The sequence below is a fragment of the Loxodonta africana genome, chromosome 7 (assembly GCF_030014295.1).
Source record: "Loxodonta africana isolate mLoxAfr1 chromosome 7, mLoxAfr1.hap2, whole genome shotgun sequence".
NCBI lineage: Eukaryota > Metazoa > Chordata > Mammalia > Proboscidea > Elephantidae > Loxodonta > Loxodonta africana.
Genome location: NC_087348.1, coordinates 99,678,716 through 100,832,148, shown reverse-complemented (window position 1 = coordinate 100,832,148; position 1,153,433 = coordinate 99,678,716).

The following is a 1,153,433-nucleotide window of genomic DNA, read 5'->3' as shown; positions in this document are numbered from 1 at the left end:
AGAGTCCCAAAAAAGCATCGTTGGGATAAAAGGTATGGAGAACTATACAGCTGGTCTTACCACTGGTGGAATGCCTGCATAAAGGCTTTGGTAGTTAACACTCCTGCCAATGGTAAATTGAAATGTTTGATTCCCTACAATCTTGAGTATTTAAAATGGTGCCAATTTAGTAATTAACCTGCATTTCTTTGATGGTTAGCAATATCAACATTCTCATTTGGTTCTTGGTCATTTTTATTCCTGTAAAAATTTTATTTTGTGAGATTATTTTTCTATAACCTGTGTTCATTTTTCTTTAAAGTTTTACTTGTCTTTATGTTGATTTGTATGAACTTTTACACATTGATGTTGTCAAAATTTGTTCGTAGTATGTATTTTAAATATTTTTTCTGAGTTTATAGTTTGCCTATTTTAGGAAGTTCTAGCTTGTGATGTTCAAAAGTCTAAAAATTTGTATGTGGTTAGTACTATCTGTTGTTAACATCGTGATTTCTTCTTTTGTTTCTAATGCTTTAATGTTCTTTTCAAAGTAAGATCAGGTACATTGTAAAGCATGTTTTTAGAAATTTTAAATGATTTCTTATTTTACATTGCCTTTTTTTTTTTTGTGGTAAGTATATATATAACAAAACATATGCCCAACATTTTTTATGTAAACAATTCAGTAACATTAATTACATTTATCATGTTGTGTAACCATCACCGCTGTCTGTTTCCAGATTTTTCCATCACTCTTAACAGAAGCTCAGTGTCCCCTAAGCAATGACTGCCACCTCTGGTAACTACTAATAAGCTTTGGTCTGTGTACATTTGCCTATTCTAGATATTTTATATAAGTGGGGTCATGTAGTATTTGTGACCAACATTTCACTGAGAATATTTTCAAAGTTCATCCACGTTGTATCATTTATCAAGACTTCGTTTCTCTTCATGGCAGAGTAATATTCCATTGTACATACGTATCACATTTTGTTTATCCATTTATCCGCTGCGGGATGTTTAGGTTGTTGCTACCTTTTAGTATTGTGAATAGTTCTGCAGTGAACATTTATGTACAAATATCTGTTTGTGTTCTTGCTTTAAATTCTTTTCAGTATATACCTAGGAGTGGAATTGCTGGATCATTTGGTAGTTCTATGTTTAACGTTTCGAAGAACCTCAAAACTGTTTTCCATAGTAATTGTACCATTTTACAATTCCACCAGTGATGGATGAGGGATCCAGTGTTTCCACATCTTCACCAACACTTGTTTTCTGTTTTTTTTTTTTAATCATAGCCTATAGTGTCACTATGAGTCGGAATCAACCCGACGACACTGGGTTTTCTGGGAGCCGTCTTAGTGGGTAAAGTGATTTCTCATTGTGGCTTTGATTTGTATTTCCCTAAGTGACTGGTGAAAGTTGCCTTGGTGGTGCAATGGTTAAGCGCTCAGCTTTTTCTGTTAGCTAAGGAAATTGGACCCTAAGGAGTTAAGAGATGTATCCATGGTCATATAGCTAGTCTCAGTGCGCTTAACCTTTCGTGGAGGTGACACTGTATGTGAAGTTCACAGCCAGAGTTTTGATGTCTGGCAGTGCTGATAAAGGAGAGCCTTGTTTTATGCCAAGGAAGATAAGTAAACCCATATGTAGTTCCATGCAAAAGAGCAAATAGAAGTGTAACTGATGAAGGTGTTAACTGTTTTTCATTTTTTTCTGTCAATACAGACATTTTGAAATTAAATTATAACAAGAACTGTCTAGAGGCACATTTTCCCCTGGAACAGCCATATGTCTCTTTCAAATTAAAATGGTGATAATTTTCATTCATTTCTATATTCACTGATTCAGCAAATCTTTTTTGTTAAATCCTACAATTTTCTAGATATCTGCAGCCTTCCAGTTTTGGGTATTATTTATTCCCAGGAAATGATCTGACATATAGAAAAAAATTTATGCACAATGGTATGAATTATATTGTTATTTATAACAGAAAAATAAGAAACTACTGAAATTATCTAATAGAAAAATGGTAAAAAAAGAAGGCATTTTTATGCCTAAATATTACATAGGTAGTTAAAACAGATAATATTTAGCTACCTGAGAAGTACCTAAGATAGAGTGTTAAGTGAACAAAGTAACATGTAAAATTACAGAAGCAGAAACAGTAGGACTCGACTGTGCCAGAAGCCTTTTGTGATCCACCAGACTAGATCAGATCCCCTGTTCTAAGCTCTCAAACTACTCCACGTTTTTCCTTTGTTATACTTAGCACGTTTGTAATTGTTCAGTGTCTACCTTCTCCACCAGAATGCAGATCCTCTGCAGAAGTTGTCTGTCTTACCTCTGTACCCCCAGCACCTAGTATTGTTTCTAGTGCAAGTAGGCAATCTGAAATATTACTTCAGTGAGTTAAGAAATTAACTCAGTTAAGAAGGAAAATATGCAACTATGTGATGTTGGTGTTGTAGCAGATGATCAAGTATGAAGGCTTTTGGGCACAAAAACCAAAAACCCACTACCGTCAAGGCGATTCCAACTCATAGCGACCCTGTAGGACAGTGTAGAACTGCCCCATAGAGTTTCCAAGGAGCACCTGGTGGGTTCAAACTGTCAACCTATTGTTTAGCAGCCTTAGCACTTAACCACTATGCCACAAGGGTTTCCACTTTTGGGGAGACATTCTAAATTTATTATCTGGTGCTATTGCTGTCACCTCTGTCTTTTTAAGTCTTATTCCCTTTTCTGTAAAATAGAGATGATTATAATACCACATAGGATTGTGGTGAGGATTATATGAGGTAATGCACATAAAGCACACTGCTGGGTACAGAGAAAGTGTTCAGTAAGAGATGGCTGTTATGATCACTATTATTATTTTTGTATCTTCTTAACATTCCACAAATGGAATGTGTTATATATATTATTAGAAAAATAAAATAGAAGAAAAAAAAAACTAAAATTGTTTATTTTGTTTAGTTGTCCTGGCTAGGAATTTAAAATATGCTGATTGAATGTTCACTGAAATGTCGCCTACCTTTTGAAAGTATTGTGAGACATTTTACTCTTTCATGAATCCCTGCTTTTTAATGTTTGTAAGGCACTGAAAACGCGTTTGCAAAACCCGTAGACAGCAAGATTGCTCTTAAGTCAAAGGCTTTGAGCATAGAAAAATATAGTTTGTTGACTTCTCCACTCACGTTGCTGTTAGGTGCTGTTGAGTTGGTTCTGACTCCTAGTGACCCTATATGCAACAGAATGAAACACCACCCTCTCCTGCACCACCCTTACAATCATTGCTATGTTTAAGCCCATTGTTGCAGCCACTGTGTCAGTCCATCTTGTTGAGGGTCTTCCTCTTTTTTGCTGACCCTCTATCGTACCAAGCATGATGTCCTTCTCCAGAGACTGGCCCTTCCTGATAACATGTCCAAAGTACATGAGATGAAGTCTCACCATCTTCACTTCCAAAGAGCTCTCTGGCTGTATTTCTTCCAAGACAGAATTGTTTGTTCTTCTGGCAGTCCGTGGTATGTTCAGTATTCTTCACCAACACCATAATTCAAAGGCATCAATTCTTCTTCGTTCTTCCTAATTCATTGTTCAGCTTTTGCATGCATATAAGGTGACTGAAAATATCATGGCTTGGATCAGGTGCACCTTAGTCCTCAAAGTGACACCTTTGCTTTTCAACACTTCAAAGAGGTTTTTGCAACAGATTAGACCAATGCAATACATCATTTGATTTCTTAACTGATGCTTCCATGAGCATTGATTATGGATCCAGGGAAAATGAGATCCTTGACAACTTCAATCTTTCCTCCATTTATCATGAAGTCGCTTACTGGTCCAGTTGCGAGGATTTTTATTTTCTTTATGTTAAGGCACAATCCATACTGAAGACTGTAGTGTTTGATGTCCATCAGTAAGTGCTTCAAGTCATCTTCACTTTCAGCAGGCAAGGTTGTGTCATCTGCGTATTGAAAGCCGTTAATGAGTCTTCCACCAATCCTGATGCCCAGTTCTTATTCATATAGTTCAGCTTCTCGAATTATTTGCTCCACATGCAGATTGAATAAGTATGGTGAAAGGATACAACCCTGACACACACCTTTCCTGATTTTAAACCATGTAGTATTCTCTTGTTCTGTTTGAACGACTGCCCCTTGTTCTATGTACAGGTTCAACGTAAGCACAATGAACTGTTCTGAAATTCCCATTCTTCACCATGTTATCCAAAATTTTTACAGAAAATGAATAAATTGGCATTTATCTTCTTGAGGAATCTGTATTGGTAGAGCTTTTCTTTGAATTAAAGTGCCTAGGAAAATAATCTAAGGGATTCTAATTAGACAAATGCCAGAATACCCATCTGTAGGAGCTTCGTCACCCTTATTGATTATTATTATGTGTGCATGGCTAGAAGCTCATATTGGTCAATGTACACAGTAAAAAGAAATTCCATATTCAACTCTATCATTGCCTCTAGTATTAACATTTCTGGCAAACCTCAAATCCTTAAGATACAAGTTAAACGTCATCCTCACCGAGAAGCCTTTCATGACCTCCATGTATAGTTAAATTGGCTTTGTTTTGAAGTTTACTATGTTTATTGTATTTACCTGTTTTCGTTAAAAGTACCTCTAAGGAAAAGTATCTTATTATTTTTTGTACCATCTGTGCTTGGCAAAGTGCCTAATGTGTCATGTGTTCAGGAAGAATCTCACAGAGGCACTTTTGATCAAGCAAGATTCACAATCAGAAATAAAGACAAAGAGAATATATTAGTCTGTTTAAAACTTTATCATTCAGTGGACAATTGGGTCTGATCCTGCGTTTGCACTTGAAAAGTATTGATCAACACTGATGATTTCATTTCTTAATTAATCAATCAATTACCAAAGTTAGTTTGCCACCTCTTTGTAGTCAGGAATCATGTCTTAGTCACCTTTGAATCTCCTGTGTCTAGGACTGTGCTTTAATTATGAAAGTCCTTCAATTTGGTAGGTGCCTTCTGAAAAATTCTTGGAAAACATTTTCCTGATAAATTGCTTCCTGATTTTTTATTCTCAAACTTCATAGAATGTAAGCATGTCTCATTGCAATGTCTCTCAGGTGATATTAGTAGGTAACGGTGGAATCATTGAAAGTTTTTAAGCCTTTTTTAATTCCACACGAAGTGTTCCATTGCTTTTCTGTTGTTGCAGTGTGATCTATACCTGTCTCATGAAGTGCACATTGACTCATAATGCTCACTGTCCAACCTTGTAATAATCAATTGTCACTGCAATCAAACGCACAGAAAAAATGGAATCTGAGATACATCTTTGTCTGAAGCCTCATGATGTGAAAATGACCATGAATGATTTTTTTCAGAACCAGTTTAACTATAAAATCTTCTTGAAGTATATAATCAAAGAATTAAAAAGACTTTTATGAAAGAATAAGGTACTAGAGGTTGATATTTGTCTTATTCCTTTCAATTTGCTCAGTAATTAGTTGAGAAATGTCTCATAATATTTGGTAGATGGAGGAAACAAAAGTGTTATCTATATCTTTTGTTATAAAAATGGATAAGCTACCCAGCCTGAAGAGAGGACATGAAATGATGATTTCAAGCAGAAAAAGAAATAATCTCCCATCCCTGGTGAGATGGCACTAAGAGTATATGACCTACTTACGAGATGGGCAGTTCATGCTACTTCTCAGTTTGAGGTTTCAGCATCCGTTTTGAAGAACTCTGGAGGAATTCCTGAATTTCATTTGTCAAGTTTGAGTGGAATCGAAGCCAACTCAAATTAGAATATTAAATAAGGGATTGGGGAAGTTTTTTGGGAAAGAGAGATCAGATAGCTGAAGTAATAACTTCCCTCTGTTTTAGTTGCCTTAGGAACTGCTAAGTTTATTTGGAAAAGGAAAAATAGAGTCACAGAATTCCATGGCTAGAAAAAATTAAAAAATCATTCAGTTTAGTTTTCTACCTCACGCTTAAATTTGATTACTTGAAACAACTTTTCTTTTTATTTAATTCTTAACTTGTATATGACTTCTGTATAAAAACCTGTTGTCATCGAATTGATTCCGACTCACAGCTACCCTGTAGGACAGAGTAGAACTGCCCCATAGAGTTTCCAAGGAGTGGCTAGTGGACTCGAACCACTGACCTTTCAGTTAGTACGCAAGTCTTAACCACTGTGCCACCACGGTTCCAACTTCTATATAGTAGGCACTTAATAAATATGGATTGAATGAATAAACATATTAATCTTTTCAGTAAGATTCCCGCCAAGTGGTTTCCCAGCCCCTTCTTTTATACGTCTGGTGATGGGGATCGTACTGCATTTAACAGTTCTGTTTCAAAGCTTTTCTTCTATTAAGGCATGTATCACTGTGGTACAGAATATGCATTTTGGATTCCAGCAATCCTGGGTTGGTATCTACTCTTCATGAGTCATAAATCATTTAACAAATTATTCAACTTCTTTAACCCTCCATTTTCTTACCTGCAGAATGGAACCTACAACTTGCATTGTTTTCCAGTTGTTGTGAAGTTGACTCTGACTCATTGCTAGTAACTGTTAAGGGGGCAAGGAGGATAAACCCAAAACTTAACACTTGCTCATTGCTAGCCACTTCCATGGCAATTACTCTCTGATCCTAACAACACAGAGCTAGGCCAGACTTCATCCCTGGCCACCTGGGGCCAGATCATTGGGTATTGGATACAGGCCAGGAGTCTGTACAAATCTCTGTACTTCAGACCAGCTGGTCCCTCTCTTTGCTCTCTGTGTCTCTCTGTTTCTCTGTCTCTCTTACCTCTTGCAGTTAAGTCACAAGCCAGAACGACTCTATACTTCTTCATCAACTGCCAGTGCAGTGTTTCTCTGTCACCCAGCAACCCAGAGCTGGGTCCTGCTGGCTAATTGACCCTTGTGGGTTAGTGAATTCTCTATAATGGCTCACAAGATTCATGGAGACTATTACCTATACAAGAGCCCTTGTGGTGCAGTAGTTAAGAGCTTGGCTGCTACTGAGAGGCTGGTGGTTTGAACCCACCAGCCACTCTGCAGGGACAGTTCTACTCTGTCCTATAGGGTTGCTATAAGTTGGAATCAACTAGATGGCAATGGGCTTTTTTTTCTTTCATTATTACCTTACGGTTACCCATTTATTGTAACCAGAAATGATATAAGTGAATAAACACATCAGGAAAGGTCTGGGAGAGGTCCTGGCACAGGACCTCCACTGCCCCCAGGGCTGTGCCTTGCTTTCCCCTGCATAGATTTTTCCACCACCCCAGGAAGCCTCAAAGGAGGAAGCTCCAAGGTCCAGGATCCCTTATAAGCCATTGGGACCTCAATGCATGACTAGAGCCTCAAAACATATGCATGAATCAGTGAATACCTATGACTAATCCCACCATGCCCCTTCCCTTCCTGAGGCCTGTTCCCACGGTAGGGCCTGTGTAGCCCCCTGTTCATTTATACATGCTTAAGTATTGCTGACTCTTTTGTAAAATGAAAGCCCCTTGATTGCTGATAAATTCTAAGAGCTATTTTCAGAAACTAGACACAAAAGGCCAAATTGACTTCTTTGTTCCACACATGGTGACCCCCATATGTGTCAGAGTAGAGCTGTACTCCACAGGATCTTCAGTTTTTTTGAAAGTGGTTGCTAGACCTTTCTTCTAGGGGTATCTCAGTGGATTCGAACCTCCAAGTTTTCAGTTAGCCACTGAGCTCCTTAGGTGTTTGCACTACTCAGGCACTGCACTTGCATTTAGTTGGAATTAAATGAAATGATTCACAAAAAGTACTTAACACAGTATCTGATAGACAATAAATAAATGCTTAGTAAATTTTAGCATATTATTATGGTTAATTACATTATAATCTCCCTGTACGGTTTTTCACTGGTCCTGGATCTCTTCTATGGAGCCATACAGAACAAATCTAATTCATCTTCCACTAAGTAGCCTTTCAAATACTTGAAGATGATTATCATATTATTTGAGTAGGTAAAGGTGAAAAGAATAACAGATTATTCTTAAAAAGTGAATGTTACACCATGGAGGGGTGTGATGTTCTAACATTATATTTCCCCCCTTAATATTTTCACAATCACTATAAACCAAAAACACGCACTGCTGTCAACTTGATTCCAACGCATAGCAACCCTATATGACAGAGTAGAACTGCCCCACAGGTTTTCCTAGGCTGTAGTCTTTATGGAAGCAGACTGCCACATCTTTCTTCCACAGAGTGGCTGGTAGATTTGAACTGCCGATGTTTTGGTTAACAGCTGAGTGTTTGACCACTATGCCACCAGCACTATGATATGCATATGTTTATTGAAGTACCCTAAATGTATGTTAATTTCTTTCTGTGTATTCATCATGAAAACAGCGATTTGATTCTCAAGTAGAAGTAAAACTTTATAGCAAAGTATTCTAGGTTGGTCAATTTGCCTGAAATTTGAATTAATCCTTTCCCATCACTGTTAGACCATTTCTTAATGACAAGAGTTGCTTGTATTCACATTTCCCCATCTAGACTATGTAATCCTTGTTCTTCGGACTGAAGAATTTCAGGCTTTTCTGTAGTAAAACACAGCAGTTTTCAGACCTACAAAAGCTTTTTACTCAGGCAGGTTTATGGGTCTATAACTACTCTGTAACATATGACGTTGGGCAAGTTACTTGACATTTTGGAACTTCACTTTTCCCATTGATGAAATGGGGAGATCTGTCACATTGGATTTGTGAAATGACATTTTTTAACTATTATATGCTAGTTATTGTGCTATGCACTTTATATTCATCATTCTGAATTCTGATAACTATTTTGAAGGTAGGAACTATTTTCTCCATATGTGTAATGAGCATAGTACTCAAAAATGTTATTTCTCATCCTCCTTCCCTCGTTCCAAAATTTAACAGGAATTTTTCAATTTCATGATGAAGAAAGAGGCAGTGTGATAAGGTGATTACAAACAGTAAAATGATCATCTATAAGAGAGTAGGAGAATATGTGGTGGCAAACACGAATGAATGATTATAAAGCAGTCAAAATAAATGGAGTATGGTGACATGCAAAAGTATAGGTGAATATTAACAAATATAACATTAAGTTAAAGAGATAAGTGCCAAAATATTATAAGCTGATTACCTTTTCATAAAGTTGAGAACAATTAAATGAAAATATTTTCATGGGAATGCATATAGATGCAATAAACTATAACAAAAAGGAAAGCAAGAGGATATTGAAACACAATTAGGTATGGGTTATTGTCCTGGTCCTAACTTTTGAGTGTTGGCTTCATGGATTCCTATTATATTATTAATAACTAACTAACTAAATAAGTAGGCTGTCCATGGAGCAATGGTAAGAGTATGTCGTGAATGTAGGATTATTATTTGTCCAATTTTGTTGACCTGAGGTTCAAAAAGAGAGAAGAAAATCCCAGGCCATTTGGCTCCAGAGTCAATGTTCTCAACTTACATGCTACATTATTACAATTACTATTATTACTACAATAATATAAAGTGAAACAGATTGTTGTAGGTTGTTTGAATATAAGCTATGTGTCAAGTATTTTTCTGAGTTCTGGGAATACAGACGTGAACAAAGACAGACAATGCCCCTTCTCTCACTGAGCTTACATTTTTGAAATTGCATGTGACCCAATGCTGCCTGGTCACTGAGACAAAACAGAAAATCTAATGAGGGGTTTCTGGGAAAGATGTTCATACTTGTGTTTTGATGAGATGCTGGAAAATGCAGTAGCAGCTTTCAGGCGTAAGAGGAGCTACCTTGAGGGTAAAGCTGACACATTGAAGGTGAAAAGAACATGAGTCCTTAATAATACTGACTAACTGAATTAATCAGCCCTGGAGCCACCTTATTTAAGATTTGCATTAATGGTTCCATGATATGATGTATTTTTCTTATTGTTTAAGGCATTTTGAGTTGGGTTTTGTATTTTTTTTTTTTGAACATTTTATTGTTGTTTAGGTGAAAGTTTACAGAGCAAATTAGTTTTCCTCTGAACAATTTATACACAACTTCACGACATTTATTGTAAACCCCTGAGTGTGTCAGCACTCTCCCCGCTTCCTCCCTGGGTTCTCTGTGTCCACTTACCCAGCTTTCCTGCGCCTACTGTCTTTCTGAACTTTGCTTTTGGGCTAATGCTCGCCTTTACCTTAGGTCTTGTTTAGTTGACTGTTCTGAAATGTACGTTCCTCACTGGTGTTATTGTTCGCTTCATAGGCTTGTCTATTATATGGGTATAATATGATCTCAGGGAGTGATTTCAGTTCCAAGTTTGAAGGGTGTTTAAGGGCCTTAGTCTGAGGGATTCCACCAGTCACTATGAGATCAGTAGGTGTGGTTTTATTTATGAGTTTGAATTTTCTTCTACATTTCTCTCTCACTCTGTCCATGTCTTACTATTGTGGTCTTCGTCAGAGCAGTTGTAGTGGTAGCTAGGCACCATCTAGTTTTTCTGTTTTCAGGCTAGTGAAAGTCATGGTTCATATGGTCCATTAGTCCTTTGGACTAATTGTTTCCTTGAGTCTTTGATTTTCTTCACTCTTCTTTGCTCTGGATGATAAGAGACCAATTGTTGTACCTTAGATGAGCACTCATAAACTTTTAAGACTGCAATCACTACTCACCAAGGTGGGATGTAGAACATTGTCTACATGGATTATGATATGCCAATTGACCTAGATGTCCTCTGAGACTATACCCTCAAGTCCAGTATATCAGTCCGAGGAAGTGTATAGTTATGCCTGAGAAGTTTTTATGACTGTGTCACCTGTGCACGCTATTGCATACATGGGTATACTTGCAGCAAAGAATTTTAACTGAAAAAAGAATTTGGTACCAGGAGTAGGGTATTGCAAGGAACAGACCCTAAAATTTTGGAATCATTAGAGATGGCTAGAGAATCATGAGACTCCCCAATGTCTGTAAATATTCCCTTGAAAGGATTTTGTAAGTTCCTCCTGAGCAATAATGGAGATTTGTAGTATAAAAGGATGTGGTAAAGCATAAAGTTAAACTTATTGGATGCAGAAATATCCTGCCTTGCATGGATAGTATAACTGGCAACTGAAGAACCCAGTTGGAGAATCTGTGGTGAGACAGACTCTAACTGTTCCTATTCTGTGTATCTACCTCCCTTTAGCTATATTTTTGGATCCTTAGCTAAACAAATAGGGAAGTATGTGTGCATGTGTGTGTGTGTGTGTGTGTGTGTTCATGTCATCATGTCTTTATTTTCTACCAATCCCTGGCCCACCTGTCTTGTACTTGGTACCATGAAAATACAAAAATGAAAAAGACACAATCTCTGCTTTTGGAGAAGGATCCACAAGTAGCTAATACAGAGCTGTAATAGGCTGGATGTCTCACAACTGGTACATGCAAAATGCAGTGGTGATTCTGAGTCCTGAGAAATCCCATCTGACTTGAAAGAAAAGGCTTGAGATTCCATTCCATTTTCTTTCTTAGTTAAATCACTTAGGCATGCTCTCTACACCTGTATAATTTTTTCTTCAAAGGCAACTCATAGGAATTAAAAGATCATGGGTTATAAGTCAAGATAGCTCAAATTCTGATTTTTATGAGCTGTGCTAGAAATTCATCGTAATAGTTGAATGAACTTTGGAAATTCATTTTGCCTTACAGAAGCCTCAGTGTTCTCATATGTAAAATGAGAATATTAAACATATTTCAAAGAATAGATATAAAAATTAAATGCTTGGGACAAAGTAAGTTAGGCAACTCCTCTCCTATCTTTACAATTTATTTTTCCTTTTTCCTTCTCTTCTTATACTTAGTCTTCCATACTTTCCTGCTTCTTTGGCCTCTGAGGCATTTGAGGCTACACTTGTCATATTGTTACTGGTTTTGTAATCAGTGTATCCTAACCTTTCATATTTCCCACTTGACTTTTTGTTTTCTAATTGTAAGCACTTCTGATGCATCCATTCACTTTCAGCTTTTCCCTCTGGTCCTGACATTTCTTTATTGATTGAGGACATTCCAACTCTGCTAGTCATCCCCTCAGGTTTAATATGCAGAGTAGGTCATCACCTCATTCACTGAATACATTCTGCGTCCTACTCATATTTGCTTCTGTCTGTGTTGGATTGGATTTATGCAGACTTTTTCCTGCATATTAACAAAAAAAAATTGTATTTGTTGGAAATAGATGGTATATTATTCATTTTAATACATATACATATACACACTTCGTGTTTTCTACTACAGTAATATATGTGTTAGAAAAAGGGGCCTGCATATCTATTATCGATCCCTATTGGAAGGTGGTTAAGGGCATGGGCTCAAGTCTGGCTCTAATACCTATTCACTGTGAAATTGTATACAGATTTCTTATACTGTCTATAAAATATTGATAATAATAGCATCTTCTTCAAATGGTGATGGGGAAGGTTAAATGAGTCAGTTTAACAGCCTGGCAGAGTAGAAGCTTGAATATTAGCTATTATTACTTATTTATGATGCATGGGGATGTCTCCCTTTTTTTTTTAACTGTAAAAAGGGGAGCTTCCACTACTTTAGTAACCACTATGTGACAGACCGCCACTTGTCTGTCACTTTGTCGTAGTGTGGTAGCTTGCAAGTTGCTGTGATGCTGGAAACTGTGCCCCCAATACTTTAAATAGCAGCAGGGTCACCCATGGTGGACAGGTTTTAACAGATCTTCCAGACTAAGACAGACAAGGAAGAAGGACATAGTAATCTACTTCTAAAAAAAATTAGTGAACACCTTATGAATAGCAGTGGAACATTGATATAGTGCCAGAAGATAAGCCCCTCAGGCTGGAAGGTGCTCAAAATATGACTGGGGGAAGAGCTGCCTCCTCAAAGTAGAGTTTATCTTAATGAAGTGGATGGAGTAAAGCCTTCGGAACCTCCATTTGCTGATGTGGCATGACTCAAGATGTGAAGAAACAGCTGCAAATATCCATTAATAATAAGGATGTGGAATGTACAAAATATGAATATAGCAAGTTGGAAGTCATTAAAAATGAAGTGGAATGCCTGAGGATTGATATCTGAGGCATTAGTTAGCTGAAATGGGTTGCTGTTGGCCATTTTGAATCCGACAATCATATGGTCTGCTATGCTGGGAATGAAGAGGAATGGCATCACATTTGTTGTCAAAAAGAACATTTCAAGAGCTATCCTAAAATATAACACTGCCAGTGATAGGATAATATCCATACACTTACAAGGAAGACAAGTTAATACAACAATTATTTAAATTTACACACCAACCACTAATGCCAAAGATAAAGAAGTTGAAGATTTCTACCAACTTCTGCAGTCTGGAACTGATCGAATATGCAGTCAAGATGCATTGATAATTACTGGTGATTGGCATATGAAAGTTGGATAAAGAGAAGAATCAATAGTTGGAAACTATGCCTTGGTGATAGAAATGCCAGAGATCACATGATAGAATTTTGCAAGACCAACAACTTCTTCATTGCAAATACCTTTTTTTCAACACCATAAGCAACAACTCTACACATGGACCTCACTGGATGGAATACAGAGGAATCAAATTGACTACATTTGTGGAAAGAGACAATGGAAAAGCTCAATATTATCAGTTAGAATGAGGCCAGAGGCCAACTGTGGAACAGACCATCAATTGTGCATATGCAAGTTCAAGTTGAAGCTGAAAAAAATTAAAACAAGTCCATGAGAGCCAAAGTATGACCTTGAGTATATGCCACCTGAATTTAGAGATCATCTCAAGAATAGATTTGACACATTGAACACTAATGACCGAAGACGAGATGAGTTGTGGAATGACATCAAGATATCATACACGAAGAAAGCAAAATGGCATTAAAAAGACAGGAAAGAAAAGACCAAAATGGATGCCAGAAGAGAGTCTGAAGCATGCCCTTGAACGTAGAGTAGCTAAAGCAAATAGAAGAAATGATGAAGTAAAAAGGCTGAACAGAAGATTTCAAAGGGTGTTTGGAGAAGAGAAAGTAAAGTATTTCAGTGAAATGTGCAAAGACTTGGAGTTAGAAAACCAAAAAAGTGCAAGCGCAGCATTTCTCAAGCTAAAAGAGCTGAAGAAAAAGTCAAGCCTCGAGTTGCCGTATGGGTGAAATATTGAATGACTCAGGAAGTGTCAAAAGAAGATGGAAGGAATACACAGAGTCACTGGCCAAAAACAGTCAATATTCAGCCATTTCAGGAGGTAGCATATGATCAAGAACCAATGGTACTGAAGGAAGAAGTCCAAGCTGCACTGACTGCATTGGAAAAAACAAGGATCCAGGAATTGATGGAATACCAATTGAGATATTTCAACAAACAGATGCAATGCTGGAGGCAGTTCTTCATCTATGCCAAGAAATTTGGAAGACAGCTATCTGGCTAATCAACTGGCAGAGACCCACATTTGTGCCTATTCCAAAGAAAAGTGATCTAACCAAATGTGGAAATTATTGAACAATGTCATTAATATCACACACAAGTAAAATTGTACTGAAGATAATTCCGAAATGGTTGCAGCAGTGCCTGGACAGGGAACTGCCAAAGATTCAAAGTGTATTCAGAAGCGGATGTGGAACAGGGAATATGATTGCTGATGTCAGATAGATCTTGGCTGAAAGCAGAGAATATCAAAGATGTTTGTTGTTATTGTGTGCCCTCGAGTCATTTCTGACTCATATCAACCTTATAGGAACAGAGTAGAACTGCCCTATAGGATTTCCAAGGAGTGGCTGGTGGATTCAAACTGCTGACCTTTTGGTTACCAGCTCAGCTTTTAACCACTTCACCGCCAGGGCTCCAGAAAGATGTTTACCTGTATTTAATTCACTAAGCAAAGGCATTTGACTGTGGATCATTACAAATTATGGATAACATTACAAAGAATTCGTATTTCAGAAGACTCAACTGTGCACATGCGGAACCTATATGTAGACCAAGACGCAGTCATTCAAACAGAATAAGAGGATATTGCACAGTTTAAAATCAGGAAAGGCGTGCATCAGCGTTGTATCCTTTGACCATACTTATTCAGTCTGTGTGCTGAGCAAATAATCAGAGAAGCTGGACTATATGGAGAAGAACATGGCATCAGGATTGCAGGAAAACTCATTAACAACCTGTGATGTGCAGATGATATAACCTTGCTTACCGAAAGTGAAGAGGCCTTGAAACGCTTACTGATGAAGATCAAAGACTACAGTCTTCAGTATGGATTACACTTCAACATAAAGAAAACAAAATCCTCACAACTGGGCCAATAAGCAACATCATGGTAAATGGAGAAAAGATTGAAGTTGTAAAGGATTTCGTACCCATGGAAGCAGCAATCAAGAAATCAAATGATGTATTCCGTTGGGCAAATCTGCTGCAAATGACCCCTTTAAGTGTTAAAAAAGCAAAGATGTCACTTTGAGGACTAAGGTGCACCTGACTCAAGCCATGGTATTTTCAGTCACCTCATATGCATGCAAAAGCTGGACAATGAATAAAGAAGACCCATGAAGAATTGATGCCTTTGAATTATGGTGATGGCAAAGAATATTGAATATACCATGAACTGCCAGAAGAACGAATAAATCTGTCTTGGAAGAAGTACAGCCAGAACGCTCCTTAGAAGCAAGAATGAAGAGACTCGGTCCCAGGTACTTTGGACATGTTATCAGAAGAGACCAGTCCCTGGAGAAGGACATCATGCTTGGTAAAGTCGAGGGTCAGTGAAAAGAGGAAGACCCTTGATGAAAAGGATTGACACAGTGGGTGCAACCATAGGCTCAAACATGGCAAGTATTGTGAGGATGGCACAAAACTGGGCAGTGTTTCATCCTGTTGTTCATGGGGTCTCTGTGAGTTAGAACTGTGTCAATAGCACCTAACAACAACATGTGACAGACCCTGAATAGTATTAGTAATAGCCACCATTGCTCATCCTCTGCTGTGTACCGGGGCTGTGCTGTGTGCATTACCTGAATGATCTCATGTGAGCTGAAGAAAAGTCATAGTTGTCTGGTTATATATGGCTTAATGCCTAAGGTCTTCTCAGAAATTTAGAGTCCACCATTACCATTGTGGGTAGTCTTTTCCCATCGAAAATGTGCGTTTATATAGTCATCTGTCTACCCCTATGCTGTCTCTCCCCAACCCATACTGTCAGATTTCCCCTCCTTCCTAAACTGTATTCTCTCCAGTAGAACCTCTTTTATGGCCTTTAACTATCCAGGGAACATTTCCTCCATCATTTATCCTGTATTAAACCTGATGTCCCTCCATAAATGTATTTTCTTTGGAATTTCTCTAGTAGACTTGTGCATAGATTGATACCCTAAGGGGTCTGGAGGTGACCCCAGCATTCATCCAGCTTAACGGAGCTACTTTCTGACTGTTGCTACTCTGCTTTGTGGAAAAACTGTCCCTGTTCTCTTCAGGTAGAGCTATGTAAAGAGTGTTAGGGGAACAGGAGATGGGGGTGATTTGTTGTTGTTGTTAGTTGCCGTTGAGTTTGTTCCAACTTACTTAGAGTGTCAGTGGTGTCACTAGGGTTGGTGTCATCCAGTGCAGTAATTCCTGGTGTCCCTTGCCCCATGGACATCCTCCTGTACCATGCCATACAGAATCCTTGATAATTTTTTTATAGTAATGTTACTTTTAAATTGTAATGCGTGTATATGACTCCTCCTTTTCCTTTAATTGCTACTTCTACTCTCAACAAAGTTATTGATATAGATTCACAAATACTAAATACCACAATACTGTAGCTAAAATACCAAAAGATTTGACAAAATCAGTGACTCTAAAAACACCAGCAGCAATGAAACAACGGCATGTGCTTGTAGCACATGCAGGCAAAACCACGTGATTCAAAGTGTCATTGTAACTGAGCAATAATGACAGCTTTGACCATAGCACATTAGAAGGCTAAAAAAGTAAATTAGCATAGAGTTTTGGTCTTGTAGGTATATTGATACTTTAGTTGGGCTTATGAAAAATGTTTTTGTTGTGATTACTAATGACGGATATTTTTAGAGTCATTTTGGTGTCACCCCCTCTGACAGTGTCACCCAGTGCAGTCTGCACCCCCTGTTCCCCTGTTGACACCACTGTAGAGGGTGATAATCTTTGACTAAAGGAAGTGGTGGCTCAGTGGCAGAATTCTCACCTTCCATGAAGGATACCTGAGTTTGAATCCTGGCCAGTATACCTCATTCGTAGTCACCACCCATCTTTTGTGGAAGCTTGTGTGTTGCTGTGATACTGAGCAGGTTTCAATGGAGCTCTCACTATGACAGACTTAGGAAGAAGGTTTGGTGGTCTACTTCTGTAAATAAGCCAGTGAAACCCTATGGATCACAATAGTTTGATCCTGTTGTACCTAGATCACCATGAGTCAGAGGCTGTCTTAGCAGCAGCTAACAACAGTTTTTGGCTGTGGACTCAGACATACCTGGAGGGAAATCCTAGTAATATTTTCTACTAGCTGTGTGACCTTGGGCAACTTACCCTTTCTAAACTTCAAATTCATCATCTATAAAATTGGGATAAAATTAATACCTACTTCATAGGGTTGTTGTAAGGAACAAATGTGGTAATTTACTTATAATACTGGAGAGTGTGCCAGCATGTAAGAAGGTTTTTGTCAGTTGCAATTATTATTTTTATTACTGTTTTACTACCAACACTATCATTTATTGAGTACCTGACATAGATGAGACCTAGTGTAAAGTGCTTTATATATGTTGGTTCATGTCTCTTCATTTAAATGTGGCAGATTATAATTTTTAACTTTTTTTTCAGTTTTCTTTTGTAGAAACATGAGGAAATATCTAGAGGGGCATGTGGGAACAAAGGAAAATTAAAAAAAATATATGAGATAACAGATTTAATGATGATGTAAATAATGAGAGAGAGAGTTCTTAAGAGCAAAACCTGTGACGCCTTCTGCCTGAGTTCAAGTGTCAGCCTTTATGACTTATCAGCAAGTGTGTGAGAAACAAGCCTGGAAACAAGGTTTGAAAATAACTGAGACAGAGACCCTTCATTAAACAATGAGCAGTTTTGCCTGCATCTTTGGTTTTCAAACAGGCAGCTCTCTGAGCCTCTGTTTCTTCATCTGTAAAATGAGAACAACAAAAGGGCTTGCCCCAATGGGTTGGACTGAGGATTAAGTGAAGTGCTGTATGTGAAGCAGTTACAGTAGTAGCTAGTACCTAGGGAGTCCTATGCTGGGAGTTGGTCTTATTGTTAATTCTTTTCCTTGCTTCCTACTTACGAGGAGCTCTGGTGGTACAGTGGATAAAGAGCTCTGCTGCTCAGCTGCTAACTGAAAGACCGGTGGTTCGAACCTACAAGCCGCTCCAAGGGAAGAAGATGTGTCAGTGTGCTTCCATAAAGATTTACAGCCTTGGAAACCCTATGGAGCAATTTTACTCTGTCCTACAGGGTCATTATGAGTTGGAATTGACTTGACAGCCATGGGTTTGGCTGTGGTTGGTTTTTCCTACTTACAATTTTCACAAGGGTACGGAAAGTTATATGAAGTGTTAATAAAAAGTTTAACACCCTACACCTTTCCTCCACTCTGTTTAGAGGCAATTTAAGGAATAAGTTAAACCAGCTGCCTAGTATCTATCCATCACTGCACAGACTTAACATGGATCGAGGAACTTTTCAGTAAAGAGCTCCCTGGGGCTGCTAGGGCTGCTGAGGAGGAGGGTCTTGTTTACTGGGTTCAGCTACTGAAAAGTAAGGAAACTGACAGCGGAGATACTGCTGTAGTGAGGAGTAAGTGAATCAATGCTGGTGAAACAGTTACAGTAGTAACCAGTATGCAGTACGTCCTACATGAAGAGTAGCTCTCCTTTTGAATGAGAGATGTCTTGCTTACTTCTGTGCCCAGAAAACGTGGACCAAGTTAGCCATGCTGATGAGGAATGATTGGTGCTTGTGGTGGGGGGTTTCTGTCCTTTAGTGGCTGGGGGCAGGCCTTTGTGAAATAAGAGAGTATTATTTCTTTTATGCTTCCTCTTCTCCTGCACGTATTAAGCACGTAAGTGATATTCATTCATATTTACATCTTGGAGCCATATCTTTGAATCAGATATAGAAGAGGGAAAGACAGGAATTCTAGACAAGTTAGGAAGCTGTAGAGTAAGAGAGATGGTGAGAGCCTGAGTTAAGGTGCTGGCAGGGGGCTGGAAATCAGGGCATAGCTGAGAGGGGATAGGATACAAGTGAACAGAGGTGCTTTTCTGGTGGAGGGATTTCTTTCCAAAATGGTAGTAGCTGTCAGTTCTGTGGTGACACAGGGAAGACCTCTGGTGAATCTGAGAAATTGTGATGAGTCACAGATGGGCAGGGAATGAGAAATCCTGTCCATCCAGGGAGAGGAAACACCAACGTCAAGAAATATCCACACAGGCTGCAAGCCTGAGTAGGGGCTGTGAGACAGAAGATTTCTTACTCATTCAGAGTTCACCCCAACCTACTCAAATCCTCCTCACAAGAACAGGAAGAATAATAACTTTGGAGTGAGATAGACATGGATTGAAATCTTAGTTCTACCACTGTTTTTCTGTGGGCTTACTAATAATCTCTTTCAGCCTCAATTTACTTAGGTACAAAATAGGTATAAAACAATTTTCCTCACAGAGTTATTGAAATGATTAAATAATATAATGCATATAAATTACCTGTCAGAGTGGTAGGCCTGCAGTAAGGGGATCTCAAAAACATTTATTTTCTCCTTTGTGTGATTTCCAGCAAGCAGGAAGGCAAAGAGTAGGGAAGTCAGATGAGCATCTGAGAGACTTCCTGATCCTGCCAGGCCATGGCAGTAGAAGTAAGAGCTCTTAACTAGAAGGAGAAGGTCTGAGTTCATCTTGGCCTGCCCCTATTTTGGCCTCCTCACTTTAAGTTTATGCGTGGCAGCCACACTGATCTTGAATATTGGAATGACAAGAGAGTCGGAATCTGGAGTAGTTTCTGAGGCAAAGTTTAGGCAGCAGTGGTGGCATTTTATCCTATTCCTGGGGTCATGGGACATTCCAGGGACTCTTAAATGACTAGCCATAGAGCATAGAGATAGTATAGGAAAGGAAAAACAAAAAAGAACACTGCCCCATACAAAGAGGCTTTTCCATATGGAATTTAGTCTAATAAAGCTTAACTGAGCAAGCATATGCTAGGTGCCAGGAATACAAAGGACAGCAATACAGTTTCTATCCTAGAGAGAAGTTTGTAGTTCAAAAGAGTTTTCTTAGGCTTCGGTATCTTAGCCCCTTGACTCTACTTTCCACTTGCCTTTTAAAAAAATTTTATTGTGCTTTAGGTGAATGTTTACAGCACCGGTTAATTTCTCATTCAAAAATTTATACACATATTGTTTTGTGACATTGGTTGCAATCTCCATGATGTGACAACATGCTCCTCCTTTCTACCCTGGGTCCCTGTGTCCATTCGTCCAGCTCGTGTCCCTTCCTGCTTTCTCAGCTTGCTTTTGGACAGGAGTTGCCTGTTTGGTCTCGTATATTTGATTGAACTAAGAAGCACGTTCCTTGTGTGGAAATTGGCTGAAGAGTAAAAAGCACTCTGACTGAAGATACTGGAGTTTCAGGCTGCTGACCACATGTCACTATAACAAAAGCAGAGGGAAAATGAGTTTTCTAGTACTCAATTTCTTAGACTTACACTAGATTTTCAAGATACATCTTCTCTGAACAAATGATAACACCTCTTGCTCATTCTAGAGGCCCCTTTCTGGACTTTAGAGTCCCAGCTTAGGGACATGTCAGCTGTTTCTGCCCATTCCTCTGTGAGCTTTACTTACTCTTGTGATGATAAAAATGCCAGGATGGATACATTTCAAGGAAATGAACAGTTTAAAATGTTGCCTGTTTAAAAATTAAAATTAATTTGCCCTGTGAGTCGTGAGTCTCATTTTAATAGTGTTGTGAATAATTCAGGACCCGCAGAGTTTGTTCCGAGCTTGTGCTGCAACTTTTGACTGTCTTGCTTGGGAAGCAGCCCATGCAGAAATGCTTAGCATCTATAGAATGAATTCTCCTGAGGTACACACAGCATGGAGTCTTAGGGATATGGTTATGGAAGATGCTGCTTTGAAGATTTTAGAGAACTGACTGGAAGGTGCATGTAGTATGACCCCAAATGTAGGTTCATCTGAGAGAGACAGCTGGACCAAGGTGTGGATGAGGGATGAGTTATTTATGGATCACACCTCTTTGCTTAAGCCTTCTGATGTTCCACTGGGATCCACTAGAAAGAATCTAAACTATTTAAGACAAAGCACAAGGCCCCTCTTTTTTTTTTTTTTTGGCTCCTGGCTACTTTTGAATCTTCAACTTATCTTCTGCTTCTTTGTGATGTGGGCCTTGGGTTTTAGCCATACTAAACAATTTGCTGTTTCAGAGGCAGCATGAGAATTTGCACCTCCAAGATTTTCTCATACTGTTTTTTTCGCTTGGAATGCATTCCTTCTCATCCTTATCCTTCTATAGGACCTTCTTCCCTTTTCCTTCATGCATCAGCCTAATTGTCTTTGGGAAACCTTCCCTGAAACTCTTAGATTGTCTTGTTCATGTACGCAATGCGCTGTGCTTTCCTCTCATGGTGCTTATTCTACTATACAGCCATTGTCTACTTACAAGTCTGTTTCTGCTATTGCAGTGAGAGCTACTTGAGGTCAGAAGCTATTTTCTTCATCTGAGTCAAAATAGGCCCTTTTCAAATAACTGTTGAATTGATTTGAGAGAAGATTGTCCTACCATCCAAAGCCTAAAATCTCTGCCCTTCCCCAAGGAGTAGCAAAGTCTCTGAAATTCCATCATTAGAGTTGCTGTGTTTTGGTTAAGCATTGCTGTTTCTCTCAATATGTCCCTGGTAGGTGTAGAGCGCACCATAGAATGTCAGACCTGGAAGGGACGCTGAAGACTCCCCAGATTCTCTGTATATTTTATAAGTGAGGAAATTGATATCCAGAGAGGAAAAATGACTCACCCAGTATCACATATCTTACTAATGGTAAATCTAGGATTAGAACCTGGGAACTGTAACTACAAATTTATGATCCTTTAACTACATGGGGCTCAAATTCACCCACATTAGTACTTAAGAGCCCCAGGAGTCTATGGTAAGGTTGATGGTTGAAAAGAGGAAAACACTCCAGGAAGGAAAAGGTGGAGAACTCCAACACAAACCACACAGGTCAATAATGTGGAAAGAGCCTGTGGGGCTAGACCCAGCTACTGGCTGTGTAGCTTCTGGAGAGTTGCTTTCTCTCTTTGAATTCACTTGTGAATGAAATTTTTTTTTCTCTATAAAGTAGAAACAATGCTGGCATTTCAGGATTATTTTAAAGACAAAAAAAGGATGTAAGAAGTGCTCTACAAAGAGAAAATGATCAGTATATGGTGTTCATTCCTTTCCCTGCTTCACAGCTTTGTTAAGGCCGACCCTACGTTAAGTCTTGAGAGTTTGGGGAAGTAATATGCAGAAGTTAAGGTACTCTTAAGAAAAGTGGTTACCAAAACTGAGAAGGTGCTGAATTTCTTTGGAGTTGAGGAGCAATGAGCCATTCAGGGAGTTCCAGTACAGGAGAACTCCAAGGAATCCTCATGACTTCTGCTGAAAGGGCACCATGGACAGCTCTGTAGTCAACCAATAGGAGCCTTTTATACTCAAATTCTTCAGGAAGGTCCAGTGCACAATGACTTGAGAAAGGGAGTCTTCTGAAAGCCCTTCCTCTCCTCCCCATGCATCAGCCAGCCCACCCAGTCAGCTAGAGAAGACCTTTATCCTCTGGGCCCAAGATCTCTTTGTACTCTTGTCTCCCACCTACATTCCTCTCATCTGCCCTATACTCTGGAAATTAAACTCCTCATTTTCTGATTGTACCAAATTATATCACACTCTTTCATAACTCCTTGCGTTTTTCATACTCTATTCCCCTTGCCTGCAATTCCTTGCCCCTATTCTCAACCTGAACAACTGTCGTTTATCTGTAAAGACTACTTAATATGTTATTCCCTAGTGAGGTCTTCCTTTGGTTGGGAGTCCCAGGGTTTTGGGTTTCATTCTGTGTCCCACAACACAGTGCTTATGTCCCTGTCTATACCCTTATATGCGGTATTATAATTTGTCAACTTATATCACTTTAGACTTAGAGCTACCAGAAGGCAGGGAAAGTGTCTTACTGTTTTTTGTATTCCCAGTACCTAGCTATTTCCTGGTCATGAGTAGGTACTCAATAATTGTTTGATTAATAATTGAAAATTGCATCCAAGAAAAATTATCACATGATTGGTCTGGATAAAGAATATTTATTTATTTTAATTGTGAATATAAAGAGAAAATCTGTTCATTTGGTTCTTAGTGTTTTTCCTTAACTTAATAATCTTATTCTCCTCCTCTTTATTCATATACCTGCCTACTCTTAGAGAGTTGAAACTAATCTCTTGGACAATGTTAAAGGCATTTAGAATGCCCCCTTTGCCCTTGTCCCTCCAGATAATGAGGCTGATGTTCTAGCTACTGCTGGTTCACAGTATATTTCTGCAGAAACCCCCATTAGGAACAAAGGGTACGCTTTCACTGAGTTACTAAGGCAGTATCCTAAGAAGGAGCCACAGTCCATATGGGTTGTGTCTTTCTTATATATCAAAGTTTTTTAACGGTCCTTGACAAAATCTTCTCAGAAAACCTCAATTTAGAAATACAAAGCTAGCAACACAGATCCATGGAATAATTTATTAACTTTTTTTTTTTCTTTAACAAAACCGTGATCCTAATATAAGCATTTCTTTCTTGGGAGACCTTTCCATTTTAATCAGTTTTTTTTTTTTTTTCCTAGAGAACTTGCCTTAAAAGTTGTTTCCAATTTGTGATGCAGATGGAATGAAAACAAATGGGAAAGAAAAGAGCTGCCACATCAAGGACGAATTGGTTCTCCAGACAGTTGCTCATTTCTTCTTGAATCATTGAAGGGAAGACGTTTTAGCTGTCATTCCTATTTAGGAAACAGTCCTGTGATTCTGAAACCTCTTTAACCCTAGCCACACTCTGAAATATGAAGCTTCTTTTTGGGTACTGCTGAAAGACTTTGGAAAATATAAGAGTTGCATTTTTTTTTTTTTGTCAATTAGCAACTTATGTATTTTTAAAACAAAACTTGCATCAACTATAAGGGCCAGTAAATGGTACATGGCTGCTAAAAACAAAACAACCAACCAAACACCTATGCCACCTTAGACTGCATTAATTTTGGTGGTACCCAAAGTAAAGAAGGTGGTGGTTCTTCTCAACTCATTTTAAATTAACCACAGCTTGAATTATTGCTGTGAACCTGGGAGCTATGATTTTAAGAAGGACGTAGAGTATTCTTGAAGGAGTATGTTCAGAGATAAAAGACCAGCGTACTGGGAGAACTCTGAAGGTGGCCATCTGGAAATGTTTGAAGAAACTGGTATACTAAAAAACAGTCTTACTCTCTTTGCTGCTTTTGACAGAAGCTTTATTTATAGAAGCATCAATTCACCAAAGTTCCAAAAGGTACTTGAGGGTTGGGGGGGGTTCCATTCATATCCATCCTAGTTGCCTTGCAACTCATTGTCTTCCTTATCCCAAAGATCTACAGATCCTTCTGAATTCACCAACCTCCCTATTGAGAAAGATTCTCTGCACTCCCTTTACATCCAGTTTGTTCATTTAACTCCATTCAGATCAGCAAATGTTTACAGAACACATTTTACAGGATTCTGTGTGTAGGAATCTTCAGATAACCTGGGAGGTGATACAGGGGATTCAAGGAACAGGATGCATAGAGGTTTAAATTTTAGTTCTGCTACTTGTAGCTGTGTGATTTTGGATATAATTCAATCTCTCTGAATCTGTTTCCTTATCTGTAAAATGGACAAAATGATACATCTTAATGGGGTTGTGGATAGGATTAAGTAATACAATATGTGGGAATGTGATTAGTTTGATAAACAGCTAGTTTCTTTTCTTACTTGAGCTATTTCCTAAGAACACTTATCAGATGACTGAAAAAAACTTTGATCCCTCCCCATTTCCTTCTCTTAAAAATACCCCCTAAAAACAAAGCAAAGCAAAAAACAAAAAAAAACAAAACCTTTCAGCAAGAAGAAAAGCAGCATAAAGATGTTCTCTATAATATTACAGAGAAATAAATTAGTTTATATTTACTACAGTTGTTTATAAAACAGTCTTATCTACTATGGCTAATAAAAATAGCTGCCATTTATTAGGATCTACCTACTTTGTTACTAATTCTCATAGCAACCATGCAAGTTAGGTCTAGTAAGTTACTTTGACTGTTTTACAGAAGAAGAAGGGACTTAGAGAGTTCGAGTGATTTGCCCCAGGACATGCACCAGTGCGTGGCAGAGCCAGGATTTAGAATCAGGTCAGCATGGCTGTAAAAGCTGTGTTCTTTCTGCAGTAAGACAGGTTTTCGGGTCCTAGGGGACAGAAATTTTATCTCAAGCTTACTTGCAATTCCATTACTTAGCAGAGTGCCAGCATGAAGTTGGTGTTCAATAACAGTTTATTTAATTGGATTCAATGGAACTAAATGATTAATTTATCACTATCCTTTGCTTTTCTGTTTATAATTCTAGCTGTCTACATCTTGACTTCATTAATAACTACAAAGGCTCATTTCCCAGGACTTACCTAAAATCAGGTCATCCATCTGTTAAAAAATATTTTTCTAACTTTTCAAAGTGATTACATGAATTTTATAAAAACTTTCAATTAAATTCACAAGCTGTATTGAAAAGGACTTTTATGTTCTCAAGTTTAAAAATAACCGAGGCAATGCCAATACAGAGTCATGGTGAGAAAATATCAATTGAGACATAAAGTATAATAATACTGATGCTCTTTTTAAGTATCAAGAGTTTTGGAAATAGTTTATTAGAATTTTCTGAAATCTTGTTTCTTTTCATGGGGCTCTGGTGGTGCAACGGTTAAGTGCTCAGCTGCTAATTGAAAGGTTGGTGGTTCAAACCCACCAATGTCTCTATAAGAGAATGACTTGGCGATTTGCTTCCATAAAGATTGTAGCCTAGTAGTTATTTAGTGCTGCCGTAACAGAAATAGCACAAGTGGATGGCTGTAATAAACAGAAATTTATTCTCTCACCATTTAGGAAGCCAAAAGTCCAAATTTAGGGTGCCAGCTCAAGGGGGAGGCCTTCTCTCTCTTTTGGCTCTGGGGCAAGGCCCTTGTCTTCTTTCAACATCTGTGGTCCCAGCTTTCCTTGAAAACCTCCATGGGTCTTGGTGTCCATCTTCCCCTAGGTCTAGGAGGTTCTCAGCACAGGGACGCTGGGTCCAAAGGATGCACTTCGCTACTAGCACTTTCTTGGTGATGGTGGGTCCCTCTCTCTCTGATTGATTCTCTCTCCTTTTATCTCTTGCAAGATAAAAGGTGATGCAGGCCGTATCCCAGGAAAACTCCCCTTACATCGATCCAGGGCTATGGCTTGAGTAAGAGTGTTTCATCTTACCCTAATTCTCTTTAACATAACCTACTGTGTGATCTAAAATCAGGAAAGGTGTGGATCAGGGTTGTACCCTTTCAAAAATACTTATTCGATCTGTATACTGAACAAATAAACAGAGAAGCTAGACTATATGAAGAAGAACATGGCATCAGGATTGGTGGAAGGCTCATTACCATCCTGTAATATGCAGATAATACAACCTTGCTTGCTGAAGGTGAAGAGGAGTTGCAGCACTTACAGATGAAAATCAGACTATAGCCTTCAGTATGGATTGCACCTCAACATAAAGAAAACAAAAATCCTCATAACTGGACCAATAAGCAACATCGTGATAAATGGAGAAAAAATTGATGTTATCAAGGATTTCATTTTACTTGGATCCACAGTCCACATTCATGGAATTAGCAGTCAAGAAATCAAATGACATATTTCGTTGGGTAAATCTGAAGAAAAAGACCTCTATAAAGTGTTGAAAAGCAAAGATGTCACTCTGAGGACTAAGGTGCGCTTGACCCAAACCATTATATTTTCAGTTGCCTCATATGCATGCGAAAGCTGGACTATGAATAAGGAAGACTGAAAAGGAATTGATGTCTTCGAATTATGGTGTTGGTGAACAATATTGAATAAGGCCAGGAACTGCCAGAAGAATGAAAAAATCTGTCTTGGAAGAAATACAGCCAGAGTGCTGCTTGGAAGAGAGGACAGTGAGACTTCGTCTCACATACTTTGTAAGTGTTGTCAGGAGTGACCAGTCCCTGGAGAGGGACATCATTCTTGGTAAGGTAGAGTGCCAGCAAAAAAGAGGAAGACCCTCCACGCGTTGGATTGACTCAGTGGCTACAACAATGGACTCAAATATAGCAATGATTGTGAGGATGGTACAGAACCAGGCAGTGCTTAGTTCTGTTGTACGTAGGGTCGCTGTGGGTCAGAACCAAGTTGATGATACCTGATAACAACAATCTTGCCTAATTAACAACGGGTGGAGGTTAGGACTTACAACACATAGGATAATTACTTCAAATCACAAAATGGAGGACAACTACGCAATAGTGGGAATCATGGCCTAGCCGAGCTGGCACATATTTTTTGTGGACACTATTCAATTCATGACCCCTAGGGAACCTGATTGGGCAGTTCTGCTCTGTCACATGGGGTGGCTAGGAGTTGAAAATTGATTCAATGACATAAAACAATTATTTTCAGAGAGATTAATATTTAGGGAAGGCTTATATACAAAGGCAATTTTAATATTTTCTATACTGAAGTACCTCTGGTTACTAAATAGAAGATATCACCATATATACATTCCTTCTATCTAAAAATTGAAGGTCATCTTTGGGAGGCAGATAGGCACAGAGGAAAATTCACAGATTTTTACATCAAGTAGGCCTAGATTTGAATTCTCACTCTTTCTAAACCTCTTACCTGGACTCTATGCATCAGTGTGTGCCTGTTCAATCCCTTTCATACATCACCATAAGAGTGATTCTTCTACACCTCAAATCTAATAACCTTCCCCATATCTATTAGTTAAGCTTAGAGTTCATAGACTGGCATTTGCTGTCTTCCACAATTTGATTTTAACCTTTGGTTTGACAGAGTGGACAAAAGGATGGCTCTAGCATCATCACATATGGTTTGGAGTCCTTGAGTTGAGTTTGAGCAACTAACTTAACCCCATTAAGTTTCAGCTTCCTCATCTGTAAGATAGGAATAGTAATGGTGTCCATTTCATAGACCTGTTTTGAAGAAAAGATACTGCATATGTCCTTGGGTCACAATTTTATTCTCATTATTACTCAAAGAAAATATGATTTTATCTTTTATGACTGATTTAACCTTCTTCAGAAGCCCCATCCCATTGGGAACATGAGAAGAAGGGTGAGTAGGGGACTCAAAATTTCCAGTTTGTGATATCTCAGTTCTCTCTAGTTTAGGTAATAGCTTTCATCTCCTTAGAAAATGCTCCTCTTTTAAATCCTTCCTCCACCCTACTCTTTTCCAAGATCTCCTCTAAATGTGTGAGACTGGGGCTGATGCCACCTTCTCGCACCAGGGCAGAAGGGACCTGGCTCCCCACGTGCAGGTCCTCTTACTGCCCTCTGGTTCTTCTCATCTCCGTGGCAACGTTCTTTTTTTTGGTTGGCTGTTGGCACAGAGGCTGAAGTTTGTGGCTGGTGAAATCATCATCTATTCTCTGGCCTCCAACAGGGTCTGGTGGTTCTCCTACCCCCTTGCTGACTCAGCACCTCTTCTCTGGTGCTGGGGATGTTCTTGGTTAACTCTGTCAAATCAGCCCTTTCTGTAGCCCTCATATATAGGATCACTTTGCTGTGGTCACAATATACTCTGTGGGCCAAGGAGGAACTTCTGAATTCCTTGCAACATGGAAGCTGAGAGAGCTTTGAAAACACTAATTCAGGTTCTTCCTCCACCTAAATGAACTATGTGACTGTTTCTACCACATGTTGCTGAGGTAGCACTTTTTATGTTGCCTCTCACTGATGTCCCAAAGTTCCACACAGAGAACAGCACAACTCATCTTTTATCTCCTGCCCCTAAGATTGTGGATTTTGACACATTATCTGCATACTTCTCCTTCCTTTCCCTTCTATTCCCATTTTCCTCTTATACTAGAAGGAGCCAATTTTTTTTCCCTTCTTTTAGACTGAAGAAGCCCCCTTAGGGGTTTTGTCTTTCTCTTTTCTTGATGGCACAGTGGTTATATGCAAGGCTGCTAACTGAAAAGTTGGCAGTTCAAACCCATCTTGTGATTCCACAGGAGAAAGACCAGGCCATCTGCTTCTGTATAGATTACAGCCTAGAAAACCGTATGGGGCGGTTCTACTTTGTCACATCAGGTCCCTATAAGTCAAAGTCACCTTGACAGCACCTAATAACAAAAACAGATATAAGTGCAATGGATGTTTTCTCTACACATGGAAGAAACTGTAATGTGAGTTGTTCTGGCTTAGTTCTTGATATGGGAGATGTGGGGCAACCAAGAACTAGGAATTGTAGCCTGGCATACAATTCGATGCATAGTAAGTGCTCAGTAAATTTTGGTGGCTGTTAGCTTTTCTCCAGCCTTAACGTTTCAATGCACTTCACTTTCCTTTTTTGCAGACTCAATACAGTTAGTATTTTCTAGGTAAATCTGGATTTAATTTCATTTTACACTTTCAATAAAAACGATTTATTAAACAAACCATAAAAATAAATTTAATTTTTATACTCCTCTTTTTTGGGTTTTTGGGTAAGGGTATGAAACAAATTTATAAACCAGGAAAAGCAATTTATTAGACAATGATAATATTAAAAATACCTAACCTTTTTTCAGAATTTACATGTTCTAGAAGTTTTATATTATCTTATTTAACCCTTACCATGACCCTTTGGGGAAGGTATTATTACCATTTCTATTTTGGATATAACTTGGAGAGATTTGCTTTCTCAAGGTCACAGGGATAGGAAATGATAGAACCAGAATTGGAATCTAGATTTTCTTATGGCAGTGTCCATGCTGTTGACCATTATGCTTTTTAAGTTCTCATATATTCTGACTTTGTGTTCAGAAAATATGCTCGTCCTGTAATCTCTGTAGTCCCTTCATCTTCCCCTACCCTGCTTACTCAAAGATCTACCATAGTCTACTACTTCCTATCCTTGAAAGGTTCCTTATGTTCCATCATAAACATGGCTTTAATTTGCAAATCTATTTGAACTGCAGTTCTCTCTGTCTTCATCACCACCCTACATATAGCTCAATGTCATTTTCCTTTAGATTCCCACATCCTCTCAAGTTGGAATATTTGCACTCATACCCGATTTGTATGTACCTCTGTCAGAACAAACAAGCCAGACTGACCTCCATAACGGTTGTCTGTACATGTGGTCATCTCTCTAAATTGAATGAGAGTCTCTAGAGTGTAAGGGTAGCTTCTTCCTTCTCGCCACGTCCAACAACTTTTGTTGAAATGAATGGAATAAAAGACAAGACTTTTCTTAATGTGAATCGCATTAACCTCTGAGTGAAAAGAGGGATCCTGAGCCCCCGTAGGCATGTCTGGCTAAACCAGCCAAAACTCTGTCATTGTGAGTGCAGTCAGTTAAAAAAAGATAGCAACATGATTGCAAAAAGTCCCTGTCACTTGGAGGCTGACAGGAGCTAATAGATGATGTATTTCATGTTAGGGCTCAATGGAAGATTCATCCATTCATTCTGTAACTGTTTATGAGATCTTTTGTATACCAGTCACAGTTTTAGATGGTAAGCATAGAATGATAAATTGACAAACAAGGTCCCCTGACTTGCTGAGGCAAGATAGACCATAAACAAGAACAATGTCTTTTGATGGTAACTGCTGTTCATACAGATTGGGAAGACTGTGGAAAACAGGTTTCAGAAGGGGGATAGAATCAGAATTTCTATTTTAGTCACATTTAGTTTAGAATGCTTGTTAGACATCTAGTTGGAAATGTCAAGTAGGCAACTGAGGAGATATCAAGTGGTCAGATGAATGTTCAAGTTGGGAGTTCTAGGGAGATATCAGAGGCAGAGATATGGATTTGGGGTCATCTTCATATAATTAGGATTAAAACTATGGTCCTGGGGGAGAAAATGGAGAGAGATAGAAAAGAACAGGGGTTTTATGACAGAGCGTGAGCTTCTGAGATAGATGGCCCAGTTCTAAGTTACATTGAGTAATACTCATTTTTTTTTTATTATCGTCTATTTTTTTTTTTTATTGTTAGTAAAATGCTGCTTAAATATCTCCCCACCCCAGATCGGCTGGGGCATTAAATGGGTAGCAGTGCCCTGTGAGGCCAGCATGGGATGGCATCTGGCGTTAAAGAGAGATTGAGAAGATATGAGTGATTTGGCAGATTGATAGGAGAGGCATTTTCCAGCTTTCCCTACCCTTTTGGAAATTCGGAATTTCAAAGGACCTGAATATTATTTTATTAAAAGAGATCTAAGATTTCTTTTTAGCTACAATCAGAATGGATCATGTCACTTCCCCCACTGAATATATTTCAATGGTTTCCCATTGCCTTCATGTTAAAGCTCGAACTCCTCACCTTAGTTTACAGGCCTTCTAAATCTAATCCTGCCACCCCTTTCAGCCTTACTTATGCCACTCTCCTTCTCACACTTTATAGTCCAGCTATACTGGGCTGTTTCTCTCTTCCTTAAATATACTAACTATGTCTGGGACTGCTCACATTCTGCCCCTGTATCTGGAATGCTCTCCCTATTTCCCTCTTCTCTTGGCTGATTCCACTCATTCTTCAGGTTTCAGCTTAAATGACCATTTCTGCTTAATTGAGGAGGCCTTCTCTGACTTCCTGGGTGAGGTCAGGTCAACTGCTAAGTACTGTAAGGTACCCTTTAAGCCCCTATGAAAACAGTTTATTGCTCCTTGTTTGTTTAATATCTGCCTTCCCACTATGTTGTAAGATCGAGGAAGATAGGGTCTGCCTCTGATTTGTGCCCAGGACCTACCACAGCTCCTGAAAATAGGAAATACTCAATGTACATTTTGAGTGAATAAACCAGTCTTATCAGGGATTACTTGTTCTGACTGATGATATTGAGCTTTTCCATCGTCTCTTTCCACAGATGTAGTCGATTTGATTCTTGTATTCCATCTGGCGAGGTCCAGGTATAGTTGCTGTTTATGTTGGTGAAAAAAGGTATTTGCAATGAAGAAGTTGTTGGTCTTACAAAATTCTATCTTTCCATCTCCAGCATTGTTTCTATCACCAAGGCTATATTTTCCAACTTTCGCATTCCAATCACCAGTAATTATCAATGCATCCTGATTGAATGTTTGATCAATTTCAGACTGCAGAAGCTGATAAAAATCTTCAATTTCTTCATCTTTGGCCTTAGTGGTTGGTGCGTAAATTTGAATAATAGTCATATTAATTGGTCTGTCTTTTAGGCATATGGATATTATCCTGTCACTGACAATGTTGTACTTCAGGACAGATCTTGAAATGTTCTTTTTGACAATGAATGCAACACCATTCCTCTTCAAGTTGTCATTCCTGGCATAGTAGACCTTAGGATTATCTGATTCAAAATGGCCAATACCAGTCCATTTCAGCTCACTAAGGCCTAGGATATCAATGTTTATGCATCCTGTTTCATTTTTGACGATTTCGAATTTTCCTAGGTTCATACTTCATACTGGAAACCCTGGGGGCATAGTGGTTAAGTGCTATGGCTGCTAACCAAAAGGTTGGCAGTTCGAATCCACCAGGCGCTCCTTGGAAACTCTATGGGGTAGTTTACTCTGTCCTATAGGGTCGCTATGAGTCGGAATTGACTCGACGGCGGTGAGTTTGGTTTTTGGGTTTATACTTCACACATTCCAGATTCTGATTATTAATGGATGTTTGCAGCTCTTTCTTCTCATTTTGAGTCATGCCACATCACCAGATGAAGGTCTTGAAAGCTTTACTTCATCCACGTCATTAAGGTCGACTCTACTATGAGGAGGTGGCTTTTCCCCAGTCGTCTTTTGAGTGCATTCCATCCTGGGGGGCCCATCTTCTGGCGCTATATCAGATCGTGTTCCATGCTAGTCATAAAGTTTTCACTGGTTAATTCTTTTCAGAAGTATACTGCTGGGTCCTTCTTCCTAGTCTGTCTTAGTCTGGAAGCTCAGCTGAAACCTGTCCTCCATGGGTGACCCTGATGGTATCTGAATACCGGTGGCATAGCTTCCAGCATCACAGCAACATGCAAGCCCCCACAGTACAACAAACTGACAAACATGTGAGTGGCTGTGGAAAGAGACTACATCTATGGAAAAAGACAATGGAAAAGCTCAATGTCATCAGTCAGAACAAGGCCAGGGGCCGACGTGGAACACTCCATCAATTGCTCATGTGTAAGTTCAAGTTGAACCTGAAGAAAATCAGAGCAAGTCCATGAGAGCCAAAGAATGACCTTGAGTATATCCCACCTGAATTTAGAGACCATCTCAAGAACAGATTTGACACATTGAACACTAATGACCAAAGACCAGATGAGTTGTGGAATGACATCAAGGATATCATCCATGAAGAAAGCAAGAGGTCATTAAAAAGACAAGAAAAAAAGAAAAGACCGAGATGGATGTCAGAGGAGACTCTGAAACTTGCTCTTGAATGTCGAGCAGCTAAAGCAAAAGGAAGAAATGATGACATAAAAGAACTGAACAGAAGATTTCAAAGGGCAGCTCGAGAAGACAAAGTAAAGTATTATACTGGCATGTGCAAGAGCTGGAGATAGAAAACCAAAAGGGAAGAGCAAGCAGGACATTTCTCAAGGTGAAAGAACTGAAGAAAAAATTCAAGCCTTGAGTTGCAATAGTGAAGAATTCTATGGGGAAAATATTAAACAATGCAGGAAGCAGCAAAAGAAGATGGAAGGAATACACAGAGTCATTATACCAAAAGGAATGAGTCAACGTTCAACCATTTCAAGAGGCGGCATATGATCAGGAACCGATGGTACTGAAAGAAGAAGTCCAAGCTGCGCTGAAGGCAATGGTTAAAAACAAGGCTGCAGGAATTGACAGAATATCAATTGAGATGTTTCAACCAACAGATGCAGCACTGGAAATGCTCAGTCGTCTATGCCAAGAAGTTTTGGAAGACAGCTACCTGGCCAACTGACTGGAAGAGATCCATTTTTATGCCTTTTTCTGAGAAAGGTGATCCAGTTGAATGCGGCAGTTATTGAACAATATCATTAATACCCCATACAAGCAAAATTTTGCTGAAGAGCATTCAAAAGCGGCTGCAGCAGTATATCAACAGGGAACTGCCAGAAATTCAGGCTGCATTGAGGAGGACATGGAACCAGGCATGTCATTGCTGACGTCAAATGGATCCTGGCTGAAAGCAGAGAATACCAGAAGGATGTTTATCTGTGTTTTATTGATTATGCAAAGGCATTCAACTGTGTGGATCATAACAAATTATGGATAACATCGTGAAGAATGGGAATTCCAGAACACTTAATTGTGCTCGTGAGGAACCTGTACATAGATCAAGAGGCAGTTGTTCAGACAGAACAAGGGGATACTGAGTAGTTTAAAGTCAGAAAAGGTGTGCATCAGGGTTGTATCGTTTCACAATAACTATTCAATCTGTATGCTGAGCAAATAATCTGAGAAGCTGGACTATATGAGGAAGAATGGAGCATCAGGATTAAAGGAAGACTCATTAACAACCTGTGTTATGCAGATGACCCAGCCTTGCTTGCTGAAAGTGAAGAGAACTTGAAGCACTTACTAATGAAGATCAAAGACCACAGCCTTCAGTATGGATTGCACCTCAACATAAAGAAAACGAAAATCCTCACAACTGGACCAATGAGCAACATCATGATGAACGGAGAAAAGATTGAAGTTGTCAAGGATTTCATTTTACTTGGATCCACAATCAACAGCCATGGAAGCAGCAGCCAAGAAATCAAAGATGCATTGCATTGGGTAAATCTGCTGCAAAGGACCTCTTTGAAGTGTTGAAAAGCAAAGATGTCACTTTGAAGACTAAGGTGTGCCTGACCCAAGCCATGGTATTTTTTTTTTTTTATTAACTTTTATTAAGCTTCAAGTGAACGTTTACAAATCCAATCAGTCTGTCACATATAAGTTTACATACATCTTACTCCGTACTCCCACCTGCTCTTCCCCTATTGAGTCAGCCCTTTCAGTCTCTCCTTTCGTGACAATTTTGCCAGCTTCCCTCTCTCTCTATCCTCCCATCCCCCCTCCAGACAAGAGCTGCCAACACACTCTCAAGTGTCCATCTGATATAATTAGCTCACTCTTCATCAGCATCTCTCTCCCACCCGCTGACCAGTCCCTTTCATGTCTGATGAGTTGTCTTCGGGGATGGCTCCAGTCCTGTGCCGACAGAAGGTCTGGGGAGCATGGCCGCCGGGATTCCTCTAGTCTCAGTCAGACCATTAAGTATGGTCTTTTTATGAGAATTTGGGGTCTGCATCCCACTGCTCTCCTGCTGCCTCAGGGGTTCTCTGTTGTGCTCCCTGTCAGGGCAGTCATCGATTGTGGCCGGGCACCAACTAGTTCTTCTGGTCTCAGGATGATGTAGGTCTCTGGTTCATGTGGCCCTTTCTGTCTCTTGGGCTCCTAGTTGTCGTGTGACCTTGGTGTTCTTCATTTTCCTTTGCTCCAGGTGGGTTGAGACCAATTGATGCATCTTAGATGGCCGCTTGTTAGCATTTAAGACCCCAGACGCCACATTTCAAAGTGGGATGCAGAATGTTTTCATAATAGAATTATTTTGCCAATTGACTTAGAAGTCCCCTCAAATCAAGCCATGGTATTTTTAATCACATCCTATTCATGTGAAAGCTGGACAATGAATAAGGAAGGCTGAAGAAGAATTGACGCCTTTGAATTGTGGTGTTGACAAAGAATATTGAATATACATATCATGGACTGTGAAAAGAAGGAACAATTCTGTCTTGGAAGAAGTATAACTAGAATGCTCCTTAGAAGCAGGGATGGCAAGACTCACTGCGTCTTACATACTTTGGACATGTTGTCAGGAGGGATCAGTTCCTGGAGAAGGACATCATGCTTGATAAAGTACGGGTCAGTGGAAAAGAGGAAGACCCTCAATGAGATGGATTGACACAGTGTCTACAAAAATGGGGTAAAGCATAACAACAATTATGAGGATGGTGCAGGATGGGGCAGTGTTTCATTCCGTGGTACATAGGGTCGCTATGAGTTGGAACTGACTTGATGGCACCTGACAACAACAACAACAATCAGGCACTCTCCTGGGTACCAGGATATGCCTCCTTCACTGGCTCAGGCTCCAAAGGTTAGATCCTAAACACAGGACAGCCAATACTATCTATTGGACAGATGCAGAAACAGATGTGGGAAAGTTAACTAATGTGTGCAAAGTTGTGTGGTTGGTGAAGATTCACTGGGTAGTACCGCTTAGGCTGGGGAATAATTTTGAAAGAGCATAGTTCCCATTCTGGAGGTCTGAGGCCACTCAGTCCATTCCCAGGAGCTTCTCAGGAGGCCTTCAGGGTCTGAGTGCAACTGACAGACAGCTATAAGCCAAACTGCAGCAATTTCAGGAAAGGACTTCTCAAATTTTCTGTAATTTCCCAGACCCCATGTCTTTGCCCATTCTGTTCCTTCTCCCTGAAATGCCTCCCCTCTCTTCTCAGACCTTTCTTCTCTCCATGCTTCTACCACCCTGCCCTTACTCCCCTCATCACGCCATCTTTACCGTGCAGTGTTATATTTGTCACCTGCAGGCCTTGCCCCACTACCAGGCTGTGATCTTGAAAGCAGTGTTACATCTTACTTGTTTTGCCTTCCTTTGCATCCAGCTCACTGCTTGGAACACCATGAGCCCTCACTGGCCTAGCAATTGACAACATGAAGACACAGTCTTGACCTTAGGGAGTTACAGTCAATTGAGCTCAAGGTTCTTTTAAAGTGAAAAAGACACACTAACAATTAATTAAAGCGCAATGCAATAAATGCTGCAATAGAAATGTACCAATAGTGCCCTTGTTGTGAAAGGTATTAGGTGTATGAATTCTGGAATTTGCTTGGGTTCCAAACCTACTTTTATCACTAGTTACTCTGTGATTTTAGGGAATTGAACAATATTGCCAAATTTTATTTTCCTCATTTTTAAAATAAGAATAAAAATATACTTCATAGTGTTGTTGAGAAGATTAAATGAGGTTAGCGTATGTGATGTACTTAGTACTGGAGCGTAGCTGAAGCTTGGTAAGCATTCTGTAAATTTTAGTAATGGTGATGATGATTAGAGAGTTAAGCTCCAAAAGGCTGCAGTGGAGAAATGATGTGTTTTGGTAAAACTTCACAAGGTAGCTGATGCTTGAGTTCATTCTCTCTGGATGATTTGAAATTTTTCAGGTGAGGAAGATATGGTTGAAAAGGGTGTGAGAAGTTCTGGGCAGAGGAAACTGCAAGTACAGAGACATTGAAATATGAAAGAGCTTGGTAGTTTTGCAAGTGTTAAGTAGTATTTTGATGTGGCTAGGATATAAATTGCCTATGAGGTAGAGGCAAGAGAAAAGTCTGAAGAGATAATCATGGATAAAAGTGATTAATACTTTATTTGGTAAGTAATAGGGAGTTTTCAAAGGGCTTTCATCTGGGGAGTATCATGGTCAGATATTTGTTTTAGGAAAAAAACATCCTGGGGCTGTGAAGTGATGAAGGACTGCATTCAGGCAATGGCAGCTCTGGTGGGACAGGAGGGATGAGCTGGGACTGGCAAGATTATGGACTGATGGAATACAGGGTCAAAGGAGAGAGGATAGCTCCCAGGCTACTGATTTCAGTAACCTGAATTTCAGAGACAGATTCTAACAGACCTCATGCATTTTGCAGAGGCTTTAAAAGCCTCTAGGACATGCTGTCAGGAGCATTTGCATTCTGGGATGAAATGGTACATATAGAATTGAGTTTTGCATTGAATTGCCCAGATAGCTTTGACTCAGGGTCTGCAAAGTCCGTAATTGTTTTTCTGCTGTGATGCTTGGTGGGGAAAAAAATCACCCAAGAAGCACCATTGCAAACCAAGAAACATCTCAAAGTACTTCAGCCCTTCAAAACTAAAAAGAGACAAGGCAGAGCAATCATTGAAATGTCATTTTATTCTGTATTTACACCCACACAGTGCATTTACACACACACACACAGACCAACATAGACAGACACACACGCACGCACACACACACACATTTTAGCAAAAGGGTTAGTATTTCAACAGAGTCTGTCACGTTAGTAATGGATCCCTCCTATTTATACAGTATGATTTTCCCTGTTGATTTCCACAACTAGTGTGTGAGGGAGGCAGACGGATGTCACTATTTTGCAGATAAGGAGATTGACCTTCGGAGAGGTTAAAAGATTTGTCTAGTGTGATAGAGCTGGTAAGTAATTGAGCTGACTCATTCACCAAGTTCTGTCTGTTTAATGGAGTCGTCCTTGAAGTCCTTGTCTAGCACTATTTACTATTGCATTGATTGAGTAGTTCCTTAGAGTCTCTTATTCACCATGTTGTTCGAAGATATGCTTCTTGTTTTATATATATATAATATATTTGTATATATTTGCATGTATTAGAAGCTATTTCTTTATTGATATTCTATTCATAGATAAATATATGGATGTATCTATACATGTTTGAAAGTTTTATAGAGTAGTATTTGTAATAGCTCTTTTGATTGTAAGTGACAAACACTGAACTTAAATTTAAGAAAATGTAATGTTTCATGTAACTGCAAAGTCTAAGGTAGTTGGTGATCACTTGAGCCTTGGCTAGAGGCTGCATCTGGAGCTTCCATCAATTCTCTCTACTTCCCACTTTCCTTTATCTTTGTTTTGTGTTGCCTTCATTTCCAGGCAAACACTTTCCCTGTGGTTGTAAAAATGGTTCCTGGAGGCTCCCTTTATATGGTCCTTAGTGTTTACAATCTCACCAGTAAAGAAGCCCTCTCTCCTAGCATCCACATCAATCTTATCTAAAACTTGGATTGGTTCTGCTTGGGTCATGTGCCCACCTGTGAACCTTAAACAGGGTACTCTGGTCTGACATCCAGGGTTAGATGCCCAATGGTCTGGTGATAGAAGTGCCTCCTCTTATTCCCCCACCCCCATCCCTCACAAAGACTGTATGGAAAGGGAGATCATTGTTCCTCAAAGAAAAATTGGATGCTGTTATCAAGAGCAGAATAAGGAATTCTGAGCAAGAAAAACACATATATATTAAGTTGTACTCAGGAACTTTGTAGATAAAAAACAAACAAATGAACAAATAAACAAAAAAACAAACCCAATGCCAATTCAAGACATCTCTGAGGGGCCATTCTAGCTCCAGAGTTCCCCACAGTTCAGCCGAGGCTGTATCTAGCTTTTCTGGATCACATAATCTTAGATGAATTTACCAATGTCATGTGACCTGCCATTCATGGAAAATACCAAAACCAAACCGGTTGCCGCCAAGTCAATTCCAACTCATAGTGACCCTACAGGACAGAGTAGAACTGCCCCATAGGGTTTTCAAGGAGTGGCTGATGGATTTGAACTGCCGACCTTTTGCTTAGTAGCTGTAGTTCTTAACCAGACTTAATGATGGGAAAGACAATGGAGGGCTACCCTCTCAGCTCTTCTGCTCTTTATTAGTAACTTTCAGAAACTGCCTTTGCAAGACTGAGTTTCCTCAACTGTCAAATGAGGATAATGCTTTCTGCCTTACCTACTGCACATGGCTACTGTGAGGATCAAAGGGAGTCTGCAGGTGCTTTGGAAATGGTCATGGCTCCACACACATAAGGCATCCCCTCAAGGTGCTGTGACTTCCTTCAGCACAAGTCTTGTTCCTCTCTACATCCTTCCTGGCACCGCATGTGTATTCAGGAAATGGTTGCAGTGAAGTGCTGGCATTTCAACAGCATACATGTGGAGAAACAATACTTAACCTGAAGGAAAATATTTCTAATTGTGAAGTTACAAATATTTGAGAGGGGAGATATTTGGTGGCAGAGATGCCTTCAAGTACCCCTGATGTGACACTACCTACACATTCTTCTCTTCTGTTCCAGAAAGCATTATAGTGAAGAGTGAGAGATTTGGAGTCAGAGGATCGAGTTGTGTGTGCTTGTTGGTCGCTGACCTTGGACAGGTGACAACCTGAGCATCACCTTTCCTATCTGTTACATATCAAAGTACAATGAAAGTAATACGTCCTGCTCTATCTTTCCCCTAAAGTGGCAGTCAGAAACAACTGAGATTGTGGGTTGAAAGGCCTTCATATGAAGACAGATCTGAGTTCTAACTCTCCTTGGTTTACTTATGTAGACTGTACACTATTAGTACCCTGCCCAGGTCCCCTCAGATGGAGCCTTTCTATAATTTCTGTGTGTCCTTTCCCTGGCTTTGGCCTACGTTTGCCTCTAGTAGTTTGTACCTGTGACTCTTTTTCAGCAGATTGCTACTTTTCTAAATGCCAGTATGTTTACACCGCTTAGAGATCCTTAACCGATCACTAGGTATGACAGCCCAGTGCCCTGGTCTCAGGTGGAGTGACTGTGATGAAATCTACCCTCCAGAGCTCCTTTGTAGGATCAGTACATTGCCTGGAGTCCCACTTTTGCTTGGCTTCTTAGTCTTCCCTTTCCTGTTTTCCCCACTCAATTAAGTGCTGGTTTCTTCTGGGAGTGCCTCCTTAGTAAATTATGTGCACATGAATCCTCGTCTCAAGGGCTACTTCTGGGGAGCCTGATTTAAGGCAATTTACTGATGTCACTGCTAATCAAAAGGTCGGCAGTTCAAATCCACCACCTGCTCCTTGGAAGCCTTAGGGGGCAGTTCTACTCCATCCTGTAGTGTTGCTATGAGTCAGAATTGACGGCAGTAGGTGTGGTGTTTTTTTTTCTTTTTTTTCGGTAACCTTAAGTAAAAAAAACCTTGGTGATGCAATGGTTAAAGCAACTGACTGTTAACTGAAAGGTCGGTGGTTCAAAACCAGTGGCTGTACTGGAGAAGGATGTGGCAGTTGGCTTCCGTAGAGATCTACAGCCTCGGAAACCCTGTGGGGTTGCTAGGAGTCAGAATCGACTTGACAGCAGTGGGTTTGGGAACCTTAAGTAAAATGCCTTACTCATTTTTCTGAAAAGAGACATGATAACATCTACTCACAAAGTTATTGGATCAGAGTAGTTATTCAATAAATGGTAATAATTATTTCTGTGTACATTGTGAGGCCTTTGTAGGTGATAAGCATCGGGTAACTTTTTATTTTATGATATATCAGGGTAAACTCAATTGGTCAGTTCAATCTGGTGTTGAAGTCTAGCTCTTTGTCCAACTGAATAGCTCTCCAGAATCCATCTTCCCTTGTCTGTTATAGGATTCTGTTGCCTGCCTCTGCCCCGCCCCTGGGGTGTGCCTCTAAGCTGTTTCTGGCAGGCTCTTTGCTTGAGCAAGGGAGAGCCACTTTGAGTCATTTGTGGAAATAGCCTTTGCTTCAGTGAGCAGAGCTCTCCCTTCCCTTGTTCCCAGATTAAATGCTGGCTGCGGCTTCCCAAGTGAGCGCTGACCATGATCATTTATTGCTGTGGATGAACTGTGGCAGGACAGCTGGGAATTGCCAGGCAGTGAAGGCCCCCATGTACACAAAGCACTTAGACCCTTCGGTTCCAATTTGCTGCTGACTCGTAGGGAAATTGTAACGAGAACGTGAATGACTAGTTGAACACAGAGGGGGTCCCAGACGGAAGGGCTGGTGAAAGCCTTGTCTGATCAAAGCTGTGCACTGCTCTGTTGAAGGTGGGAAGGTTAGAGTATTTGCCCTGTTCGTTCAGCTCTGTGCTTTGGCTGCCAAATACCCATGCTTGCTTGGGGCTATGACAAGCCAGTTTTTGTATCTCTGTGTAGGAAGTGACAGCTGTCAGGAAATATAAGGTGAAAAGAAAAGAGCTGAGGATTTCCTTCAAGGAAGTAAGCAAGGCTTGAAAGCTATGTATGTGGTATGATTAAAAAAAAAAAAAGTATAGAAAGCATTAAGGCAGGAAGTAGTCTAAGAGATCATTTAATAGGATTCATCACTTTATAGACCAGGAAACTGGTGCCCAGAGAGGAAAAGGTGTTGTCCCAAAGTTGTATAGTTAGTTAGTGGCAGGGAAAGGTTTAGAATGCAAATCTAGATAAACAGGCAAATAATTTTGTATTACACCTGTGGTGAAATGAGTTCCTTTATGTGGCCTTTTGCCTTGGTTCTTTGGAAAAACAGCTTTAGATATTTTACCCCTAAGCCCTGAGGAGTTAACTTTGCCTTAGTTTTCGGCCCCAGAGGGTTTGTTACTTTTGCTCAAGTTGATTGACATTTCCTGGGTAAGTTGTAAATAACTTGATGATTTGATACTTTTGTCTGCCTCTGGGCTGCAGCCTGACTTGTGATTGGTCAATTTTACACATCTTGCAGGGATTAGTCAATGTATTATGCAAATGAAGTGACTATAACTTTGGGAGGATTGATCTGTTTACTATGCAAATGAAGTGACTGTAGCCTACCCAGGGGATTGGTCAGTTCATAGCCCTGCTGGAAAGGCCTTACATTGAAATTGACAAGGAGTTTGCTTATATAAGCATCCAACCCCACAGAGGTTTCAGAAAGGCAAGGGAAGTAGAGGCAAGAAGAGAGAAGAAACAGAGAGAAAGGAGGTGAGGAACCTCCTGAAAGAGCTGTAATATAGGTCAAGGGCTGTAACACTGAAGACAGTGAGAGGCTGGAAAAGTCCCTGTGGCAGAGCAGATGGTGACAGGCCCAGAAGGGTCCTGCAGCAAAGTTGGTGGTGATGGCAGAAACTTGTTGCTAGAAATGCAGCTAAGAGAGCTGAATAAAGCTGCTACACTGGTTATGAGCTGGGTCAGTTAGCAGTGGGGAGGGTGATGGCAGAGAGGCCAATGGCAGAGAATCTGCGTAGCTAAGAGTGGACATGCGTGGCCAAGAGGAGGCCTGTGCTGAGAGGAGGCCTACCCTGAGGGGGCTGAGAGGGGGCATGCACAGCAGAGAGACAGGCTTGCTTGCTTGTTTGCATGGCCAAGAGATGCTGAGAGAGCTGTCCTGCACTGAAGAAGCGAAGGATGTGCTCTTTACTTGGGGGAATCTTTCCAGACTTTGCCTGAGTGCTTCTTGATCCTAATCCTGTTATAGCCTGTTGATCCTGATCCCGAACTGTACTCTGTTACTTCTTTAATAAACCAAGTAACTGTGAGAATGGTCTGTGAGTTCTGTGTGGCCAGTGCAATGAATTATTGAACCTGGCAGAAAAGTAGAGGGTGCCACGGGTGGGGGTGGGAAGGCGGCTGGTGTCGGAAATGGTGAAGAATTAGGAGAGTGGACGTATGAGCTGATCTTGATTCTCAGTTTCCTCCCTGAAATTAGACAGGTTCCGACACTACCACTGCTAGTACCACAGTATAACACCCTTATAGTTACCTTGCTCATTTTACCCCTCCTTCTGCTGTTATTTGTTTAAGTAATAGTTTACTTATTCAGTGTATATAATTTGAGCCCCCACTGTGTACCAGCCTCACATAGACAAACTTCTGTGATCCTTACAATAATGCTGTGAGTGGACATTATTGCCCTTGATGACGTTAGGAGAGGTTGTACCACCTGCCCAGGGCCACGTGAGTAGTAAGTGGCCCAAAACCCTGTCTCTGTGATTAGAGAATCTCTGCACTTTGAGGATATTGTGCTACCTCTGGGGTTGGCTTCTGGGGTCTCCCACGATTATAAATAAGAATTTAGGAGAAAGGAGAGGAACTCACTTTCAAGCTGGAGAAAACTAGAAAAAAGTGGTTGGGAAAAGATGGCTGCAGGTGGACCTTGGGTTCTCTGTCAACCAAGAGGAATAAGTCAGTGGACTCCTTTAGGGCTGAAGGATGATGGCATAAATGTATGACCTTTGGGCAATATCCTTTGTGTCTGATTTGAAGTACATTTAAGGAACTTCAAAAAAAGGTTGCCTGTAGTTTCTGCAAGAGAAGAGACGGACTGAGTGACGAATGTGAAAACATGTGATACATTGGCTGGTATTGTTACAGGTTGTGAGACCATGGGACTTTTGAGTTTGAAATGAGAAAATAAAATCAGTTTAATCTCTTCTAACTAAAAAGCTTGTTGTCCCGTCCAAGTGAAAGTTGGCAAATCTTACATTCAGAATGCAAATTTTATTTCTAGAATGGATTATATATGACGACAGGTAAAATGCTTTTCTCCACGTGACCACTATTAAAGCGTAGTATGCTTAAACAGAGCTGTGCCTCATGAAGTCCCTGGATGAGGTCTAAACAGACAATATGTAGAATGAAATATTTGCAAATGTCTGGGAAACATGGATCCTTGATAAAGAAAACTGCCCTGAGGATGAAGAAGAAAGTGAATACAAGTAGTCAGGAGAAAGAGGAAAGTGGCTTTTACACTTTTTTTTTATAGTTATGATAAAAAGCTTTTTATTTACATCAGATTATATGTTTCATTTTGAAATATTAGAATCGAAAACTTAAAAAAAAAAAACCATACTGCCTGCACATTATCCTATCCTGTTTACCATTGTAGCATGCATATTTTCAGTGTTTTCTTCTAAGCTTGTCCTCTTGTATAATTGTAAGTATATGTACAGTTTCATATGCTAATGTTTCCAATGGAAATAATCCCAATAATTTTCTGGGTTATTTATATATAGAAGGTAATTTTTAGTGGTTCCCTGTAACTGGTGTATTGATCAATCATAATTAATAACCTTTCCCCTACTGGTGAACAGTTAGTGTGTTGCTGTGAATGTTTTGTCAAAACTTCAGCATTTGTTTTACACTGGTCATTTCTCTTTTAATCATGTAATATATTTAATTACATTATTGAATTTTCTGGTTCTAAGCCATCCTTGCACTCCTGAGATATACTCAACTTTGTTTTGATATATTCTGAATTTCCTTTGTTACAGTAATATCTGGGTTTTTATCTCAATGTTCATAAATACGATAGGTTGAAGCAGACACTCCAGAGCAGCCTGCTTTCCTCAAAAGCCCATGATTCTATTGTTAGACAGACTTGGCTGTGGATCTTCCACTTCCTAGTTATCCGTCCTTAAAAAAATTACTCAGTCTTTCTTTTTACTTTTATTTGATTGTGTATTTTGAAAACAGCACTCAAAGGATTATGATAACTAACTCTAAGTACTCAATTCTGAAAGGCAATTTGGATGTTATAGCGCTGCATGGGTCCAAGGTATTATAAATTCAGGTAGCTACATACCATATTTAAGATTCTCACATTTTTCTCTACTACTCCATGTATTTAAATGGCCAACCTTTCAAAGTTGGTAGAATGAGACCCATGTGGGTTATGGCAAATGTATGAGGAAGTATAAGCAAACTGTTACTAGTATGGTGCAATCTGGTGGATCCTAAAACCTGATCTGCTGATTCTACTGGCTGAATACAAAAAAAGTGACCAACCCTGCCACCCAGGTAAAACCCATGCTCCCAGGTGATTCTCGTGTGCATCCTCAGATTGGGAAAACACAAGTATAGTGAAAAAAGAATGATAGACTTTTTGATCTCACTGGTTTTCAAAGTCCCATTATTTATTTGTTTATCTCAGGAAAATCCTCTAACTCTCTGGACTTAAGTTTTATCATTTGTAATGAGGGATTAATAACTCTATTATAGGATTACAAAGTATCTTTCATGTAGGTTGTGGTGGTTGTTGTTAGGTACTGCCCAGTCGATTCCAACTCATAGTGACCCAATATAACAGAGTAGAACTGCCTCAAAGGGAAGTACTCAATAAATGCCAGCCATTATTATTATAGTATTCCCTTGACATTGAGATACTTCCCCCACATAGTAATGTTTCTGAAGTTGAGATACGTCTCAAAATTAACAAATTAATCAAAACAAATTAAACAATCCTCCCAGTTGCAAATCAGAAGAGTTCGTTTACTGGACTGTTACATTGCCTGCAGATGTGTGAACTTGTCCATGCATGGAAGATATTTAATCACTTGATTATTAACTCAGTCATTTATATCAATATCTTTACAAGGAGGTTGAATTTTAGCTTAAAATTTGATTCCTAATTACATTTTAAGTGACTTCAAAAATACTGTGTTATGATACAGCATTAAAATGAAAAAAGTTATGTTTCCAGAAAAATGACTGACACAGGCCAGGCAATGCAATGAAAGGGAATAGAAACTGCCAACTTTCTCAGAATAGATCATAAATATTTTAAAGCAGGAAGTTGGGGTAACCTGTTCATGTGTTTGAAGGACTATCATTTAGGTGCCAAACAGCTCTCTTTCAAAAGTTGTTGGCTAATTTTCAAGAGAAGCTGCCCAACTTTCAGGATATGTCCTTTAGTTAAGAAAAAGAATAAGGCTGTGAGGGCTAGCAGATGAAATGCCAATATAATTTCATATGCCTGAAAATGATACTGTTAATTCTAAAGGTATGAAAAGGTCACTATTATTATGCAAAATACAAAACTTAGACTCCAAACTTGATTAAAACCCAAAACCCATTAAAAAAAAAAAAAAAACAAAACCCAGTGCCGTTGGCCCATAAGGCCACTGAAAAAGAAAGTATGGATAAATATAAATTATTGTAAATCTAAAAAGGTGGGAAATTATGTCCATTTAACTTGGTATTCCACCTCCCCCTGCCCCCCGCCCATAAAAAAGACAAAAAGTTGTAATAAAATGGTGTGGTTTACAATTTTTGAGAACCTAGGAACTATGGTATGAGAGTATAATTGTCTGATTACCTGGTTACTGTTGTCACTGTACCAGGACTCTAATTGTAGCAATTTGTGGTATTGTACTTCATTATAAGTCTGGGTTTTGTCCGCATAGGAAGACTGGGTATTTCTTTGCTGCTTTACTGAGATAACAGATGCATCGTGACTTACTCATGCTACCAAACACTGCACATTCATACGAGCTTTTTAGTCCTTTTGAGTTTTTATAGAGTTGCAGAGATGTAAGTGATATTAACATACAGCTTAAATAGCAATAAATGTATTGTTTAAGGTCTTCCCTGTTCTGAAATGTTAGTCACACACACAGTATTGTTGCTGTTGTTAGGTGCCATTGAGTTGTTTCTGACTCATAGTGGCCCTATGTTCAACAGAGTGAAGCGCTACCTCATCCTGCACCATCCTCACAGCTATTGCTATGTTTGAGCCTTTTGCTGCATCCACTGTGTCAATCCATCTTCTTGAAGGTCCTCCTTCTTTTCACTGACACTCTACTTTACCAAGCATGATTTCCTTCTCCAGGTCCCCCCTGATAACATGTCCAAAGTATGTGAGATGAAGTCTCTCCATCCTTGCTTCCAAAGAGCACTCTGGCTGTATTTCTTCCAAGACAGATTTGTTTGTTCTTCTGGCAGTCCATGGTATATTCAATATTCTTCATCAACACCATACTTCAAAGACATCAGTTCTTCAGTCTTCCTTATTCATTGTCCAGCTTTTGCATGCATGTGAGGTGATTGAAAATACCATGGTTTGAGTCAAGTTCACCCTCTCCTCAAAGTGACATCCTTACTTTTCAACACTTTAAAGTGTTGCAGCAGATTTGCCCAGCGCAATGCGTTGTCTGATTTCTTGACTGCTGCTTCCGTGGGTGCTGATTGTTTATCCAAGTAAAATGAAATCCTTAACAACTTTAGTTTTTCTCCATTTATCATGATGTTGCTTATTGTTGCATAGTGGTAATCCTATTCAGAAACAACAGGCAGCTTAAAGAGTTCTAGTGATCAGTTCCAACTTTAAAAATCCCTAAGAGTTTTCTACCTGAAATTTAAGAAGAGTCCAAGGAATCTGGCATAAATAGCTACTCCCTGTTGTATTCCAGGGCATGGAAACATTAGTTGTGAACAGTAAGAGTTTTTTTTTTATCTGTTTGCTTGTTTTAATTTTCTGATTTGTCAATGGTCCAATCAGAGTGACTGGATAAAGATGTTGGGTCCACTCAATTGAGAGCTGTCTTCTTAATGACCTCTGCTTTAAGATATTTATTCTACTGATTTGTCTGAAAATTCTTTGGGTTTTCTGTATAGGCAATCGTATCAAGTGCAAATTATCATAGTTTTGTTTCTTTCATTCCAACGTTTATACATTTTCTTTTTCCTGTTTCATTATTCTGGCTAGTAATGCAAATGCAGTGTTAAAGAAAAACAGTGATAATAAGCATCCTTATTAGGTCCCTGATTTTAAAGGAGATATGTTTAACATTTTACCATTGAGTATGATGTTTGCTACATTTCTTTTTTTTTTTTTAATTTTTTTGAAATATTCTTTATCAGTTTAAAGAAGTTTTCTTCAATTCCTAATTTAGTCAAGAAGCAATATTGAATTTAATTAAAATTCTTGTCTGTATATATTTATTTATTTTATTGTACTTAAGATGAATGTTTATAGAACAAATTAGTTTCTCATTAAACAGTACACATATTGTTTTATGACATTGGTAACAACCCTACAACATGTCCACCCTCTCCCTTCTCAACTTTGGGCTCCCTATTACCAGCTTTCCAGATCCTTCCTGGCTCCTAGTCCTTGCTTCTGGGCTGGTGTGCCCCTTTAGTCTCATTTTGTTTTATGGGCCTGTCCAATCTTTGGCTGAAGGATGAACCTCAGAAGTGACTTCATTACTTAGCTGAAAAGGTGTTGGGGGCCATACTCTCAGGGTTTCTCCAGTCTCTGTCAAGACAGCAGGTCTGGTCTTTCTTTTTAGTTAGAATTTTGTTCTACATTTTTCTCCATCTCTCTTTGGGACCCTGTATTGTGACCCCTGTTACATCAGTCTGTGATAATAGCTGGGCACCATCTAGTAGTGCTGGACTCAATTTGGTGGAGGACGTGGTAGATGTGGTCCATTACTCCTTTGGACTAATCTTTCCCTTGTATCTTTAGTTTTCTTCATTCTTCTTTGCTCCTGAAGGGGTGAGACCAGTGGAGTATCCTAGATGGCTGCTGACAGGCTTTTAAGACCCCAGACACTACTCACCAAAGTAGAATGTAGAACATTTTCTTTATGAAGTCTGTTATGCCACTTGAGCTAGATGTTCCCTGAGAACATGGTCCCCACAGCCCTCAGCCAAGCAGTTTGGTCCCTCAGGAAGTTTGGATGTGTCTATAGAGTTTCCACGACCATGCCTTGTACAAGTTGTGCTGGCTTCCCCAGTATTGTGCACTATCTTACCCTTCAAAGTTACGACTTATCTATTGTCTATTTAGTGTTTTTCCGTCTCACCCATCTCCTCCCTTGTAACCATTGAACAGTGTTTTTTTTTTTAAATAATTTTTATTGTGCTTTAAGTGAAAGTTTACAAATCAAGCCAGTCTGTCACATATAAGCTTATATACACCTTACTACATACTCCCATTTACTCTCCCCCTAATGAGTCAGCCTGCTCCCTCCTTCCAGTCTCTCCTTTCATGACCATTTTGACAGTTTCTAACCCTCTCTACCCTCCCATCTCCCCTCCAGACGGGAGATGCCAATACAGTCTCAAGTGTCCACCTGATACAAGTAGCTCACTCTTCATCAGCATCTCTCTCTAACCCATTGTCTAGTCCCTTTCATGTCTGATGAGTAGTCTTTGGGAATGGTTCCTGTCCTGGGCCAACAGAAGGTTTGGGGACCATGACTGCCGGCATTCTTCTAGTCTCAGTCAGACCATTAAGTCTGGTCTTTTTATGAGAATTTGGGGTCTGCATCCCACTGTTCTCCTGCTGCCTCAGGGGTTCTCTGTTGTGCTCCCTGTCAGGGCAGTCATCGGTTGTGGCTGGGCACCATCTAGTTCTTCTGGTCTCAGGATGACGTAAGTGTCTAGTTCATGTGGCCCTTTCTGTCTCTTGGGCTCATAGTTATCCTGTGACCTTGGTGTTCTTCATTCTCCTTTGATCCAGGTGGGTTGAGACCAATTGATGCATCTTAGATGGCCGCTTGTTAGCATTTAAGACCCCAGACACCACTCTTCAAAGTGGAAAGCAGAATGTTTTCATAATAGAATATGTTATGCCAATTGACTTAGAAGTCCCCTTAAGCCATAGTCCCCAAACCCCCGCCCTGGCTCCGCTGACCTTCGAAGCATTCAGTTCATCCAGGAAACTTCTTTGCTTTTGGTCCAGTCCAGTTGAGCAGACCTTCCGTGCATTGAGTATTGTCCTTCCCTTCACCTAAAGTAGTTCTTATCTACTAACTAATCAGTAAACAACCCTCTCCCACCCTCCTCCCCTCCCCCCTCTCATAACCACAAAAGAATGTGTTCTTCTCAGTTTATAATATTTCTCAAGAACTTATAATAGTGGTCTTATACAGCATTTGTCCTTTTGCATCTGACTAATTTCACTCAGCATAATGCCTTCCAGGTTCCTCCATGTTATGAAATGTTTCACAGATTCGTCATTGTTCTTTATCGATGCATGGTATTCCATTGTGTAAATATACCACAATTTATTTAACCATTCATCTGTTGATGGACACCTTGGTTGCTTCCAGCTTTTTGCTATTGTAAACAGGGCTGCAATAAACATGGGTGTGCATATATCCGTTAGTGTAAAGGCTCTTATTTCTCTAGGGTATACTCCGAAGAGTGGGATTTCTGGGTTGTATGGTAGTTCTATTTCTAACTTTTTAAGAAAATGCCAGACAGATTTCCAAAGTGGTTGTACCATTTGACATTCCCAACAGCAGTGTATAAGAGTTCCAATCTCTCCGCAGCCTCTCCAACATTTATTATTTTGTGTTTTTGGATTCATGCCAGCCTTGTTGGCGTGAGATGGAATCTCATCATAGTTTTAATTTGCATTTCTCTAATGGCTAATGATCGAGAGCATTTTCTCATGTGTCTGTTAGCTGCCTGTATATCTTCTTTAGTGAAGTGCGTGTTCATATCCTTTGCCCACTTTTTGATTGGATCATTTGTCTTTTTGTGGTTGAGTTTTAACAGAATCATATAGATTTTAGAGATCCGGCGCTGGTCAGAGATGTCATAGCTGAAAATTCTTTCCCAATCTGTAGGTGGTCTTTTTACTCTTTTGGTGAAGTCTTTAGATGAGCATAGGTGTTTGATTTTTAGGAGCTCCCAGTTATCTGGTTTCTCTTTGTCATTTTTGGTAATGTTTTGTATTCTGTTTATGCCTTATATTAGGGCTCCTAAGGTTGTCCCTATTTTTTCTTCCATGATCTTTATCGTTTTAGTCTTTATGTTTAGGTCTTTGATCCACTTGGAGTTAGGTTTTGTTCAGGGTGTTAGGTATGGGTCCTGTTTCATTTTTTTGCAAATGGATATCCAATTATGCCAGCACCATTTGTTAAAAAGACTATCTTTTCCCCAATGAACTGACACTGGGCCTTTGTCAAATATCAGCTGCTCATATGTGGATGGATTTATATCTGGGTTCTCAATTCTGTTCCATTGGTCTATATGTGCCTGTTGTTGTACCAGTACCAGGCTGTTTTGACTACTGTGGCTATATAATATGTTCTAAAATCAGGTAGAGTGAGGCCTTCCACTTTCTTCTTCTTTTTCAGTAATGCTTTACTTATCTGGGGCCTCTTTCCCTTCCATATGAAGTTGGTGATTTGTTTCTCCATCACATTAAAAAATGTGATAGGAATTTGGATCGGAAGTGCATTGTATGTATAGATGGCTTTTGGTAGAATAGACATTTTTACTATGTTAAGTCTTCCTATCCATGAGCAAGGTATGTTTTTCCACTTACGTAGGTCCCTTTTAGTTTCTTCCACTAGTACTTTGTAGTTTTCTTTGTATAGGTCTTTTACATCTTTGGTAAGATTTATTCCTAAGTATTTTATCTTGTTGGGGGCTACTGTGAATGGTATTGATTTGGTGATTTCCTCTTCGATGTTCTTTTTGTTGATGTGGAGGAATCCAAGTGATTTTTGTATGTTTATCTTATAACCTGAGACTCTGCCGAACTCTTCAATTAGTTTAGTAGTTTTCTGGAGGATTCCTTAGGGTTTTCTGTGTATAAGATCATGTCATCTGCAAATACAGATAATTTTACTTCTTCCTTGCCAATCCGGATGCCCTTTATTTCTTTGTCTAGCTTAATTGCTCTGTCTAGGACCTTTAGCACAATGTTGAATAAGAGTGGTGATAAAGGACATCCTTGTCTGGTTCCCATTCTCAAGGGAAATGCTTTCAGGCTCTCTCCATTTAGAATTATGTTGGCTGTTGGCTTTGTATAAATGCCCTGTGTTATGGTGAGGAATTTTCCTTCAATTCCTATTTTGCTGAGAGTTTTTATCATGAATGGGTGTTGGACTTTGTCAAATGCCTTTTCTGCATCAATTGATAAGATCATGTGGTTTTTGTCTTTTGTTTTATTTATATGGTGGATTATATTAATGGTTTTTCTAATATTAAACCAACCTTGCATAAAAAAAAAATTGCATACCTGGTATAAATCCCTCTTGGTCGTGGTGTATTATTTTTTTGATATGTTGTTGAATTCTATTGGCTAGAATTTTGTTGAGGATTTTTGCATCTATGTTCATGAGGGATATAGGTCTGTAATTTTCTTTTTTTGTGGTGTCTTTACCTGGTTTTGATATCAGGGATACGGTGGCTTCATAGAATGAGTTAGGTAGTATTCCATCAATTTCTATGGTTTGAAATACCTTTAGTAGTAGTGGTGTTAACCCTTCCCTGAAAGTTTGGTAGAACTCTGCAGTGAAGCCGCTCCAGGCCAGGTTTTTTTTTTGTTGGGAGTTTTTGATTACTTTTTCAATCTCTTTTTTTGGCTATGGGTCTATTTAGCTGTTCTACTTCTGATTGTGTTAGTTTAGGTAGGTAGTGTTTTTTCTAGGAATTCATTTCTTCTAGGTTTGCAAATTTGTTAGAGTACAATTTTTCGTAATAATCTGATATGATTCTTTTAATTTCCGTTGGGTCTGCTGTGATATGGCTCATCTCATTTCTTATTCGGGTTATTTGTTTCCTTTCCTGTATTTCTTTAGTCAGTCTGGCCAATGGTTTATCAATTTTGTTAATTTTTTCAAAGAACCAGCTTTTGGCTTTGTTAATTCTTTCAATTGTTTTTCTGTTCTCTTATTCATTTAGTTCAGCTCTAATTTTTATTACTTGTTTTCTTCTGGTGCCTGTTGGATTCTTTTGTTGCTCGCTTTCTATTTGTTCAAGTTGTAGGGACAGTTCTCTGATTTTGGCTCTTTCTTCTTTATGTATGTGTGCATTTATCAATATAAATTGACCTCTGAGCACTGCTTTTGCTGTGTCCCAGAGGTTTTGATATGAAGTGTTTTCATTCTCGTTGCATTCTATGAATTTCTTTATTCCCTCCTTAATGTCTTTTATAACCCAGTCTTTTTTGAACAGGGTATTGTTTTTTTTTCTTATTGTTCAGTTTCCAAGTATTTGATTTCTTTTCCCTGATTTTTCTCTTATTGATTTCTACTTTTATGGCCTTGTGGTGTGAGAAGATGCTTTGTAATATTTCGATGTTTTGGATTCTTTAAAGGTTTGTTTTACGATCTAATATGTGATCTATTCTAGAGAATGTTCCATGTGAGCTAGAAAAAAAAGTGTACTTTGTACCTGTTGGGCGGAGTGTTTTGTATAGGTCTATGAGGTCAAGTTGGTTGATTGTAGCAATTAGGTCTTCTGTGTCTCTATTGAGCTTCTTAGTGGAAGTCCTATCCTTCTCTGAAAGTGGTGTGTTGAAGTCTCCTACTATAATTGTGGAGGTGTCTATCTTACTTTTCAGTTCTGTTGAAGTTTGTTTTATGTATCTTGCAGCCCTGTCATTGGTTGCATAAATATTTAATATGGTTATATCTTCCTGGTCAATTGTCCCTTTAATCATTATGTAGTGTCCTTCTTTATCCTTTGTGGTAGATTTAACTTTGAAGTCTATTTTGTCAGAAATTAAGTTGCTACTCCTGCACTGTTTTGATTGTTGTTTGCTTGATATATTTTTTTCCATCCTTTGAGTTATAGTTTGTTTGTGTTTCTAAGTCTAAGGTGTGTCTGTTGTAGGCAGCATATGGACAGATCGTGTTTCTTTATCCAGTCTGAGACTCTCTGTCTCTTTATTGGTGCATTTAGTCCATTTACATTCAGTGTAATTATAGATAAGTATTTTTTTTTATGTGTTTAGTGCTGTCATTTTGATGCCTTTTTGTGTGTGTTGTTGAGAATTTCATTTTTCCATTTACTTTTTTGTGCTGAGACTTTTTTCTTTGTAAATTGTGTGTTCCTCATTTTCAAAGCAGTCAAATTTGTTTGCTGAGTTGTTATGTTTTTCTTGGTTTTTATTTTGAGTTACGAAATTGTTAGACCTCTTTGTGGTTACCTTAATATTTACCCCTATTTTTCTAAGTAAAAACCTAACTTGTATCGTCCTGTATCGCCTTGATTTCCTCTCCATATGGCAGTTCTATGCCTCCTGTATTTAGTCCCTCTTTTTGATTATTTTGATCTTTTACATAATGACTTCAATAATTCCCTGTTTTGAGCATTTTTTCCTTTTTAAAATTAATCTTAATTTGTTTTTGTGATTTCCTTATTTGAGTTGATATCAGGATGTTCTGTGACCTTGTGTTGTGTTATTGCTTTTCTGATGTTATTGATTTTCTGACCAAACAATTTCCTTTAGTATTTCTTGTAGCTTTGGTTTGGTTTTTGCAAATTCTCTAAGCTTGTGCTTATCTGTAAATGTTTTTATTTCACCTTCGTATTTGAGAGAGAGTTTTGCTGGATAAGTGATCCTTGGCTGGCAGTTTTTCTCCTTCAGCGCTCTATATATGTCATCCCATTGCCTTCTTGACTGCATGGTTTCTGGTGAGTAGTCTGAACTTATTGATTCTCCTTTGTAGAAACCTTTCTTTCATTCCTGGCTGCTTTTAAAATTTTCTCTTTATCTTTGGTTTTGGCAAGTTTGATGATAATATGTCTTGGTGATTTTCTTTTTGGATCAATCTTATATGGGGTTCGATGAGCATCTTGGATAGATATCCTTTTATCTTTCATGATGTCAGGGATGTTTTCTGCCAACAGATCTTCAAGTCTTCTCTTTATTTTCTGTTATCCCTCCTTGTTCTGGAACTCCAATCACACGCAAGTTATTCTTCTTGATAGAATCCCACATGATTCTTAGGGTTTGTTCATTTTTTTAAATTCTTATATCTGATTTTTCGTCAACTATATTGGTGTCAATTGCCTTATCCTCCAGCTCCCCCACTCTGCATTCCAGTTGCTCAATTCTGCTCCTCTGACATCCTATTGAGTTAATTCTGTAATTTTACAGTTAATCTTTTGGATTTCTGAATGCTGTCTCTCTGTGAATTCTTGCAGCTTATTAATTTTTCCACTATGTTCTTGAATACTCTTTTTGATTTCTTCAACTGCTTTATCAGTGTGTTCCTTGACTTTTTGTGTAGATTGCCTCATTTCATTTTTGAGATCATCCCTGATGTCTTGAAGCATTCTGTAAATTAGTTTTTTATGTTCTGCATCTAGCAATTCCAGGATTGTATCTTCATTTGGGAAAGATTTTGATTCTTTAATTTGGGGAGTTGTAGAAGCAATCATGATCTGCTTCTTTATGTGGTTTGATATCGACTGCTGTCTCCGAGCCATCTATAAAATATGGTAATGATTTATTTTATATTTGCACACTGAGTCTTGTTTTGTTTCTTTCAATATACATAGATGGGCTACTGTATTGCTCTGTCTTGATTGTTGTAGCCTTTGAATCACTTATGTCCTTTTACCAGCTTGTTTGGGCCGTTACCAGAAATATAAGCCTAAGAGTCCATTCACTATTCTTGAGTAGAATCTGATTTTGGGTCACCAAGTGTGTGGTGTAGACTGTCACCTATTCGCTTAGGGGAGTAGTGGTGATAGTTGTGTGCACCAGATTCTAGTAGCAGCTGGGGGTCACATTCCAATGGGGGCAGGATGCTATCAGGCTTCCCCCAAGTGCCAGTGAGGTAGGTGTGTCTCAATTCATTTAGCTTTTTGGTGGGTGGGCTCTGCAGCTGTACCTTAGGGACCCAATGCATGTAGCTCTACAGATTCGTAGATGTCACTATCCTCAGACCCATATGGTGGGAGGTTAGGTGGTTTGGGTGGAGCTTCAGCCCTCAGTTCCCCGTTGTGGGTCAGTGAGGGCTCTGTTTAATAGATAGAGATATCAGACCTGGGAAACTTGTCTTTCCAGTAATCCGCTAAAACGATTACAGTCAGATCACTATCAGAATTGCCTTTGCATTATAATAGCCACCTTGTTCCATGTAGGGATGAAAGCCCAAGAGTGTGGCTCTCATATGCTTGGCTGGAGCTGGTTCTGTATTTTTAGCCCAATTTCGGGAAGTCAGGGAAGCATTTTTCGTCCCTGGGTTTTTTGTAGCTGCTTCTCTCAGGCCAGGAGAATGGGTCAGGAAAAGGCAAAACAAACAAAGAAAGAAAAACCGCAGAGCACTTCATTGTCTGGCCCAGGAAATTCCAATGTTAATGAAGCTGCCTGGGAAGGGGAGGGGAGGAATCAGATAGATAGGAGAGAGTAGCACCCAGGAATATAGACAGAGTTACTTATCTTGCTTGGCGAGAACTGTTTTATCTGAGATTCCCGAGGGGCGTGTAGCCTGTGTGCTTTGGCTGGGTCGAGATTGCCCACGAGTGTCAGGCCTGTCCTGTGCATGTGCTGTCTCAGAAGCCATGGTCAGTTCCTCTGCTCCCAGTCCAAAGCCCAGAGCCAAGGTTCCCTGTCTGGGATGCCACACTTCAGGCTCCAAAACCAGTCGCTGCCTCCTGGTGACTTCTCCTCCTGTCAGGCTTCACTGCGCTGCCTGCTTGCACTGGCTGGGCTTCCCCCGAGGTCACTTCTGGGGGCTAGGGCTGCGTCCCATGGTTGCACCGTTTCAGGATGCCGTGCTCAGCTCACCTGCACTCAGTCCAAAGCCCGGCGCCAAGGTTTTCTGACTGGGACGCTGGCTCCAGGCTCCGAAAACAGTCACTGCTTCCCCGTGGTTGCTCATTCTCTCGTTAGCCGCGTCAATGTGCAGCCTGCTTTCGCTGGCTGAGTCTCTCTGGAGGTTACCCCAGGGAGCTAGGGGTCAGGGCTGTGTCTCGTGCCTGCCCTGCCTCAGGAAGCCACTATCAGCCCCGCCATTCGGCACCAGGGAACCACAAGGGCTCAAGGTTGTGGAGCGGGTCGCGGGTTCCAGAAGCAGTTGCTGGTTCAGGGCACAGCTTTTCGCTCACCTGTCACTCAAGTCAACTCTTTAAATCTGTTTTTGATGGTCAGGGTTCGTAGATTGTCAAGTATGTGATTGATTCACTTTTTTTTCTGAGTCTTTGTTGCAAGAGGGATCCACAGTAGCATTACCTAGTCAGCCATCTTGGCCCCGCCTCCCAGTGTTTCTTTTTGTGTATAAACCTTTTCATGAGCTTTTACGGTAGTGCTCTCATACAATATTTGTCCTTTTGTGATTGCCTTATTTTACTCAGCATAATGTCCTCCAGATTCATTCATGTTATACGATGCTTCACAGATTCATTGTTGTTCTTCATCATTGCGTAATACTCCATTGTGTGTATGTACCACAGTTTGTTTATCCATTCATCTGTTGATAGGCATTTAGGTTGTTTCCATCTTTTTGCTATTGTGAACAATGCTGCAGTGATTATGAGTGTGCATATATCTATTCGTATGATGCCTCTTATTTCTCTAGGATGTATTCCTGGAGTGGGATTGCTGGATCTTATGGTATTTCTATTTCCAGCTTTCTAAGGAAGCGCCATATCATTTTTCAAAATGGTTATATCATTTTGTATTCCCACCAGCAGTGTATAAGAATTCTGATCTCCCTGCAGCCTCTCCAACATTTATTTCCTGTTTTATTGATTCATGCCAGTAATTCCGGGGTGAGATGGTATCTCATTGTGGTTTTGATTTGCATTTCTCTAATGGCTTGTGATCGCGAGCATTTCCTTTTGTGTCTGTTGGCCGCTTGAATGTCTTCTTTGGTGAAGTATCTGTTCCTTTCCTTTGCCATTTTTTAATTGGATTATTTGTCTTTTTTTTTTTTTTTTTTGCAGAGGTGTTGGCTTTTCTTGTAAATTTTAGAAATTAGACCTTTGTCTGATTTGTAATAGCCAAAATTTTTTTCCCACTCTGTAGGTTCCCTTTTCACTCTTTTGGCGAAGTGTTTGGATGAGCATAAGTACTTAATTTTTAGAAGATCCCATTTATCTAGTTTATCTTCTGGAGTTTCTGTGTTGTTTGTTGTAGTTTGTATCCTTTTAATGCCGTGTATTAGGGCCTCTAGCATTGATCCTATTTTTTCTTCTATGAACTTCATACTTTTTGGCTTTATATTTAGGTCTTTGATCCATTTTGAATTAGTTTTTGTATATGGTGTGAGGTATGAGTCCTGTTTCATTTTTTTACAGATGGGCATCAAGTTTTGCGAGCACCATTTGTTAAAAAGACTGTCTTTTCCCTGTTTGATGTATTTTGGGCCCTTGTCGAAGATCAGGTGGCCATAGGTGGATGGATTTACATCTGGGTTCTCAATTCTGTTCTCTTGGTCAATGTATCTGTCCTTGTACGAGTACCAGGCTGTTATGTCTACTGTAGCTGTACAGTAGGTTCTGAGGTCAGGTAGCACGAGTCCTCCTACTTTATTCTTCTTCTTCAATAGTGCTTTACTTATCTGAGGTTTCTTCCCTTTCCATATAAAGTTTATGATAAGTTTTTCTATCTCTTTAAAGGATGTTGTTGGTATTTGGGTCAGTATTGCATTGTATTTATAAATTGCTTTGGGTAGAACTGTCATTTTCACAATTTTGAGTCTACGTATCCATGAGCATGGTATGTTTTTCCAATTACTTAGATCTCTTGGTTTCTTGCAGTGGTATTTTGTAGTTTTCTTTGTATAAGTCCTTTACATCCCTGGTTAGATTTATTCCTAAGTATTTTATTTTTTTTAGGGGCTATATTAATGGTATTGTTTTTCTGATTTCCTTTTCATCATTCTGTTTATTAATGTATAGAAATCCAACTGATTTTTGTATGTTTATCTTGTATCCTGTTACTCTGCTGAATCTTTCTATTAGTTCCCATAGTTTTCTTGTGGAGTCTTTTGGGTTTTCTATGTATAGAATCATATCATCCAGAAATAGGGACAGTTTAACTTCTTCATTACCAATTTGGTTGCCCTTTATTTCTTTTTCTTGCCTTATTCCTCTAGCTAGAACTTCCAGCACAGTGTTAAGTAGAACTGGTGATAAAGGGCATCCTTATCTTGTTCCTGTTCTCAAGGGTAATGTTTTCAGCCTCTCTCCATTAAGAATGATGTTGGCCATTGGCTTTATATAGGTGCCCTTTATTATGTTGAGAAATTTCTCCTCTACACCTATGTTACTGAGAATTTCTATCAGGAATGGGTGTTGGACTTTGTCGAATGTCTTTTCTGTGTTGATTGAGATGATCATGTGATTCTTTTTTATCCTTTTATTTATGTATGGATTATGTTGATTGATTTTCTAATGTTGAACCATCTTTGCATATCTGATATGAATCCTACTCAGTCATAGTATATTATTATTATTATTTTTAATGATGCTGAATGCTGTTGGCTAGAATTTTGTTGAGAATTTTTACATCTATAGTCATGAGAGATGTTGGTCTGTAATTTTCTTTTTTTTGTGGTATCTTTTCCTGGTTTGGGTATCAGGCTTATGCTGGCTTCATAGGATGAATTTGGAAGTATCCCTTACTTTTCTGTGTTGTGAAATAGTTTGAGCAGTACTGGCATAAGCTCTTCTTGGAATGTTTGGTAGAATTTTCCAATGAAGCCATCTGGGCAAGGGCTTTTTTTCTGTTAGGAGTTTTTTTTTTTTTTTTTTTTTTAACCTTTTCAATCCCTTCCCTTGTTATGGGTCTGTTCAGATTTTCAACATCATTTTGTGTTACTTGGGTAGGTAGTGTGTTTCTAGAAATTTGTCCATTTCCTCTAGGTTTTCAAGTTTGTTGGAGTATAGTTTTTCATAATACTCTGTTATGGTCCTTTTTATTTCAGTTGGGTCTGTTGTAATGTCCTCCATTTCATTTCTTATTTGGGTTATTTGTGTCCTTTTTCTTTTGTCAGTTTGACCAGTGGTTTTTCAATTTTGTTGATCCTTTCAAAGAATCAACTTTTGGTTTTTTTGATTCTTTCTATTGTTTTTCTATTCCCTGTTTCATTTATTTCTGCTCTCATCTTTATTATTGCCTTTTTTCTGGTGGCTGTAGGCTTCTTTTGCTGTTTTCTTTCTATTTGTTCAAGTTGTGTAGCTAATGTTTTGATTTTTTCCCTTCTTTTTTGGTGTGTGCATCTATTGCTATAAATTGAGCTCTGAGCATTGCCTTTGATGTGTCCCAAAGGTTTTGATATGACGAGTTTTCATTCTCATTTGATTCTAGGACTTTTTTTGATTCTATCTCTGATTTCTTCTGTTACCCAGAGGTTTTTAAGCAGGATGTAATTCATTTTTTTTCCTTATTCTTCCTGTTGTTAATTTCTACTTTGATGGCATTGTGGTCAGGGAAGATACTTTGTATTATCTTAATGTTTTGTATTTTGTTGAGGGTTACTCTGTGGCCTAGGATGTGGTCTGTTCTAGGAGAACGTTCCATGTGCGTTGGAAAAGAATGTATACTTTGCAGCTGTTGGATGGAGTGTTCTATGTATGTCTATGAGATCAAGTTGGCTGATTGTGCTCTTTAGCTCTTCTGTAGCTTTACTGAGTTTCTTTCTAGGTGTTCTGTCCTTTACCGAGAGTGGTGTGTTGAAGTCACCTACTGTTATTGTGGAACTACCAGTTTCTCTTTTCAGTGTTCTTAGAGTTTGTTTTATGTATTTTGGAGCCCTGTCATTGGGTGCATAGATGTTTATTATGGTTAAGTCTTCATGATGTATCATCCCTTTAGTCATTATACAGTGCCCTTCTTTGTCTTTTATGGTGGATTTTGTTTTAAAGTCTATTTTATCTGAGTTTAATATTGCCACTCCCTCTCTTTTTTGGTAGTTATTTGCTTGACATATTTTCTTACCATCCTTTGATTTTTAATGAATTTATATCTTTGTTTCTAAGGTGTGTCTCTTGTAGACAGCATATTGATGGATCCTGTTTTTTAATCCATTCTGTCACTCTGTGTCTCTTCATGGGTGCATTTAGGCCATTTACATTCGGTGTGATTATTTTCTGTATATATTTAGAGGAACATATGATTTTTCTCCTGGAATATTTTAATTTGATGAATTACATTAAGAGATTTTTGCATTCCTAAAACAAAGTGAACTAAGTTATGTTGTTTCTATTTACCTTTTTATAAATTGATGTATTTGGTTTGCTGATATTTTGTTCAGAGTATTTAGCCTATAACTTTTTTTTTTTGTGCTATCATTGACTGAGGAAACCCTGGTGGTGTAGTGGATAAGTGCTACGGTTGCTAACCAAAGGGTTGGCAGTTCGAATCCACCAGGCACTCCTTGGAAACTCTATGCGACAGTTCTACTCTGTCCTATAGGGTCGCTATGAGCCAGAATCAACTTGATGGCACTGGGTTAGGTTTCGGTTTTGGATCATTGACTGTTTTTGTTATTAAGGCTATAATAGTCTCTTAAAATGAGTTGAGGAGTGTTTCTTCATCTATGTTCTGAAAGAATTTTTGTATATTTAGAATTATTTCTTTAAATATTTGGTATTAAGTCACCCGGAACCATTATTTTCTTTGGGGGAGATTTTTAATTACTCATTCAATTCCTTAGGTTGAGCATAGGACCATTCAGAGACTACCTACATTTCTTCTTGACTAAAGTTTTGATAATTAATTTTTTTTAGTAATTTGTGTATTTTCCTGTTTTCAAATTTATTTGCATATATTTGTTCTAATATTATCTTTTTAATCTCTGATGCCTCTGTGGGCTTCGTAGGTGTATTTTTTAAAAATACACTTTTGTATTTTCCTTGTGTCTTAGTTATCTACTGCTGCTATAACAAAAACATCACAAGTGGATGGCTTTAAGAAACAGAGATTTATTCCCACAGTCTAGTAGTCTAGCAGTCCAAATTCAGGGCTCCAGTTCCAAGCGCAGTCTTTCTCTCTCTCTTGGTCTGGGGGGAAGGTCTTTGTAATCAATCTTCCCCTTGTCCAGGAGCTTCTTAGGCACAGGAACCCTGGATCCAAAGGATATGCTCTGCAGCCAGTGCTGCTTTCTTGGTAGTATGAGGTCCCCATGTCTCTCTGCTTGCTTCTCAATTTTATATCTCAAAAATATATAAAAAAGAGATTGACTTAAGACATAACTTAATTTTATCAATTAAATTCTGCCTCATTAATATAACTGCCTCTAATCCTGCCACCTTAACATCATAGAGGCAGGATTTACAACACATAGGAAAATCACATCAGGTGACAAAATGGTGGACAGTCACACAATATTGGGAATCACGGCCTAGCCAAGTTTATACAATTTTGGGGGGACACAATTCAATCCATGACACCTTGTTTCAGAAAAATTGTGCTGAAAGTAGAGTTCCTGTTTCTCCTCTTATTAACGTCTTACATTGCATGGTACATTTGTTATAGTTGATGAGCCAATATTGATACATTATTTTTAACTGAAATCCATAGTTTATATGAGGGTTCATTCTTTGTGTTGTACAGTCCTATAGGTTTTGACAAATGCATAATGTTATTTGTCCACCATTAGAGTATCATATAGCAGAGTTTCAGAGCCCTAAAAATGCCATGTGCTCCATTTACTCATCTCTTCCCTACTCTCCCTGAACCCTGGCAACCACTGATCTTTTTAAGGCCTTTGTATTTTTTTTTTTTCCAGAATGTCATATAACGGGAATCATACAGTATGTAGCTTTTTCAGACTGGATTTTTTTTCACTTTGCATTATGCATTTAAGGCTCCTTCACATCTTTTCCTAGCTTGATAACTCATCTCTTAATATTGCTAGTATCAGTTCCTTAGGTGAGTATAGGACCATTCAGAGGCTACATTTCTTCTTGACTAAGTTTTGATAATTAATGTATTTTTAGTAATTTGTATATTTTCCCAAGTTTTCAAATTTATTGGCATAAATATGTTCTAATATTATCTTTTGAATCTCATTGTTTGAATGTACTGCAGTTTATCCATTCATCTACCGAAGAATATCTTGGTTGCTTCCAATATTTGGAAATTATGAATAAAACAACTGTAAACATTCTTGTGCAGGTGTTTATGTGGACATGTTGTTAAAGTCATGTGGGTAAGACCTAGGAGTGACATTATTGGATACTATGGTAGGCCTATGTTTAACTTTGTAATATACTGCCAGACTATCTTCCAAAGTTGCTACAACAGTTTGCATTCCCACCAGCAATAAATGAGAGTTCCTGTTGCTTCACATCCACATCAGCTTTTGCTGTTGTCAGTGTTTTGGCTTTTAGCTATTCAGATAGGTATACAATGGAACCTCATTGTTGTTTTAATTTGTAGTTCTCTAATGACATCTGGTATTGACCATATTTTCATATGCTTCTTTGACATCTGTATATCTTCTTTGGTGAGTATTCTTTTTTATTATTCCTAATGTTTTCTGTGTGCTGTTTCCTCTGTTTTGTCTTGGGTTGCCAATTTGATTAGTCTTTTCCAGAACAAAATTTGATTTTTTTAAATTTATTTTATTGTTGTTTTTAAGAATATATACAGCAGAACGTACACAGATTCAATAGTTTCTACATGTACAATTCAGTGGCATCAATTACACACTTCAAGCTGTGCAACCATCCTCACCCTCCTTTTCCGAATTGTTCCTCCCCCGTTAATACAAACGCACTGCCCACTAAATCTCCTATCTAATCTTTCAAGTTGCTGTTGTCAATTTGATTCCATGTAAAAAACCAAACCGATTGCCATTCTGACTCCTAGGGACCCTGTAGGACAGAGCAGAACTGCCCCCTAGGGTTTCCCAGGCTGAAATCTTTATGGAAGCAGATTGCCACATCTTTCTCCCACGATCTTGGCTGGTGGATTCAAGCTGTGGTCTTTTCAGTTAGCAGCCGACTGCTTCAACCACCAGGGCGCCCTCTGATTCCATGTAGGTAGTTCTTAAAGGAGCACAATGCTCAAGGCCGTCTTTCTTTACTAATTAAGCTAAACCATTGTTTGGTTTAAAGACTTCAGGGGATATTTTTTTTTTCTTTTTTTTTTAATTAATTTTTATTAAGCTTCGAGTGAACATTTACCATTCCAATCAGTCTGTCACATGTAAGTTTACATACATCTTACTCCCTTCTCCCACTTGCTCTCCCCCTATTGAGTCAGCCCTTTCAGTCTCTCGTTTCGTGCCAATTTTGCTGTCTTCCCTCTTTCTCTATCTTCCCATCCCCCCTCCAGTCAAGAGTTGCCAACACACTCTCCAGTGTCCACCTGATTTAATTAGCTCACTCTTCATCAGCATCTCTCTCCCCCCCGCTGACCAGTCCTTTTCATGTCTGATGAGTTGTCTTTGGGGATGGTTCCTGTCCTGTGCCATCAAAAGGTCTGGGGAGCACTGCCTCCGGGATTCCTCTAGTCGCAGTCATACCATTAAGTATGGTCTTTTTATGAGAATTTGGGGTCTGTATCCCATTGGTCTCCTGCTCCCTCAGGAGTTGTCTGTTGTGCTCCCTGACAGGGCAGACATCGATTGTGGCCGGGCACCAACTAGTTCTTCTGGTCTCAGGATAATGTAGGTCTCTGGTTCATGTGGCCCTTTCTGTCTCTTGGGTTCTTAGTTGTCGTGTGACCTTGGTGTTCTTCCTTTGCCTTTGCTCCAGGTGGGTTGAGACCAATTGATGTATCTTAGATGGCCACTTGTTGGCATTTAGGACCCCAGACGCCACATTTCAAAGTGGGATGCAGAATGTTTTCATAATAGAATTGTTTTGCCCATTGACTTAGAAGTCCCCTCAAACCATGTTCCCCAGACCCCAGCCCCTGCGCCGCTGACCTTTGAAGCTTTCGTTTTATCCCGGAAACCTCTTTGCTTTTAGTCCAGTCCAATTAGACTGACCTTCCTTGTATTGAGTGTTGTCTTTCCCTTCACCCAAAGCAGTTCTTATTTACTGATTGATCAATAAAAAACCCTCTTCCTCCCTCCCTCCCTCCCCCCTTCGTAACCGCAAAAGTATGTGTTCTCCGTATTTTCTATTTCTCAAGATCTTATAATAGTGGTCTTATACAATATTTGTCCTTTTGCCTCTGACTAATTTCGCTCAGCATAATGCCTTCCAGGTTCCTCCATGTTATGAAATGTTTCAGAGATTCGTCACTGTTCTTTATCGATGCGTAGTATTCCATTGTGTGAATATACCACAATTTATTTACCCATTCATCCGTTGACGGACATCTTGGTTGCTTCGAGCTTTTTGCTATTGTAGACAGAGCTGCAATAAACATGGGTGTGCATATATCTGTTTGTGTGAAGGCTCTTGTATCTCTAGGGTATATTCCGAGGAGTGGGATTTCTGCGTTGTATGGTAGTTCTATTTCTAATTGTTTAAGATAACGCCAGATGGATTTATATCTGGGTTCTCAATTCTGTTCCATTGGTCTATGTGCCTGTTGTTGTACCAGTACCAGGCTGTTTTGACTACTGTAGCTGTATAATAGGTTCTGAAATCAGGCAGAGTGAGGCCTCCCACTTTCTTCTTCTTTTTCAGTAATGCTTTACTTATCCGGGGGTTCTTTCCCTTCCATATGAAATTAGTGATTTGTTTCTCTACCCCCTTAAAATATGACATTGGAATTTGGATTGGAAGTGCGTTATATGTATAGATGGCTTTTGGTAGAATAGACATTTTTACTATGTTAAGTCTTCCTATCCATGAGCAGGGTATGTTTTTCCACTTAAGTATGTCCTTTTGAATTTCTTGTAGCAGAGTTTTATAGTTTTCTTTGTATAGGTCTTTTACATCCTTGATAAGATTTATTCCTAAGTATTTTATCTTCTTGGGGGTACTGTGAATGGTATTGATTTGGTTATTTCCTCTTCGGTGTTCTTTTTGTTGATGTAGAGGAATCCAAGTGATTTTTGTATGTTTATTTTATAACCTGAGACTCTTCCAAACTCTTCTATTAGTTTCAGTAGTTTTCTGGAGGATTCCTTAGGGTTTTCCATGTATATGATCATGTTATCTGCAAATAGTGATAGCTTTACTTCCTCCTTGCCAATCCGGATACTCTTTATTTCTTTGTCTAGCCTAATTGCCCTGGCTAGGACTTCAAGCACAATGTTGAATAAGAGCGGTGATAAAGGGCGTCCTTGTCTGGTTCCCGTTCTCAAGGGAAATGCTTTCAGGTTCTCTCCATTTAGAGTGATATTGGCTGTTGGCTTTGCATGGATGCCCTTTATTATGTTGAGGAATTTTCCTTCAATTCCTATTTTGGTAAGAGTTTTTATCATAAATCGGTGTTGAACTTTGTCAAATGCCTTTTCTGCATCTATTGATAAGATCATGTGTTTTTATCTTTTGTTTTATTTATGTAATGGATTACATTAATGGTTTTTCTGATATTAAACCAGCCTTGCATACCTGGTATAAATCCCACTTGATCAGGGTGAATTATTTTTTTGATGTGTTGTTGGATTCTATTGGCTAGAATTTTGTTGAGGATTTTTGCATCTATGTTCATGAGGGATATAGGTCTATAATTTTCTTTTTTTGTAATGTCTTTACCTGGTTTTGGTATCAGGGAGATGGTAGCTTCATAGAATGAGTTGGGTAGTATTCCGTCTTTTTCTGTGCTTTGAAATACCTTCAGTAGTAGTGGTGTTAACTCTTCTCTGAAAGTTTGGTAGAACTCTGCAGTGAAGCCGTCTGGGCCAGGGCTTTTTTTTGTTGGAAGTTTTTTGATTACTGTTTCAATCTCTTTTTTTATGGGTCTATTTAGTTGTTCTACTTCTGAATGTGTTAGTTTAGGTAGGTAGTATTTTTCCAAGAATTTATCCATTTCTTCTAGGTTTTCAAATTTGTTAGAGTACAATTTTTCGTAGTAATCTGAAATGATTCTTTTAATTTCTTTTGGCTCTGTTGTGATGTGGTCCTTCTCGTTTCTTATTCGGGTTATTTGTTTCCTTTCCTGTTTTTCTGTAGTCAGTCTAGCCAATGGTTTATCAATTTTGTTAATTTTTTCAAAGAACCAGCTTTTGGCTTTGTTAATTCTTTCAATTGTTTTTCTGTTCTCTAATTCATTTAGTTCAGCTCTAATTTTTATTATTTGTTTTCTTCTGGTGCCTGATGGGTTCTTTTGTTGCTCACTTTCTATTTGCTCAAGTTGTCGGGACATTTCTCTGATCTTGGCTCTTTCTTCTTTATGTATGTGTGCATTTATTGATATAAATTGGCCTCTGAGCACTGCTTTTGCTGTGTCCCAGAGGTTTTGATAGGAAGTATTTTCATTCTCGTTGCTTTCTAAGAATTTCCTTATTCCCTCCTTGATGTCTTCTATAACCCAGTCTTTTTTCAGGAGGGTATTGTTCATTTTCCAAGTATTTGATTTCTTTTCCCTAGTTTTTCTGTTATTATTTCTAGCTTCATTGCCTTGTGGTGTGAGAAGATGCTTTGTAATATTTCGATGTTTTGGATTCTGCAAAGATTTGTTTTATGACCTAATATGTGGTCTATTCTAGAGAATGTTCCATGTGCACTAGAAAAAAAAGTATACTTTGCAGCAGTTGGGTGGAGAGTTCTGTATAAGTCAATGAGGTCAAGTTGGTTGATTGTTGTAAGTAGGTCTTCCATGTCTCTATTGAGCTTCTTACTGGATGTCCTGTCCTTCTCCGAAAGTGGTGTGTTGAAGTCTCCTACTGTAAATGTGGAGGTGTCTATCTCACTTTTCAATTCTGTTAAAATTTGATTTATGTATCTTGCAGCCCTGTCATTGGATGCATAAATATTTAATATGGTTATTTCTTCCTGATCAATTGTCCATTTTATCATTATATAGTGTCCTTCTTTATCCTTTGTGGTGTATTTAAGTCTAAAGACTATTTTGTCAGAAATTAATATTGCTACTCCTCTTCTTTTTTGGTTATTATTTGCTTGATATATTTTTTTCCATCCTTTGAGTTTTAGTTTGTTTGTGTCTCTAAGTCTAAGGTGTGTCTCTTGTAGGCGACATATAGATGGATCGTGTTTCTTTATCCAGTCCGTGACTCTCTGTCTCTTTATTGGTGCATTTAGTCCATTTACATTCAGCGTAATTATAGATAAATAAGTTTTTAGTGCTGTCATTTTGATGCCTTTTCATGTGAGCTGTTGGCCATTTCATTTTTCCACATACTTTTTTTGTGCTGAGACGTTTTTCTTAGTAGATTGTGAGACCCTCATTTTCATAATGTTTAACTTTATGTTAGTTGAGTCATTACGTTTTTCTTGGCTTTTTTCTTGAGTTATGGAATTGATATTCCTTTTGTGGTTACCTTATTATTTACCCCTATTTTTCTAAGTAAAAACCTAACTTGTATCGTTCTATATTGCCTTGTATCACTCTCCATCTGGCAGTTCAATGCCTCCTATATTTAGTCCCTCTTTTTGATTATTGTGATTGTTTATCTATTGATTTCCATGATTCCCTGTTATGTGTATTATTTTGTTTATTTAATTATTTTTTAGAATTAATCTTAATTTGTTTGTTTTTGTGCTTTCCCTATTTGAGTTGCCTTGATATCAGGACGTTCTGTTTTGTGACCTTGTATTGTGCTGGTACCTGATATTATTGGTCATCAGGCCGAACAATCTCCTTTAGCATTTCGCAGTCTTGGTTTAGTTTTTGCAAATTCTCTAAACTTGTGTTTATCTGTAAATATCTTAATTTCTCCTTCATATTTCAGAGAGAGTTTTGCTGGATATATGATCCTTGGTTGGCAGTTTTTCTCCTTCAGTGCTCTGTATACGTCGTCCCATTCCCTTCTTGCCTGCATGGTTTCTGCTGAGTAGTCTGAACTTATTCTTATTGATTCTCCCTTGAAGGAGACCTTTCTTTTCTGCCTGGCTGCTTTTAAAATTTTCTGTTTCTCTTTGTTTTTGACAAGTTTGATGATAATATGTCTTGGTGTTTTTCTTTTTGGATCAATCTTAAATGGGGTTCGATGAGCATCTGGATAGATACCCTTTCGTCTTTCATGATGTCAGGGAAGTTTTGTGTCAGGAGTTCTTCAACTATTTTCTCTGTGTTTTCTGTCCCCCCTCCCTGTTCTGGGACTCCAATCTCTCGGAAGTTATCCTTCTTGATAGAGTCCCACATGATTCTTAGGGTTTCTTCATTTTTTTAAATTCTTTTATCTGATTTTTTTTCAGCTATGTTGGTGTTGATTCCCTTGTCCTCCAGAAGTCCCAGTCTACATTCTAATTGCTCGAGTCTGCTCCTCTGACTTTCTATTGCGTTGTCAAATTCTGTAATTTTATTGTTAATCTTTTGGATTTCTACATGCTGTCTCTCTATGGATTCTTGCAACTTATTAATTTTTCCACTATGTTCTTGAATAATCTTTTCGAGTTCTTCAACAGTTTTATCAGTGTGTTCCTTGGCTTTTTCTGCAGTTAGCCTAATTTCATTTGTGATGTCTTTAAGCATTCTGTAAATTAGTTTTTTATATTCTGTGTCTGATAATTCCAGGATTGTATCTTCATTTGGGAAAGATTTTGATTCTTTTGTTTGGGGGGTTGGAGAAGCTGTCATGGTCTGTTTTTTTATGTGGTTTAATATGGACTGCTGTCTCCGAGGCATCACTGGGAAACTAGTTTTTCCAGGTAATCAGCTAAAAAAAAACGCAGTCGGGTCCCTATCTGAATTCTCCCTCTGGCTCAGGGTATTCGGATGTTAATGGAGCCGCCTGGGGAGGGTGGGGGAGGGATCAGAGAGCTAGGAGTGTAGCACCTCAGAATATAGAGCTGATTCCCGTGTTCACGCTCCGCCCGTGTCCGCCAAAATCCTGGCGGAACGGCTCCCCAGCTGGGATGCTGCTCTCCCCGGTCCAAGACCAGTCACTTCCTCTCGGGGACTTGTCCCTCCAGCGCGCCGCTCCGCTCGCACGAACTGGGTGGGTGTCGCCCTCACGAACAGCTGGGCCCGCCCCCGGGGTCTATTCAGGGGAACGCACTCACGCCCCGCCGGCGCTCGCCAAGATCCCAGTGGGACGGCTCCCCGGCTGGGACGCTGCCCTCCCCGCTCCAAGACCTGTCACTTCGTCCCGGGAACTTCTCCCTCCGATGCGCCGCACCACTCATGCGAACTGGGTGGGCATTGCCCTCACGAACAGCTGGGCTAACCCCCGGGGTCTATTCAGGGGAACGCGCTCACGCCCCACCCGCGCCCGCCAGCATCCCAGTGGGACAGCTCCCCGGCTGGGACGCTGCTCTCCCCGCTCCGAGACCAGTCACTTCCGGGTACTTCTCCCTCTGGTGCGCTGCCCCGCTTGCGTGAACCAGGTGGGCGTTGCCCACACGAACGGCTGGGCCTGCCCCCGGGGTCGCTTTAGGGAAATATAGCTGATCCCCACGGTCACGCCACACGCGCTTCCTGCCAAACTCCCGGCGGGACGGCTCCCCGGCTGGGACGCTGCTCTCCCCGCTCCAAGATCAGTCACTGCCTCCTGGGTGCTTCTCCCACCAGCTGCGCCGCTACGCCACCCGTGCCAACCGGCTAGGCTCTCTCCCGGGATGAGTTCGGGGGGTAGGGCTGGGCCCCTTGTCTGTGCCATCTGCCCCCCTGGGCTCTGCCCCAGATCGGGCTCCGAAGGTCACCTGCCTGGTACGCTGGCTCCTGGTTCTGAAAACGATCGCTGTCTTCCCGTATTTGTTCGTTCTCCGTCTCTAAGTCTGTGTTTGTTGTTCAGAGTTCGTAGATTGTTATGTATGTGATCGATTCACTTGTTTTTCCGAGTCTTTGTTGCAAGAGGGATCCGCGGTAGCGTCCACCTAGTCCGCCATCTTGGCCCCGCCTCACCAAATTTGATTTTATTGAAATTATTTAGTTTGTTTTTGTTTTAGATTTTATATATTTTTTCTCTTATCTCTCTATATTTCCTTTTGAATACATTTTTTTTTCTTTTGTTATTTTTCTAACTTCTTACATTGGATACATCTTTGTTAATTTTTCAGCTTTCCATCTTTTTCTAATATAAGCATTTATGGCTATAAAATTCCCTAGAAGTATCACTTTAGCTACAGCCCAGAAGTTTGCTGTGATTTTTGTTGTTGTTTTTATTGTTTTGTTCTAAGTATTTTCTAATTCCTGGTAGGCTTCCTTTGCACTTGAATTGTTTAGAAGAGTGTTTTAAATTTTTCAAATGTATTTTTTTCTTTTTTACTTATTTTTTGTTATTGATTTCTGAATTTTTTGAGTTTTGTTCAGAGAATATTGTCCCTATTATATTGAATTTTTAAAATTTCTTGAGTCTTGCTTTATAGTTCAGTACACGGTCAACTTTTGCAAATATTCTGTAATGTTTGAAAAGTATGTATGTTCTTCTCTGTGGGAACAGGAGCCCGTATAGATTCTATCATGTTCATTATATTGTTAAAATAGTCTTTATTCTTCCTGATATTTTTGTCTGTTTGATTTATCAGTTACTGAGAGATATGTTTAACATTTCTCACTATGAAGATATTAGATTACTCAATATGAATGTACTAGATTACACAATTTTTCCTTATAACTCTATCAACTTGATTTATATGTTTTGAAGCTCTATAATCTGCTGCGTACAAGTTGTTGGTGTGAACTGCTATCAAGTTGGCCCCTGAGTCATGGCAACCCCCTGCACAACGGAATGAAATGCTGCCTGGTGCGACATATAGGGTTTTCATCAGCTGATTTTTCAGAAGTAGATCACCAGCGCTAAAACATTTTCAGCATCATAGCATCATAGCAATATGCAGGTCCCCACTGACAGATGGGTGGTGGTTGTGCATGAGGTGCATTGGCTAGGAAGTGAACTTGGGTTTCCCACATGGAAGGCAAGAATTCTAGCACTGAGCCACCGGTGTTCTCCATACAGGTTATAACTGTTATATATTCTTGGTGAACTCACCCTGCTATCATTATGCATTGACCTTTTCTATCCCTAATAATATTTTTTCTCTTAAAGTCCATTTTATTTCCTAATGTTGATAGTTATCCAAGATTTCTTTTGTATGTTTTTTCCCCTGGTATATAGTTTTTTATTGACTTTAATTTCTTTTATATAATTTATCATTGTATATTTTTATTTTAGATGTTTGATTTGATTTTTTTATTTGTTATTCTGTGCTAATGGTCCCTTTTTCTTAGTTTTACTTTTAGTACCTAATTTTATATGTAATAAATGTTGCTTTTGATATTTATCTGATAACGTCAATATTTAGAATTTGATTTCACTATTTTTTGCTGGACTCAGATCTGTCTGATAGCTCATCCCCAGCTTGTAATTCCCATGGTGGTTGTCACTCAGTGGCCTTCTGTGGTCCTCTGTCATTTTCAAAATTGTGTTCATTTGTTGAAGCCCAAATCAAATTTTCCCCCTTTGTAAGGTCTTTCCAGTTCCAAGTAACTAGAAGTAATCAACCCCTTTTTTATGGTTTTCCTGTATTTTATTATTTCTATTTGGCCCTTAATTCCACTTCCCTGTTTACATATAGTCTCCCACATAGTTTTTGAGATATCAGCAGGGATGATAGCTTATTCACGTTAATACTCACAATACCAATCTGGTTCCTAGCATTTATAGAGAGACAGAACTAAGAAAAACACTAGAGCCAGCCAAGGTTTGAAACTAGCCCTTACAACCTGTATGACCTCAATCTAATCTTGTAGATTGAGTCCTGCCTCATTAACATAACTGCCTCTTATCCTACCTCATTAACATCATAGAGGCAGGATTTACAGCACATAGGAAAATCATATCAGATGACAAATGGTAGACAATCACACAATACTGGGATTCGTGGCCTAGACAAGTTACCACACATTGTCAGGGGACACAATTAAATCCATAGCATTCCACCCTTTGGCACCCAAAAATTCATGTCCTTGCCACATGTAAAACACATTCACCCCATCATATCTTAGTAAAAGTGTTGAATCAACTCCAAGTCCAAAATCCAAAAATTCCTCTTCATCTGTGAAATCTAGAATACAGTTTTATCTACTTCCAAAGTACAATGGTGGAACAGGCACAAGTTAGACATTTCCATTACAAATGGGACAAACTGGAGGGAAAGAAGGGATAACAGGCACCAAGCTAGCCAGCAGAACACATTATATTAGCCCTCAAGGCTGGAAAATAATCCTCTGTTCTCTGAGACCATTTAGACAATGGCCCTGCCCTCCAGACTCTAGGTATTGGCCGCATTCTCCAAATTCTAAGTGGAGGCCCCTTGGCCCTGGGCTTCAGCTCTGCCTTCCAGGCCCAGTGAAATGGCAACTCTGCTCCCTTGAATTTGGCTGGCCCCATTCTCCTAGTCCCTCTGAGTTAAGACGCCACTCTTTGAGACCCCAGAGGTCATGGCCCTACCCTTTAAGACTGAGGCAGCTCTGCTTCCTGTGTTCCTTGTCTCTTTAGGTTCTGCTTCCTGGTTCTTTGGCCTCTTGGCTTCTCAGGCCTCGAGCCTGAGTCTGCCCTGCTGGGACAAGTGTTCCAAAGCTCTTTAGCTCCACCAATAATGCCTGGAGGCACCACACTCCACCAGTAAACTTTGGCTGGAAGGCATTCAGCTCTCTTGTTCCATGGGTTGGCAAGCCTGGCTCCACCAATAAGTGCCTGGAGGCACCCCACTCTGCCAGGAAGCGTCCTGTGCAAAGGCACTCAGCTCTTTTGCTCCATGGCTGGGCTCCAGTACTGTTTTGCGCTGGTCTTCTGGTTCTGCTGCTTTTTCTTGTTTATGTGCCCTCTCCAGTGTAACAACTCTCCTTATTTCCTTCTGAGTCATCACCAGGATTGTCTTTCATGTCCATAATTCCACCAACAGTCTCTTCAAGGCAATGTTGGTTTTTACTGTTAGGCACTTTAAAACTCTTCCAGCCTGTATCCATTCACAGTTTCAAAACTGCTTCCACATTTTATGTATCTCTTAGAGCAACACCCCACTCCTCTGGTACCAAATTCTGTCTTAGTTATCTAGTGCTGCCATAACAGAAATACCACAAGTGGATGGCTTTAGTAAACAGACATTTGTTCTCTCACAGCCTAGTAGGCTAGAAGTCCAAATTCAGGGTGCCAGCTCCAGGGAAAGACATTCTCAGTCGGCTTTGGTGAAAGGTCCTTGTCATTAGTTTTCCCCTGGTCTAGGAGCTTTTCAGTGCAGGGACCCTGAGTCCAAGGGACGTGTGCTCCTGACTTTCCTTTCTTGGTGGTAATGAAGTCCCCACATCTCTCTGCTTGCATCTTTCTTTTATATCTCAGGAGAAATTGACTAAAGATACAATCTAATCCTATAGATTGATTCCTGTGTAATTAACCTAACTACCTCTAATCCTGCCTTATTAACATCATAGAGGCAGGATTTACAACATACAGGAAAATCCTATCAGATGACAAAATGGTGGACAGTCGCACAATACTGGGAATCATGGCCTAGCCAAGTTGACACGTATTTGGGAGACAATTCAATCCATAACATAGGTGTTATCGTTGGCTCACTTCTCATGATTATTAAAACAGCATTAAATGAAATATATGTGAACTGATCTAGTAGAGGAATCTTTGTTTTTAGAGGCAATTCTGGTTTATTATTTAGAAATGATGTTAAAGTTATGCAGAGTTTTCCTTTGCTACAAATAAATGCAGCTGATCCCAGCTTGTGCTTGTCAAAGAAACATCAGCTTCAGGCAATTGTCAAGTATTCTTTGCAAGGTGCTGTCTGAGGTGCTGCTGGAGTTAATAACTCTGCTGCTTCTCTCTGGATAATGGTCCTTTCATCACATTAGTTTTGCTGAGAGAGACACAGGAGGCCTGGTTGGTGATTCTATCTGGAGCTTTGTTGCACTGGGACGTGGAGAACTTGTCACAAGGCACCAGTTAGCTCTAAGCACACTGCCACATTCTCAGTGAAGGCCAAGGAGTTCTTGATCCACCCAGGAATCTGATTTTTGACCAGAGTCCTAACCGAATATTAGATATGGATCTATTTACTGAATGTTAGATATGGAAACAGTGTGTCCAAAATATTTATTACCTGTTGCCAAGCCCATTGCCGTCGAGTCGATTCCAACTCATAGTGACCCTTTGTTTATGTTAAAAGGCATGATTAATTAGATCAACACTTGTTTGAGGAAACACTTTGTCATGGATTGAATTGGGTCCCCTCAAAATATGTGTCACCTTGGTTAGGCCTTGATTCCCCGTATTGTGTGGTTGTCTTCCATTTTGTGATTGTAATTTCACGTTAAAGAGGATTAGGGTGGGATTGCAACACACTTACCCAAGTCACATCCCTGATCCAATGTAAAGGGTGTTTCCCTGGGGTGTGGCCTGAACCACCTTTTATCTCTCAAGAGGTAAAAAGGGAAGGGAAATGAGCAGAGAGGGGGTGACCTCTTACCACCAAGGAAGCAGTGCCAGGAGCAGAGTGCATCCTTCGGACCTAGGGTTCCTGCATGGAGAAGCTCCTAGTCTGGGGGAATGTTGATGAGAAGGCCGACAGAGGGAGAAAGCCTTCCCCTGGAGGTGATGTCCTGACTTTGGACTTTGAGCCTACTTTACTGTGAGAAAGTAAACTTCTCTTTGTTAACGCCATCCACTTGTGGTATTTCCGTTATAGCAGCACTACATGACTAAGACACACGTATTCCAAATTTGGGGGTGAGGTTTACAGAAAACATAATACCACATTCCCTTCCTTAGAGCCTTCAATATTTCCCCATGTGCAACCAAATAAAGTTGGAATTCCTAAGACCCTCATTTAAATCCCTACATGAACTCATGATACCCTACCTTACCAAAATCTTCTTTGGGGAAGAGAGAAGGAAGGAGAACCCAGAGTCTGCCCTGGGGATTTCTAAGAAGGTTTGATATATTAAGGCTTGTTTATCTTAATTTAAACATGGATGATTAATTGAATGGTGAAGAAATAATGAGTTTTAGCTTAAATATTATTTGTTGTGCTTAATCAATTTGAATAAGTAATTAAAGTTTAAGTCTTATTGATTAAGCTTTATTTATATTTGAGTGTGAATGGGCTTAAGTCAGACCCCTTGTGACAGGAGACGTAATAGTTTCCAGGAAGAGCACAGTAGCAGGAAGAGGTGAAGAGGCATTCAAGCTGGGGAGTTTCTTGGGATAGGGGCCAGAGGTAAAAGATAAAGTCTTGGTTTTCGGGTCCATTAGTTAATCTTTTAGTACTTTTGTTGCTTAAAAAACAAACAAACAGAACCAAACCAATTGTTGTCAAGTTGCTTCTGACTTATGGAGACCTCATATGTTATAAAATAGAACTGCTCTATTGGATTTTCTTGGCTGTAATCATCACAGAAGCAGATTTCCAGACCTTTCTTCCATGGTGCCATTGGGTGGATTCGAACCACTAACCTTTAGGTTAGTAGGCAAGCACAAACTGTGCCACCTAGGGACCTTCTGTTGTCTAAGGATACAATATATAATACTTCTCAAGAGTCCTAGACTTGTCATACAAAGCTGAGTTTTAATTCCCCCTTCAATACTTGCTAGCTGTGTGAATTCAGAAAAAATACTGGCTTTGAAACTTCAGTTACCTTAACTCTACAATGGGTATTAAAATAGTATTGCTGTCAAAGAGTTGTTATGAGGATTTAACTACAATCATGCTATAAAGGTCATACTTAGCAAAGTTCCTGGAGCCTAATAAGGGATAAATGACAACCATTATAATATATTTATTATATAATGATAAATGATAATCATTACAATATGTTTTTATTTTTATATTTGTTCTGCATTCAGCCTTTATGTTCTTGGAGAATTTTGTTGAGAATGGTCTGGATTTTCTGTCGTCCTCCAGGTGGAACTCTTATCCTGGGAAATGGTTTCATGCAGACTGAAAAAAAAAAAAAAAGGATACGCGAACAGAAGCTTCAGCAAGAGAATTTGTTTTGGTCAATGAGTGGTTAGAAGAATCCCAGTCCTAATTACCCAAATGTGTACAAGGACCCTCCAGTGTACTCAAGTGCTCCTCCACGTTTCGCATAATTTGGAGTTCCAGTCTGTTATGCCGCCTGCATCGTAATAAGAATGGAGACAGTGGGTATAGTTAATAGTCTCTTTCTTTAGGTTTCTGCACTTGATTATGACTAGATGAAACTTTAAACCTCTGGACTTTCCTTGTGGGCTTAGCACTTAATAATGCAAACAAATTCTGACTTGCACAAGTATATCAGGGATAGGGCTGGGGAGCAAGATGGGGTAGGGAAAATATAGGGACTTTCTTCCTTTTGCCAGCTCTGTGATCCTGATCAAGTGACTTGACCCCTCTGAGTCTGTTTTCTCATCTGTAAAGTGAGGATAACAATGATGTAAGGATTAAATACATAAAGGACTAGCACAGTGCTTGGCACATAGTAACCAGTTGCTGTCAAGTCATTTTCGATCCATGGCCACCCCATGTGTGTCCGAGTAGAACTGTGCTCCATACGGTTTTCAGTGGGTGATGTTTCAGAAGCAGATCGCCAGGACTTCCTTCCAGAATGCCTCTGGGTGGACTTGAATAGCCAACCTTTAGTTAGCAGCTGATCCCATTAACCTTGGCACCATCCAGGAACTCCATGGCAGTGCTGGAAAAATGTTATTTTTCCTTAGTTTCCTATTTTCTTATAGGACATTCATCCCAACAATTTTGCATAAAATCCTTAAGTTATGCATAAAATCGAAACTTTCTAACCTTGGACACATCTGGTGCTGGAAGTTGTCAAGTCTGAATTACCTCCTTCTACTAGTTTTAGACTGTCCTCTCACTTTTTGCTGCCTGTGCAGATGTGTAAAAATCCAACTGTTCCTGCATACTCAATGGACTAATTTGCAAAAGTTTGAAGGAAGAGCATAAATATTAAATGCAGGAGAAGTAGAGTGAGGGAATCATCACAAATTTCTTGGCAGTTTGGTTTTAGGTAATGAACCTACTGCTGGCAAGAAAAACAAAGTTTTGACTTGAACCCTCCCCCCACCTTTTTTTGAAGGAGTGGGGGATGAAGGGAAGGAGGTAGAAAGCCAAGCCCTTCTTCTCACCTTGTGATGCCATTTTAAGGTGTTACATCTTCCTGACTTACCACCTTGATAGCCTATGAACCATATTTTCACTGAAATCATCAAAGCCACTCATTTAATCATTCAATCATGCATATATTCATTCTGTGAACCTTTACTAATGGTCTGCTAATGATTCAGCTGGAGTCCCTGCATGGCGCAAATGATTAACAGGTTTGTCTGCTAACTGAAAGGCTCAAGGTTCGAGCCCACCCACAGGTACCTTGGAAGAAAGGCCTGGTGATCTACTTCAGAAAAATCAATGTTGAAAACGCTGTGGAATGCAGTGCTACTCTGACACACATGGGATTTCCGTTATTTGGAATCAACTCCATAGCAACGGTTTTTGTGTCCCAGCCACTGTGTTAGACTTGGAATACATTGTATGATCAAGGGAATGTTAGACCATGTGATTCAGATTGGTTATTGTTTGGTGAATTGAAGAAGCTGGTGAAAGTACCATTAAAATAAAGTATACAATATCAAACTTTTTACTTCAATTTTGTATAGACAAAAGCATATTTAATCATCAGTCTCTTAATGTAGGGTCACTTTTTTTTTTTATTACTAGTCTGCTGATAGAGTTCTTGGTCATCTTACTTGAATAAACCCCACCCACTCACATTGCTTACAATTTCCAGATTATATATTCTTTAAAGTAGAGCGAAAACTTAAGTACTTGCCAAGCGAACCTAATGCAAATTAAAATAAATCTTTTTACAATACCCACCTGTCTTAGTCATCTAGTGCTGCTATAATAGAAATACCACAAGTGGATGGCTTTAACAAAGAGAAATTTATTTTCTCACAGCCTAGTAGGCTAGATGTCTGAATTCAGGGCATTAGCTCCAGGGGAAGACTTTCTCTCTCCATTGGCTCTGGAGGAAGGTCCTTGTCATCAGCCTTCCCCTGGACTAGGAGCTTCTCCACGCAGAAACCCCAGGCCCAAAGAATGTGCTCTGCTCCTGGCACTGGTTTCTTGGTATGAGGTCCCCTGCTCTCTGGTATTTCACTTTCCCTTTATCTCTTATAAGATAAGAGGTGGTACAGGCCATGCCCCAGGGAAACTCCTTTTGCATTGGATCAGGGCTGTGACCTGACCTGATGACCTGAGCAAAGCGTGCTGTTATATCCCACCCTAATCCTCTTTAACCACAGGCAGCGATTATGATTTATAACACATAGGAAAATCACAAAATGGAGTCCTGGGAATCATGGCTTAACCAAGTTGACACATATTTTGGGGGGACACAATTCAATCCATGACGTTACCCCCCCAATCTTTTGAAACCTTTTTTTCTTGTTGTTAATTTAACAGTATTTTAAAAGTGATTCATCTTTACTGAGTCTTTTCAGAGCATTCAGTTTAGTTTTATTAGGATTATAGCTCTTGTTTTGCACCCATATTTAATGGATTTATATCATAGTTAATTAAATGGCATGATTACAATAACAAGTATAAGAAGCAGAGGTTTAGGAATAAAGACCACTGACTCTTGGCAAAGTCACAACCTGGTTGTTGGGAACAAGAAATGTGTGGCCATATTTAGAGCAGCCTACCCGTCCTGAGCTGTAGTGAGCGTCAGCCAGCAGGATATAGAGATGAATGGGGATCGTGCTTAAGCCGGAGAGATGATTAAGTTGAGCTTGGCTACGAGAGCTGGTATTACATAAAGAGGGTGTGAGATAGTTAAACAGGCAGTTTTGATGTAGTGTGTGTGCTAGGCTAGTTGAGACATGCACTGGTTTCCATGGGATACAAGAAGGGCAGCTGACCCAGCCTGGGGTACCAGGGAAGGATCCAGCACAGCATCTCACACAGAATGGGCACTCCTTATCTGCCAATTAATGAAATATATGTTAATCTACTTCATTGAAATCTGGGGCTTAACCTTGATTCAGAGAGAGAATCTAATTCATCTTTCTTTTTTTTTTTTTTTAAGGTTTATAGAAAATTCAAGGCATTTTCTCATCTGTAATTTAGATTATTATGTGATGGTTAATAATTCTGTTTGTAAGATTATGAAAGTATAGCCCGTACAAAGTTGAATTTGAAATAGTTACATGGTTAGGAGTGGGGCGGTGTTGCATAATGTTAGAAAAGAAATATCAGATGATCTCTGCCTATAAAAGGCTCTGTTTTTAGATCAGATGCTAAAGAAGAAGTAGCTTTACTACACAATTCATCCCATCAGATACAACAGCAGAAAGGAATTTGCACAATGGAACAGAACTTAGGCATTAATAAAAATAGGTACCACTTTTAAAGGGCTTATTATGTGCCAAAATTATATTAAATGCTTTACATATATTATCTCATTTAACCTGTACAATAGCCCTACTAGATAGCTACTATTATTATGCTTATCTTAGAGATGATGCAATTGAGACTTAGAGAAGTTAAATAACTTGGGACACCTTGGACACAAATCCTTGACTGTCGTCCATCCCTGTTCTTTCCAATCCATTACACAGCTTCACATAGCAAAGAAACTGGCAAAGACACAGCACAGGGATGCTCTTCTTGTTAGATCAAAAAGCATCATTTTGCAGAGAGAGCTGGGATAAAGGTGGGACAATCTTTGCTAGCAGTGCTAAGGATGAAAATTTTAAGCTAATTTGGGGTGATTCTGGTATAGACCCGTCTTCTATAAAAGGAAGATCAGGAAGGAATGAGTGGAGACATCTGGAGTAACCTGGTGATGCCAGAACCCGATGTATTGTCTTTCTGATGTCTATATGTGTATCTGTATCTAAATCGATCTGTCTATATATACCTCAGTGAGATGGAGTGACACAATTGCCACTTTCGGTAGACTCAAGCATACCAACAATCACAAAGACGGTTGTGGGTGTCATTTTGTTCTGTCGTACATAAGGTTTCCCTGAGTTGGAGCCGACTCCACAGCGACTAACAAAACAAATGAACAAAAAAACAGACAATAAACACCTGCACACTCTTTCCCCAGTAAATCAAACCTGACTAGCTCCCTCCTTCTCTCTCTTTTTTTTTGTTTCAAAATGTCATGAACTGAAGGACTGAGAGATGCCTGGGCTGGGCGGGCCCTACCATGTTCAGTTCACCAAGCTTTCATGGACCATCTACTGTATGCTAGGTCTTGGGGCAGTAGAGATAAAAGTTCTTATCTTTCTAATTGAAGAGACAGTTCCTTAAATAGATCCTTTCAATATATTCTCCTAAGCAAAATAATTTTGTTCTCTGGGGGATGATTGAGGTACCCACTAAGCCTGTTCACTGAATGTTGCCTAAAAAAATACTTCTTTTCACTCAACGAATTACACATTTCAAAAGCCCCACACTGGGGCTGTTCAGATATGGTTGTCCAGCCGATGTGGGACAGGAAATCGCTGGACTCGTCCCTTTGCAGAGATGACATCTGGGTAACTGCCCACAGCAGCATTTCGCAGGCGAGATTCTTCCTGCTGCTATATCGCCCTTGAGTCCTCTGACATCATGATCATTCGTAAGACAATGTTACTTTGCTTTTCATCATTTAGTAAGTTATGCAAATTGCCTCAAATTGCCATAAAGTGCAAAATGGTGCTCCCAAACATTAAAAAAAGGGGCCTCTGGTTTGGCCAAATCCCCACCACCCCCCCTTTCTTGACTGAATAAAGCAGAAATCCATCCAGATTACAGCAAAGAGAGTTGGCTTTGTTGAATTGCTAGTCTTTAATGCTGCAAGTGAATGAGTTAAGGGTATGTTGCCAAGGAATAAAACAGTGGAACATCACTATTAGAGGTGTGAATTTCAGGCATGAAATGCAATTGTTTTCCTGATTTTCACCTGATGCTCACCAAAGCTACTCCGAGACCAGCCCTTGTCCTCCATGGGTATTAAAACAGCCAGCAAGAGGTTGCTTTTTGTTAGTATGTTATCCATAAGTACTTATTGAGTGGCGACACTACCAAATACAGGATTAAAAACCAGGGAAAGCCAGACTTCACATCCAGCTTCTATGACACAAACGTTATTTTGGGATGGTGTCCTGAGTTTTTCCCAGTTTTCTGGGGAATGTTCTGAGCATTCTATCCCGACTCTCAAAATGAATTCTATATTAACTTGGTTGCATTGGAAAATAAATACAAAGCCTTCTATGATACTAAAGCATCCTGTTACAAAGACATGGTTTAGGTATAGTATTTTGTTTTTCTGATTACTCTGAAATTTCTGAAATGAGCAGTCCTGTATAATAAGTGCCATCTCTGGTGCAGTAATCAATTTTCTGTTTCATGTAACAAGCACTCTCTGGAATGGAAATGCCTGAGAAAAGAGATGTTTTGGAAAGGGATCTGTTGTGCTGACTGCCTGCCAAGCCTGAAGCCTGCTGTGGATGGAAGCAGCCCTAGGGGGTTCCCAAGCATAGGTAGAATTCTTCTTTTGAGGCTGTGATCATAACTGATTGAATGAGGTGTGGGTATCTGAACTGAGGCTGGCCAGCAGCCTTTGAGGTAGCCTGGTATAAAAGCTATTCCCAACTTCAGTAATGGTGATTATCTTTGTCAGCATTTAACTGCACTATGAAGCTCTTTTGCATTGGGGAAGTTGAATATGAGCTGTAGAGTCCGCAGTTGGCAGTGGAGGCAGAGAGCACAAAGAGGATGTCATCAGACACGTATATCCCCAAAACCCCAGTGCCGTCGAATCGATTCCTACTCATAGCGACCCTATAGGACAGAGTAGAACTGCCCCATAGAGTTTCCGAGGAGCGCCTGGTGGATTCGAACTGCCGACCCTTTGGTTAGCAGCCGTAGCACTTAACCACTACGCCACCAGGGTTTCATGAAACAGTAGAAGTCATGAAGCAGTAGGAGCCATGACTAAGTAGAAACTGTGTGTAAACAGAAACCTTGAGAAATCCAGGAGGGGAACATAACAGTGGTAATTATAACAGTAGGAGCAGAAGTGGATAAGAAGAAGGTCGATGCCTTAGTTTCTTAGTGCTGTTATAACAGGAACACCACAGGTGGGTGGCTTTAGTGAACAGAAATTTATATTCTCACAGTTTAAGAGGCTAGAAGGCCAAATTCAGGGTGGAGACTTTCTTTCAGCTCTGGGGAAAGGTTCTTGTGTCCTATCAGCTTCTGTTCCTTGGTTCCTTGGCCATCTTCATGTGGAGTGGCATCTATCTTCCCCCATCTGTGCTTCTTAGCTTCGGTGCCTAAGACATACCCTTTACTGATATTGCCTCATTAACATAACAAAGAAGACCCTATTCCCAAATGGGATTACATCCACAGGTACAGGGGTTAGGATTTACAATGCATATTTTGGGGAGACACAATTCAAACTGTAACAATTGAGTCACTGATGACAGAGTGCTAGAGTCAGTGGAACTGGTTGCTGAAGAGTGACAGGAAAACTTTGCTGCTAGGGCTCTGCTCTGTTGACTATTGAATGATCTTCCAGTGTTTTAGCAATAGTCTTATCTACTATTCAGATTCTCGTTTTCCATGTTTCTGTTTACAGATAAGGACAGAGTAGAACTGCCCCATAGGTTTCCAAGGAGCAGCTGGTAGATTTGAACTGCTGAGCTAGCTCTTAACCAGTTCATCACCAGGGCTCCATAAAGGAACCTATCAAACATAAAAAGGCTGCCTGAACCATAATGGAGTGACGATTCTTGGTTCTGTTTTATTCCACCAACCTTTCATTCTTATCCTTCTTTTCTCATTCCTGAAAAACCATCTGTATTCCCAAATAATCTGCTAAAATGATTAAAAACAACAGCAGCAATCACAATCATACAGATGTCATTTTTTAGTGGGGGAAATGGGAAGGGAGCTGGCACCGATGACTTCTTGTGTTCTGCTACTCACTAGTATTTGTAGATGGACAGTAGTGGACCAGGCACTTTACCTACCTTGTAAATCTTATAAGAGCCTTCAAAAGTAGTTATTGCAAAACTCATACATTAAGGAAACTGAGGTTTAGAGAGGACGGCAAATTGACTGATACACGCTACTATTACCAGTAAACTAGTTGCCATTGATTCCAACTCATGGCAACCCCATGTGTGTGAGAGTCAGCTGTTTCCCGGGGTTTTCAGTGAATGATATTTTTGAAGTAGACTGCCAGGCCTTTTCTTCTGAGGCACCTCTGGGTGGATTCAAATTTCTAATCTTTAGGTTAGCAGCCAAGCACCTCAACCTTTTGTACCATCCACGGACTCCCACTCTACTATTAGGAATATGTAAATATTTCCCATGTCAGCCTGGCTCCAAAGTAGGTGCTCTTCCCACTTCACTGCCTCAGTCTAGAGCAGGCTTCCTACAATGTTTGGCATCCCCACCACATTCACATGCCAAAGGACAGAAAGAAAAGTAGCTACTACGAGGGCCACCGAGATTGACTCCAAGTTGGGGGCCAGCAGCAAGGCCTGCCATTTCTGATAGATGACTGCCATTCCATCTTATGCAGACATGGTTATCCTGCACAGGCTGCATTTATTAAGTTGCACAACTCAGTCAGGTGTTTTATTACTGGTATCAATTTAATTTATATGTAAAAACACAATCAGTTTCCTTTGCTTTGCGAGAAGCTTGGCAGAAAAAAAGTGACAGATGGCAGGTAGAATGTTCCCCAGTTGTGGTGTGGATCATGGAAAATTGGACAGTTGGTCTGTATTGGTATTTCCAGAAGAAATCATGGGGAAGAGGGAGCTACACGCTGAAGCCTCATCCATCCTGTGCTTCAGAATAGGCTGTCTCAGGTGGAGTGGGGATCTTCGGGACTGACTGATGACAAAATGTGCCAGCTCATTAACCAGGGATTGACAGGGCTCCAAATGACAGAGGACGCATTCAGGTGGGGCTGTTGAATTACTGAAAGCTACATACTGAGTTCCACTGAGTTCCATTTAGAGGTCATAAGCCTTCCTCTCCCTGGTCATAGAGTGCTAGAACCTGGCAATCTGGAGTATAGTTCTAATGATGAGACAGTAACGTTCCTCCCACCTGGGGGGTAATCCCTATCTGAGAAGGCGATGGAGGGCTAGAATACACAGAGTACATGCTCAGGACCAGGCTCTGTTCTAGGTGGTAAACTGTTGCTGGTTTTAAGACTAAGTGGCAGTTGAGAAACCACGTGAAAGAGAAACAATGCGATTAATCTGATCTTGATTCTCTGGGGTAAACCAGCCTTCAGAAAATCCAGCGACTCAGGTTTCAATTAAAGATATGTATTCTCAAACCCTTACAACGCCCAGTAGGGTTAGCGGTGGGGGATTTACACTTGAAAAAGAGGAAGACCCTCAATGAAATGAATTGACACCATGGTTGCAACAGTAGGCTCCAACATAACAACAACTGTGAGGATGCCACAGGCAGTGTTTTGTTTTGTTGTTGGGGTCACTATGAGTGGGAGCTCACTTGTAGGCACGTAACAACAACATGGGCATCTGGGAAGAAAGAAGTAAGTAGAGTCGTTGCCTTGAAGGAATTCACAGTAGTGGCGAGATAGACAACCTTGTGAGTATAATAGAGTATGATGAGTGCTATAATAGAGCCTCTAAAGAGTTTTCCCCTGGAGCATCCCTTGCAGGCTGATACCCCTATTGTCCTCTCATCATCCCATCCTCTCTTTGTCCTACTATAGGCTGGAGAGCTAACTTGCCAGACCTCTACACAGGCTCTTTGCCCATTCTCTTTTCCCAGCTAGTTGATTTAACTGGCCTGTGTTAACTGTAGTATCCTACCAAGGGACTCCCAAGGAAATGTAAACTTAAATTTTACCTTCTCCTTCAAAAATAAAGCCAAGGTGTTAAACGTCTCTGATATTGAATAGATAGGACCAGAAATCTCTGCTTTTGACTCTTTTGTTCTATGGATTGAGGAAGAGTAAAATTGTGCAGATTTTTTATGATGTTTTTGTGAAAGCCTTTCTATTTGAGTTTGGTTTAGACTGTGACCTCTTGTAATTCCCATGGAGAGAGTGTGTGTGTGTGTAATGCAATTAATAAAATCTTCTATAGTCTACCTGCCATATAGTAAGTTGTTCCTGAAATCCGTTGCCACGAGTCGATTCTGACTCATAGTGACCATACAGGACAGAGTAGAACTGCCCATAGGGTTTCCAAGGCTGTAATCTTTATGGAAACAGACTGCCACATCTTTAACAGAGAGGCTGGTGGGTTCAAACCGCTGTCCTTTCAGTTAGCAGCTGAGCACTTACCCACTGCACCACTAGTCTCCTTTAAGTAACTCCAGGACCCCAAATGGCCACGAACCCAAGCGTAGAGGCACAGGTAAGGGTCAGGATGGGGTTTGTTACCAGTAACAGGTTCTTTAAGTGTTGGAGAACCACTAGGTTTATAATCCAGGAGTAAGATGATTACACTTGTCTTTGAAATGGTCACCCAGGTGGCAGTGTGGGTGAGGCTCTGAGGTGGAAGAGACTGATCTGGGAACTGGGAGAAAGGAGACATCAAAACAACTTCCTGTACTTCTAATTTTGCCTGGACAAGTCCACTCAGCTGTGCGTTTGGGAAAAAAGAATGAAGAGAGAAAGTGGGTGAATCTTTGAGTTTCCTCTGAGATATGAACGAATGTATGCTATTTCTTAAATGCCATGGATTGAGTACTCTTTGCTGAGACCAGAAAATGCTTCTTGCAGCCTATTTCCTCAAGAAAAAATGGTGTGAAAAAAAAGAAAGAAAGCTTTTTAGCTCTTTAGTCTGTAAAATGAACTAATTCCCAACAGGCCTTCCTGTTAGTGCCAACTACCAGAACAGGGCTTTAGTATATAAGAGACAGTGAGGACAAGGAAAAATATTAGTTACCCTAAACTGGCCCATTTCTCTCCCCTGAATTTTTAAAATAGAAATACTGTATGGTTCCATATGATAGGACTTCAGTGCAGAGTGTTATTATATATAGTCTCTTTTTTGGATACAATTGAATTTCTTATTTGTTTCACTTTCATCCCCAAATTATTGATGATGTATAAATGTGAGGCCAGAGTGCTAATGTCAGCAAACAGGATTTAACAGAAAGATGTTTAAAAGCATGAGTTCAAGTAATAGCATCTTACTAGCATTTATTCTCCAACATTAAAAATATATATATATTCACAAGAGGGCCAGCTGCATAAGTAAAAATGTAGGGGCCCTGACCAGGGCAGAGTAGTCAGTTAATATTCTCTTCCTGTAAGCCCCCTGCCTGAACCCACTGTGAGGGCAACCTCCAAGGGATTGCAACCTCAGTGCAGGGACATGCCTGGTGCCGGGATTGGGGTGGACAAGAGGCTGTGCTGCTAATTGCCCTTCAAACTCGCTGTGGTGATGCTAACCTGGAGCAGGGATGGCAGCTGCCTTGCCCCACTCTCCAGCTCCATAGGGTGTGCTCCTTCCCCTGAGCCTCCCTCCACCTGCACCATAGGGTGTTCTCCTTACTCTGACCCTCCCCTCACCTGTAGGGAGTGGAGGGGCCAGCAGAACTGGGCTCTGAGACCTGGTTGATGCCTGGGTAGAGGGCGGGGGCTGTCATGGGGCTGGAGTATGAGGAAGGAGGAGGGCAGGACCTGGAGTGGGGTGGTGGTGTGAGGTTGTTGGAGGAGGACTGAGAACCTGCTAGGGAGGTGGGGAGGTGGCAAGAAGTAGGAGCTTGTGTGATCTGAGGCTTTAATTCCTCCCCCACCCCAGTGCTTCACTGCCCCATCAGACTTCAATTACAAAACACAAATTCAAAGATAAAGTTATTAAGAATTTCAAGCTGTGACTACCAGCATTAAACTCAAGTGCAGGGGCCTGTTTGAGTGTGGGGCCCTGTGCTACTGCACAGGTCACAAGCCCGTGAAGCTGTCCCTGTTTAAGAAACTAGACATCAAAGCTGATGACGGGCTAGCAGTGCAAAGCTCTCAGCGAAGAAAATCTGATGCGGTATAACAAAGGTCGGGAGACTTGGTTATAGCGCCGGCCAGTCAGAGGCATGTAATAATCTCTGGCAAGTTACTTCTCTTCTCTGAGGTGCAGCTTAGCTGCATCTCTAAAATGGGAACACTGAGACGAAGAACCTAACTATGTCTAGGTGTGGGTGTTCAAGGTCACGTAGGTGAACAGTGGCAGGGGAAATTCACACTTAGTCTGTACACTCTAGAATCCATGCAGTCTGCCTATATGATTTTGTCTTCTGAGATAACAACAGTATTGGTGGTTCTTAACCCTTTAGTGTGTTACAACTTTCAGACAAACTAGTGAAATCTATAAATCTACCACCAAGAAAACACACACACACATGCACACACATACTAAAGCCATTTTGCATAAAATGAAAGACATTTCGCAGGGGGTTTACAGAGCCCCAGAGGCCCATCTGGGCACTAGGTTGAGCACCCTGAAGACGTGAAGATGCCTCTCACTTTGCCTGACCAGTGGCAGACTTTGAATCAGTGTTTACTGAGCTTATGTTGGCTGCATCACAGAGTGCTGCATTATTGTTCTTACTAATTTTATAACTGTTTTGGCCAAAGCATTCTTTTCTGGCTCTTGGTTTTTGCTGCCCATATTTTATGATAGAAACACATTTTCTTCACTGTACTTATCCTCTGTGGGGAGATCTCCCTGCCTTATGGACACTTTGTTAGGAACAAGCCATCCTTTTTGAAGAAAAACAAGAGCAGTCTCTTGAAATGAATCCCTTTAAAGGACATCTGGTGTGACATTAAGCCTCATCCTTTCTGGCCCAGAGAACCACAGTCACAGAAGGCCAGGCATGTACTGGGAGTAGTCACACGCTCACCGCTGCACACAGCACAGGGCCCGATAGATGGTGTCGGTTGCTCAAAGATGAAGTATTGAGGGGAAAGGCCTGTGCATTTTAGGCTTGACAATGTATTATTTATGAGGGGAAATTAACTTTGAAATCTTCTTAGTTTGCCCCAAGCAATCTATGCAGTAAACATGATTTTCTCAGTACAAGGTAACAAATAGTTTTTTTTTTTTTAACAAATTAGATGAATTCTGATGTCTGCTTTCTGGTACTTCAGAGCTATGTGTATTTGACTTGTTTTTTTTTTTTTTTTTAAGATTTAAAATGCCTCTGCTTTACAGAGAAGAATGTCCAAGTGGCCCTGTGAGGTCTTGGGGAAGAAAATTAATAAAAAGTGGGAAACCTGATGAAATGCAGCCTTTCAGCAGGCCAATTTTGTATTGTTGCTTAAAAGGTAGCCCAAATCTCTCCACAGTGCCTTGTACGGGACTCAGATCCAGTGTAGTGGAAAGAGCATTCTGCTGTGGAATCAGGCAGATCTAAACCTTAATTCTTTTGTCACTTGGAAGTTGTGTGATTCTGGGTCAGCTGCTTAAATTCCCAGAAAATCAATTTCTTCATCTGTAAAATGGGTTTGTGATATCTGTTTTGTAGGATTGTTGTATAGAGTAAATGAGGTAAGCCATATTAAAGTACTTGGTACAAGGTGAACACCCAATAAATACCAGATCTGTTCTGTTTAACATGTTGCTGGACTGAAGATACAACAGATGGCCTATGTTTATGGAACTGTAAGAGAGTTTTCAAGTGAGAATATATTTGAAATGAATGTTTGGCTATTATTAGAGAAAACAAGGATGAGTAGAGAAGTAATTATTTTTATAAAGCAATTAAAGTTTTATGAAAGTACAGGTGAATATGGGAGACAAATGCCATATGAGTCATGGTAGCTCTGGGCTGTGCATCTTGTTGACACGTAATATCATAAGTAAATCCAAAACTGGGAATGAATTTTGTTAGAATAACAACTAAAATTTGCATCATGGTAGAGCAGTCATCAGGACCATGTCCGATCTCGGTTCCAAAGCCTCTTAATTGTGTGCCTTTGAGTAAGTCACACATAACCTCTCTGAACCTCCATGTCCTCATATGTGAAATGTAGATTATATGATTATTTACCTATTTCACAAAATTAGGATTGTCTTGAGGGTTAAATGAGCGTAGTGTATGATAGTAGCTTAGGCCAGCATTAAGCACACATCAAGCAGTTTCTGTGGCTGTTGGTATCATTACTGTTACATGTCAGTGTGTTGTAGTGGCTGAGTGAAAGAATCTGGAGCCAGAAAACCTAGGATTTGGTTCTTGTTTTGTCACTTATTGACAGTGTAAGGTTGGCTAAGTCATTGTCTTGGTTTTCTCCTTGATCAAATGCTAATCATAATAGTAATAATCCCTGCACCAGCTACTTTGGAGAATTTTTCTGAGCATTGGATACAGGCTAACATAGTTATAATTAAGAGATGTGGATGGAGGGGCTGAAAATCTTACTAGGAAGAGCCAAGCCCAAGAAAGCCTGAAGTTAGCATCTAGAGAAGAGAAACAACGGTGGAGGAAGAAGACAGTAATGAGCTAAGGATAACAGGATGGCATCCAGAGGGGAAAGGGACTGCAGTTATTCCCTGTTTATTTCACAAGGAGAATATGAGGGAAGAGCAGCAGATTGCATGTACACAGCTGAGGCCAAGTCACAGACAGTAAGCGGCAGACCCAGGGGAGGAGGGATATGTTGTTAGTGGAAGCTGCCTAAGCAAAGGCTCCAGGAAAATGACCCAAGGAGCTGCCTTTCTCCTCAACCCATTGACTGAAATGAAGGGCAAACTACAGTTGGAGGTCTAAGCAGCATGGGGAATTTTAGGGTCTGTGTGACGGCAGTGGGTTTTTGGGTTGTGTGACACTACCAATATGATTGTTGTATATATGATTTCTGAACTTTAGTTAGATTTCTTTCGAGGTAAATTTGTTGTCATAAGGGATCTCCAATATATTAGGTATTCCCGGGAGGGGCTGAGGGGGTGATGGTGACAACAAAGGTCATGAGGCAGCAATTAATGTTACGAAGCACTGGCCCAGCCATAAGATACCAAAGTGTTAGGTGAACTGTATTGTGACATACAAGTGCTTGTTTTCAGCCTAACTGTAATGGCTATGTCTTGAGTTTTAGCATGGTAAAGTGGACAGAACATGATTTTGGAATCAGATGTCTTTGGGTCTGAATCTTGCCTCAGACACTTACTGGGTAGTGGGCATAAGCTGGGACAGAATCAAACTTTGGTTGATGGAGCAGAGAACAAGCAAGAAGGAAAAGAAGGTAGTTGGAGAGAAGGGCACCAACTTCAGGTTCAAGCAAGTGTCAGCATCAAGGAGATCAAACAGGAAGTAATGAGGGTTTCTCAGGCAAGGGGATGTCGAAAGCAGTGGGAATCCAGGAACAGTCAATGTTCAGAGACTTGCACAGAGAGGCAGGCAGTAAGACTCTGGTGGGTCTGTTAGGTAGCAACTCTCAGCTGCCTTTTCTGAGGTATATTGGGCAGGGCTCCAGTGCTTGATGTAACTAGAAAGAGCAGAGGAGGGTCCTAGTTCTATTCATTTACTCAGGAAGTATTTACTGAGCATCACCCATTTCCCAAGTACTGTTCTAGGTGTTGGAGATGTCGTTGTTGTTAGGTACCATCAAGTTAGTTCTGACTCACAGCGACCCTATGTACAACAGAAAGAAATACTACCCAGTCCTGCACAATCCTCACAGGTGGTGGGGGTACAGAAATTTAAAACTGCAAAAGCCTCTGTTCTCAGGGAACTTACATACTAGAGGAGAGAGACAAAAAGGAATGAATATATAACTGAAGTAAATCAGGTTCCTGAGAAAGAGATTCTGGCATGGGCATTTGCCTACAGGTGGTATTTTGAGGAATACTTTTGAGAACAACCCTTGTAAGGGAGTGAGGGAAGCAGGATTGGGCAGAGGGAGAAGTTGTGCTGAGATGCAGTTGCGATAGAGGCCTTGGTCAGTTCTACCTGGTGCTCTGGTGCTGGGATGGCCCTTTGGGAAGTCATGTTGAGGCCTTTGTACTCTGCATCATCCAGTCATTGATGTGGAAGGCGAAGACATAACCCTTGGCTGAGGCAGCTCATTTGAGTGGGGAGAGATTCCTGTGAAGGGAATCAATAGTGAGCCCTCAGCAGCCAATACTCCTAGCAGCTGGGAGGATGAGTGCCTGGGACTGGAAGGGAGGGGGTACCTGGGTAGCCCACCACAGCATCCACTGCAGTCTGCTGCTTGCACCCCTCAAGGCCACTTGCTTTGTATGATACCAGCCAACCAACCATTTGCTGTTCAGTTGGCTCTGAGTCGTGGCAACCGCATGTGTATCAGAGTAGAACTGTGTTCCATAGGGTTTTCAATGCTGATCTTTTGGAAGTAGATTGCTAGGCTTTTCTTCTGAGGCATCTTTGGGTGAACTCAAACTGCCAACCTTTTGGTTGGCAGCCAGGGGCTTTACCATTTACACCACCCAGAGGCTCATTTGTGTAAGTTCACCCACATTAGAACAACCTTTCCAAGATGCTGGTTGTCTCTTTCCTGCAGAAAATGTGCAACGTTTTATATTTAACAATGAACTCTCCTTGTCAACCTGTGCTTTCAATCACTGGCTTGCTCATATGTTTTCCTTTTCAGGTTCTGAGCATTTTGAAGGGCTGCTTTCCTTTTTCTGTTTGTGTCTGAATCTGTGGGGCTTGCAGAGCATAACATGTATCCATCACAGACTTGGCACTCAGTGAAATGTTTGCAGTGATTAAAAGAAATAACTATAGGAAGTGAATGAGCCACTTCTGCAGATATCTTGGTCATATGCCTAAACTTTGAACCAAAACTATTGATATTAAGAAAAGAAAGTGAAGGGGAAATAGGCTTTGCAAGCTGAACATGGCCACCCTCACGCTTTCCACTAGTTCACTGCTGTTTGCTAAGTCATTCTTATGTAATTCTTGCTGAGGCAGCCATATATAAGTCTAGAGGCACCCCTGGCACATAGCCACTATTGTTCATTACGACTATAAAACCTCTGCCCCTACCACTGCAGGGCTCAGAGATCTGCTTGGTCCTGCTGCTGCCCAGGACCTGTCTCGTATGTAAGTCTCCCTAATAAACTCTTTTGCTGCCACCCTGGAGTTGCTTGTCTCTTTCTCTGATCTCTTGGCACCTTCCATTTTAGGACATAAAATAAATCTGTAAAAATCAAGCACATTCCTACTTATATTCTATTAATATAAAGTTTGGAAAGTACAGAATAAAAGGTTTATCCTGAAACAGACCAATACCTTCAACTCACTATTACCTAAGACTTCCATACTTCCACTTTATATTTTTTCCTAAGACACAATATTTTTTTGTTTGTTTGTTTTTCCTTAGAACAAATTCTGTAGCCTCAGTGGGAAAAGCGAAAGAAGACATGGATAAAATGAGAGCTATGCGCTGTTCCTAGATGGCAATAGGAATTATTGTAAATATGTGGTATTCTTTAGTTCATATTTATATCTTGTAAATATTAGAACCTTTGCAGGATATTTCATAAACTTTGAAAATTTTGTAATATAGATCCTAATATAAGCATGGGCAAGAGAAACAAAAGTTTTTTTTGAAGGTAATAATGATGTCACTGCTATATGTTATATTAAAACATTTTAGAAATGGCAATTATCAAAACTAAGATCATAGTTTTCTAGGGTTAAAAATTGATAAAATCAGAAATAGATTTTTAAATTAGTATATTTAAAAAATGCTTCTGAAAGAGGAACTGAATACATCTAGGGCTTCAGGATTTATGATAGGTATTGTAATAATGAGAAAAGAAATAATTATTGAATGTACTATTAGGCATAGTACCAGTACAAAAGATATTAACTTGAATTCGTATCTCATCCTATACCACTATGCCACCAGGGTTTCCTCTTATCCCATAGACTAAGATAATTTGCAGAGGGGTCAAAGAGTTAAATATTTCTTTTAGAGTCTGCAAAAGTCTAGAAAGACAAGGAATAGCATATTTATTTCAGCTTTAGAAGGGAAATACATTTTTGGAACCCAAGATATAATAGAAGAAATATTTTAAATAAACTAAAAGATAGAAAATTGATTGAATATATGGTAATCATAACTGATAAAAGAAATAATTACTAATGGAGTACATAGAAGCAACTAACTTTTACGTAATGCTTAACAGCTTACGAAGTGTCTACATACTTCATTAGGTCTTCTTAAACCATCCTTCTCAAAATGTGGTCCTTAGACCAGTAGTGCCAGCCTCACCTGAAGCTTACTAAAAATATCAAATTCCAATCCCATCCTCAGATCTACTCAATCAGAATCTCAGGTATAGCAAGATACCCAGGTGATTCACATGTACTTTAAGTTTGGAAAAAAACTGAGGCTTAAAAAGGTTTAGAATTTGTAAAATGTCGTAGTCAGAAAAGGGTGAAATTTGACTTTTAGGTCTTCTGATTCCCTTTCATTCATTTTTTTTGGCTTTAATAAACAGAAATTTATTCTCTCACAGTTTATGAGTGCCAGCTCCAGGGGAAGGCTTTCTTTCTCTGTCGGCTCGGGGCGGGGGAGGGGGGGAAGGGGACGGGGAAGGTCCTTGTCATCAATCATCCCTGGCTGAGGAGCTTCTCAGCGCTTGTACCCTGGGTCCAAAGGATGCACTCTTCTCCTGGCTCTTGTTTCTTGGTGGTATGAGGTCCCTATGTCTCTCTGCTCACTTCTCTCTTTTATATCTCCAAAGAGATTTACTTAAGGCAAAACCTAATCTTGTAGATTGAGTCCTGCCTCATTAACATCATAGAAGTAGGATTTACAACACACAGGAAAATCACATCAGATGACAAAATGATGGATAATCACACAATACTGGAAATCATGGCCTAGCCAAGTTGACACACATTTTGGGAAGACACAGTTCAATCCATGACACACCCATATTGTCAAGTAGAGATGAAGTTTGCTCACAGACTGGTTTGTTCAATTATAGAAGGAGGTATAATAGTCAAAAACTCTCCATGGCACCAAAGTATCCCGTGTTCTGCATTAAAATAATTGATGTGCGCTTTCCTAGATGGGTCAAGAATGACCTCGAATGCAATCTAGCCAGAAGCTTTTTGCTCATAGATTTATATATGATTTGCAGAGAGGCAAGCAAGGAGTAAATACTGACCAAATTTTCTTTATTTTCTTGAGGGAGTAGAGAACAGTGTTTTTTTTTTTTTTTGGTCTGTATTAATTAATTAATTATTTAATAATTTTTATTGAGCTTTAAGTGAACGTTTACAAATCAAGTCAGTCTGTCACATATAAGCTTATATACACCTTACTCCATACTCCCACTTACTCTCCCCCTAATGAGCCAGCCCGCTCCCTCCTTCCAGTCTCTCCTTTCGTGACAATTTTGACAGTTTCTAACCCTCTCTACCCTACTATCTCCCCTCCAGACAGGAGATGCCAGCATAGTCTCAAGTGTCCGTCTGATACAAGTAGCTCACTCTTCGTCAGCATCTCTCTCCAACCCATTGTCCAGTCCCTTCCATGTCTGATGAGTTGTCTTCGGGAATGGTTCCTGTCCTGGGCCAACAGAAGGTTTGGGGACTATGACCACCGGGATTCCTCTAGTCTCAGTCAGACCATTAAGTCTGGTCTTTTTATGAGAATTTGGGGTCTGCATCCCACTGTTCTCTTGCTGCCTCAGGGGTTCTCTGCTGTGCTCCCTGTCAGGGCAGTCATCGGTTGTAGCCGGGCACCATCTAGTTCTTCTGGTCTCAGGATGATGTAAGTCTCTGGTTCATGTGGCCCTTTCTGTCTCTTGGGTTCTTAGTTATTGTGTGACCTTGGTGTTCTTCATTCTCCTTTGATCCAGGTGGGTTGAGACCAATTGATGCCTCTTAGATGGCCGCTTGTTAGCATTTAAGACCCCAGATGCCACATTTCAAAGTGGGATGCAGAATGTTTTCATAATAGAATTATTTTTCCAATTGACTTAGAAGTCCCCTTAAGCCATAGTCCCCAAACCCCCGCCCTTGCTCCGCTGACCTTTGAAGCATTCAGTTTATCCGGGAAACTTTTTTGCTTTTGGTCCAGTCCAGCTGAGCTGACCTTCCGTGTATTGAGTATTGTCCTTCCCTTCACCTAAAGTAGTTCTTATCTACTAACTAATCAGTAAATAACCCTCTCCCACTCTCCCTCCCTCCCCCGCTCATAACCACAAAAGTATGTGTTCTTCTCAGTTTATACTGTTTCTCAAGAACTTATAATAGTGGTCTTATACAATATTTGTCCTTTTGCCTCTGACTAATTTCACTCAGCATAATGCCTTCCAGGTTCCTCTATGTTATGAAATGTTTCACAGATTCGTCACTGTTCTTTATCAATGCGTAGTATTCCATTGTGTGAATATACCACAATTTATTTAACCATCCATCCACTGATGGACACCTTGGTTGCTTCCAGCTTTTTGCTATTGTAAACAGAGCTGCAATAAACCTGGGTGTGCATATATCTGTTTGTGTGAAGGCTCTTATTTCTCTAGGGTATATTCTGAGGAGTGGGATTTCTGGGTTGTATGGTAGTTCTATTTCTAACTTTTTAAGAAAATGCCAGATAGATTTCCAAAGTGGTTGTACCATTTGACATTCCCAACAGCAGTGTATAAGAGTTCCAATCTCTCTGCAGCCTCTCCAACATTTATTATTTTGTGTTTTTTGGATTAATGCCAGCCTTGTTGGAGCGAGATGGAATCTCATCGTAGTTTTAATTTGCATTTTTCTAATGGCTAATGATTGAGAGCATTTTCTCACGTATCTGTTAGGTGCCTGTATATCTTCTTTAGTGAAGTGCGTGTTCATATCCTTTGCCCACTTTTTGATTGGGTTGTTTGTCTTTTTGTGGTTGAGTTTTAACAGATTCACATAGATTTTAGAGATCAGGCGCTGGTCTGAGATGTCATAGCTGAAAATTCTTTCCCAATCTGTAGGTGGTCTTTTTACTCTTTTGGTGAAGTCTTTAGATGAGCATAGGTGTTTGATTTTTAGGAGCTCCCAGTTATCTGGTTTTTCTTCGTCATTTTTGGTAATGTTTTGTATTCTGTTTATGCCTTGTATTAGGGCTCCTAATGTTGTCCCTATTTTTTCTTCCATGATCTTTATCGTTTTAGTCTTTATCTTTAGGTCTTTGATCCACTTGGAGTTAGTTTTTGTGCATGGTGTGAGGTATGGGTCCTGTTTCATTTTTTTGCACATGGATATCCAGTTATGCCAGCACCATTTGTTAAAAAGACTATCTTTTCCCCAATGAACTGACACTGGGCCTTTGTCAAATATCAGCTGCTCATATGTGGATGGATTTATATCTGGGTTCTCAATTCTGTTCCATTGGTCTATGTGCCTGTTGTTGTACCAGTACCAGGGTGTTTTGACTACTGTGGCTGTATAATATGTTCTAAAATCAGGTAGAGTGAGGCCTTCCACTTTCTTTTTCTTTTTCAGTAATGCTTTACTTATCTGGGGCTTCTTCCCCTTCCATATGAAGTTGGTGATTTGTTTCTCCATCACTTTAAAAAATGTGATAGGAATTTGGATCGGAAGTGCATTGTATGTATAGATGGCTTTTGGTAGAATAGACATTTTTACTATGTTAAGTCTTCCTATCCATGAGCAAGGTATGTTTTTCCACTTATGTAGGTCCTTTTTAGTTTCTTGCACTAGTACTTTGTAGTTTTCTTTGTATAGGTCTTTTACATCTTTGGTAAGATTTATTCCTAAGTATTTTATCTTGTTGGGGGCAACTGTGAATGGTATTGATTTGGTGATTTCCTCTTTGATGTTCTTTTTGTTAATGTAGAGGAATCCAAGTGATTTTTGTATGTTTATCTTATGACCTGAGACTCTGCCAAACTCTTCTATTAGTTTAGTAGTTTTCTGGAGGATTTCTTAGGGTTTTCTGTGTATAAGATCATGTCATCTGCAAGTAGAGATAATTTTACTTCCTCCTTGCCAATCTGGATGCCCTTTATTTCTTTGTCTAGCCTAATTGCTCTGGCTAGGACCTCTAGCACAATGTTGAATAAGAGCGGTGATAAAGGGCATCCTTGTCTGGTTCCCGTTCTCAAGGGAAATGCTTTCAGGCTCTCTCCATTTAGAATTATGTTGGCTGTTGGCTTGTATAGATGCCCTTAATTATGTTGAGGAATTTTCCTTCAATTCCTATTTTGCTGAGAGTTTTTATCATAAATTGGTGTTGGACTTTGTCAAATGCCTTTTCTGCATCTATTGATAAGATCATGTGGTTTTTGTCTTTTGTTTTATTTATATGGTGGATTACACTAATGGTTTTTCTAATATTAAACCAACCTTGCATTCCTGGTATAAATCCCACTTGGTCATGGTGGATTATTTTTTTGATATGTTGTTGAATTCTATTGGCTAGAATTTTGTTGAGGATTTTTGCATCTATGTTCATGAGGAATATAGGTCTGTAATTTTCTTTTTTTGTAATGTCTTTACCTGGTTTTGGTATCAGGGAGATGGTGGCTTCATAAAATGAGTTAGGTAGTATTCCGTCATTTTCTATGCTTTGAAATACCTTTAGTAGTAGTGGTGTTAACTCTTCTCTGAAAGTTTGGTAGAACTCTGCAGTATAGCCATCCGGGCCAGGGCTTTTTTTGGTTGGGAGTTTTTTGATTACCGTTTCAATCTCTTTTTTTGTTATGGGTCTATTTAGTTGTTCTACTTCTGATTGTGTTAGTTTAGGTAGGTAGTGTTTTTCTAGGAATTCGTCCATTTCTTCTAGGTTTTCAAATTTGTTAGAGTATAATTTTTTGTAATAATCTGATATGATTCTTTTAATTTCAGTTGGGTCTGTTGTGATGTGGCCCATCTCGTTTCTTATTCAGGTTATTTGTTTCCTTTCCTGTTTTTCTGTAGTCAGTCTAGCCAATGGTTTATCAATTTTGTTAATTTTTTCAAAGAACCGGCTTTTGGCTTTGTTAATTTTTCAATTGTTTTTCTGTTCTCTAATTCATTTAGTTCAGCTCTAATTTTTATTATTTGTTTTCTTCTGGTGCCTGATGGATTCTTTTGTTGCTCACTTTCTATTTGTTCAAGTTGTAGGGACAGTTCTCTGCTTTTGGCTCTGTCTTCTTTTTGTATGTGTGCATTTATTGATATAAATTGACCTCTGAGCACTGCTTTTTCTGTGTCCCAGAGGTTTTGATAGGAAGTGTTTTCATTCTCGTTGCATTCTATGAATTTCTTTATTCCCTCCTGAGTGTCTTCTATAACCCATTCTTTTTTGAGCAGGGTATTGTTTAGTTTCCAAGTATTTGGTTTCTTTTCCCTAATTTTTCGTTATTGATGTCTACTTTTATGGCCTTGTGGTCTGAGAAGATGCTTTGTAATATTTCGATGTTTTGGATTCTGCCAAGTTTTGTTTTATGACCTAATATGTGGTCTATTCTAGAGAATGTTCCATGTGCGCTAGAAAAAAAAGTATACTTTGCAGCAGTTGGGTGGAGTGTTCTGTATAGGTCTATGAGGTCAAGTTGGTTGATTGTAGCAATTAGGTCTTCCGTGTCTCTATTGAGTCATTCATTTTTTAATTCAAACATATTGGTTGAATTCCTATTTGCCAGCACTGACCACGGCTAGGGTATAGCAGTGCCGGGAACACCTGATTTTCACAGGCTTTTTTCTGAGCTACGTATTCATGGTCTTCCCTCAGCACTAAGACACTTCATCTTACAAAGTAGGAGGAAATACACACATGGGAAAAATTCATTCTCTTACTGTCAATAAATAAATGTGAGTTAAAATATCCTTAAAGTATAAATCTCAATATCAAACAAGAAATAGGGAAATAAGTATACCTTTTCTAAGGACAAAAAATAGTTTCTACCTGTCAAAAGCACAAGATAGTTATACATGAAAAGAGGTATAAAACTGTTTAAGTGTTTTGACTTCCTTATCCCACCTTTGGAAAAATGCTCCGAGGAAATAATGTCAGTGGGAAAAATAACTGGGTATAAAGTTGTCACAACTATGTTTTTTCTCACAACAATATCAAAAGCAAAGTAATTGAGATATCCAATGTCATTAATAAATCAACCACATGTTATCATGCAGCTACCTGGGCAATAAGAAAGCTTAAAACCCGTGGGAATAGCTTCCTTCCCATTTGTTAGAGAAGATGCTGATACTCAGCAGCTTGGGCTCCTGCATGATCCGGTCTCCACCTTCCTTCCAGATGTGTCTCCCATAACTCTCCTGTAACACCACCTCTTCTCCTTCTACCAGGCTAGGTTCCACTATTCTTCCTAAAGGTTCGCAGCCACTTCTTTATTCTGTACTTTTGCTCTTATGGTTCTCTCTTCCTCTTACTCTATAACACAGTCTAAAATTCCTTCATGATCTGACCTGCCTACATCTCAGTCTTTCTCTTGTAAATTTGGTTCAAGTTGTCCTGAACTCTCTGCAGTAACTTGAATTCAATGCATAGTACCACATCACAGTTCTGAATGTGGGCTTTACCTTTTGCCTGAGATTCTCCTTTCCCTTCTCTGGCGGTGAACTCTTCCTCAACCTTGGGGACTCACTTAGAAATTTCCCTTTTTATTCAAGCATTATCTACTCACTATCCTCTTTTTTTGTGTGTATGTTTCCATGATACATATGTTTCTTTTCAGTTTTTATATTGTATTTTAATTTTTTCTCTATTTTACTTCTACCAAATTTGAGCTGAATGAGGATAAGATTTTCTTTTTTAATCTTTTTTCCTTTCTAGGATCTAACCAATGTTTGGCACATAGCATTAATGTTCATTTAAGGAAATAAAGCACAGCTGAATCTGTACCTACTGAATCCCTGGACTGAATGCCACCCTCTCCTTAAAGTCTTCCCAGTGGTTGGATGTGAACTTTCTCATCTGTGAATCCTCCTGGCACTTGTCACATTTTGTTCTTGCTTAGAAGTTATTTACTCATCTTTGTTCTCTGTGTGTCCCAGAGTCTAGCACATAGTAGGTGCTCATTGTCTTAGAGTCAGTGAATAAATGAACTTTGCTAAATATCTTGTGGAAATCTGCTGCCCTGACAGTTTCAACAAATGGCCAAAGCTGTGGCTCTCCTCAACTGATGCTTAGTTTAAAATGCAAGAGAGATTGGGAAAATAGATGCTGCCTTATCTCCAGCTTGAGAAATTCAGTGAAAGTAATTTTCTTGCAAATAGAATGAAAATTTTGACATTACCAAGTGCTTGCCTATGGGTTTACTTTATCTAAAGCATGCCGCTGTAGCATGAAGATGTTTCTAAACTATTAATTAAATAATTAGATATTCATTGAGTACTTTTCATTTACCAGGAACTTTTCTCAGTCTTGGGAATAGTAAAAAGACAGATGTGGTTACCATTCTAGTATAGAGAGAAGAAAATAAAGAAATAAATGAATAAATAATTTCAGATACTGCTGAGTGCTATGAAGACAATGACAAATTCCCGAGAGAGTGACTTGTGCCTGGGGGGAGGATGGTCATTGAGGACGTGACATTCAAACTGAGACACAAATTACAAAAAAGATTCAGACACAAGGAGATGTGGATCTGATGGTTTTATTTTGGGAAATGTTAAGAACATGTTTTTTTAATTTAAATATGTTACTAGTGTGTAAATTCATGTTGATATATTTACCTACAATCCTATGCTTCCTATAACATTTGAAAATGAGAGAGAAAGGGAAAGAGAGAGAAAGAAAGAGAGAGAGGAGAGAGAAGCAGAGGGGGTGGAGGGAGAGAGATCATTTTTTTTGTGGAGGGCAGAACTGATAGAAGAGTAATACCCTATATTTATGGTGTGGTTACTCATTAAACAACTGTTAAACTGGGTGCTTTAGAGGAAACAGAGATGGAACAAATACGGCTTCAGCCCTTTGCAAAAAGTGGGAGAATAAGATGAAGGATGGAAACTGCTACCTTTGCCTATAGAATTCAATCTGAACCTCTTGCATGGCATATAGGACCTTTATGATTTAGTCTCTCCCTTCCTGGGCAGCCTCATCTAGTATAAGTCCATTTTTACCACTTAATGTTGCAGTATTACTGAAACACTTTCAGTTTTCTACAGGGCTATTCCCTGGCTTGCCTGCCTGTTAAACTTCTACCCATATATCTAGTCTCAGTCAAATTTTGCTTTCCCTGGAGGCATCCCCTGATTTCTCTGAGGCCAGAGCAGGTATCTCTGCTCCTTTGCCCTGACTGTACTTTGTATACCCTTCCCTTCCACTGCTTTATAATAGGAAGCTTTTAGTCTCTCTCCTCTGAAAGCTGAGACTGTTTTATTCACCCTTGTATGTCCAGAAACTGGCATTCAATAAATCCTTGGTGACATTGAGTGGCAGATGCCCTCCATAGAAGGCAACCTATGACAAATATCATTGAGAGTTCTGGGAAAGAGCAATGACACACTGCAAAAGCAGGAAAGTGAAAGAAGCCTCCCTGGGCTCTTGAGAGCAAGTTCCTGACTTTAGGAAATCTGAAATTTCTCCTTCTGAACTGTGCCAGACAGACCCTAGGCATGAACTCCAAGGGTCCCTTCTCAATTTCTGACATCTTTTTCTTGTTTATAAGCAATATAAACAAGATAGCAGTGCCCTCTTGTGGGTCATGGTCTTGGAGGACTTACTGAGATAACTTGAAGGTAGGGTCTTGAAGGAGGAAGAAGAATCCGTTGCTTTCATCTTTGGCTCGGGTGCCTCCTCCATTTCTATCCTGAGATACAATTTTTCCCCACGATCTCCACGCTCCCAGCGCTCTAGTCTTCTTCATCTGTATGTGTATTTCCATGACGCAACTCCAAAACTGCTCATCTCAAAGGCTAGTTTCTTGTTTGAGCTGCTTGAAGTGGACTTTTCCCAATCAATGACTTTTCCTCACCAGCCTTCATGCGTGTCCTTCTGGAAATGGCTTGCTCCTTTCAAGAAGATATGAAGCCCATTCATTAATTCACTACAATCAACTCACCAAGAAGTTGGTAAACCTCATTTAATCCCTTTCAGTAATTTTTAGTTAGGTTCTAACAACTGTCTGGATAGTGTACAAGCCTTCCTATGATTTGCTTTCTGTTTTTCTAGTCTTGCCTCTTGCCCTTCCCCTTCACACATCATACTCAAGTCATATTGAAGTATAGTACCTCGGTGTATCTAAAGTGCTATTCTTACCCTGTGTGATACCCTATGCCTGAAAAGCCCTTTCTCCCATTGTCTGCCTGGAAAACACTACTCATCCTTGAGGGCTCAGTTCACTTGTTCTGTGAAGGCTCATTTGGACTCCCCTGGCAGTGTGAAATGCTTCCTTCTCTGTGATCCTATAACATCTTACAGGTAATTGTGTACAGCATTTATCACATTGTCATAATGGCCTATTTACACATCTGGATTCACCATTGTGCCTCCTACCTCCCACCACCATATTTGGAATGTGAACACTAAAGGCAGGACTCAGCTTCTTTGTGTTCTTGGGTCTTGCTACAGGGCTTGTTAACAAGCTGCATTCGTAATTCGTGTTTGCTGAACAACTGAATGAAATGCTGTGAAAAGTTACAAAATCCTAAAACCCCACTGAGTACAATGTTGGAGCTTGTATTCCAGTTTCCAGTCTCGTTGTTGTTGTTAGGTTCCATCGAGTTGGTTCCAACTCATAATGACCCTGTGTACAATATAATGAAACACAGCTCGGTCCTGAGCTATTCTCACAATCATTGCTATGTTTGAGCCCATTGTTGCAGCCACTGCACTGTGTCAATCCATTTTTTCAGTGTCTACCTCTACCAAGCATGATGTCCTTCTCCAGGGCCTGGTCTCTCCTGATAACACGTCCAAAGTATATGAAACAAAGTCTCACCATCCTTGCTTCTGGCTGTACAGATTTGTTCATTCTGGCAGTCTGTGATTTATTCAGCATTCTTCGCCAACACCATAATAATTCTAAGGCATCAATTCTTTGTTCTTCCTTATTCATTGTCCAGCTTTCGCGTGCATATGAGGCAATTGAAAATACCATGGCTTAGGCACACCTGAGTCCTCGAAGTGACATCTTTGCCTTTCCAGTCTTAAGAAAAAAAAAAAAAACCCATTGCTGTTGAGTTGATTCTGACTAATAGCAACCCTATACGACAGAGTAGAACTGCCCTGTAGGGTTTCCAAGGAACACCTGGTAGATTCGAACTGCTGAACTTTTGTTAGCAGCAGTAGCACTTAACCGCTACGTGACACATAGTCGCCAATCTCATTTCTCCTACTGTGCTTTTTCTTGTATTTTTTCCTTCAACAGATATCTATTGAGCACCTACTATGTGCAGGCAAAGTATGGGTGGTCTGTCCCAGGTAAAACTGAAGGAGGATTGTTCTTTTAACCAGTTGGTCAGTGGGGCCCTTACCAAGCAGGAACTGGCTCTTAAAGGAGAGAGGTTTAGGAAAGGCTTTAAAATAAAAACAGTATAAATTTTTTAAACCATTCAGATTGTACCTAAGGACATTTCCAGAATTGTGTAATTCCTTCTGTACTCTGTAGCCTGATAAATCAGGTCCACTTTTGAGCAAACCTCACATTCTCTTGACCATATTTCTATGACCTATGGGGCTACTGATTCTAATGGGGCATAACCTATGAAAGCAGGAGAAAATGCCCGGAGAAACAGCAAAAGGCAAGAGGTCTTTGTCGAAATGCTCATCACTCGCTTCCTTTCTAGGGAGGTAGAGAGATGGACTCCCTATAAAAAGGGAATAGGAGGCTAGTTACACTGCTTCTGTCACTGAGCCCCGATGATCTGATTTGGTTCACAGATAGACTGTCTAGAACCAGTGTAGATATAAATATTTGGGCCAAAAAGGTGTTTTCACGTTTTAGCTCAAAGTTGTTAAAAGCTACTTTATTTAAACATCAAAAAAGTAATCTTCCTCTCTCTTTTTATTTCTTGTCATTAAAAACAAATATGTCAAATTAGAGTGGCTTTCAGGGGACAGTTGGCTTGTTTTTATTGAAAATGACTTAACACGGTTAGCTTAGGCAGTGTGTCAATCTCATTGATGGGCATCTTGTACAGGTAAGAGGTGGCTGCAGAGTCGTGGACAGACTTTACTGCCTGTAGACGGGAGACCTGGGTTTGAATTTCAGCTTCCTACATCTTTGTTACTTTATAACCCTCTGTGTCTCAGATTCCCCGTCCCTATGAAAGGAGGATAATGATACTTATCTTTTAGTCTTATAACATTTTTAAATGAAAGGATGTAGGCTGGTAGTTAATAGTGTCAAGATGCTATTTGCCTCAGATTCTGAATGCCCTGATCAGTTTCATGAGGACAAGCAAGTGAATGGTTGTTGGTGGTGGTGTTTTTAATCATTCGCTGGAGTTTGATTCCAAATCCCGATACATTTTCCTGGTAAGCCGAGCTGAATGGAGTGGAGCCTGGAGAGGTCCTTTTGTTTCAGCTGCGGCAGGTCTAAAGTTTATTCTAAAAGCAAGCAAAGTAGCTTCTAATCCCCTTTCCTCTAAACTCATAGATTAATCCTTTTGACTTGGCTATTTCAATTTTGGATAAATTTAAGAAAGGTTGCACCAAGGAAAAGAAGGAGGAAATGATGTCTTCTCTATGATCTAGAGCAAAACCAGCATAGTAATAAATTAAGATTTTTGAACATTTGCTTTGTATCAGACTCTGTGAAGCATAATCTCATTTAATATTAAAACAATTCTGTAAGGTAGTTATTATCGTATCCATTTTATCATTGAGCAGTGAGTCTTGGACAGGTGAGATGACAAGGTCTCCTAGCTGTCTGTCCAAGCTCTTACACCTAACACATGGCAGAGCCTGGATTTGAACTAAGTCACTGAAACCCAGTGCATAGCCAGTCTGTCCACTCCCTGAAACTGTATAGAAAGGATCTCCCTGTATTTACTCACCACTTTTGTATTTCCATATGTTTGCCCTAGGGAAAAAACATTTTCAACTCTTTTAAAATCAAAAGATGATATAAAAATGCCTGACATCATCTTTCAGAGCTCTTAAACCTACTCAGCTATATTAGTAAAATGACAGGGAACCTTTTTATCCAATAGACGAAAATATCACCATGAGAGCATTGGAGCAGAAGGAAGCCTCCTTGTCACCACAGAAATGACAGGTATTGTATTGCAGGTATTATATTGCAGGTATATGAGCAATAACATGGTTGCCTCACCATGTAATTATCATTGTTTCTGTTGGTGTTATCATAAGCAGAAATTATCACTAACATAAAAGATTTGGTTGTAACTTGGAAAATACCTTGCTACTTTGGTTTTATTATTTGGGGTGTTTTTGGATGGTATTATGTCACAAATAGTCCCCTGCCAATTGTTCCTTCTCCTGAGGGGTTCCCAAGGGAGATGTATACACAGGGGACAACAGCAGACTGGGAAGCAAAGTACCACTTTGTCACTAGTTACACAAATACCTGATTGCTTGCTATAAACCTTTGGTAAAGGTTCAGTAGGTGGTGAGACCCTCATCACCCTTTGGCTGGCCGCATGGAGGACACAGAGTAGAAGGAGCAAGTTGGGCATGTGAATGGTGCAGACCATAGCTAAACATAGCTACCCTACTGAAAATATGGAGGAGGTAAGAGAGAGAACCAGAACCAACTCCACCACCCCAGGTGCTGGACTCTGCCTGTGTTTCTTTATCACACAAATACAAGACACAGCACAGTGTGTGGCAGCTTTATCACACAGATAAAAGAAACAGCCCAGTGCGTGGCGGCTGCTCTGTTAACCTAAAGTGATCTTTGATGATTTGGTCACATCGACCAATCATATTAGCAACTCTACCAAAGGTGAGGAAACTGTAAGGAATATTGCTGTCACAGATTGAATTATGTCCCCCCAAAAATGTGTGTATCAATTTGGCTGGGCCATGATTTCCAGCATTGTGTGATTGTCTCCCATTTTGTGATTGTAGTTTTATGTTAAAAAGATTAGAGTGAGATTGTAACATCACCCTTACCCAGGTCACATCCCTGATCCAATGTAAAGCGAGTTTCCCTGGGGTGTGGCCTATACCACCTTTTATCTTTCAAGAGATAAAAAGGAAAGGGAAGTAAGCAGAGAGTTGGGGACCTCATACCACCAAGAAAGCAGCACTAGAAGCAGAGTGCATCATTGGGCCCAGGGTCACTGGGCCTGAGAAGCTCCTTGACCAGGGAAAGATTGAGGACAAGGACCTTCTTCCAGAGCCCACAGAGAGAGAAAGTCTTCCCTTGGAGCTGATGCCTTGAATTTGGATTTGTAGCCTACTGGACTGTGAGACAATAAACTTCTCTTTGTTAAAGCCATCCACTTGTGGTATTTCTGTTATAGCAACACTAGATGACTAAGAATTTGGTACCAAAAGAGTAGGGTGCTACTCTAACAGATACCTAAAATGTGGAAGCGGTTTTGAACCTGAATGGATAGAGTTGTGACAGTGGCAGAGGACCAGCACAGCAGAGAACCAGCAGCAGCGGAGAACCAGTAGCAGAAGAACCAGGAGACCAGCACGAGGCAGCACTGGAGACAACCCACGGAGCGAGAAAGCTGAGTACCTGTGTGCGGGAGGCTTCCTGGCGGAGTGGGGGTGCCTCCAGGCACTTATCGGTGGGCCACAGAGCTTTGCAATACTTGCCCCAGCAGGGCAGATGCAGGTGTGAAGCCCGAGGAGCCGAGAGGCCAAGAAACCAGGAAGCAGAACTGAAGAGACAAAGAACAAAAGAAGCAGAGCTGCCTCAGTCTCGAAAGGTATGGCCATGACCTCAGGGCTTTCGAACGGTGGAGCCATGGCCTCTGGTGTTTCTAAGGGTGAAGTTGCTACTCAGATGGAAGACGAGAATTGTGCTCCTAAAGCTACGGGAGCAGAGTTGCTGTTCCAGTGGGCCTGGAAGGTAGAGTTGAAGCCCAGGGCCCAGGGGCCTCCCCACAGAATCTGGAGAGTGTGGCCAATACCTGGAGGCTGGAGGGCAGGGTCGCTGTGTAAATTGTCTCAGAGAACAGAGGATTATTTTCAGAGCTTTGAGGGCTAATGTGTTCTGCTGACTTGCTTGGTGCCTGTTATCCCTCCTTTTCCCCCAGTTTGTCCCATTTGTAATGGAAATGTGTAGCTTGTGCCTGTTCTGCCATTGCACCTTTGGAAGCAAATAACTTGTGTTCTAGATTTCAAAGATGAAGAGGAATTTTTGGATTTTGGACTTAGAGTAAAGACTCCTGCTATGATATGGTGGAAATGAATATGTTTTGCAGGTTGTAAGGATGTGATTTTGGGGTGGCCAAAGGATGGAATGGCATGGATTGAATTATGTCCCCCCAAAAATGTGTGTATCAATTTGACTAGGCCATGATTTCCAGCATTGTGTGGTTGTCCTCCATTTTGTGATTGTAATTTTATGTCAAAAGAATTAGGGCGGGACTGTAACACCATCCTTACCTAGGCCACCTCCCTGATCCAATGTAAAGGGACTTTCCCTGGGGTGTCACCTATACCACCTTTTATCTCACAAGAGATGAAAATGAAAGGGAAGTAAGCAGAGAGTTGGGGACCTTAATACCACCAAGAAAGCAGCACCAGGAGCAGAGCATATCCTTTGGACCCTGGGTCCCTGCGCCTGAGAAGCTACTTGAACAGGGGAAGATTGAGGACAAGTACCTCTTCCAGAGACCACAGAGAGAGAAAGCCTTCCCCTGGAGCTGATGCCTTGAATTTGGACTTGTAGCCGATTGGACTGTGAGACAATAAACTTCTTTTTGTTAAAGCCATCCACTTCTGGTATTTTTGTTATAACAGCACTAGATGACAGCATACAGGTGTCTGACTGGGGAGGGAAAGTTGCCTCCTCTATAGTTTTCAGATGGAAGGCTGCCAATATACTGACTCCTTTCATGGTTTCTTCTGAGAAAATACAGGACCCTAGAGTAAGGCCATCTGGGCTCAGTCCCTATCGCCACCACTTTTTTGTGTGTCCTTGGGCAAAATACCTAAGCTCTCCATGCCTCAGTTTTTCCATCTATATTAGTAGGGAAAGCTGGGATGTGGTTGCAATGAACAAGCCCCAAATTGCTTAGCCCCTGCACTTGAGAATCCTGCTTCTCTTTTATGAAATAACTGGAGAAAATATGGGAACTTATAGTAGAGCAAGCCAGAAATAGGTTTGAAAGTAGGAAAACCTCATTTGCACAACATTAAAAGGCAGTAACAAGTACCCTATCACTGGAGATGGTCAAAAAGGGGTGGAGCGGGGGGGACTGATGGGCTGTGGAGAGGAGTCAAGCATATACTAAGTGAGCAGCGCTTACAGTCTCTATGGAGGTGAATGAGAGACCAGCATGAAGGACAGAAAGGCATCCTAGCATGTGAGGCTTAGCTCTTCCCCACCCCTATTTTTCCAGAGCAGCTCCACTCTGTCGGTATTGAACTGTTGAACCTCCAGATACAATTCATTAGGGACAAGCAATCTGATGCTGCAAACAATGTATAATTCACTTAGATGCAGGATTGTGGTATGTGAATAGGAAATAAACAGATCTGCTTTGAATCTTAACTCTGTCTCTTAATACCTCAATGGCTTTGGATAAATTACTTTATGTCTCTAAATTTCAAAGGGCAGGGTGCATTTAGTCCTGCCCTAAATATGAGTACTACTAGATGCAGCACTGTACTCTTTAACCTATTCAAAACTTCCGTTTTTTTTTGTAAACCACCACTGTATTTTTTGTCAACATTAGCAGTTGTCTTCTTTGGGAGTCCATTTTTTCCCCCATAAAGAAGTAGAACTGGTGTTACTTCACACAACTTACTCATTAACATCATTGATTGAGGATCATCCTTCTCTGCCTGAGATGGGGACACTGGGTGAAACCAGGATACTCAAGAACGAAGGGATGTTTTCCCACCTACCAGGACCTTAGTACATATGGCTAAATCCGTGCCTCAACAAAATTAAGAGTAACTAATTTTTTTTTTTTATGCCATTAGGCTTGCTTGTGAAAAGTTGAGATTATAAATTTTCAATCTAAAAATGATAAAATATGCTGTATTATTCAAAATTAAGTGAGTAATGACTAAGAACTTGGGTTTTTGGAGTAAGTCAGACCTGGTTTGAATCCTTGGCCCAGCCATTTTAGCAGTTGTGTGACCTTGGTCAAATTTCTTAAACTTTCCTAACCTTAGATTTCTCATTTGTAAAATGGGAATAATAACATGATCTACTGCTTAGTGTGATTATAAGAATTACTGAGAGTATATGTAAAAAAAATGTAAAACACTTAGAGCTTCTAGAACATAGTTTGCATTTAATAAATTTTTTTATTGTTATCATTTTTTTTTATTGTTATCATTGGGAGCCCTGGTGGCACAGTGGTTAAGTGCTCTGCAACTAATCAAAAGGTTGGTGGTTTGAACCCATCAGCTACTCCAAGGGAGAAAGAGGTGGCAGTTCTACGGGGCAGTTCTATACTGTCCTGTAGGGTTGCTGGGGGTTGGAATTCACTTGACGGCAACAGGTTTGGTTTTTTTGGTTTTTATTATTATTATCTCATTATACTCATATTTTCTGGGTGCCAGCAGTGGCTAACAAAGATTGATAGGAATGGTCCATCTCTGATGCAGGCAATAAAGGTGTGCATTGTCTATAAGAACGTACAAACAATAGTAAAGCTGACTAAAAGTTGTCTGCTTATTATCACCGTGGACCATCAACTCTAATCAATGTCAGTGATAACATAATCCTATTCTCCAACGGAGACAAGTTCCATTCTCTTGTTTCCCTTGATGCCCATGGGGTATAGATGTCTTCTTTGGTTAACCTCCAGGTTCTATGCATTAGGCATATGGAGATTTTTCTCTTCTTTGTCATTGATCTGGAGAGATGGCTATAACACTGGGATGTAAATCTGCCATTTTTCATTTTCCCCTTTTTTACCCGACTAAATTTTTTATGTTTCATATCAAGAAGTTATATAGCCTCCACCAAAAATGGGAGATACTTCTTCCGTTTCTCAAAGACCAAGAAATTCTTCCACTGGCTTTTAGTTTCCTAAGTTTTTTTTAAAAAAAGAAATTCCTGACTGATACCACAGGAGTCATTGTTTTTATTTTTTATTGTGCTTTAAGTGAAAGTTTATAAATCAAGTCTGTTTCTTATGCACACATTGTTATGTGACCCTAGCTGCTCTCCCTACAATGTGACAGCACACTCCTTCTCTCCACCCTGTAGTTCCTGTGTCCATTCAACCGGCTCCTGTCCCCTCTGCCATCTCATCTCACCTCGACAGGAGATGCCCACATAGTCTCATGTATCTACTTCAGCTAAGAAGCACACTCCTCACCAATATCGTTTTATGTTTTATAGTTTGGTCTAATCTTTGTCTGAAGAGTTGGCTTTGGAAATGGTTTTAGCTTTGGGCTAACAGAGGGCCCAGCGACCATGACCTCTGGGGTCCTTCCAGTCTTAGGCAGACCATTAAGTCTGGTCTTTTTATGAGAATTTGAGGTCTGCGTCCCACTTTTCTTCTCCTCCATCAGGAATCCTCTGTTGTGTTCCCTGTCAGGGCAGTCATTAGTGGTAGCCAGGCACCATCTAGTTCTTCCTGTCTCAGGCTGATGGAGTCTTTGGCTTATGTGGCCCTTTATGTCTCTTGGGCTCATATTTTCCTTGTGTCTTTGTTGTTCTTCATTCTCCTTTGCTCCAAGTGGGTTGAGACCAATTGATGCATCTTAGATGCACAGGAGTCATTCTTGACTCTTCTGTTTTCCTCTCATGCTTGACTTCTCTCTTTCTTTAGAAAGATCTGTTAACTCTGTATCTCTATCCCAATTATAAAGTATTCCCTTCTCTCCTTTTTCACTGCTACTAGCCTCCTCCTTCTAGAATATCCTAACTGGTCTCCCCTGTACACTCTTACTTTCCTATAGTCCATTTTCCAAATAGCAACCAGAACGATTCATTTAAAATTTAAGTTGAATTATATCACTCTTCTGCTCAGAACCTTTCCATTGGGTTTATATATCTTCTAGAATAAAATGTGAACTTCTTATGATGGTTTTCAAGTCCATGCATAATCTGGCCTTTGCCAGATCATCTCTGGCCTTGATCCCCTAACACTCTTTGCTCATTTTACTCCGACCACCCAGGCCTTCTTGCTGTTCCTTGAACATGTCACACTTGTTTCTGCTGCAAGGACTTTTGATTTAGTTCTTCCTTCCCTTTTAATGCTGTATACCTAGACCTCTGCATGGCTTACTTCCACACTTTATTCACTCTTTTAGCATTTCTATTGCTTAGAAAGGACTTTGTTGACCACCCTGTCCAAAATGGCAACCCCTCTGCAGAAAGTACTGATGGGCCTCACTCACATCTTCTCAGCCCACAGTGGAAGTCTGCTGAAGTTTTGGTGAACAATTTCTTGTGCATGCAGGCAGCTTGCTACCTCAAACATCTGTGTCTCTTGGTAAGAAGGTTATTTTGGGCCACAAGAGTTTGCTTGGCCTGTGCGTAGGGTGGGTTGGAAGTGCCAGATAGTTAAGACCTCAAGGAGCAACCTTAACCAATTAGAGACAAGATTTTGCGTATACAACTCCAGCCTTCTCAGCATTCAGAACGGTTCCATGGTATGTACTCCGTAGTCTTGCTGAGGATCTATAGTGGGATTTTTCTCCAGTTGCCCACAGTGGTAACCCACTCACCAGGGAACTCTACATTAAGTTTTCATCCTTTCTTGTCTCTCTTCCCCACTCTCTCATCTTGCTTCCTGGGAACACCTACCAAATAAATTACCCAAAACCTTGTCTCAGGGTCTCCTTTTGGTGGAATCCAAGCTGAATACTGTGACTAATCATTTTTTATTCCTTATTTTTTTCTTCTTGTTATGCTTGTATTTATATGCTTCATGGGGACAATGATAATCTTATCCACTGCTGTATCTTCTGTTCCTTGCAAAGTACCTGGCTTATGGTATATTTTTTTACTCTTCTTTAAATCATTATTGAATTAATGAATGAAGAATAGGGACAAAATAATCTCATTATTCACGCCCTTCCTTTGAATAATTTCCTCCAAACTTAGGAAAAGGCAATAAAAATTGATAGCATAATCTGATTCCAGTCTTTCCAATTTAGTGACTGTCTTCATGGGCATGTGGTTTTTTTATTTACCATTATTTTAGCTGAACTTTTTTTTTTTTTTGAATGTGTACTATATGTCAAACATATATTAGGTTATTTATAAATTACTGAAACTTCTCTGTCAGGTAGGTTTTATTATCCATAGTCTAAAAATGTGGAAATGAAGGCTTGTCCAACATAACACAATTTGTATGTGGGCGAGCTAGGGCTTAAACCCTGGCGTGTATGACTTGAATGCCCACACTTTTCTTTGTATATCCTATAGTGTAGGCAAGTAATACTATTATAAATTGTAACTTTTAGTTTTGTGTTAAGCCAGTTCTGAAGTTAAAATTGCCCAAAAGGAAGAGAGATGATACATGTCACGTTCCAGAAGCTTTCTATAAAGAAAATAACTGTTACAATAAAGGACAATTCTATGAACTCGTATTTCAGAGATGCAGGTAAAACCTAATGAACTTTCATGCCTGGGTTAATCCTCTGTTTCTTTGACAGGAAGGTGAAAAGAAAGGAAAATAACTGCTAAGCTAAGAATGTTGTAACAGATTCTAATGTACTAATGGTTCTAGTTAGAATCTTATATCATGATAGTGTCAAATATATCTAGTTAATACATTTGTGATGGCAGAATAATTGGGAATTACTTTTGGAATCAAGGCAAAGTGCTCCAGATTTTACTCTAAAGTGAAATTTGCTTCAAGCAAATAACTTTAAATCTTAGGAATAACAGGAAATTGCTCTCTTTCTCTTTCTAGTTAAAATAGGGTTTTATTTTAATCTGGATTTATAGGATAAAAATGATACATTTGAATGAGCAGTACTCATTCTTTACTTATTGAATAATCCTCAAAAGGAAAGCAAGACAAGTTGAAAGTGATTTTTTAAAATTTCCATATTAATCATTTTAAGTTAATAGAAGACAAAATTGTCTTAGGAATCCTGAGCTAACAAGTATTTTGATAAACAAAAGAAATTCAATGTCCTTTTTGTTGCCCTTGTCTAGGAGATTAGTTTAGAATTGTTGAAAGGGACATTGGACCAGAAGTCAGAGATTCATGATTGGCTTTGGCTGGCCACTAATGAGAACTATACTCTTGCACAAGTCTCTAAAAACATTTGTGTCTGGATTTCTTGCCCTAAGATTGAACTAGATACTTTTTATCGGCTCTTCCATTTTTAACATTCTGTGACTTCATGACTGTGTAAAATGAATGTATTAGATTGATTGTTGATTTTAGTGGTGCCACATAACCCCTTGGTGATGAGTTGATTCCAACTCATAGTGACCCTATAGGACAGGGTAGAATTGCCCCATAGGGTTTCCAAGGAGCAGCTGGTGGATTCGAACAGCCAACCTTTGGTTATCAGCCGAGCTCTTAACTACTATGCCACCAGGGCTCCTAAGGAAAGTTAGCACCCTGAAAATACTTTTAAGTGACATGAGAGGTAGCTATGATCTAATAGAACAAGGTAAGAAATTAAAATCAGAAGATATAGTTTTAATTTAGCCTCTGCCGCTGTAACTTTGTGTGAAAAGAACATGGGCTTTGGTTTTGGAAAGAACAGGTTCAAATCCCAGCTCTGCCACTTACTGGCTGTATGACCTTGATGAATTAATTTCTTATCCTCAGTTACTCATCTCTAGAATAGAGATGACAATGCATATCCTACCTTATACTGAAGGATTATTATATGAATATTGTAAGATGACATTTTTGAAAGCACTTTGTGGAAGTGAAAATTACTATATTGATGTAAGGTATTGGTATTGATTAAAGGGAGTAAAGTAGAGGAATAATAAAGCCTTCTCAGATGCTTTTGAGAAGTGATTTAAGACCAAGAACCAATATGAACCTTGCCAAGATTGTCATTTCTCTCATATTGGCGAATGCAAGTTTCTCCTAATCACAAAAAGATTGACTTGCTATTTCAGAGGATTCAAAAGAAAAAGAAAAATCTTCAGAATGTTTGAAAAAATATGCAGATAGAAAAAAGACAGTCATAAAAAACTTAAAAAATTTATTGAGCAACTATAATGTGTTATGCATTGTGTCAGACTCTTTCCAGATTTTGTCTTATTTTATTTTTAAAATAAGCCTATGAAGTCAATTTTATTATGTCCATAACATAGATTAAGGATCAAAGCTTAGAGAAGTTGAATAACTTGACCAAAATCATATGGCTGGTAAAACAATCCTGAATTTAACCCACGTTTTCAGAGATCAAAACTCTTGCTCTTCCTGCTACACTATGCTCCCACTACGTGAGGAGGAAAAAAATTATTTTCATAATAACTTTGAGTTCCAACCATGTGGCAGGCATTTAATTAGGCAGTTACATGATCCCTTTGAATGTCCACAAAAACTCTTTTGATGAAAGCTTTATACTCATTTTAAAGAAAGATAGTTTTTCTTTAGACCGTTTACTTTCTAGAATGATGGCAACACATCAGTAAATTACTTTAAAATACCAATAAACAAAGCAAATTGAAAACAAGCAACAAAACGAATTCAGAGTAATAGAGGGAAAATTAATTTCCTATCACGATATGCACACACACTTAAATATATACATATGGGTTGTGTTGTACATGCTGCATTTATATGTTAGTTTTGAGAATGAATGACACTGTTTTCAGCCAGAGAAAATTAAAGGTTTAGAATTAATATATAGAGAGATGAGGATTAATTCAGACTGGTTAAAAGACAGCTGACTTTTGGAATATCAGGCTCTACAAAAACCATTTCAAGTCATTGGCCATCTGTAGAACTAAAATGAACTATAGAGAAAACAGTTATAAAAAATATATGTTCCATGTTATTAGATTTAGGTAATTATGTGTCCAGCATCATGTTAAACACTTTTATACGTATTATTTTGTCTAATCTACAAAATAGCCCTGGAATGCATGCTTTATAATTTCCATTTTACCAATAAGGAAACTGAGCCTCTGAGTCTACCGTAGCTGCTGCGACCCCCTCCCTACTACTGTGAAAGTAACCCTCGGTAGATGTCATTTCTCTTTTCCACGGAAGGGAAGTAAACAATAATCTCTTGAACTTCAAGTCATTAAGGACTTTTGCACCTGGTAATAATTTTTATATCTATCCCAATCCCTACTGTCATTCTGAACAACTTCACATTCAAGATGGTGATAGCCAACTTGTGTGTTAACAATTGTGCTATGTTAAGGCCTCCTTAACTTGATACTCCATCTTCCCTGCTTCCTCCCTTATTGCTCATGAGAGGTAGCACTCCCTTTAAAAAGAGAGGGTTGTAAAAGCTACAATAGAGAACATTTCCAAGTGTGGTAGAAGGGTAGCAGTAACAAGATCAGGGGAAGATTCCTTAAAGAGACAACCCATTGAAGCAATTACATCATTCTTTCATGTAAGTGGAAACCCTGGTGGCGTGGTGGTAAGTGCTACAGCTGTTAACCAAGAGGTGGGCAGTTCGAATCCGCCAGGTGCTCCTTGGAAGCTCAACGGTGCAGTTCTACTCTGTCCTATAGGGTCGCTATGAGTCAGAATTGACTCGATGGCAGTGGGTTTGCTTTTTTTTTTTTATCATGTAAGTAAGTATTTGCCTCTGAGACTACCTTTCCTCCTATACTGTGAGCTCTTCAAAGGTAGGGACCCAAGGATGTGTGTTCCTTACCACCACAGATTCCTTTAAGGAGCACATAAACAGTGCCTCAGCAACTAATTCTTGCAGCTGAAGACTATAGCCTCATCAGGCCTCTGACATCACTGTGCTTATTTTGAAGCTTCATATCAGTAATTTCTAGGGTTAATTTCATCCTGTCATTGTAGACATCTTAATGAAAGTCTTCAGGCTACTTTTTAAAATACTGCCATTCTCATTCTGTTCAGTGTTTCTCTCTTCTTGTTGTACCTCCCCATCCTTACCGTGGGACCTTTACTCTCAGACTTTTATGGAACTCTCATTTCACTCTTGGTCTTGGCTGAAATCTGGGTCTTTTGTATGGATACTGTTTTCTTGCACAACCCCATTAGGCAGAGACTGTTTGTTCTCTTACATGGTATGCCTGAAAGGTCCTGGAGGGTCTGTCAAAGTTGTTTTCTATCCCTTGTCACATACAAACCATTGCTTTTCCTTCCCACCTTTTATGAAATGTGTCTGCATATGGAGCTTACGATGTTTGTTTATAAGGTGTGGAGCTCTGATTGGCTCCCATCTCCCGAACTTCTGGTTACTTCTTGAATTCATCAAGGATCTGTGCTCCTGGCCATAATTTTCACCTCTCTCTTAACTCCTTTTGTCCTAGATAACTTCCAAATTAAATGGATGTTCAATCTTAACCCCAAATCTTCCTGACCTAATGGATTTCAGCTTTCTTCTTCACTCCACCTATCTCACCCACAAAGTCATGTAGTAGTCCTCACAGTAACTGCTTCAGTCTTTGAAATGCTAAACTAATAACCGTATCTTATTCCTCCAGCTCCTCACTCCCCTTTGAAGTGTGGAGTTTTCTTTCTTTTTCTCCCATGACTTTAGATCTTTGTTATTCACCTTAGGCCAATTGTACATCTCTCTGGCTACTGCCTCTTTTCAACATCGTTGATGCCTTTGTTTCTTTTACATTTCTGTGGAAACTACCCTGAATATATCATAAGCACTTAAACACACACTTTCCAAACTCACCTTATATTCTTTGCCACCAAACTTGGTCCTTCTGTGTTTATTATTTTGGTGAGTTTGTGTCACCCAAGCTAGAAACTTTGGTGAGATCATTCTTGACTCTTTCTTTTCATAACTCTCATATCCAATAAGCATTTAAGACATGTCATTAATTCTTCATCGCTCTTTCATTCCTCCCATTCTCACCATTCCCTCATTTTTGTCTTCGTGCAGATTCTGACCTTCTTTTCCTTGTCTATAAAATTGTACTTTTAATTTTCTTCTGTGGAAGCCTTGCTTCCTCTTTCAAGTTCTTGTCTTCCTTGAGCTCTCTGGGGTATTTGAAGCCATTGACTACTCCCTTCCTAGTTTTGCAACACTTTCTTCTCTTGGTGTAATGGATTAAATTGTGTCCCCCCAAAATATGTGTCAGTTTGGTTAGGCCATATGTGGTTGTCCTCCGTTTTGTGATTTTCCTGTGTGTTATAAGTCATAATCTCTGCCTGTGGTTAAAAGGATTAGGGTGAGATGTAAAACCCTTGCTCAGGCCACATCCCTGATCCAATGTAAAGGGATTATCCCTGGGGTGTGGCCTGCACCACCTTTTATCTCTCAAGAGATAAAAGGAAAGGGAAGCAAGCAGAGGGTTGGGGACCTCATACCACCAAGAAAGCAGCACCAGAGGTAGAGCGTATCCTTTGGGCCCTGGAGTCCCTGTGCCTGAGAAGCTCCTCAACCGGGGGAAGATTGAGGACAAGGACCTTCCTCCAGAGCTGACAGAGAGAGAAAGGCTCCCGCTTGTGCAGACTCCCTGAATTTGGACTTTTAGCCTACTTTACTGTGAGGAAATAAATTTCTCTTTGTTAAAGCCATCCACTTGTGGTATTTCTGTTATAGCAGCACTAGATGACTAAGACGCTTGGCTTTTAAGACATCATTCTCTCTTGGTTTCCTTTTAGCTATATGACCTTTCCTCTTCATCCTCCTTCCTGGGCTCTTTTCCTCTTTCCGAATGAACCCTTTTGCAATATCTTAAATGTTGGTACTTAGCAATCTGTCCTCAGCCCTTTATCCTTTATCCTCTCTGGGTAATGTTATCCATTCATGTTATCATTCCCAAATATGATCGGTTTTCACTCTATATCTCCAGGCTGGATCTTTCTTCTGAGATCCCATCTCATTTATTTGGCTGCCTCCTTACTTCCCTTATCCATATGGGTGTCATATAGACTCTGAAACCCATCATCAGAGAGCGCTTGATGTCCTTTATGTTTCCTCTCTATCTGTGTCTCTTATTGCCATCCTCAAAACAGTGGCACAGAAAACCTTCTTTCTTTTACCTTTCTCATGTAGCCTGGCCCCAAGCCCTACTACCTTGATATCTCACAGGTACATCCTCACTTGTCCATCTTTGCTATTATTGCCATAGTTCTGGTTCCTGATATGACTTCTCCTCAGTCTTACCATATCTGCTTCCCTTTGTCCACTAAACTACAGTTCCAGAGCACTATTTGAAGTTCCCAGGATAAAAGAGGCTATAATGCCCTTTTACGCATTCACAGACACCTACAGTACTTTGTCCAGTTAATAATATTATTCTCTTCCCAGTATTCAATTTAAGTGTCACTTATTTTCTGAAGTCTGTTTGAACCTCTGCATAAAACTGACTGTCCACTCCTTCTAACATGACAGTGGAGGCAAATGAAACTCATAATTTATAATACTCATTTGTTTGTAGGCCAGCTTCTTCTGTTGGACCAGAAGCTCTCAGAGGGATAGCCATGACTTATTCATCTCTGTGCCCCTGCCTAGGACAATATGTGGAATGTGGTAGCAGCTCAATAAATGCTTGATAATCTTTTCAAACAAATGGAATAGATGCTGTCTTTGAATATTAGATTTTAAAATTCACTTAATACAACAAGGCTCACTAAAACTGCATTTAACACGTGTTTACGTTTTCATCCAAGTCTCCGTAGTTTTTAAGAAAATCCCATCTTGTGAATAAATAAAACCCACTTTAAAATATTATAGCTTCATGATCTATGAGCAGATTCCTTTAAGCCCAGGTGTGTTCTTTGGTAAATGCATAGTTTTACATATATTAGTTCATTCTTCCTAATACTAGGAGAAAGTTGGGAAGAAATCTGTGTGTGATGTGTTATAATTTGTTCTCAAGTAAGTATAGCTTCTATAACTACTCTACCAGGAGGAAGTTTTATGTAAATTTATAAGACTAGGTTAGAGAAAAAACAGTTTCTCTCAATATTTCTACACTCTGGCCAGATGGCGGTTACTCCAGTGTTGGAAAGCACAGTGGATTTGAGTTATAAGACAGGAGTTTGGGTTCTTGGGATGCTTTTTACTGGTTTTGTTAGCTTGTGAAAGCCACTGACATATTCTGAGTCTCAGTTCCTTTATTTTGTTATTTTACAGGGACATTGGCAGAGTCAGATGACATCATGTATTATGAAGATGCATCGTGTCCCACAAACTGTGGGGCAAAGCTCAGTGGAAAAGTAGCATGAGTGTATAGAGCATGTGTGGGGGGGCCCAATTGACAAGTTTAAAATTGTGGTTTTGTCACTCTTACGTGACTTTGAGCACATTATTTCACTTTGAACATTAGTGTTCTCTTCTGTAAAATGAGAATAATAACATCTACCTTCTACCATTGTGGAGAAGATTAAAGGTGGCAGTGCATTTAAGGCACTTGGCATGTAGTTATTGCTCTCTAACTGGTGGCTAGTACAGGTGAGAGCAGCATTCGGTTTTTGAAATCCTCAATTCTCTATACATGTCTTTTATCCTGTAGACTGATCATCAACTAATCAAGGCTGTAAGTTTACACAAGCAGACTGTCACATCCTATTTAATAAAAGGAAACTATAACAATTATTACTATCAGGTGAGAGTTTCAGGCATGGTAAATTCATTGTGTGTGTTTGTTTTTGAGGCATCTGGATGTAACAGGCACTTTATAAACGTTTTCTTATTTAAACCCTTTGGTGACCCTATTATTTTCTACTTTGTTTTTTTTTTTTTTGATAGCATGTGTTTTCACTGATGGAAGTATGTTGAGTCCTGGGGTGTGTTTAAATTTTTGGTTGGTAATACGGATTATGAGAAATGTTATCTGGGACTACATGGTTACCAGTGACTTTTTGCAATTTCAAGCCTGCTGATTGATGGGTGACCATCTATCCCCATAAACCTTGGTGGCACACCTTCCATTAGGTTACATGGGGAAACCTCTGGTTTTCCAAATATGACACAAAAAAACCAAAACCGAACCTACGAGAACTCCCAAACTATCACACAGGAAGCCATAAATAATTGCTTACTAGGCTTATCTAGGGGTACAAAAGCCAAAAGAGACAACTTTTTTACTCAATTACACTTCCTAGCTGTGTGGCTCCTTGCTTGCCAGCCTCAAACTCCAGATATTTTGCTTCTACTAACATTTCTTTTGCCTTTCACTGTTACACAAGTCCTCACTAAACGGCAGCAAATACTTTCAGTGGGAAAAGTATACTCCCAAAGAACTCCAGAGACATAAAAAGTGGTTGGGATACTGCATGTTCACGGGTCACCAAAGAGTTAAACTTCATGTCAGTTATGTAAGACTAAACTGATTATCCTCTCTATTTATAGGTGATGAAACTTGGTCACAGAAAAGATAAGCTTCTACTACAGGTTAGTAAAAGGCAGGATCAAGAATGAATTGAGGGTTTCTGATAAAAAGCCCAGTGTTTTTTCTGCTACTCAGAAGTGACAATGTCTAGGAGGCTGAATTGGCATGAATTAGTGATTTGGTGGGATATGGAATGAGAGAAAAGGAGGAGTCCAGGAAGTCACCTGAGTTTCTCTGTGACTGGGAGGATGATGGCCTTGGTCCTTGAGAATAGGACCAGGTTTGTTGGGAAGATGATGACCATACAGGACATTATCCCAGGCTATATGCCTGGCCTTTCTATCATGAGCCTAGCCACTGTCAGGGTTCTAGTTATTGTCCTCATCACCTCATGCCTAGACTAGTGCAGCAGCCTCTGACTGGTGTCTGAACTCTAATCTTCCTGAAAACAGCTCTGACATTCTTGAATGTCTTCTTTCTGCTTAAAATCTTTGTCTGTCTCCAAGGTGAGTATTGTTGTTAGTTGCTGATAAGTCACCCCCAACTTATGGTGACCTTGTGTATAACGGAATGAAATGTTGCCTGGTCCTGATTATTTGTATGTTTGAGTCCCTTCTTGAGAGTATTGTATAGTGCCTTCCAACTGAGGTGGCTTATGTTCAGTATTATATTGGACAATGATCTGTTGTGATCCATAGGGTTTTCATTGGCTGATTCTGGGAAGTAGATCACCAGGCCTATCTTCCTAGTTTGCCTTAGTCTGGAATCTCCACTGAAACCTGTCCACCATGGGTGACCCTGCTGGTATTTGAAATACCTCTGGCATAGCTTCCAGCATCATAGCACAAGTGAACACAGTACAATAAGCTGACAGGTATTGGGAGGTGGGTGTAGGGGACTGAATTTTGAGGCCTTCCACAGCTCATCCCAGCTGATGTTTTGAGGCTGATTTTCCACCACTCCCTCTAAGCAGTACCCTAACTGGCTGTAGTCAGAGGACCAGACATAAACAGGAGACAACTTGAGAAAAAGATGTGTGGTGTTTTTGCAAAAAAAAAAAAGTTAGAGAAAGAAAAGAACTGTTCTTATTCGAGAAACTAAAAAAGACATAATGGGTAAGGCAGGAGCTATTTTGGATTTTGAGGGAAAAACAAGAAAATGGTAGATGATGAGGAGGGAGATGTACAGTATGGAAGTGGGGGAGGGAAATGGTGGGGAAGAAACTGACTGACAAGGGTGGAGGATAAGCCTGAGTAAAGTTTTGGGGGTCTCAAAAAAGAGCAAGTGTTTTCTTTGTGATCCAGTAGCAGGACTTTAAATGTGAACACTTACTGAATATTTCATATTCTGTGTCTATAATATCATTTCTGGAAAAATCAACATGAATATCAAAACACTTTGAGTTACTGAAATATCTTTATGATAAAACCTTACATTTGCACAGTATTTTATAGGTTACTGAGCCCTTTCATGTATAACTAAATTCTCACAGCTCTGTGAGGACATTGAGGCCCAGTGAGAAGCAGTGCTTTGCCAAGTCAGGACTCAAACACAGGTCTGTGGATCCCAGTTCCAGAGCTTTTCCCACTACAGCCTAAAAGCCTCTTTTAACATCTTTTTAGGTCCGTTATTGTCATTACGTGCCATTGAGTCAATTCCAACTCATAGTACAATAGAATAAAACACTGCCTGATCCTACACCATCCTCACAATCGTTGCTATGCTTGAACGCATTGTTGCAGCCACTGTATCAGTCCATCTTGTTGAGGGTCTTCCTCTTTTTTGATGACCCTGTGCTTTCCCCAGCATGATGTCCTTCTCCAGGGACTGGTCTCTCCTGATAATATGTCCAACATATTTGAGACAGAGTCTTTCCATCCTTGCTTCTAAGGAGCATTCTGGCTAGACTTCTTCCAAGACAGATTTGTTCTTTATTCTGGCAGTCTAAGCAGTCATATAAGGTCTAAGCGGTCATATATTCTTGTCGAGTAGATCACACCATAGGGTGGCTTATATGGATTGTAATTAATTTCTTAAGGATTTTTGCTAAGCATCTGTTTATTGATTTCTGTCCTCCAGCTAAGAAGAAGCCAAAAAGGAGAAAACAAACAGACAAAATGTCCCAAACTGCAGCTGTAAAGGCTCACAGATAAGGGCATACAGCTGAAAACAACTAGAGCGGTCTCTTTACTAAGCTTTTCCTGGCAGGTTGGAGTGGGATGAAGTGACTTAGTTGCACCCTGGATCCCAGTGTTTGAAAACAGCTTCAAATCTTATAAATGCAGCATTTGTTCTGGAAGGATTCAACTCCTGAATCCTCTGGTCTTTCAATCCTCTTTGAAGTGTAAGATTCTGTTTCATGATGATTGTGTTAGAACATATATTTTCAGCACTTTAACAAGAAGTCAGCGCTATGTTTTGAAACATAGTGCCAGGAGGCAAAAACTTGTGCCAAATAATTGCGATTTGACTTGTACAACAACGTGAGCATGTTTTGGGGGATAATTTTGAAAGGCAGTTATCTATGGAAAACATGTTCTTCTCAAACAATGGAGATTTGCGTGGAAAACCTAAGACTTTGTGGATTGCCAGGAGTAATGTATTAGCCATGGTGCAGACTGTTCCTTAGGGTTCTTTCTGGACACACAGAGCACACCTGAAATCTCCAGCAGTAGAAAACATATCTGTGTATCTGTGTGGAAGTTATCAACATCTGAGGAGACTGAAAAACAAAACAAAATGAAAAAGTCAGAGCTGTGGCTGTAAACTGACAACAACAATACCTCAGCTTTTATTGAATAATTGCTATGTAACTGGAATTCTTGAGTGATACAAGTGGTTAATCTCATTGCAGCCAACTGACAGGTTGGAGGTTTGAGTCCACCCAGATGCACCGTGGAAGAAAGGCATAGTGATATACTTCCAAAAAATCAGCTATTGAAAACCCTGTGGAATCCAGTTCTGCTGTGATACACATGAGGTCACCATGAGTTGGAATCATCTCTATGGCAATTTTTTTTTAGCTATATAACTACCATGATTACTACAGTAAATACTATTGTTAGGCATAGCACACTGCACATCACCTCTCAGAACCCCCATTTCTGTTCATTATCACTTGTTCAAACAATTTTTATGCGATTGTAAGCTATAGAAGTGAGGGCCGTGGGTCTCTTGTTCTGTTTATATTCCCAGTGCCTAGCATGGTATCTGACAAGTAGCAGGCACTCAATATTAATGAATGGATGAATGAAGAACTTGGGATTTAAAGATCAACAGTGGATGGATACTTAAAGAGGCAAAAAAGAGTATACATACCTGGTATTTTAAAAAACATCTTTATTGATATATAATTCACATACTATATAATTCATTAATTTAAAGTGTATATAGTTCACTGGCTTTTAGTATATTTACAGAGTTATGCCTCCATCTCCACAATCTAAGTTTAGAACATTTTCAAAAAGAAAAAAAACCTTATGCCTATTAGCATACTCTTGGAGCTGTGAATTGTCTTAAAGTAATTCTTCAGTATATGACATGAGTGAGTAGTCTGATAAGAAGAACCCAAAGCAGGAATTTTATTTAGGTTGCAGTCAGTTGAGAAGTTGTTGTTGGTCAAATGGTAGGGGAGCGACATTCCAGAAGCAGGGGTAGAAAGGTCCTAAAGGGAGCCAATCAGTGGGCTCAGGGAAGTCAGTTGCTGTTGAGAAGAATATGAACCTACTAGGCCAGAGTTTGGGAGTTGAGACAGAGTTAACAAGAGCAAAAGTTGAGCATAGGAGACACTAAAAATGAGTTCTGATCTTCAAATGAAGGCACTTTGCTCTGTTCTTTGGAGGTCAGTGGCCCCTGACTCTCAGAAGTTGATCTAAGCAGGCAGTCAGAGGACAGTGCATCTTGAATGTTTAGGAGCATTTGAATTAATGAAAAATTCCAGAGAAAAGTTAATAAAGAGAAATGTTAATTTCATTCATCCGGAAAATATTTATCACCTTCTGTAAACCAGGTATTATTCCCTGCGCTGAGAATATATCACTGAACAAAACATGAAAAACAAAAGTCTATGTCCTCAAAAAACTTAAATTCTAGAGGCAAATACAGAAAAAAACCAGACAAATAATCGAAACATACATAGCATGTTAGATAATAATGATGGTTAAAGGAGAAAATTAAAGCAGGAAAAAGGAAACGGGCGTTTTAGAGGCACAGCAGAGAGGAGGTAATTTATATGGTGACCAACAGAGGCCTCACTGAGATGATGTTTGAGTGAAGGCCTGAGTAGGGGAGAGCGTGAGCTCTGTGGGCATAGGGGGAAGAGGATACCATGCCGAGGTGAAAAGGTCTTGAATGGGGAGGTATCTAATGTGTTCAGGTAACAGCAAGAAGGCTGGAGTGACCAGAATAGACTAAGGAGGAGAGCTATAGGAGATAATGTTAGGGAAGTAAAAGGCAAGGACTGGGCAGGGCCTTCTAGAGCCTTGTAGTCAACCTTAGAACCTTGACTTTCATTCTGGGTGAGGTGGAGAGCCACTGGAGGTTTTTAATTTATTTTTTAAACCAGTTTTATTGAGAACTAAGGAACCCTGGTGGCCTAGCGGTTAAGCATTCAGCGGCTAACAGAAAGGCTGGCAGTTTGAACCCACCGGCTGTTCCGCAGGAGAAGGATGTGGCAGTCTGCTTCTGAAAGATTACAGCCTTGGAAGCCCTACGGGGCCGCTCTATTCTGTCATATAGAGTTGCTGTGAGCTAGAATTGACCTGGAAGGAATGGATTTGGGTTGCGTTATTGAGAAATACTTTGCATACAATAAAATTTACCCATTTTAAATGTACATTTCAGTAAGTTTTCTTATTCTCCTAGCTGACTTTCTTGTCCTCTAAGTCTCTCTGAAGAGGTAGATGTGAATTTCCAGTCCCACTGTCCTCCAGAAAATGCCTCTCATTTGTTCCGTTTGTAAGTATTTAAACTTCTAATGACTGGAAGGTGACAAAAAGGGAGTGATCAAGGCCTTGGTCTTTCAAGCTGCTAAAAAATTGCAAAAATATCAAGTTACTAGACTAACTAGACTAATGACAGTTATTTCTAATCTTTAAAATGGCACTGGAGTTAGGTTGACTTTCTCTTAGGCCCCTTTCCTTTCTGCATTTTTGAATAGCTCCATATGACCTCACACTTCATTTGATCACTTCTCTGTTTCCAAGGATAGAGCTCATTAACTGTCTCCTCCCTTGGTAATGGATACCCTATGTCTTAGGCTAGGTTCTCTGGAGAAGTAAAGCCAATGGAGTGTATGTATGCACACACACACACACACACACACACAGGTGCGCAGACACACATACACACACACATATATATATATATATACGCATAGAGATTTATATTAATGAAATGGCTCCTGTGGTTGTAGAGGCTGGCAAGTCCCAAGTCCATGTGAAAGACATCAGTCTGAAGCTTCTCCTGACTAAAGTAGCTGCAGGGGCTGATGAGCCCAAGATTAGCACATCAGACCACAGGCCGCTGGCTCACAGGCTGTGAAGGCTGCAAAGATTGGCAGGTGGATGGTAGGTTGCTGGCTCACAGGCTGTGGAGGCTGATGAATCCCAAGACTGGCAGGTGATAGGACAGGCTGCTGTCTCAAGTCCTGAGAACTGGAGTTCAGATGATGATGAGCCAAATGCAAGATCCTGAGCAAACAAACTTTGCCAGATCATCCATGTATATATATATGTATATGTATGTGTACTTGATGCAGGCCACACCACAAGGAAACTCCCTTTTGAACTGATTGGCTGCTCACTTCAGATCAGAAAATGGAGGATGACTACATCATTACCTAACTACCAAATTACATCATTACATAAATGCCAGACTACATCATAACTGCCAAACCACTGAGAATCATGGCCCAGCTAAGCTGACATGCAACCTTAACCATCGCACTCTCCCACCTCCATTCAGAGCTTCCTTTGTCTGTGTGCCATCAAATTAGGCAATCTGCTATTTAATTTATCTCAAACTTCTATTTTCTGGCTAAGATCCATCCACAGCTTAGACATTTTTATTGCTTTCATTACTCCTGCTGGTTGGCTTTCTTTTAAAAGTCAATTTATGTAAAGAACCAGTTTTTATTACTTCAAGGAAGTTATTATTTATATGAGGATGTGTAAAAGCACTAAGGCTCTTACTGGAAAGAAATGGGCAAAGGACAGATAATTTTACTGATGGAGATGATGAAATAATGTCTGTACAAATACTGCTGATAGAAAATTTGGTATAATTTTTTTCTGAAAGGCAATTGGCCTATTTCTATGTTATATCTATAAATGTAACTGTATCTATATCAGGAACCCTGGTGGCATAGTGGTTAAGTGTTATGCCTGCTAACCAAAAGGCTGGCAGTTCGAATCCATCAGGCGCTCCTTGGAGAAACTCTATGGGACAGTTCTACTCTGTCCTGTAGGGCCGCTATGAGTCAGAATCGACTCGATGGCAGTGGGTTTTGTTTGTTTTTATATCTATGTCAACTATATTTATACACCTATATCTGTACCTATCTATATATCTATATTGATAAAAAGATATCTAGTCTTAAAATTTAATTTCTTTGACCTAGACCTTCTCTTAGAGGGTATCTCTATTTCTCCTATATTATTCTATGTGACAATCATCCCTGAACCAGGTACCATATGACCAGTGTATATTCTGGCTGTTCAGGGCCTTTCACTTTGCTATACCTCACTTAATGGTAACTAAGTAATCTGGCCCCATCACCTTCCAATTGTGTGATCTTTGGAAATTCATTTAACCTCTCTAAGCCTTAGAATTTCATCTGTAAAATAATGCTTGTTCTGAGATAAATAAAGCAAAGGATATAAAGCATTTAGCATAGTACATGGGCTATTTTAATCATTTAATACATATATACAATCGTTTTTATTAATGTTAGTATTATTTTGGTGAATTTAGAATAGTAAACACTGGGAAAGAGTTTACATGTGCAACAGAGGCCTTTGGTTAAATACATTTTGGGCTATTGATATGAAAATATACTTGAGATTAAATTTTGGTGAAAAAAAGGGAGATTATGACTTCTGCTTCCATTAATGGTAGAATGGTTAATTTGGACCAACCCTATGATTCAAGACACCTAGAAAATATAGATAAAATGTAAAAATAAATCTTCTTTATAGGAGAGCTAACAAGACAATGGAAAACTGGAAGTCAGAAACTGCAGAGGACTGAAGCCCAGAAGCTTGGGCTTATCATTGCTGACCACTTCTTCCTGAGGAGTTTGCCGATTCCAGGAAGCTGCTGAGAACAAGAGAAACCAACCGCTTTTTGTGGACTTGCAGGTACCATCCTCTTATTTCTGGGCAGTAGTTATAGAGCAGTGGCAGGAACACCAAGTTTGGCCTTAGAAAATGGAGACTAAGAGCCCAACTCTCTTACTCACAGGTACCACTTTGTATTTTTGCTTCCTCATATTCAAAATCAGAATAATAAGATGTTTAATGCACAGTGTTGGAATCTTTTAAATGAGTCAATTTTGTGAAAATTCCTGGTCTGGTGCCTGATATATTGAAATAATTCATTTTTTTCTTTTCTCGACTTAAAATATTATAAGCAACATAGGAAAAAATATAAGTTAATAGAATCAAAATTATACCCAAAGATTGAATAAGGGTCATCAGAAAAGTTTATCCACATTGACTTTTCCAGCATAAAGATAATATATTAATTAGCATTACAATTCATAAATTAAGGATGCACGGTATAATTTGCATAAAAAAGAAAAAAATTTTTGCATAATTAATTTGCATAGCCACAAAAAAATTGAAGCATGCTCATTTGTAAAGGGGTAATAAAATACAAGATTACTAATCCAACAGAATAAGGAAAGAGAGATAAATGGGAATATTCAATCAGCAGGACAAATATAAATGACTTAGCAATATTGTAGCCTTAAATCCAAAAACCAAACCCAGTGCCGTCAAGTCGATTCCAACTCATAACGACCTTATAGGACAGAGTAGAACTGCCCCATAGAGTTTCATTCGAACTGCCGACCCTTTGGTTAGCAGCCGTAGCACTTAAGTACTACGCCGCCAGGGTTTCCATTGTAGCCTTAGACCCCACATATATCAGTAATATAGTTTCAATATAAATTGCCAAAGTGTTCCAGTTAAAAGAGATGGATTTTCAAACTGGATTAAAAAATAGACTCACTATATTCAACTCTAGGAGTAACACAAGGAGGCAAAATTTTGAAAGTGAAATGATGGAAAAATGGGTACTGTCCCAAACACTAAGTGAAGGAGATTTTTGTAGCTACATTAATATCAAAGAGGACTTTAAGGGAAAAATTATAAGAGACAAACAGGGATATTTTATAATGTGAAAAGCTTCAATTCAATATAACAATTATAAATTTGTATGCACTGAATGAAATAACCTCAGAATATATAGAGTAAAATCCATCAAACCAAAAGGAGAAATAAACAATTCCATAATCATATGGGCATATTTTCAAATTCTGTCTGTAATTTATAGAGCACATAGACAAAGGTCAATAAAGATAGGGAAGATTTGAACAATACCTTAATAAATATGATCTAATTGACATACATAACACCCTACAGACCATAGGTATATATTTTTTCAAGTATGTATAGAACTTGAACAAATAGACCTTGTGGTGTAAAAACAATTTTTAACATATTATCAAATATTGAGATTATGTGGAATATAGTCCGTCTTCAGAGTTGACAAAAGCTAGAAATCAGTAACAATATGGTATGTGTGGAAATCAAGAAGTATTTCTCTAAATAATCCATGGCCAAGGAAGAAGCCACAATGGAAAGAAAAATATTTTGAACTGAATGACAATAAAAATATGAAATATTAGAAATTATAGACTATAGCTAAAACAGTGAGTTGAGGGAAATTAATGACTTTAAATGCATATATTAGAAAAGAAGGAGGCTTAAAATTAATGATCAAAATACCCATTTAAGTTAGTAGGCAAATACATTCCATTCTTACCAATGTATACTGAACAGAAATTTGTGCACATGTTTGTCAAAAGACCCATCCAGGAATATTCTTTCTAAAAGCCAAAAACTGGTAGTGGCGCATGTCCCTCAACATTAGAACAGTGAAATAAATTGTGATATATTTTTCCAGCAATGTACTGTACAGCAGTGAGAATAAGCAGACTCCTTCTACACACGACAATATGGATGAGTTTCATATATATATATATATATATAAAATATAGGGTCACTTATTTTTTTATGAGTCGGAATCAACTGGAGGGCACTGGGTATATATTATATATATATATAATGTGGAGTAAAAGACGTGGAACACAAAGGAGTTCATGCTATATGATCACATTTATATAAATTCAAAATAACACAAAAGCAGTCTCTGGTTTTAGAACTCCACTGGGAGATAGTGGCTATGCGACCGCATTCGCCCTGATAAATGCACAGAACTGAACACATACGCTTGTATATTTCTCTATAATTCAGTTAAAGTTTTACTAGGAATAATGATGGGATGGAAATAAAGCCATGCTTAGAGTGAAATTTATAGCTTTAAATATCTTTTTAAGGCAAGGCTGAAAAATCTATGAAATAGGTATTCATTCCAAAAAGTAGAAAAATAATAAATTATTATTAACTTAAAGACTGATTTTTACACAGAAACTTATATGTGAATATTCATAGTAGCTTTATTCATAATAGCCACAAACTGGAAATTACTCAAATGTCCTTTAATGGGTGAATGATTAAACAAATCATGGAATACTACTCAGCAATAAAAAACAAAACTATTGATACATGCAACAATTTGGATAAACCTCAAAGAAATTATTCTTAGTGGAAAAGCCAATCTCAAAAGGATACATGAGGAATTATTTATGTAACATTCATGAAATAATATAATTACAGAAATGGAGAACAGACTAGTGATTTTCAGGAATTAAAGATGATGGAGGAAGGTGGCTATAAAGGAGTGATATGAAGGAGTCTTGTTGAGATGGTACAGTTGAGTATTTGGATCATGGTGGTGGTTACAAAAGGATATATATGTGATAAATTTGCATAGAGTTATATATACATACATACACAAATGAGTGCAGTTATAGAAGTGCCTGGAATATAGTAAAAGCTTAAAAAATGCTTGTTATTACCATTATAGTTATTATTATCTGTAAGTTAACATGATGCCTATCTCATAGGGTTGTTTTCAAGATTCAGTTGAAGCAATTTACATGAAGCAATTAGCAGAGGTTTCTTTCCCTTTGACTTGAGGTGGGGTGGGGGAGCATCTATCAAGAAAGTCTTTCTGGAAATGGTAGCAGTCAAGCTGGGACAGGAAGGATTGAGAAGGTTTCAATAATCAGAGGTTGTGCATGACCTTTATGTAGAGGAACATTCATTCATTCATCTTACAGCTATTTATTGAGCACCTGCTATATTCCAGGATACTGTCATAGCTAAATGAGTGGAATCTGGAGGTAGGACTTCTGTGTTTGAATCCTTGCTCTGCCATTTACAGGCTGTGTGAACTTGGGGGAGGCTACTTAAGCTTTCAGTGCCTCTCATCAATTAACATTAGATTTCATAAATTAAGGATGCTTGTTAAATTTCTAGAGTAACCACTGAAAGAACTGAAATCTACAAAACAGTTTCCTTATCTGTAAAATGGCTCAACAAAGGTACCTGTGTCATAAAGGTGTGAGGATTAAACTGGTTCATACGATAAACAGTTAGACCAGAGACGGGCTCATTGTGAGTATTCAGTACGTGTTAGTTGTTGTTGTTATTTTGGTAGTTGTTCTGGTCCCTGGCAAAGAAGACATATGGGGAGATAGATACATGATGTAAAAATTTAATAATGGATCCTTAAATCTAAGCTGAGTAAAGAGTTCAGTGAGGATATGCGAATGAAAACTAATGGTAAAAAATATGGACTAGAAGTGTTGATGATGACAAAGAGTTATTGGAGCTGGAGTGCCAAGTAGAGACTTGGAAAATGAGGAGGCAGTCATCAGTGGTGAGACATTTGAAGTCAAGAGTTTAGAGTCGGTAGTGTTTTTGGTGGTAAGTCAATTGAATGACCATGGGAGAGGGTAGCTGAGGTAGAGAAGGGAAGGAGATCTTTGAAGAAAAATTTGAGAATAGAGCCCAAGGAATTGGATGAGTCATGGACATAGATAACAAAGATATATTTATTAGAAAAATATCTATTTATTGGGTATGTGAATAAAAAAATCAAGCAAAAGTTCAAAAAGTTGGGAGAGTATTTAGGGATCTGTGAGTAATCTAGTTTGTGTTTGCTTAGATATCTGATGGGGAATTGGTTTGAAGTGTTGAATTAAGGGCCTATTAAGAATATAAGCTCCATAAGGGCAGGGATATTTGTGAGGTTTTGTTCACTGACATGTCCTGAGTATACAGAACAGTATCTGGCACGTGGTAGGTATTCAGTAAATATTTATTGAATAAATGGATAGGTATCGTGAAGGGTCTTGGCCTCAAGAAGAGGAGGAGGAACTGGATCCTGCAGGCAGGATCAGCTTAGAGGAGTTTCTGAGCAAAGGACTTGAATAACCCAAGTGATGCTTTAGGGGGATTAACTCTGCAGTGGTGGGTGCAGAAGAGACAGATAAGGGCTCAAATGAGAGAAGAAGCAGAGGGGAAGAAGAGGACTGAATGTCAGAGAGAGGAAGGAGAAACGCACATATAGAGATTTTAAATTGTGACTAATATGCATATCATGGGGGCCCTGGTAGTGCCGTGGTTAAGAGCAAAAGGTTGGCAGTTTGAATCTACCAGCCACTTCTTGGAAACCCAATGGGGCAGTTCTACTCTACCCTGTATGGTCGCTATGAGTCAGAATTGACTTGATGACAACAGGTTTGGTTTTTGGACTATGCATATCAGATTGGAAGAGATTATCTAAAATGCAAATATTTCTTTTAACATTTGACATTCACAAGTCCTTTACTTACAGCCTGCTTCTTCCATCAGTACCTTCTACAGTTGATTAAATACAGGACAGAAAACGGAATACATCAGCTTGACATTTTTTGGAGTCAAGGCTCTTGTCAGAGGACAAGTGTTGCCATTTATTATTAAAACACTCCTGCCTACACCTCCTATCAGTAAAATAACTTTTTTTTTTTCCCCAGCCCATTGGGAGTTTACTTTGTCCTTCATAACACAATCTGCGAATTAGCAGTCATCCCATAATTTATCTCTCTGATGCTCTGCTCATTTTATTTATAATCCAGAGGCAATTAAAGTCACTTTTATATAACATTGTTCTGATGACAGATGTGCGGCTGCCACTCCGACACTTGACGGGTGGCATAAATCATTTGATGATCAAAGTGTCTGTTGACTTGCTAGTCTCTAGTTACTAGTTACAGCAGATGCCACCCCAGACAGAATGACAGGGATATTATTTACAGGAGCCTCATTTTAGCTAACCACTGTATTCGACTCCAGCTCTGGAATCTGACCGCTCAGGTAGTTTGTGACAGCTTGGAAATTTTTCATGTGGCTTTCATAAGCCACCAAAGGTCATTCCATCCCTTATTCTCACCTCAGTAGGTTTTTGGTAGCTCCATAGAAGGGCATGCAATGCTTCTCAAAATCTGGACCCAATTGGTCACTCTGGCCTTAACAACAGCCATGCATCTCTTATCCTCCCCACCCCACCTGCAACCAGATTTTACAATCTGTACTCGTACTTGCTCTTCCCTGAATATGATGATCTTTCTTGGCCATGTCTTTGAGTATGGAGTTCCATAATCTTGGAATGATTTTCTCCCTGCATTGTCCACCTTTGCATAATCCTACTTATCTTTGAACACTCAGTTTGGTGAGTCTTGCCTCTGTGAAACATTTACCATCTCACTCCCCGCACAATTAAGTTTCTCCAGCCTCTGTGCTTCCAAAACAATGTAATTTATTTTTTTCAGGTTTATAGAGTTGATTAAATCATTTTCATTAGTTTGTGAGGTTATAATCACCATTGGGAGGTCCCTGGGTGGCTCAAATGGTTTATGCTCGACTACTAACCTAAGGGTTGTCAGTTCGAACCCATCCAAACACGTCATGGAAGAAAGATCTGGTGACCTGCTTCTATCAGAGATTACCTCTGAGAAAACCCAATGGAGTAGTACTCCTCTATAACACATGGGGTCGCCATGAGTTGGAATTGACTCAACAGCAACAAATTTGTTCTTAATTTTTGTTTTTTGAAATCGTCATTGGTCTTTGCAAGACCTCTCTTTTTTTTAATTTTACTTTATTACTACATTCACTATCCCAGCTCTTTGCTTCTAATCTCTATTGAACTTGGACAACTACTCTAATGAATTTAATTTTTACCCTTAGTTACGCATATGTTTGTGAAAATTACATAGTGTCATTTTGTTTATGTTTTAAATTCACCAAATGTGGAAATTATCAAACAATAGCATTAATATCACATGCAAGTACAATTTTGCTGAAGATCACTCAAAAGTGGTTGGAGCAGTACATTGACAGGGAACTGCCAGAAATTCAATCTGGATTCAGAAGTGGATATGGAACAAGGGATATCATTGCTGATGTCAGATGGATCCTGGCTGAAAGCAGAGAATACCAGAAAGATGTTTACCTGTGTTTTATTGGCTATGCAAAGGCATTCAACTGTGTGGATCATAACAAATTATGGAAAATACTGTGAAGAACGGGAATTCCAGAACACTTAATTGTGCTCATGAGGAGCCTGTACCAAGAGGCAGTCATTTGAACAGAACAAGGTGACACTTCATGGTTTAAAGTCAGGAACGGTGTGCGTCAGGGTTGTATCCTTTCACCATACATATTCAATCTGTATGCTTAGCAAATATCCAAGAAGCTGGACTATATGAAGAAGAACGGGGCATGGGGACTGAAGGAAGACTCATTAACAACCTGTGTTATGCAGATGACACAACCTTGCTTGCTGAAAGTAAAGAGGACTTGAAGCACTTACTGATGAAGATTAAAGACTACAGCCTTCTGTATGGATTACACCTCAACATAAGGAGAACAGAAATTCTCACAACTGGACCAATTAGCAACATCATGATAAATGGAGAAAAAATTGAAGGATTTTCATTTTACTTGGATCCACAATCAACATCCATGGAAGCAACAGTTAAGAAATCAAACGAAATATTGCACTCAGCAAATCTGCACCGAAAGACCTCTTTACAGTGTGAAAAAGCAAAGATGTTACTTTGAGGACTCATGTGTGCCTGACCAAAGCCATGGTATTTTCAATTGCCAGCAAAAACTGGACAATTTGAATCATGGTGTTGGTGAAGAATATTGAACATAACCAAAAGAACAAATAAGCCTGTCTTGAAAGAAGTGCAGCCAGAATGCTCCGTAGAAGTAAGAATGGCAAAACTTTGTCTCACTTACTTTGAACACATTATCAGAAGGACCAGTCCCTGGAGACAGATATTATGCTTAGTAAAGTAGAGGGTCAGTGAAAAAGAGGAATACCCTCAACGAGATGGATTGACACAGTGGCTACAACAATGGACTCATAGCAATGATTGAGAGGATGGCACAGGACCATTCTGTTATACATGAGTTTGTTATGAGTCAGAACTGCCTTGATGGCACCTAACGACAACAGTAACAACATACACACACACAAAATCACACACACCCATACACCTCTGTCTATATGTTACTGTTGTCGTTAGGTGCCGTTGAGTCAATTTTTGACTAATAACGACCCAGTGTGACAGAGCAGGACTGCCCCATAGGTTTTTCTAGGCTGTAATAAAAAAAAAAAAAATTTTTTTTTTTTCAGTCTTTACAGGGAAACCCTGGTGGCTTAGTGGCTAAGAGCTACAGCTGCTAACCAAGAGGTTGGCTGTTCGAATCCACTAGACACTCCTTGGAAACTCTATGGGGCAGTTCTCCTCTATCCTATAGGGTCACTACAAGTCTGAATTGACCCGAGGGCAACGGGATGGGTTTTGATTTAATCTTTATGGGAGCTAGGTCTTTTCTCCCATGGAATCACTGGGTGAGTTCAAACCACCAGTCTTCCTGTTAGCAGCCAAGCACTTAACTGTTGTGCCATCAGGCTCCCTTCTCTCTATATACATGTATTTTTTTTTCTACAGGTTAGTTGTTGAGAGGGGAAAATGAATAATATGTCAATAATAGAAGTAATTGTTGCCACCCCTGACCTATAATAAACACTCAACAAAAGTGTTATGCTCTTTGCTCCAGCAATTCCACTTCTAGGAATTTATCCTACAGAGGCAAATAATTTTTTAAAATGTGTTAAAAAATATATATGGTAGCATTTTCATAAGAAAATAAGACCAAATTGTCCAATAATAAGGAAATACTGGTTAAATAAACCATACTGAATCTATACAATGTAAAAAAAGTTAGCTACCTTAAAGTATATTACTTCTTTGTTAAATTATAGCTGATGTTGCTCTTCAGAACTCTGATGCCAATTTAATACTTCTTTTGTGGATTATATGTTTTATCTCTTTGGAATCTCTTTTTTTAATATTTTAAAATGTATATTTATTTCTTTTTTCTTGGTGCTCTTTGGGAGAGTTACTCATCCTGAAATTATTCTCACTAATTTATTCTTTGTATTCATTTTTCTATTCAACCAGTATGTCAAACTCCTTATCTTGACTATTATAGTTTTCATGTTCAGTATCTCCAGTTGGCTCATCTTCATAACTCTTGTTCTAGCCCATTTTCCTCAATATCTTCCCTTAAGAATGTTTATTATGATTATTTTGAATTATTATCTTGACTGGTTCATTTGTACTGCTTCAATAATGTGAATTATTCAGCTTGTTCCATTTCTTTTATAGTGTTTGGAGTATGTAGATTTTTCATGATCTCCTTTTTTGAGTGCATATTCTTCTGGTGATGTCAACTAGTTTGATAGGTAATGTCTTTCTACAAAGAGGAATGAAATCTCATGACACTTTGCTCTTTGGTTTTAGACTGTCATTTCTCTTGCCCTTAATCCCCTAAACACAGACACACACACGTACACTCTTGCAGCTACCCACAGACACACAGACACATACTCTCCAGGACCCTAAGCACTTTGTCTCCCCAGGAATTTTTTTTTACAGATTTGAGGTTAGTATCTGTGATCCAACAACTTCCTGCTCATTTCTGTGACATCTCTAATTCAGGGTTCAGAAAGGGAGCAAACAGCCCATGTGATTTCATCAACTTATGAGCTAATCAACAGAATGCCTCCAAACACATATCTGTCTCTTTTTTTCATTATGAATCTTGAAGGCCAGATACTATATCTTATTCCATTGAGTTTCCGTATATGAACACATAATACAGGCTCATCGAATGAAGGAATAAAAATAACATCTCCCTCCCCACAAAAAAGACTCCCATCTTTAGGAATTGCAAAAAAAATGTAACATTTGTAAAAGTCAAAACAACCTTGATTAATTGTAATATGTCGGAAAGGAGGATTTGAGGAATGCCAGGAGTAATTTCAATCCTGGTTCTTTGGAATTCTAAAATAAATTATTTTTCTTTTGGTGAAATTGGTATAACTGACTCTTGTATCATTAAATATTTTTAAGAGTTTAGGAAAAGGATTATGAGGAATTTTTTTCTGGTTATCTATAGCTACTCATAAATGAAACCTCAAATAAAAATTTGTTTTAGACTCCGCAGCCAATTTGCTTTAATTATCTGTGATTATACCTTCATGACTGCTTTTGCCTCTCCCTCTACTCTGTTCTTCCATCTATAGAAGTGGCTCATAAGTGGGAGTGATTTTGCCTCATACCTCCCCAGGGAATATTTGGCAGTGTCTGGAGACATTTTTGATCATCATGATTAGAGGGAGGTGCTACTGGCATCTATTGGGTAGAGGCCAGGGATACTACTATACATCCCGAAATCACAGAACAAAGAATTGTCTGGTCCAAAATGTGGATAGGTCCACTGTTTATAAACCCTTGTCTAATTCTGATCGTCTGGCTCATTCCTGACCCTGAGCTCTCCATGTGCAGTTGACTATGGCACTGGGCACAGGAAAATGAAATTCAAGTATCCATGATTACCCAAATCTATGTAGGCTCTGACTTGGCATAGTGTGAGTTCAGAATGTGAGGGATACCTGCAATTCACCGTCTCCCATGGACACACACAAACGCACAGACACATGCACACCCAGGTGGCAGTTGGTGTTGCTAGGATATCAACTTGGGCTGGTAGGATGCCAAAGCCAGAGTTTTCTATAGTGATTCCCCACCTTTGACCTTTGCTCTCTCTAGGATGTGGTTTATTTTCTACAACCAGCTTTCCTTGCTCCTTCTCAATGGGTAACTCTTCAAATATGCTCCCTCCTTGGGTCCCCCCTGATGCCGACATTCTGGGGCTCATTTTCTCAAATGTCTCTGCTGTAATATTGCTGCATAAATCCCAAATATCACCTTATCAGAAGACCTTTCCAGGTTAAAATAGTGTCCCTCCTGTCACTTTTATTTTCTTATTCTGTTTTATTCTTCTTCATAGCGAATTATCACCACCTGGCATGTATTTGCTTATTATATGTTTCTTTTTTTAAGGTCAAATTTACTGAGATATAGTTTATTTTATAACTTTCTTTCTCCTTCCACCTCCATAAAACTAAGGAAGGACATTATGCGCCATACCAGAAAGCTGGGCTTCATCTTGTGGAAAGTGGGAACCCTAAAATATTTTGAGCAGCTCTGCATATGAAAATGATAATACTAGTGACATTGCGAAGGTTGGCTTCGATGGTCAGAAAGTGGTGATCATGGCCATCATGGCAGAATTTAAAAATTAATTCTGAGACTAATCTGTTGCCTCCGACTGAGACCATCTATTCTTTGAGACCGTCCTTTTTCCTTGTCAGGTAATATAGTTTAAAGCCCAATTTCTTGTAAAAACTGCTTTTCAATTTCTAAAAATTATAGTCAGCAACCCTGTGGTCAGGCATCTGATCAATCATTTGACACACTTCCTATCCATCTCATGCATTGTCATCAGAATAGATCTAGCTTTGACTCACTTCAGGGAAATTCTCTCAGAGTTTGTACCAGAAACCCATAACTCACAATGTCATTTAGAGCTTAGTCTTAACCATCTATCAAGAGCTTCTCAATTAATTTTGCTGAGGCTAAAAGTCATTTATAATTACAGCCCTGTTATCTGAATATGTCTTCCTTATCTTTTACTACCCCGTGCTTCATACTTGGCTCAACTACAGTGGGTACCATTATTTTATTGGTAAGCCTTGGTCCTGTAGCTCCTAGCTCAAAGTGATTAACTACTGCTCTTCTTCAATAGATAGAGGACATGACTAGCTTTTAGATTTCTCAGATAGAGCTTCTATTACATGCATTTTTTTCCTTCTAATGTCTCAGGAACAGCTCCTCCAGTATAGTTTGGAATGATGAGATTTTAAGTGCCACGAAATCCAATAATGATAGTTCTCTTTTCTGGCTAATAATCAACAGGTCTTAGCAGTCTAAAAGCATTGAGAATGGTCTTTATCAATCTTAATGGTTATTTGCAAGTCATAGTGATAAGGAGGAGAGATCTATAGCTATTATAGTTCTGTAATTCATACTGTTATTAAGGAGCTTGGGTTTGGAACTTAACTCCTTGAGAAGATTATGGAATGACCTTTGGTGATTTGTTTAAATTTCTTGAGCCTCAGTTTTTTTCAATTTCAAAATAGTAGCAATCTGTATTTTGTTGTGTTGCTTTGAGGATTAAAACAGACAATGTATGTAAAATACCTAGTATATTTTCTGAACTGTAATAATGTGAACAGTAAATTCTTCCATTTAATTCAACAAGCATGTATCATATACTTTTAAAGTGTCAATGTCTATGCTAATTGTTGATGATATAAAGATAAATAATATATAGACCCAGATTTCAAGGAGATTGTTGCCCAGTGCGGGAAACAGCATGTAAACAGAAATATGCCATTCTCTGTGACAGGTATAAAAATAGAGATGGGACACCACATATGGTGGGACCCAGAGGAATTGGTGGTTAGTTTTGTCTGTGGAAGAAGTCTTTCTAAAATAGATGGTTAGGGATCTGAGCCTTCACTGGTATGTAGGAAATCACCAGCTGGAGAAGGGTCTGGGGGATGGATGTGGGCTTGAGAGGCAGTTGGAGAGAAGGAAAGTCCAAGCAAAGGCATGGCATTTGTGAAATGTATTCCTCGTTTTTCTTCCATTCTTCCCGGGACTTCGTAATAAAACTCTCCCACTAAAATCTAAAGCTCAGCTATGCCCGTTTGCAACTCTTGACAAGAAAAAATAAGTAAATATAAAGACTAAGGATTTTGATCAATTGTATCCAAGGTCGAAAGAGGAGAATGAGTCCTCTCCTCATTCATCCAAAACATCAGTTATAATTACTGACATCGTGCTAAAGAGTTTACAAAATACTTGTTCAGTTATTTAATTTAATTGTCTCAAAATTCTTATGAGGTAGGGATTATTCATCTCATTTTACTACAAATAAGGAAAACAAAGTTATATGACCTGCCCAAGATCTCAGAGGAAGTAAACTGCAGGATTTGGACTTTACAAGTCTTTTCGAGTCCAAGCCCAGTGCCCTATCTCCGATCACCAGTTTTCCTTTTTAAACAAAGTGATAAAAACTAGCTTGTATTTGGCAAAAAAATATTTGTGGGAAAATCCTAATTGTTTTTTCTTGGTATGCTTGGAAGGCCATGTAAGAGGAAGCATGCTTAAAACAGGAGAAATCAGCTTAGAAACAAGGAATAAGAATAGTATAAATAGGGTTACCATATAATTTATCAGCCAAACATGGCTACTTTTGAGAATAAAGGAACTGAGACTACATGAGTAAACAGGCACTGTCTTGGGCCCACTGAGACAATATGGTCATCATGAGTATACACAATTCAGTAACTTATTTATTCATTCAACAATTTTCCAGTACCTACTGTGTAAGACTCTGGAGCAGTGTTGAGATACAGGTAACTTTAAGGAGCTTAACAAACAACATGAGGAGATGAACTGATGAAAAATAACAATAGAGTAATAGCTGTTAGTTATTAAATATGTGTATGTTCCAGGCACTCTGTTAGAAGCTGGACATATACTATCCAATTTTATGCTAAATAATTCATAAAAGTATTAATGGTATTGTTCCCATTTTAAAGATGATGAAAGTGAGGTTAAATCACCCATCCAGTTCTGAATTTTATTCGTGTTCAAAATCACATCATACTCCTGCTTAAAGTTTCAGAATAATTTGGCCACTCGAAGCCACAATTCTAGGAACATAGCCTCCAGAATCGTATTCTTGGGCTCCTTCCTCCAGCATGAATCTCTATCTAGTTCAAGTCACTGTGTCAAGTAGGACTCAATTATTTGGGACAGAAAATGTTAATTAACTTGGATTATGTAATAAGGAATTTATTGACTTGCGTAATATAAAAATCCAAAGGAAGAGTTTGAGTGTCTGTGTTCAATGCACAAAATGTGCCACCACGACTCGTTTTATTTCCACCCTCTTAACTCTGTCTTCCTCTATGGTGGCTCCATTTTCAGAGAGGGTCTCCCCTCACAACAAATTTTCAAATCCAGGTGTAGAATAAAAGAGTGAATACCTTTTCTCCGTCACTCAAGTGAAATCCACAGGATCAGCTCTGATTGGTCCATGATTGGTTTGGCTCCATTCACACTCAATGACTGGGTTGAGGGTAGTAGAGTAGACCCTGTGATCCATCCTGGACCCTGGAGTTGGAGTTTCCATCTGAATCACATGTTCTAATAATGGAGAATGGGATCACCAATATAAGTCAGGGTGAATGGATTGTTGATGATCAAAAAGTAACCAACAATTATGTTCTCTCTGAGTATGAAGGGCTTTAAATGAAATGGGCCATGATAACCTTCAAGCCTCTAGAATCCAAAGATTGATGAACAAAAGACCAGAAATCCTTTCTTCCTGAAAGAATGGGACCCAAGAAAGTGTGGGGCAAGTGCCAATTTACAATGGGATTCCATTCACCCACTTCTTTTTTCACCTCTCCAGTCTCCTTGAGATACTCAGTCATTCTAAAAACATCTTTTATGGCTTGAAGACTACTTCCTATTCCTTTCAAGATTGATTTTTTCAATTTCCAGTACTGGTGAGGGTGTATCAAGCTTTAAAATAGGGTTGAAGCTACTCATTTCTTTTTATGGATAATTAATTCAGTCTTACAAAAGAGGATTTATGCAAAGTAAGGAATCTAATTCTCGGTGTGAATAATTTTCTTCAATGGACCAAGATCAATTTTTTTCTCTTTTGACTTATGGTTTTGAAAACAGTCCAATAAAGAATTAAACTCTGTAGTGTGTGATGACAAAGAATAACCAGAAATTTTAGTGGCATACAGCTTTCTGTGATATTTACTCTGTTTCTGCAGACGTTTGAGACTCTATCAATTATATTATTAAGCACCTCAGGAAATGTATGGGCCTCAATTTTTTCTAAACCCAAAAAAACCAAACCCAGTGCCATTGAGTCGATTCCAACTCATAGCGACCCTATAGGACAGAGTAGAACTGCCCCGTAGAGTTTCCAAGGAGTGCCTGGTGGATTCAAACTGCTGACCCTCTGGTTAGCAGCTGTAGCACTTAACCTTTATGCCACCAGAGTTTCCCAGTGTTTTCTAGGACCATGGAAAATGGTCAAGCTCATTAAACTTATGTATCACAAAAGACATGCTAAGTCCCCAAGTGATGGAACATCAGATTTAGAAAGGACTTCGTATTCCTGCTCTGTATGCTTTTGATAAGTATCATACACAATGTAGGGGTCATATTCATCAATCATTCAGGGGGAATCCAATGTTGAGCTAAATTAACCAGACAAGTACCATTAAGTTTCTAGAGGTTTCCTAGTTTAGAGTTAGGTTTCAGGTTGCAGGATCTAGAGACAATCTAAAAAATCTAGAGATATAAAAAAAGTGAGACAAGTCCTAGGATGTCCACAGAATTCTTTGAGAATATTAGGGCTATGCATGTCTTATTGTATCTGGGAAGATGTGTGTGCCTGAGGCAATATGGGTCAGAAGAAACTTAAAAGAAGATGTTACATTTGAGATCACATGAAGGAAGAATGGAGTTCAAAAGTTGAGTACTCATAACAGGGCCCAGCATAGCCATGCTGAAGAAGGTTAAGTAGAAGGAGAGAGAAAGTGATCAACCAAAGCCAAAATGAAGAAGGAGGGGCACTGCTGAAAATTCATGCCAAAAGGGGCATGAGAAGAATCAAGATGTCAACAGCTGAATAATGATAGGAATAAGTCAGAAATGGGGTGGAATAAAATAACATACAAAATTCCTGACATTAACAACTATTTGCCCTATGAGCTGTTTAAATAATGTTCCACTTTTCAGATGATTCCTTATTTTCAGTTTAACCGCTTTTCACCCTCAAATTCACTCCAATCATAAGCACAGCAGTATTTATTAATGTGAACTGCTCCTATGTACATGGATCCCTTCTCCAATCTAGAACTACACTTTTCAAATTCCTTGAGCTCATCAGTCGCTATTCCTGGTAAGGACTACCCACTGCCTTCCAGCCCAACCTTATGAGCAGTCTGCTCCTTTCATATCAAGGTAGAGAAGGAATGAAGAATGACTTCTTATATCCTAAATATAATCCTGAATATGACAGTGATTTAGTGAAAAAATTACCTTCTGTGGTGGTTAAGATTGTGTGTCACCTTGTCTGGACCATGATTCTCACTGTTTTGACATTTGTATAATGGGATCACTTCCCTGTTGAGATTCATCACCCCCATGATGGGATCTGCTGTGAATAGACAATCAGTTGAGAGAGAGTTTCCTTGGACATGCGGCCTGATCTGAGTATAAGCAGACATTCTGGCAAGGCTTGTGGGCTTTTGCTCATTCTGGATCCTGCAGCTGGCTCCTGTTTGTCTGATCTCTGGTTCTTAGGAATTGAGCTAGCAGCTTACCTGAGGTTTTGCCTGCTGATCTTGGGATTCTTTGATCTTCACAGCCTGTGAGCAAGAGCCCTGCTCTCCAGCCTGCCAGTCCTGGTTTGCCAGCCCCTGTAGCTACGTGGATCACGAGAAGCCTCTATCCTGGCCCACTGACTTGAGATGTTCCAGCCTCTACAACTATGTGAGCTGTTTCCATGAAATAACTCTCTCTCTCTGTATATATATATTTATACGCTTTAATGGTTTTGCTTCTCTAGAGAACCCAGCCTAAGATACCTTCAAATGATGGTGAAAAAAATTATCTTCCGGTGCATTTTTATCCGCTTTGCCTTATCCTTCTCCCCAGATATGTCAAAGGCTTCTACATTAGGAGATTCTTCTAGGAAAGGAAAATCATCATCAAGCTTATCCAATTCTGATAATGAGTGCATAACCTGAAGCATCTGACACTTTACCACCTTACAGTGTGACTTCTCACTGAACTTCATTAACAACTACACACTCTCAAAGCTTCCCTTTCTCTATTGGCAAGTACCTCTTAAACCTTAATCACATTATCTTTTATGTTGAAAGTACACTTATTGAGTTTAAAATTGTTTACTTACATAAATTTGTTTTCATTGTTTGCATATTTTATACTTGTAAAAATTGTTTGAATATCTTCACCTGAGATGAAATACATGGAATATTTTTTCAGTTAAAATTACTGAGAGTTTTCTCTTTCGTTTAGTAACTTTCTGCTTAGTGGCAGAGTTTTAAGGAATGAAATAAAGTCAACAAGCAAGGAATATTTTACAGGTATCTGTGTTCTGGAACTGAACTCCAAAACGGAGTTATTTGGGCAGTCCATTAGCCACTTGGGTATGTTTTTGATAACTAAGTCTTACTTCCTGTTTTACTTCACTATATTTGTCTTAAAAAAGCCTCATCCATAGACTTTCCCCTCTTTATGTCTGAGCTATTATTAAGAATACAAAATGTTATTGTGCAATAAGTCTCATGAAAAATGAATTTATCCTGTGGTTTTACCACAGAAGTATAATCCCGCATCATTAATTTACCATTACCAGTTTACCCAATAGTCTCCACAAACAACACAGATGATGTTAGATGTAGTTCAACAGATGAACAGGATTTCCAGAGTTCTCCAGGTGGACAGTGGCTTCAGGAAGAAGCACTAGTGAAGAGATAAGTGAATTTGACAAAATAATTTAAAAAAGACTTTTTTGTTTAAATTAAAGAGACTTGAAGTATTGCCTTGGCCTCTTGGTCAGCTGTACGTCAGTAAAAAAAACCCAGAAATGTCATTAGTTACTTGCAAATTGATAGAAGTAAAATCCTTCCTTCTAGTCTGATAGACAAATGATATTCATTTTTATGTATGAGTAATTTTTTTTTTAAAGACATATATGAGTCCCTGGTACAAATGATGAACACTTTCAGCTGCTAACTGAAAGGCGGAAGGTTTGAGTCCGCCAAGAGGCACCTTGGAAGAAAACATGGTGATCTATCTCTGAAATATCAGCCATTGAAAACCCTAGGAGCACAGTTTTACTCTGACACACATGGGGCTGCCATGAGTTGGAGTAGACTCAATGGCAACTGTTTAGAGACATCAGTATCCTTCAACTGGCATGGTTTTGCAGTTACTGACAACTCTAAAGAAAACCCTGGTGACATAGTGGTTAAGTGCTACAGCTGCTAACCAAAAGATTGGCAGTTTGAACTCACCAGGCGCTCCTTGGAATCTCTATGGGGCAGTTCTACTCTGTCCTATAGGGTCACTAGGAGTCGAAATTGACTCGACGGCAACGGTTTGGGTTTTGGAAGCCCTGGTGACATAATGGCTAAGAGCTATGGCTGCTAATCAAAAGGTTGGCAGTTCAAATCCACCAGGCACTTCTTGGAAACCCAATGGGGCAGTTCTACTCTGTCCTGTAGGGTCGCTGTGAGTTGAAATTGACTCAAAGGCAATGGGTTTGTTTTTGGTTGGGGACAACGCTAAAGCAGTAGTCTGCTAAGAATTCTGGCTGCCATGTTAGGCTTGCTAACTTGTCAGATTTAACTGATCATCTACACCTGCACAGACAGTTGGAACTCCTAAAACTTTAAAGAAGAAAACTTTTTTGTCTTAGGTTGTGATATTTTGGTCAATTGTTGTATTTGCCATTTTGATTTTTTCTTAGTGTTAGATTCTTTTCCAATTACTAAGTAAGGGTAAGTTTGCTAGGTGTATCATGCGGTCTTAAGTAAAATCTTTTGAGATTTGCTGGTTTGAACTCATACGTTTAACTCATGTATATTTTATCTTTGCAAAGTATAGTATAAGGCAAAGTACCATGAGATTGTTTTTTCCTACTTTCCACACATCCCGCCTGCATGCTTTTGGGGGTGTTATTATTTAGTTAGTTTTCTTTTATATTTTTGGGAAGTGGGGTGAAGGAGAAAAGAAAAGTGTATATTATGAAAAGGAAAAATTCAGGACTTTTCTGCAAAACCTTGCCATTTTTATTCTTGCTACGGCCTTCAAAGGAGCCCCTGGGTGGTGCAGATGGTTAAGTGCTTGACCACTAGTTGAAAAGTTGGTGGTTCAGAGGCATTTTGGAAGATAGTCTGCTTCCAGAAGGTCAGAGCCTTGAAAACCATATGGAGCAGTTCTACTCTGCACTTATGGGGTCACCATGAGTTGGAATTGACTTGATGGCAACTAAACAATAATGAAGATCTTCAAATATTTAGAAATTTGGAAAAAACTTCAAATGTTGAGTACCAGTTTAGGGTCAATGCTATGATTCTGAATGCTGTTTCATTTTAAATTTATCAATACAAAAAGAAGGAAACAATTGACTTTATTATTTTATTTTTGTTTCTCTATTTATAGAACTGGTCCATTCCAAACCATCCCTTGACTTCTTTCTCCTGATTCTAAAAAGGAAATTTTTTATTGAAAAGCTTAAATCATATTACTTGAAGCAAGCATATTTATATTAAATAATTTTCATTTATGGTATTAGTAGAATGGTGTACTTGCTTTTTCAAATGAGGCCTTGATTTTGATAACAGCATTTCAAGCTTTTCCACGGAAATTTCCCCAATGGCAGAGTATAGTGAAGCTCTTCCCTATTCTTTGCCTTCTGTGATGGGTAAGGTTGTGTGTCAACTTGGCTGAGCCATAATTTTCAGTGGTTTGGCAGTTATGTAATGATGTTGTCAACCCCCATGATGTGATCTGATGTGATCAGCCAATCAGTTGTAAGGGGAGTTTCCTCAGGGGTGTAGCTTGTATCCAGTATATATTTGGATGTTCTGGCAAAACTCACTTTCTCCCTCTGGATCCTGCATCCAGGTTGTCATCCCCTGACCTCAGTTCTTGGGATGTTAGCCAGCAGGCCTGCCACCTGACCTGCAGATCTTGAGATTTGCCAGCTTCTGCAGTCCTATGAGCCAGCAGCCTTCCGTCTGACTGCTGCTTCTGAGATTAATCAGCTTCTGTATCCCCACGGGCCAACACTCTGTCATCTGACCTGCTGATTTTGGGTTTGTCAGCCCCTGCAAGCACATGAACCAGGAGAATCCTACAGCCTGATACCTGACCCATGGATTTCGGACTTGCCAGCTTCTACAGCCACATGAGCCATTTCCTTGAGATAAATCTCTCTCTATATGTATTTATATATACAATTCTCTGATTTTTCTTCTCTAGAGAACGCAGCCTAAGACAACTTCAATCCTCTCTACCTTTTTTGGGGGGGAGTCGGGGAGAGGGGTGATACAATGTGATCTCATGAGAGCATGCCTTTATTTTGAAGTCCTTTGTTTATCTCATGAAAACTTTGAATTCTACTGAATGATATACATGTTTTAATATTAACATGAATTTCTTATTATTACAATCCTGTTTATCCTGTGGATTTTAATTCTTTTTGCACATTCATGTGGATTTTTATAGGTAGCCATAACCCACTTTGAGAAGCTGGTGTGGGAAAGACAGCCCAAAGAGAATAGATAGAGAGCTTCTCTCTCTATTCAGTTCTAACAATCTGGGTCAATGTTTGCCAATTTTTTTGTGTTGTATGCTTTCTTTGCAGTCTTTTGGGGCTGTATATTTAATCAATATGCATAGAAGTTTATGAACATTTCATAGAGCTTGGAACATGTTTCTGCAATTGTAAATGATTTTGATGGTTTATAGTCTTTATATATTTGTTTTTATGATATATTGCTGGAACATGCTTAAGATTATGTTAAATCCTAAAAAATGATATGATTCCTGTCCTTGAGAAGCTCACAGCAATGGGGAGATATAAATATAAATTAATTGTTTCAAAGTAATAAGAAATGTGTTCTTATAGAGAAATGCAAAGGGAACCTTTGGGGCACAGTGGAGGCGTGCTCAGCCAAACCTGATGTGCTTAGGAAGGCATTTTATGAATTAAACTGAAGTGTTTCTCCTCACCTTTTTATTTGAAAGTATTTACTCTGTCTCCCTCACTACAGCACAATCTCCATGAGGTATAGCGCCTGGCACAAAGTTAGAATTCAATAAAACTTGTCGAATAGGTCTCAAAGACAGTTTGTTTCACCAACTGAATTTATTGAAAATAGCTATAGTTTTCCATTTTTATTGTGTACCTATGTAACAAGGCATGCATTAAAATCAGTGTAATTTACTCCATAACTAGACAAAGATTCTGGTCAGTGTGAAATAATCAATATCACTGCAGAGTATCAATGTCTTGGGTTAAAGCTATTCTGTGCCTATCCTGGTGGGAGTCCAGATGGCTAAGGGATCTGTGAAGGCAGGAAAGAGGGTGAGTGTGGCTTACCTACAGTTGAAAGTGTGGAAGACCAGAAGTTAACTAACAATATATTTAGGACAGATCACTGAGGGACAGAGCTGCAGTGTCCAAAAGGGCCACTGAGGCAAGGAGGGCCTGAGCTGAGGAGACCGTAACACTAGAAATGCCCTTTCTTAAGACCCTTTGATTCTATTATTGGAAAGAAAACTAAAAGACACTTTTAGTATTTCTCTTTATAGTCTAGAACACTGCACAGAAGAAATATCCAGAGATAAGTCTTGAAGTGATATATAGAGGTAGAGGTTTGGTAAACGGGTGAGAAAGGGCAAGTAAAGGAGGCATCATGAATCAGCATGGTGTATTCTGAGACTAGAAGAGATTGGGCATTGACTGGAGGAGTGTAAAATGCATGGGCTATTAGATTCTAGAGAAGGAATGTAGAGGCAGAAATGACTTAGACTTGTACATAAAGTATGATTGTCCTTCAAGTGGCTTTTTTTTTTACCGGAACTTGTAATTGTTTCTGGACAGCTTCCTAGGTAGTAAATAAATACTATATTATCTCTCTACCAGGAAACTAAAGTTATATTTTTGCCTTTGTAATCACCACACTGTCACCTTTTGATGAATTAGACAGCAGTTAACTCTAATTCTACAGAACTTAAGAATTTTAACCACAAACAGTAGTTTGTTTTGTAATATTAATATTGAATCGCTTTCTGATTATAGAAATAAAGCATGATTTGGACACAAACACCCCAAAAAATAAAGAGAAAAATAATCCTATATTCCCACCATCTAGAAATAATCACTTTTTATCATTTTTTCCTGGTCATGATTTTTTTTTCATGAGTGTGGTACACATTTATTAAAAAATTGTCCTCCTGACAAACCCATTTTTTAAAACTTACTGAATGTACTTCTTCTGTGAAATCTCTGATCTCTCAAGGAAAAATTGATCTATTTCCCTGTTATGATATACCTGTGCCATATATTCACATTGATTATTGTGTTTATCAATATGTACTCTAGCTATTTTTTTTCTCTGTCTCACTAAATTGTGCTTTTTCCAAGGCAAAGGCCTTGACTTATTTGTGTTCCCCCATCCTTGCTCATGGTGGTACTTAGTAATTGCTCATGAATAAATAAATAGTCATCAGTTATAAATCACAGTATATAATCTCAGGGAGGTCAGGGAAATGGAATTGCATGATTTTCATTCACCCACTCAGAAAACATTTAAGATTATTAGATAATATTGAAGTCAAATGAAATTAATTTTTATTGCCTAGAACAAACTCTGGAAACTTAAGATAATCTTCTAGGAGTGTGGAAAATTGATATAAAAGATACTTTCAGATGCTGACTTTTACAAATGCAAGAAGTCAAGATGGCTTTATATTTTAAATGCCTAACCCTGGTGGTGTAGTGGCTAAGTGCTACAGCTGTTAACCAAGAGGTTGGCAGTTTGAATCCACTAGGTGCTCCTTGGAAACTCTACGGGGTAGTTGTACTCAGTCCTGTAGGGTCACTATAGGGTCACTGTGAGTCGGAATTGACTTAATGGCAGTGGTTTGGAAACACTGGTGGCATAGTAGTTAAGTGCTACGGCTGCTAACCAAAGGGTCGGCCGTTCAAATCTGCCAGGTGCTCCTTGGAAACTCTATGGGGCAGTTCTACTCTATCCTATAGAGTTGCTATGAGTCGGAATCGACTCCACGGCACTGGGTTTGGTTTTTTGGTTTTTAATGCTTTTAGGCTTGGACTGTATGTTTTGTTTTTTATTAATTTTTAATTGTTTTTGCTGTTGTTCCATTGTTTTGACTTCTCATATTCTATAAGAAGGTCATAGCTATAGTTGGTTATAGATATAGTTGTAAATATAGCTATATCTGAATAGCTCACTGTACTCAAGAAAAGAAAGAATATTTGAATAAATAATTATGCTTCTTTATTTAGATGTAGAAAAACCCATGAAATTAAAAATTGGATCTTAGTGGAACAGAAGACAATGGAACTAGGGAAGTCATAGCAAATTTTTTTTTCAGTGCAACTCTTTTAAGAAGAGTTGAAATAAAATATGTGTAACAAAATGTTTACATTGTAAACATCTAATTCAGTGACATGAATTATATTCACCATGCTGTGCTACCATAACTGCTAACCATTTCCAGATATTTTCGTCACCCTTAACATAAGCTCAGTGCCTCCTAAGTAATGACTCTCTTTTTCCTGTCCCTCTCTTCCTTGGTAATCACTAATAAATAAACTTTGGTCTCTATGCATTTGCTTATTCTAGATATTTTATATATGTGTGATCATACAGGAAACCCTGGTGGTGTAGTTAAGTGCTATAGCTACTAACCAAAGGGTCAGCAGTTCTAACCCACCAGGCGCTCCTTGGAAACTCTATGGGGCAGTTCTACCCTGTCCTATAGGGCCGCTATGAGTCGGAATCAACTGGATGGCACTGGGTTTGGTTTTGGTTTTGGTGATCATACATTATTTGCCCTTTTGCATCCAACTTATTTCACTCACTGTAATGTTTTCAGGGTTCATCTATGCTGTAGCATGTATCAGAATTTCATTGCTCTTTATGGGTGAATACTCTTCCGTCATATGTATATACCACATTTTTAAATCTATTCATCTGTTGATGGACTCTGGGTAGTTTCCACTTTTTGGCTATTGTGAATAATACTGCAGTGAACACTGGTGCACGAGTATCTGTTTGAGTCCCTGCTTTCAAGTCTCTTAGCTATACACCTAACAGTGGAATTGCTGGGTCATATGGTGAATTGCTGTGTTTAACTTTTAAGGAAAAGCCATAGCAATTATTTAGTATACCTTGTTTACTTTAAAAGATGAAAATAAAACCCAGAAACACTACGTGACCTTCGCAAAGTCACACTAATTTTTAGTGTTAGAGCTAGGTCTAAGATACTAGTGCCAGAAAACTATACACCTGACTATCTCATTATCTGACATTTCACATTTATAACAATAGTGAAAAATCTACTCTCCAGTCATTTTGCACATTAACGACATACGTCTGGCATTAACAAACACTGAGGTGCAAGACGAGAGTAATGCTGGCTGTGATGGTTGTGTGTCAACTTGGCTGGGCCATTATTCTCAATGGTTTGGCAGTTACATAATGATGTGATTTGGCAGTTAAGTAATGATATAGTCATCCTCCATTTTGTGATCTGATGTGGTCATTTTCTATTTTTATATAACGCTGATTTTCACATAAAGACCTGGTCTTTGGAATGTAACCATGCTGATAAGGGAGCAGTAGGTATATATCTTATGAACACAATAAGTAAATGGCCCAGCTGATGGGTGGCCAAATAATAAGGTTGGTTCTCTTAGTCCAGATATTTCTCTAGCTACCTATGTGCCCATTTATAGCTATACTGTCCTTTTCTATCCTCTTCTATATCATACTGTCTTAATTTGAAATATCTTACCATCTATCTTCCCAACTATATATTTAAATTACATTGATTGAGCTATTAGTAATTTACAGGGATTTTTTTTTTTAACATGTATTATCTCATTGAGAAAAGTACTGTTGCCTCTATTTACAGTTGAGAGTATTTAGGCTTTGAGAGGATAAGTAATTTGTCAGTTCTCTTTAAACTAGCAAGTGGTAGAGCCATTTGACTCCAAAACTCATGATTTTCATGACTCCTGTATCTAGCAGTTATTCTTACCTAAGGCAGCTCAAGATATTAGCACCTATTTCCCTCACCTCCTTCAGGTCTTTACTCAAATATTACCTCCAAAGTTAGGCCTTCCTTTAGGAGCCTGTTTGCAGTTGAACTACCCTCCCCATCCACTTTCCTGATTCAGTTTGTCTCTAGCATCTGTCATTTTATGTAATTTATTCATTTAGTTTGTTATCTGCTCCATCTCACAGAATGTAAACTCTATGTAACAAAGAAAATTTTTCTGCTTCATTTTTTGCTATCCCTTGCACTTAGAATAATGCCTAGCACATATATGTATTCAATAAATTTTTGTTTAATTATGATGAGCCAAATTTACACAGTACTTAGGTAAAAATGAGGTTCCACTGGGGGATATCAGGCAGCAAGACAAAGTTTACCTTCTGGCAACCAGAGGCAAATCTTGAGGTCTGGTGGTAGTTGAGTGGGTAAAGAATCTGAATGGGAGCAATAATAATGGGAGCTCAGGACCCAGATTTATTGCCATGGGCATAACTAGTATTTTTGGCTTGCCTTTGTTGGTTCTTAGGGGGATGACGGTTAGATGGATAAACCTCTCTTTCAGGATTCAGGCAACATGGTAGAATGGCAAAGCTTAGTTGATAGCTAAAGTGTTGGCTTGGGAGCATCCAACCCTTACCCAATAAGAGCCCCAGGAATGGGTGCGAGGGTTCTAATGGACACTATTCATGTTCTTGAGGGAGGCTATATTAATCAGATGGTTCTGGAGAACTCTGCCTACCTGCCTAGAGGAAAAGTACTTCAGGGTTAATGAAATATCCCTATGGTCTGTATGCTCAGTGGTTAGGGTAGAATTGCTGAATGAAGCGTGAGCGAACTAGAACCAATCTTGCAGATTCTGGTGGCTGGTTTGTGGCTTGTTGATGTTAGGGTCCTGGAATGAATTATTCTTCTGCATCAGAGCTGATGTAGAAGCTGGTAGGCCAAATGATGACAGCCTGAGCAGTAGGGTTGCCAGTTGTGCGGCTGATTACACATTTGATATTCCAGTGACAAGTTCATTAAAGGCGTTATTCCAGTTGACAGAACAGCATTCGCATAGAGCTGCCAGATTTGATGCTGTAAAGGAAACACACCACTCTGGAAACAAATTACACTTTGTTTTAACTGAATGATATATTAATCTTTTCCGCCATTGAAGCAGAGGAGAGAACGAGCAGTGAATGTTAACGCAGCATTGTATGAATACCCATTTACAGTTCCTACTTGTTCGACATTCAGGGGCATGGAGTTCTGAAACTGTTTGGAAAGTTTAACTTGCTGCAATATTTAAAACAACTTTTCTTTTATGATCCGTTTTAGTTATAAGAACTTGAAAAACTTGCAAAGTCAAGATTCATTTGGTCGCTGAGTGTCCCAGCATTCCAATTTTTAAAAGAATCCCCAGGAAAAGTTATCCTTGGTGCTGGTTTCTTTCTGAAGAATTTGAGAATAATAAGACACCTGCAGCTGAAGAGCAGTTAGGGCTCCAAATGGGGCAGGCGGGGACTGAAACTAGCACAGGATTTCTGGTCACGCAGACCTGAGCTCTTACACTTCCCAGCTGCGTGACATGAGGTGAGTTGTGTGACATTGTAGCCTTATTTCCATCATCTGTAGAATGAGGACACTTAACTTCGTTTTGCAGAGATATTATGAGGATAAATGAGCTATTGTATATAATGGCATCTAGAACTGTGTACACAATAGGTTGATTTTGTTTTTCTCATTCCCTCTTGTAGGAAAAGAGAGACAAATTCCCAAGACTAATCACGCTGTTTCTGGATCCTCATCCCCAGGATTGGAGCTGGTGAAGTTGTTTTAAAAGAACAAAAGTGTTCTGAAGAAGAAACGAAGTTGATGGCCCTGTCTCTGGCTCCTTTATCCAGCTAGCTTTCAGGCCCCCAGAATAAAGCAATTTTAAAAATTATTGTTTTCATTTACTTTCCTGCAGATGGGGTTTAAAAGAAGCTCTGTAACACTTTAGAACATAGAAGGTAAATGATTTTATGCCGATTTTACTCTCAATGCTTCTCCTCTCACTTTATACCTTTATTTTCTTGTATTACTTGCATGTATGTTTGCATCTTCTACCAAAGATGAAACTCCTTTTTGATGGGATACCTCTGTATTACAGCCCTAATGCCTAGCCCAGAGCTTGGCAATTAGTAGGAGCTTATTAAATGGTGGTTATAAGTAAATAAACAGGAAGGAAACCTCAGGGTGGAGGGGGCAGAAATCCTTCCCGCTTTTCCTCCAGGATGTTGGAAGTGGTAGGAGGAATGGTATTAGTGAGCATGTAGCAAAAGCATCATCACCAGTTGCGTTTATTAAGCACCATATTTCTGTGTGCCAGGCACTGTGCCAAGAAATTTTATTTATTATCTCAATTACCACAGTGGCCTTATTAAATAAATTCTCTTAGTCCATAGATAAAGAAACAAGGATCAGAGAGGTCCCATAAATCTCTTCAAATTCCACAGCTAGCGAGTGGCAGAGCCTAGTACTCAAATGGACTCTGCTGTGTCCAGCTTCAAAGCCCATGTTACTTTTATTTTTTTAATTTTATTTATTTTGTTGTTGAGAATATACACAGCAAAGCAAACACCAATTCAACAGTTTCTACGTGTACCATGTAGTGACACTGATTATATTTTTTGAGTTGTATGACCATTGTCACCCTCCTTTTCTGAGTTGTTCCTCCTCCATTAACGTAAACTCACTGCCCCCTATCTAATCTAAGTCTCCTATCTAATCTTTCAAGTTGCTGTTGTTGATTTGAGCCCATATAGATCTTAAAAGAGCATAATGCTCAAGGCAGACATTTTTTACTCGTTAAGGTAAAATGTTTTTTTTGTCTTAAAAAACTTCAGGGGATATATTTGGTAAGCCCATGTTCTTGACCCCTGCGCTTGAGGTCTTGTGACCTGCAGAACATATTTGTTATGCTGTCCAAGTCCCCACACAGACCATTAGAGCAGCCTGCTGATCGTACAGAACTGGGCTTATTAACTTTCTATGCAAAGGAGAGCACCATGTTGACAGAGCCTAGTGGTGTTTCTGAAAAGGGAGGTTTTGAAGAGACTTAGAGGGTTTTAAGCAGCTGGGGTCAATCAGAGGGTGACTTAAAGTTTAAGTTAATAAGTATGTTCTGGGTGGAGATTGGTTATAGTTTGTAAACCAGATGAGTTGCTGGAAGACTTAGATGCCTCACTTTGGGAACGCGTGAGTCTTTGAGGATTTACTGTCAAAACAGTTTGTGGTCTCATCATGGAATACTTTTGGTCTGAATGAATTCGTATTAAAATAATTTGAGTTTAAGTAGTTTGTGTTGTGCATAATGGCTTGGTGTGCAAGTCATGGTGGAGTTTGTTTTTCAAATTGTGGTTCCTGTTTGATTCCTCACTCTTTGCCAGAGTCACTTTCTCATGCCTCACCTTGATGCTGTGTATAGTGATCAGTAGCCAAGTGACTATCTTTCAGGGTTACTGTAATAATTAATGGAGATAATGAAAGTATGGTTCTTGACACAGGGCCTGATACATACTAAGTGCTGATTAAAGAGTAGCACTTAGTAATAGTGGTAGTAATAGTGTGATAGGTAGTTAATACAGGTAGTCCCTGGGTTAAGAACGTCCAATTTACGGACAATTTGTACTTGCCCTTTAATGTTATGTAAGTTTGTCCTCATTTTGAAACAATTGAACCAATCCCTACTGGCAATAAATTCTTCATCACAATCACCTTCAGTTGCTGCATGTGAAGCTTTTAAATCATTGAAAAGGCTTCAAGCCTTTTCTTGCACTAAAATAAAGCTAAATAAGAACCATAAGCACTGTTCCAACTTACCTACAAATTTGACTTAAAGACACAGTAACAGATCTCACTTGTAACCTGGGGACTGCCTGTGGTGGTGAGTGTATACGTAGAGTAATAATAATGGTGACAGTTGTAGCAGCAGCTATTTTTTTCAGTTCTTTGCATCCAACCAGTCCAATTACCACTGCCCTGGTATAGGAACTCATCATCTATTACTTAGATCATAAGTCCTCCTCCCCTATCCAACCTGAACTACACTGACAGAATGACCTAAGTCTAAGTCTGAACCAGTCACTTTTCAACTTAAAACTCCCCAGTGGCTCTTCCTTCTCAGGATAATCTAGGTTCCCTAACATTCTGCTTGTTGTGCGCTGTCTAGCCGATTCTGACTCATAGCGCCCCTATAGGGTTTCCCGGGCTGTCATTTTTATGGGAGCAGAACGCCAGGTCTTTTCTCCCATGGAGTGGCTAGTGGGTTCGAACAACTGACCTTTTTCGTTAGCAGCCAAGCTCTTTAGTAACTTGCATGCTCCATGTTGTATTATTTCCCTTAAAATTTTAGTTTTTACACACATGAAGTCTTACATAAAAGCATAAAAGGTATGTCATTCATATTTTCAATTTCTAGTTTGTCTTACTTTTTTCCTTTTTCTTGCCTCCTCCCCTCTTCCTACCTTACCCTTTCTCCACTCCAATTCCTTTTATTGCTGTAATAACATCATAATAAATTAGGAAGTATCTTTTTGAATTTTTCTATGCTCATATAACACTATGTAAACATGTGTATAAATAATTACATATTTACATACAAGTGCTTGCTTATGCATGTAACCGGATGTAGCCAATCTTCAATATTGTCTTCCGCCAGGCTTAAAATCTTTGAAACATAGTAGGGGAGAAATTTGGCAAAAATACCAATGTTCCGCCAAGTCTCTTCTTCTCCCTGACTTACTGAACTGAAGAGCCCAGAAGCTGTGAGAGCTTGGTGTTTTTAATTTGAAAGTCCCATTGTCATTTCTGTCACCTTCGACTAGGGTGTTACAAAGTGGTCATTGGCAAATTACTGACTCTAGATTAACAATTTACTCTTAATTAAAAAGCGTGATGAAATACTCCCTGGGAAATGAACTCATCCAAATGGGAGATAATTTAAGCTTGTCCACTCAGGACATTTTCTATTTTTCCTTCACTCAGTACATAAAAATTTTATTTAGTGCTGTGATATAAATTGAACTTGACAGGAGCAAAAAAATTTTCTTTCATTCAAACTGTAAAAATTATTATGTTGTCTGAGTTAACATTGTGTTTTCCCTTCAGAAAAATAATGAGTACCACTTTCCTTAGAGTGATTGTCTGGCAGCAAAGGAGAATGAGGCAGAATTACTCCCTGCTGGGGTTTTAGAATGGAAAGGCAACATGGCATCATTTAATATACACAGGACTATAAGTCAGAAGGTCAGAGTTCAACCCCAGTTCTGTCACTTAACAAATGGGTGACCTTGGGCAAATGTGTAAAAAATGTAATGTCTCTGCCCTTTATCTCTGGTTATTCTAAGGATCAAATGAAGTAATGGGTATGAAGGGGTTGAATGATTGTAAGTACAATGAAAACACATGGGATTGTCAATATTAATGCCTCCTGCTGCTGATTCATTGTAAAAAATGATTTCTTTCCTGTGAGTCTGAAGTGAACATTGTCACCAGGCAGAATGTTATTAGAATGGAAATGGAAAGCTTCCCTTCTTCACTCTATAGACCTCAAAATAAAATGACACTGAAGCCCAGAGAGGTGAAGCGAACTGCCCAAAGTCACACAGCTAGTAGCAGAACCAGGACTGGATACTCCATTTTCTGTCCAGTATTCTTTCCAAAACACCCTGCATCTGACTTTATTAAAGAAATAATAGTACTCCAGCTTCATATGAGCAGTTAGAAAAGGAGAAGTGGGAAGGGATGGGAAGTTTGTTTCACTCGCCCCATTCCCATTTATCGCTGGAGATTTACTTTTATATAATGTTTGAGGGTGATGTAAAGGAGACCTTAGATTGAATTAAAATGAAATACCAAATTCTCAGGCAGAGTATTTTGACAGCAAGCTACCCTTACATCCTAGACTGTATCCATAACTGTGTTACTGACTGCGTGAACAGTAACAACAACAGACCAATAGCTGCACAACGTATTAGACAATATTTTCCAAATGGCATTTCAGGGAACTGGAATTAGTGCCCAGGGGACAAAAGGTTCCTGCTCAGATACTTTACTGCATTGATGTACCTACCTCCCCTTGGAAATTCATGATGCAAATCCATGTATTAAAATTTCTAAGCAACCCTATAAGGGGAAAAAAATAATTGTTTAATTTTGTTTAAAAGTTAAACTGACAAAGTTTTTTTTTTGTGTAGAGAAGACTTTGCCCCCCTTAAAATATCTAATATCATCACTTGACTAGTTCTACTTCTTCCCCAGTACAGTCAGAGGTATGCTAGATCGTCTCATATTCAGAAAGTGTGCTTTGGACCATTTTAAGGTTTATCACTGGGTTCTCTTAGAGAAGCAAAATCAGTGAAGCATCTCTTTCTCTCTATCTCTACATATATACGTATACGTATATATATATATATATATATACTGGCACTGGGTTTTTTTTTTTTTTTTTACTATACACAGAAAGAGAGGGAAAGGTATATATCAAGGAAATGGCTCACATGGTTGTGGAGTTTGAAGAGTCACAAATCTATGCGTGAGGCTGGAGGCTTCTCCTGACTCATGTAGCTGCAGGGGCTGGTGAACCTAAGATCCAGACTGTAGAGGCTGACGAACCCCAAGATAGGCAGGTAAGCTGCTAGCTCAAGTCCCAAGAACCAGAGGTCAGATGAACAGGAGCCAGCTGTGGCATCCAGAACAAGAAATAGCCCACAAGCCTTGCCAGAATATCTGCTTATATTCAGATGCAGGCCACATGCCCAAGGAAACTCCCTTTCAGCTGATTGGCTACTCACAGCAGAACCCATCATGGGGGTGATGACATATCGAATCTCAACAAGGAAGTGATTATACAACTGCCAAAACGCTGAGAATCATGACCCAGCCAAGCTGATACACAACCTTAACCATCACAGTCCACCCCATGTCAACTTGGCACCTGTACACATCTCTTTAAACCGTACATAACCTCTAAATAAAGACAATTCTAAAGCCATGCTTGTGCCTAACATGATACAACTAACACCTGTACAACCAAAATTGCACTAGCCCAGTTTCCATCTTATATCTTACATGTAGAGAAAACAAAAACATTTGATGCACACATACAAAGCAGAAATACTCATAACAATTACAATCCTCATTTCTGCAAGTAGTTACATTGTTTAAACTGGTATTTAGAACTACCACCACCCATTTGCCCTCAGCAAGCACCTCCGCTGGTCATGGCTCTTTGCCTGGTGGAGTGACCCAAACCTTCAGTCCTGAAGGGTCTGGGCCATTACATTAGTAATCATGTCAGAATTGGGTTGCTGTCATTTTTCGTGGACCTTAATCATAGGGCATGGTAGTATGCTCTAAGGGATCCCTTGTATTCAACACATACTCTTCTTTACCTCCATTATGTAATATCAATCTGATTTCCTCTTGGTAATCAAAGTCAATCACACCAGCCAATATGGTAACTTCCTTCTTTGCCTGTTGATCCAGAGGCATAAATAGCCCAATGTGGCCAGGTGGCATTGGTTCCCTCTGGAACCAAGACCTCTAGACCCACAGAGCATAGGGTTGCGAGGACAGGAAGCAAAAATTTTACGAGTGGGTCACTAGGAGTAATAGTGAATGGTGCCACTCTCATCTCTACCCCTTGATTCCTGGACCCATGAATCCTGGCTATAGGAAAACACATCATATTTTAGATGCTGGTTTAAAGCATGTACAGCCTCCTGGAGAACATTTCCCCAACCCTGCAAGGTAATGCCACCTAGCTGGCACTGTTACTGTGTCTCTAAAGGCTATTCCATACTTCTATTAAACCAGCTGCTTCAGGATGATGAGGAACATGGTAAGACCAGTAAATTCCATGAGCATGGGCCCATTGCCACGCTTCATTTGCTGTGAAGTGAGTCCTTTGATCCAAAGCAATGCTGTGTGAAATACCACGACAATGGATAAGGCATTCCTCAAATCCTCAGTTAGTAGTTATGGCAGAAGCATTGCATGCAGGGAAGGCAAATCTGTATCCAGAGTAAGTGTCTATTCCAGTAAGAACAAAATGCTGCCCTTTCCATGATGGAAACAGTCCAGTGTAATCAACCTGCCACCAGGTTGCTGGCCGATCACCTCAAGGACTGGTGCCATATTGGGGACTGTGTTGTCCTCTGCTGCTGGCAGATTGGGCACTCAGCAGTGGCTGTGGCCAAGTTGTCCTGAGTGAGTGGAAGTCCTTGTTGCTGATCCCATGCATAACCTCCATCCATGTCACCGTGGCCACTTTGTTCATGAGCCCATTGGGCAATGATAGGAGTGGCCGGGGAAAGAGGATGACTGGTTTCCACAGAATGTGTCACCCTATCTACTTGATTGTTAAAATCCTCCTCTGCTGAGGCCACCCTTTGGTGAGCATTCACATGAGACACAAATATCTTCACTTTTTTGGCCCAATCAGAGAGGCCTATCCTCATACCTCTTCCCCATATCTCCTTGTCTCCAATTTTCTAGTCATGTTCCTTCTAAGTCCCTGACCATCCAGCCAAACCATTGGTCACAGCCCATGAATCAGTACAAAATCACACATCTGGCAATTTCTCCTTCCAAGCAAAGTGAACAACCAGGCATATTGCTCGAAGTTCTGCCCATTGGGAGTATTTCCCTTCACCACCATCCTTCAGGGAGGTCTCAGAAAGGGGTTGCAGTGCTGCCGCTGTCCACTTTTGAGTGGTGCCTGCATATTGTGCAGAGCCATCCATAAACTGGGCACGAGGCTTCTCTTCCTCAGTCAACTGATCATAAGGAACTCCCCATGAGGCCATAGATGCAGACTGGGAGATAGACAGTAATGTGACAGGGGTGGAGACTGTGGACGTTTGGGCCACTTTCTCATGCAGTTTACTTGTGCCTTCAGATCCTGCTCAGGCCCAATCTCATATATACCACTTCCATTTAATGATGGAGTGCTGCTGTAAATGCCTGACTTCACGGCTCTGTGGGTTAGACAACATCCAGTTCATGATGCACAATTCAGGCTGCATGGTGAGTTGGTGGCCTGAGGTTAAGTGCTCAGTTTCTACTAAGGCCCAGTAACAAGACAAAAGCTGTTTTTCAAAAGGAGAGCAGTTATCTGCAGAGGATGACAGGGCTTTGCTCCAAAATCCTAAGGGTCTGCATTGTGATTCACCAATAGGGGCCTACCAAAGACTCCAAATTGCACCACTGTCCGCCACTGACACTTCAAGCACCATCGGATGAGCCGGATCATATGGCCCCAGTGGCAGTGCTTGCACTGCAGCCTGAACCTGTTGCAGAGCCTTCTCTTGTTCTGGGCCCCACTCAGCACTAGCAGCTTTTCAAGTCACTTGATAAATAGGCCGGAGTAGCACACCCAAGTTAGGAATATGTTGCCTCCAAAATCCAAAGAGGTCTACTAGGCATTGTGCCTCCTTCGTAGTTGTGAGAGGGGCCACGTGCAATAACTTATCCTTTAGAAGGAATATCTCGACATGGTCCACATCACTGGCTCCCTAGAAATTTCACTGAGATGGAAGGTGCCTGAATTTTTATGGGATTGATTTCCCACCCTCTAGCACGCAAATGTTTTACCAGTAAGTCCAGAGTCATTGACACTTCTTCCTTACTAGGTCCAATCAGCATAATGTTATCAATGTAATGGACCAGTGTGGTGTCTTGTGGAAGGGAAAGGCGATCAAGTTCCCTGTGAACTAAATTATGACATAGGCCTGGAGAATTGATATAGCCCTACGATAGGACACTGAAGGTGTATTTTTGGCCTTGCTAGCTGAAAGAAAACTGCTTCTGGTGGTCCTTCAAAACAGTTATGGAGAAAAAGGCATTAGCCAGATCAATAGCTGCATACCAGGTAACAGGAGATGTATTAATTTGCTCAAGCAATGAGAGCACATCTGAAGCAGCAGCTGTAATTGGAGTCACCACCTGGATGAGTTTTCTATAATCCACTGTCATTCTCCAAGATCCATCTGTTTTTTCACACAGGCCCAACAGGTAAGTTGAGTGGGGATGTGGTGGGAATCACAAGTCCTTGATGGTGGCAATAGTCTCTGCATTCCCTCCAAGAATGCAGTATTGCTTTTGGTTTACTATTTTCCTAGGTAGGAGCAGTTCTAATAGCTTCCACTTGGCTTCTCCTACCATAATAGGTCTTATTCCACTTGTCATGAATCCAATATGGGGGTTTTGCCAGTGGCTGCATATATCTATTCCAATTGTGTATTTTGGAACTGGGGGAATCACTACATGATGGGTTCAGGGATCCACTGTACCTAATGTGGGTAGGACTTCAGCTAAGACTCCATTAATAACCTGACCTCCATATGCTCCCACTCTGACTGGTAGGCCACAGTGATGTTTCAGGTCTCCTGAAATTAGTGTTAGTTCAGAGCCAGTATCCCCAAAAAGTCGGATTATTTCCTTTTCCCCAATGAGCAGTCACTGTTGTAAAGGCTGTAGATCCCTTTGGGGAAGGCTGGGGGAAAGATTAACAGTATAAATTTTTGACAGTGTAGTGAGGCCCTTCCTAAAGGGGATGCTGCCTCCCCTTCATTCAAGGGGTTGTGGAAATTGAGGGGCTGTGACTCTGTATTCTGGCAATTCGAGTTAGACTGTTGTTTACTTGACCCAGAATTCTTCTGCTTGTACAGATCAAGTAAATATTTAGTAGGTTTCCTAACTGTTTTACTCCCAAGGACACCATGACTAAGTAGCCAACCCCGTAAGTCCATATAAGTAAGACTGTTCTGATTACTGCTTTGACTCCACTGTCCATTTTGATAACCACACCTACCTTATCTTTGTCGATTGAGTGCCACCACTTGGCCCCTACTACCACAGGGTCTAGTCAACCCCATTGTAGTTAGGTGTCTTAATTCAGTTATGACAGTTCCCACTGTTGAATCTGACTTACATAAAATAGCAATCACAGCAATATTCAAGGATGCTTGTGTTCCCTTCACAAATTGATTCCTCATTGTTGGGTAAAATTTGTATCCTCTGGGCATCCCATGTGTGGGTCTGTGGGTCTAACCTGATAAATACACTCTCACATGCCAATGTCCCTAAGCCTTTTCATACCTTCTTCAACAGTATACCGAGGCAGATCTGGTAGTTCAGCTTGATTTAGTGTAGGCCATCGCATAATCCATGCTTCAGCAACCCAACCAAATGAACTATTAGATCCTTTCCTAACCTCTAAGCTGAAACATTGAATGAAGAATCTGTGCTTAGTGGGCCCATATCAATAAACTCAGACTGATCCATTTTTATGTTCTTTGCACCCTTATCCCACACCTTTAATAGCCATTCCCACACTTATTCTGCAGGTTTCTATTCGTACATATTAGAAAAGCCAAGCAGTTCTTTTGGGGTCACATTTTGTTTACCTCTTGGGGCTCGCTCAGACTCAAGTCTAGTTATAGGTCTAGAAACAAAAACGGGTGGTGGGGATGTGTTTTGAGAGCATTCAGCAATCTCTCATAAGGCATCTGCCTCAGGTGATGCCCCAGGCAATGACTCAGACAAAAGCTTTTCAGAGGCAGCTGGGTTTACCTCATCAGATGGGTGCGAAGGGGCTAATGGTTTGACTGGGGAGGGTGGCTTTGCAGACAAAGATGGTGTAATCTCTTCAGATAGAGTGAGAAGGCTAGTTGTGTTGGCAGGGGTGACTTATTGTCCCCAGCTTTCTGTTTATTTGCCCATGTGTCCCCAGCCCAAGCTTCAGGATCCCATTTCTTCCCAATCAATGCCCTCACTTTAACTTCAGATACTACTTGAGGTTGGGAATTGAGTTGGCGTTATAATTCAACGAATCTTACGATAAAACTCTGGGTTTGGTTTTTGGCAATATCAGCTCTGTTACTACAAGGAATAAAGCTTTCTCTCAAGGCACAAGTGAAGACTTTTAGGTCATTTATGTGATGCTTGAACTTTGAAGACCTGAGCTCATCTCTTTCTTTCACCACTTTTTCTAGTGAAAGTAGGACCAACCAACCAGCTTCCTTATACTTCTCATTATGACAGAATTGTAAAAAGATATCAAAAATGCAATCACCCAGAGCCTCAACTCTTACCAATACCTGATCTCTTGGTGGTGTTTTTTTTTTTTTTTAATAATTTTTATTGTGCTTTAAGTGAAAGTGTACAAATCAAGTCAGTCTCTCACACAAAAACTTATATATACCTTGCTACATATTCCCAGTTACTCTCCCCCTAATGAGACAGCCTGCTCCCTCCCTCCACTCTCTCTTTTCATGTCCATTTTGCCAGCTTCTACCCCCTCCACCCTCTCATCTCTCCTCCAGGCAGGAGATGCCAACACAATCTCAAGTGTCCACCTGATCTGAGAAGCTCACTCCTTACCAGCATCCCTCTCCAACCCATTGTCCAGTCCAATCCATGTCTGAAGAGTTGGCTTCGGGAATGTTTCCTGTCCTGGGCCAACAGAAGGTCTGGGGGCCATGACCACTGGGTTCCTTCTAGTCTCAGTCAGACCATTAAGTCTGGTCTTTTTATGAGAATTTGGGGTCTGCATCCCAGTGCTCTCCTGCTCCCTCAGGGGTTCTCTGTTGTGTTCCCTGTCAGGGCAGTCATAGGTTATAGCTGGGCACCATCTAGTTCTTCTGATCTCAGGCTGATGTAGTCTCTGGTACATGTGGCCCTTTCTGTCTCTTGGGCTTGTAATTACCTTATGTCCTTAGTGTTCTTCATTCTCCTTTGATCCAGGTAGGTTGAGACCAATTGATGCATCTTAGATGGCTGCTTGCTAGCGTTTAAGACCCCAGGTGCTACGCTTCAAAGTGGGATGCGGAATGTTTTCTTAATAGATTTTATTATGCCAATTGAATTAGATGTCCCCTGAAACCATGGCCCCCAGATCCCTGCCCCTGCTACGCTGGCCTTCGAAGCATTCAGTTTATTCAGGAAACTTCTTGCTTTTGGTTTAGTCCAATTGTGCTGACCTACCCTGTATTGGGCATTGTCTCTCCCTTCACCTAAAGTAGTTCTTATCTACTATCTAATTAGTCAATACCCCTCTCCCACCCTCCCTCCCTCCCCCTTCTCGTAACCACAAAAGAATGTTTTCTTCTCAGTTTAAACTATTTCTCAAGTTCTTATAATAGTGGTCTTATACAATATTTGTCCTTTTGCAACTGACTCTTTTCACTCAGCATAATGCCTTCCAGGTTCCTCCATGTTATGAAATGTTTCACAGATTCCTCACTGTTCTTTATCCGTGCATAGTATTCCATTGTGTGAATATACCATAATTTATTTATCCATTCCTCTGTTGATGGACTCCTTGGTTGCTTCCATCTTTTTGCTATTGTAAACAGTGCTGCAGTGAACATGGGTGTGCGTATATCTGTTTGTGTGAAGGCTCTTATTTCTCTAGGATATATTCCAAGGAGTGGGATTGCTGGATTGTATGGTAGTTCTATTTCTAGCTTTTTAAGGAAGCACCAGATCAATTTCCAAAGTGGTTGTACCATTTTACATTCTCACTAAGCAGTGTATAAGTGTTCCAATATCCCCACAACCTCTCCAACATTTATTATTTTGTGTTTTTTGGATTAATGCCAGCCTTGTTGGAGTGAGGTGAAATCTCATTCTAGTTTTGATTTACATTGCTTTAATGGCTAATGATCATGAGCATTTCCTCATGTATCTGTTAGCTACTTGAATGTCTTCTTTAGTGAAGTGTCTGTTCATATCTTTTGCCCATTTTTTAATTGGGTTATTTGTGTTTTTGTAGTTGAGTTTTTGCAGTATCATGTAGATTTTAGAGATCAGGAGCTGATCGGAAATGTCCTAGCTAGAAATTTTTTCCCAGTCTGTAAGTAGTCTTTTTACTCTTTTGGTGAAGTCTTTGGATGAGCATAGGTGTTTGATTTTTAGAAGCTCCCAGTTATCTAGTTTTTCTTCGGCATTCTTAATAACATTTTGTATACAGTTTATGCCATGTATTAGGGCTCCTAATGTTGTCTCTATTTTTTCTTCCATGATCTTTATCATTTTAGATTTTATATTTAGGTCTTTGATCCATTTTGAGTTAGTTTTTGTGCATGGAGTGAGGTGTGGGTCTTGTTTCATTTTTTTGCAGATGGATATCCAGTTTTGCCAACACCATTTGTTAACAAGACTGTCTTTTCCACATTTGACTGTTTTGGGGCCTTTGTGAAATATCAACTGCTCGTATATGGATGGATTTATATCTGCATTCTCAATTGTGTTCCATTGGTCCATGTGTCTGTTGTACCAGTATCACTGTGGTGGCATAATAGGTTCTAAAATCAGGTAGAGTGAGGCCTCCCACTTTCTTCTTCTTTTTCAGTAATGCTTTACTTATCCGGGGCCTCTTTCCATTCCATATGAAGTTGGTGATTTGTTTCTCCATCTCATTAAAGAATGTCCTTGGGATTTGGATCAGAATTGCATTGAATGTATAGATCACTTTTGGTAGAATAGACATTTTTTTTTTTTACTAACTTTTATTGAGCTTCAAGTGAACGTTTACAAATCAAGTCAGTCTGTCACATATAAGTTTATATACATCTTACTCCTTACTCCCACTTGCTCTCCCCCTCATGAGTCAGCCCTTCCATTCTCTCCTTTCGTGACAATTTTGCCAGCTTCCAACTCTCTCTATCCTCCCATCCCCCCTCCAGACAGGAGATGCCAACACAGTCTCAAGTGTCCACCTGATATAATTAGCTCACTCTTCTTCAGCATCTCTCTCCTACCCACTGTCCAGTCCCTTTCATGTCTGATGAGTTGTCTTCGGGAATGGTTCCTGTCCTGTGCCAACAGAAGGTTTGGGGACCATGACTGCCGGGATTCCTCTAGTCACAGTCAGACCATTAAGTATGGTCTTTTTATGAGAATTTGGGGTCTGCATCCCACTGATCTCCTGCTCCCTCAGGGGTTCTCTATTGTGCTCCCTGTGAGGGCAGTCATCAATTGTGGCCGGGCACCAACTAGTTCTTCTGGTCTCAGGATAATGTAGGTCTCTGGTTCATGTGGCCCTTTCTGTCTCTTGGGCTCTTAGTTGTCGTGTGACCTTGGTGTTTTCATTCTCCTTTGCTCCAGGTGGGTTGAGACCAATTGATGCATCTTAGATGGCCACTTGTTAGCATTTAAGACCCCAGATGCCACATTTCAAAGTGGGATGAAGAATGTTTTCATAACAGAATTATTTTGCCAATTGACTTAGAAGTCCCCTTAAAGCATGGTTCCCAAACCCCCACCCTTGCTCCGCTGACGTTTGAAGCATTCATTTTATCCCGGAAACTTCTTTGCTTTTGGTCCAGTCCAACTGGGCTGACCTTCCATGTATTGAGTGTTGTCCTTCCCTTCACCTAAAGCAGTTCTTATTTACTAATTAATCAATAAAAAACCCTCTCCCTCCCTCCCTCCCTCCCCCCTTTGTAACCACAAAAGTATGTGTTCTTCTCCGTTTTTTCTATTTCTCAAGATCTTATAATAGAGGTCTTATACAATATTTGTCCTTTTGCCTCTGACTCATTTCGCTCAGCATAATGCCTTCCAGGTTCCTCCATGTTATGAAATGTTTCACAGATTCGTCACTGTTTTTTATCGATGCGTAGTATTCCATTGTGTGAATATACCACAATTTATTTACCCATTCATCCGTTGATGGACACCTTGGTTGCTTCCAGCTTTTTGCTATTGTAAACAGTGCTGCAATAAACATGGGTGTGCATATATCTGTTTGTGTGAAGGCTCTTATTTCTCTAGGGTATATTCCGAGGAGTGGGATTTCTGGGTTGTATGGTAGTTCTATTTCTAACTGTTTAAGATAACACCAGATAGACTTCCAAAGTGGTTGTACCATTTTACATTCCCACCAGCAGTGTATAAGAGTTCCAATCTCTCTGCAGCCTCTCCAACATTTATTATTTTCTGTTTTCTGGATTAATGCCAGACTTGTTGGAGTGAGATGGAATCTCATCATAGTTTTAATTTGCATTTCTCTAGTGGCTAATGATCGAGAACATTTTCTCATATGTCTGTTAGCTGCCTGAATATCTTCTTTAGTGAAGTGTGTGTTCATTTCCTTTGCCCACTTCTTGATTGGGTTGTTTGTCTTTTTGTGGTTGAGTTTTGACAGAATCATGTAGATTTTAGAGATCAGGCTGTGGTCTGAGATGTCATAGCTGAAAATTCTTTCCCAGTCTGTAGGTGGTCTTTTTACTCTTTTGGTGAAGTCTTTAGATGAGCTTAGGTGTTTGATTTTTAGGAGCACCCAGTTATCTGGTTTCTCTTCGTCATTTTTGGTAATGTTTTGTATTCTGTTTATGCCTTGTATTCGGGCTCCTAGGGTTGTCCCTATTTTTTCTTCCATGATCTTTATCGTTTTAGTCTTTGATCCACTTGGAGTTAGTTTTTGTGCTTGGTGTGAGGTATGGGTCCTGTTTCATTTTTTTTTGCAAATGGATATCCAGTTATGCCAGCACCATTTGTTAAAAAGACTATCTTTTCCCCAATGAACTGACACTGGTCCTTTGTCAAATATCAGCTGCTCATATGTGGTTGGATTTATATCTGGGTTCTCAATTCTGTTCCACTGGTCTATGTGCCTGTTGTTGTACCAGTACCAGGCTGTTTTGACTACTGTGGCTGTATAATAGGTTCTGAAATCAGGTAGAGTGAGGCCTCCCACTTTCTTCTTCTTTTTCAGTAATGTTTTGCTTATCCGGGGGTTCTTTCCCTTCCATATGAAGTTGGTGGTTTGTTTCTCTATCACCTTAAAAAATGACATTGGAATTTGGATTGGAAGTGCATTGTATGTATAGATGGCTTTTGGTAGAATAGACATTTTTACTATGTTAAGTCTTCCTATCCATGAGCAAGGTATGTTTTTCCACTTAAGTATGTCCTTTTTAATTTCTTGTAGTAGAGCTTTGTAGTTTTCTTTGTATAGATCTTTTACATCCTTGGTAAGATTTATTCCTAAGTATTTTATCTTCTTGGGGGCTACTGTGAATGGTATTGATTTGGTTATTTCCTCTTCGATGTTCTTTTTGTTGATGTAGAGGAATCCAAGTGATTTTTGTATGTTTATCTTATAACCTGAGACTCTGCCGAACTCTTCTATTAGTTTCAGTAGTCTTCTGGAGGATTCCTTTGGGTTTTCTGCGTATAAGATCATGTCATCTGCAAATAGAGATAATTTTACTTCCTCCTTGCCAATCCGGATGCCCTTTATTTCTTTGTCTAGCCTAATTGCCCTGGCTAGGACTTCTAGCACAATGTTGAATAAGAGCGGTGATAAAGGGCATCCTTGTCTGGTTCCCATTCTCAAGGGAAATGCTTTCAGGCTCTCTCCATTTAGAATGAGGTTGGCTGTTGGCTTTGTTATAGATGCCCTTTATGATGTTAAGGAATTTTCCTTCAATTCCTATTTTGGTGAGAGTTTTTATCATAAATGGGTGTTGGACTTTGTAAAATGCCTTTTCTGCATCAATTGATAAGATCATGTGGTTTTTGTCTTTTGTTTTATTTATGTGATGGATTACATTCATGGTTTTTCTGACATTAAACCAGCGTTGCATACCTGGTATAAATCCCACTTGATCGTGGTGAATTGTTTTTTTGATATGTTGTTGAATTCTATTGGCTAGAATTTTGTTGAGGATTTTTGCATCTATGTTCATGAGGGATATAGGTCTGTAATTTTCTTTTTTTGTGATGTCTTTACCTGGTTTTGGTATCAGGGAGATGGTGGCTTCCTAGAATGAGTTGGGTAGTATTCCATCCTTTTCTATGCTTTGAAATACCTTCAGTAGTAGTGGTGTTAACTCTTCTCTGACAGTTTGGTAGAGCTCTGCAGTGAAGCCGTCCGGGCCAGGGCTTTTTTTGGGGGGGAGTTTTTTGATTACCGTTTCAATCTCTTTTTTTTGTTATGGGTCTATTTAGTTGTTCTACTTCTGAATGTGTTAGTTTAGGTAGGTAGTGTTTTTCCAAGAATTCATCCATTTCTTCTAGGTTTGCAAATTTGTTAGAGTACAATTTTTCATAATAATCTGATATGATTCTTTTAATTTCAGTTGGGTCTGTTGCGATATGGCCGATCTCATTTCTTATTCAGGTTGTTTCCTTTCCTTATTTCTTTAGTCAGTCTAGCCAATGGTTTATCAATTTTGTTAATTTTTTCAAAGAACCAGCTTTTGGCTTTGTTAATTCTTTCAATTGTTTTTCTGTTCTCTAATTCATTTAGTTCAGCTCTAATTTTTATTGTTTGTTTTCTTCTGGTGCCTGATGGATTCTTTTGTTGCTCACTTTCTATTTGTTCAAGTTGTAGGGACAGTTCTCTGATTTGGGCTCTTTCTTCTTTTTGTATGTGTGCATTTATCGATATAAATTGACCTCTGAGCACTGCTTTTGCTGTGTCCCAGAGGTTTTGATAGGAAGTGTTTTCATTCTCGTTGCATTCTGTGAATTTCCTTATTCCCTCCTTGATGTCTTCTATAACCCAGTCTTTTTTCAGGAGGGTATTGTTCATTTTCCAAGTATTTGATTTCTTTCCCCTAGTTTTTCTGTTATTGATTTCTACTTTTATTGCCTTGTGGTCTGAGAAGATGCTTTGTAATATTTCGATGTTTTGGACTCTGCAAAGGTTTGTTTTATGACCTAATATGTGGTCTATTCTAGAGAATGTTCCATGTGTGCTAGAAAAAAAAGTATACTTTGCAGCAGTTGGGTGGAGAGTTCTGTATAAGTCAATGAGGTCAAGTTGGTTGATTGTTGTAATTAGGTCTTCTGTGTCTGTATTGAGCTTCTTACTGTATGTACTGTCCTTCTCCGAAAGTGGTGTGTTGAAGTCTCCTACTATAATTGTGGAGGTGTCTATGTCACTTTTCAGTTCTGTTAAAATTTGGTTTATGTATCTTGCAGCCCTGTCATTGGGTGCATAAATATTTAATATGGTTATGTCTTCCTGATCAATTGTCCCTTTTATCATTATATAGTGTCCTTCTTTATCCTTTGCGGTGGCTTTAAGTCTAAAGTCTATTTTGTCAGAAATTAATATTGCTACTCCTCTTCTTTTTTGCTTGTTGTTTGCTTGATATATTTTTTTCCATCCTTTGAGTTTTAGTTTGTTTGTGTCTCTAAGTCTAAGGTGTGTCTCTTGTAGGAAGCATATAGAGGGATCGTGTTTCTTTATCCAGTCCGAGACTCTCTGTCTCTTTATTGGTGCATTTAGTCCATTTACATTCAGCGTAATTATAGATAGATAAGTGTTTAGTGTTGTCATTTTGATGCCTTTTTATGTGTGTTGTTGACAATTTCATTTTTCCACTTACTTTTTTGTGCTGAGATGTTTTTCTTAGTAAATTTGAGATCCTCATTTTCGTAGTGTTTGACTTTATGTTTGTTGAGTCGTTAAACGTTTTTCTTGGCTTTTATCTTGAGTTCTGGAGTTGTTATACCTCTTTGTGGTTACCTTAATATTTACCCCTATTTTTCTAAGTAAAAACCTAACTTGTAATGTTCTATATCGCCTTGTATCACTCTCCATATGGCAGTTCTATGCCACCTGTATTTAGTCCCTCTTTTTGATTATTGTGATCTTTTACATTTTGACTTCAGTGATTCCGTGTTATGAGCTTTTTTTTTTTTTAATTAATCTTAATTTGTTTTTGTGATTTCCCTATTTGAGTTGATATCAGGATGTTCTGTTTTGTGACCTTGTGTTGTGCTGGTATCTGATATTATTGGTTTTCTGCCCAAACAATATCCTTTAGTATTTCTTGTAGCTTTGGTTTGGTTTTTGCAAATTCTCTAAACTTGTGTTTATCTGTAAATATCTTAATTTCGCCTTCATATTTCAGAGAGAGTTTTGCTGGATATATGATCCTTGGCTGGCAGTTTTTCTCCTTCAGTGCTCTGTATATGTCATCCCATTGCCTTCTTGCCTGCATGGTTTCTGCTGAGTACTCTGAACTTATTCTTATTGATTCTCCCTTGAAGGAAACCTTTTTTTCTCCCTGGCTGCTTTTAAAATTTTGTCTTTATCTTTGGTTTTGGCAAGTTTGATGATAATATGTCTTGGTGTTTTTCTTTTTGGATCATTCTTAAATGGGGTTCGATGAGCATCTTGGATAGATATCCTTTCGTCTTTCATGATGTCAAGGAAGTTTTCTGTCAGGAGATCTTCAACTATTTTCTCTGTGTTTTCTGTCCTCCCTCCCTGTTCTGGGACTCCAATCACACGGAAGTTATCCTTCTTGATAGAGTCTCACATGATTCTTAGGGTTTCTTCATTTTTTTAATTCTTTTATCTGATTTTTTTTCAGCTATGTTGGTGTTGATTCCCTGGTCCTCCAGATGTCCCAGTCTGCATTCTAATTGCTCGAGTCTGCTCCTCTGACTTCCTATTGCATTGTCTAATTCTGTAATTTTATTGTTAATTTTTTGAATTTCTACATGCTGTCTCTCTATGGATTCTTGCAACTTATTAATTTTTCCACTATGTTCTTGAATAATCTTTTTGAGGTCTTTAACTGTTTTATCAGTGTGTTCCTATGTCTTGAAGCATTCTGTAAATTAGTTTTTATATTCTGTATCTGATAATTCCAGGATTGTGTCTTCATTTGGGAAAGATTTTGATTCTTTTATTTGGGGGGTTGTAGAAGTTGTCGTGGTCTTCTTCTTTATGTGGTTTGATATGGATTGTTGTCTCCGAGCCATCACTGGGAAACTTGTTTTTCTAGAAATTCCACTAAAAAAAAAAATGCAGTCAGATCACTATCAGAACTGCCTTTGGATTATAACCGCCACCTTGTTCCCTGTAAGGATGAGTCCGAGATTTGGATCATATATGCTTGGCTGTAGCTGGTTCTGTGTTTTTAATCCAATTAGGGATGGATTTTTGGTCCCCGGGTTTTTTGTGGTTCCTTCTCTCAGGCCAGAAGAGTGGGTTAGGAAAAGAGCAAAAGAAAACAAAAAGGGGGGGGGGAAGCAAAGCTGCCGTGGAGCCGGAGCCATTCTCCCTCTGGCTCAGGAAATTCCAATGTTAATGAAGCCGACTGGGGAGGGTGGGGGAGCGATCAGAGAGATAGGAGAGTAGCACCTCGGAATATAGCCAGAGTTGCTTGTCTTGCTTGGAATGACTATTATATCTGAGATTCCCAAGGGGCGTGTCGCCTATGTGTTTTGGCTGTGTGGAGATTTCCGCCGGGGGTCTGGCCTGCTGAAGCCTCAATCAGATCCTCCGCTGCCAATCCAAAGCCGAGCGTCAAGGTTCTCCTGCTGGGACACTGTGCTCCTGGCTCCAAAATTAGTCGCTGCCCCCCGGGGGTTTCTCGTCCCGCCAGCAGCGTCACCGCCCTGCCCCCGCAGACTGGCTGGGCCCCCTCCCGGGGTTAGTTCAGGGGAGTAGGGCTGCGCCCCGTGCTTGCACCATGACAGCGCCCAGTCAAATGGTCGGCGCCAAGGTTCCCCGGCTGGGATGCTGCCCTCCCGGCTCCAAAATCAGTCGCTGTCTCCCGGGGACGTCTCGTTCTGCCAGCCGCGTCGCCGTGCCGCCCCCGCGGACTGGCCGGGCCCCCTCCCAGGGTTAGTTTAGGGTAGTAGGGCTGCGCCCCGTGCTTGTGCCGTGACAGCGCCCAGTCAAATGGCCGGCGCCAAGGTTCCCCGGCTGGGACGCAGCACTCCCGGCTCCAAAACCAGTCACTGCCTCCTGGGGAGTTCTCCCACCGGCCGCGTTGCCACGCCGCCCTCGTGGACTGGCTGGGCCCCCTCCCAGGTTCAGTTCAGGGGGATAGGGCTGTGCCTCTTGTTTGTGCCATCACAAGGTTTATGAGTTCAGCTCCCCTGGGCCCAGATGCCCGGCGCCGAGGTTACCTGACTGGGACACTGGCTCCAGGCTCCAAAAACAGTTGCTGCTTCCCCGTATTTGTTCTTTTTCCGTCTCTAAATCTGTGTTTGTTGTTCAGGGTTCGTAGATTGTTATCTATGTGATCGATTCACTTGTTTTTCCGAGTCTTTGTTGCAAGAGGGATCCAAGGTAGCGTCTACCTAGTCCGCCATCTTGGCCCCGCCCTCTGAATAGACATTTTTATAATGTTAAGTCTTCCTGTCCATGAGCAAGGTATGTTTTTCCACTTATGTAGGTCTCTTTTGGTTTCTTTCAGAAGTGTATTGTAGTTTTCTTTGTATAAGTCTTTTGCATCTCTGGTAAGATTTGTTCATAAGTATTTTATCTTCTTGGGGGCTACTGTAAATGGTATTGATTTGGTGGTTTTCTCTTCGATGTTCTTTTTTGTTGATGTAGAGGAATCCAAGTGATTTTTGTATGTGTATCTTGTATCCTGATACTCTGCTGATCTCTTCTATTAGTTTAAGTAGTTTTCTTGAGGATTCCTTAGGGTTTTCCATGTATAATATATGTCACCTGCAAGGAGAGATAATTTTATTTCTTCCTTGCCAGTCTGGATGCCCTTTATTTCTTTGTCTAGCCTAATTGCTCTGCTAGGACCTCCAGCACAATGTTGAATAAGAGTGGTGATAAAGGGCTTCCTTGTCCGGTTCCTGTTTTCACGGGAAATGCTTTCAGACTGTGTGCATTTAGAATGATGTTGGCTGTTGGCTTTGTATAAATGCCCTTTATTATGTTGAGAAATTTTCCTTCTATTCCTATTTTGCTGAGAGTTTTCTTTATCATGAATGGGTGTTGAACTTTGTCAAATGCCTTTTCTACATAAATTGGTAAAATCATGTGATTCTTGTCTTTTGTTTTATTTATGTGGTGGATTACATTAATTGTTTTTCCAATGTTGAACCATCCCTGCATACCTGGTATGAATCCCACTTGGGTCATGGTGAATTATTTTTTGATATGTTGTTGAATTCTATTGGCTGGAATTTTGTAGAGGATTTTTGCATCTAAGTTCGTGAGGGATATAGGCGTGTAATTTTCTTTTCTTGTGGTGTCTTTACCTGGTTTTGGTATCAGGGATATGGCGGCTCCATAGAATGAGTTTGGGAGTATTCTGTTATTTTCTATGCTCTGAAATACCTTTAGTAGTAGTGGTGTTAACTCTTCTCTGAAAGTTTGGTACAACTCTGCAGTGAAGCCATCTGGACCAGGGCTTTTTTTTTGTTGGGAGTTTTTTGATTACCTTTTCAATCTCTTTTGCTTTGGGTCTGTTTAGTTGTTCCACCTCTGTTTGTGTTAGTTTAAATAGGTAGTGTGTTTCTAGGAATTCATCCATTTCTTCTAGTTTTTCAAATTTGTTAGGGTACAATTTTTCATAGTAATCTGTTATGGTTCTTTTAATTTCTTATTCAGGTTATTTGCTTCCTCTCCTGCTTTTCTTTTGTCAGTTTGGCCGATGGTTTATCCATTTTGTTGATTTTTTTAAAGAACCAGCTTTTGGTCTTGTTAATTCTTTCAATTGTTTTTCTGTTTTTTATTTCATTTAGTTCAGCTCTAATTTTTATTATTTGTTTTCTTCTAGTGCCTGAGGGTTTCTTTTGTTGCTCTCTCTATTTGTTCAAGTTGTAGGGGTAATTCTTTGATTTTGGCCCTTTCTTCTTTTTGGATGTGTGCATTTACTGGTATAAATTGACCTCAGAGCACTGCTTTCACTGTGTCCCAAAGGTTCTGGTAGGAAGTGTTTTCATTCTCATTGGATTCTCTGAATTTCTTTTTTCCATCCTTAATGTCTTTTATAATCCAGAGTTTTTTTGAGCAGGGTATCGTTCAGTTTCCAAGTGTTTGATTTCTTTTCCCTCCTTTTTCTGTTATTGATTTCCACTTTTATGGCCTTATACTCAGAGAAGATGGCTTGTAATATTTCATTCAATGTTTTGGATTCTGCTAAGGCTTGCTTTATGACCTAATATGTGGTCTGTTCTAGAGAATGTTCCTGTGCTCTAGAAAAGAAAATATACTTGGTTGCTGTTGGGTGGAGTGTTCTGTGTATGTCTATGAGGTCAAGTTGTTTGACTGTGGCATTTATATCTTCCATGTCTTTATTGAGCTTCCTGTCCTTCACCGAAAGTGGTGTGTTGAAGTCTCCTACTATTATTGTGGAGCTGTCTGTCTCATTTTTCAATGCTGATAGAGTTTGTTTTATGTGTCTTGCAGCCCTGTCATTGGATGCATAACTATTTAATATGGTTACATCTTCTTGGTATATTGTCCCTCTAATTTAATCATTATATAGTGTCCTTCCTTATCCTTTATGATGGATTTAACTTTAAAGTCTATTTTGTCAGAAATTAATATTGCTACTCCTGCTCTTTTTTGATGGTTTGGTTATTATATATTTTTCCATCCTTTGAGTTTTAGTTTGTTTGTGTCTGTAAGTCTAAGGTGTGTCTCTTGTAGGCAGCATATAGACGGATCTTGTTTTTTAATCCATTCTGCCACTGTATGTCTCTTTATTGGTGCATTTAGTCCATTTACATTCAGCGTAATTATGGATAGGTATGAATTTAGTGCTATCATTTTGATGTCTTTTTTTGTGTGTTGTTGACAGTTTCTTTTTCCCACTTAATTTTATGTGCTGAGTAGGTTGTCTTTATATTTTGTCCTTTCCTCATATTCAATGTTGTTGATTTTGTTTCTGCTGAGTCTCTATTTTTTTCTTGCATTTTATTTTGATGAGTAGGATAGTTTGTCTCTTTTGTGGTTCCCTTACTATTTACCTCTATTTTTCTAAATTTAAACCTAACATTTATTTCTTTGTATCGTCATATCTTCATCTCCATATGGAAGATCTATGATTACATTTCTTAGTCCCTCTTTATTGTTTTAATGTTGTCTTCTTTTGTATAATTACATTGCTGTTACCCTGTTTTGAGCTTTTTTTTTTTTTTTTTTAAATTATTTTGCTTTGTTTTCTTGATTTTCATGTCTGGGTTGACTTCTGATTGCTCTGCCCAGTGTTCTAGTCTTGGGTTGATACCTGATATTATTGATTTTCTAAACAAAGAACTCCCTTTAGTGTTTCTTGTAGTTTTGGCTTGGTTTTTATGAATTCCCTAAACTTGTGTTTATGTGGAAATGTCCTAATTTCACCTTCACATCTAAGAGACAGTTTTGCTGGATATATGATTCTTGGTTGGCAATTTTTTTCCTTCAATTTTTTAAGTATGTCATCTCATTGCCTTCTTGCCTGCATGGTTTCTCCCGAGTAGTCTGAGCTTACTCTTATTGGCTTTCCTTTGTAAGTGACTTTTCGTTTATCCCTAGCTGCTCTTAAAATTCTCTCTTTATCTTTGGTTTTCTCAAGTTTGATTATAATATGTCTTGGTGACTTTCTTTTAACATCTACCTTATATGGTGTTCAATTAGCATCTTGGATAGATATCTTCTCATCTTTCATTATATCAGGGAAGTTTTCTGCCAACAAATCTTCAACAATTCTCTCTGTATTTTCTGTTATCCCTCCCTGTTCTGGTACTCCAATCACTCGTAGGTTATTTCTCTTGATAGAGTCCCACATGATTCTTAAGGTTTCTTCATTTTTTTAGAATTCTTTTATCGGATTTTTCTTCAAATATATTAGTGCCAAGTGATTTAAGTTCAGAAATGCTGGCTTTTATTTGCTCAGTTCTGCTCCTCTTTCTATTGAATTGTCTACTTCTGTAATTTTATTGTTAATCTTCTGAATTTCTGATTGCTGTCTGTCTGTGGATTTTTCCACCTTATTAAACTTTTCATTATGTTCCTGAATAATGTTTCTAATTTATTCCATTGCTTTATCTGTGTGTTCCTTGGCTTGTTCTGCATATTGCCTGATTTCCTTCCTGATGTCTTGAAGGGTTCTGTATATTAATCTTTTGTATTCTGGCTCTGGTAATTCCAGGAATGGACTTTCATCTAGAAGATCCCTGGATTCTTTGTTTTGAGAGCTTGTTGATGTGGTCGTGGTCTGTTTCTTTATGTGACTTGATATTGACTGTTGTCTCTTAGCCATCTATAAGTTATTAGTTTATGGTTGCTACTGTGTCGTAGCTTCTTGCTTTGTTTTGTTTTGATATACCCAAATGAGTTGCTTGAGTGAGCTAGCTTGATAACTTTTGCCTTTGGAGTTCTGACGTTCTGTCCCCAGATGGCTAGAGCTGTTTTCAGGTATATCAGTCCAGGAGTCCATTCACTTTTCTTGTATGAATTCAGCTCTGGTTTCCAGGTAGCTGATCATCAAGTGTGTGGTATAGGTTCTGCGTTACAGTCTTAGAGGGGCAGGGGTGATTGGTGTATATACCGGTATCTGATGCAGCAGGGGGTCACGCTCTAAATAAGGCAGCGGGCTGACAACCGATCCCCGAGTGTCTCTGAGGAAAGAGTGTCCCTGTTCCCTAGAGTGTGCTGGTGGATGTGTTCTGCAGATGGACCATGGGCACCCAAATTTTTGGTTGTAAGTTTTGGGAGGTATCAGTTATCCTTGGACCCCTGTCATGGGTGGCCGGGTGACCCGAGTGGAGCTCCCAGTCCTTAGGTCCCTGATGTGGGTAGGTGAGGACCTCGTTGAATAGGCAAAGCAATTTCAAACATCAAACACCCACCTCTCCAGCACACAGCTGGAACGGTTGGAGTCTGGGAACAAGGGCCTATTCTCCTGAAATAGGCCCACACAGGTCCATGTAGAAGGGAAAGCTGCTCAAAGTCCATGGACCATTTATGCCTGGACAGGACCTGCTTCTGTCCTGAGCTCCCCCGGTTAGTGGAGTTGGCAAATTTTGTTTTCCCCCAATTCCAAATTTTTTCCTTCTCCAAGGCTGGGAAAATGGCTCTAGGTGTTCAATAGGGCCTATCTCAGGCCCAGGGAATTCAGCCACTGAAGCCAGCTTGGGGGTTGGGGGGGCATGGTAAAGTATACGCAAGTACTTAGCTTTTGCAGAGAGCGCCATTCTCAGGTTGCGGAGGTAATAGTAGGCTGTGTGGCTGGCTGCTTCTCCCTGAGGAAACTGCAGCTGAATGCTAGTACCAGCCCACTGCAGCCGCGGCTCCAGGAATGGTGCCTGAGGGCTCCCCATGATTCAGGCCCGGTAACTTCTCTCCACTTCTGAGCGGTCTCTTTCTCTCACTGCCCCTCAGGTCATTTTCTAAACTTGCCTTTGAAGCTCAGGGCTCCCAGCTTGTCACAAATATACTCTTTTCACTTTTTTTTTCAGGCCTTTGCTGTAAAGAGGGCTCGCTGGAAGTGTCTGTCTATTCTGCCATCTTGGCTCCGCCTCCTCTTTGCCTCTGGTGGTGATTTTTTGTGTATTTCTATTGCCAGCTCATACCATGGATTAGCAGTGCCCTCTTTACTACTGGAAGCAGATCCACCAACATCTTTAAGAGTGTAAGACTTGAGAATTAATTTAGAAAGGTAATCCTTATAATTTTGTTCCTCTAGAACCATTCCTGGTACCAAATATCTTAGACTGGGTCCTCTAGAGAGAGAAAAGCAGTGGAGTGTGTGTGTGTGTGTGTGTGTAGATAAAGAAGAGAGAGATAGATCAAGGAAATGGCCTACATGGTTGTAGGAGCTGGAAACTTCTAAATCCATGGGTTGGGCTGGAGGCTTGTCCCGACTCTCGTAGCTCTGCAGGGGCTGGTGAACTCAAAATCCAGACCATGGAGGCTGACAAATTCCATGATTAACATGTAAGCTGCTAGCTCAAGCCCCAAGAACCAGAGGTCAGATGAACAGGAGCAAGCTGCAGAATCCAGAGTAAGAAAATGCTAGTGAGTCTTGCCAGAAAGTCCACCTATATTGGATGCATGCTACACCCCCAAGGAAATTCCCCTTGAACCGATTGGCCACTCACAGCAGATCCCGTCATAGAAGTGATCACATTATGTCATATCTCATTATGGCTGTGATTATATCAGGCTACCTACCTACGTCATTACTGCCAAACCATGTCATAACTGCCAAACTGCTGAGAATCATGGCCCAGCTAAGTTGACACACAACCTTAATGATCACAATCGATTTATAGTCTTAAGAACCTTAAGCAGAAAAACAATGTCTTTCAACATGAAATATCCCATAGTTTCATAATATTATCTCTTTTAGCCCTACGTCTTCCTCCAAAACAAGTCCAGTGTGATGGGATAATATTGAGAAGTATGGACAAATATGACTTTTTTCTTTCCCAATGCTTCCAGTGTGTCTCAAATGGAGTTATCCCAGTTGAAACAGAGAACTTGAAAAGCTAAGGCCTTGGGATAAAAAAGGATTCAGAAGGATAAATTTTGAATCATTACTGCATTCTTCTTTGTCCCCACACTATCCCCAAGCAAGGAAATATATTTGGGCAAAGGAGAAGAAAACTAGCACCTAAGAAGAGCAGATATTCATTAGATGCCAGTGGCTATCTCTTTAAAGGGGTTCTGAACACTGCTGTCCCTTCCACCCTCCCTTCACCTTGTATAGCCCAGGTTAGCGCAGACATGGGCTGATAAGATTTGCTGAGCCTGAGAGAGTTCTCAATCAGGACAAGGGGAAGAGTTCAATGCCAGGGTGAACTTTATGACCATTGACCATAATCCATGCAAAAGTTGCAGTAAGGTTTTCTATGACTGCAATTTTCTAAATTAAAAAAAAGAAAATGTGGCACTAAAGTCCTTTGGAGATGTACAAAAACCTCTGCCAGTTTATTGTATGAGACTGAGCTAAGTTGTATAAATATGACAATAAAAAATCAAAACCAGAACATTGTATAATCCAATTTTTTAATTCTTGTTTTTTTTCTTTTGTGAAACACAGTCTATATTGTGAAAGTTACATAAATCTAAATAAGTTAAAAATTTTATGAGGGACCTTTAAAAATATTTAAAATAATTGAAATATTTGGCATATTTGTTGATTATTCTGAATTCTGTCTTATTTTTGTCACTTTTTAAACTTTTTAGACAGATTTTGGAAAGTTATCATTTGCAACACCATGGGTACTAGATATTGTGATTCTTAATGCCTCTAAAATGTTGGAAATCAGTATTAAAAATGACTAACAAAGCAGTGAATAGTGACAATATATACAGTATAACATTAAAAAAAATAATAAATAAAATATGTTAGGATAATGGACTTCATAAAAAAGAACCTAGAGGAGGACTTTAGATTAAACCTCAAAATACAAAGACAATTGTTATTCTTTATTAAGTGTATAGCAACATTATTTGAGATAATAGTGTTTATATCACCTTCTGTTTCTCTGGGAGGGATGATATTTAAATTCTCTGTCTTCAGAAGTTTGTATTGTGCTCAGGTGATGCTGAGTCTCTTCACTTTTGAGATAGGCTGGGAGTAAAGAAGGAAGTAAAAGGAAAAGTTTTCACACCTATAAGTTAAGCACATTTCATTTTATAATCCTTTATAGCTGTGTTGTTCGATATACAGCCACTAACCACAAATGACTAAGTTTAAATTTGAAAAGATTAAAGTGAAATAAAATAGTTTACTTCCTCAGTTGTGCTAACCACGCTTCATATGCTTAATAGTCACATGTGGTGCCGTGTTGGATAATTTAGTTCTGTAGCATAGAACTTTTGCCTCATCACAGAAAGTTTTTTGGATAGCATTACTCTATAGGATAAAACATGCATGTTAGTGGACAAAACTGGTGGTTTTTAAAAGGATAAAATGACTTTTACATGCTCTTATTTTGGAGTGAAGTAAAATGAAACAGGGATCAATCTGAAACATCAACATAAACTCATGAGCTCCCCCTCCCTTTTTAAAGAAACTCTCCTTTGTCCCTAAGAGATTTCAACAGCCTCCCCTCTTCCAGCTGCCTGCCAGTAATTGTGTGGAGTAATTTAATGTCCTGCTCTGGTCCCTGGATTTTGGCCAGTAATACCATTATCTACTAAAAAGCACTGTATATCTTTGGAGAGGAATTAATTTCACATCTCAGAACAGAAAATGTCAAAATGAGCCCGAATGATCTTGTTTTGGAAAAAAAAAAAAAATCAGACTGAAAAGAGGACTCCTAGTGGCTAAATAATGATAATTTGAAAATAAAAAATAGTGATTATATTGTTAAATTAAATCACTTGAATTACCTGTAAGTTCATAACAAAAAAAGAAAAGGGAAAGGCAACACAGATGGGCTAGAGATTATAACAGGAGGAAGGGTTTCCAATATTGTACATAAAAATGCTACATATGAATCAACCTAATTCTGTGACTCCTGCATTGGAATTTAGATAATGATTAGATTATCAGTCACAAAGGACAGACAATGAGAAATGAGAAGAGTGGTGACCAGAACATAAGGATATAGAAACTTTCGAGGTAGGCTTTTTGTTAAAGGGAGGTTAAAATTTTAGAAGGACATACAAAAGCTAGAATATTGAGTGTGCGGTATTGATCAAAGGAGCAATCCAGTAGAAAATCTATTTTATAATGGTGTGGGGGCAGCTATCAGTGCTAGTCAGCAGAAAGAAAATGAATTGTCAGTAAATCTGGACAAAAGGGGGTGTACATGTTAGTAATACCTTGTGGAGAAAGATACCAAACAGGGATACCTATTGGCAGAGCAGTAGACTCAGTGAAAGAAGGGACCAAGACTACACACAGCTGAATCAAGTAACTTTATTCTTTATTAAGTGCATTTTCTGCAAAATAAAAAATGTGCAAGTACCACTCCTTCTAGTGGCAGACTGCATCTCAGACTTCTCTCTCTGCCTCTCCCTACTGGCCAGCAGTGTGAAGACATTACATAGCATTAAGTGTCTGAGAAGCAAGAGCCAATAATACGTGCAGTAGACAGTAGAGACTCAAAGGAGGGAATATTTAATTCTTGTGGTGTACTCTGTAGAGTTTAGACAAGTCACATACAGTTGGTGATGCTTCAGTTTCGGGCCCTAAAAGAAGGAGTAGGTATTCTAATAATGGGGGTGGAGGGAGAGAAGGGAGAACTTTTCAAGGAGAAAGCACAGTGTGTGCAAAGACACGAAGGCAAGAAAGAAATGCAGAGTGCAGCTGAGGAACTGCATCTATTCCGAAAGCCTAGAGTATAGGATGCCAAGCAGATTGAGATAAGGTACTTTTCATATTAAGGCAGACCTTAAATGCTGGTGCAAAGTAGCTGGTACTTACAAGACAAGGAGCCCACTGAGGAAAAGTGAGTAGATTTAACTGGGTCTGAATATTTACATATGCAAACCATGTTTTAACCTCAAGTCATAAAATTCCAAATTCATTCTCTGTACTTTTCATCACAAACAGATGAAAGAACAATATTCATTTCAGGTTTAAAAAACCTTGAGGGTACACAAGGAGGTGTGTTTAAATTTTAAAGGAATCAATATGAGCGCTCCTATTGATATAGACAATTCAAATTAAGCTCCAGCTAAAACAAATGCGATCAATTTTACATCACAGGCTGACTTTACAGAACATCCCCTCCTGTCTTTCAGTAATGCAGGACCTACCAGGGCCTCCCACTCAGCACTTGACTACACGATCGAGCCAGACTCTGACTGCCCCAAATGTATGTATCAAATCATCATTGCTTTGCTTTGTTTGTAGGGCTTTCTGCGTCATTGTATTTATTAGAACTTGTTCCATAGTGAGAGGTGACCCAGAATCACCAAGCTTATGCACTGAAAACTTGCTTGCCACAACCCATGTTGTCTGTACCTGGGTCTTCCATCCTTATGACCTCAGGAACTCAAGCTGATCACCTCTTCTGTTGAATGCTGTCTTCTTTTTGCTGCCATCTTGAAGAAAATCATTCGGCTGGGGGAGAAAAATCTGCAGATTAAATTATATAGGAAAATATATTGATAGATTTTATAGCCCATTCACTTTAGTTCTTCTTTAAGGCTCAGGGAAACCCAATGGGATAGGTATTATTATTACCATCTTGCAGGTAAGGAAACCAAGGCTCAGGAAGTGACAGTCTGTCAAACCCTAAAGCACGTTATCTTTTCACCACACCGGGCTGCTAATAGGCAATTTTCACATGTTACATATAGGGAAGTTATCACACCTCTGGAGATATTGCTGAGCTCTTGGAGTTATCATCCCTGGCCAAGAATTTCTCAGTTTCTCTTCAAGAGTCCCCATAGACATTAATGTCGTACTGTTTTCCCCTTTTATTCCTGAGAGTAGTATCATGACCTCATTTTAAAGGAAGAAAATAGAGGTATGGAGAGGTTTAGTAACTCACCCAGAGTCATGGACAAGCTGCTGGGAAATGCACCCATTTGTTCTAACCAATGCCAATTAATAGTTCAGGCATTTTTTTTTTTTTTTAATACTAACCTTTTTAATTTCCAAGGACGGGTTACAGACAAGAGCAGCTTGCACAGTTAGGTGTCAGGCCATGAGCTTTTATTGACATCGTGATCATGGCACAAATGGTTAAGCACTCAGCTACTCACTGGAACATTGGTGGTTCAAATCTACCCAGAGGTGTCTCTGAAGACAGGCCTGGTGATCTCTCTCTGAAAGATCACAGCCATTAAAAACCCTGTGGAGCACAGTTCTGCTCTGAAACACATTGGTTCTCTATGGGATGGAATCAAGTCTAAGCAACTGCTTATTTATTTATTTTTCTGGTTGATCTACTAAGAGATGGAAAATAACCAAAATTGTGTTTTGATGAGGAAATTTCAACTGAATACTCCTCAGCTCCAGAGAAATCTGGGGTCTAGAGGAATTTTCTTCTCAACGGAACTTGACTGTATCTGTAAAATGTGAATCAAGGAGAAAGGAAAGGTAGATAAATGTCAATTTATTACTAGATATCCTTCATGCTCACCTTTAGTGGGCAGGTTTGCTGTGCCAGGCAGACACTGCACTGGATACTTTATATATGTCAGTTCTAATTTTCACAGCAACCCAAAGAGTAAGTACTCTTAGCCATTAATTTTTTTATATTGAGAAAACTGAGGGTCAGTGAGACTGAAATCACACGGCTAGTTAGTGACATAGCCAGAATCCAAAACCCCAATGTACTTATTCCATGCATTACCTAATTTGCCTTTCAATGCTTTTACCATGTACTGTCATATTGTAGGAGCCCTGGTGGCACAATGGTTAAGAGCTGAGCTACCAACCAAAAGGTCAGCAGTTCAAAACCACCAGCCGTTCCCTGGAAACCCTGTGGGGCAGATATACTCTGTCCTGTAGGGTTGCTATGAGTCGGAATCGACTCAATGGCAATGGGTTTTAGTCGTATTGTAAAAACACACGTGGGGGTCATTCTGTGAGTTTCTTGAGTAAAAAATCTGCACTTGATTTATTATATTATATACTGGCTCGTATATAATATAATAAAAAGAGCCTAAGTCTCGGAATCAGACAGACCTGGGTTAAAATCTTAAGTACTGCATTTGATTGCTATGTGACCTTGAGTAAATTGCTTAAGCTCTATAAGCCTCATATTCCTGATCTATGAAAGGAGAATAACAAACCAGGTTTATGTTGTTGTAAGAATTGAAAAAAATGAACACAGAGACAAAAATATTATAAACTAATAAATAAATATTGATCAGTGGTACATAAAAAAGATAATACATTATTATCAACTAGGATTTATTTCAGGTATGTAATATTGGCTTAACATTTCAAAAACAAATTAATGTTATTTACCATGTTTATACAAAGGACAAAAGCCTTGTATTATCTTAATAGATACAGAAAAAAAGCATTTGACAAAATTCAACACCAGTACATGATAAAAATATTTATCCACTATTTCTAGTAATCCCTAGTTTCTACTTTTCATATTGCTTACCTAGTCTTTTAATCAATGACATTCAATGGTTTACTGCAAAGACTGAATGCAGTTAAAAGTGAGGTGAGTCATGGCCTAGACTTGAGTTTTGAAAATCTATTGTAGGAAAATAGACAGTTTTTGTTGGTTTTTAATTTTTTTTTTCTTTCTTTTGTTTGTTTCTTTTCTTCTTTCTTTGTTTGAGTCAGGTTTTGTTGATAGAGGGAGAAAAAAAGTCTCATTTTTTTCTGTTTAAGTTTATATATGAAAAACCAAGCTTGAGATTCTGGAGCACAGAGGGTTTGTTTGTTTGTTTGGTACCCCTCCGCCCCGCAACCAAAAACAGAAAAAAAAAAAAAAAAAATCATGGATTAAGCAGAGAAAAGATTTGACAAAGCCAAGTTGCTGTCACACAGGAAAGAGAAAAATGTTCTAGTGTGTGGAAGAGGATCCAGGGTGGAGTAAAGAGACAAAGGGAGAATTAAGGGGATTTGCCTTAATTTGTCTTAATTCCCCAATCCTTTACCAGTTTCAAAATCCTGGGAAGGGATTGGGGAAGGCGGGTAAAAATTCTCAAATAAGTTTGCAAGGAATCTAAACCACTGGGGCTGGTAACATTCTGTCATAGATATAATCTTGGAGAGACTGAAAGCCATTCAGGGAAGTCTTGTGTTTAGCACAGTGATGGCTCCAAAATGGTACAGAAGGGTTTGAGCAGCAATGGCTGAGAGAACTGCATCTACGTGTTAACCTGATAACAAACTAGCAGGATCCCATACCATGCAGCAAGGTGTAAGAAAAGTAGCTGAGACTTCCTTTACCTCCCAACAGGTGGTACGGAGAAGCTGGGATCCTAAAACAGGCCTGAGAATGGGATAAAGAGGCTGTAAAATACAAAGGGTTTATTCTGATTTGCTGTTCACAATGGGGTCAGCTTACTAAGGTAGACTCTGCCATGTGAGGGAAACCTGGGGTTGCCCAGCTATGCTGATGCTGGAACTCACAGACTCTCGAAAGAATTCACTGAAATGTGTTCCCTTCTCTTTTATTGTTTGTAGGTCTGCTCTCTGACACTGACTTCCTGTTGTAGCCTTTCCAATACATGAGAATATATTTAATATATTTCTTGGGTTTTCTTCAATCACTGTCTTTTGAACTTGTTCCCAGGTGTTGTTTTCTACATATAAATATATATTTTTCATTGTGACTCAATATTTTGTCTATACGTGGAGATAAAAGTTCGTATGTGATCATCACACATCACAGTGAGACTGTCATCTCTTTTATTTGGATACTACACTTCTATCACTGTAGAGTAAGATTGAATTAGGTGTTTTAATGTCACAATATCGACTCATATTGAGCTTACTCTCAGCTAAATGTTCAGGTCTTTTATACATAAATGGAAATTACTTAATATCTTAATCATCATGTACTTGTATATTTGATTTTTAGAGGCTCAGAGGATTATTAACATTTATCTTCATTAAATTTCATCATGGTAAATTGGCTTGTCTTACAAGGCTGTTGAGTTGTTTGATTCCATTGTCCTCGGTAGCATCCTCTTAATTTGATAATCTTGTCTTCTGGTTTTCATTCAGTGGTTGATTACAAAAACAATCTGACCAACAAATAACCAAAGAGACATATTTGTAATATAAATATATTAATTAGCAGTCTAAATATGGCCATTTATTTATTCATCCTCTCATATTATTATGTAGGCTCTTTTATTGTGTTAACATTTTAGGGTGAGAGCCATAATGAATACCTCAGTAGAATATCAGTTAAAAGTATTTGCTGCCTCTCAATTGTATGGCACCTTGAAAATATGGATTGTTTCTGATAGAATTTTATTTTCTCTAATTAACACACGAACTACAGTTCTTTAGTACTTTTTTAAAAAAATATAAGTAGCTACTAATTTATTTTATTTTTTTTATGCAAGTCTATCTTTGTGTCCAAAGATTCTCTTTGCTCTATCACTATTTCTGTCTTGAAAAATTAGAATATCTAGTATGTATATATCAAGTAAAAGCCCAATACATATTTTTTTAATAATGTGGTATTTTAGAAAAGAAGGCTTACACTAAATCATAGAAGTATTTAGAATCATAATTTTCAACAGTGCTTTTATTACTTACTTTTGTAAAACTTTAAAAAATTATTTCAGGCACAGTAACATATACCCACATTCACACCCACATGCAATAACAAAATTGTCCTTTCTTCAATGATAGTTCGTCTTTACCAGTGTTTATCCAGAATGGCTAGTTATAGTCAGGTGGAACATTTGGAAGCTTTAGGGTTAGTTCGGTGAAGGCACAGCCCATAAGAAGTGACATTTTTCAAGGTTCTTTTCTGTAAAATGCTTTACTCTTTCTCAAACTTGCTGCTGTATGAGAATGTGGGATGTCCAAACTTCACTTCGTATCTCAATTCATTTTTTTTTTAATCATTTTCTTCCAGACAATGTTTAGTAAAATAGAAGACTTGTGACTTTTAAGTCCCAGATATTTGGATTCAAATCCCAGTTTTAAATTTACTAGCTGATTGTCCTTGGGCAAGTTATTTATCCTTTCTGAGCTATTTCAGTCATTTCTAATAATAATACAGATTTTAGGGCTTTTGTGAGGTTAAAGTGAAATAATGTATGCAAAATAGCCAACAGAATCCAGGGAAGATTTCCTTTTTGTACTTCTTCCAAGACAGATTTGTGCATTCTTTTGGTAGTCCATAGTGTATTCGATATTCTTCTCCAACACCACAATTCAAAGGCATCAATTCTTCTTTGGTTTTCCTTATTCTTTGTCCAGCTTTTGCGTGCATATGAGGCGATTGAAAACATCACGGGTTGGCTCAGGCACACTTTAGACTTCAAGGTAACATCTTTACTTTTTAACACTTGAAAGAGGACTTTTGCAGCAGATATGCCCAATGCATTGTGTCTTTTGATTTCTTGATTGCTGCTTCCATGGATGTTGATTGTGGATCCAAGTAAAATGAAATCCTTGGCAACTTCAATCTTTTCTCCGTTTATCATGATATTACTTATTAGTCCAGTTGTGCGAGTTTTTGGTTTCTTAGTTTTTTGTTTTGTTTTGTTTGTTGAGGGGTAAACCATAGTGAAGGCTGTGGTCTTTGATCTTCATCAGTAAGTGCTTCAAGTCCTCTTCACTTTCAGCAAGCAAGGTTGTGTCATGTGCATGTCACAGGTTGTTAATGAGTCTTCCTCTAGTCCTGATGCCCTGTTCTTCTTCATATGGTCCAGCGTCTCAGATTATTTGCTCAGCATACAGTTTGAATAACTATCATGAAAGGACACAACCCTGACACACACCTTTCCTTACTTTAAACCGCAAAGTATTCCCTTCTCCTTTTCAAACGACTGCCTCTTGATCTATGTAAAGATTCCTCACGAGCACAATTAAGTGTTCTGTAATTTCCATTCTTTGCAATGTTATCCATAATTTGTCATGATCCATGCAGTCGAATGCCTTTGTATAGTCAGTGAAACACAGGTAAACATCTTTCTGATATTCTCTGCTTTCAGCCAGAAGCCATCTGACATCAGCAATGATATCCGTGGTTCCACAGCGTCATTTGAATCCAGCTTGAACTTCTGGCAGTTTCCTGATGATATACTGCAGTTGCTTTTCAATCATCAGCAAAATTTTACTTGCATGTGATATTAATGATTTCGTTCCATAATTTCTACATTTGGTTGGATCACCTTTCTTGGGAATAGGCATAAATATGAATCTCTTTAATTCGGTTGGCCAGGTAGCTGTCTTCCAAATTTCTTGGCATAGACAAGTGAGCACTTCCAGTGCTGCATCCATTTGTTGAAACATCTCAGTTAATATTCCGTCAATTCCTGGTGCCTTGTTTTTTGCCAGAGCCTTCAGTACAGCTTGTACTTCTTCCTTTAGTACCGTTGGTTACTGATCATATGCTACCTTCTGAAATGGTTTAATGTCAACGAATTTTTTTTTGGTATAGTGATTCTGTGTATTACTTCCATCCTCTTTTGAAACTTCTTGAGTAGTTTAATATTTTCCCTGTAGAATCTTTCAGTATTGCAGTTCAAGGCTTGAATTTTTTCTTCAGTTCTTTCAGCTTGAGAAATGCTGAATGTGTTCTTCCCTTTTGGTTTTCTATCTCCAGGTCTTTGCACATGTCATTGTAATACTTTACGTTATCTTCTTAAGCTACCCTTTGAAATCTTCTGTTCAGCTCTTTTACTTCATCATTTCTTCCTTTTGTTTTAGCTACTTGACATTCAAGAGCAAGTTTCAGAGTCTCTTCTGACATCCATTTTGGTCTTTTCTTTCTTTCCTGTCTTTTTAGTGATCTCTTTTCTAATTAGTCATCAGTATAAGTTCAATTGTAGATTTATTGATATTAATCACACTTCATAATTGCCATTGTGGTTTACTAACAGTAATAATAAATTTCTTTATATAAATTGATATCACCGTAATGGCTGGGCTCTGAAGAGATCACATAGATTGATGTTTACCAACCATGTTCAAAAGAAAGTTTGTACTCTCTCTTCAGTTGTTACGATGGGGCCCAAGGTGCTTAGTTCATCAGTCTTGCTATTTCTACAAAGGACTGAGAGCTTTGGAGATGTGGTTTTGTTAAAATTATTTTTTTCCCCTGCTATCTGTATTTTTTTTTTTCTGTATTAATCTGGCAACCTTTCCTATTTCATACCCTCTTGTATAAGCTTTCTCTTTCCTTATTAACTTATTATCGTAATTATTTTCTAACTCACTGTTAAAGTTATTATCATGGTTACAATTTTTATGTATCCATAAAAACTCCCATCATCATAATTTTATAATGAGTATAAAATATGATAATTAAGTTGATATTCAATATTTGTGGAAATAAAATTCATTTTGCAAATATCATAACTTATCACATCAAAAATGACACTTATTAATTGCTTGCTCACAGAATGACATTCAGTCCACAATAGTAGTTACAACTGGTAGTAAGTGGTAGTTTCAGAGGTAGATCACAAATGAGTGGTGGAGGGCTGCGAATACCAGGCTGAAGAGATAGTATTTGTTTTTCATACAATAGCTTTTCTGTCGAAAGCTTTGAAGCATTCTGTGACGTGTGTAAAGATCCTTCAGGAAGATCAGTCCTTCTCTAGGTACTAGGTAGGAGTTCCTGTTGTTGTTGTTAGGTGCCGTCGAGTCAGTTCCAACTCATAGCAACCCTACGCACAACAGAATGAAACACTGCCCGGTCCTGCACCATCCTTACAATCGTTGTTATTCTTGAGCCCACTGTTGCAGCCACTGTGTCAATCCACCTCGTTGAGGGTCTTCCTCTTTTCCGCTGACCCTGTACTCTACCAAGCTTGATGTCCTTCTCCAGAGACTGATCCTTCCTGACAACATGCCCAAAGTATGTAAGATGCAGTCTCACCATCCTTGCTTCAAAGGAGCATTCTGGCTGTACTTCTTCCAAGACAGATTTATTCATTCTTCTGGCAGTCCATGGTGTATTCAATATTCTTCGTCAACACCACAATTCAAAGGCATCAACTCTTCTTTGGTCTTCCTTATTCATTGTCCAGCTTTCACATGCATATGATGTGATTGAAAATACCAGGGCTTGGGTCAGGCACACCTTAGTCTTCAAGGTGACATCTTTGCTCTTCAACACTTTAAAGGGGTCTTTTGCAGCAGATTTACCCAATACAATGTGTCTTTTGATTTCTTGACTGCTGCTTCCATGGCCGTTGATTGTGGATACAAGTTAAATGAAATCCTTGACAACTTCAATCTTTTCTCCGTTCATCATGGTGTTGCTCATTGCTCCAGTTGTGAGGATGTTTGTTTTCTTTATGTTGAGGTGCAGTCCATACTGAAGGCTGTGGTCTTTGATCTGCATCAGTAAGTGCTTCAAGTCCTCTTTACTTTCAGCAAGCAAGGTTGTGTCATGTGCATATCAGGGGTTGTTAATGAGTCTTCCTCTAGTCCTGATGCCCTGTTCTTCTTCATATAGCCCAGCTTTTCAGATTATTTGCTCAGCATACAGATTGAAAAAGTATGGTGAAAGAATACAATCCTGACGCACAACTTTCCTGATTTTAACCAATCAGTATCTCCTTGTTCTGTCCGAACAACTGCCTCTTGATCTGTGTAAAGATTCCTCATGAGCACAATTAAGTGTTCTGGAATTCCCATTCTTCGCAATGTTATCCATCATTTGTTATGATCCACGCAGTCGAATGCCTTTGCATAGTCAATAAAACACAGGTAAACATCCTTCTGGTATTCTCTGCTTTCAGCCAGGGTCCATCTGACATCAGCAATGATATCCCTGGTTCCAAGTCCTCTTCTGAAACTGGTCTGAATTTCTGGCAGTTCCCTGTCGATATACTGCTGCAGCTATTTTTGAATGATCTTCAGCAAAATTTTGCTTGTGTGTGATATTAATGATATTGTTCTGTAATTTCCACATTCAGCTGGATCACCTTTCTTGGGAATAGGCATAAATATGGATCTCTTCCAGTAGGTTGGCCAGGAAGCTGTCTTCCATATTTCTTGGCATAGATGAGTGAGCACCTCCAGCGCTGCATCCGTTTGTTGAAATATCTCAGTTGATATTCCATCAATTCCTGGGGCCTTGTTTTTTGCCAATGCCTTCAGAGCAGCTTGGACTTCTTCCTTCAGTACCATCGGTTCCTGATCATATGCTACCTCTTGAAATTGTTGAACATCGACTAATTCTTTTTGGTATAATGACTCTGTGTATTCCTTCCATTTTCTTTTGATGCTTCCTGTGTCGTTTAATATTTTCCCCACAGAATCCTTCACTATTGCAACTCGAGGCTTGAATTTTTTCTTCAGTTCTTTCAGCCTGAGATACGCTGAGCGTGTTGTTCCCTTTTGGTTTTCCATTTCCAGCTCTTTGCACATGTCATTATAATACTTTACTTTGTCTTCTTGAGCTGCCCTTTGAAATCTTCTGTTCAGTTATTTTACTTCATCAATTCTTCCTTTTGCTTTAGCTGCTTGACATTTGAGAGCAAGTTTCAGAGTCCCCTCTGACATCCATCTCGGTCTTATCTTTCTTTCTTGTCTTTTCAATGACTCTTGCTTTCTTCATGTATGATGTCCTTGATGTCATTCCACAACTCGTCTGGTCTTCGGTCACCAGTGTTCAATGTGTCAAATCTATTCTTAAGATGGTCTCTAAATTCAGGTGGGATATACTCAAGGTCATATTTTGGCTCTTGTGGACTTGCTCTGATTTTCTTCATTTTCAGCTTGAACTTGCATATGAGCAATTGAAGGTCTGTTCCACAGTCAGCCCTGGCCTTGTTCTGACTCATGATATTAAGCTTTTCCATCATTTCTTTCCACAGATGTAGTCAATTTGATTTCTGTGTGCTCCATCTGGCGAGGTCCATGTATATAAAAAAAAAAATAGTTGCCGTTTATGTTGGTGAAAGAAGGTATTTGCAATGAAGAAGTCATTGGTCTTGCAAAATTCTATCATTCGATCTCCGGCATTGTTTCCATCACCAAGGCCATATTTTCCAACTACTGATACTTCTTCTTTGTTTCCAATTCTCCTATTAAAATCACCAGTAATTATCAACGCATCCCGATTGCATGTTCGATCAATTTCAGACTGTAGCAGCTGATAAAAATCTTCTATTTCTTCATCTTTGGCCCTAGTGGTTGGTGCATATATTTGAATAATAGTCATACTAACTGGTCTTCCTTGAAGGCGTATGGATATTATCTTATCACTGACAGCATTGTACTTCAGGATAGATCTTGAAATGTTCTTTTTGACGATGAATGCAACACCGTTCCTCTTCAAGTTGTCATTCCCAGCATAGTAGACTATATGATTCCCCATTCAAAATGGCCAATACCAGTCCATTTCAGTTCACTAATGCCTAGGATATCGATGTTTATGTGTTCCATTTAATTTTTGATGATTTCTAATTTTCCTAGATTTATACTTCGTACATTCCAGGTTCTGATTATTAATGAATGTTTGCAGCTATCTCTTCTCATTTTGAGTCATACCACATCAGCAAATGAAGGTCCTGAAAGCTTTACTCCATCCACGTCATTAAGGTCGACTCTACTTTGAGGAGGCAGCTCTTCCCCAGTCATCTTTTGAGTGCCTTCCAACCTGGGGGGCTCATCTTCCAGCACTATATCAGACAATGTTCTGCTGCTATTCATAAGGTTTTCACTGGGTAATGCTTTTCAGAAGTAGACTGCCGGGTCCTTCTTCCTAGTCTGTCTTAGTCTGGAAGCTCAGCTGAAACCTGTTCTCCATGGGTGACCCTGCTGGTATCTGAATACTGGTGGCAAAGCTTCCAGCATCACAGCAATACACAAGCCCTCACAGTACAACAAACTGACAGACATGTGGGGGAGTTCCTGGGTGGGACGAATGGTTAAATCTGAAAAGTTTTGGAAGGTGCCTTGGAAGAAAGCCCTGATGATCTGCTTTGGAGTGTAGTTCTACACTCCACTGCTATGGAGTGTAGCTCTTCTCTGCAAAACGTGGGTTGCCATGAGTTGGAAGTGACTCCATGGAAACATTTTCGTTTTGTTTCATTTTGTTTTAGGGACTAGGTACAGACTGGAGGGCAGCTAGGTGGACAATCTTGTCTAAGTGGTAGCAAATGATATGGAAAGAAACTCATAAATGTGAATGATGTTACAAAAGGGATTTCATTCATGCGTTTATTAGTTTAGTTTTTGGAAAACAATTAGAGATTCCCTATCATCAGCCCTGTGCTACGATTGACAATGAAGATCCACTGATGAATAAGATCTGTTCTTTGCCTTGTTTTAATTGAATGAGGTAGAGACAATATGATCTAAGTGTCTTAACAGAGGTTAAAACTGGGTTCTGTAATGGAAACAGATTAGGGAGGAGGAACTGAAGCCTGCAGTGATTTTCATCTAAACCAAACCCATTGCTGTTCAGCTGATTTTGACTCATAGGACTCTATAGCAACCCTATAGGATGGAGTGAAACTACCCCGTATGATTGCCAAGGTTGTAATCTTTATTAAAGGAGCCCAGGTGGCACAATGGTTAAGTGGAAAGATCAGCAGTTCGAACCTACCAGTCACTCTGCAGAAGAAAGATGGGGCAGTTTACTCTTTTAAAGATTTACATTTGGCTACCACAATTACGAGAAAATTTTAGAAAATACTCCTTTTATGCAGTTCATGCCTTTTAATTTGAAATGAAAACAAAAGTATCCAGCAGATACCATTTTTAAGAGTACTCTCCTGATGTGCAGTACACAACCATTTCTTGCTATGTTAATGTTGCTGTAGATATGTGTGTGGTATTATTTCATTTTTATTGTAATATCTAGAAGAATGCATAGCACACTCAAGGAATGTCTTTTGAAATGTCGTCGTCGAATCAGTGCAACAATTTGCCCATTGTCATTCTTTATTTTTCTTCTGCCCACACAGTGAATGAGGATACATTTAAAAGAAACTTTTATGACTTAAAAATCTATCAGGAGCTCCACTGCCTCATTTAATTCCGTCCACCTTGGCCAAGGCTCAGGCCTTGGAAAACAAACCAGGCCTTTTTATATTTCCTCATATTTAGTCCATGTATCCCAGTTGCACTATATTGGTCCCTGACCAGCATTCATGTGACAGCTTCCCATAAGAATGTTAAACAGGCAACGATGATACTCTATAATTACAGTGCCGAAATGATTGGAAATAAATTGGCACTCCAATTATAGATGCATGAAAGAGGCACCAGTATATCACAGTCAGTCCATTAATTTCTAAAGTGGTTCAGGCCATCTCACTATTTCAGTGACATTCCTTATTCACGGCTGCAATGAATCACTCTGAATTGTGGTGCTCCAAAATTAACAAGCTGAAGGACAATTTTTTTTCTTTCTCTTTTTACCTAAAATATCCGAGGTTATTTTCTCCTAAAGGGGTAGGGGGAAGGCAGCCAGGGAGTCGGGGGCATACTATTATATTCTATAATTCTGTGTATAGAATCTGGAACAATAGAGTTTTGATAGGCTTTATTTTTATTCATTTTATTGGAAAGAATATGATTTTTTTCCCTTGACATACTTGAACTTAAGCTATGTATTTTTCGAAATCTGTCAAAATTAAATTAGGAATGTAGCACTCCTCAGTGTTTAATTTTTGGTCTTTGTATGCCTGTTTATTTGCTTTAGACTGAAAATATCACCCTTCACATAAAAGCAACCTAAGAAATATCTTAGATGTTTGCAAAATATATCTCTGTAATGGTCCTATCTTGCTGTCTTTTAAAGGTTGAATTTATCATACACATGCTTTTAGGAGTTTCTCTAGACATTTGATTGACTATTGGCCACGAGTTTCACTAAAAGATGACGTTCATTTGATTCTGATAACTAATCCCTCAATACAATTATTTCAGGTTGCAGCTGTAAAAATCTAGGGACATGCTCAACCCAGCTATTAAAATGAGTAAATCCTTAATTGACCAGCAGACACCAAGCTCTTCTACTGCATGCTGTGTCCCTTGAGGACAGGAGCTATTACTTATTCATACTTGTGCAGATACTTGGCATATAAAAGGTGTTGAATAAATATTTATTGAGTGAATATTCTTGATTGTGGCCAAAATGTAAATTAAGTACCCATAAATCTAAGACACATGTAAAGGAGGTAGAGAAATATTTTGGAGAAAAGGTGGCATGACAATTAACTTCTGAATGGATATTTTATTTTCTATAATTAAATTTTAATTATGTAAGCAACACATGAAAGTGTTCTTATAAAAATAAAATGCTTCAGGTAAGGATAAAGTTGGCCAGCATTATTTATATAAAAGATAATTTTTCATGATGATGCAGCTTATTGTAGAGCTGTTTTATATTAAAAAAAATCTTCTAAAGGTATATATTCTTTTTTGTTAACAATTTTATGGAAATTTTCAAACATATATATATGTAAAGAAAATATATTGTGAGTCTCCATATATCTTTTACTCATCTTCAATGGTTATTAATACGCAATCAACATAGTTTCATTTATATTCCCACTCACTTTCTGCTCTCCATCATTGGATTATTTTGAAGTACTACCCAACTTTATATCATTTCATATCTCTATGTGATAAGGAATTTTAAAGCATAACCACAATACTATCATTACAGAATAACAATTCCTGAAATTCATTATATATAGCCAGTGTTCATATTTCTCAATCATAGATACATATTTTTTAATTGATTTATTTGAGCCAGTGTTTAAAAAAGTCCGCACCTGCAAAACATCTGCTCTGATTGGTGCTTATGCCCTAAATCCTCCTTCCCTCCCTCCCGAAAAAGATGTTTGTGATCATTAAAGATTCATTCCATTTAAAAGTATTATGCACTATGGACTGTATATGCCATACTTCACAGCCCAAGACCAGGTTTCTGACTGGGAAATTCTCTTGGCAATTTTAATGAATTTTAATTGTAGCTGAAGCAATCGTGCAAAGGAAAAACAAAAAGTGCCCATGTTATATTTTGGCTATATATATCGTTTCTCAAAATAAACCACGCCTTTCTGAAGGTGGTATAGATATTAGACAGGGAGAAGTGAAGTTGAGTCCTAGTTGAATGCCTAAGTAGTTGCTTGATCTTATGTATCCTGATAGTTAACCTTTTTGAGCCCTGCACTCATAGTTTATATCTTACTTAATCCTCATTAAAATCCTGTGAGATAGGACCGTTATCCTAATTTTGTAGATGAGAAAACTGAAATTTAGAGATGTTCAGGAGCTTGCTTAGGGACACGGTCATGAGTTATGAACCCAGGTCACTAACATCGTTCATCTCATTCCAATATCCATTTTCTGAGCTTAAGATGTCAAGAGAGGGCCTGTGTTGGAATCACTGATCTCTAAGAGCCCTTATATTTAGCTTCACACAAGTCTGAATTATTTATTTATCTCTGTTTAATGCCCAGATGAGTGTGATGCATATGGTAGGTGTTATGGAGTTTCTGCCATCTAGGACATCAGAGTCCATAGTATTTTAAAGGGACCCTTTTTGTCTCGGATTTGATGAAAACATAGTTGTGAAAAGTTTCCAGTTTCTTTGGTCCAGGAAAATAGGTAAGAGGCAAGTTTAGTGGAGTAAATGGGAGTATCTTATTTTGGATGAAGGAAGTAAACAGGAACTAAGGGAAATCTTAGGAAAGTCTTGAAAAGAAAAGGGTATATCCAAGATCAAAGAAGAAATCAAAAGCATTTTAGAATTTTGGCTGAAAAGGGAATAAGGGGAAGGTTGGTTGCAGATGTGTAGGCAGAAATGAGTATGGTTTTTGTGGGTGAAATGGGAGGGGTGGTGATATGTATTTATTTCAGGGGAGGGTGGTTTGGAAAGTTTAGAGGGAAATAGCATAAACATAAATTATCAGGCTTTATCTATTTTTATCTCGGAGTCAGCCAAGGTCTTGAGTTCCTGGAAGAGATGATGCCTGGGTTAGGAAAGGATGAGCAGGAAATAATGGGTTGGGAATTAATAGGAGAACTTAGGAAACAACATGAAGAATATCACGGATAAAGAAGCAGCGTGGTAGGGTGAAAAGGAATACTAATTAGAGATATTTAGAGTGACAGTGGGAGAACATGTGATTAATACTAACTTGTGGGTTTGTGGGTAGTACATTCTAGCTAGTGTGGCTGGAACAATGGTAGTGCTCTTAACTGAAATGGAGAATGTAGGAGGAGGAGCTTTCCAGGAAAAAAATAGATATTTTGGTGTTCAGCCTGTTGAGATATTTGTGGGATGTCCAGGAGAGATAATGAGCAGATAGTAGGGTAAATATATCAGAGCTTGGGAAGAGACCTGAGCTTGTGTTATGAACTAGGACCTAGGGGACCATATTTGTGGTAGTTAGAACTACTAAAACTCAAATCTCAAAACTAGTAAGATAGTTCATGTAACCTAAGTAGAGTGAGAGGAATGATTAGGTTACTCTCATCGAAGTAGATTATATTAAGAATAGGGGATGACAGTCTTGTTTTGTTCTGTCATGTAGCCCATATATTATATCAAGCATAGTGTAAGTTTCTCGTCACGTATAGAGGAAGACATGTGAAGGAAATAGATAAAGGGCATTTATAGCCAGTGTGTTCAGAGCAGAGTGACTAGGACAGTGAGAAAGCACTAAGCTAAACCATATGAGAAATAAACTTTTGCTCTTCAGTGTAGACAAAAGAAAATTCCTCAGGGATATAATCGCTACCTTCAAGTACTTGAAGGGCTATCACAAGGAAAAGAGACTTTATACCTTTGTGTGTCTCCCCTGGGAGCATGACTAGAAATGTAGTTAGATTTTTAACTCAATTAAAGGAAGCGTTTTCTGAACATTTGTACTTTCTGAAATTGGAATGGGTTCCCTTTGGGAGGGGATGGGTTCTCTGTTCCTGGTTGCTTGAGAGTAAACTAACAGGGATGTAGCAGAGGGAATTGAAACTTCAGGTAAGGGGTGAAGGGCTAGAGGATCTCCTAAGTCTAATGGAATTTTGTGATTCTTTGTCAGGGAATGCCCTTTGCTTAATAAATTTTGTACTCTAACAACAACAACAAAAAATACAATGTCTTCTTTCACTCTGCTATTTAATTTTTTAAAAAAGTTTTGTTTGAACTTGATTCAGTTTAAAACTCCTGCTTCTGAATAGGAGTTTTGGGTGGCACAAACAGTTAAGTGCTTAACTCTTGAAAGGTTGCCTCTTCGAACTCACCCAGAGATGCCTCAGAAGACAGGTCTGGGTATCTGCTTCCGAAAAGTCACAGCCTCAAAAACTCTACAGAGCAATTCTATTCCACATACATAGTCACCATAGGTCAGTTGCAATAGCAAGTGCTGAATAATATTGCTCTTCTCTGACTGAATATTGGCCATCTTTTCTTCCTACCTTCTTTGTCTTTTGACTATAACAATTCTCTCAACAACATTAAAAAGACATTGGGAATTAAAAATCCTCTTTGCTAGTAGCTACAAGATCTAGTGGTAAAATGACAGACACAGTTCAGTTCATAGATGAGCAAAATACAATTCTAATGACTCTGTGAAGTTTGTATCTCAATAAAGTATTTTAACAGGTATATTGAATGAAAGCACTGTGGTGCAGTAGTTAAAGCGCTTGGCTGCTAACCAAAAGGCCGGTGGTTCAAACCTACCAGCTGCTGCATGGGAGAAAGATGTTGCAGTCTGCTTCTGTAGATTTATAGCCTTGGAAACCCTATGCGGCAGTTCTACTCTGTCCTATAGGGTCGCTCTGAGTTGGAACTGACTTGAGGGCATTGGGTTATATGGAATAAGCTAGTGTGAGAGGGTACAAGTATGAAATGACATTCCTCTTTCTTACACTGCCCTTTTGGTCCTTTTATCTTGCCGCCTTCTTTCCCATCCCTGGATAAAGCCTTGGGTAGATCCTGTTGCTTTTCCAGTTACCTTTAGACCCTAAGAAACTCATAATCACATATTCCAAAGCCTCATTTAATCAAAGCTCCTATTCCCTTACTCTGTCTTGAATCAGGCCTATGGTGATACAAGAAGCCTGCAATGGGGCAAAGAGCTTGTGGTTTTTTCTCTATTTCTATTTCATAAACTTGTCGTTCTGCTCCCCTTCCACCCCAACCATTAGACTGATCTGGCTTCTCCAGAGTTGGAGGGGATTAGGAAGGGAAGAGATAAGGGCAGAAGGATTTACCTGATTTATATAATTACAAAATTGCATTAGTGATGGTAACAGTCTGGGTGCAGTCAGCAGATAGAATCTACATAGTTTATTTAAAAAATTATTAAATATGATGACAGAGTAACTATGATATGAGAAAACTATATGGCACCCTAGGGCTGAGGAAAAGTACCAAAGAGAGACAGATTTGGAAGGGGCTGAGCGTGTCTCCTAGGAGAAGGAGTGGTTCAGCCCACTGGATAGCAGGAAGGTTTGTTGGTTTGGCCACACTGAAGCTGGTCTGGAGTTGCTGGCAAGCAGTAGGGAACCCTCCGCAGTGCAGGCAGGGGAGGAGACGATCAGCAACTGCAGTGTGGATGAACTGTAGGAATATCAGGGCCAGTGAGGACAGGAAAGTCCAGTGGCTGGTGAGGGCAAGAGACCGTCGGAGCACGTGAACTACATGGGGGCTCTGGTTTTCCATGTGAAAGGGTTCTCCCCAGGCTGAGCTATAAAGTCAGAGAGGGACTGTGTTCTGGGCCAGTGACTGGGGCAGTGCTTACCAGATGCCCTCACCCCTCCATCTTCTACTCCTGGTCCACAGTGGAAAATGCACACAGCCTCTTCTTCCTGCCCTGTCCCGCCAGTACCCTGTACTGAGAAAAAAAGCTCAACATCATGCTCACTTTAAAGGAGAAATGCTTAAAGGGAAGATTTCATTGTTTATCGCGGAGCATATATTGAAGGGTGCATTTGAACCTAAGAGGCAATAGACAACTCTCATGGTGACCTTGAGAAGTGGAAGATTGCATATATTGATTTTTTTTTTTCCTCATGATGCTCTTTTGTGTGTTCTTTGGGGACTCGCATCTGCTGTCTCCTGCCTCTTCATGATGGTTGTTTATGACTGTCCTGCCAGCCCTGTGACTTTCAGCAATTTACCTCTCTGTGATATTTCTCTCCTCCAACTTCAGTGGGGAAACCCAAGCCTGGCTCTCATTCAACTCATGGAAAACCAACACTTTTGCCCCACTTTCAGGGGGATTGTAGAGTCTCTCAATGAAGCCCTCTTTTACCCACAGCCTCTGACTTTCAGACATCCAGGCCTGAGTCAGGTAACAATCCCTAGGTCTCTCAAATTCCTAAAACAGTCAAGCCCCCTGTCATGAAGCCCTCTCAATTGGGAGAAGTACCCTCATTTCATTCCTCATGGGGGCCTCCTACACAGCCCACTGACAACTCTTTTCAAACATTTCCTTATTACCATTCTCTTCAAACTTTCCATGATGTGGCTTGGAGGAGGAGGTGGAACTCATTTCATAATCTCATGGCATATCCTACATGCGGAGTTTGCCACTTTCTTATGGGCTGTTGCAGGTCCTTTGTACTCTTTGTTTGTTTTTTCTTTCTACCTTTGGGACCTCAGGCAATAATGGGATGAAGGAAACGTATTTTAACAGCTTGAGATAAAGACATCATTTCCATATGCTCTCATTGTAATTGTTCCCAACTTCATATCTCTTTTGTATATAGTTCAAATTTTTTTCTTCTCACAAATATCTATAGGCCTAGATAGGGCCCATTGCCTTATCAACTCAAGTACCTTAACATTTTATTTTTAGGAATGCCTCTACTTTGTCTTTTTTATCTATGATACCACCAGCTCAGTTTTTTTCCCATAATTTCCCCTGAAGAAATTAATCACCACCCTTTTGATTCTCTCCAGGGAGTGATAACCACAGAAACATCAGAAACCATGATCATTGACAATGCAGGGTATTTTCTACCAGCCAGCTGGGGCAAAATTATCCCAGCTACCATGGAAAATGCACAAAGTACAGGTTACTTTCTAGGTCTCTGGAACATTTTTTTTTTGTAAACTTTCCTCATGTATTTAGTGTGCGGATGAATGGCTGGTGTTGGCAAGCTGATTTTACAGTCTCATAACATGTCTTGCAGCCTTACTGTAGGGTGTAGGTTGCTTGACATTCTTAATTTTTTCCTACCATACAAGTGACTGGAACAATTCTCAAGTGTTTTCATAGTGGTCAAATAATGAGTACTGATTTGGAAATTTTTAATAACAAAATTTTTGTATAATATTCACGAAGCGCCGGATGACCATATTGCTAAGTGGGCTGCAGTACATTTGAACACCAAAGAAGAACCTTCTGGCCACCACGGAGAGAAGTATTTACATTTTATGTTCAGCACATGGCTGGCCAGTTGATGGCACTGGAACTGTCATGCCATCTGCCCTTGATTCAAAGACCTATTTGGAGGCTTATGTTGCGGATCCTGAACCACCCACACAGTAGGGGCCTTGCTAGGTTTGCCAGGTTTGTGCCAGAGATTTTATTACAACTTCTACATTGGGGATTAAGAAATGTTGATCATTGCAAGCAGGAAAAACCAAAGGTTTTATTGAATTCATAATTTAAAATTTGACTTTTTGTTTTACCTCCCCATTTAATGCACTGTTCACCTAGAACAACATATTCTATTTCTCTGAAAAAATATGGTATTCTTCAGCCACAATTTAATAGGGGAGAGGGGGAAAACTTTTGTGTGTGTGTGCGTGTGTTTTAGATAAAAGTTTACAACTTAATTTCTCATACAAAAATTTATACACTTTTTTTTGGTGACATTAGTTGGAATCCCCACAATGTGAGAGCACACTCCCCTTTCTACCCCGCGTTCCCTGTGTCCATTCAACCAGTTCCTTTTCCTTCCTGCCTTCTTATCCTGCCTCAGGACAAGGGCCGCCCATTTGGTCTCGTGTATTTGAATGAACTAAGAAGCACATTCCTCATGTGTATTAGTTTGTCTTTTATAATCCTGTCTAATCTTTTTCCGAAGAGTGGGCTTCAGGAATGGTTTCAGTTCTGAGTTAACAGGCGTCCAGGGGCCATAGTTTTGTAGATTCTTCTAGTCTTTGTCAGACCATTAAGTCTGGTCTTTTTATATGAATTTGAATTCTGCTCCACAATTTTCTCTAGCTCTGTCTGGGTCTTTCAGTTGTGTTCCCTGTCAGGGCAGTCATTGGTGGTAGCCAGGCCCCATTTAGTTCTTCTGGTCTCAGGCTGGTGAAGTCTCTGGGTTAAGTGGACTTTTAGTCTCATGGGCTAATATTTTCCTGTGTCTTTGGTTTTCTTCATTCTCCTTTGCTCCAAGTGGGATGGGACCAATTGATGCATCTTAGATGGGTGCTTAAAAGCTTTTAAGACCCCAGATGGCACTCACCAAAGTGGGATGCAGAACATTTTCTTAGTAAGCTTTGTTATACCAATTGACCTGGATGTTCCCCAAAACTATGGTCCCCAGGCCCCAGCCCTAGCTACTCTGTCCCTCAAAGTGTTTGGATGTCTCCAGGAAACTTCTTAGCTTTTGCTTTGGTCCAGTTCTGCTGACGTGGGGGGAAACTTTTTATATTCTTCTTTCCTGTGAACTCTGGGGAGCCAAAAAATAGTATGAGGACCCAGAAATGGGATGTAAATATAGGAACACCTAAGTAGAAGGCTATTGTACTTCATAACATAGCTGTTGTTGTTGTTACTGTGTACTGACGAGTCAATTCTGATTCACAGCAACCCTATAGAACACAGTAGAACTGCCCCATAAGGTTTCCAAGGAGCAGCTGGTGGATTCAAACTCCTGATCTTTTGGTTAGCACCCGAGCTCTTAACCACTGTGCAACCAGGGTTCCTTAATTTAGCTATAGGCTTATTATAAATCAGAGATAAATATCCAATGTATCTTTTCCTCATAAAATGCATGTGGGGAAGCCTCCAGACTCTCAGAAGGGAGAACATTAGCTTGGTAAATTCACCATTGCCTGCAATCTAGCCTGCATTTTCATTAATTCTGAGTTCTTGTATATTTTGCTTCCTCTCATTGAACAAGTCTAGAATTTCTCTGTGCTTTCTTTTCTAACTGTAAAACTTTTCTTTATCTTTTAATACCCAGCTCTGACAGCGCCTCTTATATGCCTACCCCTGTGCCCCAGTCAGAGGTTGGTAATCCATCTTTTCTTCTCTGAAAAAGCTCTTTTTATTCTTCTGTTTTAAAAAACTAGTATGTTCACCAATAATCAATCTATTTATCCATCATATCTGTCTATCTGTCTATCTATCTATCGTCTATAATCTTATGCCATCTCTTTCTTACTCACTAAAATGTGAGCTCATCTAAGGTAGGATCTTAGTAGATCAAATAACTGAATAATGAAAGACTATGAGGACTTTTGAGCAATGAAGTCAGCTCTGAACACTGTGCGTATGTTGAAAGGAAGTTATAAGTTGTTTGGTTTCTTTTTCCTTTAGCTTTTGTGGTTTTACTAACCAAACAGTTGGTTCTGGCTACTGTCAAGCTCTCTGAAGCAGGGACAGGAGATTTCAAAGCAGTGCTGTGTACACAGAGCACAGATACTCCTCATTATTTTTTTAGCCCAAGTCCCTTTTTTTCAAGACCGCAGACTTTTGCCAAGTTAAGAGGAAGCCAACAAAACAGGAGGCAAGGAACGGGTGCACTCTGTAGTAGCTTCCCTGATTCATATGGTCAAGCAAAAACAAATTTCTTGAGTATGTACCGTTTACCGGGAACTGGCATAAAGTCTGCATGAATGAATCATGTGAAGGCACTTTGCCATCTATGGGGAATGGTGATGGGGTGGAGTGGGGAGGACTGAGGCAGTGCAGCTTGTTTATAGTGGATTACTAAGGAGAGATTTTAGATTGATTTGGATATCTCTGGGGGCAGAAGTTGAAGTACAGGTAGTGCCTGACTTATGATCGGTTTCCATTCTGACAACTGTCGTATGTCGGTTCTGAAGTAAGTTTAATACCTCATCTGCGAGTGAGCATCTGAGAATGATAACATCAGAAAATTACATACTGCAATGCTGTATGTAGCACATATCACTAACTATAAGATACACCAAAAATAGTCATAAGTGTGATTTGTTTTAATTCAAATACGTTGTAAGTCAGAAGATACCTATAAAATAAGTCTCCATTCCTTCGACCACTGCCTTAATTCAGATCCTCTTTCTCTCTGCAAAAGATTCTTATCTTTCTGTCCCCACACTTACCTCCCTTATATTATGTCTATCTTGCCCACAGCAGCAAAGATTATATTTTTGATCATACTACAACCCTAATAAAGACCTTCAGTGACTCCCCATTGACCTCCTTAATGTGGCTTACAAAGATTTCTACCGTTTGGTCTTTTCCAACCTCTTCAGTCTCATCTCTGCTACTTACTGCCTTGTATATTAAATTATAATTTTATGTCTATCTCCATTTCATTATAAATACCTTGAATGCGGAGACTGTATCTCATTAATCTTTTTATTTTTGGATCTAGCATAATGTCTTGCATATAACAGATCCAAACCAAAAACCAAACCTGTTGCCATCGAGTCGATGGCAACTCATAGTTATCCTATAGGACAGAGTAGAACTTCCACATAGGGTTTCCAATGAGCAACCAGTGGATTCAAACTCCCGACCTTTTTTTTTTAGCAGAATAAACAAGCACACATTTATTATCTCACAATTTCTGTGGTTCAGGAGTCCAGGTGAGTCACTCCTCTCTGGCCACCTCACTGCCACCTGCTCAGCCACCTCAGCCGTGGGCACACCACTGTCTCTGTGAGCATCCATTCTTCTATCACCTTCTTGTCCTTCTGGTACCACATGTGCTGCTCCTTCTCTTTTTTCCTTGCAGTAGCTTCTTTTCACTTGCTAGGTTTCTCAATCTGTGCTTTTTATACTGTTAATTTTCATATATGAGATATTCGGTCATCTAAGTAAATATATTACCTTTTTCCCCTGCTGAATTGTATGGTGGGTTTTTTTTTTTCTTTCTTTTGTGTTTGTTATTTTTTGGGGGGTTTAATTCAATCTGTAGTTACCCTGAATGTATAAATTGATGAAGGTTTTCTTCAGAAGGTTTCATTTGTTTCTGCTGGGAGCTGGTGGGCACTTTTGATTTAGAACCATATTAGTCCTTTTTGAGGATCTGAGCTTAAAGTGGAGGAACCAGCTTCATCTTCTCCAACTTCAGATGGGCTCAAGACTTAGCCCAGTACTGGTGTCGGCATTTACCACCGGGTAACCTGGCTTCCATATTCACTTCAAAATCTTGTTTCAGGTCTCTGCTTAGCTCTGTTGTTATTCTTTCTTTTTTTCTTCATTTCTTCTTTCCTTCCATTCTTCCTTCTCTCCTTTTTTCCCCTTCACTTCCGTATGTGTTTGTCAATTTAATATAAAAGATTTTTATTGTAATATATCCAGAATCTAGTTATATCGTCACAGGAGGGTCCTTCTAGACTGCCATACTGCAAGAAATGTAAGTCCAGAGTCTAATCCCTAACATTGTGAACGTCACCGCACCTCATCTCAGTGGGTCTCAGTCCGTTTTCCCTGTGCAAAATGAAGACGCTAATAAGGCCATCTCTAGATGATGCTGAGGATTGTTGAGGTAGTGTTTGTGAACTCACTTTGCAACTATCGGTTACACAGCAGTTAGCAGGTAGAAGATATTCAATTATTTCTTGTTGAATGAGCGTCAAGGTTTTACCTCCTGTGTAACTAGAGAGAAAAACTGAAGCATGATTAGCGGTTTTCCTCACTAAAGCTGGAGAGTATCTTGGCAGTGGTGTCCCCCTCCCTGTGAAGACATGCTGGGAGCAAACCTGAATTAAAAGGGAAATGTGGAGAGAATGTTACTTGTGTATGGAATTCTACTGGGGATGCTTTAGAAGGGTAGATGGAAGAGTATGTAGAAACATCTTGACAGGATAAAATGCAAGCAAGATGGCTAGTGAACTTGAGAACAGCTGTGAAAGGAATGAACACAGATCAGTAATAATCAGAAAACTGCCAGAAGAAAATACTGAAATAGGCATATATTGTTTTTCATCTCAAGCCTTTATTGTCTGAGAAGCAGCTGTATGTGGCACGCACAGTCTACTTGGCCTTATTCTTTCCTCATTAATAAGTCACCAACCTTGTATTCTTAGAAGCCGTTTGTATAATTTCATTTTCACCAACATTTAACACCAACACTGTTGGACCCTTTTACACACATTATTTTCATTAATCCTAGAAGCAACACACCAAGATGAGCATTTTTTTCAATCCTCCCTTTTCTAGTTAAAAGAAAAGGGAGGTACTGTCTTATAATTCTTTGCTTTGCAAGACAAGGCTCAGCATCTTTCCAGAAGCGTTATTTGCTTAGATTGTTTCCCCTTGAATCACCACTCTGATTTCTCAGCAACAATCATGGCATTCATTAAGCAGGTTCCACTTTTTCTATGCCTGGGTTCTCTGATAAGTTTTTGTGCCTTGCATGTATCAGGAGGCATTGGGCAGGTCTTTAGCATTTGGAGTTTAATTACTGGCCTGGTTGCTTTCATAGCCTTTCTCTTTGGTTGACAGATGTTTTTAAGACTCGGCTTTTTACTATACCTTCTTTATTCTCTTTGCACTAATAAATCAATGCCAACACAAGAGAACTTTAATCTTAGTGAGGAAACATAAGGGAACTAAGAAGTTGTGTTAGCATATAGAATGTTTGCCACAAAGCCTGTGGATTTCAAAGCTCTGAGTTTTGTAGCAGTAACTTGTGATTCAGCATCAGTAGGGTAAAAATAAAGACATTGTCGCAAGTAGCTCACATTTTACTGAACTTCTCTCCTTTATCCTTGCAGAAAGGATATTGTGGAACATGGTGAACAGCACACTGAAAAGCATCCCTCCAGAAAACACAGCATGAGTTCATAAGGCTACTTTTTACTATGTCCTTTGGGGGGTTGATGACAAAGCATAAAAATATACCACACTTCAGTGAAAGTGTTCTAAAGGGGCAGATATGATGCAGTCCAAGTATGGATTTCATTGAGGCATTTAAATTAAAATGCAGCCATTTTAAGTATACATTTTGATGAGTTCTGACAAATTCGTATGTTCATCACTGCAAGCAAGATATAGTACGTTTCTGTCACCCCCTCCCCCCGCAAATTTCTGTGCCTCATCCTGGTGAAACCCCCTCCTCCCCTCTGAACCACCCCTGAGCTGCTTTCTGTCACTGAAGATTTAGATTTGTCTTTTTATGGATCTGTCTGTTCTGTGTAAATGGAATTATAAGTACGTACTCTTTTGTATCTGGCTTCTTTTGGTCAGCATAATGTTTTTGAGACCCCTCCATATAGTTGTTGCCTTTATCTCTAGTTCATTCTTTTTTCTTCGCTGAATAGTATTTCATTGTGTAAATAGGCCATGTTTTAAAGGCCAACAGAAGTTTCTTTACCCAGAATGTTGATGATATGATCAGTTTTGGCTTAGTATTTTTTTTTAGAGTTTAAATACATTAATTCCCCAAAGAAAATGTTTTCATTATACAATATATTTATATGCTAAATTAGCAAGATGTTAAAATGATACTTTTTGGTCATTTTTGGCTGACACTTTAAGAAAATAAGTGAAATAGGTAGCAAATACTTCCACATTCCTAGGTGAAGTGCAAATCTACCTCAGTGGAACTTAAAAAGAAGATGAGAACAGTTTTTTCAACTTTTAGTTCACCTCTCAACTCTCTTATTCAAAAGAGATTGGAGAGATCAAGAGTGGTTAGAAGCTGTTGTGGTTATCACTGTTGATGCCTGGGAGGTCTAAAAGTGAAATGGTTTGGCTGGAGCTGCCTGTCTGAAAGCAGAGAGAACGTGTTAAACTGAATTTTAGAAGTACCTGTGCTGTGCCCCCACCAATGATAAATCAAAGTTAGTTTCCTGAGAAAAAAAGGTGTGTGCATGTCTTGTGTCTGCAGGGCAGAGAGAAGGAAGGGGTGCCTGTGGCATCATAATGGAGTTGCCCGGAGGTGTGATGGAGCACCAACAAGCAATAGGAGAGAATATATGCGGAAATTTATATGGAAGTTCCCACATACAACCAGGAATTAAAAGGGGAATGTGTTATCCATGTTAAGGGGCTATAGGGAGAGACTACAGCAATCATTTGAACGGCTTCTCCAAAGAATCTACAAAAACATTCTGTGAGAGAAAGAGTCCCCTTAAATATCTGTTAAGTCCAGAGAGCCCACGCTTAAACACATGACATGACAATAAACTAAGATCTTTTCTCCTCCCAAACCTCTTTTCTCTCCCTGTCTTCAACCCTGGAAATACCACAAACAGGCTAGAAAATAGGCGAAGAAGGATAAAAGAACCGAAGAAGTGGAAAACAAACCTAACATATACCTCTGAAGCAGGTCTAAGCTGGAGAGGGCAGAAATTTCAACTCTGAGCGAAGTCTGAATTTTGTTATTATATCGGGCTGCACATAAAATTACTATATGATGACTATTTTGTGATATACAGACTACATCCAAGGAGCAGTTATGAAATAGTTCCACAATTCTCCAGAAGTATTAGCTCACCTTATGATACATATAGGCTGGCAGAGAGTATTTGAAATGGCAACAGGTATTTCTAGGTAGGCAGCTGGGATTCTTAGTCTGAGGTGGTGGAAAAACTGTAGTTTTACATTGTTTATTTGACTTGAAGCAGAACCTCAAACAGCGGTTGGCTTCAGACAATGAAAAGAATAAAGTGGCAAGAGGTAGATGAGCTATCAAGGCCCTAATCAAGTTCAGGAACTTTATTTTAGTACCTAATCAAAGGAGCTATGGCGGCCAATGTTTAAGCACTTGGCTGCTAACTTAGAGGTCAGGAGTTCAAACCCACCAGTGGCTTCATAGGAGAGAAGATGTGGGGATCTACTCTTGTAAAGATTATAGCCTAGGAAACCCTATGGGCAGTTCTACTCTGTCCTATATGGTCACTATGAGTTTGAATCGACTTGACGGCACACATCAACAATGAAGTACCTAATCCTAGAGAAGTCAGAAGAAAACTGAGGCCACGTGGGCATGCAGAGGTCAGCAGTTTGAATCCACCAGGCATTCCTTGGAAACTCTATTCGGCAGTTCTACTCTGTCCTTTAGGGTCACTATGAGTTGGAACCGGCTTTACCGCAACTTTTTTTTTTTTTGGTTAATCTTTGGGTGAAGTGTGAACCTCAGGAGTGACTCAGTTACTGAGCTATAAGGGTGTCTGGGGGCCGTACTCCTGGGGTTTCTCCAGTCTCTGTCAGACCAGTAAAGTCTTTTTTTTTTGTAAGTTAGAATTTTATTCTACATTTTTCTCTAGCTCTATCTGGGACCCTCTACTGTGATCCCTGTCAGGGCAGTTAGTGGTGGTAGACGGGCACCATCTAGTTGTGCTGGACTCAGTCTGGTAGAGGCTGTGGTAGCTATCACCCATTAGTTCTTTAAACTGATCTTTCCCTTGTGTCTTTGATTTTCTTCTTTTTCTCTTGCACCAGACAGGGTGAGACCCGTGCAGTATCTTAGATGGAGGCTCACAAGCTTTTAAGACCCCAGATGCTACTCACCAGAGTAGAAGGTAGAACATTTTCTTTATAAATTATATTATGCCTATTGAGCTCAATGTTCCCTGAGATTATGGTACCCACAGCCCTCAGCCCAGTAATTCGGTCCCTCAGGGAGTCTGGATGTGTCTATGGAGCTTCCATGATCTTGCCTTGGACAAGTTGTGTTCGCTTCCCCAATATTGTGAACTGTCTTACCCTTCACCAAAGTTACCACTTATCTATTGTCTATTTAGTGTTTTTTCCTCCCACCTCTCCCCTCCCTCAGAACCATCAAAGGTTATTTCTTTTTTGTATGTAAATCTTTTCATGAGTTTTTATTGTAATGGTCTCATATAATATTTGTCCTTTTGTGATTGACTTAAAATATTATATACTTACTGTCTATTTTTAGTATCCCAGTAGAATTAAACTCCATGTAAGCAGGATCTTTGTTTTGTTCACTGCTTTATTCCCAGCACCTATCTCAATACCTGGCACATGGTAGATGCTCAATAAATATTTGTAGATGAATGAATATTTACAGATATGTTCACTGTCAGCTAAGATTGACTCAGGGAGGGGCATAGTCTGATTATTGGGGACATTAGTGCCTGTACTTGGGAAGAACTGCAAAAAAGCAGGGAATGACATTGATTTTCAGGCTCAGTTTTTATAGATTGTCTTCAAAAATTGAACAATTCAAAATGATTATCCAAATAACCATTTTATCACTCCAGCAGAAGTGATCATCCCGACAGAAGGCTAGTAAAAATGAAGTACTCTTGGTTGATTTAAAAAAGGTAGTGGTTTCACAGGAATTGCTCTAGTTTTTCCACCTATATATTTATTTTTCCATTTTATTTATTCTGCCTATTTTTTTTGTCAGCTTTCTATTTTGGTACAGCTAGATTTGACTCTAGAAAACTGAACAGGGATGGATGGATGGAGGTATGGAGAAAGATTCTGTCACAGCATCATAAAATGCTCTCTACAAGTCAGAGCTTTCTAGAGATAGCTAGCCTTCCTAAACGGGTGGTATATTCACTGTCAGTGTTAATGCTGAAGTTGGAGGAACACTTTGTGGGAATGTTGCAGATGGAGGCACAACCACAGGATTTTTTATTTTAGATGGCCTGAAGACTAACTGATCCCCTTATTGGACGTTTTAGAGGGAGGGGAACACAAAAGATGCCAAAATTAATATAGCTATTAATTTTTTTATTAATAGGCAGTAGAAGGCCAGTGAAAAAGAGGAAGACCCTTGACAAGATGGACTGACACAGTGGCTGCAACAATGGGCTCAAGCATAACAATTGTGAGGATGGTGCAGGACAAGACAGTGTTTAGTTCTGTTGTACACAGGGTTGCTATGAGTTGGAACTAACTCAACAGTACTTAACAGCAGCATTAATAGGCAGAATAGTCATAGCCATCTATCTTGGTTATCTAGTGCTGCTATAACAGAAATACCACAAGTGGATGGCTTCAACAAACAGAATTTTATTCTCTGACATGATTTTACTCCCATAGTAGACCACAAACTAATCAAGGACAGTGACTGCATATGATAAAAAAAAAAAAAAGATAGCTCTGGACAATGATGATGATTATGATACTAATACTGATTGTCCCAGTGGCCACAAGGTTTATCTCTAAGTAGTTAAGAGCAATCAGATGTTCGTTCAAATCTCAGCTCCACCACTTACCAGCTATATGAGAAACTTTGAGTTACTTAATTTCCGTGAGCCTTAAATTCCTTATTTATAAAAAGGGGGTAAAAAATGGTACTTATTCCAATTTACCCTACAGAGTTTTATTGAGGATTAGTTGTAGCAAAATATGTAAGGCATTTAGCATAGAGCCTCACTCATAGCAAGTACTCAATATATATCAGCATAGACAATATTGCAATATGAATGATATTAACTAATTAAATATAACAATAATTATTGTGTGTTGCCATTATTGTCATTATAGGGAGCAGATATGAAGGGTGTGGGTCTGTTGGACTGTGCTGCAGATGGGCCCTTCTATCTGACCTGTGAAACTGCACTAGCCGCAATAGGCTATGTCTCAGACCCTCCTTAAACTTGCCAGGCAACTTACAGGATAGCACAAGACAAGAATAGCCCTAGTATAATAAACTGGGAGTTATGCAAAGCTTTCCGGGGTGGCTTTGTGTCCTCATTATTGGGGAAGAAAATGTATTCAGCATCATCCAGGCCCTTTTGTGTCTGCATTTCCATATTGATTAAACCTCACCATTCCTGGCTCTTTGAAATTGCTCTCTCATGCCTCATCTCCTGTTTGCCTTGCCATCTGTTTAATGTGTCCCTTGCTGGCTTGATGATCTAGGCTTCATTTTCTTATGCAGGCATTTTCCACAATCAATTAAGTAAAAATAAAAATGATAAATTGGCATGTATTAAGTGCATACTCTATTTCTGATACTTTGCATGTTATCTAATTCACAGGCACTATATCAAATGGGTGCTATAGCTATTTTACCTGACAAATGGAGAAACATGCCCATGAACAAAAAACTCCCTAGGGGTAGAACATGGATTTGAACTCCCAGTCCACTGCCCATTCCCTGAGCATAATCTTCCTAGTGCTTATAGGTAAACCATGTGTTAGGTAATGTGGCGGAAGCTGAGCCAAGCAAGGTAAGGCTCCTTCCCAGAAGGAGCTTACAGTTTAGATCAGGATTCAAAAAGGCACAGGCCTGTAGCATCCTGGTTGATAATGGCAATGAATGCAGCTGCCCGTGTTGATGTGATGGGAAGCAGCACGAACTGAAGAATGCATGACAATTTTATAGAGGATGGTTACTACTCAGGTCTTTGTATTCATGGTGGAAGGTGTAACCACTGTTGACAAATCTTCCGAATATTTAAAAGAAACAAGAAATCTGGATTTTTATGTGTTATATATATATTTTAAATATTTCTTTTTTAAAAAAGGTAACGCTGGTGGAATAGCGGTTAAGTGCTACGGCTGCTAACCAAAGTGTCAGCAATTCGAATCTGCCAGGCGCTCCTTGGAAACCCTATGGGGCAATTCTACTCTGTCCTTATAGGGTCGCTATGAGTCAGAATCCACTGGACGGGAGGGGGTTTTGGTTTGGTTATTTAAAAAATATTTATTGTGTTTTTGGCGAAAGTATACACAGCTAATTAGGTTCCCATTTAACAATTTCTATACACATTGTTCAGTGACACTGATTATATTTTTCAAACTGCATCAACATTCTAGAGAGTGATTTCCCCTCTCTCCCCCACCCATCTCTGGTACCACCAAAGAACATTATTATTTTCATTCTGATCATTCCATTTCCATTAATCTATGTTCCCCCCACCCCAGCCTTCTCATCTTTGCTTTAGGGTAAATGTTGACTATTTGGTCTCATAGATGATCTTTTTAAAATTATTATTTAAAGGAGCACAATACTCATGGTTGATATTGTTTATTTTATGAGCCAATCTGTTAATTAGTTGAAAGGTAACTCCAGGAGTGTTTTCAGTTTAAAGTTTAAAGGGTATCTCAGGGCTATAGTCTTGGGAGCTCCTCTAGTCTCTACTGGTCCAGTAATTCTAGACTTTTATTTTTTTTAAATAATTTTTATTGTGCTTTAAGTGAAAGTTTACAAATCAAGTCAGTCTGTCAGATATAAGCTTAAATACACCTTACTACATACTCCCATTTACTCTCCCCCCAACGAGTCAGCCCGCTCCCTCCCTGCAGTCTCTCCTTTCGTGACCATTTTGCCAGCTTCTAACCCTCTCTACCCTCCCATCTCCCCTCCAGACAGGAGATGCCAACACAGTCTCAAGTGTCCACCTGATACAAGTAGCCCACTCTTCATCAGCATCTCTCTCCAACCCATTGTCTAGTCCCTTTCATGTCTGATGAGTAGTCTTTGGGAATGGTTCCTGTCCTGGGCCAACAGAAGGTTTGGGGACCATGACTGCCGGGATTCTTCTAGTCTCAGTCAGACCATTAAGTTTGGTCTTTTTATGAGAATTTGGGGTCTGCATCCCACTGTTCTCCTGCTGCCTCAGGGGTTCTCTGTTGTGCTCCCTGTCAGGGCAGTCATCAGTTGTGGCCGGGCACCATCTAGTTCTTCTGGTCTCAGGATGATGTAAGTTTGTAGTTCATGTGGCCCTTTCTGTCTCGGGCTCATAGTTATCGTGTGACCTTGGTGTTCTTCATTCTCCTTTGATCCAGGTGGGTTGAGACCAGTTGATGCATCTTAGGTGGCAGCTTGTTAGCATTTAAGACCCCAGACGCCACATTTCAAAGTGGGATGCAGAATGTTTTCATAATAGAATTTATTATGCCAATTAACTTAGAAGTCCCCTTAAGCCATAGTCCCCAAACCCCCGCCCTGGCTCCGCTGACCTTTGAAGCATTCCGTTCATCCAGGAAACTTCTTTGCTTTTGGTCCAGTCCAATTGAGCTGACCTTCCCTGTATTGAGTATTGTCCTTCCCTTCACCTAAAGTAGTTCTTATCTACTAACTAATCAGTAAATAACCCTCTCCCACCCTCCCTCCCTCCCCCTCTCATAACTACAAAAGACTGTGTTCTCAGTTTAAACTATTTCTCAAGAACTTAAAATAGTGGTCTTATACAGTATTTGTCCTTTTGCCTCTGACTAATTTCACTCAACATAATGTCTTCCAGGTTCCTCCATGTTATGAAATGTTTCACAGATTCGTCACTGTTCTTTATCGGTGTGTAGTATTCCATTGTGTGAATATACCATAATTTATTTAACCATTCATTTGTTGATGGACACCTTGGTTGCTTCCAGCGTTTTGCTATTGTAAACAGTGCTGCAATAAACATGGGAGTACATATATCTGTTTGTGTGAAGGCTCTTATTTCTCTAGGGTATATTCCGAGGAGTGGGATTTCTGGGTTGTGTGGTAGTTCTATTTCTAACTTTCTGAGAAAACGCCAGATAGATTTCCAAACTGGTTGTACCATTTTATATTCCCACCAGCAGTGTATAAGAGTTCCAATCTCTCTGCAGCCTCTCCAACATTTATTATTTTGTGTTTTTTGGATTAATGCCAGCCTTGTTGAAGTGAGATGGAATCTCATCGTAGTTTTAATTTGCGTTTCTCTAATGGCTAATGATCGAGAGCATTTTCTCATGTATCTGTTAGCTGCCTGAATATCTTCTTTAGTGAAATGTGTGTTCATATCCTTTGCCCACTTCTTGATTGGGTTGTTTGTCTTTTTGTGGTTGAGTTTTAACAGAATCATATAGATTTTAGAGATCAGGCTCTGGTCTGAGATGTCATAGCTGAAAAATTTTTCCCAATCTGTAGGTGGTCTTTTTACTCTTTTGGTGAAGTCTTTAGATGAACATAGGTGTTTGATTTTTAGGAGCTCCCAGTTATCTGATTTCTCTTTGTCATTTTTAGTAATGTTTTGTATTCTGTTTATGCCTTGTATTAGAGCTCCTAATGTTGTCCCTATTTTTCCTTCCATGATCTTTATCGTTTTAGTCTTTATGTTTAGGTCTTTGATCCACTTGGAGTTAGTTTTTGTGCATGGTGTGAGGTATGGGTCCTGTTTCATTTTTTTGCAAATGGATATCCAGTTATGCCAGCACCATTTGTTAAAAAGACTATCTTTTCCCCAATTAACTGACACTGGGCCTTTGTCAAATATCAGCTGCTCATATGTGAATGGATTTATATCTGGGTTCTCAATTCTGTTCCATTGGTCTATGTGCCTGTTGTTGTACCAGTACCAGGCTGTTTTGACTACTGTGGCTGTATAACATGTTCTGAAATCAGATAGAGTGAGGCCTTCCACTTTCTTCTTCTTTTTCAGTAATGCTTTACTTATCTGGGGCTTCTTTCCCTTCCATATGAAGTTGGTGATTTGTTTCTCCATCACTTTAATAAATGTCATTGGAATTTGGCTCGGAAGTGCATTGTATGTATAGATGGTGTTTGGTAGAATAGACATTTTTACTATGTTGAGTCTTCCTATCCACGAGCAAGGTATGTTTTTCCACTTATGTAGGTCCTTTTTAGTTTCTTGCAGTAGTACTTTGTAGTTTTCTTTGTATAGGTCTTTTACATCTTTGGTAAGATTTATTCCTAAGTATTTTTTCTTCTTGGGGGCTACTGTGAATGGTATTGATTTGGTGATTTCTTCTTCGATGTTCTTTTTGTTGATGTAGAGGAATCCAAGTGATTTTTGTATGTTTATCTTGTAACCTGAGACTCTGCCGAACTCTTCTATTAGTTTCAGGAGTTTCCTGGAGGATTCCTTAGGGTTTTCTGTGTATAAGATCATGTCACCTGCAAATAGAGATAATTTTACTTCTTCCTTGCCAATCCGAATGCCCTTTATTTCTTTGTCTAGTCTAATTGCTCTGGCTAGGACCTCTAGCACAATGTTGAATAAGAGCGGTGATAAAGGGCATCCTAGTCTGGTTCCTGTTCTTAAGGGAAATGCTTTCAGGCTCTCTCCATTTAGAATGATGTTGGCTGTTGGCTTTGTTATAAAAGATGCCCTTTATGATGTTAAGAAATTTTCCTTCAATTCCTATTTTGCTGAGAGTTTTTATCATGAATGGGTGTTGGACTTTGTCAAATGCCTTTTCTGCATCAGTTGATAAGATCATGTGGTTTTTGTCTTTTGTTTTATTTATATGGTGGATTACATTAATGGTTTTTCTAATATTAAACCAACGTTGCATACACACGGTTGTGGTGGATTATTTTTTTGATATGTTGTTGAATTTAATTGGCTAGAATTTTGTTGAAGATTTTTGCATCTATGTGAATATGAGGAATATAAGTCTGTAATTTTCTTTTTTTGTCGTGTCTTTACCTGGCTTTGGTATCACGGATATGGTGGCTTCCTAGAATGAGTTAGGTAGTAGTCCATCATTTTCTATGCTTTAAAATACCTTTAGTAGTAGTGGTGTTAACTCTTCTCTGAAAGTTTGGTAGAACTCTGCAGTGAAGCTCTCCGGGCCAGGGCTTTTTTTTGTTGGGAGTTTTTTGACTACCTTTTCAATCTCTTTTTTTGTTGTGGGTCTATTTAGTTGTTCTACTTCTGATTGTGTGTTTTTCTAGGAGTTCATCCATTTCTTCTAGGTTTGCAAATTTGTTAGAGTACAATTTTTCATAATAATCTGATATGATTCTTTTAATTTCAGTTGGGTCTGTTGCGATATGGCCGATCTCATTTCTTATTCAGGTTGTTTCCTTTCCTTATTTCTTTAGTCAGTCTAGCCAATGGTTTATCAATTTTGTTAATTTTTTTCAGAGAACCAGCTTTTGGCTCTGTTAATTCTTTCAATTGTTTTTCTGTTCTCTAATTCATTTAGTTCAGCTCTAATTTTTATTATTTGTTTTCTTCTGGTGCCTGATGGATTCTTTTGTTGCTTGCTTTCTATTTGTTCAAGTTGTAGGGACAGTTCTCTGATTTTGGGTCTTTCTTCTTTATGTATGTGTGCGTTTATCGATATAAATTGACCTCTGAGCACTGCTTTTGCTGTGTCCCAGAGGTTTTGATAGGAAGTGTTTTCATTCTCGTTGCATTCTATGAATTTCTTTATTCCCTCCTTAATGTCTTCTATAACCCATTCTTTTTTGAGAAGGGTATTGTTCAGTTTCCACGTATTTGATGTCTTTTCCCTGATATTTCTCTTATTGATTTCTACTTTTATGGCCTTGTGGTCTGAGAAGATGCTTTGTAATATTTCGATGTTTTGGATTCTGCAAAGGTTTGTTTTATGACCTAATATGTGATCTATTCTAGAGAATGTTCCATGTGCACTAGAAAAAAAGGTATACTTTGGAGTGTTCTGTGTAGGTCTATGAGGTCAATTTGGTTGATTGTAGCATAGCAATTAGGTCTTCCGTGTCTCTATTGAGCTTCTTACTGGAAGTCCTATCCTTTTCCGAAAGTGGTGTGTTGAAGTCTCCTACTATAATTGTGGAGGTGTCTATCTTACTTTTCAGTTCTGTTGAAGTTTGTTTTATGTATCTTGCAGCCCTGTCATTGGTTGCATAAATATTTAATATGGTTATATCTTCCTGGTCAATTGTCCCTTTAATCATTATGTAGTGTCCTTCTTTATCCTTTGTGGTAGATTTAACTTTGAAGTCTATTTTATCAGAAATTAACATTGCTACTCCTGGTCTTTTTTGATTGTTGTTTGCTTGATATATTTTTTCCATCCTTTGAGTTTTAGTTTGTTTGTGTCTCTAAGTCTAAGGCATGTCTCTTGTAGGCAGCATATAGACGGATTGTGTTTCTTTATCCAGTCTGAGACTCTCTGTCTCTTTATTGGTGCATTTAGTCCATTTACGTTCAGTATAATTATAGATAACTATGTGTTTAGCACTGTCGTTTTGATGCCTTTTTGTGTGTGTTGTTGACAATTTCATTTTTCCACATAGTTTTTTGTGCTGAGATGTTTTTCTTTGTAAATTGAGTGCTCCTCCTTTTCATAGTAGTTGACTTTATGTTTGCTGAGTCGTTATGTTTTTCTTGGTTTTTATTTTGAGTTATGGAATTGTTAGACCTCTTTGTGATTACCTTAATATTTACCCCTACTTTTCTAAGTAAAAACCTACCTTGTATTGTCCTATATCACCTTGTTTTCCTCACCATATGGCTGTTCTATGCCTCCTGTATTTAGTCCCTCTTTTTGAGTATTGTGATCTTTTACATAATGACTTCAATGATTCCCTGTTTTGAGCATTGTTTTCTTTTTAAAATTAATCTTAATTTGTTTTTGTGATTTCCTTATTTGAGTTGATATCAGGATGTTCTGTTCTGTGACCTTGTGTTGTGTTGTTATCTGTTGTTATTGATTTTCTGACCAAACAATTTCCTTTAGTATTTCTTGTAGCTTTGGTTTGGTTTTTGCAAATTCTCTAAGCTTGTGTTTATCTGTAAATGTTTTTATTTCACCTTCATATTTGAGAGTTTTGCTGGATAAATGATCCTTGGCTGGCAGTTTTTCTCCTTCAGTGCTCTATATATGTCATCCCATTGCCTTCTTGACTGCATGGTTTCTGCTGACTAGTCTGAACTTATTGATTCTCCTTTGTAGGAGACCTTTCTTTTATTCCTGGCTGCTTTTAAAATTTTCTCTTTATCTTTGGTTTTGGCAAGTTTGATGATAATATGTCTTGGTGATTTTCTTTTTGGATCAGTCTTATATGGGGTTCGATGAGCATCCTGGATAGATATCCTTTTGTCTTTCATGATGTCAGGGAAGTTTTCTGCCAACAGATCTTCAACTGTTCTCTCTGTATTTTCTGTTATCCCTCCTTGTTCTGGAACTCCAATCACACGCAAGTTATGCTTCTTGATAGAGTCCCACATGATTCTTAGGGTTTGTTCATTTTTTTAAATTCTTTTATCTGATTTTTCTTCAACTATATTGGTGTCAATTGCCTTATCCTCCAGCTCCTCCCCCTGCGTTCCAATTGCTCGATTCGGCTCCTCTGACTTCCTATTGAGTTGTCTAATTCTGTAATTTTACTGTTAGTCTTTTGGATTTCTGAATGCTGTCTCTCTATGGATTCTTGCAGCTTATTAATTTTTCCCCTATGTTCTTGAATAATCTTTTTGATTTCTTCAACTGCTTTATCAGTGTGTTCCTTGGCTTTTTCTGTAGATTGCCTTATTTCATTTTTGAGGTCATCCCTGATGTCTTGAAGCATTCTGTAAATTAGTTTTTTATATTCTGCATCTGGCAATTCCAGAATTGTATCTTCATTTGGGAAAAATTTTGATTCTTTAATTTGGGGAGTTGTAGAAGCAATCATAGTCTGCTTCTTTATGTGGTTTGATATCGACTGCTGTCTCTGAGCCATCTATAAGATATTGTAATGATTTATTTTATATTTGCTCACTGAGTCTTATCTCGTTTTGTTTTCTTTGAATATACGTAGATGGGCTACTAGATTACGCTGTCTTGATTGTTGTAACCTTTGAATCACTTATGTCCTCTTACCAGCTTGTTTGGGCCGTTACTGGAAATATAAGCCTAGGAGTCTATTCACTATTCTTGAGTAGAATCTGATTTTGGGTCACCAAGTGTTTGGGGTAGACTGTTACCTATTCGCTTAGAGGAGTAGTGGTGATAGTTGTGGGCACCAGATTCTAGTACCAGCAGGGGTCACATTCCAGGGGGGCAGGATGCTGACAGGCTTCCCCCAAGGGCCAGTGAGGTAGGTGTGTCTCTATTCCTAAAGTACTTTGGTGGGTGGGTTCTGCAGCTGTACCTTAGGCACCCAATGCATGTCTCTGTACAGACTGGTAGATGTCACTATCCTCAGACCCCTACGGCAGAAGGTTAGGTGGTTTGGGTGGAGCTTCAGCCCTCAGTTTCCCGTTGTGGGTCAGTGATGGCTGTTTTCTAGGTAGGGATATCAGACCAGGGAAACTTGTCTTTCCAGTAATCTGCTAAAACAATTACAGTCAGACCTTTGCATTATAATAGCCACCTTGCTCCCTGTAGGGATGAAAGCCCAAGAGTGTGGATCTCATATGCTTGGCTGGAGCTGGTTCTGTATTTTTCGTCCAATTTTGGGAAGTCAGGGAAAGATTCTTGGTCCCTGGGTTTTTTGTAGCTGCTTCTCTCAGGCCAGGAGAATGGGTTAGGAAAAGACAAAACAAACAAACAAACAAAAACCGCAGAGCACTTCACTCTCTGGCCCAGGAAATTCCAATGTTAATGAAGCTGCCTGGGAAGAGGAGGGGAGAGATCAGATAGATAGGGACAGTAGCACCCAGGAATATAGACAAAGTTACTTATCTTGCTTGGTGAGGACTGTTTTATCTGAGATTCCCGAGGGGCATGTGCGTTGGCTGGGTCGAGATTGCCCCCGAGGGTCAGGCCTGCGTCCTGTGCATGTGCTGTCTCAGAAGCCAAGGTCAGTTCCTCTGCTCCCAGTCCAAAGCCCAGCGCCAAGGTTCCCCAGCTGGGATGCTGCAGTCCAGGCTCCAAAACCAGTCACCGCCTCTCGGTGACTTCTCCTCCTGTCAGCTGCGTCACTGCGCTGCCTGCGTGCACTGGCTGGGCTTCTCCCGAGGTCACTTCAGGGGGCTAGGGCAGCGTCCCTTGTTTGTGCCCTCTCAGGATGCCATGCTCAGCTCCCGTGTGCCCAGCCCAAAGCCCAGCGCCAAGGTTTTCTGACTGGGATGCTGGCTCCAGGCTCTGAAAAGAGTCGCTGCTTCCCCGTAGTTGCTCGTTCATTCTCTCATTAGCTGTATCAGTGTGCAGCCTGCTTGCACTGGCTGGGTCTCTATGGAGGTTACCCCAGGGGGTTAGGGGTTAGGGCTGTGTCCGTACCTGCCCCACCTCAGCAAGCCGCTATTAGCCCCGCCACTTGGCACCAGGGAACTGCGAGGGCTCAAGGCTGTGGAGCAGGTCGCGGGTTCCAGAAGCGGTTGCTGGCTCAGGGCACAGCTTTTCGCTCACCTGTCACTGAGGTCAACTCTTTAGATCTGTGTTTGATGGTCAGGGTTCATAGATTGTCATGTATGTGATCGATTCATTTGTTTTTCTGAGTCTTTGTTGCAAGAGGGTTCTGAGGTAGTGTCTACCTGGTCAGCCATCTTGGCCCTGCCTCTAGACTTTTTTAAGAAATTGATTTTTGTTCTATATTTTTCTCCCATTCTATCAGGGACCATCTATTGTGTCCCTGACTACCAAAGGTTGGTAGTCACAGTTGGGCACCATATAGTTCTTCTTTTCTCTAGATGAGGCCGTGGTTCGTGTAGGCATTTAGTCCTGTAGACTAGTTTCTTCTTTGAGTCTTTGGTTTCCTTCTTTCTCTATTGCTTTAGATGAGCAGGGGCCAATAGTGGTATCTTAGATGGCCACTTGCAACCTTTAAGACCTCAGATGCTACTTACCACGCTAGGATGAAGAATATAAACTTTATGGACTATGATGTGCCACTTGACCAAGTTGTCCCATGAGACTACGGTCCTAAGCCTTCAAATCCAGTAAACCAATCTTTTGAGGTGTTTAGTTATGTCTGTAAAGTATCTGTGACTGTGTCTTATTATATATATGAATGATGAACTTTATTATATATATGAATGAATGTGCAGCACACACAAATATGTATATGCCTATAGATACACCTATATGTGCATGCATATATATACACACATATACTTTCCTGAGAACATATATGCATACATATCTACCTATGTGACCATTCATGCATTTTTGGTTGTTATAGTTGTTATTGCAAAATTGTGTATGTTATAGCATTTACCAATAATATCTCTTATTCTTGCGTACTTCTTTGTGTCATTATGACCCTTGGTCAAGTTGTGCACACTTTACCCACATTTGGTATTGACTTTCCCATCACCAAAAATAACAAGTGCTCTAGGCCAAGGCAAGGTGGTCCTTGGCTGTAGCTATATTAGCATAAGTGCGCAAAGGTGACTGTTATGCTTGAAGAGTTCTAATGTGACCCTTGCTCATATGGATGTTGTCATCCGTAACTGTGAGATTTGGGGCCAAATATCTGCACTTGTCTCTATGCCTTGGAGGCTGTGGCTAAATTCTATGCTGACTATCCTGACTATGCAGATTTTATTTTACATAGTTTAGATAGGTAAACCCTGTTTGATTTACTCAAGTTGCTTTGTATCAGATATTTCTGCCAATTCTTACCCATTATTGGCATTTACCAATTGAGTGGTTGTGTAGGTTCAATAAAGGACAACTCTTAGCTTGCTGCAATCTGCAGGCCACAAACCGGAGACCTCTGGTTTAGGTCCTGAAACAAGATGTTCTCATTAGGCGTATGAGCTGATGATTCAGAGATCCGCAAAGGATCAGAAGACATAAAAATGGCCTTAGGAGTTCCATGGGAAAATTATCTCTGTGTGTCTTAGGGGTGCAACATGGGCTGGGCTTCAAAAGGTAGAAGAATTATGATGGGTAGAACAGAGAGGAACTTATCAACTATGGAGGGAACACAGTGAAAGAGGTTTAAAGGTAGAAACTGATTAACAAAATATGCTCCTGGAACCAAAAGGAAAGCAGTCTGAAAGCACCAAAGTTTCAGAGAAAGGATTACTGGATAATAAGAGTCAAGAACTTTAGATTATACCCAGTAGGGGTGGGAAAGACATTGATAATTTTATAAAAAATCTTTGACTCTATGAATAGATCTGTTCCAGAAATATACATATAATACATAGACATATATACTTATATATGTGTATATATACCAGAAAACCAAACCCACTGCTGTCGAGTCGATTCTGACTCATAGCAACCTTAAAGAACAGAGCAGAACTACTTCATAGGGTTTCTAAGACCGTACATCTTTACAGAAGCAGAGTGACACATGTTTCTCCCATGGAGGGGCTGGTGAGTTCAAACCGCTGACTTTTCCTTAGCAGCCAAGCACTTCAACCACTGTACCAGCAGGGCTCCATATATATATATATATATCTTTTTCCCCACCAGGCCCTAGGTATACTTATGAAATTATTAGGAGACAGTCAACTTAAGACACTGATAAAAGCACAACAGATTAACCCCAAAGAACATAAAAAAAATGAGTAATTTTTTTAAAAAGTAGAGGTAAATATAATAATAAAAAAAGATAAAGAGGATTAGGAAAGCCAAAAATTGGTTCTTTGAAAAAGTTGTGAAAATAGACAAACCCGTGACAAAATTCATCATGAAAAATAAACAAATTCTCAAATTAACAATGAGATACCATAATCTAAGAGTGACAACCCCACATGCTGGCAGATGTGGAACACCAGGTGCTGTCATCCACTACTGGAGGGAATGCAGAATGGTGCAGCCACTTTAAAAGACAGTCTGGCAGTTTCTTAGAAAGCTAGACATAATCTTACCATGTTGTTGTGAGTCCAGCCCTAGAGTGGATTCTGACTCATAGCGACCCTATATGACACAGTAGAACTACCCTACAGAGTTTCTAGGCTGTCATCTTTACAGGAGCAGATCACTAGCTCTTTTCTCCCAGGGTGGTTGGTTTAAACCTCTGACCTTTCAGTAAGGAGCTGAACTCAGTCAATGCACTATCAGTCTCCTTAGTCTTACCGTACATCCAGCAATCGCGTTCCTGGGTATTTACACAAATCAGTTGAAAATGTATGTCCACGTAGACTTGTGCACAAATGTTTATAGCAGCTTTATTTGTAGTTGCTAAAAATTGGAAGCAACCAGGATGTCCTTCAATGTTGTTAGGTGCAGTTGAGTAGCTTCTGACTCGTAGTGACCCTACGTACAACTGAATGAAACAATGCGTGGTTCTGTGCCATCTTTACGATCATTGTTATGTTTGAGCCCTTTGTTGCAGCCACTGTGTCCATCCGTCTCCTTAAGGGTCTTCCTCTTTTTCACTGACCCTCTACTTTACCAAGCATGATGTCCTTCTCCAGGGACTGTTCCCTTCCGATAACATGTCTAAAGTTTGTGAGATGAAGACTTGACATCCTCACTTCCAAGGAGCACTCTGGCTGTATTTCTTCCAAAACATTCTTGTTCTTTCTTCTGGCAGTCCACGGTATATTCAATATTCTTTGCCAACACCATAATTCCAAGAATTCAGTATTCTTTGCCAACACCTTATTTATTGTCCAGCTTTGGCATGCATACGTGATTGCTGAAAATATCATGGCTTGGGTCAGGCGTACCTTAGTAGCCAATTAATGAATGTATAAACAAACTGTGGTATATCCATACAATAGACTATTATTCAGTGATTATATATATATATATATACACACACATATGAGCTATCAAGCTACAAAAAACACGCGGAGGCACTCTCAATGCATAGTCCTAAGTGAAAGAAGCCAGTCAGAAAAAGCTACATACTGTATGATTCTGACTATGTATCATTCTGAAAAGGCAAAATTACAGAGAGAGTAAAAAGATCAGTGATTGCCAGGCTTTCAGGGGGAGGGAAAAAGGCATAAATAAATGGAGCACAGAGCATTTTTAGGGCAGTGAAACTATCCTGCATGATTCTGTAATGGTGGACACGTTACATTATGCATTTGTCAAAACCCACAGGACTGTACAATACAAAGAGTTAATTATGACTTTAGCTGATAAAATTATATCAGTATTGGCTCTTCAGTTGTTACAAATGCAGCACACAAATGCAAGATGTTAACAAGAGAAACAGTGTGCAGTGGCGGGGGGGAAGGTGCATATGAGAACTCTGTACTTTCTGCACGATTTTTCTGTAAATTAAAACTGCTCTGTAAAAATAAAGCCTATTAAGAAAAAATATACCATGGGATTGCTTGGTCATAGGGCATGGGCATGTTCAGTTTTAGTAGATCTTAATCCATAGTTATTTCTAATTTACACGCACACATCAGTAGTGCATACACATTTTATTTACTCAAGAACCTCATCTTCTCTAACAGTTTATCAACAAAGTCAGTGTTATTTACTAGAATTAGCAAAGGTTTTGGAGGCAGAGACCTGAGTTAGATATAGGGCTTCCAAGGTGCGGCTGGTGGATTCTGACTGCTAACCTTTTGATTAGCAGCCGAGGTCTTAAGCACTGCACCGCAAGTGCTCCGATATTGGTTCTCGAACTTACAAATTCTGTGATTTATTTGTCTTTTTACCTGTCTCAACCTGTGTTTTTTTTTTTTTTTAATTTGGAAAAAATAGAATAATAAAAACTAGGTTAAACTAGAAAATTGTTAGAATTAAATGAGGTATGCATGTAAAAGTATACTATAGTTTGGTATCACATTCTGTTTGTTTAATGAAGAGGAGTTTTTGTTTTATTATGATAATATCTGTGTTTTAGTCCTAATTCTAGATTAATATCCTCCTTTAACTCAGAGCTGTATCTTATTCATCTTTTTATTCTATAGACATTAAGCTGAATGCCTTAATAAATATTTACTGAATGAATGGATGAATGCTATTTTTCAACACATACAAAGAAGCTTCATAGAATTGGTACTATTTTGATATGCATGCCAATATGATAGGCAGTTTAGTTTTATCCTACATTAATCCAATTGCCAGGAACCATGAGAAATTGCCATTTTTCTAGATCAAAAATGGTTTTAAAATCAGCAATTTCACATGGCTCTGAGGCAGGCAGCCTCCGAGCCCAACCCTTCTAAGAAACACCTGCTCTGGCAGGTGGAATAAGCTGCACAGTCTTCTGAAATTGTCCTTGACGAGATAACCGCAGAACCGGCTATAGGTAGCCTCAACCTGCCTCTGGGTGGAGACTTAACATTCTAATGAAAGAAAGTCAACCTCTTCTTCCATCCTTGTCTAAAGAAAATGCATAGTGACTCCCAAGCTCTGAGGGCCTGTGTGAAGGTCAATCCTGAATATTCATGATGAATTTACTTTTCCGTGTGCCTGCTCTCTGTAAAAACCCACTTCCCCAAGCTGCAGTCTTGGAGGCAATAGCCCCAGTTGCTTCTATCCTCCTACAATGAAATAAAGGCATCTTTCTGACTTCCTACCTCGGCCTCTCGTTTACTGGCTGTAACAAGTCATGCCAAGCAAAACCTGGGGTTTTCACCCAACAACGTTTCAACCAGATGTCCTCGACTATTTGTCTCTAACACTTTTAATTTTATAACAGTTTTGGATTTACAGAAAAATTTTGAATATAGTACAGAGAGTTCCTGTATACCCCACATCCAGTCTCTACTATTATTAACATGCTTTACTCAGATTTGGTTTATATTAAGTCTTATTTTCTTGTTCTTTAGGTAACCACTGCTTAGAGGTTTCCTTGAACTTTAAAAAACATTACAACTGTTACACCAGTTTGCCTTTAGCCATAGATGAACTAATTTTTCTGGTACTATAGTCTGCTAGTAGCGTAGTGTTGAATCATTGGTGTAGAATCAGATAGAACTGGGCTTCAGTCTTGGCTCAGACACTAGCAAGTTGTGCACTGACCTTAGGAAATTTAGTTCACCTTTATGAGTTTCAGTTTACTTATCTCAAAGTAGAAGGGTTAAGCTGGAAATATTATTCCTGAAACTGCTCCCAGTTATAAATTATTTAAAACTAACATGAGACATTGATTATTGGACACATTCTTTTTGAGTTTATTATTAATCAGACACTGTACAAGGTACTAGTGATACAAAGATGAATAAGAAAAAAAATTGATGTGAGACCAAGTATGTAACAGAATGGTATAATTAAATGAGACTAGAAGAGAGTCAGAATTCTGTTTTGACAACTTCTTTTCTGAATGGCCTTGGAAAAAGGCACATAATCTCTAAATTTTGCTTTCCTAATCCATAAAGTAAGAATAATAATACCTATTTTATCTATGCCAGAGAATTATAATGATTATCAAAGGAGGTAATACTCATAAAATATCTAAAAGAGGAGTTTCCAGATTTGGGATATCACAGGTTAAAAAAACATAAAAAGTTAAAAATTTAGGAAATTACATGGGATTAATGGTTTCTTTCTTTTTCTTTTAAAATACTTTCAATTTTATAACAGTTTCAGATTTACAGAAAAATTATGAATATAGTGCAGAGATTTCCTATATAGCCCACATCCAGGCTCTCCTGTTATTAACATGCTTTATTCAGATTTCCTTAGTTTGTAAGTCATGGCCTTTTTTGTTCCTGGATTCCTTCCAGGATACCACACTAAATTTAGTACTTCTACCTCCTGAGGCTCCCCTTGGCTATGACAGTTTCTGAGACTTTTCTTGATTTAAATGACTTGACAGTTTGAAGGAGTACTGGTAATTGTAGAATGCCCCTCAAATGAAATTTGCCTGATGTTTTCTTCACAACTCACAGATGAGACAATTTTGCTTGTTGAAAGTGAAGAGAACTTGAAGCACTTACTGATGAAGATCAAAGACTACAGCCTTCAATATGGCTTACACCTGAACCTGAAGAAAATAAAAATCCTCACAACTGGACCAATAAACAACATCATGATAAATGAAGAAGAGCAGAGGCAGGTAGTGAGAGTAACAGGCACCCAGGAGCAATTTCTAAGTTGTACCCTCCCACTTCAATTTCAAGATGAGTAGATGTTGATAGCTGAGACACATCAGCAGAAATGCCTTCACTCCTCTTGTCCAGCCAGCTGCCTTAGTCAGGTGCCTCTCAAATTTGTGGTGTCTTGCAATGTCATTCTGTGCTTCATCTGGCACTCCCCCTTGGACTTGCACCCAGGAGAAAGTGCTCCCCTCTTTCCCCGCTCACTATACCTCTGAAGAAGAGACTGAAATTTTCAATGATTTCATTCTACTTAGATCAACAACCAATGCCCACGGAAGCAGCAGTCAAGAAGTTAAATGATGTATTATATTGGGCAACGCTGCTGCAAAAGCTCTCTTTAAAGTAGCAAAGATGCTACTTTGACGACTAAGGCGGGCCAGACCCAAGCCCTGGTCTTTTCAATTGCTTCATATACATATAAAAGCTGAACAATGAAAAGGAAGATGAAGAACTGATGCATTTGAACTGTGGTATTGGCAAAGAATATTGAATATACCGTAGACTGCCATAAGAATGAACAAATCATTCCTAGAAGAAGTACAACTCAAATGCTCCTTAGAAGCAAAGATGGTGAAACTTCGGCTTGCTTACTTTGGACATGTCGTTAGGAAAGACCAATCGCTAGAAAAGGAAGTCATGGTTGGTAAAGTAAAGAGCCAGCAAAAACAAAGAAAACCCCCGATGAGATGGATTGAGACAATAGCTGAAACGATAGATTCAAACATACCAACGATCATGAAGCTATAGCATCAGAACAGGCATCATCTTGTTCTGTTATACATAATGTTGCCATGAGCTGGAGAAAACTTCACGGCAACTAGCAGCAACAAAAGGGTTTTTGGGAGGAAGACCACAGAGGTAAAGTGTCATTTTCACCCCATCATGTCAAGGGTACATCCTATTAATATGATTTTTCATTGTTGATGTTAACCTTGATTTCCTGACTGAGATAGTGTTGACAAGTTTCTCCACTGTAAAGTTACTCCCCCCGCCCCCTTTTCCTACTGTACTTTTCAGAAAGAAGCCACTATGCACAGCCCACAGTTAAGGAGTGGAGTTATGATTTATCTCCTTGAGGCCAGAGTATTTACCTAAATTATTTGAAATTCTCTTATAGAAGAGATTTGCCTCTTTTCTCCCATTAATTTATTCAGTCATTTATATCACTGTGGCCTCATGGATATTTATTGTGTAATTTGGATTACAATCCAATACTATTTCATTTATTTTGTTGCTCACATTGTTCTCTCTTTGACCACTGCTAGCTCTTTCAGTTGACTCCTGTGTCTGTTTGACACAGTCATATAATTGTGGAGGGTTTGTTTTTTTCTGAACACTTCCTTACTTCCTGGTACTATAAGATGCTCTAAGCTCATCTTATATTTTCCCTACCCCAGTTCTAGAATCAGAAATTTCTCCAAGGATTCCTGGTTCCTCTTATTGTAGAATAGTGTTAGAAACCAAGATCCGGGTGTTAGCTGTGCTTGCTGTTACTGGATTGTCATTGCTTCTAGTCCCTACTGGATTGTCATTGCTTCTAGTCCCTCTCAACTGACATAGCAAGGAAATATATATGTACATACTAATCCATCTATATTCACATACCTATAAATATTTCTATATGGAACCTTGTATATCTATACGAAGCTAAAAATGAGTTCATACTGATGTATCCAACTCTAATCTATTACCATGTAGCTCATAACATTATTTTAGCTTGCTTATCTGTGAACTTCTCCAGATGTAAGAAACCTGGCTCCCATTATCTGCCATCCATTTATTTAACTGTTCAGTTCAGCATACATGCATAGCAGTATCAGAATTGTTAACCCATACCTCCATGAGCAACAACTTTATCAACTAGAGTACAGGTTTTATGTATAGTTATTTTGCCTTTAATGTTACGGACTCCATTCATTTCCAAAGTTACTCAGATAAGCACATTTTTGCCCTACCCCTTTCAGTGAGGTTGTTTCATATATTTGTAATACAGTTAGATTGTCTTGTTGCATTCTCCATTCTATCCTAGAATCCTCTGACCTTAAATGATTTTTTAAATTTTGCATACATTAAGGTTCACTCTTAATATTACCTGTAAAGTTTAATGGGTTTTGAAAAAAGCTTAGTGTTAGTTACCTACCATTAGAGTATCATACAAAATATTTTCATTGACCTAAAAACTCCCCTACGCTTCACCTATTAATACCTCCCTCAGCTCCTCCTGAGCCCCTGGCAAGCACTTACTGATTTAGTAACTCTATAGTTTTGCCTTTTTGAGACAGTTATATAAATGGAATTTTCCAGTATGTAGCCTTTTCAGGTTGACATCTTCTACATAGCAATATGCATTTACGATTCATCCATGTCTTTTCATGGCTTGACAACTCATTTCTTTTTATTGATGAATAATATTCAGTTATATACATGTACCATAGTTTATCCTTTGACCCATTGAAAGACACCTGCTTGCTTCCATTTTTTGGCTATTATGAATAAAAAACAAGAGGTACAATAAAAAAAAATGTGCAGGTTTTTGTGTGGATTTAAGTTCTTTTTGAGAAAATACTATACAGCATGATTATGGATCATATGGTAAGACTATAGGGTCACTATGAGTTGGAATTGACTCGACGGTACTGGGTTTGTTTGTTTGTTTTTTGGCTAGGGTTGCTATGAGTGGAAACCAACTCCACCTAGCAACAACAACAACGACATAGACATTTAACATCTTTTCATATGCTTCTTTGCTATCTGTATATTTTCTTTGGTGAGGTGTCCAGATTTTTTGCTCATTTTTTTATTTGGTTGTTTTATTATTTTCCAATTTTAAGAGTTCTTTGTATATTTTGGAAACAAGTTCTTTATCAGATATGTGTTTTGCAAAAATTTTCTCCCAATCTGTGGCTTATCTTGTCATTCTCTTACCAGTGTCTTTCACAGAGTATAAGTTTTTAATTTCAGTAAAGTCTATGTTGACAATATTTTCTTTCATGGATCATGCTTTAGGTATTGTATCTAAAATGTCATTGCCAAACCCAAGGTCACACTCATTTTCCAGAAATTGTATAGTATTATATTTTACACTTAGACGTATTATTTCCAGTTAATTTTTTGAAAGGTGGATGGTCTGTGTCTAGATTATTTTTTTAATATGAATGTCCAGTTGTTTTAGCACCATTTGTCAAAAAGACTATCCTTTCTTCAATGAATTGTGTTTCTTTTGTCAAAGATGGTGTGTGTGTGTATGTATATCTGTATGTGTGTGTACCCATTTCTGGATGCTCTGTCCTGTTCCCACTGATGTATTTGTCTATTCTTTTACCTGTGACCTTATTGAATAGATGGGCTTACACTTGGAGGCAAGAAATCTAGAAAAATGTAGCTTACATTTTTGTGATGTTTAAGGCACACAGTAACCCTGCAGTTATCAAGTGATCAGATTCTTCTCAATATTACCAAAATCTATGGAAATATCCCTAGACACCAATGGTAGTTATACCTTTGGTTATTATTATTAGTAGTAGTATCGCTTGCTTTTTCATAATGATTACTGTGCATCAGAGTCCTGAGAATAGTTCCTTTATCCTGATAAAAAGAGAGATACTATATACTTTTTGGAGACCTGATCTGAAAACCTGGGAACAGGTGCAGGATCTTTTATCTTAAGGTGCCATGGACTATGAGCAATTGCTGAACTGAAAAGATGTCCTGAGAGATTCAACAGAATTGAGAAATTCTAGTATATTTCATTATTTTGTTTAGTTCTTAAAATAAGAGCTACTAGTTATGAAGTAAGCTTTGGCAATTGTTCCAAAGTAACACTTTTGTTAATAGATTCCTGTAGATTTTTAGTTAGCGATTCACATTTTGATTTGCACTTCAAGGCTATATGCTTGTGCTTGGTCCCCTAGGATCCTGCACATCTGAGTTTTGATGTGACAGCTGCATTCTAGCTGTGCATTCGTCTCCCTGACAGCTGATGGAAAAGAGAGAAACCCAAAGCTGGAGCCCATTTAGCTCTGATTCTTGAGTTTGAGACTGAACAGTCTCTTCTCTGCTTTCATCCAGTCAGTTCAGATCTGAAAACTCCACACCAGAGGAAAGAGGGAAGGGTAAATGACCATAGCATATTAGAATTGCTTTAGTCTTGAGATAAGTCAATTATTAGTGATAATTTAAAAAAGCAATTATTGAGAACTTACATACTTTATGATTAAATGATATTATTTGACAATTTATTGGGCTTTTTCCTGACTCATCTTTTAGATTCACTCTTAAATATCTAGTTTTTCATTTCCTTACTTTGCTAGAGGACTAACTTAACAGCTTGGTAAACAAGTAGCCATCAATTTAGAGTCATCATCGGTCATCAATAAATTAAGTAAGGGACAATATAATTTGGCTGGGGACAGATTATAGCCTAACTACTTTTTCAGTGCAAAATTTGAAGTTTTATGTTATTCTTCCATTGAATCACAGAAGTATTTTATTCCGACTGATTTACTGTACAGGTGAGAAAACTAAGGCTGAGAGAGAGGTTAAATGACCCCTTCAAGATCAAATGGCTAAAAGCAGAATAGTCAATAGAATCTTTGTTTAAACCTCAGTAAGCTACTATTTGTACTGCATTTGGAAACCCTGGTGGTGTAGTGGTTAAGTGCTACAGCTGCTAACCAAGAGGTTGGCAGTTCGAATCCACCAGGCGCTCCTTGGAAACTCGATGGGGCAGTCCTACTCTGTCCTATAGGGTCGCTATGAGTCGGAATCAACTCAACGGCAGTGGGTTTGGTTTTTCTTGGGGGGTTTTGGTACTGCATTTGTCTTCTGTACATGCATCCTATTAGAAATTCTGAGGACAGTTTTTTATTAACTCATATATGTTGATGGACAACAGGGTTACCAAATATAAAAGGAATAGTAGGCTTGGAGTGCCTATGACCATTAAGGTAGAATCATAAATATATTAGCAAGTAGGACATTCACCCCAGAATAAGTGAAGAGCTTTTCACCATCTCACTTTTCTGCCCATTCTGTGGTTTTTTTCAGACTGTGGCATGATTTACCAGATGATGCTTATACTCACTGTCCAAGATGAGGAAAAGTAAACAAGTAATCGGTTATTGTTTAACTGAATAGAAATGTAACACAGCTGAAAGGCCTCCAAAGAAATACTGTCAATATTTTCATATAAAACATATTGTGGCAAACACACAGCTGGGCTGAAATGTGGCTAAATCTACTCAGCGGCTTTGAAAACTCTACCACAATAATTAACATGCTAACAAATGGGAGAACACATTGATTTCAAGGAAAATTATCTGATTAATTGTTTTTAACTGTGATTTTATTCCTTCTACCTGTAAATGCCCTATTTGTTGTTAATTTTTGTGTTTCCAGTTGTTAGGAAACACATTATAAACAGTGAAAACTGGTGCTAACTTCTGTTGTCCACATGGAGTCTGCACTATTTGGAGATAGCAAACCATGATAATTTGTTGTTAGGTGCTGTTGAATGGGTCCCAACTGATAGTGACCCTATGTACAAAAGAATAAAACACTGCCCAGGCCCGCACCATCCTCATAATTGTTCTTATGCTTGAGCCCATTGTTGCAGCCACTGTATCAATCCATCTCTTTCGGGGTCTTCTTTTTTGATAACCATCTACTTTGCCAAGCGTGATGTCCTTCTCCAGTGACTGGTCCCTCTTGATAACATGTTCAAAGTATGTGAGATGAAGTCTCAGCGTCCTTGCTTCCAAGGAGCATTCCGACTGTACTTCTTCCTACACAGATTTGTTCATTCTTTTGGCAGTCCATGGCATATTCAATATCCTTTCCCAACACCATAATTCAAAGGTATCAATTTTTCTGGTCTTCTTATTCATTGTCCATGCATATGAGGTGACTGAAAACATCATGGCTTGGGTCAGGAGCACCTTTGTCCTTAAGGTGACACCTTTGTTTTTTAACGCCTTAAAGAGGCCTTTTGCAGCAGATTTGCTAATTCAATGCGTTGTTTGATTTCATGGCTGCTGCTTCCATTGGTGTTGATTGATCCAAGTAAAATGAAACCCTTGACAACTTCAGCATTTTCTGTGTTTATCACGATGTTGCTTATTGGTTGGTCCAGTTGTGAGGATTTGTGTTTTCTTTATGTTGAGGTATAATACAGACTGAAGGTGGTAGGCTTTGATCTTCATCAGTGCTACAAGTTCTCTTCACCTTCAGCAAGCAAGGTTGTGCTATCTACATATCTCAGAATGAGTCTTCCTCCAATTCTGATGCCCCATTCTTCTTCTTATAGTCCAGCTTCTCAGGTTATTTGCTCAGCATACAGATTGAACAGGTATGGTGAAATGATACAACTCTGATGCACACCTTTCTTGACTTTAAACCACACAATATCCCCTTGCTCTGTTGGAATGACTGTCTCTTTGTGTACAGGTTCCTCATGAGCACAATTAAGTGTTCCGGAATTCCCATTCTTTGAAATGTTATCCATAATTTGTTTTGATCCACACTGCCTAATGTCTTTGCATAGTCAATAAAACACAGGTATATGTCTTTCTGGTATTCTCTGCTTTCAGCCAAGATCTATCAGACATCAGCAATAATATCCATTTTCCATGTCCTCTTCTGAATCTGGCTTGAGCTTCTGGCAGTTATCTGTCAATGTATTGCTGCAACCATTTTTGAATGATGTTCAGCAAAATTTTACTTGTGTGTCATATTAATGATATTGTCCGATAATTTCCTCATTCTGTCAGATCATCTGTCTTTGGAACGGGTACAAATGTGGATCTCTGCCAGTCGGTTGGCCAGGCAGCTGTCTTCCAAATTTCTTGGCATAGATGAGTGAGCACCTACATCACTGCATCCGTTTGTTGAAACATCTCAATTGGTATTCCTTCAATTCCTGGAGCCTTGTTTTTCACCAATGCCTTCGCTGTGGGCTGGACCTCCTCCTTCAGTACCATTGGTTCTTGATGATATGCTACTTGCTGAAATGGTTGAACGTCAACCAATTCTTTTTGGTACAGTGATTCTGTGTATTCCTTCCATTTTCTTTTGATGCTTCCTGTGTCATTCAATATTTTGCCTGTAGAATCTTTCAATACTGCAACTTGAGGCTTGAATTTTTTCTTCAGTTATTTCAGCTTGAGAAATGCCACACTTGTTCTTCCCTTTTGGTTTTCTAGCTCGAGGTCTTTGCACATTTCATTGTAATACTTTACTTTGTCTTTTCAAGCTGCACTTTGATATCTTCTGTTTAGCTATTTTACTTCGCCATTTTTTCCTTTCACTTTAGCTACTCTACACTCAAGGGCAAGTTTCTAAGTCTCTTCTGACATCCATCATGATCTTTTTTACCTTTACCATCTTTTTAGTGGTTCTTTGCTTTCTTCAGATATGATGTCCTTGATGTCATCCCACAACTCATCTAATCTTCAGTTAAGTTATTAGTGTTCAATGTGTCAAATCTCTTTTTGAGATGGTCTCTAAATTCATGTGGGATAGATTCAAAGTCATACTTTGGCTCTTGTGGACTTATTCTAATTTTGTTCAACTTCAACTTCCATATGAGTAATTGATGATCTGTTCTGCAGTGGGCCCCTGGCCTTGTTCTGACTGATGATATCAAGCTTTTCCATCTTCTCTTTCCACAGATATAGTTGATTTGACTCCTGTGTATTCCATCTGGTGAGGTCCACATGTAAAGTCACTGTTCATGTTGTTGCAAGAAGGAGTTTACAATGAAGAAACCATTGGTATTGCAAAATTCTATCATGAGATCTCTGGTGTTGTTTCTATTACCAAGGCCATATTTTCCAACTACCAATCCTTCTTTGTTTTCAACTTTTGCATTCCAATCACCAGTGATTATTAATGCATCTTGATTGCATGTTTGATCAATGTCAGATGGCAGAAGGTAGTAAAAATCTTCAATGCATTCATCTTAGTTCTTTGTAGTTGGTGCATAAATTTGAATAATAGTCATATTAACTGGTCTTCCTTGTAGACTTATGGATATCCTCCTATCACTGACAGCATTGTACTTCAGGACAGATCTTGAAATGTTGTTTTTTGACACCATTCCTCTTTGATTTGTCATTCCCTTCATAGTAGACCATATGATTGTGTGATTCAAAATGGCCAATACCAGTCCATTTCAGTTCATTAATGCCTAGGATTCAATATTTATGTGTTCCATTTAGTTTTTGATGATTTCCAATTTTCATAGATTCATACTTCATACATTCCATGTTCCTATTATTAATGGATATTTTCAGCTGTTTCTTCTCATTTTGAGTCATTCCACATCAGCAAACAGTGGTCCCGAGAGCTTGACTCCATTCATGTCTTTAAGATTGACTCTACTTTGAGGAGGCAGCTCTTTCCCTGTTGTATTCTGAGTACCTTCCAACCTGAGGGGCTCATTCCAGCACTATACCAGACAATGTTCTACTGCTATTCATAAAGTTTTTACTGGCTAATTTTTTCAGAAATAGACCCCTAGGTCCTTCTTCCTAGTCTTTCTTAGTCTGGAAGCTCAGCTGAAGCCTGTCTACCATAGGTGACTATGATGGTTAAGACCATGTGTCAACTAGGCTGGGCCATGATTCTCAGTGTTTATATGTGATCACTCCCATGATGGGATCTGCTGTGAGTATACAATCAGTTCGAAGGGAGTTTCCTTTGAGGTATGGCCTACATCCGAATATAAGCAGACATTCTGGCTTTTTTCTCACTCTGAATCCTGCGGGTGCCTCCTGCTCATCTGACCTGCTGATCTCGGGGTTCATAGATCTTCACAGCTAGTGAGCAGAGCCCTGATCTCTGATCTGCCAATCTTGGGTTCACCAGCTCCTGCAGCTACATGAATCAGGAGAAGCCTTGTGGTCTTGCCTACCAGTCCTGTGAGCAAGAGCCCTGCTTTCCAACCTACTGATCTTGGGTTCGCAAGCTGCTGTAGCTATATGAATTGGGAGAAGCCTCTATCCCAATCCATGGACTTGGGACATTCCAGCCTCTACAATCACTTGAGCTGTTTCTTTGATATAAATCCTTCACTATATATATTTATACGCTTTCCTGGTTTTGCTTCTCAAGAGAACACAGCCTGAGACAGTGACCCTGCTGGTATTTGAAATACTGGTGGCATAACTTCCAGCATCACAGCAACACGCGAGCCACCACAGTATGACAAACTGATAGATGTGTGAAGACTATGATAATAGTATCAAAAATAATTATATGAACAACAGTGATTATGTTGTTTATATTTTGGTAACATAAAATATTTATAACTAGCTTTGATCAAGTGACTTCCATATTCAAGCAATTTTTTTCTTGCAATATATTAATTTGATCTTGCCAAGTCAGTACTGTTATTTTTATTTTAGATGATCGTACTAATTCAGAAAAATTAAGTCATTTGTTTAAGGTACATACATAACTTGTATGTAAGGGAAAGATGTAGGTTTTGAACACAGGTATGTGTGACTCGAAAGTCAATGTTCTTTTAATACGTTACTGTAGTTTAGCCTCAAAATAATCCTGAGTGGTAATTGGGTCAGGTATTATTACTTTCATATCATCTATACCTGTATCTATGTCTATGTCTTTGATACACTGTATTTTTATGCAAATAATGCATGCCTTCTACATTTGGTTGCCAACTGTCTCCTCCCCTGACAAAGTATTTTCATAAGAGCTGCTATACCAATTTTTTTTTTACATGTTGCTGTAAAAAAATATTACCATAGCATTCTTACAAAAATAGCTCAGGAGAGGAGTGTGTGGTTGGCAAACAAATGTAGAAGGCATGTGTTATTTGTATAAAAATACACTGTGTGTGTATACGTGTATATATATATATGTGTATATAGTCTCCAATGATCCCTGCCTCCTGTTATTCGTGCTCTTATATAATCCCCTCCGATTGAGGGTGGGCTTGACCTGTGACTCGCTTCTAACAAATACAATATGGTAAAACTGATAGGATGTCACCTCTGAGATTAGGTTAAAATAAAATTGTGGTTTCCATCTTGTGCTCTCGCTCATTCATTCTGAAGGAAGCCTGCTGTCATACTGTCCAATGGAGATACTTTTGTGACAAAACTGATGTCTCTAGCCAACAGACATAGAGGACTTGAGATTAGCCAACACACATGTGACTGAGATTGGGAGTGGATCTTTCCATAGTCAGGCCTTGAAATTACTCCAGTCCTGGCCAACAACTTGATGGCAGCCTTATAAAAAACTCAAGTCAGCGGCACTCATCTAAGCTACACACCTGTCTCTGAACCACATGAACAATGAGATAGTGAATTTTTATTGTTTTAAGCTTCTAAATTTTTGGTACTATGTTATGCTGTGAGTTGCCATCAAGTCGACTCAGACTCATGGTAACCCCATGTGCGCAGTGTAGAACTACTCCATAGGGTTTTCAAGGCTGTGAACTTTCAGAAGAAGATCTCCAGGCCTGTCTTCTGAGGCATCTCTGCATGAGTTCAAACTGCCAACTTTTGCCTAGTAGTTGAACACTTAATCATTTGCACCACTCAGGGACTAACGTGTTGGATAGCCGTAGGTAATATGAGCCTTAATTGTCTTGCCTCTAAATTAGATACGTGTCTGAGATGCATTCTTCTTTCCTCACACTGAATTTTTAATAAGGGTTTGTTGTCAGATATAGAGATGTTATGGAGAGATAGAGGATAAATAGTGTCTTGCCCTATTGGGTTTTAACCAGAATTATTAAGTCTAGGATATTTAATAGATACTCAGTGAGCACTCTTTAGAGCATGGAAATAAGACCCAGCCAGAAGTAGTGAGAAAGTGCCTGAGAAAGCTAGTAAACAAGTTTTTAAACACCTGCTGACTTTTATTTCTGCTTCTTTTAAAGCAATCTGTATGATTCAATATATAATCAGAAATTGAAATCAACTCCTTATTAAAATTCAGCTTTTTTCCATGTACTTTGAAAAGTCTCCATAAATTAATTAGGGAATGCTCAGTTAGATTCTTTTTACAACCAAATGATTGCCCAAGGGGTGAGCATGCCATTTGAGACTCTAGCTTGTCTCAGGCATACATCGAACCCATTACTATGAAAAGAATTTATTAAAAATATATATACATAATTCTTGAGTCCAATATTGGCAATCAGCTGGTAAGGTTCATATGCACAAAACTGTAGCAGCAGCTCTAAGCAATGGAACTGCTGGATATGAAAAATAAAACTGGATTTGGGAGATCCCATTCTAATTGAATCTAAGTGAAAATACGCAAAGTTTTAAAATGACGCCACTTCCAGATTCTCTCTGGTTTCTTTACAGTGGAACAAACCTACCTTTAAATTTCTTCTGTGATACAACCTGCGAGAAAGACAACAGCTAAAGAGTAAATGGCCCCAAGATTTTTGAGCAAACCCAAAGAACTCTGTGAAATACCATTTCCTTTCCATTGGGATAAGTGGTCCAGTGATCATTAATGATATCCTGAAAGCTCAAGACTTTTGACAGAATCACAGGTATAAGGTCACCAAAATTAATGTCTTGGCACATTGGTATGTCAAAGTTATTGTGAAGTATATCACAGATACATTTGTTCTCTATTACAGTTAAATACTAACATCTGCACTTAATTTTAAAATTAGTTGCTGTTGAATGGAATGGCCATGTGTGTCAGAGTAGAACTGGGTTCCATAGGCTTTATAACAGGTGATTTTTCAGAAGTAGATCAGCAGGGCTTTCTTCTGGGATGCCTCTGGGTAGACTTGTTTCCTTATGAAGACAATGAAACTAGGAGCAATAACAGTTAATTACTTTAGATTAAAACATACTGCCATTGAGGCAATGCTGACTCATAGCCATCCTGTAGGACAAAGTAGCGTTTCCAAGGCTGTAATCTTTACTGAAGCAGACTGCTGTATTTTTTTCCACAGAGCGGCTGGTGGTTCGAACTGCTGGCCTGAAGGTAGCAGCTAGGCGCTTAACCACTGTGCCACCAGAGCTCCATTTCTTTAGATTAGATGATCAGTAAAGCGTCTTTTTTTAAAAAATTTATTTATTCTGCTTTAGGTGTAAGTTTACAAATCAAGTCAGTCTCAAATACATAAAGTTATACATACCTTGGTGTGTACTCCCAGCTGCGCTCCCCCTAATGAGACAGCACATTCCTCCTCTCCACCCTGCATTCCCCGTGTTCATTCAACCAGCTCCCGTCCCCCTCTTCCTTCTTATCTCGCCACCAGACAGGAGTTGCCCACATAGTCTCATGTGTCTACTTGAGCCACGAAGTTTACTCCTCAACAGCGTCATTGTCTATATTATAGTCCAGGCCAATCCCTGTCTGTAGAGTTTGGTTTCGGGAATGGTTCCAGTCTCGGGCTATAAATGGTCTGGGGACCATGACTGTCAGAGTCCCTCTGGTCTCAGACCATTAAGCCTGGTGTTTTTACGAGAATTTGGGATCTGCATCCCACTGTTCTCTTGCTCCATCAGGGATTCTCTGTTGTGTTTCCTGTCAGGGCAGTGATCAGTAGTAGCTGGGCACCATCTAGTTCTTCTGGCCTCAGGCTGATGAAGTCTCTGGTTTAGGTGGCCTTTTCTGTCTCTTGAGCTCATATTTACTTTGTGTCTTTAGTGTTCTTCATTCTCCTTTGTTCCAAGTGGGTTGAGACCAATATATGCATCTTAAATGGCTGCTTGCTTTCGTTTAAGACCCCAGACACCTCTCACCAAAGTGGGATGCAGAATGTTTTCTTAATGCATTTTGTTATGCCACTTGACCTATATGTCCCTGAAATCATGGTTCCCAGACCCCCATCTCTGCTACTTTGGCCTTGGAAGTGTTTGGTTGTATTCAGGAAACTTCTTTGCTTTTGGTTTAGTCCAGTTGTACTGACTATCCCTGTTATGTGTTGCCCTTCCCTTCACCTAAAAAAATTTGTCAACTATCTAGTTAGTGAATATCCCTCTCCCTCCCTCCCCACCCTCATAACCATCAAAGAATATTTCCTTCTGTGTTTAAACTGTATCTAGCATTCTTATAATAGTGGTCTCATACAATATTTGCCCTTTTGCAACTGACTGATTTCACTCAGCATAATCCCTTCCAGATTCCTCCATGTTATGAAATGTTTCACAGATTCATCGTTATTCTTAATCATTGCATAGTATTCCATTGTGTGAATATACCATAAATTTTTTATCCATTCATCTGTTGATGGGCACCTTGGTTGCTTCCATCTTTTTGCTATTGTAAACAGTGCTGCAATGAACATGGGTGTGCATATATTTGTTCGTGTGAAGGCTCTTATTTCTTTAGGGTATATTCCAAGGAGTGGAATTGCTGGGTCATATGGTAGTTCTCTTTCTAGCTTTTTAAGGAAGCGATAAATCAATTTCCAAAGTGGTTGTACCATTTTACATTCCCATCAGCAGTGTGTAAGTGTTCCAGTCTCTCCACAACCTCTCCAACATTTATTATTTTGTGTTTTTGTATCAATGCCAGCCTTGTTGGGGTCAGATGGAATCTCACTGTAGTTTTGATTTTCATTTATCTAATGGCTAATGATGGTGAGCATTTCCTCATGTACCTGTTAGCAGGCTGAATGTCTTCTTTGGTGAAGTGTCTGTTCATATCCTTTGCCCATTTTTTAATTGGGTTATTTGTCTTTTTATTGTTCAGTTTTTGCAGTATCATGTAGATTTTAGAGCTCAGACACTGACTGGAAATGTCATAGCTAAAAACTTTTTCCCAGTCTGTAGGTAATCGTTTTATTCTTTTGGTGAAGTCTTTGGATGAGCATAGGTATTTGACTTTTAAGCTCCCAGTTATCTAATTTCTCTTCTGGTTTTTGTACATTGCTAGTAATGTCTTATATACTGTTTAGGCCATGTATTCAGGCTCCTAGCATTGTCTGTATTTTTTCTTCTATGATATTTATCATTTCAGATTTTATATTTAGGTCTTTGATACATTTGAGTTGGTTTTTGTGCATGATGTGAGGTATGGGTCTTGTTTCATTTTTTTGCAGATGGATATCCAGAGTAAAGCTTCTTTGAGGAGAGGACATTTCAGATGAGACTTAAATGATATGAAGAAGTCAGACTTGCCAAAAATTGGGATGGAGAATCCTGGCAAACAGAATAGCAAGTTTTAAGCCCCTACGGTGGGAACTGGTCATGTTATTGGATGTTAATGGTGTGCAGAAGTGGGGTACCTAGTACAGCTTTCAGGGTAGGGAAGTTTGGGAAGACTTCTTAGAAGATATTATACTTTATTTGAATGTTAAATGATGAATATACTTCATTAGGTAAAGAAGGAAGTGAGGGCGTTCTGAATAAAGGAAGCAGCATAATGAAGTACTAGAGGCCTGAGGCTAGGTGTTATATGGAAGAAACTTGAAAAAAAAATCACCATTTTACTTTGAATTTTACAGAAAGTAGCACTATTTTCCTTGCTCTGAAGCTGGAATGTCCCAGGCATCTATGCTGTCATCCAAGGTAGAATATGAATTGTGGACAAGAGGGGAGCAAAGCTGTGTATAGCTGGGAAAACAGTGCTGAGTGAAAGGTGAGCAAAAAGAACTGAAGCAGGGAGAAGAGCCGAATAAAGAGACCAGAATAGGCCTGATCCAGTGGTTCAGAATTGAGGCTTTCTTGTGGTGCCTGTCCTGAGTGCATGGGACAGGGTTCGTGGCTGTTAAAGCTCCCAAAGACTAGACAGGACACTAGTTTTGTATCTTGTCTGAAGTCAAATTACCTCTCCAGGAATATTAGATTTTTGCATGGGACTTCCTTTTATGACAAGTAAACTCAGATGAAGGAAGGACACTTTTTTCTTGTTCTTGAACTCTTCAAAAGGAAACAAGGACGTGATTTAGAAATCATAACAAGGACAGTAGATCTGACATCAATTAATGTATCATGTGTTATGAAATTCTCCTGGTAGATAAACACCAAGATGTGTCATAGAATGATCTTGGATAATAAGATACAGGTAATGACAGGAACATAAGTCTTTCCAGATGCAAAAGATATTAAGCAGGAATCACGAGAGAATAGTAGCATGCTTAAGGTCTTTCTCTGTCTCTCTCTCTCTTAGTTACTGTTAGGAGACTATGTTGCTAAATTTCATATAGTTGAACAAGTTGTATTTTGAAGGAATAAAGGATAATTTCAGTACCAACTATATGATAGGCATGTAGACATTTGCATACATTGGATACAATCATTCCTGTGGAACTAGCTATGTCCTGATGGGAAAAGGGACATCCAGAAAGACTGAGTGCCTAGTCTAAGGTACAGAGCTGGCATACAAATATGAATCTCACTAACTCAAGTCGCATACTCTTTCCATCACACTACACTGCCCTTTGGAATTATACATCTTGATTAAAATAAATTCAGAGGGATATTAGAAAAACGCACACTGAGAGTTGGAAAAGAGAATACAGGTTTATAGAGGTGGCCTGGGAAGTCAGTACAACCACATTCTGATCCTGGTCTGCCATCAACTCAGTTGTCACGGCCAGTGGTCTCCCTTTGTGGACCTCATTTTAAATGAGGACTTAGGGCAGAAAAATTGCCAGGACTTCTTCCACCTGAGAGAGTCCAAACTTTGATAGCAAGTTTGCTAGGTTGGTTAATAAAAAAAAAGTTAAATTTTCCATGGCCATGTGAGATTCGTCCCATGTATGCAAGGCTTGTGCAACATTAAAAAATCAATTAATGTAATCAGTCACATCAATAGACTAAAGAAGAAAAACCACATTATCCTATCAATTGATGCAAGAAAGGCATTTGACAAAATCCTACACACATTCATGATAAAAACTCTCAGCAAACTAGGAATAGAAGGGAACTTTCTCAACTTGATAAAGAACATCTACAAAAAAACCTATAGTGAACTTCTTACTTAATGGTGAGAAACGAGATGCATTCCTCCTAAGATCAGGAACAACGAAAGGGTGTCCCTTCTCACCACTCCTAGTCTACATCATACTTGAAGTCCTATCTAATGCAGTAAGGCAAGGGGAAAAAAAAAGGTATACAGATTCAGAAAGAAGAAATAAACTCTGTTTTTCACAGATGACATGATTGTCTATGTAGAAAGTCCCAAAAAATCAGCAAAAATACTTCTGGAACTAATAATTGATTTAGCAAGGGTGCAGGATACAAGATTAATATACAAGAGTCAATTTCTTTTTTTATATAGCAGAAATAAACAAATGGAATTTGAAATTAAAAACAACACTATTTACATTAGCACCAAAAATAAATAAATAAAACTCTTAGGTACAAATCTAACAAAAATGTGAAAAATCTATATATGAGATAAACTATAAAATTCTGATTAAGAAATCAAAGAAAATCTAAATAATTTGAATAAATGGGAGATATATTCTATGTTAGTAGATAAGAAGACTCAATATTGATGAGTCAGGTCTTCCCAATTTGATGTATAGATTCACTGCTTTCCCATTCAAAGTCCCAGCAGAATCACTTGATTTTGTAGATATTGAAAAACTAATTCTAAAGTATATATGGAAAGACAAAAGACTCATAATAACCAACTTAACTGATCTTTGACAAAGGAGCAAAGACAACTCATTGGAGAAAGGATAGTCTTTTCAACAAATGGGGCTGGAACAACTGGACATCTACATGCAAAAATGTATGTCTGTAAAATTCATAAGTTGGACTTTATTAAAATTTATAACTTCTGCTCTGTGAAAGACACTGTCAAGAGAATAACAAGACAAGTCAAAGACTGAAAGAAAATCTTCGCAAAACAATTATCTGATAAAGTACTTGTATCCAAAATATACAAAGAATTCTTAAAATGCAATAATAAGAAAACAACCCGATTAGAAAATGGACCAACGATCTAAACAGATACCTTACCAAAGAAGATCTATAGGTGGCAAACCAGCATATGAAAAGATAATAAACATCACATGTCATTAGGAAATTGTAAATTAAAACAATGAGATACTACATCTATTAAAAAAAAAGGCTAAAATCCATGAACTGACAACCCCAAATGCTAGTTAGGATGTAGAGCCATAGGATCTCATATTTATTGCTGGTGAGGATGCAACACAGTAGAACCCACACTTTGGAAGACCGTTTGGCAGTTTCTTACAAAACTAAATATGCTCTTACCATATTATCTGGCAATCTTGCTCCTTGGTGTTTATCCAAATGAGTTGAAAACTTATGTTTACACAAAAACCTACACACAAATGTTTATAGCAGCTTTATTCATAATTGCCAAAACTTAAAAACAAAAAACCCAAACCCATTGCCATCAAGTTGATTCTGACTCTTAGCGACCCTATAGGACACAGTAGAACTGTCCTATAGAGTTTCCAAGGAGTGCCTGGTGGATTTGAACTGCTGACCTTTAGGTTAGCAGCCATAGCACTTAACCACTACACCACCAGGGTTTCCTGCCAAAACATAGGGGCTACCAAAATATCATTCAGTAGGTCAATGGCTAAACAAATTTGGTACATCCATACAATGGAATATTATTCAATTATAAAAAGAAATGAGCTATCATACCATGAAAAGACATGGATAAATCTTAAATGCATATTATTAAGTGAAAAAATCAATCTGAAAAGGCTATATGCATATTCTAATGAAAAGGCAGAGCTATGGAGACAATAAAAAGATGAGTGATTGCCAGGGGTTCCAGGGGGAGGGTGGCAGGAGAAGTATGAAGAGTTGGAGCACAGAACATTTTTAGGACGGTGATGCTATTCTGTATAATACTGTAATGGTGGATACATGACGTTATGGATTTAGCAAAACCTGTAAATGTGTACAACACAGAGTGGACACCAGTGTAAACTATGGACTTTAGTTAATAATGTATCAATGTTGGTTCATCAGTTGTTAACAAATGTGCCACACTAATGGAAGATGTTAATAATAGGGAAAGTTGTGTATAGGTGGAGCAGGAGAGAGGGGATATATAGGGACTTGCTTTACCTTCCGCTCAATTCTTCGGTAAAACAAAAACCTCTGCCACAACATAAAATCTATTAATTAAAAAAAAAAAGTTAAATTATGCTGTGTGAGAAGTTGTCTTTTAGCTTTTCCACCTTAAAGCCCTTGTCTTCATTTAGATACCAAATTTGTGATGTACCATGATTCTATTCTGTTAGGACTAGATGATCAGAGCTACCCATTGTCTGTACCTTTGCAGCTCTGCTTTAATTTAATTTTGTTTTAATTTTCTGTAGGACTTTGAGCAAGCTATTTAACCTCTCTATGCCTCAGTTTCTTCAACCTTCATTGTGGATAGAAGAAAACCTACCTCATAGAGTTTTTGTTAATGTATGTACATTACTTATATCAAAGACTGGCAAATCAAAAGAGCTCAATAAATATTTATTTTATTATGGGCATTATTATGATTGTTACTCTAACAATAACCCAAACTATTAACCATAGTCTCTTTCCTCCCACATTAAAACTTGCCTATCCTGTGCACTTAAGTCAAATAGCCCTTGTTCTTTATTAGACAATTGATGATAAAAACATTAGAAAATGATGCAATATTACCATACTGCTCCTCTGGGGAAACTTATTCACATTTTGGTAGGATTGTCTAGCGCCGGACACAAATAACTCATTGGAAGGGGACACTGTATGAACAGAGATACAGAGAGGGGGGCTATGAGTTAAAGTTCTAATGCAATGAGGGTACATTTGATTTTTTTTTCTTCCCTTTTCAGCATAAACATAGCTCTTTGAGTCTGGGGAGTAGAAAGTTTCCCTTACTGGCCCAGGTACAGGTTTCCATTTAGTAGCCCTAGGGTGTTTTGGCAGGTTGCTCCCTCTAACTCCTTCCTTCCATAAAATAGAGGCAGGAACTATTTCTGACAGGATGCGGAGCAACTCCGTTGTTTTCTGTCTCAGGTCGTGTATTTGTTTGGACAAATACAGTGGTCCTTTATTTATTTTAAAACTCTGCCTGGAAGGTACAACATGGTAGGTTCATTCTCTGGTCTATGAGCCCAGCATGATCATCTCTGCCTCCCTGGAGCAAAGCCATGAGGAGGCCTGAACACTTGTGATAAGGAGGAAGCACCCACAAGGGAAGTCCTACATAATGCTTGCCAAGGTAACCAGGTGCAAAATGACTCTGAGGTTATCCTACAGAAAGGTAGCCTGGAATGACAGCTTCTGCATTTTGGAGTCTATTCAAAATTACTTGTGTACTAGGCTGAGTGAATCTTTGAATCTATATTCAAAGCCTAAAGCAGGTGTCGATATGTTGTCAGGAGTAGATCTGTGCTTGGAGATAGGTGTAGGGAATGAAGTTTTATTTGTTTCATCCCATTCATTTTGGCAACTTTATAGAGATTCTTTCACCATGCTAGGACCCACTGGATTGTTCTTAAAAGGAATGACCTGTTAGATGTCATATTTCAGCAAGTTTAGGGATCACTGGAGTCTCTGGGTGGTAAAAACGGTTAAGTGCTCAACTACTAGCTGAAAGGTTGGTGATTCGAATCCATCCTGAGGTGCCTTGGGAGACAGTCCTGGAGATTTGCTTCTGAAAGGTCACAGCCTTGAAAACTCTGTGGCACAGTTATACTTTACACACAGAAGGTCACCATGAGTTGAAATCAACTCTATAGCAACTAACAAGTAACAAGAAGAATCATTAGAATGTGAGGAAATGCAGGCTGTGAATGCTGTAGACCTGTTCCTCTCAGAGTTTAGATGAACTGGGCAATGAATAGTTTGGCAGGTGCCCAGAGTGTTTAAGGGACAAGGGAGTATTATTTCTTGTTGGAATTGATTTAAACATCTTTGTAAACAGAAAGAAAGAACCCAGTACAAAGGGGAGAATAAAGATGCAGAGATAGAAACCAACGAAGAGATATTCTGGAGGGAGGGGAATAAAATTAATGGTACCTCATTCTCTAAGACAGGACAAAAGGAGGTGACTATGGTGAGGGATGTAGACATTGAAACTATGTAAATATGTTACATAATTAGAACAAAATTAAAAGAAAAAAAAATAGAATCCCTAAAAATCAAAAACTGAAAAATTGAACTTAACTATATATTAAATTAGTTTTTTTTTATATATATTAAATTAGTTACATAACCATATGTAGAAAGATAATTTTAAATAATTTAAAAATTTATATTTTGACATATGCTGTGAATATTACTAAGAAATCTTAAACTGCTTTTTGTAGTTTTATTATTGGTAAAAAACAGTGAGTGGTAAGTGAATTCATATCTTAACAACCAGACTTTCCAGCATAAGATTAAAAAAACATAAAATCAGATAATTAAAATCTTTCATTTTACATTTGCATTGGAAATGTCAGCATGAATTTATTTTTTTTTCCTCTTAACAATTCTTATCTCTTAGTTTTGTCTGTTAGAAGTACTTAGAAGCAATAGAAAACTCAGTACCAGTGGTCACTTTTAATGCCTAGTTGTGGTCTCTAAAATACAATTTCCCATGCAAAGAAACCAGGAACTAAGTTTTGGTTCTGGGGTAGGAAATGTACACAATGAGCCTGGATTATTTTATTGTTCCAGAAAGCAATGAGGTCTCAGAAAATCCTAGGGATATTTTAAAAAGTTCTAGGATCCATTTAAAAATCTCCCACTAGCTAAGGATAGGATAATTTGAACATCAAAGAGAATAATGACTGCAATAGATTGAAACACATCAAATTACAAAAATGCATGAGTCCATGGAAAATCTTACAAAACAAAAGGAGAAAAAAATGTATTTGGTCATATTTGGAGGTTATTTTGGTACCAACTTATTAGTCTGAAATTCAGTAAAAAATAAATTAAACTAATCAGCCATTTGTCCTGTATACCTTCATGAATGTTACTTCAGGGTAATAAAATAGTGAGAATGGAATGTTTTATTTGTAGAACAATCGTAGCTAATAAATGCAGAAAGAATGAGGAATTCAGAAAATTGCCATTTGAAATTTCCAATGGGGATAAAATAGTTCTATGCAAAGATTATTAACGAATCTTAAAACCAGTAGGTAATGGAAACTTTGTGATGGGTGGATCATACTGACAACATCTGAATTTAATAATCAGTCTTAACACCTCCAAACTAGAAGTAGGACAACCAAACAAAATGTGTTTTCTAATGTAAAGTTTTCAAGGAAAAAGTTCAAGAATGCCATGGGAAAACAACCTAATCAAGAATATGGGACAGATGACCTATTTATTTAAAAAAAATAAATGGCAGCACAAATATAGATTTTAGTAGGAATCCAGAGTGGAGACTTCTGAATGGTAGAAGGCTAAGAGTTTAAGAAAACATAGGCGCATATATGATGATAGTTGAAATAAATCCTTATGGGGCCCAGGATCTGCAGCAGTAAGGGGAAATGGAGGAGACCAATAGGTAGACAAAAGAGGGGTCAATAGATGGAAAGTCTGTATGAGTTTAAAGTGTAAGGGGAGGGGAAAATGAGATGAGAGAGATAGATGCCTAAGAAGTCATACTTTGGGTAGAAGATCGAATCAGGAGACTTCTAAAATGGAATAGATCAGGAGATGATATTTATTGTGGATAGCTCTGAATTAGGTTGAAGTTCAAAGGAGGTGAAGGCATTGGAGTGGGGGAGGCTTAATAGTAAGTAAGTAACACTTGAGGTTTTCATGAGCCCTCTACATTAATGTTGAAATTTCCAAGGAGGAAAACAGGAACTGGGATAAAATGGAAAACTGTACAACATAATCTAGAGACTTCAATGAATAAATGAGAGTTCTTTTTTTTTTTTTAGTTGTGCTTAAGTGAAAATTTACAAATCAATCAGTCTCTCATACAAAACCTTGCTATATACTCCTAGTTGCTCTCTCCTTAATGAGACAGCACATTCCTTCTCTCCACCCTGTGTTTCTGTGTCCATTCAGCCAGCTTCTGTCCCCTTCCGCCATCACATCTTCTCAGCAGACAGGAGCTGCCCAGATAGTCTCATGTGTCTACTTGATCCAAGAAGCCCACTCCTCACCAGTATCATTTTCTGTCTTGTAGTCCGGTCCAATCCCTGTCTGAAGAGTTGGCTTCAAGAATGGTTCCTGTCTTGGGCTAGCAGATGGTCTGGGACCATGACCTCTGGGGTCCCTCTAGTCTCAGTCAGGCCATTAAGCCTCGTCTTTTTACTAGAATTTGGGGCCTGCAGCCCACTGCTCTTCTTCTCCTTCAGGGTAAAGGAGGGTTCTTAAAGGGTTGAATTTGATAGTGGTGAGTAAAGAAAGAAATGGGCTACATGAGTTTCAAAGGATGATGAGTTTTGACTGAGAGGTGGAATAACAATGATCTGGAAATGGCAATGGGAAATGAGAGTGACAATCTTATGCAGAGTCTATGGTGTGTTTGGTAAGAAGCGATTGAGTAGTTTCCTTTGGGGAAGGAAAAGACATAGTTCTTAGGTGAGAACTGGCTTTCAGTTAAGGGTGAGCTAGGTAGAAAGCCTGGGCAAAAAATGAACGAACTCAGAGCAGATTTTTTTTTTTTTTTTCCAACAGTGGAGAGTAGTTTTCAGAGAAATCAGTGAAAAATGTTGGGAAGGAGTCATCAACAAGAGACATGCAGAGTAGGAGGTTACTGAGTGAATTCGAAGGTTAAGAGACATTTATGGGTTGCCACAGAGGATGTACATGTCTACATATAGGGAGAAATCAAAGGTGATTTGAGATGATGATGAGGTTAAACTCATCTGCCACCTGAGTAACTTACTCTAACATACCGGGTGACCATACGTGTGATTCAAATTAATGAGTTGGGCAAAATTAAAAATTACTAATGGGTCATCACAGTTGCTTTGGATTAGTTTTAAAACTCTACTGTTAATTTTGAATAATAAGGGTTATGGTTTTTTTTTTTTGACTGAATCATGCTAATATATGCTAATGTATATGCAAATATAATACATAATAAGTGCCCTTGGAATTTTAAATTCCCCAGAGATTCAGAGTAGATCTTGTTTGCCTGGTTAGTTTGAGTTTTTTTTTTTTTAAATTCCACTTTGTTGCAGAAAGTGTTTCAAGCAATTTTAAGATATTCACAGATTAATAAAATTTGAAAGTGAAAATGAACCTTAAAAGTCATATTGTCTAATGACCTCATGCCTCCTAGCAGTACTGTTCTTATAAAAATAGTTCACATACATTGCAGACTCATAGTAACTCAGTAAACTTTGTAGGAAAGTATTTTTACAGGTGGGGAAACTGAAAATCAGAGGATAAGTGCTGACCCCATGACACATTTTCCCTATAAAAAGGGATTCGTGGATGGAAAAGAAAAATCTTTTCTTGAGCAATATATAGAACAGCTAATGAGGTTAATTGGCTATAAACCCTGCCGTTTGGCTTAACACACAAGCAGCAGTGATGACGGAATGAGCACAGGATTTAGGGTCAGGAGATTTAGTTCTAAGTCCCATACCAGCCTTTTTGACTTTGGGAAATATATTTAACCTCTCCGATCCTTACATGCCTCCTATGTTGAATGGGAATAATAATACTTGCTTTAAGAAATTGGTATCAAATCAGTTGCTGTATGTTAAGGTTCTCATAAATGGCAATACATGATTGGAATGCTTGATATTGTTGCTGCGGTGGCTGTTGTCATTATCGTTAGTTATATCATGAGCACATAGTTTCCAAACAGTGATCCTTTCAATTCCCCAGTGGCCATTCCTGCGTGACTAAGGGACCAGGAGGCACACAGCTTAACTTTGGAAGAGTTGTCTGGAAGGAATGCAAAATGAGTTCCAGAAAGCCAGTTGGAATTTAATAACGCATGAAAAATACACCAAGGGGAGGAAGAAACCAATTAGGAAGCAATTAGGGAGATTGCAATTACAATGCATCTTAATAAGGTCCAAAAAAATATTAGACTACAAGTAGAAGACAGAGTAGTTACTTTTTGGAAGAACAGAGAAGAGGAAATCAAGAGAGACTTCAAAGGCAAATACTATGGAAACAAAGGAATGGAAAGGAAAAAAATAAAACTGTATCCCACTGTCTTCTCTGCATGTCTGAATTCCAAGCATCCTTCAAGAACCTTTCTCATGACACTCCTTTAAGCACTTATGTCCAGCACTGTTAGGAGATTCTTGGACTTTCTTCATAATATTTCAAAAGCTAACCACAGATAATTCCCAAAACAGGAAGTACAAATGGTTAGTGAATTCTTGAAAAATGACCAACCATGTTAGAAATCAAAGAAATGCAAATTAAAACAATGAAATATCCCATTTAACCTTGAAAATTAGAAAAAAATATTAATCATGATTTGCCTGCTCATTTTTTTTTTTTTTTCTGACCACATCTGCATTTGGCATTTCTGCCTCATCTAGGGCAGCTATTTGAGGAGAAGTGCTTCTTTGGTACAGGACTGTTAAATAAGTGTGGCTTAGAGAAAGGAGCTCTGGAGAAGTCAGTAGATTGACCAAATTAAAGCCTCCATTCAAAAATGGAGTCATAAGAATTCAGATTTAGAGTCAAGTACTATTTATTAATTATTACTGGTGTCAAGTTGGCACTTTAACATATATTACACAGTTAATACAATAAACTCTGCCTTTTTTTTTTTTTTTTGGTCATCTTTCCATTTGCACAGAGGGAAGAAAGTAGATTGAGGGATTAGGTGTTTTCCAAACTCAGAGTTTTAGTGAGAATCATGCAATTTCATGTGTGTGAAAGAACTCTGAAAACTGATGAAGCACTATTGTTATCCTTATAGGAAGAGAAACCTATTTTGAGCAATTTTAAATGCTAATGGTTGCAAAGAAAATAAGTGAATGGTGGGTACACCTAACATTTATTAATAGGGAAAAATAATGAGACATCTTGAATTTTATTTCAAAGGTCCATATTCCTTTTACATTTAAAAATGGCATTATTCGTCAAAGCAAAAAAAAATGTGGTCAGGATATTTAAAATCTGCTTTAAACAAGCTACATAATTTTTTATTAGACTTGGTTTGCATTGTTTGAAATATTGATATGATTTTCTCAAAAACTTCTTTAAAATCTTTAAAAGTATCCAGACCCAGAGAGATCTGGTCAATTGTTGATCTGGCTGCCCAAAGACATAGTATCTGTTCTAAAAGGGTTGGTGCCTTCTTACAGCTATTGTAGTTAGGTGTATACATTGTAGTACCTTCTTTGAATTTTTGCTAATTATGAAAATGGTTCCAAAAATATATTTTTCATGTCTGACTGTTTCATGTATTTGATTCTTATTCCCATAGTGGATTTATATATTACCTGGAGCAGATGCTACGTTTTATTCTATGTATGTGTCCTGAGCATCACTTGATGGAGTGCTAGTCATATTGCAGATCCCTCTCTCAGTGCATGGGGAATCAGGAATAATAAAACACAATAGGGTTGGAGGCAACTGGGAGGTAACATCTCACCTGCTTATGCCCTGTTTTAGCAGCTTGCCTCTTCACATGTGTAAGTCCACTTGGCCTCTATCTGCAAAGCTCCAGCTAGGATCTGGGCACAATCCTGTCTTTGGGCACAGAGAAGTTTGGGTGAGTTCTATCACATTCTAACGTCTGGTGACTCAGGACTAACTACCCTCTTGTTTTGGTACTAGTTCTGACTTTCTGCAAAACAAAAACAAACAAAAAACCCAAACCTGTTGCAGTTGAGTTGATTCTGATTTCGCTGTAATCTTTATGGAAGTAGGTTGTCAGGCCTTGGTTTCGCAGTACTGCAGGGGTGGGTTCAAACCACCAATCTTTTAATTAGTAGTTGACTGCGAATCATTTGTGCCTCCCAAGGGCCTTTCCTATGTTTATAGCCTTCCATTACTCCATTCTTTCCATATCAAGTATCTTCTCTCTTGAGGCAGTGCTATAGATTGGCAAGAGCATTTTGCTCTGGATCATGGAGACCCAGGTTTGAATCCTTACTCCATCATTTCCTGTTATGTGATCATAGATAATCACTTTGTAAAACTGAGCTATCTAATCTGTAAAATGGATCACTTATACCCAAGACAAAAAGCTATAATGCATATAAAATGAGATAAAGGACTTAACTTGTGCCTAGCATTAAAACAGAAACCCTGGTGGCATAGTGTTTAAGAGCTATGCCTGCTAACCAAAAGGTTGGCATTTCAAATCCACCAGGAGCTCCTTGGAAACACCATGGGGCAGTTCTACTCTGTTCTTTAGGGTTGCTATGAGTTGGAATCGACTTGACACCAACGGTTTTTTTTTTTTTAGCATTAAAAACCTTTTTTAAAATTATAATGAATATGTAATTTGTGCCTAACATTTTTTAGTTCAAAAGATATTAATTCCTTTGAATTTTCTCTTCCTCTTCTTTACCCCACTCAGAAGCCAGAGGCTTCTTTTTTTTTATTAACTTTTATTAAGCTTCAAGAAGTGAACGTTTACAAATCCAATCAGTCTGTGCCATATAAGTTTACATACATCTTTCTCCGTACTCCCACTTGCTCTTCCCCTATTGAGTCAGCCCTTTCAGTCTCTCCTTTTGTGACAATTTTGCCAGCTTCCCTCTCTCTCTATCCTCCCATCCCCGCCTCCAGACAAGAGTTGCCAACACACTCTCAAGGGTCCACCTGATATAATTAGCTCACTCTTCATCAGCATCTCTCTCCCACCCACTGACCAGTCCCTTTCATGTCTGATGAGTTGTCTTTGGGGATGGTTCCTGTCCTGTGCCGACAGAAGGTCTGGGGAGGATGGCCGCCGGGATTCCTCTAGTCTCAGTCAGACCATTAAGTATGGTCTTTTTATGAGAATTTGGGGTCTGCATCCCACTGATCTCCTGCTCCCTCAGGGGTCCTCTGCTGTGGTCCCTGTCAGGGCAGTCATCGATTGTGGCCGGGCACCATATAGTTCTTCTGGTCTCAGGATGATGTAGGTCTCTGGTTCATGTGGCCCTTTCTGTCTCTTGGGCTCTTAGGTGTTGTGTGACCTTGGTGTTTTCATTCTCCTTTGCTCCAGGTGGGTTGAGACCAATTGATAAATCTTAGATGGCCGCTTGTTAGCATTTAAGACCCCAGACGCCACATTTCAAAGTGGGATGCAGAATGTTTTCATAATAGAATTATTTTGCCAATTGACTTAGAAGTCCCCTCAAACCATGTTCCCCAGATCCCCGCCCCTGCTCCGCTGACCTTTGAAGCATTCATTTTATCCCAGAAACTTCTTTGCTTTTGGTCCAGTCCAATTGAGCTGACCTTCCATGTATTGAGTGTTGTCTTTCCCTTCACCCAAAGCAGTTCTTATCTACTGATTAATCAATAAAAAACCCTCTCCCTCCCTCCCTCCCTCCCTCCCCCCTTCGTAACCACAAAAGTATGTGTTCTTCTCAGTTTTTACTATTTCTCAAGATCTTATAATAGTGGTCTTATACAATATTTGTCCTTTTGCCTCTGACTAATTTTGCTGAGCATAATGCCTTCCAGGTTCCTCCATGTTATGAAATGTTTCACAGATTCGTCACTGTTCTTTATCGATGCGTAGTATTCCATTGTGTGAATATACCACAATTTATTTACCCATTCATCCGTTGATGGACACCTTGGTTGCTTCCAGCTTTTTGCTATTGTAAACAGAGCTGCAATAACCATGGGTGTGCATATATCTGTTTGTGTGAAGGCTCTTGTTTCTCTAGGGTATATTCCGAGGAGTGGGATTTCTGGATTGTATGGTAGTTCCATTTCTGTTTAAGATAACGCCAGATAGATTTCCAAAGTGGTTGTACCATTTTACATTCCCACCAGCAGTTCCAATCTCTCTGCAGCCTCTCCAACATTTATTATTTTGTGTTTTTTGGATTAATGCCAGCCTTGTTGGTGTGAGATGGAATCTCATCGTAGTTTTAATTTGCATTTCTCTAATGGCTAATGATCGGGAGCATTTTCTCATGTATCTGTTGGCTGCCTGAATATCTTCTTTAGTGAAATGTGTGTTCATATCCTTTGCCCACTTCTTGATTGGGTTGTTAGTCTTTTTGTGGTTGAGTTTTGACAGAATCATGTAGATTTTAGAGATCATGCGCTGGTCTGAGATGTCATAGCTGAAAATTCTTTCCCAGTCTGTAGGTGGTCTTTTTACTCTTTTGGTGAAGTCTTTAGATGAGCATAGGTGTTTGATTTTTAGGAGCTCCCAGTTATCGGGTTTCTCTTCATCATTTTTGGTAATGTTTTGTATTCTGTTTATGCCTTGTATTAGGGCTCCTAGGGTTGTCCCTATTTTTTCTTCCATGATCTTTATCGTTTTAGTCTTTATGTTTAGGTCTTTGATCCACTTGGAGTTAGTTTTTGTGCATGGTGTGAGGTATGGGTCCTGTTTCATTTTTTTGCAAATGGATATCCAGTTATGCCAGCACCATTTGTTAAAAAGACTATCTTTTCCCCAATTAACTGACACTGGGCCTTTGTCAAATATCAGCTGCTCATATGTGGATGGATTTATATCTGGATTCTCAATTCTGTTCCACTGGTCTATGTGCCTGTTGTTGTACCAGTACCAGGCTGTTTTGACTACTGTGGCTGTATAATAGGTTCTGAAATCAGGTAGAGTGAGGCCTCCCACTTTCTTCTTCTTTTTCAGTAATGCTTTGCTTATCCGGGGCTTCTTTCCCTTCCATATGAAATTGGTGATTTGTTTCTCTATCCCCTTAAAATATGACATTGGAATTTGGATCGGAAGTGCATTGTATGTATAGATGGCTTTTGGTAGAATAGACATTTTTACTATGTTAAGTCTTCCTATCCATGAGCAAGGTATGTTTTCCCACTTAAGTATGTCCTTTTGAATTTCTTGTAGTAGAGCTTTGTAGTTTTCTTTGCATAGGTCTTTTACATCCTTGGTAAGATTTATTCCTAGGTATTTTGTCTTCTTGGGGGTACTGTGAATGGTATTGATTTGGTTATTTCCTCTTCGGTGTTCTTTTTGTTGATGTAGAGGAATCCAAGTGATTTTTGTATGTTTATTTTATAACCTGAGACTCTGCCAAACTCTTCTATTAGTTTCAGTAGTTTTCTGGAGGATTCCTTAGGGTTTTCTGTGTATAAGATCATGTCATCTGCAAATAGTGATAACTTTACTTCCTCCTTGCCAATCCGGATACCCTTTATTTCTTTGTCTAGCCTAATTGCCCTGGCTAGGACTTCAAGTACGATGTTGAATAAGAGCGGTGATAAAGGGCATCCTTGTCTGGTTCCCGTTCTCAAGGGAAATGCTTTCAGGTTCTCTCCATTTAGAGTGATATTGGCTGTTGGCTTTGCATAGATGCCCTTTATTATGTTGAGGAATTTTTCTTCAATTCCTATTTTGGTAAGAGTTTTTATCATAAATGGGTGGTGGACTTTGTCAAATGCCTTTTCTGCATCAATTGATAAGATCATGTGGTTTTTATCTTTTGTTTTATTTATGTGATGGATTACATTAATGGTTTTTCTGATATTAAACCAGCTTTAAAAAAAAAAAAAAAGCCTTGCATACCTGGTATAAATCCCACTTGATCATGGTGAATTATTTTTTTGATGTGTTGTTGGATTCTATTGGCTAGAATTTTGTTGAGGATTTTGACATCTATGTTCATGAGGGATATAGGTCTATAATTTTCTTTTTTTGTAATGTCTTTACCTGGTTTTGGTATCAGGGAGATGGTGGCTTCAGAGAATGAGTTGGGTAGTATTCCGTCATTTTCTATGCTTTGAAATACCTTCAGTAGTAGTGGTGTTAACTCTTCTCTGAAAGTTTGGTAGAACTCTGCAGTGAAGCCGTCCGGGCCAGGGCTTTTTTTTGTTGGAAGTTTTTTGATTACCGTTTCAATCTCTTTTTTTGTTATGGGTCTATTTAGTTGTTCTACTTCTGAATGTGTTAGTTTAGGTAGGTAGTGTTTTTCCAAGAATTCATCGATTTCTTCTAGGTTTTCAAATTTGTAAGAGTACAATTTTTCGTAGTAATCTGAAATGATTCTTTGAATTTCATTTGGTTCTGTTGTGATGTGGTCCTTCTCGTTTCTTATTCCGGTTATTTTGTTTCCTTTCCTGTATTTCTTTAGTCAGTCTAGCCAATGGTTTATCAATTTTGTTAATTTTTTCAAAGAACCAGCTTTTGGCTTTGCTAATTCTTTCAATTGTTTTTCTGTTCTCTAATTCATTTAGTTCAGCTCTAATTTTTATTATTTGTTTTCTTCTGGTGCCTGATGGATTCTTTTGTTGCTCACTTTCTATTTGTTCAAGTTGTAGGGACAGTTCTCTGCTTTTGACTCTTTCTTCTTTTTGTATGTGTGCATTTATTGATATAAATTGGCCTCTGAGCACTGCTTTTGTTGTGTCCCAGAGGTTTTGATAGGAAGTATTTTCATTCTCGTTGCATTCTATGAATTTCCTTATTCCCTCCTTGATGTCTTCTATAACCCAGTCTTTTTTCAGGAGGGTATTGTTCATTTTCCAAGTATTTGATTTCTTTTCCCTAGTTTTTCTGTTATTGATGTCTAGTTTTATTGCCTTGTGGTCTGAGAAGATGCTTTGTAATATTTCGATGTTTTGGACTCTGCAAAGGTTTGTTTTATGACCTAATATGTGGTCTATTCTAGAGAATGTTCCATGTGAGCTAGAAAAAAAAGTATACTTTGCAGCAGTTGGGTGGAGAGTTCTGTATAAGTCAATGAGGTCAAATTGGTTGATTGTTGTAATTAGGTCTTCCGTGTCTCTATTGAGCTTCTTACTGGATGTCTTGTCCTTCTCCGAAAGTGGTGTGTTGAAGTCTCCTACTATAAATGTGGAAGTGTCTATCTCACTTTTCAATTCTGTTAAAATTTGATTTATGTGTCTTGCAGCCCTGTCATTGGGTGCATAAATATTTAATATGGTTATGTCTTCCTGATCAATTGTCCCTTTTATCATTATATAGTGTCCTTCTTTATCCTTTGTGGTGGATTTAAGTCTAAAGTCTATTTTGTCAGAAATTAATATTGCTACTCCTCTTCTTTTTTGCTTATTGTTTGCTTGATGTATTTTTTTCCATCCTTTGAGTTTTAGTTTGTTTGTGTCTCTAAGTCTAAGGTGTGTCTCTTGTAGGCAACATATAGATTGATCGTGTTTCTTTATCCAGTCTGTGACTCTCTGTCTCTTTATTGGTGCATTTAGGCCATTTACATTCAGCGTAGTTATAGATAAATAAGTTTTTAGTGCTGTCATTTTGATGCCTTTTCATGTGTGTTGTTGGCAATTTCATTTTTCCACATACTTTTTTGTGCTGAGGCGTTTTTCTTAGTAGCTTGTGAGATCCTCATTTTCATAGTGTTTGACTTTATGTTAGTTGAGTCGTTACGTTTTTCTTGGCTTTTATCTTGAGTTATGGAGGTGTTATACCTTTTTGTGGTTACCTTATTATTTACCCCTATTTTTCTAATTAAAGACCTAACTTGTATCGTTCTATATCGCCTTGTATCATTTTCCATCTGGCAGTTCAATGCCTCCTGTATTTAGTCCCTCTTTTTGATTATTGTGATCTTTTACCTATTGACTTCCATGATTCCCTGTTATGTGTATTATTATTATTTTTAATTAATCTTAATTTGTTTGTTTTTGTGATTTCCCTATTTGAGTTGATATCAGGACATTCTGTTTTGTGACCTTGTTATTGTGCTGGTATCCGATATTATTGGTTTTCTGACCAAACAATATCCTTTAGTATTTCTTGTAGCTTTGCTTTGGTTTTTGCAAATTCTCTAAACTTGTGTTTATCTGTAAATATCTTAATTTCGCCTTCATATTTCAGAGAGAGTTTTGCTGGATATATGATCCTTGGCTGGCAGTTTTTCTCCTTCAGTGCTCTGTATATGTCGTCCCATTCCCTTCTTGCCTGTGTGTTTCTGCTGAGTAGTCTGAACTTATTCTTATTGATTCTCCCTTGAAGGAAACCTTTCTTTTCTCCCTGGCTGCTTTTAAAATTTTCTGTTTATCTTTGGTTTTGGCAAGTTTGATGATAATATGTCTTGGTGTTTTTCTTTTTGGATCAATCTTAAATGGGGTTCGATGAGCATCTTGGATAGATATCCTTTCGTCTTTCATGATGTCAGGGAAGTTTTGTGTCAGGAGTTCTTCAACTATTTTCTCTGTGTTTTCTGTCCCCCCTCCCTGTTCTGGGACTCCAATCACCCGCAAGTTATCCTTCTTGATAGAGTCCCACATGATTCTTAGGGTTTCTTCATTTTTTTAAATTCTTTTATCTGATTTTTTTTCAGCTATGTTGGTGTTGATTCCCTGGTCCTCCAGATGTCCCAGTCCGCATTCTAATTGCTCGAGTCTGCTCCTCTGACTTCCTATTGCATTGTCTAATTCTGTAATTTTATTGTTAATCTTTTGGATTTCTACATGCTGTCTCTCTATGGATTCTTGCAACTTATTAATTTTTCCACTATGTTCTTGAATAATCTTTTTGAGTTCTTCAACAGTTTTATCGGTGTGTTCCTTGGCTTTTTCTGCAGTTTGCCTTATTTTGTTTGTGATGTCTTGAAGCATTCTGTAAATTAGTTTTTTATATTCTGTATCTGATAATTCCAGGATTGTATCTTCATTTGGGAAAGATTTTGATTCTTTTGTTTGGGGGGTTGGAGAAGCTGTCATGGTCTGCTTCTTTATGTGGTTTGATATGGACTGCTCTCTCTGAGCCATCACTGGGAAACTAGTTTTTCCAGAAAATCCGCTAAAAAAAGTGCAGTCCGATCCCTCTCAGAGTTCTCCCTCTGGCTCAGGCAATTCAGATGTTAATGAAGCTGCCTGGGGAGGGTGGGGGAGGGATCAGAGAGATAGGAGAGTAGCACCTCAGAATATAGCCAGAGTTGCTTGTCTTGCTTGGAATGACTATTATATCTGAGATTTCCACGGGGCAGGTCGCCTATGTGTGCTTGCTGTGGGGAGATTGCCCCTGGGGGGTCTGGCCCACTGGAGTCACGGTCAGATCCTCCGCTGCCAGCCCCACGTCCAGCGTCAAGTTTCCCCTACTGGGATGGTGCACTCCTGACTCCAAAATCAGTCACTGCCTCCCGGGGACTCCCCGTCCCGCCAGCCGTGTTGCTGCGCTGCCTCCGCGAATCGGCTGGGCTCCCCCTCGGGGTCAGCTCAGGCGAGCGGAGCAGCTCCCCGCGCCTGCGCCGTGACCGCGCATCCCGGCTGGGACGCCGCTCTCCCCGCGCCAAGACCCTTCACTGTCTCCCGGGGACTTCTCCCACCGGCTGCGTCGCCGCGCCGCCCTCGAGAACCAGCTGGGCCTCTCCTGGGGTCAGTTCAGGGGGGTGGAGCTGCTCCCCGCATTTATGCCGTGCCCGCGCCCTGCCAAAATCCTGGCGGGACGGTTCCCAGCTGGGACGCTGCTCTCCCCACTCCAAGAGCAGTCACTGCCTCCCGGGGACTTCTCCCACTGGCTGCGCCACCACGCCGCCTGCGCGAACGGGCTGGGCCGCCTCCTGGAATGAGTTCGGGGGCCAGGGCTGGGCCCCTTGTTTGTGCCGTCTGCCCCCCTGGGCTCTGCCCCAAATCGGGCGCCGAAGGTCACCTGACTGGTACGCTGGCTCCAGGCTCTGAAAACAATCGCTGCCTCCCCGTATTTGTTCGTTCTCCGTCTCTAAATCTGTGTTTGTTGTTCAGGGTTCGTAGATTGTTATGTATGTGATTGATTCACTTGTTTTTCCGAGTCTTTGTTGCAAGAGGGATCCGCGGTAGCGTCCACCTAGTCCGCCATCTTGGCCCGGCCTCCAGAGCCTTTTTGTAATCTTCAAGTTTCTACCTAAATCTTGCTATGTGCTTATAGACTTCCATGATGTCAAGCTTGCTTCTACTGCTAGCCTTTTTTTGTATTTCATTTTAGGTAGTTACTATTTTCATATATAATGTAATCCTGGAAACATGTATAAAAGTCACAGATTAAAAAAAAAAAATCCATAGATTTAAATATTATAATAGCCCCATTTCAAGATATCATATATATATATTCCCAAAATTAGGAGATATGCATTTAATTTTCCTGGTAAGTATAATATAATGTATGTGTAATAATTTAAGTGTCCACGGGTGGCACAAAAAATTCAACTACTAACTGAAAGGTTGGCAGTTTGAACCCACACAGAGGCCTTTGGAAGAAAGGTGTGTCAATCTCCTTCTGAAAGTAACAGCCTTGAAAACCCTATGAGCACAGTTCTACTCTTCAACTGATGGGGTCAACATGAGTTGGAATTGACTTGAGGACAACTGGTTTTGATATGTAATTATTTAAAATATAGCATAAATATAAAACAAACACAACTGTTTCAAAACCATTTCTTTCTCAAATTCTGTTTTTTTCAGATTATTTGAAAAGGCAATGAAAGGCAGAGATCTTTCACACTGGAAGCAATGACTTGATGTTTATCATTTTGCAAGAGATTTTCAATTTTGAAAAATCTTGTAAAGGTATAAGATGGGCCACCAGCCTTCTTCTCTTCATAACGAAATCTGTTCTGAGATGCAGAGTCAAGATGGCAGACTAGTCAGATGCACTAAGCCATCCTGCTGCAACAAAGACCCCAAAAACAAAGTAAAATAGATATGGACATCAATCCTGGAACCCTGAATCTTAAGTGAAGGGATAAAGTATTACATCCAAAGTCACTGAGGAAAAGAAACTGATAGAAAATGGGGAAGAAACAGAAATACAAAGTGAAAGTTCCTGGCCGAATGGCATGACTCAGCATGGTCATCTTAGAAAAAAGCCAACAACTCTGCACCCAGAAAGGCACCTCCATGAAATTCCCAATAGGAGACAGAGGTATGGCGTAGACACACCCAGGGCTAAGTAAGGCCATGATTGCTGGCTGCAACTCAAGGAGAAGCCCAGACCTTCTCATCTAGTAACCACAGAAGCACGCTTCTACAACCCCTATCCCTCAGTTGAACAGTGGCTATAACAGCCCCATCCCAACAACCCCAACTGCTGGGAACCATAGTACCAACCCACCCAATTGCCCTCCTCCATCTATCCCCCTCTGCCCCAGCCTTCACCCTCCCCTCCTACCTCTTTCCATTGCCCTGCCAACTGCAGCCCCGAGGGGACCCAGCCCAGACCCCAGGCCCGTCCTCGCTGGCTCCGGACACCCCCACCACCAGCTGTGGCCCCAAGGGGACTCAAGCCCTTCCCTGCCAGTTACAAACCCACCTACCATCTGCCATGGTCCAAGAGGATCTGGCCCAAACCCCAGGACCATCGCTGCCAGCTCTGGGCCCCTCCTGCCACCCGCCATGCCCCAAGGGGCCCTGGCCCGGACCCAGGCCATTCTCTGCTGGCTCCAGACCACCCTGCCATCTGTCAAGGCCCTGAGGGGACCTGGCCCAAACCCCAGGACCATCCCCACTGGCTCTGGACCTCACCTGCCACCTGCCGTCCCCCCAAGAGGCCCTGACCCAGACCCAGGCTCTTCCCTGCCAGCTCCAACACCCCCCTCCCTGCCATACTCCAGGCCCCTCTGTGCTGGTTCTGGACCACTCCTGCTGTCTGTTGCAACCCCAAGGGGACCCGGCCTGGACCCCAGGGGCTTCCCTGCCCTGCTGCACAATAGCTGAGAGACCAGTCCTGCACACCCGGACAAGGTGGTGGGAACTATTGTGCCCACAGATGAGTGAGCAACAAAGTATGCCATCTCACTAGCCCAGATATAAGCAAAGAAAACAAAAAAAGCAGGATGAAACAGACAAACTTAAATCAGTATATAAAGAAAATAATACCTGAATGTCTCAGAGACAGCAGACAATATCTAAACATATAAATAAAAACAAGACAAGATGGCTCCCGTAAGTGACCAGAATAAAGCATTAGTAGACCTTCTGGAAGAAGAAAAGGCACTGAAACTACCTGATAGGGAATTCAGAAGTCTAATATTCAGGGATCTCAGAGAGATTAGCAAAGAGATCAAGGAAAATGCAGACAAAATCATGGGAAACACAAACAAAGCCAACCAAAACAGCCAAAATTAAGGAAAACAAAGTAATAAAAGAATTCAGGAAAATAACACAAGAACAAGATGTTAAAATAAATAATTAGAAATCATACAAAAACAGCAATTAAAAATCCAAAGATAAACAACAAAATTTCAGAAATGGACAACTCAATAGGAGGTTTTAGGAGTAAATTGAAACAATGGAAGACAAAATCAGTGAAATTGATGACAAATCCATGGATGCCAATTTTTTTGAGGAAAAATCAGAGAAAAGAATCAAGAAGAATTAAGAAAACCTAAGAACTATGTGGGATACAGTCAAGAGCAAAAATTTGCATTTGATCAGAGTTCCAGAACAGGGATAGAAAATGGAAAACACAAAGAGGATCATTGAAGTTTTGCTTACAGAAAATTTCCCTAACATCATGAAAGAAGAAAAGCTGACCATCCAAGAAGGTCAGTGAACCCTATATAGGATAGATGCCAAAATAAAGTTACCAAGATGTATCATAATCACACTCACCAAAACCAAAGACAAAGAAAGAACCCTGAGAGCAGTTCAAGAAAAACAAAAAGTCACATACACAGGGGAAACAATAAGACTAAGCTCTGATTACCCAGCAGAAACCACGAAGGCAAGAAAGCCATGGGATGATATACATAAAACCTTGAATAAAGAAAAAAAATGCCAACCAAAAATGATATATCCTGAAAAACTCTCCTCAAATATGATGGTCAAATTTTTGTAAAAACCAAACCAAACTTACCACAATTATTAAAGGGAGTCCTTCACTTAGAGAACCAACAACATCAGACAACAACCTGAATCTAGGACACAGGTCAGTATCTATCAAATACTGACTTAAGTAATGAACTCTCAAGGATAAAACAAAACTAAAATATTTAAAACAGGAAATTAGTGACATCAATCTGTAAATGATGACAGCGTCAGAACAATAAAAGGGGGAATACATGGTGTAGGTATAGAACTTTAAATGGAAAGGAAGTCAAGATGATATCAAGTAATGAAAGACTGGTTCAAACTTAGGAAGATAAGGATAAATTTCAAGGTAACCACAAAGAAAGTTAACAAACCTACTCATCAAATAAAGAAGAAAAACAAAGTCTCAGTAAACACAAAATCTGAAATAACAAAAGAAGTGAAAAGAAATAGTTTCACTTCCTTTCCTATTCAGTTGCCCTTTATTTTTTTTTCTTGCCTTATTGCTCTAGCTAGGACTTCCAGCACAATGTTAAGTAGGAGTGGTGAAAAAAGGGAGTCTTATCTTGTTCTTGGTCTCAGAGGAAATGCTTTAAGCCTTTCTCCATTAAGAATGATGCTGGCTCTTGGTTTTGCATAGATGCTCATTATTATGTTGAGGAATTTCCTTCTATTCCTATTTTATTGAGAGTTTTTGTCAGGAATGGATGGTGGACTTTATCAAATGCCTTTTCTGAATTGATTGAGATGATCATGTGATTCTTTTGTTCTATTTATGAGGTGGATTATGCTGATAGATTTTCTATTGTTGAACCATCCTTGTGTACCTGGTATGAATCCCACTTGGTTATGGTGTATTTTTTTTTTATATGGTGCTGAATTCTATTGGATAGAATTTTGTTGAGAATTTGTTAATTTATATTCACAAGCAATATTGGCCTGTAATATTCTTTTTTTTTTTTTTTTGTGGTGTCTTTGCCTGGTTTTGATATCAGGGTTATGCTGGCTTCATAGAATGAATTTAGAAGTGTTCCTTCCTTTTCTATGCTCTGAAAATAGTGTGAATAGTACTGGCGTGAGCTCTTCTCTGAATGTTTGGTAGAAGTCTTCATTGAAGCCATCTGAGCCAGGTTTTTTTTGGGGGGGGTGGGTTTCTACCATTTTCTCTTCAAATTCTTCTCTTGACATGGAAAGATACCATTCTTCTTCAATTTGTCATTCCTGGCATAGTAGACCATATGATTTTCTGATTCAGAATGGCCAATACCAATCCATCCCAGCTCACTAATACCTAGGATATCAATTTTCATGCATCCCATTTAATTTTTGATAACTTCCAATTTTCCTAGATTCATACTTCATACATTCCACATTCTGATTATTAATGGATGTTTGCAGCTGTTTTTACATTTTTTATTTTGAGTCATGCCACATCAGCAAATGAAGGTCCCCAAAACTTTACTCCATCCATGTCATTAAGGTCACCTCTACTTGGAGAAGGCAGCTCTTCCCCAGTCACCTTTTGAGTGCCTTCCAACCTGAGGAGCTCATCTTCTAGCACTATGTCACACAACATTCCACTGCTATTCATAAGATTTTCACTGGCTAATTTTTTCATAAGTAGACCACCAAGTTCTTCTTCCTAGTCTATCTTAGCCTGAAGTTCCACTGAAACCTGTCCATCATGGATGACCCTGCTAGATTTGAAATTTCAGTGGTATAGCTTCCAGCATCACAGCAGTACGCAAGCTACCACAGCACGACAAACTGACAGACATGTGATAGTTAAATCCTGTACTCACTCTTATTAAGTAACCTTCGGCAAATAATTTAAACTGAGCGAAAACCTATTTCTAATTAATAAAAAGAGGGCAATAATACCCACCTCACAGGTTATTAAAACAATTTAAAGAGAAAATGTCTGTAAAGCAAAATATTAATAGCTAGGTCTGTTGAATGATAACTATGTGCCCAACACTTTTATAAATGCTCCCTTATTTCTCACTACAAACTTTTAGGTGGTTATTATTGTTATTCTCATTTTGTAGACAACTAAATTGAAGCCCAGAACTTAAGAAAACTTGCTTCAATTCACACAGGTAGTAAACGGCAAACTTGGGTTATGTGTTCAGGCAATCTGGCTCAAGAATCTGCTTAATCACTCCTCTGCTGCAGGTTTTTTAACAGTGGCACTGTTGACATTTTGTGCTAAATAATTATTGTCATGGGGATCTGGTTTGTGCATTGTATGAAGTTTAGCAACATCCTTTGCCCCTACCCTCTAGATGCCAGCAGCACCCCCTTGAATTGTGACAACTAAAAACGTTTCAGATGTTGCCTCATAACTCCTGAAAGACAAAATTGCTCGCAGTTGAGAACCACTGCTGTACTGTATATTTCCTCATATGGAAGTATAACGCATAACTCTCCACAGACAGAAATTAGCATTAGTAAGAAAGTGCTTTTAAGAAATCCTATTTATCTGGTTTCCTAGTCTGGACTCCAGAACCCCAGCCAAGATTTATTTTCATGTATCTTCGTATTAAAATACCTTACAGGTTTATTAAGCAGGGTGCTAAAAAGATAAAGCTTTTTGAGAATTATTGAACCCATGATGAAAAATAAGTTTATTTTACTATACGGACTTATGTACACTGGACAATAATAATTAAATGAAATAAAATTGTATTTGTGGTAATAACATTAGTAGAATTTGCCAGACTTTGTACAAAATACTTTTCATGTTAACTATTATCTGAGTTTTATAGATGATGAAACTGAGGTCCAGAAAGGTAAAGCATCTTTTCAAGGCTAACTAGCTTGTAAGTATGGGGGAGCTGAAGTTTGAAATTTAAGTCTATGCTTTTTCACTTCTTTGATAACTGGTTCTGTTTAGTTATGGATTTCTCAGTTATAATCCTGGTTCTGGGCTTTAGGGAGTTAAGAGGGGAAGAGTTTAAATCTCTTTTGGTAATAGTAATTACTTTCTGCTTGTATTATACACAGAAAATAGAGCCCTCACTTCACATGGCCATTTTTCTGTTTTTACCATTAAACATTACTTGGCAGCTGCACCTTGATGCATTATCTGATTTCTTTATGCTCAATATCATGTCCAGTGTATTAGATCTAGGAAAAAAGGAAAATGGTGTTGCACAGGAATTCATACTGGCTTCCTCTGAACACTCGTAGCACACATGTAATTCCCTAGCAGCTTTAAGAAAAAACAAGAAACGACAAAACAAAACACACCGCTGTTGTACTTGTCAGGGTTCTTACCTACAGATGACTAACCCACTGAATCTAATAGTAAAAAATATTAAATAGCTTACAGAAACAGGCCAGAGAAATAAGCAGCCAGGAACACTGTAGTCAAGCACAACACACTAAGGAAAAGCATCCAACTACAAAATGGGGCTATTCTTTAAAAAAACACCACCGGCACCACTGCCTGTCCCTAAACACCTATAATACAGGGAATTGGATTCTAGGACTCAACTCCAGCCACCACAAATTTACTGGATACTTTTACCATTATCTTGCCTAAACAGGCTGTATCCATGACCACCAGCAAATAATAATTCTTTCACTTTGGTCATTTTTGCATCCAAATCATGGTGTCTCTTTGTTAGAAACTAAATCATCTGCTACAATGGAATCCAAGTAATATAGTTTATACCTTTCACATCTCCACAGTACAAGAAAGAAAGCTAGGAGGTTGAAATGAGCGCAGAAAGAGCCAATTTACAGAACTTGTTACAATTTTTATATTGAATTATAGAAACAGAAATATGACATCCTTTTCCAAGTACAAAACTCTTGAAGGAATAGTCCATAGAATTTTAATTCTTATAAGCTGAATAACACTGAGTCCATCGCCTTACACAAAACAACGGTCAAATGTTTGTTACGTTAAATGTCCAAGGTAACTTTAGGACGCTTTATAGGAAACTATTACTTATTGAGCAATTACTACGTGCACCCTCTTGGTGCAGTAGTTAAGCACTCAGCTGCTAACAGAAAGGTTGGTAGTTTGAACACACCAGCTGGTCAGCGGGAGGAAGATATGGCAGTCTACTTCCATAAAGATTATAGTTTTGGAAACCCTACGCGGCAGTTCTATTGTGTCCTAAAGGGTCACTGTGTGTTGGAATTGACTCCGTGCAACTGGTATGAGTTTAGAAATTTTACACAATTTTATTTTCCCTTACTACCATGTTGTTGTTAGGTGCCCTTGAGTCAATTCTGACTCAGAGCAACCCTATGTACAACAGAGTGAAACACTGCCCAGTCCTGTGCCATCCTCACGATCCTTGTTATGCTTGAGCCCATTGTGGCAGTCACTGTGTTAATCCAACTCGTTGAGGGTCTTCTTTTTTGCTGACCCTCTACTTTACCAAGCCTGATGTCCTTCTCCAGGGACTAATCCCTCCTGATAACATGTTCAAAGTATGGGAGACCTAGTCTTGCCATCTTTGCTTCTAAGGAGCATTCTGGTTGTACTTCTTCCAAGATAGATTTGTTTGTTCTTTTGGCAGTCCATGGTACATTCAATATTCTTTGCTAAACCACATTTCAAAGGCGTCAATTCCTCAGTCTTCCTTATTCATGGTCCAACTTTCGCATGCATATGAGGCAATTGAAAACACCATGGCTTGGGTCAGGCGCACCTTAGTCTTCAAAGTGACATCATTGCTTTTTAACACTTTAAAGAGGTCTTTTGCAGCAGATTTTCCTAATGCAATGAGTATTTTGGTTTCTTGGCTGCTGCTTCCATTGATATTGATGGTTGATTCAAGTAAAAAGAAATTCTTGACCACTTCAATCTTTTCTCTGTTTATCTTGATGTTGCTCACTGGTCCAGTTGTGAGGATTTTTGTTTTCTTTATGCTGAGGTGTAATCCATACTGAAGGCTGTGGTCTTTGATCTTCATCAGTAAGTGCTTCAAGTCCTCCTCACTTTCAGCAAGCAAAGTTGTGTCATCTGCATAATGCAGGTTGGTAATGAGTTCTCGTCCAATCCTGATGATGCATTCTTCTTCATATAGTTCAGCTTCTCGGATTATTTGCTCAGAATACAGACTGAAGGTACGGCGAAATGATACAACCCTGATGCACACCTTTCCTGACTTTAAACCACACAGTATCCCCTGTCTGGTTCGAACGACTGCCTACTGATCTATGTACAGATTCCTCACGAGCACAACTAAGTATTCTGGAATCCCCATTCCTGGCAGTGTTATCCATAATTTGTTATGATTCACACAGTTGAATGCCTTTGCATAGTCAATAAAATACAGATAAACATCTTTCTGGTATTCACTGCTTTCAGCCAAGATCCACCTGACATCACTAATGATATCCCTTGTTCCATGTCCTCTTCTGAATCCAGCTTGAATTTCTATAATCAATAAGACACAGGTAAACATCTTTCTGGTATTCTCTGCTTTAAGCCAGGATCCATCTGACATCAGCAGTGACATGCCTGGTTCCAACTCCTCTTCCGAATCCAGCTTGAGTTTCTAGCAGTTCTCTGTTGATGTACTGCTGCAGCCGCTTTTGAATGATACTCAGCAAAATTTTACTTGTGTGTCATATTAATGATATTGTTCGATAATTTCTGCATTTGGTTGGATAACCTTTCTTGTAAATAGGCATAAATATGGATGTCTTCCCATCGGTTGGCCAGCTAGCTGTCTTCCAAATTTCTTGGCATAGATAAGTGAGCGCTTCAGCACTGCATCCATTTGTTGAAACATCTCCACTGGTATTCCATCAATTCCTGGAGCCTTGTTTTTCACCAATGTCTGCAGTGCAGCTTGGACTTCTTCCCTCAGTCCCATCAGTTTCTGATCATATGCTACCTCCTGAAATGGTTGAATGTGTGTTGCTGTGATGCTGAAAGCTATGCCATCGGTGTTCAAACACCAGCAGGGTCACCCACGGTGGAAAGGTTTTAGCTGAGCTTCAGGACTAAGACTAGGAAGAAGGACCTGGCGGTCTACTTCTGAAAAGAATCAGCCAGCAAAAACCTTATGAATAGCAGTGGAACATTGATGTAGTGCCAGAAGATGAGCCTCTCCGGTTGGAAGGCATTCAAAATACGATGACTGGGGAAGAACTGCCTCCTCAAAGTAGAGTCAACGTTAATGATGTGGATGGAGTCAAGCTTTTGGGATCTTCATTTGCTGATGTGGCATGACTTAAAATGAGAAGAAACAACTGCAAACATCCATTAATAATCTGAACATGGAATGTATGAAGTATGAATCGAGGAAAATGGGAAACTGTCAAAAATGAAATGGAAGGCTTAAACATCAATATCCGAGGTATTAGTGAGCTGAAATGGACTGTATTAGCTATTTTGAGTCAGACCGTCATATGGTCTACTATGCCAGGAATGACAATTTGAAGAGGAATGGCATTGCATTCATCGTCAAAAAGAACATTTCAAGATCTATCCTGAGTGTAATGCTGTCAGTGACAGGATAATATCCATATGCCTACAAGGGAAGCCCAGTTCATACAAGTATTATTCAGCTTTATGCACCAACCACTAAGGCCGAAGATGAAGAAATTGAAGATTTTTACCAACTTCTGCAGTCTGAAATTGATGGAACACGCAATCAGGATGCATTGATAATTACTGGTCATTGGAATGTGAAAGTTGGAAAATATGGCCTTGGTGATAGAAATGATGCCAGAAATTGCATGGTAGAATTTTGCAAGAACAATGGCTTCTTCATTGCAAATACCTTTTTTAGCCAACATAAACAGCAACTTTACACGTGGACCTTGCCAGATGGAATACAAAGGAATCAAAATGACTACATCTGTCAAAAGAGAAGATGGAAAAAGACAATATCATCAGTCAAAACAAGGCCAGCGCCCGACTGAAGAACAGACCACCAATTGCTCATATGCGAGTTCAAGTTGAAGCTGAAGAAAATTAGAGGAAGTCCACAAGAGCCAAAGTAACATCTTGAGTATATCTCACCTGAATTTAGAGACCATGTCAAGAATAGATTTGACATGTTGAACACTAATGACCAAAGACCAAAGGATTTGTGGAATGACATCAAGAACATCATACACAAAGAAAGTAAGAGGTCATTAAAGAGACAGGAAAGAAAGAAAAGACCAAAATGGATGTCAGAAGAGGCTCAGAAACTTACTCTTGAACGTTGAGTAGCTAAAGCAAAAGAAAGAAATGATGAAGTAAAAAAAGAGTTGAACAGAAGATTTCAAAGGGGGGCTTAAGAAGACAAAGTATTGTAAAGACATGTGCAAAGACCTGGAGATAGAAAACCAAAAGGTAAGAATATGCTCGGCATTTGCCAAGGTGAGAGAACAGAAGAAAAAATTCAAGCCTCGAGTTGCAATACTGAAAGATTCTATGGGGAAAGTATTAAACGATGCAGGAAGCATCAAAAGAAGATGGAAGAAATATAGAGTCACTATTTTTATACCAAAAAGAACTGGTTGACTTACACCATATGAAGTAGGTATCTTCACATTATAGATTAGAAAGCTGGAGGTCAGTAGTTTTTAAAAAAATTTGCATTAGAATCCACAGCCAGTAAATGAGAGAACTAGGATTTAATTCTCCCTAGGGTCCTGGCTGCATAGCAGTTAAGAGCTTGAAGCCGACAACTTACAGGTTCTCGCCCCACAGACTAGCGAACAGTTGTCAGCCAGATGCGGGGTTGGAAGAACAGAAAGGTATATTCACAGTTTGCAAACTGGGAGGCAGGCAAGGTCTCATGACCTAAAGCTGCCAGCTCCGTGAACTATGGCAGATTTGCTCCTTATATAGGGAGTGACATACATATTCATGAACAGTGAGGGGAGGCTCTTCAGTCCTGCAATGCGTGCACAGTCCTCATAATTTTTGTGAATGAGTTTTTGCATGCGGCTCTAAAAATACTGCACAGCCCTAAAAAAATGACGACGGCTCACTACTCCCACCCCAGGAAGGTAATATAGTGGGTACATTCAGAGTTGGTGCACCTGCGCCTTGGCCTCCTGACACAAGAGAGCAAACCTGGTGAATCAACCAATCATGGTGTGGTGTTGTGACAGTTGCAACAAAAATGTAACAAGAATAGATGTCTCTGAAAAACAACTATTATGAGATGGCCAATAACTCTCTGCCCTTTCAAGCTCAGCTGCTAACCATAAGGTCAGCAGTTCAAATCCACGAGCCACAACTTGGAAATCCTAAGGGGCAGTTCTACTCTGTCCTGTTGGGTCACTATGAGTCGGAATCGGCTCGATGGCACCAGCTTTGGTTTTTTTGTTTTCGTTATAGACTCATGCTTTTTCACTGAATTGACCTACTTAAGCTTTAGAGGATATATTTTATATATTTGCTTAAGTAAGGTACATAGTTACTACCTTAGTTGGTTCCTTTTGTCTACTTTTTAACACTCAGTTCAGTTTCAGTATTCTAATGTTTGGGTTGTGAACGCATAGCAAATGCAAGTGAGCTGTAAGGAGGCCTTTTCATATTTCCCCCTGGATTTCCGAAAGGAGATAATGCTCTTGAAAACAACGCTGTCTAGGGAAAAAACAAAACAAAAATATGCTTCACTGTTGAACGTCTCCCAGAGGCACTGATAAAACTATTCAAATGAGATCCGTCCTAAGGATTAGTTTTTGGAAATGTAAAGGGAAATCTCGTAAATTACTTGCTAATGCCTCACAAATAACCATTATTTACTTATGTATTTACACAGAGATTCTTCCTCTTGTTGTGATATCTCTATTCACAATGCATTCTCTGGATAAACTTTCGAAAAATCCCTGTGCCTGGGTAATATTTAGTCCCCTGTTTAAAAAAAGGAGGATCATTACACCAATTGCCTTACTAATAAGAGTTAAAAGTTGACTGTATCCTCAGTAGAGAAATTCATGAATGCAACACCTCACAGACCTTAAGTCCCTGCAATTCCTGTAAGAAGATGAGATTATTTTGATGAGAGATGTGGAACAAATGAGTAAAAAGTCAGAAGAAAAAGCTTTGTAAAAGATTAAGAGAAAGAAATAAAAAACTCAAAAAACTAAAGACCATAGAGGGACAGGAAGCAGAAAGAAATTTTGTTGCTTTAGAAAACCCCCGTGTCGAGAGATATCAGAACCAAGATGGCAGAGTAAGAAATGCTACTTTCCAGTCCCCGCACAGGAAAAGTAAACAAAAAAAAAAAGCAGATAACAACAGTATTAGCTTTGTGGAAACACTGGTGAACAATTGGGACTTGGCATCTGGGGGGAGGCTTGCAGAATGGTAGGAAGACAGATTTTTTTTTTTTCCTGATAATGGCTTGAGTATCCCCCTCCCCTTTTAGTCAGCTAGAGGCAGCTCCTGGGGTTCCAGCTTGGGATTTCAGCCCCTGGTTCTCCAGTGAGCATAGTGCACTTTGTTAACGAAGTATGGTTTTTGCCTCTTTGAATCAGTCAAACAAACCTTTGGATAAGGGCAAAAGCAAAGTGCTTGTTTTGTCTACCTTGGAGGTCACTCAGGGCAGAGGAGCTGCAGGTATCCCCTGAAGGGCTATAGGGGAAACTGAGTCTCTGGCTTTTGACCTTTATCTTTTGGTGGTGTTAATGTTGAATTTTACCTGAACACTGTGATAATGAAAAATTGCCGTGGTTAAAGAAATCTGCCCTTTGTTTTCAGGAAACTGGGTTACTGCGAATAACCACTCTTCCCACGTGACACAAGACTCACAGATACTTCCTGGTTTATCTGTGACAAGGCCAGACACAGATCTTCCAAATTCCCATTCCTTGCCTCAAAAGTGAGGAACTGAATTGCCTGTCCCCATCAATCACCAGAAACAAAGTGTTTTTTAACCGAACTTTGATTAAGCTTTTCTTCTTCTCTAGAGTCCCTGAACTTTGGCGCATCCTCAGCCTGAACCAACGTTGTTGTATACCACGGAGTCGACTCAGACTCGTAGTAACCCTATATGACAGAGTAAAACTGCCCTATAGGATTTCCTAGGCAGAAATCTTTATGGGAGCGGATTACTAGGTCTCTTCTCACCGTGGAGCTACTGGGTGAGATCGAACTGCCAACCTTTGCGTTAGCAGCTGAGTGCTTAGCCATTGCACCACCATGGCTTCTTTAAGGCAACATACTACCCCTCTTTCTGGACCCCTCCTGGAGAGTAGGGTGGCCTCAGCATAAAACATTCTGATTTACAGATGATGTCACCATTTCATTACCTTCTCCCACACCTGGGTTTTTTTCTAGGCTTGTTTCCTTTCAGTCTCTATTAAAAATAAATAAAAAACAAAACAACAACGAAAAAATGCTTTTTCCCAAACTGTTTAAGTGATATGCAGATTTGATGATAGGACTGGTCTCTATTGTAATAGTCTCCCTTCCATAGTATTGCATTTGTCTCTTTGCCTTTCCCCCTTTTCTTTTTGAACACAGCCTCTCCCTATCAAAATCTGGCTTTCTTTTTTATTTGACAGTACAGACTGTTATATTGTAATTTGTTGATATCTAAACAGTCAAGAGACAAGATTGCACTGAAAACTGGGAGCATGGTTAGTCCAGGACAAATTTTTGAAGTGCTCTGTAGCAGTGGGTTTGTGGGTATATTGTTTTTAGGGTTTTCCTACTATTTTTCTTCACTTCTCTACTTGTCTCATGCCTTCTGCCATCTTTATCTCCCACCAAAACCTGTCTTTACCTATAATCCCCCTTCCCATATTACAAAATTGCTTTTATTTTTCCTAAGTCTCTGGTAATAAAGGACTCACTCCTCTGGGGATTTTTCAGCTAGAGTTTGGGAGGGAACTAATCTGACTAAGGCAACCAGTAGTGCACTCTCCATAAAAGACTTCATCGTTAAACTAATTCTCTTAGGGTTATTTCCCTTTTCAAAGTGGGCTTGTTAACTCATAGAGTTCTGATGGCACAGTTGTTAAAGGGCTCATCTCTAGCTGAAACATTGGTGGTTGGAACCCACCAGCTGCTCCATGGGGGAAACATGTGGCAGTCTGTTTCCATAAAGATTTATAGCCTTGGAAGCCCTATGGGACAGTTCTGCTCTGTCCCATAGGGTCACTATGAATTGGAATTGATTTGAAGTTAATGGGTGGCATAGTGGTTAAGTGCTACGCCTGCTGACTGACAGGCTGGCAGTTCAGATCCACCAGGTGCTCCTTGGAAACTCTATGGGGCAGTTCTACTCTGTCCTATAGGGTTGCTATTAGTCAGAATCGACGGCAATGGGTTTGGCTTTTTTTTTTTTGGTGAAGTCAATGAGTTTTTTTTTTTTTTTTGGTTTTTAAATGGACCCTGATTTGGTAGAGTTTCATATCTAAGAAAGAAGTAGGCCAAACTAATTAGGCAATCTGGGGAAGAGGTTTTAGGGGAGTGGGTTTTTCTCCACCTCTCATACTTCATCATATGAATGTAGTGCTGAGCAGATCTGCAGCGAACGTTTTGGAAAAAAAAATAAAATCACAAAAAACAAATTTTTGAAAAATTTGACCTGGAATATTTTAGGGTGCACTACAGAAAAACAACATAGTTTAAGCTACATGTGCTATAGAAACAGCTTGAATTCAGAGCAATAGAACACCAACATCTAAGAATTCTTTATAACTATTATCACCTTGTGATTATTCAACATAAACAACTCTTTGATGGACTGCAGCACACCCATTGCCGTGGAGTTGATTACAACTCATACGACCCTATAAGCACGTAAGGTGAGGGGTGGTGGGGGGAGAAGCAAGTAGGGATGTGACCTGGGTTCTGCTTGAGGCAGGGCACCAATGAGCAGTTTCTATTGGTCATCACAGTTTCCAGAGCCAGCTGTGAGAGAGAAACTTAACACTAACTGCCCTAGGTGCTATTTTTATATATAGGCCCCTAACTATAGGACAAAGTAGAGCTACCCCATAGGGTTTCTAAGGCTGTAATCTTTATGACAGCGCATCTTTCTCCTGCCAACAGTGGGTGGGTTTGAACCACCCACCTTTCTGTTAGCAGAGTAGCAGCTGCCAAAGAAGATAAAGCCCCAGATTGAAACATTCTCCTTAGCTATACTTGGATATGTTTGTACTAATTCTTAGTGTAGAAGAATTGGAAGTTAATATGAGGAGTGTACTATGTATTTTTTGCAGTTTTACCTAAATGTGCCGTATCATAAAGTATACATATTATCAGTTATCCCATATTATGGGTTCAATCATTCTACCTAATCCTTAAAAAATTCAACTAATATTTCAAATTCAAGTGTCCAGTACTTCATTATTGTGTAATGATTGTCCCCACAGTATAAAGATAATATTTAATTTTTTAAAGATACCCTCTGTGTGATATACTTGTATAAAAATTTTGCAACTTTCACCCAAAGCACCCCAATTAGATTTTATAAGAGCAGATTAGAAATTTGAGATAATTTGTGTAATAGAGACTTTTCTATGTATTTATCATTCCTAAAAGGTGAGTGAGAGGTCCTCCAAGAATACCACTCAGAGAAATTGGGAGTAGCCCCAAAAGCCTCTCACTACATAGCTTGAGTCTAACATGTAGAACTCTGTAGATCCTCTCTGAGGAGCATCACTGGGAAGAGTTTTTGGGAGAGCTTACTTTGTGCTCTCTGGACTAGGGTGTACACTTGAATACCAAAAGAATTCACATACATAGAGAATTCTGTAGGTGGGAGACTATTGGGAACCCATAATGGTAGAACAGTATTGAGTCAGTTTGTACCCCTACTCTTTGGTGTAGCAAGGAGGGGGATATTTTCCATGGGTCAAGTGAACACAATGGAAAAAAGCTAATCAGGAGTCATCCTATCAAAGAGCTCTTCTGGAAAATGCGTGCCTGCATCATAGGTCCTCACAGAGCTGGCAAAGAACTCAAACAAGTGACTATGAGAGAATCATGATTAGAACACCTTCCACATAGAGGCATTGATGGCCAGCCAGTGTTAGACAGTGGGGCAGGTTAAGGAGAGAAGAAACAAAAAACCTTACCCCTCTATTTCTGCCATGACACTGAGACAGCCAGAAATAAGAATGAGAAAGAATGAATGAACAGACCACACCCCGTTTCCCGAACCTGGGGTCATGACAAAATGTTGGAGGGGAGAAGCTTTGAGTTACCAGGAAATTCAATTTAGAATTAGGTTGTATGGGATTTTTTAAATGGTGAAGTTAGTCTTAAGTGCTAAAATAGAACTGTTTTTATGACTGCTAATGATAGAAATGGAGCCCTGGTGGCACAGTGGTTAAGAACTCGACTGCTAACCAAAAGGTTGGCAGTTCGAGCCCACCATGCACTTCTTGGCTTCTTGGAAACTCCATGAGGCAGTTCTGCTCTGTCCTATAGGGCCGCTATAGTGTTGCTGTGAGTTGGAATTGACTCAATGGCAACATGTTTTTTTATGATGGGAAAGCAAGGGAAACCACCCTTGGTATCATCATGGAGCAGGGAAGGAAGACCCAACAAACCATGTTTTAAAGCGGTGGTACCAAAAAAAAAAAAAAAAAAAACCAACTAAACCCATTGCCGCTGAGTTGATTACAACACATAGCAACCCTGTAGGACACAGTAGAACTGCCCCATAGAGTTTCCAAGAAGTGCCTGCTAGATTTGAACTGCTGACCTTTTGGTTAGCAACCGTAGCTCTTAACCACTACGCCACCAGGGTTTCCAAAGCAGTGGTAGGGGAAAAAATAAACCCATTGAGTTCACACTGTCCAAAAAAATTAGTTATACAAAAATTGAAGGATATGTTTGTAGACTGGATGCACAAAAATGATCCCAATGGTCACATTTTTGGTATCAAGAGTAGACAAGTCAGATGAGCCGCAGCAATCTACACTTCAGAATGGGGCCCATAAAACACTTTTTTTTTTTGAGTGTGACAAATGTTACATATCATAGATATCCGTATCCCATATAACTTTTTGATCCAAGTAACATAGGCAGAAAGCTCTGCCTGAAAAGATTGTTGAATGAGTGAAAGATGAGCTCTTTAATTAAGGGAGTATAGGATTTTGACTTTCTGGTAGGACAGTGCTTAGAGAAATAAGAACTCTAAAAATGGAGTAAAAATTATAGCAATAGGCTCTAACTTATGATCTTTTAGTCTGTTCTAAAGCATGCTTATTATTATGCCTCTTCTGCATAAAACTATTTTCCTTTTATAGTCTGTTAGTGAAGTGAAGAGCAAGTATGTTGACAGATAATATCTTTGCCTTTGATTAGTTCAGTATGCTCTGACCTCCTGTATTTCAAAAGTCCATTAATTTTCTTGATTAAACTCTATGTCCTTTATTGATAAACTGAAATATTGTAAATATTTTATAGGATTGGATTTTATTCAATTCAAATTCAACAGCCATTTTAGCTTACTTTTGTAATAGTTACTGCACTTGGCATTTTCACCATGTTATCTTCTTTAGTCACAGTATCATTCTAAATATTTTTATTTTACTTCAGTAAGGAAATTGAAGTCAAATTATACGACTTTCCAAAAGTATCCCAACTGGAAAGCATTAGAACAGCACAGGAAGTATATATGTGTTTATGGTATTATTGTCAAGCAATAAAAGGAGATGCCCACTGAGCATATACCAGACTTTCTGAAGCAGTTTTTTACTGGGGAACACTCATGGAGACAGAGCAGTAGAAAATGCAGGTCCCATGTTTCCCATTACATTCTAGACAGTGTGCAGATGTCAAATTGCAGGAGTGGGACCCTGATCCTTGGCTATGGAGCTTTGAAGCTGCATTATTAGGGGACTCCTTGCCCCTCCCCTGGTACAAACAGAGACTTAGATACAAAATGAATATGATGCTGTGGAACCTTGGCTCCAGCCTTATGCTGTCATCTTGGTGTTCATGTTTGGGAAAGCACTAGCGCTTCACCTGGTATGATGAGGGGTGCATTTCATGATCAAGTCTTCTTGTTGACCAAGACTGATTACTTTGGGCACTTGGCCATGGCAGTTTCCATTCAACTTTGCAGGAGAGAAACTCCTTTTCTAGGAAACAGGTTTTCAAGTGATTAATCTTAGACAAGTTAACCCTTAATTTTCAATTGTTATTCTTGATACTTCATACATAAAAAATATATATATTTTTTTATTTTATATATATTCAATTTTATCTACTCAATTTTTACTAAAAATGTTTTTTAGCAAGAAAATATTAGAGCTGGATTTGAAACTGGGTCTACTGACTCCAAGCTCAGTAAGCTTTTTATTGCATTACAGCGGCTTAAGAGAATCAATAGAAAAGAAATACTCTTTGAAGTTTGTACATTTTTTTTTCTGCAGGAAATGTGGAGCTAAGGAACATTTTTGAGGAGAGGAGAGGTATGATATTGGTTATCCTTAAGGACACACATTGACAGCATTGTGGGGGATGAATTGGAAAAGAAAAAAAAAAAACGATGTGAGAAATTGAAGTAAATGTAATTGTCCAGTTGCTACACAAGGAGTTTTAAATAAATTATTGGAAGTAAGAAAGAAAAACAAGGGACAGTTGCCAGAGGCTGTAGTGAGAGTACTTAGTGACTGGCTAATAGTGAGGAGGGAGGAACACCAGAGATTCTTGCTATCTGACTCTGACATTTCCAGCTTTGCTTCTTAGGAAATTGGGAGTGCCACTGGCAGAAATAGGTGACTCAAAAGGAGAAGCAGTTTTGATAAGATGTTAACTGATGTCAGACTGGAGCCATGGAAAATGTATGGCAAATCATGACTGATTTATAAAAAAGCAGTTCCATGACTGTGTTGGGAGCTGGAGTTAGATTGCAAGAAATTATGTAGGAAAGGTTGATTAAGAAGTAGAGATAAGCAGTAAGTACAGACTGCTCTTTACAGGATTTTGGCAATAAGAAAGAGATGAGAAATATGAAGGAATAGTGGTCTTCAGAGATTTTTTTTTTTTAATTGTTTTTGTTTTTAGGATAGAAAAAAACCAAAAATGTTTTTGTCGGTTGCTATGGATTGAACAGTGTCCCCCAAAAATATGTGTTGTAAATCCTAACCTCTCTGCCGGTTGTTATAATCCCATTTGGGAATGGGATGTCTTTGTTATGTTAACGAGGCAAGATTAGTGTAGGGTGTCTCTTTGAGTCAACCTCTTTTGAGATATAAAAGAGAATAAGCAAGCAAGTGGAGCAGAGATCGGGTAAGATACATGGAGATCTCCAAGGAACCAGGAAGCAGAAGCTGAAGAGACAAGGACCTTCCTCCAGAGCTGACAGAGAAAGCCTTCCCCCAGAGCCAGTGCTCTAAATTTGGACTTCTAACCTCCTAAACTGTGAGAAAATAAATTTCTGTTTGTTAAAGCCATCCACTTGTGGTACTTCTGTTATTGCAGCACTAGATAACTTAGACATCAGTCAAGCAAGGAAGGATCAAGTAGAGAGGGAGAAGCTTAAATTGTTAGAGAGTAGTTTATATATCATTTGAACAGAACTAGGGAATACTGTGTGGTTTAAAATCAAGAAAGGTGTGCGTCAGGACTGTATCCTTTCACCATATTTATTCAATCTGCATGCTGAGCAAATGGTCAGAGAAGCTGGACTATATGAAGAAGAACGCAGCATCAGGATTGGAGGAGGACTCATTAACAACATGTGAGATATAGATGACACAGCTTTGCTTGCTGAAAGTGAAGAGGACTTAAACCACTTACTGATGAAGATCAGAGACTACAGGCTTCATCATGGATACCTCAACATAAAGAAAACAAAAATCCTCACACTGGACCGATAAGCAGCATCATGGTAAACAAAGAAAATCCTGAAGTTGCAGAAGATGTCATTTTACTTGGATTCACAATCAATACCCACCGATGCAGCAGTCAAGAAATCAAACAACATATTGCATTGGGCAGATCTGCTGCAAAAGACCTCTTTGAAGTGTCGAAAAGCAAAGATGGCGCTTTTGGGACTAAGGTGTGCATGATACAAGCCATGATGTTTTCGGTCTCCTCATATGCGTGCGAAAGCTGGACGATGAATAAGGAAGACTGAAGAACTGATGCATTTGAATTATGGTGTTGGCAAAGAATATTGAATATACCATGGACTGCCAGAAGAATGAACAAGTCTGTCTTGGAAGAAGTACAGCCAGAGTGCTCCTTGGAAGTGAGAGTGGTGAGATTTCGTCTCTTCTGCTTTGGACATGTTATCAAAAGGGTCTAGTCCCTGAAGAAGGGCATTATGTTTAATAAGGTAGAGGGTCAATGAAAAAGAGGAATACCCTCGATGAGATGGATTGACATAGTGGCTGTAACAGTGGGCTCAAACAGCAATGTTTGTGAGGATGGTACAGTACTAGGCAGTGTTTCCTTCTGTTGTACAGTGTTTTGTTCAGTTGTTAATTGCCTATAGAGCATAATCTTGACTGCAAGAATTCTGGGAGGGAATGAGGGAAGAAGGCATGAGTATCAAAATCACTAGTACCCTGGTTACTATATAGTACCTAAATCTTAACTGTGTTTTCTTCCAGTTTCAGGGTCTTCTGTTTTGTCATTTTCGGAAAAACCCCAGGTGTTTTGTTGGGATGGGAATAGATAGTTGTCCAGTTGTGCAGAGTGAAGGAAGGGACCTGGTGTTGAGTTTCTTTTCTTTTTTTTTTAACTGTGCTCCAGGTTTTCTTTTCTTTTTTCCATTTTTAGGAGTGACGATAAAGGGCATCCTGGACTTGTTCCTGTTCTCGAGGGGAGTGTTTTCAGCCTCTCTTTGTTAAGAATGACATTGGCTGTTGGTTTTGTATAGATGCCCTTTATTATGTTGAAAAATTTCCTTTCTATACCTATATTGGAAACCCTGGTGGCATAGTGGTTAAGTGCTACGGCTGCTAACCAAAGGGTCGGCAGTTTGAATCCGCCAGGCGCCCCTTGGAAACTCTATGGGGCAGTTTCGCTCTGTCCTATAGGGTCGCTATGAGTCGGAATTGACTCAATGGCACTGGATATGGTTTGGTTTGGTTTATACCTATATTGAGTTTTTTTAATCATGAATGGGTGTTGGACTTTGTCAAATGCCTTTTCTGTGTTGATTGAGATGAGAATGTGATTCTTTTATTCATGTGGTGGATTACGTTGATTGATTTTCTAATGTTGAACCATCGTTGCATACCTGGTATGAATCCTACTTGGTGTATTTTTTTTTTTTTTTATATGACACTGAATTCTATTGGCTAGAATTTTTTGAGAATTTTTGCATCTATATTCATGAGACATAACTGGTCTGCAATTTTCTTTTTTTGTGGTTTCTTTGCCTGGTTTTGGTATCAGGGTTATGGCTGGCTTCATAAAATGAATTCAGAAGTATCCCTTCCTTTTCTGTGTTCTGAAATAGTTTGAGTAGTACTGGCATAAGCTCAGAATGTTTGGTAGAATTCTCCAGTGAAACCATCTGGGCTGGGCCTTCTTTTTCTCTTGGGAGTTTTTTTTTTTTTATTACCTCTTCAATCTCTTCTCTTGTTATGGGTCTGTTCAGATTTTCAACATCATTTTGTGTTAGTTTGGGTAGGTCGTGTTTTTCTAGAAATTTGTTTCCTCTAGATTTTCAAATTTGTTGGAGTATAGTTTTCACAGTACTCTGTTATGATCCTTTTAATTTCAATTGGGTCTGTTGTAATGGCCCCCATTTCATTTCTTATTTGGGTTATTTGCATCCTTTCCTGTTTTTCTTTTGTCAATTTGGCCAATGGTTTGTCAATTTTGTGGATCCTTTCAAAGAACCAACTTTTTTTAATTGTACTTTAGATGAAGGTTTACAGAACAAACTAGCTTCTCATTAAACCATCAGTATACATACTGTTTCGTGACATTGATTACCAACCCCATGACATTGTCAACACTCTCCCTTCTTGACTTTGGGTTCCCAGTCACCAGTTTTCCTGTCCCCTCCTGCCTTCTAGTTCTTGCTCCTGGGCTGGTGTGCCCCTTTAGACTTGTTTCTTTTTATGGGCCTGTCTAAATCTTTGGCTGAAGGGTGAACCTCGGGAGTGACTTCATTACTAAGCTAAAAGGGTGTCCAGGGGCCATGTTCTTGGGGTTTCTCCAGTCTCTGTTAGTCCAGTACGTCTGGTCATTTTTTGTGAGTCAGAATTTTGTTCTACATTTTTCTCCAGCTCTGTCCAGGACCCTCTGTTGTGATCTCTGTCAGAACAGTCAGTGGTGGTAGCAAGGCACCATCTAGTTGTGCTGGACTCAGTCTGGTGGAGGCGGTGGTAGTTGTGGTCCATTAGTCCTTTGGACTAATCTTTCCTGTGTGTCTTTGGTTTTCTTCATTCTCCCTTGCTCCCAACGGGTTAAGACCAGTGTAGTATCTTAGATGGCTGCTCACAAGCTTTTAAGACCCTAGATGACAGTCACCAAAGGAGAATGTAGAACATTTTCTTTATAAACTATGTTACGCCACTTGAGCTATATGTTCCCTGAGACCGTGGTCCCCACGGCCCTCAGCCCAGTAACTTGGTCCCTTAGGGAGTTTGGATGTGTCTATGGAACTTCCACGACCTTGCCTTGGACAAGTTGTGGTGGCTTCTCCAGTACTGTGTACTGTCTTACCCTTCACCAAAGTTACCACTTTTTTTATTATTTATTTAGTTTTTCCCTCCCTCCTCCTTCCTTTCCTTGTAATCATCAAAGATTGTTTCTTTTTGTGTGTAAACCTTGCATGAGTTTTTATAGTAGTGATCTCATACAGTATTTGTCCTTTTGTGACTGACGTATTTTGGGGTTACACTGCTTGAATAAACGTATTTTTGAACAACTGTGTTGATTTTAGCCTGATTTTACCTGCACTTCAAGCGATAATACAACTACCAATTTCTAAACCTTCTGGGAGTCCTGTGAGGAAAACTGGGTTGTTTCTAAGTAGCCTACTTTCAATTTAGGACACAGATTTCTCAGCTTTGCTAAGTCAGTACTACCTGGTTCATTTGCTTTACAGATTCCAAAATTTTATTATTCTCGTGGCCTCTCACATATTATTTATCCTCATGGGTTTATGCCTTTAAAAACATTAATTACTCCCATTTTAGTGGGATTTTAGGAGCGAGCAGACACTAATGCATGTGTTCAACCTTTAGTCTTTAACTAGAAGCAACTTGATTCTTGAAGTATCAGAAATTTTCGTTCTTCTTTGCATTTTTGCTTTTTAATTAGTTAATAAATTAGTCTGCCCAAGGCAAGAGAAGACCTCCTTCATGCTTCAGAAAAACGTGTGCAAGCCCTACAGAAGGACCCTGTCTGTTCATCCCTTTGGGGAATTATTTGTGTATCTCTATGCAACTAATGCAATTAACACGTATTGCTTCTTGACTTTATGAGAGGTAATGCGCTTAGCACTTTTACATATTTGTTGCTCAAAAATAACCATATGCATTATTTCAGAGGTACAAACACTGAAGCTCTGATAGGTGAAGTTACTTTTCCCAAATTGCAAAGCTAGTGAGTAGTGAGCTAAAATGCAAACTTGATCTCCCTGATTCCAGCTCTTTCCACACAGCTTCTTTTCCCACTTTCCGCTTTTTATGTAAGAGCTGTTGACAAGAGTGGTACTTCTGCTGTTCCTAAAGGAACACACTTTCTATCTCTATACAAGTCAAGTAAAGAGCAGTGAGAGAGAGGAATATCTAGTTCTTTTTTCTTTTTTATTGTTGTTGTGGTTATCTGGTACACACTCACAACAGAAATTTCTCTCTTTTTTACTTTAAGAGTATACTTTCAACCTTACAGAATAATTACAGGAAAAGTACAAAGAAGTTGCAATTATTCTTTTCCCCAAATCTCAAGTATTTACATTTGCCTTATTATTCTTATTTGCTCTCTTTCTGTATACACACACACACACACACATTCACACCCACATGCAGCTATAATACATATTGTTTTCTGAATCATTCAAGAGCAAATTGGGGAGACAAAATGCCTCTTTATCTCTAAATACTTCAGCATGTATTTCCTAAGTACAGTACAAAGCCATGATGTAAGTATCAAATTAAAGAAACTTTAACAGTGATATAACACTATTATCTTATCCACAGTCCCAATTCACATTCCATTAATTGTTCCAATAACATCCTTTTTGGTTGTTTTCTCCCAGCACAAGATGTAGTCCTGGGTTGTGAATTCTGCTTAATTATCCTGTCTCCTTTATTGCGAAATCATTCCACAACTTTTTTGTCTTTCCTGACCATGACATTTTGAAGAGCACAGGCCAATTATTTTGTTCACAGTCTGCCTTTATGAGCTATTTTCTCAGGTTTACGTTCAAGTTATACATTTTTTGGTAGGAAGACCACTGAAATGATGCTGTGTCAGTTCTGGTCCTTCATTTCAAGAAGCAGATGTTGTCAGTGTATCCCAATAATGGTGTTGTAAACTTGAATCAGTTGGTTAAAGTAATAGCTATCATATTCTTTACTATAAAGGTGGCATTTTTCCCTTTGGAATTAAAAATGTAATTTGTGAGGAAATACTTTGAGATGATATAAATAATCTATTCCTCATTAAACTTTCTCCTACTAACTTTAGTACACTGTTGATTTTCAAACATCATTATTTCTTCTACATTTAGTGTTTTCACTCTTACAGTAAAGAAGAGGTTTTCTTTATTTATTTCAGCATGGACTGATAATTTCTATTTTATTCAACATCCTTGAAGTTTTCTGCCATTATTTCTTTAACAGAGTTATTACTTCGTAAAACACTTAGACCAGTGTCTACACAGATGAAGCACAATGAATGTTTGTCATTAGGTAGTATCATTTTAAGTGCATGTTTATTTTTGCCATTTTGTGATGGACATCGCAAGCTAGCCTTCAGGAAATTTGAGGCCACAGCAAGAACACTCTGAAAGAAAACTCTGAAGATATAAACACAACCATATTCTAGTGGTATCCTCAAGCTCTGTGTTTAGAGACAATCTGACTTGTTTTTACTCTTGGATCACTGATTTGCTATCTCTTTGAAATTAGGAAATACACTTAACTTCTCTAAAAGTCACTTGCAAAACTGATGGGACTGGCTTATAGAACTTCTAGGGTTATTACGAATTGTAATCTATGCTTTTATCTCATTTTTAAAGTCTATTGGGTTAAATGATAAAAAATGTTAAAAATATATAATTGGTAAAGTAGAATATAACATCCGAGAAGATTTCTACCCAACATAGCTATCCCATATTCTTTATCTTTGATGCATATTTTTTTTTTTTGCAAAATTCTGAACAGGCTTTGATGTACACTCTACTTTGATACGGTTTCATTGTCATGTATTATTTATTATGCACTTGTTTGGTACTACATGCTGAGTGGAAAGTAAAGGTGAATAAAATGCCTACTTAATTATATCGAAATAATGATGCAAACAAAACAAGAAGGTATGAAAATGCAGCTCTGAAATTTTTTATGATGAAGTTTTTGTGTTTTGTTTCTTGTTTTACTAGTTCATTCATTATGTATTTCAAGGAAACATTTTGTTCTCATTTTGACAGAAATGGGTGACTATAATTATTCAACTATTCTAATATTATAATGTTTTAAATTGTTAAGTGCTGAACAGTTTATAATACTGTTCACATTCATTATTACATTTAATGTCTGTCACAATCCAATGAGTTAGGGTGGAAGAGCCTTAGAATAGCGCTTTATACCTAGTTACATTCAATAAATATTTGCTCTTAGCTATTCTTACGTGATCTTTACTGTTCTTTCAAACCTGAAATTCAAGGATATAATGACCCTAGTGTGGCTCTATCATTAACTTTGTGGCACAGAGCAAGTTGGTTAAGCTTTCTGGTCTCAGCTGTCTCTTCTCTAGCTTAGATGGAGACCAGTAAATGTTAAGATCTCATCGACCTCTGACATGCTATGAAGTGAACCCTACTTCCTTAGGAATTACAACCACTAATTCTCTACTTTGATTGAAATTTTTGGGTTGTATGAATTTATAGATTGATCATTATATATGGATAGATTCTGAAATTTTATCTACTTTCACTGTGTTTGTTTACAGTAGATGGCCAATAAGAATATTTTATAATAGCGGATGAATTGATGATTGGGGCAGACCCAGTGTTTTCTGGAATGGCTCTTGTCAGTCCATCTGGGAAAACTGGGGTTGAAGTGGGATCGATACACACCATAGCATTTGACACTCGGAAATGAGGAATGCTGATGCAGTTCAAGCCACATGGTGAATTTAGTTCTGTAAGAATCTCTGAGTTGCTGAAGTGTTCATATGTGTCCTTTTTGCCTTGAATTGAGGAAGTGACAAGAGAGGTGGCTTTGGATTTTGAGCACAAAAATCCATGTAGAAAGTGGATTTTTTTACTAACATGTACCGATGATCTCAGTGTCCCAGAGATATGGGACAAGGGACCCTCAGGCCTGTATTGAGTGTTTGGCTATCTTTTGCACAGCCTCAGGATAGCTGTGGGCGCTTGATTCCACACCACTTCCACCTAGATGGAAATTTGTCTCAATCTATAACTTTCTCTGGACTCCAATTCTCTGACCTGGGTAGATAGTTCTTACATAGCTGTGAACAGACTTCTGCTTAACTCAGTTTTTATTATAATTGCCCAATTACTTGTTTTTCTCCCCTGTTAGAAATTAAGACCATGAGGATAGGTACTATATCTGTCTTATTTGTTGCTGTATTCCTGTCACCTATCAGAATACCTGGCGATACCTGAGTCACTCAGTAGGCAGTTGTTGGTTAAGTGTAAAGGAAGAACATATAATAACCCTAGTGAAGGGTCAAAGAGGTTCCAGAATTGAAGAAAGTTTTTATTTATCTATTTATGCATGGGGAGGTAGAGGTTTAGAGTGGCAATAGTGCCCAGTGAAGAAGAAAGGACTGTCACTGTCTCTGTTGGCGAAGGCAATAACACCTTTTCATTACAAATACCCAGAGCACACAGAATTAGATTACTGGACTTAAATTCCATGTTTTTAAGGATTTATAAAAGGAAAACCAACTAGACACAGAGCTAAACCAGCAGAATATTAGAGGATTTAAATGGTAGTTGAGAAAATGTTGGAGGAGGATTATGGAAGAGGGAACAGAGGTGGTACTGGTTGGGGATTAGGTCAGATATGCTGAGGACAGTTAGTATGAGTTTAGCTGACACAGCAGACACAACACGAACCAAAGACAAGGACAGGGGAGGAAGGCAGGGGCTTAGAGATACTGCTGTGCAAATCTCCGGGCAGCTACTGACAAGGAGATCAAGACATGTTTTTACTGATAAACAAGACCACTGCAGAGGTCAGAACTTTGATCATGAGAAATTTTAATTACTTAGGTATTGATCCAAATACCTAGAAACCAACTTCGGAAGACGGGGTCTGAGAATAGGGCTGGGTTTCTTAGATTCATACTGGCGGACCTGACTGCTCTTCCTAGGCTGTGGTCAGTTGCTGTTCTAATCCCATCCTAGGAAAAAAGCCAGCTATGATAATGGAATTGGACTTTGGGGAATGGCAGTGACCGTAATATTATTAGACTTTAAATGCTAGGTGGAAGAAACATTAAAGGAAGTTGATTTTGAAGGAATGTGCAGAACGCCCTAAGGACCTTCAATGGAAATTTTATAATATAAAGGGCAGAGGGGAAGACTATTTAAAGATGAATTGTAGTGCTTCTTCAAAATCATTAAAGAAAATTAAGCCTCTTTAATGGTCCCAGACCAGTAATACAGTCTCAGAGCCATGGCTGTCCCAGTTTATCAGATGTCTCCCTGGCTTTTGAGAGATGCTTTTTATGACTTGGTAACACATGTATGGTTGGGTAAATGGGTCTTTATTTGGGTTTTGATCTGAGTGGGTAGTGCCAGGTTAACAAAAGTACCCTAATTTAGGGCCTTGAAATCTTTCATCTGAAGTTTGCAATGCCTCTGCTCTCTTCTCTCAACTTCATATTCCTCTCCAGTAAATCCTCTACAAAGACACCAGAATGCTATTTCTCAAAGGCAAGTTTGATAGTGTCACTCCTTTGTTTCACTCTTTGGGTGAGTTCTTATTACCTTGTGTCGTGGATTAAATTGTGTGCCCCAAAAATATGTGTATCAATTTGGCTAGGCCATGATTCCCAGTTTTGTGTGATTGTCCACCATTTTGTCATCTGATTTGATCTTCCCATGTGTTGTAAATCCTATCTCTATGATTTTGACGAGATGGGATTCGTGGCAGTTATGATAAAGAGACACGACTCAATCTATAAGATTGGCTTGTGTCTTGAGCCAATCTCTCTTTTTTCTAATTCTGGCTCACCAGATTGACTCTCTGTATAGTATTGCCTAGGGTCACTCACTTAGCTGATCAGGCTGCTGGCAGAGCTAGTCTGGACTAGAAGGTCTAAGAAGGCTTCACTCACTTGTCTGGCACATTGGTGCTCTTTCACATGGCCTATGTATATGATTAGCTTGGGTTTCTTCACAGCATGGTGGTCTCAAAGTAGTTGGGCTTCTTACATGGTGACTGGATTCCAAGAACAATGAAACAGAAGCTGCCAGTGCATGTGATATCTAGGCTCAGACGTATAAGAATGTCACTTCTGCCTTATTTTATTGGTGAGCCAATCTCTTTTGAGATATAAAAGAGAGTAGTGATCACAGATACATGGGGACCTCATACCACTAAGAAACATGAGCTAGGAGAATAGTGTGTTCTTTGAACTGGGGTCCCTGCACTGAGAAGCTCCTTGGCCAGGGAAGATTGATGACAAGGACCTTCCCCCAGAGCTGACCGAGAGAAATAGCCTTCTCCTGGAGCTAGAACCCTGAATTTAGACTTCTAGCCTCCTAGACAGTGAAAGAATAAATTTCTCTTTGCTAAAGCCATTCACTTGTGATATTTCTGTTATAGCAGCACTAGATAACTTAAGACACCTTGAATGGAAAAGACAATTGTCTAGAATTTAGTCTTCACTTACTTCTCCAACCAATGTTTGACACCCTTATAGAAGCCCTGCATTCTAGTCACATCCAAATTCTCCAAACTTTAAAAAAATAAATTTTAATTTTGGAATAATTTTAGATTTATAGAAAAGTTGCAAAGATGGAATAGAGAGTTTACATATATACTCCTCATCCATTTTCCCCTACACTTAACATCTTACATTACTGTGGTATATTTGTCAAAATCAAGAAACCAATATTAATACATTACCATTAGCTAAAATCCAATCTTCATTTGGATTTCACTAGTTTCTCCACTAATGTCCTTTTTCTACTCCAGGATTCAAACCAGGATACCACACTGCATTTGGTCATTATGTCATCTCAGTTTCCTGTGGTATGGGACAGTTTCTCAGATTTTCCTTGCTTTTCCTGGCCTTGAGAGTTTTGAGGAATACTGATCAGGTTATTTTGTAGAATGTCCATCAATGTGGGTTTGTCTGATATTTTTCTCATGGTTAGATTAGGGTTATTAGTTTCTGTGAAAAATACCATAAAAGTGAAATGCCCTTCCCATCATTGCAGGAAGGACATACGATGAACTTGACTTATTACTGGTGACGTTCACCTTGACCACTTGGTTAAGGTAGTGTTTACTATGTTTCTCCACTGTAAAGTTACTAGTCTTCACTTTCCATACTCTGTTCTTTGAAAGCAAGTCACTAATTCACCCAAGCTCAGGGTTGGTGTGATGGTTAATGTGTTAACTTGGTAAGGCTATAATTTTCAGTGGTTTGGCAGACACTTTGTAATCATCGTCCATTTTGTTATCTGATGTGTGCAGCCAATCAGTTGAAAGGGGACTTTCATTGGGGGTGGAGCCTGCACCCAATACGTAAATGGATGGTCTAGCAAAACTTGCTTTCTCTCTTTATCCTGCATGCTTCTTGTCGCCTGACCTCTTGGGACGTAAGTCAGCAGAAGTGTTCAGCCTGCTACCTGACCTGCAGATTTTGAGTTTGTCAGTGCCTGCAACCACATGAGCGAGAAGCAGCGCTGAGCCTGCCATCTGGCCTGCAGATTCAGGGTTTTTCGGCCCCTGCAACTATGTGAGCCAGTGAAAGCCTTCAGCCTGCCACCTGACCCATGGATATGAGACTTAACAGTCCCCAAAATTGTGCGAGCCATTTCCTTAAAGTAAATCTTTCTATGTATATTTATATATACTCTTTACTGGTTTTGCTCCTCTAGGGAACCCAGTGAGTCCTGGTGGCACAGTGAATAGAGCTTGGCTACTAACCAAAAGGTCAGCAGTTTGAGTCCACCAGCCACTCCCCGGAAACCCTATGGGGTCAGTTCTACTCTGTCACATAGGGTTGCTATGAGTTGGAATCAACCTGACAGCATTGGGTTTTTGCTTTAGAGAACCCAGACTAAGACAGTTGAGGAAGATTAAGCTCCATCTTGTGGAGGGGCGAATATCTGCATATATTATTTGGAATTTTTCTATAAGGAAAATTTGTTCCTTTTATCTAGCTGTATCTACCTATCATGTATTTATATCAGAATGGTTTTATGGCTATTCATTTTATACTTTGGATTATAATTCAACAATATGTCATTTATGTTGTTACTTAACTTCTTCCAGCTTTGACCTTGGGAGCTTGGAATAGTTGGTCTGAGATTAGAAAGGGTTCTTTTGCTACCAGTAATGATACCAGGGCTTTGAACTCATTCTTCATGGTTTAGTCATGGCTGAGGAAGCGAAACCAGAACACACCTGAATTTTCAAAATTTCGGTGAACTAGAGCGATAACTCTAATGGGAAAAATTACAGGTTGAAGCCCTACTAGAAACCTAATCTCCCTCTTAGAAAACGTGGGCCAGCATACAGGTTACATAGCAACCAAATCTCTTTACCTTGTTGGATTTTGAGCAGAGTCAGCAACAGTGGTTCCCCGCTCAAAGATGGTGGCCAACGGCACCGCTTTGAATATGTGTTGCTCTCCACTGTCATGCCAGTAATTCAGACTCATGCATCAGCCTTCTGAAAGGGCTCACTACCCCTCTTCTGAATCTCCAATTCTAGGGCTTTGACCTGTAATTCTTCCTATTCTAGTTATCATTCTGGATCACCGAAATTGCAAAAATTTTAAAATTTGGGTATGTTCCAGTTTGACTTCTTTGGTATGACTGAACCAGTTCCAAGCCCTGAATGAAGCCAACTCAGGCTTGCTGAAGGCAAAAAAGGGAAATTTATTATAATGACATAGGACATCTCTTAGGACTTTTGAGCTAGAGTATAGCTGAGTCTCAGGAAGGAATAGAATAGATACTTGGAAGGTAGTTAGCCTCCCCACTATTCTTTTATGCTTTTCTCTGTGTCTGTTTGGTTATATTTTCTCCTTCTTCAACCACAGATCACATGGTGGGACATAGCTACTGTCTCAGAGCTACACAATTCATGTACCAAACGTTCAGCCACACAAGGAGAATGATATGACTTTTCTATTGTCCCAAATAAAAATTATTTTGAGAACAAATTGTATTTGCTTAGCTTAGTTTACATGCGCATTCCTTGCATAAGAAGTTATGGCCAGGTTGTGGTGTGGATCATGGCATACAAACTTGGCTCCAAGTGTCCACACCTGTGTCTACATCATGGATTAGGGGGACATTTCCCAGAGAAGGGTGGATTATTTTGAGTTTGCCAGACACCCATGAAGGAATCTACTGTAGACTTCTGTGGCTTCAAGAATGTTCCTGCCTCTATTTGAAATGCCTCTATCCTTGGTCTGCCCAGAAAGCTCTAGCTCAAACATTACTTCTTGTAGTCCATCATCTCTGCCTACCCACTTCTCTTATTAGTTATATTCTCTGATTGCTGAAATAACTTTATTGATTATAAATATACTTTAGTATTCATGCTCCAGAATGTATTTACATATTTGTATTTATTTCAATATCCTTAGACTCTCGAGCAAGTTTTCTTTTGTTATTCATATTAACATCTCTAAGACATAATATCCATCTGACATAAGCAATGATACCCCTTGTAGATTCATACTTCGTACACTACACATTCCGATTATTAACGGATGTTCGCAGCTGTTTTTTCTCATTTTGAGTCATGCTACATCAGCATATGAAGGTCCTGAAAGCTTGACTCTATCCACATCATTAAAGTCGACTCACTTTGAGGAGGCAGCTTTTCCCCAGTCATATTCTGAATGCCTTCCAGCTTTCCGGCACTGTATCAGACAATGATCTGCTGCTTTTTATAAGGTTTTCACTGGCTACTTTTTTCAGAAGTAGACTGCCAGGCCCTTCTTCCTAGTTTGCCTTAGTCTGGAAGCTCAGCTGAAACTTGTCCACCAAGGATGGCCCTGCTGGTATTTGAAATACCGGTGGCAAATCTCCCATTATCACAGCAACACTCAAGACACTACAGTATGGCAGATGCCTTTGAATTATGGTGTTGGCAAGGAATATTGAATATACCATGGACTGCTAGAAGACCGAACAAATCCATCTTGGAAGAAGTACAACCAGAATGCTCATTAGAAGCAAGGATGGTGAGGCCTGTGTCACATACTTTGGACATGTTATCAGGAGGAACCAGTCCCTAGAAGAGGATATCATGCTTGGTAAAGTAGAGGGTCAGCAGAAAAGAGGAATACCTCAAAAAGATGGATTAGCACAGTGGCTGCAACTATGCATTCAACCATAACAACGATTGTGAGGGTGGTGCAGGACCTGGTAATGTTTTGCTCTTGTACATAGGGTTGCAGTGAGTTGAAACTGACTCAATGGCATCTAACAATAGCAACAAGACATAATATAGTCCCTACCACATTTGATGCATTGAACATTAATGACCAAAGACCAGAGGAGCTGTGGAATTACATCAACGACATCATACATGAAGAAAGCAAGAGGTCATTAAAAAGACAGGAAAGAAAGAAAAGACCAAAATAGATGTCAGAAGAGACTCTGAAACTTTCTTTTGAACCTCGAGTAGCTAAAGTGAAAGAGGTTATGAAGTAAAAGAGCAGAACTGAAGATTTCAAAGGGCAACTCAAGAAGACAAAGTATTAAAACGACATGCGAAAAGACCTGAAGGTAGAAAACCAAAAGGGAAGAACACGCTCGGCATTTCTCAAGCTCAGAGAGCTGAAGAAAAAATTCAAGCCTCGAGTTGCAATATTGAAGGATTCTGTGGGGAAAATATTAAACAACACAGGAAGCATCAAAAGAAGATGGAAGGAATACACAGAGTCACTATACCAAAAAGAATTGGTCAACGTTCGGGCATTTTGGAAGGTAGCATATGATAAGGAAATGATGGTACTAAAGGAAGAAGTCCAAGCTGCACCGAAGGCACTTGAAAAACAGTGCTCCAGGAATCGACAGAATACCAGTTGAAATGTTTCAACAAACAGATGCAGCACTGGAAGTGCTCACTCATCTATGCCTAGAAATTTAGAAAACAGCTACCTGGCCAACTACTGGAAAAGATCCATATTTATGTCTATTCTCAAGAAAGGTGATCCAACCAAGTGTGGAAGTTATTGAACAATATCATTAATATCACATGCAAGTAAAATTTTGCTGAAAATCATTCAAAAGCGGCTGCAGCAGTATATCGACAGAGAAGTGCCAGAAATTCAAGCCAGATTCAGAAGTGGATGTGGAAGGAGGGATATCACTGCTGGTGTCAGATGGATCCTGGCTGAAAGCAGAGAGTACCAGAAAGATGTTTACCTTTGTTTTATTGACTATGCAAAGGCATTCAACTGTGGGGATTATAACAAATTATGAATAGCATTGCGAAGAATGGGAATTCCAGAACACGTAATTGTGCCCATGAGGAGCCTGTACATAGGTCAAGATGCAGTCTTTCAAGGAGAACGAGGATGCTGCGTGGTTTAAAGTCAGGAATGGTGTGTGTCAGGGCTGTATCCTTTCACCATACCTATACCATACCTATAGCACATTACAGATTCAATAAACAGTTTCTGAATGAACAAGCAAGTATTAGTAGGCTATGTAGTAGATTATGGTAGGGATGGAGGTACTGAAATTAAAATGTAAAATTAATGAACTTTAGTTAAAAACATATCAATACTTGCTGATAAAACAATTCAAAAGATAATTTTCTCTCAGCCATTTCCCACAAAGAAGCCTTAGAATGAATATAGGATACTTAGAAGAAAAGCACAGCTCTTCAGTAATGGGAAGAATTGGGAGGATTCAAAGGCAAATAAGATGAACAAATTTTTAAGAGATAAGTGAAAGTGAAAGAAAAAAACCACGCAGTATTAATTTGCAGAGCTTAATTCAATCAGCAAGAAAGGATTTCTCAAATGTATTTGTAGGAGACAGGCAGGGAAAGAGAAAATTGGTTCACCGAAAAATGAGAATGGGGAATTAGAGACATAGGCTAAGCAAAAGGAAATTCGTTCAACAGCTGCATTTTGCTTTGATCTTTACAGATCTAAGGGAAAATAAGGAATCACTTAAAATAGAAACCAAGCCACAGCTGAGGATGGGTGGATAACTACGAAGAGAAGGGCAGCTGGAGGAAATACAACTTCAATCTGTACTTCCCCTGTCTAGGCTTGCTGAATTCATAACGGAAGCCCTGATCTCAGACATTCTTATTTGGTCTTGTGTTATTCTGGACTTCCCAGTCACCTAACAATAATTCCATGCATTTTAGACACACCACTTGGAATTCTCAACCTGAATTGTTTTACCTAGGACTGGTATATTGTCCTGGAAGGAGCACAGACTAAGGGGTCAGAGCAATTGGTATTCTAGCTTTGGGCTGGAGATATGAATTTGGATTTCAACAGCATGATTTAAAATTTTGACAGTAGACGAGAATAACAAATAAAAGCTTGTGCAGTACAAAACAGTAATAGACCAAGAGACAGGTAGAAGAGGAGTCAGAAGAAATCCAAATAAGGAGATAAAGAAAGGTCTATGAGATAAGAGGAAACCCTGCTGGTGTAATGGTTAAGTGCTACGGCTGGTAACCAAAGGGTCGGCAGTTCGAATCTGCCAGGTGCTCCTTGGAAGCTCTAAGGGGCAGTTCTACTCTGTCCTATAGGGTTGCTATGAGTTGGAATTGACTCGACGGTGCTGGGTTTGGTTTGGTTTTGGATGAGATAAGAGGGAATTAAGGAGTTTGGTGTCACAGAAACAGAGGGAAGAGAGGGTTTCAAGTAGGAGAGTGGTCAGTGGAGTCAGATGCTGCAGAGATTCTGAAAGGGTCCTTTGTATTGGGCATTTATATTATTTTGGATTATCTTCCCAAGAGATTATTGCTTTTGCCTTGATTTTTGTTTTCTTTATCTGTATATGTAAAGATACGCTAATTTTTCTAAGGCCCAAATGGTAATACTTTTGGCATGTAGTTGCTCTAGTAACATTGTCTTGTATTTCTAAATCTTGTAAAATAATATTTTTAGTACTTTAATTTCCCCTGATATTACTACCGGCCAGTCCTCAAGAAAATACACTGGTGGTGTGCTAGGTTATAATTCTGTTCCCAATCTCTGCTCCAGAAAGCATGATCCGAGCAGTTTTATTCTTTAGGAAGATACCTTTTGTACTTGGAAGGCAACTTGAAGAGGAATGATCCTGAGTTTTAAAAAATGAGTTTTAGAGAGAGAGAAACCTGTTATTTCATTTCTGCATACTCCTAAAAATAAGTGTTTTAATCTATCTGTGGCTTATTTTTACCATCTGCATTGTTGTTAGGTGCAGCCCAGTCAGTTCCAACTCATAGTGACCCTGTGTACAGCAGAACGAAACACTGCCCGGTCTTGCACCATCCTCACAATCATTGTTATGCTTGAGCCCATTGTTGCGGCCACTGTGTAGATCCATCTCCTTGAGGGTATTCCTCTTTTTTGCTATCCATGTACTTTACCAAACATGACGTCCTTCTCCAGAGATTGGTCCCTCCTAATAACATGTCCAAGGTATGTGAGATGAAATCTCACCATTCTTACTTCTAAGGAGCCTTCTGGCTATACTTCTTCCAAGACTGATTTATTCATTCTTCTGACAGTCCACAGTATATTCAGTATTCTCCATCAACACCATAATTCAAAGGCATCAGTTCTTCATTCATCTTTATTCATTGACCAGTTTTCGCATGCACATGTAGGCAATTGAAACCACCATGGCTTGAGTGAGGCACACCTTAGTCCTTAAAGTGATATCTTTGCTTTTTAACACCATAAAGAGGTCTTTTGCAGCAGATTTGCCCAGTGCAGTAGGTCATTTGATTTCCTGACTGCTGCTTCTGTGGGTGTTGATTGTGGATCCAAGAAACATGGAATTCTTGACTTCAATCTTTTCTCTGTTTATCATGATGTTGCTTATACTGATCCAGTTGTGAGGATTTTTGTTTTCTTTATGTTGAGGTGTAGTACATAATAAAGGCTGTAGGCTTCGATCTCTGTCAGTAAGTACTTATCATCCTCTTCACTTTCAGCGAGCAAGTTTGTATCATCTGCATAACACAGATTGTTAACTAGCCTTCCTGCAATCCTGATGTCTCTTTCCTCTTGTAGTCCAGCTTGTCGGATTACTTCCTCAGCATACAGATTGAATAAGTATGGCGAAAGGATACAACCCTGAAGCACATCTTTCCTGATTTTAAACTACGCAGTATCCCCTTGTTCTATTCGAACGACTTCCTCTTGGTCTATGTACAGGTTCCTCATGAGCACAATCAAGTGTTCCAAAATTCCCATTCTTCAGTCTTATCCATAATTTATTGTGATCCACACAGTTAAATGCCTTTGCACAGTCCTTGTAGGTGTATAGATATTATCCTACCACTGACAGCTTTGTACTTTAGGATAGATCTTCAAATGTTCTTTTTGATGATGAATGCAACACCGTTCCTCTTCAACTTGTCATTCCTGGGATAGCAGACCATGTGATTGTCTGACTGAACCTATAACAGTCCATTTCAGCTCACTAATGCCTAGGATATTGATCTTCAAATGTTGTTTCATTTTTGTCTATTTCCAATTTTCTAGATTCATACTTTGTACATTCCACGTTCCTATTATTAACAGATATTTACAGCTGTTTCTTCATTTTGAGTTATGCCACATCAGCAAATGAAGGTCCAAAATGGTTGACTCTATCTACATCATTAAGGTTGACTCTCCTTTAGGAGGAAGCTCTTCCCTAGTCATATTTTAAGTTCCTTCCAACCTGAGGGGCTCATCTTCTGGCACAATATCAGACAGTCTTCCGCTGTTATTCATGTTTTCATTAAGTAATTTTTTTCAGAAGTAGACTGCCAGGTCCTTCTTCCTAGTCTGTCTTAGTCTGGAAGCTCAGCTGAAACCTGTTCACCAAGGGTGATCCTGATAGTATTTGAAACACCGGTGACATGCAAGCCCCCATTGTACGACAAACTGACAGATGTGTTGAGTTCTCATGAGTCTAATCATGCCTGTATCATACAGTTGCTCTGACGATATATGTGAAGGTAAATGCATACCTGAAAATATTAGTTCCTTTGTAGCAGTCTATGGCTATATTTAATTATGTTTAGTTCATATTAGATTACCTGTTGAATACATTAATTTTTTCTAGGTTAAAAGGTAAAGTTCAGCTTTGTCCCTCTAGAAGAAGTCAATGGCTTCCCATATTTCTTATGTTATCACAGAACAGTCCATGTACTGAAACATTTGTCTTCTTCTTCTTCTGTGTGGGGTCTCTAGGGGAATAACATAGAATTTTGTCTTTTCAATTACTTTTCCCTGGACACCTAGGTCCCCCCCCCACCAAAAAAAATTTAAGCAGTCTCTTTTCCATGGTTTGTCTATGTTATCATTGAACACCAGAGATTTCAATGTCTCTGAACTGTCATTTTTCCAAGATTCAGGAGAAGCAGTGGGTGGAGGGGATTGTTCAGCTAAATACATTTATTTGATTGCTGCTTTGCTTTCACTGTCAGTCATGTCTGGCATTAGCTGTGGGAGCCAACTTGCTGATTATCTGCTTCAAGACAACAAACTTTCAAAGAGACATGTGTCGGGCAGAATCTTGAACATATTAATACATACCTGAGTCTTGATCACTGACTCTATATACCCGAATGTTGGCCGCAGAAAGTGAATTTTTTCATTTATTTTACAACCTCAGATTTTGTGCCCTGGTACCTGTAGGACTGCATGTTCTTTATACCAGTATACATTACAGAGAGAAAGTCTTCTCTTCCCTCTCCCCATCTAGAAAGCTTGATTAGACGCGTCCTTTGTGCCCCCTTGTCCCTTGTGCTCACTCTGTCACATCACTTATTCATTCTGTTGCAATCATGTTTCCATTACTGCCCCCTCTACTAGTTGCATCAGCGTTAAGGGCAGATGTTACCATTTTAATCTATCTATGTCCTAACATTTGCTACAATACCTGTCACAGGGTAGAGACGCAGTAACTATAAGTTGAATGAGTAAGTCAATGGAAATTTCCATTATCTGACTTCTGATCATCTTGTGATCTTTACTTCTGATTTTACACATTCTCATTTTTTGACTCAGAGATCCTTGCTCTAACAGTTCAACAGTGGCCTTGGATTTTCTCTGTTTTCAACATATTTTGGAAATACATATAATTTTCTTATCACTCTCAAACCATTTTAGGATATTTGTGTACTAGAAATATTAGTAACTTGGCCCAGTTTCAAAAAGAATCCATTTGGGACTTCTGAAGATTGCAAATCCAAATCAAGTATTGCCTCTTTCCCCTGTAAAACTTTTCCTGACTCCCCAGAAAGCATCAGACCCCTAGAACTTAATTTACTCTCTCCTATAAGATTCATTTTGTCATGGTGTAATTCATCCATTTATAAGACAGGCTCAGACTTGCAGTTTCAATCCACTCAGAGGCACCTCAGAAGACAGGCCTGGCGATCTGCTTCCAAAAGGTGACAGCCTTCAAAACTCTATGGAGCAGTTCTACTCTGCACACATGGGGTTGCCATGAATCAGAATGAACTCAAAGACAACTAACAGCACAAACAACTCAAAAGCCCCTATAATTACCACCACCTCCAATCCCATTCCAATCCCAACACAAACACATGTACTTCACTATGTGATCTTTAAATAATATCCTTTGTTTCAGCTGTAACTTTATTTTCAGACATGTTCTCTAACTACCTGCACCCTTCACCCCTACCTCTCATTTCATATTGCTGTATTTCTCATATTGTATTTAAATGTATCACTTTATTTTCCTCAACAACCTATGATTTTGTTAAGATCAAAACTGTGCTTTGTTTATCTTTGTGTCTCCCATGCCAAGTCTAAGCCTGGACATAGTAGATGATCAATAAAAACAAATTTTCAATACATGTCCCATATTGTCATCCATCTGATCGTGTATCTAGTCATTCATTGACCAAGAAGTGAATCCTTCAGCCAATGTTGCGTACTGATCCTCTTCTCACATTTTTTACCTATAGCTTCATTAAGTAAGCTGTTTGCTAGGAAGAATGCTGTTATCATTTTGGATTAGGGTTCAGCCTGTGTTCTGTAATGGTAGGAACACAATAGTTGCATGTTACATGGCTGCTATTGATTGGATTTCAAGGGAAAAGTTCATTGATCCTAGCATTTTCTGGGGAGGAAGAGCTTCTTCGTGAACTGGTCTATCAGTGGGCAGATGAGTTGACTCCCAGCAGTGTTAATAAAGGAGATTTAGTTCGAACAAATGTTAAGTAGAAAAAGTGAAATTGCACAATGCCATGTAGACTGTATCTTCTACGTCAATGATTTTTCTGGTGACAGCCTCACTTGAGGGACCCCTGAGAAGCATGAGAAGTCACCTGTACTATGGTAAAGTTATAAAGGTGAGTGGTGTTTTCTATTTTCTGGTTACCTGTTTTCTTATAATTAAGCTTCCCACCAAATAACCTAAACTAAGTTACCATTGGCTTCAGTTGCCTATTGATTAATGTTCAGAAGTGACAGGGAGAATATTAGGTAGTTTTTCAAAACTGGGAACCTATCTAGTAATGTTGATAGTACAGTACGAAGTGAATACACCTTTCAGAGTATTCTTCTCCATGACACATTTCCTAAGTGCATAACTTACCTTGAGCTTTCCCCTTTCCTTTCTCCCATTTTCCATCACTTTGTTACTTTCTTCTACCTAATATTTTTGTTTTTCTAGTATATGTAAGAAGGAGCCTTGGTGGTGCAGTGGTTAAGCACTTGGGTGCTAGCCAAATTGGTGGTTCAAGCCCGTCACCTGCTTTGAGGGAGAAAGATATGGCAGTCTGCTTTCTTAAAGACTATAGCCTTGGAAACTGTATAGGGCAGTTCTCCTATGTCCTGTTGGTTCACTAGGAGTCAGAATCCACTCAACAGCTGTGGGTTTGTTTTTTTTTGGGGGGGGGGTTGTATGTATAAAACCCTTCTCTCAATAATAGAGGTAAAGCAATTAAAACAAAAATCCTATCTTCAAAAGTTTTATTGATGATTCACGTAAGTACACAACACAGTTCAAGACGTTTTGATAGAGATTTGTAGAAAATATTATTTGAGGATAAAAAATAAATGACTTCCTCTACCTGGGAAAGAAAGAGATAGGACAAACAAAAAACAAAATAAAATCTAACAAACATACAACCCGAAAACAAAAACCAAACCCTTCGCAGTTGAGTTGATACAAAGTCATAGTGACCCTAAAGGCAGAGTAGAACTGCCCCATGGGGTTTCTAAGGAGCAGCTAGTGGATTTGAACTGCTGACCTTTTGGTTAGCAGCCAAGCTCATAACCGCTGCACCACCAGGGCTCCTAACAACAACAACAAAAAGAAAACCAAGGAATCACATTTCTATAGAGGGAATTAGGAAAATCCTCACAGAGAGAGTAGGTTTTGAGAAAAATAGTCTTGATCTGTATTGTCCAATATGATGACCACTAACCATATATGGCTATTTAAATTAAGTAAAATTAAAAATTCAGTTTTTCATTACACTAGCCACATTCCAAGTGCTTAATAGGCATATGCTGCTAGTGGCTACCATATTAGTACAGATATAAAACATTTCTATCATCAGAAAAAAAATTCTATCAAATAGCACTGGTCTAAATTTTAATAACTGTGTTACAGGCACAGTGCACATATTGAGGGAATGACACATAATTCATATTGCTCGTGAGAAGAAAAATAACACAACATTTTATAATAATTAAATTAATAGCTGTCATTGATACCCCTACTGTGTTTCCTATAGTTGATATTTTATACTCACCAAAAACCCAAACCAAATCTGTTTCCGTCGAGTCAATTCCGACTCATAGTGACCCTATGGGACAGAGTAGAACTGCTCCATATGGTTTCCAAGGAGGCTTGCGGATTCAAATGGCTGACCTTTTGGTTAGCAGCTGAGCTCTTAACCACTGTGCCAGCAGGGCTCCTTTATACTCACAGGTATTAGTATTTCGACTTATAAGGTGGAGGCTGAAGCTTAGAGGGGAAACGTACCTTTTCTCAAGTCTCTTAGCTAGTGAATGGGTTGGAGCAGAAGATTGGGTTCAAAGCAGGGCTTCAAACTCTTCCTTTAGGTTTGACCCCCTGCTGAGAATTTGCCTTTCTACCCCAGATGTAAGGAATAATGATAACTTTTTAACGAGATCCCCAGGTTAGTCTTAGGGATAACATAAGAATCACTGGGAGATCTTGTTAAGATGTAGATTCTGATTCAGTATATCTGGGGTGGAAAGACAAATTCTCAGCAGGGGGTTGAACCAAAATGAACCAGTTTGAAGCTCTGGTTCAAGGTAAAGTTTAAGGAATTTGGGTTGTATATGTTAGACAGTGGGGAACAAGTGGATGTTCTAAGCAAGAAAGTGATATGATAGATGCTGCACTTGAGGAAAATTATTTTTGTAGTGGTGGATAGGTGGATGGCATGGTCAGTGCAGTTGTTTTCAACAGATGTCTGAGATCAGCCCCCAGAATATGTTACGGTTCACTGAGTTCTCTGAAAACCTTGGCCTGGGAATATCTTCCTTTCTCTACACTATAGCAAAAGAAAAGCTAGGGGATGGATACATCAGGAAAATATTGTAGGTTATCACATGGGTAGTAGTATTTTTACGGGGCAGGCAATTCATGTCTTAGGAAACGTACTCATTCAGATATTTATAGCTTAAAAAATTATATATGTGTATATATTTATAATTGCACAAACATAGAGGCAGAGACAGAGAGACAAAGACTTTTATACAATCATTAAATGTTGAAAAGGAGAAGTTTTATTTTAATGTACAAATTCAGTAGAATACCAGCATTCTTGGTTTTCATTCATTAATTCATTCAACAAATATTTAGTGAAGGCCTACTGCTCTAGGCACTAGAGATGCAATGGTAATTTAATTTATGATTTATAGAAGAAACAGCAAAGAAATCATACAGTCACAATACCTGATACATGCTATGGTAGTGATTTGTTTCATTGCTGAGGCACAAAGCTGAATTCTGGGCTGTGAATTACTAACTTAGTGAATGATGTTAGTCTATCACACCTCAATGCAGCTGGGTTGTTCTGCCTTTCTCCTCAAATACTTATAAATTCTCCTAAGGTTATAAACATGTTTTATTTATGAAATACTGCTGACAAGGGAGAGATAAAACTTTAGCAGATTTTGAAAACTGTAGTTAAAATTTGAAGCTATGCCAGGGATCTCATTACTTTCAACATAAATACAATTTTAGTAATGGAGAGAGCCTGAAAAATCATCTATTTATGAATTTAGGAGTTTACAAAGGTTCCAGAGTATAAACATATGATCCTCAGGATAGTGTCAAAGGTCTTCTATAAGAAAAGCAGTTATTTTAAGCCTCTTGTTTTGGTCTTCTAAATCCAAAGTGCACATGAAATGATAGTCGAAACACCGTAATGACAGATAATGAATTTTACCCTATAAGCTTGTCTAAGCACTGTCAGCCTAAATATACCACATGGTCATTTCTCCTGTGGGTCTTGCCAGCTATTTGGGTATTTACCCAAAAAATGGATGTAGATGCCTTTTGGTCTTAGTTCCTAAGTTTTGGAGGGTTTTTTAAAATGACAAAGCAATAATAAATTGAAACACAATTTTTATTGCAAATAACGGCTCCTGCTCCTTTTCTGCTGTTTATTATACATTATACAGACTGTTGATGGGGCCAGTACATATCACTGGAGCAACACTTCCACAGGTAACAAGTATAAAAAAAAAAAAAAAAGTATAAGCTCTGGAAAAACACTTTTAAAAAAATATGAAGTAATTGGAGAGCAGAGCCGTACCAGGGGAGTGTATACACTTGGAAGAAGGAGACAGCATTAAGTGAATGTTACATTTTTATGGCTTTTACCCTAAGAACATGCTCCATCCTGTGTCATGTAAGGCAGCTAAAACCTACAGTCTTACTGGCTTCAATAATCGGAGGACATAGTCCAGAAAAAATGCAACCACTAGAAAGTGAGAGGGAGGGGAATGTTGGAAAGAAGAATCAGGGAAAGTCAGAATTTGGTGTATAAACTCTGTCCAAATCTCAGGTTGGGCTCTGAACCTGGTATTTGTGGGGCAGACTCCAGGAATCCTAGTTAGGGCTAAGAGAAGAACTGCTTACCACAAAGGAGACGTAGTTTGCAGTTTGAGTCCAGCCAGACTATATGACTATAAAACACACGTACATGCACACAGACAAACAAATAACAACACTCTCGGGAGAAATAGAACAGAGCCAAACTTCTCTACAACTTATCATTCATAATTCTGGAAATCAACTTTACATAACTTGACATATTCAAAAAGCAGATCTATTTTGAAGAGAAAAGGCAATCACTAGAACCAGATATTGGATATTAACAGAAAAGGGTTTTAAACCAGCTGTTCTAACTGTGCTGAAAGATGTAAAAAGAAAATATGCTTGTAATGAATGAAAACTAGAAAATTCCAACAGAGGAAACTTATGAAAACAGAAGCAAGGAGGACAACTGAAAAAATACAGTACCTGAAATAAAAATTCACTGGATAGGATTAACAGAAGAATGGAGGTGACAAAAAATTCAGTGAATGTGAAGGTATGGTAATAAAAAATATTCAGTATGAAGAACAGACAGAAAATATTGAAAAGCTAGTGAACTAAGCATTCGGAACATGTAGGGCATGGCTAACTTACATGCAAATAGGAATTCCAGACAGGAAAGAGAGAATGGGGCAGAAAAAAAAAATTGAAGAAATAATAGCTGATAATTCTCCATATTTGGAGAAAAGCATACATTTACAGATCCGTGAATCTCAGTGAACTACAATCAGGATAAATACAAAAAAGAGCAATGGTTTGTCACATCATATATAAACTGATGAGAACGATGGCTGACTTCTTATCGGAAACAATGGAGTCCAGAAGAGTGGAAAACTATCTTTAAAATTTTTAAAGAAAGAAGCTAATAAAAGCCAACCCATTATTCTGATAATATTCTTCAAGAATGCAACAAAATAAACACATTTGCAGATAAAATGAAACTAAGAAAATTTGTAGTCAACAGGCCAACACTAAAAAATTTGTTAAATGAATTTCTTAAGATTGGAGGAAAAATTACGTTAGAGATGGAGATACCTGTCTTTAGGAAGGAGTGTAAAGCATCAGAAATAGAATATATGTAGATAAATATAAAGAACTTTTTTCCTCTTATTTTCTTTAAAATATATGTAATTGTGTAGCAAAACTGATAATATTGTGTTGTGAGTTTACAAAATATGTAGATGTGATATATGAAAGCTATAAAATAAAGGATAAAAAGGTTGTAAATAAAAGTATATGTTAGAAGTTTTCTACATTTCATGTAAAATGGCACAATGTTAGCCTTAAGTGGGCTGTAAAAAGTTAAAGATGTAGAGTTTAATTCCTAAAACAACCATCATAAAATAATGCAAAGAGATATAGCTAAAAGGCTAACAAATTAAAATGAAATTCTAAATAATATTCAAATAATCCAAAGTAAGGCAGGAAAAGTGTAACAGAGGAACAACAACAATAAAAAACAGAGGGAATAAATAGAAAACCATAAGTACCATAAGTTCAACCATATAAAAAATTACATTAAAGGGTAATGGACTTAACACTCCAGTAGAATGATGGAGGTTGTCAAAATGGATAAAAAAGCAAGACCTAACTATATGTTGTCAACAAGAATGCATTTTAATCATAAAGATACTGACAGGCTGAAAGTAAATGGGAGGAAAAGAACATGCCTTGGAAACAGTACACTTAAGCAGGCTAGAGGGGGTATACTAATATCAGATACAGTAGATTCTTTTTGAAAAAGTGAATTATCAGAGATCAAGGGAGGTATAACGATAAGCAACATCATGATGAATGGAAAAAAGATTGAAAGTGTCAAGGATTTCATTTTACTTGATCTACAATCAACACCCATGAAAGCATCAGTCAAGAAATCAAGAGATGCATTGGATTGGGCAAATCTGCTGCAAAAGACTTCTTTAAAGTGTTGAAAAGCAAAGACGTCACCTTGAAGACTAAGGTGCACCGGACCCAAGCTATGGTGTTTTCAGTAACCTCCTATGCATGTGAAAGCTTGACAATAAGACCGAAGAAGAATTGACATCTTTGAATTGTGGTGCTGGAGAAGAATATTGAATATACCATGACTGCCAAAAGAACAAACAAATCTGTCTTGTAAGAAGTACAACCAGAATGCTCTTTAGAAGCAAGGATGGTGAGATTACGTCTCACATACTTTGGATATGTTGTCAGGAGAGATCAGTCCGTGGAGGAGGACATTATGCTTGGCAAAGTAGAGGGTCAGTGAAAAAGAGGAAGACCCTCAATAAGATGGACTGACACAGTGGCTGCAACAATGGGCTTAAACACAACAACAATGGTGAGGATGGTGCAGAACTGGGCAGTGTTTCATTCTGTTGTACATAGGGCCACTATAGGTCAGAACCGGCTCAACGGCACCTAACCACAACAAGAACATAACGGTAAGAGAGAATTTATCAGGAAGATAGAAAAATTGTCAAAGTATATGTATCTAACATCAGAGCTTTGAAATAAATGAAACAAAAACAGGACAGAATTAAAAGGAAAATTAGACAATTTCACCATCTTTGCTGGAATGATTAACACTCCACCCTCAGCACTTGATAGAATGATTATATGAAAATAATCAGTGGTCCAAACACTAAGATAGACCTTATGATGGATCATAAAATAAGTTTCAATGCATTTATAGACATTAAGAACATACAGATAGCATAAAATAATCAAATCACCATCAATAGCAATAACATGCTTGAATACTGCCACATTCAACACATGGTTATAAATACTTCATGCATTAAAGAAGAAATCACAAGGTAAATTAGAAAATATTTTGAATTGAATGATAAAAAAAAGAACAGTTCAAGATCTGTGGTATGCAGCTAATGTAGGCTTTAGAGAATTTTTTAAACCTTAAATACTTATATCAGAAATTTGGAGACAAATTTATAGTTTTGAAGGCTTATATGAGAATAAAAATGGTCTAAAATCAATGACCTAAGGTTCTACCTTAAGAAGCTAGGAAACCAAAGAGCAAAGGAAATTGTAAGTAAGTATAAAGCAAGAAAAAATAAAGATAAGAGCAAAATTCAATGAAATACAAAACAGGCAAGCAATAGATAAAATTAACAAAGTTGAATCTTATGCATTTTGGCTTTCATAGTTAGAATCTACGCATATAATCCTGCTGATGCTGGAATCTGGAAAGAGTAGATTTCCAAGCTCTGTGTACAAGCAAGAGTTTAGAAGGGAAGAAGTGTTTGAGTCACAACCTGGTACCAACTGCAGAAGAACAGGGCCTGTGTTTGTCTTGATCCTAATAATTTCTCTAGCCTCTACTGCAGTGTTAGGCATGTAGAAGTAACTCGCTACTTTATGAATGGGTTGATAATAATAATAGAGTTGTTTTCCCCAAATACTCCTATTGGGTATGTCATCGTGGGTGAAAGGAGCAGGGCAAAAGCCATGGGCCTGTGAAGCAACCATTGTGTGTGTGTGTATGTGTGTAACCTTAATTAATTGTGGGTTTCAAACTTTGGTCTTTTGTTCTTTCCTAATGTTCTTCACCTCAACAGCGGTTGATCTAATTTAACACAGGATGTGACATTTCTATTATTATGTTATTACCAAGGCATGTTACGTGGAAAGATATTCTGGGAAATAGACTCTCCATAGGTAATTAAAATTACATGAGTCTTAGATGTCCAAGTTGCTAATTATAAAAAAAGAATATAATTTGATTAAAATGTATTACTTTATAATAGAAAAATATAGACTGTCGTGAGTTTCAGAGAGTCAAATCTTCCTAGTTTTTAAGATGATGTATATCCACGGAGCAGCCATTTGGAACAACTTTCATTATCATTTTTTCTTTTTGCTAAAGATACTCACCACAAGATAAAAGGTTTTCATCTTCATCACGGAAAGACTTCAGTTGTGATAGGACCTGTTATGTTGTATGAGTTGAGGACATTGAGAAAAAGCACACGTTTAGTGATGTGATTTCAGGCTTCTTTTTTTAAACTGAACTTTCTATTTTGAGATCATTGTAGATTCACATGCAGCTGTCAGAATTAATACAGAGAATTCCTCTGTACTCTTTCCCCATTTTCCCCTGATGGTAACATCTTGCGAAACTATAGTATAATATCACAACCAAGGTGTTGGCATTGATACAATCAAGAAACATACTCATCTCTCACATTGTTCTTTTTACACCCACAACCACTGGCAGGCACTACTGTTTTTCATTTCTATAATTCTATCATTTCAAGAATATTATTTATATAAGTGGAATCATGTAATATGTAACCTTTTAGGATTGGCTTTCTTCACTCGGCATAATTCTCTGGAGATTCTTCCAGGTTGTTGAGTGTATCAATACACCCACTCCTCCTTATCGCCATGGTTAGGTTCCAAAGACTGGGTTGTTAATGCGAAAATCTGCATTAAGCGAAATACTCTAAATTTGCTGCCCCAGCCTCCCCTTCTCCCAGGCTCCAGCCCTCCCAGCTGGGACACTGGAGCCCCTCTGTACCTGCAGTGATCACAGACTTGCCCTCATTCAGTTTGCTGGAACCTGAATCCAGGCTTTGGGCTGCTGGCCGGGCATCCTCTGCTGCCAGGAGTCTCCTGCCGCCGAGCGTCCCAGCTGCAGTTCCGTGGTGCACTCTGTGCGGGAAAGGGGGAGCAGAGTGGGCTGGGTGGTGAGTGGCGGCCTCCGCTAAGGGGCGGCTCTGCAAAGGCGAGCGCTCCTGCACTCTGTTCGCAGGGCCTGGGGTCTGCATGCGGGGTGAGCACAGGGCGGCCAGTGATAATTTGGGAGAGAGCGGGAGGAGGGAGGGGAGGTGCAAGCTGATAGTAGCCAGAGCATTTTGAGCTCCCTGCGGATTCCAGGCTGGGGTTAAATACCCCAGGGGCAGTGCCATTCCTCCTTCCATGTGCCCTGGAGGAACTGTGTAGGGCAAAAGTGTGAAGGTCGAGGGGTCTTCAATGTGCAAAATGGTCCGATAGCAGATTTTTTGATACTGTTAAGTGAGAAATGTCGGATAAGGAGGTATTCGGTAAGTGAGGGGTACGTGTAGTCTGGTTCTGTTTATCGTTGAGTAGTGTTCCATGGCCCAATGCAACGCGTCTTTTAATTTCCTGACTGCTGCTTCCACGGCTGTTGATTGTGGATCCAAGTAAAATGAAAACCTTGACAACTTCATTGGGCAAACCTGCTGCAAAGGACCTCTTTAAAGTGTTGAAGAGCAAAGATGTCACCTAAGGTGCGCCGGACCCAAGCCATGGTATTTTCAATAGCATCATATGCATGTGAAAGCTGGACAATAAATAAAGAAGTCTGAAGAATTGATGCCTTTGAATTGTGGTGTTGGTGAAGAATATTGAATATACCACTGACTACCGAAAGGACAAACAAATCTGTCTTGGAAGAAGTACAGCCAGAATGCTCCTTAGAGGCAAGGATGGCCAGACTGTGTCTTACATACTTTGGACACGTTGTCAGGAGGGACCAGTCCCTGGAGAAGGACATCATGCTTGGCAGAGTACAGGGTCAGCGGAAAAGAGGAAGACCCTCAAAGAGGTGGATTGACACAGTGGCTGCAACAATGAGCTCCGGCATAACAACGACTGTAAGGATGGTGCAGGACGGGGCAGTGTTTCGTTCTGTTGTGCATAGGGCTACTATGAGTCGGAACCGACTCCACGGCACCTAATGACAACAACAACAGCAGTATTCCATGGTGTTGATAAAACAAAGTTTAGCCATTCACCTGTTGCAGGCAGGACATCTCAGTTTTTTCAAGTTTTTGGCTATTAGGAATAAAGCTGCCATAAACATTCAGGTACAGGTTTCTGTGTGAGCATAAATCTTAATTTCTCTTGAATGAGTGTCCTGAGTTGTTGCTGGAATACAGCAGAGAGGTAGGTTGGGAAAGGTTATTGTTTATGTTGCATAAATGGAAGAGAAACTATGTTTATCAGCCTACCTAATACTTGAATTTGTATGTCTGAAAACAAGTCAATAGACAGACTTTTCTTGGAAATCTAGCTTTACCTAGAATTTTCCAAGATAATCTCCTTTGTATGCCTCATCACAGGAAAGTAGATCAGTCACTAAAGGTTTGCTTACATCTCCCAATACCCGGAAAAGAGAAGCAAGGTATAAATCCTGTTTCTTGAATGTCTGTGGTAGGCAGAATTATGTTCCCCCCCAAAGATGTCCACATCTTGAACCCCAGAACCTATAAATACATTACCTTATATGGGAAGAGGGAAATTAAGGTTGCTTACCAGCTAGCCTTGAGATAAAGGGGTATCCTGGATTGTCTGGGTGGGCTCAGTATAATTCCAGAGGTCTTTTAAAGTGGAAAAGGGAGGCAGAAGAGAATGTCGGAGTCAAGGAGAGATTTATGCTGCTGGTCTTAAGAACAGAGAAAGGGGCCACTATTAGCCAAGGAACATAGGTGCACTTTGTTGTTGTTGTTAGGTGCCGTCAAGTCGGTTCCGACTCATAGCAACCCTATGCACAACAAAACGAAACACTGCCTGGTCCGGTGCCATTATTACAAACGTTGTTATGCTTGAGCTCATTGTTGCACCCACTGTGTCAATCCACCTTGTTGAGGATCTTCCTCTTTTCCATTGACCCTGTACTCTATCAAGCATGATGTCCTTCTCCAGGGACTGATCCCTCCTGACAACACGTCCAAAGTATGTAAGATGCAGTCTCACCACCCTTGCCTCTAAGGAGCATTCTGGCCTCACTTCTTGCAAAACAGATTTGTTTGTTCTTTCGGCAGACCATGGTATATTCAATATTCTTCGCCAATACCACAATTCAAAGGCGTCAGCTCTTCTTCGGTCTTCCTTATTCATTGTCCAGCTTTCACATGCATATGATGTGATTGAAAATACTATGGCTTGGGTCAGGCGCACCTTAGTATTCAGGGCGACATCTTTGCTCTTCAACACCTTGAAGAGGTCCTTTGCAGCAGATTTGCCCAATGCAATGCGTCTTTTGATTTCTTGACTGCTGCCTCCATGGCTGTTGATTGTGGATCCAAGTAAAATGAAAACCTTGAAAACTTCAATCTTTTCTCCGTTTATCGTGATGTTGCTCATTGGTCCAGTTGTGAGGATTTTTGTTTTCTTTATGTCGAGGTGTAATCTGTACTGAAAGCGGGGGTCTTTGATCTTCATTAGTAAGTGCTTCAAGTCCTCTTCACTTTCAGCAAGCAAGGTTGTGTCATCTGCATAACGCAGGTTGTTAATGAGTCTTCCTCCAGTCCTGATGCCCTGTTCTTCTTCATATCGTTCAGCTTCTCAGATTATTTGTTCAGCATACAGATTAAATAGGTATGGTGAAAGAATACAACCCTGACGCACACCTTTCCTGACTTTAAGCCAATCAGTATCGCCTTGTTCTGTCCGAACAACTGCCACTTGAGCTATGTAAAGGTTCCTCATGAGCACAATTCAGTGTTGTGGAACTCCCATTCTTCCAATGTTATCCATAGTTTGTTATGATTCACACAGTCGAGTGCCTTTGCATAGTCAATAAAACACAGGTAAACATCCTTCTGGTATTCTCTGCTTTCAGCCAGGATCCCTCTGACATCAGCAATGATATCCCTGGTTCCATGTCCTCTTCTGAAACCAGCCTGAATTTCTGCCAGTTCCCTGTCAATATACTGCTGCAGCCATTTTTGAGTGATCTTCAGCAAAATTTTGCTTGCGTGTGATATTAATGATATTGTTCTATAATTTCCACATTCGGTTGGATCGCCTTTCTTGGGAATAGGCATAAATATGGATCTCTTTCAGTCAGTTGGCCAGGAAGCTTTCTTCCATATTTCTTGGCATAGATGATTGAGCACCTCCAGTACTCCATCTGTTTGTTGAAACATCTCAACTGATATTCCCTCAATTCCTGGAGCCTTGTTTTCTGCCAATGCCTTCAGAGCAGCTTGGACTTCTTCCTTCAGTACCCTTAGTTCCTGATCATATGCCATCTTTTGAAATGGTTAAATATCGATGAATTCTTTTTGGTATAATGACTGTGCATTCCTTCCATCTTCTTTTGATGCTTCCTGCATTGTTTAATATTTTCCCCATGGAATCCTTCACTATTGCAACTTGAGGCTTGAATTTTTTCTTCAGTTCTTTCAGCTTGAGAAATGCCGAGTGTGTTCTTCCCTTTTGATTTTCCATCCCCAGCTCTTTGCACATGTCATTATAATACTTTACTTTGTCTTCTCGAGAGGCCCTTGGAAATTTTCTGTTCAGTTCTTTTACTTCATCCATTTTCCTTTTGCTTTAGCTGCTCCATGCTCAAGAGCAAGTTTCAGAGTCTCCTCTGACATCCATCTTTGTCTTTTCTTTCTTTCCTGTCTTTTCAATGACCTCTTGCTTTCTTCATGGATGATGTACTTGATGTCATTCCGCAACTCGTCTGGTCTTCGGTCACTGGTGTTCAATGCATCAAATCTATTCTTGAGATGGTCTTTAAATTCAGGTGGGATATACTCAAGGTCATATTTTGGCTCTTGTGGACTTGCTCTGATTTTCTTCAGTTTCAGCTTGAACTTGCATATGAGCAATTGATGGTCTGTTCCACAGTTGGCCCCTGGCCTTGTTCTGACTGATGATACTGAGCTTTTCCATGGTCTCTTTCCACAGATGTAGTCACATTGATTTCTGTGTGTTCCGTCTGGCGAGGTCCATGTGTATAGTCACCGTTTATGTTGGCGAAAGAAGGTATTTGCAATGAAGAAGTCGTTGCTCTTGCAAAATTCTATCATTCGATCTCCAGCATTGTTTTTGTCACCAAGGCCATATTTTCTAGCTACTGATCCTTCTTCTTTGTTTCCAACTTTCGCATTCCAATCACCAGTAATTATCAATGCATCTTGATTGCACGTTCGATCAATTTCAGACTGCAGCAGCTGATAAAAATGTTCTATTTCTTCATCTTTGGCCCTAATGGTTGGTGCATAAATTTGAATAATAGTCGTATTAACTGGTCTTCCTTGTAGGCATATGGATATTATCCTGTCACTGACAGCATTGTACTTCAGGATAGATCTTGAAACGTTCTTTTTGACAATGAATGCAACACCATTCCTTTTCAAGTTGTCATTCCCAGCATAGTAGGCTATATGATTGTCCAATTCAAAATGGCCAACACCAGTCCATTTCAGTTCACTAATGCCTAGGATATTGATGTTTATGTGTTCCATTTCATTTTTGATGATTTCCAATTTCCCTAGATTCATACTTCGTCCATTCCAGGTTCTGATCATTAATGGATGTTTGCAGCTCTTTTTTCTCATTTTGAGTCATGCCACATCAGCAAACGAAGGTCCTGAAAGCTTTACTCCATCCATGTCATTAAGGTCGACTCTCCTTTGAGGAGGCAGCTCTTCCCCAGTCATCTCTTGAGTGCTTTCCAAGCTGGGGGGCTCATCTTCCAGCACTATATCAGACAATGTTCTGCTCCTATTCATAAGGTTTTCACCGGCTAATGCTTTTCAGAAGTAGACTGCTGGGTTCTTCTTCCTCATCTGTCTTAGTCTGGAAGCTCAGCTGAAACTTGCCCTCCTTGGGTGACCCTGCTGGTATCTGAATACCGATGGCATAGCTTCCAGCATCACAGCAACACACAAGCCCCCACAGTACGACAAACTGACAGACATGTGGGGGAGGTGGACTTTAGAATTTAGAAAAAGTAAGGGAACAGATCCTTCCCTCAGGCCTCCAGAAAGAATGGAGCCATGCTTTCACTTTGATTTTAGTCCAGGGAGTTGCATTTTGGAGTTTTTACTGCCAGAGCTATGACATAATAAAGGTGTGTGTGTGTGTGTGTTTTTTAATAATATTTATTGTGCTTTAAGTGAAAGTTTACAAATCAAGTAAGTCTCTCACACAAAAACCCGTATACACCTTGCCACGCACTCCCAGTTACTCTCCCCTCTAATGAGACAGCCCGCTCTCTCCCTCCACTCTCTCTTTTTGTGTCCATTTCGTCAACTTCTAACCCCTTCCACCCTCTCATCTCCCCTCCAGGCAGGAAATGCCAACGTAGTCTCAAGTGTCCACCTGATCCAAGAAGCTCACTCCTCACCAGCATTGTCCAGTCCAATCCATGTCTGAAGAGTTGGCTTCGGGAATGGTTCCTGTCCTGGGCCAACAGAAGGTCTGGGGGCCATGACCACCAGGGTCCTTCTAGTCTCAGTCAAACCATTAAGTCTGGTCTTATGAGAATTTGGGGTCTGCATGCCCAGTGCTCTCCTGCTCCCTCAGGGGTTCTTTGTTGTGTTCCCTATCAGGGCAGTCATCGGTTGTAGCTGGGCACCATCTAGTTCTTCTGGTCTCAGGATGATGTAGTCTCTGGGTCATGTGGCCTTTTCTGTCTCTTCGGCTCGTAACTGCCTTGTGTCCTTGGTGTTCTTCATTCTCCTTTGATCCAGATGGGTTGAGACCAATTGATGCATCTTAGGTGGCTGCTTGCTAGCATTTAAGACCCCAGACGCCACTCTTCAAAGTGGGATACAGAATGTTTTCTTAATAGATTTTATTATACCAATTGACTTAGATTTCCCCTGAAACCATGGTCCCCAGACCCCTGCCCCTGCTACGCTGGCCTTCAGAGCATTCAGTTTATTCAGGAAACTTCTTTGCTTTTGGTTTAGTCCAATTGTCCTGACCTCCTTGTATTGTGTGCTGTCTTTCCCTTCATCTAAAGTGGTTCTTATCTACTATGTACTTAGTGAGCGCCCCCTCCCCCCCTCCCTCCCTCTCTCCCCCCTCTCGTAACCACAAAAGAGTGTTTTCTTCTCAGTTTAAACTATTTCTCAAGTTCTTATAATAGTGGTCTTATACAATATTTATCCTTTTGCAACTGACTCATATCACTCAACATAATGCCTTCCAGGTTAAGGTGTGTTGTTTTAAGACACTAAATTTGTAGTAATTTTTTATAGTAGCATTAGGAAACTAATTCGGTGCTGGATTATTATTTAATTACTAATAAATTGATGTAAAATTTGTTAAATAAATAAAATTTATATAGTTTTTTTTTTTTTTTATTTCCACAGATTCCCAGAGTGGTGTATCTATCAATGGCCTTTATCTCTTTTGTTTACACCTGGATCTCCAGTTCCTAGTACTGTGCATTGCTTATGGTAGGTGCTCAAAACATATATGCTGTTGGAAACCCTGGTGGCATAGTGGTTAAGTGCTACGGCTGCTAACCAAAGGGTTGGCAGTTTGAATCCACCGGGCGCTCCTTGGAAACTCTATGTGGCAGTTCTACTCTGTCCGATAGGGTCACTATGAGTCAGAATTGACTCAATGGTCCTGGGTTTGGTTTTTTTTTTTGTTTGTTTGAGTCCATGGGCACATGAATATCTTCCTCTCATTTAAAGTTAATTCAACATGTATTTATTGAATATTTATTGTATGCCAGCCCCTGCAGTTTTCTGGGTGCTGGAGTTTGAATGCTGAATTAAGGCACAGAGCATTGTAATAAGTGAGAGAGATGGAAATAACTCTAATACAGGGGGGTGAGCAATATGAATTGATCTTTGAAAAACTTCACTGGGGACATAAAAAAGGGGATGCTATTTTTTCTGCCCTGAGGAGAAAAGTTGTGCAAAACTTCTTAGCAAAAGTGACATGTGAGGTGAATCCTGAAGGATAATTATACGATTTTCATGCAGTTGCAGGGATTTTCTAGGTCGAAGGAATAGAATTTTGCAAAGATGTAGAATTGCGTGGCATCTTCAGGAAAGGGCTAGTTGTTTAATGTGGGCGTGTGGATATGGTGTGTGTGAGGCGGAAAGATGTTAGAAAAGTGCTTTGTAATTAAACTGGAATGCCAAACTACAAAATTTGAATTTTATCCTGAAGACAATATAAAGTTAGTAATTACATTATTAGGTATTAAATACATGGCCAGATCATTAATTTAGAAGGACAATAATGGCCAGCTCATGGAGATAAGAGTCAAGTGGTGGCCAGAAGGCAGTTAGGAGGCTGTCAGAGTAATCAGGACTCAATGTGGTAACGGCTGAAGTACAGTAGTAGTGAGATTGGCACAGCCTTTTGGCAATATATGGGATCACTGAACTGATGGCTGATTGGTTTGGGTAGGGGGATGTGGAAATGGCAGAAATATTCTGAGTTGGAGTGACTGGGTGGGTATTTGTGCTGTGATATATCCGGGAGGAAAATAATTTAAAAGGTCAATGATAATTGATATTGGAGAGACTGAGTTTGATAGCAAGACATGCAGATTAAAATATGGAATAAGAAGCTGAATTCCAGGAAAGAGATTAAATCTAGGAATTTTGATAATTGAAGTCTCAGAAGTTATTATATTATAGGCTTCTGATTTCATGGCAGTTTGTAGAGAGTGAATAGCCTTTTGCAATTAGGTAGACATAAATCTGGGTTCCAGATCTAGCACTCATTATTAGAATGAACTTAGGCAAGGCACATCCATTTTCTTATTTGTGAAATAAGGACAATAATACCTATCTCAAATAATTTGGAGAATTAAAGTGTATAATGTACTTAAAATACCTGAAGCACATTAAATACTCTGAAATATTTATTCCCTTCTTTTACCCAAAATTTTTTATTCTGCCTATCTCTTTCATTTAATGTCAAAGTTTTGATAGTGGGATTCATATTTTATTAATCTTTGTATAAACCACATTGTAGGTACTCAACAAATGTTATTTAATTTTAATTGATTATTTAAAATATTTTCAGTTGAGAAGTTCATATTCATGAAAAAATATTTAAGAATGCCCAACTGTAAAAATATAAGTTAAAGTTTCATTGCCTTCAACATTGCCTGTTGTAAGTTACAACTGTCAACATTTTGTTGTGAAATCTTTTCAAATTTTTTCTCTGCATGTGTAAATATAGATGATAGATCCTTGGTTTTGTGTAATGGCGTCATACTAATATCTTGTCTTGCAATTTGCCTTAGTTAATAATAAATGCATGGTAGCTTTTGTGTCAGTATATGTCCTTTTTAATCACTGAATATATTTCATGGTATGACTATACCACCATTTATTTAACCACTCCCCTACTGATGGACATTTACGTTGTTTCTAACTTTTTGTTAATACAATGTTGCAATGTATATCTTAAACTAATGTCATACATTTTTGATAGTATTTATGTAGAATATTTTTGTATTTATATTTATTTAGACATGGGATTATTTGGTTATAGAATAACCATTCAGGGACATTCATTTTAATACACAATAATCACATTTCAAAATAGTGATATAAATGCATACTTCTCAACTGTGTAAAACACTGCCCAGTTATTTCCATTCTTGTCAACACTTTAAAAATTAGTTAAAGTGATGAGCAAAAATGTATTCAAATATAATTTTAATTTTTAAGTTATTATTGAGGTTGGGTCTCTTTTCCTGTTTATTGTCAATTTGTATTTGTCTTTTTTATTTGTGAGTTGCTGGTTCTAATTTTTTGTCTATTCTTTTGTGTTTTCTTGTTTATTATTTTTTAAAACAATTATAAGGTGCAGAGAAAGAATAAATGTTTCCTTAAATGAATAGGCTTGAACTGTACATCACATAAAGGAGTAACCTAATTTATGACCCATCATATCAAAGACATGAGGAACTCCATTAATAGTGACATGTATGGTGGCCATTTGTCATTGCACAGAAAATAATCATGTTGAGTAAATGATACGCTTTTGAATGCTGAACTCTTCTTTCAGCAAAATATTAAGAAAAAAAGGAAGAGGAACAAATGTTATTAAGCAATTATTGGGCAATATATCATATTTAGCATACATTTTATCTCATTAAATCTTCTTAGTAATCTCATTATTCACAGTATTTTACAGATATATTAACAGAAATATAGGGAGGTTAATTAACTTTCTCAAATTTACACATTTTTAGTGCTAGCTTTGAACCGAAGTTCAAGGCAATGCCAAAGCCGGTATTCTTTTCACCATGACACAGTGCCTCCTGCTTTTTAAGTTAAAAAACAAAAATTATAATGACTTCCAGCAACAGTCTCCTTGTACACATACGGTATTTTGGGACTTGTTTTAGCAACAGTTTGGTTTTTGGCAAACATGAGGTCACGTGTTATCCCAGGGCAGCATATGGCTGCCCAGTCAGTGTTGCCTATAAGCAGCGTTGGAGCTCCAAAGAGGAAAAGAAGAATTGCAGCAACGGTGAGTTTCTAGTGGGGCCTTGCAGAATGAAAAGGATTTGGATATATGGAAAGGGAAAACAGGGCCCTCTAGGAGGGAGAATTGGTTTAAGGAAATATAAAAATGGATCTTAGGTTATCATGGTTCCAGGCATGGACAATATTGCATTGCTGCTGGTTTTGAAGTTTATTGCTTTCTGGTATCCCCTCAGATATATGAAAGATGTTAAGAGCTTAAGCATATAGTGCTGGACTTCATGTAGTTCTCAGAAGAAGTTTCCAGATGACAATATTAAATGTTACAAGTAGAGGGAACATTGCAAGTACAGTAAATAACATTTCATGCAGTATCTAAAAGGATGAAGAGATGCAAAAGTTTGTCTTACTGTTTTTAAATATCATATACCTACACGAGAAACAAAATCAAGTTTTTTTTTACACGAGAAACAAAATTAAGTTTTTAGCAGAAAAACTAATAGAAAAAATAAATTACGCTTAAGCAGGTTGAGGACAAACAACCAAGGTTGCTTCCTGTAGTTATTAGAGATGTAAATAGAGAAAAGACTATTTTTATAGAGATAAGGAAATGGCATTCGTGTTTCTGGATGTAGGGTCATCAAAATCTATTTAGTTTTTATGGCTAGATAAAGTTTCTAACCTTATGGAAGACTTCAAAGACAGATAAGCCGGTAGATAAAACACCTTAACAGAATTTAATTAAAGCTGTAATGAACATTGGTTTTGTGTTATCTAGATGAATTTCTAGTCTCTTGCAATTTGTGTGAGATTGGTAGATTTCAGTACGGTTAACTTCCTATATTTGACTGTGAGATACTTGCTGATGATGTGTCCAAAGAACAAAGGGCACATTCAGTTCCATTTAGGGGTGAAGGCTTTTACCTTCTTTGAGAACAACCATAGTGGTAGGAAATGAATAAAAGAGATAAGGTTGATAGAGTTATAAAGACCGAAATCATAAAACAGTACTATCTTGAAAATAACTATTATTTTTTGAGTGCTTATTACGTACCAGGTAAATTAATTTGATGTTAGGGCAACATCTGCAAAGAAAAGTTCGGAAGAAGGTATAGGAATAAAGATGAGGCAGGTCATTAGTGGCACCTGCACTGGGGAATTGCAATGATCAGAGAAGGTAACTGATATTTGATGAATATCTAGAATATGCCACTCACTCTACCAAGTGTTTTCACATGGATATTCTAATTTATTCTTTGAAATAATTGTCAAGTATTTCTTTTTTAGTTACACTTTCTTTGCAGATGAGAAAACTCAAGCTCCAGGAGGAAAAGTGACTTTGTGAAGTCATCGTGAACAAGTATTAGTGGCAGGATTGAACCCACGATTGACTGACCCCTTAGTTCATGTTGTTAATTAATATACCATATTTCTATTTTAACTAACATGGTTTCTTATATATACTGCATACATATGTCTTTTGAGTGAATCAATGACACAAGGGATGTTTCGAAGTGTTTTCCTTCTAGGAGTTCACCAGTGGGAGGAAGAGGCATATATTAGGCTGTGGTAATTACAGTGATAGACTATAGTTCAATGGCTGATGGAGTGTTGTGGCAATTGCAAGTCTATTTGACAGAAAAGCCCTTTTTGTTCCCAGAAAAAAAGGAATGTCTCATTTTACTGCAGACATTATTAATTCCATTTTTCAGCTTAGAAAACTGAGAGTTGGAGAGGCGAAGTAATTTGGCCAAGTAAGTTGGGTATGTGGAATTGAAACACAGTTTTGACTAGCTTATACGAAATACAACATTTACCCAACTCTATTTCACTTCATAATAGATATCTCCACCTAATATATTTTTAACTTTATAATACTTTGTTATAAAGCTTCGTTCATTCCCATAGCCTTTATCAACACCTGACATATTGTCCTTGTGTTTATGTTCTATTACCTTTCCCATCCAAGTCATACCGTCTGTCACTTCCTGTCAGTAGAGTTTAAGCTCAGAAGAGCAGATACTTTTTATTCACTCTTGAATCCTCAGCAACTAGAACAGTCTCTGGCACGTAGTAGTACTTAAATGAATATTTTTTGAATGAATGACACCAAAGTCTTATGTTCTTTTAATTCCTTTATACTGCCCCCAGAGATCTTTTCCAAACCCAAATGACATGTGCATTCCTAACATGCCTGTTTGGTTAAAATCCAAAGCGTATAGCTTATTTTTCCAAAAGTAGCTTTCAGAGAAAAGAAGGCACAATTAATAACTGCTGATAATATTGGAAATGTAATGCTAGTTATAGTCACAAATGTTAGTAACAATGTTTACAGTTTATATAATGCAGCTATTAGAATTTCAGAACCAAGAATTAAAAAAGGAGTAAGAATGTTTTGATTTAATAACACAATTCTATTTTAGTTATTTAAAATTTTCACTATGCTGTGAGCCCCTAGGAACAAATCTTTAAATCCATTGTTCCAGATATTTATTGATATGTAATGAATCAACCGAAAATTTAGTGCCTTAAAACAACTTATTATCTATCACAGTTCTGTGGATTGACTGGGCAGTTATCTCTTGAGGCCTCTCATCATAGTGCAGTCTAATGTTGGCTAGGGCTATAGTGACCTGAAGTTTCAAGTAGGCTTAATGTCCAGTATAGTTCATGCACATGGCAAGCAGTTAATTCTGGATATTGACTGGGAGCTTAGTTGTGGCTCTCAACCAGAGAACCTATATATGGCCTCTCCACATGGCACTGGGTTGGGTTTACATGGTTTGCACTTTTCTTAGCATGGAAGCTGAGTTCTGAGAGGGATCATCCCAAAAATGAACATTGTAAGAGACCCAGGTGCTAGCTGCAAGATTTTTTAAGCCTAGACTCAGAACTATTTGAATGTTATTTCCACTATTCTAATGATAAAACAAGTTACTAGGGGCCATCTTAGAGTTAGGGGGAGTTTGACTCCATCTCTTGATATGAGGAGCAACATGCATGTATAAGGAGGGAAGGTACAAGGGCCTATTTACCGCAGTTCATTGTCTGGTTACCATAACTGACATCCCTTCTAAGTAAAAAAAAAAAAATGTACTCACTTCCCTTCCAAGGGCTTTAAAGTCCCATCTCATTTGACATGGGTGAGCAATTCAGGATCTCATCATCTAAATCGAGTCCGGATGTAGATGAGCTGCCTTGGATGAAATCCTAAGGTTCAGCTTCTTAAGTGCAATTCTTCTCAACCTAATGACCTGTGAACTAAAGGAACAAGTTAGTTGCCCTTCACACAGTCAGCATACAATGGTGAGTCTGCTGTAAAATAACCACAGCACAAACTCTCCTTTGTAAAAGGGGAAAACTGAAGGTATATGGCAGTCAGTGATCCATAACAAGTCTGACATATAACCAAGTATATGTCGTCATTGCTCTTTAAGACCCAGTCTTGCTCCTTAGTTAGTGGCTATAGTGGCTCTTGGCTGTTCCTTCAGTGCTCTTGGCTCTGTACTCATTTCCATAAGAAATTATCTGTGTTTATAGTGGAATACTACCACCATCTGTCAGCTTGTTGAGATATAGTGGCTTGCATGTTGCTGTGCCACTAGTATTTCAAATACAAGTAGGGTACCCCATGGTAGACAAGTTTCAGAATAACTACCAGATAGAGACAGACTAGGAAGAGAGGCTCAGTGATCTACTTCCAAAAACTAAACAATAAAAACCTGATGGCTCACAACAGAACATTATTCAACTTGCTTGGTTTGGACATGTCATCAGCAGGGATCAATGACTGGAAGAGGACATCATGTTTGGTAAAGTAGAAGGCAGTGAGGGTGAGACAGACCCTTGGTAAGATGGATTGGCACAATAGCCACAACGATGGATTCAAACATGCCTGCAATCATGAGGATGATGCAGGATTAGGCAATGCTTGTTCTGTTATACATAAGGTCATCGTAAGTCAGAGTTGACTCAATGACAGCTATCTATCTCTATCTTACGGTGAAATAAATAGCTTTCTCAACTCATTTCCTGTGTTAGAAGTTGAGGTCCAGAAGCTGCTTTTAATTTTGAACCATTCAATATAAGATCTTACAATCCCTTTAAAACTTTTTGAGTTTATTATATATCAAGCTATGAATCTTCTCCAATACAAAAAATCCACACCTGTGTTTTTTTTTCCAGCACAGGCCCTTGTACCCCCTGACTACCTGTAAGGGTACTATAATATAACAATTTTAAGATTCCTCATATACTTGTCGGCTAGCAGAGAGTGTCTAAAAAGAGTGCCTTTAAGGTTATTAGAAGTCCTGTGCTCTAGCTTATAGCCATGCCTTTACGATTTTTACATGATTATTTTCTTTTGTATAACAGAGAGGGTCTTTAAAAGACCACTTTAATTATTTTTAAAGTCTCTAAATGGGGTCTTGTACATGCACCCTTAATCTAAACTTAAACCTGAACGCATGTTTCTTTGGAAGTGCCATGGTTCTCTGCTCTGAGACTATTTCTTACTTTAGAATCTTTTGCCATTTGGAAAGACTTTGAATGAAAAACTTTCTCACTCCCTGAATCCACAAGTTCTGGCTCCATTATATTTTCTCTAAATTCTGCTTGGACAGTGAATAATTTCTTTTTTTAACTAATTTCACTGTCTATTTTTATACAGAGATATTGGAAAGCACTTGGCACTTTGAACATTCTTTAGCCATATCGTCTAGTATATTTCGTACACTTCTTATTTTCACTGTTACCATAGGCATCAATTTTTCTGAAGTTTCTGCTACTACGTAGTATAGGTTACCTTCTTTGTAGTTTCTTTCCAGTTTCAAACAACAAAGTCCTCACTGTCTTTCACATTCTTGTAACAGTCTCCTAAGGTTCTTTCAGCTTCTGCTTGCTGAAAGGCACCAAGCTCTGTGCCATGTATTTTAGGTTTTTGTTACAAAAGAAGATGAAAGGAATGCACAGAGTCACTGTACCAAAAAGAATTGGTCTACATTCAACCATTTCAGGAGGTAGCATATGATCAAAAACAAATAGTGTTGAACGAAAAAGTCCAGGCTGCACTGAAGGCATTGGCGAAAAACAAGGCTTCAGGAACTGACAGAATACCAATTGAGATATTTTAACAAACAGATACAACGCTGGAAGTGCTTACTCGTCTATGCCAAGAAATTTGGAAGACAGTTACCTGGACGAAAGATTGGAAGAGATCTGTATTTGTGCCCATTCCAAAGAAAGGTAATCCAACAGAATGCAGAAATTATCAAACAGTATCATTAATATCACACACAAGTAAAATTTTGCTGAAGATAATTCAGAAATAGTTGCAGCAGTACATCAACAGGGAACTGCCAGAAATTCAAGCTGGATTCAGAAGAGGATATGGAACCAGGGATATTATTGCTGATGTCAGATGGATCTTGACTGAAAGCAGAAAGAGGTTTATTTGTGTTTTAATGACTATGCAAAAGCATTTGACTATGTAGATCATAAGAAATTATGGATAACATTGTGAAGAATAGGAATTTGAGAACACTTAATCGTGCTCATGAGGAACCTGTACATAGACTAAGAGGCAGTTGTTCGAATAGAGCAAGGGAATACTGCATGGGTTAAAGTCAAGTAAAGTGTGTGTCAGGGTTGTATCCCTTCACTATACCTGTTCAGTCTGTAGGCTAAGCAAATAATCCGAGAAGCTGGATTGCATGAAGAACAAGTCATCAGGATTATAGGAAGATTTATTAACAACCTGAGATATGAAGATGATACAACTTTGCTTGCTGAAAGTGAAGAGGACTATAAGCACTTACTGATGTGGGTCAAAGACCACAGCCTCCAGTATGGATTATACCTCAACACAAAGAAAACAAAAATCCTCATAACTGGACCAGTAAGCCACATCATGATAAACAGAAAAGATTGAATTTGTCAAGGATTTCATTTTACTTGGATCCACAATCAACACACATAGAAGCAGCAGTCAAGAAACAAAAGACATTGTATTGGGTAAATCTTCTGGAAAAGACCTCTTGACAGTGTTAAAAAGCAAAGATGTCACTTTGAGGACTAAGGCACTCCTGACCTAAGCCATGGTATTTTCAGTTGCCTCTTGTGCATGTGAAAGCTGGACAATGAATAAGGAAGACTGAAGAAGAATTGATACATTTGATTTATGGTGTTGGTGAAGAATATTGAATATACTATGAACTGCCAGAAGAATGAAAATTCTGTCTTGGAAGAAGTACAGCCAGAATGCTCATCAGAAGTGAGGATGGTGAGACTCTGTCTCATGTACTTTGGACACATTATCAGAAAGGTATCATCCCTAGAGAAGGACATCAATCTTCTATAAAGTAGAGGGTCAGTGAAAAAGAGGAAGACCCTCAATAAGATGGTTTGACATATTGGCTGCAACAATTGACTCAAACATAACAATGATTGTGGATGGTGTGAACCAGGCAGTGTTTTGTTCTGTTCTACATGGGGTGGCTATGAATCAGAACTGACTTGACGGTACCTAACAACAACACCAGGTACAACAACAACAACACCTCACTTCTAGACTTAAACTTCCTAGCTTAAAAAGAAATTATTATTATCTCTTCTACTTCTGTAACTTGACTGAACGTAGCAGACAGTTTTGTTGGGGGTTATTTTATGCTGTTGTAGTCTATCGCCAAGTGGTGCTTCTGTTTTCCACATTGACTGGGCTGCACATCCAAGATGACTCAATCTCATGACTGGTGGTTGATGCTGACTCTTAGCTGGAGCTTCAGCTGAGGCATATTCGCATGCCTCTAACTTTGTAGGGTGTAATTTCTTCCTCAAATGCCATTTATCTCTGTTATGCCTGTAAAAAATCTATTCCTTAAAGGTTATGTCTTAAACTTTCATTCAAGAACTCTCCGGTCAGGTTGCTTTCACCATCTTGGGCTCATCATCAGCTAAAATAAGGTGTTTATCTTTCTGTTAGAATTATCATTCTACGACCTTGTGGGTCTTGCATAGTGGTTAAGCATTTGACTGCTAACCAGTTCTACTCTGTCCTGTAGGGTTGCTATGAGTTGGAATTGATTTGATGGCATTGGGCTTTTTTTTTTTTTAATACCCCAGTAAACTGTGATCTCAAGTACAGAAACCAAAACTGTGTATTTCTTTTTTTTTTTTTTCCTTCAGACACTAGCATATTGCCTACATTAAAAAAAACCAAAAAACAAAAAAACTGCCATCGAGTTGATTCTTACTAATAGTGACCCTATAGGACAGAGGAGAACTGCTCCATAGGATTTCTAAAGAATGGCTGGTAGATTTGAACTGCCTATCTTTTGGTTAGCAGCTGAGCTCTTAACCACTGTACTTCCAGGGCTGCATAAATGCATAAATGCCGATGAATTAATGCTATCAGGTCAACCTGCCACTATTTTAAATGGTAAAGAACTTACTTGTACAGCCATTATCTTAGTCATCCAAGCAAAATAACTCTGAATAAATTCAGAAGATAAGTCAAAAAACCACAAAATTGTCTCATAAGAACAGGATGGAACTTTATAAGTCTCTTTATGTTTTGCTGTTTCTATTTAGAGAGGTATTGACAATAATGCCATTTACTTGCTTGCGTAAGCCTGTAAAGGCTTAAGAATGACTGTAAATGCACATGCTTTTTATCAGAGAGATGCAGCTGTATGAACAAGATAAAGCAGTTCAGTAGAATTTGCTGTGTTCAGAATCTAATGGAAGTTGTGAGAATTTTTATATACATCTAAACATTTTAAAGGTAATAGTGTTTTTCTGTTTCCAAAAAATATTTACTTAAATATACACACATATAACAATGGATTTACCCTTCCTTCAGTCATTTAGCACAAAAATATTTACTGGGCATCTACTTATGCAGTAGATTCTGAGGATAACAAATTATTTTAGAGAACACACACTCTGATGACAGGAGTGATTAGTGACCAACCATGTAAGCAAATAGTGTTAAAGAAGGAGATAAATACAATGGTGGTTGTAGCTGCAGTATAAGGCACCAATACTACAAATGATGCATGATTCTTTTTAAATATTTTAGGGCATTCTTCAGAGAGGATCAAACAGTTGAGCTGTGTCTTGAAAAAATCAAGTTACTAGAAAGAATGAGATTGGAAGGCAAAAAGAGCATTCCAGGCAGAGCGGACAGCATGAAGAGGGTCTTGGACTCACAGACAACTTCGTTATGATGTCACGTCTTTAACTTGGGAAGCCATAGAAAGTTTGGGGTGAGAGGAGTGCTATGATCAGAAGGTGATTTAGAAAGAAAAATAGAACTATAGTGTGGGAAAAAGACTGCAGGGAGGAGAAACTGGAACAAAGAAAACCAATCAGGATGTTATTGCAATTATTTTAGGCCGGTGGGAAAGGGGGATACGAATCCAGGCCAGGACTGTGGGAACAATGAGGTCAGATTAGGTGACAGAGATATAGCCAAGTGCAGTCTATGGAATTTGTTACCAGATTTCATGGTGACATATGAGGGAAAGGAAGAGAGAGCAAAATTTATGTAAAGGCTATGAATCTTGGTGATTAGGGAGATAGTATTGGTATTAAGGTAGATTCAACAGAAAGAGCAGGGTGGAAGTAAAGATAAGTTCCCTTTAGATACCAAAACCAAAACCAAACCCAATGCCGTCAAGTTGATTCTGACTCACAGTGACCATATAGGACAGAGTAGAACTGCCCCATAGAGTTTCCAAGGAGCGCCTGGTGGATTTGAACTGCAGACCTTTTGGTTAGCAGCTCAGGGTTCCCCCTTTAGATAATACATTTGAATAGACATCAGTAGCCATGATTCTACTACTGCCAGAGATGTTTCACAGCTTCGCTGAGAGGCCAAGGCTTCCCTTCCTCCTGTATCCAAGCAGCAAACATCTTTAGAAAGTGGTCCGTGAATTTTATGGAAACCCAGATGCTATGCCAGTAGGAGCATATTGCAATGGGAATTCACGTTTTAACTTTAATTGACACACAATGGCAGCAAATAACATAATCTGCATTCTGGAGGCAAAGCCAAGTCAGTGCTGATTTGGAGAGAATAGTTTGGTATCTCTATTCGGACAAAAAGAGTCTTTGCCCAAACAAAAGAGCTGCAGGCAATCTTTAGTGACTAATGATGTCTTCTTTCAGATTCTGAGCAGAGTTTGTTTGTTCATTGTTTGTTTCTTTTCTGATTTTTGGCATGTGATGTGGCATCACAGCCTCCATTCAGGATTCAAAGCAAAGTTAATTGAGTAGGCAATTTACATTCGGATTCACAAATAAAAAACAGACCAAAAAAAAAAAAAAAACCCAAACAAAAACAATGCTATACGTGCACCAGGATTTGAGGAAAACGTTTTTTCCTGAACTGGAATGAGCCAGCATTGCTTTCTCTTATATTGCTCTATTTAAAAAACAAGTGAACAAAAACCAAAGCTACTATGACGTCTCCCCAAAATATAACGATATATATGCATTATATGTTGAGACTGATAACGACCAGTATATATACGTGGCTGTGTGCGTGTGTGTGTATGTGTGTATGTGTGTGTGTGTATGTATCCTATCCACATGGGACATTTGGAAAGGCTGCCTTTCCAAGTGGTCCACAGCTGGAGTCTCTGGTACATCTCCTTGCAGATCCAGCTCATCTTGCTCTCGAGCTGATACTGACCAGTGAACAAAGTAGCTCAGCAACTTTAGGCCCTTTATATGGTAGAATAGGCAATTAGTAATATTGCCCAGATTTTCAATATCATGATTTTGAAGGGTTAAGATTAAGGCAATGAGGAAACTTTTGGTCTTCCTAAACCTGCTGAGTTCCCTCTTCACCCACAGTTTGCAATTTGCCTTCTGCGGTTGTTTCTCTGCCTAGGATTCCTGAGGAGTGTTTCCTGCCTTCCAGCACGTGCATGTCTGTAGCTGTGGAAACCAGAGCCAAGCCCCTACAGCTGCCTCTGCTTTACCTCCAGAATCAACTCTGGCTTTCTCCCCACTATCTGCTTTGAACTTCCTGTCATTTTGCTTTGGTTCTACTCTGCTACTGTTTGCCTGCCCTGATTGGAATGATAACTCAATTTCAGTCATCCTTGTAAGTGGTGATTATCTCTAGAGTCTTTCATTGCCACCGGGGTCAGTTCCCCGCCCTGGATGCTACCTCGCTATGTCTGTTGAGCCCCTTTCTTTAATTTCCAGGAAGGAGGAACAGCCATATAGGATCCCTCCCCTGAGCCCAGTAGTCTTGGATCTTTGCTTTCCTCTTGAGGTCTCCCTCTCAGGACCTTGAACTCTGCTTTAAGAGCCCTTCCCCTTCCTCTCCTGCTCTAGCCCATGTTAGAATTTCTGATACCTTAGAGAAAAAACAGTGTTACCCACTTGGCTTATATCATCAGTCCTGATTTTCTTTCTGTAGCCACTAAATTAGATGTTATGGAAAGAGCATGGGCTTCGGAGTAAAAAAATCTGGGTTAAAATGCTAGCATTCTATTGCATTTTCTATTATGTATAATATTTGGGAAGATTATCTTCTCTGAGCCTTCTCTTCCTCATCTATTAAATGGAGTGACCATATTTCCAGACTAAACCAGCAGGTAAGTTACTTTTCCTGAATAATGTCCTTTTCTAAATAAATTAATTGAGTTTTTAGTTGTTGGGTACCATATTGTTATTAGCTGCCGTTGAGTTGGCCCTTGACTCATGGCTACCCCATGCAAGGAAGGAAAAACTGTCTGGTCCTGTGCCATCCACATGATTTGTTAGGTTTTCATTGGAAAATAGTCATAGTCCCCAGTTATATATGAATCTCCTCTTCAAACTAAAGTAATTGAATCATAGAACCTCAGAATTGGAAAGATCTGTTAACAGCATTGAGACCCAACACCCATTCAGTGTACAAATAGATCATAACTGCAACATCGCTAGCAGGTGTCAATCAGCCACCATTTAAACACTCCCATCCTCAGGGAATTGCTGCTTTACAAGTTAGCCTGTTTCATTGCTGAGTAAGTTTGACAATTTTGAAAGTTTTTCATATTGAGTCAAAATATGTCTCCTGACTGTATGTTCTCTTACTTTTATTTATATCACATTTATTAGTTTATTTTAAAAATTCCTTTCCAATAAGCCTACCCCTTCTTTTTGTTCATCCTGCATGCAGTATGCAGACCTGGATTGTAAGTACAGCTTCCTCCAGAAATCATTCTTGATTGCCTGTTGAAATTGCTATTTTTATTTATCACTTTAGTAACTATGTGAACCATTCTCAGGGGTGTGGGAAAAAAAAAAAAAAAAAACACTACAAACCATGTTTTAAACATTCAAGATCCAATCCCATATGTTATACTCTGAAGGGGTTAGATTGATGGACAGGACATGGGGAATTACTGTTTCTTAAGTGAATCCCCCAACGAGTAGACTTGTGGTTAACAAATTAGCTTCTCTGATGATTCCTGATGGGACCTGGTAAGCTTGTTTTGCTGCAACTATGAGAGCTGAGGGATTTTTTAGGTGGTCATTGAACTTGTCAATCAAAATCTAGTACAAATGGATGATCTTTATAGAGATGCAAGGAAAGTGGACAACATTAATAGAATCCTAGAACTCTAGAGCATTACATTAAGCAGCAATTATTTGGATCCAGTGGAGCCTTGGTGGTGCAGTGGTTAAGAGCTATGGCTGCTAACCAAAAGGTCAATAGTTCAAATCCACCAGCTACTCCCCGAAAATCCTATGTGACAGCTCTGCTCTGTCCTGTAGGGTCTCTATGAGCCAGAATTTGCTTGACTGCAAAGGGTTTTTTTTTTGGATCCAAGTTTAATTTGTATACACTAAACTTTACAAATGAATCTTAATCTCTGCCCTTAAAGACATCCCCTGTCAGGAAGTTCAATCTCATATATGCAGGCATATTCACTGTTGAATAACTTTGATTATTCTAAAGTTTTTCTTATTTGAAATGTATGATGGCTTTTCTACTTTCTATCCTTCATATTTAATTCTTTATACTAAGTAATTGTTTCATGCATGCATAAATACTTTTTTTTTTTTTTTAATAAATGTGTTTATTGAGTACCTATTCTGGAAACCCTGGGAGCTACTTGGAAACCGTATGGGGCAGTCGTACTCTATCCTGTAGGGTTGCTATGAGTCGGAATCAACTCAACGACAATGGGTTTTTTTTTTTTTTTTGGTTATTCTGTGACAAAGGGAGCCCTTTTGGCGCAGTGGTTGAAGCAGTTGGCTGCTAACAAGAAGGCCGGTGGTTCGAACCCACCACCTTCTCCATGGGAGAAAGATGTGGTAATTTGCTTCCATAGATTTACAGCCTTACTGCTATGAGGCAGTTCTACTCTGTCCTGTAGGGCTGCTGTGAGTCGGAATCGACTTGACAGAAGTAGTTTTTGTATTCTGTGTCAAGCCCTGTGCCAGGCCCCAAGGTATAATAATTAAAAAAATAGTACTGGTTAGTGTTATAATGAAACTTAGAAGATGTTGGGTGAAATCAATAGCAATTTTAAAATATGTGCTGTGAGATAAAAATACAAAAGGTTTTATAAGAGCATATAATAGAATAAACTGACCGTTTCTGGTAGTGGTAGTGGCGGTGGTGGTGAACAACACAACTTCCCTGAGTAAGTGATATTTAAACTGAGATCTGAAGAATAAGTTGTCAACTAAGCAAAGAGGCATTGGTGGTTCAGTGGTAGAATTCTTGCCTTCCATGAGGGAGACCCAGATTCAATTCCCATCATTGCACTTCATGTGCAGCCACCACCCATCTCTCAATGGGAACATATGTGCTGCTATGATGCTGAACAGAGATTCCAGACTAAGACAGACTAGGAAGAAAGGCCTGGTAATCTACTTCTTATGGATCACAATGGTCTGATCTGCAACTGATCATGGAGATGGTCTAGGACCAAGCAGCAGTTTGTTCTGTTGTGTATGGCATCACCATGAGTTGGGGCTGACTTGATGGCACCTGACAACAACTAAGCAAGATTTGGGAGTAGGAACAATGAAAAGCCATCTTGGTCATGGAATGACTGTGAAAAGACTTTGAATTGGATCAGACATAAGCAAGATTAGGACAAAGATACTCACCCTTCCCCCTGACACTTCACTGCTGCTCTCTCTTAAGTCTGCTGAGTCTACATATTTCTGTGTCCTTCCATTCCTCACATGACATGGGTTACATACCTGTCATCCCTCTTCTTCATCCTCTTTGTGTGTCTTTGTTTCTTTTACATGTTAACAAGATGCATCATAGAGGTATGTAGATGTGTCGGTAGAAAAGTCTATAATGCCTCTGGGTCTCAAGCTGAGGGTGGGATAAATGTCAACTAAAGTCCTTTGCAACAGATCGGGGTAGCCAAAATTTACTGGAGTGACCCCAGAAAACCTGCTGAACTGGCAAGGGAGGTACTATTCTCTGAACTTCTCTACTTCTTCTTCATATATCAAAAATACTTTAAAAGGTAGGAAAGAAGCAAAGCCAATGGACTTAAAATCAGCCTTCAACTAACTTTGGCCAATATAAGTAGCATTTTGATGTAGGACAAAGAGAGACAGAATAAAAGAGCTCTTTCATCTATGTCTAAAAGCTCCACATTATAACAGTGTCCTTTTTGTATTTCACCTCCTTTCTCTCACCCTGAAGTTCCTTGGGGCCTGTTCCTCTTCGTAAGTAGTACTCACCCTAGACTGGAAAATGTCACCATTGGCAATGAATTACCCAGGTAGATAAGGTGCCAGGCAGCTCCCAAAGAGCCCTGGGGGCTTCAGCCTAGCAGATAAAGGAAATATCCAAAGGGAAGAGGGTTTATCCAGTAAACAAATTTGAGTGGCATTAAGTATTTCACGTAGTGGTTAGCTCCGTAAAGGCAGTATATCAAATGCATAATGGCGTAGTATCCATTTGAGCTTTACTGTAAGTCCCACAAGCCCCGAGCAGGTTGCATAGCATTAAATTGTAAGTGACAAGTTCTGATAGACCTGTCAGGTTGAGAAGGTTTACTTTAAAGCAAACAGAAGATGCTGTGGATTCTTTTATTAATAAGGTAATGCTCAGTTGGAGAGGAGAGGAAGGGCAGTATGATATAGTTAAAGGTATGGCTTTGAAATCAAACTGGCCTGGATTTGAATGATTGGCTCTGTTACTTATCACTACATAATCTTGAGTAAGTTATTTCACCTCTCCCAGTTTCAGTTCAGTAATGACTAAAATGGCAACAACCTATAGTTCAGATTTGTTTTAAGTCAGCTTCCTTAGGAAACAGACTCTGGGATGGAGATGTACATTCAGGCCATTTATTGGGGAGTATTCTTGTGAGCAGAAGTGGAGAGAAACAAGTGGATTGGGCTGAGGCAAAAGTTAAATATTCTCCTTCTTTTCCTTTAACCATTTGCAGTGATAGCCATTTTCACATTTATAGTTCAATGCTTTTTGTCACCTGAAAAGTGACTATTAAACACTGTCATAGGCTGCATTTCCAGGAAACAGAATCTGAGATGAAACTTTGAATGCAAGTGGTTTACTGGGGAGTGGTCTCAGGTATACTACCTGTAAAGATGTGAAGGAAGCAGAACTGGGAAGAGCAAGAGGTTGATCTTCAATGCAGTTGCAACGGAAACCTTAATCCCATGGAGAGTTCTGACAAGGTTAGAACTTCAAAGGTGTCTCGTGGTGAAATAAGGAGCTTTGTTCAATAGCATCAAACAGTCATGAGATGTGAGCTGCCTTGAGGATGAAACTTTGGGCAAGGTACCTCCCTGGGGCAAGTGCAGTTTCCAGGGAGGGTCTCAGCTATAAGCCATAATCAGACAACACACATGACATTTATAATCAATGCCTTGCACCACATGGTTTCGCTTGCTCATAAAGTAAGTTCACACCACTTGGGAACAGCTTTTCCTGGATTCTGTTTGGCCTTTTCTTGGGAAAATTTACTAGAAGAAGGTTGGTAGAGTGAAATATAGCCCCTTCTACTGCAGATATACTCCAGGCCACAACTGATCATTTTCTTCCTTTATTATCATTCTAGATTCCCCTGCCCCTCAGCCAGCGTCTCTGTGAGTGAGGTCTTCCAGACTTTTATCCCTGAGGCGTTTGAACTCCTTCTTACCATATCTTACTCAGAACATGGCTTCTAAACTTACTTATTTACCATCGAAATTGGTCAGCGAAGTATGAAGAGACACCAGCTGATTACTTGATGTCAACTTATTATTTTCTGCCCACATTGTGTAAGAGCAGCCTTATCTCCTTCTGAGCGTCAGTGTCAGTTACCCCTGCCAGGATGATGATTGCTTTCCTTGTCACCTGGCCTCTTCACACAACGAGTCCATAGTGAGTGGGTGGTAGTTGTAGATAAAGTTTAATGAGTCTCTTGGTCTGTTCCCTGTTGGAAGCATTTGATTCTGGAAATCAGGATCTATAGATCCACAGCTCTTGGAGATGCAGGGACATTCAATACACATTTCCCAAATGAGTTATTTACATAACAAGTGGGGTCTCTTCTGATTCTCATCCTTTGGTTCTTGTTAGGTGCTCTTGAGTCTGTTCTGACTCATAGTTGCCTTGAGTACAACAGAACAAAACTCTGCCCTGTCCTGTGCCATTCTCATAGACTTTGTTTGAAACCATTGTTGCAGCCACTGTGTCAGTCCATCACATTGAGGGTCTGCCTCTTTTTCACTGAACCTCTACCTTACCAAGCATAATGTTCTTCTGCAGTGACTGGCCTCTACTGATAATATGTCCAAAGTATGTGAGATGAAGGGTTCCCATCTTTGCTTCCAAGGAGCACTTTGGCTGTATTTTCTCCAAGACAAACTTGTTCATTCTTCTGGCAGTCCATGGTATATTCAGTATTCTTCACCAGCACCCTAATTCAGAGGCATCAATTCTTCTTTGGTCTTCCTTATTCATTGTCTAGCTTTCACATGCATAAGGGGTGATTAAAAATGCCATGGCTTGGGTTAAAGGTGCACTCTAATCCTCAAAATGACATCTTTGCTTTTCAGCAGGTTAAAGAAATCTTTTGCAGAAGATTTGCCCAATGCAATATGTCATTTGATTTCTTGACTGCAGCTTCCGTGGACATTGATTGTGGATCCAATAAAATGAAATCCTTGACAACTTCAATCTTTTCTCCATTTATCTTGATGTTGCTTCTTGATCCAGTTGTGAGGAATTTTGTTTTCTTTATGTTGAGGTGTAATTCATACTAAAGGCTGTAGTCTTTAATCTTCATCAGTAAGTGCTTTAATTCTTCTTCGCTTTCCTAGTTTTGGTCCCTAGACATATTATCTAGTAGGGATGCAGCATTATATAGTAAGTATTGATTTAGGGTATATTCTGCATCATAAGGGACAGATTCCCTTTAATTCAAAGACATAGCTTCAATTGTGCCTTCAAAACCCTGCTATATTGCTTGATTACTCTGAAGATTCAGAGATGCATGGCGTAGAAAAGAACCAGCGGACTCATTGAAGCCCGATGGAGTCTACCACTGTGCCTCTTTTGATGTAAAGTGGGTTACTTAGTATGATGAGGGGTTATGTAGGATCTCATTGTTGGTGGATCAGTTATAATATGAGCCCTCAGATACAGGTGCTGGCTGAAACACTGTAGTAAAGAAAGGCAAACTCTTATCTCTAGTATGTGCAGATTCCAGTCATAGTGAATTTCTACTTAGACCAGTGTGGAAGGAGTTTAATGAAATTCACTTGCCACTAAGTAATGGGTGGGTCTTCTTGAGGAGTATTGTTATGCTGGGGGCCCAGAATTGGTCTCTGTTACTGGAATGTTAGATACGGGGCAATGTTGTTAGCAAGATCAACTTTGGTAAATGAGACCCTCCAGTTGTGGGTCCATGGATTGCCTTTATCCCTGCCACTATGCCTACTCTGTTTGTAACCCCACTAGTCTGACAATGGGGTGGTCAGTAATAGAGACTGATGTCAACTGGCCATGCATGTTGTCATATTGAATAGACATAAAAAAGCTAGTGGATTTGATGATATACCAATAGAAAGTATTCATTCTGAAGAAAGAAGAGAATAAAGATCGAAAAAAAAAACCTCAATGTTGTCTATTGTACACATAACTGAAGTTGTAGAAGAGACAAGAGAATGAGACAAAAAAAAAAAAATATTTGAAGAAATAAGGTGAAAATTTACCAAATGTGAAAAGCATAGAAAAGTGCAAGTAGTACAAATCAAAACAAATCTCACCTAAACACATCATTATCAAACTGCTGAGGAACAAACATAAAGAGAAAATCTTGAGAGTAGCCGGAGAACAGTGTGTCATTATGTATGGGAAATAGTGATTGAAAGGATGCTGACTCTCAATCAGAAACAATGGAGGCCAGAAGAAAATGGATGGCATCTTTAAAGTGCTGAGAGAAAACAAAGTATACACAAACAATTCTATTTTTAGTAAAAATATCCTTTACAAATGAGGATGACATAAAGACATTTTTTAGATTTAAAAAAAAGAAAAATAGACTTTGCCCCTAACAGATTTTCACTGCAAGACATGGTAAAGAAAAATTTTCAGGGTGAAGGGCAATGACACCATATGGGATCTTCTATTTACTGTAATTTACAAAGAAATATATGGCTAAATAAAAAAAAAATCATTTTTTTCTTAATTATTTAAAAGGTATATCATTGTTTAAAGCAAAAATTGTTGCAAGTAGATTTTATATACATACATATGTGTATACATACATATGTGTGTGGGTGTCTACCTGTGTATCAGTGTATACTCACAATAGCACATAAAATCGGGTAAATGGAACTACAGTGTTGCAGTGTTCTTACATTAGATGTGGGGTGGAGCAACATTAAGTAGATTATGATAGTTAATGATACATGTATAGCTAAGAAACCAAAAGAGAAACTAAAATGATTAAAACATATTGACAAAAAGAAAGTCTAGAAATGAGAAACATATGAAAAACAATAGATAGGACAAATATAAAACAAATACATTAAATCATATCAACAATTACTGTAAACATACAAATCAGGGTTGGCAGACTATGGTTGTGGGCCAAATCTGGACTACTACCTGTTTTTGTATGGCCCTCAAGCTAACAATAGATTTTAGACTGAGGAAAGATTAAAAAGAATAATATTTTATGACACAGGAAAATTTTATGAGATTCAAATTTCAGTATCCATAACAAAAGTTTTACTGGAACACAGCCATGTTCATTCATTACATATTGTCTATGACTGCTTTCATATTACAAAGGCAGAGTTGAGTAGTTGTGGCCTACAGAGTCTAAAATATTGACTATCTGGCTGTTTATAGCAAAAGTTTGCTAGTCCTTGGACTAAATCAAATTAAAGGAGAAAGATTGTCAGATTGGATTAAGAAGAAAAATCAATCATGTGCTATCTACAAAAGATACATATCAAATAAAGAAAACAGGCTGAAATCAAAAGGATAGAAAAATATACAGAAAGTAAACACAAGAAAGCTTGAGTAGCTATAATCAAACACCGTAGATTTGAAGACAAGGAGTACTTTAAAGAGTGGCATTTCAAAATATTGTTTTGATTTTTTTTTATTTCAAAATAATAAGTGAAGTTTTTTTATTCAGTCAGAGAGACTTAGTTTAATAAATTTATGTGATTCTAATAACTGTTTTAAAATTAAACCCACTGCCTTCGTGTCAATTCCTACTCATAAATTACATGGATCAAAAACTGACAGAAATGAAAGGTAAAAAAAAGAAAGGTAGAGATAGACAAATCCACCCTCATAGTTGTGTTATGAATAATTGATAAAACAACTAGTCAACTATACAGTAAGGCTATAGTAAGGATATCAAATAAATTGACCTAGTTGATATTTATAGAACACTACATTCAAAGACATCAGAACACATATTCTTTCCGAGTTCACATGAAACCTTCTCAAAATGGGTCATAAAAAGGACTGTAAAAAGTTGTAATAAATGTAAAGTTATTGAAAGCATACAGAGTGCATTCCTTGAACAAAAATTAATTTAGTTATGTATCAGTAATAATCAGATACCTATAAAAGCTCCATATATTTAAAATTAGAAACAAACTTATAAATAACTCATGGGTTAAATGAAAAAAAAAATCACGGGGGTAGTAGAAGTTATTTTGATGTGAATAATAAGAAAAATGTAAAAGCAGGCTTCCATGATCTTTATGATCCTAATATTTATATGGAAATGCAAAAACAAACAATAACAAAACAAAAAAGCTCAACAACTCTGAATAGCCAAAATAACCATGAAAAAGACTAAGAAAGATGAAAAATTTGTATTATCTAAATTCGAGACAGTGTAAAGCAACAGTAACCAAGAGAGTATCATACTGGCATAAGGACAGATATTTAGATTAGTGGGATAGATTTGAGTGTATAGAATGTACTCACACTTGTATGTTCAACTGGTATCTGACAAAGGCATCAAAACAACTGAATGAGAGAAAGAAAACTCATTTTAAAAATGGTGCAGGAACAACTGGATATCTGTATGAGGAAACATGAACTTTAACCTCTCCCACATACCATATACAAAAATTAAGCCTAAATGCTAAAACTATCAGGCTTTTGAGAAAAACATGATAAGTTGTAATCGTGGTTATTGGGTTCTTTAACCTAGTTAAAGATTTCTTAGAAATGAGAGAAGACCCAATAACCATAAAAGAAGAAATTTATAAATTTGGCTTCATCAGAATTAAAAATTTCTGCTCATGATGTGAACCATTAAAAATGAGTAGAGAAGCCACAGACAATCAACAGCCATGGAAGCAGCAGTCAAGAAATCAAAAGACGCATTGCATTGGGTAAATCTGCTGAAAAGGACCTCTTTAAAGTGTTGAAAAGCAAAGATGTCACCTTGAAGACTAAGTGCGCCAGACCCGAACCATGGTATTTTCAATCGTATCATATGCATGTGAAAGCTGAACAATGAATAAGGAAGACCGAAGAAGAATTGATGCCTTTGAACTGTGGTGTTGGTGAAGAATATTGAATATGCCATGGACTGCCAAAAGAATGAACAAATCTTTCTTGGAAGAAGTACAGCCAGAATGCTCCTTGGAAACAAAGATGGTGAGACTGCATCTTACATACTTTGGACCTGTCAGGAGGGATCAGTTCCTGCAGAAGGACGTCGTGCTTGGCAAAGTACAGGGTCAGCGGAAAAGAGGAGGACCCTCAACGAAGTGGACTGACTCAATGGCTGAAATAGTGAGCTCAAGCATAGCAACAATTGTAAGGATGGTGCAGGACCGGGCAATGTTTAGTTATGTTGTGCATAGGGGTCTTTATGAGTTGGAACTGACTTGACCACACCTAACAACAACAACAAGCCAGAGACTACAACATATTCACAAAACATAGGTATGATAAAGGTCTTATATTCAGACTATGTAAAGAATTAGTACTACTGAGTAATGAAGTAACAAAAATCTAAAAAATGAGAATATGCCTTGAGCCAACACATTATAACTTTACAACAGATGATATATAAATGGCCTATGTTGTTGTATACCATCCATTTGATTCTGACTCATAGTCTCATTCCAACCCATAAACCTGTTGCTGTTGAGTTGATTCCAACTCATAGTGACCTTATGGGACAGAGTAGAATTGCCCCATAAGGTCTCTACGGGTGTCAACTTTGTGGAAGCAGACTGCCATCTTTCTCCAGTGAAGTGGCTGAGCACTTAACTACTGCACCACAAAGGCTCCTTATTCCCACTCAAAACTACTCTATATGAGAGTACAACTGCCCCATAGTTTTCCTAGGCTGAAATCTTTGTGGGAGCAGATGGTCTTTATGGGAACCATTGCACTACCAGCCCTCCTTAAATGGCTGGCCTTCCCACACCAGGAGTCAGACCATGGCCTCCTGGGTGAAAACCAGGAATCCTAACCTCTAGACCATGTGTTCCCCACATGTCTGTCAGTTTGTCATACTGTGGTGGCTTGATAAAGTAAAAGAGTTAAACAGAAGATTTCAAAGGGTGGCTAGAGAAGACAAAGTATTACAATGACATTGCAAAGACCTGGAGATTGAAAACCAAAAGGGAAGAACACTCTGCATTTGTCAAGCTGAAAGAGCTGAATAAGAAAATTCAAGCCTTGAGTTGCAATATTGTAGGATTCTATGGGGAAAATATTAAATGACTCAGGAAGCATCAAAAGAAGAGGGAAGGAATACACAGAGTCACTATACCAGCAAGAATTGGCTGACGATCAACCATTTCAGGAGGTATCATAGGAGCAGGAACCAATGGTACTGAAGGAAGAAGTACAAGCTGCACTAAAGGCATCGGTGATAAACAAGGCTTCAGGAATTGATGGAATACCAGTTGAGATATTTCAACAAACAGATGTAGCACTGGAAATACTCATTCATCTATGCCAAGAAATTTGGAAGACAGCTACCTGGTCAATCGACTGGAAGAAATCTATATTTATGCCTATTCCCAAGAAAAGTGATCCCGCAGAATGCTGAAATTATTGAACAAGATCATTAATATCACATGCAAGTAAAATTCTGCTGAAGATCATTCCAAAGTGGCTGCAGCAGTATATTGACAGGGAACTGCCAGAAATTCAAGCTGAATTCAGAAGAGGACATGGAACCAGGGATATCATTGCTGATGTCACATGGATCCTGGCTAAAAGCAGGGAATACCAGAAGGATGTTTATCTGTGTCTTATTGACTATGCAAAGGCATTCGACTGTGTGGATCATAACAACTGTGGATAACATTGTGAAGAATGGGAATTCCAGAACACTTAATTGTGCTCATCAGCAACCTGTACATAGATCAAGAGGCAGTCATTCAAACAGAATGGGGGTACTGCATGGTTTAAAGTCAGGAAAGGTGTGCGTCAGGATTGTATCCCTTCACCATACCTATTCAGTCTGTATGCTGAGCAAATAATTTGAGAAGCTGGACTGTGTGAAGAAGGATGGGGCATCAGGATTGGGGGAAGACTCATTGGCAACCGTGTTATGCAGATGATACAACCTTGCTTGGTGAAAGTGAAGAGGACTTGAAGCACTTACTGATGAAGATCAAAGACTGCGGCCTTGAGTATGGATTACACCTCAACATAAAGAAAACAAAAATCCTCATAGCTGGACCAATAAGCGACATCATGATAAACAGAAGATTGAAGTTGTCAAGAATTTCATTTTACTTGGATCCACAATCAACAGCCATGGAAGCAGCAGTCAAGAAATCAAGAGATGCATTGGATTGGGCAAACCTGCTGCAAAAGACCTCTTTAAAGTGTTGAAAAGCAAAGGTGTCACCTTGAAGACTAAGGTGCACCTGACCGAAGCCATGGTGTTTTCAATTACCTCCTATGCATGTGAAAGCTGGATGGTGAATAAAGAAGACAGAAGAAGAATTGATGCCTTTGAATTGTGGTGTTGGAGAAGAATACTAAATATACCATGGACTGCCAAAACAGTGAACAAATCTATCTTGGAAGAAATACAACCAGAATGCTCCATACAAGCATCTCACATACTTCGGACATGTTGTCAGCAGGGATCAGTCCCTGAAGAAGGACATAATGCTTGGTAAAGTAGAGGGTCAGCGAAAAAGAGGAAGACCCTCAATGAGATGGATTGACACAGTGGCTGCAACAATGGGCTAAAGCATAACAGTGACTGTGAGGATGGCACGGGACCAGGCAGTGATTTGTTTTGTTGTACATAGGGTCACTATGAGTCAGAATTGACTCCATGGCACCTTACAACAACAGACCATGTGAGAAAATGACCAATAATCTTATAAAAATGCTCAGCATCATTAGTCATCAGAGCAATGAAAATTAAAATGCAGTTGGAATACTTCACATTCACATGAATGGCCAAAATTAAAAAAAGAAAAAATAAACACACACACACACAAACCCTGTTGCTGTGGATTGAATCGTGTGCCCCCCAAATATGTGTTATAAATCCTAACCTCTATGCCCGTGGTTAGAATCCCATTTGGGAATGGGTTGTCTTTTTATGTTAATGAGACTGGATTGGTGTAGGGTATATCTTAAGTCAATGTCTTTTGAGATATAAAAGAGATTAAACAAGGGAAAGAGGCAGAGATGGGGTAAGACAGGTGCCAAACCATATGAAGTTCACCAAGCAGCAGAAGCTCAAAAGAGATAAGGACCTTCCTTTACATCTGACAGAGAAGGAAAGACTTCCACTAGATCCAGAACCCTGAATTAGGATTTCTAGCATCCTACACTGTGAGAAAATAAATTTTTTGTTTGTTAAACCACCTACTGGTGGTATTTCTGTTATAACAGCACTAGATAACTAAGAAACCTGTCAACACTAAATATTGTTCTAATTTTGAAACAATTGAAGCTTTCATACACTGATTGCTCATGGGAATGTAAAATGTACAAACACTATGGAAAAGGTTTGGCTATCTTTTTTAGGAAGCTTAACATACAGATGATCCCCAAGATTTCCATTCTTTGGCATAGACATCCTGTGAATCCGACCCCCCCCCCACTACTTCACTTGGTCAGGATTTGTGAATATAATGGAATAGTCAATCCTTGATTAGATTAGATTAGATATGACTCTAAACTAGTAGACTAGAGTGAAATTTCCCTGCTGGCTTTGAAGAAGTAAGCTGCCATGTTGGAAAAGGGCCTCATGTCTAGATTCCTCATGTGTAAGAGCTGAGTGCAACCCTTGGTCGACAACCACTTAGAATATTGGGAAGTTTAGTCCTAAAATTGCAAGGAATTGAGTTCTTTTAACAAGGAGAATAAGCTTGGAAGATTACCCCAAGTTCCAGATGAGCATGCAGCCCTGGCCAGCACCTTGATTTCAGCCTAGTGAGACCCCAGGCAGAGAACCTAGGTGTGTTGTGCCAGACTTCTGACCTACAGAAGCAGTGAGATATTAAATGTATGCTGTTTTAATCTGCTAGATTTGTGGTAGTTTGTTACACAGCAATAGAAAACTAATACATGCTTGTTAGCCATCATCCCCCTTTTACTGAGTTTTACTCAATAATTTTTACCCTAAGATCCTTTAAACTCTATTATTTTCACCTTGATCTCTCCAACAATGTGATACTCAAATTGTAAAAACTCTGGTATGTCTGTAGAGGAGGAGATAGTGAAGTATCCCAGCATGCTGTGATCAAACCCAATCTCCCTAGAGTCCAATTTCAGTGTTCACAGTGTCCTTGTCCCCAGCCTGTATACCTCATGTGCACATTGAAATTGGTTCCTGTCCTCAGCAAGACTTTATAAGTAATTCCTCTGAACTCTTACCTCCAATAAATACATGTTGTTCTAGATTATGTTTTCCTGGTGCTATTAACTCATTTTTTCCCCTAATGTTGAAGGTAATTTTCTTATTACTAGCACAGACATATATAATGAAATGGATTAAATAGTTCTTGACTTAAAGTAGTTCCAGCATAGAATTAGGTGTTCTTTCTTTTATAATCTCATTTATTTCTTACATCAACCTATAGAATAAGGAATGAATATTCCATTTTGGGGTTTAGAAAGTTTTCCTTAAACATATTGTTAGTAAGCAAAAGAACAAAAAAGAAGGGGAAGTAAAGGGAGAATAATACGGGGATGGGAAGTGGAAAGGAAATTGCTAACACTGAGAAATTTTCCCAGATTCCTCTTATATAAAATTGGAATAAAGCCACCTACCACAAAGAGTGGCATCTACCCCAGTGCTTAGTCCATGATAATGAATCAGTAAATGATATGGCTTCTTCTTCTTATCATTATTAGTATTATAATTTGACACATTTCACACAAGAAAAACATTACAAAGCTTTACCACTGTTAGGATATAATCTTTCAAAGCTGCTTGCATAGTGTATTTATTACTTAATTTTGTAGTTAAGATTAAATGCAGATATAACAGACACAAAATAGTTATTAGGGTTAGAACTAATGTGGAATATCTACCATTCCAGGCTCAGAATTATTTAAAAATGACAAATAAGTTGGGATGCTTGTGGCTACCAGCAACCAAAGATTCTGGCTGTACCTGGCTCAAAGAGCAAATAAGTTTGTCCCACATAGTGATAAAAGCAGGGTAATATTGAGGGACACCATGTCAGGACTCTGTTTCTTTTTTCTTCATATGCTGAGGTAGGTGACAAGTTGGCTTCAGCAGTTCTGGTCATCAAATTTGGAACAATTTTCTAGAGGAAAGAAGAGACTGTTTTTGCCTGGGTCTCTCTTCTAGGAAATAGGAAGCCTTTCCCAGAAATTCCACAGAAGGTATGGATCATTCACCCACTTCTAAAGCAATCACTAGGAAAGGCAATGATTTTGCCATGACTGAAAAAAAACTAATACTCTGAATTCTATGGACTTTGGGAAGTTACTCACTTCAAAAGCCATAGTCTCTGTCATCTCTGAAGCCACATTCAAGAGGGAGAAATAAACTCATAACCAGATGGAAATACGACATGGTAAGTGAAAATATAAGTGCCCAAAGTAATAAGGGATGTGCATACAGGTGGGTCTTTGGATTAAAGCATCTTTTTTTCTCCCAGTTTCCCTTCCAAGTTCAGTCTTCTTCTCATGCTTTGAGGCAGAGTAGGCGCCCAATAATATCTAGTTAATTCTGAGCAAACCTATTTATTTTATGAAAATTTACTCTTAAAAGGGTAGAATGCACTCATCTGTGAAAGAATAATGGGGTAAATAGAAGATGAAAAGAAATCACAACCTCCTAGTTAGTCCCTGCCTCAAAGTTAATTTACACAAGTGGAAAAAATAGCAGTGGAGTGGGTTGGGGAAAGCTTTATTATCAGAAGTGACTTGTAATTTGAATGGCTGCACCTAATTTTAGTTTCTTCACCCCTATTTTTCACCCCTATAAGTACCATCCGCATAAAACAGAGGAGCTTATAATAACTACTACACATTTTTGCTGGAGCGATCTAAGACACAACACACATGCAGATACTTTAAAATACAAAAGTAACAAGAATCATTACTGAAAACTATGCTCTTTTCTTTTTTATTTGACTTTGTTAAGTCAGCACTGTATTCCTCAGAATAATCACGTCAGTGAATTTTATCCTGAACATTTGTGTAAATAAAAGGTATAAGTTGCCATATACAGTTAAATGAATAATTTCTTTTATAAGGATCAGCACAAAGCTGATTCCTGTGAGGCGTAGGTTAAAGATGTCCCAAATGTCCACCCTTTCCAAACTGCTGTCCCACTCCATCATCTCTAACATCAACTACTGCCTCTGCCCTCAGTACTCTCCCTCCTGTCTCTGGGTTCCCTAATTACCTGTAAAGTATCATGAAACTCATAGACTGTTTAAAGAAAATGGCTCACACAGCTGTGGAGGCTGGCAAGTCCCAAATTCATGTGTCAGGCCTGGGGCTTTCTCTGGCCCTCAGTCTCTGCCCAAAGGCACTCAGGTTTCTCACTCCAAGAGCTGGGAAGCCCTCTGTGCCATCTCCTGCAGGTCTCTCCTTCCTTGTGGTAATGGGCTCTTCTCCTTCCTACCTCTCGGGTGCCTTACTTCAAGCCCAGTGGGATGGCAAAGCTGACCAATCCCATTGGTAGACCATAATTACCTATCACACAGTCCCGGAAAACACCTGGGTGGGAGTAAGAAGACCATGGCTAGATAGGCCACACAAAAAGCAATCCATTACACCACACCAATTAAAGGGATAATATTCTTTTTGATTGCATAGTCCTAGCACTTTTTGCTCCAAATTACATCTATTTTGTTTTTATTTATCTTATCTGATAATCTATAGGAATTAATACATTCTGGAATTATCTTGAATATTCAGAAATTTGGCCATTTTTAGTTGATAAATGCCTCAAGTGAAAGCGAATTGCATCTTACTTTCTTTTGGTGCAATTTATATGGGAAGAAGATTTCCCAGGGCTTACAAGGACAGACCAAACTGACTAATTTTAAGTAGGCTAATCTAGTCAGTAGTAATGAAACAAAATTAGTTTTTTAATTATTGTTTTTGTTAAGAAGGATACATTTGAATTTCTTGCCCTTTCTATGTATTTTCTTTTTTTATCTTAACGTTTATAACTATTTTTTTAAAACACATTCATTGTTCTCAGTGAACTCAATGTACAACTATTATGTGCCTTGCTCCAGTGTAAATTCTAAGGCCTTGTCAGATCCCCTATTCCTGTTTCCACATGTCCCTGTTACTTTTTTTTTTCCACTAACTTATGTCATTGAGGTTTCCAGCATGCCCAAGAGCTAGGATGAGTGGCAACATGTTTAGATCAATGAAATGGGGAAGTAAGCAGAAGTCTGAATATGCATTATTTGTTCCTTTGGGTGAAACCATCTTTTTCTAAAGCCCTATTTTTTTATTTTTATTGCACTTTAAGTGAAAGTTTACAAATCAAGTCAGTCTCTCATACAAAAATATAAATACACCTTGCTATATACTCTTAATTGCTCTCCCCCTAATGGGACAGCATGCTCCTTCCCTCCACTCTCTCTTTTCATGTCCATTCCGCCAGCTTCTGACCCCCTCTGCCCTCTCATCTCCCCTCCAGACAGGAGATGCCAACATAGTCTCACGTGTCTACTTGGTCCAAAAAGCTCATTCTTAACCAGTATCATTTTCTATCCCATTGCCCAGTCTAATCCATGTCTGAAGAGTTGGTTTTGGGAATGGTCCCTGTCTTGGGCTAACAGGAGGGCTGGGGACCATGACCACTGGGGTCCTTCTAGTCACAGTCAGACCATTAAGGCTGGCCTTTTCAAGAATTTGGGGTCTGCATCCCACTGCTCTCCTCCTCCCTCAGGGGTTCTCTGTTGTGTTCCCTGTCAGGGCAGTCATTGGTTGTAGCTGGGCACCATCTAGTTCTTCTGGTCTCAGGCTGATGTAGTCTCTGGTTTATGTGGCCCTTTCTGTCTCTTGAGCTCATAATTACCATGTGTCTTTGGTGTTCTTCATTCTCCTTTGCTCCAGGTGGGTTGAGACCAATTGATGCATCTTAGATGGCCACTTGCTAGCATTTAAGACCCCAGACACCACTCTCCAAGGTGGGATGCAGAATGTTTTCTTAATAGATTTTATTACGCCAATTGATTTAGATGTCTCCTGAAACCATGGTCCCAAACCCCTGCCCTTGCTACGCTGGCCTTTGAAGTGTTCAGTTTATTCAGGAAACTTCTTTCTAAAGCCCTATGTTTTAAGATCCCTTAGTGCAAATGGTTAAGTATTCAGCTGCTCATCAAAAGGTTGACAGTTTGGAATCAACTTGATGGCAATGAGTTTTTTTTTTTTTTTTTTTGGTTTTCACTCCTTCTAAGCAGGACCTGGAAGACAGTCCTGGCAATCTGCTTCTGAAAGGTCACAGCCTTGAAAAACCTATGGAGCAGTTCTACTTTTCAATATAAAGTCTCCATGAGCTGGAATCAACTTGACAGTAACTAACAAAAACAGCAACAATCATTCAAGATAGCCCCCATACTTCCTGTCCCCTCTACCCCAAAGTACCTGGAAAACCTTCTTCCAGAACCATGATCGTTAGCTAAGTTGTTTTCTGACAGCTTGAAGGCTTGTCACAGTCCTTCTCTGCCACTCAAACTGAAAGGTACCTGTCCAACAACTAAATCTTTTGGTTTTGTTTTGCTCTGTTTTCCACTTTTATTGATTTTGCCTTTCATTGGAATTTTTTTAAGCGTCTACTTTTACCAAGTGTGTACTCAAAGTGAGGATCTAGAGATAAATATTAGGGCATCTGTGTCCAAGGAGCACATGATCTATCAGGGGTGACAGATACGAAACACATAACTGAAGTACCAGGTGATACATTTAGTGGTAAAAACATCTGTAGGAATAATTAGGTAAAAATAATGAGATACTTTCATTAGCCGAAGATATAATAGTGAGAGATAACTAGATTTTTTTTTTTCATAGAGTACAGAGGGTCTGTCATAGAGCCCGGATCTTCTAGTTTTATTCTTCTAGTTTCTGCACGGGTAGAAGTAGAAATTCCAGTGGCCTCTGTAGCCAAAATGGGGATATCATGGGGCAGGTACAAGAAATAGGGGAATTGTGGATATTTGGACTCATAAATGGATATTTGGAAAGTTGAAGAAATAGAGCAAGAGAACTGCTAAGGATTTGTAGCATCTTCCATGTTTGTCTTATTTTCAGAAGAGCTCCCTCTTCTGAAGAAAGGTCTTCTCAGTCAACCTTGCCTAATTAGGTATCATAGCCTACTATCTACGATTGTTCTCTATTCTCTGAACTTACTCTACTTTTCTTTTCTTCATAGCCCTAATAAATTTTAAGAAGTATTGTTGAGTTGTGAGTAGATCCCCTTTTATGTTCTTCAAGAGGTGGGGGTAAATATGTCAACTGCTTTGACAAATTTTTGGCCTCTGCATTCACTTTAAGTGGGCCATGACACTGAAACTAGGCTAAGATAAGTCATAGCTCATATTCAGTTTATTAATAGCCATTCTGTGGAAATATGAGTGATTTTCTGTTTGGGAAGTTAGGAAAGATGTCCAAAAAACAGATAGTATCTGATCTGGGTAAATACAAGTTTTATAGGGGTTTAAAAAGAGGCGGGGGCATATAAAGTGAAGGACGAAGAAGGTCAAGGCACAGAGATATGATTAAGCATGAAGTGCTCAGTACCCACAACTAGTTTTAATGGCCAAAGCATGAAATTTAAGGTAATGGATTTGAGGTGATTGTGTGTGTGTATGTGTGTGTGTATGTGTATGTGTGTGTTCAAGCATGCCCATGCATATGTGTGGATGGTGAGTAGTTTATTTAATCTCTTGCTGAACATTGGTTTATTTTGAACCTTTTGCCATTATAAACTACACTGTGATCTGTAAGATCATATATATTATTTAGAAGGGAGGATGAGGGGGTCTTTGGGGGTGCTGGTAAAGTTATATTTCCTAAGGTGGATAGTAATTACATGGCTGTGTTTCATTTATGATAATTCACTCATGATTTTGTGATAATTCAATCATGATTTGATACTTTCCTATACGTAAGTTATACTTCAGTTAAAAAGTTTACAACGTGAACATAAATATGTACATATCAACACTGTATATTGTACTAGGATATAGTATATTTAAAAATATATAGTCAACTAGTTAGTGTGTATCCATTGAAGGAAAGGGAATGTTTATGACAATCTGAGATAGGAAAGAAACAAACAATTCGAGGGCCATACTGAGAGCAGTGGTGATAATATTCCATAAGTTTGGAACATGATTAACTCTATTCTCTGTATTTGAGGTCAAACTAAACAAGCAGGGGATAATCTAACCATGAAAATCAAGAAATGTGTGACTACACTTCCAGGAATAATGTTCCTACATTTTTATAGTATCAATTTTTTTGCCTAAATGTAGAGCTTAAATTTAGTTGGGGTGGGTGAAGTGACAAAAATATTCGTTTGGATTAGGATAATGGTGTACCACAGCTTCACTTCAAGTCATATCATCCAGGAAGCAAGCGTATGTTTCTCAAAAATTTTCTCAGTGAATATATCCTAGAGAAATAGGAGCCTTTACATGAAAAGATATATGCACACCCATGTTCATTGCAGCACTGTTTACAACAGCAAAAAGATAGAAGCAACCAAAGTGCCCATCAACGGATGAATGGATAAATGAAATATGGTATATTCACACAATGGAATACTACACATCGATAAAGAACAGTGATGAACCTGTGAAACATTTCATAACATGGAGGAATCTGGAAGGCATTATGCTAAGTGAAATTAGTCAGTTGCAAAAGGACAAATATTGTATAAGACCACTATTTTAAGGACTCAAGAAATGGTTTAAACAAAGAAGAAAATATTCTTTGATGGTTATAAGAGGGGGGAGGGAGGGAGGGTGGGAGAGGGGTATTCACTAATTAGATAGTAGATAAGAACTAGTTTAGGTGATGGGAAAGACAACACACAATACAGCTGGGGTCAGCACAATTGGACTAAACCAAAAGCAAAGAAGTTTCCTGAATAAACTGAATGCTTCGAAGGCCAGCATAGCAGGGGCAGGGGTCTGGGGACCATGGTTTCAGGGGACATCTAAGTCAATTGGCATAATAAAATCTATTAAGAAAACATTCTGCATCCCACTTTGGAGAGTGGTGTCTGGGATCTTAAATGCTAGCAAGTGGCCATCTAAGATGCATCAATTGGTCTCAACCCACCTGGAGCAAAGGAGAATGAAGAACACCAAAGACACATGGTAATTACAAGCCCAAGAGACAGAAATGGCCACATAAACCAGAGACCACATCAGCCTGACACCAGAAGAACTAGATGGTGCCTGGCTACAACCAATGACTGCCCTGACAGGGAACACAACAGAGAACCCCAGAAGAGCAGTGGGATGCAGACCCCAAAGTCTTGTAAAAGACCAGCCTTAATGGTCTGACTGAGACTAGAAGGACCCTGGTGGTCATGGCCCCCAGACCTTCTGTTGGCCCAAGACAGGAACCATTCCCAAAGCCAACTCTTCAGACATGGATTGGACTGGGCAATGGGTTGGAGAGAGATACTGGTGAGGAGTGAGCTTCTTGGATCAGGTGGGCACTTGAGACTATGTTGGCATCTCCTCCCCGGAGGAGAGATGAGAGGGTAGAGGGGGTTAGAAGCTGTCAAAATGGACATGAAAAGACAGAGTGGAGGGAGGGTGTGGGCTGTCTCATTAGGGGGAGAGCAATGGGGAGTATGTAGCTAGGTGTATGAATGAACAAATCTGTCTTAGAAGAAGTACAACCAGTATGCTCCTTAGAAGCAAGGATGGTGAGACTGCGTCTTACATACTTTGGACATGTTGTCAGTAGGAATCAGTCCCTGGAGAAGGACATCATGCTTGGCAGAGTACAGGGTCAGCGGAAAAGAGGAAGACCCTCAACAAGGTGGATTGACACGGTGGCTGCAACAATGAGCTCAAGCATAGCAAAGATTGTAAGGATGGCACAGGACTGGGCAATGTTTCATTCTGTTGTGCGTGGGGTCACTATGAGTCAGAACTGACTCGATGGCACCTAACAACAATGACAGCAAGGTGTATGTAAGTTTTTGTGTGAGAGACTGACTTGATTTATAAACTTTCACTTAAAGCACAATAAAAAAAAAAAAAACTTCTAAAAGTGTTCTTATTTACTTGACACCTAATATGTACACTGCTCATTTACGTGGAATATTTTCTGATAGCGATTGCAAGTGCAGGTAAATTCATCATATACATGGTTCCAGTTTCAGACTGACTTATTTTGTTACCCTAGAGAAGGTAGTTGTCATCTGTCTTTTCTCAGTTTTTTTACCTATAAAATGACTGGTGGTATTGGGGGGTTAGGTCAATATTTTCTAACATTTCTGCCATTCTTTCACCCCCATATTTTGAAAAATTGTTTCCATAAGTTTAAATTTATTAATTAGTAATTATTTAAATCTGTATCAACCATAGCGTAAGATTTTATATGTTACCATTCTAATTTGATATAAATTTAGCCAAAATAATCTTGATTTTTTTTTTAACCTTATGAATCTTAACTAAGGTAAATGTATGATTTCCTTAAGATTTTGTTTGAAAAATTGAAAGTAATACTGATAGTAACTAAAATATCGTAAGAAATATGGGAATTGCAGACTGGAAACCATTGAACTAAATCATATCTAAACTGTCTTCCAATTTTAAGAATTTATGAATCTTTGTTTCTGTACCAGAAGTGATAATTTGCAGAGTGTAAGATTTTTGGTTGAAGAGAACTCATAGCCTTATACATCATGTTTACTTTTCATAGTCATTACAGGCAGTCCACAGGTTTCCAATGTCTCATTACTGATAACTTCTACTTGCCCTTTAATGATATGCAAATTTACCCTCACTTTGAAACAATTGAACTAACCACTACTCTCAACAAATTCTTCATCACAATCACCTTCATTAGATTCACGTGCAACTTTTAAATCATTGAAAAAGTCCTCAGCCTCTTCTTGCGCTGAAGTAAGGCTAAATAAGAACCGTATGCACCTGTTCTGACTTACCCAAAAATTGGACCTAGAGACACTGTTAAACTGTTGTGGTCCAGTTGATTCCAACTCATAGTGACCCTATAAGACAGAGTAGAACTGCTCCATAGGGTTCTAGGAGCTGGTGGATTTGAACTGCTGACCTTTTGGTTAGCAGCCAAGCCCTTAACCACTGTGCCACCGGGGCTCCAAAGACACCATTAGACCAATGTTTGTAACCTAGGAAGTGCCTGTATACAAAAACAAGACAAAGGTTTTCATGTGGATAGATTGATGATAGATATTTAGACAGATATAGATACAGTTATAGATATACACACTTTTAATATTTTCAATTCTAGGGATGAATGCAAATCAAAATCTAATAAAGCAGGAGAATAATTTTGCTGCTGTTGCATTTTCCAGAGTGAAAAGTGCACAATTATACAGCCAAACGCAATGCGTGTTTAGCAATTTAGAAACACATTTAAGTAAGAAGGCAAAAAGAAATTAGTGACTTGGCTGGCTTTCAATATAGCCAAGGAAATAGGCCAATATCTGTAAGGTTAAATTTTGGTTTAACTAGATTATGTTGAAAAAGTTGTCATTCAGTCAATTACTTGATGTAGGTAGATGCAATTTTCAGCTGCATTACAGGATCCCTGGTGGCATTTCTGATCTAATCTACAGTAGAATGAACTTTAACAACTTGCTGAATAATCAAACATTATAGATTAAACCTAGAGAAGGACATCATGCTTGGTAAAAAGGAAGGTCAGAGAAAAAGAGGAAGACCTTCAATGAGATGTATTGACACAGTGGCTGCAACAATGGGCCCAAACATAGCAACGATTGTGAGGATGGCACAGGACCAGGCAGTGTTTTATTCTATCATACATAGGGTCGCTATGAGTTGGAACCTACTCAATGGCACCTAACAATAACAACAACAAAATAGATTAAGCAGACGGGACACCGGAAGTACTCACTCATCTATACCAAGAAATTTAGAATACAGCTACTTTGCCAACCTACTGGAAGAGATCCATATTTGTGCCCCTTCCAAAGAAAGCTGATCCAACAGAATGCAGAAATTATCGAAGAGTATTATTAATATCACATCCAAGGAAAAGTTTGCTAAAGATAATTCAAAAAGGGTTGCAGCAGTGCATCAACAGGGAACTGCTAGAAATTCATGCTGGATTCAGAAGAGGACTTGGAATGAGGTATATCATTGCTGGTGTGAGATGGATCTTGGTTGAAAGCAGAGAATACTAGAAAGATATTTACCTGTGTTTTATTGACTGTGTGGATCATAACAAATTATGGATAACATTGCAAAGAATGGGAATTCCATAACATTTAATTGTGCTCATGAGGAACCTGTAGATAGACCAAGAGGCAGTCGTGTGAACAGAATAAGGTGATACTGTGTGGTTTAAATTCAGAAAAGGTGTGAGTCAGGGTTGTGTCCTTTCATCATACTTATCCAGTCTGTATGCTGAGCAAATAATCCAAGAAGCTGGACTATATGAAGAAGAATGGGGCATCAGGATTGGAGGAAGACTCATTAACAACCTGTGTTATGAAGACGACACAACTTTGCTTGCTGAAAGTGAAGATGACTTGAGCCCTTACTGATGAAGATCAAAGACTACGGCCTCCAGTAAGGATTACACCTCAACATATAGGAAACAAAAATCCTCATAACTGGACCAATAAGGAACATCATGATAAACGATGAAAAGACTGAAGTGTCAAGGATTTTATTTTACTTGGATCCACAGTCATTGCCCATAGAAGTCACAGTCAAGAAATCAAACGATGTATTGCATTGGGCAAATCTGCTGCAAAAGACCTCTTTCAAGTTATAAAAAGCAAAGATATCACTTTTAACACTAAGGTGCACCTGACCCAAGCCATGGTATCTTCAATTACCTCACATGCATGTGAAAGCTGGACAATGAATAAGGAAGACCAAAGAAGAATTGATGCCTGTGAATTATGGTGTTGTGGAGAATATTGAATATACCGTGGACTGCCAGAAGAATGAACAAATCTGTCTTGGAAGAAGTACAGCTAGAATGCTCTTTAGAAGCGAGGACGGTGAGACTTTGTCTCACTTTCTTTGGGCATATTATCAGGAGGGATCTGGCCCTGGAGAAGGACATCATGCTTGGTAAAGTAGAAGGTCAGCAAAAAAGGGGAAGACCCTCAATGAGACGGATTGACACAGTGACTGTAATAATGGGCTCAAACATAGCAAAGATTTTGAGGATGGCACAGGACCTGGCAGTGTTTTGTTCTGTTGTACACAGAACAATGCTATGTGTATGCTATGGTCAGAACCAACTTGACAGAGGCTAGCAACAACATAGATTAAAAAAAAAAAAAAAAGATCTTGCCTTTTTTTCTCAGGCATATATTTCTGCAATGACTTAGAAAGTGTACTTTGTACCCAAATGAGCCATAGAGTTTAAAATAGGCCTTCAGGAAAATGTAATATATAGAAAAAGACCAGGATCAGCTGGATTTGGGTGCCAGTGCCATGGTTAGCACCCACCAACTATTTGACCTTGGGAAAATCACCACTCTCTCTGAACTCGTATTCTTCAGACATAAAATGGAAAGGGTAATAGAGTAGAAGCTCTTCTCAGGAATTCCACTTAACTAACTCATCTGTTTAACCTTCTCCTTCCATCTCCTCTGTAAAACATACTGACTGATACCCAAGACACTCAAAAGTCTTGGAGATGGTTGACTGGTTTCTAGAATATGCATACCTTTTTTTTTTTTTTCCTGCAACAAGAATTTTTTACTTTTCCCTAAAACTATTTGTGAAGTTGTATTTGGCATTATAATTATATGAATTAACTAAGCTTAAATACATTGGTAAAATATAAGCATGCAAATATAAAGTTTCGAGTACTTTGGAAAAGTTATATAGACCACACACACAAATGATAAAATTTTACATGTTAGATAATAGTAAATTATTGGAAATGTCGTAATTATCTAGGATTTGGCACGCAGATGGCTTCACAAGTGTTTTTAATTATCATTACACTTTAAAGAAACAAAAGCTGAAAGTTAACAAAGATCTATTTTGGGCATGGTTCATGTAAAAATTAACACCAGAATCCAATCAGCAGGCCAGACACAAAGATAAGACCTTAATCTTTAAAAAGTGTTTATTAAATGTATTAATTTAAAATAAAATATTAAAGGAAATTCTGGATATGTTGGTGGAATGAAGTCATCAGTAAACCATGTTGCAGGTAATAATTATATCTGGACAAAAAAAAAAAGCTATTTAAAGGCATTGGAACATGAAAAAGCAATTGGAACCTGGAAAATAGTTTACCCTTGAAAAGCTTCAACTAAAAGCTTCAACTACCATGGCTAAAAATTATGACTGTGATTTTTTCGACTGAAATTGTTACCCAGTCTTCTGGTGATGGCAGTAGAAAGACACAGTCCTTTCAGCTCAAGGCAGCAAGGTCAGAGATCAGGGATGGATGACATCCTGGAAGCAGGCAAACTATAGAAAAAGAAGAGAATCAAAATTTTTGAACAAACTTTGCTTAAATCTCTAGATGTCTACGTTACTACACAAGTGAGAGGGAAACCCCAGTGGACCAAGTATAAAAACAGGCAGAGATCAGAGAGGGCTCTAAACCTTGAAAAATAGAGGTGTGTCAGTGGAGACTTTTGAGTTTTTTTCTTCTTAAATGACTCTGAGGGATCCAGATGTTGAATTAAAAGACAAAGACTTCAAGACATCGATTACAAATATGTTTAAATAATCACTGGAATATATGTTCAAAGAATTAAAGAAAAACGCATAAAACCAAAACCAAACCCGTTGCCATCAAGTTGATTCCAACCCATAGCGACCCTACAGGACAAAGTAGAACTGCCCCATAGAGTTTCCAAGGAGCACCTGGTGGATTTGAACTGCCGACCTTTTGGTTAGCAGCTGTAGCACTTAACCACTACACCACCAGGGTTTCTGAAAAATGCATAAGCAGGTAGGAATCTCAAAAGGTAAATTTCTTTTTTTTACTAAAAAAAAAAAAAGAAATTCTAGAGCTGAGAAGTACAAAAACTAAAATTTGAAAAGCAGTCCAGGTGGCTTGAAACATATCAAAGATGGGAGAAGAAAGACTCAATGATTTTGAAGATAAGTCAATTCAAATTAAGAAGCCTGAAGAAAAGAGAGAAAAGAAAATTGATGAAGAGTGAACATAGTTTCAGAGACTGTAAGGCAATTAATATTGGTCCAAAATTTATGTCATTGGAGTTCCAAAAGGAGAAAATAGAGAGAAGGGATGTAAAAATATTTGTAGACACAATGAGTGAAAAATCCCCAAATTTGTTGAAAAGCATTTCTTAATGACTCAATAAGATTAAAAAACTCAAAGCAAGATTCATACTAAAAATTATACCTAAGAACCTCATATTTAAACAGATGCACTCAAAGATAGAGAAAAATTCTTGACATAAACCTGAAACAAAAGATATATTACATCAGAGGAACAACGATATGATTGATGATTTGTCATTAGAAACACAGGAGTCCAAATGGTGTCAGGATGACATATTCAGAGTGCTGAAAAAGAAAAGCACATGTCACCCAACAATTCTCTATCCAGTGCAACCGTTTTTCAAAATGAAGATGAAATAAAAACATATTCAGATCATCGAAAAAGGAGAGAATTTGTCACAGCAAACCTGCACAACAAGGCACAGAGAAGAAAGTTTTTCAGCCTGAAAGAAAATGCTACCAGATAACGACTCAAATCTTTTGTAAGTGGAGGGCGCTAGAAATAGCAAATGTTTGGGAAAATATAGAAGTCTCTCTCCCTTTCTGTATAAAAACAAAACAAAAAATCCAATTACCTGCTATCTGCATTGGACACAATTTTAATATGAAGACATATGGGTTCAAAGTAAAAAGAAAAATATACACTAAACATTGTAAACACAAGAAAGCTAACTGAGGCTATCGGGGATTTGACATTTTTAGAACATTTCATCATCAACTGCAGAACACACATTGCCTTCAAATGTACAAGGAACATTCACAGATATGCTGAGCCAAAAAAACCAAGTCGCAATGACTTTATATTCTCTACAACAGAAATGAATTAAAAGTCACCAATGTGACATCAAGAAAAGTCCAAAATATTGGAAAATTTAACAAATAACTTTTAAACAGAGGAGAAACCACAATAGGTATTTTAAAATATTTTGGATGAATGATAATGAAAATACAACATACCAAAATTTGTGGATTCAGGTAAAGTAGTGCTAAGAGGCAGAGGTGGATTATCTAGTAGGCAAGATAAGGACAGTGCTTATCTTACTTGCCAGATCCTCTGTAGCGAACAATTTCACATTTTTCACCACATCAGAGATTCTGCTTCTAAGTATGGCTGGCACCTCTCTCTCTCTCTCTCACCCCTACAGCGCCTTCCTACAGAATCAGAGACTCTTCAAATTTACAATCCTTGACAGGGGTGAATTACCCAATAAGCAAGGTAAGGAGAGGTTTTCTTGTGTTTACTTACTACTCTGTATCTGTAGTGAAATTGTTCGCTACAGATGATCCGGGAAGCAAGGTAAGCACTGTGCTACCTTGCTTATTGGATAATCTGCCCCTGCCAGGAGGGAAACTTACAGCTATAAATGCTTATGTTAGAAGAAAAAAAAGGTAAAAAATGACTGATCTATGTTTCTACCTTAAGAAGATAGAAAATGAATAGCAAATATATCCAAAAGAAGTAGAAGGAAGGAAATAATAAAGATAAAAACGGAAATAATAAAGATAATAACAGAAATAAGTGAAATAGAAAATGGGCAGGCAGTAAAGGTAATCACTGAAACTATAAGCTGCTTCTTTGTAAAAGTCAATAAAGTAATAAACCTACGTCAGACAAGTCAGCACCACCCCTCTGTCAGTTTGCTGTATTGTGGTGGCTTTGGTGTTGCTATCGTGCCAGAAGATATACTTCCATTATTTCAAATACCAGCAGGGTCACCTGTTGTATACGGGCTTCAGATGAGTTTCCAGACTAAGACAGACTAGAAAGAACGCCTTGGTGATATACTTTAAGTAATTAGCCAATAAAAACCCTACGGATCACAACAGAATATTGTCCAACACGTTATATCAGACAGGCTGGAAAGCACTCAAAATACGACTGAGGAAGAGCTGCCTTCCTGAATTAGAGTTTACCTTCACAATGTAGATGGAGTAAAGCCTTCAGGACCTTCATTTGCTGATGTGGCATGATTCAAAATGAGAAGTAATAAATGCAAAAATCCATTAAATTCGAAAGGTAGAAAGTAAATTGTCATGTTTGGTAAAGTAGAGGATTAGTAAAAATGAGGGAGATCCTTGATGAGATGGATTGACACAATAGCCACAGCGTGGATTTAAACATACCATGAAGATGATATAGGAACAGACGATGAGTTAGAGCCAACTTGAGGGCAACTAACAGCAACAAGCCATACTAATCAAATTAAAAAAAAAAAAAAGAAGAGAGAAGAAACAAATTAATACCAGGAATGAAAGAGGGGCACCCTTCAGATATTAAAAAGATAATGAAAGAATACAAAGAAACAACTTTATGACATTACATTTGTCAATTTAAATGAAATAGATGAATTGCTTGAATTATATATATTATAAATGGCATTGATTTTAATTTCAACATCTAAATGTTTATTTCTACTGTATATATGCATGTATATAATAGATATAAGTGATACTTTTATATTGATCTGTATCTTATAACCTTATGAAAATCATTTATTAATTCTGTAGTTTTTTTCTTTTGGTAGAGCTTGAGATAGTCAAGGCTTTCTTAGTAAGGTCACAAAAAGCATGCATTACAAAAAGAAAGAAATGATAAATATTTGATAAAAGTTAAAATATTCTGTTCATTACATACTGTTAAAATAATGAAAAAGAAGTCACAGGCAGGAAGAAAAATTTTTCTAGAATATATGAAAGATTTGTCTCTAGAATATATGAAGAATACTTATATCTCAATAATAAGAAGACAATTCAATTTTCACAGCATTTGTTTTTTTAGTTTGGAGGTTTAGGGCTGTGGTTTTGAGGGGCATCCCAACCAATTGTCCTAGTTTTGTTTCTCAGTACTTCTGATCTATATCCTAGTTCATTGCATAGTGGTTGGAGTCTTAGAAGCTAGCAAGAGGCTATTCAAGATAAAATAATTGGTTTCCATTTACCTGAAGCAACAGAGCAAGAAGGAGAATCAGGAACTGGAGAAGGAAATAGAATTCGTGTCCAGTTGCCTCTGTGAATAACTGCCTCCTTTGCCATGAGACCAGAAGAATTGGATTACTGAATGTTTTGATCAAAGATGTTATAGAATAATCCTGATTAAAAGGGATATGGTTCAGGACAGACTTTCAAATTCCCATGTAATCCATACTTTCTGGAACCATGGAGTCTGGATGCACCCCTGAGACTATTGTCCTGAGATAATCTTTAAACTTTATACCTTAGACCAAAACTACCCCCTGATCCCTTCTTTGAACCAAAAAATAGCTGATCTTAATTATTAATCAGTAGAGTATGTCTGCTTTGAGCATTGTCCTCTTTTAAAGAATTGTCTATATGAAATCAAATTGACAATGACAACTCAAAACACTGAATGGGAAGCTTCGGGGGGCAGTGGATTTAAGATAATGGTGGTGGAATAATTTGGAAAAGGATAGCAAGAATGATAGCACAGCTTGAAGAATGTAATCAATGTTACTGAATTTTAAATATAGAAATTGTTGAAATGGTATATCATTGGCTGTGTATAGTTTCACCAAAATTAAAAAAAAAATTAAAAACGGCAATGTGCAGTGGGGAGGAGGTAAATGATAACTCTATACTTCCTGCACTATTTTTCTATAAACCTCAAACTGCTCTTTAAAAAATAAAGTCTTTTAAAAATTAGGCAAAAGATTTAAACAGACATATCACAAAAGAAGACATACAGAGGACCAACAATCACATAAAAAGCTGGTCAACATTTTTAGTCATCAGGAAAATGCAAATTAAAACCACAAATACACTACCAGTACATATCCATTAAAATGGTTAAAATTAAAAAGTCAGAAAATCACAAGCCTAGGATAGGGAGAAATTGAAATGTTCATGTATTGCTGATGGGAATGTAAAATGAAACAACTGTTTTGGAAAGCAGTTTGATAGTTTCTTAAAAATTAAACATATAGCTAACATACTCCTATGAGCTTTGTTGGGAGCAGAATTTGCTCCCTATTCTCTTCGGAGTTGAGGGTACCCAGCACAGGTTCTTCTCCTAGTGGATCACAGGTTCCAAGAAAAACAGCAGAAACGTGCTATTCCTTGAAGTCTTGGCCACTGAACATTTCACCCTCATTTCATTGGTCTAAGTAAATCCTGTGTTCAAGTGCAACATCAATAGATTGAGGAAATGCATGCTATATTTTGTATGAGTGGTATTTCAGAGTCACGTGATAAACAATATAGATTTTAATTCTGATACAGGGATGGAGTGAAAAATATCTATCTCAGGAGACATATTATATTATGACATTAGGAACTACTGTTGTTGTTAGGTGCTTGTCAAGTCGATTCTGACTCATAGTGACACTGTGTACAACAGAATGAAACATTGCCTGGTCCTGTGCCATCCTCACAATCATTGCTATATTTGAGCCCATTGTTGCAGCCACTGTGTCAATCCATCTCATTGAGGGTCTTCCTTTTTTTCACTGACCGTATACTTTACCAAGCATGATGTCCTTCTCCAGGGACAGATTGCTCCTGATAACATGTCCAAAGCATGTGAGATGAAGTCTCCCCATCCTTGCTTCCAAGGAACACTCTGGCTGTACTTCTTCTGAGACAGATTTGTTCATTCTTCTGACAGTCGTCGTTATATTTGATATTCTTCACCAACACCATAATTCAAAGGCATCGATTCTTCTTCAGTCTTCCTTATTCATTGTCCAGCTCTCCGTGACTATGAGGCCATTGAAAATATCATGGCTTGGGTCAGGCACATCTTAGTCCTCAACATGACATCTTTGCTTTTTAACACTTTAAAGAGGTCTTTTTGCAGCAGATTTGCCCAATGCAATGCATTTTTTGATTTCTTGACTGCTGCCTCCATGGGAGTTGATTGTGCATTCAAGTAAAATGAAATTCTTGACAACTTCAGACTTTTCTCTATTTATCATGGTGTTGTTTATTGGTCTAGTATTAGTATCACTAATTAGTTATTTAGTATTTTTCCTGCAATCACAGAGATTTGAAGAAACAGCACAAAAGATGGGACAATTTCGAAGAACAAGGGCAAAAGAAAAAGGAAAAAAAAAAAAGATTTGGATTAGACCACATAAAGGGACTCTGAGTGCTTACTCAGGGGCATTTAATGCTTAATTGAGCATTTTATAAGGGCAAGAGAAGAAGACATGTTTGCCAACTAGATTTAAAGCAATTTCAATGTCTTGAAATAAAGGGACTTTATGGCAGTGTCAGAACTAAAGCTCAGATCTTCCTTTTCCCCAGTTTCCCTGGAAAATTTACTAACATTTGCAAATACTTTATGGTTTGTGACGAGCCCTGGTAGTGCAGTGAGTAAGAGCTCACCAAAAGGTCGGCAGCTCAAATCTACCAGCTACTCCTTGGAAACCCTATGGGGCAGTTCTGCTCTATCCTATAGGGTCGCTATGAGTCGGAATCCACTTGATGGCAATGGGTTTCGGAGGGTTATGGTTTATGAAATGTTTTTATGTACTTTAACCTTATCCGTCAAGGACCTTACAAATTAGGAATTATTAGTGAAACTGTTTTGTAGATGAGTAAACTGAAGATCAGAGACGTGAAGTGGTTTGTCCAAGTTCACATACCCAGAAAAAGATCAAGGCTACTAGTCAAACCTGTATCTTCTGACCCTAGACACAGAGCTTCTGTATTACATCATAGTTATAAATCCACACTTGAACTCACAGAAAGAGTTCAATAAATATTTCCATAATTGAATTTGTAAGTATTAGTAAATACTGTTTTGGTTTATGGAGAAATAAAAATTTCATGTCTGAATGAATTGTTTCCTTTCAAATCCCACTCTTGAATATGCAGAAAAAAACTTTACTTTCTTCCAATTTTACTAATGCATGATCAGGAAATAGCAATAATTCCTCAGATTTGAAGTTGTTAGCATGCTACAAAAAAAAAAAAAAAACAGTCTGTTGTCATACAGAGTGACCCTAAGGCAGGTAGCATCATTATCCCCATTTTATGAGAAGAAAGAGAGGCTGAAGGCGTAAAAGAATTTGCCCAAAGTCACAATGATAATATCAGTGGCTAAACTGAAACTTAGACCAGGTCTGTGCTCTGTATTTTTTTACCTAATTCCATTCATTTGTTTGTTACTATTCAGGATATAGCCTCATATTTGGAATTTTTTTTGCAACTCTAGAGAGATGATTACAATAATCTGAATGTCTTCATTTAAATTTTCTTATATTCTTGTCAAAATATGCCCATGCTTTCTGGCAGTTCTTAATGTTTTAAAGCTGCTGAGTTCCCATGGGATCTGCTGAAAGCATTTAATTAAGAGATAACTGTTCCAGCATATGTTAATTTTTTACTTTCTTAGGTATTCATTAGTGTAAATCCTGTGTTGAATGCTTTTTCCCCCTTGGTTGGAAGTGGTGTATCGTTTTATTTTTGCTATTCCACAGGAAGTATCATCTTAGGTTTATGACTTAAAATTCTATCTGGAGCCACACTCAGGATATGGTGCCACACATAGGACAAGGAAAACAAAACAAACAAAAAAAACCCGTTGCTGTTGAGCCGCTTCTCTATCCTAGGGTCCTTATAGGACAGAACAGAACTGCCCCGTAGAGTTTCCAAGGAGTGCCTGGTGCATTCGGACTGCCGACCTTTTGGTTAGCAGCTGTAGCTCTTAACCGCTAGGCCACCAGGGTTTCCGGGACAAGGAAAGGGAATCCTTAATTTCTCAAATGCCCTCTTTTTTGCTGCTTGCAATAAGAGTACCATTCCATTTCCCTAATTCTGAATTTCCCAAGACATGTTCCAAATAACACACAAAAAAAAGAAGAAGTTTCATAGAAAACTATGTTGGAATACACTGAATACAGTTCCTCCTTTTTGTTTCTAATGTACGTATTGAAGATTGAGGAAAAACTCTATGAAGAAATTGGTTAGCTTCTGTTATCCAGAATTTGTTGTTGTTGGTTGCCGTCAAGTTGATTCTGACTCATGGCGACCCCATGTGTGCAGAGTATAACTGCTCCAGAGGGTTTTCAAGACTGGCCTTTCAGAAGCAGATCACCAAGCCTGTCTTCAAAGGATCCTCGATGGGTTCAAACTGCCAACCTTTTGGCTAGTAATTGAGCACTTAACTGTTTTCACCACCCAGGGATTACTATCCAGGATTTAAAGGTGTGTAAAGTAAGATGCGATTTTAAAATTGCCTCATATTAGTAAAGAAAAAAATAGCAGTATGGATGAGAATTTCGTGACAGAACAGAGAATCATTTTGTACTGTATTTTAACTTGAATAACACACTCCTTCTATGTTTATTTGCCAACCTCATCCTCCCTTGTGAGTTTTTTTTCGTAAGCATGCTATACTATTTTTTTTTACAGCAACACGTTAAAAAAAAAGTGTCATACCAGTGCTTATGAAAGTACCTCATGGGGGGAGGGCTCGACTGGAAAACAAACATAGAAGGCAGATGCTATTTGTGTAAAATACTGTATACCTTATGACCAATAATTTTGTTTATAGGAATTGGGTCTGAGAATATTATTAGAGATACAGTCAGACCTTTATTTAATGACTTTATTCGTAATCGAGTTGAAGAAAACGTTAAGTTTCCAGCAATACAGAACTACTACATAAATTAAAGATAAACAGACAATCATTAAAGGCATGAAGAAACTTATTAAAAGTAGAGACCCTGAAGCTTTGCAGTCTTGTTTCTAATCCCAGATTTTTCGTTTATGAGCTTGTGATGCTATGAAAGTTACTTAATCTCTGTGAGCTTCAGATTCCTAATCTGAAAAATAGGGATACTAATAGTTCCTAACTCTTGGGGCTGTTATGAGAATTAAATGAGTTGCACTATTTGGAAAGCACTTACACTAATTCCTTGCTCATAGTAAATACTATGTTCTTGTCTGATAAATTAAAGAGAATAATAAAAATTAATTCATCTTGTGTAAAAATAGTTTACACTCTGGAATAGAGAGATGGATAAATCAACAACAACAGCAACGTCATCAACAACAAAAATATAGTATGATAAATCTTTAATCCTAATGTTCATACAAGTTGGAACCCAAAGTACTGACAACTGTGTAATTAAAGTATATTATTCTGGAAACACTGAAATTTTATGCTTTTACTCGCAGAAAAAGTTTTTTTTTTTTTAGTGGTTCAGCCCACTCTGAGGAAGGAGCTGATTCAGCATCTCTTGAGCAGTTGATGCAGACGAGGTCATGACACAAGTTCTTTGTCATCCTCTACATGACCCAGTGTATAAGAACGGGAAGACAATTCGTTTTTCATAGTTCCTTCCTGTACTCTTCGCATGTGCTGGTTTCTTTAATGCTTTATTTCAGGCTATTTCCAGCTTTTCTGTAAGATCGATATTTCAAACTAACAATAGATTTCTGGATGTGTGTACAAGTTTGCGTGTGTATGTGTGTGTGTGAGTGCACGCACATGTGCGTGTGTGGTGTGATACTGTGCTCCATTTTTAACTATTATACTGCTGATATTACAGAAGAATAGGAGAGACAGGTCTACAGCACGCTAAAGACAGCAGGTGATCAATAGGAAAGCAAATCCTATTAGTTTACAAAAGATAAAACTACATGAAAGGCAGAAAAAAAGAAGGTAGAAGAAAAGAAAAATATGCCCAAATGATTTGCCCCGAGGCGCCCTGTAGCTAAATAAGAATCTTCAGAATTTGCTGAATGTTTTCCTTTTTCTCTGGAAAAGAAAAGTAGAAAAAAACCCATTCCAGATACAAATAGATGTTCCTGGGCTAAACGCATCTTCTTAGACTTCACCTCAGCAAAATAACATCTTTCCATTAAACTACCTTTGTGTCCACCCATCCCATATGGAGTGTGAAAACTATCATGGTAGCCAGGCGAGTGAACAAGAAGTAATCTTAACGTTGGGAACCCTGTGAATCTGTCAGATTAACTTCTTGGGGAAAAAGTGAAGAAGAAGAGGAGAAAGGTTGAGGAATAGAAAATTTTGGAGCTATCAGAAAAGAATAGTAAGCTTAGGGGTTCAATCCAGGTTTCTGATTGTGGCCAAGCCCCTAGCCCGCACTGAAGAGGGAGGTGAGGCATTCAGCAGTTTCAGGTGTTGACTAGTGACGTCATCACCAATCCCACTTTCCATTCACCCTCTACTCCGCTATATCTGCCTCCATGTGTGATACACCTTCACATGATTTCTCAGGTGCTTCTCTTACCTGGAATACCTTTTCCACTTAGTTTCTGGCCCTAACATGCAGCTATCCATCCACTGCCTATTCTAACAGTTCACTCGATCTTTCTTGTGGCAGGGGAAGGACTTGAACCCTCTGTTGGACCCTGTTATAGATTGAATGGTGTCCTTGCAAAATGTGTGTTAACTGGGCTAGGCCATAATTCCCAGTACTGTGTGATTGTCTACCATTTTGTCTTCTGATGTGATTTTGCTATGTGTTGTAAACCCTACCTCTATGATGTTAATGAGGCAGGATTAGAGGTAGCTATGTTAATAAAATATATTTTATGTTAATGAGGCAGGACTCAATCTACGAAATTATGTTGTATCTTGAGTCAGTCTCTTTTGAGACATAAAAGAGAGAAGCCAGCAGAGAGATAGAGGGACCTCATTACCACCAAGCAAGAAGAGCCAGGAGCGTGCACGTCCTTTGGATCTGAGGTCCCTGTGCTGAGAAGCTCCTAGATCGAGGAAGATTGATGACAAGGGCCTTCTCCAAGAGTGGACAGTGAGAGAAAGCCTTCCCCTGGAGCTGGCACCCTGAATTTGGACTTCTGGCCTCCTAGACTATGAGAGAATAAATTTATGTTTGTTAAAGCCATCCACTTGTGGTATTTCTGTTACAATGGCCCGAGATGACTAAGACAGACTCCAAAGCCTATACCCTTAATCACTGGGTTGTATGATCAACATGTGCTGGGAATAAGTGCTGGAGATACTGAGCTCAAAAAGGCCAGCTCCTGCTGGGAGTGTCTTTGAGCCCAGTGGGCCAGATAATATAACCGATGATTTTGACACAGTGGAATAAAGGTCGTGGTGGGAGGAGGAGTGGTTCAGAGTACAGGAAGGAAGGGGATCTTGGTAGGCTTTTGAACATAAACTTGAGAACTGGATGGAGAAAGCCAGAAAGTGGTGTCCAAGGAGCAGCTGGTGGCTTCGAACTGCCAAGCTTTTGGTTAGCAGCCGAATGCTTAACTACTATACCACCAGGGCTCCAGTATCCTTACAGTGTCTGTTAAAATCAGCATTTCTGAGAGATGTTGAGTTGAAGAGAATCAGCCACTAGACAGTGTGATGTGTGGTATGTTGAGGGTTTGTACATCATACTGAAGCAACACAGAGATAGAACATCTATATCAGCCTGATGGTGCTGGTGTGGAGTTTAGGATGACTTTGAAGAGTGGGTCACTCAGCCTGTGCACTAAAGTACAGATGGAAGTTAGCAAGGAAAAGAAAGGAGAGAGGATATTCCAGACATAGGAAACAGCTTGCTTGAAGGCAAAAAGTCATGGAACAGTAAAAGGAAACAGAAAATAGGTTTTTTAAAAGGTTAAAGGAAAGACATGGTAGAGGTTGAGAAGAAGTCTAAATTACAAACGTCTTATATGCTGAACTAAGACATTTATGAGAAGTCCTGAAAGCTATTAGAAAACTTTGAAGAATTTTAAACAGGAAATAAAGATGATCAAATTTGGGTTCTGAGACAATTGCTCTGGCAGAAGTTTAGAGGGTGGGTTGAAAGGAAAGGGTGGCTACATTTTAGGGACAAGAAGAACAATTAGAAGGCGACCTTGGTAATGTAGAAGAGAAGTTGATAAGGACCTGAACTAAATAAAAAAAATTGGTAGTAAACATAGAGAGGAGTGGGAAGATTTTTTTGAAGAGGAGGCAAAGTTGACTGTCATATTTCTTGTTTGGGTGACTAAGCAGTATCAATCATTGAGGTAGAAAATTCAAGAATAGAAGCTGGCTTTTGTCATAATTATCTCAATACTGGACATGACCAGTTTGGATAGTCTGTAGAAAATTTAGATTGAAATGTTCGAAGAGCCACAGAAATTTAGAGTTCAGTTGGGATATAGGCTAAGGGTGTACATCTCAATAAATATTGATAGCCTAATCCCTCTATATTTCATTCTAATGTGGTTGGTGTAGTTTTACTTTTCTGAACGGTTCTAATTATGCCATTAACTCATTAGAGGGTTCTTAATGCCTCATTCTATACTTAATGTGGAGCCCTGGTGGTGCAGTGATTAAGAGCTTGGCTGCTAACCAAAAGTTTGGTGGTTCAGCTCCACTAGCTGCTCACTGGAAACTCTAAGGGGTAGTTGTACTCTGTCCTGTAGGGTCACTATGAGTCAGGATCGACTCGAGGGCAATGGGTTTGGTTTGGTTTTGGTTTTACCCGAGGTTTACGAGCTATAAACACAATACAACAGAACAACCTCAAGTAAACATTTTAAATTCATGAGTACTTATGATAAAAAAGTAAGGAGAAATTCATCTTTTACAGTACTTCCAATACTCAAAGATCAAACAAATTTCTCCTTTTAATTCATTTTATGCTTTCTGACACTTTCCTTTTTCTTTACTAGAGTCCTATCTGCTTGACCAAAACTCCGATTACAGCCAAGGACACATTTAGATCCCTAAAGAGATTGCTGTTATCACACAAAGCTATTCTCAGTTCTGCAAGATGCAAGAAGCTGCTTTCTCAGCCTCTGCAGATGCCTTAGATAAAAAGCCTCTCTTCCTTACAGTGTATCAAGCTGTATAGGTGATAACATAAAGCTGCTTCACATACTTTATATCATTTGACAAATTTCTGAAGCAGGAATTATTGTCACTCCTTTTTTTTTTTTTTTTTTTAAATAACTTCTCTAAGACAAGCACTGTGCTAGGCACTAGGGAAATGGAGATAGCACTTACTGTTCAGTAGTAAGTCTACAGGGGATGAAAGTAGAGGCACTTACAAAACCCTGTCAGGATAAAAAAGAAGGACCACCCTGAAGGGCATTAGATTAGGAGTGACAGGTATCTTCTGGAAGAGACCTTAAGAAGACTTCCTGAGATACAGTTTTTACTATGCTAATGGAGTTAATGTGTATATCTAACCTTGTTTGAAATCTAGACATGGCTGATTTAAAAACTAACCTAAAAGACAAGACAAAACAAAAACTAATATTTTCCTTCAACCTATAATTTGTGTAAGTATAAAATACCAACTATATTACCTACAAATGGGAAAACCTAGTTAGAAACATTCTACTAGAATTAATGTTTATATCTGAAGTGTTTTCTCTTTTCTCACATAGTTGTAAAAAATCACAAGGCCCCTAGAGGTCGCCAGTAGGCTAACTTGATAGTAGACTTCTTTCGTGGTTAGATTATTTTTGTTTAGAACTAGCCATTCTGATGGACTGTCAGGGACACTAAAATTGGTGGGAACATGAAGAAATCCCCCTTGACCCTCCTCCAGCATTTTAGCCACCATGGACAGTTATGACCCACTTCAGTACTATGCTGCTTCTGATGGATCAGCAACAACCTAATTTCATAGCTAGAATGATTTTAGAGACTTTAGAGAAATCCTTACCAATTTCTTATCTTAAATACTTACTGAGAGTCATCTATGCAGCAGGTACTATGACTCTTGAGGGAATTTTAGTCTAGTAAATTTATTCATTTTTCCATAGGAGAAACTGAAGCCCAGATGTGATTTCACCCAAGTCACTCAGATGGTTAATTACAGAGCTGAGATTAGAGCCAACATATTCTAATGTCCTCTCTGCTCAGTTTTCTTTTCTCTAGTACAGAGATTCCGACCCTGAGTTCAGTGCAATTCAGTTTCATAAACCTTTATACCAAGAGCCTAATCTCATCAGCCATATGCTTGATGGATGAACTTGAAATGAATTATGGTCCCTGACCTAGGTGCGACATGAGCATACACCTAAATAATTATAAAGAGATTTAGTACTAAGATAGAGGTACTTACCTTCTGGGATACATAGGATACTATGGGAGCATAGAAGGGTACCTGACCAAACACTTTGGTGGGTAGTCAGAGATATTTTCTTGGATGAAGTGATTCTTGAGATGACTGAAAAATGAGCAGAATTTACTCAGGCAAAGAAGGTAGGGAAATCTAGGGGGAAGGTGGAAGAAAGGAAAGCCATATTATGCATGCTGGAACAGTAACAGTAAGAATGTGCCTTTAAGCAAGAAGTTCTTTCAATTTTTTTTCTTTTTCTTTGGCTCTTGGACTTCTATTAAAAAATTCCAGAAGGCACAGCCTCAAATGCCTTTTGGGACTACACATGTAACTTAAATTGCAACCAATACTAATTGTGGTGAAGCCGGAGGATATCTACCCTTTATAAAGGGAGCAGTTGCTACTCAGTTTATGCCATTCGATGGCAAGTGGACCCAGTCTTGTCATATTTCTCAGTTTTTCAAGAGACGTCAGAATCTAGAATTTTACATAAAATCTGAATTTTAGCTGTTGCTAACTATATATTTCAACCTTCGGATGCTGTGCAGGCCAACACTGAATACCAAATCTAGAACATCATTAGACCTCAAATTTGACTCAGAGCTGGATTACCCAATAGGCAAGGTATGCACGGGCTTACTTGTGCGTATTTACTAATCTGTAGTGAACAGTTTCACCTGGTCATATACATCTACAAGATATCTTCAGTATGCATGGCTGTAGTAAAGCAGTCACTGGGCCAGGAGTCAGGAGACTTGTATTTTTTCTCTAAGTGACAATGTTACATTAAGCAAGTACCTTCCCAGTTTCCTCAATGGGAAGTCATGAGACGTTTAAGTGTGCAACTGTATTAACTAGTTAAGACATTTTAATACTTATGTTTATGAGTTTTTGAGCTTACGGAAGCTCGTAATTTGCTTTCAGATGTAATGTTTTGTACCTTCTTCCCTTCCCTCGGCTTTCTACTGTCCAGCTCTCAAATTGCCCCATTGGGTGCTTCTGCCTCTGAGCCCAGCCTGTGGTGAAGCAAGAGAACATTGAAGAACACTAAAGACTGGGATAACTGTTGCACCCTGTACCCCTTTCCCTGCTCTTATTACGCCTTCACTAATTACTCAGTGTTTGGCTTTTGGACAAGTCAATGTGGCTTAGTTCAGAAAAGGAGATGGTAATACCACACCGATTTGAATATACAGTCTTAGATTACAGGCCTGGTGGAGGTCTCTTGCACAGTGGAGATCCAATGAACTTCACCAACCTTTTGTCTCCTGAGACCCTATTTGTGTGCCCCTTCTTTGCACCTTCCCTCCTGGTGAAACTGAGGCGCTGTCCTTATAAGGCCTATAATTTCACTCAGACTCTGCTTCCTTTCCTTCCCACTTTCTCAGAAACCTTAATGTTCTGTTCTTTTGTATTCCTTTTACATCAACCATCCCTTCTTTGCAGAATCTTGCCTACCCATATTTAAATATAGCCAAGTCTCTCCCATTATTACAAACAACTATTTTTTAAGAAGTGTAAAACTCCTCTAGATCCAAAACTCCAAGTAGCTACTCCCCTTTATAGGCTACATCCATCCTTTCTGTTTACCATTTCCTCTCCAACCTCACCCTCTGCATCCCCTTTAAAATGGTTTTTATGCCCACCACTCCATATAAAAATGGCCAGTGTTCTTGCATGTGTTCCATATTCATCTCATTTAATCTTTTGCAAAATTTTAACACGATTTACCGCATCTTACTTCTTTAAATTCTCTTCCCATGTCTTCTAAAACCCTACACTCCCCTCATGTTCTTGTGTGTGTGTGATTTTCTTTTTCTAAATTCTTGGTGAATGGAACTTCCAGAATGACTGAGTGAGGAACTCATGGACCCTCTTGCCATCAAAACATTCATTTAACTGGCTTAACATTATTAAAAAAAAATTGTTTTTAAAGTATCTGGAAATTGACCAAAGGACATACATCGAATGGAGAAACATCAATTCAACGAAATCTACTAAAACTTGGTAAGAACAGTGAGAGTCTGTAACATTTGAACCACAGTGGGTTCCTATCCCTGACCCCGTCTCTGTGTTATGACAGCAGTACTCCAGTTGGTCATGACCAAGAAAATGAGTGCTGTCTCTACCCCCAGCTGCCAGTCTAGGGCTATGGTTTTATCCACAGAGAGGGAAGCTGGCTGTGTATCTCATCCTCCTCCCCATCTGTAGCTTGAAGATTCTCCACTCTGGGTAGGCGTGGCAGAAGCACTGGGGTTTTCTTCCCTCACCCAGTTCCCACTCATAGGTGAGGCTGTGGCCTAGGAGCAAAAGGGATCCACTCTGTCTCTTTTACCAGTTTATTTTCTTTTACCTTCCTTTAAATATATATATATTTATATCTCTATGTGCTATTTCAGAGGAGCCTTGGTGGCGCAGTGGTTAAGCACTTGACTGGTAACCGAAAGGTCAGTGGTTCGAACCCACCAGCTGCTCTGTGGGAGAAAGATGTGGCAGTCTGCTTCCTTAAAGATTTACAGCCTCGGAAACCCTATGTGGCAGATCTACTCTGTTCTGTAGGGTGGCTAGGAGTCAGAATTGACTCGACGGCAGTGGGTTTTGGTTTTGGTGCTATTTCATACCTACCTACCACTGTACTGTCTTCTGTCCAGATTTCTCAAAAAAGCCTTTCTTGACCCAGGATTCTAAGGTAGGCCACCCTGATAGTCACTCTCAGAGACTATTGGGAAGTCCTTAATGATATTATTATGATTGTAATTAAATGAATAATTATGTAACTATTTATGTGATGTCTCTCCCATCTGGTAGAATGAACCGTATTAAGAGCAGGGATTGAGTTGACCTTGCTCTTTCCTATATATCTAGCATCCAGCATGGGGCCTGGAATACAGTGTATTAAAATGAGTGCTTTTATTGGAATGAGTTAATAAACAAATAGGGACATGACACCAGGAGCCTGTAGGAAATTTACTACTTTTGGAAGAGCTGGGATTAAAGACAGGTGTATCAGCTCCTGGTCCAGTGCTTTGACCTGTGTGTGAGTCCTTATCAATACTTTGTATTTATGTCTCAACTAACAAGTAAGACTTTTGGGCAAGTGCTCTGGATTAGATACTGTCCAAATTGTTGCAGATAATTTTGACTTAAATATTTTCCAAAACACTTCCACCTTTGTGTAAAATTTTCTTCTTTTTTTATACTTATCCTTGCGGCTTTATCCCTACAAAAGGAAAAATGTTCATTATATTGACATAAAAACCTGCTGAGGATTGGGTATTTATGTGATTTAAATATATATAAATACAGTCATATACATATGAAAAAAAAAAAAAAACCCAGAGTAGAACTGCCCCATAGGTTTCCAAGAAGTGGCTGATGGATTCGAACTGCTGACCTTTTGGTTAGCAGCCATAGCTCCTTACCACTGTGCCACCAGGGCTCCTAATATACATATATATACACACATATATATGAGTGTGTTTGTGTGTGTGCATGTGCACATGTGTGTATGTGTATATTTTTTTATTAACTTTTATTGAGCTTTAAGTAAACGTTTACAAATCAAGTCAAACTGTCACATATAAGTTTATATACACCTCACTCCGTACTCCCACTTGCTCTCCCCTTAATGAGTCAGCCCTTCCAGTCTCTCTTGACAATTTTGCCAGCTTCCAACTCTCTCTATCCTCCCATCCCCCCTCCAGACAGGAGATGCCAACACAGTCTCAAGTGTCCACCTGATACAAATAGCTCACTCTTCATCAGCATCTCTCTCCTACCCACTGTCCAGTCCCTTTCATGTCTGATGAGTTGTCTTTGGGAATGGTTCCTGTCCTGTGCCAACAGAAGGTTTGGGGACCATGACCGCTGGGATTCCTCTAGTCTCAGTCAGACCATTAAGTATGGTGTTTTTGTGAGAATTTGGGGTCTGCATCCCACTGATCTCTTGCTCCCTCAGGGGTTCTCTGTTGTGCTCCCTGTCAGGGCAGTCATCGGTTGTGGCCAGGCACCAACTAGTTCTCCTGGTCTCAGGACGATGTAGGTGTCTGGTTCATGTGGCCCTTTCTGTCTCTTGGGCTCTTAGTTATCGTGTGACCTTGGTGTTCTTCATTCTCCTTTGATCCAGGTGGGTTGAGACCAATTGATGCATCTTAGATGGCCGCTTGTTAGCATTTATGACCCCAGATGCCACATTTCAAAGTGGGATGCAGAATGTTTTCATAATAGAATTATTTTGCCAATTGACTTAGAAGTCCCCTTAAACCATGTTGTCGTGTGTCATGAAGTTGTTTCTGACTCATAGTGACCCTATAAGACAGAGCAGAGTTGCCCCATAGGGTTTCCTAGGCTGTAATCTTTATGAAAGCAGATTGCTAGCTCTTTTCTTCTGTAGAGCCACTGGGTGGGTTTGAACCATGGACCTTTCAGTTAGCAGCTAAGCTCTTTAACCATTGCACCACCAGGGCTCCTGTATGTGTATATATATACACATATACATACACATATATATTAGATTGTTGGTAGTAAATGCCCATAGAACTCTACCGATAGATAATATATCATGTACAAATTAGTGTATGAATTAATGTTGTGTGGCTAGAGATAGAAAAAGGCACATATAGATGCCAGATAAGTAAAGCATTACTGAAGAAAAACCAAGTAGGAGGCCTCACACTACCTGATCTTAGAACCTACTATACAGCAATGGTAATCAAAACAGCCTGGTATCTGTATAATGACAGACACTAGACAAATGGAACAGAATTGAGAACCCAGACATAAATCCAACCACCTATGGATGGCTGATCTTTGACAAAGGGCCAAAGTCCATTAAATGGAGAAGGGATAGTCTCTTTAACAAATGGTGCTGGTAAAACTGGATGCCTATATGTACAAAAATGAAAGAGAACTCACACCTCACACCATACACAAAAACTAACTCAAAATGTATGAAAGATCTAAATATAAAACCTAAAACTATGAAGAGCATGGAAGAGAAAATAGGGACAATGCTAGGCCCCCTAATGCATGGCATAAATAGAATAGGAAACAGCTAAAAATGCACAAACAGCAGAAAACGAACTAGATAAATGAGACTCCTAAAAATTAAACACATAATGCTCATCAAAAGACCTCTCTAAAAGAGTAACAAAGAACCTACAGTCTGGGAATAAAAATGTTTTTTGGCTGAAATTTATAGAAAACTTCAACATCTCAACAACAAAAAGAAAAATAGTCCAACTAAAAATGGTCAAAGGATATGAGCAGTTGCTTCACCAAAGAAGACATTCAGGTGGCTAACAAACATGAAGAAATGTTTGTGATCATTAGCCATTAGAGAGATGCGAATCAAAACTACAGTGAGAGACCATCTCACCCCAACAATAATGGCATTAATCCAAAAAAAAAAAAAAAATGTAAAAATGTGTGTGAGGTTGCGGGTAAATTGGAACTCTTATACACTGCTAGTGGGAATGTAAAATAGTATAACCACTGTGGAGAATGGTATGGAACTTCCTTAAAAATCTAGAAATAGAAATATCATAGGATCCAGAAATCCCACTTCTAGGTATATACCCTAAAGAAATAAGAGCAATGACAAGAATAGACATATGCATATCCGTGTTCATTGCAGCACTATTCACAACAGCAAAAAGATGGAAACGACCTAAGTGCCCAACAGTGGATGAATGAATAAACAAACTGTGGCACATACACACAATGACAAAGAATAATGGTGAATTCACAAAACACCTTACAACATGATTGAATTTGGAGGTCAGTATGCTGAGTGAAATAAGTCAAACACAAAAGGACGAATATTGGTTGAGACCACTATTATAAAAATACAAGATTTGTACATAGAAAAGAAGTTCTTTGATAGTTGCCAGTGATGCGAGGGTCATAGACTGAATTATGTCCCCCCCCCAAAATGTGTGTATTAACTTGGTTAGGCCATGATTCCCAGTATTCTGTGGTTGTCCTCCATTTTGTGATTGTAATTTTATGTTGAGAGGATTAGGGGTTGGATTGTAATACCTTACCAGCTCGCATCCCTGATCCAACGTAAAGGGAATTTCTTTGGGGTGTGGACTGCACCACCTTTTATTTCCCATCAGATAAAAGGAAAGGGAAGCAAGCAGAGAGCTGGGGACCTCATACCACCAAGAAAGCTGTGCCGGGAGCGGAGCACGTCCTTTGAACCTGAGTTTCCTGCGCTGAAATGCTCCCAGACCAAGGGAAGACTAATGAAAAGGACCTTTCTCCGGAGCCAACAGAGAGAGAAAGCCTTCCCCTGAAGGTGATGCCCTGAATCTGGACTTGTAACCTACCAGACTGTGAGAGAATAAATTTCTCTTTGTTAAAACCACCCGCTTGTGGTATTTCTGTTATAGCAGCACTAGGTGACGAGGATGGAGGGGGAGGGGGAGCGGAGAGAAAATTACTAACCAAATAGAAGACACATGTTAATATTGGTGAAGGGAAAGGTAATACATAAAATGAGGGAAATCAGCACAACATGACCAAGGCAAGGGAAGATACCCAGAGAAACACAAGAATAAAGGGCAACAATGGTAATTACTATAACATAGACAATCCTGCAACAATGAATGGGTACATAGGCAGATAGGAATGCTAAAGAGGTGTGGGAAGGTGTAAGGGAGCCCTGCAGATATAGGTTTGATTGTGGATATTTCTACATACATAATTGTAGGTGCTGCATATATATTAATATAGACAATAGAGCGTACAAGGGACACAGTCATGAAACTTTTTAGACACAACCAAACACCTTGAAGGACAAAGTTCTAGGCTCGGTGGAGAAGGATTATGGACTTGGGGGAATCTACGTCAGTTGATACAATATAGTTCTGAAAGACAATTTACTGCCTCCTACTTTGATGGTTTTTTACTTTGGTGAGTAGCATCTGAGGTCTTGGAAGCTTGTGAATGGCCATCTGCGATACAACTGTTGGTGGTCTCTTCCCGACTGGAGCAAAGGAGAGTGAAGAAAAGCAGATTGAAGAGAGCAATTAGTTCCAAGGACTAATGGACCACATGAACCACAGCCTACATGACACTGGGACCAGAAAAAAACTATATGATGCCCAGCCACCACTACCAACTGCTCTCACTGGGATTACAACAGAGGGTCCCGAACAGAAAAGGAGGAAAATGTAGAACAAATAATCAAATTCACAAAAAAGACAGACTTATTGGCCTGACAGACTAGAGCAATCCCGCGGTCTATGGCCCAAAGATACCCTTCTGACCAGGAACTGAAAGCATTCCTGGAGACCACCTCTCAGCCAAATAGGCCCATAAAAGAAACAATAACATCTGAGAAGAATGTGTTCCTTAGAACGATCAATTATACGAGATCAAAAGAACAACATTTGCTCAAAAGCAAAGTTGAGAAGGCAGGAAGAGCTAGAAAATCTGGACAAAATGAAACGGGGAAGCCCGGGTGAAAATGGGGAGAGTGCTGACACATTGTGGTGAATGCAATGAATATCATGGAACACTTTATGCACAAGCTATCAACTGGGAAACTAATTTGCTCTGTAAACTTCCACCTAAAGAGCAATGAAAACAAATAAAAGGACCATATTTTATTACATAATAAAATATTCTTAATTGTTGGAGTAGAACAGTTCCATTACTTTTGGAAAGAACACCAGCCTTTTCATTAATCAAAAACTGTTTTCAGTCCCAGTAATACTGAAAATAAAGAATAGCATTCCATAAAGGATGGAAGAAAGTGAATTAAAGTGTAACAAGTATGGTTTTGAATAAAAAGTGGGACATAATTAAGGAGCAGGTTTATAGCAAAGCTTATACACATTTGGCTTTTCGAAGTCAGTTGTTTATATTAAGAGCTTTCAAGTGTTAACTTGCAATTTTATTTTAATTCAGAAGCGAGGACTTCTATAAAATTACTAAAACAAATTTCATTCAAAAAAGGCAGACTCATTCTCCCCTTCATGTTTTAATTAAAGACAATTTTGAGGTTGGGTGTAAGTCTTACTTTAGACATAAAATCAGAGATAATTGCTTACGGGAATACTTCTGAGTTAACATGTTGATCTTTTTAATCATAGTTTATGTATATTACCCTGAAAAGCTGACAGGAAGCTTGAGGAATACAATTGAGTGACTATCGTTGAGGGACATTGGTACATTGGAGAAAGTAGATGAAAGAGTCTAGTTGTTTCCGACTCATAGTGACCCTGTGTACAACAGAACGAAACACTGCAGGGCCCCCCGCCATCCTCACAGTTGTTGTTATGCTTGAGTTCAGTTGTGCCACTGTGTCAGTCCATCTCATTGAAGGTCTTCCTCTTTTTCGATGACCTTCCGCTTTACCAAGCATGATGTCCTTCTCCAGGGACTGGTCCCTTCTGATAACAAAGAATGTGAGATGAAGTTTCGCCATCCTTGCTTCTAATGAGCCTTCTGGCTGTACTTCTTCCAGGACAGATTTGCTCCTTCTTCTGGAAGTTCATGGTATGTGCAATATTCTTCGCCAACATCATAATTTAAAGGCATTAATTCTTCAGTCGTCCTTATTCATTGTCCAGCTTTCACACGCTTCTGAGGTGATTGAAAACATTATGGCTTGGGTCAGGAGTACCTTAGTCTTTAAAGTTACATCCATTCTTTTTAACACTTTAAAGAGGCCTTTTGCAAGCAGATTTGCCCAATGCAAATTTCTTACTGCTGCTTCCATGGGCGTTGATTTTGAATCCAAGTAAAATGACATTCTCTACAACTTCAATCTTCATTTATCATGATGTTGCTTATTGGTTTGGTTGTGAGGATTTTTGTTTTCTTTATATTGAGGTATAATCTACACTGAAGGCTGTGGTCTTTGATCTATCAGTAAGTACAACCAGCTGATAGACACACGGTGGATATATATGATAACATAGTTGATATGATGAGAGTTAATATTTGTAAGGAATGGTTATTAAAAATAACATTTCTTTCCCATGGAACTTTATAGTTATGATGCACTTTCAAAAATATTGTTACTCTTCTGTTCAAGTGACACAAGGGGTGAACTCTTGGGGTTGTTTTGTTGTGTCACCCAGATTTCTTTTTGGGGGGCATACGTACTCATTTCCCCCTACTGCAGGAAGTGTGTTGGCTGAGTCTGTCTTGAGGAATTGCTCTTTGCCGAATAAAGCAGCTTTGCCCAATGTCACACCTTTCTCCCCAAGAGCAGTCCACATCCAATGCCAGGTTGACATGGGGAGTTGTAAAGTCCTAGTCACTTTTGTTCAGTGCTGGAGAACTCCACAGGGTCCTGCCAGGTCTGTAGCTCTTTATGGAATCAACTGAAACTTTCATTGCAACTATGATAGTTGAACTCCTTGTTGTGTCCAATCCTACTTTCTTCACATCCATGCACAGGTGTTGATTGCAAAGATTCATTCCAGTAAACACTCAACTTTCTAATTTGCCTCTCAGTTTCTGTTTCCTAAAGAACCTGCCATGAGACCTTACTTATTTTTCAGTGTAGATTGATAATTATAGCAAATATATGTAACTACAGTGTAGAATCCATGAGGGAAGAACCAGTAGCTGTTTGACTCATCAACATCTTTCCAGGAGTGGTTGTTAAACAAATACTTATTGAATGAATACACGAATAAACAAATACAAGAATAAAAGAGTGAAACCCCGTAGTCTGGTACCTGGAACATAGTAAGAGGTCAGTATATGATAATAGTTGTAATTATTATTGTACGTTATTACTATTATTAGCATAAAAAAATCTGATTTATGCCAATTTTTAGCAAATGAATATTTTGATAGAAAGTGAGCCTAATTAGTTAATTGCTAAACAGATAGTGAATTCTAACATGGGTCAAAAACTATTTTAGACTCTGAGAATACAAAGATAAACAAGACTCAATCTTTGACATCAAGGCTGTTGCAATTTAATGAGGGATCTCAGAAAAAGAATTAGTTGAAGAAGAGTTCATTAGCATGGATAACAATTGATACAATATTAAAAGAAAAGTTAAGATTAAAGTAGTTTAAAACATGTTTTCAACTATGGAAAAATGTGTAGCAAGAGGATTAGAGATACACCAAAATGTAATAGTAATTGCTTATGAAGTGTACAATTCACCTCCCATTGCATTCTCAGAATTCTTGAAAGTTTTACATTGAGTGTTTTTACTTTTACAATAAAAAAACCTGTAGTCTTTTAATAAATTTGTGTGTGTATATATATATATATATATATATATATATATATATAGTCCAGACTTTTATCTGGATTATATTTAAATTACATTCATGGGGTGGTTTGCCTTTTGTTTAGTGACTTGTCTAATTACTGATTTTATGCAGACATCTTTGAAGAAATCATTTTAAAATATTCTTTCATTTTCCATCCTTTATGAGATACCAGAAAAGTGCATTATCTGTCTTTATCTGTTTGTCATTATGAAATCTATAATAATGTTGTTAAATTACAAAAGGTTAATATTTTTGCATTTAAAATTAGAGAATATTTGAAAGATAGTTCCAAATTTATAGTCTGCAAAAGTTTCCTTAACACACAGTTAATTTAAGGTTCATCGAACAGCTCTGATATTTTGAATACAGATAGATTTATTAAAATGCATGGACTATAATTTAATGGCTGGTTGGTTGGCACTGTTCCTAGTTCTTCATTATTGAACTTTAAGAATGTGTTTTAATGAACAATTATCATTTTGTATTCAGAAGGCATATTGTTGAACAAATACCTAGAAAATGTTTTATTATTTAGATCAGGTAGATTTTTCTATTTTACTCTTGGTTGAAACTGATGTATTTGTCTTTTAAAATCTAGCTTTGTGAGTAGAGTTTATGTATTTCTGAACTTGTTTCCACAGCTTCAAATATATCAAGGACTACAAGTATATTTTTAGGATCAGTCGTGGATCTGTAGGTTTAATTTGGTGACTTTTTTTTTTCTATTTCCTTTTTATGTTCATTTTTCTTTGGTTAATAAACTCACTATATCATGATAATCGGGGTCAAAATAATTTAAATGCATACAATGTGAGGTCACATTATTTCAAGGTTAATGAAATGACCAGGCTGGGTCTGTGCTGCTGTTATCACAAATACACAAATTAAAGCTGCCTGCACAAATAGCCAATTCTTGAGACAGGGTGAGGTAGGTAGCTAGAGCTTTATTATATATTTATACATAGGAGACAGAGGGGAATAACCTCCTCCTAAATCTGCCTCTTCAAACTGAAGGCCAGCTGGGGGTTTTATAGGGAGGAGGGACATGGGTTTTAGGAACTTGTGGAATGTCATTTCTCCTTCTGTGTGGTTTTGGTGGGTGGCCACATCTCAAACATGTTGACATTTTCCTGTCATTATCCTATCAGCCCAGGGGGTGACTGGCACCATCCTGGTTCCTGCTTTCAAGACGGGTACATTGTTTTTCCAAGGTCCTAGGGGAACCATTGGTTAATTTTTAACTTTTACAGGAACTAAACTACAAAATCAGCAGAATCATACTTAGAGATGGAGACAGGCTAGGGAAGGAAAAATGGCACAGGTTGTGTTCAAGATATGGTTGAGCAGCCTGTTCCATTGCTACTACCCCAGGAGTTTGGTGGTCTTTCTTCTAGTAATTCAAATTCACTCAGTGTTGCTAGAGTTTGGTGCAGCCTGGTGACAGTGGTCCACTTAAGCCTGAGTATTGATTGGAAAGATTCTTGGTCTTGTGGTTGCAGAAATTTCCAGAACAGAGGCAGCAAGATTGAGAAATGTCACAGATAGTTGGCAGCTTGATCTAGGGAGCTTGCAGTAAAAGAAAATTGGGATATGAAGACCCACTTCCCTGTCCTGCCTTGTCCTCCAACCTATTTTCTCCATTCCTACCTCAAAGATTAATATTGTTGTTGGTATTCTGTGCTATCTCGTCAATTCCAATTCATAGTGACCCCATGTGATAGATTAGAAATACCCCATAGGGTTTTCTAGCCTGTAATCTTTACGGGAGCAGATCGCCAGGTCTTTCACTCACTGAGCAACTGGGTGGGTTTGAACTGCTAACCATCCAATTAGCAGCTGAATGCTTAACTCTTGCACCACCAGGACTCCTCTAAGATTAATGTTGTTGCTGTTGTGTTGGCTCTGACTCATGGTGACCCTGCATACAACAGACCAAAGCACTCCCTGGTCCTGCACCATCCTCACAATTTTTGCTATGATGGAGCTCATCGTTGCAGCCATGGTGCCAGTCCATCTTGTTGAAGGTCTTCCTATCTTTCACTGACGCTGTACAGGATTAATTTTAGCCCACCACTATTTAAGAATAGGGCCTGGGAGAGGAACCAGATTATCAGTTGTGTTATTTGCAGCTATACAATTTGCAGGGCTGAGGGCAAAATGAAAGTGCAGGGACCGTTATTCAAAATTAAGAAATTTTGAGGCAAAGCCAAGATGGCGGAATAGACAGACGCTTCGGGTGAGCCCTCTTTACAACAATGACCCGAAAAAACAAGTGAAACGAGTATATTTGTGACAAGCTGGGAGCCCTGAGCATCAAAGGCAAGCTTAGACAATAAACTGAGGGGTAGGGGGAGAAAGAGACCCTTCAGAAGTGGAGAGGAGTTACTGGACCTGAATCACAGGGAACCCTCAGGCACCATTCCCAGAGTGGTGGCAGCGGCGGCGGCAGGCTGGTACTAGCATTCGGCCACAGTTTCCTCAGGGAGAAGCAGCCAGCCGCACAGCCTACTCACACCTCTGGAACATGAGAAGAACGGCGCTCTCGGCAAAAGATAAGTACTTGTGTATATTTTACTGCGCCACCCCCCCACCCCCAAACCGGCTTCAGCAGCAGAATCCCTGGACCTGAGATAGACCCTGGTGAGCACCTACAGCCATTCCACTGGCCTTGGGGAAGGAAAAAATTTGCAACTGGGGGGAAAGATAGTTTGCTAGCTCCATCAACTGAGGGAGCTCAGGACAGAAGTGGCTCCTGTCCAGGCATAAACCGTCCGTGGACCTTGAGCATCTTTCCCTTCTGCATGGACATGTGTGGCCCTATTTCAGAAGACTAGGGCGTTGTTGGCAAACTCTAACCATTTCAGCTGTGCGGTGGAAAGGTGGGTGTTTGATATTTGGCATTGCTTTGCCTATTAAACAAGGTCCTCACCTACCCACATCAGGGACCTAAGGACTGGTAGCTCCACTCAGGTCACCCCACCACCCGTGACAAGGGTCCAAAGAGAACTGGTACCTCCCAGTCTTTACAAACAAAAACTTCAGGTGCCCATGGTCCCTCTGCAGAACCCACCCACGAGGACAATCTAGGGAACAGAGATGCGTTTTCCTCAGAGACACTTGGGGGCTGGTTCTCAGCCACTGGCCTTGTTCAGAGCATGACCCCCTGCTGCAATCAGATACAGGTATATACGCCAATCACCCCTGCCCCTCTAAGACTGTAGGACAGACTCTGTACCACACACTTGATGATCAGCTACCTGGAAACCTGAGCTGAATTCATACAAGAAAACTGAATGGACTTCTATACTGATATACCTGATTACATCTGTAGCCAGCTGGGGACAGGATACTAGAGTTCCAAAGGTGAAAATAACCAAGGTACCTCACTCAAGCAACCCATAGGGGTATACCAAAACAAAACAAAGCAAGCAGCTACTACACAGTAAGCAAGCATAAACTAATACAATAACTTATAGATGGCTTGGAGACAACAGTCAATATCAAGTCATATAAAGAAACAGACCATGATCACCTCAACAGGCTCTCAAAACAAAGAATCCAGGGATCTTCTAGATGAAAGTTCATTCCTGGAATTACCAGATGCAGAATACAAAAGTTGAGTATACAGAGCCCTTCAAGACATTAGGAAGGAAATGAGGCAATATGCAGAACAAGCCAAGGAACACACAGATAAAGCAACTGAAGGAATTAGAAAGATTATTCAGGAACATAATGAAAAGTTTAATAAGCTGGAAAAATCCATAGACAGACGGCAATCAGAAATTCAGAAGATTAACAATAAAATTACAGAAGCAGACAACTCAGTAGAAAGTCAGAGGAGCAGAGTTGAGCAAGTAGAAGCTAGAATTTCTGAACTCAAAGATAAATCACTCGGCAATAATATATTTGAAGAAAGATCAAAGAATTAAAAAAAAATGAAGAAACCTTAAGAATCATGTGGGACTCTATCAAGAGAAATAACCTACGAGTGATTGGAGTACCAGAACAGGGAGGGATAACAGAAAATACAGAGAAAATTGTTGAAGATTTGTAGGCAGAAAACTTCCCTGATATTGTGAAAGATGAGAAGATATCTATCCAAGATGCTCATCGAACTCCACATAAGGTAGATCTGAAAAGAAAGTCACCAAGACATATTATAATCAAACTTGCCAAAACTAAAGATAAAGAGAGAATTATAAGAGCAGCAAGGGATAAACGAAAACTCACCTACAAAGGAGAGCCAATAAGAATAAGCTCGGACTACTTGGCAGAAACCATGCAGGCAAGAAGGCAATGGGATGACATATTTAAAAAATTGAAGGAAAAAATTCCTGCCAAGAATCATATATCCAGCAAAACTGTCTCTTAAATATGAAGATGAAATTAAAACATTTCCAGATAAACAGAAGTTTAGGGAATTCGTAAAAACCAAACCAAAACTACAAGAAATACTAAAGGGAGTTCTTTGTTAGAAAATCAATAATATCAAGTGTCAACCCAAGACTAGAACAATACGCAGAGCAACCAGAAGTCAACCCAGAAAAGGAAATCCAAAAAAACAAAGCAAGATTATAAAAAAAAAAAAAAAAATGCCCAAAATAGGGTAACAGCAACGTTATTATATAAAAGAAGACAATACTAAAATAATAAAGAGGGATGAAGAAATGTGATCATACACCTTCCATATGGAGAGGAAGATACGGCGATACAAAGAAATAAAAGTTAGTTTTAAATTTAGAAAAATAGGGGTAAGTAATAAGGTAACCACAAAGGAGACAAACTATCCTACTCATCAAAATAAAATACAAGGGAAAAATACAGACTCAGCAAAAACAAAATCAACAACAACAAATATGAGGAAAGGACAATATACAAAGAAAATCTACTCAGCACATAAAATGAAGTGGGAAAAAGAAACTGTCAACACACAAAAAAAGACATCAAAATGATAGCACTAAATTCATACCTACCCTTAATTACCCTGAATGTAAATGGACTAAATGCACCAATAAAGAGAGAGTGGCAGAATGGATTAAAAAACAAGATCCGTCTATATGCTGCTTACAAGAGACACACCTTAGACATAGAGACACAAACAAACTAAAGCTCAAAGGATGGAAAAAAAAATATATCAAGCAAACAACAATCAAAAAAGAGCAGGAGTGGCAATATTAATTTCTGACAAAATAGACATTAAAGTTAAATCCATCATAAGGGACAAGGAAGGACACTATATAATGACTAAAGGAACAATATACCAAGAAGATATAACCATATTAAATATTTATGTACCCAATGACAGGGCTGTAAGATACATAAAACAAACTCTATCAGCACTGAAAAGTGAGATAGACAGATCCACAATAATAGTAGGAGACTTCAACACACCACTTTCGGTGAAGGACAGGATATCCAGAAAGAAGCTCAATAAAGACATGGAAGATCTGAATGCCACAATCAACAACTTGACCTCGTAGACATATACAGAACACTCCACCCAACAGCAACCAAATACACTTTCTTTTCTAGTGCACATGGAACATTCTCTAGAATAGACCACATATTGTGTCATAAAGCAAGCCTTAGCAGAATCCAAAACACTGAAATATTACGAAGCATCTTCTCTGACCATAAGGCCATAAAAGTGGAAATCAATAACAGCAAAAGCAGTGAAAAGAAATCAAACACTTGGAAACTGAACAATACCCTGCTCAAAAAAGACTGGATTATAGAAGACATTAAGGATGGAATAAAGAAATTCATAGACTCCAATGAGAATGAAAACACTTCCTATCAGAACCTTTGGGACACAGCAAAAGCGGTACTCAGAGGTCACTTTATAACAATAAATGCACACATCCAAAAAGAAGAAAGGGCCAAAATCAAAGAATTATCCCAGAACTTGAACAAATAGAAACTCACAGACACCAGAAGAAAACAAATAATAAAAATTAGAGCTGAAGTAAATGAAATAGAAAACAGAAAAACAATTCAAAGGATTAACAAGACCAAAAGCTGCTTTTTTTTTAAAAAATCAAGAAAATTGATAAACCACTGGCCAAACTGACAAAAGAAAAACAGGAGAGGAAGCAAATTACCCTCAAAAAGAAATTAAAATCAAAAAGAAATTAGAGGGGCAATATTACAACAGACCCAACTGAAATTAAAAGAATCATATCAGATTACCATGAAAAACTATACTCAAACAAATTTGAAAACCTAGAAGAAATGGATGAATTCCTAGAAACACACTACCTACCTAAACTAACACAAACAGAGGTGTTGTTGTTGTTGTTAGGTGCCGTTGAGTCGGTTCCAACTCATAGTGACCCTATGCACAACAGAATGAAACACTGCGCGATCCTGAGCCATCCTTAAAACCGTTGTTATGCTTGAGCTTATTGTTGCATCTACTGTATCAGTCCACCTTGTTGAGGGTCTTCCTCTTTTCTGCTGACCCTGTACTCTGTCAAGCATGATGTCCTTCTCCAGGGACTGATCCCTCCTGACAACATGTCTGAAGTATGTAAGACACAGTTTCGCCATCCTTGCCTCTAAGGAGCATTCTGGCCACACTTCTTCCAAGACAGATTTGTTCATTCTTTTGGCAGTCCATAGTATATTCAATATTCTTCACCAAAACTATAGTTCAAAGGTGTCAACTCTTCTTCGGTCTTCCTTAGTCATCTTCCAGCTTTCATATGCATATGATGTGATTGAAAATACCATGGCTTGGGTCAGGCACACCTTAGTCTTCAAGGTGACATCTTTGCTCTTCAGCACTTTGAAGAGGTCCTCTGCAGTAGATTTGCCCAATGCCATGCGTCTTTTGATTTCCTGACTGCTGCTTCCATGGCTGATGACTGTGGATCCGACAAACAGAGGTAGAACAGCTAATTAGACCCATAACAAAAGAAGAGATTGAAACGGTAATCAAAAAACTCCCAACAAAAAAAAGCCCTGGCCCGGACAGCTTTACTGCAGAGTTCTACCAAACTTTCAGAGAAGAGTTAACACCACTACTACTAAAGGTATTTCAAAGCATAGAAAATGATGGAATACTACTTAACTCATTCTATGAAGCCACCATATCCCTGAAACCAAAACCAGGTAAAGACACCACAAGAAAAGAAAATTATAGACCTATATCCCTCATGAATGTAGAAGCAAAAATCCTCAACAAAATTCTAGCCAATAGAATTCAACAACATATTAAAAAAAAAATAATTCACCATGACCAAGTGAGATTCATACCAGCTATGCAGGGATGGTTCAACATTAGAAAAACAATTAATGGAATCCACCACATAAATAAAACAAAAGACAAGAATCACATGAATTTATCAATTGATGCAGAAAAGGCATTTGACAAAGTTCAACAATCATTCATGATAAAAACTCTCAGCAAAATAGGAATAGAAGGAAAATCCCTCAACATAATAAACAGCATTTATACAAAGCCAACAGCCAACATCACCCTAAATGGAGAGAGCCTGAAAGCATCCCCATTGAGATCGGGAACCAGACAAGGATGCCCTTTATCACCACTCTTATTCAATGTTTTGCTGGAAGTCCTAGCCAGAGCAATTAGTCTAGATAAAGAAATAAAGGGCATCCAGATTGGCAAGCAAGAAGTCAAAGTGCTTCTATTTGCAGATGACATGATCTTACACAGAGAAAACCCTAAGAAATCCTCCAGAAAACTACTGAAACTAATAGAAGAGTTCCGTAGAGTATCAGGATACACGATAAACATACAAAAATCAGTTGGATTCCTCTACACCAACAAAAAGAACATCGAAGAGGGAATCACCAAATCAACGCCATTTACAGTAGCCCCCAAGAAGATAAAATACTTAGGAAAAAATCTTACCAGAGATGTAAAAGACTTATACAAAGAAAAATACAGTATACTTCTGCAAGAAACCAAAAGAGACTTACATAAGTGGAAAAACATACCTTGCTCATGGATAGGAAGACTTAACATTATAAAAATGGTCTATTCTACCAAAAGTGATCTATATATTTCATGCAATTCCGATCGAAATCCCAATGACATTCTTTAATGAGATGGAGAAACAAATCACCAATTTCATACGGAAGGGAAAGAGGCCCTGGATAAATAAGGCATTACTGAAAAAGAAGAAAAAATGGGAGGCCTTGCTTTGCCTGATTTTAGAACCTATTATACCTCCACAGTAGTCAAAACAGCCTGGTGCTGGTACAACAACAGATACATGGACCAATGGAACAGAATTGAGAATCCAGACATAAATCCATCCACATATGAGCAGTTGATATTTGACAAAGGCCCCAAAACAGTTAAATGGGGAAAAGACAGTCTTTTTAACAAATGGTGCTGGCATAACTGGATATCCAGCTGTAAAAAAATGAAACAAATCCCATACCTCACTCCATGCACAAAAATTAACTCAGAATGGCTCAAAGACGTAAATATAAAATCTAAAACGATAAAGATCATGGAAGAAAAAATAGGGACAACGTTAGGAGCCCAAATACATGGCATAAACAGTATACAAAACATTATAAAGAATGTAGAAGACAAACTAGATAACTGGGAGCTCCTAAAAATCAAACACCTATGCTCATCCAAAGACCACCAAAAGAGTAAAAAGACTCCCTACAGACTGGGAAAAATTTTTAGCTATGACATTTCTGATCAGTGCCTGATCTCTAAAATCTACATGATACTGCAAAAACTGAACTGCAAAAACACAAATAACCCAATTAATAAATGGGCAAAAGATATGAATAGACACTTCACTAAAGAAGACATTCAGGTAGCTAACAGATATATGAGGAAATGTTCATGATCTTTAGCCATTAGAGAAATGCAGATGAAAACTGCAGTGAGATTTCATCTCACTCCAACAAGGCTGGCATCAATCCAAAAAACACACAATAATAAATGTTGGAGAGGCTGTGGAGAGATTGGAACACTTATACACTGCTGGTGGGAATGTAAAATGGAACAACCACTTTGGAAATCGATTTGGTGCTTCCTTAAAAAGCTAGAAATAGAACTACCATACAACCCAGAAATCCCACTCCTTGGAATATATCCTAGAGAAATAAGAGCCTTTACATGAACAGATATATGCACACCCATGTTTATTGGAGCACTGTTTACAATAGCAAAAAGATGGAAGCAGCCAAGGTGCCCATCAACGGATGAATGGATAAATAAATTATGGTATATTCACACAATGGAATACTATGCATCGATACAGAACAGTGAGGAATCTGTGAAACATTTCATAAAATGAGGAACCTGGAAGGCATTATGCTGAGTGAAATGAGTCAGTTGCAAAAGGACGAATATTGTATAAGACCACTATTATAAGAACTTGAGAAATAGTTTAAACTGAGAAGAAAACATTCTTTTGTGGTTACGAGATGGGGGAGAGAGGGTGGGAGAGGGGCATTCACTAATTAGATAGTAGATAAGAACTATTTTATGTGAAGGGAAAGACAGCACACAATGCAGGGGAGGTCAGCACAATTGGACTAAACTAAAAGCAAAGAAGTTTCCTGAATAAACTGAATGCTTCAAAGGCCAGTGTAGCAGGGGCAGGGGTCTGGGGACCATGGTTTCAGGGGACATCTAAGTCAATTGGCATAATAAAATCTATTAAGAAAATATTCTGCATCCCACTTTGAAGAGTGATGTCTGAGGTCTTAAACGCTAGCAAGCAGCCATCTAAGATGCATCAATTGGTCTCAACCCACCTGGATCAAAGGAGAATGAAGAACACCAAGGACACAAGGCGACTATGAGCCCAAGAGACAGAAAGGGCCACATGACCCAGAGACTACATCAGCCTGAGACCAGAAGAACTAGATGGTGCCCGGCTACAACCGATGACTGCCCTGACAGGGAACACAACAGAGAACCCCTGAGGGAGCAGGAGAGCAGTGGGATGCAGACCCCAAATTCTCATAAGACCACACTTAATGGTCTGAGACTGGAAGAACCCCATTGGCCATGGCCCCCAGACCTTCTGTTGGCACAGGACAGGAACCATTCCCGAAGCCAACTCTTCAGACATGGATTGGACTGGACAATGGGTTGGAGAGGGATGCTGGTGAGGAGTGAGCTTCTTGGATCAGGTGGACACTTGAGACTATGCTGGCATCTCTTGCCCATAGGGGAGATGAGAGGGTGGAGGGGGTTAGAAGCTGGTGAAATGGACGCAAAAAGAGAGAGTGGAGGGAGAGAGCAGGCTGTCTCATTAGGAGGAGAGTAATTGGGAGTGTGTAGCAAGGTATATATGGCTTTTTGTGTGAGAGACTGACTTGATTTGTAAACTTTCACTTAAAGCACAATAAAAAGTATTAAAAAAAATTAAGAAATTTCAAGGCAAAGAAAGCAAAGCATTAAGCCAAGCTTGACGAGACCCTTCTATGCATGCCCATGACCCTTTACGTCTGAACAAATCAGCTGGAAGGATAGTGAGTTCAGCATGAGTAGCTTGGATCTACAAAGATGTACAGCCTGGGGCTGGGAGGAGTCTAGTCTTCCATGAAGGATATGCCCTACATAGAGGAAAGTAAACAAATTTGGGGTTCTGTTGTGAAGGAAAAAGGGACAATACTTGTTTTATAGTCAGTCATGATTTGTCACCCAGGATGTTGTGATGACTATGGAGGTATATTTTCTTGTCCCACAGGGTTTCCAAGGAGTGGCTGGTAGATTCGAAATGCTGACTTTTTTGGTTAGCAGCCTGAACTCTTAACCACTACACTACCGGGGCTCCAATAGCTAATAAGTGGTGAAAAAGAGTAGGTATAGGTGTGCTCATTGTGCACTATATATGTGGATTGCATAATTACACCTATTGAGGTTGATAAAAACCATCACCGAGATGACACACATGGGTGTAATCAAAGTCTTTTCCTGAGATTGATCAAAAAGACCACTTCATAGACTGTATGAGCAGGTGTGGTGCAATGGGTTTTTTTTTTATATGGCCTTTCTGAATCTGGGTTTATAATCCTCCAAAAATGATTAGTTGGGCTGCAATCTTGCAATGCATCCTCTGCTTTGGAGACCTTTCCAGACCTTGCTCACATATCTTTTCTCTGAGTTGCATCCTGAGTGTCCTGACTTTTACCCTGAGTTGCATCCCGGATTGTATTATGTTATTTCTGTCTTGTTACCCTAATAAACCAGGTAACCATGAATGTAGTCTGTGAGTTCTTGTGAATTCTGTGTGACTGTTGCAGCGAATTATCGAACCCAGAAGAGAAATAGAGAGTGAAATCAAGGAGAAGTGGAAAGGTAGAGGTATATTTGACTTCAGTCAGTCTCTTAGGAGCCAGACTTATGCTGCTTCTGGTTGATATTGTGCCTATAGCAGGAGAACATTCCAAAGCAGAATTATGTGCTGCTAGTGGACTTTCATTTCTATGGACTTTGAGTTTAATTTTCACAAAATTAAAGTTTTTCTCAAATGTGTAGTTGTATAGGTAAGGAGAAAAAGAAATGAAGGAAATATCACTTACTGAATGTCTACTATCTCCCGGATCCTTCATATAGGGTCGTTATGAGCTGGAATCAACTCTATGGCAATGGGTGTGGTTTTTTGGGTTTTCTATTCCATTAAATCCATACAAAAATCTCATGAAGTAGACTTCATTACTTTCATTTTGTGGATTTGTAAAGAAGTTAAGCACCTTTTCCAAGGATTTTTTTTTTTTTTTTTTTAGTAAAAGACAGAGCTGGAACTTGAACTCAGGTCTGTCTGACTATGCACTATGGAAAGTGTGAGTTTTAAGTTCCAGACTCATCTTTAGAAATACTTCATCTGGGATTATGACAAACTATAATTGGTATATTTTTGTGTAAGGATGGTTTAGCTTTTGAAAATAACTCATCAGCTTGAAAATAAATGAGTTTATTTTGTGCTATAAGTATGGGCAAACTGAAATTGAAAGAAACCCATAAACACATCCATAAAATTGTTTCAGGGAAGATTTAGCAGGAAAGATTTCAGAAACACATAAGCAATAGTAGGCTTAATTATGGCAGGTATAGTAAAAATTGACATTTATCTTCAGGATGAAAATACTTAAAAGGAAGTTAAGTGAGCTGTTGTAGCATTAGGGTAAAAAAAGAGAGCTAAGGGATAGGATGAGGAAATGAAAACAGAGCCAAGCATCAGGGAAATGTTCTACTATGTTTTTCTTTAAGATTAAATCTTTCCCAAACATGACTTTTATAAGACATTTAGTCTATAATAGAGTGACAGATGTATAGAAGAATTATGACTAAGAGAGAAAGCACTCAAGAGTATTGGTTTTCTAAGTTTGTTAGGCAATCATAGAGAAGTAGTTTGGGTTGTGAATTTTGAGTCAAGTTGCTTGGAACAAAAATGGAAAGCTGCCTACATATCCCGTCAGGGGACTAGCACCTACCTCTTTATTTATGCCATCAAATATAATTACACTAAAGCTGAGACTCAATCTCTCTGTGCTGACTTCTTTACATGTCCTTGCCCCTTAACACTGTAGCAGTTAGGTAATGATCTCACCCTGTTCTCAGAGGTAAGAGGGATGAAAGCTCAGGGTGACAGGCAGGGAGAGGATCTGGGGGAGGCTCAGGAAGGAACACCTGCCTCTGTACTCCAAATAAACTTTACCCCCATTTTATAGATGAAACTGAGGCTCTGTGAGTTAGCTACTTTGTTCAAGATCACACAGCTAGTAAGTGGGGGAGTCGTTTTAGTCAAAATAGAACTTAGACTCTCGGAAAGGCTGATATACAGTCCAAATAAGAACAAATATATGTTTGAGTTTTCTTTTTTGGGGGTAGGGAAGAATATATTTAACCTTATACTGTCTTCTATTTTTGCATTCAATATTTCCAACCGTGGAAGAGTATCATCATCCTAGGAAGTTATTTGGAGATATGTGGAAGCATCTTTGGTGTTCTAATGAAGTGGTTGGGTTGTGCTTCTGACATTTAATGCTTGGAGATCAGGAATGTTAAGACATCTACAATGCTTAAGACAATTCCACACACCTAAATATCATCTATCCCAAAATGCAAATAGTTGTCTTATGGATGAACCCTATAGACCCTTCACAACCTTGGACAATTTACTTAATATCTTTATGCCCAAGTTTGTTTATCAAAATGTGTGTAATACTACTACCTACTTATTGAAGTAATAGTAAAAATTAATTAAATTAATATGTGTGAAGGACTTAGAACAGCTACAGGTTAAGGACTGAATAGGTGTATGTGTGAAACAGCCTCCCTCACCTCCAGTGAAATCTTACAGGTACCTCTAGTAATAAAGCAGATAGAAGTGCAGTTGTTCTTTAAAGTGAAAGTGGAGCCCTACCCACTTGGTCTTTCTCTTCTCTCCGTTTTCTTCCTAAATACCCACACTTTGGCACCTAAGGAACTTAGGGCTTTAGATTGATGTCCTCATTTTTATCAGAGAGATAACTGTGGTCAGTATGTTTAAACACCTTATCCAATATCACACAATAACTCTAGTCAGATGAGTATAACCCAGACTAGAACACAGGTCTATTGATGTTGGTTCAGTAATCTTATTTTTTTTCTTTAAGCTTTCTCTGAGTATGTGATACAGACAGAAAAGTGCATAGTACTTACACATACAAGCTTCATAAGTCACTGAAAACAGACATGGAATGAGATCCCATGTCAAAAATTAAAACATTGTCAGTAACCCAGAGGTCCCCAGCATGCCCATTCCTGGACAAAAGCCCCTCCCTCCCCACCAGAGGTAAACAATACCTTGTTTTGTAATATAACTATTTCTTTGTTACCTTTATATTTCTACTTAAGTATTAAATTTAGTTCAGCCTGTTTTTTAATGTTATATAAAGTGAATAATAAAATCTGTGGTTATTTTATTTTTATATTTGTAAATTCAGTCTGTGTTTTTTATTGCAGATATAGCTCTTTCATTTGCAATTTACATAGGATCCCTTTGATGAATATATTACAATTTAGTTATCCATTGTACTCTGGATGGACGTTTGAGCTGTTTCCTGTTTTGGATCTCACCAACAACACTTCCCTGCACTTTCTTGTGTGGGTACCCTAGTACATATATATACTTCTTATATGTTGTTATTTGTTGTTAGGTGCCGTCGAGTCAGTTCTGACTCGTAGTGACCCTATGCACAACAGAATGAAACACTGCGCGATCCTGAGCCATCCTTACAATCATTGTTATGCTTGAGCTCGTTGTTGCAGCCACTGTGTCAATCCACATCATTGAGGTTCTTTCTCTTTTCTGCTGATTCTGTACTCTGCCAAGCATGTTGTCCTTCTCCAGGGACTGATCCCTCCTGACAACATGTCCAAAGTATGTAAGACGCAATCTTACCATCCTTGCCTCTAAGGAGCATTCTGGTTGTACTTCTAAGACAGATTTGTTCGTTCTTCCAGCGGTCCATGGTATATTCAATATTCTTTGCCAAAACCACAATTCAAAGGCATCAATTCTTCTTCAGTCTTCCTTATTCATTGACCAGCTTTCACATGCATATGATGCGCTTGAAAATACCATGGCTTGGGTCAGACACACCTTAGTCTTCAAGGTGACATCTTTGCTCTTCAACACTTTAAAGAGGTCCTTTGGAGCAGATTTACGCAATTCAATGCATCTTTTGATTTCTTGACTGCTGCTTCCGTGGCTGTTGATTGTGGATCCAAGTAAAAGGAAATCTTCCACAACTTCAATCTTTTCTCCATTTATCCTGATGTTGCTCATTGGTCCAGTTGTGACGATTTTTGTCTTCTTTATGTTGAGGTGCAATCTGTGCTGAAGGCTGTGGTCTTCGATCTTCATTAGTAAGTGCTTCAAGTCCTCTTCACTTTCAGCAAGCAAGGTTGTGTCATCTGCGTAACGCAGGTTGTTAATGAGTCTTCCTCCAATCCTGATGCCCCGTTCTTCTTTATACAGTCCAGCTTCTTGGATTATTTGCTCAGCATACAGATTGAATAGGCATGGTGAAAGAATGCAACCCTGACACACCTTTCCTGTCTTTAAACCAATCAGTATCCCCTTGTTCTGTCTGAACAACTACCTCTTGATCTATGTAAAGGTTCCTCATGAGCACAATTAAGTGTTCTGGAATTCCCATTCTTCGCAATGTTATCCATAGTTTATGATCCACACAGTCAAATGCCTTTGCATAGTCAATAAAACACAGGTAAACATCCTTCTGGTATTCTCTGCTTTCAGCCAGGATCCATCCATCTGACATCAGCAATGATATCCCTGGTTCCGTGTACTCTTCTGAAACTGGCCTGAATTTCTGGCAGTTCCCTGTCAATATACTGCTGCAGCCATTTTTGAATGATCTTCAGCAAAATTTTGCTTGCGTGTGACATTAATGGTATTGTTCTATAATTTCCACATTTGGTTAGATCACCTCTCTTGGGAATAGGCATAAATATGGATCTGTTCCAGTCAGTTGGCCAGGAAGCTGTCTTCCATATTTCTTGGCATAGACGAGTGAGCACTTCCAGCGCTGCATCTGTTTGTTGAAACATCTCAATTGGTATTCAATTGATTTCCATTTCAAGAGGTGGCATATGATCAGGAACCAATGGTACTGAAGGAAGAAGTCCAAGCTGCTCTGAAGGCACTGGCAAAAAACAAGGCTCTAGGAATTGATTGAATATCAATTGAGATGTTTCAACAACTCCTTATATACAGTAGTATAAAACAAGAAGTGTAACTGCTGGATAAATAAGTCCATCTTTAAATTTACCAGAAAATAATAAAATATTTTCCAAAGTAGTTATACCAGTATACACTCTGCCGGTAGCCTATTGGAACCCTGGTAGTGCAGTGGTTAAGAGCTTTGCTGCTGACCAAAAGGTTGGCAGTCTGAATCCACCATCTGCTCCTTGGAAATCCTATGGAGCAGTTCTACTCTGCCCTATGGGGTTGCCATGAGTCAGAATCAACTGGGCTGCAACTTTTTTTTTTTTTTTCTGTTTTAGCAGACTGTTAGAGTGTCTGTAAAACTCAGCCTGAGATGAAAGCCCTGTCTCAAGTCATTTCTGAGCAAGCATCTTGTCCTGGGAATACGTGTTGAATGCAGTTTGAATGCCCTAATTTCCCAAAGAACTCTTCCTGGCTTCTCATTCTAGTCCTTAGGCATCTATGCCTCAGTTATATTCTTTAGCACCAGATAGCTACAGGCCGTTATCATTTTCGGACATTGCCTACTGCTTGTCTACCCAGCATCAGGTATGGAAAAGCCTAAGACAAGTGCCTTGCTTCAGTTCTTCAGGTATCCCCCAAACAGGTTGGAATAGACATGCACAATAATTTGTGAATAGAGTCTGCTCTCCTTCCTCGAAACCAGAGACAAGAATTCCTCTCTGGTACTGTGAGCAGCTGCAGCTTTAAGATGACAGCCAAGCTAGGGGAAGGGGTGGGGCCTGTGCACATAGAAAGCCAAAGCTTTCTTAATGTTTTGACATTCCTTTTCTTTGCTCACATTTCATTTTGTTGCCAGCCATTTGACTGGTTTCCAGAGTTCTGATGAAGCTGATTCTTAATGTTTTTGCTGGATTTATTTATTTATTTTTTTGTGGGGGAGGGCATTTTAGGTTTGTGTGTATGTGTGTTTCTTTGGGGGGATGGGAGTATGGAACTGCTCTCCCACAGTCTTACTCCAGAGCTCTGTCACCAGGATTTTTTGATGGCTACTTCATCTCATGAGCATCTGATATTCAGACTACTTGGTTGACTTTTCTTTTCCTCTGCCCATCCCACCTTTCACTCTTTCTCTTCTCTTGCTCTTTGCCACTGTTGTTGTTAGGCGCCGTCAAGTCGGTTCTGACTCATAGCAACCCGACGTACCACAGAACGAAACACTGCCTGGTCCTGCGCCATCCTTAAAATCATTGTTATTCTTAAGCCCATTGTTGCAGCCTCTGTATCAATCCATCTCTTTGAGAGTCTTCCTCTTTTCTGCTGACTCTGTACTTTACCAAGCATGAGGTCCTTCTCCAGGGACCGATCCCTCCTGATAACACGTCCAAAGTATGGAAGATGCAGTCTTGCCATCTTTGCTTCTAAGCAGCATTCTGGTTGTACTTCTTCCAAGACAGATTTGTTCATTCTTTTGGCAGTCAACAGTATATTCAATATTCTTCACCAACACCACAATTCAAAGATGTCAGTTTTTCTTCAGTCTTGTTTATTCATTGTCTGGCTTTCACATGTGTATGATGTGACTGAAAATACCATGGCTTGGGTCAGGCGTACCTTCGTCTTCAAAGTGACATCTTTGCTTTTCAACACTTTAAAGAGGTCCTTTGCAGCAGATTTGTCCAGTGCAATGCATCGTTTGCTTCCACGGGTGATGACTCTGGATCCAAGTAAAACAAAATCTTTGACAACTTCAAATGATGCAGTAAAAGAACTGAACAGAAGATTTCAAAGGGCAGCTCCAGAAGACAAAGTGAAGTATTATAATGACATGTGCAAAGACCTGGAGATAGAAAACCAAAAGGGAAGAACATGTTTGGCATTTTTCAAGCTGAAAGAACTGAAGAAAAAAATTCAAGCCTTGAGTTGCAATAGTGAAGGATTCTATGGGGGAAAATATTAAAGGATGCAGGAAGCATCAAAAGAAGGTGGAAGGAATACACAGAGTCATTATGCCAAAAAGAATTAGTCGATGTTCAGCCATGTCAGGAGGTAGCATATGATCAGGAACCGATGGTACTGAAGGAAGTCCAAGCTGCGCTGAAGGCATTGGCAAAAAACAAGGCTCCAGGAATTGATGGAATATCAATTGAAATGTTTCAACAGATGCAGTGCTGGAGGTGCTCACTCGTCTATGCCAAGAAATTTGGAAGACAGCTACCTGGCCAACTGACTGGAAGAGATCCATATTTATGCTATTCCCAAGAAAGGTGATCCAACCAAATGTGGAAATTACAGAACCATATTATTAATATCACATGCAGGCAAAATTTTGCTGAAGATCATTCAAATGCAGCTGCAGCAGTATATCAACAGGGACCTGCCAGAAATTCAGGCTGGTTTCAGAAGAGGACGTGGAACCAGGGATATCATTGCTGATGTCAGATGGATCCTGGCTGAAAGCAGAGAATACCAGAAGCATGTTTACCTGTGTTTTATTGACTATGCAAAGGCATTTGACTGTGTGGATCCTAACAAATTATGGATGACATTGCGAAGAGTGGGAATTCCAGAACACTTAATTGTGCTCATGAGGAACCTTTACATAGATCAAGAGGTAGTTGTTCAGACAGAACAAGGGGATACTGATTGGTTTAAAGTCAGGAAAGGTGTGCATCAGGGTTGTATCCTTTCAGCATACCTATTCAATCTGTATGCTGAGCAAATAATCCGAGAAGCTGAACTATATGAAGAAGAATGGGGCATCAGGATTGGAGGAAGACTCATTAACAACCTGTGATACGCAGATGACACAACCTTGCTTGCTGAAAGTGAAGAGGACTTGAAGTACTTACTAATGAATATCAAAGACCCCAGCTTTCAGTACAGATTACACCTCGACATAAAGAAAACAAAAATCCTCACAACTGGACCAATAAGCTAAATCATGATAAACTTTGCCACTGGTACCCACAATTCTTCTCCTCTGTGTGCAGAGCTATTCAATTCTGTCAGATTCCACTCTGAAATTCAGTCCAGATCCAATGTTATATACAGTGTATCATGGGTATCATAGAGTAGCACAGGCTTTTCTGTTGGATTGATCCTACCTACTGTAACTACTATATCGTTGTAGTTATAAATTAGTTACTTCATACATTAATAATTTATTCAAGGAAAAAAAAAAACGATTATGTCCTGGGGCTTATTGTTAAAGTAGTACTTTACCCTGATTGTCTTAACGTTTCTGTATACCTGCCACTCTCTAATAGTAAACATCGAAGGACTCTGAGGCACTCCACTGTTCTGCTATGTCTTCTGAGACACAATTGAGTTCAATAGGGGTTTAGTCCAAAATATGCATATTATATATAAGAATTTGAAGATATGTATGTATTTCTCACTGTTGACATGGTTAGGCTCCAAAGACCAGGTCACTATACGAAAATCAGTGTTATGTGAAAAGGGAGGATGACCACATTAGTTCACAAAATGGAGGTGACTACATCATTACGTAACTGCTAAATTATACCATTACATAGCTGCCAAATTACATCATTATGTAACTACCAAATTACATCATTACATAACTGCCAAACTACTGAGAATCATGACCCAGCCAAGTTGACACATAAACTTAGCCATCATAGCCAGCATTACTCTCACCTCACACTTTGGCATTTGTTACTGTCAGGTTTACGTAGTCAACATGCAAAACAGACAGTAGATTTTTAATTATGTTCTTAAATGTGAAATGTCAGATAATGAGATAGTTTATAAGTGAGGAGTAAACCAAAAGAAAACCAAATCCATTGCTGTTAGGTCAATTCTGATTCATAGTGATCCTATACAGAGCAGACCTGCCACACAGGGTTTCCAAGGAGTGGCTGGTGGACTCGAACTACTGACCTTTTGGTTAGCAGCAGAGCTGTTAACCACTGACCCACCAGGGCTCCAAAGTGGGTGTATATATATTTTCCTTTCCTGTAATATATGTGTATAAAGTATAAGGACACCTGTGTATGTGGTTTATACTAGAGCTCATGCAGCATATATGGATTTGTATCTTGCTTTGTCTTTCACCTAAGAGTTTACCTTTTCCTATAGCTTTTTCCTATGTCATGAAATACTCTTTGAAAACATGTCAGGGCTGCAGCATATCTCTGACATAGATATACCACATTTTACTTTAATCATTCTTCTATTTTAGGAAAATTTAAATTATTTTTCCGTTTCTTCTCTAACATGAATAACTGTGCAATAAATACTTGGTACGTAAATCTTTGTCTTATTTTTGTCTGTTTTATTAGTATGGAATAATTTTTAGGCGGTGTATTATAAGCTAATTGTTAAATGAACTTATTGAAGGATCTAAATACATGTTCCAGAATATTTCTCTCATAGGTGTAAAGATTTCTACTCTCTCCAAAATTTAGCGATAATGCAGTTTTATGCCACCCTTGGCAACATTAATTTTTTTTATTGCTAATTGAATAGATTAAAACAAACATCATTTTTTGAACTTACTTTGACTACAAATGAATTATTTTGTTACGTTTTGTGCTGGTAAAATAATTTGTAACTTTGAGTTTCACAATAAATGCTATTAGTAAGGGGAAATGGATGGATCATGGAATATGATCTCTATGTTCCATGCATAAAGACTTAAACGGCAAAGGAATCTTGGAGGGGACATCATTATGGACTTCAGTGCCTGAGTGGTGACTGAGGGAATTAAAAGAGCTACTGAATTTGAAGGCCAAATTTTCTTCCACAAGACTATGCTGTCTTAAAAAACTAACAGAGGAAACAAATACCAGCTTTAGGATATGATGAGAATTCATGTGAATAGATTTATAGAATTTTCTACATGTAAATGGGTACAATTACCAGTAAGAATGGTTTTTAAAAAGAGTCCCAGGAAAGGATGTATTTGAGGATGCCTAAGTATGGAGCCCTGGTTGTGCAGTGGTTAAGTTCTTGGCTGCTAACTGAAAGGATTAGGGTTCGAACCTACCAGTTGCTCCATGGGAGAAAGATGTGGCATTGTCTGCTCCCGTACAGATTTACAGCCTTGGAAACCCTGCGGGGCAGTTCTATTCTGTCCCATAGGTTCACCATGAGTCAGAATTGACTCAACAGCAATGCGTTTTTTCATTTAAGCATGGGGATGAAGTTGCCCACCCTTCAGTTCTTGAACTGAAGGTGATCCAGGAGACCTGGCTACGTTTCCCTGAAGACCTATCATTACCTAAGGGTTAGTTGTCATATCCGAGTATGTCCTCCAGAGTATGAGGCTGCAGGCAGCTATGGTTTTATGGTATGTAAGCTCTGCTTCTGGTTATTTTTCTTAAACTTTCCTCCCTAACTTTTCATGTTTTATTATAATTTTTCCACGGGTCAATGGATGGGAAGAAAATTGGGTTAAAAAAGAAAAAAAATAGATTTAAACCATAGCTCTGTCATTTTCTTATTATGGACGATTAGACCAATTCTCATCCTTGCTCTAAGCCTTGGTTTCCACATATTAATATGTGAATAATGATACTCTCCTTGTCTTTCTTATAGGATTGCTTTGATGATGAAAAGCATTTTGAAATAGATGACAGATGAAAAAGCATTTAGAAATTTGAAAGTGCTCAAGAAGCTTGACAGACATGATATTTTGTTTTTTCAGTTGATAAAAAAACTCCCTGGGTAAGAGGCAATTTACTCTGCTGTAACAATTAAGATACAACTTAATAGAAACAATTGTACCGTTACTGATTGTGAAGGAATAGCAGGGAAGACTATAAGCCATTTCCTAAGGAAAAAGGCACACGGTAGCAATCCTCTTTGAGCTCACAGAGCTTGTTCGGTTGTTTTTAAATGCCAAGTTTTAAATCCCTCGGGCGTGGGGGCAGCAATGATCAGCAGCACTGACCTATCACTTTGACACGGCGACAGCCCAAAAGGCATTATCACAAGGATGGATAATATTTTAAAATAATCATGTCACCATTAATCTGGTGCTGAGAATTCTCTCTGCCTGGGACAAAGGCTATGTGGCAGCTGGAATTCAGAGCCGAGTCAGGGCATCCAGCAGGTTTTTCTGACACACCACGTGTATTTAGAACAGCATGGCCCTCTTTGATAACAGATGACACAAAGGCATCCTTTCTCCAGGGAGAGGCTGGGAGATGGAGAGCAATACCGAAAAGAAAAAAGGCGATCCCTCCAAAGATAGCTCAGGCGAGCTTAACCTTGCCTCCATTTCTTTTAGCAAAAATGAGAATGTTTATCTTCCATATGCTCCGTCACCAGAGGCTTGCTGTTGTTTCATTGGGCAAAATCCATCTTGTACAGTTTAAATCCTTGGATATGGGGCTGTGGGAATTCTGGAGCAACGATGGTATTTTAGAACTTTAGTTTGAATCAAAAAAAAGCATACGTAAAAATGGTTTTCACTTGCTCTACGGAATCCTTTGTGACCAAACATTTGAGAGCACCCAGCTAAAAACATGTAGATAATATTCTTTTATAACCCTCTTGCCTTTTGGTTAAAAAGTCATCTATATCATCAAATAATCTTTTTCTGCTTTCCAATCTTTGCATTTGAACTATTGCTCCAATTCCCTCCTGCTCCTCCTGAGTCTTCTTAAGGCTAAAGATGATTCGGATTTCCTACACCATAAGAATACTTCCTTTGATCTTATTTCGCTGGTAAGCATGGCAGTAAATTTATTTAACATCCCTAAGACTTAGTTTCCTCATCTGTAGAGGCTCATGATAATAGCTACATCGAAGGGTTGTGAGAGTTAAATTAAACATGCCATATAAAATTGTAAGTAGAGTGCCTTTCACATTTAAGAACTATCGTTCAGTGGTGTTGAGTGGGTTCTGGCTCATAGGCACACTGTGTACAGCAGAACAAAACATTGCCTGGTCCTGCGCCATCATCACAGTCATTGCTATGTTTGAGCTTATTGTTGCAGCCACTGTGTCAGTCCATCTCCTTGAGGTCTTCCTCTTTTTGCTAACCCTCCATTTTAGCATGCATGATGTCCTTCTCCAGGGACTGGTCCCTCCTGACTACATGTCCAAAGTATGTGAGATGAAGTCTCGCCATCCTCGCTTCTAAGGAGCATTGGCTATGCTTCTTCCAAGACAGATTTGTTTGTTCTTCTGGCAGTTCATGATATATTCAATATTCTCTACCAACAATGTGATTCAAAAGCATCTATTTTCCTTAGTTTACCACAGCATTTCTTCATTAAAATGTAAGTTTCTTGAGAGCAAGGAAGGACCTTGCTCGTTTTGTTCAGTTACCCTCACATTGCCTAGTATAGTAACTGACATGTAGTAGGTACTCAGTGAATATTTTCTTGAATGAATGAAAGAAAAAAAAAATGGTTGCACTATCTCCACACCATTTTCTTTCTTTTTTTTAAATTGTAGTTTAGATAAAAGCTTACAGAGCAAATAAGTTTCTCATTAAACAATTAATACACATAAATTGTTTTGTGACACTGGTTGCCAACCCCATGACATGTCAACACCCTCCCCTTCTCGACCTTGAGTTCCCCTTTACCAGCTTTCCTATCTCCTCCTGCCTCTTTTCCTTGCTGGTGTGCCCATTAAGTCTTGTTTTGTTTTATGGGCCTGTCTGATCTTTGGCTGAAGGGTAAACTTCAGGAGTGACTTCATTACTGAGCTATATAAGGATGTCTGAAGGCCATACTCTAGGTGTTTCTCCAGTCTCTGTCAGACCAGTAAGTCTGCTCTTTTTTTTGTTAGTTAGAATTTTGTTTTGTATATTTTCCAGCTCTGTCCGGGACACTCTACTGTGATCTCTGTCAGAGCAGTCTCTGATTGTAGCTGGGCACCATCTAGCTGTGCTGGACTCAGTCTGGTGGAGTCTGTGGTAATTGTCCATGAGTCTTTTGGACTAATCTTTCCCTTGTGTCTTTGACTTTCTTCTTTCTCCCTTGCTCCAGAAATCTCTACAACATTTTCTTCCCTAGAAAGGGAGTGTGCCTAACATGGTGTTTAAGACCCAGCCTGCCTTGAATCTGTTTTGCCACTTACTAGTTCTAAGGTCTTAGGCAAAATTAAAACAAGTCCATGAGAGCCAAAGTACAATCTTGAGTATATCCCAGCTGAATTTAGAGACCATCTCAGGAATAGATTTGACACGTTGGACACTAATGATTGAAGACCAGATAAGTTATGGGATGACATCAAGGACATTATACATGATGAAAGCAAAAGACCATTAAAAAGACAGGAAAGAAAGAAAAGATCAAAATGAAAGTCAGAAGAGAGTAGCTAAAGTGAAAGGAAGAAATGATGAAGTAAAAAGAGCTGAACAGAAAATTTCAAAGGTCAGCTTGAGAAGGCAAAGTATTGTAATGAAATGTGCAAAGATCTGGAGTTAGAAAACCAAAAGGGAAGAACATGCTCGGCAAGCTCAAAGAACCGAAGGACAACTTTAAGCCTTGATTTGTAATATTGAAGGATTCTATGGGCAAAATATCGAACGACACAGGAAGCATCAAAAGAAGATGGAAGAATACACAGAGTCACTATACCAAAAATAATTGGTTGACATAGCATATAATGAAGAATCAATGTATGGAAGGAAGAAGTCCTAGCTGTCCTGAAGGCACTGATGAAAAACAAGGCTCTAGGAACTGACGGAATATGAACTAACATGTTTGAACAAATGGATGCAATGCTGCAAGTGCTCACTTGTCTATGCCAAGAAATTTGTAAGATAGCTACCTGGTCAACTGACTGGAAGGGACACATGTTTGTGCCCATTCCAAAGAAAGGTGATCTAATGGAATGTAGAAATTATCGAATAGAATCCTCAATATCATGCACAAGTAAAATTTTGCTGAAGGTAATTCAAAAATGGTTGTAGCATTGTATCAACAAGGAGCTGCCAGAAATTCAAGCTAGATTCAGAAGAGGACGTGGAATGAAGGATATCATTGCTGATGTCTGATGGATCTTGACTGAAAGCAGAGAATACCACAAAGGTGTTTACCTGTGTTTTATTGAATATGCAAAGACATTCAACTGTGTGGATCATAACCAATTACGGATAATATTGTGAAGAATTAGAATTCTAGAATACTTAATTGTGCTCATGAGGAAACTGTACATAGAACGAGAGGCAGTCGTTCAAACAGAACAAGGGGATACTGTGTAGTTTAAAGTCAGGAAAGGTATGTGTTGGGGTTGTATTCTTTCACCACACCTATTCAATCAGTATGCTGAGCAAATAATCAAAGAAGCTGGACCATATGAAGAAGAACAGAGCATCAGGATTGGAGGAAGACTTATTAACAACCTGCGTTATGCAGATGACACAACCTTGCTTGGTGAAAGTGAAGAGGACTTGAAGCACTTACTGATGAAGATCAAAGACCACAGCCTTCAGTGTGGATTACACCTCAACGTAAAGACAACTAGAATCCTCACAACTGGACCAATAAGCAACCTGATGCTAAATGGAGAAATGATTGAAGTTGTCAAGGATTTCATTTTACTTAGATGCACAATCAACAGCCATGGAAGCAGCAGTCAAGAAATCAAAGGACACATTGCCTTGGGCAAATCTGTAGCAAAAGACCTCTTTAAAGTTTCAAAAAGCAAATATATCACTTTAAGGACTAAGGTGTGCCTGACCCAAGCCGTGGTATTTCCAACTGCCTCTTATGCATGCAAAAGCTCTACAATGTATAAGGAAGACTGAAGAAGAATTGATGTTTTTGAATAGTGGCATTGGCAAAGAATACTGAATATACTGTGGACTGCCAGAAGAAAGAACAAATCTGTCTTGGAAGCCAGAAGGCTCCTTAGAAGGGACGATAGTGAGACTTCACCTTATGTACTGTGGATGTATTATCATGAGGAACCAGTCCCTGGAGAAGGTCATCATGCTTGGTAAAATAGAGGGTCAGTGGAAAAGAGGAAGATGGATTGACACAGTAGCTGCAACAGTGGCTCAAACATAGCAACGTTTGTGAGGATGACGTAGGACCGTCCAGTGTTTCGTACTGTTGTGCATAGGGTGGCTATGAGTTGAAACTGAGTAGAAGGCTAGTAACAACAACAACAAATGCTTATGGAATTAAACTGGATTTTCTAAATTTTTTGATGTGCAAGATCTTTAATTAAGATCCTGTGGAATAACAGATCAGCTGAAGAATATACTGAATAAAATTAATATTATGGTGATTCATCAGTTTTCATGAGTGAGAAACTGCATCAGATGCCTAAAACTTAAGATTCATAAATGAAGTACAAGGATTTCATGCAATGAAAGGGGAGGGGGTGTGGATTAGATGATCCTGAATGTTCTCTGAGAGCTTATATGTTAGTAGTAGATATAAGACATACAGAAAAAACAAAACAAAAAAACCACCAAACCTGTTGCCATCGAGCCGATTCTGACTCATAGTGACGCTTTAGAACAGAGTAGAACTGCGCTGTAGGCTTTCCCAGGAGTTGCTGGTGGATTTGAACTGCCAAAGTTTTGGTTAGCAGCCATAGATATAGTCATATACAAATAGTAAAATCAAAACTTAGTACTTAGTACTGTATAGATAAGAGTAAATAAGATAAAAGAGAAAAGGACAATATGCTGTGGGAGTTGAGAAGGGAATTTATTTGGAGGTAAATTGAGGCATAGTGTGCCATGTGCTTGTGAAGGGAATTTCAGACACTGAATCTACAAGGCCAACCTGGTGCCTCGGCGCATCAGACAGGGCAATGCTTCAGATTTGTCGACAGAAGAACATCTCCAGGCCTATTGAAATCGCAGTTGAGAGCTGCTGGCCAGCATCACAGTGTCAGCGTTTGATAAACCAAAATCAGGACTGTGAGTCTGACAAGTCCTAATTTTCTCCTGGAAACACTGGGATGGGAAAATTTAAGACAAGGCAGTTCCCCACATTATGCTTATAATTCACAGGGTGCTTTCTCTTCCCTCTTTCATCTTTATTTATACTTTTTCAACATTAAACTCAGTAATAATATTAGACGCGGTTCTCAATAAAAGTTCCCTGAATAATAAGTGAGCATATGTTATCATCAAGGTTTTTATTATGATAGGAATTTAAGAGTGTACATATTTTCTTTATTCACCCCTGAAATATTTATTGAACACTCACACTAAGTTTTGTATCTTGGAAGTTAAAGACTTGGAAGTCACCCTAGATTTTTTCCCTTTCTTTTCTCTTCCTAATACCCAAAATGTAAAAAAGTCAGGTCAGTTCTACTCCATGATATACCTGTGCTTCCTCTGCATCATTACCATAATAATATACTTATTGTTTATGTATTCATGCACCTATTAGCTTATGTACAGATGAGTGCAATAATGCCCTGATCATCTTCCCACTTTGACTATCACTCTACCTACTAAGCCACCCACCATATAACTGTCAGAGTGATCTTTATCACATGTAAATCTAATCATGTCATTCTCCTGTATACAATGTCTCTTTAAATCTCTCTTCCTTTGTCAGTGTGTCCCAGATTCTTACCCTTCTCTGTACTTTGTTGTCATTTCCATTCCTTAGAGCACAAACAAAGATCATGTCTTTATCATTCTCATTCTCAAATCCCTCACTTTTTGATTCATTATTCTCTGTTTTTGTGCAGATGGAATTAGGCCCAATTCCTTGGGCTGCAGTAATAGTACTTTGCATCTCCCCTTTCTGTGAATTTGCTTTGGCTTGGCCACATGCTGTAGCTGTCATAACAGCAGCAGAGACTTGACTATGATTGGGCTGCCATTGGCTTGCCTCTGCACTCTGTGATCTGCCCTGAACAGAGCTTCCCTCATGGGGACTATTATAAATGTGATAACATCTATATATTTCCCTTAGGTTCTTTCTTACTCCTATAGTACAAAAAGTATATGGTTTAATTCATTCAAGAAGTCTTTGTTGAGCATGCGCCAAGTACTATGTGCAGCACTGGGAATACAATCTTGAGTACACAGATTCAGTCCAGTCCATTGGTGCTTACACACTAGCTCTTGATTGCAGACTCTGATCTCTGCCAGAAATAGTATAGTGAATACCTGATGATTTTTACAATTGGTTCAAGAAACAGGAGTGCTTTCACATGTTCTTGGTATTCTCTATTTATAGACCTAGGGTTTCAGAGATGACAGGTATATCCCATAAAATAAGTAAGGATACCAGGGGCACACTTTGTCTCCTTAGGCTGGAGTTATCACCCTATTTGGATCTGACCTTTTAAACTATAGTGTCTGTGTTGGTCATAGTCTTTGTCCTTGCTTTCCATAACCCAACTTGAACCCTTTCTCCATACTTCATGACCTGGTCCCAATCATCCAAGCTCCTGGTCTCTTAGTTAAAAATTCATACGTGATACTTGGGAGAAGCCCAGACCTTATGCTCTCCCTTTTTCCTTTGGTTTACTTTTGCCTGACAATTCAGTATCTCAAGGTTAACCTGACTTCTTTGGGCAAATAGTCCCTGCAACTCCATATGTGAATCTGCGTGTATCCTTGGCTGTGGTGCCCCTGCTTTGTTTAACCCTGGACCCATGTGTGGGCTCAAAACATTCACCATGCTACACAGACTTTTCCACCACTTCAGTGCTGTGGGCAATGCAATATATTTGAAATATGGAGGACAAGCATTTTACCCTTTTCACTGCCCTTTCTGTTATTAATAATCACCATGACTTTTCAAAGTCTTACCCTTCTCCCTCTACCCGCCTTTCCCTGGAAGTGTCCTGTCTCCTGTCTAATTAATGACCATAGTTTACAGACAGTGCAGCTGTCTACACATACGGTTCATTACCCTTAAGACAGAAAACGATGTAAGAGTTGAAGGTTTCTTTCTCAGGGTTCTTTGGGCAGCTATGAAGGATGAAGTCATTAATGTGACTTTTAACTAAAACAGAGCCTTGCAGCATTGCATCATTTTGTTGAGCTTCTAGTACACATACCGGAGATGTTATAGCTTTTAAATCAGGGTTTATTAGCTTTTGTTTATAGCCAAATTCGCTTGACATCAGAAAGAACTGAAAAATAATAATAAAACATTTTACATCGTATCTGAGTTTTCTAAGTGTCTCACATTTGGTGAGAGCTCCCAACAATAAAATGAACTAATTAAAAAGGAGGACTCAGTATTTTTCTAAAAAGAAGATAGGCTGATCGTTAGAGCACCTGGTGTGTTTTCAAGAAGGAAAACATTTATGAGCCTAAAGAGGAATTACTTGGGTGCTTCATGGAGTTGCCTTATTCATTCATGTGATACATATTTCTTGATACCGTGTCCCAGATACTCTGATATGTGCCAGGTTACTAGTGAACAAGAACTACTCCTTGCCTTCTAAGAAATTAGGGGATTGCTTTATTCTTTGGATACTTATAAGATTGCTTTTCCAGCTTCTTTGTCTAACTTTCACCATCTCGCAGGAGTCTTTGTTGATTGTGACTACTAATAATAGCCTCAAAGAGTTCCGAAAAAGATGCTCTTATCATCTGAGTTCCCAGTCCCTCGAGGTGACTCGTAGTTATTGACATGTGACTTTCTACTGATTTGTTTTATAGTCATGGCCTGGGCCAGAGCTGTCAAGTCAGATGGTACCATGAACCTCCTACCCATATACCAGGGAGGGCAGAGCTAAGCATAGCCTCTGTGCCTATGGTTACTCTGGGAAATAGATGGTGAATAAAAGTCATATCGTCCTTCACTGTCTTGGTACTTCCGTCTCAGTTTCTTTGCCCTCCAGAAATTGTTTACTGAAGGTCTATTCTGAACCTCCCAACTTGACTAGGACTTCAATACCTGATGAGCTTTTGCTCATGACCTGTGAGATCAGATCCTGTTTCTATCCCTGAAAAGGCCTTCTCTGCTTTTTCATTTCTTTCATTTATTATTTTTTTCTATGCGCATCCTTTAAATCAATGGTTCATAATGTGGGTTCTGTGATCCTTAAAGGGTCTATGAATGTACTTCATGAAATCCATAGTTCCTTGATATTGTATCCACAAGTGATTTTTTTGTGTGTAAGTATAGCTTTCTAGGACAGTGTTTAGGGATTGCAAAAGATTCTCAAAGTGACCCCAAAATATACTATAATAACAAATCTGAACTTCTACTCTTTTTATTCTACTATTAACAGAAATAGGGTTGTTGTATAGCTTTTTGACAGTTGCTCTCTTTTCTCCCACACAGTACAATAAATATGAAGCCCTATGTACCCATTGTTTTCGAGTCAGTTCCAACTCATAGCAACTCTACAGGACAGAGTAGAACTGTCCCTTTTGGTTTCCAAGGCTGTAATCTTTATGGAAGCAGATTGCCATGTCTTCCTCCTGTAGAGCGGCTGGAGGGTTTGAACCACCATCCTTTTGGTTGGTAGCTGAGCGCTTAACCAGTGTGCCTCCAGGGCTCCTTCCACAAATTATATCACCTTTTATATGCTACCTAAATCACCTTATTTTGTATGTATTCTGTCACTGCTACTGCCTTCCTTAAAATACTTATTTTAAAACTCTTAGTGTATTAACTGTGTTGTCTCTATTTTTATACCCTCCAAAATATCTTTAGAGAGAGCTTTCTCAAATGCTTATATAATCATGCCATTTCTTTATTAAAATGCTTTAGCTCCTCTATTGCCTACAGGATGGGATGAAATAAAAATTCCATTAGCATGCTCTACAGTGCGTCCCTGATCTGGTTCCTACTGGTCTCCACAGGATCATCTTGTGATTACCCCCCATGTCTATTGGTGGCTCCAATGCTTTAATGCCTCCTGTACCTGTGTACTACAGTGCCCCCCCCACACTGAGGGTGGGGCTCCCTTCTTCACTCCCTGACGCTGTGTCCAACCATGTGACATGCTTTGGCTAAAGGGATATTAGCAGATGTGACACAAGCTACAAGTATCTTGAAAGCTGCTTGAATGATTGGCCTGGTTTGCTCTTGTATTTGTGCCATCACCATAAGAAGAACATGGCTGGGCTATCCTGCTGGTCCCAGGAGGAGGACGAACAAGTTGGGCAGAGCTGCCCCACCTGAGTTGCTCCAGCCAAGCTCTGCCTAGAGCAGAGCCCCCAAATGATCTGCAAATACATGAGCATATCCAGAGTCCCACAGCTTATTTTTGTGTACCTCTGAGTCTTGTATTTTGTTACACAGCAAAAGCAAACTAGTACATTTTCCGTAAAGCTGTCTACACTCTGGCCTTATTCAACTGCTCAGTGCTACCCAAAACCATAAATCTCCCATTCTCTGCTCTTGTGATTGTTTATTTTGATTCTCTTCCCCCCTGTTGTCTGCCTGTTGAATTATTAAATATAATTTGATACACAAACTGAGCATTTCTTCCTCAGTGAAACTATCTGTGAATCTGCCAAGAAGGTTTCCCTTTTCTCTTGTTAGGCATGTCTTATTTTTCACATACTAACCTGCATTTTCACCCTGTCATATGTCTGTTTTCCCCTAAAGTCCTGAGCATCCTGAGGAGAGGACGGTTTACTTTTCATCTGTGGTAAAGATCGGGGAAGCCTTCATAGAGGAAGATGCACTAAAGTTGAAGATACAAGAAAGAAGATGAACAGGTAGGCAGATCGTAGATCAGAAAAGCCTTGGTAACCAGGGGGCTGATGTAATCAGGAATGTTTGTGAATAATAGCCACATTTTTCCTTGACATTTCTTTTGCTTCTCAGGTGTAATGGAGCCTGGTGTTCAGTACAGTAAGTACAACTATCCCCAAAACAGGGTCCCAACGTGCCCTCAAAGCAAGCACTATGCTTTTTTTCCCTTTGGGCAGAAAAAAACACGTACTACATGGTCAGCACCTGCTTTGCTCTGGGCATTCTGTCCAGCTGTCCAGTCTGTGAGAGATGGTGACATTTGCAGCCATTATAAGGCAATTGTCCTGGCTGACTGCCAGAGTGGGGCTCAGGTCCAAGTGGCAACCATCTGGCAAGACATCTGCTCAGGCACTGGGAAGGCCTTGGATGCTACAAGATGCCCATAGAGAGGACATTGTACTCTGCCCTTTGAGGAGGTGTGCACACTGCATTTCCACCCATGCAGGAGATACATAGTATGAATAAGCCTGAGAAGGGCTATTCTGTTGTGACAGTGACCCTTCATTACCTTCAGTTTTGAAACCCCTGGTAATATGTTCAGAATGTACTAGGTGAGAACCTGGCCTTTGGAGCCAGACAGAACTGATTCACACCTGGCTGCATCACTTTACTATATGATCCTTGGGGCAAGGTGCTTACTGTCTCCATGGCTAGCACTTCTTTGCCCTCAGTAAACATCAGTTATTTTTATTATTAGACAGCACCTTGGGGTTTGTCCTGTGCTCTGGCGCTCTGAGGCTGTCAAGGTTCTCCATGTAGTGTCCTTCAATGACACATTCAGAATACTTGTGTTTCCATAAATTTATGAGGCTTTCTGACATACCTGAGCCTTTGCACATGCTGTTCCTTGTGCTGATACACTTTCTCTCTCTTTATCAAGCTAATTCCCGGTCTGGAAGCCTTCCATGATTACCTCCATGCTATGTATTATCATATCTGTTTTTATTCACTTCTAATCTAACATTTATTATGCCATCTTGTGCCTATCAACTTACATGTCTTTTCTTTTGATTGCCAGCTCCTGAGGGTGGAGATGTATCTTTTTTTAATTGATATTTTATTGTGTTTTGGGTGAAAACTTACATAGTAAGTTAGGTTCCCATTTGACACTTTCCACACAAATTGTTTAGTGATGTTGTTGTTAGCTGCCGTTGAGTCAGTTCCAACTCCTAGTGACCCTGTGTGCAATAGAACGAAACACTGCCCAGTTCTGCACCATCTTCACAATCCTTGTTATGCTTGAGCCCATTGTTGCAGCCACTGTGTCAGTTCATTTTGTTGAGGGTCTTTGTCTTTTTCGCTGACTCTCTACCAAGCATGATGTTCTTCTCCAGGGACTGATCCTTCCTGACAACATGTCCAAAGTATGTAAGACATAATGATATTGGTTACAGTTTTTACAATGTGTCAGCATTCTCTTTAGCTGTGTTCTGGTTGTTCCATTTCCACTACTTTAGTTTTCCTGTCCTGTATCTTCTCATCATTGCTTTAGAGTAAATGTTAACCGTTTGTGCTCACACAGATGGTTTTTAAGTAGAGCACCAATTGTACAGGTAATATCTTTTATTTTGTGTGCCACTCTGCTATTTCACTAAAAGGTGATCTCAGGGGATAGATTTGGCTCAAGGATTAGAGTGTCTTAGGGTAGTAGTCTCAGGGAGTCTTCCTTTCTCTATTGATCCAGTTAGTCTGGGTTTTTTTGTTCTTTTTTTTTTTTTAAGAATTTGAGTTTTGTTCTACATTTTTCTTGCATTCTATCTGGAGCCTTCTATTGTGACCTCAGTCAGAATGGTCAGTGGTTGTAGGCGGGCACCATCTAGTTCTTCTGGTCTCAGAGTAGACAAGGTCATGGTTTGTATAGGCTATCAGCCTTGTAGACTTGTTTATTTTCTGTGATTTTGTTTACATTTTTAAACTTTTTCTCCTAGTGAGTAGAGACCAATCATTTTATCTTAGATGGCTGCTTGTGAGCTTTTAAGACCCCAAATATTACTCACTTCACTAGGCTGCAGAACATGAATTTTGTGAACAAAGTTATGCCAGTTGACTGAGTTCTCCTCTGAGACTATGGCCCTAAACTTTCAATCCCAGACAACCAATTTTGGAAGGTACCTGAGGAGTATCTGTATTTGTGTCTTCAATGAATATGTGTCCCTACACATATATGTTTGTATTTACATGTACATATAGATACTTCTACCTGTTCCCACATATGTATACTCCTGTGCCTATATGCCTATATCCATCCATATGTGATCACTCTTTTTTGGTCTTTGTTGTAGTTGTTTCCTTCTTATATATGGTATCCTTTTCTCTTGAGTGCTTAGGTGTGGCTGTGCTCACTACAAACACAGTTGGTGCCACTTTTTCCATCACCAAAAATAACAAGTATCTATGATCTAAAGCATTTTTTTTTTAATGATCTAAAGCATGCATCCCCTTCCCTCCTTCCTCTCCCTGGTAAACACTAATGAACGTTGGTCCCTTTATACATGTCTGTTTTTGTCTTCTTATTAAAAAAGGCCCCCAAGTGTCTGTCAGTTTGTTGTACTGTGGGGGCTTGCATGTTGCTATGATGCTGGAAGCTATGCCATTGGTATTCAGATACCAGCAGAGTCACCCATGGAGGACAGGTTTCAGCTGAGCTTCCAGACTAAGACAGATTAGGAAGAAGGACCTGGCAGTCTACTTCTGAAAAGCATCAGCCAGTGAAAACCTTATGAATAGCAGCAGAACATTGTCTGATAATAATGGTGAAAGATGTGCCCCCGAGGTTAGAAGGCACTCAAAAGATGACTGGGGAAGAGCTGCCTCCTCCAAGTAGAGTTGACTTTAATGACGTGGATGGAGTAAAGATTTCAGGACCTTTATTCACTGATGTGGCATGACTCAAAATGAGAAGGAACAGCTGCAAACATCCATTAATAATCAGAACCTGGAATGTACGAAGTATGAATCTAGGAAAATTGGAAATTGTCAAAAATGAAATGGAATGCATAAACATCAATATCCTAGGCATTAGTGAGCTGGAATGAACTGGTATTGGCCATTTTGAATTGAACAATCATATGGTCTACTATGCTGGGAATGACAACTTGAAGAGGAACAGTGTTGCATTCATCATCAAAAAGAACGTTTCGAGGTCTGTCCTGAAGTACAATGCTGTCAGTGATAGGATAATATCCACATGCGTACAAGGAAGACCAGTTAATACGACTATTATTCAAATTTACCCACCAACCACTAGGGACAAAGATGAAGAAATAGAAGATTTTAATCAGCTCCTGCAGTCTGAAATTGATCAAACATTCAATCAAGATGCGTTGATAATTATTGGCAATTGGAACACAAAAGTTGGAAACAAAGAAGAAGGATCAGCAGTTGGAAAATATGGCCTTGGTGATAGAAACAATGCCAGAGATCGAATGATAGAATTTTGCAAGACCAGCGACTTCTTCATTGCAAATACCTTCTTTCACCAACACAAACGGCGACTATACACATGGACCTCACCAGGTGGAACACACAGAAATTAAATTGACTGCATCTGTGGAAAGAGACAATGGAAAAGCTCAATATCATCAGTCAGAGCAAGGCCAGGGGCTGACTGTGGAACAGACCATCAATTGCTCATATGCAAGTTCAAGCTGAAACTGAAGAAAATCAGAGCAAGTCCACAAGAGCCAAAATATGACCTTGAGTATATCCCACCTGAATTTAGAGATCATCTGAAGAATAGATTTGATGCATTGAACACTACCGAAGACCAGACGAGTTGTGGAATGACATCAAGGACGTCATCCATGAAGAAAGCAAGAGGCCATTAGAAAGGCAGGAAAGAAAGAAAAGACCAAGATGGATGTCAGAGGAGACTCAGAAACTTGCTTTCAAACGTCAAGCAGCTAAAGCAAAAGGAAGAATTGATGAAGTAAAAGAACTGAACAGAAGTTTCAAAGGACATCTTGAGAAGACAAAGTAAAGTATCATAATGACATGTGCAAAGACCTGGAGTTGGAAAACCGAAAGGGAAGAACACGCTCAGCGTTTCTGAAGCTGAAAGAACTGAAGAAAAAATTCAAGCCTCGAGTTGTAATAGTGAAGGATTCTATGGCGAAAATATTAAACGATGCAGGAAGCATCAAAAGAAGATGGAAGGAATACACACAGTCATTAAACCAAAAATAATTAGTTGATGTTCAACCATTTCAAGAGGTGGCATATAATCAGGAACCAATGGTGCTGAAGGAAGAAGTCCAAGCTGCTCTGAAGGCATCGGTGAAAAACAAGGCTCCAGGAATTGATGGATTATCAATTGAGATGTTTCAACAAACAGATGCAGTGCTGGAGGTGCTCACTCGTCTATGCCAAGAAATATGGAAGACAGCTTCCTGGCCAACTGAATGGAAGAGATCCATATTTATGCCTATTCCCAAGAAAGGTGATCCAACTGAATGTGGAAATTATAGAACAATACCATTAATATCACATGCAAGCAAAATTTTGCTGAAGATCATTCAAAAATGGCTGCAGCAGTATATTGACAGGGAACTGCCAGAAACTCAGGCCAGTTTCAGAAGAGGATGTGGAAACAGGGATATCATTGCTGATGTCAGATGGATCCTGGCTGAAAGCAGAGAATACCAGAAGGATGTTTACCTGTGTTTTATTGACTACGCAAAGGCATTCGACTGTGTGGATCATAACAAATTATGGATAACATTGCGAAGAATGGGAATTCCAGAACACTTAATTGTGCTTATGAAGAGCCTTTACATAGATGGAGAGGCAGTTGTTCGGACAGAACAAGGGGGTACTGATTTGTTTAAAGACAGGAAAGGTGTGTGTCCGGGTTGTATTCTTTCACCACACCTATTCAATCTGTAATGCTGAGCAAATAATCCAAGAAGCTGGACTGTATGCAGAAGAACGGGGCATCAGGATTGGAGGAAGACTCATTAACAAGCTGCGTTATGCAGATGACACAACCTTGCTTGCTGAAAGTGAAAAGGACTTGAAACACTTACTAATGAAGATCAAAGACCACAGCCTTCAGTATAGATTGCACCTCAACATAAAAAAAAAAAAAAAAATCCATAAAGAAAACAAAAATCCTCACAAATGGACCAACGAGCAGCATCATTATAAATAGAGAAAAGATTGAAGTTGTCAAGGATTTCATTTTACTTGGATCCACAATCAACAGCCATGGAAGGAACAGTCAAGAAATTAAAAGACACATTGCATTGGGTAAATCTGCTGCGAAAGACCTCTTTAAAGTGTTTAAGATGCCACCTTGAAGCCTAAGGTGCGCCTGACCCATGCCATGGTATTTTCAATTGCATCATATGCATGTGAAAGTTGGATAATGAATAAGGAAGACTGAAGAAGAACTGACGCCTTTGAATTGTGCGGTGTTGGCGAAAAATATTGAATATATCATGGACTGCCAAAAGAACGAACAAATCTGTCTTACAAGAAGTACAACCAGAAAGCTCCTTAGAAGCAAGGATGCCGAGACTGCATCTTACATACTTTGGACATCATGTCAGGAGGAATCAGTCCTTGGAGCAGGACATCATGCTTGGCAGAGTACAGGTCAGTGGAAAAGAGGAAGACCCTCAGTGAGGTGGATTGACAGAGTGGCTGCAACAATGAGCTCAAGCATAATAACGATTGTGAGGATAGCTCAGGACCAGGCAGTGTTTCGTTCTGTTGTGCATGGGGTCGCTATGAGTCAGAACCGACTCAACAGCACCTAACAACAACATAAAAAAGGGAACATACAATATTGTCCTTATGTGCTTATTTCACTTAGCATCATGCCCTCCAGGTTCATATATGTTATAATTTGTTTTGCAAACTCATCATTGTTCTTTATGGTTGGGTAGTATTCCGTTGTATGTATATACCACATTTTGCTTATCCATTCATCCATTGTTGGACACTTCAGTTGCTTCCATATTTTTGGTATTGTAAATAAAGTTACAGTGAACAAGGGGTACATTTGTACTTGTCACTACTTTTAGGTCTCTAGGGTGTTTATCAGGAGTGGGATTGCTGGATCGTAGGGTAGTTCTATTTCTAGTTTTCTGATGAAGTGCCTTAACTTTTTGCATAGTATTTGTACTGTTTTACATTCCCACCAGCAGTGGATAAGGATTCCAATCTCCCCATATCCTCACCAACATTTGCTGTTTTTTGTTTTTTAATCAGTCCCATTTAGCTGGGGTGAGATGGTAGTTTTGATTTGCATGTTTATAATGGGTAATGATTGTGAACATCTTTTCATATGTTTGTTGGCTGCTTGAATGTCCAGAGATGTATCTTTTATTTATATTCCCAGTGTCTAAAACAGTGCCTGGCACATCACATGTACTTAGTGACTTTTTATTGAATCATGAATGACCATGAATCCATGTATAATTTTTAAAAATAAGACAAAATGGGATATAGTATGTGTTGATTATTAAGCTCCCCTGGCTAAAGAAATAGCTTGAGTAGAATAATAATAAATAAAATGTACAAAGAGCGCTCAAGACTATCTGAGGAGAGATGTGTAGAGTGGCTAAAGTGAGAAGAAAGTCTTAGTAAATAAGGTGGGGAAGATAGATTTACCCCGGTCATTGATGACATAAAGCTGTGAGTTAGGATATCAAATCTCTGAAGCCAGAGATGGAGACAAAAGGGAATGGACAGCCAAACCAGAGGTGCAAAATTAATTTCATCTCATATGCTAATTCTGATAAACTAGTAAAGTTTACCTAGAATTCTGTGTTAAAAAGGACTTTCTGGCAATATCCTTCTTACCTCAACAGGAAAGAATGTCCATACCTTTATCAATGACTACCATGGGAACAAAAGGAAGGAGTGGAGTTTTGTATTTGTCATCCCTGAATTATGCTATAAACTCCATCAGGGCTGGTACCATGCCTTATTTATGTATCTATCCCCAGTGGTTAGCATAGAACCTGAGATACAGAAGATGCTTTAAAAACCCTTTTTGTTATGGATGGATGGATGGATGGATGGATGGATGGATGGATGGATGGATGGATGGATGGATGGATGGGTGAGGTGTTTATGCATGTTACCTCTATTCATCTCATTTAATTAATCTTTAAAAAACCTAATGGAGTGTTTTATTGCCTTCTTGAAAATTATCTATTTGTTCTTGTTTCAAATGCAGATTGTAGTCCACAAGACAGGGAATTCAAAGTCCAATCCTAATGAGGGAGATTGGAACAATCACATGTTACTTTCTCATCCAAATCCTCTCCAGTCTGTAATTATGTACAGCCAAAGCAACCATCTGGAAAAAACTGAATTCAGGGAGTTGGCATTATTGGTCCAGTATAGACATTTGTTTGGCTGAATTCAACCATGTTTAAAATGATTTTAGTTAAGTGGAATTGTGTATACATGCTATCACTGGATTTAGGAATAAAAATGAAGCCATTTGGCCCTTGGATATTCAGTATTTTTTGGCTGTAGCTAAGGCCAACAAGCTTCTTAGGCAGACAAGTTACTGCTTAGTTTGTGTAATTTGAAGAACTCCACGGGACTTACCTGTCAAGAATTAAGTCTCTCCTTATGCTCACATCAGACCTGAAGTTCATATATTTTAGTGAATTCTTGATTTAATGTTATATCTCTGGGATATTTTTGTAGAAAGATAATCTTATCAACTGGAATGAATTGTACCTTAGCCAATACAATTAAAATAGTAATAAAAATTTACACATTTGTTCATTTAACACATATTTCTTTAAATCTAATATAGAACACTGTTGTACTGATAACTGTTTGGAGTAGATCAGTGAACAAAACAAATGCAGGTTCCTGCCCAAGGACATGACAGTTTTGTAAGGAGGCACAGAAACTGATGAATGAAATAATAAATATTCAGAATGCAAAGTATTTTGGAAGACAATAAATGTTTTGAAAAAATAGAACTGATTTTGGAAGACAATAAATGCTTTGAAAAAATAGAACTGATTAGGATACACGTTTTCATACTTTATAGTCCAGAAGATCATAGCTGTTGAAAACCCAATGGAGCACTGTTCTCTGAAACACGTGGGGTCACCATGCGTCTGAATTGACTCTATGGCAACTGTCTTAGCTAGGCTGGACTTCACATACACAATATTATTTGATCCTTCCATATACCTTGAGGTAGGCAGACAACATATTTTCTATTCTATAGATGAAGAAATTGAAGTAAAAGGGTAATATGGGGCCAAGGCCCTCCCTGGTCCTAAGTTCTCCCTCATACCTGGAGCTACTTGAAACCATAGGTTGGTTTAGAATTAAATCAGTACATAGGGCCAGTTCTGAATTTAGAAAGAGATATTTAAATAGATCCAAGAAAACATTCTTGCAGTGACTATCATATCGGCCTTGTCTTAATCTGGCTCACATTTGTGTACTAGTTCTAATTAGATATTTCTTGCTCTTTAGCCTAGTTCTGGTCCCTGGTTTTTAGATTAGCTCTAGAGCCCGACTCTTGTTTTTGTGTCTGAGTCTCTGCTAGATGAACTTGATAACTGGAGCTTTGCAATATGCTGCCTAGATAGCACCTTGGGTCCCCGATTGTAAAGCTTAAAGTCTTCTCCCTGAACCCCAACCCACTAATTTGAGTCTTGATCCCTAATGACGAAAACAGTTTCAACAGACATCTTTGGTTGTGGAGCAACGAATGATTTGAAACACGATGGGAAGCTTTGCCCTGGGCTCAGTGGTAGTTAGGGTCAGAGTGGGAGAAGTACCCTAAACAAAGGAGCCAGACAAGAACTGAGAACCTGGGTGTAAATCCATAAAGGACTGAAACAAGAGCAGGTAAATAAATGATACTAAATAAATGAATAGGAGACAAGTTTAGAGAAATGACAAAAATTAGTCAGCGAACCAAAAATTTTTATTAATAATAAGTGATAATGCTAATAATAAATTCTGCTATTTTGTATGCCTTTTATTTGTTAGGCACTCACTATAATATATGTTTCACATATATAATATTATTCAATCTTTCCAAGAACCATTTGAGGTAAGCAGTCTCCTGTTTTTCCAAAGCTCGAATTGGTCTCAGAGAAGTTAAATGCTTTAACGAAAGTTTCAGAGGTAATAAAAGGAAGAGTTGGACTCTTCATTCAAGCTACACTTTCAGTGCTTTAAATACACTATATGAAGATATGCAGCATAATGAAAAAAATGGACTCATATAGATGTTATTTTAGTAGAGCACTGATCTAATGGATAATGTACTTTATTTTGTGTGTCACTCTGCTTTTCTGTTAAAAAGTGATCTCGGAGGGTAGATTTGGTTCAAAATTTGAAGAACATCTCAGGGAATTAGTCTTAGGGAGTAGTGCAGTTAATCTGGCCACTTTTATGAATTTCGGGTTTGCTCTGCATATTGCTCCCATTCTAACAAGGATAATCTATTGTGGCCCCAGTCAGATTGGTTGGTGTTGGTAGCTGGGCACCACCTAATTCTTCCAGTCTTCGGGCAGTTAAGGTCATGCCTTGTGTAGGTTATCAGCCTTGTAGACTTCTTTCTACTCTATGATTTTGGTTTCATTCTTACTCTTTTGCTCCTGACAAGTAGAGAACAGTAGTGTGTTTTAGATGGTCACTCGCAAGCTTTTAAGACCCCAAATGCTACTCCCTTCACTAGAATGCAGAACATGAAATTTTTGAACTATATTATGCCTGTTGACTGAGTTGTCCCATGAGACTAAGGTCTGAAGCCTTTAAACCTAGAAAAACCAATCTGAAAAGGTGTTTGGTTATGTCTGAGAGGTATCTGTAATTGTGTCTTCTATGACATATGTTTCATACGTTTATTGGCTGCTTGAATGTCTTTGTTGGTGAGGGTTCTGTTCATGTCCTTTGCTCATTTTCTAATTGAGTTGTTTGTCTTTTTGTTGTTGAGTTGTTGAAGTTTTCTATAAATTTTGGAGATTAGACCCTTATCTGATATGTCATTTCTCAAGGTTTTTTTCCTAGTCTGTAGTTGTCATTTTACTCTTTTGATGAGTGTAAGTTTTTAATTTTAATGAGATTCGTTTATTTATTTTGTCATCTTCTATTTATGTATTTGTTGTTATGTTTATTATCCTACTTTTACAAAAAGATTAGGTCCCATAGTTTTTCCCTATTTTTTTTCTAAGAACTCTATGATTTTAACACTTAATTCTTTGATCAATTTTGAGTTAATTTTTGTGTATGGTGTGAAGTGAGTCCTGCTTCATTCTTCTGCATGTGAATATCCAGTTTTGCCAGCATGATTTATTAGAGACTGTTTTTCCCCTATTGAACTAACTTTGACTCCTTATCAAAGATCAGTTGTCCATAAATAGCCAGGTTTAATTTTGAGTTCTTAATTCTATTTTACTGGTCTATGTGTCTGTTGTTGAACCAGTACCAGGCTGTTTTGATCACAGTGGCTATATAGTATGTTTTTTGTTTTTTTTTTAAATAATTTTTATTGATCTTTAAGTGAACATTTACAAATCAAGTCAGTCTGTCACATATAAGCCTATATACACTTTACTCCATACTCCCACTTACTCTCCCCCTAATGAGTCAGCCCTTCCAGTCTCTCCTTTCATGGCAATTTTGCCAGTTCTAACCCTCTTTACCCTCCTATCTCCCCTCCAGACAGGAGATGCCAACACAGTCTCAAGTGTCCACCTCATACAAGTAGCTCACTCTTCATCAGCATCTCTCTCCAACCCATTGTCCAGTCCCTTCCATGTCTGATGAGTTGTTTTCGGGAATGGTTCCTGTCCTGGACCAACAGAAGGTTTGGGGACCATGACTGCCGGGATTCCTCTAGTCTCAGTCAGACCATTAAGTCTGGTCTTTTTATGAGAATTTGGGGTCTGCATCCCACTGATCTCTTGCTCCCTCAGGGGTTCTCTGTTGTGCTCCCTGTCAGGGCAGTCATCGGTTGTGGCCGAGCACCATCTAGTTCCTCTGGTCTCAGGATGATGTAAGTCTCTGGTTCATGTGGCTATTTCTGTTTCTTGGGCTTATAATTATCCTGTGACCTTGGTGTTCATTATTCTCCTTTGATCCAGGTGGGTTGAGACCAACTGATGCATCTTAGACGGCCGCTTGTTAGCATTTAAGACCCCAGATGCCACATTTCAAAGTGGGATGCAGAACGTTTTCATAATAGAATTATTTTGCCAATTGACTTAGAAGTCCCCTTAAGCCATAGTCCCCAAACCCCCGCTCTTGCTCCACTGACCTTTGAAGCATTCAGTTTATCCCAGAAACTTCTTTGCTTTTGGTCCAGTCCAGTTGAGCTGACCTTCCGTGTATTGAGTATTGTCCTTCTCTTTACATAAAGTAGTTCTTATCTACTAACTAATCAGTAAATAACCCTCTCCCACCCTCCCGCCCTCCCCACCTCATAACCACAAAAGTATGTGTTCTTCTCAGTATATACTATTTCTCAAGATCTTATAATAGTGGTCTTATACAATATTTGTCCTTTTGCCCCTGACTAATTTCACTCAGCATAATGCCTTCCAGGTTCCTCCACGTTATGAAATGTTTCACAGATTCCTCACTGTTCTTTATCGATGCATAGTATTCCATTGCGTGAATATATCACAATTTATTTACCCATTCATCCGTTGATGGACACCTTGGTTGCTTCCAGCTTTTTGCTATTGTAAACAGAGCTGCAATAAATGTGGGAGTGCATATATCTGTTCGTGTGAAGGCTCTTATTTCTCTAGGGTATATTCCGAGGAGTGGGATTTCTGGGTTGTATGGTAGTTCTATTTCTAACTTTCTAAGAAAACACCAGATAGATTTCCAAAGTGGTTGTACCATTTGACATTCCCACCAGCAGTGTATAAGAGTTCGAATCTCTCCACAGCCTCTCCAACATTTATTATTTTGTGTTTTTTGGATTAATGCCAGCCTTGTTGGAGCGAGATGGAATCTCATTGTAGTTTTAATTTGCATTTCTCTAATGGCTAATGATCGGGAGCATTTTCTCATGTATCTGTTAGCTGCCTGTATATCTTCTTTCGTGAAGTGCGTGTTCATATCCTTTGCCCACTTCTTGATTGGGTTGTTTGTCTTTTTGTGGTTGAGTTTTAACAGAATCATATAGATTTTAGAGATCAGGAGCTGGTCGGAGATGTCATAGCTGAAAATTCTTTCCCAATCTGTAGGTGGTCTTTTTACTCTTTTGGTGAAGTCTTTAGATGAGCATAGGTGTTTGATTTTTAGGAGCTCCCAGTTATCTGGTTTCTCTTCGTCACTTTTAGTAATGTTTTGTATTCTGTTTATGCCTTGTATTAGGGCTCCTAACGGTGTCCCTATTTTTTCTTCCATGATCTTTATCGTTTTAGTCTTTATGTTTAGGTCTTTGATCCACTTGGAGTTAGTTTTTGTGCATCGTGTGAGGTATGGGTCCTGTTTCATTTTTTTGCAAATGGATATCCAGTTATGCCAGCATCTTTTCTTAAAGAGACTATCTTTTCCCCAATGAACTGACACTGGGCCTTTGTCAAATATCAGCTGCTCATATGTGGACGGATTTATATCTGGGTTCTCAATTCTGTTCCATTGGTCTGTGTCTGTTGTTGTACCAGTACCAGGCTGTTTTGACTACTGTGGCTGTATAATATGTTCTAAAATCAGGTAGAGTGAGGCCTCCCACTTTCTTCTTCTTTTTCAGTAATGCTTTACTTATCCGAGGCTTCTTTCCCTTCCATATGAAGTTTGTGATTTGTTTCTCCAACACATTAAAAAATGTCATTGGAATTTGGATCGGAAGTGCATTGTATGTATAGATGGCTTTTGGTAGAACAGACATTTTTACTATGTTAAGTCTTCCTATACATGAGCAAGGTATGTTTTTCCACTTAAGTAGGTCCCTTTTAGTTTCTTGCAGTAGTACTTTGTAGTTTTCTTTGTACAGGTCTTTTACATCTTTGGTAAGATTTATCCCTAAGTATTTTATCTTCTTCGGGGCTACTGTAAATGGTATTGATTTGGTGATTTCCTTTTTGATGTTCTTTTTGTTGATGTAGAGGAATCGCGGTGATTTTTGTATGTTTATCTTGTAACCTGAGACTCTGCTGAACTCTTCTATTAGTTTCAGTAGTTTTCTGGAGGATTCCTTAGGGTTTTCTGTGTATAAGATCATGTCATCTGCAAATAGAGATAATTTCACTTTCTCCTTGCCAATCCGTATGCCCTTTATTTCTTTGTCTAGCCTAATTGCTCTGGCTAGGACCTCTAGCACAATGTTGAATAAGAGCGGTGATAAAGGGCATCCTTGTCTGGTTCCCGTTCTCAAGGGAAATGCTTTCAGGCTCTCTCCATTTTTTTTTTTTTTTTTTTTAGCCTAATTGCTCTGGCTAGGACCTCTAGCACAATGTTGAATAAGAGCGGTGATAAAGGGCATCCTTGTCTGGTTCCCGTTCTCAAGGGAAATGCTTTCAGGCTCTCTCCATTTAGAGTGATGTTGGCTGTTGGCTTTGTATAGATGCCCTTTATTGTGTTGAGGAATTTTCCTTCAATTCCTATTTTGCTGAGAGTTTTTATCATAAATGAGTGTTGGACTTTGTCAAATGCCTTTTCTGCAACAATTGATAAGATCATGTGGTATTTGTCTTTTGTTTTATTTATATGGTGGATTACAGTAATGGTTTTTCTAATATTAAACCAGCCTCGCATACCTGGTATAAATCCCACTTGGTCATGGTGGATTATTTTTTTGATATGTTGTTGAATTCTATTGGCTAGAATTTTGTTGAGGATTTTTGCATCTATGTTCATGAGGAATATAGGTCTGTAATTTTCTTTTTTTGTGATGTCTTTACCTGGTTTTGGTATCAGGGATATGGTGGCTTCATAAAATGAGTTGGGTAGTATTCCGTCATTTTCTATGCTTTGAAGTACCTTTAGTAGTAGTGGTGTTAACTCTTCTCTGAAAGTTTGATGGAACTCTGCAATAAAGCCATCCGGGCCATGTTTTTTTTTTTTTTGTTGTTGGGAGTTTTTTGATTACCATTTCAATCTCTTTTTTTGTTATGGGTCTATTTAGTTGTTCTACTTCTGATTGTGTTAGTTTAGGTAGGTAGTGTTTTTCTAGGAATTCATCCATTTCTTCTAGGTTTTCAAATTTGTTAGAGTACAATTTTTTGTAATCTGATATGATTCTTTTAATTTCAGTTGGGTTTGTTGTGATATGGCCCATCTCGTTTCTTATTCGGGTTATTTGTTTCCTTTCCTGTATTTCTTTAGTCAGTCTGGCCAATGGTTTATCAATTTTGTTAATTTTTTCAAAGAACCAGCTTTGGCTTTGTTAATTCTTTCAGTTGTTTTTCTGTTCTCTAATTCATTTAGTTCAGCTCTCATTTTTATTATATGTTTTCTTCTGGTGCCTGATGGATTCTTTTGTTGCTCGCTTTCTATTTGTTCAAGTTGTAGGGACAGTTCTCTGATTTTGGCTCTTTCTTCTTTTTGTATGTGTGCATTTATTGATATAAATTGACCTCTGAGCACTGCTTTTGCTGTGTCCCAGAGGTTTTGATAGGAAGTGTTTTCATTCTCATTGCATTCTATGAATTTCTTTATTCCCTCCTTAATGTCTTCTATAACCCAGTCTTTTTTGAGCAGGGTATTGTTCAGTTTCCAAGTATTTGATTTCTTTTCCCTGATTTTTCTGTTATTGACTTCCACTTTTATGGCTTTATGGTCTGAGAAGATGCTTTGTAATATTTCGATGTTTTGGATTCTGCCAAGGTTTGTTTTATGACCTAATATGTGGTCTATTCTAGAGAATGTTCCATGCGTGCTAGAAAAAAAAGTATATTTTGCAGCTGTTGGGTGGAGTGTTCTGTATAATTCTATGAGGTCAAGTTGGTTGATTGTAGCAATTAGGTGTTCCGTGTCTCTATTGAGCTTCTTACTGGATGTCCTGTCCTTCTCCGAAAGTGGCGTGTTGAAGTCTCCTACTATAATTGTGGAGGTGTCTATCTCACTTTTCAGTTCTGTTAAAATTTGTTTTATGTATCTTGCAGCCCTGTCATTGGGTGCATAAATATTTAATATGGTTATATCTTCCTGGTCAATTGTCCCTTTAATCATTATATAGTGTCTTTCTTCATCTTTTGTGGTGGATTTAACTTTAAAGTCTATTTTGTCAGAAATTAATATTGCTACTCCTGCTCTGTTTTGCTTATTGTTTGCTTGATATATTTTTTTCCATCCTTTGAGTTTTAGTTTGTTTGTGTCTCTAAGTCTACGGTGTGTCTCTTGTAGGCAGCATATAGACGGATCTTGTTTCTTTATCCGGTCTGAGGCTCTCTGTCTCTTTATTGGTGTGTTTAGTCCATTTACATTCAGTGTAATTATAGATAAGTATGTGTTTAGTGCTGTCATTTTTGATGCCTTTTTATGCGTGTTGTTGACAATTTCATTTTTCCATTTACTTTTTTGTGCTGAGACGGTTTTCTTTGTAAATTGTGTGTTCCTCATTTTCATAGTTTTTGACTTTATGTATGCTGAGTCGTTACTTTTTCTTGGTTTTTATTTTGAGTTATGGAGTTGTTATACCTCTTTGTGGTTACCTTAATATTTACCCCTATTTTTCTAAGTAAAAACCTAACTTGTATTGTTCTATATTGCCTTGTATCTCTCTCCATATGGCAGTTCTATGCCACCTGTATTTAGTCCCTCTTTTTGATTATTGTGATCTTTTACATGTTGACTTCAATGATTCCCTGTTTTGAGCGTTTTTTTTTTTCCTTTTTAAAATTAATCTTAATTTGTTTTTGTGATTTCTCTATTTGAGTTGATATCAGGATGTTCTGTTCTGTGACCTTGTGTTGTGCTGGTATCTGATGTTATTGGTTTTCTGACCAATTTCCGTTAGTATCTCTGGTAGCTTTGGTTTGGTTTTTGCAAATTCTCTAGGCTTGTATTTATCTGTAAATGTTTTAATTTCGCCTTCATATTTTAGAGAGAGTTTTGCTGGTTATATGATCCTTGGCTGGCAGTTTTTCTCCTTCAGTGCTCTATATATGTCATCCCATTGCCTTCTTGACTGCATGGTTTCTGCTGAGTAGTCTGAACTTATTCTTATTGATTCTCCTTTGTAGGAGACCTTTCTTTTATCCCTGGCTGCTTTTAAAATTTTCTCTTCATCTTTGGTTTTGGCAAGTTTGATGATAATATGTCTTGGTGATTTTCTTTTTGGATCAATCTTAAATGAGGCTCGATGAGCATCTTGGATAGATATCCTTTCGTCTTTCATGATGTCAGGGAAGTTTTCTGCCAACAGATCTTCAACTATTCTCTCTGTGTTTTCTGATATCCCTCCCTGTTCTGGGACTCCAATCACACGCAAATTATTCTTCTTGATAGAGTCCCACATGATTCTTAGGGTTTCTTCATTTTTTTAAATTCTTTTATCTGATTTTTTTTCGGATATATTGGTGTCAATTCCCTTGTCCTCCAGATTTCCCGCTCTGCATTCCAACTGCTCGAGTCTGCTCTTCTGACTTGCTATTGCGTTGTCTAATTCTATAATTTTATTATTAATCTTTTGGATTTCTGAATGCTGTCTATCTATGGATTCTTGCAACTTATTAATTTTTCCACTATGTTCTTGAATAATCTTTTTGAGTTCTTCAACTTCTTTATCAGTGTGTTCCTTGGCTTTTTCTGTAGATTGCCTTATTTCATTTCTGAGGTCATCCCTGATGTCTTGAAGCATTCTGTATATTAGTTTTTTATATTCTGTATCTGGGAATTCCAGGATTGTATCTTCATTTGGGAAAGATTTTGATTCTTTAATTTGGGGAGTTGTAGAAGCAATCATGGTCTGCTTCTTTATGTGGTTTGATATCGACTACTGTCTCCGAGCCATCTCTAAGATATTGTAGTTATTTATTCTATATTTGCTCACTGAGTCTTATCTTGTTTTGTTTTCTTTCAATATACATAGATGGGCTACTAGATTGTACTGTCTTGATTGTTGTAGCCCTTGAATCACTTATGTCCTATTACCAGCTGGTTTGGGCTGTTACCAGATATATAAGCCTAAGAGTCCATTCACTGTTCTTAAGTAGAATCTGATTTTGTGTCACCAAGTGTGTGGTGCAGACTGTTACCTATCCACCTAGAGAAGTAGTGGTGATAGTTGTGTGCACCAGATTCTAGTAGCAGCAGGGTTTCACGCTCCGGCGAGGAGGGGCAGGATGCTGACAGGCTTCCCCCAAGTGCCAGTGAGGTAGGTGTGTCTCTATTCCTAAAACACCTTGGTGGGTGGGCTCTGCAGCTCTACATTAGGCCCCCAATGCAAGTACCTCTACAGATTGGTAGGTGTCACCCTCCTTAGACCCCTGAGGCTGGAGGCTAGGTGGTCTGGGGGGAGCTTCAGCCCTCAGTTCCCTATTGTGGATCAGTGAGGGCTCTGTTGAATATGCAGAGGTATCAGACCTGGGAAACTTGTCTTTCCAGTAATCCGCTAAAACAGTTATAGTCAGATCCCTATCAGAATTGCCTTTGCATTATAATAGCCACCTTGTTCCCTGTAGGGATGTAAGCCCAAGACTGTGGATCACATATGCTTGGCTGGATCTGGTTCTGTGTTTTTAGTCCAATTAGGAAAGGATTTTTGGTCCCTGGTTTTTTTGTAGCTGCTTCTCAAAGGCCAGGAGAGTGGGATAGGAAAAGACCAAAAGAAAAGAAAGAAAAACCGCAGGGCAGTTCGCTGTCTGGCTCAGGAAATTCCAATGTTAATGAAGCCGCCTGGGAAGGGGAGGGGAGGGTTCAGATAAATAGGAGAGAGTAGCACCCCAGAATATAGCCAAAGTTACTTATCTTGCTTGGGATGACTGTTTTATCTGAGATTCCTGAGAGGCGCGTCCACTGTGTGCGCTGGCTGGGTAGAGATTGCCCCCGAGGGTCAAGCTGTGTCCCACGCTTGTGCTGTCTCAGAAGCCGCGGTTAGTTCCTCCACTCCCAGTCCAAAGCCCCGCGCCAAGGCTCCCCGGCTGGGATGCCGCACTCCCAGCTCCAAAACCAGTCGCTGCCTCCCAGTGACTTCTCCTTCTGTCAGCCCCGTTGCCGCACTGCCTGTGTGCACTGGCTGGGCTTCCCCGAGGTCAGTTCAGGGGGCTAGGGCTGTGCCCCGTGTTTGCTCCGTCTCAGGATGCCGTGCTCCGCTCCCCTGCGCCCAGTCCAAAGCCCAGCGCCAAGGTTTCCTGACAGGGACGCTGGCTTCAGGCTCTGAAAACAGTCGCTGCTTCCCTGTGGTTGTTCGTTCTCAGTCTCTGTCACTCAGATCAAGTCTTTAGATCTGTGTTTGATGGTCAGGGTTCGTAGATTGTCATATATGTGATCGATTCACTTGTTTTTCTGAGTCTTTGTTGCAAAAGGGATCCGAGGTAGCTTCTACCTAGTCAGCCATCTTGGCCCCGCCTCCTATATAGTATGTTTTGTTATCGGGAATGTGAGGCTTCCTGTCTTGCTCTTTCTCTTCTATATTGCTTTGGCTATTCAGGGTCTCTTTCCTTACCACAAGAAGTTGGTTATTAGTTTTCCATTTCAGTAAAGAATGTTGTTGGGGTTTGTATTGAGATTGCATTGTATCTGTAGATAACATTAGGTAGAATTGACCTTTTTACTATATTAAGTCATCCAATCCATGAGCATGGGATTGTCTTTCCATTTTTTTAGATTCTTAGTCTCTTGTAGTAGTGTATCATAATTTTCATTGTATAAGTCTTTTATGTCCTTGATTAGGTTAATTCTTAGGTATTTTATTGTTTTGCAGGCTATTATAAATGTTATTGTTTTCTTGATTTCTTTTTTGGAATCCAACTGATTTTTGTGTTGATCTTGTTCTGTGCCAAGTTGCTGAATTCTTCTATTAGCTCCAGCAGTTTTTTTTTCTTTTTGTGGAATCTTTAGGGTCATTTATGTATAGGAACATGTCACCTAAAACAGAGATAGCTTTACTTCTTCTTTTCCAATTTTTATACCTTTTTTTGCTCTTTCTTGCCTTATTGCTCTGTCTAGGATTTCCAGTACAGTATCAAACAAGAGTGATGAGAATGGGCATTCTTGTCTCGTTCCTGTTCTCAAAGGGAAGACTCTTAGTTTTTCTCCAGTGAGTATAATGTTGGCTGTTTGTTTTGCATAGGTGATCTTGATTATGCTGAGAAATTTTCCTTCTATTTCTATTTTGCTGAGGGTTTTAATCATGAAAGGATGTTGAATTTTATCAAATGAATTTCCTGAATCAATTGATATGATCATATAGTTCTTTTCCTTTGTTTTATTTATGTGGTGGATTACACTGATCGTTTTTCTAATGTTGAACCACCCTTGTAATCCTGGTATTAATTCCACTTGATCATGGTGTATGATTTTTTTCATATGTTGCTGAATTCTGTTGGTTAGAATTTTGTTGAAAATTTTTGTATCTACATCATGAGGGATAAGGGTCTGTAATTTTCTTTTTTTTTTTTTATGTTTTTGCCTGGCTTAAGGTGCCCTTATGGCACAGTGATTAAGTGCTTGGCTGCTAGCCAAAAGATTGGTGGTTTCAACCCACCAGCTGTTCTGTGGGAAAGATGTGACAGTCTGCGGTCTACAAAGATTTAAAGCCTTGGAAACCCAGGGCAGTTATACTCTGTCCTATAATGTTGCTATGAGTCAGAATTGACTTGAGGGCAATGAGTTTTTTTTGGGTTTTGGGTTCTGCCTAGTTTAGGTATCAGGGTTATCCTGGCTTCATAGAAAGAGTTCTTTAGTATTCCTCCCTCTTCTATATTTTTGAAGAGATTAAATAGAATTGGTGTCGGTTCTTCTCTGAATGTTTGGTAGAATTGGTGTCAGTTCTTCCCTGAATGTTTGGTAGAATTCCCCAGTGTAGCTATCTGTTCCTGGTTTTTATTTATTTTTTTGGTAATGTCTGTTATGGATTGAATTATGTCCCCCCAAAATGTGTGTCAACTATAGTTAGGCCATGATTCCCAGTACTGTGTGGCTGGTCACCATTTTTTGTTCTGGTATGATTATCCTATGTGTTGTAGATCCTAATCTCTGCCAACTTCTTTATTATTTCCTTTTTTTCTGGTAGCTTTCAGCTGATTTTGCTTGTCCTTTTGTATTTGTTCAAGTTGTCAGTTTAAATTATTGATTTTGGATCTTCTTTTTTGACAGAGGCATTTATTGCTAGGAATTTCCCTCTAAGTATTGCTTTTGCTGTGTCACACAGGTTGTGCTATGCTGTGTTTTTGTTTGAGTCTAAGAATTTTTTAAATTTCACTTTTGGTTTCATCTATGACTCAGTAGTTTCGTAGTAGTGTATTATTTAGTTTCCACGTATTCATCTTTTTCCTTATATTTCCTCTTGTTTATTTCTAGCCTCATACTGATATGGTCCGGGAAGATGCTTTGTATGTTTTCAGTCTTTTAAAACTTGTTGACACTTGTTTTGTGTCCTAGCATATGGTCTCTTATGGAAAATGATCCATAAGTACTGGAAAGGAATTTGTGTTGTTCTGTTGGTGGGTGGAGTTTTCTGTATATGTGTGTTAGGTCAAATTGGATTATGGTTTTGTTAAATTCTTAATGTCCGTATTGATTTTTTTTTCCAACGTTCTATGTAGACTTGGAAGTGGTGTGTTGAAGTCCCCTACTGTTATTGTGGCGTTGTCTACTTCTTCTTTCATATTAGTCAGTATTCTTTTCTTGTATTTTGGAGCACTTCTATTTTTTTTTTTTTGAGTATATATTTGTAATTGTTATGTCTTCTTGCTTGATTAACCTTTTTATTATTATGTAATGTCCTTCTTTATCTCTTGTAGTAGATTTTGATTTAAATTCTATTTATAGATAGACTTAACAGATAAAATACAACATTAACATATTAATTCTATTCCTCCCCCATTTCTATGGGTGTGTTTTCATTAACATCATTGTATGTCCTTTATCCAGTAGGTTTTCTTTATATGTTTTCTTAGAATCTTGATGTCATATTATTTGTGGAATTATATTATTGAGTTTATTTCCTGAAAATGTCATATACTTGGTCCTTATGATTGCTCATGTTGGTGCATTTTTTTTGAAATCCCTGTCTCTTTATTTCCTCCTTGTATAGATTTGAGTTTTTTGGTTTTTTTTTTTATGTTCTTGCCTTTCCATTTGGATAACTCCCTTGAGTAATACTTGTAAAGGTGGTCTGATGGTGGCAAATTCCCAGAGCTGCTGTTTATCTGGGAATGTCTTGATTTCCCCACATTTTATAATGACAACTTTGCTGGGTAAAAAATTTTCGGTTGACATTTGTTTTCATTGAATATTTTATATCTGTCACTCCATTGTCTTCTGGCCTGTGGAGTTTCTGGCGAGAAATCTGCCATGTTCTTATGAAAAACCCTTGATATGTTATATTGCATTTTTCTCTTACTATCTTCAGAATTCTCTCCTTATCTTTGGTTTTCAGGAATTTTATTAGCATATGGCACTAAGTTGATTTTTTGGTATTTCTTCTAATTGGGGTTTATGTAACTTCCTGTATTTACAAGCTTGGTTCTCTGTCCAGATCTTGGAAATGCTCTTTGATAATCTCTTGGAAAATTCTTTCTGTGCCTTTATTGTTGTCATGGTACTCTGGAATTCCAATAATTCTAGTGTTAGATTTCTTAATTGAATCCCATGTTTCCATTTGGCATTCTTCACTTTTCTTTGTTCTTTTCTCTTCTTTTTCTTGAGACTTGATAAGTTCAGTTATTCTGTCTTCTGGTTCACTTAGCCTATTGTCTATCTGTTTAACTCTGTTGTTGGTGCTTCTTTTGCTTCTTCTAATTTAGTTGCTTTATTCTTCAGTTCCAGTAGTAGATCTCTGTTTTTTTTTTTTTATTTTATTTGATGTTTCCAGTTTCCTAGTTCAGTGTCTTATTTTGTTCTTCTATTTATTTCCTGATCTCTGTTTTTTTTTTTGTTTTGTTTTCTTTGCTTTTTGCTTTCTTTAGACATATTTATCACCATTGTCTGAAAAGTTTCTATTTTGTTACATTAACCTGGTCTTCATAGGAGAAATTCCTTCTTCATGTTTTCCTTTTGATTGGTCCTTCTCTTGCAATATTGTCTGTTTTACTATTTTTTGTTGAACTTGGTCCATTTTGGTATACTTTTTAAAATTGGTTTAATTTCTCTTTTCTGATTTTTGTGGGAGAATTTTCTGGTTATACTTGATTTAGCTTCATTGTATTCTCCTAAGAACCACTAGAGGGCACTCTTATCCTTAGGTCCCGCTCCCCCCCCCCCCCCCCCAGTGCTGATTGAGTAGTTTTGGTTGCTTGCCTTCTGGAGTTCAGTACGCATGCACAGGGGATTTTAGCTTGTCGCAGCTGCTGCCTTAAATGGCGGTGTTTGGGTTTCCTGTGGCAAAGGTGGGGAAAGCGCTATGTCTTTCTCTCATGAATGCCCCTGCACAGGCACTCCCATAGTGTACTGTTGTGGGCAGGAAGTTAGCCATTTCCCTCTGTGTTGCGTATCTGGAGTATCCCCCTCATTCTGATGCCGTTTCAGCTTGTCCCACTCCTAGTGCCTGTCATCTGGGGTTTCAGTGAGATTTAGCAGCCCTGTCTTGCAGCATCATGATCTCTCTTCACCCCTTCCCATGTGTGTGGCCCATGAACTCTCACGGCCAGTTTTCATAGATTTTGAAATTGGTCTACACCTTCCTCAGCTTAGCTCTCATTCTGTGTTCTTTGTTTGGGGTTTTGCCCAAACTCATCCCAAAATGAATGCAGTGAATGAGTGTTCCACATGCCAGTGGGTAGGTTCTCCCAGCTTCTGTGCTGTCTCCTGCTCTTCCTCTGCCCTGTTTCTTGACTCACCTCGACTCTCCAACACCTCAGCTGCCATCTGGAGTTCTGAGATCTCAGTCTGTGTTTGTTTTTATTCATTGTCCAGTGGTTTAGTTGCTGGGGGATAAATGGGAGTGACATCATACTTTGCCATGTTGCCCTGCCCTTATAAGTAGGGATTTATTAGTACTATTATATTTTACATCCAAATACCTACCCCAAATGAGTGGGCAAGTGCAGTTCCAGGTCTCTGGAAATCACTACCTGCCCTTCTTGATATAGTTCACCTTGATGTCTTCTGTGCATTGCCATGCCTCAAAACATGACCAAGGAGTAAGAATATTTTTCAGCTTATAGTCCATTTTTTGCTTGGTTGAAGCCTGATCTAGAAATCTGAGTCTCACCCTCCCAACTCTTCACTCCAGCAGACTTTGTTAGTTCTTTTCTGGTTCTCCTAGAGCAGTTTTTTTTTTTTTTCTTCCAAACTGCAGATATGAAATAATTTTACTGTGTAGGAACAAGCTTTTTTTTTTTTTTAATACAATAGATTAGAATAGAGTAACATAGACCGTAATAGACAGAAAAGACTAAAATAGAAGCAATAGAATACTTAAGAATGTATCACATGTAAGAAAAGAGTTGTGTTACTAAATTTAAAATTGTATAATTTCACTTATATACTTGGTTGTGTGTGTGTGTGTATGAGAGAGAGACAGAGAAAGAAACAAGACTGGATTACCAGGTAAAAAGTATTTCTTATGTGGGTTATGATAAAAAATTTTGGCAGTCATTATCCTATACCATCCTATGCTTTCTCAGTCACAGCATTTACTACCATATTAGATAAATCTAATCTATTTACAATTCTGTCTTCTCTACCAGGCTATAAATTTCTTAGAGTATGCGGTACTACTGGTGGAGGGCAAATCTGTATAGATTATGGCAGTGACAGGCCATGGGATGCTGGGAGCATTAGGAGAGAAAGAGGAATATTTCTTTTTTAGGAGTCTTCTCTGTTCTGTATGTATTATGTGTTTGAATATAATATCACAGGTAATCTTCATGAAAATACTTTGAGGCAATAATTTTTATTATTTTTTTATCTTAAGAAATTGAGGCTCAGACATGACAAGAAAATTGTCCAAGTTCCAGTAAACAGAAAGTAAGGAAGCCAGTATCTAACCCAACTTTTAATTTTTCAAGACCTATGCTCTCGATACTGTACCATTTATCTTCTCAGTAGAGTAGTGATGTATAGAATGGTCAGGGTGGTTATTAAGAGTGAGACATAGTCTAAAGTCAGAAATGGCTTCTAGAGGTTTTAGAGTTATATTGCGGCTTCACACTAAATAGTTTTGTACCTTGGGCACATTTCCTCATTAATAATAATAATAATAGTAATAATAATAATAATAATAATAATAATAAAACTTAACTTTAAGGGGTTGTGGTTAAGTTTATATGAAATTATGCATAAAACTAACTTAGGCCAGTGTCTGGTATGTGTTACATACTTAAGATGTTTTTGTAATTATTATTCATATTGTGTTTACCAAGCTGGAACTAGCCAAGACTTTAGCCTAACCACTGTTTCTCACTGTAATCTAGGACAAATGAGTTGTTGGATTAACGGCTCTAAAATTAATTATGTACAATTCATTAACAGTTTTGGCTAGCTACCAAAGGCTTGCAATGCATTTGTATTCATGATGATATTTATCTTCCTATTCATTAAGGGGTGTTTTGAAACTGATGAGCTTAGTTTGTTTCCAATTGTTTCTCTTTTCTGTTTTGATGTCTTTGCAGGTAGAACATTCCTTCCACAATTACTTTTGGTATTTGCTAAAAAGAAATAGAGTGACCTCTAGATATTGACCATGAGGCTTTAGTTCTCTACTTGTGGTTCTTATATTCAACTTGCTGTGAGAACTGAAGCAAGTCACTTCCTCTTTGTGTGGTAGAGATGTTAGAAAAATGATGCAATTCTGGTTCTATCTCCTGCCAGCTGTGTGAACATGAACAAATCACTTAAATTCCTAGAGTAAAAAAATTAGATGACCGAAATGCATCTCACAGAGTTATGAGGTTAAAAAGATTGATACTTAAAAAATATAATTTTCCTTCCCTACCCCCTGACCTTTGAGCCTATTCTTTGTCTGAAAACTAAGGGAATTAAACTCGAACAATAGCTGTTTATTTACTTATTTATTTGTTAAGGACTCTTTTTCTCAATTGTGGTACACCAGTGTATAAAATAAACAAAATAAAGCTTCTCTGATAGAACTTGAGAAAGGCGTCTACTTAGCTTGCCTGCTTACCGCCACCTCCCCCTTCTTTCGCATTATGTTTATGGCCTCTTAGCTAGCAGGTGCCTTTTCAGAGCAATGGTGTTACATGGAACACAATTTGTAGACCACTAATAAATCTATAGATTATCTATCTACATATCTATCTTGTATCTACATCTCTGTCTACATATTTATATTTCAACTATTAGATTCACTGTGTCATTTCTTTACAATTAAATGAGTGTTGTACTCTAGCAGGATTTAGGAACATCATAAAATAAATACACATTTGTGTTTTGGGGTAAGAATTGGAGGAATCTATTCATTTTATTATGGTAGTCACAATGGGTAGAGGTTTACCATAGGTTGTGCAGAAGAAATATGGTAGAAAGTTTTACTAATATAGTAAAGGTCTTTATTGCTCTAAAGACTCAAAAACTCAAATGGATTTTCCTTCATTTTTAGGCCATTGAATACCATGTTGGTTAATATGTTAGTTATCTATTGCCACAATAATGCTGTGTAAGAAAACACAACCAAGCTCAATGTCCTAGAACAATGAATACTTTTTAAGGTCATGTCTGTAGGTCAACGATTTAGACTGGGCAGATTTATGTATGTGGTAGGTGACTGGATAATGGCTTTAGATGTTGGGAAAGGCTAGCCAAATTTGTGTCTAATCCTCCAGCAGGCTAACCTAGGCATGTTATGGCAAGCCCAATCACACAAGCACTACTTAAGCCTAAAACTCATTGGCCAAACCAAGTCATATGGCTCGTCAGAATGGGAGAGCTCTACAAGATTCCATGGGAAAGATGTGGCTGTAGTGAGAGGAAACATTGGAGCCATAAATGTAATAAATATACCATAAGTATATATAGATGCCCAAATTGGTTCACTGACCTTCAATGGCATTTGTTGAAGATGGTGGAATAAGGACACCTGCATATCAAATCCTGGCTCTGCCACTTCTAATCTGGATATTTAACTTCTCTATACCTCAGTTATTATTATAGTAAAAGGAAGATAATAACAATATCTTCCTCATAGGGTTATTGTCAAGATTAAATGAGTTAATGTTGCTAAAAAGCTTAGTGCAATGCCTGGCATTTAGTAAGCACTATACAAATATTGCAGGCCCCTGGGTGTCACAAATAATTAATACACTTAGCTGCTAACTGAAAGTTTAGAGATTTGAGCCTCCTCAGAGACACCTTGGAAGAAAAGCCTGGCAATACCTCCAAAAATCAGCCATTGAAAATCCTATGGAGAACAGTTCTACTCTGACACACATGGAGTCACCATGAGTCAGAATTGAATCAAAGACAACTGTTTTTATTTTTGTTTGTTCATATGAGTGTTACCTTTTCCTAGATATTATTATTTCTATTAATATTTTCATTATTATCAGTCCCAGAATTATGAATACCTATCTATATATAAGAAAACCTACTCTGATACCATCAGCAGATGGGGGCTGTTTAAGTGGGATAATGGAAAGAGTAGGGTTTTGGAATCAGACACACTTAGATTCAAACCCCTTCTTGCCATTAGCCATTGATCATTTTGATTTGAACAAGTTATTTTTCCCATTTGAGAGTCCCACCAGCAAACTCTGGGCTTATTGCCTATTTGTTTATCCTTTGTGTGTGTGTGTGCGCATGGGCACACCCACAATATCTGTTTAGTTTTTTTTTTTTGCTCATTTTTGTTTGTTTTCTTTATATTATTGAGTTGTAAGGATTCTCTATAAATTCTAGATAAGAGTCTATTACCTCATATAGAGCTTACATATATTTTATCCTAATCTTTGGAGTGTCTTTTCATTTCCTTAATGTCATCTTTTGATAAAAATAAAAAAAATTAAAGCAGCTCAAATTATAAGTATTTTTCATTTTAATGTTAGGGTTTTTTGTGTCCTAAAAATTTTGTCCTAACTTATAAATTAATTTACAAGCAGTAAATTGCACTCATCTTCATTTTAATGAGTTCTGACAAATTTTTAAATCTGTGTAACCACCAGTATGTGCGTGGTGGAAATGAGCTCTCTCAGGAGCTCTCCTAGAATAACCAATTAACAGCTAGCACCAAAGGCCAGATAAATAAGTCAGACCATCTTAGAACATCCAGTCACATTAAACATACAAGGTGATTTCAACTGCATGAAGGACTCAAAGTGAGACTAATGTAAAAACTGAATCATGTTTTAAGCCACTAACTTTTAGGATGATTAACCAAGTAATACTGGTATGACCAGGAATGTTCAGAGCAAATGAGGGCATGTGGTCAATGTAGTTATTTTACATCCCCTTTCTTTGGGAAGACACCACTCTTTTCACATAAAGTTGTATTCCTCATTACATCAATTTAATAAGCCATGTCTTGGGAAGATTATGAACCTGTGTTGTGTGTGTTTGCGTACGTGAGTTTTGAGGTCGGGGGACAGTAATCATGAAGTAACTTAATAGGTATAGAAGGAAAATAAAAGGAGGTATCTGGCTATGAAAGATCCAGTACACAGGGCAGTGTTACTCTAATAAATCATCCTTCTCTCAGAGCAAAAAAAAAAAACCCAAACACTAAACAAAATAAAGCAGTCACTAGTGACTCTCCTAGGTCTCTGTCCTCAGCAAAGTATTGGAGACACAGTGTCAGTTTCAAGCTCTTTTACTTTCCCTTTTTAGGTTACAACTCTTCACTCATTCTGGCTCTAGACAGGGTATAATACATTTGATTACCTTTTTTTTTTTTTTTGGCATACAAAAAGACAGCCTTGATCCAGGCCAATCTTCCTCAAATAACACCCAGATATTCTTGATTAGAGTCTTGGGTGTTCCCTTACTCCCTAGGTCCTCACTTAGAAATAATCTCTTGTTTCTTTCCCCAAGAGGGCTAATCACATTCACAGGGTATGTATTTTTCTAACTGAACTCTCAGAAGGCATCCTTCTGAGGCATTTCTTTCTCAATGCCTGATTTTCTCACTGCCATCCTGGGCTCAGGAAGGAGGTGAGGCAAGAGAAAAGGAGAGGAAGCTAAACTGGTTGAAGCCTACTTGTATGCCACTGAAGAGGATTTTATAGGCTAGTCCAGTCATAGAAGTTGAATTTGGTGAGGTACTGGGAGAAGGAACGCACTGATATTAATAGGCTATCGTTAGTTTCTGAGAGGATGTTACAGGGGATTGGGCATTAAAAAAAAAAAAAAAAATTACTTTTATAATTTAGAATTATAGTGAAGTTTTTTATGGAAGGGAAGACATGTACCTCAGTTATTTGATAGAACTTAGTTTCTTTCCTTTAACATTAAGGGCATAATCAAAATAATACAATGATAGAAACCTTAAGAGTACACACACACACACCGCCTTTCTCCAGAGATGGGTCAAATTTAAGAACAAAAACTTTCAATGTATATAGTGCTAAAACTGAAGCCTTGGTTGACTCAAGAAAAGATTAAATGTTTTTGAGTATAAAAAGTATGCTCTTATCTTACAATTCGACCTCTCTTTCAATTTTCTTTTTAGAGTGCTTTCCCAAGTAATTGGTATTATTAAAAAAAAAAAACAAAAAAAAAACTTCCATTTGGGTGGCCTCCTTTTCTTAGACGGTCTATAATCACGGCCTAAACAATGAATTTGTTTTTCTCACTCTCTCCAGTTGAGTGATAAGACGCAAAGGGCAAAAAATATCATCCTTTAGGGTAAAACAGCCAACAACTCTGCCTCATTTTAGTATTAGTTTTAGGACAGGGTATAAACTGTATCTTTGTATCTAATTAATGGAGACTGGTGGCACAGTGGCTAACAGCTACAGCTGCTAACCAAAAGTTGGCAGTTCAAATCCACCAGGGACTCCTTGGAAACCCTATGGGGCAGTTCTACTCTGTCCTATAGGGTTGCTGTGATTCAGAATCCACTCAGTGGCAATTTTTTTTTTTTTTACGCTTGTGTTTCAGGCTGTAATCTAAGCAGATATTAAAGAGCATACAATACAAAAGCCATCTGACTGGAGTGTCCTCTGTATCCAGTGGTACACATTTAGTGATCTGATAATCCTGTTTCTTTTCACTCTTAAAGCTATGACCTAAATTTGATCCAGGAAATATTTCAGCTCTATGTCTGTCTTCTGTTGCTATTGGATTCATACTAGCTTATACAACTAGGTCTGTTTAAGGCTGCCAACTTGATTTTGGAACTTGAATCTCCAGGTTAGACTGTTATGAATATGTAGTTGGAATTAATTTTTAGTACTTGTTATACTATTAATGATGGATTGAGAATTATGAAAAGAAGTTGAAACTGAAAGATATGTTTCTTCTGCAAAATTCAGTGTGGTCTGAGACAAGAGAGTCCTGCCCTTCTGCCTTACCACTGGTGAACAACGTTATGCTTGGTCAGGAAGTCACAACTCTTGTAAAACTTTATTAGTGTTCAAGATCATTAACAGGATGCAGAAGGGAAAAAGAAGTAAATATAAAAGTGTCAGATTCAGACAGTCAGAGACAAGTTCATTGAGCTGTAAATTAAATCAAATGTCACAAAATATGCAGATTGTAAAAATGTCCATTCTCTGCAAAGCTGTTAAACTTTAAAAGGTCTTTTCAATTAAAATGACTCAGATGAGCATTGTGTCATGTTGCTGTGGAAAGGGCTTGGAGAGCAGTAAGAAGGCAGTGGATATGGAACAATGATGATAAAACTTAAAAAAAGAAAATAAACATTTATAAAAGGATGAATGCATTGGCAACAAATACTTGTCTAACCCTGTCAACCACCAGCTGTAGCTCCCATTCCTTGTCCCCTTGTTAAATTCCTGCAAAAACCAAAAAACCAAAGCTGCTGCTATCGAGTCAATTCCAACTCATAGTGACCCTATAGGGCAGAGTAGAACTGCCCCATAGAGTTTCCAAGGAGTGCCTGGTGGATTTGAACTCCCGACCTTTTGGTTAGCACTTAACCACTGCGCCACCAGGGTTTCCTAAATTCCTGCAAGCACTACTAAATTTGGGGGTTTTTAATTTATTTTCACTTTTGCCCTATCTAATTTTGCCATCCTCTTTGGGTCATCTTTTTTATTTTTTAAATTTTATTGAGTTTTAGGTGAAAGTTTACAGTGCATATTAGTTTCTCTTTCAAAAATTTATACACAAATTGTTTTGTGACATTGGTTGCAATCCCTGCAATGTGTCAGCACGCTCCCCCTTTCTCTTTCCATTCCAAGTTCCCTGTGTCCATTCCTCAAGTTTTCCTGTCCCTTCCTGCCTTCTCGCCTTTGGTTTTGGGTGAGTGTTGCCTATTTGGTCTCGTATACTCGATTGAACTAAGAAACACGTTCCTCACATGGGCTATTGTTTGGACTTCAGGAGCAGTGTCAATTCTGAGTTAACAGGGTGTCCAGGGGGCCACAGTCTCAGGAATTCCTCCAGTCTCTGTCAGACCAGTAAGTCTGGTCTTTTTTTTTTAATTTGAACTTTATTCTACATTTTTCTCCTGCTCTGTCTGGGACCTTCTATTGTGATCCCTGCCGGAGTGATCAGTGGAGGTAACCAGGCAATGTCTAGTTTTGGGGGGCTCAGACTGGTGGAGGCTGTGGTTCATGTGGTCCGTTAGTCCTTTGGACTAATATTTTCCTGTGTCTTTGGTTATCCTTTGGGTCATATTGATCCCTGATTTTGACCTCAGTTTGGAGTCCTGAATAAACGCATCATTATATCCATATTTAAAATCTCAGGTAGAACTCTCCTGGCTGAGACTGAGTTTTGGGTCCATGCTCTAATTGTCATGAAATTTGGGTCCACGTTTGTTTTATGTCTGTCATCCTTCTTGAACCAGTAGCTAACTGAGGTATTTTCTTTTCATGGTGAAAGATAAGAACACAAGAAGGCCAAGCTAAGCTCTGCAGCCACATTTCAAACTGCTTCCCACATCATGACTGCCAGCATCTCATTGCCCAAAGAAGTAATATGGCCAAAACCAAAGTCAAGAGGTAGAGAGGTATATTCTACCTGCAAGAAGGAGACCATGTGGCTTGCTGTCAGCTCTGGTGTGAGACTTTTCATAGTGGTAGGTGACCTACGGATGGTGGTGGGTACATAGAATTTTACAGAAAGATGTGTTGCCTCTGAAGATGGAAGATATATCTTTGAGCAATACAGTTGTGTTAATAGGAGTACCCAAGTGGAGATGGTCTTTGGAGCTGTTCAAATCTGGCCCCTAGCATAATCCCCTGGTATAGGCAATAGAAGAACTGCTTCCCCATTTTGAATGTTACCAGCTTCTGAGAAATACGAATTATTGAGTTAGGGTGAAATGCAAAAGGAAAAATGTGAAAAGATGTGAAGTTTCAGGGACTGTAATATAGGTAGGTTTTGAAGAGCTTACATTGAAGGCACAGAAATTAGTAAGTCTCGATATAACTATTGATTTGCTTTAACGTGGATGATGCAGGGTTACAAAATGCTGAAAAATCGTATGCCAACTTTTTGGTTGTTTAGCAGAGAGGAGAAAAATAATTCTAACTTTTTAAAAATCAGAATAGTTTCAATGTAATCCTAAATTAATATTATTATTTACTCGTACTATGAGTTGCTTCAGCCCTCTAGGGCCTCGGTACAATAAGATAGTATAACAGGGGGACTCCATGTTGATGAAGGAATTTCCAGAGGTGAGAAAGGGTTGCCCAAGGCACTTGTATCAGCCTCATGAAATGCAGAATTCTTGTGACTGATTGAAGTAAATGCTTTACTTGGGAATAAACCAGTCCTTTCAGTGAGTTGGTTAATTACTGCCCCTGATAGGTTGGCAAGCAGTTTTTGGCCATTCCTCCAGTGTAGATTTTGTGCAGTAATATATCCCATCCACACAAAACCAAGCTGGTGGCCATCAAGTTGATCCTGACTCATAGTGACCCTATAGGACAGAGTAGAACTGCCCTATAAGGTTTCCAAGGAGTGGCTGATGGATTCGAATTGCTGACCTTTTTGTTAACAGCCATAGCACTTAACCATTGTGCCACCAGGGATCCAAGGGGGATGGTTTCCAGTACACACTGTCTACAACCTTCCCCATGAGGATGGGCCTGAGAGCTGACTTGAAACACTTTTGTTTATCTCATTAATTTCCCAGATCCAGACAAGGGGAGCAGAGCTTGAAAGGAGAGCTAATCTACTTACTAAGATACATACTAAGACATTTTTCTTCCATGAAGGTACCTTGTGCTGTGTAAAAGTGAAGCAGAACTGAAAAAAATTTCTGAATCTTCACCACCTGCACTGTGACTTTTCATGAGCATTCTAGAAAAATTACTTTGCCAGAAATAGAAAATTTAAGGGAGATTTCAGAAATGTTAATTAATGTCATTATATAGTATTTAAATATTCCTTATCTATCACATGGAGCCCTGGTGGCACAGTGGTTAAGAGTTCAGCCCCTTGGTGGCAGCAATGTAAAAAATCATTGTCCTTGTCATGTGAAACTCATAGCTGAAGAAGATAAGGCAAAGACAGAAAGACAGTGTTTCTGGGCTCTCTACCAGCTCTTAATGGAAAAGGTAGCTGAGGTGTGAACTCCTTGGTGGAACTGCCACTCAATTGCATTTAAGTGATACCAAAGTTCTGAAGGACTTTGGAGAAATTTGAGTTTTTTTTTTTTTCAGGTAATGGACCTTGAGGAGTCCACGTTAAAATTATTTCTTGTAAAGAAACAGAAAGGGCCACATGAACTAGAGACTACATCATCCTGAGACCAGAAGAACTAGATGGTGCCTGGCCACAACTGATGACTGCCCTGACAGGGAGCACAAAAGAGAGCCCCTGAGGGAGCAGGAGAACAGTGGGATGCAGACCCCAAATTCTTATAAAAAGACCAGACTTAATGGTCTGACTAAGACTAGAAGAATCCCGGTGGTCATGGTCCCCAAACCCTCTGTTGGCCCAGGACAGGAACCATTCCCGAAGCGAACTCTTCAGACATGGATTGGACTGGACAATGGGTTGGAGAGAGATGCTGATGAGGAGTGAGCTACTTACATCAGGTGGACGCTTGAGATTATGTTGTCATCTCCTGTCTGGAGGGGAGATGGGAGGGTAGAGGGGCTTAGAAACTGGCAAAATTGTCACAAAAGGATAGACTGGAAGGAGGGAGAAGGCTCACTCATTAGGGGGAGAGTAAATGGGAGTATGTAGTAAGGTGTATAATAAGTTTATATGTGAGAGACTGACTTGATTTGTAACCTTTCACTTAAAGCAAAATAAAAATTATTTTAAAAAAAAGGAAAAATAATTGTTTCTTGTTAGGTGCTGGTTTATTGTCGCTTCTTTGAGTTCAGTGGGGACATGTATTCTAAATATGGAGTAAGCACAGGTCCAGAAAAGACCTCATCTCCTGGTTCTGTCCTGCCTGTTTATACCCTCATAAGGTTGATGCTACTATTCCCATTTTACAAGTAAGGAAATTGGGAGTCATAGAGGTGAAGGCAGTTTTTGAAGGTCATACTGCTCGTTGGTGGGAAGCCCAGATTACCGATCTACATCTGTCTGGCTTTATCCTATGACCCAGGTCCAACTGTGGCCTTATATTTGAGAGTCTATTGATTCTCAGGATATTTGCCTTCAACAAAATGTCCAGTGATTTGTAGTCATTAAAACATCCTTTTACCACAACCCCCAGGAAAGTATCCATCGTTTAAGTAGCACATTGTCAACTTTAAATACACAGATAATTGAGGTGCTGCTCTCACAAGGCAAACAAAAGAGCAAAGCAGAGTTAGGTGATATTTTGATGCCCTTCAGGGGAAAGCCATTAAATAATATTGAGGAGTGTCCCAGTCATCCATCCATGGAGGGTAAATTGTACCAAGCATATTTAGCCTCAAAAATGTCTCCTCAGCCTATCTTCTTGGTCAACAACTAAATTGTGTTTTTGCCATTTGACCCAAGCCTCCCTGTCACTTTCTTACCTTAGCAGCAAATTGTCTATAGCCTGATTTTAAATCTCCAAATCAAATCTTCACTTTATCGCTAGCTCAGGAGATTAAAAAGTGAACCTCCAGGCACTAGTTAATAAGTAATTGTTTATTTAGCCATCATGTCAAGAGTGAAGTTCACAATCAATTCTACAGAGGTTGACTTTACAAATGCACTTAAATACTGCTTTCCATTCTCCAAGTGAAGAACTGCTCAGTTATTTCCTGAATTTGATTAAGGTTACCGTAATAATTGTCTACTTTCTTTAATTAAATCGAATCTCTATTTAAGAATTTGTCTTTCTAACAGACATTGTTTATCACATTTTCCTTTTACTTAAACTAAGAAATTGCTAATATTTATTTAATACATAGTTTGTGCTAGGCATTATATTAATTTTTTTGTGTGTATGAATTATCTTGATGAATGCTTCCAACATCCCTATTGTGGAAATTTATTTCCTTTTGCAGATGAGGAAATTAAAGTTTTAAAAGGCTTAGAAAAATTTTCAGGTGTATACTGTTATGTAACAGATAAAGGACTCAAGACCCAGGTCTGTGCAATTAAAAAGCGCTTGTTCTTAATCAATGCACCTGGCACTACTTAGGCAACAATATGTGTATTTCCTGATAAGCTTTTATATTTATGGTATCTTTAATACAGCCTAACATTTTTTTTTTTGTGCTTAGACACTGGGATAGATAGTGCAGTTATAAAGATTGTAAATTATTGCCCTACCCTTAGGGGCATGATCTAGTTATAGAAGGGAGGGCTATATGAATACTTTTTTAAAGAAAAAAAATGTGATAAATGTTACTATAAATATCAACAAGTTGCTTTGGAATATGGGGGTGAGAGAGAGAAACGCCAATGGACTTCTTAGCAGAGTTGCTCTTAGAAGCTTACTGGAGGAGGTAGAATTTGTGGTCACTGCTACGTTAGTGGTTTAATTCTGTTTATAGCTGAGTGTGTAGGTCTCACAATTGATCAACCAGGCAAGACAACTACTTTTTGTGAGAAACTTTTACCCCTTCATTTCACTGGTTGAGCAACTTGTTATCCCAGAGTCAAATACAGAATACATGTAATTTTTACATTTCCAGGTGTGTGGCCCAGAAAAACATGGACTAGATATTGGCAATGATTTCAAGGACCATATAGTCCATGTGCAAATCACTCGAATATATAAACCAAAGAAAAACAGTCATCATGGATTCCGATTCATGGCGACCCCATATGTGTCAGGGTAGAATTGTGCTCCATAAGGCTTTCAGTTGCTGATTTTTTTTTGAAGTACATCACCAGGCTGTTCTTTTGAGAAACCTCTGGGTGGACTCAAACCTTGCCCTTTGGTTAGCAGCTGAGTATATTAACCATTTGCATCATACAGGGACTCCTAATTTATAGGTCCAGAGTACTATGCTCGTTTATGCTTGTATCAGATGGTGTCATATGATTCCTGGCTGAAAGCAGAGAATACGAGAAGGATGTTTACCTGTATTTTGTTGACTATGCGAAGGCATTTGGCTGTGTGGGTCATAACAAATTATGGATAACATTGCCAAGAATGGGAATTCCAGAACACTTAATTGTGCTCGTGAGGAACCTGTACATAGATCAAGAGGCAGTTTTTCGCACAGAACAAGAGATACTGCGTGGTTTAAAGTCAGAAAAGGTGTGCATCGGGGTTGTATCCTTTCACAATGCTTATTCAATCTGTATGCTGAGTAAATACTATGAGAAGCTGGAGTATATAAAGAAAAATGAGGCTTCAAGATTGGAGGAAGGCTTATTAACAATCTGTGTTAGGCAGATGACACAACCTTGCTCGCTGAAAGTGAAGAGGACTTGGAGCATTTACTGATGATGATCAAAGACCTTTGGTATGGAATACACCTCAATATAAAGAAAATAGAAATCCTCTGAACTGGACCAATAAGCAACATCATGATAAATGGAGAAAAGATTGAAGTTGTGAAGAATTCATTTTACTTGGATCCACAATCAACACCGATGGAAGCAGCAGTGAAGAAATCAAAAGATGCATTGCATTGGGCAAATCTGCTGCAAAGGACCTCTTTAAATGTTAAAAAGCAAAGATATTACTTTAAGGACTAAGGTGTGCCTGAATCAAGCCATGGTGTTTTCAGTCACCTCATATGCATGTGAAAGCTGGACAATGAGTAAGGAAGACCAAAAAAGAATTGGTGCCTTTGAATTGTGGTACTGGAGAAGAATATGGAATATACCATGGACTGCCAAAAAAAAAAAAACAAATTTGGCTTGGAAGAATGGTCCCTAGAAGCAAGGAAGGTGAAAGTACGTCTCACATACTTTGGACATGTTATCAGGAGGGACCAGCCCTTGGAGAAGGACATCATGCTTGGTAAAGTAGAGCGCCAGGGAAAAAGAGGAAGACTTTGATGAAATGGATTGATGTAGTGGCTACAACAGTGTGCTCAAGCATAACAATGATTGTGAGGATGGCACAGGACTAGGCAATGTCTGTTGTACATAGAGTGGCTATGGGTCGGAACTGACTCAACAGCACCTAACAGCAACACGTTTGTATTCACACATCCCTTCCCTTCCTTTCCTTGGGCCAAAGTATTTTATAACCCCACATTTGCTGAGTCAGAAAAGTTTCTGCATATGCCACAAGCTATGTCTGGAGCTAACTGTCCGCATACATCCCAGGTCCTGATATAATCTGGACTTGCCCTTTCTCATAGCAAGTGTCATGGATTGAATTGTGTCCCCAAAAACTATGTATCAATTTGGCTGGGCCATGATTCCCAGTATTATGTGGTTGTTCTCCATTTTGTGATAGTAATTTTATATTAAAAAAGTTTAGGGTGGAATTGTAACACCCTTAATAAGGTCACATCACTGATCCAAAGTAAAGGGAGTTTCCCTGGGGTGTGACCCACACCACCTTTTATTTTATAAGAGATAAAAGAAAAAGGAAGCAAGCAGAGAGGGGGAACCTCATACCACCAAGACAGCAGTTCTGGGAGCAGAATGCGTCCTTTGGACTTGAGGTCCCTGCAAGGAGAAGCTCCTAGTCTGGGGGAAGACTGAGGAGAAGGCAGAGAGAGAGAGAGGAAGCCTTCCCCTGGAGCTGATGCCCTGAGTTTGGACTTCTAAATGAATTTTTCTTTGTTAAAGCCATCCCCTTGTGGTAATTAGTTATAGCAGTACTAGATGACTAAGACAGCAGGTTTCCCCACGATAGCCACTGATGCATACCTTGTCTTGTCTGCTGATCTAAACAGCTTATCAAAGATTTTACGAGATGGGAAAGACTGATTTGTCTATTCAAAGAGGAAATGATATATGAATTGAGTCTTATAAGATGCATGACTTGTTTGCTTATTTGTTTTTACAAAAGTATTTATTTCAATAATGAAATTCTGAAATGCTTCAGATGGGAGAAAAATCTGGTTCCACCAGGTTCAGATTGTTTCTCACACTTCCAGTATAATGCACTGCTGTTTCATTTTGTTCAACAGCAGTCGGCAAGAGTACTTATCCTGACTTTGCAAGGCTTTTTGGCATTATCTCTGGTTCAGCCATCAGGTGTTTTATGTCTTGGTTTCTGTCTTGGATTTTGACCCAAGGTTTACTTGTTCGGCATTTACAAAAACAGGGGATCTTAATGGTGGAAATTTATATGACAAAAAAGAACAGTGCAATTTCTTCTAATGGTTCTTAATTTCAGTTTCCACATGATTAACTTTGTATTTTCAAAATTCAATCCAGAGACGTAAAGAAGTTTATTGAGCAACTTCAGTATTCCGGGAAGCGTAATGATAAATGAGTAACAGAAGGGTTTTTAAATATAGTATCGAGACAGCTGGTTTGCTTGTTGGAAAAAAACAACAATAGCAACAAGAAATAACTAAAACAAGTTCCAAGCTATTTAAAGAGCTACATGTAAACAACAAATAAGTAACCATCAAATAGCTTAAAGAAAATAAAAGGGAATTATTTATTAAACCTCTGGAGGTCAAGGACTTTCTAATTTTTAAAGACACCAGAAGGACTCTCAAAGGAAAAAAATCAATACAGTCGACTAATAAAAATTAAATGCTGCTGTATATCAACAAAGATATACTGTATATCAAGTGTAAAACTCAAATTAAAAGAGAAATAATTATAGTAATAATAAAAAGACCTCATGTTATGCTGACTGTAATAGGCCAACCTCATAAGCTCATATACTGTGTGATTTCACTTGTATGAAGTCCTCAAAATGACAAAAGTATAGAGCTGGAGAACAGATTACTGGTTGGCAGGAGTTAGGAGTAGGGGGTGAGTGTGACTGTAGAGGTTTAATACCCAGGAGATCTTTCTGGTGATATGCCAGTTTTGTAGCTTGATTACTATGGTGGTAACGTAAATCTACACATGTGATGAAATGGCATAGAACTGAATGTATACATTGTAACAAAGTAAGTGTCCTGGTTTTGATACTGTACTATGTAGTTAAATAAGATGCAACCTTTGAGGGGAACTGGGTAAGGGCTACACAGAATCTCTATGTCCTATTTTTGCAACTTCCTGTGAGTCTGCAATTATTTCAGAATTAAAAAGTTAGAAAACGGTAGAGATTTAAAAATATAATATTTTTAGTAAAGTTGTGGTAAAAGGAGAACATTTAAAATACTGCTGGGAAGAAATATTAATTAGTACCAACTTTTTTGGCAATACAAATGAGGATCTTTAATGAATAAACTTGTTGCTGTCGAGTCAATTCTGACTCATAGTGACCCCATAGGATGGATTATAACTGCTCTATAGGGTTTCCAAGGAGCAGCCCGTGGATTCAAACTGCCAGCCTTTTGGTTAGCAGCTGAACTCTTAACCACTGTGCCACCAGGGCTCCACTTAAATGAATAAAACATAAAAATTAAGAATACAGCTTTTTGTCTGGGGTCTTCAACGCTAGCAAGTGGCCCTCCAAGATGCATCAGTTGGTCTCAACCCACCTGGAGCAAAGGAGAATGAAGAACACCAAAGACATATGGTAAACATGAGTCCAAGACACAGAAAGGGCCACATAAACCAGAGCCTACATCAGCCTGAGATTGGAAGAACTAGAGTGTGCCCAGCTACCACTGATGACTGCCCTAACAGGGAACACAACAGAGAACCCCTGAGGGAGCAAGAGAACAGTGGGATGCAGATCTCAAATTTTCGTAAAAAGACCAGGCTTAATGGTCTGACTGAGACTAGATGGACTCCAGAGGTCATGGTCCATGGATCCTTTGTTAGCCCAAGAATGGAACCATTCCAAAGACAACTCTTTAGACAGGGATTGGATTGGATTATAAGACAGATAATGAGGAGTGAGCTTCTTGGCTTAAGTAGACACATGAGACTCTGTGGGCAACTCCTATTTGAAGGCGAGATGAGAAGAGAAAGGGGGACAGGAGCTGGTTGAATGGACACGGGGAATACAGGGAGGAGAGGAGGAATGTGCTGTCTCATTAGGGGGAGAGCAGCTAGGAGTACATACCAGGGTGTGTATAAGATTTTGTATGAGAGACTGACTTCACTTGTAAACTTTCACTTAAAGCACAATAAATAAATAAATTAATTTAAAAAAAACACAGCTTTTTAATCAAACATATCTGTTGCTTTATAGCTGTTTGAACTTATCTAATTTCTGTAAACTCTCACAACCTGAGTTTCCTTATCAATAAAAATGGGAGTAGTAATTACTACCTATTAAAAATGAAACGTTGTATGGGTATCTGTCAAGATAATAATTATAATAATTATTATTTGATCTAGATGAGATGCTGTTTAAAAGTGTCCAGTCTATTATATCTATTGGAGTTGATATCCAATCATCCTGGACCTTGTGGTGTTTGTTCTAGAGTGTTCCTTTTCAGTTATGTAGCTGTAATTGAGTTAAACCCCAAATATTTGAGGAAATAGACACTTTTTTTTTTTTTGAGAAATTGTGCATTTTCTTTATTCCATGACAAAAGGCTGAATAAACCTTTGAGGAAGAGAGTAAACAGGATCCGACCCCTCCGTTTTTGGTATTTAATAGTACTAACTGGTAAGCTGAGTTAGTACTGTCTCAGGTCAGCTGGAAGGAAGTTAAGGGGTAGAAATTCACAAAAAGGGAAAGGAATGTTTGGATGTCAGTTTAGGTATGTTCATCCCTGTCTAAAGAGTCTGAAAATAGAGTTATCTCCTGTCACAGCTTATGGCTTATGAGAGAATATCTTCTGATCCAGCTACTCTGGCCCAGTGGCCATGGCTATGTGAGGACACAGAAACTAATGAGCACATTGTGAAGCCAGGCATACCCTGAACATCATAGCAGAGAATAGCACTGGAGGAAGAAATCACGTATGTCTCTCGTAAAATCAGAAAAAAAAGACAATTTCTAGACTGGCAATGATAGGAATGCTCAAATCACCACTAGAGTGGACAAGGATTGCACGACATAGGTGGGGGCAACCTAATTTTGGAACTATTAGCAGAGAAGGGATTCTTTCTGAGGATTAATTGAAGTTTTTTATTTTTTTCTCTCTGAGGAACACAGAAAACCAGGATTGACCTATTATGCTGACTGAGCTCCCAGAATTTTTAAACTTAGTACAAGAGAAGGATTCATGGGAAAATATACAAGATACTGTTTGGATGGTAATATGGGGTACTCAAAGTCATAACAATTTAGACATTTGTTCCTTCTTTCCTTTTAAAAATAGGGTAATAAACCTTTATACTAAATGGTGTTTAACTTTAGCTTAAATTATAATGGTGAAGAACTGCAAATAACCAAAGCATCTAATGATGAAGCAGAATAGTCTTCATTCCAGGAGTTAGAGATGGCAGCTCTGTCTGTTTCTTCAGTACCATATCCATGGCAGCTGGAATGCTACCTGTTATATAGAAGGTCCATGGTATACATTACCAAGTGAGTGAGTGAATGAGTACATGATTAAAGGAATCATTTACTCCAGGGAATCCTGAGCAGTTTTTAAAAATGATTGTGTTAACGATGGTATGGAAAATTTGTGTATGATAATGTTGAGTGAAAACCCAGAATACAGAATACCATCTGCAGCAATGGTTCTTAAACTTCAGTGTTTATCACGTTACCTGGAGGGCTCCTTAAAGCACATATTGCTGGGCCTCAACACACGTTTCTGATTCCATAGGTCTGGGATGGAGCCTGGTAATTTGAATTCCTAGCAAGTTCCCAAGTTATGCTCATGTTGCTGGTCCTAGGACTACATTTTGAGAACTGCTTATGTATAGGATGATGACAAGTATGTAAAACATGCAAATACATGTGTAAAATGTGCAAATAAAAAAATATGTCTAGAAAAAGTGCTGAATGTAATTCTCTACAGTGTTAACAGTGATTGTCTTTGAAAGGCAAGATTGAGATTTACAGTTCTCTTATTTATTTATTTTTTATACCTTTCTAAATTTTCTTTGTAGCTATCTATTACTTTAAAAGAAACCCTAGTGGTGTAGTGGGTAAGTGCTGTGGCCGCTAACCGAAAGGTCAGCAGTTCAAATCTACCAGGCGTTCTTTGGAAACTCTGTGAGGTGGTTCTACTCTGTCCTATAGGGTTGCTATGAGTCGGGATCAACTTGACAGTAATGGGTTTAATGAGTTATTACTTTAAATAGGAAAAAAAATCCATGTAGTTTAAATGTAAAACCAAAATCAAAATTTGGCGGATAAGCAATCAAGGAAGATACTAATTGTTTCTAGGGGGAAAGCAATGAAATATGCGGTAAAGGAAGGGACTGAATTAAGTGACTAGTATGTGCTTACCTCTAGTACTGTTTACATTTACTCTTCTAGAATTCTTTAATACTAACTTGAGCTTCCAGACTAAGACAAAACTAGGGAGAAAGGCCTGGTGATTTACTTCTGCTAATTAGCCAATGAAAACCCGTGGATCACAACAGAAGATTGTCCAATATCGTGCTAGAAGATGAGCTCCCTAGGTTTGAAGGCACTGAAAATACGCAGAGGCTACAACAATGGACTCAAGCGTACCAACAATCATGAAGATGGTACAGGATTGGGCAACTCTCATCCTATTGTACGTAGGGTCGCCATGAGTCAGAGCTGACTTGACAGCAACTAACAACAACTCGATCCTTCATCTGACAACCAGTCATTGTCTTCTAGAAACTTTTCTTTGCTTTTTTAAAGTAAGCCCTACAGATGCTGATGACAGCTCAGCCATCACTTGATTTGGCTATTCTCTTCGGTCTTGTTGGTTAGGTTTTACCAGAAACCATGACTCAAGTTGCTGCTTTGTTTGCTATGACATTAGGCTGAATAAGAAAGTATTAGGCCTCCATGTTCGGCTTAGTTGAGTTCAAGTCACTGCCAATCGTTGGATATTCTCTTTTTGACTGTCTGGATCCACTTTGACCCTTCTCCATCATTCTCTGTCCCAGGAGGTGTATCATTCTGCACTGCATCAAAGAGCTCCTTTGTGTTCTAGCTTCCAGTTAGTTTGATTAATGGGAAGGAGCACTGGAAGATGGGAGGGGAGTGAAGTTGGTGTATTTTATTCCCCTGGCTTCTTTTCTTGTGGGCCATGGGTTGGCTGTGATAATTTTCCTCCACTGAAGGCCTTAGTAGTTCTCCTTAGATTGTTCTCCCTTCCAGCTGTATTTCTTTCTACAGGTTCTGGCGTCTGCTCCCTCCATTTGCCCTCTCAAACACAGAGATACTAATTACTCCCTTCACTGCTAGGTGGAAAATGCTTTCACGTTCCTTGTTTATTTCCCTTAATGTTGCCCATACCTTTATACCTAATCCTAAAATTATCCCTTTTGAGTAGGGTATCTGTCTCCTACTGGGACGTTTGCTGACATACCCCTTTTGATTCTGATTTCCATGTCTATGTGGACATGCCTTCATCTCACAGGCCATAAGAGACAGAAGTTCTCCATGGCTTACTATGGGATAGAAAGAGCACAGGATTTAGAGCAAACCATATTGGTTCAATCTGAGGTTTGCCATTTCTTAGCTAAATGGAATAGCAAAGTCACTTAAAAGACTCAATGTGTGTGTGTTTGTGTTTAATTTCCTCAAAAATGGTAATAATCATTTCTCACTTATTGAGTTGTTGAAAGGCTTAAGAAAACATGTGTCAAGTATCTAGCATATCACTTGGCATATATATATATATATGTGCGTGTGTGTGTGTATATATATATATATACACACACACACACAAACACATATATATATTCCACAAATTGTATTTTCCCTTTCCCTCTGTATGCTGGAAAAAGCCACGTCAATAAAAGAGGAAAGTGCTTTTATTCTCTCACTCTATCTCTGCATATATTTCAAGCATTTTCTGATGCAGCTTCAGTCCCCAAACAATTTTTAATCAATTCCTTCCTCTGTGCCTGAGCTGTGTTGGGGTCACCTAAGTTGTAGAGAGTTAAATTTACTCACCTGAGGAGGGCCCAGCAGGTGCACAGGGTGCAATCACTAGCATCTTCTCAAAGACATGATGGCCTTCTCCATGTGAAGAAGCAACACCATACTTGGTTTGTTAAGCAAGGGACATAAACTTGTAGAATAAAAAAACCTCAAAAATGACTAAGTTCTTTTTTGCGGAATACTACTCCACAGTGACCTGATAAAGCATTTTAATATAGCATGGCAGATCTTGTCTTTGTGTGAGAAATAGGACCAGATGATTTACATGTATTTCTGATTTTTTTCAGCCCTTGGGACGAGACTTTAAGGGTTATTATGATCTTATTTTTTTCTAGCTGATCAAATTGAGACTTAGAAATGTTAAATCAATTATCAATATGAGAAGGTGGAGGACCTGAGATAAACACAGTTCTTTTTGAAGTCTGTTTATGTTCTTCTCAGTACCTTCCCCCTCTCTTGAGGGTTGTCTTTCACCCAAAATAAATAGAGCTTCTAGGGTCATTGGAATAAATATACATGTTTTTGTAAATGTGTGTGGGTGTACATGTGGGTACATCTCATATTTTTTTAATGTGTTGGGGTACATGGGGGTACATCTTAGGATCCCTGAGTTAAAAATGAAATATATACAGGCAGAGATTCTACCACTTAACACAAGCAAGGTGTGCAACATTAGGAAAAATATTTGACTGATCCCCAGTTTTCTTATCTGTAAAATGAGAATTTTCCTGATAAAATGTTTGGATTATAGTAGTGGCTCAAAAGTTCTTAAATTTCTCTCATGTACATACCCTGTCTTCTGACTACTTTGTGCGTTTTCTATTTTCTCTGTGCTTTTTTGTTGAGGCCCTTATCATCCCCTGCCACTACTACTTTTTCAGTCTTCAAGCTATTCTTCTTGCCCCTACCTTAACCTCCTTCTATTCATACTTGTTGGCTGAGTAATTCTTCTGGACATGGATCTTCTGTACCTAAATACCTAAAACAGCCTTACTTAATCTGGAGACATGCTAAACTAAATAGGAAAGGGAGTATTTTTAGTCCTAGACTATTACATAATAGTGACAACCTTTCAGATATATTTGAAGGTATGGACTAATGGTACTCCAACTGCCTCTGCAAAGCACTGCCACCATGCCCTGTGTAATATGGATTCTCATTAAAACTTTGTCTAGTTAACAATGAGAAAATGCAGATAATATCTCCATTGTCCAAGTAGGAAGATATTCCATAAAAAGTTGAAGTAGTGAAAATTGATTAAAGTATACAAAATTGGGACTAGGGTCATTAGTCATTCCCCTCTACCATTAGGGCCCTAGGTATTGGAATCCATGTCAGTAAAGCTGTCATCTTCTATCTAGTCATAAAATTTACTTTCAATGGCAAGTGGCAGCTATGGTACTACAGAGTTAAGTGAAGCCTGAAATACATCCTTTCGTAAGAGGCTTCTCAACAGGTATGAGATGTGATGACAAACTCACAATGATGAGGAAGGCAAGAGTTCAACTCCCTAACTGCAGCTCCATAGTAAAAGATCTTTACTTGCAAACATTCATAAGATAACTTCTAGATGGGGATAAAAAGATGTTAGTTCTGAAAGGCAAGGTAGGACTTGAGGTCCAAGAGGCTCTGAGTTGACATTCACCTGGTTAGCTCTGGCTGATAGAAGTGAAGCCAGCTGAGTGATACAAGGGAAGAGACCTGGCTGTGGATGTTTGAGTATGATTCTGGCTCTACCACTTATTCAAATGTAACATAATAAGGTTACCCACCCTTCTATGCCTTATTCACTTCTACTGTAAAATGGAAAGGAGGAAGGGAAAGAAATTAAAATTTATTAACTACTACAAGACAGATATCATGAACATTAAATTCGTCTCTGTCTCTGTTCTATCTCTGTGTCTCTTGAGAGCCATAGAGACACATTCACACTACAGATGAGGAAACTGAGGCTTGCAACTTGCTCATACCCACCAGCTTGGTAGAGATAGGATAGTATCCCAGGTCTGTGGGTCTGGATCTAAAGCTTGTGTTTTGCCTGGTGTACCACATTGTCAATAATGCCTCATGTATATATATTTCTACCCCATTCTAGGCCATTCTCTCTTTAATTCCCATTTTTTTTAATTTTATTTATTTTGTGTGGTTGTTGTTGAGAATGTACACAGAAAAACATACACCAATTCAGCAGTTTCTACAAGTATAATTCAGTGACATGGATACGTTTTTCAAATTGTTAAACCGCTATTCTCTCTTTTTACTTCTTCTGTAGCTCTGACTCTATGTATTTTAGAACTTTTTCTCATATCCTATATATCTCTTTTACTACTTTATGTAAAATATTAAAAGGAAACAAATCTTTACTTCTTCTATTGTGTATTTGTTGTTTTTAATCTGTTTATTAAACCTACTGAATTTTTAATTTTAGTGACTATATATTTTTATACTGTAATTTTCTATTGATTCTATTTTTTTAAATTCAAATGGCAAACATCTCCATTTTCCTATATATATATTTTTGAATGTATTAACTTTAGCTCTCTCAAGAACTGTAGCTCTAACTCCCAGTGCATTAATTTATCTGTGGACATGTTTCTATTGTTTATTTTCCCCCCTCGGTTTTCCTTTAGTTAGCTCTGTATCTATTTCTTCTGGTAATATTAACTAATGTTAGATATTTTGTATGAAAAATTGTAGAGTTTGTAGATACTGCATTCCTCCATAAACCAAACCACACCCATTGCTGTTGAGTCGATTCTGACTCATAGCGATCTATAGGACATGGTAGAACTGCCCCATAGGGTTTCCAAGGAGTGGCTGGTAGATTTGAACTGCTGACCTTCTGATTAGCAGTTGAACTCTTAACCACTGTGCCAGACAAGGTTGGAATACATTCCTCCATAAAAGATATGATTTTCTTTTAGCTGGCAGTTAGAGTAGGGGTAGATAAATTTGATACAGTTTGGCATTGATGTGGGTTGATCCTGGGTTTCAGGTATTGTGGCGGCTGGCCTCTTATTTCTGCATTGCCCTTATCCTAGAATGTAGACTTTCAGGGGTTTCAACTAAAAACTTTGCATATTTACTAGGGCTCCTTTTTCTTGGCAGGCTTTGAAACTCAAATTTTTGACTCTCCGGTTCCTTGAGACTGCTAAATGATCTGCTTAACTTTTTATATTCTTATCAGCTACATACTACTTAATTCTCAAGCCTCTCACCTATGCGCAAGTTATGAGTCAGGTTAACACTTAACGGGCAAAACTGAGTAAATTGTCATCTCAGTTTTCTCTGGAGTCTTGGTCTCTAAAATCGTAGCCGCCCTCGTAACTCTGAACTGTAGTTTTTATCTCTCTCGACCTATGACACTATTGTTGGACTATCTGGGCTACCACTTTGTCTCTATGCCTCACATTCTAAGGACAAAGCAGAAGAAGGTGGCTAGTTCACTTCAGTGTGTTTCAACTCTCTCTGGGATATTAGTCCCTCAGTGACTGCCTTAGTTGTTTTCTTTCCATTCCATTTAAACCACTGTTTGCTTTTCTATATTATACCACTTTTATATTTTTTCTCAGTGGAAAGGTTGGACTATGATGGAAGCTACTGTGTCAGAATTGGAAACCAATTATGGAGTATGAAGTCTATAGTGATAGAAATCAAATCAGTGGTTGCCCGGAAATGAGAGGTGGTGGGTAGAGAGGGCTGAGAGATGGGATTATAGTGAGACACGAAGGAACTTTTGTAAGTGATGGATATGGTTATTAACCTGATTGTGGTAATGGTTTATGGTTGTATACATATGTCAAAACTTATCCTATTCTATACTTAAATAAAATCTATTATATATCAATTATACATCTATTAAACTGTTAATAGCAATTATGGCAGTTAATGAATATTAAGGCAGTGTCTCATAAAATGAAGAACACCTACCTATGATTTTGTAATACCTTTTCTTGGTATATAACTACAGAATGTTTTTCCAGAGATTCAGGAAAACAAAAACAAAAAAACAGTAGTAAGAAAGCAAACACCCAGTTTAAAAAATGAGCAAATGATTTGAAGAGATCATTCACCAAAGAATTTATAGGAATGGCAAATAAGCATATGAAAAGATGTTCAACATTATTAATTATCAGGGAAGTGCAAATTAAAACACACAACGTGATCGTTTAATACCACTAGAATGGCTACCGCTAAAAAAAAAAACTAAAAACAACAAATGTTGGCAAGCATATATAGCAACTGGCTCTCTTGGATTACTGGTGAAAATGCAAAAGTGTGCAGCCACTTTGGAAAACAGTTTAAGAGTTTCTCACTAAGTTAAACATGTACTTACAATAAACAAAACAAAACAAAAAACCTAACTCGTTGCCATTGAGATTCCGACTCATAGCAACCCTGTAGGACAGAGTAGAACTGACCCATGGGGTTTCCAAGGAGGGGCTGGTGGATTTGAACTGCCCACCTTTTGGTTAGCAGCCAAGATCTTAACTACTGCGCCACCAGAGCTCCATTCCACACCTTGTTATTTACACAAGGAAAACAAAAATATTTCTTCATGCTTGTATTCAAACTAAGACTTGTATTCAAATGTCCATAACTTTACTCATAATGTCCCCAAACTGGGTTTCAATCCAAATGTTGGTCAAATAGTGAGTGAATAAACTAATTGTGGTAATCCACAAAATGGAATACTACTCAGTAATAAAATAGAACGAACAACTGAAACGTACAGCAACATAAATAAGTCTCAAAAGCTTAATTCTGGTCAACAAAAATTACATTCGTATGGAATTCTAGAAGAGTCAAAACTAAAGAGAAAGAAGCCTTATTGTTGACAACCAGGAGCTGGTGGTGGAAGGAGCAGGTTGACTACTGAGGGTCACAAGAAAACTTTTTGGGGTGGTGGAAATGTTTTATATCTTGACTGTGGTTGTGTAACATCACTGTATCCATTTGTCAAAATTCATCAACTCATACAAAACTTGTTACCAATTTTAACATAAATTGTTCAAATTGATTGAGCTCTGGTGGCACAGGGGTTGAAGAGCTCAGCTGCAAACCAAAAGATTGGTGGTTCAAACCAACCAGCTGTTCTTCAGGGGAAAGATGTGGCAGTCTGCTTCCATAAAGATTTATAGCCTTGGAAACCATATGCGACAGTTCTACTCTATCCTATAGGGTTGCTATGAATCAGAATCGACTCAATGGCAGTGGGTTTGGTTTTTTGGTTGGTTAAATTGATTACAAAATAGTCCCTTGCAAGTCAGGTCTCTAGCTTCTAATTTCTACAATCCTCTATGTTATTTTACAATTTTTGGAGTGTATCTTGAATGCCTCAACCATTACTTGGACACAGAGATGACAAAAGACACAAATCTGATTACATTTATTCATTCCAAGTGATTCAAACTATTCAGTTTATGGAGGCATTTTATGGAGAATTTTCAGTGTTGTTTGTTTTCAAAATCAAGTTTTCATAGGTAAGTTCAAGAAGACGACAGTGAGGGGTTACCAGAAATAATCCACCAAAATAATCCTCTTCATGCTGGAAAAGTAGCAGTGGTTTAATTAATATTCAGGATTTATTAAATTTAGCAAAAAAAGAGAGTACAGTGGTCTGGAAAAGTAGTTGTGGGTGAGATATTTCGTGATGTATTTGTAGTGCCATAGGGCATATTCATAGGCAATATGAAGAATTGTTCTGAGTTTTCCATGAGAGACCTGAGTCAAAGAGTAACATTTCAGAAACATTGACATATTAAAATTCACTGTAATTTTGATTAAGTATTGCAGGAGTGTTTCTAATAACTATAGTTCATTATTGTTTTTCCTCCTATCAGTGTTACATTAGGAGTAACAAACATTAGAGCAAGTGAACATAGTGTAGTAAAGTCATCCAGATAACCCCTCTCATTTTAAGTTTATAGCCCTAAATCACATAAAGAACTGATAGGAGGTCTTGATCTAAAGAATTTTGCTTCCTGACTCTTAGTTCAGTTCTCTGAGTCTATGAAAAGAGTTTACTCTTGAAGCTTCAGGGAATCTATCTGAAAATGGAACTTTTCACATACAGGTGAATGTATGTAATGATCTAGCATTATACAGTAGGCAGGTGTGTCTATAAAGAAATTGGGAAGGAATAGCTGTACGGTAGATAAAGGCTCCTTGGCTACCAAGAAGATAAATAGGGAACAGCTGGTTTTCCACCAGGGCCATACCTCCCATAATGCCCTGTCCCTGCTTTTCTGCGACATGAATATTCTCCCAGGCTAAAGGGGAAGGCACATTTATAGATCATTGAGACAGCTGCTGTTGTTCTTAAAGAGGATCATTTGTCCTGTTTCAGAAATTACTCTCATTGGTCACCATGGGAGTGAGCACAGATGCTTTGGTTATGAAAGTCAATGTCAAACCAGTTATGGGTGTACTGATGCATCATGATGTCTGAGATGAAGAAATTGCAAATTACACCATTTTTTCTTTGTAAATTTAAATTCTGGCATTTGATACTGTCATGATTTATGCTGACTCTCAGTCAGTGGAAATATTGTTGCCTGACTGTTCAGTCTTTCTAAAGGTAGGTATATAATGTCCAAACAGAGAAGTTCATGAAAATAAAGTTGGCTACGTTTATCTTTGTATGACTAGTATAGTATAGATGTTGTTGTTGTGTGCCATCTAGTCCATTCCGACTCATAGCAACCCTATAGGACAGTAGAACTCCCAGCTCTAAATGGATGGGTTGATGCTGGCTTTGATTCAAGTTGGGTACTTCTAGGACGAGCCTGGTTCTAGTGGAACAAACAAAGATAGTGGAGCTAGGGAGTCCTGGGTTATAATCCTTACCATGTCACTTTCTACCTGGGTCACTTTGGGAATATAGCAAGTGATTTTGACAAATTATTTAATGTACAACTATAACCTTCATTTTCTTATGTGTAAAATGGGATGAAAACACCCAGTTAGGAAGAGAAAGGTTGACAACCAGGACCAAGACAAGAAACTGAAGAAACAGTGACAAGGCAGGTACTGCCTGGACACCTGGGTCTACGGATTAAAAAAAAAAAACAGCTCTACTGATGTGCTACTCATATATATTTAGTTAAGCCCTTCGCCATTACGTTTACAGAGATGGTGGCATGTCTTTATTTTAAAGAGAATGCCTCTGATGTTTCTTCATATTATCAAGTACATTGGAAACCCTGGTGGCGTAGTGGTTAAGTGCTACAGCTGCTGACCAAAAGGTCGGCAGTTCGAATCCGCTAGGCTCTCCTTGGAAACTCTATGGGGCAGTTCTACTCTGTCCTGGAGGGTCGCTATGAGTCGGAATCGACTGGACGGCACTGGGTTTGGGTTTTTTTTTGCGTAACAAGTACATTAATTGGGATCCCTGGTGGCGCACCACTTAAGTGCGTGGCTGCTAACTGAAAGGTCAGCAGTTCAAACCTACCAGCCGCTCCGTGGGAGAAAGATGTGGCAGGCTGCTTCCGTAAAGATTTACAGCCTTGAAAACCCTGTGGGGGTAGTTCTAGCAGTTCTGTTGTGTCCTATAGGGTCGCTGTGAGTCAGAATCAACCCTACAGCAATGGGTTTTGGTTTTGGCTATCAAGTACTTTAAGGAAGCTTCTTTCTATTTCTAGTTTATTAACAGTACGCAGTGTTATTGATTTGTTCTTTGTATCTATTGACATAATCCTTTTTTCTTTTAATTTGTTAATAATGTAAATTGTATTAATAGTTTTTTTGTGTTTTTTAACCACTTTATTGGTATATAATTTACATACCGTAAAATATACTCACTGTAAGTGTGCAGTTTGATGAGGTTTGATAAATTTATACATCTGTGCAACAGTCACCATGATCCAATTTTAGAACACTTCCAATCTCTACAGAATTTTCCTCATTTCCGTGTGTAGCTAGTTCCTTCTCCCCAGCAAAACACCTACTTTCTGTTCTATAGTTTTGCCCTTTCTAGAAATTTTTATTTAAAAGGAACCATACGATATGTCTGTCTGGTTTCTTTCACTTTTCTCAATAATTTTAGATTTATTCATGTTGTCTGTATTTGTTGTTCCTTTATATTGCTGAGCAGTATTGTATAGATACTCACCATGTTATTTATTAATTTATCAGGTGATGCCCATTGTGATTGTTTCCAGGTTTTCTCTTCTATTTATAGCCATGCATATACATATATTCTTTGTGTGAACCTATGTTTTCATTTATTTGGGTAAATATCTAGAAGTGTAATTGGTAGGTCACATGTAAGTATATGTTCACTTAAGGAAAGCCAAATTGATTCCAAAATACTTGTCTCATTTGACTTTCCCACCAGTAAAATCTATAATCTATAGGATTTACAGTTTCTTCTCTTACATGTGATATTTTCATTCTTTTTTATTACAGATATTTTAATAAGTGTGAAGTAGAATCTCAAAAAAAAAAATTTAAGCAGCTTTTTTATTGTGAAATAAAGAAGTTGCGGAAATAGTACAGAGATTCTTTTTGTACTCTTAATCCCCTTCCTTAAATATAATACCACGCATAACTATAGTACAGTTCTCAAAGCCAGGAAATTGATGAGTGCAATACTATATTAACTAGTATACAGATCTTATTTGAATTTCACCAGTTTTACATGCAGTCTTTTTTTCCTTTTGGAATGTAGTTCTATAAAATTTTGTCACAACTAGAGATTTATGTAACTACCACCACAATCAGAATACAGAACTATTCCATCACCCCAAGGAGATTCCACCACGCTTCCCCTGTTATACCTCCACACGACCCTAACTACTGGAAACCGTGGAGCTCTTCTCTACTGTAGTTTTGTCATTTGATGAATGTCATGTAAATGGAATTATACAGTATTTAACCTTTTGAGATTGGCCTTTTACACTCAGCATAATGCTTTTGAGATCCATCCAGGTTGTTGTGTGTATCAGTTGTTCTATTTGTATTTTGTTTATTTATTGCTGAGTCCATTGTGTTCCTTTTTTTTTTTTTTTTCTTGCTCTATTGCACTGGATAGGATTTCTAGTACTATGTTGAATAGGCATTGTAGAAGCCGATATCCTTACCTTTTCCTCAACCTAGGGGGAAAGCATGCAGTTTTTCACCATTAAGTATAATGTAGCTAAATTTTTTTTTTTAATAGATGGTTTTAATCAAGTTGAGGAAGTTTTCTTCTCTCTCTAATTTTCTGAGAGTTTTTTTTATTACAGTGTTAAGATTTGTCAGATAATTTCTTAAATCAAATAATATGGTCATGTGTTTTTTTTCTTTAAATTGTTAATATGGATGATTAAATTGATTTTTGAGAATTGAATCAACTTTTTACTTCTTGAATAAAATTCTCTTTGTCATGGTTTATTATTCATCTTATATACTGCCGTATTTGATTTGCTAATGTTGTATTGGGCATTTTTGTGTCTATGTTCATGAGGGATATTTGCCTGTAGTATTTTTTTGGGGGGTGTCAGCCCTTGTCTGCTTTGTGTATTAGTGTAATTATGACCACGTAAAGAAGAGTTTCCTCTTCTGTTTTATGGAAAAGATTTTGTGAAATTGGTATTAACTATGAATTAAATTTCTTTATACATAGAGGACTGCTTAGATTATGTATTTCAACTTTGCTGAGTTTTGCTAGTTTGTGATTTTAAGAAATTGGTCCATTTCATTTAAATTGCTGAATTGATGTGCATACAGTTGTTTGTGGGCATATTTTTATAATTTTAATGTCAGCTGGTGTGATACCCCTCTTTTAGTTCTCATATTCTTCATTTGTTCTGTCCAACTCTCTCCACAGTTCTACCGAGATTTCTCTTTTTTTATTATTCAAACAATCAGTTTTTCATTGATTTATTTTCTCTATTGTTTTTCTGACTTCGATTTTATTGACTTCTTGTTTTTATTATTTCATTTATTCTGTTCCTTTGAGTTTATACTGCTCTTCTTTTTTCCTAGATTGGAAAGTAGATTATTAATATCAGACTTTTCTTCTTTCCTTATATAAACATTTTAGTGCTGTAAATTCCCTCTCAGGATTTCTTTATCTGCATCCCCCAGATTTTTATATTTTATTTTCATTTTCATTCAGCTCCATATATTTTCTATATATTCCCTTGAGATTTTTTCTTTACCCAGTGAATTATTTAAAAGTTTACTACTTAATTGCCAAATATTTGGGGATTTTCTTGTTATACTTCTGTTATTGATTTCCAGTTTAATTTTTTTCATAAAACATCCCTTTATGATTTATTAAGAAATGATTTGTAAAGGAGTTAAGAATTTCTCCATTATTTGGTTTGCTCTTTCATTTTCTTAATTGTGTTGTTTTGAGAGAAAAAGTTTTTAATTTAGAAAATACCAGTTGATCAATTTTTAATTAACAGATTATTATTTTGATGTTATATCTAAGAAAACTTTTGCCTAAACCAAGATCAGAAAGATTTTACTCTGTTTTGTTCAAGGAGTTTGATAGTTTAGGCTCTTACATTTAGAAATATCTTCTATTTTGAATTAAATTTTGTAGGGTACAGGTAGGCTGTAAGAATTTCATTGTTTGTTTTTTGCGTTTGATTATGCAATTTTTCTAGCACCATTTGTTTAAATGACTATACTTTCCCCAGTGAATTAATCTTGGTATATTTCCGGACTCTATTCTGAGACATTGATCTATATGTCTGTCCTTATGTCAATACCACTTTTTTTTTGTTTATTGTAGCTTTACAGTAAGATTTGAAATGATGTGGTATGAGTCCATTAGTGCCCAGAAGCATCCCATTCTGCCAGAAGCCGTGGCCCAAAGGTGCTCAACTCTAGCTCTGTGGGTCAGCAAACCTACCTCAATCAAGTGCTGAGTCCCTGGGTGGTGCAGACAGTTAAGTGCTCAGCTATTAGGTTGGCGGTTGGAACCCACTCAGAGGCCCATGAAAGACAGGCCTGGCAATCTGCTTCTGAAAGGTCGCAGCCCCGAAAGCCCTATGGAGTAGTTCTACTTTGTACACGTGGAGTCACCATGAGTCAGAATTGAATTGACAACAACTAACAACTAATAACAAGGTTGCTGTAACCATTTCTTACCTGGCCTTCCAATTTCTCCATCTTTCATCAACATTTTATTCATTGAAAGAGTTGAAGACCAAATTACTCAGCATAACCTTTGACATTCTCCGCGTTTGACAACAACCTAACTTTTTACTCTTATGTCCTTATTTTATCCTTATGTCAACATTTTCAACAATTGGATGGAAATATTTACTTTAAATACTTTGCCCCTCACCTGAAGTGACCCTGCTTTTCCTCTTCCTATCACCTTAATAACATGGACAGTTGGAAAGAATCACTACTTCTCCTGAGCCCCTAACAAAATTTGTATCTGCCTCTTTTAAGAAATATCTCTTACTTTGTTTTACTTTGTATTTGGCATGAATTTACTTGAAGTTTGGATCCCACTTGGGAACAAAGTCTTACTGTAGCCATATTTATACAATTCACTGTACCTAGCCTTTTAAGAGGCATGTATCTTTGTGAGAAGAGCATAAACAAGACATTAGAGAAATAAAGAAAATTTGGTTTAGTCTTGAATACTGCAGGAAACACGAATGGATTTACATATTTCTAAAATAACTATGCCAATTCCTCACTTATTGACTATCTTGTTTTCTGACACTTTGCATTTTTGACAATAGTAAGCTATCTACCTGGAAATCTTACACCTGAAAATAATGAACACTGCGGCACAAGGCGAGAGTAACAGTGGCTGTGATGGTTAAGGTTATGTGTCAACTTGGCTGGGTCATGATTCTCAGTGGTTTGGCAGGTATATAATGATATAATATGACAGTTATATAATGACATAGTCATCTTCCATTTTGTGATCTGATGTGGTTATCCTCCATTTTTGCATAATACTGGTTTTCGCATAACAACCTGGTCTTTGGAACCTAATCATGTTGTTCAGTGAGGAGTGGGTGTATTGTTATCTGTCAATTTACAAACAAACTATCAGATATCTCCTTGATTTGGTTAATAATTCTGTTAACATATTTAGTCAATATTGTTTAATCCTACTTCAGTGTGTGTATATATATCCATCTATATAAACCAAAAAAAAAAAAACCAAACCCATTGCTGTTGAGTTGATTCTGACTCATAGCAACCCTATAGGATGGAGTAGAACTGCTCCATAGTGTTTCCAAGGAGCACCTGGTGGATTTGAACTGCCTGCCTTTTGGTTAACAGCCATAGCTCTCAACCACTACATCACCAGGGTTTCAATATATATATATATATATATTTTTTTTTATATATATACATACATATATATGCTCATAAAGAGTTATTTAATTCTCTGTCTTACAGTATGCCTGTTTCCAGGACTTTTGAAAGTATATTTAGAAAAGTTATATTTTAAGTGGAAAACCTCAGTAATATTGAAGTTGCCTTATGGAGCTATAGGCTTATTAATAAAGGATCATATTTCTATGTTTTTAAAGAAATATTGACATGAGAAATACCATTTATTTATTTATTTTTTCCAAAGTCTAGGATGGTGTATTTAATTAACCTATTAATATTCTGAAAGTTTACAAATGCACATTGCAATGCGAGGTTTAATAAGATTATGCATTACATTTTTTCTTCATATGGAACTGGCATTTAGAATACTTTTGAAAATACACTTGAGGTATTGGCCCCAACTCTTTCAAGTATATAATTATAAGCACACTTATTCTGGGAATGACACTGTTTTGAGAGAATAACATTGAATAAAACTTGCTAGTTCAATAGGAAGCTTGATTTCCTTTAAGATGTTATGATTGATAAATATAAAATGAGATAATTAATCTTGGTATCTAAGTTTCATTCCTTAGACACCTTTGAAAAATGCAGAACTTTGTTTCAATTTGTTTTCTATTTATCACTAGTTTTCAAATTACTTTTGAGCAAAAGTACCCTTTTACTACGTGGCATACAACTGCTATAAGCATTGGAAAAGTTTTATGCAAAAGATTTAAGAAGAATAAAAACCTGCCCTTATGAGATTTACAATTTGTTATACTTCTGAAGTAAACATATATATATATGCATGTGTGCATATTATATATACATATATATGAGAAATCACTATGAGGAATGTCAGCACACAAGGGCGAACAACTATACATCTCTGGTCATACATTCTGTGGTCTATCAAACTCATTTTGTCACCGAAGCCAATTCAGCATAGTCAGTTTCTTTACTGAGGTCTGCTATACATTATTATTGCTAGCAGTAGAACAAGGCAGCATATTCGCTCATCTAACCTCAAAACTTACACAGGAAGAAGAAGGTTATGCATTCTTCAATCCTCTCTCTCTAACACTTGATATAAAAATTATCCTTATCCTAGCCCCAGTGCAACACTGCTTAATATTACTGTTTCTGTAGCTAATAACTTCTCCCTCAAATGTTGGTTGTAACTAATATTTATTCTATTGCCACAATGTAGTAGCAGCCATTTATAGTAAGTGTTTATTATGAACCTACAATGTGTGAAGCACTTTTATAAGCTCTGAGGTATGGTAGTGAATAAAATAGGCAAAGATTCCTGCTTTCATTGATCTTAGGTTTAATACAACTTATTTTTGTCTCAGACTTTTAGTGGACCTCAAGGCAGCCCTGGTGACGCAGTGTTTGACCGCTGGGCTGCTAACCAAAAGGTTGGTGATTTGAATATACCGGCTGCTCCATGCGAGAAAGATGTGGTAGTCAGCTTCTGTAAAGATTACAGCCTTGGATACCCTATGAGCAGTTCTTCTCTGTCCTGTAGGGTTGCAGTGAGCCTGAATGGACTAGATGGCAGTGGGTTTTAGTGAGCCTGTGTCTTGGGGCTTTGGTCTTCATAAATGTTTCTATCCCTCTTACAGCTGATTTCTTTTCCCCCTTGTCCCCTAATTCCTTCCCCGATGTCAGCTTTCCTAACCTATTTCCCTGAAACCCTGTCTTGTATGTTGACTGTACCATTCCAGCTGCCAACTCAGATGATACTAAATGAACCTGAGTAAACTAAGAGTTTTCTGGATTTCCAAAAGAACAATCACTGTCTTATGCATCCACACCCCTCCTTCCATGTGGACTTTCTTATTTAAATGATCTCAGAAGACCTGAACCCTAGTGATGAGACTGTCTTTGTGGGAAACACAATTTGATACAACAGTAGGGGCAAGGAGATGGACATGGTGTGATTTCTGTGGGGTCGCTATGAGTCGGAATCGACTTGACGGCACTGGTTTATGGGTTAAGGACAAACTTTGACATGATCAGACAAACTAGGTTCAAATAAAATGATTATGTATCTAACCAGCTGACAATCTCAAATGTACTGCTCCTTCTACCAAGCCTCTTTTATCTGGATAAACTATTTCTCTAGATAAAATATTTCTCTAGATAAAGGAAACATCCAGCTTACTTTTGTCTCTCCGTTTATCATTCTGACTTCTCTAGTTTATATATCAGAGTTAGATGGTAGCAGAACCTTCACAAGAGTGTAAAACCAAAACTGTTGCTCTCAAGTTGATTCCAACTCATAATGATCCTATAGAACAGAGTAGGACAGCCCCATAGGAAGTGGACTGCCACATCTTCCTCCCTCAGAGCAGCCAGAGGATTCAAATTGCTGACCCTTTGTTTAGCAGCCAAGCATTTAACCACTCTGCCATCAGGGCTCCTTCACAAGAGTGCAGGCCTCTACCATATTAATAACTAATAGACAGGCCTTTTAGTGAAGGCAGAAAACAGGACAGGATCCTGCTGATTGTTCTGCCTGAATGTTGTATGTTGCTCCGAGGCTGAGAGAGTTGCTGCTTTACCTCTAAGATAGACAACAATAAGATATTGAGCTGGCACGGGTCTCAGAGATCATATTGTCTAACCCTTTCATTTTACAGAAGAGGGAACTGAGACTTGTAGAGGCTTAGTGACTACAGCAATTAGTAGTTGAGAGCTAGAGCTACAATTACATCTCCAGAAATATTTACTAAATGCTTACTATGTGCCTAGTGTTGTATTAAACACTAGGCTACAGAACTAAATATGAACTGAACTCTGCCCACTTGAAGTTCAAGTTCTAGTGAAGAGGAAGAGAAGTAAACAAACCTTGACAGTGCCAGGTTTGGTGTGATGCAAAGGTCATGGAGTTGGGAAGAAATCTGAAACTCAATTCTGCTTCTTATTAGCTCTGCCACTGTAAGACCTTGACAAATCATTTAGCCTCTGATAGTCTCCCTCTCATCTGTTATAGCAGGCTAATGTTACCTACCTTCTTAGAGTTTTTATGTGATTCAACGTGATGATTCAAATAAAAGTACTTTTAAAGTTGTTAAGTTTAGTAACATGTAAAAGATTACTGTTTCTGTTGTAGTTATTAACACACACGCAATTATGTCTTCAATACCTTATCTGTACTTCATTGTATGTAGGAACACATAGGTGCGGACAGTGATTCAATACAATTTTCTTGACTGCATTTGGATGCCTACTTGGAGGTTAATTTGTAATAAAATACACTTACAATTAAAAGGGCTCTTTTGCAAAAGTTCTTCTTTCCCTTTAAATAAATTAATAGAGAAATAGCTAACCCTCAGTAATTGAAAACCTGCCTTCTATTTGATTAGCTTAATTAAATCTCATCATATTTGTGTGTGCTTTCTAAAGAATGTTTATTAACAATCAGTGATTTTTTAGTAAATGGAAATTTTTCTAGGCGTAAGGGAATGTATCAAGTCATGTGGCAACCTAATGATTCTACTTGTAATTTCTCTAGGGCAGGATTTATGTTTACCCATGATGACAAGAAGGTTTCTGCTGTAACTGTGGTCAGAAAATGACAACACTTTTAGCAAAATGGGAGCCTATCAAACTTAAAGTATAAAAGGAGACCTTGTGACAGGCATGGGGAGTGGATAAAGAAACAAGTTGTGTACCTCAGTGTGTGCCATGTTTACAACAGTGGTTTTTATTGTGTGCCTATTATGCAGCCAGATTATATAATAATACGCATTGCTCTCTAATATACTATGGAAGTATTTTACTGAGAATAGAGCAAGGACTTTCAGTCAGAGGCAATGGCAAGCACCTGTTATGTGCCAAGAAATTTCAATAGATTATCTCTTGGATTTTGGAAAGCATAGATTATCATCCCCAGTTTACAGATGAGAAAACTAAGTGAGATTAGGTAGATTGCTCCTGGTCACAAATTTTATGAGTAGCTCTAAGATTCAAATTCAGATTTATCCAAACACCAGGGTTTTTTACTACTCACATTACTTTTATGATGATAAGAAAGATGATGAACCTGACTGCAAGAGAAGGTAACTCATTTAAGCAGTGTTTAAATGAGCATATAGTAGATATAATTAAGATAATATTTCCAAGAATGACCGTATTTTTACCATTTAAGAGCTTAGTCACTTCATAGCAAGTTTTATTATTCTTACCTGACACAATTCTTAGACCAAATATTTTTTAGGAAAAGCAAGATTCTAACTAATATAGATGAGGCAGTCTTTCAGAAATTGAGCCACTTTAAGGATGTCAATATATTATTTTTATGAGAATAACAAAATAAATCTAGTGATTTTTATTTCTTTGACTTTTAGAGAAATTAACGAAAGCTTTGCTCTGCTAGCATTCAAACGTGTGTGCGTTTGCATGTGTACATAGATATCATGTTGAAACTACATGCGAAGAGACCAAATCATTGCACCAATAGAAGTATCTTAACTTTCAGTATGGCAAGCCTTTTCAGTCAAACCAGGATTCTCACTCACTCATGTAAAGGCCTCGGATATAACAGGAAAAAAATCGGACTTAAAATCAGAAGACTGTGACTAGACAATGCCAGTTCATCCATCCACATCTTAGCTTCTTCCTCTTCATCAGGTAGAAATACAGTTTAAAAGACCTGAAATATTTGACTTCAATTTTGTTTCCTTTTTTCTAATGTTGCTTTACTGCATTACTAATGATCCTTATATTAGTCACAGTTTAGTCAGGAAGCCATTCTAGTTATTTAGAGTAGGAAGATGATAGAATGATGGGTGAGCAAAGGTCAGAAAGGTGACTTTCAGGACATCCATAAGTCCTGGAACCAGAGAAGCCATTACAAGTGCCTGCAGCACCAAACTGAGTCTCAGGAGGGTACTTCCAAACCACCAACAAAACCCTGCATTTATCATTTGCCAGTGCCTACATACCAGTCCATGGACCTAAAGTCTTCTTCTCTTTGGCCTTCTAAATCTCTTAGAAGAGTCTATAATTGGTGGACTCTAACTGGAACAATATTAGCAAGAAATTTTGGGAAATATAATTTACAGGATTTATGTTCTGAATACAGGAGAGAGGTGAGAAATACAGGGATAACACTGCCAGTCAACAAATAATTCCTGGCAGATTCCTGTAATTGAGATCCATTTTGGTTTCCTTTTCTCCTCCCAATTCACAATGTGTTTTTTTTCCAAAATTTTTTATTGTGCTTTAGGTGAAAGTTTACAGAGCGAATTGTTTCCCATTTGATATTTTGTACATTAACTGTTCCATGACATTGGTTGCCTTCCCCTCAATGTGTCAGCACTCTTCCCATTTCTGCCCTGGGTTCCCTGTTTCATTTTGTCTGAATTTACTACTCCTTTCTGCCTTCTCATCTTTGCTTTTGGGCAAATGTTGTCCTTTTGATATCACATAATTGATTGTTCTAAGGAACACATTCCTCTGTGGTATTATTATTTTATTTTATGCCCCTGTCTATTGTTTGCCTGAAAGGTGATCTCTGGGAATGGATTCAGTTCCAGGTCAGAAGGGTGTCTTAAGGCCATAGTCTCGGAAGTCCCTCCAGACTCTGTCAGACTAGTAAGTCTGTCTTTTTTGTGAATTTGATTATTTGTTCTACATTTCAGTCCTGCTCTGTCCGGGACCCTTTGTTGTGATCCCAGTCAGTGGAGTTGGTAAACACAAAGTGTTCTTTAAGAAAATTCTTACTAGCAAATATCTTACTTTCCCACAAGATTATAATTTCTCACAGGGTGGAAGCCAAGTTTACCACTATTCTAGCACTAGAATCAAGTCACAGATCTTGGGTTCATTGGCCCTAAAATGGGAGGTGTTACTAGAGAATTTCTTTTATCTTCCCAGAAAAAAAAAAAAAAAAAAATCGCGAAACTGTGATTTCTAATCTTCATTGCAGTTTCCTGTTACCCTGGACAGCACCTCATATTACAGATGACAAATGGAGGCATGCCTGAATGGTTTAGTTTAAAATATCTCAAAATACTAAACATTACCATTGCTGTCAAGTGTATTCCTACTCATAGTGATCCTATAGGACAGAGTAGAACTGACCATGGGGTTTCCAAGGCTGTAATCTTTAAGGAAGCAGACTGCCATATCTTTCTTCCATGGAGCATTTGGTGGGTTTGGATCACCATCATTTAGGTTAGCAGCCAAGCGCTTAACCACTGTACCACCAGGGCTCTTTAGAGTAAACATTTAATGTATAAATAATAAGCTATGGTCAATAGAGCTCTTAAGCATTTTTCTATATTTTACTGCTGTCAGATTGTATATAACATCTTCATTCCTAATTAATTAATAATAAGGAAGAAAGACTAGATCAAATTCAAGTCTCCCAAACTTAGCACAGTAGTTTTAGCCTCAATTTAATTGAGTCCTTACCTAATTCGGGTCTATTTATTTTCACTGCTTTTCTGACATCTTATTTATTTGAGGGCTTTCTCTATAATATATAATTATAAGAAGACATATCCATTTTATTCCATTCTGTTAAAATTTTAAATTTGGAAAAACATGTACTATTCTCTGTTTACAAACATCTGTTATAATCTTAGGCGCACCTGCCCTGGGGCAGGGACTGGAAGGCAGGAGGGAACAGGAAAGCTGGTAATAGGGAACCCAAGGTTGAGAAGGGAGAGTGTTGACATGTCATGGGGTTGTTAACCAATGTCATGACAATGTGTGTACTAACTGTTGGATGAGAAACTAATTTGTTCAGTTAACCTTCATCTAAAAAAAAAAAAAAAAAATTAAAAGTACAATATGTAAAGTACAATAATAAAAAAAGAAAAAACAAATTAGGCCTTATGTACATGGACTTGGCCAGAGTTGTAACCTAGGAGATTGTGTAAATATTGGAAGAAGTGCTACGAGGGGTGAAGAGATGAAGGTAGAGGAAGAATACAAGACAGAAAGAACAGAAGAAAGGGGGATTTATAAAAGCAGAAAAAAAAAAAGGAAGAAAAGAAGGAAGAAAGAAAAAAAAAGAGCTAATAAGAAGGAAGGTGAATGAATAAGGGGATAGAGAATAATTGCCTGGGAGGAAGGCGTAACTGGAAGGCAAAGATGGTCATGATTTAGAAACCTGCAAAAGACTTCTTTTAAAGTGTTAAAAAGCAAAGGTGCCACTTTAAGAACTAAGGTGCGCCTGACCCAAGCAGTGGGTGGTGTTTTCACTCATCTCATATGCATGCAAAAGCTGGACAATGAATAGGGAAGACCTAAGAAGAATTGATGCCTTTGAATTATGGTGATGGCGAAGAATATTGAATATACCATGGACTGTCAAAAGAACAAACAAATCTGTCTTGGAAGAAGTACAGCCAGAACGCTCATTAGAAGCAAGGATGGCGAGACTTTATCTCACATATTTGGGCATGTTATCAGGAGGGACCAGTCCCTGGAGAAGGACATCATGTTTGGTAAAGTAGAGGGTCAGCAAAAAAGAGGAAGATCCTCGATGGGATGGTGGCTGCAACAATGGGCTCAAGCATAACAATGATTGTGAGGATGGCGCAGGACCAGGCAGTGTTTCATTCTGTTGTGCTGAGGGTTGCTATGAGTAGAAACCAATTCAGCAGCCCCTAACAACAACATCCTTCAACCAGAGCCCTGATGGCACAGTGGTTAAGAGCTTGGCTGCTAACCAAAAGGTCAGCAGTTCAAATTTACTAACCATTCCTTGGAAACCCTATGGAATGGTTCTATTCTGCCCTATAGGGTCACTATGTGCTGAAATTGACTCGATGGCAACAGGCTTGGATCCTTCAGCCAGGTGCCTATTGCCACTACAGTTCCTGAGAATCATGTACACAGAGAAACTATAGGTTATACCTACTCCGGTTAGAAGAAATTAAGCACCTACTAGAGATTTCTGTGCCCTTAATACTCTCTTACATTTCTTCCCATCTCCTGTTAAACCAGATGTCTTAATAGTGGAACAAATGAAATGTAAGGGTGCTTTACACTTAAGAGATATGTGGAAAACTGAGAAAGTCCAAACTGCACATGAGGCTGTTTTTTTCTGTCTGTAACCTGCTGCTATATATTTCTTTGCCATTAACGAGATGAGCAAACCAAACTCTTACATCATATTAATGTTTCCATTAGAGTTTATTGAATTGGTTTTAAAGGGTGTTTTACTTAAGTTTACCTTTGATCCCGTTGTAATACAAGTTTAAAAAGTCATCTTTTTAAAATTTCTTTGCCTTGATTTATACCCAGACATCTAAACAACTTATCATACAGTGTCATTCAATGTATATCTGGTAATAGAGTTTAAATAATAATAACACAGCAATATAAAATAGTCCAATATTTCCCCTACCCTGAAATAAAAAGTTTGATTCTTCTCTCTTAGCCACCGGTTCTGAAATCTACAGAGAAAATACTGTTTTGCCAAAATCAATTTCTCTCTCCAGTTTTTTCTAAGAACTATATTCCAGGTGGAGACAACAAGGGAAAACTTCAAAGTCTTGTCTTAATTTGAGTTGCCAACCAAACAATGCCAATTGTCGAGGCTAGGGTACACCATCTGGGAATTTAAAATTTACTCAGAGGACATATCACATCAAAGGAAGTTGTGATAATTGTTTAATTTCCAGTATTTTGGGAGAAAATAGTCTGCTTCCTTTCTATAGGGAGAAGCTTCTGGAAAAATTCTGTATTCTTTCAATCAAAAAATATAACATTCACAGAGATGTTATACATGAAAATATAACATTCACAGTATTCAGAGAAAGGCCAATATTTTTCACTGCATTTTAGGTGACTTTTATTGAAACCAGGGAAATATAGATAAGATTAAAAAGAAACTTGGCATCAGAGTTCATGCAATAATTTATCCATTAAAATATAGTGATTTTAACTTCTAGTTTCAGACAAGTTAGTATGTAGTATAAGCCATGGAAGCATATCTCTCACACTGATTACAACAACTAAGACTCTGGACAAAGCACAAAAATCCTGAATACTCCGGGAAGGTAACAATAGCAGCCAAATTGGGGAAGGAAGTCAAAACTTGAAGAACGACCCACTATGGAGGTGTATCTCCTGATTTTTTTTTTTTTCTTCGATCATTTGTCTCCCAGCTTTGATTGGAAGGTAGCAAGAATGTGAATATGCATAGTGGCAGCAGGAAGGTTGGCGAATGCTTCTAGGGAAACTTTGGCTTTCTGGATAGAGTATCTAGGAAAAGGAGCCCTTGTAAGCTAAAGTGTGAAGAGAATCTCATTTAAAAAAAAAAAAAAAAATTCCTTCTGTGTCTTTTTTCTTTCTCTCAGCCCTGCTGGAGAAACCGGGAAAAAAGGGATTCTGTGACCCACAGTGTAGGAAACTCCCCTTGATCCCTTTTTTTTTCTTCCCCCCTTCTTTTCATTCAGAACTTTGCCCCAAGAGTGGTCCTAATCACACACAACTGCACACAGCCCTAGGAATAACACTGTCAGAGAAATCTCATATTTTTTTTTATCGAAGATGAGGAAAAGGGGTCTCTGGTAGGCAGAGAGTTAGGGGAAAATCCTGGAGAGGAGAGATCTTAAGAAAAGGATCCCCTAATTCTGTATGTAAGCCAACACAAGTTCAGGCTTACAACTAAGCTACTATGTGCAGAAACAGACCCAAGGAAGCATAGCAAAAATTTTGAGAAATGAAATGTGATAAAAATCTCTGGTCAATCCCAGATTATAACCTGAGAAGCCCATATATGAGATGGATTTGAAGCAACATAATAACATCTTCTAAAACCAAACTTTTATTGGAACTACCACCTACAGAAAGTTAAATGGAACTTGAGGCGTGAACCTAACTGGGTTGATTGCCTGCTACATGAAAAATTTCAACATTTTTTAGGGAATTTTAAAAGAGCCTAAAGTCTCATAACATACTAGTGAAATTACCCAGGTTACAATGAAAAATTATTCCAAATAGAAAGAAAAAGAAAAATTTAACCAATTCTCAAGAGAAAAGGCAATAAACAGATGTCAGCCAATATATACTACAAGTGATGGACTAATCAGACAGAGACTTTAAAAGCAGCTATTTTAACTATAGGCCATTGTTATGGATTGAATTGTGACGCCCAAAAAATGTGTGTCAACTTGGCTAGACCATGATTTCCAATACTGTGTGGTTGTCCTCCATTATGTGATCTGATGTAATTATCCTGTGTGCTGTAAACCCTAACTTCTACGATGTTAATAAGGCAGAACACAGTCTGCAGGATTAGGTTACATCTAGAGTCAATCTCTTCTGAGATATAAAAGAAAGAAGCAAGCAGAGAGGAAAAGGACCTCCTTCCACCCAGAAAGAAGAGCTGGAAGTGGAGTGTGTCCTTTGAACCCAGGGTCTCTGTGCTGAGAAACTCCTAGACCCAGGGGAAGATTGATGACCAGGACTTTCCCTGAGAGCTAACAGAGAGAAAAAGCCTTCCTCTGGAGTTGGCATGCTGAATTCAGACTCCTAGCTTCCTAGATTATGAGAAAATAAATCTGTTTGTTAAAGCCATCCACTTGTAGTATTTCTGTTATAGCAGCACTAGATAACTAAGAGTCGTGAAGTAAAGGTAAACATTAATGAAATGGATACAAATCTAGAAGTTCTTGGCAAAGAAATAGAAACTGTAAAATGAATCATGTGGAAATTTTAGAACTTAAAGATAAAATATTTTAAGTAAACTATTCAGTAGCCGTTGAACTTAATAGAAGAATGGAGATGAGAGGAAAGAGTTAGTGAACTTGAAGATAAGTCAATAGAAATTATCCAATCTGAAAAACAGTAAAAATCTTGAAAAAAAAAAATTGAACAGAGCCTCTAGGGTCTGTGAGACAATATCAAAATATGTAAAATTTGTGTTACTGAAGTTATAGAAGAAAGGAATGCAAGGTGGTAATAATATGAGAAACAGCACGCAGCTGGGGGAAAGGGTATACGGGAACTCAGGACTCTCAGCACAGTTTTTACTGTAAACCTAAAGATGCTCTAAAAAAAAAAGGATATTTTTAAATAAAGAGCCTAGCTATAGAGGTATCAGAGATTAAAAATTATTATACTATAAGAACAAATTTCTGCAGATAAATTTGAAAACAAAACAAAACAAAATACCAATTACTAGAAAAGATACAAGTATCAAAACTGATTTATGAACTGCTTTATGAAGAAATGTAAAATCTGGATGACCCTATACCCACTTAAGGAATTGGATTAGTTATTAAAAATCTTCCCCCAAAGAAAATAACAGGCCCAGATGACTTAACAGGAGTATTCCACCAAGTATTTAATGAAATAATAGTTCTAAATTTAAATAAATTCTTTCAGAAAGTAGATGGAGAAGAAATAGCCCTTGGCTCATTTTAAGGGACTATTGTAACTTTGCATGTAATAAATGTCACTGAAATGTACACTTAAGAGTTGTTAAAATACATGTATTTTAAAAATATACATATTACCATAATAAAAGTAAAAAATATGTATGTATATGAACGCGGCCACAGTGGTAAGGTGAAACACTGACTAAACTTCTAATATTCTGACTTTGGAGTTCCAGAGAGTGAAGAGAAACATTGTGGTGCTGGAAAAATTTTGAATAAGTAATATCTAATAACTACCCAAATTTTGCATGACATAAATTTCTAGAGGAAACTCCAAACAGAGCAAAACTGAGGAAATAACATCAAGACACATAATAATCAAACTGCTGAAAGACAAAAATAAAGAAAAACTCTTGAAAGCAGGGAAACCCTGGTGGCATAGTGGTTAAGTGCTACAGCTGCTAACCAAAAGGTCTGCAGTTCAAATCCACCAGGCACTCTTTGGGAACTCTATGGGGCAATTCTACTCTGTTCTATAGGGTCACTATGAGCTGGAATTGACTTGACAGCAATGACAGCAATTGACTTGAAAGAAGCCAGATGAAATAGATTGATCACCAATAGAGAACCAATGATTAGAATCTGTGTGAAATTCTCATCAGAAACTATAGAGGTAGAAAGGAAATACCACAATTTTTTTAAAGTGCTGGAAGAAAAGAACTCTCAGTCCAGAATTCCATGTCTAGCAAAAATATCTTTCTGGAATAAAAGTGAAACATATTCTCTGATGAAGGAAAACTAACAGAATTTGTTGCTAAGCAGACCTGCTGTGAAAGAATTGTTAAAGGAACTTCTTAAAAAAAAAAAGGGAAATAATACCAGAAAGAAACTGAGAGCATCAGGAATGAAGAAGAGCAAAACAAATGGTAAAAATTTGTGTGATATAATTATCCTTTTTCTTTTGTTGTGTTGTTGTTAGGTGCTGTTGAGTCGGTTCCAACTCATAATGACCCCACGCACAACAGAACGAAACACTGCCCAGTCCTGAGCCATCCTTATAATTGTTGTTATGCTTGAGCTCATTGTTGCAGCCACAGTGTCAGTACACCTTGTTAAGGGGCTTCCTCTTTTCCACTGACCCTGTACTCTGCCAAGCATGATGTCCTTCTCCAGGGACTGATCCCTCCTGACAACATGTCCAAAGTACGCAAGACGTAGTCTCGCCATCCTTGCTTCTAAGAAGCATTCTGGTTGCGCTTTTTCTAAGACAGATTTGTTCATTCTTTCACCAGTCCATGGTATATTCAATATTCTTCGCCAAAACCACAATTCAGAGACATCAATTCTTCTACGGTCTTCCTCATTCATTGTCCAGCTTTCACATGCATATGATGTGACTGAAAATACCATGGCTTGGGTCAGGTGTACCTTAGTCTTCAAAGTGACATCTTTGCTCTTCAACACTTTGAAGAGGTCCTTTGCTGCAGATTTGCCCAATGCAATGCGTCTTTTGATTTCTTGACTGTTGCTTCCATGGCTGTTGATTGTGGATCCAAGTAAAATGAACTCCTTGACAACTTCAACCTTTTCTCTATTTATAATGATGTTGCTCATTGGTCCATTTGTGAGGATTTTTGTTTTCTTTATGGATTTTTTTTTTTTTTTATGTTGAGGTGCAATCTATACTGAAGGCTGTGGTCTTTGATCTTCATTAGTAAGTGCTTCAAGTCCTTTTCACTTTCACCAAGCAAGGTTGTGTCATCTGTATAACGCAGGTTGTTAATGAGTCTTCCTCCAATCCTGATGCCCTGTTCTTCTTCATACAGTCCAGCTTCTTGGATTATTTGCTCAGCATACAGATTGAATAAAAAAAAAAAAATTAATAGGTGTGGTGAAAGAATACAACCCCGACACACACCTTTCCTGTCCTTAAACGAATCAGTATCCCCTTGTTCTGTCCAAACAGCTGCCTCTCAATCTATGTAAAGGTTCTTCATAAGCACAATTAAGTGTTCTGGAATTCCCATTCTTCACAATGTTATCCATAATTTGTTATGATCCACACAGTCAAATGCCTTTGCATAGTCAATAAAACACAGGTAAACATCCTTCTGGTATTCTCTGCTTTCAGCCAGGATCCATCTGACATCAGCAGTGAGATCCCTGGTTCCACATCCTCTTCTGAAACCAGCCTGAATTTCTGGCAGTTCCCTGTCGATATACTGCTGCAGCCATTTTTGAGTGATCTTCAGCAAAATTTTGCTTGCATGTGATATTAATGATATTGTTCTATAATTTCCACATTCGATTGGATCACCTTTCTTGGGAATAGGTTTAAATATGGATCTCTTCCATTCAGTTGGCCAGGAAGCTGTCTTCCATATTTCTTGGCATAGACGAGTGAGCACCTCCAGCGCTGCATTTTTTTATTGAAACATTTCAATTGATATTCCATCAATTCCTGGAGCCTTGTTTTTTGCCAGTGCCTTCAGAGCAGCTTGGACTTTTTCCTTCAGTACCATCAGTTCCTGGTCATATGCCACCTCCTGAAATGGTTGAACATCAACTAATTATTTTTAGTATAATGACTCTGTGTATTCCTTCCATCTTCTTTTGATGCTTCCTGTGTCATTTAATATTTTCCCCATAGAATCCTTCACTATTGCAACTCGAGGCTTGAATTTTTTCTTTAGTTCTTTGAGCTTGAGAAACGCCGCGCATGTTCTTCCCTTTTGGTTTTCCATCTCCAGGTCTTTGCACATGTCATTATAATACTTTGTCTTCTCAAGATGCCCTTGGTAATCGTCTGTTCAGTTCTTTTACTTCATCAATTATTCTTTTTGCTTTAGCTGCTTGACGTTCGAGAGCAAGTTTCAGAGTCTCCTCTGACATCTGTCTTGGTCTTTTCTTTCTTTCCTGTCTTTTCAATGACCTCTTGCTTTCTTCATGGATGATGTCCTTGATGTCATTCCACAACTTGTCTGGTCTTCAGTCACTAGTGTTCAATGCGTCAAATCTATTCTTGAGATGGCCTCTAAATTCAGGTGGAATGTACTCAAGGTCATATTTTGGCTCTCGTGGACTTGCTCTGATTTTCTTCAGTTTCAGCTTGAACTTGGATATAAGTAATTGACGATCTGTTCCACACTTGGCCCACGGCCTTGTTCTGACTGATGATATTGGGCTTTTCCATCGTTGCTTTCCACAGATGTAGTCAATTTGATTCCTGTGTATTCCATTTGCCAAGGTCCATGTGTATAGTCACCGTTTATGTTGGTGAAAGAAGGTATTTGCAATGAAGAAGTCATTGGTCTTGCAAAATTCTATCATTCAATCTCTGGCATTTTTTCTATCACCAAGGCCATATTTTCCAACTACTGATCCCTCTTGTTTGTTTCCAACTTTCGCATTCCAATCTCCAGTAATTATCAATGCATCTTGATTGCATGTTCGATCCATTTCAGACTGTAACAGCTGATAAAAGACTTCTCTTTCTTCATCTTTGGCCCTAGTGGTTGGTGTGTATATTTGAATAATAGTCGTATTAACTGGTCTTCCTTGTAGCCATATGGATATTATCCTATCACTAACAGTGTTGTACTTCAGGATAGATCTTGAAACATTCTTTTTGACAATGAATGCAACACCATTCCTCTTCGAGTTGTCATTCTTAGCATAGTAGACTATATGATTGTCTGATTCAAAATGGCCAATACCAGTCCATTTCAGCTCAATAATGCCTAGGATATCAATGTTTATGTGTTCCACCTCATTTTTGATGATTTCCAATTTTCCTAGATTCATACTTCGTACATTCCAGGTTCCGATTATTAATGGATATTTGCAGCTGTGTTTTCTCATTTTGAGTTGTGCCACATCAATGAATGAAGGTCCCGAAAGCTTTACTCCATCCATGTCATTAAGGTTGACTCTACTTTGAGGAGGCAGCACTCATCTTTTGAGTGACTTCTAACCTGGGGGGCTCATCTTTCAGCACTGTATCAGACAATGTTCTGCTGGTTTTATAAGGTTTTCACTGGCTAATGCTTTTCAGAAGTAGACTGCCAGGTCCTTCTTCCTAATCTGTCTTAGTCTGGACGCTCAGCTGAAACCTGTCCTGCATGGGTGACCCTGCTGGTATCTGAATACTGGCAGCATAGGTTCCAACATCACAGCAACACGCAAGCCCCCACAGTACGACAAACTGACAGACATGTGGGGGCTTTTTTCTTTTAAGTTCTTAAAAATATATGTAACTGTTGAAAGCAATATTTGTCTATATATATTTATATATATGCATGGAAAAGCTGGACAACAAATAAAGAATACTGAAGGAGAATTGATGCATTTGAATTTTGGTATTGCAAAAAATATTGAATATACTATGGACTTCCAGAAGTAGAAACAAATCTGTCTTGGGAAGATGTACAACCAGCATGCTCCTTGGAAGTGAGGATGGCAAAACTTTATCTCATGCAGAAAAGGCCCCATATACCGTAGACTACATCAGCCTGAGACCAGAAAAACTAGATGGTGCCCAGCTACAACAGATAACTGCTCTGACAAGGAACACAACAGGGAACCCCTGAGGGAGCAGGAGAGCAGGGGGATGCAGACCTCAAATTCTCATAAATAGACCAGACTTAATGGTCTGACTGAAACTAGAAGGACCCTGGAGGTCATGGTCCCCAGACCCTCTGTTAGCCCAAGACAGGAACCATTCCCAAAGCCAACTCTTCAGACACAGATTGGACCAGACTATGGAATAGAAAAAGATGCTGGTGAAGAATGAGCTTCTTGGATCAAGCAGACACAGAGGCTATGCGGGCAGCTTCTGTCTGGAGGGGAGATGAGAGGGTAGAGGGATTCAGAAGCTGGCTGAATGGACAAGAAGATAGAGAGTTGAAGGAGGAGTGGGCTGTCTCATTAGGGGGAGAGCAACTAGGAGTATATATGAAGGCATATATAAATTTTTGTATGAGACACTGACTTGATTTGTAAACTTTCACTTAAAACACAATAAAAATTAAAAAAAGAACAAAAAACTTTGTCTCACATACTTTGGACATATTATCAGAAGGTACCAATCCCTGAAAAGGCCATCATGCTTGGTGAAGTAGAAGGTCAGTGAAAAAGAGGAAGACCCTCAATGAGATGAATTAAAACAGTGGCTACAACAATAGGCTCAAACAGCAATGATTGTGAGGCTGGCACAGGACCAGGTGGCGTTTTCCTTCTGTTGAACATAGGATCACTATGAGTCAGAACCAACTTGACATTTAACAACAATGACAACATAAAAGATTGTCTAATAGAATTTTCAATACATGTAAATGCAATATGTAAGACAACTCTAAGACAAAGTTGTTGTCGGGTGCTGTCTACTCGATACTGACTCATAGTGACCCTATAGCACAGTGTAGAACTGCCCCATTAGGGTTTCCTAGGCTGTAATCTTTATGGAAACAGATCACCAGGTCTTTTCTCCTAAAGAGCTGCTGGTAAGTTCGAACTGCAGTTGAACGCTTAACCATTGTGCCACCAGGACTCCATAACATAAAGAGGGAAAAGTAAAGGGATGTATATGGTTATAAGGCTGCTACAGTCCACAGAAAATGGTAAATATTGATACTCAGACAGTGAAAAGTTAAATATGTATATTGTAATTCTTAGGGCAAACACTGAAACAAGAGTATTTAATAAGTGGATATATGAAAATGGAATACCAAGTCCCCAAAAAAGAAAAAAATTGAAACAACCCAAGGAATCAAGAAAGGGAAACCAGAGGAACCAAAAACAGAAAAAGATGAAATGATCAAGCAAAATCAAATAATAAAATGATAGTAGTAAATGCAGTGTTCCACTGTGATTCGTAAGGCTTTCCACGGCTAATTCTCTTCAGAAATAAACCTCCAGGTCTTTCTTCCTAGTCTGTCTTAGTCTGGGAGTTCAGCTGAAACCTGTCCGCCATGGGTGAACCTGCTGACATTTGAATACCGTTGGCATAACTTCCAGCATCGCACCAACACCCAAGCCCCCACAGTACGACAAACTGACAGATACTTGGGAAGAGGAAGACACTCAATGAGATGGATTGACACAGTGGCTGCAATAGTGGATTCAAGCATAACAACAATTGTGAGGATGGTGCAGGACCCAGAGGTGTTTTGTTCTGTTGTACATAGGGTCACTATGAGTTGGAATTGACTCAATGGCACCTAACAACAACAACAACTAAATCCAAATATATCAATGTTTATATTAAATTTGTATGATATAAAAATGTCAATTAAAAAAAGCAGAGTTCATCAGAATGGATAAAAACCATAAGTAACTATATACTGTCCACAAAAACTCATTTCAATACAATGTTATGTATAGGTTAAAGGTAAAAGAGTGGGAAAAGATATACAATGCAAACACTGATCAAAAGAAATCTAGATTGGCTATATTGATATTAGACCAAGTAGGCTTCAGAACAAAAAAATAAACGGAGAGTGGCAATACATAGTGATAGAAAGGGTCACTTCACCAAGAAGGGACAAAAATGTTTACATACACAAACTGATTTTAACACTCCACTCTTAGTAATAGACACAACTTGAATACAGATAATCAACAAGGAAATAGACAAACTGAACACCACCAGTTAATGTAATCTGGCTGACATTTATGGAACACTCCTCCCAAAAATAGCAGAATGCACATTCTTTCCAAGTGCCCAAGAAGCATTCTCCAGAATAGAGTATATCCTGGGTCAGGAATCAAACTTAAAAAAATTAAAAGAATTTAAATTCATACAAAGTAGTTTCTGTTACCATAACAGATTTAAACTAGAACTCCCTGACAGAAAGATAACAGGAACATTTTTGCAGGTAATTACACCACCAGTGTCTCGTTCTGATCTTACCCCTTCAATCCTTTTGACACACTTTTTCTGTAATGCAGCCTGATCCTATTACATTTCTGTTTAAAGCCTTATAGATTTTTTGTTCCATATCAGCTTCAAACTCATTTTGAATATATTTTTTTCACAATTGGTTTTCTACGTATTTATCTCACCTTAATTTCAGCCATTAAAGTAAGAAAAAAAATTTTTTTTCTACTTGAGTTAAATTGCAATACCTTTATTTCTCTGAAAGAACCATGCTCTCACGACTCCAAGCCTGAGCTCACATTCTTTCTTCCTTGTGGAATTGTGTTTTTTTTTCCCCCATTCAGCTTCCAGTGTTAATAGCTCCTAATTGTTTTATTAAACTCAGCTCAAGTCTCCCTCTTTCTGAAAGGCCCTCCCTGACCTCCCAGGTTGGGTTAATTGACCATATTCAACACTAAGAGTACCAGTAAAAAAAAAACATGGTACTTATTATGCCATAATGTGACTATAGGCTTATTATACATTTTCCTTGTACGAGCTTCTTTAGGGTGGAAATTACGTGTATCTTGTTCATTTCTGTATCCCAAACACAAGGAACTGACAATAAAATTTTGCTGAATAGTAATATGTTTTATCTTTATGCATACATTCTCTGAAGAGTCTTATCTGGAGCCTTTAATCGTTGTTATTGTGTGCCATTGAGTCAATTCAGAATCATAGTGACCTACATGACAGGCTAGAACAAAAATGCTTTTAAATTCTATTATATACAGTAAAGTCTATGAAAGTCGGAACCTGTGTAAAGTGGAAACCTGTCACAGAGGGGAAACTTAAATATTTTCCACTAATAAATAGCCATGGAAAAGTGGTAAGGCTACACTCTGTTAAAGGTGGAAAGCTTGTGAGACCTGGAAAACAATGCAGTCTAGTCGAGTTCCGGCTCTCACAGGTTTCGCTTATTATGTTCCCTTGCTTCTTAATAGTGTAAAGAGAGTAGAACCCCTGAAAGAATTCCTGAGGAAGCTGAGTAACAGTTACTTTTTCTGTAGATGACTAGTAATAGAATCCTTAACCAACTTCCAAGCTTTGTAACTACTGGAGTTTGAAAGAGTATTAAAAATACTCAATTCTAGGCATTTAATTTTGCAGTTGAAGAAACTGACCAGGAAATGGCTACTATCTTGTCCAGGGTCATGTAGCAATTTAGTGGTGGTGTTGAGGCTTCTGATTCTTCACGTTCTGTTCTCTGCTCCCTATCATTCTGTCAATAGGGTTCATTATACAACTGGTCCAAAGACCTTTTTATTTTATTATTTCTTGATCTAAAACCAGAAAAAAAAAAAAAAAAAACCCATTGCCATTGAGCCAATTCCAACTCATAGTAGAACTGCCCCATATGGTTTCCAAGGAGCACCTGGTGGATTCAAACCGCTGACCTTTTGGTTAGCAGCTATAGCTGTTAACCACTACACCACCAGGGCTTCCTCTGGATAGATCAGAGAGATTCCTGATCTAGAATCCCGGTTATAAGTCTTAATGCCACTTTGTATATTCCTTGCCTATTCCTCCAGGAGACTGAGGGCATTTCAAATTGAGTTTTCAACAAAAGAGGAGGAAAAGATAATTTTTCTGTGGAACAACGCACAAGGAAAAAAAAAACATAAACAACTGATATTTAGTTGAATTAGGTCTACTCCAACTGGGAAAGAAAAAATGAAAAAGGTAAGAGAGGTTAAAAATATGTTACAACTTTAAAAAAATTATATCATAATTATTTTGAGGTGGAATTTGAGAGATAACACTAACCTCACCTTCGCAATTTCATAATTGAGAAAATGGAAACACGAAGAAACGTCAGTATCATTCTTTGTTTTTGTAATTCACATATAATAGCCACCATTTCATTGCAAGAAGTAGACAAATATATTCTCTTATCACGGATGAATAAGTACTTGGTAATCCAGGTTAGACGCATCATTCTTGATTTTCTCTTTTATGCTTAAAAAATTATATATTCTGCTTAGCTGTTTTTGGTCTGTCAAGCCTTGTCATATAAGGTACACATGGGATTCCTTTCTGCATTTTTTGTCTGTTTCTCACAGGCTTCCTTTAATGTTTCCTTATTAAAATAAGACTAACACTTATATGTGAAAGAACACACAAACCCTTACATGTAAGTACTATTAACTGTTATATTTTCTTTTGAGAAATAATAAGACAAGATTGGGGTACTGACAGGCCCTCTGGCAACAGAATCCTAATTGCAATTTTCACTTGAAGTTAACCTTTTTAGAGGCATATCATGAATCACATCAAAAGGGATTATTTTAAAAATACTTTTTATTGTGCTTTAAGTGAAAGTTTACAAATCAAGTCAGTCCCTTACATGTAAGCTTACATACACCTTACTACATACTCCCATTTACTCTCCCCCTAATTTTTTAATGAGTCAGTCCGCTCCTTTCTTCCAGTCTCTCCTTTCGTGACAATTTTGCCAGTTTCTAACCCTCTTTACCCTCCCATCTCCCCTCCAGACAGGAGATGCCAATACAGTCTCAAGTGTCCACCTGAAACAAGTAGCTCACTCTTCATCAGCATCTCTCTCCAGCCCATAGTCCAGTCCCTTCCATGTCTCATGAGTAGTCTTCGGGAATGGTTCCTGTCCTGGGCCAAGAGAAGGTTTGGGGACCATGACTGCCAGGATTCTTCTAGTCTCAGTCAGACCATTAAGTCTGGTCTTTTTATGAGAATTTGGGGTCTGCATCCCACTGTTCTCCTGCTCCCTCAGGAGTTCTCTGTTGTGTTCCCTGTCAGGGCAGTCATCAGTTGTGGGCGGGCACCATCTAGTTCTTCTGGTCTCAGGATGATGTAAGTCTCTAGTTCATGTGGCCCTTTCTGTCTCGGGCTCATAGTTACCGTGTGACCTTGGTGTTCTTCATTCTCCTTTGATCCAGATGGGTTGAGACCAATTGATGCATCTTAGATGGCCACTTGTTAGCATTTAAGACCCCAGATGCCACACTTCTAAGTGGGATGCAGAATGTTATCATAATAGAGTTTACTATGCCAATTGACTTAGAAGTCCCCTTAAGCCACAGTCCCCAAACCCCCGCCCTTACTCCGCTGACCTTCGAAGCATTCAGTTTATCCAGGAATCTTCTTTGCTTTTGGTCCACTCCAGCTGAGCTGACCTTCCCTGTATTGAGTATTGTCCTTCCCTTCACCTAAAGTAGTTCTTATCTGCAAACTAATCAGTAAATAACCCTCTCCCACCCTCCCTCCCTCCCCCCTCTTGTAACCACAAAAGAATGTGTTCTTCTCAGTTTATACTATTTCTCAAGAACTTATAATAGTGGTCTTATACAGTATTTGTCTTTTTGCATCTGACTAATTTCAGTCAGCATAATGCTTTCCAGGTTCCTCCACGTTATGAAATGTTTCACAGATTCATCACTGTTCTTTACCGATGCGTAGTATTCCATTGTGTGAATATACCATAATTTAGTTAACCATTCATCTATTGATGGACACTTTGGTTGCTTCCAGCTTTTTGCTATTGTAAACAGTGCTGCAATAAACATGGGTGTGCATATATCTGTTCGTGTGAAGGCTCTTACTTCTCTAGGGTATATTCCGAGGAGTGAGATTTCTGGGTTGTATAGTAGTTCTATTTCTAACTTTTTAAGAAAACGCCAGATAGATTTCCAAAGTGGTTGTACCATTTGACATTCCCACCAGCAGTGTATAAGAGTTCGAATCTCTCCACAGCCTCTCCAACATTTATTATTTTGTGCTTTTTGGATTAATGCCAGCCTGGTTGGAGTGAAATGGAATCTCACCGTAGTTTTAATTTGCATTTCTCTAATGGCTAATGATCGAGAGCATTTCTCATGTGTCTGTTAGCCGCCTGAATATCTTCTTTAGTGAAGTGTGTGTTCATATCCTTTGCCCACTTTTTGATTGGGTTCTTTGTCTTTTTGTGGTTGAGTTTTAACAGAATCATGTAGATTTTAGAGATCAGGCGCTGGTCAGAGATGTCATAGCTGAAAAATTTTTCCCAATCTGTAGGCGGTCTTTTTACTCTTTTGGTGAAGTCTTTAGATGAGCATAGGTGTTTGATTTTTAGGAGCTCCCAGTTATCTGGTTTCTCTTTGTCATTTTTGGTAATGTTTTGTATTCTGTTTATGCCTTGTATTAGGGCTCCTAAGGTTGTCCCTATTTTTTCTTCCATGATCTTTATCCTTTTAGTCTTTACGTTTAGGTCTTTGATCCACTTGGAGTTAGCTTTTGTGCGTGGTGTGAGGTATGGGTCCTGTTTCATTTTTTTGCAAATAGATATCCAGTTATGCCAGCACCATTTGTTAAAAAGACTATCTTTTCCCCAATTAACTGACACTGGGCCTTTGTCAAATATCAGCTGCTCATATGTGGATGGATTTATATCTGGGTTCTCAATTCAGTTCCATTGGTCTATGTGCCTGTTGTTGCACCAATACCAGGCTGTTTTGACTACTGTGGCTGTATAATATGTTCTAAAATCAGGTAGAGTAAGGCCTCCCACATTCTTCTTCTTTTTCAGTAATGCTTTACTTATCCGAGGCTTCTTTCCCTTCCGTATGAAGTTGGTGATTTGTTTCTCCATCACTTTAAAAAATGTCATTGGAATTTGGATCGGAAGTGCATTGTATGTATAGATGGCTTTTGGTAGAATAGACATTTTTACTATGTTAAGTCTTCCTATCCATGAGCAAGGTATCTTTTTCCACTTATGTAGGTCCCTTTTAGTTTCTTGCAGTAGTACTTTGTAGTTTTCTTTGTATAGGTCTTTTACATCTTTGGTAAGATTTATTCCTAAGTGTTTTATCTTCTTGGGGTACTGTGAATGGTATTGATTTGGTGATTTCCTCTTCGATGTTCTTTTTGTTGATGTAGAGGAATCCAAGTGATTTTTGTGTGTTTATCTTGTAACCTGAGACTCTGCCGAACTCTTCTATTAGTTTCAGTAGTTTCCTGGAGGATTCCTTAGGGTTTTCTGTGTATAAGATCATGTCATCTGCAAATAGAGATAATTTTACTTCTTCCTTGCCAATCCGGATGCCCTTTATTTCTTTGTCTAGCCTAATTGCTCTGGCTAGGACCTCTAGCACAATGTTGAATAAGAGCGGCGATAAAGGGCATCCTTGTCTGGTTCCCATTCTCAAGGGAAATGCTTTCAGGCTCTCTCCATTTAGAATGATGTTGGCTGTTGGCTTTGTATAAAAAAAAAAAAAGATGCCCTTTATTATGTTGAGAAATTTTCCTTCAATTCCTATTTTGTTGACAGTTTTTATCATGAATGGGTGTTGGACTTTGTCGAATGCCTTTTCTGCATCAATTGATAAGATCATGTGGTTTTTGTCTTTTGTTTTATTTATATGGTGGATTACATGAATGGTTTTTCTAATATGAAACCAACCTTGCATACTTGGTATAAATCCCACTTGATCATGGTGGATTATTTTTTTGACATGTTGTTGAATTCTATTGGCTAGAATTTTGTTGAGGATTTTTGCATCTATGTTCATGAGGGATATAGGTCTGTAATTTTCTTTTTTTGTGGTGTCTTTACATGGTTTTGGTATCAGGGATATGGTGGCTTCATAAAATGAGTTAAGTAGTGTTCCATCATTTTCTATGCTTTGAAATACCTTTAGTAGTACTGGTATTAACTCTTCTCTGAAAGTTTGGTACAACTCTGCAGTGAAGCCGTCCGGGCCAGGGATTTTTTGGTGGGAGTTTTTTGATTACCTTATCAATCTCTTTTTTTGTTATGGGTCTATTTAGTTGTTCTACTTCTGATTGTGTTAGTTTAGGTAGGTAGTGTTTTTCTAGGAATTCATCCATTTCTTCTAGGTTTGCAAATTTGTTAGAGTATAATTTTTCATAATAATCTGGTATGAGTCTTTTAATTTCAGTTGGGTCTGTTGTGATACGGCCCATCTTGTCTATTATTCGGGTTATTTGTTTCCTTTCCTGTATTTCTTTAGTCACTCTGGCCAATGGTTCATCAATTTTGTTATTTTTTTCAAAGAAGCAGCTTTTGACTTTAATTCTTTCAATTGTCTTTCTGTTCTCTATTTCATTTATTTCAGCTCTAATTTTTATTATTTGTTTTCTTCTGGTGCCTGATGGATTCTTTTGTTGCTCACTTTCTATTTGTTCAAGTTGTAAGGACAGTTCTTTGCTTTTGGCTCTTTCTTCTTTATGTATGTGTGCATTTATCAATATAAATTGACCTCTTAGCACTGCTTTTGCTGTGTCCCAGAGGTTTTGTTAGGAAGTGTTTTCATTCTCATTGCATTCTATGAATTTCTTTATTCCCTCCTTAATGTCTTCTATAACCCAGTCTTTTTTCAGCAGGGTATTGTTCAGTTTCCAAGTATTTGATTTCTTTTCCCTGATTTTTCTGTTATTGATTTCCACTTTTATGGCCTTGTGGTCTGAGAAGATGCTTTGTAATATTTCAATGTTTTGGATTCTGCAAAGGTTTGTTTTATGACCCAATAAGTGATCTATTTTAGAGAATGTTCCACGTGCACTAGAATATTTTGCAGCTGTTGGGTGGAGTGTTCTGTATAAGTCTATGAGGTCAAGTTGGTTGATTGTAGCAATTAGGTCTTCTGTGTCTCTATTGAGCTTCTTACTGGAAGTCCTGTCCTTCTCCGAAAGTGGTGTGTTGAAGTCTCCTACTATAATTGTGGAGGTGTCTGTCTCACTTTTCAGTTCTGTTAAAATTTGTTTTATGTATCTTACAGCCCTGTCATTGGGTGCATAAATATTTAATATGGTTATATCTTCCTGGTCAACTGTCCCTTTAATCGTTATGTAGTGTCCTTCTTTATCCTTTGTGGTGGATTTAACTTTGAAGTCTATTTTGTCAGAAATTTATATTGCTACTCCTGCTCTTTTTTGCTTGTTGTTTGCTTGATATATTTTTTTTCCATCCTTTGAGTTTTAGTTTGTTTGTGACTCCAAGTCTAAGGTGTGTCTCTTGTAGGCAGCATATAGATGGATCGTGTTTCTTTATCCAGTCTGAGACTCTCTGTCTCTTTATTGGTGCATTTAGTCCATTTACATTCAGCGTAATTATAGATAGATAAGTGTTTAGTGCTGTCATTTTGATGCCTTTTTGTGTGTGTTGTTGACAATTTCATTTTTCCACTTACTTTTTTTTTTTTTTTTAATTTTTATTAAGCTTCAAGTGAACATTTACCATTCCAATCAGTCTGTCACATGTAGGTTTACATACATCTTACTCCCTTCTCCCACTTGCTCTCCCCCTATTGAGTCAGCCCTTTCAGTCTCTCGTTTCGTGCCAATTTTACCTTCTTCCCTCTCTCTCTGTCTTCCCATCCCCCCTCCAGTCAAGAGTTGCCAACACACTCTCCCGTGTCCACCTGATTTAATTAGCTCATTCTTCATCAGTATCTCTCTCCCCCCCACTGACCAGTCCTTTTCATGCCTGATGATTTGTCTTCGGGGATGGTTCCTGTCCTGTGCCATCAGAAGTTCTGGGGAGCATTGTCTCTGGGATTCCTCTAGTCGCAATCATACTATTAGGTGTGGTCTTTTAATGAGAATTTGGGGTCTGCATCCCATTGGTCTCCCGCTCCCTCAGGAGTTGTCTGTTGTGTTCCCTGACAGGGCAGACATCGATTGTGGCCGGGCACCAACTTGTTCTTCTGGTCTCAGGATATTGTAGGTCTCTGGTTCAAGTGGCCCTTTCTGTCTCTTGGGTTCTTAGTTGTCGTGTGACCTTGGTGTTCTTCCTTTGCCTTTGCTCCCGGTGGGTTGAGACCAATTAATGTATTTTAGATGGCTGCTTGTTGGCATTTAGGACCCCAGGTGCCACAATTCAAAGTGGGATGCAGAGTGTTTTCATAATAGAATTGTTTTGCCCATTGATTTAGAAGTCCTCTCAAACCAAGTTCCCCAGACCTCAGCCCCTGCTTCGCTATCCTTTGAAGCTTTCATTTTATCTCGGAAACCTCTTTACTTTTAATCCTGTCCAATTAGGCTGACCTTCCTTGTTTTGAGTGTTGTCTTTCCCTTCACCCAAAGCAGTTCCCATCTACAGATTGATCAATAAAAAGCCCTCTCCCTCCCTCCCTCCCTCCCTCCCTCCCTCCCTCCCTCCCTCCCTCCCTCCCTCCCCCCTTTGTAACCACAAAAGTATGTGTTCTTTTCCGTTTTTTCTATTTCTCAAGATCTTATAATAGTGGTCTTATACAATATTTGTCCTTTTGCAACTGACTCATTTTGCTCAGCATAATGCCTTCCAGATTCCTCCATGTTATGAAATGTTTCAGAGATTCGTCACTGTTCTTTATCGATGCGTAGTATTCCATTGTGTGAATATACCACAATTTATTTACCCATTCGTCCGTTGATGGACATCTTGGTTGCTTCCAGCTTTTTGCTATTGTAAACAGAGCTGCAATAAACATGGGTGTGCATATATCTGTTTGTGTGAAGGGTCTTGTATTTTTAGGGTATATTCCGAGGAGTGGGATTTCTGGGTTGTATGGTAGTTCTATTTCTAACTGTTTAAGATAACGCCAGATGGATTTCCAAAGTGGTTGTACCATTTTACAATCCCACCAGCAGTGTATGAGAGTTCCAGTCTCTCCGCAGCCTCTCCAACATTTATTATTTTGTGATTTTTGAATTAATGCCAGTCTAGTTGGTGTCAGATGGAATCTCATCGTAGTTTTAATTTGCATTTCTCTAATGACTAATGATCGAGAGCATTTTCTCATGTATCTGTTGGCTGCCTGAATATCTTCCTTAGTGAAATGTGTGTTCATATCCTTTGCCCACTTCTTGATTGGGTTGTTTGTCTTTTTGTGGTTGAGTTTTGACAGAATCATGTAGATTTTAGAGATCAGGCGCTGGTCTGAGATGTCATAGCTGAATATTCTTTCCCAGTCTGTAGGTGGTCTTTTTCCTCTTTTGGTGAAGTCTTTAGATGAGCATAGGTGTTTGATTTTTAGGAGCTCCCAGTTATCGGGTTTCTCTTCATCATTTTTGGTAATGTTTTGTATTCTGTTTATGCCCTGTATTAGGGCTCCTAGGGTAGATCCTATTTTTTCTTCCATGATTTTTATCGTTTTAGTCTTTATGTTTAGGTCTTTGATCCACTTGGAGTTAGTTTTTGTGCATGGTGTGAGGTATGGGTCCTGTTTCATTCTTTTGCAAATGGATATCCAGGTATGCCAGCACCATTTGTTAAAAAGACTATTATTTCCCCAATTGACTGACACTGGTCCTTTGTCAAATATCAGCTGCTCATACGTGGATGGATTTATATCTGGATTCTCAATTCTGTTCCATTGGTCTATGTGCCTGTTGTTGTACCAGTACCAGGCTGTTTTGACTACTGTAGCTATATAATAGGTTCTGAAATCAGGTAGGGTGAGGCCTCCCACTTTCTTCTTCTTTTTCAGTAATGTTTTGCTTATCCGGGGGTTCTTTCCTTTCCATATGAAGTTAGTGATTTGTTTCTCTATTCCCTTAAAGTATGACATTGGTATTTGGATTGGAAGTGCGTTGTATGTATAAATGGCTTTTGGTAGAATAGACATTTTTACTATGTTGAGTCTTCCTATCCATGAGCAGGGTATGTTTTTCCATTTAAGCGTGTCCTTTTGAATTTCTTGTAGCAGAGTTTTATAGTTTTCTTTGTATAGGTCTTTTACATCCTTGGTAAGATTTATTCCTAAGTATTTTATCTTCTTGGGGGCTACTGTGAATGGTATTGATTTGGTTATTTCCTCTTCGGTGTTCTTTTTGTTGATGTAGAGGAATCCAAGTGATTTTTGTATGTTTATTTTATATCCTGAGACTCTTCCAAACTCTTCTATTAGTTTCAGTAGTTTTCTGGAGGATTTCTTAGGGTTTTCCATGTATACGATCATGTCATCTGCAAATAGTGATAGCTTTACTTCCTCCTTACCAATCTGGATACCCTTTATTTCTTTGTCTAGCCTAATTGCCCTGGCTAGGACTTTAAGTACGATGTTGAATAAGAGCGGTGATAAAGGGCATCCTTGTCTGGTTCCCGTTCTCAAGGGAAATGCTTTCAGGTTCTCTCCATTTAGAGTGATATTGGCCGTTGGCTTTGCATATATGCCCTTTATTATGTTGAGGAATTTTCCTTCAATTCCTATTTTGGTGAGAGTTTTTATCATAAATGGGTGTTGGACTTTGTCAAATGCCTTTTCTGCATCAATTGATAAGATCATGTGGTTTTTGTCTTTTGTTTTATTTATGTGATGGATTACATTAATGGTTTTTCTGATATTAAACCAGCCTTGCATACCTGGTATAAATCCCACTTGATCAGGGTGAATTATTTTTTTGATGTGTTGTTGGATTCTATTGGCTAGAATTTTATTAAGGATTTTTGCATCTATGTTCATGAGGGATATAGGTCTAAAATTTTCTTTTTTTGTAATGTCTTTACCTGGTTTTGGTATCAGGGAGATGGTAGCTTCATAGAATGAGTTGGGTAGTATTCCGTCTTTTTCTATACTTTGAAATACCTTCAATAGTAATGGTGTTAAGTCTTCTCTGAAGGTTTGGTAGAACTCTGCAGTGAAGCCATCTGGGCCAGGACTTTTTTTTGTTGGGAGTTTTTTGATTACCGTTTCAATCTCTTTTTTTGTTATGGGTCTATTTAGTTGTTCTACTTCTGAATGTGTTAGTTTAGGTAAGTAGTATTGTTCCAAGAATTTATCCATTTCTTCTAGGTTTTCAAATTTGTTAGAGTACAATTTTATGTAGTAATCTGATATGATTCTTTTGATTTCATTTGGTTCTGTTGTGATGTGGTCCTTCTCGTTTCTTATTCGGGTTATTTGTTTCCTTTCCTGTTTTTCTTTAGTCAGTCTAGCCAATGGTTTATCAATTTTGTTAATTTTTTCAAAGAACCAGCTTTTGGCTTTGTTAATTCTTTCAATTGTTTTTCTGTTCTCTAATTCATTTAGTTCAGCTCTAATTTTTATTATTTGTTTTCTTCGGGTGCCTGATGGATTCTTTTGTTGCTCACTTTCTATTTGCTCAAGTTGTCGGGACAGTTCTCTGATTTTGGCTCTTTCTTCTTTTTGTATGTGTGCATTTATCGATATAAATTGGCCTCTGAGCACTGCTTTTGCTGTGTCCCAGAGGTTTTGATAGGAAGTATTTTCATTCTCGTTGCTTTCTAAGAATTTCCTTATTCCCTCCTTGATGTCTTCTATAACCCAGTCTTTTTTCAGGAGGGTATTGTTCATTTTCCAAGTATTTGATTTCTTTTCCCTAGTTTTTCTGTTATTGATTTCTAGCTTCATTGCCTTGTGGTCTGAGAAGATGCTTTGTAATATTTCGATGTTTTGGATTCTGCAAAGATTTGTTTTATGCCCTAATATGTGGTCTATTCTAGAGAATGTTCCATGTGCGCTAGAAAAAAAAGTATATTTTGCAGCAGTTGGGTGGAGAGTTCTGTATAAGTCAATGAGGTCAAGTTGGTTGATTGTTGTAAGTAGGTCTTCCGTGTCTCTATTGAGCTTCTTACTGGATGTCCTGTCCTTCTCCGAAAGTGGTGTGTTGAAGTCTCCTACTATATATGTGGAGGTGTCTATCTCACTTTTCAATTCTGTTAAAATTTGATTTATGTATCTTGCATCCCTGTCATTAGGTGCATAAATATTTAATATGGTTATGTCTTCCTGATCAATTGTCCCTTTTATCATTATATAGTGTCCTTCTTTATCCTTTGTGGCGGATTTAAGTCTAAAGTCTATTTTGTCAGAAATTAATATTGCTACTCCTCTTCTTTTTTGCTTATTGTTTGCTTGATATATTTTTTTCCATCCTTTGAGTTTTAGTTTGTTTGTGTCTCTAAGTCTAAGGTGTGTCTCTTGTAGGCAGCATATAGATGGATCGTGTTTTTTTATCCAGTCCGTGACTCTCTGTCTCTTTATTGGTGCATTTAGTCCATTTACATTCAGCGTAATTATAGATAAGTAAGTTTTTAGTGCTGTCATTTTGATGCCTTTTCATGTGTGTTGTTGGCCATTTCATTTTTCCACATGCTTTTTTGTGCTGAGACGTTTTTCTTAGTAGCTTGTGAGATCCTCATTTTCATAATGTTTAACTTTGTGTTTATTGAGTCGTTACGTTTTTCTTGGCTTTTTTCTTGAGTTATGGAATTGATATTCCTTTTTGTGGTTACCTTTTTATTTACCCCTATTTTTCTAAGTAAAAACCTAACTTGTATCCTTCTATTTCGCCTTGTATCACTCTCCATCTGGCAGTTCAATGCCTCCTATATTTAGTCCCTCTTTTTGATTATTTTGATCGTTTATCTATTGATTTCCATGATTTCCTGTTGTGTGTATTATTTTGTTTATTTATTTATTTTTTAGAATTAGTCTTAATTTGTTTGTTTTTGTGCTTTCCCTGTTTGAGTTGCGTTGATAACAGGACGTTCTGTTTTGTGACCTTGTATTGTGCTGGTACCTGATATTATTGGTCATCCGGCCAAACAATCTCCTTTAGCATTTCTTGCAGTCTTGGTTTAGTTTTTGCAAATTCTCTAAACTTGTGTTTATCTGTAAATATCTTAATTTCTCCTTCATATTTCAGAGAGAGTTTTGCCGGATATATGATCCTTGGTTGGCAGTTTTTCTCGTTTAGTGCTCTGTATATGTCGTCCCATTCCCTTCTTGCCTGCATGGTTTCTGCTGAGTAGTCTGAACTTATTCTTATTGATTCTCCCTTGAAGGAAACCTTTCTTTTCTCCCTGGCTGCTTTTAAAATTTTCTGTTTGTCTTTGGTTTTGGCAAGTTTGATGATGATATGTCTTGGTGTTTTTCTTTTTGGATCAATCTTAAATGGGGTTCGATGAGCATCTTGGATAGATATCCTTTCTTCTTTCATGATGTCAGGGAAGTTTTGTGTCAGGAGTTCTTCAACTATTTTCTCTGTGTTTTCTGTCCCTCCTCCCTGTTCTGGGACTCCAATTACTCGTAAATTATCCTTCTTGATAGAGTCCCACATGATTCTTAGGGTTTCTTCATTTTTTTTAATTCTTTTATCTGATTTTTTTTCCAGCTATGTTGGTGTTGTTTCCCTGGTCCTCCAGAAGTCCCAGTCTACATTCTAATTGCTCGAGTCTGCTCCTCTGACTTTCTATTGCATTGTCAAATTCTGTAATTTTATTGTTAATCTTTTGGATTTCTACATGCTGTCTCTCTATGGATTCTTGCAACTTGTTAATTTTTCCACTATGTTCTTGAATAATCTTTTTGAGTTCTTCAACAGTTTTATCAGTGTGTTCCTTGGCTTTTTCTGCATTTATCCTAATTTCATTTGTGATATCTTTAAGCATTCTGTAAATTAGTTTTTTATATTCTGTATCTGATAATTCCAGGATTGTATCTTCATTTGGGAAAGATTTTGATTCTTTTGTTTGGGGGGTTGGAGAAGCTGTCATGGTCTGTTTCTTTATGTGGTTTGATATGGACTGCTGTCTCCGAGCCATCACTGGGAAACTAGATTTTCCAAGTAGTCAACTAAAAAAAAAAAATGCAGTCAGATCCCTATCTGAATTCTCTCTCTGGCTCCGGGTATTCGGATGTTAATGGGGTCGCCTGGGGAGGGTAGGGGAGGGATCTGAGAGCTAGGAGTGTAGCACCACAGAATATAGAGCTGAACACCACGTTCACGCTCCGCCCCCGTTCGCCAAAATCCGGGCTGGACGGGTCCCTGGCTAGGACACTGCTTTCCTTGCTCGGAAACCAGTCACTTCCTCCTGGGGACTTCCTCCGGTGCGCGGCACCGCTCGTGGGCACTGGGTGGGCGTTTCCCGCACGAACGGTTGGGCCCGCCCCCAGGGTCTATTCAGGCGATTATAATTAGATCCCGCGGTCACGCCCTGCCTGTGCGCGCGCCCAAATCCCAGCGGGATGACTTCCGGGTTGAGACGCTGCTTTCCCTGTTCGGGAACCAGTCACTTCCTCCCCGGGACTTCTCCTTCCGGAGCGCCACACCTCTCGCGCGAACTGGGTTGGTGTCACCTGCACGGCCAGGTGGGCCCGCCCCCTGGGTCAATTCAGGGCAATAAAAATGGACTCCGCGCTCACGCCCCGCTCGTGCGCGCGCCCAAGCCCCAGCAGGGCGGCACTCCGTCTGGGACGCTACTTTCTGCGCTTTGGGACCAATCAGTTCCTCCCGGGGACTTCTCCTTCTGGTGTGCCACACCTCTCGCGCAAACTGGGAGGGCATCACTCGCACGACCAGGTGGTCCCGCCCCCTGGGTCAATTCAGGGTAATAAAAATGGACCCCGCGCTCATGCCCCGCCCGCGCGCGCGCGCGTGCCCAGATCGCAGCGGAATGGCTCCCCGTCTGGGATGCTGCTTTCCCTGTTTTGAGACCAGACACCTCCGGGGATTTCTCCCTCTGGTGTGCCGTGCCACACGCGCAGACTGGGTGCGCGTCCTCCCGCACGAACGCGTGGGCCCCGCCCTGGGGTCACTCCAGGGAAACACAGCTGACCCCCCCCGCGCGCGCCCCGTCAGCTTCTCGCCTAACTCCCGGCGGGACGGCACCCCAGCTGGGACGCTGTTCTCCCCCCTCTCAGATCAGTCACTGCCTCCCGGGTGTTTCTCCCTCCGGCTGCGCCCCTATGCCGCCCGCGCCAACCTGCTAGGCTTTCTCCCGGGATGGGTTCGGGGGGGAAGGGGTGGGCCCCCTTTCTGTGCCGTCTGCCCCCCTGGGCTCTGCCCCAGATCGAGCTCCGAAGGTCACCTGCCTGGTGCGCTGGCTCCTAGTTCTGAAAACAGTCGCTGTCTGCCCGTATTTGTTCGTCCTCCGTCTCTAAGTCTGTGCTTGTTGTTCAGAGTTCATAGATTGTTATGTATGTGATCGATTCCCTTGTTTTTCCGAGTCTTTGTTGCAAGAGGGATCCGCGGGAGCGTCCACCTAGTCCGCCATCTTGGCCCCCAACCCTCCACTTACTTTTTTGTGCTGAGATGTTTTTCTTTGTAAATTGTGTGTTCCTCATTTTCGTAGTGGTCGAATTTATGTTTGCTGAGTCGTTATGTTTTTCTTGGTTTTTATTTTGAGTTATGGAATTGTTAGACCTCTTTGTGGTTACCTTAATATTTACCCCTTTTTTTCTAAGTAAAAACCTAACTTGTATCGTCCTATATTGCCTTGTTTTCCTCTCCGTATGGCAGTTCTGTGCCACCTGTATTTAGTCCCTCTTTTTGATTATTGTGATGTTTTACATAATGACTTCATTGATTCCCTGCTTTGAGCATTTTTTTCTTTTTAAAATTAATCTTAATTTGTTTTTGTGATTTCCCTGTTTGAGTTGATATCAGGATGTTGTGCTCTGTGAGCTTGTATTGTGTTGTTATCTGATGTTATTAGTTTTCTAACCAAACAATTTCCTTTAGTATTTCTTGTAGCTTTGGTTTGGTTTTTGCAAATTCTCTAAGCTTGTGTTTATCTGTAAATGTTTTAATTTTGCCTTCATATTTGAGAGAGAGTTTTGCTGGATATGTGATCCTTGGCTGGCAGTTTTTCTCCTTCAGTGCTCTATATATGTCATCCCATTTCCTTCTTGACTGCATGGTTTCTGCTGAGTAGTCTGAACTGATTCTTATTGATTCTCCTTTGTAGGAGACCTTTCTTTTATCCCTGGCTGCTTTTAAAATTTTCTCTTTGTCTTTGATTTTGGCAATTTTGATGATAATATGTCTTGGTGATTTTCTTTTTGGATCAATCTTATATGGGGTTCGATGAGCATCTTGGACAGCTATCCTTTCGTCTTTCATGATGTCAGGGAAGTTTTCCGTCAACAGATCTTCAACTATTCTCTCTGTATTTTCTGTTATCCCTCCTTGTTCTGGAACTCCAATCACACACAAGTTATTCTTCTTGATAGAGTCCCACATGATTCTTAGGGTTTCTTCATTTTTTTAAATTCTTTTATCTGATTTTTCTTCAGCTATATTGGTGTCAATTGCTTTATCCTCCAACTGCCCCAGTCTGCATTCCAGTTCCTCGGTTCTGCTCCTCTGACTTCCTATTGAGTTGTCTAATTCTGTAATTTTACTGTTAATCTTTTGGATTTCTGAATGCTATCTCTCTATGGATTCTTGTAGCTTATTAATTTTTCCACTATGTTCTTGAATAATATTTTTGATTTCTTCAACTTCTTTATCAGTGTGTTCCTTGGCTTTTTCTGTAGATTGCCTTATTTCATTTCTGAGGTCATCCCTGATGTCTTGAAGCATTCTGTAAATTAGTTTTTTATATTCTGCATCTGGCAATTCCAGGATTGTATCTTCATTTGGGAAAGATTTTGATTCTTTAATTTGGGGAGTTGTAGAAGCAATCATGGTCTGTTTCTTTATGTGGTTTGATATCGACTGTTGTCTCCAAGCCATCTATAAGATATTGTAATTTTTTTTTTTATATTTGCTCACTGAGACTTATCTTGTTTTGTTTTCTTTCAAGGTACGTAGATGGGCTACTAGATTGCGCTGTCTTGATTGTTGTAGCCTTTGAATGACTTATGTCCTCTTACCAGGTGGTTTGGGCCGTTACCAGAAATATAAGCCTAAGAGTCCATTCACTATTCTTGAGTAGAATCTGATTTTGGGTCACCAAGTGTGTGGTGTAGATTGTCACCTATTCGTATACAGGAGTAGTGGTGATAGTTGTGTGCACCAAATTCTAGTAGCAGCAAGGGGTTACATTCCAGGGGGGCGGCAGGATGCTGACAGGCTTCCCTCAAGTGCCAGTGAGGTAGGTGTGTCTCTATTCCTAAAGCACTTTGGTGGGTGGGCTCTGCAGCTGTACCTTAGGCCCCCAATGCATGTACCTCTACAGATTGGTAGATGTCACTATCCTCAGACCCCTATGGCAGGAGGTTGGGTGGTTTGGGTGGAGCTTCAGCCCTCAGTTCCCCGTTGTGGGTCAGTGAGGGCTCTGTTTAATAGGTAGAGATATCAGACCTGGGAAACTTGTCTTTCCAGTAATCCGCTAAAACAATTACAGTCAGATCCCTATCAGAATTGCCTTTGGATTATAATAGCCACCTTGTTCCCTGTAGGGATGAAAGCCCAAGACTGTGGATCTCAAATGCTTGGCTGGAGCTGGTTTTGTATTTTTAGTCCAATTTTGGGAAGTCGGGAAGGATTCTTGGTCCCTGGGTTTTTGTAGCTGCTTTTCTCAAGCCAGGAGAATGGATTAGGAAAAGACAAAACAAACAAACAAAGAAAAAAAAACCAGAGAGCACTTCACTCTCTGGCCCAGGAAATTCCAATGTTAATGAAGCCGCCTGGGAAGGGGAGGGGAGGGACCAGATAGATATGAGAGAGTAGCACCCCGGGATATAGACAAAGTTACTTATCTTGCTTGGGATGACTGTTTTATCTGAGATTCCTGAGGGGCACGTTGACTGTGTGAGCTGGCTGGGTAGAGATTGCCGCCGAGCGTCAGGCCCGTGTTCCGTGCTTGCGCTGTCTCAGAAGCTGTGGTTAGTTCCTCTGCTCCCAGTCCAAAGCCCAGCGCCAAGGTTCCCCGGCTGGGACGCCGCACTCCAGGCTCCAAAACCCGTTCCTGCCTCCCGGTGACTTCTCTCCTGTCAGCCGTGTCACTGCGCTGCCTGCGTGCACTCCTGGGCTTCCCCCGGGGTCACTTCAGGGGGCTATGGCTGCGCCCCATGTTTGCGCCATCTCAGGATGATGTGCTCAGCTCCCCTGCACCCAGTCCAAAGCCTGGGGCCAAGGTTTTCTGACTGGGATGCTGGCTCCAGGCTCCGAAAGCAGTCGCTGCTTCCCCGTGGTTATTTGTTCTCTCATTAGCCCCGTCAGTGTGCAGCCTGCTTCCTCTGGCTGAGTCTTTACAGAGGTTACCCCAGGGGGCTGGGGGTTAGGGCTGTGTCCCATGCCTGCCCCACCTCAGCAAGCCGCAATCAGCCCTGCCACTTGGCACCAGGGAACCGCCAGGGCTCAAGGCCGTGGGGTGGGTCATGGGTTCCAGAAGCAGTCGCTGGTTCAGGATGCAGCTTTTCGCTCACCTGTCACTCAGATCAACTCTTTAGATCTGTGTTTGATGGTCAGCATTCGTAAATTGTCACGTATGTGATAGATTCACTTGTTTTTCCAAGTCTTTGTTGCAACAGGGATCTGAGCTAGTGTCTGCCTAGTCAGCCATCTTGGCCCCCTCTCCCAAAAGGGATTTTTAGAAATAATTTTGTTTAGTGTTTGTTGTTGGTGTTGAGAATATACAAAGCAGAACATACACCAATTCGACAATTTCTACATGTATGATTAAGTGACATTGATTACTTTCTTCTTTTTGTATAACCATTTCACCCTCCTTTTCTGGATTGTTCCTTCCCACTAGCATAAACTCACTGCCCCCTAAGTTTTCTATCTAATCTTTCGAGTCACTGTTGTCAATTTGATCCTGTATAGTTCTTTAAAAAGCACAGTGCTGAAGGCAGGCATTACTAGTTCTGTATAGTTCTTAAAAAAGCACAGTGCTGAAGGCAGGCATTACTAGTTAGACTAAAAAAATTGTTTGGTTTTAAGAAGGTGTCAAGGGTTATTTTTGTTTTAAAGTTTAAAGATTATCTTAGTGCAATAGTTTTGGGGGTTCATCTAGCCTACATGGCTGCAGAAATTATGGATTCCATGGGAATTTGAAATTCTGTTCATTTCCCTCCTTTTGATCAGAATTCTTCTATAGAATCTTTGATCAAAATGTTTGGTATTGGTAGCTGCTCACCATCCAGTTCTTCTGGTCTCATTGGAAAGAAGGCAATTGTTCATGGAGGCAATTAGCCATGCATTTCATTTCTTCTTCCTATTGCGGACTCTCCTTCTTCCTCTGTTGCTCCTCTCTTGCTCTAGGTGAGTAAAAACCAGTTGTTGTATCTTGCATGGCCACTGGCAAGCTTCCAAGATACGAGGCACGATACAATGAACTAGGGGATAGAACAGAAGCACTAACATGATCTTAGGCCAATTAACTGGGATGTCCCATGAATCCATGACCCTAACTTCCAAACCAAGAATCCAAAACCTGCAAGACGTTTTGTTGTACATAAACAGCCTCAGTAGCTGCTCTTTTTTGTTGTTGTTGTAAATGTATCTATCATACAACTTTTGCCAATTCCACTTTTTTTAGGTGTACATCTTGATAATTCTACAACATGAATTCAGCTTGAAGACATTATGCTGAGTGAAATAAGTTAATCACAAAAGGACAAATATTGTATGACCTCATTTATATAAAAAGACAAAGACAGACAACTATGTAAAGAATAAAGTTTGTTAGAGGTTACCAAGGGGTGAAGGAGGGCGGGGAAGAGGGGTTATTGCTTATGGAGCACTGAGTTTTGGTTTATGGTAATGGAAAAATTGCATTGATTAAGGGTAAGGTTGCACAGCCTCATAATGTAATTGCTGTCAAAAGAATTCTTTATCAGGACTTAAGAAAATTAAATAAACGAAGCTTGAGTGGATAAATAAAATGGGATGAATTGTGATCACTTTAGGAAACAATTTGTAAGAAATTGGGGGTTGGAGTAAACAAGCAATGCTAAACATTTACTTGATCCTAAATATGTGCATGTGTGAAGTGAATATCAGATTATCCTTTGCATACGAGGATATAAAGATAGCATGGTTCTAGTTTTAATTCAACTCTTTCCTCACTAAGGTATGGGTGAATCCTTTGTTAGTATGGCTGATGAAATTCTCAGACTTTGTACTCTCCATCTACTTATTCTTTTGTGAACCACGCCAAACGTGCTCTGTACTTCATCTGTGTTCACTAAGGTTTATTTCCATCCTTTCCTTCACTCAGTGAGAATAAATATGCCAGTGCACAGTATCACGTGAGCAAAGAATTTCAGGTGAAGCAAGAGATGAGGATGGGAAATTTGGGAAGGGGACAAATAAAGGAGGACTTTATATTACATTAATGTGTAGAGTTTAGACCCTTTTTGTAGATAACATGGAGGCAATAAAGGACTATCAACTTGGGTTAATGTAATTAGATTTGTGGATGATCAGTTGGGGAAAGCTGGAATGTAAGCTGGCTTAGAGTTACCTTCGTGGCAGTGTTTACATAATTTTTTTTTCTTTAATAGACAAGAATTGAGGGATTCTCTCTCCTGATCTAATTTAAAGTAAGAAGACTTATAGGATAAAAAATTTGTGCACCAGACATTCAGCTAACTCTGGTAACTGAGTTATTCACTCCTACTTTATGCTGGAGGTATTGGGAGAAAGATATGATATTTTGGCAAGGCAAAAACATCTAGAGCTGTTTGTAGAAATGCAAGAGAGAATGCTATTGCTATGGGAATGGAGACATAGCCTTTGGCAGTGGGCTCACATCTCAGAATGTATACTTCATTTCAATTTTCAACAGAGAGCAACATTTAATTAGGAGGGAATCTTGTCAAGGCCTTCTGCTCATAGTCTCTTGTTGAAAACATTGACAGCACCTTTGTCCACTCAGGTGAAAATGTATTGTCTTCTATATTTTCCCATTAGATATAAGCTTTGGTGGCAACAGATTCAACTGGTATGATAAAAGCCCAAGATTAATTTAAGTTTAAAATGGTAATACAGGCAGTCCCTGGGTTACGAATGTCCGACTTACATACAACCCATAAAACCCATGGTCGCAAACCAACCCCTGTAAAGCCTATTACATTAAAAGTTTGAGGTACATACAATGGTTCATGCCACTTTGTGATGTGCATCAAAGCATTATTATTATAATAATACAGTAATAATATTATTATTATTATTACTGTTTTTTTTAATAATATTAATAATAATAATATTATTATTATTACTGTATTATTATGTTAAAGATCTTTTAGTGTATCTGGAAGCGTTTCTTTAATTTTTTTATGCATAGAAATGTGCACCATGTACTGTATACCAAGGGTTCGAACTGGTTCAGCCATGGCTGACAATGCGAAACCAAAACGAATTTTCAAAATTTGGGTGAACCGGATAAATAACCGGAATGGGGGAAATTAAGGGTGGAAGCCCTGGATTGGAAGACTTGGGAGAGACATTGTGAGTCCCTTCAGGAGCCTGATGCAGGAGATTGGATTATTGGCAAGACTGTGGAAAGCAACACACATTCAAAGTGGCACGGGTGGCCACCATCTTTCAGTGGGGCATTGCTGTTTCTAACTTGCTTCAGAATCCAGTGGGCAAGAGATTTGATTACTATGCAATGAACATGCTGCCCTTGTTTTCTAAGAGGGAGATTAGGTTTCTAGCAGGGTTTCAACCTGCAATTTTTTCCATTCTAGTTATTATTCCACTTTACTCAAATTAAAAAAATCCGGGTCTATTCCATTTTCACTTCTTTGGCTGTGACTAAACTGGGCAGAACCAGTCTGAAGCCCTGCTATATACTAAAACAAGCATTTGACTAACTGAACCATACCTAACTGTTCTGACTTATGTAGAAATTCGACTTAAAGACAGCAGGAATGGAACTTGCTTATAATCTGGGGACTGCCTGTACTCCATTCCCTCATTATAGTCTTCTCTAAGAAACACAATTTTAGAGAAAAAGGACGCATTATCTATGCAACTTTGGGCTCAGATTAAAACAAAAAAAAATCTTAAATTTATTCAACTTGCTTAAAATCTTACTCTATTTAGAAGAGCAAATGATCAGGCTATATGAAGATTTCCTTTCATTATTTTTTGTAGTTATTATTTACTGAAGATCAAAATTATTACACATGAGTTTATTTGAAAGTTGTATGACATACTTCAGGAAATATTGCAAAATATTTTATAATTAGCATTTATCTCTTTACTTTTGATGGTAAATTGCATAAAGTTTCTGTTGTTATGGTGCAGGAATATACAAATAACACTACCTTTTTTTTTTTTTTTAAGTCAGGCACTGTGTTATATCACTAAATTCTCACAGTTACCATTTAGGTAGGAGTTCTTATTTAGCTGTTTTTGTAGATGAAGAAGGAAATTGAGGCATTGGAATTTTAAGTAACTTGTTCAAGATTACAAAGATATTAATTCCTACTTATGGTATAGCTGAATTAGAGAAATCTTTAAGGAATTTATCAATCACTATGGGAGCCCTGGTGAAGCACTTTGGTTAAGAGCTCAGCTGCTAACCAAAATGTAGTCAGTTTGAGTATACTAGAAAGGCTCAGGCTAAAATGTTGATGTACATTGACTCTGCTCGTTTCAGCAATGCAGTTGATGAGAACGTCGTATGTTGTCTCCAATCTATGATCAAAAGGAGGGAGTGACTTAGGAGTTAAAATTGGACTCAGTATTCCTTTTCCTCGAGTATAAAGAATGTGACCCAAGTGGAGCTGGACTAATAAGGACATATCAGCTGGGCCCTGAGTTACAAAAACAATAGCTAGGACAATCTTGGAAAATATCTTTTAGGGAAACTTTCACATAAACAAATACTTAGAGCACAAAAGGCCCACATACTTTCTACTTTTATCTTTTTCTATTATCATTTAGTAAGTAGTAAGATTTGTTTGACCAGTGAAAACTGTCCTGACTGTGATTACTGAAATTTGTACCAATGTTTATTAAGAAAGACAATTCAAAATATAGAATCACGGTGATTTAGCAGTTTTTAGCCAATCTGTGAAAAGATGAAAATTTTAGTGATTTTATCCATTTGTAATGTCAGTATATACTGGTGATTCTGTAATATTCTTTGGACTCAGGCAGACATGGCTCTGGAAGCATGCTTATCTGTTTCCAACTTTTGCCTCTTAGAACATAATAAAATCATTATTCTTAAAAAAGAAAAAAAAATCACAAATCTAGAAAGTATTGAAGCTAAGTTTTGATTCTGTTTTGTCCCTTTCCAGAGTCTACCACTTAATCACTGCACTACATTAGCCACTCACAAATAATCCTCCAGAGCGCAGAATTACATTCACCTGATCCATCTAAATTAGGCTTAACCATGTGATTTGCTTTAGCCAATGAAATATAAGCAGCTGTGGCATGTGTTGGGGAACTCTGATGGCACAGTGATTCAAAGCTTGACTGCTAACTGAAAGGTCAGTCTTTTGAACTCACCAGCTGCTGCAGAAGAAAGATGTGGCAGTCTGTTTCCATAACAATTACAGCCTTGGAAACCCTATGGGGCAGTTCTGCTCTGTGCTATAGGGTCACTATACATCGGAATCAACTGGATGGCAACGGGTATTGATTTTGGTATGTGTCACCTCAGGGTAAAAACTCAATGTTTTTGTGTGCTTTGTGACACACCCTTCCAATGTTTATAGTGATCTTGGAAACAAAGTTTAAAATGCAGCTTCTGTCAACTAGATTCCTTGAGTAACTATAATGATCCATGTTGAATACGTAGCAGAAGTGAGTGATCAGCTTTTTTGAAATAAGCCTCAGAAATTCTGAGAATTTTTATTACCTTGGCACAGCCTAATCTATCTTGAATGACAGAACATCTCTGCAACATTATATGAAGGTATGAATATCAAGATGCAGGGGTCATTAAGGGCCATCTAGAGATTTCCTATCACAGTACTCTGTAGCCCTAATGATTCCTGTCTCACACATAAAACATTGTACTCGCCCCTTCCCAGTGATCCCATAATAGAATGTACTGAAAGTCCAGAATCCCTTCAGGTCCAGATATGGCTGATGATCCTTGACAATCTACACCTGTGAAACTGAAGAGATTATCTGCCCTCCCTGCTTCACAGCCAATATATGATGGTGGGTGAGTCACAGAATAACTGTTCTAGAGATTCATACTAAAAAATGGAAAGCACAAGAAAGGGCCACATAAAGCAGAGACTGCATCAACCTGAGACCAAAAGAACTAGACGGTGCCTGGCTACAACCAATGACTACCCTGACAGGGAACACAACAGAGAACCCCTGACGGAGCAAGAGAGCAGGGGGATGCAGACCTCAAATTCTCATAAGGAGACCAGGCTTAATGGTCTGACTGAGACTAGAAGGACCCTGGAGGCCATGGTTCCCAGACCTTCTGTTAGCCCAGGACAGGAACCATTCCAAAAGTCAACTCTTCAGACAGGGATTGGACTGGACTATGGGATAGAAAATGATACTGGTGAAGAATGAGCTTCTTGGATCAAGTAGACACATGAGACTATGTTGGCATCTCCTGTCTGGAGGGGAGATGAGAGAGTAGAGGGGGTCAGAAGCTGGCCAAATGGGAGCAAAAAGAGAAAGTAGAGGGAAGGAGCGTGCTGTCTCATTAGGAGGAGAGCAATTAGGAGAATATAGCAAGGTATTTATAAATTTTCATATCAGAGTCCGACTTGATTTGTAAACTTTCACTTAAAGCACAATAAAAATTAAAAAAAAAATGGAAAGCACAAAGGAGTCATTAGTTCACAGCAGTTCTAAAAAGCAACCATGCAAATGTTGGAAGGTTCTTTATTAGGTCTCAAGGCCTCATAGTAATTCTCCATGGTTCTTTTCTCTATGCTTTGGAATCTTTTATTAAAATTGTTAAATAATCAACATTATCCTATCATTTTCTTTTCTTAATGCATCAGTGGCACTCAGAAACAGCCACCTACTTCTACATTTTTTTTTTTTTTTATAAATACAACTTCCCCACAACTTCAAATGCCATATATATTTCACAAACCACAGCATACCTTCTACCTGTATCTCAATTTAGTTCCCTGGAAGTGAAAATCGCAACGAAGCACTTCTACATCACACTTGAACTTATTAATAGTATACCTACCACCAGCAATAGTTCTTCATTGCTATCCAGCCAGTGAATGACCTAATTCCATGATCTCTTGCTCAGAGTATGTTTCCTAGAATCTAATGCTTCTAGACTGGGATCCCTAGAAGCAAAATCTGCAAGACGATTCCTGTGTAAGTGATTTATCAAGAAAGTGTTTTCAATAGAAATCCTTAAGAAAATGAGGGGAACAGGATAAGGGAGGCAAAGAAGCAAAGCATGGGGCTAGGCAACATAAATTGCATCACAGAATTTGTTGTTGTTGTTGCAGTTTTGTTTTGATTAAAAGACAGGTAGAAGGGCTTTTTATTCTCATCATAGCTGAAAAGTTATTAACTATGAGTGCAGGGGGATTCTGTGATATAAACTTCCAGGCATCTCTAGATAAGGGGTTACCTGCAGCTTACGAGGAGTGCTCTTGAGAACTTGCATGTATGAGCCGCAACTTCTGTAGTTGTAGATACATCAGAAGTATGGGGCATCAACAACCATGTCCATGACATGGCCAAAAGCATTATAATTGATATAGGCTCATAATTATAATAAATTCTGTCTCCTACCACCAAAACAATTTCTCTTCTAGTACAGCTGTAATCTTTCACAAAGTTTGAGGTAGAGATAGCATTATGTCCTTTATTATTTGTCCTGAAATACATAATTCTTTCCTTTAATACACAAAATAGGAGTTGATAATTCTCAGTAGTTCCAAATGCCAAGCCTCAAAAATCCTAAACATGCACGTGGCAGATAGGAGAAAATAACACTTCTCCAATTTTCATATTGACAGTCTTATTTTCTACTATAAATTGAAGCTATGAAGATCTATGTATTTAAAAAGGTTATTTTAACTCAATTAGATAGGAGGGAAGTATCAAAAGAAAATCATTATGCAGGTATCTGGTCACTCAAAGCTGTCTTTCCTTGAATAGATCAGAAAGGAATTTGGGGGAAGAGTGACATTTTTTATATAATCTGCTTGAGATTTCAAATTCTGTTGTATTAATTCACAACTTTATTACTATTAAAACTATGATACAATAGGAGGCAGTATATAGATATCAAAAGAAGAGACTTGTAAAAATCAGTTAATGTTGTCAGTCCAGCTACTAAGTACATTGAGACGTGGGACAGAGTTTAGCTCTAGCAGTAAACTAATATCTGGCATGCTTTGTGGGCCAGATGGAAGGCTGCATGTCAAATGGACTGGGTCAACATAGTGAGGGTGATGGGAAGAATTCTTCAAACACTAAAATCTCCAAGAGGGCAGGAATTGTTTCATACTTGTTTAGACTTTTGTACCTTTAGTACCTAGAGTTATACATAGCACATAGAAAAAAATTTTTTTAATTAAATTAGCAAATGGAACTTGTAGACCCCATTTCCAAGGGTCACCGTGTCTACAATAGCAGAAGGAATTCCCAGTCTTCTTTCAACTTCCCTCTACCTCTTAAATTTCTCTTTGCCTGGTCAAAGAAGGAAAGGGGAGGGAGACAAATTTTCTTTTTTTTTTCTCTGTGCGTGCTCTGAATAAGACATTGTGCTACACCATTCATATATGTGATTTCACTTACTTTTCAGAACAATTCTGTAGGACAAATGTATAGTTTCTAGTCTGAAGATGAGGAACTGAGTCCCAGAAACACAGGGTGGATAAAAGAGTAGATTTCTATTACCCTGTATTTTTTTCCATACGATTCACTAACGCATAATTTTCATAGATTTTGAGACTCTTAGAAGAAAAAGAGAGGAATGTTAATGCTGTCATTCTGATAAGAAACAAACCCTGTTAGGTAAGAATCAGAAACCCTAGTGACGTAGTGGTTAAGTGCCAGGGCCGCTAACCAAGAGGTCAGCAGTTCGAATCTGCCAGGCGCTCCTTGGAAACTCTATGGTGCACTTCTTCTCTGCCCTACAGGATCACTATGAGTCGAAATTGACTCGATGGCAGTAGGCTTTATGTAAGAATCAGAATGGATCCCCAAATAATAAAATCCTACTATGACATGTAAGTAAATAAAGGATCTCTGGTTTGTAAGAATGCATTAAAATACACGCACGCACACACGATATTTCAAACTCAGATGTATCAGCCATGGAAATAGGTTCTGGGCATATGGGCAGTGCTTAAAAGAATTTGTACAGCAAGGAAAACACTTCTTGGGCAACAGGCCAACCTAAATTTTAACACATTCAGCTTTTCCTCTCCTGAGAATCAGTGTTGGTAGATGGTATATTGAATTATGCATTCTAAGCATATGCTTTTATTTCCTACACCCACTGATGTGGAGAGATAGCAAGAGAAGAAAAGGGAGAAGTCTCAGGAAGAGAGAGAAGTAACATTGGCAAACATGACCTAAGAATCGTGATGAACATAATTTGGTAAATGATAAACAACTGCTTTGGAATTGTGATTATAATGCCCTTGGGATGAGTACTAGGATGACAAAACAGAGAGATTGCCCAGAAAATGCAGAAAGGTCTGGTATAATATGAAATAAACCTCGTTAAGACCGAATCTGTAAGCCAAAGTTAGAGCTCTATGAAAATAGCCAGTGGCTGTACTAAGAGTGACTGAACCCTCTCTTTGAATGAATAAATTGGTACAATTTATTATACATGTGTTCATACAATGAAATATGAGATACACAATGGATTTTAATATACGTCCCCAGTTTCTTCTCTGTAAAGAGCTAAGATTTCTTAACTGATGGTAAGTAGGTAGCCTCTGTGAGGACACATTCTGAATGTTTTTCTGGTCACTTCATACTTCTCTTGTCCTGGGAAGTAAACCCTGAAATGTCATTTTTGTTCCAGTGCTCATATTGTTTCATCTCAATTTATGTTCTCTATTTGTCAAATATTGGCACATCAGAAACAATCATAAATCTCAGTGGCTTCCAAAAAAGAAGCATTTTCCCCCTGAGGGTCAGCTGGGGTAGCTCTAAGTGAACTCTTATTAGTTAGTTTATGAGGATTTTTTTATCTCTAAGTATGCCCTCAAAAATCACATTTTCTTCTACTTTTTAAATAGAAATAGCTGGCTGATTCTGCAGCTGTCTGGCTCTCCATATACTCATGCCTATATTCTTTCTCTTGGAGTCCCTGGGTATTGCAAATGGTTAACACTCTCAGCTGCTGACCGAAAGGCTGGAGGTTCAAGTCCACTCAGAAAGGCCTTGTAATCTACTTCCAAAAAATCAGTCATCGAAAAACCCATGAAGCAAAGTTCTATACTGGCACACATGGAGTTACCATGAGGCAGAGTCACCTAGATGGCAATTTTTTTTTCTTTCTTTTCCACTAGGTGCACTCATTTAAAATGATTGACATTTTAAAATAATTTTAAAATTCATATTTTCTGTCTCTCCCTTCCCTTCTTTGAAAACTGGGGTTCAAGAAAGGAGCTAGTAACGGTCCTTCACAAATCACACAGCAAGATTTACTTGCATGCCTCTCCTCTGAACAATGACATCCTTTGCAGCAGGGGTTGCATCTTCGTTATCTTAGTTACCACTTTCAGTAACCAGAACGGTACTCAAATTTTAACGTGCATAAAGTCATCTGGAGAAACTGTTAAAAAATGTGATTCTGATTCAGTAAAAAAAAACAAAAACTTGTTGCCATTGAGTCAATTTTGACTCATGATGACCCTACAGGACAGAGTAAAACTGCCCCATAGTGTCTCCAAGCCACACCTTGTGAATTCCAACTGCTGACCTTTTGGTCAACATTTGGGCATTTAAAGTTTTAACAGGCATTAGAGCTTTTTACTCCAATTTCCTTGTTTGCTTGGTGTAAGACTATTGCCTAGCATGTTTAGAAGACTGTTAATCCCTGTTTCTAACACTGTCAAAGTGTTTGGTTCTGGGCCCTTTACTGCATATAAACTACGTAAGGCTGCTCTGTATAACAATGCTGGGATTTATGAAGTTTGTTTCAGAAACATTCACTATCAAATGTTTAAAATCATGTTTTCATGGTGCTGAAACTGTTAAACTTCAAAAATTTTAGCTGTGCTGAAAGTCTAGGTGAATAAAACACTTCTTTATTACATATGGTCACAAATTAAGACCACTTGCCTGTGTAAATAACATTACAATTTTTAGCAGAATCTGTGTTTCCCAACTTCACAGTGGCCCTATCTGTTCTTAGCCAGTCTGTCAGTGGAGAAATAACTGTGGATGAAAGCTTTCTCCTCTAAAGGATGGGAGACAGAGACATTTGTAGGGCAACAGTTGGGAAAATACATAGCGAGTTTGTGAAAGGAAGTGTCAATTTAGGAATATGAGGGCTGTACAGCATGAAATTTGAAGAGAGACCCTGAGAAAGAAAAACTAGAAAAAGGGGCACACATATACACTGGTAGTAAGGGAGAGATCTACTTCTCTTGACACTCCAAGTTAGAAGTTATGTAATATTGGTGTGGTATGGGGGCGGGGGAAGTGATGATTTCTACATGTTTTAATGTCATTTTGTCATTCTTACCAGGGCATTGATGACAGAGAGCTTAAATAAATGCTATGAACATCATTTAGATAGTCTCTGGGTCTACAGATATTTTGAGGGTACCCTAATTTGCTTAAATATTGCAAGTTGTTTTCCATGACTAACAAAATATTACACAAATCCAGCAACATCTATATCCCAGGTGCTTGAGTAAAAAGTGCATTCTTCAAAATAGTGACTAAACAGCGATTAATTAGCTCATCTTCATATATAAAGGCCACCAAAAATATGTATAGACATGATTTCAAGGGTGAAGTAATTAATATTTATCTTTAAAGATATTGGTTTGCTTGAACTAGAACAGATATTTTAATACTGTTCAGCTTCATATATTACTGGATGGATGAATATTGTATAATTGTGCTTTAGCTGGGATTTGATGCACCCATTTGTCATGGAAGATAAAGGCTACTAATGAAAAGCTCTAGGCAGGGCTTAAAATTGACAGTCCATATTTTTTAGAGCCATGTTTAAACCGAAAAACCAAACTTGTTGCTGTCGAGTCATTTCCAACTCATAGCGACCCTACACGACAGAGTGGAACTACCCCATAGGGTTTCAAAGGAGCGCCTGGTGAATTTGAACTGCCGACCTTTTTGTTAGGAGCCAAACACTTAACCACTATACCACGTACTCGATGGCAATGGGTTATATTTTAAAAGGCTACATATTTTATGCTGCTGAAGATTTACTGGAAGAAAATAAACATTTAACATTACTTGGTTTTTACTTCCATTTCATCTGTTTAATGTATTATTTTAATGAGGATTAGATGTTGATTAGATATAATGACTGCTAATGTTTAATGATATTATCTACTAAATATAGGCAGATGTTAAGGGGCTTAAACTTAAAAACACCTCCTGTGATAAATCTCAAGAGAAGCTACTTAGAGAAAGCCAGAGCCTTTTGCATTCACCATTATAATGAATTAACCGTGACCCGAAGAGGTGAACTGGTATTTATAGCATATTATTTGGCACACAGGATGGAAATAACAAGTGTTCAGAGTGCTTTAAAATCTGAATGCAAACTATTTAGAGAAATGTTTCTAAGATTTCCATCATGTATTTGTTTTAGAGCTACAAGTATCTTCAAAGATGCATTAATCCAGTCTCATTCGATGAGGTTAACTAATTCTTCCAAAATCAAACAGCATGTTGAGACTAAACCCCAATTTTGTGTTTTCCCTCTACAGGTGGTCCTTCTAGGTATTGAGAAAATTTCTCTGACATTTAATTCAAAAAGTTCCAATTAATTCAGTATTGAGTTTCTATGTGAAGGCACAGTAGTAAGCACTGAGGTACGATCCATGGAAAACAACTCTTTACTACTTTAGGTATTCTAGTAGTTGAAGAGGAAAGTAAAAGGGATAATTAACCATCCAACCTAGGACAATTATCAGTACTTTGATTTTAAAGTCATAAACACATAATGTTATCCACCATCCGCATGTGGTAGGCTAACTGCCATAACAAAACCCCAGATCTCCATGGTGTAACCCATTAAGCTTTAATACTCATTCATGTCAAAGTTCAGTGAGGAGTTGGTGGGTGACTCTAAATCATGGTGATTTAGAGGTCCAGGCTGTTTCCATACAGTGGCTTTGCTAATCTCCTATGGGTTCAGAGTCCTCCACTGGATTAGAAATTGATTACATATGATAACTGCTAGTGATCTCATCTGTGAAATTAAGGCAGATGTTGACTTACACTTAAAAATACCTACTGTGAAAAATCTTTTCTGCCATAGACAAAAGAAGAGACCGAGCTTGGAAAGTAACAAGGACCATGGTGTATAAGTAGCATTCCTCACTTCCTTCCATATTCCACTGCCTGGTATTCAGTCACATGGTCTGACCTAAGCAGGTTGGGAAATGTAGCCCTTTTCACCAGAAGGAAAATGAGATGAGATTTCATGTCTCTGCTATAACCCCTTTGTTCATTAAAAAAATTAACTCTAGCTCCCAGATTTCATGTTTCTGTGACAACATGAGTGTTATGTTAGTAATCTCTCACTACTCATGACTTCTTGAATAGTTCAGCAGTGAATGAGGACGTTAGATAGTAAAGGGCATCTATTGATTTTTCAAGTATGAATTTTTGTATAGAAAAAGGAGTGGCTCAGAAGTCAAATGTCTTCAGCTCTGATTCAAACTATACCACATTCTAGCTAATTCAAAACATAGCACATTATGTTATTTGACTTAGACAGATCACATAAGCCCAAGTGGGGAGAATAGTACCAGCTTTATCCATAAAATGGTTTGGTGTTACTTTTTTTTTTAGAAATAATATTTTTATGACCTTATCTTGTGCCCTTCTTCTGCTCCACATCAGTCTTTTTTCTATTTCTGCCTCAGAACATTTGCAGGGCTGGTCTGGTGGATTTGAACTCTCTCAGCTTGTATTCTGGCTCAGAACATTTGCACTTGAGTTTACTGATGCTTGGATTGTTCTTTCCCCTAGCTACTTACATATCAAGTTCTTTCTCAAAATTTAGGTTTCAGCTCAAATACTCCCTCTTCCAATAGGCTTTTCCTGACAAACCTTTCTGAGATAACACCCTTCCTACTCCTTTCAGTTACTCTCTATGATAAAATGCCCTATATATTTTCTTCAGAGAAGTTATCAGTGCATAAAAACAGAGTCCATGGTAATGTAAGTTTCACAACAATGTATACATTGCGGACACTGAATAAGTATTTGTTATATTCACTGAAGGAATATAACACACACGGTCAGAAATGTACATTGTTACAAAGGTTCCCTTGATAGCAGGAAAAAAAGTGTCCCCTCTTTGGATGCTCTCAGACTTTATATGACATTTGAGAGTCCTCTCAAACCTATACCCTGGTGGCATAGGGGTTAAGAGCTATGGCTGCTAACTGAAAGGTCGACAGTTTGAATCTACCAGGAGTTCCTTGGAAACTCTATGGGGCAGTTCCACTCTGTCCTATAGGGTCGCTATGAGTTGGAATTGACTCAATGGCAATGGGTTTGGTTTTTATTCCCCCCCCCCAAACCTAAGGTGATTCCTCTCTTTTTAAGTTCTCTGTGCCTACCTTTAGCAGGTGGTTCATTTAAAAATGACAGGCATAAGTAGCAGCTTGCTGAACAGCTCTGCAGTGAATGTCTTACTAATTGTGTGATTTAGATTTTACTCAGGCTTCACCTGAGCAGTGGACAAATGAAGAGCCTTTCCTTGAGGGAAGTTAATTGTGATTAGGTGGCATTATGCCATATACTTGTTTACTTTTATTTTTATCGGTTAAGACTTAAAATTACTCTTTGAAAGGTATATCCACAGATGCTGTGCCCTTGCTGCTTATCATAACTTACAAATGAAAACATACTTTACATCAGATAGCCCAGTGCCGTCGAGTTGATTCCAACTCATAGCAACGCTATAGGACAGGGTAGAACTGTCCCATAGAGTTTCCAAGGATAGACTAGTTTAAAGCAGTTTAATCCAAGAAAATCTTATGAAAAGTGTGTTTTTCATTACATGCACTTTATAAATAAAATAAGACATAATGCAACTTTTCATAGAGAAAAGCAGTGTAAGAAAGAACCTGAAAATAAGTTGGCATCAGAGAAAAAATAGAGATAATTTTCTTCTTTAAAGATTTTAAGACTCTGGTGGGAGGGTGTTAGAATGAACTCCCAGTGTGATGGAATTGGAGAGCCTTCCATCCTTACTGAAAACTGAATCTGAGCATCTACATTTAGCTGGTAGCTTTATTCACATTATCTCATATAATAATTCAGATAGGTTTGCAAAAATAGTTATTATTGAATATATTCTAAAATGAATAAATAGACTGAGAAATATTGATAGGGTGGGCAATCATATGGTCTACTATACTGGGAATGACAAGTTGAAGAGACTTGGTGTTACATTCATTGTCAAACATAATATTTAAAGATCTATCCTGAAGTACAACTCTGTCAGTTATAGGATGATATCCATATCCCTACAAGGAAGACCAGTTAATATGACTATTAACCCACCAACCACTAAGGCCAAAAATGAAGAAATTGAATATTTTTACCAACTGCTGGAGTCTGAAATTGATCAAACATGCAATCAAGATGCATTGATAATTACTGGTGATTGGAATGTGAAAGTTGGAAACAAAGAAGAATCAGTAGTTGGAAAACAGGGCCTTGGTGACAGAAATGATGCCAGAGATTGCATGATAGAATTTTGTAAGACCAGTGACTTCTTAATTGCAAATACCTTTTGTCAACAACACTAACAGCTATGATACACATGGACCTTGCCAATGAGATATACAGGAATCAAATTGACTACATCTATGGAAAGAGACAATGGAAAAGCTTGATGTATCAGTCGAAACAAGGCCAGGGGCTGACTGCTGAACAGACCATAAGTTGCTCATATGCAAGTTCCAGTTGAAACTGAAGAATATTAGAACAAGTCCATGAGAGCCAAAGTATGACCTTGAGTATATCCTACCTGAGTTTAGAGACTACCTGAAAAATAGATTTGACATATTGAACACTAATCGCGAAAGACCAGAGGAGCTGTGAAAGGACATCATACATGAAGAAAGCAAGAGGTCATTAAAGAGGCAAAAAAGAAAGAAAATCCAAAATGGATGTCAGAAGAGACTCTGAAACTTGCTTTTGAACATTGAATAGCTAAAGTGAATGGAAGAAATGATGAAGTCAAAGAGTTGAACAGAAGATTTCAAAGAGCAGCTTGAGAAGACAGAGTAAAGTATTATAATGACATGTGCAGAGACCTAGAGTTAGAAAATGAAAAGGGAAGAACACACTCAATATTTCTCAAACTAAAAGAACTGAGGAAAAAATTTAAGTCTCGAGTTGCAACTGTGAAGGATTCTAGGAGCAAAATTCCGAACAATGCAAGAAGCATCAAAAGAAGATGGAAGGAATACACACAGTCACCACACCAAAAAGAACTGGTCGACTTTCAACCATTTCAGGAGGTAACATATGATCAAGAACTGTTGGTACTGAAGGAAAAAGTCCAAGCTACACTGAAGACATTGGTGAAAAACAAGACTCTAGGAATTAACAGAATACAGATTGAGATGTTTCAACAAATGGATGCAGGGCTGGAAGTGCTCACTCTTCTGTGCTAAGAAATTTTTTATGTATACAGATTAAAAGGCAGTTTTTCAAACAGAACAAGGGGATACTGCGTGGTTTAAAGTCAGGAAAGGTGTGCATCAGGGTTGTATCCTTTCACTATACTTATTCAGTCTGTATGCTGAGCAAATAATCTGAGAAGCTGGACTGTATGAAGAAGAATGGCGCATCAGGATTGGAGGAAGACTCATTAACAACCTGTTATGCAGATGACACACCCTTACTTGCTGAAAGTGTACAGAACTTGAAGCACTTACCCATGAAGATCAAAGACTACAGCCTTTAGTATAAATTACACCTCAACATAAAAACAAACAAATTAACAACAACAAAAAAAAACCCCTCCCAACTGGACCAATAAATAACATCATGATAAACGGAGAAAAGATTGAAGGTGTCAAGGATTTCGTTTTGCTTGAATCCACAATCAACACTCATGGAAGCAGCAGTCAAGAAATCAAAAGACGCATTATGTTAGGGAAATCTGCTGCAAAAGACCTCTTTAACATGTTTTAAAACTTAAAGTATTAAAAAATAAACATGTCTCTTTAGGGACTCAAGTGTGCCTGAGCCAAGCCATGGCATTTTCAATTGCCTCATATGCATGCAAAAGCTGGCCAATGAATAAGGAAGACAGAAGAATTGTTATCTTTGAGTAATGTTGTTGGTGAAGAATATTGAATATACTATGGACTGCCAAAAGAACCAACAAGTCTGTCTTGGAAGAAGTACAGCCAGAATGTGCGTTAGAAGTGAGGATGGTGAGACTTCTTCTCAGATACTTTGGACATGTTATCAGCAGGGATCAGTCCCTGGAGAAGGACATCATGCTTGGTAAAGTAGAGGGTTAACGAAAAAGAGGAAGATCCTAGAAGAGATGGATTGACACAGTGGCTGCCACCCACAATAGGCTCAAGCATAACAACAATTGTGAGGATAGCACAGGACCAGAGAATGTTTTGTTCTGTTGTAGATGGAGTAGTAGCTCTGAGTTAGAACCGACTTGACAGCACTTAACAACATAGGGTGGGTGAGCTTATTTATTTTGCCCTTGTAGGTCCTGGAGCTCAGGGATTAAGTAAACTCTCTAAGGCCACATTTCAGATAAATTGTACAATGTCCACTAGAACCCATGTTTTCGGGTTCCAAATTTCAGGATATTTTGGGCTGGGTTTGCTCCAGATCAGATCAAAAGAGATAGGGTTTATTAATTCTGTTTGTGTATCTGTGAATATTGGAAACAAATGTCTTATTTCCCCCAGACACCTGCAATTTTCAGTATTGTTTTTATATTGTCCTAAAACAGTTGTTTTAAGTTTTCATTTTGATAAAAATTACTTGTGTTGCACATTAAGAAAGACATATACCCAGCCATTTTAGCTTTTGCTTTCAAATATTTCGTTTTAGTGGGTGTGAGTTTGGGCCCAGGAATCTACACGTTTAACAAGCAGGTCCTTCTGAAATAGAAGGTCTGCAGACCACACTTCGGGAAGGATCCCTCTTGTAGTTCTCACTGTATTATTACTACGCATTTATTTTCTTTACATCATTTTCACTAACCTGAATTCCTCATACAATCAGTACATATTAAAAATCCTACACATGCTAAACAAATTAATAAAATACCCCCTCACATTTAAAAACAATGTTACAAGGAAAAAAAATGTTTGGTCTTTTTCCACTGTTGAAACATTTCCTTAGATTGTATATTTAGGGGAAGGATTGCTGGATCAAAAGACTTGGGCATCATGGTGACACTTGATCATTTTAAGTTACTTTTTCAATTTCTGGCTTTTTGGGCATCTTATATCAAACTTATTCCATCTTTATTTCACTGTCTGGCCAACGGCTTAATCTCCATACAACTAGGCTCCTTACAGATATCCAGTTTTTACAGCTGTTCTTTAACACAAACAGCTGTCTATAGTAAGATCACTGAACCAAGAAATGTCTACTTAATCTAATACTTATTTTAAAAAAGAGATAGAAAAATACTACAGAATATAATTAGGTTTTGTTTCTTCTTGACTGAATACTGTGAAGTGAAGCCCTTTTTATTCTTTTTTGGTCTTTGGTAGTTTTACTCTGGAATTGCAACAAAAAAATGTACAAGTCACAGTAGACTTCAAACTGAATGTTGTTCATAACGCCGGCAAGGCCATAGTTAGGATAAAAACAATACTATTAATTGTTCCTTTATGCATTCATCGAATGGGTATTTACTCAGCACTCATAGTGTTAGACTAGGCAAACGAATTGGAATGGTTTCTTCCTTTATAACATTTGCATTCTAATGAAGAAAATTGATATTAAATAATTAGTAATAAAATACAAAGATTATATAAAATATTAGGAATTTTATGGCATGGTACCTATGCTACTAGATAGTCCAGAACATCTTTTCAGAGAAACTGATGAGTGAGCTAATGCATGAAGAATTGGGGAGAAGTTATCTAGACAGACAGTGTAAGGGTGAGGTTGGCCTGGAGAACAGATTTGACAAAGAGAAGAGTCTTCTCTTGCTGAAGAAATGGAAATGTTTCTATTTGGTTGAATATACTTGAACAAATGTTCAGATAAAATGTTGGAAAGACTCCCTGAGTCTGATTAAGAAAGCCCATGTTAACAATATTGGACTTCATCTGAAAGATATGGGGCAAAAGTTTTTAAGCAGGGATGTCGACATGTAAAGAGTCACTTTTTGGAGAAATTATGTTTATTGTTAAAGACAGAATCTGAATCAGGATTTGAGAACAGCAGCAGGGGAGTCGAACACCATTTACCAGGCTGTGGCAGTCATCTATGTGGGGATTAATGGCTGCTTGCCCTTGGATGCTGGCAGTGGGGCTAGAGAGACATGGGAGGAGTTGGGGCTTATTAAGACAGTGGAATCTGCGTGATTTGGTGTTTGAATGGATGTTGGGGGATGAGGAATGTAAATTATGATGCTAGGTTTCCAGTTTGTTAGATAGGTATTAATTTGCAGTTTGTTCTTCCTGCTTTAGAATGACAAGAGAAGGTAGTCATTTTTTCTCCCTGTCCTTCCACCTGTGAGGGCAAACACGGCTTTAAGCTTTGCAGATCATTTTAAGAATATCTTAGTTTTGGAAACAGTGGATTTGCCAAGGGGAGGATCTCTTGGCTTGGTAAATAGGGAAGCCCAAATTTCTTAAAAGAGGAGCCACGCTGGCCCAGTGGTTAAGTTCTCGGCTGCTAACTTAATGGTTGGCACTTTGAACCCACCAACCCCTCCTTGGGAGAAGAGACCTGGCAACCCGTTCTCATGAAGTTTACAGCCTAGGAAACCGTATGGGGAAGTTTTACTCTGTCCTGCATTGTCACTACGAGTCGGGAATCGACTCAACAGCACACAACAACAAGTTGCCTGAGAGAGAAAATTCCCTTCTCTTCAAGGGTGAAGGAAATAGCTGTCAGATGAATGGGAGCAATAGTCTATTAGTGTTCTGTTCCTACAGGCCCTCAGAGGGAGTGGATTGTGGCTACCTTGGGAATCAAGATTGACATTGGCATGGAGTGATGAATGAATGACTTTGGGATAAAAATAAACCTTTCAAAAGTGACTTTTATAAATTTGGAACCATTTTTTTCAGGCACTATGTAAGCCCCTTGATTTATCTGGAATTGGGAAGAATCCAAACAATTTCTGTGACTAAACGTTTGACCCCCTAGGTTTTATGTCCAGATACTCAAAGTATTTAAGAAGCATGGTTTTGAGTGCAAAAAAAAAAAAAAAAAAAAAATGATAACCTGTTGAAGGATAGATTAAATAGTTTATAAGTGTATTAAAAGTCCACATATAAAACCCTTTAGTGCCCATTAATGCCTATCTTTAAAGAAGTGGAAACCTAGCTATAGTTTTCTTACCTGCTGGTAAGGACAAATAAAATCTCTCTCTTAACAGTTTTTGGGAGGGTTAAATGAAATAATGCATGTGAAAGCACTCTGTGTCTAGAATATTTTAAGTATTTGAAATGTTAATTTTTTTTTCCCTAAGGAGTCAAATTTCTACTTTCTTTCTTTAGAGTCATTTCTAGCTTTATTAATAGAGGAAAAATGACCCCAAGCAAAATTTTGAAGGTGGTTTTCTGTGCCTCTGGCTTCCTCTATTTTATTCTCTTTCCCCATTAACTCACTGTGCCCTTATATTCTTTCTCTATTCTTATAAAAACTTATTCCTGGGGAAAACTCTGAAATAAGTTATTCATATAATAGTATGAAGACCGTGCTACTCTTTTCAACTCTTCTCCTATTCATTTTTTCATTGTGTTAAATAATTATTTATTGGGTAAATTTTTACCAGGTATTGTGGTAGACGCTGGGTATAGAGTGGGGACGAGGCTGGGGCTGGGTGTGTGTGGTCTGTGCACTCACATAGGGCCTCGTGCTCAGAGTTTGGTGCAATGTACTGTTGTTGCTGTTACATATAAAATACACAGAACAGTCAATGTGATCAGTAATGGGAGTTGATTTGGAATATAAACTTTATCTTAAAGCTTTTATGGCTTTAATTTTATGTGAAGAGACTCGTTGTAAAGAGGTAAAGACATGCACCGATCCATGGAGCCAAAGTCTGGCACCAAAGCTCTGTTCTGAGAAGGTGAAATGATTTGTAAAACTTAATCCATTGTAAATGTTTTTTTCAATCATTTCATCCCCCTCCTGAGACTCATAAAAACATCCCTCAGAAGACCCACACAGGAGAAACTTTTCTAAGAATTTCTCAGTCATTCTGAAATTAGAGAAGATTATTAGTTGTTTCATGATGTTTTTTGTTTGCAGAAATTATTAATGTCTAACTAGATTCAAAGTTATTATTCTCATATGCTTGTATTTCATTACTTATTTTACAAACACAGGGTGAGACAATGTATTTTAGATTATTCTCTTCCTGGTTACATCACTGACTTACTGTGATTATAGGCAAGTTGCTTCACCTCTCTGGTACTGTGAGGTATTATTTTCACACCAGGAAATTATTATGCTCTCTCTCTTATTTATCTACCTATCTACCTGTCTGTCTGTCTATCTATCTATTCTCTTTCCTTTTTACTAGTAAGGAGATTGACAGTTTTAAAGAGTATTCAATTTTTCATTCAACTGCAGTAGGCTTCTGTGTCAGCTATGAGAACATATCTCAATTGAAGGAAAGTAATTTTACTTGTTTTTAGAAATTTTAAAGAATTACATATTTTCTTTAAATCTTCATCCTAGATTTCAATCCCTTAGCTAAAAGAAAACAAAAAAAGTTACATTACCCCTTTTGGAGACATTACTGGCCTAGTAGTAACACTTACTAACTATTTTACTGACAAAATAGGATCAATGAATAAATCTCACATCAGAATTGCTAAATTTCAGAAAGTTGCATCACTCTGCAGTCTTCTCTTTGGCAGGGTGACTGACCCCTTATTCTGTCCCATTTAATATAAGGATAGTGTGCCATATGAAAAAATCAAGTCACATGCAGAGAAGGATTGGGAACTTGGAAAACCAACAGTCTGAAAAGCATGCTAAAATGTAAGGCCAGAGAATCATCAAATATTCATAGCACAACTCTATGTCATAATTCCTTGCGGACCAATACCAGTGGCCACAGAACCCAACAAAACGACTCCCACAGACTCTTAATTCTATATATGCAATCTCTCACAAGGCCAAATTCTAGAACAGTCAGTGCCTCAAACCTCACCTCTACTTGTCTGGGAAGGGAAATAGACAATTTTCTACGTCCAAGTTTCACAGAGGCTTTTCTTTCTCTTCCTCTTGGGTTGATGGCTGCAATAGTAACTCCATCCTGCATGTGGAAGCTTTGCCTTTGTCTACAGATATTTCATGTGCAGCCATGGGTCCTCTAGCTAACACTTTCATGACTTAGAATGTGAGGTGCTCAAGGTCTGGGTGGAGATCTGAGCTTGGAACTCAGCCCGCCACTATATCCCAGTATGCTAGGGGAAAATATCCTCCAGCTGAAGGCAAACTCTGCAGTAAACAAAGATGATTCATGATCGTTGTGCTCACTGTACTCAAGGACCACTGCTCGATCCCCTGTAGAATGTCTAGTTCTAATAGTACAAATCTGGGAAGGCCTAAGAGGGAGCTTACATGGCTGTAGGTACCAGAGCATCCTAAACCCTCGTCTTTTTAAATCAATAAATTCTTTTTTTTATTTTGCCTATATCTTGGAAGTCTATCACTTGGCATCCTTTAGGATACTTATAGTTGCCAAGGCATCGTCTGACAAATCCGGCTGTCTCTCCTATTTTCTACCATTTATCCTTCTACCAATTTCAGGTAAACTAAAGTTCAAGTTTTGTTTTGTTTTGTTTTTACCTTGATGATCCCTTTTTCATCCTAAACTTACATGATCTGCCCTGGAAATTCTGGAAATTAGTCCTGAACTTTAACGTGGTTCTATAGGTAACTCTAGTCCTGATCCACCAAGAAAAGTAAAAGCTGGAAAAACAGACATGGAAACCCACCCTCTATTTCAGAATACTCCATAGTGAGATTGATATCTTTCACAGGTGAATTTCTGTTTATTTCAGAGAGAGAATTTAAATGGGTCTTGCAAGAAAAGAAGTCAAGGCAACTCCATATAAAAACCTGCTGCAGTCTTGTTCCAGGGAATTTACTCGGGCCCTGTCTCCCAAGCATTGCCTTATTGTTTTGTATTTGAATTCATTCTCTCTTAGTCTAGCCCCTTTAAGTGGACAATATGTTTGGGTAATTTGGTTAACTAGTAATTTTTTTGTTGTACCTATATAGTTCTCTCTGAGCAGCCTCTGCTGACTCCAGGTGCATAGGTCACAGGAAGGTGTTGCCTTATCCTGTGTCACGTCCAGGGTACTGGCAGGTAGCCCTGGCCCAGGTCTCAGTGCCTCCTGGACCCTATTAAACCATACTAAACTGGAAGGAGAGATCCAACATTATAGTAGAAAGTAGAAATATTCTTCCTGTCTCAGAAGTTGAGATGAGTAACAGGCCCTAAAAGAAATAGTCCCAATTGCATATTTGGGGGTAATTGATATGTATAGGAGTCCTGGTGGCACAGTGGTTAAAAGGCCAGTGGTTCAAACCCACCAGCCACTCTGCAGGACACAGATGTGACAGTCGGCTTCCGTAAAGATTTACAGCCTTGGAAACCCTATGGGGCAGCTCCACTCTGCCTTACAGGGTCACTATGAGTCAGAATCAACGTGATGGCAATGGGTTTTATGTGGATGTACCATGGTTTATTTCTCCATTCATCTATTGCAAGGCATCCTGATTGCTACCAAATTTTGGCAGTGAAGAATAAAGCTGCTGTAAACGTCTGTGTGCAGGTTTTTGTGTAGACGTAAGTTTTCAACTCACTTGGTAAATACTGAGGGGTAGGATTGCTGGATTACATAGTAAGCCTGTGTTTAGCTTTGTAAGAAACTGCCAAACTGCCTTCCAAAGTGGCTATACTATTTTGCATTTCCACCAGGAATGAGTAAGAGCTTCTGTTGTTTCACTCTTTCCAGCAATTGGTATTGTCAGAGCTTTGGATTTTAGTCATTCTTACAGGGGTATGGGGCCATTGGTGGCTCAGTGATAGAATTTTAGCCTTCAATGCAGAAGACTGGGGTTCAATTCTGATCAAGGCACCTCATGTGTGGCCACCACCCCTCTGTCAGTGGAGGTATATATGTTGCTGTGATGCTGAACAGATCTCAGTGAAGCTTCCAGAACAAGACAAACTAGGAAGAAGGGCCTGGTAATCGACTTCAGAAAATCAGCTAATGAAAGCTCTGTGGATCACAACAGCATGATCTGCAACCAGTCATGGGGATGGCGCAGGACTAAGCATTGTTTTGTTCACTTGTGCACAGGGTCACCATGAGTTGGCTCACTCAACAGCAGCTACCAACAAGAACAATGACAGTAGGTACGTAGTGATATCTCATTGTTGTTTTGATTTTCAGTCCTCTAGTGACATATGGGGAGCCCTGGCGGCACACTGGTTAAGAGTTTGGCTGGTAACCAAAAGGTCGGCTGTTTGAATCTACCAGCCGCTCCTTGGAAACTTTATAAGGCAGTTCACTCAATGACGGCTAACAACAATGACAATAACAATAGGTACATAGTGATGTCTCATTGTTGTTTTGATTTTCAGTCCTCTAATGATATATGGGGAGCCCTGGTGGCACAGTGCTTAAGAGCTCAGCTGCTAACCAAAAGGTCGGCCATTTGAATCTACCAGCCGCTCCTTGGAAACTTTATAGGGCAGTTCTACTCTGTCCTATAGGGTCACTGTGAATTAGAGTCAACTCGACAGCAACAGGTTTGGGAATGACACGGAACCCTGGTGGCACAGTGGTTAAAGAGGTTGGCTGCTAACTGAAAGGTCGGTAGTTTGAACCCACCAGCCGCTCTAGAAGAAAGATGTGACAGTCTGCTTCCATAAAGCTTACAGTCTTGGAAACCCTGTGCCATAAAGATTACAGCCTTGGAAACCCTGTGGAGCAGTTCTGCTCCATCCTATAGGGTTGCTTTCAGTTGGAATCAACTAGAAGGCAGTGGGTTAATGCCATATGATGTTGAGCATATTTTCATATGTTTATTTATCATTTGAATAACGTTTCTGTTCAGATCTTTGGTCTGTTTTGAAATTGGGCTCTTTGTTTCCTCATTTTTAAGTGTTCTTTATATATTTTGGAAACAAGTTGTTCATCAGATATATCTTTTTTTTTCCCGGTCTATGGTTTGTCTTTTCATTTGCTTTTTTTTTTTAAGTAATTTTTATTGTTTTAAGTGAAAGTTTACAAATCAACTCAGTATCTCACACAAAAACTTATATACACCTATATACACCTTGCTACATACTCTCCCCTCAATGAGACAGCCCACTGTCTCCCTCCACTCTCTCTTTTTGTGTCCATTTTGCCGGCTTCTAGCCCCCTCTACCCCCTCATCTCCCCTCCAGGCAGGAGATACCAACATAATCTCAAGTGTCCACCTGATCCGAGAAGCTCACTCCTCATCAGCATCCCTCTCCAACCCATTGTCCAGTCCAATCCATGTCTGAAGAGTTCGCTTCGGGAATGGTTCCTGTCCTGGGCCAACAGAAGGTCTGGGGGCCATGACCACCGGGGTCCTTCTAGTCTCAGTCAGACCATTAAGTCTGGTCTTTTTATGAGAATTTGGGGTCTGCATCCCACTGATCTCCTGCTCCCTCAGGGGTTCTCTGTTGTGCTCCCTCTCAGGGCAGCCATCTGTTGTAGCCAGGCACCACCTAGTTCTGGTCTCAGGATGACATAGTCTCTGGTTCATGTGTCCCTTTCTGTCTCTTGGGCTCCTAATTACCTTGTGTCCTTGGTGTTCTTCATTCTCCTTTAATCCAGGTGGGTTGAAACCAACTGATCCAATTTAGATGGCTGCTTGCTAGCGTTTAAGACCCCAGACACCACTCTTCAAAGTGGGATGCAGAATGTTTTCTTAATAGATTATGCCAATTGACTTAGATGTCCTCTGAAACCATGGTCCCCAGACCCCTGCCCCTGCTATACTGGCCTTTGAAACATTCAGTTTATTCAGGAAACTTCTTTGCTTTTGGTTTAGTCCAATTGTGCTGATCTCCCCTGTACTGTGTGTTGTCATTCCCTTCACCTAAGTAGTTTTTATCTACTATCTAATTAGTGAATACCTCTCTCCCACCCTTCCTCCCTCTGCCCTCTCATAACCACAAAAGAATGTTTTCTTCTCAGTTTAAACTATTTCTCAAGCTCTTATAATAGTGGTCTTATACAATATTTGTCCTTTTGCAACTGACTAATTTCACTCAGCATATTGCCTTCCAGGTTCCTCCATGTTATGAAATGTATCACAGATTCCTCACTGTTCTTTATTGATGAGTAGTATTCCATTGTGTGAATATACCATAATTTATTTATCCATTCATCTGCTGATGGGCACCTTGGTTGCTTCCATCTTTTTGCTATCGTAAACAGTGCTTCAGTGAACATGGGTGTGCATGTATCTGTTTGTGTAAAGGCTCTTATTTCTCTAGGATATATTCTGAGGAGTGGGATTGCTGGATTGTATGGTAGTTCTATTTCTAGCTTTTTAAGGAAGCACCAAGTTGATTTCCAAAGTGGTTGTACCATTTTACATTCCCACCAGCAGTGTATAAGTGCTCCAATCTCTCCACAGCCTCTCCAACATTTATTATTTTGTGTTTTTTGGATTAATGCCAGCCTTGTTGGAGTGAGATGGAATCTCATTGTAGTTTTGATTTGCATTTCTCTGATGGCTAATGATGGTGAGCATTTCCTCACGTATCTGTTAGCTACCTAAATGTCTTCTTTAGTGAAGTGTCTATTCATATCTCTTGCCCATTTTTTAATTGGGTTATTTGTCATGTAGTATCATGTATATTTGTCATGTAGTTATTTGTCATGTCAGTATCATGTAGATTTTAGATATCAGGCGCTGATGGGAAATATCCTAGCTAAAAACTTTTTCCCAGTCTGTAGGTAGTCTTTTTACTCTTTTGGTGAAGTCATTGGATGAGCATAGGTGTTTGATTTTTAGGAGCTCCCAGTTATCTAGTTTTTCTTCTGCATTCTTAATAATGTTTTGTATACTGTTTATGCCATGTATTAGGGCTCCTAACATTGTCCCTATTTTTTCTTCCGTGATCTTTATCTTTTTAGATTTTCTATTTAGGTTTTTGAGCCATTTTGAGCTTGATTTTGTGCATGGTGTGACGTATGGGTCTTGTTTCATTTTTTTGTAGATGGATATCCAGTTATGCCAGCACCATTTGTTAAAAAGACAATTAACTCTTAAAGGCCCCAATTAACTATTTTGGGGCCTTTGTCAAATATCAACTGCTCATAAGTGGATGGATTTATGTCTGGATTCTCAATTCTGTTCCACTGGTCTATGTATCTGTTGTTGTATCAGTACCAGGCTGCTTTGACTACTGTGGCGGTATAATAGGTTCTAAAGTCAGGCAGAGTAAGGCCTCCCACTTTGTTCTTCTTTTTCAGTAATGCCTTATTTATCCGGGGCTTCTTTCCCTTCCACATGAAGTTGGTGATTTGTTTCTCCATCTCATTAAAGAATGTCCTTGGGATTTGGATTGGAATTGCTTTAAATGTATAGATTGCTTTTGGTAGAATAGATACTTTTATAATGTTAAGTCTTCCTATCCATGAGCAAGGTATGTTCTTCCATTTATGTAAATCTCTTTTGGCTTCTTGCAGAAGTGTACTGTAGTTTTCTTTGTATAAGTCTTTTACATCTCTGGAAAGATTTATTTCTAAGTATTTTATCTTCTTGGGGGCTACTGTAAATGGTGTTGATTTGGTAATTTCCTCTTCTATGCTCTTTTTGTTGATGTAGAGGAATCCAACTGATTTTTGTATGTTTATCTTGTATCCTGTTCCTCTGCTGAACTCTTCTATTAGTTTCAGTAGTTTTCTGGAGGATTCCTTAGGGTTTTCTGTGTATAAGATCTTGTCTTCTACAAATAGAGATACTTTGACTTCTTCCTTGCCAATCTGGATGCCCTTTATTTCTTTATTTAGCCTAATTGCCCTGGCTAGGACCTCCAACACAATGTTGAATAAGAGTGGTGATAAAGGTCATCCCTGTCTCGTTCCCAATCTCAGTGGGAATACTTTCAGTCTCCCTCCATTTAGGGTGACGTTGGCCTTTAGCTTTGTATAAATGCCCTTTATTATGTGGAGGAATTTTCCTTCTATTCCTATTTTGTTGAGAGTTTTTATCATGAATGAGCATTGAACTTTGTCAAATGCCTCTTCTGCATCAATTGATAAAATCATGTGATTCTTGTCTTTTGTTTTATTTATGTGGTGGATTACATTAATTGTTTTTCTAATGTTGAACCATCCCTGCATACCTGGTATGAATCCCACTTGGTCACGGTGAATTATTTTTTGATATGTTGTTGAATTCTATTGGCTGGAATTTTGTTGAGGATTTTTGCATCTACATTCATGAGGGATATAGGTCTATAATTTTCTTTTCTTGTGGTGTCTTTACCTGGTTTTGGTTTCAGGGTTATAGTGGCTTCATAGAATAAGTTATGTAGTATTCCATCCTTTTCTATGCTCTGAAATACCTTTAGTAGTAGTGGTGTTAACTCTTCTCTGAAATTTTGGTAGAACTCTGCAGTGAAGCCATCTGGACCGGGGTTTTTTTTTTGTTAGGCGTTTTTTGATTACCTTTTCAATCTCTTCTTTTGTTATGGGTCTATTTAGTTGTTCTACCTCTATTTGTGTTAGTTCAGGTAGGTAGCGTGTTTCTAGGAATTCATCCATTTCTTCTAATTTTTCAAATTTGTTTGAGTATAGTTTTTATAGTAATCTGATATGATTCTTTTAATTTCAGTTGGGTCTGTTGTAATATCGCCCCTCTCATTTCTTTTTCAGGTTATTTGCTTCCTCTCCTGTTTTTCTTTTGTCAGTTTGACCAGTGGTTTATCAATTTTGTTGATTTTTTCAAAAAACCAGATTTTAGTCTTGTTAATTCTTTCAGTTGTTTTTCTGTTTTCCATTTTGTTTAGTTCAGCTCTCATTTTTATTATTTGTTTTCTTCTGGTGCCCGTGGGTTTCTTTTGTTGTTCTCTTTCTATTTGTTCAAGTTGTAGGAATAATTCTTTGATTTTGGCCCTTTCTTCTTTTCGGATGTGTGCATTTATTGATATAAATTGGCCTCTGAGCACTGCTTTTGCTGCATCCCAAAGGTTCTGATACTAAGTGTTTTCATTCTCACTGGATTCTCTGAATTTCTTTATTCCATCCTTAATGTCTTCTATAATCCAGTCTTTTTTGAGCAGGGTGTTGTTCAGTTTATAAGTGTTTAGTTTCTTTTCCCTGCTTTTCCTGTTATTGATTTCCACTTTTGTGGCCTTATGGTCAGAGAAGATGCTTTGTAATATTTCAGTGTTTTGGATTCTGCTAAGGCTTGCTTTATGACCTAATATGTGGTCTGTTCGAAAGAATGTTCCATGTGCACTTGCAAAGAAAGTATACTTGGTTGCTGTTGGGTGGAGTGTTCTGTATATGTCTATGAGGTCAAGTTGGTTGATTGTGGCATTTAGATCTTCCATGTCTTTATCGAGCTTCTTTCTGGATGTCCTGTCCTTCACCGAAAGTGGTATGTTGAAGTCTCCTACTATTATCGTCAAGCTGTCTATCTCACTTTTCAATGCTGATAAAGTTTGTTTTATTATCTTGCAGCCCTGTCAATGGGTGCATAAATACTTAATAGGGTTATATCTTCTTGGTGTATTGTGCCTTTAATCATTATGTAGTGTCCTTCCTTTTCCTTTCTGATGGATTTAACTTTAAAATTTATTTTGTCAGAAATTAATATTGACACTCCTCCTTTTTTTTGATTGTTGTTCGCTTGATGTATTATTTTCCATCCTTTGAATTTTAGTTTGTTTGTGTCTCTAAGTCTGAGGTGTGCCTTGTTTTTAAATCTATTCTACCAGTCTCTGTCTCTTTATTGGTGCATTTAGTCCATTTACATTCAGGGTAATTACGGATAGGTATGAATTTAGTGCTAACATTTTGATGTCTTTTTTTGTGTGTTGACAGCTTCTTTTTCCCACTCAATTTTATGTGCTGAGTAGATTATCTTTATATATTGTCCTTTCCTCATATTTGTTGTTGATTTTGTTTCTGTTGAGTCTATTTTTTTTCTTGTATTTTATTTTGACAAGTAGGATAGTTTGTCTCCTTTGTGGTTACCTTATTATTTATCCCTATTTTCCTAAATTTAAAACTAACTTTTATTTCTTTGTATCGCTGTATCTTCCTTTCCATATGGAAGCTGTATGATTACATTTCTTCGTGCCTCTTTATTATTTTAGTGTTGTCTTCTTTTATATAATAACACCACTGTTACCCTATTGTGAGCTTTTTTTTTTTTTTTTAATAATATTGCTTTGTTTTTTGGATTTCCCTGTCTGGGTTGACTTCTGGTTGCTCTGCCCAGTGTTCTAGTCTTGGGTTGATACCTGATATTATTGATTTTCTAGCCAAAGAACTCCCTTTAGTATTTCTTGTAGTTTTGGTTTGGTTTTTATGAATTCCCTAAACTTCTGTTTATCTGGAAATGTCCTAATTTCACCTTCATATTTGAGAGACAGTTTTGCTGGATATGATTCTTGGCAGGCAATTTTTTTCCTTCAGTTTTTTAAATATCTCATCCCATTGCCTCCTTACCTGCATGGTTTCTGCCGAGTAGTCCGAGCTTATTCTATTGGCTTTCCTTTGTAGGTGACTTTTTGTTTATCCCTCACTGCTCTTATAATTCTCTCTTTATCTTTGGTTTTGGCAAGTTTGATTATAATATGTCTTGGTGACTTTCTTTTAACAGCTACCTTATGTGGAGTTCGATGAGCATCTTGGATAGCCGTCTTCTCATCTTTCACAATATCAGGGAAGTTTTCTGCCAACAAATCTTCAACAATTCTGTCTGTATTTTCTGTTATCCCTTCCAGTTCTGGTACTCCAATCACTCGTAGGTTATTTCTCTTGATAGAGTCCCACATGATTCTTGAGGTTTTTTCATTTTTTTTTAATTGTTTTATCTGATTTTTCTTCAAATGTATTAGCACCAAGTGATTTATCTTCGAGTTCAGAAATTCTGTCTTCTACTTGCTCAATTCTGCTCCACTGACATTCTATTGAGTTTTCTACTTCGTAATTTTATTTTTAATCTTCTGAATTTCTGATTGCTGTCTCTCTATGGATTTTTCCAGCTTATTAAACTTTTCAGAATCTTTCTAATTTCTAGTTGCTTTATTTGTGAGTTCCTTGGCTTGTTTTGTGTATTGTCTCATTTCCTTCCTGATGTCTTGAAGGGTTCTGTATGTTAAACTTTTGCATTCTGCATCTGGTAATTCCAGGAATGCACTTTCATCTAGAAGATCCCTGGATTCTTTGTTTTGAGAGCCTGTTGAGGTGATCATGGTCTGTTTCTTTATGTGACTTGATATTGACTGTTGTCTCCGAGCCATCTGTAAGTTTTTGTATTAGTTTATGCTTGCTTACTGTGTCGTAGCTTCTTGCTTTGTTTTATTTTGGTATACCCATATGGGTTGCTTAAGTGAGCTAGCTTGAGCATTTTTGCCTTTGGAGCTCCAACATCCTGTCCCCAGATGGCTAGAGCTGTTATCAGGTATATCAGTCTAGGAGTCCATTCACTTTTCTTGTGTGAATTCAGCTCTGGTGTCCAGGTAGGTGATCATCAGGTGTGTGGTACAGGCTTTGTCCTTCAGCCTTAGAGGGGCAAGGGTGATTGGTGTATGTTCTGGTATCTGATTACAGTAGGGGGTCACGCTCTGAACAAGGCAGGGGGCTGACAACTGACCCCCGAGTGTCTCTGAGGAAAGTGCGTCCCTGTTCCCTAGAGTGTGCAGGTGGGTGGGTTCTGCAAATGGACCATGGCCACCCAAAGTTTTTGGTTGTAAGGACTGGGAGGTACCAGTTATCTTTGGACCCCTGTCGCGGGTGGCTGGGTGTCCTGAGTGGAGCTATCAGTCCTTAGGGCCTTGATGTGGGTAGGTGAGGACCTTGTTTAATAGGCAAAGCAATGTCAAACATCAAACGCCCACCTCTCCACTGCACAGCTGAAACAGTTGGAGTCTGCCAACAAGGGCCTGTTCTCCTGAAATAGGCCCACACAAGTTCATGCAGAAGGGAAAGGTGCTCAAAGTCCATGGACAGTTTATGCCTGGACAGGAGCCTCTTCTGTCCTGAGCTCTCCCAGTTAGTGGAGCTAGCAAATTATCTTTTCCACCAATTGCAAATTTTTCCTTTCCCCAACGCTGGGAGGATGGCTCTAGGTGCTCAACAGTGCCTATCTCAGGCCCAGGGAATTCAGCTGCTGAAGCTGGCTTGGGGGTTGGAGGGGGCGCAGTAAAATATACGCAAGTACTTAGCTTTTGTTGAGAGTGCCGCTCTTCTCAGGTTCCAGAGGTGTGAGTAGGCTGTGTGGCTGGCTGTTTCTCCCTGAGGAAACTGCGGCCGATCACTAGTACCAGCCCACCATTGTGGCTCCAGGAATGGTGCCTGAGGGCTCCCTGAGATTCAGGTCTGGGAACTCCTCTCCACTTCTGAATGATTTCCTCCTCCTCCTTCCCCTCAGTTCATTTTCTAAACTTGCCTTTGAAGCTCAGGGCTCCCAGCTTATCATAAATATACTCATTTCACTTGTTTTTTTTGGGTCTTTGTTGTAAAGAGGGCTTGCCGGAAGCGTCTGTCTATTCTGCCATCTTGGCTTCACCTCCTCTTTTCATTCTCTTAACAGTATCTTTTATAGGATGGATGTTTTTAGTTTTAATGTATTCCAACTTATTAATTTTTTTCTTTCATGAACTATGCTTTTGGTATCATATCTAAAAAGCCATTGCCAAGCCCAGGGTCACCTACATTTTCTTCTAGAATTTTTATAATATTGCATTTTGCATTTAGGTCTATAATCCATTTTTAGTTAATTTCTGTGAACGGTGTAAAATATGTGTCTAAATCATTTTTTTTTCCATATGGATTGCCATTGTTCCTGCACCACTAGTTGAAAAGACTACTTACCTATCTGTCTGTCTATTTATCTAACTGTCTCTATCATCTTATTATGTTAAAATTTAAAATTGTTTTAAAAACCCAAACAATACAAAGGAGTGTATTGAGACAAGTGTCACTCCCCCACCTTTTATTCCCTACACTTCCCATCCTGTTTCCATTCACCTAGTAAAAGTAACAAATCTCATTTTTTTCTGGCTTACCCTTCTTGTATTTACTTTTGCAGAAATGAGCAGATACATGAAGGAATCATTTTGACTGCATACTTAATACTATTATTTCCATTTTTTTTCATCCAGAGAGTGATGATTTGGTAAAGCTAGCACAGCATTTTATTCATGTGTGAATTCACTATGACTTTTATACATTATCCCCACAATATAATAAGGTCTTATTTAATATAAATTAATGGATAAAATAATCAAATTTAATATTTGAGAATAGTCAAGTATACATGCATCTAAGTAGACTCCATATGTAATGAAATACAGTACCAAATCTCACCAGGTGTTGGTCACGTCCTTAATCAGTAATGGCTGGGGTCATGATTTTTCTGGACCTTATTTGTATTCATTCTCTCATTTATTGTACTATTTCTGCATTGATTTATGGCCTGCTGTGTCTGCTTTTACATCCTATGTGATTGACATTAGATATTATGTTTATTAAATTCAAATTTGCTAACTCTGCAATTTTCCAAAGTTATTTTAAAGTTTAGAGGCGCTCTGCCTCAACTGGAGAGACTTATATTTACATTGAACTTTTTTCCTATTCTTATTTTGGAATTTCACTTATCTAGAAAATACACAAAATTTTGCAGGGGCTACTCTCAGCAAAGGAGCCCTGGTGTACAGTGGTTAAGCACTCAGCTGCTAATTGAAAGGTCAGCGGTTAGAACCCACCAGCTGCTCTGTGGGAGAAAGATGTGGCAGTCTGCTTCAGCCTTGGAAGCCCTGTGGGGCAGTTCTACTCTGTCCTGTAGGGTTACTGTGAATTGAAACAGACTCGAAGGCAATGGATTTTGGGGGGAGATTTTGGTACTCTGCAAATTTCCCTGATGTCTGTGTAATGTTTATCTTCTACTAAAGGCCTACTGAAAGGCCTACTACCTTTGAATGCCTGAGGACACATGCCTGATGCTTTACACAAAATTCTTAGTTTGCTGCTGTGGGTGTGTGTTCTATCAATCTGACCATGGGATGCTGACAATCACTCTTTGCATCTGATCTCTTACCTGCTGTGCACAGCTTAGAAAACAGCTTGATGGATCAACTCACCAACTGCATGCCCTCATTAATTATGGTAATTTTGTAGATTATGAGATGCCCCATGATATCAAGTAATTTATTAAGGCAAAAATTCTGTGCACATCTCCTTGGTTAATTTGGAAATGGAGATACCCACGACTCATGTGGACTCCTTCCTCAGGAGTGGGGCAATGGGAAAACAATAAGAAGCAGGTTGATGCAGTAGATGGAGCACTGGAGTGTGAGTGAAGGAACTGTATTGCAGCTCCTGCCTTCATGCTTACCTGCTGGATAACCTTGGCCTAGTACTTCAGCCCATCCGTCAACAGATTCTTCATCTGTGAAATGGATATAATGACCTGTACTTTATCTTCCCCTCAGAGATTATGTAAATTTCAAATGAATTATCATCCACCAATTTGTTCATTAATTCACTCATTCATTATTTCACTCGTACTGTGCACATTCATTGAAAACCTGCTAAATGGTAGGGTTGCCAGTTCACAAGAGGCCCCTGATCTCAAAGTGGGAGTTAAAAAACCAAGTAACAAAATAATATAATCAAAGTTTGGACAGTACTATGTGTAAAATCACTCTTCAAATGTACCTGACAAAGACATGTAAGTTGTTCCTCTTTCTCTTAGTATTCAGTCCTATATGACAGAAACCTTAGGGTCATCTGACTCTTCCTTTTAGTCATCCAACTCTCTCTCTCAAATCAGAAATCCCTGTTGATTCTTCCTCCTTTGTAGTTCTGAAATCTATCTTCATCCCTATTTCCACCTTACTGGTGCCAGGATTTGCTCCTTGGAAACCCTGTGCAGCAGTTCTACTCTGTCCTACAGGGTCGCTGTGAGTTGGAATCTACTCGAGGGCAACAGGTTTAGGTTTGGTGCTGTCTCTTACCTGGTTTACATAAAAGCCTCTTTACTGGCCTGGCTGCTTTCAGTCTACTCTCACTAATCCATTCTCCTTGTGCAGCCTGGATGATCTTTTCTGGAAACAAATATGAGTTTGTCACTCCTCTGCTAAAATCCTTCAAAGAGTTTTCTTTTGTCTTTCAAATAAAGCCTAAGCTCCTTAACAGGTATTAAAATCCCTCTCATGATATGTTTTCTATCTGCTTTCAAAGCACCCAGTATTTCCCCATGTGTTTTAATTGTTATAGCACCAAACAGTATGCAACCCCCCCGAGGGACCATGGCTATATTTTTTATTGTTTTATTTCTAGCAAACAGCATGGTTCTTGGCAAGTGGTTGGCATTTAATAAATCCCTGTTAGATGGACAAATCACCCTCCATTTTTTTGGAGGGAAAACTGTTCCTAAGGTGTGTTGAATTAAAAGGATGCTAGGTTTCTGCCATCCTTTTCTATCTCTGCTGGTGATTGAGACTCAGCCCACTGAAAGAATAACATGATTCAGTAATGTTATTTTAAATGACTTGGTACTTTTAGAGGCATAACCTGCACATAGCTATCATACCAATTGGAAAGTGGAAAGGTTTTATGTATTTTATATGTGTCACATGGTAGTGAGGAGATTAAAAAGATTAATTTGTGAAAGTACATTAAAATTCAAGTGCTGGAAATATTAAGGTATTGCTGCAATTGTTATTATGTACTTTTCTTATGTGATATATGTTAAAAATATGACTACAGTGTGACCTGTAGAGTTTGTTCACCTAGTATCACTGTTGCTTTTACACTGTTTTTGTCATTACTGTCTCTTCTGTTTTGATGATCGTGAGCTCCTTGATATTTATCTAATAAATGTAAAAATATGCACTGTTAATTTAAACAAGGACATGATGAGTCAGGACATAACAGTAACTTTATCGATTCTTTTAAGCTGTTGCTGTGTAATGTATTTTACAAATTAATAGCAGCTACCACCACATTGTAAGCCAGCTGCCCTACACCAATAAAGACCAAGTTAAGAAAACTGAATGAAATGATTAAACTGCTGAAATGTACAAGGACAGTATGACTAAGCTGTTCTTGGGCTGCATTAAATGGGTTGCAGCTATTTTCAACGTCTGGCACTCGTATGAGTTGGAATCGACTTGATGGCACTGGGTTTTTTGGGGGGGCATTCAGTGATTTTAAATCATTCCAAATATTTAAGTGTATCTTTTGCTAAAGGGCCAATACATATGGGGGAATCTTTCGTGTTTCATTCCCTTTTTCTATCGTGTTAAGTCAATACCTCTCCTTAGAATTCTGTCTGGGTAGCTCCCTTTTTCCTATAACTTTGTCACCCAAGGCTGGCTTAGGAGCCTTTTCTCTGCCCTTTCATTTATTCTGTGCATTCTGTTACCATAGGGCTTGCCACAATTCACTGAAATCATTTGTTTAGCCACCAATCTTTATCCTAGAGTGTGGTTCATTGAGGGTAGACATGTCTCTTCTTAAATTTTGTTTTTTCATCAATAATAAATTCAAGATGTTGCTTAATGAAAGTTATTTTGGGCTTTGGGAGATGGGAAGGGATACAGAAATGGATTATCACTAGAGGACCTTATAAAAATTAAAATGGAGCACAGTAAATTGTGTACTTCATATCAAAGTTATTTGACAGATAAATGGTGCATGCCTTATAAAAATAGACTCAATTTAGAGTTAATTATCTTTCTAAGTTGATGTTCATACTTTGAAGGAGACATTTATATTTTATGGTATAATCCTTTTTTCCCAATAAAATATCAATAGACAAAAATAATTTTTTAAGCTTCATATTGAGCTCCTGTTGATACTATTGGACTTGTCTGCAAACTGAATTAGAAACCATGTCAACACAGTAATTTTATAGAGAAAGGAGGGAGACATTATCATGTATTAGAAAGGATACAGGCTGTGGTTTCTCAAAGATCTAGACTGTAGCATATAAGTGAACACTGGGTTTGAATCCTGATTCTGCAACTCAGTAGCTCTGCAACTTGGGAGTGATATGTAAATCTCTCTGGAGGCTTGATAATAATTTTCAGGCAAGTCTGCAGATATGAATAAATAATAGTAATAAAAATAATATCTAACATTTTGCTCAGGTATCAGAACCTGGGGAAAGTGTCTTACATATATGAATCCATTGATTCTCACAACAGCCCCATGAATTTGGTGTTACATTTTAAAGTTGAAGAAGCAGAGGTTCTGGATGTTTAAGTGACTTATGCAGATGTGAATAGCAAGTAAGTGGCAGAGTCAGAATGAGAGCCTAAAGCTGTATGACTTCAAAACCAATAGCTATAACTACATTCCATGTGGGTAAATTACATTGTAGACTCTCAATAAATAATAACCAATGCCATAATTATACATTTACAGCTGCTGAGCCAGAAATAGGCACTATCTAATTTTATTCTGTTAAAGAGCCACTACTTAGGGCATTTTGAGTAAAAATCAGCCATCTTACATGAATTCACATCATCAGTTGGTAAGGCTTATGGATGAAGAATGGTAGTGTTGCAGAAGTACTGCACTGAAGCCAGAGGTTATAGGGTTATAGATTGGCTCTACCAAAAATACCTGAGTCCTGGTCCACCTAAGAATTCAAAGCCCAGAATCTCTAAACAGAAAACACCTTGCACTGAGACAGGCAGTTCATGAGTTTGAGATTAGGATGTTTTGAGGCACAAAACCCTTGTTCTTCTTTTTTCCATGTTTTATATGCCAAAACAGAAGCCATTTTTTTTGTTGTTTATAGCATTCAGAGATCTGATAGCACCTACCTGATTATTCAAGGTGAATGACTTAACATTGATCAATGTCCAGTGAGTTATTAAAAATTGAGCAATGGTTGGTGGCAGGAAGAGAAAATATAATTTACACTTAAGACATCTGAATTATAAATGCAGTTGTATTGACTCCACACAATTCCCCAAGTCCCTGGGAAGGTTGTTAAAAAATAGGATTCAGGCTAAGGGAAGGTTTATAAGCATGTGAGTTTGAGGACTTTCAGACACATTTTGGAGGGCATTCAAGAAGTTTGCATTTTTGTACTTAAAAAAAAAAAATTGAGTCAGTTCCGACTCACAGTGACCCTATAGGACAGAGTAGAACTGCCCCATAGGGTTTCCAAGGAGCAGCTGGTGGATTTGAACTGCCAACTTTCAGTTAGCAGACAAGCAATTAACCACTGTACCACCAGGGCTCCGGTTTTGTATTTTAGTAATTCAGAAATTCTGAATTCAGCTATGAAACACAAGGAGAGCAGAACTTTCAAACGATGTGTATGTGACTTGCCATTTTTTACTGATTGAATTCCTCTCCCACAGCATGGATAAGGACAAGTATTGGACAAAGAGAGAGAGACACTGGTTTAATTTTACGATCAATCAATAAGTACATGACTTTGCATATATGGCTTTCCTTTCCTGGGTACTGGTGTCCTTTTTGAAAAGTGAGGACTTTGTCTGTATCATCTTTATGGTCATTTTAAAATAGCAAAATCTGAGATTCTCTTACCTCTAAAAGGAGTGTTGGAGAGGTACTTCCACCTCCCGTTTCCAGAAAACATACATTAGATAGAGTTGGGCTCAATATTAAGTAGACCTTTTTAAAGAGGACCTCTTTAAGAAACTTAGGGGGCAATTTACAAATAAATTGTTTAGGCAAAGAATATTGTACATAATTGGAATCCTCTTCATGACAGAATAGGCATAATGAATGTATTTGGAATTGAATAAATGAATAGATGAATGAATGAAATCAGTTAATTATATCACATTATAACTTAGATATTTCTGAAACAAACATGGATGATCCCATGTCTTACTCTTAACCTAGGCGACACCAATCACATGAGGAAGATACTATAAATAAGATATTATAAATAAGGAAATCAATGCTCAAAGAGGCCCGGCTATATTTTTAGGCAGCTAGTAAGTCTTGAGGAGCCTTGGTGCAAGTATTTCGAATCTTCTTAAACCATCTCCAGGCTTTTACCAATATACTATGCTGCACCACTATCTACTAGGTTTAGTATCTTCTAAATATTTAAGGAGCTTTCTGGCATATTCTAACCACTTGCAAATTTTATTATTTATAATAATGTACACTAATGAACTCATTCTTTACAATGACCTCATAATCTAAAAGAAATCTTAACAAAAGAATATATATTAGTTTATGAATGGCTTAAAACAACAGAAATTACCTCTCAAAGTTCTGGAGGCTAGAAGCCTTAATTCAGGGTGTTGGCAAGACCATGCTTTCTCTGAAGACTAGGGGAAAATCCTTTCTTGTCTCTTCTAGTTTATGGTAGCCCTAGGTATCCCTTGGTTTTTGATAGCATAACTCCAATCTCTGTCTCAGTCTTCACATTGCTGTCTTCCATCTGTGTGTTATGTGTCTCTCTCTCATAAGGATACCAATCATAAAGAGATTAGGGCCAACCCTAATGACCTTATCTTAACTAATTACTTCTGTGATGACCCTATTTCCAAACAAGATTGCATTCTGAAGTTCCAGGGTTAGGACTTTAACATATCTTTTTGAGGGACACATTCAATAATGATAGCTATTATTATCATGCTATCAATTGGTAATTCCCAATAGGGGTATGCATCAAAAAGATCACCTGTAGTGACAGAGCATGTTCCTGACTTACAGATTCAGAATCTCAGCATTTCTGTGGTGGTGGATTCAGAATACATATATATATTGTCCTCAAAGCCAAACAAGTAATTACCATCAAAGCTGTGGTTAAAGGCTTTGATTTCATTTCTGTATCATACATTTTCTCTTTTGATTTCTATATGTAGTCATTTTAGATTAGAGATTATCCCAGTGCTGTCATAAAGTACTTAGACCCTGTTAACTTGAGCCATATATCTGCCAGCTATGTCTACATTTAGAGCAATTAGGTTTATTTAGATTTTGGGGAACTCTTTCATTCTGCATGCACGAGTCTTTGTTAATCTCAGGAAAGTTTTATTTCATTATGTTTCCAACTATTGTTCCTGTTATAATTATTCTGGCCACTACCACAGAATAAGTAATAAATCTTATATTGGATTTTTATTTTCATAGTTGTCTACTTTTATACTTTTAGTATTTTTACTGAATTATTACCAGAAAACTTATTAAATTTGTCCTCTACATTCTAGTTCAATTTCCCACCCGGTTACCTTTGGTATTTACTACCTTTAATGTGGATTTTAATTTTGATACTTGATTTTAATTAAAAAAAAAAATTCACTTATCTTTTTCATCTGTTCTTTGCCTTCCTTTTCATATTAAGCTATTGATTTTTATCCTCAGCCTCTTATTTGCTAATGAATTTCTACATGTTTCCTAGTTGCTGTATATAAATAATTTTCAGTGATTTTTCTTTTCTTCTTAGTCTGTAGGATAATAATTTATTTCTCTTTATTTCCCCATATTTTCTCATTAGCTTCATATTATTCAAGGGTGAGTAAGTATTTACAATCCCAAGGATATATCCCTATTGACCTAGGTCTGGCAAAACTTGAGCTGTGTAGAATTCCCTTGCCTCTATTTTCATGCTGGCCAAATCCCTTTCTTAGGTACACAGATGAGTGATAGGTTAAGACACAGAGCTTCTAGACCACGTTTTATGTCTTTCAATGGAAGAGATTTAAATAGTGAAGTCATACAACTTGAAAGAAATAATTAACAATAACCCCTAGTGTAATAACACTAGCATTAACTGTTAATATAAGGTATATGATATACTAAGTTGTGAGCAGAGTTGCAGAATATATTTCAGAATCAGTGATCTCTTTGAGAGGCAAGTTTGGAATAGCAATTCTTTTATAAATATGTAAACAGTAAGAAGTTATACTTTTATTGCTGCTCATATTGTGTTGCTCTTTAAAAAGATAATTGTTTTTCTCTTCTATCGATTATTAGATAAGTAGATCACCCTTCTATGATAATTGTTGACAAGACTTATCTAAGGTTCTTTTTCCCTGGAGTAGATATGCTTCTTTCAAATACAGTATGTTTCAGAGATAATAACAGTTGAAAAGTACACGTTACTTGGCCAGACTTATCTAAGGTTATTTTTCCCTCAAGTAGATATGCTTCCTTCAAATACAGTATGTTTCAGAGATAATAACAATTGAAAAGTACACAAGTTACTTGGCCACGGCCTTTGCCCTGCTGCTTCAGTTCCAAACACACAGATATCTCTCGTTTATGCCTAAACTCATGTCATCAGTGTACCTTAAATGATAGTGCCCATTCCCTTAAGACTCAGGACAGATGGTTGGCCAGAATCTCCTTGGTATCAAATCTATATTTATGACCTATAGCTTCAGTCTCTTAGGCTCTCTTGCATAAAAGAGGATGCAGATGCAGGATTTCTTGGGTCTTCCTAAAGGTAGATTTCAACAGTCCTTAGTAACTAAATCATAACGCAAAATATTCAGCACTTGTTAGACCTAGATCAGTCTCAACCTTGAGAAATGACTATTTTTTTTCCAGCTATTTAGAATATCTAGTAAATCTCTTCACTATGACAGTCAGTTTAATTTGAGGAAAGAATTCAGAATTAGGAACCAATCAAACCAATATTAAAATAGATTCAAAGACTATTTCTGCTCTTCACTGTCTCTGAAGCCTTAGTCAAACCACTTATCAGCTCTTAGGCTCAGTTATTGTATCTGATAGAAGGGGAAAGAAGAACAGGAAAGACAAGAGGAAAAGAAATAGAGGAGAAAGAGTAGGAAGAGAGAGAGAAGTGGACAAATAATCTATATCTCATTATACTGATCCCACTTAAGATCTGTGTGACGTTAGGCAAGGTACTTAAACTTTGCTCAGTTATCTCTTCTATAAAGTAAGGAAAATCACAATGACCACCTCATTGTGCTGAGAGGATTAAGTGGGTTAAGTCATGTAAAGCATATAGTAAGTCATATTTAAATGTTTATTATTTTTTCTAACAATGAAAAACGCTTTTCTATACAAGACAGTGGTAAAAAGTGCCAACTGGATCATTGATTCTTTCTCCTATAAAAAATAATATTTTCCACTTAAGTAATATTTTACAGGATACAAAGCACTAGCAGAAAAAAAAATGAAAAATGTGCAGTTCAGTGTGAGTTAGTTTGGAAATTTGTTTAGGTCTGCCACTTACTCACTGTACGACACTGAGCAAGTCACTTAACCTAAATCTCAGTTACCTTATCCCCCCAAATGGTCTTAATAATAGCATCTTCTCCATAGTAAGTTGTAGCAATTAAATTATATAATGAAGTTAATTAGGTGTGGGCACTACTAGCTCATTGAAACTCATACTCAAAATATTAATAATAAAAACATCAAAGATGAGATAAAGATTTTAAAATGAACTGTTAATATTGATATTTTATTTTCATAACAGTAAAAATACATATTATCCCATCACTTTCTGAAGTCTAATGCAGTGAAGTGATGAGCTTAAAATTAAATTAAGGGTAGATTGTAGAAGTAGAAATTGAACCCCTGTTTATCTTGTGTTAAATAAGGCTCTACGGGGTTGCTATGAGTTGGAATCGATTTGATGGCAGTGGTTTATTACCCCTTAGGTTTAACGAAGATAAGCGTAGTCTGGCCTGAGAAGTAGTTTAGAGACTGAAATAAACGTATTTTCCAAAACTGTGTAAAAAGGGTGGAAAAAAGACAAGCAGAGAAACATCTCTAGTATCATTCTGATAATATTTTGAAATAATATTAGCTCTCGGTGAAAATTTGATAAGGCATAATGCATGAAATCTGTCACTTTGTTTTCTCAGCAATAATGAAAAGTAGGCATTACTGTTCTCATTTTTCAAGGTAAGGAAACAGAAGCTCAGAGAAGTTGTGTAACTGGCCCTTAGTCACACTGCTAGCAATTACATCAGATCTCCCTGTCTCTGAATTCCAGATTGTTTTTACCATTTAATCTTGCTGATGCAAGATGAAAAATATAGCCTCTCATCCCTCCCAACACCCTAGCTAAAATCACTTAGAAATACTTGCTGAGTGCTTCCTTATTTTTTTCTCCCAAAAAAGTATTCTGAAAGATATAATGGTTTGAAACCCGTTTGTCACTTAACATTTCAAATATACTAACAGATGGCTTCTCCCAGCACTAGGCAGATGATGGTTCAGAAATAAGTGGTGTTGGGAGATTTCTTGGGAACGCTCAGGGACAGGAAAGACAGCTGTCACGGAATATCTTAATTACAGCGTTTACAAAATTCTAATTAATGTAATGGTACTTTTATGATTATATTAATGTTATGACCATCGGGGTGTTTGTTGCTGAACTCATTTGGTGAGATCATTTGGAAGTCACTGCATATTTTAAGGCTAGCAACTGTTATATGAGCTAAAGTTCTCCTGCTTTATAGTAGAAATGGAAAACAAAAATTATTTTATACCTAATAACTGAAAAAATGTATTTTTAAAAGTTCATTTTGCTGAAATATATGAATTGCAAACAATAAAAAATTATATATTATGCAGTAAAGAAATATAGTAGAACATATTGGAGAAAGAATAGTGCCTAGATGCTTGAGCCAGGGTTACTGCTTATAAGCTCCGTGATCCTGGGAAAGTCATTTAAACTTTTCCGGGCTTATTTCTTTTTCAGTTAAATTGGCATGATTGCAATAATATCTACTTTTCTTGATTGTTATAAGAATAATTTAATTTAAGCCTTAGTAATTTTTAGGTTGTAGTTTTTTTTTTTTTTTTTTAATAAGTAAAATTTGAATCTCTCAGTGGAATCTAGATGAAACTAAAGCTTCTTTTTTTCCTTTTTAAAATTGTATTTTAGTTGAAGGTTTATTGAAGAAACTAGTTTCTCATTAAAGAGTTAGTACACATATTGTTTTATGACATTGGTTAACAACCCCATGACATGTCCACACTCTCCCTTCTCAACCTTGGGTTCCGTATTACCAGCTTTCCTGTCCCCTCCTGTCTTCTACTCCTTACCCCTGGCCTGGTGTGTCCCTTCAGTCTCGTTTTGTTTTATGGAGCTGTCTAATATTTGGCTAAAGGGTGAACCTCGGAAGTGACTTCATTACCGAGCTAAAAGGGTGCCCAAGGGCCATACTCTCAGGGTTTCTCCAGTCTCTGTCAGGCCGGTGAGTCTGGTCTTTTCTTTGTGAGTTAGAATTTTGTTCTACATTTTTTTCAGCTCTGTCCGAGACCCTGTATTTTGATCCCTGTCAGAGCTGTCAGTGGTGGTAGCTGGGCACCATATAGCTGTAATGGACTCAGTCTGGTGGAGGCCTTGGTAGATGTGGTCTATTAGTCCTTTGGACTAATCTTTCCCTTGTACATTTAGTTTTCTTCATCCTTCCTTGCTCCCTAAGGGGTGAGACCAGTGGAGTATCTTAGATGGCCACTCACAGGCTTTTAAGACTCCAGACACTATTCACCAAAGTAGGATGTAGAACATTTTCTGTATAAACTATGTTATACTACTTGAGCTAGATGGTCCTTGAGACCATGGCCCCCATAGCCCTCAGCCCAGCATTCGGTCCCTCAGGGAATTTGGTTGTATCTATGAAGCTTCCACAACCTTGCCTTGTAGAAGGTGTGCTAGCCTCCCCAGTATTGTGTACTGTTGTACCCTTCTCCAAAGTTACCACTTATCTATTTTCTATTTGAAACTAATACATTTTGAATCACCATTATCTCATATATTCACACAAATAAAATGTTCTTTGTTTTTGATTGTTGATTTTTCTGTTATTTTAGGTAGAATATAATAGTCAAGTAGGAAGGGTGTTGAATCACTCAGAGTTGATTTTGAATTCTACCTCTTATAGGTATCTTATAGTTATACACAATACTGGGGAGGATAGCACACCTTCTACAAGACTCGACGGCACTGGGTTTTTGGGTTTTTATAGGTATCTGTGTGATCCAGGGCAAGTTCTCTGTCCTCTCTGAGCAATGGTTCCTTTAAAGAAAAATCATTTGGATAGCACTATCAAATACAGCATATTGTGAAAATAAATAAAATAACATATGTTAAGGCACCCGTACATAGTGTTAGGTAGCTGTTTTTATCTACAATTTTTTTCCACTTGTTTTAGTTTAGACATTTTAGTTTACTAATAATTTTCAAATTAGAGATAGTGATAAAAACCTCATGGATTTTTAAGTATTTGGAGGGTGTTATGAATTGAATTGTGTCCCCTCCCCCCCAAAAAAATGTATGTCAAATTGGCTAGTCCATGATTCCCAGTATTGTGTGATTGTCCACCGTTCTGTCATCTGATGTGATTTTCCTATGTGTTGTAAATCCTACTTCTATGATGTTAATGAGGAGGGTTAGGGGCAATTATGTTAATGAACAGGATTCAATCTACAGGATTAGGTTGTGTTTTAAGTCAATCTCCTTTGAGATATAAAAGAGGGAAGCAAGCAGAGATACATGGGGACTTCTTTACCACCAAGCAAGAAAAGCCAGGACCACACGTCCTTTGGACCAGGGTCCCTGTGCTGAAAAGGTCCTAGGCAGGGGAAGATTGATGACAAGGACCTTCCCTCAGAGCCAGTGGAGAAAGAAACCCTTCCCCTGGAGCTGGTACCTTGAATTCAGACTTCTAGCCTCCTAAACTGAAAGAATAAGTTTCTGTTTGTTAAAGCCATCTATTTGTGGTATTTTAGTTATGGCCGCACTAAAAAACTAAGACACGAAACAATATTGCTTCACTTGTAAATAAGCAATTATTTATACAATTCTTTTTATCATATCACTTCCAGTAGATTTAAATTCCATGAGGGAAAAGCCATGTCTAAGTTACTTAATGAATGTTCAAAAATATTTGAATGAATAAAGGAATTTCACTTTGAATTGTATCTTATAATTGATTCAATTATTTTAACACAGTATATAGGGCAATATGAGTTCACCAAGGAAAAATTTCAACTGAGTGCATCATTGTTATGAATTGCATTGTTTCCTTCCGAAAAGATATGTTGAAATCCTAACACCTAAACCAGTGACTATGACCCAGTTTGAAAATAGGGTCTTTGAATATGTTATCAGTTAGGTTAACATGAGGTCATACTGAAGTAGGGTGCATCCTAATTCTGTATTACTGGTATCCTTATAAAAGAGGAGAAGTTATACAGAGCCAGACGGAGGAAGGATGCTACGTGATGCTGCAGCTGTAGTATTTTTGTGGTATTTTGTTATAACAGCCCTAGGAAACTAATATTAAGTTCAGAACAATCACCAGTCCTTTATTTGTTAGTTGAATATGTAAGCCTCATTAAATTAAACCAAAAAACCCAAATCCCTTGCCATCAAGTTGATTCCTACTCATAGCAACCCTATAGGACAGAGTAGAACTGCCTCATAGCTGGTAGATTCAAACTGCCAACCTCTAGGTTAGTGGCAAAATTCTTAACCACTATACCACCAGGGCTCAATTTTAGCCCCCCATTATCTTCTAAAATATCCTACTAATTATTTTCTTTGCAGACCCATTACAGTCTGAAATTGCTTTTGTTTTGTCTTCTTGAGGCTGTGGGCTTTGTCCGCCTTGTTTAAGATTATATCCTAATTGCGCATCCAGGTTTCTTGTACACTAGAGGCCAGGAGCCTACCAATGATTACTAGTTGCTTGAGTAACTCAGATAATTAGGGTCTCTGTATTGGCATGACATACTAGTTTCTTAACCAAATTAGTGGGCCAAAATAAGTAATCAGATAATTCAGCAAGAGGAAAAGACACTAACAAAAATACTGTTTGGAATAATATAGGTATAACAAATGACCTGAGTAATTTTTACCGATTGTATTTTTTTAGTGCTCATAGATTTTGGTGTACGATGAGTTAAGCCGGATAATTGAGGATGTGCTTATATAATAAAACAATATAGTCATTTTTACAGACTATACATTGTAAATAATACATTTAATGGAGTAAATAAAATTCAATTAGAGTTTGGCTAAATCCATGAGTTTAATTGCATTATTATTTTTCACTTAGCGTTCATTGAGCATCTGTTGTATGCTGGACAATGTGATGAATGTTGAGGATATACAAGTGAATAGGAGGCAATTCTGATCCTCAAAGAACTCATTGACTGGCAGCTTTCTATATTTTAGGATGAGAAGTTATATGCTAAAAGAGTGCACAGATTGGGAAAATGTGGACGGAGAAAGACATACTCAGAGAAGATTAATGAAGTGGGTGATACTTGATCTGAGCTACAAGGATCCAAAGTAAGTGGCAAGAGTAACAACTTGGCTATTGTGATTGTTATGGACTGAGATCTCCAGCTAATAGAAACACCATGTACAAAGACATGGAGCTACAAAAAAACTTCACTGAATGAGGAGATTCTAATACTATAGGTTAAGTAGTTACTTGAGCTCAAGAGTTGTCAGGGAGTTACAGGAGATGAGACTGGACATTTAGAGGCTGACTCCTGAAAGGCTCTGGATCTCATTTTAATGAGTTTGCCTTTCATGACAATGAGGAATAAGTAAAGGAGTTGAAACAGGGAAGTTTCATGGTAGGATTTTTTTTTTTTTTTTTTTAAGAAAGATCACTCTTCTGATGTAAATGGGTGTGATTGAGAAGATCAAAGCCAGTTCGAAAGATATTTCAGAGTGCAGGTAAGAGATGTATTAGCTGGGAATAAGGCCCAAGAAGAGAGAAGGGTTATGAAAGGATTCATAAAACAAAGATTTATGGTTGACAGGATTTGGTTATTGATGAGATGTACAATGATGTAAACGAGGGACAGAGCATTTCATGGCACCCCAAAAGGACAGAGTTTAAGTCTAGGTGGGAAATTGGAAAAGTCTACACTGAGGTGTCACTTAAGCCAGCCTATGAAGGATGGATAAAGTTTCAATAGGCAGTGATGGGGTAAATAGTACTTTAAGTAGAGAGACTGCATGTAAAGACAAAAAGCTGGTGATGTACACTTAGGTAACAGCAACTGGGATCACTGTTTTGTCAGCTCAGCCAAATGTACCAATCAAGTTCCATCATGCAAAACGGGTCATGTTTTATTCATCAGAAATTTTCTACTAAATGACTTGCCTGTATTGATGAGTTACTATGATCTATCTGCTTTTGTCCAATAATATTATAAATTAGAAAATTGGGACAGTCCTGTTACTTTCTCGTATTTTAATTACTCCATGTCAAATGTTGAAAAATGAGTATTCATTATAGGTGGTAACATACCACTGGTATCATTAAGTCAGCTTGCAGGCTCATTTGTCTAAAAGACATGGCCAAATTATTGAAGGGAACTGAACTTACACAGAACCAGGTGGCATGAAAACAAATGAAGCTGAGAACCTTTGTCACCATAAAAAAAAAAAAAAAATTTTTTTTTTTTCCCCATAGTGTCTCTTTTTTGCATATATTTTCTGGAAAGGACAAAAAAAAAAAAAAAAAAGAAAAGGTATCTTGTAGTCATGCAGTTTATTCTCCATTTGACACCCTAGATCCATTATCTGTCCTCCCTGTCCCTTCCTTCCTTGCTTTGTATTTCGAAGGGATGACTTTTAGAACTGTATCACCCATACCTTCCTGTCTTCTCACTTTTGTTTGGATTCATCCAGTAAAACCCGTCAGCAGGTTGTCAGAGAGCAGGAAGAGAGAGAGGTCAGAGCATTTCTCCCCTTCCCTTTCCTGAATTAGCACCACAACTGTAGCAGTGCCTAATAGCTCTATGACTGCCATTCTCATTGACCAAGAATGGTAGCAGCAGTCATGGCCCACCAGCAATACTATTTTCTTTCGTCCCCATTAATACAAGGATAAATCAAAAAGTATTGCTACAAAATCACAGAAACCTTTATTAAACAAAAATATCAAAATTTGAAGCTATTGTTTCTCCCCATATCCTCCATCTAGGTCTATATACTTTTGAAGGTGCTGTTTCCATCTTTCTAGCTCTTCCCTGAAAAATTCTGTGTTCCTCGATTTACAACATATCAAAATGGCAGTTTTGGCATCCTCGAGGAACTCACATCTTGTTTCTTCTGAATATTCATTGAGTTTTGAAAACAAAAAGAAGTCTGAAGGCACAAGATCAGGGCTGTAGGGTTGATGTGGTTAGGTTTCCCAAAGAAATTCTCGTAGAACAGCCCTTGCAGCTTAGAAGAATGAGCAGGTGCATAGCCCTAACGGAAAAAAAAAAGATTCCTTATCACAACTTTTCTGGCCTTGTTCTCACCAATGCTGTTTTCAACTTTCTTAAAACTTCTTCATAATAAGCCCCCATTATTGTCCTGTGTCTTCTGAGAAAATCTATCAAGACTGCCCTTTTGGGATCCAGAAAAACAGGCGCCATAACCTTCTGAGCAGTCTTCCCTTTCTTGACTCATCTTTGATATCTTCCTGACATTCCTTAAAATGCTTGACCCATCTAAAAAGTACTGGTTTATGTGGGGAAACATTCCCATAAACTTGTTGCAAAATGTCAATGGTTTGGGAAGATGTCCACTTGACTTTTAAAATTTGATATTAGCCCTGACCTCAAACTCGTTTTTTTCCATGGCACAAAAAGTATCTTTTTTTTTTTTTTGTTTAAGTCACTGTAATGAGACTATGAGACAAGACAAGGATATTACTGAGACAACTTGTCTGCAGCCATCCACTGATCTCAGAGACATGTTTAAACACATTTTGTTTGGAATAACCCATGCATGTATGAACTTAGATGATGTCATGGATTAAATTGTGTCCCCCGAAAATATGTGTCAGCTTGGTTAGGCCACGATTTCCAGTATTGTGTGGTTGTCCTCCATTTGTGATTGTAATTTTATGTTAAAGAGGATTAGGGTGGGATTGGAACACCCTTCCTAAGGTCACATCCCTGATCCAGTGTAAAGGGAGTTTCCCTGGGCTGTGGCGTGCACTACCTTTTTATCTTACAAGAGATGAAAGGGAAGTAAGCAGATAGTGGGGGACCTCATACCACCAAGAAAGCAGTGCTGGGAGCAGAGTGCAACATTTAGACTTGGGGTTCCTGCCCTGGGTTGCTCCCAGACCAAGGGAGGATTGATACATCACAATCAGCCAACAGAGAGAGAGGGCCTTCCCCTGGAAGCAGCACCCTGAATTCAGATTTCAAGCCTGCTGGACTGTAAGAGAGTAAACTTCTCTTTGTTAGGGCCATCCACTTGTGGTACTTCTGTTATAGCAGCAGTAGATGACTAAGACAGACGGTCAGCAAAAAAAGAGGAAGACCCTTGAGGAGATGGATGGCCACAGTGACTGCCACAATGGGCTCAAGCATAACAATGATCGTGAGGGTGATGCAGGACCAGGCGGTGTTTAGTTCTGTTGTACCCAGGGTGGCTGTGAGTCAAAACTGAGTGGACGGTGCCTAGCGACACCAACACATGACCTGGAACCCTAGGAGCAAAGCTTTTTGGCTTATGCTTGGACCACCACCACTTTTTTTAAATAATTTTTATTGTGCTTTAAGTGAAATTTTACAAATCAAGTCAGGCTCTCACATATAAACTTATATACACCTTACTACATACTCCCACTTACTCACTCCCTAATGAGTCAGCCCACCCCCTCCTTCCAGTCTCTCCCTTCGTGACCCTTTTGCCAGTTTCTGAACCCCTCTACCCTCCCATTTCCCCTCCAGACAGGAGATGCCAACATAGTCTCAAGTGTCCACCTGAGAGCACCTGTCAAGTGCTCACTCCTCATCAGCATCTCTCTCCAACCCACTGTCCAGTTCCTTCCATGTCTGATCAGTTGGCTTCGGGAATGGTTCCTATCCTGGGCCAACAGAAGTTCTGGGGGCCATGACCTTCTGGGGTCATGGGATTCTTCTAGTCTTAGACCATTAAGTCTGGTCTTTTTATGAGAATTTGGGGTCTGCATCCCACTGTTCTCCTGCTCCTTCGGGGGTTCTCTGTTGTGCTCCTTGTCATGGCAGTCATTGGTTCTGGCTGGGCACCATCTAGTTCTTCTAGTCTCAGAATGCTGTAGTCTCTAGTTCATGTAGCCCTTTCTGTCTCTTGGGCTCATAATTTCCTTGTGACCTTGCTGTTCTTCATTCTCCTTTGATCCAGGTGGGTTGAGACTCATTGATGCATCTTAGATGGCCGCTTGCTAGCGTTTAAGATCCCAGGCACCACTCTTCAAAGTGGGATGCAGAATGTTTTCTTAATAGAATTTATTTTGCCAATTGACTTAGATGTCACCTGAAGCCATAGTCCCCAAACCCCCGCCCTTGCTCTGCTGACCTTCGAAGCATTCAGTTTATTCAGGAAACTTCTTTGCTTTTGGTCCAGTCCAGTTGTGCTGACCTCCCCTCTATTGAGTGTTGTCCTTCCCTTCACCTAAAGTAGCTCTTAAAAAAAAAAAAAAAGTAGCTCTTATCTACTATCTAATCAGTAAACAACCTTCTCCCACCCTCCCTTCCTCCCCACTCTTGTAACCAAAAAAGAATGTGTTCTTCTCAGTTTAAAATATTTCTCAAGATCTTATAATAATGGTCTTATACAATATTTGTCCTTTTGCATCTGACTAATTTCACTCAGCATAATGCCTTCCAGGTTCCTCCATGTTATGAAATGTTTCGCAGATTCGTCACTGTTCTTTATCCATGCGTAGTATTCCATTGTGTAAATATACCATAATTTATTTACCCATTCGTCCATTGATGGGCACCTTGGTTGCCTCCAGCTTTTTGCTATTGTAAACAGTGCTGCAATGAGCATGGGTGTGCATATATCTGTTCGTGTAAAGGCTCTTATTTCTCTAGGATATATTCTGAGGAGTGGGATTCCTGGGTCATATGGTAATTCTATTTCTAGCTTTTTTTTTTTTTTTAAATTTTTATTAAGCTTCAAGTGAACATTTACCATTCCAATCAGTCTGTCACATGTAGGTTTACATACATCTTACTCCCTTCTCCCACTTACTCTCCCCCTATTGAGTCAGCCCTTACAGTCTCTCGTTTCGTGCCAATTTTACCTTCTTCCCTCTCTCTCTATCTTCCCATCCCCCCTCCAGTCAAGAGTTGCCAACACACTCTCCCGTGTCCACCTGATTTAATTAGCTCACTCTTCATCAGTATCTCTCTCCCTCCCACTGACCAGTCCTTTTCATGCCTGATGATTTGTCTTCGGGGATGGTTCCTGTCCTGTGCCATCAGAAGTTCTGGGGAGCATTGTCTCTGGGATTCCCCTAGTCGCAATCATACCATTAGGTGTGGTCTTTTAATGAGAATTTGGGGTCTGCATCCCATTGGTCTCCCGCTCCCTCAGGAGTTGTCTGTTGTGTTCCCTGACAGGGCAGACATCGAATGTGGCCGGGCACCAACTTGTTCTTCTGGTCTCAGGATATTGTAGGTCTCTGGTTCAAGTGGCCCTTTCTGTCTCTTGGGTTCTTAGTTGTCGTGTGACCTTGGTGTTCTTCCTTTGCCTTTGCTCCCGGTGGGTTGAGACCAATTAATGTATTTTAGATGGCTGCTTGTTGGCATTTAGGACCCCAGGTGCCACAATTCAAAGTGGGATGCAGAGTGTTTTCATAATAGAATTGTTTTGCCCATTGATTTAGAAGTCCTCTCAAACCAAGTTCCCCAGACCTCAGCCCCTGCTTCGCTATCCTTTGAAGCTTTCATTTTATCTCGGAAACCTCTTTACTTTTAATCCTGTCCAATTAGGCTGACCTTCCTTGTTTTGAGTGTTGTCTTTCCCTTCACCCAAAGCAGTTCCCATCTACAGATTGATCAATAAAAAGCCCTCTCCCTCCCTCCCTCCCTCCCTCCCTCCCCCCTTTGTAACCACAAAAGTATGTGTTCTTTTCCGTTTTTTCTATTTCTCAAGATCTTATAATAGTGGTCTTATTACAATATTTGTCCTTTTGCAACTGACTCATTTCGCTCAGCATAATGCCTTCCAGATTCCTCCATGTTATGAAATGTTTCAGAGATTCGTCACTGTTCTTTATCGATGCGTAGTATTCCATTGTGTGAATATACCACAATTTATTTACCCATTCGTCCGTTGATGGACATCTTAGTTGCTTCCAGCTTTTTGCTATTGTAAACAGAGCTGCAATAAACATGGGTGTGCATATATCTGTTTGTGTGAAGGGTCTTGTATTTTTAGGGTATATTCCGAGGAGTGGGATTTCTGGGTTGTATGGTAGTTCTATTTCTAACTGTTTAAGATAACGCCAGATGGATTTCCAAAGTGGTTGTACCATTTTACAATCCCACCAGCAGTGTATGAGAGTTCCAGTCTCTCCGCAGCCTCTCCAACATTTATTATTTTGTGATTTTTGAATTAATGCCAGTCTAGTTGGTGTCAGATGGAATCTCATCGTAGTTTTAATTTGCATTTCTCTAATGACTAATGATCGAGAGCATTTTCTCATGTATCTGTTGGCTGCCTGAATATCTTCCTTAGTGAAATGTGTGTTCATATCCTTTGCCCACTTCTTGATTGGGTTGTTTGTCTTTTTGTGGTTGAGTTTTGACAGAATCATGTAGATTTTAGAGATCAGGCGCTGGTCTGAGATGTCATAGCTGAATATTCTTTCCCAGTCTGTAGGTGGTCTTTTTACTCTTTTGGTGAAGTCTTTAGATGAGCATAGGTGTTTGATTTTTAGGAGCTCCCAGTTATCGGGTTTCTCTTCATCATTTTTGGTAATGTTTTGTATTCTGTTTATGCCCTGTATTAGGGCTCCTAGGGTAGATCCTATTTTTTCTTCCAAGATTTTTATCGTTTTAGTCTTTATGTTTAGGTCTTTGATCCACTTGGAGTTAGTTTTTGTGCATGGTGTGAGGTATGGGTCCTGTTTCATTCTTTTGCAAATGGATATCCAGGTATGCCAGCACCATTTGTTAAAAAGACTATTATTTCCCCAATTGACTGACACTGGTCCTTTGTCAAATATCAGCTGCTCATACGTGGATGGATTTATATCTGGATTCTCAATTCTGTTCCATTGGTCTATGTGCCTGTTGTTGTACCAGTACCAGGCTGTTTTGACTACTGTAGCTATATAATAGGTTCTGAAATCAGGTAGGGTGAGGCCTCCCACTTTCTTCTTCTTTTTCAGTAATGTTTTGCTTATCCGGGGGTTCTTTCCTTTCCATATGAAATTAGTGATTTGTTTCTCTATTCCCTTAAAGTATGACATTGGTATTTGGATTGGAAGTGCGTTGTATGTATAAATGGCTTTTGGTAGAATAGACATTTTTACTATGTTGAGTCTTCCTATCCATGAGCAGGGTATGTTTTTCCATTTAAGCGTGTCCTTTTGAATTTCTTGTAGCAGAGTTTTATAGTTTTCTTTGTATAGGTCTTTTACATCCTCGGTAAGATTTATTCCTAAGTATTTTATCTTCTTGGGGGCTACTGTGAATGGTATTGATTTGGTTATTTCCTCTTCGGTGTTCTTTTTGTTGATGTAGAGGAATCCAAACTCTTCTATTAGTTTCAGTAGTTTTCTGGAGGATTTCTTAGGGTTTTCCATGTATACGATCATGTCATCTGCAAATAGTGATAGCTTTACTTCCTCCTTACCAATCTGGATACCCTTTATTTCTTTGTCTAGCCTAATTGCCCTGGCTAGGACTTCAAGTCCGATGTTGAATAAGAGCGGTGATAAAGGGCATCCTTGTCTGGTTCCCGTTCTCAAGGGAAATGCTTTCAGGTTCTCTCCATTTAGAGTGATATTGGCTGTTGGCTTTGCATAGATGCCCTTTATTATGTTGAGGAATTTTCCTTCAATTCCTATTTTGGTGAGAGTTTTTATCATAAATGGGTGTTGGACTTTGTCAAATGCCTTTTCTGCATCAATTGATAAGATCATGTGGTTTTTGTCTTTTGTTTTATTTATGTGATGGATTACATTAATGGTTTTTCTGATATTAAACCAGCCTTGCATACCTGGTATAAATCCCACTTGATCAGGGTGAATTATTTTTTTGATGTGTTGTTGGATTCTATTGGCTAGAATTTTATTAAGGATTTTTGCATCTATGTTCATGAGGGATATAGGTCTAAAATTTTCTTTTTTTGTAATGTCTTTACCTGGTTTTGGTATCAGGGAGATGGTAGCTTCATAGAATGAGTTGGGTAGTATTCCGTCTTTTTCTATACTTTGAAATACCTTCAATAGTAATGGTGTTAAGTCTTCTCTGAAGGTTTGGTAGAACTCTGCAGTGAAGCCATCTGGGCCAGGACTTTTTTTTGTTGGGAGTTTTTTGATTACCGTTTCAATCTCTTTTTTTGTTATGGGTCTATTTAGTTGTTCTACTTCTGAATGTGTTAGTTTAGGTAAGTAGTGTTGTTCCAAGAATTTATCCATTTCTTCTAGGTTTTCAAATTTGTTAGAGTACAATTTTATGTAGTAATCTGATATGATTCTTTTGATTTCATTTGGTTCTGTTGTGATGTGGTCCTTCTCGTTTCTTATTCGGGTTATTTGTTTCCTTTCCTGTTTTTCTTTAGTCAGTCTAGCCAATGGTTTATCAATTTTGTTAATTTTTTCAAAGAACCAGCTTTTGGCTTTGTTAATTCTTTCAATTGTTTTTCTGTTCTCTAATTCATTTAGTTCAGCTCTAATTTTTATTATTTGTTTTCTTCGGGTGCCTGATGGATTCTTTTGTTGCTCACTTTCTATTTGCTCAAGTTGTCGGGACAGTTCTCTGATTTTGGCTCTTTCTTCTTTTTGTATGTGTGCATTTATCGATATAAATTGGCCTCTGAGCACTGCTTTTGCTGTGTCCCAGAGGTTTTGATAGGAAGTATTTTCATTCTCGTTGCTTTCTAAGAATTTCCTTATTCCCTCCTTGATGTCTTCTATAACCCAGTCTTTTTTCAGGAGGGTATTGTTCATTTTCCAAGTATTTGATTTCTTTTCCCTAGTTTTTCTGTTATTGATTTCTAGCTTCATTGCCTTGTGGTCTGAGAAGATGCTTTGTAATATTTCGATGTTTTGGATTCTGCAAAGATTTGTTTTATGCCCTAATATGTGGTCTATTCTAGAGAATGTTCCATGTGCGCTAGAAAAAAAAGTATATTTTGCAGCAGTTGGGTGGAGAGTTCTGTATAAGTCAATGAGGTCAAGTTGGTTGATTGTTGTAAGTAGGTCTTCCGTGTCTCTATTGAGCTTCTTACTGGATGTCCTGTCCTTCTCCGAAAGTGGTGTGTTGAAGTCTCCTACTATATATGTGGAGGTGTCTATCTCACTTTTCAATTCTGTTAAAATTTGATTTATGTATCTTGCAGCCCTGTCATTAGGTGCGTAAATATTTAATATGGTTATGTCTTCCTGATCAATTGTCCCTTTTATCATTATATAGTGTCCTTCTTTATCCTTTGTGGCGGATTTAAGTCTAAAGTCTATTTTGTCAGAAATTAATATTGCTACTCCTCTTCTTTTTTGCTTATTGTTTGCTTGATATATTTTTTTCCATCCTTTGAGTTTTAGTTTGTTTGTGTCTCTAAGTCTAAGGTGTGTCTCTTGTAGGCAGCATATAGATGGATCGTGTTTTTTTATCCAGTCCGTGACTCTCTGTCTCTTTATTGGTGCATTTAGTCCATTTACATTCAGCGTAATTATAGATAAGTAAGTTTTTAGTGCTGTCATTTTGATGCCTTTTCATGTGTGTTGTTGGCCATTTCATTTTTCCACATGCTTTTTTGTGCTGAGACGTTTTTCTTAGTAGCTTGTGAGATCCTCATTTTCATAATGTTTAACTTTGTGTTTATTGAGTCTTTATGTTTTTCTTGGCTTTTTTCTTGAGTTATGGAATTGATATTCCTTTTTGTGGTTACCTTTTTATTTACCCCTATTTTTCTAAGTAAAAACCTAACTTGTATCCTTCTATTTCGCCTTGTATCACTCTCCTCTGGCAGTTCAATGCCTCCTATATTTAGTCCCTCTTTTTGATTATTTTGATCGTTTATCTATTGATTTCCATGATTTCCTGTTGTGTGTATTATTTTGTTTATTCATTTATTTTTTAGAATTAGTCTTAATTTGTTTGTTTTTGTGCTTTCCCTGTTTGAGTTGCGTTGATATCAGGACGTTCTGTTTTGTGACCTTGTATTGTGCTGGTACCTGATATTATTGGTCATCAGGCCAAACAATCTCCTTTAGCATTTCTTGCAGTCTTGGTTTAGTTTTTGCAAATTCTCTAAACTTGTGTTTATCTGTAAATATCTTAATTTCTCCTTCATATTTCAGAGAGAGTTTTGCTGGATATATGATCCTTGGTTGGCAGTTTTTCTCGTTTAGTGCTCTGTATATGTCGTCCCATTCCCTTCTTGCCTGCATGGTTTCTGCTGAGTAGTCTGAACTTATTCTTATTGATTCTCCCTTGAAGGAAACCTTTCTTTTCTCCCTGGCTGCTTTTAAAATTTTCTGTTTGTCTTTGGTTTTGGCAAGTTTGATGATGATATGTCTTGGTGTTTTTCTTTTTGGATCAATCTTAAATGGGGTTCGATGAGCATCTTGGATAGATATCCTTTCTTCTTTCATGATGTCAGGGAAGTTTTGTGTCAGGAGTTCTTCAACTATTTTCTCTGTGTTTTCTGTCCCCCCTCCCTGTTCTGGGACTCCAATTACTCGTAAGTTATCCTTCTTGATAGAGTCCCACATGATTCTTAGGGTTTCTTCATTTTTTTTAATTCTTTTATCTGATTTTTTTCCAGCTATGTTGGTGTTGTTTCCCTGGTCCTCCAGAAGTCCCAGTCTACATTCTAATTGCTCGAGTCTGCTCCTCTGACTTTCTATTGCGTTGTCAAATTCTGTAATTTTATTGTTAATCTTTTGGATTTCTACATGCTGTCTCTCTATGGATTCTTGCAACTTGTTAATTTTTCCACTATGTTCTTGAATAATCTTTTTGAGTTCTTCAACAGTTTTATCAGTGTGTTCCTTGGCTTTTTCTGCATTTATCCTAATTTCATTTGTGATATCTTTAAGCATTCTGTAAATTAGTTTTTTATATTCTGTATCTGATAATTCCAGGATTGTATCTTCATTTGGGAAAGATTTTGATTCTTTTGTTTGGGGGGTTGGAGAAGCTGTCATGGTCTGTTTCTTTATGTGGTTTGATATGGACTGCTGTCTCCGAGCCATCACTGGGAAACTAGATTTTCCAAGTAGTCAGCTAAAAAAAAATGCAGTCAGATCCCTATCTGAATTCTCTCTCTGGCTCCGGGTATTCGGATGTTAATGGGGTCGCCTGGGGAGGGTGGGGGAGGGATCTGAGAGCTAGGAGTGTAGCACCACAGAATATAGAGCTGAACACCACGTTCACGCTCTGCCCCCGTTCGCCAAAATCCGGGCTGGACGGGTCCCTGGCTAGGACACTGCTTTCCTTGCTCGGAAACCAGTCCCTTCCTCCTGGGGACTTCCTCCCGTGCACGGCACCGCTCGTGGGCACTGGGTGGGCGTTTCCCGCACGAACGGGTGGGCCCGCCCCCAGGGTCTATTCAGGCGATTATAATTAGATCCCGCGGTCACGCCCCGCCTGTGCGCACGCCCAAATCCCAGCGGGATGACTTCCGGGTTGAGACGCTGCTTTCCCTGTTCAGGAACCAGTCACTTCCTCCCCGGGACTTCTCCTTCTGGAGTGCCACACCTCTCGCGCGAACTGGGTTGGTGTCACCTGCACGGCCAGGTGGGCCCGCCCCCTGGGTCAATTCAGGGCAATAAAAATGGACTCCGTGCTCACGCCCCGCTCGTGAGCGCGCCCAAGCCCCGGCAGGACGGCACCCCGTCTGGGACGCTACTTTCTGCGCTTTGGGACCAATCAGTTCCTCCCGGGGACTTCTCCTTCCGGTGTGCCACACCTCTCGCGCAAACTGGGAGGGCGTCACTCGCACGACCAGGAGGTCCCGCACCCGGGTCAATTCAGGGTAATAAAAATGGACCCCGCGCTCATGCCCCGCCCGTGCGCACGCGCGCGCGTGCCCAGATCGCAGCGGAATGGCTCCCCATCTGGGATGCTGCTTTCCCTGTTTTGAAACCAGACACCTCCGGGGATTTCTTCCTCTGGTGTGCCGTGCCACACGCGCGGACTGGGTGCGCGTCCTCCCGCACGAACGCGTGGGCCCCGCCCTGGGGTCACTCCAGGGAAACACAGCTGACCCCCCCCCCCGTGCGCGCCCCGTCGGCTTCTCGCTTAACTCCCGGCGGGACGGCACCCCAGCTGGGAGGCTGTTCTCCCCCGTCTCAGATCAGTCACTGCCTCCCGGGTGTTTCTCCCTCTGGCTGCGCCCCTACGCCGCCCGCGCCAACCTGCTAGGCTTCCTCCCGGGATGGGTTCGGGGGGGAAGGGGTGGGCCCCCTTTCTCTGCCGTCTGCCCCCCTGGGCTCTGCCCCAGATCGAGCCCCGAAGGTCACCTGCCTGGTGCGCTGGCTCCTAGTTCTGAAAACAGTCGCTGTCTGCCCGTATTTGTTCGTCCTCCGTCTCTAAGTCTGTGCTTGTTGTTCAGAGTTCATAGATTGTTATGTATGTGATCGATTCCCTTGTTTTTCCGAGTCTTTGTTGCAAGAGGGATCCGCGGGAGCGTCCACCTAGTCCGCCATCTTGGCCCCCCTATTTCTAGCTTTTTAAGGAAATGCCAGATCAATTTCCAAAGTGGTTGTACCATTTGACATTCCCACCAGCAGTGTATAAGTGTTCCAATCTCTCTGCAGCCTCTCCAACATTTATTTTTTTGTGTTTTTTGGATTAATGCCAGCCTTGTTGGAGTGAGATGGAATCTCATCGTAGTTTTAATTTGCATTTCTCTAATGGCTAATGATCGAGAGCATTTCCTCATGTATCTGTTAGCCGCCTGAATATCTTGTTTAGTGAAGTGCATGTTCATATCCTTTGCTCAATTTTTAATTGGGTTATTTGTCTTTTTGTGGTTGAGTTTTAGCAGAATCATATAGATTTTAGAGATCAGGCACTGGTCGGAGATGTCATAGCTGAAAATTTTTTCCCAATCTGTAGGTGGTCTTTTTACTCTTTTGGTGAAGTCTTCAGATGAGCATAGGTGTTTGATTTTTAGGAGCTCCCAGTTACCTGGTTTCTCTTCGTCATTTTTGGTAATGTTTTGTATTCTGTTTATGCCTTGTATTAGGGCTCCTAAGGTTGTCCCTATTTTTTCTTCCATGATCTTTATCATTTTAGTCTTTATGTTTAGGTCTTTGATCCACTTGGAGTTAGTTTTTGTGCTTGGTGTGAGGTATGGGTCCTGTTTCATTTTTTTGCAAATGGATATCCAGTTATGCCAGCAGCATTTGTTAAAAAGACTATCTTTTCCCCAATTAAGTGACACTGGGCCTTCGTCAAATATCAGCTGCTCATATGTGGATGGATTTATATCTGGATTCTCAATTCTGTTCCGTTGGTCTATGTGTCTGTTGTTGTACCAGTACCAGGTTGTTTTGACTGCTGTGGCTGTATATTATGTTCTAAAATCAGGTAGAGTGAGGTCTCCCACTTTCTTCTTCTTTTTCAGAAATGCTTTACTTATCTGGGGCTTCTTTCCCCTCCATACGAAGTTGGTGATTTGTTTCTCCATCTCATTAAAAAATGTTGTTGGAATTTGAATCGAAAGTGCATTGTATGTATAGATGGCTTTTGGTAGAATAGACATTTTTACTACGTTAAGTCTTCCTACCCATGAGCAAGGTGTGTTTTTCCACTTATGTAAGTCCCTTTTAGTTCCTTGCAGTAGTACTTTGTAGTTTTCTTTGTATAGGTCTTCTATATCTTTGGTAAGATTTATTACTAAGTATTTTATCTTCTTGGGGGGCTAATGTGAATGATATTGATTTGGTGATTTCCTCTTTGATGTTCTTTTTGTTGATGTAGAGGAATCCAACTGATTTTTGTGTGTTTATCTTGTAACCTGAAACTTTGTTGAACTCTTCTATTTCAGTAGTTTTCTAGAGGATTCCTTAGGGTTTTCTGTGTATAAGATCATGTCTTCTGCAAATAGAGATAATTTTACTTCTTCCTTGCCAATCCGGATGCCCTTTATTTCTTTGCCTAACCTAATTGCTCTGGCTAGGACCTCCAACACAATGTTGAATAAGAGCGGTGATGAAGGACATCCTTATCTGGTTCCCGTTCTCAAGGGAAATGCTTTCAAGCTCTCTCCATTTAGGATGATGTTGGCTGTTGGCTTTGTATAAAATGCCCTTTATTATGTTGAGGAATTTTCCTTCTATTCCTATTTTGTCGAGACTTTTTATCATGAACGGGTGTTGGACTTTGTCAAATGCCTTTTCTGCATCAATTGATAAGATCATGTGGTTTTTGTCTTTTGTTTTATTTATATGGTGGATTACATTAACTGTTTTTCTAATATTGAACCAATCTTGCATACCCGGTATAAATCCCACTTGGTCATGGTGGATTTTTTTTTCGATATGTTGTTGAATTCTATTGGCTAGAATTTTGTTGAGGATTTTTGCATCTATGTTCATGAGGGATATAGGCCTGTAATTTTAATTTTCTTTTTTTGTGGTGTCTTTTTTTTCTTTACCTGGTTTTGGTATCAGGGATATGGTGGCTTCATAGAATGAGTTATGTAGTATTCCATCCTTTTCTAGGCTTTGAAATACCTTTAGTAGTAGTGATGTTAACTCTTCTCTGAAAGTTTGGTAGAGCTCTGCAGTGAAGCCATCCGGACCAGGGCTTTTTTTTTTGTTGGGAGTTTTTTGATTACCTTTTCAATCGCTTTTTTTGTTATGGGTCTATTTAGTTGTTCTACTTCTGATTGTGTTAGTTTAAGTAGGTAGTGTTTTTCTAGGAATTCATCCATTTCTTCTAGGTTTGCAAATTTGTTAGAGTACAATTTCTCATAATAATCTGATATGATTCTTTTAATTTCAGTTGGGTCTGTTGTGATATGGTCCATCTCATTTCTTTTTCAGGTTATTTGTTTCCTTTCCTGTATTTCTTTAGTCAGTCTGGCCAATGGTTTATCAATTTTGTTATTTTTTTCAAAGAACCAGCTTTTGACTTTGTTAATTCTTTCAATTGTTTTTCTGTTCTCTATTTCATTTAGTTCAGCTCTAATTTTTCTTATTTGTTTTCTTCTGGTGCCTGATGGATTCTTTTGTTGCTCGCTTTCTATTTGTTCAAGTTGTAGGGACAGTTCTCTGATTTTGGCTCTTTCTTCTTTTTGTATGTGCGCATTTATCAATATAAATTGACCTCTGAGCACTGCTTTCACTGTGTCCCAGAGGTTTTGATAGGAAGTATTTTCATTCTCATTACAGTCTATGAATTTCTTTATTCCCTCCTTAATGTCTTCTATATAACCCAGTCTTTTTTGAGCAGGATATTGTTCAGTTTCCAAGTATTTGATTTCTTTTCCCTGATTTTTCTGTTACTGATTTCTACTTTTATGGCTTTATGGTCTGAGAAGATGCTTTGTAATATTTCAATGTTTTGGATCCTGCAATGGTTTGTTTTATGACCTAAAATGTGATCTATTCTACAGAATGTTCCATGTGCACTAGAAAAAAAAAAAGTTTACTTTGTAGCTGTTGGGTGGAGTGTTCTATATAAGTCTATGAGGTCAAGTTGGTTGATTGTAGCAATTAGATCTTCCGTGTCTCTAATGAGCTTCGTACTGGAAGTCCTATCCTTCTCCAAAAGTAGTGTGTTAAAGTCTCCTACTATAATTGTGGAGGTGTCTATCTCACCTTCCAATTCTGTTAAAGTTTGTTTTATGTATCTTGCAGCCCTATCATTGGGTGCATAAATATTTAATATGGTTATATCTTCCTGGTAAATTGTCCCTTTAATCCTTATGTAGTGTCCTTCTTTATCCTTTGCCACCACCACTTTTTTACCACCAGATTGACGTCTCTAAACACTACACCCATAACCAAGTCTGTTGCCGTCTAGTGGATTCCAATTCATAGTGACTCTATAGGACAGAATGGAACTGGCCCACAGGTTTCCAAGGAGCAGCTGGTGGATTCGAACTGCTGATCTTCTGGATAGCAGCCAGGCTTCATCCACCGTGCCACCAGGGCTAAACGCTACACACTCCTCTGAAAATTGTTGCTTCTTTAACTTTTCTTCAAGGGAATGATTTTGAATGAAATTGTTTCCTGTTCAGACTAAGCCTGAAAGAGTAATTATCATTACTGAATTACTACTATGTGGTATACTAGCCACTCTCACCTACAATATCTTAATCCACAAGTTATCACTTAGAGTGAGAAAAAAATTCACTCTCTGTTTACTGTTGTGGAAACAGGAACACATACAGATCATATCCAATATCTAATAGATAAGAAGTGTGTAAGACAAATTACCATTCAGTACACACACTGTTATTTCCACATTATATAGACTCCGTGTAGACCTTTTCTTGAGCTCTACTCTTATCTTACACTTGTCTGTATCAGGGAGGGAAGGTAGGATGAAAGAAAAGAAAAGAGAAAGTGTATTGCAGTATCCTGTAAAATTGTCATTTTTGATTACAAATTAATAAATGGATTTTTTGTTGTTGTTTATGTTTGCATTTCAAACCTAAATTGCATTGTGGTAAGGTGAAAAAGATCAGTCTATGGAGACTGATGGAACTATATTACTCACTAATTAAGATACCAAACCCATATAAAATTGTGAAATGGCACTTATGCTGGATTACCACTCATGGTAGGAAAATAACACTGACATGGAACAAAAAAGGCCTCCCATTTGCAATTATTCTTCATGCCGAAAAAGGGAGAAGAATTAGTCTGGTGGTTTAAGATGCTGAGATTCGAAGCTGAATGGGGCAGTTTCTCACCTGAAAAAGGAGATAATATTAAAACTAGAATGACAGAGAATTCTTCCAACTTTGGCAGACTAGCTTGTATCATACCACTGAAAACTACCACAAAACAGAGTTTTTAAAAACATGGTTTGAACATGGGAAAGTCACCAGGGAATTGAGGAAAATAGAGCTATGGTTCTTAAAAGGTGGAAGTTCAGACATCGGGCTGACTTGGTACAGCTTTTCTCCTTTAGGCATTTGCTAATACATATAAGCGGTGATCTTGAATCTGAGAAATCAAAGGGTAGAGAAAAAGAATTGAAAGCTGTGACTGAGAATCTGAGAAATGGAGCAAAGCTTTAGGTATGCTCAGTGGGTTGGTGACACAAGAAATGGAGTTTAGAACTGAAGTATGTGGTGTGGCCCCGGAAAACGGCACAGATTTTAAGAAGAAATGCCTGAACAACTACAACCTAGGAGTAAGTGATAGCCAGAAATAGGTACAGCTTTACCAACAGTGAAACCCAACTTTGGATCAAATGCACTCCCAGACAGAATTAAAATGAGCTGCTTCTACTCTGTTATGGATTGAATTGTGTCCCCTCTCAAAAAAAAATGCTGAAGTCCTAATCCCTGTGCCGGTGAAAGGAACCCTATTTAGAAATGAGTTTTTTTCTCATGTTAATAAAGTCAACTAGAGTTGGGTGGACCTTGAGCATAATTCTTTCTGAGTGGTGTCTTATAAAAAGGTTAAACAGACATGGAAAGATACACAGAGGAGAGATGCCATCTACAAGTCAAGGAATGCCAAGAAATGCCTGGGGCTACCAGAATCTGAAAAAGACAAGGAATCATCTTGACCTAGAGCAGACAGAGCAGAGTCCTTCTGGTGCCCTGAAATTGGACTCCTGACCTTCAGAACTGAGACAATAAATTCCTGCTTTCTAAAGGCACCCACTTATGGTATTTTTGTGATAGTGGCTATAGGCAACTAAGACATACTCTAACTACTAGTTAAAATTAAGAAAATCCTGTCTGAAGAAACAAAAGTCAACAGATCCTCATATTCTCTCTCTATTTTTTTTTATATAAAATGCCTAGTAATTAATAATAAAAAAAAATCCCCAGGATACTAGGAGATAAGAACACATAACTGAAAGGCAAGAGTAACAAATAAAATACAAATGCATCTAGAAAAGATAAAGATAACTGTTATTTTTAGATGAGGGTTTAAAGTAACTATAGTTAATTGGAGCCCTGGTGGCACAGTGGTTAAGGAGTTGGCTGCTAACCAAAAGGTCAGCAATTGGAACCCACCACCTGCTTCTTGGAAACCCTATGGGGCAGCTCTACTCTGTCCTGTAGGGTCACTATGAGTTGGAATTGACTTGACAGCAACAGGTATATGGGTATAGTTAATAAGCTGAAAAAAAAAAATCAAAAGACATTATCCATGGAGAGTTGCAGCAGAGATTTAGATTTTATTAAAGAAAAGAGATTAAATAGAAATGAGAGAACACAGAAAGACTAAAATTAAAGATGCTATTGATAGGCTCAACAGCAGAATAGCCACTGCTGAAAGGACTAGTGAACAAGAAAATAAGTTGGTAGAAAGTATCTAGATAGAAGCAAAGATAAAAATAAAAGAAAGACAATACACACAGAATGTATAGAGGCCATATGGTAAAGAATTATAAACCATCACCAAATGAGGTTTATCCCAGGAATGCAAGGCTGGTTTAACACCCCAAAATCAGTTAATGTATTACACCAGATTCATAGAATAAACAAGAAAAAAAGCATAGATCATCACAGTAGACACAGAAAAGGAGCTTGGAAAAAATTCAACACTTATTCATAATTAAAAAAAGAAATTAAAAACACTAGGAACAGAAGGGATCTTAAGAGCATGTATTAAAAAACTCACAGCTAACGTCATGCTTAATGGTGAAAGACATAATGTTTTCCACCTAAAATAAGCCTAGGGATGCCTAATCTCACTGGTTTTATTCAGTATTGTACTGGAGGTTCTAGCCAGGGTAATTAAGGGGGAGGGAGAGGGGAAGACATCCAGATTAGAAGGTATATTTGCAAATTACATGATCTGGAGTATGGAAATTCTTAAGGAATTCACTTAAAAAAAAAAGCTGCTAGAAATAATGAGTGAGTTCAGCAAGGTTGCACGATACTAAATCAATATACAAAAATCAATTGTATTTCTATATACTAGCAATGAGTAACCTAAAAATGAAATTAATAAAACAATATCATTTAGAATAGTATCTAACAACTGAAATCATTATGTACCCTGGGTGGGTATTTAAATTGGTGGGATTTTTTTTTGAATACTATTTGGGTATATATACTAATGTTGAGCATAGAGCTAATTGATTCCATGATGTTAGATAGTGATTACACTTGGAAAGGAGGCTGAGGTATTTCTGGAGTGCTGTTAATATTCTACATTTGAACTGTATATAAAGTTTATGTGGATATGTTCACTTTGAGAAAATTCATTAAGCTCTAAATTTATGATTGCTTTCACTTTTTTCTGAAATTACATTTATAAAATTGAATGACTCACGTCCCTGAGAAATGGGTGGGAAGATATCTAAAGTCAGAAGCACAGTTTGGAACTATTTCTCATCAACTTTTGTAATACTCAGATTTCTTTTGAAATGAATACTTTTCATAGGTCCTTGGTGTTCCTTGGGGTCCAGGATAAACGACTTTAGAGAAAATGATCCAGAAGTTTGTCAAAACCAGGAGGCCAGAAGAAAGCAAACAAAACAAAACACCACAACAAAAACCTTCTGAGTGCAGAAGCGGGAGTCTCTCTGTTGTGGGGAGGAAGAGAAGGAATGAGGATGAGTGTAACTGAGACAAGACTTCAAGGGAAGGTTTTTATGCCCTTATCTAACTCAAGTACTTGCTTTTTTATGGCAGATGGGTCCTGCAATGAGTGACTCAGCTGCATTTATACTGTCAGGGATGAAAAGCATGTTCTCATTTGGTAGATAGTGTCCTGAATGCTCCTCTGCCGTTCACAGGAATTTCAGCCTTTGATCTTCACAGTCTGGTGAGCATCACCTGTAATCACAGAGTAAGGCTGACTCCCATTAGCTAAATATTTGTTAAACACAGCCGCAGAATAGGTTTTGGAAAGAAAGAATTAATTCCCAGTTCTATACCTGCACAATATTAATATTAAAAATAATCTAGCCTTTAGATGTAGATCATTAGGATCAGTTCTTGCATATAGTGTTGCATTAATTTATAAAGTTAACTATGCTAAATGCATATAATTATTTTATCATCCATAAATCTGGGTTTATAAAGTACTATCATTCCTCATAAGCCTGATGCAGTCCTACTGAAGTAGAATTGATTACTCTTCCCATAATGCTCCATCTTTCCTCACTCCACCATTAACTTACTTCAGTTTTACAGGACTTATAATATTTATTTGTCTTTATATCTATTGTTTTCTTTAGACTGTGAACTGCTTTAGCTAAGTATTCTACATTGCTGATCTGTTGGGGTCATATCCAAATGAGTGGCATATAACAGTTTCTCAATAAATGTTGAGAGAGTGCAAACTCTATGGACACTAGAGATAACAAAGGCTAACTTCCCCAAGGGCAATAAGCAGCCATGTGAAATTTGAACACATCTCTTTCCCATTATAATTCTAAATTTTTCTATTACACTTTGCTAAATGGACATCAGACCTCAATGTGTTTGTCAATTTCTAAAATTGAAAATGGGAAACAGCTTCTGTCCCTAGTACTTTGTCTTCATTTCCCTCACATCCACTTTTGGATTTGCACTGGGCTTTCATGTGCCAGGCAAGGATCCTGCTGCCCAGGAAATAATGCACGTGGGTAAATGCCAGTTTCATATGATTTAGAAGAAAGAACTGCATTTGGGGTGATTTACATAAAAGTAAAATTCATGCCTATCCCTACAGAATAGGCTCTGGTCAGTAGAGCACAAATCAATCTGTTTGCTCCTAATGTTAAATTTTCATAAGTCATTACATAGTTCATAATCACATTGATGTAACTGAATTGAATTTGCAAAGATTATTCTGCCTGAGAAGGGACTTTCAGCTATTTAAACCACTGCTATTCAATAGATAAGGCCTCTCAAGTCTGACCTCTGTTTTACATTTAGTTAGAGACCCAATTTTCATTTCTCTCTGGGTTCTCATTTCCTCAAATAAAGTGGTCTCAGAAGCTTTCACACCTGGCAGCTTTATACCATCAGATACAAAAGTGTAGAGGAAGATGTTCATTCAAAGGTCACGAAAGGTGGGTAGATCATTGGTCAAGTGCATGGGCTTTGGTATGTAGGTTTGAATATATGCTACCTGAAATAATAACTGATTGTCTTTGGGTATGTTGATGAGCCTCCATAAGCTTCAGCTTTCCCAGTTGTGTTACGTAGATAGTTAATAGTGTTTATGTAATACGATCAAGGGAATACTCAGTGGTTTAAAATCAGGAGAGGTGTGTGTCAGGTTGTAGCCTTTCTCCATACCTATTCTGTCTGTGGAAACCCCGGTGGTGTAATGGTTAAGTGTCACAGCCACTAACCAAAAGGTCGGCAGTTTGAATCCACCAGGTGCTCCTTAGAAACTCTGTGGGGCAGTTCTGCTCTGTCCTGTTGCTATGAGTTGGAATCGACTTGACGACAATGGGTTTTTGTTTTTATTCTGTACATATACTGAGCAAATAATCTGAGAAACTGGACTATATGAAGAAGAACGTGGCATCAGGTTTGGAGAAAAATTCATTAACAACCTGCCATATGTGGATGACATAACCTTGCTTGCTGAAAGTGAAGGGGACTTGAAACACTGATGAAGATCAAAGAATATAGCCTTCAGTATGGATTATACTTCAACATAAAGAAAACAAAAATCCCCACAACTGGACCAATAAGTGACCCTGGACAACAGACTCATGGATAACAGAATTAAGCACTGTCCCATCTTGTGTAATCCTAACTATCCTTGTTGTGTTTAAGCCCATTGTTACAGCCACTGTGTCAAGCCATCTCATTAAGGGTTTTTTTCTTTTCTGCTGACCCTGTACTATACCAAGCGTGATGTCCTTCTCTAAGGTCTGGTAATTACTTAATAGAGTTTTCACCTGATGTATGAAAGTACCGTGTTCCTGCGCAAACTTTCTTAAGCCAAAATGGTGTAAAGTGAAGAAGCAATTATCATTAATTTATATGGGAAAAAATTTTGGGTGTTCCCAGAACCAAAAAATAACCTGCAAAATCATTTCAAATAACACACAAAAACTAAAATAACACTAACATATAGTAAAAGCAGGAAAAATATGATAAATATACAGCCTATACAAAGTAGGGAGCCCTAGTGGCACAGTGGTTAACAGCTTGGCCGCTAACAAAAAGGTCAGCAGTTTGAATCCACCAGCATCTCCTTGAAAACTCTATGGGGCAGTTCTACTCTGTCCAGTGAGGTCACTATGAATCAGAATTGACAGGTTCGGTTTTTTTTTGGTTATATAAAGTAGAAATAATGTATGTATAGTGTAGTTTCACTTACCAGAATCTGGAAGACAGTGTGAATACTGGAAGGCTGAAAGGTGGCGGTGATGATGATGGCGGCCCCGGTAGCCTAACTGGCAATGACACATGGGGTGGGTTGAAGTTCCGGGGTTTGAATCCTGTAGAAGAGAGAATTTATATTAACTCCATGTGCCAAGGAAACCCTGATGGCGTAGTGGTTAAGAGTTACCTCTGCTAACCAAAAGTTTGGCAGTTCAAATCTACCAGGCATTCCTGGAAACTCTATGGGGCAGTTCTACTCTGTCCTATAGGGTCGCTATGAGTTGGACTCAACTCAAGGGCAACCAGTTTGGTTTTTGCTGGGTGCGTGCCAAGGCATGAGCCCTATAGTTAGAGAAACACACCACGGAAGAAAAGTCAAGAATGGTATCTCAAGATGCATGGTGCATTTATATGTCACCAGGTATTTGAGTGGATATGACTGGGTCATTCAAATAAGGGTGGATGAGTTTGAAAGGAGCTTGATCAAGCCACTATGTAAAACTGGTGGTGAACATGTTGATTTAGACACTTTACTCAGTGAATGCTTTGCTTGGTAGGATGAGTGTGGCTCTCCTGCTAAGTGCTGTTTTTGCTTTTTACCTTTTTTTGTACAAGTGAAAATCCTCTTTGGATTTCTTTTGGTCATTGAAAACAGGTACTAACATAGTAAAAGCAAAGTAGAGTGAAACAAACTTTCCAAAAGTGGGGGATATTAGCCACTATTGTCGTCATTGTTTTTTTGTTAGATCTTTGGATTGATAGTTCTAAGCACTGTGAGAACCACGAGGAGAATAGGGTACATTAGGAAGGATTCAGGCAAAATGCTAAGCATTCAGTTTGTACTTTTTATTGTAATAATTATTTACATTTTTATACCACCTTATAAATTTTAAAATGTTTTCCTTTAACTTGTTTCACTTGATGTCTCACAGCACTGTTTGATCAGAAATAGGCCATATTATTCTACCTATTGAAGAAATGAAGGAAGTAAGACTCCAAGAGGTTAAGTGTAGTCTCTAAGGTAGGTGGTACACTGAGGTTGAAACCTGAATTTTTATCCTGTTTTTATCTACAGTGGATTATCAAATATACTTAGTTTAGAAATTTAAATGTATTCTAGAACAATCCAACTGATGGTAAAGTTACATTTTTAAATTGTTCATTGTTGTTGCTGTTAGGTGCTGTCAAGTCGGTTCTGATTCATAGTGACCCTATGGGACAGAGTAGAACTGCCCCCTTAGGGCTTCCAAGGAGCAGCTGGTAGATTTGAACTGCCGACCTCTTGGTTAGCAGCTGAACTCTTAACCACTATGCCACCAGGGCTCCAAATTGTTCACTAGTAAGCCAAAAAGAAAAAAGAAAAAATCTGAAATTAGCAAAAGGACAGTTTTGCCTAGTTGAGGTAGGATTTTGTGGGAGCCGTTGCAGGAAAGGGAAAGCAATGATTATGAAGTCATTATGGTACAAGCGTAACATTTATAGTTTATTTTTTATTAATTGACCCCTTCATTCTGTAAGTGAAAGCACCTACAATGCCTCAGGTTCTATCCTGTAGTAGTTCTTAAGGCAAAAGTAAAAATTACAGTGCGTATTTGATACTTAATGGATTGCTGAACCCATTCTAATGTACCATTGTGGAAAGAAAATTAAGAAATGCTTTATCAAGAGATTGTAGAAAAACCCCAAATTGTGCATTTTTACTAGAAAATAAATCTGATGGAAATAAGACTGAGGGCATTTGAGTAGGTCCAAATTACAATTTCAAAGTGGCATCATCCCACTAAGATAAAATACATCCAGGTCCTAGCCAAACAGTGATTGGGAAAATGGATTATCCTCGACTAGGAAATATAATGATCAACTAGGCAAGCTACTAGAATGTTGGATAAAAGAGACGTAGAATTGGAGCTTTTGAGAATTTTTCTATCCAAACAGTTGTGGAAACTCCTGCTTCATTGTGAAAAGTACTTGCTGTTTTGGTTGGGATATGAGAGTGATGAGTAGGAGTTTGTATGTATCTATGCACATGTGATTCTGTGTGTACTTTGTAATTAATATAGCCATTAAAAGTATAATTCACTAATAATTTGCATTTGACCTAGGATATCTATCCTAAGATCTCATGTTTATAGACATAATGCCGGCTTTTAATTTGACAATATCAACACAGATACGGGGAAGGAACAATGGCTACATGGCCTAGGCTAGAATGCTGAAGTATATGATGCAGCGTGGAAACTGAATGATCAGAATACGTGTGCTAGAAGAAGAAACAGACAAGGACATATAAATGTTATCCCCAATGTCTTGCCTGGGTTTTCTAGAGAAGCAAAACCAGTGAAGCATCTGTATACATGCATAGAGAGAGAGAGAGAGAGAAAGATATATATCAAGGACATGGCTCATGTGGTTGTGGAGACTGGAAAGTCCCAAATCTATGAGTCAGGCTGGAGGCTTCTCCTGACTCATGTAGCTGCAGGACTTGGGGAACCCAGTCCCCAGACCACGAGGCTGATGAATCCCAAGATCGGTAGGCAAGCTGTTAGCTCAAGTTCCAAGAACTGGAGGTCAGATGAACAGGATCCAGCTGCAGGATTTGGAGCAAGCAAAAGCCAGTGAGCCGTGCCAGAAAGTCTGCCTATATTGAATGCAGGCCACACCCCCAAGGAAACTCCCTTCCACCTAACTGATTGGCTACTTACAGAACATCCCATCATGGAGGTGATCACATTATAGCAGATCTGGTCATGGAAGTGATTTCATAATTATACGATTGCCAAGCTACATCGTAATTGCCAAACCACTGAGAATCATGGCCCAGTCAAGTTGTCACACAACCTTAATGATCACATCCAACAATTCTTTCTAAGAGTCTGTTCAGTAAGCTGGTAAGGCAGGATGAGTGTTTAAATCCAGAATTGTACTGTATTATTTGAGGTGCACGCATGCACATATATATTATTAATTGCTTAAGAATAGCGATTAGGAAAGGAAGTTCTGGAGTTGGCCTACCTGGATTTGAATCTGAACTCTGCTCCTGGCTAGCTGAGTGACTTGGGTAAATTACTTAACATGTCAAATTCTTAATCTGAAAAATGAGAATAATGACAGTTATTACCTCAGAGTTTTGTGAAGATTAAAGAGTTGCTTCCAGTAGTGTTTGGCACATATTAAGATACTCATTTAGTATTACTACATTAATGTTAATAATAATGGTGAAATTATTATCTTTTAACATAGTAAGTCATTCTTCAACCAGGAAAGCCATTGCAGCTATGAAAGGTCCAAGCTGGTTTCTTTTGCAAGTGTTTTCTTCTCTCTACTCTTCTGTTCCCAGGTTAAAATTACTACATTATATGTGCCCAAAACTGTAATTTTTCAAAGCTTTTGACTCAGCAGTTCCACTATTGAAAATATATCCTGAGAAAATAATCTAACATTATCTAGATGCTTTTTGGTCAAAGATATTAATCGTGGGGTTGGAATATTATACATCCATCAGAAGCAAATACAGTAAAGCCTGCCAAATCTGCAGCCTGTGTAAGGTGGAAACCTGTCAGAGAAGGAAAAGTTAAATATTTTTCACTGAAAGGAGTGGTAGAAAAGTGGTAAGACTGCACCTTGTCAAAGGTGGAAAACTTGTGAGACTCTGAAAAACAAGGCAGTCCTGTCAAGTTCCGGCTCTTGTTTCACTGTATTTAAATTCTCAAATATGTTTTTTAAAAAGTGTCCAAAAAAAAAAAAACTGGAAAGGAGTACTAAGATGTGTAACAGGAGTTATATTTGAAATCAAAAGTAAGGAATAGTTGTTTACCAATGAATATTTTATCTATCTACATTTCTTATAATTAAGGCGTATTACCATTAAAAAATTTATAAATATGTATATGCATGTGCGTGGGTATTTGTTTGTCTAAAAACAAAATTATGACTGGAAGAAGTATTCAGAGGAATTCAGAAAGATCTAAATCTAAATTAGGGCAAAATGAACTCCCAGCACACAGGGAGGAAATTTAGCTTCGCGTTTTCTTAACGTAATTTAAACGCTGCCAACACTGTGGTTTAGGCTCTGATTGTCTTGATTAGTTCAGTTTCTCCCAGAGTACAGTTCCTACTACAATAGATGCTTAGAATTTTCTGTGATCCGATAAGTTTAGCAAATGCTGCATATTCTGTCTCCTTATTGGAGATTCACGACACATATTAGCATAATAAAAGTTTTACATTTTCTTATACTTATGCACAGACATCCACACTTACTCTTGTTGAAGCCTGGGTTTCCAACATGTATTTGACAAAAGAAAGGGTTTTTTTTTTAGTATTCTATATGAATGTTCTGCTCTCTTCCCAAATTTTACTAAGAATACAAAAGTTTATCAGAAGTGTGCTGTACAAGGCAATTTAGCATATCTCAACATAACTTCTCTTGGCTCTTAAGATGGGTGGTGGGGTGGGCAGAGTCTGGGATGGTATACCTGTTTGCTCTTAAACTTTCCAAGTAAGGTAGAGGCTTCTCAGGTCTGAAAAGCTCACTTCTTGCTGAACTACAGCCTTCTTATACTCTAAATCAATGTTACCACTCTTTATTATTATTATTATTATTGTGCTTTAAGTGAAAGTTTACAAATCAAGTCAGTCTCTCACACAAAAACTTACATACACTTGCCATATACTCCCAATTGCTCTCCCCCTAATGAGATGGCCCACTCCCTCCCTCCACTCTCTCTTTTCCCGTCCATTCCGCCAGCTTCTAACCCCCTCTATCCTCTCATCGCCCCTCCAGACAGGAGATGCCAACACAGTCTCAAGTGTCCACCTGATCCAAGAAGCTCACTCCTCACCAGCATCCCTCCCCAACCCATTGTCCAGTCCAATCCCTGTCTGAAGAGTTTCGATGTTACCACTCTTGAACAACTCATTCAATTAATAGGAAATTCAGTTTATGGAATCGTGTGTATACCTGAGGCTTTTCTTGTTCATGAGCAATCTAGTTATCAGCAAGATCACATTCTCCTCCAGGGGTGCAGCAATGTCAGGGACAGGAGTCTCTGAAGGTATCTTTGAACGTTGTTTTTGTCTTTAGCTTTTCATCATTCCAGAATGCACACACTTTCACACAGAACAAGAACCACTGTTCTGTGGAGCACACTTTGAAATATGCCATCTTACTCTATTGTAATAGACCAAAGGTAAATTTCTTTTTTCCCTTTTCTCTTTATTCTAAACCATTCCTCATAGGACCAGTGTTTTGAAAAAAACTAAACTGCAAAAAAAGACATAAGATGACATTCTAAATACCGTTCACCTGGAAGGTGGGAACCTAGAACTCTTTCATCCTTCATTAAACATTAATTGACCAACTGAGTATGTAAAACTTTAGGGCTAGAAACTGAATTAAACGTGAACACAGTCATCATGATTCTCACTCTGCGAAGGGAGTTCAATACTTAAACAACTAGTTATAACACAATAAGTTAAACGCTATGAAAGAAGTAATGCACATCTCTTCTTATTTGTCCACACATTTATTAAGCGTCCACTTTGTACTTACCCTAAACTAGATGTCATTGTTACAAAAATCAGTGACCTAAAGTCTCTATCCTTGAAGGGCTCGTGATCTAATGGGGGAAACAGACAGAAACTGATCATTTCAATAGTGTATGAAAATGAAAAATAATAGACAACATTTTTTAAGTAATTCCTATCTGCTTGGTTGTTTGAGCATCAATAAATTACTGAATTAGAAAACCTGGGGAACAACATTGATAGGTCATTGAACTATTAAGAAGCCTAAGAAATAGATATGTACATGTAATTGCTTGTGGAGCACAAAAAATTCATAAACTTGTCCAATCAAGTTTTATATTTAACAAAAGTATAAACTGAGGATGTCAAATTTTAAAAGTATGTTTGAATATAAACTGTAATTTTAATGACAGTTTGTTGACTAAAAAGAAAGAAATACTGCTGCTATTCAACAGTAAATTTAAAAAGTATATTTTTTAGTGAGCCACCTTAAATTTGCTTTACTTTGATCAAAACCTTTTGGGAATCTTTAATCAAAATGTTCAGTGATTGGACAGCCCAAAACTTCAGCTTTTGAAGCTTTTAATGAATTGCATTTATTTTTAAAATTTTTATTGTGCTTTAAGTGAAATTTTACCAATCAAGTCAGTCTCTCATACAAAAACTTACATACACTTTGCCATGTACCCTAGTTGCACATCCTGGAATGAGACTGCACACTCCTCTCCACCCTGTATTTCCATGTCCATTCAGCCAGTTTCTGTCCCCCTCTGCCCTCTCATCTCCTCTCCAGACAGGAGATACCCACATAATCTCAAATGTCTACTTGATCCAAGAAGCTCATTCCTCACCAGTATCATTTTCTTATAGTCTAGTCCAAGCTCTATCTGAAGAGTTGGCTTTGGTAATGGTTCCTGTCTTGGGCTAACAGGGGTCCTTCTAGTCTCAGTCAGACCATTAAGTCTGCTCTTTTTACAAGAATTTGAGTTCTGCATCCCACTACTTTCCTGGTCCTTCAGGGATTCTCTGTTCTGTTTCCTACAAGGGCAGTCATCGGTTGTAGTTGGGCATCATCTAGTTCCTCTGGTCTCAGGCTCATGTAGTCTCTGATTTATGTGGCCCTTTCTGTCTCTTGGGCTCATAATTACCTTGTGTCCTTGGTGTTCTTCATTCTCCTTTGCTACAGGTGGGTTGAGACCAATTGACGCATCTTAGATGGCTGCTTGCTAACTTTTAAGAACCCAGACACCACTCTCCAAAGTGGAATGCAAAATGTTTTCTTAATAGATTTTGTTATGCCAATTGACCTAGATGTCCCCTGAAACCATAGTCCCCAAACCCCCACACAGTTACGCTGGCCTTTGGAGTGTTTGGTTTATTCAGGAAACTTCTTTGATTTTGGTTTAGTCCAGTAGAGATGACCTCGCCTGTATTGTGTGTTGTCTTTCCCTTCACCTAAAATAGTTCTTGTCTACTATCTAGTCAGTGAATACCTCTCTTCCTCCCTCCATCCCCACTCTCGTAACCATCAAAGAATATTTTTTTTCTGTTTAAACTATTTCTTGAGTTCTTATAATAGTGGCCTCATACAGTATTTGTCCTTTTGCAACTGACTAATTTCACTGAGCATAATGTCTTCCAGATTCCTACATGTTGTGAAATGTTTCACGGATCCATCATTATTCCTTGTCAATGTGTAGTATTCCATCATGTGAATATACCGTGATTTATTTATCCATTCATCCATTGATGGGCACCTTGGTTTCTTCCAACTTTTTGCTATTGTAAACAGTGCTGCAGTGAACATGAGGTGCACATATCGTTTCATGTAAAGGCAGTTATTTCTCTAGGATATATTCCAACAAGTGGGATTGCTGGATCATATGGTAGTTCTATTTCTAGCTTTTTAAGGAAGCACCAAATTGATTTCCAAAGTGGTTGTACCATTTTACATTCCCACCAGCAGTGTATAAGTGCTCTAGTCTCTCCACAACCTCTCCAGCATTTATTATTTTGTGTTTTTTGAATTAATGCCAGCCTTGGAGTGAGATGGAATCTCATTGTAGTTTTGATTTGCATTTCTCTAATGGCTAACGATCATGAGCATTTCCTCATGTATCTGTTAGCTATCTGAATGTCTTCTTTAGTGAAGTTTCTGCTCATATCCTTTGCCCATTTTTTTAATTGGGCTATTTGTCTTTTTGTAGTTGAGTTTTTGCAGTATCATGTAGATTTTAGAGACAAGATGGTGATCGGAAATGTCGTAGCTAAAAACTTTTTCCCAGTCTGTAGGTAATCCTTTTACTCTTTTGGTGAGGTTTTTGGATGAGCATAAATGATTTTTAGGAGCTCCCAGTTGCCTAGTTTCTCTTCTGCACTGTTAGTAATTTTTTTATACTGTTTGTGCCATGTATTAGGTCTCCTAACATTATCCCTGTTTTTTTCTTACATGATCTTTATTGTTTTAGATTTTATATTTAGGTCTTTGATCCATTTTGAGCTCGTTTTTGTGCATGGTGTGAGGTAGGGGTCTTGTTTCATTTTTTTGCAGATGGATATCCAGTTATGCCAGCACCATTTGTTAAAAAGACTGTCTTTTCCCCATGTCGCTGATTTGGACCTTTGTCAAATATCAGCTACTCATATGTGTATGAATTTATGTCTGGATTCTCAGTTCTATTCCATTGGTCTATGTATCTGTTGTTGTACCAGTACCAGGGTGTTTTGACTACTGTGGCAGTAAAATAGGTTCTAAAATCAGGTAGTGTGAGGCCTCCCACTTTGTCCTTCTTTTTCAGTAATGCTTTACTTATCCAGGGCCTCTTTCCCTTCCATATGAAGTTGGTGATTTGTTTCTCCATCATATTAAAAAATGTCATTGGAATTTGAATCAGAATTGCATTTTATCTATAGATCACTTTTGGTAGAATAGACATTTTTACAATGTTGAGTCTTCCTATCCATGAGCAAGGTATGTTTTTCCAGTTATGTTGGTGTCTTTTGGTTTCTTGCAGTAGTGCCTTGTAGTTTTCTTTGTATATATCTTTTACGCCTCTGGTAAGATTTATTCCTAAGTATTTTATCTTCTTGGGAGCTGTTGTAAATGGTATTGATTTGGTGATTTCCTCTTCAATGTCCTTATTGTTGGTGTAGAGGAATCCAACTGATTTTTGTATGTTTATCTTGTATCCCAATACTCTGCTGAACTCTTCTAACAGTTTCAGTAGTTTTCTTGAAGGTTCTTTGTAGTTTTCTGTGTATAAGATCGTGTCATCTGCAAATAGAGATACTTTGACTTCTTCCTTGCCAACCTGGATGCCCTTTATATCTTTATCTAGCCTAATTGCTCTGGCTAGGACCTCCAGCACAATGTTGAATAAGAGTGGTGATAAAGGGGATCCTGTTCTCAAGGGGTATGCTTTCAGACTCTCTCCATTTAGGATGATGTTGGGTATTGGCTTTGCATAAATGCACTTTATTATGTTAAAGAATTCTCTTCTATTCCTATTTTACTGGGAGTTTTTATCATGAATGGATGTTGCACTTTGTCAAATGCCTTTTCTCCATTAACTGGTAAGAATATGTTGTTCTTGTCTTTTGTTTTATTCATATGATGGATTACATTAATTGTTTTTCCATTGTTGAACCATCCCTGCATAGCTGGTATGAATGCCACTTGGTCATGGTGAACTTTTTTTGACATGTTGTTGAGTTCTATTGGCTAGAATTGTGTTCAGGATTTTCGCATCTAAGTTCATGAAGGATATAGGTCTGTAATTTTTTGTGTGTGTGTGTGGTGTCTTTACCTGGTTTTTGTGTCAAGGATATGCTGGCTCCATAGAATGAGTTCGGGAGTATTCCATCCTTTTCAGTGCTCTGAAATACTTTTAGTAGTAGTGGTGTTAACTTTTCTCTGAAGGTTTGGTAGAGCTCTGCAGTGAAGCCATGCCAGCCAGAGCTTTTTGGGGGGTGGGGGGTGGGGGGTGGGGGGATTAATTACCTTTTCAATCTCTTCTTTTCTTATGGGTCTATTTAATTGTTCTCCTTCTGTTTTTGTTAGTTTAGGTAGGTAGTGTGTTTCTAGAAATTCATCTATTTCTCCTAGGTTTTCAAATTTGTTAGAGTACAGTTTTTTGTAGTAATCTGACACAATTCTTTTAATTTCAGTTGAGTCCATTGTGATATCACCCATCTCATTTCTTATTTGGATTGTTTGTTTCCTTTCCTGGTTTTCTTTTGTCAGTTTGGCCAATGGTTTATCGATTTTGTTGATCTTTTCAAGGAACCAGCTTTTGGTCTTGTTAAATCTTTGAATTGTTTTTCTGTTTACTTCATTAAATTCTGCCCTAATTTTTATTGTTTTTGTCTGGTGCCTGTAGTTTTCTTTTGTTGCTCTCTTTCCATTTGGTCAAGTTGTAGGGATAATTTTTGATTTTGGCCCTTTCTTCTTTTTGTAGGTGTGCATTTGTTGATATAAATTGACCTCCGAGCACTGCTTTCTCTGGGTCCCAAAGGTTCTGATAGGAAGTGTTTTTGTTCTCATTGGATTCTATGAATTTCTTTATTCCATCCTTAATGTCTTCTACAACCCAGTCACTTTTGAGCAGGATATTGTTCAGCTTCCAAGTGTTTGATTTCTTTTCCCTGCTTTTTCTGTTATTGATTTCTACTTTTATGGGCTTATGGTCAGAGAAGATGCTTTGTAATATTTCGATGATTTGGATTCTGTTAAGGCTTGCTTTATGACCTAATATGTGGCCTATTCTAGAGAATGTTCCATGTTTGCTGGAAAAGAAAGTGTACTTGGCTGCTGTTGGGTGGAGTGTTCTGTATATGTCTGTGAGGTCAAGTTGATCGATTGTGGCATTTAGATCTTCCATGTCTTTATTGAGTTTCTTTCTGGATGTTCTGTCTTTCACGGAAAGTGGTGTGTTGAAGCCTCCTACTATTATTGTGGAGCTGTCTATCTCATTTTTCAATTCTGTTAGCGTTTGTTTTTTTGTATCTCGAAGCTCTGTCATTGGGTGCATAAATATTTAATATGGTTGTACTCTCCTGGCATATTGTCCCTTTAATCATTATATAATATCCTTCCTTATCCTTTGTGGTGGATTTAACCTGAAAGTCTATTATGTCAGAAATTTATATTGCCACTCCTGTTCTTTTTTGATTATTGCTTGCATGATGTATATATATTTCCAGCATTTGAGTTTTAGTTTGTTTTTGTCTCTAAGTCTGAAGTGTGTCTCTTTTAGGCAGCAAGTGGACAGATCATATTTTTTTCTTCATTCTGCCACTCTCTGTCTCTTTATTGGTGCATTTAGTCCATTTACATTCAGTGTAATTATGGATAGGTATGAGTTTAGTGCTGTAATTTTGATGTCTTTATTGGTGTGTTGTTGACAGTTTCTTTTTCCCACTTAATTTTTTGTGCTGAGTGGTTTATCTTTATATATTGTCTTTTCCTCTTATTCGTTGTTGTTGATTTTGTTTTTGCTGAGTCTTTATTTTTTTCTTGTATTTTATTTTGATGAGTAGGATTGTTAGTCTCCTTTGTAGTTACCTTTATATTTACCCCTATTTTTCTAAGTTTAAACCTAATTTTATTTACTTATATCACCTTGACTTCCTGTCCATCTGAAAGATCTATGACTACATTTCTTCCCACATTTCTTAGCCCCTCTTTATTGTTTCAATGTTTTCTTCTTTTACATAAAGACATTGCTGTTTCCTTGTTTGTTTGTTTGTTTGTTTTTTAATTGATTTATTTTTGTGATTTCTCTAACTGGGTTGATATCTGGTTGCTCTGTCCTGTGTTCTAGTTTTGGGTTGATACCTGATATTATTGATTTTCTAACCAAAGAACTCCCTTTAGTATTTCTTGTAGTTTTGGTTTGGTTTTTATGAATTCCCTAAACTTCTGTTTATCTGGACATGTCCTAATTTTGCCTCCCTATTTGAAAGACAGTTTTGCTGGATATACGATTCTTGGCTAGCATTTTTTTTTTTCCTTCAATAGTTTATATAAGTCATCCCATTGCTTTCTTGCCCGCATGGTTTCTGCCGAGTAGTCTTATTCTTATTGACTTTTCTTTGTAGGTGACTTTTTGTTTATCTGTACCGGCTCTTAAAATTCTCTCTTTATTTTTGGTTTTGGCAAGTTTGATTATAATATGTCTTGGTGACTTTCTTTTAACATCTACCTTATGTGGAGTTTGATGAGCATCTTGGATAGATATCTTCTCACCTTTCAGGATATCAGGGAAGTTTTCTGCCAAGAAATCTTCAACAATTCTCTCTGTATTTTCTGTTATCCCTCCCTGTTCTGGTATTCCAATCACTCGTAGATTATTTCTCTTGATAGAGTCCCACATGATTCTTAGAGTTTCCTCATTTTTTTAAATTCTTTTATCTGATTTTTCTTCAAATATATTGGTGCCAAGATTTTGTCTTCAGTCTCACTAATTCTGCCTTCCACTTCCTCAATTCTGCTTCTCTGACTTTCTACTGAGTTGTTTAATTCTGTAATTTTCTTGTTAATCTTCTGAATTTCTGATTGCTGTCTCTCTATGGATTCTTTCAGGTTATTAAATTTTTCATTATGTTCTTCAATAGCCTTTTTAATTTCCTCAACTGCTTTATCTCTGTGTTCCTTGCCTTGTTTGTCATTTTGCCTGATCTCATTCCTGAAGTCTTGAAGAGTTCTGTATGTTAATCTTTTGTATTCTGCCTCTGGTAATTCCAAGATGACTCCTTCATCTGGAAGATTTCTTGATTCTTTGTTTTGAGAGCTTGTTGGAAGAATCATGGTCTGCTTCTTTATGTGATTCGATATTGCCTGTTGTCTCTGAGCCATCTATAAGTTTTTGTATTAGTTTTTTTATGTTTGCTTACTGTATCCTAGCTTCTTGTTTTGTTTTGATATACCCAAATAGGCTGCTTGAGTGTGCTAGCTTGATTATTTTAGCCTTTGAAGCTCTAACATCCTGTCACCAGATGGCTGGAGCTGTTACCATGTATTTGAGCCTAGGAGTCCAAATGCTTTTCTTGTATGGATTCAGCTCTGGTGTCCAACAGTTGACCATCAAGTGTGTGGTACAAGCTCTGTCCTACAGCCTTAAAGGGGCAGGGGTGATTGGTGTGGGTACTGGTATCTGGTTGCAGCAGGGGGTCACACTCTGAACAAAGCAGGGGGCTGACAACCATCCCCTGAGTGTCTGTGAGGAAAGTGCATCCCTGTTCTCTAGAGTGCACAGGTTGTCGGGTTCTGCAGATGGACCATGGGCACCCAGTGCTTTTGGTTGTAAGGACTGGAAGGTACCATTTATCTTTGGTCCCCTGTCGTGGGTAGCTAGGTGACATGGGTGGAGCCACCAGTCCTTATGCCCCTGATGTGGGTAGGTGAGGACCTTGTTTAGAAGGCAAAGCCGTGTGAAACATCAAACACTCACCTCTTCATCGCACAGCTGAAACAGTTGCAGTCTGCCAACAATGGACTATTCTCCTGAAGTGGGCCCACACAGGTCCATGCAGGGGGAAAGGTATTCGAAGTCCATGGACCATTTGTGCCTGGACAGGAACCACTTCTGCCCTGAGCTCCCCAGTGTAGTAGAGCTGGCAGATTATCTTTCCCCCAGTTATGAATTTATTCCTTTCCTAAGGCCAGGAGAATGGCTCAGGAAGTGCAGCAGAACCTATATCAGGCTCAGGGAAATCGACAGTCACTGAAGCCATCTTGGGGGCTAGGGGCATGGTAAAATAAACACAAGTACTTAGCTTTTGCAGAAAGTGCCGTTCTTTTCTGGTTCCAGAGGTGTGAGTAGGCTGTGCAGCTAGCTGTTTCTCTGTGAGGAAACTGCATCTGGAACACTACTGCCAGCCCTGCTGTGGTAACTCCAGGGAATGGTTCCTTAGGGTTCCCGGAAATTCAGGTCTGACAGCTCCTTGCTGCTTCTGAGCTGTCTCTCCCTCCCCTGCAGCTCAGTCCATTTTTTCACCTTGCCTTTGATGTTGAGGGCTCCTAGCTTGTCATATATGTAATAGTTTCACTTGTCTTTTCAGGCCTTTATTGTAATAGTGATCACTGGAAGTGTCTGACTACTCTGCCATCTTGGCTCCGCCTCCTCCTGATTTACATTTATCAACTCGAAAGTTTACGAAACGAAAAATCTGTACGAAAGCAAGGGAAGAACTGAAAAATTTGAAATAGTCATTGAACAGTTATAATAGTGTCTAAAAATTAATAGTGTCTCGTATATTAATTTTATAATTGCACTTTAAAATATATCAGTTTGTTGGAAAATTTTTTATAATGGAGATTCTATTTTTAATTGGATATGTTTAATATCTTGACCAATTAAAAATAAGTTCTCCATTATTTAAATATAAATATTGGATATGTTTATATTCTTGACTGAAAAGCCTGGTGGCATAATGGTTAATTGCTATGGCTGCTAACCAAGAGGTCTGCAGTTTGAATCAACCAGGCACTCTTGGAAACTCAATAGGTCAGCTCTATTCTGTCCTATAGGTCACTATGAGTCAGAATCAACTTGACTACAGTGGGTTTTTTTTTTTTTTTTTTAATAATCTCAACCAGACTAGAATAGAAGTGAAAAAGATGATGATTTCATATCCTCTGAATCTGACAAAATGTTAAGAATAATTATAAGTAAACCCATTTATCTTCATTATTTTTGGTAAAAGTAGTAATAAAAAAAGTTTTTTTTTAATTAAGGCAAAAAGGCAATAGTTATGAATATATTTGGGCTAAAATATTTATACATTTTGATTAGCAAAATTTAAAATGAAAACATCTGTTTAGCAGAATTTGTTTAAAATTGATTGTAACCTATCGTCCATAGAAAGAATATTTCTCAACTGAAATGTTATATTTTAACATATAGACATAAATGTTATTAAATTATATGATTTCCAACATTGCAGCCATAAAATACTATGTTAAAGAGATCGAAGGTACATTTATAATAAATTTTAAAATAATGTGTCCTTTTAAAAAGAATTTTTTTTCTCTAGAAAATACCTATGGCATAATATTAAAGACATATTGCTAAGAAAATTATTAAAGTACATGAATTTGTACCAAAAATAAATATTCTGCTTATGTTATTGCTATTATTTAGATAACCAATAAAAAGTATTTTTTAAATATTTTTTGATTCAATTTGCATGGACACATATAGTATTTTAAGAAGCACTTATGATTCAGTGTAGGCCTCTTGGCACAGTGGTTAAGAGCTCAGGCTGCTAACCAAAAGGTCAGCAGTTTGAATCTACCAGCTGCTTCTTGGGAACCCTAAGGGGTAGTTCTACTCTGTCGTATAGGGTCACTATGGGTTGGAATCAGCTGGACTGCAATGGGTTTTATGGGCGGTGTGGTGGTTAAGCACTCAGTTGCTAACCAAAATGTTGGCATTTCAAACCCACCAACCGCTCCAGGGGAGAGAGATGCGACAGTCTGCTTCTGTAAAGATTACAGTGCTGGAAACTCTGGAGCGGTTTTACTCTGTCTTATAGGGCTGCTATGAGTCAGGGTCAACAACAGTGGGTTTAGTTTTTGGTTTTGATATTTAACTTTTCTAGAAAATTTTATTTGTGAAAGAGCCTATGAATAAACATATTTTATAATACCACAAATGTAGTAAAGTTAAGTTGTCAATCAATATGTATATACTTCAGGAAACCCTGGTGGTGTGGTGGTTAAGAGCTACGGCTGCGAACCAAAAGGTTGGCAGTTTGAATCCACCAGGCGCTCCTTGGAAACCCTATGGGGCAGTTCTACTCTGTCCTATAGGGTGGCTATGAGTCGGAATCGACTTGGTGGCAATGGGTTATGGGTTATATTTCAAAAATTATGTATTTTAATTTATTTTTATCACATCTCTCACAAAATATCCTCGTGTGAAGATAATCACATGACCACACTAAGTGTATATAATGGAAAATGTTTACGGCTTGGGGCAAAGGAGGGTTCCATATATTATAAGGTATTTTAACATAGCTTTTGTGATTTGGAATTGATTTGATGATAATGGGTTTAGTTTTTTCGTTTTTTTATATATGAACTTAAAATTTTATACTTTCTGAAATGTGTAGTTTTTTTTTTTTGCTGAGAAAAAATATTTTTTTTTTAGTTTTTGTTTCACTCTGATTTAGTGGAAATCTTCCTCATTTATCAGTAGACATTAGTTGTTATACTCACAATCTAGATAATCTAGGCTTTATGACCCATTTCACAATACACCGAGAATTAGTATTTAGTGCGGAATTTGTTCCTCTCATCTTATAATCAAAGAGACAGGGAGGAAGTACCATCATATTTCACACAATAATACATCCAGTACTATCATAAGACCTTGCCTAAAAATGAGAATTTGGATTTATAGTTACTGGTAGTTTGTTCCTGTCCTCTGCACAGCCATACTTTAAAATGTCCCTGAGATCACATTCTTAATTTAAGGTCAGGGGAAGAGAGGATACTTTGAGGGTTTGAAAAAGAAAGAGCAAGCAACTTCTTTTTACAAAGCTGGAAGGCAGAGGATACATCCTGGAATTCTTTGTATTCTCCTGGCCCGGTCTCTCTGGTCACGTAGAACAAACAAGTGCTAAGTCTGTTGGAGGCTCATGGAAAAGCTTCTGATTTCTTGGAAGTGTTAACCAGGTACGGACTTTGTCCCCAGAATTTTTCCCATGGAAATTTGTTACAGAAAGACCAGCTGTCACCAGGTGGTGCTACACTGCAGCTGAGAATTTGGATAGTACAAAAGGGTTTTGATAGCATAGGCAGATCCCTGGGATTGGCTGGATAGGTGAGGAAACCGAGGTTGGGAACATCTGAGGGGGAATAAGTCACTCTAGAGATTGACACATGGTATCAACAACAACAAATTATTGCAACATTATATAGTTTGAAGTGCTTTATAATATATAGCGCCAAACCATCATTTCATGTGATTTATGTTAAGTCTATGAACACTTCTTTTATCTAGACCCATATTGGTGCCTACCATGTAGTAACTGTTATTTTTCAATAAATTGCCAAAAGCTAAGAATACCCGATCAATATTTATATTTTCAGAAAGAACTAGTATTATGGTTAGATTGGTTTTAGATGTAAATGCTTAATATTATCGGTGCTCTTCTCATATATTAAGGAATCCATAAAATATGAAAATCAGAAATGTTTATGCTTTTCCAAGGCAGAACTGTTTTTAGATGTTGATAATTGTATCGTGAATCAGCAGGTTTCTGTTTTCATTTTCTCTGATACCAAGCACACAGCATGAGTCTCTCCTTTCCCCACTGAATCGATTAAATTGAATGACTATTTGGGTAGTTTTCAATCACAACCCTATCTTGGTCAATAGTTGCTTTTGTTTTAAAAATTTCAATAAACCAGGCCATATGATTTGGACTTAGATGCAAAGCTAACCACTTTCTAGAGAAAATGGAATTATCTAATTTAAATGGATGTACAGGTATAATTAAAACATTATACTAGTGTGTTGACGTAGCTGCAGAGTTTTTGCATCAATATTTTTAACCTCAAGGTTGTAAGTAATTATGTGTAATTGATTTAGCTTCTGTTAAAATAAATTAGATTATGATGATGCAATTTCATATGTGTGTGTATTTTGGAATTGATTTTTAGCAATTAGCTTCCTCATAGATTGTATCAGCATTGTAATTTGAATTTTGCTTCTACAAAGTTACTGATACCACAGTTTTGGGAAGTCTGTTGTTTGAATTGCTGTGTTTGTTGGAAAACAAAACATTGTGTACCTGGCACGCAGCTGATAAACTGTAACCTGAGCCACATTCAAATATACCTTACAAATATTCCACATCAAAGGGTAATTATCTTTCTGTTCATCAAAGTTGGTGTAATGGTTGTTCTTAACTGGATTCTTACATAAGGACAAAATAGCCAAAATACATCATTCCAACTTTTGTGCCCCTACCGTGTTTGTACAGTCTTTTGTCAAAGTGTCTTCAACAGTTTATTTAATTTGTTTTTATATACTAGTATTCCATGAAAAGTCTTTAACATACTTGAGCGTGATTTATCTCCATTTACCTAACTGCAGCACATTCTAGGTGCTTATAAAACCCATTGCTGTCGAGTCGATTCCAACTCATAGCGACCCTATAGGACAGAGTAGAACTGTCCCCATAAGGTTTCCAAGGAGCGCCTGGTGGGTTTGAGCTGCTGACCTTTTTGGTTAGCAGCCATAGCTATGAACCACTACGCCACCAGGGTTTCCAGATGCTTATGGCATTTGTCTAATGAATAAGTAGAATTGTTGACAATAGTAGAAGAAAGTTTCTCTCTTTATTGCAAATAATTCTCTTTAATCTTTTTTTCCTGAAATTTTCTTTTTGTCTGATTCCTTCTTGTTGCATCCATTTTTTTCTTCTGCATTTTTTCCTCAGTATTACTTTGATCATTGGCTTTTTTGCTAAGTACTATATGCCTTGAGGATAGAAAAAATGCCAGAGAGCACATGATAGAATTTTGCAAGACCAATGACTTCTCCATTGCAAATACCTATTTTCAACAACATAAATGGCAACTATACAAGTGGACTTTGCCAGACGGAATATACAGGAATCAAATTGACCACATCTGTGGAAAGAGATGATGGAACAGCTCAATATCATTAGTCAGAACAAGTCCAAGGGCCACCTGCAGAACTGACCATCAGTTGCTCATATGCAAATTCAGGTTGAAGCTGAAGAAGACTAGAACAAGTCCACGAGTCCCAGAACACAGCCTTGAGTATATTCCACCTGAATTTAGAGAACCTCTCAAGAATAGATTTGACATTGAACACTAATGACCAAAGATCAGACAAGTTGTGGAATGACATCAAGGATATCATACGTGAAGAGAAAAAAGTCATTAAAAAGACAGGATAGAAAAAGACCAAAATGGATGTCAGAAGAGACTCTGAAACTTGCTCTTGAACGTTGAATAGCTATGCAGGTGACACAACTTTGCTTACTGAAAGCAAAGAGGACTTGAAGCACTTACTGATGAAGATCAAAAGCTACAGCCTTCAGTATGGATTATACCTCAACACAAAGAAAACAAAAATCCTCACAACTGGACCAATAAGTGACATTATGATAAATAGAGAAAAAACTGAAGTTGTCAAGGACTTTATTTTACTTGGATCCACAATCAACACCCATGGAAGCAGCAGTTAATAAATCAAATGACGCATTGCATTGTATAAATTGGCTGAAAAGCAAAGATGTCACCTTGAAGACTAAGGTGCGCCTGAGCCAAACCATGGTGTTTTCAATCAGCTCATATGCATGTGAAAGCTGGATAGTGAATAAGGAAGACCGAAGAAGAATTGATGCCTTTGGATTGTGGTGTTGGTGAATAATACTGAATATACCATGGAATGCCAAAAGGAAGAACATATCTCTCTTGGAAAAATACAGCTAGAATGCTTCTTAGAAGCAAGGATGGTGCGACTATGTCTCACATACTTTGGAGAAGTTGTCAGGAGGGACCAGTCCCTGGAGAAGGACACCAAGCTTGGTAAAGTAGAGGGTCAGTGAAAAAAGAGATGGATTGACACAGTGGCTGCAACAGTGGGCTCAAGCACAACAATGATTGGGAGGGTGGCACAGGACCAGGAAGCGCTTCTTTCTGTTGTACATAGGGTCACTATAGTCAGAACTGACTTAATGGCACCTAAGAACAACAACAACATATGGAGGTGTTTAACAATATATGTCTTACATTTGAGAATTCGTAGCTTGACACTGAATGTGCAAAATGCCAATCCAATGTATCACATGTGCACGCACACACAATACACCAAGTTTAACTAGGAAAAAAAAAATGATTGCCTTAGTTCCCATTTTTCCAAAGATTACATTTGCCCTGTGGAGGTACAAGATAAGCCAGAAGCCAAGATTCCCATCTTATAGCTGACCAACTCAAAAACCCTTAAAACCAAAACCAAACCCATTGCCATGGAGTCAAAAACCCTTAGTGGCACAAAAATATCTTTGCATAATATCAAATTTAATCATTTTTGCTCAAAATTTGTTGTCTTCCATTAGCCATCATCATTTTCTTATCAAACTCAGTTTTCAGTAGTTCTTAAAATGTCCTCTTGGCTAGAGCTTGGTGACTCGCATTGTTTCCATTAAAGTTTCGGCTTGTCTATTTTTTAATTTTTCTTAGCCTCTTCCTATTGTTTGGTTCAACATAGGAAGAGATAAAATAGGCATAATTTCACTTAAAATTGAAGATAAGGGACTTGGTTTCATCTCTGTTTCTGGCTTTATTTTTGTGAAACTGATGCTAATTCTCCAGGTATTTGATTATCATCCACAAACTCAGAATGATAACAGTGTCCGCTTCATACTGAAGTTGGGAAGATTAATGAGACAATGAATTTGGAGGTGCTGAGTAAACCATTTGACTTAAAACACAGCCCCTTTCAACTGTGTAATACTGCCTCTTTTGTAGACTATCAACTTTTTATATGGGCAACCTGTATTATTTATTATTGCAATTGTGATAAGACTAAATTCAGTGCAGCAAATGCGTATTGGGTTTTATTCTCTGTTGGGTCCTTTTCTAGGTTTTGGGGCTATAGTAGTGAACAAACAAAACTTCGCTTCCCTTCCATAGACACATCCAAACTCCCTGAGCAACTGAATTGCTGGGCTAAGGGCTGTGGGGACCATCGTCTTGGGGAACATCTAGCTCGGTTGGCATAACATAGCTTATAAGGAAAACGTTCTGCATTCTACTTTAATGAGTAGCGTCTCAGGTCTTAAAAGCCTGTGAGCAGTCATCTAGTGTACTCCACTGGTCTCACCCCTTAGGGAGCAAGTAAGAATGAAGAAAACTAAGACACAAGGAAAAGATTAGTCCAAAGGACTAATGGACCACATCTACCACGGCCTTCACCAGACTGAGTCCAGTATAACTAGATGGTGCCTAGTACAACTAGATGGTGCCTGGCTACCACCACTCACTGCTCCGACAGGGATCACAAGAGAGGGTCCCGGACAGAGCTGGGAAAAAAAAGTAGAACAAAATTCTAACTCACAAAAAGAAAGACCAGACTTGCTGGCCTGACAGAGACTGGAGAAACCCTGAGAGTATAGCCCCCGGACACCCTTTCAGCTCTATAATGAAGTCACTCCTGAGGTTCGTCCTTCAGCCAAAGATTGGACAGGCCCATAAAACAAAACGAGACTAAAGGGACACACCAGCCCTGGGGCAAGGACAAGAAGGCAGGAGGGAGCAGGAAAGCTGGTAATAGGGAACCCAAGGTTGAGAAGGGAGAGTATTGACATGTTATGTGGTTATTAACCAATGCCGTAAAACAATATGTTACTAACTGTTTAATGAGAAACTAGTTTGTCCTGTAAACCTTCATCTAAAGTACAATAAAAAAAGAAAAAAAAAATTGCTTCTGTTGGAGCTTATAAGTTTTAGAGATGGGGAGACAACAGTGAATATGTTTAAAAAAATAATTTTATTAGCGATAAGTGTAATAGGTCAATAAAATAGAATGATTTGATAGAAAGAAACTGGAAGGAAGCAGGGTTGGTGTTATGGATTGAATTGTGTCCCCCCAAAATGTGTATTAACTTGGCTAGGCCGTGATTCTCAGTATTGTGTGATTGTCCATCATTTTGTGATCTGATGTGATTTTTCTATGTGTTGTAAATCCTACCTCTATGATGTTAATGAGGTTGGATTAGTGGCAGTTATGCTAATGAGACAGGACTCATCTACAAATTAGGTTGTGTCATGAGTGAGTCAATCTCTTTTGAGATATAAAAGAGAGAAACAAGTAGAGGGAGAAGGGGACCTCATACCATCAAGAAACAAGAGTGAAGAGAATAGCGCATCTTTTGAATCCACGGTTCCTGTGCTGAGAAGCACCATGACCAGAGGAAGATTGATGACAAGGGCCTTCACCCAGAGCCAACAGAGAGAGAGAGCTGGTGCCCTGAATTTGTACTTCTAGCTTCCTAGACTGTGGGAGAATACCATCCACTTCTGGTATTTCTGTTACAGCTGTACTGGATAACTAAGACAGAATTTGGTATTGGGAGTGAGGTGCCTCCAGGCACTTGTTGGTGGAGCTGAAGAGCTTTGGAACACTTGCCCCAGTAGGACAGACATACGCAGTGAGGCCCAAAGGGCAGAGAGGCCAAGGAACCGGGAAGCAGACGCTAAAGAGACAAGGAACACAGGAAGCTGAGCTGCCTTAGTCTCAAAGGGTATGGCCATGACCTCTGGGGTCTCAAAGGATGAAGCCATGACCTCTGGAGTTTCTAAGGGTGGAGTCACCACTCAAATGGCCTAGGAGAATGGTGTGCCTAAAGCCAAGGAAGCAGAGTTGTCATTCCAGTGAGCCTGAAAGGCAGAGCTGAAGCCCAGGGCCAAGGGGCCTCCACTCAGTGTCTGAAGAGTGTGGCCAGTACCTAGAGTCTGGAGGGCAGGGACATTGTGTAAATAGTCTCAGAGAACAGAGGATTGTTTTCAAGACTTGGGGGCTAATGTAACGTGTTCTGCTGAATTGCCTGGTCCCCTCTTTTCCTCTAGTTTCTCCCATTTGTAGTGGAAATGTCTGGTTTGTTCCTGTCCTACTATTGTACTTTGGAAGCAGATGACTTGTACTCCGGATTTCACAGATAAAGAGGAAACTTTGGATTTTGGACTTGGAGTTGAATGTGGCAAGGATGTGAATTTTTTTGGGCAGGGGTGCAAAGGGTGGAATGTTATGGACTGAATTGTGGGCCCCCAAAATATGTATCAACTTGGCTAGGCTGATTCCCAGTATTGTGTGATTGTCCACCATTCTGTGATCTGATATGATTTTCCTATATGTTGTAAATTCTGCCTCTGTGATGTTAATGAGGTTGGATTAGTGGCAGTTATGTTAATGAGACAGAACTCAATTTACAAGATTAGGTTGTGTCTTGAGCCAATCTCTTTAGAAATATAAAAGAAAGAAACAAGCAGAGGAACAGGGGTACCTCATACCACCAAAAAAAAAAAAAAAGAGTCAGGAGAATAGCACATCCTTTGGACCTGGGGTCCCTGCAGTGAGAAACTCATCAACCAGGGGAAGACTGATGACTAGGACATTCTCCCTGAGTTGACAGAGAGAGAAAGCCTTCCCTGGAGCTGGCACCCTGAATTGAAACTTATAGCCTTCCAGACTGTGAGAGAATAAACTTCTGTTTGTTAAAGCCATCCATTTGTGGTATTTATGTTATAGCGGCACTAGATAACTAAGATGGTTGGGAAAACTGCTCTTAAATATTGATGATTGGGGTAGTGCAGCCCAAAGTTAATCTATGGATAATTTGTATAATTTTTTGATTGAATACTCCATTTTTCTCTCAAATTTAAAATCAAATGTTCGCCAAATATTAATGATATTGATTTATTGAACTTCATTATGCAGCGTTAAGGAAGTACATTTAAAAAATCTTTAAAATTAAATTTATCATGGTCTAATTTCAAACTCTGATCTATTCCTATTCAAAACCCCAGTTTCCTAATTTATAAGTACTTTACGAAGGTAAAGTAACTGGTGAAGTGCCTAGAACAAAACAATTACTTGGCAAAGATTTGTTTTCTTCTTTTTATTCCCTTAGTTTTCATGGGCCCCTGAAATTCTAAGTGTCATTCCATATCTAACATAGGGATCCATTTTAAAATCTTCAATTTATTTCAATTTCACAACCACACCCAATAGCCATCTAATCTCTGTTGAAATACGTCCCTTGATAAGAAAACCACTTGCCTATAACTCCTCAGTGGTTCATTGAGTTTTATTTAAGGCTGGGGAAATAAGATGGTGTCAAATAATGGGAATTATTACTAATTAATGTAATATAGATTAGGTATTATCTATACACATTATTATTAAAATATGAATATATTTTAATATTACAAATGTGAAATGATTATTTATTTTTTATTATTAAAATGCAAATCGGATATAACATTATAGGTTTGCACTTAATGTTTACCAGTTCTTTTTATGATATTTCCCACTACTTAAAGAGACAATGTTGTTGATGGATTAATGGTGGAACAGAGGAGAGAAGCTAAGAAGGAGAAAAGAAGCTGATTTCTTTGTGAAAATCTATTGTTTTAGTAACTGCTGTATTTGAAAAACCTGACAGCCAGCTCCTTTATTCAAGAACATTTATTCCCATATGTTTTGTGGTCCCACAGCATAAAAATTACCTATTGGAAGAGTTATTGCTTTAGGCAGTAATGAGACCATAAATCTGTTAGCCTCCCGTTAAGATCCCTAGGAACACACAGGAGCTGTTGAGGCTGTTGTTTCCCTGAAAAGTGTAAAATCATCATTTTTGTTGATATTCACTTAAATCAGGCAAGTTTCTGTACTTGGACCAGAATTGCTTTGATAGAAACTAAATCATGAGGTCTCTACAGCAGTTGGAGAGACTTTGATTGAACAAAGTAATTATATTCCTGAAAATAAGATTGCTTGACAAAGACCATCCAAAGTGCCTGTTGGATGGAGTTCGCATTTGGAGATCACTGGCACTCTAGGCAAGCAGTGATGCTCTGACCATTTGATCTCTAACTTACCAAACCTCTAGCAGAAATTGTGCGGGAGATGTGTAGTGGTGGTATATGTATCTTCTTCCCCAAAAAAACCCAAAACCTCTGCTGTTGAGTCGATTCCAACTCTAAGTGACCCTATAGGACAGGCGGGAACTTCTCCATAGGGTTTCCAAGGGTGTAAATCTTTACAGAAGCAGACTGCCACATCTCTCTCCCACAGAGCAGCTGGTGAATTTGAACCATCAACCTTTTGGTTAGCAGCCTAGCTGCTTTAACCACTGTACCACCAGGGCTCTTGTATCTCCTTACTGTTTCTTAATTTCTATAATAAACGACAGATATTTTTATTATATGAAAATAGGAAGAGTTGCAGGAGTAGAAATACAGGAAAATAAATTGATTTATAAAGTTGCAGCATATTGGAAAGAGCACCAGACTTGCAATAGGAAAACTAGGGTTCAAATAGGACTTCTAACCTATACTAGTTATGGGAAACTGAGGCCTCTTTGGACTTCAGTTTTCTTACCTATGAAAAAAGATAGCAAAGCTACTATTTACTCATGGTAGGGCTGCCAGATTATGATTCATTGGCTTCCTGTATATTAAGACCCTGTATTAAGCATTTATTTAACCCATGTATTAAGTGTTTAAGTGTTTAAGGCAGCACAGTGGTTAAGAGCTCGGCTGCTAACCGAAAGGTCAGCAGTTCAAACACACCGGCCACTCCATGGGAGAAAGATGTGACATTTTGCTCCCACAAATGTTAAAACAAAATCAAACCCATTGCTGTGGAGTTGATTCCAACTCATAGTGACTCTATAGGACAGAGTAGAACTGCCTTGGAAACCTCATGGGGGCAGTTCTACTCTGTCTGATAGGGTTGTTATAAGTCAGAATCTACTCAAAGGCAATGGGTATTAAGGACACCTGTTCTTTTGTGCAGGCCTAGATACTCAGTCTACATCCATTACCGTTGTGATTATGCTTCCAATTTTACATCCTTCTAAGTGTTTCTTCACTCGTAGTTGTTCAAAGTATGCTAAAAAGTATGCACAAAGTCCCTATCTTTAGTTTTGTTTTAAATAGGCTGATAGGGTTATTTTACTTTAAAGATATTAATTTTATTAGTCACTACAGGGATACAAGGGGTGATATATAAAGAAAATAGTGGACACAAGAGAGTTCATGAGGTCAGAAAGATATAACATTTATTGAGCCCCTACTCTGTTTGTCCCTTGATTTACTCCTATAACAATCCCATGAAGTGATGCTGAGAAAATAGAAGCCCACACAGATTAGGGGACTTGCCTAAGGTACGACATACAGAATGGAAAGCTGGAATTTACATTCTGATTGTTCTGAAGTCAAAGACTGTGCTTGTTATATGATACCATACCAATGGGAATGGTGGTTTCAGAATCTTTGGAAAGTATAATATTCACTGTTCATAGCTCCTTTTCTTAATCCAGATGACTCCGTGCTCTTTTATTCCTGAGGTCTGAGTTCACTAAGCTGCTAGTCTCTTTTCTAGGTCAGGGTGAATCATTCTTCTATGATTCCTACTACAAACCTGTGGCTCACCAGAATGGTGCAATGTGAAATACTGGGAATACAAAGTACCTCAGTTGGACTTCTGGTTCTGTTACTTACTAGCTGTATATTTTGAGGTCACTTTCTTTAATCTGAGATGGAGTCATCTTATATATAAAATGTCAATAATATTTAGCTTGCAAGAGTTTTTTCAAAAATTAAGTGAGATGGTGTATGTACATGTATGTAAAAATACACATTAGTGTGTTAGTGGTGGTGGCCCAAGTAGGAGTATGCCCAACTATCGGAGCATTTTGTAATCTTAGCATAAAACAAAGACAATTGCATTGTGGATTCTCTGCACCTGCAGTTGAGTCATTTGACCCTGTAAGGTTTTTTGATAGCCACCTGGAGAGGTGATGGTTAAGTCAGTGACAGAATGAGCATGACACACCCTGGCCACTCATTACCGAGCATGCATTTGACGTGTTGTGTTATTTCAGGCCTGTGATGAATTTGTAAGCTTGAATTTCCTTTAACATTAAAAACATCTATATAAACATAGAATCCATATGGGAAAGAAAAAAAAAAGATAGACAGGTAACAGGGTAAGAGTGGGCAAAGACATGTGAGTGGGAGTAAGTATGAAGTGGTGAGGATGGGGAGGGAAGAGATGGGGGTGAGTGAAACGAGACTGAGTTAACTGAAAGGAAAAAACCGGGGAAGGCTTTGAAACCCTGATATTATTCACACTATGATATAGGTCTGAAAATGTAGTGTGCTTGTTCTAGATAATTTTCATGGCTTACTTTTACTGAACATATGGAACTTAACTAATCAGTTTTGTTTCAAGCACACACAGGATCATAGGAAAATGTTCTACTGGGCTGTACAAAAGACTGAGTGTGCCGTTCTCTCAGAGGCACCTGTGATGTAGGAAAAGGGTCTGAGTTTAGAGGATTTCCAATTTTTCCTTTATTTTTTATCTTAGTCACTGAGTACAGACATACAAAATTTCATAAATCACTATTCTCCCATTGATTAGGAAGTAAACAATTATTACTTTGAGCTAGAGAAAATTTTAAAAATATTTCTTAGAAGGGCAGAGTGAGGAAAATCTTTACACTCAAGAAATGAATTTTATCTATTTATTACTAGGACTGAATTATCATTCCCATTCCAGCTACCTCACCAACCAGAGAGGCTGGATGACCCAAAAGCTCCTCCATGGGAGGGTAAAGGCCTCTCATATATTGGTTTGTCGGGGTGATTGCCATCAGGGTAGTTGCTAGAATCGTAGAAGCCAAAGGGGCTCCATAGTCTAAGAATGACATTTCCTGCTGTGCATCTTTTTTTTTTTAATAAATTTTTTATTAAAGTTATGTACTAGGGAGCAATTTTAACATTGCTTATATAATTAATAAATTTTCAAAAATCAACTTTATAAATCAAAAATTTTTAAATATTTATATATTGAACATAATATTAGAGTCATGAGTCTAATGTGCCATCTTATTTTTAATACCTCAAATGCCTTAAAGACACTATATATTATACTTATTAAAATATGTTATCGTATGTATAATATATTTTATTATATATAATAAAAAATTATTAGAGAAGGTATTTCAAAATGTTTGCTTGGTGTCTTTATTATATCTATTTTGTATCTTCCTGGGGTTATAGTTTTATTCATTTATATACAGTGATTTTATTAGTCCCAAAAGAAAACAATATAATCTCAAACTAGTTGATATTGCAGATTCTATTTCATTGAACTGTTCATTTCTGGTTGTGTCAGGGGACCTGGTTACATCTTCTAAATTGATTGAAACCTGCCTGAGTCAGTGTTTATTGGGCTGGGCCTTTTTTCAAATGAAGGTTTACTTGCTACATAAGTGGTAAATTCCAAGCCTATGTCTTGTCTTGAAATCTTGGAATCATCAAAGATCGTCTTGATTTACGTTTGCCTCCAGGTCAATGAATTATTGGTTGCAGCGTGTTCCACCTCCCCTTAAAATTTGCTTCCCACCCATAGTGAGCATTCTGTAACTAGAAGAGATATCCAAAAGCTTCATACTTGAGGAGATTAGGTACTGAGTTTATGTAGACAACTTTCCTTCAGGGTTATGTAGATCATCTATCATTTTGCCACATGGTATTGGATACAATAAGGCTCTCTTCAAATCTCCCTTTTTAGCTGAAACATACAGAAAAAAATTGGCCATAATTTACAAACATTATGTGTATTTAGATTAGATTAGCATTTTCTTACTTATTAAAATTAATTAAATAGTTATAAGGGCCTAATTTTGCACTGCTTATGCATTAAACTTTCATAATTTAATTTTATTTAAAAAATTTTCATATTTGTTGTCATTAAAAACTCATGTTTCTTCACATATTCAACTCAACTTTATTAGCTACAATTAAAATTCTCTTTCAGAGGCCTAATTATTACAAATTCTATTGGAAACCACATTTAGCTAAATCCTTTATCCCACCCAGGAAAATTTAAAACATCTTTAATTTCTGGCAACAGCAATATATTACAGGGACATCTTTCCCCTATTTTAACACATAAGATCGTTTTCAAAAAGCTTTAATTCCTTTGAATGAAAATTGTTTTAAAGATCAACTTCAGGGTGCTAGAACATTTACCAGACTATTCTACATTAAGATTGTTATGAGTAGAATTTCACTGATGCCAGGCAACATTAGTGAGAGACCTAGACAAGATTGGTCTTTATAAAGTCATGAATTCATAATGATTTTCCAGTTTAATTACAAAATTAGTATGACTTTTTTACACTTATTCTAACATGAATACACACTTCCTCTTTAACATAGCTTGGTGAAAATTTTCCATGTTCTGTCTCTTATCTTCTAGGCTCAGAAATCCAGTTTTGCCAGCACACTGTGAGCAGAGCCATCTCACCAGGATAGGTTCCCAGTCACTAAGCTCATAATTCTACTATACACAATTAAAATAGAGAGGTCACATGGATGAGACTACTCACATTTGGATGACTCAGGCACTCTTCCATGCAGGCAGACATACAGTGGAAGCCAGATCAAGAAAGAGGCTGTTTGGTGAGCATGGAATAGAAATAAGCATAATTAGTTAGATTAGACAAATCTTTCAGGATGGCATGTATTCATAAATCTATACCCACAACAGAGTTGGTCATGCCAGTAGGACTAGAATAGATAATTGCACAGACATAAGCCCACAATCTTTTGGACAGCTTTAGAACGATCACTGCCAAAAAGCAGAAGAGATACCGAAAGCCAATATCCAAGAAGAACAAATACAAGCTTGTATCAATAATTAGGAATTTGAAAAAGAAGAAGGAAAAAAAAAAAACAACAGTAAAACAATATAACTCAAAAAAGGAGACAGGCAGACAAGAAGGGAAAAATGGGATTCAACATTTCTTCAGCAACCTGACCCGAATACAAAAAGTATCTTTCACTCAGCCCTTAAGCAAAAAATCTTTAAAGGAGTTCCAAATATCAGCTGCAGTTATCAAAAACAAAGCTACTGGTTCTGGACATGTGACTGAAGTCTTAAAGTTTTGAAATTTAATCATCTTTGGTAGTATGCACGTCACCAAACTTTATCCATTCAAAGATAAGAAAGACAGGCATTTCCTGGACAAGCTTCATTTGCTACAAAGTCCCATTGTTATTATTTTTTTATAAGGTAGTATTTATAATCATTGACATTGGAAAAAAATAACTTTATTGGATAGTCTGCTTAACTGGTATTCGTTGAGTGAGTGGATTTTCTAGCATAAACAATTCCTCCTTGTGAATTGTTTATAGTGTGGATTATTTATATTATTTATAGGGATTGTTTCCCTAAAAGCCAACAGGTATTTTCCTTTGATTAATTAATCATCCATCAAATACCACACTCAAGAGGCACATGTATGACAATATACTATATTGCCCAGATAAGCAATATCCTTTATAACTTTTGTGTTCAATATCACAGTCTCTGAACTTACTGTCACACCCATAAATGACATCACTAATGCTGACACTCATTTCTGCCAAACCCAGATATAGCTTCGAATTCATTGCAGCGCAGGACTCAGGGCATTCACCAATAGTCATTGGGAGTTACCCTGTTTAAAAGCTGGCTTGGCATAGCTAAGTGACTATCAATGGCATAAATGACATCTACCTTTGCAAAACAGCCTTGGGGAGATTTTCAGGTAGATGTTCCTCTTAGGGGCTTCCTGGTTAATCACATTCACAAGATAAAGTTTTGAGAATTGAAGATCTGTATTTGAATTCTGGTTCTACTACAGAGTGCCTCTGTTATTTGTAAATCACTTAACCTTTCTGAGACTCTCCTTTCTTGGTAAAATAATTACAGTAGTAACAGTCATTCTACACAGGATTTTATGACACTCAGATCAAAATGAACTTTGGAAACCAAAAGCATTGTGCAAATGTGTAATCATTTTTATCAGTATTCATTCAGCTGTCGGCAAATAATGAGTAATTGATTGGTATGTTCCCATCATAGACCTAAACTCTGAGGACACTAAGATTACTTGAATACATGTTCTTTCATTGAAGAGATTTATTGTAGTTGTTATGTTTTTAATGTTGTTACTATTATTAATGGTATCTGCATTGCCTAGTGGCCAGGTTGTTCACACAACCATAAGTCAATTTCATTTAATAAAATAGGATATTTGATTTTAAAAAGAATTAAAACAATCAATCCAGTGATTTGACATTCTATAAAAACTAAAACACGTAAACAAACAATATTGACATTTTACCTTATCAACATAATTTAATATTCTGGTTATGTTTATCTTAGCTTACTTCTAAGGGAAGCAGTAATGAAGCAGGCAGCCACTGGATGGCGGATGGGAGAAGCTAAGCCATCATTTTCACTCCATCATGTCACCAGCGCAATCGCGCGACCCGATGACGGCGGCATCATCACAGGGGCTGTCCACCAATCCTGATGGACTATGCCTCTGAACACTCCCTGAAGAAGAACCCACCTCTGCTCTGTTTCCTCCCCATGTAAACCCCCTGTGCCTGCTGATGGAGGAGCCATCTTGGCAACGCAGCTCCTGATGTGCTCCTTTGCTTGGCCAACAAAATAAAGTTTCCTTCTCTCGCATTCACCCGACTCGTGACTCAGTGTCTCCCCAAGCGAGACCTGGAGAGCCCGTAGCATGTTCTGACGAGCCAACCAGGAGCTTCGCTTGGTGTTCGGGGTGCTCTGATCCCAACCCCAGGAGGACCTCAGCAGCTGGCAACGGAATGACTTGTTCCCTCTGGCCCCCTGTTCGAACCATGGATGAATGTGCTCGGAACCCCACAGCGACTCTGGAAAGCGAAGAAAGAAATCTGCAATAATCAGGTAAATGCTATTTCTGCTGGATTTGAATCCTGGCAGGTCTGTAAGTTGGTCTGTAGTAGATGGGACTAGACCTTTGCCATCTGGTTGGCGCCCCTCTGGGTTGGGGGGACTCCTGTCTGAGTGCATCTGGAACCAGTGTTCTTTGTCTTGGTGTGAGTATGTAGAAGTAAGAACGTGGGTAATACTAAAAACATTACAAAAGTATTCATCCTTAGGGTGTATTATAAAGAACTGGGATAAACTTGGCTATGAAGAAATTAATTTTCCAATGTATTACTGCTTGGCCCCAGTATTGTCTAGGGGCCAAGAAAGTTGGTCAGTGAATGGATGCCTGATCCGCAACACCATCTTTAAGCTACATTTATGTTGCACAAGAAATGGTAAGTGGGATGAAAGACATGTGGAAGACTTCATGTCATCGTACAATGATAAGGAAACTCAGAAGGCTTGCAGAATCTGTGTACAAAAGGAAAAGAAAAAGCCCTCTGAGCCATGGCCAGTGCTAGTGGTGGAGGACCCTTTTGATGCCCTGGGGCCGTCACAGCCTCCTCCACCTTACCCTCCTTTTCCCACTCCTGCCCCAGCTGCAGCGTCCCCCAGCAGCACAGCTTTCCTCCCAGACCTGCTCTGGGCAGGGGAGGGGCAGCCAGGGGAGTGAGGAGGAGGCTGGCAGGAAGGGGCAAGGAGTGTGCTCCTGCCACCTTTCTGGCAACCATCCTTTCCCAGAGCCTGGGGCGGGGGGGGGGTGGAGCACTGAACAGGAAAGCAGGACTGTAAAATTTTCCTAGAGATCTTCCTTTGTTGCCACCACATATGGGGGGGTAGGGGGTAGGGGGGGACACTCTATCAAGGGACAAATACAGCCCAGGGTGCTGCAGAGCTGAACAGGGAGGGCCAGCCTCCTGTCTGTATCTCCTCCACCAAACCCCAGTGGTTGACAGGGGCCTGTTTCGGGTTCATGCTCTGTTTAGTACAGCAGACCTGATTAACTGGAAGAATTACACCCCGGGATTTCATGAGGACCCGATAAAAATGTACAAAATGTTTACTACTATCATTAACTCTTTCGTTCTCACTATCAATCTCTCTTGAGCACCCTCCTTTCCCCAGAGAAGAGGCAGATGGTCCTAGACAGGGCATGAGAAGAAACCCAGAGATGACATGATGCTCAGCTGACTGGAGATGCAGTTGATGACATCTTGTCCCTTCAGGAACCCCACTGGGATCACAATCATATGGCAGAGTATGGTATGCTTACCTGTTATCGGGACTGTCTCTTAGTGGGTCTTAAAAATGGAGTACCTAAGCTGTGAAATTGGAATAAGGTATGTGAGATTAAGTAGCATAAAAGATGAGGATCCTTCAGGTTTCCTTGAAAGGATTTATAGAGTCTTTAGACAACACACTGATCAGGATCTAGAGGATCCAGCAAACGCTCCGATGGTCAATAGTATTTTTATAGTACAGTGTGCCCCAGATGATGGAAAAAAACTTCGTAAGATAGATGGCACATAACTATGAGTATTGAATACCTGGTCAAGGTGGAATTCAAGGCCTATAACAAAAGGGAAGACAAAGAAAGTGCCAGGTTGCCCTATCAGCAGCAGCACTACAGGCTAGGCCCCCCAAAAGGAGAAGACCCATGGGCCCTAGCAGGGCCTGACCTCAGCCCCCACTGGGAAGGAACCAGTGTGCATATTGTAAGGAAGAGGGCCACTGGAAAAGAGAGTGTCCCAAGAAAAAGAGCAGGCAATGAGTAACTCGAATGCCAGCCCTCACTCTGGAGGAAGACTGACTAGGGCAGATTGGGGGAAACACCTCTACATGAACCTCTGTTTATAATTAATGTGGAGGGAAACCTATTCAGTTTTTAGTTGATACTGGAGCTACACATGTGATCCTCACCAAGCCAGTCAGATCTCCATCCAGACATAAGATCCCAGTACTAGAATCCCCACCGTTAAGACTCCCGGACTTGCATAAGCCTTTAGCACGAGCATCAGGGCAGGGTCCTCACCCAAAATCTGGGGCTCCTGGAGGCAACCGTTACCTTACTTCTCTAAGACTATGAACTCAGTCGCCTGTGGGTGGCCAGCATGCCTTGTGATAGCAGCCACTGTACAAGATCCTGAAGGTAGCCAAAAAGCTAACCTTGGTCCAGACTATTTGAGTTCATGCCCCTCGTTCAGTACTCACTATACTGGAATAGAGGGGGGAGTCATTTGGCTATCCCAGAGTTAAATAACTCAATACCAGGCCTCTCTGGTTGATAATCCCAATGTGTTAGTCCAATATGCTGTTGCTCTAAATCCAGCCACCCTTCTCCCGACTCTGCCCCTGGGAGACCCCATCCACCATGACTGTGTCCAGACAGTGGACCTGATCTATGCCAGCCACCCAGACATACAAGATCAACCTCTAGCGGTTGCTGACTTAGAGATCTTCATGGACAGGAGTACCTTCCTAGAGGGTGGCCAACGCAATTGTCAGCCGCACCGAAGTCATGGAAGCGAATGCTCTTCCCAACAGAACCTTGGCCCCAAAATCGAGCTGGTTGTGATGACCCAGGCTTTGCAGTTGGCCAAGTTTAAGTGAATGACAATTTACATAACTTGAGATATGTATTTTCAGCTTTACATGTGCACAGGGCTTTGTGGAAGCAGAGAGGTTTTTTTGAATTCAGCCAGTAAAGAAAGAAAACATGGACAACAGATTTTACAACTCACTGAGGCAGTGTTACTCCCTGCCGCTCTGGCTGTGGTGCACTGCGAAGGACATCAGCAGGAAGATACAGCAGTGGCCCAGGGCAACCGAAGGGCCGACTTAGAGGCCAAGTGGGTGGCAAGAACAAGGACCCCACTGGTAGTTGCTGCCCTCCTTTCCACACCCTAGCTTGCCTTAAGCCACAGAAGACCCTGCGTACAGTGAAAAAGACCTTTATGTGGCCAGTGAGTGGCACCTCCAGAAAAAGGATAAGCGGTTCCGCACAAGGGATGGGAGGCTATTCATTCCACAACACAGGATCCCTGGAATCCTAAAGCACCTGCATGAGACCACCCACTATGGGTGGGAAGTGATGTATGATTGGGTAAAGAGACACTTTGTTGGCCAGAATTTCCAGGCTATTATCAGAGACGTTACTAGGCAGTGTGTCACCTGTCAGAGAAACAACCCCAAGAACTTCTCAGCCATGCCAGAGGGGACCCAGTGCCAAGGATATGTTCTGGGAGAAGATTGGCAGGTAGACTTCACTGAGATGCCCTAGGGTCCAGGTAATTACAAGTATCTGCTAGTGTTTGTAGACACTTTTTCTAGTTGGGTTGAAGCATTCCCTGCAGGACTGAAAAAAACATATAAATTGCCAAAAGACTTCTGGAAGACATCATCCCCAGGTTTGGCCTTCCCCAAACCATCAGGAGTGACAAAGGAACACACTTTACTGCTCAGGTTACACAGCTGGGGATTAAGTGGCATCTTCACAGTTCATGGAGACCCCAATCTGTTGGAAAAGTAGAAGAATGAACCAGATTATTAAAACTCATTTGGCCAAACTTTGCCAGGAGACCAGATTCACTTGGGTTAAGGCCCTTCTTTTGGCTGTGTCCAGGACTGGAGTTGCATCTTGAACCAAACTTAAGGTAAGCCCCTTTGAGCTTATGTATGGGCACCTCCTCCTCCATAAATTTTGGGAAGGCTTAAGTACTTTGGATCCTGGAAGCACTCTGGAGGTTGAAAATACGCATGAGTGAGGCCAGTTCATTATTAAACAATATTTGTGTTCTATGGCAGGGATGCTTGACTCTCTTTACAGGTATGTGACGTGGCAGATTCTTCCATAACCTGAAGTCCCTCTCCTTGTTTTGAAGCTTAGTAGCTGGATATATGTCAAGACCTGGAATGCCACAGAACAGGCAGAAAAATGGAAGGGACCTTTTGAGGTGTTGATGTAAACTCCCACTGCAGTCAAGATCACTGGAAGGGGAGCGTGAACCCACCATTCTTGCGTCAAACCAGCTCCCACTCCCAATAAAAAAAAATCAACAAACCCTACAAAACAGACCCTTGACCACGGTCATCCTGCTGCTTGTATTCAGGCCTCCTTTGTTTAATGTTTTAATAAAGTTTACGTCTTCCAGGCTTCAGAAGTTCCATCACCAGATGGTACTACAACAGGACATCGCCCCATCTTCCCTGAACCAGTTGCAGCCAGAGCCCAGTTCTCCACCAGAGCCCCTAGCCAGCATGAAGTAGTTATAGAAGGATGAACTTTGGACAATGTCCCTGTCTGACCCAGGATTTGGACCTTATATGGGATCCAAATCCTGAAAAGAAAACTGGGGGAGTGAGGCAGGCAGCAGCTGAGTGGTGAATGGGTGGAGCTAAGCCACCATTTTCCCTCAGTCAGAGCCCTGGCAGCGCACTGCACCTACCTGAAGACGTCGGCATCATCACAGGAGCTGTCCACCAATCCTAATGACCATGCCCCTGGACATGCCCTGAAGAAGAGCCCACCCCTACTCTGTTTCCTCCCCATATAAACCCCTGTGCCTGCCGATTGAGGAGCCATCTTGACAATGCAGGTCCTGGTGTGCTCCTTTGCTTGGCCAACTAAAAAGTTTTTTTCTCTCACCTTCACCTGACTGGTGTCTCAGTGTCCCATCGAGTGAGACCTGGAGAGCCAGTAACAGTAAGAAAGAGGTAAATAAAAATCAAACTTGCTTCCTGCCTCCCTGTTTTCCTTCAACAGGTAGTAAATGTCTTCTATGTTCAAATTTTTCAACAAACAATATACATCAAATCTACCAAAATCATCTGATTACTTTCTTGATAATGTTCACTTCAAAAATTTCTCTTTCTCCTGTGAAATTCTTGAGCATAAATTTTATTTTCTCTGTTAGAATGTCAGTCCTTGTGTCTTTTTATCCCAGAACCTCATAGCAAAGAAAATTTTGTCTCCTGAATGCTTCAGTTTGTAATAGCTCTTGAGCCAGTCCTCGCTTTCCCATCTTTGGGGCTAGAAACAGAGAGCACTGTTGACCCACAAGACCCAAGAGGATACTGTTAAAACTGCTGTGTCTTTGAATTTTTTTTCTTGGTTTTCTGTGTTGCTACTTTGCCTGTAGATATGTCACCTTCTGGGATGACCCCAGGTTATCATATTGTCCTAGGGTTGACTGTCTCTCTTTTAATTCTCTGACTTAGTTGAGCCCAGAAAATTGGGCACAGCCTCATTCTTAGACCTCCATTGACCATGTGTGATATGTCAGCCTCCCTGAAGGAAGGAGTCTCTTGCTTAAATACCTTTGCAGGCCTGAGGATGTTGGCTTCATAGTCTTGTGGAAATTTTAATTAAAGAAACATTAATAAATTAAAAGCATTCCTTATTTTTTTAACTAATAAAAAGTGCAGAAATGATCCACCCTGTGGGTGAGAAATCAGCAAATATTTGCTGTGGTTAGGAAGAACAGGTACTACCTTGAGTTCACAGTGATGTGCTTTGTCTACATGATGCAATGTTTTTAGGTTAATGCCTCAGCCACTCCATTTCCCACAGCAAGCAGTATGCTATAAGGTCAGCCAGTTTTAGCCACATTTCCTCATCCCAAGAGGCGGATTGTAAGTACTGGCCATTCCTTGACTTTTTGTTGCTGAACCCATGGTCCAAATCCTGTGTCCTGAGATATTGCCTAATCATGAGTGATAAAGGTATATCATCATTAAATGACAGACCAAAACATAACACCATGATTAGAAAGACTCTAGAAGAAAATAGGGAAATACCTTTACAACCTTTGGATAGCAAAGATTTCTTAGGAGGAAAAGAAAAAAAAAAAAGGACTAGCAAAAGTTAAAAAATATATATATATTGGACTTTACCAAATTAAAATATTTACGCTCACAAAATAATTTGTAAGGATCAGCACGAAGCTGGTTCCTGTGAGGTAGAGGTTAAAGATGTTCCAAATGTCCACCTTTTCCAAACTGCTGTACAACTCCATTGTCTTTAACATCATCTACTACCCCTTCCCTCAGTACTCTCCCTTCAGTCTTTGGGTTCGGTAATTCGCTGCAATGTCTCACAGAACTCATGAACCATACTTACAGTTAAGTGGTTTATTAGGGAAGTAACAGGGTACAACTTGGGATCAGGAATGATGCAAAAGTAACACAACTCAGGATGCAGTTCTTATCAGGACAGCTGCTTCTCGCCTTCTGCTGCTTGGCCTACTCAAAACTTTCCTGGGCAGGTGTTATAACTCTTAGCTCCATGGACCAGCAAGCCCCGCCACAGCTGGCTTGTGCAATCTCCTGGTTCTTGCCATTTTGCACTGCTATTGCTCTTGCTACTGTTGTGCATTTTTCTCTTGGGGTTTTCATGTTACAGCTCCTCTGTCTCTCCATGTCTACCTTTAAGCCTACCTGGATGACAAAACCAATTTCCTCATTAGGGTGCTATACACCTTATATTCATGATTCCACCCCTATAAGGGTTCCATGCACCTTATTTACATTAGCAGCAAGCTGTTCAATGCCCTTGGTGGACCACAAGCACCTTATTTGCTTAGTCCCACCCAGTCACTGAGCAGGAGTCACAAAGACTATGGCTAGAAGGGCTAGATGAAGTAAACACTGCACCACACTCATCAAACAACAATGTTAGGAAAACGAAAATGTAAACCACAACTTATGAGATGTCTAGGATATTTAGTAATTCCTACAACTCAATAAAAAAAGAAAATAAATCTGATGAAAAAAATGGGCAAAGCACTTGGACACTTCACTGAAGAAGATATGTGAGTAAAGTATGAATTCATGAAAAGATGCTCAAAGTCATTAATCCTCAGAGAGATGCAAATTAAAACCACAATGAGATTCCATTTGATACTCACAAGAATAGCTAAAATTAAAACAAAACAAAACAAAAAAAGTGGTAACACCAAAAATTCTCAAGGGCAGTTGGAACTCTCTGACATTGCTGGTGTGACTGTCAAATGGAACAATGGCCAGTTTAGAAAACCAGCAGATTCTTATAAAGTTAAACATAACCAATCCCATTACCGTTGATTGCAACTCACGGCAACTGTATAGAACAGAGTAGAATGGCCTCATAGGGGTTCCACGGAGTACCTGGTGGATTTGAACTGCTGGCCATTTGGTTAACAGCTGTAGCTCTTAACCACTGTGCCACCAGGATTTCCAAAGTTAAACATAAGCCTACCAAAATAACCCAGAAATTCTATGTCTAGTTATTTACAATGAGAAATGAATATATATGTCCATAAAACAACTTGTACAATAGTAGCAAAAAAAAAAAAAGTCAAATGTCAGTCAAGAGAATAGGTAAACAAATCATGATATATTTGTATGTATATGATTGCATTTGCAAGAAGTTCAGGAAAAAGCAAAACTAATCTATGACGACACAAATCAGAAAGAGTGGTTGCCTATGGGGAGGGTGGAAATTGGTAGTAAGAGGGTATAAGGAAGTGTTTTCTAGGGTGATAAAAATATTCTATAACTTGATAGGGTTGGTAGATAACACATGTATGGTTTCAAAACTCATTGAATTGTATACTTAAAATCTGTGAATTTTACTGTACATGAAGTAAACTTTAATAAGAAAGTATCTTGTAGACCGTAGAAGAAGCACTGGGTCAGGAATTCCAAGACAAACTATCATCTTGACTCTGTTGCTTACTACCTTTTGGATCTTAGGAAAATCATTAATCTTTCTTATTTTCCTCATCTTTAAGGATTTAAATCATTGATTTTGAGGGGTGTTTCCAGTTATATTTTCAGTAAGTGTAGGAACAATGTTTCTCTTTTTTACCACTGCATCCTGAATAGCTAATACAATGCTTGGTACACAGTAGGTGTGCAGTCTTTCTTACTGAATTGCGTTTAATTAATATTTAATGTCCGTATAACTTAGACTGTTATATACCTTGTGATTCAGACTTATTCTTTCTATCTTATATAGTACCTATTAACAATATTTTTTCATATAATAGGCACTAAGTATTTGTTTATGGTTGCTGTTGCTTCTAATTCATAATGGTTTGTGTTGTCACAGATTGGTTTGAAAAATTTGGAGTTTACCTAGTTAATATCAGGTCAGCTGTCTTAAGTGTCTAAATTTTGCAAACTGTGTGTGTGTGTGTTTATGTATGCCTGTGTGTGTGTTTTTCTGACCGTGTCTAACAGACCTTTTCATCTAACCGCTCCTACTAATGAAAGAACAATGTTGGCAGTCTATAGTCCATTATATGAAGTGATATAAACAGCTGATGAAATCTTTGTGAGTTTGGATGCTTTTGATATGTTTAGACAATGACAGTTCAGTGAATGGTGTGACATTTAGAAATAAAATGTAATGGGTTACCTATAGACCTTGCCACAAACCATGGTCAGAGCTCGAAAGTAGAGATTACTGGGTACAACCCCTAACTTCATGACCTTAGAGGACAGGTAATGTGATTTCCCTATGATGAGAGAGTGAGTTAGAATGAGACTGTCAAGAGACCCCCCAGCCTGCACCCTTTCTACTAACACATGCTCCATCCTTTCAAGATGCCAGCACAAAAATAATTGTTTTATTATTCTGCTCCTTGGCAAGTACTTGTCATCCTTGCCTCCATTTTCTTCTCCCACCCATGCTGTCCAGAGCAGACATAGCTAATCAATCAAGAGCCTTCTCTTCACTGAGATTGGACTTAGCATCATTAACCTTTTCAGGGAAAGAGGAAGATACTGCTATTTTTGGAAGCATTGTATAAGATAAAACTATGGCAAATACTTTTGTAAAGTTACTCTAAAAATTAATGACTGTGCATTCTCTACAAACTTATGGAGTCATCTTATGAAGTACCAGATCTGTAGATAACATCAAAACCAAAGTCCTTTCATAAATAGTCTTTATGCATTTTTTTTCTTCATTAAACACGTCAATTACTTGCTTTGAGATATTTTGACATGATGGAAGATAGTGGTACAAATAAAATGTTGAAAATAAGAGATGATTAGCTAGAAAAAGATAAGAAAATGTTTCATAAAAGAGCAGGCCTTAAAGAATAAATAGGTATGATTTGCACATCTGGAGGCAGGAAAAATATGAGCAAAATCACAAGGAGAGTAAATCCTGAGATAAGCATGGGGGCTTGAGAATAATCCACTTTGATGATAAAGTGCTAGATTATAATGCATGCCTGTGGTAGAAGTTGGAGATTAAAATTGCAGCGATATTGTAGAGGGCAGTGAAGGATAGGAATGATTTTGAGCATGAAACTAAAGAACTATATGAAACTTTGAATTTATGTGTGGCCTTTCGAGTCAATTCCAACCGTATAGGACAAAATAGAACTGCCTGCCCCACAGGGTTTCCAAGGAGCAGCTCGTGGATTCAAACTGCTGACTTTTTGGTTAGCAACCATAGCTCTTAACCACTATGCCACCAGGGCTCCTTTTTGGTTTAGCCATGTAGAAAAAGCTAAAAGGTCTTATTTTGTTCAGAGTAATAACTGCCGTCTCACTGTAAGTGGAAGATGAGGTTGCTTCCTGTCAATCAGAAACTCCTGTCATTCAAAAGACAATATTAAGGGAGGAAATTCTGGCTCAGCTTTGACCAGCCTTTCTTCAGTAGTTGATTGCCTGAATACTTGGATACCTAGTGTTACCTTTTCCTTCTTCCAGGTCGTTGTGTTCCTTCAACTGTGGGGACTGGCAGCCATTTCATCCTGGATACACACTGTTTGTCTGAACCACACTTGACTTTGACAACAGCTCTTAGCCAGACCCAACCTTCTGGTCAATTGGACTTCCTAGTGTCTAACCTAATTCAGAAAGCAGGTGTGTTCCTAACACTTTACTTCGCTTCCATAAATTGCCTTGAGGAAGCAGCCAATGTGAGATTGAGGCCTGAGCTATAAAACAACTGCCACTACTGTCCCACCGTGAGGGCTACACTCTCAGGGATGGCTGGGGGTGGACAGGAATAATTACTAACATGTTCTGTATTTAATAATGCACTGCACAATTTGATATGAAATTAAATGTGATCCTCACAGATGCTGGTAAGCCGTGCAGGTGATATTCCTTATCCCCATTGCACGTTGGAGAAAACTGAGGTTAGAGGAGGTGAAGAGGCTTGCCTAACCCAAACCCGAGTCTGTTCTGTATTCTGTCTTGGTTAGCTACTGCTGCTGTAACACAGATACCACAAAGTCGGTAGTTTTAAGGAACACAAACTTATTTCCTCGCAGTTCCATAGGCTGGAAGTCCAAATCAGGATCTCAGTCATATAGATTCCTTCTTTGTTGGTAGCCCTAGTGTTCTTTGACTTATAGAGAGTCCCCACATGATATCTGTCTTCCCCAGTATATGCTTGCTTCTGTGTCTACTCTGCTCTTTTTGTAACTCTGAAGTGATTAAAGTTTAGGACACACCCTACACTGATACGTCCTCATTAACATAACAAAGAAAACCCTATTCCGAAACAAGATTCCAACACATATTTTGGGGAAATATAATTCAATCCACAGCACACTCTTTACAATAAAGTTCATGTTCTGCTCATTCCTGTATTCCCTAAAAAACCAAACCAAACCCACTGCCGTTGGTTGAGTCGATTCTGACTCATGGGGACCCCACAGGACAGAGTAGCACTGCCCCTCAGAGTTTCCAAGGAGCTCCTGGTGGATTTGAACTGCTGACCTTTTGGTTAGCAGCCAACACCCTTAGCCACTACACCACCAGGGTTTCCATATTCCCTAAGGGCATGTTTTAATAAATGTAGGAATGCACAACTTAGTTGGATGAACAGTGGATGAGTGGATCAGAGTTATCAGTAGCACTCCCCTAACATGCAAATCCTCACGTATGATTTTACAATTTAACCTTCCCCAGTGATTCTGAATCATTCCCATACACTCCTTAGCAGAGTGCCTAGGACAGTCTGTGATCTGGCTAGTGGCTCCATTTTTAGGTCTTTCCAAAATTGACACTGCACTAGGAATACTGAATGCTGTGTGGTTCCCCAGACCCGCTGCCTAACTTTTGCTTCTGAGATTTTGTGCTTGCTACCCTCTTTTCCTGAAATATTCTAGTCTTCAGCACCCAGCCAAAGCTTCTGCTCCTGGGAGACTATTTTAGACATAATGTGTCTAGTTGTTATGGGTTGGAGCTTTGGAAGCAAACAAGCTTGGTTTCCATTACTTTTAGCTGAGCAATCTTGAGCTTGTTATCACTACTCTGCATCTTGGTTTAATCACTTAGAAAATGGGGTTGTTGTTGTTGTTAGTTGAGTTAGCTGAGACTCATGGTGTCTTTATGTATAACCAAACAACATGTTTTCCAGTCCTGTGCCATCTTCGTGATTGTTGGTATGTTTGAGTCCATTGTTGAGGCTATTGTGTTAATCAGTTTTGTTGAGGGTTTCCCTCATTTTCATTGCCTTTAAGGGACTCAATATCATAAGTATCCATTAAATAAAAATGCTTATGTTTGCCTGATGTTCTGAGAAAAGTTGATCATTGTATCTTTTACCTCTTTTCTCAATTCTCTACTTCTATTATTCAATTTATCATATATTATTGGAATTATTTCTTTACAACTGTATCTCCATATTGAGCTATGAGTTCTTTGAAAACCAGAACTGTATATTTTTTATTTGTATTACCAAGCACCCAACACAGAACCTGGCATATTTCTTGTATCAACAAATAAATGGACAGATAAAAGAGGACAAATTTGAATCAGTTAGATTCTGTTTGAATTCTAGCTCTGCCACTTATTAGCTTGGCAATTTTCTCAACTTCTCTAAGTTTCAGTTTACTCACTTATAAATTATGATAATAATACCTAATTACATTTTCATAAAGATATATACTGAATATGCAAAGTACTTTATAAAAATGTGTCATTCTGCACATGTAGTAATTAATAGTAATTTTTATGTTTTATTTGCTGATCTATTTTGTTTTCCATGATTTTCCTAGTGTTTGAAATGTTTGATTGAATTTTATTAAATCTATCTCTTAGGGGCAAAAAAAAAAAAAAAAAAAGAGAGAGAATGTACAATTAAGAGAAGGAGAAAGTCCAGCAACTTTTCCAGGCCTGCATAGATTTCACACGTCATAGAACTTGTCAGAGGTGTTGGCTGGATTTTGAAATCCACTACATTTAGAGGCAGTTGCTTCTCACAGGGGATTCTTTAACACACTTGCCCAGAAAAAGCTTGTTTCATAAGTTCCCTGTCAGATATACTTCCAATTACCCTGGCCCCTTGAGACAGTGATTCAACTTTTGGAACTTATGAGCCAAAATACTGATCTCGTCTTGGCCCTGAATTTGTGTAGACATACTGGCTACAATTTCCCTTGTGTCCTGAGTCTTCATCCCTCCTGGGTGAATTAGGATCCAGAAAGTTTCTTTCTAGCATCACAGACTGTAAGAGTCCATTTATCTTCCTACCTATGTGGCTGTTTCAGGGACTTGACCAATTCAAAGACTTCTTGGCTTCACTAAAATGATCACAGAGCTTAAAGGCAGACTGACAGGGATTCTAGTTGTTGAAGGGGGAAATAGACATTTATTGAGCATGTATTAACTATGTCACATATTTGCATATTGTCACTTAACTCTCATAACAGCCCCATGAGGAAACCAAGAATTTCATCCTTTAGACAAAATGCAGGAATGTGTACATATAGTGTAAGTAATTGGCTCAAAGCTGTACAGTTAATCAGAGGCAAATTTGGAAGTCAAACCCATCGGAATCTAAAGCCCAAACTCCTCCCAGTGTAGCAGGTGTTCTCAACTCCTATGGGGCCTGACATTAGTATTTTTCTGAAGCTCCCCAGATAATTTTCATTCAAATTTACAATGTCCAAACATCACTGGAGTGTATCTTTATAGCCTCTCAGTTCAGTTAATAATTTGATTAGAAACAATAAGCATTTTGTAGTCTTCATAAGAAAGTAAAAAATTATTTTCTGCATCCTTCGAAGGATTGCTCAATTCAAGGCAACATATATTCTTCAAGATCTACAAAATCTCAATTTATCAGTCAACTCAGCTTGCCTAGGGAGGGATAGCCCATCTGCATAAAATGTTTCCTGCTAATGCAGACTTCATCCCTCAGAAAACAAGCCACTTAGGTAATCAAGCTGCCTTGACCTGAGATTAAGATAAAATAACTTCTGTGACTCAATATTGTCTTTTACTCCCTGAAATCTCCATTATGCAAAGCTAGGCATTTAGAAAGAAATGTATGAATTTGTGTAAAGAGGACAAGATTTACAGAGAAATAAGAAACTAATTCTATCCTCAGAAGAGTTTTTCCCTCTTTTCCATTTGGTACATATTGTGATCACCTCAATCCACTGTGGAATCAAACAGTTACAGGCGAATTTGACATATTAGGAATACTGGTCAGTATCCACCTTCTGAGCGCTGAAAGACTGTGGGCACTGCAGCTCTGACCTTTAGGGCTAAAAGCTCTGCAACTCCCTGCTCTATGAAGCTTCATAATCTAGTGAATGTCATGAGGGAAAGATTTGCCATGTGTTTGAGCTGGTCCCTTGTCCTGAAGATCTTTGTTTCCTAAGCACCAGAAACTGCAAGAGATTTTCTTTGCATTTCGGAAGCTTTATAATTCCCCAGCCTGTGGGCAGCACTAGAATTCAGCATTCGGAAACTGATTTTGAGTTTGAGGCCCTTCAAGGATCCAATTTGTTTTTTTCTCTTTCCCCTGTGGAGGCTCTTTACCTTAGCCAAACTCAATCCTAAACCTACCCACCAAATTGGAAAATGTCTCGGGGAGAAAGGAAGGAAAGGTGGGCTAGAGATCATCAGCTCACCTGGCAAAAGTTCGCCTCATTCTGGAATTTTAATTCATTGAATCTGCATTGTTCCCAAAGATGCTTTTACAAGAACGATTTTTATAAAGTATCTCTCTGGGCTTTTTTTTACTTGTTGAAAGCTTGGCCTGCCTTGACCTATTATATCTTTCTCAAGAGTTGAAGTGTATTGTCAATAATTTCGACATAAAATAATACATACGGTACAGAGTACAAATTTTAAGGGTACAGTTAGGAGAATTTTTTATAATGAGACACACTTTCACCACCACGCAGATGAAGATATAAGATATTATCAGCACCCCAGAATCATCCGTGGTGCCCCTTCCCAGTCCCTAGCCACTAGTCCTCCCCCGCTCCCCTGCAAAGATATCCATTATGTAGGCACCTTTCCTCCTTGTTGAAGTATTTTAAGTTTTGCAGATAAAGCCTTGAAGGAGACTGGTTTTGAAACAGGCTGCTCAGCCATATTGAAAACCCCAATCAACAGTCCTTCCCCCCTCTCTTTGTCTTGCTAACCACAAGCTTGTTTTGAGAAGGAAGTCCCAGCAGGTAGTGGCTCCATCCACTGACTAGCCCTAGTTACACCTTGAAGCACGCAAAGATTGAAATCACGTCCTTTGACTGACCCCCCCCATCCCGAAATATAGGCATGAGAGGGCTAAAGGCAGAAAATTCTGGGTACTAAACCCAACCCCCTGACACCATTGGAAACAAAAAGCTCCCCAGCCCCCTTAGACAGCGAGCAGGTGGCCTTATGGTCACTAGACCCCACGTGCTCCTTTTATGCACAGACAATAAACTTGCCACTTTCTGTTGCAATCAGTGTCCGTCTTATTTCAATCGGCTAATAAGACAGGACAGGAACCCAAATCGCATTTGGTTACAAATGCTGGCAACTCCACCGGGACTGCTGATCTGCGAAACCGGGGCTGTGAGTATACGGACCCCTGATACCCCTTAAGGCGTGCCCCGATCTCATTTGATCGGTAAGGAGTCTTGGGTGGCTACCGCCATTCCCACTGGGGACAAAGTCCACTGTGTCCTCACCTCAGCTCGGGAACAGAAACTGGACAGGAGAGGCCTCTAACTTCAGTTAAGCACACTGGACCAGGTTGTTCACTGGTCTTGGGGAATTAGGCAAGAAGAGGGTGGCCAAGCGCAGTCCTAAGACCAGACCCGGTAACAATGAGGGAAATAGGGGTTGTGGCCCACTGGGATCCACTCTTGCCTAATTAAGGGGCCCTCAAAAAAGAATTTTTTTTTTAGCCCCATTGGTGATTTGGGGGGTTCAAGTCCCTCTGCATTTTTTTGGAACACTCTTCTCTCTCTCATCTTAGTGTCCACTCTGCAGTTTTTCTTTTCCATGTAGAAAAGGGTGGTTTTTTTTTTTTTTTTCACCCCCGAGAAGACTGTAATCCCAAGAATTACCAACCCTAACTGTGGGTTGTAGAGGTAGGTCTCGGTTTGAGAATAGCCCAAAAAAATAAGCTTGACAGTCCATCCGTGGCCTTGAACTTTTTTTTTCTTTCTTAAAAAAAAGAGAGAGATACATGGCGAGAACAGATTTTCAGTCTAGACTGGGATCTGAATCACAGTACAGAGAACACTCCGGGCAGAGTGTTAAGATTTTAAAAAGAGGTTCTGTCCCAGTGCTGAGAAAACTCTTGGCTGCGGTGCATGAGACATAAATTCCTACTAGGCTAAAAGAAAAGCTTCAAAAACTGAAAGAAGTATAGGGTTAAAAATCTCTTGGCTCATAGAACTGACGCTCGTAGAACTGACCTGCCAAGTTTACTCTAAGATTAAAAGAAAGAAATTGTTATTCTTCTGCCTTTCAAAATGCCAAAGTGCACTTAAACATATGTAAATGAATCAGGATGACGTAATCTTGTCTTCTACTTGGATTTAAAACGCAGGTAGGGCTGGACAAAATCAGGCCTCCTCAGCCCCCAGCCCTCAGCCACCAAAGTCAAATAAAAATCATAATGACACACCCAAAATGGCCTAGAAAAACGTTTCCAGCCCTAGCCAGAGACTTAAAGGTTAAATCTATATCAGTGAATTGGTCAAGTAAACAGAGACTCTGTGATTTCCAAAGCCAGTTGATGAAATCTTTAAGGGCTAAAATTAGATAGAAAAAACAAATGTGAGAAATAGTAAAAGTTAAATGAAAACTTGGAATATTTAAAGCAACTTTATTTCAGTTTGGTATGTTTTATGGTATACAGGCTTCAAATAATTTCTAAGACCTTTTAGGTAACTTATTGATGTTGAATTGAGTTAATAGATATATGTCATAATTTAAGCTTATATACGTTTGCTTTTTATACCACAAGAGAAAGGATATATGTGTGTGTATATTTGGGTCAGCTCATAAGTGAGTTCATTTTTGCCATTTAAAGGGATGTACTATAAGAGATGTACAACAAAGACAACTTTTAAGAAGTTTATTAAAAAGAAATTTATTTGATAGGGTCAAAAGTCTTATCTGTCAGACTGAAGTTTAATGGTTTAATTTATGAGATTTTTAAGAGTTTTTATAGCATGTAAAACAAAGAATTAGGTTTCTCACTGTTAAAATAACAAAATTTTCTTTGATTTCTGAGTTAAAGAGTTAATTTATTAAGTAATCTGCCTCTAAAACAATAGAACCAAACCAGCCTCTAAAACAAAGGTTCGGTCTCACTAGAATAAGATTCCTGAGCCAGAAACCAAGCCACATGGCTTTAAGAAAAAAACAAAAGCTAAGGTTTTTTTTTATTTTTGAAATATTTAGTTAAATAACTCAAGTATTGTTTTACGGTAACTTATGATAAACTCTTGATAAGTTTGAGACTTCATGGAAAGCCACAGAATTTTTGTAAAAATGCTGAAAAGGTTTATTTAATGTGTTATAAAATACATGGAACATGTTAAAATTAAGAGAAGTGCTGATCCTTTCTCTTTGGGTTAAAATTTGTATGTTAGTATTTCCTCTTATGTTTTTGCCTAATATTAGACAACAAATGCATAGTATTATGTCATAATTTTATTATTTCTTAATTGCTAACTTGGTTCAAACTTTATTTTTTGAATCTAACATCATCAAAGCCAATAGTTTTACTGGAGAATTCAAATCATTTACCTATGAAGTTATTTTTATTATTATTATTCAGGTATTTAGAGACTTGATAATCTTAGTATATACTGACTATATGGTTTTATGTCTCAAGATTATTATGTGTTATGTATGAAGTTCTTTAAAAATATGGTTGTTAGTGGGTGTATTTAAAAATATTTTTATCTAAATTTTTTTTAACTGATTTTACTTGGCCCTTACATTATGCTTGTAATTAATTTCTATCAGGTCTTTGACTTTTAAGAGTTATGTTTATAAATTAATCATGGCCATAATGTTTTGTCATCTACAGATAAAATTTTACATTGCCGATTTTCTGAAAACATTTGACCAGAATATCTCAACAAAAAATATGGACTGTATTGAACTTGCAAAAAAAGATTGTGACTAGACTCAATCAAGATTTCCAGAACTCTGTACAGAAGCTGATAGTTTTGCAGACTGTGGTCGATCCAGAATCCCTTGCAACAGAAGTTAACTACATAAGACTGAGTGAACGAAAAGATACTACGGGTTTTACGTAAAAATATTTCAATATTTTAAAGTCTTTCTTTCTGGAAATAATGCTTTAAGGTCCTACATTCTGGATATAAGAAACCGTTTCCTCTTTTCTCCTAAATTATCTAACTAATGGGTTTAATTATTTTAGCTCTTGAATTAGAAGTTCCTTTTGGTAAACTTAGCAAAGATGTAAATATCATAACCAGAAAAGTGTCTAAAATTTGAGCTATGATTTTACAAATTAGAATAACATTAGATTTTCTATTAGTACTCTCAAAGAATAGTTTGTTCCTTAATAGATAAATGTTGCTGTGTTTATATTAATACACAATCTTAGGTTTGAGGGAATGTAGTTGTTACTGAGACACATGAAAAACAGTTACTGATGCTACTTATGTGTAAACAAACACCTCATGAGATTTGTTTCCTTGGTTCAAAGACCTTAGAGTCATGGTTTCATTGATTATTTCAGACAATTGGCCTAGTGTTAGTGTTTCTATTATACCTCCTGATTTACTGTATGGTGTCTGCGATCTTAAAAACCAGATAGTGCCCAATTACCATTTATTAAACATTTTTAATCGAAGATTCTATTACAAGATCCTGATCCAAAGAGAGAACCATGAAAGACTATATATAATTTTCCTAAAATCCAGATTTCTGACTTTCATAGAGGTTGGGACAACCTACATAGGCCATCGCCCTTGGGTGTCCTTTTAAACCTTGAGCTTTGAGAAAAAAGCTGATTCCTAAAGCCACTTGTAGTCAATTGTCCAGATAAACTAACAAGACCATTTTGCTCCAGACGTTATGTTTTTCTTTTTGAAGAATTCAGTCTGTTTTGAGAAAATGACTCCAAAGATCAGTAAATAGAGTTACATTTAAGGTAAATCAGCAATCGGTTTAATCAGTTTTCAAGACAATGTTGTATGAAATACCTGTCTAATGCTTGTAATCAAACTCTTATCTTCTTGGTATATAGAAAATTATGTAACTTAAAGAAATCAGGTTCTCAGAAATCAGCCTCATGATTCAGACTCCATTTTGTCTTAAATTCCACTTCTGCTTTTGAGAGAGTGACCCATGACTTAATAGGTAAACCAGTGAGAGACAGCTTGCCCTCAGGGAAAACACTTAATATGTTTTAAACAGATTAACTAGAGACCTCCAAAAGGAGAAGTCCATCCTGTATTATCTTTCTAATTGTGTATTCTTTAATAGAAACTTGTTTACCATATATAAATTTTTCTATGCCTTCTGTTTTCTGTAGACAAACTGCGTGCTTTATAGATGATATGTTTTTGTGTGGTAGATCCAACTAAACAAATTTAGATGATCCGTTTCCAACTAATAGTGAATTTATATAGACAATCTCTTTTGTTTAGATTCCTAGCTAATCTGGGCAATGAATACACTTTGAGAACTTTAAGATTATCTTTAGATATTCGTGGTAAATACTAGAAAGGTAATGTTAATTTGTTATCCTTTGTAAAACAAGAGTCAGAAGAAAGCCCATTGGTCCAACACTCAAGGTATGGTTGGTAAATTTAATTCCTACTTACGGTCAGTATATTCGAATTGGAGAAATCTTTTTAAGAAATTTATCAATCACTGTGTGTCAAATAACAGACATAGTGATGTTGCTAGTGAGATAAAAACACAACAGTGATCTCTACCTCATTAAGCCAAGGTGACATGAGATAACAAAATAGCCTTAGACTTTTGTTTATTGGTCCAAGAAAGTGTAATATGTGCTGTAGCAAATACCTCTTGTTACATTTAGATAAATAACACAGGAGAAATAGAACAGGATATACATAACATTGGATAGCAAGCTACTTGGTCACACACTGTAACACCCTTAAAAACACCAGACTTATTTGTACTACTACAAGTAATATTCTTAGTCTACATCCTGGTAGTATTAGGCATAATAAAAATTTATCCTATTGTCTTACACACCTAAAAGGCAAAAGAAGGCCTCGGGCTAAATGCTGATGTTCATTGAGTCTGCTCACATCAACAATACAATTGATGAGAACTTCGCTCTTAAAATCCTGGTGAAAAACCAGATGGTATCCGGTGGAAAACCAGCACCATGAATCTCTTAAAGAACCTGCCATGGTCGCCATCTAGGAGCTTGACTAAGTCCAGGTATTGATCATTGATGTGGTATCTCCAATCTCTGATCAAAAAGAAAAAATGATTTAAGAAATAATATTAGAGTCATTATTACCTGTCCTTGGGCATAGAGAATGTGACCCAGCTAGAGCTGGACTCACAAGGACACATCAACTGGGCCCTGAGGTATAAAGATAATAGACAGAATAATCTTAGAAAATGTCTTGTAGAGAAATTTGAACATAAGCCAGAACACAAAAGACTTTCTACTCTTACCTTTTTCTGTTAACATTTAGTAAATAGAAATTTGTTGGACGAATGAAGACCCTCCTGACTGTCTTGACTGAAGCCTGTACCAGTGATCATTAAAAAAGTCAATTCAAAATATAATATCACAGGTTCTAGCCAATTTGTGAAAAAAGTGAAGCTTTCAATGCTTTTGCTCATTTTATACCCTGTAATATTTGAAAAGACATGACTCTAACAACATGCTTGTCTACTTCCCACTTTAGTTTTTTTAAAAAATATGAACCAGTGAAAAGACTTTAAGTGGCTATTCAAGAGATGAAACAAAGACCGATAAGCTTATGTGTCTTGGTGTAGGCCTTAATGAGTTGGTGCCTCCTCCCCTGAAGGGTAGAGTCATTTCAAGTGATTCAACAGTTCCAGCTCCAAACAATGGTTGCCCAGAAATTTCGACCCATCCCCCTATCAAGAAGGGAGACAACAGCCTAATAAAGAGCCACTATAGATACAACAGAGATGAAACAGTTTAACTCAGACAACACAAGAGTTCCACTTCTCCAGCCCTTAGACCTCTACGTCCCCATTCAGCAAAAAGCAGCTAGAGAGACACGGTGCCCTGTTTCCCCAAGATTGAGAAACCTACAACAAAAACAGGGGATTGAAACAGGCTGCTCAGCCATATTGAAAACCCCAATCAACAGTCCTTCCCCCCTCTCTTTGCCTTGCTAACCACAAGCTTGTTTTGAGCAGGAAGTCCCAGCAGGTAGTGGCTCCATCCACTGACTAGCCCTAGTTACACCTTGAAGCATGCACAGATTGAAATCACGTCCTTCGACTGACCCCCTCTCCCACCCCCAAATATAGGCATGGAGGCTAAAGGCAGAAAATTCTGGGTACTAAACCCAATCCCCTGACACCACTGGAAACAAAAAGCTCCCCAGCCCCCTTAGTCCGCAAGCACGTGGCCTTATGGTCACTAGACCCCACGTGCTCCTTGTATGCGCAGACAGTAAACTTGCCACTTTCTGTTTCCATTGCAATCAGTGTCCATCTTATTTCAATCGGCCAATAAGATGGGACAAGAACCCAAGTGGCGTTTGGTTACAGTTTAACTATCATTAACTCCTATAATTGCTTACTTTAATAGCTGCTTGGTCATACAGGCTTCATACTCCAGAAGCAGCTTGTCCAAAGTGATTTCAACTGAATATATGAGTCTATTAAAATTCATCAGACATTGTTTTGAAGAATGATATGTTTGGCCTGGTATTTCTCTGGTGATCATTTTAAATCTCTGAATGATTTCTGGTCCTTCTTTCAGTTCTGCTTTGTTCCCACCCCCATCCCCTCAGCTATCAGGTTGCTGTCTCCTTTCTCAGCATCTTCTATTTTGGGGCCATCTTAACTCTGAACAGGTGTCACAACTTGGTGTAATGGTGAAAACATGGGTTTGAGGTTAGAGTGGTTCAAGATTGAATCATGATAATATCATTTTCCAGCTGCATAATCTTGAGGAAGTTGGTTAAATATTCTGAACCTCATTTCCCACAACTGTAAAACAAGAATGACTATATCTCTGTTATCCATTGTCTTGATTAAATGAAATAACTCATAAAAATCCCAGGCTCATAGTGGTTTGCGTTTGTTATAGAAAATCAGCTCCAGGCCAGAATCTATGAACCATTTCTTTTAAAATCACTGGTTAGATTAACTTTAAGGCCGTGATATTCTGTCACTTCCCTGAGTTATTTGTATTTTATATTTTAGTATGAAGTGGGATACTAATTCCATTTAATTGATTACCATTGTTGAACAAGAGGCCACAAGGCAAGAGCACTGTCAATTGTGAGTAAGGGCTGATGACGGGGCCCTTGCATCAGACCACTTGAGTAGTTTTGCAATAGCCACTAGTTAACCAACAAAAATGTATGCTGTTTTCTTATAAAATAAGTTGTTGTCCAGCCTCCCAACCCCCCACTCTTGTATCTAGATGGGGCCATGTGACTAGTTATCACCAATGAAATATGGACAGGAGTTCTGTGTGTCATTTCTAGGTTGAAGAGGTTAAAAAGTGGATATGCCTTATGCACTCTTTCTTTCCCCATGCTCTTGCAGGTAAAACAAATGCCAAACCAAATGAAAACAAACAAGCAAAAGCACACACACACACACACACACACACACACACACACAAAACCTCTGAATCTCTAAGTCAGAGAATGGCAATGGTTTTCTTTAATGAGCTGGATGGTAAATATTTTAGACTTTGAGGACCAGTCTCTGCAAAAAATACTCAACTCTCGTTTCAGCATAAAAGTAGTCATAGACAATATGTAAATGAATATGTTCCAATAAAACTTACTTATGGACACTAAAGTGTGAATGTAATAATTTTCACAAAATATTATTATTTTGATTTTCTTTCAAGCATTTAAAAATGTAAAATCCATATTTAGCTGGTGAGTCATACAAAAACAGGTGCCAGCCGAGATTTGACCTCTAATCCCTGTTCCAGAGGATGGCAGAGTCACAAGATGAAAGTAGTTTTGGTCCCTGAGTCAACATGAGAAAAGTCACATGTAAGATACCTGCATGGAATTACTACATTAGCTAGCAATCAGCTATATTTAAACCAGAAAATCTGGGCTAATTAGTTACATCTGTTAGGGTTATCTTTACTAATACAGAACTTGGTACCAAAGTGGGGAGCTGGTATAAAATTAGCTAAAATGACTGTCACTGGCTTAATGGACTAACAGGCACCAGAGGAAATTATATTTAAAGCTGGAAAGTTGAAGAGTTACGCACTCAATGAAAAAAAAAAAAGTTCAGTAATAATACTTTCTGTATTAGAAAATAGACTGTGTTTACCCATAGCCTTCTCATAGCTCTATGAGAAGAGGTTAGAAAGAACCTGAATGTTAACAATTTGTTGATTGTTCCTTGCCGTTTATAACAACGAAAGAAAAGAAAGAGGTGAATTCGGAAAGAATTGACCAGCCTACAAGCAAAGGTGAAAGGAAAGAGAGAAGGTTAAGACATTTTTTATGTTTGAAATATTGGAAAAAGTAAAGGTTTTGAAAGGCCATATATATATATTTTTTTTTTTTTCACATAGACAAATCTTTATATATATAAAAGGAAAGATAGAAATTAACCCTCTTTGTACCATTATGGAACCCTTGATGGTGTGGTGGTTAAGAGCTATGGCTGCTAACCTAAGGGTTGTCAGTTCAAATCCATGAGGCAGTCCTTGGAAACTCTATGGGGCAGTTCTACTCTGTCCTATAGGGTCACTGAGCCGGAATCAACTTGATGGCAGTGGGTTTAGTTTTGGGTTTTTTGTGCCATTATAGTCTGTTGCACCTGATTTTAATGTTTTGAGCTTTAACTATTTTCAAGGAATAATATTTCAGGTCTTTTTAAAATAATTTCTTTAAAAGTCTTGAGAGGAACAAAGAAAATACATACTTATTTCTTAATTGAACACAAATCATTGTATCTTGCAATTACCATATGAGTCTATTGGACTATTTTGTAAACTAAGATCCATTATGGGACATTAGTAATCTTAGCTTTCTTATGTCTTGAAACATTTTGCTGGTTCATCATCCTAGGTATTATTTCATCCACATACATCATTTATTCCCCACTATGCTAAAAATATACTGAAATATTAAACAAATGCAAGGTTGATGGAATATCTTGGAGGATGATGCACTAGGGAAAGAAATCATCGTCCTTAAATCATCCCTTAGTTCTTTTATTGTGTTGTCCACAGCATTGTATCACCTTTCAAAAATATATCAGAGACCTTTGGAGACACCTTCCTTGTAGTTCCTTTCTTACCTATCATTAAATACTGTAGACAATGAGTTATTTTCACTGTATGTCCATAACATCAAAGAGAAGATAAATGACAGAGAAAGAGTTTTCACAATTATGTGAATCAGAAGATGAATGCAAAGAGAGAGAATGCAGCACTCTAAACTCTAATAATTATGGTGAAATTCATCAATAAGTAAAATCTCAAACTGAATTTTCAGATGATAATCAGATTTTTTTTTCAAACTTAAGGATCAAATAAGCGCTATATGTATCTAAATAAAAAATAAAATATGTTGTTCTCATCTGGTTAGTCATTCAACAGGAAGGGTTTTGGTAAACATGATGATTTTGCTGAAATGTGATGGTATTTTTTCATATTTTAAAATGAAATGCACTTTTCATTTGTTTACCAAATTTGTGAAGTTAAGTGGGCAGGTGTGAAAGGTGGGCATGTATACAGAGATGACTGGAAAAAATTGATGATATAGAAAGGAAAAGAAAAACTTATTTTATTGACTATTCTAGTTGGTGCTTATAAATCCAAAAATAAAAATATTTTCTATCATTGAGCTAAGAATATGGGTATGTATTCAACAAAATTAGGAGCCATTAAGATTTTCAAAATAAAATAATGCAAGTGCAAGGGAAGCCTGGAGTAATGATAAGCTAAGAACCTACAAGAGATATATGTATTTATAAGACAAATTTGCTCCAGGTTTATTCATGACAGTTAATGAGCCTCTAATTTCATTTAAAGAAAAATCCACAGAACATAAGATCAAGAAACTATTGCTAACCAAATGGTTGGCAGTTTGAATCCACCAGCCACTCCTTGGAAATGCTATGGGACAGTTTTACTCTGTCCTATAGGGCTGCTAAGAGTCAGAATCGACACGATAGCAACGGGTTTGGTTTGGTTTATACACAAATAAAACTATCAAAGAAGGTGTGGAAGATAAAATTGAAGAAATCTCCTAGAAAGCAGAGCAAAGAGATAAAAAATAGTAAAGGAAAATTGACCCATTTACCCAGGAGGCCCAAAATCTGAACCACAGGAGTTCCAGAAGGATAGAACTGAGAATACAAGGGAAAACAAAATCAATGAAAATACAGAGACTTTCTCAGAATTGAAAGAAAAGGATTTATAGATTGAAATGGCCTCCCAAGTAAGCAAGACAATGGATGAAGTAGCTCCAAAGGAAGGCATATTATTTTGAAATGAATAACACTGGTAAGAAACAGAAGTTCCTATAAGGACTGAAAGAAGAGAGGGATGGAGAAGTTCACAGAAAAGATCAGGAATCAGAATGAATTTTGATTTTTAACGTCAACTCTAGAAGACAATAGGTAACAGAGGAATGGCTTCAAAATTCTGAATGGAATTTATTTCCATTCTAGGGTTTTATATCAATGAAAAACCAATCAAATGTAAGGGTAGAAGAAAGACAGTTTTAGACTGTAAGACCCAGAAATATTTATCTCATATGTACTGTTTTTCTCAGGAAGCTAATGTAGGCTTTAAAAAAAAAAGAAAGATATACATAAGAAAAAGACACAATAACATAGAAACAAGGGACTCAACACAGGATTTAAGTACAGGGGATATCCCAGATATAGTAGAAGTATAAGGCAGGTTGACAACTGTAAACTAAGTGTACAATATGGCTAGTGCAGACAGGGTGAGTGTGGTCAAGAGACAGCCAAGCTGTGGGCTTTCATAACTTGCCTTCTGCTGCTGTGCTATATTTTAATCTGATAAATCTACTGGAATATTTACTCCAATAAAACCAGGACACAAGCCAAGAGAGGATGCCTGGGCATATGGAGCTCCCTAGTGGGGCAACGGTTAAGTGTTTAGCTGTTAACTGAGAAGTTGGCGGTTCAAACTCACCCGGCGGTTCAAACTCACCCAGCGCTTCACAGAAGAAAGACCTGGCAATCTGCTTCTGTAAAGATTACAACCGTAAAAACTGTATGGGGCAGTTCTACTATCTCACATTAGGTCACTGTGAGTTGAAAATCAACTAATGACACCTAACAACAACAACACCTGGGAAACAAGGAAAGGACTCTCCACGGATGACTACAAAGAAGCCCCAGGATAAGAACTATGCAGCAGGCCTACTGAGTGCTCAGCCCAGAGAAAAGGAGAATGGTGATTTTTAAGAAGAAAATCTCTAAGAAAAAAACTGGAATTGATAGATTGCACAATGAGATTGACTTTGTGGGAAATTGTACTGATACTTTTAGAACACAAAGGAAGAGTACAAACAAAACTAAGCAAATGGGGGAAAAAAGGTGTTTGCATTGCAGAAAAACACAAGGTAAGAAAAGAAATATAATCAAATACATGACAATCCTCAACTTGTGAAAAATCTTCAATACAATAATATAAACACTATATGATTTAAATAAACATTTAATCATGATATTTGGACAATGGGAGAGGGAAAGCAGAAGGGATGATATTTCTAAGAGACATAAATTCACATATACTTTAATAGGAAGTCAAAAGATAACTTCTAAAATTGAGGAATCAAAAGAAAGCAGTGTACACACATTATTTTAAAAGAGTTTGAAGAGGTTGGCTTTAGGGGGTATAGTCAGGGGAGCGGAGAAGTATGAATCAGAACATTGCATTTTGTTATAATTCTTTTATATTACTTGATTTTTTTTTAAACCAAGTACATATGTCAGTTTGTTAAAAATATCTGGAATTGTGCGTGACCATTTAAAGCATAAATTATAAAAAGTTTATAAAATTTTACAAATAAAATACTTGTCAAAGTTATGTTCACAATAGTAAACTCAAGGTGAAAAAAGATTATGCTTGGAATATTTAATAGTTTTCCTAATACTTCATTTTTCTATTCATATTTATATAATATGGATATACTAATGTTTAAAATCAAACTCTATATATTTTCTCCTTTGTGTTGTACACATTTTATCATTTTTTATACGTGGCAAATAGTGCACGTTTGGGAAACACTGTCCTCAACTACCTGTCCTTCCAATTCTTATGATTGTAAAATGACATAAGGGAATGAAAGTATTTGCCATAGTTACTAGACATTGTTTTCTTGGTCTTTGTTTCCCTGTGAAAGGCTGCAGGAGGTTTGAAGGCAATAAATCTTTAGATAAGGAGTAATTTTTCCAGGTTAGCTGTCTTAGTCATCTAGTGCTGCTGTAACAGAAATACCACTAGTGGGTGGCTTTAACAAAGAGAAATTTATTGTCTCACAGTCTGGTAGGTTAAAGTCCAAATTAAGGGTGTCAGCTCCAGGTGAAGTCTTTCTCCCTGTCTGCCTTCTCATCAATCTTCTCCCTGACTAGGAGCTTCTTTGCGCAGGAACCCCGAGTCCAAAGGATGTGCTCTGCTCCTGGCACTGCTTTCTTGGTAGTATGAGGTCCCCTTGTCTCTCTGCTGGTTTCTCTCTTTTATAGCTCAAGATATTGCCTCAATACACAATCCAATCTTGTAGGCTGAGTCTTGCCTCACTAACACAGCTGCTGCCCATCCCCCCTCATTTACATCAATGAAGCAGGATTTACAACATACAGGAAAATCACACAATACTGTGAATCGTGGCCCAGCCAAATTGATACACACATTTTTTGGGGGACATAATTCAATCCATGACACTAGCCAACAAAGCCATTTAATCCATTGTATAGTTGAAAATTATATAATTTTTTTTTTTAATGACTTTTTATTTTTATATGGAGCCCTGCTGGTGCAGTAGTTAAGAGCGTGGCTGCTAACTAAAAGGTTGGCAATTTGAATTCACCAGCTGCTCCTTGGAAATCTTATGGGGCAATTCTACTTTGTCCTGTAGGGTCGCTATGTGTCAGAATTAACTTGAAGGCAACAGGTTACGTTTTTTCTAAGAGTTCATCTCTTGCTTATCTTTATCCCACTAGTCCTTAGCCTTGTCTCTGCAACAGAGTAGATGCTTAATAAATGCTTGTCGACTTAAGAGGGCAGTTCAGAAACTCTACTAGATACATAAAAGTTTTGTAGGCTGACCTAGAAGTTTAATGGTTCCTTCAATCATCACCTTCTTTCTGTATGACTAGGAAATGTTTCCTTAGCCTCTCTTTATTTCACTACTTAATAATACTGAAATTTATATCTACTTCTAAGGGCTTATGAGCTGGAGTTAAAAGTCGAATTATTTAACAGCCAACACATTATGAGCACCATCCAATTTGAATACCTGCTCCAATGATGAAGATTAAATAAGATAATACACATAGTGTCCATAGTGCATTTAGCACTATAGGCCAAGGCATAGCATAGGTGCTCAATAGATGTTAATTTTATTTGAACCTGTGTTTCCATTTCCAAACAATTAACTTAAAATAAATATTACAGATAAAACCTGTCCATAATTCTGGGTATCCCTGTATGAGATTGTGAATTTCCTGTTCAAAACAGTGTTTCCAAAGAGAGCTGAGTTTCTCTGAACAAGTAATATCTAGAAAGACCAATAGTTTTCTGAGCTACTGAATCAGCAAAAAGAAAACGAGCACATTCAGTAGCATTAATGTGGCGTGTGATGTGTCTTATCACTATTGAGTGAAGAGGCAGGAAATTACAGACCCAGGTAAAATATGAGGTGTTGGGAATTTTATCAAATTCACTTATTCACTGTGCTCATCAGTTGTACATTCTCAACTGAATGCTCAATTTATACTGCTATGGTTCTGTAATTATGTAGAAATAGAAATGACTCAGGGGCTTTGGTTCTATAAGTGGGTTCCACATCACCCATCTGAACACCTCTCTTAATCCTCCCTTGTTGAAACTGCCAATTCAGTGTCATTAGCATATCATCTCTAGCACTATTGTACCCTTCACTGTAAATCCTACATGTACCAACACTATCACCCTATCATCACATTTATCTTTTGTCACTCAACTTTTACTGCCACCATTGTGTGCTACAAAATAGGAGTATGACACGTATGGCAGCAGTCCCAAGCTTTCAAGAAGCCCCATTCCGGGCTCCATTTATGAAAAACCAGTATGGAACATTGAGCTCCTCCAGAGAAATTTTGCCACTGTATCATACACCACTGACTTTTACCCTTGACACTAGGCCACCTTGCCTATTGGTAACCTGATGAACTCTACCAAACTCACTAATTTAATTCCTGCTACTTTCCTGGTTCTAAACTTAATTTTAGTTCACCACTCTTTACCCTGATTACAGCCTCTGGTAACTCAGGAAGTACTTGTCCCCATTTATGTCATGATCATCTTCATTCTCTGTTGTTTACATCGTAATTTTAGGTTTCAAAGTGCTTTCGTCTGTTTCCTTTACCCTGGTTCTTGGCTATGCATTCATACATGGACTTTCCTTTGCCTGCTCCAGTCATTAAGCCCTATACTTTCTTCAAGTTGGATGTCTTTTCCACAAAGCCATCAATATCAGGAAGGGCTCCGACAGGAAATAGATAGCACACTTGAAATCTGATTGTATGAAAAGGGTTTATTTAAAGGCGGACATTTACAGAAGTTGAATGTTGGAAAACTGCAAAGATAACGTAGTAGCAAAGGATTCAACATCCCTAGGCCTAAAGGGATAAGTGGAAGATATTGGTAGTAATATCTAAAAAAATGATTCTTCCTGCGCCGTTTAATATTTTCCCCATAGAAGCTTTCACTGTTGCAACTTGAGACTTGAATTTTTTCTTCAGTTCTTTCAGCTTGGGAAATGCAGAGCATGTTCTTCCCTTTTGGTTTTCCATCTCTAAGTCTTTGCACATGTCATTATAATACTTTACTTTGTCTTCTTGAGATGCCCTTTGAAATCTTCTGTTCAGATCTTTTACTTTATCAATTCTTCCTTTTGCTTTAGCTGCTCGACGTTCAAGGGAAATTTTCAGAGTCTCCTCTGACATCCGTCTCGGTCTTTTCTTTCTTTCCTGTCTTTTCAATGACCTCTTGCTTTCTTCATGGATGATATCCATCCACAACTCATCAGGTCTTCCGTCACTAGTGTTCAATGCATCAAATCTATTCTTCACATGGTCTCTACATTCAGGTGGGATGTACTCAAGGTCATATTTTGGCTCTCGTGGACTTGCTCTGATTTTCTTCAGTTTCAGTTTAAACTTGCATATAAGCAATTGAAGGTCTGTTCCACAGTCAGCTCTGGCCTTGTTCTGACTGATGATATCGAGCTTTTTCATCGTCTCTTTCCACAGATGTAGTCAATTTGATTTCTGTGTGTTCCATCTGGTGAGGTCCATGTGTATAGTCGCCGTTTATGTTTGTTAAAGAAGGTATTTGCAATGAAGAAGTCATTGGTCTTGCAAAATTCTATCATTCCATCTCTGGCATTGTTTCTATCACCAAGGCCATATTCTCCAACTACTGATCCTTCTTTGTTTCTAACTTTTGCATTCCAATCTCCAGTAATTATCAATGCATCTTGATTGCATGTTTGATCAATTTCAGACTGCAGCAGCTGATAAAAATGTTCTATTTCTTCATCTTTGGCCCTAGTGGTTGCTGTGTAAATTTGAATAATAGTCGTATTAACTGGTCTTCCTTGTAGGCGTATGGATATTATCCTATCACTGACAGCATTGTACTTCAGCATAAATCTTGAAACGTTCTTTTTGATGATGAATGCAACACCATTCCTCTTCAAGTTGTCATTCCCAGCATAGTAGTCTATATGATTGTCCGATTCAAAATGGCCAATACCAGTCCATTTCAGCTCACTAATGCCTAGGATATTGATGTTTATGCATTCCATTTCATTTTTGATGATTTCCAATTTTCCTAGATTCATACTTCGTACATTCCAGGTTTTGATTATTAATGGATGTTTGCAGTTGTTTCTTCTCATTTTGAGTCGTGCCACATCAACATATGAAGGTCCTGAAAGCTTTACTCCATCCATGTCATTAAGGCCTACTCTACTTTGAGGAGGCAGCTCTTTCCCAGTCATCTTTTGAGAGCCTTCAAACCTGGGGGGCTCATCTTCCAACACTATATCAGATAATGTTCTGTTGCTATTCATAAGGTTTTCACTGGCTAATGCTTTTCAGAAGTAGACTACTGGGTCCTTCTTCCTAGTCTGTCTTAGTCTGGAAGCTCAGCTGAAACCTGTGCCTCACAGGTGACTCTGCTGGTATCTGAACACTGGTGGCATAGCTTCCAGCATCACAGCCACACACGTCCCCACAGTACAACCAACTGTCCATGTTCAAACATTTCAAGAGGTAGCATATGATCAGGAACTGATGGTACTGAAGGAAGAAGTCCAAGCTGCTCTGAAGGTACTGGCCAAAAACAAGGCTCCAGGAATTGATGCAATATCAATTGAGATGTTTCAACAAACAGATGCAGCACTGGAGGTACTCACTCGTCTATGCCAAGAAATATGGAAGACAGCTTCCTGGCCAACTGCCTAGAACAGATCCATATTTATGCCTATTCCCAAGAAAGGTGATTCAACCGAATGTGGAAATTATAGAACAATATCATTAATATCACACACAAGCAAAATTTTGCTGAAGATCATTCAAAAACGGCTGCAGCAGTATATCGACAGGAAACTGCCAGAAATTCAGGCCAGTTTCAGAAGAGGACGTGGAACCAGGGATATCATTGTTGATGTCAGATGTATCCTAGCTGAAAGCAGAGAATACCAGAAGGATGTTAACCTGTGTTTTATGAACTATGCAAAGGCATTTGACTGTGTGGATAATAACAAATTATGGATAACTTTGCAAAGAATAGGAATTCCAGAACACCTAATTGTGCTCATGAGGAACCTTTACATAGATCAAGAGGTAGTTTTTCAGACAGAACAAGGGGATACTGATTGGTTTAAAGTCAGGAAAGGTGTGTGTCAGGGTTGTATCCTTTCACCATACCTATTCAATCTGTATGCTGAGCAAATAATCCAAGAAGCTGGACTATATGAAGAAGAATGGGGCATCAGGATTAGAGGAAGATTCATTAACAACCTGCGTTATGCAGATGACACAAACTTGCTTGCTGAAAGTGAAGAGGACTTGAAGCACTTAGTAATGAAGATGATAAACGGAGAAAAGATTGAAGTTGTCAAGGATTTCATTTTACTTGGATCCACAATCGACAACCATGGAAGCAGCAGTCAAGAAATCAAAAGACGCATTGCATTGGGTAAATCTGCTGCAAAGGACCTCTTTAAAGTGTTGAAGAGCAAAGATGTAATCTTGAAGGCTAAGGTGCACCTGACTAAAGCCATGGTATTTTCAATTGCATCATATGCATGTGAAAGCTGGACAATGAATAAGGAAGACTGAAGAAGAATTGATGCCTTTGAATTGTGGTGCTGGCAAAGCACATTGAATATACCATGGAGTACCAAAAGAACAAACAAATCTGTCTTAAAAGAGGTACAACCAGAATGCTCCTTAGAAGCAAGGATGGAGAGACTGGGTCTTACATACTTTGGACATGTTTTCAGGAGGGGTCCCTGGAGAAGGACATCATGCTTGGCAGAATACAAGGTCAGCAGAAAAGAGGAAGCCCCTCAACGAGGTGGATTGACACAGTGGCTGCAACAATGAGCTCCAGCATAACAACGATTGTAAGGATGGCTCAGGACAGGGCAGTGTTTCGTTCTTTTGTGCATAGGGTCACTATGAGTTGGCACCTAACAACAACATCTAAAAAAAAGAGACATATAGAATCACATGCTTGGATAAATCTAGCTGGAGCCAGAAGAAACTAGAGAACTGTATGAGAGAAAGAGGAGAAAGAATCTGGAGCACCAAATGAAAGATAGCTGGTGCAACATCTTTGTTTTGATGAAGATTGTGTACGTATTAATCATTTTTCCCTCTCTCTGATGATGTAACTACTGACAAACTTGATGTAGGCTCATTGCCCTTTTCTTCAACATCATTTATAATTCAGATCCCATTACTAATAGTGAGATGTGGCTAGGCTGTGTACACTGACTTTGTTTCCTGTCTTTCAGCGTATACCTGTTAAATATCTAAGGAGTGTGCAGTGTGAATTACTTTTGTGTGTGGCCTTTGTAGCCATGGGCTTGTAACTCCTGCTCAGCTGATTGTGTGATAAGGTAATTGTGGCCTACCCAGGGAGTTTGGTCAGTTTTACCTTAAAAGAGAGCCAATTTCACAGCAGGAGAGAGGAGCCCACCACCACCAAGGAAGGAGAGACCAGCAGGAGAGACCTAGCAGAGAGAGTCGGCAGCAGGAGATGGCATGGTGGGCTTCCCAGCCCATGGAGAGAGGAAGCTAAGTGCCTTTGGGCAGACAAAGGGTCAGGAAGAGGCATGCCTTTGAGCACGGCTGGGATGAAGCTGTCATGATGGAAGAACTGTATCTCGGGCTTTCCAGGGCCTGAGTTGTAACTGTTACTTGTCTAATAAACCCCATGTGATGGTTTAGATTGTGTGTCAGCTTCGCTGGGCCATGATTCTCAGTGTTATGGAAGTTGTATAATATTGTGATCATTTCCTTGTTGAGGTTTAATACGTGATCACCCCCATGATGGGATCTGCAGTGAGTAGCTAATCAGTTGAAGGAAAATTTCTTTGGGCATGTGGCCTGCACTGAGTGTGGGTGGACGTTCAAGCAAGGCTTTGGGATCTTTAGTTCATTCTGAACCCTGTAGTTGACTCCTGTTGGCCTGACCTCTGGTTCTTGGGACTTGAGCTAGCAGCTTACCTGTTGTCTTGCCTGCTGATCTTGGGATTTGTTGATCTTCACAGCCTATGAGCAACAGCCCTGCTCTCCAGCCTGCTGATCTTGGGTTTGCCAGCCTTTGCAGCTACATGAATCAGGAGAAACCACCTTCCTGACCCACATACTTGGGATGTTCCAGCCTCTACAACCACATGAGCCATTTCCTTGATATAAATCTCTCTTTGTATATATATTTAAATGCTTTACTGGTTTTGCTTCTCCAGAGAACCCAGCCTAAGACATTTGGTACCAGGAGTGGGATGGTTCTAGAGAAACAGAATTGTAAGGATGAATTTTCTAAATTGGTTCTCAAGTCTGGTTAGTTTTAAAGATGTCAATGACTTTGCTTCCAATAATAAGAGGGCAATGTTAATGAAGTGGCAATTCAGATATGGAAAATATTACCACCAATAGATCAGGTACTGGTAAAAGAGAAGGCTCTGGGTGGCTGCACATATGATACATTTCTACAATTTTGTCATAATGAGAAGTATAAGGAGGCTGGTTTGTTGGTTCTACTTTCATTAGACAAACTAGTGAAAACGAGTAGCTCAGGGCTTCAAAGTCAATGCTCAAGTGCCACATAAACAACCTCAAAGTTTCCACTTGTGTCTTGAAAGACAGCCTTATTTCTTGTAGTAACAGAGCTGATATTGCTGAAAACCAAACCCAGAGTCTTATTGTAAGAGTGGCTGAATTACAATGCCAACTCAACTTCCAAACTTGAAAGGTGTCTGAAGTTAAAGTGAGGGCACTGATTGGGAAGAAATGGGATCCTGAAACCTGAGATGGGGACATATGGGCAGATATCAGGAAGCTGGAGACATTGAGCCCCTAAATTCCATTGAACTCTCCTGCCTACGGAACGATTAGCCTCTCCACTCCCCTCTAATGAGATTAACCCAGCTGTATCTAAAGTGCCTTTGTCTGAGTCATTGCCTTGGATATCACCTGAGGCAGATGCTTTACAAGACAATGCTGAATGTTCTCAAAACATTTCCCCACCGATTTTGCCTTCTAAACCTCTAACTAGACTTAAGTCCCAGTGAGCCCCAAAAGGTGAAGTATGAAGTGTAGCCCAGGAGGAGGTACACTACACTCGAAAAGAACTGCTTGACTTCTCTAATATGTACAAACAGAACCTGAGGAATATGTGGGGGAATGGCCATTAAGTGTGTGGCGTAATGGAGCAAGGAACATAAGGATGGATCTGTCTGAGTTTACTGATGTGGGCTCATTAAGCAGATTCTACCTTCAGTGTTTCAGTTCGAAAAGTTAGGAAAAGATCTAATAGTTTATTTGGTTGGGTTGCTGAAGCATGGATTATGTGGTGGCCTATGCTAAATCAAGTTGAAGTACCAGAGCTGCCTTGGTATACTGTGGAAGAAGATATCCAAAGGCTTAGGGCAATTGGCTTGCTAGAGTGGATTTATCAAGTTAGACCTACAGATGCATACATGGAGTGCCCAAAGGACACATCTTTTACCATAATGGTGAGGAACCAGTTGTGAAGGGAGCCCCAGCATCCTTGAAGACGGCTGTGATTTCTATTTTATGTAAGTGAGATTTAACAGTGGGAACTGCCCTAAGACACCTAACTACAGTGGAGCTGATTAGAGCCCATGGTGGTAGGGCACAAATGGCAGCACTCAATTGACAAAGACAAGGTTGGCATGATTACCACAATGGACAGCAGAGTCAAAGCAGTTGTCAGAATAGCCTGACTCATATAGACTTATGGCATTGTCTACTTAGTCATGGTGTCCCTAGGAGTGAAATAGAAAATCTACTAAATATCTACTTGATCTGTACAAGCAGATGAATTCTAGGTCAAGTGAACAGCAGTCTAACTCAAATCACCAGAATAGAGTCATGGCCTCTCAGTCAATTCCCAGACTTGAGCAAGTTTACAGACCCACAATCCCTTGATTGAAGGGGAGGCCAGGTCCCCTTGAGGAAGGATTCCAATACACTGCCAAAAACTTACACTGTTAATGTTTCTCCTAGTTTTTCCCAAAGGGATCTGTGGCCTTTTATTAGAGTGACTATTCACTGGGGACAAGGAAATGATCAGGTTTTCGGGAATTACTGGATATAAGCTATAAACTGACAGTAGTTTCAGAAGACCCAAAACATCACTGTGGCCCACCAGTCAGTGGAGGCATATAGAGATCAGTTTATTAATGGGGTCTTAGCTCATGTCCATCTCACAGTAGGTCCAGTGGGTCCTAGGACCCATCCTGTAGTGATTTCCCCAGTTCCAGAATGCATAATTGGAATAGATATACTCAGCAACTGGCAGAACCCCCACACTGGATCCCTGATAAATGGAAAAACCAAACCAAACTAAACCCAGTGCCGTCGAGTCAATGGAGTAAGGGCTATTATGGTAGGAAAAGCCAAGTGAAAGCCATTAGAACTGCCCCTACCTAGGAAAATAGTAAACAAAAACCAATACTGAATTTCTGGAGGGATTGAAGAGATTACTGCCACCGTCAAGGACTTGAAGGATGCAGGGGTGGTGATTCCCACCACATCCCCATTCAACTTGCCTATTTGGCCTGTGCAAAAAACAGATGGATCTTGAAGAATGATGGTGGATTATTGAAAACTTAACCAGGTGGTGACTCCAATTAGAGCTGTTGCTCCAGATGTAGTCTCATTGCTTGAGCAAAAATACATCTCCTGGTACCTGGTAGGCAGCTATTGATCTGGCTAACACCTTTTTCTCCATACCTGTTTCGAAGAACTTTAAGAAGCAGTTTGCCTTTAGCTTCAGTTACCTACCTCAGGACTACATCAGCTCTCCTGCCCTATGTCATGATTTAGTCCACAGGGACCTTGATTGCCTTCCCCTTCCACAAGACGTCATACTGGTTCATTACACTGATGACATTATGCTGATTGCACAAAGTAAAGAAGAAGCGTCAATGACTCTGGACTCAATTGGTAAAATATTTGCCTGCTAGAGGGTGGGAAAATAATTCCAAAAAAATTCAGGCATCTTCTACTTCAGTGAAATTTCTAGCAGTCCAGTGGTATAGGGCACGTCAAGATACTCCTTCTAAAGTGAAGGAAAAGTTATTGCATCTGGTTCCTCCCACAACTAAAAAGGAAGCACAGTACGTAGTGGGCCTCTTTGGATTTTGGAGGCAGCATATTCCCTATTTAGATGTGCTGCTCTGACCTAATTATCAACTGACTCAAAATGCTGCTAGTTTTGAATGGGGCCCAAAACAAGAGAAGGCTCTGCAACAGGTTCAGGCTGCTGTGCAAGCTGTTCTGTCCCTTAGACCATATCCAGCTGATCCAATGGTGATTGAAGTGTCAGTGACAGAGAGAGATGCTATTTAGAGTTTTTGGCAGGCCCCTAGTGGTGAGTCACAGGGCAGACCCTTAGGATTTTGGAGCTAAGCCTTGCCATCCTCTGCAGATAGCTACTCTCCTTTTTAGAAAGAGCTTTTGGCTTGTTACTGGGCCTTAGTAGAGACTGAACCCTTAACAGTGGAACACCAAGTCACCATGAGGCTTGAGCTGCCCATCATGAAATGGTTGTTGTCTGACTCACAGAGTCATAAATTTGGACATGCACAGCAGCACTTTGTCATTAAATGGAAGTGGTATATACGAGATTGGGTCCAAGCAGGACTTGAAGGCACAAGTAAGTTCCATGAGGAAGTAGCCCAAATGCCCATGGTCTCCACTCCTGTCACATTACCTTTCATCTCCTAGTCTACACCTATGGCCTCATGGGAAGTTATTTATGATCAGTTTACAGATGGTTTTGTGCAATACGCAGGCACTACTGGAAAGTGAATAGCAGCAGCACTGCAGCCTCTTTTTGGGACCTCCCTGAATGACAGTGGTGAAGGCAAATCCCCCCAGTGGACAGAACTTCAAACAGTGCACCTGTTTGTCCATTTTGTTTGGAAGGGGAAGTGGCCAGATGTGCGATTGTATACTGATTCATGGACCATGGCCAGTGGTTTGGCTGGATGGTCAGAGACTTAGAAGGAACATGATTGGAAAATTGGAGACAAGGATTTATAAGGAAGGGACATGTGGGTAGACCTCTCAGAATGGACCAAAGGAGTGAAGATATTTGTGTCTAATGTGAATGCTTACCAAAGGGTGACCTCAGTAGAGGATGATTTTAACAATCAAGTGGATAGGATGACGTGTTCTGTGGAAACCACTCATCCTCTTTCCCCAGCTACTCCTGTCATTACTCAATGGGCTCTTGAATAAAGTGGCCATGGTGGCAGGGATGGAGGTTATGCATGGGCCTAGCAGCACAGACTTCCGCTCACCAAGGCCAACTTGGCTACAGCCACTCTTGAGTGCCCAATCTGTAAGCAGTAGAGACCAACACTGAGTCCCCAATATAGCATCATCCCTCAAGGTGATCAGCCAGCACCCTGGTGGCAAGTTGATTATATTGGACCACTTCCATCAGGGAAAGGTCAGCATTTTGTTCTTACAGGAATAGACACTTACTATTTGCCTTCCCGGCATGGATTGCTTCTGCCAAAAATACCATCCATGAACTTACAGAATGCCTTATTCACTGTCTTGGAATTCCACCCAGCATCACCTTGGATCAGGGAACTCGCTTCACAGCAAATGAAGTGCAGCAGTGGATCCATGCTCATGGAATTCACTGGTCTTACCATGTTCCCCATCATCCTGAAACAGTTGGCTTAATGAAATGATGGGATGGCCCCCTAAAGACACATTTATGGTGCCAGCTAGGTGGCAATACCTTGCAGTGTTGGGTCAGTGTTCTCGAGGAGACCACATATGCTCTAAACCAGAGTCCAACATATGGAGCTATATCTCCCATGGCCAGGATTCATGGGTCCAGGAAGCAAGGGGTGGAAATAAGAGGGGCACTGCTATCACCTCTAGTGACCCACTAGCAAAATTTTTGCTTCCTGTCTCTGTGACTTTATGCTTCCCCAGATCTAGAGGTCTTAGTCGCAAAGGGAAGAAGGCCCCCACCTGGAGACACATCACTGATTCTATTGAACTGGAAGCTAAGAATGTTGCCTGGCCACTTTGGAGTCCTTATGCCTCTGGATCAACAGGTAAAGAAAGGATTTACCATACTGGCTGGTGTGATTGATACTGATTACCAAGAGGAAACAGATTGGTATTACATAATGCAGGTAAAGAAGAGTACGTATGGAATGGAGGAGATCCTTTAAGGCATCTTTCAGTACTACCATGCCGTGTGATTAAAGTAAATGGAAAACTACAACAACCCAATTCCAACATGACTACTAATGGGCCAGATCCTTCCAGAATGAAGGTTTGGGTCATCCCAGCAGGAAAGAACCACAACCAGCCGAGATGCTTGCTGAAGGCAAATGGAATATGGGGTGGGTGGTAGAAGAAGGTAGTTCTAAATACCAGTTACAGCCATGTGACCAGTTGCAGAAACAAGGACTGCAATTGTTATGAGAATTTCTGCTTTGTATGTGTGCACTGAATATTTTTGTTTTCTTCACTTATAAGCTGGAAACAAGGCTATTGTATTTTCAGTTGTGTGTGTGTTCATTGTATCATGTTAAGCCCAAGTATGACTTTATAATTGTCTTTAAGGAGATGTGTACAGGTTCCAAGTTGACAAGGGGTGTCCTGTGATGGTTAAAATTGTGTGTCAATTCAGCTGAGCCACAATTCTCAGTGTTTTGGCAATTGTATTATGTTATGATTACTTCCCTGTTGAGATTTGATCCGTGATCACCCCCATGGTGGGATCTGCTGTAAGTAGCCAATCAGTTGAAGGGGAGTTTCCTTGGGCATGTGGCCTGCATCAAGTGTGGGCAAATGTTCAGGCAAGATTTTGGGGGGAAGGGGTTAGCTCATTCTGGATCCTGCAGCTGACCCCTGTTTGTCTAACCTCTGGTTCTTGGGGCTTGAGCTAGCAGCTTACCTACGGTCTTGCCTGACAATCTTGGGATTCTTTGATCTTCAGAGCCTCTGAGCAACAGCCCTGCTTTCAAGCCTGCCAATCTTGGGTTCACCAGCCCCTGAGGATACGTGAATCAAGAGAAGCCTCTTTTCTGACCCACGGACCTGGGACATTTCAGCCTCTACAACTGCGTGAACCATTTCCTTGATATAAATCTCTCTCTTTCTCTCTCTCTCTGTATATATTTATATGCTTTATTGGTTTTGCTTCTCTAGAGAACCCAGCCTAAATAAAAAAAAATCCTATCTTATAAGCCTGTGAGTGGCCATCTAAGATACTACACGGGTCTTACCCCATCTGAAGCAAGAGAAAATGAAGAAAACCAAAGACACAAGGGAAAGATTACCCCGAAGGACTAATGGACCACAACTACCACAGTCTCCACCAGACTGAGTCCAGCACAACTAGATGGTGCCCAGGTACCACTACTGACTGCTCTGACAGGGATCACAATAAAGTGTCTCAGATAGAGTTAGAGAAAAATGTAGAAAAAAATTCTAACTCACAAAAAAAGACCAGACTTACTGGCCTAACAGAGGCTGGAGAAACACCAATACTATGGCCCCCGTGCACCCTTTTAGCTCAGTAATGAAGTCACTTCTGAGGTTCACCTTTCAGCTAAAGATTAGACAGGGCCATAAAATAAAACAGGACCAAAGCAGCACATCAGCCCAGGGGCCAGGACTAGAAGGCACGAGGGGACAGGAAAGCTGATAATAAGGAACCCGGGATCAAGAAGGGAGAGTGTTGAGGGGCCATGGGGTTGATAACCAATGTCACGAAACAATATATATACTAATTGTTTAATGAGGAACTAGTTCATTCAGTAAACCTTCATCTAATGTACCATAAAAAAAAAAGACACCCCATAATTGTGAGTGTGTTCTGTGAGGTCTGGGTGGTTATTGCCATTAATTATTAAACCCAGCAGAGAAGTAGAAGGTGCCATGGGAGGGATGGTTCGTGTCAGAACTCTTAAAAACAGCAGATAGAAGAGGCATGTCTGACTTCCGCCTCATAGGAATCAGCCTTGGGCTGCTGATCTTGGTTCTCTTTCCCGCTTGTGGAGTTGGAGGAGGTCAAACACTGCCCCCAAGCCATTTTTACAGCATGTCAAAATTAACCCTCGACATCAACTCTCTTACAAAGATTTTTTTTCCTAAGAACTTTCAACCAAATTTGGTATCTGCTTCTTGTGAGCCAACATTGAGCGGTATAAATGTCTTATGCGACACACATCTTGTCATAAATATAATAATTTTTGGTGTATTGTTTCTGCTCTAATTGATTGTCATTAGCAAGTGATTTAATTCATTAGAAAAAATACTGGCTCTAAAAGCAGAAAGATGTGAGTTAGACTCATGCTCTTTCCTTGATTATCTACCATGTTGTGAAGAAATTACTTCACTGATCTGGACTTTATTTTTACGTTCTGTAAAATTTGGGATTTCCTGAGGCTTAAAAAAAAAATATATATATATGTATAAACTAGTTACAACACTGCCTGGTACAAGTTAGGAACTCAATAATGTTAACTTTACATACTCATATCCTTATGTTACTTGAAGATGCTGCCATGAATAATAAATAAATATCTCTTAAAGAAAACAAAACAAACCAAAATAAATAATTGATGTTTTCAAATGAAATCAGTTGATTTCAAAACCTCTGAAATTAAGTGAACCACCTTCCTTTCTATAGTAATCATAACTCTTGGTCATTTTCTTTCTGTCAGGGCACTATTACTGTCTCAATTATCTTAGATTAGAAATATAAAATTATTTTGGTCTTGGCACTGTGATTTGCTGCTTGTCTAAAGTTGATAAAGTCCTCTTGAAATTTCCTTTCATAGCATCTCTCAAATCTGTACCATTCTTTCCTCATTTTATCAGAATCACTCCAGCCAGTGAGGTTATTTGCATTTTCTAATGACTAGCGAAAAGAAAAATGGAAAAAATAAGAAAAAAATACAAAGGAAAGTGGAGATAGATTAAAATGTGCTCTTTTGTTTCATTTGTTAATGCTATCCAATTTTGAAGTGAAGATTCTGTCAAATTTAATTCATTTTGTGATTAAGTTATTTTTTCATGGTATAAAATAATACTTTGCCAGCTTTTCCTAGAGCTTCACAGCCCTGCAGCTGAACAGTTGTAGAACGAAAATGAGTGTTGAAAACATACTAAAATGCTGGCCAAATTTACAGGGGTCACTTTGAGAGTGCTGAAACAGGAAAGACCTTTCCTAATAAAAGTAATAATCCCTGGTATTATGTAGGGATCTTTGTTATTTACTGTATCCTTTCCAGTTCACGCATTATTTAATGTTCTCAACAGGATCTTGAAGTTAGTGGTGTTACCCCCATTTTTCAGAGGCTGAAACTAAGGTTTAGAGAATTTCAGTAACTTATGCAATCAATAATGGGAGGCAGATTTGAAAAGCCTGTTTTTAAAACAATTGTCATTTTCACTGCAACTTGGTGCCTTTTACATACCCGGAAATATTTAAAAAATTCAAAATCCTATTTTTTCTTTGTGCTTTATGAAAGTAACTAAGTAGTTTATATCTTAGAAGTACCTTTCCTTGAAATAAATGAACAATTAAGTGAACCAAATTGAACCTTAAATCATCTTCTGTAGTTAAGATATATTATAAACTTTTAAGGATGATAAACCTGTGCTCAAGCTTTAGTGGTTCTATGCTTTTAATTATCTCATGCAAAAAATAGAATAATATTTAATAGCAGTGCCTTTGGAATCATTTAGAACTGTATTCAAATACTGGTTCTGCTATTCATTAGCTTTGTGGCCTGGCAGAGGTTACACGCGCTCTGAGTATCAGTTTCGTCACCCATAAAATGTAGTGACAGTTCCTTAAAGGGATTGTTAGGGTATTAGGAAAATTTCATATGTCAATCGTCTAATCTAGTACCTGGCATATGATAAGTATTCAGTTAATGTAACTGTTATAATTATGTACACCATTATTTCAAAATTCAGAAGAATGCATATGTGTCCGTGCATCTCTATTTTTTTATACACATGGCACAAGTGCCCTTAGATTCACTGATTGTACACACACGGATAGATGCATGTACTCTATATTCAAATTTTACTGATGATGATTTATATTCAATTTTATATTTAAATTAGATTTTTTTCTTTTAAGTTTTTGTTTTGGAATAATTTTAGGTTTACACAGAAGTTACAAGCATAGTACATAGTGCAAAGAATTTCTATTTACCTTTCACTCGGGGTTTCTATATGCAGGCACACACACATAATTATTTTCTTAATTGTTTGAATGAGTTGCAGTCATGACATCTGCTTACCTGTAAATACTTCATTCTGTGTTTTCTAAAAAGAAGAAAAAAAGAAAGAAAACAAATATTTGCTTCTCGTATCTACACAGTATATATGATAAATTAGCAATGATAAAATAATACTAATATTGATAAAATAATATTATTTAAGCTTGAGATCTTCTGCACAAATCAGCATTCGTCCCTGAATAATGTATTACATTTAGTTAGGTTTCTTAATTTTCCTTTAATTTGCAAAAGTTCCTCAGTCTTGGACCATTTCTGAAGACAACTCTTCAGACAGGGATTGGACTGGACTATAAGATAGAAAATGATACTGGTGAGGAGTGAGCTTCTTGGCTCAAGTAGACACTTGAGACTAAGTGTGCTGCTCCTGTCTGGAGGGGAGATGAGAAGGCAGAGAGGGAGAGAAGCTGGCTGAATGGACACAGGAATACAGGGTGGAGAGAAGGAGTGTGCTGTCTCATTAGGGGGAAGGCAACTAGGAGTACATAGCAAGGTGTGTATAAGATTTTGTATGACAGACTGACTTGATTTGTAAACTTTTATTTAAAGCACAGTAAAAATTTAAAAAAATAATAATAATAGAAAAAGTTCCTCAGTCTTTTTCTACCCTCCCTGATACTTTTAAAGAGTAGAAACCAGTCATAATGTAGAATTCCCTTAAGTTGTGTTTATCACATTTCCACATCATTAAATTCAGGTGATTTATGCATTTTTGGTAGTGATATCACAGGGTTAATTCTCTAATATTTCTCAGTACATCATATTAAGAGGCAAATGATATGACATCAGTTTGTTACCTGATTGGCAATGTTAACTTTGATCACTTGGTTTAAGTGGTCAATGCCAGGTATCCCCACTGTGAAGTTAGTACTTTTTGTTTTGTAATGAACAGGTATCTTGTGACAGATAATGTGAGACTTTATAAGTATTCTATTATACCTCAAAAATTCATCTGTTAGTTACTCGTAGAAGTAGCCTCTGCCAGGCCATATTCATTGATGATTTTTGCCTGAGTTAATTATTATTATTTGGTGATTGTCAAATAGTAAATTCCCATTTCCATCATCATATTAGTTATCTTTCCACTATGATGAAAATCTTTTTCTTCTTATTTATCTATTTATGTAGGTCAGTATGGCCTCATAGATTCTTATTTTACTCTATGTGTTATAGTTCATTACTATCATTATCCAGGTTGATGCTCACATGTGCCATAGTCAGCCACTGTGAGTCCTTTCAAGCTGGCTTCTGTATCTTCTTGACACATCCCCAGCATGCTTTGAGCATTTTCTTGCTTTCTGGCACAGAAAGATATTCTAAGATCATCTTGAACTTTCTCATCTCCTGCCCTAGAATCAGCCAGTCCTTCAAAAAAGCCTTGGTTCTTTTAGTAGAAAACGTTATTTAGGAACTAATATATGGGCATTAGGTGTGCTCATTACTGCAGGGTGCAATTGTCTATACGCCCTCTCAGTGGACACAGCCAGGATATTGAAGTGGTAGGTGGATGTGTTTATACCCACACATCTGTTTCTCTCTCTCAAGAAAAAAATAAAAGAAAGAAAGAAAAAAAATGAGTTTACTTAGATAATCTATATCACAATCCAGCAAGACACCAATATAGGGTCATTCGATGTTTTCTTTTTCCATATTTGTAACTCCCTTCCCTGACAAAGAGAAAATGGGAATCTGATTGCCATTATCCACAAATATTTACTTATTTTTTCAATTCTCAATGAGAGAAAGTAGTTTCAGAAGTGTAAATCCACATCTCCACGCAAAAGAATCTTACTAGGTAGAGTCCAGAATTGCCTACAGTTCTTTTTTTTTCTAATATTATGTAGATTCTTTGGTGTTTTCTATGTATACAGTCATGTGCTTTGCAAATAAAGTCGTTTTATTTTTTTTTCCAATTTTATTTATTTGCTAGGAACCCCAGTACAAACTTAAACAGAAGTTTGAGAGTGAGCATCCTTGCCTTCTAAGAATTCAGTCTTTTCTCATTAAGTATGATGTAAGTTGTAGGGTTTTTGTAGATGTTTTTTATCAGGTTGAGGAACCTTGGGTTTCACATCAAAGAAGGATTGCAGATTTGGCAGTGTTTTGTGCCTTTGCAACCCAAGGAGGACTTTCTGGGATCTCTACCCTTGCTACCAGGCCTAGAGAGCACCTTGTGCCCGTGAAAGAAAAAATGTTTAAGGAGAGGAGACTACCTTTGTATTTGGGGCTTCCATAATCCTAAACTGTCACATTAGCCCACATTTGGCCTTTAAGAATTTGTTAAACTTTCACTTTTCTTCTTAATCTTATTATGTCCCATCAAAGGTAAAATCACTTTGTATGTCTGGTCTCTCCTCAGAGCGGCTTGTCACCTTTGGAATTCAGTTCACCTGGTTGTCTTGTAACCTCAGATTCTAGTGACCTAAACAAAAGACAAAGATTTTGTAGGTTATCTGGCTTTTATCATTGTTAATATGGGAGTAATATTGCCATACAGTTGACTATATCCTAAGTGGTTGGGGAACTGGCATGATTATTAGTGCCAAAAGTATTTTTGAACTCCTACCACATACCAGGCACTGTGCCAAGTGGTTACTTTGGTTCAAATAGAATGAACTCTAAACTTGGAGTAAGATGTCTGAGGCCCGATTTTAGATCTGCATCTTGCTTGCTGTGTACTGAATTTTAGAAAGTTACAGACCATTTTGTTCTTCCGTTTTCTTTTCTATAAAACAATGTCTATTTTGTTGTAAACATTAAATGAAGCGTGCACATATAAAAATAGTTTGTTCCAGGTGAATAGAGAACAATTGTGTTAGATGGCTACATGCAAGCTTTTAACACCCCAGGCAGTTCGCAAGGAACTAGGAGGTAGAACAGAAGCACTAAACACTGTTATCAGGCCAATTAACTGGGATGTTCCTATGAAACCATGACCCTAGACCTCCAAGCCAAGGAACCAAATCCCAGGAGGGATTTGGTTGTACATAAGCAGCTTCAGCAGCTGCTCTTTTTTGTTGTTGTTGTTATTGCTGTGAATGTATCACACAACTTTTGCCAATTCAACTTTTTACAAGTGTACAACTCATTGACAGCAATTACATTAACTGGCTATACCAGCCTAACATTAATCAATGCAATTTTTCCATCACTATAAACTGAAACTCAGTACTTCATAAGCAATAATCCCGCATTTCCCCTCCCTCCCTTCCATGGTAACCACAAATAAACTTTGCTGTCTGTACATTAGCTCGTTCTTGTCTTTTTATATAAGTGATACCGTACAATATTCATCCTGTACTGTGACTGATTTGCTTCACTCAGCATGATGTCTTCAAGCTCTATCCATAGCAGTGTTATCAAGACTTCGGCTGGGTCACCTTTCTTGGGAATAGGCATAAATATGGATCTCTTCCAGTCAGTTGGCCAGGAAGCTGTCTTTTATATTTCTTGGCATAGATGAGTAAGCACCTCCAGTGCTGCATCCATTTGTTGAAACATCTCAGTTGATATTCTGTCAATTCCTGGAGCCTTGTTTTTCGCCAATGCAAAAAAATTTTGCTGAAGATCATTCAAAAACGGCTGCAGCAGTATATCAACAGGGAACCGTCAGAAATTCCGGCTGGTTTCAGAAGAGGAAGCGGAACCAGGGATATCATTGCTGATGTGAGATGGATCCTGGCTGAAAGCAGAGAATACCATAAGGATGTTTACCTGTGTTTTATTGACTATGCAAAGGCATTCGACTGTGTGGATCTTAACAAATTATGGATAATATTGTAAAGAATGGGAGTTCCAGAGCAGTTAATTGTGCTCATGAGTAACCTTTACATAGATCAAGAGGCAGTTGTTCAGACAGAACAAGGGAATACTGTATGAATATTTTAATCATAGATTCTATAGAAGAATCCTGATCAAAAGGGGGGAAATATAAACAGATTTTCAATTCTCATGGACTCCCGGATTTCTGGAGCCACAGAGGCTGAAAGAACCCCAAAAGTATTGCCCTAAGATAATCTTTAAACCTGAAACCAAAAGTATACCCTGAACTCCTCTTTAAACCAAACAATAGTTTAGCTTAACTAGTAAAAAATGTGTTTTCTATTGCATTTATTTCTGCTGTAATGTTTATTATTTCCTTTCTTCTGGTAATGATGTTCTTCATTTGCTCTTCCTTTTCTATTTGTCCAAGTTGCCAGGTTAAGTTATTGATTTTGGACTTTTCTTCTTTTTGGACATATGCATTTATTGCTGTAAATTTCCTTCAAGCACTGTTTGCTTTTGCTGTGCCCCAAAGGTGTTGGTATGTTGTGTTTTCATTCTCAGTTGATTCTAAGTATTTTTTATTTCTTCTATTACCTAATAGTTTTTAGGTAGTGTATTATTTAGTTTCCATGTATTTATTTTTGTTGTTATTGATTTCTAGTTTTATAGCACTATGATCAGAAAAGATGCTTTGTATTATTTCGATGTTTTTCAATTTATTGTGGCTTGCTTTGTGGCTTAAAATATGCTCTATTCTGGAGAATGTTGCATGTACGTTTGAAAGAACGTGTATTGTGCTGCTGTTGGGTGATGTGTTTGGTATATATCTATTAGATAGAGTTGGTTCAGTGTGTTATCTAGATCTGTATCTTGGTTGATTTTCTTTCTAGTTGTTCTGTCCATTGGTGAAAGTGGTGTCATACTGTTCTTTCAGCTTGAGAAATGCCGAGTGTGCTATTGCCTTTTGGTTTTCTATCTCCAGGTCTTTGCTTATGTCATTACAATACTTTGTCTTCTCCAGCTGCCCTTTGAAATCTTCTGTTTAGCTCTTTTACTTCATTGTTTCTTCCTTTTGCCTTACCTATTCGACATACAAGGGCAAGCTTCAAAGTCTCTTCTGACATCCATTTTAGCCTTTTCTTTCTATCCTGTCTTTTTAATGAATTTTTGCTTTCTTCATGTATGATGTTATTCCACAGCTCATCTGGTCTTTGGCCATTAGTGTTTAATGTGTCAAATCTATACTTGAGATGTTCTCTAAATTCAGGTGGGATATACTCAAGATTATACTTGGAGACTCGCAGACTTATTCTAATTTTCTTCAGCATCATCTTGATCTTGCATATGAGCAACTAATGGTCAGTTTTGCAGTCGGCCCTTGGCCTTGTTCTGACTAACGATATCAAGCTTTTCTATCACCTCTTTCCACAGATATAGTTGATTTGATTCCTGTGTATTCCATCTAGTGAGGTCCATGTGTACATTCGCTGTTTATATTGTTGAAAAAAGGTATTTGCAATGAAGAAGTCATTGATCTTGCAAAATTCTATCATGCAATCTCCAGCATCATTTCTTCTCCAAGGTCATATTTTCCAGCTACCAACCCTTCCTCTTTGTTTCTAAGTTTTGCATTCCAATCACCAGTAATTATCAATGCATATTGATTGCGTGTTCAATCAATTTCAGACTGTAGAAGTTAGTAAAAGTCTTCAATTTCTTTATCTTTGGCCTTAGTGGTTGGTGTGTAAATTTGAATAATAGTCATATTAACTGGTCTTCCTTGTAGGCGTATGGATATTATCCTATCACTGACAGGGTTGTACTTCAGGATAGATCTTGAAATGTTCTTTTTGACAATAGATACAATGCCATTCCTCTTCAAGTTGTCATTCCCAGCATAGTCGACCATATGACCAAAATGGTCAATACCAGTCTATTTCAGCTTACTAATGCCTAGGATAACAATGTTTATGCATTCCATTTCATTTTTGACAACTTCTAATTTTCCCAGATTCATATTTTGTACATCCCACATTCCAATTATTAATGGATGTTTGCAGCTGTTTCTTCTCATTTTGAGTTGTGCCACATCAGCAAATGAAGGTCCAGAAATCTTGACTCCATCCATGTCCTTAAGGTCAACTCTACTTTGAGGAAGGAGCTCTTCCCCACTCGTATTTTAAGTTTTTCCAACTTGAGGGGCTCATATTCCAGCACTATCTCAGACAGTGTTCCACTGCTATTCATAAGGTTTTCACTGGCTAATTCTTTTCAGAAGTAGGCTGCCTGCTTCCTAGCCTGTCTTAGTCTGGAAGCTTAGCTGAAACCCATCCACCATTGGTGACTCTGCTGTTATTTGAATACCAGTGGTATTGCTTCCAGCATCACAACAACACACAAGCCCCCACAGTATGACAAACTGACAGGAAGCATCAAAAGAAGATGGAAGGAATATGCAGAGTCACTGTACCAAAAAGAATTGGTCAATGCTCAGCCATTTCAAGAGGTAGCATATGATCAGGAACTGATGGCACTGAAGGAAGAAGCCCAAACTGCACTGAGGCACTGGTGAAACACAAGACTCCAGGAATTGACAGAATACCAATTGAGATGTTTCAAGAAATGGATGCAGTGTTGGGTGCTGGCTCATCTATGCCAAGCAATTTGGAAGACAGCTACCTGGGCAACTGACCTGAAAAGAGCCATATATATGCCTATTCCCAAGAAAGGTGATCCAACTGAATGCAGAAATTATTAAACAATATCATTAATATCATATGCAAGTAAATTTTTGCTGAAGGTCATTCAGAAGAGCTGTAGCCATATATCAACAGGGAACTGCCAGAAATTCAAGCCAGATTCAGAAGAGGATGTGGAATGAGGGATACCATTGCTCATGTCAGATGGATCCTGGCCAAAAGCAGAGAAGACCAGAAAGTTATTTACTTGTGTTTTTATTGACTCTGCAAAGGCATTTGACTGTGTGGGTCATAACAAATTATGAATAACATTGCAAAGGATGGGAATTATAGAACACTTCACTGTACTCATGAGGAACCTGTACATGGATCAAGAAGCAGTCATTCAAACTGAATAGGGGAATACTGCATGGTTTAAAGTCAGGAAAGGTGTGCATCAGGGTTGTATTCTTTCACCGTACTTATTCAAACTATATGCAAATAATCCAGGAATCTGGACTACATGAAGAAGGATGTGGCAACAGGACTGGAGGGAGACTTGTTAACAACCTCGTTATGCCCATAACAGAGTCTTGCTTGCTGAAAGTGAAGAGGACTTGAAGCACTTACTAATGAAGATCAAAGACCACAGCCTTCAGTATGGATTACACTTTAACATAAAGAAAACAAAAATCCTCACAATTGGATCAGTAAGCAACATCATGATAAATGAAGAGAAGAATGAAATTGTCAAGGATATCATTTTACTTGGAGCCATAATTAACAGCCATGGAAGCAGCAGTCAAGAAATGAAAAGATGCGTTGCATTGGACAGATCTGCTGCAAAAGACCTCTAAAGTGTTAAAAAGCAAAGATGTCACCCTGAGGACTGAGGTGCTCTTGACTCAAGCCATGGTGTTTTCAGTCACCTCACATGCATGTGAAAGCTGGACAACGAATAAGGAAGACCATAGAATTGATGCCTTGGAGCTGTGGTGGTGGTGAAGATTATTGAATATATCATGGACTACCAAAAGAACGAAGAGCTTTGTCTTGGAATAAATACAGCCAGAATGCTGTATTTCTTAGAAGCATGGATGGTAAGATTACGTCTCACATACTTTGGTCATCTTATTAGGAGGGAATAGTGTGGAGAAGGACATCATGCTTGGTAAAGTAGAAGGTCAGAGAAAAAGAGGAAGATCCTTAACAAGATGGATTGACACAGAGGCTGCAACAATGGGCTCAATGCTTGTGAGGATGGCACAGGATTGGGCGGTGTTTCATTCTGTTGTATATAGGGTTGCTACGAGTCGGAACTGACTTGACAGCACCTAACAACAACAACTATTATTGTAGAACTGTCTGTTTCTCTTTTCAGTTCTGTTAGAGTTTATGTATTTTGGAGCTCTGTTATTAGGTACATATATATTTATTATTGCTGTGTCTTCTTGGTAAATTGACCCTTTTACCATTATATAATGCCCTCCTTTGTCTCTTATAATGGATTTTGACTTAAAGTCCATTTTATCAGAGATTCTTATTGCCCCTTTTGTTCTCTTTTGGTTACTGTTGGCTTGATATATATATTTTTTCTATCCTTTGATTTTTAACATATTTCTTTGTGTTTAAGATGTATCTCTTGTAGGCAACACATTGATGGGATCTTGTATTTTTATTCATTCTGCCGCTCTTTGCCTCTTGCCTAGTTCATTTAATCCATGTTCAATCACTGCTGCCATTTTGTTACTTTTTTCTGTGTGCATGTGTGTGTGCTATTAATGGTTTCTTTGTTCTTCTTAATTTTCTGTGCTGAGTTCTTTTTGTGTATGAATATTCTTTTCCTACCATTTGTTCTTGTTTTTGTGTTTACCGAGTCTTCTTGGTTTTCTTCATTTTCTTAGTAGATTTATTAATTTTCTTTGTGTTTGCCCTGGAGTTTACCTTTTTACTTCTCTGTTTAAAACAGTCTGTTATACCTTGAAATTGTCTTTATTTCCTCACCATATGGAGGTTCTATAAAAACACCTTTTATTGCCTCTTTGATTTTGAAATTGTTATCATTTACAGCTTGATATCTCTGTTTCTCTGTTATCCATCTTGCAGCTTTATTTTAGTTTTGTGAAGTCATTATCTGGGTTGGGATATGGGTGATGCTGTCATATGTCTTTATCTCAGGTTGTTGTCTGATAACTTTGGTTCTCAAAGAACTGTCTTTAATGTTTCTTGTAAGCTGGTCTGATATTTACAAATTCCCTTAATTCCTGCTTATTTGGGAATGTCCTAGTTTCACCCTCATTTTTGAAAGACAGTTTTGCTGGACACATGATTCTTATTAGCAATTTCAGAATTTTGTATATGTCATCCCATTGCCTCCTGGCCTGCATGGTTTCTAATGAGAAATCAGCTTTAATCTCATTGATTCCCGTTTGTAATTTATATTTCATTTTTAAAAGCCAATCTCAAAATTATTTCTTTGTCTTTGATTTTGGAAAGTTTGATTATGATGTGTCTTTGTGAATTTCTTTTGGAGTGTACCCTGTATTGTGTTCGTTGAACTTCTTGCGTAGAAACCTTCTTATCTTTCATGATATATAGGAAGTTTTCTGCCAATATGCCTTCCAAAATTCTTTCTCTTTTTCCTGCATTTTCTGGAGTTCCTATTATGAATAAATTATTGGCGCTATTCAGTAATGAAAAAAATAAGAAAAACAATGAATCAGTAGGGAGAGGGAAGACATAAAATTGTGTGTGGCCCACAATAAAGGGAGTCATAGTCTTAGAGCTGTGATAAAGACCACCTCGAAAAGAAAGCAAAAAAAAAAAAAAAAATTAGAGAGCATCTGCTTCTGGGTCTCAAGGAGATGAAGACACATCTCTAGATAGTAATAGGAGAATACAATAAGCAGAGGCTAGCCTGTAAAAAAAAGTCAAAGGCCTAAGCTGAAAGGGAAGGAGAAGACTACCAGAAATCACAAAAGTCTATGAGAAAAGACCACAAGAAAATTAAATCTATATCACAGAATTGCAATCCATATTGGGCATAATGAAGAATAGAAAAAATGCTATGTAAAAATTAATGTATAGGAAATCTTGTAAAATAACGCTATAATGAAAATAAAAGCTTCATTACATTAATCAGGACAGATAAAAGGATTTTATGAATGAAGTAAGGCACAGGTTTAACAGCAACTAAAATGTGTACTGTTGTTCTATATCATGATCAAATATGGGCTACACAACTGTAAACAGTTGTCAAAACTCATTAGGCTGTATAACTAAAACTCATGTATTTTATTGTATATACATTGGACCTCAAAAAAGGTAATTAATAAGTGTACTGGAAAAAAAAGTAGGACAAATGGACCACAAGTAAATATCGTAGATATAATAATAAATCAAAACGAAAACCAAAATAACACTGAGGTGAAGAAATGGTGGTAATATTTTAAGTAAGAGGCTTATACAGTGGACAACTTCTAGACATACAAGATTTTTAAGAATAAAAAGAAGGTATCTTATTAGAAGACAAGTAGAAAAAAAATGATATGTACTTTTAAATAAATAAAATTGCATTTTTTTCCACAATGTTAAGGATCAAAATATAATAGAGAAATGTGTAGTGAATTTTGGAATAAAAATATTTTATCTTAAAAATTCCATATAAGATTATATGTGGTAGTCATAGACATGTTAAAATGTGCAAAATTTCACAAAGTGCATCACTAATATAACTGTGGAAAAAACACATTAAATACATTTTAATCCAATAAAATATAACTCAATTAATAAACCCACAATGGTGATATCTCTATGTGGAAAAATATCAGATTAAGAACACGTAAAACATAAAGCACTATTTGAGAATCAATATTGTAAATCATTACCATAAAATAGAATATAATACTAATAAAATTATAAAAGTGAAGATCCACACTTATGAGAAAGAACAGGCCATAAGCATAAGTTAATTTTAGAAAGACAGTGTAGATTGGACTTGCAACAAGAAAATAAAAACGCGTTGTTGGTTTTGGTTTTTATTTTAGAAAAAAAATAGTTCAAATATTCCTTTTAAAAGTAAAACAACCCACTAGTAAAATTAAAAAGATGGATGACTGCCTACCATATCACTGTAGAAGATAAAAAGCAACCATTTATATTCTGCACTGCCAATGACAGGAAACGAAGGCAACAAAATAGAAATATAAAAAACAAAACTAAAAACATAAAACAATGTGACAGAATTAAGGCTACACATAACAGTGAAGGAAATTGCTTTAACTATTCCGTTATTAGGAAGAAATATTCTCAGGAAGAATTTCGAAGCTAAATCAAATTTTGAAACACCTAAAAAATGACACAGGAAGTTCTCAAATAAAAAGATGGCTGAAGTTTATGTGGCATGGACAAACAAAAAGCAATTGAGCATGGAAACACTAATGTCAAACAAGGAGTAATTTACAGCAAAGAGCATTAACCACGATGAATGGGATCATTTTATAACACTAAAGGTGCAAACCAAATGCTATTAAATCCTGTACACTAATTAATGTAATAGCAAGTCATATAAACTAAAAACTAAGAAATAAAAAAAATTGATAAGAGATTACACTCAGAGAATATATAAAAATATACAAATATTTATAATATTGAATTAATATGTTAATATTTGAATTAATATGCCTTAAACTTTTAGAAAGGCTATCATTTAATGGTTGTTGAATAGGAAAATCAATAACAGACAATTCGCTTTGATTCTGAGGTTTTCTTATCCATGAAACCGAATATTAACCATAAAATGCCTGACCCAAACTGCAGAAGCCTGCCAGAAACTGCTCCATAACCATGTAAATTAGTCTAATCCTACTAGAAAAGGATAGTTGTGAAATCGTTTACCGCCTAATATCAATCTCAAAAAGCCTCATGGCTGCAGGTGGGTGAAGAGCCAAATTATTAACAGGCGGGCCAGAAAAACCAGAATAATAATTAATAATAATAACAATAAATAATAAACCCGTTGCAGTCCAGTGGATTCTGACTCATAGGGACCCTATTGAAGTAACCAGATTTCAGTGGATCTCCGTAAAAGGGGAAGGCAGGGTTCGATCAATCACGTTAATATTAGTCACTGCGCTGGGTCGGTGGTTGGGAGCTTGGCTGCTTGGAAACTCTATGGGGCAGTTCTACTCTGTCCTAGAGAGTCGCTATGAGTCACAGTCTACTGGATGGCAACGGGTTTGGGTTTCTTTTTTTTTTCTTTTCTCTTTATAAGCCCCATTGTACCTAGTTTCTTTGAGCCATTTGCTTTTTCTAAACTCAAAATGGCCTCCCTACTGCATAAAGAATAACTGCTGAGAATAAACCTTGTGTTCATATTTCCTGAGTTTTAATTATTTTTAACACTGTAAATATCCATGTGCTATTTGGGAGAAAAATTGCTCCCTACTTGTCCAGAAAGTACCACTAATTCTAAAATGTGTGAAATTTTGCCACGTTCTTTGACTATCAAAAAACCAAAACCAAACCCATTGCCCTCCAGTGAATTCTGACTCATAGCAATCCTGTAGGACACAATAGAGCTGCCCTATACAATTTCCAAGGAGGCCTGGTGGATTCAAACTGCCAGCCTTTTGGTTAGCAGCCGTAGCTCTTAACCACTGTGCCACCAGGGTTCCTCTTTGACTACAAAACGCTGGAAATTATTAACGATGTTTATACTGAAATATCGCAACATAATACTTCAAAAACAAAATTCAAAAGAACTATGAGAAGAATTATGGTGTTAAAAAGGAACAGACTGTTGTAACAAATTATGTCAAGTAATTTAATAAGTATAAGATTTTGATTTTCGATGTGAAAACAAACAATGATCAATTTTTTTTTTCTTTAAACAAAAATGTCTTAAGGAAAGTATAAGGAATTAAATAATTTAGATAGGGGCAAACAACAACTACAAAGAAGTATAAAGGGAAAATAGTGTGGATGTGAAAAAACTGAAAAGTGATTCAAAAATACATCAAAAGAATGAAACCAACAATCAAACAGAGAAATTCAGTCCCTCCGCTCCCTTTCACTCAACTTCAACTCGTTTGTGACTCCATATCCAGAAGGGCTTCTGGCAACCATCAGCAAATATAGAGTTTATATTAGATTCATATGAGGCTTTGTTGGGCTCTTGGTAGAAAGAAGTGGTTCAGGGTTTTCAGTCCTATGGGCCAGGCAAGTTGTCAAATGTTAGCATTGTAGCAGCAAATTATAAAATGAAATTGAACTAGAAAAATCTGTGAGTGCCGAAAGGATTAATATTCATCATCAGACTTGCATGATTTTGCCAGGTCAACCTGACTCCTGAAAGAAAGTCTCATTGCCTTTGAGAGAAAAAGAATGCAGGAAGCCTGGAGAGCAGATATCAGGGGAACTGCAGCAGGAGCTTGGCAACTTTGCTGCTTCTGCAGTACAATCTTTTGGCCCTCAATACCATGCAGCACTGCCATTTCCTGGAATATCCCAGTACTTATGGCATTCTTATCACTTGACTCATACTATGGACTTCCAGAGGAATGAACAAATCTGTCTTGGATGAAGTACAGTGAGAATACTCCTTAGAGCAAGGATGGTGAGACTTTGACTTACTTACTTTGGACATGACATCAGGAGATACCAATCCCTGGAGAAAAAGGTCGTGCTTGGTAAAGTGGAAGGTCAGCAAAAAAAAGAAAGACGTTCAATGAGATAAACTGATACAGAGGCTATGACAATGGCCTTAAACACAGCAATGATTGTGAGGGTGGTGTAGGACTAGACATCATTTTGTTCTGTGTGCATAAGTCGGAGCCAGCTAGATAGGACTTGATAACATATTTGACCCAGCCACCAAATGAGCCAGTAAAGCAAAATTACACCCATCAGAAGAAATCCAGCATGCAAAAGAATGATGCTACAGATCAGAATATATTCTCAGTATAACAGAATGACTGGAATAGACAGATGAAACAATTAAAAAAAAAAAAGACAAAAATGATAATAAAAGTGAGGCACTCCCACCGCTGAAACTAAAAGGCCTTCTGAATCTGAAACTGGAACAAAAAACATGGTTTCTAGTTATGTCAGTTAGAAATGCATTCGGCTGAAATTAACACCAAAACATGTAAAGTAAAAGCTAAGGAATAGAAAATTTATAATAGAAGATTACTTTTATAGAATATATAAAAATAATACAGTAGTAAAGCACACACGAGAAAGCCTGAACAAATGAAATCATATCACATTTTGGATTGGAATATAAAATGTTACAACCTCTTTGGAGTACAATCTGACAATACCTGTCATAACTAAACATACAAATATTATTTGACTTAGAAATCCCACTTCTGAACCTGGACACGAAAGAGAAATGCACTGGTAAATAAAAACACCTGTAAAGGATACTTATTTCAGAAGTCTTTGTAGTGGCAAACAATTGGAAACAAAGAGAATGCTTACCAGTAGGGAGGTCCAAATTATAGAACATAATAGAATATTATTTAGTCATTAACATAAGCAGTTAAGAGCTTGGCTGCTAACCAAAAGGTTGGCAGTTCAGATCCACCAGCTTCTCCTTGAAAGTCCTTTGGGGTAATTCTACTCTGTCCTAGGGGGTCGCTATTAGTTGGAATCGAAAGCAACGGGGTTTTTTTTTTTTTTAAGATGTGTGTATGTACTTACTGACACACATAGAGGATTATTTTGATAGCTATAAAAATTGATAAATTATTATTGTTCATTTTCTTAGTGACGGGTTGTTCCAAGTAGGTAAGGTAGGAGAGAGGAAGGAACAAACCAAGTTAAAAAAAAAAAAAAAGGGAAAGAAAAAATTACATGGATAGAAGCACATTTTACATTTATGTCAAATTTATGTTTGTAAACAAATATTTAAAGACATTAAGTAATTTATTCTCAATAATACTATAATTTAATTTACTTATTTTAATTAAGAGAAAAGTAAAATATGTCTATATTTTAAAATGTTTGTTTTAATACATTAATTTATGTTTAATCTATTTAAATAATTTAATACAAAATTATAACTAAACCAAAATCAAGCCCACTACCCTCAAATTGACTCTGACTCATAGTGACCCTATAGGACAGAGTAGAATTGCCCCATAGTGTTTCCAAGGCTGTAAATGTTTATGGAAGCAGACTGCCACATCTTTCTCCTGTGGAGTACATGCAGGGTTCAAACAACGGACCTTCTGGCTAGCAGCTGAATGCTTTAACCCCTGTGCCACATAAATAGAAAGGTTTTCAATAATATCATGTATAATTTTATATAAACAAGTTTGAAACCCAATTTAAATGAATTACACCCTGGGAAAAAACACTTTTACCTCAGAAAAAATAGTAAAACTTTATATAAAAATGAGAAATTTGATATTAAAATTATATTTCTATGGTAATATAGGTACACGTAGTTGTTATATACAAATAAAACACTGCATCTCTGGAAAGCAATACGGTTAGGATGTTTTAATCACTTGAGGAGAAGATATTTATATAAATCGTTGCACAACATAGAGAGCTGTCGTCATATGGAATTATCATAATTGACCTCAAAACCCAAGAAACATAGTACAAAAAACTTTAATCAAATAACAATGCGTATAATTTAGCTCTATGTTAAAAGATTAATAGACTGGCAAAAAGAAAAGCTTATCTTAGCAAAGGATGAATGGTATACGTGAGGCTATTAACATAATGGCTGGTATCAATACATCAGAAAGGATCTATGGAATGTCATGGCTATTATTACTTTAGTTTTTGACAATAGAAATCATTTTAGGGAGAAGGGAGCTTACACTGGAAGGTGGTTTGGTTGTAAGTTGAGCCCATGATGCCCAGGAGACAGTTCATTCCAAGGCTTCTCAGGAAGGGAGAAGCCATCTTTGATTGTACGGAATACTGTTCACTCTGTAGTCCCTAGGACCAGTTGGGGAGGGAAAGAATAAGAAATAAACGGGAAAGAAATGTAAAAAAAAAAAGAAATTGTAGAAAGACTCTTTCTCTGCATGTGACCTTACCAAGCCCTCTCTTATTCTTTCTTATTACTAAGTGTAAATGAAATTTCTCATGGAAATAAGCTAAGGTGCTGAATTTTGCACTGGGGTGTCACAGATAAGTTACTGTGAGAAAAAAACAAAAAAGGGAAGGAGAAAAAAGTAAACCTTGGAACCTTGGAGTTGGTTTCAGGCTATAACTGGATATAATCACATCTCCAAAAGTCAAAAGAACCTACCTGATATCCGGGTTACATATGAAAAATTCTTTGACCATTTCTACAGGAGCTAAGAAAGGCATTACGCTGAATTCAGTTTTTTTGGGGGGGAGGTTCCAACACTTTAAGAGCAGAAATAAACATATTTATTTTCTATCTTATTGAGATCAGTTGACATGTAAGTCTATCTTAATTGGAATTTAAAATATCTATCTTAAAAAAAACAGCAACTTTACGTTTCAGGGTAAAAATAATATAGTTACCATTAAGATTGCAAATATATCATAGATTCTTCCTGTTGACATTATTATGTGACATTGCTCTGAAATTTCTAATACAGTAATTAAAAAAAAATTTAAAGCAGGAGAAATAATAGGCAAAATATTGAAGAAAGAATGTAACATGATTGCTCTAGGCTGCAAGTATCGTTGCATACAAATAATCCCTAAGACACCAACATATTTTTTCAATAGAGTAATTGGAAATTCAATAAAATGAATGAATGGAATAGTTATGAGTATTTTTATTATATATATACCTTATATATATATACCTGAATACTGGTGGCATAGCTTCCAGCATCACAGCAACACGCAAGCCCCGACAGTACCACAAACTGACAGACAGGTGGAAGCTATGCCACCAGTATTCAGATACCAATAGGGCCGCCCATGGAGGACAGGTTTCAGCTGAGCTTCCAGACTAAGACAGACTAGGAAGAAGGACCCGGCAGTCTATTTCTGAAAAGCATTAGCCAGTGACAGCCTTATGAATAGGAGCAGAACACTGTCTGATATAGTGCTGGAAGATGAGCCCCCCAGGTTCAAAGGCACTTAAAAGACGACTGGGGAAGAGCTCCCTCCTCAAAGTAAAGTCGACCTTAATGATGTGGATGGAGTCAAGCTTTCGGGACCTTCATTTGCTGATGTGGCATGACTCAAAATGAGAAGAAACAGCTGCAAACATCCATTAATGATCAGAACCTGGAATGTACGAAGTATGAATCTAGGAAAATTGGAACTCTTTTAAGTTTTAGTTTTTTACGTCTTGTGTATAAGGTATGTCTTTTTTAGACAGCATATAGATGGATCTTTTTTTTTTTTAATCCGTTCTGACATTGTCTCTTTATTGGTGCATTTAGGCCATTTACATTCAGTATGGTATGAGCCTACTGCTGTCACTTTTTTTTGTTTTTTTGATGTTTACAGTGTCTTCTGCTTAATTTTCTGCGGCAAGTTCTTTTTGTTTATGGGTTTTATTTTCACCTCTTTCATTATTGTTGAGTTAGTTTTGCTGAGTCCTTGTGTCTCCCTTCTTTTTTATTTTGATGGGTAGGTTTGTTAGCTTCCTTTGGGGTTACTCTGAAATTCACCTTTATTTTTCTAAGTTTAAACCAGTCTTTTATTTTTTTGATATCATCTTGATTTCTTTTCCATATCAATGTTCCATGACTACATCTTTTTTGTTCTGACTTTGTTGTTATTCACATGTTGATGTCTCTGGTTCCCTGCTTTCAGCCTTTTAGCTTTGTTTTGTTTTTGTGAATTTCCTGTCTGGGTTGGTATCTGGTTTATCTGGCCCATGTCCTAATCTTGGAATGTTGTCTGATGTTTTGGTTCTCTAACTGGAGGACTCCCTTTAATATTTCTTGTAATTTTGATCTGGTTTTTACATTTTCCCTTAATATCTGTTTATCTGGAAATGAGCTAATTTTGCCATTATACTTGAGAGACAATACTGCCGGATATATAATTCTTGGCTGGCAATTTTTTTTTTTCCTTCAAGGCTTTGTATATGTCATCCCGTTACCTTCTTACCTGCATAATTTCTGCAGAGTTATCAGAATTTGGTCTTATCGGTTCTGCTTTTAGGTGACTTTTCCTTTATCCCTAGCTGCTCTTAGTATTCCTTCTTTGTCTTTGGTTTTGACAAGTTTGATTGTGATATGTCTTGGTGACTTTCTTTTGGGATCTCTCCTGCATGGGGTTTCTTGAGCTTCTTGAATAGATGTCTTTTTGCCTTTCAGGATATTAGGGAGGTTTTCTGCCAGCAAATCTTTGGCAATTCTCTCTGTGTTTCCCATTATCCCCTCCTATTCTGGTACTCCAATCACTCGTAAGTTTTTCCTTTTGACAGTATCCATATAATTCTTTGGTTTTCTTCATTCTTTTTTCTGATTTTTGTTCAAACAAATTGGTGCCAATCGATTTATCTTCAGTCTTACTAATTTTGACTTCCATTGTCTCAATTCTGCTCCTATGACCTTCTACTGAGTTGTCTAATTCTGAAATTTTATTGTTAATCTTTTGGATCTCTAGTGGCTGTTTTTGTATGATTTCTAGCAGCCTGTTTATTCTTTCATTTTATTCTTGTATTGTTTTCCTGACTTCTGTTCCTTTGTCTGTGTGTTCCTTGGTTTGGTCTGTGTTTTGCCTGATATCCTCCCTGATCTCTTGGAGGGCTCTGAATATTAGTCTTTTGAATTCTTCATCAGGTAGTTCCATTGCCTTATCTTCCTCTGGAAGGGTTTCTGGTTTTTTATTTTGGTCTCTTGCTGAAGCCATCTTGTCTTGCTACTTTATGTGATTTAATGCAGACTGTTGTCTCTGAGGCACCAATAAGTTATTATATTTATTTATTGCATTTTTGTTTACTGTATCCTGAATTTTTATTTTGTTTTGTTTTGATATGTTCAAGTAGGCCAGGCATGTGTGCTACTCTCATCATTAATCTGGCCTTGTTGAAGCTCTCACCTCCTCTCCCCAGGTGGTTGGAGCAACTACTAGGTGTATGAGCCTGGAAGTTTGTTCACTGTTCTTGCAGGGGTGCTGAACAAGTAGGCAGCATTTTTGGTGAGGTGATGACTATGTCCTGCTGGTCACCTGGCCGTGGGTGCAGGGGGTGTTCTTCCTTGTCATCGGGCTGAGTGTTGTGTGTGTGCTTTGCCACTTACCGGTTGGTTGGGCTGCAGGTGCCCAGGTCATTGGTCACTGATTGTGTTGTGTGGAGACTCTCACCTTCAGTGCTGGGTGGGTAGAGCTGCAAGGGGGGTGTTCAGAGAAAGCACAGGTCTCTGGTTTTAGTGGGGGTGATACAAGGGGCAAGGCAGGGAGCTGTCAGCTGTCCCCAGGTGCCCAGATGGAGAGTGTACCCCTTTCTGCTAGAATGCTTAGTGGTGGGGGCACTGCAGCCAATCCCTAGGTGCCTGGAGCCATTAGTTGGAGGGATTGGAGGGCTCTGCTAATTATCAGGCCCCTGTCATGGTGGCCCTATGGTACGGATGGTACCACTGGCCCTGAGGCCCCCAGTGGGGTGGCTGAAGCCCCTTCTCAGGGAGGGGGTGGTGTTGAATGTCACACATCTGCAGCTGTCACTTCCTGCTACAGGTGAAAATGGGCTTCAGTTGGAAGCCTTGCCCATTTTGTCCTAAGGAAGGCATGCCATGCCAGGTTGGCCATAAAGCTACTGGTGCAGGTGCTCAGTGGAGATGATGGTGCTGCAAGTATGTCGGCTACCTGCATCAGTGGCTGGGCGAAGGGGTGGGTGCCTGTGGACCAGGCTGTGAGTTCCTGGCTTAGGAGGCATGGCTGTGTTGAACGCTGCCAGGCTGGTGTCAGAACAGGGAGGGGAATGGATGAGGAGAAGGGAGTGCTTCTCAGCTGTGGAGCTCCAATGGGGGAAGTGTTATGGTGCACGCACAGTTGGTTGGGAGATTTTGCTTAACTTTGGCAGGTCTGATGTCACTCCTGATTGGTTCTGGAGGTGTGTGCAGATTCTCTGCTGCTTAGCTGCACCAGATGTGGTGGGTTTTGGCTTGGGATGTTGCTGCTTTCCTCAATCTGTATGCACTATGTAGATTGAGCTAGCAGAATGCCGGTGATCCAGCAATCCATAGCTGGCTATTTCTGCTGGCTTTGAATTGTTTTTCCTTCCACCTCTTGCTCAGTACAATTCTCCAGCTTTGTCTTTGATACTTAGAGTTCATAAATTATCTTATATATCGAATTCACTTGTTTTTTTTGTGTCTATGTTTTAAGAGAAACAACACGAAGAGTCTGACTATTCTGCCCTCCTGATCCAACTTTTTGACCTTTACTTTTTAAGAGGTCAAATCAGTTATACTAGAGCATGATCCACATTCTAGATTCATTTAATGTTTATTCCTGAATAAGTTCAGGTTAAATATTTTGGCAGGAATGTTACATAGGTGATTGTAACTGTGACACAGTTTACATTAGCATAAAAAAACTCTTAGGTAGAAATCTAACAAAACATTTACAAGATATATCTGAGGAAAACTACAAAACTCTAGTGAAAATACATAAAGGATATAAATAAATGGAGAGATATTCTATGTACATGGAAAGAAGACTCAATATTTTTAAGATATTTATTCTTCCCAAATTAGTATATAGATAAAATGTAATCCCAATCAAAATGCCAGCAAGTTATTTTGTGAATATTGACAAACTGATCCTGGAAAGGCAAGAGACCCAGAATAACCAACAGGGTATTGAAGAGGAAGAAAGAAGTCAGAGGCCTGATGCTACCCAATTTGAAAACTTACAATAAGCTACAGTAATCAAGACAGTGTGGTATTGGCAAAATAATATACAACTAACTAGACCAATGGAACAGAGTAGAAAAAAGACCCATACAAATATCAGTCAACTGATATTTGACCCAGTGACACACTGGTTAAGAGCTTGGCTGCTAACCAAAAGGTTGGCAGTTTTAATCCACTAGCCACTGCTTGGAAACCCTGTGGGACAGTTCTGCTCTATCATACAGGCCCATCATAAGTCAGAATTGACTCGAGGGCGATAAGTTTTTTTCTTTTTTTGCTTTGATCTTTGACCACACAAGCCAGCAACTGTGATCCTAGGTATTTACCCAAATGAGTTAAAAACTTATGTTCACACAAAAACCTGCACACAAATCTGCAACTCAAGTGACAACTTAAAATGAGAAGTATATATATGAATATTTCAATCTTGATATTGAGGAGCTCAAAATATGGTAACGCACACACACACACACACACACTTGTTGCTGTTGAGTCAATTCCGACTCATAGTGACCCTATAGGACAGAGTAGAACTGCCCCATAGAGTTTCCAAAGAATGCCTGGTGAATTGGAACTGATGACTTTTTGGTTAGCAGCTGTAGCTTTTAACCACTATGCCACCAGAGTTTTCAAAATATGGTAAAGTGATCAGATATGTAAACAAAGTGTCTAGATATGTCAAAGATGCTATTACAGATTTCTATCTGTGGTATATAGTGTTGTTGTTGTTGTTAGGTCCTGTCAAGTTGCTTCTGACTCACAGCGACCCTATGCACAACAGAACGAAACAGCCCAGTCCTGCGCCATCCTCACAATTGTTGCTATGCTTGAGCCCATTGTTGCAGCCACTGTGTCAGTCCATCTCATTGAGGGTCTTCCTTTTTTTTTTGCTGACTCTCTATTTTACCAAACATGATGTCCTTCTCCAAGGACTGATCCCTCCTCAAAATATGTCCAAAGTATGTGAGACATATTCTCACCATCCCTGCTGCTAAGGAGCATTCTGGCTGCACTTCCTCCGAGACAGATTGGTTTGTTCTTTTGCCAGTCCATGGTATATTCAATATTCTTCGCCAACACTACAATTCTAAGGTATCAATTCTTCTTTGGTCTTCCTTACTCATTGACCAGCTTTTCCATGTATATGAGGCGACTGAAAACACACCATGCCTTGGGTCAGGTGCACCTTAGTCCTTAAGGTGACATCTTTGCTTTCGAACACTTTAAAGAGGTCTTTTGCAGCTGATTTGCCCAATGCAATGCATCTTTTGATTTCTCGATTGCTCCTTCCATGGATGTTGATTGTGGATCTAAGTAAAACGAAATCCTTGACAACTTCGATCTTTTATCCATTTATCATGATGTTGCCCATTGGTCCAGTTGTGAGAATTTTTGTTTTCTTTATGTTGGGATGTAATCAGTACTGAAAGCTGTGGTCTTTGACCTTCGCCAGTAAGTGCTTCAAGTCCTCTTCACTTTCAGCAAGCAAGGTTGTGTCATCTACATAACGTAGGTTGTTAATGAGTCTTCCTTCAATCCTGATGCCCCATTCTTCATGTAGTCCAGTTTCTTGGGTTATTTGCTCAGCATACAGATTGAATAGGTATGGTGAAAGGGTACAACCCTGAAGCACACCTTTCCTGACTTTAAACCATGCAGTATCCCCTTGCTCTGTTTGAACAGCTGCCTCTTGGTTCATGTACAGACTCCTCATGAGCACAATCAAGTGTTCCAAAATTTCCATTCTCCACAATGTTATCCATAATATGTTATGACCCACACAGCCAAGTGCCTTTGCATAGTCAATAAAACACAGGTAAACATCTTTCTGGCATTCTCTGCTTCCAGCCAGGATTCATCTTACATCAGCTGTGATATCCCTCATTCCACATCCTCTTCTAAATCTGGCTGGAATTTTTGGCAGTTCCTTGTTGATGTACTGCTGCTGCAGCTGCTTTTGAATGATCTTCAGAAAAATTTTGCTTGCGTGTGAACTATAATTTCTGCTTTTGGTTGGATCACCTCTCTTGGGAATAGGCATAAATATGGATCTCTTCCAGTCTGTTAGCCAGGTAGCTGTCTTCCAAATTTCTTGACATAGATGAGTGAGCACTTTCAGTGCTGCATCCATTTGTTGAAATATCTCAATTGGTATTCTGTCAATTTCCAGAGCCTTGTTTTTCCCCAGTGCCTTCAGTGCAGCTCGGACTTCTTCCTTCAGCACCATTGGTTCCTGATCATATGCTACCTCTTGAAATGGTTGAATGTCGACCAATTCTTTTTGGTATACTGACTCCGTGCATTCCATCTTCTTTTGATGCTTCCTGTTTCTTTTAATGTTTTCCATGTAGAATTCTTCAATATTTCAACTTGAGGCTTGAATTTTTTCTTCAGTTCTTTCAGCTTGAGAAATGCTGAGTGTATTCTTCCCTTTTGGTTTTCTATCTCCAGGTCTTTGGACATGTCATCATAGTACTTTACTTTGTCTTCTTGAACCACCCTTTGAAATCTTGTTCAGCTCTTTTACTTCATCGTTTTTTGCTTTTACTTTAGCTACTCACTGTTCGATAGCAAGTTTCAGAGTTTATTCTAACATCTATTTAGGTCTTTTCTTTCTCTCCTGTCTTTTTAACGACCTCTTGCTTTCTTCATGTATGATGTCCTTGATGTCATTTCACAACTCATCTGGTCTTTGGTCATTAGTGTTCAAAGTGTCAAATCTATTCTTGAGATGGTCGCTAAATTCAAGAGGGATATACTCAAGGTCATACTTTGGCTCTTATGGGCTTGTTCTAATTTTCTTTAGTTTCAACTTGAACTAGCATATAAGTAGTTGATGGTCTGATCTGCAGTCAGCCCCTGACCTTGTTCTGACTGATGATATTGAGGTTTTCCATATTCTTTCTCCACAGATGTAGTCAATTTAACTCCTGTGTATTCCATCTGGTGAGGTTCGTGTGTATAGTTGCTGTTTATGTTGTTGAAAAACTTATTTGCAATGAAGTCATTGGTCTTGCAAAATTCAATCATGTGACCTCCAGCATGGTTTCTATCACCAAGGCCATATTTTCCAGCTACCGATCATTCCTTGTTCCCAATCTCCAGTAATCATCAGTGCATCCTGATTGCATGTTAGATCAATTTAAGACTGCAGAATTTGGTTAAAATCTTCAGTTTCTTCATCGTTGGCCTGTCAAATGCTCCTGTCAGTTTGTCATACTGTGGAGGCTTGTGTCTCGCTGTGAGCTGGAAGCCATACCACTGGTATTCAAACACCAGCAGGTCACCCATGGCAGACAGGTTTCAGCTGAACTTCCAGACTAACACAGACTAGGAAGAAGTACCCAGTGGTCTACTTCTGAAAAGAATTAGCTGGTGAAAACCTTATGAATAACAGCAGAACATTGATGATAAGTGGTTAATTCCACAATGTAACTGTCAGATGAACCATTATAAAGCAGATCATCAATGAGTAGGATATGTTCTGGTAGACTAGGGGTAGAAGATCATTACTAGTAGATGGATATGAGTATCAAAAGAGAAATAGATACCATCATCATCAACAACAACAGCAATAGAGTCAGGTAACTGTGTTGGAGTCAGGAACGAAAGCACAGAGCATGCAGAGGTAGATGGTGCTAGAAAATTGGCAATAGCCAAATAGTAGAGGACCTTGTATGCCATAGTGAGGAATTTATTTAGAGGTCTGGTGATTCTCAGACTTTTTCTGTACAAGGATTCCACAAAGGGTGGCAAACACTCCAGAAATAATGGAACATTATAAAAAATAAATAAAAATCAAAACTACTTGGAAAAGGCAATTTATATAACCCATTGTTAGAGAAAAGAAAATAAGTCAGAAATATTGATCTGTCATTTAGAAGGAATGCATTTTAATAAATGGGGAACTGCAAAAAAAGTATCAGACTTTAGAAGTACTTTGTTTATTCTGATGGAGCCCTGCTGGCACAGTGGTTAAGCATTCCTCTACTAACTGAAAGGTCAGCAGTTTGAATCCACCAGCCACTCCTTGGAAACCCCTTGGGGCAGTTCTACTCTGTCTTATGGGATCACTATGTGACGGCAACAGATTTGTTTATTCAGATACTTGGTTATATGTTTGTTCTCCATGTTGTTAACCATGTTGTTAGCAATGTTGAAATGTATAATATTCACAACTCAGGATAATAGACAAAGAATCTAGTTGACCAGGTTGATGTAAAATTATTCGTTTATAATAAATTTACTCTATCATAACTAACTTGTTTTCTTTTACTCATATCTGATATAACCCACCACTGCTGTCGAGTCGATTCCGACTCATAGCAACCCTATAGAACAGAGTAGAACTATAAAGTGATAAAAACTTTCTTATTATCAAGTTATAATAAAACTGAGCCTCTGTTTTCCATTTGGAAATAAAAAGCTGTGTGTTGGTTTAAGCACCCAGTTTTGTAATATATGTTTTCAGACAAATGCAGAGTGGAATAAATACAACCAATGTGGTAAATGGTAATAATTCATGTTTTATGCCTATCTTATGACTTCACTTGTAATTTGAAATTAAACCAACTTATTATTATTCTTTTACCTTTTTCCTTTCCTACCTTGAGCTAAATTTTTATAAAGAACCACAATCATCTTCTGGTAGAGACTGTTGAAGTCTCTCTTTGCTACATCTGCTTATGCCATACTTGAATAAAAATTTTTTGAATGTTTTAAAATCTAAATTTCAGCAGATATTTATCTTCAATGCCATTTTATCTGCTTCATAAGTTGGAGTTTTCTAAGGCTTTTTTGGGAACAATTTCTGCTTTGGAAAATTTTACAAACTACTGTTGTAGACAGTAATAGGAAAAGTAATAGAGTAGGCAGTAATAGGAAATGTAGTAATAGGGAGTAATAACAATATTATTAGGCAATAATAAGACATTATTAAATATGTGGTTTCAAACTGGAAAAACATAACTGGATTTTTATTATTAAAAAGATAATTTTTAGTCACAAGGGGTGGATATATCAAATGTAGCTGTAATTTCTCTAAGTATGGGCATAATTTTAGAAGCTATAACAATAACCAAGAAAGAGCTGCTAAGAGTCTTCAGGGTAAAAGTAAAAGGGTAATAGAAGAAAGCACAGTTAACTTAGGTGTTAAGAAGGTTGACTTGACTTTAGTTGGTCATTACCTAAATATGTAGGAAGTAAGGAATACAAAGGAATCTAGAGTGACTCTCAGATTTCTGTCTTGAAATATGTACATGGTACCATTATATAAGGTTGAAAATGAAATAGAAGGCCATATTTTCAGTGAAGGAAAATGAACACCATTTTGAGAATTGTGAATTTGTGGTGTTAAGATGACATCTAATTGGACATTGCTAGTAAGTAATTTAATGGATAATACTAGGTATAAGGAAGGGGTCTGGTATAAAAATTAGATTCACAATATATGTATTATATACGCTTGCGTGTGTGTACGTGTGTGTGTGTGTGTGTGTGTGTTTATGTATGGAGCCCAGGTGGCACAGTGGTTAAGAACTCGACTGCCAACCAAAATGTTGGCAGTTCAAATCCACCAGCCACTCCTTGGAAACCCTATGGGATAGTTTTACTCTGTCCTGTAGGGTCACTATGAGTTGGAATTGACTTGATGGCAATGGGTTTATTGTTTTGGTTTTATATATATAAATTTTTTTCAGACCACCTAATTCAACTAATGTCAAGATAGAGGGGGGAGGGACTAAAAGAGGAAAAGATGAAAAAAGGGAGACAGAACTATCAAAGATAAAATTTATCAAAGGCCTGGGGACCTGGACAGGAGGAAAATGATAAAGTTACTATATGGTATTGATTCAGAGACAGTTTAAGGGGATGAAGACACCACGATGAGTCACTTCCTCCTGTATTTCACTGGCAGAATTCAGTTATATGCCCACACCTAACTACAAGGAACACACAGGAAATTTAGAGATAAAAGGATTAAGTAGTTAGCTACTCTCTGTAAGATGGCTCCAGGACTAGAAAATGGAAGAATAACAAAATGGTGCTGTACAAATAAAGCAAAAAGCATAGTTCTTTCCAAAGAGCTTGAGATTTTATTTAAGGCATCAAATAAGAGAGTGTTTTCCTGTGACACTAGTTGTATGTAGCCGAATGTGGTTTAAAGCAGAGTACCTGCAAAGGTTTAAAGAGTAGGAAATCAGTATGAATCATTGCAAGACAGGAAAGCAGCTGTCTTCAATAAGGAATCATTCATAGCTGAGATTTCAACACGTTGAAAAGACTCCCGTGCATCAGTACACATGTACATCTCCACTTGCCCCCTTCTTCCAGTTCCAGAGGTTTTGTCCTTCAGGTAGCTAGCTGATCCCATCTGTTTACATAAGCATTGTCTGTAGACACTGAGTTAATTGGATGGCTTTTCCCTTCCTTTTAACTTCTTGAATTTGGGTGAGAGGAGCTGCCTGGGCATCATAAATCTCTATCACTTCTGGTGCTGGACTGGATGTTCAGCTCCAAGTAGGCATCTTATGAGTTGTGATGATTTATAGTTTTAATCTTTTCTATAAACGAGTATGGAGGCTATGCAACAGGCCTCTGTGTACAAAGAAAACATCAGATAAATAAGTAAATAGGTAGATAGATAAATAGATTATAGATAGCAAAATGATAATCATAATAAGCTTGAGATTAAGTCATAATGTTACAAGATAACAAAGACTAAAGATCTTTAACCCCTTCTTTGGGATGGTTAGCTAACTATTATTTCAAAGTCCCCTAAATTTCTATGAGTAATTGGAAATGATGTGTGGATTTTTTATTGTATACACAGTTGTAAGACATTATGCTATACCCATTCTCTTATTGTCCATGACACTAATTCCTTATTTATCTGACAAGCTTTGAATAAAGGCTTCCATCTCAGCATGTGTTCTAAAAAGTGCTATTGCCTGAAAGTAGGTATTATTAGAGGTGGAAAAGACTTTAAAGCTAGTTAGTAGAGATGGGAGTATAAGTCAAGACTAGATTTCTGTCTTGTACTGTCTGTGTTAACACGTACTGTGTTAAGCTTCAATGTTAAAATAATTAACCAATCTGAAGATAAATCTTTCAGTGTTTTACCTGAATCCTATCTTTAAAATAAAGTGTACAAAACAGATTTTAGAATATTCTTGAAGGCTAAGGTTGATTAGTATGCACATTCATTAGTTTATTGCATTGACCTTATGGTTGGTTGAATTAATTGAGAATAGTTGCTCCACAAACTGTGGTCTTTTCTGAATTTTTGCAACTATATATTTTTTCTCATTTCTGAAAGATGTTGTGTTTCACTTTCTTCTGCTATTAGAATAATTATTATTCTCCCATTCCAATCAAATCATTAACACCAAAGTGCTACTTCCGCTCACTATGTATAGAAAAAAAAAAAAAGTATAGGGAGATCTGATAATCCAGTTTTTTTTTAAACAATATATATAAAAGTAAATAAGCATTGAATGCAGTTTAATAACAATGTTTAAAAGTTATGGCATGGGCTATATGGTACATATTTTTTTAAAAAAATGTATTCTTGATTCTCTACTGTATGGGAGAGATTGTTGAGTTCTTGACTTTAAGGCACATTAGTGGTTGTTGTAGAAAATTTGTTGTAATTAAAAGAATTGCCAAAAATCTCCATCATCATCATCATCACCACCACCATCATAATTACCATAGTTATTCTTCATTAATAAGTTCCTAGGTCAATTTTATAGCTAGATTGAATTGTGTTTCCTCCTCTTATTGTCCGTATGACCTTGATAAGTTACAAAGTCAAGTCTTCAGGTATAAAATGGAGTAGCAATAGTACTTACCTCACAGAGTTGTTATAAGGATTAAATTATAGAAATTGTCGTATAACTGTGTGTGACCATGTCTGGCACATAGTGATCATTACAGTAGCTATTATAGTGGTAGAATAGTAGTAGCAGAAGAACATTAATAATGAAAGTAGACAGGATTGTAGTAGTAATATTGATGGTAATGTCTGATGTTTCTCTAATAACAACCCTGTTGTAGATATATGGAAAGAGTGCCCTACATTTAACAGAATTGGTTTTAAATTGATTTTAATTTCTTATCAACTGAAAAATGAAGATAACAAGAATATTGTAAGAATAAAATCTCATAGAATTATGAATGTTACATAAACAAATCACAAACACCTAGAACAGTGCCGGACTCATAGTTATTATTTAATTTTTATCTTCTATATTATTATTATTTTAATTATACTAGATCACTGGGCTAGAAAGTGACTTTTCTAAAGTTTATATCTGTCACCAAAAGTGGTACTTAAACTTCAACACTATACTGCCTATAAACCAACCTGTCCTTGTTATAGACAGCAATTATCGTACTGACTAATGAAGTTGAACTCCTCCATCACAGAAGTTAGACATCAGATAAGCTGTTCTGAAAATGAAGTGGCTTCCTAACATGGGAAAGAGCTTGGATTTCCTGAGTTAGGCACTTTTAATGTCTCATCTGGGCCTCTCTTCTGAGCTGATCTGAGGAGAAGACTGTTTCCACTGTTTAACTCCTCCCATGTTTTGCAGCATCCCCTTGGTTTTCCTTGTGTCTGTCTGCTCTTCTGGCCCTTCAAATGGTTTTGCATGTAATTCCCTGTGTTACATCTCTTTCTACTTGAAATAGTGTTTTTTGATGTATCTTTTTTTTCCCCTCTTTCTCTGATATATTTATTTCCAGGCTTTAGCATTTAGCTTATATTGGAAAGTGGGGCCCTTAAAAGATTGCAAAGTACAATTTTTTTGTCTTAAAGTTCTCTGGTGACCTGACCCAGATATTAGGTTAAAATAGTTCATACCATTATCTCACTAGAACAGTAATAAATAAATTGCAGAAATAAAAGATCTACTGACAATAATTACCCAGAGTACCCTCATGATTTACTGTGAACTTAGATTCCAATCCATTTATGCTCTGTCTTCTTACTCTTGAATTTTTCTCACATTTTCCACTCTCTCCTTTGAACTTCTCAGCAGATGTCTGTTTCTCTGGCTCAACACTAAATAAGGACTTTCCTAAGGAGTTCGACTAAAGCATATGCCATGTATACCTCAGGGAAAAAGCTAAAAGTGGTCTGGGTCCTCAGCTCTTTCATTGGTGTGTTGGCTTGCTTAGTTGGTGTTTTAGATGGCTCAGTAAAGCTACTTTTGATGTAAGGCTCAAACAGAATGTATAAATCCGAGAAATCCAGAAAGCCAAAGATACTTTAAACATTCTATAAATCAAAATAGCAAGGGCAAAGCATTGTATAGTAATGAAGGGTATGAAATTTGGGAGTGATAGTGAAATCGGTTTAAATCTTGCCTTTGCCACTTACTGTGCCAAGCCAAGCAGTTCATTTTACCTCTGCAGGCATCACTTTCCTGATCTGTAGAGTTAATATCTGCCAAATAATAATCATTGTTAGTTTAAATGAAATGATAGATCTACTATGTTTAGAACATAGAGATTGCTTTATAAATTTTAGCAATATGGTAAATATTATGAGCAACAATTTCATGTCCCATTAAAATATTTAGTCAAAATCCCATTGCTATCATATTCAGAAACTAGCACACTTCTGGTTTTACATTAAAAAAAAATTAGTTTGATACATAAATTTTAGGTTCATTTATTTTCAATGCAATGTGATTGCCTTATGTGGATAAATTGCAATATAAGTAAATGCATGCATTTACAATGATACTCCTGTAGGTGAAATGAGTTGATTTCCTGCGTTTTTGGTGTAAAAAACAATACCTCTGTGAACATTACCTAGACTTCCTTCTTCTCTAGGCATATATGTAGGAATAGAAGGTTTATATGTTGGCTCCTATGTTGCATGGATTTTAGGCTTTACAAGATGAATGCCAAGTTATTTTTTAATTTGTCTGTACCAGTTTTTCCTCCCTCAACAGGGCATATAGGCTCTCATTGATCATCATCATCAACACTTCATATTGTCATACTTTCTATTTTTCCCAAACCTATGGGTAAAAATTTTATTCCATTGCAATTGTAATTTTCATTTAACTGATAAACAAGGACATACATTTTCCTCCCACAAGGTTATGTGTGGATCCTGTTATCTATTCAGTTCTATTTAACTATTTGCACATAAGGTGTTTTTCTTATTCATCTATAACCATTTTTTAAATATTCTAGGTACCAGTTATAAGTGCTATAATGTGACATTAACCATTAGTTTGATTACTTACATCTTCAAAGGAACAAGAAAATGTATCAGTTTACTAAAATAATTTTTTACATATTAGATTACCATCAGCATGTATGAAAATCACAGTCGTGTTTTCCATTTTGTAGCATGTCTTGAAAGAAGTCAGTTGTTTCTCAAAGATGGTCCATCAGAAGCCATCTCCTTCTTGTAATTTGGTTTGAAGCAACTGGATGATAAACTCATGTGAGTAAATTACAAATGCAGATCGACATCGTCACCCGCTTGCTACAAATGTTCATCTTGAAGTCTCACTGTTTATTCAAACCAAACATATCTAAGCCAAACTCATCCCTTCGAAAAACTTTATGCAGTGAAACCCCAGTTTTATTTATTGTTGTTGTGAGTTGCCATCGAGTTGATTCTGACCCATGGTGCCTCCCGCCATGTGCAGAATAGCACTATACCCCATAGAATTTTCAAGGGATGACTTTTTGAAGCCAGTCACCGGGGCCTTACTTCCAAGGCAGCTGTGGGTTGCTTTGGACCTCCAGCCTTTTGGTTAGAGGTCAAGTGCTTAGCCATTCGAGCCACTCAGGAACTCCTCCCAATTTTAAAACAGGTTTAAAAATCCTAATCTCTTTCTCGTTTTTCTTTGTCATTTTAATGCATGATCTCGTAATGTGCTTCTCCGCATTCTATATGAGATTATGAATGACTTTTACTGGTGAAATACCTATAGATGAATGATACATACTTTACATATGGTGATATTACTTTATATATAAGGAAGAGTCCATACATTGGCCTCCTGATTAGTAGGAGTCCTCGCTTTTTTCTTTCCATATGACTGAGTGATTTTTTGGCTGTGGTTCTCTCTCCTTTCTGCCCTCCTGTCCTTTTGTTGTTGTTGTTATTTTTGATATGCAAGAGTCTTTTCTTCAGATTTCAAACTACATACTGCACTTTCCAAATGAACTAGTGTGTACTGCTCTCCAGCGTTTTCAAGACACTTTATATATAGAGTATATAGAAGTCTGGAAAAATATTGCTATGGTTCTTTGTCCTTGTACATTGAGTACCAAGAGGATGGTCCATTATGGGAAGCTGTTTAGAGTTTGAATAGCAGACCAAAATGATATTAGGAAGATTTTTCACATAAGGGCAAATGTTAATTTTCTTATGGATTTATAGGACACATGACATCCACAAAATAAACAGACACCTTTATCCACACTAGACAGAATCAGTTGACAAGTCTTCCAATCCAGCACTGACATAGGTTTATATCTCTTTGTTTTGTGTGGAAGATGAGAGCCTTAGTCTTCTAGTGCTGCTGTAACAGAAATACCACAAGTGGATGGCTTTAATAAAGAGAAGTTTATTCTCTCACAGCCTAGCAGGCTAGAAGTCTGAATTCAAGGTGTAGGCTCCAGGGAAAGGCTTTCTCTCTTTGTCAGCTCTGGAGGAAAGCCCTTGTCATTAGTCTTCCCTTGGTATGGGAGCATCTCAGCACAGAAACCTCAGGCCCAAAGGGCACACTCTGCTCCTGACGCTGCTTTCTTGGTGGTATGAAGTCCCCATGTCTCTCTGGTCGCTTCTCTCTTTTATATCTCAAAAGAGATTGGCTTAAGACACTATCTAATCTTGTAGACCTCATCAATATAACTGCCACTAATCCATCTCCTTATATCATAGTGATAGAATTTACAATATATAGGGAAATCACATCAGATGACAAAATGGTAGGCAATCATACAGTACTGGGAATCATGACCTCGCCAAGTTGACAGATATTTTGGGAGGACACAGTTCAATCCAGGACAGTGAGTGCTTATGAAAGAGGTAACTGATGGAGCTAGAAATGCTACTGTGTTAGAACACAATATTTAGATTATGCCCTGAAGAGAACAGTATTGAAAGAGAAACAGTTGTGTAGAAATAACTTTCCCAGTAAAGTGTGCAAGAGTGACTTTTTAACCTCCATCTAGAGTTTGATTTTATTTTTAAAATGTTGGGATAAAAAAAAAAGCAAAAGATACCTATCTAAAATGATGAATTTAGGATCTTGCAAATGAAAGTAGGAGAAAGGAACTTACCAAATTTCAAGCAAAATTTAGCACTATCTGCACTCCTTCAGAGTTTACCCACAAAGAACTTGTCTACTGTATCTGACTTCATGTGATGTGGAAAAAAAAGGGTTACTTTCAAGTAGATTTCAGAACCAGTCTTTGCCTGACTCTACATTTTGGGAGAGGCTTCTGGGTGATATGCTTTAAAAATATGAATTTACAAGTTCCGTATGCTTCCTACTAGAAAACATCGTGATCAGTCTCCTAATTTATCCTCCCTTGGCTGCCATTCAATGCTTTATACAACCCTACTCTCAGCTGATAGAGTTGCTTCCTAAAGGGGGAGTTCATCAGGTTGTTCACTACTCAGAAACCATCGAAGATTTTATTAGACGTCAGTGTAGAACATCTTGAACCAATTTCTTCTCTGAACACAAGTCCAGCATTTATTTCCAGTTTATTAAACTTATCACTTGTCTTAGGCTGAGTTCTCTAGAGAAACAAAACATATACATATAAATATAGAGAGATTAATATCAAGGAAATGGCTCACGTGGTTGTAGAGGCTGGGACCTCTCAAATCCATGGGTCAGAGTAGAGGCTCCTCCTGATTCACCTGGCCGCAGGAGCTGGTGAACCCAAGAATGGCAGGCCAGAGAGCAAGGCTCTTGCTCATGGGCTGTGAAGATCAACAAATCCTAAGAATGGCAGGAAGGACTGAAGCAAGCTGCTAGCTCAAGTCCCAAGAACCAGATGTCAGGTGAATAGGAGTCAGCTGCAGGATGCAGATCTAGCAAAAGCACGGGAGCCTTGCCAGAATGTCCACTTATACTCAATAGAGGCCACACCCCCTCTTAACTGATTGGCTACTCACAGCAGATCCTATCATGGAGGTGATCACATAATATCAAATCTCATCGAGAAGTGATCGCAACATCATAGGACTGTCAAACCACTGAGAATCATGGCCCCGCCAAGTTGGCATATAACCTTAACCATCGCAACGCTTCTTCTCAAATATCTCTTTGATAGTTCAGTCTCAGTATTTCCTCATCAGAATTCATGATGTTTATTCCACCAACCTTCTTGCAATGAGTATTCTTTGTGTTTGTCTGGCCACATCTTTATGGTGAACCTATATTTTAAGCTGACCATTACATATGTCATCCTCAATGTCCCATGGCATTCTCAAATGCAAAATGATTCCAAATTAATTCATTGTCCCCATTTCTGCTTTATTTTCAATTTCTGACTTTGGTTAAGAGCAGTGCGAACCACTCCATTTTCTAAAACAGCCACTTTATTTGTCATTAACTCTTCCTTTGCTTTCATTTCTCCTAAAAATTTCTAAATCCAGGTAATGCTACCCTAGCAATGCCTCTCGAAGCAACCTCTCCCATTGCTGCTTGGATCTAAGCCCATATCAACTTTCGCCTGGGCAATTGCAAAGTCTTCCTTGCTGGTTACACTGCCACCAGTTTCCTTTCACTCTAATTCTCTCTCTACAAGGCTTGATAAGTGACTTATATAAGATTATATGATTTCCTTACTCAGAAATCTTCAATGATTCTCCTCTGCCTATAAACTAAAACCCCAAATTGGTAGCATGGACTCTTATAATCTGATGGTAGCCTGCCAGCCTGTCCTAAGCCTCTGGAATTTTCCCTTTCATACTTTAAAATACAATCATTTCTATTTATTTTTTTTTATAGGACATACTATACACTGCCACAGTTATCATTTGTTTTGTCCTTATTGTTAACTTTCCTTGTAATGTTCTTTTATTCTTGTCTCTCTAGAGAACTCTGACACCATTTTTGGCTCCATCATTTTTGTGAATGTTTCCTAATAATCCCAGACATATTTGGGTGGCCCTTCATCTGAGTTCCTACTGACTTTGTCTAGCATAGGCACTGCTTGCTTTATGTATCTAAATTTCACATGAACAGTAAGACCCTTGAGGCAGGAATTCTGTCTTTTATCAATGCATACCCAGCACTCAGCCCATGCTCAATGTACACTAAGCCCTCAGTAAGCATCCATGTAATGAATTAATACCTGTAGGCTCTAACTTTACGGGAAAAAGGAAATGTGATCTTTCCCTTTTCCTGCAGGTTGTCCATTGCTGCTCATCAGCGGGAATAAAAGAAAGGACTCAGTTAGAAGCTCTGCTCAGGTCTGGGATATAAATATAACATTTGATTGAGGCAATTTCCATTTTATCCCTCTTAGAAACATCAGTAAGGGGTGGAAGGCTGAAAATGACAGTTCAAGTTGGGAAGAGGAAGTATATCTTCCTAAGGCTGTTAAAATTCATGGTGACAGTAATAACACTCGTAGTTACTATTCCTGTCGACTTATCTATCAGTTGCATATCAAGAATTATATTGGGGTTTTCGCATATGCTTTACTAACCCTTATATTAGCCCTATAAAAAAAAAAAGGATCATTTCAGTTTTTGCTAATCAAGCAACTGAGGCTCATGGCACTTAGGTAACCTGTTCATAATTACACAGTAAATGGTGGTGCTGGGGAACAGATTCAGATCACCTCAACTTAAACAAGACCTAAGTCTTTGAATTATATCGCATTTTGCTAAGAAATTCAGGGAGAAATGCCTATTACAGACCTGGTGCCAGGGCTGATGGACAATAGGAGGATAAAAATATCAGCAAGGTCCTCTTTGGCTTGGTAATGTAGACCACTAAAATGACAGATAATTGAGTGATTTTTCATAAAAAAAAATCACCCAAATTGTGTTTTTTAAACAAGTAAGATTATTCTTTCAAGAACCTCAGGTATATTTTCCTTACCTGAGTTTTCTTTATTCTACATGTAATCTATCCACAGTTTCTCTTTTATTCACATATCACTGAACTCTTATTGAAAAGCCTTTGTATTCAAAATACTCCTTTTAAATTGCTTGCTATGAAACAATTTAAAATCATTTCTTGTCAGCCACATGGACAATACAATCTCCCTTACTTTGAGAGACCGGTTTTATATACCCAAAATAATCTCCAAGAATAATCAAGAAGTAGAATCACTTTGAAAATGCTCTAGGCTGTATTCATCAAAGCACAGACCAGAGATATTTTCAGTTGATTTTAGAACCACTGAATTAATGGAAGTTTCATTGGATTGGAATATTTGAAAGCCGAAAGATGTTATCAACGACACAAGCCTAGGGAGCAGCTATAAAATGCATTGGACTTATTTAGAAGAAAACTCAAACTGACTATATAACATGAGAAAAGTTATTCAGTGTCTTTAGTCCTCAATTTCTTTTTGGGTAATGTGAAGAGATTGTGCTTGATTATCGATCCCCTAGTTTCCTTCTAAATTCCCATTATCCATGGAAGAATTAAAGAAGAACATGCATCTATAGCCAGATCTATATAAATTATAGAATGACATTCTGAAAGGGGATGTTTTGGCTGTAAAAATCAGATTTCCATATAACATCTCCCTTCCTCCTTTCAAATAAACATAGATTTCTCCTTTTATTATAATTTTAAAAACTGCTGAATTGAGACGGTCTCTTTTCTAAGTGTCATCATAAAATACTAAATTTATTGCTGCAGGATGCTATTTAAAATAATAACACTAGAACGTATCATTTATTTAGCACAGTAAACATGGGATATTGTGCTATTTGTTTTACACAGTCTCATTAAATGATTTATAAAATTATCTATTCAAAAATATTTACTAAGCACTTATTACATGTTGGGCACTATATGTCACAATTCCCATTTGATAAAGGACATAAAGGAAGTTAAGAAACTTGCTACAGGTCCCACAGTTTGCTGCAAGGGCCTAACTGTAGTCTTCAGGTTCCAGTGCTCCTGGCCAGGTATGGCAGAGATTACAATTCTAAAAGATGCTGAAAAGACAGTTTCCAACTGCAATCAAAACAGATGAGGTAAAGCCTTTTAATTCCACACAAGAAGTCCAGACAGCAGTAAAGTTAAGCTGGCAGGCTAGAATTTTGGCCACAGACCATAGCAATGGATCTCAGATCTCTAAGAATTAATAAAAACTTACGACATTTGATATCTTCCAGTTCTTAAACTCCAGATAATTCTTCAGGAACGATGCCTGAATCATATCTCATGTGGTGTCTAAAGCTACTGTCTTTAATGAACTTGACTAACGACTCGTTTTCAAATTTGTTGGATTGCTCCTTCTGGAGACAATAACTTTTATTCTTTTGCTTATTTCTTGGTTCTATAAATCATTTCTGCATTTGTGTTGTTTTCATAACCCATATATCTAGTCTTGCCATTTAAAAGACTCATGTATTTCATGCTTGATGCCTTCAGGATTCAAATCTTAGACCCGAAACATGGCCGAATCTTTGGATTAGTATTCCCTCACTGGACACTTCTCACATGTTCTCGATTCCATTGCATGTCTGACTGTGTGAAGAAGAACGCTTGGCCTCAGGGTGGTGTTTCAGTGGTTCCAAAACAATGATATTTTTTTAAAAAACAAAGAAGAAATTTGAGCACCTGAAGGATTACTTCATCATGATGTTATATATTTGGGGCCAGGAAAGATTTCTTTCTACAAAAGAGTCTACAATCTTTTGAAATCTATTTCACTAGCCTTTTTTCTCTACTGTAATTGGGATCTCAGAGAAGGTGATTAGAAGACTTCTCATCACCAAATGCAATGATCTTTCCTTAGTTCTTATCTTTCTTAATTTCTCAACAACTGGCTCTGACAACATTTGTAAGAATGATCATGGGAATAAAAAACCAATGATTGATACTCATGTAAGTTACTTGCAAGCTGTGTATCCTTGGGCATGTTACTTAAACTCTGTAACACTTATTTTCTTACAGAAAAAAGAAAAAGGGGTAATAATAAATATCATGTAGTGTTGTGGAGAGATCAAATGCAGGCTGGATTTATTTTCCTGGACAAGATTGTGCAGGGTAACGGCATCTCTCAAATTGCTTGATCTGCAACTAAGTACAGCGTCGTCTTTTACTTTTGTTCAAATGTCCATTATACTGATATGGGAATTACAGTGATTCATACAAGCAATGAGTAAGGGAGATTTTTCCTTTTTTTGAAAAAAGCCGTTATAATCTGGATTCATTCGTTAAGGCTGGCTGCTCAAGAATATTCAAAACGACCCAACATTGCAAAGTGCATCCTGAATATTAATTAAATCCTTTCTCATCTGGGAGAGTTTAAGCTTTCTTTTTACCACAGGGGAACATTTGCTGGTGAGGTTATGTCAAACATTCTATGGCACCTTTAAGACGATATAAAGCAGACACTAGTAAAACAAAAAACCAAAAAAACCCAGCCCCTTAAAAGTAGTTCTGAGTCAAATAAATTGTGTCCATCTAAACAGCTAAGCCAATAAACATTTGCTCTATAAGGCTTTAAATGCTCTTGTGTCATCTGTTTTCCTAGAACCAGAACTTTAGTTTCATTTCCAAGGTTACTCTCCTGTACCTGTCTCTAATTCAACTTCTTGGTACTTTTTAAGTGAATGTTAGTCTATATTGTTACTCCAGCCACATTTGGTATTCAGCTAACACTGTCTTGTCACTAAGCATTTGATGTCATTCAGCATTTGTACAGTTCAACCCAACATTAACTACCTTGGCTATATCCTGAGCCCCATTGGGAACTGTAAGTTAGTACCATGGCCAAAGTTTGCTCATACACTCATTAATTGATTAATAATTAATTAATTCAAATTTATAAGTATTTGTTAAGTGTCTAATATTGTTCATCTATTGTCCTGAGCACTGGAAAATAAGTCCACAGACAAAGTCACTATTATAGCTGGTGACTTGAACACCTCACTCTGAGTAATTGATAGATCCATCAGGCAAAAAGTCAGTAATGCTATAGCTGACCTGAATGAATTCAATCAACTTGATTTAATTGATATTTATAGAACACTATATCCAATATCTGTAGAATATACAGCTTTCTAGAATATACATTCTTTTGAAGTTCATATGGACCTTTCACCAGGGTAAACATTCTAGACCATAAAACACACCTTAACAAAATTTTAAAAATGGAGCTCATACAAAGCATGTTCTCGGTCACAATGGAATTAAACTAGAAATCAATAACAAAATATAACTAGAAAATAACTATATATGTTGAGATTAAATGACCTTTAATCTCCTGTAAATAACACATAAATCAAAGAAGTCTTAAAATAAATTTAAAAATATTTTGAACAACATGAAAATAAAAATACAGCTTATCAAAATTTGTAGGATGCAGAGAAAGCAGTGCTTACAGGGAAATGTACAGCATTAAATATATTTCTGTTAAAAAAAGGAGACATCTAAAATCAATAATTTAAGCCTCACCTTGGAAAATTAGAGAAAGGAGAGCAATTTAATCCTAAATCAAGCAAAAGAAAAGACATAATAAAAGTCAGAGCAGAAATCAATGAAAGAGAAACAGGAAAACAATAGAGGAAATCCAAAAAATGCAGCTGGTTCTTTGAAAATATCAACAAAAAATTGATAAATCTCTAGGTAGGCTATCCAAGAAAAAAACAGAAGACACAAATTACCAATATCAAATATGAAAGAGAGGTTATTACTACTGATCCCATGGACATTAAAAAGATAATAAAGAGATACTATGAACAACTATATGCCTACAGTTTTAATAACGTAGATGAAATGAGCCAATTCCTTGAAAAATCGCAAACTACTGAAATTCACGTGGAGAAATGGATAACAGGCCTATTCAACTAAAGAAATTGAGTCAATAATTAAAAATCTTTAAAAACTAGCAAGAACCCAGCAGGTGACAACTGCTAAACTCTACAAAATATTTAAAGAAGAAATACTGCCAGTTCTCCACATGTCTTCCAGAAAACAGACACAGAGAAAGCACTTCCTACCTTATTCTATAAGACCAGCATTACCCAAATACCTTAACTGGAAAAAGACATTACAAGAAAAGTAAAACTACATTCTAATATTTATCATGAACATAGATGGAAAAATACTCCACAAAACTTTACCAAATCCAGTCATTCAAGGTGGCTCAACATCCGAAAATTAACATTAAAATCTACTTATCAATAAGCTAAAGAAGAAAAATCGTATGATCCTGTCAGTTGACAAAGAAAAACAAGTCATTTGAAAAATTCAACACTCATTCATTATAAAAGATTTCATCTAACTAGAAATAGAGGGTATGTTTCTCTGTGATAAGTCATATTGATATTTGTTGTTGTGGTTTGTTACTGTGGAATTGACCCCTATTCATCCTGACCTCATATATTGCAGAATGAAATGTTGCCTGGTTCTGTACCACCTTCATGATTGTTGGCATGTGTGAGTCAATTGTTGTGGCTATTGTGTCAGTTCATCTCACTGAGGGTTTTCCTTGTTGTCACTGGCCCTCTACTTTACCAAACATGATGTCCTTTCCTAGCAATATTGGTAGTAAGCACCGTTAATATGATGGGATGAAAATGGCACCTTACATCTCTGGTCTTCCTCCCTCAAACTTATAACTCCAGTCTAACCACAAGAAGAACATCAGACAAGCACAAGATGAGATATAGTGTACAAAACAGCTGATCAGTACTCCTCAAATCTGTCAAGGTCATCAAAAACAAGGGAAATCTGTGGAACTGTCACAGCCAGAGACCTTAGGTATTAATATCATATTGATATTAATTGATATTTATTAATTTCACTAAGTGTGCTTTAATAATGCCTGATTTTAATAATAAGGGAAACTGGGTACAGGATGTGGAACTATTTGTATTAACTTCACAATTTTCTGTAAATCTAACATTGTTCAAAAAACAAATTTATTTTAAAAAAGAACACCATTAAGGACTAGGACATTTAGAAGTAATAGCACATTCAAATGCCAGGAAGATAAAATAAGCATACAGTTTTATGACTCTAATAAAATAACCTCAAAATATATCAATAGAACTACATATAATATATACAAATCATGACTAACATAATTCTCTTAATTGTTGATAGGTAAAGCATGCACAATACCAGTAAGATACAGAAAATTCAAATAACATATTGTCCTTGATTTAGTAGAAATGCATAGAATGGTATACCCCCCAAGTTAAAAAATACATATTCTTTTCAAGTACCCATAAAAGATTTACAAAATAGTTTGTTTTCCCAACCATAAAGTCTCAACCTAGTGAAACATTTTTATCATATGTTCCACATTTTTTAAACAAAACATGGTTAAATTAAGAATTAGCAAATGTGAGATATTTTCTCCTAATCAATCTGGAGGTTATAACAAACATATCTAAATAATTTGGAAGTTAGAGATGAAATCATAATATAATTTTAAATACTTACGATACGAGCTAAATAAAAATCTCCTGTTTATTTTTTTTAATATGCAGATTTGGTTGAAATAATAACCCAAGGGAGTTGAGTAATCTTAAACAGTTATACTTACAAAATAAAATACTAAAAATTAAGAAATTAATGGATCAATAAAATTTAAGAATGAAGAAAGTGTTAAGAAATAATAGAGGTGAGAGTATATATCAAAGCAAAGACAAAAACAGGAATAAAATGTTTAAAAGATCACTAACCCAGAGCAATTAAGCTAGATAAAGAAATAAAGGGCATCCAGATTGGCAAGGAAGAAGTCAAAGTATCTCTATGTGCAGATGACATGATCTTATACACAGAAAACCCCAAGGAATCCTCCAGAAGACTACTGAAACTAATAGAAGAGTTCAGCAGAGTATTGGGACACAAAATAAACACACAAAAATCAGTGGGATTCCTCTACACCAACAAAAAGGACATCAAAGAGGAAATCACCAAATCAACACCATTTACAGTAGCCCCCAAGAAGATAAAATACTTAGGAATAAATCTTACCAGAGATGTAAAAGGCTTATACAAAGAAAATTTCAAAGCACTTCTGCAAGAAACCAAAACAGATTTACGTAAATGGAAAAACATACCTTGCTCATGGATAGGAAGACTTAACATAGTAAAAATGTCTATTCTACCAAAAGCAATCTATAGATTTAATGAAATTCCAATCCAAATTCCAATGACGTTCTTTAATGAGATGGAGAAACAAATCATCAACTTCACATGGAAAGGAAAGAGGCCCCGGATAAGTAAAACATTACTGAAAAAGAAGAACAAAGTGGGAGGCCTCACTCTACCTGATTTTAGAACCTATTATACTGCCATAGTAGTCAAAACAGCCTGGTACTGGTACAACAACAGATACATAGACCAGTGGAATAGAATTGAGAATCCAGACATAAATCCATCCACATATAAGTAGTTGATATTTGACAAAGGTCCCAAAACAGTTAAATGGGGAAAAGACAGTCGTTTTGACAAATGGTGGTGGCATAACTGGATATCCATCTGCAAAAAAATGAAACAAGACCCATACCTTACTCCATGCACAAAAACAAGCTCAAAATGGATTAAAGACCTAAATATAAAATGTAAAAACGATAAGGATCATGGAAGAAAAAATAGGGACAATGTTAGGAGCCTTAATACATGGCATAAACAGTATAAAAACATTACTGACAATGCAGAAGAAAAAGTAGATAACTGGGAGCTCCTAAAAATCAAACACGTATGCTCATCCAAAGAGTTCACCAAAAGAGTAAAAAGATTACCTATAGACTGGGAAAAAGTTTTTAGTTAGGACATTTCCAATCAGTGCCTGATATCTAAAATCTACATGATACTGCAAAAACTCAACTACAAAAAGACAAATAGCCCAATTAAAAAATGGGCACAAGATATCAACAGGTACTTCACTAAAGAAGACATTCAGGTAGCTACCAGATACATGAGGAAATGCTCATGATCGTTAACCACTACAGAAATGCAAGCCGAAACAACAATGAGATTTCATCTCACTCCAACAAAGCTGACATTAATACAAAAAACAAAATAATAAATGTTGGAGAGGCTGGGGAGAGATTGGAACAATGACACACTGCTGGTGGGAATGTAAAATGGTACAACCACTTTGGAAATTGATTTGACACCTCCTTAAAAAGCTAGAAATAGAACTACCATATAATCCAGCAATTCCACTCCTTGGAATATATCCTAGAGAAATAAGAGCCCTTACACGAACAGATATATGAACTCCCACGTTTACTGCAGCACTGTTTACAATAGCAAAAAGATGGAAGCAACCAAGGTGCCTATCAACAGATGAATGGTTAAAGAAATTATGGTATATTCACACAATGGAATACTATGCAACGATAAAGAACAGTGATGAATCTTGGAAACATTTCATAACATGGACAAATCTGGAAGGCATTATGCTGAGTGAAGTTAGTCAGTTGCAAAAGGACAAATATTGTATAAGACCACTAGTATAAGAACTCAAGAAATAGTTTAAACAGAGAAGAAAATATTCTTTGATGGCTACCAGAGGGGAGAGGGATGGAGAGAGGGACAGAGGTTTTCAGTAATTAGATAGTAGATAAGAACTACTTTAGGTGAAGGGAAAGACAACACACAATACAGGTGAGGTCAGCACAGCTGGACTAAACCAAAAACGAAGTTTCCTGAATAAACTGAATGCTTCGAAGGCCAGCGTAGCAGGGGCAGGGGTTTAGGGACCATGGTTTCAGGGGACATCTAATTGGCATAATAAAACCTATTAAGAAAACATTCTGCATCCCACTTTGGAGAGTGGCGTCTGGGGTCTTAAATGCTAGCAAGCAGCCATCTAAGATGGATCAATTGGTCTCAACCCACCTGGATCAAAGGAGAATGAAGAACACCAAGGACACAAGGTAATTAGGAGACCAAAAGACAGAAAGGGCTACATAAAGCAAAGACTACATCATCCTGAGACCAGAAGAACTAGATGGTGCCTGGCTACAACCAACGACTGCCCTGACAGAGAACGCAATATAGAACCTCTGAAGGACCAGGAGAGCACTGGGATGCAGACCCCAAACTCTTGTAAAAAGACCAGACTTAACGGTCTGACTGAGACTAGAACGACCCCGGTGGTCATGGCCCCCATACCTTCTGTTGGCCCAGGACAGGAACCATTCCCAAAGCCAACTCTTCAGACAGGGATTGGACTGGACAATAGGCTGGAGAGGGATGCTGGTGAGGAGTAAGCTTCTTGCATCAGGTGGACACTTGAGACTATGTTGGTATCTCCTGCCTGGAGGGGAGAGGAGAGGATAGAGCGGGTTAGAAGTTGGTGAAATGGACACAAAAAAAGAGAGTGGAGTAAGGGAACGGGCTGTCTCATTAGGGGAATAGAAATTGGGAGTATGTAGCAAGGGGTATATAAGTTTTTGTGTGAGAGACTGACTTGATTTGTAGACTTTCACTTAAAGCACGATAAAAATTAAAAAAAAAAAGACTAAAAGGAGAAAAACAAAAAACACAGTGCTAACTAGGCCTAATACTGGAAGGAGTAAATAAGGGAAATACACAGAAGCACAAACAAAACCAAAACTTAGGGCAGACACAGCTCCTTTGCCTAGGCACAGGCATAAGGGTTCCACAAACTTTAAATGCCTTTCACCCCTGCATATACCTGTGTGGGCCCATTTCAACAATGTAGGCCCTCATCAGCACAGTACAACAGGGTATACACCTGAACTCTAACTTCAATGGTTTGAGGTATATGGTGGATGGGCAAATTCGTGACATTCGTTACCACTCTGCCTATTAATCAGGGTCCTCACTTACCCATATCAGGGGCCTGAGGCCTAGTGGCTTCACCCATGTCACCTAGCCATCTATAACAGGGTCCAAGAATAAATGGTACCTCCCAGTACTTACAGCTGACAGCATTAGGTGCACATATTTCAGCTGAAAAACCCACCCACCTGCACATTCTAGGGAACAGGGACATGCTCTCCTCACAGACACTCAAAGGTAGCTGTCAGCCCCCTGCCTTGTTCAGTGCGTGACCCCTATTGCACCCAGATACCTGTGCCTACATCAACCACCCCTGCTCGTTCGGGACTGTAGTTGAGAGCCTGCACCACACACTTGGTGACTGACTACCTGGACACCTGAGCTGAATCCATACAAGAAAAATAAAAGACTCTTGGGCTTACATACCTAATAACAGCTCTAGCCACCAGGTGACAAGACTTTAGAGCTTCAAAGGTACCAATAATCAAACTAGCCCACTTGAGCAGCCTATCTGGGCATATCAAAACAACACAAAACAAAACAAAAAGCTAGAACACAGTAAGCAAACAAAATAAATAAATACAATAACTTATTGATGGCATGGGGACAATAGTCAATGTCAAATCACATAAAAAGGCAGACCATGATGCCTTCAGCAACCACTCAAAACAAGGAATCAAGAAAATTTCCAGACGAAGAGAACTTCCTGGAATTACTGGAGGTAGAATACAAAAGATTAAAATACAAAACTCTTTAAGAGATAAGGAAGGAGATCAGGCAAAACACAGAACAAGCCAAGGAGCACACAGACAAAGCAATAGAGAAACTTAAGAAGATTAGAAAAGAGCATAATGACAAATTTAATGGGCTGCAAAAATCCACAGAGGGACAGCAAACAGAAATCCAGAAGATTAACAATAAAATTTCAGAATTTTTAGACAACTCAATAGAAAGCCATAGGAACAGAATGGAGGCCATGGGAGTCAGATTCTTGAAACTGAAGATAAAGCACTTGACAACAACATATTTGAGGAAAAAGCAGATAAAAGAATTTAAAAACATGAAGAAACCCTAAGAATTATGTGGAACTCTATCAAGAGAAATAACCTATGAGTGATTGGAGTACAAGAACCGGGGGGTGGGGTGGGGGGGAATAACAGAAAATACAGAGAGAATTGTTGTTGGCAGAAAACTTCCCTGATATCATGAAAGATGAGAAGATATCTATCCAAGATGCTCACCAAACTCCACACAAGGCAGATCCTCCAAAAAGGTCACCAAGACATACTATAATCAAACTTGCCAAAACCAAAGATAAAGAGAGAATTTTAAGAGCATCTAGGGATAAACAGAAGGTCACCTACAAATGAGAGTCAATATGACTAAGCTCGGACTACTCAGCAGAAACCATGCAGGCAAGAAGGCAATGGGATGACGTATATAAAGCCTTGAAGGAAAAAAAAATTGCCAACCAAGAATTATACATCCAGCAAAACTGTCTCTCAAATATGAAGGTGAAATTAGGACATTTCCAGATAAACAAAAGTTTAGGAAATTTGCAAAAACAAGACCAAAAGTACAAGAAATACTAAAGGGAGACCTCTGGACAGAAAGCAACATCAGATAACAATTCAAAACTAGAACACAGGACAGAGCAACCAGATATCAATCCAGATAGGGAAATAAAAAAATAAATCAAAGCCAAAATGCTCAAAACTTGGAAACAGAGATGTCATGATGTAAAATATGACAATATTAAAACCAAAAAGAAAGACTAAAAAATGTAGTCATAGAGGTTGCATATGGAGAAGTCAAGGCGATATAAATTAAAGATTGGTTTAAACTTAGACAAATAGGGGTAAATATTAAGATACAAAGGAAGTTAACAATCTTACACATAAAAAAAAAGACTCAGCAAATACAATATCAACAACAATGAAAAAGAGGATATAAAAAGAAGCACAATTCCCCACAGAAAATTAAGTGGAACAAAGAAGCTGTCAACAACACACACACACACAAAAGACATCAAAATGACAGCACTAAATTCATACCTGTCAATAATTACGCTGAATGTAAATGCACCAATAAAGAGACAGAAAGTGGCAGAATGGACAAAAAAAAAAAAATGATCTGTCTATATGCTGCCTATAAGAGACACAACTTAGGTTTAAAGACACAAACAAAAACTCAGAGGATGAAAAAAAGACATCAAGCCAACAACAAACAAAAAGGATCAGGAGGGGCAATATTAATTTCTGGCAAAATAGATTTTAAAGTAAAATCCACCATAAAGGATAAGGAAGGACAATATATACTGATTAAAGGGTCAATACAGTAGGAGAACATAATCATGATAAATAGTTATGAATACAATGACAGGGCTCTAAAATACATACAAGAAACTCTAACAGCATTGAAAAGAAAGATAGACAGCTCCATGATAATAGTAGTAGACTTCAGCACACTACTTTTGGTAAAGGACAGACATCCAGAAAGAAGTTCAATAAAGACACGGGAGATCTAAATGCCACAATCAGCCAACTTGACCTCACAGACATGTATAGAACACCCTACCCAACAGTAGCCAAGTATACTGTCTTTTCCAACACACATGGAACATTCTCCAGAATAGACTACATATAAATAACAGAAAAAGCAAGGAGAAAAAAAAAAAAAAAATCAAACACATGGAAACTCAACAACACCTTGCTCAAAAACTACTGGGTTATAGAAAAAATTAAGGACAGAATAAATTCACAGAATCAAATGAGAATGAAAACAGATCCTACCAGATCCTTTGGGACACAGCAAAAGCAGTACTCAGAGGTCAATTTACAGCAATAGATGCACACATACAAAAAGAAGAAAGGACCAAAATCAAAGCACTAACCCTACAACTTCAGCATGTAGAAAAAGAGCAGCAAAAGAACCCCACAGACACCAGAAGAAAGCAAATAAAAAAAATTAGAGCAGGATTAAATGAAATAGAAAAAAAAAATTGAAAGTGTTAACAGGACCAAAAGCTGATTCCTTGAAAAGATCAGCAAAATCGATACGCCATTGGCCAAACTGACAAAAGAAAAATAGGAATGGAAGTAAATATCTCAAATAAGAAATGAGATGGGCAATGTTACAACAGACCCAGCTGAAATTAAAAGAATCATTAACAGAATACTATGAAAAATTGTACCCTAACAAACCTAAACTAAACTAACACAAACAGATGTAGAACAACAAAATAAACCTATAACAAAAGAAGAGATTGAAAAGGTAATTAAAAAACTCCCCAAGGAAAAAAAAAAAAGCCCTGGCTCTGATGGCTTCACTGGAGAATTCGATCAAACTTTCAGAGAGGAGTTAATACCACTACTACTATTTCAGAGCAAAGGATGGAATACTCCCAAACTCATTCTATGAAGCCAGCATAGCCTTCATACCAAAACCAGGTAAAGACACCACAAAAAAAGAAAATTACAGACCAATATTCCTCATGAACCTAGATGCAAAAATCCTCAACAAAATTCTAGCCAATAGAATTCAACAAGATAGCAAAAAAATAATTCACCATGACCAAGTGGGATTCATACCAGTTATGCAGGGATGGTTCAACATTAGAAAAACAAGCAATGTAATCCATCACATAAATAAAATAAAAGACAAGAAAAGCATGATCTTATCAATTGATGCAGAAAAGGCATTTGGCAAAGCCCAACACCCATTCATGATCAAAACTCAGTAAAATAGGAATAGAAGGAAAATTCCTCAACATAATAAAGGGCATTTACACAAAGCCAACAGCCACCATCATCCTAAATGGAGAGAGTCTGAAAGCATTCCCCTTGAGAATGGGAACCAGACAAGGATGCCCTTTATCACCACTCTTATTCAATATTGTGCTGGAGGTCCTAGCCAGAGAAATTAGGCTAGACAAAGAAATAAAGGGCATCCAAATTGGTAAGGAAGAAGTAAAGCTATCTCTATTTGCAGATGATATGATCTTATACACAGAAAACCCTAAGGAATCCACAAGAAAACTACTGGAACCAATAGAAGATTTAAGCAAAGTATCAGGATAAAAAAAAAAGAATGGTTTTTTTTTTTTTTTTTGGATACGACATAAATATACAAAAATTCTTTGGATTTCTCTACACCAACAGAGAGAACATTGAAGAGGAAATCACAAATTAATACCATTTACAGTAGCCCACAAGAAGATAAATAAATACTTAGGAATAAATCTAACCAGAAACGTAAAAGACTCATACAAAGAAAACTACAAGACTATACTGCAAGAAACCAAAAGAGAGCTGCATAAGTGGAAAAACATACCTTGCTCACAGATAGGAAGACTCAACGTTGTGAAAATGTCTGTTCTACCCAAAGCAATCTATAAACACAATGCAATCCCTATCCAAATCCCAATGGCATTTTTCAATGAGATGGAGAAAAAAATCACCAGCTTCATACGGAAAGGGAAGAGGCCTGGATAAGTAAAACATTGATGAAGAATAAGAACAAAATGGGAGGCCTCACACTACCTGATTTTAGAACCTATTATACTGCAACAGTAGTCAAAACAGCCTGGTACTGGTACAACAACAGACACATAGACCAATGGAACAGAATTGAGAATCCAGATGTAAATTCATCCACATATGAATTTGGATATTTGACAAAGGCCCAAAGTCTGTTATTTGGGGAATAGGCGGTCTCTTTAACAAATGGTGCTGGCATAACTGGACATCCATTTGCAAAAAAATGAACCAGGACCCATACGTCAAAGCATGCACAAAACTAACTCAAAATGGATCAAAGACTTAAATATAAAATCTAAAGCAATAAAGGTCATGGAAGAAAAAATAGAGACAATGCTGGGAGCTCTAATACATGGCATAAACAGTATACAAAACATTACTAACAATGCACAAACACCAGAAGAGTAACTAGATACCTGGAAACTGCTAAAAATCAAACACCTGTGCTCATCCAAAGACTTCATCAAAAGAGTAAAAAGACAACCTACAGACTGGGCAAATTTTTTGCTTACGACAAATCCTATCAGTATCTATTCTCTAAAACCTGCAAGATACTGTGAAACCTCAACAACAAAAGAAAAATAACCCAATTAAAAAATGGGCAAAGGGTATGAACAGGCACTTCACCAAAAAGACATTCAGGTGGGGTTAACAGATACATGAGGAAATGCTCAAGATCATTAGCCATCAACCCAAACCCACTGCCACGGAGTCAATTTGAATCATAGCGACCCTATAGGACAGAGTAGAACTGCACCATAGAGTTTCCGAGGAGTACCTGGTGGATTCATACTGCCAACCTCTTGGTTAACAGCCATAGCACTTTACCACTATGCCACCAGGGTTTCCGTTAGAGAAAAGCAAATCAAATTGCATTGATGGTATCTACAATGAGATACCATGTCACCCCAACAAGGCTAGCATTAGTCCAAAAAACACAAAGTAATAAATGTAGGAGAGGTTGTGGAGAAACTGGAACATTTATACTCTGGTGGTAGGAATGTAAAATGGTACAACCATTTTGGAAATCGATTTGGCACACTTCCTTAAAACCTACAAATAGAAGTACCGTATGATCCTGCAATCCCACTTCTTGGAATATATCCTAGAGAAATAAGAGCCCTCCCATAAATAGAAATATGCACACCCATGTTCATTGCAGCACTGTTTACAATAGCGAAAGTATGGAAGCAATCAAGGTGCCCATCAATAAAAAAAATCAATGAATGAATGGATAAACAAATTATGGTATATTTACACAATGGAATACTACACAGAGATAAAGAACAACAATGAATCCATGAAAAGTCTCATAACATGGATGAATCTGCAAGGCATTATGCTGAGTAAAATTAGTCAGTTGCAAAAGGACAAATATTGTATGAGACTACTATTATAAGAACTCAAGAAAACGTTTAAACACAGAAGAAAATATTCTTTCATGGTTACCAGAGTAGGGAGGGAGGGAAAGGGGTATTCACTAACTAGATTAAAAAAAAAAAAATTTTTTTTTTAAAAAAGATAGTAGGAAAGAATTATTTTAGGTGAAGGGAAGGACAACACATAGTATAGGGGAAGTCCACACAACTAGACTAAACCAAAAGCGAGAAAGTTTCCTGAATACAACCAAACACTTCGAGGGGCAGAGTAGCAGGGGCAGGGGTCTGGGGACCATGGTTTCAGGGGACACCTAGGTCAATTGGCATAACGAAGTTTATTAAGAAAATGTTCTGCATCCCACTTTCGTGAGTGGATTCTGGGGTCTTAAACGTTAGCAAGCGGCCATCAAAGACACATCAATTGGTCCCAAGTTGCCTGGAGCAAAATAGAATGAAAAACACCAAAGATACAAGGAAAATATGAGCCCAAGGGACAGAAGGGGCTACAAAAGCCAGAGACTCCATCAGCCTGAGACTGGAAGAACTAGATGGTGTCTGGCTATCACCAATGACTGCCCTGACAGGGAACACCACAGAGAGCGCCTGATGAAGCAGGAGAAAGGTGGGGTGCAGAACTCAAATGCTGGTAAAAAGACCAGACTTAATGAATGGTCTGACTGAGACTGGAGGGGCCCCAGAGGACATGGCCCCCGGACTCTTTGTTAACCAAAAACTAAAAGCATTCCTGTTGTCAACTCTTCAGACAAAGATTAGACTGGACTTTAAGACATAAGGAAACCTTGATGGTGTAGCAGTTAAGTGCTATGGCTGCTAACCAAAAAGTTGGCAGTTTGAATTCACCAGGTGCTCCCTGGAAACTCTATGGGGCAGTTCTACTCTGTCCTATAGGGTCGCTATGAGCCAGAATCGACTCAATGGCAACAGAGTTTTTTTTATAAGACATAAAATGACACTGGTGAGATGTGTGCTTCTTAGCTCAAGTAGACACATGAGACTATGTGGGAAGCTTCTGTCTGGAGGTGAGCTGAGAAGGCAAAGGGGGACAAGAGCTGGTTGAATGGACACGGGGAATACAGGGTGGAGGGGGGAGTATGCTGTCACATTATAGGGAGAGCAACTAGGGTCATTTAACAATGTGTGTATAAGTTTTTGTGTGATAAAGTGACTTTAATTGTAAACTTTCAGTTAAAGCACAATAAAAAAAATCTAATAACATATTGCATTAGGCAACTCTGTTGTAAAAGATCTCCTAAAATATTAAAAAGCAAAGATGTCACTTTGATGGCTAAAGTACTCCTTACTCAAGGTATGATATTTTCAGTCACTTCACATGCATGTGAAAGCTTGACAATGAAAAGAGGAAAGCCAATGAAACAAATTGACCCATTTGAATTACGATGTTAGGAAAGAATATTGAATATATCATGAACTGCCAGAAATATGAACAAGTCTGTTTTGGAAGAAGTATAGCCGGAATGCTCCTAGTGGCGAGGATGGTGAGACTTCATCTCACATACTTTGGACACTTTATCAGGAGGGACTAATCCACGTAGAAGTACCTCATGCTTGGTAAAGTAGAGAGTGAGCAAAAAAGAGGAAAAGCCTCAATGAGATGGATTGACACAGTGTCTGAGAAAAATGACTCAAACCTACCTACTATTGTGAAGATGGCACAGGACCTGATAGTGTTTCATTCTGTTGTACATGGGATGGCTATGAGTTGAAACCGAATTGAGGGCACCTAACAACAGCAACAACAGGAAACTGGGCTTCAAAGTGGGGATGAAAAGTGGAGATGAATGAGAGAAGGACTTAGATAAATGTAAAAATAGATTTTTAGAGAGGTGATTAAATACTGCCTCTTTCATGAGCCCTACCATGGTAAAGTGAGTTTCTTTTTGAGGTGCTCTCTCAGCACTTTATACGTGTATCATTATTGCAATACTCATCACACTGAACCATACTCAATTTTGCACATTTATGTTATCCTGACTATATGTACTCTCCCAGCCTAGCCCACGGTATTGTCCCTGATGCAGTTAATGCTTCGTAACTTTTTCTTAAACTGACCTAACTGTGCCTTTTCCACTATATCCCCTTCCTTTTGTGTTTTTTTCCCTTTCCTTTTATTTTTTCCCCAATCTCATTTTCCTTCACATTTTTCACTTTAATGATCTTGTGTGTGTGTGTGTATTTTTTTTTTTTTTTCATTGTCTTTTGAGTCCTAATGGATGGGAGTCAGAAACTCTTAAGAGACAATTTGAAATCTTTCCCCAGGGACCATTATATCTTCTCTTTGGATTTATCTTCACTGGGTAAAACCAGCTTTACGTTTACCACTTGCCCACATTTAGGTACACTATTGATATTGATCACTTTCCTGCCAGCCTCTATTGAAATATTTCTTGCAGTAAAACCTATACTAGGGAGACTGAACTCATCTGTTGATTAGATGAATAATCTCGGTAAATCTTGAATGATCTATGAACATTCTTAGCTACCCTATAGATCATTGTCTGTTCCACTAAAACATTCTGATTTCTACCATAGAATAACAGAGTTTCAACTCCACATTGTTACTGCTTTCCTGATTTGTAACTTTTAAATCACTCTTGGGTAGAAAACAAAGAATTCTCTTGTTGTCCAACAATTTGCAGAACAAATCTCCGAAGTTAGATTTCTTGTTCAGTGTTAAAACATGCACATCTATTAAATGCTACATAAAGAAGCTTAGCCAGTGAGTTTTAATTAATTTGGTCTTAAGCAAACTAATTGCCTATTGTTTTAGCTTTAGGCTTTTTCCAGAAAAAAATCAAATACTTATTCCAAAGAAATACAGCAAGTCATTTTCTCTGAGAACATGGGGTTTGACTTGACAGGGGCTATTACAAAGATTTAATACAATCACCAAGACTTATTTGAAGCTTGCCTAGGAACAATTTTATGCTCAATCTGCACACCAATATTAATTTTTAACACAGATGGAGGTTTTATTGGTATCCTAGGAAAAAGAGCAAGGAAAGATTGTAGGAATTTCAAGTTGTGAGCTGGGTGCACAGAAGCTGAAGATCTCGCAAGAGCAGAATGAGGTAAGGTACAAAGCACCTAGTTAAATTAAAACGAAAACAACAAAACAGTGGTGTAGTAAAGTACCATAGAATGGCACTTGTGACCAATTTGCTCCCCACTGATAGAGAAATTAGATTCAGAGTATACTCAGAAGGCTGTCATGCAGGAGTACTTGGAAGCTATGTGGTAGTTAAGGATCCAGTGATCGTTCACGCCTATGCAAGTCACTTTCTTGAACTGAAAATAATGGCATTAAAATTTGATTCAAGTTGAAATTGGGACCACTCCAAACTAATTTACATTTCAGTCAAGATTTATTATGCCATGCATCTGTGAGAATAAATATATGCCGAAATAGGAAAGCTGATATTTTATCCCCTTTACTGAACTCATGACTTTTGCTGACTTTGACATAAACTAGAAATCAACTTGCATGATTGTGAGTAGCAGTAGGGTATCATATAAGGGAAGCAATACAGGCCTGGTTTTTAGTTGGGCTTACAGTCCTCCATTATTTTGTGACTTGGAACAAATGAATTTGATTGGTGCCTCAGTTGTTTCATCTGCAAAATAAGAGGTAGAACTAGGTGTTCTCTCTTGAAGGAAGTGAGCTCTGTTGTCATACTACCTGGGTTCCCATTCCATTTCCACTGTTAGATGTGTGACTATAAGGAAGTTACCTAACCTTTCTGTCCTTTGGTGTCCTCATTTATTAAATGAGGAAAGTTGTTAAGAGCTAATTATTCTATAAAAGGAGATTAGTATTCATCATAAGGTTGTTGTTAGGAGGATAAAATGAATTAATGCGTCTGAGGTGGTTGGAAGGCTGTTTCACATATGGTACATGCTTAATAAATATTAGCAATTATGTGTGTGTGTATGTGTTTGAATCTTCGTGATATGAGTCCTTTTTATAATTGAATAAGTTGACATTTTTCTTTGTTACATGGTTATGTAATTTTTCTAAGAATGGCAAAATTAAAATTTGAATTTTTTTTTCAATCAATGCTAAACAAAAGCCCAGCCAAGTGCCTGAAAAACAGGAGGCTCTCGGTAGAATGGAGATGTGAATGACTATATAAGATCAAAGCCTGTATGTGGCACCGGAGCCTATTTTAACTATGGGTAACAAGGGGGAAAATGGATACATTCTAAAGCAGGAAAAGTCTGTTTTTACTCTTTTTTATAATCTTTAAATAGTAACAGTGTCTTCTCCCTTGTGGATTGAAAGATCTCATGGACTTTTCAGTTACCTTTGGCCCTCAGTCCCATGGTATTTACATTTAAGAGATGGCTAATTGTCACCAGACATAAATGCTGTTTGTGTAATGTGGAATATTTAGGGGTTGCTGGAAAGAAGCTGCTGAGCTCCAGTACTGTAGAAGTGCTATACTAAAATAAAATAAAGTCAGGATGGGAGGGGCAGTATAATAAATAAAACAGTTCAATATGACTAATAAATACTGTCATCTTAATTCAAACCATGACGTTGATCTGGTCAATAAGTGGAGATCTTGAAGAATTACTGGGCGAAAATGTAAATGTAACAGCATCATGATGGCACAACAGGTATTCTCATCTCTTTTTCTTGTTGCTAGGTTATCGTTGCTATGACAATAGTCACTAATGCTACCAATTTGATTCCCACTAATAGGAAGCCATATTCCACATACTTGTGAAAAGCCTCAGTGCTAACATAAAGCTTTATCCGTCTTTTATCACTCCCTTAAAAACGTATTCTAAAGTTATTGATTATCAACAAAGATACAACTAAAACATTAGCACATATTTGTTGAGAGTATTTGTGCCAGATATTTTATGTTTTCTCTTTCTTTCAATCCTTAAACATAACCCTAGGAGTTAGGTTTTATTACTTAGCCCTACATATAAATAAACCAAGAAACAAGGAGGCTACATTGTTCAGGTTTACACATCCAGAAAATGATAGAGCTTGGATATGAACCCATGTATATCTGATTAAATCCATACCCCTTCTGATTAAAATGTTATTTGGAATAGTCTTTGGGAAAATTAGAGAAAGAGTTACGCAAAATTGAAAGAGTCATAAAATCCAGCTGAAGTCAGAAGGCATGATTTTGGAGTAGCTCCAATATTATATATTTTCATTGAATTTATCAGCCACACTTAGCAACCTGGGTATAATCATATTTGTAGTAACTTATCAATTCTTACTATGTGCCAAGCACTACTTTTAGCACTTAAACATTTAACTTAGTATTTACAACAATGCATGAAGTATATACTATTCTTATCTCCATTTTATAGATGCAGAAACTGTATCATGGACATTTTAATTAATTTTCCCTGAGTTGTATAATGAATAAATGCTTGAGACTGTATTCAAACAGATTGCCTTACTGCAGATCTTTACACTATACTGTTTAGCTTGGACATATTGCCAGGAAGGGTCAGTTCCTGGAGAAGGACATCATGCTTGGTAAAGTGCAGGGTCAGCAGAAAAGAGGAAGCCCCTCAAGGAGATGGACTGACACAGTGGCTGCAACAATGGGCTCAAACGTAAGAACTATTGTAAGGATGGCCCAGGACCGGGCAGTGTTTCATCCTGTGGTACATAGGATCGTTATGAGATGGAACTGACTCGACAGCACCTAACAACAACATACTGTTTAGTCACATAATGGGCAGGATCTCAGAGTAGAAACTACTCACTGTAAAATGAGCCACAATTGGCGTTTTGTCTGATGGGTAGGGTGAAGAGAAATTGAGATTTTTGGTAAGAGAGTTTGTTCAGATCGTTATTCCTCTGATTTACTTTCTTCCAGAATTTTCGACTAGAATAATAAATGAATTCAACTAATGCATCACTGAGAACGTACTGTACACTTATCATTAGGTGCCATCAAGTCGGTTCTGATTCATAGTGACCCTGTGTACAACAGAGTGAAACACTGCCAGTCCTGTGCCATCCTCACAATTGTTGCTGTGCTGGAGCCCATTGCTACAACCACTTTGTCAATTCATCTCATTGAAGGTCTTCCTCCCTTTTGCTGAGTCATTACTTTATCAAGCATGATGTCCTTCTCCAAGAGCTGGTCCTTCCTGATAACTCTATACTAGGTGTATAATAAGCCCTATAATCATTGACATATTTAATACTCACAACAACCCTATGAGGCAATTAGAGATATTAAGTAAATTTCCAGGGAGGTGGTGGTGCTGGATTGATCTCAGGCCAACTTAAAAGCCTCATGCTCTTAACCACAGTGCTACATTACCAATGGCATGCTTCAAGCAGAATTTTAGGAGTTTTGAGAATGAAGACTTCAGCTTGGACTGGGATGTAGATACTACACATATTAGCTAGCCTGCCCTGCATGACTGAGAAAGTCACTAATTTAATAAAATATGTAAGGAACTGCTAATACTCATCCTGGAACAAGCTATATAGAGTTGTTCAAGTGAGAAACAGCTTAGTAGCAACTTTTGTAAGATGCTTCTTGATTGTTTGAAGTAGCCCTCAGGGCCCATACAAAGTAAATATATGATAACAAAAATACCTAAACTCTGAGAGAACATCCCAAATAAACCTCATATAGAAGGTAAAAGCATATACATATATTTTCAATGGTACATAACCAGGCAGAAAAAATAATTCATATAACTATGAATGTATATTATTTGCATCCTACTCTGTAATTAAAGGCATTAAGATGCCATAAGAAATATACCATACAACAACTGAAAAAAAAAAAAAAACTAAGGCCACTAACGGAAAGTTTGAATCAGTGTATAGTATTCCAGGTTGCTGTGATATTGAAAACAGACCAGGGCTGGAATCAGTATATTTATATTTGAGGAATGCTGCTAAGAAGAATCTGTTAGAAGGAGGAGATCAACAGGCCCATTTAGGCTGCGCCTCAAGCTTGAGAAGGCTTCAAAATGCAGCTGCTCTTTAGTGCCAAATGCCCACCAAGATGTAAGCAGAGACCTTTTGTATTAGTTAATTTTTGGAGTATAAAAAACCCACTGAAATTTAGCTGCTTAAAACCCATTTAAGCAACTCATGGTTCCGTGGATCATTTAGGTAATTTTCCTGGTCTGGCCTGGCTTGGCAGATCTCTCCTGGCCTTGTTTATCTTGTCACCTGGCTAGATGATCCAGAACGGCCTCACCCCAGTGTGGCATTCAGGCTGTCAGCCAGGGCGACAGAAGTTCCAGCGATGCATGTGTCTCACCAGTTAGCAGGCTAACCAGCCTTATTCATGTGGTGGCAGAGGCAGATGTCCCAAGAGCAGTGAGTCCTCATGTGTTAGCACTTTGCAAGTCTGTTTCCTCACTCTATTAATGTCTCACTAGATAAAGTAGGTCAGAAAGCCAGTGTTGAGTCAGTATGGGAAGGCATTTCAAAGGCCACGGAACGTGAGGGAAATTTGTGTCCTTTTTGTAGTCTACTCTAACTTGTTACAAATGTTGACCTTAATTGAAATACATCAGCCACCAGTATTAGCTAAATTCGAAGAGAGAAGAACAATTCCAAGGATGAGAGGATTTCAAACTGAATGTAGGTTTGTGAGGGTCTTAGAGAACTTAGGTAATAATAATAGTGGTAGATGAGTTAATTGATTACTTTAAGGAAGACAAAATGTTTTAGCAAAAAGGACATGGGTAGAAACAGACAAAGCCAAAGAGATGTCTCATCCTCGATGCCTCTTAACCGAGTGACTAACATTGTTTTAGCTCTCTGAGGGAGGCTCCATTCTCAACTTGTTAAAAGTGAGAGTTAATATCTATATTACAAAGCACTTTTCCAAGCTTAAGGTTCAGCTGTGAAATAAGACTAAGTATGTTCTTTCGTAGCATTTTTGTGAGAACAGATGAAATCATCTAGAAGTATGATAATCTGTAAAGTGCTATACAAATGTTGGTTATTTCAATTAAAAGGAATTTTCATTTTGAATTATGCATTATAGCCTTTCCTGCTAGTCCCTGTAGTCAGCTTTATTTAATGTTGTTTTGATCTTTTTAAGCAATTGAAAACCTAAAGCTAAGGAGAATGAAGGGACATGAGAACCGTTAAACACAGCTGGTGCAATATTAAGTTGATAAAAATCAGTCACGGTGGTAGTGTGTTAAGAAAATTACAATGCTCGTTTCTAGAAAGCTATCCCAAAGACATAACTACAAGAATACCTTTATGCTAGTATTTGCCCTTCACAGTATTTAACTATTTTCATAATAAATATATTAACAAATATAAAAGTAATTTTAGTATATATTTATATATTCATGAAATGTAGAGTCAATTAATTTCATTCCTTACTAGGTGTTTGCTCTTTGGGAAGTCACCACACTTCTCTAAGCCTCTTTCTTCTGTGGAATAGGGATAATAACGTTATTTCAAAGGTGCGTTTGATGATTACAAGAAACCATAAAAGTAAAATTCCAAGGCCAGTCGTAGCTCAGAGAAGGCACGTTACTTTAAATTTTCCCTCCCATAATTTCATTCCCTCACATTTGCCCAGTCAGACTTTGGTACTTCTCCTTTCCACATTTACAGGACTTTGGATAGTAGTGGTAAGATGTCCAGAAAGAGCAGGTTTGAAGGAGAAGATGATGTGCTTCCTTTGGGCTGTGCAAATCTGAAGAAGCCTGTGTGACTCTAATTGGTGAGGGGCCCCAGTTTGGCTCTGCAGATTCTACCCCAAGGCAAAGGGAGCTCAATGCCTGCTCTTCTACAGACCACCTGAGTTCTCCTAGGAAGCAAATTCATTGTTCTCCCCCTGTGAGTGGCTCAGCTGGTTTCATCAGCTTGTGACATATTTCAACTCTATTCTGACAATTTATTCAGACCAATCAGAGATCTGTTCAATGCCTGCTGCAATGATGTTGTTAAAAATGCAGAGCTTGGCTGGGCTGATTGGAAAGGCTGACTCTCAACTTGATTTCTATTGACAGAAGGCAGCTCAGGCAAAGGCATAAATAAAAAGCTGCAATGACTGAAGAAAAGCTTGGGTCTTCCAGTTAGACCTCATTATGATGAGCAGTCAGACTGGAAAAGAGCAGCAGGGAAGACAGAATTGACTTCTCACAGTAAGCAGTAATAACGAGGTGAGCCTAGAATTAGTGATCACCAAACTTCTCTGAACAATCAGGACAGTTGAACCCTCAGAGGTGGTTTCTATTCATTTTTATATAACGCATGACACGGGTTTGAGAGGCACACAAATTTCCAAGAGGTCTTGAATCATCCAGTTCCATTTTTGAGTTTCTGGACCTTAGCGTTCTACTATCACGGAATTAAGAGCATTAAGACTAAATTATCCCTAAGGCCATCTTTCAACTCTGACATAATTAGAAGTATTATTACACTTTTTGCACAAAACAGAACACTAGCACTTTGTATTCTTGGAGGTAGACTGTAGGGAGATTCTTTCTTAAAAGGGGAAGAAAAATTGTCGTATTTAGCATTAAAGGCTGGACATGTTAGCATATATTATCTAAATTTGATCCCATATTATTCTTAAAATAATAACTACAATTTTCCCTAATTTTTTGTAGGATATGGAATTAAGACTCTCAGAGATAAGAGTCTTGCTTAAAATTATGTACTATGTAAATTTAATCCATATATTACTGTTACAGAATAGCTATAATTATTCCAGTTTTTTCAGATGAGGGAATTGAGGTTAACAGAGTGCAAGTAACTTGCTTCATATCACACAGTTAGAAAGAGGCAAGGCAGAGTTTGAACCCATTACTATCTGACTCCAAAACCTGAGCTTTGGCCACACTAGCTCGGATTAAGACTACCTGGAGTTAAAACAGACATAAATTCAAACAATAACTTGACTTCACCTCAACTTTTCAGAAGCTGCTTTGTGAAACTAAGAAGAGAATGTTCAGGGATGAAGGAAGAAGTCTATGGAGGGAGAATAACTGAAGGGAAGAAGAGAAGGAAGAAAGCAAGGAGCAGGAAGGGGAAAAAAAGAAAGAAGCAGAAGGAATCTAATATATATGTTAGTTTCCCAATGTACAAAAGGAAATATATTTTGACAACATTATTGAGGTATAGAGAAAAAGAAGAAGACCTTCAACAAGATGGATTGACACAGTGGCTGCAACCATGGGCTCAAGCATAATGATTGTGAGGATGGCGAAGGACCAGGATGTGTTTTGCTCTGTTGTACATAGGGTCACTATGAGTTGGGAAAAAAAAAAAAAAAATTTTTTTTTTTTTAAAAACAACAACATTGAGGTATAATAGGCATACAACAACTGCACATAATAAAAAATGGGTAAAATTTGTTAAGGTTTGATATATGCATATATCCATGAAAACATCATCATAACCAAGACAATTAACATACCAACACCATCAAAATTTTCCTCAAAAATCAGCTATCCACATAGGTGAAGTACTATTTCTGGACTGTGTACAGTCACCCCTGGTACCCATGGGGGATTGGTTCCAAAAGCCCCATGGGTACCAAAATCCGGGGATGCTATAATCCCTTATATAAAATGGCACAGTATTTGCATAAGCATACACCCATCCTCCCATATACTTTAATAATCTCTAGATTACTCATAATACCTAATAAAACTTAAATGCTAAGTAAATAGTTGTTATACTGTACTGTATTGTTTAGGGAATAATGACAAGATGGGCAAACAATGCTCAAACAGCAGGTGCTGGAGAGAGGCTGAGGATCTGTGAAATGGCGGGAGGCTACAGCAGGGTATGCCTACATATCGCTTCGTTTGTGTGGATTCAGCATACTGCTCGGCGCATTGCAAATTCAAATTTTGCTTTTTGGAACTTTCTGTTTTGGATATTTTTGATCTGTGGTTGGTTGAATCTGTGAATGTGGAACCTGTGGATACAGGGGCTGACTGTACTTCGTTCTGTTTGTCTATCACTGAACCCATATCACAGTGCCTTGATTACTGTAGGTTTATAAGTGTTGAAATCTGCTAGTGTTATGTTGCTTTTTTGTTTGTTTGTTTTTTAAGTTGTTTTGGCTCTTCTAAGTACTTTACATCTCACCTGAATTTTAGAATTACTTTGCCAATTTCTATGAAAAAAGTCTACTAGGATTTTGATTGGGTTTGAGTAGGATCCTTAGATCAGTTTGGGGAGAACTGGCATTTTAACAGTATTGAATTGGTCAGCCAATGAACATGGTAATATTTAATTTTATTTATGTCTAATTTCTGTCAGAAAGCTTTATTGATTTCAATGTACGGGCATTTCATGTCTTACCATATTTATCTTTAGATACTTATATTTTTATGCTTTTTTAAATGTCTTTTTTCAATTTTCAATTTCTGATTGTTTGTTGCTACTGAGTTTTGTTATATTAATATTGTATCCTGCAACCTGCAACATGCTAATCTTAACCAGGCTAGTAGCATTCTTCATAGATTAAATGGATTTTCTACATAGACAATCATATTGTCTACTAGTAAAGAGTTTTTGTTTCTTCCTTTTCACTCTGGGTGACTTTTTTTTTTTTTCCTTATTATAATGATTAGAACTTACAGTGAAATGTTGAAAAGAAGCAGTGAGAGCAGACATCCTTGTTTTGTTCCTGATTTTAGAGGAAAAACATTCCTTTTTTTTTTTTTTCAGTTAAGTATGTTATTAGCTGTAGGTTTTTTGAAGATGGCCTTAGACCAGTTCTTCGTTAGCTGAGAGTTTGCAAAATGATTTTTCTGAATCTATTGTAAGATTATATAGTTTTTATTTTTTTAATTGTTAATATAGTGAATTGCATTGTTTGGTTTTGAGATGTTAAACCAACCCTGAATTTCTGGGGTAAACTCTGCTTTGTCATGGTGGAACGAACATCCTGTTACATGCTGCATATTGTTGGAATCGATTTGCAAAGGTTTTGTTCAGAGTTTGTAATTTTCTTTTCTTGTATTGTCTTTGTCTGGTTTTGGCAGCAGAGTAATGCAGGTGTCAGAATATTTGAAATTTTTACTCCTTTCCAAATTCATTGAAGAATTTTTTAGACTTGATATAATATCTTTCTTAAACCTTCAGTGGAGCTCACCAGTGAAGCTATCTGGACTTTCGAGTTATTTTTGCAGGAAGGATTTTGACTCTAAATGCAATGTCTTTAATAGATGTAGGACTTTTCAGGTTATGCACTTTTTTTGACTGAGCTTTGGTATGTTGTATCTTTCAAAGAATATTCCCATTTCATTTAAGTTGTCCAAATTATTAGCATTAAGTTATTCGTAATTTTCCCTTACCAGAACCCAGTGCCGTGGAGTCGATTCCGACTCATAGCGACCCTATAGGACAGAGTAGAACTGTCCCATAGAGTTTCCAAGGAGCGCCTGGCGGATTTGAACTGCTGACCCTTTGGTTAGCAGCCATAGCACTTAACCACTAGGCCACCAGGGTTTCCAATTTTTTTTTTCTCTTCTCTTACTGTTTTTTTAATGTATTTATATCTGCAGTGCTGTCTTCTCTCACTTTCTTGATTTTAGTAGTTTGTTTTCTCTCTTTTTCCCCTTTTATCAGTTTGGCTAGAGGTTAAATGGAAGTCCTGGTGGTGTAGTGGTTAAGAGCTACAGCTGGTAACTGACAGGCTGGCAGTTCGAATCTACCAGGGCTCCTTGGAAACTCTATGAGGGCAGTTCTGTTTTATCCTGTAAAGTCACTATGAGTTGGAATCAACATGACAGCAACCTCTAACCAAAAAATTTTATTTTTGGTTAGAGGTTAAACAATTTTATTCATCTTCTGAAAGAAGAAGCTTTAGATTTAATTATTACTATTTTTTTTTTCTGTTTTCTAGTTCATTGTTTTTGGCTCTGATCTTTATTATTCTTTTTCTGCTAGTTACTGTGATTTAATTTGATCTTATTTTCTAATTTTTTAAGATAGCGCTGAGGTCTTTGCTTTGTTCTTTTAGGTATTACTTTTACGATTTCTGTTTCAGCGGACTGGAGCACCACTAATCATATAGCTAATGATTCCCTACTACACAGCTAGGTCCCATCTCTATACTCTACCCAATGCCTAACGAACCTTTAGTTTTTGTATTCTAGCTGATGGTAATTGGCACTACTCTTGGCCCTCTCTGATTGTCAGATACTGCTCCCATTAATCCTTTGGATGATTCTTTCTCAGGTTAGAGTAGTCTTCTCAAACCCATGTGTTAATCAGTACTCAACTAAGTTCTTCAGAGTTACATGGGGTCACCATGAGTCAGAATCGACAACAATACCCCCTACAGGTATCTGAATTTCTGTCTGTGGAGCTCTGCCCTCTTTGGTGCACTATCCTGTGAACTTGCACTTGCATCTATGTTGCAGAAACTCGGAGAGTTTTCAAGGTTCTGCCTGAGTTCCCTACTCTATGGCGTGAAACCTATCTCAAGGCATTAAGCTATAACAATCATAGGACTCATCTCATTTTTTCTGTCTCTCAGGTATCACTGTCCTTCTTTGTCTGATGTCCAGTGTTTTGAAAACACTTGTTTCATATATTTTGTCCATCTATTGGTTGTGTGAAGCAGGAGAGTAAAGCCAGTCTTGTTACCCAATCTTGGTTAGAAGCAGGCATCTCCCCAAGGTAGTTATTTGTATAAGTGGAGTGCTTCAGTGATACTAAAAATGTTTTATATGGGAGTCTGACCACAGCAATGCAAAAAATAGATAGAGAGATCTCAAACTATACCTTCTCTTTCAGCCCATTATTAAAATTTTATTTACAAATATATACAAACTTGCTGACATTGATTCATTGTTTCTAGCCAATTTTTATATTAGAGTAAGCAATTCTTGTCTACCTAGTGACAACTATTTCAAGTACAGAACAGAGTACTGGGAGTGGTTTAGAAACTGGTGTCTCAATACAGCATTGTAACTTTCTGAATGCATGATCCTGAATGTCATTTGCCTGGAAGTGCAATTGCCATCCTCTGTAAAATGTTGGTAGTAGCACCTATTATGCTCATTTTACAAAACTGGTATAAAAATGCATTGTAAATGTAAGTAATATTTGTAAATTGTGAAATAGCGTATCAGTATAGAGTATATTGTTAAAATCATGCCTGTCATGCTTTTAGGGACCTTAAACTTGGAAGATCATTAAAAAGTCACAGCTCACTTTGTCCTCAGAATTTTTTTTTTTTTGACAAACTCATTCAAACCTGTAAGAATCACTTGCCTATAAAATGCTACACTTCTCTGAAGCGTATCCTGGAGTAGTGGAAAGAGCAAGGGGCTCTAAAGTCAAGTAATTCTAGACTCAAGCTCTGTTATTGTGTGATCTTGAGGAAATTTTTGAACAATTCAGTTTTCTAGTTTCTAAAATAAGGAGAGTGATACCAACTTTTTCCAGTTTTTATAGGGAAAAATATGATAAGGTATGTGATTAAGTGGAAAATTGTAGGTATTCAGTAAAAGTTATTCTTAAATGTTATGGCTATTTCCTTAAAGGGGCCACATGGACACAGTTCCATTCTAAATTAATGTGTTTCTGCCTAAGCATAGCTCAGCACTCAGGTACAAAACTTCAGTCATCTTTGACTCCTCACTATCCCCAATGCTTTAAATCCAATCAGTCCACCAAATATATCCAGCATCTCTTCCAGACTTTCCACTTCTACTGCCACTGTGGTCAATTCAGTTGATGTGTCTGTTTTCTCTCTCTTGTAGATAACTGCACCAGGGTATTACTTTTTCTTCCTGAGACGACTCCGTGCCTAGCTGTCCATTAGGTTTGGCTTGACATTCTGATAGCATAGCTCTATCCAGAAGCAATCATCACCTCTTTAATTGTTCTCTTGTAAATGTGAACTAAAATCCAAGTTCTCTTGCATGGCATACTGATTCCTTCCAAGGTGGCTAAGTCCTTCTTTCCACATTTATCTCCTCCAACATACCTTAATGCATTCTAGGCTTGAGTTACTGTCAGTGACCCTCCTTACACATGCTTGGCAGTCTTTACCTTGATCATATGGTTCATGTGTACCCTCCTGGAATTTTCTTACTACTATATTTATCTGTCAAATTAGTTCCATCATTTTAAAGACTGTTCAAATAATAGGTACCATTTACACAACTCTCAGCATGTACCAGCTGTTGTTCTAAGAACATGCTCTTAACTGAGCTGATCTAATCTAATCCTCACCACAACACTGTATAAGATACAATACTATCCATGCACATATTTCAGACAAAGAAACCAACACAATGTTAAGTACCTTGACTAAGGTAATAAGGAAATGAGGGCTAAGCAGGTCCTCTGCTCAAACCCTATATTTTCCTAGATTCCCCACATGGAATTATTACCTCTCTCTTCGTTTCAACATTTTCTTATTTGTCTGAACACCGTATCAATTTTACAACCAGTCTTGTACTCTACCACATGTATATACTACTTTGGCACTCAGAGTTTTTCAAAGGCAGGGACTGTGTCTTATGTGTGGTTAATAATTCAAGTTTTGTTATCAAGATAATCTGGATTCAAGTCCCAGCCTTTCTATTTACTTGCGAATTTATCCTGAACAAATTACTTATTCTCTCTAAGCCTTAATTTCCTCTCCTGTAAAATGGGATTAATAGTAATACCTACTTCATTAAGATATTTTAAAGATTAAAAATGATTGTGCATTAAGTATTAATCGTATTGTTAGGCTATAGTTAAGAGTCCATGCCTTTTAGCAATTGTTATTACTAGTATTATTAATAACATTAATACCTGTTTATTTCTACAGTATTGAGTTACTTTATTCCTTTCCCTTAACAACTCTCCTCCTTATAGTGGTATTGCATGGGAACAGAGTGATTGATATTAAATATTAAGGGGCTGAAATTAACCCTGACATCTTAGACCTTACCAATGTTATACCATATGTTGAATTTTGCCCCCATAAGTGGTGATTTACAATAAATGACACAATTATGAATATCCCTCAAGAAAGAAATTCATTCAGATGAGAGGCAAATGATGCTGTTATTGAAATACAAAATGACCGTGCCAAGATTAATGCCCTTCCTGGAAATGCCAAGGTAATTAATAACAATGAGCAATTTAATATAAAATGATACAAATAGATAAGTGTGCATAGGAGTGTGGCTTGCTGTCCTTTTGGAAAGGTAATTCTATTAGAAACCATGTCTATTTATAAAAACATCTATATTATAAGGAAAATAAATATGAGAACTGAAGGTCAAAGAACATAAAAGTGTTAATAAGAACCTTAGTAGTCAGCCTATTACATTTCTGAGGCTCATCTAATCAGCCTACCTCCCATTTTGGTGCCACATTGTCCCTGAGTGCTCAGAGCACTAATAAATGAGTAGGAAAACTGGACACAGGGCTCCAGCTGAGGTCCGATACTTGGATGCTGAGACATCACCACCTAGTACTGGAAGTAGGGGGAAAGCCAGGCACTTTCACAGACACTCTACTTATAAAGTCTGTAAAACAGAGAATGGCATATAAACAGAGAATGGCATATAGTAGGGAAAAAAAATGTTGTAGTTGTTAGGTGACATCTAGTGGATTCCAACTCATAGCGGCCCTGTGCACAGCAGAACTAAATGCTTCCCAGTCCTGCACCATCCTCCCAACTGTTGCTATGCTTATGCCTTTTGTTGCAGCCACTGTGTCAATCCATCTTGTTGAGGGTCTTCCTCTTTTTCGCTGACCCTCTACTTTACCAAGCATGGCGCCTTCTCCAGTGGCTGGTCCCTCCTGGTAACATGTCCAAAGTATGTGAGACGTAGTCTCGCCATCCTTGCTTGTAAGGAGTATTCTGGTTGCACTTCTTCCAAGACAGATTCGTTCATTCTTTTGGCCATCCATGGTATAGTCAATATTCTTCACCAACACCACAATTCAAAGGCGTCAATTCTTCTTCGGTCTTCCTTATTCATGCAGATGAGGTGATTGAAAGCACCATGGCTTGAGTCAGGCCCACCTTAGTTCTCAAGGTGGCATCTTTGCTTTTCAACACTTTAAAGAGGTCTTTTGCGGTGGATTTGCCCAATGCGATGTGTCTTTTGATTTCTTGACTGCTGCTTCCATGGCTGTTGATTGTGGATCCAAGTAAAATGAAATCCTTGACAACTTCAATCTTTTCTCCGTTTATCATGATGTTGCTCATTGGTCCAGTTTTGAGGATTTTTGTTTTCTTCTATACTGAAGGCTGTGGCCTTTGATTTTCATCAGTAAGTGCTTCAAGTCTTTTTTTACTTTCAGCAAGCAAGTTTGTATCATCTGCATAACCCAGGTTGTTAATGAATCTTCCTCCAATCCTGATGCCCTGTTCTTCTTCATATAGTCCAACTTCTTGGATTATTTGCTCAGCATAAAGATTGAATAGGTGTGGTGAAATGATACAACCCTGATGCACACCTTTTGTGACTTTAATCCATGCAGTATCCCCTTGTTCTGTTTGAACGACTGCCTTTTGATCCACGTACAGATTCCTCATGAGCACAATTAAGTGTTCTGGAATTTCCATTCTCTGCAATGTTATCCACAATTTCTTATGATCCACAGAGTCAAATGCCTTAGCATAGTTAATAAGACACAGATAAACCTCTATATACGTGCGTGTGTGTGTGTACATATATATGTATATAATTCCCTTTAATTTTCACAATTTTTTATCAGTGGTTTCCAAAATATGCTCCCTAGACCGGCAGCATCAACCTAAACTGGGGGATTGTTATAAACGCAGGTTATTAGGCTCCACCCCCAGATCTCTTAAACAAGCAACTCTGGAGGATGGGCCAAAAAATCTGCATTTTAACAAGCTCTCCAGATGATTTTGAAGCTATAAAAGTAGATATCATAACCATTACTATGAGCTGAAGAGAATCAGGAACTAGAGTGATCAGGAACCAGGACTAAACCAGAGAGGTTTAGTCATGCCCAGCCAATGATGGAAATGGACCCATTCTTTTATCTGCCTGATCCACAGCTCATAATCTTTCCATTCTGGTAGGCTGCCTCCAGAGGTAAAAAGAGGCAAAGTCCAGAAATATGCCACTTAAGGAGATGTCAAGTTCAGGACAGGGTTTGGAATGCAAACAAATTGGAGGTACTCTTTGTTTCAGTAGCTGCTACTTTCAGATGGTCTTCAAGTGGTCCTAAGTAAGATAAGGGACCTTAAGCCTTGTCCTCAAAGATGCCCTGAGATGACTAGGCTGATAACACACCAGAATGCCGGTGCATGTAATCAGAGCCCAAAATAAAGAGCTAAGACTGTGAATAAGCCAAGAACTAAAGACCTCTACTGAAGCATGGACTGGCATGAATCTCGGCTTTGAGGAAATTAGCAAAAGCAGCGTTTCACTCCTGGTAGCCTTTGGGAAGTAACAGGGACTTCCCTATTCTTAAAAGAGACCGAGAACTTACCAAATGCATCAGTTGCAAGAACCTTCATTCTGGAACATCTACCAAATATCTTTGCAACTGCTCTTTTACCTCCTCGTGCCTCTGTTCAAATGTCAATGTATCAGTTCTAGGGCCTTCCCTGATAAACCTACCTAAGTAAGCCTTCTTTCCTTTCATACTTGCTATCCCTCTTCCCTGCTTTATTTTTCTCCCAACATATATTCCAATTTAATATAGCACATATTTATTTGTATATTTAATTGTTTGCCGATCACTAGGAGCTCACTTACATAGAATAACATTTTCATCACCCAGTCTTCCCAGTCTCCATTATACACACAATTATGAGTTGCCTCTGTGTGCAATGCCCTTGATTAGACTATCCCAGAACTGACAACTGTTTAGTCATAATCAATAAAAGAGATTTCTGAAATAAAAATCTTTGACACTTTGCACTTCATTCAAGAATATATGCTTAAACAGGTGGAAAAAAAATGATAACCCTGAGAGATAAGCAAATAGGTAACAAGGTGGTATGCTGTGTCCTATGGTAGAAAGAAGAACAATATTCCCTGTGAACACAGAGGAGGATCACTTAAGCCAACCCAGAGACGGAGGTGGCCAGGAATGTTTCCTGAATGAGATGTGACCTGAGCTGGTACCCACTGAAACCAAACCCATTGCCTTCGAGTCGATTCCTACTCATAGTGACCCTACAGGACAGAGTAGAACTACCCCATAGAGTTTCCAAGGAGCATCTGGTGGATTTGAACTGCCGACCTTTTGGTTAGCAGCCAAAACTTAACGACTACGCCACCAGGATTTCCTGAGTTGGTACTGAACCCATATAACCTGTGCTTAGAGTGCTTAGAGCCCCTGGGTGGTGCAAATGGTTAACACATTCAGCAGCTAACCGAAAGGTTAGAGGTTTGAATTCACCCACAGGTTCCTTGGAAGAAAGTCCTGGCCATATAATTCTGAAAAATCAGGCATTGAAAACCCTGTGGAATATAGTTCAAGTCTGACACATATGGGGTCACCAGGAGTCAGAGTTGTCTTGATGGCAACTGATTTGTTTTTTGTTTTTGGTAATATCACCTTATAGAAAGCCTCTTGGTTAAATGTGAGTTCTAGAGCTAAATTCGCCCAGCAGGACACAGGTCTAGTAAGTAAACTTTTAGGAATTCATATGAAAGCCATTCCTGTGGTGATAGAGTTAGCCCTGAAACCTATATCAACATTCTTTTTTTTTTTTTTTTTTAATTTGGTTGCTTTAGGCAAAGCTTTGCATTTGTGATTCTCTTTTGTATGATGCTATTGTGAAAACTTTGCGGAGCTGTTACATGTATTGAATGAGATAATATACTCAAATTGTTCATGATATGTAAAACTCTTCAAGGTTCTATGACACAAAATGTCAGTTCCACATACACTGGGTTAAGAATTTTCCTGCTTGGGTTCCCTGCACAGAGTGTGTTACCTTACCAGTGGCTTATCAAATCTTCATTTTGAGGCTAGTCTGAGTCTTGGTGATGACCTACTAAAGAAAGCATGAGTTTGGCCTTAGCAAAATCCCTCAGACTGTCACCTCTATGAAAAATTGTAATGATATGTATTTTTTTCTGATTATTAAAATACTGTGAAGAGCTCAGCTGCTAACCGAAAGGGTCAGTAATTCGAATCCACCAGCTGCTCCTTGGAAGCACTATGGGGCAGTTCTACTCTGTCCTATATGGTCACTATGATTCAGAATCGACTTGATGGCAAAGGGTTTGGTTTTAGGTTTTGGTAATTATTTAAAACTACAATTTGTTTTTAAAATTAAAGTCACCAATAATATCATTACTTTGAGATCATGCTAATAATATTTTCCAAATACAAGAGCAAAGTGTTTTTGTTTTGTTTTGTTTGTTTGGTGCCATTGAGTCAGTTCCAACTCATAGCAAACCTGTGTACAACAGAACAAAACACTGCCTGGTCCTGCACCATCCTCACCATCATTGATATGCTTGAGCCCATTGTTGCAGCCACTGTGTCAGCCCATCTCATTGAGATCTTCTTTTTTGCTAATCTGCTTTACCAAACATCATGTCCTTCTGTAGGAATTGATCCCCCTTGATAACACGTCCAAAGTACGTGAGATGAAGTCTCTCCATCCTTGCTTCTAATAAGCATTCTGGCTGTACTTCTTCTAATAGCATTCTGCTGTTCATTCTTCTGCCAGTCCATGGTTTATTCAATACTGTTCGCCAACACCATAACACAAAGGGATCAGTTCTTTTTCAGTCTTCTGCATTCATTATCCAGCTTTCACATGCATGTGAGGAGACTGAAAACATGGTTTGGGTCTAGTGCACCTTAGTCCTTAAAGTGATATCTTTGCTTTTTAACATTATAAATAGGTCTTTTGCAGCCAATTTGCCCAACGCAATGTGTCTTGATTTCTTGACTGCTGCTTCCATGGGTGTTGATTGTGGATCCAAGTAAAATGAAATTCTTAACAACTTCGATCTTTTGTCTGTTTATCTTGATGTTGCTTATTGGTCCAGCCGTGAGGGTTTTTATTTTCCTTATGTTGAGGTGAAATCCATACTGAAGGCTGTGGTCTTTGATCTTCATCAGTAAGTGCTTCAAGTCCTCTTTGCTTTCAGCAAGAAAGGTTGTATCATTAGCATACTGCAGGTTGTTAATGAGTCTTCCTCCAATCCTGATACTGCATTGTTCTGGGCTGGGAGCTTCTCAGGTTATTTGCTCAGCATACAGATCGAATAAATCGAGTGAAAGGATGCAGCCCTGACGTACACATTTCCTGATTTTAAACCATGCAGTATCCTCTTGGGTAACACTGGTGGTGTAGTGGTTAAGTGCTACGGCTGCTAACCAAAGGGTCGGCAGTTCGAATGCACCAGGCGCTCCTTGGAAACTCTATGGGGCAGTTCTACTCTGTCCTATAGGGTCGCTATGAGTCGGAATCGACTCGATGGCACTGGGAGTATCCTCTTATTTTCTTTGAACATCTACTTTGTGGTCTATGTACAGGTTCTGCATGAGCACAATTAGGCGTTCTGGAATTGCCATTCTTCACAGTGTTATCCATAATTTGTTATGATCCACACAGTCGAATGACTTTGCATAGTCAGTAAAACACAAGGAAACACCTTTCTGATATTCTCTGCTTTCATCCAGGATCCATCTGACACATCACCGAAGATATCCCTTGTTCCACATCCTCTTCTAAATCTGGCTTGAATTTTTGGCAGTTCCCTGTTGATATTTTGCTACAACCATTTTTTTGAATTACCTCCAGAAAATTTTACTTGAGTGCAATATTAATGATACTGTTCAATAATTTCTGCATTTTGTTGCATCTCCTTTCTTTTGGATGGGTACAGATATGGATCTCTTCCAGTTGGTTGGCCAAGTAGCTATCTTCCAAATTGCTTGACATAGATGAATAAGCATTTCCAGCATTGCATCTGTTTGTTGAAGCACCTCAATTGGTATTCCGTCAATTCCTGGAGCCTTATTTTTCACCAGTGCCTTTAGTGTAGCTCGAGCTTCTTCCTTGAGCACCATTGGTTCTTGATCATATGCTAGCTCCTGAAATGGTTGATCGTTGACCAATTCTTTTTGGTACAGTGGCTGTGCGTATTTCTTCCATCTTCTTTTGATGCTCCCTGCATCTTTCAATATTTTGCCCTTGAAACCAAAAAAAAAAAAAACAAACTCTTTGCCATCGAGTAGATTGCGACTCATAGTGACCCTATAGGACAGAGTAGAACTGCCCTATAGGGTTTCTAAGAAGAGGCTGGTTTGTTCAAATTGTCTGCCTTCTGTTTAGTAGCCAGGCTTTTAACCACTACACCGCCAGGACTCCATTTTGCCTGTAGAATTCTTCAATATTGAAACTCGAGGCTTGAATTTTTTTTTTCTAATTCTTTCAGCTTGAGAAATGCCAAACGTTTTCTTCCCTTTTGGTTTTCTAACTCCAGGTTTTTTTTTCTTATTTCATTATAAAACTTTACTTGTGTCTTCAAGCCACACTTTTTACTTCATCATTTCTTTGATTTGTTTTAGCTACTCTGTTCAAGAGCAAGTTTCAGAGTCTTAAAGTATAGTTCTGTTTTTATGCTTCCTTTATTCCACTTAATATGCTAATAGGATAGGTAAAAATGCACCTCAATGCTACTTTAAATTGTATTCATTTGGTACTAATGAAGTTGAACATTTTTTCATATGCTTTTTGAGCATTTGTACCATATTTTTATGCAAATAACACTTGTCTCCTACGTTTGTTTGCTAACCTCACCCTCCTCCAGTGAGGTATTTTCATAAGTGCACTATGCTAATTTTGTTTACATCAACATGTAAAAAAAATCAACATGTAACAAAAAATTTGCACAGTGGTGCTGATGAAAATACTTTGTGGGTGAAGATCCTGGTATGCAAACCAATGTATAAGGTGCACATAATTTGATACACTATTTCTTTTCTTTTTTTGCCCACTCCTTATTGCTGTCCCTACGTGCTTTTTTACTTGAGATGTTTGGCTTCTTTTTTCAAATGTACGTTAAATTTTGTTGTGTCTTTCAAAAATGTGTATATGTTGTGTGTGTGTGTGTGTTTACATTGTTTTCTATCTTTAAATTTTATTTACGGTATTTTTGACTCACAGAAGCTTTACATTGTATTTGGTAATTTTTTTCAAAAGTTTTTGTTTATAATTTCTTCTTTTTCTTAAAAGTCTAGATGGGCTCCCCTCTAGGCCCATCAATACGTATCTACTTTTATTTTCTTCTTTATTGTTTTTATTAAATGAGTCAATTTTCAAGTCTATTTGGAATTTATATTTTGTGGTATGAGGTAGGGATCAATTTTTTTTTAATTTGAATGATGATTAACCAACTTTCATATCACCATCTATTGAATAAACCATCATTTCTTGAGAGAATTCAAATTTCCTTGGTTCCTAATCCTTCAGACATTTCCATAGGAATCAGGAAAAAGAGGGGACAGTTGGATGAATCTCACCAAAAAGACCTTGCTGAATTTTTAAATTGAATATCGTAACACTATGTTTTCACTAATTTCTCAAACATCTGTAGGCAAAATATGCTCCTTAAACTTTTCATCCAAGCTACTATTTTAAAAATTTTTGTTGCAAAAGCTTAATGAATATTAATAATGCAGTGATTTTAAACTTATTTTCATGGTAAGCTTTCTTTTTTTTCTTTAAGAATGAAACATTTGAAAGGTTAAATTGGATCTTTGATGTCCAAGTTAAACTGAAGCTTAGATTTGTAAATTCTTTAGGAAGACTGAAAATATGTCACCTATGTTTGTAGGTAATTATATCCATGAAGATCTACTTGGAAATATATCCTGATATATTAACGTATTAAAAGCTTTCAGAATGGGGAACTAATTAGATGTCCTAGCTAGGAAACAAAGAACTGAGTGTTAATTATTTGAAATTTCTCTGTAAATGTTGAAGACTGAGAAGTGTTGCGTGAGCACGAGTCCTGTGAATGAGTTAATCTGTAGAATGCTGTTTTCTGAGTAAAGTATTAACGATGTCTCACTCAGAAGCCTTGTCTGCATGAAATTCCTAGAAGTTTTGAAATTAACCCATTGCTGTGAAGTCAATTCCAACTCATAGTGACCCTATAGGACAGAGTAGTCCTGCCCCATAGTGTTTCCAAGGAGCAGCTGGTGGAGTGGAACTGCCTACCTTTGAGTTGGCAGCTGAGATCTTAACCACTATGCCTTTAGGGCTTCAAACCCATTGCCTTGGAGTCATTTCCAACTCATAGTGACCCTAAAGGACAGAGCAGAATGAACCCATAGGGTTTCCAAGGAGTGGCTGTTGGATTCCAACTGCTGATCTTTTTGGTTAGCAGCCGAGCTCTTAACTACTGTACCCTCAGAGCACCTTTGAGAAATTAGAAGGGAGAAAATAGTAATTATACAATAATAAGAAGACCCAGTATTTTGTTAAAGCATTAACATTAACAATTGTGACCTTGAAGAAGTTTAATCTCACTGTGCTTCAGTTTCCTCATGAAAAATGGGATACTCCACATGGTTTTTATGATTAAATGAGATCATACATGTTAACCTTGCCAAGAAAAGAATAAATTGTGCTCCAAAGGCAAGAGAATCTACTAACGCTTAGCAAGAGTGATAACAGCTATTACTTACATAGCACCTACTATGTGCCCGACTGTGGTAAGCAATACATATAATGTATATATTTGATATGATGACAGTCTTGTAAGGTCCAAAAACCCAAACCAAACCCAGTGCCATTGAATCGATTCCAACTCATAGCAACCGTATAGGACAGAGTAGAACTGCCCCATAGAGTTTCCAAGGAGTGCCTGGTGGATTCGAACTGCCAACCCTTTGGTTAGCAGCTGTAGCACTTAACCACTACAGCACCAGGGTTGGTATTGTTATTTCGCACCTCTTAGAGATGGAGAGAAGATACTGAGGCACAGAGAGTTTAAGTACCTTGACTAAGACAAAAAAGCAGTGAATGGGTGAGCCAAGCTTTGAACCATGGCTGTGAACCCCAGATCTTTCTCTTAGGTACTAAACTATCCTGACTGATGCTGAGGGGGCACTTGATAAAATGGGATTAATTGTAGTGAAATGTCTTGTTCCAAGATTTGTAACTGGCATTCCACTGAAAGGACAACCGCCACATTTATTTCAAAAGGATATGGATGATTTCGTACATAAGTGCCAACTACAAAAAGAACATTTGTGCAACCTTTTTTAGTTTGAGTTGTCGTCTTTTTAGAGTACCAGAAAATCAAGGAATTTGAGGAACCTTAGAGGTGGTAGTCAAATCACCACCATGACTGTGTTTAATACTTATACCCGAATGTAGACAAGGAAGACATCCAGGAAGCAGCTGTTTGCAGAAGTCACTCCAAACCCTGCTCAAGGGTAAGTCCCACATTAGCAAAAGTTTCCCTCCAGTGATGGTGCAATTGTAGAGACTTTCCAAGAACGGAAAACAGAAAATTTCAGTGTGGACAATACAGGATTTGAGGTTGGGGAAAACCCTGATTCCAGCATTTACTAGATATAAAAACTCAGGCAAGTTATTTATTTATCTTCTCTGAGCCTTAGGGTTTTTTTTTTTGGTGTGTGTAAAATGGAGATAATGTTCACTATTTTATAGAATTACTGTATGTGGTATGGAATACACTGCAGGGGAAGTCCCTAGGATATGTTAAGTGCTCTTCATTAGGTAACTTTGAAAAGAGAAGGACAGATTAGTTAAAAAAAAAAAAAAAAGTCAGCCTTATTTCTTTATCTTTTTAATGTGGTTGAATAGTCTATTCTTTGTGATAATGTTTTAGATGTCTTATTGGAGACAAAGAGTGCTGAGTTATCAATTATTTCCTATCTTCTGGCTAGAGAACAGACAATTTATTTAGTTCCAAAATATTTTGTGGCTGACTACTGGATTTCTTTGTCTGAATTTAAATTATTAACTGAGTTCTGTAGGCTGGTTTCCCCAAGTAAACCTGATAAAAGTAGTACTTATTCAAGAGTTAGCTGAGGATTCAGTGAGATAACACATGCAAAGGTTTTAGCATAATGCTGTGCACATAATAAATGCTCTATGCATATTAGATGATATCATTATTACTACTGCTACTATTTCATGCTTCTTCATCTTCCCTCTTGAAAAGCCTAATACATTTACATATTTTTGTTACAATGAATTAGTGTTAGAATCTAAAAATGAAAAAATATTAAAGGCAGAGGGAGTCTTTAAAATTATACTCTGGCTTACAGATGGAAAAGCTGAAGTGAAGAAGTGCACTGAAACTATTCTAATGTTACCCAGCTAGTTAGGGGCAGTACTGGGGATATCACCAAGAACCACTAAACCCTGATGTCTTTCAACAATGCATTTAATAGTATCTGCTAAATACACAAGTTTTGCTTCTAATTGTTACAGTCTTGGACTTGGTGACTTCACAGGTCCTAGTATCCAAAGAAGGAATGAATCCCATTACCTGAGTGAAAATTGAAGAGCTGCTCCCTGATAAAGGAAGGAGAGCTATGCTTAGGACATAGAGGATCCCGGGTGCACATTTTAGTATCCCTGTATTCAAAAATAAAGGTACGAGAATAACTGCAGCAACCAAAGAAAGAGAGCATCACAAAGGACTTGGAGCCTGAGAAAAATAAAGGCCAACCATCAGATAAAATACTTCCACCAATCGAGTTCTATAGAGTGTAAAAGGGAAAAAGAATAGCAAGTAGACAAAGGATTTGTAATTACCAACCTACTTCTTATGAGCAGCTACAGAAGAAGGGATCGTGCTGAGTTGTTGTCGTTAGCTGTCATAAGGCTGGCTCCGACTCATGGCGAATCCAGGCACAACAGAATCCCTGTCTGGTCCTGCACCACCTCCATGAGCAGTTGCAGATCGGACTGTTGTGATCCATAGGGTTTTCACTGTATGATTTTAGGAAATAGATTGCCAGGGATTTCTTTCTAGTCTTTCTTAGTCTGGAAGCTCCACTGAAACCTGTTCAGCATCAGAACAACATGCAAGCCTCCACTGACAGATGTGTGGTGTCTGTGCCAAAAGGTACAATGCCAGGAATAGAGCCAGAATCTCCCTCATGGAAGTTGAAAATTCTACCAGTGATGATGACCCAACGCCTCATTTCAGGGACCATAGAGGTTGTGTATTACTGTAAATCATTGTCCCCACCCCCACCCCATTCCCACACATGCCCTCTCTACTGCTTCCTCATATGTAGAGCACAAATGTTGGCTAATTTTACATTTGGGCTTTCGCTAGTAATGTATCTGAACTGATCACGTGTAATAATAAAGTGGCTGACAGGACTCTTGTGTGGGGAATTTTTTTTTCTTTCTTTTTTTTTCCATCTAAAAGAAGGACAAGAATGAATGTTGAATAACAAAAGGAGTAGTCTATGGAGATTCTTCCTTTGCTGCTCCTTATCCATTCTTCACTACTCCTAGGGCTGCTTTTGTTTTTATTTGGCTCAGAGGGGAGGCAAGGGAAGATCAGAAATTGAGAGGATAAAGATGTTGGAGTGTTTATTTCCCCAATGCCCTATCTGCCTGACAATGGGAGAGTAGTGACCTTACAAAATAACATTGGCCATCTGCCTATGCCCAGTGCCTATCCTCTGACCACTCTCCCATGGCTACCACAATCATCAGATTCCAGAAACTGCTCCCTTTTATTGTCATCAAGATGGTCATCAAGTTCAGTGGCAATGGTTGTAATAGTGCCTGAGTGCTTAACCATCCCTTGTTGATTCCCTCATCTCTGTACACACTTCTGTAAATAGTTCATCTTTAAAACTTTTCAGTTAATCCTGTGAGTGTGCTACCTGTTTCTTTCCAGGTTCCTAACTGATTAAAAAAAAAAAAAAAAAAAACCGTGGAGCTGATTCAACTGATTCAGTAGGGATCCATTTTTAGAAACGTATTGGGAAATGGCCCATTGCTATAATGCAGTCAGAATTGGCAGTAGAGAACACAAGTGCGGTGCAGTGGACAAGAAGACCTGGGTTAGGATCTTGCTTGCTGATATATCCCTTCTAAGCCATTTATCCTGCATTTGAAGTGCAAAAGGTTATAAAAATACATCTATGTTTTTTCCCAGCTGATATAAATTAGCCACTTCCTTCCACTTGCTGAAATCCATTATAGGTCCACATTTCAGTCTCATCCAGCCACTTGATAAGCTTTACATATCTGAGTGAGAGTCTTCCAACGGTGCAGTAGGAAGCCGAAGCATAGTTTGATAAACATGAGGGAGCCATTTTAAGTTCTTAGCAAAGGCAAGTGATGTTTTAGGAAGATTCAGAGTTTTCTCACCTAACACAATTTTCCCCATATTACCTGGCAATAAACCTATTTATGATAAAATAACTAATTTTTTTTTAACGTTTAAAGGTGGCATTCAAAGCTTGTAACTTACCAACTAAGAGCAACTGCAATCTAACTGCTCATAGAAATGTCATATTTCATGGGGAAAATAATCTTTGAAACAAATCTTATTTCCTGATCATGTCTCTCTCTCCCTCCCTCTATCTTTTTCTTGAAAATAACTTTCTCAGAGATCTTCAGTGAATACCAGTGAACAGAAATGAAATTAATACTTCAAGACTTTGACAATTTTTTAAATATTGAAAAGGGTGGGGTTTTTTGTGCCCCAAACAGCTAATTTAAACTTATATATTTTTTCATAATAGAATTTGATGATATTATGGGTGACTATTCCAGTTGTAAGATTCATCTAGTGATGTGTCCTGTAAAATAAAATTTAAAGAATATCTATATGGATATGTACTTACATAATCCATTTGATGCCAAAATTTTGTTCTCACCCCCCAACCCCCCCACAAAAAGGCAGAGAGAGGGTAGAAATATATATAAGCACAGTAGCATTATTCTTAAAACCTGAGGACTACAGGGCTACCTTGTTTATTTAATAAACATCGTTTATTACAGAATAAAGAATAACATAGCTGTAAGAGATGGCCTTTCATTTAGCACTCATTAATGCATTTTATCCTTACATGTGTTCATGATATTCATGGTCTTTTTCTTCCTCCTTCAAAATACTGGGGCTTTAAATTACTGCTGGAGAGCTAGAAAGCAAGATGGGGCTATTAGATTTAGCATCATATATTTTCCCAAGCGGTATACACAGCACTTTTTAAATATGTATGCAGCCCGTTTTAGACTGTAATCTCTTTTCAGTTATTTATGCCACTGACGGGCTTTAGATCCTTATTTCTGACACTATAATTTAATGGCATGACACAAGCCCCAGATTTACAGCTTCCACTGTTGGCCTGAGAGTTCCATTCCCCTTCTCTCTGATACAGTGAATTCAGGGGGATTTCAGATGGAAATTTCATCAGAAAGGTTTTTTTTTTCCCCCTTTCCATTAGAATTTTGAGGATTTATTGCTGACTTCTTTGCCTTTAGAGAGGTGCTCTGTCCCCAGGTTTTGAAGTGCATTTTGAGGTACCTGCTCCCAAAAGGAGCCCTGGTAGTACAGTGTTTAAAGTGCTTGGCTGCTAATCTAAAGGTCTGAAGTTTGAATCCATCAGCAGCTCCGTGGGAGAAAGATGTGGTAGTCAGCTTCTGTAAAGATTTCAGCCTTGGAAACCCTATGGGACAGTTCTACTCTGTCCTATAGAGCTGCTATGAGTCAGAATCGACTTGACGGCAATGGGTTTTTATGGCTCTTCAAAAATTGACATTCCACTATATCTACCCAAAGTCATGTACCATTCACTGAAAGCTTTTAGTGCATGGTATGTGGCCTTGGGTAGATATAGGGGAATGTCAATTTTTGTAACTTGTAATTATCCGTTTACTAACCTGTAAAATGGGGATAAAACACATACTTCATGGGGTTGTCATTAGGATTAAATGAGTATTTGCATATTAAGCACTTAGAAAACTGTCTGGCAGGTACCAAGAAGCAGTATAACATAGCTTTTAAGAGTGTACCTTCTGAGGTTGATTAAGTACTGTACAAGTTCAAGGGCACCAATTACATAGATCATGATGGGGATAGCATTTTAATGAATCATTCGATGTGCCAAAATTCCTAAGAATTTATCCCAAGAAAATACATATATAGTATTTTTTAAAAAAATACAAACAATATAGATATTTATCAATAGGGAACTGCATGAATAAATTATATCATGTACATACAAGGCAATACTTAATGTTGCAACTTCTACAGAAGAATGTAGAACCATCTGTACTTAGAGAAAGATTCTACGATAATTGACGGAAACAAACCTCTGAGCTATATATTCATCAAGATTCAATATTTGAATATATAGCAAGTACATAAATGTTAAATACCTACGTGAAACTCTCAACTAGTGGTTATATCTGGAGAGTGGAATTATATAAAATTCTCACTTTCTAAGAATCAGATTTCTATAACTTCTTAAACAAAAGTATATTATTTACGCAGCAAAATGTTAGTAAATGTATTTCTACTCAATTTCTTTACAAGGTAAAGCTCAGGGTCTTCGTAAATTTTACACTTACATGCCTGTTCAGTACCTTCTACCATTATGCATTTTTCAACAGATTGCCAAGTTACAGAGAATGGTCATAGTTTCCATCAATCGTATTGCTGGATGACTTGGTGTTCTTATTCATGCTGTTTTCCCCGCCTGTAATGCACATCTCTGTCACATACTCTATTGCAGTTGCCTATTTGTGTATCTACTTTTCTTCCCATCTTTTGATGTACCTAAGACAACTAGCAGAGGGACTAACAAATACTAGTCACTCAGAAAATACTAATTAAACTAAAATGAACTATACTGGTATTTGGGGAATTGACAAGCTAAGGTGAGCTCATACATAAATTCTGAATAGTATTATTTTATAAGTTGAACAGGGTATAGCACATTGAGAGAATAATAGTTGCAAAACGTATTCACACAGATAATGGATGATCATTGTTAAATGTATGACATTATGATAATTCATCATTTTTGGGTGATTAATATTACAGTTGTATGTTACACACACACATAAACAACACACGCACAGAGAGTGAAAGAACATGAGTTTTTATGTTAATAGAACAATGAGCAAATATGTTTTCTGGATAGAGCTAGGGGCCCTTGTAGAGAAGGTTGGAGATGGGAGAGGCACCAAGACACGGAGGGCTGGACATAAATACTGTAGGGAAATAATTGGACAGATATAATGTAACTTTAAAGGAAAAAAATGTAAGAGATTGAGTCTGAGGTTGCTGATGTGACATAATACAGAGGCTGTATTATAGGCTTTTCTTAGAGGGTTTTAATTAAAGTAGCAGCATCAGCTTTTTATGTTACTGTTTCATCTCTTTAAATGGATACCACATTATTTGGGACTATTTTGAATACTTATAACAGAAAGCAATCTTAACTTTCTTTGGAAATGTATCTATCTTCTTTCTTAAAACAGATAAAGGGTAGGATTACTTAACTTCAGATACAAATTCATTGGGAAGGTCCAACTTGTCCAGTATAGGCCAAGTGTCTAGTTGTGCTTCATTCAACTAGAACAGCAAGGTTCAATCATGTTTCTAAAACATGTTTTTCAAGAACCCATCGCTTTAAGTATGAAGTGTAAAGTAGCTGCTGTTCACAGAAAAATGTGAGTACAAGAAAGTCTAATTGACCTTCTCTAATAAACCCATAAAAGGGCATGAAAAACCCAATATTACTTATCTTGGATTGTTTTTCTGTAAATATTCATTCATGCGTCCATTCATTTTTTTAATGCACTTATCCATCCAACTATTTGTTTACCCACCATTTCAAACTAAGTTTGAGTGCTGGCACTGTCATCTATTGAGTTGTGCCCCTCCTCCAAAATATGCATATTAGCTTGGTTAGGCCATGATTCCCAGTATTCTGTCCTCCATTTTGTGATTGTAATTTTATGTTAAAGAAGATTAGGGTGGAATTGTAACACCCTTACCAAGACGCATCCTTGATCCAATGTAAAGGGAGTTTCCCTGGGGTGTAGCCTGCACCATCTTTTTTCTCTCAAGAGATAAAAGGAAAGGGAAGCAAGCAGAGAGTTGGGGACCTCATACCACCAAGAAAGCAGCACCAGGAGCAGAGTGCGTCCTTTGGATGTGGGGTCTCTGCACCTGAAGAGCTCCTCGACCGCGGGATGATTGATGACAAGGATTCTTTCTCCAGAGCCGACAGAGAGAAAGCGTTCCACTGGAGCCGATGCCCTGAATTTGGACTTTTAGCCTACTGTACTTTACTGCGAGGAAATAAATTTCTCTTTGTTAAAGCCATTCACTAGATAGCCAAGACACTATGTGTAATCATTAAGACATAGTACTAGCCTTTTAGAAGCTTGCAGACTCATAACCAAACCCATTGCCATTGAGTCAATTCTGACTCATAGCCACCCTATCGGACAGAGTAGGACTGCCCCATATGGTTTTAATAGATATATTTTGATACAAGGTAGCAAGTGCTTTAATGGTTTCACGTTATATGTCTTAGAGCTATGGGAGCAGGAAGGGCAGCTAATTAGCTTTGTCCAAGAAAGTTCATGTTGTTGTAGTTAAGTTGCCCTTGAGTCAGCTCTGTCTCATGGTGACCTTATGTAGAACAGAACAAAACATCACCTGATCCTGTGCCATTTTCATGATCGAGAAAGTTCATATAAGGGTTATATTTGAACTGAACCTGAAAGGATATGTAAAAAAACCCTCATTTACATCAAGTCAATTCCAACTCATGGTGATCCCATGAGTGTCAGAATAGAACTTCACTCCACAGGGCTTTCAGTGGCCGTAATTTTACAGAAGTAGATTACCAGGCCTTTCTTCCATGGTACTGCTGGGTAGTTTGGGACTGCCAAACTTTCATTAAGTAGCTGAGCACAAACTGTTTGCACCTTCCAGGGACCTATAGGGAGGAAAAAGTAGAGAAGGGAGGAAAAAGTAGCATATGCAGTTTTGAAATAAAGGGCTTTATGAGTTTAGGAAGTGGAGAAAAACCAAGGATGATGAGTTTGGAAGTGTGACAGGAGACAAGGATATGAGTTGATTTCAGGTTATGCAGGTCTTAGTGTAACATGTTGAACTCCCTGGGTGGTGCAAATAGTTTATGCTCTCGGTTTTGAACAGAAAGGTTGGAAGTTCGAGTCCACTCAGAAGCACCTTTGAAGAAAGGCCTGGCAACCTACTTCTGAAAAAAACAGGATAACAATTTAAGGAGTGGGAATTTATCAAGGAGTCAAGATGTCTTTATGTGGGGGAGAGATTGGATTAGTGTTTTAAAAAGTTTAAAATTTTAGAAAGATTAATCTGATAGTGGTGAGGGTGGATTGTAATTCAGTGGAATGAAAATAGGGAAACCAAATAGGTGGCTTTTGCAAAAGCTTAACAAACAGATATAAGAGCTTGGGCTAAGTTAACTTTTCTTGCTAATTAGGCTTTTCACATAAAAAAATATGAATGTAAGAAGGTGTAGAATTCTGTGACTGATGAGGAGTTTCCCTACAACTCCGGTGTAATTAATTAATTGTTCTCTGATAAGTAAATACTTCTGTATATCTTTGTAAAGGATGCAGAACAACTAATTAAAATTTTCATTGTGGCCTTTCAAAATTAACTAACTATGAAATGCCACAGACTAACCTATATCACAGATGCTTAGATCCCAGGAGGAAAAGAATGGGAAAAAAAAAGGTAATTTGTATGCACTTAGTTCGGTACTATCTTATAGAACTTTTTGTGATGATAGAAATGTTCTGTATTATTGCTGTCTAATATATTAGCCTCTAGCCATATGTAGCTACTGAACACCTGATATGTGACTAGGGCAACTGGGAAGCTGAATTTTTAATATTCAAGTTTTTTATTTAATATTTATTAAAATTATAATGATCACATATAGCTAATGGCCACTGTTCTAGACAGCACAACAATAGGCCATGAGAAATATGCATATTAGGTTGGACAATACTGCAATGTGTAGGTATGAAAAAGGCAGTGTGGGGCAGGGGACGAAGAATAAGGCGTTTATTCAAATATAGTTGGAGAGGCTGGAGGTGGAATTTTATTCTCAACACGACTAATTAATGAGCTGTGATACCTCGGAGAAATCAAGTTACACGTGGACCTCAGTTTCCTCACATGTACTATGAAGCAATAGGCCTAGATAATCATTACGAGCTCCATATTCTATACAAATAAAAGTGATTTGTCACATTTCGACTAAATGACTAAATGAGATGACATTGAAGAAATCGGGTTATTTTCCTCATAGTGTTATTGATTCTTACAAGAAATTGATCTAGGTATGAATTTGAGATATGAAAGTCAAAGAGGTATATTTTGGGTAGGCTGACAGTAGGAAGCAAATATATACATTGGGTTCAAGTTGTTTATTCTCAAACTAGTAACTTAGCAAAAAACAAACAAACCCATTGCCATCGAGTTGATTCGGACTTATAGTGACTATGAGGACAGAGTAGAACTGCCTCATAGGGTTTCCAAGGAGTACCTGGTGGATTCAAACTGCCATCCTTTTGGTTAGCTACTGCAGCTCTTAACCACTACGCCATCAGGGTTTCCTGTAACTTACATAACTTATTTTTTTAGTTGTTTTATTGTTTTACCATCTGGCTTTTATCCTTCTGTCATAGCCAGACTCCAAGATGATTTTCAGTGATTCCTACTTCCTGGAATTCATACCGTTGTTTAGTCTTCTTCCACGTAATAGTAGGATTGGTCTGTGTGAATATGACAATCGTGATGGTAAGTTACTTCTGAGATTAGGTTACAAAAGACTGTGGATCCCATGATTCCATATTGGACTCTCTCTCTCTTCACTAGCCCTTTGGAAAGGACAACATGTCAAGGATCCCAGACTTCTAACCAACAGCGAGTGTGGAGGGGCGACATAGGATAACAGCCATGCAAGTGAGGCTTCTTGATAGAAAATCGTTCAGCCCTGGTCCAGGCTTCAGGTGACACAGTTTGATTGAAATCTGATTAGAAACCCTGAGCTACAACCACTGAGCTAAGCTGCTCCCAGATTCCTGACCCTCAGAAACCGTAAGATAAATATTTGTTGTTTTAAATCACTAAGTTTGGGCATAATTGTTTATGTTATAGTAATAAATAAATAAGGCATCTTCCTAACTGTTTTCCTTCTTGACTAGTCCTTCACAATCACTAGTTATCAATTCTAAACTAGTTGTTGTTGTTGTTAAGTACCATCAAGTCAATTTCAACTCATAGCAACCCAGTGTTACAGAGCAGAGCTGCCCCATAAGGTTTTCTAGGCCCTAATCTTTATGGGAGCAGATCGCCAGGTCTTTCTCCTGCAGAGCCCTGGGTATGTTCCAACTGCCAACCTTTTGGTTAGCAGCCAAGAGATTAACCACTGTGCCACCAGGGCTCCAAAGTGTGTGATACCACTCTTTTAACCCTCCATAGTTTTGGCATGAATCATCCTTCTTCTTTCAAAAATCTAACCCGTATTCTTCCTTTCAAACTCGGCTGGTATCCTTTTCTTGAGAATTCTGTTACCTCACCAATCTGAATTAAACACCCATATCATTAATATTTCCGTAGAACCAGGTATTTGTATCTAAATTTACTTGTTGCGCTCTGTTATGTTCCTGGTTTGCCTTCACTCTTTCTCCCACTAGGCTGCATGAGTCATTAAGGTGGGCGACTTAGACTTGTTGATTTGATATCCTTAGTCTTCTATTGACTAGCATGAAGAAGTTGCTTAATCACTGGTGAACTAAATATTAACAGAAAAAATAACCAAATCCCATTAATATAGTACTTTGGAACATATAATATTGCTGATATTTGACCAATTGTTTTCTACAAAATAGAAATTGCATATTCTTCAATTTATACAGATAATACTTATCCTCCACCCCTACCCCCTGAACAAACTATTCTGAGAAAACTATAACAAAGCAGTTTTGTTCTGGCTTTTCCTCAACTCCAGGTTTAGGGGAGCTCGAGGTCTCTCCACATTCAGTTCAGAAAATGCTTAGGGGTGTCTCATTCGCGATGGCCAGAAATGTGTCTGCTATTATTGTTATCTTTTATGCTTTCAGCCAGCTTAGGTGAACTGCATCTTCCATTCTCAGCGTCGGTGGTAGTGTCTGAGTCGGGCTCAGTACCAAATGTTTTCAAAACGTGTTGCAACAGGTTCTAACAATCTTTGATGGCAAAAAGCTCTGCCCATTCCCACTCCAGCAAAATAACGCTTTCCTGTGTCCCTGGTCTCTTAATACTTGGAAAATACAGATATTGTCACTCAAAATTCAAGCTTATGGAGAATATTGACTGGGAAAAAAGAAACAAAAAGCAGAAGGCATAGCCAGAGTTTCTCAAAGTGCTCCAGTCAGGCGCCACAGCAGAGGAGCGTGAAAGCACACTCTTAAGTAAACGTTCATAAAATGGTGCATTGTCTTCAATATATTCATGTTTTTTAATATAAACAAATTCCTTGAAATTACCTACCGTTGGATGAAATTGGGGCTTTGGGAACACAGGCTATTTTTATCATATAAATTTGCTGTTTTTGCAAAATATCACCAAACAATTCCATCTTACCAAAACAAAAAAAAAAACTCTTTCCCTTCAACAGCAAAAAGGATTTTGTTTTTAAAACTATCTTCTTGGTTCTCTATTCTGCAAAGAGTCATTCCTTTTGATGAAACTTCTTGGGCCACTTGCAAGTTTATGTCGTCTATGCATCAGCTTGAACATTAATATATCAAAACCTACATTGTATACAAGGCTAAAACTTCCATCCTGAGACCAAAAATACTCGGGTGAGGTGTTTTTGAGCAGTTACGGATGAAGTGTTTAGTCAATGATTTTCCTAATAAATGAAATAAAATGGAGTGCTGTATTTAAAAACAGAAGAAGAAAGAAAACTGAAGCCATATTTGATAAAAACAAGCTCACTCATGACAGAACTTTTACTTAGTTATCAGCAATGACAATAGTGGAAATTCAAATAACTCACAGTGGAACTATATTGTTTAGACCCAAATCTTTTACACCAAGAGTGAAAATATATGTGGAGCACCCTCTAAATAATAAGAATATAAGTCAGTGTTCAGTGCAAGTTGACCCAGTGCCCAGTGCAAGTTGGAACACTGCCAATTATTTGAAAAGTCTCTGCTTGACTGACTTCTATCAGAGAATATAAGTATATATTTCTTGTTTGTAGAAGCTGGTTGCCATTCTATCATTCCCTGGCATAACTCATTGTTGCTATAATAATGTGTTAATAATTTAACGTCAGAGTATATTTGAGGGATATAGTGGCTACTCCCTGCTGAAAGCTGTACAAGTGGTACTTTTCTTCTCCTCCAAAAAAGATGTGTTGCAATATTGAGAAAAATTACCCAAAAGCTTCAGTAGAAAAATGATGGTGATTTTTTAAACAGGGTTTCAGGGACTCCTGTCATTTCCATCTTCTTAATGTTGCTTACAGGAGACACCTTGATTATGGTGGAAGGATCCCTGAATTTAGCGTCGGAAAATCAGGGTTTAAAAGAGGGCTATTCCCTTTAAAGTCTATGTGATGTTGGATGAAATTGTAGATTAGTCGTAGCCTTCTTCCAACCTCAATTTCTTATAGGTAAGAAGAAAACAAGAAAGATATAGCTCCTGTTATTATGGAGATTATAATCTATCTGGCAAGATAGAAAGAGAACTAGTTATGATGTATTTTTGGAAAGGGAAAGAGTAGGATGAGTTGGCAACATTTAGCGGGTAGACTTAATGAGTCAGGAAAGTCATCTCTGAAGAAGTGAAAAGTAAGCTGAATTCTAAAAGATGAAAAGGTATTAAACGATGAAGGAAAAGTAGTGAGGTAAGAGTATTCTGGATCAAAGACAATAATGTGTATGAAGGTTGTCTCAGTTTGCTAGTGCTTCTGTAGCAGAAATACCACAAGAGAGGGGCTTTAAAGAATAGGAAATTATTCTCTCAGTTTAGGAGACTAGATGTCAGAATTCAGAGTGTGGCTGTAGGGGGATGTCCTTCTTCATTTATTTCAGCTTCCGATAGCCAACAATCCTTGGTTCCTTGGCAATCTTCTTGTGGTGTGGCATTTATCTTTCCCAGTTTGTGCTTGCTTGTCTCCATGTCTGTCCTGCTCCTTATAACTGAGAAGTAATTAGGTTTAGGGCTTACTCTGCATGGATATAGCCTCATTAACATAACAAAGAAATTCCTTTTCCCAAACGAGATTACACCCACAGGTATTGTTGTTAGGTGCTGTGGAGTTGGTTCCCACTCATAGTGACCTTATGTACAACAGAAAGAAACATTGCCCAGTCCTACACCATCCTCAAGATCATTATGCTTGAGCCCATTGTTTCAGTCATTGTGTCACTCCGTCTTGTTGAAGGTCTTCGTCTTTTTTGCTGACCCTCTGCTTTACCAAGCAGGATATCCTTCTCCAGGGACTGATCCCTCCTGATAACAAGTCCAAAGTATTTGAGAAAAAGTCTCGCCGTCCTTGCTTCTAAGGAGCATTCTGGCTGTACTTCTTCCACAAGTATAGGAGTTAGGATTCCAACACATATTTTGGGGGGCACAATTCAATCCACAGCAAAGGTATACAGAAGAGAATTCTTTATAATGTTAACTCTGATTATTGTGTGGAAAAAGGATTAAAGAGAGGAGATACAGAAAGACCAAATAAGAGGCTGTGGTAGTAGTTGGGTGAGAGCCGAATAGAGCCGGTATTGGTGTCTGGAAAAGGGATGGGAAGAAGGTGAGGAGTTTAAAAAAAAAAAAAAAGAAGGACAGATCAGCCTTAGTATTTACTGCACGTTTTAGAGTGGGAGGAAGAAAGAGTGGTCCAGATTCCTGGCCTATACATCTGATGTGCTCTAATAATTACTAACATGTCTTTCTCCTTCTACAATCACCACCCTCCTGTGTAGGGCATATCCCAGATCTGCTTAGCCAATTTGCCTCAGCCCACCACTGAGCCTCAAAAGATTTATGTGTATGCTGGGAGATGCTGATACTCTCAGGGCTCTGGTGTTTGAGGTCTCAGTTCATTCACTTTAGTCTGCAAGTACCTTGTTGGTTTATCTCACAGCACTGAATAAATATTATGATTTTCTATGTGTATCAAGATTGGAAAATATTTGGGAAACCTTGGTAAAGTCTATTTAATTAAAAGTCCTTTGTTCTTCAGTATGTGTTGATGGTTTTGGGTGTAAACAGACAAATAACATGAATTCCTCAATTAAGTAGAAAAGGAAAAATTTTTGGCTCAGAGTTGAGGGGGAGGGGGATGGGGGAGGGCAAACCAAAGGAAGTGAAGAGGAATTATGATGAGAGAAGGGGGGAAAGATCACAGAGGCTGTAGAGTGTTGACCTGGTGTCTTACCATGATGCTCTCAAACTTCCCTGAAGTGTAATGAAGTTCATGATGTGGGTGATATAAAAGGTTTTATGACATACATTGGGCAATAGGCCTAATTCTGTGTCAGAGTTATTTTGGAGGGAAATGATCAACACCTGCAAATACAGGGTTCTGAAGAAGAGCCATGGGAAAGTAAAGTATGAGAAGTTTGAAAAAAATTAGAGTTTTGAACTTCCACAGAATGTGGAATCAGAAGTCCAGTCGTAGTTAACCTAAATCTAGGTTATACTTCTTTTCCTTTTTCTTCCTTCCTTTCTTTTTTTTTTTTTTTAACTTTTAGAGCTGAGTCTGAGAGAAAAGTCAGAAACTTCTTTCCAACAGTTGATGTACTCCCAAACAATTTAGTCTTTCATATAATAAGATCTTGATACCAATAGTGTTCCTAGCCACAAGGAGCTGTCTAAGAGTAAAAGGGTTGTCTTTTCAAATTAAAGGATTTTCTTATGAGAGAAAAGCCTTTGGGAGGAGTCTAAGTTTCTCTGTCCAGCTCATCTCAAGCTCATTTTGTGTGATATCTCAAAATTCCCCTCAGAGCTCTTGTCTTGAATGCCTTTTCCCTTAAGGTGTAAAGTGTAAGGGTGTGAAAAGCCTGTAGTTTTACATCGGTACCCCAAAGGCCCCAAAATAGAGTCCTCAAACAACTTTGTAGGTAGAATATAAGTCTTTCCTAAGAACAACAAGGAAGCTGATAAACCTAGAGTGTTTTCTAATAAAACTACAAATTAAGTAAAAGAGGTTTTTCCTTATAAAATCATGGTGATTTCTGTTATATATTGTTCCCCCCAAAATATGTTGAGGTCTTAACCTCTGTTATCTGTGAATGGTAACTTTATTTGGAAATAGGGTCTTTCCAGATACAATTACTTTCCTTATAAAAACTGGAGGATAGGTATACAGAGAGACAAACACAGAAAAGATGTTCCTGTGAAAATGGAGGCAGAGACTGGAGTTACGTCGCCACAAACCAAGGAATGCCTTGGGCCACCAGAATTTACAAGAAACGAGGAAGCATTCTACATCTAGAGCTTTCAGAGAGAGAATAGCCCTGTAAACACCTTGATTTCAGATTTCTTACCTTCAGAACTCTGAGATAATAAGTTTCTGTTATTTTAAGCCACCCTGTTTGTCATACTTTGGAAACTAATAAATTCTGAACTCTAAGAGGGAAACTATAGAAGATAAAATTTCTTAAAGACTTCTTAAAAATTCACATAAATTTCTTTTCAATGTTCCATTAAATTTTTCAAAGTTTGTGGTGACACATTAAATTTTAATATTAAGTCAACGTGCTAAAATGCAGAAAACTTCTTTTTGCATATGCTCTTTTATGTGAGCTGTTTCTTTTTGAAATTTAAGCAAAACTAATATAAAATGTTTAATTTATGTGATCTAAGGGAAAAAAAATTCCTTCTCTTTTCTTTTTCCTAACAACTGTAACCTTCTTCAAAATCATGGCATTATGAGACCTTGAAAAAATAACACTTTTATTGAAACTTTGTACTATGATATCCTTTGTGAAGTACTCACTACTCATCCTTTATTGATTTTTCTTCCTTTAATCTAATATCTCCCCAAGTTACCTAGTGTTTGATCAACAGTATCTTGTGACAACTAAGTCATAGTGCTGGTTTTTCTCAACTCAGACTGTTTGGAGCCTTGTTCCATCAAGCAGTAACTTTGCACTTAGCACCTTAATGGTCTTTACTAAAAGACACGGAGAGAAATGGAGATCTTCTGAAGTGGGAATAATTAAAGACAGACACAAATGCATCTGGTGCCAGATTTGGTTACCTCAGTGAGGAAAATTAAAGCAAACATTTTATCATCTTCAATTACACAGTTACTCTCCTGAGGACAATTAAGATAAATGGGTAGAAGAATTTAATGGCAAAAACTTTACTTAGCTCTCAAGGCAAAGAGACAACTCACAAACCAAATAATATCAGATCAGCTACAGTTTCTGTTCAGTTATTATATCAGTTTATTATATATTGTTGCTGTTAGTTGTTCCCAAGTTGATTCCAACTTAAGGCAACCCCATGTGTGTCAGAGTAGAACTGACCCCATTTGCGTCTTCCTCTTTTCTGCTGATCCTGTACTTTGCCAAGTGTGATGTCCTTCTCCAGGTTTTCAGGGCAGTGACCTTTCAGAAGTAGATCGCCAGGCCTAACTTCCAAGGCAATGCTGGCTGGGTTCAAAACTGTCAACGTTTTGGCTAGTAGTTGAGCGCTTAACCCTTTGTACCACCCAGGAGCTTCAGTTATTATATAAACTGGAATAATCTCTATCCCTCCTTGCCAAATAACAGACATCTTTTAAGCCCCGTCTCCTAGTTGAAAACTTCTTTGAGTGCAGCATAGCTTACATGGAGATAGTTTGGTTTAGCAAGAAGCAAATGGGTTTTGGGGTTATATAACCTAAAGTCTGCATCTTACTAGTTTATTAGTAAGTGATGTTGACACAGCCACCTAATTTCTCCAAGCTTAAGTTGCCTCGTTTGCACAATAACGAATATAATAATATCCTCTCATCAACCCCCAAGATGGTTGTGAGAAGTAAAAGTAATCATGCGACAGTACTCATCACTGTCATTAACCTCTCACTTTTCCTATCTCTAATATTTTATCATAACAGAAGAATCATTCTTATGATTATCATTGTAAATTCATAATTCAATTAGCAAATATTTACTCAAAAACAATGTGTTCCATATACCAAAAATCTTTTTAGTGCTTAATAGCAGCTTGGCACTGTGTCAGGGTCATTTATTCAGGTAATATGCATATTATTCAGTTCTTATGCCCCAAATGCCTGAGATATGATATTTATTCAGTTCTATAAAAAAAAAAATTTTTTTATGGTAGTAGATGAAAATAATAAAGGATAAAAAATATGTTTTATTCAGTGATTTTAGCTATCATATGATGCAAGTAAAAACCCCTATGCTGCTAAGAAGAAAACAAAAATTCAGAGGTTAAACAATGTATTCAAGGCTACAGTCATTAAAGGGTCAACGATAAAAGTGTGTATTCTGTTAAATCATTCTAATAAATTACTAAGAAGATATTTAAATTGTATGATTTGGTAATTTTTCTACTTATAGTAGGGTTCTCTTAACCAATTCATAATCTAATTTGTGAATAAAATAAAATTATATAGAAATATTCTAGTCCTTAGCTTTGCATCCAAAATGCATATAGTGAGTTTGTGTGAAATGTACATAAGATTTATGGTATTTATTGATACCCCTGGCTCTAGGCCAAGAGCCTTTTTGCATTAAATAAAATCTGTGAAATTCATTAATCTTTGGCAGTTTCTTATGTAGTTGTTTAATATACGAACATCTTGTGGTCACTTTAGTAGAGAGCTTTACATAGCACATAAAATAAGACATCAGTTTTGTGTATTTTCACACTGGCACACTGAATTCTAAATATAAACACTGCCTGTGTCTTCTAGTTTAGCTGGTCATGATGGCTTCGTGAGGATTAGCCAGTTTAAAAAGATGTTAAAATTAGAGCATATTATACTTTTTGATTGCTCATTCTTTCCTTTCTTTAACTGATTCTCAGGAAGTGCCTTCATACTAAGTCTTTCTTCCCAGAATGCCTCACTGTTATTGTCACACTCACATCCCCATCCCAAGCCTTCCTATGCTGGATACTTCTAATACCCCTAGCTCTGGCCTTTTTCTTCCTTCCTTCCTTATTCCTTGCTTCCTTCCTTTCCTTTTTTTTTTTTTTTAAAGTCTAACTTCCTTATATCTCATATGCCCAGACCTTGCCTGTGATAGTGCTAATGAAGTAGAATTGGCCATTGGCACAATTTTCAGCTTATTTGTTCCTTACACCTTCATCTGTTCAATGAAAAATGGAGTTGAACTTGGTGATCTTTAAAGTTTCTTTCATTAGATGTTGCTGTGCTTCTATAACACCACTTCTGAGCTTTCATTAATATTTCTAATGCACATGGACCTTTTTTTATTTTTTATGGTGTACCAGAATAATAGACTTTGAAGGGAGTTTAGAGTCTATCTGCATTCTTGATGACTGGTGTGTCACCATATTTCTGTTTGAATATTTTCAGTGGTAGGAAGACTCACTCATCACAGGAAAGATTTTTTAATTTTCTAACAGTTCTGACAATTACTAAGCATTTCTTATAGGGAACTCAGAGTAATTACAGCCATTGGTCCTATGTCTACTCCTCCTACATGAAGACTTTTCAGAGACTAGGAGAATTTGGTAGCCATGTTCTTTTGAGTTTTCTTTTATTCAGAATTAACCTCTTCCAATTTTTAATGGGAATCCTATAACTTAACACACCATAGTTATTGGAAATAATGTGGTATAGAGAAAATAGCACAGAGCTGGAGGCCTGATTTAAAATCCAGCTCTAAATAATACCTGTTTGTCTTGGAGGTTACTATTTAGCTATACAAATTGCCTACTTCAGTGTCTAGGACATAGTTACTGTAATGCTTATTTGTCTTCCAAAACCCAGGTAGTCGATTCTTCTACTAAATTCTTACCATACTCTTTTCATAACTCTGTTGTTGTTGTTGTTATTGTTAGGTGCTGTCAAGTCAGTTCCATCTCATAGTGATGCTATGTACAACAGAACTAAACACCGCTCAGTCCTGAGCTATGCTTACAATCCTTGTTATGCTTGAGCTCATTGTTGCAGCCACTGTGTCAATCCACCTTGTTGAGGGACTTCCTCTTTTCTGCTGACCCAGTACTTTGCCAAACATTATGTCCTTCTCCAGGGTCTGATCCCTCCTGACAACATGTCCAAAGTGTGTAAGACACAGTCTTGCCATCCTTGTTTCTAAGGAGCATTCTGGTTGTACTTCGTCCAAGGCAGGTTTGTTCATTCTTTTGGCACTCCATGGTATATTCAATATTCTTTGCCAAAACCACAACGCAAAGGCGCCAATTCTTCTTTGATCTTCCTTATTCATTGTCCAGCTTTCACATGCACAGGAGGTGATTGAAAACACCATGGCTTGGGTCAGGTGCACCTTAGTCTTCAAGGTGACATCTTTGCTTTTCAGCACTCTAAAGAGGTCTTTTGCAGCAAATTTGCCCAATGCAATGCGTCTTTTGATTTCTTGACTGCCGCTTCCAGGGCTGTTGATTGTGGATCCAAGTAAAATGAAATCCTTGACAACGTCAATCTTTTCTCCATTTATTATGATGTTGCTCATTGGTCCAGTTGTGAGGATTTTTGTTTTCTTCATGTTGAGGTGCAATTCATTCTGAAGGCTGTGGCCCTTGATCTTCATTAGTAAGTGCTTCAAGTCCTTTTCACTTTCAGCAAACAAGGCTGTGTCATCTGCATAATGCAGGTTGTTAATGAGTCTTCCTCTAGTCCCAATGCCCCATTCTTCTTCATATAGCCCAGCTTCTCTGATTATTCACTCTGTATACAGATTGAATAGGTATGGTGAAAGAATACAACCCTGAAGCACACCTTTCCTGACTTTAAATCAATCAGTATCCCCGTGTTCTGTCTGAACAACTGCCTCTTGATCTATGTAAAGGTTCTTCATAAGCACAATTAAGTGTTCTGGAATTCTTATTGTACACACCAACCCTGAAGGCCAAAAATGAAGAAAGAGAAGATTTTTATCAGCTGCTACAGTCTGAAATGGATCGAACATGCAATGAAGATGCATTGATAATTACTGGTGATTGGAATGCGAAAGTTGGAAACAAAGAAGGAGGATCGGTAGTTGGAAAATATAGCCTTGGTGACAGAAACAATGCCAGAGACCGAATGATAGAATTTTGCAAGACCGATGACTTCTTCATTTGTAATACCTTCTTTCACCAGCATAAACGGAGACTATAAGCATGGACCTCACCAGATGGAACACACAGGAATCAAATTGACTACATCTGTGGAAAGAGACGATGGAAAGCTCAATATCATCAGTCAGAACAAGGCCAGGAGCCGACTGTGGAATGGACCATCAATTGCTCATATGCAAGTTCAAGCTGAAACTGAAGAAAATCAGAGCAAGTCCACAAGAACCAAAATATGACCTTGAGTATATACCACCTGAATTTAGAGACCATCGGAAGAATCAATTTGAAGCATTGAGTGCTAATTACCAAAGACCAGAGAAGTTGTGGAATGACATCAAGGGCATCATGCGTGGAGAAAGCAAGGGGTCATTGAAAAGACAGGAAAGAAAGAAAAGACCAAGATGGATGTCAGAGGAGACTCTGAAACTTGCTCTTGAGCATCAAGCAGCTACAGCAAAAGGAAGAAATGATGAAGTAAAAGAACTGAACAGAAGATTTCAAAGGGTGGCTGGAGAAGACAAAATAAAGTATTATAATGACATGTGCAAAGAGCTGGAGATGGAAAACCAAAAGGGAAGAACATGCTCGACGTTTCTCAAGCTGAAAGAACTAAAGAAAAAATTCAAGCCTCGAGTTGCAATAGTGAAGGATTTCATGGGGAAAATATTAAATGATGCAGGAAGCATCAAAAGAAGATGGAAGAAATACACAGAGTCATTATACCAAAAAGAATTAGTCAATGTTCAACCATTTCAAGAGGCAGCATGTGATCAGGAACCGATGGTACTGAAGGAAGAATTCCAAGCTACTCTGAAGGCACTGGCGAAAAACAAGGCTCCAGGAATTGGCAGAATATCAATTGAGATATTTCAAAAAATGGATGCAGTGCTGGAGGTGCTCACTCGTCTACGCCACGAAATATGGAAGACAGCTTCCTGGCCAACTGAATGGAAGAGATCCATATTTATGCCTATTCCCAGGAAAGGTGATCCAACTGAATGTGGCAATTATACAACAGTATCATTAATATCTTACACAGGCAAAACTTTGCTGAAGATCATTCAGAAACGGCTGCAGCAGTATATCGACAGGGAACTGCCAGAAATTCAGGCTGGTTTCTGAAAGGACGTGGAACCAGGGATATCACTGCTGATGTCAGATGTATTCTGGCTAAAAGAAGAGAATACCAGAAGGATGTTTACCTGTGTTTTATTTACTGTGCAAAGGCATTCGACTGTGTGGATCATAACAAATTATGGATAACATTGCTAAGAATGGGAATTTCAGTGCACTTAATTGTGCTCATGAGGAACCTTTACATAGATCAAGAGGCAGTTGTTCAGATAGAAAAAGGGGATTGAATATCTCTATTGGAGGCCCTAGAATGGGAATTCCAGGACACTTAATTGTGCTCGTGAGGAACCTTTACATAGATCTAGAGGCAGTTGTTTGGACAGAACAAGGGGATACTGATTGGTTTAAAGTCAGGAAAGGTGTGTGTCAGGGTTGTATTCTTTCACCATACTTATTCAATCTGTATGGTGAGCATATAATCCGAGAAGCTAGACTATAAGAAGAAGAACAGGCCATCAGGATTGGGGGAAGACTCATTAAAGACCAACATTATACAGATGACCCAACCTTGCTTGCTGAAAGTGAAGAGGACTTCAAGCACTTAGTGAGGAAGATTAAAGGCCGCATCCTTCAGTGTGGATTACATTGCAACATAAAGAAAATAAAAATCCTCACAACTGGACCAGTAAGCAACATCATGATAAGTGGAGAAGAGTTTGAAGTTTTTCCAGGGTTTCATTTTACTTGGATCCAAAATCAACACCCATGGAAGCAACAGTCAAGAAATCAGACAATGTATTGCATTGGGCAAACCTGCTGCAAAAGACATCTTAAAGTGAGGTCTTTGTGTTAAAAAACAAAGATGTCACCTTGAGGACTAAGGTGCGCCTGACCAAGCCATGATTTTCAAACACCTCATATGCATGCAAAAGCTGGACAGTGAATAACGAAGACCGAAGAAGAATTGATGCCTTTGAATTTTGGTGTTGGCGATGATTGTTGAATATACCATGGACTGCCAAAAGAACAGACAAATCTATCTTAAAGGAGGTACAACCAGAATGTTCCTTAGAAGCAAGGATGGCGAGACTACGTCTCACATACTTTGGACATGCTATCTGGAGGGATCAGTTCCTGGAGAAGGACATCATGCTTGGTAAAGTGGAGGGTCATTGAAAAAGAGGAAGATCCTCAATGAGATGGATTGACACAGTGGCTGCAACAATGGGCTTAAGCATAACAATGATTGTGACAATGGCGCAGGTTCAGGCCGTGTTTTTGTCTTTCATAGTGTCACTGTGAGTGAGAACTGACTGGATGTTACCTAACAACAACAACATCACCTTCAAGATCATCGGTATGAGTCCATGTTCTCTTGTTTCCACTGGCCGTCTGTTTTTCCAACCATCATGTCCTTTTCTAGCAATTGGTCTTTCCTGATGACATGCCCAAAATAAGAGAGCTAAAGTCTCAGCATACTTGCCTGCTTTACATGGATCTTCCCTGCTTATCTTTTACTAGCGTTTCGGGTGCAGGAGTTCTACATTATTCATCACTGTATCCACAGTGCCTGGCACACAGTATACTCCTAATATTTGTGATAAAAAAAATATTATTAAAGATATCACTTCCAGTAGCCAAATGTCATAGAGCCATCTCAGAGCAGCATAGCAAGATGCTCGCCATTCCCCTGCAGTTTGTATCCCTTTTCATGCAATGTTGAACTCTTCATTTCAAGTCACTGAGGCTCTTTCACATGTACTGCTCTGTGGGTTAAGGGAAAAAAAAAAAAAAAGAGAGAGAGATGTTGTTTCACAATGCTTGCCATTTGGGTTGTAGTATTTGGTGATATGTGGCATATGTCTCCTGACGAAGTGACAGAAGAATCACAGGCTGGTTTCTCAGCAGCCTTAGAGATTAGATGCAAAGCTGGAGTGGTATAAACCTTCCTTCTCTCAGACTGACATATGCCCCTCACTCATTCTGTTGAGCCTTACACCTCTCCCTCTCTCTCAGAAAATTTGCCTCTATTCTCTCAGAAAATGAGGCATATTGAATGCCAGTCATATTACCCATACAGTATTTCTAAAATCTATTAGGGTGTCATTTGCATTCCACTGAGTCCTGGTTTGGGGATTAGCTTTATCCGGATACAATCACATTACTACAATACCTTACAACCATTAAGTTTTAGGGGCCAATTTGAGAGGGAAGATGTGTTAATCAAAACAATTGTCTGGGAAATTTTTTTTTAAAAGTTATTTTCGATTCAGATTTATTTAATATTTACTGAGCAATAGCATGCAAAACAGGTCATTTTACACATTTTAATAGTTCTCTGCCTCCAATCCTACCCCTTTTCCATCTATCATCCACACTCTTTGCAAAAGGATAATTCTAAAATACAATTTGAATATGTTCTTTGCTTAAAATTGATACAGTAAAACCTGCAAAAGCTGGAACCTGTGTAAGGCAGAAAACTTTCAGAGAAGGGAAACTCAAATATTTTCAACTAAAACCAGTGATAGAAAAGTGGTAACACTGCACCCTGTCACAGGTGGAAAACTTGTGAGGTCTGGAAAAACAAGGCAGTCCTATAGAGTTCTATCTGTCACAGGTTTCACTGTATTTCCTTAATGTTTATAATATAAAGTTCAAACTACTACTTAAAATTAAATACAGTGCCTTTACTACATAGTCACAACTGGCCCTTCTTAACTCCCAGCCCACACACACTCTCTCTGTCTCTTTCATACACACACACATCTACGTTTTCGTCATTCGGTCCTTCTCATTGTTCCAAAACCTCACTGTGTATGTCCACGCCTTTGAACTTTCACCATATTAATACCTTGCTTGAGATTGTCTCTTCCTCCATATGCTTCTTGCCTGAAGAATTTTTACGTATTCTTCAAGGTGCATTTTAAATGATATCTCCTCTGTAATGCTTTACTCATCCATTTGTGTATCACAATATGTTATGTTTGTTTATCTTTCTTTCTTCCAGATAGATTACGAGGCACTACATAGGGTGTGGGCTGTGTCATTTTAGAGCAAGCATACTGGCTTGAAGTCAGGTGTTCTGAGTTTGAATCCAGGCTTCACCACTTACCAGCTCTATTAGAACTGATTATTCATCTTGCCTTAAGTGACGATTGATTAGAACTAATTTCATCATGTCCTATAGCTCTATTATTTCTGTTACCACAACATATTTAAGCTTTGGTGTTTCAATGGTAGAATACCTGTGTTCCTTACAGGAGACCTGGGTTTGATTCCTGGCCAATGCACCTCAAGTCCAGCTACCACTTACACTGTTTATCTGTCAGTAGAGGCTTACGTATTGCTAAGATACTAACAGGTTTCGGCAGAGGTAGATGGACTAGGAAAAAAGGCTCGGTGATCCACTGCCAAAAATCAGCCAGTGAAAACCCCATGGATCACAGTGCATTTGTCCCATTGTGCATGGGTGGCCATGAATTGGGGGCTGACCCAACAGAAGCTAGCAGTAGCAACAGCGTGATCACCTGGAGCCTGATCCCTATGGTGTTTTAAGTATCCTCTTATTGGGCTCAGGTACCTAGTCTTTTCACTCTTTTCTCTGAAACTCATGGTCTATCATCAGCAACATCCTATAGATCCCCATTCTCTTCTTTGAATGTCTCTTCAATTTATTGCTTGTTATGGATTAAATTATATTTGCCAAAAGTACATTTTTTAAATCCTAAACTCTATACTTGTGGTTATAATCCCATTTGGGAATAGGTTGTCTTTGTTATGTCAGTGAGGCAGTATTACTGTAGGGTATGTCTTTAGTCAATCTCTTTTGAGGTATAAAAGAGATTAAACAAGCAAGCAGAAAAGTGATGGGGTAAGGTAGATGCTAAGACACATGGAGATCTCCAAGGAACCAAGAAGCAAAAGCTGAAGTGACGAGGATCATCCTCCAGAGCAAACAGAGAGAGAAAGCCTTCCTCTAGAGCCAGTGCTCTGAATTCAGATTTCTGGCCTCCTAAACTGTGAGAAAATAAGTTTCTGTTTGTTAAAGCCGTTCACTTGTGGTGTTTCTGTTATAGCAGCACTAGATAACTAACACATTGCTCTAATACAAATTTGGCTCTTCTCTGAGGACAAGGCATTGTTTTTTTCTCTTATACATGGAGTCGCTATGAGTCAGAACCAACTCAACAGCACCCAACAACAACAATGAGCACACAGTTTCTAATCCAGCCTTCTCAAATTCCATGACACTTCGAGTTGAGTAGGTGATCCCCTTGTTTCTCATTGCCAGTCCTAGGTGATCTTTTTCTCCTTTCCCCACACAGATTTTTTTTTTTAAAGCAAATGCTCCTCTTCTTTGTTGCAAAGGGATCACTTTCTCTTGGTCATCGAAGGTTTTCACGCAGGATGTTAACTTGCTCTCTTCCTTTACTGCTGTCATCATTCATAGTAAATTTAAAAATTAAATAGGTGTTATGCATTGAATTGTGTCCCTCCAAAATATGTATCAACTTGGCTGGGCCATGAATCTCAATGGTTTGGCAGTTACGTAATTATGTAATCATCCTCCATGATGTGATCTGATGTGATCAGCCAATCAATAGTAAGGGGATTAGGGTGAGATGTAACACCCTTACACAGGTCACAGCCCTGATCCTACGTAAGGGGAGTTTCCCCGGAGTGTGGGAGAATCAATTTCTGTTTGTTAAAGCCATCTGCTTGGGTATTTCTGTTATAGCAGCACTAGATAACTAAGACAATAGGTGGTTAAAAAAAACTGACTTTTGAAAAATTTGACCTCCCCCATTTCAATAAGCATGCCCACTTTGACTACCCATTTCCATAGTTGTACTCTAGTTCCAGATCTTAGCTGGATTACCATCTCCTAAGTTTCTAGCTCACATCTGCTAGTACCCCTGGTGCAATGATTTTCCAGTCCTGTCAGAACCTTCAATGCATTGACCTGACTAATTTTACTATCACTTCAATCACATCTTTACTTCCTTTCTTATCCAGCTTGGATTGCATGGTTTTGATTATAATCACTCCCTCCCACTTACTGCTTTTTTTCTCCCTTTTGTAGAACTGGTCTGGCAAAACTCACTTTCATTAATTCCAACTATGTGCCTATTCCATGCCTGCATCTGAGCAGCTGAATATGTTTCCAGGAAATAACGCTACATGAACATGCTATGTTAAATTTATGACCTGATACCACTAGGATTTTTCAACAGTCACCCTATAGTTCTTCAGTCAGTTGGTTCTTCCTTTCTGTGAAACCACACTTTGATATCTTCTCCCACTTCAAACCTCCAACACCCACCTCCAGTCTATGTTTCTCGCTCTTAGCTGATGCTCTGGCTTCTTATGTGGGAAGAAAGAGACAGACTTAAAAATGAGCTGTGCGAAATTAAACCAGAACTTAAAGACTTGGAGAAGTCTGTTGTACAAACTAAAAAAGCTTGTTCTGCAACTTTCACCAGGGACATGGCTACTCAATTTTTTGCTAAAGAGATTAGGCCTGTGAGTGATGGATCTGATCAACCACCACAGCAGAAATCCTGTTACCTTAGACTGAACAGGACAGAGACAAGATGAAATGAAAGAAAGCTGCCTGCCTCCTGGAATTCTACACGCAGGAAATGGGCCAGTAGAGTTACTTGGTTGCAAATACCTGTTGTCCTCCAAGAAAAGGAAGGCATGATCCTGAAAGCAGTTTGAATTATCAGCAGAAATGTTGGAGGGACCAAAGGGAGGCAAGGCTGCCTCAGTTTCAAGGTTATTATTATTATCATTTTGGTGTTATTTTTTTAGTAGTTGCTCTAGGGTTTAGCATATTCATCTTATCAAAATTAACATCGGAATTATACTGCCTACATTCCAGTAATATAGAAACGTTACTCCTATTATAAAGCCTTAAGTCCTTTTATCAGTTTTGTGATGTTATTTTTACGCATATCTATTATGTTATGAACCCAACAAAATATTTTTATAATTATTACTTTACCATTGTTATTTCTTTAGCCCAATACAGCTTCACTCCCACCCATCTTCTTTTTGCTATTATTGGTAAATATATTATATATAGCTTTCATTTCAACATGTTATAGGCCCAACAATACATTATATACAGTACTTTTATGCAAATAACTCACACCTTCTATGTTAGTTTACCAACCACACCCCCCTATTGCGAAGTATTTTCGTAAATGCTGTTATGCCAGTTTCTTTACATGTTGTTGTAAAAAAATTAGCACAGCATGCTTACAAAAATACCTCACATGGGGAGGGTGCGGTTGGCAAACTAACGTAGAAGTGTGCATTATTTGCATAAAAAATATGATACATATTATTTCATATAATTTCTTTTTAAATCAGTTAAGATAAGAAAGAAGGAAATATGGATGTAAGCTCTTTTATAATTTCAAAATTTCCTTTATCAGTATTTTTTGTTTTTCTCGTGAATTTGAAATACCTCCTGATTTTATTTGCTTTCAGCCTAAAGAACTTCCTTTAGTATTTCTTGTAAGGCAGATATGCTAGCAACAAAATCTCTCAGTTTTTGTTTGTCTGGGAAATTCTTTATTTTGCCTTCATTTTTAAAAGATGACTTTGTTGGATATAGGATTCTTGGTTGACAGTTTTCTCTTTTTCTTTAACAATTTGAAAATGTTACTCTACTTTCTGGCCTCCATTGTTTCTTTTGAGAATTTAGCTGTTAGTCTTATTGAGATCCCCCACGTAAATCATGAGTTACTTTTCTCTTGTTGCTTTCAAGATTTTCTCCATGTCCATAGTTCTAAGCATTTTTACTATGTTATGTCCATTTGTGGATCTTTCTGTGTTCATCCACAGGCAGTCCTTGGGCTAAAAACATCTGACTTACAGACAGCTCATACTTAAGAATGAACTGCCATAACAACTTAAATACAATGCTTTGTAATAATGAATGCATGCAATATTTTGTGACGCATTGCACAGGACCTTTTGGTTAGCAGCTGTAGCTCTTAACCACTGTGCCATCAGGCTTTCCTTTATATGCATAGAAAGGTAAAATATATGTAAGTATACTAAGACAAAAATTTGACTAACTGATGCTAGATAAGAATCATATGTACCTGTTCTGATTTATCTATGAGTTCAACTTAAATACAGACTTAGGAACTGGTCTCCTTCGTAACATGGGAACTGTTGGTACTCAGAGTTTGTTGAGCTCCTGGATGTGTAGATTGTTTTTTAAATTAATTTGGGAAGTTTTTGACCATTATTTCTTCAAAAAAAAATTTTTTTTTTCCTGATCCTTTGCCTTACCCCTTTCTTCTGGTATTCTCATTACATGTATATTGGTGCTCTTAATGATGTCCCACATTTCTCTGAGGCTCTGTTCACTTTTCTTCATTTTTTTTTTTTCTTTCTGTTATTCAGCTGCAGTACTCTCTTTTGGTCTATGTTCAAATTTGCTTCTTTTTTTCCTGCCTGTTCAAATTTGCTGTTTTTTTTTTTTTTTCTATGTATTGGTCATACTTTTTTCTTTGTATACCTCAAGATTTTTTTTGTTAGAAACTAGATGCTTTAGATAACATACTGTAGCAACTCTGGGTACAACCTTCCCCAAGGCTGTTAATGTCATTTGCTTGCTTTATTTAGTAAGTGGTTGGATTATTCTAGTGAAGCTTGCTTCCCCTCCTATAATGGTAAGGCTCTAGCATTGCCCCTGAGGAAGCCACTGCCTTCAGTTTGCCCACAGTCACCTGGGATAACAGTAGTTTTGGTAGAGCTCTATTCCTGTCTTCCCTAACCACACCCAGCTGCAAACTTCATCAATTGCTGGCTGATTACTCAATATTTTCAATAATACCCCAGGGTATTAACTGTTCTTGAACCTAATGCAATGAAATAGCGGGTTTTTTGAGGTATATTTTCTGAGCTTAGTGCTTGACATTTTTTTGGACTCCAGGAGGGATCTTCCCAGCTGATTTATTCCCTAGTTCACTACTAAAAAAAGTCAGCCTACAGTTAGGCTTGAAAACCCTGATGGCATAGTGGTTAAGTGCTGCAGCTGCTAACCAAGAGGTCAGCAATTCCAGTCCATCATGTGCCCCTTGGAAACTCTGTGGTGCAGTTCTACTCTGTCCTATAGGGTCACTATGAGTCAGAATTGACTCGACGGCAGTGGGTTTGGTTTTTTGGTTTTACAGTTAGGCTTGTATTTTCGATCTCATCCCAACTGCTTTTCATCACAACCTCTGCTGCCTTCTTCCATGCTGTGTTGCAAATGAAGGCAGGTCTTTTAGCTTGACTTCTTCCATGCTGTGTTGCAAATGAAGGCAGGTCTTTTAGGAAGAGATTAGTCTTAAGATCGGTTTCTCTCCCCGGCAAAATCTCTGAGCCACATCTCTTGAACTGTGGATGGGGACGATAGCAAGCTTCTCTCTGGTGACACTCCCACTCCAGGAGCTGAGTGCTTGGTACAAGGCAGGCAGCCAGAGGTTCTGTTCGTTTGTCTGTTTCAGGCAACCACTGAAACCACTGCCTCATACTCTGGGGCAAGGATGATCACGGCCTTAGTCTTCTCAATGTAAAGGCTTCCCCAGGTAAGGCTGTATTCAACAAGTAGGGGCTGGGTAGCAGAAGAGAGCCCCCACATCTCAGTCACACTCAGGACTTAGCCCCAGCAGCAGACAGTTGGGGGCTAGATAAAAAATGCTGACCTTCTGCTCCCCCTAGGAAGAAAACGCTCTGACTAGGAGCTGGGGGAGAAGGGACTCTGGGTTCTTGGCTATAGTGGCCTATAGAGCATTTTCCTCCTCATTGAGCTGGAAAAGAGAGGGAGGGAGTAATCTTGGCTCAAATACAGAGTCTTGCCTTTCTTGCTGATTTTCAAAGGTGTTTTTGAACAGATGTTTCTTCATGCTGTTTATCCTTAGGGCCATTTACAGAGGCTTTAAAAGGTTGTTTTTCTAATAGTTTCTCCAGTTTCAAAGGAGAGAAGAGCTCCTTACACTGTCACTCTGAAAATTGATTTCTGCAGCGATTTTTTAAAATTGCTTGGATAATTAACATTTTCTGGCATGTTGTATATTCTTTATTTCATTTATGTATGTATGTATGTATGTATTTTGCTTTAAGTGAAAGCTTACAGTTCAAGCTAGTTTCTCATACAAAAATTTATACACACATTGTTATGTGACCCTAGTTGCTCTCCCTATAATGTGACAGCACACTCCTCCTTTCCACCCTGTATTTCCTGAGTCCATTCAACCAGCCTGTCCCTTTTTGCCTTCTCATCTCACTTTTGGATAGGAGCTGCCTGTTTAGTCTCACGTATCTACTTGAGCTAAGAAACACACACTCTTCATGAGTATCATTTTTTGTCTTACAGTCCAGTCTATTCTTTGTCTGAAGAGATGGCTGTGGGAATGGTTTCAGTTTAGGGCTGACAGACAATCTGGGGGCCATGTCTTCCAGGGTCCCTCCAATCTTAGTCAGGCCCTTAAGTCTGGTCTTTTTACTAGAATTTGAGTTCTGTACCACACTTTTCTCCCCCACAGCAATCTTTTTAAATGGCAGAGTCAAGACTTCTCTGTTCCTCTATCCATCTCCTTGGACTGTATTGCAGTGATGGCAAGTTAGTAAACTGGATGCAGCATGCCCCAGACCACTATGGCAGTGCTATACAAGCCCCAACCTGCTTATACCTGGACTTCATCTCAGAAAAGAAAATCACTTCTTTTTTTTTAAGTTACTATTAAGTTTCTGCTATATATGGGCAAACCTAAATTCTAACCAGGAAGGGGGAAAATTAACTTTTATTTTTACATTCAGATTTAATATATAAATGCTTTTAGATTTTAGGCATGAAATTATTCTTTCTTTACTTATCTGCTCAGCGTCTTTAGAAAGCCAAACTTTACTCCAAAACCATTGTAGCCAAACTAGCAGATTGAATGAAAGACCAAGGGTGTATAAGATACACAATTTTAATTATTCAGAATCTCCTTGGCCGGAGAAAGAAAGACGGAGACAGAGACAGACAGAAAACTGCAACTCGAGGTTTGAAAGGGCACAAGAGCCGTGGGAGATTTAAGTCTCAATAAACAGTTTTATATGCAATTTCCACAAACATATTTTCCTTTACTATAAAACAGCAAACAGCTTGGGAAGAAGAAGCCAAATAGTCTTAAATAAATACTGGCTTGAAAAAAATGAAAAAAAAAATATTGCAACCCATGTCAAAATATGCTTATCTTATGGTGCTTTAAAATGCAATAAATTTCTCCTGACAAGCCGTTATTTGGAGTGAGGTTAAAATAAATCCCTTTTTGTCCTACAACCAAAGAAACCAAACCCATTGCCATTGAGTCGATTCCGACTCATAGTGACCCTATAGGACTGAGTAGAACTGACCCATAGAGTTTCCAAGGAGCTCCTGGTGGGTTTGAACTGCCGACCTTTTGGTTAGCAGCTGTAGCACTTAACCACTACGCCACCAGGGTTTCCTTTTTGTCTAAGGAAGGTGTAATTTCAGGCTTTTAAGATGAAGTTGTTTTTGCTCAGATACCGATCACTAGCCACAAAATTCTGGCTGAACTAGGCTACTTAGACATTGCAGTTATACTGAAAGATGCCTCATTAACGTAGTTATATGAAAGTTGACCAAGGAAATCTGAAGAAAAAGAGGTATTAAAACTTGTAAATGGAAAAAGCAAATACAATTTCGGCAAAAGAAAAATATTTCAAGGGAAAAACTCCTTTGGGATAGGGAGTTAAAGTGAAACTACATGATATATTGTATTTGAATTATCATCAGGTGTATTAGAGTTTCACTTTACACCCAAAAAGCCCAGAGCATTTTAGGTTACTGAGTCAAATCTGAATGAAATCCAAGGAAACAGTAAATAATCTTGTGCCTGTTTTATCATTTTAGTTGCTTAGTAAGTGTTAAGCTGGGAAAAAGTTTATATATATTATGTATATATAAACATATATATATATTAAATTTTAAGATAATATGTAACTAGTCAGAGAGCTCTAGTGGTTGCTGATTTTGCTTGTAGAAATTAGGAAGAATGTACCTATTTATTCATTAAACATTTATTGAACACCTTCTATACAGCGGAGACTGTTTTGGATACAAGGGATATAGAAATGATGACGATATTTCACAACTCCTTCTCCTGATGAGCTTATTGCATAACAGAGAATTTATAGAGGCAAAGAAGCAATTAAAACATGCTTGCTGGTGGTGTAGTGGTTAAGTGCTACGGCTGCTAACCAAATGGTCAGCAGTTCAAATCCACCAGGCACTCCTTGGAAACTCAATGGGGCAGTTCTACCCCGTCCTGAAGGGTCGCTATGAGTCGGAATCGACTCCACGGCACTGGGTTTGGTCTTTTTTGGTTTAGTTGCTCTAAGGAAGGCTACAATATCAAATATTTTGTGTATATCTCATATTGTTCCAGAGAGGATTTAAGGAAACTGGAAAAAATGGTAAGGTAAAATGACTTGAAATTGGGACAAAATACAGTTATGTTCATTGCAACATTTTATCATTAAAAAAAAAAAAAAAAAACAGCCAAAGGAATCACTTTAAATAAATAAGGAAAAAAATCCAAATGTTAGCATACTAAACACTGTGATGGAAATATTTCCATTTCATAATTAAGAGGAAAAACAACATACTTAATATCAGTCTATTTCAGGAAAATGATACATATGTGACCATTTATATTGTACATGTGTGTATATGATTTAAATAATATACATACTCATGTGTATACATATGTATGTATATATGATAGAAATAGTTTTTATGTGCTGTTTCAATGATTAGCATATATGATTAGGATGGGCAATTATGGGTTTTATTTTTACAATAAGTATGCATTACTTCAAACATTTTATAGGGTGACTTCAAAACCCAAAAACCCATTGCCGTCAAGTGGATTCCAACTCATAGCTATCCTATAGAACAGGGTAGAACTACCCCATAGAGTTTCCAAGGAGCTCTTGGTGGATTTGAACTGCCAACCTTTTGGTTAGCAGACGTAGCACTTAACCACTATGCTACCAGAGTTTCCATAGGGTGACTAAAAAAAAAAAAAAATAGGGTGACTTATATTTCTGATAGTCTTATGGACCATGTAATCAAGGAAAAGAAATAAAAATACATGAACTCTAAAATATGTCTTTTTTTGATTATTTAAATTGCTTATATACTAACATGCTTGAAAAATGAAAAAAAAATCAAAATGTATACAATTAAAACTCTTGCCCCATCTTTGACCACATTTACCCCATTTTCAACCCCTACCTACATATGTAACTTCTATGTCATTTTCTTGTGTATCTTTCTAGTTATTTCTTCATGTAAATATAAACAAATTTAAGTCCACATTATTCCTCTCCCTTTTATTTACACAACAGATAGTATGTTATATAACTATTTTGAATGTTCTTTTCCTCCCTAATAAATTCTAGAGCTTTTCCTTATCACTATATAAAATTCTTCGCTGTTCTTTTTTCCAGTCACAGCCTTTTTCATCATGTGGCTGCACCATACATTATTTAATAGTCCTTCAAATCTTTTGCTATTTTAACAAAGAATAACATTGTGCATTTGTCGCTTTGTCATATCTATGAGAGAAATTCTACAAATTGGAAATGTTGGGTCAAAGAACACTTTCATACTTAGGGGGCTGGTAATGTACTATCTCAAAGTTAAATCAGACGTACGTGCTTGATTGTATTCTTGTTAGACACAAGGAATGAATCATTTGGTATCTTAAATGGCCAGATATGAGAGTGCCTGTTGCCCCTAAATCTCTCCAATATGATAATTGAAAAATGCTGTTTCAATTTAGTATTTCTTTGCATTCATCTTAAAGCTAATCTGTTGCTGTTGTTGTTAGCTAATGAACCTGGCCAAGACTGAGTATCTTATAGATGGGACCCCACCAGTATAGAATTATGCCATTGAAATAATGGAAAATAAACAATAAACCTATCACACGGAAGAACAATCAAGGAAATTTCCATATAATGTTTTTGGTGCTACACAAAAGTAAAGTAAAATATCCCTTGAGACTTAAATGGGCAGCTCTTACAAATCTTTGCAGGAAAACTTAAGTTCTTTCTGTATAGTTCAAAAAACCCTCAGTAAGGATTAGATTTAAGGTGGCCCTAGATGCACGTCCCCGAATACATTGTAAAAAGAAACACAAATTCTCTTTAGAGAAGGAGCTTTCAATCTAGGCTTCAAAAAGTGCCAACAGATAAAGCTCTGTGAATATAAAATCACAAAATACATAAGAGAAGAAGTTTTCTGAGTAAGAGCAAGGGGGGAAATAAAAGAAAAACCGAACATAATTGAATCAAGTTTGCAATGACTTAATATGTTATAAAATATAAAACAACTATATTTAGTATCTTGAAAGTAATAAAAGACAGGCTTGAAAATAAGAGCAAGGAATTTGCAGATTTATAAAACAAAACAAATTGAACTTTTAAAAAGACATGCATGGTATAGATGTACACACGTACATTTTTGTCATATATATGTTTTAAATAACAAAATAACAAAAACTAAGCAGTAGCGTAGACTAAGCTGAAAAGAGAATTGCTGTATTGGACTATTTAATATCCTGAGAAATGAATGAAAATGTTAAGACAGTGGAGAGAATGAAAAATCTAAAATATCTTTCACTTAATTGGAGTTAAGATAGAAAAAAATAGAGTGAATGTAGGTGAGGCAGTGTTTGAAGAGAAAATGGTTAAGAGCTTTCCAGAAAATTTGAAAGATACCAGTCCTCAAATTCGGGAAGCTGAATAATCCACAAGCAAGATAAATAAGAAGAAAATGACATCTATACAATTCAAAGTGAAACTGCACAACACTAAAGACAGTTACAGTCGGAAAATTCAGCTTATCTGCAATAGAACAGCAATTTGGCTAACAGTTGACTTTTGAAGAGCACGATGCGAAGAGCCTTTTGCAATAGATAATACTCAACAAATGGAAAAAAAAAAAAAGCTATGGAGTAGAGATCCAGTATTAGAACTGGGTCAGATAGGACATGTGATTACAAAACTAAGAATGATATTATTGTTCAATTAGTGTATAATCAGCAAAGAATTGTTGTTGTTAGATGCCATCAAGTCGATTCCAACTCATAACGACCCTGCATACAACAGAAGGAAACACTGCCAGGTCCTGCACTGTCATGAATTGAATTATGTCCCCCCAAAAAAGTGTGTCAATTTGGCTAGCCCATGATTCCCAGTCTTGTATGATTGTCTACCAGTTTGTCATCTGATGTGATTTTCCTATGTATTGTAAATTCTACCCCTATGATGCTAATGAGATGGGATTAGCAGCAGTTATGTTAATGAGGAAGGAATCAGTTTAGAAATTAGGTTGTGTCTTAAGTCAGTCTCTTTAGAGATATAGAAAAGAGAGCAGATAGACATGAGGACTTCATACCATCAAGAAAGCAGTGCCAGGAGCAGTATGTGTCCTTTGGACCTGGGGTTCCTGCACTGAGAAGATACTAGGCCAGGGGAAGACTGATGACAAGAGCCTTCCTTCCCCCAGAACCGACAGAGGGAAAAACTCTTTCTCTAGAGCTGGCACCTTGAATTTGGACTTCTAGTCTCCTAAATGGTGAAAGAATAAATTTTTATTTGTTAAAGCCATCCACTTGTGATATTTCTGTTACAACAGCACTAGATAACTAAGACATGTGCCATCCTAACAATCATTGGTATGCTTGAGTCCATTGTTGCAGCCATTGTGTCAGTCCATCTCATCAAGGGTTTTCGTCTTTTTCACTGACCCTGTACCTTACCAAGAATGAAGTCCTTCTCCAGGGACTGGTCCCTCCTGATAACATGTCCAAAGTACATGAGACAAAGTCTCACCATCCTTGCTTCCAAGGAGCACTCTGGCTGTACTTACTGATGAATCTCAAAGACTATAGCCATCAGTATGGAATACATCTCACCATAAAGAAAACAAAAATCCTCACAACTGAACCAATAAGCAGCATCATGATAAATGGAGAAAGAAATTGACGTTGTCAAGGATTTCATTTTACCTGGATCCACAGTCAACACCCATGGAAGCAGCAGTTGATAAATCAAACAGCATATTGCATTGGGCAAACCTGCTACAAAAGACCTCTTTAAAGTGTTGAAAAGCAAAGATGTTACTTTGAGGAGTAAGGTGTGCCTGACCCATGCCATGGCATTTTCAATCACTTCATATGCATGCAAAAGCTGGACAGTGAATAAGGAAGACTGGAGAAGAACTGATGCCTTTGAACTATGGTGTTGGTGAAGAATATTGAATAAACCATGGACTGCCAGAAGAATGAACAAGTCTTGTCTTGGAAGAAGAAAGAGCTAGAAATCCAATTTTCTAACTTCAAATCCAGTGAGGCACTTTCCATTATGTTATGCCATCTCAAAAACAAAAACATAAACCCCCTCAAATTTTACTAATTTCATTGAATACTGACCTGAGATGTTTTATTTGAAAGATGTAAGAACTAATTATTCATATATAATTCATACAGGTTTTTTCCCCCTCATTTCGGATGTAGAAATTACCTTACATCTAACACTCAAAATTTTAGTCAATAAATGCTCAGTAACCTTTGATTCTTTATATGTGAGGAAGAAAGTTAGATAGTATAAATATAGGAATAGGTAATATATGACTATTGCCCTCATGGATTTCACCATCTTATAACAATGAGTTGAGGGGGAAGGAAAACATCTGGGGAGACATTAATAATTATTAAAATAATAATCAGAAGAAGAAGATTAAGATTACTGCCCCAGGGAGCATTTTCCCTCCAGTCAGTTCTCACTCATGACAATCCCATGTGTGTCAGAGTAGAACTGTGCTCTAGAGGATTTCCAATGGCTGATTTTTTGGAAGTAGATTGCCAGGCCTTTCTCCTGAGACACCTCAGGGTGGATTCCAACCTCCAACTTTTTGGTTAGCAGCTGAGTATGTTAACCATTTGCACCACCCGGGGACTCCTTTGGGGAGGATACTTAAGAGATAGTAATAATAACGAGAATATATACTTGCATAGTGCTTTGTAGTTTACACAGCATCTTCCCATATATTATCATATCATCTTTGGATAAAACATAAGTTGTATGGACATTGAATAGCTAGAATTATATATCATCCAACTGGGAGGATCAAGAAGGCTGAGATGTGTCTCTAAAAATGTACAGGATTTTGAAAGCTAAAGAAGTGAGCCTGTTGGATATTTCCTCAAATATACCTTTGATTGGATCATTTCCTTCCTAAAATAATCTTCATGGTGGTTAGGTAAAGTGGTTCATATATAGGTCAAAAAGAAATTAGGGGAAACTATGAGAACTCGTAAGAGTGTATCCTATTCTAAGGCATTTAAATACATTCTGCAATGAAATATATTATCTGCAGAACACCAATTTGCAAGCCATGTAAAGTTGAAACTCCTTAACCTTCTGTTCTCTTTTTCCAATTTTATCTCATTATGCCCCAACTGATATAGTGCAAAATGAGTTTTACCAGGTTTTAGATCTTATTCGAACACTAAGTTGCTCTATGACCTGAGACTTTATGTAAACTCTCTAAGCTTCAAGGTCTCCATTTGTAAAATGCATACAGTTGTTATACTGCTTCCCAAATCTACAATGTGATGTCTCATCCTCAGCTCAATGTAATGAACAATGAAAGACTGAAGAATGAGAGGTGGGGCTAAGATGGTGAAGTATTCAGATGCTTCCTCTGGTCTGTCTTACAGCAAAGACTCTAAAAACCAAGTGAATCGATTACATACGGCAATCTAGGAGCCCTGAACATCAAAGGCAAAGTTAAGGAATCGGACTGAGTGGCAGAGGGAGGGAGAGACAGTTCAGAAGTGCCGAGGAGTTGCCAGACCTGACCCAGCACAAACCGCCACCGTGAAGGCCAGATCAACTGGTGGCCAGTGGAGAAGCAAGCAGGGGCACTCAGGGTGCATTTTCCACATCACAAGAGACCAAGAGGTGGAGAATCTACTCAAGCCTCCAGAACCAGTGAAAAGCCATGCTCAATTGGCAAAAGATAAGTACATGCATCTGATTTACCATGGGGAGTAAAAAAATACCCCTTTGGGAAAAACCTTGCTCCCATTTATCTGCTCCCTCCCTGCTCTGTACCAGTCCTGGCTAGTTTCAGCGATTGCCACATCCCCTGGGCCAGAAGCAGGACCTGTCGAGTGCCCTAAACCAATCTCCTGGACTTGGAGAGGGAACAAATTAACAAACAGGAAAAAATAACCTGCCGGCTCCCCTAAACTGGGAACTCAGGGCAGGCACAGCTCCTTTGCCTAGGCCCAGGCATAAGGGTCCACTGACTTTGAATGCCTTTCACCCCTGCATAGACCTGTGCTGGGCCCATTTCAACAGCGTAGGCCCTCGTTAGCACAGAACAACAGGGTATGTACCTGAAGCCTAACTTCACTGTATCAGGTGTACGGTATAGTGGCAGGTTTGTCTGATGCTTTTAGTTGTTTCCAGTGGGAGGATAGATTCTGTCCAAGTTACCCCATCTTTCCCAGAAGCAGAAGACCATTAGATTCTATTTTTATAAAACTTAGGGATGAGAAAATTAATCTACATAATGACAGAAATTAGGACAAGGCTGTCTGCAGGTGAAGATTGACTGAACATGTGTAAGCAAACATTCTTTGGAGATGTAAATGTTCTGTATCTTCAGTGGGTGGTTGGTCTAGAAAGTATATTACAATTATCAGAACTCATGGAGATGAACATCAATGGTCTGTGCTTTTCATATGTGTATACATATACATACATTTGGCATTTCTCAAGCTGAAAGAACTGAAGAAAAAATTCAAGCCTCAAGTTGCAATATTGAAGGATTCTACAGGGAAAATATTAAATGCAGGAAGCATCAAAAAAAAAAAAAAAATGGAAGGAATACATAGAGTCACTGTACCAAAAAGAACTGGTCAACGTTCAACCATTTTAGGAGGTAGCATATGATCAGGAGCCAAAGGTACAGAAAGAAGGAAGAGGTCCAAGCTGCACTGAAGTCATTGGTGAAAAACAAGGCTTCAGGTTTGGGTGGAATACCAGTTGAGATGTTTCAACAAACGGATGCAGCACTGGAAGTGCTCACTCATCTATGACAAGAAATTTGGAAGACGGCTACCTTGCCAGTCAAGTGGAGGAGATCCATATTCATGCCTATTCCAAAGAAAGGTGATCCAACAGAATGTGAAAATTATCCAGCAATATTTGTAAAGCACTGAAAGAAAAACAAAATGATGATAGTAAAACCCTGTCATACTAGCATAATTAACGTCAAATACAAAGGTAAAAATTTTTAAAAATGCATACAATAGCTTATAATGTACCAGCAGGCCTACAATAAAAGAAATGTTAAAGAAACTCCTTCAGACAAAAGAAAAATGATACCAGATAGAAACCTGGTTCTATACAAAGAAATGAAAGCCCCCACAATAGTACATGTATAGGAAAATATAGAAATTATTTTCTCATTTTTAAATCATTTAAGACATAATGATTTTAGATGCCAAAACTTCATAGTGCAGTACACCACTACTTGATAATCATTCCCATCAATTGTTTGTTCCAATTAATTAAATCAAAGTTGGCAATCTGATTTTGAAGAGTAGGAATATGATTTCTAAATGATTTTATTTACTTTTAAACATTTGGATATTAACATTAAGTCTACTGCTTAAACTATAGTTATGACCTTAAGAAGTAGAAAAAGGAAAAAAGCAAAGTATTTATATAACGGATCTGCTAAGGAAAACATCATAACAATGTATTGTGGTGTTTATAACACATGTAGAAGTAAAATGTATTAAAACAACAGCATAAAGCCTAGGGGGAAAAATGGAAGTATACTGTTTTGTGGTTCATATATGTCAAGTGTTATAGTTGATACATAAAAGGTGCATAAAATATACTCCAAAACACTAAAACAATGTGCTATATCTTTAGAGATGAATCTACTCCCTTCCAACTCAGCCCATTGGTTTGGAATATACCGCCAGTTCAGATACTTCACATTGTAGGACCTCACTGTTATATCAGACTTTCAGAGGCAAATAGTCTGTTCTTACTGGACTTTGTGTCCCGTCAGTATCACCCCTTCTCTTAACAGACCAATCTGTTGTACGGTGTGACCCTATCCCCTTTTTCTCTGAAACAGTGACAAGAATGTAAATTCGATGTTAGACGTCTTTGGTTCTAAATCCTGGTTCTGCAAATAACTGTATTTATCTTCTTCAAGCTTCAGTTTCCTTACTATTAAATAGAGATACGTGTCTACTACATGGAGCTCTGGTGGCACAGTGGTTAAATGTTTGGCTGCTAACCAAAGGTCCACAATTCAAATCCACCAGGCACTCCTTGGAAACCCTGTGGGGAAGTTCTACTCTGTCCTATAGGGTCGCTATGAGTTGGAATCGACTCGATGGCAATGGGTTGTCTACTATATAGGGCTATTTCAAGGGCTACATTCCATGAAATTATATAAGTAAATTTCCTAGTAGAATACTAGTAGATGCCTAATAAATAGTGGCTGTTTTTGTTATTATCACTGTTACAATATAATTTTCTTCACCTATGGTCTTGAGTTCCACAGGATGGGGGCAGGGGGGTGATACGTCCATTGGGCAATTTAACAACCTCTCTTTTATATAAAGGTATTGAGATATTCTTTGGTAAATTTATTTAGAACACATTAATATCTCACGTAACACAGAATGAACATTGGGAAAACTTGCCTTCAGAGAAGTCACTTATTATCTTCCAGTTGCTCTTTTGAATATAGAATCCATGCCACAGGCACCAATATTCTATTACTTCTATTATAGTGGAGCTAGAAGTAACCATAAAGTAAGTGTTACAGGTCATACTAATAAGATATGTCTATTCAAAGTGAAGAACACTGACTAATAATGAAACGCCTGAAGCAAACATATATTGATAAAAATAATTTGAGTTTTACAACAGTACAAGTTTCTCAAATTTCAAAGTAGGTATTGCTGGAAGGTAGAAAGTCAAGTTTTATTAACACTCATTTTTTCCACTGGGAAATTTACTAATGCTGACAGTACTAAACCAACTGATACAGGGATATAAAGTTTCATTTAGCTTCAGAATCAAAGATCAAGCTACTAAACTTTCGTTGCATTATCACTGTTACTACGAAGGCCAGAGAAATTTTCCTAGATACAATTTAGACCCTGTTTCTCTCCTACTTGTATACCTCCAATAGGTTTTTATGCTTGGGCCCATTGTTGCAGCCACTGTGTCAGTCCGTTTCTTTGAGGGTCTTCCTCTCTTTCCCTGATCCTCTACTTTACCAAACACGATGCCTCCTGATAACATGTCCGAAGTATGTGAGATGAAGTCTCATCATCTTTGGTCCTAAAGAACATTCTGGCTATACTTCTTCCAAGACAGATCTGTTTGTTTTTCTGGCAGTCCGTGATATATTCAACATTCTTGACAACACCATAGTGCAAAGGCATCAATTCTTTTTCGGTCTGCATTGTTCATTGTCCAGCTTTCACATTGCATATGAGAAAACACCATGGATGGCTCAGGCGCAACTTAGTCCTTAAAGTGATATCTTTGCTTTTGAAAACCTTAAAGAGGTCTTTTGCAGCAGATTTTCCCAATGCAATGCATCGTTTGAGTTCTTGACTGCTGCTTCCATGGGGGTTGAGTGTGGATTCAAGGAAAATGAAATCCTTTATAACTTCAATCCTTTCTCCATTTACCATGATGTTGCTTATTGGTACAGTTGTGAGGAGTTCTGTTTTCTTTATGCTGAGGCGAAATCCATTTGAAGGCTTTAATCTTCATCAGTGGGTGCTTCAAGTCTTCTTCACTTTCAGCAACCAAGATTGTGTCATCTGCATAATGTAGGTTGTTAATAAGTCTTCCTCCAAACCTCATGCCCTGTTCTTCTTCATATAGTCCAGTTTCTCAGATTATTTGCTCAGCATACAGATTGAATAAGTATGGTGAAAGGATACTACCCTGAAGCACATCTTTCTTGACTTTAAACCATGCAATATCCCCTTATTCTGTTCAAGCTACTGCCTCTTGGTCTAAGTACAGGTTCCTCATGAGCGTAATTAAAAAAGTGTTCTGGAATTCCCATTCTTAGCAATGTTATCCATAATTTGTTATGATCCACACAGTTAGTTGAATGCCTTAGCATAGTCAATAAAACACAGGTAAACACCTTTCTGGTATTCTCTGCTTTCAGCCAGGAGCCATCTGACATCAGCAATGATATCTCTTGCTCAAAAATATATGAACACAAATGTAATCAAATTGACACTTCTATGATCATCATTAGCATAATGACTCAATTAAACTAATTTTCTTTGCTTCTAACCTAACCAGTGTACTCTAAAAGTTTCTACAACACAAAGGAATATACTTTTAGATGTCCCATGCTCCGATTTTATTTCTGCGAATTAGAAAGACTCCTTCACTTACTTCTGAAGGCAATACCAGTCTAAATGGGGGGGGGGGAGCTCTCATTAGTGGCTTGCCTTGTACATTATTCACTTATCTCTGAACTATTTAAGAGCTTTTAACAGTCGCTCACATAGTTTTCCCCAAAAGATGAAATTGAGTACATCCTAAAAGCACAGCAGACTCCATATACTAGCATTTAAGAAAAAATGCTCGAGTTATAGCCCTTATTCAGTTTATTTAAGCCTATTTTGCTGCACATTACAATCACTTAAAAACAACAACATTAAATAATTTTTTACCCTTCTATCCTTTATAGGTAAGCTTCAAGGTTTTGTTTGAATATTCTCTCTGGTTCTCAAAGCTGCTTTTGCTCTCGTATGAATTCTTCGGTGATCTTTTTACTGCAGAACCCTTATTTGGGCACTGTCTCCAATGACCTCAACCTGGTATCAGAGGCCTATCCTCACTCACACTTTTTTGTCCAGGAGGGGAGTTAGAACAGGACCTACCACATGTCCCGCTGAGGGAAGATTATGAGGAAATTTTGTCCCAGAGGCAGGCTATGATTTCACTCTTCCAGTTATTTTAAGCTCTGTCTTGATTTAAATAAAGCCACATCAACTCTTTGTGGGATCACCTTCCCTGATCTATGCTTTAAATTAATGCCTTCTATATTACTATGAGTTGGAATCAACTTGAGGGCAACGGGGGTTTTCTTTGGGGGGGAGGGTATTTTTATTAAGAAGCCCTGGTGGCGAAGTGATTAAAGCTCTGCTGCCATCCAAAAGGGCAGCAATTCGAATTCACCAGCTCCTCCTAGGAAACCCTGTAAGGCAGCTCTACCCTGTCCTATAGGATCTCTTCCAGTTGGAATTCACTCCATGGCAACTTTTTTTTTTTTTTTTCCTAATTAAATGTTACTATAAGAAACATCTTGATGATATTCACATTTGCTGCTACATTATCACTAAAGATATATATCTATTATATCTACTGTTCAAAATTTCTTTGGAGAAAATATGCCTAGTATTGATATCAGGAAAAACATTACTCCCATCCTCCAAGAAATCAGTCTTCTTTTTCAGTTATGCAATTGAAAATGACATTATTTTTTTAAGTTTCCCACTTCCCATAAGAAGCACATTGTTTAAAACCAGTTCTTACTCCTACATTAATCGTTGGAATCAGCATATTTGCTTACTTTCTGTAACCTTGGTTGTGATCTTTCATTTCTAGTTAATTAAACATATTCTGTGTATGTTCTGCTGAAAGCCACTTAAATTCTGTTTGGAAAGAAATTTGTTTAAATAAAAATAAACGTAGAATTCCACCAGAATGAATCAATAATTGATTGCCTTAGTAAATGGGTAGGAACATATAAGTTAGTTCTTATTCTTTTAGCTTAAGTCTGGCATTGAACTTGAGGCCTTGATAATTAAAGAAAATGCATTACAAATTAGGCATGTTTTACATTTTTCAAGATGCCCTCAAAATAAAAAATGCCTAATGATTTTACTATCTCAGAGTATCAACCAACGGTCATCACATTTATATTTTATTAATGTCCCATTATCTTCCACAATTAATTTTCTTTAAAAATGCTTATGCTGATAGCAAAAGTAACTCAAAATAACTAAAATATAAAATAAACATAACTACAAAAGAGAAGCTACCAGGGACACACATCCAATGTCAACATCCTCCTCTTCTCACTGTAGCCCAAGGAGGGTGCCTTCTTAATAAAGACCACAATGAGGTATAGACCATGAGCATTGCTGTGATTATCTTGTATAAAATTGCTATAAATCTACTGTATGTGATAATAACTACAAAAAAAACCCATTCCTGTGGAGTCGATTCTGGCTCATAGCAACCCCCCAGGGCAGAGTGGAACTGCCCTGTAGGGTTTCCTGGACTATAATCTTTACAGAAGCAGATAGCCACAGCATTCTCCCCCAGAGCCACTGGTGGGTTCTAACCTCGAACCTTTTGGTTAGCAGTCGACCGCCTAACTAGGGCTCCTTGGTAATAACTATAGGCCCATACAATCAAATTTTAAAAAGGGTGAGGTGTTTAATTACAAAAAAAAGTACAAGAAATAGTTTATCAGATATAGTTTGGATGACAAAAAAATGGGCTTTCTAAGGCACTTAAGACTTTCTTTTCAGTATAATTCCCCATTCTGTATTTATGAAATGTAATCACAAATTTATCAAAAAGAAAAAAAGTATCTGAGAATGTAGTGAGTTTTTTGTCACTATGGGTATATAGCTCATAGCAACCCTGTAGGACAAAGTAGAATGGACACCCCATTAAAGTTTCCAAAGAGCAGTTGGTGAATTAGAACTGGAGCCTTTTGGTTAGCAGCTGAGTTCTTAACCATTGCACTGTAGGGTCACTATGAGTTGGAATCGACGGCAACAGGTTTTTTGGTTTTCGGTATGGCTATACAAGGGATTTTTGGAGGGATTCAGGGCCTAGGAAATTGAATCAAATCAGAGATTCCCAAAATGTGTTGTGCGTTACTATAACCTGGAGGTCATTTAAAAATTCCGATTTTTTTTTTTCTCTGAACTACTACATCAGAGTATTTTAGGTAAAGAAGATAGAAAGCTGTATATCATTTTATTTGTTTTTAAGTAAATTAGATGATTTTGAAGCAGCAAATCTATAGATTACACACACAAATTGGAGTGTCTAAAAACATTCTAATGGATCTATTATTCTGTGAATTTGAATTGGACCACGACCAGGATTTTAAACTCTTTTCTGTTCCATAAAATATTAGTATTTTCATATGCTGTTTTCCATAATACTTTGTTATCCCCTTCATGACAGTGGGTGGTTTTGACTCTAAGTAAATTCAAGCAGCACTAAAATGTTAGTTTTAGCACAGGTTTTTTTTTTTTTTTTTTGTAGAGTAGAAAGACCCACTTAAGTTGGCTGAAGAAAAGTTTTTTTTTTTTTTTGCAAGAGTATATCAGGAAACTTACTTCAAAATTATATTTAGTTACCATTCTTTTGTATTTGAGAGCCTAAAATATTTGAAATATTTTTTTCATCAATTCTGTGTGTAAAGCACCCAGAAAACAGGAATTTTATTTTATGAGCTTTTGTAGTAATCATATAGGAATTGAAAGAGAAAAAAATAACCCATTGTCCTAGAAACAATTAATTTTCCTTAAAAAAAAAAAAAAAATCCCTTAATCTAATATTAGAAAACATAATAAAAAAAAGTTTTATTCACTCTCTTCAAATGAAATAAAGCATGTGTAGTACGAGTTGGAATTGACGGCAATGGGTTTGGGTTTAGTACAAGTTATTATAGCAAAATAGTGTCTTAAATACAAGCGCAGTTAAAACTTAAGTTTCTTAGCTATTCAGTGTAGTAGATTGCAAAAATGATCACAATAATTTATTGCTTCTATGATGAGGAGGAGCTATTTTTGTGACATGCCTTGACAAGTAGAGTGCAATGGAAGTGACTTTCTGAGCCTAGACCTCAAAAGACTTTGTAGCTTCTACTTTTGCTGGCCTAGGAAATTTTTCACCACGAAAAGAGCTCAAAGCTTCCCTGTTAGGTGGTGAGAGACATTTGGGCCCATCACCACTAATGGTTCTAAAGATAGCCAGCCAAATGTCATGCACGTGAGTTAGGCCACCCGAGATCAGCCAGCTCTCTGCCAACTCACGTATATATTTTTAAGACTAAAAAGAAATAGACCAAATTGGTTACAGCCGAGTAATGGAATTACCATAAAGTATTAGCTATGAATGCCACCTACCACTACCTCATCCAAATAATCCCTTTCCCATCTCACAGGCATTTTAGTCAAACAGTGCATCCAGATGGCTTTCTAATCCATGCCTCCTTAACTTAGCACAAACATTACTGCCTACCTCAAGTATCATACCCCTATCTGTTGAGTTCTATTAGTTCCCAATTCTCTTTCAAGACTCAGATGAAATATTATCTTACGTGGGAAACCATTCCTGAGCGTTCTGTTTGCAATGTCTTTTGCCGCCACGTCTCCTAAGTAGAGTTAATTTGTGCATGTAGTGACTTGTATGGCACTTCAGACTCAATTACAGTGCTTCTTTTTATTTTATCACTTCTTGCCCACTGTCAACCTGGAGGTCTGTACTACACAATCCACCAGGAGTCTTCAGTGGGTCTGATCTCCAATTGCTTGAAGTACTCACTGACACACAGCTGTGTTTGCTTTTCTTCATTTTTTTCATTTTCCACACCTTTGCCAGCACTGGCTAGAATCACCTTCCAAAGGAACTACTTGACTGTGTCAGCTTCTGGGGGAAACTCGCCTAAGGCTATTGGCAGTCATCTAATGACTATTTATGTCCTCTAACAGATTATGACCTCCTGGAAACACAAAGTCCATATTTTACTGTCTCTGCATCCATCATACTTGTCTGGAACATGAGTGTTCAACAAATTTTGGCTGAATTGTATTAATAATTATTTTTCCGGTCACAGAACTTTTTAGCCTTGTAGTTTCTTTTTAAGAAGTTTTGGAAATTAAGCATCATACTTTTTCCCCCTCTACAGTGCATATTGCACAACTGGGCATGGAATGAATGAACTAAAAAAGTAGTCTCAAATGTTCTTGGTAAAAAGAATTATCTCTCCTCTTCTATCCCCAGGCAAGTGATTTATGCCTTTATTATTGTAAATGTCAATATTTTTAGCTTAATATATGTATCTTTTCTCCAGGGCAGGGACTGTTTGCCTTTCATTCAAGTGAAGCATATTATACAACTGTTATAGTTGTATTCAGTCATAATAAAAAATACATATATTAAAATGATTACAAATTTGGAGAAAGAAAAATATGGAGTTCAATTCCTGCCTCTGTTATTTACTAAATATAGTCCTGGATAACTTCTCATTTTTCTCATTTACAAAATGGAAACTAAAATAGTACACCTCTCTTAGTGTTGTTGTAAGAATTAAACGAGAAATGAGGTAAGCAAAGTGCTTAGTACAGTAGGTAAGCAAAATACTTGGTACAGTACCTACTACATAATAAGCAATCAACAAGTTGTAACAGTTTACTTGGGAAACACAAAGATAAATCGGAAATAAATTCATATTTCAAAAAGATTATACCTAATGAATAGTAGAAAACATGAGCATAATTTACTAATGCAAAATTAAAAACAAAAAATACAATGTATAAAAGCCTAAAAGAAAATGCTACGAGAGTTCACTTACTTCCACTTGGTAGAATCTGGGAAACTTCCCTGAGGAAGCGATGCCTGTTCTAAGCCTTGATGGATATTTGCAACTTGGGCAGGGAGAGAAGTACGAAAAATACTTATCTCATTGATTGATTATCTCAGTTCATACTATGTTGTAGTCATAAAAGAATTTTTTAAGCTGAATTAGGGAGTAATCTTAAAATTTTTAAGATAAATACAAATGCACATTCTAAAATGGTTGTCTGATCGGCATTTCCTCTATTTATGTGGGTTTCTTGACTCAAGTAGGACATTAAAATGTAATGAATCATCCTACCAGGCATAAGTATGACAGAATACTAAATAAGATATGGAGAAAGCAAAATTTCTTTTATTTGCAATGACCCACTGCTGATAATTTTAGTTTCAGCCTCTTTCAACTTTAAGGCAGCTAACATGGCTTACCAACAGACACAGAATAGCTATGCATAATTTCTTCAATTACTCTGGCTACTTACTGCTTGATATTATATATAACTGACAATGATTCAAGACATAGAATTTTTTTCTGCCTGTAATTTTTAAAGGAGTCTTTAGAAGAAAAGCACATCAGCCAATCAGCCATCCATTCATCTTGTAACATGACAGCAATAAGGAAAAATACTTTACGAGAAAAAAACTGAAATCCCCAGGAACTATATTTCCAGTTAAATATCTTTTTCATATCCCTTAAATGCCTGTCATTGGGAAGTTCTCTAACCATCTCATATTTTTAGAGCAGAAACTCTGGGAATACATTACAAAGAAAACCTGGCAAAAACAGTAATTAAACCATAAATTGGAGTGTTAGCATAAGTTAAAAAAAGGAGAGTTAAAATAGTAATATTAAGGTATTGTTTTACCTATTATAAAGCACTTAAGACTTTAATTTTCACAATAATAAAATAAGGTATATAAAATAAACGTTGTTGTTGTTAGGTACATTTTAAAAATGAGGAAACTGGAGCTTAGATGAACTAAAAAAAAAGCCCAAGGCCATGTATACTGGCAAAGCGGCGACAAACTCAGATCTTTGTCAATTAGGTGACAGGGTTGAAAGTGCAGGTTTTGAGTTCTATGTAGGAACCTAACTTGGAATCCCGAGTCTGCCGTTTACTAAATGTGTGACTGTAGGTAGTATTCAGTTATTGTACATGTGAAATGGGAAATGTCTGTAGAATCCATAGTCAAGAAATCAAACAACATATTGCTTTGGGAAAATCTGCTGCAAAAGACCTCTTTAAAATGTTATAAAACAAAGATGTCACTTTGATGACTGACGTGTGTCTAACCCAAGCCATGTCATTTTCATTCACCTCATGCATGCGAAAGCTGGACAATGAGAAAGCAAGACAGAAGAAGAATTGTTGCATTCGAACGTTGGTGTTGGCAAAGAATATTGAACGTATTGACAGAAGAACAAAAAAATCGGTCTTGGTAGAAATACAACCAGGATGCTCTCAGAAGCAAACATGTACGTACTGTGCACACATCATCTGGAAAGATCAATGGCTAGAAAAAGACATCATGGTTAGTAAAGCAGAAGGTCAGCAAAAATGAGGGAAACTTTCAATGAGATGGATTGACACAGTAGCCAAAACAATGGACTCAGACACACCGATGATCATAAAGATCGCACAGGACCAGGCAACATTTTGTTCTGTTATATATAAGGTCACCACGAATTGGAGCTGACTGTACAGCAAATAACAACAACAACCACAAAGTGGGAAATAAAGAATTTGGTGTGCAGTGTTCTGTTGAGGTCCATTATTGTTTGTGTATTGCTATTAGATATAGTTTTACCACAAAGTATAGACGTATATTCTCACTATTTGTATTTATGTAAAAAGGGGTCAATTCAGGGCACTGTTAATAATCCTGAAAGAAATAAACACTCTACCATAAACAAAATGAACCCATCAGAGTCACTGTTAACAGGTACATAGAAGATGTAACGGTAAGAGTTGGGCTAAGCAAGTGTGGAGAAGGGCTGGTTGTACCAATTAGATCTCCTGTTGCCTGAGAGATAAAGCCTCTGGATGACTCTACTAATTATAATGGAATAGTAATGAAGCATATTGAGGGGAGTAGTAAACCCAGGAAGAGTAACTGGTGACCCAGATTTGATGAGGCTGGAGAGAGATGGCTGTAGTTAGGAAGAAGAGAGGGAGGGGAGTTGGAGTGAAGGAAAAGACAGTTTGCTTCATGTATAAGCGTGAATTCTCTCTCAGTCATTGAGTCTTGACCAGCCTTAGCTAGATGCAGGGCCCCTTGAGGGAAGGGATTTGTAAGAAGAATGAAGGGTGTTTGTTACTAGGGAAGATTTTACATTACAGGTGAAGAATCTTTCTGAACAATTTGGCTTTGTGTGAATGGCTCAATGCCTATTGAGTGGTGAGACAGTTGTCTCAAAGTTAGTCAACCACAGTGCAAGATAGAGGTATTTAACACCTTGTGAGAAAAAAAATAATGTATTTAAAGTCCCCAGTACATGGTAAGAACTCCTTATTTAGTGATTAATTCTACTTTTCCTCTAAATCTGTATTTCTTCTAGTACACTGTTCTACCTGTCTGCATGAACCTTGTACCTATAAATCAACCTGACATATCTCTTCACTGATCCCCCAGAAGTCAATAAATAGATCTACATATAGCCCAGTAGTGTTTCATGTGAGATATAAGAATGGAAAAAAAATTGAAGCCAGGTTGTAAATAGTTTTCTTAAGTATGTTTCAGAATGCAGATTTTATAATAAAAAGTCATGAAGATTGCTGCTGGCTTTTTGTCAAGGGGTTCTCATAGGTCAATTCCTGAAGTCTATATGAGGTTTCAGAGCTCTCCTAGCAATTTGGAGCAGATTCTTCAGATATCATGAGTGCATGCATGCCGTTTACACCCATTCTATAGGGTCATGAGCCCTTCTTTGGGGCCCTGAAGAAAACAAACCAACACAAAACCTAACTGAAAGAACTGTATAGTAAACTTCCACCACTCCTTCCTCCTCTTTTTGAAGTGGAAGTAATTTTTGGAATTGTAGGTTCTGAATTTAATAGTGAGACACTTAAATATCAAGATTTCCATTTTCTCATTCTGAAAGAATAAAAAAAATGGCACCTAAAAATATGTGTTGTTAGGATTAAATTGAAATGAGGGTTCAAACAGAAACATCCATAGCCCGTTATTGGTGCTCATAAATGCTGATTTTGAAGGTTTAAACTCAGCAACTGTTTAAGACCTATCAATGCAAGTGTCTAAAGAAGTAACATTTGAGATAGTGATTGTAAGCTAAAAGCACCAAACAGAAATAAGTGCTCTCTTTCACCCTTGAGCACTGCTTCCTTGGGAAAACAGTAACTTGAGTGCAAGTCTTGATAACATAGGTGTGACTTCCTTGGGTTTGTCATTGGAGAGGGTTTATCTATTATTTGTTTATTGAATACTTACTATTTGTTATTGCTCTTTCTTTTCCTTCCAGTGTACAGGGTTTTCCCTCAGTTTACCAAGTCCTTGAAAACAAAAACTACAACCTTTTAACCAGTAAATCTCCAACTCTTAGAATAGTAACTAGCTCAGAATACATGGTCAGTAAACATTGTAATCTTTGAAGAGGTGAATCAATTTACTAATAAATAATTTTTAAAAACTCATATTTCAAGCAGTTGGCTTTCTCTAGTTATTGCCGGTGCTTCAACCACTCACAACCAAGGGGCTCACCCCCCTCATAACTGATGATTAATTCTCCTAGCAGGCATCTTTCATTTTATAGACTGGATGTACTAATGATAAGGTTTATTTTCATAAAGTTTATAATTTGAATTTTAGTTTTCTCTACACTTACACCTCTCCATATTGCTGTAGTTATCTTCATTTCAGATTATTCAGATATTGCCAAATAATTTTTATATTTTGGTCAAAATTTTGCCTCTTTTCTCTTGCACCCCTTACAATTTCCTGAAGCATATCTGTGAAGTTTATAGTCAATAAATAAATCCTTGCATGTGGTAAGTGCACTTTTACAGCAAGGTATAAGATCAGCAAGTGAGGAATACTTGCAAATTCCATTTAATTTCTTACTATATTTAGTGGTTTTATTAATTTGCCTTTGTTATAATGGTTTTTATTAACATGAAGCTTAACTAAATTACTTACAAGTGTGTAAATTTAAGCCTAAAACTGATTTCTATTAAATGTTAAGAGTGGAAAACTTCAAAAAAAATTATAGGAATAATGGGATAAATAATGATCATTTTCTTTATTTTCCGATTTTTTCCTGTTTTATTTCATTTCTCTGTAGTGGGTAAAGAATTCTCTTTAAAAAGGAATAAAAGAAATTAAAAGTTTTGGATTTCATTATAGACAACTCAAACTTCCTTGGGTTTGTGTATTTGTGAGCCATCTCTTCCCTCTGGAGACTGCTCTTTAGCATCAGCAGCTGAGAAATCAATTGAATGGGGACTGTGATATTCACACTAACTGTCTCCTCCATCCTGCTCTTGGAACTTAAACAAAAGTCATTTATTCTCTTGTGACTCTTCTGTCAGCACATGATGAAGGCTTTGCAAAGTGTCATTTAACTGGGACATCCATTACTTACAGCCCGGCTCCTTGGCTTGCCGAAGACTCTCACACTCTAGTACCTGGAATGTAAACAAAGATAATGCATTTGATTTTCATATTGATCTTGCCCAACATAGAGTCTGGCGCACCCTGTGGGGGCTCTTTCCTGACTCATGGCCTTCCACTGACCTCTCCTGCCACAACCAGTGATCCTTGCATTCCCATCCCTTCCTTTGTGGGTACAAATGATTCCATCTCTTGCTTTCCCTTCTCTTCTTCTTTTCTCAGACAATAAAAAGATTGATGGTGACTTCTTAATTTGGATGACATCTTATAGTTCATAAAGGGCCTTTATTAAAAAATAAACACTTATAGTGTGTAGAGTAATAACTCAAAGTTTGCAAACAAAAGTTAGACATTTGAAACCTGTTTCTACCACTTACTTGTTCAATGATCTAGAAAAAGTTGTTTGAATTTTTTATTTTCTTTTTTGTAAAGGTTGGATAATAATATTTAGCTCATAGTCTTGCTGTGACTGAGCCCTGGTGGCACAATGATTAAGTGCACTTAGCTGCTAAGCGAAAAGTCAGTAGTTCAAACCCACCAGTGGCTCCATGGAAGAAAAGACCTGGCAATGTGTTCCTGTAAAGATTAAAAAAAAAAAAAAGACCCTTGCCATCAAGTAAATTCTGTCGCGTAGTGATCCTATAGGCAGGGTAGAACTACCCCATATGGATTCCAAGGAGCAGCTGGTAGATTAGAATGTCCATCTTTTGGTTAACAGGTGTCTTAGCCATTTAATGCTACTATAATAGAAATACCACAAGTGTATGGCTTTAACAAAGAGAAACTTATTCTCTCAAAGCCTAGTAGGCTAGAAGTCCAAATTCAGGGTATCAGCACCAGGGAGGGTTTTCTCTCTGTCAGCCCTGGAAGAAGGTCCTTGTCTGCAATCTACCCCTCCTCTGGGCAGGAATCCAGGTCCAAAAGATGTGCTTTGCTCCTGGTGCTGCTTTCTTGGTGGTGCGAGGTCCCCATATCTCTCTGCTTGCTTCTCTCTTTTATATCTCAAAAGAGATTGGCTCAAGACACAATCCAATCTTGTAGATTGAACCCTGGCTTGTTAACATAACTGCCGCTAATCCCATTTTATCAACATCATAGAGACAGGATTTATAACACATAGGAACATCATAACAGATGATAAAAAAATGGTGAACAATCACACAAAACTGGGAATCATGGCCTAGCCAAATTGAAACATATATTTTTGTGGGAAAAAATTCAGTCCATGACAGCAGACAAACATTTAACCACTGTGCCACCAGGACTCAATGTAAAGGTTACAGCTTAGGGAAACCCTATGAAGCAGTTCTACTATGTCATATAGGGTTGCTATGAGTCAGAATTGAGTCAATGACATACAACAATAGTCCTGCTGTGAACAGTTATTAATTAATTTATTTCTTTAACAAGTAGTTATTGAGCACCAGATGCCCTTCCACACACTAGAAATATGGCACTGAACAATATCAAGTTCTCTTTTGTAACTTTCATTCAAATTAGCCCATCAGGCAAAATAATTATGAATATTATACCATATTAGATAAATAGCATTATACATGCCAAGTAATTTACACATAGTAAGTCTCAATGAACAGCATCTTTTTATTTTTGTCATTATTATAGGTACTAAGATTCTAGTTTTTCAATCCGTTTATTTTTCTCTGTTAATAGAAGCAATTGTGATAGCTTTGTGTTGTGTCGGCTTGTCTAGGCTGAACAAAAGCCCCAGAATTCCTTTCCTAGTATGTTTCCAGTTAGGGTGGCTACAGAAATATTCTCTTTGAAGAGTTGGAGGATGTAAAGGAAGCAGCAGTCTTTTTGTAGTATACGTATCTTCTCTAGTTATGCAAACACTAACCCAGGTGCTTCTGTAGAGGAATTTTGCGGATATGATTCAAACCCATAATCAATATACTTCCAATTAACTAGAAGGGAGATTATTCTGGTGGGTCTGACTTAATTAGTTAGAAGCCCTTTAACAGCAGGGTTAGGTCTTCCCTGAACTGAGAGACACCAAACAGCAGCTGGATCTGCAGTTGCTTTCCTTTCCTCCTGAATCTTCCTTGCTGACTGCTTGTTTGTGGAAGCCAGCTTCAGCTCGTGGCTACTGAATCACCGCCGGCTCATGCTCTTTCCTTTCTGCTGCTTAGCCAGCGGACTTGCTTAACTAGCTCACACAGCTTTGTACACCAATTCCTCTTATTAAACACACAGAGTTTATTCTCATTATTCGCAGATTCTATATTTGCAAAATCATCTACTCGTTAACCTTTATTTGAACCCCTCAATCAGTACTCACAGTGTTTTTGCAATATTCGTGGACATGCACAGAGTGAAGGAAACTTGGAGTCACTTGATGTGCTTGTTCCCAGCTGAGGTTGAAGAAGGCAATACTCTTCCTTGTTGTCTCAGATCTCATACTGTAAACAAGTATTCTTTATGTGGTCTGTTTAGTACAGATTTTTCACAGTCTTGCACTTTTTTTGGTGATTTAATTTTAAAATGTCACCCACACCCTCCCCTCACCCAGCATAGTGCTGAAGCGATGTCTAGTGTTCCTAAGCGCAAGAAGGCTGTGATATGCCTTGAGGAGAAAATATGTGTTAGATAAGCTTCATTCAGTCACGTGTTACAATGCTGTTGGCTGTGATTTCAATGTTAATGAACCAACAATATATATTAAGTAAGGTGTCATTAAACAGAAATACACAAAAAACAAGGTTATGTATTGATTGGTTGTTGAAGATGATGTGATCCAAGGCTTAGAGGAAACTAACCCTCTATTTCCTTAGGAGCAACGGTTCAGTATTCACTAATTCTGCTTGTAGCAATCTTGTAGAGCATAACTACTGTGAATAATGAGGCTTGACTATATATGCTATACACACAGACACACAGACACACACACATGCTTACCCTACAGGTTCTGAGGGAGCAGGAGAGCAGTGGGATGCAGACCTCAAATTCTGGTAAAAAGACCAGATTTACTGGTCTGACTGACAATAGAGGGACTGCAGAGGTCATGGTCCCCAGACCTTCTGTTAGCCCAAGACAGGAACCATTCCCAAAGCCAACTCTTCAGACAGGGATTGGACGGGACTATGGGATATAGAAAATGATACTGGTGAAGAGTGAGCTTCACGGATCAAGTAGACACATGAGATTATGTGGGAAGCTCCTATCTGGAGAAGAGCTGAGAGGGCAGAGGGGGTCAGAAGCTAGCCAAACGGACACAAAAATAGAGAATGGAGGGACAGAGTGTGCTGTCTCATTACAGGGAGAGCAACTAAGAGTATACAGCAAGGTGTATATAAGTTTTTGTATGAGAGACTGACCTTGTTTGTAAACTTTCACTTAAAGCACAATAAAAATTACAAAAAAAAAAAAAAAAGGGACAACTATATGAAGAAATTTGTGGCATTTGTATTAAAAGATAAGCTAATAACAAATAAATAATGGACTCCAGACAGGACCAAGACAAGAAAAACATTCTTAGGTAAACTTGAATAAGACTTTCACCAATATGATAGAAAGAATGAATTCGTAGCAGAACTCCTCTCTATGCCCCTTGTAGTTTGTCGTATCTATTTTGTATTGATTGTTTAGTAAACTGCATATAGCTTACTTCTTAGTATGAGTTTATTGATACTTATTATTTATTTCTAATATAAAATTCAGAGCAAAAACTACCCTAAAGATATTGCTAAGGAGAACCAGCGGACTTCGGTGGACGTGTAATTAGTTTAGACAAAATCTTGGTTGCCCCTCATGCACTGTTGCTGACAATGCACAGGCTACGGTCCTTTCAAAACTGTTATTTATTGACAGCCACCAAATGCACGCGCCCTTCAGTCTCAGAATTCTGCCTGTGGGACTGTGTCCTTAGATAACAGATTTATACACAAAGGTATTTATTATAATGTCATTTGCAGCAATGAATGGGACTGATCATCTTAAATCTAATCACATAAGGAACTATCATGTCATAAATAAAATCTGCTTCCAGAGAGTTTGTAACATTATGGAAAAATGTGTATATTATTTTTAGTAAAACACATATGAACTTAATCACAGTGATAATTTCTATCTACTCTTCTGAATTTTAGAAATTTGGGGATATATTGATGTATTGCTCTATTTCCTATCCCTACTCCCTCAGGGGTTCTCTGTTGTGTTCCCTGTCAGAGCAGTCATTGGTTGTAGCCATGCACCATCTAGTTCTTCTGGTCTCAGGCTGATGGTGTCTCGGGTTTATGTGGCCCTTTCTGTCTTTCAGGCTCATGATTACCTTTTATCTTTTTTGTTCTTCATTCTCCTTTGCTCCAGGGGGGTTGAGACCAACTGATGCATCTTAGGTGGCCGCTTGTTAGCATTTAAGACCCCAGATACCACTCTCCCAAATGGGATGCAGAATGTTTTCTTCACAGATTTTATTATGCCAATTGACTTTGAAGTCCCCTGAAGCCATGGTACCCAAACACCCACCCCTGCCATGTGGCCTTTGAAGCGTTCAGTTTATTCTGGAAACTTCTTTCCTTTTGGTTTAGTCCAGTTGTGCTGACCTCTCCTGTATTGTGTGTTGTCTTCCCCTTCACCTAAAGTAGTTCTTACCTACTATCTAATTATCTAATTAGTGAAAACTCCTCTCCCTCCCTCCTTCCCTGCTCTGGTAACGGTCAAAGAATATTTTCTTCTCTGAACTATTTTTCAAGTTCTCGTAATAGTGGTCTCAAACAATATTTGTCCTTTTGGAACTGACTAATTTCACTCAGCATAAAGCCTTCCAGATTCCTCCATGTTATGAAATGTTTCACAGATTCATCATTTTTCTTTATCGATGTATAGTATTCCACTGTGTGAGCATACCATAATTTATTTATCCATTCATCCCTTGATGGGCAACTTGGTTGCTTCCAACTTTTTGCTATTGTAAACAGTGCTGCCATGAACATACGTGTGCATATATCTGTTTGTGTAAAGGCTCTTATTTCTCTAGGATATATTCCAAGAGTGGGATTGCTGGATCGTGTGGTAGTTCTATTTCCAGTCTTTTAAGGAAACGCCAAATGGATTTTGAAAGTGGTTGTGCCATTTTACATTCCCACCAGCAGTGTGTAAGTGTTCCGGTCTCTCCATAACCTCTCCAACATTTACTATTTTGTTTTTTGGATTAATGCCAGCCTTGTTGGAGTGAGATGGAATCTCATTGTACTTTTGATTTGCATTTCCCTAATGGCTAATGATCATGAGCATTTCCTCATGTATCTGGTAGCTACCTGAATGTCTTCTTTGGTGAAATGCCTGTTCATATCCTTTGCCCATTTTTAAATTGAGTTATTTTTCTTTTGGTAGTTGAGTTTTTGCAGTATCATGTAGATTTTAGAGATCAGACACTGACTGGAAATGTCATAGCTAAAAACTTTTTCCTAGTCTGTTGGTAATTTCTTTACTCTTTTGGTGAAGTCTTTGGATGAGCACAAGTGTTTGATTTTTAGAAGCTCCCAGTTATCTAGTTTCTCTTCTACGTTCTTTATAATGTTTTCTATGCTGTTATGCAATGTTTAATATACTGTTTATGCCATGTATTAGGGCTTCTAGAATTGTCCCTATTTTTTCTTCTGTGATCTTTATCGTTTTAGATTTTATATTTAGGTCTTTGATCTATTTTGAGTTAGTTTTTGTGCACGGTGTGAGGCACGGGTCTCGTTTCATTTTTTTTGCAGATGGATATCCAGTTATGCCAGCACCATTTGTTAAAGAGACTGTCTTTTCCCCATTTAACTGACTTTGGGCCTTTGTCAAATATCAGCTGCTCATTGAGTGGGTAGATTTATGTCTGGATTCTCAATTCTGTTCCATTGATCTATGTATCTGTTGTTGTACCAGTACCAGGCTGTTTTGACTACTGTGGTGGTATAATAGGTTCTAAAATCAGGAAGAGTGAGGCCTCCCACTTTGTTCTTCTTTTGCAGTAATGCTTTACTTATCCAGGGCCTCTTTCCCTTCCATATGAAGTTGTTGATTTGTTTCTCCTTCTCATTAAAAAAGGTCATTGGAATTTGGATCGGAATTGCATTGTATCTATAGATGGCTTTTGTTAGACAGGCATTTTTACAATGTTAAATCTTCCTATCCATGAGCAAAGTATGCTTTTCCAGTTATCTAGGTCAGTTTTGGTTTCTTGTAGTAGCGTCTTGTAGTTTCCTTTGTATAGGTCTTTTACGTCTCTGGGAAGATTTATTCCTAAGTATTTTATGCTCTTGGGGGCTACTATAAATGGTATTGATTTGGTGATTTTCCCTTCAAGGTCCTTTTTGTTCGTGTAGAGGAATCCAACTGATTTTTGTATGTTTATCTTGTATCCTGATACTCTGCTGAACTCTTCTATTACTTTCAGTAGTTTTCTTGTTGATTCTTTAGGGTTTTCTGTGTATAAGATCATGTCATCTGCAAATAGAGATACTTTTATTTCTTCCTTACCTATCTGAATGCTCTTTATTTCTTTATCTAGCCTAATTGCTCTGGCTAGGACCTCCAGCACAATGCCTAATTGCTCTGGCTAGGACCTCCAGCACAATGTTGAATAAGAGTGGTGATAAAGGACATGCTTGTCTGGTTCCCGATATCAAGGGGAATTTTTTCAGACTCTTTCCATTTAGGATGATGTTGGCTGTTGGCTTTGTATAAATGCCCTTTATTATGTTGAGGAATTTTCCTTCTATTCCTATTTTGCTGAGAGTTTTTATCATGAATGGGTGTTGAACTTTGTATGGCTACATTTCTTAGTCCCTCTTTATTTTAATGTTTACTTCTTTTACATAATGACATTGCTGTTTCCCTGTTTTGAGGATTTTTTTTTAATCTTGATTTATTTTTGTGATTTCCCTATCTGGGTTGACATTTTATTGCTCTGTCTAGTGTTCTAGTCTTGGGTTGATATCTGATATTTTTGATTTTCTAGCCAGAGAAGTCCCTTTCGTATTTCTTGTAGTTTTGGTTTGGTTTTTATGAATTCCCTAAACTTCAGTGTATCTGGAAATGTCCTAAATTTGCCTTCATATTTGAGAGACAGTTTTGCTGGATATATGATTCTTGGCTGGCAACTTTTTTTCCTTCAGTGCTTAGTATAAGTCATCCCACTGCCTTCTTGCCTGGATGGTTTCTGCTGGGTAGTCTGAGTTTTCTTACTGTCCCTCCTTTGTAGGTGACTTTTCATTTATCCCTAGCTGCTCTTAAAAGTCTTTCTTTGTGTTTAGTTTTGGCAAGTTTGACTATAATATGTCTTGGTGACTTTCTTTTAAGATCTACCTTATATGGAGTTTGATGAGCATTTTGGATAGATATCTTCTCATCTTTCACCATATCAGGGAAGTTTTCTGCTAACAAATCTTCAGCAATTCTCCCTGTATTTTCTGTTATCCCTCCCTGTTCTGGTACTTCAATCACTCGTGGGTTATCTCTTGGTAGAGTCCCACATGATTCTTAGGTTTTCTTCATTTTTTAAAATTCTTTTATCTGATTTTTCTTCAGATATATTGGTGCCAAGTCCTTTATCTTCAATCTCACCAATTCTGCCTTCCACTTGCTCAATTCTACTCCTGTGACTTTCTATTGAGTTGTCTAATTCTGTAATTTTATTGTTAATCTTCTGAATTTCTGATTGCTGTCTGTGGATTCCTGCAGCTTATTAAATTTTTCATGATCTTGAATATCCTTTTTAATTTCTTCAACTGCTTTATCTCTGTGTTCCTTGGCTTGTTCTCTTATTGCCTGATCTCCCCCGATCTTGTTCCTGATGTCTTGAAGAGTTCTGTATATTCATCTTTTGTATTCTGCATCTGGTAATTCCAGGAAATCACCTTCATCCAGAAGATCCCTTGATCTTTGTTTTAAGAGAGTGTTGAAATGATCACAGTCTACTTCTTTATGTGATTTGATATTTACAACAGTCTCCAAACCATCTATAAGTTTTTGTGTTAGTTTATTTTATGTTTGCTTACTATGCCCTAGCTTCTTGTTTTTTTTTTTTTTTTTTTTGATATGTCCTAATAGGTTGCTTGAGTGAGCTAGCTTGATTATTTTTGCCTTTGAAATGCTAGCATCCTGTCATCAGATGGCTAGAGCTGTTACCAGGTGTATGAACCTAGGAGTCCATTCACTTTTCTTGCTCAGGTGTCCAGGTAGTTGGTCATCAAGTGTGCGGTGCTGGCTCTGTCCTACAGTCTTAGAGGGGCAGGAGTGATTGGTGTAGGTACCAGTATCTTGTTGCAGCAGGGGGCCACACTCTGAACAAGGCAGGGGGCTGACAACCATCCCCCGAGCGTCTGTGAGGAAAGCGTGTCCCTGTTCCCTAGAGTGCCCACGTTGGTGGGTTCTGCAGACAGACTTTGGGCACCCAGTGCTTTTGGTTGTAAGGACTGGGAGGTACCAGTTTTCCTTGGACCCCTGTTGCGGGTAGCTGGGTGACTTGAGTGGAGCCACCAGTCCTTAGGCCCCTGATATGGGTAGGTCAGGACCCTGTATAGTAGGTAAAGTGGTGTCAAACATCAAACAGCCACCTCTCTACTGCACGGCTGAAACAGTTGCTGTCTTCCAACAAGGGCCTATTCTCCTGAAATAGGCCCTTACAGGTCCATGCAGGGGGGAAAGGTATTCAAAGTCCATGGACTGTTTATCCCTGGACAGGAGCCACTTCTGTCCTGAGCTCACCAGTTTAGTGGAGCTGGCTGGTTATCTTTCCCCAATTGTGAATTTATTCCTTCTCCAAGGCCAGGAGAATGGCTCAGGACTCGTAATGGGACCTATCTCAGGACCAGGGAAATCAACAGCCACTGAAGCCAGCTTGGGGGTGCAGTAAAATGTACACGAGTAGTTAGCTTTTGCCGAGAGTGCCATTATTCTCTGGTTCTGGAGGTGTGAGTAGGCTGTGTAGCTGGCTGTTTCTCCCTGAGAAAACTGCGGCCGAACACTAGCACCAGCCCACCGCAACCTGAGGGTTCCCGGTGGGTGATTGAGATCCAGCAACTCCTCTCTGCTTCTGAGCCATCTCTCCCTCCCCTGCTGCTCAGTCCATTTTCTAACTTTGCCTTTAATGTTCAGGGCTTCTAGCTTGTCATAAATGTAATTGTTTCACTTGTTTTTTTCGGGTCTTTGTCGTAAGAGGGTTCACTGGAAGCATCTGACTACTCTGCCATCTTGGCCCTGCCTCTGTTCACTTCTTTTTACTAACAGCAAAAGAATCTTAGTGTCTGTGGTATAATTGTTCAGTTTATTCTTCAAGGACAGGGTATTTCTAAGTTAGTTATATGTTATCCTATGACTATGCAAAGGCATATGACTCTGTGGATTGTAATAAATTGTGGTTAACATTGTAAAGAATGGGAATTCCAGAACACTTAATTATGCTCATAAGGAACCTGTACATAGACAAAGAAGCAGTTGTTCTAACAGAACAAGCAGATGCTGCATGGTATAAAGTCAAGAAAGTTGTGCATCAGGGTTGTATCCTTTCACCATACCTATTCAATCTGTATGTTGAGCAAATAATCTGAGAAGCTGCACTATAGGAAGAAGAAAGGGACATCAGGATTGCAGGAAGACTCATTAACAACCTGTGTTATGCTGATGGCCTTGCCTGCTTAAAGTGAGGAGGACTTGAAGCAGTTACTGATGAAGATTAAAGGTCATAGCCTTCAAATATGAATTATGCCTCAGCATAAAAAAAAGCAAAAATCCTAACGTCTGGACCAATAAGCAGCATCATGATAAACAGAGAAAAGATTGAAGTTGTCAACGATTTCGTTTTACTTGGATCCACAATCAATACCCATGGAACAGCAGTCAAGAAATCAAAACATATTGCATTGGGCAAATCTTTGAAAAAGACCTCTTTAAAGTGTTAAAAAGTAAAGGTGTCACTTTGAGGACTAAGGTGTACCTGACCCAGGCCACGGTGTTTTCTTTTATTTTTTTAGACCTTGGTCAGATATACCATGGCCAAATATTTTTTTCCCAGTCTGTAAATTCACTTTTTACTCTTTTGGTGAAGTCTTTCTTTCCTTTTTTTTTGATTGTACTTTAGATGGACAAACTAGTTTTTCATTAAACAGTTAGTACACTTATTGTTTTATGACATTGGTTAACAACCCATGACATGGAGACACTCTCCCTTCTCTGCCTTGGGTTCCCTTTTACCAGCTTTTCTGTTCCCTCTTGCCTTCTAGTCCTTGCCCCTGGGCTGGTGTGCTCCTTTAGTCTTGTTTTGTTTTATGGGCCTGTCTAATCTTTGGCTGAAGGGTGATCTTTGGGAGTGACTTCCTTACTGAGCTAAAAGAGTGGCTGTGGGCCATACTCTCGGGGTTTCTCCAGTCTCTGTCAGACAAGTAAGTCTAGAGTTTTTTTGTGAGTTAGAATTTTGTTCTACATTTTCCTCCAGCTCTGTCTGGGAGCCTCTCTTGGGATCCCTGTAAGAGCAGCCGCTGGTGGTAGCCAGGCACCATCTAGTTGAACTGGACCCAGTCTGATGGAGGCCATGGTAGATGTGGCCTATTAGTCCTTTGGACTAATATTTCCCTTTTATCTTTAGTTTTCTTCATTCTCCCTTGCTCCTGAAGGGGTGAGACTAGTGTTGTTTCTTAGATGGCTGCTCACAGCCAAGTCATGTTGTTTCCAATTGCATCATACGTGTATAAAAACTGGACAAAGAGTAAGGAATACCAAAGAAAAATTGATGTCTTTCATTTGTGGTACTGGCAAAGAATATTGGATATATCATGGACTGCAAAAAGAATGAACAAATCTGTATTGAAAAAAGTACAGCCAGAATGCTCCTTAGAAACGAGAATGACAAGACTTCATCTTACATACTTTGGACATGTTATCAGGAGGGACCAATCCCTGGAGAAGGACATCAAGCCCCCATAAAGTGGGGGCTCAATGAAAAAGAGGAAGACCCTCAATGAGATGGATTGACACAGTGGCTGCTATGATGGGCTTAAGTATAGCAACGATAATGAAGATGGAGCAGGACTGGGCAGTGTTTCCTTGTACATAGGGTTATTTGAGTCAGAACCAATTCGACAGCACCTAACAACATGAATAATTGGCTACCTAAAAATGTTCTGTATCCTCCACTGAGCACCTTAGAAAACTATTTCCATGCCCCTCCTTCATTTCTCTTTCTCTTCTCTTCCTCATGCAACAAATATTTCTTAGGCACCTAAGGAAACCTGCATGGTTTCTGTTATCAAGGTCATTAAAATTTAGCTAGGGAGGCAAATAACAAAGAAACAAAAATAATTAAACTCGTGAAAGGTGCAATGATGCAAACTATGACAACACAATCAGAGAATTGTGAATACATGTGTGTTTAGGAGGGCTGTTCCCACTTAAGTAAGGTGACCCAGGAAGACTCTCTGTGGAGGTAACATTTAATAGAAAACCTAAGAATGAGGGGAAGTTAGTTATGTATGGGCTTTGCTGAAGTAAGAATGTCTGTGATAGAAAAACAAACAACAGTAAGGTTTTGAAATAAGCTTATGAGGGACTAAAATTGAGTCAGTGTGAAGCCTGGTGTGGGCCAAATGAAAAGAGGCATAAATTAAGGCTGGAGAGATTACAGGAGAGATGGAGCATAAGAAGGCCTGAGCATCAATGTTAAAGTTTGTTTTTAAGCATAGTAGGAAACGATTTTGATGGACAATGACTAGATCATGTGTATATACATACGTTGCTTAATGTCCACTGTAGGTTCTGTGAAATAGGACATTATGTGATTCGGGCATTGTGTGAACACCATATTATATACAGGCAGTCCCCAGGCTACAAGAATCCAACATACAGACAACTCATACTTAAGAACAGGCTACCATAAAGCCTATTATATCAAAAATTTGAGTTAAATACATACAATGATTCGTAATAACAAACACATGCTCTACTTTGTGTTGCTCATGAAAACATTGTGTGGTTTGAAAGTGTTTCTTAAGTGCTCTGTCCATTACATCCAGTTCACTGATTGGGATTTCTGAACTCTATCATAACCTTATGGGATCACAGAAGTATATGTGAACAGACATTATGTGGCACATAGCTGTATTTATTTTGTTGTTGTTGCCATTGTTGAGAATATGCAAAGCAGACCATACACCAATTAAAAAATTTCTACATGTACAGTTCAGTGACATTGATTATATTCTTCAAGTCGTACAACCATTCTTACCCTCTTTTTCCAAATTTTTCCTCCACCATTAACAAAAACTCAATGGCCCCTATGTTTCCTATCTGATCTTTTGAATTGCTGTTGTCAATTTGGTTTTATAGATCGTTCTTAAAAGAGCACAATGCTCAAGCAGACATTCTTCACTAGTTAAGATAAACTACTGTTTGGTTTAAAGAAGATTTCAGGGGGATATTTTCAGTTTAAGATTTAAGGTTTAAAGATTATCTCAAGTTAATAGTTTTGGGGGTTCATCTAACCTAAATGTCTCCAGAAAACCTGTACTCCATGAACATTTGTGTGTATGGCATTTTGCGCTTTTTGGCCAGTATTCTACGGAATCTTTGATCAAAAAGTCCAGTAATGGTAGCTGGGAACCATCCAGTTCTTCTGGTCTTATGGCAAAGATTACTGTTCATGGAGACAATTTGTCATACATTCCATTTCCTTCTCCTTTTCCTGACTCTCCTTCTTCAACTCTTGCTCCATGCAAATAGAAGCCAATAGTTTTACCTTGGCCATTTGCAAGCTTTTAACGCTACAGGCACTACACAGTGAATTAGAAGGTATAACAAATGTTGATAAGAATATGGGGAAATTGGAACCCTTATCCATTACTGGTGGGAATGCAAAATGGTACAGCCCTGTGAATAAAAGGCTGGTTCCTCAAAAAACTAAAAATAGAACTATCATATGATCCAGCAATCCCACTTCTAGGAATATACCCAAGGGACTTGAAAGCAGTGACACGAACACACATATGTACACCAATGTTAATTGCACCGTTATTCACAATAGTCAAAAGGTGGAAGAAATCTAAATACCTGTCAAGGGAGGAATGGACAAACAAAATTTACATACATACAGTGTAATACTACTCAGCCAGAAAGAGAAATGAAGTTTTGATATATGCTGCAACATGGATGCAGCTTCAAAACACTATGCTGAGTGAAATAAGTCAATCATGAAGGAACAAATATTGTATGACTTCACTTACATAAAAAGACAATAACAGTCAAATGTATAGAGACCATAGTTTATTAATGGTTACCAGGGACAAGAAGGAGGGGGAAATAGGAAATTATTGCTTACAGAATGCTGAATTACAGTTTATAGTGATGGAAAATCACATTGGATCATATTTTATCAATAATAATGAGATAGTATTTTTGACCATATATTTTCTAAGCACTTTACATGTATTACTTCATTTAATATTCAAAACAACCTGACAAGTAATATTATTATCAATCTGATTTTACACATGAGTAATCTGAGGTTCAGGTCGCTAAGTAATTCACACAGCTAACAATGACAGTTTCAACTTATACTGCTGTCCTTTCCACTACTCCAAACTGTCTGTCCAGTTTTCTGGAGCCAACTCTAGTGCTTGACAGTAAATATATCTTGGATAAATTATAGAAATTATTTTACCTATCTTGCTTTCCAGTTCTTTCTGTCTCTCTATTTTTCTGTCCTCACACTTACCTACATTTTTCATGCCTTGTAATTGGGTCTTGGTTTTAATGTCTAGCTCTTAAGTGATTAATTTTAACATGCTGTTCTAAAACTGCAACAGTGAAATACCCATCTTCATTTAGAGGTATTGTTTGGGCTTTTTTTTTTTTTCTAGTTTAGAAAGCTCTCCGTCTAGAGAGTGTGAACTTACCTAAAAAATGCTTTGCATGCTGGGAAATCTTTCTTAAGGCTCCATAAGTGAATGGAACAGAGTTAGTTTTGTTTTGCTTTGTTTTCATTACCCTTCATGAGTTGTTCCACCAGACTGAAAATAGCTGCTCTTAGCCCAGCTGATTGCACTAAAGGTACAAATCTATTTCTCTGTGACTGAATCTCATCCTAATCTGTCTTGACTTCCTATAACAATTACTTTCATCTGCGTGATTGGGCACACACAGGCATTTCTGTTTAATTATCAGCAGGTTGTAATACAAATGACTGAACACATACAACCCAGTATGTGCATCAAGCTTTTGAAGTAGGCATTTTATGAGGTTTATGCCAAAATACCCTGGGTTGGCCAATCTCTCCTTAATATCCAGAATAAACCTTTATAAGACTGGCTGGCATGAATTTATTATATTTTAAAATGTAAAGTTCCATACTAAAGCACTATAGTTCAATATCTGTTAATATCTAAATTTGAAAAATTTAAAATGATCTGCTTTATATTTGGTCATAAAAAAGCCATTTTATTCCTTCTTTCACATCCATTGTTTTGTTAACAATTAATCAACAATTACTGAAACCTGAACACTGTGCTAGGCACTAGGGATACCTTGAAATCTAAGAGAAGTTTTCTACTCTCCAGAGCTAACAGGAAAGGAAACAGAAGCACAATAACTGCACTGAAACACTAGCACAAGTTTCTAGTACTGGGTACTGTGGGAGATTAGAGAGGAAGTAAAGACTTCATCAAGATATTGAGCTTTGAGCTGAGTCTTGAAGATGGGTCTTTGAACTGAAGAAAAAGAATAAGAAATTCAAGATAGAAGAGACAGCATGAGTCATGAAGAGCCATGGCTTATCCATGGAACAGTAGTAGTATTTCTTTTGGAATCTAGATTGAAGCACAGAAGATATTAAGGGAAGAAGAGCTTGAAGCTTGAAACTAAGGGTAGGACCATGCTAAGAAATTTGGCACTGAATATTTAGGGATATAGGGAACAGTTGTTATATTGTTATTAGGTGCCCTCAAGTAAGTTCCAATTCATAGAGACCCTATGTACAACAGAACAAAACACTGCCCAATCCTGTGCCATCCTCACAATAGTTGCTATGTTTGAGCTCATTGTTTCAGCCATTGTGTCAATTCATCTCATTGAGGGTTTCCCTCTCTTTCGCTGACCTTACCAAGCATGATGTCCTTCTCCATGGACTTGTCCTTCCTGATAACATGTCCGAAGTACATGAGATGAAGTCTCACCATCCTCGCTTTTAAGGAGCACCCTGGCTATACCTCTTCCAAGACAGATTTGTTCGTTCTTCTGGCAGCCCATGGTATATTCAATATTCTTCTCCAGGACCATAATTTAAAAGTGTCAATTCTTTGGTCTTCCTTATTTGTTGTCCAGATTTCAAATGCATATGAGGCGATTGGAAACACCGATTTGGGTCAGGCGCACCTTAGTCTTCAAGGTGACATCTTTGCTTTCTAACACTTTAAAGAGGTCTTTTGCAGCAGATGTGCCCAATGCAATGCGTCATTTGATTTCTTGACTGCTGCTTCCATGGGTGTTGACTGTGGATCCAAGTGAAATGAAATCCTTGACAACTTGGAACCTTTCCTCATTTATCATGATGTCGCTTAATGGTCCAGTTGTGAGAATTTTTGTTTTGTTTATGTTGAGGTGTAATCCATGCTGAAGGCTGTAGGCTTTCAGCTTCATCAGTGAGTGCTTCAAGTCCTCTTTACTTTCAGCCAGCAAGGTTGTGTCATCTGCATATCACCAATCCTGATGCCACGTTCTTCTTCATAGAGTCCAGCTTCTCAGGTTATTTGCCCAGCATACAGATTGAATAAGTATGGTGAATGGATATATCCCTGATGCACACCTTTCCTGATTTTAAACCACGCAGCATCGCCTTGTTCTGTTCAAATAACTGCCTCAATCTATATACAGTTTCTACATGAGCACAATTAAGTGTACCTGAATTCCCATTTTTCAGAATGTTATCCATAATTTGTTATGATCTACACAGTCAAATATAACACAGGTAAACATCTTTCTGGTATTCTCTGCTCTTGGCTAGGGTCCATCTGACATCAGCAATGATATCTGTCATTCCACGTCCTCTTCTGAATTTGGCTTGAATTTCTGGCAGTACCCTTTTAATGTACTTCTGCAACCGCTTTTGAATAATCTTCAGAAAAATTTTACTTGTGTGTGATATTAATGATATTGTTTGACAAGTTCCATATTCTGTTGGATCACCTTTCTTTGGAATGGGTACAAATATGGATCTCTGCCAGTTGATTGGCCAGGTAGCTGTCTTCCAAATTTATTGGCATAGGTGAGGAAATACCTCCAGTGGTACATCTGTTTGTTGAAACATCTCAATAGGTATTCCATCAACTCTTGGAACCTAGTTTTTTGCCAATGCCAAGTATAGCTTGGACTTCTTCCTTCAATTTCATCAGTTCTTGATCAATGCTACCTCCTGAAATGGTTGAACATTGACCAATTCTTTTTGGTACAGTGACTGTGTACGCCTTCCATCTTCTTTTGATGCTTCCTGCATCATTCAATATTTTACCCTTAGAATACTCCAGTGTTGTAACTCGAGGCTTGGCTTTTTCTTTAGTTCTTTCAGCTTGTGAAAAGCTGAACATGTTCTTCCTTTTTGGTTTTCTAACTCCAGGTCTTTACACATTTCTTTATAAATCTTTATTTGTCTTCTTGAGCTGCCCTTTGAAATCTTCTGTTCAGCTCTTTTACTTCATCATTTTCTCCATATGCTTTAGCTACTCTATGTTCAAGAGCAAGGGAACAGTTAGTGATAGCTAAAAAGAGAATAAAATGCAATTTGTTCTTTAGGATGATTATTCAGTTGCAGTTGTATAATCCATTTTATTCACAATATCATACCCAATGAGTAATACTTCGTGGAAGGTATATTCTCAACACTTGTTCTTCCAAATAGAATTTATATGTGACTTTATATACACTGCAACTACTTTGGTAATATGGCGCAACAAGTAGAATTGTCCAATATTGATTTTGAGTAGCTCAACCTCTGGGCTTCCTGAATAAGCAGTAGGTGGTGTCTAGGGGTTCCTCCCCCACTTCCTCCAGGTGTAGGGGTTTCAATAAACTCAAGTTCCCCACAGTTAACAAATCTCCAGATGCTTGTTAACTGGCATTCCAGAAAATTCCTATAAAGATAGGCAGCTAAACTCTACTTCTCTAGAGATAATTTCTTCCAGTGGCTTTAGATAGGTTGGAAGTCCAAGTTACATTGATACATTTCACATATTCAAATTGATCTTTTTAGTTCTTTATGTATTTTCTTCAAGTATTTGTTGCGTGCCTATAAGGTTTTATAGTCTATGCAAATTAAGAGGTAAATTAGACTTCGTGCTTTCCCTCAAGGAGTTAAAGGTTCATTTGAATAAAATAAGTTTATAAAGAAATATTTTAAAATTATATATAATAGTTACAACAAAAGAGGCATAGAAGTATTACAAACTCCTAAGACATTATGGGAAACAAGAGGGAAAAAATGATCATCTACATGGAAGGTTGTCAGAGATGACTTTTAAGCCAGTTCTAAGAAGATGAATACAGATTTAAAAATAGACCATAGGATGGAAGGTTAAAGGTAAAGAGAATAATATATATGTGTGTGGAAGATATTTCTTTCTACTAATTGCTACTTGCTAGATTCAGCCTATCTTCCTATCTCTATTTTCACTGTAGCATGGTATTAAAAATATGAGTACTGAGTTCAAAAATAAAAGTAGTATGCTGTGAGGAATGTAGGCCTTATATTTGAATCCTAGCCTCATCATTTATTACACAAGTATGACCTTAACCCTTCTAAGGTTCAGTTCCCTTTCTGTAAAATGAAGTTAGTGATGTTTTCTATTTCATGGGTTTGTTGTGAAGTTTAAATGAAATGATATAAAATCCAAGCACAGAGCTCAATATACATTAGCCAGTTATAGTATATCTGCACAATACATAAGGAGCCCTGGTGGTGCAGTGGTTAAAGCACTCAACTGCTAATTGAAAGATCAGCAATTCTAACCCAGCAGCCACTCTGCATAAGATGTGGCAGTCTGCTTCCATGAAGACTACAGCATTAAAAACCTTATGCGCAAGTTCTACTCCATCAGTAGGGTCGCTATGAGTCGGACTTGACTCAACAGCAATAGGTTTTCTACCCAACACTTTTTTTTTTTAATTGTGCTTTAGGTGAAACTTTACGGAGCAAATTAGTTTCTCATTCAACAATTTATACATAAATTGTTTTGTGACATTGTTTACAATCCCTGCAATGTGTCAACATTTTCCCCTTCCACACCCCAATACCTGGTTCCATCCGTACATTTTTCCTGTCCCTTCCTGCCTTCTCGTCATTTCTTTTGGTCAGATTTTGCCCTTTTGGTCACATGTACATGATTAAGCTAAGAAGCATGTTCTTCACGTGTGTTATTGTTTGTTTTATATACCTGTCTAATCTTTGGCTGAAGGGTGAACTTTGAGAGTGACTTCAGTTCTGAGTTAAAAGGGTATCTGGGGGTCATTGTCTTGGGAGTTCTTCCAGTCTTTGTCAGACTAGTAAGTGTGGTCTTTTCTGTGTGTGTGTGTGTGTGAATTTGAATTTTGTTCTACATTTTTCTCGCACTCTCTCTAGGGCCCTCTGTTGTGATCCCTGTCAGAGCAGTTGGTGGTGGTAGCCAGGCATCATCTTCTGGGCCCAGAAGGACTGGTGAAGATGTGGTACTTGTGGTCTGTTAGTCCTTTGGACTAATGTTTCTCTTGTGTTTTTGGTTTTCTTCATTTTCCTTTGCTCCAGATGGGATGGGACCAATAGATGTATCTTATATGGCTGCTCGCAAGCTTTTAAGACCCCAGATGCTATTCACTATAGTTGGATGTAGAATATTTTCTTTATGAACTTTGTTATGCCACTTCACCTAGATGACCCCTGTGACCATGGTCCCCAGCCCTCAGCCCAATAACTCAGTCCCTAAGGGTGTTTTTTTTAAGGGTATTTGGTTGTGTCTATGGAGCTTCCATGATCTTGCCTTTGTCAAGTTGTGCTGACTTCCCTTATATTGTACACTGTCTTTCCCTTGACCAAAATTAACATTTATCTACTATCTAGTCAATGATTTTCCTTCTCCAACCCTTCCCTGTCTCGTAACCATCAAAGATTGTTTCTTTTTGTGTATAAACCATTTCATGAGTTTTTTATAATAATGCTCTCATACAGTATTAGTCCTTTTGTGATTGACTTATTTCACTCAGCATAATGACCTCCAGATTCATCCATGTTGTGAGATATCTCAGAGATTCATCATTGTTCTTTAATGTTGCATAGTATTTTGTGGTATTTTATTATGTGTATGTACCTTGAGGAAACCCTAGTGGCGTAGTGATTAAGTGCTATGGCTGCTAACCAAAAGGTCAGCAGTTTGAACACACCAGGTGCTCCTTGGAAACTCTATGGGGCAGTTCTACTCTGTCTTATAGGGTCGCTATGAGTTGGAATCGACTCGATGGCATTGGATTTGGTTTTTTTGTTTATGTACCTTGAAGTTGCCAAGGATTTCATTTTACTTGGATCCACAATCAACAGCCACAGAAGCAGCAGTCAAGAAATCAAAAGATGCATTGCATTGGGTAAATCTGCTGCAAAGGACCTCTTTAAAGTGTTGAAGAGCAAAGATGTCACCTTGAAGACTAAGGCAGGCCTGACCCAACCCATGGTATTTTCAATTGCATCATATGCATGTGAAAACTGGACAATTAATAAGGAATACCGAAGAAGAATTAACGTCTTTGAATTGTGGTGTTGGTGAAGAATTTTGAGTATACCATGGACAGCCAAAAGAACGAACAAATCTGTCTTGGAAGAAGTACAACCAGAATGCTTCTTAGAAGCAAGGATGGCAAGACTGCATCTTACATACTTTGGACATGTTGCCAGGAGGGATCAGTCCCTCGGGAGGGACATCATGCTTGGCAAAGTACAGGGTCAGTGGAAAAGAGGAAGACCCTTAACGAGGTGGATTGACACAGTGGCTGCAACAATGAGCTCAAGCATAACAATGATTGCAAGGATGGCGCAGGACCGGGCAGTGTTTTGTTCTGTTGTGCATAGGGTCGCTATGAGTCGGAACCGACTCGATGGCGCCAAACAACATCCGTAGTTTGTTTATCCATTCATCTCTTAATGGGCACTAGGTTGTTCCCATTCTTTTTGCTATTGTGAGTAGTGCTGCAATGAACATGGGTGTGCACATGTCTATTCATGTTACCGCTCTTATTTCTCTAGGATATATTCCTAGGCGTAGAATTGCTGGATCCTATGGTATTTCTATTTCTAGATTTTTAAGGAAGCACCATAGCGTTTGGACCATTTTACATTGCCACCAGCTGTGTTTAAAAGTTCCAGGCTCCCCGTGAACTCCCCGATACTTGTTAGTTTCCTTTTTTTTTTTTTTTTCTGATTCACGACAGTAATGTCAGGGTGAGATGATGCCTCAGTATAGTTTTGATTTGCATTTTTCTGATGGCTAGTGGGAGCCCTGGTGGCGCAGTGGCTAAAAGCTTGGCTATTAACAAAAAGGTCAGCAGTTTGAATCCACCACCTCTCCTTGGAAACCCTATGGGGCAGTTGATCTCTGTCCTATAGGGTTGCTATGGATCAGAAACAACTGGACAGCAACAGGTTTGGGTTTTTGTTTGTTTGTTTTTAATGGCTAATGATTGCAAGCTTTTCTTCACGTGTCTGTTAGCCACCTGAATGTTCTCTTTAGTAAAGTGTCTGTTCATATCCTTTGCCTATTTTTTAATTGGATTATTTGTCTTTTAGTTGTTGAGGAGTTGCAGTATCTTTAGAATTTTAGAGATTTGACCCTTGTCAGATATGTTGTAGCCAAAATTTTTTCCCAGTCTGCATGTTGTCTTTTTATTCTTTTGGTGAAGTCTTTTGATGAGCATAGGTGTCTAATTTTTAGGAGCTCCCAGTTATCTAGTTTATCTTCCTGTGCTTGTGCATTGTTAGTTATGGTTTGTATCCTCTTTATACCATATATTAGGGCCCCTAGTGTTGACCCCATTTTTTCTACCATGAAATTCATAGTTTTAGCTTTTATATTTAGGTCCAACAAATTCTTGATTTGGTCTAGCTTCATAATAACTACCAACTTGATGACATATTTGTTTTGTTATCATTATTAAGCCATAGATGTAAGTTTTAAATGAGGGAGAAAAGGGTCCATAGAAAAAGTTATGGCCTAAGTCACTAGAGGATACTGCATGCTTTAAAATTAGAAAATGTGTGCAGCAGGGTTGTATTCACTCATCTTACTTATTCAATCTATTTGCTGAACAAATAACCACAGAAACCGTACTATATGAAGAAGAATAAACATAAAGATTGGAGGAAGACTTATTAACGACTTGTGATATGCAGATGACAAAATATTGTTTGCTGAAAGTGAAGACAACTTTAATCACTTACTGATGAAGGTAAAAGACTACAGCCTTCACTCTGATGACACATGAACATAAAGAAAACAAAAATCTTTACAACTGGACCAATAAACAACATCATGATAAATGTCAAAGAAATTGAATTTGTCAAGGATTTTATTCTTCTTGGATCAACAGTCAACACCTATGAAAACAGTCAAGAAATCAAATTGCATTTGACACCAAATTGCAATGGGCAAATTTGCTGCAAAAGACCTCTTTAAAATGTTAAAAAGCAAAGATGTCAGTTTGAGGACTAAGGTGAGCCTGACCCAAGCCATGGTATATTCAATTGACTCATATTAACGTGAAACCTGGACAATGAAAAAGGAAGACAGAAGAATTGGCACATACAAATTGTGGTGATGGCAAAGAATATCGAATATATTATGTACTTCCAGAAGAATTCACAAATCTGTCTTGGAGGAAGTACAGCCAGAACGCTCCTTAGAAGCTTACTGTAGACAGGTTATCAAGAAAGATGAATCACTGAAGAAAGACCTCATGCTTGGTAAGAAAAAAAAAAAATGCCCATTGATGTTGAGTCGATTCCAACTCAAAGCAACTGTATAGAACACAGTAGAACTGCCCCAAAGGGTTTCCAAGGAATGGCTGGTAGATTCAAACTGCCAACTGGTTAGCAGCTGAAAGTGAGGGTCATTTCTCAATGAGATAGATTGATACAGTGACTGCAACAATGGGCTCAAATACAGCAATGATTGTGAGGGCGGCACAGGACCAGGAAACATTTCATTGCATTATAAATAAGGTTCCTATGAGTCGGAGCCAACTCTAGGGCACCTAATACCTGGTCACTAGAAAGCTTATTCTAGAGGATATTGGCCAGCTAATCTAAATGTGTTTTGAAGATCCAACCAGTTTTCAATCAAAGTTGTCATCATTAGTTTTTGGCCTGTGTATTTCTTTATCTCTTCCACAAGGATGTCAAAAGAGGCTCCTTCAATTGCCTTGCCGATATCCTGTTTGTTACTCTATATTCTCCCCAACTGCCTCTGCTTTACCAGTTGTAAAGAAGGAATAGGCTAGCTCGGGGAAAAGGATCTTCCTGTCTTCATAAATCAAGGCATGCAGCTATCTAGAAATAAATTCTTTTTCTTAATGTCTTGTCCTCTATTTCTGGTATTCTCTTCTGCTGACAATACCAAAATATTTGTGTCTACAAATTAGATTCCTTTCAAATATGCAGAAATACCAGAATTTTTGTACCCATTTCAAGAGAAAAACTAATAACCTATTCATTATCTGTCAACTTCTATTTAGCTAAGCCACAATTCTTTGTTAGAATAGGGACAAGAACCTTCCGCCAGAGCTGACAGAGAGAGAAAGCCTACCACTAGAGCTGGTGTTCTGAATTCAGATTTCAAGCCTCCTAAACTGTGAAATAACAAATTTCTGTTTGTTAAAGCCAGCCACTTGTGCTGTTTCTTTTATAGCAGCACTAGATAACTAAGACAGAAATTTCTTGATGTAATCATACTGTTATTTTTGAAAAGTTACCGTTTCTGTCTATAATGTAAAAGAAATTTTGTTTATGTTTATGGTCCATAATGAAGCATAAATACTAATCATTACCCCATAGAAGCTTAATAGGTAATACTTAATAAACAAAAATCTGTTATGTTTTTCAACTAATTTCCTTTTCTCTTCTACACATAAAATTCAACAAGGGTATATATAGTTTTTAAAAGGTGAATTGACTTTGCTCTTTCTTCTTTTCCCTACAAAACTTATCAAGATTACATTAGCATTTCATACAATACTATTTGGCACTTCAGACTCAGAAAGAAGTGTAGATGAATTATTCACATCTGAAAGGAAAGTCAATTGGGGAAATAAACATTAAAATGATTTGCAATCTGTAGTTATTCAAGACAGGCAGAATCATCAAGAGTAAGAGAAAGATGAGAACACCAGGAAATAAATGGCTCAATTGATTTAAGGGATGTTTTCACAGCACCCAAATTTTGAGAAAAGACCTGGATAGATCAAAAAGTCCCATTAATGTCTTTCATATTTAAGATGCTGAAATTACATATTTTATTACCATTTTGACTGTTATTATTGAATCAGATTTTCCCAGTGGCTAAAATCATTCTCCGATTAAAACTCAGGAAACTTTTCAAGTTAAATTAACTTTGAGGCAGTTAAGGTGCAGTTTAATAAATTATCTTTTTGGTATCCTAAATGGCAACTAATTCAATGTCCCAAGAGTCAGAACCATTTCCACAGTTGCCCAAGAAAACCAAGGAATTGCCTATGCATGACGGCAACATGATTCTTTACGCTCACTATGTAACATTCCTTCCCAGCAAGAAGTACAGCAAAGTATGGCAGAAAAGGTGTCGGCTTTGAAAAGCAACAGGCCACTGTTCTAATTCTGACTGAAGAACCTTACTAAAAAATATGGCTTATAATATTGAACTGTATGCGAGGTAGCTAAAACTGTACCTGGAGCAAAGCAGAGACACAATCAATAATTGTTTTTCAATCTGGCACTAAATATTGCAGCAGTTTAACATCACACATAGAATCACATTCCCCTTAAAATTCCCAATTCACAGGAATGAAAACATCTAAATGCATCACAATATGGAAAGAAAACTGTTTTCCCTGGATTTCCAAATTGGCTAGGTCAAAATAAAGTGAGCTTACATGAGAAAGCACTGTTTAAGCTATGAAATTATGCATGTATGACAGTATTGTTTCATGACAGTGGTGATGATGACAATGTTGATGACTGTGTAGTTAGAGTAATTGCTAAAATGTTTGTACCTCATTTATTTTGGCAGTATTAATAACTAATATATGTTATATCATATATCAAAATATATATCCTATTGTTTCCCTCTTTTTAGAAATGGGGAAACTGAGGTTTAACAACTACAAGACTAAGATAAGATATTTAAGGATTTAAATCTCATACTCTTAACAGTTAAAACAAAGAACAAAATGTCACAAGGAATTTGCATCAAGCAAATTTGGTGGTGTATCAGGGAATTTTAGTCCCCAGGAGAGCTAATCTTACAGGGGCATCTGTCAGGAATGACCTCACTGATGGTCTAATAGTGATCTTGGCTGCTATAGTAGTAATCTTTCTAGAGAAGAACAGTCATTTCCAGCTTATTTTCAGACAAGAATCAGCAATGAAATGAATTGTAATCTACTGAGGCTATGAAATTTTTGTATAGCACAATGAGAAGCAATGTTTAGAAAGAGCAGGTTTCATACTGGAACATCAGGAGATGGGGTAAAGGAGAGAGATTGAGGTTCTGAAAACAATCCATTTTTGGAAGGATGAATGGAAGGGAAAGTCTCCATGATGAGTATGATAGTATAGTCTTTATAGTAATGTTTTGAATATTGGCTGAGATAATGTATGCAAAGTTCTACACACAATGACTGACACATAGGTGTTCAGCAAACATTAGATATTATCTTAGGTACCATCAATATTTTTAGTATTATGACTATGAATATTACCACTATTATTACAGAAGAGAAATGATATGGAAGTTTACATATGTAGAAAGCAAATGGAGGGAGGGAAGGGAGGAGGGAGGGGAGGAGGGAGGGGAGAAAAATTTTCCAGAGAGGAAAAAATTTACCAATTCACTGAAAGGAAAGCAAGGTAAAGCCTTTTGGGAAAGGAAGACATTAGGAGAAAGTTGTTGTTAGTTGCTGTTAAATCAACTCAGATTCATAGTGAACCATGTGTGTAGAGTAGAACTGCTCCATACGGTTTTCAAGGCTCTGACATTTCAAAAGCAGATCGCTAGGCTTGTCTTCCAAGGCAACAATTGTGAGGATGGCACAGGACTGGGCAGTGTTTCATTCTGTTGTACATAGGGTCACGAGTCAGAGCCAATTAGATGGCATCTAACAATAACTCTTTCTCTTTTTCACACACAAACGCACACACGCAGATTCACTCACTCGGGATATTAGGACCTTTTTATTTTGCTCTTTACAATTTGCAAACAAACACTTTCACCCTTTTATGTACATTTTTCTCATTTGGATCTTCCAACAAATCTGAAAATTGGGCCAAAAGACGATTCTTATTTTACAGATGAGAAAAAATCTAAGGATCATGATGGTAAAAAAAAAAAAAAAATTTTTTTTTTTTTTTTTTGGTAAGTGTTGTTTAAAGTTTGCATAGTTAGTGAGTGGTGGAACCTAGACCCAAACTCACATTGCTTTCCACGACTCCATGCTTCCAAATTAGAGCAATATGTGCACAGGCTAGAAAAGAACAGTTTCCTAGATGTAGATGTGGCAGCAGGCCTTACCTCGAAGGGTAATTGAAATTCTATGTAAAACGTCCACCTGCAGAGAATATCCACAGTTTTTAGTTCATGCAGAATTTAACCATTGATTTAATGTTTATAATTCTACCATAAAAAAAAAATATAAGCATATTATTCTCAAGTTATCACTTTTTGTTTTCAATTTCTAATTAACCGAATGTAATTAGTTCTTGTAAAAGGAGGGTGCCATTAATAACAACATTAGCACCCAGGCAAAGGGAAGTTGCATGTGGTTCATTTTAATTTCTACAGAAGTCAATCAAAGTGATGAACTATAGTGTGTATTTTGTATATGCCAATGTCTATTGAATAACAAGCCAGCAACTTAGAGAAGGACTAACTGGACATAGTGTTGCTCTTTTGTGCTGTCATTAATTTCCTTAGAATTCTGTTTTTGCATTTTATCTCATCTTTGTCAACAGGAAAAGGGAGTGTTTCAGACATTAAAATTGAAGTGTTGTAAACTTTTATGAGATTATGAGTCTTTGGTAGCATGCAGACCTGAATTCAAATCCAGAGTCGATAATTTACTATCTGTATCAACCTGAGCATATTATTTACTTTCCCAGAGCTCATTTTTCCTCATTTCTGAATGAAGGTAATAATACAGATGTTTGTTTTGAGAGGAGCCCTCTTGGCATGGTGGTTAAGAGCTCAGCTGCTAACCAAAATGTTGGCAGTTCAAATCCACGAGCAACTCCTTAGAAACCCTATGGAGTAGTTCTCCTCTGTCCTACAGGCTTGCTATGATTTGGAGTTGACTCAATGACAAGTTTTTACAGGTTATTTTGAGAATTTAAGATATATAGCACTTAGCACAGTATTGGCTATTGTTATCATCATCACCCTTATCCTCCTCACTACGTGTATTTTATATATATCCATTAGCACTGAGTTGATTACAACTCATAGCGACCCTATAGGACAGAGTAGAATTGCCCCATAGGGTTTCCAAGGAGCACATGGTGGATTTGAACTGCTGACCTTTTGGTTAGTAGCCGTGGCTTCGTGTGTATCTGGGCTCCATTACATTTATATATACTGATATATAGAATATATGTAGTTGTTGTTAGTTGCTGTCAAGTCAATTCCAACACTAGAAGGAAATAATGGTCATCGCTGTAACATTCTAAAGTGTTAATTAACCCAGATTAATTAAAATGTCTCTTTTTTTTCCTGGTAAATAGCCTCGTGAGGGCTTTTTAAGATAGTTTCTCTTGGAGACAGGTCTATAGAGAGAGCAATAGATTTAGATTTAGACTTTCCACTGCATCCTCTTGATTCTCTAGCAATCAACAGGTTGATTTTTAAAAAAAATATATAGTTTTTTTTAAAAACAAATATCAAATTACTTTAAAAATTAAAAACAGAATAACATCTCATTTATTTCAAATGATAGCTAATACAGAAAATACAAGGAATTATAGAGCAATTATTGAATGCTTACTCTATATTAGACATTCAATCTTCATAACATCTTGTGAAACAGGTATTATCTCTGTTGACATGAGGAAACCTCATGGCAGAGGCATTAGTTACACATCTAGCAAATGCCAGAGGTAGGATTAGTATCTAGTTGTACTCCAACATCCTGGCCCTATTTTCTAAGCCATTCTCTCTCCCGGTAGGAAGAATGGAGTGGTGGAGAGAGCAAGCAATGTTTATTCATCACTTACTATATACCAGGCTCTAAGTGGTTAAGAGCTTGGCTGCTAACCAAAAGGTCAGCTGTTCAAATTCACCAGCCATTCCTTGGAAACCCTACGGGGAAGTTCTACCCTGTCATATAGGATCACTATGAATTGAAATCGACTTGATGGCAAGGGGTTTAAGAAAGCACTTTATACCAAAACCCTAATAGATCCTCATGATAGCTTTAATGTGTAATTCTATATACCTTGGAAAATTAAGCTTTGTTAGGCTAATTTGATGATTACCACATAGCTAAAAAAAACAGTGGCAGAGTCAGAATTCAAGCCTAGGAATGTCCAGCATTAAAAGTTGAATTCATACCAGGATGTACTGATTCCACCTTGTATGGCAGAGTCTCATAATAACCATTGGTGCCTTAACAGATGACATCTACATTCTCATCAAAAGAATGGTTAATATAACCACCTAAATGGTTAGCAATGTAATTTAGAGTTCATTTAAATATAGGGGAAAAGTTCCAAAGCAGAATCGGAGGTCGTGGTTTATTCCAAACACTGCTTCTTGTTTGCAGCATTACCCTTTTGTAAATTACTGAACCTGTTTCCCACCTGTAAAATGCAGGAGATGGACTGGGTGGTCTCTAGGTCCATTACAAATTTGTCATTGTATCATTCTGAATTTATAGATACCCTTTTTCATCTTTCGTTTAGCTAAAACTAATCATATTCTCTCTCCTACTGTCAATTTCTGACCCAGGCATTCATAACAAACCAAAGCCAATATTATGGTGATGAATTTGTTTTTCCATTCTTTTTATAGGGGAAAAATGGGTATGATTATTTTCCAGTATCGTAATAATAATAATATTTGCCATAATAATCATAATAGAAAGGGTACAATTAAGGAGGGCAGCTCTTCAAACACATTTCTAAATTCTTTACTTCATGAAATTCACCAAATGAATTGATAGATCTTGATATAAAATTGATGTTGGAATAAAAAATATTTATGGAGCATCTAAGGCATTTTTTTTTATGCCTGGTAAGATGGTAGATATGAAGATTAAAAAAAAAAAAAAAACCCACAATGTTCTGGTATCTTTGTAAATCTAAAATTATCCCAAAATAAAAATTTATTTAAAAAGTACAACTTACTCATCATTAAGAAATGCATTTCCTACTAAGTACACATAACATATGCACAGTAATAATTGCAGCACAAAGCAATCTGTAATTAATTCTAAGTGAGAAATATAAAAAAGAAATTTTAACTTTGAGCTTCCATATTTGGTTGTCTGGAAGTGGAATCTGAGGCAGAAAGAGGGGAGTGAGAAGAGGGAAATGTAGAAAGCCATGATTCAGTTTTACTAAACCTGCTAAGCTTTGTCCTCTTGGTTCTTTCCATAATCGTTTGTTTTAGTTTCCAGTATCATGCTCTGGCATTTGGAGCTGCATAAGACAGAAACTCCATTTCACAAGGCATTCACAGTATCTTGGAAAAGACATCCAAATACACAGATAATTTTACAACCAGTAAGAAATGTCGTAATAGAAATGAACACAAGGTAAAAAAAAAACTATGAAATCATAGAGGAAAAAAACTCAGACTTATGATTTAAGAAAGGTTTTCTTCGGAAGCAATAATACCTTAGTTCAATCATAGTAGATGCAAATTAGAATATGTCAGGTACTCCTTAAATGGCATGGCAATGCATACCAAATAAATATATTGTAGAAGTACGCAAATTTATTTTCAGTTGCCTCATATGCATGTGAAAGCAGGACAGTGAATAAGAAAGACTGAAGAAGAATTGATGCCTTTGAATTGTGGTGTTGATGAAGAATATTGAATATACCATGGACTGACAGAAGAACGAGCAAATCTGTCATGGAAAAAGTACAACCAGAATGCTCCTTAGAAGCAAGAATGACAAGATATTGTCTCATGTACTAGACATGTTATCAGGAGGGATCAGTCCTTGGAGAAAGACATCATTCTTAGTAAAGTGGAGGGACCTTCATTTGCTGATGTGGCACGACTCAAAATGAGAAGAAACATCTGCAAATATCCATTAATAATCAGAACCTGGAATGTATGAAGTATGAATCTAGGAAAATTGGAAATCATCTAAATGAAATAGAATGTGTAAACATTAGTGAGCTGAAATGGATTGGTACTGGCCATTTTGAATCAGACAATCATATAGTGTACTATGCTGGCAATGATAACTTGAAGAGGAATGGTGTTGCATTCATCATCAAAAGAACATTTCAAGATCTATCCGGAAGTATACCACTGTTGGTGATAGGATAATATCCATGTGCCTACAAGGAAGACCAGTTAATACGACTATTATTCAAATTTACACACCAACCACTAGGGCCAAAGATGAAGAAATAGAAGGTTTTTATCAGCTGCTGCAGTCTGAAATTGATCAAACATGCAATCGAGATGCATTGATAATTACTCGCGATTGGAATGAGAAAGTTGGAAACAAAGAAGAAGGATTGGTAGTTGGAAAATATGGCTTTGGCAATAGAAACAATGCCGGAGATCGAATGATAGAACTTTGCAAGACCAACGACTTCTTCGTTGCAAATACCTTCTTTCACCAACATAAACGGTGACTATACACATGGACCTTGCCAGATGGAACACACAGAAATCAAATTGACTACATCTGTGGAAAGAGACGAAGGAAAAGCTCAATATCATCAGTCAGAACAAGGCCAGGGGCCGACTGTGGAATAGATCATCAACTGCTCATATGCAAGTTCAAGCTGTAACTGAAGAAAATCAGGGCAAGTCCACTAGAGCCAAAATATGACCTTGAGTACATCCCACCTGAATTTAGAGATCATCTGAAGAATAGATTTGACACGTTGAAGACTAGTGACTGAAGACCAGATGAGTTGTGGAATGACATCAAGGACTTCATCCATGAAGAAAGCAAGAGGTTATTGGAAAGAGAGGAAAGAAAGAAAAGACCAAGATTGATATCAGATTAGACTCTGAAACTTGCTCTCAAATGTCACGCAGTTAAAGCAAAAGGAAGAATTGATGAAGTAAAAGAACTGAAAAGAAGATTTCAAAGAGTGGCTCTAGAAGACAAAGTAAAGTATTATAATGACATGTGCAAAGAGCTGGAGATGGAAAACTAAAAGGAAGGAACACACTCGGTGTTTCTCAAGCTGAAAGAACTGAAGAAAAAATTCAAGCCTCGAGTTGCAACAGTGAAGGATTCTATGGGGAACATATTAAATGACACAGGAAGTATCAAAAGAAGATGGAAGGAATACAGAGTCATTATACCAAAAAGAATTAGTTGACGTTCAACCATTTCAAGAGGTAACATATGATCAGGAACTGAAAGTACTGAAGGAAGAAGTCCAAGCTGCTCTGAAGGCACTGGCAAAAAACAAGGCTCCAGGAATTGATGTAATATCAATTGAGATGTTTCAACAAACAGACGCCGTGCTGGAGGTGCTCGCTCGTCTATGCCAAGAAATATGGAAGACAGTTTCCTGGCCAACTGACTGGAAGAGATTCATATTTATACCTATTCCCAAGAAAGGTGATCTAACCAAATGTGGAAATGATAGAACAATATCATTAATATCACACACAAGCAAAATTTTGCTGAAGATCATTCCAAAACTGCTGCAGCAGTATATCGACAGGGAGCTGCCAGAAATTCAGGCCAGTTTCAGAAGAGGACATGGAAACAGGGATATCATTGTTGATGTCAGATGGATCCTGGCTGAAAGCACAGAGTACCAGAAGGATGTTTACCTGTGTTCTATTGACTATGCAAAGATATTCGACTCTGTGGATCGTAACAAACTATGCAAAGAATGGGAATTCCAGAAGACTTGATTGTGCTTATGAGGAACCTTTACATAGATCAAGAGGCAGTTGTTTGGACAGAACAAAGGGATATTAATTGGCTCAAAGTCAGGAAAGGTGTGCGTCAGGGTTGTATTCTTTCACCATACCTATTCAATCTGTATGCTGAGCAAATAATCCAAGAAGCTGGGCTATATGAAGAAGAACAGGGCATCAGGATTGGAGGAAGACTCATTAACAACCTGCGTTATGCAGATGACACAACATTGCTTGGTGAAAGTGAAAAGGACTTGAAGCATTTATTAATGAAGATCAAAGACCACAGCCTTCAGTATGGATTACACCTCAACATAAAGAAAACAAAAATCCTCACAAAAGGACCAATGAGCAACATTTGGATAAATGGAGAAAAGATTAAAGTTGTCAAGGATTTCGTTTTGCTTGGATCCACAATCAACAGCCATGGACGTAGCAGTCAAGAAATCAAAAGACGCATTGCATTGGGTAAATCTGCTGCAAAGGACCTCTTCAAAGTGTTGAAGAGCAAAGATGTCACCCTGAAGACTAAGGTGCGCCTGACCCAAACCATGGTATTTTCAATCACATCATATGCATGTGAAAGCTGGACAATGAATAAGGAAGACTGAAGAAGAATTGAGCCTTTGAGTTGTAGTGTTGGAGAAGAATATTGAATATACCATGGGCTGCCAAAAGAATGAATGAATCTGTCTTAGAAGTACAACCAGAATGTCCCTTAGAAGCAAGGATGGCGAGATTGTGTATTACATACTTTGGAAGTGTTGTCAGGAGGGATCGACTGATCCTGGAGAAGGACATCATGCTTGGCAGATTATAGGGTCAGCGGAAAAGAGGAAGACTCTCAACGAGGTGGATTGACACGGTGGCTGCAACAATGAGCTCAAGCATAACAAGGATTGTAAGGATGGCACAGGACTGGGTCGTGTTTCGTTCTGTTGTGCACAGGGTCTCTATGAGTTGGAACTGACTCAACAACACCTAACAACAACAGCAAGCAGAGACGGGGGAAAAGAGGTGTCAAGCCACATGAAGGTTGCCCAGGAGCACAAGCACAGAAGAGACAAGGACCTTCCTTCAGAGCCAACAGAGACAGAAAGCCTTCTCCTACCCAGCATCCTGAATTTGGACATGTAGCCACCTTAAATGTGAGGAAATAGATGTTGTTTTTTAAAACCACCCACTTGTGGTATTTCTGTTATAGCAGCAGTAGAAAGCATCTTACAGATATCCAGATGCCGAATTGAATGCAATAACAAAAATGTCCTAGTAAGTAAAAAAAATATATATATATATTCTAGTAAGTAAAATATATATTCTAGAAAACTCTAGAATCTCTTCATATTCCACCAATGTCAAGAAAATTTGTATAGCAAGTGAAAAATGTGTAGATAATGGTACCAGTGATGTCATATTCTATAACATTCCTTGGATTATACAATATGTTTTATCAGGAGTTACTGTAATGCATATTTCTCAGTATTGGAGGTAACAAAATTTATACCTTTGCCTGTAGTTCCACTAGACCACAACCTTCCTGAAAGCAGGTACTCTACTTGGCCAGTGTTTGTATCCTCATCACTTAATGTATAACCAATGCTCAGTGGAGATTCATAACATTTTGGTATGGATGGGTGGAAATAACGAAGGTTTTTAACTGAAAGAGAGCTGTACTTTTAACTCAAAAGGGATTTTATATCAAAGCACCTAGCTTGACTCCTAGTTCTGCCCTGTGTCACTTATTTTCCCTGAGTTTCCTTGATGCTTTGCCAAAATAGTCTCTTCAGCTATACACTTGGGAAAATGCTGTTTGTTAGATTTTTGTGAGGACTAAGGAGGATGGATATATATATGTATATATACATATGTGTGTGTGTGTGCTTAACAGTGTGGGGCATAGAATAAGTGCACAATGAACATTTATCACACAGATGAATTAACAGAGAGTGATGGGCAAAATATTCTACAAAATTAAATTTAAACCTAACTAGAGATGTAAAAGACTTATAAAAGGAAAATTATAAAACACTACCACAAGAAACCAAACAGGATCTACATAAATGGAAAAATATTCCACACTCATGGATTGGAAGACTTAATATTGTGAAAATGTCAATACTACCCGAAGCAATCCCAATCCAAATCTCAACAACATTCTTTAATGAAATGGAAAAACTGATCTCCAACCATGTTTGGAAAGGAAAGAGGCCCTGAGCAGCTAAAGCAATACTGAAGAAGAAGAACAAAGTAGGAGGCTTCACACTTCCCATCTCAAAACTTACTATACAGCCTAGTAATCATAACATCCTGGTACTGTTCAATGACACACAAATAGACCAATGAATTAGAATTGAGAACCCAGAAGTAAATCCATCCATCTTCAGGCAGCTGATCTTCAACAAAGTGTTGGAGCCCATTCAATGGAGAAGAAACAGTCTCTGACAGATGGTGCTTGAAAAACTGGATGTCCATTTGCAGAAAAATGAAACAGGAATATAAATGAGTTACACAGAGTCACTCAGATTGAACTCCAGCAATATGGCTCTAGAATCTGACCTCTTAATCACCAAGTTTCACTGTCTCCTTCATTCCCGTCAGCTGTGAAGATATTGTGAGCTAGTTCCAAAACCTTTTGTAGCAACTAATATAGAAGGTCAGCTTTGTTCAAAGACCAGGACTCCCCAGTGTTTGATAATATCAGGAAGAACTAAACTTCATATTTGTCTGCCCTATAGCCACAGACTATAAAATCATTTAACTTAAACTGAGAAGTATTATACAAAACGTAACTTGAATTAGTTTTTCTGGTGTTGCTGTTGTTTGATGCCGTCGAGTAGGTTCCGACTCATAGCGACCCTGTGTACAACAGAACGAAACACTGCCCAATCCTGCGCCATCCTCACAATCTTTGTTATGCTTGAGCCCATTCTTGTAGCCACTGTGTCAGTCCATCTCATTGGGGGTCTTTCTCTTTTTTTGCTGACCCTCTACTTTACCAAGCATGATGTCCTACTCCAGGGACTGATCCCTCCTGATAACATGCCTGAAGTATGTGAGACTACTCTCGCCATCCTTGCTTTTAAGGAGCATTATGGTTGTAATTCCTCCAAGACAGATTTGTTTGTTCTTTTGGCAGTCCGTGGTATAATCAATATTCTGCACCAGCACGACAACTCATAGGGGTCAATTCTTCTTCGGTCTTCCTCATTCTTCTTCTGGCTTTCACATGCATATGTGACGATTGAAAATACCATGGCTTTGGTCAGGTGCACCTTAGCTTCAAGGTGACATCTTTGCTTTCAACACTTTAAAGAGGTCCTTTGCAGCAGATTTGCCCCATGGAACGCATCTTTTGATTTCTTGACTACTGCCTCTATGGATGTTGTTTGTGGATCCAAGTAAAATGAAATCCTTGACAACTGCAATCTTTTCTCTGTTTACCATGATGTTGCTTATTGGTCCAGTTGTGAGGATTTTTGTTTTCTTTTGTTTCTTATGGTATAGGTACATATTTCTTTACAGTTAGTTCTCACCAGGAAATGAAGCAGCTATTGTTATCGTTGGAGTCTCTGGGTAGTGCAAATGGTTAGCCTTCCACTATTTGCTGAAAGGTTGGTGGTTCAGTCTCACCCAGAGTCACCTCGGAAGACAGGCTTGGTGATCTGCTTCCAAAAGGTCACACGTGGTGTCTCTGTGAGACAAAATCAACTCTCCGGCAACTAACAATAACAACATTGTGGTTACTGTTACCCTACTTCACAGATGAGATCTTTTAAATCTTCGGAAAATGCTTTGAGTCATATTTTTCTCCAGCCTGAATGATATTATTTTGTAGCATAGACATTTACCTGCATGTTTTTTTCTGCTTTATTAATGAAATTAAAAGCAATGGAAAATGCATTATGTTTGGACATGAAGAGAAAGTAGGAGTGATTGGGTCATTTCAAATATACAGGATCTGATGCTCTCTTTGCATTGATTTCATTTCCAATATTGAAAAGGCAGGGAAAATACTTTGATAAATAAGACTTCTTGCAATTTCCACCTGTAGTTATGCAATTGCTTCTCCCAAAAGAATGATTGTTCCTGGTTTGTACTTGTACTTGATTTCCTTTGCTTTCTAGTAATTTCCATATCACATTGCTTTACATCATTGAAAGCTATTCGCGTAGAATAAAAACCGGTTCTATGACGACAGTAAAAATCTCAGGGAGGAAACGAAACAAAACAAAGACTTAAGTAAAACTATATCTTGATATTTGTAATTATTTGTTTCAAATCTTCAATTTCTAGTTTTGTTTTACCTTTTTATTTTTGAAAATTACGTTTTATTAGGTACTCTTAAGAAAAGGAATATAATTTAAAGGATACATAGAGAGAGCGAGAGACAGAGAGACGGATAAAACTTTTCCATGGGGTTTTCTTGGCTGTTATCTTCACGGAAGCAAATCACCAGATCTTTCACCCATGGAGTGGCTGGGACACTGGGTCAGTTTGAACCCCCAACCTTTCGGTTAGCGGCTGAGTGCATAACTGTTACACCGCCAGAATATACCTGTAATAGACACATTTAAACAAAGGGAAGAGAGAATGCACAAGAGAAAAGCTAAAAACAATGAAATTCTGAGAGATATATTAAAGTACCACTAATCAAAGTTGATAAAGAAATATGATACTTGGTTTTGGACTATTAATATCAGAAAAAATTAAGACAAAAATCATTCACAGGCAATAAATACCCTAAAAGGAACAGTTGGTCAAAAAAAGTATAGCAAAAATAATGGGCTATCAGGCATGGAGTGAGATAATTTCAAAATAAATAGTGCAAAGAATTCAGAAAATTATAAGAATAAAACAGTAAATTCGCAGCCATAGTGGGGATTTTAATATACCACAACCAAAAACTGATAAAGGAATAAAAAAAATTAGAAAAACTCTAATGCAAAATCAGACAGCTAATTAATTGATAGATATAAACTTCTAAATGTAACAAATAGGTAAAAATATGAACTTCAAGGACACTTATGGCATGTTAAATAATATTCCATATACTAAGCTATATAAGACAACTTAGCATCCTTCAGGGAAAACATGTAATACAGAGTTCTCTACCTCTAAAACACTTAAGTTATGTATTAATAATTTAAAATGTAGTGTTGAAACAATAAAATACACACATTAGAAAAAAAATTCTGAAATACCTCATGAAATGAAATGAACTTTAAATGAAAAAAATTGATTTTATTATTAAAGAAATAATAAAACTACTATGTTTCAAACCATTTGAAATACAATTAAATTGACAAATGCATAAATTAGGAAAGGAGTAAAAATAAACGAAGTTAGCATATAATGAAAAAAGTTAGTAAAATAACAAATCTCAATAAATCAAATTAAAAAATACAAAGGAAAATAATGCAATATAAAATGGAGTAATAAGAAAGACAGCAAAAGATTATATATATATATTTATTTAATAAAAATAGACTTACCTAAACAAAATGTAAGAGAAGGCAATTTTGTGTTGTGTTCTTAGGTGCTGTCTAGTGTGTTCCAACTTATAGCAGCCTTATGTACAACAAAACACTGCCTAGTCCTTTTTCATCCTCACAATAGTTGCTGTGTTTGAACCCATGGTTGCAGCCACTGTGTTAATCTGTTTCATTGAGGATCTTCCTCTTTTTCTCTGACCCTCTATTTACCAAGTATGATGTCCTTCTTTGGGGACTGGTCCTTCCAATAACATGTCCAAAGTAAGTGAGACAAGTCTCATCATCCTTGCTTTTAAGGAGCATTCTGGCTGTACTTCTTCCAAGACAGATTTCTTTGTTTTTCTGGCCGCCCATGGTATATTCAATATTCTTTGCCAACACCATAATTCAAAGGCATCAATTCTTCTTTGGTCTTCCTTATTCATTGTCCAGTTTTCGTGTCCATATGAGGCAATTAAAAATACCTTGATTTGAATCAGGCTCACCTTAGTTCTCAAAGTGACATCTTTGCTTTTAAACACTTTTAAGAGGTCTTTTGCAGCAGATTTGTCCAGTGAAATACATCATTTGATTTCTTGACTGCAGCTTCTGTGGGCATTGACTGTGGATCCAAGTAAAAAGAAATCCTTGACAACTTCAGTCTTTTCTCCATTTATCACGTGTCGTTTATTGGTCCAGTTGTGAGGCTTTTTGTTTTCTTTAGATTGAGGTGTAATCCATACTGAAGTAGTCTTTGATCTTCATCAGTAAGTGCTTCAAGTCCTCTTTACTTTCACAAGCAAGCCTGTGTCATCTGCATATCACAGGTTGTTAGTGAGTCTTCCTCCTATCCTGATGCCGTATTGTTCTTCATATAATACAGCTTCTTGGATTATATACAGGTTGAATAAGTATGTTGAAAGATGCAACCCTGATGCACACCTTTCCTGATTTTAAACCGCAGTATCCCTTTGTTTTTTTTCAAATGACTGCCTCTTGGCCTATGTACAGGTTCCACATGAGTACAATTAAGTGTTCTGGAATTCCCGTTCTTTGCAATGTTATCTGTAAATTGTTATGATCTACACAGGCAAATGCCTTTGCATAGTCAATAAACAGAGGTAAACATCTTTTTGGTATTCTCTGCTTTCAGCCAAGATCCATCTGACATCGGCAATGGTATCCCTTGTTCCACGTTCTTCTCTAAATCCAGCTTTAATTTCTGGCATTTCCCTGTTGATGTACTGCTGCCACCACTTTTGAATGATCTTCAGCAAAATTTTATTTGTGTGTGATATTAATGATATTGTTTAATAATTTCCACTTTCTGTTGGATCACCTTTTCTTTGGAATGGGCACACATATGGTTCTCTTCCAGTTGGCTGACCAGGTAGCTGTCTTCCAAATTTCTTGGCATAGATGAATGAGTACTTCCAGCATTCAGAACAGACCATCGATTGCTCATATGCAAGTTCAAATTTAAGCTGAAGAAAATTAAAACAAGCCCATGAAAGCCAAAGTATGACCTTGAGTATATCCGACCTGAATTTAGAGACCAGATCAAGAACAGATTTGACTCACTGAACACTAATATCCAAAGAGCAGACTAGTTATGGGATGACTTCAAGGACTTCATACATGAAAAAAGCAAAAGGTCATTAAAAAGACAGGAAAGAAAGAAAAGACCAAATGGATGTCAAAAGAGACTCTGAAACTTGTTCCTGAATGTAGATAGTTACAGTGAATGGAAGAAATGATGAAGTCAAAGAGTAAACAAATATTTCAAAGGGAAGCTCAAGAAGACAAAGTCAAACATTATTATGGAATGTGCAAAGACCTGGAGTTAGAAAACCAAAAGGGGAAGAACTAGCCTGGCATTTATGAAGCTGAAAGGACTCAAGAAAAAATTCAAACCTCTGGTTGCAATATTGAAGGATTCTATGTGCAAAATATTGAACACAGGAAACATCAAAAGAAGATGTGGAAGGAATACACAGAGTCACTGTACAAGAAAGAACTGGTTGATGTTCAACCATTTCAGGAGGTAGTATATGATCAAGAAGTGATGGTATTGAAGGAAGGAGTCTAAGCTGTGCTGAAGGTTCCAGGAATTCACAGAATACCAGTCGAAGTTGTTGTTGTTGTTACGTGCCTTCGAGTCAGTTCCGACTCATAGTGACCCTATACTCAACAGAACAAAACACTGCCCGGTGCTGCGCCATCCTTATAATCCTTGTTATGCTTGAGCTCATTGTTGCTGCCACTGTGTCAATCCTCCTCACTGAGGATCTTCCTCTTTTCCACTGACTTTGTACTTTGCCAAGCATCATGTCCCTCTCCAGGGACTGATCCCTCCCGACAACATGTCCAAAGTTTTTAAGATGCAGTCTCACCATCCTTGCTTCTAAGGAGCGTTCTGGTTTTACTTCTTCCAAGACATATTTGTTTGTTCTTTTGGCAGTCCATGGTATATTGAATGTTCTTCACCAATGCCACAAGTTCAAAGACATCAATTCTTCTTCTTTGGCCTTCCTTATTCGTTGTCAAGCTTTCACATGCATGTAATGTGATTGAAAATACCATGGCTTGGGTCAGGTGCACCTTAGCCTTCAAGGTGACAGTTTTAGGTCTGTTGCAAAGGACCAACTGAAGAGAAAACAATAATAATATCAAAATTAAAAGGGGAATATAAGTATATGTAATAGAGATTTTTAAATAATAAACTATATATTTTAAAACAATTGAATTTCATAGATTCCATAAAATTGAAAATACCATAGTTAATACTTAAGGAATAGAAAAGCTCAACCAATTACCTTTTGATGAACTCAGTAAGTAATGAATATGCCACTTCCAAAAGATAATCTTTATGAAGTTACAAACACAAAACACTCAGAAAACAGAATACAGAAACTGTTATCCTGCTAATTTTATGAGACTAATAATATCTGATTACTAAATCAGACAAAAATAACACCAGAAGTATCATTTACCAATGCAAAATGCTGCCCTCTGTTGAAAAATGGCCAGTATACAAATCAATCCTGTATAGACAGATAAAAGACAGATGATAAGGCACAGTGAAGGTATCTGGGAATAAATTTATCAAATATTTGCAAGATATTTGTAGAAAAAGTTACAAAATATTATAAAGTATGTCAATGTGTAAGAGTCAGTATCATACAGATAGCAATCCTCTCCAAATTCGATATAATTCTAATCAGAATCCTCCATAGAATTTCTGATAAAATTTGATAAGTTGATCCTAAAATTAATATTGAAGAAAAAAGGGGCAGAAATAGCCAAGACAATTTTGAGAGGCCTTTTAAGATGCAAGAGACTTACTAACACAATATTAGTCTAGTGTAAGTCTAGAGTAATTAAAGCAGTGTAGAATTGGCATAAGGATTAAAAATGATAAATGAAATAGAATTGAGTTTTGAGGAAAATTTAAGTAAAAGGAAAATTCATACACTGCTTATGAAAATGCAGATTTTTTACAAAAGCTTGTTGAGTAAGGTAGGAATCTATCAAAGTTGAAGACGTGCCTACTGAATGAACCAGAAATTCCAGTTCTGAATGTAGAGCCTAAAGGCTTTCTGGAATTTGTACACTATGAGATATACAAAAGGATTCAAATTAACAATTTAAATAATAGCAACAAATTGACTTGTTCCAAATATCCATCAGTTTTATTCATAGATATTATATAGCTTTTATAATAAAGTTTATCTATAGATATTAACATGGATAAATTTTGAAAGCATAATGTTGAGTAAATGAATCAAGTAGTAAAAAAATTCATAGAATATATTACCATTTATATATAATAAAATAACACTGCATTCTTTATAGAACTTATTGGCTTAGTTGTTTGGTCATACTGAATTGTAATAAACTTCAGCCATTTATGCGTTCTCGTAAAACTGACTCATTTTTTTGTAAGATCCAGTCTTTCTTCATCGTTTTCACCAGATTTAAAGAGCATTTACTGCGTTTCAAAAGATTTTAAATGATCTCCCAAAATCTCTATATGAGAAAATGCATCATTTTCACCAGAATGTACATGTTGTTCTCCTGGCTCACTGTATACGCTGACCAAGATTTCAGAAAAACATTCAATGTTCTGTGGTTGAAATATGAACCCACAAATTCAAATAAATGCAAAATGTTGCCCTTTGTTGAAAAATGCCCAGTATATAAATCAATCCTGTATAGACAGATAAAAATATTAAACCATATTAGCATACTATGCTTTGAGGAGCTAGCTAAAAAAAAATGGAAAATTGGTAACAAGTTGATCAGATGTGTGAAGAAGTGATAACTTTCTCAGTTTTGAAGTAAAAAGAACAATTTCAAAAATATGACAAATTTAAATAGCCTGAAAAAATAGAATTATCAACATTGAAAAATACTCAAATAAAAAGAGTAACAATCTATGTGGAAAAAATTTTCACCACATGTGACAGGTAAATGCAGAATTTCTATAATTATAATCATCTTATATAAAGCATCAAGATACCAAAAGATAAATAGGAAAATGATAATTGGAAATACTTCACACAGAAGAAAATAGAAATTATAAACATATGTGTGACAAAGGTTAGTACTCTCTAGGAATTTTAGACTTGAAATATACAAATAAAAATGTTTACAACCAATGCTGGTGAAGTAGTTATGAAAATCTACCATCATCTGGGGCTGTCAGCTTCATAAAATGGTTGAAATCTGTTGGAACTCAATATAGCAAAAAGCTGCAAGAGCCGGATGTTTCTACCCACAACTCAGTAATCCTATCCCTAAATATTTGGTTAAAGGAAATAATTCAAGAGCCCTATGTAAGAAGATGTCATTTATGACTGCAAAATATGAAAAATGAAAACCAATATACATCTTTAGTAAAATGTTCTTTGGCCTTATGATATATCAAAAAGATGAAGTTTAAGGTGATATATATTATGGCAGAGCAAATAATAGTTCTCCAAAGATATCTGTATTCTAATCAGTGGAACCTGTGATATGTTACTTTACGTGGCAAAGGGAATTGCATATGTAATTAAGGTCATAGACCTTAAAATAGAAATATCATTAGGATTTCCCAGTGGCCCAATCTAGTCAATACATCCTTAAAAGGAGAGAACTTTCTCCAGCTGAAGTGAGAAAGATGCAGCCAAAAAGGAAACAGAAGAGATGAAGCAGAGGGACAAGCCAGAGAGATTTCAAGTATGAGAAGGATTTGATGTGGTGTTGCTGATTCTGAGATACAAGGGGACTCTCTGTTGAAGGTCAGCAAGGACATGGAGAATTCAGTCCTACAACCACAAAGTAATGAACTGAGTCAATAGGCTGAATGAGCTTGGAAGCAGTTTCTTCTGCAGAGTCTCCAGTATGAAATACAGCCCTGCCAGTACCTTGATTTTGATTCTGTGAGACTCAAAATAGAGGAACCAAACAAACCCACTTGGACTTTTTACCTACACAACTGAGAGATGATACATTTGTCTCACTTTAAGCAGCTTAATTTGTACTAATTTGTCATGAAAGCACTAGAAAACTAATGCATGTATGTGTGAAGATTATGTAAAAAAATGTAAAGAATCCATGCCTACATGCTCAGTTAAAGGGCAAATACTAAAACACTCACATACCAAAACAATACCCAAAATTAAACATGTATCATCCTGTAACTAGGCAAAATGTAGGCAAGCAACTATGCAATGAAGAAAAAATGTGTTTAGGTGGTAGAATTAGAGGTATTTATAATTATTATTTGTAATTATTATAATGATTATTTTATTTACTTTCACAAGAAATTTAAAAAGTGATACAAAATGCAGATGATATAAGTGTAAAAATTTATTCCTAAGCCAGTGACATTCAATGAAAGGATGTGTTATTCATTTTACCAAGATTACATGCACTTTTTTTGAAGAGCATGAGGCTGCCACACATAAGTGTGGGTGAACTAACTTGTCTGGCTTCTAAATTTCCCAACTCTCCACAATTGCTGCCAGTCATTCTTAGTACAGGTTTAGCCCCAGTTCCAGTTTTAAGGCCAGCCCCCCTTTCTATCAATGAAACAGATAACTGAGCACTAGTTTAGCCTAGAAATTAATCATTTTCTGACAGGTCTCAGATTCAGTGATCAAACTCTCACACTTGTAGCTAGTTCATGAAACAAGTCTTCTGTCTTGTGCGTGTGTGTGCCTGTGTATGTGTGTGTGCCCTTGTCCCAGTATCTGAATTCCCACCCTCTCCCTGAATAGGTAATTAAGCATGCAAACAAGAGTGCTGACCAGTCATAGCTAAGAGGAGTTTGATGCAGAGAGACTGCTATGAGAATTATAGGAACTGAGATCCTTCAAGATAGGGAAAGCCAATGAGTTCAGTTCAGGGTCCTTGAAGGGAGACTTGAGATGAAGTCACTAGGACTAACATAAGGGATTATAAAGAGGATTGTTGTTGTTGTTAGTTGCCATCAAGTTGATTCTGACCTGCAGCCACCTTTTGTGTGCATAGCAGAGCTACTCCATAGGAGTTTTGAAGGCTGTGAGCTTTTAGAAGCAGATCACCAAGCCTGTCTTCTGAGTCTCCCCTGGGAGGATTTGAACCACCAACCTTTTGACTAGTCATCAAATGCTTAACCATCTGTGAAAAGAAATTAAATGTAGATGCATATTTGGAACAAGCTAGGTAGGTCCAGGATGATATCCACAAACACTGGATTTTGAAATTATATTAATGGGTTTGCAGGCACACCTTCTTGGGTCCAGCTAAATGTCAAGGCAAGTATCTGTCCCAGTAACCTGCCAGGTACTCCAGCTTCTCCAGTCATGTGGCCATACTTTATTTTCACCTGTCATTTGAAGTCATGAAGCCCTTAATCATTCATCCCATGGCTAACCACATGGAGACTGTTGAGATCTCCTGCGTATGGAAAGCCCTCCTGTGGCCTGACTGCTAAAAAAGAATCCCTGAAAATTGTATTTGAATCAGAGCAACCAAAAGGCAGTATATATGTCTGAGTAGTTTTCACCATGCTGCTAGCCACTCCTCTGATCTATGACTGTGTTATGTATTTTCACCTCTCTTTCATTTTTACTGTTATAACATGTGACCCTCATCTTTCTCTCCCTCTCTGAATGTCAGAGTTTAAAAGTAAATGCCTCAGAAATTAGGGCAAGAAAAGATATATATATAAAAAAATAGAATTTCTTTGGGGGACAGAGAGAGAAATCCACCTTATCTGTAGTTGTGTGGAGTTAAAAGGGCTCTCAGAAGGGAAGGTCTGAACAGAAGCCACAGAGGGGCATCGATGGGTACCTTTACGATCAGCTAATTGATCAAACGTTGTCAACAGTTTTCACAGAAATGACTTGGTCAGAGCCAGAAAGTGCCCAACTTCTCTATATTTGAATATTTTGATAAAAAGAATAAAACAAGAAAACACTAAAGAATCTGCAAGAAAACTACTGGAACTAATAGCAGATTTCAGCAAAGTATCACGATGCAAGATAAACAGACAAAAATCAGTTAGATTCCTCCACACCAACAAAGAGAATGTTGAAGAAGAAGATCAATGCCATTTACAATAGCCCCCCAGAAGATAAAATACTTAGGAATAAATCTAACCAGAGACATAAATGACCTATACCGAGAAAACTACAAGACACTACTGCAAGAAACCAAAAGAGATCTACGTAAGTGGAAAAACATACCTTGCTCATGGATAGGAAGACTCAATATTGTGAAAAGGTCTATTCTACCCAAAGGTATCTACAGATATAATGCAATCCCAATCAAAATTCCAATGGCATTTTTTAACAAGATGGAGAAAAAAATCACCAACTTCATGTAGAAAGGGAAGAAGCCCAGATAAGTAAAGCATTACTGAAAAAGAACAAAGCGAGAGACCTCACACTACCTGATTTTATAACCTGTTATATTGCCATGGTAACCAAAACAGCCTGCTACTGGCACAACAACAGATACAAAGACCAATGGAATAGAATTGAGAGTCCAGATATAAATTCATCCACATAATGAGCAGCTGATATTTAACCAAGCCCCAAAGTCTGTTAAATGGGGAAAAGACAGTCTGTTTAACAAATGGTGCTGGCATAACTGAATATCCATCTGCAAAAAAGGGGAACAAGTCCCATACCTCACCCCATGCACAAAAACTAACTCAAAATGGATCAAAGACCTAAATATAAAATCTAAAACGATGAAGATCATGGAAGAAAAAATAGGGACAATGCTAGTAGTCCTAATACATGGCATAAACCGTATTCAAAACATAACTAACAATGTACAAATGCCAGAAGAGAAACTAGGTAACTGGGAGCTCCTAAAAATCAAACACTTATGCTCATCCAAAGACTTCACCAAAGAGTAAGAAAACAACCTACAGACTGGGTAAAAATTTTTGGCTATGACAAATCCAATCAGCATCTAAAGTCTACAAGATACAGCAAAACCTCAACAACAAAAAGACAAATAACCCAATTAAAAAGTGGGCAAAGAATATGAACAGGCACTTCACCAAAAAGACAGTCAGATGGTTACCAGACACATGAGGAAATGCTCACAATCATTAGCCATTAAAGAAATGCAAATCAAAACTACAGTGAGATACCATCTCACGCCAACAAAACCAAAAAAACAAACCAAACCTGTTGCCCTCGAGTCAATTTTGACTCAGAGTAGAACTGTCCCGTGTAGCTTCCAAGGAGCGCCTGGTGGATTCAAACTGCTGGCCTTTGGTTCAGCAGCTGTATCACTTAACCGCTATGCCACCAGGGTCAAAAGCTGGCATTAATCCAAAAAACACAAAGTAATAAATGTTGGAGAGTTCGTGGAGAGACTGGAACACTTAGTCACTGCTGGTGGGAATGTAAAATGGTGCAAATACTTTGGAAATCGATTTGGTGCTCCCTTAGAAAGCTAGAAATAGAACTACTGTAGGATCTAGCAATCCCACTCCTTGGAATATATCCTAGAGAGATAAGAGCCTTCACACCAATAGATATATGCACACCCATGTGCATTGCAGCACTGTTTACAATAGCAAAAAGATGGAAACAACAAAGATGCCCCATCGACAGATGAATGGATAAACAAATTATGGTATATTCATACAATGGAATACTATGCAACCATAAAGAACAATGATGAATCCATGAAACATAACATGGAGAAACCTGGAAGGCATTATGCTGAGTGAAATTTGTCAGTCACAAAAGGACAAATATTCTATGAGACCACTATTATAAGAACTCAAGAAAAGGTTTAAATACAGAAGAAAACATCCTTTGATGGTTACAAGAGTGAGGATGGAGGGAGATGGGTATTTACTAATTAGATAAAAAAATTAGATAGTAGACAAGAATTATTTTAAGTGAAAGGAAGGTCAACATGCAATGCAGGGGAAGTCAGCACAAGTGGACTAAACCAAAAGCTAAGAAGTTTCCAGAATACGACTAAATGGTTGGAAGGACAGAGTAGCAGGGGTGGGAGTCTGGGTACCATGGTTTCAGGGAACATCTAGGTCAATTGGCATAACGAAGTGTATTAAGAAAACATTCTGCATCCCACTTTGGTGAGTGGTGTCTGGGGTCTTAAATTCTAGCAAGCAGCCATCTAAGATACATCAATTGGTCTCAACCCACCTGGAGCAAAGGAGAATGAAGAACACCAAAGACACAAGGAAAATATGAGCCCAAGAGAAAGAAAGGGCCACATAAGCCAGAGACTCTGTCAGCCTGAGACCAGAAGAACTAGATGGTGCCCGGCTACCACCAATGACTGCCCTGACAGGGAACACAACAGAGAATCCCTGATGGAGCAGAAGAAAAGTGGCATGCAGACCTCAAATTCTTGTAAAAAGACCAGACTTAATGGTCTGACTGAGACTGGCCAGACCCCAGATGTCATGGCCCCCAGACTCTCTGTTAGCCCCAAACTAAAACCATTCCCAAAGCCAACTCTTCAGACAAAGATTTGACTAGACTACGAGACATAAAATGATACTGATGAGGAGTGTGCTTCTTAGCTCAAGTAGATACTTGAGATTGTGTGGGCAGCTCCTGTGTGAAGGTGAGATGAGAAGGCAGAGGGGGACAGGAGGTGGTTGAATGGACATGGGAAATGTAGGGTGGAGAAAGGCAGTGTGCTGTCACATTGTAGCAAGAGCAACTAGGGTCACACAACAATGTGTGTTTAAGTTTTTGTATGAAAAACTTAAAGCATGATAATAAAAAAGAAACAATAATACAGAGAAATGTCTGAAATTATAGAATCTGCTACTATTTTAGTTCAAGCCCTATCATTTTTCATCTGGATGACATAGTGGTTCTTGGCTGGTGTATCTACATTCACTTCTATCCTCTCCAATTTTTTTCTACACAGGGGTTGGAAGTAATCTATTAAAATGTAAATCAGATGATACCATGCCCCTCAAACAACTCAAATTCATTTGGAAAAATAAAAAGTTACTATGACCTGCAAGGCCCTACTTGATGTGGTCCAGGCTAAAGCTCAGATTTCATCTCTTATTCTTCCTTTTTGCTCACTGAGCTCCAGGCAATTATAGCCCCACCACCTCACAACCTTCATAAGAGAGCCTCATCTTATCTATAAAGCCTTTGCTGATACTCCTGGGCATTCCCTCTTTGACATTCCTATTATACCTAATATAAAACTTGATTGTGTACATCCCATAACAACTTACACTACTTACTTATTTGCATTTATTAATGATTATGGCCATGCTTCATATACCTGTGTTTCCTCAGTTTCATGCATTAATCTGACAGAAAAAGTGACTGAGTTTTTTTAATGCGCCAGTAAGTAGTGTGTATGCATGTATGCAGGGAGCTCTGCAATAGGGAGGTGGACTAAATTCAAATCCAATGTATTTATTACAGTATAATTATTAAGAGTGCCAACTCTGGAACTCCACCATCTGGTTTAAGCCCAATCTCTACCTTTTATTTGTTGTGGAATTTGGGCTGGTAACCACATTGTACCTCAAATTCTGTATCTAAAAAATTGGGGATAATGGCAACTAACATCTGCTGGGCACTTACTGTGCACTATTACTCCATATTGAGCCATTTAATCCCCAAGATAACTCTATGAAGTAAGCACAATTAGAATCTCCTACCTTATGTTGTTACGAGAACTACGTAAATTAATAGATTCAAAAGTATATTTAAAGCAATGCTTGGCACATGGTAAAGATACAATAACTTAGCTATGATTATTTGTTGAACTTCTATATATGTTAAGCAGGATACTTGATAACGGAAATGCAAAGAATTAATTCCTACATTCAAAGTACTCACAGTAGAGCAAGGGAGAATACTAAAATATTACTATAGGAAATAAATTCAGAATATACCACAGAAATTTACCTGAATATCAACAAGGTATCTGTATAAATGAGTATAAATCTGTATAAATCACAAAGTCTTACTAACCATGGGTGGAGAATGGAATAGCAAACTGTTGCCAAGGAGGCACAGTAGTGACAGGCAGTAGGGGAGATTGTAAAAACCTAGACAACAAAGTAATCTGTATAGGGACCTCTGTGCACAGCTTCCATCTTGAAAATGTTCTGTCAGCCTCCTCTAGACATATCTGTCTCAATTTTTAAGGAATGCACTTCCTGATTGTTTCTGAAAAATGCTAGACATTTTATATGTCAGTGGATGGGAGAAGCTGTATGCAAATAAATAAACCATAATCTTCAGCCTTTGAGACACAAGTCCCTTGGTGAGACTGCACATAGGAGACTATAAAGCAAAACAGAATGCAACAGATCCTGCTATAATGCTTCTGTAATTGTGATTCTCTTTATTAAGACCCCATAATGCAGTCTGAGCTGGGCTTTTCTTCGTGTGGGAAACAAAGAAGTCACAATAATAGGGACCATATAAAGCATACAGCTGCTAACCAGAAGGCCAGCAGTTCAAATCTACCAGCTGCTCCTTGAAAACCTTATGGGGCAGTTCTACTTTGTCCTAAAGGGTCAGTATAAGTCAGAATCGACTTGATCGCAATGAGTTTGGTTTTGTTTTTATTCTGTGTTAGATACATAACATATGTTGTCCCATCTCACTCTCTCAACAATCTGGCAAAGTTGGTTTTATTGCCACAAATCCATAGAGGTAGTAGGCTCAGGAAACTGAAACCAGGAAAGTTAGACAGTCTAACAAAACTGAAAGGTGGAGATCAGTTGTGGCATGAAGGGCCACTGAGTCCAGAATCTATGCTCCTTCTACTACGTCATAGTACTTACCTATGACATTGCTCATTAGCAAAGACAAATCCACATGAAACAATTAGAAGGCACATAAGAAAATTGTATGGGTCAGGCTCTCTTTCCTACTATGTGCACTTAAGCTGTTCTTAAGTGTGCAATAAATGTTAGTTCCTATATTCTTTCTATAGAGCAGGGAGGAATTATGGCATTTTTGCACCCCACCTTTAACTTTGCTTGTATGAGTAAAGGAAGAGTGGAACATCAGCTTTGGAGCTAATTGCAGCCCAGCTATGCCATCCACATTTAAACCATTAGATTTGGGCTAGTGATTTATCCTTCCTAAGTATCAGTTTTCTTATGTGGAAAGTCAAATAATACATATACAGGATTGTCATAAAAATTAAATAATCTATATAATCTCAACAGGGAAGCAATCACAACATTGTACAACTGCCAAAACACTGAGAATCATGGCACAGCCAAGCTGACGCACAATCTTAACCATCACAAAAAGACACTGGTATTATCTGAGTTCTTAGTTTGAGCTGGCAAATGACTAAAGCTTCCAGATTCTAGGACCCATATGAACTCAGAGTATTTCTGTGTGTAACTATGTATCTGTTTCATCTGATACACAATTTAGCAAACATTTTGACAGTTTCCCAGTGTGAAGAGAAGGATTTTTGTTTAATTAATGAAGCTTTTCTCAGGTCTAGATTTCAGGCTTTTAATGCACTTTTGGCTGCTAGAAAGATACTATTAAGATGCCTTAGCTATTGACTAATGCTTAATTATTCTCTTTTGGGAGTAAATCAGATTTTTAATGTAGATCAAGCCTTGGCTTGTTTAGCAGAAAGTCCTTCAGCTTAGTAATATATCTATGATTTGTGTTTATTTTCCATTTTACCTTGCCTAATCTAAAGTGAGAAGTTTTCAATGGATTCTAGTTACAGAAATACATTAGGTAAGTTTTTGTTTATCTAGAGTGTTGTGGGAAACTAGACTATATGGAAAACTGAATGCAGCCTGAGCTCCCTCCTCACCAAAGGTTAGTTTAATAAATAAATACACAAAATGTATTTTATTCATTTCATGAACCTAAATATGCTGAGGTCATCAGCAAAATTAGCCCTCATTCAAATGGATCATGAAACTAATAACATGATTATTTTGAACAACTGATTTTGCAGAGAACCATGATAAATTAGAGTGTATTCTCCATAATGGACAGTAGTTACCGACTCCAGCCAATGAAAAGCAGTCTCCAGGTTGATGCATTCCTTTGTTTTTAAATGCTTATGTTCTATGTGCCAAATAAAACAAGTGTGCTAAGTTCTGCCCTTAGGTGGGGGTATTTTAGACCTGTGTGGAGCAGGTGATAAGCGTTTGCCTTAATATTATTCTCACATGTGTTATTTGATGAGCCTGTAAGAAATAAAGGACAACATATTACTACTCCTGTTTTATAAACGAGTAATTTCAAAATCATGGGTCTATTTAATCATTTTTATAAATTATGTGGGGCATTGGTGGTTCGGTGGTAGAATTCTTGCCTCACATCTGGAAGACCTTGGCTCAGTTACTAACCAGTATGCCTCATGCTCAGCCACCACCCGTCTGTCTGTGGAGGTCTACCCATTGCTATGATTCAAAGATGTCACCTTGAAGACTAAGGTCACATTGAAGACTGAGGGGCACCTGACCAAAGCCATGATGTTTTCTATCACCTCATATGATGCCAAAGCTGGATGATGAATAAAGAAGACCGAAGAATTGATGCCTTTGAATTGTGCTATTGGCGAAGAATATTGAATATACCATGGACTGCCAAAAGAACAAACAAATCTGTCTTGGAAGAAGACATGCTAAGAATGCTCCTTAGAAGCAAGGATAGTGAGACTGCGTCTCACATTCTTTGGACATGTTGCCAGGAGGGATCAGTCCCTGGAGAAGAACATCATGCTTGGCAGAGTACAGGGTCAGTGGAAAAGAGAAAGATCCTCGATGTGGTGGATTGACACAGTGGCTGCAACAATGAGCTCAAGCACAGCAATGATTGTAAGGATGGCGCAGGACCAGGCAACATTTCGTTCCATTGTGCATAAGGTCGCTATAAGTCAGAACTGACTTGACAGCACTGAACAGGTTTCAGTGGAGCTTCCAGATTAAGATTGCCTAGGAAAAAGACCTGATGATCTGCTTCTGAAAATCAGCCAATAAAAACTCTAGGCATAGCAAAGACCTGGTCTACAACAAGTTACAACAATGGTGTGGGACTGGGCAGCATTTCACTCCATTGTGCATGGAGTTCCTATGAGTAGGGGGCAGCCAACAACAACAACAACAAAGAGTCTAATAATATTTTAAAAACAGTTGCTGTTGAGATGATTGTGACTCATGGCAACCCCATGAGTGTCAGAGTAGAACTGCGCTCCATAGGGTTTTCAATGGCTGATTGTTTCGAAGTAGATTACTAGAACTTTCTCCTGAGGTGCCTACAGTCAGACTCAAACCACTGATCTTTTGGTTAACAGCTAAGTGTATTAATCATTTGTGCCACTCAGGGGCTCCAATAATATTTTAGATATGTTTAAAAGAAAGTTAAGTTATCTGAAATGTATCACAAGAAACTATAGAATGAAACATGCACAGAGAAGGATGATCAAGAAAGGGTAAGAGATATAGGGGGTCTAACGTGTTTAGTTGGCAACCACAGAGAGTGGATAGCAACTGGAAAAGAACTTAAAAAGATACTAACAGAGAAGTTTTTTCACAATTGAAGAGAAGTATCAATTTATGAATTCGAGCCATCACGTCCCAAGCAGAATAATATTAATTAACTATACATCTGTGCTCACCAAAATTAAACTGTCAAAAACTAAAGACCAAGAGAGGAGTAAAACACAACCAGAGGAAAAAGACAAATTACTACCAAATAGTGACAGAAAAGCAGCTGGCTTATAACTCGGAGAAACGGAAGCAGTAAACAATGAAGTGATATCTTAAGATGCCTGAAACAAACAAAACTGCTCCTCTATACCCAGCAAACTCTATACACTTCAAAAAGGAAGATCAGTCATATAACTTTCTATAAAAAAAAAAAAAAAAAAATTTGTCGCCAGCAGACACATAAAAAAAGACATGTTAAAGGATTTTCTTGGACAGAAAAACAAAATGATACCAAATGGACAGTTGGAAATGCAGAAAGAAATGTAGAGTAAAGAAAATGGTAATGGTATTATAACTCTACATGAATATTGCCTTTATAAAACAGTAATATGTACATTTGTAGTTGAAAGTACATTTAAAATACATGACAATGTACCTTGTGTATCAGGAAGGAGATACATGGTATTAAAATATTTTACGTACTTTATTATTGCCAAGGAAGAAGGTAAAAGTAACTATCTTGGTAAGAAAAGAAGCATGTTGAAATCACCAGGGTAAACACTAAGAAACTAGTAAAAGAATGCTTATATTCTCAACAAATAGAAAAAAAAAATTGAAATATTAAAATATAATTAACGGAGACCTGGTGTTGCAGTGATACGAGCTCAGCTGCAAACCAAAAGGTCGACAGTGCAAATGAACAAGCTGCTCCTTGGAAAACTTATGGGACAATTCTACACTGTTCTATAGGGTCATTATGAGCTGATATTGACTCGATGGCAATGGGTTTGGTTTTGGATATATATATATATATGTGTATACACACACATATAAAGTCACACTAGACATGAATGTCCAAATACATGTTCCAATTAAAAGATAAAAATTGTCAAATTGATTTTAAAAACAAATTATACTCTTTTTAAAAAACATTTCTAAAAGATAGGCATATACAAAGTTTTAGACTGGAAGTATGGAGAAAGATATACCAAACATAGTGGCCAAAAGAAGGTGATGTAGCCCTATCAACATCGGATGAAGTAGACTTCAAGAGAAAAAGCGTTCCCAAAAAACAAAAACAAACAAACAAAAAAAAGTGAAGATCATTGGGTGAAGATAATCACCTGATGCTTTGAATGTATCTAAGGAAACACGAATGCTACAGTGAATTGATAATCATCCAAACTCATTTTAAAAATACAAGAAGAAGCTCTTTTGTTTTCTCTTTGAAATTGTATCATTCTACTTCTCCCTTAGAATTCTATTCCAGTACAATACATTTTAAACTTGAATGTCTTTAACTTTTATTGATCTCCCTATCATGTTTCTACAATGGAAGTATGAAATAAAAAAAAAATTATCTCCTGTAATTTTTTATAATTAAAAAGTATTTAATTACATAATAATTTCAATTACTAGTAATACATACTTGAACCAAACAACATAAATTTTTATAAGTATTAACAAAAATTAAATTTTATTGCAAATGCATCTTGTAATGTGGGAGAATTATAGAGCTTTGATTAAAGAAGACTTCCATGGCACCAATATTTTGATTTTTTTATGTACCTGGCACCTCAGAGGTTTTTGTCACTTATGGCCAACAGTTTTTTTTATTTATGGCCAACAGACTATGGCAGATTCTAGATGGATCATTGTCATATTCTTTTTGTTTGTATTGCGAGAGAAAGGCAGTTGTTTAAAGGGAGATAGGAAGAGCACACCACAGGTTAAGTTCTCAGGCAAATCAACTTGGGATCTGGAAATTGGGTTCTTTGGAATAAATTAGTGTATTCAAATATCACATACGTTGGTATAGATTAGTGGTCGTCATACCTAGTGGCTGCATATCTGCACGGTGTCCTTCCCACTGGACTAAGACAGCCTCCCTGAGGCCTGGAGGCTTATCTTTCTTAAATAGCATTCAACTGATATATTGAATAAAATCAGTAAACATTGATTAAATTGAATTAGTTTGATGGAGATTTGCAACAACCCCAAGGAGAATACAATATACATTTCATTAAAAGGAGGCTGGATGGTAAAATGCTAAAGCCAATACATTGTGTAGAAACTTAATCTTTTTTCATTTTAAATAACACTTGGCGTTGACTAGGAATGAGTCAGCCTCTGAAGAACAGGGAAAGTGCCAAAAAATGAGGAGGGGGAAAAGAAACAAATAGCAGATGGTAATTTAAGCCAACCACCCACTCTCCCTACAGGCCCTTTTGAAATCACAGCAGATCCTAGTTAGATTCCATGTTCTGGTAGTGATTCTCATGCTTTAGGGACATGTCCCTGGCTCAGCCGCCATGCCAAAATCCATATAAGAGTAAAAGAACAGTGAGAGATAGGATGAGTTAGGGAACTTGTTTTTGAACATTATTTACCCACAATTCCATCTCTCCTTTGATTCCCTATATCCAAGCTTTTCCTGATTTATCTGGTTTGCTAACTACTGTGTCATCCAATTTGGTGAAACTTGCCTCCTTAACTCTCTGCTCTTCTGCTTACTTTACTGATGATGACTTTTCTCCCTTTTCTTTCCTCACAATCCCATATCAATAACAGGTCTTTTTGGATTCCTCTCTCTAAGTAGGGTTCTTTCCTCTCGTATCAGTCCTACTTAACTCAAAAATACCCTTTCCATAAAACAGCTCTGTTTTGGTGCTCAAGTGCCACGAGCTTAATATTTTATTTCTAATGTCAAAATAATATTGTAAGATACTATTTCCACCATTTTACAGATAATGTGCTGAATCCACTCCAGAGATTAGGCCCCCAATGAAATGGGGGCCAGACCAAGGAAGTTGTTTTCTGGTAAATGGATTCATCAATGAAGGGATCTTTCTGCCAAAACCATATTTTAGCCTAGATTTTTTTATGATAGTTTTGTGTAACTGTTTTTACTAGAGAGATAAGATGAAAGCCAAGTTCAATGCAGTGTGTCATAGCATAAAGACTGAAATTTTATGATGGACTAATCACTAAATCTCTCTTATCGTTTTGTAGGATAAGCTAATTAACAAATATCGATTTATCTCCCTATGTTAATATTTTTATTTTCACTGGCTTCATAGTACACTGTTTCATTGTTACAAAATTAATGAGTTCTTATTGGATTCAGGTATAGATGTTTTACTCCTTTCAGCTTGCATATTCAAGCAACCAAGACAAAACTCTTGTTTCTTAGTCAACTGGCAAATGTAGCTCCTTAGATTGGTCTAGGACTACCGGTGTGGGTGATAAATATTACATTCACTACCTCTTTCCCTAGTGTATTCGTAGCACGAGGCTTCCAGTAAGAGACATGTTGTATTAAGCGAAACAACTGCGTTTAGTTTGGGCTTAACATAAAAATAATCTTTCCATAAAATAACTCTGTTTTGATGCCCAAGTGCCTCGTATGTGCCAAGAGTTTCGTATTTTATTTCTAATTGTCACAATAATGCTATAGACTATTTGCTATTTTTCTCCACTTACCGGATAAAGCAATTGAAGCTTGTGCAAGAATGTTCACTTGCTGGTGACATATCTGAGGTATTTAATTTTGTCTGGCTCCATAGAGATGACTCACTCCTCTCCTAGTGAAGGAGTACCACTATCTTATATTTGTACTCTACCCCAAATATACATTTTTCGTCCAACATAGATCTTTTACATGACTTCCTCAATACATAGTAAAGGCATATAATTATTAATCAGTGAGGGAAAAAAATCATCAAGGCATATGCCTTTGTCCGTTTAATCTGGCTCAGGCAATCATGGTAAGAAACCCACATGGACCTTTTAAAGGTGCATATCTGTATCAGAGACATTAGCACTTAGAGCAGTTCCTTGTACGTAACCGGTAACCGGTTGCTGTTGAGTCAATCCAGACTCATGATGATTCCATGTTTATCAGAGTAGAACTGTACTCCATAGGGTTTTCAATGGTTATTTTTTTTTTTTTTCGGAAGTAGATTACCCATTCACTCTTCTGAGGTACCTCTAGATGGACTTGAACCTCCATCCTTTCTGTTAAAAAAAAAAAAGTATTGAATAAATGAGTGAATACTGTTGGTGATTTCTAAATGAAGCTAATAAATTGCATCCCTCTTCTCTCCAGGATTCCTGAACAATATGAGCAATAACATTAAAAAAAAAGAAAAAAAAAAGATATAATATTACTTTAGGTCATGGCATTCCTGGATGGTGAAGTCTTCCACACTTTGGTAGAGAGCATTTGAGGGATCATTAAAACCTTTGTTCCTAGGGGACACTCATTCTCAATAAAGGGAGTTACACTTCTTAGATGGGTGTGTGCTTAGGGTAGAATCTTTCCTCATGGAACTGAGAAAGTACTGTCGCCATCCAAGAACTGACAAATATGAGCATAAGGAATCAGCTGCTGCAGCTCTCAAGGTCATGAGTAGAAGGGTCAGAATCCTTTACCTGAACACGCTACTAATAATAGGGTCTTAGCGGGTGGGTCACTATTTAGAATGCAGAGGGAAAGTGAGATACAGGCCCATAATACTCTTTGAAATTCCTTTGAAAAATGTGCCCTCCTTAAATTTGAGATAACTCTCTCTAGCTCAGTTATTTCTGCCTTCCCACTCTCAGTGTCTGAGATACTACATCCCTCAGTTGCCTACCATAATTAACCATCCCTCCAATAAAACATTTGGTGTTTTGTTTTTAATTTAGTATTTAGATGTTTATTCTACCCTGGGGAAAGGTAAACTGGATGTTGCAGAACCTAGGTCTTTCTGAATGTGAGTAGGATGGTGAATTAGCAAGAAAAGAGAGAGAAAAAATTCCTTTCATTATTCTTTTTTATTCTTTCATAGCAACAAAGACAAACATATGTTAATCCTTTAATAAACTGTCCTGCATTATATGAAAATTGCCTGACACAGAGCAGATGCTCAAAATGATTTATGTCACTTCATTATTATGATTATGGGCATGACTCAGACCAGAATAATGCCTTGTTAAGCACAAATACTGGATTTCTAGGGAAAATCCTAGAACAGAAGCCTCCAAATTGAACTTTTTGATGTCACCTAGAATGAGGGACAGTGGGTGATGCACATACCACATCTAAGCAAACATACACACTGTCTGAAACGATATCAGCTTCTTAAGTTCTTCCTAGGAAGATAAAATAATTATTTGAATTAGGAGAGACGTGAGTACATACATTGTACCTTGAGCCAAAAAAAGGGATTTCACATAATCTTCAAAGATCTGAAATTCAGTATTTATTGCTGTCTGTAAATCCCCCAAGGAAGTTCTCCTCCATTATTCTGAAAAGATAGCATAGCACCACACATTTGTGAAGGAAAACAAAACAAAAAACTTGCAAAATAATAGATGTAGTAAAATAGTTCAAGGAAAAGATGATAGAGATTTATTTATATTTTTATGGTTTGGGGAAAATATTTTTTTCTTAAAAGTTATGTACTTTTATTTTCAAAATAGCTTTTTTAGACTTAAAGACATTTTCTGTAAAATTTGAACTTTTAATTAATTTGAAGTAAAGATGGTTTAACATAATGAATCCTGTTATTGGTATAATAGAAGAATTATTGAACTTAAAACCTGAGTTCTAGTCTTGACTTTATCAAGTACCAGTTGTTTGCTTTGGAAAAACGTTTTAACATCTCTGGGCTTCAGTTTACTTATTAACATAACTTGGATTACAAACTCTATTTAAATCAAGAGTTGTGATGAGTATTCAACACGATAATGTTATTAAAACAGAGTTTTCCCTAACATAGCAAGAGTGGATGCATTTGAAATTTCCTTTAAACCAGCCTATTAACAGGCTCACCCCTAATCTTTGTTGACCAGGAGCCAGAGTACAAATGTAGGTTAACAAGTCTATAAATCTAAGATTATAACCAACCTATCAAATGTCAAAATATGTGCTTCCTTGACAAATATATCTTTAAAATAATACAATCAAAAATATATATGGCATTATTATCTTCATATGACTGAAATTTAACTCAATATCAGTGACAGCCAAATTCAGTTTTTATTGCACATGTCTAGATATTCTGTTGGAGGTAATGATATTTGTATTAATAATAAAATAGACATGATAATACCATTATATTAAGATTCTTGCATAATTTGAGCTTTAATGAGAGTAATGATCTAAAAGATTTAAAAATAAAATGTAAACTACCAAAGATTACTAGGGTCATATCAAAAGCACTCAAGAGCCAACTTAATAAGACTTCTGTGAACCGATTATGAGAAATGGTGAGCATCACTAAGCATAAAAATTGCAATGGATTAAACAGTTTAAATATTAACAAATGCGTGAGTTCAAATAAATATTAAAATTCATGTTTTTGAAAGATGCTAGTAAGCCAAATCATTAGTTTGAAAGCTAGTAAAAAAAAGAGAAAGGGTCACTATTAATCCTGCCTTACCTCAGATACCCCTTATATAGAAAAGCACTAGTGATTAACCTAATAGTAAGCAAAGAGAAGTTTCTCTTCATGTAAGTGTTAAGGCAAGAAGGAATGACAGAATTAGAATATTGCCATTTACAAATTCTAAAGAACTAATACATTGAGATTAACCATTTCCCACTGCTGTCGAGTCGATTCTGACTCAAAGCAACCCTATAGGACACAGTAGTACTGCCCCGTAGAGTTTCCAAGGAGTGCCTGGTGAATCTGAACTGCTGACCTTTTAGTTAGTAGCTGTAGCTCTTCACCACTATGCCACCAGGGTTTCCGTTAACCATTTACAGATGTCAATATTATAACTAAAAAGACAACTGGTTTTTATGTACCTCTGGAAGAAAGAACATAAAATCACCTCTGATATCTTGCAAATAAACAAACAAATAGCAAAACGTACTGAACCTGATCAAGGGTCTAGTTTGGATCCAAAGATCATTTTAAAGGAAATAAAAAGAACAGAGACATGTTAAACCATGCCACAGGTATACAATCAGCAAAATCTAGACCAGTGTTCTCTGGCACTCAATGAATATTTATTTGTCAATGCAAATATCATGCTTTGTGCTTGTTATGTATCGATCTGGAAGTATATGCAAATTTATGGTTAGTATGTAAACTGCCTAATATTGCAAAATGTTAATCAACTTCCATGTTCAATTGTTGTGACTATCATGCTAATTTTTGAGTATTTCCAGAACCACAAAGTAGAACATAAGAGAAACAAATAAATGGTCCCTGATACTAACGGGAAACTATACTTTTTTAAATGCGAAAATTAATTGCAGTCATGCTATATGAAAAAGATTTATCATGTTAAATTAATTTATCTTTTCTCACTCATTTATACCCTGTACCCCATGGTGGAACTATATCTGATGTGAGCTATGGCATATTTCATAAACCTTCAGGGTGTTTAGATTCAGTCACCTTTTCTTTTGAGGACATAGAGCAAAAGTGTAGGGAAGCATTTCTCTCCAGAAGATATTTTTTGGCCATAATTAAGTTACATGTTAACAGCAACAACATGTCTGTCAGTTTGTTATACTGTGGGGACTTGGCGTGTTACTATGACGCTGGAAGCTATGCCACTGGTATTCAGATACCAGCAGAGTCACCCATGGTGGACAGGTTTCAGCTGAGCTTCCAATCTAAGATAGACTGGGAAGAAGGCCAGGGGCTGGCTTTGGAACAGACCATAAATTGCTCATATGCAAGTTCAAGATGAAACTGAAGAAAATTAGAACAAGTCCATGAGAGCCAAAGTACAACCGTAAGTATATCCCACCTGAACTTAGAGACCATCTCAAGACTAGCTTTGATGCTTTGAACACTAATGATCAAAGTCCAGACAAGTTGTGGAAGGACATCATACATGAAGAAAGCAAGAGGTCATTAAAAAGACAAGAAAGAAAGAAAAGACCAAAATGGAGGTCAGAAGAGAATCTGCAACTTGCTCTTGAATGTTGCACAGCTAAAGCAAAAGGAAGAAATGATGAAGTAAAAGAACTGAACAGAAGATTTCAAAGGGCGGCTTGAGAAGACAAAGTAAAGTATTAAAATAACATGTGCAAAGAGCTGGAGATAGAAACCTAAAAGATAAGAACATGCTCAGCACTTCTCAAGCTGAAAGTACTGAAGAAAAAATTCAAGCCTTGAGTTGCAATAGTGAAAGATTCTATGGGGAAAATATTAAACGACACAGGAAGCATTGAAAGAAGATGGAAAAAATACAAAGTCATTGTACCAAAAAGAATTGGTCTATGTTCAACCATTTTAAGAGGAACTGATGGTACTGAAGGAAGAAGTCCAAGCTGCACTGAAGGCATTGGTGGAAAACAATGCTCCAGGAATTGATGGGATATCAATTGAGATGTTTCAACAAACAGATGCAGCACTGGAAGTGCTCACTCGTCTATGCCAAGAAATTTGGAAGACAGCTACATGGCCAACCAACTGGAGGAGATCTATCTTTGTGCCGATTCCCAAGAAAGGTGATCCAACCAAACGTGGAAATTACAGAACAGTATCATTAATATCACACACAAGCAAAATTTTGCTGTAAGATTATTCAAAAGTGTCTGCGGCTGTATATTGACATAGAACTGCCAGAAATTCAGGTTGGACTTGGTAGAGGTTGCAGAACCAGGGATATCATTGCTGATGTCAAATGGATCCTGGCTGAAAGCACAGAACACCAGAAGGGTGTTTACTTGTGTTTTATTGACTATGCTAAGGCATTCGACTGTGTGGATCATAACAAATTACGGATAACATTGCAAAGAATGGGAATTCCAGAACACTTAATTGTGCTCATGAGGAACCTGTACCTAGATCAAGAGGCAGTTGTTTGGACAGAACAAGGGGATACTTTGTGGCTTAAAATCAGGAAAGGTGTATGTTGTGGTTGCATCCTTTCACCATACTTATTCGATCTGTATGCTAAGCAAATAACCTGAGAAACTGGACTATATGAAGAAGAAAGGGGCTTTGGGACTGGAGGAAGACTTGTTAACAACCTGGATTATGCAGATGACCCAAACTTGCTTGCTGAAAGTGGAGAGAACTTGAAACACTTACTGATCAAGATTAAAGACCACAGCCTTCAGTGTGGATTGCACCTAAACATAAAGAAAACAAAAATCCTCACAACTGGACCAATAGGCAACTTCATGATAAACAGAGAATAGATTGAAGTTGTCAAGGATTTCGTTTTACTTGGATCCACAATCAACACCCATGGAAGCAGCAGTCAAGAAATCAAAAGACACAAGCAAGCAAAATTTTTGCTTTGAAGAATTGAAAAGATGCAAAGCATTGTGCAAATATGCTGCAAAAGACCTCTTTAAAGTGTTGAAAAGCAAAGATGTCACCTTGAAGACTGATGCACACCTGACCCAAGCCATGGTGTTTTCAATCACATCGTATGCAGGCAAAAGCCAAATGATGGATAAGGAAGACTGAAGAAGAATTGGTACCTTTGAATTGTGGCGTTGGCAAAGAATATACCATGGACTGACAAAAGAACAAACAAATCTGTCTTGGAAAAAGTACAACCATTGTGCTCCTTAAAAGCAAGGGTAGTGAGACTGCATCTTACATACTTTGGGCATGTTGTCAGAAGGAATCAGTCCCTGGATGTGGACATCATACTTGGTAAAGTACAGGGTCAGTGGAAAAGAGGAAAACTCTCAATGAGATGGGTTCACACCATGGCTGCAACAATGGGCTCAAGCATAACAATGATTGTGAGCATGGTGCTGGACCAGGCAGTGTTTCGTTCTGTGGTACATAGGGTGGCTATGAGTCAGAACCGATTCGATGGCACCTAATAATAACAAAAAGTCACATGTGCATATATAAACAAGTCACTTGGTGTAGGATACAGAAATAGCCTGACCAACCTATAAAAAAAAAAACCTATAGCAGGGTAGATTTGGAGCCGTGGTGGTACAGTGGTTAAGAGCTATGGCTACTAAACAAAAGGTTGACAACTCGAATCCACCAGCCACTCCTTGGACATCCTATGGAGTCCTGAATGGTCACTCTGAGTCATGAATTGACTTGATGGCACTGGGTTTAACAGATTAGGGTAGATTTAACTCATTCTGTAGCTCATGTTGTACAATGCTCAAGAGTGGGCCAAATAGCCATTTTCTTTTTTTTTTTTTTGAGTAAGCCAGAAGGGCAAGTTGGGTAGACAACAATAGATGTCTCCCAGGCTTATGCTGCTTCTACTACATCCCCAAACCCACTGCCGTCTTAAAACATTAGAAATCACCATATGATGAAAGGGGTTGTCAAAGTTTTCTTGTAAAGGGACAGATAAGAAATATTTTAGGATTTACTGTCCATATGGTCTTTGCTGCAACTATTCAACTCAGCTGTTGTAGTGTGAAAGTAGACATAGACAATACATAAACAAATGAATGTGGCTGTGTTCCAATAAAACTGTATTTATGGATACTTAAATTTGAATTTCATTTAATTTTCTTCTGTAAAGAAAGAATTTTCTAACTACTGCTCTAAAGGAAGACTTTGCTAAAAGAAGAGAGTTGGTTTGAATGTAATCTAGGGTACTGGAACCCAGAAAGATATTTTTTCTTATATCTTTTTATACAATTGCTATGTGAAAGACCTAGAATTGGACCCTAGGACTAGAGGTTTGGCATGACAGAGAGATCTGGGATGGCCGGGCCTCTGTCTCCATATGGTTTTTCATCAAAAGTTTCTTCACATGACAATCTCCAGGCAGTATTTTAAAAAGGGAAAAACAGAGACTTCCAGATATCTTAAGACCTAGCCTCAGAAGACACTCAGTGTCACTTCCACCTAATTCTATTGGCCAAACAAAACATAAGAAAAGACCAGATTCAAGGGACTGAACAACAGATCCCATCTTTTGATGGGAGGCAGGACAAATTCACATTGCAAACTGTTGACAACATTCTTTCCTTAGGCCTTTATAGCTCAAATTCTTCCCACGTGGGAAACAAACTCCCTCCTCCAGATTGCCAAATCTCATTCAATCCTGACATCAGACTCAATGGACATAAGCTTCTAAATCTTCTAAATCAGTTCCAAGTGAAAATGAGGCTTCTTAGTGTCACTTCTATCAACAAAATGAGTTACCTTCTCCCCATACATTCAGCATACAATGATGGAAAGAGAACAGAGAGGCACAGAACAGTCATTACTCCAAAGCATTTCTGAAATCTAACCAGGCAGAAATTGTCAATTCCCTCTCTTATCGGAATAGAGGCTATTCCTTGATTAGGCCCCATTACATTCTATAGACTACCCCTTCCTGGTACCAAAAAGTTGTATCAATCGGGTGAGTGAAGAAAGCAGAGTCACCATGAGTGTTATGGGATAAGGGAGTTGTTCGAAGAATTAGATTTTTCACAATTACGAAAGGAGAGAGAAGTGAAACCAGGGTCAATCTAAGATGCCAAGTACCTCAAATCACCAAAGAAGGACTGCTACTGGGGAGCTGCTGGAGCTGTCTATAGGAAGCTATTTCTTCTGAGGAGTTACCATTGTTACGGATCTGCAACCAAGGTGGTGGGCCTGGTGCAGCTATTGGTTGACAGTGTCAGCAGTCAAGAGTAAGACTAGATATGAAGTGGAGCAGAGTAAGAAGAAGCTGCAATTGCCAGACTGTACCCATTTATTATGAAGCCCCGGTGGTGCTCAGCTGCTAAATAAAAGGTTGGAAGTTCAAACCCACCAGTGGGAGAAAAGACTTGGAAATCTGCTTCAATAATGATTACAGCCTAGGAAACTCTACGGGGCAGTTCTACTCTGTCATAGTGTTGCTATGAGTCGAAATTGACAGCACACAGCAACAATCCATTTACTATTACTCCACCGATCTTCAGAGAGTAATGGTTACTGCTTCAATTCACCATCTAAATCTTGAACAACTTCCTCTTTGACCAGGAAACACAGAGGGAAGGGGATTGTGGTAAAGCCACTACAGGACCGCATAAGTGTTTGCCATTGTTATTGTTTAGTATAATATCTGCCAGCAAGATCCTGGTGGTGCCAAGGTTAAGCATTTGGCTGCTAATCAAAAGGTTAGCAGTTTGAATGCACCAGCCACTCTTTGGAAACCTTTTGGGACAGTTCTCTGTCCTGTAGAGTCGCTAAGAGTGGGAATTGAATTGACAGCAACATAATTGTTTTGTTTTTTAAGCAAGATCCTGATTTTCTTTTTATTTTCTTTGTGTTGTTTTTAAGTCTAAAGCTTGGAGATAGCTTAAGTGTTACACTATTAAAATATCTCATCTGTGTTTTAAAACAAAATTTCAAAGTTGAAATTGTAGGTGCCAGGTTGTCAGGAAGAGGGAACTATAGGATTCATTATTTATCACATTTGTGTTAACTACCCCTACCAAGTTCTGAGGATGCCTAGATTATTTGCAAACTAATTCTATAACTTCCAAAATGAGTGTCCACATTTCTGGTCTTACCACTTCAAAACCTTTCTTCATTTGAGAGCCAGAGTGATTTGGACAATAGCAAATTCCTATTTAAAATCCTTCAATAGGAACCATTCCCGAAGCCAACTCGTCAGACATGGATTGGACTGGACAATGGGTTGGAGAGAGATGCTGATGAAGAGCGAGCTACTTGCATCAAGTGGACACTTGAGACTATGTTGGCATCTCCTGTCTGGAGGGGAGATGGGAGGGTAGAGGGGGTTAGAAACTGGCAATATGGTCACGAAAGGAGAGACTGGAAGGAGGCAGCGGGCTGACTCATTAAGGGGAGAGTAAGTAGGAGTAGTAGGAGTATGTACTTACTCTCCCCTTAATGAAAGTACTGTTTTTTTTTTTTTTTTTTTTTTTAAGTAGGAGTATGTAGTAAGATGTATATAAGTTTATATGTGAGAGACAGACTTGATTTGTAAACTTTCACTTAAAGCACAATAAAAATTATTTAAAAAAATATCCTTCAATAGTTCTCTTTGTCTTTGGCACAAAGTTTAGACTATTTAGTGTGGGATCCAATGCCTTCTGTAATTGGACTTTTAGGAATCTCAATACTCTTCTCATTGTTTTTCTAATCCTTCACCCAGGACACACACATACATATTTATAACACCCTAACACACACAACAGCTTTGTTTGGTACCCATGATATGGCTGAGTGGTTCTTCGAATTGGGCCCTAGTTGTGCCAAAACTTCTTTCCCCCATGAGATCTCCCTAAATCATCTTTCTGTCTGGAAAACTACCAGTGACCCATCTGTCCTTTGAACACCATCTTATCATTCCAGGCTCAGCTCAAACATGACTTTCTCTGAAATCCTTTCCTGGCCATCTTCCCTGTCTCTTGAGAAGAACCAGCCACTCCCTATCATCTCAGTATCTATAAAATCATGAAGCACTTCTGCTATCCCACTAGAATACAAATTCTTGAAAGTGATGTTATTTATTAACTCATCTTTATGTCCCACAAACTGGCATAAACCAGATATAAAGTGCACTTTGATTTTCAAAAAAAGAGGAGAGAAAATAAGCATAAATCTCGTTCTTGAGGCAGGGTCCTTTTACTTACCTTCTACTCTCACCATGCCAATTGCATCTTTATGCAAAGTAAGTCAGTGAGTTCTCCATCTATCTTCCCACCAAAGTACTTAGGCCCTTGCCTATACAGAGTATAAATATTTAATTAGCTGTTAATTACCTCTTTAAAGTCATTGTGTATCAGTTTATGCCAGCAGCAGCAAACTCTTGGGGATATGGCTAGGATTTAAAAACTGAATTGATTGCTTGCATGTCTAATGAAAGACAGTTGGCACCTCTAGCTGCAATGTCTTTGACCTGCACATTTGCAGGGGAAAAAAAAAAAAACAAAAAAAAACCCCTGCTTCTTCAGGAAATGAATATCTCACATACAATGAAAGATTTTTCTGTTGGTCATAACTTTTTAGGATAGGTGATTGTTGGCAGGAATTTCAGGAGGAAATGAATAGTGATAGGCAAAAACAATCACGAAGAAAAGCTCAGAGACACGGATCATCAGTCTGCATTAACATCATAAAAAAAAAGCATTAAGCAAATCAGCGCAAATTGGATGACTTATTTTCTGAGTATTGGCACTCAGTGCGAAAGCAACACCCCAAATCAGACAGGACTGTTGCCACTGATGGAATATTCTGAGTGACCCCACTGGACTTGAAATTCAATGGAGGCCAGGAATGTGTATGTTTTTTGCAAATGCATCTTTAGTTCCTAATATAATTGTCAATATAAAGTTCTCACTACACATATTGTAACTGAATAACTGACCATGCATTATTATATGGTTAACATATATTATTTCCCCTGGAATTCACGATGACCTTGAGAAAAAAAATAACATCGTTATTCCTATTTTATAGATGAAGAAATTGATGTTCAATGATGTGCCAATGGCAACACAACTCACAAGTGACAAATCCTGTATTCAAGACTAAGTCAGTATGATTCCAGAGCCCTTTTCAGTGAACTTACGTGACTCTCAAAAATACTTTGTTCAAGGAAGAATTTTGGCCTTAATTATAAGTATATAATTATAAGTATATTCATCCATTATATTATAAATATAATGGATGAAGGAAGCTACATGACTACTTACCAACAGAAAAACTGTAACAACAATAAAAGTAATAAAATTATGAAAATGCTAAAATGATAAAAATAGTTCAACTAATGAACATACATTTATAAGCACTTTCCTTATTTGGTCTTATACCAACCTTATAACTGTATCCATTGAGTCGATTCCAACTCATAGCAACCCTATAGGACAGAATAGAGCTGCTCCATAGTGTTTCCAAGGAGTGCCTGGTGGATTTGAACTACTGACCTTTTGGCTAGCAGCCGTAGCTATTTACCACTATGCCACCAGGGTTTTCAACCTTTTAAGATAGTACTATTTTTATCTGACTCTTCAGGGGATTTTACAAATGAGAAAACTGAAGTTGGAGTTACTTCCCTGAGTTCAAATACGCAATATGACACAGTTAACAAGTAGGAATGTTATCATTACTGTGGGATAAAGGCAGGTGTACATCAGGATTTGGATCACTGATTTAAATTCACGTTCTCATCGTTGTGGCAGAGTGTTCACTTGAGTCACTGGAGTTATGTGTGAGGCATTTCAAGATATTTGTAATATGTTTGATGCATTCTGATCACAGAGCAGTATTTCTCAAACATTTTGGTCTCAGGACACATTTACACTCTTAACAATTATAGAAAACTACAAAGAGCTTTTGTATAGGTGGGATATGCGTATGTCTTATTAAAAATAAACCCCAGAAATTAACAAATATATTTTATTTGAAAATAGCAAAAATAAATCCACTACATGTTAATAATATGACTCATTTTAAATAAAAATATATTTTCTAAAACCAAAAAATAGTAAATAGTTGCATTGTTTTACTTCTTTGTGAATTTTATCTATATGTGACTTAATAAATGACTGTTGAATTTCTATAGATGTTTCTGCATTTAAATTCTGGAATATATTATTTTTGTTAAAATATATGAAGAATATCTGACCTCATGCCGTTATGTTGTTGGAAAAGGGAGGATTGTTTTAATAGCCTTATTAAAGCTCTTACAAAAATATAATTGTGGATATTCTTAGTTACTATATCAAAATTTGACAAGAGTAAATTTCTAAAGGTTAGTTGCATTGTGGAACCTGATTCCATAACGGTAAGTTTTTTTTACTTTGTTATATGAAAATTCATTCGTCTGTTTTGTAGTTCGAATGGAAGTTTTAACCCATGCACTATTTTCTAACATCATCATTTGTCATTTGAAATATAAAGGTTCACTGAGTTATACTGATCCTCCAAATGTTGACACTTCATTATGCTATGTCAAAAAATTATATGTAGTATTATCACCACCACTCTCACCAAAACTGTCTTAAATATTGGTTAGCTGTCAAGCTCCAGGTTATAGACACAAGCTTTTCAAGAGTCTAATTTCTCTTGACAGCTCAAATTTTATCTTTGGTAACAAATAGTGTTAGTTGCTTTCCTCGAAGTGGCAGGCTCATTTCATATGTTTTTGAGAATAAGTCTGTCAGTTATCCCAGTTTGGATAACCATAGTTTGTTTACCGTTTGTTCTTTCAAGGGAAAGAGTGATTCTGTGAAAAACAGTGGCTTTTTCAGCTCACGACTCAAACGATTTTTTTTCCTCAGGTAACTATCATACTTCTGTATTCAGCAGAAGTGTTTTATCCAAGCTTTTTATAGCATCACACAAAATATTAAATATATGTACTCAAAAGCTGACTTTTGAAAAAATTAATGTTTCACTGCTTCACCGAGGACATTGTTAAGTGACACTTTTATTACAAATGAACGGCACTGAAGAACACAATGACCATTGTATAGTTTGGTTCCATTGCTTTCAGTTGTGACAATGTTGACAGTTTTACCCACCTTTGCAGTTACACGATTACTACAAATACCAACACAGTAAATAGCAAATAACATTGTAAAATTATTATGGACATAATTTTGGCCTCATGAACCCCTTGAAAGGGAGTGGGAACACCCAAGGGTTGGTGGAACATACTTTGAGGACTGTTGTTTTAGGATAATTATCTTTTTGGGTTGTGACTTCCTATCATTTAGCTAACATTTAATTTGGAAACTTCTCTTGCTTTGGATAAATCTTATAAGCTCCTTTGGATGCTTTCAGTAGTATGCTAAATTTGATTCATATTGGCTCACAAAAGTCAATCATGTGTATCATTTCTCAATTCTGAGTTCAATTCAGTGATATTTTGTTGGTAACTTTAAATAGGCCATTATGAGAATATTTATACCACAAGATTGTGAAACATTGCAAATCACAGCTTTGCCTCCCTAGGGAGTCAGTTGATAAACATTTTGCTATACACCACTAGATGCATCTTAAATATCTCTTGCCTCACCGCTACTAACTTCATATTAATCTAATATCAGAGAGCTCTTTCAGTAGATTTAGATGCATGTAAGCATTTCAGAGATGTGTCTGCTAAAGACAAGTTGTGATTATGTCTTGGGAAAACCCATACTGCTCATCTGCATTTACCTCTCCATGCTTGGGACATCTAACTAGGGCATCTAGTACAAATGGATGTTGTTCTACAAAAATCCATAGTTTCTGCCCAATTCCAAAGGCTATTTATTCATTTAATTATGAAGTAAACACACAAATGAAAACATTTCCAGATGCTATACCTCAGCCTAGAAACCCTGGTGGTATAATGGTTAAGTGCTACGGCTGCTAACCAAGAGGTCAGCAGTTCAAATCCGCCAGGTGCTCCTTGGAAACTCCATGAGGCAGTTCTACTCTGTCCTATAGGGTTGCTATGAGTCGGAATCAACTCGAAGGCAGTGGGTTTGGTTTGTTTTTTTTTATACCTCAGCCCAGTGGTATGAGCAATTGCATAGAATTAAAATTAAATTAAAAACAAATTCCCAAATATAAAATCGTAACTTTAATCATTTAATCAAGAAGACTTATAAATAATTGCAATAAAGTGATCTATGTGCTTATATGTGCTTTGTATGTGCAAAACAAAGAAGTTTCTATCAACAGGATAATTCTTGCCTTTTGAAGGTTTATTCACAGAGTGACATATTTAAGTCCATTAACTATTCTGATGTTTTATATTGTCATCTCGGAGATAGTAGGCGTAGATATGAGTTATGCTAGATTTTCCTGAATATAATATTTGGCTTTCTCTTGTTCACCTATTTAATGCCTAAAAACCAGTTGCCATCAATGCGATTATGACTCATAGGGACCCCACAAATGTCAGAGTAGAACTGTGCTTCATAGGGTTTTTAATGGCTGATTTTTCAGAGGTAGATCGCCTGACCTTTCTTCCCAGGAGCCTCTGGGTAGACTTGAACTACAAACCGAGTTAATCGTTTGTACCACCCAAAGACTACCAGCTAATGCCTCAAACCAAAAACCACGCCCTTTGCCATCTAGTCAATTCTGGCTCACAGCGACCCTATAGGACACAGAACTGCCCCATAGGGTTTCAAAGGCTGTAATCTTTATGGATCAGACTACTACTCTTTCTCCAGTGGAGTAGCTGGTGGGTTTGAATTGCTGACTTTGCAGTTAGCAGCTGAGCACATAACAATGGCACCCCCAGGGCTCCTTAGCTAATGCCTATTAAAAACCTTCCTTATATGCTACCTCTTGGAAAAAAATTCCTTGATTTCCTTCTGACTAATTAAGCACATACCTCTTTCTACCCTGTACCCTTTGTCTATAGCCACTTAACCGTGAGCTACTTGAGCAAAGAGGCTGAGTCTTTCCTGGCTAAATGCCTACGGCCCAGTAGTGTTGACACCTAGCAGGTGCTCAATAAATGTTTATGAGATATATGAATGGATGTATATTTTGATGAAAAAAAACTGTTTATGTGGCCCAAGTCCTTTGTTTCTAGTCCTGCAATTGCAAAACAATATGTGAAATCAGTAAACAACCTTGCTTATCCTGTTATCAAATTAGGCAGATTTTCCCACTGTAAAATAATAGTGCCCTTCGTTTACAGATTTCTACAAGATAGACATGAGCTCTGAGCATTCAATGAATTGAAACTAAGGAATTAGACACATTACATCCCATCTTTGGTTGGTCCTGAATATTTCTAAATGCCTTTAGAAGCCCTATATTAGGAAGTTTTTTTTTTTTTTAAGTGTTTTTAAGATTAATGGTTGCTTGCATGAACTCATGTTGTGTGTGAGAAAACAGATGGAATTTTAAGTATAAGAGCTATAATAAAATTTGTTACTTGCTATGACAAAATATTCATTATACACTGTAGGAGGAATACAGATTCTAAAAAGTTGGCTTTTCAGTAGTTTTCAGGCATAAATGCTTGATTTACTTATTGATGTAAAAAGTAATGGTATGAGCTATTGCAACTGTAAACTACATTTCTGTTTGCCTGATAATTTCTTTTATTAGCCATAGAGCTGTGGATGTGTGAGGAGGCACATTAGTTCAGCCATAGGAGGGATTCTTCTTTATTAAATGCATCTTGGCAAAGAGGAGAGATTATTTACCTTTCAGTAGAAACAACCACGGCATCCACTCTAAAGCAAATTGTGTTCCCAGGGCAAAGATATTAAAGTGATATTAATAGACATTCTATTCCTGAGCAAATGACTCTGTTGGTGCAGTTATTACTCCACCTTTGGAAGACTGCGGAATCAATGACCTAAAAGGTTTCTAAGTCTGCAATATTTATGGTTTGGATTTTCAGTGCCTTTAAAAAATATGTATTTTTTCTTCCCTTTAGAAGCTTTACTATGTCTTTGTTTCACAGCTTGGAAAAAGCCCTGGGTTGATAAAAAATAAAGAGAAAATACTAGGTTAGGTGATAAAGTGTATCAGAAGATTCAAACACCCTAAAAGTACCAGGTTTTAGAGAAGATAAATACTTAGGCTTTGAAAGAAAAATTTTAAAAGAGCCTCAGTTACATGACTTACCATCTATTTTCAAGTCTCTTTTATGTAAAGATTTTAAATGGTGAAGTCAAAAAACATACCAGGATCTCTAATTAGAGATGATGTGTGTAGTGGTACTTTGTGGACTACAGGCAGTCCCAGATTATGAACAAGTTCCATTCCTAAATCTGTCTTTTAAGTCAAATTTGTTCATAAATCAGAAGTTAGGTACAGTTTGTATCTGATATCAGCTAGTCAAATGTTTGTCTTAGTATATAGTGTACCTTTCTATGCATAAAAAACCTTAAAGGAACACTTCCAGATACAGAGAACATCTTTAACATAATATATACAGTAGTAGCAGTAATAATGTTTTGATGTGTATCACAGGGTATCATCTGTTTTTCAGTGGAGGCTTGCATGTTGCTTTGATGCTGATCAGGTTTCAGCAGAGCTTTTAGACTCAGATGGACTAGGAAGAAGGACCTGGTGATCTATTTCTGAAAATCAACCAGTGAAAACCCTATGGATTACAATGGTCAGATCAGCAACCTACTGGTAGCATTTGATTTAGTTGTGCATGGGGTCACTATGAGTCAGGAGCTGACTTGGTGGCAGCTAAAAATAATTATATAAGAACTCTGTTGATGTGGTAGTAAGGTGTAAGGAGAGAGGAAGTGTTCTATAATTCTATGTATGGTTAGGTCTCAGTTTTTTTAGTGAGCTTGAGCACCCGGGCTTTGATCTTCATAAATGCTTCTCAGCTTTTTTTTTTTTTTCATCCCTTAGATGAGACAGGAAGCAGCCCTGGTGGCACAACAGTTAAGTGCTTGCTAACAAAAAGGCTGGCAGTTTGAACCCACCCAGTGGCTCTGCAGGAGAAAGACTTAGCCATGAACTCCCCTAAAGATTATAGCCTTAAAAACCCTATGGGACAGTTCTACTTTGTCACATGGGGTTGCTATGAGTCAAATCAACTCAATGGTACACGACAACAGATGAGACAAGAAGAATTGGGGGGGGCATGGAGCTGGGCATTTCCCTTCTCCCATATTATTGGTTAGGCTATGACCCACATTGGTTAACTGAAAACCAGTTGCCATTGAGTTGATTACAACTCATGGCAACCCCATGTGTGCCAGAGTAGAATTGTGCTCTATAGGATTTTCAATGACTGATCATCTGAAAGTAGGTTGCCAGGTCTTTCTTTTGAGGAGCCTCAAGGTGAACTCAAACCTCCAACCTTTTGGATAACAGCCAAGGTTTGCAAATAGTTTCTCTTGAAGGCAGGCCCTTATGCAGGAGAAATGAGAGCTCTGGATGTATGTTTAAATTGTTACTTTTCTCTTCCCTCTACAAGAAGCATTAGTGGATTTTCCTCCTGTCTTCACACTGAGAATCTTGTGAGGCTTCGGAAGGTAAAGCTCCTGAAAGTATTGGGTCTGCAAAGGCTAGGTCTCCAGGAGATTTTCTTTCTCAAACTAGTTCACAGTCTCCAATTATCCCTTAATTATTCCTATCAGTGCTAGGTCCAGTGGCATCTTCTGCTCCCAGTAAGCTCTGATTCTCTTTATCTGCCTGTATCTCCAGGCAGCTTTCCCTGTGACCTAAATTCTGTCATGGATATAAAAAGAGCTGTTGATTTTCATTTTTTTCAACATTTTTATTGTTGTGAGGACAGTAGTAACACCTTCCAAGATCTTTTCATGTCGACTGGAAGGAGGCCCATTTCTAGACACAGAAAAGAAAGAAGGGAAATAGAAGCTATAGAATGTTCAATAAATATTTGCTGAATGAATAAAAAAATAATAAATAACATGCAGAGTCCTTAGGATAGGAAAAGTCATAGGAAGCCCTTGTAAAATCCCTCTTCAACTAACAGCACTATTTTTCACTTAAGTAAGGACATTGGCGATATACTGATGGGTCCAAAGATCAGCCAAAATGTGGAATTTCTGGCAACATAAGAAAAAGGCAGAAACAGTCAAAAAAGTGAAATAGTAATAATATAAAATAATTTTATTTTAATATATTTTCGTTATTTTGGTTGACTTTTTTTTAGAATGTAAAGAATAAGAGAACTAATGCTACCAATGGCACATTACACCACACTGTGCTGCCTCCCCTGTATCTGAATTTTAACAATACATTTTATAAAACCTTCCTTATACATCTTGTTAATCTTAGTATTACACTTATATGAAATATATGTAGATACCAAAGATTATTCGTAGTTACCAGAGGGAAGTGGGATGGAATAGGGAAAGGAGACTCAGATGCCTAGCTTCTGTTAAGGGCAATGAGAAACGCTGGAAATGGGTAATGGTAATGCTTAAACAACGTAATAAACATAACTGATGCCAATGAATTGCACACATGAAGCAAGTTGAAATGGCAAATGATTTGTTGCATATATATTTACCATGATTAAAAAAGAAGGAAGAAGGCAGAGAATTGTGGATGGATTTAACTTACTACATTAATCAAGCATAGTTGGGAAAGATTCATATTATCACTGAAGAAACTCTTTTAAATAACATGTATGACAGAGGATTGTTGTTTTTAATACATAAAATGCTATTAAAAAGTTAAACATGCTGGCAAAAAATTTGCCAAAGCATGTATCCAAGCAATTCATTTAAAGAAAAAAAATTGGTCTATAATTTATAAATATTTAATAATCAGAGGCATTAAAATGATACACCACACACTATATTTTTAAAAAGTCCAATTCAAAGGATTAAAAAATAAACTAAATACTGGGATGTAAAACACATTAGAAAACGACAACAACAAAACAAAAACTGTTAATAGAAAAACACATTGGGAAGTGTGTATCAGAATTGTAGAATTCGGTACACAAATTCCCATGCAAGAATGACTCCTAATAATTATGCATATTTGTAAGATATCACTTCAAGGACATTTGTCACAGTGCTCTTGTATGTGAAAAACTGAGTAAAAGTGAATACCCAACAGTGGAAGAATGATTATTGCACATCCATTTAATGAAACACAATAACAAATATATTGTAGAACAGGGGTTTTTTAATGGGAATGAGGTGGATAGGGGACATTATGTATATTAGAATCTCTTGGAGTGATTTTTTCAAAATGCACTTGCCTGCCTGAATTTTCCACCAAGATCTTATTCACTAGGTACTGAGTAGTGCTCAGGAATGTGGCTCCAGGTTATTTTGGTAGATGCCCTTCATTTCTTGCCCTTAGAGACGACTGTTCTAGAAGAATATGCTAATGACATAGAAAGATATTTATAGTGTACTGTTAATACCAAAAAGTAGGTTATAAAACTGTAGGCAACGTATCTAAGACAAAGCATCTTTTTATTGGGTTTAGGAAAGCTGAAAGAACACACACCAAAATGTTTATAATGATCATCCTGGTAGTTAGATTATGCATAATTTCATTTTTTTATTTCTACATTTATCAAAATTTCAATAGTGAATATATGTCCTTTCATATTCAGAATTTTCCCCATTTAAAATTGTTACCTGTACATACACACACTCTCTTTACTCTTTTTCACTGTCAAAGAAGAAAATCTCACACTCTGTTAGGAATGAAAGAAAAAGTTGTATTGAGGAATAATACAGCTCTAGCTGGGCAGCACTGAGTAAAAATACAAAGCATTCCACGATTTGAGAGAGGAGAGTGTTCTATGTACAGAAAGAACAAAGAAAGGTAGGGGGTTAATGATTGATTATAGGTAAGATCAGCTTCAGCTTAAAGTACTCTGATATGGCTGGAAGGGAGTGAGTTACCACCTAGGTCAGTGGCACCAGCAGGTTGGGTTGTACATGATTGCAGCCATGAACACATTTTTTCCAGGGAACAAATTGTTTACATATTGACATCTTCCCATAAACAAATGGTTTACATCCTGACATTTTCTTTTTTAGGACTTCATTCTTATTTACTCCAGTGCCTCCAGTTTGAAACTTTTCTGTTTACACCACTTAATTTTTTTCTCAAAGCAGTTTTCACCATCTTTCCTACTACATATTTTGCTTATTTTTTAATTTATTGTCTGAGTCCCTCAACCAGAATGAAAGCTCCACATGGACACTGATGTGCTACAATGTCAGCTGGTCACATAGTGGTGTTCAATTAAATAATTTGAGTTTAAGAACGTTCTATACTCACACACACAATCCTTCCTGAAATTCAGTGAACTTCAATTTCACAGACAAGGTGAAGAGTGTACGTCGTGCACTGCTGTCACATTAGTCTTGATGAATCTGAACTATTGGTAATTTTTCTAAACGAGGAAAACAGAAGGGAAAAGTATGAATATTCATCCATTGTTCTTGTTTCATCTCTCCATTTCCGGGTCCATTAAGTGTCTTTTCCTGCTGATCATTGTGTCTATGAGGAACACATATCTTTTGAATTATTAACCATTTATCCAAGTATTCATGAAGTAACTTAATTTAATGATATATTATACTCTGTGATCATATTTTATTTAAAATTATTCTGTGATATCAGCCTGGGACTTACCAGACTATAAATCTTTGAAAGCAGGGATTCTGTCCTTGTATGTTCCATAGAGCTTACCATTATATGATTCTCTTTCAGAGCCTAGAACAATGTCTGGTTTATTTAAAAGAATGTAACCACTGATTTAATACTAAATGGGTGAATAATAATTATATAAATATAGAGAGGCAAATAGACTATGAAGCTATATGACATAGTTTAAATATCTGCTCCCTTACTTATTATCTGTACTACCTTGGACAATATTTAATCTCTCTATTCCTAAATCACCTCCTCTGTAAAATGGAGTACCTTAGGACCATCACATAGAGTGGTTGTTCAGAATAGAGTGTGTGTGTACATATATATATATATATATATACACACGCACACACCGCACTTGGAACAATAATGCCTGGCCTGTAATAAACACCATATAAGGATATAAGGGTTAGTTATTACTGCCTTTGTTGTAGTTGTTATTGTTATATTGTTTTTACTGTAGTTTTTTTTAATCATTACCTAATTTTATTATTACCTAAGTAAGTCCAAAAAGGGGCATCTGCCGCGATAATAACGAAGGGAAGAAGGATATTTCTTTGTCTCTAATCTATCAGGAAGACAGACCCGTGGCTTGTAACACTACATAATATGGCATATAATGCCCATATGTCACTTCTCAAAACAGGCATCACATCCAGGGCTTAGGCATGGCTGAAGTGTTGGGCCCACTTCGTTATTCTAGCTGCTAGATATGCTGTGTCACAACATACTGGAGTAGGAACAGAAAACTGGGGTGAACTTAAGAAGAATTTCAAGTATTTGCAATCCTTAAATTGGAAAGCTTCAGGCCTTTGACTTAATTAATGTCTCCCAGAACCTGGGCCTTAGATTCAGGGGACATGACAGTTAAAATGTAAGCTTAATGATTAAAATGGCGTTAATGTGAACTTTTGGACTGATCCAGAAAATCTCCAAGAATGAGGCAGCTTAATACCCCTCTGACTTGATGTAACCCTGATCCTTCTCTGGTGACTTCAGCCTCTGACTGATGTGTCTTCATGAAGGACAAGGAAGGCTCCAGGGAGCCACCTCTGATTTACCATCTGATCTCTCTTTTGTCATTATTAGTTTAATTGTAATAATTTCCTGAGCTTAGTAAATATCCATTGACTACTGTGAATGCATGTCCTGAGGTGTCATTTCTGCTAATCCCATAAGAAATTTTTAAGGGGCTCTTACAGCAAACTCTCCTTTTTCCTGTTCCAATGTAGCATCCTATGATCTAGATTTTCTAATCTGTGCCAAAGCTTTAGATTTCATACAAAAACAAAGAATTATGGTCATTTTATAATTGGGAGCAACAAAAGCAACATTATATTGACACAAGTAAAAGAACATCATAAGGGGAGTGTACAGAATTTCTGGGAAGATAACGCCCACCCCAAATGTAATTTTCTGCATTGATCTAAGGAACCAGAGAGGAATGGACGAGAGGTCATTGAAACAGATGCTATGACCTTTATCTACACTCCCTAGACTTTACTGTGTTCAGCTGTAAAACTGGGATAAGACTAAAAGGTGATCCTGACCGCACAGGGATCAAGATGTAAGCGTCAAGAAAAATCAATATATGAAAGCAATTTTAGAACTATAAAGTATGATATAGATGCAAGAAGTTATTGTTTTATTTACTCTAAATTATAACTAATGGAAAACGTGAAGTAACAACCCACTGATAATTAACATCTTTGCTTTTTTTTAATAAAGAAATGAACCTCAAATATACACAATTACTAACCAGAAGTGCCCAAATATATCATTGTGTTATTATATAGGTACATACACACACACGTATGCACACACATGTGCTTTTTTGGTCTTTTTATAATTTTTTTTATTTTTGCCATTTACAATATCTGAATGTTTCTTATTTCAGAACTCTGAAATTAAGATTTATAATTTTAGTTAAAAGAAAAATAATGTAACTCTAATACCATAAATTTAGACATTTAAAATACTTTATTGTACACAGTTGGGTATGTATAAATATGCACATAAATAAACTATAGTGTCAACTTCAGGCAGATTTTAGAGATCTTCCTGCCTAGACGGTAGGCTAACTCACTGATTTTGCACATGGGAAATGGGGGTTGGAAGAAGATGAATGACTTGCTAAGGTAATTAAATGAATGGCAAGAGCTGATATTGTGCCTTAAAAGGTGCAATGGTGATGTGCTCTATGAATTTGTAAAAGCCACCAAACACTTGTCTTAGTTTTTCCAACTGTGAAATTGAGATAATAATATCTATTTGAGAGGAATGATGTGAGGGTCAGTTTAGGTCTGTGCTTTGAAGATGAAAGATTCTTCACGAAAAGGCACATTTTTAATACTTTTCACTTTTACCCAGAAGTTCTTTTATCTTAATATAACATAATCGTCAAACTGTAAAAGCAGAAAAGTTACAGTAATGTGACATTTCCCTAGCAAATTTATTAAGCTAATATTCATTATTATCATTCTGTCTAATAAGTCATAAAATTTTCATGGATGGAAGTGCACATATGATAAAATTTTAATGTGTACATGTAAATTTTACGTTTTTAAAAACCCTCAAAGGACATTAATTTAGTAGTATTGAGAATATTAAACTTGTCAATTTAGACCTCAGTGTTGTACAACTTCCACTGGAGTTCATTGAGTGTTAGGTTGGGCCCTGGTTTAATACTTGCCTGTTTTGGAAGCTTAGCACAAAAACAAGGAGGCAATAAGTATGTACTAAAGGAAATGTTGCTAATAAAATTTTCCTTTAAACCCATTTTTTATACATTTTCCTCCCATTAATTTTTTCTTTCTACTTTGTTGATATTCTCACTAGCTTTCTATAATTCTACCTCCAAATAATCCCCCATGCTTAACCCACATTATAGGTCTTCGATGAATATTTGTTGAGTGAATTAGTGCTCCAAATTGTCACTCGGTCTATTCCAATTATTTCGGAATTCAGCTCAGATGTACTCCCACCATGAAGTGTTCAAAAATTATCTTTCTTTCCGGCCCAAGTTCTAATGATGCCTACTTTCTATATCCTTTGTCAGTCATTCCACACATTCTGAATTATTATTTTAGACTTAAAATTGTACCCTTAGGCTTATAGTCCAATGCAAGAGGAAGGCATATAAACCAGGAACTGTAATTTAGTAGATGTTAATATAGGCAAGTCCAAAGTATTGTGGAAAAGGAAGGAGGTGATGGGACGACTAATTTGCTGATATTTTTATGAAAGCTCCATAGAGGAGAGGCCATATGAGCCAAACTTTATTGTTGAATAAGAATGCCTTGACAAATGAAAAATGGAAATCACTCCATCCAGGAGACCCATGTCAAAATGTCATGAAGGAAAGGTAGTATAGGGTATTACGAATCTTTTTGAATTTCTGCTAAATTTATGACCATTTCTTACATGCAGTATGGAGGTATTCTCTCTCCATCTCCTTCTCTTCCTCCTCTCACTTTCTTCTTTTTTTCTTTTGTAATTTCTATGTACAACTCTGGCTATAGAATAATGAATTGGGGGAGAGGGGTGGTTGTAGAATTTAGTAATGTGTGCTCTCATTTCTCTCCTGCCACTTACCATACTGTGAATTCTCAAAAACAACTCAAGCACTGTATCACAACTTTAACCTTACAACGTATTGCCTTTTTTCCCCTCCTTTTCTAGATGTTGACCATGACAGGAAGTGCTTATATCATCCTTTTGTTTTTAACTTTTCCTGACCAAAGTAGGTAATCAACTAAATTTGTTGATTGACGAATTGGTTCCTATTCTTACATTGCACCCAGAAATTTATCAGAACGCTTTTGTGATTGGTTGAAATTTTTAAAAAGGGATGGGAAAGAAGTTGCAAAATCATGCCAATTGTGCCACTAAAGAATGAGATCAAATTAGTCAAAACCCATTGCAATAGCCACTTTTAAAGGACATTTTATCCAAAAGCCTAGAAGGGACATTGAGTGAAGAACAGGTTTCTGGTGGGGGGGAAAGTCACATGATTTCTACTGCTAAAATGGAGCAATACTTTAAAACCCTATTATAATGACCTATTGTGATTGCCTTGAGTGTGGTTTTATACTTCCGTGGAGAAAATATTGCCTATACAGTTAAAAGAAACAAACAAACCAAAAAAACTTGAAAGAACAGTGGAATGATAGTCCAGGAGCTCAACTGGTTGCAATCAATATTTACTATGTTTCTTTTGTGGCCACATGCCTTAATCTAGGTGCTGAATAACAAAGACACATTATAACAGTGATTCCTGATTGAAATAATTTATAGTCTATGGGACTGACCAGTTTATTTTTAGAACCCTGTGTTTTTATACCCTTTATCCCTCCCACCTCCTACTAAGGGAGACATTTGTTAAGACAGATTTGGGCTTTACCTTCATAGCCTAGAAAGTCTGCTTTTGTGGTCAGAAAAGGGTTAGTGTTAATCAGATCATCACTGTTTTAGTCATCTAGTGCTGCTATAACAGAAGTACGACAAGTAGATGTCTTTAACAAAGATAAATTTATTTCCTCACAGTCTGGTAGGCTAGATGTCCAAATGCAGGGCATCAGCTCCAGGGGAAGGCTTTCCCTCTCTGTAGGCTGTAGAGGAAGGTCCTTGTCATCAACCTTCCCCTAGACTAGGTGCTTCTCCACACACACTCTGCTCCCAGCATTGCCTTCTTGGTGGTATGAGGTCCCCCCATCTCTGCTTTATTCCCTTTCCTTTTATCTCTTGTAAGATAAAAAGTGGTGCAGGCCACACCCCAGAGAAACTCCCTTTACATTGGATCAGGGATGTGACCTTAGTAAGGGTGTTATAATCCAACCCTAATCCTCTTTAACATAAAATTACAATAACAAAATGGAGGACAACCATAAAACACAGGGAATCATGGCCTAAACAATTTGACATACATTTTGGGGGGACACAATTCAATCCATGACAACCACTAATATCCCTTGCAGCTCAAAAATTATAAAGGTGCTTGTCTTCGTTATCTAGTGCTACTATAACAGAAATACCACAAGGGGATAGCTTTAACAAAGGGAAATTTATTTTCTTACAGTCTAGGAGGCTAGAAGTCCAAATTCAGGCCTCCAGCTCCAGGGGAAGGCTTTTTCTCTTTGTGGGCTCTAAAGAAAGGTTCTTGTCATCAATCTTTCCCTGGTCTAGGAGTTTCTCAGTGCAAGGACCCTGCGTCCAAATGATGCACTCTGCTCTTGGTTCTTCGTTCTTGATGGCATGAGGTGCCCCTCCTCTCTGCTTTCTTCTCTCTTTTGTATCTCAAAAGAGATTGACTCAAGATACAACCTAATCCTGTAGATTGAGTCCTGCCTCATTAACATAAGTGCCTCTAATCCTGCCTCATTAACACCGTAGAGGTTAGGATTAACACAGAAGATAATCATATCAGATCACAAAATGGTGGACAACCACAGAATACTGGGAGTTAAGGCCTAGCCAAGTTGACACACATTTTTGGGGGACACAATTCAACCCATAACAGCCCTCTAATGCATTCTGATTCTCCTCTAAACTATTCCCCCTTACAGCCATTCTCTGGAGTATGATTGATAGATTCCATGGGTAATTCATTCTCATTTGGGAACACGCACTTGAAATCAGTGTCAAAAGAGGAATCTGTATACCTTTCCCCCTGTTTCCTCTGGGCTCTGGGGGGAAAAGAAGTTAATTTTTCTCCAGTGTTACAACTCTTGTAATAGTTCTCATGAGCCCCCAGTTTTTCTTCAAGGTGAATGAATTCTGAACTGCTGACTGCTGCTCAAATGGCATAGATCAAAGACCACTCACCCTCTCTGGTTACTATTTTCTGGACACACACTACGCTGTGTATTCATTGTTTCAAAAGTATGACCCAGAAAATGAACTAAACTTCCAGGCTTTTTATCCATGTGAGATAAAGCAGGCCTCTCACATCTATTATCGTAGATGACATCCTTAGTGAAGCTTCAACTCTTCTTACAACTGATGTAACTCACAGTCTTCTTTGGAAATATAGAGTAAGATCATGGTATAAATTCTTCTCAGAGGTAATATTTGCTTCGATAAAAACATCAGTATTTTTAATTAACTGCCACCTGTGCCTGGCTTTTGAAAAAATACAAATTGATTGATAGTATGAAAAACAATTCTAATCTGTGCTCTAAAACTTTAAAAACAAAGCAATTACATTTCTAAACTTTCTATATTTGAAAAACAAGTCACACAAAAATTAATATGGTGGTTTTATGCAAGACCAAAAACATAGAGCCAGGGCTCAATAAATACTTGTTTATGAATTTGTCTTATTTTAGTTAGAAGATATCACTTTAGATATCGGATGTTAGAATATCTACAGAGTTTAAGTTGTAGGGAGTCCTTCCTTCTTTCTCCTTATCCTTTTTCTCCGTCCGTTTTCACCCTTTTCCCAGGTTTCTTTCTTTCTTTTTTTATGGTGGCAGGAATGTGTGTGTGTACATGTGTGTGCATGTGTGTAACATATATTACAAAATATTAGTTATTGCAACTTCTTAGAGATTTAAGAATTTAATAGGATAAGATTAAATGTGATATTCATGGAAAACGTATATAATTGGAGAAAAAATTTTAAGGTATCCATACTGTAACTGGTAATACTGAATTGTCATAGTCTTACTGTCCAAAATTGTAGAGAATTCCACCTTTAAAGAATGAAGTCCAAGCTAAAGTGCCAAAATCATGTTTTAGGTGGTGAGCTGATGAGGATGAGTGATGTCCAAACGCTCTTCCAGATGGCAGCCGCTCCAGAAGGCTGTCATACCAGCAGTGAGGAATTTTTTCCATTCTGTTTTCTTTTCCAAATAAAATGGAAGTGCCAAGGCTTTAGAAAATACAGGCAGTAATTTATGAGAGATCAAATCCTTCAGTTAGATTGAACATATGGACCAGTTACATTTTTGCTGTTGAATTCGAATCCAAATAGTTCTACACAAGTCAGTAAGAATTATGAATACACGTTTTTCAGCTCCTTCGTGTCTTAATAGCCTATGGAAATGACAAGAGAGAATTCTGGCTTTGCTTACCATTCTAATATAAAGTTGCTGCTGTCAGGTGTTACAAAGTTGTGGCTAACTGGTAGCTATGTTCAGCAAATGGGCTTAAGAATGATCTTAATGATTTTAGTAAAAAGACTCCAGGATTACCTTGCCAAAGACTGTTTTATTCCCCCTTCCAAGATGCAACCCAACAGTAGAATTTGCAGTGAATCTGTGATAAAAATCAAAGAATCAATTAATAAATAAATCTGGATTTAATGTTTACCAGTGCTAGAACATGTACCACCACTGGCTGGGGATATAAAGATGAATAAACAAAATCCTCCCCTTAAGAAGATAAGATCTGAGCAGAGAATGTAAGCAGAGACAGAAAGATTGATAGATAGATATGGACTACATATCCATATAATAATACAAATACATAGTTTATCTTCATATACTAATATTATATATATATAATATTAGGAATGTATTTAAAATATATTGTGAACATCTTAGAATGTGAGATTAATCTTAGCAGAAAAGTACTTAAGTTGGACAAGAAACTAGTGAAAGATGAACTAGGCTTTAGAATTTTCCGGTGTTAAAACTTTAGTAGAATTTGGTTGAACTTTTCCAGCAAGACAAAGTTAAAGACATCTTCAAATTCATTGTGTGACTGCTGAGGACTAATCATCGACATCATTAGAGGGGTGAAAAGCTCTGAGAGGGACAGAAGGAAAATATAAATTAGATGCTTTTTTCTTTGGGGAATCCACAGTAAGGCTCACCATAAAAAGGATGGGCTCATCATTGTGTGCTTATAGCTGGACCTTAAAGAAAGGAAGGAGTGAGTTTAGATAATCTGAGAGTGGATTTGATATAGGATAGGAAAGTGGAATAAAATAAGCAAATATTTTGAGAAAATCAATTTTCACATTTCTTGATTTGGAGCACTGAAACTGGCCTTGCTGGAATGGAAAATTTATGCAGATTGTGAGAAATACGGCTGTGGGGGGTTGTAAGAGAAAAAATGTGCATTTCGTCTTCTTGTGAGATTTTTAAATTCTGGAAACAATAGGATTTAAGAGATAAGAGACAATTAATAAGTATTTAAATCTTATTTTCTCATTTGTAAATCAAAGAGTTTCAGTCTGGAAGCACTCATATCAGACATAAGATTGATGGGATCAGCATGCATTCTCAAAAAGCAAAACGTCAGGATGTAAACCATTTGTTCATGGGAAGAACATGTCAAAATGTAAACAACTTGTTCCTGAGAAAAATGTGTTTATGACTGTATTCATATGTAACCTACTTGGCTGGCGCTACTCACCTAGGTGGTAATTCCCTCATCCCTAATCAAGTGGCTAAGTTACATTTCAAAGGACTTTGAGTTGAAACTGATCTTATCTATAATCAATCTTTAACCCTGTTTCCTTAAAAAAAAAAAAAAAATTTTTTTTTTCCTTAGTTCTTTATGTATATAGGCCCTCTGCCCACTTGAATGGTGGAATGCTTTGTATTTTTACTTAGTGCTGCCTAGCTCAAGCTGTATTATTCTTCAATAAATCTTTTTTCTTTCACTTCTGACAGAGTGCAGTATTTTCTTCTTTGACATTTCTGATATCAAAAGCGAGACTTTGGAGGTGCATTATCTTTGATGATCCCTGAGTCATCCAGACATGAACACAGTACCTGCTGAGTCACTATGGGCTCTCCATCACCACAAGCTCTCAGGAATCATTTAAGGTAAAAAACCCTTTGAATCTGAGCTGTGCTCTCTTGCACTATTAGCTGTTTGAGTTTTATTGTGGGTTTTTTTGGCCCTCGCAAGAAAAAGTTTGCTTTGTTTGTAACTGTCATTATAAAATGGGGAAATGCCATGTCTAAAGGAAATTTGGAGCCACTTTCTGGGACTTCTGCTCACTACAAGAACAAGCATTATGGTCCTTTATTGTGTATGTTCTTGTCTGTCTGGTATAACATCACTCAAGAGAGTGTGGAAAATCAGTGGCCACTTTGGGGTCCTTTTGATCTCTCTAAGTTACTTTTCTGCACAGTATGTAAGAGAACCAAGGTTCGCAAATTAAACTGTCCCAGTGGGGTGCCTATTTTGATTGGTATATCGAAGTCTGTAAAAGACATCAAGACAGTAAATTGTTTCCCTGCAGGACACTGTCTCTGTTGCCATCGAGTTGATTCCAACTCGTAGCAACCTGATAGGACAGAGTAGACCTGCCCCTATAGGGTTTTCAAAGAGAAGCTGGTAGATTCGAACTGCTGACCTTTTGGTTAACAGCCAAACTCTTAACCACTGCAGCACCAGGGCTCCTTTGCCCCCAGCCCCCACTAGAGCCTGTAAAATTGCTTCAGAAAAATCTGTAAATATTCTCATGGATAGTAGATGTTGTTTTTGAACTGTACATTATTATGGTATGTTATGGAAACAAAAAGGATTTTTAACCAGAAAATCCATAAAAAATGGAGCTTTAATAGTGGATCTTCTAGATGCTCTATTACTTTGCTTTAAAATGGCTGTATAAAAATAGGAGCTCACCAACTGAAAGAAGTATTCCAAGCTAAAGAAATTCAAGGAAATAATTTTGTTGATATGACAGCCAAGCAGGCTGCATCTCAAGTTATTTCTGCACTTATGATAAATAAAGTAAGGGGCTTCCCAAATCTTTCTACTGATAACCCCAAACTTCATGAATTAACCATAGAATAACTTTTAAGTACACCAACAATAAGCCCAATCAGATGAAATTAAGGCATGGAGAAAGGCAGGCTGTTACCAAGATCCTGCTACTAAATTGTGGACTGGGCCTGATGAGAAAAATGTCTTACCCAATTTCCTGCATGTTCCTATGATGGAAGCCTTACATGAAGGTTCCTACATGGGATGAGATAAAATGATTGAGACCTTAAAAAATACTGGTGAGGGAAAATTTTTGAGGCTGCCAAACATGCTGCCACCCATTGCCCTATTTGTCCTTGCTGCAATCCTGGAAAACACCTTAAAGTCCTGCTTGGACAATACCCTATACCTTCTGGCCTATGTTTGAATGACAGCTTGATTTTATTCTGCTCCCACCCTCAAATGGTTATATGTATGTATTAGTACTGATTTGTAGATTTTCACATTCAGTAGAAGCCTACCCCTGCCATCATGCTACTACACCCTTTGTAGCAAAGAGACTTCTTAAAAACATCCTACCCCCCTAAGGAACTCATTTCACTGGCCATGTCATCCAAGAACTGTGTGGAGTTTTTCCCATTTACCAAAAGCTACATCATCCCTATCATCCGCAGTCTTTTGGTTTAGTAGAGAGAATCACTAAACAAAAAAATCCAAATACCAATGCTTTGTGAAACTTTAAATTTATCCTGGACTATGGTCCTTCCCTTAGTTCTTTTAAATCTGAGGTCTACACTGTTTGGATCTCACCAGCTCACCCTCTATGAAATAATTACTAGGAGACCCATGGTCCTTCCTTATATTGCCTACACCAACCCTAACATTGTTCAACCTAAATTACTGAAGTATTGCCAATCTTTAATCCAATATTCCAAAGAATATCTTTCACAGGCTAGAGAAGCCTTTGACTAACAGAAACTAGACCCCCAAGGTTTGTCTATCACTGCCCCAGCAAAGTATGTATATTGGAAGAGATGCCAAATAAAAGACTCATTAGAACCTCGTTGGAAGAGACTATATTTAGTCATCCTCACCAATCCACATGCAGCCAAATTAGAGGGAATAAAACCTTGGATACATCTGTCACAGTTAAAAAAGGATGACTCCCCTTTGGACCAGCCAAGCTACTTCGAGAATTGAAGGTGACATTTAATACCCCTGTAGCCACAAGCAGATGACATCTGAGGTGGATGGCTGACCCAAGAACCTATCCCAGGGCTGAAAATACACTTCTTTATTTTCTTTCCTTTTTTTCCCTTTGCTACAGTCTGTCTCCACTAATGTATTCCTAGATTGGGCAGATGCTTATGCTCACCATTTTAACGGGTTTGAGTGTTGAATATGTGGTTCCCTCTCAACTGCAAGCCAGTCTGGCCTTCCCTGTTGAGCCTCTCCACTACAGAGAACTGATTGGGTTGCTCTTGATCTATGGATACGAGAACAATGGATAAATTGTTCATTGCTACAGAAAATCACTATTACTAGGATTTTCCATTGATAAATGGCCTCTTTTCAGATCGGAACACAACCCAGATGTAACTTAACCTTTAGTCTTAGCACAACCCTTACTTTACTAAATAACCTTTTTGTTACCATTGGCATAGACAGTATGCTAGCTAATTTTTATGCCTTTGGATCTCAGAGATAAGGCATTAGTCTGGTTCTAACACATTTAGCATCAAGGTGGGTCCTTTTTGAATTGCACGAAGCTCAGCAGACCAGAGTTGGAGCCTCATTGTTGTGTGGGCTGAACATTCTATTAGGTGATGCTTCCTGAATGCGTTAATATTGTAAACTTCTGCTTTTTGTTCCCTTTTATTTCTGTGAGATAAGGGTTGCAAGCATAATTATGGCTTTCCTGTGTGGTAGTTAGTGAGCCCTGATGGTTTTGTTTTGGTTTTTCTGTGTCATATTTGGAAAACCGGAAGTTTCCCATGGAAATGAATGGAAAGGTGCCAGCAATAAATTATCTACCTAGTTCTCAGTGGCATACTGTCATGCCACAGATCAGTGGCACCAAAGTGCCACTCACTTCATTGTTGGATTGTGTTGCCAGATAGTATTACTCAAAATCCATATTACCAACCAAAAATTTAAACACCTTCAATTAATAAGCACGTATTCCAATACCTAAAACACATGCCATAGAAAAATAAATAAGTAGAAAAAAATGTAGTAACAAAAGGGATAAAGTCACCCAAGAAGAGCTAGCTAAAGAATCTTCCAAACCCACAAACAGTGCTCTTTGTATTGTAAGTCCATATCAACAATTGTGGGATGGATTCATTTTGTTAACTCCCCAAGCAGGGAGGCTAAGTCAGGTTTCTCCCCTTTTCTGGGAACAATCTAACTACACACATATGAACACAATTGTCACCAGACCTATGGGATGGCTTCCAATGTCTGAATGTGCCTCAGCTATAACCTTACAAGCTACTAATTGGTTGACCACCAACTGGCTAAGACACTCAGTTATCTATTGGGTAGCTCCTAAAGCACTTTTTGGCTTTGCGGAGCCAACCTTCGGCCCTGGCTCCCCTCAGCCTGGATTGGAAGATGCACTCCGGGCATGGGCTGAACTTCCTTTACCATATTAAGAGATCACTGGTTTTGATCATTGTTTCATTGGCTTGATCATTTAGTGGCAGTATTTGCACCTCGGATAAAACATGTTATGGCACATGTAGAAATATTAACCAAATATATACAAGCTACTCTAAATGACAGTGCCCATGGACTTCAAGAGATCGACACTGAAAGAGCAATAATGAAAAAAGCAGTACTCCAAAATAGAATGGTCCATGACATTCTCACTGCAGCTCAAGGAGGTACCTATGCCTTAATAAAATCTGATCACTGTGTCTATATTCCTGACTAAAGTGCTGATATTATGCTCTGTGTTAATCATATGCAATATGTAGTATTTCACCTTAACATTTCTGTTCTTTAACTGGTAGCATAATTAGTTTTCCTCTTGGGGTGGATGGTGGAAAAATTTTGGAATCTTTATATTCCTCATTATTTCTATTATTGTAATTATAAAATGTTGTTTTGCTTTAGTTCAATGCATTTTATCCATTAAATGCTGTACTTCAAAACCATTTGACTCTTCAGATAAAATCATGCTGGTTTCACAGGCTTTTACCAATGACTGTGTTGTTTAATCACCTCCCTTTTATCTCCCTTCATGTGTTTCATCTTGACCTCTATCATTCTGTCCTGATTGAGAAATTTTCCTTGAATATGGCCTTGTCCTTTAAGATGTTCCCCATAAAATTACTCACCTTGACAATGAGGCCTATTAGCTTGGCAAGGTGAAAAAATAATTTTTACTAACCAAAGTTCCTTGAGAAAACAGACAAAGACCTTGCAGAAGAAAGACTACTCCGTTGTGGGTGATCAGCATCCCTAAGGTAGGCTTGATCAAAACGGGAAAATGTAAACAGAAAAATTTCAGACTGGAGGCACTTGTGTCACACATAAGAATGATGGGGCCAATACGCGTTCTCAAGAAGCAAAAGGTCAGGATATAAACCATTTGTTCATGTGAAGAATGTGTCAGGATGTAATTAATTTGTTCCCAGGAAAATGTGTTTATGACTTCAATCATGTATAACTGAACTGACCGACACAACTTACCTGGGTGTTAACTCACTCCCTCCTAGCCAAGTGGCTGAACCTTTACATTTCAAAGGACTCGAAGCTGAAGCTGATCTTATCTGTAATCAACCATAAACCCCTTACCTTTCCTTTGTTCTCTATGTATATAGATCCCTCTCTCTTCTTGAATGATGAAGTACTTTGTATTTTTACTTAGTGCTGCCCAGCTCCAGCTGTATAATTCCTCAATAAAACGCTTTTCCTTTCACTCCCAACAGAGTGCAGGACTTTTTTCTTTGACACATTTAAAAGATAAGAATGGGTTGTTTAAAGGAACAGAGGATGAAGGGAATGACATATTTATCAGCAACAGCAAGTAGTTTAGTTTAGCTGGAATACAAAAAAAAGGAATTGTCAAGCATTAGCTGGCAGGCAAGAGTTAGATCATGAAAGGTCTTAACTGTTTCTTTAGAGTTTGCTTTTTGCCCTGAATGACCTAGGGAGCCCCAGAAACAGGGTGGTGGCACATTCCTACTCTAAACAAGCAGTGGTACAGAGTAGTACATGGCATTAGGCAAGGATTATAGAAATACAAGTTGATACCATCTCTCAGTCCGTTTAAAATCTTGAGTTCTTAAATAATTATCCAAGTTGATACTATCCCTCAATCAATTTAAAACCTAGGAACTCTTAAATAATTGCTGTCATTAGCTGAATAAACTTCTTACATTCTGAAATCTAATACATGAGGGCAAGATTAGAATGCAACATTTCATATCTCCTATCTCCAATATAAGGTCACTGGGTGGCATAAGTGGTTTGTGATCGGCTGCTAATCTTAAGGTTGGAGATTTGAACCTACCCAGCAGCTCTACGGAAGAAAGACCTGGTGAACTGATTTCATAAAGATTGCAGCCAAGAAAACCCTATGGAGAAACTCTACTCTGATACATATGGGGCTAACGTGAGTTGGAATCAACTTTATGGTAATGAGTTTGCCATATATTCCACCACAAGTTTATCTCCTGATATTGAATTTTACTTTCTCTTTCATTTAGAAAAATTTTTTACAAGTATCAAATAATTAAATAACTGACGCTGTTATATTTGGCCCCTTTCAAGGCTGGTTCTTGGAGACTGAGGTTAATAATCTTAACGGAATCTCAAAGCAAGACCCTACAGGCCCATGACTGAATCTGGACAAGTAAAACATACGTTAGCACAAATGCTGCTGATTTTCCAAGATGTGCAGCTGAGAAGCAAAAAAAAAAAAAGTCAGAAGGTATTAAATTGCCTCCTTAACACATTCATTGTCTCAGCTTTGAATTTAGATGCTAAATTCAACAAGAAAGTGATCAGGGAAATTGTTGCAGTTTTTGAGTATACAGCATAACGTGAAAAATAGCATCATGTATTTTGGGCTGAAAAGTAAATCTAACCAGAGAAGGAAGTTTAGAATTGAATACAGGTAGTTTCTAAAAGTCATCAAAAATCATCTTTAGTGAAATTATTCATCGATACCTTTTGAAATACAACTTAAACGTGACTGGGTGTTTTTAAAGTGCTGTTTGTGTGTGACTAAGTTTTACCAAAAATAAAACTTAGCTTGTCTTCAAAGCAGTTTAAGTAAAGTGAGCACAGTTAGTGACCCTAAAGGACAGAGCCCCCCATAAGGTTTCCAAGGCTGTAAATCTTTGCAGAAGCAGACTGTCATATCTTTCCCCCATGGAGCCAACCTTTAAGTTAGCAGTCAAGTGCTTAACCACTGTGCCACCAGGGCTCGCAGATTAATTATGAAAGTGATCCGTAAGAACTGAGACTTATCTACATAAAATTTACCAATGTAGAAGTAGGCCATAGCACGTCTTTATAAAGGGTTTGGCAGTGCATCCAAGGTATTATCATCCTTTTCCTAAAGTGATAATCTAACACCACTTTTTATATGACCTTGAAGGGAAAATAAATAGAGAAGAATCTGAATAGAGACCAAAGAATGACAGGTCATTTACTTATTTATTTGCTTGCCTACTTAGAAAAAAAAAAAAAAATTACCTCCCTATTAGTAAAGGCATAGTTCCTAGCTTTTTATAAGGAAGCCTGTGTTGAACACAGTGTTGTTGTTGGGTGTGATAGAGTCAATTCCAAATCATAGTGACCCTGTGGGGCAAAGTAGAACTGCCCATAGTGTTCTCTTAGCTGTAATCTTTATGGAAGAAGATTGCGATGCTTTTCTTCCACAAAAAGGCTGGGTTTGAACTGCCAGCCTTTTGATTAGCAGCCAAGCCCTTAACCATTTTGCCACCAGGGCTCCTTGTTGAAGAGATTAGATATGTTCAAATCTAGATATTTTCTCAGCTGTGATTCCCCTTCCTTCTTCCTTTCATCTTCCTTCAGTAAACAAGTGCTGAAAATCAGCTCATCCTAGGCAAGAGTTGTGGTTTCATAAGTTGAGAGTCAAGGTCCATGCACTACTGATGGAATAGAGCTGGGTTCAGCAATCTTTTCCGTAAGAGCACTATAGGCTTTGCAGACCATAAAGACTCTGTGGCAACTACTAAACTCCGTTGTTGTAGTGTGAAAGCAACCACAGCCATGCCATTTGTTACATAGTAGCTACCTAACAAATGGGTGTGGCTGCGTCCCAATGAAATTGAATTTACAAAAACAGGCAAGAGATTGGCCTATGGACTGTAATTTGCCTACTCTTAAAATAGATCAAGAGCAAAAAATCACAAACAATATGGTAATTGCTGCAATGTAGGTATGCCCTGGTAGCATGAATGTAAGAAGGAAGCAGCAATTAATGCAGGCTTGCTTAAGGAAGACCTTGTAGAGGGGGATGAGTGAGTGACCTATAATCTGATGTACACAAAATGGTGGGGGAAATGGTGAGGGGTGCCAAGAGCCTCTCTTCCCAACATCGCTGCTTTCCAGCTTTTGGTACCTTTTCAGTCACCTCATTTATAAATGTGGGTATTGCTTTTTGTTTGCTCGAATGGGTTATTATGAGGATCAAATTCTTAGAACAAATTATTTTAATTTAAAACTAGCCATTTCTGTTTTTGGTTCTTCAGGAGCATGTTGTACTATCACCTCTAGTTACAATCTCCTTTGTGCATAGCTCCAGCCAGCAGTAGAAGATCAATCAGAGGTCAGAGATCATCCTCTCTTATCTTATGTCGCTCATCATGCACTGTTTGCAAAGCATATACATCAATATTCAATTTTATTTATTTTTCTACTTCCTGCCTTTTTTGAGGCAGCAAAACTGAATCACAAGGCCATTTAAATGACTCCTCCAACACGAGAGTTTTATAGTGGTACAGTGAAAGTAAGAATCTGTGTTTTCTTATAATTATATGGTAAGTAATAAAAAAAAAGATTTCTAAAAGAGAAAAAAAATAAAATAAGTAATATTCAGGTTCCTAAAATTGTAGTGTGCAATGCATATTACAAACAGAGAAAGCATGCAGAGAATCTTTCTTTAGAGTGAGGGTAATTTTACGGTAGATAGAACTGTTTCCCAATTTGCTAAGCCTAACATTTTAGTAACTGATAGAGATATTAAGGGTGTTAGTAAGATAATATAACAGGACAAGAGAGATGCCTTTTTGGTAAAGACAATTTTGTTCCTCCACAGTACTCCAAACAACAAAATGGAACTTTTTACAAACAAGCACTACATATACCTTTATCTAAATTTCCCATTTTCTTTATATATATGATGTTGTGGCTCAGCTGTTTTTTTTTTTTTTTTTAATGGAATCTTTTGTGTGTACTAATAGTCTCTTGGTGTGCCAGCTTCTTTTAAAACTACATTAATCTTGAGGCCATTGTACATTCATCTTGGCTCCTCTGATGTAGCTTCTGGGCTATAATTTAATCTTCCTTCTAAATAACTGATGCTTATGAAGCTCCCAGAATAGTCGTATTTTATTATTTGAAGATTTTAGCAAGATCAAGTGTATCAAGCATACACTCTGGAGAAGGGTACTTGATCATACTCTGCTCTGTTGGTGTTTATTCAGAAAATGTTCTCTTTGCATTTTTCCCTACTACCGTGTCTCACAGCCATACACAGACTCTGAATGTAGAGAGCATGATGGTGAAGGTGAGGTTAGGAATAAGAGGTCTGTGTTTTTTTTACCCTCATGAAGAAGCATTCCGATGTTAAATTCCTATCTTTCAAACCTGATACTTAAGACTGTCTACAGTGTAACCCCAAATGATCATATCCAAACTTATCTCCCTCTACTCCTCCTGTGAGGATGATTCATCCCAGCCCAACTGGATAGCAGTTCCAATCAGGCACTTTTCAACCTTTTTTTTTTTAAATGCAATTTCTTGGATGAGCTTTGTTTTTAGGCAGAAAAGTCTGGGGAGGACATGCCCAGTACCCCAGGGTCATCTGTGTATTCATTCAAGTGCTTGGAACTATAAAGGGCTCTGATTCAAGAAGGCTTAGAAACCTGAGATATTTTTAATTAAGGCCATAAATGGACACCCTTTGATAATACACTTCTTAATATGTGGTGATAAATAAACTACTTATATGCAGTAAAGATGAGCCAAGGCATTATGAAAGTGGTAAGTTGGATTTTTCCATGCTCTGTCTGCCAACTCTGAAATCAGATGATCTGGAGTCCTGGGATGGGTTGGAATGACTAAGATTGAGCTAGTTTCTCCCAGTTATCTCCTGTCAGGAAGGATTGAAGAGAGCTTCAAAATATTGGAAAGATTATTTAAATTTGATTGGCTGTACTGTATCTGTGTTCCATTGAGCAAGCTGAGGTACTGCTCTCTCAGTTGCCATCTATAAATAGAGAAACTGTTCATAGATGATAAAATAAGACACTATATGTGCCATTTACATTTGAGTTGTTGTAGTTAGGTGCTGTTGAGTCAGTTCCAATTCGTAAAGACCCCATGCGCAACAGAAGAAAACATTGCCTGATCCTGTTCCATCCTCACAATTGTTGCTATGTTTGAACCCGTTGTTGCAGCTACTGTGTCAATCCATCTCATTGAGGGTCTTCCTCTTTTTCGCTGACCATTGAATTTACCAAGCATGATGTGCTCCCAGGGACTGGTCCCTCCTGATAATACGTCTAAAGAATGTGAGACAAAGTCTCACCATTCCCTTTTCTAAGCAGGATTTTGGCTGCACTTCTTCCAAGACAGATTTGTTTGTTCTTCTGGCAGTCCATGGTACACTCAGTATTCTTCTACAATAGCATAATTCATTGAAGAGACACCATAAATGCTCTTTCTCACTCTATGATGCTGCAAAGGCATATCCTAGGTTTACTGGGCAACTAGAAGCTTCCCCCTTTGCCTCTATACTTTGGGTTATTTGACATCTCAAAAAAAAAGAAAAAGAAAAGAAACTTAAAAAGGCACTGTAGACTATCTTTGATGATTGAATTTTATACCAAGCGTATCCTGGAAGGTAGGTTGGCATGAGAGATTTCCTCATCAATCCTGAAAATTTCAAGGTTCAGTGCTGCCAAGCTGAATGGTTATTGGGTATCAAAGGGATAATATAGATTTTTTGTAACAATGACCTGAGCTTATAGGGTCCAATTTGTATTTGTTCAGCAATCGTATAAACTTTTTTAAATAACTTATTTCATTGGTTCACTTTGACCAATATCTAGTGACCCTATGGAGCAGAATTTGCCAAAATCCACCTCAGGGAAGACTAGATTTCTTCATGTGTAGGTCATATATCTGATATCTGATTCACACTTGATTAAGGAAATCAGCGATAGTCAGATTTGACGTATCTAGTTCAGCTCATTGAGATGAAATTTCACTCCAGACTGGTACAATCAAGAACACATGGGCTTCTTTCCCCAAATCCCAATCATATATCTGATAAGGGACTTACATCTAGAATATATGAAGATCTCTCACAACTCAATTATAAAAATAGCCCAGTTAAAAATGCACAAGAGATCTGAATATGGCCAACAAACATGTGAAATGATGCTTGGCATCATTAGTCATTAGGAGAATGCAAATCAAAACCAGAAATAGATGGCAGTTCATACCCACTGGAATGACTAGAATCAAAAAGTCATCTATTATCTAACAAGTGTTGGCAAAGATATGGAGAAATCAGAATCCTCATATATTACTGTGGAATGTAAAATCATGTAACCCCTCTGGAAAACAGACTGACATTTCCTCAAGTAGTTAAATATAGAATTACCATGGGACTCAGTAATTTTACTCCTAGGTATATACCTAAAAGCAATGAAAACACTTATGTACACAAAAACTTGTATACAAATGTTTTTAACAACATTGTTTGTAATAGCTAAAAGGTGGAAACAATACCCATTAACAAATGAATAAAAAAAAAAAACCCATTGTCGTCGAGTCATTTCCGACTCATAGCAACCCTATGAATAAACAAAATGTAGTATATCCCTACAATGGAATATTATTTGACCATAAAAAAAAATGAATGAAGTATTAGTACATGCTCTAAGATGGATGAATATTGAAAACATTATGTTCAGCGAATGAAGATAGTCACAAAAAAACCACGTTTTATGATTACATTCATATGAAATGTCCAAACCTATTGCTGTTGAGTCGATTCTTACTCATAGTGACCCTGTAGGACAGAGTCCCATAGAATTTCTGTACTCTTTATGGAAGCAGACTGCCACACCTTTCTCCCACAGAGAGGCTGGTGGATTTGAACCTCCAACCTTTCAGTTACCTGGTGAGTGCTTAACCACTGCACCACCACGGCTCCTGATAAAATGTCCAAAAAATCCCCCAAAACCAAACCCGTCATCATCAAGTCAATTTCTACTCATAGCAACCCTATAGGACACGGTAGAACTGCTCCACAGGGTTTTCAAGGAACGCCTGGTAGATTTGAACTGCCGACCTTTTGGTTAGCAGCCATAGCTCTTAACCACTACACCTCCAGGGTTTCCATGAAATGTCCAGAATAGGTAAATCAATAGGGACAGAAAGCAGATTAGTGTTTTCTTAGGGCTGAGAAGGGATGGAATGTGTTGAGGGGTGATAGCTAAAGGGTAAGAGGGTTCCTTTTAAAGTGATAAAATGCTCTAAAGTTGACGGTGACAATGGTTGCATATATCCATGAATATACTAAAAACCGTTGTACACCTAAAATGGTGAATTGTATGGGCTGCTATGAGTCGGAATTGACTGGATGGCAGTGGTTTATGGGTTATTAGAAAAAGAATACCCTCTGGCTAGATATTACCTGGTGGTGTAGTGGTCAAAAGCAACAGCTGCTAATCAAAACTTCAGCAGTTCAAATCCAACAGGCATTTCTTAGAAACCCTATGGGGCAGTTCTACTCTGTCCTATAGGGTCACTGAGTCGGAATTAACTTGAAGGCGATGTTTTTTTTTTTCTTTTTTTCCACCTAACATACTCAAGTGCTAAAACACAAAGAGTGGCCTATATAGAGAACTGCGTTTGAGGAAGTCTTGTTTTTTTGCAAGAGAGCAAAAGTAGACGGGAATCATGGAAATGTCTCAGCTTTGCCTCCTTATTCTAAGCTCATGTTTAAATGTACATGTTTTATATTTATGTAAGTCTTCTATTATTGGTCCTACAGTACTAGAGTGAGTGTCGTCACACTCTCCCTTCTGAGCACAGAATTCCACATCTATATGAAGGCATTCAACATGAAAAATATCTAATTTTGCATATCTTGCAATCCCACCCTCAAGATCCTTTTTGTTTGTTTCTCTACCTCCAAAAAAAAAAAAAAAACCCAGTGCCTCCAGGAGGATACAAATTGATTTGCATCCAGGTGTTAGAGTAGCTAGAATTGCTGCTTTGTGCCATGGAATTCTTTGGGAACATAAACTTCGTTTCCTGTGATAGAGTTCTCTCCTGTTCCCATATTTACTCAATTGTAGAATCTTTCATACCTGCGCCACTGATTCTTCATGGGCCTAGTGAGCAATGATACTTCTTTTTTTCTGTGTTCTTTAGATCACATTTGTTTTGTTTTCTGAAGAACTATAATATGCCTCTCGGTTTGCTGTTTTATGTATTTCTTTCAGATTACCTCCCAGCAATTTTTTATGTGAGTTTGAGGTTTTAACTTGCTACTGCATTAAGTGAATTTTTACATCCCTACCACTTGTAGGGAGACCTGGTGCCACAGTGGTTAAGAGCTCGACTGCTAATCAAAAGGTCAGCAGTTCCAATCTACCAGCCACTCCTTGGGAAACCTTTGGGGCAGTTCTACTCTGTCCTATAAGGTCACTATAAGTCGGAATCGACTTGATGGCAACAGGCACAGGACCACTTGTAGGGCTCCCATGTTTGCAGACAAAAGGTCACTTTTGTTGTGTTTTCTGGTTCAGAAATTTGTTTTCATAAAATATCCACAAGAGCCTGTCTGATGAGGTCAACCACTGTGACAGATATAAAGATTCTAACTTCAGGATTTGCCCAATGAATGCATCTCTCAAAGAAATCTTGTGCAATTTTAATCTCCTGAGGTGAATAATTCAGCATCGAAGAGCTCTCTCACCTAACTCAGACTTTTAAATTCAGTGTGGGTTCCTTCCAGGCCACACATCAGTGTGCATCATCTTGCCTGTGCTTTCCATTAGAATCAACGTTCAGGGCATGTTTCTCAGAGCATGAGACACAATAGTCTCCTCAATTCAATAATGGTTTCTTACCATGAATCTTAACAATTAATGACTAAATCACATTATCTTAATTGCCTTGGTCTTCTCAGTTATCTCCTTACCCCTATTTATCAAAGGTTTTTTTTTTTTTTTTTTTCCTAGTAAGCAACTGCTTGGTTCTACAACTCTTAGATATGTTTTCTAAATTACAACTTTTATGATGATTCTTTAATGTAGTTCCCTGAATTTGAGCTCTCTGGGAGATTCATTACTATGAGTTGGAATTGTCTTGACGACAATGGGTTTGGTTCTGGTTTGGGAGCTTCATTTCTATTTCCTTACGAGGGTTATCTTCCTTTGATATAATTCTTCATACAGTTGATTTCTCTTGATTTTTCAGACAAATCATTTAATCATCAAACTTGATTCGTACACAGTTTGTTCCAAATACAAGCTGCTCTGTCTTTTCAACATTAGGGTGATTGTGACTTACACTATGTCCCAGGAAATTAATTTCCTGCTTCTCTATGTTCTTTTCTCTACAGAGCTAGAGTAAATGTGGGCTTTGTCCAGTTGCAAAAACAGCCCCCACAACTCCTTCTGAGCAGAGACTCCAAAATCTATAGTCTTCCACACTAAAAACAAGAGAATCCATCATGTTTCATATTTTACAATCCTAAAGTCATAATATTTTCTTCAACTCTAATAGGATCCCAAAAGATTTGCAGCCTTGTGGTAGAGTAATTGTAAGTGCTGCCTCCTCTTTTTTGTGACACTACACCCTGCCTTTTAGGATAGTCTTCTCTCTTCTTCTCACAATTATGAACCAAACCTGTTGCCGTAGAGTTGATTTCAGCACAGAACAACCCTATAGGACAAAGTAGAATAGTCCCATAGGGTTTTGAAGGAACAGCTGGTGAATTTGAACTGCTGACCTTTTGGTCAGCTGCTGAGCTCTTAACCACAGCAGCTGCAAAATCACATGTTAAAAATTCTGCACCCCTACCTCAAACCATATAAAAATATTAACTCAAAATGGACCAATGACCTAAACATAAGAGCTAAAACCATGGAAATCATAGAAGAAAACATTAAGGGTAAATCATCAGGACCTTGTATCTGGCAATGGGTTCTTAGATGTGATACCAAAAGCACAAACATAGGAAAAAAAAAAATACACAAGTTGGACTTCATCAAAATTAAACATTTTAAAGTAAAAAGACAACCAATGGAATGGTAAAAAAAAAAAAAATTTTAATCACATATCTAGATTTAATGACTCAGATAAGTGTTTAAATCTTGAATATAAAAAAACTCCTACAACTCAACAATAAGAAGACAAATAACTCACTCAAAAAAATGGGCAAAAGACTTGAATAGACATTTCTTCAGAGAAGATACATGAATGGTCAATAAGCACATAAAATAATGCTTGACATTATTAGCCACTGTTGTTGTTAGTTGCTGTCAAGTCAATTCCAACTCATGGGGAAATGCAAATCAAAACCACAATGAGACACTACTTCATACACATTAGGATGACTATTATTATTACAACAACAACAAAACAGAAATAACACATGATGGTCAGAATGTGGAGAAATTGAAACCCTCTTCCACTGCTGGTGTGAATATAAAATGGTGCAGATTCTGTGGAAAACTGTTTAGCCAGTCCTCAAAAAGTTACACATAGAACTACCATAACCCAGAACCCAGTGCTGTTGAGTTGGTTCCGACTCATAGCGACTCTAGAAGACAGAGTAGAACTGCCCCCATAGAGTTTCCAAGGAGTGCCTGGCAGATTCATACTGCCGACCAATTTGATTAGCAGCCATAGCACTTAACCACTACGTCACCAGGGTTTCTAGAACTACCATATGGCTCAGCAATTCCACTCCTGATTATATGCCCAAAAGCAGTGAAAGAACAGACTAAAACAGTTTTACACCAATGTTCGTTGTAGCATTATTCACAATAGCAAAAAGGTGAAAATAACCCAGGTGTCCATCAACAGATGAACGGAAAAACAAAATGTGGTATACATACACAATGGAATGTTATTCAGCCAGGAAAAAAAAAAAATGAAGTATTAATGCAAGCTATGTAATGGATAAAACCTTGAAAACATTATGCTAAGTGAAAGAATTCATACACAAATGGACAAATATTTTATGATTCCACTTATGTGAAATATCTAGAATAGAAAAATGCATAGAAACAGAAAGTGAATCAGTGATCATCATGGGGTGGGGGATGGGGAAATAAGAAACTATTGCTCAATGTACTGATACAGATACAGAGTATCTGTTTTAAATGACAAAAAAGTTTTGGGAACAAATAGTGGTAAAGTTTGCAGAATATTTATGTGTAATTAATGCCATTGCATTGTACATTTGCAATTGGTTAAAATGGAAAATTTTATTTTATATGTACTTTATCACAATAAAATATTTTTAAGTGAATGAGATATAAAGACATTCTCAGGCAAATAATAATAATAAAAACAACTAAGGGAATTATCACCTGACAATCTGCCCTATAAGAATGTTAAAAGTCAGGCCGAAGGAAAAAAATTATAGATCTACGTAAAGAGTATCAGAATCATTATAAAAGAAGATAAAATAAAATCTTTTTTTTCTTATTCTTAATTGACCTAAAAAATGGCTGTTAAAGTAATAATAGCAACAGTGAATTAGATGATAATAGCATATGGATAAGGGAAATAAGTGAAGCAAAAATCCTCAACAAAATATTAGCAAATTAAGTCCAACAATGTATAAATGGAATTACACAGCACAGTCAAGTGGGACTTATGCCAGATATTTAAGGCTGATTTTATATTCGAAAACTAATCAGTGTAATCCTCCACGTCAAGAGGTCAAACAAGAAGAAGAAGGAAAAAGATCATAACAATTGATGCAAAAAAATTGACAGAAATCTAAAACTAATTCATGAGAAAAACTCTCAGCAAACCAGGAATAGAGTTGAACGTCTCCCACTTCTTCAGGAACATCTACAAAAAACCTACAGCTAAAAAAAAAAACAGCTAATATCCTGCTTAATTGTGAGAAAATGAACATTTTTCTCCTAAGTTGGTGAACAAGGCAAATAAGTCCACTCCTGTTCAACATGTTACCAGAAAAACTGGCTACAGGAAAAGGAAAGAAAAAATAAAATTTACAAAGATTGGAAAGGAAGAAATAAAATTGTCTCTAAATGCAGATGATGATTGTCTATGTAGATTTCCTTAAATTTACCTAATATCCTTTTTTATTTCCTAATCAAGGATCCCATCAAGAGTACCATATTATATTTTGTCTTCGTGTCTCCTTAGACTCTTCTGTTTGTGATAGTTTCTTCGACTTTCCTTGTTATTGATGATGACCTTGGAAGTTTTGAGGAGTCCAGGTCAGGTATTTTGTAGCACGTCCCTCAATTGCAATCTGTCTGATGTACTACACATAGTTATACTGGGGTTAAGGGTTTTGAGGAGGAAGATCACAGACATATAGTTACAGTATTATATTTTTCTGCTCAAAAATTTCTGTCTAGTCCTCTTTTATAATTTCTACCTCTTTAGTAGTATTTTCATTTTGTTGATGTATTATTTTCCTGATTTCTTTTAGTTCTTTGACCATGTTTTCTTTTAGCTCTCTGAGTGTATTTAAGACAGTTGTTTTAAAGTCTTTATCTAGTAAGCCCATTACCTAAGCTTTCACACAGATGGTTTCCATATCTTTATAAGCCCTGGATTTTTTTTGTTGAAAGCAGAACATTTGAATATTATAATGCGGTGACCTGGAAATCAGATTTTCCCACTTCACTTGGTTGTGTCACTTTTTTGTTTCATTTTTTAAGTTTGTAGTAGGCCATTGGAAACCCTGGTGGCGTAGTGGTTAAGTGCTATGGCTGCTAACCACAGGGTCGGCAGTTCGAATCCACCAGGCGCTCCTTGGAAACTCTATGGGGCAGTTCTACTCTGTCCTATAGGGTCGCTATGAGTCATAATCGACTCGACGGCACCGGATTTGGTTTGGTTAGTAGTCCACTGATTTAGTGACTTTGCCAAAACATTTTTGCAAAACCTAAACTCCTTGATGTTTGTGGTAAGTGAAGTCTGTTTTTCAGCTGTGTCAAACCTGTGTTCTGACAGAGATTTCCTTGAATACCAGGAGTAAAAAAAGAAAAAAATACAAAGCAAACAAATACTAGGAAGACAAAACACCTCTTTCAGTCTTTGAAGATTAGCTCTGACCTGGAGCGTTGCTTCCGTATTTAGCCAGGGTTACACTGAGCCTAAGGAGTCCTATGGTACAGTGGTTAAGCACTTGGCTGCTAGTTGAAAGGTTGGTGGTCCAAACCCACTCAGCAGCTCCACTAGAAAGACCTGGCAATCTGCTCTCTGAAAGATTATAGACCAGGAAACCCCGTGGGGCAGTTCTACTCTCTCCCATAGGGTCACTATGAGTCAACTAAAAGGCACTTAACAACAACAACACATTGAGCCTAGAGATCAGCCTGAGGTGAGGGTTTTATATTTTTCAGGTCTTTTCTGAGCGTGCATCTTGCTCCGGCCATGTGTGTGGCTTTCCAAACTCCCACGTACACACAGGCACTTTTGATTCCTTAATTTCCAAAGATACTCTCTCCAGGGCTATTCCTCTGTAGCTTTAGGTGTTCCATTGCTTTGCCTCAATCACATACAAGCATCTTTTGCTTTTTTGCCCCAGGCTCTACAGGTTGATTGTTTGCCTTACAGTAGTATTTCAGGCAATGCCTGCTGCTTTTCTACGCTGCTTGGGTTCCAAGATGAGCGCTTTGCTTCAATTTCTTAGGTACTTTAGGTAACAAATAAACAAACACTATTTAACACTTAAAGTAGGGTTAGTCACTCTCCTAAAGACTTTTCCTAACTTCCTCATTTAATTCTCACAACATCGTTATGCAGAAGGTTACATATCATCATCCCATTCAAGTTTTACAGTTTTCCCATTTATGTCCTTTATAGCTAAATGGTCCAGTTCCGAATCACACATTGCATTTATGTCTCTTTTATTTCCTTTAATATGGAACAGTTCCTTCCTGATGTTCATGACCTTGACACCCTACAGATTGCTTATTTTGTAGAATTTCCCTCAATTTGCTTAGGTCTGATGTTTTCTTATGATAAGATTCAGTTTATGCATCTTTTGCGAGAAGACCTCTAATATTGTGTGCTGCACTCTCATTGCATCCTCTCAGGTTGCACATGACTTTATTTTTTCCCATTACTGTTGATATTCTCTTTGATCACTTGCTAAGGGGGGGCTGTTCCAGGCTCCTCTATTTTAAAGTTACTATTTTCTCTTTGGAAACCCTGGTGGCTTAGTTGTTAAGAGCTATGGCTGCTATCCAAAAGGTCAGCAGTTCAGATCCACCGGGCGCTCCTTGAAAACTTCATGGAGCAGTTCTGTTCTGTCCTGTAGGGTCACTATGAGTCAGAATCGACTCGATGGCAATGGGTTTTTGGGATTTTCTTTTTGTGATTAGTAAGTAGTTTTTGGAGAGTTATCTTGAGAAAGCTAAATATTCAACTTAGTATCAAGTTTCTAATTTGCACTCTAACATCTTTTGCCTGGCCTTTTTCCAGCACAGAAATGCTCCTCACCCTGTATCGTGTATCTATATTTTGCACCATACCACCACCTTCACTGGGGGCACTCTTCTGAGTCAGTCAGCTACCAATACTCAGATTGGTGTAACCATGATTCTCCATTCCCACCCTGGCATGAACATCTACCTTGCTGAGCCCCTCTAATGGCTTTGGGTATGACTTACTTAGGAAAAGAAGATTTAGAGCAGAGCAATCATTTTAATATAGACATGGAGGACAATACAGTACAGTGGAGGGGACTTCAGTTATGGGTTCTTGGTTTAAAGCTTAAGTATACATTTGCTCAATAAACTGTTTTAGGGCCTACATAATTCATGTCGTTGTTCTAGGTGCTGGGAATACATTCATAAAGAGTCAAGCCCTGCACATTGGGAGATCAGAATATAATAATTTTAATCTCTGGTGTGCCATGTATAGACTACGTCATCTCAGACAATCTTCTTCCCTTCTTCCAGCAACAGTTACCTCAGCTGAAAATGAAAATATTTTCCTGGGTGTTCTCATAGTCCTTCCTCGTTATGATGTTCTTTGGGTTTACTGAAGGTTAGTGAAAAGGACCTTGATGTAGAAGCTGTGTATCTCCTCACCAGCATTTATGGCTTTCATTGTCCTTTTTTAAGAGTCATCTCATTTCATATCCAAATTAAGTTATTGATGGTATTGAAAATAAAATAATTTCTCCTTTATCACTTAATCTTTCTGTTGGATCCCTTTCTGACTTCTATGACTTCATTATATCAGCTAGAAGTAGGGCCTGTTATTAGATTTTCTTCTTGTAGAAGAGGGACAGCTAGGGAATATGGAGATTCAATTACACGTTCAGTAACTGGGGAAATAGCCACAGGATGGCCTGTGGATTTACTGGATCCACTGTGATTTGAACTTACGCCTAAAACTATATATCACCTGGCTCCAGAAGCCCTTACTTTGACGAGTGGCCCACTATGGCATTTTTATCAAGCGTTTGTCAATTGAGTGTCATTCTAAGTAACTCCTTTCGTCAGGGCACAGTCACTCAAGTAAAGGCTGTGATTCCCCTTAGGGAATGCTTGCAGGAAGATATTAATATATCGTTGTGACAATGTTAGAGTCTTTCCTCTATGGGTCCCAGGTTTCAAATAAGCAGTTTAGGTCTATAAATTGAGTGAAAAGCCATGGATCTCCATTTTAGAATATAAATTATTTCATCTAGGTTCACACGTCATATTTTTCCTCTGGAACATACTGAACTCTGACTCCAGTTATGGGTCTGGTGCCAAGAAGAACTAATTGTAGTGGGTCTTGATGGGAATAGGCATCCCCTTGGAAGATAATCTGAGTCACAAAAGGGTGGTATTTTTTCCACTGGGAAGGTTCAAGGTGGCTTGGAGTTCAATATTCTCAATTTTTATCTATGTCTACCTAAGTATTTTCTTTCCAAAACTCACAGTCTCATTACTTTCCCAATTAATGTCTTATCTTTCACATTAGGGACTTTGTGAGGCTGAAACTTAGTCACAGGTTGGTTTCTCCGGGAAGCAAATTTTAGATAAAGGTTAGAATGTAGTGGAATTATTAGGGCATGCTTGAGACATTAGCATTTGTGAAAAGTAAAGGAGAGTAGCAAGATTTGGCTGCAACTAACCTCATTAGGAGCTTTGGAGTTGAGACATCTCTTCAGCATTTTCCCAAGTGGAAATAAGGCGACCTAATCTTTACACAATAAAATCAATCATTTATTGGAGATGCACAATGCTCTTGGAATGAGGGATGACCTTGGGAAGGGTGTGTTCCTCCAACTGAGGTAGTTTCCAAAGAAGATTTGACAGCTGAAGTCTATGTTCTACCACTTCCAGCAGCTGGGAGAATAAGGTCTTTATAAATCATGGGGGATCCGGGAAGCATATAACACTATCAGTCAGGGAAATCAACTTATGCTGGGATTCTGTAACACCCACAATTATATTTTCAGTGAGGTCAAACCTGAAACTACAAAAAATAAGAATTTTTTTTTAGGGCCACCATAAAAGCTGTCTAGTTTCTTGAACAAAACTTAAGCTGAGAGTTTAAAGATCTGAGCTTATCTTTTCTTCTCCCTCTGTGAGAGTGTCAAGGAACCTGTGTGCAATGGTTAAATGTTGGGCTGCTAACTGAAAGGTTGGTTTGAACCCATCCAGCAGCTCTACAGGAGAAGACCTGGTGTTCTGCTTCTGTAAAGATTACAGTCAGGAAAACTCTGTGGGGCAGTTCTACTCTGTCACATGGGGTCACTATAAGTTGGAATTGACTTGAGGGCACCTAACAACAACAGGCATTATTCATGGTATAAAAACTAGTTGGTCCCTCAAAGCACTTGTTTCAGTGAGGACATTATCGAAATTACCATAGATGCTAACTTGATGAATCATTATGCTGCTGTATGGTATGGATTTGACATGACATAACATCCTAAATTTCCTGTTTTCATGAAGCTCAACTCTGTTCAAGCCCAAGGACACAAACCAGTTACAGAAAGCCCACCTGTGAATGGCTGTGTTCTGGGCTACTCCTGGTGCTAATTTCCGTGTCAACTAGAATTTCCATCAGGAAACATCAATCTAAGAAAAGGAATTTAATATGAATTTTTTTTTTTTTTTTTTACCAGAATTGGAGACCTGGAAAGACAAAAAAGAATACTAAGGTAACACAGAGGCAGTAAACACAGGAATCAGCTTCTGTCTTTAGGATTATATAACAGAAGGAAGAGATGAGTATGATTAGATTTTTAAAATTTAGCAGCAGGTTTCTGCAGAGGTAGGACCCCATTCTAGGGGAGAGCTGTTGCTCCGTGGCTAGTGCTGGGGCCACAGGAGATTGAACAAGTGTCTCTGCCAGGTTTGAAATCATTCCACTTCTGCTGGTGTCATTGTTGGGGTATGCTGAGGTTTGGTTCTGCATTGTGAAAGAAAGAAAAAAACACTGTGCAAAATGGATCTGACTCTCACTGCCAGTGTAAAGCATGACCGTGTTGAAGCTAACGGAAAGCAAAGTGAAAAGCAACAAATTCCTTCTCTCTCTCCTCTGGCTCTGGTCTCCTTCTAGCACTGCCCTATTGGCAAAGCCTAACAGGAAACAAAGTGGCAAAATAGAAATGTGACTGGCAGAAACTCAGTCCTAGAACAGGAGAGAAGAGAATAGAGGTGAGTTTGAAGCTGAGACAATCGCATAACATCTTCTCATGAAGGAACCCTTTAGACAAGGCTAAATCAAAGCAAAGAAAGTATTTATAAATTTCAGAAATGCTTTTTGGACGCCTAATATAAGGTGTAAAAGTTGTTGACTCTAAATCCCTTTTCCCCTCTACTATAAAGTCTAAAGCAAAATGCTTTGTTCAAAGTTTCTCTTTCAGTTCCAAGTTATCATTTAACTTAATTTTGATGAATGAGGACAAAATAACACGAATAAAAAGGAACGGCCTTAACCTTTTGCCTGTTATTTTCTCTCTTTCTCTGTAACTCAGGAGTAAATCTCCAAGGCCATTTGGAGATGATGAATTTACCAGCCTCAGGATGATACTCAAAATGCTAAGGATGGCAGAGCAAAAGCTAGATAGTATAGGTTTCTGGTAGTACCTTTGGGCCACTGCACTCACACTGGACTGCCTACATCTGGACTTAGTGTTTTGTGAGATAATAAACTTGTATTTCTTCAAGCTGCTTTGTTTGGGTTTTCTGTTACTACCTACAAATCTTAATGAGCCTGAATCTTAATGGATATAGTTGTATGCATTATGCAAGGCCCTAGGAATATAGAAGTTAACAATTTATAATCTATTTATGGAGACCCGTATCTTACATAGCAAGATTTTAAGATACTATGGTGTATTTATTTCAGTTCTAAGGCAAAATTTAGCTAGGTGATCTTGCAAAACGACTTTATATTTCTAGGTCTCATATTTTCCCATCTACAAAATTTGCTGTATGACTTTGAGCAAATCAGATTATTAATTATAGATTAGAGACAATTCTCCTTTTGACTGGGAGAGGATAGAATAAACAAATAAATGCAGAAGTAAATAAGCAAAGGCCCACAGAGCATCTATTGGGTAGAGGAAGAGTAACCATTGTGAAATATTCACATATTATTCTCCAAAACAAAGGCCAATATTCCAGGGAAAAAAGACTTTATAACACCTTATCCTACTTGAGGGACTGAGGGACTGAGGGACTTGCATTTTCTTGATCAGGACCCCTCTACTCTTCTTGTCTTACCTAAGGGGAAAATATAAGCTATTAAACACTTTCTAAAGTCACAATCCAGGGACAAAGGCCCACTAAAAGACTGATATTTAATCATAAAATTATAGAAAGTCTTCTCTCTCCCACTCTTCACCACCACCAACAGGGCTTCTGTGCAATGACAGAGGGTTAAAACTGAGAACTGCAAAATGCAGAAACTAAGGCAGAGTGCTAAAAAAAAAAAAAAAAAAAAAAAAAAAGAGTGCTTATGGAACCTCAAAAACAGAAAAAAAAAAAAAAAGAGGAAAAAGTGACAAAGACACTAGAGGAATTTAAAAACTCTAGCAGTTACAGATATGGCAAATGTTACACACAGCCCGGCTCCTAGCCAGATTAACATAAAACCTCAAAGACCTATTTACCTCAGTTTCTATTGTCCAAAATACGTCTAGCTTACAACGATAAATTACAAGAAGTGTTCAAAGTAAGAATAAAACACAATCTAAAGACACAGACTTATATTTGACAATATCAAAAACAAGTATAAGAAAATATAAAAATTAAAGGAGAAATCAGTAAATAGAAAACAGAACGATACAGAAAACCAATGAAACAAAACCTGTTGCTTTGAAAAGATCGATAAAATTGATGAAATGAAAAATAATAGTGAAGAAAAAATTAATATTATCAGAAACAAAAAAAGTGTCATCACTATTGATCCCATGGACATTAAAATGATATTAAAGGAACATTATAAACAACATTATGTCAAAAAAATTGATAACTTACATGAAAAGGACAAATTTCTTGAGCCAAACTACCAAACTACCAAAACTCACAGGAGGAGAAATAAATAATCTGATTAAGTATATATCTATTAAAGAAATTAAATCAATAATTAATAGTCTTCCAAAAAAGAAAGCACCAGAAACAGATGGTTTCACTGGTAAATGCCACCAAATATTTGAGGAAGAAATGACACCAATTCTCTACAATGTCTTCCGGAAAAGAGAAGCAGAGAGGACCTTCCTACCTCATTTTATGAGGCAAGTGTAACCCTAATACCAAAACCAGATAAAGAAATTATAAGAAAGGAGATTACGGACCATTATCTCTCATGAAAGTAGATTCAAAACCTCAAAAAATATTAGTAAATCAAATTATGAATGCAAGACTTGTTCAATAATGTATAAATAAATACATACGCTAAGACCAAGCATGACTTATTCTAGGTACGCAAGGCTGGTTTAACATTCACAATTAACCCATGTTATCTACCAGTTCAACAGGCTAAAGAAGAAAAAACATATAATATAGCATGATGCAGAAAAAGCATTTGACAAAATCCAGGATCTATTCATGATGAAAACTCTCAATAAAAATAATAGGTGGGAACTTTCTTAACTTGATAAAGGGAATGTACCAAAAATCTATAGGTAGCATCGTACTTAATAATGAGAAAGTAGACACTTTTAGCCTTAGATTAGGAACAAGGCAAGGATGTCCTTTCTAACCATTCCTCTTCTATCTATATCATACTGGAAGACCTTGTCAGGACAATAAGACAAAAAGTGAAATAAAAGGTTTACAGATAGGGAATGAAAAAGTAAAATTGATTTTGTTTACATGTGACTTGATTATCTAGTATACAAAATTGCAAAGAATTTACAAAAAAAAATCTTGGACCAATAAGCAAGTACAGGTAGTACCCAACTTATGACGGGGTTCCGTTCCAACATAAGTTGATTTTGATGTCAGTTAACTGTCTCTTTTTTTTTTTTTTTCAAGTTTCATTATTATTGCTTTTTATTATTAGTGTCTTTATAAATCCAATCTTTATTTGTCTTTGGGGTTTGGAAACATTACACATACACTTACAGATATACTTTAACATTGTATGTAGTACATATTACTAACAATAAGATGTACAAAAAAACCCCAAAAAACAGATGGCTGTAAGTGCAGTTTGTCATAACTTGAATTCGTTGTAAGTCAGGGACTACTTGTGTAGCATTAGCACAGGATACAAGGTTACTATTCAAATGTCAGTTGATTTCTTATACATGCGCAATGAACAATTAAAATTGAAAGTTAAAAATCAATTCCATTTACAACAGAAATAAATCAGATCCGTTGCTGTTGACTCCAACTCATAGCAACCCTCTAGGACAGAGTAGAACCACTCCATAGGGTTTCCAAGGCTATAATCTTTACAGAAACAGACTGCGACATCTTTCTCCTGTGGAGCCATTGGTGGGTTCAAACTGCTGACCTTTCAGTTGCAGCCAAGTGTTTAGCCACTGTGCCACCAGGGCTCCTCCATTTACAATAGTGCCCCGAAAATGGAATATCCGTATATATCTAGCAAGACATGTACAGAATCTATATCCAGAAAACTATAAAACTTTGATAAAAAGGAATCAAAGAAGATCTAAAAAGTAGAAATGTATTCCATGTTCATGGATTTGGAGACTGAGTATTATTAGTATTTCAGTTCTTTTCAATTTGGTCTATAGATTCAATGAAATCCTCAGCAAGTTTTTTTTTATTTTTTAGGTTGTGACAAACTCATTTTAAAGTTTTTGTGGAATGGTAAAAGACTTGGAATAGGCAACTCAGTACCGAAGAAGTACAAAGTTGGAGGAATCACAGTACTTAATTTCAAGACTTAGTATAAAGCTATCAAATACAAAACAGTGTGCTATTGGAGAAATAATAGAAACATAGATCAATGCAACAGACTGGAGAGACCAGAATTAGACCTACAGAAGTATAGTCAAGTTTCAAAAGAAAAAAATAAATAAATAAAAAACTATACTGAGATTTAATTGGGAGAAATAAGGCAAGGCTGAAATTAGAAATCAGGAAAACTGGAAAAGGGTAATGTCATGGATTGAATTGTGCCCCCCAAAAATGTGTATATCAATTTGGCTGGACCATGATTCCCAGTATTGCGTGATTGTCCACCATTTTGTCATCTGATGTGATTTTCTTATGTGTTATAAATTCTGCCCGTTATGATGTTAATGAGGGGGGATGGGTAGCAGTTGTGTTGATGAGGCAGGACTCAATCTATGGGATTGGAATGTGTCTTGAGCCCCTTTCTTCTGGGATATAAAAAAGAGAGCCAGCGAAAAATAGGCGGACCTCATACCACCAAGAAAGCAGTGCCGGGAGCAGAGCGAGTCCTTTGGACCTGGGGTTCCTGCACAGAGAGGTTCCTAGTCCAGAGGAAGATTGACGAGAAGGCCAACAGAGAGAGAAAGACTTCCCCTGAAACTGATGCTCTGAATTTGAATTTTTAGCCTACTTTACTGTGAAGAAATATATTTCTCTTTGTTAAAGCCATCCACTTGGGATATTTTTGTTATAGTAGCATTAGATAACTAAGACAGGTAATGAATTATATTCTAAGTTAAATGGGTAGTAATTACGATGTAGACAATCAGTAATGTGTGGTTGTAAGTGACCTGCTTTAATTGCTGTCCAGTGCTTGTCAGTACCATGGCAAGACTGGTAGATACCTACCCTAATGTGTGTCTATTATTTCACCTTCCAGGCTCCTGAGAGACCATTCCAGAAAACATTAGTCATTTCTTGAATATAGTTGAACCAAAACTCATTCCAGTGAATATTATTCAAATGCAGCCTCAGGGTAAAGGCACTTCTAGTGATGCCCTGTGTGTCATCCATCTATTAAAACCTCTAACATGTCTCTGTTTTCTTCACATCCTTCATTTCCTTCTAATTTTAGGCAAAGTGGTAAACTGGATGCAATAGGGTTGTCTTCTTTTAGTTTTATCCAGAAAATCACCATATATATTTCTTCTGAAGGGTTAAGCAATTATTTCCAATATCTTCTAAGCCTTTGAATTTTATACTGTTTTCCTTTGACATCTACTTTCTTTAAATACTCTGCAAAGATGAACATATAGCGTGTTATTTTCTTGTAAGGAAAATGCATTCTGTGAAGTTGCTTTATGATCTATGGCTCATGTTGTTAGTTGCTACTAAGTCGGCTCTGACTCAACTCATGGTGGATCTGTGTGCAACAGAACAAAACATTGCCCAATCCTGCACCATCTTCACAATCCTAGGTATGCTGTAGTCCATTGCTGTAGCCACTGTTTGAGTGTCTTCCAAATTAGGGAGTTCATCTTCCAGCACTGTATCAAACAATATTCTGTTGTGATTCATAGGTTTTTCGTTGGCTAATCTTCAGAAGTAGATAACCATGCCTTTCTTCTTAGTCTTAGTCTAGAGACTTGGCTGAAGCTTGTCCATCATGGCTGGCCCTGCTGTTATTGGAAATATTGGTGACATAGTGTCTTAGTTATCTACTGCTGCTATAACAGAAATATCACAAGAGGAAAACTTTAACAAAGAGAAATTTATTCTCTCACAGTCTAGGAAGCTAGAAGTCTGAATTTAGGGTGCCAGGTCCACGGAGAGGTTTTCTCTCTCCGTTGGTTCTGGGGGAAGGTTCTTGTCAACAATCTTCCCCTGGTCTAGGAGCTTTTCAGTACAGCGACCCCAGGTCCAAAAGACTCACTCTGCTCCTGGAACTTCTTCTTTGGTGGCATTAGGTCTCATCTCTCTGCTTGCTTCTCTCTCCTTTTATCTCTTCTAAGACAAAAGAAGATGCAGGCCATGCCCCAGGGAAACTTCCCTTACATCAGGTCAGGGCTGTGACCTTAATAAGGGTGTTGCATACCACCTTAGGAAACACTGGGGGTGTAGTAGTTAAGTGCTATGGCTGTTAACCAAAGGGTTGGCAGTTCAAATCCACCAGGTGCTCCTTGGAAACTCTATGGTATAGTTATACTGTGTCCTATAGGGTCACTATGAGTCAGAACTGACTCAACGGCAATGGATATCCCACTTTAATCCTCTTTAAGATAACCTAATCTTGCCTCATTAACCGCAGGCAGAGATTGGAATTTATGACACATAGGAAAATTACATCAGATCCCAAAATGGAGGACAACCACACAATACTGGGAATCATAGCCTAGCAAAATTGACACACATTTTTTGGGGGACACAAGTCAATCCATGACACATAGCATCATAGTAACATACAAGCTACTACAGAACAGCAAACTGACAAAGGGGTTGTGGCCTAAGACTCATACTGAGGATTAAAAACTGTTAATACTCATCAAGAGATGATTTCACATTGGTGTTATATTTGAGTCAGCATATGACTATATATACTACATCACTACTGATAATCCACCATTCTTGAGACAATGGCACATGATATCACAGACTACTAGATTGGAAGAGTCTATCCCAGGTTGTTTAATCTGTTCTTGAATCACTGTAATAGCATAAAACTTATTACCTCCCTAGTTTACTCATGCTATCTCTGGGTTGATCTTACTATAGCAAAGAAAAAAAAAAAAAAGAAAGAAACTTTGCCATCAAGTCAATTCCAACTCATAGCAACCCTGTAGGACAGAGTAGAACTGCCAGTAGTGTTTCCAAGAAGTGGCTGGTGGATTTGAACTGCTGACCTTTTGGTTAGCAGCCTGATCTCTTAACCACTGTGGTAGTTTCCAAATTTTTTCTGATCTCTTAGAGCCCCACTTTTTAAAAAAAAAAAAAAAAAACCACTTTATAGAACGGTATTAATTTAATACTGCCATATTGAGTATCTATTCCCCACCCCTCACCTCTACCCCCTGGCTAATACTTTCCTTCAATAATTCCTCTGATGCTGTTGAATGAAGCCTTCAGACATGTGAAAATAAGTTGTAGAGGAAATATATAAATTTAAGGTACATACATATATTGTCTCAACAAAGTGGAATTTATGGACATGGAATTTGACTTTCGCCATTATTAAAGCTCTTCTTTGTTTTTAGCATGGTTTGATTTCTCTAGTTTTATCATTGATATCTGGTTATATTTGACTCATCTTTCCCTTTCGTTCAGCCTAAGTCCCGTAGCGCAGAATTAGGATAGAGCATTTGGGAGTGAGTTTTGTTTTTGTTAATTTAAACAATTTCTGTTAAGTAATTTCCTAAAACAATTTAGATAGTATTCAGTCATCTATCAACAGATTCAGTTTCATCATGTATTTAACCTGAGCATTGGCCATCTTTAAGGAGTCACATGAAAAGATGGTACTCCGGTTTGGTAACTGCCTCAATTCTTCAGCAACTTAAACAGGGAGCGAAAGGTCCGGAGAGTCGGCATTGACCAGAATTCTCTTACACATGGAGTAATCATCAGTTGACTGCTATGAATTATAAACAGAAAATACTCAGTGTCTCATTTCTTTTTACATTTGACAAGACTCCTGATAATAAATTTTAAATTGATTTAGGAAATTTATTTTAAGAACTATAAAGTTTCTTAAACATCATGGGCCAGATGTTCCAAAATATATTGTCTGGGTCCAGATAGAAATTTCTGGAAATAAATTTAATTTTTACTGGGTGCTAAAGAGAATATTTATGAGGAATCAAATTTATTAACTCTATACGATGTACTGGACATTATGTTCACTTAAGTAGATGTTATCATATACACATACACACAAGTACACATGCATGTGTATAATTACTTTTTTCTGTTAAATATCAAGCCAGTCAATTTTACAGAGACAAGAGATACTAAGCTATTTATCCAAAGTGAAGTGATGGTCACTAAAATTTTAATTTAATGAAAGAATCTATGTCTTGAGATAATAGACATTTCAAAGAGTGTAAAAACAGATCCCTTGTCATCAAAGAAGTCTTCGTCTAATTTTCTAGAAGCATTCATTTTAAAAGAAAAATACTGTACCAAAACTGTATCAACGTGGGACAAATTATGTGCCCTCCTGGTTAAGATGTAGCTAGCACCTGACTTTGTCAGCTTTAGATATTACCCTGTTTTAGTGACTGTCATGGATTGAATTGTGTCCTTTCAAAACTCACGTTGAAGTCCTAACCCCTGATACCTGGGAATGTGCCCTTGTTTGGAGATAGGGCCATGGAAGATGCTATCACTTAAGTTAATATGAGGTCATATGGGAGAATAGTGAGTCCTAATCACATGTGAGTGGTGTCCTATAAAAGAGGAGAAGAGACACAGAGAGACAGATAAAGAAGAAAGCCATGTGGCGATGGAGTTATGCTGCCGCTGCAAACCAGAGAATGCTTGCGGCTGTCAGAAGCCAGGACAGACAAGAAAGGATCTTCCACTAGAGCCTTCACTGGCCCTGGCCAACACCCTGAATTCAGTCTACTAGCCTACAGAACCTTGAGACCATAAGTTTCTGTTCTTGTAAGGTAGCTATGAATCGGAATCTACTCAATGGCAATGGGTTTGTTTGTTTTTTATGAGCTATCTAATTTATAGTATTTTGATACAACAGCCCTAGGAAACTAGTATTAATACTAGCTGGCATTGCTAGGTATTCTTTTTGTTATGTGATGATTTCTCTTGGCCCAGATCAGGGAGAATGTCAATGATTTGGGTAGTACAAAAGCTCTGCTACCAGATTAGCTAACTGTTGGGATGACTTGCCACTGAACCTTAACTGCATAGTTAGAAAAGACATGAGTTAGCAAGTACAATGAGGCTCTCAATTTCCAAAACATGTGAAGTCCATGAAGCCTTGTCTTACATCTTCAAAATGGTAAATTATTATATAAAAAGGAAAATATGAAAAAAACTCTAAATTTTTCAAATATGCTGGAATATGAAAATAGATAATTGACAAAACAGCTGTGCAATCAAGTGCATTTTTACTTTCTTTAATTTTTATACATTTGTTTAGCTTTGGGTTCCTAATGGTCATATTTACCTATCTATCTGGTTTTGTATCTGCATTCTTCAATTCAATTTTTCTTTAAAATTGAAATAATGATTCAAGGTAACTGTTATCATCCAAAACCCATATATTAAAACTTTCTAGGTGACCAATGAAATATAACATTATTTTTGTGTGACCAAAAAACCAAACCCGTTGCTATCGAGTAGATTTTTACTCATTGTGTAAGGCAGTTCTAAAATTAGCAGGCACATATTTCATGTCCTTAGAGAGAAATGACCCATAATTTAAAATGGCAGGCATAAACATAGTCTTTCAAGTACTACATAGAATATAAAGATCAGAACATTAATGCACTTACCAGATCTCTCTAAGCCTCCTTGAAGTTGTTCCTAAACATTCAAATAAGTATTCAACAAGTCTCCAAAGCACAGGGCAGTTATTGTTAAAAAGCAACTCTGGATAAATGTTGTCCTTTATCCAATTTATCTTATTCAGATTTTGTTTCTACAATATATACCTGGCACTTTCTTTTAGTTGATAGCTCAGTGCATATTGGATATTCATGAATTGGGGATCTTGAGTCAACCTTAAAAAAAAAAAAAATCCAGTGCTATTTCTAAAAATCCTTGGAGAGCAGAACTTCTGGCTGAAAGTTCTTGTAATATTACATTAACTGCTATCCTTTATTGAAGAACACAATATATTAATTTTGATACATCTGGTGGATGATATTTGAGGCTACTTTTAATTATATTATTTCTTTCTTTGGTATGATTTCAAAATGAACATATATTACTTATATAATGAAAGTTCTTCAAAACTTAAAATATTTATTAAACTAAAAATTATTTAGTCATTACCATGATTTGCAAAGAATATATATTACAGAAATCCCAGATGTTTAGCTGAAAAAAAAAGAAAAAAGTAATATTATATTTATTAAAAGAAGGAGAAGAAGAAAAAAAAAAAAAACTACCTTCACAATACAAGTTTTAAAGAAAAACAGGCTTTAGCAGCAAGGAATTTTCTGTTTCCACATTATTTCCCAGAGTAGTTTCTGTCCATTATTATTGGTCCTGTTCATCTGAGGGCTTAATATCTTTACACTGTTCTTACCAGATCTTGTCTCCTAGGCCTGGACACTCTTATGATAGTATAAGAATCAAGTAGAATTGTAAATGGCCTTGAAAAAACATACTTCAGATAGATTTGTATTATATAGAGACTCAGCAAGTCAGTGAAGCCTATAGAGCATTCTACATTGCCACCATTCCTCAATTTCCAACTCATCATCCCATTCCCATGAAGGGAAAAGTAGAATTATGTATTAGACTGATACATAAATTTCTTCTGGCCACTCATGCACCAAAGCAAGGAGAAATTTTCTAACTAGTCTCACCTGGTAACCAGCATAATCATTGTTTTGGGAGTTCTTGAAGAAAACTTCCAGGCTGGATTATTTGCTAGGAGAACTCGCAAGACTCAGAAAACCTGTTATTCTAATGCCTTATTAAAGTTAAAGGAAACAGAGTAAAATTGGGAAAAGGTGATGAGGTACAGCCCAGGAGGAAGCAGGCACAAGCTTCCAGGTGTCCTCTCCTGATGGAGTCACATGGATGTGTGACAATACATGCAAGGTGCTACCAACCAGGGAAGCTCATCCCAGCCTTGTTGTTTGGTGATTTTTCTGGGGTCAGCCCTATAGGCATTCAGAGACTGTATGCATAGCTGGCCACTCTCTCCTCCTTGAAAATTATTTTGTCAATATCTGCCAGAAAATCATGCATCCCTAAGTATCTGTCTTTCCAACCAATATTTCTTTGTTTCTTTTGCTAGTGACAGCTCATTTCTTTGACCCTAAATGTTGGAATTCTAAAAAGCTTAAGTTTCAGATCTCTTTCCTTTTCTATTTACACCACTCCTGGGTGATTTGTATGCACATGACATATAAATTTTTATCTATAGTTCTGATTTCTCCATTATACTCCAAACTTGTATCACGTGTAAGTAAAGTTTTGCTGAAGATAATTCAAAAACAGTTTGTAACAGTATATCAACAGGGAACTGCCAGAAATTCAAGCCAGATTCAGAAGAGAACGTGGAACAAGGGATTATCATTGCTGGTGTCAGATGCATCTTGGCTGAAAGAGAATGTCAAAAAGACTTTTACCTGTTTTATTGACTACACAAAGGCACTCGACCAAAGGCATTTGACTGTATGAATCATAAAAAAATTATGGATAATATTGCAAAGTATGGGAATTCCAGAACACTTAATTGCAGGACTTTGAGCCAGTTCAAACTAGTTTTGTCATGACTGACGAAGCGAAAAACGAACAGACCCAAATTTTACAATTTGGGTAATGTGGCACAGTAGCCAGATCGGGAAAAAATTATGAGCGGAAGCCCTGGAATTAGAGACTTGGAACTGGCATGGTGAGCCCTTTCAGAAGCCTAATGTGTGAGATTGGATTATTAGCAGAACCGTGGAGAGGGACACACTTTGAAAGCAGCACGGTTGACCACCATCTTTGAGCAGGGTTCCACCATCTTTGAGCAGGGTGCTGCCATCTTTGAGTTGTTTCCAGCTCTGCTCAAAGTCCAACAGGCAAGTTTTTCGATTGCTACACAACACATATGATGTCCTTGTTTTCTAAAAAGGAGATTAAGCTTTTAGCAGGGTTTTGATCTGTAGTTTTTGCATTCTGGTTACCATTCTGGTTCACTCAAATTTTCATACTTTGGGTCTGTTCTAGTGATGTTTCCATGATTGAAGTGGGAAGAACCAGTTCAGCCCTGCTTAATTGTGCTCATGCTGAATCTGTACATAGACCAAGAGGCAGTAGCCCAACAGAACAAGAGGATACCGTGTGGTTTAAAATCAGAAACCGTGTGCATCAGGGCTCTACCCTTTCTCCAGATTTATTCAATAAAATGATAAAATGATCTGAGAAGCTGGACTAGATGAAGAAGAACGCAGCATTAGGATTGAAGGAAGACTTGCTAACAACCTCTGATGTGCAGATGACTCAGCCTTGCTTGTTGAAAGTGAAGAGAACTTGATGCAGTACTGAAAAGATCAAAGTTTACAGCCTTCAGTGTGGAATATATCTCAATGTAAAGAAAACAGAAATCCTTACAGCCAGACCAATAAGCAACATCATAATAAATGGAGAAATATTGAAGCTGTCAGGATGTTGTTTTACTTGAATTAACAATCAATGCCCATGGAAACAGTGGTCAAGAAATAAAACTACGTGTCATATTTTAACAAACTTCTGCAAAAGACCTCTTTAAAGCGTTAAAAAGCAAAGATGTCACTTTGAGGACTAAAGTGGCCCAACTTTAGTGGATGGTATTTTCAATCACCTCATGTGCATGTGAAAGTGGAAACAACAAATAAGGTAGATCAAAGAAGAATTGACTCATTTGAATTATGGTGTTGGCAAAAAATACTGAATATGCCATGTACTGCCAGAAGAATAAAAAAATCTGTTTTGAAAGAAGTACAAACAGGATGCTCCTTAGAAACGAGGCTGACTAGACTTTGTCTCAAGTACTATGGACGTGCTATCAGGAGGGACTAGTCCCTGGAGAAGGACATCAAGCTTGGTAATGTAGAGGGTCAGTGAAAAAAGAAGAACCTCAATCAGATGGATTGACACAGTGGCTGCAACAAAGGGCTCAAACATAGCAACGATTGTGAGGATGATGCGGGACTAGGCAGTGTTTTATTCTGTTGTACGTGGGGTCACTATGAGTCGGAACCAACTTGATGTGACACCTAAGGACAACAACATAGATAACCTGAAAGTCCTGAGAATTATTATTTCCCCCACAATATGATAAATCTCCAATTGATAAGCACAAAGCAAGTTTATTCTGCTCAGTCTTTTACAATTTTTGACTGCTACTTCTTTCTTTTTTCTTTATTTTTGTGGTTTTGAGAAAATGGACCATTTACTAACTAATGATGAACAATTTTAGGGATATATTTTATATCTTTTCCCATTACTTTCATGGCTTATATGTTTATCTAGGTAGTCAAGAAATCACTTGCATAAATACAGAGTTAGTAAACCACAAAATAAAAGCTCAAAATACTTTTGCATTGTATATTAAGGACTGCAAAGATATGCACCTTAGCAATGAACAGATCTGTTGATCCAGCAACATTCCTGCAAAAAATCATTAAGTTTTATTTAGTGATCCCAGTTTTTTTAGAGCACAGTCAACTCCTCTTCATTAACATGATTGGAATGATGTTTCTATATTCTTGATGTGGGATTTCAGTCCAATTAAATGTTTGCATATGTACCTTTAATGCTTCCTTCTTCCCTGCATAAAACTAAACACCAGTACTGAAGAAGTTAACTATCTTTTTGAGTAAAAGCATGAAACATGAACATAGAGGAAAGTGTATAATAACACATGGTCAACCACTACTTTAAATAAAAAAAAAAAAATCTTTAAATAGTACAGGTGTGTAAGGTATGTGGGATAAGACAGAAAACCCTGGTGGCATAGTGGTTAAGTGCTACGGCTGCTAACCAAAGAGTTGGCAGTTCGAATTCGCCAGGCACTCCTTGGAAACTCTATGGGGCAGTTCCACTCTGTCCTATAGGGTCTCTATGAGTAGGAATCAACTCGATGGCACTGGGTTTTTGGTTTTTTGGGGATAAGACAAGACAGAAATCAAAGAAGATGTTGGACTTAGTTCCACTGATTCAATGTGGAAATAATATGGGGAGGGCATTTCAATCATGTACTTTTATAGTGGATTGTGCAGAATGATATTTCAAGAGACCCAGTCTGCTGATCAGCCCCACCATCACCTAAAGTTTGAGTAAACCAGTTAAATAACTTATGCCTCTTTCTTCACATGTATGTTAGTGCAAATAATAGCAACACCTACCTCACCAAGTTGCTCAGAGTCTTACACCAGATAAGTGATAGGGCTGCCTTTTATAGGGTAAGACATTGTACACATGTTGTTGGTTGAATGTCTTTCTTTTCTCTCTCTCTCTATAATGAATATAGAAATTCAGGGAAAAAAAGATCCCAAATTTCTTATTAAATCACAGTTGTTTCTAAATATCAGGAACCTATCAGTATTTATATATTTGTCCACCCATTTTTTCTCTTTCTTATGTCAACAGTATTTCTTGATGACTTTTTTGTAGGGCTGACTTTGTGCTAGGACAGTGTTTCTGTCTTCCCAAAAAGACAAGGAAATCCATTCCAACAAGCCTCAGGCCACTATAGGGTCAGGGGAAAGTAACTTCTACCAGAATTTTATCTTTTTTTAATATTCCAGAAGGGGTGGTAGAGTTTTGAGTCAACAATCATCTATGGTTACTGTTGGTTTTTGTAATCACTAGATAGTACCTGGACAATTGCCAGTCAAAATTTTAATATCAGATTATTCTTGTCAAGTTGTAAAAAATAAGAACATATTTAACTGTTAGAGATCTTGCAGCCAAGGGATAAATTGCCAAATTATCCTTAGTTGAGTCTTTTGTTTTCCGTATGAAATATTTGTACAGCTTCAGTAGAGACATCTGGGTGGAAAATGAGGCAGAGCTGTAGATGATCATGTTCTGTTATGCACTTCCCTAAAAATACCTCATGAAATCATCTATTTTGCTGTGCATCCTGCTGCTTTTCTTTGATACAAAACCAATTCATCTCTTAAAGAGTAAAAGGGAATTTTGAAATACTGATGGTGCCTCCATTTTGTGTACAATGAGTATTCACTTGAATTGCTCCACCAGCACTGCACAGAGTAGCCTAATCTTTCAGTAGAATTATAAATAATTGATGTAGATACCCCATCAACAAAGAGAAGTGTAAATCCTCGCTTTTTCTTATGTGGTCTGTTCATAATGACTACCTTAGAAAGAGTGCAGTATAGAAAGGGGAAGATTAAGAGTAACTTTACAATGGAGAAACCTACAAAATGCTACCACCACTATGTGAAACAAGGTCCACAGTAACAATGATGTCATGTTGATAGTATATTCTTGATATGATGTGATGAGAATGACACTTTATCTCTTTGATCTTCCTCAAAAAAACCCATAACCCCAGTCTAATTATGACAAGAACATCAGATAATCCCACTTGAGGAACATTCTACAAAATACCTGACCAGTACTCCTCAAAATTGTCAAGGTCATTACAAATAAGGAAGGTCTGTAAAACTGTCACAACTATGAGGAACCTAAAGGGAAATGATAACTAAATTTATAATATAATCCTGGAACACGAAAAAGGCATTTGGTAAAATCAAAGGAAATTTAAATAAAGAATTCACCTTTGTTAATAAAAATGTATCAATGTTTGTTCATTAATTATAATGTGCCATATTAATGTAAGATGTCAATAATAATATGGAAACTCTGTTCTATCTTCACAATTTCCCTAGAAAACTTAGAATTTCTCTTCCTTCTTCATCACCACCCACCTACCACATGCACAGAAAATCAGCTTTCTAGAAAGACTGGAAAAATGGAGGCAATTTTTACATATTTTAAATGAAAACCCTCTGATATATTTCTATATAATACAAAACTGAATGAAATTATTGACTCATAAAAATTATTAACAGATCTAGACAGGCTGACACACTGGAAATATCCATAAAAATAAAAATACAACTATACGGTCAGATGTTCGGATGCTAGAAATACAGAGATGAATAAAATAGTCCCTTACATAATTCTTAAACTATTGGAAGAGGTATAATATTAAACAAATAATCTCTGTCAACCCAGTTTAAGTTGTCCGCTATTTATATGTTCCAGTAACACTCCTTGTTACTTTCCCTTCATGATATATACTGTCCTTATAAATTTGTTTCTTTCCCTTTAGCTTGTATAACCCATGAAGATAAGTGATGGATCCGTATAGTTCGGTAACTTCAGAATTTAGTAAAATAAAACTGAAGTATAATTGATAATTCAAAATCAGAGAAGAAAGTTTACAATAAATATAAAAAAAAATTCTGGGAGTTAAAACTATTCAGATGTGTAAGAGGCATCTTTATGAAACAGACAAGCCTCCACCTCTTTATATTTCTCAGTTGAGGGTTAAATTTTATGGCTATCCTGTAAGGTTCCTTCTAATTTAAAGTTTTCTTGGTTTCATGAATAGAATTACATCAGTGTAAATTGAATGTAATTTGAATATATTGATATAAGTTAATGAAGTATCTATAACGATGAGAAAAGAGTGTACCTAGGTTAAAGTCATGCTGAGAATTATATTGGGTAAAGATTTGTGGGACAAGAAAATTCTCAAAAATCACATGTCAAGAAAAATTTGAAGACTCACTATTGTATAGGAAGAGTAAGAACAGAGGATTATGGGAAAGGTCGTGAGGGTAGAGGGTTGCTGAAAATATCTAACTGGATATTTTTAACACGTGCTGTGAAGGCAGATCTAGCTTTGCTCCTGTAGAAACTGAAACTGAAAGTTCTGTGCCAATTAAGCAGATATGATAAATAAAACCTCCTTAACTCTATATCATAGTACAATTTCTGGGTGGGGGGAGGGATTCTTCTTCAGTATGAAGATATTAAATGAAGTAATGGTTCATTGTCTCACGTTCAGGTATTTGGTTTTCTCCAAAAGTAAAATATAATAAAGGTGGTGTTCATAATAAACACTTGGAATCCCTGCCAAATTGTGCAATAAATGCATCATTCAAATAAATACAAAGTTCTGTTTAGTATAATATTAATGGGGTATCTCCATTTTCTATTCTATTGTTTTTCTCTAAATTACCAATCCATGTTATCTAGAAACCTGAATAATTAAATCGGATTAGTCATGTCTCCCATTTCCGCTAACTAATGATTTCTTTTTAAATGATTTAAACAATGGCGTAAAACTAAGCACTCTGCACACATCGTCTTTGATTTAATATAAAACAAATCTGAAAGCTAGATTGACTACCCTTTTTACCTATGAGAAACCATGCTTCTAATGAGTTTAGTATAACTAAGAAACTCAAATGCCTTTCAGGCTTCAAGCAAATAACTTGACTTGGTAGAGTAGAAGTAGTGGTAATGGGCTGAACGGAAGAGAGAGTGCATGTTTTTTACAAAAGAGGCAGCCTTTACATAGCACCTGCAGGAAATTGGTACATTTCGAGTCCCATGTATTTCTTTTTCTCTAGCAACCCCACCCCAGTACCTTCCATTCATTTTAGAAAAGATTCAAGGGTATTTGTAAAATAGGTGTCAGATTAAGTAAGCAATGACATTTTTGTTCGAATATTAGCTAGTAACAAGTAAAAAGTAATGATTTAATTCTATGGGATAGTTCTACTCTGTCCTGTAGGGTCACTATGAGTTGGAATCGACTCGAAGGCACTGGGTGGGTTGGGAAAATAGATTTTTGTAATCCCTTAGAAACTGTATTTGAAGTCAAGTTTAAAAGTAGAGTGTCATGGATTGAGTTGTGTCCCCCCAAATACATGTCAACTTGGCTAGGCCGTGATTCCCAGTATTGCGGGATTGACCATTTTGTCATCTAATGTGATTTTTCTATGTGTTATAAATCCTACCTCTATGAAATAATGAGGCAGGATTAGATGCACTTATATTAATGAGGCAGGACTCAATCTACAAGATAGGTTGTGCCTTAAATCAGTCTCTTTTGAGATATAAAAGAGACAAGTGGGCAGAGAGAAAAGGGGACCTCATACCACCAAGAAACAAGAGCCTGGAGAGTAGTGTGTCCTTTGGACCCCGAGTCCCTGCACTGAGAAGCTCCTCAAGTGGGGAAGATTGATGGCAAGGACTTTCCCCTACAGCTGACAGAGAGAGAAAGCCTTCCCCTGGAACTGGCACCCTGAATTCAGACTTCTAGCCTTCTAGGCTGTGAGAGAATAAACTTCTCTTGGTTAAAGCCATTCCCTTGTGGTATTTCTGTTATAGTAGTACTAGATAACTAAGACATAGAGTTATAAATATATGTCGAGTGGTGATAGCAGTGTTAAAATAACTACATAATTGTCATGGATTGGATTGTGTCCCCCAGAAATGTGTGTATCAATTTGGCTGGGCCATGATTCCCAGTATTCTGTGATTGTCCTCCATTTTGTCATCTGATGCGATTTTATTATGTGTTGTAAATCCTGCCTCTATGATGTTATGAGGGGGAGTGGGTGGCAGTTGTGTTGATGAGGCAGGACTCAATCTATGGGACTGGATTGTATCTTAAGCTGATTTTTTCTGGGATATAAAAAGAAATGAGAAGAGAGACAGAGGATCTCATAATACCATGAAAGCAGTGCTGGAGCAGGGGGTGCATCCTTTGGAACCAGGGTTTCTGTGCAGAGAAGCTCCTAGTCCAGGGAAAGATTGATGAGACGGACTTTCCTCCAGAGCTGATACAGTGAAAGAAAGCCCTCCCCTGGAGCTGACTCCCTGAATTCAGACTTCTAGCCTTCTAGGCTAAAGCCATCCACTTGTGGTATTTCTGTTATAATAGCACTGGATAACCAAGACAATAATTTCATAGATTACTGCTTGGATGATATATTCATTTGGGTGTGTAAGTTATTATTTATTTATTTAGAAAGTCCCATTTTTCTATATTCACAACTTACATTTTCTCATGCTGCAAATTTATATGAAATGTGGTACAGGGTCAAAAAATATGCCACTCTAATACTACCGTGATGGCCTTTCTTATACCTGCGGAGCTGCATTAGCTTCCTGCCTGTAATCTCATGCCCTTGTAATTCATCCTCCACACGGTCTCTGAGCAATCTTCTCAAATGTAAACGGGAAGATTTTACTCTTTAAGTCATTCGGTGTTTCTCCACTGCCTTGAAGATAAATCCGAATTACCTTAAATGTCATATATAGTTTTTCAGGGTCCAGTCCTCCTGTTTCTCCAATTATATATGGAGAAATCTGTATCTTCTTCCATCTCCTCTCAATACTGTCTGAGAGTCCAATACTACCAGTAGTTCCCTGAGTGTTCCATTGAGTCCTCGGGTAATGAAAACGGTTAATGCTCAGCTGCTAAATGAAAGGTTGGTGTTTCAAATCCACCCAGAGGTGCCTCAGAAGAAACGCCTGGTGACCTACTTCCAAAAAATGAGCCATTGAAAACCCTGTGGATCACAGCTCTATACTGACACATGTGGGTCATCATGGGTTCATACCAACTCAATGGCAACTGGAACTGGAGTGTACCTTGTGTTCAAACATTGTCCTTTCTCAGCCTAGATTGTTTGTTCTCCAGCATCTACTTAGCTCCTCTTTGTACTTGGAGCTTCAATTTCACACATACCTTCCTCTGGAAGGCTGCTGTGATTATTAGCTATTTTCCCTGTAAATCTGGTTTAGTGTCTCGTCTTTGTGCTTTGCCTCATATACACTTCATCATATCTCTTGTCACTGCGTATTTGAAAGTCATTGTTCCCTTGTTTGTTTTTCCCACTAGATTCCTTACAAATGTACACACAAAAGTAAAAGCATAATGCTTTTATATCTTACTTTATCACCTAAAAATAAATTTTGAGGATATATTCTTTAAGCACATACAAACCTCCCTTGCCTATTATATCTAATTGCGTTTCATTGTGGGGATTCAGTGTTTATATTAAAAAATATTTAATAATCAGTATAGACACTGTCTAGTCAGAGTGACTGTTGGAACAATCAGAACAAATATTGATATGATAGTGCCATGTCACAACAAAAAAGTTTTAATGGCTTATAAATTCAGGCATTTAGTTCTCATTCTCGTTGTAACAAGTCCATAGCTTCTGTGTCCAGATTGATTCAGTGCTTCTCATTCTGGGGCTTAGGCTGAAGGAGAAGTGACTACCTGAGGTACGTCCCCACCTGGATGGCAGGAATGCAAGAGAGCTGGCCAAACCATACATGCACATTTATACATTCAAAAAAAAATTTTTTTTTTTTTTTTTAGTCTGCTCAGGGTTCATTGGCTAAAACATGAGACACAGGGACACGATGGTAAGAGCAAAATGTGAAGAAATATTTGTAAACAAGTGTTACTATTTATCCAACTGAATGTCAGTCCTGTATGGATACACCAAACAGTTTAATTAAACAATTTGTTTGATGCATGCCAGAGATTGTTTCTAGTCCCTGATTATTATAGACAATGCAGTAATGAACAACTTTTTACTTTCATTTTTATAAGTTACTGTGGTAACCTGTTCCCAAAAATGGAATTTGTGGGCTAGTGTGTAAACATCATTATTTTGACAGAATTTGAATTCCCAAGAAGTTACAATAATTTACATTTCTGTCAGCCGCACATGCAAATGCTTGATTCTTCACACTGTCCCCCATATTGGTGGAAATGGGAAATTGCTATTTTAATTTCATTTCTGTAGTTTCTAGTGAGCTTGAGCAATTACATGTGTGTGTGTATCACTTAGCCTTTCCTTTAATATAAACTATTTATATCTGTTATCTATTTTTTCACTGAATTTTTATCCTTTTTAAAATAAGGTTTGTTTTTTTAGTATGTGAATATAAGTTGTTACATATACCTATGAATTCACCCTGTTTCTCCATATGCGGGTTCATGGAGTTTTCCTTTACTGCAAGTTCAGGAAAAGGGCTTAATAGTACTGCTTGGAAAATTTAAAGTGTCCCAAGGAGTTTGGAGATTACAGTCTCAGACCTGAAAAGTCAAAGACCTGAGAAACTGTGCCTTGTAGCTGTTCTGGGTCAAAGAGAGATTTCTGTGCTGTGAATGGACTACATTTCCTGAGTTTGTGGTGGCTAGGGATAAATTAATGTTAACGAGGGACAAGATGTGGGCCATGGGATGGAGATAGCAGAAAAGGATCCTAAGTGACCAGCCAGCAGTATGTGTTCAAATAAACAGCAACTTAGACATAGCAAGAGAATTAAAAAAAAACAACCAACTAGAGAAAGTTAGCTTTAAAGGTCTGCTGGACTCAGTGAGTGTTATTATCTGCTCAGTAGGGAACTACTGGCTTAAACCTTTTATGCCAAATTCTCTTGCTCTCCTCCCATCTCCTGTCCACCCTTCTCCCATCTCCTCTACCTACCCTCTGTCCCAGGAAGGAATAAAAACAATTATGGAGAAGACGCACTGGTGAAGGACAGAAATAAGAAATAATTCTCAGGCAAATCACGTTCTAGTGGTGTGAAACAAACTGTATATATATATATATATATATATATATGAATTAAAAAAAATATATATATAAGTGACTGGGTGGCTACTTTAAATTAGATAGTAAGAGAAAACTCACGGAGGAAATGACATGCAAGAAGATATCTGAATGTCAAGGGTTCTGGGGAGAGGATAGGCATGATCTAATTTATATTTTTTTAAGAAGTTATCATTTGTCAGTGATAAGAAAAATAGACTGTAAGTTCAGAGTAGTGGAACCCAGTTTCCATGAAACATTCAAGGAACAAATAAAGACCTATTTTAACTGTTTTACAGCATTGAGAGAAAAAAATCTGATACATCCCTCACTTTCATTAAATTTTCAATTTAGAAATTGATATAAAAAATTAATGAAGATAAAAGCAACAACAACAGAACAGAACTTCTGAAAATCCCCCTCATGTGCGTGCAAAATTCTAAAAATATATGACATGTATAACACAACGGTACACTGAAAGAGTAATGAAATTAGCAGGGTTTAGTCCAAGAATGGAGGACAATTTAATATAAAACGTATTACTATAATACATTTATTTTCTGAGTAAAATTTATTAACACGATAATACATGGATAACTAAACCTGATTAAATATATGTGTATTTGCATATGGCTAAGTTTATAAGAGCATTTAAGACATACCTTAAAGTATATACCAGCATCATGATAAATAAATATTAGAACCATTCCCAATAAACTTAGGAGTAAAATATGATACTTACTGCTCTTAATAAATATGATTCACTATTGTCTTAGGCTAAGTTCTCTAGAGAAGCAAAACTAGTAAAGCATATAAATATATACATAGAGAGAGAGAGAGAGAGAGATTTATATAAAGAAAATGGCTCACAGTTTTTAGAGGTTGTAACATCCGAAGTCTGTGGGACAGAAAAAAGGCTTCTCCTGACTCATGTAGCTGCAGGGGCTGGCAAACCCAAGGTCAGCAGGCCAGAGAGCAAGGCTGTTGCTTACAGGCTGTGAAGATCAGTGAATCTCAAGATCAATTGGCAAGACCACTGGCAAGCTGCCAGCTCAGGTCTAAAGAACTGGAAGTCAGAAGAAGAGGAGCCAGCTGCGGATCCAGAACAAGCAAAAGCCTTGGCAAGGAAGAGCCGGAAGAGCCAGGAGGTGGAGGATGGAGAGACGAAGGCTGGGGGGGGCGGAGGGGAAGAGCTGCCACGGGCCTCGCCCCTGCCAGTACCACGGCAGATCCCATCATGGGGGTGATCACATATCAAATCTCAACAGGGAAGTGATCACAACATTGTACAACTGCCAAAACACTGAGAATCGTGGCCTAGCCAAGTTGACACACAATCTTAACGATCACAACTATTCAATAGAATTAACGGGAAAACTCATTTAGAATGCTAAAAGTTAAGAAAATGAAATCCAAGGTACCTCTTTATAGATAACATGATTTTATAAATGCAAGACAGTCAAAAGAAAAAAAAAAAAACTATCACAAAGAACAAGAATAGTAAAGTGGCTGGATACATAACTAAAATACATAATTTAAGAATCCATTAAGAATAATAACCTAGGAATATACTCACTATAAGGCCTCTGGGTGGTGTAAATGGTTTGCACTTGACTACAAACCTGAAGGCTGGTGGTTTGAACAAACCCAGCAGCATTATGGAAGAAAGGCCTGGCGATTTTCTTCCATTAGAAATCACAGCCAAGAAAACCCTATGCGGCAGCTCTACTCTGTAACACATGGAGTTGCCAGTTGCCATGAGTTGGAATTGACTAGATTGCAATATTTTTGTTTGTTTGTTTGTTTTAATACTAAATATCAAATGCATAGAACATAATTCAGAATTTCTCAGACTCAATATTATAGACATTTGGATTAAGGTAATTCTGTTTGGTTGTCTGTCCTGTGCCCTGAAGATATTTAACAGCATTGCTGACATTTATCCACTAGATGGCAGCTTCATGGGACATCCTAGTTAATTGGCCTAATAATCTGTTTAGTGCTTCTGTTCTACCCTTAGTTTGTTCCACAGTGCCTGGGTTCTTAAAAGCTTTCAAGTGGCCATCCAAGGCACAACAGTTGATCTTTATTTGCCTGGAACAACAGTGGAAAAAGGAGAGGCAGGAATAGGAGGAGGATATGCTAATTGTCTCCATGAATAACTGCCTTCTTTTTTTGCCATGATATCAGAAGAACTGGATGGTGCCTGGCTACCACTATGGATGAACATTTTGATCAAATGTTCTATAGAAGAATCCTGATCAAAAGAGGGAAAACACAGAACAGAAATTCAAATTCTAATAGAATCCATATATTGTGGAGCCATGGAGACTGGATGAACCCCTGCAACTACCGTATCTTTACACAAATAATGTGGATGTTCTACATTTGTTTGCCAACCACATCCTGCCCTGTGAGGTATTTCCATAAGTACTGCTATGCCATTTTTTTTTTTTTTACATGTTGCTGTAGAAAAATTAGCATGGCATGCTTACACAGTTGACAAACAAATGTAGAAGGTGTGCATTATCTGCATAAAAGTACAGTATTACCCTGAGTTAATCTTCAAAACTGAAACCAAAAATATCTCCTAAAGTCTTCTTAAAACCAAACAGTGATTTAACATAACTACTAAAAATTTTGTTTTTTACTAAAAAATATCTGCCTTGAGCATTATGATCTTTTAAGAACTATCTATATGTGATCAAATTGGCAACAGTAATTCAAAATATTAGATATGAAACTTAGGGGCAGTAAGTTTATGTTCATGGAGGAGGAACAACTCAGAAAAGGAGAGTGAGAGTGGTTGCACAACTGGAAGAATGTAATCAATGTCACTGAATTGTACATGTAGGAACAGTTGAATTGGTGTGTTTTGCTCTGTATATTCTCAACAACAACAAAATAAACAAAATTAAAAAAAAAAAATGCCAACACGGGACAAGCATAACCTAAACTCCAATTAATTCCTTACACCCAACTAAAAACTGAATGGCTAAATGGGATTAAAGATGTAAATATAAAAAGAGAGCAAACAAATCAATACATAAATAAATAACTAGCTGTTCAAACCTTGTTGATCTGTTTTCATTTTTCCTTCTGACTTTCCAGGATTTCTTGTATAATTTTTCTATGTCCTCTGAATTACTGTTCATTTTCTCTCTTCTTATCCAATCTAATACGTTGCTGCTGCCTAGTATGTCATTCCATAACTTCCTGCTGCCATGATGGAACAGCTATCATCTAAACCTCTTATAAGGTGTCCCAGTGGTGCAGTGGTATAGTGGTAGGCTGTTAACAGAAAGGCCAGTGGGTTGAACCCACCAGCTGCTCTGCAGGAGGAAGATGTGGCAGCCTGTAAAGATTACAGCTTGGAAACCCTATGGGGCAGTTCTACTTTGTCGCAGTGGGTTGCTCTGAGTCAGAACCAGCTCGACAGCAACAGGGTTGATTTGGGTTTGGGTACCAATGTTGAACTCAAATTGTCTGATCCCTACTAGTGTGTACTTTGACTTTCTTTATATTTGTGATGCATTTAATATTTTTTGAGCAATTAGGGATAAATTTTTAACTTTATCATTGTGGATTCAATGATGACTATCAGTAAGATATTAATAAGTCATATGGACTGATTGTAAAAGACTATTGTATCGCATATTGCGTTTCTCGATACAGTTGTTAATTATATTGACTTTTTTTTCTTTCTACTTGTAAAACAAGGATGAATTGATGTCATTATTGTGGGGTTGTGTATTTAGCCTTCTTGAGAATTATCTCTTTAATAATAAGTATTAAAAACTACCAGTAATGATTTCTGAATTTAATATAATTGAATGTGTTGCAGATTGAATATATAGTTTTTGTTTTTTCCTTCGTAATAGGATGGCCTCATCTTATAATTCGCCTTTTAAATTCTAATGTGAAGTTCACATACAGGAATATAAGAAATATAAGGAAAATATGAACTTTAATGAAAAATCTTAGCCTAGAAACATATGAAGAAAGTAACTTGTGTGTGTGTTTGTGTATGTTAAAAGGATGAGATATCCTATTTAATCCCCATAATATAACTGGCTTGCAGTTATTATTTTTAATTTAGAGATAAAGAAACTATAGTCTCGAAAGTCAAGACACTTGCCCAAGATTCCAGAGCAGGATCAAGATTGGAAGATTTATGCTCCCGTATTCTGAATCCAAAATTCAGTGTTCTCGTAACTTTGTAATTTCCCACAGGACAAGAAGGCTAAATTAGCTACAGGGAATACAATCACTTCACATCATGCATACTTACGACTTTTTTCATAATCATTCCAGGTTTTGAGAATCCGATAAGATAGTGTAGGTTTGTGGCAAGCAAGTTAGTGATGAGATGACCAAAGGAGATACCAAGGATAAAGAGATCGTTGCCTCCTACTTAAAAAAAAAAAAGGAAACTAAGCTAGTATTCTCAATGTGATCAGTGTCATCAAATATTTCCAGGTGAAAGGGTACACATGTATGTAATCTCTTCAGGGAAAATCATTAATTACTGTTAAAATAGGAGTTATTAAGAAGAATAAATAATATTCACCGTAATTTCATTGGCTGTCCTTTTCATTTGGGTCCTCAAATAATTGAGTTATTCTGGGTTATGAGAGAAGTTGTTGTTGTTGTTAGGTGCCGTCGAGTCGGTTCCGACTCATAGCGACCCTATGCACAACAGAATGAAACACTGCCCGGTTCCATGCCATCCTTACAATCATTGTTATGTTTGAGCTCATTGTTGTAGCCCCTGTGTGTCAGTCCACCTCATTGAGGGTCTTCCTCTTTTCCTTTGACCCTGTACCTTGCCAAGCATGATGTCCTTCTCCAGGGACTGATCCCTCCTGACAACATGTCCAAAAGATGTAAGACGCAGCCTCGCCATCCTTGCCTCTAAGGAGCATTCTTCCCGCACTTCCTCCAAGACAGATTTGTTCGTTCTTTTGGCAGTCCATGGTATATTCAATGTTCTTTGCCAACACAATTCAAAGGTGTCAACTCTTCTTCCGTCTTCCTTATTCATTGTCCAGCTTTCACATGCATATGATGTGATTGAAAATATCATGGCTTGGGTCAGGCGCACCTTACTCTTCAGGGTGACATCTTTGCTCTTCAACACTTTGAAGAGGTCCTTTGCAGCAGATTTGCCCAATGCAATGCATCTTTTGATTTCTTGACTGCTGGTTCCATGGCTGTTGATTGTGGATCCAAGTAAAATGAAATCCTTGACAACTTCAATCTTTTCTCCATTTATCATGATGTTGCTCATTGGTCCAGTTGTGAGGATTTTTGTTTTCTTTATGTTGAGGTGCAATCCATACTGAAGGCTGTGGTCTTTGATCTTCATTAGTAAGTGCTTCAAGTCCTCTTCACTTACAGCAATCGAGGTTGTGTCATCTGCATAACGCAGGTTGCTAATGAGTCTTCCTCCAATCCTGATGCCCTGTTCTTCTTCATACAGTCCAGCTTCTTGGATTATTTGTTCAGCATACAGATTGAATAGGTATGGTGAAAGAATACAACCCTGACGCACAACTTTCCTGACTTTAAACCAATCAATATCCCCTTGTTCTGTCTGAACAACTGCTTCTTGATCTATGTAAAGGCTCCTCATGAGCATGATGAAGTGTTCTGGAATTCCCATTCTTTGCAATGTTATCCATAGTTTGTTATGATCCACACAGTTGAATGCCTTTGCATAGTCAATAAAACACAGGTAAACATCCTTCTGGTATTCTCTGCTTTCAGCCAGGATCCATCTCACATCAGCAATGATATCCCTGGTTCCATGTCCTCTTCTGAAACCAGCCTGAATTTCTGGCAGTTCTCTGTCGATACACTGCTGCAGCCATTTTTGAATGATCTTCAGCAAAATTTTGCTTGCATGTGATATTAATGATATTGTTAATTTCCACATTTGGTTGGATCACCTTTCTTGGGAACAGGCGTAAGTATGGATCTCTTCCAGTCAGTTGGCCAGGAAGCTGTCTTCCATATTTCTTGACATAGACGAGTAAGCACCTCCAGCGCTGCATCTGTTTGTTGAAACATCTCAATAGATATTCCATCAATTCCTGAAGCCTTGTTTTTCACTAATGTCTTCAGAGCAGCTTGGAATTCTTCCTTCAGTACCATCGGTTCCTGATCATATGCCACCTCTTGAAATGGATGAATACCAACTAATTCTTTTTGATATAATGACTCTGTATTCCTTCCATCTTCTTTTGATGCTTCCTGCGTCCTTTAATATTTTCCCCATGGAATCCTTCACTATTGCAACTTGAGGCTTGAATTTTTTCTTCAGTTCTTTCAGCTTGAGAAACACCGAGCATGTTTTTCCCTTTTGGTTTTCCATCTCCGGCTCTTTGCACATGTCATTATAATACTTTGTCTTCTCAAGAGGCCATTTGAAATCTTCTGTTCAGTTCTTTCACTTCATTGATTCTTCCTTTTGCTTTAGCTGTTTGACGCTCAAGAGCAAGTTTCAGAGTCTCCTCTGACATCCATCTTGGTTTTTTCTTTCTTTCCTGTGTTTTTAGTGACCTCTTGCTTTCTTCATGGATGATGTCCTTGATGTCATTCCGCAACTCATCTGGTCTGCTGTCACTAGTGTTCAATGCGTCAAATCTATTTTTCAGATGGTCTCTAAGTTCAGGTGGGATGTACTCAAGGTCATATTTTGGCTCTCGTGGACTTGTTCTGATTTTCTTCAGTTTCAGCTTGAACTTGCATATGAGCAATTGGTGGTCTGTTCCACAGTCGGCCCCTGGCCTTGTTCTGACTGATGATATTGAGCTTTTCCATCATCTCTTTCCACAGATGTAGTCGATTTGATTTCTGTGTGTTCCATCTGGCGAGGTCCATGGGTATAGTCGCCGTTTATGTTGGTGAAAGAAGGTATTTGCAATGAAGAAGTCGTTGCTCTTGCAAAATTCTATCATTCGATCTCTGGCGTTGTTTCTATCACCAAGGCCATATTTTCCAACTATTGATCCTTCTTTGTTTCCAACTTTTGCATTCCAATCTCCAGTAATTATCAATGCATCTTGATTGCATGTTTGATCAATTTCAGACTGCTGCAGCTCATAAAAATCTTCTATTTCTTCATCTTTGGCCCTAGTGGTTGGTGTGTCAATTTGAATAATAGTCGTATTAACTGGTCTTCCTTGTAGGCGTATGGATATTATCCTATCACTGACAGCGTAGTACTTCAGGATAGATCTTGAAACGTTCTTTTTGACGATGAATGCAACACCATTCCTCTTTGAGTTGTCATTCACAGCATATGCCCGGAATGACAAATGAGAGAAGTAAAAGGAGAAAATAGGTTAATGGTCTTAAAGAGTCTGTGTAAGAGGAAGAATGAATAGATGAATGATTGTGACGGATTGAAAGAGCATGAGTTTTGGAGACAGACCAGTCTGGTTTAGAAGCTAACCTCTGCCAACCATTCACAGTGTAGATTTAGACTAGCTTCATATCCTCTGCAAATTTCAGATTGCTTTCTTTCTTTTTGTAAACATTTTATTGATATATAACATACACACAATACATTGCTTAAGCGAAAAATCATATGAGTTTTTACATATAACTCTCTCCAAGTAATGACCTCCCAGGTCAAGATTTAGAACGCGCCTCGGTACCCCTTCCCAGTCATTGTACTCTCTCCTTTTGCTCAGAGGTAAAGACTATTCTAATTTATTTGAAAACATATTAGTTTCGCTGCTTATTGATATCAATACAAATAAATTTATACAACATAATTACTTGTTTGTCTAGCTTCTTTCATTCAACATTATATAGTATTTGTGAGTCATTCATTTTATTTAGTATACCAGTAGTTCATTTGAATTTATACATAATGTTCCATTATATGGTTATCCCACAATTTATTTAACCATTCTACTGTTGAAGAAACTGTATGGAAACTCTATAGGGCAGTTCTACTCTGTCCTATAGGGTCGCTATGAGTTGGAATCGACTCGACAGCAGTGAGTTTTTTGAGTACTGTTGAAGAATATTTAGGTCACATCCGTTTTTGGGCTTTTATGACTGAATTTTCTCTGAACATTTTACTATATGTAATTTTGTTTACTTATACTCAGTTTCCTTGAATACATTCCTAAGGAATGGAAACATTATAAAGTAGGCATATCTTAAGCTTGAATGGGTACTGCAAAACATTTTTCCAAAATAGTTGTATCAATATACACTTAAGTAGTGATGAATGGGAGTTCCGTTTCTGAATATCTTTGCCCACAGTTGAGAGTGTGTTTGTTTTTTTAAATTTTATCCATTCTAAATGTGGTGTATTAATATCTTATTTCAATTTTAATTTTCAGTTACTTGTAGGTTAATTATATTATGAACATTTTCATATAATAACCACCAGTTATCCTCTTTTAGGAAGGGCCTGCTCATGTATTTTGCCAATATTTTCACTAAGCTGTTTACCTTTTTTGTCATTAAGCTGTTTATCTGTTTATCTTGATGTTTAGGAATTCTTTGTGGAGTCTTTATACAAGTCAGGTGCCAGATGCATATGCTGTTACTATCTTTTCCCAGTTTCTGGATTTGCTTTTCATGTACTTATTAATTTTTTTTTTATGTTTAATAAATTTTGTGTCCTGTTTCAGAAGTTTCTGTGTACTCAGAGATCAGAAATGTTTCTTTCTCTCTCTTTTTTTTTCCCTAGAAGTCCCAATATTTTACTTCCCTATTGAGACCTTTGATTCAAATCAAATTAATGCTGAAAAGAGTAGAACTTACCAAAACTGACACAAGAGAATATAGACAATCTATACTGAGTGAAATTTCTACATATGCCAGTTTGTTCAAGTTTATTAATTGTATTCAAATTTTATGTATGTTTTCTGATTTGTTTTTTTTTTTCTATTAATTACAAAGAGAGGTGTGTTAAAAATGTCCAACTGTGACTGTGGATTTGACTTTTGCTTGTTTTAATTCTACTGATTTTGCTTTATTTAGTTTGAATCTACACGTTATTATTGTTACGCCTTCTGTTAGACTTGATCACTTTATAAATATGCTGTTTCTTTTCTTATCTGTAGTAATATTTCTTCCCTTTAAAACACAGTTTTTCTGATGTTACATTCTCATAGCATTTTTCTCTGACTGTTTACATGACATATCTTTTTCCAGACTTTTAACTTATATTTAATTTATGTCTCTTGTAAATAGCAGAGAACTTCTGTCTTTTTATTTTAGTGCTTATTTAATTTATATTGAATGTTGTTACTGAGGTAATTATGTTTAAGTCTACTATTTTGCTGTTTTTTTTTTTATTTTCATCGCATCTGTTCTTTGTTTCTATGTTTATCCTTTCTTTACTTCTTTTGACTTGATCGTTTCTTTAATTCAATACTATTTCTTCTATTAGCTTTTAAGTGCTAAATCTCATGTTATCATTTTACCTGTTAAACTAGAGATTTCAAAGATTTCATTATGTCCCGTATATTTATTACAATCACACTTAGATTATTAATTGTACCATTTTTCAGACACTGAAAGTACATTACAACTGATTAACTTCATTTAACCCTCCCAGTCTTAATGCTATTATTTTCATATATTTTATTGCTCACTGTTATAAGCCCTTTCAAATATAATTGCTATTACTGGTTTAAAATAAAGATATCTTTTATATTTGCATATAAAACCTTTGTGATGCTCATTTGTTTGTTTTTATGTTGGTTTGCTTTATTTTGTTTCTGTTCTCTGTTTCTATCAGCAATCATTTTCCTTTAGGATTATGAGCTCCCTTTAATATTTTTTTTGTCATGTGAGTCTACTGTTGATTAATTCTGTTAACATTTATTTGTCTAATAGTGTACTTATTATTTCTTCATTCTGAAAGATTATCTCACTGGGTGTAGCATTCTAGGTTGATAAGATATTCCCCATTCCCTGATTTCAAATACACAATTTCATTATTTTAAATCTTTGATAATTGATGTTCAAAAGTCAGAAATCTTTTTTTTTTTTTTAATTTTATGTATGTTTTTTCTTGGGCTACTTTTATGATTCTGTATTTGATTTCTCAGAAGTCTCACTATGTTTCACTATAGTGTGATTTATATATATATATATATATATATATTTTTTTTTTTTTCCCTTCATGGAGTTTGCTGAATGTTTTGAATATGGAGGTTGATATCTTTCTTCAGTTTTGGAAATTTTCATCCATTCATTGATTTCAAACATGTGTCTCCATCTTCTCTTCCTGGAACTGAAATATTATGTATGCTAAACTGTATACCATGTTTTTCATGCTCCTTTCTGGTCTCTCCATTCTTTACTCTCTTTGTGCTTCTTTTTGGGAAAGTTCTTATACCAGTCTTGAATTTACTAATCCAGCCTTCTTGTGAAACCCAGTCCAATGAGTCCCTAATTTCAGATATTATGCTTTTTATTTCTTGATTGTTAACATGTTTACACTTTCTTATGATGTTCTTCTTTTTATCTGTTTAAAAAAATGGTTTCTATTTTCCTTAACTTTTCATGGTAGACATTTTAAAGCCCTCTTCTGCTATTTTTTTTTTCTGCTATTTATGCTATCTAGAGAATTTGTGTTTTACCTCTACTTTTATTTATTTTTTTTCTCTTTGTGCTGTTGGTAATTTTTTTCTTGCCTTTTGCATAAATTTTTTTTTTGCATACAGCATTTTTTTATTATTATTTACTTGATACTTTATATGATGGGATGATATAAGTTGTTATGTTTTTTTTTTTAACAAAGAGAGTTTTCTCTTTGCATTTGGAGATTCTGATTCTAATATTTCATGCTAGTCTTTGAGACTATCAAAAACTGCAGTGGTTTTTCTCCCTCAAGACGGTCCCTCTTTTAGGTCAACCTAGATCCTCAGCCCATATTTATAATTGTGGACTTCTCCCAGGGAAAAATACTGCCAGCAATATCTTGCCTCAAAAGGGTTATTCCCTGTCTAGGTTGTTAGTTAGTTTGAACTTTTTATTTCTATGGCTTTCTGATGCCCTTATAAAAATTGTGTTTGCATTATATCAATTTTCTAACTGCATTAGTGAGAGCAATAAACTGCCACAAACTGTAACACTTTAATCAGAAGTAACATGCAAGCCTGCAATTTCTCATATTTAAAAACTCAATAAAGTAGGAAAAAAATCCAAATTTAAAGATTATAGAAATATAGGGATACTCAGAATACCTAATAAACTTGCCCAGCTTAAATAGATTGGGAAGAGAACAGTTAAATGATTAATTCATGGAATGATAAACTTTATGTGTATTCTTGTAAAATAGGATATATAAACCACAAATATAGAAAAAATTTACATTGCTCATATGTTCAATTAAATGGTATGGGCAAGTTTCCATAAAAGGCAATGGGATATATGGAAGAGCAGGACATTGGTCTTGCCTTTATAGGTTTCATAGTTCATTAAGGAAATCAGTCATACTGTGTCATTACAAATGTAACAACCAAATCACACACAATGTGCAGAATTAGTACACTAGATATTAACGGACAAGTGTAATGAACATCGGTATATATAGAGAAGTCACCATGGCTATTCTGTTTGAGCTGGTATATGATAATTAAACCTTAATTTTCCAGAGTGGTAAGGGAGTTATAAGCAGAAAGAAGTCTTACAAAGATAGAAGAACATATGCAAAACATGAAATAGCTTAATGTGTTTGGTAGTTTAAGAAATTCATTACCATTATTGTGAAAAACACGCTAGACTATGAAGCTGGAACTCTCAGAAGTTACCAGATCCTAACACCTTATAACCTATCCCACAGTGATTGGGGTATACATTTTAGGCAAGCACGGCCAATTAAAGCTTGTATATCTGATAATACAAGGGAAGATAAAGACAGTTCAAAATGTAATATACCAAGGAAAATCCCCTCTTACTTGCCCCTAAACAAAAGTGAGTGCATGGGAACTTCCCTCAAGAAACTAAAGACTGGTTTTGGAGGTAAGACCTCCAAAATATATAGTGACAAATTAAGAAACAGAAACTGCCAACTGATGTGTAACAGTCCTTAAAAGTAGTTGGAAGCCAAAGAGAGGAGAACACAATAATGATTAAAGCCATTGTAGAAGGAAATATCTGAGGAAGGGAATGTCAGTTATCCAGAAGTTAAAGTAGTAGCATCAAAAAGAACACAATGCTTAGGAATAAATTTAACAAAACAGAAGTGCAAAGCTTTTATTCTGAAAACTGAAAAAAAAAAAAAAAAAATTGGTGGAAATTAAAGAAGACCTAAATAAATGGAAAGACATCCTATTGTCAAGGGTGGGAAGATTTAATATTAAGACGACAATATGTTCCAAATTGATCTAGAGATTCAATGCAATCAGTACCAGTTCATTTTATTCTTCTTCATTTTTTTTCTTCTGAAAGTGACATACTGATCTGAAAATTCATATGACAATGCAAGGAATCCAAAGTAAACAAAAGAATCTTGAGATACAAGGGACCCAGAGTAGCCAAAAGAGTTTGGAGATGGGGACAAGGTGGCGAAATAGTCAGATGTCTATTTTTGGTCTGTCTTACAACAAATACCCCCCCAAAAACAAGTGAATCAATTATATATGACAATCTAGGAGCCCTGAACATCAAAGACAAAGTTGAGAAGTCGGACTGAGCAGCAGGAGGAGGGAGAGACAGTTCAGAAGCAGTGAAGGAGTGCCAGACCTGACCTAGCTGGCACCCTGCAGTCTGGATTGTTTGGCACACATGGGCTGAGGAAAGCAGTAGCACTCAGGATCCCTTTTACCATGTCAGGAGAAACTGAGTGGCAGAGGGTCTACACAAGCCTCCAGAGCTAGAGGGAAGTAGAGCTGTATCTGCAAAAATTAAGTGAAAGCATCTAACCGACTGTGCAGGATCAAAATAACTCTCTCCCCTCTTGAAATTCTGAAATGGAGAAGTGCTTCTCTTCCCCTCAACTGCCCCCTCCCTGCTCTGCTTCAGTGCCAGTCAGGCAGTATTCAGCGGTTGCTGCACCCCCTAGGCCAGAAGTGGGACCTATCATGCCTGAGCCAGCCTCCTAGCTTTGGGGAGGGAAAAAACAAACACATGAACAAACAAACAAACAGAAAGAAACCACCAGGTTTCTTAAGCTGAGTGCTCAGGACTAACCGAACCCAAGCCACTCTCATGGCTTTAAACAATTGCTATGCCCACTAAGCCGGGAACTCAGGGCAGGCACTACCCCTTTGCCTAGGCACAGGCATAAGGGGTCCATGGACTTCAAATGCTTTTTACCTCTGCCTAGATATGTGTGGGCTGATTCAACAGCATAGGCCCTCATTAGCATAGTACAATGGGGTATATCAACAGGGTATATGCCTGACGTCTATTGTCAACTACAACATGTAAGGGGGAATGGCAGATTCATGACATTTGACACCACCCAGCCCCATTCAGCAGGGTCCTCACCCACCCACATCAGGGGCCTGAGAACAGGCTTCTTCACCCATTCACATGACAGGCATCCTAGAATAAGTGGTGCCTCCCAGCCCTTACAGTCAACAGCATTGTTTGCCCAAAATCTGGCTTCAAAGCCCACCCACCTATATGCTCTAGGGGACAGGGACACACCTTCCACTTAGGCACTGAGGGGCAGCTGTTGGCCCCCTACCTTGCTCAGCACATAATCACTTACTGCAGCCAGATATCTGTGTCTGCTCCAATCACACCTATGTAGCCCTGTCTGTCTAGGACTATAGGTGAGAGCCTGTACCACAAACTCAGTAACCAGCTACTAGAACACAAGCTGAATCCACCCCAGAATAGTAAGCTAACTCCTGGGCTCACATACCTAGTAGCAGTTCTAACCATTTAGTGACAGGATGTGAGAACTTCAAAGACACAAATAACTGAAGTAGGTCACATGCCCAGCCTATTTGGGCATATGAAAACAAAACAAAACTAGAAGTAAGGACTCAGTAAGTAAACATACAGTAAATAAATACAATAATGTATTGGCTCAGAGACAACAGTTAATATCAAATGACATAAAGAGACAGACCATGATGGCTCCAGCAAGTGACCAAAATGAAGAATCAGGAAACCTCCTGGAGGAAGAAAAGGTCTTGGAATGCTGAAGGTACAATTCAAAAGATTAATATACAGAGTGCTTCAACAGATTGGGAAGACTATCCAGCAAAACTCAGACCAAAGCCAAGGAACACACAGATAAAGCAATAGAGAATTTTAAGAAAGAAATTTAAGAGAGAAATTTAAGAAAGCTATACAAAAGCAGAATGACAGCTTTAACAGGCTTGTAGAATCCAAAGAGAGACAGCAAATAGAAATCCAAAAGATTAACAATAAAACTTCAGAATTAGACAACTCAATAGAAAGTCACAGGAGCCAAAACAAGGCAATGGAAGTCAGAATTAGTGAGATGGAAGATAAAACACTTGACTTGAATTTATTTGAAAAAATTATCAGATAAAAAATGTTTAAAAATGAAGAAACCTTAAGGCGTATCTGAACTTTATCAAGAGGAATAATCTATGAGTGATTGGAGTACCAGAACAGGGGAGGACAACAGAAAATACTAAGAGAATTGATGATTTGCTGGCAGAAAGCTTCCCTGATTTTGTGAAAGACAAGAATATATCTATCCGAGAAGCTTATCAAACACCACACAAGGTACATCCCAAAATAAAGTTACCAAGATGTGTAATCAAACTCACCAAAACCAAAGATAAAGACAGAGTTTTAAGAGCAACTAGGAACAAACAAATATCACCTACAAAGGAGAGTCAATAAGACAAAACTCTGACTACATGGCAGAAACTATGCAGGCAAGAAGGCAATGGGATGACTTATATAAAGCCTTGAAGGAAAAAAAAATTGCCAGCCAAGAGTTATATATGCAGCAAAACTGTCTCTCAAATATAAAGGCAAAATTAGGGCATTTCCAGATAAACAGAGGTTAAGGGAATTTGTAAAAATCAAACCAAAATTATAAGAAATACTAAAGGGAGTCCTCCAGCCAGAGAACCAACAATATCAGATAACCCCAGACTACAACACAGGACAGAACAACCAGATATTAACCCAGATAGGGAAGTCACAAAATAAGTCAATGCTAAAGCACTGAAAATAGGGAAATAGAAATATCAGTATGTAAAAGATGGCAACATTAAAATAAAAAAAGACGGACTAAATAGTGTAGTCCTAGAACTTTCATATGGGGAGGAAGTTAAGGTGATATCAAGAAATAAAAGATTGGTTTAAACTTAGAAAAACAGAGATAATCTTAAAGTAATCACAAAGGAAATAAACAAATCTACACACATCATGGGTTTACACATCAAATTAAAAACGAAGAAAAATATAAAGACTCAGCATATACAAAATCAACAACAATGAAAAAGATGAAAAGAATACATAAAGAAAAATGACTCAGCACAGAAAATTAAGAGAAACAAAAAAACATTCAACAACACACACACACACAAATTAAAATGACAGCACTAAACTCATAAAAAAAAACTCATACCTATCAATAATTATACTGAATGTAAATGGACAAAGCACCAATAAAGACAGAATGGCAGGATGGATAAAAATCACAATCTGTCTCTATGCTGCCTACAGGAGATACACCTTAGACTCAAAGACACAAAGAAACCAAAACCCAAAGGATGGGAAAAATTATATCAAGTAAACAACAATCAGAAAAGAGCAGGAGTGGCAATATTCATCTCTGACAAAATAGACTTTAAAGCAAAATCCATCACAAAGGATAAGGAAGGACACTATATAATGATTAAAGGGTCAATACACCAAGAGGACATAACCATAACAAATATATACACACCGAATGACAGGGCTGCAAATTACATAAAACAAACTCTAACAGCATTGAGAACAGAAATAGACATCTCCACAATAGTGGTAGGAGACATCAACACACCATTTTCAGTGAAGGACAGACCATTTAGAAAGAAGCTCAATAAAGACACCAAATATCTAAATGCCACAATCAACCAACTTGATCTCATAGACATCTACAGAACATTCTATCCAACAGCAGCTAAGTATACTTTCCTTTCCAACATACATGGAACATTCTTCAGAATAGATCACATATTAGGCCACAAAGCAGGCCTTAAGAGAATCCAAAACATCGAAATATTGCAAAGCATCTTTTCTGACCATAAAGCCATAAAAGTAGAAATCACTAACAGATAAAGCAAGGGAAAAAATCGAATACATGGAAACTGAACAACGTCTTGCTTGAAAATTACTGGGTTATAGAAGGAATCAAGGACAGAATAAAGAAATTCATAGAAACAAATGAGAATGAAAACACATCCTACCAGAACCTTTGGAACACAGTAAAAGCAGTCCTCAGAGGTCAATTTACAGAAATAAATGCACACACCCAAAAAGAAGAAGTGGCCAGGATCAAAACATTAATCCTACAAATCGAACAAATAGAAAAAGAAGAACAAAAGAAGCCCTCAGTTACCAGAAGAAAGCAAATAATAAAAATTAGAGCAGAAATAAATGAAACAGAGAATACAAAAACAATTGAAAGAGCCAACAAGACCAAAAGCTGGTTCTTAGAAAAGATCAACAAAATCAATAAACCTTTGGCCAAATTGACAAAAGAAGGCAGGAGAGGAAGCAAATGACCCAAATAAGAAATGAGGTGGACGATATCACAACCAACCCAACTGAAATTAAAAGAATCATATCACAGTACTATGAAAAATTGTACTTCGAAAAACTTGAAAACCTAGAGAAAATGGACAAATTTCTAGAGAAACACTACGTACCTAAAGTAACACAAACCAAGGCAGAAAAACTAAGAAACATATAACAAAAGAAGAGATTGAAAAGGTAAAAAAAAAAAAACTCCCAATAACAACAAAAAAAGGTCTGGCCTTCATGGCTTCACTGGAGAATTCTATCAAACTTCCAGAGATGAGTTAACACCATTACTACTAAAGGTATTCCAGAACACAGAAAAGGATGGAATGCTCCCAAACTTGTTATATGAAGCCATCATAACCCTGATACCAGAAACAGGTAAAGACACCAAAAAAAAAAGAAAATTACAGTCCAATAACCCTCATGAGCATAGATGCAAAAATCGTCAACAAAATTCCACCAATAGAATTCAACAAAGTATCAAAAAAAAATAGTTCACCATGACCAAGTGGGATTCATACCAGGTACACAGAAATGGTTCAACATTAGAAAAGCAATCAGTGTAATCCATCACATAAATAAAACAAACGATAAGAACAAAATGATCTTATCAATGAAGAAAAGGCATTTGACAAAATCTAAAACCCACTCGTGATAAAAAAAACTCTCAGCAAAACAGGAATATAAGGGAAATTCCTCAACATAGTAAAGGGCATTTATACAAAGCCAACAGCCAACATCATCCTAAATGGAGAGAGTCTGAAAGCATTCCCCTTGAGGTCGGGAACAAGACAAGGATGCCCTTTATCACCACTCTTATTCAGCGCTGTGCTAGAGGTCCTAGCCAGAGCAATGAGGCAAGAAAAAGAAACAAAGGGCATCCGAATTGGTAAGGAAGAAGTAAAAGTATCCCTATTTGCAGTTGATATAATCTTAAACTAATAGAAGATTTCAGCAAAATATCAGGCTACAAGATAAACACACAAAAATCAGTTGGATTCCTCTACACCAATTAAGGTAACTTTGAAAAGGAAATCATTAAATCAATGCCATTAACAATAGCCCCCAAAAGATAAAATACTTACGAATAAATCTAACCAGAGACTTCAAAGGCCCATACAAAGAAAACTACAAGACACTATTGCAAGAAACCAAACGAGACCTACATAAGTGGAATAACATACCTTGCTCATGAATAAGGGGACTCAACATTGTGAAAATGTCTATTCTACCTAAAGTGATCTACAGATAAAATGCAATTACAATCTAAATTCCAGCAACATTTTTCAATGAGGTGGAGAAGAAAATCACCAACTTCATATAGAAAGGGAAAAGACTTCGGATAAGTAAAGCATTACTGAAGGAGAACAAAGTGGGAGGCCTCACACTACCTGGTTTTAGAACCTATTACACTGCCACAGTTGTCAAAACAGCCTGGTACTGGTACAACAACAGATACATAGACCAATGGAAGAGAATTGAGAATGCAGACATAAATTCATCCACCTATGAGCAGCTAATATTTGACAAAGGCCCAAAGTCTGTTAAATGGGGGAAAAACAGTCTCTTTAACAAATGGTGCTGGCATAACCAGATATCCATCTGTAAAAAAATGAAACAAGACCCACACCTCACGCCACACACAAAAACTAACTCAAAATGGATCAAAGACCTAAATATAAAATCTAAAATGATAAAGATCATGGAAGAAAAAACAGGGACACTGCTAGGAGCCCTAATACATGGCATAAACAGAATACATACCGTAACTAACAATGCACAAACACCAGAAGAGAAACTAGATAACTGAGAGCTCCTAAAAATCAAACACTTATGCTCACCAAAGACTTTACAAAAAGAGTAAAAAGAGAACCTACAGACTGGGAAAAATTTTTGGCTACGACATATCTGTTCTCTAAAATCTACAAGATACTGTAACACCTTAACAACAAAAAGACAAATAATCCAATTAAAAAATGGGTAAAGATTTTGAACAGACATTTCACCAAAGAAGGCAGCTAACAGGTCCATGAGGAAATGCTCACAATCATTAGCCATTAAAAAAAATTAGAGAACTGCAAATCAAAACTACAATAAGATACAATCTCACTCCAACGAGGTTGGCACTAATCCAAGAACACAAAATAATAACTGTTGGGGAGGTGTGGAGAGTCTGGAATACTTATGCACTGTTGGTGGGAATGTAAAATGGTACAACCCCTTTGGAAATTGATTGGTGCATCCTTAATGTCTTAGTCATCTAGTGCTGCTATAACAGAAATACCACAATTGGATGGCTTTAACAAAGAGAAATTTATTTCCTCACAGTAAAGCAGGCTAAATGTCCAAATTCAGGCTGTCAGTTCCAAGGCAAGACTTTCTCTGTCGGCCTTCTCATTAATCTTCTCCCAGATTAGGAGCTTCTCTGCACAGGAACCCCAAGTCTAAAGGACGCACTCTGCTCCTGGTACTTCTTTCTTGGTGGTGTGAGGTTACACACTCTCTGCTTGCTTCCCTTTCTTTTTCAACTCTTGAGAGATAAAAGGTGGTGCAGGCCACACCTGGGGAAACTTCCTTTACATTGGATCAGGGATGTGACCTGGATAAGGGTGGTGTTACAATCCCACCCTTATCCTTTTTAAGATAAAATTACAATCACAAAATGGAGGACAACCACACAATGCTGGAAACCATGGTCCAGCCAAACTGATACACATTTTTGGAGGGGGATAATTCAATCCATGACACTTAAAAAGCTAGAAATGGAAGTGCCATATGATCCAGCAATTCTACTCCTTGTTATATGTCCCAGAGAAATAAGAGTCATCACACAAATTGATAATATGCACACCCATGTTCATTGGAGTACTGTTCACAGTAACAAAAAGATGAAAACAATCTAGGTACCCATCAACAGATGAATGGATAAACAAATTATTGTGCATACACACAATGGAATACAATGAAACGATGAAGAACAATAATGCATCCGCAAAACATCTCACAACATGGATGAATCTGGAGGGCATTATGCTGAGTGAAATTAGGCAGTCGAAAAAGGACAAATATTGTATGAGACCACTATTGTAAGAATGCAAGAAAAGGTTTAAACAGAGAAGAAAACATTCTTTGATGGTTACAAGTATAGGGAGGGAGGGAGAGGGGGGTTCATTAACTTGACAGTAGAAAAAAATCACCTTAGGTGAAGGGAAGGAAAACACACAATACAGGGGAAGTCAGCATAACTGGACTAAACGGGAAGCTGAGGAGTTCCCTGAACACTACCAAACAGTTTGAGGGACAGAGTAGCTGTGGCTAGGGACTGGGGACCATGGTTTCGGTGGACATCTAAGTCAATTGGCATAACAAAGTTTATTAAGAAAATGCTCTTCATCCCATTTTGGTGGGTAGCATCTGGGGTCTTAAAAGCTTGTGAGTGGCTGTCTAAGATGTCAATTGGTCCCAACCCACCTGGAGCAAAGACGAACGAAAAACACTGAATACACAAGGAAAATATTAGCCCAAGAAACAAAAGGGCCACGGAAACCAGAGACTCTGTGTGCCTGAGACTAGAAGAACTAGATGGCGCCCAGCTACCGCTAATCTCTGCCCTGACAGTGAGCACAAGAGAGAGTCCCTGTCAGAGTGGGAGAAAAATGTGGAGCAGAACTCAAATTCACGTAAAAAGACCAGTCTTAATGGTCTGACTGAAACTGGAGAAAACCCAGAAGACATGGACCCCAGACACTCAACCCAGAGCTAAAACCATTCCCCAAACCCACTCTTCTGACAAAGATTAAACTGGACTATAAAATATAAAATAAAACTCGTTAAGAGTGTTTTTCTTAGTTCAAGCAGATACACGAGACCAAATGGGCAGCTCCTGTCCAGAGGTAGGATGAGAGGGCAGGAAGGGACAGGAGCTAGTTGGATGGACACAGGAAACCTGGAGTGGAAAGTGGTAGTATGCTGTCACACTATAAGGACTGCAACTGGTGTCACATAGCAATATGCGTATAAAATTTTGTATGAGAAATTAACTTGAACTACAAACTTTCACCTAGAGCGTAATGATAATTTTTTTTAAAATGGAGGATTCAACTTCACGCTGCAAAGCTACAGTAATCAGGATGGCATGGTATTGACAGAACAGGCACATAGATCAATAGTACAAAATTGAGAGTCAAGAAATCAACCTTTTATATTTTCAGTCAATTGGTTTTAAACTAAGGTGCCAAGACAATCCAATGAGGAAAATAATCATCTTCAAAACATGGTGTTGGACAACTGAATATACACATGTAAAGAAATAAATTTGGATTCCTTCTTTACATCTTACACACACACACACGTACACACACATGGACACACACACAAGAACCTAAAATTGGTCATAAATATAAATGTAAGAGCTAAAACTATAAAATTCTTAGAAGAAAATCTAGGATTAAACTTTTATGACCTCAGGTTAGGCAAAGGCTTCTTAGGTATGACATCAAAATCCAAAGTGATAAAAGAAAAATAAATAGATAAATTGAACTTCATAAAAATTAAAAATATTGCTGTTGCAAACAACAACATTAAAAGAGTGAAAAACACAAACCACAAGATGGGAGAAAATATATGCAAATAATATATCAGTAAGGGACTTAAAGAACATGTATGTCAGAAATACTGGTGGCGTAGTGGTTAAGTGCTATGGCTGTTAACCAAGAGGTCAGCAGTTCAAATCCGCCAGGCATTCCTTGGAAACTCTATGGGGCAGTTCTGCTCTGTCCTATAGGGTCACTATGAGTCGGAATTGACTTGACGGCAGTGGGTTTGGATTTTTTTTGGTTTTATTGGGACTATATAAAGAATTCTTAAAAAAAAAAAACAGTAGTCCAGTTAAAGAATAGGAAAGGAACTGGATAGATATTTCTCCACAGAAGATATACAAATGGCCAATACACATATGAAAAGATGCCCAACTTCATAAGCCATTAGGGATATTCCAATCAAAAGCACAAAGAGATATCATTGTACACCTATCATTGTGGTTATTAATTGCCGTTGAGTCAGCTTCAACTCATTTCCAGCTTATGTAGAAAGGAAAGAAACATCGCCCGTTTTGCATCTTCGTGATCTGTGGTATGTTTGAGTCCATTGTTGTGGTATTGTGTCAGTCCATCTCTTTCAGTGTTTTTCTTGTTTTTTTTTGGCCCTCTACTTTATGAACCCCAAATGTCTGTCACTTTGTCACACTGTGGTGGCTTGCAGGTTGCTGCCATGCTAGAAGCAATGCCACCAGTATTTCAAATACCAGCAGGATCACCTATCGTGGACAGGTTTCAGGTGAGCTTACACACTAAGGCTAGGAAGAAGGATCTGGCAGCCTACTTCTGAAACACTAATGAACAAAGACCAGATGACTTGTAAAATGACATGAAGGACATCATACGTGAAGAAATCAACGAGTCATTAAAAAGACAGGAGGGAAAGAAAAGACCAGAATGGATGTCAGAAGAGACTCTGAAACTTGCTTTTGAACATCGAGTAGCTAAAGCAAATGGAAGAAATAATGCAGTAAAAGAGCTGAACAGATTTCAAAGGGCAGCTCTAGAAGACAAAGTATTATAATGAAATCTGCAAAGACCCAGAGATCGAAAAGCAAAAGGAAAGAACACACTCGGCATTTCTCAACCTGAAAATTCAAGCCATGAATTGCAATATTCAAACATTCTATATTCTATGGGGAAAATATTAAACTAAGCTGGAAGTGTCAAACGAAGATGGAAGGAATACACAGTCACTGTACCAAAAAGAATCGGTTGACTTTCAACCATTTCAGAAGGTAGCATATGATCAAGAATTGATGACACTGAAGGATGAAGTCCAAGATGCACTGAAGACATTGGCGAAAAACAAGGCTTCAGGAATTGGTGGAATACCAGTTGACACGTTTCAACAAAATTATGCCAAGAAATTTGTAAGACAGCTACCCAGCCAACCAACTGGAAGAGGTATATATTTGTACCCATTTCAAAAAAGAGATCCAAAAGAAAGTGGAAATTATTGGATAATATCATTAATACCACACACAAGTAAAATTTTGCTAAAGATCATTCAAAAGGAACAGTACATGGACAAGGAACTGCCAGAAATTCAAGCCTGATTCAGAGGAGGATGTGCAGCAAGAGATATCATTGGTAATGTCAAATGATCTTGAATGAAAGCAGAGAATACCAGAAAGGTGTTTACCTGTGTTTTATTGACTATGCAAAGGCATTCAACTGTGTGGATCATAACAAATTATGAATAACATTGTAAAGAATGTGAGTTCCAGAACACTTAATTGTGCTCATGCAGAGCCTGTACATAGACCAAGAGGCAGTTGTTCAAACAGAGCAAGGGGATACTGTGTGGTTTAAAATCAGGAAAGGTGTGCATCAGGGTTGTATCCTTTCACCACACTTATTCAATCTGTATGCTGAGCAAATAATCTGGGAAGCTGAACTATGTGAAGAAGAATGCTGCATCAGGATTGGCGGAAGACTCATTAACAATCTGTCATGTGCAGATGATACAACCTTGCTCGCTGAAAGTGAAGAGGATTTGAAGCATTTATTGATGAAGATCAAAGACTACAGCCTTCAGTGTGAATTACACCTTAACACACACACAAAAAAAATCCTCACAACTGGACCAATAAGCAACAGAGAAAATACTGATAAACAGAGAAAATCTGCAGTTGTAGAGAATTTCATTTTACCAGGATCCACAATCAACACCCATGGAGGTAACAGTCGAGAAATCAAAAGATGCATTGCATTGGTCAAACCTGCTGCAAAAGACCTCTTCAATTGCCTCCATGAACAACTGCCTCCTTTGCCATGAGACCAGAAGAACTGGATGGTGCCCAGCTACCATTACTGAGCATTTTGATCAAGGATCCTATAGAAGAATCCTGACCAAAGGGGGGAAAAGTGGAACAGAATTTTAAATTCTCATGGGCTCTAGACTTTCTGGATCCATGAAGGTTGGGTGAACCCCTGAAACTATTGCCCTGAGATAATCTTTAAACTTTAAACCAAAAATATCCCCTGAAGACTTCTTAAAACCAAAAAATAGTTTAGCTTAGCTAGTAATAAAAGTCTACCTTGAGTATTACACTCTTATAAGAACTATCTATATGGAATCAAACTGACAACAGCAGCTGCAAAGATTAGGTAGGGACCTTAGGGGGCAATGAATGTTAAAGGGGGAGGAATAACTCAGAAAAGGAGGGTAAGGATGGTTATACAACTCAAAGAATGTAATCAGTGTCACTAAATGGTACATATAGAATCTGTTGAATTGGTGTGCTGTGTATGTTCTCAACAGCAACAACAAAATAAATAAAATTATTTTTAAAAATTAAAAAAGAGAAGCATTAAAAAGCAAAGATATCACTTTAAGGACTAAGGTGCACCTGGCCCAAGCCATGGTATTTTCAATCACGTCATATGCATGCAGAAGCCGGACAATGAATAAAGAAGACCCAAGAAGAATTGATGCATGTGAATTATGGTTTTGGTGAGGAATATTGAATGTATCACAGGCTGCCAGAAGAACAAAAAATATGTCTTAGAAAAAGTACAGCCAGAAAGCTCCCAAGGATGGTGAGAATTAGTTTCACATACTTTGGGCATGTTATCCGGAAGGATCAGTCCCTGAAGAAGGACATCATACTTGGTAAAATAGAGAGACAGCAAAAAAGAAGACCCTCAATGAAATGGATTGGCACAATGGCTGCAATAATAAGCTCAAGCAAAACAATTGTGAGGATGGCAATGTTTCGTTCTGTTGTACCTAGGGCCAGTATGAGTAGGAGCTGACTCAACCATACCTAACAACAAGAAGTAAAGCTGTTAAAAAAAGTAAGGAGTAAAGGCAGGCATTGAGGTTTCACAGACTTTCAGTGAAGGGAAAGACTAAGGCAGGAATTCTGGACATATGAAGGGCAATAAGCAAAGCAAGTTTGTGTATATAAGTTGTTTTGTGTAGGAGACAGAAAAAAGGTCAGTGAAGATGTAGCTGATGGACACCACTGGTGAGCAGTGAGACATGTAAAAGTCTAGAAAGAGAATTAAATTGGGAAAGACTGAATTGAACAAAGGTAATTGGGTAGATTATAAAGAATCTGTGGATGTTTTCAAACATTGATAGCACTTGAAATCAGTGTGTAAGACTTTCAAATAGATTGCTATGAATAGGGTGATTATACTTAAAATAGACATTCATTATCTCTAAGTCTACTGGCTTCAAATGTATGAATCTCTTCATTATGTTTCTACGTCTCACCACTATAACTCTCTTACGTGGGCTTTCATCATCTTTAACCTAGACAATTTCTGTAGCCTCACATATGATTTCTCTACATGCCAAATTTCTTTTCCCCTTTGATCTGTCCTCACTGCTCCAAAACTAATTTATATAAAACACTTACATGACCATATCACACTCCTGCTTAAAACTTCAAACAGATTCATCACCTACTAGCTAAAATATTTGTTTCTACATTATGAAATTCTCTTCCTCTATTGGGTCCTCCCATCAGCACATAAATAGGTTCTAGCATCTGTCATCTTAGTGAATGAATGAGTGAATACCTGCTTGCCTCTATCTGCCCCTCAATTACAACTCCCATTCTCTGCTCCCACTGAAGACAAAACTTCGTCTACTATATCCCGTATCTCTCTAATGACTCAATTCCCATTTGTGATAGGCTGAAAAATGTGCCTCTGGAAAGATACCTATGTCCTAATCCCTGGACCTGCCAATGTTACCTGATATGGCAGAAAATGGTCCTTATTGTTGTTGTTAGGTGCCAATAAATTGGTTCTGACTCATAACCACACTATATACAACAGAAAGAAGCGCTGCCTGGTCCTGCACCATCCTCACAATCATTGTTATGCTTGAGACCATTGTTGCAGCTGCTGTGTTAATCTATCTCTTTGAGAGTCCTCTTCTTTTTTGCTGACCCTCTACTTTACCAAGCATGTTGTCCCTCTCCAGGGACTGATCCTTTCTGATAACATGTCCAAAGTATGTGAGACGTAGTCTCGCCATTCTTGCTTCTAAAGCACATTCTGGCTGTATTTCTTCCGAGAGAGACTTTTTGGTTCTTTTGGCAGTCCATCCTATATTCAATATTCTTCACCAACACCGTAATTCAAAGGCATCAATTCTTTTTCCTTCTTCATTGTTCAGCTTTCACATGCACATGAGGCAATTGAAAGCATCATGGTTTAGGTCAGGCACACCTTAGACACCTTTGTTTTTCAACACTTTAAAGAGGTCTTTCGCAGCAGATCTGCCCAGTGCAATGTGTCTTTTGATTTCCTGACTGCTGCTTCCATGGGTGTTGATTGTTGATCCAAGTAAAATGAAATCCTTGACGACTTCAATATTTCTCCATTTATCATAGTGTTGCTTATTGGCCTAGTTGTGAGAACCTCTGTTTTCTTTTTTTGCAGTGTAATCCATATTGAAGGCTGTGGTCTTTGATCTTCATCAGTAAGTGCTTTAAGTCCTTTTTCAGCAAGCAAGGTTGTGTCCTCTGCGTATCACAGGCTGTTCATGCGTCTTCCTCTTTATAAAAAAAAAAAAAATTTTTTTTTTTTTTTAGATGTCATTTAATTAAGGATCTTAAGATGGGCATGTTATCTTGTATTATCTGGGTGGACCCTAAATACATTCACAATTTTTGTTTGTTTGTTTCTATAAGAGAGTAGCAGAGAAAAAGCTGATGCAAACTGGCAGATGAAGGCAATGTGACCACAGAGACAGGGACTGGAGTGGCGTGGCCAAAAGCCAGGTAACGCTGGTAGCCACCAGACGCTGGAAGAGGCAAGGAATAGATTCTCCTCTAAGGCTTGCAGAGAGATGCATTCCTGTTGACACCTTGATTTTGACCAAGTGATATTGATTTCAAACTTCTAGCCTCCAGAACTGTGAGAAAATAAATTCCTATTGTTTTCATCTATAAAGTTTGTGGTAATTTTTTACAGCAGCCTCAGTCGACTAATACACCATTCTGTATTTTTCCAACCCATTCCCGGGAAAATGCTCTCCACACTGTTTTGCAATGGCCTTTGTTAAGGTCATCTCTGTTGCCTACTGCTATGGTGACTTCTCTGACCTCATTTTTCTGTGGATGCATAGCAGTGTTTAATTTAGAAGAATGCTTCTCCCTTTTTCAAATACTTTTTGATTTCATCTCCCATGATTTCACTGATCTTGAATTTTCTTCCTACTTCCTGATCATTTCTGTTTCCTTTGCTGTTTCCTCTTCACTTCAATATTGTCATGTTGGAGACCACAGAGAATCAGATCAGGACTCTTTTCCTAGACATGTATGCACAATGCTTAAATAATCTTGGCCAGTTACATGGCTTTAAATATAATCCCATTTCTTTTTCTTTTTAATTTTATTTTGTTTTAGGTGAAAGCTTACAGATCAAGTTAATTTCTCAATCAAAAATTTATACACATACTGTTTTGTGACATTGGTTGCAATTCCCACAATGTAACAGGACACTCCTCCTTCCACACCAGGTTCCCTGTGTCCATTCATCCAGTTCCTGTCCCTTCCAACCTTCTCATCCTGCTTTTGGGCAGGAGTTACCCATTTGGTCTCATATTTGATTGAACTAAGGGTCACATTCCTCATAGGTGCTATTGTTTGTTTTATAGGCTTTTCTAATTTTTGTCTGAAAAGCGGGCTCTGGGAGTGGTATCAGTTCTAGGTTAGCAGAGCATCCAGGAGGCCATAGTCTCACTGTTTCCTCCAATCTGTGACACACTAGTAAGCCTGTTTTTTTTCATGAATTGGAATTACGTTATATATTTTTCTCCTGCTCTGTCCAGGACTCTCTGTTGTGATCCCTGATGGAGTGGTTGGTGACTGTAGCCAGGCACCATCTAGTTCTTCTGGGCTCAGGCTGGTGGAGACTCTGGTTCATATCGTCTTTTAGTCCTTTGGGCTAATATTTTCATCGTGTCTTTGGTTTATCATCATTTTCCTTTGCTCTGGATGGAATGGGGACAACAGCTATATCTTAGATGGCCACTCAAAGGTTTTAAGACACCAGGTACTACTCACCAAAATGGAATGTACAACATTTTCTTTATGAACTATATTATGCCAATTGACCTAAATGTCCCCAAGACTATGGCTTCCAGCCCCCAGCCCCAGCAACTTGGTCCCACAGGGTGTTTGCATTTGTCAAGGAAACCTGTATGCCTTTGCTTTGGTCAAGCTGTGCTGACTTCCCCTGTATTGTGTGTCGTCTTTCCCTTCACTAAAGTTGACACTTGTCTACTATCTAGTTAGTGATTCCTGCCCCCATCCTCATAACCTTCCAATAATTTTTTTTCCTGTGTGTAAACCTTTTCTTGACTTATTATAATAGTGGTCTCATACAGCATTTGTGCTTTTGTGACTGACTTATTTTGCTCAGCATAATGCCCCCTGGATTCAGCCATGTTGTAAGATGTTTCACAAATTCATCATTGTTCTTTATTTTTGCATAGTATTCCATTTTTTTTAGTATTCCATTATGTGCATGTACTATAATTTGTTTATTCATTCATCTGTTGATGGGCATTTAGGTTGTTTCTATCTTTTCGCTATTGTGAATACTGTTGCAATGAACATGGGTGTGCATATGTCTATTTGTGTGATGGCTCTTATTTCTCTAGATTATATTTCTAGAAGTGAGATCACTGGATCATGTGGTATTTATCTTTCTAGCTTTTTAAGGAAGCACTATGTTGTTTTCCAAAGTGGTTCTACCATTTCACCTTCCCACCAGCAGTGCATAAGAGTTGCAATCTCCCCACAACTTCTCTAACATTTGTTATTTTCTGTTTTTTTGTTTGTTTCTTTGTTTTTTATTTTTGTTTTCTTCATGTTGAGGTGTAATCCATACTGAAGGCTGTGTTCTTTGATCTTCATCAGTAAGTGCTTCAAGTCCTCTTCATTTTAAGCAAGCAAGGTTGTGTCATCTGCATATTGAAGGTTGTTAATCAGTCTTCCTCCAACCTGATGCCTTGCTCTTCTCCATACAGTTCAGCTTCTTAGCTTATTTGCTCAGCGGACAGATTGAATAGGTATGGTAAAAGGATATAATCCTGACACACACCTTTCCTGACTTTAAACCATGCAGTATCCCCCTTTTCTGTTTGAAGGACTGCATCCTGATCTATGTAAAGGTTCCTCATGAGCACAATTAAGTGTTCCAGAATTCCCATTCTTTGCAATGTTATCCATAATTTGTTATGATCCACACAGTTGAATGCCTTTGCATAGTCAATAAAACACAGGTAAACATCCTTCTGGTATTCTCTGCTTTCAGCCACGATCCATCTGATATCAGCAATGATATCCCTGGTTCCACGTCCTTTTCTGAAACCAGCCTGAATTTCTGGCAGTTCCCTGTCGATATACTGCTGCAGCTGCGTTTGAATGACCTTCAGCAAAATTTTACTTGCTTATGACATTAAGGATATTGTTTGATAATTTCTGCATTCAGTTGGATCACCTTTCTTGGGAATAGGCATAAATATGGATCTCTTCCAGTCAGTTGGCCAGGTAGCTGTCTTCCAAATTTCTTGGCATAGACTAGTGGCATTTCCAGTGCTGCATCCATTTGTTGAAACATCTCAATTGATATTCCGTCAATTCCTGGAGCCTTGTTTTTCGCCAATGCCTTCAGTGCAGCTTGGACGTCTTCCTTTAGTATCATCAGCTCCTGATCACATGCTACCTCTTGAAATGGTTGAACATTGACCAATTCTTTTTGGTTACACAATGACTCTGTGTATTCCTTCTGTCTTCTTTTGATGCTTCCTGTGTCGTTTAATATTTTTCCCATGGAATCCTTCACTATTACAACTTGAGGCTTGAATTTTTTCTTCAGTTCTTTCAGCTTGAGAAATGCTGAGTGTATTCTTTCCTTTAGGTTTTCTATCTCCAGGTGTTTGGACATGTCATTATAATACTTTGTCTTCTGGAGTCACCCTTTGGAATCTTTTGTACAGCTCTTTTACTTCATCATTTTATCCTTTTACTTTAGCTACTTGACATTCAAGAGCAAGTCAGAGTCTCTTCTGACATCCATTTTGGTCTTTCCTTTCTTTCCTATCTTTTTAATGACCTCTTGCTTTCTTCATGGATGATGTCAGTTCACGTCATTTCATAACTCATCTGGTCTTCATTTATCTGTGTTCAACTCATCAAATCTATTCTTGAGATGGTCTCTAAATTCAGGTGGGATGTACTCTAGGTCATACTTTGGCTCTCGGCGACTTGTTCTAATTTACTTCAGTTTCAACTTGAACTTGCATATGAGCATTTGATGATCTGTTTCACAGTAGGCTCTTGGCCTTATTCTGACTGATGATATTGAGCTTTTCCATCATCTCTTTCCATGGATGCAGATGGCAAAGTCCATGTGTATAAAAATGTTTATGTTGGTGAAAAAAGGTATTTGCAATGAAGAAGTTGTTGGTCTTTCAAAATTCTGTCATGAGATCTTTGGTATCATGTCTATCATCAAGACCATATTTTCTAACTATGGATCCTTCTTCATTTCCAACTTTCTCGTTTCAATCACCAGTAATTATCAGTGCATCCTAATTGCATGTTTGATCAATTTCAGACTGCAGAAATTGGTAAAAATTTTAAATTTCTTCATCTTTGGCCTTAGTAGTTGGTGTGTAAATTTCAGTAATAATCATACTAACTGGTCTTCCCTGTATACGTATGGCTATTATCCTATCACTGACAGCGTTTTACTTCAGATTAATCTTGAAATGTTCTTTTTGATGATGAATACAATGCCATTCCTCTTCAAGCTGTCCTTCCTGGTGTAGTAGACCATATGATTGTTTGAATCAAAATGGCCAATAGAATCAAAACGGCCAATATCAGTCCATTTCGGCTCACAGACGCCTAGGATATCAATGTTTGTGCATTCCATTTCATTTTTGACAATTTCCAATTTTCCTAGATTCATACTTTGTGCATTACAGGTTCCAATTATTAACTGATATTTGAAGCTGTTTCTTCTCATTTTGAGTCGTGCCACATCAGCAAATGAAGGTCCGAAAGCTCGACTCCATCTACATCATTAAGGTCGACTCTACTTTGAGGAGGCAGCTCTTCCCCAGGAGCCTGTTGAGTGCCTTCCAACCTGGGGGTCTCATCTTCTGGCACTATATCAGACAGTGTTCTGCTGATATTGGTAAGGTTTCACTGGCTAATTCTTTTCAGAAGTAGACTGCCACTTCCTTCTTCCTAGTCTGTCTTAGTCTGGAAGCTCAGCTGAAACCTGTCCCCCATGAGTGACCCTGTTGGTGTCTGAATACTGGTGGCATAGCTCCCAGCATCACAGCAACATGCAAGCCCCCACAGCATGACAAACTGACAGACACACGGGGCAGCTTTGTGTACCATCCTAAAATTTAATCTCTACTCAGCAAACACAGGGATATTTTAAAAATATAAATCAGACCATATTATTCCCCTCTTTAAAATTTTCCAAGTATTTCTGATTGCACTTAAAATAAAATCTTCAATTTCCCCCATTACCTATTATGCCCTACATTATTTGGCCTTCACCTAACAGAGTTCTTCTCAACTCTCCAGCAACAAAGTGATTTTATGTCCCCAAGCCTTTAAACTTGCTATTCTCTTCATTGAATTCCTTCTCTCAGAGTTTCTCATGGTTAACTTCTTATTGGTCAAGTCTCTACTCAAATATAATCTTAAGTTTGCCCACTTCGCCCATCTAATCTAAATATGTGAAATCCCCATTCTCTTATCAATCTTTCACATATTATCCTGCTTTAGTATCTTCATAGCACTTAATGTTATAAACAATTGTGTTTTTGCTTATCTCTCTTTTTTTTTTATCATTTCACTAGGAAAAAGCTTGATATATGGAAGACTCTTAATAAATACTTTTACACAAATGAAAATTCAAACTTAGTTTACCACAGCAGGCAGGCCCTTATGTTTTGAGTCTCTTCCTTTAGCAAATTCATCTACCAATTTACTACTCCAAATACACAGTCCATGCACCTGCTTATCATAACATTGTTCCTTTTTTGTAGAATGTCTTTACCTGGAAAAATCCATTTCTTTTATGGTAGAGATAAAACCTCTCACAGAAGCACCCCAACACACTTTCCTTCCGAGCTCATTGGCAGGAATTGTATCTTATTCCAAGTACTGAACTGATGACTAGAAAGGGAACGAGAACAGCATTACTGGCTTATACTTGTCACGTGGAAGAAGGGTACTCACTTGATCAAACTCCGAACTGTGCTAGAATGGAAGACAGGGAAAATAGCTGTGGGGTAGAGCACTAACAATGTCTGCTACACATACCACTATAGAAGTCACTGCAGGAGAGAGAAGACATTGTATAATTGGCATGTCAGTAATAGAACTGTAATTTACACATTTCTGTCTTTTCTGTATTAGGATAGGCATATAAGACTTCTGAGCTTAATATTTTAAAAAGATCAGCAGGTGAGTCTGAAAATCTTATTGAAAATAAGACAAAATGACTCTGTCCCATATATTATCATGCAAGCATTCTCACTACAACATATTTGTGATGTAAAAAAAGACAATTTGTTTCAAGATTAATAATCTAATTTTTCATGCAAGAATTCTGCTTTCTTTCTTATTTCCTGTGAGTCTTATGCCTACTGCCCTTCCACAGGAAATATATATATAGTGAATAAAATATGCTAATACCTCTAGTGGCAATTCCCATTTTTTATTTGTATTCTACACTGTTACTTTTGAAAGAGACAGGAGTTTTTTCATGTGCCTATTTTCTTCGCTGTCTTCTTCAGGTCTCCCAGAGACAGCTGTGTCGTAGTAGGAAGAGAATCTGAAGTGGTAGCACATGAGGCTCCTGAAAATATAAATCTCCACGGTCTCTGCAGAAAACCGCTTCACAGTGTACATGTGGAATCTGAGTACGTTCCTGCTCTTTCACCGCGTAATTTCACTTCAGAAATACAACCTAAGAAAATAAGATGAGAATTATGATTTATATATAAGAATTTTCAGTGCAGTGTTATTTATATTAAAGAATAAATTGGTAATAGCCTGATTATATAACAGTGTGCTTAAATAAACTATGGCACATCCATATTGTAGAATACAATACTACTTATAAAAATGATGTTCGTTAATACTTAATGCTATAGAAAGACGGGGCTCTGGTGGCATAGCGGCTAAGTGCTTGGGTGCTAACCAAATGTCTGTAGCTCAAATCTACCAGCCGCTCCTTGGAAAACTTATGGGGCAATTCTACTCTGTGCTATAGAGTTGCTACGAGTTGGAACTGACTCGACGGCACCTAACAACAACAACAACAATGTAAATATGTTCTTAATAACTTATGTGAAAAATTTGGCCACAAAGCTGGAGAAACTGCAAACTTCCTATTGTGTGGAAAAAAATGTGTGTGTGTGTGTGTGTGTGAGTGTGTGTAGAGAGAGACAGAGAGAGGGCAAAGTGGTGGCACAATAAATAAATAAAATTATAGTGATTTTCTCTGAATGCCAGCTAAGAATTTTTGTGCTTTTTTTGCTATTTTCTAAATGTACCCATTTATTTATGTGTAGTCATTAATGTGTGTGTGTGTGTGCACGCTACATTTTCTAAAAAACAAATAAACAAAAATAACCCCCAGTGATTTGGTGTTAGAAGGCAGAATTTGGAGCCCGGCTTTGTTACTTAGTAATATTCTGAGGGTCTTACCTTCTGAGGGTTGGCTAATGATACAGCTGGGTGCAAGCTGAACGGCCATGATGTGCTCATGTCCTGAGTGGAGAAGGTTGAAATATTCAATCCTCTGATACCAACACAAGAGATAAGGTAGAGCAAGCTAGGTCAGAGTTCACAAGGGTGATACAAAGTTCAAATGTAAAAGAAAGTAAAGAGAAGGCTGTATCTCCTGAGGCCAAATGTAAAAATAAAATTTGGCGTTTTAGATTTACGGAGTCTTTTTTTCTTTTCCTAAATAGATCAACCTGTATAAGCTCCAGGTTGGCACCCTTATGGTCCCCTCCCTTTTGTCCGGAACATCTTCCCACGTTCTCTAATCTGCACAGAGACCCTTGTTTAATATGTCCATGGACTATATCCATTAATTCAACATTCTTTGAGTGCGTTCTATAGAAATTTAATGTTTAAAAATAGACACCAGTCTTGATATCATGGAATTAATCTCTCCCGGCTTCACCTCCCACTTTTCACTTTGAAAATTCCTTCTTGATTGATTTTCTTTTTGACTTTTACCCATTTTCTCTACCCAGGAAATTTCTGTCTGCTTTTTTTGAACTGAGTCTTTCTTCCAAATACTACTTTTGATTATGTCTTTCATTTATAGGCATGCAATTCATGGAAAATTAGACAGAGATCTAATATGTGACTTAGGGTCCTGTATACTGTAGCAATAGTACATTCTGAATCAGAAGAACTTATTATTTTTAAGATAATAATGACAATAACCAGCTTACTATGGGTTGCTCATTATTATAAATGCTTTATATTATACAATTTAATCTTTATAGCCAATTTATGAGGTAGGCAGTTTTCTTTCCATTTTATAAGCGAGGAAACCAAGACCTGGAGAGTATTGTGTGAGTAAGGTCTTGCCCAAGGTCGCAAAGCTAGTTGTTTGATACAGTTTGGGTTCAAACTTGTGTAGCTTGGCTTCAGAGTGTTACTGGAATAAGGTTCTTGCCTCTCACCGGTCAAGAATGAGCAGGTAAGGCATGTAGTTTTCCACAAGAGCAAAGCTTTATTGAAGAGGCTTGCAAGTGGAGACAAGGAGGGCCTACAGCAATGCATACCCCCGTCTCACAGAACAAAAGACGGGCCTGAGTTTTTAAAAGTTCTTGGGCGGGAAAATATTCTTGTTTATTCATAGGCACAGGTGGGGATATGTTAACTAAGGTGCGCTCGCAGCAGCTTTCCAGGAGGCCTATGGGATTCGTAGCAGGGCTTATTATGGGGTGTTGCGCCTGCTCAGTCTCTCATTCCCTGGGTTCGATTCCCCAGCTGGGGCTGCAGCCCCTCACTGCCCTGGGCGGAAGGTCACACAGCTGTCACAGGTGGATGTTCTGCGAATGTCCCTGGGGCTGGTTTCCTCCAGCTGCTTCTGAAAGGCAACTTTAAAGAAGTTTCCAGGCTATTTTTAGATACTCTTTCCCACTGTTCTGGAGAATGGCTTTGTTTCTGCACCCTGGCCTATTTCTCCTTACTTTGTTTGCAGATTTGGGAGCCCCTCTGTTCTCTGTCTTAAGAGGTCATACATTTAACCTCTTATATTTCGTTCATATATCAGACCTCTCTTTGGGACAAACAGCTATGGAAATCTGCTTCGTTTTCTGATCCTCACTGAACTCATCTACAAGTATCCAACTTTTTTTTTGAGAAATTTCAGTTCCCTTCAAAAACGTGTGTCAGACATTGTGCTAGGCATTCAGGATAATAATGCTGAATCAGACACAATCTTAGACATTGAGGAGTTCACATTTTATGAGATAAATATGTAAGCATATAATAATGTGGATAATTCAAGAGCAGTTACTTACCAAGTAGCTATGGATACTGAGTAATCAAAAGAATACATTCAAGGCACAGAAATAGTAATGGGAAGCAAATAATTAACTAACTTGCAGAGTCTAGTTTTATCAACCTAGAGTCAAACCCACAAAGAAAGAGACTTTTCTATTCCTTGGTTCTCTATCATAGTGTTTGGCACACTATAGTCATTTAATAAATATAAAATACTTAAGTGAGGCAAAATATTTTGATAATATCGATAGCCACCAACTTTATTGGGCACTTTATATAACACTAGGCTCTACATTTTATATAATCTTTTATAATCCCTACAATAACACTACTATGTAGAGAAGGACATCATGCTTGGCAGAGTACAGGGTCAGTGGAAGAAAGGCCGACCCTCAACAAGGTGGATTGACACAGTTGCTGCAACAAGGAGCTCAAGCATAACAACGATTGTAAGGATGGCGCAGGACTGGGCGGTGTTTTGTTTTGTTGTGCATAGGGTCGCTATGAGTTGGAACCGACTTGAGGGCACCTAACAACAACAACAGGACACAAACATGGTAAGAATATTATGAACCAAAATTTCGTTCTTAACCATTTGCATAATTGTTTCACGTAAGAAACAATACGTAGAGGAGACTCGCCATAGTACTCAAGAACCTGTTTGTTTTATTTTTGTGTATTCATTTTATCCTTCACTGAGCACACACTGATGGAGTGCTTACTATGGTCTGTATTCTTTCTAGGTACTGTAGATATAGCAGTAAGTAAACAGACAAAGAACATGCTTATACCCTATTCTTGTCTCACTTATATTCCTTTCTCCTCCTGTATTCATGTGGCCAATAGCAATTACATTATTTCATTTTATTCTTTAGTTTTTCTCTTCTCAAGCACTTACTCGGCAACTTATCTTGCATTTTACTAATTGAAGTCTTATTCTTTCTTATGCTACATACATATCCTTTCCATTCTATCATTTCATGTAAATTGATCAACATATTTTGATAATGAGTTTGATATCTGTAGTTATTTCTACCATTCACTGCTACCGTTTTTGCCATCTCTCTGGTCAAGGATCAGCTTCATTAATTGTATTTCTTCACATGCATCATATAGCAGTCATGAGACACTCAAAATGCAAACATATAAAGAGAATTTTCAAGTCCCAATCTCATGGGGATTTATGGTAAGAATTCTCAAGGCGCTGAAATAGTAGACTTCATAAAAATATGAATCATATTCAGACTTATGTTACACTTCTGAGAATCTATTTTAAGAACAATATCTGTGTTTAAAGCTACCAAAACACCATGTGCTTTCTGTTTGTTATTAATTTTTATGTTCCACTTGGTAAATCTTTGCCTGTCTCTGGGTCATGAAGATATTTCCCTAAACTTTCTACCAAAATTTTATTATTGTAGCTTTTACATTTAGATATCTGGCCTATCTTGAATTAATTTTGTATACGATGTAAGAAAGGCATGGTGATTCTTTTTTTTTCCATACCGATAACCAACTGTTTTAGCATAAACTATTGGAAAGACTTTCCTGGCACTGTTCAACAGCTTGGTGCCTTTGTAGAAATCATAAAGGGAGGTCTATTTGTGGATTCTCTATTGGTTCCATTTTTATGCATTTGTCTATTGTTAGGAAAATGTAAAACTACCTTGATTACTGTACCTTTGTATAAAAGGTTGAAGTCAGGTAGTATGTACTTCTTTTTTGACAAATGTTTGGTTTATTCTAAGTCATTTATAGTTTCTTATAAATTTTAGATTTAAATTGCCAGTTTGTATTAAAAACTCAGCAGTAATTATTATTGGGATTACATCAAATCTGCAGGTTAATTAGGAGAGAATTGTTGTATTAATAATATTGAACTTTATGATCCATGAACATGCTATATTTCTCCTTCACTTAGGTCTTATTTACTAAGAAATATTTTGTGTTTTCAAGTGTAGTGGTTTTGTCCATTCTTATGTTAAATTCTTGCACAGTAATTTAAGATATTTTGAAGCCAAAGTAAATGGAATATTAAAGAATTTTATTTTCCGATGTTTGTTTCTTGTATATAAAACTAAAAAATCAAACCTGTTGCTGTCGAGTAGATTTTGATTCATATTGACCCTAAGGGACAGAGTAGAACTGCCCCATAGGGTTTTCAAGAAGCGCTTGGTGGAATTGAACTGCCAACCTTTTGGTTAGCAGCCGTAGCTCTTAACCACAATGCCACCAGGGTTTCCTTCTGTATATAGAATACTGAAAAAAAATAAAAAATAAAAATCAAACCTGTTGCCATTGAGTCAATTCCTACTGATAGTGACCCTAAGGACAGAGCAGAGCTGCCTTATAGTGTTTCCAAGGAGCAGCTGGTAGATTTGAACTTCCAGCAGCCAAACGCTTTGGTTAGCAGCCAAATGCTTAACCACTGTGCCACCAGGGCTCCATATATAGAATACTGGTATTTTATTCTGAAACTTTGCTAACTAGCATATTAAATTTTAGTAATTTCTTTGTTGATCATTTAGGATTTTCTACATGAACAACTATGTCTATGACTAGAGACTGTTTAAATGCATCTTTTCTTATTGTTATACAATTAATTTCTTTTCCTTTTCTCCTCACCCTCCAACACAATTTTAAATGGAATTTGTGAGAGAGTTCACCATTTTCTTGTTTATGACTTAAAGAGTGTACAATTTTTCTTCTTTTTTTTTCAATACATATGTACTTTTTTGTTTCTTTTTTTTATTGTTTTAAAAATGTAGATAACACAACATTTCCCATTGCAACATTTTTCATGTATACAATTTTTAATAAATTCTCTTTGTAAAAGAGAACATGCTCTTACCCTTGCTATTTGCTATTTTGCTTAGAGTTTTATTATTATCACTATTATGTCAAATATTTTATCTGCATTAATTAAGATGTTTATAAGCAGCTTTGTTTGTAATAACCCAAAACTGGAAGCAACCCAAATATCCATCAATAGATAAATAGAAAAATAATTTGTAGCATATTCATACCGTCGAATACCACTCAGCAGTAAAATGTAGTGAATTATTGATACATGCAACAATGTGAATAAGTTTCAAAATCATTTTGATGAGTGAAAGAAGCCAAATAGAGTACGTATTGCATGAATCCATTTATGTCAAATTCTAGAAAATACAAACTAGTCTATCATGACAGAAAGCAAACCCATGTTTTCCTGGTGATGGAAGGGCACACAGATGGGAGAAGGCAGGATGGAGGGATTGCAAAGAAGCAGAGCAATTTTGCAGGGGCAAGAGGAGTTAATGATATGTTTATTTTCTTAATTTTGGTGATGATTTCCATTGTTGTATACTTAACGTCAGAATTTATCTAATCATTCACTTTAAATAGTCTAAACACACTTTATTATAAGTATCTTTTAATACATCCATTAGAATGTTAAAAAATAAAACCAACTAGAAATTAAAAATCTTCTAAACCCCTTGGGCAGAAGGGAAAATCCAAACAGAAATTAAGAATTTCTGTAAATAATGATGATGAAAACACTGTGTATCAGAATCTGTGGGATATATTTAGTGACCAGAGGAATAATCAGTTAAAAATATCCCTATCAATAAAATTGAGAATAAAAATAAATGTATTACATATTCAACTAAAGGCTAGTAAAAAGAAAAGAAATCAAACTAAAGTATGACTAAAGAAAAAATGAAAATAACTATCAAAATTGAATAGGGAGAAGAAAGAAAAACAATAGGTCAAATTAATAAATAAATAATTAGATTCTTTGAATAAAATCACAAGTTATAAACCTCTCCCTACTCTAATCACAAAGAAGTAAAAAATGGTAAAGAAGAACTAACTTTTGGTAAAGGCGAATTTGAAAAAAAGTAGTAAGAGGACACTTTCTACATGCTTATGAAAATATATTTAAAAACTTAGAAGGAATAGATAATCTCTTAGGAAATTGCAGCTTACTAAAATTGACCCCAGCAGTGGTGATGCATCAGGATTGTATCCTTTCACCATATTTTTCAATCTGTATGCTGATCAAATAATCTGAGAAACTGGATTATATGGAGAAGAATGGGCATCAGGATTGGAGGAAGACTCATTAACAACCTGTGATATGCAGATGACACAACCTTGCTTCCTGAAAGTGAAGAGAACATCATGATAAATGGAGATAATATGAAGCTGTCAAGGATTTCATTTTACTTAGATTCACAATCAACGCCCATGGAAGTAGCAGTCAAGAAATCAAACAACATATTGCATTGGGCAAATCTGTGGCAAAAGACCTCTTTAAAGTGTTAAAAAGCAAAAATGTCACTTTGAGGACTAAGGTGCTCCTGATCCATGATATCTTCAGTTGCCTCATATACATGCAAAAGCTGAACAACGACTGAGGAAGACCAAAGAAGAATTGATGCCTTTGGATTATGGTGTTGGTAAAGAATATTGACCGTACCATGACTGCCAGAAGAATGAACAAGTCTATCTTAGAAGTACAGCAGAATCGTCCTAGAAAGCGAGGATGGCAAGACTTTGTCTCACATAGTTTGAACCTGTCATCAGGAGGGACCAGTCCCTGGAAAAGGACACCATGTTTCATAAAGCTGAGGATCAGTTAAAAAAAGAAAGATCCTCTGAGATGGATTGACACTGTGTCTGCAACAATGGGCTCAAACAGCAACAATTGTGAGGTTGGTACAGGACGGGGCAGTGTTCATTCTGTTATACATAGGGTGGCTATGAGGCAGAACTGAATCAAAGGCACCTAACAATAAGTGGAGATGCTTAATAAACAGAATAATATTCATATGAAAAATGGAGAAAATTCTAAAGGTTGTTGTTAAAAAAAAAATTTTTTTTTTTTTTTTTTAGATGCCATCAAATCAGTTCGAACCCTATGCACAACAGAACAAAAGTCTGTCATTTGATTTCTTGACTGCTGCTGCTTTGGACTTTGTGGATCCAAGTAAAATGAAATCCTTGACAACTTCAGTATTTTCTACATTTATCATAATATTGTTTATTGATTCAGTTGTGAGGATTTTTGTTTTCTTTATGTTGAGGTGTAATCCATACTGAAGGCTGTAGTCTTTGATGTTCATCAGTAAGTGCTTCAATTCATCTTCTCTTTCAGCAAGCAAGGTTGTGTCTCTGCATATTACAGGTCGTTAAAGAGTCTTCCCCCACCCTGATGCCACGTTCTTTATCATATAGTCAAGTTTCTCGGATTATTTGCTCAGCATACAGAATGGATGTGTGAATGTGAAAGGATACAAGGATATAACCCTGGTACACACGTTTTCTGATTTTAATCACTTGATGTATCCCCTTGTTCTGTTTGGCTACTGCCTTTTGGTCTACATACAATTTCCACATGAGCACAATTAAGTGTTCTGGAATTCACATTCTTCACAATATTACCCATAATTTGTCATGATCCACACAGTCAAATGCCTCTGTGTAATCAATAAAACACAGGTACATATCTTTCTGATATTCTCTGCTTTCAGCCAAGGTCCATCTGGCATCAGTAATGATATGCCTCGTTCCAAGTCTTCTTCTGAATCTAGCATGAATTTTTGGCAGTTCCTTGTCCATGTACTGCTGCAATTGTTTTTGAATAACCTTTAGTAAAATTTTTTTTTGTGATGTGGTAATAATGATACTGTTCAATAACTTCTGCGTTCTTTTGGATCACCTTTCTTTGGAATGGACACACATGTGAACCTCTTCCAGTTGGTTGGCCACGTAGCTGTCTTCCAAATTCCTTGGCATAGATGAGCAAACACTTCCAGTACTGCATATTGAGCACTTCCAGCACTGCATCCATTTGTCAAAACATCTCAATTTGTATTTCATCAGCTCCTGGAAACCTGTTTTTTGCCAGTGCCTTCAGTGCTTGGACTTCTTTCAGTACCATCAATTCTTGATCATATGCTTCCTCCAGAAATGGCTGAACACTGGCCAATTCTTTTTGGTACAGTGACTGTGTATTCCTTCCATGTTGTTTTGATGCTTCCTGCATCATTCAATATTTTGCCCATGTATAGTTTAATATTACAACTCCAGACTCAATTTTTTTCTTCAGTTCTTTCGGCTTGAGGAATTCTGAACTTGTTCTTCCCTTTTGGTTTTCTAACTCCAGGTCTTTGCACATTTTACTGTAATACTCTATCTTCTAGAGCCACCCTTTGAAGTCTTTTGTTCAGCTTTTCAACATTTCTTCCATTCACTTTAGTTAATCTACGTTCAAGAGCAAGTTTCAGAGTCTCTTCTGACATCAGTTTTGGTTCCTTCTTTCTTTCCTGCTTTGTTGTTGTTGTACGTTAGGAACATTTACAGCTCATATTAATTTCTCATACAAAAATCTATACACATGTTGTTATGTGACATTAGTTGCAATCCCCACAATGTGACAGCACACTCACCCTTTCCACCCTGGGTTCCCTGTGCCCATTTAACTAGTTCCTGTCCTTTCCTGCCCTCTCATCCTGCCTCCAGACAGGAGCCATCCATTTGGTCTTCTGTATCTGATTGAACTAAGTAGCATGTTCCTCATGTGTATTATTTTTTGTTTTATATTCCTTGATAATCTTTGTCACAAGAGCGGGCTTCGGGAATGGTTTCAGTTCTGGGTTGACACAGTGTCTGGGGACCAGAGCTTTGGGGGTTCCTCCAGACTCTGGCAGACCATTCAGTCTGTTTTTTTTTTTTTTACGTGAATTTGAGTTCTGCTTCACACTTTTCTCCTGCTTGCTCTGGGACTCTCTATCGTGGTCCCTGTCAGGGTGGTCATTATTGGTGGTAGCTGAGCACCGCGTAGTTCTTCTGGTCTCAGGCTGGTGGAGTCTCTGGTTTATGTGGTTCTTTAGTCTCTTGGGCTAATATTTTCCTTTGTCTCTGGTGTTCTTCATTCTCCTTTGCTCCAAGTGGGATGGAATCAATTGAGTACTGCATATCGAAGCTATAAAGAAATACCGTCTCCCCCCAACAAGGCTGGCACTAATCCAAAAAACACAGAATAATAAATGTTGGAGAGATTGCGGAAATATTGGATCCCTTATGCACTTTTTTTTTTTTTTTTTATGCACTGCTGGTGGGAATGTAAAATGGTACAACTACTTGGGAAATAGATTGGTGCTTCCTTAAAAAGCTAGAAATAGAAGTACCATACAATCCAGCAATTCCACTCCTAGGAATATATCCTAGAGAAATAAGAGCCATCGCACAAATAGACATATGCAGTATTGTTCACAACAGCAAAAAGATGGGAACAACCTAGGTGCCCATCAATAGACAAATGGATAAACAAATTATGGTACATATACACAATGGAATACTACGCAACAATAAAGAACAATGATGAAGTCATGAAACATCTCACAACATGGATGAATTTGGAGGCATTATACTGAGTGAAGTTAGTTACAAAAGGACAAATATTGTATGACAGCACTATTGTAAGAACTCAAGAAAAGATTTAAACACACAAAAAGCATTCTTTGATGTTTACAACGGTGGGAAGGGCGGTGGAGGGGAATGCACTAACTAGATAGTAAACAAGGATCATCTTTGGTGAAGGGAAGGGCAACATACAATGCAGAGAAAATCAGCACAACTGGACCAAAGCAAAAGCTAAGAAGTTCCCTGGACACATCCAAATACTTTAAGGGACAGAGTAGCTGGGGCTGGGGCCTGGGGCCCATAGTTTTAGGGGCATCGAGGTCAATTGGCATAACAAAGTTTATTAAGAAAATGTTCTGCATCCCACTTTGGTGAGTGGTGCCTGGGGTCTTTCCTGCCTTTTTAATGACTTTTTGCTTCCTTCATGTATCATGTGCTTAATATTATCCCACAACTCATCTGGCTTTGGTTATTAGTGTTCAATGAGTCAAAACTATTCTTGAGATGGTGTCTAAATTCAGGTGAAATATACATAAGGTCATAGTTTGGTTCTATTGGACTTGTTTTAATTTTCTTCAGTTTCACCTTGAACTTACATATGAGCAACTGATGGTCTGTTGTGCAGTCAGCCCCTGGCCTTGTTCTGACTGATGATATTGAGCTTCTCCATTGTCTCTTTCCATTTAAGGTAGTAGTCATCAAAATATTTAGGTCATGATATTTTTACATGAAAATTTTAACAACCTTCTGAGACCGGATAATACCAGTGATGCTATCAATTGTTTTAGAGAATATACAATGAAATATAACTTCCAGATCCTTTCAATGAAACCAATATAATATTGATACTTAAAGTTATAAAAATAACATGAAGAAAAGTGATATATCAATGTCACATATAAATATAAATTCAAAGATATTAAGTAAAATATTAGCTAACAGATTCAAACACTACATTAAGACAACAGTGCATTATAGAATACATCCCAGGAATGCATTAATGAGTTCAGTATTAGACAATGTATTCATATAATTCACCATGCATCTCTTGATTATCCATATACGTTATAGAAAAACCACTGAAAATTCAATACTCATTTGTAATAAAATTAAAATGGAGGCATGGTGGATGGATGAATAGCGGATACATACAAGTCCTAATGCAAGCATATTAATTAGTGACGAAATCCTAGAGGTATTATCTTTAAAGTTAAGAATAAGGAAACAAAGAAGGGAAAATAACTAGAAGTATAAAAATCAAAAAATAAAACTATTTGCATATGGCAGGATAGTACGCCTAGAAATCCTGGCATGATAGTATGTGTAGAAAGCCCCAAAGAGTCAATAATAAACCTAACTGGAGAAATAAGAGTTCAACAATGTAGCAGAGTATAATATTAACATGAAAAAATTAATAACATTTCTATACACAAATAGTAATCAGTACAATGGTAACGCAGAAGAAAAAATGTTCAAAGAGCAACTAAAATATTTTTTAAAATATTGCTAAAAATGTGAATGTTAAACATGCTTCTGGTGAGACTTTAAAAGAGAATGATGAACAGATGATTGGACAGCGGAGGAAGGGAGAGACTTTTTATGCAGTAGCGAAGAACTTTTCTGAGCTACGTTCAGCTGTTTGGTGGAAGGTAGAACTTGTAAGTGATGGACTTGGATATCTGGCTGAAGAGATTTCAAAGCAAGATCTTAAAGGGGCTGGGGCTGTGTGGTTTCCCCTTGCTGCGTATAGTGAAATTTTAGAGGAAAGAGATGGACGTAAAAATGAACTGTTCAAAATGAAAACAGAGCTTAAAGACTTGGACAATTCTGTTGTACAAACTAAGGACATGTGTCCTAGAATGTTCACTAAGGACGTGAATACACAAATTTTTGTTAAAGATATTAAACCTGTGACTGATGGAGCTAACCAACTACCACAGAAGAAAGCTTAGACTGAAAGAGACAGAGAAAGAATGAAAAGAGAGAATGTTGTCTGCCTCCTGGAATTCTACAGGCAGGAAACAGGCCAAGGAGCTACATCTGTTGCCCTCCAAGAAAAAGGAAAAAAAGGAAAAAATCCCTGTAGCAACTTGAAGATCAGCAGACCTGTTGGAAGGATCTCGGGAAGCATGGCCATCTTGTCTTCAAACGGTGGAGCCACAGCCTCCTGGATCTCAGACTGTGGAGCCCAGCCTTCTAAGGTTCAAAGAGTCAGATCATTGACAACTCAATTCCAAAGGGTAGGACTGCCATTAAGGTGTGCCAGTGGGATGGGGCTGCAGCCCCAAACTCAGGAAGTGAGGCTGCCATGTCCAAGAGAAAAAAGACTAGGGCCTGCTGGGGCCAAGGGAGTGGAGTTGCCACTCAGATGGACTAGGGAAATGAGGCTGCCTTTTTTTTTTTAAACCAAGGGAACAGAGTAGTTGTCCCAGTGGACCTGTCAGGCAGAGCTGAAGCTCAGGACTGAAGGGCCTCCACCTAGACTCCAGTGTGTGTGGCCAACACCTAGATTCTGGAAGGCAGGGATGTTGTCTAGCTAATCTCAGAGAAGAGAATTATTTTCAAGCCTTGAGAGCTAATGTAATTTGTTCTGGGTTTTGGACTTGCTTGGTGCCTGTTATTCCTCTTTCCCTCCAAACTCTCCCATTTGTAATAGAAATGTATACCTTGTGCGTGTTCCCCCATTGTACTTCAAAAACACATAAATTGTAATTTAGATTTCACAGGTTCACAGACGAGGAGGAGTTTTGCCCCAGGATGGAATAACCTAAACTCTCACCCATATTTGATTTAGATGATTCAGAAGATGAGATTTTGAACTTTTGGAATGATGTGATAGGATGAAATTTTGGCAAGGACATGAATTTTGGGGGCCAAAGGGTGGAATGTTATGGATTCCAAAATAAAAATGTGTTGTAAATCCTAACCTCTGTGTGTGGTTATAATCCCATTTCTGAAAGGGTTGTGTTTGTTATGTTAACTAAGTGGGATTAGGTTATGTAAATGAGGATTAGGTTATGTTTATTATGTTAATGGGGCAGGGTTAGGGTATATTTTGAGTCGATCTCTTTTGAGGTATAAAATAGGTCAAATGAGCAAGCAAGAGAGCAGAGATGGAGAAAAAGAGATGCCCACTCACACAAAGATTGCCCAGGAACAGAAGCTCAAAAAAGGCAAGGACCTTCCTCCAGTGCTGACAGAGAGAGAGAACCTTCCCCTAGAGTTGGTAACCTGAATCCGGACTTCTAACCACGTAAACTGTGATCAGATAAATTTCTATTCATTAAAGCCGCACATTTATGGTATTTCTGTTATAGCAGCCCTAGATAACTAAGGCAGTGTTCATCTAGGTTGTTGTATATATTAGTAGTTTATTCTTTTTTATTGCTGAGTGGTGTTCCATGGTATATATGTACCACAGTTTGTTTAACTATGGTTGTTTTCAGTTTTTGGCAATTATGAAAAAAGCTGCTATAGACATTCATGTACAGGTTTTCGCGTGAATGTAAGTCTTCACTTCTCTGGGATAAATGCTCTGGTGTACAATTTCTAGATCATATGATAGTTCCACGTTTGTTTGTTTAATAAAATGTCAAACTGTTTTCAAAGTGATTGCACCATTCTATATTCCAATCAGTACTGAATGAGTGACCCGGTTTCTTTACATTCTCACCAGCATTTGATGTTGTCAGTTTTTAAAGCTATTCTGATACACATGTAGTGATATCTCATTGTGTTTTTAATTTGCATTTCTGTAATGGCTGATGATGTTGAATACTCTTCTGTGTGCTTATTTGCCATCTGTATATCCTTTTTTGATGGAATATCTATCCATATCTTTTTTCCTTTACTAATTGTAAATTTTGTTTTTACTGTTAAGCTCTAAGAGTTCTCTATATATTCTTGATACTACTCTTTTCACAGACATGCTCTGTAAATATTTTCTTTCAATTCTGTAGCTTTTTTTTTTTTTTTCACATCCTTAACAGGACCATTTGCAGAACAAAATTTCAAATTTTGTTGAAGACTTATTTTCTTTTATCCATTGTGCTTTTGGTGTCAAGCGTAAGGAAAAACTCTTTGCCCAACTCTAGGTAACAAAAATTTTCTCCTATGTTATTTTTCTTCTAAGTTTTATAGTTTTACATTTTACATTTAAGTCTGCATTTGCTGTTAATTTTTCTGTAACTTCTGAGATGTAGGTCAAGGTTTTTGTTTATTTTGCATGTGTCCATTTGTTCAAACAATATTTATGTTTTAAAGATGATATTTCCTTTATTGAACTCCTTTTGCAACTTTGTCACAAATCAATCGGGCATATTTGTGTCACGAATCAGTCGGGACTATTTCTGAGTTTTCTGTTCTGTTCCATTGATAGATATAACTATCCCTACACAAATTCTTTGTAGTCTTGATTACTGTAGTTTTAGAATAAGTCTTGTAACCAAATAGACTGATTTCTCCCATATTATTGTTCTTCAAAATTATTTTAGCTATTCTAATTCCTTTGTTTTTCCACATACATTTTACAAAAATATATTCTATAGCTACAAAAAAATCTTACTGGGATTTTCATAAGAATTGTGTTAAATCTACATATCAATTTATAGCTAGTTGACATTCTTACTATGTTGAAACTTCAAAGCATGAACCCAGTACATCCCTCCTTTTATTAAGATGTTTAATTTCAGGATTCAAATCCAGTAAATGTTTTGTTAGATTTACAACTTTTTTTTATTGTAGATGATATCGCATTTTAAGTTTCAGTTTCCACATGCTCATGACTAGTGTGTAGAAATACAGTTGATTCCTGTATTTTGATTATCTTTACTGAAGCTATGCAGAAATCACTTCAAGGTTTTTGTTGTTGTTGCTCACTTTTTTTTTTTTTTTTTTGGTTAGGGGTAGAATCCTTGGGATTTTCTACATAAAGAATCTTCTTTTTTTTTTTTTCCAAATAGGGACCATTTTATTTCTTGCTTTCCAAGTTGTAAGGAGCCCTGGTTATGCAGTGGTTAGCACTTGGCTGCTAACTGAAAAGTGAATACTTTAAACCCACTAGCTACTTTCCAGGAAAAAGATGTGGCTGTCCGCTTCTGTAAAGATTACAGCCTTGGAAACTGTATGGGGTAGTTCTACTCTGTCCTACAGGGTGGCTTTGAGTTGAAATTGACTCCATAGTAGTGGCTCTGTATTATATTCCAGTGTGGATGCCTCTTATTTAATTTTCTTGCCTTATTGCACTGACTAAAACCTTTAGCACTATACTGAATAAGAGTGGGGAGAACTGACCTTGTAGCCTTGTTCCTGATCTTAAGGGAAAAGAAATTAGTCTTTCACCGTAAGTATAATGTAAGGGGTAGGTTTTTGTAGGTGTTCTTTAATAACATAAGAAAGTTTCCTTTCTATTCCTATATTTCTCTTGGTTTTTTTTTTTTTTTTTGTCTCATATGGGTGTTGAATTTTGTCAAATGATTTTTCTATACGAATTAATATGACGGTGTAATTTATCTTCTTTAGCCTGGCAGTACGATGGACTGTATTGATGAATTATTGAATAATGAACCAGACTTGCACCCCTCAAACAAATTTCACGAGGTCATGTGGGTCATGGTATATAATTATTTTTATATATTACTGAATTCTATTTGCAAATGACTTGTTGTTGTTGTTAGGTGCAGTTGAGTTGTTTCCGACTCATAGCAACCCAATGCAGAACATAACTAAACACTGCCCAGTCCTCCACCATCCTACCAGTTGTTGCTATGTTTGAGCCCATCGTTGCAGCCACTGTGTCAATCCATCTCATTGAGGGTCTTCCTCTTTTTCACTGACCCCCTGCTTTACCAAGCATGATATCTTTCTCCAGGGACTGATTCCTCCTGGTAACATGTCCAAAATATATGAGGCATAGTTTCACCATTCTTACTTCTAAGGAGAAATCTGGTTGTACTTCTTCCAAGACACATTTGTTTGTTCTTTTGGCAGTCCACGATATATTCAATGTTCTTCACCAACACCACAATTCAAAGGTGTCAATTCTTCGGTCTTCCTGTCCAGCTTTGGCATGTATAATGAGGTAATTGAAAACACCATGGCTGAGTCAGGTGTACCCTACTCCTCAAGATGATGTCTTTGGTTTTTAACACTTTAAAGAGATCTCTTGCAGCCAATTTGCCCAATGCAATGTGTCTTTGGATTTCTCAACTGCTGCTTCCGTGGGTGTTGACTGTGGATCCAAGGGAAATGAAATCCTTGATGACCTCAGTCTTTTCTCTGTTTATCATGATGTTGCTTATTGGTCCAGTTGTGAAGATTTTTGCTTTATTTATGTTGAGGGGTAATCCATACTGAAGGCTGTGGTCTTTGATCTTCATCAGTAAGTGCCTCAAGTCCTCTTCACTTTCAGCAAGCAAGGTTGTGTCATCTGCATATTGCAGGTTGTTAATAAGTCCTTTCTCCAATCCTGGTGCCCCATTCTTCCTCATATAGTCCAGCTTCTGGGATTATTTGCTCAGCATACAGGTTGAATAGGTATGGTGAAAGGATACAACCTGATGCACAACTTTCCTGACTTTAAACCATACAATATCCCCTGGTTCTGTTAGAACAACTCCCTCTTGATCCATGTATAGATTCCTCATGAGCACAATTAAGTGTTCCGGAATTCCCATTCTCTGCAATGTTATCCATAATTTGTTATGATCCACATAGTTGAATGCCTTTGTATAGTTAATAAAGCACAGGTAAAAATCTGTTATTCTCTACTTTCAGCCAGGATCCATCTGACATCAGCAGTGGTATCCCTAGTTCCATGTCCTCTTCTGAATCTGGCTTGAGTTTCTGACATTTTCCTATGGATATACTGCTTCAGCCGCTTTTAAATGATCTTCAGCAAAATTTTGCTTGCATGTGATTTTAATGTTATTGTTCAATAACCTCCTAATTTGGTTGGACCACCTTTCTTGGGAATAGGCATAAATATGGATCTCTTTCAGTTGGTTGGCCATTTAGCTGTCTTCCAAATTTCTTGGCATAGACTAGTGATCATTTCCAGTGCTGCATCCATTTGTTGAAACATCTTAATTGGTATTCCATCAATTCCTGGAGCCTTGTTTTTTGCCAATGCCTTCAGTGCAGTTTGGACTTCTTCCTTCAGTACCACTGGTTCCTGATCATATGTTACCTCCTGAAATGTTGAACATTGACCAGTTCTTTTTGGTACAGTGACTCTGTGTGTTCCTTTCATCTCCCTTTGATGCTTCCTGCATCGTTTAATATTTTCCCCGTAGAATTCTTCAGTATTGCAACTCAAGGTTTGAATTTTTTCTTCAGTTCTTTCAGCTTGAGAAATGCTTAGCATGTTCTTCCCTTTTGGTTTTCTATTTACAGGCCTTTGCACATGTCATCATAATACTTTACTTTGTCTTCTGGAGCCACCTTTTGGAATCTTTTGTACAGCTCTTTTACTTCATCATTTTTTCCTTTTGCTTTAGGTACTTGAAGTTCAAGAGGAAGCTTCAGAGTCTCTCCTAACATCGATTTAGGTCTTTTCTTTCTCTCCTGTGTTTTTAATGACATCTTGGTTTCTTCATGTATGACGTCCTTGATGTCATTCCACAACTCAGCTGGTCTTTGGTCTTTAGTGTTCAATAGGTCAAATCTATTCTTGAGATGGTCTTTCAATTCAGGTTGGATGTTCTCAAGGTCATACTTTGGGTCTCATGGACTTCTAATTTTCTTCAGTTTCAGCTTGAACTTACATATGAGTAATCGAGGGTCTGATCCACAGTCAGCTCTGGCCTTGTTCTGACTGATGATACTGAGCTTTTCCATCATTTCTTTCCATAAAGGTGGTCGATTTGATTCCTCTGTATTCCATCTGGCGAGTTCCTTATGCACAGTTGCTGTTTATGTTGGTGAAAAAAAGGTATTTGCTACGAAGAAGCCTTTGGTCTTGCAAAATTCTATCATGTGATTTCCGGCATCATTTCTATCACCAAGTCCATATTTTCCAACCAACAATTCTTCTTCTTTGTTTCCAACTTTTGCATTTTAATCACCAGTAGTTATCAGTGTATCCTGATTGCATGTTCGATCAATTTCAGACTGCAGAAGTAGGTAAATATCGTCAATTTCTTCATCTTTGGCCTAAGGATTTGGTGTGTAAATTTGAATAAGAGTCATACTAACTGGTCTTCCTTGTAGGTGTATGGATATTATCCGCTCACTGACAGCATTGTACTTCAGGATAGATCTTGAAATGTTCTTTTTGACAATGAACACAATGCCATCCCTCTTCAAGTTGTCATTTCTGGCATAGTAGATCATATGATTGCCTGATTCAAAATGACCAATACCAATCCATTTCAGCTCAATAATGCCTAGGATATTGATGTGTATGTGTTCCATTTCATTGTTGATGATCTCCAATTTTCCTAGACTCATACTTCGTACATTGCAGGCTCCAATTATTAATGGATATTTGAAGCTGTTCCTTCTCATTTTGTGCCACATTAGCAAATGAAGGTCCCAAAAGCTTGACTCCACCCATATCATTAAGGTCGACTCTACTTTGAGGAGGCAGCTCTTCCCCAGTCGTCTTTTGAGTGCCTTCCAACCTGAGGGGCTCATCTTCTGGCACTATATCAGACAATGTTCTGCTGCTATTCATATGGTTTTCACTGGCTAATTCTTTTCAGAAGTAGACTGCCGGGTCCTTCTTCCTAGTCAGTCTTAGTCTGGAAGCTCAGCTGAAACCTGTCCACCATGAGTGACTTTCTGGTATTTGAATACGGGCGGCATAGCTTCCAGCATCATAGCAACACACAAGTCCACACAGTTTGACAAACTGACAGATGTGTGGGGGCTAATGGCTTATTGATGAGTTTTGAGTCTGTATTCGTGAGGGAGATTGGTCTGTAGTTTTCCTTTTTTTGCAATTTTTTTTGTCTTTTTTTGTGTTAGGGTAATTTTAGCTTCAACAAATGAACTAGGAAGTGATCCCTCCTCCTCTATCTTCTGAATTCTCTCTCTTAACCTGGATATTACCTTTTTGGAAGTATATAAATTATGAATTAAATCTCTTAATAGCTATACAGCTATTCAAATTATCTATTTCATAGTGAGTGACTTGTAATATGTTGTAGTTTTTGAGGAATTGGTTTATTTCATCTGTATTTTCAAACTTATATGTATAGAGTTGTATATAACCCAACCCATTGCCATTTTATTGATTCCGATTCATAGCGATCATATAGGACAGAGTAGAACTGCCCTATAGGGTTTCCAAAGGTGTAAATCTTTGCAGAGGCAGATTGTCACATCTTTCTCCCACAGAGTGGCTGGTGGGTTCAAATTGCCTACCTTTAGGTTAGCAGCTGCTGCTTTAACCATTGCACCACCAAGGCACAGAGTTGTATGTCCAAAAACCAAACTAAACCCAGTGCTGTCGCGTCAATTCCGACTCATTGTAACCCCATAGGACAGGGTAGAACTGCCCCATAGAGTTTCCAAGGAGCGCCTGGTGGATTTGAACTGCCGACCCTTTGGTTAGCAGCCATAGCACTTAACCACTATGCCACCAGGGTTTCCGAATTGTATGTAGTATTCCTTTATTATCATTTTGATGCCTGTAGGGTCTCTAGTGATATCCCCTGATCATTCCCAATATTGGTACATTGTATCTTCAGTTTTTTTCCTTTGTCTTGCTAAAGGTTTGTCAATTTTATTGATCTTTTTTTAAGAACTAATTCTTTATTGTCTCATTTTTTTGTACTGTGCTCAGTTTATGACTTTTTCTCTTCTTATGACTATTTTCTTCCTTATATTCTTTTTGGGTTTATTTTGTTCTTCTTTTTCTAGATTCTTTTAGTGTGATATTGGATTATTAATTTGAGAACTTTCCTCTTTTCTAAAGTCTAGTTTTAGTGATATAAATATCCCTTTAGGCACTGCTTTAACTGTGTCCCACAGATTTTCATATGTTGTATGTTCATATTCATCACATTCATCCAATTCAATGTATTTTTAAAAATTTTCCTTGGTACTTCCTCTTTGACCCAAGGATTGTTCAGAAGTGTGTTGTTTAGTTTCAAGGTGTTTGGAGACTTTTCTGTTATCTCTCTGCTATTGATATCTAGTTTCTAGTTTCTGTTGTGGTCAGAGAATGCACTCTGCATGATCTCAATTCTTTTAAATGTTTTGAGGTTTGTTTTATGGCCCAGGATATGGTCTATCTCTTACACCATTCCTCACTTTAAAAAAAAATGAATCAAACAACCAAACAAAAACAGGGTTCTTCAAAGAAATGGCTGATTCCAGATCTGGTATAGGTATAGTGAGGATAAGGCTAGAACATATTGTTTCGATAGTGAGAGAAAAAAAAGTGTGGCATGCGACAAGGACATAGGAATCAGCTATAAGGGGCTCCCACTGGCAAATGTGTTGTTGTTGCTGTTAGTTGCCATCAAGTCAGCTGTGTATCAGAAGAAAATATTGTCAAGTAGTGTGCCATCTTCATGATTGTTGGTAAATTTGTGTTCACCGTTGTGGCTATTGTGTCAATCCATCCCATCGAGGGTTTCCCTTGTTTTCATTCACCCTCCACTTTACCAAGCATGAGGTACTTTTCTACTGATTGATCTTTCTTGATGATATGTCCAAAGTAAGTGAGTTGAAGTCTTTCCATCCTCACTTCTTAGGAACATTCTGGTCGTATTTCTTCTATGACTAATTTGTTTTTCTTCTGAAATTCCATGGTATAGTCAATATTCTTTGCTAACACCACAGTTTGAATGCATCGATTCTGTCTTTCTTTCTTATTATCTAAATTTCACATGCGTATGAGGCAATTGAAAAGACCATGGCTTGGGTCAATTGTACCTTAGTCATCAAAGTGACATTTTTGCCTTTTAAAACTTTAAAGAGGTCTTTTGCAGTAGATTTTCCCAATGTGATACACCATTTGATTTCTTGACTGCTGCTTCCATGGGTGTTGATTGCTGACCCGAATATAATGAAATCATTGACAACTTCAATTTTTTCTCCATTTACCATGATATTTAGCAGGCCACTTGTGAGAATTTTTGTTTTCTTTATGCTCTAGTGTAATCCATGTTGAAGACTGTAGTCTTTGACATTCGTCAGTAAGTGTTTCAAGTTGTCTTCATTTTTGGCAAGAAAGGTTGTGTCATCTGCACATCACCCATCTGTCAGTTTGTCGTACGCTGGTGGCTTACGTGTTGCTATGATGCTAGAAGTTTTACCACTGGTATTTCAAATGCCAGTAGCATCGTCTATATTGGCAAGTTTCAGTGGAGCTTGCAGACTAAGACAGACAGGAAGAAAGATCTAGAGATCTACTTCCAAATACTAGCTAATGGAAACCCTATGGATCACAACCTGAAAAATCTAGGAACATAAAAATAAATGGGTATAGTAATGGATTATAGACCATTGGGAAAATAGGAATCTATGACTCCTACTTATAATAGTTAATTGGATAGGAAGATAGATAAGTGGCAGAGAAGGGAGGGCTCTCCCTAACAGTAAAATTTCTAGTGCTGTGCATATGGAGAGTACTAGAGTTGAAAAATTATTATATTGCAATCATTTTGGTAAAAATTATCAATGGATGATAAATTTAAAGGAAAATTTTGATGGGGTACAGGATATTATCATGATCTTAAGGTGTCTTTCCACATATTCTTAAGTAGTTGAAAGGGAGAACACAGTAATTATAGACTGTAAAAATAGGAAGACACTATGACTGTGTGATCAAAACTTACAGAGTTAATGAGAGGAAGGCGGACCTCATACGCCTTCAATTTTAATGCTCTTAGAAGAATACATCAACTATGTAATATCCAATGGAGAATACAGAACATGAATCTAATCATGTGGAAACATCAGAGAAACACAAAATTATAAATATTCTATAAAAGGAGTAGAATGCATTCTTTAAAAAATGTCAGTGTCATAAAAGACAAAAAAAAAAATAGCTGTGGAATTTCCAGATTAAAGAAGGCTTAGTTCCAAGACTACTAAGTGCAATACTTGACCTTGGATTTGATTCTATGGAAATCCTGGTGGTGTAGTGGTTAAGTGCTACGGCTGCTAACCAAAGGGTCTGCAGTTCGAATCTTCCAGGTACTCCTTAGAAACTCTATGTGGCATTTCTACTCTGTCCTATAGGGTTGCTATGAGTCGGAATTGAACTGACGGCATTGGGTTTGGTTTGGTTTGGTTTTATATGCATGTTATCCTCAAGTAGCTAAAATTATGTGTCTATCTATCAAATGCTAAATCAAGTGGAATAAAATGTTAATAATAAGTAGATTTAGGTAAAGAGCATACTGATGTTTTTGTATTACTATTATTACAGCTTTTCTGTACATTTAAAATTATTTTAAATATCAATTAAAAAATTAATGCTTTCTATGCTGTTCTTAATTAATAAAAGTAAGCCCTGGGAAGATGTTTAGCAATTGACTCATCTGCTCTCTACCTTGCTGCAAAATGGAGACACTAGTATCTACCTCATGGTGTTGCTGTGAGAACTAAATAGATTAATATATACCTGATGCCTACAACAGTGCCTGGCAAATTATAAGCACTCAGTAAATGTTAGCTTCTATTTGCATGCTTGTTGTGATGGTAGTGGCGGTGGTAGGGGTTTCCAGCACTAAAGCCCAGGGATCAAGTGACTCCGTGGCAGATCTTAGTTGAACCCAGGTATCTCGATTCCCATTTCTGCTTTTTTCCACTGCATTGCATTTCTTGATTTCAGTTCAGTCTACTATTGCTAGTGGCAGACCTTAATTTGAGGGAAGGTAATTTCAACCCTAGTTCTCCAACCTTTTTGCAGAGACAAGGCGTGATAATTGGACATATACTCAATGGCCAGGTCTCCTGTGTTGTTTCAGGTGGGAAGATTCTAGACTCTAAAATTAAAGGGGTTAGCTGAGAATCCAGCAATAAAACTTTCTGATCACATTTAAGGTATAGACACTCAAAAGGGCACTTTGTGTCCCACAGAGCATCACATATCCTTTGTGTGTATGTGTGTGTTTTAATCTGTAACTTATGGCTAACACTTTATAGTTTATAAAGCATTTTCATATATACTTTAAATAGCTCACTCATCACAGAAATTCCTGCCATTTTACTGATTAAACAATTGAAGCTCAATGGGTTTAAATGACTTGCTCAAGATCATGCAGCTAATAATGGCAGGGCTCCTTATGAGGAGATTCTCGTGATTATTAACACATTGCTTAGCACCAAAAAAAAAAAAAAAAAAAAACCCAAACCTGTCACCATTGAGTCCATTCCTACGCATAGTGACTCTGTAGGACAAAGTGGAACTGCCCCATAGTGTTTCCAAGGAGCTCCTGGTGGATTCAATCTGCCAACCTTTTGGTTAGTAGCGGTAGCTCTAAACCACTACACCACCAGGGTTTCCTCGCTTAGCACAAGGCTTCCCTAATGCTTGGTATTGGATTAATGTGTAAAAGAAGCTGAGCTTGGATTTGAACCCAGATTTCTCCCCCTAGTCCCAGACATTTCCACTATGACATGAAATTCCTGGTTCTGAAAGTAGTTTATTAGTTTAAATCACCATAATATGATTGTTGTAAGTCGAAGTCCACATCTGATAGATTTCTGTGGGATAAATATTTTGTATTGGCTTCTAGGTAAGAGTCTATCCTGCCTTGCCAAACAACCTGAAAAGTTTTAACTTAAGGGCTCATCAATTAGACTTCTTGCTAAAGACAGAGAGGCTTAAAGGGGGGAAAAATCAATTCTTGATATAAATTGTTGAGTAGAGATATCCTTTTTTTTTTTTTTTTAATTTCAGTGTTTTGGGGGAAATACTTGTTTGTATCTAAGGATGATCTGATATCCTTTATTTCTCTGATTGGTAAATTCATCAGCGAGGGAGCCATTCAGCCAGAATTCCCAGCGGCAAGGTCAGTGGACTGTGATTCCTCAGCGGGAAAGAGTCTGGGGTCTGTGTGAATCAGCCTCCACCCTGCAAGAACGCTTTGAGTATGCAGAACACAGATTCAGCCTGGAGCCAGCAGTTAGTGTGTTTGTGCACACACACACACGCACACGCACACAAGCCCTCACACACCCGCGCTTTACCCTCGAGTGAGACGTTAGCAACTGCAGTCCCAGCTTCCTAGGCTGAGGTACCAGCGGCCGCTGATTCGCTGGAGGAGCGCTGGAGCTGAGTTTCCCTGGGACCCGCTAACACCCAGCTGTCACAGCCAGAGCGGAAAGCCACTTCTTCTCGGCTGCTTTCCCAGGAAGGCATCCTCTTCCAAAAGCCTGGCTGCCTGGGGAGGAAGTTGCTCCGTGCTGAAGGTAAGTCAGCTTCCTAGACGCTGTCTTTGCAAGCGTGCCAGTAATCTCACAATCCACTTTCAGGTAGGCGCTTGGAATTTCTTCTTTTAGGTATTGGTAAAACCTTATCAATCACCATTTACTTTAACTGACAAAGTCTTTTTCACTAAAGGAAGGAGAACGGTAAGGGCTTGGTTATAGTACAGCAGTGATTTTTCTCATTAAAGTTTTGCTGCAGAGGGCAACTGGACTTATCCCTCCTGACCCTTGCAAGTATTCTGTAAACATGAGGCTGAGCCTCATTCTCTAATTTCTAAGCAACTTCACATTTAGCATAAGTGTGCCTTTTTAACCTTTTGAGTTACTTGATAATTGTTATGCAACTCTGCATGTGTAATTTAAAGACCTTTAAATACTCTCTCCTTCTGCTGTGAAAAGCATGGCTCAATATTCTAAAATAACAGCCAGCCGGTGTGAGCTGTGGATTCAAACACTTCTTCAGCATTTAACATTCAGGGCTACAGATAGGAGTGAAAGTTGCTGAATCACAGAAGTTTAATATTCATGCAAATTGCTGTATTTGCCAGAGAAAGCTGCGAATCAAATGTCTTTTCATCGTTTTGAGCTCTTATACATATTAGGGTGATGTGGATTCGGGGGGGGGGGGTTGGTTGAGATGAATCAGTCTCTCGTGGTGATGTGGGTACACTGTGATTTTTTGAGATAGTAAAGAAGTAACCAAGGGAGTTTCCTCCTGCTGAAACGAGCTGGATTCAAGCACTGCACTGAGGGGTTTCTTAGCTAATAGATCTCTTTGTAAAACTCCCAAACAACAACGAAACAAGCTATAATTTGATGATGTGAGACTCCTTCCATGGTGAATTAATCTGAATTTGTTATTGCACCTTTTTTTTAGCCAATATTCCAAAGAAAAATTGATAGAGAAAATTTTCAACAACTTTTTAACACCTCCGTCCCTTAATATCCATTTTCATTGTTTCATGGACATCATGTCATGAGAAGTTTTATGACAGGCCAGTAACCATCATCTAGCCAGGATGGTCAATTGAGTTGAAATGATCATAAGAAAGATGCTCTTTGGAAGGCATGAGTCTTATATGCAAAGTCAAGCTCATGGTGGTTCGGAGTTATCACTGAATTCAGGACTGAGGTTTGAATGGACTTTGTCGTAAGCAATGAATTAATCAGAGGAGACAGTGTTTTTGTGGCTGCTTTTATAGCATCACTTTGTATCTGAGCTGCACTTGTAAAAGTTAGTGTCTCTTTTCATTGCTCTACTGGGAAGTACCTCCAAGCCATGGTGTGATGTCTGTCTTGATGTCATTGACCTCAATTCTAATGTGGGAACACTGCAAAGGACTTTAGGCAGATCTAGGTTTATGCTTGGTGAAAGTCAAGGCATCACCCGGGGTCAGGAGTTTTCAAGCTGTGCCAGCCAGGTCGCTCCTCTCCTGTTGCTCTGAGGACCCCTGGAGCAGAAAGACAGTGTGTGCAAAGCTGTCAGTCTGCTGCCTCTTTGGAAAGTAGATGAAAGAAAGAAGAGTTGCCTTCTTCACTTGTCATTAATGCTTAATACAACAACAAATCCCTCGGCAGCACTCCATTGAGATTTTCATCCTACAACAAATATTTAACATATATTTGCTGGCATTGCCTTTGGTTCCCATAATACCCTGTGGTTTCTTTATTGACTGTTCATACAGTATTTTGGCAAAATAGATTCTACAGTCTTCTATACAATAACAATTGTATATAAAAAAAAAAAGCACAGCTTTACCTTTTGCTACTTCACACTTTGATTTGCATTCAAACTTAGAATAAACCTGCTTATACCATTCTGTCTGTAGTATTGTAGCACTTGGCTTAGTTCAAGGTGTTGATATCACTCCTAGTAAAATCAAGAAATCAGATGTAGTAAGGAAGATGGAAGGCATGCAATTCTTTTCCTATTGGGTGGATGGCATCTACTTAGAATGGAATCTTGGAGAGAGAAGGAGAGAGAACACCTTCCTCTTTGTTTTTCTTTTGCCAAAGATGTCCAACTCAACAAGCAGCATAAGAGAACCAAAGATGTGACCTTAACCAGGCCTTCTGTGGAGATCAGAGATAATTTAATTCGATTGTTGAGATAGGTTTCTCATTCTTGATCTCCCTCACTCTCCTTTTTCCCTAATGTGGATTTGTGAGGAAGGTGAAGAGTTAGCCAGTTGCACGAACATTATGGATTGCCATTCTTTGTGGAGAGGGAATCAATTTCATTTGGAGCCAGAGGTAATGTCTCCTCTGTCACCGTGCTGGCTCCTAGTCACCAGCCTGCTTAGTTTTTAAACTTTTTTTTTTTTTCCCCCGTACATCTGATAGTTCACTCTGGGTAGCTTGATGAATAGTTTTTCTTTTTTTAAATAAAATCAAGGAATAAATACTACAGATTAGATTTTAAAAAAGCGGGCTTTCAACAGCATTCAGTGTTGTTAGGTTACATACATTTCAATTCTCGGTAATCAGTGGGGGGAGGGTTGCTGGTGGAGTTCACAGACATTTCCACATGTTCATGATGACTTTCCAAACCTATGCTGACCAAGACAAAAGGGAGAGAAGGGAAAAAAAAGTAAACAAAGCCTATAAGCTTTCATGAAATGACAACAGGTGCTGAATACTAACAAAGCCACGTAGTTATACTTAAAGGCTGATTTTCCCCAAATTGCCTTCGATTACACACTAGCTCTAACAATGGGATAAACTGTATGTGCCCTTCAGGGCTGCACTGAGTGAAAGCTGTAAATTAGAATGAAGAGAAGAAAATGCTCTACAGTTTCAATATTGAGGAGAATTAGGATCCAGATGGTGAAGCTTTTTATAGCAATACTTTGGGTGGTGTTACAAACTTCTATTACATTCTCTCCGCTAACATGCTGTAGGGTAGAGGGGCTGATTGCTAAGAACCATTTTGCAAACCTAGGGAAGTGAACCTCCTTTCCATGTTAGATTTGCGGACTTTGCTGACTTGTTTTTATTCCCTTAATCTTTAAATTTTATTCCACTCTAATTCCAAGTTCAGTCAAAAGGAGATCATGCGATTTGTTCTTTTAATTTGAAGGTGTTGCTTTCTTCTCTCACTCGCTCCTGTCTCTTTTTTTTTTCCTTGGGCGTCTTTCACACATGAATGCGTTTAAGAAGTATGTGAGACTGGTTGGACTTGGATGCAAATGGTTGTCAGACAGATTTCCATGTGGCTTTCTAAATATCTCTAGTCTAAAACCAACTCTCCTAATTATCCTGTCTCTGTGAAGAGAGTCCTGATGAGAGTTGCTGGGGGTCTCAGACGTAGCTCAGTTGTTCCCTTATTCAAGATTTTTGGTTTGCTTGGAAGGAATTGTTTTTCTTATTTCTATGCTCTGAAGTGGGCATCTCATTTCCTTCAACCTCTGGGGCCACAGTGGCGTCTCAGCTGAGACATAGGTATAGAAAGTGAGACACCTAGTGGTGATGAAGAGTAATTTTGAAATTTCTTAGCTGAGCCTTCTAAGTTTTGATGCACAGGGCATTACTAATTTTCTGTTATATGGCAAATGTGAGATTGTGGTTTTCCTTTAATGCTGTTTTCTGCTTTTCAAAGAAATCGTTTAGCTACAAGTGCAAATGTCTTCACTCTATGCCTCATTTTCTAACTTAATATGACCTATCCTTTCTCAAATTTCTATTTTTCACTTCTAAATTTTGTTTCTTGTGTGCACATATTTTTTTCATGTATTTAACTAAAACTGTGAAACCCTAAATCAAGAAACAAATACTTCATAATGAAACCAATAAAATTATATGTTTTTCCTCAGGGCGTCTGTACTGCGTTTTGAATAGCTCATATATAAAGAATTGGTTACTATGTCTTCCTATTAAAAATGAATATGTATATACATATATATGTATATATATACATATAAACATATGAAGAATAAGATAAAATATATGCATGAGCACGAACATATACTTTTGTTCTACATAAACTTAAAGGTGTTATATGTCATTTCCTATGCCTTATTAAAATTCTGATTTAGCTCATCAGTTACCAACATTATAAAAGCCCATGTCTTGGTTTCCTTATTCGTTTTCAGTACAGCTGTATCTCTCTCTATACTGCAAATCAGCACTGACTTTAGTATAAGGGGCATATCTCTTGGCTTGAAAAAACACTCTGGGAGTGTTGTTGCTGAAGGCATGCCTTTGGGAGCTGTAGTTCTCTAAATATATATAGCAAGCGTGAAGGTACTATGCAAATAAAAAAAAGCAAGATTATTCCAGCCGTCTACTTCCAATTTAGAAGAATTGGGTGCAGACTGGGGAGACCCAGTTAAAGTAGGATTTGATTTCATTGCATTTTACTTTGATCTAAAGGAAAAGCAAATCAGAGGAGCCAAATGGCAGGAAATTTGGTTAACTTTTCAATTCATTATTTAATTAAAATGCTATTTAGAGAACACTCTGGCTAGGATCCAGTGTGAACGTTTGCTCTCTAAGTCTTGCGTTCTGCTTCCTTAGGCAGCTCCCAGTCTACTCATAGGGTTCTTCAACTACACTCATTTATTTGGACAATCAATCAGCAAGTATAAAATAATGATTCATTTTGTATTATTTTTTAAATGACTGAAATTTGTTATTTGGAATTTTTTTCAGGTAAGTTGTTGATCTATGGCTTTACATGTGAATATAAGCAGAAAGGAATAATTCCTGATTTAATCTCAAGAAGTTCTAAATGGTGGAAAGAAATACAGACATCTTGTCCTGTTTATTGTGTTTAGAGTAGAATCAGGGGTAACAAAATCATTCTGTTCATCAAGGGCCAACTTCCCCATCGCTGGGAGAAAAGATCAATAGTTTTAATATAAAAGGAAATCACTGGAATATTCAAACGTTCAGATGATCTCCACTAAACATTGTGTGTTTCTCAAAATTATAAAAACTGTTATGATTCATGGATAAATGATTTCATTTAAGGTTTTACCTGTGTATGTCAGTGATGGGAGTACAATCTTGACTTGGAATTTAGTTTTTTTCTTTTAACAAGCCAATGTTCCTTTCCTTTCAAGTCTCCAAGGTAGAACTTGATGAGAGGCACACAGATCTGCAATCATTTTGGTGTATTTTATGTTGATAGCTAGTAAGCAACACAGTTATTCCTTCATAAAATAAAATAGGAAAAAAGATTCCTTATTTCACGTAGTTTGGAATATGAACCTTTGCAAAAGAACCAACTTCCTGTCTGATTCTCTCTCTCTCTCCCTCCTCCCCCTCTACTCCTTCCTCTCTCTTCCTTCCCTCCCTCTCTTCCTCTTCTTTTTTTTTTTTCCTTCCTACCAATCCACTATAATTATTAAGCTCCTAGTTTTGCATTTTAGGTTCTTAAAATTCCCCAGTCAACATTCACTCTGACTTGCAATGCATTCGGTTAATTATTTTCCACAATGTCCCTTAAATGTATGTAAATTAGACTTTTGACAAACTGGAATATTTTACAGATTCCGTGCATAAATCACACCAGGTTAAAAAAAAAATCATCCTGTTTAAAGAGCAGGGTATTTTTGGACCTTCCTCGTTTGCCTCAGAGACTGAGGACAGCTCAGTGCTACTGCCTTCAAGTATATGCCTTTAGGGGCAGCCTACAAACTTTTCAGAAACATGTACTCTTGAGTTTGGGAGAAAATTTATTATCTGCCTACTATGTGTAAATTAGGAGCCCTGGTGGCACAGTGGCTAAAGCTAAATGCTCGACTGCTAACCGAAATGTCTGCAGTTCGATCAACTGGTACTTTGAGAAAGATGTGGCAGTCTGCTTCAGTAAAGATTTACAGCCTTGGAAACCATATGGGGCAATTCTATTCTGTCCTATAGGGTTTCTGTGACTTGTAATCGACATGACAGCAGTGGGTTTGGTTTGATGTGTAAACTGAAGCCCTGAATAAGCAGGTACAGCAATGTAAACTCTCCTCTTTTCTAGGCTAATGTTTATGTAGTAATGCATTTATGCATTTGTTTTTTGTAAAAAATAATATTTACAATTAGCATCATAATCATTTAATTAGAAGCAATAATTTAGAGAACCAAGAGGCCCTTAATAGATGTCCACCGTACTCTTCTATCTATGCATCAGTTCATACTAGAGCATTCTTACAGTGGTTATAAGTTGCCTTATTGAATACTTTAGTGGTAATACAGCACTTAATCATTTTAAATAAAATGTGCCATTTAGAACAGCCCAATTGGTTTTCTTTCACTGCAGTGAAATCTTACATTCCGTAGCAACAAAGATTAAGTCAAGCCACTGTTTCATAATCACTTTTCAAATATCCAGCAACAGTGACCATATCCTGTACTCATGGATTTCTTTCGTTTTAGGTGGAAAGTTTCCAATCCATTATTTCTTCCTTATAATGACTGATTTTTTTTAACCTTCAAATATTATCACTATTTTTTAAAATATCCTGCTATTATTCCTAAATAGAACAACAAAAACAAGAAACAATATTTCCAGTGCAAAAAAAGAAAAATGATATTCTTGATGCTGCCTCATATTTTAGGGATTTTTCAGCTGTGAATTGTTTGCTTGGAAAATTCAAATATCGGTCTTGATTTGAGGGAATTTTATGTTAATAGTTTTCCTGGACATCTCAAGCCTACCTGTTGAGTGGTAAACTGGTTGTTCTCTTTGATTTAAGGCAGCTGATGTATGGTGCCTGAGGACGTATGGAGTCCTTACCCGTTGTCGTTGAGTCAGTTCTGACTCATAGTGACCATTAGGACAGAGTAGAACTGCCCCATAGGATTTCCAAGTAGTGGTTGGTGGATTCGAATGGCCAGACTTTTGGTTAGTAGCCATAGCTCTTAAACACTGCACCACCAAGGCTCCCCCGAGTCCTTAACACCTGGAAATACCACACCAATTCATATATCCGTGAATTTAGGTGTGTGGAGCATGTGTGTGAGTGCACTCATCTTAAAAAGATTGTCATCTTGAGCACAGGAATAAGAATTTCATGTGTCACTCCTGATTTCACTGACTACCTTGACCACAGTATTCAGTTTTTCTTATGCGCAGTGCAGAGTTTACGTTTCGTTTTATGTACTGCCCCACTATTGTGTTCTGTTCCGCCCATCCAGTGCAGGCTTCAATCATAGCTTTAGGTGAGACGAACAAACCAAAACAAGCAAACACAAAACTACTTAGAAGAGCATTAAGAGGATGTTAAACACCACTCCCAACAAAGGAAACGTATCAATCACTTTTGATAATCTTTGAAAAATATGGTGGAGAGAGGAAAGAAAAGACAAAGATTTGAGTAACACTAGCCATTTTGTCTTTGTTAATATTCCCAGGAAAACTAACTTTTCAATATTTAAAATCCTTTAACTATAGCCTGCCTTGTAACTCAGAGGTTAATAATAATGGTAATAATAATGATGATGATGATAATAACCTCATGCATATGGCCATTTACTATTTACAAAAAGGTGTTACATATACTTTTGTCTTATCTAAACCTCTTGCCGTCGAGTCGATTCTGACTCATAGCGACCCTATAGGACAGAGTAGAATTGCCCCATAGAGTTTCCAAGGAGCGCCTGGTGGATTTGAACTGCTGACCTTTTGGTTAGCAGCTGTAGCACTTAACCATTATGCTACCAGGGTTTCCTTTGTCTTATCTACCTTCTGCAAATTTGACGTTAATGCTATTTCATATAGATCAGTGTTACTCCACTTCCACAATCATAAAAACTACCCATGGTACTTTCTAAAAATAGTAGTTTTTCAGTAACTTCCTCTGGAAAGCATTCGGATTTCGGGATTCCAGGATGGTCTGCAGGAATACAATAGTCCTTCCTTTTGGGGAAGGGATACATTCCAAGACCCATATGGATGCCTGCAACTGTGGTTAGTACCGAACCCTGTAGGTACTATGTTTTGACCTATACATACATACCTATGATAAAGTTTATTTTACAAATTAGGCACACTAAGAGATTAACAACAATAACTAATAATAAAATAGAACAATTATAACAGTATACTGTAATAAAATTTATATGATTGTGGTTCCCAGGCAGGACAGAGCAGGAAGGCATGAGATGTCATCACACTACTCATTTAATATTTTTCTACCAAGGTTGACCCCAGGTACCTGAAACCAAAACTGTGGAAAGTGAAACTGCGTCTAAGGGGAGCTACTGCAAATGTTTTTAACAAATGGTTCTTTTAATCCCAATGACAAAAGACTGGCAGACCCCCATATAGTCCTTTATGTTCTCCCTTATGACTTGCACAAAATAGGCCCTTGATATTCTGTTAGTAAATTTCAGATATTGGACCCTAACTGTTCATTCTGTGCTGTCAGTGAATTTAATAAGTGGGTCTTCTATGTCTTCTTCATTTGCGGCTACGATTTTGAATAGGATGGAACCCAACATCCGACCAGAAAGCTTCCCTTCAGTTTGGCACTAATATAATTGTTAATGGTAGTTACCTTCGGCTGTAAAACAACAAAGTCTTCTATGTTTTCTCTAATCTACATGCTTTCACCTCACTGGTGAAGATCTACTTCATTAAGATTTACTATCTCTTTAGTAGATAAGAACTATTTTAGGTGAAAGGAAAGACAACACACAATACAGGAGAGACCAGCACTACTGGACTAAACCGAAAGCAAAGAAGTTTCCTGAATAAACTGAACGCTTCGAAGGCCAGTGTAGTAGGGGTGGGGATTTGGGGAACCATGGTTTCAGGGGACATCTAAGTCAACTGGCATAATAAAATCTACTAAGAAAACACTCTGCATCCCACTTTGGAGAGTGGCGTCTGGGGTCTTAAACACTAGCAAGCAGCCATCTAAGATGCCTCAATTTGTCTCAACCCACCTGAAGCAAAGGAAAATGAAGAACACCAAAGACACAAGGTAATTATGAGCCCAAGAGACAGAAAGGGCCACATAAACCAGAGACTACATCAGCCTGAGACCAGAAGAACTAGATGGTGCCTGGCCACAACCGGTGACTACCCTGACAGGGAACACAACAGAGAACCCCTGAGGGAGCAGGAGATCAGTAGAATGCAGACCTCAAATTCTCATAAAAAGACCAGACTTAATGGTCTGATTGAGACTAGAAGGACCCTGGAGGTCATGGTCCCCAGACCTTCTGATAACCCAGGACATGAACCATTCCCAAAGCCAACTCTTTAGACAGGGATTGGGCTGGACTATGGGATAGAAAATAATACTGGTGAGGAGTGAGCTTCTTGGATCAGGTAGACATGTGAGACTATGTGGGTAGCTCCTGTCTGGAGGGGAGATGAGAGGAGAGACTGACTTGATTTGTAAACTTTCACTTAAAGCACAATAAAATTAAAAAAAAAAAAAAATTACTGTCTCTCAAAATAACCTCTTAGTAAGTGATCGAGTTTTTTTTTTTTTTTTTTTAAATGTTTTGTTGGCATGATTTCTTGTAAACCCATGTAAGCTTCTATTCTTCACAACTTCATTTTTGAAATCTTCAGAAGCTGTACGCATAATCTTTGGTTCTATTATTTTATCGTAGGTTGAGTTATGAATTTACAAGTTTACTCTTCCTCATCACCAGTTTTCAGGAGTCTACTATTCTCCAGGATTTTTGAAAAATTATCGAGAGCAGTTTTATTGTCTCACCTGATATGTGTTCTGTAACTATTTTCTTACCTCTTATTGGTTTTAACATTTGTATTGCTTTTACAGTATGAATGAATTTTATTTCCCTTGGAGATAAAAAGGTGTTGCGTAATTCTCTCACCTTCTATTAAAAATTACACCATTGGCCCAAGGTAGTGAACCCATTTCTTCTGTATTTTTTTTTATTGTGGACATGTCTAAATTAGCTCTTACCATTATTTTTAGCATTTATAGGGTTTCAAATCAATCTAGGATTTAGCCTTGGTTAAAAACTTTATATGGACAATGTTTTCTGATGAAATATTTATTATTTATTTTTCCAAAATCTGTAAAAGTACTGTAAAATTGCACTTACGTCATTCATAAGTCCAACAAGCATTTAACCCAACGTTCAATCAAGATCCCAAGATAAATAGCTTTAGAAAGCCTTGCTATGGCTACTGTATTTGATGGATATAACATTATTTTCGGCAAGTTTGGGAACATTATGTCACTGCTAGAGCACTAAGTTTGAAACTTGACTCTCATTTGCCTCTGACATTTTACGTTTTAGAGTGCATTCAAGAAGACATTTAGATATGTAAATCAGAGTTGGTCAGAGAAAAATAAGAAGTGTCCAGATGTGAAATCATAATCGTCCACAAAAGAATAAAAATTGCAACACGTTGCCAATAGGGAAATGTTATGTTTTGCAAGTCACTTTTAGTTAAAAATCACCTGGACAATTTAGATTCATTACATAAGTTAAAAAAAATAAAGCTAGAAACATTAAAGTTATGAATTACAGGGTTCTAGAAATATAAAGATGACATACAATAAATGAATATTATAGCCGATACTGCTATATTGGGTTGTTTCTAAAAAATCTTACATTTCTCCCTGGGCTGTTCCTTGGGGACAAGGGAGATCTTTTCAGTGTTGATGAATATCTGATTCGTTTTTAGTTTGCATTTTCTGTTTACAATAGAAAGGGAAGACCCAAAAGTTAGGGTAGGGAGGTATCAAGGGAGTTTAGAGTAACTATTACCTAAACTTTGAAATTGAATATTATATGAATGCATAATTTTTTTTCCCTAAATTGGTCTCTTAGCATCAGATTTTTCTTCTTGGACAGTACCACACAAACAGCATAGTAAAATTATCAGCTTAAAATTTTTTTGTATTTTTTATGTAGAAGGTGGAGCAAATTTGTTTTACATTAAATACAATCTCGGGAATATTGAAAGACTACCAATGTTCTAATTTTGGTGGCCTCAGATATATTTCCTTCCTCTAATCCTTAAATAGAACCTCATTTAGCAGACTTAATTCAGGGAAAGAAAAAAGAAAGGCACAAAGCGTTCTATACAATCCTAGCACACGACCTATTTCATAGGTGCAGAAGGTGAGCATGTGAGAAGTCTTTCTTCCTTTCATTTTTATGTCTCTAGGTTGTGAGTAATTTAAATCTCTTGCTTGGCTAAGCTTTTGTAGAGGCAAACATTGGATGCAATAGGTGAGAGTTTAAAAGACAGGGTACAAACCAGGATGAATCTGTGTTTAAGATTCGAGAACTCAGAACCTGAATTGTCTCACTGCAGATGTAGAGGGAATTGAGATCAGGGTCAGAATTTGGATGCATTATAAATAGTCAGAGTAAAGTACTCACACAACATGCTGAGTCACAAGATGCGAAGTGTTGAGCTAATCTGACATCTGAAAGACAAGCTCACAGAGAGGTAAAGCAGAGAGTTTACAAGTAGCTCATATGGTTGTCTCACATAACCTCGATTCTCAAGTTAGTACTTTTTCTTTAAAAATACATGCCTGGAAGAATAAAGAGTGCAATGTCTTGCCTTCCGTTTCTTTCCAGTTCACAGCATCTTCCCTCTTTCTCTGTCCATCCTTGCATGTGAATTCCTGCCAAGCCAATGTGGCAGTGCAGATAGAAATCAGCTTAGGGAGGGTCAATGTTTTTGGTTTGTTTTTAACTTGGTTCTTTACGTGGCAGATTCTGTACTTAGCCCTTTATGGACCTTATCTAATTCTGTACCCAAACCGATCTAATAATATTGAGTCTATGATTATTCCTCTTTCAGATATGAGAAAACTGAGACTCGAGGAAGTTAAAAATGGTCACAAAGATCTCCGTCAGAAAATCTTGGCTTCAAGAATAATTGCTGGTAGATCTAGGATCAATCTATAGATATTCCTTTGGTCTTCGATCTTTCCTTAACACCACTATTTGCTAGTTATGAAACTAAAATTCGTACTATAGCAAGGGCAGCTAAATTAATACACACATACGGGCCACTCCTAGGCGTTTTTACTAGAGCCTATGCGAGGTAGTGTTTGCTCTTGGCTAATAATTGAAAGATTGGCAATTCAAATCTACCTAGCAGCACCGCAGAGGAGAGATCTGGCAATCTGCTTCCGTAAGATTACAACCAAGAAAACCCTGTGGAGCACAGTCCTATGGTGAAGCACATAGGGTCTTCATGAGCCAGAATTGACTGGATGGCAAAGGGATGAGAAGTGGTATGGTGAGTAGTATGGTGCTTGAGTTTGAGTGCCCGGTTACATAGCAGACTCTTTTTAGAACAGTTCCTGACACATAATAAGAACTTTTTAAATGTTAGATATTATTATTTTTTCTACCTCCTTCTCAATTGAAATCTCATAGTTGTCAGAGTTTGTTTTTTTCTTGTTTCCTCGTGTGTTCCATATAATCCATTGTTAGGAAGAGCAACCACATTGAGTTTTGTTTTCCAATTCACTATCTTATTTGCGTTTCAAAATACACAGCATAGATTACTACTGCCTTTTATAAAATGAGGGAAGAGTCTCCATAGAAGTCAGGTGTATGTCCAAGGTCATTGGTTGTAAGTGACTGAGCCCTCTGTGACTAATCAAGTCAAGGTGGATTATTATGAGAATGGTATTAAGGCAGGCAGTGATATGATAGAGGGAGCAAGAAATTTAGACCTGACAGTCATGGGTTTGAATTATGGCTCCACCACTTATGAATTATTTTACTTTTAACAAGTTGTTTAATTCTTCCAAGCTTCAGTATCTTAAGAAGCAAAATAAAGGTATTACTTTCTCAGAGGTTTGTTAAGATTAGAAATGTTTAGTAAATGGTAAATTTACAGTAAATACTATTATTTTTAATAGGCTCTGAAATATGGGCCTTATGAACTTTCTTAATTTATGCATATATTAATTTACTTATTGGAGATTTTTACCAACTCTGCTGCATGCCACTTACATAATTTTTTGCATTTAATCCTGTTATGGATTGAATTGTGTCTCCCAAAAATATGTACTGAAGTTCTAACCCCTATATCTGTAAATATGACCCCGTTTGGAAATAGGGGTTTTCTTTTGTTATGTTGTTGAGATTATACCGGAGCACGGTGAGTCCTAAACCTAATTACTTCTTTTTTTTTTTAAGTAATTTTTTTTATTGTACTTTCGATGAAGGTTTACGGAACAAATTAGCTTCTCATTAAATAGTCAGTGCACATATTTTTTTTTGACATTAGTTAACAACCCCACGACATGTCAACACTCTCCCTTCTCGACCTTGGGCTCCCTATTCCCAGTTTTCTTGTCCCCTCCTTCCTTCTGGTCCTTGCCCCTGGGTTGGTATGCCCCTTTAGTCTTGTTTTGTTTTCTTTATAAACCATGTTGTGCCAATTGAGCTAGATGTTCCCCTAGACCATTGTCCCCACAGCCCTCAGCCCAGCAATTTGATCCGTCAGGGAATTTGGATGTGTCTGTGGAGCTTCCATGACCTTGCCTTGTACAGGTTGTGCTGGCTTCCCCAGTACTGTGTACTGTCTTACCCTTCACCAAAGTCACCACTCATCTATTGTCTATGTAGTGTTTTTCCATTCACACCCCTCCCCTCCCTTGTAACCATCAAAGATGGTTTCTTTTTGTGTGTGAACCTTTTCAGGAATGTTTATAGTAGTGGTCTCATACAATATTTGTTGTTTTATGATTGACTTATTTCACTCAGCATAATGCCCTACAGACTCTGTAGTTTGTTTATCCATTCATCTGTTGTTAGGCATCTAGGTTGTTTCTATCTTTTTGCTATTGTGAACAATGCTGCAATGAACATAATTGTGTATATGTCTATTTGTATGCTGACTTTTATTTCTGTAGGATATATTCCTAGGAGTGGAATTGCTTGATCATATGGTATTTCTATTTTTAAGTTTCTAAGGAAGTGCCCTATCTTTTTCCAAAATCATTGTACCATTTTGCATTCCCACCAGTGGTGCATAAGTGTTCCAATCTCCCAGCAGCTTCTCCAACATTTGTTATTTTCTGTTTTTTTTGTTTGTTTAAGTAATGCCAGGCTGAGATGGTATCTCATTGTGGTTTTGATTTGTATTTCTCTTAGGCCTAGTGATTGCAAGCATTTCCTCATGTGTCTGTTCGTCACTTGAATGTCTTCTTTCATGAAATTCCTGTTCATTTCCTTTTCCCATTTTCCAATTGGATTATTTGTCTTTTTGTTGTAGTTGTGGTTAGGTGCCGTTGAGTTGGTTCCAACTCATAGTGACCCTGTGCACAACAGAACGAAACACTGCCCGGTCCTGCAGCATCCTTACAATCATTGTTATCCTTGAGCCCATTGTTGCAGCCACTGTGTCAATCCAGCTCGTTCAGGGTCTTTTTCTCTTCTGCTGACCCTGTAGTTTACCAAGCATGATGTCCTTCTCCAGGAACTGATCCCTCCTGACAACACGTTCAAAGTATGTAAGACACAGTCTTGCCATCCTTGCTTCTAAGGAACATTCTGGTTGTACTTCCAAGACAGATTTGTTCGTTCTTTTGGCAGTCTGTGACATATTCAATATTCTTTACCAAAACCACAATTCAAAGGTGTCAATTCTTCTTGGGTCTTCCTTATTCATTTTCCAGCTTTCACATGCATATGATGTGATTGAATATACCACGGCTTAGGTTAGGTGCACCTTAGTCTTTGAGGTGACATCTTTGCTTTTCAACACCTTAAAAAGGTCTTCGGCAGCAGATTTACCCAATGCAGTATGTCTTTTGATTTTCTTGACTGCTGCTTCCATGGCTGTTAATTGTGGATCCAAGTAAAATGAAATCCTTGACAGCTTCAATCTTTTCTCCATTTATCATGATGTTGTTCATTGGCCCAGTTGTAAAGATTTTTGCTTTATTTATGTTGAGGGGTAATCCAGATTGAAGGCTGTGGTCTTTGATCTTCATCAGTAAGTGCTTCATGTTCTCTTCACTTTCAGCAAGGAAGGTTGTGTCATCTGCGTAATGCAGGTTGTTAATGAGTCTTCCTCCAATCCTGATGCCCAATTCTTCTTTGTATAGTCCAGATTCTCAGATTATTTGCTCAACATAAATATTGAATAGGTATGGTGAAAGGATACAACCCTGACCCACACCTTTCCTAACTTTAAACCAATCAGTATCCCCTTGTTCTGTCTGAACAACTGCCTCTTGATCTGTGTACAGGTTCCTCATGAGCACAATTAAGTGTTCTTGAATCCCCATCCTTCACAATGTTATCCATAATTTGTTATGATCCACACAGTCAAATCCCTTTGTGTAGTCAATAAAACACAGGTAAATATCCTTCTGTTATTCTCTGCTTTCAGCCAGGATCCATCTGACATCAGCAGTGATATCCCTGGTTCCATGGCCTCTTCTGAATCCAGCCTGAATTTCTGGCAGTTCCCTGTCGATATACTGCTTGCAGCCATTTTTGAATGATCTTCAGCAAAATTTTGCTTCAGTGTGATATTAATGCTATTGTTTGATGATTTCCGCCTTCACTTGGATCACCTTTCTTGGGAACAGGCATAAATATGGACCTCTTCCACTTGGTGGGCCAGGAAGCTGTCTTCCATATTTCTTGGCATAGACAAGTGAGCACTTTCAAGCACCGAATCCATTTTTTGAAACATCTCAATTGATAGTCTGTCAATTCCTGGAGCCTTGTTTTTTGCCAATGCCTTCAGTGCAGCTTGGACTTCTTCCTTCAGTACCATCGGTTCCTGATCATATGCTACCTCTTGAAATGGTTAAACATCAATTAATTCTTTTTGGTATAATGACTCTGTGTATTCCTTCCATCTTCTTCTGATAATTCCTGTGTCATTTAGTATTTTCCACATAGAATCCTTTAATATTGCAACTCGAGGCTGGTATTTTCTCTTCAGTGCTTTCTACTTGAGAAAAGACGAGTGTGTTCTTCCCTTTTGTTTTTCTATCTCCAGCTCTTTGCACATGTCGGAAACCCTGGTGGCATAAAGGTTAAGAGCTACCACTGCTAACCAAAAGTTGAGAGTTCAAATCCACCAGGTGCTCCTTGGAAACCCTATGGGGCAGTTCTACTCTGTCCTATAGGGTCACTGTGAGTGATGGTATTATTTGCTGTACAGGTGTTGGATTTCCTTATAGATTTTAGAGATTAAACCTTTGTCTTATTTGGTAATAGCCAAAATTTTTTTCCCTGTCTGTAGGTTCTCTTTTTACTCTTTTGTTGATGTCTTTTGATGAGCATAAGTGTTTAATTTTTAAGAAGATCCCAGTTATCTAGCTTATCTTCTGAAGTTTGTGTGTTGTTATTTATGGTTTGTATTCTGTTAATGCCATGTATTAGGGCTCTAACCTTGATCCTATTTTTCTCTTCTATGATCTTTATAGTTTTTGGCTTTATATTTAGGTGTTTGATCTATTTTGAATTAGTTTTTGTACATGGTGTGAGAGTTTTTGGCTTTATACTTAGGTGTTTAATCTATTTTGAATTAGTTTTTGTACATGGTGTGAGATATGGGTCCTGTTTCATTTTTTTTTTTTTGCTGGTGGACATTCAGTTTTGTCAGCACCATTTGTTAAAAAGACTATTTCTCCTTTTGATGGACTTTGGTCCCTTGTTGAAGACCAGGTGACTGTAGGTGGATGGATTTACGTCTGGGTTCTCAATTCTGTTCCATTGGTCAATATATGTGTCGTTGTGCCAGCACCAGGCTATTTTGACTACCATAGCTGTATAGTAAGTTCTGAGGTCAGGTAGTGTGAGTCCTCCTACTTTATTCTTCTTCAATAGTGCTTTACTTGTCTGAGGCTTCTTCCCTTTCCATATAAAGTTAATATTAGTTTTTCCATCTCTTTAAAGAATGTTGTTGGTATTTGGATCAGGATTGTATTGTATTCGTAAATTGTTTTGGGTAGAACTGTCATTTTCACAATGTTGAGTCTACCCATCCATGAGCATGATATGTTTTTCCATTTATGTATATCTCTTTTGGTTTCTTGCAGTAGTGTTTTATAGTTTTTTTTTTTTTTTTTTTTGTATAGGTCTTTTACATTCCAGGTTAGATTTATTCCTAAGTACTTAATTTTTTAAGGGCTATTATAAATGGTATTGTTTTGCTGATTTCCTTTTCATCATTCTCTTTATTGGTGTATAGGAATCCAACTGATTTTTGTATGTTTATCTTGTCTCCTGCTTCTCTGCTGAATCTTTCTTTTAGTTCCAGTAGTTTTCTCATGGAGTCTTTTGGGTTTTCTATGTACAGTATCTTATCATCTGCAAATAGGAAGAGTTTTACTTTTTCCTTACCAATTTGGATGGCCTTTATTTCTTTTTCTTGCCCTATTGCTGTAGCTAGGACTTCCAACACAATGTTAAATAAGAGTGGTGAAAAAGAGCATCCCTGTGTTGTTCCTGTTCTCAAGGGGAATGTTTTCAGCCACACTCCATTAAGAATAATGTTGGCTGTTTTGTATAGATGCTATTTATTATGTTGAAGAATTTCCCTTCTGTATCTATTTCAGTGAGAGTTTTCATCAGGAATGGGTATTGGGCTTTGTTGCATGCCTTTTCTGCACTGATTGAGATGATCATGTGATTCTTTTATTTATGTGGTGGATTACGTTGACTGATTTTCTAATGTTGAACCATCCTTGCGTACCTGGTATGAATCCTACTTGGCCATGGTGTATTTTTCTTTTGATATGATGCTGAATTCTATTGGCTAGAATTTTGTTGAGAATTTTTGCATCTATATTCATGAGAAATATAGGTCTGTAATTTTCTTTTTTGTGTGTAAACATAATTACTTCTAAATGATGTTTTATAAAAAAGAGCTGAATAAACATAAGGACACATACATGGGGAAGACAGACACCAAGTAGAACCCATCTACAATCAAAGGAATGCCAAGGATTGCTGGCAGACACCAGAAACTAAGAGAGAGATCCACAGAAATAATTGACATGGCTAAGACCCTGATTTGAAGTTTTAGCCTCAAGAACTTTGAGAAAATAAATATTTGTTCTTTAAAGCCACACAATTTGTGGTGCTTTTTGTTACAGCAGCATTAGCTAAATAAGACAAATACTTAAACAGCCATCATATACAATTTAATTCCCATTTTGCTGATGAGAATACTGAGTTTTAGAATACCTAAGTAACTTGGCAAAAATTACCCAGTTAATAAGCCATAAAGTTTAGATTTCAACTTGATGATAATTAAACCTAAAGTCCATTTTTATTCTATTATGCCATATAAATTCTTGGCTTTTCTTGACATCTATAAGGCTACCATTGTTTTTATCCATGAGAACACAACTAAAAGTCTTAAAACTTAGGTTATCTCATTATACAAAATTAACTACCTTGTTAAGAAGGGGACTGATTAAATATCCATCAGCATGTAAGTTATACAATTCATGGAAGATACCATGACATAAAATTCTTTGTAAGCTTGTATATGTATATATATATATTCTAACATTAAAAGTTCAACCCAATTTTGATCTGTCCTTAATTCTAAACATTACTATTTCATATTTTACTAAATCTTATTTAGATGGTTCCTTTTAACTTAATCCGAACTAAGATCTCAAGGCTGTGGCTCTTTTGTGTCCCATATGGCTTTATTTCTGCCTTATCCAGATCAGCCTACATTTTCACTAGTAAAACTAGTAAAAGTTAGGCTAAGATATAGAAACAGTAGTCACAGAAAAATGTAACATGTATAATCTAACAAATCAAACAAAGAGTTTAACAGGACTTTGGGAAGGATTTTATTAACAACCAATTTTCCAGTTTCCTTATTTAGGGTAGGGTAATGGGAATGGCCGCTGTATGGTCCCTATGAGTTGGAATTGATTTGATGGCAATGGGTGTGGGGTTTCTTTTGGAATGGGGATGGAATTCAGGAGAAGAACCTACTGTGGGCAGATCTGCATGGGTTAATAAGGTTACAGAGAAGACTGCACTGTGACCCCTGAGCTTAAGAAGCTTGAGCTAGTGACAAAATACTTTTAAAAATTTGTGGTGGATGCTACAACAGATGAATGAATACAGGATACTATGTGCGATGGTAGTATGCGCCCATTCTACCAGATGAAAATTTCATGATTTCTGTAATGATTAAACTGAATAGTTTAAAGAAGGGGGCCATAAGATCAAAAGGATGTGTGGTATGAAAGCCATCCCAGACCATGGGACCAATTCAACATTTATAGAGAAATGAGAAAATAATGTTTTTATTTTTGGGGAATAGGGAGTGAATAAATGCAGGACAGATGTGGAATCGGGCAAGAATATGATATTGCAAAAGGTAGGCAAGCACCAAATTGTAGAGAAACTTCTGCGTTGTACTAAGAAGCTTTTGTTAATTTTTAAGCCAGGGAGGAACATACTGCCCAAGGGTATCTCAAGCAATAATGGACTGTGGCAATATTAATTGCAAGGATAGCTAAGATGTCAGTCTTTCAAAAATGTATCATCTTCCTGCAATTAAAAAATAATTGCATTTCTTCTTACTGGAAAGAGGAAAATGTTATTATTCCTTCTGCCTATGGATAAAGTTGTGATCCTCTGTATATGCTCCTAGGAATTCTTTATATGGGAAAGGGACATTAAGGGTAGAATAATTTTGAAACTGACAAAGAACAAGACTCCTCCAAGGAGGTGTTACAAAATTCATTATTATGGGTTATTCAGAGCCAGTGATAAATTAGTCTATTCTTCCTCAATAGTAAATTATACTAATAACATTCCAACTTTATTCAGATTCTAAAAATTGGTTCTGTGGGTAGTGGCACACATTACTTGCCATGGCTACCCTGCTCTCTGTGGTGTGAATATTTTTCCTAACAGATAATATTGAAATTAAAATCAGGTAACATAAAATATAACATGCAATCTATTTTAGAAGAGCCAGATGACTTGAGACTGGAAAGTAATGCAAGAGAATAAAAATATTCAATTTTTTTACTTCTCTAGATTTCTTGAAAATTCTCATTTTTCAGAAATTTTGCAGGGTCTAGGTTGACATATATTTATTTGTATATCAAGTTTACTAAATAGCTTGTTTCACACTATCTATTAAGGATTTCATACTTCCATTCCTTTGCATGCAAATTTCTTGCTACTTGGGCTTTTATTCTTCTGCCCCATTCCTTGGTATAATAGCATTTTACTTCTTTCTTTCTTTCTTCTTCTTTTTTTTTAAGAGTCACCTTTCTAACTTCAATAGCACCCAACAGAATCTCATGTATGGTAAGCATCTTAAATATTTCTCAACACTTAAGAGTAATGATGAGAAAGAAAGACTCATTAGTAATCCTGATAACCATTTGATGCTCTTTAGTGGGAGCTGTAGAAGTGCATTTCAAAAATGTACATTTAGTTTGGTTCAGGTACTCTAAGAGTAAAAAATGCTCACTGAAAATCACAATTATCAGGAATTAAATTGTGAGAATTGGAAGTTGAAATACTGTCAATAATTATTAAAAAGTGGTTTATTATAAAGAAGAAGTTGTGAGCAGTAAACAATGTAAGTACTAGTGATCAGCTTCAGTTTATAGAGAAATATTTAAGTCGTTAATAAAAATTCATTTAACAAATATTTCTTGAGGACCAGTGTGTCCTGGACATGGTTTTACATGCTGAGGAAAAGGAAGTAAACAAAGAGCACTAGACATACATTTCCTGTTCCTGGTGAAGCATGTGTTCTAGCTGGGGAAATAGAAAAAGCTTTTCTAGGTAACAAAAAAGGACTACATATAAAATAAAAACAAGGTAAGAGGATGAAGAGTGCCTGGTAGCTACCTTATATATTGCAGCCTGGGAAATCCTTTCTAAGAAGATAATACAGGTAAACAAAAAAAAAAAAAAAAAAAAACAGTGCTATCCGGTCGATTCCAACTCATAGCAACCCTATGCAATGGCCCATAGGGTTTCCGAGGTACTGATACAGGTACTGAGACCTAAATGAGCGGAAGCCCTCCAGAGATCTGTGAGGATAGCTTCTAGTCAAAGGGAAGTGACAGCTAGTGAAAGAGTCCTAAGATGGGAACGGGCTTGGCTTATTTAAGGAAGAGCAAGGTGAAGAGTGTGGTTGGAACCAGTGAGATATGAGGAGAGTGGAGAAGGGAAGGTGAGGCAGGTGGAGAGAGCTCTGCCATGGAGTATGTGATAGGTAGTTATACTTTGGCTTTTACTTTAGGTAAGATGAGAAGCTAGTAGTAGGTTAAGAGCAAAGAATTGTTATAACTGGATTTTTTATTTTAATTATACCACTGTACCTGATATAGTTAGCAGCCTTATAGGTTAGGGAAATCAAATAGCTGCTGTGAATATTGTGGATATTAGTAAAATGGTTGGCACATTTTTCCATGGCATTCCTGTGTACAAGATGAAGAAATATGAGCAGAAGACGAAGTGATCTGTAACGCTGAAAATCAACTGATCCAATTAGTACACCTAAAACCAAACCAAACCTGTTTCCATCGAGTCAATTCTGACTCATAGTGACCCTACACCTAAGACCTTTGAAAAGCTTTTATGAGCAGGCAGGATCCTGAAAGGAAAGTTGTTTTAGTTTGTTGCATACTTCCTGGAGCTTGCAAGTGGCCATTCAAGGTACAACAATTGGTGTCTATCTGCATGGAGCAACAGAGGAAGAAGGAGAGAAAGGAGTAGGAGAAGGAAATGAAATACGTCACTAATTGCCTCCATGAACAACTGCCTCCTTTGCCATGAAACTAGAACTAGATGATGCCGACTACCATTACTGAACATTTTAATCAAAGATTCTATAGAATCCTTATCAAAAGGGGGAAATGCAGAACAGAATTTCAAATTCTCATAGAATCCAGACTTTCTCGAACCTCTGACACTATTGCCCTGAAGTCATCTTTAAACCCTAAACCAGAACTATCCCCTGAAATCTTCTTAAAGCCAAACAATACTTAAGGTTAACTAGCAAAGAATGTCTTCCTTGAGCACTGTGTTCATTCAAGATCTATCTGTATGGGATCAAATTGACAAAAGCAACTCAAAAGATTAGATAGATAACTTAGGCGGGTAGTGGATTTATGTTAATAGGCAAAAAACAATTTGGAAAAAGAGTGTGACAACGGTTGCAGGACTTGAGGAATGTAATCAATGTCACAAATTGTGCATGTTAGAAATTGTTGAATTGGTGTATGTTCTGCTGTGTGTATTCTCAACAACAACAAAAGTAAAATGAATTATTAAAGAAAAAATCTGGAAGGGAAAACTAATTGTTGCATTTGGGTAGACAAAAACAACCAAACAGAGTGAAAGATCATTTCAGTTAAAGAAGTGTTTATTGACTGTTTTCTGTATGTCAAGCCCTGTACTGGATAAGGGATAAAGAAGTAAAGGTAAAGCCCCTGCCCTCAAGAAGCATACACACTGGGGGGGGGGGGGGGCGGTTCAGATGTTTAATTAATCGTATACAATCAGGCCATCTGACTTAGCAGCAGCTCATTAGTGTGGACCCCATTAGACTCAGCGTGTTGCTCATGAATTGCCATGTAGTAGGCATTCTGACTCTAACAATAATATTATTTCAGACTCGATTAGTACCAAATAATGTTTAGAATTTTGGGGAAAAAAATCAAAGATTGGATTCCCCCTGTGCTCAATAGACTATTGGAGTATACCTATAGAAACCACCCCCCCCAAAAAAAAGGGTTTTTTTTTTTTTCTATAGGCACATACAAATAATTAGAATGTTTTAAGTTCTAGAAGGGAGAAATGTATATGAATTTATGAGAGCATTTTGTTTAAAGCATGGTGTTGATCCCTGGAAGAAAATCTTCGTTTCTAATGGATTTAGAAATAAAATAAAGGGTTTCTTCTACATTTACAACTTAACCTCATTGGTTAAGACTATCCATGTCAGTCTTTCCATTGCTTCTTCCTAAAAAAAAAAAAATTAACTTGAATTTTAGTATTTTCTTGATAATCCCCCATACTCACTAATAAAAATAATTTGGTGTGTATTTCAGCAAATATTTTAATTTGGTAAATTAAGTAGACATCATTTCTACCATTTTGAGACAGTATGCTGGGAAGGTGCTCACTCACACATGTTCTAGTAGAGTGAGAAGAGCATTGCACTTAGAGTTTGACCTGGTTATGAGTTCTGGAGACCTCATTTACTTGATATGTGACCTTAAAATGTCAATAAAAGTTCTTAGTATTCTATTTCCTTACCTAAAGTGCCAAGATGGCACAGATGGTTTGTGCTTGACTACTAACAGAAGAAAAGGCCTGACGATTGGCTTCCGTTGAGATTACAGTCAAGAAAACCCTAAGAAGCAGTTCTACTCTATACCACAAGAAATTTCCATGAATCAGAATTGACTCAATGGCAACTAATGACACAAAATATGGATATTTATGTCATAAATTTGCTCTGAAGAATATACGTTGCTCTGAAGAATATACGAAAGAGTATGTTAATATCATTAATTCTCTACCTCTTCTATCAGAAAATTCAAATATTAATTGACTCTTAATCCTACCTACCCAGTTGCTGGCAAGTCGATTCTGAATCATGGCAAACCCACGTGTGTCAGAGTAGAACTGCATTCCATAAGGTTTTCAATGGCTGATTTTTTGGAAGTATATCATCAAAAAAAAAAAAAAAAAATTTTTTTTTTTTTTTTTTTATATCATCAGACTGGAAACCCTGGTGGTGTAGTGGTTAAGTGCTATGGCTGCGAACCAAAGGGTCGGCAGTTGAAATCCACCAGGCGCTCCTTGGAAACTCAATGGGTTGGTTCTACTCTGTCATATAGGGTCGCTATGAGTCAGAATCGACTCGACTGCACTGGTTTTTTGGTTATCATCAGGCCTTTCTTCTGAGGCCACCTCTAGGTGGACATAAACCTTCAACCTTTCTCTTAATAGCCAAATATGTTACCCATCTGCACCACCTAGGACTAATCCTACCAATGGTCCTTAAATATTCAATGATTGAATGAATTGATGACTCCAGACTCTGTACTTTTCCAGACTATTGTGTGCATTCTGTATGTATATTGGCTTTAAAAAAAGAGAATTTCATCGCATTAAACAGATCATGGTTTCCTGATTTACTGAACTATTAATTCCTTGAGACACGGATGTTGTCTTATTCATTTTTGGATCCTGAAGACATGCTACATTTACCAGACACATAGTAAGTGCAAAATGTATGTTGAATGTTACAAAGAAAATTGACATACACTAGCAGAGACTACTTGGCCTCATTAAATCATACAGCTTCTAAGTATGCTATCCAATTAAATCATTGAACTTTAAAAAGTGATTTATTTTTAAGTGTCTTTTGCCACCATACTAAAGGTTGACAACATTATCCCTTTCAGTAATGATTTGCTGAGAAATTCAATAGATTTGCTTATAGAAATTCTTCACTAACCATTGCAAAGCTACGTTTTTAGGTTTTTGCTGTTGTTTTTTGTGTGTGTGTGTGTTGTTATTGTTGTTTGTTTGTTTTTCAGGTATGAGACCTGACCTCCTGTCAGCTCTAAAAAAACTAAAAAAAAAAAAAAAAACTAGCTAGGGTTAAATACAATTCAGCCCTGGTATAAAGCTCTGAGGCTGACTTTCTGAATCGCAGTATAAGAAAACAAGATATGTTGGAATGCCAGATCAAACATGACTCATTCATAGATAATTTTCAGCTGAAACTTAATTATCAAAGTTCCAAAAAGTCTCTAGACAGTGACATAGTACATGTATTTCTACATGACTGTTTTAAAGCTATGTCCAAATTGTTCAACGTAGTGCACAGAATCATTCACACATAGAAACAAATTCATCTTACCTCCACTGAAAAGAATCCTTTTGATATATTCCAAAAGGTATTTTTAAATCATCTGTTACATGAAGATTCAGCATGTTTTGTTTTTTTTCTCACAAGTTGGTACTTATGGCAACTTCCTTCTCTTATCTGTGCTTCATATTAGTGACAAAATAAAATGGTTAGATTCTTTTCTAGTTTACTAATGTTCTCATATCCTAAGTGTTTGTGATTGTCTTCATTACTTTGATAATACATCATTTTTATTGTTATACTTTTTTAATCTTTGTGTTTTTGCAGAACTATGTCTTTCCCGTTTTTATACCCCATAAGTTGTATAAGTCTACAGGCCCTTTCCTTTTAGAATATGTGCTTAAATTGCCTTCTCTAACACACTCAATTTCCTTATTGGTTCCTGATCCTTTCTCAATGGTAGTATCCTGGTTATCATTTTTGTAAGAAAACCTGTAAGAGTACCTACAGTTAGTTGGTCCTGAATTAGGCTCTAATAGTTTAGAGAACCAAAGCTGATTGATGCAGGAGAATACCTTATAGATAATCTAGTTCAGTGGTTCTCAAACTTCAGTGTGTGGTAGATTCACAATGGAAGACTTGTTCAAATACAGATTGCTGGACTCCACCCCCGAGGTTTCTGATACAGTAGGTCTGGGCGGGCCTAAGAATTTGCATTTCTAACACGCTGTTGGTGATGATGGTGGTGGTTTGGGTCACACTTTAAGGACCACTGCTTTAGGTCAGCTCTTATTAGAGTGGGGCAGTAGTGGACCAAGGCTACACAGCAAGGTAGTACCAAGTAGAGTCCAAAGTATTGTTCTGACACAACAGCAGGTCCAGTGTTCTCATCCATTAAATCAGGGTTGCTTAAAGTATTTTCTGTGGAACATTACTTATACCAACTGGAAAGTGCACACCCAATAACAATCAGTAAGCATGTCAAATAAGTTTGTTTGCTGTTATATTTGATCAAAAAATGTGTCTTCACTTCTAAATATTATAGTTAAAGAAGCTACTACCAAGTATTTAATTGACTTTCATTGTTCATTTTTGCAAAAGTTTCCTTAAGCAGTTTTCATTTTACCTTTTTTTTTTTACATTGTAATCCATTCCACTGGTATGCTTCCAAGTTGATTTAACTACCTTTCTTTTCCCACCAGAACAACTCTCTTAGGGTTAAAGGCATAATCAAAATATGCTGAAGCTGATCAGTCTCTAACTGAGAATACTTCATTTCCAACACAATAGTATGTATTTGCCTCCAAGTTTCCTGCTGTCTCCATAATGCATGAAATCCTTGTCCACAGGTGGGCCTCACTTGCTAAGAGGAAAGTAAGGCTGGGAATTAGTTATATTTTTCTTTAAAATTTTCTGTATCTAGGTTCTAATAACTTCAGTCAAGCAAGATATTCTATGACTATAAGTCAAAGGACTGAAAACTGACTAGTGTGTCATGCCGAAAGATCAGATGATTTGAAACAGAGGTGAAGCTATACTAGGACAAGTGTTCTCTTATTTATATTTTAGTTAAACTAGCCCTTGCTCTGGACTTTAAAAAAGAAATATATATACGTGTATGTAAATTTTTATTTCATGTTATATGCAGATGATTCAGAAAAGAAGTACTAGCTTCGGGAGAATATTTAAATCAGCATGGGAGGAGACAACTAGCTATACATTTTCCTAGAAGTTATCGTTAGGTGCCATTGAGTCCATTCCAACTCATAGTGACCCTATAGTCAGAGTAAAACTGCCCCATAGGGTTTCCAAGGAGTGGCTGGTGGCTTTGAACTGCCAAACTTTTGGTTAGCAGCTGAGCCCTTAACGACTACACCACCAGGGCTCCTAATATTTTCCTAGATATGAAGAGAAAAATAAAACATCCAGAATTTGGTCAATTCAGGGAGAAAAATTCCTGAGGCATTTGCACAGGCTGAGTAGATAATACAAAACATAATTTTTGCAGGCAGGCAGACAAAGGGATAGATGGTGTTGTTCCAACTTATTTGACTATGAGCTAGGGAAACTTTCAGAGTTTCAGTTTTCTCATCTGTACAAAAGGGTGTGAATAACATGTCTTTGCCGAGTTGTAGTGAGGATAGCTCCTCTGAACCCAGGAGGGCATATGACTCTTGTTATCCTGAGTACCTCTAAAACTGGCCAGAGCAAAGAATGCAGGAGACGAGGGCAACCAACCAACCAACCAGTTGCCAATTGAGTCAATTCTGATTCATGGTGACCCTATGTATTTCAGAGTAGAATTGTGCTCCATAGAATTTTGTGGCTATGACCTTTAGGAAGCAGATTGCCAGGCCTTTTTTCCAAGACACCTCTGGGTGGGTTTGAACCACCATCCTTTCAGTCAGTAGTCCAGTGCTCAACTGTTTGGACCACCCAGGGACTCCACTGGAGACTGCATCATTTCCATCAATTCCTTCAGCTTTATTCTTCAGAGTTAACATATTAAGATGGGGACACACAATGGAATGCTAATGGTTGTTTTGCTTTGATACTTTGAAAGTTATCGTTGCCTTTTTTTTTAAATTACCAGTCTGAAAAATTAGTCAAAAGCTGATTATGTAATAGATTTTAGGAAAACAATGTCTATCTTAATCCTAAATCACTTAAATATACTTTTATTTCCCACCTCCAGAATCTGAGTCATCCTACTGTTGACAATCTAACAAATATAAAATATGTTAGACCAAAGTAAAATGAGGAACACTTTCCTGGAATTTGATGTTCTTTTAAAAAACCCACAGTATAGACAAGAAATTCCTCATTTTTTTATGCTTTCACTCATTTTGCCTCTTGTCTTCTTCTCTTATTCTCTGATTAGCTTTCAGTGTACTGGATAGTGAAACAGAACAAGTAAATGTGGTGGCTTGATTTAGTTCTACACAGGTTTATTACAAAATGTTCCCTCCCTTTACAAAGATTGAAACCTTGACTCTGCTCCTTAGCCCATGTGTACACTGGACCTTTATGGCCATCTGTTTGATGTCTGAGGCCTGCCCACGCAGCTGCTCCACTCCAGAATATGGACACCTTTCTTGGCAACTTGGCCTCATTATCCACCCACACACTTCCTCTCAATAGTGCTCCAGGACTAACTCTGAAAGACTACTTGCCTATTTATTTATTTCTAAGGTGACTCAAGTCTAAATGTTGTTAGGAAAAACCTATAGGAATAATGTCATGCTGTGAGAAAACCACATTGCTATGAAGCCTTCCAAGAAGGTTTATAATCCAGAAATAAGCCAGCCATGGGCTCTGGGTAAGACAACTTTCTATGATATAAATTGGATCATGTGACCTGTTTACTTAAAATCCTTCAGTGGCATCCCATTGTATTTAAGAGTGCCAGTGAGAATACTTTTGTGTGTGGTCTTTCTAGCCATGGGCTTGTAACTCCCACCCAGGTGATTGTGTGATAGGGTAATGTGGCCTACCAAGTGGATGGGTCAGTTTTTCCTTAAAGGGAGCCAATTCCAGAGCAGAGGGGAGGAGTCCACCACTACCGAGGAAGGAGAGAACACCATCAGAGACCCGTGAGTCAGAGGCTGCGCTGTGGGCTTCACATCCCACAGACAGAGAAAGTGCCTTTGGGCAGAGACTGAGGGCCAGGGAGAGGTGTGCCTGTGAGTATGGCTGGTGAGAAGCTATCCTAATGAAAGAACTGTATCTTCAGTGTTTCTGAGCCTGAATTGCAACTGTTACTTCCCTAATAAACCCCATGTATAGTATGGTCTGTGAGTTCTGTGTGGCCATTGCAAAGAATTTTTGAGCCCAATAGACAGTGCTGTGGAAGGGATAGTTTGTGCCAGACTTAGTAAAGATGGCAGAGAAAGGAAGCTTATCTGGCTCCCACCTCATGGCAGTCAGCCTTGTGCTGTTAGTTTTGGCTCTCCTTCCCTCTTGTGAGGTTGGAGGAGGTCAGAAACTGCCCCCAAGCCATTTTTACAAAGAGAAACCCCAAGCTCTTTAGGGCTTAAAATTTCCTCTATAGTCTGGGCTCTGTTGTGTTTTTAGGTTTACAAACGACCACTCTCCCATGGATACCTATGCTCAGGAGTGAATAATCCAATAGGCAATGTAGGCACTGTGCTGATCTTTCACATGAAACCCCTATGACGTTTGTCACTACAGATTAGTAAGTAAACACAAGTAAGCCCGCGCTTAACCTTAACTGGGTAATCTGCCCCTGGCTACAAGCAAAGGAAGGTGCCCATATTTTCTCATAAAGCCTTGTCCTCTTGCCTCTGAACCCACTGAACCTATACTGCACTCTCTCTCCTTTGCTCTAACTTCCAAGCTTCATCACCTGTTGGAAGAATTCCTAACCACATTTACTCTGTGTGTCCACATTTCTCCTTTATTCCTTTCATTTTGCGTAGCATTGCATTGTCATTGTCTGTGAACTTGTTATTCTTTCCCAATAGTATGTGAATTTCCTGTCTGATTCATCTCTGTATCCCTAGAACTCATCGCAATACTTTGCAGATAGGAAGTGCTCCAAAAATGTTCCAAAGGAGGAAATGGGTTCACTCATGCAACATGAATAATATTTCTTATCCTAAAAAGCTAGTCTTTCTTCTCCCTTCTAACATCTTTATTTTCTTTGAGGATGTTTCCCTTCCCTCCAACATCATTACTCCAATTTCCAAATTACATTTAATATTTTTTTATGGGCATGCTTGGGCAACAGCAACATTATTATTCTTTTGAGAAATGATATTTGTTATTTCAGAAGAAAAAAAAAATGGTTATAAGAGACATCAGAATATTGTTAGACCTTTTTACTAATATAGTGTAGTTTCATGTTGTTTTATTTTGAATTATATATACCACCAAATCAAACCTACTGCCTTTGAGATGATTCTGACTCATAGCTACCCCACAGGGTTTCCAAGGCTATAAATCTCTGTGGAAGCTGACTGCCACATCTTTCTTCTGTGCAGCTGCTAGTGGTTTCAAATCACCAAACTTTCGGTTGGCAGTTTATTAAGTTGTTGACCACTTTAACAACTGTGCCAGCAGATCTCCTTAAATTATACCTTAAAAAAAAAAAAAAAAAAACCCATTGCCGTCAAGTCGATTCCGACTCATAGAGGTGAGGAAACACAATGCTAATTTTAACTCTTAGGGCTTCTAGAGGACTTAACACAGCCCTGATGCCACTAGTTTATGAGATTGAGATAATTGTTCACTTTTTTAAAACTCAGCTTGATTTTATTTACTAAATTAGAAAACACTGAACACTCAGGGGTTTTTGTGAAAAGTAAATGAAATAATGTGTATGGGCAAACATTGAGCAGTTGCTGAAATATATTAGATGCTTTATAAGTGCTGCTACTGATTACTGTCCAATTTAAATCAACCTTTATTTTTGAAAATTAAAGTTTTAACCATAAAAATGCTTTCATGTATTCTTCAATATCGACTTTCAGTTTGCATGTAATGATGGCCAGATGAATTAAATTATTGAAACTGTATTTTAGATATGCTGATAATCAACATAAAGTATAATATTTAAGTCTGAGTGATTTTTCTGTTCTCACACCCATCCCCTATACTCACAATATTGCATTGGGACTTTCTTAGAGTAGATTTTAATCTGAAATGATTGCTTGCTTATTAAGTTTGCTTTCTTAAATGAAATGGTATAGGTAATGAACACACACACTCAGCTGAAAAATACCATCCTTCCTCCCCAAAAGAGTCTAGTTCAGTCCCTTGCTATGGTGTTTTCTCTTTAAAATTTATGCATCGAAATATAAAGCTAAATTTCAAAATTAATAATACTGAGGGTGGAGCCAAGATGACAGAATAGACAGATGCTTCCAATGAGCCCTCTTTACAACAAAGACCCAAAAAAACAAGTGTAACGAGTATATTTATGACAAGCCACCAGCCCTGAGCATCAAAGGCAAGCTTAGAAAATGAACTGAGGGGCAGTGGGAGGAAGAGACGGTTCAGAAGTGGAGAGGGGTTACTGGACCTGAATTGTGGGGAGCCATCAAGCACCATTCCCAGGAGCAGCAGCAGTAGGCTGGTACTAGCGTTCAGCTGCACTTTCATCAGGGAGAAGCAGGCAGCCACACAGCTTACTCACACCTCCAGAACCAGAGAAGAACAGGGCTCTGGCAAAAGCTAAGTACTTGCGTATATTTTACTGAACCCCTCCACCCCGCTCCCAAACCAGATTCAGTGGCTGACTTCCCTGGACCTGAGATAGGCCCTGTTGAGTGCCTAGAGCCATCCTCCTGGCCTTGGAGAAGGAATAAATTTGCAATTGGGGGAAAAGATAATTTGCCAGCTCCACTAACTGGGGAAGCTCAGGACAGAAGTGGCTCCTGTCCAGGCATAAATGGTCCAGACTTCGAGTACATTTCCCCTCTGCATGGACCTGTGTGGGCCCATTTCAGGAGACTAGGCCCTTGTTGGCAGACTACAACTGTTTCAGCTGTGCTGCGGAGAGGTGGGTGTTTGATGTTTGACATTGCTTTGCCTATTAAACAGGGTCCTCACCTACCCACATAAGGGTCCTCATTACTGGTAGCTCCACTCAGGTCACCCAGCCACCCATGACAGGGGTCCAAGGATAACTGATACCTCCCAGTCATTACAGCCAAAAACATTGGGTGCCCACAGTCTGTCTGCAGAAGCCACCCACCTGTACACTCTAGGGATCAGGGACACACTTTCCTCAGAGACACGTGGGGATGATTCTCAGCCACCTTCCTTGTTCAGAGTGTGACCCCCCTGCTGCAACCAGATACCGGTACCTACACCAATCATCCCTGCCCCTCGAGGACTGTAGGACAGAGTCTGTACCACACACTTGGTGATCAGCTACCTGGACACTTGAGCTGAATTCATACAAGAAAAGTGAACGGACTCCTAGACTCATATACCTGATAACAGCTCTAGCCATCTGGGGACAGGACGTCAGAGCTCCAAAGGTGAAAATAAACAAGTTAGCTCACTCAAGCATCCCATATAGGCATATCAAAACAAAACAAAGCAAGAAGCTATGACACAGTAAGCAAACAAAAAATAAACTAATACAATAACTTATAGATGGCTCAGAGACAACAGTCAATATCAAGTCATATAAAGAGACCATGATCACCTCAACAAGCTTTCAAAACAAAGAATCAAGGGATCATCTTCTAGATGAAAGTACCTTCCTGGAATTACCAGAGGCAGAATACAAAAGATTAATATACAGAACCGTTCAAGGTATCAGGAAGGAAATGAGGCAATGCACAGAACAAGCCAAGAAACACACACACAAAGCAACTGAAGAAATTAAAAAGATTATTCAGGAGCATAAGGAAAAATTCAGTAAGCTGGAAAAATCCATAGACAGCAATCAGAAATTCAGAAGATTAACAATAAAATTACAGAAGTAGACAACTCAATAAAAAGTCAGAGAAGCAGATTTGAGCAAGTGGAAGGCAGAATTTCTGAACTTGAAGATAAAGCACTTGGCACTAATATATATGAAGAAAAGTCAGATATAAGAATGTAAAAAAAATGAAGAAACCTTAAGAATCATGTGGGACTCTATCAAGAGAAATAACATACAAGTGATTGGAGTACCAGAACAGGGAGGGATAACAGAAAATACAGAGAATATTGTTGAAGATTCGTCGGCAGAAAACTTCCCTGAAATCGTGAAAGATGAGAAGATGTCTGTCCAAGATGCTCATCGAACTCCACATAAGGTAGATGTTAAAGGAAAGTCACCAAGACATATTATAATCAAACTTGCCAAAACCAAAGATAAAGTGATAATTTTAAGAGCAGCTAGGGATAAATGAAAAGTCACCTACAAAGGAGAGCCAATAAGAATAAACTTGGACTCTTTGGTAGAAACTATGCACCCAAGAAAGCAATGGGATGACATATATAAAAAATTGAAGGAAAAAAATTGCCAGTCAAAAAAATTGCTAGGAAAACTGTCTCTCAAATATGAAGATGAAATTAAGACATTTCCAGATAAACAAAAGTTTAGGGAATTCATAAAAACCGAACCAAAAGTACAAGAAATACTAAAGGGAGTTCTTCAGTTAGAAAATCAGTAATATCAAGTATCTCCTAGAACATGAGCCAGAGCAATCAGAAGTCAACCCAGAGAGGGAAATGAAAAAATAAATCAAGATTAAAAAAATGCTCAAAACAGGTTAACAGTGATGTTATTATGTAAAAGAAGACAACATTAAAACAATGAAGAGGGACTAAGAAATGTAGTCATAGATCTTCCACATGGAGAGGAAGATAAAGTGATACAAAAAATAAAAGTTAGGTTTAAATTTAGAAAAAAGGGGTAAATAACAAGTTACCACAAAGGAGGCAAATTATCATATTCATCAAAATAAAATACGGGAAAAAATAGAGACTCAGCAGAAATAAAATCAACAACGAATATGAGGAAAGGACAATATATAAAGATAATTTACTCAGCACATAAAATTAAGTGGGAAAAAGAAACTGTCAACAACACACAAAAAAGACATCAAAATGATAGCACTAAATTCATACTTATCCATAATTACGCTGAATGTACTTAGACTAAATGCACCAATAAAGAGACAGACAGTGGAAGAATGGATTAAAAAACACAATCCATCTATATGCTGCCTATAAGAGACACGCCTTAGATTTAGAGACACAAACAAACTAAAACTCAAAGGATGGAAAAAAATATATCAAGCAAAAAACAACCAAAAAAACAGGAGTGGCGATATTAATTTCTAACAAAATAGAAAAGTTAAATCCATCATAAAGAATAAGGAAGGACATTATATAATGATTAAGGGAACAATATACTAAGAGGTTATAACCATATTAAATATTTATGCACCCAATGACAGGGCTGCAAGATTCAAAAAAAAAAAAAAAACTCTATCAGCATTGAGAAATGAGATAGAGAGCTCCACAATAATAGTAGGAGACTTCAACACACCACTTTTGGTGACAGACAGGACATCCAGAAAGAAGCTCAATAAGACACAGAAGATCTAAATGATACAATAAACCAACTTGGCCTCATGGACATATACAAAACACTCCACCCAACAGCAACCAACTATACTTTCTTTTCTAGTGCACATGGAACATTCTCTAGAATAGACCACATATTAGGGCATAAAGCTAGCCTTAGCAGAATCCAAAACACTGAAATATTACAAAGCATCTTCTCTGACCATAAGGCCATAAAAGTGGAAATCAGTAACCGGAAAAGTAGGGAAAAGAAATCAAACACTTGGAAACCGAACAATACCCTGCTCAAAAAAGACTGGGTTATAGAAGACATTCAGGGTGGAATAAAGAATTTCATAGAACCCAATGAGATTGAAAACACTTCCTATCAGAACCTTTGGGATACAGCAAAAGCAGTGCTCAGAGGTCAATTTATATCAATAAATGCACACATCCAAAAAGAAGAAAGGGCCAAAACCAAAGAATTATCCCTACAGCTTGAATAGAAAGAGAGCAACAAAAGAAACCCTCAGGCACCAGAAGAAAACAAATAATAAAAATTAGAGCAGAACTAAATGAAACGGAAAACAGAAAAACAATTGAAAGAATTAACAAGACCAAAAGCTGGTTCTTTGAAAAAATCAACAAAATTGATAAACCATTGGCCAAACTGACAAAAGAAAGACAGGAGAGGGGGCAAATAACCTGAATAAGAAATGAGATTGGTGATATTACAACAGACCCAACTGAAATTAAAAGAATCATATCAGGTTGCTATGAAAAATTGTACTCTAACAAATTTGAAAACCTGGAAGAAATGGATGAATTTCTAGAAACACACTACCTACCTAAACTAACACAAACAGGGGTAGAACAACTGAATAGACCCAAAACAAAAGAAGAGATTGAAAAGGTAATCAAAAAACTCTCAACAAAAAAAAAAGCCCTGTCCTGGATGGCTTTACTGCAGAGTTCTACCAAACGTTCAGAGAAGAGTTAACACCACTACTACTAAAGATATTTCAGAGCATAGAAAAGGACGGAATACTACCAAACTCATTCTATGAAGCCACCACCAGTTAAATGGGGAGGAGACCTTCTTTTTAACAAATGGTGCTGGCATAACAGTTGATATTTGACAAAGGCCCCAAAACAGTTTAATGGGGGAAAAGTCAGTATTTTTAACAAACGCTGGTGGCATAACTGGATATCCATCTGCAAGAAAATGAAACAAGATCCATACCTCATTCCAGGCACAAAAACGAGCTCAAAAGGATCAAAGACCTAAACAGAAAACCTAAAACGATAACGATCATGGAAGAAAAAATAGGGACAACGTTAGGAGCCCTAATACATGGCATAAACAGTATACAAAACATTACTAACAATGCAGGAGAAAAAATGAGATAACTGGGAGCTCCTAAAAATCAAACACCTATGCTCATCCAAAGACTTCACCAAAAGAGTAAAAAGATTACCTACAGACTGGGAAAAAGTTTTTAGCTATGGCATATCCTATCAGCACCTGATCTCTAAAATCTACATGATACTGCAAAAACTCAACTACAAAAACACAAATAGCCCAATTAAAAATGGGCAAAAGATATGAACAGACATTTCACTAAAGAAGACGTTCAGGTAGCTACCAGATGCATGAGGAAATGCTCACAATCATTAGCCATTAGAGAGATGCAAATCAAAACTACAATGAGATTTCATCTCACTCCAACAAGGCTGGCATTAATCCAAAAAACACAAAACAATAAATGTTGGAGAGGCTGTGGAGAGATTGGAACATTTATACATTGCTGGTGGGAATGTAAAATGATACAACCACTTTGGAAATTGATTTGGCACTTCCTTAAAAAACTAGAAATAGAACTACCTTATGATCCAGCAATCCCACTCCTCGGAATATATCCTAGAGAAATAAGAGCCTTTACATGAACAGATATATGCACCTCCATGTTCATCGAAGCACTGTTTACAATAGCAAAAAGATGGAAGCAACCAAGGTGCCCATCAATGGATGAATGGATAAATAAATTATGGTATATTCACACAATGGAATAGTATGCATTGATAAAGAACTGTAATGAATCTGTGAAACATTTCATAATATGGAGGAATCTGGAAGGCATTATGCTGAGTGAAATTAGTCAGCTGCAAAAGGACAAATATTGTATAAGACTACTGTTATAAGAACTCGAGAAATAGTTTAAAAAGAGAAGAAAATATTTCTTTGATGGTTAAGAGACGGGGGAAGGAGGGAGGGTGGGAGAGGGGTATTCACTAATTAGATAGTAGATAAGAACTACTTTAGGTGACGGGAAAGACAACACACAATACAGGCGAGGTTAGCACAACTGGTCTAAACCAAAAGCAAAGAAGAGTTTCCTGAATAAACTGAATGTTTCAAAGGCCAGGGTAGCAGGGGCAGGAGTTTGGGGGCCATGGTTTCAGGGGACATCTACGTCAATTGGCATAATAAAATCTATTAAGAAAAAATTCTGCATCCCACTTTGGAGAGTGGCCTCTGGGGTCTTAAACACTAGTAGGTGGCCATCTAAGATGCATCAATTGATCTCAACCCACCTGGATCAAAGGAGAATGAAGAACACCAAGGACACAAGGTAATGACGAGCCCAAGACACAGAAAGTGCCACACAAACCAGAGACTACATCATCCTGAGACCAGAGGTATGGTGCCCGACTACAACCAATGACTGCTCTGACAGGGAACACAACAGAAAACCCCTGAGGGAGCAGGAGAGCAGTGGGATACAGATCCCAAATTCTCGTAAAAAGACCAGACTTAATGGTCTGACTGAGACTAGACGGGCCCCAGTGGTTATGGCCCCCAGACCTTCTGTTGACCCAGGACAGGAACCATTCCCAAAGCCAAGTCTTCAGACAGAGATTCTGCTGGACAATGGGTTGGAGAGGGATGCTGGTGAGGAGTGAGCTTCTTGGATCAGGTGGACACTTGAGACTATGTTGGCATCTCCTGCCTGGAGGGGAGATGAGAGGGTAGAGGAGGTTAGAAGCTGGCAAAAAGGACATGAAAACAGAGAGTGGAGGGAGGGAGCGGGCTGTCTTATTAGGGGGAGAGCAATTGGGAGTATGTAGCAAGGTGTCTATAAGTTTTTGTGCGAGAGACTGACTTGTAAACTTTAACTTAAAGCACAACCAAAAAATATTAAAAAATTAATAATACTATCATTCAGAAATAACCAAGTTTTGGCTTATCTATTTTTAATTATTTTCTAAGCATTTTTATTTAACTTAAATTTGTTCCACAGGTATAATTTAATATAATGCCTTTATCTTCTTAAGATAATATAAAAATTATTTTTGTATCTTCAGATGCTCTCACTCTTTGTTATCCTCATTTTAATGGCTTTAGAGTATTTTTTTTTTTTTTTTACTGTTTATGTGTTTGGATAATCTCCCCCCAACTTTTTCTGACTTGTGCTGAAAGATGAGGTTAACTCACTCAATCATGTGCTTCAAAGCAGTTATCACAGTTGTAACTATATATTATGTAATTTTTTGGCTGTGATTATAATGTAAGTTTACTTGTTTATTTAATAATTTGTTTAATATCTCCTTCTCACTAAATCATAAGATCCATAGCATCAGAGAATTATTCCTGTCTTCTTTGTTGCTGTATCTACAAATCATAGAACAATTAGTAACTTATTGCTGGCAGGTTCTGTATAAGTGATTGTGAAATCTTTTATCTATCTAGGCATACTGTACCCAGACTTACATGGAGTCTAATGGGAATCCATTCTGATACCCCAGGCTCATTTGGAAGATGCATACAGTAGTCCAACCCTGCATCTGTTAACAGAATTAAGGAGAGGGTGACCGTAAATATAGTACAATATCTGCTACTCAGATGATTCTTTCAGACCATTTCTAAGGATTGACATCTGAAACCTGAAATAAAAGTAATAGTAAAAACTATAGAGCTGTTGCACTAGAATCCCTATGGGACATTTGAACAATAGGGGCTGTCAGGATTGGTGCAAATAATTTCAGCTGAGGAGGGGAAGAGGGGCAGTGATCTTTAGGTTGCAGCCCTTGATATAAATACCAGGTGTTAGGACTGAACTTTGTCCCCCAAAAATGATACGCTGAAGTCCTAAACCCTGTATCTGTGAATGTAATTCTGTTTGGAAATAGGGTCTGTGAAGATTTTATCAGTTTGATTAACATGTAGTCATACTGGAGTAGGGTGAGACCTAATCCTATATGACAAGTGTCCTTATAAAAGCCACCTAAATTGTGGTATTTTGTTTCAAAAGCCCTGAGAAACTAATACAATAAGCCTCTCAGTCACAGCCTTCAGTGATAATTTCCATACTTCTAATCAATTGTATAGGCTTTCTTTCTTTCTTTTTTTTTTAATTTAATCATGGACAACAAAGGGAGAGAGAAACTTCAGGGCTTGAAACTTCCATGAAGTGAGAATTAAGGAAATGCTTTTTTGTGACTATTACTATGACTTTATTTTTATTTTCTGCATTATTTGACTTGCATAATAGAAGTTATGCCAAAAAGCCACCATAGACAAAAAAAGAAAAAAAACATTGTTTTTTTTTTACGCTTTGGTTAGCAGCCAAACTCTTTACCACTACTCCACCAGGGTTTCCTGCCATAACCTTTAAGTAGTTTTTTGCAAATAACGTGCGCCTTTTTTCTACATTTGTTTGCCAATAGCTCCCTCCCCCCGCCGAGGTATTTTCGTAAGCACCACTATGACAATTTTTTTTTCAAGCTGCTGCAAAAATTGAGCATAGCAAGCTTACAAAAATAACCTTGCTGGGTGGGTTGCGGGGGGGGGGTGAGCAGTTGGCAAATAAATGTAGGTAGTGTGCATAATTTGCATAAAAATATGGTATTTCTTGTAAGATCAGAGGAAATCAACAGTATCAGGTGCTTAGAATCTGATTAACTGATTGATTCTATGGGATGGAAAACTCTCTAAGCCCCAGTTTATTCATCTATAAAATTTATAACAGGTTTTTTTGAGATTCTAATGAGGTAATACTTTCTAATTGTACAGTAGTGTGCAAGGCTAACACTTTCCTGTTATTTAGAAGTGAGCACCTATTTGCATGCTGATCTTACCTTGTCACAGAGGTGCTGCAGTTATTTGTTCACTCTTAATTTTACTGCCGCTTTGCATTCCTGTTAGCATCACTTAAAAGAGGAAAACTCATTCATGATTACAAATGAGAGCTTCTGGTCTGTGGAGTGGTCAGGATCCTATGATCTCATGAGGCAATAAACTTGTGGCTCTGATTTTGTTGTTGGTTGTTTTCAATTAGACTGTATTCCATGTGTACATTGTTTATGTCAAATATTTATTCATATTAAAAGAAAACTCTTCCTAAGATATTCACTACAACATAAATGCTGTGTCATTGGGGGCTCTTAGGATAAATGTAAACTTTGCAAGTTTTCCCATTCAGACATGTGGATTCCAGTGATACCTAACTTGAATTCAGTGAGAATTCAGATGGGAGCATGCTGTTTATGTATTTTACCATATATTTCTGAAAAACATGAGGGTTATAGAAAAAGACTGTGGGTCGTTTCTGATCAATGACCTTGCATCAGTAGGCTGGCTGCTCTGAGCCATCCTCTCTGCAGGCACTTTGGTTTAGGCGCTTTTGTTCCATACTCTCGTCTGTGAGTCCTTACTTATTTTTCAGAGCTCAAAGAAGAAACAATTGTTTTATGGCTGAGCTGGTTTATATCCTTGTCCCATCTTGTTCTATACTATTTTTTGAGAGAAAATCCGAGAGGCAGTAGAATAGTGGTAATAGTGCTGGGGTTAGGGACTCTGTTTATCCCTGCTGCCTGGGCTTAATTGCATTTTTCCAATCGATAGCTCTGTTCTGTCTTACTGAATGCCCTTCATTGTTTTAGCCTGGATGTAATGTTCTTGACTTTGAAATCCTCACAGTGGCTGCGACAGGACCCTTGACTCCTCTTCTACAGCCAACTACCTGGACATAGGTCTGCCCAGAGCTGAATGTCCACCCTTGGTGCCAAAAGGTGAAGGATTCATTATGCTTTTCAATCAGCTTGCCATGGAGGAAGCAAATTCCCAGTGTTAAGTCCCTAGATGAGATCTTGTTTGATTAGTTGAGGTGGGAATAGCAAATCATTGGAAGTGCTAGATTTGTTTATTCAACAGACATTTGTTCAGGACCTTCTTTGGTGTACAAGGCAATGCTGTATTCAAAGCTGCCTTTTACATTTTCTCTTTCTTTTAGTTATAATAGTCAAAGGGATGTTAGGATGTTTGTCTTACATCGTCTATGCCTTATGCTCCAATTACTTAGTGATGTGCCATATCCTGAACACACCATGCCCTGCATACTTTTCCTGTATCAAAGTCTTTGTTTCTCCTTATTTTTAGGCTAGGAATTTCTGAATACCTCTACCCTTGCACCTAACTCTCCTCCAGACCCCGTCTCCTACACACACACACACACACACACACACACACACAACAAACACATGCACATATGCACATGTACACATGCTTTCTTCTTTTCTGTAAACCAAGACTATTGTGTCTTTAAGAGCCACCTCAACTGTCACTCACTCCATTTATTGTCCCTTGATCCTCACAGAGTTGTAAGGTTTAAATATCACATTTTTAGGACATGATACATGATAGGTATATACTTAATATTTATTTGTGTAGCATGTCTAACAATTATAAGCTCTTGTAAGTATTTGCTGAATTTTCTAGATAAGAAATGGAAATAAATATTGCTTAATAAATGTGAGAGTGATATACAGTTCTAATTCTCATTAAATTTCTTTATAATATGGATACGAGTGACACAATAACATCAATCTTAAATTCTGCTTGATGTTTTTATGAGAATATATCTGAGTCTGTAAAAATGACATTACCCTCCTATCTATCCCAATAAAATCCATAAAACAAAAATTATGAAGAATGCATGGCACAAACAGTTAAGCACTTTACTACCAGCCAAAAGCTTGGTGGTTCAAACCCAGCCTGAGGCACTTCAGAAGACAGGCCTGGTGATCTGCTTACAAAAGGTCATAGCCTTGAAAACTCTAGGGAGCACAGTTCCATTGCCATTTGAATTGGAACTGAATTGGAATTGGAATCAACTCATGGGCAATTGGTAACTGGTAACACTTCTTTATTCCCTATACTCTGAGTACTTAGGATAAACTCATAGGTGGTCAAAGGTTTTTCATAATTAAATGAATGATGTTATAATTCTACTGTGTTGAATGATATCCAAAATTATCAGATAAATTGTCCATACATCACGTCTTCAAGTGAATTGGTTTCCTTGTAGACACAAAACCTATGATATTTTAGATGCAGGCTGCGCTGGGCATAAAATCCTGAAAAGCAGAGTCAATATTAACTTGGGATCATTCACTTGAATTTAATCAACAAGATAATTTACTGGCTTTCTTATCAATCAAATCATTTAACTTTGATGATTAATTGCAAGGAGTTCCAGATTTTTTGATAGTTGGAATTACTACAGAAACAAACTGGTATGTAGTGGATCAGGCGAGAAGTTTGAGCTGAGTTGAACTAGGAACGAGAATACAGGGGGAAGTGTTGGTACATAGGAAAGAATCTACTGTGTGCTAGGTACTATACTGGGTGTCTTCATTCATTCATTTTTTTTTTTTAAATTTAAAAATATACGTTTCCATCAATTATTTGAGTTAACTGTTCTCTAGAGATGCCTCTGGCTTTTCCATGGGTTTTGAGAGGGAGATAAATCTTAAAGAAGAAAGAGGTTGGAAAGGAGATTGATAATCCATTAGATGATAGAATGGTGGAAAGGACTGGAAGAATGAAAGGCCTGATCAAATAAAACAACATTTTATAATAACAGTAGGAATTTCTGTTAAAAAGAAAAAAAAATTGTGAAGATGAGGATAAGAACTGCTTTTCTCCACCCCATTGCATTATGGATTCATTAATATTAGAATAATTGCTTTGCAAAGACAAATCTTCTGTCTTAAATCCAGTAGTTATCACATTATAGTGTACAACGAAAGTCTACCACCTGGAACATCATAGCATCTGGACAGGGAGAAATGTGTTTGCTTTGTGTTTGAGCACTTGCAAATAGCCTGAAAATCATTTCACAGTGGAGATAATTAAAACTATCCCTACCTTAGTTCCAAACATAGTCATCCCCTAGATTCCCACCTCGCCTACAGTCACATTTTAACAGGAACTGTTAAGAAAAACCATTATGCATCTTCAGGATCTGCTATATTTTGTTGTCACTTGTTCACATTCATCCCAAACCAACTGGTTCAGATGGATCCTACTGAAATTACTTTTAAGACCTTAACTGCATATTATGCTGAAATTATTTTTAAGCCCTTTACTGAATACCAAGCCTTTCAGATTTGGTGTTGGAATGGTTTGAGTTAATTGCAGTCAAGGGTCTGGTCTGACTCTAAAATGTTACAATTTGATTCATTCTTTCTCTGTCTTTTATTCTGTCTGTTGTCCCTCTTCCTGACTACCTCCTTAGTAGTCATGTGAACTTTGACAAACCCTCTGGAAATCAACTTCTCTGTACTTCAGTTTCCCCAGGGTAAACTTCATGGTTTCTATATACAATCAAGAAGCTAGGCTACTCCATTTTGCTAGCTCAGACACAGTGTTAGTGATATGAGTGAAGTGGCCAAGGACATTTGAGGACAGAGATACCTGGTTTCAAACCCTGGCGGCTCCTCTTCTAGCTATATACAACATTGGGCTCCTTCCCATTTCTCTGGAGCCTTGGTGGCACAGTGGTTAAGGGCTATGGCTGCTAGCCAAAAGGTCAGCAGTTTGAGTTCAACAGCTGACCCTTGGAAACCCTGTGAGGCAGTTCTACTGTGTCCTGCAGGGTCGCTACGAGCTGGAATTGACTTGATAGCAATGAGTTTGGTTTCCCGTTTCTCTACTCGACAGTTCCTCTTCAACTTACCAAGTCCCTTGAATAGCTCATTTCTCTTCCTCTCCCTGTCCTAAAATGTCACCTTCTTCCATTCTTTTTTCTTTATTCGAACTGATCTAGCCACGCTAGCCATAGTCAGTTTCTAAAAACTCTAAAATATCTTCTACCTTAGGACTTTTGTCCTCACTGTCTCCAGAGCTTAGATGGCCCTGCCACAAGCTCTTGAAAAAAGGGGCTCCTTCTCATGATCCAGATCTCAAGTTAAAATCTGCCCTTTCCTGATTACCCTATCTAGTCAACCATACATACTTTCCCACCCAAGGTTCCAGTTTTCTTTCTTCATAACACTAATATGCTACTTTCTGAAAAATAATAAATCTATATGCTTACATCTTTATCATCTATCTTGAGTATTATAATCTCTATGAGAAAGAAGGTGCTGTGTGTACTTGATCCACCACTCTTTTCCAGGCCCGAGAACTGTTCTTGACATACAGTAGGAATTAAATATCTGTTGCATGAACAAATGAAGGAATGAATGTATGAGCTTCATTTTTTTGCATCTGTAAAGTGGCAAAAATAATCCTTACCTCATAGTAATTTGAGCATTTAATATTCATACAGCAATCACCTGACATGTATGGGATGTGGCAGGCTCTTCATAATCCACAGCTCCTTTGCTCAGACTTCTGAGCTTAAATCCTAAGGCAGCAACTCACAGGGTCTGAAAGGGCTCCTGGGCATTCCTGCAACCAGGAGGCAGCTATATCTGCCATGTAAACCACAGTGTTTCCGCAGCAATCCTTTCGGCAGTTAGTTGCTAATGTCTTCTCTTTTTTAAAAAAAGCCACACTCTTGCCCTGTAACTTGATGGGCAATCTTGAGCAAGGTATATCTCTGTCTGAGCCTCTGATTTCTATCTCACCTGTAAAGTTGAGATAGTAATAACTTTCCTACTTTTTGCATAAGATCGATGAGATGAAAACCCACTCTAGCACATATTGCCTTTTAGCCACTTGGAGACTCAATTTCCCCATTTTCCATAGTGGAGTAACAACATAGCGAGGTCTTATGATTAGTGAAAACTATATGATATAGTTTGTGAAATCATACTAGAAATTGTTAAATTTTTTTTCTGCAAGGTATTTCAGTTGGTATCAACCTCATGGCAATGGGTTTGGTTTTGGTTTTGTACTTTACTTAGTGCAAAGTTGTTCCCATTTAATAGTGGCCATTTCCTCTGTCATCCAAAAGTCCAGTCTGAAAAAATAAGAAATGTATGAATTTCACAGGTAAGTACAACTGAAAAACCAAGGTAAGTAATATAGGTAAGGGCTTCCTGGTATTTGGAAAAATGGGATAGCCATGTGAGTTGGAAAATAAAGGGCAACTTCAGGGAGGGAGTTACATGTGGATTCACATAAAAGAAAGGGAGGCAAGTAAGTAAGCTAACAGAAGATGTATTTTGGCTCAGTGGAACGATCAGCTAGTTCAATCTTTTTCTTCTTTCATCCATCCTTCCTACTTCTGTGACACAGTATATGACCTTGATAGAGGGAGTTATTTAACTAGAACTTTCCCATTGCTGAACTAGCACAAAGCAGCCTACTTTTTATTCTTATCTCTTTTGAGAATTGGTTAATTAATATTTGTAAATTAGCTAATTAGCATTACACCATATTCTCCTTAAAGGCTCAGTAAAATACAAAACAGCTTCTGAGGGAAAAATGCATCAGCCACACTAGGTAAGAAAGGGGGTACCAGAGACCCCCTAAGAATTCAACCTTGGTTATAGGCAGAAAGTTTTTTTCCAAACAAGGCATAGCATGAAGAACACTGGAGAGTGTTAGGTTAATGAAAAACATCTTTGTCCTTCTCTAGGACAAACTGAAAGGGTATTCTCAATGACTGTTTATGCCTGGGTATTAGAAAAGAGACCTTTTAATTGATAAACTCTAATGGAAATAGGAAGAGCTTCGATTAGGATTTGCTTAGAATGACACTTGGTGCCCTGATATGTGCCTTTTCAGCATTATCGTTTATTTTAAAGATAACCATGTAAACAGGCTGAGAGCTACAGTTGGCTTCTCCCGCTAGTGGTTCAGAATACACGCAGGATAGGGGAGGGACATGGAGTTCTCAAATTAATCCAAAAAGAGAAAAAAAATCCAGTTACTGCAAATGATCTTTTCTCATTAACTTGTTACTGAATGGATTTCCTACTTTATAGCTGAAACTGCCTTTCCGCCTTAACAAAGGTACCTTTGTTTGGAAAGTGGGCTAATGATATCTTTCTCTTGGTTTGTTGAGAGGATTAAATGACTGAATGTACACAGATTATCCAGCACATAAAAGATCGACAGTAAGTGTGAGGTCCTTTTCCTTGCAACTGGTATCAGTAGGTATGCAGTAAGCACTCAATGACCGCTTATTGAGCGAATGGATTATCTGACTACCACACAGGTACATTCAAAGGGGAGAATAAAGGTCACAGACTTGCACAATGCTACGTTCGAGTCCATTTATGGAAAAACAATTGCTGTAATTTGTTTAGTTTGTCTTCAGAATAATTTTGGGTGTATAAAAAAAAAATTTTTTTTTTTTTTTTTATAAGTGAAGCTGTCAGCTAATAGGTTCTTGTCAAGCAGACTAGCGAATTGAAGTCAGCTAGACACAGGGTTGGAAGAACAGAAAGATTTCTTTATTCACAGTTTGCAAACTGGGAGACAGGCAGGGTCTCATGACCTAAGGCTGCCAGCTCCCCGAACCAGGGCAGATTTGCTCCTTTTATAGGGAGTGATATACATATGCATGAACAGTAAAGGGAGGATCTTCAGGCATGTGATGAATGCCGTAGTCCGCATAATTTTAGTGAATGGGTTTTTGTACATGGCTCTAAAAATATTGGGCTGTCGCTACTGCCACCCCAGGAAGGTCACATAAGGGGTGGATTCGGAGTCAGTGCACCTGTGCCTCTGCCTCCTGCCAGGAGAAGACAAGAAACCTGGGGATTCCACCAATCATGGTGAGGTGCTGTAAAGGTTGTAACAAAAATGTGTCAAGAGTAGACTTTTCTGAAAAACAGCTAGTATGGGATAGTTAATAACCCTTAATAACCCTTTCATGACTGCCTGATTCATAAGTAGGAGGAAAGGCAGAACTGAACAGCATTTCCTTAGTTAGGTTTCAGAATTACAATACCCAACATTTAGTACCTTTTATTTTCATATTTGCTTACCATGAGTTGGAACCACTCTATAGCAACTAACATTTTCAGAAGGGATGTCCTTGGGTGCTACAAAGAATTAAATGCTGGGCTGCTAACCAATCAGTTTGTGTCCACCCAAAGGCACCTGGTAAGAAAGGCCTGGCTATCTACTTCTGAAAAACCAGCCTTTGAAATCCCTATGGAGCACAGTTCCGCTATGATGCACCTGGGATTCCATGAGTTGGAATCCACTGGGCTGGCAACTAGTCGGGTCTGGTCTATTTTCAGAACAGGGACTGCTGCAACTTCAAGGGCTTAAGCGATAACATTTTAAGATACAAAACACTGTTCTGTGGTACAAAAAGCAAATGTACTATAGGGCTATTCGTTGGGTCAGATATTTCCCCAGGATTTCAGAAAGCAAAGGAGGAGAATGGTACCAAACTGCTCAGGTATGCGTACTGATTTACTTTATATTCAGAGAAACCCAGCACCTTTATACTAGAGTCAGGGCTGGCTACGTAATTTGCAGGGCCCAGTGCAAAATGGAGACCCTGGTGGCATAGTGGTTAAGAGCTACAGCTGCTAACCAAAATGTTAGCAGTTCGAATCCACCAGGTGCTCCTTGGAAATGGTATGGGGCAGTTCTACTCTGTTCTATGGGGTCGTTATGAGTAGGAATTGACTTGATGGCAATGGGTTTAGGTTTTTTTCAATGCAAAATGGGAGTGTAGGGAATGACCTTTTTCAAAAGTATAGAACATTCCCAGAATCTCTTTCTCAACCTGTTATGGTGTTTTTTTATTTGCTATTTAAATATCACAGTCAGCGTGACACGGAAATACTTCCCAGGTTTGTGCAGACCCTCACAGGCTCCCAGGCCGTCCTGTAAATCCCTGTGTGTGCAGGGCCAAATGACCCAAGTTACCCATGGGCCCAATTGTGCCAGCCCACCAATCTCTGCAGTGCATAATTTTACCTGTTCCCCACCACATCAAAGATGCGGTGAAAGCCATGTGAAGTTGTTCACCACAGATTAGCAACTAAATACAATTAAACACGTGAGTACCTTACTCAATGCAAACAGGTGGTATGGTATTTACTGGTTAATCTGTCTGTTTGTGTGTGTATGTATATACCACCCACCAGCTCCCAGGATCCCCCTACCACCAGTCATGCCCCAGCCAAGCTATGGAAGTCAATCAAACTGCTCTCATTCCCACGGGCCCACCTTTCCCAACCCAGGGCTGAGGCTGATGGGCCACCCACAAAGACTGCAAACCGCTGCCCAGGGACACACACCTGGGTGCGGGCAGGCAAGAGGACAAATGGTGTTGCAAACCCAAGACAGGGAAGGCTGCTGGAAGACTGCCACCATGCCCAAGCTCAAGGCACTGCACTGTGCACATACCTTACCTCGACCCTCCCTGTGCTCGTGCCTGGGTCCCTGTAGGGAGGAGGGCAGTGACTGGGTGGCAAGGAGTGGGCAAGAACGAATGGGGCTCAAAATGGCAGGGAAGAGGCAGGGAGGCTGAGAGCGACTGGATACCCTTGAGCTGAGGTCCAAGTCTTGGCGCAGAGTCCCTGGTCCCATTGGAACTCATTTACCAAACACAGACTCCGAAGAAACTTATGAAGAATTTCAATACAGCAGCTGCAGAGCGCTAAACTGTTTCTGAGCCCTGGACCTTTTGTGACTGCTCTGCTCTGTTCATACATCCATGAAGCTAGCTATGACCAATGTGTTACCTAGGCAAAATATGAAAATGAACAGGAATTGCATCTGGCCAAAAGAGTGAGAATTAAATGGTTTTCAGAAATGTGGTAAGCAAGGGAAAGAGGCGGAGTGAGGCAGAGATAATTCTGAGTGCGGTTTGAGAGTTACAACTTTAACGTCATTCCAGAGTAGAAGAGCTCTTACTTGGGCTACAAAAGAAGGCTGTGCTGTGAGGCAGCTTTGTACGAGGGCTGGTTGGGTGACTGCTGTGTTACCCACAGGCTTTTACATACACTGGGTTTCCTTAAGCCTTAAAGTACACCCAGACTGAAAGCTGATACATTTGGGTCAGTGTCATATAAAGATTGAGAATGCCTTTTGGAATCAGTCACACTGAATCTGACTGTTTTTTTGTGACTGTCTGGCCTTGGGAAAATTACTGTGTATCTCCGAGCTTTAGTTTCCTTAATTTGTAAAACAGATGAGACTAATACCTCTGCTACAGAGTTCTTGTGAAAGTTAGATGGACTGAAATATATGATTTTTTAATTTTATTTTTAAGACATCTGTAACTACAAGGGAAACTCTGGTGGTGTAGTGGTTAAGTGCTATGGCTGCTGACCAAGAGGTCGGCAGTTCAAATCTGCCAGCTGCTCCTTGGAAACTCTAGGGGCAGTTCTACTCTGTCCTATAGGGTCACTATGAGTTGGAATCGACTCGACAGCAGCGGTTTTTTTTTTTTTTTTGATAACTACAAAGAAAGAATCCCTGGTGGTGCAGTGGTTAAATGCTCGCTGCTAACCGAAAGATCGGTGGTTCGAACCCACCTGCCGCTCCTTGGGAAAAAGATGTGGCAGTCTGCTTCCATAAAGATTACAGCCTTGGAAACTCCATGGGACAATTCTACTCTGTCCTATAGGGGTGCTATGAGTCAAAATCGACTGGAAGGCAAAGGGTTTGTGTTTTTTTTTTTTTTTATAACTACAGGAGCTAATGGTTAGTTGCTAGCACTTGTTAGTTTCTTTTATTTCTTCTTCCTTCCTTATTAGGACATCTCTCAGCCCTGGGAGGTAATTTGATTTTTTGAAAAATCACTGTCAAGAAAATTCAGATAACTAACAGATCAAAGCATGTAGCTGCTAAGTTCACAAGACTCAAGAGCCTATAGCAATGCACCCTGTAAAATCAATGGTGTGCCAGTAGTATCCTCAAATGAGAAAGTCATAGCGGTCAAGGAATGTTGCTGACGATATCTACATGCATTTATCTAAACCTGAAAAAACAAAAACCAACCTCATTCTCTGTGCAGGAAATGTACATAGAGCAATGCTTGGGGGCAGTTTTTGCTCAGGGGTAGGAGTTGTGCGCGAGCTAACTTAGTCCTTGTCCTTGCTTTTGTGTTATCATCGAAAGATTGGGTAAATGGAAGAGTGCTAGAGACCAGGATTCTATTGGGGGACTGCCCTTCTCTTTTTTTTAAATTTTTTATTATTGTGTTTTAGGTGAAAGTTTATAGTGCAAAGTAGTTTCTCATTCAAAAATTTATACACAAATTGTTTTGTGACATTGGTTGCAATCCCTGCAATATGGCAGCACTCTTCCCCTTTCTCTTTACACCCCAGGTTCCTCATGTCCATTTGTCCAGGTTTCCTGTACCTTCATGCCTTCTCCTCTTTGGTTTTAGGAAGGTATTGCCCATTAGGTCTCCTATACGTGACTGAACTAGGAAGCACGTTCCTCACGTGTGTTACTGTTTGTTTTATGGACCTATCTAATCTTTGATTGAAAGGTGGACTTTGGAAGTGGCTTCAGTTCTGAGTTAGCAGAGTGTCTGGGGGCCACAGTTTTGGGGGTCCCTCCAGCCTCTGTCAGACCAATAAGTCTGGTCTTTTTTTGTGAATTTGAATTTGTTCTGCGTTTTTCCCCTGCTCTGCCAGGAACCCTCCATTGTGATCCGTGTCAGAGCGGCCAGTGGTGGTATCCTGGCACCATCTATTTCTTCTGGGCTCAGCCTGGTGGAGGTTGTGGTTCATGTGGTCAGTTAGTCCTTGGGAGTGATTTTTTTTCCTCTTGGCTTTGGTTTTCTTCATTCTCCTTTGCTCCAAACATGATGGGATGAATAGATGTATTATAGGTGGCTGCTCACAAGCTTTTAAGATCCCAGACACTGTTCACCAAAGTAGGGTGTAGAACATTTTCTTTATGAACTATGCTATACCAGTTGACGTAGACGTCCCCTGAAACCATGGCCCCCAGACCTCAGCCCCGGTAACGGGGTCCCTCAAGGTGTTTGGATGTGTCTAGGAAGCCTCTATGGATTTGTCTTTTTCAGGTTCTGACTTCCACTATATTGTGTGTTGTCTTTCCTTTCACCAAAGTTAACCCCTTATCTACTATCTAGTTGGTGATTTCCCCTCCCCACCATTGTAACCATCAAAGTTTTTTTTTTTTTTTTTCCTGCATGAAAAACCTTTTCTTGAGTTTTTATAATAGTGGCCTCATACAATATTTGTCCTTTTGTGACTGACTTATTTCACTAACTATAATGCCCTCCAGATTCATCCATGTTGTGAGATGTTTCACAGTTTCATCATTGTTCTTTACTGTTTCGTAGTATTCCATTGTGTGTATGTACCATAATTTCTTTATACACTTTTCTGTGGATGGGCACTTAGGTTATTTCCATCTTTTTGCTGCTGCGATGAACACGAGTGTGCCTATGGCTATTCATGTGACTGCTCTTATTTCTCTAGGATATATTCCTAGGAGTAGGATTGCTGGATTGAAAGGTATTTCTATTTCTAGCTTTTTAAGGAGGTGCCATATCATTTTCCATAGTGGTTATACTATTTTACATTCCCACTAGCCATGCATAAAAGTCCCAACCTCCCTGTAACCTCTTCAACATTTGTTGTTTTCTGTTTTTTGCTGCTTTCTGTCTTTTTGTATGATTTGAGCAAGTTACTTCATGTATCTGCACCTCAGTGATTCACCTAGGAATAATTTCTTATTGGAGATGAGAATAGAAGAGGGCAGTGATACAACATGTAAGTGTAACAACATTAACACCCCCGCAGCACACCAGATTTGTTTTCAGAGCAGAGGCAGCTCCCAGGAAACTGCTATCTGAGGAGTGGGTTGAATCTGATGATCTGATACCTAGTCTGGACACATAGTTTTGTCATTGCCATGAATATTATCTGTCTTTTACTAGGTTCTGTGCATCCAAGTTAATTTTTAGAGAAAAGTATGCAGATTTCCTCCAGAATTCAAAATATCCCCTTGAACTTTTTAGGATGAGGGAGATTTTGATTTATAAAATTCTATAAACTCAGTTTTAGTGCTTCGAATAGTCTGTTAATGTGAACATAATACATTGCTCTAGACTCAAGGAGAGATTCTGCATTCTGATTTGAGCTGTTGCTTGATTACATAATTTGGCTTATTAAATATCAAGCAAATGTACAGATTATGAAACAAATCTGTCTTAAAACCTACATCTGAAACTATATGTTGACCATGTAAATTATGTTTTATAATATTAGCCAGTTTGGATTTTTCAAATATCTGGTCCCTTCATTAGTGTAAGTAATTGAGAGTTGACTAATTTATTTTTAATTAGATTAAAATTGAGAAACTACTTATCTACTTATATCAGTAAATTAGTTTATTTAGCCTTTGTTGAAACTCTGTTTACTTCTTGATTATTTGTGGAATGATGTTTTTGTAAGAGAACGGGAACAGAAGGATGCACTGACTAACATATCAGACATTAACTAGATGCAACCACACAGTAGAAGAACTTCAGATTGGTGCATTTACGTGTAGAGTTAGTTGTTAGTATAATTAAGAGAGTTTGTCTTGTATTCTGACGTCTTTAATGATTGACTATTATTTGTGTTTTTCCATCTGTTTTTCACTCTTTGGTACCAAGAAGCCTGATTTGATAAATATGTTCTTCATATAAACAGTTCTAATCCAAGATGAAAGGCTTAATATTCTAAAAGTATTGTTGAGAAGAGAATGTAATTCATAGTTGCAATTCACGAATTAAATGTTTTTTTCTCTCAAATATAGACATTAGTTGACATTTGACCTTTAATTTCCATATAGTATACGGCATGTGTACACATGGCTAATCTAGAATATTCACTCGGTTAAACAAGGCATCTGGATGCCTGAAGATGATAGAAGAAGAACATAAGAATCATCACATTGTGATGAACACAGATTTGAGCTGTTTAGGTGCATAAGAAAAATAAGCAGCCAGAATGATTTAATGAAGATAAGATCTTACACGGGGTGCGTATTGAAATAAGACAGGGGAATATAATTTATTTGACTTTTAAACACATTGAAATTCATTATATTGGATTTAGATTACCCATTAAAAAAAATCCGCTGTCGTCGAGTCCATTCAGACTCATAGTGACCTTCTAAAGGACAGAGTAGAGCTGCCCCCTAGGGTTTCCAAGGAGCATTTGAACCACTATGCCACCAGGATTTAGATTAAGGACCAAGAAATGGAATTACAGAGTGAAATGATGCACTGACCTGGCTTTGCAACTGACAGGAAGTATTTCCTTGACTGGAAACCCTGGTTGCATAATCATTAAGAACTACAGCTGCTAAGGCTGCTACCCAAAATGTCGGCAGTGTAAATCCACCAGCCACTCCTTGGAAACCCTATGGGGTAGTTCTACTTTGTCCTGTAAGGTCACTATGAGTCGGAATCTACTCCCTTGCAACGGGTTTGGTTTTTTATTTCCTTGACTGGTGTTTGTTTTTCCTTGTTGGGCATAGTGTTTCCCTCTCATTACTGGTACCAGATACATCAAGATATATATTATTCAGAAGAGTTCAACTGCAGTGCTCATGTACCTGAGAGCCAGAGTAGGTCATTTTATATGAAATTTATTCAAATCATGTAAATTATATCAAATCATGCAAATAATAAAAATGACCGTAAAATAAACAGAAAACATTTTCTTTATTAAACATTGTATATACAATAATGCCAGTAAAAATAAATGGATGTTATAATTAAAAAATGAAAAGGTAGTGAATTAATACTTTCATATTAAAATAATGTATTTTTTGAAAAAAGGGGGGGGAAAAAAGCTATACCTACATATTATTCTGTCATAGCTCTGACTTACATCATCACCACGTCTGTTTTCAACTTCTAACTTCTGCTAATTTGTCAATGAGTGCATCAGAATTAACCTTTTACAATATTCATGTTCGGCACTCAGTATGGCTAGATTTGTCAATTTTTCTTCAAAGTTGATAAGAGAATGCTTTTTTAAAAAAATAATTTTTATTGTGCTTTAAGTGAAAGTTTACAAATCAAGTCAGTCTGTCCCATAAACTTATATACACCTTACTACATACTCCCATTTACTCTCCCCCTAATGAGTCAGCCCGCTCCCTCCTTCCAGTCTCTCCTTTCGTGACCGTTTTGCCAGTTTCTAACCCTTTCTACCCTCCCATCTACCCTCCAGACAGGAGATGCCAACACAGTCTCAAGTGTCCACCTGATACAAGTAGCTCACTCTTCGTCAGCATCTCTCTCCAACCCATTGTCCAGTCCCTTCCATGTCTGATGAGTTGTCTTTGGGAATGGTTCCTGTCCTGGGCCAACAGAAGGTTTGGGGACCATGACCACTGGGATTCTTCTAGTCTCAGTCAGACCATTAAATCTGGTCTTTTTGTGAGAATTTGGGGTCTGCATCCCACTGTTCTCCTGCTCCCTCAAGGGTTCTCTGTTGTGCTCCCTGTCAGGGCAGTCATCGGTTGTGGCGGGGCACCATCTGGTTCTTCTGGTCTCAGGATGACGTAAGTCTCTAGTTCATGTGGCCCTTTCTGTCTCTTGGGCTCTTAGTTATCGTGTGACCTTGGTGTTCTTCATTCTTCTTTGATCCAGGTGGGTTGAGACCAATTGAGGCATCTTAGATGGCCACTTGTTAGCATTTAAGACCCCAGACGCCACACTTCAAAGTGGGATGCGGAATGTTTTCTAAATAGAATTTATTTTGCCAATTGACTTAGAAGTCCCCTTAAGCCATAGTCCCCAAACCCCCGCCCTTGCTCCGCTGACCTTCAAAGCATTCAGTTTATCCCAGAAACTTCTTTGCTTTTGGTCCAGTCCAATTGAGCTGACCTTCCCTGTATTGAGTATTGTCCTTCCCTTCACCTAAAGTAGTTCTTATCTACTATCTAATCAGTAAATAACCCTCTCCCACCCTCCCTCTCCCCTCTCGTAACCACAAAAGAATGTGTTCTTCTCAGTTTATACTATTAAGAGAATGCTTTTTATTAATTTTGTTTTTCAAAAGTTACTTTTACATGAAATATATATATGTATATAGAGGGAGAGAGAAAGAGTATTAACATTTAGCAGAAATTCACAAATCTTATTTTTAATGTAAATTTTAGAAATCACAATACTGTATGTCTATAGAGCAGATTTTAGCAGTTTTCAGATATCTTTACAGTTGAAAAAATGTAAACAGAAGTACAAACTCCAGAGAGGTCAGATGGAATGATAGAACTGAAGTAACTCAAGGTGGATATTTTTATCTGTATAATCACTGTGCTTTCATTGTTTATTTTGAATCTGCTCTTTAAATGCAGGAATATATAGTACCACAGTGGTTAGAGAAAAGAACTGCAAAGAAATAAACTTGAAAATTTCACAAACATGTTCTCAAAAGGGAAGTATGCATAAGGGGCTGTCTGTATACCTGGGACTTCTCTGATTTAATTCTCATGCTGACTATTATGTCTATTAAAGGACAAGTCATGAAAATGTGCTATTTTGAAGCTTAAACAGATGTCATTAAAACTCAACAGAACTGCTGTAATGATTTAAAACTTCACCAAAAACAAGAAAAGATTTTTTAGAGGAATGTTCTATCATTGACCTTCTTTAGGATTGCCATCATAATTTTAGTTTAGACACTTTTATTATTTTTTTAATTCTGGTGGTGTAGTGGTTAAGTGCTACAGCTGCTAACCAAAGGGTCAGCAGTTTGAATCCGCCAGGCGCTCTTTGGAAACTCTATGGGGCAGTTCTACTCTGTCCTATAGGGTCGCTATGAGTCAGAGTCGACTCCATGGCACTGGGTTTTTATAGACAATACAACCCCTTATTGCTTGCAGCCAAGACAACCCTCTCCCAAGACCTGCATGCCATATTCTCTACTCTGTTGTATCGATTTTATCTACAGAAGTCTTAAATTTATGTTGCTTTATTTTGGAAGACCATGTTAAAAATAATCAAAAGTCACCAAAACTGAATATAAGGTTTATTCTGAGTAGTTACTCTCTCTGCATGCAAGGAAACAATTCTGATTCTAAAAAGAGCAAATGGCTTGATGAAACTAGGTACAACGAGGCTTATAAAGAGACAAGGAGGGAGAAGAATAAAAGATCAACAATTGGCTAATCTTAACCTCATTGATTGAAACCTTCTCTCCCCCTTTACTGAGATCAACGGATATCCTGTTACTTCTGGCTTGCCTGCTAGTAATTTGGCCCTCCACCCACCTATAGCCATGAAGCTCTTTGAGATTTAAATTAGGAGATAATGGTTTGACAACTATCTTTCTCTAGGCTTTGTCCCAGTGCCCTCAAGTTGATTCCCACTCATAGTGACCCTATAGGACAGAGTAGAGCTGCCCCATGGGGTTTCCAAGGCTGTAAATCTTTATAGAAGCAGACCCCTTTCTCCCAAGCAGACATTGGTGGGTTCAAATCACCAACCTTTTGGTTACTAGCCAAACTCTTTAACTACTGCACCACCAGGGCTCCTCCCTTTTTAGCAGGTTAAGACAAATTTGCTTTGTCGTAGAGCAGTTTCTGGTAGCCTTTTGCAGTTTGGGTCAGGTTTTTTACGGCTAATATTTGGTTTTGTGAATAAGAAAAAACTTAAAATGAAACTAAGATATTTGTTATTAATTTTCCTATTCAACAGCCATAGTAGATAATGATTAATAAAAATATCAGCTTTAAAGTCAGAGATTAGGATCAAAACCCCAGCTCTTGGAATTCCAAGCTGTGTCACTTTGGAGAAGTTACTTTCCTCATGATTATCGGTTTATAAAAGTTTATTATTTTAAAAGTTTACTATTACTGCAATAATAACCCATTCATATGGTTATTTTTAATATTGAAAGTCCTGCTAAAACGAATATAAAAAGTTTAGCATGTTGTCTGCATATAACTAAAAAAAAAATATAGAATTGTTGCTATTTTATTTTCATTTTTGTTACTGGAGCAAACTCAGAGAGAGGGCCCTTAAGATTTTTGTCAGGGTGCTTGAGTGTGATCTTTTTTTTTTTTTTTCCTTTTTCTGATTTGTAGTATATCCAGAATAATATTGAGCCTCATTATATGGCAGACATTCTGTGAGGATAAAATGAGACATTACGTACAAATATTCTTTAAGGAAATTAATAGGCCTAAATGCATTTTAAGTATAACTGCCACAAATATTATTTCCTAACTGTTGAAGGAAAATAAAAATAGATTGCATCAGTGACATTTATGGGTAATATTAAAATAAATACAAGTACTACCTTTCTGAGGGGGAAAGAAAAAAAATTTGGGCTGATTACGTGGTAAATTTAACTTTTAAGTTAAATTATATATTTTTAATTGTATTTAATCATTTATATATTAAAATATAAAATTCAAATATTTATAAAATAAATGCATCCACTTTGGGCTAAAATAGAGACAAGTACAGGATGGTAAAGTAGGGGGAAAAAAAAGAAAGTTGCCCACAATCTTCCTCTTCCTCTTTTCCTCCCTTGAGAAAACAGTTAACATTTTGATGTAGGGAAAGCGTTTCTGAAAGATATTAAGCCCAAAGAACCAAACAAAGCACAGACCCATGGTGATTCTTTTCTTGGAATAGAGTATATCTTGATTGCTCATATTCACATCTGAAGTTCAAAAGGTTGTGTTTATTCTGCAGGATGTGAAAAATTCCATTGCATTGAAATGAAATTTACCCACCAAACGAGAAGCGTGAGAAACAGTGCCTTCTGTATTCTCTGCAGATCATGCTCAGAAATCTCACCTTGAGACACTGTAGGAAGCCCTTATGCTGGAAGACAGCATTGTTCACTGGAAAGAGCAGCAGAAGAAAATTTCAGGGAGCCAGAGTGCTGTCTGAAACATGTAGCCATGATATTAGAGAATGCTGAAGGTGAAAAAACTTAATGTTGGCCAAACCTAATTATATAGATGAGAAAACAGAAGACTGAGATGAGAAGGGTCTTCCCTAAGCTTTTGTAGGGTTAGACTCATAACTGCTGGAAAACTTAAGTACCTGGTTTTCTTGGTTCTTTTTTCTGTTAATTAAAGGAGCTGTATATAAAGATGACCCATTGCCCTCAAGTCGATTCCGACTCGTAGCGACCCTATAGGACAGAGTAGAACTGCCCCATAGTGTTTGAAGGAGGACCTGGCGGATATGAACTGCCGACCTTTAGGTTAGCAGCTGTAGCACTTAACCACTATGCCATCAGGGTCGGAATCGACTCAATGCAACGGGTTATATAAAGATGGATAGGAGAAACTAAAATGGAGGTAGGCTGGAGATAGGCCATGGTCAGCAGAGTATGAGTGTGAAGAAAGAACTGAGCTTTAGTTGTGTCTGTCAAATAGGGCAAGTAGGAGACCTAGGTATGAATATATTGTGAACAATGATCCCATCTCCAGAGACCCCAGATAAATTTGTAGAATTTATAATAAAGCTGAGATGATTATTAGGATTGTTATATGTACCTTAGAAAATGTAGTGGTTTTTCATGATAATATCCAAATAAAAGTTCTTTTGCCTTCATCTCTGAGGCCATTTTAGGAGTCTTTTCTATTCCTTATTTGAAATAGTATAACATGTCACCTAGGTCCAGTATAGGTACATATCGATACTTTATGTCCCCAAGATATAAAAGTCTTAATGTTAATTATTTCAATTAAAATATTTGAAATATTGGAAAAATATAAACCACACTGTAGTGTGATATTAAGCATGAGAACTAGCAGAACAGACTTTGTAATCATCATTGTATGTCCTCATATAAAAAAAATATAGGCTATATTAATAAAAGACATTAATATTGAAACTTCTAAACTGTAGTCTCCCAAATATTAGGTTTTATTTTTAATACTTACTTTTTTAAAAAATAATAATTTTAATTGTGCTTTAAGTGAAAGTTTACAAGTCAATTCAGTCTGTCATATATAAGCTTATATACACCTTACTCCATACTCCCACTTACTCTCCCTGTAATGAGTCAGCCTGCTCCCTCCTTCCAGTCTCTCCTTTCATGACGGCTTTGCCAGTTTCTAACCCTCTCTACCCTCCCATAACCCCTAATACTTACTTTTAAATGGATGAAATCAGTTTGAGTTTTAGTCCACTACTCACATCAGCGATCCTTCCACTCATTTTAAAGTCAATGACTGTAAATGTTCTGTTGATCCTTACGATCAGTTTAGTATGACTAGTTATTCTATTTGCTGAACTCACCCCTAAAAGGTTTTGCTAAAAGGTAAAATATGCTCCCTAAAACAAATCTGGATTTGTACTCAGTATTATTGGTTTGACAAACCTTTCAGTTGTTGAAACTATAAAATTAGATATTGCATTGAATCATTTTTTGTTGTGTGCCATCTAGCCAATTCTGACTCATCGTGACCCTTATAGGATAACTGCCCCATACATAGGGTTTCCTAAACTGTAATCTTCACAGGAGCAAATTGCCACGTCTTTTTGCCCTCAGAAGTGCTAGATGGGTTTCAGCTGCCGACCTTTCGGCTAGCAGCCAATTGCTAAACCATTGCATCGCAAGGACTCCTTATTTACTCATTACAGAACTCAAAACATTGATTGTTGAAGTTTCCTGTAATAAAGTATCAAAACCTCAAGTATGAGGTTAAGACGTTATTAAATTTGTGGCAGTCAATATAATTTAAATTTTGCTTGTAATCCCACACACCTTGTAAAGCTTTCATAAACCCATGGTAGCCTTCAGCATACCACCCCTTCTCTACTTCCTATGTTCAGAATATGATAATGTGATAAAATCTTCATAGTAAAAGTCATTGTTTTGTATGAATTAATGTGATTCTAGAGGTTCTAAAACTGCCAGAATTTGAAGCGCTTATAGTTTTTTTTTTCCTTTAGCAATAACTTGTTAGTTAGAACAAGAATTGATATTCATACTAATGAAAAAAGTGCTTTATTGAACTTAATGGTAATCATGACATTTGAGACTAATATGTTTATAAGCAGTGTCCGTTGATGATCCATAAGAGAGTAAGGGAATACCAAAAAACTTCACTTCTATCGTGAAGGAGGTTAAAAACCAGTTGAGGAGACAGACCAGATACAAAGAAAAAATAAAATAACATCTCACAAGTAAAATATCAGTAATATATGGATATAAAACATGTTACAAGAGCGTATCCTTCCCTTATCATTTGTAAAAGAAATCTATGACAAAACACTGGGTTAGGATGGAAAAAATATAAATATGCATCTGTCAGAGTATACACTTTTGAAGATCTTTCAGTCTAACAAAGTGATTCAGGTCCTAGGGACACACTGCTCCCTCTCATATCTAATCAAAGAAGAAATATTTTCATTGCTAGTTTTTCTCTAAAAGGATCATTTAGCGATTCATCGATCCTTGTATCAACTTACGTCTTTCTTTTCTTTCTGCTTTTAGAGGATTCAGAGCCCTAACGAGGAGGATGGAGAACTTAAATTTATTTTTTTACAACAGGCTGATAGTTCTCTCCATATTTTTATTGATTTTATTTTCATCCCTTAATATCAACGAAATAAGCGACCACCCTTAAAGCACAACTACTGGAACTTCATCCACAGGCAGGTCTTCTCTCTGACACATGTATCAGATGATGGGCTAACTCTAAGTGAATGCTTCTCATGTTGTTGTCACATGCCATCAAGTCAGTTCTGACTCATAGCGACCCTGTGTACAACAGATCAAAACACTGCTTGGTCCCGCACCATCCTCACAATCGTTGTTATGCTTGAGCCCATTGTTGCAGCCACTGTGTCAGTCTATCTTGTTGAAGGTCTTCTTCTTTTTCGCTGACCCTCTACTTTACCAAGCATGCTGTCCTTCTCCAGGGACTGATCCCTCCTGATAACATGTCTTTGCTTCTAAGGAACATCCTGGTTGTACTTCTTCCAAGATAGATTTGTTTGTTCTTTTGGCAGCCTATGGTATATTCAATATTCTTTAGCAACATCACAATTCAAAGGCATCAGTTCTTCCGCCTTCCTTATTCATTGTCCAGCTTTTGTGTGCATAGGAAGCTATTGAAAACATCATGGTTTGGGTCAGGCACACCTTAGTCCTCAAGGTGTTATCTTTGCTTTTCAACACTTTAAAGAGGTCTTTTGCAGCAGGTTTACCCAGCGCAATGTGTCTTTTGATTTCTTGACTGCTGCTTCCATGGATGTTGACTATGAATCCAGGTAAAATTAAATCCTTTATAAATTCAATATTTTCTCAATTTATCGTGATGTTGCTTACTGGTCCAGTTGTGAGGATTTTTGTTTTCTTTATGTTGAGGTGTAATCCATACTGAAGGCTGTGGTCTTTGATCTTCATCAGTATGTGCTTCAAGTTCTCTTCACTTTCAGAAGGCAAGGTTTTGTCATTTGCATAACGCAGGTTGTTAATGAGTCTTCCTTCCTTTCTTCATGTATGATGTCCTTGATGTCATCCTACAACCCACCTGGTCTTCAGTCATTTGTGTTCAGTGCATCAAATCTTTTCTTGAGATGGTCTCTAAATTCAGGTGGGATATACTCAAGATTGTACTTTGGCTGTCGTCGACATGTTCTGATTTTCTTCAGTTTCAACTTGAACTTGCATATGAGCATTTGATGATCTGCTCTGCAGTTGGCTCCTGGCCTTGTTCTGATTGATGATATCGAGCTTTACCTTCGTCTCTTTGCTCAGATGTAGTTGATTTGATTCCTGTGTATTCCATCTGGTGAGGTCCACATGTATAGTTGCTGTTTATGTTGTTCAAAAAAGGTATTTGCAATGAAGAAGTCGTTGGTCTTGCAAAATTCTATCATGCTATCTCTGGCATCATTTCTATCACCAAGGTCATATTTTCCAACTACCAATCCTTCTTCTTTGTTTCCATCTTTCACATTCCAATCTCCAGTAATTATCAGTGTATCCTGATTCAATGTTTAATCAATTTCAGACTGCAGAAGTTGGTAAACATATTCAATTTCTTCATCTTTGACCTTAGTGGTTGGTGCATAAATTTGAATAATAATCATATTAACTTGGTGTTCCTTGTAGGCATATGGATATTATCCTGTCACTTGACAGCTTTGTACTTCAGTATAGATCTTGAAATGTTCTTTTTGACGATGAATGCAATGCCATTTCTCTTTAAGTTGTCTTTCCCAGCATAGTAGACCATATGATTGTCCAATTCAAAATGGCCAATACCAGTCCATTTCAGCTCACTAATTCCTAGGATATCAAACTCTATGCAGTCTTTTTCTTTTTGATGACTTTCAATTTTCCTAGATTTGTACTTTGTACATTCCACGTTCCAATTATTAATAGATGTCTGCAGCTATTTTTTCTCATTCTAAGTCATGCCATGTCAGTGAATGAAGGTCTGGAAACCTTGACTCCATCCACATCATTAAAGTCGACTCTGCTTTGAGGAGGCAGCCATTCCCCAGTCATCTTTTGAGTGTCTTCCAACCTGTGGGGCTCATCTTCTGGTGCTAGATCAGTGTTCCACTGCTATTCATAAGGTTTTCACTGGCTAAATCTTTTCAGAAGTAGACTGCTGAGTCTTTCTTTCTAGTCTGTAAGCTCAGCTGAAACCTGTCTGCCATGGATGACCCTGCTGGTATTTGAAACCTAGTGGCATAGCTTACAGCATCAAAGCAACACACAAGTCCCACAGTACGACAAACTGACAGACAAGTGAGGGATGCTTCTCAGAGGAGTTTTTTATTTCCTGACTTACTCCTCATCATAGATTGGCTTTATCACTGTGTATCTTTCATCCATTGGCCTTGTTCAACGTCTGGAGATATGTGAAGGAAGACTAGTTTGTGGTTAAGAAAACTATTACAGTTCCTCTTCATATTATTGTTTCTTAGTCTAGTTTCTAACCATAGCAGGGTTGTAGATTGTTGGTTGAATGGTGAATGAATGAATGAGTGAATGAGAGGAGCAGAAATAAAACCGAAAGCTCTGACTTTAGTCACAGCATTGAGAAACTTAAGAGGAGTATCTTAGTTATCTATTGCTGCCATAACAGAAATACCACAAGTGGATGGCTTTAACAAAGAGAAATTTATTTTCTCACAGTCTAGATGGTTTCAAGTCCAAATTCATGGAGTCAGCTCCAGGGGAAGGCTTTCTCTCTCTGTCGGCTCTGGAGGAAGGTCCTTGTCCTCATTCTTCCCATGGCCGAGAAGCTTCTCAGGCACAGGGACCCCAGGCCCAAAGGACTCATTCCGTTCCTGGTGCTGCTTTCTTGGTGGTATGAGGTCCCCAACTCTGGTTGCTTCTGTTTCCTTTTATCTCTTGAGAGGTAAAAGCTGGTGCAGACCACACCCCAGGGAAACTCTCTTTACACTGAATCAGGGAGGTGAAGGGAGTAAGGGTGGTGTTACAATCCCACCCTAACCCTCTTTAACATAAATTTACAATCACAAAATAGAGGACAACCACACAATACTGGGAATCATGGCCTAACTAAGTTAACACATATTTTGGGGAGGACACAGTTCAATCCATGACAAGGAGCTTAACCAACTTCATTTCACAGAAGAAAAACCCTAGTTTCAACAAGTTTCAGTGATTTGTTCAATAAAAAAATCCAGTCCTTTTTGATACTGGCTTTGTAATAATAAATCCAGTCCTATTATACAAGTGAATGACAAATTTGTTGCACAATTTTGCATTGGAAGAATATAGTTTTTATTCTAAAAGCTTCAGGTAATTTTAATGTCATTCCCATCTTTCATGTTTATCATAAGGTTATAATTAAATCAAAAGATATGTGTTATTTCTCTACATAACTGAAAACTGGTAGATTCAATAGATAACTACAATTAAATTTTAAGTCGTGAGTGGTTGGAATTAATATCTACAGTCAGTCTTTGTGCTTAGTCCTAGCCCCATCCTATCACTCTCTCTAGGTTGTCATCTAGCATTTGGGGGCTGGATGAAGGCAGCCTACTATGTCCTGGAGCCAATTAAACCTTCACAGGGTAGCAGCTGTTCTCACACCATTAGTCAGTTTGGTTAAGAAATAGTAGATTCACGCAAACCAATCTTTCCAAAGCAAATGGAATGGTATCTTGTCAACTTAAACCTTACTGAAGCATCTAGATGGGTCCTCTTGCCCACGAGTCCGGGTCTTAAAGGTATAACAGACTATTTCTGAACCAAACTGACTAATGGTGTGAGAACAGCTGCTACCCTATGAAGATTTTATTGGCTCCAGGACACAGTAGGGCTGCCTTCATCTAGCCCCCAAATGCTAGATGACAACCTAGAGAGAGTGATAGGATGGGGCTAGGACTAAGCATAAAGACTGACTGTAGGTATTAATTCCAACCACCCACGACATAAAATTTAATTGTAGTTATCTATTGAATGTACCAGTTTTCAGTAATGTAGATAACATAGAAATATTTGTATTAAACACTCACTGTGTGCTGTACATGGGCCAAGTAACAAGATAGGCCAAGTTTATGTCTTCATAAGTCTCTTTCTGCATATGCATATTAGATACTCAAGAATTTATCTTTCCTAGATCTCTGATATCAATTAGATGCTATCCTGACCTCCAGAAAGTAGGAGAAAATCAACATTTCCATCCTATTCTCACCTTGTAGAATAGGAGTATGTGCAAAAACTATGGAGTTAGACTCCCTGGGTTCAAGTCCTGGTTTTACCTCTTGCTAATAGAAAATCCTGGAAAGTTATTTGACATCTCTGGGCCTCAGTTTTCTAAATTATAAAATGGGAATTAAAAAATGCCTGCCTTAAGGTTCTTCTTCTTCTGCTTTTTTTTTTTTTTTGGCACAGAGTAGGTACATAAAAGTCTTATCTGTTGTTATTATTATTATTTCCATTTTCTAGGATGGGCCATCTTTAATTTAGTTGAATTTACTTGGACAAATCCAACTACAATATGTGGCACCTGTCCTCTGAGACTAAAGGCCCCCTCCTGCAATTCCCATTGGATTCTTTTCTAAAGTAAAAACAAAAATAGAATAATGGAGAAAAATTGAAAAAAAATACACATTTCTATCATTATCATTCGGAACTAACGTTACCTTTTTGCGTTCTTGTTCCAGGTGTTTTTTATTTTACTAATAAAGTAGAACATTTAAGATAAATTTGATATCTCCCTTTTCCTTTACAGACCATTGTTCTCCCAGTTCCAAAAAGAAAATAGTTCAATGAATTTAGGACTTGATGTGTGCATTTTCAGTCCATTTAAAATAAAATTTTCTATACAAAAATAATCACAAAATGTATGTACTACTAGGTTTTTGGATACAAATTATGTAGTAGGAAGATACATCAACTTTCTTTTTTTACTAAGTATCCATTTTTGTTTTACTAATGCATAGCGTCCTTCCATACACATGGATCCATTTTATTTATCCATTTCCTTTCGATGGCCATATAGGTTGTTTGAAAATGTTGCAGTGCCACATATAATATCACATTAAGTATCCCTGTGTAAAAGTGCATGTGCCTCAGCCTTTTTAGAGTTCCTACTAGGAGTGGGATGCGGCGTCATAAGATATGAGTATTTTCAACTTTAGTAGATAATGCCAGATTGCTTTCCAAATGGCACATATATTTATATCCCCACTTCCTCATGAATACTTGGTATTGACAGATTTTTTTTTGACTTAACAGCAGCGTAATGAGAATAAAATGATATCTCATGATTGTTAAAAACAGAATTACCCCAGTTACTAGTGAAGCTATACAATATCTCATATATTTCCCATATTCAATATCCATTTTTATGTGAATTACCAGTTCTTTTTGGCCATTTTTCTTTTTTCTTGTTTGTTTTCAAGAATCCTTTATATGATCTGAAAACTAACCATTTCTCATAAGGTATGGTCTTGCTTGAGTTTTTTTTTCCTAAGAGATTCTTTCTTGCCTTGAGATCATGTATATGAGTGTATATATATATATATAATAAAATATACATATAATATTTTTAAATCTTTTTTTTTTTTTACATTTAGTTTTTTCACCTGGAAATTAGTTTGCATGAAGTCAACATCAATTTTATTACTTTCCAGAAAGAGCATTAATTACAATAACAAACGAATCAGGCATTTTATGTCTCTTTACACTAACATTGCCTCTATTATAATCCAAATTCTAATATATTCTTGGGCTTCTTTCTGGGCCCACTCTGGCCCATGTGTCTCTGTGTCTCTATAACTGCCCAGACCAAACTCTTTTATTAACATTTAATTATTAATAAGTTTGTTGAAAATGAATATATGTGTTTAATTCTTCTCCTCAGTTTTTGTTTTGTATTTCTTAAATCTTACTTTCCAAACGAATTTTAGTATTAGATAGTAAAGTCCTTTCCAAAGGTCTATTAGGGTGCTTCAGCATTTAATAACATTAACAGTGAAATGGAGTCTACTGAAAGTTTACTAAATGCCAAGGAAGTTGCTAAGCTCTTTTTTTATTTATTACCCTATTTATTTTTATAGTCAAATCTGTCCCTACTTCATGGATGGTGAATGTGAAAAAAGAGATCAGGTGATTTGTCCAAAATTAATAAAGCTACTAATTAAAGGTTGAAAGAAATGGTGTTTTCAAAATCATGTTGTAGTTATTTTACTTATTTTTTCCAGAAGTATTAATTCTACAGTAGACTAGTATTAATTTACACTAGACTAATATTTTCCAATGGAATGAAGAACACTTATGTGTTTGCTCCATAATTGAGTAAGAATTAAGTAAATAATGCCTATGCAAACATTCTGCCAGCTTAGAATAAAATTAACTACAAAATTTATTTATTCACAAGAAAAAAATGTGCAACACAATAAATATTAATAGTAGTAGTAGATAGCTGTGGTGGACTTCTGTTTTTATTTTTCTTTTTGCTAGCATCTCTTTCTCTTTTTTCTGGTATGGCAACCCACTAGCTTTACCTGCAGGGGTTGGTGGGTGGGGCTCATGATTCAGACTGGTTAATCAGACTTCCCTATCTGCAGCTACAGAGATTACTGTAGTCCTAAAATGTAACTTAAGCTGGGCCAATGAAGTCTTCTCTTTGTTGACCTACCAAAGAGCTGACATTTTCTCTGGAAATGCAGGAGCCCTAGAATGAGCCTATCTGAAAACAAAACAAAACAAAACAAAAAACCAAGAAGAAGCAGACACAGGGGAAGAGGGACAAAGAAGGATGTTTGGGGGTGGGGAGGAGGGAAGGGTGTAGAAATCCTGATTATAGCATTTGAACACCTGGATTCATCTGGGCCTAAGCCTAGTTCTATACCTTGGACTCCCTAGTCATAAATTCTCTTTTATGTTTACTTTTTAAGATAAATACAATTTGTTTTTTTGAGTAATTACAGCCTGTGGTGAAAGCTCTATACCTATTAGCAAATTTAATCCTTATACAAAGCCCGCAATTAGTACTGTGGGAACCAGGAACTGGAATCCTTTTATCTGATTCAGAAGGCTGTTATTCCTAACATTGTATTTGTCAGTGATAAAAACGGACTTTACACGCCTCCGAAGTCTCATGTGTCAGCAAAGTTGTCAGAACTACCTTTTAGCATTTGAGATAATTAAGGGGGCGGGGGTGGGGAATGTCCTAAATCCTTGAAGGCAAGAAACTTTTTCATTAAAGGCTCTCCATGAGTCAATTATTTTTGCCTGAAGTTTACTAATGGGGTGATATATAAAATAAGTTAATGATTTTAATCATGTGATAGCGTGATTGTACATTTTAATATTAATAAATAATTGCAATTATAGTAGCAATAATGTCTTCCAGAGGTGACATTTTTAACAAAAGAGAAAACACTCTTTTTTGGAGCCTCTGACACTGGATTTAAATCAAGCCCATCATTAAATAATTTCTGAATTATCTAAGATCTTTAATAACACTTAATTTTCTCCCCATTATGAAGTTTTTTTTAAGTTGAAAATAAGATAAAGGCCTGGACCAGAGTGGATTCCAAGCAAATATTAATTTTTATCCTTTGAGATCTCTATACCCTTTAAAAAGATGGTTTCATTACATTAACAATTTCATACATTGTCTGGCAATTAAATATTCAATCATTCTACATTCATAAGGCAAGAAAAGGAAACATAATCAACAGATAAAACTAAGTTAATGAACAAGCTAAAAGCCTGTGATCTAAACTCAATAGTATCTGTACGTGCTTTGGATATTACTGGCACATCTTTAGTATGTACATATCCACCTCTCTACGAGTGGCGATATGATTATCTCAGAAGAAACAATTTAATAAGCTTCTTTCTGTCTTGAAAAATGAAATGAAACCTGAAAGACTATTTCTAAGAATCTCTAAAGGTCAATGTAATAGCAAATACAGAGCACCTAGATATTGTGCACAAAATTGCCCTTTAGAAACAAAGAATACAGCCAATTAAATGACTGCTGGATGCCTGCTAAAGTTGCATATGGTGATAACAGTTGAACTTTGGAATAAGTTTGAAAGAAGGAACTGTAATTTTTCCTGGGTTGATTCCAATGGCACAATCTATAAAGATGTATTTTAGGACATCAGTTTGTCTTCTATTGATTTTATATTTCTCAAGTCTAGAATGTTTGATTTCCTTATCCTGTGAATTTTAGTGCAAGGTCTTGAGTCTCTCGTGTCCAAATTATGTCTCTTTGCTAGAAGTTTCTTTATTAAGCGTGTATGGGAAGACACATTGATTTTCCCCCTTCCTATTTCCTGGATGTTATGCCAAAAGGGGCAACAAAGCTGATGCAACCTAATTTGACATCCCTCCAAGTGACACGTCAAGCTATATTCTTGGTAGTAGTTTATTATTATTATAAAATGAAATCAAACCTTAGCTCAGCAGGGAGAACAGCGCCAATCCTGTTTTTACTAACCTCATGTTGAGAAGTTTGCTGAATTGGCCATGGTGTCATCTCTATTTTTAATTAACATTTCTGTTAATTAAAAGAAACTCATTTTATGTGCCTTATAGTACATAATCTATAAATGTTGAACACCAAAATTCAATAAACATTTGGCAATAAATAAACTTTTGTTAAATTGCTTTGATTGGTATAATTCTTAAACAGTTCACCCACCCCTTAAAGAAACTTATGAAACTCCCAGGTTCTTTTCTAAGAATACGCAAGCAAAGATTTTCACAAAGCATTTTGCAAAAAGATTTCAGGGGAAATGCAAGTTCTTGCTGGGTTCGCATGCCCATTTTATTTAAAGGAATCTTTTTAAAAAAGGTTTAAAGAAATCATAAAAAAAAATAAATCCTCTTATCGATGTCTAAACCAAAAAACCAAACCCATTACCGTCGAATCAATTCCGACTTGTAGCAACCCTATAGGACAGAGTATAACTGCCCCATAGTTTCCAAGGAGCACCTGGTGGATTCGAACTGCCGACCCTTTGGTTAGCAGCCATAGAACTTAACCACTATGCCACCACCATTTCCTATCATTGTCTACTTGTAAATAATTAAATGCCGCGTATATGACAAAGGCCCTATAGATGAGCTCCCTTTTCTAAACCTATGGTGTTAGAGAAACAGGGTAAAATGTTTTTGCAAAATATGTAAACTTTCATTGTACTGCTAGGAAAATTGAACAATCTAGTGAAATAAATTTTATTTTCTCTTAAAATGTCTGCTATCCTTTTCTTCCCCCTATAAATAGGGTCTAGTGAACATTTATGTCCCACTCTTTGATTGCAAAAATTAGGTGAAACTTTAGGGTCACAGTTGATAATGTCACGTCTCATTTTGTGGTGCTATAGTAGAAAAAGCGCAAAATGACAGAAAGTGAATGATGGAAGGGAATCGTTTAGCATTGTTTTTTTTCCAGTAAAGATTTTATATGTATTTCTTAAACATTTAGTCATTAAAAATGGATTCTGAGAACAGTTATTCAGAAGAGCCCTAGGAAAGATTTTGTGCCGAAACAACTTTGGAATCCAACGCAAAGGCACTGAGGGACAGCCCTTCATGGAAACATAGGTTTGATAAGTTAAAATGAAGTCAAATTGAATTGCTTTGTAGTTAAAGTTGGTATGGTCATTAATTCTATTTATAAAATGATAATTATAGGCTTAAATAGGACTCAGATTTTAGCTTATCTAATACTCAGAAGAGAACTAACAATACGTGTATGTGTATTGCACCAGATACTGAGAAAACAAGCATATAATTTGACTTAATCTTCACAAAAACACGAATGATATTATTACAGACAAAGAAACCGAGCCTCAGAGAAGATGATTAATGTATCCATCTGTTACAAAGCTAGCAAAACCAGGGCTATACTCAGGTACACAGCAGGACATAGCACACACTTCTAATTACAAAAATACACCAGTTTTCTGGTCTATCAGAGCCTGATGCTTTAAACGCTTCTATTTTAATGCTTGTGCTGGGTCTCATGAGTCATTCTTTTTTTGGTGTCTCTAGTGTATTTTATGAAATATGATGAGAAATCCCAGGAGTTTTTAGCTTGTATCATATTGTTACTCATCTACCTGACTGGCAATTGAAAGTGTTAATTGTAGGAGATTGGGGCAGTTCCTCAGGGGTTAAGATTTAGAACAGGAAGAGGGTTGGAATTAAGGGATTACCGGTGCCAGGCATTGACATTGACTCAAATCACAACCTTAGCATTCACCATCATTTTTCAACCCCAAAACTTAAAAAATTTTTTTCCTTTTTTGTTTTTTCAGCTTCAGTTATTTTATTCGTCATGATTGAAATACTTTTATTGTATGGTTGCACTACTTTCCCCTGAATTCCTCCACTTCCTTTTTTTACGTCTTACAAACCTATTTTAATGTGTTTTCATGGTCTCCGTAGTCTAAAAGGCCTGCAGAGAACAAAACTCCCTTTCTGAGACGTAAAGTTTTTTCATAGCTGCATGAAGCTGGCTGAGCTCTTACAGAGGAAAGTGGCATTTCCAATGGTCTTTTATCAGGTAATTAAAGCCAGATTCATCCCTTAGTCCTCTGCTGGGCTTTTTGGACCCCTCCTTGGTGCTGTTGTCACTGTGATCCTCTGTCTCTCTTCCTCTCATCAGGCGAAGCCTGGGCCTTCCTGTTTTTGTAGAATGGTGTTCTTTTCTAGGCTATATCTTGCTCTTGCTGCTTGCCAGCAAGGTGATTCTTTAGCATATTCTGGCTGATGAATGTGTTTCATCTCCTTTAAATCACGTCAACCCTCTGTAGAGGCCCAGGACACTATTTGTCTAATAAATATTTTCTGGGGGTTCTTAAGCATTGACACAACTTTGACATGTTCTAATTCTTACCCAGGTGCATTCATTGTGATGTTCATCTTGCATTTCTACGTTTGCCTTTTCATCACCCTTATTTTCACCATGCCCTGATTTTGTAATGAGACTTGTAGCATCTTCATATATATGTGTGTGTATATAGATGCCTAAGTGTCCTGGTTTTTCAAGTATAGCAGCTTTTACCATATACCAAGGACTTTCACATTCTTTGTCACAGTTGTACATTAAAATAACCTTGTGTGTTTGGCAAATTAAGAAGTCTTATTCTGTCTGGGGAGCATGGTTTACGGGGACTTCTAAGTCAATTGGCAAAATAATTCTATTATGAAATCATTCTGCATCCCACTTTGAAATGTGGCGTCTGGGGTCTTAAATGCTAACAAGCAGCCATCTAAGATGCAGCAATTGGTCTCAACCCACCTGGAGCAAAGAAAAATGAAGAACACCAAGCCCACATGACAACTAAGAGCCCAAGAGACAGAAAGGGCCGCATGAACCAGAGACCTACATCATCCTGAGACCAGAAGAACTAGTTGGTGCCCGGCCACAATTGATGACTGCCCTGACAGGGAGCTCAGCAGAGGACCCCTGAGGGAGCAGGAGATCAGTGGGATGCAGACCCCAAATTCTCATAAGAAGACCAAACTTAATGGTCTGACTGAGACTGGAGGAATCCCGGCGGCCATGCTCCCCAGACCTTCAGTTGACACAGGACAGGAACCATCCCCGAAGACAACTCATCAGAAATGAAAGGGACTGGTCAGCGGGTGGGAGAGAGATGCTGATGAAAAGTGAGCTAATTATATCAGGTGGACACTTGAGATTGTGTTGGCAACTCTTGTCTGGAGGGGGGATGGGAGGATAGAGAGAGAGGGAAGCCGGGAAAATTGTCAAGAAAGGAGAGACTGAAAGGGCTGACTCAAGACGGGGAGAGTAAGTGGGAGTAGGGAGTGAGATGTATGTAAACTTATATGTGACAGACTGATTGGATTTGTAAACGTTCACTTGAAGCTTAATAAAAGTTATTATAAAAAAAAAAAAAAAAGTCTTATTCTTATTTAAAAGAGAGCAAGTAGAGTGAGAAAATTAAAGCAAGTCGTTCACAGTGCTGTAGCCAGTGTCACCTATTATGTGGCCAAGCTAAAACTAAAACCATCCTCTTTTGACTCCAAGTTTAATGTCCTACCTACCTTGTTTACTTCTTTGAATAGCTTTAGCAATCAGAGTTCATTTGTCTTTTTCAATCTTCATCCTCTGTGTCAGGACTTCATACAGCATCCTACATATAGTGGTTTTCAATATGTGTTTCTTAATTAAATGCACTGTATGTCTAAAGGAAGATGTGTCTACATTAAAAAAAAAAAAAACATTATGCATGAGAATATATCGCCAGTTGTATTTCAGATAAATACAGCAGCATTCCATTTCAGTAATATTTATTAACCGTTTTATCAACCTAAGCGTAAACTGAGGCATGTGAGGGATACAAGAGGAAAACAACAGGTAAGTTAATTTTTTATTTTATTTTATCATGGACTAAAATGCACTCGGAACCCTAGTGGTGTAGTGTTTAAGAGCTTGGCTGCTAACCAAAAGGTTGGCAGTTCAAATCTACCAGGCATTCCTTGGAAACCCTATGGGGCAATTCTACTCTGTCCTATAGGTTCATTATGAGTCAAAATTGACTCGATGGCAACGAGTTTGGTTTGGTTTTGGAAAATGCCCTTAGAGATTTGGAGTCTGCCTGTCTTCTGTATGTGTTGCCTGATAGCCCTTACCCTATATGTCGTACACTGAAAATTTAACAACTTCCTATTTCCTATTGTTCCCTTTGCTAGTAATGCTTATTTTTGTTGTTGTTGTTTTTGAAATAACTATATGTATCAATCCTAAGGTACTTAAGGGCAGGGATTGTGTTTATTCATTTTTTGACTTCAGTGCCCAGCCCAGGCCCTGGTACAGCAGACACCCAACAATTTAATTCTACCCCACATTTTAGTCATTTATTCACTGGTGCATATTTACCATTTAGTGCATTTTTTGTATGCCCTGCGAATTTCCCATATATTCTTCTTTAATCTGCATGATGGCCATACTAGGAAGACAGTATGATGCCCATCTGACAGATGAAGATACAGGCTCAGGGAGAAAATTTATTACGCTCAAATTAACATAGATGTTATTTTGGAAATAGGCTCAATGACCCATTTACTTTTATACCAAAATAGGTAGGGACCATGTTTTCCTATCATTCCCTTTGACTTGTGCACACAGTTTTCGTTATTTGTTACTAAGAGTCATCTATGAAGCGTGTGTACGTGTATGTGTCATGTTTAAAAAAAAAATTTTTTTTTTCGTGTTTACTATACCCATAATATATGTGCAAATGTGAGGACATGGACAAGGCTACTGTAGTCGATGTGTGCAATATCCAGTTTATTTAAATTTTATTCGGGAGTAGGTCATCTTGTTACATTCTTCCGATTATTATGTTCATTGTCAACTACCCTCAGTGGGTAGACATGGGTCACAGACTGGCTGGCAATAATCATATCCTCTCCCCAGTGGCTTCTGGGAAATCAGAATATGGCACTCCTTTCATCCTGTGGAAAATATATACCATATGCTGCAAAAGGCAACCGTACCCAGTCTGATTTGCATGGCGTTCATCTATATGGTCGAGGATCTTATAGTCTAGGGGATTCTACTGAAGAGCTAAACTATATCACTTCTTACTTCCAAAATTATCAGGAAAGCCTGAGATTTACAAGCAAAAAATAAAAACAATGTATGAGTGCCTATACCAGCCTCTTGAAATTTACAAAGATACTAACAATCTCTTAAATCTGGGGCTACCTTTGGACTGGCCAACCTGAGTCAGTGGTCTGATACATGAGAATTTATGCATGGGGGGAAAAAAAAGATTTTAATTCATAATGGGGCAGGCTGAGCCGGTTACTGGAATTTGAGGTGCATGGCTAGAATGGGGAAGTTGTAGTAATAATATCAATATACTAAGGATGCTTTGCATTTTTATACATTATTTATATGATAATCTATAAGAGAGGATGGGCCAGGTGGTACTAAAAGGTATAGGCTTTGGAAATGGGCTGAACTGGGTTTTATGCCTGGCAACCCCACTTTTTATCTGTGTGAAAATTACTTTAATCTGGACAGTTAGTTTAATCAATCCCTATCTCAGTGTACCTACCTATAAAGCAAGCTAAAAATACACATCATATAGTGTTATTATGATGATTAGAGAAAATACATACAGAGATCTTAATGTATGAAGAGCAAAGGTGCTCGATAAATGGTTGTGACATTATTTTTAGTATTATTTGTTGTTTTGAAGGAGTTTCATATTTATCTGGAAGGTCTAATTCTACTTCCTGAAGAGAAGAATTCTATTATTTTATGACATTATATTTGTGTGTCACATACTCTTATGTGGGAGCCGTTACCTTTATGGAAATACTCCCTCAATTTGACCTTTTTATTAACAATTATATTCAAACATTTTACTTATGTGATTCTGATAAACCTATGTTCTGTTTTTTATTCATCTCAAATAAAAAACTATATTTAATGGCAACATCCCAACTGCATGAATTACCTTGCAAAAAATTCATCAGGAATGTCTATTCATGTTCAGCTCATGGGAACAAACAAGCAAAAAAGAATAGAATGACAATCTCTTTAAAGGTTTGAAATTATTAAAGAATTAAAGTGTAAAGATTGTGCATAACTAAAAGTGACCTTAGAAATGTATCTCAAGAACAACTTGAAATGAATGCCATATCCTAGATCACTGAATATTGGCTAGAATCCAAATCTAAACTCTCAGAAAAAAGTAACTATAGTGTATTTGTGAATATAAATGAAAATGAGTTTTCTCTGAGACAACTAACTTACAGTTGTCTGGCTAAGTTTATTTTATTAGGCTTAAGGTCTAAACATCGTATTTTCTTTCTGGTGTAGTATGTAGAATCTTGGATTGACTTTTTATTTTTCATGAGAATGAGTATTGACATTTATGGAAATCACAAAATGCAGTTTGATTCAGCAATCTCTTGTTAAAATCTAAGGTGTCTCCAAGGCTGCAAATATATAATATAAATAAAACGAGTGACAAAGTAGTGCTTTGTTTTCTAATAAATATTATTGGCAATGGTGATAGTTACCAGAAGAAATCAAATAATTAATAATAAATAAAGTCAGTAGCGTCTTAAGACTAAAGCAAGAGCTAAAGAAACCTAGAAGTTGTTTTTGACTGACAGCCTTAGTTACCTAATTCTGCTGTAACAGCAATGCTGCAGAGGCAACCAGAAATTTGCTTTCTCACAGTTTAGGAAGCTGGAAATCCGAATTCAGGTGCCCGCTTTAGTGGAAGGCATTCTTTCTCTCTAGGCTCTGGAGGAGTATGCTTGTCTCCCTGAGCTCATGTGCCTTAGCCTAAGGCTTCCCCCATCTCTGCTTCCTAGCTTGCTTATTTAATGTCTTTTGTAACTCAAAAGAGATTGACTCAAGATACACCCTGTACTAATCCTACCTCATTAACATAACAAAGGCAACTCATTCCCAAAAAGGATTATAACCACAAGCATAGAAGTTAGGATTTACAACACATATTTTGGGGGGACACAGTTCAATCCATATTATTCCATCTTTTGGTCCCCTATTTTTCCCACATGTAAAGTATATTCACCCCATCACATCATCCCAAAAGACTTAAATCATCTCCAAGTCCAAAATCTCATCTTCTGAATTAGCTAAATCAAATATGGGTGAGACTTTAGGCATATTCCATCCTGGGGCCAAATTCTTCTTCATCTGTGAACCTGGGAACTCTAGACTACAAATTTCTGTTTCCAAATTTCAATGGTGGGACAGGCACAAAGTAGACATTTCCATTTCAAATGAGAGAAATTGGAGGGAAAGAAGAGATAACAAGCACCCAGCAAGTCCAAAACCCAATGGAACAATTTACATCAGCTCTCAATGTTTTGAAAATAATCCCCTGCTCTTTGGGAACATTTAGGCAGTGGTCCACCCTCCAGACTGTTGGTGCTGGGCATGCCCTCTGGGTTCTGTGTGGAGGCTCCTTGGCCTAAGGCTTCAGTTTTGCCTTCCAGGCTCACTGGAGTGGCAACCCTACTCCCTTGGCTTTGGGAGTCCCCATCCTCCTAGTTCATCTTAGTAGCGAACCCACAACCTGGGACAGAGCATGCCCCATTTTTTTGCCCCTTGGGCATGGCAGCCTTGACTGCTGAGCTTTGGGTGGCAGCCCCACCCCCCTGGCACACTTTAACAGCAGCCCTGCACTCCAGAACTGAGTTGGTGAAGATCCAACTCTTTGAAACCTAGAAGGCTGTGGCCCCACCGTTTGAGATCCAGGAGACCTTGGCCCCTCCCTTTGAAAACGAGAGGGTCCGGCTTCCCATACTCCTTCTAGAAGTTTTGCTGATCGTTGAGCTGCTCCAGGAATGGTCCTTTTCTTTTCTTGGAGGACACCAGATGTAGCTCCTTTGGTCTATCTCCTGACTGTAGAATTCCAAGAGGCAGACAGTGTTCTTTCCTTTTGTTCTTTCTCTGTCCCCTTTAGTCTATGCTGATGTGTTTTCTGCTGTGGTAGTTGGTTAGATCCATCAGTAACAGGCTTTATATCTTTACCAAAGGTTTGTGTAGCCAGGTCCTTAGTGAACATTCTAGGACGTGAGTCCTTATTTTGTACAACAATGTTTTCCAGATCTTTAAGTTTTGTTTTCATTTTGCAAGGTGCAATTTTTAAGTCCATCTCTTTTCTCTCACATTTTACTACAAATGGTGAGGAGAAATCACACTGTCCCTTTAAAACCTTGCTTAGAAATCTTCTCAGCCAGCTATCCAAGTTCATCACTTACAAGTTCTACCTTCCAGCAAACATTTGAACATAATTCAGACAAGTTCTTTGCTAGTACATAAAAAGCATCACCCTCTCTCCATTGTCCAATCACACGTTCATCATTTTCTTTCAAAGCCTTACCAGATGCACATTTAATGTCCATATTTCTAGCAACATTCTGTTGCTTGTGCCATGTATATTCCCTAAGATGATAGAGACTTTCTAGCTCTCTTCACTTCTTTCTGAGCTGTCATCAGAATCACTTTTGATGTCCATGGTTCTACTAACAGTCTCTTCAAGGCAATCTAGGCTTTACTATTAGGCACCTTAAAACTATTCCAGCCTCTACCCATTACCCAATTCCAAAACTGCTTCCACATTTTAGGTATCTGTTAGAGCAGCACCCCACTCTCATCCCAAATTCTGTCTTAGTTATCTAGTGCAGCTCTAACAGAAATACCACAAATGAGTGACTTCAACAAACAGAAATTTATTTTCTCACAGTTTAGGAGGCAAGAAGTTCAAATTCAGGGTGTCGGCTCTAGAGGAAGGATATCTCCCTCTGTTGGCTTGGGAGGAAGGTTCTTGACTCTTTGAGCTTCTTCTACTCCTGAGCAATCTTCATGTGGCTTGGCATCTCTCTTCCGCCATCTCTGCTTCCTAGCTTGCTTGCTTAATCTCTTTTGTATCTCAAATGAGATAGACTCAAGATGCACCCTATACTAATCCTTCCTCATTAGCATAACAAAGACAATCCATTCCCAAATGGGATTATAAAGTATAGTCATAGAGGTTTGGATTTACAACACGTATTTGGGGGGACACAATTCAATCCATAATACTGACCTTGATGAAATCAACTAAATCCCTTTTCCCCATTTCCTTTTGCCAGTTGGACTCAATGGAAAGAGTACTAATTAATAATCCAATGCACTGTTGTTATGTTGCTATTAGGTGCGATAGAGTCACTTCCGACTCATAGCGACCGTATGTACAACAGAACAAAACTCTGCCCAGTCCAGCGCCATCTTCATAAACTTTGCTGTGTTTGTGCCCGTTGTTGCAGCCACTGAGCCAGTCTATCTCATTGAGGGTCGTCTTCTCTTTTGCTGGCTCTCTACCAAGCATGATGTTCTTCTCCAGGGACTGGTCACTCCAGATAACATGTCTAAAGTATGTGAGACAAAATCTCACTATCCTCGTTTTTAAGGAACATTCTGGCTGTACTTTTTCTAAGGCAGATTTATTCATTCTCCTGGCAGTCCATGATACATTCAGTATTGTTTGCCAACACCGTAGTTTAAATGCATCAATTCTTCTTTGGTCTTACTCATTTTCCAGCTTTTGGTTGCATATGATGCGCCTGAAAATACCATGACTTGGGTCAGGCGCACCATAGTCCTCAAAATGACATCTTTGTTTTTTAACACTTTAAAGAGGTCTTTTGCATCATTGTAATCCATTACAACCTAAAAATTCAGTGTACATATGGCAATTTAAGGATCTCAGACAAACCTATTTATATTACAGAACATATTTTGAACTCAGTAATCTCTGTGTTTCTATTATATATCACACGATGGGTAAGCACAAGGAATGAAAACAAGGGTAAAGTCCCATAATAACCATAAGGAATCTCAAGTCTAATGCTTTAAATGGGCAACAAACCTGTTTAATTCAAATACCCTGCTAAATGGAAATTCATAATTTTATGAACAGGGACACCATTTACCTTTAAATTATCTGATACAAACATTTTGAGTGAATTAATAAACTATATTAAATCTACCTAAAAAAATACATTTTTAAAGGTACCTTGGAAGCACCTAGTTATAAGCAAAACAAAACAAAACAAACCAATAAACCATATTATACAGATAAAAATATTCCAAATCACAATCTTAAAAAGGACTTTGGTCTTATGTTAAATATTCTCATTTTTAGAAGCAAATACCCATAGAGGTTATATGACTTTTCCAAGACTATGGAATTTATTAGTGGTAAAGCAGAAACCAGAGCCCAGGTCTCTTGGCTTCCAGTTCTCCGATCACATTGTTTTTGATGTTGTAGTTAGGTGCCGTCAAGTTGGTTCTAACTCATAGCCATTCTATGTACAACAGACTGAAACACTGCCCAGTCCTGTGCCATCCTCACAATAATTGCTATGCTTGAGCCCATTGTTGTAGCCACTGTGTCAGTTCATCTCATTGAAGGTCTTCCTCTTTTTCACTGTCTACTTTACCAAGCATGATTCCCTTCTCCAGGGACTTGTCCCTCCAGATAACATGTCCAAAATACGTGATATGGAGTCTCACCATCCTTGCTTCCAAGGAGCACTCTGGCTGTACTTTTTCCACTACAGATTTGTTCAGTCTTCTGGCAGTCCGTGGTGTATATTCAGTGTTCTTCACCAACACCATAATTCAAAGGCATCAGTTCTTCTTTGGTCTTCCTTATTCAGTGGCCAGTTTTCACATGCATATGAGGTGATTGAAAGTACCACGGCTTGGGTCATGCATACCTTAGTCTTCAAGGTGACATCTTTGCTTTTTAACACTTTAAAGAGCTCTTTTGCAGCAGATTTGCCCAATGCAATATATTATCTGATTTCTTGACTGCTGCTTCCATGGGCTTTGATGATGAATCCAAGTAAAATGGAAATTTTTGATATATCATTAAAATGTGACTGAAAAACCTTTACTCTCAAACTATCCTGGCAAAACTTTGTGGAACTACATTGAGTTTCAGGTTAAATAAGGTGGAAAAAATTAAAGTATTTCATAATTCAGACTACTGAGTGACCATTTTAATTTCTCTAAATACTCATGTTTGTACAAGCAGGTTATTGTCTGCATTATCTATTTTCCTTTAGACATGCTTCTGATGATCATAGTTCCCAAATAATGGATCCCCATTGCAATCAGGAGAAAGTCTAACTTCTTTGTAACTGGGTATTACAAGGCTATTTGTGTCTGGACCTATGTTTATCTGTCCTCTCTCACCTCTTACCGCCTTCTCCTTCAAACTGCCCAAGCCAATCATCAGGGACTATTTGTGATATGAAATGTAAGGAGCTTGGCTCTATTCCTGACTCATAGAAAAAAACTCATGAAGGTTTGCATTTATTTTTATTATTATTCAGTCTTGTGCATATATTAGCAACAAAAAAAGCAATCCAGTTGAGAGAAGCAGCATGAGACCTGTTGGGGGGGTCACATGTAGGGTTACACAATATCCTAGAATGACAATGGAAGGCTCAACATATGGGCAGGAAAACACATGTAATAAAGGAAGAGTCGTTGCAGGCAAGAGAAAAAGAAAAGAAACAGTTTTGAGAATATACTGAGCAAAGTTCAGTGGCTTTCATCAAGGAGGGTATTGATGGGTATCAGTTGATTGTCTAAACATTCTTATGGCTCTTTACCTGTCAGAAAGTTATCTAAATAAGAATTTAAAAAGAAAAGCTGCCATTGAGTTGGTTCTAACTCATACTGACCCTATGACTAAAATTTTAACTGCCCAAAACGCACAGTATGAAATAAGCCTTTCCAAAGATGGTGAGAGCAGAGTTATCCCAATAGGGCAAAATTATATATTGCTACAGAATAGGGCTGCAATTTCTTAACCTCATATTTATGTTCCTTTGCAGTCTGTGTAAGGAGCCCTGTTTGTGCACTGGTTAAGCACTTGGCTACTGACTAAAAGGTCAGTGGTTTGAACCCACCTGCCATTCCATGAGAGAAAGTTGTGGCAGTCTGCTTCTGTAAAGATTATAGCCTTGGAAACTCTATGGGGCAGTTCTACTCTTTCTTATATGGTCACTATGAGTTGGAATTGACTTGATGGCAATAGGTTTGCAGTTTTTGGCACTCTATGTATTCTAATGTATGATCTCACAATTCCCATCTTTGTCCTTCCCTTCCCTATCCTTCTCTGTGCTTTCTATCCCAACCTGTCTATGAATATCTGTATGTGCCAGGCACTGGCAAAATAAAGAAGAAATATATCCTCAACCTATTAAAAGTCTATGCTTTAAAAAACATAAGTTGAAGATGACATACACCAGGAAATTTACCTATTTTATTGCATTTAATGCTTACAATAATTCTTTAAGGCAGCCATTTTTACATCTATTCAATACAGTAAAAAATAATCTTAGAACGACCCAATATCTTCTCCAAGTTCACAAAGCTAGTGAATGGCAGATACAAAATTCAAATCTAGTAATGACTTCAGAGATCTAAGTTTCAAGTATATCACTTTGATACATCTCTTGGCCTAATGCAGGATACAGGTAAGTGCATCAGTGAGCTTCTGGCCACATACTTTCATTATAGATAATGTTCCTTAAGTTCCAACAGTACCCTGGGCAGTTTCCCATCCAAATAAAGGTAAGTTATCCTAGACAGAGAGAAGGGAGCTGCCTGCAGTTATTATATCAGACTTTACATCAAGGAAGAGTAATTTAGCTCGGATCCATCTACCTTAAATGTCTCAATGGAAACATCAAGGAGCAGGGATTAGTTCTTACACTGGAAGGATGTACAATGTCAGAGATATCTGGCAACAAAGTCTTCATCAAGTAAATTCAAAGCTCCATATAAGCAGTAGAAGAAACCAAAACGTGTTTATTATGAGAATGTCAATGTTCTCTGTATGCGAAGACTGCTGGGAAATGGCTATATAGAAAAGGAAACATTAAGAAGTTATTGACTAAATGTAAGTCTTGGTCTTAGGTGCATTCATATACATTATTTCATTTCAGTGTTTACAATAACCCTTTTTTTTTTTTTAAGGGAGATCTCGTTAGCAATTCAGTTTTATAGATGAAAAAAGAGGGGGTCCTCAGGGAAGTAACACAAGATACAGCAGAAATTTGAATTCAATTAGTCCAGTGCTCACACAAATTCCTTCAACAGTACTTGTGAATCAGAACAAGTTGGCAACTTTTACATCATCAAGCAGTAACTGGAGTTCAACACAGCGATGTGTAAACATTGGGTATTGTCAGCAGAACTGACATAGGCCTGCTTCTGAGAAGAGAGGGAATCACTAACATCAGCTAAGATGGCTAAATTCATCTGGTTTTTGGAATCTTTTTATCTGAATGGTAACTGGAGGTCAGAAAACATCTGCTTTTAGTATCTGCTTTGTTAGAGCATGTTAGGTTGGGGCTTTTTTAAACAAAGAGCCAGCAATGGTAGATTAACAAATGTGAACCAGGGTAGAGAATATACCAGAAAATTTTGCTTGATGAATGACAGATCCAGGATTTGACAAAGGAGACAGGCTAGCTGGGCAAAAAATGGAAATCAGCAAAAAGGATAACTAAGTGACAGAATGATTTCATAAGAAAGAAAAGGAAATGTAAACTATGTATTCCAGGAACTAAAGAAACATTGCCAACCTGCAAAGAGAAGGTATAATCTTGATCCCACAAAGCACTTCTCTGACCAGGTTCTTTATGGAACCCAATCAACATGTCTTTCTGAGAATTTCAGCAATGATGGGTATCTAACTGGGCATCTAATCTCCCCAAGATCATAACTGAGTTTGCTTTGTATGGTCGGATTGTAAATAGGGTGGGGAAAGGAAATATATTTTCATATGTATGCCTTAGAGTTTAAACTCAGGTCAGAGTATAAAAGTTGAGACTAGAAAAGGTCTTGAAAGGTCCATATCAACTACTGGAAAGGCAGAGAGAGAGCAATGGGGTGGGAAAGGTAAAGATGATAATGGCAAAACCCCAAACCCACTGGATATTAAATAGTCTTTTAGGCCTTCACAGCTCTCTTTGTATCCATTTCCCAGTACTAAGGTAATATAGTAGACAGTGGCATTGCAGATACTGGATTTTTATTGACTTTATTGATTTGTAGTTATGAAACCCAGGCCAGATTATGTCACTTTTTTCTTTTTCAGTTCCTTCATCTATAAATTGCTGTCATTATTTTGCACGAGCTTTATTTTTAAGAATTAAACAGGCCCACACATTTGATATGTATAGAAACCAGAAGGCTTTTACATGTCATTTTCTTTTCATTCTTTTGCATTTTGAAAGGTAGATAAACCAAGTGTAAAGCAAAACTAAAGTTGAAATATGAAAATTATTTAAGTGATTTACAGAAAAACAATGTATGCAACCTCAGAGGACAAAAAGTTTACTTTTGAACAAATAAATCAGGAAAGGCTCCATAGGTGAAACATCAGATGAGTAGACTTCAAAGGCTGGACAGATGAGGAGAAAGACATTCATTTACATACTTTAAAAATCTACATAAAATCTAGAACACCACAGTCTCCTGTAAAGACAGATAAATTTATAGATTCTAATTTAGTCTATGGTAAAGATAGCATTTTTAAGTATATGGAAAATAATAGCTTATACAACAATTGGTGGTGAGACAAAGAGCCTAAATTATACCAGTTTAATTTTAGGAAATAATCATGGATATGAAAAAGATTAAGAAATAAGAATGTTAATTGTAGCACTCTGATTTAAATGTCTAAAGACAAACCAAACCAAAAACCCACTGCCACTAAGTCAAGTTCAACCTCAGTGACCCTGTAGGACAGAGTAGAACTGCCCCATAGGGTTTCCAGGTCTGTAAAACTTTACAGATGCAAAGTGCCACATCTTTCTCCCACAGAGCAGGCTGGTGGGTTTGAATCACTGACCTTTCACTGCACCACCAGGGCTCCTCTCTAAAAACAAAGTAGTTAAATAAATTAAATACTTGTAGAATAAAATTATTCACCATTCAAAATATTACAGTAAAAATAGTTTTTTTATTCATGATATATTTAGTTTAAAAATTACAGAATTATATGCACCATTTCAGCATGACTCAAAATGAGAAGAAACAGCTTCAAACATCCATTAATAGTTAGAACATGAAATGTACAAAGTGCAAATCTAGGAAAATTGGAAGCCATCAAAAGTGAAAGGGAACATATAAACACTGATATCCTAGGAATCAGTTAGCTGAAATGGACTGGTATTGGCCATTTTGCATTGGACAATCATATGGCCGACTATGCTGGGGAATGACAAATTAAAGAGGAGTGGCGTCATATTCATTGTCAAAAAGAACATTTGAGGTCTATTCTGAAGAACAGTACTGTCAGTGATAGGATAATATCCATATACCTACAAGTAAGACCTGTTTATATGGCTGTTATTCAAATTTATGCACCAACCACTAAGGCCAAAGATGAAGAAATTGAAGACTTTACTGACTTCTGCAGTCTGAAATTGATCAAATATGCAATCAAGATGCATTGATAATTACTGGTGACTGGAATGGGAAAAATTGGAAACAAGGATCAGTAGTTGGGAAATATGGCCTTGGTAATAGATATGACACCTGTGAATGCATGATAGAATTTGCAAGACCATACTTCTTCATTGCAAAATAGCTTTTTTCACAACATAAATGATGATTATAGACATGGACCTCACCAGATGAAATACACAAGAATCAAATCAACTACATCTGTGGAAGGAGATGATGAGAAATCTCAATATCATCAGTAAGAAGGCCAGGGGCTTACTGTGAAACAGACCATCTGTTGCTCATGTACAAGTTCAAATTGAAGCCGAAGAAAATTAAAACAAGTCAGAGAGAGCCAAAATACAACCTTGAGTATATTTCCCCCAAATAGATTTGATGCATTGAACACTAATGACGAAAGACTAGACGAGTTGTGGAATGCCATCAAGGATATCGTACATAAAGAAAGCAAAAGGTCATTAAAAAAAACAAGAAAGAAAAGACCAAAATGGATGTCAGAAGAAACTCTGAAAGTAAAGTAACTAAAGCAAAAGAAGAAATGAGGAAGTAAAGGAGCTCATAGAAGATTTCAAAGGGCATCTTGAGAAGACACAGTCAAGTATTATAATGAAATGTGCAAAGAGATGCTGAGTTACAAAACCAAAAGGGAAGAACACACTCCGAATTTCTTAAGCTGAAAGAAATGAAGAAAAAATTCAAGCCTCCAGTTGCAATATTGAAGGATTCTATGGGGAAAATATTGAATGACTCGGGAAGCATCAAAAGAAGGTAGAAGGAATACACAAAATTGCTGTACCAAAAAAAATTGATCAAAATGTTCAGCTATTTCAGGAGGTAGCATATAATCAAGAACCAATGGCATCGAAGCAAGAAGTCCAAGCTGCACTGAAGGGAATGGAGAAAAAACAAGGCTCTAGGAATTAACGGAATGCCAATTGAGATGTTTCAACAAACAGATGACGTGCTGCAGATGCTCACTTGTCTATACAACAAATTTGGAAGATAGCTGCCTGACCAACTGACTGGAAGAGGTCCATATTTGTGCCCATTCCTCAAAAAGGTAATCCAACAGAATGTGGAAATTATCAAATAATATCATTAATATCACAGAAGTAAAATTTTGCTGAAGATCATTCAAAAGTGGTTGCAGCAGTACATCCACAGGGAGCTGCCAGGAATTCAAGCTGGATTCAGAAGAGATCTTGGAAGGAGGGATGTCATTGCTGATGTCAGATGGATCTTGGCTGAAAGCAGAGAATACCAGAAAGATGTTTACCTGCGTTTTATTGACTATACAAAGGCATTCTACTGTGTGGATCATGACAAATTATGGGTAACATTGTAAAAGATGGGAATTCTAGAACACTTACTTGTGCTCCTGAGGAACCTGTACATAGATCAAGAGGTAGTTGTTTGAACAGAACAAGGGGATACCGCATGATTTAAAGTCAGGAAAGGTGTGTGTCAGGGTTGTATTCTTTCACCATGCTTAGTCTATACGCTAAACAAATAATTCAAGAAGCTGGACTATATGAAGAAGAACACAGCATCAGGATTGGAAGAAGACTCATTAACAACCTGTGATATGCAGATGACACAACCTTGCTTGCAGATAGTGAAGGGTATTAAAGTACTTAATGATGAAGGTCAAAGACTACAGCCTTCAGTATGGATTACACCTCAACATAAAGAAAACAAAAATCCTCACAACTGGGTCAATAAGCTTCATCACGATAAATAGAGAAGAGATTGAAGTTGTCAAGGATTTCATTTTATTTGGATCCAAAATCAATGCCCATGGGAGCAGTGGTCAGGAAATCAGAAGATGTGTTGCATTGGGCACCTCTACTGCAAAAGACCTCTTTAAAGTGTTGGAAAGCAAAGATGTCACTGAGGGCTAAAATGCATCTGACCCAAGCCATGATATTTTCAATCACCTTATATGCATGCGAAAGCTGGACAATGAATAAGGAAGACGGAAGAATTGACACCATTGAATTATGGTGTTGTCAAAGAATATTGCACATATCATGAACTGCCAGAAGAAAGAACATATCTGTCTTGGAAGAAGTTCAGCCAGAATGTTCCTTAGAAGCAAAGATGGTAAAACTTTGTCTCATGTACTTTTTACATGTTGTCAGGAAGGACCAGTGCTGGGGGGAAGGACATCATTCTAGATTAAGTAGAGGATCAGCGAGAAAGAGGAAGACCATCAATGAGGTGGACTGACACGGTGGCTGCAACAATGGGCTCAAGCATAACAATGATTGTGAGGATAACACAGGACCAGGCAGTGTTTTGTTCTGTTGTTCATAGGGTCACTGTGAGTTGAAATTGACTCATTGGCAACAGGTAGCATGCCCTACAGCTGTGATTGCATCTCTTTTGTAAGAATAGTCTATATCATCAACTACTTGAATTTTGTTAAATGAAACATAGCTCTCCTTTATCACTGGCTCACTTATACCTTTCACTTTGAAGTATAGACCCTAAATACCTACAGGGTAATACCGTGAGCAAAATATCTATAGCCCGTATCGGAAATGAACATTTTTCACTCTAGAAAAATTGTATATTTCATGAATTGCACTTCCATCGAGACATTTACGTATGAGACACAGAAGGATTAAGTACCTTGGCTCAAAGATTATACATCCAGGAAATAGTGGCATTGAATTTAAATCTGAGACCAGAGTGAGAATTCTTAACCTCCAATCTCCACACCTACTATATTCAGAGTTGTACAGTAAAGACCTCCTACTGTGGAAGATGAAAGCACCAGGAAAGAAAGAACTCATTGAATATCATTCTGTTCTTGATATAAATAGAATAAAATAATAGCTTTCAAAAGTTCAAATAGTCTTTTATATTTGCAATAATGGGAGGCAATATTAATTTCATGAAAGTCTAAATGGTTCTAGAAACCATGCCTAAGATTCAAATGATACTGCTTTTTCAATCAAAAGATTATATAGGGCAATTCACTTTACCAGTGAGAATCTATCATTTCTAAGTGAGAAAGCCAAGTAGAATTGACGACTGTTCAGCTGAATTAATTTTTACTTCATACTTCTCATGTTGTACTTTAGACGACAATAAGAGTAAAACATTGACTTTATCTGGAACAATTTATGATTGGTTTAATTTCGAATGGAGGGCTAAGGTGGAAGGATGGATATATTTAGTTTTTGCTGACTTTGACACCTTTTCATGTGGGATTCTTAATAATACCATTTTATATTTAGATTCCTTTGACTTCTAACATTATTTTCAGGTTTATTTACTGAGTGTAATAGGTTTTGGAAACCCTGGTGGCGTAGTGGTTAAGTCCTACGGCTGCTAATCAAAGGGTCCGCAGTTCAAATCCGCCAGGAGCTCCTTGGAAACTCTGTGGGGCAGTTCTACTCTGTCCTATAGGGTCGCTATGAGTCAGAATCGACTGGACGGTGCTGGGTTTGGTTTTGGTTTGGTTTATAATAGGTTTTGCAACAACAATTTAAACAAGTGAATACAGGACTAAAATACCTCCAAATATTCATATATAAAAGTTACCTTCTGGAGACCTAATAAAAATACATTTCTTCAGGTGAAGCACTGAATGTGCTTAATCAAGGAAACATAGATTTAAAAATAATTAATGCAGTGTTGGTGACATCCATGAAAAATGATGCTTAGCAATTCAGAAAGGTGGGGCGATGGCAGGCGAAGGGAACTGGAGACAGGAAAAAGTGGTTTCGAGTATGTGTACTTCCACTTGTTAACTCTGTACTTCTCTGAACCTCAATTTTTTTCATCAGTAAATAGGATTTTGCCTGACACATAGTAGATATGCAATGCTTTCTAAAAAGTTAAACAGGTAAAAAATTGTATATCTAAAATTTCCCATATCCACGAGTCTTCCCCTTTGTTATAGCTACTCAGGAGCCCCTACCATACAAAATAGATCTAGGAATATTGATAGATGTTAGAACAAGCAGCGAATGTGCTTTAAAATGCTTTGTTTTTTCCTTGCAGTTTTCAAATAACTTTAAAAGCATTTTTCTTTTAAATTTAAGAGTGCTATTATTGAAAATAAGTGTGTGTTTACCAGAATTTCTGAACGCTAACACTGTCTTGGCCAATCTTTCTTCAACTGACGCTTGAAACTGAGTTACCCACTAAGAAGCTTGAAGTAGTTTCTTATTAAGACTGAGCAATGCAAAAAAAAAAAAATTAAATGAAATAATGTTAGAAGAGATACCCTTTTTGTCAGTCATGGCCTTTTGCTACCTGATTTAGCCTGAGAGCTTTTCAGCTAGAGTGCCTGCTCCACCCCCAAGAGGCCCATGCATCCACATAAGATTATTTATTTCTGAACTACACTTGCCTTGTTTCATGTCTGGAGGGGACCATCTTTCCTCTGGCCCCAGTGAGTGTGATTTAATTCTCTTTAGATAGCTCTTTGTTTAAGCCTCAGCAGAATACTACAAGAAGCAATATTGAGGCTCTAACTCAATAGAATTTTTTCACTAGCTTCTGAAAACATTGTCCCTTGGTAGAATGTTGTCTGACTTTTACTCTGCAAGGTTCTAAGATATACTGAACATATAATAGTTGTTCAATAAATATATGTACTACCTAATTGAACTTGTATATTTTCTTACCTCTATTCTCTTCATTTATTCTCTTCAGTACCTTGAATAATAACTTCCACATAGTGTTTAGTAACCCTTTGTTGAGCCAAACTGAAACACAAACACACATATATATATGGGTGTGTGTGCGTTTCAGTTTATATATGTATATATATATATAATATATATATAAAATGCCCTCGTTTGAAAGCATTAATTTATTGGGAAACATAGCTTTATTCTATCCATTTAGGACTATTTATTGAGGTCCAGTTAAGCTTCAAGAATTCTGTTTATCCTTGAAGAAAAAAATAATATGAAAAAATATAAGATATGATATTAACATAAAATTATCATAGTCTAGATGAGGAAAGAAGTAAATGAACCCACAAAATAATTATATAATATGTGCTTTGTGATACTGTTATGGAACCTCAAAGCAAGAAGTAAATATGTCTTTTAATGAACTCAGGAAATGACATTTGAGCTGGCTTTGAGAAAGTTTGTGTGCTGGAATGAAGTGGGCCTTTGCCTTCTAGATGAGCAACAGCAAGTGTAAAGATTTATAAAAGAACTTGACATATTGGGGAACTAGTTGATAAACGGAGCCCTGGTTGCACAGTGGTTAAGCATTTGGCTGCTAACCAAAAGTCAGTGGTTTGAATCCACCAGCCACTCCTTGGAAACACTATGAGGCAGTTCTAGTTTGTCCTATAGTGTCACTGTGAGCCGGAATCAACTCGAAGGTAGTGGTTGCTTGTTTTGTTAGTTGATAAATTTGTCATAGGCTAAATCTAGGGTTGAAGTAATTGGGGTAGTGGCCCTAGATGAAGGGGATTATGGTATATCAATAAACAGCTTTCGGTAATAAACTATCGGGCTTGCAATGTAGCCACAGTCATACGGAGCTGCAGAAGATTTTTAAGTAAGTGTGTGTCTGTGTGTTGAGGTACAGGGATGCTAACAGATAACAACTCTATTATTTATATGGAGGGTAGCTGTAAATGAGGAGAAAAAGGGCAGTAAGAAGAGAATTTAGAAGGCAATGATAATTGTCTAGGTGAGATACCTCAAATGTCTAAATTAAGATATTGAGTTAGTGGTAGTAGAAACTGAGATGAGAAAACAGGATTAAAAAAACAGAAGACGAAGAAAAATTCTAAAATGACCTAAAACAGTGATTCTCAAAGTATAGCTCTCAGACCAGCAGCATTGGCATCATGTGGGAATTTGTTAGAAATGCAGGTTCTCAGGTCACACCCAGACCTATTGAATCAAACTCGGGGGGTGAGTGAGGTCAGCAATTTGTGTTTTAAGAAGACTTCCAGATGCTTCTGATGCCCTCTAAACTTTGAGAACTTGTGAGGGAGAGTTTGTAAGGAATAGTACGAGTTTCTCTTAGTGTGCCATTTATATGCTCATTCAACATGCAATTATTATATTTCATTGACTCTATATACACTACTATTTAATGTATTACTAAATATGCTGCCAATTAAATTAATTCATGCCATCAATTGTAAGAAACATCCCAATTTCAGAAGTATTAAAATATAAAAAAGCACATCTTAGAATTTATGAAGCATGTGTTGGCCACATTAAATTATGCTGAATAAAAGGTGATGTTTCGCACATGCATCAACATGTTTCTGTGCTTATTTTCATCAAAATTCATTGAACCGCAACTAAGACAAAACCTACGAATTTTTTTTTTAAACTCAGATGTCATGTTTCTTCCCTTTTCACTAACTAGTAAGCCATCTGACTAAATTACTGGAAAATGCCTCTATTCTGCTCCCATGAATAAAAAGAATCGATATTTCTAGAGTTTTATTATTTAGGGGTTGGTAATAATTCCTTTTTCCAAAGTTGAGAAACTCTTTTTGGGGAATGGGTAGGTTTTCCTTTTCAATAGATCCCCACCACCTGTGCCAGGTATTGCAGACAGTTGATAATAAGATGCAGGGCACTTTTCTTTCAGGAGCTTCTACAAGTCTGTAGCGATCCTCAGGGTGTTTGTGTAGGGAGTCTCTGATTCACAAGAAATTCTGAAAACACACATACTGTCTGAAAATTCTACCACCCCTCTCCCCAGGCAAAAACACACCCAACCTATACCTATATTTTTTCTCACAGTTTCTCCTATTACCTTTTGAACTTTGTTTTTGTTTTTATCCTTCACTTCCTCTGTCTCTTTTGTATTTTATGCAGGTCATTCTCAGACCAAAATCATCCCAGACTTCAGGATTTGCTGTAATATATTTTCCTAGGGCCTGAAATCACTAAGAATAAGATGGAATGGAAGTTCTCTCAGGCCGTAGTGCATGGACATGGGAAGAATAATCTGTGAGAGTAATTGGGGGGAAAATAAACCAAATCATGCAGATAGTCTGGCTAGGTAATCAATCCTAAAGGCTATCTAAAAAAAACCCAAACCCAGTGCCGTCGAGTTGATTCCGACTCATAGCGACCCTATAGGACAGAGTAGAACTGTCCCTTAGAGTTTCCAAGGGGCGTCTGGTGGATTTGAACTGCCAACCCTTTGGTTAGCAGCCATAGCACTTAACCACTACACCACCGGGGTTTCCAAAGGCTATCTAGAGAAGGAAAATCTGAACACAAGCAAGGGAGGGATGGAGAGGGAACAAAGTATTCTTTGAACCATGGGGCCATGACTGCTGGTGATGGGGCTTAGTTTCCTGCACTCGGGTAAGGTAGAACATTTAGATGGACATCATCCCTATTTTTAGGTGAGAAGGTAGAGTTGGGCTTAGTTAGATAAGTGATTTGTCTAAGTTCATAAGGTCAATAAGTAGCTCAGGTAAGGTTACTGGCCAGGACTTTTGATCCCCAACCCAGAAACATCTGCCTGCATACAACTCAGGCCAAATTGTGTAATAATCTCCTTACAGTTACTAATTCATCAAAACAGATACCTGGCAGTTAAGAGATTTTAATGACTCAAAAGCAAAGTGACACTAACTGTTTTAGTACAGGAACGGATTCACGGGAGCTGTGTCTTAGTCATCTAGTGCTGCTATAACAGAAATACCACAAGAGGATGGCTTTAACAAAGAGAAACTTGTATTCTCACAGTCTAGGAGGCTAGAAGTCCAAATTCAGAGCATCAGCTCCAGGGGAAGACTTTCTCTGTCAGCTCTGGAGGAAGGTCCTTGCCATCCGTCTTTCCCTGGAGTAGGAGTTTCTCTGCTCAGGGACCCTGGGTCCAAAGGACGCACTCTGTTCCCAGCTCTGCTTTCTTGGTGGCATGAGGTCCCCTACTCTTTGCTTGCTTCCCTTTTATCTCTTGTAAGCTAAGAGATGATGCAGGCCACACCCCAGGGAAACTCCCTTTACATTGGATCAAGGATGTGGTCTGAGCAAGGGTGTTACATCCCACCCTGATCCCCTTTAACCACAGGCAGAGATTATGAGTTATAACACATAGGAAAATCACAAAATGGAGGACAGCCACACAATACTGGGAATCATGGCCGAACCAAGTTGAGACATATTTTGGGGAGATACAACTCAGTCCATGACAGGTGGATTACCCAGTAAGCAAGGTAAATACAGGAATATCTTGGTTACTACAGGTATTAATAAGTAAGCACAAGTTAGTCTGTGCTTACCTTGTTTACTGTGTAACCCATCCCTGTCAGGGATTGTAAAATTTGAAAAGAAGCTTCGATTCTGTAGGAAGGTGCTGTATGGTTGGGAGAGCAACAGAAGCCAGGCATTCCTAGAAGCAGAATCTTCGATGTGAAAAAAAGTGAAATTATTCACTATAAATGATCTGGTAAGTAAGGCAAGCATCATGCTTACCTTTCCTATTGGATAATCCGCCCTTGTGGATACAAGTAAGAATGAGATCTGTTCCTGGGTGTGTCTTTAAGAATTTTTAGATAAATCAGAAGAGGTGCATACAGTTCTTATTTAACCTTACGTTTTCAAGGAAACGCTGGTGGCATAGTGGTTAAGCACTACGACTGCTAACCAAAGGGTCGGCATTTCGAATCCGCCAGGTGCTCCTTGGAAACTCTATGGGGCAGTTCTACTCTGTCCTATAGGGTTGCTATGAGTCAGAATCGACTCGACAGCAATGGGTTTGGTTTGGTTTTTGGTTTTAGTGCAAGAAGGAGCCCTGGTGGTGCAGTGGCTAAGAGCTAAGGCTGCTAACCAAAAGTTCGGCGGTTCAAATCTACCAGCCACTCCTTGGAGTCAACTCAACGGCAGTGGGTGTGTTTTTTTGGTTGCAGTGCAAGAAGGAGGCTTGGTGGTGTAGTGGTTAAGAGCCTGGCTGCTAACCGAAAGGTAAGTAGTTCAAATCCACCAGCTGCTGCTTGGATAACCCTATGGGGGCAGTCCTACTATAACCTATAGGATCGCCATGAGTCAGAATCAATTCAATGAATGCAGGGTTTTGTGTTTTTTTTGTTTGTTTTAGTGCAAGAAAAGGCTCGAAGCCTTTGCAATGATTTAAAAGCCTTCACGAGCAGCAAGTGAAGGTGATCTTGATGAAGAATTTGTTGTGAGTAGGGGCTGGTTCAGTTGTTTCAAAGTGAGGGCGACTTTATATAACATTAGAGGGCAAGCGCGAGTTGTATATAAGACAGATGTTCATAACCTGAGGACTGCCTGTATATTTAAAAATAATGTAGAGTTACTTATATTCTCTCTAAGTCACTTTTATTCCCTGAAAAATGCAACCCTACTTTACAAGATTGTTTCGTACCCCCCAAAAATTATAAAATGTAATTATGTTATTGAAATATGAGATGTAATCAGTATCAGCATCATCATTCTACAGGATCTCAGCTGAAGTTCTGCTTGAGTTGAATTAAATTAAAACAACTACAACGACGACAAAACAAACAAACCCTTGCTTCTGCTGTAGGGAAATCCTGATGGCATAGTGAGTAAGCGCTACAGCTGCTAACCAAAAAGTTGGCAGTTCCAGTCCACCAGGCACTCCTTGGAAACTCTTTGGGGCAGTTCTACTCTGTCCTGTAGGGTTGCTAAGAGTCAGAATCCACTCGAGGGCACTGGGTTTTCTGCTATAGAGGCCACCTGGTGGCGATTATAAAAAGCATAGCCTTCCTACACTGACCTGAGCAGAAGCCTCGAGTCTGCCATTTATTAACACACTGATCCCAGTAAGTCAATTAGTCTTCTCGAAGCCCAGTTTTCTCACCTGTAAAATAGTGGCAGTATTAATGCCCATGCTGTAAGGGTTTAACCAGTTAGTTCAGTTGCCATTGTCTCAGCTCCAACTCAAGGCAACTCTGACTCCGGGCTACCCCGCGTGTGTCAGAGTGGAACTGTATTCCACAGGGTTTTCAGTGGCTAATTTTTCAGAACTAGATCTCCAAGCCTTTCTTCTGAGTCACTTCTGGATGGACTTGCACCTCTGACCTTTCAGTTAGCAGTTGAGCGCATTGCATTAACGGTTTGCACCACCAGGGGCTCCTGGAGAGGTTTAGTTAGGATCAAGTAAGATGTACACAGTTAACTTTAAACATATTGTTAATAAAGTCCTAAGATTTAGCTGCAAGGTTGGAAGCACTCACTAGTCTATGCCAAGAAATTTGGAAGACGCTTACCTGGTGAACCACCTGGAAGAGATCTGTATTTGCACTCATTCCAAAGAAAGGTGATCCAACAGAATGTGGAAATTATTGAACGATATCATTAATATCTCACACACTTATAATTTTGCTGAAGATAATTTAAAAATTGTTGTAGCAGTCCATCAACAGGGAACTGCCAGAAATTCAAGCTGGATTCAGAAGAGAACATGGAACCAGGGATATCATTGCTGATGTCAGATGAATCTTGGCTGAAAGCAGAGAATACCAGAAAGATGGTTACATGTGTTTTATTTACTATGCAAAGGCATTTGACTGTGTGGATAATAACAAATTCTGGTTAACATTTCGAAGAATGGGAATTCTGGAACACTTAATTGTGCCCATGAGGACCCTGTACATAGGCCAAGAGGCAGTCGTTCGAACAGGACAAGGGGATACTGCATGGTTTAAAATTATGAAAGAGGTGCATCAGGGTTATATCCTTTCATCATACTTATTCAATTCGTATGCTGAGAAAATAATCTGAGAAGCTGGACTATATGAAGAAGAACCTGGCATCAAAGCCGGAGGAAGGCTTATTAGCAACCTGTGATATGCAAATGACGTGACCTCGCTTGCTGAAAGCAAAGAGGACTTGAAGCACTTACTGATGAACATCAAAGACTACAGCTTTCAGTGTGGATTACACTTCAACATAAAGAAAACAAAAAATCCTCAAAACTGGACCAATAAGCAACATCGTGATAAATGGAGAAAATATTGAAGTTGTGAAGGATTTCATTTTACTTGGATTCACAGTCAATGCCCATGGAAACAGCAGTCGAGAAATCAAATGACACATTGCATTGGGCAAATCTGCTGTAAAAGACCTTTGTAAAGTGTTAAAAAGCAAAGATGTCACTTTGAGGACTGAGGTATACCTGATCCAAGGCATGATATTTTCAGTCTCCTCATATGTATGTGAAAGGTGGACAATGAATAAGGAAGACCGAGGAAGAATCGATGTCTTTGAATTACGATGTTGGCGAAGAATATTAAATACACCATGGACTGCCAGAAGTACCAACAAATCCATCTTAGAAAGAAGTGCAGCCAGAATACTGTCTAGAAACAAGGATGGTGAGACTTTGTCTCACATACTATGTTACACGTCATCGGGGGGCCCAGTCCCTGGAAAAGGACACCATGCTTGGTAAATAGAGAGTCAGTGAAAAAGACAAAAAACCTCAATGAGATGGATTGACATAGTGGCTACAACAGTGGGCTGATAAATAGCAATAGTTGTGAGGATGGCACAGGACCAGGGAGTGTTTTGTTCTGTTGTACATAGGGTCACTATGAATTGGAACTAATTCAACGTCATGCAACAACAACAAGAACATTTAGTCTGTTGTCATGCCTGGACCGTACCTTTTGTGGCAAGAGCAATATATAACATCTACTTTGGGTCGGTTGGATCATGAAAACATACCTGAAGATAGACTATTCATGTGTCCATTTTATGGATGAGCAAACTGAGGCACAGAGAGGTTAAGTCACTTGTCTAAGATCACAGGCTTATAAGGGGAAAAGAGCAGAACAGAACGAAGTTTTTCTAACTTCAAAGTCCTAGCTTTTCCACAGTGCACCCTAGCCTCTCCAGGGGAGCATGAAAAGGACTGGATTTGTTAGTCAAGGATATGATACTATGATTATTTTTTCATGGTTGTGTTTTTCTATTTGTCTGAGTTTAATGCTCACTCAGCTCAAGTTAAAGGTATCTCTAAAGAAGGAGAAAGTTCAGTGTTAATATTGGTCATATTTACCATGGAGGGAGCATTTTCCCACATATGAAAGGTAATTTTATTTCTGCCCTTAAAATGGGAAATAGGCCAACCTACTTACTTTTTTGTATTGCTTAAATCATCTTCTGGGATTTTGGCAGTTTAAGGCTTATAGGTCTTTTCTTGGCTATCTTCTTCTAAACCTCTTAAGGAATCATGGATACTCTATGCATATACAATCAAATATTTATTAAAGAATATATTATCTGACTGTAAATGTACTTTAGCATCTTTTTCCTAAGGAGTTCATAACATTATGGAATAAATTACTTCATTTATCTTTATATATATTCCCAGGGGAAGAATTTGGCAGTATTATCTACTTCAATTTTTAAATATGGGCAACCATATATCAGTTGTTCAGTCAGTTAACCTGTCATCAACATTGACTAGAGTTTCTGCCGTTTGCAGGTAACCGGGCTGGAAGTAGAGCCCACACCTTCTGCTTTCTAGAGACAATCTCATGTTAAACTAGCATGAATATTCATAAAGTAACCAAAAATATAAAATACATAGCATAATAGTAGTAGCTCAAGTTTTGGAATTTCACAGGTCTAGTCTGAATCTTGAATCTTAGCTCTGTTGATCATAGGCCGTGTAACCTGCAGCAATTTGCCTAATGTCCATGAATACATCAGTTTCCTAATCTTTGTTGGTGTCGTTGGCTGCCATCAAGTTGGCACTGAACTCATGGCGACACCATGTGTGTCAGAGTAGAACTGTGCTCTGTAAGGTTTTCAATGACTGATTTTTTGGAAGGAAGGATTCCAGGCCTTTCTTCTGAGGCACCTCTACATGGATTCGAACCTCCAGCCTTTCAGTTAGCAGCCCAGTTCATTAACTGTACCACAGAGGGACCCCTTTCTAATCTATGTAATGGAAAACAATGAGCCTGCTCTGCATGGCTGCTCCAAAGATTAAAATGGAAACACAAGCATAAAGTGTTTAACATAGTACCTAATGTATGATAAATAGTAAGTATCATTAATGCATTTCCTGCAATTAGGAGGAAAGTGGCTATAGTGGAAGAAGTCCAGAGCCAGAAGTCAGGCGGCGGAGATCTGGACTGGTTTGCCACACATTTGATGTATGACCTCCTTCAAGTCATTTAATCGACTTGAACCAGCCTCAGTTTCTTCGTTCTTAGAAAGTGTGAATTTAGTGATTTCAAAGCCCTCTTTCACATTTAAGCCTTAATTATCTGATGCCATTAAATACCAGTGGGTTTTATTCATTTATGATTGCGCTGGTTTATATTTAAGAGATCAGAGCCCATAATTATATATATTTTTGACATGATTACTGGTTTGGTTCATTTTAAAAACAACCATTCTGCAAATATTTACAAGGAGCCCTGGTGGCCCAATGGTAAACCACTTGGCTACTAAGTGAAAGGTTGGCGGTTCTAATTCACCCAGCTGCTCTATGGGAGAAGGATGTGGTGATTTGTGTCCATAAAGATAACAGCCTAGGAAAGCCTACTGGGTAGTTCTACTCTGTCACATGGGGCCACTATGAGTTGGAATCCACTTGATGGCACCTAACAACAACAACAGCAGCAGCTATTTGCTAGGAACTCTAGAGAAATAATAATAAGTGTTGCCATTCAACCAATGTCCCAAAACAATATGTGTACTAATTGTTTAATGAGAAGCTAGTTTGTTCTGTAAACCTTCATCTAAAGTACAATTATAAGAAAGAAAGAAAAAAAAAGAGTTCCCATTGAGTTGATTCTGATTCATGGTTACTCCATGTATGTCAGGGTGGAACGGTGCTCTATGCGGTTTTCAATGTTGATTTTTCAGAATTAGATCACCAGGCATTTCTTCCAAGGCACGTCTGGGTGAATTTCAGACAGCCTGATAGGATTCCAAAACAAAAAACCAAACCCATTGCCACCGAGTTGATTCTGATTCATAGCAACCCTATAGGACAGAGTAGAACTGCCCCATAGGGTTTCCACGGAGCTGCTGGTGGACTCACACTGCTGACCTTTTGGTTAGCAGCCATAGTTCTTAACCACTGTACTACCAGGACTCCATAGGATATACAAAAATAGAGCAAGTAAGACCTTTGCTTTCAAAGTACTTGTGTTTTAGTAGAAGAAAACTGTATAAAGATAGAAATTCAGGTGCTTCTATGTGCTTTTTGGCTTGATTGAGTCCTCAGTATTGAATCTATTTCTAGGAAAAAGTTGAGTTGTAGAAGGTAGGAGGTAAACATGAATCATTTCCATGGTTTTAACTCCCCATCTCAGATCATATGAAATTCTCTACAAACATTCCAGAGTCTTAGTTTGGGTGGAGGTAGATCTTAGTATTCTCTGAGCACCTGATTTGTGCTTGGTGCTTGGTGCTTCATATAAAAGACAGAATAGTTATTGTGTTGGTTTTGTTTTTTATGCTCTTTATCTTTTCTTCACTGTATTAACACCTCCCCCATTCATATAGCCAGACCTCTGTCCTCTCTTGTCTCAGGGGCTCTTGCTGGCACCCACTCCTCATGACTTATACGAAAGTCTGTAAGGGATATGTTCTCAGAGAGCGGGAGAGAGACACTGTTACTGTTTCATGTGTGTGTCTGCTTTCAAGAAAAAATTTTGAAAGACTTTGAAATGGGCACAAAAGATTAGTGAGTGTCTGTCTAACTATTGATCCTGGTTAGGGTTTATCGCCATCTTTCAATGTCTTTGAATTATTTTACAACTCTATGTGTTATAGAAAATTGATAATAATATGAATGATTCTTGTCCATAGAAATAAAAATTATATTGACTGGAATGCAATTGATAGTTGCCCTATGGATACTGACCAATTTTGCCAGTTTTGTACCTATTAAGTAAATTTATTTCCACATTCCTGATGGACTTATACATTTGTCTTCTCGTTGGAGTCTCCTTTTAACCAATTGTAACATCCTATTGATTCCCTATGAGCAAGTTAAATAATATCATTGACACATATTTATAGTTATATAACATCCATGACGTTTTCTTTAAAATTTTATCTTTTTACAAAAAGACCAAAGAAGGGGAAAAGAGCTTAGAGGTCTACTGTCCCACTTTTTCAGAAGACTTTAACACTCCTGAATTTTACCATTAAATTTCCTGCTTATACAGTAAAATGGAAGTTGAAAGGTATTTATAATTTCATTAAAATAATTAATGTAACATATATCTTGCACACGCACGTTTGTGCAGTAATAACCCTAAAACTAAATCCATTGCAGTCAGGTCGATTCTGACTCATAACGACCCTATAGGACAGAGTAGAACTACTCCGTACAGTTTCCAAGGAGCAGGTCGTAGATTCGAACTTCTGCATTTTGGTTAGCAACCGGACACTTAACCTCTGCACCACCAGGGCTCTAAATTTAAGAGCTGACTTTCAAAGACTGAATGTTTCTACCCGGTTTCGAACCCGGGAATTTTCTCTTGGTAGGCAAATGTGCCAACCACTGTGTTACCAAGACCCACCACCTATGAATTTTAAAATTCTAAAAAACAATTACTGAGTAAATATTTTTATCATGAAATTAGAAATAAGGAAACTGAGACTCACAGAGGGAAGATAGACTATGTAAGGTCACATCTAGCAAGAGGTAGATGTACTGATTGTAGGTTCAATGCCTGGTGCAAAGTCTGTACGCAGTAAATGAATGAGTTATCTTTGGTCTATATCTGTCCGAGATGGTTCTAGGATCCAATTACTCTCCCAAGGAAACTATGAAAATCTACCTCAACCCTACTCTAAACTTAAGTTGGGACCAACACAAAGTCTGAGTTCATTTCTGACTCAAGAAAATGATAAACTGTAGATATTCAGGAAAGCACAAACCTACATGAGAAGATAGCCTAACTAAGGAGTTGTCCTGAAATTGAACCATTCTCCTTAGTATCATCAAAAAAAAAAAGCAAAATATTCCAACCTCCCATGTGCTGATCTATACCATGGTAGATCTCCATCTTCTGACTACCTAATTTTACTTCAAAACTGGAAATAGCCTAGAATGAAGAAAGGCTCCAATAATTGTAGATAGTACACAGAATAAAGGAGGAGGGCCTAATGAACAATTTTTCTTGGTTGGATTCTGTTCACTCACAACCCTTCAATAAGTGCCTAGGCAGATTTATGTGTCCAGACGCCGGAAATGTTGAGTCCTTTTTCACACACACGAGGCAATATAACTGGCATAATTCTAATCATTTGGTGCCAAGTTTATGATTTGATATTCAATAAATATTTAAGCACGCACTATGCTAGACATAAAAAGGAAGTAGAAAATATGATCCCAATTTTTATTTATCATAAAGCTTGAGTTAATGAAAGAAAACAGGAATGATAGGTATAAATATTTAGGAATGCTGATTAAATTTTGGGCATCATTGTAATTATGCATTATTTTCTTTAATCCATATAACAGTCTTGCAATGTATATACCTTGTTTACATTTTGAAGTTAACTAAGAGATGAGAAGAATTATACTTAATAAATGATGAAGCTGAGATTTAATCTCAGATGTGATACCAGGTCATAGTTCATGCTTGTAGCATTATACGTATAATTTTGTATTTATTTTATCTAATTGAAACCATGGAACAACTCTGTGAGGTATGCACGCCTATTCAAATTTTTACATATGAAAAAGCTGAGACCTAGAGAGCTTGAATTGGCCAAATTCTCCAAGTCAATACATGTCAGAGCCAGGCATTAAAGCAAGAACCATCTGACTTTGAGCCCATGTGTTTTCATCTATACCAGGCAGCATCTTATCCCAAGTGCTAGAAATATTTCCCAAAGCCAATCCTATATTACAGAAAGCAACATTTTCTGCTATGTTGCCACCTGCACTTATTTCCTGATGACTTTTACAAGGATAACAAGCTGTACAACTTTATGTTCTCACAACCTCTCTCTCTTTCTCTAAGTTGATTTTATGCTGACGCTGACTTTCTAGATGTCTACCACTCTGTGGGACCCCCCTTGCTATTAACTTTGTGGGTAGACCAAAATGAATAGAAGTACAATTATTTAAATATCCTGAGATATCAAATGGCTTGCTCAGTAGCAGAGAAATGTCAGTGCCTTGTCGGTCGAATGGCCAATCAGACCTCAAGATTTCATACCTGGACTGGACATAGTAATAGCACAGGACTGAGCTGCAGGTCCTAGGCATAGCACCTTGGAAGGAAATGTTCAGAAGCAAAGCCCTTGGGCCAAAGTTAAATCATCAGGGGTGGGTGGGAGTACCAATGAGGTACCTGAAAGGAAGATAGGTAGGTGAACAAGAAGTTCCAGAGGTGCCAAGTTGAACTTTTTCTAGCAGGTGAATAGAAGAGGTTAAGGACACCAAGTGGCTTTGAGCAGAGGAAGGCCAGAAGTACGTCTTAACTATGTTTATAGTATGTAAAGCCTAGAGCAAACAAAAACAAAACAAAAAAACCCTGTAATGTGTGGAGTGCTTACTCTGAGATTATACTTCGCTAAGCTATGTATACATCTTACATCATTAAGTCCCCACTAAAACCCTACGCAGCAAATATCACCACCCTCTTAAAACCATGTCTAAGGGGAATTGCTGAGGGTGAAGCTAGAGCAGCTTTCCCAAGTGGGTCATCCAGTGAGCAGTTTGAGGGGAGCCTGTGGAGGCTAGAGAGCCAGTGCTGGTGAGATGGAAGAACAGTGGGTCAGAGCTGACCTTGTCTGGGTGAAAGTCCAAAATGGCTCCAGGGTGCTTTTGGTGATCTGCTTATTTTTCCAGCTAGTGACTAACAAAGGATGTTCTCTCCGTTAGAGATGCCCTCAGCTATCAATCTGTCTGACCAACTCATCCTTATTTTTCAAGGCTCAATTGAATCTTCATTTTATCTGTAAGGCCTTCCCTGATCCCCAGCAGAGTTAATCATTTCTGTGCCTGGGGTAGAGATAGATAGATGAATGGAGATACAGGTGATGAATATATCCATCACAACATGTTGGATGGATTTATTTTGTGTGCATCTTCTCTAAAAGGCTAAGAGCTTCCATAGGGCAGGAAACTTTTTTTTTTTTGTCTCCATTTCCTCAGTACACAGCAGTATACCTGACACAAAATAGACAAAATGAAAAACAGTTCACTGAATAATGTAGGGAAGTATAAAACATTTAATGTATGAGGATCAGACTATAAAACACAATTGCCTCAGATTATTTTTGCCTCTGGGTTCCATTCAATCATGTTGATCAGTGAGTGGATTTTCCATTTTTCAAAAGTCAATCAAATGTTTTTCAGCCTTACTTTTACCTTCTATAAAATGGGGACAGTGATACTTTTTTGTTCTTCGTAGGGTTTTCATGGGAAACAAATGGCATGAAGTATGTAGAAGGCCCAATATGGTGCCTGGTATGTAGCTGAAACTATATTTATAAAAGTATTATTGCTGTCACTTTTAATCAAAAGTTCCAATAGATCAAAAAATAGTTTTAAAAAATGGCTTTATTTCTTCTTGTTAAATTGCTCCCTTGGTCCCTTGCTCATCTTGCATGAAAGAAAAATATCACGGAGACAGGGCATACGTGGTCCCAGCATGAAGTACAAGGCAGAGGGAAAGAGAGGGAGAATCTTGGTAAAGGCAGGAATGTGCTGAGCTCATTTATAAACTTAGTTTTTGGCATAAATGGAAAAAAAGATGACCCCGATGAAGAAGGTGATGCTATAAATGGTGGCAAATCTTTTAAGAAGAAAAAGGAAAAGCATTTGGAGGTATATTTGGCATTCAGAAGCGGCGGTGAGGCAGGATGCCAGCCATGAAAGACATTAAAGAGGAACTTTTGCACGGAAATCTGGTAGTCAAATTTTGATGGGAAAAGAGTCATTAGCCATAGCCATGTATCTCCCCTGTAAAGGGATTCAAAGCTGGTTTTCAAGTAATTGTCTTTCCTTCAATCCCTGCTATCTTTCTTTCTTTCTTCTCTCCGTTCTTTTATTCCTCTGCTCTTCCACAAAAATAGAGTTTTGGTACATAACATGCATTGTCAGAGTATAGTGGAGTATACAGAGGTTTTATATATGTATTGTATGGAAATAAAAAAAAAAACAAAAAACGCTGCCACGGAGGCGATTCTAACTCATAGCGACCCTATAGGACAGAGTAGAACTGCCCTGTAGGGTTTCCAAGGAGCATCTGGTGGATTCCAACTGCTGACCTTTTGGTTAGTAGCTGTAGCTTTTAACCACTAGGCTACCAGGGTTTCCATGTACTGTATATATAAATATGTGTGTGTGTATGTATATCCTTGGAGGAGGAAACCCTGGTGGCCTAGTGGTTAAGTGCTACAGCTGCTAACCAAAGGGTCAGCAGTTCAAATCCACCAGGTGCTTCTTGGAAACTCTACGCAGAAGTTCTACTCTGTCCTATAGGGTCGCTATGAGTAGGAATTGACTCGATGGTTATATACCTGTTGCCGTCAAGTTGATTCTGACTCATAGCGGCCCTATAGAGTAGAACTGCCCCATAGTGTTTCCAAGGAGCAGTTGGTGGATTCGAACTGCCAACCTTTTGGTTAGCTGACATAGCACTTAATCACTAAGCCACCAAGGCTTCCGTGTGTGTGTGTGTGTGTATATATATATATATAATACGGTGCGTAAATGACTAAACTACCAGGTGAATGTTGACAAGCAAAGTCCAGGTAAAGAACTCTAGGGTTCCTTGAAAATACTTCTAGCCTTCTGCATAGAAAAGAGATTATCTATGCATTGTATAAAGTTCTCCTTTTTTGAGCTCTTACTATGTTCCAAGTATAGTTCTAGGCTTTTAATCTAGTTAATCCTCATATGAAGATGGTATTGTTCTCCATTTTAATATGAGATAATTGGAACTCAGGGGAGTAAATGTGTTAAAAGGTTTTGCGGTTAGTAAGTAGTGGAGTTGGAATTTGAACCCAAGTCTCCTTGACTCCAGGAATCCAAACCAGCGGGTATCATTATCCCCCATACAGAAGGAACTAGGATATTACCTTCACAACTTATATGTGCCTGTATTTCAAATATATATGCCCTGAGGCAACAAGGAACAGAAATCAGAATCTGACGAAGACAGAATCGGTATTATGCAAGGAAGGCAAAAGTAGAGAATGAACGCTGGGTAGGCTTCCAGGTGTGCACACTGCAGGTTTAACTCTAAAACTGGAGAGGGATAGTAGAGAATGTACTGAAAGAATAAAGATAATTAGATCAGTCAGTTGGTCAAACAAAAATGATGATGGCTACTTGGTAGAAGAAAGGGGGTAAGAGGAAATAGCTTTCTAGAGCTTGACACTGAGCTGTAGGGCAGTGGGTGTGAGAGAACACAACAGAAATGACTGTTGGTTGGCTCAGCAGGAGTCTAAGGATTGAGGTGACACCAAGAGAGACATGGTCAGTACGGATAAAGGTCAGTACGGAAAGAGATTTTGAATGATATTAGGTTTGAATTTTCTCTCAAAGCAATTAGTCAACTCATTCTTTAAAATTTAAAATGAGGAAATTAAGTTTGACCAGCTCATTAAAGAGTTTAAATGATTTATCTGAGGAATTCTGAAAAGTAAATAGGGGAGAGAGAGCGACCTAAATCATAGAACTCTGAGTCTAGATTTCAGATTCCATTACAGGACCTATTTAGATGGTATAATAATAGCTATCATCATAGCTATAATAATAATAGTAGTAGTATTAGTAAATGGTTTTTAATGACTTTAATGAAGGAAATAGAAGGACTTACATATTACCTCAATATTAAGAATTAAAAACACATAGTATCTATCAGGAGCTACTGTATGGAAATTATATCTGCAGCAAAATTGTTGTTTATTACTGGTTTGTAGGGTCTTTGGTAGGGAATTAGTGAAAAAAATAAAACAATAAAATAGACAAAATGAAAGCTTTGATTTTTATAACGTTGAAGTTGTAACATTTTTACATGAAAATGTAATGTTGATTGCTTTGGGGGTACCTCTGTGTTGCCTTTGTTTCTGTTATTCTTTTATTTTGCTTTTAACCATTTTTCCATTTTCTGATTCAATGGCTAAATTCTCCCAATGCTACTGATGAGGCACTACTACTCGTGCACTAGAGAAGACATCCCCACCCTTAAAGGGCACACTTGCAAAAACAAATATGCACGAACCTTGGCGATGCATGTCCTGCAGTATAGGTGAGTGCACTGAGCAAGGGAAGGCTCAATATGTCAAAAAATTCATTTATATCCAAAATTAGATGGAAAAGATTCTAGACTCTTCAAAAGAATCACAGCTTTACGTGAAATACTCACCAGTATTTATATATCTCCTACAGTATTTAGAGCTCTGTGCTGAGGTGGGAAACCTTGGTGGGGTAGTGGTTAAGAGCTACAGCTGCTAACCAAAAGGTCGGCAGTTCAAATTCACCAGGTGTTCCTTGGAAATCATATAGGGCAGTTCTACTCTGTCCTGTAGGGTCACTATGAGTCGGAATCAACTCAACTCTATGGCAGTGGGTTTGGTTTTGGGTGCTGGGCTGAGGGTGATCAGCTGGCTACTTACTCCTAGAATCATCACCGTTTGCTTGAAAAGGGGATATTCTCTGGTATAAATATTACTTAGAAGTGGCTGTAAATAAATCAAGGGGAATTAATGACTATTTCATCCAAAATTATCCATTATTTTGTTGTTTTTTATTATTTAAAGGGCAGCTTTTTTATTTTTTTGATAGAATATTGCTTAATGTCAGTTTTTTGAGAATATAGATGATTCACTGATTCATAGTAGATACAAGCAACACTGTCTAACGAGTAACTGAAGAGTGAGGCTCAAGTCTCCTTGTAAATGCTCAAGACATATCTGTTTTCCTGTCCAAAGTCTATTTAAAGCCAGTCGCTTTGGAGTCATTTCCAATTTATGGCAACCCATATGTGTCCGAATAGAACTGTGCTCGATAGGGTTTCCAAAGGGTGATTTTTGGGAAGGAGATCACCAGGCCTTTCTTCCAGGGTGCCTCTGGTTGAACTCTAACCTCTAACATTTTGTTAGCAGCTGAGTGTGTTAATCATTTATACCACTCGGGAACTCCAATATCTATATAAAAAAAAAAAAATTTTTTTTTTTTTTTAATCTATATAGCTTGCCTTTAATATTAGTAAAAGCAGCATGGCTGTTGAGAAGAATGACTGGGTTTGGATTCTGATTTGCTGTTTGCTGGTTGCGTGGCATTTGACTTCAGTTCTCTGAGGTTGTCTCCTCAGCTGTAAAAGGTGCCGATAGCGCCTATTTTAGCTGTATAGATGATATGAGAATACGTATTATTTTAAACGTGTTTCTAGTTGTATTTTTTTCACCCACCTTAATCATAGTGAAAATATGTCGCTGCCACATAGTACAACATTTCATATAGTCAGACTTTGGATATTTATTCCTGGTATTAGTAACCTGCACTTGAAGTGTACTACACATAGAGAGCTCAACATGCTGAAGTTCGGATCAGAAATAGGTATATGCACGCTGATCTTTTCTATTAAACAGAATGCTCCTTAATTTTGTGTAGATCTTTACAGACTCCGTGCTGTTCCATTTAGCCCTCTGATGCTTATGTGACTCCCTCCTCTGCCTCCTCCAGAGCATCCTTCCCAACTTAATTTGCCTGCTTACTCCTTCCCATTCTCCAACATTTAGCTCATGGTTTAGCCTTGAAACCTCTAAACCTCTGGCTTATCATATGGGCCTTTCTTCTGAGAACCTCTAAGCTGCTGGGTATACCTGAAATTCAGAGCCAATATATCGTTCTTGAAATTATCTTTTGCAAGTTCTTCATCTTTTCCCTGACAGTAAGCTGTAAGAACAGGGAGTACTCCGTACTCGTCACTGGTTTTCCAGCACCTAATGCAATGGAGGAAACCCTGATGGCCTAGTGGTTAAGAGCTACAGCTGCTAACAAAAAGGTTGGCAATTCAAATCCACCAGGTGCTCCTTGGAAACTCTATGGGGCAGTTTTACTCTGTCCTATAGGGTCCCTATGAGTTGGAATTGACTCAACAGCAATGGGTTTGGTTTTTAATGAAATGGTTAGGTCCCTGGGTGGCACAAATATTTTGCATTCAGCTACCAACTGGGAGGTCGTGGTTTGGACCTGCCTAGTGGTGCCATAAAAGAAAAGCCTGGAGATCTGCTTTTATAACAGCCATTGAAAACCTTATGGAGTGCAGTTCTGTTCTGAAACAGATAGGGTCACTATGAATTGGAATCAACTCCACAGAAATGGTTTTTTTTTTTTTGATGCAAAATAATCACTCCTTTCCGATTTGTTGCACTGAACCATACTCATTCTAGCCCAAGTTAAAAGTCTCAAAAAGGAAACAGTCTTGAGTTTTAGTGATGGCTTTTATTCTGTAATGGTTCTATATTTTGTACCTCTTATTTTACTTAGATTTAAGTTACTTTCTGAGGCACAGTAAATTCTTCATTATGGAAATATTCTAGCCAAGGCAGATAAACTCAAGGTGACCAGTGCCAGCAGCCAACTTTTATATCTACAGAAAGAAGAGTGCCTTCCTCAAACGCAATATTCACTCAAATTTCCTCTAAACTCCGAAGGATCATTTATTATATTTGGATCTAACTGCCAGGTTCTCTTAAGGGACAAGGAAAAAGTCCTTATTTCTTGAATCATTTGACATCAAATATAAAATTCATTGTAAAATATTTTAGGAGCAGTGCTGTGAAGAGTCTGTCATCTCTTTATTTTATTCTTTATTTCAAATAGATAAGGATCTATATCCGTGGGTCTGTATGTCAAGATACGTGCTAGCTAGGAAAAGTTGACATTCTAAATTATACTAATTCTTTCTACAAGGCAGTGTAGTTCAAAATAACTTTCAGTGTTTCAGTATGAGTTTCCCCAAAAACAGAACCTAATATAAGAATTTAGTGCAAGTAGTTTATTTGGGAGGTAATCTCAGGAAGTAGGAGTGAGGAAGCAGTGAACAGAGAAGAAAATCACTGTAGGGGTACATTATGGAGGTCTCCTTTGAGAATCTCACTTCTTCCGAGACCCTGAAGAAGCCCACAGAATTCTTCTGAGATTTGTCCACATAATGATGAGAGAGTATAGCTTTTACTCATGGGTTGCAACCTCCACTGGCTGATGGTGACCCTTTGGGGGTTTTGACTCTATGATTCTGGGCTGTGTTTGTGTGATGGTTTCTGGAGGTTTGGAGAATTTCCTGGGGCAGATATCAGAAAGATAGGTTCCATCTACTTGTGCTGGGTCACTGGCAGCCATGGTGAGTCTGAGTTTGCTTGAAACTCTCCACCTCAGCTGTGGCCTAAGTCAAATGGGTCAGATGATATTACAAGGGCGTAGGAGTACCTACTACAATATACGCATTTTAATTTTACCTTTATACCAAACCTATAAGGAAAAGAGGAGTCTACCAAATGCATTTTTTTCTTTTTATTTTTATGAAACCTAAGGTTCAAAAGTATTCAGTCATTTTCCCTACGAGCCCAAGAATAGCAAGTGGCAGAAATGCAAATTGAACTCAAATGTATTGACCACATGTCCAGCATATTTCCCACACTTCCAGGCTGCTTCTGAGACAGTTAATGAGGTTTGGAATTGCTGTAGGTATTGCATTTGTAGGACTATAAATAATGAGGATAAGTAATCCCCTTTCCTGAAATATTCCTTTCCTATATTAATTTTTTTAATATATTAATTCATTTAATAAACTTTAATCTAATACTTATCATATGCCTGACACTCTGGCATGGAGAAGATAAGAACTGAAAAGCATTGGTTAATTACCTATAAAACCAAACCAAGCCAGTTGCCATTGAATTGATTCTGACTCACAGTGACCCTATAGGACAGAGTAGAGCTACCACATAGGGTTTCCAAGGAGCGGCTGGTGGATTTGACCTGCTGACCTTTTGGTTAGCAGATGAGCTCTTAACCACTTCTTCATCAGGGCTCCTAATTACACATACCAAAAAAAAAAAAAAAAAAAGGCCCATTGCCATCAAGTCAATTCTGACTCATAGCAACCCTATAGGACAGAGTAGAATTGCCCCATAGGGTTTCCAAGGAGTGCCTGGTGGATTTGAACTGCCGAACTTTTGGTTAACAGGTGTAGCTCTTAACCACTACACCACCAGGGTTTCTAATTACGTGCAGAAGCTCAGAAATCTTGGGTAAATACAAAGATACAGAGAAAATTACAAGGTATTGAAACAATGGCAAAGCTAGCAGCATATCAGGGGTATTAGGTGAGCACAGAAGGACAGCTGAGCACCCCTGGTCAGCTGATGAGCACCCTTCCTCATTTTTGGTTAAGTCAGCAGTGTGCTCTATGGCTCTCCTTGGTCCCAGGGATGGAGTTTTGAGTCCTAGATAGCCTTTTATGCTTCCCAAGTCTGTAGTGCAAAGAGCTTTTCTTGTTTTTCTTTCCACTGAATTTACAACCATGTTCATGCATGTTTACTGAATTGCATCAGTGAGGTAATTTTTTTCCTTAGTTCCAGTGATAAAAATACCTGAAACACACTAGAATCCTATATTATCTAACAGGTAGTTTGCAAAGCTCATCTGTTTGAGCCCTTCGAAAGCAGTAGAAGACAGGAGATGGTAAATTTATTTTACAGAAGGGAAACGGCCTGTACATGCAGATATTCTGAATTATAATACTATCTCCTGAAACAAAATGTGCACATCAGGTGAAAGCTGATTGCCCAGTGGTCCCATGGCCAAGTGGAAAAACCACCGACTTGGGTGGGTATTGAGAGAACTGGGCTCTGGCTTTAGGATCACTGTCGAATTGCTGTGTGATCATGGACAGATCATGATCATGATCAAGATCATCAGCAGGACCTCTGGATGTAATTTTTCCCCTGAGTCCAATTGAAGATTTGTTCAACGGTCTCTACAGTATTTTCCACTTTAAAAGAAACATCATCGTTTGAGTGTTATCTTCCTAAAGGCTTTCTAATGTAAATTACTTTCTTCAGATGCTAGGAAATTGAATCAATTATTCAATTAACAAGTTGTATTGCTGAACAACTGCAGATAGTTTAAGAGAAGAGATTCTGAGCATTTAGAAGCATTTAGCTGTTCCAACCTTATGCTGGGGAACATTTAGTCCCCTCCTGTGCCTGGTGTTTAGCCTGCCCTTTGAATGCAGCGGGAGTATGAGATATACAAGGAAGCCTTCCTGTCACCCGTGGTTACTCTGCTATAAGAGTGATAGGGATCAGGCCATTCCTCTGCTCAGAATCTTCGATGACTCTTCTTCCTTGTAACAGAGTTTTCAAAAGGTGCTGGACACTAGCCTGGTGAGGTGTTGCTCCATGTGACAACAAATTTATATGCCCTTGTTCAGATAAATTTGAGACACGCTGCACTTTATATTTCCCTTGGAGGGTCACGATATACATTAACTTATTAAAGATTCTGAGAAGCCCTGCAATTCAGAAACTGGTATTATATTCCCAATATCCCTTTCCTTCTTCCTTACTATCAGAACTCTGATTTTATTAGGGCTGGCAGTGTGTCCACATGAAATATAACAATCTTTGGAGACTTCCTTCCAGCTCCGAGGTGACCAAGTAAGCTAGTTCTGGCCAATGAGATTTATGCGTAGTTAATGAACGCAGCACCCGGGAAAAAATAGTTTTGAAAGAAGGCCCTCCTCTGTTAGCATGCCCCACTGCGTTTTTACCCTTCTTCCTTCTTCCTACCTGGAACATAGATGGGGCACTTAAAATAGCCAACTTGTGGCCGTGAGCATGAAAGCTGAAATATCAGTGTAGCAGAGCAGAAAGAAGAAAGGATCTTGGATCCTTGTGCAGCTGTTCTAACTCAGTGTTCATACCCCTGGACTTCTTGTTCGGTCAGAAAAAAGAACATCATGTCTTAAGCCACTCTTTGTGAGGTTGCCTATTATTTGTGATTAAATCATTCCTAAAGGTTATTACAGTAACTTTTTATACTTTCTCTTGCTGTTATACATGATTACCACAGATTTAGTTCCTTAAGAGAATACAAATTTATCATCTCGTAGTTTTGGATGTCAGAAGTCTGACATAAATCTCATTGGGTTAAAATCAAGGTGTCAGTAGAGCTGCGTTACTTTCCGGAGGCTCTAAGGGAGGAGGTGTTTTCTTAACTTTCCAGAGGAGTCTCTGGGTGGTGCAAATGCTTAAATACTGGCCTACTGGCTGAAAACTTGGTAGTTCAAATGCACACAGAGGGGCCTCAGAAGACAGCCTGGCAATCTGCTTCTAAAAGGTCACAGCCTTGAAAACCCTATAAAGCAGATTTTTTTACTCTGGGATATTCGCTTTATTAAGGTGGTCTGGAACCACTGGCAATATCTCTGAGGCATGCCTGTAGCATGTAGGGAGCCCTGGAGGCACAGTCCTTAAGCCCTTGGCTGCTAACGAAAACATCAGTGGTTTGAACCCACCAGTACCAGACACTCCTCAGGAAAAATATGTGGCAGCCTGCTTCCATAAAGATTTACAGCCTTGGAATAGTAACATATATATGGCACATAATATATGTGTATATATAATATAAAATATATAACTCTGTTTATAATAAAATAGTATATAATAATGCCTAATATCTGTTAAGAGCATCCGACGTGCAATGCACTGTGCTAACCAACCTATAGATACCATGTAACACACTGCTAGGATCACATTTATTGCATATTTTAATTATGTAAGTATCTGTTTCTTGAGCACAGGGCCTGCAACACCTTCTTCTTTAAAGTAGCTCTGAAGTTCTTAGCACAGAATAGGTTATAGTTTAATATTTGCAGAGTGGATGCGTGATTGGTTAGAGCTTTATATACATCTGATGTTATCAGTCTCCATTTGCCTTATTTTGTTTCTTCAACTTGACCTACCCAACTGGCCAAAAGTAGATTCTTGAAGGACACTCTGAACAGTATTCTGAAAGACTGCAGATACTCTCCTCACCACACCCCTCCCATGTGACCCCTTTAAGGACAGTGTCAAAGGATCTGGAGTTTGAACATAAAGTGAATGAGAAAAGCGAAAGTCTTTCACAGAACACATATCACTGGGAGTATTAGTAACACGGTCGCTTATTTCTGCAATCAAGTTGATAGACTATCTTTTGCAAAATAAATTAAATGTTCTCATGCTTGAGGGGCGAACTTGCCAGGAGTTAAAAAGCAAAAGCCACCTAGAAGAGATTTCAAGAGTTACCCCTTTAAAAATTAGAGTACATAATAATTTGTCTCTGTTCCAATGTGTCTGCAGTATATTTAACGCTCACCTTCACCTGTGGGGAAATGTTATATCCCTTTTTCCCTTGAGCTGAACAAAGATTCTTATAAATCTCATGTTCTAATGAGTTGATAATGCTTTGGCAATGAGTTATAGCCTACTTCCTAGTGAATGTGTAAAAATATCTTTTGGAGATAAAAATCAAGATTATTTATGTGCTTCGGTTAAAATGAATAATGTATCAGTTTACCTTAAGCTGAATAAATCAACTCAAATGTTAGTAAATGAAATAAAATGATTAAAAATATTCAGAAAGAGTCATATCTCCTCAGAGATTTTTGTCAAATGTATTTATCTGAGGTTCTGCTGTATATACATATGCATACAGATACATAAGGGAAAAGAGAATTGGGAAGATTCCTCATTGATATACACTGTTATTTCCTTTTACTTAGAAAATAATGTTTTTGTTCTGTAAATTACAGACAAAAATACTTTGGGGTAGATGGACCCTGAGAAACTGAAACATGTAGTTAAGTGAAATCAGATATTTATGCAAACAGAATAGAAATGGAATGAGCTTACATAAGGTATATCTTTAAGACATGTCATTTTGACATAGGAACAATAGATAAATAAAGTAACCACTTAGGTAAATGAGAAATCCTTCCCTGTGCCCCAAAGGAAAAAAATGGCCTCTGATTTTTACCTGGATTCAATTCACAGTTGAGAGGTAAGATTATCATCTCATAATCACCTTCATGTCCTAAAATCAGACAGACCTGGATTCAACCTCCAGCTTCGCCATTTATTAGTCGTGTGACATTTGACAAGTCACTTATTCTCACTTAGCTTCCATTCCCACACCTATCATATGAATATAATACTTCATTCTCAGGGTCGTTGTAAAGGTTGCATGAGATTATATGTGTAAAGTGGGAGGAACATTCCTGGGCATAGACTAATAAGTATTTATTTTCTTTTTCTTTTCTACCCCACTTTGTATCCTGCCGTGAATTAAATGGCAAAATACAAATAAGCAATGCCAAATGTTGAGTTTGGGATGAAAATGTAGCTTAGGTTATACATTAGAAATGAAAAAAAGACCTAGCACTTGTGTTTGGGATGAACACAGCTAGGCTGAGTAGAAAAATAAATGAACTAAAGTCACATTTGGAAAAGGTCTTTCAAATGCCGCCTCCTTAATAAATTACCCACGTACACAATCTCATCAGCTAAAAGCATTTTTTTCTTTCCCTTTATTCCTCATTCAGTTTACATATAGTTATTAATGTTGTTAGCTGCCATCAAGTTGGCTGCAACTCATGGTAACCCCCATACACAATGAAACAAAATGCTGACTGGTCCCATGCCATCCCCATGACTGGTTATAGATCATAACATTGTGATGTATAGGGTTTTTCATTGACTGATCTTCGGAAGTCAGTTGTCAGGCCTTTCTTCCTAGTCTGTCTTAGTATGGAAGCTCCACTGAAACCTGTTCGGTATCTTAGCAATATTCAGGCTTCCACTGACAGTTGTGTGGTGGCTATGCATCAGGTGCATCAGCCAGGAATCAAATCCACATCTCTCACGTGAAAGGTGAGAGTTCTTCCACTCAATCACCACTGCTCCATAATGTAGTTATTGGACAACTAATATGCTCTAGGAACTCTGCAAGGTGTTGGGGATACAACAGTGATCAAGAGACTAAACCCAGTGCCGTCAAGAGACTAATAGTTCCTAATTATCCAGACTTTGCAGACAATAGGGAGATTGATAGGCAATTTCACTTAACAGAAAGTTCCACCAAAACATGATAAATGTAATGATAGAGGACTAGGGAAGTCAGAGGAAGTTTTTCCAAAAGATTTGGTATCTATAATAAGAGAGATAAAGGATGGGTTAGGAATCAGCCAAGTGGAGGGGTGAATGGCAGGGGGGTCAGAGTGGAGAAGCATGTCCCGGTGTTATAGTCAAGGTAAGGTAAGAAAGTCTGAGGAACTGAATTTAAAAATCTCTAAATCTAAGTAGAATTTAGAATAAAGAATGATGATGCCTGGCAAGTGAAATAATAAACACATACATACATGCATGAATACAAACACACATACATGCATACATAACCAAAAGAAAAAATCATGAAGGACTTAGAAATCTTAAGAGTTGGGACTTTATCCTTGGGGCAATGGGGGCATTCTCTCAACTTCTTCTCTGTAATTCCCTATTAATGATGTATTTACCACACTGTATTTTGTATGATAGTTATTTGTTGGCAAAACTTATCTCCTCTATAGTCTAGGTAATACTATCCTTCAAAGTAGGATCCATATCTGATCCATCACTGCGTTCATTCTGCATAGAACAACAGTTCTTGATTTACAGTTGACCTTCACAGGTATTACCTCATTAAATCCTCATTGTAACCTTTTGAGAAATGGCTTACTCATTGCTCCCTGTCTGCAAATGAGTAATTGTATCACAGAAACATTAAATGACTACTAAAGGGAAGATCCGGGACATGAACACAGGACTCTGGATCCTTTCGCCCTCTGTCTAGTAGAACTTTTATCAATGATAGAAATGTTCTGTACTTTCCAGTTATGTAGCTACTTCATGTGGCTTTTGAGCACTTAAAATCTGGCTAGTGGGACTAAATTTTTTGATTTATTTAATATCAGTTTCAATTTAAATACGTACATGTAGCTAGTGGCCACCACATTGGACAGTGTAGCTTTATACTATGATTCCTCATCAGTTTTCCTTAATAAATGGGTGCCAGATAAACATACGGCTGGTTCAGGGTACTGATACATAATTACAGTAATCAGAAATGATTTCAGATTCTGTATTAGATAAAACCCATTGCCGTCGAGTTGATTCCGACTCATAGCGACCCTATAGGACAGAGTGGAACTCCCCCATAGAGTTTCCAAGGAGCGCCTGGCAGATTTGAACTGCTGACCTCTAGGTTAGCAGCCGTAGCACTTAACCACTACACCACCAGGGTTTCCTCTGTATTAGATACACCTTTTAATTCTTTTCTACATACCAAAAAAAAAAAAAAAACCCTGTTGCCCTTGAGTTGATTCTGACTTATAGCGACCCTTTTTTTTTTTTTTTTATAGGATAGAGTAGAAGTGCCCCATAGGGTTTCCAGGGAGTAGCTGGTGGGTTCAGACAGCTGACTTTTTGGTTAGCAGCCGAGCTCTTAACCACTGTACCACCAGGGCTCCTTTTTTCTACACAGACATGAGAGTGAGACCTCTATCATAAATTGCTGTTGATGTACCATATTTTGCCAAAAAAAAAAAAAAAAAGTTCATGATATTTTCCATTCCTGTTGAGGACATAGGCTCTTTAAACTTTTAAAGCAGCATTGTAACAACAATTTAATATGTTAAACATATTTTTAATTATATAACTTTATAATTGTAAAAATTGATAATATTCATATGAATGGTGATAGACTTTTCTTCTTGGCTAACCAGAGCACCACATTCTCCATCCATTCAATAAACAGTGATTAAACAGATGCATATAGATCCAATTATAAGGTACAAGTTATTAATAATATATAACTAATAATAACATACAACTATTAATAAGTTATAAACAAACTAGGTACTGTATGATAAGTTACAAATATGCATATGCACTATGATAAGTATAGATCTTAATGATTAGTGTAGAAGATAAGATAAATTTGAGGGCATGTTAAATAAAAATTACATTTTTAAGTTTCCATCTCTGCTTTTCTCCCATTCTTTGCATAGTGCCAGTTGATTGGGATAAACTGTTGGCAAGAAAGTAACAGGGTCATATCCTTGTGAGGAGAATGAGAAAAGACTTTATGTGAAAGGTAGCCTGGAGTTGAACTGTAAAGAATGTCAGACATTTGACATATGAATGTGGTAGGGTGAGCCTTCTGGGATGACTTTTTTAAGTTCTTTTGAGAAATTACTCTGTGCTGGCAATAATGCTTTATATTCATTACTGAATTTAATTGCAGCATGGGGGACTGATCATGAGATAATGTAAGTCATTTTGGAAAAGTGGGCTGTTTTTAGTTCGGCTGATGGAGTTTCCTTATAGGTAAGATGGAAGAGTGGAAATAACACTAAAACTGAAGAAAAAGCAAATGCGTTTTCAAGTCTTGAATGGATCGCGCTTTAGATACCTGATTTTTTGCTGTCTGAAATTGCCCATGTAAACAAAAAGAAGAGGAAAAAGGAGGAGGAAAAAGCTATAATGACACATTTATGGAGCAACTATACAGTTCTGGCTGGAGATTACCAAAAAAAAAAAAAAAAAACCCAAACCCATTGCCGTCGAGTCCATTCCAACTCATAGCAACCTTATAGACAGAGTAGAACTGCCATATAGAGTTTCCAAGGAGCTCCTGGTGGATTTGAACTGCTGACCTTTTCGTTAGCTGGTGTAACACTTGACCACTTAGCCACCAGGCTGGAGATTAGGCTCTGGAAATACAGTGATGGATAAAAGCTTATCGCTGTGCCCAGAGAAGCTCTTATTCTATGTGGGAAAACATATAAGTAAATAATTATTATTATGGAATGTGTTAAATGTCATGTGTGAAATGCTATGTACTTGAGAGGTTATCATTGAGAGATACAATAAAGAAGTGAGAGGGAACTGCAGACAGAAAAACAATATGAACACAGCATGGAGGTAGGAAACTCTAGGACTTTTTCAGGAAACAGCCTGGAGTAGTTCTTCTTAGACAGCAGTGGCACACAAATGGCAGTGGCATCTTGTTAAATGGAGATTCTGAATGAGGTATGAGGGGGCAGTGATAATCTGCATTTCTACCTTTGCTGATGAATAGCAAGTGTTCAAAGTACTTCTCCAACAGGACAACTCACTTTGTAGGCCTCTTCTTCATAGCATTTACCACAATTGGAAGTTTGAATTTGTTTTTGTGATTATTTGTCAGCTTAATACACTGGTCTGTAATGTCTATAAGGCAAGTTGGTTTTGGTTCACAATTTTATCTCAAAGTCTAGCACAATGCCTGATACATTTAAAAAAAAAAAAAAAAAGAAAAGCTCAATAAATAATCGTTAAATAAATTAGTGGAATGATGTTGAAGAAGAACAGAGGAATCAGGTTTTGAATGCCTTATATGACTTTTTGGCGTTATAATTTTTGTTCTTTAAATAATGAAAGACCATTGGAAGTTCTTCAGCAGGGGAATGGCATGAACAGATGTGTGTAAAGGATCGCTTGGAGGAAGAAGTGTGATAAAATAGACTGTGAAAATCATCTATTCATCTAACAATTCATTTTTTCACCAATTTTTCACTCAGTAGCTACTCAGTGCCACTTACTGCACTAGCCGTTTCAGGATATAAAAATGTTAATAAAAGACTCTAGTTTTCAGTGAATTCACAATGAATTATGGGGACTTGACTAGATTAGTGACTATAAAGGTCAGTAATTCTTGACTTTCTCAGATCCTATATCCCTGAAGAGCTGAAGAAAAAAATCTAACCTGGAGTTGCAATATTAAAGGATTCTACAGGGAAAATACTATACAATGCAGGAAGCATCAAAAGAAGATGGAAGGAATATACAAAGTCAATGTACCAAAAAGAATTGGTCGACATTCAGCCATTTCAGGAGGTCGCATGTGATCAAGAATTGATGGTACTGAAGGAAGAGTTCCAAGCTGTGCTGAAAGCATTGGTGAAAACAAGGCTCCAGGACTTGACAGAAGACCAGTGGAGCAGTTTCAACAAATGGATGCAGCGCTGGAAGTACTCACTCATCTATGTTAGGAAATTTGGATACCTAGCCAACTGACTGGAAGAGATTCATATTTATACCCATTCCAAAAAAAGATGATCTAACAAAATGCAGATACTATCAAACAATATCATTAATATCACATGCAAGTAAAATTTTGCTGAAGATCATTCAAAGGCTGTTGCAGCAGTACATCAATAAGGAACTGGCAGAAATTCAAGCCAGATTCAGAAGAGGCCATGGAACAAGGGGTATGAACTCTGATGTCAGATGGATCATGGCTGAAAGCAGAGAATACAAGAAAGATATTTACATATGTTTAATTGACTATGCAAAGGCAGTCGACTATGTGGATCATAACAAATTATGGATAACATTGAGAAGAATGGGAATTCCAGAACACCTAATTATGCTCATGAGAAATCTGTACATAGACCAACAGAACAGAATAAGGGGATACTGCGTGATTTAAAGTCAGGAAAGGTGTGTGTCAGGGTTGTATACTTTCACTATACTTATTCAATTTGTATGCTGGGCAAATGATCTGAGAGGCTGGACTACATGAAGAACAGGGCATCAGGACTGGAGGAAGACTTATTAACAGCTTGCATTATGGAGATGATACAACCTTGCTTACCGGAAATGAAAAGGATTTGAAGCACTTACTGATCAAGATCAAAGACCACAGCCTTCAGGATGGATTGCGCCTCAACATAAAGAAAACAAAAATCCTCACAACTGGACCAATCAGCAACATCATGATAAACAGAGGAAAGATTGAAGTTGTCAAGTATTTCATTTTACTTGGATTCACAATCAATGCCCATGAAAGCAGCAGTCAAGAAATCAAAGGACACATTGCATTGGGCAAATCTGCTGCAAAAGACCTCTTTAAAGTGTTCAAAAGCAAAGATGTCACCTTAAGGACTAAGATGCACCTGACCAAAGCCATGGTGTTTTCAATTGCCTCATACAGATGTGAAAGCTGGACAATGAATAAGGAAGAAGGCAGAAGAATTGATGTCTTTGAATTATGGTGTTGGCAAATAATATTGAATATACCATGGACTGCCAGAAGAACAAATAAATCTGTCTTGGAAGAAGTGCAGGCAGAATGCTCCTTAGAAGAGAGGATGGTGAGAGTTTACCTCCCATACTTTGGACATGTTATCAGGAGGGACCAGTCCCTGGAGAAGATCATCATGCTTGGTAGAGTTGAGAGTCACCAAAAAAGAGGAAGACCCTTAATGAGATGGATTGACATCGTGGCTGCAATCATGGGCTCAAGCATAACAATGATCGTAAGGGTGGTGCAGCACCAGCTAGTGTTTTGTTCTGTTGTACATAGGGTGGCTATGAGTTGGAACTGACTAGATAGCACCTAACAACAATGACATATCCCCTTTAGGGGCCCTGGTGGCACAGTGGTTAAGAGTTCAGCTACTAACCAAAAGGTCGGCAGTTGGAATCTCCCAGCTGTTCCTTGGAAATCCTACGGAGCAGTTCTCTGTCCTGTAGGGTCAGTATGAGTTGGATGGACTCAACAGCAACGGGTTTGGGTTTTTTTGGTTTATATCCCCTTTGTGTAGCAAATAATTTTCAGTGCCTCTATTACCGTTCTGAAATAAAACTCACAGATGAAATATATGCCTGTCCCACACATGCACACACACCCCCAATGCTCAGGCAATAATTTGTAGATATGAAATAAAAAGAAAGTAAACCAGTTCCAGGTACCATTGAGTTGATTCTGACTCATAGTGACCCCATATGTGTAGAGTAGAACTTCTCCATAGAGCTGTCATGGCTGTGACCTTTTACTTGCAGATCACCATACCATTCTAAATTTTTATGCAAGATCAAATTGAAAAGCCAAGAGAAACTGAGACCATTGTTGGAGAGCTCTACCACCCTTTGGCCAAACTCCCTCACGATCCACCTCTGCTAGACATTCTGTTTCTGTATGTATTTTTCATAGGAGCTCCTGAAGAGGGTTCTTAGGAACAAAACTGGAGGATGTTAAATAATTTTGATAACTATTATGTACTTTTTATTTTTTGACTGTACAGTCTGATATAAGCGATGCTTGATTCAGACAAAACACCCATCTTCTTCAATTCTTTACAATCCATAAAATTAGTGGAAAATGCCAGAGGCCAGTCATTAATTTCCAACAAGTATTTCAAAGTATATTGCCCTAAAATCTTTTATTAGGACTTTAAAAAAATGCTAACACATTTTATTACCTATAATAAAGATGTAATTGTCATTAAAATTAATCCTGCAGGCTAAAATGTTAAGTGTTTTTGTCCTCTTGAATGTGCTCCTGATTTTAACATGTGTAAACTTAGGATAAATTTCAAATATTGAAGTAATGGACACTTACTTTATATGCCAACAGCATCATATTTTAATTTTCTTTCTGATAATAACTTAGAAGAGAAAGCCCCTATTGTTAAGTAAAAGCGAAGTGCCATGTAAGCTTAGACTTGTAATACGTGGTCATGTGTTAATTTTATTAGTACTTGAGAATAGATTACAACATTTGTGCTATGATAATATGAGGAAGAGTAATAATTATGTACCATTAAGCTCTTTATGGAAAGGCAGTGTGGGGATAGTCCCAGTTGGAGTTAAAGGGAATCACGCTTCAGTACTTTCTGAGCAAGTTACTCAATCTCTCTGAGCCCTGGCTTTCACCTGTCCATGAAAGCCAGGCATTTACATTTCTTTAATCCCACAGTGCTCCCTTTGGGCAGTAGAAAAATGTATTTAGGGAAATCATCCTTACTGAGCATTCTGAAAGGCGGCTATTTCCACAGTATTGAAACCTGTATCAAGGTTATTTTTGCTGGTGAATGAAGGGGGCAGGGAGCGAGGGTGGTTAGTGCCTTCCCTTAACCAAGTGAGCAAAAATATAGGTAACTTAGAAGATAGAATATTAATATAACAAGTTATTCCAAGTTCTTAATGTTATTATCCAATCTTAGAGAGTTAGGGAATCTGAGGCTCTTGAAATACTGGATGAAGATTCCTGTGTGTTGCCAGTCTCCCGTGTTAGTTCCCTAATTCCCTTGCACTAAACTGAAGGATAAGGTCTCAGTGTCCTCATACTATGGGACATCACTTCACATCCCTAGAACTACCTGAGAATGCCCCCCTACCATTCTTTTTTATCACACTCCCACTTTTCACTTCTTCCTAATGCTTTGGTCCCTTTAACTCTTATTTTCCTACCACTCTTTTAACTACCTCCTCTTTCAAGCTCAATCTTACCCTAATCTATTTTGTTATAGAAAAGTTCAGGCAATCAGGTGTGAGTGATAGCTTCTAGTTCTGAGGAGGGCAGATATACAGATATAGACTGACTTGGTTACTTATGATACCTTCCTTTTAATTTTATTTTCTTCTTTCTAATTGTCTTTGGTTATCCTCACAGAATTGAAAAAAATAAATGTCCTAAAGACTGTCTCCTGCCAATAGTCCTTCCCTATTTAATTCCAAAGATTTGATCCCCAATTGTTAATATAATTTAGTTCAGAAACAATTATGCAAAAAAGTATATATCTCTTTCCAGGGCCTGAGCAAAATAAAAACAATGAACAACAACAAAAATCTTTTATATTAAGGTAGTGTTAGGTAGGGCCATTCCCAAGTCCTCTTCCTAATCTTTTTTTTTTTTTTAATTTGGTCTCTTTGCTTTTACATTTCTTTTACTAACTCGGGCGCTAACCAGTTTGACTCCACCAGCTGCTCCTAGGGAGAAAAGATATGACCATCTGCTTCTATAAAGATATACAGCCTCAGAAACCCTATTGGGCAGCTTTAATCTATTCTGTAGAGTTGCTATAAGTCAGAATTGACTCTACAGCCACAGGTTTGATTGTTTGTTTTTTGGTTAATCTTTATGGGAACAGATCATCAGGTCTTTCTCCTGTGGAGCGGCTAGGTAAGTTTGAACTGCCAATCTTTTCTTTAGCAGCAAAGGCAGTACTCAGAGGGAAACTTATAGCAATAAATGCCTACATGAAAAAAAGAAGAAAGATTTCAAGTCCATAGCCTACCTCAACAGCTTCAGGAACTAGAAAATGAATAGCAAACTAAGCTTAAACCTACCAGGAGAAAGAAAATAACAAAGATCAGAGCATAAATAAATAAAATCGAAAAGAGAAAAATGAGAGAGTCAACAAAACCATAAGTTGGTTATTTAAAAAGATCAGTTAAAACTGGCAAACCTTTAGCTAGTCTAACAAATTAAAAGAGAAAAGATGCAAATAACCAAAAAAGAAAGACATGAAAGAGGAGATATTACAACTGACCTGATAATATTATGAACAACTATATGGCAAAAATCTAGATAACCTAGATGAAATGGACAAATTCGTAGAAGCACACAACCTACCCAGACTGACTCAAGAGGAAGTAGAAAGTCTCAACAAACCCATACAAGTGAAGAGATTGAATAATTGATCAAAAACCTCAAAAAAAAAAAAAAAAAAAAAAGGCTTCACTGGGAAATTCTACCAAATGTTTAGAGAAGAATTGACGCCAATCCTCTTTAAACTCTTTCAAAAGATAAAGAAGGAATATACCATAAGTCATTCTATGAATCAAACCTAATATGAAAAGTAGACAAAGATGCCACAAGAAATGAAAACTACAGGTCAATATCCCTTATGAACGTAGATGCAAAAATCCTCAACCAAATACTAGTGGACAGAATGAAACAGCATATTAAAAGAGTTGTAAGCCCTGACCAAATGGAATTTACTCCAGGAATGCATGGATGGTTCAACATTAGAAAATCAATCAGTGTAATGCACCACATGAGTAGAACAAAGGAAAAGAAAGAACCACATGATCATCTTTATGGATGCAGAAAAAGCATGTATAAAATGCAACACGCTTTCTTAATGAAAACCCTAAAGATGATTGGAATAGAGGGATTCCTCAATATGATTTAGGGCCTAAATGAAAAGCCGAGATTATACTTAATAGAGAAATATTGAGAACTTTCCCTTTGAAATTGGGAACAAGATAAAAGGTACCCACACTATCACCACTTTTATTCAATATTGTGTTAGAAGTCCAAGCCAAAGCAATATGACAAGAAAAAAAGAAAAAAGAAAGGTATCCAGATTTGAAAAGAAGTAAAACTGTCTATATTCATGGATGACATGATCCTATATATAGAAGATCTCAAAGACTGCAAGAAAACTTGTCAGACTAATAGAGGAATTCAGCAAGGTGCAGGGTATAAGGTCAACAAGCAAAAATCAGTTGGGCTTCTATACACCAGCAATGAGAAATCTGAAAGAGAAATTAGGGAAATGATTCCATTTACAAAAGCATCTAAGAGAATAAAATGGCTAGGAATAAATTTAACCAGGGATGTGACAGGCTTATACAATGAAAATTACAAAACGCTGCTGAAAGAGATTAGATAAGACTTAAGTACGTGAAAAGATGCTGCCTTCTTTCTTTGTGTGACATGAGATCTTACTTGTTGAGTAAAAAAATAAATTACTATTTTAACTTAAGAACCTTCCATTGAGTAATCTGGTTAGTAGAAAATATTTTAATGAGACTATCAGAGATACAAGGCCACATGTGTTACAAATGGACTTGATTCTTAAAGAGATAGTAGTTAAGGACTTCAAGATGTGTGTGCTCCAGCCTATGATATGATTTAAATTAGCCATATCATCTGTCTGTCACCAGAAATTTGACTTTTATAGCTATTATATGCATGGTTCTGGCACACTTAAGTACATTTGAAATATTGGGGTTTTTTTTAAAGAAAAGATAACAATAAATAAGTGTTTTGTCATTTAATAGGTACTTCCACATTAGCTTCACCACCATCCTTCCAGGGGGATTTTAGTATCAATTTTATGTAAGGAAACTGAGGCACATGTGTGTAATGCCAATTGCTCAAGATCACATAGATACTAAATCACAGACCTGAGATCTGAATCCAGCATTGACCCCCAATTTTTTTTGCTTCCTATTATATTACGATGTTTATTTTATGCATTTGTTACTTCTTAACTAAAATTATATTGATTTGTTTGTCTTTTATCTTTTATGAGACTGTAGCACAGGGGCTGTTTGGTACTATTTATATTTAAATCCCTTACAATGCTCAGCCTGAGCCTGGCCTCATAGCAGGAAGAATGAATGAATGAATGAATGAATGAATACTCAGAGTTTTTATGATGCAATTGAAAAGCTCCCATTATGAGAAAAGCTGCTTAGTAAACTCTGCTGACACTTTTCTACGGAGAACAATTTGTTACATGAAAATGAAGCATGTTTCTATTTTGGATTTGCAAAGAGGAGAGCTTTAGAAATAGATAATAGAAAATACACTTGTGTATATAAAGTAATCTGAAGAACCAATCCCTTAGAAGCTGTAATCTTCTCAGAAGGCAATTTAGATAAAACAACAACATACTTAGCATTCAGATCAGCTAGACTCAGTGTTTTCCTTCAGATATTCAGTTTCAATGACTGGGTACATTTTATTGGGCCTTTCTCATTTTAGGAAACCCTGGTCCTGTAGTGGTCAAGTGCTATGGCTGCTAGCCAAAAGGTCAGCAGTTCGAATCTACCAGATACTCTATAGGGCAGTTGTACTCTGTCTTATAGGGTTGCTATGAGTCAGAATGACTCAATGGCAAGAGTTTTTTTTTTTCCTCTCATTTTAAATTGGTCCTGAGGGCAGGTTCCTCAGGTGCAAAAAGATGACTGTTTTGATCAACTTTCAAAGCTTATTCTAATGCCTACAATGCGAATTACTGTTATAGGACGTGGGAAAAAGACAAAATTTCTGTTCTTGTGGCACCTACATTCAAGTGTGGGGAAACAGAAAATAAACACCTACAAAAGTACATATAAAATATAGTGGTTAAAAGCTTGGCTGCTAACCAAAAGGTCAGCAGTTTGAATCCACCTGCTGCTCCTTGGAAACCATATGGGGCAGTTCTACTCTGTCCTACAGGGTCATTATTAGTCAGAATCAACTTGACGGCAATGGGTTATGGGTATGGGTATGAAAAGAAAGCAAAATCGCCCATTACCATGGAGTAAATCCTTACGCATAGTAACAGGGTAGAGCTGCCCAGTAGGATTTCCAAGGCTCTAATCTTTATGGAAGCAGATTTCCACATCTTTATCCTATGGAGTGGCTGGTGGGTTTATACTGCTGACCTTTCAATTAGCAGCTGTTCACTTAACCACTGTGCCACTAAAAAAAAAAAAAAAACTAGGGCTCCTTAAAGCAGAGTAAGGGGATAAGGAATGAAAGGAGGTGCTATTTTAAACAGGATGGTCAGGGAAAGCCTCTCTTGACAGGAGGCAGTCAGGCTGAGCCCTCAATGATATGAGGGAAGAGCTGAGCACACATCTGAGGAAAAAGTGTGCCAGGCTGGGCATATAACATTCTATTTAAAATACATAAAATAAAAATAATGGATTTTATCTAAAAATGATTACCTTGAGAATTGACTTTAATGCAATTATTATTTTTTTTTTAGCTTATAATAAGTAGTACAAATTTATCATGGTGTTATTGGTTTTCTTTTGACAGTTCTGAAGAAGGAAAATCAGAAAAGATAGCAATGGATGACTGAGTAGACTAATGACTATTTTCTTTTTCTTGCAATATTTTTATATCATAGCTGAGAGTAACAGCGAGCTCTAAAAAGACAAAATAAACCCTGCGATTTGATTAATTTTAAGTAAAGTTCTAGATTCTTTTTTTCCCCTTAGGATTAAAAAACAAGAACAGCTACTTTAATTCTGGCCTCTGGATCATTAGAAATATGCCACAGGAAATCTTTTTGTCTTGGAGCACAAAGACAAGCCATTGTAAGTTGAAAGAAATATTCTACTTAAGTCTGAGGTCAAAACTGGGTTTAAACTAAATAATGACTGAGGATAATTAAAAACCGGGAACAATATTAAATTATACCTCAAACACTGGCCTCTTTAAAACCACACTTTGGTTATCTATAACTCTTTCAAAGGCTGTGCTGTCTTAATTAAAAGTTTAATTTTTTTCTATTTTACTGTATGAGAGTGTATGCATATATATGCCTATATATGAATGCATGCACGTGTCTGTGTTTCTCAAATAGGGTAAAATGAAAACGTGCGAAAGTGTTCAGATTACCTTGTAAAGTCATGACCACTGCAATATTAAATCTAGTGTGGAAGAAAAAGCAGAGTATGTAGAGTCAGGAAGTGTGAAAAAAGCATCATAAAAAAGTGTCATAAAGTATAAACTGTTATCTCTACCATGAAAATCTGCCTTTTCTTGGAAAAATTAGCTCCTCTCTCTGTAACTCAGTCATCTTATCTGTCAGGGTTGGTAGGAGGATTCAATACGATACCATATGTAAAGAGCCTGTCCCAGGGGCCGTTAAATCTTGGGTTATCCATGAATGTTAATTCCCTTTCCTCTGGTGATAGGTATACTGCAGTTATAACCACATTGCTAAGGAGGAAAGAACTTTTCAAAACCTACCCAATACAATCATATAAACAATTGGTTGTAAACCATATTTATATTCCCTGCAGTACATAACAAAATTCTCCAGGTACTCAATAATTACGTGTTGAAAGAGTGAATGATCACACCAGAAGCTGATCTCAGCAAAGCTAGTTCCTTTACTCCTCAGCAACTCAAAAAATCTTACCCACAAGATACCAGAATCTCTCCTCTACCGCCTTGCCAGTAAAAATTGCCATCTTTTCTCACCTTGTCATTTGCAGCAGTTTCCTATTTGCCTGTGTGTAATGAATTCTCTACCCAGAAGCCAGTAAGAGCTTTTTTTCGTGTGTGTATGGCGGGGTTGGGGGTTGGGGGGGGTATGTTTCTGTGTGATGTGTTTTGCATTTGATTTATTTTGTAGTTGTCTGTCTGAGTTTTTAAACATCAATTAGATCTCACAGCTTTCCTCCTTACAAACCTCCACTGCATTTACCGTGGAGCCCAAAGTTCTCTCACAGTCTAGAAGGCTCTATAAACCTGGCCTCTGCTTCCCACCCTGTCTTCATTTCACACCTCTCTTCCTCATGTTTATCAGCCTTGTTTTTTATTTCTCAAACATAGGCTCAGTCCTGCCTTTGGTCCTTTGAACTTGTGCTAAGCTGACTTTTTCTTCTAGATCCTCCCATGGGTTCATCCATCCCTTCATTCATTTTCCCACTTATTAAACAGATATGTATTCAGCACCTCCTATGTGATAGGTACAGGTTCAAGGGTTGGGGTTACAGCTATGAATAAAACAGACAACATTCCCTGCCCTTGTGTGACTTTTAGTCTAATGAGGAAAATATAAGCAATACATAAATATACAATAGATAAGAGGTGATAAGTGACATGGGGAAAATAAAGGAAAAAAGGAGACTAAGAAGTGGTGGGTTTACCTTTAATGTAGCAGAAAAGGCCTCTTTGATAAGGTGACTTCAATAAAGATCTGAAAGAAGTGAAGAAATGAGGCATGTTGATATCTCCATGAATAGCATTTCTGAAAAAGAGAACTGTGAATGCAAGCTTGCCTAGAGTGCACGAGGTCCATCAGCTGGAGCTTCATGATAGAGGTAGATTAGAACTCAATCAGAGGAAGGAAATAATGGTGTGGAGGAGAGTGCTGGATTATCTAAGGCCTGATGACAGCTTTAGGTTTTATTCCAAGTGAGATAGGGAACGAATGGAGGGTTTTGAAACTGAGTGACTGACATGGTCAACATTTTCTGTAGGATTTTTGCGGCTCCGTTGAGATTACAGGAAACCTGGTGGTGTAGTGGTTAAGTGCTACAGCTGCTAACCAAAAGGTTGGCGATTTGAATCCACCAGGTGCTCCTTGGAAACTCTATGGGGAAGTTCTACTCTGTCCTATTGAGTTGCTGTGAGTCGGAACTGACTTGACGACAATGGGTTTGAAATTTTTTTTTTGGTTGAGATTAGGCTGTAGGATGGTAGAACGATTCTTTCTTATCATGACAAATATTTGTTGAATGAAAGAATACCACAAATGGAGCTGGATAAAAATGCTTACCAAATTTCAAACTACTTACCCTTGTCTTACATAACATTCAAGTAGTAAACAGAATCCATGTGTTTGTTATTCAGCCTAAATAATCTTATCTTGAATGAATGTATGAGTGTAAAATGCCTAAGATTAGCATGATGCCTGTCCCCTTTTCTTGTCCAAGATCAATGTGTCAAGTGCTAAGAGGATGAACTTAATAAGCTTTTATTTCCAATTGCTGTGCTTGCTTGTAAAAATGACACCAAATCTCTGCAGTTACAATTGATTGACATTCTTCTTTATTGCTGTGTTTGCAGAAAGATAACAAAGACCCAGACAGTGTAGAACATTCTTACTATGTCTGTCTGTCTTTCCTTCCTTCCTTCCTTCCTTCCTTCCTTCCTTCCTTCCTTCCTTCCTTCCTTCCTTCCTTCCTTCCTTCCTTCCTTCCTTCCTTCCTTCCTTCCTTCCTTCCTTCCTTCCTTCCTTCCTTCCTTCCTTCCTTCCTTCCTTCCTTCCTTCCTTCTTTCTTTCGTTTCTTTCCCTGGGAACAGGGGCTTTCAAATGATGCCAGATTTACTGGAGTAGAATCCAAGTGATATCTCATCACACCTCTGATGTTAGCATTTCACAGTTAACTGTTTGCTTTTCTCTATGATATTTAGAAACAGCCTAAATTCATGTTTTCATTCTGTCAAAGAAAACAACAACAAAAATCAGGGCATGAACAACTTGCTAACTTGTACAGTGGGGGGTGATGCATGGGCTCTGGAGACAAGACTTGGGTTTGAATTCATTTATTTCCTCTGTCATAATGGACAAGTAACTCCCACTTTTTGAGCTTCTTTATCTAGGAACAAGGGCAAATAATATTTGTTCATTTAGTGATATAACTTGAGTAAAACACCTGATGTAGTCCTCATCTCTTAGGGTTTCCATCATTGTTACCTATTTTTGTTGTAGTTGTTGGTGTTAGCTCAACTTGTACTTACGAGTTTCTTCTGGGGTCCTCACTTGGATGCGTTTATTCACATTAAAATATCTTTCAACCAAGTCAAAGAGATATTTTTCCACAACTAATTCATACTTCAAATACAAGGCAGACTGTGATAATACTATAATAGAAACGTCATGTGTGAGCACAAAAGAAAAGGTGAGATTCATCCAGGATACAGCTGACATCGAAACACTGAATAACTGAAGGACTATAAACAAGTTACTTCACCTACCTGTACTTCCATTCATAAAATGAGATGATAATATTTACCTGCTTCTCCGTGTTTTTATAAGTCTGAAATAAGGTAAATCACATAAATTACTTTCATAACAGCCTGATATATTAAGTGCTGAAAAGTTATCAGCTATTTTTTATCTGGGAGTCCCTGGGTGATGCAAACAATTAACACACTCAGCAGCTAATGGAAAGGTATCTTGGAAGAAGGGCCTGGTAATTGACCTCTGAAAAACTAGCCATTGAATATCCTATAGAGCACAGTTCCCCTCTGACACGCATGGCTTCATCACGACGAGGTAGAGTTGGCTCCAGGGCAACTGGTTTTGTTTTGTTTGTTTTTATTTTTATCTGAGAAGATTCTCTTAGGTTGCTGGGCTCTATAACCACTAACAAGCGGTGGGTGTTGCTTGAGGTTGTCTCATGGAAACTTTTGCTTTGGGGCTTTTTGTTCAGATGTATTGTTCTACAAGAGGGTGAGACTTTATTTAGCTTTCCTGATAACTTTCATTAAATCATTTCTTTTCATCCAATCCGACAGCTCCTCGTCTTTTTCTTCAACACAAGGTTACAATTTTCAATCCAAGGGTAATTATTTACTCAACGTTCATACAATAGGACACTTATTTAAATACTATATTGGAGATTTTGTGGTGAGTGGAATACAGAGAGCTCTACCTAAACTGAATCTATGAGTGGTTAAGAATATGCGACAAGAACCATCTGAGTAATGGCATAGGATTGATTCAGCTTGTTCCATTGTGTATCCTGTACTGCCTCTATTTGCAACATATTAAAAAAAAAAAAAAAAGAACCCTGCTGCATTTGCGTCGACTCACCACACCACCCATACCAAACGCCTTGAATATGACTCATAGAATGATACCTGTGGGAGGTATGCAGTTATTTACACTATAGTGGAAAGTGTAGAGTCACAATGGACTGCTAAGTTAGAGAGTAATGAATTTGAGTCCTGGTTTAAACTTTTATTCATTTAGTGAACTTGGGTCAGTTAATATTTCTGGGGATTGATTTCTTAATATAAAAATGAAGGATGATAACAGTTACCAAGTTGTGCTACTGTTAAGATAAAATGAGATAAAATATACCAGGTATATTTTACAAGGCTTCTCAAAAGTCATTTGAATCTCTATCTTGATTGCAACAGTGGTTATTCTGTAGAGCCACTCAAATCTTAACTGACAAACATAAGTGATTTTGTTCATCATTTGCATCTAGGTTTATTTGTCACAAATAGCTGTCTTGAATCCAATCACCATACCAACTGTATTGCCTTATTACCTTTTTCTTCCATAAGTCTCTGAACTGCAACAGCATGGCTGGTGTATATTCCAGAAGTCACCTTTCTATTATATACAATGCTGTATGTCCTAATTGCCTCTTGCACGTAGGACTATTCTATAAAATACAAAGTCCACGTGGACAGGGGTCATGTCTTATGTTTCTCAAGAAATATCTTTGCCTGATCCAACATAATTCTGAACATATAATGATTGTTCTCTAAGTCATAGGGTATCAGTGTATGGGACACATGGCGTCATGACTTCCTCTTTCATCTCTCACGGTAGGCATATTTATCCAAATACACATCTTTTCCTGCTGAGTCCAGATGGAATCTCAGGGTCTTTCCCCAAATTGCTCCATTACAATTAATTGAGCTGGCATATAAGATGGAACCAATTTGTAATCTCTGACTTAAAGGTTCAGTGAAACTTCTGTTGAAAACTAGAGGGAATGCTTGACCTTGTGTCTGTTCCCCATTTTCTCTAGCTGTTGTTTTTAGCTGCCATTGAGTCAGCCCTGACTTGTAGTGACCTCATGCACAGCAGAATGAAACACCCTCATAGGCATAGGGCATTTTCATTGGCTGATTTGCAGAAGTAGGTCACAGGTCTTTCTTCCTAGTCTATCTTAGTCTGAGAGCTCTGCTGACAGAGGGATGGTAGCTGCCCATGAGGTGCACTGACTGGGAATTGAACCCAGGTCTCCTTCATGGAAGGCGAAAATTGTAGCACTGAACCACCACTGCCTTCATTCCCTAGCTGGGATTCACTTATCTTTAGGAGTTAGCAGACATACTCTATGATATGTAGAGTTTTGTATCTATGACATATAGAAAAGAGCCTTGGTGGTGCAGTGGTTAAATGCTTAACTGCCTACCAAAAAGTGGTGGGTTCAAACCCATTAGCCGCTCCATGGGAGAAAGATGTGCCAGTCTGCTTCCAGGAGGATTACAGCCTTGGAAGCCCTATGGGACAGTTCTGCTCTGTCCTATAGGGCCACCATGAGTAAGAATTGACTCAACAGTGGCACACAGCGACATGACAAATAGGGTTCTCTGTGACTATATAAACGTATTGTAAAATTCTGTGTTTTCGTTTTTCAGATAATCTAAAATAATTTACTTTATTATTTGGTTGGTAACCTTGATAATAAAGAAGAGAAAAAATGGAAATAGGCACTTTACATAACTTAGATAAATGGTGCTTTGCACCAAGTGATGTAATGGTTTGCTACACAAGTAAAGGTTTCAGGAATTTGCATAGAAAAAAGGAGTTAAGGAATACAGGAGTCACAATGCATGAAATAATGCTTATGAGAACTCAAATGAGACTATAACATAGATATGAGAACCCAACACGCTCTATGTTCAATATCAACTGGATACCCAAAAAAACCTAACCTGTTGCCATCAAGTTGACTCCGACTCATAGCAACCCTGTAGGACAGAGTAGAACTGCCCCATAGAGTTTCTGAGGAGCGGGTAGTGGGTTTGAACTGTCAACCTTTTGGTTAGCAGCCATCATCTTAACCACTGTGCCACCAGGGCTCCATCAGTTGGATAGTAAATGGGAAAACAAAACAAAACCAGATTTCTCCAACAGCCAGACAAAGGCCAAGCAGCCACAGGTTTTAGAGTTGTGGGATTGAGCTATGTGCCATCTGCTCCTGAATCTCATAATTCTGCAGTAAGCTAGAGGTCACTTAGATGAAGTTCAGAAGGGATATATATATGTGTGTATGTGTGTGTATACTTATGATGCATAGTAAGAAATTGTGCTTTTTAACTTTTTATTGTGTCTGGGTATGAAATCTTGACTCTTAAGCGTATAGGCTTTACCTACTCGTGATATCTTATGTTTTTTAACATCAAGAGGGATAGAGTGGGTATTTCTAGCTCAGGTATTCAAGAAAATAGAAAGCATTTCTTAAATGACTAAATTTAAAGTTTGACGTATTCCCACAACAATTACATGTAAATATGCATAGCTATGCAATTATAACCATATTTGATGTCTGTAACAATTCTGCTATCCTTCTCAGGTTCCCTTTGTCAAAGGACCTGAGGATAACCTACAGCCAGTGTGGCCAGTGGAATAATGGTTGGATTCATTCAAGCCGATGTCTCCTACCGATGTTATGCTGCTGCCATTTCACACAATCAGGATTTAGTAGAATGTTAAATTCTTAAGATGAAGCCTTTATTACTAAACTGATCTTTGTCTATTCACTTATTCCAGGTACAGTATTTATATACTCAGTGCATAATGTGCAATTTTTACAGAGTCTGCTTTGCTTTCTTTTATATGATCTACAAGACTTGGCTTTGCTTCAGGATGCCACAGCTCTTTACCTTTTATCTGAGTGCTCCTCATGTTCCCTGAGTGGAATCAGTTGTCTACTCGGTGGGTTGCAGCCTCACTGTCTGTACCCAAAAGAGATATTAAACCCTTAGGCAGGAAAGTCACAGTTTGCTGACATTTAGATTTGAAAATACACTCATTCTTTCTTACCATGACAGGACACTTTCCCTGTCGCGTCTTTCTCCCCCTTCAGTTTTAGCTTGGAACATAAGTTTTCAACAACTTCACATGCAGTAAGGTGTTTCATGAATAACTACATTTTAATTCATCTAAAAAAAAAAAAAAAAAGCAAACTAATATGCCTGATGTCCATAGAATGGCGATCTTGGGTAGGTTGGCATGTTGGCAGTTTTACATGTACATGGCACATTATAGAAAACATAGATTATCAAGTGACATTGCAGTAAGAGTCAGGACTTCTGAATTCTACTTCCTGTTTCTCACCAAACTTGCCATGAAACATTAATTATTAACTTCTCTGGACTTCAGATTCCTTTACTGAAAATTTGAAGCATTGGGCTTAAATATTTTGAAAGTTGCTTTTAGTTGTAACGGTCCTTCTTGGATTAAAATGATATTTCTACATTAAAAAGAAATTTATTCCTAATTTGTAACTAGGGACTTATTAACATATAAGCCTTCTCGTTGAGTTTCTAGTCAGGACCATCTGGCTTACTTCTATTCTATTTTGGGCGCTGTTTTGAGTGAGCAGATATCTACCCTCCAATTATAGGAGCCTGGAGCCTGACTTCTGAACCTTTGAAGCTTTGTTCTGTTCCTTATAAAGAGATATTTTTTGAAAACTGCCAGAGAGGGTGATATTTCTAAAGTTCAAGAAAGTGTGAACTTTGTCACTGAGCTCATTATGCTATTCAATTGTACTTCCTGAAGTTTATACTTAATGTAGGCATGGTGCTTCTATTGTAAAACATGCTTTTGAATCAAAGAGGAAATACCAAGATAAAGGTAATTTTGACATAAAGGTGTCTATTGTTACTAGCAGAGCTTCTGAATGCACCGGAACAGTTCTTGGCACTCAGAGGTTTTTATTATATATTTCCCATCACAGTCAAAGAAGCAGGCAGGAAGAAAAAATGAGCAATCCTTAAATGTCTGTGTTTTTTGGCACTACGTTAAGAAATAGAAAAATTAATTTCACGAAAAAGAATGATAGTACTTTTGTCTTACTATTAGCAGATACTATTTTATTTCTTCACTAGCAATGCATATGTTAAAGACTTAAATGTAAATATATATTTCCCAATTAATACATTTTAATCAGGTAGGAAAACTGTACTTATTTTTTTACTAATTGTTGCAGATGCTATTCTAATCATAGTTCTTCACAGAATTTTACATATCACCTGTTTTTATCCATGCTGGGTAGTGCGTCATCTGTGAGTCCTTGATTTTATTTCCCATTTGTGAAACTTTGATCAAGGAATTTTCTAAATCTCAGCCTCCTCATCCATGAAATGTGGAGAGTATAATTGTTATTATAATTAGCTAATAAGGGAGATTTGCCCAGAGTTATACAATAACTATTTTTAGAGCCAGATTACATATTAGGCCTCCTGAAATCCAATCCTTATTTCTTCCAACTTTCAAAATTACCCCCATACCCAAAGGACTAGTGGACCATATGAACCACTGTCTCCCACAGCTTTAGCCCAGAAGAACTAGATGGTGCCCGGCTACCACCACAGCTCTGACAGGGATCACAACAGAAGGTTTTGGACAAAGCAGGAGAAGAATGTAGAACAAAATTCAAATTCACAAAAAAAGACCAGACTCACTGGTCTGACAGTGACTGGAAGAACCCCAGGGGTATGGTCCCCTGGACACCCTGCTAACTCATAACTGAAGCCACTCCTGAAGTCCACCTTTCAACCAAATATTAGACAAGCCTATAACATAAACAGTAACACACATGAGAAATAAGCTCCTTAGTTCAATTAAGTATATGAGACCAAATGGGCAACACCTGCCTGAAAGCAAAGATGAGAAGGCAGGAAAGGACAGGAAACATGGACAAATGGGCAGGGGGAACCCAGGGTATAAAGGGAAAGGGGGAGAGTGCTGACACATTGTGGGGATTGCAGCCAATGTCACAAAAAAAATTGTATATAAATTTTTGAATGAGAAAATAATTTGCACTGTGAACGTTCACCTAAAACACAAGTTTAAAAAAAAAAAAAAGCTCTTGCTTTAAAAAAAAAAAATTACCTCCATAGAATATAACGTGTATGTGTGTATTTCCTCATCTTTTCCAGCTGCAATAATTTTATCTGATTCTTGTATACCTAGCACTAACTATTGCCAAATCAAAAAAACCCACTGCCTTTGAATTGGTTCTAACTCATAGTGACCCTGTAAGCAGAATAGAACTGCCCCACAGGGTTCCCAAGGCTGTCAATCTTTATGCAAGCAGACTGCCACATCTTTCTCCCATGGAGTGGCTGGTGGGTTCAAAGCACCAACCTTTCAGTTAGCAGTCAAATGCTTAACCACTGCACCACCAGGACCCCTTACTATGTGCCAGGCCCTGTTTCAAATACATGAAATACATTATTTTATTTTCACAACAACCGTGTGATGTAGATAGCATTATATCATTATGTCATCTCCAATTTACGGATTTTTTTTTTTTTTTTTTTTTTTTTTTTTTTTATGGAGGCACAGGGCCATTAAATTAATTACTCAAAATCACAACTATTAAGAGTCTTAGCCAAAATTTAAACTCCTGTATTCTGGCTGTGCAATACATGCTTTTAGCTACTACTAGTTGTTATTCATACCTTACAATATTAAGTTCCTAAAAAAAGACTTTAACAGCGTGGAAACAATGCTCATTCAGTCAAAGTCTTCTTGAAAATCTCTCCTCCTATGTTAACAGGAAGCAAGGGGAAATGCTGATGCTACAAAGTTATAATGCAGTTCTTGTTAGGCGCCATGGAGTTAATGTTCAACTCGTAGTGACCTCACATGACAGAGTAGAACTGCCCTATAGGATTTTCTAGGCTGTAAACTTTATGGGAGCAGATTGCCAGGCCTTTTTCCTGTGGAGCTACTGGGTATGTTCAAACCACCAACCTTTAGGTTAGCAGCCAAGCGCTTAGTTGTTGTGTTACCAGGGATCCTTCAAAATTAAATTAGAGGGCCAAAACTAATCTAACAAACACAAATACAACTATATAAAAATAAACACCACAAAATTATAACTGCAGTTAAGGTGACAAAACTTTTTTCTCTTGTGACACCTTGTTTTCCTTGTGACACTGAGAGTGTTCTTCCCTTTTCGTTTTCTAACTCCAGGTCTTTGCACATTTCATTATAATACTTTGTCTTCTTAAGCCGCCCTTTGAAATCTTTAGTTCAGCTCTTTTACTTCCTCATTTCTTTCATTCGCTTTAGCTACTCTGCATTTAAGAGCAAGTTTCAGAGTCTTTTCTGACATCCATTCTGGCCTTTTCTTTTTTTCCTGTCTTTTCAATGACCTTTTGCTTACTTCATGTATGATATCCTTGATGCCATCGCACAACTTGTCTGGTTTTTGGTCATTGGTATTCAATGCATCAAATCTGTTCCTGAGATGGTCTCCAAATTCAGGTGGGGTCTACTCAAGGTCATATTTTGGTTCTCGTGGACTTGTTTTCATTTTCTTCAGCATCCACTTGAACTTGCATGTGAGCAATTGATGGTCTGTTCCGCAGTTGGCCCCTGGCCTTGTTCTGACTAGTGATATTGAGCTTTTCCACCTCTTTTCACAGATGTAGTCGATTTGATTCCTGTGTCTTCCGTCTGGCAAGTTCCACCTAGATAGTCCCCTTACGTTGTTGAAAAAAGGTATTTGCAATGAAGTCATTGGTCTTTCAAAATTCTATCATGCAATCTCAAGAGTCATTTCTTTCACCAAATCTGTTTTTTCCAACTACAGATCCTTCTTTGTTTCCAACTTTCTCATTCCAATCAACTGTAATTATTACTGCATCTTGACTGCATGTTTGATCAATTTTAGACTGCAGATACTGGTAAAAATCTTAAAGTTTCCCACCTTTGACATTAGTGGTTGGTGCATAAATTTGAATAATAGTCATATTAACTGGTCTTCCTTGTAGGCTTATGGGTATTTCCTATCACTAACTATCCTGTTGTACTTTAGGATAGATCTTAAAGCGTTCTTTTTATGATGCCTGCAATGCCAGTCCTCTTCAATTTGTCATTCCCGGCATAGTAGACGTATTATTGTCCAATTCAAAATGGCCAATACCTGTCCAATGTAGCTCACTAATGCCTAGAATATCAGTGTTTATGCATTCCCTTTCATTTTTGATCATTTCCAATTTTCCTAGATTCATACTTCATACATTCCATGTTCTGATTACTAATGGATGTTTGCAGCTGTTTCTCCTTATTTTGAGTCATGCCACATCAACAAATGAAGGTACAGAAAGCTTGACTCCATCTATGTCATTAAAGTTGACTCTACTTGGAGGAGGGAGCTCTTCCCTAGTCACACGTTGAGTGCATTCCAACCTGAGGGGGTCGTCTTCCAGTACTACATCAGACAATGTTCTGTTGCTATTAATAGGGTTATCGCTGGCCAAGTTTTTCAAAAATAGACCACCAGGCCCTTCTTCCTACTCTGTCAATCTGGAAGCTCAGCTGAAACCTGTCCACTGTGGGTGACTAATGCTGGTATTTGAAATACCAATGGCATAGCATCTAGCATCACAGCAACGTGCCAGCCACCACCACTGTATGACAAACTGACAGACATGCTTTTATATTACTTGATACTATAAATTATGAAATATAGTGTAATTTAAATTTAGTTGTAAATTTAAAATTAAAATGGACTACTTAACCAATTCTTCCACAGTCCATTACATACATATGTGCAAGTCCACTCATGTGCTCCCACAAATACATACTGAAGTATGATAAAGGAAAACCACCACCAAGTATACAGAAGTGAGCAAGTGATTGGATGTCGTAAGACTTGGCATTAGTGTCCTGTGTTTCAGAGAATCTGTTTGTCTTCAGAACACAGCTTCTAGTCACAACTTGTGCATACAAGATTCCTAAAAATGACTCCAGTATTGCCACTATATGTTTCTAATACTTATGGATCAACAGACTGTCTCTCTGTTGGAAAATATCTTTCCATAATACAGTAATTAGAGTTCAAGTAACTCTTTCCACTATTAGGTTTGAGAGATTTGGGATAGGAGGTTTGTTGTAGTTGTTAGGTTCCATTGAGTTGGTTCTAACCCATAGTGACCCTATGCACAACAGAGCAAAACACTGCCCAGTCCTGAAACATCATTAGGGAAGAGCAAATAATGGTTAAAAATTGTAAAATAATTCTTCTAGTCTCATATAAGAACCCTGGTAGTGCAGTGGTTAAGAGCTCTCAGCCTGGTAACCAAAAGTTCTGCAGTTCCAGTCCACAAGCTGCTCCTTGGAAACTCTATGGGACAGTTATACTCTATTCTATAGGGTGACTATGAGCTGGAATTGACTCAATGGCAACAGGTTTTTTTGGGTTTGATCTCATATAAGATTCCGTTAGCTGTTTTCTCTCTGTCTTCATAATGGCTACTCAGGATGGCAACTACAGAACCCATCTACTGAGTTTGTAGAGCAAGGAATATCTACAAAATTGAGTTAAGAAAACTTTAATAAATCCCTAGATAGGATGAGCTAACTTGATGGCATTTCTAAGCATGTGGGAGAGAGATTAATATATGCATGATCTGATTAAGTAATTGTTGCATCCTAAATTATGAGCTTTCAATTAAATGAAATCCTAAATTATTCTTTCTGCCTCTGCTAATTAGTGGGTTTTGTATCTGCTTCAGTTAAGCATGAAGCCAATGCTGGTACCGTCTTTTTACCTTGGGGACTTCATTTGCAATATGCCTGATCTTCTGGAATTTAATGCAATTAAAATGAAATTGAATCCTTGGTTTAATCCTCGTGAGGGAAAATGCTGGACAGAAAATCTTATAGCTTCCCAAGGCAGAGACTTGGGTGAAGTGGGGAGTGTTATCATGCCAGGTGTGTTTATAAACTGTCTTCCCCATAAAGCTGTCCTGATTGTCCTGGTGGGGCTTTACTCTCAGAATGTCCATTCAGGATATCCATTTTTGCACTTATAACAGTCAGTTTTGTTTGGTCATCTCTCTTCCTTAAATAGAGCATAAATTTGAAGACAAGTATAATGTCTTATTAAGATTTTTTTCCCTCCCACGTTAATGAGCTCATTATTGATTCGTGCAAGGTTTGATGCATGGTAAGTGTCTTATTTTTAAGTGTCTAGTACATATGCATTTGCCTCGATTGACCACAGGCTACCTGTGCAGTCCCTGCGGGTGTTTAAAGCTGTGTTCCTCAGTTTCATCATTAGTTGATCCCTTTTATTCTATTTATGAGTACTACATGTGACTGAACTTCCAGGGACTACTGCCATTAGTTTCAGATCTATTAGACTTAGACCTGTCATAGATAACTCCTGCTTCTTAGGCATACAGTGTCATATGGTATAATAGACACAAACTCTAGAATTAAACTGTCCCAGATTCAATTCACAATTTCACAAGTTATGTCTTTGAGTTTGGGTTAAGTTCTTTAACTTCTTTCAGCCTTTGTTTTTCTAGTTATTTGTTAGATTTGTTATGAGGGTGAAATGAGATAACAAATACGTTTTAAAAGACAGAAGGCTATTTCCTTTGGTCTTTGTCCTTAAAAAGACTGTAGAATTATTTTTTTTAAAAGATTTATAATTACTTCAAAGAAAAAGTAATAGCTCAAACTTAATATGGTTTCGTGGAGGACAGGACATGTTTCACTAAGCACATTTCTATCTTTGCTATGAAATTGTAGTTTGGTTAGTGAAAGGAAGTCAATATAGACTTGATGGGGTTAAGAATGGAATTTTTTTTTTTTTTAATTTTTGTTGTGCTTTAAGTGAAAGTTTACAAATCAAGTCAGTCTCTCACACAAAAACTTATATACGCCTTGCTACGTACTCCCAATTGCTCTCCACCTAATCAGACAGCCCGCTCCCTCCCTCCATTGTCTGTTTTTCTGTCTATTTCGCCACCTTCTAACCCCCTCTACCCTTTCATCTCCCCTCCAGGGAGGAGATGCCAACATAATCTCAAGTGTCCACCTGATACAAGAAACTCACTCCTCACCAGCATCCCTCTCAACCCTCTGTCCAGTCTAATCCCTATCTGAAGAGTTGGCTTTGGGAATGGTTCCCGTCCTGGGACAACAGAAGGTCTGGGGGCCATGACCACTGGGGTCCTTCCAGTCTCAGTCAGACCATTAAGTCTGGTCTTTTTATGAGGATTTGGGGTCTGCGTCCCACTGCTCTCCTGCTCCCTCAGAGGTTCTCTGTTGCGTTCCATGTCAGGGAAGTCATTGGTTGTAGCCAGGTACCATCTAGCTCTTCTGGTCTCAGGCTGATGTAGTCTCTGGTTTATGTGGCCCTTTCTGTCTCATGGGCTCGTAATTACCTTGTGACCTTGGGGTGTTCTTCATTCTCCTTTGATCCAGGTGGGTTGAGACCAATTGATGCATCTTAGATGGCCACTTGCTAGTGTTTAAGACCCCACACACCTCACTCCAAGTTTGGATGCAGGATGTTTTCTTATGCCAATTAACTTAGATGTCCCCAGAAACCATGGTCCCCAAACCTCCACCCCTGCTACGCTAGCCTTCGAAGCATTCAGTTTATTCCAGAAACTTCTTTGTTAAGACTGGAATTTAACATGGTCTCCTGAAATGTATTTGTGAAGAAACTGGAGAACTAAGGGATGGGTTTAAAGATAAGGTCTTGGAATAGTTACTGCTTTATTCATGTTGAAGGCCCAATGCTATTTTTATAAAAAGAAACTCTTATGACTGTGTATGTATTTGTGAGTGCACATGAGCAGGCTTGCACACGTGTGTGTGTCAGACCCCATGACTCTGTCCTGAGTTATCTTGTTTAGAATCGGTGACATATGCAAGAAAATAGAGGGCATATTCATAAGATTTTAGTGTAGAACAAGCTGAGATATTATAGGGAATGAATAATACAAGAGATTTATGACAATATAGTAGATATGCCTTTCTCAAAATATGGCCCTTTGATCATTTGCAGTAGATTCACTCCAAGTGTTTATTGAGAAGTCAGTTTTCTTGCCCTCACCTCAGGCCAATTAAATTTGAATCTATAAGGGTAGAACCACAAAAAGTGAAGTTTTAGCTTTTAGTCATTTCAGTCAAGTGATTTCTACGCATATTAAAGCTTGAGTATCACTAAACCAAAAACCCAACCAAACCCAGTGCCATCGAGTTGATTCTGACTCATAGCAACCCTATAGGACAGAGTAGAACTGCCCCATAGAGTTTCCAAGGAGCACCTGGTGGATTCAAACTGCCGACCCTTTGGTTAGCAGCCATAGCACTTAACCACTACACCACCAGCGTTTCCTAAGTATCACTGGGCTTGGATAAAGGACTAAATATAACAAGGTACAATTTAACTGAGATGCATACCACGACTTATTAAGCTTCCATTCCATCAGACTAGTGGTAAAGAATTTTTAGGATTTCTTGTCAGTAGTTAACACATGTAAGTCAAGTGTGAGATGGAGTTGCCAATAAAAATGATATTCTACCTCTGGTAATTCCAGAAAAATATCTTCACCCAGAACATTCCTTGATTGTTTGTTTTGGGAGCTTGTTGAAGTGATCATAGTCTGCGTCTTTATGGGATTTGATATTGATTGTTGTCTTTGAGCTGTCTATAAGTTATTGTATTAATGTATTTTGTGTTTGCTTACTGTGTCCCAGTATCTTGCTTTGTTTTGTTTTGATATGCCCAAATAGGCTGCTTGAGTGAGCTAGCTTGATTATTTGCACCTTTTTAAAAAATTTTTTATTGTGCTTTGAGTGAAGGTTTACAAATCAAGTCAGTCTCTCATACAAAAATTTATGTACACCTTGCTGTATACTCCTAATTGCTCCCCCCGCCGCCATGAGACAGCATACCCTTACCTCCACTCTCTCTTTTTTTGTCCATTCTACCAGCTTCTGACCCCCTCTGCCCTCTCTTCTCCCATCCAGATGGGCGATGCCAACATAGCCTCATGTGTCTACTTGATACAAGAAGCTCATTCTTCACTAGTATCATTTTCTATCCCACTGTCCAGTCCAATCCCTGTCTGAAGAGTTGGCTTTGGGAGTAGTTCCTGTCTTGGACTAACAGAAGGTCTGGGGACCATGACCACCAGGGTCCTTCTAGTCTCAGTCAGACCATTAAGTCTGGGCTTTTTATGAGGATTTGAGCTCTGCATCCCACTGCTCTCCTGCTCCCTCAGGGGTTCTCTGTCATGTTCCCTGTCAGGGCAGTCATCCATTGTAGCTGGGCACCATCTAGTTCCTGGGGTCTCAGGCTGATGTAGTCTCTGGTTTATGTGGCCCTTTCTGTCTCTTGGGCTCCTAATTACCTTGTGTCTTTGGTGTTGTTCATTCTCCTTTGATCCAGGTGGGTTGAGACCAATTGATGCTAGTGTTTAAGACCCCAGATGCCACTCTCCAAAGTGAGATGCAGAATGTTTTCTTAATAGATTTTATTATGCCAATTGACTTAGATGTCCCCTGAAACCATGGTCCCCAAACCCTCGCCCCTACTACGCTGACCTTTGAAGCATTCAGTTTATTCAGGAAACTTCTTTGCTTTTGCTTTAGTCCATTTGTGCTGACCTCGCCTGTATTGTGTGTTGTCTTTCCCTTCACCTAAAGTAGTTCTTATCTACTATCTAATTAGTGAATACCCCTGTCCCTCTCTCCCCTCTCTAGTAACCATCAAAGAATATATTTTTCTGTGTTTAAACTATTTCTCGAGTTCTCATAGTAGTGGTCTTATACAATATTTGTCCTTTTGCAACTGACTCATTTCACTCAGCATAATGCCTTCCAGATTCCTCTATGTCATGAAATGTTTCACGGATTCATCACTGTTCTTTATCGATGCATAGTATTCCATTGTGTGAATATACCATAATTTATTTATCCATTCATCTGTTGATGGGCACCTTGGTTGCTTCCATCTTTTTGCTATTGTAAACAATGCTGCAGTGAACATGGGTGTGCATGTATCTGTTCGTGTAAAGGCTCTTATCTCTCTAGAATATATTCCAAGGAGTGGGATTACTGGATCATATGGCAGTTCCATTTCTAGCTTTTTAAGGAAGCACTGAATCGATTTCCATAGTGATTATGCCATTTTACATTCCTACCAGCAGTGTATAAGTGTTCCAGTCTCTCCACAACCTCTCCAAAATTTATTATTTTCTTTTTTGGATTAATGCCAGCCTTGTTGGAGTGAGAAGGAATCTCATTGTAGTTTTGATTTGCATTTCTCTAATGGCTGATGATTGTGAGCATTTCCTCATGTATCTCTTAGCTACTTGAATGTTTTCTTTAGTGAAGTGTCTGTTCATATCTTTTGCCCATTTCTTAATTGGGTTACTTGTCTTTTTGTAGTTGAGTTTTTGCAGTATCATGTAGATTTTAGAGATCAGACGCTAATCAGAAATGTCATAGCTAAAAAGTTTTTCCCAGTCCATAGGTAATCTTTTTACTTTTTTGGTGAAGTCTTTGGATGAGCATGGGTGTTTGATATTTAGGAGCTCCCAGTTATCTAGTTTCTCTTCTGCATTGTTAGTAATGTTTTGTATACTGTTTTACCATGTCTTAGGCCTCCTATCATTGTCCCTATTTTTTCTTCCATGATCTTTATCGTTTTAGATTTTATATTTAGGTCTTTGATGCATTTTGAGTTAGTTTTTGTCCATGGTGTGAGGTATGGGTCTTGTTTCATTTTTTTGCAGATGGATATCCAGTTATGCCAACACCATTTGTTAAAAAGAAGGTCTCCTCCCCATTTAACTGATTTTGGGCTTTTGTCAAATGTCAGCTGCTCATATGTAGATGGATTCTCAATTCTGTTCCATTGGTCTATGTATCTGTTGTTGTACCAGTACCAGGCTGTTTTGACAACTGTGGAGGTACAATAGGTTCTAAAATCAGGTAGAGTGAGGCCTCCTACTTTGTTCTTCTTTTTCAGTAATGCTTACCTGGGGTCTCTTTCCCTTCCATATGAAGTTGGTGATTTGTTTCTCTATCTCATTAAAAAATGTCACTGGAATTTGGATCAGAATTGTGTTGTATCTATAGATGAGTTTTGGTAGAATAGACATTTTTACAATATTAAGTCTTCCTATCCATGAGTGAGGTATGTTTTTCCACTTATGTAGGTCTCTTTTGGTTTCTTGCAGTTGTGTTTTGTGGTTTTCTTTGTATAAGTATTTTACATCCCTGGTAAGATTTATTCCTAAATATTTTATCTTCTTGGGGGCTACTATAAATGGTATTGATTTGGTGATTTCCTCTTTGAAGTTCTTTTTGTTGTTTTAGAGGATTCCACTGATTTTTGTATGTTTGTCTTGTATCCTGATACTCTGCTGAACTCTTCTATTACTTTCAGTAGTTTTCTGGAGGATTCCTTAGGGTTTTCTGTGTATAAAGTCATGTCATCTGCAAATAGAGATACTTTCAGTTCTTCCTTGCCAATCTGGATGCCAATTATTTGTACCTTTGAAGGTCTAACTTCCTGTCACCAGACGGCTAGAGCTGTTACCAGGTATATAAGCCTAGGAGTCTGTTCACTTTTCTTGTATAGATTCAGCTCGGGTGTCCAGGTAGTCGGTCACCAAATGTGTGGGCAGGCTCTGTCCTATGGTCTTAGAGGGCAAGGGTGATTGTTGTAGATACAGGTATCTGGTTGCATTTGGGAGTTATGCTCTGAACAAGGCAGGGGGCTGATTATCATCCCCTGAGTGTCTGTGAGGAAAATGTGTCCCTGTTCCCTAGAGCTCACAGCTGGGCGGGTTCTGCAGCTTGACTATGAGCACCTGATGTTTTTGGCTATAAGGACTGTGAGGCACCACTTATCCTTGGACCCCTGTCATGGGGGCTAGGTGCTGTGGGTGGAACCACTAGTCCTCAGGCTCGTGATGTGGGTATGTGAGGACCCTGCTTAATAGCCAGAGCAGTGCCAAATGTCAAAAACCCACCTCTCTACTGCACAGCTGAAACAGTTGAAGTCAGATCTCAAGCACATACACTGTTGCAGTCTGCCAACAAGGTCCTATGTTCCTGAAATGGGTCTACACAAGTCCATGCAGGGATAAAAGGCATTCAAGGTCTGTGGACTGTTATGCCAGGACAGGAGCAGCTTCTGCCCTGGGTTCCCAGCTTAGGGGAGCTGACAGATTATTTTTTCCCCCATTTGTTAATTTGTTCCTTCTCCAAGGCTGGGAGACTGGTTCAGGGTGTGCAGCAGAACCTAGCTCAGACCCAGGGAAATCGACAACCACTGAATCCAGCTTGAGGGCTAGGGGCACGGTAAATTAGTTGCAAGTACTTATCTTTTGCTGAGAGTGCTGTTCTTTGCTGATTCTGAAGGTGTGAGTGTGCAGCTAGCTGTCTCTCCCTGGGGAAACTGCGACTTGAATGCTACCACCATCCCCACTGCAGTCGCACCAGGGGATCATGCCTGAGGGGTACCAGTTCCTGCCAAGTTAGTGTTGGCATCTCCTCACCAGTTCTGAACCATCTTTTCATCCCCCTGCCACTCAGCCTGATTCCCTAACTTTGCCTTTGATGTTTAGGCCTCCTAGATTGTCATATATATAATCGATTCACTTGTTTTTTCTGGTTTTTGTTGTAAGAGGGATCACCAGAAGTGTCTGACTACTCTGCCATCTTGGCCCTGCCTCTTGCCAATAAAAATAATATGATTCTTATATTAATATTCACCTAGCTGCTAATTCATTTATTAATATTTTTTATTCATTCAACTCACTCCTAATGTAAAGTAAATTCTAGGTGGTTATAATCCAGATTTTTTTTCTCTATCCTTAGAAATCTTTCAGTCTGTTAGGGGAGTCAAACAAACAAATCTGAATTGCAATACTGAATAGTAACCGTCATGTTGGAGATAACATGGAGTGTTAAGAATTAGAGGAGGGCACCTAAACCAGTTGGTAGCTGGTGTAAGCTCTAAAAGTCCAGTAGGAATTACCTAAGCAAAGGGGTAGGATGGAAGCAAGGGTTGTGTCAGGAAATTGGAACAGTTTGTGCAAAAGTATGGAATAATATATGAGTGTGCTTTTGGATTTATAATAATTTGTTATGTCTGGGAGAACAGAGTAGGAAGAGAACAGTGAAAGATGAAGCTGGGCCAGTGTAATTATCAGAACAAGCAAGGCATTAATGTTAGAGTCAGTTTTTGTCCTAAGTGCACTGATTTTGAATATCAGTATTTTTGATTTGTCATATGGATATAGTGTCAAAGAACAAGTAAAGAATGTTTTGTTTTCTCAAGGTAAAAATATGCTGTCTAATAGTAAGCCTATGGTATTTGATGGCACTGGTTACTGGGTATAGCAATTATGGTTGTAGAATTGAATTTCTCAGTGATACTCTACATAAAATGTAAATTTGACTCTATGTAAAGGAAATATTCACTGTAAGAATAGTATAATACTGTTATAAAGACCTATACACGGTTTCATTTTGTTTTAACTAAAACTGACTGTCCATCTGTATTTTTTATTGCTTTAGAAAAATCGTGGCTAGTTTGACTACTGAATTAAATTTATCTTTCTTTTTCTTGCTTGATAGACCCCTATCTTCCTGTGACACTATTCAAGAAACTGATTTTATGAACCATGTTTCAATTTTATGATTTAGGTTTCAATTTTTTTCTATAAGCAGGTGTGCTTGTTATGTGGCCATGAGAAATTATACACTGAATGAGATTCTTTGAGAAAGGTAAAGGGATTAAATCTTCAGAATAATATGAATATTTCTTCTGTTAATTAAAGGTTTTCTAGCAATTAAATATTATAAATAAAGTATGATTCACTCAAGCAAATGGGGACTATCAATATATCAGTTCTAGTATCCTGGGTGGATTTATGAGTGAAACCCAATGTTGTAATACACTAAGTTTAATGATGGTGTTTGAGCTGCATTCAGGGAAGGAAGGAAAGAAGGGTGAAAAGACTCCCAGGAGGTAAAATAAGTAGAATAAATCCTCTACCCAAGCTTACTAATAACATGCTTTAACAAAACTATTCATTTGTTCTTTTTTAAAAGTAACAAACTATAAGATCATTTCTGGAAGTATAAATCATATAACTCTGTAAAATACTCAGATCCTGTCTTAGCTTCTCTCTCTCTAACCCCTGCAATAAATAGTTTGCCTCCCACTCTGTTGACAGATTTGCTTCTCTAAAACAAATATGGAAATTCTATTTGACTTCTTAAAAACCTGTGGTGCCTATCCCCCCAACACACGTGTGCATGCATGCACTTTTGTGCTCATATCATACATGCACACACATACACACACAAACACACACCAAGTTACCACAGGTTTAAGCTAATCCTCTTTTGTTGTTGTTTATTGTCATTGAGTTGATTCCAACTCATAGCAACCCATCTGTTACAGAGTCAAAGTGCTTCATGGGGTTTTCTTGGCTATAATATTAGTGAATAGAATTAAGTAACCTTATGAAAAGCAGTGGAAAATTGTCTGAAGAACATAGTGCCAGAAGATGAGCCCCTCAGGTTGGAAGGCATTCAAAAGATAACTGGGGAACAGCTGCTTCCTCAAAGTAGAGTCAACCTTAATGATATAGATGGGGTCAAGCTTCTGGGACCTTCGTTTGCTGATATGGCACGATTCAAAATGAGAAGAAACAGCTGCAAACATCCATTAATAATCAGAAGGTGGAATGTACAAAGAATGAATCTAGGGAAATTGGAAATCATAAAAAAATGAAATGGAACTCATAAACATTGGTATCCAAGGCATTAGTGAGTTGAAATGGACTTGTATTGGCCATTTTGAATTGGAGAGCCATAAGGTCTACTATGCTGGGAATGACAAATTGAAGAGGAATGGATTACACTCATTGTCCAAAAGAATATTTCAAGACCTCTAAAGTACAGTGCTGTCAATGATAGGATAATACCCATATGCCTACAAGGAAGACAAGTTAATAAGACTACTATTCAAATTTATGAACTGTTAAGGCCAAGATGAAGAAATTGAAGATTTTTACCAACTTCTGCAGACTGAAATTGATTAAGCATGTAATCAAGATCCATTGATAACTACTGGTGATTGAAATGTGAAAGTTGGAAACAAAGAAAAAGGATACATTGTTGGAAAATCTGGCTTTGGTGATAGAAACGATGCCAGAGATAGCATGACAGAATTTTGCCAGACCAAAGGCATTTTCATTGCAAATACCTTTTTTCGACAACATAAATGGTGACCATGCACATGGACCTCACCAGAAATCAAACCAACTACCTCTGTGGAAAGAGATGATGGAAAAGCTCAATATAATCAGTCAAAGCAAGGCTAGGGGCCAACTGCAGAATCATATTGCTCATATGCAAGTTCAAGTTGAAGCTGAAGAAAATTAGAACAAAAGCACGAGATCCAAAGTATGCCCTTCAGGATTTCCCACCTGAATTTAGAGACCTCATCAAGAATATGTTTGATGCATTGAACACTAATAACTGAAAACCAGAAGAGTTGTGGAATGACATCAAAGACATGAAGAACACAAGAGGTCATTAAAAAGATAGGAAGAAAAGACCAAAACGGATGTTAGTATAGGCTCTGAAACTTGCTCTTGAACGTAGAGTAGCTAAAGCAAATGGAAGGAATGATGAAGTAAAAGAGCTGAATAGAAGATTTCAAAGGGCAGCTGTAGAAGACAAAGTATTGTAATGACATGTGAAAAGACATGCAGTTACAAAATGGGAAAGGAAGAACACACTTTGCTTTTCTCAAGCTGAAAGAACTGAAGAAAAAATTCAAGCCTCAAGTTGCAATAGTGAAGGATTCTTTGGGAAAATACTGAATGACACAGGGACCATCGAAAGAAGATGGAAGGAATAAGCAGAGTCACTCTTCCAAAAAAGAATTGATTGACATTCAGCCATTTCAGGAGGTAGCATATCATCAAGAACAGATGGTATTGAAGATATTGGCAAAAAACAAGGCTCCAGGAATTGATGGAATACCAATTGATATGTTTCAACAAACAGATGCAGTACTGAAAGTGCTCACTTTTCTATGCCAAGAAATTTGGAAGTCAGTTACCTTGCCAACAGACTGGAAGAGATCCATATTTATGACTATTCCAAAGATAGGTGATCAAAAGGAACGTGGAAATTATCGAACAATATCATTAATATCACACGCAAGTAAAATTTTGCTGAAGATCATTATAAAGCAGTTGGAGCAGTGTATGACAGGGAACTTCCGGAAATTCAAGCTGGAATCAGAAGGGATCATGGAACAAGCGATATCATTGCTGATGTCAGGTGGATCTTGGCTGAAAGCAGAGAGTACCAGAAAGATGTTTACCTGTGTTTTATGGACCGTGCAAAGGCACTTAACTGTGTGGTTCATAACAAATTATGGATAACATTGCAAATAATGGAAATTCCAGAATCCTTAATTGTGCTCATGAGGAACCTATACATAGATTAAGAGACAATCGTTCAGGCAGAACAAGGGGATACTGTGTGGTTTAAAGTCAGGAAAGGTGTGCATCGGGTTTGTATCCTTCTACCATACTTATTCAATATGCGTTCTGAGCAAATAATCCAAGAAGCTGAACTGTATGAAGAAGAACAGGGCATCAGGATTGGAGGAAGACCCATTAACAACCTCGGTTACGCAGATGACACAATTTTGCTTGCTGAAAGTGAAGAAGACTTGAAGCAGTTACTAATGAAGATCAAAGACCACAACCTTCAGTATGGATAACATCTCAACATAAAGAAAACAAAAATCCTCACAAGTGGACCAATAAGCAACATCTTGATAAATGGAGAAAAGATTGAAGTTGTCAAGGATTTCATTTTATTTGGATGCACCCATGGGCACATTTCAATGGGCTTATCTGCTGCAAAAGACCTCTTTAAAGTTTCAGAAAGCAAAGATGTTATTTAAGTACTAAGGTGTGCCTGACCCAAGCCATGGTGTTTTCAATCACCTCATATGCATGCAAAAGCTGGGTAGTGAATAAGGAAGACCGAAGAAGAATTGATGTCTTTTAATAATGATGTTGGTGAAGAATATTGAATATACCATGGACTGCCAAAAGAATGAACAAATCTGTCTTGGAAGAATTACAGCCAGAATGCTCCTTAGAAGCAAGAATGGCAAGACTTTGTCTCACATGCTTTGGACATGTTATCAGGAGGGATCAGACCCTGGAGAAGGACATCATGCTTGGTAAAGTAAAGGGTCAAAAAAAAGAGGAAGACCCTCAAAGAGATGGATTGACATAGCGGCTGCAACAATGGGTTCAACCATAACAAGGATCATGAAGATGGAGCAGGACCAGGCAGCGTTTCGTTCTGTACCGAGGGCTGCTATTAGTGGGAACCGACTCGACTTCACCTAAGGACAACAACAACAATCTTAATGAAACAGATTTCCAAGCCTTTTCTTCTGCTTACTGCTGTGTGGGTTTGAACCGCCAGCCTTTAGGTTAGCAGTAGAGCACAAACCAGTTGCGCCACCAAAGCTCTTTGTTCCTCCTTTAGACAGATAGTAAAGAACTTCAAAATGGGGCCCCACTTCTTTTTCAGCAGAACCTCTATCAGCCCCTCATATTTCAGTAGAGAAAACTCTTCACCTGCAGGCCATGCACTTTCATGCTCTCAAAAATTTTACATGCTATTTTCTCTAATGGAATGCCCCCTTACCATTGCTCATGTGAGTTGTTGACAACTTAGATAAGGTTCCCTGTAGAAAGAATGTTCTCTAAAATACCTGAGGATGCCTCAGTTTTTACTTGATTTTCTGACATGGAATGCATTGCAGTTGTAAAGCATATGACTCCCAGAGGCAGGGTCTATAAATTGCCTCTATTCAGTTTAAGAGGAAACTCAATACAAAGAGTTTAAGTGACTTGCTCAGCTTGACGGCACTAGCAAGTTGCAGAGCTGGTGGTAAAGCCCATATGTTTTAATTATAAATTCAGGAGCCTTTTTCCTTGTACCACAGTGCCTCGTTAAATCCATTTGTAGTAGTAACCCACCCAGGAAGACAGGAAAAACAATTATAACATTAGCATTATGAGGATTCATCAGACCGTGATTGGCTGACTGATCTCAGTGTGAAAATTTCAGCTTTGTTGCTGAATCCCCTACTTTAGTCATTGCTAGCTGCTAATTTTGGTAAATCATCTAGTGTCTCAGAATCTTAGTTTCCTTATCCATATAATGAAGTTTATTAATAATTTAGTGCTGTCTACAGTAGCGTCTTAGTAGGTCAATAATAGCAATATACACCCTGATGACAGTGGGAAGAGACCCCTAGAATGCTAACTAGTTGTTAAGAAAAATACGACTATTCATTTTACTAAGAATACCAAATACCATTGATTGAGTTTTTCCTGGAGAAGGATTTTTATTTATTTATTTTTTTATGTTTTTCAGTCCTGTCCCTTCCATGGCATATCCCACTCTAAGAGAGAAGGGTTGTGTACTTTACCAAGAATTCTCCCAGGGATATGCTAACTTGGTTACATGTGCCATGGCCATTTACATTTAGAGTCTTGGAATTTCTGAGAATTTTGGGCCATAAATGGAGACTATAACTAAATCACTGGATTTTAATTAGAGTCTTTTTTTTTTTAAGAAAGACAATTACACTTAATTTCCTTACAGCAACATGCAATATACATGATGGCTAGAAGGAGAGAGATAATTAGGAGATGTCTTTATTTTTTTTCAAGAAAATCCACGTCTGTTATGATTTTTGTCAGCTTAATTTGTTGTTTATCCCTTGGAGAAAGTTAACTGTGGCAGGGCCCTCTGGCTGCGTGGCATGTAGAATTTGCTTTTCTAGTATGGACAGGGAAAGAAAGGTAAGGGGGGAATGCCTTAAGGACATTAAAAAAATCCAGATTTGAAAATGCTTAAAGAATATGCATGCTTAATAGGCTTCCATAGATGTGTTGTTGAAACTTGAGTTAATATATAGTAATTACTATTAAAACATCTAGCACCTGTAGAGCCTTTTGAGGGTAGTAGTATGAATTTTTTTTTTTTTCCCTGTCTGTATAATTTTTCCTGTCTCTCTCTCAGATGTTCCTTGCTGCACACTCTTTTAAAGGCATTGCTGCTGTGGGCCGTGGAGTTGATTTTGACTCACAGCAACCCACATTGTATTTAGGAGTGTGTGTGTGTGTGTGTGTGTGTGTGTTAATAACCCCTGCATTTACCACCCTGGATGCATATAATAGACATTTAAGAAAAGTTAGTGGAACAAATAGTGGTATATGAATGAGCACAAAAAATAATAGAGGACAGAAATGAACTGTCCGTGAACAGTTATGCTGTTTTTATAAAGGGAATGCAAGCTACAATTTATTTATTTTTTTTCCAATTCTGATTCAAAAAGAGGTCCTTCTATCACAGCTTTGAGAACCCTAGGATACGCAGCTCTACTCTGCAACATATGGGGTTGCTGTGACTCAGAATCAACTTGAGGGCAACTGGTTTGGTTTTTTGGTTTTACTATGCTTTAGTTTATTAGAGATATTTTGTATGTATTTAGGAGTTACTTGACTTAGTTATTCTTGCTGAACCATGAAACATATATCTATACTTTATATATATATATATGTTGTTAGGTACTGTCTAGTCAGATCCTACTCATAGTGACCCTACGCACAACGGAATGAAACACTGCCAGGTCCTGCGCCACCTTCACAATCGTTATGCTTGAGTCCATTGTTTTAGCCACTGTGTCAATCCATCTCACTGAGGGTTTTCCTCTTTTCCACTGACCCTCTACATTACCAAGCATGATGTCCTTCTCCAAACACTGTTCCCTCCTGTTAACGTGTCCCAAGTACGTGAAACGAAGTCTCACCATCCTCACTTCTAAGAAGCATTCTGGCTGTACTTCTTCCGAGACAGATTGTTCTTTCTTCTGGCATTCCATGGTATGTTCAATGTTCTTCACTGAAACCGTAATTCAAAGGCATCCATTATTTTTCCCTCTTCCGTACTCATTGTCTAGCTTTCACATGCATATGAGGCAATTGAAAATATCATGGCTTGGGTCAGGTGCACCTTAGCCCTCAAAGTGACACCTTTAATTTTTAACACTTTAAAGAGGTCTTTTGCAGCAGATTTGCCCAAGGCAATATGTAGTTTGACTTATATGTGTGTATATACTGTATGTCCTCTCTCTCTCTCTCTCTGTCTTTGTCTCTCTCTGACTCTATGTATCTCTATCTTTTTACCCTGACATTTTTCATGGCTGGTTTAGTAGACAGTAATTCACAATCAGGAAAGTTTGATTATGGTTTAGATTCAAACTGTGGCTTGGATTTAAATAATAAGCTTTTTCAAAAAAGATATGGCCATTTTGGACTAATAGTATCAACCAGATTGAATTGTTTTCTTTTTTATATTTGTAGTTTCTTGACTGTATACCTTTTCAGAATTTGTTTTCTCTGCCTGAAATCTCCTTCTTCCTCATATTTTGCCTGTTTAAGCCATATGTCTGTGAGAAGTTCCAGCTCAAAAGCTACTTAATTCAAGAGGGCTTTTTTTTCCAATCTCAGGTGGAAGTAATTTTTAAGTCTCGTAACTTCCCAGTGACTCTTATATACCTCTTTAAAATATAAAAACCAGTTTCTGTTCTAGTTGACACTGACTCCTGGTGATCCAGTGTATGCTAGAGTACTGTGCTCCATAGAGTTTTCAATGGGTCATAGTTTGGAAGCAGATCACCAGGTCTCTCTTCAGAGGCACCTCTGGGTAGACTCAGACTTCTAACCTTTCAGTTAGCAGCAGAACACATTAATCGCATGTACCACCCAAGGATTCCTTAGATATACAGCATTTTTTTCTATGGGGGAATGATTTGTTTTATACTTGTCTTGTTATCACTTTTTATACTATAAACTTCTTAAGAGTAGGAGAAATGTCTGGCTTACTTTTATATTTCACAGAAATAACCACAGAATAATTACTTAATAAATATTTTTATAAAATATCAAAAACAAGAAGGAAAATATAACTTTTTAAAAACAGAAGTAAATTCTATTGATTTATTTAAACTTTAATACTTTGCTAAGGTATCAATAAAAATAAATTCTTTGAAAATAATTAAACAACTACAGTTTTATAAGTAATATGTTATTAAATTCCAGCATCCAAACTGGAATTCTTATTTGGAAAAAAATTTGATATGATAATGAACATAGTAATTCTAAAATTGTCAGACATTTCCAACTAATCCTGTGATGTCCAGATCCAGTAGTACTCAATAACAGACAAATATATTATTAACTGCAAAACTTTCTAACAATGAGAAGCTATAAATTTGCCGAGGCAATAAATTGCCAAGGAATACTCCAGATCTATGGTTTATTGCATACTTATAAATATCGCCTGAAGTGGATACTTTTTCCATGGTCTCATTCCACATGGAATTCTTGAAAAATTTCCTCCTAACATCTACCAGTAGATACAAATTTTAGAGCATTATATACTAAAGGGATTGCAACTATTGGAATTATTGTGGCTTACTTGGTGCGAAGCTGTGTTTATAGAAGATAATTCATAAAATTTAGAATCCTAGTACTGTTTGAAAATGTAACTGTTTGTCTATTCTTGGGACTTAGAGCCCCAGGTGAATCTTTGATGTGATCCTGAAGTTATTTGCAGTAATCAAAGAACAGTTTGTATCTTTTCTATGCAAACACTGTTTTGACTGGTCTGAAAAGACTAGTATCAAGTGATACAGTCATTGGGGATGTGCCTTGATGTTATTATTATAATTTGCGGGAAGGAATTAAGCAGGAAAAGCTTTAAAATTTCTGTTTTCATTTCCAGCTTTGCTTTTTCCTCTCAAGATATGAAAGGGTTTGCATTTGCATTTTTAAATATTTCAATCATCCCTTATAAATATAGTTCATTTGTAACATTTACTTAGCAAATTCAGTGTGGACTGTTAAGAAAATCAGCTGTGTATTGGATAATTAAATTTGTTTAAATATGGAATTAGTTAGCCAATTCTGACAAATTCCCACTAACGCAGAAATAAGGAATGCTATATACTGTGAAAATGGGTGCAAAGAAACCAGAACATTCTCAGAGTTGATCTCTCTAAAGGTTTTTCACTTCCTGTCTTTATATATATCCTATAAAACTTCAGTGACTGTCATATTGTTTTGTATGTTTAGAAAATTAACTCTTAAGAATTTCTAAGTAACGAGCCAGAATCTTCTCGAGGAGTGCTCTCAGATCATGGTAAATGCATGAACCAGTACTAGATAACAGCCAGGTGATTCGAAAGGTCACCTGTGATGACCTGTTCTGTGAGTAAGTATCTGTAAGATTTTAGCATAGTGGGAGAAATGTGTTTAGAAACTTTGCAGGGATTCACAGCTTTTAGAGTACAAGGGTTCTTCATTCAGAGTTTTACGGTACGGAACATGGAGGACTTTTAGAATTGAAGTGAAATAAAAATGGAATCTATGGGGCATGCTCAACTAATTCAGCTCTAAGCCAGATTTAATTAGTCAATTATCTAATAAACATTGGAATTCATAAACAGTGCACATCTGAGTATGTTGAATAAAAGTTGCAAATTGCCTATATTCATAACAGATGATTGAAACATCATTAAAGATATGTAAATGCAAAATCATTTCATTAGAATTTTGAGGGGGAAATGTAATTAAAAAAAGAATGGTGAAGTGATACTAGGTATCTTTCCATTTGAAATGTGCTAATGATATTTTTCGCACGAAGATCATCATAGTTTGAGTCCATTTAGCAACCACGCTGCAACATAACTGATCCTACACTTCATCAACCATCCTGGGAAATAGAATTTAGGGGGTGGGGAAGAAACATGGGGCCTAGATGAGACAGATCTGGTTCAAAGCCCAACACAGTATTTGTAAACTTTATCATTGCCGGTACATGATTTAATCCCTCTGATTTTAGTTTTCTTGCCTATAAAATGGGGAGAATTTTTACCTCTCTCACAGTGTGATGATTAAATGAGATTTAATATGCATAGTGCCTGCTACATAATAAGCACTCAACAAGCTTTCACCACAGAAATCATTTAATTATCATTATCAGTGGAAATATTTCACAATCTTTTGTTGAAGACAGTTCCAGATTATTAGCAATGAATGCATATCACTTCATAATTTAGAAAATATAGTCATAAATACTATTTAGTCCTCAGACTACTGTGAAATTGGTATTTATGGCCTATTCTGCTGATTAAGAAACACAGCTTAAAGTGGTTGAATTACTTGATTCAGTTAACAGATCCAAGGATTGACACTGGTAGAATGTGGAGAATCTTAAGCTCAGGTGTTCTGACTTCCAGAACTGCTGTTCTTTCTCCTGCTAGCCTGTTATACATGCATATTCTATTGCACGTGCCATGTGGGTGTAGTCTTTTTAGTATACATATAGGATTGTTACGGTGTACTTTTTAGCATAAATTCTGGACTTTCTGAACTCATATTTGTGAGAGACAAAATCAAAAATGAAAACCAAACAACACCAAAAATACAAACATGCTAGTGTATCAGCGAGTCTCTGGGTAGTGCAAATGCTTAATTCACTTGACTGCTAACCAGGAGGTTGGAGATTTGTATCCATCCAGAGGCACCTCGGGAAAAAGAAAGAAGGGCCTGGTGATCTGCTTCTGAAATATCAGCCACTGAAAGCTGTATGGAGCACAGTTCTACTCTGACACACATGGGATCCCCAGGAGTTGGAGTCCATTCCACAGCAACTGGTGGTGAGTCTGTGAGATTTCAGAGCCTTATAGTCTCAACGTGTGGTTGGTTGGTTGGTTGAGGGGGCTGTTTCCAGAAAGTACTTATTTATTTCTTTATTTATAGTGTCAGTGTAGGTGCTTGGAAGTATCAATTTCTTATGAATAGCAGCGAAACATTGTCTGATACGGTGCTGGAAGATGAGCCCCCCAGGTTGGAAGGCACTCAGAAGATGAATGGGGAAGAGTTGCCTCCTCAAAGTAGAGTCGACCTTAATGACGTGGATGGAATAAAGCTTTCGGGATGTTCATTCGCTGATGTGGCACGACTCAAAATGAGAAGAAACAGCTGCCAACATCCATTAATAATCGGAACCTGGAATGTACAAAGTGTGAATCTAGGAAAATTGGAAATCTTCAAAAATGAAATGGAATGCATAAACATCAATATCTTAGGCATTAGTGAGCTGAAATGGACTGGTATTGGCCATTTTGAATCAGACAATCATATAGTCTACTATGCTGGGAATGACAACTCAAAGAGGAATGGTGTTGCATTCATTGTCAAAAAGAACATTTCAAGATCTATCCTGAAATACAACACTGTCAGTGATAGGATAATATCCATATGCCTACAAGGAAGACCAGTTAATATGACTATTATTCAAATTTAGGCACCAACCACTAGGGCCAATGATGAAGAAATAGAAGATATTTATGAGCTGCTACAGTCTGAAATTGATCGAGCATGCAATCAAGATGCATTGATAATTACTGGCAATTGGAATGCAAAACAAAGAAGAAGGATCAGTAGTTGGAAAATATGGCCTTGGTGATGGAAAAAATGCCGGAGATCAAATGATAGAATTTTGCAAGACCAAAGACTTCTTCATTGCAAATACCTTCTTTCACCAACATAAACGGCGACTATGCACATGAACCTTGCCAGATGGAACACACAGAAATCAAACTGACTACAGCTGTGGAAAGAAACGATGGAAAAGCTCAATATCATCAGTCAGAACAAGGCCAGGGGCCGACTGTGGAACAGACCATCAATTGGTCATATGGAAGTTCAAGCTGAAACTGAAGAAAATCAGAGCAAGTCCATGAGAGCCAAAATATGACCTTGAATGTATCCCACCTGAATTTAGAGACCATCTCAAGAATAGATTTGATGCATTGAACACTAGTGACCGAAGACCAGACGAGTTGTGGAATGACATCAAGGATATCATCCATGAAGAAAGCAAGAGGTCACTGAAAAGACAGGAAAGAAAGAAAAGACCAAGGTGGATGTCAGAGAAGACTCTGAAACTTGCTCTTGAGCGTCGAGCAGCTAAAGCAAAAGGAAGAATTCGTGAAGTAAAAGAACTGAACAAAAGGTTTCAAAGGGCCTCTCGAGAAGACAAAATAAAGTATTATAATGACATGTGCAAAGAGCTGGAGATGGAAAACCAAAAGGGAAGAACATGCTCGGCATTTCTCAAGCTGAAAGAACTGAAGAAAAAATTCAAGCTTCGAGTTGCAATAGTGAAGGATTCCATGGGGAAAATATTAAATGATGCCGGAAGCATCAAAAGAAGATGGAAGGAATACACAGAGTCAGTATACCAAAAAGAATTAGATGATATTCAACCATTTCAGGAGGTGGCATATGATCAGGAACCGATGGTACTGAAGGAAGAAGTCCAAGCTGGTCTGAAGGCATTGGCGAAAAACAAGGCTCCAGAAATTGATGGACTATCAATTGACATGTTTCAACAAACAGATGCAGTGCTGGAGGTGCTCACTCATCTATGCCAAGAAATATGGAAGACAGCTTCCTGGCCAATGGATTGGAAGAGATCCATATTTATGCCTATTCCCAAGAAAGGTGATCCAACCAAATGTGGAAATTATAGAACAATATCATCAATATCACACGCAAGCAAAATTCTGCTGAAGGTCATTCAAAAATGGCTGCAGCAGTATATCGACAGGGATCTGCCAGAAATTCAGGCCAGTTTCAGAAAAGGACGTGGAACCAGGGATATCATTGCTGATGTCAGATGGATCCTGGCTGAAAGCAGGGAATACCAGAAGGATGTTTACCTGTGTTTTATTGATTGTGCAAAGGCATTTGACTGTGCGGATCATAACAAACTATGGATAACACTGCGAAGAATGGGAATTCCAGAACACTTAATTGTGCTCATGAAGAACCTTTATATAGATCAAGAGGCAGTTGTTCGGACAGAACAAGGCAATACTGATTGGTTTAAAGTCAGAAAAGGTGTGTGTCAGGGTTGTATTCTTTCACCATACTTATTTAATCTGTATGCTGAACAAATAATCTGAGAAGCTGGACTATATGAAGAAGAACAGGGCATCAGGATTGGAGGAAGACTCATTAACAACCTGCATTATGCAGATGACACAACCTTGCTTGCTGAAAGTGAAGAGGACTTGAAGCACTTACTAATGAAGATCAAAGACCACGGCCTTCAGTATGGATTACACCTCAATATAAAGAAAACAAAAATCCTCACAACTGGACCAATAAGCAACATCATGATAAGTGGAGAAAAGATTGAAGTTGTCGAGGATTTCATTTTACTTGGATCCACAATCAACAGCCATGGAAGCAGCAGTCAAGAAATCAAAAGACGCATTGCATTGGGCAAATCTGCTGCAAAGGGCCTCTTCAAAGTGTTGAAGAGCAAAGATGTCACCCTGATGACTAAGGTGCACCTGACCCAACCCATGGTATTTTCAATCACATCATATGCATGTGAAAGCTGGACAGTGAATAAGGAAGCCCGAAGAAGAGTTGACGCCTTTGAATTGTGGTGTTGGTGAAGGATATTGAATATACCATGGCCTGCGAAAAGAACGAACAAATCTGTCTTAGAAGAAGTACAACCAGAATGCTCCTTAGAAGCAAGGATGGCGAGACTGTGTGTTACATACTTTGGACATGTTGTCAGGAGGGATCAGTCCCTGGAGAAGGACATCATGCTTGGCAGAGTACAGGGTCAGCGGAAAAGAGGAAGACCCTCAACGAGGTGGACTGACAGAGTGGCTGCAACAATGAGCTCAAGCATAACAGCAATTGTAACGATGGCGCAGGACCGGGCAGTGTTTTGTTCTGTTGTGCATAGAGTTGCTATGAGTTGGAACCGACTCGAGGGCACCTCAGGACAACAACAACAGTGGAGCAATGAGTCAGTCAGTTCTTCCTTCCATAAATAGCACTGAGCACTTTCTTATAGGCCTCCCCTGATGCTTGACACTGGAATATGATAAAGGTATTTATATGATGCTTTATGTTTTACAGAAAACCTTTTCATATATTGGATTATTTTAACCTTACAGTCTTATAAGTATTATTATTTATTCCTACTTCTGAAATGAAGACACTAAGGCTCAGGCTTTTACAGATTAGGGCATATAACTGACAATAGTAATTATCCAGCTAAAAACTGTCAAGTCTGGTCCTCAAAGCCTTTTACTAACCCTGTGTGCTTTCTCTTTTACCAGTAAAAGTTTATTTTACAATTTGTTTTAAACTTGTAAACCTTCCTAAGTACTTTTTCAAAGTTGATAGATACAAAGCCTAGATGGGGGTAATAAAAAACCCAAGCTTGATGCGTCTGTGATGCAACAATGGACAGGTACTTGAAGTTACTGTCATTTCCTGTTTTGTTTAAGGAAGTAGGCTTCAATGTGTTATAGCTATAAACCAAGTTCAGTAGATGTATGCGAGTAATGGGAGAGGTTGGTGAGGATTCGTCACTGTCTTGTATCCTGTTAGTTTGTTCTGTGACCATTAGGAATCATACTTTTCTTTTCCCATGCCTCTCTTTCCATGCTTACTCATTAAATTAGCATATATCAAGATGATTGCCAACCTAGCAGTGGAAAGTGAACAAACATTGGTGTCACATAATATTTCTAAAGGTTGCTTTAAGAATAAAACAAAGTAATATTTCTATTTTATTTTTGTTTATATTTATGTTTACTTTCTCCAGTAGACAGTGATTTGGGCAGCAGAGTGGGTCTTACTGATTTCAGTATCTTAAGTACCTACCACAGTGTTTGTCACATGTTGAGAGCTCAAGAAATTAGTACAGAATTGAATTAAAAGAGTGTCTGACATATATTAGACACTGTATAAATGCTATAGTTTACCACTTCTGAGTTCAGTGGAACCTTGTAGGCATGTCAGAGAATTTTGAGAACGGTTTTGTTAGTCTTTTCCACTAGATATTAAAACAGTGTTGGCAGACAGTCCAATTTTATTGTAATTGAAACTAATGCTACTTAACTTTTCTGAGGCTTAGGTCGCTAACACAATGGGTAACATTGAGCACACGGCAGAATTGGCATAATTTTCAAAATAAAAAGCTCAGCTCCAACTTTTCATAAGTTATACTTCATTGCTTTAGGATGATTTTTGAAGGAATGTATAGTCATTCTCCATATCTGCATTTTTTATATGATTTAAATGATACATAAACATCTACATATATAATGCATGTGTACGAATATACACACATGTATACATACATGATATATGTATATATGGTGTGTACATTATACGAGTATATACATGAAGTATAATTTCACTCATGCAATCAATGAAATAATGCTATTTTATTCTCATATTCTCAACAAATTATAGCCTCTGATCAATAGATTGTGATATGTGAAAAAGACTTTTCACTGGATGATGACATTTCCCATTTGCAGAATGAGTGCAGCAACAGATGCAGAGATTATAAATGTTTGAGAAAAAAGGATATAATTGGTACCATATTTATGTATGCAGTACTGGTCTTTGTACCACATATTTCTGAAATATTGTACCTTCTCATGTTTGGTATGAATTTTACTCCTTTTAATGTAAATTCTTACATTAATTAACTTTTCCATTTGTCTCCACACATATTTTAATTTCCGTTAACCCTCACAAATTATATTTTGTTCAAGGTAGCACCTGCAGTGAAATCTGACCTGAAGCTATTTATACTGTTTTTCCATTAATTTAAATGAGCAGGAAGAAGAGAACTCCCGAAGTATTGCTTCACAAAGAAATCCTCTGTTGTTGCTGTGGCAGTAACCTTAAGAATTAGTACACAGCTCTCTCACTCCACTATTTCTTTGAATCCTTTTCCTTTAATATCAAGCAACTATTTCTACATCCTATGCTAGAATACTTGGATGCTAGAATAACTCTTTTGAGTGGAATATTTAACTTTTTTATTTCAGCCTCAGCTATATTTAGAGTATATTTCAACAGTTAGAATCTTATTACAAGGAAACCCATCACCCTGTGACTTTTAGTTCATTTCGTTTTCCATGTAACAAAAAAAATGCTTCAGAAATATAAAGGATCTTTCCTTCACTTTGTACATGCAGTGTACCCATGAATTCAGTCATGGACCTTAATTTCCCTAGATTAGTGATGAACACATAAGTTTTTCTCTGACTTTCCAGTCTAAATCTCAAAATGTATTACCGACTTCGTGGAATCGCCATGGTTTTAAGGAACAGTTCTCTTCTGTGGCCAAGGATTCACCTTTATAAATTTACTTAAAGTCATTCAAAATTTGGGGAACTAACTTAAAGTAGTCGAACTCATGAGAAAATAAATATCTCCTCTTTATTGCCATCACCAGTAAAGCTTGCTACAGCCAACTCTCTGGGCTTATTATAAAGGCATCTAACTTTTTTAACTTCCCTGTCTTTTGTGTTTTGTTACATTCAATTTGTGCAACCCAAATAGAAACTTTTGTTGACACATGGTAGGTTCTCAGTAAATGTTTGTTGAACAAATAAATATGTTCTCCCGCAGTATAAACAGACCGAAGGGTTATACAAAATGTCTATATTAGCCCTCAGGACAAGTGAAGATAACTTATGACTGTGTTAGTCAGGCTCTAAAATGGCCCCCAGTGACCTTTGCTTCCTGGTATTCATGGCCTTATGTAGCCTCTTCCCATACTGCATCAAGATTAACCTGTGCGAGTAATAGAATACGGCAGAAGTGATGGTGTCTGACTTCTGAAGTTGAGTCTTATGAGACATTTCATTTTTTTGGATTGCTTTCTCTGAGGGAGGCTGGCTGCCACGTATTAAGGACCTCAAGAAGCTTTGTGGAGAGGCCCTCGTGAAGAATTGAAACTCATTAATACCTCCACCAAGGAGCCCTAGTGTCACAGTGGTTAAGCACCCAGCTGCTAACCCAAAGGTCGTTGGTTTGAACCCATCAGTTGCCCCACGGGACAAAAATGTGACAGTCTGCTTCCATAAAGATTAAAGGCTTGGAAACCCTATGGGGCAGCTCTACTTTGTTCTATAGGGTCACTATGAGTTTGAATTGACTTTACGGCAACAGGTTTGGGTTTTTATTAACGCTTCCACCAATTTACCTGCCTTGTGTGAACCACCTTGAGAGTGGGTTCCCCAGTCCCAGTCAAGCTTTTGACTGCAGCCCCGGCAGCCATCTTGCTATGACTTCATGAAAGACCCAGAGTCACAATCACCCAACCAATTTGCTCTCAAATTTCAGACCCATGGAAATTGTGTGAGATAGTAAATGATTATTTCTGTTTTAAGTCACAAAGTTTCAGGGTTATCTCTTTTGCAGAATTACTAATAAATGCAATGATCTTGTCCCAAAAGGTTGGATAAATCTTTGAAGCCTAAGGTCGTTTATACCAGTCTTTAAAAAAAATAAGGCAAAAATCGTCAATTCCCTTACTTTTCTATTAATTCCAGAGAAAAATGATTGAGTTCATCAAATCCACGCTTCACTTTATTTCTTTTAATTTTTTTTATTAATTTTTTTAATTGTGCTTTAGGTGAAAATTTACAGCTCAGATTAATTTCTTATTAAAAAATTTATACACATATTGTTTTGTGACATTGGTTGCAATGCCCACAATGTGACAGCACACTCCCCCTTTCCACACCAGTTCCCTGTGTCCATTCAACCAGTTCCTGTCCTTTCCTGCCTTCTCAGCCTGCTTTTGGACAGGAGCTGCCCATTTGGTCTTGTATATCTGACTGAACTAAGAAACACATTCATCATTTGGTACTTCTATGTTTAATTTTTTCAGGAACTGCCAAACTGTTCTCCATAATGGCTGCACCATTTTACCTTCCAACTAGCAATGAAAAACAGTTCCAATTTATGCACATTCTTGCCAACACTTAATTTTTCTGATAATAGCCATCCTAGCGGGGGTGAAGTGTCTCTTCAGGTCTTTTTTTTTTTTTTTAATTTTTATTGTGCTTTAAGTGAAAGTTTACAAATCAAGTCAGTCTCTCATACAAAACCTTATATACACCTTGCTTATATACTCCTAGTTGCTCTCCCCTTGATGAGACAGCACATTCCTTCTCTCCACCCTGTGTTTCTGTGTCCGTTCAGCCAGCTTCTGTCCCCCTCAGCCTTCACATCTCCCCTCCAGACAGGAGCTGCCCAGATAGCCTCATGTGTCTACTTGACCTAAGAAGCCCGCTCCTCACCAGTGTCATTTTCTGTCCTGTACTCCAGTCCAATCCCTGTCTGCAGAGTTAGCCTCAAGGATGGTCTCTTGTCTTGGGCTAACAGAAGATCGGGGGACCATGACCTCTGGGGTCTCTTTGGTCCCAGTCAAACCATTAAGTCTGGTCTTTTTACTAGAATTTGGGGTCTGCATCCCACTGCCCTCCTGCTCCTTCATGGACTCTCTGCTGTGCTCCCTGTCATGGCAGTCACTGGTTGTAGCTGGGCACCATCTAGTTCTTCTAGTCTCAGACTGAGATAGTCTTTGATTTATGTGGCCCATTCTGACTCCAAGCTTCATTTTAAATGGCTGCTTCAAGTTATATGACTATGTATGTTTATTCAGTTTAGGTCCTTCATTTAGTTAATTGTGATTTTATATTACTTTAGACTGATTTGTTATTTTTTAAATACATATACATTTTTCATATGGAACTTATGTTACGTCACTTTCTGGACCTTTTACAATGATTAATTTATTTAATGCTCAAAAAATTCCTATGAAATACTACCTTTATTAGGCCCTTTTTACAGATGAGGTATCAGGTTTAAAGATGCTAAGCCAGTAGATAGGCTCCAAAGTCTATGCCTTACCATTATGGTAGACAAGCTCACTGCCTATCTATCCGTTTGGTTCTTCACACTTCATTCTACCACATACCTGAGAGATTCTACACACTCAGTATTAATTAGCTCACTCCTGACATGATTCACAATGAGGCTCAATTACCCTTTAGGTTGTGAAACAGAATTTTAGAGCTAAGGCGAGTAAGGAAGATAATAAGAGGATAGAAAAGGGCCTTAAGTCATAAAAAATAAATAAATAAATAAAAATAAAGGTACCCTACAAGCAAGCATCTTACCTTAGAAGATCTCACTTATGTTCCATTTTACATTGCATTCTCCTTTCCCCAACCAAGAGAAGTTTCTTATCAAGTGAGTTGCCCAATGGCAGATGACTGTTGGAGAGTCCATGAAGAAAACCTTAGGGTCGTCCCTAAGTAATGTCCAGGGCACTAGGTCAGATGGACTCTATGGTATATTTTAAATAATATTAAATATTAAATAATTATCACATAAAGAAGCGAAGATTAAAAAAATAAAACATCAACTCTTCATTATGAATTTTTTCTTTGCTACAGTTATCCTATAAAGGTATCCTTAAATTCATTAAAATTATCTAGGGTATATTTGGACAAATTTGGTTTGGGTGTAACAGTAACAATGCACTGTTGAGCTTTTAAGGATACATCTTTCCACAGAAATATACTGAACATTCTTGAAAATAAAAAAAAAAAAAGATTGATTCATTTTTTTTTTAAGTGACTTATTCTCCCTACCCAATTTCAAAGCATTAATCTGTCTGAGTTTTTGGCTTTTCTAAACAATTTTTTTTTTTACCCTGCAGTTCTCATCATGGACTTATAGCCTCTCATCCACCACCTCCATTAGATGCATCTTGTCTATTTTAGTAGTCTTGTCTTGTTAAAGAATGCTTTCTATTAAATAGCCTCTCATCCTGAACTGGAGACTACTTGTTCCCATCAATGTCCCAGGCAGAGGAACATTGAGTCAAGGGTAGCAGCGTGTATGTCTTCTGTCAACCTCCCTGTCCTGACTGCCATCTCAAGTGTGATATTATATTGCTTTATGGATTGGATGAGATTTCCAAGTTAGAGAATCATTGTATGATTACACTTATAAAATAGACCAAGAATTTTAAGGTTACCATAAGAGGTCTTTGGAAAAAGCTCACTGAGTCCAGTAGATGGGATTTGGAAGCCCTTTCTTTTTTTTTTTTTTTTTTAACAGTAGAAGACAGCACAATGGCACAGGACTTAGAGTTAAAGGAATTGGATATTGGATTTAATTTATTTCTTTAGCGTCCTAGCTCTGTCACCTTGGGCATGTCTTGAATTTTTAATCTGTTAAGTGGGCACTTGTTTACTTTCCAGGGTTATTGTGAGAAACAAAGGAGATTTTATAAAACTACTTTAAATATTAAGCAATATTATATAGATAAACATTAAATATCAAAGAAGCATACTTTAATACATATCTGTATACCCCATCCCACCCCCATAAAGGCAAAAACCTATATTTGATTTGTCTTTATATGCTCCGTAGTGTCTAAGTTTCTAGATGGTACCAAGTGCATTATCAATGCATACATAAATATAGAATAGATTGTGATTGCTTTTGTTTTCTTTTTGCATGATGCATGATGCAAATAGATAATATCCCCAAATACAACTTGTTGTATTTGATCATGTATTAAAAAAAAAAAAAAAAAGTAGAACTGATAAGGAAATACTATGTTCAGTGGTATCCTGGTGTATATTTCACAACGAGCTTTCTGGGAAAGGTGGGCAGGAATGGCATTTGTCGATTTCCATGTGTCTCAGGCCACGCTCTCTAGAGAAGCAAAACCAGTAAAGTATATAAATATATATTCATAAAGAGAGATGCATATTAAGGACATTTCCTGTGTTTGTAGAAGCTTAAATGTCCCAAGTCTGTGGGTCAGAATAGAGGCCTCTCCTAATGCACATAGCCACAGGGGCTGGCAAACCCAAGATTGGCATGTCAGAAAGCAGGGCTGTTGTTCACAGGCTGTGCAGATCAGCGAATTCCAACAGGTAAGCCTGCACATAAGCTGCTAGCTCAAATCCCAAGAACTGGAGGTCAGGTGAACAGGAGCGAGCTGCAGGATACAGAACAAACAAAAACCTGCGAGCCTTGCCAGAATACCTCCTTATATTCAATGCACGCCGCACACCCAAGGAAACTCTCCTTCAACTGATTGGCTACTCGTAGCGGATCCCATCCTGGATCTTATCATGTGATCATGTAGTATCAAATCTCATCTTACAACTATCAAACCACTGAGAATCATGGCCCAGTCAAGTTGACACAGAACCTTACCATGGTATAAATACCCCCATCATTACCAATTTCTAGCTAACAATGTGACATCACTGGACGTGGAGTTGGAAAGAAATTTGTAGTAGCACACCATTACATAGTGTTTCCATGATACAGTACAGAAGGAACATATTTAAATAACTTCAAGAGCATAGATAAGAGTAAAATGTAGTAAAATAATTAGGAAATGATAGATTTTGAGTACTTATTCATGTTTTTTTTAATTTTATTAACTTTTATTGAGCTTCAAGTGAACGTTTACAAATCAAGTCAGACTGTCACATATAAGTTTATATACACCTTACTCCATACTCCCACTTGCTCTCCCCCTAATGAGTCAGCCCTTCCAGTCTCTCCTTTCGTGACAATTTTGTCAGCTTCCAACTCTCTCTATCCTCCCATCCCCCCTCCAGATAGGAGATGCCAACACAGTCTCAAGTGTGCACCTGATATAATTAGCTCACTCTTCACCAGCATCTCTCTCCTACACACTGTCCAGCCCCTTTCATGTCTGATGAGTTGTCTTCGGGAATGGTTCCTGTCCTGGGCCAACAGAAGGTTTGGGGACCATGACCGCTGGGATTCCTCTAGTCACAGTCAGACCATTAAGTATGGTCTTTTTGTGAGAATTTGGGGTCTGCATCCCACTGATCTCCTGTTCCTTTAGGGGTTCTCTGTTGTGCTCCCTGTCAGGGCAGTCATTGATTGTGGCCGGGCACCAACTAGTTCTTCTGGTCTCAGGATGATGTAGGTCTCTGGTTCATGTGGCCCTTTCTGTCTCTTGGGCTCTTAGTTATCGTGTGACCCTGGCGTTCTTCATTCTCCTTTGATCCAGGTGGGTTGAGACCAATTGATGCATCTTAGATGGCCGCTTGTTAGCATTTAAGACTCCAGACGCCAGATTTCAAAGTGGGATGCAGAATGTTTTCATAATAGAATTGTTTTGCCAATTGACTTAGAAGTCCCCTTAAACCATGGTTCCCAAACCCCCGCCCTTGCTCCGCTGACCTTTGAAGCATTCAGTTTATCCCGGAAACTTCTTTGCTCTTGGTCCAGTCCAGTTGAGCTGACCTTCCATGTATTGAGCATTGTCCTTCCCTTCACCTAAAGCCGTTCTTATCTACTAATTAATCAGTAAAAAACCCTCTCCCACCCTCCTTCCCTCCCCCCCTTGTAACCGCAAAAGTATGTGTTCTTCTCAGTTTATACTATTTCTCAAGATCTTATAATAGTGGTCTTATACAATATTTGTCCTTTTGCCTCTGACTAATTTCGCTCAGCATAATGCCTTCCAGGTTCCTCCATGTTATGAAATGTTTCACAGATTCGTCACTGTTCTTTATCGATGCGTAGTATTCCATTGTGTGAATATACCACACTTTATTTACCCATTCATCTGCTGATGGACACCTTGGTTGCTTCCAGCTTTTTGCTATTGTAAACAGTGCTGCAATAAACATGGGTGTGCATATATCTGTTTGTGTGAAGGCTCTTATTTCTCTAGGGTATATTCCGAGGAGTGGGATTTCTGGGTTGTATGGTAGTTCTATTTCTAACTGTTTAAGATAACGCCAGATAGATTACCTAAGTGGTTGTACCATTTTACATTCCCACCAGCAGTGTATAAGAGTTCCAATCTCTCTGCAGCCTCTCCAACATTTATTATTTTGTGTTTTTTGGATTAATGCCAGCCTTGTTGGAGTGAGATGGAATCTCATCATAGTTTTAATTTGCATTTCTCTAATGGCTAATGATCGAGAGCATTTTCTCATGTATCTGTTAGCTGCCTGAATATCTTCTTTAGTGAAGTATGTGTTCATATCCTTTGCCCACTTCTTGATTGGGTTGTTTGTCTTTTTGTGGTTGAGTTTTGACAGAATCATATAGATTTTAGAGATCAGGCGCTGGTTGGAGATGTCACAGCTGAAAATTCTTTCCCAATCTGTAGGTGGTCTTTTTACTCTTTTGGTGAAGTCTTTAGATGAGCATAGGTGTTTGATTTTTAGGAGCTCCCAGTTATCGGGTTTCTCTTCGTCATTTTTGGTAATGTTTTGTATTCTGTTTATGCCTTGTATTAGGGCTCCTAATGTTGTCCCTATTTTTTCTTCCATGATCTTTATCGTTGTAGTCTTTAGTTTAGGTCTTTGATCCACTTGGAGTTAGTTTTTGTGCATGGTGTGAGGTATGGGTCCTGTTTCATTTTTTTTGCAAATGGATATCCAGTTATGCCAGCACCATTTGTTAAAAAGACTATCTTTTCCCCAATTAACTGACACTGGGCCTTTGTCAAATATCAGCTGCTCATATGTGGATGGATTTATATCTGGGTTCTCAACTCTGTTCCACTGGTCTATGTGTTTGTTGTTGTACCAGTACCAGGCTGTTTTGTCTACTGTGGTTGTATAATAGGTTCTGAAATCAGGTAGAGTGAGGCCTCCCACTTTCTTCTTCTTTTTCAGTAATGCTTTGCTTATCCGAGGCTTCTTTCCCTTCCATATGAAGTTGGTGATTTGTTTCTCTATCACCTTAAAAAATGTCATTGGAATTTGGATCGGAAGTGCATTGTATGTATAGATGGCTTTTGGTAGAATAGACATTTTTACTATGTTAAGTCTTCCTATCCATGAGCAAGGTATGTTTTTCCACTTAAGTATGTCCTTTTTAATTTCTTGTAGTAGTGCTTTGTAGTTTTCTTTCTATAGATCTTTTACATCTTTGGTAAGATTTATTCCTAAGTATTTTATCTTGTTGGGGGCTACTGTGAATGGTATTGATTTGGTTATTTCCTCTTCGATGTTCTTTTTGTTGATGTAGAGGAATCCAAGTGATTTTTGTATGTTTATCTTATAACCTGAGACTCTGCCAAACTCTTCTATTAGTTTCAGTAGTTTTCTGGAGGATTCCTTAGGGTTTTCTGTGTATAAGATCATGTCATCTGCAAATAGAGATAATTTTACTTCCTTCTTGCCAATCCGGATGCCCTTTATTTCTTTGTCTAGCCTAATTGCTCTGGCTAGGACTTCTAGCACAATGTTGAATAAGAGTGGTGATAAGGGGCATCCTTGTCTGGTTCCCGTTCTCAAGGGAAATGCTTTCAGGCTCTCTCCATTTAGAGTGATGTTGGCTGTTGGCTTTGTAAAAAAAAAAGATGCCCTTCATTATGTTGAGGAATTTTCCTTCAATTCCTATTTTGGTGAGAGTTTTTATCATAAATGGGTGATGGACTTTGTCAAATGCCTTTTCTGCATCAATTGATAAGATCATGTGGTTTTTGTCTTTTGTTTTATTTATATGGTGGATTACATTAATGGTTTTTCTAATATTAAACCAGCCTTGCATACCTGGTATAAATCTCACTTGGTCATGGTGAATTATTTTTTTGATATGTTGTTGAATTCTATTGGCTAGAATTTTGTTGAGGATTTTTGCATCTATGTTCATGAGGGATATAGGTCTGTAATTTTCTTTTTTTGTGATGTCTTTACCTGGTTTTGGTATCAGGGAGATGGTGGCTTCATAGAATGAGTTAGATAGTAGTCCGTCATTTTCTATGCTTTGAAATACCTTTAGTAGTAGTGGTGTTAACTCTTCTCTGAAAGTTTGGTAGAACTCTGCAGTATAGCCATCCGGGCCAGGGTTTTTTTTTGTTGGGAGTTTTTTCATTACGGTTTCAATCTCTTTTTTTGTTATGGGTCTATTTAGTTGTTCTACTTCTGATTGTGTTAGTTTAGGTAGGTAGTGTTTTTCCAGGAATTCATCCAGTTCTTCTAGATTTGCAAATTTGTTAGAATACAATTTTTCATAATAATCTGATATGATTCTTTTAATTTCAGTTGGGTCTGTTTTGATGTGGCCCTTCTTGTTTCTTATTCGGGTTATTTGTTTCCTTTCCTGTATTTCTTTAGTCAGTCTGGCCAATGGTTTATCAATTTTGTTAATTTTTTCGAAGAACCAGCTTTTGGCTTTGTTAATTCTTTCAATTGATTTTCTGTTCTCTAATTCATTTAGTTCAGCTCTAATTTTTATTATTTGTTTTCTTCTGGTGCCTGATGGATTCTTTTGTTGCTCACTTTCTATTTGTTCAAGTTCTAAGGACAGTTCTCTGATTTTGGCTTTCTTCTTTTTGTATGTGTGCATTTATTGATATAAATTGGCCTCTGAGCACTGCTTTTGCTGTGCCCCAGAGGTTTTGATAGGAAGTATTTTCATTCTCGTTGCATTCTATGAATTTCCTTATTCCCTCCTTAATGTCTTCTATAACCCAGTCTTTTTTCAGGAGGGTATTGTTCAGTTTCCAAGTATTTGATTTCTTTTCCCTAATTTTTCTATTATTGATTTCCACTTTTATGGCCTTGTGGTCTGAGAAGATGCTTTGTAATATTTCGATGTTTTGGATTCTACAAAGGTTTGTTTTATGACCTAATATGTGGTCTACTCTACAGAATGTTCCATGTGCGCTAGAAAAAAAAGTATACTTTGCAGCAGTTGGGTGGAGAGTTCTGTATAAGTCAATGAGGTCAAGTTGGTTGATGGTTGTAATTAGGTCTTCCATGTTTCTATTGAGCTTCTTACTGGATGTCCTGTCCTTCTCCGAAAGTGGTGTGTTGAAGTCTCCTACTATAATTGTGGAGGTGTCTATCTCACTTTTCAGTTCTGTTAAAATTTGATTTATGTATCTTGCAGCCCTGTCATTGGGTGCATAAATATTTAATATGGTTATATCTTTTTGGTCAATTGTCCTTTTTATCATTATGTAGTGTCCTTCTTTATCTTTTGTGGTGGATTTAAGTTTAAAGTCTATTTTGTCAGAAATTAATATTGCTACTCCTCTTCTTTTTTGCTTATTGTTTGCTTGATATATTTTTTTCCATTCTTTGAGTTTTAGTTTGTTTGTGTTTCTAAGTCTAAGGTGTGTCTCTTGTAGGCAACATATAGATGGATCGTGTTTCTTTATCCAGTCTGAGATTCTCTGTCTCTTTATTGGTGCATTTAGTCCATTTACATTCAGCGTAATTATAGATAAATAAGTGTTTAGTGTTGTCATTTTGATGCCTTTTTATGTGTGTTGTTGACAATTTCATTCTTCCACTTACTTTTTTGTGCTGAGACATCTTTCTTTGTAAATTGTGAGATCCTCATTTTCATAGTATTTGGCTTTATGTTTGCTGAGTCGTTACGGTTTTCTTGGTTTTTATTTTGAGTTATGGAGTTGTTATACCTCTTTGTGGTTACCTTAATATTTACCCCTATTTTTCTAAGTAAAAACCTAACTTGTATTGTCCTATATTGCCTTGTATCCCTCTCCATATGGCAGTTCTATGCCACCTGTATTTAGTCCCTTTTTTTGATTATTGTGATCTTTTACATATTGACGTCAATGATTCCCTGTTTTGAGCATTTTTTTTTTTAAATTAATCTTAATTTGTTTTTGCGATTTCCCTATTTGAGTTGATATCAGGATGTTCTGTTCTGCGACCTTGTGTTGTGCTGGTATCTGATATTATTGGTTTTCTGACCAAACAATTTCCTTTAGTATTTCTTGTAGCTTTGGTTTGGTTTTTGCAAATTCTCTAAGCTTGTGTTTATCTGTAAATATCTTAATTTCACCTTCATATTTCAGAGAGAGTTTTGCTGGATATATGATCCTTGGCTGGCAGTTTTTCTCCTTTAGTGCTCTGTGTATGTCATCCCATTGCCTTCTTGACTGCATGGTTTCTGCTGAGTAGTCTGAACTTATTCTTATTGATTCTCCCTTGAAGGAGACCTTTCTTTTCTCCCTGGCTGCTTTTAAAATTTTCTCTTTATCTTTGGTTTTGGCAAGTTTGATGATAATATGTCTTGGTGATTTTCTTTTTGGGTCAATCTTAAATGGGGTTCGATGAGCATCTTGGATAGATATCCTTTCGTCTTTCATGATGTCAGGGAAGTTTTCTGTCAGGAGTTCTTCAACTATTTTCTCTCTGTTTTCTGTCCTCCCTCCCTGTTCTGTGACTCCAATCACACACAAGTTATCCTTCTTGATAGAGTCCCACATGATTCTTAGGGTTTCTTCATTTTTTTAAATTCTTTTATCTGATTTCTTTTCAGCTATGTTGGTGTTAATTCCCTGGTCCTCCAGATTTCCCACTCTGCGTTCTAATTGCTCGAGTCTGCTCCTCTGACTTCCTATTGCATTGTCTAATTCTGTAATTTTATTGTTAATCTTTTGGATTTCTGCATGCTGTCTCTCTATGGATTCTTGCAACTTATTAATTTTTCCACTATGTTCTTGAATAATCTTTTTGCGTTCTTCAACTGTTTTATTAGTGTGTTCCTTGGCTTTTTCTGCAGTTTGCCTTATTTCATTTCTGAGGTCATCCCTGATGTCTTGAAGCATTCTGTAAATTAGTTTTTTATATTCTGTATCTGATAATTCCAGGATTGTATCTTCATTTGGGAAAGATTTTGATTCTTTTGTTTGGGGGGTTGTAGAAGCTGTCATGGCCTGCTTCTTTATGTGGTTTGATATCGACTGCTGTCTCCAAGCCATCATTAAGATATTGTAGTGATTTATTCTGTATTTGCTCACTGAGTCTTATCTTGTTTTGTTTCCTTTCAATATTCGTAGATGGGCTACTAGATTGTGCTGTCTTGATTGTTGTAGCCCTTGACTTACTTATGACCTATTACCAGCTGGTTTGGGCTGCTGCGAGATATATATGCCTGAGTCTATTCACTATTCTTGAGTAGAATCTGATTTTGGGTCATCAAGTGTGTGCTGCACCCTAACACCTATCCACGTTGAGAAGTAGTAGTGATAGTTGTGTGCACCAGATTCTATTAGCAGCTGGGGTTCACACTCCGGGGCGGCAGGATGCTGAAGGCTTCCCCCAAGTGTAAGTGAGGTAGGTGTGTCTCTATTCCTAAAGCACCTTGGTGGGAGGGTTCTGCAGCTGTACCTTAGGCCCCCAATGCAAGTACCTCTACAGATTGGTAGGTGTCACCCTCCTTAGACACCTAAGGCAAGAGGCTAGGTGGTCTGGGGGGAGCTTCTGCCCTCAGTTCCCTGTTGTGGGTCAGTTAGGGCTCTGTTGAATAAGCAGAGATATCAGACCTGGGAAACATGTTTTTCCAGTAAATCTGCTAAAAAAAAAAAAATGCAGTCAGATCCCTTTCAGAAATGCCTTTGCATTATAATAGCCACGTTGTTCCCTGTAGGGATGAAAGCCCGAGATACGGATCATATATGCTTGGCTGGAGCTGGTTCTGTGTTTTTAGTCCAATTAGGGAAGGATTTTTGGTCCCTGGGTTTTTTGTGGTTGCTTCTCTCAGGACGGAAGAATGGGTTAGGAAAAGACCAAAAAAAAAAAAAAAAAAAAAGGAAAAGAAAAGCTGGGGAGTCGGAGCCGTTCTCCCTCTGGCTCAGAAAATTCCAATGTTAATGAAGCCACCTGGGAAGGGGAGGGAAGCATTCAGAAAAACAGGAGAGAGTAGCACCCCGGAATATAGCCAACGTTGCTTATCTTGCTTGGGATGACTATTTTATCTGAGATTCTCGAGGGGCGTGTCGCCTATGTGTGTTGGCTGGGTAGAGATTGCCCCCGAGGGTCTGGCCTGCAGAAGCCACGGTCAGTTCCTCTGCTGCCAGCCCAAAGCCCAGAGTCAAGGTTCCCCAGCTGGGATGCTGCACTCCTGGCTCCAAAATCAGTCGCTGCCTCCCGGGGACTTCTCCTCCCGCTGCCCGCACGGACTGGCTGGGCCCCCTCCTGGGGTCAGTTGAGGGGGGTAGGGCTGCGCTCCGTGTTTGTGGCATCACAGGATGTTGTGTTCAGCTCCCCTGGGCCCAGTCCTAAGCCCGGCGCCAAGGTTACCTGACTGGGACGCTGGCTCCAGGCTCCGAAAACAGCTGCTGCTTCCCCGTAGTTGTTCGTTCTCCGTCTCTGTCATTCAGGTCAACTCTTTTAATCTGTGTTTGTTGTTCAGGGTTCGTAGACTGTCATGTATGTGATTGATTCACTTGTTTTTCTGAGTCTTTGTTGCAAGCGGCATCCGAGGTAGATCTACCTAGTCAGCCATTTTGGCCCCCTCCTACTTATTCATTTTGTTTTAATATATATATATTTTTTAATCATAGGCATATAAGTTTTAATTTTAAATAATGTCGTGTTTAATGATCAGACCACAAAATTCCTGAAAATACATTGATTGGCTATTATGAGGTGGTCTGAGCTGGCGCCACTAAATGTTAAAACATTATCTACAACTTTCATAGTAAGGAATTAATCACTAGATGTGTTTTTATTTACCTCATGCCGAGAATTTTACTGAAATATTATGAGATTTTTACCGAAGAGATTGTAGATCCCGTGTCTTGTGTAACTCTGGTCAAGAATGTAAATGCCTTTATACATTAAACGGAAACCCTGGTGGTGTAGTGGTTAAGTGCTACCTTTGTGAACCAAGAGGTCAGCAGTTCGAATCTGCCAGGCACTCCTTGGAAACTCTACGGGGCAGTTCTGCTCTGTCCTATTGGGTCGCTATGAGTCAGAATCGACTCAATGGCAGTGGGTTTGGCTTTTTTAATATACTAATTAAAATGTTCATATAAAGTAAGTACATTACATTTTAGATCATTGCTACAATAATCCTTGCTAATAAAGAAGATGAAAACTGGGGAGGTGTCTTGGTCATCTAGTGCTGCTATAACAGAAACACCACAAGTGGATGGCTTTAACAAAAAGAAGTTTATTTCTTCACATTGAAATAGGCTAAAAGTCCAAATTCATGGTGTCAGCTCCAGGGGAAGGCTTTCTCTCTCTGCTGGCTTTCTCATCAATCTTGTCTTGGACTAGGAGCTTCTCTGCACAGGGACCCTGGTCCAAAGGGTATACTCTGCTCCTGGTGCTTCTTTCTTGGTGGTATGAGGTCCCTTCTCTGCTCCCTTCCCTTTCCTTTTTATCTCTTGAGAGATAAAAGGTGGTGCAGGCCACACCCCAGGGAAACTCCCTTTACATTGGATCAGGGAAGCGACCTGGTAAGGGTGTTACAATCCCACCCCAATCCTCTTTTACATAAAATTACAATCACAAAATAGAGGACAACCACACAATACTGGGAATCATGGCCTAACCAAGTCAACACATACTTTTGGGGGACACAATTCAATTCATGACAGGAGGGCTTATTCAATTTTTAATAAAAATTACTATTTTCTTGTTAGCAACAGTTCTCCATGCAGTTAAAATACATAATGTTTATTTATTCTTTTTTTTTCCTAGAGTTAACACAATACACATAACCCCAACTTAATCATAGCTAAGTATCTAAAAATAGCATCCTCCTTCCTCTAAGAACTATCTATTCAAAGCCAATAGGATTCGTACCACTTTTGTCATTTTTTCTCTTCAAATCTCCTTAACTTCATACCTTCCCCCCATTCTTCTTATGCTCCTGCATTAATCAGGATAAGAATTTTTCCACTTTTGTCAGATCTGAGCTGTTGTTGTTGTTAGGTGCTGTCGAATCAGTTCCGACCCATAGCAACCCTATGCTAGATATGAGCTTGGTACTAGCTTTTAGACACTAAGACTCTATGAAGAGAAGGATATTTGGCACATTACATATAAAAACCATTACTTTAAAAAAGTTATGTGCCTTTTTAACATAAAAGCAATGTACACTTAAGGCAGGAAAGTTTAAAACAATAGACAGGAATCCAGTACAGAAAATGTATATCATTATCCTTGACCAACACCAGTAATATATTCAATAGTCAGTTGGATGGATGGATGGATAGATGGTTGGATGGATGGATGGATGGATAGATAGATAGACATATATAGATACAGATATATAGTATTGATATATATATAGATATAGATACAAGGATATGGATAGACACATGTATAAAAGCTTCACATTCCTGCGTATAAAATTTTACTTCTGGTTTCCTTTTGTTTAACATTCTTTAGCCACCTTCTTGTATATTATTTTTAAACACTCTTTATAGTGTTTGGGATATCATATCCTACAGATGTGTGATAGGATAATTTGCTTAACTCATTTTTGGTTGTTTTCTAATTTTTGGTGTTACAGATGACACTATTAAACTTTCTTGTATGCTAACCATTGTATTCATCCTTGATTATTTCTTAGATTGATTCCAACAAGAAATTTCTGGGTCATAGAGTAAGAACATTCTAAAATTTACTTACATGTATTATGAAATTAAAACAACTTTTATCTCTCTAGTGAAAATGGCTTGATGTCACTGTGTAACTACTACAGGAAGTTACACAGGAAAACTATGGCATTGGTTATTAAAGGCGTAGAAAAATGTTTGTGAGTCATAAGGCACAACGTTTCATGTGATATGGAGCCCTGGTGGTGCAGAGGTTAAGAGCTCAGGCTACTAACCAAAAGGTTGGCAGTTTGAATCCACTAGCTGCTCCTTGGAAAACCTGTGAGGCATTTCTACTCTGTCCTATAGGGTCACTATGAGCCAAATTGACATGACAGCAACAGGTTTTTTTTTTTTTCAGGTAATGTAATCAAAAGACCATAGCCTATGAGGAAAGGAGATCAAATTTTAAATCATGCTTTTAACATATACGGTTGCTTTGAGTCGAAATCGACTCAACAGCATGCGTTTGTTTTTGGTGAACTAAGAATTTGGTCAAGCTGCTTAATGTCTGTGTAAGGAATAGATTTGTAAGGAATGTGTTATAATACCTTTTGTGAGCCATGATGTAGGGCTATCAATAATGTATGCAATGTGAGTTATAAAAATTGGTGCTGGGTACATGGTAGTTACTTATAATGTCCAGGAATAATTTCAGGAAATACTATCATGAATGAGTTAGATTTCAGCCAAAGACAGGCAGATCCTCTCTCAGCATGTGAAGTTAGCTCTTTAATATCCTTAAGTGGCCAGGACTTGGATTTCACCCCTCAGGCTAACTGTAAACCTGTTTTTATGAGTCAACAGCAATCCGTTCATAATTATAGCATCAGCCAACCTTCCGTAAAAATCCATTAACACGTCTGCCTTGATATTTTGAAAGGTTGGTAGGGCAATACTGACAATGTGCATTAGAAAAGCTGAAAACAGTCTTCAGGGTAAAAAGCACATGATGAAATTTAAAGTAATAGATTTATGTATAATTTATAATACGTGTAATGTATATACACATAAATATATACATATATTTAAATATATTTTTAAAACTATGTATATGCACATTTATGGATTACTTAAATATTTCTGATACTTGGGAATCAAGATTTATACAAAAGATGCATTCCGGGTTAAATTATTTTATTTAAAAATGATATCTTTAATAGCTAACTCTTCATCTACATTTGTACCATAATTTTTTTTTATGGTGTTTGACTTTTCAAGCAATGCATTTGTTCAGGAATGTGTTTCTTTGTCCCTATAGGGACTTGTCTCTATCCTTGTAACAGCTGTTCTATTCCAGGTCTTTATAATGTCTTACTTTTTTTTATAATTTTCATTATAATCAGAGTATTATGATAAGAGCTTAATTCCACTCCCTATCTTTAATTTATCTGACCTTCGACAAAGCCTCTATGCCAGGGGTGAGAAACTGCCCTTGTCACCAGGCTAAATCTAGCTCTCAAAGTTTGGTCAAGAAAGACTTTTAATACTGCTCATTGAAATTTCTACTCATACAAGCAGGGCATACTTTTTCTAGATGGTCGTTGCTCCATACTCCTGCCCCCTTCTTTATCCACTAATACTGCCTTCTAAAAAAAAAATTCTAGATCCCTAAAAATTTTATTTTGCCACCTTTACCTACAGTATCTTCATAGTAGTCTTTCTGCCCACAAATTTGATCAAAACTAATCTGCTTCTCATGAATCTTCACTGGCTTCCTTTTGGCCTCCTACATGTTTTAACATGCCAATCAGGGTCATTAGTCTACAGTTAAACCTTCCCAGGAGAAAAAAAAGAACTAATATTTTTAAGGACCTATTATTTTGCTGACATTGTGCTTGACACTTTGCATTAATAAACTCTTTTGGTCATACAGAAACGGAGCTTAAATAACTAACAAATGGCAGAGCTGGAATTTAAACCCATGTCTGTCTTTAGTCGCTGGAAACCCCATGGCTACCTCATTTCAAATATTTTGCTTTTTCCATTATCCCAGTGTTAAGAGCAGCTGAGGCAGGGATACTCACTGTATGAAGCACTTATGAGTGCAGAGAAATGTAGTGAATCTAGGTAGTAAATTGAATTAATCATGTTGTATAGCTATCCTGTTGTCCTTAACAAGTTAATGAAATAAGACAATGGACAATGAATAGCATATTAGATAACACTATTATAAATACAGAGCCCTGGTGGTACAGTGGTTAAGAGCTTGGCTGCTAACCAGAAGGTCAGCAGCTCAAATCTACCAGTTGATCCTTGGAAACCCTATGGGGCAGTTCTATGGTGTCCTATATGGTTGCTATGAGTCAGAATTGACTTGATGGTAATGGGTTTTTATTTTGGTTACAAATATATTTTAGGAATGATGGAAAACTTTAGTTATGAGAGAGTAATATAGGGAGAAGAAAAACAAAAGATGCCAGAATATAGGGGAACACCTTCTAAAAAAGAGCTAGAAAAAGAGCCAATGAGACAGTGTACATAGGAAGGCAGTTCCAGCCACCACAAATGGCTCTCTGAGGGTGGTCTCAATCTATAAAGGCATTGAGAACTCAAGATGCTGACAACGTAAAATGTATCCCAAGATCTCAGGCTCTATTAGCTTGATATGCCTTTTAATTTAAGTACAAGTAACTAAGAATGAACCTTCTGAGAACCACCCCCCCAAAAAAGAAAACCCATTGCCGTCAAGTCGATTCCGACTCACAGCAACCCTATACGACAGAGTAGAACTGTCCCATAGAGTTTCCAAGAAGCGCCTGGCGGATTAGAACTGCCAACCCTTTGGTTAGCAGCCATAGCACTCAACCACTATGCCACCAGGTTTTCCCTTCTGAGAACAGAAAACTATAAAATGTTAACATGCAATTCTCATGGTTATCTGTCACTTAAAAACACCTCTATTTTTTAAATTTAAGATTGTTGTTTTACTCAGGTAGTTTTTATGCCAGAGGATTGTTATGCACTAAGGTTTTTATTTTCTTTTTGAAAAAACAACTTTTCTTGAGTTGTATAGAAGGCCATTGTTGTGATTAAAAATGTAGATATACAGCTGAGGCATTAATGGCTATTCATCCTTTCCTTAACAACCCTGTAATGACTACCACCAGTTTTATGCTGGACTAACTCTGTGAGACTTGTAAAAATGAATAATGAGGCAGTCATTGATTACAAGGGGCTAACAGCCCAGCAAAGAAGGCAGTATATACAAGTGCATACAATATCTACAATTGTTATAAAGTGCATTTTATGTAAATGGTATTAAAAATTGCATGGGGTGAGGGTAGGAGAGACAATTTGATTTTGGATTTGATCAGGGAAGACTTCAGAAGATCAGTCAGATACAGTAGTGTTTGTAGAAAAGAACACTGGACATGAGGCAGAAGACCTGAAGTCAAACTCTTCTCCCACTTCTTCTCACACATTTAAACCTTCATAAGGCATTTGACCTTACTCGTTTGTAATGGGATTTAAAACATGTACCTTACAAGACTGTAGTTATAAATATAAAAGGCAAAAAATAAAGGATTTAGTAGAAATCATAGAAGAAAATCTTTATGACCTTCAGTTAGGCAAAAATTTCTTAAACAGAAGACAAAAAGATTAAAAACTTCTTGATCTTTAGTATTTGTCTTAGTCATCTAGTGCTGCCATAACAGAAATACCACAAGTGGATGGCTTCAACAAAGAGAAGTTTATTCTCTCACAGTCCAGTAGGGTAGAAGTCCAAATACAGAGTGCCAACCCCAGGGGAAGGCTTTCTCTCTTTGTTGGCTCTGGAGGAAGGTCCTTGTCATCCCTCTTCCCTTGGTCTGGCAGCATCTCAGCGTGGGAACCTCAGGCCCAAAGGACACGCTCTGCTCCCAGCACTGCTTTCTCAGTGGCACGAGGTTCCCAACTCTCTGCTTGCTTCTCCTTCCTTTTATCTCTTGAGAGATAAAAGGTGGTGCAGGCCACACGCCAGGGAAACTCCCTTTACATTGGATCAGGGATGTGGCCTGGGTAAGGGGCCGTACCCTAATCCTCTTTAACCACAGGCAGAGATTATGATTTATAACGCAGAGGAAAATCACAAAATGGAGGACAATCACACATGATATATATTTTTGGGGGACACAATTCAGTCCATTACAGTATGCATCAAAAGACGGTAGTGAGAGAGTGAACAACAAAACTCAACAAACTACATGAAGATGTGAAGATATTTGCTAAAATGTTTGACAAAATGTCTCATATTCAGAATACATAAAAATCTCTTATAGCTGAGTAAGGAAAAGACAGGCATCTCTATGGAAAATTAGTTGAAAGATTTATTAGTCACTTCACAAAATAGAATGCCCAAATATTCCATAAATACATGAAAAGATGCACAGCTTCATTAATTATCAGAGAAATGCAAAATAAAACTGCAAAATGATTTTACCAACTAGCCAAAATGAAAAAAGACAGAAATTGCAAATGGTGGGGGAGGATCTGCAGGAAATATAACTCTCATGCACTCTGGTGGAAATATAAATTGGCAGTTTATAATAAAATTAAGTATAAAATTTCCCTATGATCCAGTAATTCCGGTCCTAGGTGTGTGCCCTTATTACTTTTCTGCTGTTGCTTTGACAAATCACCACACTTAGTGGCTTAAGAAAACACAAATTTATCCTCTTACAGTTCTTTAGATCAGATGTCTGACACAGATCTCACTGGGCTAGTCAAGGCGTTTGCCGAGCTATGTTCCTTTCTGGAGGCTTTTAGGAGAAAATCCATTGCTTTGTCTTTTTCAGCTGAGAAAGGTTCTCTGCTTTATGGACCCCTGTGATTAGATTGGGTCCGTATGGGTAACCTAAGATAATTGCTTCATCTCAAAGCCTTTAATTTAATCACATCTGCCAAGTCTCCTTTTCCATGTAAGAGAACGTATTCACAGCCTCTGAGGATTAGGAAGTGGGCGTCTTTGAAGGACCCTTATTTTGCCTACCACAATACGCATCAGCAATGTACAACTATGTTTCCTTACATTTGCGATGGCACCAAAATGAAAACTACCCATGCCCATCAACATTAGAATGTGTCAATAAATTGTGGTGTATTCACACAATGGAATACTATGAAGCAATGAGAGTGAACATACTATAAACACACACACACACGATATGTGTGACTCTTACAACCATGTTCTTAAGCAAAAGAAGCTGGATCCAAAATAGGGCAGTCTGTATGATTGCATTAATATAAAGTTCAAAAACAGGCAAAATTACTTAATATGTTAGAAGCCATGATAGCACTTACCCTTATGGAGGATGAGATTTATGATTGGAAAAGGACAAAAGGTAAGGGGATATATGAGGTGCAAGGACTGTTCTTTGTACTGGTTACAGGTGTTCAATTTGTGAAAATTATATACAGTATACTTAACTATTACGTTAAAAAGATTTGCCTTACTAACGTCACAGAGTTAGATATAATAATTGAATGATCTAATAGTATTGAGAATTCTCATTGGTACCTACTATTTGCCAGATATTTTATAGCATTTTTTCTGTTCTCATATAGCCCATAAGGTCAGCATTATTAGCTCCATTTAACAAAAGAAGGAGCTAAGATCTAGTGGTCCAACTAATGAAGATGAGCACTTTGATTTCAGCCAGTGTTCTTACTCCCAAGTCCTTGTGTACATCTTCATGGTATCAGGACTGGTAGAATCTGATGTATTTGTAAAATCCTTGGTAAACAGCCTGGGATGTCAGTATTCAAGACTGAGCACTATAGGGTCTGGATGTATTAAATGGGGGAAAAAGAGGCACTAAGAAAGTCTAAATCATAAAACAAGTAAAATTAAGTCATTACTGAGAATTTTAAAGATGGACACATTGCATTAGGTGGTGATATGAAGGTTAGAGACAAGCTATTGGCTGGTTCTGTAATCTCTGAAAACTTGACTGAAAATAGAGGATCTGCTTCTAAAGTCACTCATGTGGCTGTTGGCAAAAGACTACAGCTCCTTGCCGCAGTGGCCTCTCCTTAGGATTGTGAGCTTAAGGGTGAGAGAGAGAAAGAGGTCAAGGTGCCTTTTAAAACTGATCTTGGAAGTGACATACCACCACTGCTGCTGGACTCCTGGTCATACAGACCAACTCTAGTACATTGTGGCAGAGGACTACACAAAGCCATGTGTACCAGGAGACGGGGTCACTGGGGACTATTTTGGAGGCTCCTCAGTCATTGTTATGGATTTATAAATAGTTGTTATTTACAAGGGTCTGTAGCTATGAGTTGGAATCGACTTGATGGCAGCAGGTTCAGTTTTGGTCTGGGTAGCCTATAGGAAATGTTCAAGTACTGGAAAGTGCTAGCAAGCATTATTGGGTAGTATCTGGAAAACATAACATTCGAATCTCCTAACTAGTTTAATAGCACTACCCAGAGTGATGTGGTGAAGTTGCCAGTGTAATGACTTATTTTCCTGCTAAAAGTTAGACTTATTTCTTGGAAAACCACTCATAGGATTTGCAAAAATATACTATGCCTATAAGATTATTAACATTTTATCTGCAAGAATGACATCATTCACAGCAGACAGACCGCAAAAAATCATTTATAACACAACAGCTACCAAGCAAGACTGCATCTATCTTATGTGCTCCACTCCTATTCCTGGAACTACTGAACTTGACCTTGAACTCTGAGTGTCAACATTTCCTGCTTTTTGTTTTTACTTGACATAAGAGGATTCCATCAAGGCAGTGGTGCTGCCGTGTTGCTGGTTAAGAGGTAATTTTTACAGGATAATTAAAATTCTTATTTCTGCTTTTCTCAATTTCTTGACTAAGCTTTCCAAGGATTCAGAAAAATGTGTAAATTTCCCAAGAAATGCTTGGGAGGAATTCCTGCATGAAAACACTACTGCCCAGCAGGTTTTTGAGTTAAGCCAAGGCAGAGGATTGCCAGAAAAAAATATATGATGCCTATTTAAATTTGGATTTCAGATTAACAACAAATAATTTTTAATATAAGTGTGTCTCATGCAATATTTGAGGCATAGTTATTCTAAAAAAAAATGTGTTGTCTGAAATTCAAATTTAACTGGGCATCCTGTATTTTTGTTAATCTGACAACTACAAGACCAGGTGCAACACAGTGATACACCAGGGCAGTTGCTTTTTATCTGATTTGCAGAATCCTACTACTTTCTGGCTATAGGGTCGCTATGAGTTGGAATCGACTCGACGGCAGTGGGTTTACTACTTTCTGGTGGCACAATGGTTAACAGCTCAGCTACTAACCAAAAGGCGGCAGTTCAAATCCACCAGGCACTCCTTGGAAACCCTATGGGGCCGTTCTACTCTGTTCTATAGGGTTGCTATGAGTTGGAATTTACTAGACCGCAACCTTTTTTTTTTTGGTACTTCTTTCTGGTGTTGTGCTATCTTTAGAATTTGGATTCTTTTGTATTCAATTATTTGCCCAATTATCCATTGCCCTGTCTCCATTTAGAAAAAGATGTTTGTTCTGAAACCCTTCTAACTTGTCTTGGTCCTTGAATTACAGCTCTTTCTAGTTCCTTTTCAGAAAGAACTAGGTCTTCCAGTGCCCACAGTCACTTCCTGGAGACCTGTAGTGGATTAGAAAGATCACCCAGAACTACCGTTGAAATCTCTCATGCAGTCAAACTGTCCACTATTTCAGCTGTTGAATTACTAGATATTTCCACTAGATGGCACTCTGCCTGACTTTATTGCACAAACCTGTCACTTTCACCTGAGAATGATGCTTCCAAGCTCCTTCTTGGGTTACTTTTCCCCATTTTAGAAAGTTTAGTAAGATCCACCTTAGCCAGTAGGGATTGCCTGGTCTCAGCACGCATGTGCAGTCCTCATGCCTGCTTTTGTTATGTCAAAAGAACAACAACTAAAACAAACAAACAAAAAACCTATGTGTACCGGATACAATGGGATGGCCGATGAGGAAATTAAAGTGAAAATAGAGTTTGAATTTTTTTTTCCCAATTTATAATTCTAGACACTTTCCCAATCAAAGGTCAGACTTCGATGACATGTTAATTCCCTGATGAGGCTGAAATCGAAAGACCAATCTGAGTACTTTGAGAGCAGGAAAGGGAGCCAGCTTGTTTCTTACCACAGCTGTGATAATACCTGGGGTCAGGAGCAGAAAGCCAGCGTTCCATCTAAAAGTAGGGTCTACATTCAACCTGGAAATGTGATTCCAAGCCATTCTCCAAAGGAAAATGCTTTGAGGCAAAAGTGACTTGTGGAAGTACAGGTTCAGGTTGGGGAAGAAGAGGCAGGGAAGTTGAGAGCAAGGTCTGTTGGAGCGAGAAGAGAAGAACTACAGGCCTTCTAGGTTACTTTATACTACAATGGACAGAAGACCTCAGCAGGGACTTTACATGGTGCTAACAGGCTATTTGCACTGGAAGAGCGGGTCAATTTAAAGAAACTGCAATTGATTCACATACAAAGCTCATATGAACTACCTTTTCCTTGCTATGTTTCTCACCCCTTGGAGGCCCTAGACAAAAGGAAACTGTCTGGGAAAACATTTTGATACCAAATATGTACACGTATGATCCTCTGTAGATAACCCCAGCTCTGTCATTTGCTGCCTGTGTGGTCTTGAGAAATGACCTTAACCCCCCTGCCTAAGTTGCTTCATCCCATTGATGTGAGGGTTAAATGGGTTGCTAGAAAAGTATCTGACAAATAAGGATTAGCTATAGGGTTGCTGAGTCGGAATGGACTCAACGGCAATGGGTTTGGTTTTTTGGTTATTATTATTATACAATCTACTATATTATATTTGGTCAAGAGCAGATTCTCACAATATGCTCCTGTGCAGTGAGAAAATAGGGAACTGATTCCTCGTGAGTGTCCAACAGGTATAAGCACCATCTTAAGAGCTTTGCTTCTAAAATATTTAATCTTCATAAATAGCAATAAAAGTAGATAGCATCATTCCTACTTGGCAGATAAGAAAACTGAGACTTAGAAAGGGACACCAACTAAATGACAGGTACACAGCTAAAAAATTATGGGGTCAGAATTTAAATATGGCTCCATCTTAGCTGAAGGCTTCTGCTCACTTCACACTACTAGACGAAGTCCCGGGGCAGAAACTAAACATTTTAACCTTCTCCACCTTAAAAATCAGATGACTGTCTTCTTTTGAACAAATGGGTCTCAGGTTTGCATCTATCTCTTCCTTCACTGTTTTCATGGTATTTCTCCCCAGTCTTGGTTGTGAAGAAACAGGTTGGTTGAATAAATTCCCTTTAAAAAACTTTGGCAGGATGGGGAGCATATAGTATAGGGGCTCTAGGGCATAGAAAGATGTGAAGATGGACTGGTCCATATCACAAAGAGCTCACGGTTATCTTTGTAACTGAAAGCTTTATCTAATGAAAATGTTTGAAATTTCTTGTTTTCCATATGGACCCAAGTTTTGCTTTGAACACGTATCACTTAGATCTTCAGGACATTATTAAATCAAAAGATGATGTAAAACATTGAGACTGGTACTAGGGAGAACTCTTAGATAGGGATATAATACCTGGAAAGAGATTTTTTTCCCTCCCGTTAATGGGATCAAATTAAATGCCTAAGGCAGGAAGAGATGTGAAGAATCCTTTAAATTTTTCTTTTATGCAGAGCCAATTCCAAGTGTTTTGTTTTAAACAGGTAATTACACATCTTAAGTCAGAATTACTCATATCTTTGTTCTTCATTTGATAACTTCCTAATAGGACACATTTAGGACAGAAGATACCACTTGAGAGTCTAATAAGAGATTTTTGGGCTTTCACTCCCTACTACCGCTGCAGCCACTGCCCATACTGCTGCAGTAATAATAATAACAATAATAACCCTCAACATTGTAGCGACCCTGCTACATGCTGACTTTGTGCTTTCCTTAGGTAGAATTATCTCAACCCTGACAAAAGCCCTACAGATGAAGAAATCAAAGCTTAGATTTTTAGGAGAGTCTTCTAGGAGAACAGTTAATTTCTTGGATTCTCTGAGAGTTGAATCTGGATTCCCCCAAATTACCTAAAAATACCTGAGGTAATTTTACCTACATTTTTTTTATGGAACAGTTGGAAACCCTGGTGGCATAGTGGTTGAGAGCTACGGCTGCTTACCAAAAGGCTGGCAGTTCCTATTTACCAGGAGCTCCTTAGAACCTCCATGGGGCAGTTCTGCTTTGTCCTATAGGGTCACCAAGTTGAGATCAACTCAACGGCAATGAGTTTGGTTTTGTTTTTGGTATGAAGCAGTTTTACTCTGCACACATGGGGCCAGCATGAGTTGGAATCAACTCCAGGACAACTAACAACAAGCACATCTCAATACCCTCATCTATTAAATAATAGTGTCTGCCTGACTGAAAGGATTGTTACGATATTGAGTGCTACAGTAAAGAGAAAGCACTCCGCAAAAAGAACAGATGTGGCCTATTATTGCTTAAAGTGATTTGCCCTACGCCCAGAGCTTTGTCTGACTTAATCAAGCAGAAGCTATTATCCCACAAAAGTTGGGTAAATGAAGCCTGCTTATAGTACACTAGGTCTGAAAATATCAGTCAGTTGCATCAAAAGATAAATAAAATGCCTATTTAGAACAGAAGTCATATTGTATCTTGAATGGGAATGAGGAATCAGGCAGATAACAGACAACTGCAAGAGTGGGGTGAAGGTTTTGTCAGGGGCAGCTACTTACTAGATGGCAGAACATACAAAAAATAATACATACATACAAAAAATACATACAGGGCACCTTAAATTCTTGCTGCCTGTCTGAAGTCCTGTATGTAAGACCCACATTTGCATTTAATAAAGTTTGTATCTTCTATCAGGAGAATTTTTTTTTCCTGTCATGTTCAAAGCAGAAATTCTTACTAAAATCAATGTTTAACCTTATTGAAATAAAGGAGTATGTGGAAAAACATAGATTTTTTTTTTTTTTTATAAGGAGTTCCTTCTTTTGGAGGAGTCTGTCATAGCAATAACTACACATATGAACATAAATACTTTGATTTGTGTCTATGACTGCATTTGTGTGATGTGAAGTTTACTGTTGACTTTACCCAAAGAATTTGGTCTTTGTCCTTGGTTCCTGAGAGATAATGTCTAAAGCCTTAAATTGCTCTTGTGATTGAAGTGTCTTTAAAGAGGCCGCCAGACCACACCTAAGGAATTATGCAAACAGGGTAACTCAGGGGGTGTGGGCCAAGCCAGAAAGGCCACCACATGCTATCAGCAGACCTGGGAAGGAGTGGTGTGAGCTAATGAATCATGCCTATGTAGTGAGACCCCAGTGAAGGCGCTGGACACAGAAGCTTTGTGGCCCCTGGTCCATGATAGGCATCAATGAATGTGGGAAGGTTTTGCTTCCCTTTTTGGGACGTGGGAGCTTCACTGTGAGAACTCTCCCAGACCTCGTCCCATGCTTCTTTTCATTTGTGTCTTTTTTCCTGTAACACTATGATCATAAGTATAGCACTTTTTGTGAGTTCTGTGAATCGTTCTAGCAAATTATTGAACCCAAGAGAATAGTGGGAGCCAGCAGGTCAGAAAAGGGGGCTGGGGACCCCTGAGCTTATGGGGTAGGGGAAACTCCAGACACGTAGCCAGCAGGTCGAAGGTAAGGATGTCATGGGTATTCCCAGGCTTGCGGCTGCCATCTGGCATCTTGGGCGGACTTGGCAATCTGTAGGACTGTGCCCTATGACTTGTGAGGTCTGATCTAGCTCTGGGTGGTTAGGCTCAGAGGCAGAAGTGCTCTATGTGCAGCTGATGTCAGAAGAGAAGTAGAACAGGACTGATAATAGATTGATTTGAATTGACACCAAGCACAGTCTAGTGTGCGAAGAGTGAAAACTGAAAGGTGGAATTTTCTTTTTTCCATGCATATGCTGTGTATCTACCATGTGTATGTACATTAGTGTATGTATGTATGTTTACACACATTCATTAACTGGTAGTTCCTAACATGTGTGCTTTCAATTCCTGTCCGTTAACTGTTTTTTCTTAACTACATGTCTGATTAGACACATTTACGATTTCAAATATAACTTACATTAATATATTAATTCTTAACCATTCTTCCGTTAGGACCTTCACAATAATCAAGACAATTTGATTTTCAACATAAGGAAATTGAGGCTCAGGTATTTTAAGTGACTTAGGTCAGGCCACACTCCTATATGCTTAAGTATGTAGAGCGGGAGTTAGAACCTATGGCTTTTCACCTAATGTTTACAGCTGTTACACTACACCAAGAGGGCCTCACTCTGCATTCTTACTATTTCATTATTTAAACTCACCTTAAAAAAATAAATAAATAAACATCTCTCTCTCTCTATTTCCCTACACACACACACACACACACACACACACACACACACACACATTGTTGTTGGTTACCATCAAGTCGATTTCAATTCATAGCGACCCCATGTGTGCAGAGTAGAACTGTTCCATAGGGTTTTCGAGGCTGTGACCTTTTGGAAGCAGATTGCCAGGCCTGTCTTTCAAGGTTCCTCTGTATGGGTCAACCTGCTAACCTTTTGGTTAGTAGTTGAGTGCTTAACTATTTGTACCACCCAGGCATATATATACCAGATGTAATTTATCATACTTTGATTTATCAGTTACCCATTCTATACCATGTAGCCTGATAAAATATGCTCTTATCAGTAGGAATCTTATTGTCTAGTAGGTAAGACATTTTTGATAGTAGAGCTATACTCAATGTGATATGGAAGCACCTAGCAAGGTGACTTTTGTCATGATGGTTTTAGAGGACTGGATACAACTGACTTACTTTATCAAAGAAGACTGACAGACTCCCTTTTAATGCAAACTCTTTATATAAGGCAATTTGAATCAGAGATCATACAATAACCTTCTTGTTCCTAAGATAACATGGTAGGTATAACCCCAAAGGTGCTTAATAAATTGTTCTGAATTGGACTTGTTTATACAACATTTTTAAGTAACCAAACTCTGAATTCTCATATATGAACATTGAGCTAGAAAGTCCATTTTAGGGTGTTTAATTTAAAGCCTTGATTCTACATATGAGAAAACTGACAAGTGTGGCTGTATTCCAACAATACTTTATTTACAAAAACAAGCAGTAGGCTGGATTTGGCCCAGAGGCTGTAGATTGCTGACCCCTGATTTAAAGAAACACGATATTACCATATAAGGAGCATGGAGCTTGGGCACTGAAGGTAATTTCCACCCTGTCTTTATTAGTTGAGTTATATAGGACAATTTACTTTGCATCTCTGAGTCTCTCTGAATTCCAATGTAAAGTGGGAACATTGTTGCCTATAAAAACAAAACAAAAACCCAACTCATAGGTGCCCAGTTGATTCCAACTCATAGTGACCTTGTAGGACAGAGTAGAACTGCCCATAGGGTTTCCAAGGCTGTAATCATTATGGAAGGAGACTGCTACATCATTCTTCTGCAGAGTGGCTGGTGGGTTGTACTGCCAACCTTTTGGTTAGCTGCTAAACATTTAACCAGTGCACCACCAGGGCATCTCTATCACCTATACCAAAAACCAAAGTGGTTGCTGTGAAGTCAAGTCCTGCTCATAGCGACACTATAGGACAGAGTAGAACTGTCCCGTAGGGCTTCCAAGGAGCAGCTGGTGGATTTGAACTCTTTGCCTTTTGACTAACAGCCAAGTTCTTAACTACTGCTATAAACCAAAAAAAAAAGTTGCCATCAAGTTGATTCCAACTCAGCCATCATATAGGACAGACCAGAACTGCCCTATAGGGCTCCCAAAGAGTACCTGGTGGATTCAAACTGCCAACCTTTTTGTTAGCAGCCATAGCACTTAACCACTATGCCACCAGGGTTTTCAACTACTACTATTGTTTAAAATATTATATGCAAGGATGCATGAGAAGAGCCAATCACTGAGCCTGGAACAGGGGAGATGCTCATTCAGGAGGCACCCAATATTACCACATCTCTTTCTTGTCATATATTTATAGGTATGAAGGCTAAGTTTGAATGTCTTTTTGTCTTTTAATAGTGTAAGGAACACTGGAGAATTGAAACTGCATCACTTTTTCCTTTTTTTTTTCCACCATGAGTTTAATAGTCGATGCTCAATAAATGTTTAACTAAGGGCTTGAAGACTAGTGTATCTGTGTTGTCACATACTAATCACAACAGGCTCCATAACAATGCTGCAGAACGGTGATTCCTAACCTTTCTGAATTTATATTCCTCCCATTACTATAGTAAAGAACTTGAATCTCAGCATGATGGAAGTAAAAGGAGCGCTTTATTCTGAGAAAGATACGGAGGTGTTTATAGGCATTGTGTTGTTGCATTTATCATTTGTGGCAAATTTTAAGGACAAGAATACTGCTTTTGCATTGATGGATACCAATCTTATAGCTGTGACTATAAAACAATTCTGT